This window comes from Panthera tigris, chromosome D3, assembly GCF_018350195.1.
Source record: "Panthera tigris isolate Pti1 chromosome D3, P.tigris_Pti1_mat1.1, whole genome shotgun sequence".
Classification (NCBI taxonomy): Eukaryota; Metazoa; Chordata; class Mammalia; order Carnivora; family Felidae; genus Panthera; species Panthera tigris.
Genome location: NC_056671.1, coordinates 9,090,671 through 10,085,266, shown reverse-complemented (window position 1 = coordinate 10,085,266; position 994,596 = coordinate 9,090,671). Strand labels below are relative to the sequence as shown.

The 994,596-nt window shown below is 43.1% G+C and overlaps 14 protein-coding genes, 2 long non-coding RNA genes and 3 other non-coding genes across 48 annotated transcripts; 8 read left to right on the top strand and 11 right to left on the bottom strand.

The window, feature by feature from the left end:
* Positions 1-35,036: 35,036 nt before the first annotated feature.
* On the bottom strand, positions 35,037-114,970 carry PTPN11 (protein tyrosine phosphatase non-receptor type 11). 2 transcript variants are annotated; one of them, XM_042961470.1, is made up of 16 exons: positions 114,761-114,970; positions 93,883-94,005; positions 89,163-89,357; positions 86,934-87,126; positions 83,023-83,139; positions 82,284-82,397; positions 66,036-66,132; positions 62,674-62,753; positions 62,392-62,550; positions 57,784-57,915; positions 53,610-53,776; positions 52,077-52,144; positions 51,432-51,583; positions 41,880-41,992; positions 39,953-40,054; positions 35,037-39,053 (listed from the first exon to the last, which is right to left on the bottom strand). In XM_042961470.1, exons 1-15 carry the CDS (start codon positions 114,772-114,774, stop codon positions 39,985-39,987), a joined length of 1,794 nt encoding a protein of 597 aa, XP_042817404.1. In that variant the 5' UTR covers positions 114,775-114,970; the 3' UTR covers positions 35,037-39,053; positions 39,953-39,984. The 2 variants fall into 2 exon arrangements, with proteins under 2 accessions (XP_042817404.1, XP_042817405.1); XM_042961471.1 differs by having other exon boundaries at positions 53,610-53,764.
* Positions 114,971-125,482: 10,512 nt separating this feature from the next.
* On the top strand, positions 125,483-130,434 carry RPL6 (ribosomal protein L6). Its single transcript, XM_007079614.3, has 7 exons — positions 125,483-125,501; positions 126,374-126,610; positions 126,706-126,804; positions 128,236-128,379; positions 128,908-128,956; positions 129,583-129,767; positions 130,242-130,434. The coding sequence occupies exons 2-7, from the start codon at positions 126,374-126,376 to the stop codon at positions 130,392-130,394; spliced, it is 867 nt and encodes a 288-aa protein (XP_007079676.2). The 5' UTR covers positions 125,483-125,501; the 3' UTR covers positions 130,395-130,434.
* Positions 130,435-144,690: 14,256 nt separating this feature from the next.
* On the top strand, positions 144,691-334,668 carry HECTD4 (HECT domain E3 ubiquitin protein ligase 4). 6 transcript variants are annotated; one of them, XM_042962746.1, is made up of 76 exons: positions 144,691-144,958; positions 201,625-202,142; positions 206,300-206,389; positions 207,415-207,545; positions 210,024-210,132; positions 211,049-211,187; positions 214,338-214,508; positions 228,320-228,512; positions 232,470-232,628; positions 236,981-237,094; positions 237,809-237,949; positions 243,167-243,399; positions 243,786-243,931; positions 245,472-245,542; positions 246,631-246,736; positions 247,315-247,435; positions 248,117-248,239; positions 250,161-250,285; positions 251,767-251,920; positions 252,433-252,533; positions 254,184-254,382; positions 256,490-256,609; positions 257,732-257,836; positions 258,938-259,101; positions 259,670-259,903; positions 260,895-261,087; positions 261,621-261,725; positions 262,226-262,314; positions 262,694-262,869; positions 264,984-265,119; positions 265,231-265,372; positions 265,473-265,639; positions 268,627-268,773; positions 269,388-269,572; positions 271,854-272,007; positions 272,930-273,210; positions 273,430-273,619; positions 274,649-274,730; positions 276,408-276,610; positions 277,499-277,634; positions 278,441-278,623; positions 279,109-279,273; positions 279,668-279,837; positions 280,754-280,869; positions 288,365-288,468; positions 290,284-290,445; positions 290,559-290,707; positions 290,984-291,063; positions 292,879-293,042; positions 293,670-293,907; positions 294,860-294,996; positions 295,424-295,550; positions 298,901-299,038; positions 300,503-300,639; positions 303,093-303,253; positions 306,367-306,548; positions 307,695-307,900; positions 308,202-308,332; positions 308,869-309,074; positions 310,902-311,081; positions 313,735-315,041; positions 316,033-316,240; positions 318,268-318,491; positions 318,579-318,730; positions 320,107-320,213; positions 320,687-320,810; positions 323,085-323,275; positions 324,328-324,474; positions 325,042-325,161; positions 325,871-326,026; positions 327,410-327,513; positions 327,622-327,843; positions 330,373-330,536; positions 330,679-330,874; positions 331,456-331,678; positions 332,452-334,668. In XM_042962746.1, the coding sequence occupies exons 1-76, from the start codon at positions 144,782-144,784 to the stop codon at positions 332,586-332,588; spliced, it is 13,248 nt and encodes a 4,415-aa protein (XP_042818680.1). In that variant the 5' UTR covers positions 144,691-144,781; the 3' UTR covers positions 332,589-334,668. The 6 variants fall into 6 exon arrangements, with proteins under 6 accessions (XP_042818680.1, XP_042818678.1, XP_042818679.1 ...); XM_042962744.1 differs by having other exon boundaries at positions 256,463-256,609; XM_042962745.1 differs by having other exon boundaries at positions 248,117-248,245.
* Positions 334,669-346,574: 11,906 nt separating this feature from the next.
* TRAFD1 (TRAF-type zinc finger domain containing 1) lies at positions 346,575-371,323 on the bottom strand. 2 transcript variants are annotated; one of them, XM_007079613.3, is made up of 12 exons: positions 370,912-371,031; positions 368,468-368,533; positions 361,849-361,984; positions 361,686-361,739; positions 360,643-361,048; positions 359,485-359,691; positions 352,375-352,451; positions 350,716-350,946; positions 349,277-349,397; positions 348,051-348,390; positions 347,724-347,796; positions 346,575-347,500 (listed from the first exon to the last, which is right to left on the bottom strand). In XM_007079613.3, exons 2-12 carry the CDS (start codon positions 368,512-368,514, stop codon positions 347,441-347,443), a joined length of 1,752 nt encoding a protein of 583 aa, XP_007079675.2. In that variant the 5' UTR covers positions 368,515-368,533; positions 370,912-371,031; the 3' UTR covers positions 346,575-347,440. The 2 variants fall into 2 exon arrangements, with proteins under 2 accessions (XP_007079675.2, XP_042818010.1); XM_042962076.1 differs by lacking the exons at positions 346,575-347,500; positions 347,724-347,796 and having other exon boundaries at positions 348,323-348,390; positions 349,247-349,397; positions 370,912-371,323.
* A 10,175-nt stretch (positions 371,324-381,498) lies between these two features.
* Positions 381,499-394,760, bottom strand: LOC122232533. Its single transcript, XR_006209873.1, has 3 exons — positions 394,492-394,760; positions 382,781-383,015; positions 381,499-381,588 (listed from the first exon to the last, which is right to left on the bottom strand). It is a non-coding gene; the product is annotated as an uncharacterized LOC122232533 (long non-coding RNA).
* Positions 394,761-394,907: 147 nt separating this feature from the next.
* NAA25 (N-alpha-acetyltransferase 25, NatB auxiliary subunit) lies at positions 394,908-475,831 on the top strand. 5 transcript variants are annotated; one of them, XR_006209904.1, is made up of 25 exons: positions 394,908-394,980; positions 407,445-407,530; positions 408,712-408,850; positions 412,154-412,272; positions 416,908-416,982; positions 418,223-418,330; positions 418,623-418,701; positions 422,271-422,382; positions 422,965-423,054; positions 424,274-424,443; positions 427,732-427,844; positions 435,125-435,332; positions 436,126-436,215; positions 441,561-441,741; positions 443,098-443,197; positions 448,402-448,553; positions 449,114-449,239; positions 452,536-452,779; positions 453,167-453,290; positions 454,243-454,308; positions 462,150-462,247; positions 463,323-463,433; positions 468,344-468,490; positions 471,658-471,928; positions 475,741-475,831. XR_006209904.1 is itself a non-coding variant. In XM_042962177.1 (24 exons), the coding sequence occupies exons 1-24, from the start codon at positions 394,923-394,925 to the stop codon at positions 471,778-471,780; spliced, it is 2,919 nt and encodes a 972-aa protein (XP_042818111.1). In that variant the 5' UTR covers positions 394,908-394,922; the 3' UTR covers positions 471,781-472,707. The 5 variants fall into 5 exon arrangements, 4 of the variants coding, with proteins under 4 accessions (XP_042818111.1, XP_042818112.1, XP_042818114.1 ...); XM_042962177.1 differs by lacking the exon at positions 475,741-475,831 and having other exon boundaries at positions 471,658-472,707; XM_042962180.1 differs by lacking the exons at positions 394,908-394,980; positions 475,741-475,831 and adding an exon at positions 397,971-398,178 and having other exon boundaries at positions 471,658-472,707.
* On the bottom strand, positions 450,077-450,183 carry LOC122232886. The gene has a single exon (XR_006210281.1). It is a non-coding gene; the product is annotated as a U6 spliceosomal RNA (small nuclear RNA).
* Positions 475,832-478,891: 3,060 nt separating the features above from the next.
* ERP29 (endoplasmic reticulum protein 29) lies at positions 478,892-486,674 on the bottom strand. Its single transcript, XM_015536394.2, has 3 exons — positions 486,397-486,674; positions 481,781-481,919; positions 478,892-479,716 (listed from the first exon to the last, which is right to left on the bottom strand). Exons 1-3 carry the CDS (start codon positions 486,538-486,540, stop codon positions 479,214-479,216), a joined length of 786 nt encoding a protein of 261 aa, XP_015391880.2. The 5' UTR covers positions 486,541-486,674; the 3' UTR covers positions 478,892-479,213.
* A 251-nt stretch (positions 486,675-486,925) lies between these two features.
* TMEM116 (transmembrane protein 116) lies at positions 486,926-649,325 on the top strand. 4 transcript variants are annotated; one of them, XM_042961695.1, is made up of 12 exons: positions 503,932-504,006; positions 504,553-504,599; positions 505,288-505,351; positions 512,868-512,999; positions 556,367-556,471; positions 561,172-561,221; positions 562,368-562,451; positions 562,808-562,943; positions 564,669-564,813; positions 565,407-565,480; positions 615,801-615,888; positions 649,210-649,325. In XM_042961695.1, exons 1-12 carry the CDS (start codon positions 503,959-503,961, stop codon positions 649,263-649,265), a joined length of 1,029 nt encoding a protein of 342 aa, XP_042817629.1. In that variant the 5' UTR covers positions 503,932-503,958; the 3' UTR covers positions 649,266-649,325. The 4 variants fall into 4 exon arrangements, with proteins under 4 accessions (XP_042817628.1, XP_042817629.1, XP_007079673.2 ...); XM_042961694.1 differs by lacking the exons at positions 503,932-504,006; positions 615,801-615,888; positions 649,210-649,325 and adding exons at positions 486,926-487,038; positions 566,243-570,644; XM_007079611.3 differs by lacking the exons at positions 615,801-615,888; positions 649,210-649,325 and adding an exon at positions 566,243-570,644.
* On the top strand, positions 505,064-505,171 carry LOC122232891. Its single transcript, XR_006210286.1, has one exon. It is a non-coding gene; the product is annotated as a U6 spliceosomal RNA (small nuclear RNA).
* MAPKAPK5 (MAPK activated protein kinase 5) lies at positions 614,971-657,425 on the bottom strand. Of its 7 annotated transcripts, none has more exons than XM_042961687.1 (14): positions 657,224-657,421; positions 644,786-644,859; positions 644,005-644,080; positions 643,344-643,441; positions 641,687-641,795; positions 639,954-640,043; positions 639,068-639,163; positions 624,969-625,049; positions 622,187-622,374; positions 619,976-620,096; positions 617,230-617,360; positions 616,847-616,968; positions 615,684-615,788; positions 614,971-615,350 (listed from the first exon to the last, which is right to left on the bottom strand). In XM_042961687.1, the coding sequence occupies exons 1-14, from the start codon at positions 657,398-657,400 to the stop codon at positions 615,256-615,258; spliced, it is 1,563 nt and encodes a 520-aa protein (XP_042817621.1). In that variant the 5' UTR covers positions 657,401-657,421; the 3' UTR covers positions 614,971-615,255. The 7 variants fall into 7 exon arrangements, with proteins under 7 accessions (XP_042817621.1, XP_042817622.1, XP_007079671.1 ...); XM_042961688.1 differs by having other exon boundaries at positions 616,853-616,968; positions 657,224-657,415; XM_007079609.2 differs by lacking the exon at positions 657,224-657,421 and adding an exon at positions 656,587-657,077.
* Positions 640,836-640,989, top strand: LOC122232842. The gene has a single exon (XR_006210253.1). It is a non-coding gene; the product is annotated as a small nucleolar RNA SNORA62/SNORA6 family (small nucleolar RNA).
* A 25,437-nt stretch (positions 657,426-682,862) lies between the features above and the next one.
* ALDH2 (aldehyde dehydrogenase 2 family member) lies at positions 682,863-710,416 on the bottom strand. The gene is made up of 13 exons (XM_042961693.1): positions 710,195-710,416; positions 699,320-699,424; positions 698,172-698,312; positions 697,013-697,092; positions 694,778-694,889; positions 694,183-694,311; positions 693,633-693,746; positions 691,846-691,948; positions 691,091-691,275; positions 688,646-688,810; positions 686,812-686,969; positions 685,362-685,476; positions 682,863-683,300 (listed from the first exon to the last, which is right to left on the bottom strand). Exons 1-13 carry the CDS (start codon positions 710,306-710,308, stop codon positions 683,268-683,270), a joined length of 1,554 nt encoding a protein of 517 aa, XP_042817627.1. The 5' UTR covers positions 710,309-710,416; the 3' UTR covers positions 682,863-683,267.
* LOC102949574 (BRCA1 associated protein) lies at positions 699,417-805,358 on the top strand. Of its 3 annotated transcripts, XM_042961685.1 has the most exons (14): positions 699,417-699,610; positions 709,726-709,829; positions 712,556-712,624; positions 778,258-778,419; positions 779,114-779,312; positions 780,594-780,783; positions 786,065-786,178; positions 787,898-788,046; positions 793,696-793,771; positions 794,225-794,363; positions 794,741-794,850; positions 797,275-797,364; positions 800,661-800,764; positions 802,962-805,358. In XM_042961685.1, exons 3-14 carry the CDS (start codon positions 712,582-712,584, stop codon positions 803,323-803,325), a joined length of 1,740 nt encoding a protein of 579 aa, XP_042817619.1. In that variant the 5' UTR covers positions 699,417-699,610; positions 709,726-709,829; positions 712,556-712,581; the 3' UTR covers positions 803,326-805,358. The 3 variants fall into 3 exon arrangements, with proteins under 3 accessions (XP_042817619.1, XP_042817620.1, XP_007079723.3); XM_042961686.1 differs by lacking the exon at positions 709,726-709,829; XM_007079661.3 differs by lacking the exons at positions 699,417-699,610; positions 709,726-709,829; positions 712,556-712,624 and adding an exon at positions 776,266-776,495.
* Positions 733,832-776,120, bottom strand: ACAD10 (acyl-CoA dehydrogenase family member 10). Its single transcript, XM_042961684.1, has 13 exons — positions 776,043-776,120; positions 771,088-771,287; positions 766,353-766,501; positions 764,084-764,278; positions 760,052-760,210; positions 759,172-759,331; positions 757,830-757,971; positions 752,357-752,425; positions 750,645-750,826; positions 744,115-744,265; positions 742,891-743,042; positions 740,899-741,072; positions 733,832-734,583 (listed from the first exon to the last, which is right to left on the bottom strand). Exons 2-13 carry the CDS (start codon positions 771,272-771,274, stop codon positions 734,399-734,401), a joined length of 1,905 nt encoding a protein of 634 aa, XP_042817618.1. The 5' UTR covers positions 771,275-771,287; positions 776,043-776,120; the 3' UTR covers positions 733,832-734,398.
* Positions 805,359-828,703: 23,345 nt separating the features above from the next.
* On the bottom strand, positions 828,704-838,068 carry LOC122232497. Its single transcript, XR_006209820.1, has 3 exons — positions 837,787-838,068; positions 831,704-831,921; positions 828,704-829,266 (listed from the first exon to the last, which is right to left on the bottom strand). It is a non-coding gene; the product is annotated as an uncharacterized LOC122232497 (long non-coding RNA).
* A 561-nt stretch (positions 838,069-838,629) lies between these two features.
* Positions 838,630-964,635, top strand: ATXN2 (ataxin 2). 7 transcript variants are annotated; one of them, XM_042961874.1, is made up of 27 exons: positions 838,630-838,909; positions 872,969-873,002; positions 874,434-874,493; positions 874,989-875,060; positions 875,614-875,764; positions 904,554-904,678; positions 906,909-907,000; positions 907,491-907,688; positions 909,151-909,329; positions 911,198-911,407; positions 914,029-914,211; positions 916,696-916,893; positions 917,275-917,382; positions 917,642-917,712; positions 925,538-925,842; positions 927,014-927,077; positions 928,193-928,345; positions 928,726-928,792; positions 941,078-941,262; positions 941,573-941,705; positions 945,324-945,377; positions 950,565-950,710; positions 951,414-951,641; positions 954,002-954,170; positions 955,018-955,930; positions 956,692-956,760; positions 964,487-964,635. In XM_042961874.1, exons 1-25 carry the CDS (start codon positions 838,698-838,700, stop codon positions 955,044-955,046), a joined length of 3,426 nt encoding a protein of 1,141 aa, XP_042817808.1. In that variant the 5' UTR covers positions 838,630-838,697; the 3' UTR covers positions 955,047-955,930; positions 956,692-956,760; positions 964,487-964,635. The 7 variants fall into 7 exon arrangements, with proteins under 7 accessions (XP_042817808.1, XP_042817809.1, XP_042817807.1 ...); XM_042961875.1 differs by lacking the exon at positions 964,487-964,635 and having other exon boundaries at positions 928,726-928,786; positions 956,692-957,343; XM_042961873.1 differs by lacking the exon at positions 964,487-964,635 and having other exon boundaries at positions 956,692-957,343.
* Positions 863,103-864,018, bottom strand: LOC102956265 (60S ribosomal protein L6). Its single transcript, XM_015536448.2, has one exon. The coding sequence runs from the start codon at positions 864,012-864,014 to the stop codon at positions 863,118-863,120; it is 897 nt and encodes a 298-aa protein (XP_015391934.2). The 5' UTR covers positions 864,015-864,018; the 3' UTR covers positions 863,103-863,117.
* Positions 959,198-994,389, bottom strand: SH2B3 (SH2B adaptor protein 3). Of its 2 annotated transcripts, none has more exons than XM_042961881.1 (8): positions 994,314-994,389; positions 983,793-984,584; positions 960,794-960,895; positions 960,615-960,706; positions 960,430-960,527; positions 960,112-960,326; positions 959,847-960,018; positions 959,198-959,692 (listed from the first exon to the last, which is right to left on the bottom strand). In XM_042961881.1, the coding sequence occupies exons 2-8, from the start codon at positions 984,555-984,557 to the stop codon at positions 959,397-959,399; spliced, it is 1,740 nt and encodes a 579-aa protein (XP_042817815.1). In that variant the 5' UTR covers positions 984,558-984,584; positions 994,314-994,389; the 3' UTR covers positions 959,198-959,396. The 2 variants fall into 2 exon arrangements, with proteins under 2 accessions (XP_042817815.1, XP_042817816.1); XM_042961882.1 differs by having other exon boundaries at positions 960,430-960,524.
* Between the last annotated feature and the right edge of the window lie 207 nt (positions 994,390-994,596).

Genomic DNA, 994,596 nt, shown 5'->3' with positions numbered 1-994,596 from the left:
TTTTTTTCATCAGGAGCCCCACGATCTGAAGCACTTACGTATTTCCCCGCCCCGAGGCTGGGGGTCAGATCACTCTGGGAATTTATAAGTGTCATGTGAGTTAATCAGGAATGGTACCTGAGCAGACTCATGAGGTCTGAACTCAAAACATTCTGTTCGGATAATAACACACATGCCTCTTTGCAAGGCAGAGCCTGTTTCGGGACAGCCTTTTCTTTTTTTCTTTTTTAAGTTTATTTATTTATTTTGAGAGCAAGACAGAGAGCGAGCACGGGGGAGGGGCAGAGAGAGAGGGAGAGAGAGAATCCCAAGCAGGCTCCACAGTGTCAGCTCAGAGCCCGATGCGGGCTCGAACTCACAAACCTTGAGATCATGACTTGAGCTGAAATCAAGAGTCCGATGCTTAACCAACTGAGCCACCCAGGTGCCTTTTTTTTTTTTTTTTTAAGATTGTTTGTAAGTTATCTCTATACCCAACATGGGGCTTGAACTTATAACCCTGAGATCAATTGTTGCATGCTCTATCCAAGCCAGCTGGGTGCCCCAAGACAGCTTTTCTCATTAGAGGCATTTTGGCATTCAGGGGGACAGGCTTTGTAGGCTGTGATTTAAGTCTCGTAGGGTGATCTTAGGAACGATGTCCTCCAGGCCAATGGAAGGAACAAAGATAGGCTCAGTCACACAGTGTCCAGACGATCTCAACACCACCTCGCTGTCTCAGGGCTGCGTCCATGAAAATGGATCCCACTGTGATAACAGCAGAAGGCACATTCCAAGGACGGGGGAGGTTGGGAGAAGCCTCCAGTTGCCCAGGTCCAGCTGGAGGGTCAGCCAGCAGTCACGTCTTGATGACCTCCTCCAGCAGGGGACCCCGGGACAGAGATGTGAGTGCAAATAATGCACTTGGGGGAACTGGCCTCAGGAAACACTGATAGAGGAGAGGGCAAGGCAGAGGAAGGAGGCAAATACAGAGCAGAACACTAAGCAGATTACCCCTGGGGCAACAGGGCCCAAATCCCCACTCAACGTAATCCCCAGCCGCGGGGTAAAGGGTCTGCAATATTTATCCACCGGCTATCACCTGTCATCATTGAGGCAGGTGGAGGAGGAGGGAGAGGTGCTCACTCCTGGCACCTGTAGCCTGCCCCATAAACAGGTGCTACTGTTGGAGGCCATCCGTTCTGCAGGCCCAAAATGGGGTTTGCCAGGGGGCTGTAAGCAGGGTGCTCACAACATCTGCTACAGGGGGTCAGAGAAAGATTTGAAGCCGAGAGATTTTCAAACTCACTCTGGTCTTTGGGTGGAGAATAGGCCGTAGGCAACGGGAGTGGTAGCCCCACGTCCGACTCGGAGCCTGCTGGCAGGGGTTCAGGAGGGGACAGTCATAGTTTGGACCAGGATGGTGGCAGTGGGGGCGGACAGAAGTGGGAAGGTTTGAGATAGGTCTGGAAGTAGGAACTGCAGGGCTTGGCCGTGGAGCGGACATGGGATGGGGGCAAGAGGGCCGGCAAGGGTAGCCGCTGGCTCTGTGAGTGAAGTTGCTGTTGCCTGAGAAGGGGCGTCTGGAGAGGAGGGTGCTGGTAGTATTGAGGAATTCAAGGGAATTAAATGAGTTCTTGTAGGCAACTACCCGAATCCAGGCACGCCGTGTAGTTCTGTTTTTCCTTCCACCCCCATGGTTCTGGAAGACAAGATTAAAGCCTCTGACGAAGCACCTGGGTGGCTCAGTCAGTTAAGCATCTGACTTTGGCTCAGGTCATGATCTCACACTTTGTGAGTTTGGGCCCCTCATTGGGGTCCGTGCTGACAGCTCAGAGCCTGGAGTCTGTTCAGATTCTGTGTTTCCCTCTCTCTCTGCCTCTCCAACCGCCCCCCCCCCAACCCCCACCTCACTCATGGGCTCTCTGTCTCGAAAATAAACATTAAAAAGAATTTTTTTTAAGCCTCTAGGGCACATGATAAATGAGTTTGCAACATTTAATCTCTGGGAAATAACACACAGTAGTAGAAACAAGCCTTGCCTACCCACCCTGACGGGTTACTGCAACTCGGTGTGGCATCCGAACCCAATGCTGGAGGCAAATCCAGAAATTACCTTTGGTCCTGCTACACCAGGGGCAAAATCTTTTCCTGGCTGGTGGCGACTGTGGCATAAACTGAGCATTAGAGTAGTCCTTTTCAGCTGGTGACATGCTTTTAATTCAGGAAGTTTCAATGGCTCCGTTCGTGAAAGTGGGGGAGGGGCAGGGAGAGGGAGAATCCCAAGCAGGCCCCCACTGTCAGCGCTGAGCTGGGTGTGGGGCCCCTGTGGGGCTCGAACCCACAAACTGCGAAATCGTGACCTGAGCCGAAGTCAGTCACGTAACCGAATGAGACACCCAGGCTCCCTAGAAAGGGAACTTTCTTAAGGAGGTAAATCGCACAGGCAGAGGTGAACGGTTCACTAAGAAAGAAACTGCAGTGAGGTATGAGAATGGGATGATTATGTCCACAAGTGGCTTTAACAGAGAATACAGGGCCTGGAACGACATTGTAGGTTGGAAGACAGAGATGTGCAAACTCACCTGAACAGCAGTACAAATGGATACTACCGCCTTAGAAAACTGTCTCGCAATGTCTTCTAGAACTAATCATGCATAGACACTGTAATCTGGCAATTCCGGACATATCCCAGAGAGAAATGCATTCATCTGTTCACTAAAAGACATGCGCTAGAAGGTTCCAGGTGGTCTTATTCATAAGAGCCAAAACGTCAAAACAAAACAAAGAACCCGAAAATAACCCAAATGCCTACCAACAGTAGAATGGATGGATACATTGTGGTATATTCACATGAGATATATATACAGTGTGGTAGAGTCCTGTACCGCAAGGTGAATAAATGGTTTATAACATGGATGATTTCCTGCACAAAATTGCAAGTCTAATAATCATACTTTGCCTTTGGACATGCTGTTAACTAATTCTTTCAGGAAATAACTGAGCGGTTACCACTAGAACAGACACTGTTCTAGATACCGGAGATACAGACAGTAAGCAAGACCATTAAAACTCCTTGCCCTGGGGTACCTGGGTGGCTCAGTCGGTTAAGTGTCTGCCTTCGGCTCAGGTCACGATCTCATGGTTCGTGAGTTTAAGCCCCGCATCAGTCTCTAAGCTGACAGCTCAGAGCCTGGAGCCTGCTTCGGATTCTGTGTCTCCATTTCTTTCTGCCCCTCCCTCGCTCGTGTGTGTGTGTGTGTGTGTGTGTGTGCACGCTCTCTCGCTCTCTGTCAAAAATAAATAAACATTAAAAAAAATTTTTTTAAGCCCCTGTCCTCACAGAGCTCACATTCTAGTAGGGGAAAAAAAAAAAAAAACAGCAAACAAATAGTACATCCAAAATCCCTGAACATGTTTTAGTTTGGGTTTGCCTTTTTTGAATGGAAGTAGACAACTTAATGAGGAAGATTGAAGTAAATGCCTTAAACCCGGAGTCCGTGGGCCCTTGTGGGGGGCCTCGTCCTTGAATGGACATCGAGGGACCAACGAATCTTCCAGAATTACGTGAAAAAGCGTGTATGTCTGGGGATTTTTCTGGGGAGATGGTCCAAGGCACTCTTGGATTCTTAAAAACGTCATTGACCAAAAAAGAGTTCACAGTCTCCCGATTCCCTCTAGTCTCGCTTAAGTTACGTGCAAACATTTCCAGAGCACATACCTATAAGCACTGGGATCAACTGTATTTTGCTTGAGTTGCTTCACATTATTTCTCCGAAGTAGCAAATGCACAGCCATGTCCTCCTTGTCGTTTGTCAATGCTACAGAAGACTGCACCGTGTCAAATTCTGTTCACTTCACCCAACCACTGTCTTCACGTCAGCCACACCGTAGTTTCTCGTGCCTCGCCATTCCATAAAGGTTGCTGTGAAGACCTTTGCACAGATTTGTTCGTTGCTTCTAAAGGGTTTTCCCGGAGTGTGTTTGAAAACTGCAAGAAGTGGGCGTTTTAATACTCTGTGATCGGTGCTCACCACGTTTTGAATGCAGCAAGAACAGCTATTAAAAATCACCTACAGGATGTGACAAAAGGGATCGTTTTTGCTCTAATTTGTCATTGATCTTCCTCTCTCTCCCCTGTAATAATAGTCATCTATCCTTGATACAAGAGGAGAGTGAAACATAGTACTTATTACAATAATGGAAAAATACCTATTTTCTGGCAAGACATTTCATGCTTCTATGCCCCTGGAAGTTCCACTCAAATCTTTTCCCATCATTCACCATAACCAATGTGTCAGTTTCAGGGTAAACAGGCAAGATGGGGGCCGGGGAGTGGGGGGTGCTGAGGTGGGGGGGTGGTGAAGGGTAGAATGTTGCCATGGGAACAAAGGATTTCAGTGATGAGTATCCATGGTGATTGTTGCTAAATTTTGAGAGGTTTTAAACGCTTTATTTAAAATACATAACAACTGTGCAGCTGCTGAAGATGTTCTGAGGGGAAGAGAGGAATGAGTTGTTTGCACTTTTATGGATACGCTTGGCGTGGTTTGGCAGGAAGGAGATAAGGCAGCTTAAGGACAGACATGGTCTACGTGTGATACTATTTAGCAGTTATCAAGGACCGCTACCCCTCTCATACTGAACCCTTTCACACCTCCGGGTCCCATTTGTACCTGGATTGCCTACTCAACAGGGTAATACCTGGGATACACTCAGGCAGAAACCAGCCCCCACCCTGCTCCCTCCCTGGGCACCCTGCTCCCACCACTGCCTGGGAATAGAAACACGCAGAGCTCTGAGCAGAACTGAGAGTTCCCAAGGGGCGAACCTCACTGCAAGCTTAAAATAGGTGCTGGGGAGTGCCAAGCAAGGACTATTTCTTTCTTCACCCTCAGACTCACATGGATGTGAGTGTGAATTGGAGACATGGGACTAGAACTCGGATCTTCTAATTCCTAATCCAGAGTTCGCTTATTCTCCTTTTGTATTAGAACAAAATTTGACTGTGAACAGCAGAGACCCAATGTAATAGAAACTGTAATGAGATGAAGTTTATTTCTCTTTCACAAAAAAAAAAAAAAAAAAAAAAAAATCCAGAGGCTCAGGGAACCAGGCTTCTTCTATCTTGTTGCTCCACTGTATGCAGACCCCATTCTTATGGTCACCTCATTATCCAGCATGGCTGCCTGATTCCAGCCATCGCATCCAAATTCCAATCAACAGGAAAAAGGAAAAGATGAAGAAATAAAAGCAAAGGGCCCAAACAGCTGCCTTTTAAAGAATATTTCTGAAAGCTACCATTTGGCACCCCCCCCCTTATATATTATCTAGTATAAGGCTTCCCTTGGCTGCAAAGGAAGGAGGGGAAAAAAAGAAAGAGAGAAGTTCTCACTGTCCACATTCATCTAAAGTGAGGACCTGAAGTCGTTCTTGAGAAATAATTTTAGATCATGCATAATCGTCTTGGGAGAAAATGATCCCCTTTCCATTCCCTTCCAATCCTGAAAACGACAAGCACAAAGTCTCAGGTCGGTCCTACAGGTACTGAACACCTGCTATTGTCTCCCTTTAATAAAAGGAGAGCGAGTCTCAGCCCTAAGCTCTAAGTCGTCCTAAATCCCTCTCAATATTAAACCCGGTGTGCAAAGCAGACGCTAAATTTTGTTTTACATGAGTTGCTGTCTTCACCGATCACTTTGTTTTAGAGGCCTTGCTAGAACCTACTATCATTGTTCTGTTTGCCTTGTATTAATGTTCATTTACTTTCTATTTTGGTGAGTCATAGGATTTTCCATTTATATCTGTGATTTTTTTTTCCTCTTAAATAAACATCTTCACGCTTTTTAAGTGAATTGATTTCGAGGAGGAAACCTTTAAGTAAAGAAAAGTACGGGTGGACCCGGATATGTTAAAAGCGTGACTGAAATCAGGGACACACAGTTTTGGTGGCAAATACAATGGCTGAGTCTGGAGCAGGCTTATGTTCTAATCCCGGTCCTGCCGCTGACTTGCTGTGTGACCTTAGACAAGTCCTTCACCTCTCTGGGCCTCTGTTTTCAGACCTGTAAAATGAAGAAAACTAGACTCAATAGCGGCCAAGATCTCTGCTCCGAAGGAATGCTGGGGTCCGCAAACGTCTCCAAATAGAACTCCCAAGAGCCCCAGACATCGCTTCTCCAGAGGCACCAGCTTTGCGTCGGTGACCGTTTGAGTATTCGGAAACCACAAACACTTGGCTTAGCAATGGAGATTAATCTGTATTCAGAGCATTGAAAATAAATAAAGGTTTTTTAAGCCAGCGGAGAGCCGTCTCCCAAACATGCAAAATTAGACTTAATTATTTTTAAAACAATACGTCTCTTAATTTGCAAATGAGCAGAACAGAATGCTAAGCAGGGTCTTATTTTGGATGCTAACTACTGTTGCTGTTTCAATTGAAGATTTTCATACTCTCTCTTCACACTTCCCCTTAACTGCTTATTAATAACTCTGCCTTTTCCTTGGCTTTGAATTATCCCTAAATATGAAACCCGGTGTGCACAGCAGATGCTAACTTTGTTTTACATGACTTGCTCGTCTTATTATAACCCGAAACAAAAGACCCATTTCCCATTTTCTCAAGCAATGCCAGGGGATGGTCTTCTCGGGAGCTCTGGAGAGGGAGACCACCGTTCTTCAGACGTGACAACACCTGGGTGCCCATGCATATCAAGACACACTTGAAAATCACCATGAGGCACTCTCTTCTACCCGCATATTGGAGAAACGGAAATTTCTAACTTTAGCAAGTGTTGGCAAGGGTGTGGACTTCTTATAGGCAAGAAGCCAATCCAGCAAGATCGTATCTGTGGTGGACAGAACAATAGCTTTGAAGTCATCCACTCAGCAAATATTTATCGAGCACATACTACGTGTCAGGTACTGTTCTTGATGCTCAAGCCATAGAGCATGGCGGACAAAACAGCCTGCTTTCGCGGAGCCGACGTTCTAGTGGAGAAGGGTGGCAAACAAACAAAGGAAGGAAGTAATACGGGATGTTATATAATGAGAAGCACTCGGGAGAAAATTCTCAAAAAGAGGAGGCGATTAGAGGTAGCAGGAAAGAATTGCAATTAAAAAAAAAAACTGTCAGAGATGGATCAATGAGGGGACATCTGAGCAAAGACTTGAAACAGGTCTATGTGGATATTGAGGAAGAGTACCCCAGGCAGAGGGAAAGCCAGCGCAAAGGCCCTGAGGTTGAAGCATTCCTGGTACGATTAAGGAGTAGCAAGGAGGCCCGTGTGACTGAAGTGAAGAGGGCAAAGGGACAATGACAGGAGATGAGGGCACATAAGGGGCTTGTATGCCAGGCTGAGGATTTGGGCTTTTACAGTGGGTATGATGGGAGCCGCAGAAGAGCTTTGAGCAGAGGAAGCACTTAGCATCCCTGGGACTGCTGGGCTGAGAACAGACCGTAGGGTGGAGGGTGGTGGCAAGGACATAATCAGGGAGGCCAGGGAAGAGGCTACTGCAATGGTCCAGGTGAGATGTAACAGTGGCTGGACACAGTGACAGCAGTGGGAGTGGGGGAAAAGCGCGAAGGTTGAAATGTATTTTGAAAGCAGAAACTCGTTAGATTAAATCCGGGTGGGGCTGAGTTCAATCCCAGCTCATCCACTCTCTTAAGCATATCACTTACCCTCTCTGAGCCTCGGATTCCTCATCTGTAAAATGGGGATAATCATTCTACTTAGGGCTGTGCACAGCAAATCAAGGCTATTATTATCATCATCTGCACCAGCCAGTGTCCCTCTTCTTGCGGCTCTGCTGACCACCCGGAGAGCCTCACGGGAGCTCCTGGGGTCACAGAGCCATGTCTCCGATATGGAAAAAGGAAATGGGTCTGACCAGAGTGGAGCCTAGATGCTGAGGTCACCAGCAGCACAGAAGCATGATGGGTCACAGGCACAAGAGGGGACTGACCGGCACACGACCTGTCCTCAGCCAGAGGCCAGAAGAACTCTCTTCTTCCCTCTCTGTCTGCCTCTGCCCATCCCCTCTCCTCCCTCCATTAACTGCAGCCTCTTGTTCTCGACGGAGAAGGTTCGGGCTGCCTCTGATGGCCTTTCTGCACACAGAAGATGTGGGAAAAACAAAATAATTACGCCCTGCCTTTCCTGGTATCTTTCAGCTGGGGACCCAAAGTGCTTTTCCAACATTAATGAGACCGCTGAGGCTTCCAGCAGCTGAACATTGCAGGAGGTCACAGACAGAGTGGGGGACAGGACTGGCAGGGTCTCTGTTCCTGCACCCTCGGAGCCCCCAGGAGGAATATGAGCTAATTCAGAAGAATGTCCATCCTGTTCTGAAAGGATGGATGAATCTGCCTGTAGGGTCACTTCTTTTAAAAATGGTAAAATTCAACGCAAAGGAAGTCAGAAAACCTTCAAATGTTTGTGGATGAAATCTTATGTAATTCATACTGATTACCGACAATCAGCTTATCCATGCCTGCCATAATCAAGCTGGAAATCAGGGTAACATCATTAAGTCAATCAACAAACATTCCCTGTCATTTCACATGTCACTCAGACCTGCTTTTCCTGACCTCTCTATCCTAGAATAGCATCCCACTAACCCGCTACCCTCCGCCTCCATCACCGTTTGGTCCTTTGTCTATTGCTGTATAAAATTATGATTATTAATCTATTTTCATATTTACTATTTCCTCTCCAACCTGGAAAGAAACCTCATGTCTTCCCTATTTGTTGTTTTGTCCCAGCGCCTAGTTCAGTGTCTGGCACACAGTAGGCCCTGAATAAATATTGAATGAGTGAATGAATGGATGGATGAATGAGGGAACAGCCCTTTGAGGTAGGCAGCACTGGTGTATCTTTGCCATTTGACAGATGAATAAACTGAGGCTCGCCCACAGCGAAGCAAATAACTCAAAGAAGGGAAAGAAAGGGACTCATAGGGGTGCCTACGGCATGCCACGAACTGGGCCAGATGTATTGCATGCTAAGCTCTCACCTGAACCCTTTAGCAACCGTGAAGAAGGCACAATTATCCCCATTTTACAGATGGACAGCAAAGTTCAGAAACCGCATCAAGGCAGGCAGAAAAATGCCACCACCACCCTCCCCCCTCCCCATACAATGTCCTCGTCCTAATCCCTGGCACCTGTGAATAAACTAGCTTACATGACAGGAGGGTTTTTTTTTGTTTTTTTGTTTTTAAAAAAAATTTTTTTTTAACGTTTATTTACTTTTGAAATAGAGAGAGACAGAGGATGAACAGGGGAGGGTCAGAGAGAGAGAGGGAGACCCAGAATCTGAAACAGGCTCCAGGCTCTGAGCTGTCAGCACAGAGCCCGACGCGGGGCTTGAACTCACGAGCCGTGAGATCGTGACCTGAGCCGAAGTCGGACGCTTAACCGACTGAGCCACCCAGGCGCCCCGACAGGAGGTTTTTAAAGTGGCAGGTGGAATTGAGAGGGCTAAGCAGCCGACCTTAAAATGAAGAGATTATCCTGGGTCATCGGGGTGGGCCCGGTGTAATCACAGGCCCCTTTACACGTGGAAGAAGAAGGCAGGCCAGTGTCACAGATGCAACACGAGGAAGGGCCCAGCCGGTCGTTGCTGGTTTGCAAAACGGAGGAAGGACCCAAGAGCCGAGGAGTGCGGTTGTCCTCCAGGAAGCTGGAAAACGCAAGGAAACGGATTCTCCCCCCCGAGAGCTCCAGAAAGGAATGCGTCCCTACTGGAAACTTCGTTTGGGTCCATTTTGGACTGCGGACCCCCAGCACCGTGAGATAATGAATTTGTGTTTTAAGCCACTAAGTATGTGGTCGTTTGTTACAGCCGCGGTGGGAAACTAAGAGGTGCCTCACGACCAGCCCCCAGGAAGTGCTTGCGATAGGGTCACTGCTGCCCCCCAAGGAGACGAGCACAGCTCGCAGACAGGCCATCCTGTCCCTAGCTCAGTGGACAGCAGGGGCGTGGCCTCAGTCCCAGCCTGACCGATTGGACCAGGGAGGGACAACCGAACCCAAATAGGTCAAACAGGGGCTCCCCGCCTGGAGTGTGGAGTGGACACAAAAGCCTCAAACTGGTTTCTTGGTTTTTGTTTTTAATGAATTTTTTTAATGTTTATTTCTGAGAGAGAGAGAGAGAGAACGCGGGGGACGGGCAGAGAGAGGGTGACAGAGGATGGGAAGCAGGCTCTGTGGTGACGGCACAGAGCCTGATGGGGGGAGCTTGATCTCAGGTCATGAGATCATGACCTGAGCCGGAGTCAGACGCTTAGCCAACTGAGCCACCCAGGCGCCCCTAGTTTAAGAGCAGCCTCAGCACCAAATCTACTTTGTGAATGGGGCTTATTAGACCTGCATTGTGCTCAAGAATCATTTTGTTTTTTTAATTAGCTGCCCATGTGTTTAAATCTTGAAATTTCGTATTTGCAAAATCTGGGTGACCCAGTGCCCTTCAAAACCCAGAGCACTTGGCAACAGCAGCCTGCACCCCTGCACAGCAGGAACTGGCCAGAGCAAGGTTCAGCTTCCGTCTTTAGAAGGAATCTCATGCCCCTCTTTGTCCTACGTTATACTTCTCTCCATTCGCTTCCCAACACTACAAACAGGCACCCATCAGCATCTCCCGTCGTGCCTGGGTTGTCGTTTGCCTCACAAGTAGGGAGATGTTTCCCCAGACCCCATGAGTCTGTTTGTCCCTATTCCCCATCCGGGCCAAACCAGAATGACCCTGTGGACAGCACCAACGGGTTCCAAGGCCCTCTGGATCTCAGTTGGGTTAGGCCACTGGGAGCTGCCCGTGGGAGATCAGAGGGAAGAGTGTGCTGTTGGATTATTTACGTCACTGGCTCCCTCCCTAGGAGGTCACTAAGAGCTGACCGCAGCCCTCCACTAAACGCCACAACTCCTGCCTGTAACTCTGAGGCACCCGAGATTCTAAACTCCAACCTGGGTTTCCCGGTCCTTCTTCAGGTATTTGTGCCAAAGTAGGAGGGCAGATCATGTTTGATTGAAGTTTATTTGCATGACTCATAATTTTCAAATATATAAACAAATGGTATATGGGCCTCCCTTTGCAGTCTTGCCTTGGGGGCCGCAAATGTTAGGAGTGGGTCTGCAAGGTAGCCCCACTCCCCCCGCAAGCTAAAAAGTAGGCATGACCCAAGCTGGGCTGGTTGGATGCCCCTTCCCCGCAGGCTGAGACTTCTGGGGATGCCTTTGACTTCACGGAGCCTGAGCTGGTTTCTGTTGCTTACAACCAAAGAATCCTGACAGATACACAGGTCTGCTCAGCCCCAAGTCCATTGTTTCTCCCATTAGACAAGGAGGAAAATACACACCAGGCCTGCAACCACAAAAGAGAGAGGACTTGGAGAGGGAGGAAGGGGAGGGCAGGAGGGCCTCCTCAGGTACATCTCACAGGAGGAATCCAGACTGAGTTGGACCCACTGCTTCTTGATGTCCTCCTTTGTCCCTCCCCTTCGACCTCACTCTTAGCCCCCATCCCCCATCCCCCATCCCCTCTTCCTCCCACCCCAACTCACTCAGGGAAATTGTGCATTAAAATCCACCGAGTTGCATAAAAAGGTTGTGCCTTCAGCTCCAGCCTCTACCCTCAAATGTATCAAACGAAACCACAACAAAAAAATTTTGTTTTATTTTCACTAGAAAACCTTCAAAGCCTCCGCACTCGATTCTCCATCCTTTGTAAATATTTCTATCTCATCCCCTAAAAGTGATCTCGCTGAATGGATGAATACTAATCTGGAGAGAGGACGGAGGAAATTTACATCATTTAAATGAGAGCCTCTATTATGCAAAATTATTATTCAAATTATGCAAACTTCCTCCTCTCAACTGGCTGAACTTGCTCCAGGCTCCAGCTTGGGGCAGAGCACTCTTTGTGGGAGGGCAGGAGGTGGCCAGAGAGAGAAGCTGGACGCTAAGCTGAGCGGCCAGAGGCCACTCGCACCTGGGGACGGTCCACTGTGGGAAGGGTCCTCAGACACTGCTCGTCTGTGCATCCCTCTCTCACTTAGGGTGTGCAAATGTCTGCGTCATGCCCCTTGAAAATCACAGGAAATGAAGCCCCCGGATGTTGTGGCTGTATATGAAGATGACTTGAACGGCAGCTGCAAATATTCCCAAAGCCTGGGAAGGCTGGAATCCCTCTCCCAGCAGGGTGTCACGTAAAGATGAGACAACCTGAAAAACAAGTTAGCTTTCAAGGGAAACAGAGAAAGAATAGAACGTTCGTTCGCTACAACAGAGACCAACATCCATTATTATTACTGTGGATGCTGATACCACTAAGAACTCCAGTCCTTTGCCAGTTTTGTTTTTGTTTTTGTTTTTGTTTTTTAAGAAAGTCGGATCGCAATGTTTACCTGCTTAAAGACTTTGAGTGGCTTTCGCACACACATCATTCTGAGGCCTATATCCCAGTCATGACTGAACTCCTTTCTCTCCCCCAGGGTCTTCCTAGGCTCCTGGTCTCCCTCCCCTCCTGCAGCCACACTTTTAACTCCTCCAATACACACAACCCCTTCCTACCCCAGGACCTTTGTCTGTGCTGCTTCCTCTGCCAGCGATGCTCTTCACCCGGCTCTCTGACTGGCTGCTTCTTTCTCTTGCTCCAGGCTTTGTCCTAAAAGTACCCCCTTAGAGAGGCCCCCTTCCTGACCTCCACCCAAGGCCCCTTAAATATTCTCTAAACATTCACTGGTGGACACACCCACCTCCTCTTCCCAGCCTCCACCATTTTTTCTTTCACAAAATACACTTTTATACTTATTTGTTTTTGCTTGTTTTTTTGTCTGCCCTACCACCAAGTTAAAAACTCCTACAAGGCAGGGACAGGGGCTTTCTTGCTCACAGCCAAATTTCCAGCACTTTGCACAATACCTGGTGCACAGTAAACAGGTAATAAACAATGCGTTAACTTGTTTATTAATAATCAGTTCGTTGGTAGGGTTTTCTGTGGTTTCCAAATAATTTTTGCCGTTCTCCTGACCCCTGAAACAAAGCTATGGGACCAGCCAGGCAGATATTAATTCTTCCCATTTTGCAGATAGACATCTGAGGCCCAGACTCGCCCACAGGAACATGAGCAGAGGGGAAAACACAGGTCTTCTGATCGATTCAGAAGCCAGGGTCCCTTCTGCAGGCCACACGCCCGGGTCCCTGACTCCCTCTTCATCAGTTCAAGTTCCACTGAGAAAGGTAAACCTTTTCTTCAGCCAGAAGGCAGATTCATATTCGTAAATAAGATTGGAAATGTTTTAGAGAATGAAGTTTTCAAAGGCCCTCAGTACTTAAGAAGCATTCATTCATTCGTGCATTCTTTAGTCAAGATCTGATAGATTCTCTGTTCTGTGCTGGCATTGTTCCCTAGGTGGTCCTGAAGTGTAACCAACTGTGGGAACCACTGATCCAATCCCACCCCTTCGTTTGACAGATTGGGAAACTGAGGCCCAAATAGTTCCAAATAGGAACAGTCACTCGCCCAAGGAGGAGAAGGAGGTTCTGTGTCCCAGGCCCTTCACACACATGATCGCCCGTGACCCTCATAGCCACGGTGAGAAGTAGGCATTATTGTCCCCAGTTCACACACAGGACAAAGAGAAGAGGCCAAGGTCCCAGGGCCAGTTAGGTGGGAGGAGGTGTGACGACCATGCCCCGTCCTAAGTTGGAATCCCCGGAAAACCTACTCGGAGACAGAGTTTAGCACGCCGGCTACTTATTAAAGAGAACCCTCGGGATCAAGCCCTGTGGAAGATCGGGGAGAGAAGCAGGAGTGGGCAGAGGGGAAGCTGAGTATGAGACAGCCCCGGCCACACCCTCAAACCTACCCCACAGGGAGTCGTGATACTAATTCGGTGATGTTCCTGGTGGGTCCAGATGGCCGGGCCTTCGTGCTCCTCCTTGAGGAGTCTTGAGCGGCGGGCTGGCCCGGAAGGGGAAAAGAGCCAAGTGACTCTGCGGCTGAGGGATCACTGAAGGGGTGAACAGTGAGCCTGTCACACCCCCAGCAGCTGGGGCGCCCTCTGTTGAAGGGAGATCAGGCTGACACACGGACCTGAGGCTTGAGGCTAGGAAGCTTGTCCCAGGTCTCATAGATGGAAAGGAGCAGAGTCCGGATCTGAACCCAGGTCTGTCTGGTGCCAACATACCCCACCCCCTACACTTTTGCTTTTAAGCACTAGTCTACCCTGCTTGGTAAAAAGCCAAAAGCAAGGGAGTCCATAACTACTGGACAGAGGGCATAAAAGAGAGGAGGTTCAGAGACGCATCAACCCAAGGTTTGACAGCCTGGGAGCCTGAATATGTGACGTCATCCCTGACAAATGAGAAAGTTGGAGCCACAGGAGGGAGGAGGGATGACAGGTTCAGATCTGACCAAGCTGCCTGTGACAGGGGTTGCTGGAAAGAAAATTTGCATGCAGGGGAAGATGACGAAGCCATCATGTTGTGAATTCTCTGAGATGGCAGAGGGCCAGGAAGATAACCCAGCATTTGTTTGGAGCATTGCATGACGGGAAGTGCCATTAACACTTGGAAAAGATGAAATGCAGCCGGGGAGATTAAAGAACAACACTGCACTTTCTTCCAGGGACTGTGAGGACTCGGCTTGTCCCCAGAGAGAGGCAGCAATTGAAGACAGTTTCACAGATGATGACAAAATGGAACAAGTGCACACAGTGAGGAAGCAGGAGGCCTGGGTTCCAGCCCCAGCTCTGCATTGACAAACGTGCTGTGTGTCCTTGAGCAAACCAGCTGCCCTCTCTGGGCCTCGATGAGAGTAAGGAGAGTTACAGTAAGTACAGTGAGTTCTGCCTTACTGAAGCCAAACCTAATATACAGCGAAGTCAGTTTGCTGATTTACAGGAAAATGGGTTTGCGTCCTAACGATGTGTTAGATCGTATTCTTTTGTCCCAGCCACACTAAACCTCTAGAAAGACCATTATTTCCACAAAGAAAAATGTTTATTCTTCATCTGCTTCGGAGACAAAGCCCTCTCGGGTTTTGTTCTTCCTCTTCTGAAGGGGCATTAGGGAAAATACATATTTCAGTTTCCTCTTTGCTGTGACGGCAGGTACATGCTGATGCAGGGCAGCTGGGGCCATTTGATCCCCATGCTTCAGAGGCAATAAGGAGCCATCTAGGAAGAGCCGGGAAGGCAGGAGAGGAAGAGGCCCCTCCCTGCTCTGACAACCACCGCATACCTCCTGACCTTATCAGGAGCTCCCAACGGTGGCCCCTCTGCCCCAGGGCCACCCCCCTCCGCCACTCCCCACCTCCATTAGCCCCCGTGGTCCAAACTGGTCCCAGTGGTCCCCAACTCCCCTCCCTCCCTTCACCCCAGTGGTGGGAACGACTCCTTGCCTTGCTACCCCCTCCCTGCCTCGACATACCCCTCAGGTCTCTTCACTGCACCCACATCATTAAAAACAGCCTTCGTGCTAAACTCTCCCAACTGCCCAGTTAAAGTGTGCCTTCTCTTTCCTCCTGGAACCCTCGCTGACATAATAGATGCTCAATAAATACAGGTGAAAACAGGTAATGAATGAGTGGATGGAAAGGGTAACGTGAGGTGACAGGTGTGTTAATCACAGGCTGTGGCCCTCATTTCACAGGATGTACATATGTCGAAGGACCACAATGCACACCTTCAATAGGGGCAATTTTTATTTGTCAGGTGTGTGTCAATAAAGCGGAGGAGGGGGGATGAGCGGATGGGCGGGGGGATTGAGGGGAGAAATAGGGGACTCGGCTGAGGATGAGCGTCAGCGTTAGGTTAGGAGTTGCGGGTAAGGTGAGCTTGGGGCGGGGGGGTCAGGGTTAAGGTAGGAGTCCGGGGACGGACGGATCCCAGGCAGGGTTCGTTTGCCAAGCAGAGGGAGGTGGGATGACGTGGGAGGGGAGGGGAGCTGCCCACAGCTGTCTCCGCTGCCGCGTGAAGACTCCCCCGTGTCATCTGCGCCGCCCAAGGGGACGGGAGGTGACCGTACTGTGCAAAAGGCCCATTAATTACTTTGGCCGAAGGTCGGCCGCCCGCCCCACGCTCCCTCCACAGACGGGGGGTCAGAACCACCTTCAAGATGCAGCCGGCACCCGGACGAGAGGACAGCCGACCTCAGCCTCGATCAAGGTCGGATCGAAGGAGTCCGGCGTGCCAGGCAGCCTGAAGGGGAGTCACCGGCTCCGTGGCCGTGAGAGGAAGACGTTTCTCGTCACACACAAGCAGCTCTGTAAGCCACCAGCGCTGCCGCTCAGAATATACTCAGGAGCTCCCATCTGGCTTCCTCCTGTGCCTAAGGCAGGCATGTCCCTCACTACAGAATTCCAGATTTCTTTAATTAATTTTTTTTAACGTTATTTATTTTTGAGACAGAGAGACACAGAGCATGAACAGGGGAGGAGCAGAGAGAGAGGGAGACACAGAATCTGAAACAGGCTCCAGGCTCCGAGCCATCAGCCCAGAGCCTGACGCGGGGCTCGAACTCACGGACCGCGAGATCGTGACCTGGCTGAAGTTGGACGCTTAACCGACTGCGCCACCCAGGCGCCCCCAGAATTCCAGATTTCTACAGAGTCAGTGTTTCCCATGGGGCGGTTGCTCAAAACCATGGTCACGATTTCGCCATATCCCCGTCATGCGTGCTTTATTGTTTAATGTTTTCCTTCAAATTGCCGCTCACCCAGCACCCCCCCTTTTTCTTGAATCCTTTTTTTTTAAGTTTATTTTTGAGAGAGAGGGAGGGCAAGTGGGGGAGGGGCGCAGAGAGAGAGAATCCCAAGCAGGCTCTGCGCTGTCCGCACAAAGCTGGACGCAGGGCTAGAACCCACGAACCTTGAGATCATGACCTGAGCCAAAATCAAGAGTCAAATGTTTAACCCACTGAGCCACCCGGGAGTGTCTTGAATACGTTTTAATTTTTTTTAATGTTTATTTTTGAGAGAGATAGAGAGACAGAGCACGAGTGGGGGAGGGGCAGAGAGAGAGAGACACAGAATCTGAAGCAGGTTCCCGGCTCTGAGCTGTCAGCACAGAGCCTGACGTGGGGCTCGAACCCATGAACGATGAGATCGTGACCTGAGCCGAAGTCGGATGCTTAACCAACTGAGACACCCAGGTGCCCCTAAAAACTGTTTTTGAAGAATAATTAATATATATATAAATATAATAAGTCGAAAAGCAGGATATAAAGCCATGTTAATATGGTTCTAAATTAAAAACTATGTACAGAAAAACAGGAAGAACATACATTAAGATACTAATAATTATTTCTGATGTGATTATGGAAAATATTCCTGGTGTTATTATTATTTTTAAAATAATAATTATTATTACTATTTTTAATGTTTATTTTTGAGAGAGAGAGAGAGAGAGACAGAGTGTGAGCAGGAGAGGGTCAGAGAGAGAGGGAGACACAGAATCTGAAGCAGGTTCCAGGCTCTGAGCTGTCAGCACAGAGTCTCACACGGGGCTCGAACCCATGAACGATGAGATCATGACCTGAGCCGAAGTCGGCTGCTCAACCAACTGAGCCCCCCAGGCGCCCCCGAATACATTTTAAAAGGAAACATTATTTCATGCCTCAGTAAAGTAGAATGGTTAAGCCACAGACTCTGGAAGCAGACTTTCTGGGTTCAAATCCTGCCTCTGGTGCTCGGTAGCTGTGTGACCTTGGGCACGTGCTTTTGCCTCTCCATGATTTGGGGTTTTTTTTTTTCGTCTAAAAAGTGGAAATAATCTCTTAAGACATTGATGCAGGGGCACCTGGGTGCCTCCAGTCGATTGAACATCCGACTTGATTTCGGCTCAGGGCATGATCCCAGTGTTGTGGGATCAAGCAGCCTGCTTGGGATTCTCTCTCTCCCTCTGCCCTCTCCCCTGCTCTCTCTCTTTCTCTCTCTAAAAAAAAAAAAAAAAAAAAAAAAAATTATGCATAATCTCTTAAGAGATTTATGGATATAAAACCTTTCGAAAAGTGCCCAGAACTAATAAACACTATTTAAGTGGTGGTGGTTCCTCTTGCTGGTAACGGAAAACTAATTCTCACCGGCTGCCCCTAGACAAGGGGAAGGGAAAACGTAAACTGAAAATAAAAAACAATCATATGCCATGGTCCTTGTTACAAGAGAAATTAGCAAATGCCAGGCGTTGGAGCCTCGTTGGCACAAAGCTGAATTTCTCTTCACAGGCTAATCAGATGCGAACAAGGAAGAACACGCTGACCAAGTGATCTCAAGCTCTGTCCTTGCATCAGCTACGATCATCCGGACTCTACACGGCGCTCCTCTCTGGTGTCTCCCTCCGGTCACAGGGGCGAACAGGTCCAGGAGATGGAAGCGGCCAAGGGCACGGGCAAATTAATACTGGAGTGGAAGCCCCGACAGCCGGCTCTTCTTTGTGTGATGCAAACGTCTGTCTTCGGCTTCCATTGCAGATGTCCACTTCCGGGGGCACCCATTTCAGAGAAGCACCCGGAATTATCTCCGATAAACACGTTGCCAGCCACCTCGACCAAATAGCCAGGCCCGCCTTCGCCTACTGAGGTGCCTCCGTTTTAGAGATTTGGGCTGATTTCCATAATTGCCCGGATTTTTTTTTTCCTCTTCCCGCACTTCAAATTCCCGTTCTCATATTTAAAAAAAAAAAATTTTTTTTTAAATGTTGAGAGAGAGAGAGAGCAGGAGAGGAGCAGAGAGAGGGAGACACAGAATCGGAAGCAGGCTCCAGGTTCTGAACTGTTAGCACAGAGCCCGACATGGGGCTGGAACCCATGAACCATGAGATCATGGCCTGAGCCAAACTCGGACGCTTAACCAACTGAGCCATCCAGGCGCCCCCCCCTTCTCATTTTTTAAATTCACCGATAAAGAGAGAGCCCAAGAAATTCTAGGACCCATTCTCAACCCCAATAAAAGCAGAACCCCAAGGCATTCTCGCTTGCTCGCTCTCTCTCTCTCTGGTTCTCCAAACCTCTCCTCCCTTTGCCCATCCCCTCACCTCACTTTGTGGCCCCTGGCATGCCTTGTGTGCTCAGGGCTTGTAAGCAATAAACTCTTTTTTCCTTTAAAGTTTCCTAACGCTTACTGCTGAAGGGCATCTTACAATCGTAGTAAGACTCATCAGGGTGGGTCCAGTCACAACCTTGGTTTGGAAAGGGGAAACGTCTGTGGGAAGCTCCCCGGGGCGCAGATGAGTGCCCCCCCCCCACGTTCTTAGCAATGACACCTCTGTGGATAGGCTGAGACCAGCCCAAAACAAATCCAGATGTCATTCTCAGCACCGCTGGAGATGCTAGGACGAGGGTTTCCTGGAATCTTATCTTCAGCGTGAATCACCCTGAACCTCAGTCCAGCTCTGTTAAATGGGTTCCTATGTTTAGGCGGCTGTCATAAAAAGCCCTGCCGTGTAAAGGAAGGCTTACATAAAAATTCCATGAAAACTTGAGAAGCAGTCAGTGGCCATTACACAAAATTATCTGCAGAAGCCTCGAATATTTTCATCTTCCCCAAACTGCCTTTTTGAAAAAGAGCCATTAAGGGGAAGACGTCAGCAACGTCCCAGGGGCCACGAACACTGGTCCATCGCAATCGGTGTCGCTCTTAGCTTCAGGAAACTCGATTCTCTTTGCCTCTAAAAATGCCCGCGATATTCTCCTTTGGTTTTCCAAATTAATTCAAATGCGCCTTCCTCCAGACAAAGAAAAAGTAACAAATAACGTAAAATAAATTGAAACGCCAGGCTGGGGCCCGTGAAGCCAGGAGATAGGGGTTGTCACTGCGAGAGGGTGAGCGGATTACTCTCCCTCTTTCAGGGTCCGGGTTCCTCACGTGAAACAACGGGGACCCGGAGCTGATGGTCTCAGCGCACCTGCCACCTGCATCTCCTACACACACGTGCGCACACGTGCACACACACACACATACATGCATTCACGTGTGTGCAAGCACATACAGGCACTCACACACGTGTGTGCGCACGCGCGCACACGCACAGTGCATTTACACACGTGTGCACGCGCACGCACATTCACACACGTGTGCGCGCGCACACGCACACACGAGGTCTAGCGAGACAAACCACCTGCTCCTCCCTCCCACTCGGCCCTCCGCCGCCTAATCGTAGCTCAGGGTAGGCCATCCCCGCCACCCAGACTCCAGACTTGAGACCCCCAGGCTTCTCATCTCCTTCGTCACAGGCATCCGACTATCACGCCAAATGTTGCTGACTCGCATTCTGTTATTTCCTCTTGCTTTTATTTATACAACGTTTATTATTGTCCAGGGGGGGAAATGGGTTAAGAGTCCTGCAAGCATTATCTCCGTCAATCCTTACAACCTCAGTAATTGGATTTTTTTTTTCTTTTTTTGCTGCCCAGCACCCACTCCTTTTCTTCTGATAACAGCACCCTGTTTCCTTTTGCGAACCACCCCCCACAACCCTCAGTCTCCGAGACTTGGGAAAAGCCAAGGCACACCCCCTCCCAAGGAGCAGTCACATGACCCAGGCCTGCCCAATGAGCCTATTCCAGTCTCCTGGCCAATGAGGATGGGGTCGGCAACGGGCCTGTGACCGAGGGTGATCTAATGAAAGCCAATCCCATAATTTTTATAAGTACTCTCTTTTCATGGAAGTTGCTGGGGGCGGGTAGGAGTTCGGCCTGGAGATACTGGCAGCCATCTTGCTACCGTGAATAAAGAAACAGCCTAAATAAAGACCCCACTGACTCCAGAGAAAAATCCCTTTTTTTGGAGCTTCTGGATGTAGCCGTACCTGAAATTAGAACCGTCTTTAGTGAGCATATTACACAAGTAGTTACCTTAGTAGGAGAATGAAGGAAGAATGTTTCAGGTACAAAAAGAGTGGAGCGGCACCTGGGTGGCTCTGTCGCTCCCACGTCCAGCTTCAACTCAGATCATGATCTCACGGTTAGTGAGTTCAAGCCCCACACCGGGCTCTCTGTTGTCAGCACAGAGCCTGCTTTGGATCCTCTGTCCCCCCTCTCTCTGCCCCTACCCCCGCCTTGTGCTCTCTCTCAAAAATAAACATTAAAAATAAAAGCAGGTGGAGTATATGCAAAGGCCCTAAGGCAGAAGCATTTTTGTCAAACAAAAAGAGCGCCATTGTGGCTGGGATTCAGAGACTTGTGACCGACAAGAGTGGAAGAAAATGAGGTCTAAGAGAAGGACAAGGGCCAGACCATCCGGGGTACATATTATTCTAAAGATTTTTTATCCTAAAAACAATAGGTAAAATTTCAAAAAAGAGAGGGTTAGTAATCTGATTTGAATTTCTAAAGTGCACTGGGGCTGCTTGAAGGAGAATGGACTGGGGTAAGAAAGCGAGCAGGACAGATGTTGGAGGGACCATTAAGGGACTATTGTAATCGTCCGGTGACAGAAATGGTGTCCGCATTGCTGCCCTTTGAAAGACCGTGTGGAGGAGGGGAGGCTGGCCACATCCTGCCTTTGTAGCTACACGATTTGAAAACTAATGCAACCCCCAAGGAAGCTTTGCCGCACCCAGCCGCCCGCCTGAACCACCGAATCGTGGAGAGGTAACACAATCAATAAATCTACAGTTGCTGAGTGAGAGCACTGCTCTGCATACATATTGCCACAAAGCAAGGAGCCATGAGCTATTTCACCGCTTGAATTCAGTCACTCTGAAGCTCGTAAGAACCTGGAAGCAGGCAAACTGCATCTGTCAGACAGGCCCCGGGTACCTGTTCATCTTTTCCTGCTTACACCCTCCGATGGTTTCTTCTCCTGGATGGCATTTCCTCTGAGTTAAAAAATGGCAGATGTTAATGGTGAAGGGAAAAGATTCCTTTACAGGGGAGAAATCAGATATAGTACCTTAACCACATGAACCAGGTCAACATCATCACTAATGCGACAGATGAGGGGCGCCTGGGTGGCTCAGTCAGTTAAGCATCCAACTCTTGATCTCAGCTCAGGTCACGATCTCACGATTCGTGAGATCGAGCCCCATGTTGGGGCTCCTGCTCACAGTGCAGAGCCCTCTTGGGATTCTCTCCCTCCCTCTCTCTGCCCCTCCCCTGCCCTCTCTCTCACTCTCTCTCTCTCAAAAAAAGTAATTAAAAAAAAATGGGACAAATGGCACATTGCACTGCCTGTCGGGACCCACAGGGGACACAGCATCACCCACATGGCATTTTTGCCAAAAATGTTTAACCTGAAACTAATCATAAGAAGCAATCAAACAAATCTGAATTGACGGACTTTGTGCAAATCAAATGGCCTGTGGTTTTCAAATACCAACGCCATGAAAGACAAAAAGAGGCAAAGGAAATGTTCTGAATTCCACGAGATTGAATAAAAAGGACGACTAAATACCAAGCATGATCTTTGATTGGATCCTGGTTCAAAAAAACACTGTAAATTGGGGACAATTGGGGAAATTAAAATATTGACTGTTTGTTAAACAGTAGTGCCGCATCGATGTTCTATTTCCTGAACGTGAACATTGTATTGTGGACGTGAAAAGGGAACGCTCATGCCCTTAGGATTTGCGCACGGCAGTATCGAAAGTAAAGTGTCGTGCTGTCTGCTCCTGGTTCTTAGAAAAACAACGATAGGTGATGGGTAGATGATGATGATGATTGATAGATAATAGATAAGAAGAGAGATACACAGTATAATCCTGGCTCCTTCAGGGTGAGAAATATATGGTTACTGTACTAATCTATTATTCTTGCAAGGCTTTTGCAGGTTTCGAATTATTTCAAATTCAAAATCGTGGGGCGGGGCGCCTGGGTGGCTCAGTCAGTTAGGCGTCCGACTCTTGATTTCAGCTCAGGTCGTGATCTCGTGGTTCATGAGTTTGAGCCCCACATCGGGCTCCGTGCTGACAGTGCAGAGCCTGCTTGGGATTCTCTCTCCCCCTCTCTCTCTCTGCCCCTCCCAACTCACACACGCACGCTCTCTCTCTCCTCAAAATAAGTAAATAAACTTTAAAAAAACTTGTAGGGAAAAGTCAGTAACTGTTTAATATCCACGCACGCATGTGTGCAAGTACAGACAGAGGCCAATAATCTGCTGTCACCGTGAAGAAGATTCGTGTCTCCAGTGGGGAACGTTGGGATAGCCAAGCATCCTGGGCTGCCTGGACAGACATTGTTAATAGTGTCCCCGAAAAAAGTGCTCACCCGACTCCTGTCAAGGGCGGTTGCCAAAGGTGGAGAGAGAAACGTCATCATCCTCTGACTTCTGCTGTTATCGGCTACTCTCCGTTCATTCATCGGACATGCACTGAGTCGCTAATGGTGTGCCAGCAGCTGAGTGTACAAGGCTGAGTTAAGTCAAGAAGGTTCCTGCCCTCGTGGAACTGACCACCTAAAGTCATGCTTTGCCAACTATAATCCACAGGCCAGATCCAGCCTGTTTTTTCATAACCTGTGAACTAAAAATATATATATATATATTGTTATCATTATTATTATATTTTTAAATGGTTGGGAACAATCAAAAGGAAAATGTAGTCTTGTGACATGGGAAAAGTAAATGAAATTCAAGCCTCGGTGTCCACCAATAAAGTTTTATTGGTACACCGTGCTATTCGTTCACACCTCATCTCTGGCTGCTGTCTGGTTCCAACAGCACAATTGAACGGTTATAAGAGACGTCACATGGTCCACAAAGCACAAGATATTTACTCTCGGGCCCTCTCCAGAAAAAGTGTGCCAACCCTTGGTGGAAAGCTGTGTTTTTGGTGTAGCGCCCGGGGTTGCCGGAGGGTGAAGTAAGATAACGCAAGTGTGGGGCCCGGCACTTGGCGAGTGCTCGGTTGATGTGTGTTGGCCGTCCGCCTCAATTCACTCTTCTGCAAAATGAAGATAATAACGGCACCCCCCTGGTATGGTGGTTGTGTGGGTGTAACCAGAAGACGCGTGTCGGGGCGCCTGGGTGGGTCAGTCGGTTGAGCGTCCAACTCTTGATTTCGGCTCAGGTCGTGATCCCGGGGTCATGGGATCGAGCCCCGTGTCGGGCTCCACGCTGAACATGGAGGTTGCTTAAGGCTCGTTTGCCCCTCTCCCCTGCTCACGCGCTCACTCTCTCTCTAAAATAAAATTTAGGCGCACCCGGGTGGCTCAGTTAGTTAAGAGTCCAACTTCGGCTCAGGTCACGCTCTCACGGCTCGTGGGTCCGAGCCCCACGTCGGGCTCTGGGCTGACGGCTCGGAGCCTGGAGCCTGCTTCGGATTCTGTGTCTCCCGCTCTCTCTGCCCCTCTCCCGCTCATGCTCTGTCTCGCTCTCAAAAATAAAAACATAAAAAATTTACACATTAAAATGAAATTTAAAAAATTAAAAAAAAAAAAGAAAATGTATGTTGAGCACTTAGCACAGTACCTTGCATATAGTAATCACTCAATAAATGGTAAGGACTGGCTATTATGCAGCTGACTTCAACAGCTCGCTTTCTGTGGGCAGGGTGATTGTCACGTTTATGGTCTCAGTTAATCTGCTTAATGTTTCATATTGACGTATTTCAAACATTCAACAGAATACATGGAACATAGAATCTTGTAAACGTGTTATCTTCTGTGATAAGTTATAAAAGTTAATAGCACAGAAACATTTAGCTGAAATGGGCATTCCTGATGCCACTGGCACCCCACTTGGCCCCTCTCTGATCCCATCATCTTCCTCCCTTGCTCGGGCCAAAGCAACAACTACCCAGAAAATGGGGCTGTCATTCCCACACTTCCTTTACAGTTTTACTACGAATGATTTTTTCCCTCCACACCTTGCATTACTGCTTTGCATGTCGCTGAATATGCAAAATAAATGGTCTCATTCTGTTCATTTTCTTCCAGGATGTGCTTGCTTCTTGCTTCGTATGGCTCACCCACCCCGAACGCATTCGTCCTCAGAGGGGGGATTTGGGGCATCTTTCACGGCCTTACTCCGACAAACAAATGGCTGCTCGCTCACTGATTCCGCACAGTTGCACAGGCAGTACACTGTGACGGTCCGCCCCTTTCTCAGTGAGGCTCTGAAAACTGAAGTCACTTGGCCGAAGTCGCACAGGCAAGACTCATGACTGGGTCTGTAATCTCAGCCTTCCCCCGATCTCTCTTCTTTCAAGTCACCCCCTTCTCAGACTGAAGCAATTTCCCACTTTTCCAAAGCAGAGGAAATGGTCAAGCCGTTTCTGTTCCCAAGAGTAGAAGCCATTAGGAAAAAACAAGAGGATGTTGGCACCTCCAAGGTGTGTCTGAATCAAGTTTTGCATTCCATGCCAGGGAAGAAGGCTCGTTGAGGATTCGCAAAACTAACTGACTGTAACAACAGTTCAAGATTTTTGCTTGGCAATTACCTCTTCGATGGGCTGTGGAAACCCTAATGCAAAGCGTGAATTTTGTTCACATCTTCCCTGCTATGTGCCACCAACTGGTAAATTTGTATAACACAGGAACAGGTTATGTCGAGGGCCTGCCCTACGGGAAGAACATATAGATGCTTACTGGGCACGCGCTACGCCCTGGAGCGTTTACCCTCGTTAAACTTCTCAATAGTCTACAAAAGGTACCATTATCTCTATTTTCCTAAAGAGGAATCAAGATCAAAGCCTCAACTGACTTGTCCAACATTTACGGCTAGTAAATGGCAAAACCAGGAGACAAACTCAAGCCTGTGGGGTCCCAAAGCCCTGTTTTCCAAGGAGAACAACACACCTAGGACAGAATGTTCCATCTCTGCCTGGACCCTAAAATTCAAATGTATTTAATATCTTAAACCGAAACATTCGTTCTGACTTCCCCTGAGGGTTTATCCTAAAAAATAAAGATAAGAATTATATGGTCCCTGGCAAAGATTCTTGTCTATTTTCAAAGGCGGAGAAGCTATTAAACACGACAAATCAATTCACAATAGGGCACAGTTAGAGGATCATTTGTGTGGCTGAAGTTCAGGGGTTGCTTCTGTGTCCATAACCCAAACCTTTGTTAGACATTTTCTAAAGACTTCATACAAAGTGACATTTGGGGGAAGCAACCCTTTAGAAAGAAGGAAATTGATTTTAAAGTGAGGGGGGAAAATGGTAATATGAAAAGCAACAAACATGTATGAATGAAGACGGGGGAAAACATTGCTTTTACAAGTCTAGAAATCTATCAGGACCCAGACATCTGTCACCTCCTGAACAGACTTTAATTTTAGAGTTCGCTTCCTTTAAAATGTTTTCCCCTTCTCTCCCCATAGCTAGATGGGTTTCACATATGCTTGGGATTTCACAAACTCGGTCCTGGTAGGTGTGATGTCTAAGAATATCTGAAGCCGTTTCCAAGTCACTGCGGGATGACGCTTGTCTTGTTCTTTGAAATCCAGTCTTTGGATTTTTCTTAGTCTTCGTGGCTACTCTTGTGACGTCAGGGGATTCTCAGAACCATGTCTGTGGATGCGAACTGACCCACGCCGGGGTATCATTTCCGGCGTGGGCTTTATCTCCTTATAGAAATCTTACAGTTCATCACGTTTCAAATTACACATGTGCCTCGACACGCCCTGGTGATCTTGTAAAAAATGCGGATTCTGACTCAGTAGGGCTGAAGTGGGGCCTGAGGGTCTCCATTTGCCAGCCCCCCGTGATGCTGATGGTTGGTGCTGCCGGCAGACTGCACCTTGGGTGGCAAAGCTCCAGGGGGCTTGTTATTCTCCACTTACCCCCTAACCGCACCCTAGATCCATCCCCTGCCCCGTGGACGACACCCAGACACCTTGGCCCTCCGGCTTGCAGATCGGGGTTGGGCCAATGGGAGGCTGGGTCCACGGTTGGGCCAATGGGGAGCAACAGCCGGAGATCAGAGTGCAGGAGGAGAGAATGGTCAGGGGATTTCTTCCTCCCCGGCCGAGCCCTTCTTTGCCTGCAGCAACCTGCCGGGGACTTCTCCACGGCTCCGGTCCCCACCAGCGCCCAGGAACACTGTCCTGCCTCCCTGTGTCCTTGAGACCTAAGGGTGTGATGAACGGCAGAATAAGGGGCCCCCCAAAATGTCTCCCTCCTAATCCCTGCAACCTGTGAATATAGTCCCTCACATGGCAAAGAGGACTTTGTGGGCATGATTAAATCAAGGATCCTGAGATGGGGAGATTATCCTGGATTATCTTGGTGGGCCTGATATAATCAGGGTCCTTATAAGTGAAATTAGAATGCTGTCAGAGGAATGTCACGTCAGACATGACCAGCCGTTCCTGGCTTTGAAGATAGAGGAAGGGGCCAGGAGGCAAGCAAAGGGGGAAGCCTCTAGAAGGTGAAAAGGCAAGGGACTGAATTCTCCCCTAAGGTCTCCAGAAGGAATGCATTCCGTCTAACACCTCGACTATAGTCCAGTGAAATCCATTTCGGATTTCTGACCTCCAGAACCATAAGATGTGGGGTTTTTTTAAAGATTTTTTTTAATTTTTATTTTTTAATGTTTATTTATTTTTGACAGAGACAGAGCATGAGCGGGGGAGGGGCAGAGAGAGAGGGAGACACAGAATCTGAAGCAGGCTCCAGGCTCTGAGCTGTCAGCACAGAGCCCGACGCAGGGCTCGAACTCACAGACCATAAGATCCTGACCTGAGCTGAAGTCAGACGCCACCCAGGCACCCCTAAGATTTTATTTTTAAATAATCTCTACACCCAACATGGGGCTTGAACTCACAACCCCAAGATCAAGAGTTGCACACTCTACTGACTGAGCCAGCCAGACCCTCCCCCCAAGTTTGTGTCGTTTTAAGCCACTATGTTTGTATTAACTTGTAAACGCAACAAAAGGGGATTCAGTGAATAACATGACAAAGTCCCTGTTCCCTCGGAGAGGAAAATTCCAGTGGAGAAGACAATCAACCAACAAACAGAGCAGGTATTTTGAAGTATGGCATGTGCTGTGACGAACACAGGATAGGGTGACATAATAGAGAGTGCCTTGGGAGGTCTCCACTTTGCTTAGGGTGGTTCAGAAGGGTATCTTTGGGAAGATGACACTTGAAATATAAATGACAAGAAGAAGTCAGCCATGTAAGGATCTGGAGGGAGAGCATTTCAGCAAAGAAGATCAGCATGTGCAAATGTCCTGTTGCTGAATCCACTTGGCATATTTGAGGACTAGAAAGGGGTGGGGGAAGGGTGGTGAGGGAGGAAAGCAGTGCCTGGGAAAACGTTTGGCATATGTTGTGAATGAATGACTTAGGGGAGGTCCCGGCATGGACAGAGGCCAGAGAATCATGCAGAGCTTCTCAGCCAGGGGAGGTACTAACCCCTTCTAGGGGAATTTGGTAAGGAGTGGGGTGCTTGTGGTTGTCATAGTGACTATGGGCACCATTGACATTTACCAGGTAGGGATCAGAGACGTAAAGTACTCTAAAACATGGAGGAGAGGGGCAGCCAGGAGCATCCGACTCTCGATTTCAGCTCAGGTCACGATCTCACGGTTAGTGAGATCGAGCCTGGCATCGGGCTCTGTGCTGACAACACAGAGCCTGCTTGAGATTCTCTCTCTCTCTCTCTCTCTCTCAAAATAAATAAGCATTAAAAAAAAATACATTTAAAAAAATAAAATGAGGAGAGTCCCACGCGGCGAGGTTCTGTCCACTCCAGGAGCCCAGTAAGGAATATGGGCTTGACCTTCACAAATAACTGTGGCCAGACTAGGGCGGCGGTAGGAGTGACAGGGAGGAGCGACGGGATATTGTATCTTGGAAGGACAGAACTGGCCGACGGGTGGGACAGGCCGAGGGTGGGAGAGAGGCACGGAGAGGAGTGGAGAACGAGCCCCATGTTCCCGGCCTCAGCAGCAGCTGGGTGGGGGTGGTGCCGTTTCCTGCTACGGTGAGTGGGGGGCCGGGTGCCCGCCCGATGTTGAGGACCCCCGGCACTGGGAGGGACGGCTCACGGCTCACAGCCGCCCCAGGGGGTCAGGTTGAAGCTGCCTCCGTCCGAGACCATGACCGTCCATCTGTCTGTCTGTCCCACGGCACTTAGCTTTCTCCCTGCCCCTTCCTGCTTCTTCCGAGGCCCTTCCTTCTGCGAATCGCTTGCACGGGGGTCCCCATCGCAGGCTCCACTTTCAGAGAACCTGTCCGCCCTGTCGTCTTCTGGGCAAAGTCTCTTTATAATCGCAGTATTTAATGAAGCATTTTTACCTACAAGAATTACAGGTATGTCTATATATATATGTGGTTTCTTTGGGGGCCGATGAGAATGTTCTAAAGTTGACAGTCGAGGGTAGTTGTGTATGTCTGGGAATATACTGAAAACCACCGCACAATAAACTGGTGAATTGTATGGAACATGAATTACATCTCAATAAAGTTGTTTTGTTAAAAAAAGAGTCGTCCAGCTTCCGTCCCAAACGGAAAACGAAAAAGGCCATCCTCCTTGGTCATGGCCCCGCCTCGCTTTTCCAGCCCCGTTTCCTTCCTGCCTTCTGGTTCCCTTTGCACCGGGCACAGCGAACAACCCCCAGCCCGATCCCCCCAAACCATCCGCCTTTGTGCCCTCCGGGGACACTCTCCTGGGTCTCCCGCTGGTCCTCACACCCCTGTCCCCAGCCCAGTGTGACGTCCGCACCGGGGGCTCCTGTCTCTCTCCCAGGGTTCTGCAGGGTTCGGTGCGGTGGAGAGAGGGATGCGGCCCTTGGAGGGAGAGCCACCTGCGCTCACGTCCCAGCTCCTCCATCTGGCAGGTGAGTGGGACCTTCGATAAGTCACTTAGTGTCCCTGAACCTCAGTGTAGTCACCTGTCACATGGAGATCGGCCGCTCATCCTACAAGCCCCGAACATCAGCCGCGCAGGCAACGTGCACTGGACGCACGGCGGTGAGCGAAAGGCACGGGGGGGGGGGGGGGGGGTACCTTCCTTACAGGTAAAAGTCTGCACAAACCTTCCAGGGGGGTCTGATCTGACACATCACCGTCACTTGGTGCATGAGGGGTATTGCCGACATTCCCTTCTACCCCAAGACTTAGTCTTCCTCCAGGCCTCACCCCCAGAAGTTTCATTCCCCATCTTTTAAAAAATTTTTTTTAATTTATTTTTGAGACAGAGACAGACAGAGCATGAACGGGGGAGGGGCAGAGAGAGAGGGAGACACAGAATCGGAAGCAGGCTCCAGGCTCCGAGCCATCAGCCCAGAGCCTGACGCGGGGCTCGAACTCACGGACCGCGAGATCATGACCGGAGTTGAAGTCAGACGCTCAACCGACCGAGCCACCCAGGCGCCCCTCATTTCCCATCTTTTTATTCAGCCTGTGTGTCCCCTTTCCCTGCACGGGCCATAGAGTCCTTTAAGGCATGGATGAAGACAGACACCTGTCTTGTGTTCCCCACAGCGCGTAGCCCGACGCCTGACTCAGCGTATTCATTAATAAGCGACTGGATGGCACTTTTGAAGCCGAAGGAAAATCTGAGGTCGTTGTCAACCCAGTTGCTGGGAGAACGAAGACCGGTCTCGCGTGGCGGCTGGTGTGGAGCTGCTGTGGCCTCGAGAACGCCTTTCCCAGGCTTGTCTTGCTCCCGCCGAGAACTGTCATCACATCAAGGCCAGAACCACAACACGGCCCCTCATAGTTGCCCATCTTCCATCCCAACCCTACAGGCACCCACAGACGAATACTTCACAGACACCGATCCTGGGGACTGCGTCATTCCAGTCCCATCAGCCAGTCGCAGGGGATCACATATCTTTACTCCTAAACTCAAGACAAGACAGATCCAGAGCTCGGTAGAGAAAACAAAACGCGAAACAGCCACGCGACTTGACGCGTTCACAGAAAGGCATACAAAAGCACTTAAAAACGGCCCAGCCTCACGTTTTAGAGAAAGGCAAACTTAGTCACATCGCATTATCATTTTTCACCTCACGACGGACAAGGGGGCAGGTTTGACTACATGCTGATGTGACGAAAGTGCGGGGAGACAGGCTGCTGGGGACACCGCGGGGTCAGCGGGGTCAGCCTCACCGGGGGACAGGTCAGCACGACTCATCCTAGGAAGAACTGGAAAACCCTCGGAGCCGGCCCTTGTGTGGCGTGACACATGTTCAACGTTGCTCGTGGTCCTCAGGGTATGATGGGAAACTGTCCGTGGGAGGAAGGGCGTGGACAGAGTTTTCCCTGGGTGCTCTTCTGAACCTTTTGCATTTTGTTCTGAGTATTTGCAGAAAAAGACACAAAATTCCAAAATTCAGAGGAACTTTAAGCCTAAGCGGGGAGAAGCCTTTCAAAGCAAAGCCACGTTGCTGAATGGGCACCAAGTGTCGGCGGTGATGAAGACGTGGTTCTGGAGATGAACGGTGGTGACGGTCACACAACAATGTCAATGCACTCGATGCTGCTGCGCCGTCTGCTGGGGGGCTCAGTCGGCGAAGCGTCGACTTCGGCTCAGGTCATGATGTCGCGGCTTGTGAGTTCAAGCCCTGCGTCGGGCTCTGGGCTGACAGCTGGGAGCCTGGAGCCCGCTTCGGATTCTGCGTCTCCCTCTCCCTCTGCCCCTCCCCTGCTCATGCTCTGTCTCTCTCTGTCTCGAAAATAAGTGAAAATTAAAAAATAAAAAATAAATAAAAATAAAATAAAATGTGTGGGGCACCTGGGTGGCTCAGTAGGTTGAGCATCCAACTTCAGCTCAGGTCACGATCTCGCGGTTCATGAGTTCGAGCCCCGCGTCAGGCTCTGGGCTGACAGCTCAGAGCCTGGAGCCTGCTTCGGATTCTGTGTCTCCCTCTCTCTCTGCCCCTCCCCTGCGCGTGCTGTCTCTCTCAAAAATAAATAAACATTAAAATAAATTTTTTAAAGTGGTAACAATGGTCGATGCTATGTTTTGTGTGTTTAACTACAATAGAAATAGTTTGAAAATGAAACAAGCACACGAGACTGAATCGCGAGGCCACATTCAAACGCCGTCGTTCAGAAGACTGCCACACTGCGCAAACTCAAGGGCTGAGACTACCTGAATTCTCTCTGGATAGTCCTGATTGTGTATAATGTTATCGTTCTTAATAAATGAACTTTATTCATTGTAAAAGTAAATTGCAATTTATGTTGTGAATTTCTATGAAAACACAATGCAGGGAAAAAAAATCCTTTGCCCTGCTACGTGAAATTGATTTTTGCCTTAAAAAAAAAAAAAATGTGATCTTGCCGGGGTGCCTCCGTGGCTCAGACCGTAAAGTGTCCAACTCGATTTCGGCTCAGGTCATAAAATCACAGTTTGCAGGACGGAGCCCCGTGTCAGGCTCTGTGCTAACAGCACGGAGCCTGCTTGGGATCCTCTGTCTCCCTCCCTCTCTGTCCCTCCCCTACTCTCTCTCTCTCTCTCTCAATCTCTCTCAAAAACCAACGAACCAACCAACAAACAAACATTTTTAAAAATGTGATCTTGGGGCACCTGGGTGGCTCCGTTGGTTAAGCGTCTGACACTTGGTTTCAGTTCAGGTCCTGATCTTGCGGCTCAGGAGTTCGAGCCCCACACTGGACTCTGTGCTGACAGTTCAAAGCCTGCTTGGGATTCTCTCTCCCTTTCTCCGCCCCTCCCCCACTCGCTCTGTCTCTCTCAAAATAAATAAACTTTAACGAATGAAATTAAACACGTGACCTTGGTGAAGATTGCATTCAGAATGAAATGGCTCATCCCAAGGCATAATGTACTCTCTAAATTATACTAGGAAGTCCTAAGAAAACTGGCCTAGATTACCCAAAACAGTGAATTTAGTCAATATATTTCAGCAAGAACTCAACAGTCAAAAATGCAATAGATGAATACGCAAAGTGGAAATACTAAAATACACATTCTATTTTGTTGCAAAATGCATCCAAAAAGCGCTATTAAGGCCATCCAGTATAGATCATGATAAAGAGAATTATTCTCCTATGTTCAGTGATGGAGATGAATTAGTTGAACAAAGAAACAGGTATTTGCCTTACACGTTCATTTTTAGAAACAGATCCAGACACACACACACACACACACACACACACACACACACACACACGTTCCCAACCGGTCAGGAAATAATGAGCTCAAGCGACCCCCACCGCTGAATTCTAACTCCCCTCTGTGTCACTATCACTTTAAATTAGCACCCTGAAGACTGTCTACTCCACTCAGATTGTAACTATCTGCCTCCACGACTACACCACGCTCCTCAAAAGCAAGAACAGACTTTTGGTTCACCCATTCCTCAGTGCCTAGCCCCTGCAGAAGGATTTCATCTTTGCTGAATGGAAGTGAATTTGAACCCCAAATTCTTTCCAGTCCAGTATAACTACGGTCCCATCAGCTACCTCACTTCAAATCCGAGTAGAACGCGCAAGCCCCCTGTCCCTGAGCGGCCAACAGGTTCTACAGGGCAGTGTCACTTTGTTGTAACCCTTATTTTAGTAGCAATATGTTACATCATGACGTCACTCTGGGATTTAGATCGTCTGACCTCACATGACATGAATATCAGCTCGTTGGTAACGGCTGCTATTGATAAAACGGCGAATCTCCACTTCTGGCTCATTATCATTTGGCCAATTCAGTATTTGGAAGCCTAACTAGTTCCTAAGGGGGAAAAACAACACCTGCCATACACCCATTCCCTTGAGCTCACGACCATCCCTTTTGACTGCTTCTCGGGGAGCTAAAGCAAGTGGCTGGATGCAAAGCATACGTGTAATGTGATCCAATAAGTAGGTACTTTCCTCAGAAGCTTTCCACTGACAAGACGACAGAGTCAAATAAACCCTTAGTTCTCGGTCCACAACTGATTTGTTATGGGAACACCTGCTTCATGTTCAATCCACACATTCTCTTGGGGATTTTTCTTGTGAGTACGAACTGTAGAACTAGAAGGTTCTTTCATGACATGTGAAAGACAAGATCCTGCCACCGCCTCCAATTAAGGTACAAACCAGGATCTCGGGAAGGATGATGGGGCATTAATGAGGCGTCTGCAGGCCGAAAGAGCACTCGGCACCCCCTCCGAGACCCCAGAGGGTAAACACCACCGTAGCACGGAGGTCCTCGGTCCGTGGAAAGCTACCTTCCCGAGGGACAGACACCGGAGCCGCTCTTCAAAATCCTCATCACCTGGAACCGGCTGTCCGGCCTACTCGGGCTTTCCTGCCTCGCCTCGGCAGCCTGCTCGCACCCCAGGTAGAATCACTGCCTCCGGCCCCCTGCAAGGCCCGGTTCCCATGAGAACGTCACCACCGGGAGGGTGGCTTCTATGTCGTCGTCTGGCACTGCAGAGGGGCTCCCTATGTTTTGAATGGCTGGCGGACTGGTCTCACTGAGGAAACCGGCTGAACGTGACCGCTATGCGTTAAGTAACTTGGTTGAGACCCGAGAGGGCAATAGTATTTGACGGTGTAAATGGGTAACGCGGATCTCTCCTTAGATTTACATAGACAACCGAGAACTGCCTGTTCTGTTCTTTATAATATGATTTCCTTCTGCCAATGTGAGTGCGGTGCTTGCTGTCAGAAGCAGCAACTGGCCTTGTTCGTATGTGGCCTAACTCTAAAGGGACGAGCTAGGGGCGCCCGGTTGGCTCAGTCGGACGAGTGTGCGACTCCTGATCTCCGGGTCGTGAGTTCGAGCCCCGTGTTGGGTGTAGAGATAAATAAATACACTTAATTTAAAAAAAATAAAAAATAAGTCAAGGGAAGAGCTGGTGTCCTGTGGCACATAATTTACTCCCATGAGCCTCCTTTGCCACCTGTACTCCGTATGTCCACCCAGTATCATTTACGTTCAGTTTGTACGTTTCCTAACCATTACCCGTGTATTTTACAGACATACTTTCTATTTGTTACTTGGAAGTTCTTGCAAACAGAATTCCCTGTCTCCCAAAGCCATTCAGAGTGGGCACTCGATAAATGCTTGAGGAACAGAATCATGCATTCTGTTTCCCAAGTTACCCTCTAGGTAAGAGCTGGTAAATGTCGGCATATAGCCAGTGTAAGAGATTGGCCTATAATCTCAGTTTTTCCTGGACATTTCTGATGCAGTAAATGACAAATATACCATAATATAAGAAAATGGTTTTATTCCTAATTTTTAGTTCCCATACAGTTTACAAATACACGTTTACTCTGATAATACAGCTTCGTAACTAGCAACGCAGTTGAACTAACACCCATAAATACAGGTGGGGAGACCATTAACATCCACTAATGTTTCTCTACATAAACTATTCTTTTCATGTCATTTTTTTTTTAAACAATTGCAAATAGACTACATAATACGTGGGCAAAAAGGCAATTAAGTGAATCTCTTGAAACACTAAATGTATAATAAACAGTGCATATTATCAACATTTACATGATTCACATCAAAATGATGACATCCTAAAACGTATTCCTTTTAAAGGATAGATTTATCAATAAAATATTACATATCTTTTAATACTCTGGTACAATACTTCATATACTGCAGGAAAATTAAATGTAGGTCTAGTCATCAGCTTAAAAAAGGATCCTTTTCTATTAGCTTTTATTAATAAAAGAATCACAATTATGTCATAAATAAACAGGCAAATTATTAATTACATGATTTGAGGTTTAGGATGAAAACTTGTAGAAATTAGTTTGATATACAGTAAAGTTATACAACACACTAAAACCAACTGTTTAATATTTCTGCCTTGTGTGAACTGCCCATAGTGAAAAAAGAACAAACTTTCTAATGATGGAAGATAGAATAAACTAGGTTTTGGAACTTATTTTTCAAGAGCAGGAGGGAGAAAGATTTCAACAAAATTACGGGCTAATACAGATCCTGATAAAGGCATCTTGAAATCAGGGAGGCCATGTGCTTGCTATATAAACCGTGAATCCCCCAACGACATACAGAAAACAGAAACTGTACCGGGAGTGCACTTAACGTCTACAGTCTAAGTTTCCCTTATGGATTAATAAGCTACAACAAAACACAATTGCATACCTTTCCACCTTCCCCTGAACTAGAAATAACCCAGGATGTTATATCAGTTCTTCAGATCCCCAGTAAAATAACCCCTAAAAAATAATCTTGATATAATCTTCTTGGCTGTTGCAAAGCCACTAGGCTCCACGAAGAACCTACAAACACCAAGAAAGTCATACATTTCTTTTCTCATCCTCATTTAGCCGCATCTGAAGAGGGTAAGAGGGAGAGGATCATAATTTTCAGGAGGGCCACACACTGGATATGAGGTGTCTTTTTATTTGCTTAAAAAAAAGCTATTAAGACTCTGAAATTTGGCTTTTTAAAAAAAACCCTAATGCCAAGTGTCAGATAATTTCTTCACCCCAAATATAAAACCCTATCCTATGCCGATAATTTTAAAATCCTCAACCAGCTATGGGATACTGTGCAAATTTAACGTCTACCGGCCACCCAGAAGCAGGCACACATGTATCGACCACACCTACTTTCCGGGTAACCCGATTCAGCCAAGCATGGACTGCTCTGGCCCCGGGCCCTTCAACTTCCTCACACGCCACCTCTTTGGAACTTTCACGTCCACTCCTTTTTAACAGCTGTACCTCAAGCGCCCCCCGTCTTCACCGCTCTCTCTTCCCGATTCCATCTCGTGGAGAGTGACCTCATCTGAGCACCTACCATCACCTCTCACCAAACACGTAACAGACCTCAGCAACCTAGGGACTATCGCAATCTTGTCTTGGCCTAAGTTTACATAACATGATGGTTTGCGGACTTCGTGGAGGGAAATCTAAGTGAAGTCAATGTCCTGTAACAAACAAAGCCAGCCGAGACCAAGTGTTTCTGTTTCACGTACAACACAACTTAATCTTAAGCTACAGGCAGAGACGTTAATGCAGCAGGTACATGTGTACAATCGAACCCTTGTATGCTGGTGACAGACTTTGCCCCCAAAGTCCAGAGTCTAAGCTACACCACAAAATCAAGGCCAAGGAGGACAACTCAATGTGGCGGTGCAATGGAAAGAACAGGATTCAAGATCCTTGTTGCAAATACTGAACTGGAATCTCTTTCTTTACAGGCTTGACAGGAAGACAGTCGTCACTGACATTCCTCTGATGAGGTAATGACCTCTGAGCCACACCTGTGTTCTAAAGCAATGCTAGGTTCGAGGGACAGGGGACCCGAGGGGGGTGGGGTCAACGCGCATTCTGTCTGTGAAAGTGGCAGCGGAGGCTCTTCCCAAACTTCCTCAGGGTTTCACGGGAGGTAAAGACCTCAGGAAGGAAGTACTACTGGGGCCGGACCTAGTCCTTCCTTTCGGGAGCCAGAGCAAGAAGAATCTGAGTGAAGGAGACGGTCACCTAATGGCAAAGCTGCCGTGTCACTTCATCATCTTTACGAAGCCAACCAATGATACTTTAATTGAAATACACTCACTGGATGATGATTCAACACGAGGCAAAGAGGACGTCTTTGGAGAAGGCACTTCAGGTAGAACGGGAGCAAATCTCACTGCTTGGTTAAAACAAAAATGAGCGACTGCCGATGCGATCTGATTGGCGGCCTCGTTAGGAGGCCCCCGCTTTGCCGCAGCCCGGCCGAAACCACCGGCGTGGAGAGGGCACCACAGTCGCCTCCCTCTGTGGGCGCCACGGTGACAGGGTGGCTCTGCCCCCTAAACACACCCATCCTTACGAGACCGGTCTCCCCAAGTGATGGTTCAGAAAATATGCTCAGAGCCAGCAGAAATGGTTCAGGAAGCTTCTAGAAGGCCCTCTGTCCTTCTCTTTGACTTCCAGCTTACACGGGCTATTATACGCCGCTTCGATTTCCCAACGTCACCAGCAGCTTCTACTTTCGCTAACTGCTGCCGTCTTCCCGTGGCACTGACTCTGACATCCGGTTACTCTGGGGCCCCCCCGTGAATCACACCTCAGCTTCATGCTCTCGTGCCATCCCCTCTTCCTGACTCTGGGCTGGGCCCGTGACTTGCTCTAATCAACAGGGGGCAGTAGAAGTTCTGGGTTGAAGTCTTAAGAAGGTCTGGCAACTACTGCCTTATAGCCTGGGAGCTCTGAGCTGCCACGTAAGCGGTCCAGCTACCCTGCTGGCCAGGCCACTTGGGGCGGCCACATGGAGGAGAGGCCAGAGGACCTGCAGAGAGAGGCCAGCCACCCCAATGTCTCGGCCAACCGGCTGACCGCACGGGCGACACCAGCGAGAGCACAGGAACAGCTCGACTGAGCCCGGCCCAGGCTAAAGAACAATGAGGAAGGGGAAAAAAAAAGAGAATTGTTTCAAGCCATTTCGTTTTGGGAGGGTTTGTCACCGACAATCCATAAGCACAACACTGCTTGGTTGTCCACAGATGCGGTTTTTTTTTTTTCCTGAACACAAGACAATCACTCAAATGAAAAGAAAACATGACAAACATTTCCCACCACATCCTTCTCAGTCAACAGGCTGAATGGTAATTGGTCATCTGCTACGAAGAAAACACACCTTCTATCCTAAATCTCCATGATTCTTTTTTCCCATGATTTTTTTAATGGCAATGCAAAAGTAGACAGATTGTCGACTTCCGACAGTCTGGGGGCACTGGCTTTAATTATCATTTAGCCAAAAAAGAGGCCATCAAATGAATTACCCACTGCTGGATAAGCAATGATACCTGAACCTGTTCTCACTCCCACGGGATGCTGTTACCTTTCCCAAAACGTTTTTCCTCTTACAAGCGCTCTGTCATCCCCCACAAAGAAAAAAATGATTGAATTTTTAAGATTATAAAAAGGGGAAAAAAATGCCGAGAAGTAGAATTTGAATCACCATCATCTGCCAAATACAGAGCACAATTTAACTGCTTCCTCAATTTAAAATAAAATTCTCTAAAACAGAACAGTGTCTACATTGTAGAGATGATTTCTTCGGATGTGAGGAAATGGGTAACTGGTAATCAGGTATTGTTGAGTTAGAATACAGTGGTCTTTAAATGGTTTTGAATTTTGCCTGTCCAAAGGTAGTCGGCCACGACACAAGCCTTCCAAGTTCAAATTCATTCTTTGCAGAAACTTTCTTGCATCTGTTCTTGATGTTTTTAGGGAGAGGGTGAAAGTCCACATCTGGGGAAGAAATAAGTGAGAATTTTTAAGGAGCATGCATCTAAAAGTCTCTCGAGGCATTAAACCATTTTAAAGTAGATTTAAAGCTTTTAAGTGTACTACCCATTAAAATGGAAATTTCAACACGCAATATGGAAACTGAGCCGCCAACACACATCACACACCTGGGTCGCCGTCTACAAAGGTGACCGACAGGGAAGAGAGAGACAAGGGAGAGCAGTTCCCAGTGGCAGAGCTGGACGGGATGTGGAGGTGAGCGGGGCGGGGGCCCGGGGAGCCCAGTGCCCTGTGTCGCACAGCCAATCGGGGGCCAAGGGGGGGATGAGAACCCGGGCGTCCTGACTCCAACCATCCGGAGCTGTGTCCCCCCCACTTCCCGGGCCCCCACAGATCATCTCCGGGCACAGCTCGGGTAAACCAACTCTAATACAAGTGCAAACAATGGGACACCTGATCACCAACAGCAACCATCCCTGAGTACTGAGTGCCAGCTCTGCTCCCCACAGAATTAACTCTGCATTTGGCTTCAATCCTTAATGAACTCTAAAGTAAATCCAGCTGAGAGAAAAGAAGTTTAGGAAGAGAAAAAAGAGGCTGGTTTGTAAAACTCAACGATAGTACATTTTGTTAGAACACTCACAAATTAGCCGCCTGCTTAAAAATGCCACAAGTGATAGAAACAACTGGGGAGCACTTCCATTTAAATACCTCTTTCTGGGGTGCCTGGGTGGCTCAGTCAGTTAGGTATCCGACTTCAGGTTAGGTCATGATCTTGCAGTTGGTGGGTTCGAGCCCCGCGTCGGATTCTGTGTCTCCCTCTCCCTCTGCCCCTCCCCCACTCATGTCTGTCTCTCTCTCCCTCTCTCAAAAATAAATAAACATTAAAAAAATTTAAATACCGATTTCTGTACTGAAGTCTTGGTGGGTCTTCTCATCTGAAACTTTTCTGCTGCTGCATCAGACCTACGTTTTCATAGACTCTGGCATTATCTTCTCTCATTCTGTAAAGAAAAACAAAAAAAGCATCAATAAAAACGCAGACCATGCTCTCCAAGCTTACGTGGCATTTACAAAGCACATACCACATTCTTTGGGGACCAGATATGGTGCAGACACAGCCCCCAGGAGCTAACATTCTAAGACGGGCTGTAAGACATAAACATACAGCAACATCAAGCTAGAAGTGAAATAAGAGCCTTGAGTCCCTGTGCTCTCTGGGGCTGGAGGAAAACAAGCCGTCTTCCTTGAGGGCAGAGCAAAGGAGGCTTGTATGATGATGAGGCCTTTAAGTAAGACCTTGAAGCACGGAGACATGTGCACATAGAAAGGACAGATATTACATTCAAGCAGAGGGATCTCTTGGGCAAGAGACCCAAGAAAGGCAGGAGCAGTGTGGTAGGGACTATCCTTCCATTCAGCCCGGATCCAGCTATGAGAAGGGGAACAGTAAGGGTGAGGCTCATTGGTGGTTTAGGGCCCTGGGATGAAGGGCCAGCACATCAGAGGCCAGACTCCATTCTGCTGAGCAGGGAATGGAAATCAGAGCAGTCCAAGGGGATGGGGGACCCAGTCGCTGGGGGTGCCAGCCTGGGCAGGACAAGACGAAATGAGCAGAAGAGGCCCAGGGCCCGGGGTATCCTGGGTCTGCGCCCTACAAGGAATACGATGGGAACAGAGAGGCAGAGGACCTGTTGCACAGGAAGGCCAGTGGTAAAGGGATCGTCAGAGTTAACGTGTTCTGCCGTTACTCAGGGAAAGCTTTCGGGCAAGGACTCAGAGCCCTGACGTGCCAGTGCTGCTGCAAATGACTGCAGGTAGCAATTTAAAATATCAGCCTTCCCCATCAGTCCACTGGGGAAGGAAAAAGGAGGCAGAAGGAAGGGGCGACTTGGTGGAGAGAATGCTTTCGCTGTATAATTTCATTTCGATGTTAACTACAAGCCAAATGTAAATACAAGCCTCATATTTGCTATCTAAAACGTTTATACAGAGTATTAAAGTCAGCAGGGGTTTAAAAATCCACATCAGAAGCAAACAGAGAGAAGACTCTTGGGGGAAAATAAAAAGTAAATGTTATACCAGAGACCGATTTCAGAATATACAGAAGAACAATAACTTACAACTGCCGTTCACATAATCGATTTAACAAACGTTTTCCTAACACGTTTTTAGCTTAAACAAGGGGTGGGCACAGTTTTTCTGTAAAGGATCTGAGGGTAAACAATTTCATTTCTGCAGGCCATACTCAGTCTTGGGCATATGATAGTCTTTGCAATGCCTTTTTGTTGTTGTTTTTTAATATAACCTTTTAAAAACCATTCATGAGCTGTGCAAACACAGGCCATGGGCAGAATTTGGCCTGGGGGTTGTAGTTTGCAGACTCCTGGTTTAAAAGCCCAAAGTAGATTTCTGTTGCCTGCTGACTGTGGAAAATTAGCAGAACATGGCAGCACTGAAACATTAATAGTCAGTTTATTCACTTTTACTTAGCAAAGAGTCTCAACGCATCAAAAGGGGCAAGTTACTTACCTTTGCTGTCAATCGTTAACAACAGGTGTTATCTCCACCCCGTCAAAAGGAAAATTCAATGTTCTTAGAGAACACCACCTGCTACACTTACAGCTTCAAAGAGTCATAGGCGGTGTACCAATCAGCTTGCAGTTTAGATAAATTAAAATTTTGTTTAGAAAGCTGATACACTCGTGCATCGGTTGGGCAACAACAATGTGCACCCATGACAAGTGTGTGCTGCAAAGACCTGTTGTTTTGTAAGCTTTTCTGCAGGACTGTATTCAGGCAGAAAGGATTTCCTTCACTCCTACTTACTCTGCGCAGGATGGTGTTGGAGTACAAGGCGGGAGGGGACTCTGATCTCCACTTGTCTGGTCCGTGAGAGAATACTTAATATTTGTATATTCGTGCCCTTTCCTCTTGCTTTTCTGAAAGGTGAAGATTGCATAAATGAGGAACTGGAATGTTTTAAAGGAATAAAGAAGCAAAGGTGGCATTTCAGCAGACAGATGGGCAGACAGGCTGAACCCTGCATACTGGTAGGCTGACCAAATGTTAGGGAATTCACCTCCCCGGTGTAAGTGCACCATACAAGTGAAAAATACTTTTGAACCTTACAATTCAAAAGCACAGAGTCATGCATTAACAGCTCACACTATCAAAACCAACTGTATCTATTTCTGAGTTAAGACAGAATTCACACTTTCTTTGCCACATTAACATCTAATCATTTCATAGTTCGCTTGCAACATTTTTAATGATTCTCAGATAAACAGTCGGGAAAAGAGCTCTAGAAATCAATTCACTACAAGTAAAAATGGCACACAGGTACAAAAGATAGTAGCACTCTTGACAGAAACCGTCACATGCCTTATCGTACCCTTCCTGCCTCCCACCCCCACCCAAGGAAAGACCCTGGCACTTCAAGACTTTATTTTGGGTTCCAATGATACTCTTGGGAAAAAAAAAAAATTGGCAAAGAAAACCAGTAAAATATAATCTCATCTCAGATGCAGAGTGAACTATATTTGGTAGGAGTCCCAGTTAGATGATTTATCACTCTTCGTTCCTAAATTCACCTAGAAACAACCGATTCTGAAAATCTAACTCACCAAGTTGTCATCATTATATAATGTTGCCTTCATTCGAGGATTATTCAAGAAAAACAGCAAATATCAGAAAGGGTACCCACATCAAATACTGACGTACAGCAGTGACTTTCATTTGCCACCAGTGAGAGGGTAAACTGGGGCACAATTAGTCAGAACTGGAAGCACTAATCAGTATCTGGTAATAATAAGAATACATCCCTACAGGGCCGCCTGCGTGGCTCAGTCAGTTAAGCGTCCAACTCTTGATTTCAGGCCAAGTCATGATCTCACAGTTTCGTGAGTTCGAGCCCCACGTCAGGCTCTGCGCACTCACAGAGCCTGCTTGGGATTCTCCATCTCCCCCTCTCTCTCTCTGCCCCTCCCCTGCTCACACTCTCTCTGTCAATAAACAAACAAACAAACAAACAAACTATATCCTACAATCTTGAACATCTGCTTCTTGGGAAACCCATACACATAAGCCTAAAAGAGCTATACAAGGATGTCCAGTGACATATTATTCTTAATAATGTCTACAACAAGAGAACGAATCAACGTGATATACTCATACCATGAAATAATATGCAACAGTGAAGAGGCACAACAGAAAGAAAGACTGTGTGTGTGTGTGTGTGTGTGTGTGTGTGTGTGTGTATGTGTGTGTGTGTGTGTGTGTGTGTGTGTGTGTGTATCAAAACAGGCTTCATAATCAATGGTAAGTGGAAAAACACAAATTATAGAACAATCAAACAGTACGATCCTATGTGATTAAACATTCTAAATATATAAAACAGTGTTATCTATTGTGTATAGACTATTGGTATTTGTATCGTAAAATATAAAAAAAGACTACAAGCCCAGCAACTGCCCTGGGGTTCCGAGGCGTGCACTTGGGGCTGACAGCTGTACCTGCCACATTTGATTGCTGTTATAAAAGAAAAAAACAAAACAAAACTTGGAAGAAATAGGATAAAGCAAAACGGATGATTATAGATATACTACTGTTATTTAAATGTTTTGAATAAAACATAAAACAAGTTTAAATCCACTGGTGAAGTGTCTTCTTGCTCTCCTGACTCAGAACTTACCCCCAAACAACAGCTAATCAAAAGTAGAAAATCTTATTTGACATACAAGAATTGTTACAACTCCAACCTATGGAGTATAAAGCATCTCATCCCGTGTGAACTTGGGACCAACGTACAAAGGAAGCTGGACAGCCTGAAAGATTCAATGACTCTTCACAGAAAAGGCTTGACGTTGGCAGGAAGCTGGCTGCTTGTTGGCCACCACTTCCTCGTGCTGTCTGCAACCGTGTGCAAAAGGAAACGTCCTAAAGGGCAATAGGGTGACAGGATGCAAAGTGCCTGGGCCCTCGGATGACCTCGGATGACCTTGGACGAGCAGAGTTGCCCACTTCCTCCCCAGCTGCCTGCCAACTCGGATTTTTACGTTAGAAGAGAAATAAGCTTCTATCTTATTTAAGCCACTATTACTCAGCCTGTTGAAGCAGCCCAACCAATTTATTAACTGATCAAGCAGCCATTACACATCTTAGAATCTAGGGAAGAAGTTGCAAAAAAGATATCCAAACAGAAAATTTCTCTACGTAGTATTTTAATGCTTTGAACAAATGTTTTTAAAAATCTAAAGGCTGGGGTGCCTGGGTGCCTCAGCCGGTTGAGAGTCCGACTTTGGCTCAGGTCATGATCTCATGGCTGGTGAGTTCAAGTCCCACATCGGGCTCGCAGAGGTCAGCACAGAGCCCTGCATCAGCTCCTCTGTCCTCCTCTCTCTCTGCCCCTCCCCACCTAGCACTCTCTCTCTCTCAAAAATAAACCTTTAAAAAAAAATCTAAAGGCCTTGAAAAGCAGTCACAGATTTTTAGCACTGCAATAATGACTTACACAATAAACAATCTTTTAAAAGATATAATTTAAAATAAAATATTAAGTGGAAGACTTGACAGAGAACGGCTCTTATTTTAAAACTTATTCTGGGGGCACCTGGGTGGCTCAGTCGGTTGAGTGTCTGACTCCTGGTTTCGGTTTAGGTCATGACCTCATTCGGCTCAGGTCATGAGTTCAAGTCCCACATTGGGCTCCACACTGACAGTGAGGGGCTTGCTTGGGATTCTCTCTCTCCCTCTCTCTCTGCTCCTCCCTGACTTGTGCTCTGTCTTTCAAAATAAACAAATAAAAAATTTAAATATGCAATCAATAACCTGAAGCATAAGCTTGCTTTCTACTCAACACATTTTTTTTTAATTGTGGTAAACGAAAAACAACATATGATAAGATACATGCTCTTGGGCAAAATTTTGAGTGTACACAGCACTGTCCAGTATATGTTCTTTTTTTTTTTTTAATGTTTTTATTTATCTTTTTGAGACAGAGTCAGAGCATGAGCGAGGGAGGGGCAGAGAGCGAGGGAGACACAGAATCGGAAGCAGGCTCCAGGCTCTGAGCTGTCAGCACAGAGCCCAACACCGGGCTTGAACTCATGAACCAATAAGATCATGACCTGAGCCGAAGTTGGGCACTCAACTGACTGAGCCCCCCAGGCACCCTGAGTATACGCTCTTGATGTACAGCAGGTCTCTAGAACTTTTTCATCTTATATGACTGAAACTATCTACCCACTGAACAGCAACCCCCATTTCTGCCTCCCTTCTACTATCTTTTTTTCATGTTTTATTTATTTATTTTGAGAGAGAGAGAATGAGAATAAGAATAAGAATGAGAATGAGAATGAGAATGAGAATGAGAATGAGAATGAGAATCCCAAACAGGCTCTGTGCTGTTAGTGCAGAGCCCGACTCAGGGCTCAATCTCATGAACCATGGGATCATGACCTGAACTGAAATCAAGAGTAGGGCGCTTAACCAACTGAGCCACCCAGGCGCCCCTCCCTACTACTTTCTTGGGAGGAAAAAAAAAAAAAAAAATCAGTATTTCTACATAAAGTGATTACAAAAGAATTTTCTAACAGGGAATAATTAATAGAAATGGGACAGGAATTATTTCAATGAATTAAGTGGCTCAAGGAAAAGCATAAAAATGTTGGAGCTTCTCAGGCTTATTTAGAAAGAACAAGAAATAAAACTGATCCATAAATCAGTTGAGTTTATTTCTTAGGACTGTGACGGCCCAGGCTATCCTTATAGAACAAGAAAAATTCTCAAGGGATTGGGGTAGTTTTGGTTTTGGGGGGTTGGAGAGAGACTTGTTTCAGAGCCTTAAAAGGCGATCTGAAATTGATCTATCTTTCACCTAAATTCAATGACACAGCATAGTTATACCAAACCTTCTGTAATATTTATAATAAATCTTATAGCCTTGCCAGCTGACACACAGTCAAGGTTGAGAGGAGGGTTCAACCACAAGTCTCTAAAATCATCTGGCATTAAATATCTTGCCATATGAAGTAAATCCAGTGAATTCTTTAAGTTACAAAAAAGCCCCGGGCTCCTGGCTAGCTCTTGGTATCAGGGTCGTGAGTTTGAGCCCCACAGTGGGCATAAAAAAAAAAAAAAAACAAAGAAAAGAAAATTAAAGGGGCACCTGGGTGGCTCAGTCGGTTAAGCATCTGACGTCAGCTCAGGTCATAATCTCACGGTTAGTGAGTTTGGGCCCCCACATCAGGCTCTCTGCTATCAGCTCGGAGCCCACTTTGGATCCTCCGTCTCCCTCTCTCTCTCTGCCCCTCCCCCACTTGCTCTCTCTCAAAAATAAACATTAAAAAATATTTTTTTAATTAAGAAAAAAAATTAAGACTATGAAATAAAGCATATATCAATTTACCCAAAAAAAGCCCAAAAGCCAGGAGTAGAAAGAAAGGGTCAAATGAAAATGCTCTTGTCTAAGTTACAGAGCAACAAGATACTTGTGCAGAATGTTCTGAGCTCAAATGTCAGGATTACAAACACCTTGACTCCTGCCCACATCTCATCACAAAATCTTACCGGTTCTGCTTCTCTTTGTGCTGACCATTAGCCCCCACTGTCCTCAGCTCTCATCAGCTCTCACCTACATTGGTCCCCCTGCAACTGCTTGAGCCCAGAGCCCACAGCCCACACCCACTCCTCACTCTCAAGCCAGGGCCCTATTTTCAAAACGAGGATCTTTTTATGTCACTCCCCTGCTTCAAAATCCTCGGCGACGTCCCATTCTCCTCGGGATAAAGTCTAAAATCATTAATATGCCCTGCAAGCCCCAAGCTCTCAAGATCAGATCTCTGCTTACATTTCCAATCCCACCCATGACACCCCCCAGCCCCCATCCAACTCCCTCTACTCCAACCACACAGCTTTCTTTCCATTTCAGGAACATGACCACTCATAGCCCCAGTGTCCAGCACAGAGCGTGGCACACAGCACAGCCTATTTTAATGGATGCAGGAATGAATGAACAAAGGTGAGAAGGCCTCTTGATTGCACCAAGGAGCTTGAGGAAGATGTGTGAAAAGCACAAGTCCAGGGAAATGAATAAAAAAGACAGGACAAATGTAGACAAGGGCCTCACGGTAACTCAAACTTTCCATCTGGTGAAACAGGAGTTTTATTGAGGCAACAGCCACGTCTATCTTGTTCTGTTATATCCTCAGCATCTAATCAGTGTCTGGAACACAAAAGGCACCCAAATATTTCTTAAAGGAGTAATACCCAACGAAACATTTAATGAAAGAGAAGGAGCCGGATGCTAACTGCCAGCACAGGCCAGCTTCAGTTTTGCTGGCGACAACCGAAATCTAGCACAGCTGCATTTCTATCCTGGCCCGTTGGTGATGGCAGAATTCTTTTTTTTTTAATGCTTATTTATTTATTTTTTGAGAGAGAGAGAGCGCATGACCAGGTGAGGGACAGAGACAGAGAGAGAGAGACAGGGAGAGAGAGTCCCAAGCAGGATCCACACTCCGCGCAGAGCCAGATGTGGGGCTCAATCTCACAACCGTGAGCTGAAATCAAGAGTCGGACCCTTAACCGACTAAACCGCCCAGGCACCCCTGATTACAGAACTCTTAAAGGTATCTTCTGTCCTGCAGTATGATGCACTCAGAGAACGCCACCCAGAGTCTCTACGCTGCAGTTAAAGGATGCTCGATGTGGGATGTGGAATTCTTTCCTTCAAACAAGAGTTGCCCACATGGTAAATTTGATTCTCATGGGGGTACAGGCAAGCAGCTCTGAAACTATTTCGCATGTATACTAGGGGTGAGCAAATGAGCAAATAAATTGTAGATCATGGGAACCAGGTTTCCCCCAGTTAGAGAAGTTACAAATTAGCAAGGGGAAGGCTAGTCTGAGCCTTGGGGTACTGAATGACAGCCGGAGACATCAACATGCACTGAGGTTTAGCTTATACACACACAGATACAGCGACAATTATTGATATTTATGCATATGTGCATTAGTATACAGGCATTATTTCCTAGCACTGTCTACTGAGAGGGCCCAGAAGCAGTAATACCCAGTAGCAATAAGCATACCCAACAGCCAAAACTTCATTTTATTTTTGTTTTTATTAAAAATTTTATTTTTAAATAAATTCTCTTTTTTTTTAACGTTTATTCATTTTTGAAAGACAGAGTGTGAGCAGGGGAGGGGCAGAGAGAGAGGGAGACACAGAATCCGAAGCAGGCTCCAGGCTCTGAGCTGTCAGCACAGAGCCCGATGTGGGGCTCAAACCCACGAACTGTGAGATCATGACCTGGGCTGAAGTCAGACGCCCAACCGACTGAGCCCAACTGACTGAGCCAAAATTTTATTTTCAAATAAGCTCTAACTCACAACCCTTGAGATCGAGAGTCGCATGCTCTACCGACTGAGCCAGCCAGGTGCCCCCCCAAACCTTCAATTTTAAATACCTGTCTTTAATAAACAGAACTGGGGCTCCACAGAAAAATGGCCAATTCAAAGGCCAGGAGAGGGGAAACAGAAGATGAGCCCGGAGCATCTCGCATGCCAGAAAGTGAGCAAGTACTCGAACATAAAAGGATAGGGACACGTGAAAGGGACACAGGAGCCAATCTGAAAACGTGCCTCACTCGCACCTTCCCCTGGACGACCACCTGTTTTTTGCTTCTCCTCCTCCTAATGCTGTCGCTACTTCCTGCTTCCTTCCCCAGCCCGCCGGTCCCTGACCTACTGTCTTTCTTCACTTACCCTTGTCAGCAAATTCCTTCATTCCCAAAGGTCCTTAACTCTTCAGAATTTTGAAAATGATGGCATTTAAAAGAATAATCAATGATCCCGAATGAGTTTCATCCTTCTGCTCAATTTAAAACTCAGATGGCTTTACTGTTTAAGTCTACCACTTAAGCTTTCTACTAGACGAAGGTACTTCTTACTTTACCACGAAATCAGGTAGTAAGTTCGAGCACAGAATCAAACAGTACAATGCAGAAAACCACATGTTATAGGATCTTATTTTTAGGGGCGCCTAGGTGGCTCAGTCGGTTAGGTGGCCGACTTCAGCTCGGGTCGAGATCTTGCAGTTCATGAGTTTGAACCTGCTTAGGATTCTGTGTCTCCTCACTTTCTGCCCCTTCCCTGCTCATGCTCTGTATCTGTCTCAAAAATGACCATAAAAAAATTTTTTTTTAATGAATCATCTGGGGGCACCCACGTGGCTCAGTTGGTTAAGAGTTCAACTTTGGCTCAGGTCACGATCTCACAGTTCGTGAGTTCAAGCCCCATATCAAGCTCACTGCTCTCAGCGCAGAGCCTTCTTTGGATCCTCTGGCCCCCTCTCTATCTGTCCCTCCCCCACTCTCACTCTCTAAAAAATAAATTAAAAAAAATTTATCAGCCTGACAGCTCGGAGCCTGGAACCTGCTTAGAGTCTGTCTCCCTCTTTCTCTGCCCCTCCCCACCTTGCGTTCTCTCTCTCTCTCTCTCTCTCTCTCTCTCTCTCTCTGTCTCTCTCTCCCTCAAAAAACAATAAATATTTTTTAAAAATTTTTTAAAAAGTATCTAAAAATGAATACTCTAAGACACCTAAGTGGCTCAGTCAGTTAAGCGGCCGACTCTTGATTTCGACTCAGGTCATGATCTCATTCGTGAGACTGAGCCCAGAGGCAGGCTCTGTGCTGACAGTGCGGAGCCTGGAGGCTGCTTAGGATTCTCTCTCTCCACTCTCCCTGCCCCTCCCCCACTTGCATGTGCACTGTCTCTCAAAATAAATACACATAAAAAAATTAAAAGTAAAAAAAATAAGTAATAATGAATAATCTAAGTCAACACATTTTTTAGACTCTGAAGCCTCTTAGACCAAATAGCAGTTAACGTGCTGAGGACAGTGCTGGCACCTGTCAGTCCCAAAAAATACAGGCTGAATGAATGCATGCATGCAAGCACTCTTGGGGTGGGATCATCAGGGACATTTGGTTTCTAGATTCTATAATATTTCAATTATTACGGAACATTTTTGTCTACTGCCTCCTGACCCCCCAAAAAAGGGCAGCAATAAAAGTATTTTTAAAGAGGCTCCTAAATCCAAATTGCAACTCGAGATTCAGGGTCAGAGAGACTGGATGTGGTAAGGAGAAGATCTGAAGTGCTATAGAGGCTGGGAGAGGAAGTCCCAGAAGTCTCCAGAACAAGGATAAATACCAAACCTTCTGAATGAAATGAAGAGAGCTCCTTCCCCAGCTTTTCCACACAAGATTACATTATGTGCTTCAAGACATTCCTGACTATTCTCCAATTTGTACCAACTGTGCTACATTCTCTTTGTATTTAGTACGAGATTCTTCTCTGTGAGCAACTTTATGCTTTAACTATTCCTGGCCCAGATTAAGGATAACTGGAAGACAAAGAGGAAATAGCCTATAGTAACCATCTAAATATTTCATAACACCAAGTCAGATTTAACACACTAAAGGTCGAAACCAGATACCTGTTGACTATTTGACCTTGCGTTTCATACCTACGCTGTTTCTGAAGATGTTTTTTGTACAATGAAACAATCTAGTGTCTTCACGTGAACTGAGAACGTCCTAGGCTAACTAAGAGGTATCTTACTTGGCTAACCAGGCTCTGATAACGCGGCTACCAGTCTTTCGACTCGCCGGCAGGTGCCATTTTGCGAAGCCGAGTTCTCTGGAAGGCAATGAACAGGGTAAAGCAGGCCTGTCTGCAGCGGAGCAGCGGGGCTGGTGAGGGGAGGGGAGAAGCACAGATCCCCAAAAGAGCAGTCTCATTTCCCTCCTCTCAGCGGATTTCTAATTAACTCAGCTTTGTGTCTGTTATGAATAGCTTCACATGGAAAGGCTCCAGTTCCACATTCTTCTTCATTATGCATGGCTTATTAAAATTGAAATCTCACTGTTTCCAACTCAACCAAATTGATGGTTCAAACTGCTGTGTGCAATGAAGAGTGAAGCATTTCGTTTAAAAGATGGGATCAGGGTAAAGACGGCCCGGATCAAAACTGGAACAGGCTGGAGACTTCGAGGCCTTCGGTTCCAAACCCGCCATGTGAAAATCCCGGGATTTGCCTGGGAAAGTCCTAACCTTTCCACGTGGCCGCTGCCCAGTCAGCCAGGCCAGGATGATGGCAGGGCGTCCATCCCCACGGTACCCTGTCCTGAGAAGTCAGAGTTGTGAAGTAGGGAATGGTTTGAGAGAGGCCCTTCCTGGCTGGGAACAAGGTTCCCATTCCCAAACAGTGACAGTTGGCTCTCAGGGGCCCATCCCGCTCAAAAGGAGAGCGTAGGAGAGCTGCCCAGAGGAAGAAGACGGAAATCTGCCCGCCAGGCCCTCTGGGTCGCATACCTGCTCTTCTTCAATCCTGCGCTGTAGTGTTTCAATGTAATGCTGAACGGCCATATAGATGAAGCGGTACTGAGCTTCCGTCTGGACCATCCCTGACCTCTGAGACCGCACCATCTGAATGGTCTTGGGAACATCGATGTCGCAGTCGACACCTGCAAAGCAAACACCATGAAGCACCGGGACAAACTGCAGGGCCCGGATGAAGACGCACAACTTCTGGCAGACGCAGAGATAAAGCAAATGTTCCAACTGGACGTGTTCCGAGGGCTACACTGGCCTTCCGGGCGATACAAATGATCCCAGAAGATTAGCTGAGAAGGTGTTGGAGGTCAGGAACCCCCCCACTTTCCAAACGGCACCACCCCACAACATCCGCCAGGACGAGGGGCGTGGGCAAAGACCACCGCTGCATATTCAGCAAAAGACCACAGCACTGGGACCCACAGCTCCAAGGCTCCGTTTTATGTCGAGAATCAAACAGAATCACTTTTGTTCCCTCGCAAACACACTGGAAGTCAAAGTCCTCAGCCTAGATTTTGTGAAAATGTTTTAACATTCGGATTCCCCCCAGGCTATTTTCACCAGCATTTTCCTTCCATAAACTAAAAACAGGAACTATAGCTTCTTGCCCTCCAGATGACCTACCTTTCTCTCTGATGATGTCAATAAGGATATCAATCACAATGAACGTCCCTGTCCGGCCAATTCCAGCACTGTGGGTAGAAGGACAAAGCAATGACAATGGAGTCATTCACGGGGGTTTCAGACTCAAAACCAAGCTAGTAATATTAACAGAAACGATGTCTGCTCTTGGGAGTATTTATAAGATTGTCTATTTGTATTTGAGAATTGATTAGCTAAGAGGGCTTGGGAATTAGTCCAACCTATACTTGGAGCCCGGCTTCTCCTGTACAACGTGCCGAGGCAAGTCCCATACACTCTGGACCCTCAGTTTCCTCATCTGTGAAATGGGGATGATAGTATATGCCTTACAGGCTTGTTATATGCATCAAACATTAGTAATGTATGGAAAACACAAAGCACAGAGGCCGGCACACAGCAAGTGCTCAATAAACAGTAGCTTTTTGTGTTTTAATTTTTTACTGTTTCTTTGTTTTTGAGAGAGAGAGAGACAGACAGAGCGTGAGCAGGGAAAGGGGCAAAAAGAGACACAGAGACACAGAATCTGAAGCAGGCTCCAGGCTCTGAGCTGTCAACAGACAGCCCGACGCTTGGCTCGAACTCACAAACCATGAGATCATGACCTGAGCCGAAGTTGGACGCTTAACCGACTGAGCCGCCCAGGCGCCCCAACAGCTTTTTAAAAAGGGAATTAAGTTTCACATGCAGCTACTTGTCCAACACATGGATGAGATCTGGGAAACTAAACTTGCCCCAGCAAAACCATGAAGCCCAGATGTGGGCACTAGAGGCTGTAAACTGTGGCGAGAGGCCATGGGCGTGGCCTTCGGAGGCCTGTGTGGGGAGTGGTCCAAAACCTTGAAAGTAAACAAGTATATTATCGGGAAAACATGCACCTTATTTCTGTGGCAGGAGAGAATACAGCCGTAATTAAAGTGATGAATCCTAAGTCACTATATTAAAAAAGGAAACTGGGGGCACCTGGCTGGCTCAGTCGGTTGGGCATCCGAGTCTTGATTTCGGCTCAGGTCATGATCTCATGGTTTGTGGGTTCGAGCCCCATGCCATGGCTGTCAGCACAGAGCCTGCTTGGGATTCTCTCTCTCTCTCTCTCTCTCTCTCTCTCTCTCTCTCTCTTTCTCTCTCTCTCTCTCTGTCTCTCCCTCTCCCCTGTGCATACTCTCTCTCTCTCTCTCTCTCTCTCTCTCAAAATAAACATTAAAAAATATTTTTAATAAATAGAAATAAATAAAATGGAAAAACAAGCAAACATTACGAGACTACATAAGGGCTGTCTGAGCATAAGGATGATGCTCCCCCCTCTGCCCTGCTACCACCAATACCTGGCAGTCCCACAGGACCTAGGAGAAATACACTCTCGGGGCAAAGTGTCCCTCAGTGCAGTTTATGCATGCCTCGAACAGAGATTAAATTTTTCTCACAGGTAAAGAGCTGGGGGTGGGTAGGTAAAAACAAGCCCTGGGCATTAAGAGACAGGCCAGGCTGCAGCCTGGAGAGGTGGCAGGGGCCAGTCACCTGCAGTGAACTACCACAGGCCCTGCGTCCATAATGCTCTCTTGCTTATGGTGGACCTCCTCCAGGAAGTCCAGCACGCCCCCGGGGTCACTGGGCACTCCGTGGTCCGGCCAGGTCCGAAAGTGGTATTGCCACACGGTTCTCTCTGTATTCCCCTGGAGTAGAGCCAAGAAAAACCAGAAAAGAATTAAATAAATCAAGGGGTTGAGGAATCGCCCCGTTCTGATCTTTCCCAGAGCCGATGTGAGCCAACTGCTCCATTTAAAGGTCATCTTTGCAAGTTTCCCAGATCATTCCTCCTTTTGGATCTGGCTGAGCAACCCTGGAGGCAAGTCTCTGCTTCTGACATAAACCAAAATGTCCAGTATAGCAACGCGTTCCTCAGGAAGCTACAACCTGCATCACCTCTCTGAATCCTCAGCGGCAGGCAATGCCTCCTTCCCTCCTCATCCACGCGTAGCTCAACTCCAGAGGCAACTGAGGCCCCTGGGTCCTGGGGCTCTCTTCCCAGCAGATGAGAAAACAGCTATCCCCTCAAGACACATTTGCCTCTTTCTCTTTTTATACCCAGCCCTCCTTCCCTCCCCCAAAACATCCACTTTTATTACAGTATCACGGTATTTTAAGATTCTGTGTAGTGCAAAGTAGGTAAAAAGACAGGCTTTGCAATCAGAAGGCTGGGTTTTAGGCCCAAATCCCAGCATTCATTATCACTGTGGTCTCCAGACATCTCTAAGCGTCAATTTCTTCACTTGCAAACGGGAATAATAAGCCCTCTCACAATAACTACCGTGAGGATTAAACAAGACCGATAAACACACAGCCACTACTTGGCAGCAGCAAAAGACTCAGCCACTGATGCTCGTCTAAGGAGAGGGGCCGTTAATAAAGGTCAAGACTACAGACGACCGGCTGCCTGGGTGGCTCAGTTGGTTAAGCGTCCGACTCTTGATTTCAGCTCAGGTCATGATCTTACGATGCGGGAGCCCAAGCCCCGCATCGGGCTCTGCACCAGAGCCTGCTTGAGGTTCTCGCTCTTCCTCTCCCCCTCTCTCAAAACAAATAAACATTAAAAAAAAAAAAGAGTACAGAAGACCAAAAGTACCGCGTTCCGGATCTACCCGGATGAGGCCACTGTAGCAGCTCTGTTCACTGCTACGTGCTCACTGCTACATGTTCGCGCTACGGATCTGAGGGCAACCCAAGCTACTGACATTTTAAAGGAGATTTTAAAGGAGAGAGTAACTAAGCCCGGGTCCACCACCAGTGACTTTCAAGACATCCAAGGAATAGGAACCAGAACTGAGAGCTTTTCTTGAAGTACGTGCATTTAATTTACCGATGCCACGATAAAAATTTTTCTCAATGTTACCAGTCGGCTAAGGCTCAGGGGCCACATGGGTCACAGAACAATCAGGGAATGAGACCCAGCTGCCCTGCACATCCATGCTCCTCCTCCTGGGTAAACCTCTGTCCCAAGAGATCTCCGCCAGGCAGTTAGGAGTTGAAATGAGATCGTGTCATAGCACTTTAAAGAAAAAATGTAATGTGTTATATAAAAAGCAGGTAACACGTGACCAGCAATTCTGGAGAAATAGTCTGTCCCGTGTCAGCACCTGAATCCACGGGTATAAAACACAAACCCAAATGCCAAACTTTCCTGTACCTGTTGTTCAAAAATCTCTGTTAACAAGAATACGGATGGTTTATTACTAAAACTGAAGAAAAATCCACCTGCTACTCAGAAACGCCTGATAACAGAAAGATGGGCGGTTAGCTCTAAAACTGAACACACCTACGTGGAATCTCTGGCTAGCGTCCCCTACATCTCTTCCATTTCTGTTGCTTCTGCTGTGCTTTTCCAGCTTCTCTCTCCATCTCTGCAGCAGAGTAAACCTCCCCCCACCCCACCGTCAGCAGAACCACACCCCCACTGACATCAGAAGTTCTAGCAACTGGCCGGGCTTCCAGTTCGCTTTGGTCCCCTGACCACCTCATGGAACTCAGCAGACTGCCGGGCCCTCGTCTACTCTCCACCCGCCTCCCCCTGCCCCCTTGTTGGGCTTGGGCGCCACATACTATGCTGACAAGCCCCTCCGCTGCATCCCTCCCCTCCCTCCACCCTCACTCCATCCACTCCATCCCCGGGAAAAGCCCCAAGCCTGGGCAAAACCAACCACCCACCTTCTCCGTTTTGTACCTAAGGAACAGGGATTGGTGTCACCAAGTGTTCACGTTCGCCACCTCAACAGGGCGCTCAGCACTGCCCGAAATCGTGCTGGATTCCCCTCTTCTCTGCTATTACTACATTACCACTCAATACTTTTTCCACCTTCCCACATAGTTCGTCTCTGATTCCCAGTTGATGGCCTGGCCTCATAGAGAACAGAGAGAAAATCCGTTTCAGCTCCTTTACCTGCATCTGTGGCCACCTTCTCCTCTTCCCGTTCTGCTGTCACGGAAGGACGAACCCTCCATCCACCACGATGCTCTGGGTCCCACCTCTCTCCTCGCCCAACCTCCGTTCCTGCCTCCCTGCCGTCTTCGCTTTGACGTCTCAAAGGCATCTCACAATCTGTGTGTCCAGAAGGCTGCTGACCCTCCCTCCCCCCTCAAATCCACTGCCACCAACCCCACGCTCTCGCTAGAAAACCGGCGGTCATCCTTAGCGCCGGCCTCGACCCTTGTCCACACTGTCGCCAAACCCCTTCTACTCAATTACCTCCAGGAGGTCCCCTTCTGTCCACCGTGCCACCTTTCACCTGGACGATTCAAGCCCTGCCATCCTGCACACCTTCTGCCAGCGTTTCTGGCCTCGTCACAGCACCACCGCCCGCCGCGATTGGTTCCTCCTCCTCCTCCTCCTCCTCCAACTGCCCAACTGTGCCCCACGTCCCGCAGGCGCCACCTCAAGGCATCCGTCATGCCTCTTCCACGTTTGTCCTGGCATATTACATGCCATTCATTTCCAAAGGCGGGAATAAGAGGCAAAACAAGAAAGACCAACTGCCAGAGTCCCTGGGATCTGACCTACAGGGGAGGCCGTCAGACCCGGACCACCGCAGCGGCCTCCTAACAGGCGTGCTGGCCACTCGGGCCACCCGGCCTGGCCTAACCCCACCCGAGGCTGTCAGACACCTTCCTGGCACGCGGCTCTGTGTGTGCGTTCGCTTGGCGCGATCACCGTCATGGGCTCCGGGCTAACCACCGCATGGAGTTCGCATTTCTTAACATGAGGGTTAAGACTTCCCAACTTGGTCCCAGCCTCTCTCCAGTCTATCCCCTCCATCCCTCACTTGCCTTCCATCTGCACTGCAGTGCCAGGGCTCACGGGGACACCTCCCTCTGGGAGCCCTCTCTCCATCGTCTTCTCCGGTGGGAACCTCACTCAGAAAAGCCCCGCCTCTTCTGAGACAGTCTCCCTGACGCCCCGGCTGGAAGGACGCTCAGCCCCTGCAATTCCATGCACTTCGGATTTGTTACAGCCCGCGTCCGCTCTGCAGCGCGGCTATCTGTTTCTGTGGCTTCTCACGGCTACGCGATTTTAATTCCTTGAGGACAAAGGCTTCGTTCGCCTCTGTGTCCCCAAAAGGCCTTGAGAAACTAAGTCCCCTCTCATCATGAAATTAAAATGAATCCAAATCCAACACCGTTTTGTAAAGTTAGTCACTTCAGCAACAGACTTAAAGTACGTGCGGTTAAGATCTGATGCCATGGAATCTGATCACTAAACAGGCCTCGGGGGCTTTACACTTGCTGCTCCCACGCCTGGAACACTCCTCTCCAGACGCTCTAGGTGCCTGGCTCCCCCACCTTCGGCTCAAGTGACACAGCCTCAGAGAGGTTACTCTGATACAGCAAAATCTCCCCGATTACTCCATCTCTGGTACCCAGTCGCTTCTACCGAAACGTCCTGGAGCCCTTGTAGACTGAGCACAATCGGAAAGCTTAGTCGGTTGTTTATTTTTTAACCTTCCGTCTCCTTAGGCTCTGAGGGCAGGAACTGCACCTGTCTTGTTGCCACTGTACCAGTATGCATCTGGTACACAGAAAGCACCCGACCCGTGAGCGAACCAGAGCATGGATACATGCAAACGTGGGTAACCCCAGGACCCTGGATTGGTGCACACCATGACCAGCTACCAAAGTCTCTAAAATACGACAATATACTTACTTGTCCAACCTTCGAAAGTTTAAGTTCTCTTAACGTATAGTCATGAGCGGCACTTTCTTTGACGTTCCTAACACGCATGACCCCATATTCTTTTAGAGCACACTCGTCAGGCCAGTATTTGACACATTTACTCTGGAAGGGATCAGAAAAAAGAGTTAATCTCTGTGAACTCTAAAATGAAAAGCCCAAACCAGCAAAAAATCAATGTGCGAGTCCTGCTTAATAACCAAGCTAAAGAAAATGCCCTGTCTGGCATCTGTTAGAGTTTCAAAGAAAGGGAAAAACAAGTTCGAATAAGAAAAAGCAGGCGCTTGGAAAGCCGGGGAGAAAAGGGGAAGAGAAGTCAGCCTTTGCAGAGTCGTCTGATCTAAGATGCATGTGAAAAGAGGGTCAAGGATTGTTTATTTATCTCTAAGGAACCAAAGACGCAGAGTGAGGGCCTAGCCAGTTTGAGGGTTCTGCCCAGCCACCGCTAAATTCTGGATTCTAGGGATCTGCCTGTCACTCCGCAGGGGAGCCAAGCAATCACTCTAGAAATGGATGGGCTGCCCAAAGAGCCACCCTGTCTGATTCGCTTCCGTACCCGCGTAGGAGGACTCCGTGCCTTATCTAACCCAAGTGTGAACAGCTCCAGCACCGAAAGGCAGCGATGCGGTTTTGAACCAGCTGCTTTTTCTATATCCAGATCCATCTGATACCTACTACACACGTCACCTTCGCTTAACTGGGTGCCTGGGAACGCCAAGCCCGTAATAGCTGCTGGCTTCAGAGCAGACAAACCGAAAAATATGGCACCAAGTAAATCATTCTTGTTGCCAAAGAGGAAGATATGTAGCTCAATGAGAGAGGAGTCTGTATGTATTTGGTGATGTGTCCTGGGCAGAGGATGTTTTTGCGTTTTGGTCTTTTCTGGGAGTGGACTTTCCACAACCACCAAGATACCGACTGAAAAACCAAGAGACATCAGCCAGAGAAATTTAGCTTTCATGCTAGGAAGACAAAGAAATTCAGTTATAAAACTGTGGATAAGAAAGCAGCTGCAGGCATCCCCAAAGTCAATGATTAACTGAAAGTGGGCGGGGGGGGGGGGGGGGCGGACATGGCAGAAGGAAGTTGACCAGAAGTATTAACAGACGGTGCAACTTTTTTTGCCTGGCAATGGCTTACATGGTCTTTTATTATTATTCCGAATTCAGCTTTCTCTTCAGTATTCTGTAGATCCAAATACCTCTTTGACAGACTGGATACAATTTTTATTATCCCCAAATAAGCACTTTTAATATTAATGGTACTCAGTGCTGTTGCTGGCCAATCAATTCTGTGACTGTTGGCTGCTCAAGAGACTCAACAGGAACAAAAAATTAAATCATAACTCTGAAAACATTTCAGCTGACTTTGAATTATCAGCAGACTACTGCGGCCCTCCTCCTAGTTTTCCAAACTCTGACACAGACTTTGGCAGACAAATCCTACAATGTGAGAGCTAATGCTTCAGTTTTTAAACTAAAGCCCAGGAATCAAAAGGAATTCAGAGTCTGGGTTTTCTCCTGTGCAATGGTGGGAGGGTGGGAGGGACCTGAGAGAGCAGGTTGTCAGAACCACCTGTGGAGAGAATATGGCCATTATCCTCTCCATCTGGGACTAAAAAGCATATTCGGGAAGCAGGTGCAGACGTGGGGGCGGGGTGAGGAGAGGGGCAGAGTGATTTAGCCCAGTGTCTGTCTATTCTAGGAGTTTCCGGCAGCTCTTCTTGAAAGGGACGAAAACTAATTCCTCTGAAGTGACACAAGAACCCTTTCTTCATGCCCCCTGGTCCCCTGAGAAGAGGTAGCCTCCTATGAAGCGGACTAAAGGCAGGACAGAGGGCTCAATTTTCCATTCTATACGTAGGGCAGGTAACAGTCACCTGAAGCAGAAACTAGGAAGACGTTTTACCCTGTCCATTAATTCAAGAACATCTCATGTTACTGCACATAGCTGCTGGAGGAAGCCTCTGTTTCACAGTGACCAGATCTAGCCTCAAAGGTTTTCAGAAGTGCTGAAACTACTTAGCACAATGATGAAAACCTTACAAAATCACACTGCCCTTCAAAACTGATAGGAAAATTACATTAGAGCACTAAGATCCAAATCACCCATCTGTCTTAGGTTTAACTTGCAGATGACTGCTATATTCCATGAAAATTTTATGCAAACCATTTAAAGTGTAACTACAAAAGAACTTTGACTAGAACACAAAAACACAGAACTTTTCCAACTTAAAAACCCACATGGATGGGCTCACTTCGGGATAACGCACAGAGCTGTTACTCAGTGAGATCTGTCTGCCTCTCTGTAGGTGTGGGATGTTATAATTTTTAAAAACCGGAAAGGTCACAAAAAGTGTAGGGAGAGGACTACTTGGCATAGACAGCTGGGGAGGGGGGTGTACACGGGGACAACCACTCTGGGGGCAGTTTGGCAGAAGTTATTAGAATTTACAAATGCATACCCTATGACCTAACATTTCTTTTTCTTGACATCTACCCTAGAGAAACATCTGCCACACACACACATACACAAGCAAGAATAAGATTATTCACTTCAGCACTGCTTGTTAAGAGCAAAAACTGAAACACTTAAATGCTCAACACATAATGGTGAAATAAATTATGGTATATCCTTACCATGGAAAATCATGCAATTACTAAAAAGAAAGAGGCCAATATGTACTAACAGTAGATATTCAACCATCCACTTCGGTGGGGCCCAAAATGCACCACAAAATTCATGTATGAAAATACTTTTACATACGGTATTTTTCAGAAATTAGTACTATAGACTTCATTAGGCACCTACAGTACATAAATACACGCATATACGTAAATGTTGGTATGTTGTGTCTATACTAATGCCTCCCATACACGTATGTATGTAAATGCCAAGAAGACAGCATGGAAGAATACACATTGCACTGGTCACAGGGATTTCAAATGGGTGGCCAAGGGATGGTGACAAAGACAACTTTAACCATCACGATAATACGTTTGGATATTTATATAAATATATGCTTGAATAATTCAAAATAATTTACAAAATTTTTTAACGTTTATTTAGTTTGAGAGAGAGACAGACAGACAGACAGACAGAGTGCGAGTGGAGGAGGGACAGAGAGAGGAAGACACAGAATCCGAAGCAGGCTCTAGGCTCTGAGCTGTCAGCACAGAGACCAACGCAGGGCTCGAACTCACAAACCATGAGACCATGACCTGAGCTACAAAGTTGGACACTTAACCAAATGAGTCACCCCGGCACCCCTTCAAATAATTTTTAGATGTCTACAAGTCATGATAAGTATGATTTACATGACCAGTGAAATCACTACTTGTTAGTACTCCAATCCTTTGAAGGTACTAGATGGGGCTTTTCACATTCCCTTCTGGACTTCTGCTCCTGGATACAATAAAGTAACAGGGATTGGATTTACCCTTCCACCTCAGACAACTAAAAAACAGGAAAAATGAAAAGACATATATAATAGAATTAGTAACAAGGACATTAAAACAGTTATTACAAATATACTCCATATGTCCAAAAGGTGTAAGTTAAAAAGAGAGACAGAGACGGCATTAAACACGAAAACAGGGGCACCTAGGTGGCTCAGTCAGTTAAGCGTCCGACTTTGGCTTAGGTCATGATCTCACAGCTCATCAGTTCAAGCCCCACGTCGGGCTCCGTGCTGACAACTCAGAGCCTGAACCTGCTTCAGATCCTGTGTCTCCCTCTCTCTCTCTGCCCCTTCCTTGCTCGCACTGTCTCTCTCTCTTTCTCAAAATAAATAAACATTAAATCAAAAACAATCTTTAAACGAAAACAAAAACAAACGGGTGGTGGGCACTAAGGAGAGTACTTGTTAGGACGAGAGCACTGGGTGTTATACGTAAGTGATGAATCACTAAATCCTACTCCTGAAATCATTATTAAACTATATGTTAACTAACTTGGATTCAAATGAAATTTAAAAATTAAAGTAATAATGATAATAAGAGATTTTTTACATATAAAAAAACCCAAAACGATAAAACTTACAGAGATGAAAAAGATAATACCTGCTGTAGAGAACACAGCGAATAGTCCTAACAGCAGATGATACACCACAGAAGGAAAAAAATCAACCTGAGGACATACAGCAAAACAAACCGTCCAAAATGAAACCGGTGGGGGGGGGGGGGGGGAGGGGGCAGGTTTCTTGAAACACCATCTGCCAGAAGTCATTCACTGTGTTTTGCAGGGGGTAGACAGCCGCGCAAAATGAGCAAAGTCTCCATGGGCCGCAGGATAACGTCAAGCAACCTAATAATATACGTGTAACTGGTGTCCCATGTTTGAAGAAATAATAAACATTTCCAATTTGAAGAAAACTATAAAGCCCATAGATCCAAGAAGCTCCATGAACCCCAAGCAGAAGGAACATCAAGAAAACTACACCAAAGCCTGCTGTAATCACATTTCTTCTACTCTCTTTCCTCCAGAGGGTCAGAGTAAGCCTAATTCGTTTATTCAATTGTTAACATGGTCAACCTGACACGTCTGATACTTCACAGTTCATCAGAAGAGCGTGGAGTGTACCTTTCCTCTCTCCACTTCTTTCGTCGTCATGACAATCACTCGCGAGTTTTCTTGAAACACCATCCGCCAGAAGTCATTCACCGTGTTTTGCAGGCAGCCTTGTGTGGCAATGTAACTCTTTTTGGGCTTTGAATTGTTGCATTTGGTTTCAAACTCGGGCTAGAAATTTAGGAAGAAATTCCTTTAATCACTGGAAAGTTGCTTTCAGGTCACAAGAAATACAAAACACAAAAGATGGCTAGCAATGCCTGGTCAGAAAACATGGCAGAAAGCAAAGATTACCATGATAATATTTGCATTGATGTAATCTGAAACAGGCTCATTGGGATCACCATCATGGAGGACAACTCTGGTATGATCGACTGGAAGAAAAAGAGACCACAGTCAAAAAGTACTCATTCCTCTTCAGGACATGTCATTTCAAAATATTTAATCCTCAACCTCGTCCAAGTTTTATTCACTTAGTGATAAAACCACATAAAAAAATTAAATCCTAAATGAGCACAACAATGATCCAAACACCACATGATGCCTCATAATGCGGTCTTTAAGAAGAACAAAGTAGCAACAGCCAACTCCTTGGTCTTGATTATGTGCTGTGGATATACAGGATATTACCACTGGGAGAAGCTAAAGGGTACGTGGGAGCCCTCTGTATATTTTTATAACTTCTTGTGTCTAAAAATATTTCAAAACAAAAAGTTTTTTTTAAAACCAAAGGAAGAGTAAGTATAGATAAATGACATGATGTCTGAGATTTGCTTAACATAATATGGGGGGAGAGGAGGAGCGGAGCAGAGTATAAATAAAACAGGACTAGGCATGAGTTGACAACGCTGGGAGCTGGGCAGCGGGTATGTGTGGTTCTTTATACTGTTCTGTCTACTTCTGAATATGTTTGAAACTTTCCATAATAAAATTGGTGGCTTTTTTTTTTTTTTAATGAAGCACATTGAACTACAACATCTAGCAGATAAGATTTTGATAGTGTCAGCTGACCAAATTCTGTACAAAAGTACATTACTGCAGGGCACCTGCGGGCTCGGTCGGTTAATCATCTGACTTCGGCTCAGGTCATGATCTCACGGTTCGTGGGTTCGAGCCCCGCTTCGGGCTCTGTGCTGACAGCTCAGAGCCCGGAGCCTGCTTCGGATTCTGTGTCTCCCTCTCTCTCTGCCCCTCCCCTGCTTGCACTCTGTCTCTCTCTCAAAAATAAAATAAAGGGGCGCCTGGGTGGCTCGGTCAGTTAAGCATCCAACTTCGGCTCAGGTCATGATCTCACGGTCAGTGAGTTCGAGCCCCGCGTCAGGCTCTGTGCTGACGGCTTAGAGCCTGGAGCCCGTTTCAGATTCTGTGTCTCCCTCTCTCTCTGCCCCTCCCCTGTTCATGCTGTGTCTCTCTCTGTCTCAAAAATAAATAAACGTTAAAAAAAATTTTTTTTAAAAATAAAATTAAAAAAAATAAAAATAAAAAAGTACCTTAGTGGTATAGAAATCTGAGCACTCTACCTAAGCAACTTATCTTATAATGGGAATTAGTGATATAGTTATATGTCTTGCACTGCCCATCTCTAAAGAAACAAGACGTTAATCAAGAGGAAGCATCTGACTGGGACCTTTAAGAGGAAAAGGCAACGACACTCTCTTCACATAACTGCAGATGATTGTTCCTGTTGCCTTTTCCTACATCCCTGCATCTTACTAATGAGTTCCATTAGGCCTCCTGAGCAGAAAGGAAAACTTAGACATAAACAGGATGAGGCTGCCCCAAGGTCATCAGGACCATGCTGTGGCTCAGACTGATTCTCTGCAAATTCCTATTGCCTTTTCTCACTATTATGAATGGCTGCATTTTCTCCCATCCTCATCTACACACATTTCAAATAACCGTTTGGATGTGATGGACATATGTACCATGTATGTATCCATATGTACGCAGAGAGAGCAAGACTGTCTCTCCCTGTCTCTCTCTCTCTCTCTCTCTCACACACACACACACACACACACACACACACACACACACGACAGATTTACGATACCTGACATAATGGCTTGGACCCAATGAGACATGAGAGCAATGCTCACCAAATTGGCTCATGCATCCCAATAAACTTTGTGCAGTTTCTGAACACCGAAATATATACACATGGATATACAAACATGCCCTATTTTTAAGTTTGGTAAATACATTATGCATGCACTGCCATCAATCTGTATGTCAGATTTAAATTTTTCTTTCTTTCTTTTTTTAGACACAGGATATAAATCAAGAGAAGTTCTAAATGTTCCTTCCCTTCACCCCAGCGGGCCGCCTTGCACAGCCCGCTCTGGCGATCCCTCCAAGAGCGTGGCGCCCAGAGCAGAGACTGTGAGGGCTCCTGTGCCAGTTCTCCCGTTGGGATCTTGCTAAAATGGTCGAGAAAACCGGGAGAATAAGAACACCCGCTTTGTGCACATGTGGTGTAATTAAGTGACACAGGTGCAGAGTCCGGTACAGAGCAGCCCTCAGGACACGCGCGCTACAACAGCTGTTTACTGCCATCTCTAGGGTCCTCGCCACAGGCCTCCATCCTTCCTCTCGTTCCCTGTGGCTCAACTTTGGCTCTACCAGGCAGTATCTGGGTAATTAAGTGCTTTACGAATCCCTTAGGGTCCTCTTCGGAGCAAAGTAGAATGTACCTGTATCTCCTGTAACTCGAGCTCAGAGGATCAGGGAGCAGAGCAGTTCGGGTCCTTGGGCGGAGGCTGCCTGTTCCCCAGAAGAGGGAACGGAGGCCCAGACAGAGGCGTGTCTTCCCAAGACGCACGGGCCGAGCAGCGCAGTGCAAGGACACAAGTCTGGGACCTCTGAGGGTCATGGTGTGGCCTGCCCCTGGGAGATGGCAAGCCCTGAGATACTCACTTTTATTTTTTTAATTAAAAATTAAAAAAAATTTTTTTTTAACGTTTATTCATTTTTGAGAGATGGAGACAGACCGTGAGTGGTGGAGGGGCAGAGAGGGAGGGAGACACAGGATCCGAAGCAGGCTCCAGGCCCTGAGCTGTCAGCACAGAGCCCGACGTGGGGCTCGAACCCATGAACCCTGAGATCATGACCTGAACTGAAGTCGGATGCTTAACTAACTGAGCCACCCAAGCGCTCCAATTTAATTTTTTTTTAATGTTTATTTATTTTTGAGAGAGAGACAGACCACAAGCGGCAGAGGGGCAGAGAGAGAGAGGGAGACACAGAATCCCAAGCAGGCTCCGGGGTCTGAATTGTCAGCACCGAGCCCAATGCGGGGCTTAAACTCACAATCCATGAGATCATGACCTGAGCCGAAGTCGGACAACTTAACCGACTGAGCCACCCAGGCTCCCCTGAGATTCTCATTCTGAGGCAGACAAAATTAATTAACAAAAGGAAATGACACATTCAAGACCGCCTGGTGGCCATTTTACCCAGCACGAGCATCACAGGAACTCAGTGAATGACATCATCCTTTCCCACCGCATTTGATGATTTTGGAAACTGCTCACAATCGAAAAAGCCTAAGGCCTCGGCTCTGCTAAGAAGACACGGAGCCCCTGGGAAAAGTTACAGGGACGCCGAGGAATCAAACTCTCCAAGAGTGACTATTACTGGACAGAATATTAAATACTTACAGGGTAGGATGTTTTTATATCTATTTTTGTTCTTATTTTCTTGTCTCTGACCCTCTTTTCTGCTGTAGAGAAGTTTGCACTCCTGTTGCTGTAGTGTCTGGAGAGGAAAAAAAGTAAATATTATTGCGTGTCGAAAGCTTTAAAAAAAAAAAAAAATCCTGGCTCAGCATTTCTGCTTTAGGAACGTTATCCTTGGAAATGTTCAGAGTTGAATACAACAGCTACAGAAATGCTCATCTTAACGCCGTGTCAACAATGTCAAGAACAATTTCCAAGAAGAAAGGATGGCCTGGACAGCACTACCATTAATTCACACAAACGGGTGTTCTGCGACCATTAAAAAAAAACGTTCTTGGGGCGCCTGGGTGGCTCAGTCGGTTAAGAGTCCGACTTCAGCTCAGGTCATGATCTCACGGTTCATGGGTTGGAGCCCCATGTCGGCCTCTGTGGTTCGAGCCCCGTGTTGGCCTCTGTGCTGACAGCTCAGAGCCTGGAGCCTGCTTCAGATTCTGTGTCTCCCTCTCTCTCTGCCCCTCCCCTGCTCGTGCTCGGTCTCTTCCAGTCTCTCAAAAATAAATAAATGTTAAAAAATAATTTTTTTAAATGTTCTTGGAGAATTTTTAATGCCTTGAAAAGATGATCAGAGTAAACATTAAGTGAAAAGAAGGTCAAACTTCCAAAACAGTGTATTACATAAGCCATATGTCTGCATTAGCCTATGTATATGAGAAATGGCAAAAGAATATATACCAAAAAAGTAATGGGAGTGTTTTTTTTTCAGGGTACTAGAATTATGAAGCCTTTTCTTCATTTTTTTAAACTTTTTTTTTTTTTTGCCTAAAGTTTTTAGTGGATGAATATTTATTAGGACAGAAACCTTTTAAATGTTTAACTTTTTAAAAAATGTTTATTTATTTTTGAGAGAGAGAGACTGAGCACGAGTGGTGGAGGAGCAGAGCGAGAGGGAGACACAGAATCCAAAGCAAGCTCTAGGCTCTGAGCTGTTAGCATAGAGCCCAATGCGGGGTTCGAACTCACAAGCTGTGAGATCATAACTTAAGCCAAAGTCAGATGCTCAACCGACTGAGCCACTCAGGCATGCCAGGAAAGAAACCTTTTATTATTTTTTTTTTAATTTTTTTTTTTTTAACGTTTTATTTATTTTTGAGACAGAGAGAGACAGAGCATGAACGGGGGAGGGGCAGAGAGAGAGGGAGACACAGAATCGGAAGCAGGCTCCAGGCTCCGAGCCATCAGCCCAGAGCCCGACGCGGGGCTCGAACTCACGGACCGTGAGATCGTGACCTGAGCTGAAGTCGGACGCTTAACCGACTGAGCCACCCAGGCGCCCCATTATTTTTTTAATGTTTATTTATTTTTGAGAGACAGAGAGAGAGGACATGAGTCGGGGAGAGGCAGAGAGAGGGGGAGACAATATGTGAAGCAGGCTCCAGGCTCTGAGCTGTCAGTACAGAGCCTGACACAGGGCTTGAACTCATGAGCTGTGAGATCATGACCCAAGCCTAGGTCAGACACTTAACCGACTGAGTCACCCGGCCACCCCTAAGAAACCTTTTAAAATAACAATTATCAGGAACGAAAGTTGGGGCGCCTGGCTGGCTCAATCACAAGAACGTGTGACTCTTGATCTTGGGTTGTGGGTTCGAGCTTCACACTGGATGTAGAGATTACTAAAAAACATAAATAAACTTAAACAAAAAAGACTGAGAGCCAATGAGCATTGGTGTAGAGCATATAAATAATGGCTGTGATCATGCTCTTGACTTCATGATCTGCTGCCTACTTTTACCATCGTTTAATTCAGAGCAAGCCACATACTACCTCTCAAATTTGGATACAGTAGAAGCGGTACTGGGTACCACTGGATCATGGGCACGCAAGCTTTGCTCCTCCTATCCCACAAACCCTATGCCCTAGGCAGGCAGCGTGAGTCTGCTTGCGTCTACACAAACACCCACTCCCTATGTTTTCCCCAGCCAGGGAGTAAGGAAGGGAATGTCAGGCTCTTAGAGCAAGTGGTCAGGAGGGACTCCCCTTCAGGGAAAGGAGGTGGGGAATGCGATCTGAGAGAGCCACAGAGGGGCTAGCCCCAGCAGAAGAGCGGTTGTGGGGAAGCGAGAAGGACCAGCTGCAGAAACAGACATGAAGGTGCAGAAGCATGTTCAAGGGGTTAAGGTTTTAGTTTCAAAATTACAAAAAGTACCTCTTTGACGGACCATTAGTTTCTAAAAAGTCTAATTTGTAAGCGGAATTCACAAATGGGCAAATCAAGGGGCACCTGGTGGGCTGAGCATCTGACTTCGGCTCAGGTCACGATCTCACAGTTCGTGAGTTCGAGCCCCACGTTGGGCTCTGTGCTGACAGCTCAGAGCCTGGAGCCTGCTTCGGATTCCGTGTCTCCCTCTGTCTCTTTGCCCCTCTCCCCCTCGTGCCCTCTCTCTCTCTCTCTCTCTCTCTCTCTCTCAAAAATAAACATTTAAAAAAATGGCAAATCAAGAAAGTGGAAGGGACACTGAATAAAGAGAAGAAACTACATGTGTGCTATACATGTATATATAAATTCCAAAATGGTTGGCCCATCAAGGTTTCTATAAGGAGCAACAGTCAATATTGCATAGCAGTGGCCCGCTAGATTTCCATTTCATTTATCTGAATTTCACAGACAGGTATGAAAGTCGAGATTTTAAATTGCTATTTGGCTCTCAGTTTGAAAATGCAGTAATTGGCCTTGACACACAGCTCATAACTAAAGTCGGTACCCAGCTGAAACCCAGGCAGGACTAAACTACAATGTACACAGACCTCGGATGATGAGACAGTCATTCCAATTCTTAAAAGGAGCTCGGATTAAGTAATTAAGGCCATTTGCCTTCTGCGAGCCGGCATTTCCTCTGAACTGTGAGCCAGTCTTACTGAGCAACACTGCTGTGTTAGGAGAAGAAGGTTCAATCTTGATTTTCAGACATTAAGGTGAGGTTCAAAAAGAAGCCCAAACTCTACAAGCTGACTCAAGCACTTAAAAGCCAAACAAGTGGAGAGAAACAACATCAACAAAAGCTACAAGGTGGGGGTGGCTAGGAAATAATAAGCTGCTTGATTCAAAACAAACCCGACAGTGACGTGTTCAAGTGCTCACTTACGAAACATACCTCGCGTGATGCTGCTTTGCTGGCAGAGGCACAGGCCTGAGCTGTCTCTATAAAAGGCAAATTTCACCCAGCCCCTCCCTTGCTCAGGCTCCAGTGTCTACCCCGGGCTGCAACTAAGTTCCAGCTTTTCAGAACTCAGGCTCCTCCTCTTCTCTGCCTCTAACCTCAGCCAGTCTGTCTATGCCTCAGCTTCCTCGAGTGTAAGGTGGGGAAAATCCTAACTACCTACCCCACAGGGTCAGTGTAAGAGTTAAGGGAGATTACTACAAAAGGTGCAAAAACACGGCACATTGGTTGGACCATCTATTCAAGTCAGCCAGGGGCTCCCCCAACCCTGTATCAAGTTACCCATCGCCTCTTTCATGCGGATTTGGGGTCTGAACAGCATGCAGGCTGAGACAGGTCTCTGGGCCCCAGGGTCTTCCAGAACGGACAAGCCCCAGAGCGCCTGCGTCCCAGGCACAGTCAGTGCTAACTGGCAGCGGCTGGCAGTTGTCACAAATTAGTAATGACCAACTGTGTGTCTCTCCCCCCAGCTCCTTCCTTAGTGCCCATTAGCCCATTCTCATCTGCGCCTGGGGCCCAAGTTGTCTGAACACATTTCGTTTTCCACAGTGGAAGGCTGCCCTCCATCCAGAGTGAGGCTGAAAATAAAAAGAAGGGCGACTTTACCTGCTCTGCCTGCAGAGGCTCCCCAACTGCACCCGAGACAATCAGCTGCCACCTGCTGTGGGGTGCTTCCTCCCCAGCGCCAGGCTGATGGCCGGAAGAAGCAGAAGACTATCCAGCGAGTCGGCCCCTGCACGTCACAACCCTTCCATGGTTTATCTTCCACAACCTCCTCCCCAGCAGTCCCGGTGGCACACCAAAAAAGCTGCAAACGACCTGTCAGGCTAAATGTCACAGTGTCTCCAGCCCCATTCTCCACTGGGCAGTGGCAGGGATGCTAACGATAATGACAGGCAGAAGAAGGGACAATGTAAAGCAGGGATGCAGGCTGCAAGATCCCGTTTTCCCAAGTAACACCACAAAGAATTTGGATCAAATGCCGAACCCTCAAAATGTGCCAGAGGTTAGTTACCATCGCCTGATTGCATGAGTCAAAACAGATCTAGAGCCAAAGGGATTGTGTCAGATTTTAAGTCTTAAAAAGCATCAAGAGAAGCCAATTCTCTGATCCACACTACATATTTACAAGTGTCCAGGGCTGGTGCACCTGGCTGGCTCAGAGAGTGGAACATGCAACTCTTGATCTCAGGGTTGTGAGTTCGAGCTCCACATGGAGTGTAGAGAGGACTTAAAAATAAAATCTTAAAAAAAAAAAAACAAAAACGAAGAAGAAGTGCCCAGGAGCATGACCAACTGTGGATGGGACAAGTGCTCACGTGCAGAACCATCCCCTGACGTTTATGACCAGGGAACACTCCTGCTTCCCACCCCCGGGGCCCCTCCCAGCCTAAATGCCAGGGGCAGCGTCCCCAGTCACTATAATGACCGAATGGGACCCCCACAAGGCTTCAAAAGCCCTGATTGAAAGCCACTGGACCTGGCTCTTGACCAGAATGTCAGGAATCCAAACAGAGGAGCAGGTTCAAGGAGAGACAGACAGGCAGGAAACACACTGGCAGAACCATGCATCCCCAGGTACCACGACAATGACAAGGGCCCAGTGACCATTCTGCCTGCACTGTTCCGGGCAACGGGGACAAATCACAAAAGTAACACCAGCAACCATCAAGGCCAGACCAAACCACAATTACCTTGCCTTTAAACACAGAACTACAAGGGCGTATATGCTGCGTGGGGTAAGGGAGGGGTGGGGCTGGAGAAACGAGACTGCCAAAACGTTTGCGAGTGTCAAGGGTGCGGGTAGGGGAAGAGAAGGTCCATCGTTCCATCTTCTCTACTCTGGGGTATTCAAAAGCTTCGATAACAGAAGAAGGTTTCTCATGAACAAAATCAAAGCTAGAAGTGTAGAAGCTCCTACTGGCTCTGCCCCCACCCCACTCTTGGCTGCAGCCTCCCGAAGGACAGACAGGGAGCGGAGCAAGACTGCCAGGCAGGTGGGCTCCTGGCCCTGACGCCGTGAATGATTATTAGGACAGCGGTAACCACCCGGGCAGGATCCGAAACCAGGCCCGCTACCCGGTCTGAATGACGCTCTGTGTTCCTCTGGCATCCGTCCTGTGTGCAGAGGACGCTGCAATTTCTCATCCCGTCCCCCCCGCTGCAAGCTCTGCAGGGTCGCCAGGCGCCACGGGCGGGTGAAAGCCCCCCGCATCCTGATACCACGCCGCACAGCCTGTCGCCGTTTCTCTGCTGTGGGATTTGGGCAGCCTGTCCTGAACGAGTCCTCAGCACCACCCAGGCACGAAGGGGCAGCTGCAGACTCTCGGCGCCAGAGAAGGTCCCAAGTGATGGATAAGCACTTACGAAGGTGACGGACAAAATCGACCCGAGACCTGCTTCCCCTCCCGGTGCCTGATGTAAGCCCAGACGCCCCCGTCCTCCCAGACGGTGGAGGGTAAGGAGGAAAATGAATTAAAAGGCATGGTGCCTCGGGGGAGAACAGGTTCTGACACACGAAACTGCAGCAGCAGTACAAGACAAATCTATAATTAAGTGTGGAATGAATTATGTGGTGTGCCGTCTAGGGAGTGAGGTCCATGAAAACTAACCGAAGCAGGTTTCTGGGAGGAGCCAAGGCCTGAAGCAGGTGAAGGATTCAGACAGGTCCAAGGAGGAAAGGAAGCCATCCCAGCAAGTTCGGGAAGGCAAGCAATGTGGCCAAGAGGCGAGAGTTCTTCAGGGGGAAGGAGACTGGTCGACGAGTCTGGAAGCTGTGTGCCAAGAAGTGGAGGCGAATGGGGTTAGATGCGGAGAGTCGGAAAAATGACGCCGGGCCTTGAAGACCAGGCAGAAGAATCTTCAACAGCTGAGTGACAAGGTTCTGACACCCGAAGTTCACACCACAGCCAACCATCTGCCCCCTGGGGACAAGTTTCTCACTTCTTTTTGGGCTTTAGTTCCTTGGTCAAAATGAAAATGCTGTGTCTCACATAGGAAACAGGGAGCCACTGATGGTTTCTGAGCAGAAGAGAGAGAGGAGAAATGCTGAGTGCAGGTTCACCTGAAGGGTAAACGGAGGGTGAGAGGCAGAGGGAAAAAGAACAGTTCGTGTCTCTTGGGGCGACGAGAGCCTGTACCTCTGCTGTCAGACGAAACTCCTGTGTCCACGAATGCCTCTCTGGGCGGCCCTGAGCAGGTGCCCCGACTTCTCAGCATGCCCACGGGCTGCTCCACCTACCCCACAGGCCTGGGGATGCAATGAGATGACTTCCCTAGCCCCAAATGCGGCGCCAAGTAGACAACAGATGCGTTTCCCTCCGCCCTCTAAGCAGAAAGACATTAGGAAAGAAGAAACAACAGCACTTGGTGAACGGCAGGGTATGGCAGAAACGGGACAAAGAGGAATTGAGAGAGGCCCTGAGGATTCCAGCCCACGGCGCCCAAGGATAAAGAGCATGAGTGCCAGACACGGGGCAGTAAAGGGGGCGGGAGGGGGTATTTGGTTTAAAGGGGAAAATAATAGGCTCCTGTCTTGAATGCTCAAATTTGAAGAGACAGAACTGTGAAGAAATACGGAAGGCATCATTGAAAAGGCAAAACCAGAGCTCAGAAGCAAGATAAACTTAGGGGGGAACCTGGATAAGATAAGAATGGACGTGCTCCCCAACGAAGAGCGAACCTCAAGCAAGACGAGTGGAGGGCCCCGACCACGCTGTGGGGAACCGCCGGAGTCAGCCAGTCAGAAGAGGAAAAGGCAGCGGCCAGCAAGAGGCACAGGAAGAGGAAGAAGGAATAAACCAGGCGTGTGCTGCTGCAGGTCAGAGAAACCAAGGAAAGAACACTGTGGGAATGAGGAGCTGGACGGTGGTCTCAAAAGCAGCACACGGAAGAAAGAGGCTAGAGCAAAGACTACTCGTGGCACAGTAAGAAAGCCACTGGGGCCTTCCGCCTGTTGGCTCAGTGATGGTGGAAGCAGTCACGGTCGGAGGTTAAAGCAGGCAGGAGCTCAGAAGAAATGGCCACAGCACAGGCCCGCCTGGTGAAGAAGACAGGAGACGACGGCAGACGCAGGGAGAAGCAAGGGCGGTTGAGGGCCAGAGGGAAAGGTGACACAGAGACGCGAAAGTGCCCGAGAGCACCTTCGGCTCTTACTCTCTGTAAAGACGTCAAGCGGCTCTGGCAAACTGAAACGACTCTCAAAAGGAAAACCTGACACTGGAGGGGCAGAGAACAGAACAGAGAGAGACGCTGGAAGAGAAGCAGTCCAAAGGAAACAAAGGAACTTCTCCAGGACGGAACGTTTCGCTTGCCGAATGAAACCTCCAACCGCTGCAAAGCTCTGCCCACGGGAAGGCAGCAGCTCTTCTATTCAAGCAACTGGGAGCTTTGGGACCTACGTGGAAAATCCCGGCTGCGGCGCGGGCCTGCGGCCTGGAGCACTTGCAGCCCAAGGCTGGAGCCCTACTCGGGGGCTGTGGTGAAGCGTGGTGGGGCTTGGCCACCAAGGGGAAGAGTTCTGCTAGAGATCGCCAGCAAGAATTCTTATTCTAGACACAGCTTTGGGGTGCAGTTAAAGTCTTGTCTCCATAAAACCTAACCGTCTCGAAGCAGAATTTACAGCTCCCCTGAGCAGGATGTAATCACTTGAAAGAAATCGAACCGGCCTGTGGGTTTGAAGGCAGGCATTAGCTCCTCCTGGAGACACGTCAGATGGCACAGTGGCCGAGGGTCCAGGACATCTGTGTAGCTGTCAAGGAAGTGACTGCACTGCCCGTGCGAATGGAAAACAGCTTCAGACCACGACAGAGAGAGGCTTGCGTAATAGGAGGAGGATGGGCTTTAAAAACAAAAATCAAATTGCTAAGGCAAACAGGCTTTAAAGTGCTGGGAAAAAATAACCCCAGTGAATATGATGTTGCGTGGGGTTTGTATGGGTATGTGTTGTGGGGTGTGTGTGTGTAAGTCAGAAACAGGAGATTCAAAGCTAAAATTTTTCTGAAATTCATCACTGCCACCCTGAATTAGACCCTATTGCGCAAGTGTGTATAGATGGGTCTCGAAGACCGAAATGTGCATTCACAACCCTCAAGCAGGGCCTCCACCTGAAAACTGCAGGGTAGTAAAGAGGAACATCTCCAAGCAAAGCCAGGAACATTCCTCCATACTTTTTAAGCATCAGAAAGCCATTCCCTATTGAATATATGCAAAGCATCTAAACCTAATACCACTTTCTCTCCCTCTCCTTCTCCCCCTCTTTCTCACTCTTCCCCCTCCCGCCCTCATCTCTCTCCCTTTCTCCCTCGCTCCCTCCCCCCTTCCCTCTCTCTGTCTCCCTCTCTCCCTCTCTCTCCTGAAAACAACTTGTATTCAACACTCAGCCCAAATACATCCTTTCTGTCTATGGTGTGCCAGGCTCCCCTGGAGTCTCTACCAGGACTACAGGAAACCAGGCAGGACTACCTGTCTTTGTGGGGCCCACGGACTGCTTTGGGTTCTTCTCTTAGATAATATGCACACAGCACACCTCAAATAGCAGGATCAAAGTGTATCTCTTTATTTGATCACCTTTAGTTGCATCTGAGCAAAACCTCTCTTTATTCTGACAGACCTAGTAACGCCATCTGCTTCTGCGAATTCACGGAGCAAGAGACAAACGTGAAAACAACGGCCACACGGAGTGCCCATGAACTCCAAGGAGAGCAGGAAGTATGAAGGAAAGGGCTGCTGCTAGTGCACCTGTAACAAGAACCCATCCAGGCACGGGCACGGGGATCCAGGAAGGTTTCCTTGAGAAAATGATCCTGAGGCTGGGAACTGAGGAGTGTTAGTAACGTGAGACGAAAAAGGAACGTTCTAGTACAATCCCACCCATAACACCATACGAATAATCGCACCGCCATCAGACGTCCACCAGTTCAAGTTTTAACAAGTCCACAATGAAAGTTGATCACCTGCCCTCAAACCCATTCCTCCCAGCCTCCCCGTCTAGGTAAACCACGACTCGATCCTGCCAACTGCTCGAGCCAAAAACCTTCACCACATCCTTGCCTCAGCTCTGCCTCAACCACACGATGCGCTGACTCTACTTTCAAAATATCTCGAGAACCCAACCACCTCCACGGCTGCTACCCTGAACCAAGCCGCTGCCATTTACCTGCTCTGGCTCCTGTGATGTGCCTCTCTGCGGGTCTCCCTGCCTCTATGTCCCCCTTGCAGAAAGCCTCCCATGCGGCAGCCGGCAAGATCACATCCCTCCTGTGCTCAGAACCCTCCTCAGACTCTGTCACCAAGTAAAAGCCAATGCTGCTACACGGACCCGTGGGCCCACGGACCCCGTGTCATCTCGCTCCTCTGTGTCACTCCACCCACACTCCCCTTCTGCCTGCTCCTCTCCGACAGTACTGTTTGCTGATGGTGCAACATGCACGCACACTCCGCGTTCCCGCTTCAGGGCCTCTGCGCCGTTGTCCTCTCTGCCTGGAATGCTCTTCCTGAGGTTATCTGTATGGCCCGCTCCCTTATGTCCTTCAACTCTCTGCTCGAGTACCGCTGCATCAGAGAGACCTGAGTAAAATGGTAACGACCCCATCAGCACGCCCTTCCTTTCTGGCCCTACTTTATTTTCTCTATAGCACGTATCACCCTCTCCCGCAACAAACATTCACTCGTTTCTTTGTTTTACTGTGTCTCCCCGTTGGCCATAAAGCTCCATAAGGATAATGACTTTTATGTGTTTCCTGCTGCATCCCCAGACCCTAGAACAGAACCCGGCCTGGAGTCTGTGCTTAATAACTACTTGGCGAATGAAGAAAATGAATACATCATGCCACCACCAGCGTCTCCTGTTTGGGGGAAATATTCTCAGGACGTCTGCCCGACTCCCGACAACACTCATCTCTAACAACTGCTTTCCCCTCCAGACACAGTTGTTCCAAGTGATCGTGTCCTCGGTACTCTCCTCAGACCAAGATGGATGGCATCTGAGCCCATGAGAATCCTAGACTTTGTACGAAGTTGCTGGTTTCAGTGTCTGCAAGGGGCCAGGAGGAAGGTTTGTGAGTCAGGAAGCAGAGGAATCTGCTCAAGGAAAAGAAGGACGAAGCAGGTGTGTGGAGAGCAGGCAGACTGGACACAGAGCGGCAGCAAGACGGAGGAGGGAGAAAGGAGAGAGCGGAGGCCAAAGGACTGCCAACAGCAAGATTGCCATCCACCACTTGGGTCCCGCAGTCAGATGCAGCGTCGAGGTGCAGCCCAGTGTCCCCTGGGCAGCCCGGGCCTAGAGGACTCCAAAGAGAAGAACAGGCTGAGAGAGCGTGCAAATACTCTATCAATGCGGCCGTGCGATACGTACCTCGCCGAGATGTTCAGGGCTGAGCTCAGGTTTCGGGTAACGCACGGCGCAGGCACAAAATCATAAGATCATAACCTGCCTTTTCATTTACGTAGCGAGTGTCTCACTTCAGAACCTTACTTCATCCCAGCAAAGCTAGAACCATCCTCCTCCTCACATTCAAAAGCAGAGACACGCAAGAGACGTAAGATGTTTACACAGATCAAGAATGGGAAGCCTCTAGGAAAAAGTCAGACTTGGGGGTCACAGTGTCTTCATCCTACAACACATCCTAGAAGAAGACCAACAACCCGAATTCATTTCAGAGGCCAAGGAGAGAAGAATCGAGCAGCTTCCCAAGAGACTTTGTATTTAAGACGCGTCAAATGCAGAAGTAACTCGTAAGTGTCTTCTGGGGGAACGTACCCGAAAGGACACACGGAACTTTACGGGCCACAACAAGACACAGCTGTCATTCAGAGCTCTGGTTCACCGTAGAGACCATCAGAGTCCTTGGTAAGAAGGAACCGATCCCAAATTATCACCTCCCGGGAAACAACTGAAGTACAAGTGCGAAGAGAATAATGCCTTGCTGTCGGGATCCAACTTCAGTTTCAGAGGGTTTAGATTGTAATGAGTCTCTGCTTCCACATATCTGGTTGGTTTCTATAATGGTTTGGTTCTGTTCTGAGCTGTGTTCCCCAGGCCCCAACCTTAAAGGGCAATTGGGGGGGGGGGGGCGGTGGCCCTGGGTAGCTCAGTTGGTTAAACATCTGACTCTTGGTTGCGGTGCAGGTCACGATCTCACGGGTGGTGAGATCAAGCCCTGTGTCGGGCTCTGTGCTGAGAGTTCAAAGCCTGCTTGGGACTCTCTCGCTCCCTCTCTCTGCTTCTCCCCTGCTCATGCTCTCTCTCAAAATAAATGAACTTAAAAAACAACAAAGGGTGTTTTTTAAAATTAACTGGATTTGAGAAGCAGATACCTAAGAGACCCAGAAAGCAGGTCACCAGCTGTTTAGGTCTGGTTTCAGCTGTCATCAGATGAAACGTTAGTCCTGTGCTCTGATTTAGCGAATGACAATTTATGCGATCAGCCTGACCTCTATGGAGAACAGACACGATATTGTTTTTTTTCCATTTTTCCCAAAAGCCGGTTCACTGGCTTTGTTGTTAATAATGTATAAAAGATTGCCTGAATCTGAGATGTCACAGCGAAACTATCAGGTCAGCATTTAGAAGCAACCTTCTTTTTCCAAGGCCAGGAAAGTCACGCTAGGAGCTATTCTAAGGTCACATCTTGACCCCACCGACAGGATCATGAGCAACACCCCTGATGCCACAAGCTTCCCAGGAAGGTCTGACTTTGTTTCCCTAAGCACTGCCTAAGTGACATTAGTGTTCAAGAACCCACCGGGCAACAGACACCCACCTCACTGCTGTCACTTTTTTTAAAGTTCATAGCCACTGTGAAGGAAAAGTGGTGTGGACGAACGATCGCCTCAGCTACCATTTAAAAATTTTTTTTTCAACGTTTTTTATTTATTTTTGGGACAGAGAGAGACAAAGCATGAACGGGGGAGGGGCAGAGAGAGAGGGAGACACAGAATCGGAAACAGACTCCAGGCTCCGAGCCATCAGCCCAGAGCCTGACGCGGGGCTCGAACTCACGGACCGCGAGATCGTGACCTGGCTGAAGTCGGACGCTTAACCGACTGCGCCACCCAGGCGCCCCTCTACCATTTTAAGAGAATGTGTAACGGGGTGCCTGGGTGGCTCAGTCGGTTGAACGTCTGACTCTTGATTTTGGCTCAGGTCATGATCCCAGGGTCGCGAGACGAGCCCCATGTCGGGCTCTGCGCTGAGTGTGGAGCCTGCATGAGATTCTCTCTCTCCCCCTTTACCCCTCTCCCCAGCTTGCTCTCTGAATGAATGAATGAATGAATAAATAAAATGTAAAATGAACAAGGATATAGATTAAAAAAACAGCTCACTACCCGGGGTGCCTGGTGGCTCAGTCAGTTAAGCGTCCGACTTTTGGTTTCAGCTCAAGTCATGAGCTCATGGTTTGTGGGTTAGAGCCCCACACTGGCCTTGGTGCTGAGCATAGAGCCTGCTTAAGATTCTCTTTCTCTCTCTCTCTCTCTCTCTCTCTCTCTCCCTCCCTCCCTCTGCTCCCTCCTCTGCTTGCACACGCGCTCATTCTCTTTCAAATTAAAAAATTAAAAAAGAAACAAAACCTTAAACCCTTCTTAAAGGATCTAAGAGTTAAAAAAAAAAAAAAAGAATTCCATAGAACTACTCTACAATCCAGCAATTGCACCATGAGGTATTTACCCAAAGGACACAAAAATACAGATTCAAAGGGGTACATGCACCCTAATGTTTATAGCAGCATTATCAACAATAGCTAAACTATGGAGACAGCCCCAAATGTCCATCGACTGATGAATGGATAAAGAAGATGTGGGGTGTGTGTGTGTGTGTGTGTAGATATATGTGTACACACACACACACACACACACACACACACTGGAATATTACTCAGCCATCGAAAAGAAAGAAATCTTGCCATCTGCAACAACGTGGATGGAACTAGAGTGTATTATGCTAAGTGAAATAAGTCAGTCAGAGAAAGATAGATATCATATGGTTTCACTCATATGCGGAATTTAGGAAACAAAACAGATGAACGTATGGGGGAGGGGAGAGGGAAAAAAACCACAAGAGGCTTAACGATAGAGAACAAACAGGGTTGATGGAAGGAGGTGGGCAGGAGATGGGCTAGATGGGTGATGGGTACCAAGGAGGGCACTTGTGATGAGTAGTGGGTGTGTTGTATTTAAGTGAAGGATCGCTGAATTCTACTGCTGAAACCAATATTGCGCTGTATATTAACTAAAATATAAATTTTTAAAAATTCCATAGATACCAAAGTATTTACAAATAAAATAACACGGTATCAGGGATAACTGGCAACGTTGATAATGATGCACGGGGGTTCTTTATACACATCTATTTTATATAGTACATTCAAAAAAATATTTTTAAGTTTTATTTATTTAAGTAATCTCTACACCCAATGTGGGTTTCGAACTCACAACCCCGAGATGAAGCGTCACATGCTCTTCGGACTGAGCCAGCCGAGTGCCCCTCAACATTTTTTCTTAATCAAGTAGGAAAAAACACTTCTCAGCTCAAACAAACTGCATGTGTGTGCACATGTGCACGCATGATGATCAGGAAAACGTGAGCAGTGACTGATATCCACAATATTAAGGCATTACTGTTAATAATTTTAAGTGTGAGAATGGTACTCTAGTTACGATCTTTTGAAATGAAATAGTTACAGATGAAAAAACACCTGGGATTTGCTTCTAGATAAGCCAAGGCAGGGGGAGGCAGTGGGGAGGAGTTAAAAAAAAGACTGGCCACAGGGCACCCAGGCAGCTCAGTTGGTTAAGTGTCTGACTCCTGATCTCAGCTCAGGTCTTGGTCTCGGGGTCGTGAATTCAAGCCCCATTGTTGGGCTCCACACCGGGCATGGAGTCTACTTTAAAAAAAAAAAAAAAGACTGGCCACATATCAACAACTGTCAATGCTGGGTGACAGACATATTGCTGTGATTATACTCTGCCCTCTGCTCTTGGATAGATCTGAAATTTTGCATAATAAAAACTTTGGAAAAATAGGTTTGCCATTCCAATTTCTGAACCCATCCCGCCTATCTCATGAGGCTTTATAAAGACTACATGAAATGAATGAAAACAAGTGAATGTAATTAAATGACCAGAAATGCTGCTCTTTATTTTCGCCGCTGGTGGGACACAGGGAAGAAAGCAGTGGGCTTGAGATTTAAAAATTCTGACTGATTGGGGCACCTGGGTGGCTCAGTCAGTTAAGTGTCCGACTTGAGCTCAAGTCACGATCTCACAGTTCGTGAGTTCAAGCCCCGTGTCGGGCTCTGTGCCGATACCTTGGAGCATGAAGCCTGCTTCTGATTCTCTGTCTCCCCCTCTCTCTCTCTCTGCCCCGTCCACACTTGTGCTCCCTCTCTCAAAAATAAATAATGAACATTAAAAAAAAATTCTGGGGGCATCTGGGTGGCTGAGTCGGTTAAGCGTCTGACTTTGTCTCAGATCATGACCTCATAGTTCATGATTACAAGCCAAGCGTCAGGCTCTAAGCTGACAGCCCAGAGCCTGGAGCCTGTTTCAAATTCTGTGTCTCCCTCGCTCTCTTCCCCTCTCCTGCTCGCTCTCTTTCTCTCAAAAATAAACAAATATTAAAAAACACTGTTTTTTAATCTGACTCATTATGCTGATCATCAGTTTCTCAGTGATGCCCTTCATCACTGTCTTCCCTCTCTCAACTAGAAGCTCCCTTTTTCTTTTTTAACGTTTTTATGTATCTCGGAGAGAACGCTAGTGGGGGAGGGGCAGAGAGAGAGGGAGACAGAGGATCTGAAGCAGGCTCTGTGCCAAGAGCAGCCAGCCCGAGGTGGGGCTCGAACTCACGAACCACGAGATCATGACCTGAGCCGAAGTCGGATGCTCAACTGACTGAGCCATCCGGGTGCCCCTCAACTAGAAGCTCCTTAAAGACAGAAACCCTGTCCATCTTGTTCGCCATAGTGTCCTGGGCAATAAGTCCAATGCCTGGTATGAAAAAATAAAGCTGAGTTCAAGTTCCTGTTCAGCAATGTGGAGCGGGGACTGTGACTGTTCTGCACCCACCCTCAGCGTTGCGGTGCAATCGGTATTTGTGGTACAGTGCTGGATGGTTTACTTAACCTCCCCAAGCCTCAGGCTCCTCCTCTGTAAAATGGAAATAAAGTCTATCTCAATAAGCTGATCTGACCTGTAGCCACCTCATGCGGCCATTCATTTGTTCCACATTTATTAATTCTAAAAGTCCTACAGGAAGTAAGTAATAGTCCATCATTCCCATAAACAGAATAGTAATAATAAAGTGACATAAACATTCGATAAATGTAAATACCCATTCAACAATTATTTACGGAGTTTCTACTGTGTTCTAGGCGCTGTGCCACATGCTAGGGGTAACTATGAAAGTAAGTATGGTATGATCCTTGTTTTTGAGGAAGTTTTCAATCAACTGGGTGAGAGGAGAGAGAACACGATCACAATGTGAATTGGTAAGTGACATACCAGAGTAAAACAGGAACATAGCACATTCCCTCTGGGGACAGTCTCCTACCCAAGTTGGTTTCAGGAGAGAAATCAGTTCACTTCCCAAAGTTATAAATGTCAACTCCCAAATTAAAACCACCACGAGGTATTTCACTTTCACTTATTCACTGCAATAAGGCTATAGATTCTCTCTAAAGAAGCCAGCCAATGCTGGAAATCTTCCAAAGGAATTAGATCCTTTTGTTTTTCTGGGTTTTTGCCAGCAGTCCAAACCAAAAGAGCCAAATGGAGCTATTGGCTCATCCATTTAATATTAACTGCCAACTCCCTTCTCCCAGAACACAATGCCCTTCTATTTCAGAGAAGCCCCCTCAGCAACTTGTTCCATGTCAATCAATGGCTGAATTAAGAAAGAGCACAGATTCAATCCTTTCAGATCCAATTCCAAATACAGGGCCAACTTCTCTCTCATTAAAAATAGGATTTAATAACTCATGCAAAAAAAAAATTTTTTTTTTTAATAACTTACCTCAAATTCTTCCCAAAAGCCTTGTTTGACTTTATCTGTGGTCTCAGCTAATTTGCTTAGTTCTCGAACCCGGCTTTCTATTTCAGCAGCATTGATGCGTGTTGTGTTGAGGGGCTAATCAAATTCAGCAGTTGGTGTGAAATGAATAAAGTATTATTAAAAAAAAAAAAAAAGAGTTCCATCTTGATATTTGTAAGGCAAGGACAGGAAATTCAAAGGATACAGTAATTCACAACAAAAGTTTTCAAATACAGTTTCACTTTTCTGTTTTGTCAGAAAATGTATCTTTCTTCAATCCCCACACACACTTTACTCTGCTGATATACATTCAAACCTATTTTTCTTCATAAATCGATCCCAACATTATTTGGGGGAAGTCTGAAGTAGCAGTAAGTCCAAAGGGAGTAAGTGTAATCACCCAAAGTAAACCAAAGGGAGGCCTACTATGAACACTTGGCAAAAGCTTGCCTTAGAAACTCCATAAAGCCTTTTAGAGATACAAATGGAGATATCACGGAAAGGACATAATACCTGGAATTCGTTTCCAAATACCCCAGGGGAAGAGCAGTGGAGTGCGGTAACAATGAAACAAGATTTTTAAATTGATCACAATTGAAGCTGGGTGATGGGTGTATGGAGGTCCATGATGCTATTCTACTTCTGTATATTTAGAATAGTCTGTACCAGGATTTTCTAAACTCCGTAAGGAGATGAAGCTTTAGCTTTCTAATATTCTCACCTGCTTGAGTTGTAGCACTGTGCCCAATGTTTCCACCATGGGGTTCTTCTTGTAATGCTCCACGAGATCTGTCAAAGAGTCAAACCGTTCTCCTCCACCAACATCATATTTCAGTTCCTTTCAAGACCAAAAAAAAGAAAAAAGTCCTATTACCTTTATGTTAAATTATTATTTTTCCCAGCTGAAGTACAGAGACTGACTCTCCCCCAAAGAAAAAATGGCTGTCGTAGTACAAAGAAGAGAAAGCAAGGATGATGGAACAGGAAAGGCCGACCCAATGGGAAAGAGCTCACCGTGGGGTGTGAGATCTAAGTAAGTATCCCTCGGCACCAGCACAAAAGTCTCCCCTTCATACGTTAACTAAGTAGGTTAAAGAAAAGCAGCATTATTTACTATTTACTTACACTCTAGGCCAAGCAACCATACGGCAGGCTGCTGAAGAGAAGGTAAATAACAATTTCTCTCTGAAATGCAACAAACTCCAAGGCTGGCTAGGCAGCACTGAAGCCCCAACACCCATGTCTCTATTTTCCTCTTCTAATGAAACTTTAAAAGGGAAATTATAAACAGAGACCAGGAAATTTTCTCTGACAAAAAGATCAGAATAGGCGACTTCAGGGAAACAACAGGAAAACAGTTAAACTCAGAAAATGCAAAACCCTAAAAATTAAATATGAAGATGTTTGGGTATGATCTTTTATTTAAAAATAAAACTGCGGTGGGGAGGGGGGAAGCACTTTCAGAATGACAAAGGACAGACCTCTGAAAATCCATTCTTCCATAAAAGCAACCAAAATACTGGTAAAAACTGTCACCGACTTCTTCAGAACTCTGAAAATTAACCAAGGACTTGCACCAGCCCAAGGAACATTTATTTGAGAAAAATGATTGAATCTTGGTAAGGAGCAAACCCTGGCATTCTAACTTGCCCTCTCTTCCCATGCACCTCTCTCTTTCAGTAGCCTTGAAAACCAACAGCCTCATAACCACAGTAGCTGCGAGAGCCAGCATAGCCAGAGGGGACAGAATGGATTTGGAACCCTCTCAAGGGACCTATCCCCAGAGAATGCTCCCTACAGGCAAACCTTGCTTTATTGCACTTCACTTCATTGTGCTTTGCAGATACGTTATTTTTTACAAATTAAAGGTCTGTGGCAACCCTGCCTCCAGAAAGTCTATTGGCACCATTTTTCCAACAGTATTTGCTCACTTTGTGTCTCTGTGTCGCGTTTTGATAATTCTTCCGATGTTTCCACTTTTTCATTATTACTGTATGTGTCACGGAGATCTGTGATCGGTGATTATGACTTCCTGAAAGCTCAGATGATCCTTAGTGTTTTTAGCAACAAAGCATTTTTTAATTAAGGTTTGCTGTCCGTTGTTTTCTAGACATATTGCAACTGTACACTTAATAAGATACAGTATAGAATAAACAGAACTTTTATGTGCACTGGGAAACCCAAAAAATTCATTTGACTTGCTTTGTTGCAATATTCACTTTACTGCAGTGGTCTGGAACTGAGCCCACAATATCTCTGAGATATACCTGTATTGGGCCTGCTTAGCAGCTCCCTGGAAAAGCCCTGTTTTCAGAGCCTATGTTTATTTGACCTGACTTAGAGTTCACTCAGCCCTGTCTTCAGGGGATCTGCCAAAAACAATCAGCAGCAACTGTTTAATATCAGAGCAGCCTGAGGCAGCAATACCAACCAGTTAAAGCAAATAAGAGACTGACCAAAACGGAAAAAGGAAAACCTAGGTGATGTCCACGTAGGGCTTGGAAAACCTCTAACATAGAGAGGCAAACCAAGAAACAAACGCTTAACTGTAGAGAACAAACTGATGGTTACCCGAAGGGAGGTGGGTGGGGAGAAAGGTTAAACAGGTGATGGGGATCAAGGAGTGCACTTGTTGTGATGAGCAGCAGGTGTTACACGCAGGTGTCGAATCACTATATTGTACACCTGAAACTAATTATTACGCTGTACGTTAATTCACTTGAATTTAAATCAAAAGTTAAAAAAACAACAACAACAACACCTCTAACATATTCTTGAGAATCCAGAGGGCTATGTGACTGTGCAGGGCTGTGTGAAGTGTAGGGAAGATCCAAGAAATCCCTTATCTTTACCTCTAGTTGACCTTGAGGTTATGCACAAACAGAAGGTGAAGGCTAAGGCAGAGTTGTAATCGGCCAGAGCGCTGAAAGTATGCCCCAACACACACCCACACACACAGAGCCCTCCCCGCTCTCCCCTCTGCCCCCAGTAAAGGCTAGGAGACTAACCACGCAAAGACTTCAGTGGCTACACATAGCGAAGAATACAGGAAAATCATGGAACACAGAAAGAGTAACAACTACAGCAACAATAAAAAAATAGCGACAGCAAACCCTGGAAAAGCCGGCGTCTGATTTCCAGAGTCCTCACACTGTATCACTTAAAATGTCTAGCTGCAAACAAAAAAAAAAAATATGAAACAGGCAAAGAAACAGGAAAGTATGGACCAAACATGGGGGAGGGGAGAACACTTAATAAGAGAAACTGACCTTGAAAAAGCCCACATAAAGACTTGAAATCAGTGAGCATAAATATGTCCAAAGAACTAAAGGAAGCTTACTTTATAAATTAAAAGAAAATAGGAGGATGTTGTCTCATCAAATAGAGAATATCACAAAAACCTGTACACAAATGTTTACAGCAGCATTATTCATAATAGCTAAAATGCCCATCCATTTTTAACGGATAAACAAAATCTACTCTAGCCACACAATGGAATATTTGACAATAGAGTTTAATGACACACACTACAATATGGATAAACCTTGAAGACATTATGCAAAGTATAAGAAGCCAGACACAAAAGCCATGTTATATAATTCCACCTATATGAAACATCTAAAATAGGCAAATCCATGAAAATGAAAAGTAGATTAGGGGTTGCCAAGAGCTGGAGACAGGGGAAATGATGGGGAGTGACTGGGAATGGACACAAGGTTTCTTTTCGGGGTGATGAAAATGTTCTGGAATTAGTGTCGGTGATTGCATCATATGTGAACATACCAAAAGCCACTAACTGCTTTAAAAGGGCGAAATTACATGGTATGTGAGTTGTACCTCAATAAAGCTGTTTTTTAAAATATTTATGTAATTAAAAAATTTTTTTTGAATGTTTATTTTTTGAGACAGAGAGAAACCGAGTATGAGCGGGGTAGGGGCAGATAGAGAGGGAGGCACAGAATCCGAATCAGGCTCCGGGCTCTGAGCTGTCAGCACAGAGCCCGACATGGGGCTCGAACCCACGAACTGTGAGATCACAACCCGAGCTGAAGTTGGATGCTCAACCAAATGAGCCACCCAGGCGCTCCTGTATTTATGTAATTTTAAAACTGAAGCAGTAAGTGAACAGTTTCTATTTAAGAAACTATGTCAAAACGAAGTTTGACATAGTTGACCAAGAATCAACCTCCTTAGTCCCATCACCACATTAAAAACAAGAAACAGTGAGTTCAATTCTCCGAGCCCGAATGCAGGAACTCTGTAACATGAAGGCAAATGCAGTCACAGGCCAGCCTGTGATAGTCCTAAGGAGGAACCGAGGTCACCACTTTAGAAACATGGAAGAGTGAGGCTGACCGACTCCAGCCACGACCGAGCAGAAACAAATTCGATAGTACAGGGCAGAGGCGATTCACTGAGGCAGGATTTGATCTGCCAGAGATAGACTGGAAGTAAATAACAAAGTCCTGAAATGATGAAACAATTATAATAAATAATGTACTAAAAGCATATCAGCCTGTAACTAAACGAGCAAAGAAAATCTGACGTCGGAAGTGATGTCTGTCTTCTTCTGGCAGAAAAATCACCCAAAGACGACATTTTGCCAGACCCGTAGCTCAAGTGCGGCTTTACCTGACAGCGGATCATAACGTGGGTCACTTTAGACTTGCCATCGTTGCTCTCCCCTTTGTCATCACCAGTTCGGACAGAGAGAACAAAATCTCCAGGATGGCTCTGGCTCTCTCGCACCAGAAAGCTGCCGTGTTTTCCTTTCTCCGTTAATAATTTCTCTGCTTCTTTCCCAGACAGGTGTCCGTGAAACCACCTAAATTGTTTTAAATGAAAATCGGTTGAGTTCTGCCATGAGGTCACAGCATTCTTTCACAAAACTGCCATACACAGCGAGCTCCTAAGCAATTAAAAAACAGACACAGTCCTCTAAGAGGTTGGTCAATCCCGCACAAAGCAGAATTTGCAGCCCAAGCAGGAAGGACAAATGGCAAAGATGTTAAGAATAACCATTCAACTTTTTAAATGGGCCCACAGTCCTTGGGAAACAAATGTCCTCAATCTTTCCTATTTTCGTTTCCATCTCCAGCTTTTAAAAATGCATTTTGTCATTTCTCCATGCCCTACCCTAAAAGGATCAACTATGTAAACACAACCATTTAAAGAAATTAAAAGAGAAAATCATGGTAGAAACAGAAAATCATTTGAATGTTTGCCCTTGCTTTGGTATGTGCAAATTACATAAGAAAGGATTTTCATTATAAATGAAGCATCCCAAATGTTTTAATACATCCAACCAATACTTTCAACAGCCTCCAAGTTTTCTGTCAATACCTTTGGAGCATACACTGGGCTATCATTTCAAACCCTAATGCGCATAACTTCTAGAGCGGGGGTGAGGGATTTTGTTAAAAATGTGAATTCCCATGCCTCACAACCAGAGGTAGTGACACATGAAGCCCGAAGGTGGCCCAGCAACCTGCATTTTTACCCAGCACTCCAGAGTCCTGATGTAGGCCATCAGAGGACACACTCTGAGACAATAGTACTCTCAGATACTATAAAAAACATCTTGGGGCACCTGGGTGGCTCAGTCGGCTGAGCATCCAATTTCAGCTCAGGTCATGATGGTTTCTGAGTTTAAGCCCCGCATCGGGCTCTGTGCTGACAGCTCAGAGCCTGAAGCTTGCTTCCGATTCTGTGTCTCCCTCCCTCTCTCTCTCTGCCCCTCCTCCACTTGAGTTCTCTCTCAAAAATAAACAAACATTAAAAAAAAAAAAAATTTTTTTTAAACATCTTAATGGGGTGCCTGGATGGCTCAGTTAGAAGAGCATGTGACTCTCGATCTCAGGGTTGTGAGTTCAAGCCCCATGTTAGGGGTAGAAATTACTCAAATAAAAAAACAAACTTTTAAAAAATCTGAACCTAGTCACATTAATCATGTGGCTTTTTCCCTCAGAATCTTGGTAAGAAAGCAAGCACTATCATGGCAGAGAGTACTAATGGCTCATCACTAGGGGAATATACTTTGAGTTGTTTTTCATCCACCCTCAACTGAACAGAGTAAAATTCAGAGATAAACTGAGGTGGCTGACAGCCTTTTGCTTGAAGCTACAGTGGTGGCTGGAGAAACAAACTGTCGGCATACAAAGAGGTGCAAACTGAAGAAACCTACCTGAAGATACAAAATATACAACCTACTTAAGAGACCCTGAATTTGTACTGAGTCAGAGAGGAGACTGGGGCTGTAGAAAACCAATAAAAGCAATAAAAATAGGTCAAGCCCTGGCTTTCATCAGCTTAGTTCCAACACAAGGTAGCAGGGGTGGGGGAAGATCTCTGAAATAACGGAATTTCCTCTAAGCAAGGTCATTCTCCACATTTGTGGATACTACATAAAAGGACTGATGAAAAATCTGACCCTCTGAGCTCTCTGCTTTTCGGCTTCTGAGCTTAAACTGACATCTGTTGGCGGCATTGCTGAATAGCTGGTCAGGAGCTACCACTGAGAACTGTTGCTATTTTGGCATCTCCATTATCATTTGTTTTTCTCTCCTAACTCTCAAAGATTATCAGCTCAAGTCCAATAATCCTAAAATTACCACAAGTACCAAGAACATACAGGAATAATCTGAGATCCCTGCAGAGTAAGTGTAAGGAATACTGATGGCCACTTTTACAAGAAAAGGGGGATCTGAAACTAATCTGAGCCCATTTCTTCCTTCAGTAAAACTTTACTTGAAAAGGTTACAGCTTGAGCAACAGATCAAGCCAAACCCCCACGATGCATTCAGAGAACACCTACAGCATGGGAGAGACGCACAGACTCTGGAGTCGCTAAAAGTCACTGACCTTTCAGAGGTAGGGTCTGCACAGTTCAAAGGATATTTGAGCTCAATAACATCTCCATTCTTCTCTTTTAATTGCCCATGGTGTTCCATGTAATACTGGACCAGCTCAGCCAAAGTGGCAAACTTCTCCCCTCCGTACAGGTCATAGTAATCACCGGTGTTCTGAATCTTGATGTGGGTGACAGCTCCATTTCTTCTAAAATAGTCCATTAGGGGAGAAACGAAAACTAATAAAGAGCCATGCTAGTAAAAATGGATCTCATAATTCAATAGCAGATTTCACCTCAACGTGGAAACACACCCAAGAAACCGGTTTACATCTCTCCTGTAACAAACGCCGTGAGTCAAATGACCACGTGGTCAACCATTTCAACACAAAGGGCTCTGTTTATTGGTTTCTTTCCCTTGTACAACTTCTATGTTCAAAGTCTGACCTATCGGGGGCACCTGGCTGGCTCGGTCAGTCAGTGGAGTGTGCGGTTCTTGATCTCTCAGGGTTGGGAGTTCGGGCCCCCCATAGGATGTAGAGATTACTTAAAAATAAAATCTTTGAAAGTCTGGCCTGTCAAACTGCATATATTAAATGACAATAATTTTCCTCATCATTAATTAATCGAGACACATACGTTAAAGTTAAACATCCATCTATCTTGTAATCTACTAAATCTACTCATTAAGTATTTTGCTCCCCACAAAATGAAACTGTATGGCTATCAAAGACTTGTATAAGAATATTCATTGTAGCCTTATTTGGAATACAAAAATATTGGAAACTCAAATATTTAGCATCAAAATGGATAGTTATATACTCATACAATAGAACACAACACAGCAATTAAAAACAAAACAAAACAAAACAACACTGATACATACGACATGAACAAATCTCAAAAACATTACATTAAGAGAAAGAAGCCAGGGGATACCTGGCTGGCTCAGCTGGGAGAGCATACACTTGGTCTCAGGGTTGTGAGTTCGAGTTCCATGCTGGGTGTAGAGATTACTTAAAATCTTTGGGGCACCTGGCTGGCTCAGTCAGTTAAGCGTCCGACTCTTGGTATAGGCTCAAGTCACGATCTCACAGTTCATGGGTTCATGGATTTGAGCCCCATTGTCAGTTCGGAGTCTGCCTGGGACTCTCTCTCTCTCTCTCTCCTCTGCCCCCTCCCCTGCTTGCACTCTCTTCTTCTCCCTCTCAAGATAAACATTTTTTAAAAAATCTTTAAAGAAAGAAAGACAGAAAAAAAGACGAAAAGAAAGACAGAAAGACAGAAAGAAAGAAACTACTATCTCACAGACCACCTATTAATCACAAAAAGAAAGGGGCGCCTGGGTGGCTCAGTCAGTTGAGCATCCAACTTCAGCTCAGGTCAGGATCTCACAGGTCCTGAGTTCGAGCCCCACATCGGGCTCTGTGCTGACAGCTCGGAGCCTGGAGCCTGCTTCGGATTCTGTGTCTCCCTGTCTCTCTGCCCCTAACCCACTCACATTCTGTCTCTGTCTCTCTCAAAAAAAATAAACAAACATTAAAAAAAAAATGTACTCATAATCACAAAAAGAAAAAGGTGCCTTTACAATGGGAAAATCTGGCAAACACCTCAATCAAGTGATTAAATTGAACACCCCCAAGGGGCTCCTGAGCAGCTCAGTTAGTGACACATCGTACTCTTGATTTCAGCGCTGGTCACGATATCTCATGGTTCGTGAGTTCAAGCCCTACATCTTGCTTGGGATTCTCTCTCTCTCCCTCTCTCTGCTCCTCCCCTGCTCTCTCGTACGTGCTCTCTCTCTCTCTCTCTCTTTCTCTCTCAAAAATAAATACAATACAATACAATACAATACAATACAACAACACAACACAACACTGAACAGCCTTGAAAAATGGGACAAGCAGGCCCCATGTGCTTCCCACTGTGAGATAATGGGGCGGGCCGAACACTGCCCCTGTCGTGCACTTGCCAAAGATGTGTCATCTGAATTTAAAAATGAGGAAACGATCAGCAAATTGGATTGAAGGACAACCTACGAAATGACTGGCCTGACTGGCCAAAAAGCCAGAAGAGAGAGAAAAAAAAGAAAAGGTCAGGAGAGACTAGAAACATAAAAATTGAATGCAATGAATGATCCTTGACTAGATCCTCCTGAATCTAGTGTGGGGTGGCGGGTGGGGCACAACATGGGACACGGGGTGGGACTCAGACACTTGCAATCACTTCAAAAGCCATTACTGAAATAACAAGGGAAATCTGAATATGAATATTAGATGGTATTATAGAAGCAAGGTTAAAATGTATTACCTATAATAATGATTTTTTTCAAGATATGGAGTTTCTTTCCTTAATGTTTATTTTTGAGAGCAAGAGAGAGAGAGAGAGAGAGAGAGAGAGAGAGAGCAGGTGAGCAGAGGAGCAGCAGAGAGAGAGGAGGGCAGAGGATCTGAAGGGCTGAGAGCAAGCACAGAGCCCGATGTGCTACTCCAACTCACGAACCGTGAGATCATGATGTGAGCCAAAGTCAGACACTTAACTGAGCCACCCACACGCCCCTCATAACTGAGTCTGTAGTTACACAGGAGAATGTTCTTGTTTATCAGACATAGACACTGAAGTTTTTTTGTTTTGTTTTTCCCAAGGAGGACTCTTGCCCAGCGTGGAGCCCAAGACGGGGCTCGGACCCATGACCCTGAGATCAAGACCTGAGGATCCGACTCTTGATTTTGGCTCAGATCGTGATCTCATGATTCATGCGTTCAAGACCTACATGAGGCTCTGCACTAACAGTGCAGTAATAGTGCAGAGCCTGCTGGGATTCTCTCGCTCTCTCTCTCTCTCTCTCTCTCTCTCTGCCCCTCCCCCGATTACACCAACTCAAAATAAGTAAATTTAAAATAATAATAAAATAAAATAACATAAAGGTAAAAATAGGGGCACCTGGCTGGCTCAATCAGTGGAGCGAGCAACTCTTGATCTCAAGGTTGTGAGTTCAAGCCCCATGTTGGGTATAGAGATTATTTAACATCACAATCTTTTTAAAAGTTTTAAAACAAAGTAAAAAATATATTGATTATCTGCACTTTGCTTTCAAAAGGTTCAGGGGGAAAAAAGTAGACACACAAACACACACTCAGAAGGGACAAACATAACAACATGCTGGCAGGTGAAGAGAAGGTGGGTGGTCACATATTCATCTTTCAACGTTTCTATAAGCCAGAAATTTTTCAAAATAAAAAGTTGAGGGGCAAGGAAAAAAAAAATCCCACCAATTCTCTAGTCCCGGTCCTGCCGCTGAGTAGCTGCGAGACTAGGTTACTAACTTAACCTCTGGGCCTCAGCTTAGTCACCTGTAAAATGAAGATAATTGTGGTACTTATTCATAGGTTGCTGGGAAAATTAAATAGAATGGTATGTGTAGAGTGCTTGGCACAAGGGCCTGGTGCATATGTCAAGTCCTCAATCATGCCTGCTGTCACCATCATGATCATCATATACTCTCCAAACAAACTCTTACAGCTCAAATATCACACAACTTTTAAGTTAGAGGTCCGTGCTGATTCAAGCCCTGAGGACTCACGAAGACCCATTCCTTGTATTAAAACACAAGAAAAAGTTAACGACGGGGGCTCCTCAAAAACTAGTCCAAGCCAAAAAGAGGTTTCCCAAGTCCCAAAGGGATCCTAAATAAACCCACCACAGTTTATCCAACCCTCTATTGTGGGAGTGTTTTCAGTTTGTTTTACATTTTTTGAACAGTATGGCCAACATCCTGTTACAGGTCTCTTTGAGCAGGTGGGACGGTTTTCTAGAAACTGACCTTCTCTTACATACTTATTTCCCTTACTCTAGATTATTCCAGGAGCTGTAACGCTACTGCCTTATGATTTTGCTGTTATTATTACTATTTTCAAATAAGGAAGTAAGTAAGATGTGTTGGCCATACTGTTCAAAACATTTGAAACATAAAAACAACTCAGTGTCCCACAACAGAGGACTGGATAAACTGTGGTAGGTTCACAACATTTGAGTATAGCCATCAACATTAAAATTAATAATTAGATCTCTATGTACCAGCACAGACCTCAAAAAGTTTAAACAGGAAGTTGCAGAATAATAGATACATTCTAAGGCCTGTGTATGTGAATTCTAAAAACACACAAACCAATTTTATATTGTTCACAATAGCAGCAAGACAGTGCAAGTATAAAAACACATTCAGGAAGGATACATGCCAACCTCTCGATGGCGGTTTCCTCTGGGGAAAGAGGGAGGGGATGGGACTGGGCAGGGGAACAAACGGGACCACAACTTCCTCAGTGATGTTTTATTTCTTGAAAAAGAAAAGTGATCTGAAGAACCTCTTCAAAAGCATTTTTCCCATTAAGAAATCAACAGAAGGAAAAGGGAAAACGCACGCAACCAGGTTCAGGATGTGTGGAACCCGGATCAAGTGTTGGTGACGACGGTCTGTTCACCTCACCCACGGGGGTCTCTCAGGGGAGAAGAAGTGCCCATCATGACGCCCCTTCTGCTGTATTCCCACGCGCCCACTCTCGGGAGGCCTCGCCTGAGGCCCGTGAGCAGGCTCGAGTCGCATCTGACACGTGGGCCAGGCCTCGCCATGGGCCAGCAGGCAGGCCTTCGGACTCTCAGGGAGAGTAGCAAGCGGTCCTGGTGTGGTCTTAACGTTTCTCACCCCTTCGGGGTTCTCTTTTTCTTCCAACTTACCTGACAGAAAGGGTGAAGTCTCCAGGGTTGCTTTTACTGGGCCTCGCCAAAAAACTGCCATCAACTCCTCTTGTCAACAGCAGGTTTTCTGCCTCCACGCCAGTGATGTTTGGGTGAAACCATCTTGAGCAAGAGAAAAATGGAGAGAGCCATGAAAACCAAGGGACTCTGTCACTTCCCACACCATCACACCGAAAATGCCTAGGGGCAGAGCAGCTAATAGAAATAAAAAACAAGGGGAGCCTGGGTGGCTCAGTCAGTTGAGCGTCCGACTCTTGATTTCAGCTCAGGTCATGATCTCATAGTTTGTGAGACTGAGCCCCACACTGGGCTCTGCGCAGACAGGGAGAGCCTGCTTGGGATTCTCCCCTCCCTCTTTCTCTGCCCTTCCCCACCCCCAAATAAATAAACTTAAAAAAAAATCTTTACAAAAATACAAAACAAGACCTTCCCTTCCTCTTCCCCCTCTTCTCCTTGGTCACTCCCACCCCCCCTTGACTTCCTCTTGGTAGGAGCCTAGCTAGCATCCTGCCAGCACAATGGGTGGGGCTGGGGCATGGTCAGTGGGACCGGGGCTGGGGGTTTGGATACTAAGCCAAGCCCAAAGCCCAAAAAGACAGTCCAGGAGATTGAACACATGGAGTGGAATTACACAAGTAAATAAACAAAGAAACTAATGAATAAACATACTGAGGATAATGAGAGCCAGATTTCTCACTGTTGGAGAGGCAATATACATATAGACAGGGAGAACGCCCAAATAAACTCTGGTGTTAGATTAGAATCGGAGGTAATGTAAACTCTAGCTTTTAACATACATATAGAGATAACTATAGAGATACAGATGTAGGTTTCCATGTAGGTATGTGCATATGTATGATGCACACAGATTTTCCTAGCTCTTTCTTCTAAAAGGGCCTGGAAGCAATGACACCCCAGCAGCCATCAGCATAACCAGCCCCCTTATCATGGTTTCTAAATACTTTTCTCCAACAAAAGGAACCGGGTTTCTTGGAGAAAAAGCTGATTCCAGTTCTGGGCACTAAAAGTAAGATGAATTTGGAACACCTTCCTGTATCCAGCTCCAATGAGGACATGTCAAAAGAATACAAGAGCCAGCTTAAAGGGACTCATACCTGCCAAATTAGACAATTTGTACCTCAAAATTAAAAAACGATATTGGGGCATCTGGGTGGCTCAGTTAGTTAAGCATCCAACTTCAGCTCAGGTCACAATCTCACAGTTCGTGAGTTCGAGGGCTACGTCGGGCTCTGTGCTGACGGCTCGGAGCCTGGAGCCTATTTCAGATTCTGTGTCTCCCTCTCTCTCTGCCCCTCCCCTGCTCATGCTCTGTCTCTCTCTGTCTCAAAAATAAACATTAACCATTTTTTTTTTGAAATAAAAAATGATATTAATAGAAAGCAGACCATTGAATAAAATAAGAAACCTAACAGTCCATATGGATCTCAATTTTTTTTTAACTAATTACGGTTCTTCCAAAAATTAAGTATGGACTAACCACGTATACCGAAATTCCACTTCTGGGTATATACCCAAAAGAACTAAAAGCAGGAACTCAGATATTTGTATACACATGTTCATAGCAGCACTACTCATAACAGCCAAATGGTGGATGCAACCCAAGTGCCTACCAACGAACGAATGGATCAACAAAATGTGATTATGTACATCAACGGAATATAATTCAGCCTTGATAAGTTAGAAATTCTGCCACATGCTACAACACGGATGAACCTCGAAGACATTGTGTTGAGTGAAACACACCAGTCACAGAAGGGCGTATACTGTAAGACCCTACCTCTCCATGATGCACCTAAGGTAGTCAAACCCAAAGAGACAGAGAATAGGATGGTGGTTGTCAGGAACCGGAGGAGGACATGGGGGTGTTAGTGCTTAACAAGCACAGAGTTTCAGTTGAGAAGATGAAAACGTTCTGGAGATGGATGGTGCGGGTGGCTGTCCACCAACGTCAATGTGCTTAATGCCACTTAAAAATCATTAAAATGATGCGGCGTCTGGGTAGTTCAGTCGGTTAAGCGTCTGACTCTTGATTCAGTCCAGGTCATGATCCCACAGTTCATGAGATCGAACCCCGTGTTGTGCTCTGCACTGACAGTGCAAAGCCTGCTCAGGATTCTCTGTCTCCCTCTCTCTGTCCCTCTCCCACTAGCACACACACACACACACTCTCTCTCTCAATCAATCAATCAGTCAATCAATCTTTCTGAAAGTTTTAGGGGCACCTGGATGGCTCAGTTGGTTGAGTATCTGACTTCGGCTCAGGTCATGATCTCATAGTCCATGGGTTTGAGCCCCGCGTCGGGCTCTGTGCAGACAGCTCAGAGCCTGGAGCCTGCTTCGGATTCTGAGTCTCCCTCTCTCTCTGCCCCTCCCCTTCTCACGCTCTGTCTCTCTGTCTCTCTGTCTCTCTGTCTCTCTCTCAAAAATAAACATTAAAAAAAGTTAAAATAAGTTTTAAAAAATGGTTAAAATGACAAATTTTCTGTTATGTATATTTAACTGCAATCAAATACAGGGGGACAAAGGGAAAGCTCTTTGCAGTAGAAGCACAAAGAATGATATATAATAAATACAGGAGTGACAGAATTAGGAAATCACCTTTTGGTAACTATCACATTAATAGGTCAGGCAAGAACTGTCACAAGGCACTAAAACTAGTGGGTGAACATTTCAGGAAGTATAGGGTGTTTATAGCAACTCAAAGTACCTCCCCATGAAATGTTTATTAATTACTTATTAATTAACAAATAAAAAATACTCAGGGGCACCTGAATGGCTCAGTTAGTTAAGTGTCCAACTTCGGCTCAGGTCATGATTTCACGGGTTCTTGAGTTCGAGCCCCACATCAAGCTCTGCAGAGAGCTCAGAACCTGGAGCCTGCTTCAGATTCTGTGTCTCCCTCTCTCTCTGCCCTTCCCCCACTGACACTCTGTGTCAGTGTGTGTGTGTGTGTGTGTGTGTGTGTGTGTGTGTGTATGTGTCTGTCTGTCCATCTCTCTAAAAAATAAACATTAAAAAAATTTTATAGGGGCGCCTGGGTGGCTCAGTCGGTTAAGCGGCCGACTTCGGTTCAGGCCATGATCTCACGGTCCGTGAGTTCGAGCCCCGCGTCGGGCTCTGTGCTGACAGCTCAGAGCCTGGAGCCTGCTTCAGATTCTGTGTCTCCCTCTCTCTGACCCTCCCCTGTTCATGCTCTGTCTCTCCCTGTCTCAAAAATAAACTTTAAAAAAAAATTAAAAAAAATTTTATAAATAAACATTAAAAAAAAAATTTTTAGATACAAACTTCACAGTGGAGAATTTGACAGATAACTATCTTAACCAACAGATAAAAGTTAACATCACCAGTTATGGATTAAACTGGCATCTCGTGCCTCCTGACATCATGCATGGAGAAGAGCAAGTGTCATTTCTGTGATATTCCCATCAAAAATGCATTATCTAACCTAATTATGAGGAACGTCAGACAAACCCCAAATGAGTGACATTCTACAAGGTCAGATGGAGGTAGAAATTCAAGGGTATCATTATAATATAAATTTCCTGATTTTGACAAGTGTACTGTATGTATGTCTATGTTTTTAGGAAATGCACACTGAAGTATTTTATTTTATTTTATTTTATTTTAATGTTTATTTATTTCGAGAGAGAGAAGGAGAGAGAGACAGAGCACGCATGAGTGGGATAGGGGCCGAGAAGGAGACAGAATCGGAAGCAGGCTCCTGTGCTGTCAGCGCCCTACGCAGGCGGGGCTCAAACTCACAAACCTCGAGATCATGAGCTGAGCCAAAGTTGGACACTTAACCAAGTGAGCCACCCAGGCGCCCCAACACACTGACGTATCTTAGAGTAACAAGACAACATGTTTGTAATTTACTCTCCAATGGTTCAGAATGAAATTAGACATACAGTGTGTATATACATGGGGGGGAGGCAAATGTGATACGATGCTAGCTGGCAAATCTGGGTAAAAACTAAACAGAAGTTGTATCATTTTCAAGAGTTGTATAAATTTGAAGTTATTTCAAAATAAAAAGTTTTTAAAGACACACAAATAACGAAGTCCACCACGAATGCCGTCCACTTCAGAGGATTCCTCTTTGAGTTTCCAGTAAGATTTCCTTCGTGGATTCTAAAAGTCACCAACATTTGTGGTAAAAAGAGTAATTTCGGAAGTCAAATCACCCAGGACCTTCACAGACTAATCCAATAATACTCCCAGGAATATAAGTCAATTATTAAATGTAGAGTCCCGGTACTGATACGCAAACGAACTTTGAAGAGACTTCTCGACAAATACTGGCCCAATGTGAGTTGTTTTACAACAGTGAAAGAGAGAAAGCAAGGGTGAAAAGCTGTCATAAATCGTGCACTAAGGACATGGTCACTTCTGCAGCATCATGGTGAGGGCTCTGATCACACAGACCTAGGTGCACAACTGAGCCCTCCCACTGACTAGCTCAGTGACCTGGGCAAGTTCTTTCTACTTCTGATTTATCATCCACAATATAGCAATAATAATTCTTAGGTTTGTTTTAAGAACAAACTGAGGGGGCGCCTGAGTGGCTTAGTCAGTTAAGCGTCCAACTTCGGCTCAGATCATGATCTCATGGTTCGGGAGTTCGAGCCCCGTGTCGGGCTCTGTGCTGACAGCTCGGAGCCTGGAGCCTGCTTCGGAGTCTGTGTCTCCCTCTGTCTGCCCCCTCTGCTGCTTGCGCTCTATCTCTTGCTCTGTCTCAAAAATAAATAAACATTAAAAAAAAAAAAAAAAAGAACTGAGAATCCATACAACGTAATATCATTCGGTCATTTAAAAGAAATGAAGCACTGATAAATGCTACAATTTGAATGAACCTTGAAAATATTCTGCTAAATGAAAGAAACCAGACACAAGAGGCCACATGTTGTATGATTCCATTGATGTGAAATGTCCAGAATAAGCAAATTCACAGAGACAGAAAGTAGATTTAGTGCTTGCTTTAAGAAGGGGGAGAGCTAGGGGCACCTGGGTGGCTCAGGCGGTTAAGTGTCCAAATCTTAGTTTCAGCTCAGGTCATGATTTCACAATTTATGGGTTCAAGCTCCACACTGGGCTCTGAGCTGACAGTGCAGAGCCTGCCTGGGATTCTCTCTCTCTCTCTCTCTCTCTCAAAATAAATAAACAAACTTTTAAAAAGCAGGGGGGGGAGGGAGGCGGGGGGGACACCTGGGTGGCCCAGTCACATAAGCGTCTGTCTCTTGATTTTGGCTCAGGTCATCATGATCTCAGTTCGTGAGTTTGAGCCCCACATGGAGCTCTGCGCTGACAGCATGGAGCCTGCTTGTGATTCTGTCTCTCCTTCTCTCCCTGCCCCTCCCTGTCTTGTTCTCGTTCTCTCTCTAAATAAATAAATAAATAAACATTAAAAAAAAAAAAAAAGAAGGGGGACAGGTAATAGGTACAGGGTTTCTTTTTGAGTAATGAAAATGTCCTAAAATTGTAATGCAGCATGTGAATGCACTAAAAACCAGTGAACTGTATACTTTAAATAGGTGAACTGTTGTGGTACGTGAATTATCTCTTTAAAGTTGTTGAAAGAAAGAAAGAAAGAAAGAAAGAAAGAAAGAAAGAAAGAAAGAAAGAAAAGAAAGAAACCGGGATAATAAAAGAGAGGGCTTTAAATTCACTCATTCCACAAACACCGAATACACGGGCACTGAGGACACACCGGTTAACAGAGTAACATCCCTCTCCTCAACAGGGTTTCTTTATAACGGAGGAGGTAAAAACCAAAAGCTAAAAAAATAAAAGTAAATACATAAGATGTCAGACGGTAAAACTGCTACAAGAGGCAGCGAGAGGGGAATAGAGGATGAGGGAGACACTACTTTTTTTAATGTTTATTTTTGAGAGGGAGAGAGAGAGAGAGAGAGAGAGAGCACGCATGCGCCCAACGCAGGCCTCAAACCCATGAACCGCAAGACCATGATCTGGCTTAAAATCGAGAGTCAGATACCCAACCAACTGAGCCACCCAGGTGCCCCAAGGGGGATGCTACTTATACAGGATACATGGGGAGCCTCAGCGACAAGGTAACATTTAACAAGACCTAGAAGGAGCAAGGCAGCACATGCCCATATGTGGGAGAGGAGCATGCCAGGCAAGGGGAGAAGCAAGATCAAGGACACAGGGGAGGACCGTATTTGACACGTGTGCAAGAGGCCAGTGTGGCTGCAGCAGAACAGGCAAGGGACAGACAAGTACATGAGGCCAGTGAGGTCACGAAAAGCCAGAAGATGCAGGGACTCGGAGACCCTGTAAAAACATCAGCCTTTATTTTCTGGAAGATGGGAAAGGACTGGAGGGTTTTAGGCAGAGGAGCAACATGATGTGACTTATATTTCTAAATCGCCTTTCAAACTACTGTGCAGGGATAGCACCCAAGTCAGTTAAGAAAGCTACGGTGATAAATAATCCGGACAAGAAATGATAGGACCAAGGACCAAGGTGGCAGCACTGGGAGGAGTGATAAACAGTCCAACTAGGAATATCTTAAGGGTAGCCAACAGGATTCCCTCAGGGATTACACACGGGACGGGAAAGAAAGAAGGAAAGAAAGAAAGAAAGAAAGAAAGAAAGAAAGAAAGAAAGAAAGAAAGAAAGAAAGAAAGAAGATAGGTAGGCAGGAAGAAGAATGACTCCTAGGTTTGGAGTCTAGTCAACTCGAGGGTTGGAGATACGGAAAGGGTGGGGAAAGGAAATTAAGTGTTAGAAATGGTACATGTGGAATATAAGATGCTTAGTTACCTGAGTGAGGGGCACACTAAGTACATAATGTTAGATATTACTGACAATCATAATAATAAATATAAGATTGTTCTGACAAGAAATAATCAGAAGAGGCAAGAACGCACACATAGTCCATCAACATTCCTGCTGTTTACATTAACGGAAATTTGTTTTATTTTTAATTTTTCCTGTACCATCTCACTAGTGTTTTAGGGGAATCGAAACATCATTCTCATTGGCCTAGGAAAAAAAATCACAGGGCTCAGAACAAAAGGAAAAAATATTAGTTTGCTTTTCACTCTCTCTGAGAGCCTGTCAGAAGATCAAGACAGAATTTCACCCAGGAAGAACTCAACCTTAATTTGTATACCTATCAGCTGGCATCCCATATTTTGCATTCAGTATGATTACCTAAACTACCCAATTTTTTAAATTTTTTTTAATGTTTATTTATCTTTGAGAGACAGAGAGAGACGGAGCATGAGTGGGAGAGGAGCAGAGAGAGAGGGAGACACAGAATCCAAAGCAGGCTCCAGGCTCTGAGATAGCAGCACAGAGCCTAATGCGGGGCCTGAACCCACGAACCGTGAGATCCTGACCTGAGCCGAAGCTGGACACCTAACCGCCCCGAGTTTTTTTTTTTAATCTTGCCCAGCTTCTTTGATCCTTGGTTCCCACCTGAGTCCCCACAGTCCTATCAAAAAGTACTATCTATCAGAGGGCTTCCAGATATTTGTAATTTTTCAAAACATATAATGGAAATCTTACATCACCCTCAATTTGTCTACCTACATAAAGTAATTAAAATGTCAAATGCCTTTTGTTTGTGGCTGCAAAACAATTATGGTACTTGGTGTGGTAGTCTGACGCAGAGTGGCATAATGCTGCCTTCTACCAGAAAGAAAGAAAGAAAAGAAAAGAAAAGAAAAGAAAAGAGAAAAGAAAGGGAAAGAAAGAAAGAAAGAAAGAAAGAAAGAAAGAAAGAAAGAATTACTATATAATAAATACAGATTTGGAAACAATTTTTTTCAGAAGGCATAATGCTGCCTTCTTAAAAAAAAGGAAGAAAAAAGGGAAAACCAATTATTATACAATAAATGCAGGTTTGAAAACAATTTTTTTCAGAATATTAGGTTTATGCTTAAAAAAAAAAAAAAAAAAAGAGGAACCCCCCTGGGTTGAAAAGGCTGGGAATCACTGGCATCGGGTGGCCAAGCCTTATAGGTAGGAACACGGGCTGCAGCTAGATTGCCCTGGTTCACATCCCAGCTGCATGTGGTCGCGGGCTAGTTATTTCACCTCACCGTTAACTCATCTATAAAATGGGCATAGTAACACACGCATGTGTGCAAACACATACACGCACGGCATCCTCCTGACCTATACCCCAATTTTTTTCACCTACTACACCTTGAAGATCCTTCTATAGCAGTGCGTTCTTTTTAACAGCTACATGATATTCCATCGTGTGAATATACCGCCCAGAATTTAATTGCCAGTATAGGATATTTACATCATGCCTAGGTTTCGTTATTACAAATAACGCAGCAGAACATATCCGTTACAATCACCATTATACACTTTTTCAAGTACATCTCCAAATCACATTTTTAGAAAACTGCTTTGGCAAGAGTTTGCCTTTCACTTTGACAAATCTCCCCAACTGCACTCAAAAGAAGGTACCAGTTTCGACTCCCATAAACTGAGTGTGAAAGGCCCTGTTTTCTCTCACTTTTGCCAATACTGCATATGTTACCAGATTTTTTCATCTTTGTTGCTCTGATTCATGGGGAAAAAATACCATTCTAGTTTGCATTTCTGGGTGAGACTAAGCACTTTTTCGTATTTTCAAAGTCTCTTTTTCTTCCTTTTGTATGAATTGTCAGTTGGTCACAGCTCGTTTTTCTCTCGCATTTTTTTCCTCCGTTATAGGAAGGAGCTCGTGACACAACCAGAAAATGATCCTTTATTATATGTGTGGCAAATATTCATCTTAGCTTTTGCACTTTTCACCCTGTGGTATTCTTTTTCCACAGAAATTCATCATGGCATGGTGAAATGTATCAGATTTTTCCTTTATGATTTCTGGGTTGCTCACTATACTTAGAACAACTTAATTCACAGCACTGTTGTGAGATAAAAATAAGACATAAAATGCTTAGCACAGAAGCAGCCCTTAGAGTTTCACCTTTGGAACTAGGAATTTACTTTTTAGTCAGAATAAAATTCTCACCATAAAGGAACGGAATTTCACAGGACCCTGCAAGGTGTGGCCCCAACCTCTCTTGCTCTGGTGACTTCTCCGTTTTCCCCATGTGGTCAAGCCTGCTTTTCTCCACGGTCAGATGCTCCCATCCTACCTCCTCACAGCACCTAAGTGATATCGACTTGAAATCTATGCACGCGTTCCTCCAACCACCAGGTTAAAGGCTGGACTGGCAGCTCACAAGGGGGAGAGAGCCTGTCTGTTTCAGCACCAATGTGTAATGTGTACCTCTGGCTCCAAGCAAAGGGGCTCACACATGATTCCTCAAATATCTGTGGCTAGAAGGGAAGGATGAGAGCAGCCATGCGATGGGGGGAGACTGTCACTGCTCTCCCACATCCACAGTTCCCCCACAGACACAGGTCATAGGTGGTGTCACAAGAGGTTGTCAGAAGAGACGCAAATGTCAGATGGCAAAGGCTCTTCTTCTCAGACCTGCCCCACCAACTCTTTTATTTGAAGAAAAAGATGATTATTTCTAGCAATCAATTCTTAGCCAATTTGTAGCGCTAAGGAGTTTATCTTCCCCAATCTGTACGCTATGGCAATTTTAATAAGAATTTCCAAAGCAAATGTCCACAGCCCCAGCGCATAAGACAAAAACTTATTAAAACCCCCTCATGCACTTGAAAACACTACGTTTTGATATTTTAACTACGTTAACATCAGTGGGGAAAGAACACTCAGTCTACTTCTCTTCGTCTCTGTTACCACTCTGGCACCTATACAGCCCTTCACCCAGCTTTGTTCTCTGGGCCCCTCACCTGTAAACGTGCAGGTGTTCATAACCATGGTAATAGATACACATTAAAAAAAAAAAAAACACAGCTGCTCAGGGTTCTTTCTACGGGACTACAAGCTAAAGCAGACCACATTGGGTAGCCCTATAAACAGATCCCATTTAAAGCAATGAAATTTTACATTTAACCGGGACATTAGAGGGAAAGAACCAAAGTCATAAACATCTCTACAAAGTTTGGCAACCATTCTACCAAGGCTGTGGTGGATAGAATATCAACTGTTTAGTTTTAAGCGTTGTTTAATTTAGTAGGAGTCAAAAGAAAATATAATTTTGTTCTATTAAATGTATTTTTTTTTAAATCACACCTATGTTCTGGATTTGTTTTTCCCTTCAATAAATCCACAAAAAATAAATAAAGAAATACCAAAAAAAAAAAAAACCCTTGAAAGAAATGTATTTTTACTCACTAATATGAGTTGCATTTTTCTTTCCTTCCCCCCCCCCCTTTCGGAGAGAGAGACAGAGACAGAATACAAGCAGGGGAGGGGCAGACAAAGGGAGACACAGAATCCGAAGCAGGCTCCAGGCTCTGAGCTGTCAGCACAGAGCCAGATGCAGGGCTCAAACTCAAGAGCCACAAGATCATGACCAGAGTCGAAGTTGGACGTTTAATCGACTGGGCCACCTAGGCGCCCATGAGTTGCATTTTTCTAAACATGAAATAAGCCCAGCCATCATAGCATGAAAAAAATGTAAAATACTAAATTTTCTTTCCCTTCCTAATTATTTGGATTGAAAAAGGTCAGGATAAGGCACAAGTTTGTTTCCCCATCTTGCACTTTAATTTGGAAAGAAATATTTCAAAATGTGTAAAAAAACATTTGTTTTTAAAAAGCTACTGCTTGTAAAAAGTTAAAGCATAACTTTAAATGTTTCTGGTATGCAATTAGCAAGCATCACAGTAAAGACTGTATATGCAAACTATCATCAATGGATGCTAAATATAGGGGGAAACCCAAGGGGAGCAGGATACAGGCAGGCATGGTTTCACACTGTCTCCTCATCAATTGCTAATTAGTTACAAGAGAGAAAATATTTTATACAAGGAGAAAATGCACAAACTCTTAACCAGGTGATCACTGATGATGACCAACGTCATCAATGGACATTGTGTACTTCCAGATATGATATCCCAAGAAGGACACAGTTATCACCTACATAGTACTCAGGCTAATATCTAATAATGATGATATATCAGACAAATCCAAAATGAGAAATCTTCTATTTTAAAAGGGGAAGGGAGAGATGTATTTTTCCCAAAAATCACTAGCATAAAGGACAAAGGCTGTATGGGGCACCCAGGTGGCTCAGTTAGTTAAGCATCAATCAGACTCTTGATTTCGGGTCAGGTCATGATCTCACAGGTTGTGAGTTCAAGCCCTGAATCAGGCTCTGTGCTGGCAGTGCAGAACTTGCATGGGGTTCTCTCTCTCTCTCTCCCCCTCCCTCCCTCATCCCCTCTGTCTCTCTCTCTTAAAAATTAACAAATCAACTTAAAAAAAAAAAGACAAAAGGCTATAGAAGTATTCCAGATTTAAGAGATCTAACAGCTAAATACAACTGGATCCTATACTAGAAGAGGAAAAAAAATCTATAAAGGACATTATTGGGTCAACTGGCACAGCTACAATATAACAGGTTAGACAAAAGGATTATTATCAATGGTAAAATTACTACAGTTAAAAATTAAAAAGGGGTGCCTGGATGGCTCAGTTGGGTAAGTGTGTAATTCTTGATTTTGGCTCAGGTCATGATCTCACCATTCACAATGGAGCTTCATGTCGGGCTGTGCACTGACAGTGTGGAGCCTGCTTGGGATTCTCTCTCTCCCTCTCTCTCTCTGCCCCTCCCCTGCACATGTGTGCTCACGCTCTCTCTTTCTCTCTCTCAAAATAAATAAATACACTTAAAAATTTTTTAAATGATAACTTTATTCTTAATGTTTATTTTGAGGGAGAGAGAGAGTATGAACAGGGGAGGGGGGGAGAGAGAGAGGGAGACCCAGAATCCGAAGCAGGCTCCAGGCTCTGAGCTGTCGGCACAAGAGCCCAACACTGGGCTCAAACTCACAAACCTGAGTTTCGTGACCTGAGCCGATGTCAGACACTTAACCGACTGAATCACCAAGGCGCCCCAAGGATAACTTTATTCTTAGAAAATATGCACTGAAGGGGCGCCTGGGTGGCTCAGTCAGTTAAACATCCCACTTCGCCTCAGGTCATGATCTCACAGTTGGTGGGTTCGAGCCCTGCGTCAGGCTCTGTGCCAGAGCTTGCTTCAGATTCTGTCTCCTCCTCTCTCTATCCCTCCCCTGCTCATGCTCTGTCTCTGTCTCTCAATAATATATAAACGTGAAAAAAATTTTTTTAATTTTTTTTTTTAACGTTTACTTATTTTTGAGACAGAGAGAGACAGAGCATGAACGGGGGAGGGTCAGAGAGAGGGAGACACAGAATCTGAAACAGGTTCCAGGCTCTGAGCTGTCAGCACAGAGCCCGATGCGGGGCTCGAACTCACGGACCGCGAGATCATGACCTGAGCCGAAGTCGGCCGCTTAACCGACTGAGCCACCCAGGCGCCCCCAAAAAAAAAAAAAAATTTTTTTTTAAAGAAAATATGCACTGAAGTATTTAAGGGTAAAGGACTATGATATATGTAATTTACCCTCAAATGTTTGGGGCAAGATTATAAAATATTATATACGTGTATTTACAGACACAGAACATAAAGCAAATGGGATGAAAAGTTAACAGTACTGAGTCTGGGTAAATGGTACGCCATCTATATGTGTATTCTTTGTACTATTTTTATTCTTGTAACTTTTCTCTAAGTTTGAAATGAATCCCAAGTAAGTAAAAATTCTTTAAAATTTTTCTGAAATATCCATTTGCTACAGTTACCAGCATGACTTACATCATCAGTAAGTTCTCCATCCCTACACCCCCGAAGCTGGCTGTGCTAGGTACCAAAACAGGGATGACAGAGAGAAGAAAATAAGCAAGACAGAGAGGAGAATTCACATGGAGATAGAGTATGGGGACAGAAAGAAGACAGATTTATCGTTTTACTACCAAAAATATTATATATTTAAATAAGAACTTACAAATTGTAAAATAAAGATCTCTCCACGTTTATTACACATACCTTTCTTCAGCAGTTGTGAACTAGCCCTGATAGCAAGGACAAAGCAACACAGTATTTGCTTTCATCCGTCATGGCTGATTAAAATTACTGCTACACTTACTGAATGCCATGTGCCAATTCTGAAACTCCAGAAATCAAACTTTTAACCATTACCTTCGGCTACTTATTTCTAAAAATTTCTAACAGCAGGATCTAAACCCACACATTGTCCTATTGTAACCGCATGCTCTCACCTTTGCATATTTTACAGGAATAATGCTTACAGAGTACCTGCTGATGCTGAGGACGCAAAAGACATTACAAAAGTGACTTCTGCTGCTGAAGGTGAAGCCTGGTAAACACCACCCGACCCATCAGGTAGACTGGCAACAGGAGATGTGGCCGTTGGATGGTGGTCTCTTTACCCCTTTATTAAATAAACTATTATTTCATTTACAACTTACAAGTATGCCTATCATGTTATTAAGAGTCAACAGAGGAGGGTGATGTTTACAGAGGAAACTCGGTAACCAGCACTTAGCACAAAGGCTGGACACAGCAAGAGTTTAATACACATTGGCTATCACCTTTGTTATCATTATTATTACTGGTGGAACATAGCAGGAAAGATTCATCTCATGCATAATTATGTCAGTATCACAACAGGCCCTGTTGACGTATATATCATTTATGTTGCACTGCCTTTTAATAAACTTAACTTCAAGGTTCAAGGGCTGTCCCTACATTATTTCAAATAGCATATAATTAGAAATTAAAAGTGCTAGTCCATACCCTATCTACTTAAGCTTTGATATATTTTAAACTCTTTTTCCTGAGCTGTTTTTTCCGAAAAGCACTGGTAATCACTGAAAACTTTTTCCCACTTATAGTTAATATTTGTGTCCAACCACTGACAATTCTGGGATGTGCAGCATGCTTATCACAAATAAGGAGAAGTTAGAGTTCACTCAATCCCTTAGTTCTTAATGAGGGTAAAGACAAACAGTAGAATTAATAAAATTAGTATTACAGGGCTGTCCTCAAGGATTATAAACACTTGAACTATTAGGTACTAAGGCCACACATCTCTATGCCTGGCCCCATCTTCCACCTGATGTGGATGTAAATGGCAGAGTTTAGTCTACCAAAAAAAAAAAAAAAAAAAAGGTAATGCAAATGCATCTGTACTACAGGAGACAAATTACTATAACTCCATTTGAGTTAATCAACAAGGTGATTAATATCGTGGGTCCAGACAAGATGAGATGAAACAGATAAATTTCCAGTCCTCCCTTGTATATATATAGTAGGCATTTGATGAATGGCTGTTGACAGAATTTGGGGGGGAGGATAAAATACATGGGGAAAAGGGGGATAGAGAAAAAGTCACATGGGAAGGAGAGAGGGAAGGAAGAGTGTCCCCCTTTTGCTCATTCTAACACCTGCACACCTGTCAGCCCCTGATGATCCCTTCTAACTGGCCATCTTCTGGCGTTATTATTTACTAAGGATCTCAGGTCATACGTGTTCTAGACAGGGACCACCCATCCCTTAGAAAGAGCTGAGAGCGTGTATGTGTGTGCACATACACACACACCACCACCACCACTTGTGAAAAAAGAGCCACAAACCGGTGTCTAAAAACAAAATGCCTAAAACACATGAGACTGAGTGAGCCTCAAGAAACAAAAGACAGAATCCCTGCCTGCAGGAGAGTTTACAAACCCACACGATTTTCTGGGAAATCACACCAGAAATCTAACCCCCCCACCCCCTGTTAGTGAACACATATTCTACAAAGCCTTCGCTCTCTGAGGCTAGGAACTTATTTATGTCAAGTGAGTTTAAAAAAAAAAAAAAAAGAAAAAAGAAATGCTGACGAACCAAAAAGAAAATACAATGATGCTGAATTTTTTGTTTTATCTATGCACCCTCTTCCCCCAGGGGTGTGGGGCAACAGTCAAGCAGGCCAATAATTTCAGGAACTTATTCTCAAGACTGTCATGCTAAGAAGAGTAAACTAGGGATCCAAAGTCTAATTTCAGTTTCTTGACTAAATATAAAGTGACACTGGGTATATCTTTTGTACCAGCTGCTCCAAAAAAAAAAAAAAAAAAAAAAATCATTATCTTTGTCCTTGGGGAGAAAGTTTATAGTTTGGTACTTCCTGCAGATTACAAGAATATTCCTCTTTTCTAATTAAATTTTAATATCCTGTAGGAAAAGGATAAGTCATGAAGAAAGGGCAGTCAATAGGGACCAGCATTCTAAGTAACAGAAGCTAGAAAAAAAGTTGTTAAGGCAGCTTTTTAATGGTAGTGGATCGTGGATAGCTCTGTCTTTATAATATCTTCTCATGGAATTTCACTGGTCAGCATCATGGCTCTGATGACAAGGCAATAAAAGCAAACTGCCTCCAAGTCTTTCTACAAATGGTTGCTACCCTAGTTCAAAGCCTCTCTCTCACTCGTCTGCTCTCCCTGAGTCCACTCGTGTCTCCTACAACCCTTCCTTCACGCTAGCCAGAAGGATATTTTTAAACTGACCAGCTCATGCCACTCCCCTGATCACATCCTTCTATGGCTTTACACTGCTCTTAAAATACAATCCAAACTCCTCTCCATGGTCCACATGACATTTGAAGACTTTACAAGTTCCTATGTGGTCCAGTCCCCACCTACCTCCCCAGGCTCCCTTTTGCTCTTAAAGTGCTCCAAGAACTTCCCCACCTCAACACTTGCATACTTGCTGTTTCCCAATGCCCAAACACCCACCCAGGGCCTAGCACAGCGCCTGGCGAATAGTAATCTCACAATAGTTCTTGAGTGAGTGGATCAACATTTCAATAGAATGGCTCGATGAGATGATAAAGACTGGAATCTAGAATGCATTATCTTTACAATAAACATATTATATGTGTGTGTGTGTGTGTGTGTATTTGTACATATATATGTATGTATTCAGTATAGGCAGACCTACAGCATGTATATATGTATATATCAGCATACGAGAACGTATGTATCCTAAACAGAATATTCTATACGAATAAATTTCTATTTCAGTTTAATACTAGCTTTATCAAACCCATTTGACATCGGCACACAAGTCTGTCTACCTCTCTGAATTCAATGCTCCTTGCAAACATGAATAGTACCATCCATGTTTCAGCGTTGTCAAGGACCGCAGCACACGCAAGTTTACGAAACACACACAACGCTCCAAAACTCAGTCGTGAACCGAGCTGCAGTTTAGGCCGTTTGAATCCAGTTCGGGGTCTTAAAGCCTTGGCTGCAGTACACAACTCCTACAGAGCATCAGTATTTGCCTTGCCTTAAAGGTAAGGCAGTATCTGCCTTGCCTCAGAAACGTCCACACTGGATGGCAAGTGCTGTCTGAGTCCCAAAGGGAAAGAGGAATAAGCACAGCGTCCTATTGTTCGGTGGCTGCCTAACAAAGTCCACTAAGGCCCGCTAGTAACAATCACAAGCACGAGCTGGCTCTGCTTTTTCAGGATCTTGTGCGACTCTCCAACAGGCTCCACACTGACCATGTACAAGAAGGGTAAGTAATCTTAGCGGTGGCCCCTGCATTTGAGCAGCTCTGGTCAAAACCCTGAGCTTACACAGGGACACAACACTAATAAAGACATCCCGGTCGCAATTGGAAAGGCACAGAACTGTCATTTTTCAGCAAGGCAAGTTTATTTACTCCCACGGGAGATAAACAAACATGGCCACCAGGGAGAGCCTGGGACAAAATGTACTTGACCTGCAACAGATAAACCAAAAGCCTGGAGTGTGAGAAGGAGCTACATTTTCTGCTCCTATGTAGCTCCTCTCGGCTCAAGTCACTGTACACTATCTTTCAGAAAAACAAAAAAGCAAATGTAAAGGATGTGCCATATGCTGAAAGAGGGCTTGGAGAATACAGACGGTTTTGTCAGCTGAACAAGGCAGAAATCAGGCACACAAGCAACCTCAAAAGCTAAATTCGGTACTACGACCACTAAATTATGGGGGGAGGAGGGAGTCATTTCATTATTCACTGCCTTCATTTCCCTACCTGTGATGTTGAGAAATATCAGTATACTGAATATACTTACATTTTAATTACTGAATGTATACAAAATCTAAATCCTAAACACACCGCAAAGAATTATTTTGATTTAAATTAAGCAAGCAAAACAAAATTGAGAATAGTATTGGTCGTTCAGAAATCAACTCATATGATCATCGCCTCAGAAAGATCATTCCTAAACTCATCAAACGAACTACATTATCCCCCTTTGTTGTTTTTTATTCCTCCCGGCAGTTTTTACTACCCGAAATTGTGACATTCATTCATGTTTCTTTTCTCTCTCTCGACCAAAAGAATAGCATCGTTGCCAGTCTTCCGGCTTTATCTGGCCTGGTTCAATAACTATTTGTTGACTAAATTAATACTGAGGTTATTAAAAATAATTTGAAAAAGAACAACAAAGCTGGAAGACTAACGCTGATTTCAAACCTTATAATAAAACCACGATAATCAAGACTATGTGGTATTGGCATAAGGACAGACGACGAGATCAATAACATAGAATGGAGTCCAGAAACAGATCCACACATAAATGGACAACAGATTTTCAACAAAGGTGTGAATTCGAGAAAGACAGTCTTTTGAACAAATAGCACTAGAACCACTGGACATCCATACGCAAAATGTATACAAACACACACACACACACACACACACACACACACACACACGTCTCCACACCTCACAATATACAAAAATTAACTCAAAGTGGATCATAAACCTAAAGCCTTTTAAAAAACATTTGAGGCCTTGGGTTAAGCAAAGCTTCCTCAGCATGATCCATTAAAAAAAATTGATAAACTGGACTTCATCAAAATTAAAAACCTCTGCTCTTCAAAAGAGACTGGTAAAAAATGAAAAGACAAGCCACAAACTAAAAGAAAATATTTGCAATTCTGATAAAGAACTTGTATCCAGAATAAAGAATTTTTTTTATTTTTTTAATGTTTATTTATTTTTGAGAGAGAGAAAGAGAGAGAGACAGTGAGCAGGGGAGGGGCAGAGAGAGAGAGAGACACAGAATCTGAAACAGGCTCCAGGCTCTGAGCTGTCAGCACAGAGCCCGACGCGGGGCTCGAACTCATGGACTGTGAGATCATGACCTGAGCTGAAGTTGGACGCTCAACCGACTGAGCCACTCAGACACCCCAGAATAAAGAATTCTTGAATCTCAATTCAAAAAAACAACTAAATAAATATGGAGGAAAATAGTTGGGCCGATTAGACACGTCACCAAGGAAGATATACAGATGGCAAAAACAGCACATGAAAAGATGATCAACATTATTAGTCACCAAGAAAAATACTAATTAGAACTACAATGAGATACCAGGATACACCCACTAAAATGGTTAACATTTAAAAACTGACCATACCAAGTGTTGACAGAGATGTGGGGTAACTGTAACTCTCATATGCTACTGGTGGGAATGTAAACAGTTTAGCAATTTCTGAAAAAAGTGAATTATACATCTACTGTATGATCCAGCCATTCCCCCCACCCCAACAGGTATTTTGTTAAATACCTCTTGTACATTCACAGCAGCTTTGTTTGTGAGAGCCAAACTCCAGAACAACCCAAATGGTCCATCAACAGGTGGATGGATAAGCAAACAGTAAGACACCCACACAATGGAGTGTTACCAAGCAATAAAGAGAAATGAACTTTTGATGCATGCTACAACATGAATCTCCACATAATTATGCTGAGCATAAGAAACCAGACATAAAGTTCCATTTATATAAAATTCTAGGAAGTACAAACTAATGTGTCCTGACAGAAAGAAGAACAGCGGTCACTTGACAAGGAAGGGATTAAAAAGGACACAAGGAAACATCACAAGGGACGATGGATACGTTCATTACCTTCACTGTGGTGATGGTTTCAGGAGCGTATGCACACGTCAAAACATCAAATTGAACACTTAAAAGTACGCAACTTATTGCGTGTCACTTATACCTTAATAAAGCTGGTTAAAAATAATAAAAGAGACCTACAGCCTGAAGAAATAATAAATAATTCCCAATCTGACTTTTTAGGTGGCACACGTTTCTTCTCGATAATAGATGGGGGCCAGAGAAAAGGAATGATCTCTCCACTTGCTGCTTTGGCTACAGCACTTCCCTGCTTCTACGCTAACAAGCTGGACAATGTAGGGTCTATTACCACCCGGCCCCTTCCCCACTCCCAACCCCCAGTCTTTTTGTCTCCTAAAGAAGCAGATCCTTACTTGTCTGGAAGAGCAGACACAAGGAACAAAAGGTTCAATGGCTATTTGACAGATTAAAGAATAGACAACTGTTTTATTTAAAAGCTCCCTAAAGAATTAGAACATTTGAGGCTATCCACTGTTCTGTTGAAACGCAGTTACATATTACCCAGATCTGTAAGCACTTGCCAAGAGACCTGTCCAAGTCACTCACTTCCTAAGAGTTTATGGTTTTCTTTTCTCTCCCTCTTTTCCTTCCACGAATGAAAAATGTGCAGGTGTATTTCGAGAAGACATTCCTAATATTTTGAAAGTTCTCTCATTCAAATAGCCCCAACAGCTTGAGACAGTTTTGAAATGTCTAAGACAGTGATCATTACAAGACAATAAAGGAAAAGACCAAACAATGGGTCTTATGTGTGAATCGTAATAAAGAGTGGCAATACAAAATAAAAGGACCATTATCTGAAAACAGTAAGTCACGCTACAGTTTACCAACAAAATAAGGCTCACAAATGATTAACAATAGTTATAAAATAATAATAGCAACATGGTGATTAATAGCAGAGATTCTGGCTCCACCACTTATTGGTCGAGTGAGCTCAGGCAAGTTGCCTAACTTCTGAAAATCAGTTTACTCATCTTTAGAACCAGGATAATAGTAATGATAATAATAAGAGAAATAATTCCTCTTCTCATAGGGTTATAGTGAGGATTAAATGTATTTGGTTTACAGTAACAACTAAATAAATGTTAGCTATTAGTCGTATTATTACTCTGAACTTTCAAAGGATCTCATTAATTCACTAATCCTCCTGACTCTTAGGTGCAAATCCTGTCATTTACTAGCATGTAACTTCTAAGCCTCAGTTTCCACACCCGTAAAACGGGAGGGATTAACGTTACCTGACTTGTAAGGTTGTGGTTAAGGATTAACTACAGATACAGCTCCCTTCCCTCCCATCTCCCAAAGCGAAGACCGCGGAGGAAGGAAATACTTCTAATAGCAGCAGATACAGTCAGTTTTTCCACTTCTGGCACGTGAGGCGTGGGGGAGAAAGGAGGTGCAAAGAGCCACAAAGAGGGGTCAAGTTCCTGAGTGAAGCCCCCAAACGCGCGCGAGAGGCCGTGACCCAGAGCGGCTCGACAGTCGGGGGCCTGGCCCCGCGCAACTCCCTCCTCTCCCCTCCCGCGTCCCGGGCCGAGGAGCCTCCCCAAGTGAGCGGGGTTATTTCGGAATCACCATGAGGCAATTCTCATGAGGCAATGGGTCAGGAATGCGGCGCTGAGCCGGGCCGCTGGCGTCCGCGGTTCCCCGGGCGGCTCTACCTGCCCCCGTCCTGACGGGCATCCCCAGGGCTGAGGGAGCCGGAACTCGGGGAGGCAGGAAATGAATGGGGACCCGAGAGGTGGGGGCACGGTGGCGCCGGGCCCCCCGGCCCAGGGAGGACTAGAAGTTGGGAGAGAGCCTGCCCCCACGACCCCCGGCGGGAGTCCGAACCCCGGCCGGGGCGCCCCCTCCCGGGCGGGGCTGATCGAAAGCGGCGGGGGCCGGGCCGAGGCCCGGGCCGGGCCCTCGGGGCTCCTCACCTCCGCGATGTCATGTTCCTCCCGCCCTCCGGCTCCGCGACGGACCCGCTCCTTACTCAGGTTCCGCTGGGCCCGGTCACATCGGGCTGGCCCGAGGGAGGCCCGCTCGGGACCGGACGGGGGGCAGAGCCAGCCGGCCGCGCGCAGACCCCCCTCCAGGCCTGGGGATCCCGGAGACTGTGCAGCCGCCCCCCAAACCCGGTTCGCTCCTCCTCCTCCTCCCCCGCCTATCGCCGCCGGCGCCGCCGTGACGTCACCCCGCGCGACGCCCGCCGCCACTTCCTGCTCCCAGGGCGCCCGGGACTGAGCAGCGGCTGGTAATAGCGGTTCGTAGGCTCGATGGAGCCGCCGCGACTCATTTCCCGAAGCCCCTTCACCCTCCTTTGGACCTGGGCTGCAAGGTGCGCGTGGCGTCCTCACTGCGGGGCTCACTCCCACGAACCGGTTGCATCCGCTCCCACCGTGTCACTTCCCTGCACTGACTGCCAAACCGAGTTTCATTCATTTCGTTCCACAAATCGCCGCTCCACTTTTTAGCTGTGTAACCTTAGGAAAGTTGCTGAGCCTCAGTTGTTGAGTCTCTGAGCTTCACTTTTCTCCATTTCTTCATTTCTGTAAAATGAAGGTAGTACTATAATTGTATTCTCTTCGTAGGATTATCGTGAAGATTAAATACACAAAATGCTTAGGACTAACCCTGGCCTATTTAATAAGTGCTTTGTAATTGTTAGCTGGATTATCATTATAGTTAAACATTTGTTGAATATTTTCTGTCTGGGTGTCCATAGTTTTAAACTATGGGGATACAGTGGTGAACTGGAAAGACAATCTCTGCTAAAATACTCAAGACAATACTGTACTTCCATCTTCCTTTCCTGTCTTTTCTCCATACCCCTTTATATTATCATTTTAAATAGGATAGTTAGGTAAGTCTTCACTGAGGATGACAACTTGAGCAAAGATCTGATCCTGGAGCAGTCAGCGGGAATAATTCAGGCGAATAGCATTTCAAGCACAGGGAGAGGCAAGTGCAAAATCCCTGAGGCAACAGGCTGCCTCCTATATTCCAAAAACTATGAAGAGGTCTCTGGCTGGGGCACAGAAGGAGGTGCGAGGGGTGAAGAGGGAGCAGTAGGAGATAAGGTGAGAACAAGATAGAAATGATCTCGGGTCCTACAGGCTATTAAATGAACAGTAAAATGGAGAGTCGTTGAAAGATTTTTCAATAGAGAAGGACTATAATCCCTGTTTTAAAAATGAAAGTAATAGGGGTGCCTGGGTGGCTCAGCTGGTTAAGCGTCTGACTTTGGCTCAGGTCATGATCTCGTGGTTTGTGGGTTTAAGCCCCATGGCGGGCTCTGTGCTGACAGCTCCGAGCCTGGAGCCTGCTTCAGATTCTGTGTCTCCCTCTCTCTTTGCCGCTCCCCCATTCATGCTCTGTCTCTATCTGTCTCTCAAAAATGAATAAACTTAAAAAAAAAAAAAGTAAAAGTAATAAAGTAAGGGTACTCTATTAGAATCAGATCAAGAGGGCAAGTCTGGAAGCAGACTAGTTCAGAATACTAACATACTGTAATATTCCAGGCTAGAGATGATGGTGGCTCAGACCAGAATGAGAGGGTAGAGCTTTTCCCTGATGATGGCCCTTCTGACTCATAAAAGGTCACAGATGTAGTAAGTGGCAGAGTCAGAATTCAAACCCACATCTACGTAGCTTCAAAATCTTCTTATTTCCTCCCAATGTTCCCCTCCCCATTTCTATACAGAGAACTCTTTTATAGTGTTCTGTTTCAGCCTTGGTGATATGGAAAAAAAAATCCTTATAAAATTTGTCTTTAATATACGTCAGTTTAATTTAGGTCATAGGCCTTCAACAAGCAGTTGTCCAACCTGTTTCTTTCCAGACCCCCTAAGTCCTGGCCTCCTAGATGACTCAAACAACACTCTAGCTGATCTTAGGCCTGCAGATTTGCTCTTTCCAGCCCATCCTTTGGATAATAGCCAGAGTAATCTAAAATGCAAAACTAGTCACTCCCTACATTGAGTACCTCAATGGCTATTCACTGTTTCTAGGATGAAGTCACAAAAATTTTTAACCTACCTAGTCTGGTCCCTGCTTTTTTTACCAACCCTTCTTCCCACCCCTCTATGACCCAGGCTTGCTGAGTGACTTTTGGCTCTCCTCAATATACCATGTTCTTTCCCAGCTCACGGGGCCTTTAAACAATCTGCTCTCTCTTCCTAGAGGGTTCTTTCTGGCCTCATTCCTCATTAACTCTAGTCTACTCCTCAGATCTCAGACTAGAAGTCATCTCCTCTGGGTTGGGAAGACTTACCTGATTCTCCCAGTCCAGGTCAGATGGTCCCCAAGACACCTATCCTAGCTTAGAACTGAACACAGTCCACTATAAAGCTAAGATACAGTGTCATATGGGGGTTAAATTCTTGATTCCAAAGCTCAACCTTCCTGCCTGGGTGTCCATAAGTAAGTCATTTGACTTCTCCGTATCTCCGTTTCCTTCTCTTGTAAAATGGAGGGAACAACATAGGTAGGTGGTGAAGCATTAAAGATTTGTTTTTTATAAAGTGCTTAGTGCCAGTCACATAAGTACTTGACAAATGCTGGTTATCATTTGTCTCTTTTCCAAAGTAAACTGTAAGCTCTTGGAATGCAGAAACCATTGCTTCCCCAGTCTTCCCTATATTCTGGACACTCTGCAGCTGGAATGATCTTTCAGGAATACAAACCTAATCATGTCATTCTGTGCTATGAGGGAGTTCGAAGACTTTAGCACTAGGAATGAAAACCTTCCATTAGCACATCAGGCCCTTCTAAATATGAACCATGCCCACCTGTTCAGCTCCATTTACTCCCACTCCCTCACATAATCTGGCAGTTTCCAAAGGCCTCTTGCTGTTTCTTGCATCCTGTCTTCCTAAATTTAGTTCCTTCTGTCTGGAACACCCTTTAAACCCATCTCCATCCGGAAAACTAAGCATCAGACAAAATTCAACTCTCATTCAATCAGCTTCTCCAAGAAACATTCTTTGCACACCCCCCAAAACCACTTCCTGAGTATAAAATAGAGACCCCCCCCCTCCCCTATGGGGGCTGCCTATTCATCCCTCTATAGGCCCTTAACACAGTTTAACATCATTGTTGGTTGATTCTTCTGTCTCTTCCCCTGGACTATGAGTTCCTTTTAGAACAAAGTCTTTGTCTTCTTCATCTTTATTTTATTTTATTTTTTTAAGTAGGCTCCATGCCCAATACGGGGCTTGAACTCCTAACCCTGAGATCAAGAGTTGCATGTTTCACAAAAACTGAGTGAGCCAGGAGTCCCCTTCTTCCTTTTGATATGCCCAGAGCCTATTACAGTGCCTGGCTTAGAACAGGCTTAAGAAATGTTCATTTAGGGGTGCCTGGGTGGCTCGGTCAGTTGAGCATCCGACTCTTGGTTTCGGCTCAGGTAATGATCTCATGGTTTCCCGGGTTCGGGCCCGCTTTGGGATTCTCTCTCTCCCTCCCTCTGCCCCTCCCCTACTTGTGCTCTGTCTCTCTCAAAATAAAAAAATAAATTTTAAACTAAAAATTTAAATAGAAAAGAAATATTCACTTAGGAAAAATTAAAAAGAAATATCTGGGGCACCTGGCTGGTTCAGTCGGTTAAGTGTCTGACTTTTGCTCATGGTTTGTGAGTTTGAGCCCCGGGTCAACCCTGACAGTGTGGAGCCTGCTTGGTATACTCTCTCTCTCCATCTCTCCCTCTCTTTCTGCCCCTCACCCCCTCGTGCTTTAACTCTCAAAAACAAATAAATAAACTTTAAAAAAAGAAAAGTACTCATTTAGAGATACTTTATTTTTATTTCTTTCTCTTTTTGTAAAAAAAAATATATTTTTTAATGTTTTTATTTATTTTTGAGACAGAGAGAGACCGAGCATGAGCAGGGGAGGGGCAGAGCGAGAGGGAGACACAGAATCCGAAGCAGGCTCCAGGCTCCGAGCTGTCAGCACAGAGCCCAACGCAGGGCTCAAACTCACAGACTGCAAGATCATGACCTGAGCCGAAGTCGGACGACCAACCGACTGAGCCACCCAGGCGCCCCTATTTCTTTCTCAACTACAAAAGCAATACAAATTCCTTACAACAAGCCAAATAAAAATAGTTTTCCCTGCTCCTCAATGTATATATATTCCCTACTCCACCCCCACCAGTGTTAATAATTTGGTATTACACTTCCACTTTTCTCTATCCCTATACAAACACACACACATACATCCCACACCTACACTCACATACATAACATATAGGGATTTTTTTCTATTTTATTTATTTTTTTTTAAGTTTTACTCATTTTGAGAGAGAGAGCATGAAAGCAGGGGAGGGGCAGAGAGAGAGAGAGAGGGAGAGAGAATTCCAAGCAGGCTCTGTACCGTCAGCTTGGAAACTGGTGCAGGGCTTGAACTCACGAGCCTCGAGCTCATGAACTGAGCCAAAGTCAGATGCTTAACTGACTGAGTCACCCAGGTGCCCCTATTTTTTAAAAATGTCTTTTAATGTTTATTTTTGAGAGATAGAAAGACAGACAGAGTGAGAGCAGAGAAGGAGCAGAGAGAGAGGGAGACACAGAATCTGAAGCAGGCTCCAGGCTTTGAGCTGTCAGCACAGAGCCCGACACGGGACTCGAACTCACAAACCATGAGATCATGATATGAGCATGAGATCATGATATGAGCCAAAGTCGGATGCTTAACCAACTGAGCCACCAATTTTTTAAATGAGTTCATAATATGTGTCTGTGTTCATGGATTCATAATATGTATATCGTATTAAGTATGTGAATATATATGCATATATAATCACAAAGACATATCATAACTTTTTCTCTTAATATATCATGAATATCCCTAGACCAGCATAGTATTCAATACAATATAATCTGAGCCATATATGTAATATTAAAGACTATAGTATTCACATTTAAAAAAGGAAAAGGAGGGGTGCCTGACTGGCTCAGTTGGTAGAGCATGTGATTCTTGATCGCAGGGTCATGAGTTCAGGCACCACCTTGGGTGTTGAGCCTACCTAAAAATATATAAGTAAATAAATAAAAAATTTTTAAAAAGTAAAAACAGGGGCGCCTGGGTGGCTCAGTCGGTTAAGCGTCCGACTTCAGCTCAGGTCACGATCTCGCGGTCCGTGAGTTCCAGCCCCGCGTCGGGCTCTGGGCTGATGGCTCAGAGCCTGGAGCCTGCTTCCGATTCTGTGTCTCGCTCTCTCTCTGCCTCTCCCCCGTTCATGCTGTCTCTCTCTGTCTCAAAAATAAATAAAAAAAGTTAAAAAAAAAAAGTAAAAACAGATGAAATCCATGCAAATGTTTAACTCAATGTCTCACGATATTATCATTCAACATATAATCAATAAATAGAAAACATTAATGAGTTAGCTTACATTCTTTTTTTCTTGTTAAGCCTTCAAAGTCCAGTATTTTACCCTTATAGCACATCTCAATCTGAACTGGCTACATCTCCAATGCTCCATAACCACATTTGGCTAATGGTACTATATTGGACAGCACATTTAGATGTAAGTCATGCTTTCTCATAGCTGCATAATATTCTGTGGAATGGATATACATTTACAGTCAATTTCTGTGTTAATGGGCATGCAAATTATTTCTAAGGTTTCAGGGGTGGGGAGTCGCACTGAAAGTAGTGTTCCATGAACTTGCTTATTTTTTTAAGTTTATTTATTCATTTTGATTTAAAAATTTTTAACTTAAAAAAAAATAATAAAAATGCTTTTAAAAAGAGGGGCACCTGGGTGGCTCAGTCAGTTGAGCATCAGACTTTGGCTCTGGTCATGATCTTGTGGTCCGTGGGTTCAAGCCCCACATCGGGCTGTGAGCTGACAGCTCAGAGCTTGGAGCCTGCTTTGGATTCTGCGTCTCCCTCTCTCTCTGCCCCTCCCCCACTCGCGCTCTGTCTCTCTCTCTCTCACAAAAATAAATAAACATGAAAAAAAATTTAGGGGCACTTGGGTGGCTCTGTCGGTTAAGCGTCCAACTCTTGGTTTCAGCTTAGATCATGATCTCACAGTCTGTGGGTTCGAGCCCCACATTGGGCTCTGCGCTGATAGTGTGGAACCTGCTTGGGATTCTCTGTCTCCTTCACTCCCTTTGCCCCTCCCCCACTCGCTCTCTGTCTCTCTCAAAAAACTAAACTTAAAAAAAAATTAAAGCTTATTTATTTATTTTGAGAGAGAGGGAGGGGGTGGGGCAGAGAGAGAGAATCCCTGTCCGCAGTGCAGAGCCCCACCTGAACTCACGAACCACAAGACGAACTGAGCTGAAACCAAGAGTCAGGGGGTTAACCGACTGAGCTACCCAGGTGCCCCGTGTGTTTTGTTTTGTTTTGTTTTGTTTTTTAATTTTTTAATGTTTGTTTTTGAAGCAGGCTCCAGGCTCTGAGCTGTCAGCACAGAACCCCACGCGGGGCTCAAATCCCCAAACTGAGAGATCATGACCTGAGCTGAAGTTGGACGCTCAACCGACTGAGCCACCCAGGCTCCCATTCCCATCTTTTTTTTTTTTTTTAAAGGTTTTATTTTTAAGTAATTTCTACACCCTGTGTGGGGCTCAAACTTACAACCCTGAGATCAAGGGTGGCATGGTCCGCTGACTGAGCCAGCCGGGGGCCCCTCCGTGAACTTTCTTATGAGAAAACTATTGAGTGAATGAGTGAATCACTATGTTGACCTCAACATTAACACTTACTAGGGAGGTATTATCAATGTTGTCAATATCATTTCCATTTTATAAATAAGAAAACTCATGCGAGGAAGCCTATCATAAGATCACATAGCAAGTGAGCTCCAGGTTTCAAGGTCAGCACCTTCTCCGCAGCATAACTGCCTGCTGCTTTTTTGTCTTTCCGTGACACAAAGAAGTAGGGTTCAATGTCAGGGCGTGACGTTGGATAAATCATTTATTTTATTTATTTGTTTCAAGTTTATTTATTTTGAGAGGGAGAGCAAGCACATGTGTGCAGGAGGGGCGGACAGAGGAGGAGGGGCAGGGAGAGAGGAAGGGAAAGACAGAGATTGGGAATCCCAAGCAGGTTCTGCACTGTCAGCCCGAAGGAGCTACTCAAGGCTTGGACTCCCCAACCGTGAGTTCATGACCTGAGCTGAAGTCAGAAGCTTAACCGACTGAGCCACCCAGGCGCCCCCGATAAATCATTTATTGTAAATGAGCTTCAGTTCTTTTATCTTTTTTTTTTTTTTTTTAAGATTTTCTTTTTTAAATAATCTCTACACCCAACGTGGGACTGGAACTGAGGATCCTGAGATCGAGAGTCACAAGCTCCACCGAATGAGCCAGCCAGGCGCCCCTGTTTCATCTTAAATTCCTACTTCCCAGGGAGGTTGCCCTGAGGCTTAAAATGGTTTAGTGTCTGCAAAAATGTCTCCTTTGATAAAAATTTTGCCCAAGTAATGAACAATAGATTTTGCAGTACCATAATGAAACACAAGAGGGGGTTCGTTTATGTTTTTATTTCAACGGCAGGCAACTTAACAAATACTTTGGTACATTTACTAGGTAAAAGTTTCTGAGATGGTCAATTAAACAAACGTTTTTTTAACGTTTATTTTTTGAGAGAGAGTACAAGCCGGGGAGGGGCAGAGAGAGAGAGAGACACACACAGAATCCGAAGCAGGCTCCAAGCTGTCAGCACAGAGCCCAATGCAGGGCTTGAACTCACAAACACAAAATCACAGCCTGAGCTGAAGTCAGACACTTAACCGCCTGAGCCACCCAGGCGCCCCGGAGATTGCCAATTTCCAAGGAACTCCGGTGAGCACCTCTGCACTCATTCATTCTGATACATTTTCTGAAGTAGGTGTTTCTGGGAGGTGTTTTGCTCAGGAAACTAAACAAATAGAACTGCTGACGTTTCCATTTCAAAAAAAGAGCAGTGCCCAAGATTTCCTTGAGAATATTACAGGCCTGGACAGTGAATAATCCTAAACTGGCATAAAACACAGCCTATTAGGATCACACTAATCCTTAATTTGTGCAGAAGGCAGACACGTTTAGAATCACATGTTTCAGCAAGCATAGCCAACCTGCATTCACTGTAGTCTGAAAGTTTCCACTGAAATCTCTGAGGCCTTCAGAGACATGTGATTACCATACTTGTATCTTCAGTCAATCAGAATGAGAAAAAACTACATGATTCCCAAGGACACAGCCACAAAGCAGGTGATTTGGATCTGAAGAAAACCAAAGTGACAGGGGGCCTGGGTGGTTCAGCGTCGGACTTCAGCTCAGGTCACGGTCTCGCGGTTTGTGAGTTTGAGCCCTGCGTCCAGCTCTGGGCTGACAGCTCAGGGCCTGGAGCTTGCTTCAAGTTTTGTGTCTCCCTCTCTCTCTCTCTCTGTTGTTCTCATGCTCTCTCGGTCAAAAATAAAGAAACGTTAAAAGAATTTTTTTTTTTAATTCAAAGAAAATCAGGGTGAAAAGCTCTAGCCACCAGTAACAAACAAATGAAAGAGAACTGGAAAAATTCAAGCCAAAAGGTGTCACGAAAATGTACATGTTGCCTTAAGGGCTTTGATACAGTAAAAAATTATAAGATACAATATTTTATTTTGCCAATGTACTGAGTATTCTTATCCTTAATTCTAATATGAGCAAAGAACTCTCTTATTCACCTTCATTAGTTATCTCTTTAATCTTTACAGAGGATGGTTAAAAGCGCAATTTCTGAAATCAGATCCATGTTATGAACAACTTACTTAACCTCTTTGAGCCCCAGATGCCTCATAAGAGTATCCTTCGTAAGTTGTTGAGAGGATTACATGAAATAAAGCAAGGCACATAACGCAGCTCTAACCATGTAGTACAAAATATTGTATTGTTCTTTTTTTTTTTAAGGGGGAGTGGGGAACTGAACCCACCTTAGGGGATGAGTCATGTCCAGTTTTGTTTTGTTTTTTTAATGTTTATTTGAGAAAGAGAGACAGACGGACAGAATACGAGCAGGAGAGGGGAGAGAGAGAGGGAGACATAGAATCTGAAGCTGGCTCCAAGCTCTGAGCTGTCAGCACAGAGTGTGACTTGGGGCTTGAACTCACGAGCCATGAGATCGTGACCTGAGCTGAAATCAGTCGTTTAACCGACTGAGCCACCCAGGTACCCCCACAATATTGCTTTTATTATCCCTGGTGCATAATCTTTAGCAGAATACTTGGCACATAGTAGGATCTCATTAACAACTATGTTGATGATGATGATAATGACAGTGGTGCGTACAGTGGAGGTGATGGGGGGTGATGGCAACAAGAACTAACATTTATCTAGCACTTATCATGCATCAAATACTGTTCTTAGTGATTTTGTGTATAGAAATTTATTTAATCTTCCCAACACCCCTGTGAGGCTGGTAATATTGTTACCCTCATTTTAGAAATGAAGAAACCTGAAACTAATGTAACATTATGTGTCAACTACACTTTAATAAATGAAATAAAGTAAAATAAAACTTCAAAAAGAAAAGAAATGAAGTGCAAAGTAGCCAGAAATTTTTGTGGAAGGGATGAACAACTATGTTCTTATATGCCTCTGTACCTCTTGCATTTATTCTTCCAATTACCACTTTGATCTGCTAAATTTGTATTTATTCTGCCAAATCCAACACAAGACCCAACTTTTTGCAGAACCTTCTTAAACCTCCAGGAAGAAATAGCTTATAATTATTTATTTTTTCTACTTGTTATTCCTTTGAATGAGCGTTCTTTGAGAGCAGGAATATATTTTATTCATCTTATTTTTTAAGTTTTTTTTAGGGGTTTTATTACCATTTTTAAATGTTTATTTATATTTGAGAGAGAGACCGCGCAAGCAGGGGAGGAGTACGGAGAGGGGGACCAAGGATCTGAAGCGGGCTCTGTGGTGACAGCAGAGAGCCAGATGTGGGGCAAACCGCGAGAGATCGAGCCTGCAAACCGCGAGATCATGACCTGAGCCGTCCTGGGAGGCTTAACTGACTGAGCCACCGAGGCGCCCCTTTTAAGATTTTATTTTTAAGTAATCTCTATATTCAGGGTGGGACTGGTACTCACCACCCCGAGATCAAGAGTCACAAGCTCCATCGACTAGTCAGCCAGGCACTGCTATTTTATTCATTTTGAATTCTGGCTTCCCTGACTCTCACCATTGAGCATAGTCTATAGTCTAATTAGGGGATATGGACTTTAAGTCAACTTCGGAGAAAATGTCTGTGTAAGGTTTCCAGTTAGCTTTTCATGGGAAAGATTTCACTTTACTTGGAGATTTGGTCTTTCGTCTCTCTCTCTCTCTTATATTGAAAATGGAAGTCTTTTCTAATGTCCTTAGTAAGCAAAATAAAACGTTGTAACGTCGGCTTCCAGAAGTATTTTGAGAATTTTGTTGGTCTATAAAATGAAACATTTTCAAAACGTTCCTTGCTTTTTGCCTGTTATAAGGACACCTAGCTCTCCACAGTAGCACTGTCAAAGGAGGGGAAACTACACTTCCCATAATGCCCCAGCTCCGGAAGGAAGTGAGGCTCAACAACTCCCGTGATTCCTTATAGACCGGAAGCCGGGATCTTAGTTCTCTTTCCCATCTTGCAAGGTAAGTATGGCGGGCCTTCTCTGCGAGACTAGATTCCAGGATCCCTAATCCTTCACCATCCGAACCGAGAAGGAATCAAGTAGGCACCTGCAGGGGTCGAACATGCTCGGGGCCAACTGAGAGGCCTCCCAGACGCTTCATTTTTCTCGCCTGGGTTTGCATAGGGGCACGAAGAGGTTGAGGTGGGATGCCGTAGAGGCTCCGGAACTCCGGCTGCTCGCCACCCTCCTGGGCTGGGGATACTGGACCCCTCTGGGGATCCGTAGCGGAATAGTGGGGCCTCGGGGAGCATGGGGACAGCGCGCGCTCTGGAATCCCGGGTTCGGGTTCGAAAAGACGCCGCTGAGTTTGTCTGAGCCACGTTGGGATTTGGAGCCGAGGCCAAATGCTGCTTTTCCTTCTTCCCACGTCCGCGCCCGGAAGTCGCCTGTTTGCTTTGCGCTTCTTTTCAGCCTGGCCTGAGTGTGCGCTGAATGTGTCTGTGTCCTCATCTCCTAAGCCGAATTTCTCGAATGAGACAGTAGTCTGAAAAGAGCAAAAGCTCTGGACGCGAACGGTTTCAGGGTCCAGCGTCGCTGCTTCATAGCTGTGGGGATTTATTTGTCAGATTTCTAGTTCCCAGAACAGTAATGGTGAAATAATGGAATGGGGACTTTTGACCACTAAATATTTAGCAAACAGATGTAAGATTTCTTCAAATTAAAAAAAAAAAAAAAGGTTGTAGCGTATTCGGGAGACAACCCAAAAATTAACCATTATGACGGTTGTTGCAGATGTGTGGTTTTGGAGGAAGCCCTATCTTATAGGGGAGGCATGAAAGAACGTTAGAGGTACTTGGACAGAGAAAGTGAGGGTTCCTCCCCTCGGAAGCCTATCAGTGTCCAGTTTAGATACTGTTCTGTTATAAGGTAGTTGGTGAAATGCCTTTCTTTTTAATCTGTGTATTGCTAGATGGCGGGCGAAAAAGCTGAGAAGCCGGATGCTAAGGAGAAGAAACCTGAAGCCAAGAAGGCTGATGCTGGTGGCAAGGTTAAGAAGGGTAACCACAAGGCTAAAACGCCAAAGAAGGGGAAGCCCCACTGCAGCCGAAACCCTGTCCTAGTCAGAGGAATTGGCAGGTATTCCCGATCGGCTATGTATTCGAGAAAGGCCATGTACAAGAGGAAGTATTCAGCAGCTAAATCCAGGGTAAGGGATGAGGGGAGTCACTGAGCATCACTTCCCATTCTTAACCTGAGGAATGTTGGTCTGCCTCTGACTTTGACGCATTTGTGTCCTGATAGATTGAAAAGAAAAAGAAGGAGAAGGTTCTTGCTACTGTCACAAAACCAGTTGGTGGTGACAAGAATGGTGGTACCCGAGTGGTTAAACTTCGCAAAATGGTAAGATTTGGAAGATTTGAATGGTGGGAGGGGTTTTTGTGTGTGTGTGTGTGTGTGTTTACCTACCGGAGAATTACTAATGGAGGATTCTGGCCTTACAAACATTTGTAAACTTTTGGACCTTAAACATTGGTTGTTTGATATCAATTAAGTAGATATTAATTAGATATTAATAACTGATATTACTTAAGCAGATATTGATTAATTAATTGACTCTTGTGTGCTTCGGTTTCTTCGCCTGCAAAATGGGCATGAAGGTTTGCCTCGCGGGGTTGTTGTGAGAATTGAGGCCCGAAGCCTAGGATGCTGCTAGGCCTAGAGAGCATTTGCGGATCAGAGCACGGTTTCTTGGCTCCTCTTTAACCACCCACAAGACCCGACTCTTTCTCAGTGTTTGCTCTGCAGTTTTCATTGTGGAAACATGCCCAGATGTATTACAGTCATCACAGTTGGAAATTACTGCCCCAGAGAGAGAGTGGCGCTTTGATTCCTGGTCACAGTTTTTTTGTGAGCTGGTTTTTCTGTTAGGTACTAATGTTTGAAGTAAAAGCAGGAGGTTAGGGGCGCCTGGGTGGCTCAGTCGGTTGGGCGGCCGACTTCGGCTCAGGTCAGGATCTCGCGGTCCGTGAGTTCGAGCCCCGCGTCGGGCTCTGTGCTGACAGCTCAGAGCCTGGAGCCTGTTTCAGATTCTGTGTCTCCCTCTTCCTATGACCCTCCCCTGTTCATGCTCGCTCTCTCTCTCTCTGTCTGTCTCAAAAATAAATTTTAAAAAAAGTTAAAAAAAAAATTAAAAAAAAAAAAGCAAGAGGTTATTGTGAGTTACTTGTCACACCCTTAGTAGCAGTCTTTGTGTGGGGTCTTGTTTTCACAGTAAGTGAACTGGTGCTCTTGATGTAAACTGTGGTTGTTTTTTTTTTTTTCCTTTATGGGTAAAATGGGAGTAACGCATGTTGATGGGGAGGATGTGAACACAATTGGAATCGAGAAACAAGCCATGCCTCCTTCGTAACCTCCAAAATGTGCATCAGATGTGTTGTTTCTGGAGAAGGACGGTTTAGGTTAAGGTCAGGGACCCCAGAAAAGCTTGAGAATCACTGCCACAGGACAGTGTGTAATGCTAGGACCGTGTATGATAGCTTGCCATGGAAGTCTCAGGTTTGGTTTAATCCCAGATTGATGGTTTTCATCTTTGCCTGAACACACAGCTCTGTTAAATGGATTCCACCCTATGTTTTACACCCTATGGAAAGAGCAAGCAGCATTGATCTTTGCCAAATTTAGTATCTACGGACAAGTGAAAACGAACTGTAATAGTGTAAATAAAGCATTTGTAGTAGGTGAAAAGGGTGTAGCAAGTGTTTCACTGAGACCACCAGCTCTACTAATCTGATGAGCTTGTTTAAATAAGATGAACCTGTGGATTCTCTACAGCCTAGGTATTATCCTACTGAAGATGTGCCTCGGAAGCTGTTGAGCCACGGCAAAAAACCTTTTAGTCAGCATGTGAGGAAACTGCGAGCTAGCATCACTCCTGGGACCATTTTGATCATCCTCACTGGGCGCCACAGAGGCAAGGTGAGCAGAACACCTCGGCTCGTGGAGCTTCAGCTCAGGTGTCTGAGCCGCAGGTGCTCGATTATAATGGGTCACACTCCAGGTGGGATTCTTCATTTGCCTACAGTAACTAGTTCGCGGCGGGTGGGTAGCCCATAACAAGACCAGCAGCCCAGTCACTAGCATGACATATTTAGTCCGTAATGTATGATAAATTATTACCATTTCCTGCTGTTGGGCTTATTATAGATGATTCCCGTGTCCCTGTATCTGAAAGTACTTGTATAGATTTCTAGGGATGGAACTCGTGAGTTAAAGGATATTAAGTAAGCGTTAGAAGTAATGGCTGTTCATTAAAAAGAAGCACCCAAAAGTATTGCTCATGTCCAAGGGTCATCCCTGTTGGTAGTTTGGTGTAGTTGCTTCCAAGATTGCTGAGCAGATACGTATTGAGAAATTTCCTTTACCAAATTTATAAGCCTATGATTTGATTAATTCAGAAGTGCATTTGTAATTGCAGAAATCCTGAGATTTCTGTTTAATTTACAGAGAGTGGTTTTCCTGAAGCAACTGAGCAGTGGCTTGCTACTTGTGACTGGTAAGAAAATCCTTGAGTTTTATACTCTCTGAAACTTGGTATTTTTTTTTTTAACATTTATTTATTTATCTATTTTGAGGGGGGGGGCACAGGGAGAGACCCCCCAAGCAGGCTCCACACTGTGAGTGCAGAGCCTGACCCAGAGTTCGGTCTCAGGAACCATGAGGTCATGACCTGAACTGAAATCCAAGAGTTGGACACTTAACTGAGCCATCCAGGTGCCCTGAAGCTTGGCATTTTTAAGTGTACTTTTGTGCCCACCTAAATGGAATTCTCAGTGCTATGTGGTTCCGTGTCTTATTTCATTGTCCTATGTATACCTGAGTTCTGAGGAAGCAAGTGTTTACGTTCTGTGTGGCAACATATCACCAAGTATCTGCCACCTAAAGTGCAGAATGGTTGGCTGTTAACCACAAGGAATGATCTCACAGACTTGTAATTGGTCTTCCACTTGGAACCAAAGGGAATTGCTAAACAGGTAAAAAGTGAACTGTTCACTCTGGAAAGCAGCACTCAGTTTAAATTTGTCAGGAACCTGTGGTTTTGACCAGTGTGTTTGAGTGACTGCTGTCTCCTAAGTCTTTGCTTTTTCTTTGCCTCAGCGTGTTGCTTTTTTCCCCCCTCAGGACCTCTGTCCCTTAATCGAGTTCCTCTGCGTAGAACACACCAGAAATTTGTCATTGCCACCTCCACCAAAATTGATATCAGCAATGTGAAAATCCCCAAACACCTCACTGATGCTTACTTCAAGAAGAAGAAGCTGCGTAAGCCCAGACACCAGGAAGGTGAGATCTTCGACACGGAGAAAGAGGTAAGCTGCTTTTTCTGTCTTCGTTTTTGATAGCTCCGGCTCCTCTGGGTGGGAGTGAAAATATAGTTACGAATCGATGAAGAAAAGTCGTAAATCATGAGAAATATCTGGGGAATGATAGTGTTCCAGATGCTGCTGCATTCAGTAATTTTTAATGGCAGTTGAGAGCTCATCTCAGAATCTTTTTGAGAGTTTTCGTGGAGCTCTGAATTCACTGCTACTGTTCTAATGGGAGTTCAGCCTCGTTTATCCTTGATGTCTTAAAAAAGACAAAAGGAAAAGAGCTACTATTTCTGTTATACTCGAAACAGGTTGTATTTCACAGCCCTCCAAGGAAAGGATTATTAAAATTCCATTCTAAATATCCCTGGGATTGGGTATTTGTGAGATAGGATTCCTGAGAGGACTGGAGTGTGGTACTTGTGCCCTGCTTCTAAATGATTTTCTTCTTTTTTTTCCCTCCCTTCCCCCTAGAAATATGAGATTACAGAGCAGCGCAAGGTTGATCAGAAAGCTGTGGACTCGCAAATTCTGCCAAAAATCAAAGCCGTTCCTCAGCTTCAGGGCTACCTCCGCTCTGTGTTTGCTCTCACAAATGGAGTTTACCCTCACAAATTGGTGTTCTAAATTTCTTACAAAGAACCTAATTAAATAACAGATCCATCTCTCTTGTGCCTTTTTTTTCTTTTTTGTTTTTAATCTTTCTCTGCCCAGAGGTGTGGTTTGACTCTGCGTGCTTGTGGCATCTTGGCCTCTGCTAAGAGCAGTCGGGGTCGGGAGGCTGGCACCAGCTGCAGTGGAAGCTCCACTGTGTCATCGGTTTGGATCAGCGTTCTTGCCTTCTTCACCGTCTGGCTTGCCACCCAGCACCCACCAGTAGAGAATAGCGACATTTCCCCAATCATTACCGAGCAGGTCAGTACTGGGCTATGTGGACAAAAAATAGCTCTTCAGGCCACAAACTTTCCTTCCTTTGAATGGGTAATACCCATTTCTCCCCCATAATCATTGCAATCTTGTATATCTGGTTTTTTAAAAGCATACATAGCAACGTAGCAAATGAGTATAATTATTTACCATCTTTTTTTTTTTTTTTTTTTTTTTTTAACCAAAAATCCCTTATGCTGTACCTACTATTACACAGATGACAAACCGTGTGTTTTGGTCATCACCTGGGTGGGTCAGTCGGTTGGGTGACCGACTTCGACTCAGGTCATGATCTCGCAGTTTGTGGGTTCGAGCTCCGCATCGGGCTCTGTGCTGAATGCTTGCTCGGAGCCTAGAGCCTGCTTTGGATTCTGTGTCTCCTCTCTCTACCCCTCCCCCACTTGTGCTCTGTCTCAAAAATAAATTAAAAAAAAAATTTTTTTTTTTAAATGTCCCATCTTTACTGATACAGGCTATAGTATTCCCTTATATGGATATTTGGGTTTACATCTTTTGTAAATATATACACAGTAGTAGATGAGTTCTCAAGTGTGCACACAGGTGAGTGAGTATCTGGTAAGAATTATTTTTGGCTGAGTAAGGATTTATGCATTTTGATTTTAATAGATTGCGCCAAACTGCCCTCTGTGGGGTTTGAACCAGTTTAGCGTCTGTATAAAAGTGTCCAGGGGTGCCTGGGTGCTCAGTCAGTTGAGCATCTGACTCTTGATTTTGGCTCAGGTCGTGAGATTGAGCCCTGCCTCAGGTTCCACACTGGACATGGAAACTGCTTGGGATTCTCTACCTCTGTCTCTAAAAAAGGGTTCATTTCTCCACAGGCTCCCTAAACAGGGGGTCATCAGATTAGAGGTTTTGGCAGTAGATAAGGGAAGGATGGCCCTGGTGGGGTGTTTTTTAAAGTTGATCTACTTGGCAATTAACATTTGGTGAAATTCGCGATCCAGTGACGTCTATGTATGTAGTTCAGTAAATATCACCACCACCAAAGTTCCTTCATGCTTCTAAAGTCAGCTCCCGCTGCAGGCAGGCATCCAATTTCTGTAAGGTGTAGTTTTGCCTTTTGCAGAAGGTCTCATGCCACTTAGCATAACGTTTTTGCGGTTTGTTCATATTCATGGTTCGGTGGTTTTTCACAGTCATTTGTTGCTCCATTATATCATTGTATTAACTTCCCTAAAATTCACCCACCAAACAACTTTGGGTTGTTCACAGTTCCTGGAGATGGTGAATAAAGCCACCATCAGCATTCACATACAGGTTTTTGTGTGGATGTGTTTTCATTTCTGTTGGATGAAAATGCGGGATTGCTGGGTTGTATGGTAAAGAACACGTTTACCTTTGTGAGAAACTGCTAGGACTTCCATTTTGTATCCCACCAACAATGTGTATTACTCCATTCCCTTGCCAGCGCTTGGTATTTTCAGTTTTGTTAATGGAGAGAATTGACAGATTCGGGTGTACAATATAATGATCAGTACTGTAAGTCTGGTTACCATCCATCACCGTATGTAGTTAGGAAATTTTTTGTGAGAATTTACACAATCTAGCAACTTTCAAATATATGGTAGTGTTAACTATAGTCACCATGCTGTAGGTCACATCCCCATGATGGTCTTTTTTTTTTTTTTTCACTAGAGATCGCAAGTTGGGGAGGGGCAGAGAGAGGGAGACCAAGGATCCGAAGTCCATACTGTGCAGAGCCTGATGCAGGGCTTGAACCCGCAAACTCAGATCATGAGCTGAGCCAGCCCTATCTTTTTAATTCTAGCCTCTTGAGTAGATACATAGCTATGTGCTTGGATACATTTTTGAAACAAATCTAAACATGTCAGTTCTGGCTACGGCCTTTTAGTGGCTGTTTATCACTCAGGTTCAGTTCCAAAATCATCTTGGCCACAACACAAGACCCTCTGATTGGCCCGTTTCTTCAGCCTACTCTTCTCTCTGGCCCATCAGATACCAATTACAAGCAGGAGACCCCTCCCACCCCCCAGGTCATCCCTCTTTGATGTGGCTACTTGACAACCCTCCTCAGATTCAATAATTTGCTATCATGACTCCGAACTTGGAAGCGCCTTACTTGAATTTATTGTAAAGGATACAACTCAGCCAAATGGAGGAAGTCTATAGCACAAGGTAAGGGTGGGGAGTAGCATGGAGTTTGCATGTCCTCTCCAACACTGACGTGTTCACCGACCCAGAAGTTCATCAAACCTTATAATCCCCAGCTTCGAACCCCAGGCCCGGGCCCGCTACTCCCATTCCCTCCCTGCCTTAAGTCTGGGTAGGGCTGAAAGTTCCCACCTTATAATCAGTTGGGCTTTCTGGTGATTGGTCCCTCCTTGAGGCTGGGGTCTCATCCTGTAAGTCACCTCATCAGTGTAAACTCAGGTATGATCTAAAGGAGCTTCTTAGCAATAAAAAAAGATACCCCTACCACTTGGGGAAAATCAGTGGGCTTTAAGAGCTCTGTGTTAGGAATCGGGGGCAAAGACCAGATCTACCTATGTGCTCTACCACATTCCCCATGTCAAAATGTGCAGCTTAGTCACACCTGCCAAATCCCTTTTGCCAAATGAAGTAACCTACAAGGGGGGCAGGCATTAGGCCATAGACACACTGGGGCCATTATTCAGCCTACATCGCCTCCCAAGCTGTAGTGACCAAGGTCTAGGGCCTGATTCCCAGTGTTGGCGGCTCTAGTAAGTGTTGTGCTGAGTTCGGTGCTGCTTTTCCATGTATAATTCAAAAAAAATAGTGTCAAGGTACAAATGACATGTAAGGACAGACAGTAATGCTCTGGCTTTCCCCATTGTACAAGTGTACATTATACAAGTATAAAATGGGAATTTCTGGGGCGCCTAGGTGGCAAAGTGTCTGACCATGTGGTTCCTGAGCCCACGTCGGGCTCTGTGCTGACAGCTCAGAGCCTGGGACCTGCTTTGGATTCTGTGTCTCTCTCTCTCTCTCTGCCCCTACCCCACTTGTGTGTTCTCTCTCTTTCTCTCTTTCTCAACAATAACACGTTTAAATAAAATGGGAATTTCTTTGGGAAAAAGGTGTGGAATAATACATTAAAAAAATAACCATTGAGTGCAGGTCAATTGGAAACTAGAGGTTAAAGTCAGAGCTTTGGGGATCAAAGGACTTCGTTTTGAATCCTTGTTTTGCTGCTTATTCACTTACCTTTCAGATGATCACAATAGCAAATACTGTGGTCCTGAGTATGTGCCAAGCGGTTAAAGTATGTACTTCTGTAGAATTACTTTATTGTGGTAAAATATATGTAACAACATGTACTATCTTAAACTTTTCTAAATGTACAGTTCGTATTGCGCAACCATTACCAGCATCCATCTCCAGACGTTTTTGTCATTCTAAACTGAAGTCCTGTGCGACTCCCCTTTCCCTCTCCCCCAGCCTCGGTAACCTCTATTCTACCTGTTCTCTCTATATTAGACGGAGATACAGATATAGATTGTGTATAGAATACTATGAATATCATGAATACAGAGGATACTATGTAGCTCATATAAGTGGAATCACACAGTATTTGTGTCTGGATTATCTCACTTTGCATAATTTCTTCAAGGTTCATCCATGTTCTAGCCGGTGTCAGAACTTCATCCCTTTTTATGGCTGAATCGTATTTCTTTGTGTGGGTATATTGCCTTTTGTTGACTCATTCACCTATGGATGCACATTTGGGTTGTTTCTCCCTTTTGGCAACTGTGAATAAAGCTATTGTGGCCATTGACATACAGATACTACTCAAGTGCCTGCTTTCAATCATGTTTGAAATTGCTTGGGGGCCCCTGGCTGACTCAGTAAAGCATGCAACTTTTGATCTCAGGGTCATGAGTTTGAGTCCCACATTGGGTGTCAAGGTTATAAAAATTCTGAAGATTATGGGCTGCTTGGGTGGCTCAGCCGTTTAAGTGTCCAACTTTGGCTCAGGTCATGATCTCACGGTTCATGGGTTTAAGCCCCGCATCGGTCTCTGGGCTGACAGCTCAGAGCCAGGAGCCTGCTTCAGATTCTGTCTCCCTCTCTCTTTGCCCCTCCCTGACTTGTGCTCTGTCTTTCAAAACTAAACATTTAAAAAAATTTTTTTTAAGTTTATTTATTTTGAGAGAGAGAGAGCACATAGGCTGGGGAGGGGCAGAGAGGAGAGACAGAATTCCAAGCAGGCTCCACGCCATCAGTGCAGAGCCCGACGTGGGGCTCCAACCCACACACTGAGATCATGGCCTGAGCCGAGATCAAGAGTCGGACGCTTAACTGACTGCGCTACCCTGGTGCCGCCCCCCAAAAAGTTATTTTAAACAGTACCTTTAAAAAAGCGTGGGCACTTGGCTGTTTCGGTCCGTGGAGCATGTTACTCTTGATCTCTGGGTTATGAGTTTAAGCCCTATGTTGGGTGTAGAGATTAGTTAAAATCTTAAGTGGGGGCCTGGGTGGCTTAGTCCATTAAGCATCCAACTCTTGGTTTTAGTTCATATCATGATCTCATGGTTTGTGAGATCGAGCCCCATGTTGGGCTTTGCGTTGACAATCTTAAGAAAAAGTGGAATTGCTTGATTGTATGGTAATGATGTTTAATTTTTTGAGGGACCACCATACTGCTTTCCACATTAAGAGCTATACTTTTACATCCTGGGCACCTGGGTGGCTGACTTCGGCTTGGGTCATGAACTCATGGTTCCTGACTTTAAGCCCTGCATTGGGCTCAGTGCTGTCAGCACAGAGCCTTCTTTGTTTCCTCTGTCTCCCTCTCTCTGTGCCCCCTCACCCCCTCTCTCTCAAAAAAATAAACATTAAAAATACCATTTAAAATTTTTCTTAAAGGGGCGCCTGGGTGGCTCAGTCGGTTAAGCGGCCAACTTCGGCTCAGGTCATGATCTCGCGGTCTGTGAGTTCGAGCCCCGCGTCGGGCTCTGTGCTGACAGCTCAGAGCCTGGAGCCTGTTTCAGATTCTGGGTCTCCCTCTCTCTGACCCTCCCCCGTTCATGCTCTGTCTCTTTCTGTCTTAAAAATAAATAAACGTTTAAAAAAAATTAAAAAGATAAAATTTTTCTTAAAAAGATACATTTAAAAAAAATTTTTTTAACATTTATTTATTTTTGAGACAGAGAGAGAGTATGAACAGAGGAGGGTCCAAGAGAGAGGGAGACACAATCTGAAACAGGCTCCAGGCTCTGAGCTGTCAGCACAGAGCCCGACGCGGGGCTCAAACTCACGGACAGCAAGATCATGACCTGAGCCAAAGTCGGATGCTTAACCGACTGAGCCACCCAGGCGCCCCAAAGATACATACTTTTAACTCCCTTACTACCACTATAGGAAGCAGGTTCTTGTATTTTTCACTATCACTCTTATTTTACAGATGAGAAGACTAAGGTGCAAAGAGGTTAAGTAACTCCTCCAAATGGGATTTGAACCTGGAATGTCTGGCCCTTGGACCCATGCTCTTAACCATGTCCTCTGCTGCCCCTCAGATGATTAAAGCAGAACCTCGTTTCAATTAATTTCCCTACATGTGGACTTCCCTACAAAAAGATGACTCGGAATTAATTCATTTAGTGATTTTTTTTTTTTTACTTTGATTTTCCTTAATTTTTTAATGCTTATTCATTTTTGAGAGAGAGAGAGAGAAAGTGGGCCTGACGTGGGGCTGGAACTCAACAAAGCGTGAGATCGTGACCTGAGCCGAAGCCCGATGCCTGATTGACTAAGCCACCCAGGTGCCTCTAGTGATTCTTAGTGTATTAAGCCCGGACTATGTGCCAAGCACTGTGGTAGACATGATGTATCTTACAGTCTAGCAAGGGAGACCAGCATCTACGTTTGCATTGGTCATTATTTAATTGCAGTTAACTAGTCCTAAGAGGTATAGCGTGGAAAGACGTTGAGAAAGAGGTGGACTTGTGATGTTTGGGGAGGCCAGGGGAGTTCTCTGTGAGGTCGTGAGACCTGAAGGATGAGGAGTTTGACAAGCTTCCCAGGTGAGGAAGTGCATCTAGGCTAGGGGACAGCAAGTGCCAAGGCCAAGCAGTAGGAACAACGACACAATTGGTAAAGAAATTGAAAGAAGCCAGGGTGACCTTCTTAGATCACAATGGACACTGAGAAGAGGTGAAGAAGCAGCCGAGAGGCGGGGGCATAGGGAGCGGGTAGCGCATGCAAGCCGTAAAACCACCTTACAAATGAATGTGTGAAGTCTTTTGCACAGCATCTTCAGATTCAGCACTAAGAACCTTTATGGAGCAACTACTTTATTCTAAGCACCACGCCAGGCACTCAGGATTTAGGGATTAACCAAAAAACAAATGTCCGTATTGTTAGTGGTTGACAATAAAAAGCATGTGTTTCACCCCTCCAGGGTCCGTGGGTAGGCTGTGGGGGCTGGGATCTGGAGGGCTCAGCTCCAGGCTAGGGGCTGGTGGCTCAGTTCTGCCACATGTCTCATTTGGGGACCAGCGACTCCCAAAGCGGGTGCCAATGGACACAAAGACATTTTAACCTCTGCTCATCTGCTAAAACTCCATTGGCTGAAGCATGTCACATGGCCAAGACCTCAGTGGGGAGGGGAGATCTATTTGACCTGCTCTGATGGGAAGTTTGGGGAAATTGCCCTATTAGTCTCCTGGGGCGGCGGTGACAAAGCAGCACAGACTGGGCGGTTTAAAACAACAGAAATCCAGACCCACGGTTCAGGAGGCTGGCAGTGCAAATTTAGAGTGTCAGCAGGGTTATTTCCTTCTGGTGATCCTTGGCGTTCCTTGGCTCCTAGATGCATCACTCCGATCTCTGTCTCTGTGTCTCCGTCCAAATTTCCCTCTTCTTATGAGGACACCAGTCTTTGGATTGGTGTCGAAATCTAGCATAACATCATTCTGACTTGATTATATCTGTAATGTAACCTATTTTCAGAGAAGGAAACATTCACAAATTCTGGATGGACATGAATTTGGAGGGAACACTCTTCCAACTAGTACAGTCTCATAACAAAGGGCATGGCTGTATAATTTTAATAAAGGGAGAAAGTGAAGAATTGAGAAGACACTTTCCAATCCACCACGGGACTACAGCAAAAGCCCAGAGAAGGGAATGAGGATGATATCTAGTCTGTGAACTATGAGTATTTTAGTTCAGTGGGTAGAGAGGGGGTGAGGACCATGAGAAGTGATGCTGTAGCCCAACAAGAGCTTGATCCTGAGGATTTTGTGGGGCAACAGGGGAAGTCAAGAGAGATCAGGATTTTAGAGCCAGAGGATAATGATATTTGCATTTTCAAAAGCTTCTGTATGGACATGGGTCTAGAGGACACGAGGGAAAACTAAAATAGGTTAGTAAATGGACAGTTGCAGGAATCTGACCAACTAAGTGATTTTTAATTTTTTTGATGTTTATTATTTGAGAAAGAGACAGAGAGCAAGCAGGGGAGGGGCAGAGAGAGAGGGAGACACAGAATCGGAAGCAGGCTCCAGGCTCAGAGCTGCCAGCACAGAACCCGTTGCGGGACTCCAACCCACAGACCGTGAGATCATGACCTGAGCAGAAGTCAGCCGCCTAACCAACTGAGCCCCCCAGGAGCCCCCCAACGTAGTGATTTTTAACTCATTAGAACCTCCGATGTGAATTTTTACGCGAAAGAAACTTGCTGACACAAAAATAAGTAACTTCCAGGGCACAAGCTTGAATTACACTAAAATTGTGGGGAATAAAAACCCCCACCGGTGTGACTCTGGAATCCTAATGCTGCTTCAGAGCGAATTCCTTCGTAACAAGGATATTGAAGAGAAAATACCCTTATGCTCATCAGACACAACCGTTTTCAAGTTACTAGGTGCATATCTAGTTCCTATGGATGTATGTAAGTTTCTACATACATCTGATTTTCTTCATAGAATACTATTTCATGAATATTTTATATTGCTGTCAAAACTTCAAATTTATTCTTTTCAATGGCTGCATACTATTTTATTTTAAATGTACATTATTATCTCACTTCTTAGATTTTACACATGCTATTCTGAAGGCTTGGAAAACTCTACTGCTACCCTTCCCCTGACTACAGTCCTCACTTTTGGTCAGTTTTTGAGCCTCCACATTAATGACATTTGGGGGTTGCATGCAAATGTCAACATGAAGGGGGGAACTGTTCTGTGCATTCTAGAATGTTTAGCCGCATCTCTGGCCTCTATTCACTAGATGTCAGTAGCATTCAACCCCTTCATGATGAAAAAACTCATCCAGGCATTGCCAAATGTCCCCCGGTAGGCAAAAGTCACATAGGTTCTCCACCGTTGAGAACCACTGCTTTAGATCTGCTGGCCCCCAAGTCTCACCCCAAATATGAATCAGGTGTCTCTGCTCAATGTGCTCCACTCCCCCCTCACAGATAGGACTTCTTGCACTCAGGGAATACTGAATTAATGAAAACATAGAGTGCTTGCTTTTCCTTTTGTGAAAACTCTACGATTATGTCTTCTGCTCACTTTTCCTTTGTGTGTGTGTGGGGGGGGGGTACCATTTCTTCCTCTAAGTTTTTGCAGCAGGGGAGATTTTTGCAAATTGGCGAGTCAGATTTTTTTTTTTTTTAATGTTTATTTCTGAGACAGACGGAGCATGAGTGGGGGAGGGGCAGAGAGAGAGGGAGACACAGAATCCCAAGCAGGCTCCAGGCCCTGTGTCAGCACAGAGCCTGATGCGGGGCTGGAACTCCGAAACCGTGAGATCATGACCTGAGCCAAAATTGGACGCTCAGCCGACTGAGCCACCCAGGCGCCCCGGCAAGTCAGATTTTTAAATTCCGGCGCAGCAAGGCCTCTGGTGCCCACAGGGGGGCGCGAGAGGACACAGCAACTTTCAGAGCTCCAAGGTGCTTGATTTTACCAATGAGAGCTGCACCCAAAGCTGCCTCATCTTTGGGCTTTTCATCAACGTGGAGGCTGGTCCCTTAGCGATGGTAATTCAAAGGAGCGCCAAGGAGAATTTCTCCCTCTCCGTTTTCAAATACATCTTTCATCCGATTTCCTTTCCCTGCCGCTTCATAGACCCACCCCTGATCCGAAATAATCTTCCTTGAGTTAAAAAAAAAAAAAAAAAAAAAGGAAAAAGGAAAAAAAAAAAAGAACAAGATCTACCAGATCATTTGGAAAAAAAAAAAAAAGATTTTAAGTAGGTGTATGTTTCCTCTTTGAGACTGTGATTAGTGAGATGGAAATAATCAATCTCCCCCACAGTTTCTGTCAGTGTGTGTGTCTATTTAGCAGATGTGTGCATGTGTTTTTTCCCTTGGTGCTTTGAAAAACCTTAAAAATTTACATGGATGCTTTGTTTAAAGCTATTTCAAGCTTTATTAAGGCTTTTCAAGGACCACTTATCTTCACTCCACACTCGCATTTTGTGAGCCCAGTAAGGATTACAGGCTCATTTTAGACAGTCAGCTGGTACAGAAAAGCCAGCAGAAGGGAGAGATACGGCAAAATCCCAGAGGGGCCCCAGCTTGAGCTCAGGCCAGTGAACATCACGTCAGCAGCTGGGGCAGCAGGGAGATGGTCTTCATCAACAAGCTTGCTCTCTCTTGGGGAGATGCTTCCCAAGAGAAACTGAGGTCCAACCTACCAACACTATTTTTCCTGCTTTCTCATGCTGCTTGTTTGCTTCCAACTTAGGGTTGCCCAGTCAACACCTTCTCTTTTCTTCCCATCTCGATACCTCAACCTCATTTTTGAATGGAAGAGTGGAAAGGACAATTCCAAAGAAAAGAAATCATAAACCATAAGCCTTTTTTTCTATGAACCTATGAATGGATGTTTCCTGTGTGCATAGGTGTGTGTGTGTGTGTGTGTGTGTGTGTGTGTGTGGTCTTGACTAAATTTGGATTCTCTGCACCCGGGCTTCCAGCATAGAGTTCTTTTGACCGGGGACTTTCTTTGTCTTTCTGACCATTCTAGAAATTCCCAGTAAATGGTCTTTTTCCAGAGGGGGTTCTATAAATATTAATTCATCAGCTGCCTCATCATGGTACGGTGGCAGGCATGCGGTCCTATGACTAATTAATTACTGTTGCTAAAATATTAAATAACTATTCATTATGCAGTCTAAAGACTTTCAGCCCTGGGTATGTGCTGTTTTCATTAATTAGGGTGAAGGACAATAGTTTCTGGGCATCTTGACTCCTGATCTTGAAATATAAAAATAAGAGCAGGAGAATGTTTCTCTGAGCTACACCGATGGTTATTTAGATTCTAAAACCCGAGCATTTAAAAAATGGTGATGGTTGGCATTAGGTTGGGAAGTTGTAAGCAAAGGAAAAGAAGTGCTTTCTTTACAGCCAAAATAAGGAAGCTGGGATCGTAGAATGAGACAGACCTGGGTTCACATCTGAGCTTTGATAGTCATTGGTTGTCAGACATTGAGCAAAGTACCCAGTGGAGCTTTGGTGTCCCAACTGGAAGAGAGGACAATAATACTCCCTCTCTCCTCGGGTTGTTGTGAAATGTCATTTTATTCCATTGGCCTGTGTCATTGTTTTCATGGCACTGATCTGCTCTGAACTGCTGGACTTAGTATTTCTTTGCTCCTTGTCTGTCTCCCTCACTGGATCGTCGTCTTCCTTGAGAGAAGACTTTTCCGCCTTAGCACAATGTCTGTTATACAGCAGGAATCAAGAAATATTTGTTGAAAGAATAAGAGAAGCATAGCCATCTTTCTGTGGAATATCTTTGACATACGTTATTAGAACTGTCCAGCTCCCTGAGAGCAGGGAGTCCATTTTTCCTGTATTATTTCAGGGAATCAGATATAGCTCCATTCTATATGCTTCCCAGGATTTGACATCTACTAGAGGCTCAACAAATGCTTGTGGAATAAGTATCATAAAATTGAAATTTAACATTAGAAGAGGCGTGAGATTGTTGTTAACAGTGCCATGAATAAGAATTATTTGTTTAGGAGGGAGGCAGTGCAGGATGGAGCCTGCTGTAGGTTCAAATCTTGATTCTGCCAATTCCTAGGCAGGTGCAAGTCACTTAATTCTGAGCTTCAGTTCTTGTACAATGGGCTGTTCATGAATCATCTGAAGGGTGTTATGGTGGATAAATGAATAGAAGTATTCTGATTCCTAGGTGTTCAATAGCTTAAAAAAAAATTTTTTTTTTTTTTGCTTTTCTCAAATGTAATACACGCTCTAGGAAGAAAACTGGGAAAACATTCCAAAGCACAAACCATAGGTCCCCCAGTCAGTGCATTGCTGAAATTTACCCATATGTTATCAGGCATGATATCCCCAGTCTTTTATTCTGTATCTACATGCTGTGTCATTTTTAAAATGCAATTGTAGGGGCACCTAGGTGGCTCAGTTAAGTGGCCGACTTTGGCTCAGGTCATGATCTCCTGGTTCATGAGTTTGAGCCCTGCATCAAGCTCTGTGCTGACAGCTCAGAGCCTGGAGCCTGCCTTAGATTCTGTCTCCCTTTTTCTCTGCCCCTCCCCCACTGGCACTCTGTCCCTCTCTCTCAAAAGTAAATTAAAAAAAAATTTTTTTTAAATGCAATGGTACATAGACATGGTTAAATTCCAAATTTTCCTTACTATTTTAGCCTGATTTTTTCCATTTAGCAATACATTGTAAACATTCACTTGCATTAATATTTTTCACAAACATTATTCTGAATGGCTTCATAATATTTCATCTTACGGATATACCATTATTATGGTTAACCATTTCCATATTGTTGGATGTTTAGACTGGTTATAATTTTTTCTCTCATAAACAATACGGACCTGTCCATCCCTGTGTGTGCATCCTTGACAATGGGTCTGATTATTTCCTCGGAACAACTTCCTCATAGCTGAGTTGCTGGATCAAAGGGAATGCACCTTAATGTCCTTGTGACTCATTTGCTTATTTATTCTTTATGAAAACTACTTTTCAGAGCAGTTTTAGGTTCACAGCAAAATTGAGAGGAAGGGACAGAGATTTCCCACATACTCCCTGCCTCCACACATGCATAGCTTCCTTTATCTTCAATAGCCCCCACCAGATGGTACATTTGTTGCAGGTGAGGAACCCACACTGACACATTATCATTCCCAAAGTCCATAGTTTCCATTATGGCTTGCTCTTGGTGGTGTACATTCTATGCATTTGGACAAATGAATAATGACATGTATCCATCATTTCGGTATCAAAGTATTTTCACTGCCTTAAAAATCCTCCACACTCTGCCTATTCATCCACACCCCAAAACCTCGGCAACCACTGGTCTTTTTACTGTCTCCACAGTTCTGCCTTTTCCAGAATGTCCTATGGTTGGAATCACATACTATGTCACCTTTTCGGATTGGCTTCTTTCACTTAGTAATATGCCTTGAAGTCTCCTCCATGTCTTTTCGCGGCTTGATGGTCATTTCTTTTTAGCTCTGAATGATATCCCATTGCCTGGATGCTACTGAAGAGCATCCTGGTTACTTCCAAGTTTGGGAAATTATGAATAAAGCTGCTAGAAACATCCGTGTGCATGGTTTTGTTTTTTTTTTTTTTGTGGACATACACTTTCAAGTTCTGTGATACCAATGAGTGCTTTTTTTTTTAATTATAAAAAAATACAAAGATGATATTCACCTCAACCATTACTCTCTGCATGGCAACTCATGTTAACAATTTGGTATGTGTTCTTCCATACATTTTTCTCTACACACATAGTTCTTTCCTAAAACGGGCCTGCGTGCTTATTTTTAAGGTGCATGTCAATCAGTGTTAAATACTGATGGAATATAACAATAGTTTCAACTCCCACTAGGGAACACTTATGCAGTGCCAGACTTGGGGCACCAAGCATTGTGACCAGTGCTTTATTTACGTTAGTTTTTTTTTTAATGTTTATTTATTTTGAGAGAGAGAAAGAGAGGGGGAGAGAGAGAGCGCAGGCCGGGGAGGGGCAGAGAGATAGAAGGAGACACAGAATCTGAAACAGGCTCCAAGCAGTCAGCACAGAGTTCGAGGCTGGGATCGAACCCGCCAACCGGGAGATCATGATCAGAGCCAAAGTTGGCGGCTTAACCGACTGAGCCACTTAGGCATCTCTATTTTCATCAGGTTTTGAGTGCTTATTGTTTCCTAGACATTTTAGTAACTATGAAGTACCTACTGTGAGGCTCTCCCAAGTGCTTGTGAACCAGCGTGCACCGTGCCGGATTTGTGCACGTATCTCATTTAAATGTGAAAGCAGGGGCGCCTGGGTGGCTCAGTCGGGTTGGGTCCGACTTCAGCTCAGGTCACGATCTCGCGGTCCCGTGAGTTCGAGCCCCGCATCGGGCTCTGGGCTGATGGCTCAGAGCCTGGAGCCTGCTTCTGATTCTGTGTCTCCCTCTCTCTCTGCCCCTCCCCCGTTCATGCTCTGTCTCTCTCTGTCCCAAAAATAAATAAACGTTAAAAAAAAATTAAAAAAAAAAAAAATAAATGTGAAAGCAGCAGGGAGTGAACCGCTATGTTCTGCCCAGGCTGGGGGCTCTGGCCACTGCAAGGGGTGCACACCTGAGTAGGGAGAGGAGGGGAGGTGGCGGTTTCTCCCGGCGGACAGCAGACCCAGGGCGCCCCCAAACGGCTAGGGGTAGAGGAGGCGGGGAAGGTCAGTCGGAGGGCAGGACCGAGCCAGAGGCGAAGCACCGGTCCTGCAGACCTGAGAGCCCCCGGCGGCCCGGAGTGGGCGGGGCCAGGCGGGTGGGCGGAGCCTGTATTGTCCGCTCCGCAGGGCATGCCGGGAGCCCCGCCCCCAACATGGCGTCTCACTGACAGTTGGCTGCCGAGCGGCAGAGGCGGGTCCTGCTCCTCAGGGCGGCGGCGGTGGCGGCGGGGCTGGGGTCTCCGGGGCCGGGGGTGGGGGGGGATGGCGGATCGGACCGCCTAGGGCGGAGCTGCACAGGCGAGGCGGCGAGCGGGGCGCTGCAGGCGGGCGCGGCGGCTGCTGCTATGGACTGGTGATCTCGGCGGCTCCTGCTCGCATCTCTCCCGGGCCGGGCGGCTGCTCCTCACCGCCAAGCCCTCACCCGGGGCCATGGGCTCATCGGCGGCCGCGGCGGCTGCGGCGGCGGCGGCCGCGGACTCGGCGCAGTGGCTCTCGGTGAAGGAGGAGACCATCTTCCTGCACGACGGGCTGATCCGGGTCACCGACCTGGCCGAGCTGCCCAGCGAGATCCTCGGGGCCCCGGAGGCCGCCGACACCGACCTGGAGGTGAGCGAGGCTGCTCCCCGGCCTCGGCCAGCAGATTAGCCCACCCGCCCCGCGTCCCCGCGATCGGGGCCGTCGTCACACCTCTGCCTCACCCCGACCCCGAGGTCCCCCGAAGGCTGCCCCCGGCAGGTGTGTGGGCGCGGGGCGGACAGGTGGGGGGGCCGCGGCCGCAGGTCCGCAGCCCGCCCGCCTCGCTGCAGCCTCGGGGCCTCAAGCCCGCCGGGGACTGCGTTTGTGGCTTCATTCGGAACGTTCCGACACCCGGCATTTTATTAGACTGTCACCCGGCACGGCCTTCACGCTCTGGAGGAGCCACCGGCGCCTCCCCGGCTCGCTCTGTCCCCTCCCCCACGGACCCCCCGGACTCACACCCAGGGCACACCCAGGTTGCTTAGCTCTGGGGACATTTTAATTTTAACGCTGTACACCTCGCCCTTTTTCATTCCCAGTTCTGTGTGGATTTTTTTTTTCTCCCGGGGGAGGTTGGTGGCAGCTGTCGGTCCGTGATGGGCAATCCAGCAACTTGTCTGTGCCGTGCCTCGGATTGACACGGGGCCTTTGTCAGGGAAGCGGGCGGTGTGGACAGCGAGGGTGATGCTTCAGGGGCCCGACGGTGCGCTCTCCGCAAAGGGTCACGGGCGCTTTAGGCCTCAAGGCCTTTTTTTTTTTTTTTTTGTGAGCTCGAGGGTCGCCGAGAAGCCGAGGCTTACGGGCCGTGGCAGGTGCAAAAGCAAATCTCCGCAATTGTGATGTCGGGTTTGGGGGCAGAAGGAAACCAAATATGCTCGGTTGATGAGAACTTTCCACCGACTTCACTTGGTTTCGTGTTCGCCCAGAGGTGAGAATACCGGCTGTATCGTTTCATCGAGGCCAGCCGATGCTGACGCTGCACCCCCTCCACGTTGCGGGATGATATTTTGATGTGTAGGTAGCACCGGGGGGTTCATGAAATTCTTAGTGTCGCAAGGAGGACTTTCTGGGGTAGGGCGCGTAGGGCGCGGGGAGGATGGCCTTGTCTTCTGGCTAAAAACGGAATGTGAGGAATCTTTTGTGTTTTGCGGTTTTGCATGCACTTTGGCTTGCAGCACAAGGAACGTTTATAGAAATGGATTAAAACCCATTACTGTGTGTTTCTGGAAACGGGTAGCGATCGGATCGCGTTGGCCAAGACGCTTGGGCGTGCTTGAGATGCGAGTGCGTTCCCCTGTGTTTTGTGTCTGGATTTGAGCTGGAGCCTGCAGCATTCCCATTGTGAACTCTTAATTGACTTCCTGGCCACCGAAAAGGGAAGATAACAAGTTGGTAGGGAATTCCTAACATGGAATCGTAGTTTTATTATGTCTCATTTGGGCCTATTCTAGAAAAAGGAAGCGTCTGAGTGTCTTATGGGCTTGAAAACTCAAAGGGCATTATGCTATGATGGTGGAATCTTTTTATTTAATTGACTTTGTTGTATCTGAAATGTGGGAAGTGGATGCTCTTTGTTCCTTAGAGACTAAGTTCACAGATCCCACAATTTTATACGTAATGTAATTTATTTATTTTCAGTATTAAGAAGGTAGGAGTAGTTAAAAATACCTGAGCTATTAAGTTGGCTTTCCTAAGATGTTTACTGCATAAATGTATTGAGTATTTGTCAGCTGTTTCCACAGAATGATCTTCAAGAAAGAACCTCTCTGGCTTGGTGAATTTTAAAACACTCTTAAAGAAAATGTAGGTTCTGACCTCTCAGAAACCAGTATGTGTATGGGTGATAAATATTTATGACTGTCAGTGGTGAAGAACTTTTTTCATTTCTTTCCACGTTATACGGGCTATATAGTATCAGTAGAAATGGATAGCTAAGAATGTTTTTGTGGCTATTAGATTTGTGTTTGTGTGGGCGTATTCACGTTTAGTTATTTAATGACAATCCTAAGCATATCCTGTGTGTCAAACATCATCTTATTAAGTTCCCCAAAGGATCCTGGTAGTTAAATACTGTTACCCGTTGTAACAACTATAAATGTTACACCCACCGTACAGATGAGGCAAGTAAACGCAGAGTGTGTATGTGACTTGCTCAACATCCCCCACGCAGAGCCAGGACATTAACCCAGGTCTGTTGGTCTCCAACACATCTGCTTCTTATTGTAATGTTCTGCTGTTTATCCATGCAGTAGGATACTCATATTTGTAATTATTTAAAATTTTGTAACTGGCTAAAGATAGAGTAGTAAACAGGCATCTTTATTCCCTTTCTAGTAATGTGTTCTTTTTCATATTTGAGGAAGCTTAGAAGTTCATCACCTTTTTAAAAACTGACTTTTGAAATGCTGCCACCCCTGCGAAGTCTTCCAAGCCTCTCCTTCCAGTGGACACCTGGCTAACCAGTGGCCATATTTCCACAGGGTTTTCTAGTGACATAGAGTCCTTCAGGTGACAGTTTCGGATCATGACAAATTTGGATTAAGCTGACAAATTTATGGGGAGCCCGGGTGGCTCAGTCAGCTGAGCATCTGACTTTGGATTTTGGTGCAGGTCGTGATCTCACAGTTTGTGAGATCAAGCCCCTTGTTGGGCTCTGTGTGGACATCACTGAGCCTGCTTGGGATTCTCTGGTTCCCCCCACGCCCCACCACCTTTCTTTTCAGAAATAATTAAAAAAACAAACATTTAAGCCAACAAATTTATGATTGGCAAACTTAATGCATACGTGTGTAGTAACTACAGTAGAGTCTCAGAACCTTGCAACAAGAAGGGACCTTGGAGATAAGTGCTTCCCTCATTTTAGAGAGAAGTTATCTGAGATCAAGAGAGGCTATGACTTGGTAGTGAAGCTAGTTATGGCAGGGCAGACGTGTAGATCTTGGCTTTCCTGCCTTTGAATTCCACTGTTCTTTTCACTGTGTAAGTGCTGCTCAAAGTTAAATGTCAATTTCAAAAAAGAACCCATGCTACGAAGTAGATCAACATTGACTTAGCATTTTAATTTAAGCAAGAGCACAACATTTGAATTAAAATTTCTTCCTAGTTAATTCTAAACAGAAGTTTAGAATTTTTTTTTTTAAGTTTATTATTTTTTTTTTTGGTAATCTCTACACCCAAGGGCAGGTTTGAACTCATGACCCTGAGATCAATGCTCTTCCAACTGAGCCAGCCAGGCCCCCCAGCATTTATTTTTGAAATCAATACATAGGGTGTAATCAACAAATTTCTTCTTCAAGTATTTGTAGACTTCAGCAGTGGGTGGGGCCCACTGTCCTGGGTGTTGAGGACACAGCAGAGGATAAAATAAAATCTTTGTCTTTAAAAAACTTTTATTTTAGTGGGAGGATATAGACAATAACCAGTAATCAAACACATATTATGTATATGTAATATGTCAAATGATAAGTGCCGTGGAGACAAGTATAGGTGGGTAGGAGGAATGGGGAGGAATAGGGAAGAATGGGGGGAAGGGCTCTGTTTCATGTAGGATGGGCAGGACAGGAAAGCACAAGATGGCATTTGAGCAGCGACCTGGAGGAGGAGAGAGTGTACCATATGGCTCCTGGGGAAAGTACATCCTAGACAGAGGACAGCAGGAGCCAAGTCCCTCAGAGGGAAGCATCCTCAGCATCCTTAGTTTGGTGCTCTGAGCCCAGGAAGCCAAGGGGAAGAGGAGAGTGATAGGAGACGGAGAGCTTGGGATGCAGATCGAGTAGGGCTCGTAGATGAGGACTTTGAATCCACTGCCGTGTATCAGAAATGCAGAGTGAGGTTTCTTCGGGGTGTTTAAAATAGCTACCTGTGTTTATTTTAATTTTATGTTGTTGGCAGAAAGTGAAAGCATGTAGGAAATAATGTTTTTAAGTGTGAAATAAACATAAATTGAAGAAATTCTTAAGAACTTAAAAATGACAACTTGAATATTGCATTTTGCATTACGTTTCATAGAACGTTAGTCTTTTTGTTTTTTTAAGGGCATTTACAAGAAAAAAAGCAATAGCTTATTTGTGGAAGTTCCAAAAGATTTCCGCTTCCTATCTCATTTTCCTTATAAACTCCAGTGGGGGCAGGCATCGCATATATGGATGTTGACAGGGAAGCTAATTGACTTTCCCAAATTGGCCAAGATATTTTATACTCTACAGTTGAGATTAATTTTGAACTCAGGCATTTTGGTTAGTGTTATGGATTTTTCACTCTGTTTATAAGGACCCACCCCATACGTGCATGCTCACACCAATTCAGAAGACTTGAACATGAATGTTCATGGCAACTTTATTTGTGCTTGCCCAAAACTGGAAAAAACAATCTAAACATCCACCAAAAGGTGAATGGATAAACAAATGCGATTTATACTGAGTGGAAGAAACTAGACGAACAGGAATTCATATTGTAAGATTCCACTTATATGAAATTCTAGAAAATGCAGACTCATTTATCGTGACAGGAAGCAGGTCAGTGGCTGCCTGGGGATGAAGGTGGGTTGGAAGGGATGGGAAAAGGGGTTATAAAAGAGCACGAGGAAACTTTTGGGTGATGGATATGCTCCCTGTTTTGATTATGGTGATGGATTTATGGTTGTATATATACATATGTCAAAACTCATCAAAGTGTACATTTTAATTGTATGCAGTTTACTGTATGCCTGTTTGATCTCACTAAAACAAACAAACAAACAAACAAACAAACTCCACACAAGCCCAGTATGCTTTACTGATACTATCTAGGAAATGAACCAAGGCTCAGGAGGATTTTTTGTTTGTTGTTTTACTAAGTAAGGGAGGAGTTGATCATCTGGAATAAGTTAAGGCTTTTTTTTTTTTTTTTTAATGTTTGTTTATTTTTGAGAGAGAGAGAGAGTGAGCAGGGGAGGAGCAGAGAGAGAGGGAGACACAGAATCAGAAGCAGGTTCTAGTCTCAGCTGTCAGTACAGATCCTGACATGGGGCTCGAACCCACAAACCATGAGATCATGACCTGAGCCAAAGTCAAGACACTCAACTGACTGAGCCACCCAGATGCCCTGGAATAAGTTAAGGCTCTGAATACTTAGGATACACTCACATGAAACCTTTGAGATGATAATTTAGATTTATAAACGTTGATGTCTTCTCCTAGGAAGATACCACCACCCTTTTTATCTTTTGGTCAGAATCCTTTGGAAGGGGCTTTTGTACTTTTATAGAATTCCAAATTCTCAATTGGGAAGAGTTAATGAATAAGTGAATAAAACTACCTTTGCTCACCAGTAGAATTAATTACTATGTAATTAATGAGCACTGAAAGAAGAGGGGCACCCCGTTGGTTAAGTGTCCGACTTCAGCTCAGGTCATGATCTCACGGCTTGTGAGTTGAAGCCCTGCACAGAGCCTGCTTCGGATCCTCTGTCTGCTTCTCTCTATGCCCCTCCCTGCCCCCAAATAAATAAGCTTTAAAAAAAAAAAAAAAAAAAGAAAGAAAGAAAGAAAGAGAAAGAAAGAAAGAAAGAAAAAAGAAAGGAAGGAGCGTTGGAAGAAGAGCTGGTGAGCTTGGCCAAATGGCTCAAGCAGCTCTCGGTTTGGCTGGCTGGCTATAAAGTTAGAATGAGGTACCTGAGGACTGTGGGAGGCAGAATTACCTAGAGGTCAAAGTCAGGTTTGAAGAGTCAGACTGGGACTGAAGTTCCAGCTCTGCCCCTTACCGGCTGTGTGACTTTGGGCAAATGCCACGCCTTTAGTAATCCCTGGTTTCTTCTTCCACTGCAACTTCTCTGTCATCATTGTCCCCACCTCTGCTTACCACCCTGACCACAGCATCAGCCTGTTGTGTGCCAGGCTCTGTGCCAAGCACTTGACACCCATGATCTCATTCAGCACTCACAAAAACCTTACAAGGTTGTTACTATTGTTACCCTTACTTTACAAATGAGGAGACAGGGGCACAGAAATGAAGTAGCTTGACAAAGGTCATACAGTGAGTAGCAAAGCTGGTCTGACTCTAGCCCAGGGTCCAGGCTTTAGAATCATGTTTAACTGTCTCATCATCTGTAAGAGGAGAGCAATAACAGGGCTAACGTAAGGACCAGATAAGGAGGGATGTGCTTATTTATATACTTACAGTGTATGAACTGCCTTTATAAGGTGCTACATTGTTGGAAAGTTATTGCATATTCAGTCAGCTGAGCATTGTATGTGAAAGCAAAACTGTGCCTTCAACAGGATTTTATTTTCTTGTAGTGGATTGTGGAGATGGTGGGGTTTTTGTGTGTGTATGATCCCTCTGGAATTTTCTTCCTTCCCAATTGTTTGCAGTATGGCTAGGCAGATGAGATAACATTTCAGTTTTCCTCTAATTGTATGTCTAAGCTCTTGCTAAATAAATCAGTTTTGATTATTATCTGTCTTCTTGGCCTCCGTATTGACTGTCACAAAATGCCACCTGTTGGCCAGGGCTACTGGGTGGATTGTCATGCACCTGTTCTTTCCCAAGTAATAAGTTACCTGTGGTGATAATTATGAAAGGCATGTCAAGTCCTGAAAGGGCCCCATGCTTTCTCCTCCCTCCCCTTTTTCCATCTTGTTTTACAACGGTACTTGTGGGATGAACACAAGGAGTGAGGTCTGCTTCCTAAGATGTTTAGTCAATAGTTCTAGACAAATGTAAATAACAGCAGGTGATCAACTATGGGACAAATGCATAGTTACTTCAAAAGGAGAGAAGGCTGCGGATATTATATAACTACTACTTTGATCTTGAATTTTTTAACACAATTTATGTATCCATCAAACAATCTTTTTAATTTAAATTTAAATTAAGAATTTTTTTCAGTTAAAAAAATTTAAAACGGAGGTGCCTGGGTGGCTCAGTCAGTTAAGCTTCTGACTCTTTTTTTGTTTTTTTTTTTTTTTAATTTTTTTCTCAGAAAGTGGTAGTTTCTTTTTTTTTTTTTTTTTAATGTTTATTTATTTTTGGGACAGAGAGAGACAGAGTGCAAGTGTGGGAGGGGCAGAGAGAGAGGGAGACACAGAATCTGAAACAGGCTCCAGGCTCTGAGCTGTCAGCACAGAGCCCGACGCAGGGCTCGAACCCACGAACTGTGAGATCATGACCTGAGCGGAAGTCGGACGCTTAACCGACTGAGCCACCCAGGCGCACCCCCCTCCAAAATTTTTTTTTTTTACATTTAATTTATTTTGGAGAAAGAGAGAGAGAGAGACAGAGCACAAGTGGGGGAGGGGCAGAGAGAGTGAGAGGGAGACACAGAGTCTGAAGCAGGCTCCAGGCTCCAAGTTGTCAGCCCAGAGCCCCACCCGGGGCTCGAACTCACAAACCATGAGATCATGACCTTAGCCGAAGTCAGATGCTTAATGGACTGAGGCGCCCAGGTGCCCTATCTTTTTTTTTTTTTTTAATGTTTATTTATTTTTTGAGAGAGGGAGACAGAGCATCAGTGGGGGAGGGGGAGAGAGAGAGGGAGACACAGAATCTGAAGCAGGCTCCAGGCTCTGAGCTGTCAGCACAGAACCCGGCACGGGGCTCAAACCCATGAACTGCAAGATCATGACCTGAGCTGAAGTCAGAAGCTTAACCGACTGAACCACCCAGGCACTCCAAGCATCTGACTCTTGATTTCAGCTCAGGTCATGATCTCATGGTCGTGAGATTGAGCCCTGAGTTGGGCTCTGCACTGAGTGTGGACCCTGCTTGGGATTCTCTCTCTCCTCTCTCTCTCTGCCCTCTCTCAAAATAAATAAACATTAAAAATTTATTATTATTATTTGTTTATTAAAAAAAAATTAATGTTTGTTTATTTTGAGAGACAGAGACAGAGCATGAGCAGGGGAGGAGCAGAGAAGAGAGGGAGACACAGAATCTGAAGCAGGCTCCAGGCTCCAGGCTCCGAGCTGTCAGCACAGAGCCCGATGTGAGGCTCGAACTCACAAACTGTGAGATCATGACCTGAGCTGAAGTCGGACCCTTAACCGACTGAGCCACTCAGACGCCCCCTCCCCAAAATTTTTTAAATGAATACATGAATACATCCTCATAAAAAGTAGAAAAACAGGGGTGCCTGGTGGCTCAGTCAGTTAAGCATTCAACTTTTTAAAAAATTTTTGTAACATTTATTTATTATTACCATTTTTTAAATGTTTATTTATAATTAAGAGACAGAGAGAGACAGAGCATGGGAGGGGCAGAGAGAGGGGAAGACGCAGAATCCAAAGCAGGCCCCAGGCTCTGAGCTGTCAGCACAGAGCCTCACGTGGGGATCGAACCCACGAACCGTGAGATCGTGACCTGAGGTGAAGTCAGTCACTTACCTGACTAAGCCACCCATGTGCCCCTCGTTTTGTAACTTTTTAAACTAAATGGTATGTTTTAACCTTGCTATATCTCTCTTTATAGATCTACCACATTTTTTTTTTTTTTAACCGCGTTTTTCTTTTTTTTAAGTGCTGCTTGGGACTCCCTAAATACTGGTTTATTTAGCCATTCCCCGATTGATGGGTGTATTTGCTTCCTGTTGCTATACTAACAAATCATCGCAAACTTAGTGGCTTAAAACAACACAAATTTATTCTTACATTTACTCTTACGTTTCTGGAAACTGAAGTCCAGAATGAGTCGCACCGGGTTCAAGTCTGCTGCTGGTACGTCTGGTTCCTTCTGCGGGTTCTAGGGGAGAATCTGTTCCCTGGCCTCGGCCACAACTTCCAGTGGCTCCTTCCTCCGTCTTCAGAGTGCGTCAGTCTGGTCTCTGGCCTGTCATCACAGGTCTTGTTTGATGGGCTCCTTCAGCATCCCTTTTGTAAGGACCTTTGGAGTCCCCTTCCCCCCCAGATAATCCAGGGTAATCTCTGCATCTCAAGATCCTTAATTTAATCACATTTGCAGAATCCCTTTTGCCGTCCAACATCACGTTTACGGGTTCTGGGGATTAGGACTTAAATATCTCGGTAGGGAGCATTATTCAGGTTACCACAATGGGTATTTTGGTCGTTGTCAGTTTTTCACTATGAAAATTGGTCCTTCGGTACCTATCTTGCGTGTCTGTTGTGCACATGTTGGAATATTTCTCTCGAGTGGCTCCTGAGAACTAGAATTGCTGGGTCATGGGTGACCATTTTAAGTTTTATTTATTTATCTTTTAAAAATTTTTTTTTAAGTTTATTTATTTTTGAGACAGGGAGAGACAGAGCATGAACGGGGGAGGGTCAGAGAGAGAGGGAGACACAGAATCCGAAACAGGCTCCAGGCTCTGAGCGGTCAGCACAGAGCCCGACGCGGGGCTCGAACTCACGGACGGCGAGATGGTGACCTGAGCCGAAGTCGGATGCTTAACCGACTGAGCCACCCAGGCGCCCCTTTTTTAAGTTTTAATAGATATTGCCAAATTGCTTTCCAAAGTGACTGTTTTGGTTTATACTCCTGAGTGACAGTGTTTGTTAGGACCCCTTTTCCTTACACCCTCATAGAGATTATTTTAGAACTCATGGATTTGCTTGATTTTATTATTTGCTTAAGCCAATGGCTTTTGCTCTGTAAGAGGAAGCCAGTAGATGTAATTGGGTACCTGGGAATGCATGCTGAACCATGGTCAGCTGAAAGAAGCCAGAGTATTCTGTTAGTGCTGCCTCGCTGTTATCCCTTCGCTTCAGAGGACCTCTCTTGTGGCTTGATCTTCCTTGTCTTCTGACATCCACTCATTTTGGTCAGTAATCCAGTTAATCAGACCATGTCCATATTTAGGCAGGGCAGAGCAACTTCTTATTTTGATGATCTGGGGATGCTGCCAGCATTGCCAGGGAGCTGCCCGCTCTGGGAAGAGACACCCTGGCCCCTGAAGTGTGTTCTTAGTGCATGGTAGTTGTTAGGTAGACTGTTTCGACTCAGATTGTCTTAAAATTTTCTTTTATGTGCAGATACTTCTCTCTCCTTTTCTTTTTTTTAAACTGTATGAAAAGGGGCTCCTGGGTGGCTCAGTCGGTTGTGTCTGACTTCGGCTCAGGTCATGATCTCATGGCTCATGGGTTTGAGCCCCATATTGGGCTCTGTGCTGACAGCTCAGAGCCTGGAGCCTGCTTCGGATTCTGTGTCTCCCTCTGTCTGCCCCTCCGCTGCTTGGATTGTCTCTCTCTCTCTCTTTCTCAAAAATAAATAAACGTTAAAAATTTTAAAAATAAATAAACTATGAAAAATACTTGATATTAACTTTTAATTTAATTTCATTAATTGATTGTATTTTTATGTTATGCAAAACTTTTTTGCTTGTAAAGAAGTAAAAAATGAGTGTTGTAAACAGAGAAACACCCATATGTGTAAAAGAGAAAAGAAGTATCCTTTGATTGTACCATCCAAAAATAGTCATATTAATTAATTTTTTACTATTTCCTTCAGTTCACATTTTTATATAAAAACAAAAGTGAGATTATATACTATACACAGTTTTGTATCCTTTAATCACTTATTGGGAGCAATTTTGTCAAATTAGACTTAAAAACATACATTTTTTCTGTGTATTTACTTTTTACTGAATTTGTTAATGTTACAGAGTTCTTGCACTCCCAAACTGTGGCTGAGAATTTAGAGAAAGAAATGATACATGGACAGCCTCACCCACCCATCATATAGTATATTAAAACTTGATTCATGTACATTTTTATAATTTCAAAATAAAAACATAATTTTTGGGGGGTGCTTGGGTGGCTCAGTTGGTTGAGCCTCCCACTTTGGCTCAGGTCATGATCTCACGGTTCATGGGTTCGAGCCCTGCGTCGGGCTCTGTGCTGACAGCTCAGAGCCTGGAGCCTGCTTTGGATTCTGTGTCTCCCTCTCTCTGTGCACCGTCCCTGCTCATGCTCTGTCTCTCTCTCCCTCAAGAATAAATAAAACATTAAAAAAAATTTTTTTTTAAACATAATTTTTTTTAGGGGCACCTGGGTGGCTCAGTTGGTTAAGTGTCCAACTTCAGCTCAGGTCATGGTCTCATGGTTTATGAGTTCAAGCCTTGCATCGCGGAACCTGACTGGGATTCTCATTCTCTCCCTCTCTCTCTCAAAATAAATAAATAAACTTAAAAATAAAAACTTTATTTATTTATTTATTGATTATTGTTATTTTTTAAAGTAATCTTTACACCCAACGTGGGGCTTGAACACATGATCCTGAGATCAAGAGTTGGATGTTTTACCAACTGAGCTAGCCAGGTGCTGCCTAAAGACATAATTTTTAATGGCTACATAGTAATTTATAAACATAATTTTTAGTGGCTACATAGTAATTTATTGATATACTATAGTTGTCTTGTACCTTACTGCTTTCTCCTTACATCTGCTATTTTTTTTTTAAGTTTATTTATTTATTTATTTAATCTCTACACCTATTGTGGGGCTTGAACTCACGACCCTGATCAAGAGTGATCAAGAGTCACATGTTCTTCCAGCTGAGCCAGCCAGGCTCCCCACATCTGTTATTAAAAAAAATTTTTTTTAATGTTTATTTTTATTTTATTTATTTATTTTTAAATTTTAAAAATGTTTTATTTATTTCTGAGAGACAGAGAGAGAGAGAGAGAGAGAGAGACAGAATATGAGCGGGGGAGAGGCAGAGAGAAAGGGAGACATCCCATGAAGCAGGCTCCAGGTTCTGAACTGTTACCACAGAGCCCAACGTGGGGCTTGAACCTGTGAACCACGAGATCATGACCTGAGCCAAAGTCGGACGCTTGACCGACTGAGCCACCCAGTTGCCCCTAATGTTTATTTATTTTTGAGAGAGAGAGACAGACAGACAGAGCACGAGTGGGGAAGGGACAGAGAGAGGGAGACACAGAGTTGGAAGTAGGCCCTAGTCTCGAAGCTGTCAGCACAGAGCCCATTGCGGGACTTGCACCCACGAACTGCGAGATCCTGACCAGAGCCGAAGTCGGAGGCTTAATCAACTGAGCCACCCAGGAGCCCCAGCCACATCTGTTATTTTAAAGATAATTCCAGGGGCACTAGACTGGCTCAGTTGGCTAAGTGTCTGACTCTTCATTTCAGCTCAGTTCATGGTTTCATGTTTTGTGAGATGGAGCCGCACCTTGGATAATTCCAGCTTATAGGAGGCCAAAATTTTTTTAGTGTTTATTGTTATTTGTTTGGTAAAGTTTGGTAAATGATACATTTGTAGTAATTATTAGTGTGTTTCTGCGATCCATTACTACAGACAGTTTATAATTTAAGGGGATTTTTATAGTGCTGTATGATTCCTCTCCCGATAATGTTGAATGTTTCTGTGGAGCTTTGAGTTTATAAAGTGCTATTAAGAATAATTGTAGACTAATTAATGTTCCATGATGGGACACTTGGGGTGGACACGCTTGAATCCCTCGTGTTTCTACTGAAACCTGCGGTTGGCTGAATTACTAGGTCATAGCACAGTTTGTAGCAATTTTAGATTAACAACAAGGAGATGCGTAATTTGCAAACCATTTTATGCAAATTGTAGGTTTAGTAATGCTGATAACTACAGATGCATCGTTCAAGTAGTGGTTTTACACCAACAAAATATTAACGTTTAGCGTGTATTTGTAATGGATCTTTCCTGTGTTTAGTATATTGGCTTTGTGCTTTGTAGTTTGCATTACTGATTTCAAAAGAGCACTAATATAATAGATGTAACCATTTACAAGACAGGATAGAAAATCTGGACCTCCTATCTCTGTTCACATGGTTGCTTTTCTTACTGTTGAAATGAAATAATTAAGAATGTTAAAGGAAAAGCTGTGTCAACATATTTTCATCGGAACAGTGGTAGATAATAGAAGAAATGAAGTATTCTTGATTCTGATTCCTTTGTGATTATCTAGTTGCGGTGTAGCTCAACAATAACCACTGGTTTATTTCATGGAGAAAGGAGCAAATGATGAAAAGTAAAAATACATATGGGGGACTTTGGAGGAAGCATTTTTGGATGAGCTTATAATAAAAAAAAAAGTTTTCCTTTCCCTCAGGGGTTCTGAACCTGAAAATAGAATCCGGGCACCATCTATAAGAGTGCAGGGGTCTGTTAAGTAGGGTGGGGAAAACTGTATCTTTATTTACTCATACCTAAGGTGAAATTCAGCATTCTCTTCAAATATGAATGTAGTCAACGAACCCCAGTGGTACTGATAGAACCTGTAACTTTGTACAACTAACACAAATCATAGCTATTTTCATATCATATTATAGATGTTGAACATATCTTGAAATATTGTTTATGCTCACCATCACTTAGAAATTATGGTAAATTGGGGCGCCTGGGTGGCTCATTCAGTTAAACATCGGACTGTTGATTTCAGCTCAGGTTAGGATCTCACTGTTCGTGAGTTTGAGCCCCACGTTGGGCTCTCCGCTGGGCCTGGAGTCTGCTTAAAATTCTCTCTCTCTCTTTAGTATTTTTTTGGTAGAAAATGTTATCCTACAAAATTTTCTATTACTTACTGTCTGCAAGCTATTAACTAGTAGTAGTTCTCTTGGATAATCTGATTTTTGTCCATTTGCCCAACACGTGTCATTAAGGAAGCTGTTTTTAAAGAAAATAACATATCTGCTAAAAAAATGACAAGACATTCTTTTGAAATAGAACAGGTTTTTTTTCCCCACCATATTTTGGGTTTCCCCCCTTGTCTGGGGAGAACGTTTGTTGGCTGAAGTTATGTGAATAAAAATTCATTAAATAAAACTCATTAATATGCTTTATATCAGGATCTTACACTGCTACTAAAGAACTATTTTTTGAAAAGTATTTATCTATTTGGGGTGCGGAGGGGTAGGGAGAGGGAGGGGGCAGAGAGAGAGAGAGAGAGAGAGAGAGAGAGAGAGAGAATCCCAAGCAGGCTCTGCGCTCCCACTCACAAATCGGATCCTGAGATCGTGACCTGAGCTGAGATCAAGAGTTGGATGCTTAACCGACTGAGCCACCCAGGTGCCCCTCTTTTTATGTTTTTAAATATAACTACTGGAAAATATTAAATTCCGCTTATGTCTAACCTATTTCTATCGGACAGTACTTCTTTATACAGAGGTCAGCAAACTATGACCATACCTTAGGGTCACATCCAGCGGTCTCTTTTTTTGTTTCATTTTTAAAAAATATTTATTTATTTTGAGAGAGAGCGTGATCAGGGGAGGGGCAGAGAGAGAAGGAGAGAGAGAATTCTAAGCAGGCTCTTCACTGTCAGTGCAGAGCCCAATGCAGGGCTCAGTCCTACCAATCGTGAGATGGTGACCTGAGCCAAAATCAAGAGTCAGACACTCAACTGACGGAACCACCCAGGTACTCCAGTAGTCTGTTTTTATAAATAAAGTTTTATTGAGACAAAACCAGTTCATTAGTTTACATATGGTCTGTCTTCATGCCACCGTGCAGAGTTGAATGGTTGTGACAGAGACCTTATGACCAGCAAGCCTTCTGGGGATTTTCAATTATACACTTTTCATTTCATCCTTTCAGTGGTTCTGTGAAGCAGTAGAGGAGATATTATTTTAGGAAAAAAAGGCTTTGAGAAGCCCAGTCATTTGTCCAAGGTCATGCAATTAGGTAGTGCTAGGGTTAGGAATCTAGTTCTGAGTGATTTTCTACTCTACCTCTGCTATTTAGGTAGCACTTGAGTTTGATAACGTGTTATCTCTGAGACGGTAGTTAATGGCTATTATTTTAAATAAGAGCTACACAGCCAGGTCTACAGGCTGCCAGAGTAATCTTCCTAAAGCACAGTTACATTGACTTTTTGCCCAGACCGTCTATGGCTTCCAATTTCCTGCAACTAAAGTAATAATTCAAGGTAGCTATGATTTGGTTCCATTCTACCTTTCCAACCTTTTATCTCATTACTCTCTGTCTCCCCAGGAACCATATATTTCACAAGCTCACTTTCTATATTCTCCCCTACACAGTCTTGGCTTATGAGGTCCCGTCGCTCTGGGAAACCCCAACTCCAACTTTTAGAACCCTACTCTATTCTTCAAGATGCAGATCAAATGCCACTCCTCCACGAAACTTTCATGGTGCCTACAGTTAGAAGCTGTCACCCTCTCTCTGTATTTCTGTAGCACTGCCTTATAAAGTCATGTATTTGTTTGCCTGATCTCCCTTACTACATTATAATCTCTTGGAGGGCAGCTACGTCATAGTATACATCATGGTGTACCTACTAATATAGTTCGAACATTAGATGTGGATTGAACTGAATGCTAGAAAGGGTATTTAGAACAAATTTGAAAGGGTGAGATTTAATAATACCATGTGTTGAGGATACAGGTTAATGGAGAATAAGAATAGGTAATTGTTTTTGATGAACTAAAATAGTGTAGGTAAGACTTTAGGAATTTTAATTGCAGTTATGCTTCGCAATTTATTTTTTGTTCATTTGTTTTTTATGCTTTGCACTTGAGATACGAAGAATGTTGTTAATGCTGGAATAGGGATAAGCAACATGGAGTTAAAACCTTTGAATTTGTATACAGCCTAACAAATTTTGCATACAGAATAATGAATTCCTGAGGGATTTTTGAAAACAGCTACAATAGATAGAGTTAATTGCAAATACCTTGTTTTGATCATCATTCTAAAAATCTTATGAATTTGGATGAATATTTGTTTAACTTAGTTGTTTTATGGTTAGGTAGTGAACTTGAGCACTATTTGTTTTTAAGATCTTATTTTTAAGTAACCTCTGCAACCCAACATGGGGCTTGAACTCACAACCCCGAGTTCAAGAGTTGCATACTCTACCCACCAAGCCAGCCGGGTGCCCTGAACTTGAGCATTATTATATTTATTTTGAACATTTCCATGTAGAGATTTTTTTCTCCAGGGATTCCAGTGAACTCTGTCCATTTACCAGCTTTTATTGAATGACAGTGCTTGAAGACTGGAACTGTTACAAAGTTATTTTATGTAATTTAGTAAAATCTAGTTACTGATTAGCATAATAAGGCTGTTAGGCATAATTTATTTAAAACATTATAAAGCAATCTATAGGGGTGCCTGGATGGTCAGTCGGTTGAGCGTTGACTTTGACACAGGTCATGATCTCACAGTTCTTGAGTTTGAGCCCTGCATCAGGCTCTACCCTAGCAGCACAGAGACCATTCAGATCCTCTGTCCCCCTTTCTCTCTGCCCCTTCCCTGCTGGTTCTCTCTCTCTTTCTCTCAAAATAAATAAATCAACTTTAAAAAAATTATAAAGTACTTTAAAAATTTTTAATTAAAATGTTGGAATTTTAGAAAACTTCAGGACATCTGCCTGACTCATTTGGTAGAGCATGCCACTTGATCTCAGGGTTGTGAGTTCGAGCCCCACATTGGATGTAGAGATTACTTAAAAATGAAATCTTTTAACAAAGAATTTTAGAAAATTTGCGAGACATAAGAACACGAAGAAGAAAATAAAATCACTTGTATTACTACCACCTACAGATAAGTATAGTTCATATTTTCCTCCAGACATTACAGACATCTTCTAGGCATTTAGGTTCATTGTGTATACATTTCGTGCCTTGTCCTTTTTACTTAACCTTGATGTTATTTGGGGGACATTTCTCCATTCTCAATATGGTTGAGAATATAGTTTTTTATACCTGCATAGAATTAAAGTCTGCATGGCATTTCATTATATGAATGTGCCACGATTTATTTGTCCAATCCTCTCTTTGGGTAGTTAGTCAATTCTGTTGAAAAGTTTTAAAAGTTAGAGAAATAGCCTTTATAAATAGTGAGACTCTTCTCTTTCAAGTAGGCCACACATATATAACCATCTAGGGTTATTTGCCATAAGTCAGAATGTGAGCCTTCAGAACTGTGGTCTAACTGTATACAATGATAGCAGTGTTTGTTCATTTTTATATGCATAAAGTTCATATTTCCTGTCATGTAATAGAATGCATAAATTATATGTGTGGTCTGTGGTTTCAAGGGGTGCTTTATTTAATTAAAACTTTTAGGAGAGCAACACATGGTTCAAGATTTCAAAGGTTGAAAAGGAGATTCAGGGAGTGCCTGGGTGGCTCAGTCAGCTAAGTGCTGGGTAAGGGACCAACTCTTGATTTTGGCTCAGGTCATGATCTCATGGTTTATGGGATTAAGCCCTGTGTCAGGTGTGCTGAGCACAGAGCCTACTTAGCATGTGTGTTCTCTCTCTCTCTCTCTCTCTCTCTCTCTCTGTCTCTCTCTCTCTCACATACACACACACTTAAATTTTTAAAAATTAAGAAAAAAAAAAGAAAGAAAATAAATTCAGGGAAAGGTCTTCCTAGCTTTGTCTCCTCAGCAGCAGCCAGGGTAGTGAGCTGGTCTGTGTCCCTCAGAGGTGTCCAAGCAGATGCCCAGCAGATCCGCCTCTGACCTCGACTTCTGCTGTGTCCCCTTCTTCCCTTCATTCCGCTGCAGCCACCTTGGCCTTCTGGTGTTTGTCATGAATCAGGCTGGCAGGGCCCAAAGGTTCCCTGCCTCAGGGCCTTTGTTTGTCTCCCTGGACAGAATAAGCCTCCATAAGGCAATAGTCCACACAGGGGATGGTATTTTTGAAACTTTTAAAGTATGAAATAATCGGAAACTTGACGTATTAGAAAACAAAAACAGCCATATTGCCAATGGCAGCTTTAGTTCTCTTAGCAGACCAGTGGGACAGCTTTGAAATGACTCAAATAATGAATCCTTTTAGATGCATAGTTATATGCTTAGCACAGTTCTACAGAGTACAAATCGATACTTCGAGTACCATGTTTAAGGAAACAGAGGACTTTTAGTCCAAAGGTTCTCTGGTTGCAAGACTGTGTGGTAATTCTACATAATTGGGTGGGTGGAGGCATCCAGTGATAACTAGAACAGTTCTCCCAAATTCTGATCCTACAGATTTAGCTTTCTCTAAGTAGTTCCATTTGGTGCTGAAATGTCACCCTTCCTGCTTCTGGAGTTAAACAGATACTTACACAATAAACAAATACATGTTTTGCACAGGACTGGTTTTTATTATTATTTTTTTAGGTTTATTTATTTTGAGAGAGAGAGAGTGAGCACGCGCACACACACACACACACACACACACACACACACACACACAGCAGAGCAGGGGAGGGGCAGAGAGAGGGAGAGAGAGAATCCCAAGCACTGTCACCTGGGAGACTGGTGCAGGGCTTGATCCTTGAACGGTGAGTTCATGACCTGAGCTGAAACCAAGAGTTGGATGCTTAACCAACTGGGCCACCCAGGTGCCTGGGACAGGACTTTTTTTGTTTTGTTTTGTTTTGTTTTTGAATGTTTATTTATCTTGAGAGAGAGAGAGAGGTCAGAAGCAGGGGAAGGTCAGAGAGAGAGGAGCAAGAGAATCCCAAGCAAGCTTTGTGCTGTTAGCACGGAGCCCGATGTGGAGCTCCATCTCCTGAACCATGAGATTGTGACCTGAGCCGAAACCGAGTAGGATGCTTAACCGACTGAACCACCCAGGTGCCCCAGGACTGGTTTTTAAAAGCGTATAAAATGCTATAATTATATGGCACTTTCTTTGCCTGTTGTTTTTAGAATATCTGCATGTTAACCTGTGGGGCCATACAGAATATGGTGCCCTTTGGGATTTAAAGAAGGAAAGTATACTGAGCGCGGTGTTAGATAAATAAACTGGAACCTCAAAATGCAGGAGCCTTCAGAGGATGTGTGGACACAGAGCGAGCCGTGTGGTGAATCTTTTTGGCTTTGGCATTGACACATCGAGCCAACTTTTAGCCCAGCTCTGCCGCCTGTCAGAACTTCCACTTCTTGGTTATAAGATATTTTAAGCTCTTTTTCCTGACTTAGACTTAATTATCACTATGTGTGATTTTCAGAAACTGATTGGTAAGACAACTGCACCTCCACCCTGAATGCTCCCGAGTGAATGTTCTTGCAGTTGGCATTTTCTCCCTCCTGCCCGCCCACAACTCCTCACCCTTGGGGTCCGCCTCCCGGTTAAATTCTCATTCCTTTCCTCTGAGCTTACTCTCCTGTCTTTTTCATCGCCTTTCGTCTTTCAGTCACTCCATGGGTGTGACAAAAGTGGCTGTCCTTAGGCAACCAGTCACGTCACATCTTCAGCATTCAGAATCTTACAGTTTGTGGGGCTGAAAGGATCTTAGTATCATTTAATCCAGCTTTTTTTCAGAGGTCCTTTAACCTATTGTGGTCAGTACTAAACGATGGAGGCTTTAAAAGTACTTTGGAAAATAAATAGGTTGCATATAGAGCAGTGCTACTCACAGTTTGGTCTGCATACCATGAGCCCATAATGACAAGAGAAGTACAGAAATTGAGAGTGAAGCATTTAGAAACATAACAGTTTGGCGGGCTGATTTTGCATCTGTTGAACACAGTAAACTTGGGACTTGTAGTTTGTGTCTTTTTTTTTTTCTCACATTATTTTTGTAGTAACTTTTTAATTGTATTTTACAAAAGATTTGTTCTGCAGTGGATTAGAAAACAACAACAACAGCAACCTGGTTCTTCACCTCAGACAGTTTGAGAAGCACTGATATAGGATATTTAACACAGTGTTTGGCACATAGTAGGCCCTCAAAAACCAACAGCTTGTTCATGTCTTCAGAGTGTGCATTTACTTTGGGTAAGGATGCGAGAAATCTGAGTAGCAGGTAAAGGAAATATTATTTTATAGAAATGAGGTGATTAAAATTGGTCGTGCTGTTTTGCAAATATAAGTAATGCAGTTTTTTCCTTTTTAAACGTAGCCTGTACATGGAAGAGAGATTTATACATAGTAGAAAGCTAATTTATATTTGCACTGATTCTTGGAGACACTTTATAACATTTAACGTGCTACCCATACCCTCAGCTCTGCAAAGTTGGGGGAACTTAAACTCTGGTAGCTAGCCATATCCATAAATATTTGACTATATTATAGCAGTGCTTATATATTATCTTCTTGGATAAGAAGAGGGAAAGATCTGTTGAAAAGCACTCAGGTTTTGTCAGCTTCCTCATGTCACTCAGCATCTGGAAGGTACATGCTTGTATTATTACTTGGCATTCCCATTTTAACGCAGTTTAAAACGTGCCACATGCAGCGGCCCTTCATTTTCAGGAATCCGTGGCTATTCTTTGCAACTAGATTAGCGTGTCCTGTTTTTTTAACTGAATCCAATGTAGTTGAGCTTATATATGACACAATAAATACAGACTGTCAGAAGCAGTTAGCTTACCGTGGTGTTTACAGGTTTAAGGGACATGTTTTTCATACTACTCAAGATCATGAAATTGCCACTCCTTGTTTAAGGATAAAGGTCATTGCCTGGGGTGCCTGGGTGGCTGAGTTCATTAAGTGTCCGAGTCTTGGTTTTGGCTCAGGTTGTGATCTTCAGGTTCATGAGATTGAGCCCCATGTCCTGCTCTGCACTGACAGTGTGGAACCTTCTTGGGATTCTCTATCTCTCTCTGCTTCTTCCCCACTAGTGAGCACGCTTTCTCTCTCTCTTAAAAGAAATAAATGAACATTAAAAAAAAAAAAAGGTAATTGAGCCAGGTGACTTTCCTGAAATGCCACCCCTTTGAAAATTCTGTCTATAAAGTTTACTTATTTATTTATTTTGAGAATCAGTGCAGAGCCCAACTCAGGGCTTGATCCCATGAACTGTGAGATCATGACCTGAGCCAAAATCGAGTCGGGTGCTTAACCGATCGAACCACCCAGGTGTCCCTAAAACTTCTGTTTATCATCAAAGAATCCTTAGAAACAAGGTCCTTTTGAGTTGGTGGATTTCATTTTGGCAGGTTTAAAACATTATTTGAGTGTTAAGGAACCTGAATGAATTGCTTTTTGCTTGGGGATATCGTCTACCTTTTTGTGATACCGTTACACATAATGTAATGGGATAAATCTTTGTCCTTATAATTAAAAGAAACGACACATTTTATTTTTTAAAAATCCACATGGAATATCCCTAATCTGCTTATTTAGATATAGGATAAATATTTTCTCTGTAGGGCAGGATTCCTTTGTTTTGAGCTTCATTTTTATTTGTACAGGGCTCAAATTCTTTATAATTTTTTTTCTTTAATTTTTTTTAACGTTTATTTATTTTTGAGACAGAGAGAGAGCATGAATGGGGGAGGGTCAGAGAGAGAGGGAGACACAGAATCTGAAACAGGCCCCAGGCTCTGAGCTGTCAGCACAGAGACCGACGCGGGGCTCGAACCCACAGACTTGTGAGATCATGACCCGAGCTGAAGTCGGACGCTCAACCGACTGAGCCACCCAGGCGCCCCTCTTTATAATTTTTTAAAGTAAGCTCTGTGCTCATCATGGGGCTGGAGCTCACGACCTGGGTCGCATGCTCTAGCAACTGAGTCAGCCAGGCGCCCCAAGGCTTAAATTCTTAACATCTGAGAAGTTTGAAACTGAACCAAGATTTGACATAACCAGCATATATCATGGTTGAAGAGTAAGGAGCTTTGCAGTGATGACTGAGAATAATAAGCTATTCAAAGTGTTGCTCCTTGGTTTTAATAGGACCACTTAATTTATACAGTCAGGTTTCCCCCTCTTTCTGTCTCCTTTAGGAGCCAGGCTGAAGAACTTCAGAAAAAAGAACCGCTATTATTAATCCTTTCGAGTGCATATTACATTTTGGCAAATGCTGGCTGATGAGATTAAAATTACCCTTCTGCACTTTAAAAGTTACATTTCTGTAATCATGTTAGCAAGCAGGTGGGTCCTAGGGGGACAGGAAATGAAGATTCTTTTAGCCAACTTTTCAAAGTTTAGAATTTATTTCAGGATTTTGCTTTGACGCATGAAAGGATCTAGTCGTAGTTTCTTAAAATAACTTAGTTTATCTATGTTCGGCAGTCACTGTTGAAACCCAAGGAAGAGCCACATTTTGGAAAATAAGGAAGACAAGTAAAGAAACTGGCACTCTTTTGATGTTTTTTTTTTTTTTTTTCTGAGAGAGATGATAAAAACTAAGTAGTATGTAGGTGGGTTAATAATCTCAGAGCTTCTTCTCTCAGGTAGCATGTTTAGAATTTGGGGAAACAGTACAGGTTTGATGAAATATCCATGAACTTAGGTACCCAGTAAGAATCCCTCACTTGTTCTTAAGTTGCCCCTTGACTGTAAGGAAGCCATGTGTGCCTCCTTGGAACTGTAGAACCGTCAAGATAGCATTCCTAGAGAGGTCAGCAGAGTTTTAACCTGATAATGGTGGCTGCTGGTCAGGGAGCTCTCCAGTTGGGTTCTTAGTTCTTAGGAAATCCTTCTGCTTATTTCCATAGGGTTGTCCTTCTGGGCTAAGGACAGACTTAGTCTGGTCTGGGTTAAGGCAAGGACTTTGTCCTTGTTCTGGATGTTTGTTAAGATGAAAAACAGTGATGCTTCCAGCCTTTGGGCGACTTGAGTTCCGGTAGGATTTCTGAAGTTTTCTTCCTTGCACATAAGGTCTTAATCATGACCCTTGCATGTTTCTGCTGTTGAGTTTTTGAGGATCAATTAGAATTATGCTCTGTGTGTTTAAAACTCAGATTGAGAGTTGAAACAGAAAGGTTCTCCTCTGCTTCCTGTATTTTCAAGTGCCTGAATAGAGCAGAGAAAATTTTTGTTACATGGCTGTGTTATGGCCAAATCCCTGGGGGGCTCTGTGTATTTTAGTAGAGATGACCTGTATGAAGTTCAGCTCTGTACTGGGTTGGGTCATACCCGCCCCCACTGCCTGTTTTCCCTCTGCATCCCTACTTGTTTCTTTATAGCTTAGAAATGTGTTTCTTTTTTTGTTTGTTTGTTTGTTTTGTTTAATTACAAATTTTTTTTATTTTGTTTTATTTTATATTTGAGAGAGAGAGACAGAGTGTAAGAGGGGGAGGGGCAGAGAGAGAGGGAGACACAGAATCCGAAGCAGGCTCCAGGCTCCGAGCTGTCAGCACAGAGCCCGACGCGGGGCTCGAACTCACAAACCACGAGATCATGACCTGAGCCGAAGTCGACTGCTTAACCGACTGAGCCACCCAGGCGCCCCACCTTAGAAATGTTTTTAATAGCCATGAGGGAGGCTAGGTGATGCTAACGTTTTAGTGACTTTTAAAGCCAGCTTGTCCAACTTGCCTTTGTATCTGAGTGATTATAGCTAGTTTTTTTGCCTGTCTAGGATTTGAAATGTTAGTAAAATAGACATGAAACCTTTTCTGAGAAATCTCTAGCTTCCCGGTCCTTATAGGATTATAATGATAGTCACTTCCTTCTTAGTTTCTAAAATAAATTCACACACAATCCAGTTTATCTAAAAATATACCTTCAAACTAACATTAATATTAGATGTGTTTTTAGATGTATAAAAGATGTGGTTCTAGCCAGAAAATGTTTCATGTGCTTTTTCATAGTAGAGCCCAGTTTCTTTACTCTGAAAGGGAAATGAAGTTTCAGTCTTCTGAGAAGGTGAAGAAAAATCCAGTTTTATGGTAGAAGCAATTTGGTGTTGTAAACTAGACAAATAGAGCTTTCTTCCTTCAAAAACCCTCTGCTTATAAAGGGTTTGCTATAAAAATTGAGCAAAGCTTTTGGGGTGCCTGGCTGGTTCAGTTGGTAGAACCTGTGACTCTTGATCTTCGGGTTGTGAGTTCAACCCCATGTTAGACATAGAATTTACTTAAAAAAATAAATTGAGCAAAGCTTTTATTTTTTTAAATTTTTTATTTATTTTTTAAATTTATTTTTTAAATTTTTGAGCAAGAGAGAGAAAGCACGTGTGCACGTGTGCAGGAGGGGAGGGGCAGAGAGAGAGAGAGAGAGAGAGGGGGACAGAGGATCCAAAGCAGGCTCTGTACTGACAGCACAGAGCCCGATGTAGGGCTCAAACTCATCAACTGTGAGATCATGACCTGAAGTAGGACGCTAACCGACTGAGCCACCCAGGCACTCTGAGCAAAGCTTTTAGACCACAGTAAGGAAAAGCAGAGCTCTTATGTAAAGATGCCTCATTTCATGAAGAAAAAAAAGCATAGAAAAAGACTGTCTAGATTAAAGAAAAGACAGGAGGCCTCAAAGCATGGTGGAAGGGACATCACAGCTACCTAGCTTCTCATACTATTGATTGGATTCTTATTTATCAAATTGTGTTCTTGGATATTTATGAGAGACTTTTGCAGGTAGGTTAAGTTTCTGCAGCAAGGAACCATCAAAGATTTTTGGTTCTTAGTATTTGATTACAAAATGTTAAATGTTCCCAAAGTGTGTGTTTTTCTCCCTTTCTTTTTTTTTTTTAAATGTTTGTTTATTTTTGAGAGACAGATAGAGAGAGTTGAGCAGGGGAGGGGCAGAGAGGGAAACACAGAATCTGAAGCAGGCTCCAGGCTCTGAGGCGTCAGCACAGAGCCTGATGTGGGGTCTGAACCCATGAACCATGAGCTCATGCATGACCTTAGCCCAAGTTGGACACTTATCTGACTGAGCCACCCAGGTGCCCCATTTTCTACCCTTTCTTTGCTCATTACCCATCCTATTTGAATCTCACAACATAGTCCAAAAAGTGGAACTTTGAATATATTTTTATGTTTTCATTTTTTTCAAGATTTTGTTTTAAGTGATCTCTACACCCAACTTGGGGCTCAAACTTGCAACCCCGAGGCCAAGAGTCCTACACTCCACTGACTGAGACAGCCAGGTGCCCCTGAATGTATTTTTTATAATTAAAGTGCATCTAAACGAATTTTGTTTTGGTGAATTTTATAAAACCTACCTCAAAGTAATGGGGAAGAGATAGGTATTCTTGCCCTGAATCGTAGCTGGGCAGCTCAGAGATTTCTGATGGCTGTTTACTCTCGTCCTTTCCTCAGAGTCTCTTGCTCTGTCTTACACATTTGCATGGATGCAGAAAGAAATGGAGAAAAGAGCAGCTTTGAATATAGCCTTACCATAAGATGTACTTTCTGTGCAGACAGAAACTGTATCTCTATATCTCTATATCATGTACAAACAAAAATAACATCGCCAGCAGCTTCACAATAAAGTCTACCCAAAAAGCACATTTTTGTGTGTCATCTAATATTTAGTAATTCACTTGTCGGACATATTTTTTTTTTCTTTGATGTTTCTGTTCCGAGCCTCCTGTTCTCAGCTTTTCCATTACTTAGGAGGGCTATGAAGAAGAATATGTTTAAATGGTTGATTTCAACTCCTAGGTTAGCAAGGGGTGTACATACCTAGTGATCTTATTTTGCATTATTCTTTTTACTTTTTTCCGTGTTTTTACTTTCAAGGGACGTAATGGTACACAAACTAAACCGATGTCTTATGTTTACTGATGTTATGTCTTATGTTATTTCCCGTCTCCAAGTCATATTGAAACTATGACATAGACCCCGACATATTTTAAGTGAGGCATTCTGTAAAATCAAAACCAAAAAGCTTCTTAATGGGGAAAGTTCTCAATTTCTTCATAATTGCATGCGCATTTGTGAATGAGGGCTCCTTGGTCTTCTTACTACCTGCAGTGTGGTACGTGTGCTGAATATTTGTCAAGTCGAACTAAAGCAATAATGTATGAGAGAATGGGCATGCGGGGCATGTACCTTATTCGTTCACATTTCTGCGAGGTAACTAGGTATGGGTCATTCTGTGTTTTTAAGACTAGGAAAAGTGAGGAACAGAAAGATTAGTGGCTGACATGCCTTGGATTAGAATTTCTGCCTCTTAAACACACTGAACGGTATTTTATCTGCTAAGCTACATTACTAAGTAGGTGCATATGTCCCTGGTAATGGTATCTTTCTCGCCCATTGGCACAATTTAAGCCAGGCAGGGTAGTATAAAAGCTATGTACAAATACTGTTACGAGCTTTCATGATTTATCTGTAGCTTTAACAGGGAAAAAACCCCCAACTAAATACACTACATTAAACCTTTTACTTTTACCCCCTTGCCTAGAAGTGTCTGTTTATTAAAGAACGAGATTCATTTGTATCTATCCAGCCACTACAGATAGTTTATAGACAGATCTGGAAATCTCCATAGTTGTCTTCGTTGGGGTATTTGTCTAAATGCTTCTCTTTCCCAAAGGACTCACCTGGGTTTTCACTATTAAAAGATTATTTAAATTGGTTACCTAGGGAAGATCTCCATGGTGTTGTGAGCAATATTCCGAGAGAGCAGAAGGAGGGCCAGCTGTGTGCCCTTATCTGTGTCTCGGCAGACACTAAACAAACTCCACCCTGGCGTGTTTGGGGCGAGCGATAGCGTCAGAGCTGATGCTGAGGCCTGTCCTTCGTGGACGGAGGACCTCCCTTCAGTAAACTTGGATTACTTTGGATGCAGGAGATTTGAATTCTTCGGAAACACTAATAAAGGAGGCAGGAGGGGCGTGCACAGCGGGCTCCTTGATGCATCTGCACAGAGAGCTAGGTACAGATCTCTCAGGTCTGCAGGGTAGAGAATACAAACCCTTACCCACGCTGAGTGGTGGCTGGAATAGGAAATGAGGTGGCCGATGAATGAAGGTGACGATTTATGTTGCCGCTCACACCCAGTTGGATTTCCGACACAGAATCGAGCTCCTGCTTAGGGAGACTAGCAGGCCCTTAATGTAGATAAGCCACAACTTAGCGTTTGGTTCTAATCGACTGAGCTAGCCATGGGAGCCAAAAGAACTGACCCAGCCCTCTCACTGAAAGGTCTCATAACCCGGAGAACAAAGGGTGGTGTAATGTGTGGCCAAAAGGACTGGCATCGGAGAGTGTGTGTTGCTGGCAGCTTGAAGCTTTTAAAATTGAATTATTAAAAAAGAAATTGCAGGGGCGCCTGGGTGGCCCAGTCGGTTGAGCGTCCGACTTCGGCTCAGGTCGTGATCTCGCGGTTCGTGAGTTCGAGCCCCGCGTCGGGCTCTGTGCTGCTGACAGCTCGGAGCCCGGAGCCTGCTTCGGATTCTGTGTCTCCCTCTCCCTCTGCCCCTCCCCTGATCATGCTCTGTCTCCCTCTGTCTCAAAAATAAATAAAAAAAAAATAAAACATTAAAAAAAATTCTTTTTTTAAATTGAATTATTTTTGATTATGATGAAAATAAAGCCTTAGTCACTTGAGGGACACTATAAAGAAGTTTGATTCCTTTGAAACCTAGAAAAAGGAATTCATCCAAGAACACTAAAGCATAAAGTTTATTAGGTAAAAATATACCGAGAGATTGGGGAGACTTCTTTTACCTCACTGGCTTCATATCCTTAATAGAGAAAAACAAAATAGGTACTTTAACCGTCCAAGAAGCAAATTCTGGAATTTGGAGGCTTATGGGAATATGACAGTACTGCTCCCCAAATCAGCAAAACCAAAAAAAGGAAAGTGACACAAAAGGGCATTTCTTCTAATAACATATGTTGTTTCCTCAGAAATGATTATGACCTTCCTCCTTTTAATAGTGAGAACGATGTGTTTATCTTGGGTTTTGAGTCTAATAAGACATCTGATACTGAAAGAAAAAGTGCCGTATTTTTGTTTCCAATGGTCTTTCCAAAGAAATATAAATATTTTCAGAAATAGGAAATTATTTGAGGTATTCCCATCATTCTATTGCATTCTAGAAGTAGGTAGGCCCCTTTAATCAAGTTTGTTCTTTCTCTTTTGCTCTCAGCCCAAATATAAAATCCTCCTACACCTTGCTCGCCCATTTTTTACTCCGTAACACTCCAGGCGCTGTTTCCAGGAAAAGGTTAAAATTAAGAGTAATGTATTTCCTGCTGACCACCATGTTTGTACTGCCACAGCTGAATTCTGGGCCAATTTCTTTTGCCATCTGTTCCCAGCGTGGAGAAGTTGAGATTCATATAACAACGAGAGAGAAGCGAAGCTAGATGTTTCATCTGACTTCTACGCCCAGAAGCATGGCTTACCTTTGCCAATTAGACTCTTCGCTGGTGAATAACTTGACATGGAAATATCACGTGGCAAATCTTTAAAATGTTGATCTTACAGTTTCCTGCTAGGCCTCTCTATGTGTAATTTTTTAAAAAGTACTGAAAATATTTTATTTTGTTTTGTAGCCTCCTTTATTTACCTGTTATATTTTAAATATTTTTCCCCATGATATTCTATACCCCCATCCCATTCAAAGGCAATTTGTGTTTAGTTGACCCTACCTGGAAAAAAAAAAAAAAAAAGTTAAAAATCAACCATAACCCTCCACTGTTAAGATTTTGGAACGTGTTCCACTCTTCTCCCCCTTCTATAAATACACAGTATATATACACACATGTATTTATATGTAAAACATACATGTGCACACTTAAAAACCAGGATTATGCTCTTCCTAACATTTTAATACATACAAGTTTTAAGTTTTTGATCCATAGTTCTGTTTGATACAGCGTTCAAGGAGCATCACAAAACCTATTTCAGCGGTGCCTGGGTGGCTCAGTCAGTTAGGCGTCTGACTTCAGCTCAGGTCATGATCTGCGTGAGTTGGAGCTCCGCGTCTGTGCTGACAGGTCAGAGCCTGGAGCCTGATTCGGATTCTGTGTCTCATTCTCTCTCTGCCCCTCCCCCACTTGTGCTCTGTCTCTCAAAAATAAATGAACGTTAAAAAAAAAAATTACCTATTTCAAGGACATAGAGAATCTGGTTGGAAGCTTATTTTTCTCAATCATAAATTTGATCAGTTCCTTAACTGTTGCTTTAGAGATTGCTTACAAAAGCAGGTAACAGGACCACTGAGATAAAATGTATGGTCCTCCTAATGCATCTCCTTGTAGAACATTGTGTTAATCTAGTTTATTTTATTTTTTTAATTTTTAATTTTATTTACTTAAGTAATCTCTACATCCAGTGTGGGGCTTGAACTCACAACCCTGAGATCAAGAGATGTGTGCTTCTCCATCTGAGCCAGCCAGGCACCCCAATCTGGTTTATGTCTTAATGTCAAAGCAATCAACTTTTCTCTGGGCAACAGTGCTTTGAATAAATTAAAAAAAAAAAAAAAAGCTTTTCCATCTGCAGTTAGAATGCTCGGTGTTTAAAACTTTCGACCTTTATGTTCACTGTGCTCCAACATTTTATCTCTGTCCAAACTAAGAAGGAACTGTTTCTGCTCAAGCCCGGGCAAGGACTTGGCAGAGCCAATAAGGTGATAGCCTGTAACAGCTCCAGCAGGGAATTCTGTGTATTGCCCTGTTGTACGTCATCCATATAAACGGAATATGTTCATAGTTCGTATGGCAAGCAGTTGGCATGCAAGCTCGTAAGTCTCGGGCCAGCACACGGTCCATATGTTCGAAATCAGCGACTCTTAACACCTGCCGTGGGGCCCCCCCTCCTTCTGCCCTGAGCATCGTTGCCTCAGGAAACCACTGTGACTGGGGAGAGTGTGATTTATCTCTCAGCTATGTTGGAATCGAAGGAAACTCGGGGATCGTAGCCCGAGTCCTATCCACTAGGAGTCCGATAGTATTCCTAATATCAGTATGCATATTGATGGCTGGTGGTAGGTGACTGAAGTGTAAGTAAATTCCTCAAATTTACCTGGCTTTGTACTTCAGTCACTGGGGCGTTCCCAGTCCCAGAGTTTCCGTTTTCAGGGCACCTTGGCAGATGCCAGCTCATTTATCTTCAGAGATTCTTTGCAGCTTTATTGAAGTACAACTGACAAACAAGAGATTTTAAAATTTAACGTCTGTCCCCCCGCCGTGAGAAAAGAAATACATATTTTATCTAATAAATGTATATATTTATGGAAAAAGAAACTGAGGTATGAGGAATTTGGAATATAAACTGTAATGCAAGGATTATAAACTATAGTCAGGAGGCCAAGTTCAATCCACAGATAGTTTTTGTTTGGCACGTAGAGTTTTCAGAAATACTTTAATTTGAATGTCTTTAGGAGGGATCTGCACTGTCCAGTTTGCCGTGGACCTTACCATTCGTTGTGTGTGAAATACTAATCTGAATAACTGATGACCTCTTTCTACTAGGAAAGTACTTATTTAGGAATATGAATCCCTTGTCTCCTTTTCTCCTGTTTTCAAAAGAGAATGACCAAGTGGGGCTGTTACTGGCTACCCACACCCCCTGGGCCATCGAGTTTGTGATGGCAAATAAGCCACCAGTGACTCTCAGAGCCATTGTGGGGGCTCTAGAAATTCAGAACTCTGGCAGCCTCAGCACAAAAGCTTTATCTCCTGTTTCATGTTATAAACTGGTCATTTTTCTCTCTTGGAAACCCAAGAATACCTTCAACCATTTTCTTTCTTTCTTTTTTTTTTTTTTTTTTTTTGGAGAGTACAGTATCTGGCATTTCATCCTAGTAATTTTATGCAAATTTTAGGCTTCATCCTAAACAAAAAGTTTGGGTGGCAGTAGAGGGTGGACAGGGTTTTTCAAGTCATACTTGATAAAAATTAACTGGGATGCCTATTACATATACAGATTCTCAGGACCTCTGATGGAAGGTGTAGGGGCAGTATGTGTTTCTAACTGGCGCTCAGGGTGACTCAGCATGTCTGGGAAACACGGTGGTGTGGTTCAGAAAGTGGGCTCTGAGCTTAGAGACTACCTTTTAATGCCAGTTCACCATTTTCTGATGACAAGACCTTGGCCGCTGGCTTAATCTGCTACACCAGCAATTTCCTCATCTGTAAAATGGGGACAGTATTACTATTTACCTATCGAATGCTATGATTAGGGACTGTATAGTAAATGGGAGCTTTTTAGCCCAGTTTCTAGCACATAAACCTTTGGTAAATGTAGTTGCCTCACCACCAGACTTCCTGTGAGCTCTTGACCTACAGCTTTCTAGAGCCTTCAGGAAAGACTATGTGCTTTCTGTTTGTTCTAAAATAACTTCTTACAAAATAATATACGTTCTACGGAGAAGATTTGAAAAAGCAAAAGGAAGAAAAATACAAATTACTTGTACTCCATTATTTTATGAATTTACTTCTAGTCTCCGTAGACAGGTGTTAGAATGTGATTAATATATAGTTAGTAATTTTCTTTTGTGAAATAATTGTACTTGAATTGCTTATTTTGCTATTTACATTTGTGTCTCTTATATTAAGGTATTTTTTTTTTTGACTTGGTTAGTTTTTGTCCGTTTTTATAGATGTGGTTTAGAGTCTTTTTTAAAAGATTTTATTTATTTATTTTAAGTTTATTTATTTTGAGAGAGCGAGGGAGCAGGGGAGGGGCAGAGAGAGAGGCCGAGAGAGAGAATCCCAAGCAGGCTCCGCATCGTCAGTGCAGAGCCTGGTGTGGGGCTCACACTCATGAACCATGAGATCATGACCTGAGCTGAAATCGAGAGTCAGATGCTTACCTGACTGAGCCACGCAGGCGCCCCCTTTTAAGGTTTTATTTTTAAGTAATCTCTACACCTAAGATGAGGCTCAAACTTACAGTCCTGAGATTGTCATTTTTGTTTGCAGTCTCTTTTCCATTAGTACCTATGGGCCTCTGCTGTGTTGAGCTGTTTATGAACTAGTTAAGTTGGTTTTAGAATTTATGTCTGAACCACAGATACTGCTGGCTTGTTTAGTTTCTTACGGTGTGGCTGTTTACTTGGCTGAATTTTGTGCTTAACATGGTCCAAGCTGTTTCAGAAATCCCAGGACCAGTTATAATATAGCCTGGCAGTTTTTGGCCTACAGCTTCAGACGACATTGTAGGATATTTCCACGGTGGTTGTTGATTTTCCTCCTTAAATCCATTGAAAGTTGGGAATGCTTTAGAGTTAAAAAATTTATGTTTTCCCAAGAGTGACAATTTTAAGTAAATGGGAGTCAGAATTTATTACAAACATTGGTTAAGTCATTCTACAGACTTGCCTCAGAAGTCCTTGTGAAGAGAGATCTAGAATTCACATTCAGGCCTGTTCAAATCCGGTCCCGCTGCCTTCCTGCCACAGTTGGCCCCCTGCAGGCATGTTCTGAATCCTTTAGTAACAAAGCCTGAAGATGCCACTACAGAATATATGTAGTAATCATCTTTCAACATCAATGCTGTATGCATGTTTCCGCAACTTGTTTTTTCCTACTCGTATCTTAGAGCTTGATTCATGTGTGTGTATACATGAATTGTATGTATATAAGTATGAATTATACGTACCTATATTATATCTATATGAATTGCTTAGTCTCATTCTTGTATTTAGCCCTTCTATTGATAGACATTTTAGGTTGATTTCAATTTTTCTTTAATAAAACAATATTCGGTATCTTTGTACACCAAACGTTTCTAAATCTTCACAAGCACTTATCAACACTTCATACATCAGAAACCACATCATAAATGAAGCTTGTTGAACTGAATTTGGAGAATACTGTTTTATTTTATTTATTTGTAAATAGAATTCAGTAGTACTTGTCAAGTTTTAGTGTTGTCAAAAATTTTGAGAGAATGTCAGTATGACTAGCTACCTATGTGGTGGTCTGGGACATCAAAAATACGAGTTGAACCCTTTTAAAACAAATCCATATAACAAAAATGTTTTTAAGTTTTAGTTGGTGGGTGGGTGCCTGGGTGGCTCGGTCAGACACTCTTGATTTTGGTTCAGGTTATGATCTTACGGTTCGTGAGATTGAGCCCCGTATCAGGCTCTGCACTGACAGCGTGGAGCCTGTTTGGGATTCTCTCTCTGTCTCTGTCTCTCTGCTCCTCTCCCGCTCACGTGTGCATGCTCTCTCTCTCTCAAATAAGCTTAAAGTCTTAGTTGGTGGAATTTATTTTGTTTTATATACAAATACAGCACATTTCCAGTGCAATTAAAAAATTGATACATTTTTGGAGGTTATTTTGGAGGGTATATTTTGGAGGATATATTTTGGAGGTAGTTTTAAGAGTTTTAATGAAATTATAAAATTACAGTTATAGATTTTGGAAAAAAAGAAGGAATCTCATCTTTCCTTTTAGCAATGACCGCTGGGCAATATACAGTGTTGTAAGTTAAATGTGCATCAGTGTGGTGAATTACAGTGGTTTTGAAATAACTTTCTAAGATGTAAAGTGTTTTGATTGTGCTTCATGCTTCATTTTGTTTGTTGTCTGTTACATGGCTTACTAAAGAATGAATTCCTTGGGTAAAAAAATCATATTGGAAAGAGAAATTGAACTTTAGATATCTTGTGACATTTCAGAACATAGGTATAACATGGTATAATTTAGTATATATGGCTTTGGCAGCAAAAATAGTAAAAAAAATCTCACAAGTAACTTCAGACTGTTGAAATCCATAGTGTGCTATGTCTTTTTCATTGTTGTAGAATGTTTTCATGGGTTCATCCTGTATCATTTCTAGGCAGGGACTTTATGACTCAGAAGTGAAAGTAAAATCAGCACAAAGAGGGGGAATTGTATGTATTTTGCTTTAGTAATTGATAAAACTCTTAGAAATTTATTAAAAATTTTTTAAGTTTATTTTTGAGAGAGAGACAGAGACAGAGCATGAGAGAGAGAGGGGCAGAGGGAGAGAGGGAGACACAGAATCTGAAGCAGGCTTCAGGCTCTGAGCGGTCAGCGCACAGCTAGATGTGGGGCTTGAACTCGTGAACCGCGAGATCATGACCTGAGCCAAAGTCAGACGCTTAACCAACTGAGCCACCCAGGCTCCCCAAAACTCTTAGAAATTTAAAATCATGGTTCCAGATCAAGGCCATAACAAGTAGATGTTTTTTTTCCTTGTTTTTCTGATCATGGGACAGGACGAGTAGCTTTCCCATGAATCTTGTGTATTTCAGATATCAAAAAGTAAAACCATAGGTTAAATATCCATTCAGGCTTTCTAAAGTCCAAATGAGAGGAAAATGTATGAACAAACCTTTGGGATTGATAGTCATAGGTCATTATTTTGGATGAGCGATGTGTTGATATGTGTTAATTTCGTCAGAAAGTTTTGTTTTTAGATGTAAATACATTTTAACCAGGAGTTTCTGGATTTACCCCTGATTTGCTAAGATAGGAGATGAATATCTAAGTATTTGTATGGTTAAGCTCTGTGTTACCTTCTTTCTAATGGTTTATCCATATATTCCTTGAAGTTCCCTGCCCCCAACAACATATTAAGTCTTAGCTAGAAAAGGTGCACTTAATTTTAGCTATTTGGTTAGTTTTTCTGAACATTTGTTCTTTGCAGACTGAGAGAGACAGATGGATTTGAATCCTAAAGCGGAGTCTTTTGATTTAGTACAAGAAATAACCAGTAAAGTGATAGACAAGGTTTCCAGGCAGTTTTAATTAGTCAGGCACAGCTGTGAGCAGGAATTGACGAGAAGGGCAAGACGCGGTGGCACAAAAGACACAGCCTTTCTCGCGTTTCTTAGACGTACACTTAGTGGTCAGCCATGGTCATTGGTAATTTTTATTGAGTAGTCACTTGGTGCATATTCACATTTTAGCCCAACATAGCGGACAATTACAGGCCATGGTTTAGAATTAATCTCTGATCTTATCATCAGAGTTTGAATAACACTGATTCCAGCTTTCTTGTTGATGTTGACCACAGGAAGATGAGGTCAGGAGTCTCAGATAGCAGTGCTGACCTGGCAGTGTGTTTGGAAGTGGTGCCTCATTGTATCTGCTGCTTTTGGTTGTTTTGTTTGTTGGAGGGTGGGGGGAGATGTAGGTGTACTATTAGGTAGCATTGTTGGTCATTTGCTCATTCAATAAATATTTATTGAGCACTTATTATGTGCCAGAATATGTGCATGGGATACACATTAGGGGAACAGAATAGACAAAGTTGTATGGATGAAATTTGAATAAATTTGAAAAAGTTCTTTTTTTTTTTTTAAATTTCAGATAACACTAACTAATGCTATTGAGTGCTTACTGCATGCCAGGTGCTGTACTCTGTGCCTGATTTCTGGAGAAACAATTAAAAATGTACTGAGATTCTAGGGTAGAAGATATGAATGAATCTAAGTGTACAATCTATCAGAATTCTTCTGGTACATATAATCATCTGTAAAACTGGTATTTTAAGTGAGCATATGATTAGAATCCCTTCTGTGCACAGTTCTGAGGATCAGCAGATTTTGCCAACTGGGACTTTCTGTATCCCTTATGGGAGAGTTCATCGTCACACTTAATGTCAGGTGGCAGTAGTTAGCTTATTGCAGGCGCTCAAATCAAGTGCTTGCTGTAGAACAGGGTTTCTCCATCGAGGTCAGGTGATTCTCGGGTGTGGGGCCTTCCCTATGTATTGTAGGCTATTCAGCAGCCCCCACCGGATACCAGTAGTGCCTCTATACTTAGAACAGCCAAAAATGTGTGTAGGCATTGCCAGATGTCCCCTGGGAGGCGGTCTCTACCCAGCTCCCTCCTCTCCCCTCCCTTAAGTCTCTGCATTAGGAGCTAGTTTCCCTAAACAATCAGCAGCTCCTTCCAGAGGCAGAGAGAACTCCAGCATCACCCAAAGCTTAGTTTGTGTATCAGCTCACACTGTTCCTAAAAATGTGAAGCACTTGGGCCCCTCACACCTTATACTGCGGTACTCTCGTTATGCAATGATGCCATCTCTGGGGAAACCGATAAGTGTTTATCAGCAGTGGGGGTAATGATCTTGGTCTGCTTTTCAGGGCTGCAATAATAAGGAAGTACAACATTTTTTATTAAATATATATTAAAATATATTCATTTGGGGTAGAGCTTTTGAATATATAAATAAAAAATTTTTAATGTATGTTATTCTGTAATCTTACCACTCAAGAAATGGGTCCATACTGGTATCTTTAAAGCCCCCTGCATGCACTACAATTCAGCCCTTCCTCTCTCCTACATAGGAGGCTACTATCCTGAATTCTGTGTTTCTTTTTCTTCCTTCCTTCCTTTCTTTCTCTCTTTCTTTTTCCTTTCCTTTCCTTTCCTTTCCTTTCCTTTCCTTTCCTTTCCTTTCCTTTCCTTTCGTCAGGGTAACCTCCGGATTTTATTGTCTTCATAATATAACAAAATAGGAAGCTTAGACCTGGATGAGTCAGCCCTTCATCTTATCTCCTCCCAGTTCAGACGGCTTGCCTCCCTTAACAGCCATCATTCTCTTAGACCTGCGGGTGGACTCAGCACATCCAAGTCTCAGACAGGCTTCTTTGCCAGTTTAGCCTTTTTCTGGAAAATCGGCTTACCGTGCCCACCACAGCCACTCTGCTCCCTGTTGTAATGCTGCTTTCCCTGGGCGCGAAGAGAACCTTTGCCTTTCTTGTACTCTGTCACTTTGTGGGGCTGGTGCCTACCACACTCTTACAGAAAGTCCAGTGGGTTTTAGGAACCATTCACCACGTTTCTGAGAGTGCTAGAGCATCGTCTTTTGCTTTTCTTTCTTTCTTTTTTTTTAAATTTTTAACGTTATTTATTTTTTGAGAGAGAGACAGAACATGAGTGGGGGAGGGGGGGGAGAGAGAGAGAGAGAGAGAGAGAGAGAGAGAGAGAGAGAGAGACAGAATCCAAAGCAGGATCCAGGCTCCAAGCTGTCAGCACAGAGCCTGATGCGGGGTTTGAACTCACGAACTGCGAGATCATGACGAGCTGAAGTTGGACACTCAGCCAACTGAGCCCCCCCAGGTACCCCTGTCTTTTGCTTTTCTTTATTGTTTTATCATACGTACGCAACCCTAAACATGATAGAGCTTAGTTATCTTGTGTTTTAAGACCTTATAAATGCAGTTGCCGTATGTATTTTTTTGGTGGCTTTTTTCTTGGCTCCACATGTATGATGATTCTTCTGTGTTGATGTGTGTAGCTGTACTGCTTTTAATTTTCACTGCTGCCTAATTAAATGACATTTAACTCTCTTGTTGATGGATATTTGAGTTTTTTCCAGTTTTGTTGTTACGTTGCTGTGAATATTCTCATTCTTGTCACCTGGTATTCATGTGTAAGAATTTCGGAGGTAGATTGCTGGATTGTGGGCTATATGCATATAGTAGGCTGGATGATAGGTAGCCTCTAAAGGAGGCTAATCTCTGGCACCTGTAAATGTTACTTCTTACGGGGAGAGGTGCTCTGCGATGTCATTATGTTAAGGGGTTTGAGCTGGGTAGATTTTCCTAGCTTTTCAGGTGGGCTCTAAGTGCAGTCACAAGCCTCCTCGTGAGAGGAGAGGCCAAGGGAGATTGCCCAGGGAGTAAAAGGAGACCATGTGCGTGTAGAGGGAGCGATGCGGCCACAGCCGAGGAGCGCCGGCAGCCGTCCGAGGGTGGAAGGGCCAAGAAACGGATGCCCTGCTAGAGCCTCTCGCGGGAGTGTGGCCCTGCCAGCACCTTGAATTTGGCCTCGTGGTAGTGAGCGTGGGCCTCTGGCCTTCAGAACTGTGAGCCGATAAATATCTGTTGTTTTAGGCCCCTGGTTTGCAGTGATTTGTTAGCACCGCCTTGGGAAACGAAGACGATGCGTTTTCAGTTTAACTGGATGATGCCAGTTTTTCTCGAAGGTGTTTGTGCTAATGTATATTCCCACTGGAAGCGTCTAAGAATTCCTGTTTCACATTCTGGTCAGCATTCGGTACTATTGCACTGTACCGGTGGGAGGTTTCACTGAGCAATTCTGTAAAACCTGGGACAATTTCCCCCTCCCGCCGCTCCCCCAAACCTAGTAAGAATCTTGAAACCTTTAGTTCAGTAGTTAAAAACACTGAGTGCATTAATAAGGGGGAAAATGTTGATGTTAAATGATAATGAAGTTGAGGGGTTTGGTTAAATTTCTAAATCTGCTGCAGACAATGTGGTCGCCTGTTCTTTCCCTTGTCTCCTCTCCTAACCAGTAAGGATCTTCTGTCCACACTTTTCCTTCTCTAGAAAAGAATCCAGTGATTCTTTGGCACTCCTTGCGTGAACTGGCATACTCTTGAGTTTCTGTTTGGTTTATTTCTATTTTTACTCTGTTTCATTTTACAGAATCCTTTTGGCTAAACATAGATTGGTGAAATAGTATTTTGGGGGACAGGCAGTAACCATAACCTACCTACTCGATAAGCAGTATATTTGTGCATATGTTTTGTTTAAAACACTTTTTAAAAAAAATGTTTATTTTTGAGAGAAAGAGCACGAGCAGGGGAGGGGCAGAGACAGGCGGACACAAAATATGGACGAGGCTCCAGGCTCTGAGGGACTCGAACTCACAAATGCAAGATCATGCCTTGAGCCGAAGTTGGACCCTGAGCCGACTGAGCCCTCCCAGGTGCCCCGGTGCATGTATTTTGAAAGAACAGATGTTAGTCATCAATTCCAGAATACATATTACAACTTTGTTTTGTGAAGTGTATTATTTGGTGATAAACCTATTGCTCGTAGAAACAATAATTGTACCTTAGAGGTGAATTGCATTTGGCACTGTAAATAGAATTTAAAAATGTATTTTCTGGGACCCCTGGGTGGCTCAGTCAGTTAAGCACCTGACTTCGGCTCAGGTCATGATCTCATGGTCCGTGAGTTCGAGCCCTGCGTCAGGCTCTGTGCTGACAGCTCAGAGCCTGGAGCCTGCTTCAGATTCTGTGTCTCCCTCTCTCTCTCTCTGCTCCTCCCCTGTTCATGCTCTGTCTCTCTCTGTCTCAAAAATAAAACATTTAAAAAAAATGTATTTTCTCATTTGATTAATTTGTTTTCTGTTTTTCTTAAGGGTAAGTATATAAGCTGATGTGTTAGGAAAGTGAATTAATAGCTGTTTGTAAACAGTTTTGAGGGTCTGAAGAAAAACTTTCTACTAGCAAAATTAAGTGGTGAATTGAGGTGATTTAGCTAGATCTGTTTTAAAAGACTGCTTGTTTGAATAGAGTCCTAGCGTTGGAAGAAGAAATCTTTGTCATTTACAAGGACTATAACAAAGGGCCTTCCGGTTTCTTCCTGATTATGGCTAACGATGGGCTTCTTACAACCTCTGTAAGAGGTTTTAGTTTTGACAGCCTTTATTATTATTTTTTGGTTTCATTTATTTCAGTAATCTCTATGCCCCACATGGGGCTCAAACTCATGACCCCGAGATCAAGAGTCCCATTCTCTTCTGACTGAGCCAGCCAGGCACATCTTGATAGCTTTAAAAAACACACAAAAAAACAACAGAGGCATCTGGGTGGCTCATTTGGTTAAGGGTCCCACTCCTGATTTCCAATCAGGTCATGATCTAACGATGGCGGGATTGAGTCCTGCATCAGGCTCTGCACTGACATTGCAGAGTTCGGTCTCTACCTCCCCGTTCCCCGCCCCCCCCCCCCGTCAAAATAAGTAAACATTAAAAAACCTTATAAAACATTTGGAAAATGGCAAAAAAAAAAACAAAAAAAAACAATAGAATTGCATCATGGATCCCTGTATATCCATCACCAACTTGAACGATTTTCAACTCCTGGCCAATCTTGTTTCAGCTATAACTGCTACCTGCTTATCTCTTTCCCGTATTATTTTGAAATCCATGACCTATCACTTTTTAACATCGTGTTTTATTAGTTTCATGTGTACAATATAGTGATTCAACCATTCCATACATTACCTGGTGTTCCTCACAAGTGCAATCTCTAATCCCCATCACCTAGTTCAGCCATTCCCCCACCCACCTCCCCTCTGGTAACCATCAGTTCTCTAGTTTCTTGATTTCCCTTTACTCATTTTCTCTTTCCTTTTTTTAAAATTTTTTTTCTTTAATTTTAATGTTTTTAAAAATTTACATCCAAATTAGTTAGCCTATAGTGCAACAATGATTTCAGGAGTAGATTCCTTAGTGCCCCTTACCCATTTAGCCCATCCCCCCCCCCCACCCCCGTTACCCTCTATCTGCTCTCCATATTTGAGTCTTGTCTGTTTTGTCCCCCTCCCTGTTTTTATATTATTGTTTCCCTTCCCTTATGTTCATCTGTTTTGTCTCTTAAAACGTCCTCATTTGGGTGAAGTCCTATGACTTTGGTCTTTCTCTGGCTAATTTCACTTAGCATGATACCCTCCAGTTCCATCCACATTATTGCAAACGGCAGGATTTCATTCTTCTCGATTGCGGAGTAATACTCCATTGTGTGTATGTATATGTGTGTATACACACACCACATCTTCTTTATCCATTCATCCAACGATGATCATTTGGGCTCTTTCCATACTTTGACTATTGTGGATAGTGCTGCTACAAACATTGGGGTGCACGCGTGCCTTCGAAACAGCACACCTGTAGCCCTTGGATAAATACCTAGTAGTGCAATTGCTGGGTCATAGGGTAGTTCCAGTTTTATTTTTTTGAGGAACCTCCATACCGTTTTCCAGAGTGGCCGCACCAGCTTGCATTGCCACCAACAATGCAAAAGAGATCCTCTTTCTCCACATCCTTGCCAACATCTGTTGTTGCCTGAGTCGTTAATGTTAGCCATTCTGACAGGTGTGAGGTGGTATCTCATTGTGGTTTTGATTTGTATTTCCCTGATGATGAGTGATGTGGAGCATTTTTTCATGTGTCCGTTGGCCATCTGGATGTCTTCTTGGGAAAAGTGTCTATTCATATCTTTTTGCCTGTTTCTTCACTGGATTATTTGTTTTTCGGGTGTGGAGTTTGATAAGTTCTTTATAGATTTTTGGATACTAACCCTTTATCTGATATGTCATTTGCAAATCTCTTCTCCCATTCTGTCGGTTACCTTTCAGTTTTGTCCTTTTTTTTTTTTTTTTAAACGTTCATTTTTTTAAAAAAAATTTTAACATTTGTTATTGAGAGACAGAGTGTGAGCAGGGGAGGGGCAGAGAGAGAGGGAGGCACAGAATCGGAAGCAAGCTCCGGGCTCCGAGCTGTCAGCACAGAGCCCGATGCGGGGCTGGAACCCACAGACCGCGAGATCATGACCTGAGCCGAAGTCAGCCACTCAACCGACTGAGCCACCCAGGTGCCTGCCCTCGTTTGCTTTGTTTCTTAAATTCCACAGGAGTGAAATCATATGGTATTTGTCTTTCTCTGACTTGTTTGACTTAGTATTCTACTCTCTGGCTCCATTCATGTCCTTCCAAATGGCAGGATTTGATTCTTTTTTTATGGCTGAGTAATAGTCCATTGTGGGTGTGTGTGTGTGTGTGTGTGTGTGTGTGTGTGTGTGTGTGTGTGTACACACACACCATATCTTCTTTTCTCGTTAATCAGTTAGTGGACCCTTCAGCTGCTTCCATAATTTGGCTCTTGCTAAATAATGCTGCTATAAACATAGGGGTATCCTTTTCAATTATTGTTTTTGTATTCTTTGGATAAATACCCTGTACTGTGGTTGCTAGCTCATAGGGTAGTTCTATTTTTAACTTTTTGAGGGACCTCCATACTGTCTTCCACGGTGGCTGTACCAGTTTGAATTCCTACTAGCAGTGCACAAGGGTTCCTTTTTCTCCACATCTTTGCTGATACCTGTTGTTTCTTGTGTTGATTTTTGGGCATTCTGACAGGTGTAAGGTGATGTCTCATTGTAGTTCTGTTTTGCATTTCCCTGATGGTTAAGTGATAAGTATCTTTTCATGTGTGTGTTGGCCATCTGTGTTGGCCATTTGTTTGGAGAAATGTCTGTTCATGTCTACTGTCTGCTTTTGATTTTTTTAAAATTTTTAAGTTTTTAAATTTTTTAAATGTTTATTTTGGGGGGGGTAGAGGCAGAGAGAAAGAGAGGGAGACAGAATCTTGAGCAGGCTCTGCACTTTCAGTGCAAAGCCTGACGTGGGGCTCGAACCCGCAAACCGTGAGATTGTGACCTGAGCCAAAACTGAACCAGCTAAGACACCCAGGTGCCCCTCTACTGTCCGTTTTTTGTTTTTGGGGGGGGGGTGTTTCATAAGCTCTTTGTATATATTTGTATATTTGAGGTACTAATCCTTTATTGGATGTCATTTGCAAAAATCTTATTCCGTAGGTTGCCTTTTAGTTCTGTTGATTGTTTCCTTCATTGTGCAGAGAAGCTTTATTTTGATGTAGTCCCAATAGTTTGTAATTGCTATAGAGAAGTTGCTACTGTCAGTGACAAAGAAGTTACTGCCTGTGTTAGCTTCTAGGGTTTTATGGTATCAGGTCTCCCATCACATTTAGGTCTTTCATCCGTTCTGAATTTATTTTTGTGTATGACGTAAAGTGTCCAGTTTCTTTCTTTTGAATGTTGCCGTCTAGTTTTCCCGACATCATTTGTTGAAGAGACTGTCTTTTTCCTTTGTATATTTCCTGCTTTGTCAAGGTGAATTGACCATATAGTTATGTGTTTATTTGGGCTTTTTCTATTCAGTTTCATTGACATGTATGTCTGTTTTTGTGCCAGCACCATACCATTTTGAATCCTACAGTTTTGTAATATAACTTAAAGTCAGGAATTGTGATGCCTCCAGCTTTTCTTTTTCAAGATTGCTTTGGATATTTGGGGTCTTTTGTCATTCCATACAAATCTTAGAATTGTTTGTTCTAGTTCTGTGAAAAATGATGTTGCTATTTTGATAGGAATTGAATTAAATGTATAGATTGCTTTGCATTGTAGAGGCCTTTCAACAATATTTGCTCTTCAAATCCATGAGCATGGAATGTCTTTCTGTGACCTATCATTTTATTCATAAATACTTCAATATATATCTAAAAGATCAAGACTCCTTTAAAAAATCCTAACATAATAGTATCTTTAAAAATTAACCATTCCTGGGGTGCCTGGGTGGCTCAGTTGGTTAAGCAACCGACTTCAGATCAGGTCATGATCTCACAGTTTGTGAGTTCGAGCCCTGCGTCGGGCTCTGTACTGACAGCTCGGAGTCTGGAGCCTGCTTCGGATTCCGTGTCTCCCTCTCTCTCTGCCCCTCCCCTGCTCATGCTCTGTTTCTCTGTCTCAAAAATTTAAAAAAAAAATGAAAAAAAAAATTAACCATTCCTTAAAATTACATAGGCAGTGTTCAAATTTCCATTTTCTTTTTTTTTTTTTTTTTTTTTTTTTTTTTTTAATGAGAGGGAGAGAGGGGGACAGAGAGGGACGGGATCCAAGCAGGCTGTGCTGTGTGAGCACGGAGCCTGATGTGGGGCTCAAACTCCTGAACTGTAAGATCATGATCTCCGCTGAAGTCGGACCCTTAACCAACTGAGCCACCCAGGCACCCCTCCAATTGTCTTAGAATTGTTAATATTTTTTTAAAGGTTGTTTGAGGATCTAAATAAGACACACCGAGATTGATTGATACCTTTTAAACTGTTTCCTTTCTCCCCACCTCTGGCCTTCTGGTTTGTTGACAAAATTTTGTTCTTCTGGAGCATGGTTTGATCAGATTCAAGTCTGATTGTTGTCTTTGTTTTTTTGTCTTTTTTTTTTTTTTTTTTTTTTTTTTTGCAAGACTGCTTCTCAGGTGGTGATGTATGTTTTTATCAGTAGGCCTATGATGTCTGCTGCTTTTTTGTGATGTTTGCAGCTACTAAAGCCCTGTGCCTAGATCTTTTAAATCGAGATTGCAAAATGGTGCCGGTCTGTCATACCTGCATACTTTGATTAGTCATAACACTTATGTAAAGGGAAGTTTTCTTTCCTCAACGGTTTGCTCATCTAGGTGTACGGTTCATATGAGAAAGGCAGGACACCTGTTTGAATCTTTCCCTGTATTAACCACTTTTCAAAATGAGTTGGCTTACCAACATCCTCCAATGGTGATTTCTTTTTCATAATATAAGCTTGTGGGTTTAAATGTATTTTGATGTGTTTGTCCGTTGGAGTTACTATTTTTGACATGGCAAAATCGCTGTTTCACAAAACGTACTGTTTTTCCAAAGACAGGCGAATGATCAGTAAGCCCATGAGATGTTCAACATCATTAACCGTCAGGGAGGGCAAATCAAAAGCACGTGAGTTACCGTTTCACACCCACTTGGATGGCTCTAATCAAAAGACAGCTAATAACAAGTGTTAGCAATGATGTGGAGAGACTGAAATCTTCATACATTGCTGCTGGAAATTTAAAAGGTGCAGCCACTTTGGAGAACAGCTGAGCGGTTCCCCCATAGGGTAAAAACAGAGTTACCATAGGACTCAGTGGTTTTTCTGTTGGGTAAATAACCCCAAGGGATGAAAACCTACGTCCGCACAAAAACTTGAATGTTCATAGCAGCGTTATTCATAACCTCCCAAAAGTAGAACTCCAATGTCCGATCAATGAATGGATAAATATGTGATCTATGCATAGAATGGAATATTCAGTAAACCAGAACGAAGTGCTCATGTATGCTACAACATAGACCAATCTCAAAAACATGATGCTAAGTGACTTATGCAAAATACCACGCGTAGTAGCATTCCACTTACATTTAATGTGAAGAATATGTAAATCTAGACAGTAGGTTAGTGATGGCCGAGGCCTAAGTAAGATTTGGGGAAAGAGGAGAGATTGCTACCGGGTACAGAGTTTCTTTTGGAGGTGTTGGAAGGGTTCTAAAATTGTGCTAATGACTGTAGGACTCTGAATATACTAAAAGCCATTGACTTTTGCACCTTAAGTGTATGACTTTTATGATGTGAATTATAAACCTATAAAAATTTTTTAAAAACTACCCAGAATTACAGATGTAGGTTCAGCCTGCTACAGCCTGCTTCAGATGTAGGTTCCAGGGCACATCCTAGACTTCTTGAAATGGTCTTTGTAGGTGGATCCCAAGAATCTTTAAGATACATTTTTTTTTTTTTTTTTTAACGTTTTGAGAGCGAGAGACTGAGTGCAAGTGGGGAAGGGGTGGAGAGCAAGAGGGAGACACAGACTCTGAAACAGGCTCTAGGCTCTGAGCTGTCAGCGCAGAGCCCGAGGTGGGTCACAAACTCACGGACCGTGAGATCGTGACCTGAGCTGAAGTTGAACGCTTCACCGAGTCACCCAAGTGCCACCACCCATCCCCCAACCCCCAAGAATCTTTGTTTTAAGTATATCCAGGAATTGTGATCCATGCTCTTCAAATTATCATCCAAGTTCTTTGTTATGCTGTGCATCCCAGTAACTTCCTTTCTCTGCTGCCTCTGGAGCAGTAAAGTCTTCCTCTTCCACCTGACAGCCCTTCAGTTTTATGAACGCTGCTCCCCATTCCAACTCCTCCCTTGTAGGCCACACACCCCTGCTTCCTTAACCATTTCTCATGACATGATTGCCAGAGTAGTCCAATCACCCTCTTCTGGACCCCTACTAGTCTGTTAATGACCTCTTAAAATGAGGTGCCCTGAACTGAACGGGATATTCCAGTTAAAGTTTGACCATTGCAGAATATAAATGAGGTTATTACCTCCCTTGCCTCCTGACCCTGGAATTCTAATGCATTTTAAGATTGCATTAGCATTTTAAAACGGTGTTGGCTCAAATGAAGCACGTGTTTCATTCCATGCCTCCCTTACCCCACCGCCAACACTCCCAGCTTTCATCTGGTCCGGTTTTTTCTTTCAGGGTAATCTGGAAAAATTCCCTTTCTTGGTGGTGATGTGGTCTAAAATAAGGACATCCTAACAATTGTTCAGTAGTTGCAACCTTTCAGAGTGCTCCCTGAACATTTGTTTCCATCTTAACTGTGTAAATGGAGGCAGGCGTTGCCCTCATTTTTAGAGATGCAGAAATACAGACTGAGTGAGTTAAAGTAAAATCCCTAAGGGGAAATTGTCATTTGTGGAGTCTGGGCTGGAACCTGGATTCCCTAACAGTAGGAGATCTTGGCTGCCCATTGCTTTCACTGGTGGAGTTTTATACACACACACACACACACACACACACACACACACACACACACACACACCACACACACACACCCATGGGTTCCATCCCCAGGTATTCTGAATTAATCTGACTGGATTGGGGCCCACTCATTAGTATTGTTTTGAAAGCTCTCATGGGGAGGGTTGATGGGGTGGCTCAGTTGAGCGGCCAACTTTGGCCCAGGTCGTGATCTCCTGCATGACTCGTGAGTTCAAGCCCTGTGTCGGGCTCTATACTGACAGCTCAGAGCCTGGAGCCTGCTTCAGATTCATTCATTCATTCATTCATTCTCTCTCTCTCTCTCTCTCTCTCTCTCTCTCTCAAAAAAAATTTTTTTTCTCAAAGCAATTTTAATGTGCGGCCAGGGTTGAGGACAACGACCCTAACTCGTATTCTGGTGTCCCCTCTTCTCATCACACGTATTTTCTTCATCTGATGAAAAAGCTCTTATGTGGAAGAGGAAGAATTCTTTTCCATTTCTCCAGAAGGCAGACTTATAATCAGTCCAACCGAGCAAGGGTTACTCAGATGTACAGTGGGAATCAGATGTACCTCCTAGAAGAATTATTCTTGGAATTCATGTATCTTCTCATTAATTTGGCAAATGTTTACGTGCCACTGTGCTAAGCTCTGGTGGTACAAACGTGAATAAGATCTGGTTTCCCCCTGGTGCACCAGGTCGGCTCAGTAGGTTAAGCGGCCAACTCTAGGTTTCAGCTCAAGTCCTTCTCTCCTAGTTTGTGAGTTCGAGCCCTGAATTGGGCTTCGTGCTGAGGGCATGTCTCTCTTCCTCTCTCTGCTCCTTTCCCTCCCTCGCGTGTGTGTATGTGCATGTACACACTCTGTCAAAATAATAAAAACTTAAAAAAAAAAATTTTCCCCTTTAGTACTCAGCTCGTTGAAAGAGACTGTAAATAACCCACATTATAATCCCGTGGTGTTACACATATTGGAGTTACATAATTTCCTTTAACTTGATACATTTTTTATATTTAAGAACAGTGATTTTTTTTTTTTTCTCTTTCTAAAATATATGCTGAGTGTTTGACTAGATCACGGTATGGTAGTCTTTAAGTATGTGATGCAATCAGTTAACAAAGATCATCTCTTCAGAGATCTTTTTCTTTAGTCCTAACAAATGAATCATTGATCCATTCCTATTGAAACGGCAGATGCATTTTTCCTTCTAGCTTATAGCTGATCCTCTGATACAGGTATGTACCAGACCTGGTGGACACACATGGAAGCTCATTCTGGAAAGGGGGGGGGGGGGGAAGAGTAAGGAAATCAGATTTTTTTCAAAAGCAGGTGACCGAGCTGAATTTTGAAAGGTAGGACCTAGCCCGATGGGGTGAATATTCAGGCAACAAAAGCAGGCAGATGAAAAAAAAAATAGGACCCTGGTCATGGGGAAATGACAAAAGATGAGGAGAAAATCAGGCAGGGCCAGGTCGAGAGAGAACTTTCATGCAAGAATTGGAACCATGATTCCTTAGATCCTGCGTCCTCCCCGTTGTTTGTTGTTGTTGTTTGTTTATTTAAGTTCTCTCTATCCCCAACATGGGGCTCAAACTCATGACCCTGTGATCAAGAGTCGCGTGCTCTTCTGACTGAGCCAGGCAGGCTCCCTGAATCTTCACAGTTCTGATAATCGCGACGTCCACAGCAGGAGTGTGAAGATGTGGGGGGAAATCACTGGAGCAGGTTCTACAGGGCTGATCCAAAGCCGAACAACCTGGAAACCAGGCAGGGCCCATTCCGGTTTTGTCACCAAGCTAGGGGCTAAAACTTCTAAATTAAAGCATGCAACTTAATCACGTTATCCGTTAAAGACCCTTTTTACAAATAGATGTTGAAAGAATTTGAACATGTGTATTTCTAGGACTGGAAGGGGATGTGCAGATTTGGGGTCTAATGTAATCGATAAGTGATCCACTTTTGATTTAGGCTTTTGTATTAGAGCTAGAATTCCATCCGTCCATCCACAATTCATTTACTTGGTTCACTTGAGATCTTCTATTCTGTGAATTGCCGTATGCAATTATGCAATTCAGTTTGGCCATGATTGCCATCTTCATAATGTGAAAAACGGGAAAACTTACAGAAGGACTTAAAAATTCACCCTAACATTGGAGAGGGTTTCCGTATTCTATTGCCTTTCCTGAAAAGTTCTGTGTTGAGTTTGCAAGACCAGCCAGTTGATCCGCTTTGAAATAACAACCCAGGTATAAAGTCCTTTTTATGCTGACAGGTACATCTAATGAATTGGTTAATGTAGCCGATCAGGGAGTATAGTAATTCATCTGTTTGGAGCTTGAGTGATCCTGAGTTTCAGTGTAGGTGCTGCCAAGGCAGGCACAGTCCTGAGTTTTAAGTATCCTTTCTTTTCGGAGAGTGAAAGGTTTTATTGTTTATTCATAGCTCCCAGTATCTGCAGTGTCTTCCCTGTCCCACTACTCAGTCTTCCCTCCTAACCAGGAATCTAACCAGCCCCTACATTATTTGCTGCCAAAGTGCAACAGATGGAACTAGTCAGCTGATGTAAGGACTACGTAGCCTGTGGTTCTCATGATTTTTTTTTTGTCAGATGTCCCCCAAATTTTAAATATATCAGTTGTCACCATTTGTTTGACTACCAGTTATTTAAAAATAGCATTTGCTTTAGAAAAATCACCCCTGTAGTTATGATTGCTTAAATATGAACTCTTGAACTTATCACTGTTTTGTTTTGTTTTGTTTTGTTTTTTTTAATGTTTATTTTTGAGAGAAAGAGAGACACAGAGATGGAGAGTGAGTGGGGGGAGGTGCAGAGAGGAGGACACAGAATCTGAAGCAGGCTCCAGGCTCTGAGCTGTCGGTACAGAGCCCGGTGTGCAGCTCAAACTCAAGGACTGCGAGATCGTGACCTGAGCTGAAGTTGGATACTTAACTGAGCCACCCAGGCACCCCGGTTTCTTTTTCTTTCTCTTTTTCCCCCCACTATTTTTTTTTTTTAACAGAAAACCCATGTTTATTACCACAAATACTAGTGACATTTTAAATTGAACAAGCGTGTTTTACATAGTCCTAATTATAGGGTATATATAATTAGTTTTTTTTTAATGTTTATTTTTGAGACAGATTGTGAGTGGGGGAGAGGCAGAGAGAAAGAGGGAGACAGACTCCGAAGTAGGCTCCAGGCTCCGAGCTGTCGGCACAGAGCCCAATGTGGGGTTCGAACTCCCGAACTGTAAGATCATGACCCGAGCCGAAGTCAGATGTTTAACCGACTGAGCCACCCAGGCGCCCCAGGGCATATATAATTCTTATACTGCTTTTTGTTTGGTTTCAACTTTTTTTAGTTACTGCATAATATTCCATTGTCATATGTTATCTTTTTTAAGTTTACTTACTTTGAGAGCAAGAGCGAAAGAGAGCAAGAGCATAGGCAGAGAATCCCAAGCAGGCTCCTCACCATCCACGCAGAGCCTAACATGGGGCTCAAGACCACAAACTAGGAGATCATAACTTGAGCAGAAATCAAGAGTTGGATGCTCAACCAACTGAGCCACCCAGGTGCCCCTAATATCATGTTTTAATTGAACACTTTTAAAAATTTTTATTTTTATTTTATTTTTATCTTATTTTTATTTTTTAATTTTTAGTTAAGGTTTATTTTTGAGAGAGACAGAGAGCATGAGAGGCAGAGAGGCAGAGAGAGAAGGAGACACAGAGTCCGAAGCAGGCTCCAGGCTCTGAGCTATCAGCACAGAGCCCAATGCAGGGCTCAAACTCACGGACTGTGAGATCATGATCTGAGCTGAACTCGGACGCTTAACTGACTGAGCCCCCCGGGCGCCCCGTTAAATTTTTATTTTTCGAGTTTGATTTATTTTTAAGTAATTGCACTCAATGTGGGGCTTCAACTCACAACCCTGAGATTAAGAGTTGCATGCTCCACCAACTGAGCAAGCCAGGTGTCCCCAATTTATTTTACTATGCTGGTTTACCAAAGATTAATTCCTATTTTCTTTCTTTTTGATTTTATTCTTAATCTGTACATCCAATGTGGGACTCGAACTCACAACACTGAAATCGAGTTGCATGCTGTACCGACTAAGCTAGCCAGCCAGCCAGCCAGCCACCCCTGAACACTGCCCTTTAGATGTTGAGATTGCTTCTATTCTTTCCACTCTAATAAAACTGTAGTGAACATTTCTGTATATTTTATTTCTGGAATTTTTTTTTTTTTAGGGTAAATTCTTAGAAAGGAGATTACTTTATTTCTTTCAGAGGTAGGCTCTAATAGATCTTTTAATTTCTTGACCCTTTTAGAGCCTTCCATCCCTATTCCAAACAGTGAAGTAGATGGATATTGATATTTACGTTCAGGGGAATACAGTAGTTCATGCCCTAATCTTTTCTGTTAATTATTGGTTTAGTTAATTTCTTTATATATAACATGCTCTACTACTTTAACAGCCTCTCTGTGCTTTTTCTTACTACCACAGTTACTTGAAATGCATGTTGGCATTTCATATTTTACATCATGGCTGGCAGGTGTATGTTCGTGTATTTTTTCATGTGGAAAACGGAAAGAAATTGGCTGAAGTGAGCAGATCCTCTATAACTGCTCTTAGGTCAAATACTGGAATTTTGTTCAAAGCTAGATTTGGCTGGCAAATTCTACCCTGTTGGGCTTTCTAGAATGATTGTTGTTTTAGCTTAAACTTGTGTGTGTCACCTATGATTTTTAAAAAGTACTTTAAGGCTACAAGTCGCTTTGAAAGTCCTTCCTTTCGTTGGGTGACTTCATTATCACCAAAGTACAGTTAGTGACCCTTCCTTCTGATTAAGGATGACGGGGATCTTCCCTGTGTCTTAAATAGCTTTCCCCCTTCTTAAAGAAAAAAGTATTCCTTTTCTAAGGACATTCTGGTCTTCTGTCTACTTCGAGCAGTTACTGAGAGCAGTGGTTTTATAGCAGGATCTGAGACCAATCAGTTAATATTCATAAGTACCAGAATAGATCCTTCATAGTGGACTTACTAAAACTCTGAGGTATGAGGTCTTTGAGCTGATGTTTGGCCATGACCTTCAAACTTAGAATTCTGAAAAACAGCCATGTAGCGCACAGTTCTTAGTTTTTCTAAGGGGCCATTGGAATGGACAATGCTGAGTAGTCTAATGGATTTCTGAAAGCATAGTGTGCTTTAGATACTGCTAAATCAATAAACACAAGTCACTTAAGTGTGTATATTATACAATATTTGGTTAATTATAACTCAGATCCTTTCAGAATATTTGTCTTTCAAGTGGAATGCCAAAATATAACCGAAGTACTTATAAAAATAGAATCACAAGAAAAGTGCAGAAGTATTAGTTTTTTTTCCAGCTAGTCTTAATATTTGGAGTTAGGTATAGATTCTGTCATATTTTATGAACCATGAAATATCACATTTTAGAACCTCTTATGTTTAAGATTGATAATAAAAAGAAATAGCTGAATTTAATGTTACTAAGCTCTTTGACTCTTGAGTAATAAAAGCCTGTATTGAATCTTTAACAGTTACTTCATATAACTTAAGGAGATGATCAGTGTACCATAAGTAAAAACGTATGTAGAAGACATGTATTGTATATCAAAGAGTTGTATTCAGCGGAAATTACAAAACAATATTGGAAAGGCTTGTAAAAACGCAACAAAACTTGTTTTAGATGTTCATAGCTGGAAAGACAAATTTAAAGTTTTGTGATTTTCTTTTCTTTCTTTCTTTTTTTTTTTTTTTTTAACAACATTGAAAAATACCTTGGTCTTTGGTGGTTGATTTTATTTTATTCTTTTTACATTTATTTCTTTTGTGAGAGCACGTGTGTGCGCAAGGCAGGGAGGGGCAGAGAGAGAATCCTCAGCAGGCTCCACACTGTTGGCACAGATCCCCACTTGTGTGTGGCTCAGTCTCACACACAATGAGATCATGACTTGAGCAGAAATCAAGAGTAGGGCGCTTAATCAACTGAGCCACCTAAGTGCCCCTCATTGTTGATTTTAATATTGGAGGTTGGTTACTGACTTTTGAGTTGATATCCTTAAAGGAAAAAAAAACAAAAGGGCAGTCTACCTTCCTTGGATATGGTTACAGCTTCAAGGTAGATGGTTGCCCTTGAAATAACAAGCACCTTTAAAAAAAAAAAAAAATGATGTCTTTCTGCTGTGTGAAAAATAAAAGGATGATTTATGTTTGAATCCAGACAAAAGGTAGAAAAACAGTTTGTGACTTGATGGTAAGACCTTTAATCATTATTTGTTTGATCCTGTTGTATTAAAAACTAAGGGGGCTCCTGGGTGGCTCAGCATCCGATTTCGGCTCAGGTCATGATCTCAAGGCTCGTGGGTTTGAGCCCTGCATCAGGCTCTGTGCTGACCGCTTGCTCAGAGTCTGGAAGCTGCTTCAGATTCTGTGTTTCCTTCTCTCTCTGCTCTTCCCCCGCTCGTGCTCTGTCTCACTGTCTCAAAAATAAATGTAAAAAAATTTTTTTAAACTAAAAACTAACTAAAAATGGCCCTCGTTCTTAATTTTAACGTGACCTGCAATATAGCTTTACCCAGTAAAACCTAGTTAAATACAGATCTAACCTGGTTGGAATTTTTTTCCTTTTGTTTAAAAATTATCGTACAGTGAAATTGACCTTTTCAGAAGGTATACTGTTGTATGAATTTTAACACATGTATAGATTCACATCACAACCACCACCAGGATACAGAACCCTTTGTTCATTCCAAAAAACTTCTTCATACCATTCCTATATAATCATAATCTGACTGTTCCCCCTAACCTCTGGCAATCCCTGATCTCTTCTCCATCATGATAGTTCTATTTTTTTTCCCAGAAAGTCATGTAAATGGAATCAAACCAATGCGACCTTTTGAAATTGGCTGCTTGTACTCAACAAAATGCCATCGAGATTCATTGAAGTTGTGTGTATCCGTTTTTATTGCTAAGTCATTGGTTGAAATTTTATTGTTTACTTATTTAACTTTTTAAATTTATATCCAAGTTTAGTTAGCATACAGTGCAACAGTGATTTCAGGAGTAGTTTCCTATATGCCCCTTACCCATTTAGCCCATTCCCCCCTCCCATAATCCCTCCAGTAACCCTCTGTTTGTTCTCCCTATAGGAGTCTCTTCTGTTTTGTCCCCCTCCCTGTTTTTGTTATTTTTGTTCCCCTTCCCTTATGTTCATCTGCTTTGTCTCTTAAAGTCCTCCTATGAGTGAAGTCATATGATACTTGTTTTTCTCTAATTTCGCTTAGCATAATACCCTCTAGTTCCATCCATGTAGTTGCAAATGGCAAGATTTCATTCTTTTTGATTACCTAGTAATACTACACACACACACACACACACACACACACACACACACACACACACACACACACACACCACATCTTCTTTATCCGATCATCCATCAATGGACATTTGGGCTCTTTCCATACTTTGACTATTGTCGATAGTGCTGCTATAATATAAACATTGGGATGCACGTGTCCCTTCAAAACAGCACAACTGTATCCCTTGGATAAATACCTAGTAGTGCAATTGCTGGGTCATAGGGTAGTTCTATTTTTAATTTTTTTTGAGGACCTCCATACTGTTTTCCAGAGTGGCTGCACCAGTTTGCATTCCCACCAGCAGTGCAAAAGAGATCCTTTTTCTCTGCATTCTCACCAACATCTGTCGTTGCCTGAGTTGTTAATGTTAGCCATTCTGACAGGTGTGAGGTGGTATCTCATTGTGGTTTTGATTTGTATTTCCCGGATGATGGGTGATGTGGAACATTTTTTCACGTGTCAGTTGGCCATCTGGATGTCCTCTGTGGAGAAGTGTCTATTCATGTTTTTTGCCCATTTCTTCACTGGATTGATTATTTGTTTTTTGGGTGTTGAGTTTGGTAAGTTCTTCATAGGTTTTGGATACTAAACCTGTATCTGACCTGTTGTTTGCAAATATGTTCTCCCATTCCATGGGTTGCTGATTGTTTCCTTTGCTGTGCAGAAGCTTTTTATTTTGATGAGCTTCCAGTAGTTCATTTTTGCTTTTGTTTCCCTTGCTTCCAGACACATACTGAGTAAGAAGTTGCTGCGGCCGAGGTCAAAGAGGTTTTTGCCTGCTTTCTCCTCGAGGATTTTGATGGCTTTCTGTTTTACATTGAGGTCTTTCATCCATTTTCAGTTTATTTTTGTGTATGGTGTAAGAAAGTGGTCCAGGTTCATTTTTCTGCATGTTCCTCTCCAGCTTTCCCAGATCCATTTGCTGAAGAGACGGTCTTTATTCCTTTGGATATTCTTTCCCGTTTTGTCAAAGATGGGTTGGCCATATGTTTGTGGGTCCATTTCTGGGTTCTCTATGCTGTTCCGTTGATCTGAGTGTCTGCTTTTGTGCCATGAAACTTTATTTTTTTTAATTTTTTTTTTTTTTTAAGTTTGAGAGTGTGAGCAAGCGAGCAAAGCAGGGCGGGGGTGGGGGGCAGGGAGAGAGACAGACTCCCAAGCAGGCTCTGTACTGTCAGCACAGAGCCCAGTGTGGGGTTAGAACTCCCACATTGTGAAATCATGACCTGAGCCAAAACCAAGAGTGGGATGCTTTGCCAACTGAGCTACCCAGGTGCTCCTGTTGGTTGAAATTGGCTGGCACTGAAGTTCAAGTTGCTTACTTTTTTTTTTTTTTAAACTATGAACTGTTTTCAGATACACGAAATACGTTTTTTGAATTGGAATTTGGTTTTTATTTATAAGTAGGCTGCACACCCAACGTGGGGCTTGAACCCACAACCCTGAGATCAAATCACATGCTCTATTGACTGAGCCAGCCAGGCGCCCTGGAATGTGTCTTTTTAAACTGAACATTTTTTCACTTCAGTGACTTGCATGTATGGCTAAGCAAGGCAGATACAGGGTTTACATTGTTCTGGAAGTTCTTGTTATTTTATTGGGTTATTTTGAAGGGAAAAATTTGAGGTAGTAAAATTAATTTTCAGGTTTCTGAGAGAAATAAAGTGAACTATATAACCTTTTAAAATGTCAGTGCCAATGACAAATTTTTTTTTTTTTTTTTTTTTTTTTTTTTTTTTGCTTTTATTTCAAACCTCTTCCCACCCTTTTTTGGTCTACTGAGAAACCGATTCCTCTGGCACCTGATATTGTTTTAATGTGTTTGCTCCTAGAGTGTCCTCCTTTGTTGCTTACAGTAGTTTGTTCATTTTTTAGTTTTTGTCTTTTCAAAACTTGTTTAAATTGTATTTTTTAATTTACATCCAAATTATTATATAGTGCAACAATGATTTCAGGAGTAGGTTCCTTAATGCCCCTTGCCCATTTCTTACCCTTAGCCCATCCCCCCTCTCACAACCCCTCCAGTAACCCTCAGTTTGTTCTCCATATTTGAGTCTCTTCTGTTTTGTCCCCCTTCCTGTTTTTATATGATTTTTGTTTCCCTTCCCTTATGTTCATCTGTTTTGTCTCTTAAAGTCCTCATTTGAGTGAAGTCATCTGACTTTTGTCTTTCTCTAATTTCACTTAGCATAATACCCTCCAGTTCCATCCACATAGTTGCAAATGGCAAGATTTCATTCTTTTTGATTGCCGAGTAATATTCCGTGTGTGTGTGTGTGTGTGTGTGTGTGTGTGTGTGTGTATATAATATACTACATCTTCTTGATCCACTCATCCATCGATGGACATTTGGGCTCTTTCCATCCTTTGGCTATTGTCGATAGTGCTGCTATAAACATGGGGGTGCATGTGTCCCTTTGAAACAGCACACCTGTATCCCGTGGATAAATGCCTAGTAGTGCAATTGCTGTGTCATAGGGTAGTTCTACTTTTATTTTTTCGAGGAACCTCCATACTGTTTTCCAGAGTGGCTGCACCAGCTTGCATTCCCACAGTAGTTTGTTCATTTTAACCTAGTTGAATTTATATGCGCAAACTTTTGGCGTCACAAAGTTTAACTGATTTTCAAAGTTTATTTGAAAGTGAGCACATGGGTGCATGCAAGCCTGAGAGGGGCAAGGGTGGGGGAGAAAGCGAGAGTGAGAATCCCAAGCAGTCTCAGCACCATCAGTGCTCGGATATCATAAGATCTTGACCTGAGCCGAAATGGAGTTGGTTGCTCAACCAAATGAGCCACCCAGCAGGCCCTAATTCTATTCTTTTAAAAAAAAATTTTAATGTGTATTTACTTTCGAGAGAGAGAGAGAGAGAGAGAGAGAGAAAGAGAGCAAGGGGAGGGGCAGATGGAGGGAGACACAATCCGAAGCAGGCTCCAGGCTCTGAGCTGTCAGCACAGAGCCTGACGCGGGGCTCTAACTCACAAACTGAGATCATGACCTGAGCCTAAGTCCGACGCTTAACTGACTGAGCCCCCCCCCCCCCCCCCCATAATTCTCTATCTTGATAGCTGGTTCCTTCCTTGATTGAGGATTTAGTGGTTTTATTTCCCTAGTTGCTGAAGATCTAGAGAAGCTCTCCTGGTAATTGTAGGTTTTGGCAAGAAGCTAGTAGTGATTCCTCTGTCCGTATAAATCTGAATAAATCTATACCATGTCACCGATTGAAATAATGGATTAACAGTAGTAAAAATGGAGTGTTCTTCAAAATCAAAGAACCATAAACTATCAATTATTGACTAGGTATATTCGATTTTGAAGATAAAACTTTGTTCTTTTCACGTATAATGCACCTGGTAAGCGGAGTCAGACTTCCATGATAACTGGAGCATTTAATTAAGACTTGTACCTCCATTTTCTAGAGCAAAGTAATTTCTGAATTCCACACTTCACTATTTTTATGATTTGGGCTCTTTGAGTTACATCTGATATTACTTTTAATTGGAGCACTAGCAGAAACGCCACAAGGAGAAAAATCTCCATCAGCAACTACCTGGCATTATGGCACGTATTTTCACATTTGGCCGCAGTTACAATGATTTACGTGGACTGTTTTTAGACACCATTGGCTAGACTTGCTTCCGCAGGTGAAAGCGGTGGTGAAAACTGTGCACACGAACTTCTTTGTTTGTTTGTTTCCTCCCTTAGATTTTAACATTTGAGACCAAGAACCCGACGGAATTAGCCGAACGTTTGCGCTCTGTGTGTGGCAATCAGAGCAACGCCTATGCCCGCCTGCTGGAATACCGCCTGAACGCCTTGCGAGGACTGTGGAATGCCCAGCGCCAGCTGGCCTTGGAGGAACAGCACGAGAGAGAGAGTTCGGGTGACGAAGAGACCCTGGCCCTGCTCAAACGCCAGGGCTTGCTGCAGCAACCCGAGCAGGCGCCCTTCACGTCTCGGATGGGGCTCCTGCTGGTCTTCCCCCTCATTCAGTCCCAGAGCAGGACGGACCCCTCCCTCTGTAACATAACTGCCGAGGTGCTATTGAACTGCCTTCGCGACTGCCAGCCTTTGAGCCTGACCAAGGAGCCCGCCGACTGTCTCAACGGCATCGAAACTCTGCTGTGCTCCTGGCTGGAGGACGCTCCCGACACGGGCCGACACGTCCCACATAAGCAAAAGGAAAATGCTGCTGCCGCTCTGGTGGCTTTAGCATGTGCCAGGTAAGGGCAGTCAGACGTACCGCCTGCTGACGTGCTGCCGGGGGTGGGGCAGAGTAAGAGGGCAGGCCCGTGTGATGAAGTCGTCCCGTCCAGGAGGCCTTCTTGGTTGGCAGCATTGGATTCCCCAGCCTTGACCGCGCAGAAGATGCCTTCACCGAAACTTGGCACCAGGAACCCCCAGCTGGAGGCTAAAGCTCCAGTTTTTGCCGTCTGCTCTCCCGTGATAAAGCTGAAACAGCTTAAAATGGAGAGCCAACCCTTGCGGTTATCTACTCGCCCCTTGGATGATTAGCGTTTTCGGAGCAGTAGTTAGTGGGGGTGGCATATCTGTATCTCTCCTGGGAGGACGGTCAGAAAACTTGTAGTGCTTGTAATTTTTTTTTTCTCTGGGTGTCTCCAAGGAGCGTGTCGGCAAGTGAGTGGGTTATTATCTGGACTCAGTCCCACAGATTTGGTCACAAGTTCTGTTTCTGGACCCTGATGCTTCCGTTAATTTAATGGAAAGCTCTCTGTATATGTCCAGATTTAATAACGTGCCATCCTTTGTGTGTAAGCTGATGTTACTGATTTCGTATCAATAGGAAAGGTGCTCGGAGTGACTTTTCCAGGAGAGGATTTCCACGTTGTCCTGCCCGATAACTGTATGTTCATTGGCACATATTTGTGAGAAAAAGGTCCACTGCCCTTACTTCTAAGCTAGTTGTCTAGAGACCTGTTAGGGACCATGGTCTGACAGATTAGTGTCCCTAATTAATGTCACACTAATCTGTCCCTCTTCAGAATTTTCTTTGAGTTCTTTTTTCTTTTTATCTTCTTTTTTTCTAATGTCTATTTTTGAGAGCGAGCACAAGCAGGAGAGGGGCAGAGAGGGAGACACAAAATCTGAAGCAGGCTGCAGGCTCTGAGCTGTCAGCATGGAGCCCGATGTGGGATTCGAATTCACAAGCTGTAAGATCATGACCTGAGCTTCATGAAGTCAAACACTTAAGTGAGTCACCCAGGAACACCCCCCTCCCCTTTCTCTTTTCTTTTCTTTTCTTTTCTTTTCTTTTCTTTTCTTTTCTTTTAAGCAAAGTGTATGTGGGAAAATTCTTCTTGGAGGATTGTGAAGTTCTTAGCTATAAGACTTCTTTCCCTGTTTTTATGGCTTCAGAGTTGACCTTCAGACGGTTGACTATCAAGCTATTTTTTAAGGCAAGATGGCACCAGTATTTGTCAGTTTCCTTGCCCTGAGCAAACTGTCTTAGCCTAGTTTCAGATCCCTGAAGCCTGTAGATTGTGGAAATCCTGACATGAGCTTAATTCTGGAGACATTACTGGGTGGTACTGAAATAAGTTCCCCTGGAAAGGCTTTATATTGGATTGATCTGTATTTTACAAGCCCTAAATAGATTTATTATTAATACAAAAATCTCATTTAGAGAAAATATGCTTTTAGGTAGAACTGTCTTAAGGCAGATTTAGAATGTTAGGAATAATCATCAGCTCTTGAATTTTAAACATTTTTTTGTAGTTATTGAACATAGGATCATAAACTTTACTTTTTGTGCCCACATTCAATCTGCTAGTTATTGGAATTGCTTCATGTGCTTGAGATTCCAAATTCCACTCAGAAATGTTGAAATGAGTGTTTTTAGTTTCCTCTTGGTGTGGTTTTTTTTTTTGTTGTTGTTGTTGTTTTTTTTTTTTTTTTTTTTTTTTTTTTTTTTTTTTGAGAGAGAGGGCACAAGTGAGTGAGGGGCAGAGAGAATCCCATAAGAGACAGAAGTGGGGCTCACTGGGGGGTTCGTGTTTTACCCAAAGCGGGGTTCAAACTCACAAACTGTGTGATCATGACCTGAGCCGAAGTCAGATGCTTAATGACCAAGGCACCTAGGCACCCTTGTGTTGTTTTTAAAGATTGTTCCTACATTGTCTTGCCAATATTGCCCTCCGTCCTGGACTGTATTTACCTCAGAAGTCCTAAGCTTTTCAGTTGGGTTATCTACTTTAATGAAGTTATTAGGGACCTAACTGAACTTCTGAGATTGATGCTTTCAAAGACCAAACATTTTCAAAACAATATTTTGAAGATGTTTGTTCGTTCAGCCAACTAACATTTATTGAACACCTTTGCCAGGAACCTTGCTAGGTTTTAGGAACATAGTGACTCATGGTTTCATACCTTGCAGTTGAATGGACTCCGGGCTATTCACCTTGTAAATAATTATTGCTCACTTTCCGTGTGCAAGGTGCCCTTCTAGGCAGTGGGGATCCAGCAGCGAGCAAGATCATTGGTGCCTAAAATTGCAAAGTTGCCATGCAGAAGATCACTTCAGAGAGGGCTGCTCATTTGTAGGAAGACCTAACAGGATATTTTGCTACAGAATGACTAAGTGGAGGTGGGACAGCATTCGTTAGAGCCCAGGGAAGGCCTTACTGAAGTGGAGCAGAGGCCGGGAAGATGACAAAGAGCCAGCCAGTGACCGAGTGTCGTGGTCAAGAAAAGCAACAAGTGGCACAACTCGGGTGCTCTTTCTGTGCTTGGTGTAGTCGAGGGGACAGCAAGGTAACCAGCTGGAAGGCAGTGGGAGAGAAAAGGGACAGGAGAGGAGCTTGGCAGGGCTCAGATCCTGGAGGGGCTTAGGAACCAGGGAACCAGTGACTGTGTGGCAGGTAACTATACCTTACAGTTTGGTTTCATGGCCTTAAATGTTCCAGTGTGCTTTTGCCCCTTTATTTCAACCTTGTTGCACCCCAGGGACGTCTCCCTGTTGGAGAAATGAAGAAGCAAAAGTCCATAGGAATTAAGTGACGGGTTTGAGACGGGGCAGCTGGTGAGTGGCCGGACTCCCAGCTTGAGCATTTAGACCCTGTCTGCTGCCTTCCCTCTTTATATTGTACTGCTCTTTGGTTTTGATTCTTTGAACACCAGAAGTAGTGAAAGGGATGCTTAAGAGGAGGACTTTAAGCCTACTCGGTCCAGTGTCCGGTATTCTGTTTCTTTTAGGGTTGAGGTATAGGCTACCCAGCAATTAAAGCCTTGGCTAGGAGAATAAGGCAGCGATCCGAAGTCAGCCTATCTGATACAGGTGATCATTTCGTTCAGGAAATGTTCTGTGGTGATTTATACTTAGGATCTGGCCAGGTAAGTCCCATGCATCTTAAAAGCACCTTCTTTTAGATCCTGCTGACCATATTCTAGATTTCCCAGAGTCTTGAGTCTTGGGAACCAAAAGGAAATTGGGTAGTGGTGAGCTCTGTGAGTATTACAATCACATACTTCACAGCAAGGGAAGCAGAAGGAACACCTCTGAGCACAAAATCTTAATTGTTTGAGGCCTGGCTGGCTCAGTTGGTAGAGCTTGTGACTCTTGATGTCCGGGTCATGAGTTTGAGCCCCATGTTGGAGCCAGAGTTTACTTAATAAAAAAATTAAAAATTATTGGAATGTATTCCTCTTCAGTCATATTTAATGTGATGGGGTTTGGGGAGAGTTATGTAAAATGGATAAACTTAAAGATATTTAAAAATTAAGCTTGGAGGTGCCTGGGTGGCTCGGTTGGTTAACCGTTTGACTCTCGATTTCTGCTCCAGTCGTGGTCTCCTGGCTCATGAGATTGAACCCTGCTTTGGGCTAATAGTGTGGAGCCTGCTTGGGGTCCTCTATCTCTCCCTCTCTCTGCCTCTCCCTAGCTCCTGTTTCTTTCTCTTTCTCTCTCTCTCTCTCTCTCTCTCTCTCTCTCTCAAAATAAATGAATGAACTTAAAAAATAAAAATAAAACAAAAACTAAGCTTGGAAATACTGTTAGATTATTTATTAAATGTAACTGCCTTCTGTAAAATCTCTCTCCTAGGCTAAAGAAGGACTTGATGAAATGGTGTCCAAGCATAATAGCCACATGTTCTTTGTGTTTGAGCCTTCTGTTTTGAACTTTTGTGTTGGGGGGAACTCGTTTACAGATGCAAGGAGAACATCCTAATTGGCATAATTGGTGCCGCTCATAAAACTTTTTGTATGAGTCAGTGGTAATCTGTACGAATCAATTATATTTTGTACAATATGTCTTCTGATTGGTGGAAACAGACCTCTTCTGGAACCTTCTCACCTGGCTAATAAAATCAACCTTCTTATTTGACTTAGCAGTTGTGACGATTTTCCTTCCTTTTATTTTTAGGGGATCATTGAAGACTTTTGTTCATACGGTCCATCTGTTACAGAAACAGACTGATCTGGGGTCCCTGCCTGTAGCCGATGTACTGTATAGGTAAGTTGTCACTTTGGATCCTTATCTTCTTCCTCCATGAGGGAGATTTGTACATAGTCTCTTTTAACAGGTAGAGCGCTAAACTGCTTAGTGATTCATATTTTAAAATAAGAATATTATCCTATTCATCTTAAGAATTCTGTCTCCTCTTTCCTTTTTTTGAAAGTGTTCCTAGAGCGTGTTGTTTTTCAGTTTCTATTTTTTTTTTTTTAATGTAATCGCTTATAGTGAATTTTTATTATAGATTTTAAGATCGGTGAAAGTGTAAAGAAGAAACTGAAAATCATTTATAAGCTCATTACCCAAAGATAACCATTCCTAATGTTTTGGTGTATGTGCCTCCCAATCCTTACCCTAACTTACCCCCCTACATATATATAAAACCTATACATTTTATACACAACTGTACTTAAAAAAAATTTTTTTTAAATAAACATTTACTGCTTATTTTTGAGAGAGTGAGAGAGAGATAGTGGGAGTGGAGAAGGGGGAGGGAGAGAGGGAGACACAGAATCCGAAGCAGGCTCCAGGCTCCGAGCTGTCAGCACAGAGCCCAACGCGGGGCTCAAACCCACGAGTCGCGAGATCATAACCTGAGCTGCAGTTGGACGCTTAACCAACTGAGCCACCCAGGTGCCCCAGTGTTTGTTTATTTTTGATAGAACACAAGGTGGGAAGGAGAAGAAAGAGAGGGAGACCCAGAATCTGAAGCAGGCTCTAGGCTCTGAGCTGTCCGCACAGTGCCCGACGCGCGGCTTGAACCCACAGACCATGATGAGATCATGATCTGAGCTGAAGTCGGTTGCCCAACTGACTCAATCACCCAGGCACCCCTATACACAGCTGCACTTTCCTTATGTTTCTGTAAGCATGGATTTGTAATTTTTAAATTTAAAAACACGACTGTTTTTTCCAGATACGTATTTGTTCAAAACTAGTTATCTGCTCTTTGAGATGACTTTCATTTTCTTGCTGAAATGGATCGTTTCCTTGTCGTCATGATTCTCCCATCTCCCCGTTTTTAGGCTGTTGCTTTTGGAAGGGGGGCCTGGTTCCCCCTCCTGTTTGCTCGGTGGCAAACACATAGTATCGTGGGGGTATGAAGACATGTTGCCTGCACCAGATAGTAGCACCGGCTCCAGTTCTGAAAATAAAGGTAACGTAGGGGTTTTGCTCCTGTGACTGAAATGAAGATGTAAAAAGAATGGCCTTGGATCATTGTGGCAAACGATTTGGGTAGAACTCTGTTCTCTCAACTAAAAGCGCTAGGATCCTAGACAGTGAGTTCATTGTCTGCTTTATCAGTAAAGGTGTAAAAGCTGATGCTCAGGGAGGTAAGAAAATGGATAGGTTTGACTATCGCAAGGGAAAGGGATCATCCGTACGCTTTAGCCAAGGGGCCATGAATTACTGCAGTGGACTCCTGGGTATTTGAGTTTGAGCCTGGGAGCCTTAAGTTAAATTTTTATGTCCATGAACAGAAGGTCAGATCTTGCTGCCTAAGCCTGGTGCTGTTTCTTTTAGTAACTTATTATGTGTGTGTTGTTGAACCCTCTGCCCTAAAAGGGGCGGGATTGGGGGGGAGACAGATTGTTCAAAGGAGCGTGGATTAAGTATCTCCTTTAACAAAATGGGCTGGATTAAAATGTTTTTACACTTTCAGAAGTTTTCCATATCAGTTTATTGTGATCTCCGTGAAAATGGCAGAACTTCTCTTAATTGACCTTCACTTACCTGACTTGTTGGATGAAGGTGGCCTCTCCGTTTGTGTGGTAGAAGTACTGAGCGGTGCCCTGGCCCCCCAGGCAGGCTGCTTCTAGCTTCCTCCTGTGGAGGTGCAGGCTCACCGAGAGTCTGCCTTGCTCCCAAACCTGTTAGTTGTTGTAGCTGGTATTCTGTCATTAAACAACATTATGTAACTGATGAAATAGGAATTTAAGACGCCCCAGGAAATTTTCTAAGACCTTCAGTTTTCTTCTGGAAAGACTCAAAATGAATCTCTAAGAAATTTGAGATTACTTGCATTTCTCACCCTTGATGGGGAAACTTCCTGGACAGCTTTAAGGGCATGCGATGCAGTCTGAGAGGCAGGCCACCCCTGCACCTCTCATCCTGGGGCCCCGTGTCTTTTCGTGTCCACTGTTGCTTCCAAATAGTCATGCGAGCTGGTAAAAGGAACCAATGGTAAAATGGATCTGATGCAGCTAGAGTCAACAGGAGAAGCAAGAAGCCTGTAATACCCAAGAAGTTCTTAAACATTACAGGCTGAAATTTACATCTTCAAATGAAACCCAAACCCCTTTATTTTCTCCCTTTACTTCTTTTAGTATCTGCCTTGGGGTAGTTTCTTCCGGAGGATGATGGTGTTAAACTGGTCTGCTTGGTTCTCACTCCCTTGTACTTTGAGTTTTGCTTCCACCTAGAGAATATTTTTCTTAGAATTTAAAAAGTAACCTTATTTTTAATATGGAAACCTCTAACAGATATAGAAGTTGAGAGAATGCTTTAGTCAACCCCTTGCACTCCTCACTTGGCTTCAACAAGTATCAACTCGGGGCCCATCTTCTCTGTCACTTTCACTCCCACCCCTTGTCAGACTCCTCAGAAGGCCCTAGGCCTCTAAAGAGGAATGAATAAATGGATCTTTATAGGTTCCAAGTTAAAATACTTAAGGAAAGAAAATCTTTTAAAAACGATTACTCACTTTAACGGTCTTTTGAAGAACCTAATAGTTACAAATGGTAGTTGTCTGGGATTGGTAGACTGAATTCTTAAGATAACAGCATATTCATTACTAAATATGAGGGCTGTGGTGTGGGATTTCCTTTAATAGGACAGGTAGTAGACAAACTTAACCATAGTGAAATGGTGAGGAAAATACTGAAAGTTTTACAAGCTGTCTCTTTAGGACAAATTCTTGAGGGTAAATTAATAAACTGTTTACTATTCTATGGAGTAATACGGTTTTTAGCTGACAGTGGATACAGCTGAGGGGGAACAGAGTCACTGGATGGGAAATCCACAGAAGCAGATTTTTAGTCCACGAGTTTCATTGGTATGCCAGCATAATAGCATTTGCCATTTATGGAACACTGGTGTTGAACCAGGGGCCTGTGGGTGTTCCCCTGTGCTATCTCCTTTTAACCAGCACAGTGACTCTTGAGGTACAGAGCAGTCTCATTTTTCTGGATGAAGAAACTGAGGTTCAGAAAGGCCTAAGGTCAACTAATAAGTGCCCAGAGCTCTTAAAAGCTCATGGCTTTTTAACCACCGGATCATTTACTGAAAGTCCTCGAGTCTTAGTCCTCTCAGATTAGAATTAGGAGTGCATAACTTTGACTCTATTTTTGCTATTCAAAAAGACAAGAAGAAAACTTCTGGCAGGTAGAACCAGATTCCCCTGCTATTCTCTATCTGACCTCTTTCCCTGATGTTGGTTCCTGATCCCACATACATTCTAGAGGCTTGATTTGGGGGTTTGAGCCATCTTTCCTGGAAGTCACACTGAAGCATTTATTTTAGAAGTGGGAGATTATCTTTCACTGAACCTCCTAAGGCTTTTTCACTAGAAGCATGTTTGTAATTTCATTAGAAAAATCATGTATATAATTTACCTGTGAAAAAATGATTTCAGATGCTGACTTAGGGCGCTGTCTCACGGCGGATGGTCTCTACCTGTATACTACTAACTCAGTTGGAAGAGGAGTAAGCAAATTGGGGTCTGGATTACATGGTACTCTCAGGTCAGTTGCATGGAACTTGCCGAATGATTTGGCTGGAACATTTCCCTTCTTCCATAAATCTCTGTGAGGAAGATACGTGGGGATGCGGGTCTTCCCCTTCTGTTTCCCCACCCCCCCCACCCCCAACCCACCCAAACAAAGACTGACTGGTAACTAAATAAGTCTGGATAATTTCATGTAATTTGATTTTTCTTGGATTAGTAGACTCTTGTTCTGGTAATGCATTTCAGCTTTGTTTTGACTCTAAACAGCTTGGTAGCCCTCAGGTCATGGTTTCTAGCCAGAAATTCCTCTATGATCCAAACTGTTAACAATATTCGTGCCTTCTCCATGTTGATGAATGGTCATTTTTCTAGTTCAGTCTTTTTTTAAATTTTTTTTATTAACACTTATTCATTTTTGAGAGAGACAGGCAGAGAGAGAGGGAGACACAGAATCTGAAGCAGGCTCCAGGCTCTGAGCTATCAGCACAGAGCCCGATATGGGGCTTGAGCCCACAAACCGTGAGATTGTGACCTGAGCCGAAGTCAGACCCTTAACTGACTTAGCCACCCAGGTGCCCCTAGTTCAGTGTTTGTGTGCTTGGGTTTGACCATGGATTGGCCCTACTTTTCAGTGGGGATATCAGATCCGTGAATTGCTGCCAGAAGAAACCACAGTTTGAGAGGCTTCTATACATTTAATTAGATCTTTTCCCCAACTTTTTTTCTGCTGTAATTTGTTGTGGAAAATGAATATTTGCTGTAGTGTCAGTCGCAAAGTTAACGTAATACACGTCCTCTCCTTTAGGTGTTTTGCGTACTTAGTCATTTTTTAAAAATCGGGTGGAAGATATTTGCCGTAGCTCATTGTGTGGTTCCCAACAACCGCCTGGCTACTCAGCCTGTGTGCTTTCTCCCCCCCCCCCCTCCCGCAGAGGTTTTGTGTACTGCCGGAACGAGGAGCTGGAACCAGGATGGGTCGCTTTCGGCAGCGGCGGTCTTCTCCACCGGCCTGTATCTTTTGATAACAAACCTCACTCCCTTTTCCAAGTCATTGACCAGAATACCCTTCAGGTAAAAAGAAAACCAAGACCTTGTCTGTTATGTTTTGGAGACCGTAAGGGAAGTTCCTGACCTCATCAGAGGGAAGAAGCATACAGTCGAGGTAGTTTCCTGCCACAGCGGCATCCTTCTAATTGTCACCATTGGGGCGTTCTGGTTTTTTCTCTGGTGTCTTGGATTGTCCCACATGATCTACGTGAATGTGCTCTAGTTTCTAAGGCCATCGCCAAGCTTTTAGGATTAAAAAAAAATTCTAGAGAGTCAAAGATGTTACACGTACGAGCTATCTTGTTCTTTTGCCAGGTCTATTTTGGGGAGGGTATCATTTCCTTATTTGATTTGTTCTAAACAGCCTTTCTGAAAGGAGTTTGGATAAAATCATCATGTGATTAGGGATTCAGAGCTCCTCTTGACTGCTTCCAAACATAGCACCCTGTCACCATACCTGCTGGATTATGCTGAAATCACCTGCTTTTGTGTTTCTTCCCCACTCCCATGCATCCCTTTAGATCTGGACCCTATCTTCCCTATCTCTGTGTGCTTACAATGGAGCACAGTGCCTAGCATTTGATTAATGATGATAATAGTAACTGTCATTTATCCGTGTCTGTCTCTGTGCCGAGCCCTGGTCTAGGCAATTTGCATACACTTCTTCTCCTACCTATGAGGTAAAACTGTGGCGGTTTCACTTTATGGACAAGGCAGCTGAGTCTAGGCATTTTGTAAGTGCTCGGCAAGTGGGGTTTTTTTTCTTCTTTTTAAAATTTATTTCGAGAGACTGTGCATATGCACAAGTGGGGGAGGGGCAGAGAGAGAGAGAGAGAGAATGAGAATGACATGAATCCCCAGCAGGCTCCACACTGTCCTCGCAGAGCCTGACGGGGGCTCAACCTCATGAACTGTGAGATCATGACCTGAGCCAAAATCAAGAGTTGGATGTTCAACCCACTGAGCCACCCAGGCGCCCCTTGGCAAGTGTTTATTGTTGGAGGAAGGAATGTAGCTCAGAGGTCAAGGGGCTTGTCCAGGGTCACACAGTAATTAATGGTGGCATAAGAACGTGAACCCATGGTTCTTAGCACTAGACTGAGCTTTTTATATTAAAACTTCCTGCCTTTCAATGGAAGTTGAAGAGAATAGTTACAGTTGCCATCTGTGGAGTGAATTCCCTGGGAGAAGTCCCCTCCCGGAGTTAAGTGGAATGTTACTTCTGCTTTTGTCTGTCCCTCAACTGTGCCTTTCCTGGTAAACAGGGACTGTGTCTTCTTCACCATTGCATCTCCAAAGCACACAGTAGCTTCTTGATAATTGTTGGATGAATAAAACGAGCACATTGACAAATAGATGCCCAATTGACTTCATTTTTTTTTTTTTTAAGTTTATTTTGAGGGAGACGAGCGCTCAAGTGGGACAGGAGCAGGGAGAGGGAGACGGAGAGGGAGACGGAGAGGGAGACGGAGAGGGAGACGGAGAGGGAGACGGAGAGGGAGACGGAGAGGGAGACGGAGAGGGAGACGGAGAGGGAGACGGAGAGGGAGACGGAGAGGGAGACGGAGACGGAGAATCTGAAGCAGGCTCTGCACTGATGGCAGAGAGCCCAATGCGGCTCGAACTCATGAACCGTGAGATCATGACCTGAGCCGAAGTCAGACGCTTAACTGACTGAGCCAGGCAGCTGTCTCCAATTGACTTCATATTTTATCGTTAATGCAGACAGATGAGAATATGTTCTGTATTTATTTGAAATAGAATTATAAGCCTGGGAATTAAACAGATGTTCAATTCTAGAACATGGTTTTTATTTCAAGCAACGTCCATTTCGTCTGTGTTCTTGCGAAAACTCTGATTCTTATCCAAGAAGATCCTGTTGTCACTAACGAGGTTACATGCACTGGAGCAGTTTGGGGGTAACAGAGGCCAATCAGTAGCTGTCAACTTTGTAGATTGCCTGGCACTACAAGTTCAACGTGTGGTCATAGCAACTACATTACTTCTTAACTTCTGAAATAGACAAAACAAGTCTGGAAAAAAAGTTCATATGAAATGAGTTCAAGGGTCGGAAGTAACCTTAGGGAAACTAGTGACTCACCCCGAGGGACAGAATAACAGAAAGTCGCTCTTAGGGCTCCCAGAGGCATCTGACCATCTCTGATTATTTTTATTTTTGGATTTTGACTTCTCCTGCTCTTGGCATTTTTGAAAAACCTAGCCGGCAGGTTTTTTTTGGTTTTTTTTGTTTTTTTTGGGGGGGGTTCTCCGTTTCTCTCATTTTAAGGGCTTTTCTCTGGCAGTAAAAATTAGTATGTAACTACACATTTAGTGTGAAATGATGCAAATCTCATTCATTATTCTGAAACTGAAGGATGATCAGTATTAGAAACACATGCCTTCGTGTCTAATACAGAGAATTGGAGTTTCTCTTTCCTGATGATGGACTCGATGCATTTCACTAAAGCCTCATGTGCTGGGCTAGGGTCTGCCTTCATTTGTTTTACTTTCTCCTTTCTCTTCTCTGCCTCCCTTCTTCCTTCTGCCCTCTTTTTTTTACCTCCATATTGAGTAACTTCTGAGTTAGACTCTGAATTAGCTGCTGGGATATAAAAGTAAGATACAGTCCCTGTACTTTTAATATAATTTTTAGTCTGAAATTCACTTACTAAGGAAATCTCAGTACGGTTTCTCTAAAGCTTTGTTTTTGGTAATTGTTAGATAAAACACACGTGCTTAGCAGATTCAAAGCGTTTAGTAAATATCTTTGGCCTATGTTATCTGTCCCATGGGCCGTTGTATGAATTTTATATTTTTGTCATGTAATTTTCATATGTTAGAGGTATCAGTTTAATTTCTTTTTAATGTTTATTTTTGAAAAAGAGAGCAAGTGTGAGTGGGGGAGGGGTAGAGAGAGACGGAGGGTCCGAAGCAGGCTCTGAGCACACACAGCCCAGTGTGGAGCTCAGAGTCGGGACCGCGAGACCGTGACCTGAGCCGAAACCAAGAGTCGGCCGCTTAACCGACCGAACCACCCAGGTGCCCCGCTGTCAGTTTAATTTGGACCGAGAAGCCCGAGTTCTGATTCTGGACATAACGGCGTTAGTGATGGACTGACGGAATTAACAGGAAGTTCTGTGTCCCGTTAATGAAGTTTTCCTTTTCCATGTCCAGGTGTGCCAGGTGGTGCCAATGCCAGCCAATCATCTCCCGGTTGGCAGCACCATGAGCACTGTGCACCTTTCTTCGGATGGTACTTACTTCTACTGGATCTGGTCTCCTGCCAGTCTGAATGAGAAAACACCCAAGGGGCATTCTGTCTTCATGGACATTTTTGAACTCGGGGTAAGGTTCCCTTTCTGTCTCATTGTGTCTTTGCAGAGAAATTTCGATTTGGTTTCTTTTTGTATTGGTTTAAAAAGGACCCGAGAAAGGTGGAGTAGGCAATGTGTTCACTCTTAGCTCAAATTTCGGGGTTTTTCTTGGATTTCTTTGAAGGTTTCTTTGTTTAGAATTGTAGGACACGGATAAAGTCAAGCTTTCTGAAGGTTAATCTGGCAACAAAGTGGAAATAGTAATAATGTGTAGACAGTGGGGTTTTTTTTTGTTTTTTGTTTTAATGTTTATTTGCTTTGGGGAGGGGGGGGCACCAGCAGGGGAGGGGCAGAAAGAGAGGGAGGCACAGAATGTGAAGCAGGCTCCAGGCTCAGAGCTGTCAGCACAGAGCCCGATGTGGGGCTCAAACTCCCGAACCGTGAGATCCTGACCTGAGCCAAAGTCGGACGCTCAACCGACTGAGCCACCCAGGCACTAGACAGTGGGGTTTTTAGGCCAAAATGCCCATGGGGCTTGTTGGAAACCTGGAAGTAAATTGCAGTGGCAAGATTGGGACTATAGTACATCTTGGGAGTCTCTGAGAGTGATGATAGTTAAAATTGTGAGAAGGCATTCATTCGTTCGATGGTAGCTGAATGCTTACTGTGAGTCAGGCAGCATTGTGTTTAGGTGGTGGGAATACAGTGATGGGCAGGGTGAGCAGGCTCCATGCTCTAATGGAGCTTGGATTCTGCCTGGTGGGTGGCTTGGGGTGGTAGTGGTGGAGTGACCAAAAATTAACCATAATCAAGTGAGCAAATCAGTGGACAATATAATTTTAGGTCTTTGAAGGAAAAGTAGTAGTTACCCCTATTCTCCAACTTCTTCCTGGGATTGAATAGAACATTCTAGGAAGAAGAGACCACAGGTGCAAAGGCTTTGGCAGGAGCAAGCATGTGTTTCAGGAAATGACAGCAGGCTACTGTGGCTGGAATGCAGAGAGAAGGAAGGAGAGCTTGGTGTAGGAGTAGGACCCATGGTAGTCTAGAACTGCACCTGTCCAGTGCAGGAACCCTTAGCCACATGTGGCTATTAGAAAATTTTTTTTTTTTTTTTTTTTTTTTTTTTTTAATCTTAAAGCACAAGCAGGAGAGGAGCAGAGAGAGAGGGAGAAATCCAAGCAGGCTCCTCACAGTCAGTACACAGAGTCTGACGTGGGGCTCAAGCCCACGAAACCGTGAGATCATGACCTGAGCCAAAATCAAGAGACTGAGCCACCAAGGTGCCTCACATGTGGCTACTTAAAATAGAATTAAATAAAATGTTAAAAAAAATTAAAAAAAAAAAAAAAAAAAGTGGGGCGCCTGGGTGGCTCAGTCGGTTAAGCGGCCTGCTTCGGCTCAGGTCACGATCTTGCGGTCCGTGAGTTCGAGCCCCGCATCGGGCTCTGTGCTGACAGCTCAGAGCCTGGAGTCTGTTTTGGATTCTGTGTCTCCCTCTCTCTGACCCTCCCCTGTTCATGCTCTGTCTCTCCCTGTCTCAAAAATAAATAAATGTTAAATAAAAAATAAATAAATGTTAAATAAAAAATAAATAAATGTTAAATAAATAAAAATAAAAGAATTAAAACTAAGGCTTCAATTGTTTGCTCACGTTAGCCACATTTCAAGTGCTCAGTAGCCACATGTGACTGGCTTCTGTATTGAACATCCAAGATCTAGAACTTGTCATCATTGAACATTCTGCTGGACAGTGCTGGTCTCAATAATATTTGTAGAGACTTGTAAAAGAAAAATTGCCCCAAGTCAATCTGTGACAAAACCTGTTTTAATGATGTAATTTGCAGCCCCCTTCTGCAAGAAATTAGCATTCCTGGGGGGAAAAAAAAAACCACCGAAGTAATTTTCGAATGAATTTTAATAGGCTTTAAACTTGTTCTGGGAAACCAATCAGCCATCCCGCCAGCTGACTGTCAGTCAGGAGTCTGGTGTCCTTAAACGTACATCCTCTTGTTTTTCTCTCTAGTTTCTCAGCTTCATCATCATCTTTTTTAAATGTTCCAGCTGCAGTGTCTTTGAATTGGTCTGCTAGAGATTGTACTCCTTGAACACGTGTTCAGAGTTGTCAGAAAAGTTATAGTACTTGCTGCTTGGAACAGACCTGCCAGCTGGCCAAAGGATGATTTAGGTCTTTATTGTAAGTAGAGTGGGAAAACATTGAAGACCTTCCCCTTTCTCTGATAGTTTTTTCTTTAACAGAAGCCTATCAGAAATACATGCACGTGGACCAGAACTTGAGGTAGCACAGGAGATAAGGGTTTGGTCTACTTCCTCCTCTTTCCTGCTTCCTCATAATGTGTTTTACTTATTTGCATTCCTCTTGTGGTTATCTCGGTAACGGACAGTGAAGCCTGTATTTCTTGTTCCTCAGCTGATGGAGGTGGTAGTGGCCCTTCCTGTCTTTCAGTGTGGGGCAAGCTGCGGCTAGAAATGCATGTTTGCTCAGGGGAAGAGAGGAGACTCCCCTGCCCGCTTCAGAGAGTCTTGGGAGCGGGAGGCATGAGGTGTGGTGCAAAGCTATGGTGAGAGGGTGTAGGCCGAACGTTAATAAAAGGAACTGTCCATCCCTTTCCTGGTGTACTCCCTTGTGCTTAGAGACTGGCTGCCCAGGCAGAAGCTGCACTTTATTTTCTGAATAAGCTGGGTGACTCTGGAAAAAAGACCTCAGTGTACGGACATTAGGGTTCATTTAAGGAAAGGACTTGCTGCCCTAGTGAATCACCCACGAGTGATGTCTTCCAGTAAGCAAGCCTCAACCACGTGCACAGCATTCCTGATCAGTGCTAAACTGTTAAAAAGCAGATGCATACAGAACAACAACAAAACAAAAAAACAAAACAACAAACAAAACCCAACCTCACAAAACCCCAAACTTTGGAGAGGTGTGTGGGGAGGGGAAGAGGAATAGATTATCTGTATTTTTGCCAATTTTTTTTTATATTTATTTTTGAAGGAGAGAGTGACGGAGCATGAGTGGGGGAGGGGCAGAGAGAGAGAGAGAGAGAGAGAGAGAGAGAGAGAGAGAGATGCAGAATCTGAAAAAGGCTCCAAGCTGTCAGCACAGAGCCCAGTGCAGGGTTCGAACTCACAAACTGTGGTGAGATCATGACCTGAGCCAAAGTCAGAAGCTTAACTGGCTGAGCCACCTAGGCACCAATCCCTCCCCCTTTTTTTTTTTTTTTTTTTTTTAAATTATTGAAGCCAAGTGCTGGGTATGTGGGGCAGGGCGGTGGGGAGAGCTCTTGTGTACATTTAAAAAAGCACCCTATTGGGGCGCCTGGGTGGCTCAGTAGGTTGAGCGTCCGACTTCGGCTCAGGTCATGATCTCACGGTCCGTGAGTTCGAGCCCCGCGTCGGGCTCTGTGCTGACTGAAAGCTTGGAGCCTGGAGCCTGCTTTGGATTCTGTGTCTCCCTCTTTCTCTGCCCCTCCCCCACTCATGCTCTGTCTCAGAAATAAACATTAAAAAAAATTAAAAAATTAAAGCAGATAGCCAAGGATCTCTAGACCAATGAGGAAAGTCTCCAGTATGAAAATAGGAAATCAGAAGAACAGCCACTAGGGTTTACAATATTTTATTCTACTCCTAGCTGTAGGAGATACGAGAACATCTTGCATTCATACAATATAGCACAGGGGCTCCTAAAAAAAAAAAAATAAATAAAAATAAATAAATAAATAAAGCTCCTGGGAATTAAAACTATGATTGTCGGGGTGCCTGGGAGGCTCAATCAGTTAAATGTCCGACTTCGGCTCCGGTCATGATCTCACGGTCCGTGAGTTCAAGCCCCGCATCGGGCCGTGTGCTGACAGCTCAGAGCCTGGAGCCTGCTTGGGATTCTGTGTCTTGCTCTTCCCTACCCTTTCCCCACTCATACTGTTTCTCTCTCTCAAAAATGAATAAACGTTAAAAAAAAAAAAAACTGTCAACATTTAAAAACAAAATGTAAGAAATCTCTCAAAGGGCAAAAATAAAAACAAATATGAGAGAAGAGTTGATAAATGTGGAGGAACAATCCCTCTAAAGTCCTAGTTGATAGGAGTTCCAAAAAAGAACAGAAAACCAAGAGGGCGGCATGATCAAAGAATATGGAAAAAATGTCAAACTAGAGGGCACAGGTGTCTAGATGAACAGCTATCTGACATGGTGAATGAAAAATGCCCACCATGTGGCATATCATCCTGAAATTTCAGATTATCGTGGTGTAAAGAGAGGGTTGTGAAGCTTCCAGAGAAAATCATGTACAAATGATAAAATCATGTATAAATGATGTGGAATAAGGAAAGCACTACGCTATTTAGTAGCATTATTGGATACACAAATGGAGTAGCACTCTCAAAATTCTGAGGGAAAGTGATTTCCAGCCCAGAAGTTAGCAGTCCTCCAAAGTGTCCATCAAGTGTAGAGACAACAGAGATTTCTAGACCTCGCAGTTATACAATCAAAAGCCCATACCTGCTCTGGAGGAAATAGAACTAAAATAGCCCCTGTCAGTGGCATAAAATAGAAAGTTGGGGCTGAAGGAACTTGATCTAGGTTAAAAGAACAACCTTTGAATCTTTTTTGGAGTCTGAATCAAACCATTAAGGAACATTTTGGAGACAGTTTGGAATTTGAATATAAAATGAGTATTAGATAAAACCAAGGCATTATTCTTAATTTGTTTTTAAAGTATGCAAATGGTATTGTGGTTCTATGCGAATGTCCACATTTTTTAGAGATGTGTAGTGAAGTATTTGGACGTGGAATTAGAGTGTTGACTTTGGCTCAGGTCATGATCTCGAGGTTGGTGAGTTCAGGCCCTTGTCAGACTCCACGCTGACAGCGTAGAGCCCGGAGCCTGCTTCAGATTCTATGTCTCCCTCTCTCTCTGCCCCCACCCCGCTTATGCTTGGTTTCTCTCCCTCTCTCCCAAAAATGAATAACATTAAAACAAATTTTTAAAAAATAAAACGCTTGAGCCAAAAAAGCGATAGGTCAAGCCTGTGTGGCAATATCTGGATAAGAGTTGAATCTGGAGGAAGGTTCATTGGTCTATTCTCTATTTTTACATGCTTGAAATTTTTCATCAAAAAATTAAGCATCACCAGCCTCTAGTTTAGCAGTTTCTAAAATGCTGATTTGGGAAGCTAAACACAGATATCTGTGCCTATGGTACTTTCACGGAATGGAACACCGTACAGCCATTAAAAAGGACGAGGCTGATCTGCATAGACCAAGCAGGTCAATTTCCAAGTTCTGTCGTTTAGCACAATAAAGCTAGGTTCAGAACAGTGTATTCCGTACCTGCTATAAAAAGGTGGAGTTGGGGGTGCAGGTTCCTTCTGCAAGTGTCCTCCTACATTAACAGCTTTCCTCTAGACGGATCGTTCAGCACAGCATACGGATACATCAGAGGATATCCTGTCGGGGGGGGGGGGGAAGAAAACCCAAAAAACTGCCTTGACCCGTGCCCGCCTCCAGTCCCCTGTTTTTGGCTTCCCTTTATAGCACTACTCTTGAAAGAGTTTATTCTTCCTGTTTTTATGTTCTTTCCTTCCATTCTGTCTTGAGCCTGCTCTAGTCGGTCGCGTATCTTCACCACATGCCACCAGAGCAGTTCTTCCACGTTTGCCTGGGACTTGCACCTTACGGAGTTCGAGGTCTACTTTGTGTCTTTTTCCTTGACCTTTTAGCAGTATTTAATTCTTGAAACGGCTTTCTCTTGGCTTGTGGGACCTCCCATAGGACTTCTCCTGCCAGTGGTTACTCCTGCCCTGCCCCACCTTCCCTACTTCTCAACGATTACGTGCTTCCGGACCTATTTCCGGATGCCTTCTGTCGCTGCCTGCTCTTACTCACTGGCTGGTCTCCTGTCGTGTAGCTGTAAACACCTCTATCTACTGCTGGTGCTCAAATCTGCTGCTCAGCCAGAACCTGTCCCCAGAGCGCTGGCTGCATATCGATGTGGGTGTTTGTTTGTACGTGCGCAGGATATGAGACTCTTCCAGTCTGATCATCACCGCAAGCTAAATGTGCCCCCAGCCACACTTCTGGTTTTACCCCAGAGCTGCTCTTCCCGCAGGCTTTCCCTTTTCAATTGATGGCATCGGTGTCCTTCCAGTGCTGGCAAGAGACCTTTACTGTTCCTCTTTAGACGTTTGTTTATTCTGAGAGAGCACACACAGGGAAGGGGCAGAGAGGGGGAGAGAGGATCCCGACCGAGCAGGCTCCGCGCTGTCAGCACAGAGCCCCACAAGGGGCTCAGACTCACAAACCGTGAGATCATGACCTGAGCTGAGCTCAAGAGTCGGGTGCTTAATTGACTGAGCCACCCAGGTGCCCCCAAATAAGTAAACTTTTATAAAAGGAGAACTTGGCTAATAGCATTGAATTCTGCTGGGAAAGTCAAGATTGAGGCTGAAAGGGGTCTTTGGGTGGAGAATATGGAAGTTCTTGGTGGTAGCCTTAACAGGAGCAGCTGTGGGGGTTAGGAGGGGTGAAGCCAGGTGCAGTTGGTCAAGTATGGTGAAGAGGGTAAGACGACAAGAATAAATCTCTCCAGAGGTTTGTTATGAAAAAAAGGCGAGAAATGAGAGGGAGGTAGTGGAGTGGACCGTGGGGACGTTGAAGTATTTTTAACTTTGTTTTTAAAATTTTAAATGAACAGATAGTAAACTCATCTCCTTCAAGACAGATTATAGGGCTTAACCTTAGACCTCTGATAAATGGCCTTGGCCAAACCAGACAAAAACTCATAAAATGAGGGCTTTCAACTAGACGATTTGAACTTTTAGCCCTGATATTCTCCCCCACCCCCTCCAGCTTTATTGGGGTATTACTAACAAAATGGTATACTTTCAAGGTAAAGATTTGACGTATGTATATTGTGAAATGGTTACCACCGAGTTAACACCTCCGTCGCCTCATGTGTTCACCACGTTTGTGTGTCTGCGTGTATGGTAGCGTTAAGATGTAACTCTTCGCAACTTCTAAGTTTATGATTACCTATAGTTACCATGCTGTACGTTAGATCCCCAGGACGTATTCATTTTCTAACTGAAAGTTTGTACCCTTTGACCCACATCTCCCATTTCTCCCACCCTGCAGCCCCTGGCAACCATCATTCTTTCTGTGAGTTTGACTTTTTATCTTCTGGCGTGAGATCATAAAATGTTTGTCTTTCTCAGGCTGACTTATTCGCTTAGTATGATAGTCTCAAGGCCCATCCGTGTTGTCACAAATGGCGGGATTTCCTTTTTTAAAAGGCTGAATGCTGAACTTCATTTTCTGATTCACAAAAGCTTTTGGTTTCTAAATAGTATAAATATTTGCTACTTAGATGTGGCTGATGATAATCATTAGAAAGGATTAGGTTTGCTGTGAATTATGATTTCACCCAGATACTTGGAAGTACTGGTAAATTTCTCTCCAAATTTAGTGATAGTTATATTGTTTTGAATACATTGTTTTTAAAAATAATCTATTTATGGGGCACCTGGGGGGCTCAGTCGATTAAACATTTCTTGATTTTAGCTCAGGTCATGATTTCATAGTCATGAGATCCAGCCCCAAGCGCTGTCCACGCAGAGCCTGCTTGGGGTTCTCTCTCTTTCCCTCTTTTTGTCTGTCTCCTGCTTGCACGCGCACGTTCCCTCCCTCCCTCCCTCCCTCCCTCTCTCTCTCTCTCTCTCTCTCTCTCTCTCTCTGTCTCTCTGTCTCTCTGTCTCTCTGTCTCTCTCTCAAATGTTAAAAATTTCTAGGGGCGCCTGGGTGGCTCAGTGGGTTGAGCGTCCGACTTCGGCTCAGGACACGATCTCACAGTTTGTGGGTTTGAGCCCCTTGTCAGAGCCTGGAGCCTGCTTCGGATTCTGTGTCTCCCTCTCTCTCTGCCCCTCCGCAGCTCATGCTCTGTCTCTGTCTAAAAAATAAAAACAGTAAAAAAAAAAAATTAAAAAATTTTTAAATCTATTTACATAGTTACAAAATTCAAATGGTACAAAAGTCTCTCCTTCACCTTGTCTCCTGATTCAGTTTCCCTTGCTGCAGGCAAGTAACGTTAACACTTTCTTCTGTATTCTTCCTGAGATAATATGAACGTGTACAACTACGCATGTATAATTTTTTCCTTTTCTGTTTTTACACAAATAGTAATTTGTTATACTTTTTTTTTTTTAAGCTCTGTGATCAACGTGGGGCTTGAACTCATGATGCTGAAATCAAAAGTTGCATGCTCTACCAGCTGAGCCAGCCAGGCACCCACACTCCCAATTTTTTTTTTTTAAGTTTTTTTTATTTTGAGAGAGCGAGCACACATGGGAGGAGCAGAGAGAGAGAGGGAAAGAAGAATTTCAAGCAGGATCCACTGCAACATAAGCTTGAGGTGCAATATGGGGTTCAGTCAAACTCACGAACCGTGAGATTGTGACCTGAGCCCAAATCAAGTGTTGGATGCTCAACTGAGCCACCCAGGTGTCCCGGTATTTGGATTTTTAAAAAAAATTTTTTTAATGTTTATTTTTGAGAGAGAGAGAGAGAGAGCATGTGCGTGAGCGAGTCGGGGAGGGCCAGAGAAAGAGGGAGGCAGGATCTGAAGTAGGACCCCAGCTCTGAGCTGTTAGCACAGAGCCTGATGTAGGACTCGAACTCAGGAACTGTGAGATCGTGACCTGAGCCGAAGTCAGACACTTAACCAACTGAGCCACTCAGGCGCCCCACTGGTATTTGGATTTTATTCCAGGGGACAATGGAGAGCTCAGAGTTCTGAGCAGGATCTGGTTTTAAAAGTTCATGGTAGCTTTTGGGTCAAGAATAAAGCAAGATTTAAAGATTTGGGGCGCCTGGGTGGCTTAGTTGAGCGTCCAACTTCGGCTCAGGTCATGATCTCGCGGTCTGTGAGTTGCAGTCTGGCGTCGGGCTCTGTGCTGACAGCTCGGTGTCTGGAGTCTCCTTCGGATTCTGTGTCTCCCTCTCTCTGCCCCTTCCCTGCTCATGATATGTGTGTGTGTGTGTGTGTCTCTTTCTCTCTGCCAAAATAAATAAACATTAATTTTTTTAAAGATCCTTTAAGAGATTAACCAGCTATGGAAGAGACTACATATTAGTTTTATAATCAGGAAAGAAATACTAAAAACCTATTTTTGGAACCTCGACTACCACCAGTGTTCTTCCTTGTCAATTTTTACGAAAAATCAGTGGAGTTTGATCTGCAAAATAGGCGTGTTGATACTTAAGATTGAGGGAAAGCTAAAGGATTGAAGCCTGGCTAAGGTAAATAGGTAATCCTAGCAGGACTAACTAACTGGCTGTGCTTGTCTCAAAATGATTTCTTACAAACTCCGAGTGGAATAGGTAAGTAACCATTACATAAGGTAGACTATAGAGATATTGGAGTATGATGGAAAGAAATGGAATGGAGTAGATACCCTGCCTAACTGAAGCTATTAATATGAACAAATCTCTGACTTTGGGGGTATTTGAGTTATCTTCTGCTCAACAAGCGACCTCAAAACTAAGTGACTCTCAGCAGTAACAACTTACAGGTTGATGGGGCTCAGTAGGGTGGTGGTTCTTCGTGGCACGGAGGAAGCTGAGGTCATACTTGCAGGCTCGTTCAGCTTGGAGCTTGACTGGGGCTGTCATGTTCACGTCGGCCTCTCATTCTCCATCTTTTCAAGAGCACAAGTGCTCCTCTAGCCTGTGCTAGTGTCTTGCTTCAGAGGGCCAAGCCCGGAGTCTGCGTGGGAGGCAACTAGGCGAGGGCATGACTCCAGGTTGCAGCTTTCCCCTGGGGCCACCAACGTGATAGCCTAGCGCTTGGGGTCACGGGCTTTTGACATTCTCCGACACTTAGATTCTGGCCTTTAAAACTACAGAGTAACTAAATCTCCTTTTTTTTTTTTTCTTTTTTTTTTTTTTTTTTACCTTTTCAGAACATATTTTTTACATCTTTTGTTCTGAGTTCTTCCTGCTCCCATATATACGTGCTCTCTATAAAAGGCTGTTCTTTAGATAGACTCAGTGACCATTTTACTGCTATTTTGTCCTCTTTATGTCCCTTCTGAAAGATATGGTCAGCATAGTAATGGACATGCTAGGTCCCTTCTCTTTTCCCCTGGGTTTATTATTTCCTTTAAATTGTGATCTGGATGACTGAGATACCCTTCATTCATCCGTATTAATTCTGCACCCGCTCTGTTGCTTTGTCTGGGTAGCGGGGTAACAGGCCTTTGTTTTCAAGGGGCTCACATTAGTGTGGGGAGTTCGACAATAGGAAAGTAAATTAAGTAAATAAGAACAAAACCATCTCAGCTAGTGAAAAGTAAAGGAGGCGAGAAAATAAGATGATATGACAGTGAATGGGGTGGAGGTGGGGAGCCACTTTGGTTTACCTGGCAGATCCGGCCTTTCTAAGGAAGGACATTGGAGCTGAGACCTGAATGATAAGCCACCATCCATCCTGACGGGTAGGGTGACCAACCATCCCAGTTTGCCTGGGACTGAGATTTCTCCGGTCATGGGACTGTCAGTGCTGAAACTAGGACATTCCCAGGCAAACTGAACAGTTGCTCAATCCAGGAAGAGGGAACAGCAAGTCCCAAGGCCTAGAGTTAGGAGGAAGTTTGGCATTTTAGAGGCAGGACAGAAGGCCAGTGCAGTTGAGGGTGTGGTGAGAAAGGGTGAGCAGAGGCAGGCGAGGCTGGGAGGTCTGTGAGTGACAGGCTATGTGGGCCTTGATGGTAGTTTGGGTTTAATAAGCCACTGTGGGGTTCTGAGACTGTTTACATTGGTGAATGATCATTGGCTGGGTGTAGAGAGGAGAGCATAGGGTGCCGAGGTAGAAACGGGAGGCCAGTTGAGAGGCTGGTTCAGCCCTCAGGCTTGAGATGATGGTGGCCTGTGCCTGGGAGGCAGCCAGGAGGGAAGCTTCTTGGCACCACTAACTCTCGCTCTGCTTACTCCTCTCAGCCTCTTCCCCTCCTTTCTAGGTCAGTAGCTTTTCAATCCTGAAGAGCTTCTTTGCCAAGCAGAGGTTCCCAGATTTACCATTCGTACGCCAAACCGCTCTCCTTTTTGCTTCCCCGGGTGCTTTATCAGTTTCTCCGTGTTTTCAGACAGTGACCCGACTAAGCCACCCAGGCGCCCCGCTTCTCGGTATTTTCAAAGTACTTGAACACAACGGTATAGTTTTTTTTTAAGGTCTCCATTGATTTTCTCATGGGGCCAGATTGGGTAATGCTTTTGAATGCCAAGCTTAGAGTGACTGATTTTTATCTTGGATGCCTTTGAAGGGTTCTTTCCAGAGTTGTGTGACATAAATAGAGCTATGCTTGGTAAAAGTTGCTCTAGCATGGCGGGGGGGAGGGACGACATGGATGTGTTAAATTTTCAGCGACAGCAGGCTATTTGAGAGGAAATGCCTGGGAGCGGGAGGCAGTCGGAGATGGTGGGACTGAATCTCAGTAGCAGGGACGGGTCTGTTTATAGGAACGTGGGAGTCATACCACGAAGAGGTGAGATCGGATTCAAGCGAGGACGCTGGTTTGTTTATTCAGCAAGGCATTGAGTACGTCTGAGTGCTGAGGAGGTTATGGTGAACAAGCCAGGCCGAGATCCCTGTTCTCGGGGACCTGGCATTCGGTCGGGGTGGGAGGTAAAAGAGTGAATTAATGAGTAAGATAGCTTTAGAGAGCGGTAAGTGCCATGTGGATAGCAAAACAGGGTGACGTGCTCTGGCCTGGGGAGGGGGGAAGGAGATTATTTTTAGATCAGTAGTCAGGGAAGGGGTCTTTGCGGAGGTGGCATTCTACCTGAGACCTGAGTGATTGGAAAGAGCCAGCCACGAGAAGATGTAGGGACAGAGTGTTCGAGGCAGAGGTCTTAGACACCAAAGGTTGGGTCTAATCCTAGGCAAGCTTCTGTTTGAGTAAGTGGAGATGGGGAACCAAAAAATAAGAGAGTAAGGAGGGTGGGGACCGTGTTGGTTCTGCCCACCAGCAGAGTACCTTCCACACAAGTAAGGATTCATATTAAAAAGACACAAAACAGGATCGTGTTCTGGAAAAAGAAATGGCAACAGCACAGCCCACATGGAAGACAAGGAAGAGGTCCATGGTTTTGGTTTTAGGTTACGCACGGACCGTTCAGCACATCCACTTGTTAGAGGGGGCCAAGTTAAGTCGCTATAAAGGGGGAGGAAGTAGGGGCGAGGAAATAGAAATAGCATTTTTTGGACTCTCCAAGAACTCCTCTCTCCTATCACTTGTGACTGTATCCTAAGAGTCTCCCCCACTGTGTGCAGCCTTCCCTGGGAATCTTTCCTGGCTGTGCTTCTGAACTTGCTTTCTCTTCTCTGTTGCCAGCCTTTTACATTGGACTCCTTTGCCTTTTGTTTGCTTCTGTGAGCCTTGCCTCTCTGCACTCCTATTCCCTCTGGTCTCTGTACCTCACAGCTGCAGGCCAGTCCCACCCAGCTTTGCTGGTGGCATCAGTGTCTGAGGCTCCAGCCAGATCCAGGAGCCTGGGTCTGGAAGGGGGCAGAGAGATGCCGAAACTGGAGGCGATGTAATTTGAGGCATTTGCCGGTGAATGGAAGTGGAGAAAAGGCATGGTGCTTCAGTGGGCCACCCAAGTCTTGTGTAAGGTCTGTGTGTGCTTGAAACCACGGAGAAGGAAGACCATAGGGAGACTGACAGCCAGATAACAGCGCAGAAGGGCCTTAATTAAGGGAGCAGTTAGGGGACAGAAGAGGAAGAATTAACCTTAAACTGCATGAGGTGAGTGCACTTCTTCCTCTGAATTAAGAGGAAAGGAAGGATAAGTGAAGCTGGATACAAAGATACTGGAGTTGGAAGAGAGATGAGTGGGAGAAACTTCTAGTAAGTGGTCTGGATCTTTTTAGCAAGAAAGACAGGTAGGTGCTCTGCTTGAAGTCAAGCTCGAGATCGGTGCAGGAATTTTGGAATCCTCACTGCAGAGGTTCTGCTGGGCAATCAAGTGTTGAAGGAAGGACTGGCGGGCACCAGCAAGGATCCAGCTGATGTTGGCACGTATTTTTTAGCAGACAAAGTCTGCCTTCCTCCAGGATTGCTGTGCAGTGCCCAAGCAGCTGGGGCTAATGTTAACTGCTGCTCATACAGAATTTGGATTTTAGCCACTAATTATATTTCAAGAAGACATTATCTTCCTGGTTATACTTAATAGCGAATCAAAAACTGATTGATTTGTTTTCCTCTCCTCTTACTTGTACCTGTCAGAAGCTTGTAATTAGCGAGAGCTGCCTGTGGAATTCAATATAAGGAATTTTAATCAACCTTTTGCAGATCCTATTAAACTTGGCTCCCTGCTTTTAGAATCTGTGCTGTTATGAAAAAGGAAAGCTCTTGAACTTAGCACAGCCTTTCTTTTGTTCTCAGTAGTTTCCATAGAACTTAAGTTTTGAGGCGTACATCTACTCAGGTGCAGGCTTTGGAAATACGTGTTTTTTTCTTTTTTTTACGTTTATTTGGAGAGACAGAGTGCGGGGGTGGGGTGGGAGGGGCGGGCACAGAGAGGGAGAGAGAGAATCCCAAGCAGACGTGGCACTGTCGGTGCAGAGCCAGGTGTGGGGCTTGAACTCATGAACCTCGAGAATCATGACCTGAGCTGAAATCCAGAATCGGACGCATAACCACTTGAGCCACCCTGGCGCCCCTTTGGAAATGTTTTCGAGCCAACGGATCGCGGTGATAATTCTCAAGTAGAAATCTGCCGACTTGGGGGAAACCACTATCTCTTAAGGGCCTCTTTTTCTTTAACTACTAGGTTGAAAATGGTGTGTATGTAGCCAATCCGCTTCAGGAACGTACAATTCTAATGAGAAAAGAGGGCGAATCTGCAAAAAGCATTAACGAGATGCTTCTGAGCAGACTTTCACGCTACAGAGCTTCTCCATCCGCAACGCTGGCTGCCCTCACAGGCTCCACCATCTCCAACACTCTGAAAGAGGACCAAGCAGGTATGCTGCCCCTCACTTACACTGCTTGCCTTGTGTACCTCCATTCAGCTGTTGACATATATTTTAAGACTTAATTAATTTAAAAAAAAAATTTTTTTTAACGTTTATTTATTTTTGAGACAGAGAGAGACAGAGCATGAACGGGGGAGGGGCAGAGAGAGAGGGAGACGCAGAATCGGAAGCAGGCTCCAGGCTCCGAGCCATCAGCCCAGAGCCCGACGCGGGGCTCGAACTCACGGACTGCGAGATCGTGACCCGAGTTGAAGTCGGACGCTTAACCGACTGAGCCACCCAGGCGCCCCTAAGACTTAATTTTTAAAATTTTTATTTTTATTTGTTTTTAATGTTTTTTATTTTTGAGAGAGAATGTGTGTGAATGGGGGAAAAGCAGAGAGAGAGGGAAATGCCAAATCCAAAGCAGGCTCCCGGCTCTGAGCTGTCAGCACAGAGTCTGACGCGGGGCTCGAACTCACGGACCACGAGATCATGACCTGAGTCGAAGTCGGATGCTTAACCGACTGAGCCAATCAGGCGCCCAAGACTTAATTTTTTTAGAGCAGTTTTACGTTCACAGCGAAATTGAAAGGAAGGTAGAGAAATATCCCATAAACCTCCCGCCCCCACACACGCACAGCCTTCCTCATTATCCGGAGGTGGTACCTTTGTTACAGTTGGTGAACCTACATCGAAACAACATTATCACCCAAAGTCCATAGTGTATTCTTGTTCACTCTTGGTGGTTTGGACAAGTACATAATGACATGTCTTCATCATTACAGGGTTATACACCGTAGTTTCACTGCCCTAGAAGTTCTTTGTGCTCTAGCTATTTATCCGTCCTCCCCCCAGTCCCTGGCCACCACTCCTTGTAGTCCTTGTAGTGTTGCCCTTGCCAGAACGTCCTATAGTTGGAGTCACACAGTATGTAGCCTTTTCAGATTGGCTTCTTTCGTTAGTAATATGTGTTTAAGTTTCCTTTATGTCTTTCCATGGCTTAATATATTCAGCTTGTGATTAGTGAGAGGCTGCCTCTTGAATTTGGGTAGTACTTAAAAAAAAGTGTTTTTTTTTTTTAATGTTTTATTTTTTATTTTTAAGAGACAGAGACATAGTGTGAGTGGGAGAGGGGCAGAGAGAGAGGGAGACATAGAATCCGAAGCAGGCTCCAGGCTCTTGGCTGTCAGCACAGAGCCCGACGCGGGGCTTGAACCCATGAACCGCGAGATCATGACCAGAGCTGAAGTCGGATGCTTAACTGACCGAGCCACCCAGGCTCCCCTTGGGTAGTACTTTTTCTTGAATGCTTCCAGTGTGCCGTACAAAGCGCTTTGCTTCACATAGTTCACCCTTTTATCTCCTTCCAGTCATCCATTTTCTTATTCCAAAGCAATACATGTTGTTGGTGTGGATGTAAATTAACGTGAATCTGTAATAATTCAAAACTCCGTCTTTATAGATACCTCACTACTGTTAATGTAAATTGACTTCATGTTTAGCATATGATTCATAAACATAAAAAGCTCATGTTTAGCAACGTCCTCACTAAATACAATCGTGGTCAAGCAAGGAAGAGGCAAACCTTCCACAAGATTACTTTTTCTAGAATTTATCATTTAATGTTTGTACTTTAATATTTTCAAATAGATAATGCCTTTATAGAGTTTGAAAGTAAAAACAATATAAAAAGGCACGTGCAGAGAAATCTTACTGTATCATCTTGGCATATTATACATCTTGCTCCCACACTGCCTCCTGTAGCTAACTATATTTATTAGTTTTGACTTACAAAATTTCTTTTTTTTTTTTTATTTAATTTTTTTTTTTCAACGTTTTTTATTTATTTTTTTTTGGGACAGAGAGAGACAGAGCATGAACGGGGGAGGGGCAGAGAGAGAGGGAGACACAGAATCGGAAACAGGCTCCAGGCTCAGAGCCATCAGCCCAGAGCCCGACGCGGGGCTCGAACTCACGGACCGCGAGATCGTGACCTGGCGGAAGTCGGACGCTTAACCGACTGTGCCACCCAGGCGCCCCGACTTACAAAATTTCTTTATGCAAATACAATTAAAGACAAATTTATGTGTCCTTATTTTCCTCCTTTTCTTCATCAAAGGTAGCCTACTAAGCACACTGCTGTGTACTTTTAAGAAGAGTTCTTAACTGAACTAAGCCTTTGAGAGATTCACGAACGTACACGAACCTCTTCTATAACCTCTTAAGTGTATCCATCTCGATTTTTACCAGATTTTCAAGGTCATCTGTGACCAAAAAAGTTAAGAACCATTATTCTTGACGAGTTCACAGATTAAATATCAACCATGTGACTCCATAACAAATCCTAAACTGGAGTAAAAGATGAGGCTAGAAAATACGCCACATGTAGAAAAATACATCTAAATTAATAGGTTTAATGAATTTAATGCAATTTTATGCTTTAATCCTTTTATATATTGAAATGTTAAGAAGAAGGAATCTTTGTGATTATAAAGCTATCTGATTACTTGTTAGTGTTAGAATTTAAGGCTAGAATTTTATTTTCACAGGTCTCTATTATATCAAATATAAGTAGGGAAGTTATTAATAGTTGTTATAACTTAGGTATGCAGATAATTTGAATGGTAGAAGTACTTTGTAGAGGACAGTCCTTTTTCTAAAATAAACAGCTTCCTGACCAGCTGAAGGCTTGATCTGGGTTTATCCCTTGGGAGAAAATTGAATCCTACCCTGTGAACAGTAGAAGTGCTAAAGCAATCTTTGTTGGAGGAGAAAATATGGGAGAAATCAAAAAGAAAACTCAGAAGGCAAGGTTATATTTAGAATTCTGTGAAAACTGTTACTTGTATTTAGAACCTGTGAGTTCCTATGTTTATGTACAGTCTCTGCATATTCATTAACGTGATGTTGCTGCATAAAAATTCACCAGTTATTAAGCTAAGTGACTTCTGACAAGCCAGCATTCATAGGGTCTAGAATGTTTTATTCTGGGATAAACTGATACCTATTACCATGTTGATAAGATGTCTATTAAAATATCTTGGTGAAAATGCTCTGCTCACAGAGTTGCTTATTTTCCAATCATTGCCCCTTTTAGGTTTCTTGTGGAAATTCATGCCCCTGAATTTATTTCCTGAGTGAAGAATATACTTGTTGAGGATTTGGAGTTTTAAAAAACGGAGCTGTTTAGAAACAAGCATTCAAAACAAATATCAGACACATTAGGTTTGCTTTTCTCATGTAAACCATCTAAAGACAATTTGACATCTGCCTAGGCAGTTCTATTTTGTGCCCTGACGGCTCCCTAGGTAAAGCATTCTGACTGACTTAGGAAATCCTTAAATTTGCATTTTCCAATCGGCCAGTGAGGAAGAGAGATTAGCGTGCATTTTATACCTCTTGATTAGAAACAATAATTATTTGTTGAATGACAGTTTATGTCACCGACCCTAAAAAATAGAAAATACGTAATGGGTTATCCTAAATCATGCAGGTGTAAAATTTGATATTGTGAAAGCATTTGTTAACTAGATATAGGTCGAAATTTCTGGCTGGCCTCATGTTCAGAGCGGTTTGTAACCCAAACCCGTGAAGAATTTGTTCTGTATAAAATGGAAAGAGGTCTATTGGAGTGCAGTTTCCCAGAGGAAACACAAACAGAAGGATTCTTCTTTCATTTTGAGATTTAGTCCATGTGAGGATTCATTCTTTTGAAAGAAGTTTTGAGACATAAAGGCGTATTGAATATTGGGAACACCTTTGAAAATGTTCGGCTCATGCGGGGGGGGGGGGGGGGGGGGTCTGGGGCCAGGCTATGGAGCCAGAAGATTATTTCTCCTTAGCTTACCACTTCTTGCTGTGTTTGCTGAATCCGGATATAGCCTTGTTTGAATTTGGGGCCCCCTCGTTATGCTCTAATCAAATCTGTGTGTTAAACACCACTATTTTCATCCCTTTCACCAGCAAATACTAGCTGTGGGCTGCCTCTGAAAATGCTGCGGAAGACCCCCATCTATACGTGCGGCACGTACTTGGTGATGCTGGTCCCACCGCCAGGGGGCGCCGGCAGCTCTGCCACCCGTTCTCTTTTTGGTGGGACAAGTGGTTTGTCGTCTTTAAAAAGTAAGTGTCTTTGATCTGTGGCACTTTGCCCAATTTGTCTCTAACTTCGAAATTTAAGGCTTTTCTGGGTGCCTGGGTGGCTCAGTCGGCTAAGAGTCCCACTTTGGCCAAGGTCATGATCTGACGGTTCGTGAGTTGGAGCCCGCATCAGCTCTCTGCTGTCAGTGCAGAGCTCACTTCAGATCCTCTGTCCCGCTGTCTCTCTCTGCCCCTCTGCTCGTTCGTGTTCTCGTTCTCTCTCTCTCTCTCTCTCTCTCTCTCTCTCTCTCTCTCTCTCTCTCTCTCTCTCTCTCTCAAATAAATAAATAAATAAATAAATAAATGAAATTTAAGGCTTTTCTATTAATGATGTTAAACTTTGTTAAAGTTGTTTGCAGAAGCTATTTGATACCAACACAAAAACTTAATACAGTCATAGGATAGGGGGAATTAAAAATACAATTTTTGTAGACGATATAATAATATACTTTGCAAAACAATCCTGTAAAATTGCTAGAAATAATGAGTTCAGGACAATTTTAGAAAACACTCTGTTGCCACAGTATTTACTGATGACCCAGCAAGAGCTCTACCCAGTATGAATAGAGTTCCAAAGCTCTTAAAGAAGTGTGTGAAGTGCCTCCATTTTAGGGCACGTAAACAAAAGGCTAAGCAAAAAATTTGGAACTTAATTTGGAAATTAATGTTGTCAATTAAGTGTATGTGTATTTTTTATAAAAGAGGGAGGCATACTCTATAAAGTGTTGTGATTTTGGCTTCAGAGTAGACAAATAGTTAAATGGAATAAGACGTAGAATCAAAATCAAGAATCAAAAAATATTTCAGGGCGCCTGGCTGGTTCAGTTGGTAGAACATGCCAACTCGATGTTGGGGTCGTGAGTTCAAGCTCCAGGTTGGGTGTAGAGATTACTTAAAAATATTTTAAAAGAATCTTTCTTTTACATGGCCATTTTCTAACTTTCTAAGGGACATCATTTGACCCATCTGAGCCTCAGGTTTCCCACCTACAAAGAATAAAAGGATAGTATCTCACACTGTTGTTTGATGATCATATGCAAGAAAGTTATGTTAGAGTTTTTATAAAAAAACAAAAACCCGAATGTTTCTTTTATATACGGTAACAGTTTTTCTTTGAAATTTGTTTAGAAAAATAAAACGTTTTAAAATATGTTTGTTTTCATTTCCCAATATTTTCATATTCTGTGCTCTTAAAAATGATTTGCTTACAGCTATCCCAGTAAAGGATTATATTTCACATGTAGACTTTCATTTTTTTTTAATTTTTTTTATTTTTTATTTTTTTATTTATTTTTGGGACAGAGAGAGACAGAGCATGAACGGGGGAGGGGCAGAGAGAGAGGGAGACACAGAATCGGAAACAGGCTCCAGGCTCCGAGCCATCAGCCCAGAGCCTGACGCGGGGCTCGAACTCACGGACCGCGAGATCGTGACCTGGCTGAAGTCGGACGCTTAACCGACTGCGCCACCCAGGCGCCCCTCACATGTAGACTTTTAAAAAGGCATTTTGTACTCTAAGGCTGAAGATGTAAATTGGACCTCAGCAGTTGATACAAAATCATTTTTCTAATATCAACCTTTGGGCCATTTCAAGTAGTTGCATGTGTTTGGGATTTAGATATTCATAATAGCTCAAAACTCTTTCGCCTGTAGAATCCAATTGGTTGGACTTTTTCTCAACAGCTTGTTATCTCTGGCAGTTCATGTGACCACAATGTCCCCTTTAGCTCTTGAATAAATGATGTAAATTTACTGTTAGTCTTTTTTTTTTTTTTTAATACTAGCTTTATTGAGATCTAACTTACATACCATAAAATCCATACCTTTTAGGTATACTGTTCACTGGTTTTTAGTATATTCAGAGTTGTGTAACCATTACCACTATCTAATTCTAGAACATTTTTATCACTCCATACCCATTAGCAGTCACACTCTTTTCTCTCCTCACCCCAGCCCCTGGCATCCATCAGTCTTTCTGTCTATATGAGTTTATCCCTGGCCTTTTCATATTTATGGAATTATATATATGTTTTTGTGACTGGCTTTTTGTTTTTAAGGTTCATCCATTTGGTAGCACAAAATGATTACTTCATTCCTTTTTATGGCTAAATTATATTCCCTTGTATGGATAGACCCCATTTTGTTGAAATTTGGATTGTTTCTCCTTTCTTGCTATTTTGCATAATGTTGCTATGAACATTCTAGTACAAGTTTTTGTGTGGGCATGTCTTCATTTCTCTTGTGTGTATACATAGGAGTAGAATGTTCGTCATATGGTAGCTATATGTTTAGCCTTTGGAGGGACTGCCCAACTGTTTTCCAAATGCATCATTTTACATTCTCATCAGTAACGTAAAATGGTTCCAATTTCTCCACATCCTCACTGACATTTATTTTCTGTTTTTTTAAAAATCTAGCCATCCTAATGGGTATGAAGTGGTATTTCATTGTGGTTTTGATTTGCACTTCCCTAATGACTAATGATGTTGAACAGCTTTTCTTGTGCTTATTGGCCATTTGTACGTCCCCCTTGGAGAAATATCTATTCAGATCCCTTGTCCATTTTTAAATTGGGTTATTTATTTACCATTAGTCTTATTAAAGTCTTTTTTTAGTCTCTGGCATGGCTTTTTCACTCACTTAAAATTGGCCCCATTTGATTAAAGTAGGACTTCACAGCACCATTTTTTTCATGAGGCTATAGCTTACATAGTGATTCTATTCTAGTCCCAACAAATCCGTAAATACGTAAATTTCTTCTGTTTCCTGTCACTGTGGAGGCTACACCATAAGTGGAAGAACTGGTGCTTGCTTTGAGGAGCTCCTTGTCTGGTCGGGAGAAGTGTTGTACGTGTGTGGAACAAGGGGAGAATGGTACACAAGGCCGTATCACTGCCTGAGCGGTGGGGAGACGAAGTGCTGTAGGATGTGAGAGAGAGGGTCATTGTGGAGTGAACTAGAAAGGAGATCCGTCCTGAGGTCTTGGGTTTAAGTTGTGCAAAATAGGTATTATTCACGTAAGTGGCCAATGTGGGGAAACCCAATGAAAAAGAGATCTGGGGCAGATGATTTGTTACGGTGCAGGTTGGAACAGCAGCATGTAGAAAATACGGTACAGTTTAGGGTATAGCTTGAGTCTGGCGTAGTGAGGACCTGGTTTACAAGGGGGATGGGAACAAGAAAGAGGAGCTTAAGAGATAGGGCTAGAATTTTACGTTTGAAAACGGAAAAGAAATGGTCATAGCGAGTACAGCTGTGCTGGTGTAGAGCCTGTGGAAAGGTTTTAACTCATTTAATTTTCACGATAACTACGTGAGGTGGGTGCTTCTCTAATCTCTACTTTGTACGTGAGGAAACGGAGAGGTTTGGTAAATTTCCCGGGGTCTCGCAGAACTGGTACAACTGGAATTCAAACCCAGAAAACCCAGAGCCGTGCCTGTCATCACCATGCTATCCTATGTTAAGAGAAAAGGCCAAAGTGTCTCCAAGTTCTAGAGCCAGTGTTTGGAGGGACAGCATCCCAGCTCTGAGTGTCTGCTAACCTTTGTTGAGTAGCAACTGTATATAAGATATTTCTCGTTAGTGGTATTTCCTGGTGATGTTAGTGAGCGTAACTCCTCTTGGAATTACCCTTTTGATAATCTGTATTGAAAAATATATGCAAAAGTTGCCATTTGAAAAACACTTTGAGAAATATGGCTATTTTTTAAAGTTTATTAAAAAATTTTTTAGACGTTTATTTAATATTGAGAGACAGAGCATGAGCAGGGGAGGGGCTGAGAGATGGGGAGACACAGAATGTGAAGCAGGCTCCATCCAGGCTCTGAGCTGTCAGCACAGAGCCTGACGTGGGGCTCGAACTCACAGACTGTGAGATCATGACCTGAGCCGAAGTTGGACACTCAACTGACTGAGCCACCCAGGTTCCCCAGAGTTTATTTATTTATTTAGAGACAGCGTGTGCATGAGTGGGGTGGGACAGAAGGAGAGGGAGGGGGAGAGAGAGAGAATCCCAGGCAGGCTCTGTGCTCTCAGCTTGGGTCCAGTGCAGGGCGTGAACCCACGAACCGTGAGATCGTGATCTGAGCCGAAACCAAGAGTCGGCTACTTAACTAACTGAGGAAAAGTATGGCTCACTATTTAAGAAGATGTGACTGTTTTCTTTTTTGTGGTCTTACGTGTGTATTCTGTCTCCTCATTGTTCCCACCAATAGGCAACAACAACAAAAGGTGTGAGTTTTGTGAAAGTCTTGTTAAGAGCCTAAAGTTTAAACTTTGAAAAGTAGGCCATCACCGTAAGGCTTATTAAACAAGCTTAATGTTTGTTTCCAAAGTCCTTGCCTCTAGCTTGGTGTATAACATTTCGGATGGTCAGTTCACAAGTCGCGCCGATCTCATAGATGCTGCTGGAAGCTCGCTTGGGCGTGGTGCTCTTGTACCAGGATTGGGTAAGACGTGTCTGTATTTCCCTGGAAAATTCAAAATTTTAGCAGTTTCTCGCAGAAAAATCTTGTCATTTCCCTGTGGTTTCTATTTTCCTTGCAAGAAAGAATTTTTTGATACTGTTTAATTTTGAGGATCAATGTAAGAAACTGCCACAGGTGAAATTCTTCCACATAAATTGCTATTGAAGATACTGTCCATTAGGTTGTATGATGGTGCCCTTAACAAATTCCCCTCAAATTCATGCTGTAAAAAAGTTTATTTTCCATGAGGAATCAGTATGCTCCTTATTGTTAGGAAATGAACGTTATGTAATATATTGGATTTTCTCTTTGCTTTGGCTCCTAGGAAGCTCATACCTAAGTTTGGGCTTGGTTACTAAGGCTCTTATTGGGTGTTAATGTTCATAAGTCCTGGTTTTGATTTAAGCCACTCAAATCCTTTTTGGAATTAAAAGGGTCACATATAAGTCCGTTACCAAGAACTGTCTGTTTCACAAGACTTACTCCATTCTCACGTAGGAGTTAAGCAAAGTAGAAATGGAGTCCTGCCTTCATGCTGATTCCTTCTAATGCTTTGCCAAACAAAGATATGGGAATTAGGGGTATGGATTGTCAGCGGTGGGGAGAATCGCCTTTGCATTCTGTAGCGGTGCTTTTGGGAAGTCTGTATACAGGCCGATGGTGACTTGACCGGTGAATACAATGTGCTCTTTGCAGGTGCCTGTTACGATACAGTGAACAACATGCTGTGGACGTGCTCAAACGATTATATCGATCAGTGGTGTAATCCTGGGAACCAGGCCTTCCATTATGTCTGCCAGAGACTTGGAGTCAGCCACATCATCACAGAGCCCAAAGGTGAAGTGCACTCATGGTCTTCTAGGAAAAGACTTTTCCTTCACGAAATAAATTAGGAGAGAGCACAGCAGTACTAGTAAGTGGGAACATAGGCCAAGCGACAAAATGTGTCAACAGCCTTCCCACTTTGAACTTAGAAACCTGACATCCTTGCTGCCTGGTTGGTTTGTGATTAAATAAACCTGTAAATAGAGGATTTGAGGTAGTCCCATAGACTTTAAATTTTTTTTTTAGTGTTTGTTTATTTTTGAGAGAGAGAGAGACCGAGCATGAGTGGGGTGGGGCAGAAAGAGAGGGAGACACAGAATCTGAAGTGGGCTTCAGGCTCTGAGCTGTCAGCACAAAGCCCAGTATGGGGCTCGAACCCACAAACCGCGAGATCAATGACCTGAGCCAAAAGATGGATGCTTAACCGATTGAACCACCCGGGCGCCCCAATCCATAGAGTTCTTTAGAGCAAACTGTTACATCACTCTGAAATTGTCAGAACCGTGGTGCAAAAAATGATGATTTGTAGTTGCCATGGGTTATTTGGTGTTTTAATGTTTTACACTGATAACTTATTTATAAACAAACTTATAATTAGATAGAATTAAGTATGTATTAATAACTTAAAAGCAAGTGGCTTCAAGGTCAGGTACAGTGGTATAGAAGAGCACATCCTCCCCCCTTACAGTAATGGTGACAGGGACATAATTACCAAGAGCAACTATTTCTAGGCTCTGGAAACTGACCAAAGGCATACACCAAATTGAGAAGCGAATCCTCATAAAACCACTGAACTTTGGGTAAGAGAAGCGGAAGTCTGTGGTATTCTCAGCTGGGATGGAAGCTCCCGTCCTCCACTGTAATTTCGGTCAGTGCAGTGACCCCCCCCCCCAGGGTGTGGCGGGTCATGTCAGTGACCCCACCGGCATGGGGCAGATCATGTCAGCCGGCAGCTTTGCTGCCGGAGGAGGCTGACTCGATTTGGAGCAGAGCGTGGAAAAGACTCCTGCCCAACCCCGGTGCCAGTAACAACACTCGTTTGCGTGGCACGCCAGCTGAGAAGACCAGTGGCTTAGCTGGCCTGAGGTTGTGGTTTTGATGAGGGCGAGCAGAGAGCCAGCGGACTAGCCAGAGATGAGCTCCTGAGATCCGGGTCGGGAGAAAGCTGCACGGGGCCTTGGTAAGCTACCTGCACATCTGCAGGTAGAAGAAGTTGGAGAGGACCCAGCGTGTTCACACAGGCCTGGCCGAGCACGAGCCTGTATATACCTGTGACGATGTGAGAGGGCCCGACAGAAATCCAGGGCAGAACTGAAAGCTGTATGAGCCTTGACGTGCTCTCCCCAAAAGAGAGACCCAGCCAGGGTGGCTGACTTACCGGCTCAAGGTGTTTGAGCACAACCTTTGACTCAGACTAGGTGACCCCTAGGAAAGCAGGCTTAAAAATAAAAACAATAATGAGAGTAAACAAGTGAAAGAAGGTAAAAACGTAGAAACAAGAATTAAAAAAAACCCAAACCAAACAAATTAGTAGCTACACACTGCAGACAAAACTCAGAAGTGGGACTTAGCAGATAAAGACTAAAGTAGCCTTTCATACATATACTGAAAGATCTAAAGGAAACCCTGTTGAAAAAGATGACTTAAGAATAGAGAATGTCAACAAATAATTTTTGAAAAAAGAACCAGTTGGAAATTCTGGATTTGAAAAGTTCAGTGACTGAAGAGAAAAAAAATCATTAAGAGGGCTCAGCATCAGGCTTGAGATGGTGGGAAAAATAAATCTGCAACTTGGACCTAGCTGGATAGAGTCTTCCTATTTGAAGAACGGAAAAGGACACTTCTGGGGACTACTGGTCAGGTATTTTATAGAATGTCCTTCGGTTTGGGTTCATCTGATGTTTTCTCACTTTTTTTTTTAAGTTTACTTTGAGAGCACGTGCATGTGAGCAGGGAAGGGGCGGGTGGGGGGGAGGGAGGGAGAGAGAGAATCCCAAGCAGGCTCCATGCTGTCCGTACAGAGCCCCAGGTGGGGCTTGATCAGCGAACCTCGAGATCATGAACTGAGCAGAAACCCGAGTCAAAGGCTGAATGGACTGAGCCACCCAGGTGCCCTGACGTTTTCTCATTGGAACTGAGGTTTTAGAGAGGAATTCCACAGAGGTGAAGTGCTTTTCTTATTACATCCTATCACAGGGTTCATAATGTCAACAGGATTTATTATTATTAACCATGTTAAAATTGATCAGTTGGTTTAAATGCCAGCTTTCTTCACTGCAAAGTTTCTGTTTTTCCCTTTCCAGTTAGAAGCCAGTCATTAAGCCCCCACTTATGGGAAGAGGAATTAGGCTCCACTTCCTGGAAGGAAAAGCATCAAAGATGGGCACCTGCGTGGCTCAGTTGGTTGGTTGTCTGACTCTTGGTTTCAGCTCAGGTCATGATCTCACAGTTGATGAGTTCAAGCCCCAAGTGGGGCTCTGCAAGGAGCCTGCTTGGGATTCTGTCTCTGCACCTCTGCCTGCCCCTCCCCGACTTGGGCTCGCTTTCTCCCCAAATAAATAAACATTAAAACAAAATCAGAATTTGTGGACATATGTTAATTATGTTAATTACCACAGTAATTAATACTTTAAGGAAGGTGATACTTTGAGGCTCTGCAGTTATCTAATCAGATTTTTTATTCTTGAGATTTGGTAATTTGTGTCTTTCTAGAATTTGTGCATTTCATCTAGGTTTAATTTTTTTTTTTAATGTTTATTTTTGAGAGAGAGAGAGAGAGAGAGAGAGAGAGAGACAGATTGTGAGTGGGGGATGGTCAAAGAGAGAGGGAGACACAGAATCTGAGGCGGGCTCCAGGCTTGAGTTGTCAGCACAGAACCCGATGCGGGGCTTGAACTCAGAAACAGTGAGATCAGACAGACCTGAGCCGAAGTCGGATGCTCAACCAACTGAGCCACCCAGGTGCCCCTAGGTTTGATTTTTTTTTAATGTTTTTATTTTTGAGAGACAGAGCATGAGTGGTGGAGGGGCATAGAGAGAGGGAGAGAGACAGAATCTGAAGCAGGCTCCAGGTTCCGAGCTGGCAGCATAGAGCCCGATGCGGAGCTCGAACCCACAAACTGTGAGATCATGACCTGAGCCAAAGATGCTTAACTGACTGAGCCCCCCAGGTGCCCCTAAGTTTTCTTATTGTTGGCATAAAGTTGATCATGCTATTTCCTTAGAATTAATTTTCATAGTCAGTGGTAATGTTTCTACTTATGTTCCTGCTTCCGGTATGTGTGTAAATTTACTAAAAACCATTGAATTGTGCACTTAAAATGGGAGAATTTTATGGTATGTAAATTGTATCTGGATAAAGCTATTGGGGGATAAAGAAACAGCAAAAAGAAGAAAAAAGTCAACTGTATATCAGTGCCTCCCTAATGATTCTCTCCAAGCCTCTTGCTTGGAGACTTTCTCTCTAGACTATATATTCACCTCCACTTGTATATCTGATCGATATCTCCAGCTTGTCAAAAACAGACTTCCTGGCTTTCCCCTTCTCCAAATCTATACCTGCTGAATCCCCTGTGTGCTAGTAGAGGGATCACTGTGCCTTCATACGCAGAGCCCGCAAATTTAGGGTCATCTAAGACTTTTTTTTGACACCTCATATCCAAATGGACACCAGCAAATCCTGTCCGGTCCTACCCTCAAGAGGTATCCCAAATCCAACCATTTTGCACCACCCGGGCTGCACTACCTCTTGCCTAGGCATTGGTTTTACTTTGCCATATTCTCATAGTGGCCCGCTCACTGGTCTTCCTGCTTCCTCCACGGTTGCCCTCCGCCCCTGTAGGCTCGTTTCTGCCCGGCAACCAGTCTCAGTGTCAGGAGTCAGGTCTGTCCCTCCTCTGCTCAGACTCATCCACCGGCTTCCCATCTAACTCAGCATAAAAATCAAAGACCTTATTTATTTGGGTAGGTCCCAGAGGCTAGCTTTCTGAAAGTCTTTGGTGAGGACGAGTAGTATTAACCCGAATTCTATTGTCCTAAAAGCAAGGGACTCAAAGACATAAAAGAGAACTGGCCCTCCAGTTAATATACAATTGAAAAGTTTAGTTTTGGCCAAGTTTACCTTCTCTTTGGTTTTCCTTGAGTCCTTCCTCATAGTCCCCAGTGCCCACCAGCCTTTAGCAACTCCAAGGTCCCCCTACCCAGGCCTGCCTCTCCCAGATTGCTGCTTTCCTGTTCCTGGTAGGCAATTAATTTCAGCTGCTTTAAGGGGGAAAAGCAGGGTTGGGTTTTTTTGTTTTGTTCTGTTTTTCACTCTGCCTGTTTAGATTACTTTCACATCCATTTCCTGAATGGCTGTGACCGTCCATGGGCTGTTTATTATTATGTAAGAGGATGCTTGTGAATGCTCACAGTTGAACTGATGGCTCTCTAGGTTGTGGGGACTGAGATAAAAATGTTGAGGTACCGTGGGAGGAGATATTTGTGGACCTGGGAGTGGGGATGCGGTGGGGGTGGTGTTCCATCACAGAGAAGTCATAGAAGGTAGATTTTACTAGATTGGTTGCAGCATGGCCTCTGAGCGGAAATGACCTGAATGCAAATCCCAGCTCTATACTTAGTATCTGTGTGACCCAGGGCGAGTTACTTAACCTCTCTGACCTTGATTGACTCCTCTACAAAACAGGGCTAAAATAGTCTAAGGTTATAACGGTATTGTAAGGTAACGCATGTAAAACATTTAGCCTGTTGTCCGGCATATAGAAAGGGCTCTCTAAGTGGTTAGTCACTTCTGCCCTTTAAAAATGGGGATTTCCTAGGGGCGCCTGGGTGGCTCAGTTAAGCGTCTGACCACCTCAGACCCTAATCAGGCCATGATCTCGCAGTTTGTGAGCTCGAGTCCCGCGTCGGGCTCTGTGCTGACCGCTCGGAGCCTGGAGCCTGCTTCAGATTCTGTGTCTACCCCTCTCTCTGCCCTTCCCGTGCTCTGTCTCTGTCTTTTAATAATAAATAAACGTTAATTTTTTTTTAAAAAATGGGGATTTCCTAGCGTTTGCATTTTCGCCCCAGCACTCTGTGGCAGGGAAAAGGATTCTCCAGAGGTAGTAGAAGAGACGGGAGCCAAGATCCTCTGTCCTAGTATGTGTGTTCCTTTCGTAAGTCAGAGTTCTGCTCCTTGGAGGCCGCCCACGGAGATGCCTTTCCTCACTGAGTTTCTTTTTCATTTTCTAGAAGAGGCTATAACCACGAATGAGGTTATAAACCAGTTACTGCACCATGTGGGTGCGATGTGCATACACCAACTCAATCTTCTTGCCACCAACCCCAATCTTCCAATCACAAGTGTCTTGGGCAAGCAGCATCCAATCGAAGCCCACCATCTTAGCAGTATTTGTGACATTATGGAGAAGGCCATGGTTAACGGAGATACTTGTATTATACGCTGTATTCTCGTTGTCTTTCAGGTAAATGCACCGTTTCGACGTAAGATAATAGAGAAAAAGAAACACAAAACTTGGTTTCAGCCAGCTAATTGCCACCAAAAGAGAAATTTAATAACATTCCCGTCTTGCATCATAACCACACTCTAATCCTGTAATTAGAATGATAATCATATTCGTTGCACTGCAGTTAATGGAGTACTGCTACATACAGTGAGCTATAGCTCACTGCAATTAATAGATGTAAAATATTTACTATAATTACACTATTACACAATAGAAGAGAGTGTGGTGAAAAATCCACCTGGATGTCTGTTCATAAGAGTATCTACTCTGTGCTTTTTTCCATAGGGATAATTTTATCCCTAGTAGAATAAGCATTTTTAGATCTACCCCTTATGTTTCCGTAGGTGGTATTTAAATTTTTCTTCAGCCCACAAACCGAAAGAAACCGAGACATCATTCGACGGTCTGGATTGCTGCTTTGGCAGTTGTTGATGGCACCAAAGGATCAAATTTGCCCTGAAATTCAGAAGGAAGTCTGTCTTGCCATCAGGTAATCATGATTTTCTTCATGCTTTCTGCAAAATGCGTCTCCTGTGCCACCCTCTACCCTCTGTACTCTACTGGCTGGTAGCCTGGAAGTCTCTGACCTCATCCCATAGTCAGGGCCTCGTGCACAGGGGATAATTTGGCCAGAGAGGGCTTGTGGCCCCACTCCCAGAGGCCCCAAGCCACATAACTATGTGTCCTCATCTTACCTTTTGGATTTTAAAAGAAAGAAACCATTTTTTTTTAACTCTTTAATTGGATATTTTGATGGTTTGCAAGTGAAGGTTCCTGTCATTTGTGGAGAGAGTGTCCCAAAGCGACTAAGAAGCCAGTCTTTTGGCAGCCGGCAGACCTGGGTTCTAGTCCTTGCTCTGCCACTTACTAGCTCGGTTTCAGGTTTCCTTTTCCTTAGCTATAAAATGGGCATAAAAATAACACCTACTATGAGAGTTTGTGAGAGCTTCATAAAATGCAAAGTACCTTTTAAATTCTGCTTAAAACCTAAAACCTTGTTAGAGAAGAGGGCAGAATATATGGGCCATTTTCTGTTTGTTATTATTTAATATTGCTTAATATTTAATATTGTTTTCCGAGTGCAATGAACTGTTATCCAGGAATATAGTTTTAATGTGACCAAGTATAATTTAGTGACCAAGGGACAACTGAATGCTTGGTCTGCAAGAACTGTGTGATAGGGGTGAACAGAGAGGGAGGGGATTTTTTTCCTTCCATAGTTGATTATGCTTTGGGTATCTTTTGTAAGTTATTTAAGTTTTTTTTTTTTTTAAACGTATGTTTATTTTTGAGAGAGAGCGTACGCGCGCGTGCTTGAGAGGGGAAGAGGCAGAGAGAGAGAGGGAGACACAGAATCCAAAGTGGGCTCCAGGCTCTGAGCTGTCAGCACAGAGCCTGACGCGGGGCCTGAACTCACAAACCACGAGATCATGACCTGAGCTGAAGTCAGACGCCCCTGTTTTCTTATTTAAATCTAGTGTCATGAGGAAACTTCTGGAGGTGATGGCTGTGTTCTGACTATGGTGATGGCTTCATGGGTATACCCATATGTCAAAACTTGTCATATTGTACACTTGAAAAGTGTTCACTTTATTGTGTGGAAACCTCACAGAAAAAAATAAGATTCTGGCACCACTTGTGATGCCCCTCTTGCCCTTTTGGAAAAGCTGAGATTTAGAAATCCCACTTCCCAAATGCGCTTTTGGGCACAGTCTGCTAATATCTACCTGGCCCGGCTACACTGACTTTTTTACAGCTCCGTTCTCTCTTACCAGTTCCATATCCAGCCTCAGACAAATTCTCATTCTGGAAACTCGCAGGAGAGGGAGCCTGTTGGTTGCTGATCAGGGAGGTGAATGGACTGTATCATGACGCTGAATTTAGGTTCAGCCACTTTGTTAGTCATGAAACTTCCCTCAGAGTTTCATGTAATCACTGGCATCTTTAACATAAGTGCAAATTAAAATATTTAGAGTTTGGATTTTCTAGAATATTTGTTGAAAAGCTTTTTGACTTTTCTGTCATTTCAGCTCTGGCTTAAATATCTTGTACCCAGGTGAAACCGAAATCAATAACTTACTTAAGCTGGTCTTAACGGAAGGTGAGAATTATCCCTGACTTCTTGAACAGCCATCCCTTTTTTTGTCCTCGAGGAACCAACTGGATTATTATGATAATAGACCTTTCTTGTTTGTTAGTATTTGTTAGTATTTTTTTTTTTCAAAGTTCACTTTTGAAAGAGAGACAGAATGCGAACGGGGGCGGGGGGCAGAGGGAGGGAGACCTAGAATCTGAAGCAGGCTCCAGGCTCTGAGCTGTCAGCACAGAGCCTGATGCGGGACTCGAACCCACAGATTGTGAGATCATGACCTGAGCCAAAGTTGGATGCTTCATCGACTGAGCCACCCAGGCGCCCCTTGTTAATTTTTTTTTTTTTTTAATGTATCTGCACGTACACCAGTGCTTCAACTAGATTGAGAGGAGAAACCCTGTTCTGTGTATCTTCAAGCCTTTATCAACCTTTTTCTTTTTAAATTTTTTTTTTTTAACGTTTATTTATTTTTGAGACAGAGAGAGAGCATGAACGGGGGAGGGTCAGAGAGAGAGGGAGACACAGAATCCGAAACAGGCTCCAGGCTCTGAGCTGTCAGCACAGAGCCCGACGCGGGGCTCGAACCCACGAACCGTGAGATCGTGACCTGAGCTGAAGTCGGACGCTTAGCCGACTGAGCCACCCAGGCGCCCCAACCTTTTTCTATCCATGCCGCTTAGCAGAAGGTGCCTGATAGTAGAGGTTTAACGTGCATTACAGATAATGACTTCTTAGGGGTTGCCAAGTCCGTTTGTTTCCTCCATACATTAAAACCCAACTTTTAAAGTTAGATCAAACAACTACAGCAAAGCTCACCCTGTCAGAGACACTCTGTGTTTATAAGCAGCATGAGTTTAAGGAATTAGAAATCCCGCTGTGTGACATATGAAGAGGCAAACTACAGCTAGATCAGGATGTGCTGGTTGAAAGAAGTCTGCTTGGTTGTGAGGTTGTTTTTGCTGCTGCTCTTTGTGAGAGTACGTGTGCCCGGCGCCCCTACCTCGTCGACAGTGTGCTCATTTGAAAACCTGTTTTAATAGCCTCAGTTTCCTAAGTGTAATCACCAGGGTCGTTCACGGAGCTCTGTTCTGTGTCAGGAGAGAGAAACAGCGGCCTCTCCCAGCTGCGGGATGTGATCTTAACCAATTTAGCTGAACAGCTTCAAAACAACCGATTTGGCAGCGAGGAGGATGAGCATTACAGGTGACCCCAGTCACGCTGTTGACTGATAGCCTTCTCTTTGTGTTTTTCTCAGTAACTAATTTACATTAAATGCGTTTGAGCAACTTAAGTCTCCTATAATATCTAATATGATAATTAGCATGTTAAGTTGAAATCACGGATCCATCAAAAGATCATATATCCCACGCTTGCCCTAAAAGGCGATGATAGCATTTTTCAGTTTTCTCGGCAAAGTACTCAGTGGAAAGAATGGATGGAACTTATTTAAACATCTTGGTGAAGGGTGCCACCCAACTCAGTGGGCTACGGGAGAGGGCCAGGGTGAGGGTGTGGGTGAGCTGGGAAGGGGAGGAAGGTGTTGGTTTTCTTTGCCGTTTATAAAAGTAGTCAGACTATGTCCTTGGTTACCGTTTTGTTTCTTAAGTTGGATTTAGATAGTACACCTAGTTGTTAGCATTGTTGCTGAGGAAGATGATATACTTACAGAGCCAGTGAATTTTGTATCTCCTGTTTGTCATCTCATTCCAATTGTGTAAAATTTATCCTTTTATTATTAAACCATACGTATCTTATTGTGACATTTTTCCTGCATTTTAAAGACTAAATGATGAACTTTTACACTACATTCTGAAGATTGTTGTACGGGAATCCTGTATCTTAATCACCAAGTGCCAAACTGTCTCTAAAGAGGATTTTCAAAAACTCCTTTCGACTGTGCCTGTAAGTAAAAATGTGTTTAATGAAGCCAAATGGTATCAAGTGTCCCTGTTTTCATGTTACTGTATCGAGGTGTGTGTGTGTGTGTGTGTGTGTGTGTACACGCTGACGTAACGCACTCTCCAAGGCAGTCTTAATTGACGGAGTCAGTGGGTGACTGTGTTTGTCCTGGAAATACAGAACCAAACAAACCCACTTGGATCGCTTTCTCTAAGATTTTATTCCCCCTGCTTTTAAATGTCTTGATGCAGTGAATCGTTTGACTGAATTTGGATGTTTTCGTTTTGTTTACATAGTGAGGATTGTCCTCCCTGTTAACTGTTAATGTAGTATCGTTTTCTAAAACGTCACGGTTCCCCAGAGACTAGAAAGAACCTAGAGATTCTTTCAAGGTTCTGGTGGACTCTTTTCTAGTGGAAATTCATGAGAGGGGGAGAGGGTGGGAGAAATTCAAGTAAGTATCTGAGTGACTAGTGCGAATTAGGCAGCAGAAGGCAGAAAGGTGAATGTGTCAAATGACATATCAAAAGTCATGTGGAAATAAGTCACCTGAGAAACTAACCTGGTCTGTTTTCTGTACTTTCTCTTCTGCTTCCCTTGTCCAACCCTTATAAACATGAGGATGACATGAACCCTTTTTGCTGTAAGGTGTAGATCATTTAAATGCCCTTATTTGTATTAAAGGCTGCATCCTCCTGCCTGCGCTATCTGATGGCAGTTCAGAACCACCTTCTCAGTAACACTATTTTGATTAAACCCGATGAGAACGAGGACAGTGACAGCTCCTTGCAGGGAGAGACATTGAAGGTACAGGTAAACACCAAGCTTTCTTCTAACGATGCTTTCTACCCAGTGTGTAAAGGGCAGCTCGACTGGCTAACTCTGTGTATTACGATGTCACATTTCACCCTGTGGCTCTATTGTTGTGAGAGGTAATATTAGGTCACTCATCTCATAGGTTTTTATGTCCTTGCACAGTGGTTACCATATTTGTGACACTCTCATAACGTGTCTCCATGTGCTCGTGTCACTCTTCTTGTGCCTTGGTTATTTCATCCTTTTTTAAAGGACTATAAAGTATTGCGCTTACAAGTGATCTCGTACACATCTGAAATCTATGCATATAGAGATAAAATAATCCAACATTTGAAATAATTTTGACTTTGCGGCTGGTTTATTACATTCTCTCCATTCAAATAACTTAAAAAGGTGGTAATTTTCTCACAACCTTTATATTGAATAATTTCTAAACCTACGGTTCATTTCATTCTCTGTAATTATTTTTAAGTTAGCTTCTATGTAAACTCAATAATTTGTTCCCACATGGCAATTTATAGCAATCCAAAGATTTTTTTTTATAGCAGTGGTGGTTATAATTTTGACAGATGCTGGAGGCTGTTGCTTGCATTGTTGTGTAGAATTTCTTCTCTGTGAGAGAATCAGAGAAATCGATAAGAACTTGGTTCTTCTCTAACGTGTTGACTGAAACACAGTGAGAAATTTACCGAGGAAGCGATAGAGATAAAAGCCATTATGCTTCGCCCTTTTCTTACTGCTTTATGCGCTCATACTCTACAACCCATACACTTGTGAATTCTTGAGTTGATCTCACTGTATAATCAGTTTTTAAATAGGCAAAAATGCAGGAATTAATCATTTAAATTGCTGATACTGTTGATTAACTTTTCTTGCCTTAGTTTCTCAGTGAAAAAGGACACTAAGTCTCCCTTGCGAGGTTCTGTGAGGCTCAGAGGAGGAGGCATGCTAACCGCACGCACTGTGCGGCCACAGGGGGCGCCGTCAGCACATGGCAGCTGATGGGATCCGTGTGACTTAAACCCTGGTTTAGCCTGTCAGTTCAGAATTCCTTTTCTCTTCATGATAAAAACATCTTAATAATTGCAAAGAAGGCCCCAGAAAAGTCCCAACAATGGAAGCAAGTGTTTTCTATTTGAAAGGCTAAATTCTGTAAATTCTTTAATTAATCCACGGAGAGAAATACTCTTGGTAAAGGCAGAAGAGGCAGAGTTATCCAGTATCTCTGGGAAAAATGAAAAACCCAGATTTCACCTAGAAGGTTAGGTTGGTTGTATTTTTTCTTAACAGAAAATAATTGTAAGCTAAACACTTGTGTGATTTTAACGAGTGCTTTTTAACACACGATTTAGTATTTGTATGCCCACGAACTCTCTAATAGTTAATTTTAATGTTCGATAGCTTGTAACTGCCTGCTACTTCAATTGAATTTTTAACTTGCCTGTTTTCAAGTGTGATGGTTTACAACATTAAGTAAAAAGGTCACTTGTACTGTTTCAGAATGTTGTGTTTTTGTCTCATTTTATTCACCGCCTCTACACGCGCCTTTTACTGTTCTGTTTTTCTCTTTAGCTACCCTCATACCACCCAAGGCAATCTTCCACCTGGACAGTTTCTGGGCTGGCCACCGGGAGCTCTCTTGTGCTGGAGGGGATGGGAGAAATGCCTTTTCTCCCAGGGACTCGGTGTGCTCCCCGTGAAATACTGCGTATTTCTGTCAGCACTCCAGACCTTAGCCTCCCAAATCAAATTGCTACTTGCCATCCTAGCGGAACTTCCTGCTTTGGGCTGATTCTGGCCACCTCATTATTTCGTTTGGAAATGCATCATTAAATACATCATTTCGTGTTGTCGTTGTGAGTGTATGTTCGTCCCAAAGCCTAAAAATAATATTGTGATATTTTCTACCTAGGAGCTAAAGGTCAGTATTTTGGCTCTTGCCACCCAAATCCTGACTGGATGTGATGAAGTGTTGGAAATGCTACAGCAGGTCACAACTGCCCTCATAAATAGTGACCTAGCTGACCGTGAGCAGAGGTGAGGAAATGGGTCGTGAGCTGTGGCCTGCTGCCCTTCAGGAAGCAGAATTGCTTATGAAAGCAAGATCTCTTAGAACAGAACATCAAATGTTCATTTAATATAGAGGGATTTTTGTGAGACTAGGTTGAAATGGCAACTGTGTTCAATGCCAAGTGCAATCGAACTCTTTAATGGTGCTTTTAGGTGAGACTGGGCTGCCAGCCAGAGTCTGAGGGGGCGGCGAGGCTCTGGTGCACAGCCTCCCCGCCGACATTCGGGTCTGCCACCATCATCGCCCCCAAACTGGCCTTTCCTTCCATCATCTAGCTCAGCGGCACATGCACTTGGTGTCCTCGTGATAAGTACTTTAGACAGCCAGGTGACTTAGTGACACAGAAGATTAACTGCCATGCGAAAGATGACGCTGACATAATGTCTTAAAATTTTACTGTGATTTTACTTCTTCAAGTATAGGAGTGACCTCTGTAGAGGGTAATCTTCTCTCTCCCAGTAATAAAGCTCTTTCTTAGCCCTCCCCATGAAAATTTCTGCTAATGGTTTGCCGTTACATCTGTGTGTGATAATGATTTTAATGTTAGAGATGCTGATCCAAAACAACCCCTCAGTGTAATTTTTCCTCTGGTAACCCTGTCTGTCCCCATGTCCCTTGTTTCCTGCCCATTCCCAGAGAGTTGGTGGCCACATTGGAACTGGGGGCAGTATAACCCAGATAGGCATTGCACGAGGGCTTGTTAAGTCGTATGGGGCCCCTTGCTGGGGCTTGTGGTACAGATTTGGCCTCCTCACCCCCCACCTGCCCCCCGCCTGCCAGGGAGGAGAGAGAGTCTGAGAGCCTGGGAGATGGGAGGTCTGTTTCTTGTTCCAACCCCAGTACCCCAAGTAGCCTCAGAGAATTTCTATAACCCACGTCTTTCTTTGGGTGAGTCAAATACCTTAATTCTTCTGGCAGAGGATTGGGATATTAAGAATGTGATTTTAGGTAATCATTTTACAATATATACATCTATCAAATAATTGTTATACACCTTAAATTTATACACTGTTCTGTCTCAATAAAATGGGGGGATGTGATTTTAAAGACAAAAGAAAAATCTGTGTTGTAGCTAGTTACTTTCTCTCTGTCGGAGACTGCATACAGCACAGCGATCTAAAGTTCCAGTGCCAAGGCAACTCTGCCTGTGGTAACTACCTAGAGTAGCCGTCTGCATGTTAGAACCCACTGATAAAGTGCTTCCGAGGTGCTGTGATACGCACCGTGTCAACTCAGGTTGACAGTGAAATCTCTTACTTGGTTTCTGTTCTCTCCCTCTCCCTCAGTGGTAGAAGGTGGGAGATTTGTGGACCAAACTGCCGTAGCTAGAAGTGCTTAAGCAGTTCAAGGAAATGCAGTTTAAGAGAATTTGCCAGATAAAGAGGACGGTTGCTTCTTCACGTGATTAGGAATTGCTTAAGCCATTGTTTTCTTGAACTTTTTGTAGGTTAAAAGGCTTGGAACAAGTTACTAAGGCTACTATGCTTGGTCACCTTCTTCCAGTGTTACTGACTTCCCTGATGCATCCAAATTTACAGACTCTGACCATGGCCGATGCCCTGATGCCTCAGCTGGTCCAGTTGGTACTCTATACCAGTCAGGTACGGTCCCTGGTGTGCCAAAGTGAGCTGCTCTTCGGCCCGCCCACCTCTCGCGTTGCGGCTGTATTTATTGAAGGCAGAGTAAACATGGCCATGTCTTTCAGAAGCCAAGGGAAATAATAGTGGAATGAAGGAAAACATAATAAAAAAGAAACCGAAATATTAAGGAGAAACGTTTTGTTTGACTAAATTACTTACTGCGATCTTCTAGCAAGTGTTGATCACTGGTCAGCTGTGAAAATGCTAATCTGCAATGCTATGGAGATCCTACCATTGTATTCAGCCTCCTGAGGCCTTGCGGGCTATCGGTGACTGATAGAAAGGATATGTGCCATGACAGCATTAAATAAAATGATATTGAGTGGTCTAAGTCGCAAAGCATTTCTTCGTGAAGGAGGACAGACTAGGATTGTAAAAAGATGACTTAAGTGAGAATTCTAAATTTGGCTGTAGTACCATCCAGATAACTGACAGTAAGCACTTTAAGACATGATGATGGTTTTGTGTTTCAGACGGCTTTGCTGCTTAAAACCCAGTGTCCGGTTTTTGCCGAGGTGGGCTGTTCCCCATGTGGTGCATCAGACCAGAAGGGCAGGCTGTTCCCCGATCAGAGGTGAAAGATGCTGCTTCCTTGCTGGAACCCCTGCCTTGTTTTCTTCTGGTGAAAGCCTCGTTCTCCTTTTACGACACTGAATTCTAGCAAGGATTTTGTAACTGGGAAAAGAGACTTTAGGGTCACGTTTTCCAGATAATTCTAGAATTGCTTTATAGATTTATAGGATCAGGTGAGAATAAATTCCCCACAGATCAAGAGATTAAAGATTGACAGGCTCTCCTATACCAACGATGGCAATGTAAAATACTATGACTTTGGCAAATAGGTTGACAGTTTCTTAAAAAGTTAAGTGTACACCTGCCACATGACCTAGCTATTCCACTTCTAGGTATTTACACAAGAAAAAGGAAAGCATAGCTTCTTACAAAGACTTGTATATGAAGGTTCATAACAGCCTTACTTGGAGGAGCCCAACACGAGAAACAGCCCTAATGTCTATCAACGGGGGAAGGGATAAATGAGTTGCAGAGTATTAGAATATTCCTACGACGGAATCCTACCCAGCAATAAAAGTGAATGAATGGTTGATACATGCGACAATAGGAACGATTTCAGAATCCTTATGCTGCGCAAAAGAAGCCAGATCCCCTCAAAAAGAACATGCCATATGATTCCCTAGATAGGAAACTATAGACGATGTAAACTCATTTCTAGTGATAGAAAGCAAAAAATGATTGCCTGGATTACCAAGCGAAGGAAGGAAACTTCACTAGTATATACCTATGTCCAAACTTACCAAGTTGTACACTTTAAATATGGGCAGTTGATTACGTGTCAGTTACACCTATCAGAGCAGTCTTCAACAATGCCAATCAGAAAAGGGCGACTTTGCAGGTTTCTCTAGAAGAGCGTGGTATCCAGTGCAGCTTTGCGTAGTGACGCAACTTTGCCCCCGTGCTGTCCGGGATCATCAGCCATAGCCACACGCTGTTCATGATGGACTTGTGGTGTCGCTCATGTGATCAAGAAGCTGAATCTTAAATTGTTTTCAGTTCAGATTCTGTCTACCTGGCCACACTTGACTCCGTGGCCACCACATTGCTAGTGCAGAGCTGAAAGAAGAGTGTTAATTTCACAAGAGCCAAGTATAGGTCTTAGGAGTTTGTAGACCACAGCCTTGGGCTGCAAAGTCCTCGAGGGTTTAATTACAGTAGACAAGAGGACTTTGAAGGCATTCTTCTTTAGCAAAAATTAAAGTAAAAAGTCAGGTAGACTCATGGAGTTTTCAACAATTGACATTTAGATATCAACAAAAGGAACCTTGATAGGATACTAATCCTGTGGGATTTGGAAAGTGACCAATCTTAAGGGTCCTTTATAGCATTTTTTTTTTTTTTTTTTTTTTTTTTTTTTAAAGTAACTTGAGAGTTGGTGAGGTCCTCTCCTGGGCTCTCCTCCTTGAAAAGAGAGGGGGAAATGCAAGTATCTTCTCTAGCGACAACAACAAAAGAGCCTTAAACATAGGAGCTTTTACAGTGCTTCTGATCGCCACTGATACCTAGCATTGAAAAGCTATGAGGTTGTCAGACTGCATGATGTGGAAAAGGAAAGCGACATTCCTTAACCTTTTGTATTTTACCATGTGTACCTCTTCTTTTTCCTCTCCCCGCTGCTAAGCTAAATCCCTTTGTCTGTGTCTGGTTTTAGGATGCTGGAAGAGAAGGAAGAGCCAGGCTTTCTCACTGGTTTAAAGATTCCTGCTCCATGGGCTGCTGGAAAGACCGTGGAAACCGTCCACCCTGTCAGAGACAACTATAAATTTAAAGAAACTGTCCACATCCCAGGAGCTCGCTGCTTGTACCTTAGATTTGATAGTAGATGTTCTTCACAGTATGACTATGACAAAGTAAGCAAGACTGGCTTAGTATTGGTTCCACCGCCAATAGGCTGGTTTCTTAGATGCTTCTTATTTTTCTTTGCTCCTGGTCACCATTCCCGACTTATTTCTGTCTGCAGATGTCTCTTTGGAAAACTTTAAGATACGCCTTGAAGGGTAGTGGTTGGGGAAATAACCAGCATGTCTGTGTTCGAAGAACAGTGTGTTCACAACATGTTGAAAGTGCACTTTCGTAAGCTTTTCAGAGTTTAGATCTGAGAGTCAAAGGAAGTTTTCTTTTGCCTATTGCTTACCTACTGCCTTCCTCCGGTGCTCGGAATTCCTGTGGACAGGTGATTTGCATTCGTCTAGAAAGATCGTACTGCCCGATTCTGGGGCTTCTCACGTATTCTTTGGGAGAAGATGGCCTTTTAGAAGAGTTTCAGATGTGCTAGGATCTGTTTTCTTTTTATTATTTGTTCTTTGTTGTCAGTACCTCAGGGCCCACATAGATTTTGAGGAAGAGTAGTTTCTGACGTGTAGTGGCTTGATAATTTTAAGTGGAAGGAAACATTTGAGGGGTTTGAAGTGTTTTCTTCTGTTTATGTGGTTGTGTTGCAAACCATCATGTTGAACTTCTGAGGAAAGAGGAATGTGACTGTGACGTGTAACCTCATAAAAGAACAACCGAATGGTTATCTACTAGCTTTGTACGTACGCAGGACTATTTTTATGTAGTTGTATGTAGATTGTTAGCTCCTCTGTAGAGTGTTAGGGTGAAAGGTCTTAAATCCTTCCAGGGGAGATTTTTAGGTTAAATAATAAAGGACTTCTTAACTGTATGTACTCTGAGGTGGTGAAACCCATCACTGAGCAAATGATAGGGGCCCCTTCCCCCTTATCTTTTAGGATAGTGAAAACTGTCAGGTGTCGGGAGGGGCTTAAGATACGTCTCCAAAACTCAGGTTAGCTGGAAGCAGAAGAATTTAGAAAATGGTCTTTCATGGGCCTTTCAAAAAAGAAACGTCTTGCCATCAGCCTGCCCCACTTCGTGGCTCCTGACATCAGCTACCCCCATTTCCTAGATTCAGGTGATAGGACTGTTGAAAATAGAAATGGAGAGGTTGCCATATCAGTCGGTGTCATTTTGTTTCTCCTTTAAAACCAGTGATTCGCATCCTCTGACCTACGCTAACCAACACCTGCGGTAGACGTTTAGCGTTAAATGTGGAGGCACAGGGAGGCTTCCTACACAGATAAAAGGAACATTTACTTTTCCAGTGGTCCCTGGTTGGTATCAGCAAAAGGTCCAAAAGGGTAAGAAAGCACAACATGATAAGTGTCAGGGGCTAAAAATGTAGCCTCTAGATCCAAACTGAGCTCTCCTGTGCAGTCAGAGGTGGTCAGAGTGCACATGAGAAGACAGGAGTTGGAGTTTACGGAAACCAGAGCTTCATTCTTCCCAGGGAAGTATTTGAATGCCAAGGGACCTCTAAATATCTCTCCTGCATATTAGAAAGTTGGTTAATTGCACATAAATGAATAACCTTTATTGCGGAAAAGTACTGATCCATGAAAACTGACCCAAGAAGCAGCAGCGCCTTTTCTGGCCTAAATTTATGTCATTTTCTTTTTACCCCATTAAGCAACATTCAAAGGATGTATGGCTTATTTTCAATTTGTTGCGTTTTTAAAAATCCTCATGCATTGAGTTTTTGGGTTTTGTGTTGTTTTTTTGTTTTTTGCCTTTATTTCGTTGTGTTAGATATAACCGTCTTTCCATCTGTATTTGCTCACTTTATTAATTTGGGGGAGGACTTCAGGGGGCAAACCATACCAGTTATTAATGAGTTATACGTCATTACTTAGCATTAAAATAACTACTTAAAAATATGTGTAATAGCTGAGTAGACCTATGTTAATGTGAGGTCCCCAGGCAGTTAAATTGTGGCAATACCTGTTGCATCCAAACTAGTATCAGTTATACCTTAAAAAATCAGGGAATATTCTACTGTAATGACATCAGTGCCTGGTTATGAATGTATTTTTAAACAAACACTTTTTTGCAGCCTTTTTATTTGTAGATGTTGTTTTTGTTTTTCTTTTACAGTCTAACAGTATATTTTCTGTTTTGAAGTTGGTGATATATGCGGGGCCTAACACAAACAGTAGGAAGGTTGCTGAGTATGGAGGCAACACACTGGGATATGGCAGCCGTAGTGTCTTAGGAACTGGCTGGCCCAAAGACTTGGTGAAGGTATGGTATCCAGTCAGATTCACTTCCTCGAAAAGAAAACTGAACTCCCGTTCCTTCCAGGCCCGAGTATTAACTCTAATTCCAGAAAAAGAAAAAAAAAAAAAAAAAAGGTCTGTGGGTGCTTTTGTTGAGCTGGAGCCATCTTGCCGGGTCTGTAAACTCACTGCCTCATTCAGAATGACCATCCTTGTAGGGCATTGTCAGACCCCTGTTGGCTCCAGAACTGGCATCTGTTCCCCAGGTTACTCCAGGGACTGAGGTGCCCACGGCATTTCCTTCCCTGTCCATTAGATGAAGGCCTGCTAGTTCTCTCAGCTTGCTTGTCTGCACTCTCCCGTGATGGGCACCCTAGGTTAAAAATGTGGAATCCGTGTTTTCGAATGAATTTGGGCCTTTGGAGCAACAGTAATGATCCTTCTCAGATGGATGAGATTCCAGTCATGCTTTGTAATTTGGGCCCTGGAACTACAACAGATCTACGTAGGCTATGAATATGAGCTGAAATGCCCACTAAAACCTGAAAACCTCTCCAAAGTCTGTTCTGGAAGCTTGTGTCTCGTGTGCGTTACCTACCCTCTTTAATTCAGCGGTAGATAGCAAGTTATGTCCAGGGGTGTAGTTTGGATGCATCCAAATCTGCATCGGCACGACACTTTTAATCGTTCTCTCATTTCCTATGTTTTGTTCATTACTCGTGGTGTTGGTTCCGCAATACAGAGCAAGGTCTCGCAGCACTCTGTTCTTCAAGATCCAGGCCGTTTGCCTGCCTTCCCGGCACAAGTGAGGTGGTGGGGAGGGGGGAGGGCAGAAAGAATAGAAGTCTTGAGGAATCGATTGAAATTATGGTCAAGATTTAATCTATACTCCGATCCTGCTATTGGGTGATCGTGGCCCGTTTCCCAGATGCCTCGTCCCCAGACTACCTGGTCAGGAGAGACCCCCGGAAGGCTGGTGTCCAGAGGAGAGAGGGGATGGAGTTTGAGTCAAACGTGCGATTGAGAAAAGGAGTGAATTATTGCTGTGGCCCTTTTGAAAGTAAATCTCTGAAATTCATTGCTCTCTTGAAAATCATGTGTCTTTTTTTTTTTTTTAAAGTGTATTTTCCCCCCCTTAAATTTTAAGGTGGAAGGAGATACAGTCACCTTCTCCTTTGAAATGAGAAGTGGCCGTGAACACAACACTCCCGATAAAGCTATGTGGGGCTTTGCTTGCACAGTTCGCGCTCAGGTACTGGAACCTAACCACCGCTGTGGGCGTAATGTACTTTCTCCTGTGTGCCTTGCTTACAGACGTCATATTTGCCCCGGAGACCGGGCAAAATATGAGCTGTTTCATCCATCTCTTCCATTGGGCAGTAGTAGACTACTTTCATAAGTAGTAGTCTTGTGGACTAAAACTAGCTGTGACCTAAAATCCGTTTAGCGGCACAGAAAGAACCCACTGCTAGGGGCTCCATCTTCAAAGCCTGGAGGGGTAATCTGCCTCTAGCATCTTTCCATGGGGTGAAGGAGACTCGAACACCTAATAGAAGTAAGCATTGGGATTCCGGGTTTTTAGAGTGGTAGGATCAGATTTTCATTCTATTCTCAAAGGCTCCGTCTCTGCTTAATTGGGTCTGTTATACTCTGTATACGGTCCATTGAAACCCTGTATGCGGGTTCGGTCTACTTTTAGTGCCAAATAGTTACTTCCCTGCCCGTGAATCTATGTGAATTCTTTTCCCAGCCGGAAAAAAATGAGAGAGTGGTAGGAGTTCTACTAGCCCCTTGAGTTGCTTGATTTGTAAAACCTATTTTAGACTTGGAGATGGCTTAAGTTTCACCAAGCTGACACACTCTAGAGCGGAAGTACCTGCTAGAATGGAAGCTCCGTGAGGGCAGGAATCTTTGTTCTCTGCTGTATTGCAAGGGCCTAGAACAATGACTGGTCCACAGTAGGTACTCAAATATTTGTTGAACGAACTCAGTATGAGAATTGACAACGTCTTGGTTCGAGCACAGGATGGAGGTGACCCAACGAAGTAGTGATTTATACCTGGATAGGCACAGCAGAGAGGAATCGACCCAAAGAATCTTGCACGTGATTTGTGCTCTCTCTAATATGGAGTCTTATCAGCTCTTCTCTCTCCAGAATTGTGTTCAGCCTTCACTCTGTGCCACCATCTTTCTGCTCATGGTGTTGGGTGCTGTGCCTGTGTCCCATAGCGATAGTACTCGACGCTGCTCTGTGAGCCCCTGTGGTTGGGGACCCGTGCAGCGCGGTGCACACGGGTCGAAGCGCCCCGCCGTGCACGCTGACCAGTGTGGTGTGCCCCTGTCTGCGTTGCAGGAGTCGTCGGAGGATGTGTCCGGAGGCCTGCCCTTTCTGGTAGACCTGGCTCTAGGTCTGTCCGTGTTAGCTTGCTCCATGTTGAGAATCCTGTACAATGGACCAGAAATCACCAAAGAAGAAGAAGCCTGTCAGGAACTGTTGCGGTCCAAACTTTTACAAAGGTAAAAGGCTCAGATAGGGCTAGTTTTGCTCACAAAGGCGAAAGAACTTCATGTGGCAAACTACTTTGAGTCCGTTTCGCAGCTCATTGTGCATATTGCCTGACAATCCCGAGGGTGTCATTGTCGTTAAGAAAGAAGATGAAAAGTGCCTTTTGGCCCTTACTTTACTAAATTGGAAATTACAGCCTTGAACTGCAGAAGCTTTTCTCCAACCCAAATAGTGCATAATTAAATTCAAGGATCCCCTAAAGGATGAGTAGATGAGTGATAAAGCAAACATATCAAAATGTTTTTTCTAGAATCTAGGCGGCGGGTATATGGGTGTTAACCTTGGAATGCTTTCAGCTTTGCTACATATACTTAAAAGTTTTCATAATAAAATGTTGGGGAGAAGGTAAATTCCCAAAGATGCGATTTCATAGAATGCTCATTTTCCTTAGCTTCTGGGGAAGGCTTGATGAATACCTAACATATAATGTGATCCTTCAGATGTTTGGTGTATCTGCAAACTTTAAGTAGCTCTTTTCAGATGGAAGAAGAGTGAAGATCCTCTTTTCTGTCTGTTCAGGTGCCAGTGGCAGGTGGAGGCCAATGGCGTGATCTCGCCTGCCCTTACTCCAAGCCCATCTCCACTGCCACTGACCATCGAAGAAGACAGAGAATTCACCTACCCCTCTGACGTCCTCGTGCCTCCTGTTGGAAACTACTTTGACCTGCCCCGGATCAGGCTGCCTCCAGGAATCATGATAAAGCTCAGGGAAATTTCTGGGCGTGCTAGACCTCAATTCAGACCAAGTATAAAGTATGTTGCTAAATGGTGCTCTGCTTTTCCCATTGGAAAAAAAAAAAAAACAAAAAACTGTTTAGACAATGGAAGATGGGGGGGAGGGTGGTAAATTTTTTACAGTCTAGCAAGTGAGCCTTTAATTGTGCATTTACTTATGAATGCTAACCAGATACTCTGGGAAGTACCCCCAGGTGGTATTCCAGGTCCTCAGGTCTCAAGGTGTGGGCCTCCAGCTAACACTGTCTGAGCGCTTGTTAGTTCTGGAGCCCCATCTCCTACCTAGTGGATCAGAACCTCTGAGGATGGGGCCCAGTAATCGATGTTTTGACCAGTTTTCCATAAGATTCTGAGGCATGAGAAGGTTTGACAAGTTATAGGTTTTTCCATGGTGGTTTGACCGTCTACTCCTAGTCCTCAACTTGGGTTTCCTTAGTCCAGAGAGATGGTGAGGGGTGTTTGATGTAGAACATGAAGTTGTGCAGTTGCAAACGTCTTTGTAGAATTCTTGCTTCAAGTCTGGTGGCCTCTGCCCTGTCTTCTGAGACACGATTGCCCATTTCAGGGAGAAAAATTTTAAGAATAGTTGAAATTTAAAAAGAAAGAGACAGAAGTACCATTCATTTTCAGCCCAGCATCCAAATATCACAAGCTGTAATGGTGCATAAATGGTGCTAAAGATCTTTTTTTTTTTTTTTTTTAATCCTTAGACCTATTCCAGCTTTAATACAATTCCGACACAAAATATACAAATTATAGAAAATGAAGTCTCTTTAATTTTGATTTTCATTTTATCAGCTTAAGTCAGTTTTGTCAGTTAAACAGTAAATTACTGCCAACTTGATATGAAAGCCATCATAATGTCGTGCCTCTTTATTGTAATAAAGAAGGTGTGGTTTAATGTATTTAATATATTTAAATCAAAGCCTACACCCTTCAACTGATTGAATATGGGATTGGTAATTTGAGAGCATGGCATATACTTGACTCATTTCCTTCGTAATCACAGAGAAGTAATTCAGCCCGATGTGATGGAGGAAATGGTGGTCTCCTGTGTTATTAAGCACTTGAATTTGGTCGATGCACTGCAGTCCCTAATAAATTTCCAGTATCAAGAAGAACATGCTGAGGAATATGACTTACTGTGTAAAATTATGGGAGAGACCTTCAAGAAACTCAATGCCATGGAGAGACAGCTGCAGGTCAGTGAAGGCGAAAGCACTTAGATTTCTCCTACAACTGTTGGAAATAATGTCTTTCCTGGAAATGTAATGAAGTTTTTTAAAAAAATTGTTCTTAATGTTTGTTTATTTTTGAGAGAGAGAGAGAGAGAATCCAAAGCAGGCTTGGAGCTGTCAACACGGAACCTGACACAGAGCTTGAGCTCAGGAGCCATGAGATTGTGACCGGAGCCAAAGTCAGACGCTTAAGTGACTGAGCCACCCAGGTGCCCCTGTAATGAAGTTCTAAAAGGGACCTGAGGGGCATGTGGGTGGCTCAGTTGGTTAAGCACCTGATTCTTATTCTCCCTCTCAGGTCTTGATCTCAGGGCTGTGAGTTGAGGCCCCACATTGGGCTCCATGCTGGGCATAAAGCCTACTTTAAAAAAAAAAAAAAAAAAAAAGTGACCTGAAGTTTTGAAACATTAGGACTAAGATTTCCAAATTTGCAGATAGCACTTGTTTTAGTTTTGTCCCTATTCTCGCATTGTTTTATTTTTTAATGTACCTATTAGAGTGTTGCAGAATTGGAACAGAAATGGCAAAGTGAGGTTGATGACGCCATGCAGGGGAAGCTGGAGAACAACATGCCCTTCTTCTATGATTACCATTTTAATGAGGTGAGCAAGTTGTAGGCTCGATCACTGGGGCTTTGGTATTTACAGTGCAAAGGTATATATCATGTATGTGTAGAGACCAAATAATGATTCTTGTTGAGATGTCGCACACACCAAAATGTATCCATTCTTGACAGAGATTAAATAAGATTGATTAGATCAACGTATCAATGATACAAATAATAAATTATTCATTAGGCTGTTCTTAACTGATTAATAGTTTTATCAGGAAGCTACCAGCAATGTCAAATTTTGCTTCCAAGCCTTCAAAAACAAAAGGCAGTTATAGGTACTGGAGAAGTCCCCAGAAAGTAGTCAGTGCCATCTGTAATCATTAAAATATCAAATAATTACTTACAAATGTGCTCTGGCGTACAAATAGGGACCAGAGGTGGTGGGTTTTCTCCCCACCCCTGAAATTCTCTGTTCCTTTTAACATGAACGGTAAAACTCAGTTTTTGCAGATCCTGCCTACCATCTTTTCTTGATTTTTCCTTCTTTAGAACAAAATGAAAGAACTAGAACTTCTGTGTTCAATGAAGGAAGTCTCCTTTGATGGAAATGATCTTGAAAACATGGTCCTGTCACTGAGGTTAGTGATGTTAATAACTACACAAAGCTAATTTACTACTGTGATGCTTACACTGTGATGACGTATACTCTTAGGAGATACTTCTTAAAAATCTGATGCGTTCACTGAATATTTGAGTTGGAACTCAGTTTGTAAACATGGAAATTTTTAGCTTAGCCTTCAAAAGTCCGCATAGGTGCATCTGAAACTGGGCAAAGGGAGCTGACACTGGTCCGTTGACAAGCCTGCTCCTCTCTGATAGGGAAGGGGGGAAGGGGAGCGATATTTCTCAGCTTTCTTTGGCTTGGGCTCCCCCTATCTTCTCGTATCCTTATAATTACGAAACTTGGGTTTCGGTGAAGCTGAGAACGACTAAATGCACATTAGCCTTTCCTTCCAGGGAGAAGTTCCTACAAGAAGTGAATTCTCTTACTCAGAAACCGTCGCACCCACTGGCTAAAACGAAGACGTTAGTCAAGAGTTTGATGAACCGAGCCGAGCTGCTGTTACATGTCACCATTGCGGCCCAGTCTGGCCTCACAAGAAGCATCTCGGGGACCCCTGCAGAAACTCCGGGTACAAAGCCAGCCCTGCACGGGCTCTCTGCACTAGCCCGTTTGTAGAAAATACACACCAGCTCCTTAAAGAGAAATCACTCTTGTGTTCTCATAGGAAGGAGAAAAAGAAATTTCAGCATTTTTTTATTCTACCTTTTACTTTCTCATCGAATTCATGTGGTGGCTTGTGAGTCCGTCTGAGCGTCAGGTGTGCCTCCTCACCTGCCTTACTCGGTGTTTCTTGGGAGCATCTTGGGAGCCCAGTAACGTGGATTTTTAGTTTTGGGCTTGTTGCTTTCATAGTAATGTGCATAATTAGTCAACATTATGAATCTTGTAATGCATCACATTTTCCTCTTAAAGCCGAGTTTATATTGCACATATAGTCATTATGTGGAACCTTCTAACATCAGTTTCACTGTTTTTTTTCCTGGTCACATTTTAATTGTTAGCCTGAAAGGACATTCCTCAGGAAAATCAATGAATCTTCTTTCTTAAGCCTGATCCCCAACACTGGGCATAGCCTGTAATGACCAGTGTTACTACTTTTTTTTTTTTTTTAATTTTTTTTTTTTTTTTAATGTTTCTTTATTTTTGAGAGAGACAGAGACAGAATGTGAGTGGGTTAGGGACAGAGAGAGAGGGAGGCACAGAATCCGAAGCAGGCACCAGGCTCCGAGCTGTCAGCACAGAGCCCGATGTGGGGCCCGAACCCATGAGCTGTGAGATCATGACCTGAGCCACAGTCGGACGCTCAACCGACTGAGCCACCCGGGCACCCCAACAAGTGTTATTTCTTACCTTGAGAGAGAGGACGAATAAACAGGAGACTCTGTGTTGTCTAACCCGATGGACCCTGCCAAGCAAGCAAACTGTTTTCATCCCAGCTGATGGGCCCAGGGCTCCCCTCGCATGGGAGAGAAGTCCAGGGGGACTCAGGTTTCTGACCCCCTAGTGAAAGGATACTGTTGGCTGAGAACATCCAGGGATGTGTACCAGGGTGTGTAGTGTGATCACATACTGAGACGGTGTGCTGACCACGTCCTTAGTCACACTGAGCTTTGGTTAATTCAAGGTCCTATAGAAAGACTTAACCACCCAGTAAGGCTGATGATGCTTTCCAAGAGGTTCTTTCCATCAGAGATCATGAACCAATAGTTTGCTGAGCAATAACATCTTCAAAAACTATTTTTTAAGACTGAAGCTGTCTAACCATTCTTTTTTAAATAATTTTTTAATGTTTTATTTATTGGGGGGGGGGTGGAGAGGGAGAGAGAATGAGTGGGGGAAGGGCAGAGAGAGAGGGAGACAGAATCTGCATCAGGCTCCAGGCTCTGGACTGTCAGCACAGAGCCTGAGATGGGGCTCGAACTCATGAACCATGAGATCATGACCTGAGCCGAAGTCAGACACTTACCCGACTGAGCCATCCAGGTGCCCCTAACCATTCGTAAGACCAATTCAAAATAACCTTGACTTTTTTTTTTTTCTTAGATGGTCTTAATATGTAGTTTTGTCATCTTCCATTAAATATTCTTCTATAATACAACTAGTTTCCTGGATAGCGTTAAGGAGTATATTTTAGAGGAAGGGCCAGTCGGATTCTAGCTCAAGTGTGATATTTACTCGCACCAACTATGATCAAAGCCAAGGTACTAGCAAATGTCAGTAAATCAGCTGAATAAATCTGGGATTAAAGGGGGAACAAAGGCTGTCTCTGAAAAAAAAACAAAACAAACAAAAAACCAGTATTTGGATTTATTTCAGTTAAGAAATTTTTTATTCTAGAAATTACTGTCTCTGTCCTCTCTGGCTTTTTAGAACGCTTATATGAAGGTGAACATTGAGAGTTTATGAAATTAAATCTTTCAGCCTTTTTTTGAAACCCAATTTAATAAGAAAGATTCTAGTTTTTCACACTAAAATGCTTTTCTAACCCTAATATCTTGATTTTAAAGAATGGGCCTAAAAGTCACCAGTGTGCAATGCTGGCTGGATTAGAACCTCCTAGAGAATCCTGAAGTCTCCTAGAAAGCAAAGAGTATCTTTCTTAGACTGATAGCGTAGCTGTTGTTGCTGTCCTTACAAATCAGATAGCAGATACGTCAACCTTTTTATTGCTTTCTGTTTCAGCTTGTAAATCAGCTTCAGAAACAAAGGTGATATCTCATGCTGTGCGGCAGCCTGTTTTTCTTCGCAGCATGTCGGCTCCTTCTGACCTGGAAATGATTGGTAATGAAGATTTGGAATTTACTCGAGCAAATCAGAGGTAAATGACTAATGGCCAAGGTTGGATTCCCACGTGAGCTGAAGACAGTCATCAAAACACACTCCCTGAATTTCTGGTTTTGTGATCTAGCGCTGTTTTGCTTTCCCATAGGCGGCGCCACGTGACCAGCCACCGCAGCAGCTCCTTCACACTCCTGCAGTCACTGGCCATCGAGGACAGCAGGGACAAGCCCACCTACAGCGTCCTGCTGGGGCAGCTGTTTGCTTTCATCGGCACCAACCCTGACCAAGCTGTATGTCCATTTTGCTGAATACAGAGGAATACCACCTAATGGCATGGGGGCCTGTGGCAGTCAGCAAGAGTCAGGTGGACTTCCTTCTCATGCATTTCAGGTGTCCAGCAGCAGCTTTCTTTTGGCTGCACAGACGAGGTGGCGGAGGGGAAATACTCGCAAGCAGGCCCTAGTGCACATGCGGGAATTGCTGACGGCTGCTGTGCGCGTTGGGGGTGTGACGCACCTCGTGGGTCCAGTGACGATGGTCCTTCAGGGAGGACCCAGGTTAGTTGTTTCTATTAGTTCATACCATCCTGTCTGGAGTGTGCAAGAGGCATTCCAAAGATTATTCATGAGGCCGTATTTTAGACAGGGGTATTTGCTAACGTTTTCCCCTAAAACAATATCTTTATTTTTATTTTTGTAAAAGTATTCCACAATTGTTTTTAACAATTGCAGCATGTGTAACAAAGTCCCTTTATTCCTCCTCTTCTGAATTCCACCCTGTTAACTAAGAGCTTGTTGTATCAACTACACACACATAAATGGCTGTTTCTCCTTGTACACAGAAGTATGTATGTGTGTGATTTTTTCCCCCTTAATTCAGATTATATTACACTACAATAGAACACTGCTATGAGAATTGTTTTGCTCATATATGTTGGATATATCTCTTTTCATGTCATTACTTCAAGATCTGCTTTATAGTTAAAATTTTTTTTAATGTTTATTTTTTAAGGAGAGAGAGAGAGAGAGAGAGAGACCGAGACTGTGACCGTGAGTGGGGGAGGGGCAGAGAATGGGAGGCACAGAATCGGAAGCAGGCTTCAGGCTCCGAGCCGTCAGCACAGAGCCTGACACGGGGCTTGAGCTCACGAACTGTGAGATCATGACCTGAGACAAAGTCAGATGCTTAACCAACTGAGCCACCCAGGTGCCCAACTTTATAGTTTCTTTTTAAAGTTTGTTTTGAGAGAGAGAAAGCACCTGCATGAGTGGGGAGGGGCAGAAAGAGAGAGAGAATCCCAAGAAGACTGCACTGTCAGCGCAGAGCCCAACATGGGGCTCGATCCCATGAACCGTGAGATGCATGACCTGAGCCAAAATCCAGAGTCAGATGCTTAACTGGCTGAGCCACCCAGGCACCCCTGCTTTATCATTTTTAAGAACTTCATGGACCTCTGTTATATGGATGGCTACGTCTTATTTAACTCATCCCCTTCTGGTGGACACATGGTTCATTTTCTCTTACCCTCCTTCATTTTTTCTGTTTTGCTTTATTTTTGCATTAATAGCAGTGATGTAGTAACATTCTTACACCTATATTTTTGTGTACTTTTGTGCTTATTTTACTGGATCAATGTCTTTTAAAATTTGTTTTTTAATGTTTATTTTTGAGAGAGCGCGTGCCAATGGAGGAAGGGTAGACAGAGGGAGACACAGTATCCGAAGCAGGCTCCAGGCTCTGAGTTGTCAGCACAGAGCCCGATGCAGGGCTCGATGTCACAAACCTCGAGATCGTGACCTGAGCCACCCAGGCGCCCCTTGGCGAAATTAATTTCTAAAAACCTAGTCGTAGATAAGAACTTTGAAGAACGTTTTGGATTTGTGAGGAGTTTTTCTATACTGCTCCCTACTGGGCTTCAAAGATCTTCAGATAGAAACAGAAAAGGCATTTGTCTGCAGGTCCTAGAGTAGATGCTTGGGGCTGCTTGTGTCTCCTGACAGCTCTTTGAGGAGTTCTGGCCAATAAGCAGGGGTCAGTGGCTGGAGCAAAATGTGTTAACTAGCAAGAGCTCGCATGAATATCTTGAGAAGTTTCTGTGTCCATCAGGAGAGGCCAAGTTATTCTTTGGAAGCAAAACCCTCCCAGATCTCCGTGTTTACAAAACAAAACTTCAGTGCTTGCTCATGTCCAGCGCAGGTGCGCCCCAGCCCATGACACTCCCAGGAGCCCAGTAGAGGAGGCGGCCGCTGTCTCAAAAGCTGTCCATCCCCTTGTCAGAGCTCTGGCTTATTGGCCAGGCTGGTCACATGCTCATCCAACCAAAGGGAAGCCACAAGGCACAGTGAGTAGCACTGGCTACCACAGCTTACTTCCAGAATAATTTTTCTTATCCATTTTTTTTTTTTAACGTTTATTTATTTTTGAGACCGAGACAGAACATGAATGGGGGAGGGTCAGAGAAAGAGGGAGACACAGAATCCGAAACAGGCTCCAGGCTCTGAGCCGTCAGCACAGAGCCCGACACGGGGCTCGGACCCACGGACCACGAGATCATGACCTGAGCCGAAGTCAGCCGCTTAACCGACTGAGCCACCCTGGCGCCCCATCCAGAATAATTTCTCCACAACCCTGGCAGCATTATTCCTTTTTCCGTCAATCGTTAATGTCATAGGTCAAACATTTGAAAAAATGCAGAAAATCCCAAAGTGTAAAGTAGAAAATCACCTGTAAATCCAGCATCTCAAGATAAAACCTGTTAACACTCTAGTGTATTTGTTCTGTCTTTATTCTAACCATAGATCCCTCCTGTAATGTCTCTAGTGGCTGTGTAGCCACTGCATCGTATTCCCGAACCTTTATTTATGGCTCAATCCCTACTTTTCATCCTTAGGTTTTATTTATTTTTGTTATTATAAACAGTATTCTATGGCCTATCTTTGTAGATGACTCCGGATAGTTCCAGTTTTCAACTAATATTAATTGCTGTAGAATCGCCCCCAGGTTGTGTTTTTACACTGGGAAAGTCTTAGTTCATATCAATTGGATTCTCATACTCTGCTAATAATCACAGTGTGAACTTGACAAGGACACTTAGCTAATCTATTTGGGCCTTGATTTTCTCATGAGTACAATTACATTTACAGAATTCAGTGCTGCATAGGATATTGCAGGCCTGTTTCAAATGGTTTCATTGTTAAATACGTTTGGGAAATGTTGGGTACCATTCTCTTGCTCTTAGAGTTATTGTGGACCTTAACCTTGTAAGGCTCCGAGTAGTCCTATGGTAGAGAACCCTGCTTGACTTGACTTAGCCTAGGATTCCCCACACTTCTCTAGAGCATGGGCATTGTGTTTGAGGCAACTTAAGAAATGCTGCCTAACAGTCTTCTGTGGTCCTGCAGTCTGGGAAACACTGGTGATCTCTAACATCCCTTCAGTTCGGGATTCATCTAGACACTCTTGGATTTCTCAGAACGTGCCTGCTCTTATGTTCACGGTCACTTGCCATGGCTCAGGAAGCCTGCACTTTGGTTCTGTTTCATAGAATTGAAGAATTAACCTGTGGTGGGATGGTCGAGCAGGTCCAGGAAGCCTTTGGCGAGACCATGACCTCTGTGGTTTCTCTGTGTGCTCGTTACCCTATCGCATGTGCAAATAGCATCGGACTCTTGTGTACCATACCTTATACCAGGTAAGCAAGGCTTTTTACTGTGGGTGAATTGCATTGCAGTGTAGTTGCTTAAATAAAAATACTTCTAAATTAAAAAATTCCCTGGGGTTTTTTTGCTTTGATTATTCGGTGACACTATCACTGTGATTAAATGAGTTTACCTCCTGACAGACACCTAGCGTTTCTATGTAAATTCCATATTATTGAATTCCTACATGATCAAAAGCGGCCAATAGGGATTATATCACATGGTCAAAAAGTAGAGGTTTGAAGGAAAGAAAAAGGCCTCTAGGAAATTATTTAATATGTTCAGCAAAAATTTTTTTGCAAATGCACATTTATTTTCTCAGTACCCTTATGAATCCCCTCGTGATGAAATATACAACTTTTTTTCTGTTATAGCAACCTTCTGTTTTTACTTGGCTATTCTATATGAACAAGCCAGAACTTGAAGTTTCTTATTTATGAAGGAAATCCTCACCGTAAAGAAGTATTTTTGTGTTTGGTTATATATGTGGCGGTAAAGAAGGATACTGGCATGTTTTCTGCCCCTTTGATAACCTGGATCTTAAGTGAGAGTTTCCTGAGGGTTGGTCAGTTATGTTTATTTCATGTACCCTTCCTGCCTGGCCCAGGAGTGAAGAGAAGTGCCTGGTTCGCAGTGGCCTTGTGCAGCTCATGGACCGACTGTGTAGCTTGAGCAGTCAGACGGAGTCCGGCTCCAGTGAGAAACAAACCAAGAAACAGAAGGTAGCCACGATGGCCTGGGCAGCGTTCCAGGTGCTTGCCAACCGCTGCGTTGAGTGGGAAAAAGAAGAAGGTAAGAAGCAGGATCCTGTTTCAGAATTCATTGATTTCTTCTGTTGATGTGTTTATTTAATTATGGGTTTAATCAATTAATGATTTCAGGAGAGCCTCTTCGTCAGCATGGTTCTCTGGAAATTTATGGCTACACTGACGTTAAATAATATCCTAGCCTAGAGGGCATTGTGCTAAATGAAATAAGCCAGACACAGAAAGACAAGTACTGAATGATCTTGCTTATATGTGAAATCTAAAAAAGCCAAACTCCTGTGGGGCGCCTGGGTGGCTCAGTCGGTTGAGCATCTGACTTCAGCTCAGGTCATGATCTCACATTCTGTGAGTTCGAGCCCCATGTCGGGCTCTGTGCTGACAGCTCAGAGCCTGGAGACTGCTTCAGATTGTGTGTCTCCCTCTCTCTACACCTCCCTGACTTGCACTCTGTCTCTCTCTCTCTCTCTCTCTCTCTCTCAAAAATAATAAACATTAAAAAAAATTTTTTAAGTACAAAGAAAAAAGCCAACTCCTAGAAACCAGGAGTAGAATGGTGGCTGCTAAGAATGTTAGGAGGAGCGGGAAATGGGAAGATGTAGGTCAGAGGGTCAAACTTCCAGTTACAAAGTGAATAAGTTCTCCACACAACACACACACACACACACACACACACACACACACAAACACACAGGTAATTAGTGAGGTGGTGGATATTAACTAGATCGCCGTAATCCTTTCAGAGTATATATACATATCTATAATCATGTAGACCTTTTAAAAAATGCACATTGAACCACCTAAATTGTATGCGACTTGTATTTGTCAGTCATACCTCAGTAAAGCTGTGGCTGGGGAGGTGGGGGGATGGGGAATGATAATCACCTGAAAGAGTACAGTAAGCCAGCAAATTGAAAAGATACCTCATTTCCTTTTTGTCAATTCTGCTAACAGTCTCCAAATAAATACTCTTATGAAATGGTTTAGTTGCATTTTCAAGTGCCATTTCCAAATTCTGTTTTTACCAATCCAGTTGAAAAAGTGAAGTTGAATATCCCATAATATCCCAGGCCTGCGTATGCAGCTTGTTGACTTCTCTATTTATTCATTCACTGTGCACTTTATTGTCGAGAGCCAGGCGTAAGATGAACAAGACTTTGCTCTTACTCTTAAGAAATAGGGTGCAGTGGGGGAAATAGACCAATGAACAAATGATTACAGTGTGATCAGTGCCATATTTTAGGTGCACGTGAAGTGCGGAGGGAGCACAGAGGTTCCTACAGACCAGCTATGCTAGAGATTGGGCAAAGCTTCCCCAAGAAGGTGACATGTGAGTTATTCTTACAGGATAAAGAACGTTTTCATGTAGAAATAAACAGTGTGTGTAGGCACAGGGATCCAAGACAGCATAGAAAGTTGAGGAAATGACAGCTAATTTGTGTGGCTTTTTACAAGAGCTGCTTGGTGCGGGGAGGGACCTCTGGATCTACAGTGAAAATGGAAAGATCCCAAAAGGTCTTTAATTGTGTTTGAGGAGAGGTAGGGTGGGGGTTTTAAAAATCAACAGGTTTTCGGGGCCCCTGGGTGGTTCAGTCAGTTAAGTGTCTGACTCTTGATCTCAGCTCAGGTCTTGATCTCAGGGTCGGGAGTTCAAGCCCCATGGTGGGCTCCATGCTGGGTGTGGAGCCTACTTAAAAAAAAAAAAAATTAGGGGCACCTGGGTGGCTCAGGCAGTTAAGCGTCCAACTTCGGCTCAGGTCATGATCTCAAGGTTTGTGAGTTCAAGTCCCCCATCGGGTTCTGTGCTGGCAGCTCAGAGCCTGGAGCCTGCTTCCGATTCTGTGTCTCCCTCTCTCTGTGTCCCTCCTCTGCTCACACTCTGTCTCTCAAAAATGAATGTTAAAAATTTTTTTTCAAAACAAAATAAAAATCAACAGGTTTTCATCACAGGAAGAAAATGGTGATTCTCCCCTATTAATCAAAATATGTTCCTTAGATTTGTGTGAATTCTATTCGGTTTTCATTAAAAATAATGTCTTGTCCCAACATTAAATCATTATTTTTTACGTGCAGATGTTATCTAATGAGGAGACACTATTTTGGTAGCTAATGGAATACTGAGTAGGTTAGAGAAAAGATTGGGCAAGAGGAGGGCTTTAATGCAGGGAGGCTGAGAGGGAGGATTCACCATGCCTGCAGGCTCGCCATGGCTTCCTCGGGTTCTCACCTTGCTTTTTCTTTTTTCTTTTTTTTTTTTTTTCCTTTTTCTTTTCTTTCTTTCTTTTTTTTTTTTTTTTTTAACTCTGTAGGTGGCTCCACAGAGGCCGTGCACTCAGGGCTGGCCCGTCAGGTGTCCAGCCTTCTCACCAACCATCTTGCCCGAGCAACTGAGTGCTGTGGCAACCAGGCTGCCGGGAACGATGCCCTCCAGGATGTCCTTAGTCTTCTCAATGATCTCTCAAGGTATGGGAGGCCCAGCCGGAGCTGTGGCAGAAAGCGGCTTTCCTCTTGAATGATTGGGGTTCCTTTGGGTGGTGATTGTCTTTGAAACATCTAAATGATGAGGCCATCCTGACCTGCTCCTGCTTCAAGAACAATAGAGAAGAAAAGCATTGGAAAAATAGTAGTTCCAAAGTGTGAGGATTATTTAGGTGAATATCTACATTATAAGATGATATCATTTGCTTTAATGTTTTGCTGCCAACAGCTGCTAGCCTTTCAAGTAGGTACAGTTGCATTAAGTAACCCCAAGTCCTTACCCTCATCATAGAGCAAGGTAAAGAATAATCAGTCAGGACCTGTAACTGACTCATGTTCTCATACTGTGTCTTCAGAAAGAAGATAATCTGGGGGGCGGGGGGGCGGTTGGTTGATAACATCCTGGGTGAGTGGTGAGGTCCACAGCGGCTTGTCTACATAAGGCTGCTGTTCTTTGGTTTCTGCTCGACTTGGTTTTCTTCTCATTGAGATGTCACAGGTTCAGCTGGGACAGATTGCAGACTGTTGAGGCTTATGCAATACTGTGTGGTATCTTTGGTCTTGAAGCACCCCTTAAAAAGGAATAAAAGGTTAAACGGAAAGTCTCCTAGTTTGGATTTCAGAGTCGTAGTGCCCTGTGAATCATGCTGAACTGTAGCATCGCAATTAAGTAAACATTGGGCATCAGCAGCTGCTCAGAAATGTTTCGTTTTGAGTGGTCGCTTGTGAGCCTTCATTAGATATTTACAGAAAAGCTCAGATTCAGATCTCCTTTATAAAAACACAATGCCGAATGTGTGTCTTCCTCGTGAATCCGTTTGTTCGTCCTCATTTAGGGAACTCTCACGTCTGAGCTTCTGCAGACCAACATGCCCAGTGTCGTGTGCCTTTTCTTCCCTCTTTCCAGGAGTCACATAGGTAAAGCCATCCTGAGCCAGCCAGCTTGTGTGTCCAAACTCCTCTCCCTGCTGCTTGACCAGCGCCCATCTCCAAAGCTCGTCCTTATCATCCTTCAGCTGTGCCGGGCGGCGCTCCCGCTGATGAGCGTGGAAGACTGTGGCAACGTGGAGCTCCCACCGTGGAGCTACTCCGTTCCCTCCCTAAACAGTGAGCAGGAGGATCCCAGCGACCCAGCGTCCAAGATAGCCTCCTTGCTCTTAGCAAAGCTGGCAGATTACGTGGTCCCAGGTGAGCAGCTCCCGGTCCCAGCAGGGCGCTGTGGCACCCACTTCCCGGGGCAGGCCAGACTGAGCTTCCCACGGTCTATCACCTGTAGCTGCCGCTGCGCCTCCTATGATGAGAGAGGAGGAGAAGGGACGGGGAGGAAGAGAGACTCCAAAATCTGAGCTTGCCCTGTGCCGGGGAGCTGCACAAATAACGTTGTGATTTTTCTGTTTGCTTTTAAAGGATGTCAGACGGTTCTCTCTCCAACTGCTTCTGAACCTGACACTACGTTGACGAAAACCAGTCCCAAGAGTTCCTTAAAAGGAGATAAAGATCCTGGAGAAGAGAGTGAAGCAGTGGATGGCAAGCTGTCTATCTTTATCCACAAGCGGGAAGACCAGTCGTCCCATGAGGTCCTCCAGCCGTTACTGAGGTAACTGATGATTGTAATAGCTCTGTGTCCTCAGACCCTGTAAGCCCCTTATGTACATCAACTATCTCCACCCTCTTGACAACCCTAAGAAGCAACCGCTATTCCTGTCATCCCTGTTGTTACAGTGGAGAAACTGAGGCAGAGCTGAATCACAGACGCAGGCCTCTGACCACAGAGTGCAAGCTGTTATCCGTGACTCGGTACTGTTTCTTCAGACCCAACAGAGAGCAAACGCCCTGTTGAGAATGTATTGTTTGTGCTCAGTGGAGAGTCTGCAGTGTGATTTGGGCTTCGAGAAGGAATGACGCAGGCTGGTTTTAGTTATTGGCATCTTTCAGCCATTGGTCAGTTTAAGGATACCATTGACTGTGAGGTGGAGAAATAAGAGAAACTTTTTAAAACTTTAATTCACTGAAGGTGAATGGTATGATTGCTCGACGGGAAAGTACAAATATACTTACTGTCCAAAGATTACAGACCCACGGGGCCCTGTTAGTGGGAGCCCGGGCGATGGGAAGGCCTACCACAGCACACGAGGGAGTTGAGGACGCCTGTGTATGTCTCAGGCGGAAGACTTTTTTCTCCAGATAAATGATTGGATGATGGTGTCCTCCTCATAATTGGTCCCTTGTCTGCCATCATGGCAGCTGGAAGCACTCCTGGGCTACTGTATGAACCAATAAGGCCGGGCAGGTCCTGCTAGATGCGGAAATCACCAAGAAGCATTCTTGGGCGTTGCAGGATTTTAGAGTGCAAATTTGGTGAAGGAGTGTTCGGAGAGGCAGAGGAAGCTGAGTTGTCAGAAACATCCAGTCATTCACACCAAGGCATCCATTTCATGCTGCAGTTAAAGTCCCCTCACTTTGGGATTTAGATCACTTCCCGAGTGCCTCCCAGGCCTTCTTGGGATCATAGGTTCGGAGTCTCGATTTTGTTCAGCTCCGACCAGCACTAGGTTGCCCCACGGGCATGCAGTGCCACCTTGACCTTGCCCGTAAGATGGCCCCCTCTCTCTGCCTTCCCTTCTAGTAGCTCCGAAGGACGGCCCTTCCGACTTGGCACTGGCGCCAACATGGAGAAAGTTGTGAAAATGGATCGAGACATGACGAAGGTAAACCCGATACGGAAATATTTGCCCTGACAAGACCCACGATTGAAGGGCACTTACCATGCTTTGGGTTTTCAAGAGACACTTAAAAAAAACAAAAAAAAAAACAAATTCAAGTTACCACAAGGAGGCAGGGTGAGAAATCGAAGTTACTGGCTTAACTGAAGCTGTTTTCAAGAGAACTAGTTAGAATCAATTTGTCATTAATGTTAAAATATAAAAGAGACCTCTTGGTTTTGACCTAGAAGTTTTTTCTTAGTTCTGTTAAGAAAGTCGTGCAGCCTATGGGCACCTGGGTGGCTCAGTTGCCTAAGTGTCCGACTTCAGCTCAGGTCATGATCTCACAGTCTGTGGGTTCGAGCCCCGCGTTAGACTCTGTGCTGACAGTTCAGAGCCTAGAGCCTGCTTTGGGTTCTGTGTCTCCCTGTCTCTACACCTCCCCCACTTGCCCTCTGTCTCTGTCAAAAATAAACAAACATTAAAAAAACAGTTTTGCAGCCTAAAACTGCAGGACACCTGGGTGGCTTAGTCAGTTGACCGTCCAACTCTTGATTTTGGCTCTTGATTTTGGCTTGGGTCATGATACCACAATCATGGGATCGAGCCCCGCATCGGGCTCCATGCTGAGTGTGGAGCCTGCTTACAATTCTGTCTCTCCCTCTGCCCCTCTCACCCGTTGCACACATGCTCTCTCTCGCTCTAAGAGTAAAAAATAAAAAATGAAGTTTTGTAGCCTAATAATACTTTAAAAGGATCACATGTGAAAGGTTAAAAGAGTAATAGATAAGAAATAAAGACACATAGCTCATAAAAAATAGAAAAATATGCCCACATTTACAAATTACACAACAAAGGATTAAAAATAGTAATATATCCTTTTTCATCTGTCACACGAAGTTAAGATTGAGAATACCCGTTGCGGTCAAGATGAGAGTAAATAGTCCTTCTCAAGTATCTAGATACAACCATGCTTTTCATGTTCTGTTGATAAGAAAACAAAGTAGAATCTGTATACCCCTAAATACGGGATTGATTAAACAAATTGTTATGTGTCAATTATACCTCAGGTTTTTTTTTTTAATTTAAAAATTTAAATTATATGCATACAATGAAATACCATACAACTATATAAAGAGCTGGGTAGATCTGTATATACTGATATCAAAACACATGATATTTTTGTTAACTGATAAAAATAAATAGAAAAACTGTGTGAAGTGAGATCCATGATTACGTATGCCAAAATTTGCATGGAAATAGGGGCGCCTGGCTGGCTCAGTTGGTTAAGTGTCCGACTTCAGCTCAGGTCATGATCTTATGGTTCATGGGTTCAAGTCCCGCGTTGGACTCCGTGCTGACCGCTCAGGGCCTGGAGCCTGCTTCGGATTCTGTGTCTCCCTCTCTCTCTGCCCCTCATCACCACTCATGCTCTGTCTCTCCTCTCTCAAAAATGGATAAACATTAAAAAAAAAAAAAAAAACTGCATGGAAACAAATCTAGAGGACTAACAATTGTGTGACTGGGTGAGGACATGGGATGTTTATGGGAAATTAACTTTCTACACATAGTATTTTGACATGTGAATTTTTAGAAATGAGCCCGGATTGCCTTGGTAACCGGGAAGCAGGCTTTAACAGGTAAGGAAGCTGAGTGTGGTGACTGTCTCAAACCTCCCTCCAGGGCGGCTGCTGTGAAGTGATTACAGAAGAGGCCGCAGCCGCTCTTCGGAAGGCAACCAAGTGGGCACAGTCTGGCCTCATCGTCAGCGTTGGGCCACCTGTAGAGTCCATCAACCCAGAGACCGTGAGCGGACTGTCCACAGGCGACAAGAAGAAAACCGCCCAGACCTCCATTTGCCGAGAGAGGAACTCGGAGCTCGCAAGGTAGTCTTTCCCTGTCCACGTTTTTTTCAGAGCTACTTTGTAATGGACTTGTGGTTTGGGTTTTTATCGTCTGTCATCCCCTCGACCTGCCAGAAAACGAGGACTGAGGGCTTAAAATACCCAGCCGAGGTTGTGGCAGGTAAATAGGGTGGCACTGCTGGCCAAGTGGGCAGCTATAGCCAGAGGGTTGTATTTCTGAGAAAGGCCACCACCAGGAACACCAGCTACGGCTTTTCTGAGCATTAGTAAACTCAGGTCTTACTGCCTCTGTTTCTTCCAAACGATACTTCCCACCAGCCCAACTGTATACAATAACCTCTAAGGAGTAGAGAGGAGTGAGTGTTGCCTCCAACAAGTCTGCAAGGTGTTCTATTCTTTCAAGCCAGGAATTAGGCGTCTTCCCTCAGTCCTGACGGTTTACGTGGTTCAAGGTTGAGGTGTGTTGTTTCAGAGGATTCTTCAGCTACCGGAAGGAATATGAATGAAGTGATTTTTCTTTTCCCGATGATAATTTAGCATCTCTTTTTCTCAATGAATCCACTTTTTCCTGTATGATTAGAAAAATTTTCCATCTGGGGCGCCTGGGTGGTGCAGTCGGTTAAGCGTCCGACTTCAGCCAGGTCACGATCTCGCGGTCCGTGAGTTCGAGCCCCGCGTCGGGCTCTGGGCTGATGGCTGGAGCCTGGAGCCTGTTTCCGATTCTGTGTCTCCCTCTCTCTCTGCCCCTCCCCTGTTCATGCTCTGTCTCTCTCTGTCCCAAAAATAAATTAAAAAAAAAAAAAAAAAAAAACGTTGAAAAATTTTCCATTTGATGATAACCCTAAAAGCCCCCCATCTGCATTCTTAACCATCCCTGGGCATTGACCCTTTCCCTCCTGACGCTTGCAGGACTGACCCCGTCCGACCCTTCATCAGCGGGCACGTGGCAAACAGCATGGCCGCAGAGGTGATTGCCTTGCTTCATAGCTTGCTGATGGCACCCGAGTCAAATGCTGCTCAGATATGGACCACGACAGCAGAAAAGGTTAGCACGGTGTCACTGCCTAATCGAGGAAGCGAGGAGGAAGTTTGTGTTCTGTTTCAGCATTTGAATCCTTCCTAGCAAGGGTCCTATTCTAGTAAAGAGAGATTTCCCAAATTGTCCAGACAGACTGGTTAGCTGTTCTCCCACCCCCACCAACACCACATATTTGCTTTGGTTTAGTGGTTTCACCTCTGTTAATCTATGTCCCCTGTCGCTGCCAGTTCTAATTTTGCAGAAGACCGGACTGTATTCTCAGGGAAAGAATGGAACTCCTTGTTTCTCTTTGCTTGTGTTTGATTGGTACTGACACTAGGAAATCACACAGCCTTGGTTTATTGGATTTGTTACGTGTATTTACTGAGTCCTGAGGAGGTCCCTGTGATTTATACCCCCAGATGGCTCTATCAGTAATTCATCACTACAAACAGAAGTCTAGTTTCCTAAAATCTGGGGATCTGTAATCAATTCCCATTTTCCCACTGTCATTTTTCAAGTGAGTGCCTTATAGCACGTCCTCAAAGAAAGTGGGTATTGAGATGTAGGCAGTATGCTGTGATGGTTTTCCATCAGGTTAAGACTTCACAGTGTTTGTCCCATATGCTGAGGTTGTGTGTGTGCAAGTCCTAATTCTATAAGGCAGATACGGCATCAGTCAATGGTCATACCTCGTAGTTACTTCATCCCTCCCATAACCGAAGTTCCTTCGGGACACGGGAGCCAGGCACTATTACAGACACTTCATCACTCTTAGTATCAAAAATGACTAAAGCTTTAACTCCTACTACATGGCTGCTTTTTCAATGTAGGTTCTGTCTCGTGCACTGATGTACATTCCGCAGTTGGGGAAATACGCAGAGAGCATTCTGGAAAACGGCAGCAGCAGTGGCAGGAAACTCGCCAAACTTCAGAGAATCGCCCGCCAGGCTGTCGCGGCACTGTGTGCTCTCGGAGGATTCAAAGAGACCATCAAGATAGGGTCTGAGGTTCAGGTAACCAGCCAGCGTTTCCCAAGTCACTGCTCTCCCCAAGTCACTGCATCCATTGATTAATTGATCATCTGTTAGATGGCATCATCCACCCGAATGGACAAAGATCCTTGTTCTTTTGAGCTAAACAAGGAATCTGAGAAACTCACGAATTCTAATCCACACTGTGCTACAGATCACTTAAATATTAGTACAGTGTTATATAATGTTAACTGTAATACTTGTGTCCTATGGTGTCACTACTATTTTAGAGTTGGGAGTTTGAGAGTCTGTCATCTTGTGATGACCTTGACATAGATTTTAGGGCCTATTATTTTAACTCCCATTCAGTGCATGGTACCTGCATTGTAATAAGCATGCAGTAATTCCTGCATTCTTGTAATGCCAACTGACAACAGCTGTGAATTTGCTCCTCCCCGCCTGTCGCATGAGAGCGTTACGAACACCATCGCTGCTGGTCGGTAGTTCTAATCCATCGTTGTCTCTAGGTTTTAGGTAGAGGAATATCAGGAAGCATCGGAGTAGTGGCTTCTATCAACGAACAGGAAGGTATAGCTACAGTCAGATTCCCACCCATAGACTGTAGAAAGACTTCGCAAGCGTCAGACACATTGACTATTCCATTGTCTAGACTTTGTGTTCCAAGATCAGAGGTAAGGTGATTTTTAAATGCATTATCACATGTCACTGCAAATGGTAACCATACTGTAATGAGCAATATGCACATTCATAGTGCAGAGGCACAAATACCTGGTGATCTTAAATGCTACTTGGGATGTATATTTATGTATCGGGCATGATTATTTAATAGTAACATTTATGTGAAAATTTCACCTAGGTGACGAGATTCATTTCTTTGGTTAGGAATATTCCACAGTGTGTCATATTTTTAATTGTTTTGGTCTAGTTTGCTATTTTCTGTATGGTGATTTTATTTTTTTAACTGAAATTGGGAGAATTAACTCCAGATAATAATGCCCTCATTTCTTATAAACTAACTACTTGAATTTAACTTTCTGCCATGCCCCCCCCCCCCACCACCATCAGGCACTGCCTCTTCATAAACTGTCCATTACTGAGAAGGTAGTACAGGCAGTCCAGTCCATGTTGCTTCCTCAGGAGGGAAGTCTCTCTATTCATACCTCACTTCCTGCAACAGGAGATGGGTCAGCTCCTGTGATGGCAGTCGTTCGGCTCCTGGCTGAAATAAGAACAAGGTGAGCACCCAGGCCACAGAGGCGGGGCGGGGGGACTCCACTCCCGGCTTAGTGGGTCCACAGGTGAAGTTCATGCCAACGTGAGAACGGAGACCATTGTCTTGAGCTTTGTTGACTACCTTTTTTGTCGCATTCCCCAATTTCTGCAAGTTCTGTTGCATTGTGTAATTTCTACACTTTGAAACACTTTAGCTGTTCCCCTAAGAAAATAAGTAAGCAATCAAGATGTGGTCTATGGAAAGTGTGCCTAAGGCTCCACCGCTTTGCTTTGGTAAAAGTACTTTGTTCTGTCCCGGGAATCCTTCTGCCACTCTACCTTGTGTAAATGGATTGGGCTACATTAGCATACATCTGGTCTGTCGCTTTCCAAACCGATGACGAGAAAACCAGGGAACGCCCTCAACTGTTGGTGTAGAAGGAAGAGTAGCATTTTCTTGCGAATGCATTTATTTGGCACAAAACAACGGTAACAAGGTTCTCTTTTGGCGATGGGACTTCTTAGAAGGTTCTAAGATGCATTTTGAAGTAGGTGACCGATCAGCATACAGATTTTCCAAGCGTTTGGGTCCCTCTCGTTCCCAGAACACTAATACTGCCCGAGGAGCACAGATGAGGAAGCATTGTTAAGAGATGATGCTGATTTCTCGCGTGGCACTCTGTGTCTGCATTTAGGAGAGACGGCAACCGCTTTCCCCCTCTCTGCTTGTCGGCAGTGTCAGCGGTTACTGTGGGGCACAAGGAAAGTTAGACCCACTCCAGCTCGGGGGAGCGTGGAAAAAAAAAAAGCAAGAGGGATGGGGAGTGTGAATCTTTTTGTAAATTGCGGGACAGAATTGATTGAAATGCTTTTCACGGTTAACTTGTTAGAGAATGAACATTGATGACCTTGAAATATTGTAAATCTTTTAACATTAAGAGCATGCCTGGTCATGGCCCAGCTTTTAGAAGACAGCTTGTTTTGTGAAGAATTCATACAACAGTGTCCCGCAGCTGTTGAAGTGCTCAACCTAGTAGCCCAGGAGTGCAGTGCGGGTAAGTACCTGTGGCTTTCCTTTCCACCCGACTTTATTGAGTTTGTCAGTATGTTTCCAATTTGATGATGGAATGCTAACATTTGTGTATACGTGCATGAACTTACACGCACACACACACACACACACACACACATCAAACTGCTGAGCTCTGCAGACAGCACTTATCACAACTTTTATCTCAGATCTAGAAATGTAAACAGCTTTTACTACATGCAAAGTAGGAAATCAGCATTTAAAAAAAAAAATTTTTTTTTTTTATGTTTTTATTTTCTTTTTGAGAGCCAGAGAGTGCTAGCAGGGAAGGGGCAGAGAGAGAGGGAGACACAGAATCCAAAGCAGGCTCCAGGCTCTGAGCTGTCGGCACAGAACCTGACACAGGGCTCAAACTCCCGGATGGTGAGATCATGACCTGAGCCCAAGTCAGACGCTTAACCGACTGAGCCACCCAGGTACCCTGGAAACCAGCATTTTTAAATTTAACTTGAGGACCATGTCAGTGTCCTCCATTAATTTCATTGCATTTGTTTCCTTGCTAGAACTATCTATGAACCCATAAGGCTGCAGATACTTTCTGACCATTGTCACTGGCTACATTTGAATTCAGTCAGGAGTTTGCACTAACATCCATCTGTGTGTGTGTGTGTGTGTGTGTGTGTGTGTGGAAAAGTTTAAACAAACACAAAAATAGGTACACTAGTATAATGAACCCTCAAGTTCAACAGTTACAACTCATAGTCTTGTTTCATATATGCTATACCCTCCTGGATTATATTTTTAGATATCCTTTTACTCTTAAATATTTTAGTATGTGTCTCTAAAAAAGACCAACTTTTTTTTTTTTTTAATGTTTATTTATTTTTGAGAGAGAGAGAGCAAGGATGAGTTGGGGATGGGCAGAGAGAGAGAGGGAGACACAGAATCGGAAGCAGGCTCCAGGCTCTGAGGTGTCAGCACAGAGCCTGACCTGGGGCTCGAACCCACGAACCTCTTTTTTTTTTTTTTTTTTTTTTTTTTTTTAAAGTTTATTTATTTTGAGAGAGCAAGCAAGCGCCAGTGGGGGAGAGTCAGAGAGCGAGCGAGAGAGAATCCCAAGCGGGCTTCACACTGTCATCATGCTAGCATGGAGCCTGATGCGGGGCTCAGTCTCATGAACCTTGAGATCATCACCTGAGCCGAAACCAAGGTTCAGACGCTTAACCGACTGAGCCACCCAGGCACCCCTAAAAAATGACCCTTAAAAAAATAACCACAATACCATTATCACATCTGAAAAATTAACAGTAGTTATTTAATATTATTATCTGGTCAGCACTCAAGTGTCTAATTTTCTCATAAAGTCATACTTGTTTCTGTGTTTGTTTGCATCAGGATCCACATAAAATTCTTACATTGTAACTTCATTGCTATGTCTTTGAATTTCCTTTCAAAATCTAGATTCCCCTCATCATGTTCTTTTTTGCCTTGCAGTTTATTTTTTTGAAGGGTTTCCCACGGTCTGGGTTCTGTGGATTGTATCTGTGTGGTGTCATTTAATGTGTCCTCTTGTCTTCACCGGTCTTGTAAATGGGTAGTTGGCCTGGTTGTTTTTAAGGGAAAACGTGTGGTTTGTCCCCAAGGATATAATTGGACTCCACATGAAATTGTTCCCAGTTAGATTAGCGTCCTCCAGTGCTCTAGAGCTGGCCTTTTCATGAACTGTAACTAATAAATGAGCACCTTTAACTTCCATAATGGTTTTGGTTTTATCCTTCATGTGTGTGAGTCATTTTTATTATCCGTATTATTTACTATTTCTCATTTCTCTGTTGCTTTTTCAGACACTCCCTAATCTCTTTACTGTCCTTACATTTTTGGTTTTTTTCACGTGGCACCAATTTCTGTGGGTTGGTCTCTGCTCTCTTTATTCTGTATGTGTTTTACTCTTCAAATTTTCCTCCTTTTTTAAGGATAGTGCTGTGGAGCCAGTTAATAAACCTCAGAGAGACCCCGAGCATAAGAATAAGGACAGAAGGAAAGGAATTTGCTAGGCTTCTCAGGGGAAATTGCTTGTGACCAAATGTTTGCCGGTAACTTGGCTTTGTACTTGTGGTTGGGCCTTAGTTCCCTGCCTCTGCTTTTTAATGTTCTTAGCCTAGGTTGCATCGTAAGACATACATTAGTGATTTTTTAGCAAGCATATACTTGCTCAATAAATCAGTCGCTTTTCTGTAGGACTCTCTGAGTATCCTTTTATACATTTTATAGAATAAGGGAGTTTTGATCTGTGAGATTAACTTCGGTACTTAATGTATAAGCTAAGAGTTGTCGTAATTTGGAGCAGTGGTCTCAAATGGTTTTAACAATAACCCACCTAGCCCATTTTCCCTAATGGAAAAGACCTCTGTTGCCACAAAGAGTTGGATAGAAATAGGTAGGAAGTACTTATTGCCACAAAAGAGACGACTGTGAGCTTATACACGTCAATTTACATCCGAAAATGGTGTCTTATGTCAAATATAATTGTACTTAATAATTCATTTATTAGGTTACCAGAAAGAGCTCTGAGGTTTAAAGTGCATATGAAAGTTTGCTGGCTTCTCAGTCCTTTAACCTTGAATAGTCAACAAACCTACCCTGGACCTGGGTTACTTTGGATTGTAGTTTAGATTACATCTGGGTTACAGTGGATTCTTCTAGCCCACAAGAGAGTCTTAGACTGTCCTTACAACAAATGCTGTTTAATAAATGATTCAAGACGGTGGGTAGAAGGGAAAGAATTCTTCAATTTTTATTTTTTAACGTATCAAGATTTTTTATTTTGTGTATGAAAACGTCATGTGAAATTTATACACACTATCTGAATCTTTCAAATGAAAAAAATTTTTTTCAATGAATTTCTTCCAGTATTTTACTTCATCTGGAATGAAGCAGAAGATTTGGCCATTGTCATGTTGACTTACCCCATCTCAATTTTATAGCTTCTCTAATCCAAGGAAAAGAATACCTAATTCCATTTGGTCTCAGATAGCACTATGCTACAGAGCTTTTTCCCATGAAGAAATATTTCTGTGAAGTTAACTGGATCCCTTGGTTGAAATAGCATAGGAAACATATTGATACTGAAGAAAAAGCATATAGAAAGCCCTAAATTCCCACCTTTTATTCTTGCAGAAGCCAGAACTTCTCAGGTTCAGGTGTGTTTCCTTCTCCCTACCTTGTTAAATCTACACATTCCCTGAGCCAGAGGTTCCCCTCAGACTCTGAAACCTCATACGAATCCCTGGGAAGCAGGTTTAAAATGCTTTCCAAGCTCCACCCAAAAGTCAGAATCATCAGTTGAAGGTGAGCCTGGGCAGTCGTGATGGGAGGGGCCCCCGACCTGCTCTAAGCTTTGCCTGACCCACCTTCAATTTTGTGGCTTCTGCTTGTGGGCATTCCCTCCCTTGCTATCCAGGCCTCTCAGCTCTTTCTCTTAGAGGGACCCCCAGCCTCATGAATACCCCACATTTAAAACCAGTCATTATTTCCTCTAGAGTCAGCTCTCCTTTCTGACTTCCCAGTTTTAGGTCATACTCAGACTATTTTTGAGGCTCAGATATGGAGTCAAATGTGACAGAGCCCTCCTTCCTATCCTTCCATATCCAATCAGTTGCCATGTTCTATTCTTCCTTTGAAATGCTCCTGAGATTTAGCCCTTTCCTCCCCATTTCCATTACCAGCTTCATAAGCCAGGTGCTTTTTCTCTTGTGTTTAGACATGTGTGTTATTCTCCCAACTTTTACTGCTTGCATCTTGCCTTTCCACGTCACAGTTAGCTTCCTGAAGGCCTGCTTTGAGTGGCCCTCAAGAGCATGGAGCTGTCACCGAGAGGCTGGCTTTCCTGAGCATAGTTACCACTGTGAAGTTGTCATTTACAGATTGGAATGAGTTCACAGCCAGTTCTGGCTGTTACTTGTTACTCTGGCTGTAGTACAGTCAGTCTTGCCTTTCCTGAATATGAAGTGTAGAAACTTTTTATTCTCACAGTAGATAGCGTAAAAACTCCTCTTCTGTTAAGCCTATCTCATAGTAGATGTGCCTCACCCCCGCCAGGTAGTTGCCATTCTTCCCCCTAAGAATTGCTTTTCCCTTACCTGATAGGATTCTAGCCATCATCCTTGAAATATCTGCCCGACACTGGTTATTGCTTTATTGTAAGGACATTGTTGCCCACGTCACTCCCTGGATCATCTGGTATTTTGTATATAAATTTTCTTGGAATAAATTTTTTTTTTAATTTTTTTTTAATGTTTATTTATTTTTGAGACAGAGAGAGACAGAGCATGAATGGGGGAGGGGCAGAGAGAGAGAGGGAGACACAGAATGGGAAGCAGGCTCCAGGCTCCGAGCCATCAGCCCAGAGCCCGACACGGGGCTCGAACTCACGGACCGCGAGATCATGACCTGAGCCGAAGTCGGACGCTTAACTGACTGAGCCACCCAGGCGCCCCTTGGAATAAATTTTTAATTTGAACAATAATAATCAGAAAGTGTTTATCAAAGTTAGCTGGGCTCTTTATGACTAGTATACATATGTAACGGACTTCATGAATCTTGTAACTGAATGGTTTCCTCTTTGATTTGTCCCCTGGGAAGCATACCTGAACATGTGTCCCACTCCAGGTGTAAAGAAAGGACAGGGGCCACACACCCCATGGCCTGGCCTCGCTTCTTCCTCCACTTTAAATCTGTTTGGTCTTTGTCTCCTCTTTCCTGTTGCCTTCTAATCCGTATCATTGGGTCGCATTAGGTGCCAAGTGTCTGTTTGTGAGATATAAGTCAATAAATTTCTCACCAATATCCTAAACAACCTCTGTGCTTTACTTCCATTGGACTACTTTTTTTAAGGGGGGAAGAGCGCAAGGGGGTGAGCGGCAGAAAGGGGGGGGGGGTACGGGGACAGAGGATGGGAACCGGGCTCTGTGCTCACATGCTGACAGCAGTGAGCCTGATGTGGGACTCAAACTCACGAACAGTGAGATCATGACCTGAGCTAAAGGTGGACGCTTGACTGACTGAGCCACTCAGGTGCCCTGGACTACTTTTTATTTCTCCTAGGACCTTTTTTTTTTTTTTTTTTTTTTTTTTAATGAGGTATAAGTCACATACCATACCATTTACCATTTTGAAGTGTTAGTGTATTCACAGAGCTGTGTCTTCATCACTATCTATTTCCAGAACTTTTTCATCCTCCCACATACAAACTCTTTGCCAATGAAACAGTAACTCCCCTTTTTCCCTCCCCCAGCTCCTGATAATCTCTAATCTACCTTCTGTCTCTATGGATTTACATCTTCTGGGTATTTCACATCAGTGGAATTGTACAATATTTGTCCTTTTTTGGTCCAGTTTCCTTCACTTAGCATAATGTTTTCAGGGTTCATCCATGTTGTAGCAGATCTCAGAGGTTCATTACTTTTTATGGCTGAATCCCATTCCATTATGCATAGACCTCATTGATGAATTTACGAATACTTGTGTTTGTACTTTTTGGCTATTATGAATAATGCTGCTGTAAATACGTATATACGAGAATTTATGTGGATGTATGTTTTTAGTTCCCTTGGGCCTATATAGGGGTGGAATTGCTGGGTGATATAGTAATCCTGCATTTAACTTTGGAGGAACTGCTTTCTATTTTGAGGAATTGTTTTCCACAGTGGCTGTGCCATTTTCCATTGCCACCAGCATCGTATGGGGGTCCTAATTACTCCACACCCTCACCAACTTTGGTGTTACCTGTCTTTTTGATTAGAGTTTGCCTAGTGGGTGTGAAGTGATATCTCACTGGGGTTTTGATTTGCGTTTTCCTAATGACTGATGATGTTGAACATCTTTTTGTGTACTTTTGGCCATTTTTCTTCTTTGGAGAAATGTCTGTTTGAATCCTTTGCCCATTTTAATTGGGTTGTCATTTTGTTAAGTTGTAAGAGTTCTTTACAATTTTAGCTCTGTTAGTTCCTGATCAGATATAATAACATAATTCTTTTCTCCCATTCTGTGGGTTGTCTTTTCACTTCATCGGTAGTGTCTTTTGAAACACACAAGTTTTTCATTTCAGTGAAGTCCACTTTATCTCATTTTTCTTTTGTTGCTTGTGCTTTTGGTGTCCTATCTCAGAAGCCGTGGCCTAATCCAAAGTTGAAGATTTACACCAATATTTTCTTCTAAGAGTTTTACAGTTTTAGCTGTAAGGTTTTTTCAGGTCTTTGATCCATTTTCGCGTTAATTTTTGTGTGTCGAACGAGGTACTCCTAAGACCTCTGACTCCTGACTCTCCAAGACCATTTCCCATATTGCCAGACCACCTGGAATTTCCTTCCTTCTCTGCTTATTGAAACCCTGTCTTTTCTAAGACCGAACTTAATGCTGTCTTTATGAAGCCATCTTGGGTCCTGGAATGAAGTGATCACCCCCTCCTCCCTGCCTGTGTTTGTGCTTAGATCATATCACATACTGCGGCCTTGGACCATGTTCGTTCTTGTATGTGTAAATGCATGCACACATCTCCTCTGTCCTCCCAGAATGGGAGCTTTGGTTCATGTATCTTCGTATTTTCCAGCATCAGCACTGTGCCTTGCCCATAGATGTTAAATAGATATTAGGTTTGTATTTTTTTTTTTTAAGTTTATTGATTTTGAGAGACAGTGCTAGTGGGGGAGGGAGAGCGAGGGAATCCCAAGCAGCCTCTGCACCATCAGTGCAGAGCCGGATGCAGGGCTTGAACTTGTGAACCGTGAGCTCGTGACCTGAGCTGACATTGGATGCTTAACCACCTGAGCCACCCGGGTGCCTCAGATACTAGATTTTTTATTATTATTATTTTTTTTTTTTTTTTACATTTTTATTTATTTTTGATAGGCAGAGGGAGAGAGAGCACAAGTGGGGGAGGGGCAGAGAGAGAGGGAGACACAGAATCGGACGCAGGCTCCAGGCTCTGAGCTGTCAGCACCGAGCCCGACGCGGGCCTCGAACCCACAAACCGTGAGATCATGACCTGAGCTGAAGTCGGACGCTTAACCGACTGAGCCACCCAGGTGCCCCGATACTAGATTTTTTTAAAAAAATAATTTCAATAATGGGAATAGAACTTCCATTTATTGCGTGTTCGCCCTGTGCCGGGGACTTGGCTAAAGGCTCCACTTGTGTCACTTCATTTCATCTTCGTGACGACCTTGTGAGGCACAGGTGCCATTGTTAACCCCCATTATCAGAAGTGAGATGGTACATATCTGAGTGATGAAGCCAGATTCTGGATCCAGGCAGCTCAACCTCAGAGCACGTGCACTTTGGCCACCTTGCTGTGCTGCTGAGCTGTGTGTCGTAGACAAAGCTGTCTCAGGATATTTGCTCTTCTGTAAGAATTTTGAGTGATCTCGGAAGCCGCGTATCACCTTAGCCCTGCTCCAGAAGGGTTGGCACTGTCTCGGGGGCTGTGGGACTTATTTTCACGTATGCGGTGGATTCCCCTCCAGGAGAGCGACTGGCAGTTGTGGAGGTACAGTGTGAACGGCTGCGGATGCTCTACCGGGACTGCGCTCGGCCCCCACCGCCTCCACTGCAGGCCGACCGGAGACAGGTGAGCCCCGTGCCGTGCACGGCCACAGCGCACCGCGTTAAAGGATGCCGATCGGCACGTTAGTAACCTTTAGAACGAGCGTTCACAAAGCCCTTTGGAGGGACGCACTCCGTGATGACGTGCTGTCCATCTTTGAATGTCCGAGCACATTGATTTGACATCCTGAGTCTTGAAAGATCGTGGCAAAGGAGCAGAACTCCATTTGTAAATAACTTCTTAAGGTATCAATAACAGAAGAAAAGCTTTTTTCAAAACTTTAGTTATATAGTCTGTCTTACAGAGGAATAAGCATATGTATGTAGAGAGAGGCTGAGAGGTGATTAAAAAGCAAAAGTGGTGAAGTGTTGAGAGTTGATACCTCTGTGAATGTTCTTAGCTTATTCGTAATAGCCCCAAAGTGGAAACAACCCAAACGTTTATCACCTGATGAACCAAGATGCCTTCATCGTGTATGCATATCGGGTATATGCGATGGAATGTTATTCAGCCTCGAAACGTAATGAAGTAGTAACACATGCCACAATGGGAAGAAACCTGAAATCATGCCAAGCCAAAGAAGCCAGCCACAAAAGACCACGTGCTACGGGATGTCCTGTGTATGAAGTGTCCAGAACAGGCAGATCTAGAGACAGCAGATGGGCGATGCCAGGGGCTGTGGGGGAAGGGGTACGAGGAGGGACTGCCAGTGGCTAGGGGCTTTAGGGGGACAAAAACACTAAAAAGTTGATGGCGGTGACAGTTGCTCAACTCCAGTAGACTAGAAACTACTGAATCGTATGTACACTTTAAGCAGGTGAATTGTATGTTACGTGATTTATATCTCGAAAAATCGGTGCATCTAGGTAAGAGTGTACAAAAATTGCTGTTGTGATTTTTCTGTAGATTTGAAATTATTTCAAAATAAAAAATTAGAAACATACAGAAGACGAAGCGTCCCCTGAAATCTCAACATCTGGTTAACATTGTCACGATAGCCACGTGATGTGTCACCTGTACTTTTTCGTGACCACGGGGCTGTGCTGCGCATACCGTCTTACCATCTAACTTTTCTCCCTCAGTAACTCCATAGTCCAGCATACACTTGTGCCTCAGTTTCCCCACGCAGGCTTTTCTTGTTGCCCTGCATTGTCTCTAGTTTCCACCACAGTGATTTGATGAACGACACTGGAGCTAATCACTGTATGCATCTTTCAGCCCTTTCCTTAGGATAAAAACAAAACTCACAGGTTAAAAAAATGTGCTTTTGTCAACAGAGTAGCATGAAGTTTAGGACTAGATTTATTAAAAGTTATGAAAGAAAAAGACAATTTTTTCAAAAAAAGCAAATGTAATATTACTTCTTGGCTTTGAGCTGAATAGTAAATCACAGGGATAAAAATTGTGACCACTGATGGGTCTGCAGCTTGGTGTGTAATCGCACAAGCAGGAAGACAGGGCAGGGGTGAGGGCCTGCACGCGTCTGTGGAAGGAGAAGGAGAGATGTAGGAATGAAAACCTCATTTTTCATCACAGAAGCGATATCCTGAAGGGAATTAAAAATGGCATTCTAAGGATAGAAGGAGAAGAGAGGTAAGTTTCAGAGTGAACCGTTAAAGAGCTGCAAGAGTGATGGTTTCTAGAGAACAGCGCCGGGCATAGCAATGGAGACTGCCTTTCTTCTTAAATAAAGAGAAGTTTTCCTTTGGAAAAACAAGCTACGTTCTTAAAAGATGTACCTATATTATAATGCCACTAAGTAAAAACTTTTCTTCGTTGAGGGGGTACAAAGATTTGTGTTTGCAGTTGTATTGAATGAGACGCTTTCCCCCGTCACAGCCCAAAGAGATCACTTGGAGCCCCTCGAGAGTGTTCCCGCCTGTCCGAGCCTGCATGTTCTCGTCACGCCTGACTTCTGTCACCTTCCTGGCTGATCCCAGCGCTGGGGGCGGTCTGCCCCGGGGCACATTTATCTATGCCACCTCACCACTGCCAGTGCAGGTGAGAAGTCACACGGTCTCTCGCCTCTTCCCTTCATATTTGAAAGAAAAAGCAAGTTCCAGGAACGCAAGTTGAGCCCTCTGATTGCCTGCCCGCTTCTGGTGTTTCCTCAGGCCCCATCTTTTTACTGGGAAATTGAAATTGTTTCCTATGGAGATACTGATGACGACACGGGACCAATAGTTTCCTTTGGCTTTGCCACAGAAGCAGAGAAACGAGATGGGGCTTGGACCAATCCAGTGGGGACTTGTCTTTTCCATAAGTAAGTGGCTACTATTGCTGTTATTTAAAAAAAAAAAAAAAAAAGTAGCGGGTGTGAGTGTTTAATACTGAAACGATATCCTTGTAATCTCAATCTCCAAAAGCGTATAAAATACCAGTTGGAAGTATATTCAAATTGAGGGAAAGAGAACAGCTCTTAGGAGTTCTCTTCGAATTACTCTGATGCCGCCGAAGCCCCTGGGCGCGTTCGTGACTCAGCCGCCTCTGTGTGGGCCGGGGAGCCTTGTCTTTGACTTTCCTTCGCTGTCTTTCATAGCAACGGCCGAGCGGTGCACTACAATGGCTCCAGTTTATTGCAGTGGAAGAGCGTGCGCTTGGATGTGACTCTCTCTCCTGGTGAGTGAAGCAGGAGCCTTTTGTTTTTGTTTTTTTTACACTGCGTATTTCTGCTATTCCCTGGTTTTGTCTAAATTAATGTAGCAACTGGAAGTGGGCAGTTGGTTAGTGAAAGCCAAGTACTTGTCATTGCTGTCTGCTAGCGTGTGCCCAACCGCTCATTTCGTGAGGCCGTTTTCACTGAGGAGCCTCCACCTGCTGAGGCAGGAGTCACATCCACTTTTCATTCGTGTCCATCTGTCCATCGTTGGCACAACCTGAGGTTTTGCTTCCGTTTGAAGTTTGGTCTCTTGGCAGCTTTTCACTGATGTGCAGATAAATAGGCTAAAAAAATAAAAAAGGAGGGAGCTCTACCACTAGCCCCGAGGCACTTGGAAAAGGCACTATCGGTAGATAACGTGCCGTAGACTTTGTTCTCGGGAGCCTAACGTCAGGTCCCGCTTCGGCAAACCTGCCCGGATGTTTCGGTTACGTAGTCGATTCAATTAAAAAAAAAAAAAAGATTTTCCTCTTCTTTTTAGCCACCATAAAAGTCACTTGCTCTGTGTGGATGAATTGGGATCAATCCTGCCTGATCCAGCAGAGGAACAAAATGTAGGCACTGTCCTCTTGCCGTTAGGAGCCCCCCAAACAGGGGCATCAAGGTGGCCCAGTCAGTTAAGCGTCTGACTCTGGCTCAAGTCATGATCCCGAGGTTCATGGGTTGGAGCCTGCTTCAGATTCTGTGTCTCCATCTCTCTCTGCCCTTCCCCTGCTTGTGCGCTCGCGCTCTCTCTCTCTCTCTCTCTCTCACTCACTCACTCACTCACTCACTCACTCAAAATAAACAAACACTTGGAAAAAAGAAGCCCCAGATGTGTTGGCTACATGGTTTTGGACAGTGCATCTTAGTATCAATGAAGCCAAAATCACTGTACGTGGTCGATGGTCTGGGCTGCTCAGATGGGGAAGAGTAAGTCACTCCATCCACCAGATAACCTCATATAGCTGACTGGGGGTAATTTTGCCATCACTTAACTTGGGGAGCTGGTTGTTAAGTTGCACCTTCCAGGGGGCGTAGCATTTTCGGGTATGGTCAAGTTACAACTTGGAGATAACTTCCGGGCAGTTACTTGTCTCTTTCTGGAGCAGACCTCTGACATTTCAACTGAGTATTTAAGTGTTTTAAGCACAAAGGAGGGTTTGGGGAGAACGTGGGAGCCATAGATAGTCAGGATTTTTATTTGTCACTTTCGTTTGTTTTGTTGGGTCCCATTTTAGTTGTTGAGAACTTTTGGACTTGGACCTCATGTAAACATGCTACCTTCTCAGAGAAATATGTCTGGGTAGGAATCGAGAATTCACTTTTTTACAACAGAATCTCAACTGGGTGCCTGGGTGGCTCACTAGGTTAAGCGTCTGTTTATATTTTTAAGACCATATCTAAATCTTTCACAAATTCACTTTATGCCATAAGTAATTCTCTATGTGTCAGTAGAAGAAAACTTACATTCCTCTGTTAAAAAAAAAAAAAAAATCGTACCAAATGCTTTCCCTTTTTGTCTTGGCTACCAGGAAAATAAAGGCTAAATTTAATATGTAATTGTGGGAATTGATGTAGACACTAGTTATTTTCTTCTGATAGTTTTGATTTTTCCTTTTAAAATTATTTCTGTTGTGTTACTTTATAGTAAGTACAATGTGTAACTCCGTGCCTTTTTCAGTTGTAACTAATGGCATAAACAAAGCTAGTCCGAGATAATGTGGCCTGATCACCCTTTATTTATAATCAGTAAAAGGGAAAACAAGATGTTTCCTTCCTGTTCTCTGCCATAGGTGATGTGGCAGGAATTGGCTGGGAGAGAACCGAGGGGACGCCACCTCCTCCAGGGCAGCCAGCCAAGGGCCGGGTGTACTTCACATACTGCGGGCAGCGCCTGTCCCCATATCTCGAAGACGTCTCTGGTGGGATGTGGCCTGTGGTTCACATTCAGAAGAAGGCAGGTTATCTTACTGGGAAGGAAAACAAGTTCTCCTTAGTAATTTGGGCCGTGCTCCATCACGCCGGGGAGGGCAATCTCCTTGACGGAATCCACCATTCAGTTGCTGATCTCATCCAGAGGCACCCTCCCAGACACCCCCCATAATAATGTTGAGTCTGGCACCCCGTGGCCAGTCAAGCTGACGATTCAATTAACCATCACAGTACGACTGCAGATCGTAGACTTAGGGAGCAAATGTGACCCTGAAGAAGCAATGCCTGAGCCAGGTGTAGGCTATTAACTGGTCTTAACTTGGCAAAGTTGGAGGGAAACAATGTCCCCAGTGAAGGGAGCAGCTTGTGCGGTGGCATCAGACGGAAGGGAACAGTGCTGGGAACAGGAAAGGTCGCTGTCTGAGTAGCAACGAGCGGGAGAGTGAGGTGTGGGAGGGCGGGCACACCGGCCTGGGCAGAGCTTGGTCTCCGCTCCAGTGCATGTGGTCACGCCGGCCCCTCTGCCTCGCCCCACATGCTCTCCCAGAGCCGGGGCCATTCTTCTGATGACCTTCACCTTGGAGTGTTAAATACATAAAATAAATCAACAACCCTAGCTCCTTTCAAATCCTTTATTTGACCTCCTTCCCAGAACACCAAGACTCGCGCTAACTTTGGCTCCCGCCCATTTGCCTACGCGGAAGGGCAGGCCCACCGCAACGCCGCAGACCTGTGCACCGATCTGGCAGAAGAGATCAGCGCGAACTTTGAGGCCCTGCCCTTTGCCATGGCATCTGACAGTGACAACGACGCTGGCACCAGTATTGCGTCAGACCCCGGCACTCACGGGCCGCCGTGCCGCATTGCTGCTGTGGCCACTGCTCAGCAACGTAAGCCGTCTCCTCCCAGGGCCCCACTGCTTCCTGGGAGTACAGATGCTGCTAATTCATAAATTCTCACTTGGGCAAGCTCTGGTGCCCGTCGGATATGGGGCGATGGGCCCAGTGATATAAAATGGGGAGCAGGAGCAGCATGGGAGACTAGAAAGCACATTCCCACATACGGGAAGCCTGCCATGACTCAGTGCTGGCAGAATATTGCCACCTGGAAACGCAAGCCTGAAAGATTGTCCACTTTTTGTAAGACAGCTAAAAACCCTAGAATTTTAGGGGTGCCTGGGTGGCTCGGTTAGTTGTCTGACTTTGACTCAGGTCATGATCTCACAGTTTGAGTTCGATCCCCGCATCTGGCTCTCTGCTGTCGGTACAAGCCCACTTTCGATCCTTTGTCCCCCCCCTCTCTGCCCCTCCTCCTCTCTTTCCTCTTTCTCTCTCTCAAAAATAAACATTAAAAAACCTCAGAATTTTATTTGAAATCTTTTATCTTTTGTTTTAAAACTGAGGCCATCAAAGACTAATAAAACACTAATTGTGGAATCTATGTGGTGGGTATTAGATGTACACTAAAAAACTTTCCTGATTATTTGAAAAACTTCATAATCAAATAAAACTGAGCTTCCTGAACTAACGGTATCTACAGACTGTATCTGGCCCTTGGGATACGGGTTTGCAAACTGCTTTAAGACTGTTTACTTCTTTCTCATGATGAAGAACTTCCAAATTCTTCTCTGAATTGAATGAATTATACCCATAAAAACGATCTTAGGATTCAGGATAACGGTACATGATTTGTTATTCCTTGGCTTTGTGTTTCGAAATCCCTCCCCAGTGCTGCGAGTCCTTCATGCAAATGAAGATACTGTGGTTTGTCTGAGGGGCAGAAGTTCGTGATTTTTCCAGCCTGCTCTTCCTCAGAATTCACTGTCACTGTGCTCTGTTACAGAATACGATAGTGACACTTCCTGTCATTATAAAGTAGAACTCAGCTATGAGAATTTCATCACCTCTGGCCCAGACCCCCACCCGCCTCCCATTGCGGATGACGAAAGTGATGATGAGGACGATGACGACGTCCCACAGGTGCGAGGCCCGTGGCCCTTGACCAGGACAGGCCCGCCGGGAACGATTTTGATGTGAGGGTACAAGGCCAGAGCGGTTACACTTCCCGCTGCGTCCCTGTGTTTGAGCAATGGCTCTGGAGCATTCACCTTGCAAACCATGTATCGGTAGCGAAGCCTTTTGGGCTCGTTTGCCCAGTACTCCTCTGGGTGTGGGAGAAATGAGGTACCTTGATGCCACAGTGAGGTCGGGGATCGCGTGGTGCTCATTAGGCTTTAGAGGGAAGGGAAGGGCTTGCCGCATGCAGTCCGGCTGTTTTCTCCCCTGGCATCTGAGGGGGTGTTTCTGCGACTGGCCTCAGAGGGGGTGAGAGCTGTGCATCTGGGAGGGGGCTGGCGCCCACCCGAGCTACTCCTCTTCTGTTGATGCGTTTGCCTTCTCCTTCCAGGAGGACCACTACGCCCTGCTGGTGAAAGCCTGGGAGACCAAGGTGTTTCCTACTATCCGAAGACGCTTCCGCAATGAGGCGGAGCGGAAGTCGGGCCTGGACCAGATAAAGGGTGCCTTGCAACTAGGTCTGGTGCTTTACGCTTTCCTCGGGAGCCACTTCGTGACTTGAAGAGACGTGCTTAGATGAAACTAGATGTAAATCAGGAAAGGGGGGCTCGCCTGAAGTCAGGCCAGACCTAACCGGGTCCTCTACCCGTGCCTTTACTGAACTCTGCGGTCGCCGGCTTTCCTTGCCAGGCTTTTCTTTGCTTGTCCATGTAACTCTGTACGTGGGGGTGTCGATAGGCCGCTGAAATGGAAGTGAAATGGTCATACCGGGAAGTTGATGGCCAAGTGATGTGGGCTCTCCAGGCGCAGCCATGCCATTTACTGTCCCTATGACCTTAGGAAACCTACTTCACCTTTCTGGGCTTTCTTCACCTTTGAAAGGGAACCAGTGATGGTAACCACCTCATCTGTGTATGAGACTTAACTGCCTTATACAGATAAAGCTCCTCCAAAAGCCGCGTCCAGAACATAGGAAGCATTCGGTTCATATGGTTCCAGATGCCACCGTGATGGTGGCAATGGGCATTTTTCTCCCGCTGGCACAGTTCATCCAGCAAAGAATAATGCAGAGCTTGACCCCAGACAGTGAGTCTTGAGTACAGGTAGCTAATTTCTCTTCAGTTTTCCTCGTCTTGTGAAATACCTGCTTTTTTCCCCAACATGGAGGCCCTGGGGCGGGGGGGGGGGGGGGGAATGTAAGAAGTTTCATTTTTGTCCTATGTGAGCAGCTTTGCTCCTTTTTCAACTTGTTCTGAGACTAGGACCCAATAAGGATACCCACCCCCCCCCACCCCAACCAAGACCTTTATTTTTTGGCCAGTTTATATGCTGAGTCCCAGATTTCCAGTGATTTCTTTTTTCCCATATTGGCACCAGGACTAATCAGTTATGTGTACAGCTGTGGCTTTGTTTTTATTTACTTATTTCCTTAATGCTTTCTATCCCCAAAGCTAAGATCTTGTTTAAACATAACCTTAGCCATACCTCCTGTGACCTGGTGGGATTGCTGCCGACCCAATTCCAGGGCAGATAGTATTCTCCTCTTCTGTCAAGAGTTTCAGGCAGAGGGAGCAACATTAGGAAAGATGCTCAGTGGGGGTGAGCTTGGGTGATTGGGGGACCAGCAAAAAGGCCAGGCAGCAGGTGTGGCCGAAGAGGAGAGCACAAGGGAGGGGCAGGGACAAGCGTTGGGTGCATGAGGACTGTGGATTTTATTCTGTGTGAGACAGAAGCTATTGGGAGGTGGTAAGCAAAGGAGCCACGTAATGCGATGTAGTAGATCCCCGAGATAAGAAGAGAGTTTTTCTTCCCCATTCATTCTCAACATCTGAGCGAAATGCCCTTTTGTGTTCTGCCAGAGTGCAGAACAGATCTTCTGCTCAGACAGCTCGATGCCAGATTTCGTCGCTGCCCACCTTGAAGCACGTGTGCAGCCATTCAGAGGTGGGAGGGCTCTATTCTAGTGGCTTTTATTCGGCCATTAATTCATCACTTACCCATCCCAACATTCAGCAAGCGACTCCCAGGCATCGGGCCCCTGGCTTGGGGAATCAAGAGAGCCTCTGGGAACAAGACGGAGAGGGTCCCCTCTCTCACCGCGTATATCCCAGGGGGCAGCAGCAGACGACATGCGGTCAGGGCTGGGCGGTAGATCAGGAGGCCCCAGCATGTGTAGGTAGGGCAGCCCAATGCAGCGTGGCTTCTCTACCTGGTGTTTAAGCGGAGATCTGGAGCTAACTCGCCACCAGCAGGCTTACCGTGAAAGACGTGAAGCGCCGTTTGGCGGGGGTGGGGGGCTGGTACTTCCTGCTGTTGGGAGAGTAAGAAAGGGGGAAAGAATTCACAGTATGCAAATGGGAAGCTCTTATGTATGATCATTGGTTGCTGTGCCTTTATTTTGACGAGGTTCTGCTTCAACTTGGGTACCTTTTCTTTCGCCCTTTGGTGCTGGAGTCATCCTTGGTGTCTGTGGCCGAGTGTGCCTCCTCCTCCTCCGCTCCCAGTTCGGTTAGGGGGAAGTATAGACAGCACAGCAGAAAATGTGATCATCCAAAGGCGGCCTCTGGACCAGAGGCAGACTGATGGCTCCCCCAGAAGTACCTCTGGCTCCTGAGCCAAGGTGTTCTCTCGGGTTCCATCCGTGTGGCCATGACTAGTCGTATGAACTATATTAATCCAAACATAAAAGATTTACCTTTTGAACATACCCTCCTTCAATGTAGCAGTGGCAGAAGTGAAAAGGAGGGGTGCGGGTGGCTCGTGGTCCCCGAAGGACCACCTCTGTGCGGTGCATCAGCCTCCTGTTGTCAGGTCCCCAAGGAAGGTTAGTGAAACGACCCCCGCACCGAGCGTGATTGAGCTCGGCATTCTCCCCGTGTTCCTGGACTCCTGCTTAGTAGATAGCAGAGGATTTCTTTTCTTCTCTCCCCCTTCCCTTTGGAAAATGTTGCCAAGATTATTTTTCCGCAGTCTTCCAGTATCAGGCCACATTTCTGGCTTCTTCTGACAATTCTTTCTCTCAGCATCCTTCTCTAATTGCAGCCTCCTCAACTGTGCTCAGAAAATTGCTGTGCCTTTTCCCTACATCAAGGCTGGCAAATAAAGGAGTAGGAGGCGAGTGTGATGGAAATAAGCCTTGTGCGAAGGCAGATGTGTCCACACCCGTGTCTGTACCCACACTTCCTGAGTCGCGTACGAGCTACGGCGGCAACAGCAGACGGAGACACTGTACCCGCCTCTCTGTGCTCCCCGCGGTGCCATCTCACCAGGGCTTTGGAGACTTGTGGGCTGGGTGTATTAATTAATAGTGGCTGTTTGTGCTGAACATAATGATGTGTTCTCCCTCTGGGAAGGAAGAGCAGGGCGACCTCCGGTATTGAGTAGAAGCTGATGTAACTCTTTCGTAAGCAACACGTGTTTGCTGTAGTAAAAATCACACACAGTACAAAAATGAATAAAGTAAGAAAGAAACCTTTTCCTCACTTCCTTCTTACTGTCCGTTTGTCCTGTACTTAGTTCTTAGGTCATCGTGCAGCCATGCCCTTTGTGTCCGATCACTTTTAACCGCTCTGTATTGATAAATGATCTTGTTATTCCTACTTTGGGATTTCCCAGCAGTGCAGCAGGAGGTGTTCTTGTATCTTTACACACTCGTGCTTGTGTTTCTGTGGGAGAGATTTGAGAGGTTCCTACAGGCAGGGCAGTGAGTGTTTTAAACTTGCTAGACCCTGCACAGTCACCTTCCTCAAAAGGCTGTGTACCCCCACAGACGGCGTTGGGGAGATTCTCTCGGTATCAGTCAGTGTCATGGTTGATCTGAAGACCGGGTCCTCTTTGGAGAGTTTCCAGTGTGGTTAATATTTTTTAGGCATGGTGGACATTGCCCGGCAGACGGTCGAATTCCTGTACGAGGAGAATGGTGGCATCCCAAGAGACCTGTATCTTCCCACCATCGAAGACATTAAAGACGAAGCAAACAAGTTCACGATTGATAAAGTTCGAAAAGGTTTTGCTTTCCCTCTTACTTCATCTATGAAACTGTGTGTGGAATGAGAAGTTGGGTTTTCACTCGGCCTCAGCTGGCCTCCTGTACATGTCCCAAACTCACCGGCATGTGCAGTCAGATGGCACACTTATGCAGAGGGGGATATGGGGCGTGGGTGGAGGGTTCCAGGTAGGCCTGGTTAGATCACGGCTGCTGAGCTAATTAACCAGGAATGTGTGGTTGCCCCTGTGCTTTTTAGAATTTTAACAGAATGTGTTTGTTCCTTTGATTAAACATCTGTTGCAGATTTTGAGGAAATGAAAATCCAGAAAAGCACAGACAAAAATTGAAACCACTCATTATTAGCCCTTCATAAAAATATCAGAGTATCAGGGACAGGGGCAGAAGTGTATATTTGCTTTTCTTTCTTTCTCTTTTTTAGGTACAATTCACATACCATAAAGCTCACCCTTCTACAGTACTCAGTTTTTAATATACTCACAAAGTTGTAAAACCACCAAACCATTACCTCTAATCCCACAACATTTTCATCCTCCAGAAAGAAGTCCTGTCCTCCACCATTTCCCACGTCTCCTTCCCCTGAGCCCCATTAATTTACTTTCTGTCTCTCTAGATTTACCTCTTCTGGACATTTCCTATAAATGGAGTCCTACAGCATGTGGTCTTTTGTATCTGGCCTCTTTCATATAGCACAGTTGTTCAAGATTCATCCATGTTGTAGCATGTGTTAGTACTTTATTCCTTTTTATGGCAAAATGATACTCCATTGTATGGATAATACCCCATTTTTTAAAATCGTTCATCAAATGTTGGACACCTGGGTTGTTTCTAACTTTTGGCTTTTATGAGTAATGAATGCTACTGTGAACCTTGGTGTTCAGGTTTTTTGTTTTTTTGGTTTTTGGTTTTTTTTTCCAGACCTGTGTTTTCATTTTCCTTGGGTACATATGTGGGAGTGGGATTGCTGGGTCATAGAATAAGTTGAACTTTTTGAGGACCTTCTGGATGGTTTTCCAAAGTGATTGCAGCATTTTACATTCCCACCAGAAATGTATAAGGGTTCCGATCTCTTCACATCTTGCCAACACTTACTATTGTCAATTTTTTTTTTTTTTTAATTACAGCCATCCTAGTGGATGTGGAGTGGTACCTCATTGTGGCTCTGACTTCTGTTTCCCTAATTCTAATGGAAAATCTTTCCATGCGTATCTTTCACTTTTCCTTAGAGGAAGGTTTATTCAAATCCTTTGCCGATTTTTTGGTCGGCTTCTTTGCTTTTTATTATGAGAGCTCTTACAGCATTTAGTTGTGTAATTTTTCAGACCGAGCTTTGTACCTTTCTTAGTTGCGACTAAACCGAGGTATTGTTGGATGCTGTAGCGCTGTCTTAGGCCCTAAAATACAGGATCCCAAGATGACGATGTTATTTGCTCGTGAAGAAACTTCTTCCTCTGCCTTCCTCAGGTCTCACGGTGGTGACCCGCTCTCCAGACAGCAACAACGTAGCCAGCAGTACTGTGGGAACCGCTCTGCCCAAGTTCGCCATCCGAGGGATGCTGAAAACCTTTGGGCTTCATGGAGTCGTGTTAGATGTTGATTCAGTGAGTAAAACAGCCTTTCGAATACACGGAGACTTTCGTGTCCAGACTCCAGGTGCCTGAAAAAGCGGTCACGTAGATGGATTACTCCCCAGCTAGGGATGAAGAAAGCAGGCCGAGTGCTCACACCGGCAGTTTGCCCGAGGTTTTCTCGAGGGCCCGGATCCGGGGATCAGAGCTGATAGGTGATAAGCTCTTAACACTCAGCACTGTCAGCACCTTCAGACCACACTGCCTCCGCCATTATTTTCCGTCAGCCGTGTTCAGACCGTCCCTACATCGTACCTGCCCAAGTTCCAAGGGAAAACTCTCCCGTTGTCCTTGATGAGTGGGTGATCTGTCATTGTCGTGACTGTTACAGACACAAGTCAAAGAAATAGTTTTATGATTCTGATCACGTCATCTCACGGGTCCTCTCAGCCTCAGCTTCCCGATATGTAACATGGATCTATTAAATCCACGGGGCGGGGGTGGGGGGACGCGGGTGGGGAAGAAGGAACAGAAGATGCATGAGGGCAAAGCCAAAGCTTTCTTTGGAAAACGAGGTCCTGTGTGAAAGCGATGACCCTGTTTCTGAGGTTGCATGCACGTGCTGACACTGGAGAAGTTTCCCATGCAAGAAAACTGATGAATGCCGGTAGTTTAAGCCTAAGAGGCTGTGATGAAGAGAAAAAAAAAAAAAAAAAAAAAAAGGATCTGTCTTTATGAACATAAACTAGAATCTATCTAGATAGAGATACACATACAGACACTGGTAATGTTAGGTACCACTAATGCTTTGAAATGGAAAATTTTACATCTTTTACTGACTCCATTGTACTTCAACTTAATTTTGGATCATTAAATTTTTAAGAGAGGCTATCTGACTGGTGGTTTACTAGGGTGGACTTTGGCTCAGGTCATGATTTCATGGCTCAGGAGTTGGAGCCCCGCATCAGACTCTGTGCTGACAGCTCAGAGCCTGGAGCCTGCTTTGGATTCTGTGTCTCCCTTTCTCTCTGCCCCTTCCCTGCTCACACTGGCTCTCTCCCTCTCTGCCCCTCTCCTGCCTGTGCTCGCTCTCTCTCTCTCTCTCTCTCTCTCTCTCTCTCTCTCTCTCTCTCTCAAAGATAAACGTTTAAAAAAGGTAGGAAATTCCACTGGTGATACTGTTAATGTCCCACTGCCTTCTGATACACATTTCTGATCCTAGTTATCAGAAGGTACATAACTGACACTGGCTTTTAGCAACTGGAAATGTGTACAAGTAAAAATTTAGAAAAATAGAAATTTCCTTAAAATAATAATTGTTATGGGGGCGCCTGGGTGGCTCAGTCGGTTGAGCGTCTGACTTCGGCTCAGGTCATGATCTCACAGTGCGTGAGTTCAAGCCCCATGTCCGGCTCTGTGCTGACAGCTCAGAGCCTGGAGCCTGCTTCGGATTCTGGGTCTCCCTCTCTCTCTGCCCCTCCCCTGCTCACACTCTGTCTCTCTCTGTCTCTCAATAATAAATAAGCATTAAAAATTTTTTTTAAATAAAAAAAATAATTATTATTTCTCCAGTAGTTTCTTTTTGTTTCAGTAATCCTAAATAAAAATGTTTGTATTTGAATCCAAAATGTATATGCGTGAGTTAGCTCTTTTATTGCAGGAAAATAAAAAGTAATCAGATTCCCTGCTTTTGCAAAATCACTAACCTAAGAACAATGAACGTAAAATAATATGTACTGAATTATTACTGAACTGTAGCACTGTTGTGTTTGAATCTCTATCTCATGGGGCGCCTGGCTGCCTCAGTTGGTGGAGCTGCAGCTCTTCATCTTGGGGTTATAAGTTCGAGCCCCACATTGGGTATAGAGATTACTTAAAAAGTAAAAGCTAAAGGGGTGCTGGGGCGGCTCAGTCAGTTAAGGGTCCGAGTCCTGATTTCGGTTTAGGTCATGATCTCACGGTTTGTGGGTTCGAGTCCCACATTGGGCTCTGCACTGATAATGTGAAGCCTTCTTGGAATTCTCTTTCAAAATAAATAAACTAAAAAAAAAAAAAAAATGATCTAAATTCATTTCTAACTCATGAATACATGCCAGTTAAAATTTTAAAACTGGTATGAAAAACCTAAACACACTATCAGTCAGTACTAACCATATATCTTTGAACTTCTAGACTCAATTTTTTTTCAATGTTTATTTTATTGAGAGAGACAGAGTGCAAGCAGGAGAGGGGCAGAGAGAGAGGGAGACACAAAATCCCAAGCAGGCTCCAGGCTCTGAGCTGTCAGCACAGAGCCCGACGCAGGGCTCGAACTCACAAACCGCAAGATCATGACCTGAGCCGAAGTTGGACGCTTAACCGGCCAAGCCACCCAGGCACCCCCAAACTTTGGTTTTATATATAATACACGTACGTGTATTTTAAAACTTGGAGGGGAAAGGTCAGTGTCCAAAGAGTCCAATAGACATTTCCTTTAACTATTGTAGGTAAACGAATTGGTGCAGGTAGAAACTTACCTCCGAAGTGAAGGTGTGCTGGTCCGGTACTGGTATCCCATTGACATGCTGGAAAGGCCCCCGGCGGGCTACCGAAGGACCGCCACCAACGGGCTGGTCACGCTGGACAATACCAACCTTCAAATTCACAGGTAAAACTGAGCCCTTCTTTCCAGGGGATCACAGAAATTCGCTTACTGTGTTTTACCACACGTACCATTCATTCATTGTTGACAAGGTTTCCTTCAAAGCTGAGAGAGGGAAGCTATAAAATAACGGCAAAAGTGCAGGAGTTGGGAAGAAACGTGGGATCCCGTGTCACCCAGCCTGTGCCACGGGCACTTGAGGGGCGGGCGGAGATGGCGAGCGTGTGGGAAAGCTGTAAAGAGTAAGGCCAGTCCAGACACCGTGCGAACCGCCAGCTTATTTCTCGGTGTTCGTTCCTGAGCACCTGCTTTGTGCCTCACACCGGGCAGAGATCTCCAAGGAAACGTGTGCCCGCGCTGTGTGGGTTAAAACCCAAAGACCATTCGTCTCTCTCCTCTAGTTCAGACCTTCCGTGCCTGTCCACCTCCCTTGGAGGAGAATTCGCCACTAACCTGCCTCACGAACCCCTCCGGGGCCTCAGAGCCTCCGCTCTCCGCGTACTTTGCGTCAGCGCTGCTGGCCTTCCCGTGCCTCCTACACACCCGCTTGCGTCCTCGGCAGCGCCTCGTGTCTGCTTTTCACTTGGCCTGGGGTGCTTTGCGCAGAACTTCGCACGGCTGTCTCATTCTTGTCATTCAGATCTCAGTACGTCCCCCTTGCCGAGAGAGTTCGCTTTACCATCTAAAGCAAGCGCGGAGCCACGTGTCGTCATAGCACCGCCTTTCACTTCTCTTCCAGGACCTGAGGTTTTTGCTTGTTTTTAAAATTCATTTCTTGGGTTGTCTCCTCCTCCTAGAACGTGGGGTTCTTAACAGCAGAGACTGATTCTTTGCTAGAGCCCCCGGTGCCGAATGTGGGCCCTGGCTCACGTTGTAAACTCAAAATATCTATTGAAAAGGAGCCCAAAACATATGCTTGAGTATCAGTATGATGCTATTAAAAGCTTTTAAAGCTTTATTTAATCAGTTGTATTTTTAGCAAATGTCTCTGATAGATGTAATTAAGATGTAAGTTAATGACCTTTGACTAGCAGCTGAGTGAAAAGGCACAGTGCTTTGTAGAGTTGCAAGCAGGCTACAGATGTAGGATGTTTATTCTCAGTATTATGGCTGTGATCTTGGTATTGGGGGAAATAAGAACCATGCTGTATGGGTTCGTTCGATCAGTAAAGTGACTGAAGGGGGCGCCTGAGTGGCTCAGTGGGTTAAGCTTCCGACTTTGGCTCAGGTCACGATCTCACAGTTCATGGGTTCGAGCTCCACATCAGGCCCTGTGCTGACAGCTCCAAGCCTGGAGCCCGCTTCGGGTTCTGTGTCTCCCTCTCTCACTCTGCCCCCCTTCCCCCGCTCATGCTCTGTCTCTGTCTCTCTCTCTCAGAAATAAATAAATGTTAAAAAATAAATAAATAAAGTGACTGGCTTTCTGGTCCCAGCATGGATTGTCATCACAGGTATGCTGTGTGAAGTACTCGCGTGGGTTTGAGGGAGAGAACTTAGAAAACCAGCGGTAGAGGACTCAGCGGTGGCTTCAGAGACGTTAACCGTCTGCAGGGTCAAAGCAGGGGCCGCCGGGCCGACCCAGAAAAATCTCATTCCGACTGCAGCCTCTGAAATCTGAGGAGAAAGCTGTTGGGGAGTCAGTAAGGACTTGGAGCTTGCTTGCTCAGACCGCCTCTGTTTTGCTGCCCTGACCCTTCTGAGGGGTGCGAGTACATACCCTCCTTGCAAGGAGGGTGGAAACGGGCGGAAGTGGTCGGTGGCAAACTCTGGCACGAATTGATTCCAGACTGGTGGGGATGAGAAAGAAACCACCCAGATGCCACATCTTGGCTGCTTCTTGTTTATCTTCGTAGCCGTGCAAACTCATCAGGTATTACGTGGCTTCATTAATTGCCGTTGTGCCCAAATCTGAGTTAGGACAGGCCAGTGTTAAATTTAGTTCAGCTCAGCAGGCGACACAGAATGAGCCCTGATGCCTCCAAGTGGGTTTTAAACCGACACTTCCTAGAAACAGTAGGGCTGCTTCTAACTTGCTTTTTTAGCTTAGTGCTTAATACCAGGAGACTTTTTAATAATGGCGACTAGCTAAAGAAACACAGGGAGGCTCCCCTACGCTTAGTATTAGATTATTTGCCAAGAGATGGAATTCTAAATGAGACCTGCTTAGTCACTAATCAGCTGCTATTCAAGCTGAATGGCAATCACTTCATAAACTGATGACACAAAAAACGTTCGCAGTGGATATTTTTGAACCGCTTTAGTGCAGCTCACATTCCAGATAACTCACCTGTTTAAAGTATACGAGGCAGGGGCGCCTGCGTGGCGCAGTCGGTTAAGCGTCCGACTTCAGCCAGGTCACGATCTCGCGGTCCGTGAGTTCGAGCCCCGCGTCGGGCTCTGGGCTGATGGCTCGGAGCCTGGAGCCTGTTTCCGATTCTGTGTCTCCCTCTCTCTCTGCCCCTCCCCCGTTCATGCTCTGTCTCTCTCTGTCCCAAAAATAAATTAAAAACGTTGAAAAAAAAAATTTTAAAGTATACGAGGCAGTGGTATTTAGTATAGAGACAGAGGTGTGCGGCCACCGCTGCCATCGATCTTAGAACCTTCTCATAACCCTAGGAAGGAGGCCTGTACCCATGCTTTCCTCTAGCTCAGCTCTGTTCCATTTCAGTGGATTTGCTTGATTCTGGACAATCTGTAGAAACGGAATCACATAATATGCAGCCGTTTGTGTCTGCCCTTTTTTCTTCTTGGCAGAACGTCTTCAAGGTTCATCCACGTCGAAGCACGGAGTAGTGCATCCCACTTACTGCTGAGCAGTATTCCACTGTGTGGACTTACCATCCCTCACCTGATGGACAGTGGGGTTGTTTCCACGTTTTGGCTGCTAAGAATAATGCTGATGTGGACATAAGTTTCTGTGGGGACCTATATCTTCATTGCTTTTTCCGCGGTGATTTCTGAGTAGAGAAAATCCAAACGTACTTTAACGTGGCTTTTTATTTAAGACCCCAGGGACTGACCTGGCCTACAGAACACAGGGCCAGAGGAGAGGCCTGTGGCCCAGCGTGTGCAGGGGCCGGGGCACCGGCACTCAGCGCCTCTCCCTGCTTCCCCCACAGAGAGCTGCTCCGGTGCGAGGCCGCGCTGGCCAGGCTGTACTGCCGCATGGCCCTGCTCAACATCTTCGCCCCCAAGCTGCCACACTTGTTCACCCGCCTCTTCCACATCCCTGCCATCCGGGACATCACGCTGGAGCATCTGCAGCTGCTGTCCAATCAGCTCCTGGCCCCTCCCCTCCCAGGTGAGCCTCGGCTTTGCGGCCGCCACTGGCGCAGTCAGCCCAGGGGGGGAAATAGCCCCGAGGGTGAGCCCGGCCCCAGGCAGGAGCCGTGGTGGTGAGGTACTCGCCCGCCGCGTGGCACGGTGCCTTTGGACTCGTGGAGGTAAGCGGCCCTGAAGAGTCCCGGTGACCTTGGCAGTGTTTTCTCACTCTGAAAAGTGCAAGTGTGCTACATGACGTATTGAGTCCTTGCTATATTAAGCATTCATAGAGCTTCCCAAACAAACTGTGGATCAAGGAAAATTTAGCATTATTTAGGAAATCCCGTCACTGCACCATTGCCGCAGACGTTCTCTCTGGCATTATTCAAAAAGGAAAATGCTCCTGTTACCGAGCTCCTGCACGGCACACCCGAGTGGTTTGTTGGGACTTCGGGTGGAGCCATTTTGACGGGCCAGGTTGTGTGTATCTGCTGGCCTTAGGGCCCTTGGCCAGTCCCGATGCTGTGTGTTGGTTCCCCCGGTGAACGCTAAGCGATGGATCCGCTTAGCCCAGTCCAAGACCGAGGAGCCCCTGCGTCTGTCCCGGCACCTCAGCCTCCACCTGCTCCCCTCGACCTCCCGGCATCTGAGATAGGAGCAAGGCGTGAGAGGGCGGATGGCACCCGAGGCCTGATGGCACCTCCCAGCTGTGGGGTCCCCTGGCCTACCCCAAGAATTCAGAGGCTCCGAAACATACCCAGAAAGCTTTAAAATGTACGCGGAAGAAGCTCTGCCCTAATGGCCTAATGCGCACCTTACAGACTCCCTTAGCGGCTCCTCAGGGCCTCCAGGACGGGCCAAGGCACGCCAGTAGGTCAGGCTGTGGGAACCCCTGCATCGAAGCTGCTCTACTTGTGTTTAATAGACTTGGGTCTCCACTTAAGATTTTATTTTAGGAATCGGTTTTGTTGCTTAAAAGAAAGCAAAAACACAGACCACTGACGTGAAATCCCCCGCCAGCCCGCCGGCCTGCGGGATCTGATCGGCAACATCTTAGCCGAGGTGCCGGGTCCGAGCCGTCCCGGCCTGGCTATCTGGACCGGTTGCTGGTCGGTTCCCAGGCTCTCCCGGGGAGCCATGGGCCGCTGCGGTTCTGGTGCACTTAGGTCTTCTTTCCTGGCCCCAGATGGCACCATCAGCTCCAGCTCCATCCTCCTGGCACAGTCCCTGCAGCACTGCGTGCGCTCCCAGAACTGCTCGGCCACAGACCTCTTCTACCAGGGCAGCTCCCACATAGTGAGAGAGTGGCTCAGCGTGGCCATCACCCGGACCCTGCACCAGGGCGAGGAGAGCCTGTTGGAGCTGACGAAACAGCTCTGCTCTTTCCTGCAGGTACCGGTCTGACACTCAACTCTCCCTGAACCGGGGTTGTCACCTTTCATTGGAAGGCTTATGGGTTTGCTGAGAATGACCCTCTCGCTTCCCCAACCGCCCCCGCCTTCCGAACCAGTCTCCTTTTCCTCAAGGCTTTCCCGCCTGGTCCCATCTGCATTGGCCTTTGCCCCAGGTGGCTTTCTGGTCCTCCTGAGCCTGTGACCACGCATGCGTTGGTCCCGCCCCTTGCCTGGGAGTTGGGAGGTGAAATGTTCCCCTGTGGGTACCCTGTGCCTTTCCTGATTAAATGTCTCTGCAGACAGCCCCGGAGCAGTTCCCCTCCGAAGAGTTCCCCATCTCAGAGTCCAAAGTCAACATGGACGTTAACTTCCCCGGGGCGGCTTTCGTCGTGGTGTCGTGCAAAGAAAGTCAGTCTGGATTCCGCAAAGAGTAAGTTGCCCCTTCTCCGCGAGAGGTGACGGGAGAGAAGAGAAAAATGGATTCTGGTGAAATGGACAGAAGAAAAACTCAGATTGTTTTTATTGTTTAATGCATACTATATTTGAAAATAATCTATAGTTCTTTCCATATTTCTGTGTTTTGGAAATTAGTCTTTATAAAGAACGACTTTCTAAAATATGGTGGGAATGGGGGCTCCCGGGTGGCTCAGTCGGTTAAGCATCCGACTTTGGCTCAGGTCATGACCTCACGGTTTGTGGGTTTGAGCCCCACGTCGGGCCCTGTGCTGACAGCTCGGAGCCCGGAGCCTTCTTCGGATTGTGTCTCCCTCTCTCTGCCCCTCCCCCACTCACACCTCTGTCTCTCTTTCTCTCAAAAATAAACATTAAAAAAAAAATTTTAATGGTGGGAATGACTCACAAATGCCCGATCCCGACCCTCCTTCTGGGGCCGAGTCCGCTCCCCATCCCTGGCGCGTACGCCCGAACCCCGCTGACTCTCCTCCCTTCCTCTCCTCCACTCCTCAGCTCCTCCCTGTACAAGGCGCCATGGGCACGGGTGCTCGTCTACGGGCTTGGCCACAAAGTCAAGCGGAACGGCCAGCTAAACCTGATCGAGGCCGTGTGTTATCCGAGGGATGCATCTCCGGCCAACACCGGCCTCACGCCGCCGCCTACCGCCAACCAGTACCCCTCTGTGATCCTGTCCACGGACAAGGTCCACATCAAACTGGGTAGGTCTCTGAATTAGCTCTTGGTGATCAGAACAGCTTGAGGTTACTCTCTGCTGTCTTTCTCTTTGAAGATAGAAAGGATTTTGTACCTTGCTGTGTTCCAGTGCCCAGTCCGTAAAGAGCAGAAGTGCTTGGGATAGTGTATTTTAGGGACAGGAGGTGAAGGGAGCGCCCTTCCTGCCCAAGGAGGACCTGCACCTGCTGCCTGGACTTCAGTGGACAGTTCCTTTCTTATCGCCAGTGGGTGCTCTTTAGAGTGACGGGAACAGAGCAGCCTTGTGATTTAGCTACAATACTCCCAGCTGCCTTTCTCAAGTTCTCCGTGAAACCAGATTCTCTCCGGTGCGAGTGGCTCCCCTGGGGTTCAGGCCTCAGTGAGCGTCTGCTCCCCGCCCCCCAGTCTAAGCGGTGAACCGCCTGGTGGGAGGCCTAGTTGGTGTTGTCCCCCCAGCATTCTTTGCTAAGCCTGCATGGTTTTAGGTTGAGGTGAGGCTAAACCTGTGCCCTGGGGCCAGCTGACTGTCCGGAGCAGACACACGGAGGAAAGGACAACCTGGTCACAGACTTCCACCTCACTTCCTCATCACTTCCTCATCACGTTTGATAAGAAGAGACGGACGTGTGTGTGTTAGACACGATGAAATGTATTAGAGGGGTGCCCAGCTGGCTCAGTTGATTGAGCATCCAACTGTTGATTTTGGCTCAGGTTATGATACCAGGGTCGTGGGATCGGGCCTCACATCAGGCTCTGTGCTGAGAGTGGAGTCTGCTGAAGATTCTTTCTCTCTCTCTCTCTCTCTCTCTCTCTCTCTCTCTGCTCCCTCCCCTGCTCACACTCTCTCTCTCTCTCTCAAAAAAAAAAAAAAAAAAAAAAAAAAAAGGCAGGGGGTTGGGGCGGGGCCTTCGGCTTTTCCACAGCCCCTGTCCTTGTGTCGCTATGGAACGAAACAAAAGGAGACTACTTAAGTGATTTGGTTATTGCTAAACAACTTTATGATCTCATTTTATTAGAACCGATTTTTTCATAGTGTTTTGCCTATACTAGCTGTTTTTTAAACTTTATAATTACAAAACAGAAGTTCTCTGTCTTCTCATTCCCCAGTGATCACTATATAAACATTCACCGCTAAGTGCAGGCCAGTCACTGTGGTTCCTTCTGAACTTGTCCAGAGATCTCCAGGCCCCTGGCGCCCTGACTTCTGTCTGGTCAGGACTTGTAGCGGGCCTTGGGGTACGGTGCAGGATACAAGGGGGGATCAGACCTCAGGGCCTTTTTCCTCTCACTGTTGCGTCTCGGGCCAGATTCAGGCCACGGCAGTGACCTAGGGTAATAAGAGAATATCAAAGCCCAAGGCCCTGGTAGTGCTAGTCTGGGGCACCCCTAGCTGGTCCGCTCTGTAACTTAATTAGAAGCTTAATGGTCTCACAGGATTGCAGCCACACCAAACGGCTGATTATTTCTTTACCAAGATGGGAATGTTCCAATGAAGCACCTTTGGAGTCTGACTTAGTATTTCCATGCTGGGTCGTTCGGCTGGTGGGTATCTAACCAGCTGGGGAGTGTCTCCTTCCCTGTTCTCGTTGCTGCCCTTTGTCCCGTTGTTGTACCAACAGATGGACTCCTCGGAGGGATGGCCTCCGGCTCCTCCTGCAGCTGACGGTCTGGAATGGGGGGGGGGGGGGTTACGTTTCTTTTCCCCTCCAACAGATGAGCAGGTGGGCTTTCCGGCCCTGTTCTTCCACGCACACCTGGTGGGTCCTTTTCTTAGGCTTATTTTGGCTTCAGTGCTGCCAGTTATGAGCCTTTCTCCTTGGCCCCTCTTCCAGGGGTGTCTCCACCGCCCGGAGCCGTGCTGGTATTGCACTCTTTGCCTCTGGAGTTCCCTCTGGCCATGGCCTTCGCGGAGCAGCTGCTGTCCTGGAGATTAGAGGATAGCGAAGGGAGATCCGAAGATGAGCCCGACACCATCCCAACATCTGTCCTCCTACAAGTGGTGGAGCTGCTGGGTAAGGCCTCCCTCCCCCCCCCCCCCCCCCCCCCCCAGGATCGGGCCTGGGCGAGCTGGCTCAGTGCCAAAGGGAGGGGCTTGCACGCTGGTGGCCTCTTGTCAGGTTGCAGTCATTGGAAGAGGGCTTGCAGAGTGGACAGTAGGGTATAGCCTAGTCTTCTAAACACGTGACGTGCGGGGTGTTTTCATTATTTTGAGGGGCAGCAACTAACCATGAAAATAAGATTAATTTTACCATACTTCACTGTAAAACCCAAATATGGGCCATTTTTGTAACTTTGGAGGTAAAAGGTGGTATGGAAGTGAATGACATTGCAAAATCAAACATCATGACTTCCTAGTTGCAGAAAGGTTGAAAAGGGGTTGCATTTTGGGGCGCCTGGGTGGCTCAGTTAAGCATTCGACTTCGGCTCAGGTCATGATCTCACGGTCCATGAGTTTGAGCCCCGCATCAGGGGCTCTGTGCTAATAGCTCGGAGCCTGGAGTCTGCTTCGGATTCTGTGTGTGTGTCTCTCTCTGCCTCTCCCCTGCCTGTGCTCTGTGTGTGTCTGTCTCTCTCAAAAATAAATAAACATGAAAAAACGTTTTTTTAAAGGGGGGGTTGCATTTTGGCAAAACTCATAGAATGGTAAATTTTAGAGTTTTACATTTTACCATGTGTAAATTTACCTCAAATTCTAAATAAATATTGAACTTCATTCATGATATGGCTGCTTAAGTGTTCAGGGATAAAACAGACTGATGTTTGCAACTTAATTTGAAATAATCAAATCCTAAGATAAGTTTCTGGATGAATAGATAGGTAGAAACGTACATAAGAGCAAATTTAGCAAAATGGTAATGGGAGAACCCAGGTGGTGGGCGTACGGGCATTCACTGTGTAAGTAGTTCAGCCGCCCATGTATTTGAAATTTTTTTATCATAAAATGTTGGACGGGAAATGATACTGCAGACTTAAATGCTCTCAGGGGTCAGACAGATGACGTAAATGGGGGAAATAGAAGGAAAGTGGGCCCGGGCACCTCATGTTGCATCAGACAATCACTGACCCTGCCACTCATTGCTGCATTATTTCAAAAACCGGTAATGCAGACATTGATGTGAATTTTCCCGTTTTTTATATGTTGGCAATGAAATCAAATTCTTTAAAATACACTGGGTGAGGGATCAGGGAAGGTGAGTGGGGAACCACTGTAGGAAGGAAATGTCTGTGACCAGCCTCCACTCACCGGCCATTTGCAGTCTTGGCGGAGAAGAATTCTCTCCAACACTGTCCTCTTATATAAATGGCAAACAAGCAGAGGAAGGACAACGGAAGGACGTCACATGAGCATCTGAGGGTGACCTTTGTTCTCTTGAATGGCTTCATGAGTGCCCACATGGCATGACAACCCTGAGTTCATTTCCAATTAAAGTTACGAAATGGATGCCTGGGTGGCTCAGTCGGTTAAGGGTCCAACTCCTGATTTTGGCTCAGGTCATAATCTCACAGTTCATGAGTTCAAGCCCCGCGTTGGGCTCTGCGCTCACGGCGCAGAGCCTGCTTGGGATTCTTTTCTCTCCCTCTCTCTCTGCCTGTCCCCAGCTTGTGCCCTCCCTCTCAAAAATATATAAACAAACTTAAAATAGTTGCAAAACAGCATCTCCCCTAAGAGATCAGTCAGCTTAATCCCCTCCCCTTATAGGTGCTGAGCCTGATTGGAGAGACTCTTGATAAGTCAGCTGACCTGGCCCTTGGGGCTCAGTGCCCACAGCATGAGTGTGTGAATTTAAGATACACATCTGGCACAAAGGGAACTTGATAGAAACTTGTGACCCATCTTGTCCCAGACAAATTTCCTGAACTTCAGTCCTTGTCATGCCTTCTTTATGTGATTTCCACCATGTCTGTGAATCATGCTTGTCAGCGTTTATTGATTTTCTGGCAATCAGCTCTTTTCTCTTTTTTTTTTTAAACTTTAAGGGGAGTTTTATGTTGCTCCCTTAAGTGGAAAATTAGTATCTCTTGCTATAACCAGAAGGTTAAAAATAAAAAATGGTTACTGTTAGGAAATTCTGACTGTTGCTGCCTGTCAGAGGCTCTGGGTCTGTGGCCCACTGTCAAGGATATATATATGTATATATATATATATATATACATATATACATATATATATTATAATATGTGTATAATATATACACCAGCTCACAGTAAGGCTTTCTTGTTGAAAAAACTAGGGCTGGAAGAGGAGTTAGGATACGTTGTCAGTGTGGATTTCTGTGCTAGCTGATAAGATTGGATTGTGTGCCCCCCAGAGTAAGCGTCTCATGGTTTGGGAAGTCCTGTTCTCGTGACTTGTCACTAACTCGCTTGATAACCTTATGAGAAAGAAAATGACTTTTTTTTTGGTGTGAGCCATAGAAGCCGGCTCTGCACGACCGTGTGGCACAGGGGTTAAGGCCGCAGGCTCTGGGGCCAGCCGGCCAGGCTTCAGCTCTTGGAGCCTCTGCTTCTGCTTCATGTGTGAGATGGGGGTGAGTAGCGTAGGTCCTGCCTCTCTCTCGAGGTTGCCGGGAGGGCTGAGTGCGTCACGTGGCCGGGAACAGTCCCTAGCACGGAATCAGGGCCGTGCGAGTGACCGCTGCTGTTACTGTTTTCTGTTCGCCTCAGGAAACTTCCTGTGGACCACGGACATGGCGGCCTGTGTGAAGGAGCTTGTTTTCCATCTCCTGGCGGAGCTGCTGCGCACGGTGCACGCCCTGGAGCAGAGGAAGCACCCTGCTGGCCTGTCCTCGTCCATCGCCCTCCAGCTGAACCCCTGTCTGGCCATGCTGATGGCCCTGCAGTCGGAGCTCCATAAGCTGTATGACGAGGAGACCCAGAGCTGGGTCTCGGGCGGCACCTGCGGAGGCTCCGGGGCGGTGGCGGCCGCGGACCACGGCAGGTTCTCCACCTACTTTCACGCGCTCATGGAAGGCTGCCTGGCGGTGGCTGAAGTGACCCTGCCCACGCACATGAGCGTCACGGCCAGTGGGGTGCCCTCGACGACCGCCCCCAACCTCAGCGACTCCTCGTCCTCCTCGTCCTCCTCCCCGGGACAGACGCCACAGAGCCCCAGCCTCCTGTCTAAGAGGAAAAAAGTCAAGATGAAGCGGGAAAAGGCCTCCTCCTCTGGGAAGCGCCAGTCCTCGCGCTCAGTGGAGTCCGACTCCGCCATGCTCAGCATCGGGGGCAGCAAGCCCGAGGACATGCTGTGGTTTCATCGAGCCCTCACCCTGCTCATCATTCTCCGGCACCTCACCAGGAAGGACCCGCAGGGCCTGGGCGTGACGAGCGACGCCATCGCCGACGCCTGCCAGGCGCTGGTAGGCCCCACCGCCCACAGCCGCCTGCTGGTCATCTCTGGGATCCCCACCCACCTGGACGAGGGCATCGTCAGAGGTGCTATCCGCAAGGCCTGCAATGCCCACGGCGGGGTCTTCAAAGACGAGATCTACATCCCCCTGCAGGACGAAGACCCCAGGAAGCCGAAGGACAAGGCCGAGGGCGGCGACGGAAAAGCCGAGGCGGAGAAGACCCTCGGCTTCCCCAGCACAGACAGCCTGGAGGTCAGCACGTCCAGCAGCCTGACCCCTGCCATGAGCGTGAGCGCGTCCGCTTCCACCAGCCAGGCCTCCACCTGCAGCTCCCAGGGCATCTCGCAGACAGTCAGTGACCTCTCCGTGGATCCGCTGCCCTCAGGCCCTGAGCCGCCCATCCCTCCTGGCGTATTGGAGCCCCACGTGGTGTCCAGCCAGGAGAGTCTAGACATTTCCCTGTGCAGCACTGGCAGTCTGGGCAGCCTGGGCAGCCTGGCGGAGCCACTGGACAACGCAGAGACGGCCTCTGTGTCGGACATGGGCTCCGCGTACACGGTCACGTCCCTGGACAACCAGCCTCTCGCAGCACGCCCCATCAAAGGCTTCGCGGTCGTGGAGGTAACGGTTGCTCACGCAACCACTGAAATCATGAGCGGCTTGAACCCCCACAAGCCTCTTTAAACCCTCCAATGTCCTTTCCGAGGGATTAACTGCTAGGTGACCCGGGGGCACTTAGGGAGCTCCCTGAAGCGGCTCTTGGAAACCGCAGTGACTTACTATGTTGATTATCCGTGTTTGAGGTCACATCTCTGCGAGCGATGTCAAGTCTGATCTCATGAGGTCCTGCAGTTCTTGCTGAGTGTGGGAGGGAGGCGGAGGGGTCTGAGGGGCCTGCCTTTCCTGACGGATGGGCTTCATCAAGCGCGATCCAGCTCAGGCCTGCCGGTATAGCGTTGAGTGGCCTTGGGTCGTTGTAAATGTTGCCATTGGCGGGAGGGATCTTCACTGATGAGCGTGAGAACAGACTGGCCGTTCTGCTGGAGAGATTCTGAGTTTCCGGGTCCCATTTACACGTCAAGATCCCATCTGCTTCTTGGGCCTCCTTGTCTAGAAATCCCACCTCCTGTGTCTTCCTGCACCCTTGTGTACGGGGACTCAGGCTCAGAGTAAAACTGTCCTCGCCTCACTGGACACGGAGAGGAAGGCCCTCAGAAGGAAACGTGCCTCACCTTCCTCTTCCAGGGAGCTCTGACAGGAAAGCTCAAGAACCTGGTGGTTGGCTTCTTCCCTGGAATCGCTTCTCTTAATCTATGCACCCTCTGCCTGGGGGCTTTTTCCGAGCCGAGCATGGACTTTAGCTCCCTGGGCATCAGAGTAAAGCCACAGACCTGGCCAGGGAGTAGCGACAGAGATTTCCACTTGAGATGTTCCCTTCCAAGTTAGTGCTACTGGCATGTGGCGGAGACTTTACCAGGAGGAGGCCAGCTAGCGGGGTCAGACCGCACTCACGGCACTGAAGACGAGGACAGGGTTTCAGGGAAAGGCGGGAAGGAAAACAGGGCCATTCATTCCTCTCCTCCGATGCTGACCCTTTCCTTTGTTCGCACAGATAAGATCCCGAGCCAAGATTGAGAAAATTCGAGCAAGTTTATTTAACAACAATGACTTGATCGGTTTGTCAAGTTTGGACGGTGAAGATGAATTGATGGAGATGTCAACGGAGGAGATTCTCACTGTATCTGTAGTAAATCAGAGTCTGTTTGATACTCAGGGGAGCCCAGGGCTAGAAGATTATTTCAATGATAAATCAATTAAAGGTGGGTTATGGATTTTTTTCTTAATGAATAGACTGTTTTTTGAGCAGCTTTAAATTTACAGGAAAAAATGAGCAAAAGTCCTCTCCTCCCTTCTTTGTACCCAATATCCCCTGTTTTTTTCCTAATATCCCCAATTTTTTTTGATGTTGGTTTATTTTTTAAATTTTTTTTGTTTGTTTATTTCTGAAAGACAGAGACAGAGTACAAGCAGGGGTGGGGCGGAGAGAGAAGGGGACACAGAATCTGAAGCAGGCTCTGGGCTCTGAGCTCTCAGCACAGAGCCCGACATGGGGCTTGAACTCACGAACCACGAGATCGTGACCTGAGCCGAAGTCGGACGCTCAACTGACTGAGCCACCCAGGTGCCCCTCAATATCCCCTATTTTTAACCTCTTACCTGAGAAAGGAACTTTGGGGGGCACCTCTAGGGGTTGGTGATTTGAGAAATGATGTGGAGGGTGTCGTGGATTTGGGACAAGAGGTTCTTTGCCCGGCTCGCGGCAGTTGTCAGGGTTCTGAGGGCCATCGGGGCACCGCTGCGTTCCAGCCAGGAGACCGCCGGGAGCGGCTGTGCCACGACTCTCTTCGGGCTCGAGAGTGGACTTGCATTCAAGTCCCATTTTGCTTTTTATCTAGCCAGGCTTCCCTCTGTTCAAGTTCAGATGTATTCATTGTGTTCCGTCCTGTGGAGCTGGAACATACCAAGCACGTCGCTGGTGATCGTTTGGTCATTTGCTTGAGGACAGTAAATGTCTCCACCTCTGCTCTAATTCTTGGGGAAGAAACAGTTCTAGCTCTTTATTCACCAAGTCCCACTTTGTCATTCTGACGACTCTTCGGGGTGGACCCTCTGTGGCTTCCCCACTTCTTTTGTGTGATACGGTGTGTTCATCCAGGACGTGGGCCCCGAGGCCCCGCTGAGCAGAATCTCGCAGCAGACTCCCGTCTGAGGCCGACGGCTCGCCTCACTTAGAAACAGTGGTTATTTTCTTGTTAGGATTACAGTCTTTTGTGTGGTCTTTTTTTTTTTTTTTTCTAGCTCAACATTTTTCATCCGTGTCCTTTTTTTCTAAATCTTGAATATTTGAAATTTCATAGTAGTATTATAGAATTTGTTTCATGTTCCACAAGTACAAAAATATGATACCAAATATGGGCTTTGTTGTTGCCCCAATCATAAAATTTTGAAATATTCCCTCAGGGCTGGGACCAGGGTGAGGGAAGTGAGGTCTTGGGCACAAAATTTAATGGGCTCCAAAAATCTCTGTAATCTAGTTAAATAATATTTTGGTTCTATATTTATAGAAGTCAAAGTTAATGCAAAAAATCCACAACGAACAAACTGGTAAAGTTTAAAATTTTTTTTTTAAGTTTGTTTATTTTAGGGGCGCCTGGGTGACTCAGTCGGTTAAGCATCCAACTTTTTTTTCTTGTGCTCATGGACAATCTTCTTATATCTAAGGGAACTTTCTTTTCCCACTTGCTCAAGTCTTGAAGCACACTAATAATGCGAGATGTGCTCGACAGCTCGCGCTTTGCACTAAAAGCACTTGCAGACTCGGTGCTCTCTTGTTCCTTCGGGACTGCCCGTCACAAACGTGTGGTTGAAGTTAAGGTAGATTAGACTGCTGCGCTAAGTAGCCCTAAGAGGACAGTGGCTCAGACCCAGTGGAAGTGTGTTTCTTGCACATGGAAGAATCCAGGGTGAGTGCCGAGGTCCGAGTCCCAGGGGGTTGTCGTGTCCGTGCAGCCGGTGGAGGGGATGAGCGCAGAGGAGGGCAGACTGGCCCAGGATTGCTCCCGTCTCCTGTCCCAGGACCACACCCAGCAGCAGGGCGGGCCGCGAGTGCGGCTGGGGTGTGTGCCCACGAAGGGGAAACCAGGTTTTGGTGGCCTGCTCCTCACTGCCACTAAACGTCTATTACCCACGTTCCAAGATGAGCTGTTTCTGAGCAAATGCTGCGAGGCTCCTCCTGACGTAGCACGTTCACGGCAGCATTGTTTCGTCCTGCCCCGTTTTGTAACAGGTGAGAAGCTGGTGCCCGGTGCCAGGGAGGTGCTGACGGAGATATTTAAGAGCTGTGCCCATTCGGAACAGATGCTGAGCCTGACACCGGCAAAGCCCATCAAAGTGTCGGACATTTATCTTAGCAAGGAGCAGATCAACTCCCAGACCCCAGGCAACCTCCTCCACCTCTTCTTCACCAACGTCCGGCCTCCGAAAAAGGTGCTGGAAGACCAGCTCACGCAGGTAGATGCCCCGCCCCGCCCCGCGTGCCGGGCCTCAGGTGCGCCCTGGGCTGAGCCCGAGGACCCTCCCTCCCTCTGGTGCCCACAGATCCTGAGGAAATACGGCGTGCCGAAGCCCAAGTTCGACAAGAGCAAGTACAGCAAGGGCGGGAAGGAGCAGCACCCCGTGAAGGTGGTGAGCACCAAGCGGCCCATCACCAAGCCGCCTGCCAAGGACAAGGCTGTGCTCAACAGTGTCAGGTGCGCGTCCGAGGGGCCCGGCGTGTGCGTCCGCCAGGGGACACGGGGCCGCCGCCTTGACCGTTTTCCCGCAAGGCTGTCCTTGCTCCCCAGAGGTGCAGACACCCTGGCTCTTCTTTGCTGCTGCACTGTCTTGGTCCCCGGCTTTGTCGACTCAGAGACACAGTGTTCCATTTTACCCATAAGTGTAGTAAAATCTGGACCATGCAGGCTGCAAAGCAGGCCAGTCTGAAGTAATACGACATTCAAAATGTACAGAATTGTTTAAAAAGAAAAAAAAAAAACAAACCTGACTTCTTTTAACCACACAAAGAATGCATAGGTAATACAGAAAAACTGTAAAATGCATATTAAAAACATATCGTTACTTCATATATAGCAACCCGCTTGTAACAGTTAAGTGTATAACCTTTTATTGGTGCATGTGTATTTCTTAAATTTTAAAATAGTACAATATTCAACAGTATATGCAGTCAAAAGCAACACCTCTTCTCCATCTAAGCCTTCCTGCCGCCCTCCGTGAGATTGCCAGTGTTACTTCCATAGCCTTCCAGAACTCTCCTGTGTACACACAAGTACATGAGCATTCTCCCAGCTGTCTCCATACTGTATACAGGGCCTACCCCTTGCTGTTTCCATTTACTACTAATCTTGGGGATGACCCCGTATCAACACAAAAATAACTTCGTGCCCTTTTTTTTTTTTTTATAGCGCCATAGTATCTCGTGTGTGGGTGTGCACACATAATTAACAGAATTTTCTGCAGACATAGGCAGATGACTCTCAGGAACTCAAAACTGAATCTTCGATAGCAAAGTGTGACCTGGCAGGAGTCTCTAGAGGAATTGTTTAAAGGATCGGAAAAATCAACTGTCCTTTCGTTAATTAATTATATATAAGTGGTGCTTACAAACCAGAACCGTACAATAGACTTTTCTGTGATGGAAATCTGTGCTGTTTCCCTGTCTGTGCTGTTGAATGCAGTAGCCACTAGCCACAGGTGGCCACTGGGCACTTGAAATGTGGCCAGTATGATCAAGGAATTGAGTTTGTTATTTTATTTTAATTTAAACTTTGGCTACATCTGACTAGTGACTGCTTCTTTGTGCAGCTCAAAAGTATGTAGAAGGAACATTCAAAAAGCATCTCCTTCAGATTTTTCATAGTTAAGGCATCATTTTGTCCTAATTTGCTCAGTAAACCCCTTGGTGAGAACAGAGCTGGTCTTGAGCCCAGCCCTGTGGGAACTGCAGGCCGTGGGGGGTGCCGGCGGGGTGGGGGGGGGTCTGAACTAATGCGCGTGTGAGGCTCTGCATGTCCTCTGTCAGGACAAGGTGTAGGCACAGGAATTCTGATTGCAGTGCTTTGGTCTATAGCAGGACTGCCTTAAGTGAGAAGAAGCCAACTGTGAAGCCAAAGTCCCCAGAAAAGAGCAAGCCAGATGAGAAGGACCCAGAGAAGTCACCCACCAAAAAACAAGAAGGTGAATGAGTAACTTGGGCCTGGAGACTGGGAGGCCCCCGGACCCAGCATTTGTCTGACTGGCCGGGCTCCCTTGGGGTTTAGGTGAGGCAGGGCCTCAACACCATCTTTGTGAGTTTATGGAGGTCAGCACAGCAGCTCCCAAAATACCATGTATCCAAGGTGAAAAGTAGATGATGGTGATTGAAAGTAAAGATCTGGAGATCTGCTTAGAAATTCGCTTCCAGAAGGCACTTACTGGGCATTAGAACTTGAGCTTCATAAAGGCCCAAGCAGAGCTGGAGAAGAGTCAGGCTGTGGCTCGCTGACCTCATGAGGTCGCAGGTTGTGCCAGGTCAGTGACGGACCCTGGAGGGGTGGGAGGTGGGCGCTACGTGGATCGGGCCCTGCCAGGGACGTCTGAGGGCACGTAGTGAGGCCCCTGCAGTGGGAGGTTCTACCAAACTCCTAACAGTCTGCGTGCTTCTCCATCAGTCCCTGAGGAGAAGTATCTGACCTTGGAAGGATTTCACAAGTTTGTCATTGACCGGGCCAAGCAAGACATCCGTAGCGTCTGGAGGGCGATTTTATCCTGTGGTTATGACCTTCACTTTGAGAGGTAAGAAGTTATGTCTCTCAACCCAGTTGATGCCTTGTATAAAAATTGTTTTTAGGAGCACCTGGATGGCTCTGTCAGTTCAGCGTCTAACTCCTGATTTTGGCCCAGGTCATGATCCTAGGGATATGGGTTCGAGCCCCCACGCTCAGTGTGAAGCCTGCTTGGGATTCTCGCTCTTCTCTCTCCCTCCCTCCCTCCCTCCCTCTCTCTCCCCCACCCTGCTCTTGTGCTATCTCTCTCTTAAAAAAAAAAAAAATCGTTTTCAGCCACCAGATGTATTCCCAAGAAAATCCTTCCAGGGAACCATTCTGTCTGCCTTTCTTAATGCCTACTGAGTTATTTTCAAATTTTTCATAATTATTAAAGTGGGTGTTAGAACCTGTTTGGAAACAGACTCTGTTCTAAACAATAAATTCATTTTCTCACAGTTCTGGAGGTCAGGGGCTCAACAGGGTTGGTTTTTCCTGAGTTCTGTCCTTGCCTTATGGACAGAAGGTCACCTTCTCACTGCGCACACACGGGCCGCTGCCTGCCCGATTCTGATGAGGACACCAGTCTGCTGGTCTGGGCCCCGCCCTTATGACCTCCTTTAACTTCATTAGGAAAGGGGTGGGGGGGGAGATACGCTTCAGCCCCTAACAGGAATGATTTCTCTTTCCAAAGACCCTTTGTTCCTCAGAGTCCTGCGTTGTCTCCGAGTCTCCGTTGCCCACTCTCTCTCCCTCCCAGGCAGGAGGAGCGCAGCGAGGTCACTGCCCGCCAGGTCCCCAGGGCCAGACAAGGATGGTTTCCCCTTTCTAGCCGCAAGGGAGTCCTAGGCAGGCGTGACGTCTGCAAACTGGAAGACACCTGCCTACCCTACTCCGGCGCTCACCCCTGGCGCTCAAAGCAAGGTGTGCCCGGCGTCAGGGAAAGAATGGCTGCCTCGAGCATGCCTCTTAAAAAAAAGCCACTTTCAGGATTCAGAAGCCGTTTGCTGCTTGGTTCCGCCATTTTGTTCCTTCACGGAAGGCTCCGGGTCCATCCCTGGATGGGCCTGCATCATGGTGGCAGGAACGAGTTTCTTACTAAGCCAGTAGGAGAGAGAACTCTGGGGCTTTTGAAAAGTAGAATCACCTGTTTTGGACTAGAAAGTGCATTTGAAGCGGGAAGGGTGCAAATTGGACTACAAATGGATTTCCAAGTGACGTGTTTGTTGCAGCTAAAGGGCTCGTTCCGGCGTGTCACGGGGCCACCCTGTGCCCTGAGCCCCTTCCGACACCGGGCCGAAGGGCGGCCAGTGTGGGGGGTTGTGAGGGGATCCCCACAGAGGAAGCTCGCTCTCTAAGCGCTGCTTGGGTAGGACGGAGGCGGCCTGTCCGGAGAGGTTCTGCCGTGGCCCCGAGGAAGGCCCTCCTGGCAGGATGCACCCTGTGCGGCACGTGGCCCAGTTGAGGTGCTGCGAGCTCCGGAGCTAAGGCACCCACCCACCCGCCAGCCTGCCTGCCTCTCTCGGGTGAGCAGCTGAGTTTGTAGGTTAAGGACGCACGCACGTAATAAAAAGCCCAGGCAGTATAGGCAGGCACAGGGGAGAGGGCCTGTGATTCGGTGCCCAGGGGGCTTCCGTAAACGTGTCTCCCAACATTTTCTGGGGGTAGAGTTTTTCAGTGCTACGGAAGTGGGATCAGACCAGACGTCTGCCTTTTTCGTTCTTCCTCGTCATTCAGTGTCACCGCAGCAGAGGGCTCCGCGGTCCCGTAGCCGTGGGCACTTGCGTCGCGTGTGATGTGGCTGCAGTTAAAGCGCTGCCCTCACAAACGCACCTTTGCCTGTTGGCGTAGCTCCCGGCGCCAACCCTGGGACGGGGCCGCTGGCCGAGGGTAACGGCTTCAGTGAGGCCGGCGGCCGGTGGCTTCTCGGGCCCTGGCCGTGCGCGCCCTCGGCGAGCTCTCGAGGCCAGCGCCGCCGCTATGGCTCCATCGTATAGGTGAGGAAGCCGAGGCTCGGAAAGCAGGCTTCTTTGTGGCCCGGGTCGCCAGGTGGCCGAGATTTGAGCCCAAGGGCTCCCGAGCCCCAGCCCGAGCCAGGCGCCCTCGCCCCCCGCCGCAGGAGGGAGCACCTGGGGGCGCGCGTCGCCAAACCCCAGGAGGGATGTGCCCTTCCGGCCCCTCCGGCCTGCTCTGCTCCCTCCTCTCTGCTCCCTCCTCCCGCTGGGTCGCGACCGGCACCCCGAGGAGGAGTCCCGCGGTGTCCCCGGCGGCCCCGCCCCACCTCGCCCTTCTCCCCCGGCCCCAGGTGTGCCTGCATCGATGTCCGACACGCGCACAAGGCCTCAAGGAAGTGGACGCTGGAGATGGACGTGGCGCTCGTGCAGTACATCAACCGGCTGTGCCGCCATCTCGCCATCACGCCCGCGAGGCTCCACCCCCACGAGGTGTATCTGGACCCCGCAGACGCCGCCGACCCCAGAGTGGCCTGTCTCCTGAGTATGTGGGTCCCCGGGGGTCTGGCTTTGGGGGACCGTCCCCTGCGCCGCCGCCGCCGCCGCCGGGGTAGGCGCACCTGCCGTGAACCCCGTGGGCAAAGAAGAGGGAGAGAAAGGCACGAAGCTGGGACTGTGGCCGAGCTAAAAGTTTACAAGGCCTCACTGTGCTCGTGGCAAGGAAGCCGCGGGTGCTGCTGGGTGACCACGCCCCATCACCACACCCAGCCTCCGCCCAGAGGTCACGGTGGATGCCCTGCTGGAGTCGGTGGCGAGGGGGCGCGGCTCAGAGTTGGCCGTGCGCGTTAGAGGCATTATCCGTTAGGAGAGCGCGCGGCGTGTCTTTACTAAAAGCTAGGAGTGCGTGTGCACGCACAAATGCACCCACAGACGTTCTCCGTAAATCCCTCCGTGGAAGGTGACCGCTGGGCTTGTTTCTGTGCCTGTGCGCGTGTGTGCCACAGGCGGTTTTGAGTCTGCCCACTCTTGCTCAGCCGCACGGCCTGGGCCTTTGCTCTCTTCCTGATAACTTCCAAGGTAAACGTGGGCCAGACGTGGTCCCGATGTCCATCTCTCCCAGCTGGAGAGGAGACGGACGTGAGCGTGAACAAGTAAGACAGGGTGCCAGTATCTCCGTGTCCTGGTCTTGACATGTGTCGCTTTTGGGGGAAAGCAGATGAAAGGTACCCGGGACTCTGTACTATTTTTGCGGCTTCCTAGAAGTCTCATTATTTTGAAGTTGAAAATTAAAAATAGCAGCTCTGCAGGGCCCTAAAGATAGGCCAAGGTGGGAGGGGGCGCCCTCGGATTCCCTGAGCGCCCGAGCCTCCCTTCTGGCCAGGCAGGGCCTCCCGCCTTTGCTTCTGCTCGGCACAGGCCCGGGCAGATTGAGGGCCACGCTTGCTGGCGTCTCTGGGTGTCGGGGATGAGATGCCCTGCGGGAGCCTCCCGGTCCCCCCTAAGTGCCCACTCCTGATGGCCGCTTCGAGTGATGGGGGCCACTTGAGTCCGTTTGTGACCGAGAGTCTCGGCCTGACCGCCCCCTGTGCCCTGCAGACGTGCCCGTCGAGAGCCTGCGCCTGCGGTTCGCCTTGCTCCAGTCCCTGAACACCACGCTGGAGACCTTCTTCCTGCCTCTGGTGGAGCTGCGCCAGACCCCCATGTTTGCCCACAGCATCGCCGCCCTGCTGAAGGAAGCCAAAGGTCAGTGCCTGCGCCCGCCGCCGCGGCCAGACCCAGCAACTGCCCGGGATGACCCTTCTCCTTTACATGTGACCTACGTGTGTCCCCAGGAACGGCGCTCCCAGCCAAGAGCGGTTACTTCAGCTATGCTCTGAAAAATTAAATTCTCTAAAGTTTTCAAGGGTTCCTGACTGGCTCAGTTTGAAGACCTCACGGCTCCTGATCTCAGAGTCGTGAGTTCAAGCCCTATGCTGAAGGTAGAGGTTACTTAAGTGAATAAAGCTTAAAAACAAGAAGTTTTCAGGTTATTTAGAAATATATAAGGCTCTGATTCGCTATCTGCCAACTAGGTGTTCCTGGACACAACAGAGTCAAGGTTCGTGCGTTACCATTTGAGCAGATACTATGAACTTGCCTCCCGGAAGGTCAGGACCATGACACCTGAGTGCCTCAGGGGCCTGAAGGGCATCCCAGGAGAGACTAGACAGACCCAAAGGGGACAGCATGTCCTCCGCCGGGCCTCAGAGGCCACAGGGAAGGAAGGCGAGCAGCCCCATCCCAGCCTCTCTCCCACATTCCTCCCCGCAGGGCTCATCTTTTACGACACGAAGGTGACGGTCATGAATCGGGTGCTGAACGCCACCGCACAGAGGACAGCTGACCATGCAGCTCCAGAGATCACGTTGGACCCCCTGGAAATCGTGGGAGGTAAAGTTAGCTGTACAGGCCAGAAAATACAACATGGCTGTGATCGAACAAAGGATTTAGTTGATTTGCACAGAAAAGAAACCTCTAGAAGAAGGGAGTCCAGATATCCATCTGGCTGCTTCGTCTTTCTCCTCCAGTGTCCCAGTGTGTGACTCCCACCTTCAGGGTCCCCTAGTGAGCCTGCCTTCCTGGCAGCAAGAGCGAGGGGAGGAGCTCTCCACTTCCTGGAGGCTCGCCTTGGCTTCCCATCTCCCGGGAGGCCTGCCACGTGGCCACACCTAACTGCAGGGGAGGCTGGGATGTGTACACTTAACTCTGGTTGGCCGTGGGCTTGCCGGAGTCAGGGTTCTGGCATCGGAGAAATTGGGGCGAGTGGCTACTGGGGAGGCAGCCAGGAGTCTGCCACGACACGTGAACCCACACGTGCCACACATGACACGAACTGGAGGGGAGAGGATCACAGATGGGGAGGACACCCCCCCCCCTTCCCCGGGGACAGAGGGAAGGCTGGGAGCCACACGGCCAAGGCACGAAGATGTTCCAAAAGCGGAGAGAAGGCAAGGCGGCGGACCAGGGGCAGGGAGAGGGCCAGGAGGCAGCCGAAGGCCCGGCCAGGTGTCTCTCCTGGGCCGGAAGAGCAGAGGAAGGAGAGGAAGGTGCTTCGGGGCGGGGGTTGGGGGGGGTGTTACTGGTTCCTCTCTCTTCCCAGGGGAGATCAGAGCTTCTGAAAACTCCTACTTCTGCCAGGCTGCCAGGCAGCTGGCCTCGGTGCCCTCATCCCAGCTTTGTGTCAAGCTGGCCAGTGGCGGTGACCCCACCTACGCCTTCAACATCCGCTTCACCGGGGAGGAGGTCCACGGCACCAGTAAGTGGCGGCCCCCGCCGGGCTCTGCAGCCAGTTCGGGCGGAGGCTGTGTTGAAAATGAGAACATTTTTGGAGTTATTTTTAGTCTAAACTGCCCACAGTCCCCCCCACTGGCGAGACTAAGGAAGCTGTGTCCTTGTTAGCCTGCTCTGCAGAAGCCAGGACGACCGAAGGGCTCCCCAGTGCCCCCGTCTCCCGTGGGACACATCCGAACTCTGAGCCCAGCGGCCCTTCCCGGGGGAGAGGGCCGACCCAAAGCGAGGGTGTCTCTGTTGTGTCCGTTCGGCACGAAGGGCACCCCCCTAGTGCTCACCAGAGGTGGGGTCCCCAAGCTGGGACGGCACTGGGCGGAGGTCCCTGGCAAGCGCCGGTTCCCCCACCCCGGGCCCGGGGGCCGGTTTCGGGGGCCTGGCCAGAGCCACCAACCGGCACCGTAGCGTGCTCCGGGCACAGCCGGCTCTCAGGACCGCGTGCTCAGCACCTTCCACTCCTCACAGCACCAACACTGCCCAAGAGACCGGCCTCGTCCCACTGGACCGGTGGGGAAACTGGGACGCTGCCAGCCCAAGTAGTGTCCCCAAGGTCGGGCAGCCAGCTGGGGTTCAAAGCCAGGTCTGTCCGATTCCCAAGCCCAGCCCTTGGCGGCTTCAGCAGGCCGGGGTCTCCTGCTTCTCCGCGGAAGCTGAGTGAGGACATCTGTCCCCAGGCGCGTCCCGTGCGTGGCTCCGACCAAGCAGTGGGCACGCACAGCTGTCCTCTGAGCTTCCTGACCTTAGGACATTGACAGGGGGTGCACAGGGGAGAGGAGACCCAGCCACAGAGAGGAGTTGGCAAGAAAGCCGCAGGCACGTTTGGAATGACGGCAGCAGAGATGCTGATGATCGCCGGTTGCCCTTGGCGGGCGTTCGTGCGTCAGGCTGTTCAGCCGGACGCTGCTCACTGAACAGATAGACACTGGGCACCTGGGCCTGGGGGGAGGGAGGGGAGCGCGGAGTGGCACGGGCGGCCCCACTCCTGGTACCACCCGGAGCGACGGAGGTGGATTAAACGAGCCCGCGGATCCGTGTAAGCTCACGGCGGTGCCAGATACGCAGGGCTCTGCATCCGGTCTCTCTGACTCCTTGAAACTAGCCTGCGACGTAGGTACGGTGACTGTCCCCCTTTGACGTATCGGGTCCCTGAGAAGTGATGACCTGGGGGTCACCCAGCCAGTAAGTGGCCCGGCGGGACTTGACCCCAGGTCTCCCCGCCCTCAGGCGAGCGCTCTCTCCGCCGCAGCCGAGTTCAGGCCGGCAAAGGAGCTGCCGTTCCGGGCGGGCGGGCAGGGCGGGCCGGCGGGGACCCGATGCCCCCGATGCCCATCAGCCTCCATGTGTCCCGCAGGCGGCTCTTTCCGGCACTTCCTGTGGCAGGTGTGTAAAGAGCTGCAGAGCTCCTCACTGTCCCTCCTGCTCTTGTGCCCCAGCTCAGCCGTCAACAAAAACAAGGTAAGACGGCCGAGGCGCGGGCCATGGCGGGGCAGTGGAGTGGAACCTGTGTTCCCGGGGAGGAGGAGAGGCGCCCGGCAGTCGCTGCATCTCTGCCTCTGTGTCCAGGGCAAGTATATCCTGACCCCCAGCCCCATCACCTACGGGGAAGAGCAGCTCCTGCACTTCCTGGGCCAGCTGCTGGGGATTGCGATTCGAGCAGACGTCCCTCTTCCCCTGGACCTCCTGCCTTCCTTCTGGAAGACTCTGGTGGGTGAGCCTCTGGACCCTGACCAAGACCTGCAGGAAGCAGACATACTCACCTACAATTACGTCAAGAAATTTGAGAGCGTAAGTGAGTGAGGCATTTATTCCGGGGACAGCAGAACTCCAGAGCAGTGTCCCCGGGGCTCGTGGCTGCCTCTGTGATCTGCCATTTGCTGGGCCTCCAAACCCCGGGAGCCCAGGCTTCCACCCGAGGACCGACCGGGGTCTCCCAGAGAACGTTAGGGAACGTCCGCTGTCTCTGCCGGGCTTGCTTTGTGGGGACAGAAGCCTCGCTGGCTTCTCTTCCTGCTTGATGGGGCACGTCGGTCACTGCCCATCTGCTGCTGTTGGGCCTCCCAAGGACACAGGGGTGAAGGGTTCCCGGCAGCTGACTGAGCAGGCAGGGATGTCGGGGTGGGGACTCCTACAAGTGGACCCACTTTCACTTTTAAGAGCTTGGTTTTGGGCGCCTGGGTGGCCCAGGTGGTTTAAGTGTCCGACTCCGGCTCAAGTCACGATCTCCTGGTTTGTGAGTTCAAGGCCCGCATCAGGGCTCAGAGCCGGAGCTGCTTCGGATTCTGCGTCTCCCTCTCTCTCTGGCCCTCCTCCGCTCACACTCTCTCTCAAAAATAAACAAAAGAGAGTTTGGCTTCAGGGCCTCAGAGCACAGGAGACCGGCTCTTGGGGGTCACCTGGGATTGGCCAGGGACAGAGTTGGGAACGTAGCTGTCCTCTTCGTGCCCGGGGACACAAAGAGGTAGTGAGAGCTCGCCATGTCTGACCGGCCCCCTGGCGGGGGTGCGGTCGGCGCTCAGGCTGCCAGCTGGGCCCGTGGGAGCCCTTCAGGTCTGTCCACCGGTTAGCGGTCGCGGTGGCCTGCCGTGGGCCGGGCTCTGGGCTCTCGCCCCAGCCGTAGGAAGCTTCCAGGTTGTTCTCCCGATACGCGAGGCCCTGTTCCGAAGGGCTGTGTGCACAAGTCCTCGTGACAAGGCCGGGAGGAAGGGAGGCTCAGAGAGGAGGGTGGGCTGGGAACAGAGCCACCGGGGGAACCTAGGCCCGTCTGGCTGAAAAGCCTCCTCAAGCTAGAGACGGAGTGTGGTGGTGCCCCTGCCCCGGCCCTCCCCCTCGGCTCCCCCGCTGCCTGTGTTCACAGGGGAGCAGACTGAGGCCGGGCCGAGGCGGCTCTCGACGGGAACCCCAGCCGAAGGAGGCACAAAACTTGGGCCCTCTGCGGGGCCTCGTGGCCAGGCTGTCTGTTGTCCTCCCCTGAGCCGCCACTTGAGGGCAGCCGGCATGAGGGCGCACCAAAGCCAGGATCTCGGATTAGTGGCAGAAATGGGGCTGACAGGGAATTATCTAAAAGGTCAACGCAGGACGGCCGCTCTGGGCGAGGGGTTTAGGAGTCCCTGCCCGGCACTGCTTCAAGAAGTCCTCCTGGGGCTGTGGGTAGCAGCAAGGGCCTGGGGTGCGCGGGGGGGATATGACAGTGTCCAGGAAGACCGTCCAGCCGAGACTTCTTTCTGAAGGCTCTGGGCAGAGCCACAGAGCGTGTTGGGACACCAGGCTACAGCAGGGTTGGGGCACACAGACCAGGCGGAGAGATTCTGAACTTCTGGTACTCGTTCCAGTCACCTTCAACATGCCAGAAGGGCAAGTTTGTTCTTCTCTGGGCCAGATCCCAGCATCTCCTCGGTAGCCCAGCAGGCACCTCAGTGTCTTTTGGACCCTAATTTTGGTGTTTTTAAATGATTTGCTTTTAAAACTAAATATGGATCGGGGCGCCTGGATGGTACAGTCGGTTAAACTTCTGACTTGTGCTCAGGTCACGATCTCGCATTTTGTGAGTTCGAGCCCCGCGTCGGGCTCTGTGGTGACGGCTCAGAGCCTGGAGCTTGCTTCTGATTCTGTGTCTCCCTCTCGGCCCCTCCCCTGCTCACACTCGGTGTCTGTCTCTCTGTCAAAAATGAACACGTAGGGGCGCCTGGGTGGCTCAGTCGGTTGGGCGTCCGACTTCAGCTCAGGTCACGATCTCGCGGTCCGTGAGTTCGAGCCCCGCGTCGGGCTCTGTGGTGACGGCTCAGAGCCTGGAGCCTGCTTCTGATTCTGTGTCTCCCTCTCTCTCTGCCCCTCCCCCGTTCATGCTCTGTCTCTCTCTGTCTCAAAAATAAATAAATGTTAAAAAGAAAAAATGAACACGTAAAAAATAAATAAAACTAAGCATGGATGTAGGTTTGGCTTCAGGCAAGGCTGAATCCTGGTGCTCAAACAATGTCCTCAGTAATTGGTTTCAAGATGGCCCCTAGTAGTACAAGATGTACATCTTAGAGTCGTGTCCACACCAGTGAAAGTGCGTTGCTGCTTCCAAATGGTAACAGGAAAAGCCCTCCAATTTGGGTTTCGTTAGGTCTCAGGTGGCCTGGGCCACATACCTAACCCTGAACTCCCGGCAAACCGATTGGCCAGGCCCGTGCCACGTGCACGTTCATAATGGCCAAGGGTGGTCCCCGTGCAGACAGTGCCTGGTGTCTGCCCGACTAGAGATCGGGGTTCCGTCTTCCCGGGGACCCTGGGAGCAGGACAGGCAATTAGCCTCCGTCTGCCTCCGCCCTCCAGATCAACGACGAGACGGAGTTAGAGGCCCTGTGTGCCGAGATCGCCTCCCAGCACCTGGCCACCGAGAGCCCCGAGGGTCCCAAGCCCTGCTGCAGGTTCACCTACCTGACCATGACGGGCGAGGAAGTGGAGCTGTGCAGCCGCGGCCGGCACATCCCCGTGGCGTGAGTGTGTGCGCGAGGGGAGGCTGTGGGGCAGGACGCGGGGTGCCAGGAAGGGTGGCGTGCGTTCAGCAGCAGGACTTTATTCAGAAGGCCCCAGCCGTGAGGCGGGTGACGGACGCCCGGTAACCGTTTCCCCTCGCAGGTGGGAGAACAAGGACATCTACGCGGCGGCCATCCGGAGCCTGCGGCTGCGGGAGCTCCAGAACGCCGAGTGCGTGACGGCCGTGAGGGCGGGCCTGGGCGCCGTCATCCCCCTGCAGCTGCTCACCACGCTCAGCCCGCTGGAGATGGAGCTGCGCACCTGCGGCCTGCCGTACATCAACCTCGAGTTCCTCAAGGTCGGTGGGCGGGGGCCTGTCCTGGGCCCCCCCCCGTGTCCCAGTGCCCTGTTCTCATGTGCGCCCCCCCCCCCCCCCCCCCCCCCCCCACGTCACAGCTGGGGAAGCCGGAGCTTGAGTCACTTGCCCGGACGCGGTGGGGTCGGTCTCACCCCCAGACGGCTGGCCTCCGGGGCCCGGGTCTTGAGCCTCATCCCGAGGTGAAGACCGTTCTTGCCAAGCCCCGTCCATTCCTCAGGCCGCACCCCGGCCTCCCAGGCTGGCTTCTTGCTGGCGGTGAGACCTTGAACAGTGACTTCACATCTGGTGGGGACGGTGACAGGACCTGCCCGGTGTGTTCACGGGGGGCGGGGGGGGGGGGGGGGGGGCGGTAACGCTCGTGGAGCCTCTGCTCTGGGCGCGGTCTCCGGGCCGCAGCCACGCGACGGGCGCGGGCACGACTACCTCCGTGGCCTTGGTCGTTGTCATGGTCTCATAACCTATGTCCCGCGGCCGTTTCCCCGCCGCAGCCACCCGGCCCGGGGCGGTGCGGGGTGAGCAGAGGCCGGGACTGCTCACATCCGGGGGCCTTTCTTCCCCAGGCCCACACCATGTACCAGGTGGGGCTGATGGAGACAGACCAGCACATCGAGTTCTTCTGGGGGGCGCTGGAGGTGTTCACGCAGGAGGAGCTGTGCAAGTTCATCAAATTTGCCTGCAACCAGGAACGCATCCCCTTCACCTGCCCCTGCAAAGACGGGGGCCCTGACACAGCCCACGTGCCCCCCTACCCCATGAAGATTGCTCCCCCAGATGGCACAGCAGGTACCGCCTTCCCCTTGTCGTGTTCCGAGTGGGACGCACAGGCCCTTCTCTCAGTGGGAGCTGGGGCTGCTGGGCCCCGCAGGAGGGAGGGACATCAGTGGCCAGCTGAGCCCAAATGGAAATCGGGGGACGGGCCTGCGCGGGGGAAGGGGTTGTCCTGTGCCTCCCAAACCTGACTTTGGCCAAGAGTCCGTACAGGCCCCAGGTTGGCCTATGTTCTGGGTTTTTTTTTTTTTTTTAAAGGATTCACCATTCTTTTTTTCAAGTTTTATTTCTTTTTGAGTGAGAGTGCAAGCGGGGGAGGGAGTGGGGGCGACATTGTACTGACTGCAATGAGCCCGATGTGGGGCTTGAACTCATGAACTGTGAGATCATGACCTGAGCCGAAGTCGGACAGTCAACCAACTGAGCCACCCAAGTGCCCCTACATTCTGATAACTCTAAAAAGCTAACGGGGCTTTTTAGAAATGTTTTAATTTTCCAACTTCTAAACGTAGAAAAATAAGAAAACGACCCTTTGCTGACTGAACAAACCTGTCTACCACCAGATTCCCTCACAGGTCAGCCATCTGCTCCCTGTGCCGGACAACTTCCTGTGCCATTTTCTCCTCCAGAATCTTCTCTTGCCCTGCCCCCGCCCCCCCTCCTGCTTGGGCCTTGGTTAGCTTCGAGCTACCCGAAGAAGCAAACCTGAAAGCAGGGCGGCCAGTAGGTCTCCCTGGGATCAGAGCCCAGCCTCTGACACTGGCCTGGTGGGGGTTTTATTTTTGCAGGTTCCCCAGACTCTCGCTACATCCGAGTGGAGACCTGCATGTTCATGATCAAACTTCCCCAGTACTCCTCTCTGGAAATCATGCTGGAGAAACTTCGTTGTGCCATTCACTACCGTGAAGACCCCCTAAGTGGCTGAGGGGAGGGAGCCCCGGAGTCAGTCCGTCACCGAGGCACCGCTCCGCCGGCTTGGGAAGCCTGCCACTGAGGGCACATTCCCTCCAGGCCCTGCGTGAGGAGTTGGCGACGTTTTGCTTTTCCGAACTTTTGTCCACATTCCAGGGCTTCCTGGAAGACTTAACCTTTTGTATTTGTATGTTTTGTGATGGGTTGGTTCTTTTACACCTGTTTGTGGTATGTTTGTAGGATAGTTTAATTCCCAGGCAGCCTGTGTCTCATTTGATCTTCCCGGACATTGTCTCTCATGGCCACCGGATTCTGATGCCGTAAGGCCCCAGTTAGTTCCACATCATGGAACCACCCGGCAGGAAGGTGGTGGTGAGATACCTGCGGCCGGCCACACGGAGCATCCCGTTGTCTCTTCACAGCGTCTTCACAGACAGGTGTGTGGCCCTGCCCCTCCTGCCTTGAGCTGGACTTGATCCTGGACGCAGCTCCCCCCGGCCTCCTTCCATCTTGAAAGGGTTGGGCCCCAACATGGGAGACACACGGGGAGCTTTCTGTGTTAATCTTCCGGCTTTCGAACCTTGTTTATGGTCTGGGTTTTTCAGAGGAAGAGCACCTCGGTGGCTGCCCGTCCCTTCCCCCCTCAGCCCTCTGCTCTCCGTCTCTCCTGGGCCCCTGACCTGACAGTTTCCTGCTGAATGTTCCTCAGGAGACCAAAGGGTTCGTTCTGACCTTAGTTCACAGCCAGGCGTGTCCCAGCTCCAGGAGTTCAGGACGCCTAGAGGAGGAGGGACGGACAGTGCTCGGGGGAGGGGGGGCTTTTTCTGAGACTGATTGAACAGGAAAGCACATGATTCAAGCCTACCCCCCCCCCCCCCGTACTCAGAAACGGCCCTTCCTCACCACAGTGTTGGTGACAGGAGGAACGGAAGGGCCACAGGCCCATTTTAAAAAGAGCGGCTGACTGAGGTGCTCTGCTCAATTCAGGGTCTACTTCGGTGACCGAGACCTTCCAAGGACCACTGTGCGGTCCTTCTGCCCCTCTGGCCAGGCCCGCCCCTTGTCCCCTCGCCGCCCCACGTGAGCGTGTGTGCCAGGGTGGAGCTGCTCCAGGCCCCCCCGCCGCCCCAGTGCATTTGTGCCCCAAACAGGTCTTTGTCCAATGGTACTTTGTTCAAGAGCAGCATATGCCAGCTTGTTGGACACTGTCATTTTGGGCCTTGCCAGTTCTCCTGGAATTGCATCACTGTATTTATTGTATAATATTGTGAATACTGAAGGTTCTGAGTGAGTGCTGACTAGAAGGTTCTGGAGTGTGCATGCTGGGGAGAGAAAGCTGTGCTTTTCCTTTCTCTGCTGTGGCCCCGGCCTGTTGGGAAGATGTATGGATTTTAGAGTTAGAGCCATTAGCAGCCATCTCTTCCCTCTTATTCTAAGGAAATGCGTTAAGGACCATTACTGAAGTGATTCCCCAACCTAAGGAAAAGCCAAAACTGGCTGCATCAGTTATGTTTGATGCAGGAGCAGTCCTGTCTGGAGAGGAGGGCCTGCACGCAGGCTCCCTGCTTGGAAGGAAGATGGTTGGCTGCTGCCTCCTGGGGGCCGGAGCCCCATTGCCTGGGGGTCAGACCAGGACGTAGTCCTGACAAGGATCCTCCTATTTCATTTCTGCATAACGAGAGCCTTTGGATTATTAGAAGTGGTTCTTCTTCTCTGTATTTTTAAATTCTTGGTCCCCTCCAATCCTTCCCATCCCTTAAATGGACTCAGAATTGTTAGCTACCTCCCCAAGGGGGGTTTTGGGAAGCTGCTTTTGGCCCATCACTTGATTTGATGACAGCTGTGAGTAAGATGTCTGCTGCTAACACGCTTCTCCCAGAGAGCACATTGAGAGGTCCAGACTGATCCAAACCTTGGCCCTAAAAAAACGTGTGCTGTAAAGTTACTTGATGTATATTTATTATAATTATTTATGGTTGCATTTAACAAAGTTTTCATTCAGTTTGAGGCTATTTACACCATTGCTGTGTAAAGGAAGCTCACTACAGGAAAAAAAAAAAAAAAAGTCACACCAATAAATAACCTTCATCTAATTTTGACTTACCGTAAGAGTTGTGTGGTCATCTACTCACTGAAAAGATACAATGACGGACCTGCTTGGACTGGGCGGCTCTGATCCTTAAGTGCGGTCCGAAGGTTAGGAATTTGTTTCTAATTATTGTCTCTACACTTGATGTGATTCTTACTCCATCATGCTTACCAACTAATCCTCCCCCCCTCCCCCATTCAGCCCCTCGCACCTGGTTGTCCTACAGAAAGGATGACTGAAGGGATGGAAATCCAAGGTCAAAGCTAAACCTCACCCTGCATCTTCTGCCCCCCTGCTCACACTGGAGCTGGTCTGAACTCTTAGGCCAGTGGGAGGGTTTTCCTCAAGCGGATAATTGCAGTGGAAGGGGGTGGGAGCCAGCAGTGGATTTAGAACTGTACAAAAGGGAAATGCAGAGAAGATAAAGACTTAGGGCTGCTTTCCTAAGGTTGATGTTCAGCTCTCTTGCACAGCCGTCCTTTGCCACCCCCACAGGGAGCTCTGTGGTCTGCATGCAGGAGAATCCAGTCTCCCAGACATGGTCCTGCTCCGTGGGAGGGGGAGGTCCTCACACAGACCCATTTAGTTCTTCTCTTGACCCTACCTTTCTTACACTTAATAAATGCCAACTTTTAGCGAAAGTGTCCCACTTATGTCTTTATTATAGGAAGACCAAGGGTCCTCTTGGGTGAGGAACAACTCCCCTCAGGGTGCTGGAAACAGCAAAAGCCACCACTCACAGCTAAGAGAAGCTGGGGTGGATGGGGATGCCTTGTGTGGAGAGTCCCAGCTGAGCACAGCAAGAATGTGCTCTCCAGGATGGCTGAGGCCATCTCCTTTAAGAGTTGCTTCTTTAAAAAACTATGTTCAAGATTAGGCTATCCAATAATAGAAGACACTCATCCTCATTAGTCATCAGGGGAAAGCAAATTAAAATCACAAAATCTATACAACCACCCCCAAAAAGGAAAGACCGTACCAGGACTGGGGGAAGACATGGAACCAACAGAACTCTCCTCTGGATGTGGGGAATGTAACCTACAACTACTCTGGAAACCTGGGTGCCCTCCACTACGCACCCCCTTAGACCAACAATCCCACCTCTAGGTGTACGTCCACCAGAACACCCACCCATGGTCACCAAAAGACGTGTAAAAACACTCACAGCAGCAATAATAGTAGTAGCCAAAACTAGAAACAAGTTGAAGGTCTGAAGTAGAAAAAGTTACGGCACACAATGGAATAGCATACAGGAAGGAAAGCAGACTGCTACCTGCAACCTATAGGTGAGTCAGAAACACACAGTGTTCAGCAAGAGGAGTCAAGCATGAAAAAATACTTCATGGTATGAGTACTTTTAAATAATGAGTTCATTTAAATGTTGAAAATCGAAAAAAAATAACATCTTAAAATGTCAAGATTGTGGTTATTCTGGGTCCCAGAAAGGAGGATAGAGAGTATGAGGGGTGTTCTGGTGTCCTGGTAACGTTTTTGATATGGGTGGTGGTGACAGGTGTTGAGTGAACCCTATGCTACCATGCACTTTTCTGTAGGGATGTTCTACCGTATGACTAGTTTCTTAAAAATACAAGTGCACCGGGGCGCCTGGGTGGCTCAGTCGGTTGGGCGGCCGACTTTGGCTCAGGTCATGATCTTGCGGTCTGTGAGTTCTAGCCCCGCGTCGGGCTCTGTGCTGACAGCTCAGAGCCTGGAGCCTGCTTCATACTCTGTGTCTCCCTCTCTCTGACCCTCCCCTGTTCATGCTCTGTCTCTCCCTGTCTCAAAAATAAATAAACGTTAAAAAAAAAAAAAAATACAAGTGCACCAGCGTGTCTGGCTGGCTCAGTTGGTAGAGTATGTGACTCTTGATCTCTGTTTAAGCCCCATGTTGGGTGGTGGTACCTACTTAAAAAAAAAAAAAAAATCCCAATGCCTCCGTGCCAAAAAAACCCACAAAATGAAATCAGGAAATAAAAGCACACATTCCATGCTCATGAAACCAAAAGAAATCATTTCAGTCCACAATTTCTCAAAGGACAGCTACTGAAAGAATAAATGACTTAAGAGGACATCATGGGCAGCAAGCTTCTTGTAGGTCCCTTGGAAAACAAAACGTTGCAAAGAAGGAATTAGAGGCTCCACTGCCAAGAGAAAAACAAGGATTGGAAATTCATGTAGGAAGCAGTTGTTCAAGCCCACCACTCTGCAGAAAGTCAAAAGCCCTATTTGGGAGAATCAAACCCAGCAGCTAAGACCCCAGCCCCACCCTGAGTTTACACAGCAGACTGGAAGACCCCTTTCAGGAGGAAACCAGAAATAAGACCTATAGATTCTCACAGCAGGGGGTTCTTCAGTGAAAACACCAGCTTGTTACCCTACAGTGAACGTGAACAGTTAAAGAAGCTTCTTGTCTTTAGTGCCCCAGTCTTAAATCTAGACAGGCAAGAAACAGATGAGGAAGAGTCTATAACATGAAATACCAAAGAAAAATAGATAACACAGACTAGAACAAGAAACAACTATGGCACAAAGTATGCGAACGGACTGCACTGGGGCACCTGGCTGGCTCAGTTGGTAGATCAAGAGTCACTCTGGGTTTCAGGGTTGTAAGTTTTAGCCCCATGTTAGGTGTAAAATCTTACAAAAAAGTTACTTCAGGGACACCTGGCTGGCTCGGTAGAGTGTGTGACTCTTGATCTCGGGGTTGTGAATTCAATTCCCACATTGGCTGCAGAGATTACTTAAAATCTTGGTGTGCCTGGATGACTCAGACATCTGACTGTTGATTTTCAGCTCCGGTCATGATCTCCTGTTTCATGAGATCGAGTCCTGCATCAGGGTCCATGCTAGCAGTGCACAGCCTCCTTGGGATTCTCTCTCTTACTTGCTCTTGTAAATAATAAACTTAAAAAAAAATCACTGCATCCCTTTAGGAGAGAAAAGGCTGTGGGAAAGAATAAAAGGTTTGGGAAATATCAGAAATCCATTTAATATAAAGATGAAAGGATAAAGTTGAAGAAATCTCCCATAGAGCAAAAAATATGAAAAGAAAAAGGAGCACCTGGGTGGCTCAGTCGGTTGAGCATAGGACTTCAGCTCAGGTAATGATCTCACAGCGTGTGATTTGGAGCCCCGCTTCGGGTTCTGTGCTGACAGCTCAGAGCCTGGAGCCTGCTTCAGATTGTGTCTGCCTCTCTCTCTCCCTGCCCCTCCCCATCTTGCACTCTCTTTCTCAAAAATAAACATTACAAAAGATTTTTAAAGGAAAAAGGGATCAGTCTAAGACGGTCTATCCTATCACTGGAGTTCTGCGAAAAGAAAACAGGAGACATAACCAAAATATAAGAAAATTCTGAAAAACAGAAGGTCACAAGTTCCAGACAAAATGATAAGTATCCAGCTCTTTGAATAGAAAAAGAATCCACACCACTTTACAACATGGGGAAATTTAAAAATACCAGGGACAGACATCCTAAAAAGCTTCAAGGGGAAAAATTACATGTAAATCAGAATGGCATCAGGCTTTATAACAAACTAGAAAGATAACACCTTCAAGACACTTCTAATCACAATAAATGAACAGAAGCCAGATTTCCCTATCACAACAACTAAAATAAAAAACCTAACATATGTATGGTTCTCAAAACAAGCAATAAAAAAACTGAGAAGAGAAAATAAATACGGTGGGCCCTACCATTGCCTCAGCTTATGGTCTGGATAGTTTTCAGAGAGCAGCAAGAGGAGGGGAAACCCAAAGTCGAACTCAACAGTCTCCTAGAGTTCAGAAAACAAAGCATGAAAGGAAACAAAGGCAGCTAGTTTGCAAGACAGAGTACTAAAGAGGAAGAGACTTACAGAGAACTCTGTAGATCTCTTGAGAGTCCTCAAGTATTCAACTGAGTACTGGTAAGCTCAAGCATATAAGGAAACTGCCAGAGGCTTGGAAAAGAACCAGCCAAAAGGATTAGAGCTGGCAAAGAACAGGAAATAGTTCCTATTCCCACTAGCCAATGTAGAAAACTTTGTAATTTGTGGGACTTTGGTTTTGCCTTAGTAGTGAAGTAAAATTAGCCCTAATTCCTGTTCAGATCCCACCTAATAAAGCTTAAAAGTTTGACCCAGAAGGATCAAGCTGTCTCCAAGTGACCACATATAAAAACAAAGCTCAAAAATACAGGAAATACATGGGACACCTGGGTGGCTCAGTTTGTTGTTGGGCGTCCAATTCTTGATCTCAGGGTTGTGAGTTCAAGCTCCATGCCTAGCATGGAGCCTACTTTAGAAACAAACAAGTAATACAAAAATACCCAGCATGTAAGTAGGTAAAATTCAGAATGTCTGGCATCCAATAAAAAAACCACCAGACATGCAAAGAAACAACAAAATAGCACCCAGAAAAATCAACTGCAACTGACCCAGGAATTATACAAATGATAGAATTCGCAGGCAAGAGCATTAAAACAGTTATTACTGTATACAAAAGGTTTACGAAGCTAGGGGAAAAAAAACAATGAACATGTTAGGTAGAACCATGGAAAATATAAACAACACAAACTGAATGTCTAGAGATAGAAACTTCAATGTCTGAGATGAAAACTGGATAGATTAGCGACAGATTAGACTGCAGAAGGTTTCAGTGACTTTGGAAGCACACAAATGACCCATCTGAAAACAAAAGAATCCAAAAAAGTGAGGAGTGTCAGTAAGATATGGCACTTCATTTGGCCTATAATATAGGAGAATAATCCCCCAAAGAGAAGAAAAATGGGGGAAAAATCTTGAGATAACAGCTGGAACTTTTTCCAAATTTACTTAAAAACTACAAAGATGTAAGAAGCTTAATGAACCTAAAGCACAAGAAACAGAGCGGTGGTGATGGTTGTAGAACAATGAATGTACTTGATGTCACACAACCATACAAAGGTGCATCACAATCTAATTGTATAAAATCAGTGATAAAGAAATCTTAAAAACAACCCCCACAAAGACACATTCTGTACAGAAGAACAAAGATAAGGATGGTAGATGTCTCAGTAGAACCAATGCAAGGAGACGGCAGAGTAACATATCCAAAGTATTAGGAGGGGAAAAGCTATCAACCTAGAATTCTATACCTTTCAAATAGTGAAGGAGAAAATAGGCAAGTACCTAGAGACAAATCAGGTTACTGCTTAGGGAGTGAGTGCTTAATGGGTATGGGATTGCCTTTAAAGATTAAAATTCCTGAACAAGTAGTGGTGATGATTGCACAACACTGTGAATGGATTTAAGGACACCTAATTGTATACTTTAAAATAATTAAAATGTTAAGTTTTGGGGCACCTATGTAGCTTAGTCGGTGAAACATCCGACTTCGGCTGGGGTCATGATCTCACAGTTCATAAATTCAAGCCCAACATCTATGCTGTTGGCGCAGAGCCTGCTTCAGATAATCTGTCCTCTCTCTGCCCCTCCCTGCACCCCCCTTCAAAAATAAACATTTTTTTTAATGTTGAATTTCATTAGATGTATTTTACCACAATTTTTTAAAAGTGAAGAAGAAATAAAGACCTTTTCAGACATAGAAAAGCTGCAAGAACACAGGCTAACCTGCACAACAAAGTCCTTCACACAAAAGGAAAATGATACCATGTGGGAATCTGGGTCTGCACAAAGAAAAAAAATACAAAAATATTAACTACATGGGTAAATACAAAAGACATGTTTAAGTCTTTAAAAGATAATTGACTTAAAAAAATTTTTTAATGTTTATTTTTGAGAGAGAACGAGTGAGCACACACGAGCATGAGTCGAGGAGGGGCAGGGAGAGAGGGAGACACAGAATCCAAAGCAGGCTCCAAGCTGTCAGCATGGAGCCCGATGCGGGGCTTGAACTCACGCACCAGGAGATCATGACATGAACCAAAGTTGGACGCTCAATCGACTGAGCCACCCAGGTGCCCCTAATAGATAATTGAGTACTTAAAACAACAAGGTATTGGGGATTTATGATGAATAAAGAAATGGAGGGGAGGAGCACCTAGGTGGCTCAGTCGGTTAAGGATCTGACTCTTGATTTCGCCTCAGGTCATGATCTCCCAGTTTGAACCCTACATTGGTCTCCTCACTGACACTGTAGAGCCTGCTTGGGATTCTCTCTCTCTCACTCTCTGCCCCTCCCCCCCACCAAAATAAATAAATTAAAAAATAAATATATGACAATGGCACAAAGGCTAGGAGGAAATAAACTAAATATGTTATTGTAATACCAATCATGAAGTAGCACAATATTACTTAAAGGTAAACTGTGATTCTGTGATAAATCAGAGGTGTATGTACTATAAACCCTAAAACAACTACTTAAATAATACAATAAAGTTAAAACTAATAGGCCAACAAAAGAGATAAATGGAATCATAAGAAGTATTAAAAGAAAGCAAAAAAAAGAGAAAAAAGGCACATAGAACACAAAAGATAAATAGCAAAAAGATTTATTTAAACTCAACTATCAGGGCATCCGGCTAGCTCAGTCGGTAGCATGTGACTCTTAATCTCAGGGTCTTGAGTTCAAGCCACATTGGGTGTGGAGACTAGTTAAAAGAAAAAAAAAAAAAGTATTCTAAACCCAACCATATCAATAATTACATTAAATGTAAATGGTTGACACACCCAAATTAAAAGACAAACTCCTCAGACTGGCTCAAAAACAAAAACCCCAACTATATGCTGCCTCTGAGAAACCCACTTTAAATATGTAAACAAAAATAGGATAAAAGTAAAAGGATGGAAAAAGATATACTATGCCAACACAAATCAGCAGAAAGCTGAAGAATGTTAATATTGCTATCTTAATATCAAAGTGTATCTCAGAGCAAATATTACAAAGAAGGTCATTTCATAATAATAAAAAAGCCAAACAAGAACATAACTATCTTAGGCATTTATACATCTAATAACAAGGCTTCAAAAGAATGAAGCAATTACAGAATCATAAGGAAAAATAATCTTCAATTACAATACAGATTTCAAAAAGAACTATCCCCCATCCCCCAATAATTAAGAGAACAAGTAAACAGAACATCGGTAATATAAAAGCCTGAACAACACTACCAACCAATTTGACCTACCTGTCATTTATATAATATTCCATCTAACCAAAATACAATGCACATTCTTTTCAAGTACATACAGGACATTTATGGCCTGGAGAATATTCTAAGGATAAAACAAACCTCAATAAATTTGAAGAGATTCAGTTCACACAAATTATGTTCTCTGACCACTAGAAAATTAGTAATCAATAACAAATCTGGGGGCAGCTGGCTGGCTCAGTCATAAGAGCATGTGATTCTTGATCCCAGGGTTGTGAGTTCAAGCCCCACATTGGATGTAAAGATTAAACTTAAAAAAAACAAAAACAAGGGTGGGAGGGAGGGGTAGGTGGGTGACGGGTATTGAGGAGGGCACCTTTTGGGATGAGCATTGGGTGTTGTATGGAAACCAATTTGACAATAAATTTAACATTAAAAAATAATAAGGTAAACATAATTACCACTATGAATTAAAACACTCAATTTTGACATCTTGAAAAAAAAAAATCTAGAGTGCCTGGGTGGCTCAGTCAGTTAAGTGTCCAACTTTTTTTTTAATTTTTAAATTTACAAACAAGTTAGTTAGCATATAGCGCAATAATGATTTCAAGAGTAAAATCCAATGATTCATCCCCTACATATAATACCCAGTGCTTATCCCGAGTCTCCTCCTTAATGCCCCTTGCCCACTTAGCCCATCCCCCCACCCATAACCCCTCCAGCAACCCTCAGTTTGTTCTCTATATTTAAGAGTCTCTTGTGTTTTGTTCCCCTCCCTGTTTTTTATTATTTTTGCTTCTCTTATGTTCATCTGTTTTGAACCTTTAAAAAAAAAATTATTTAATGTTTATTTTTGAGAGAAAGAGAGTGTGTAAGTGAGGGAGCGGCAGAGAGAGAGGGAGACACAGAATCCAAAGCAGGCTGCAGGCTCCAAGCTAGCAGCAAAGAGCCTGACAAACTCAAACTCACAAACCAGTGAGATCATGACCTGAGCCGAAGTTGGCCACTGAACCAACTGAGCCACCCAGGCACCCCATGTTTTGAATCTGAAATTCCACATATGAGTGAAATCATATATTGTCTTTCTCTAATTTCACTTAGCATAATACACTCTAGTTCCATCTATGTTGTTGCAGATAGCAAGATTTCACTCTTTTTGATTGCCAAGTAATACTCATGTGTGTGCGTGTGTGTGCATGCGCGTGTACCACATCTTCTTTATCCATTCATCTGTCGATGGACATTTGGACTCTTTCCATACTTTGGCTATTGTCGACAGCACTGCTATAAACATTAGGGAGCACGTGCCCTTTTGAAACAGCACACCTGTATGGATAAGTACCTAGTAGTGCAATTGCTGGGTTGTAGGCTAGATCAATATTTAATTTTTTGAGAAAACTCCATTCTGTTTTCCAGAGTGGCTGCACCACTTCGCATTCCCACCAGCAGTGCAAAAGAGATCCTCTTTCTCTGCATTCTCACCAACATCTGTCATTGCCTATGTTGTTCATTTTAGCCATTCTGACAGGTAAAGTGGTATCTCATTGTGGTTTTGATTTGTATTTCCCTGATGATGAATGATGTTGAGCTTTTCATGTGTCTGTTAGCCATCTGGATGTCTTCTTTGGAGAATTGTCTATTCATGTCTTTTTTCCATTTCTTCACTGGATTATTTGTTTTTTGGGTGTTGAGTTTGGTAAGTTCTTTACAGATTTTGGATACTAACCCTTTACCTGATATGTCGTTTGCAAATATCTTCTCTCATTCTGTTGGTTGCCTTTTTGTTTTGCTGATTGTTTCCTTCACTGTGCAGAAGCTTTTTATGTTGATGAGGTCCCAGCAGTTCATTTTTGCTTTTGTTTCCCTTGCCTCTGGAGACGTGTTGAGTAAGAAGTTGCTGTGGCTGAGGTCAAAGAGGTTTTTGCCTGCCTTCTCCTCTAGGATTTTGATGGCTTCCTGTCTTACATTTAGGTCTTTCATCCATTTTGAGTTTATTTTTGTGTATGGTGTAAGACAGTGGTCCAGGTTCATTTTTCTGCATGTCACTGTCCAGTTTTCCAACACCATTTGCTGAAGAGACTGTCTTTATTCCATTGGATATTCTTTCCTGCTTTGTCAAAGTTTAGTTGGCCATAAGTGTCTAACTCTTGATTTCAGCTCATGATATCAGGGTTTGTGAGTTTGAGCCCCAAGCCCCACATCAGGCTCCATGCTCACAGTGCAGAGCCTACTTCGGATTCTCTCTCTGCCCCTCACCCAATCGTGTGTGTTTACACTCTCTCTCTCTCAAAATAAATAAAATTTTAAAAAATCTGGAAAATATCCAAATAGTATAAACTAATAGCCCAGAGTATAAAGAAATCAATGTATTCTGAACTGGATGAAAACAAAAAGACACCAAAGCATATGAAACACAGGTAAAGCAGTTCTTAGGGAAATTTATAGCACCAAACACTTATATTACAAAAAAAGAAAGGTCTCAAATGAATGATCTCAGCTTTGACCTTAAACTAAACAAGAAAGAAGCTCAAAGTAAGCAGAAGAAAGCAAATAAAGATCAGAATCGAAGAAAAAACAAAAGATCAGAATAGAAAATAATGAAATGGAAACAGAAAACCAGTAAAGGGAATCAACGGAACCCAAGTTGATTTTTTGAGATCAATAGAACTGATAAATCTCTAACCCAGGGTTGCCATGCTATGGCTCATAATCCAGCTGCTTGTTTTTGTAAATAAAGTCTCACTGGAAGCCTCACCCATAGAGCTGTGTTTACTCTCTAACAGCATTGCCGAGTAATTGCAATTCGGACTATATGGCCTAAATATTGACTATTTGGCCTTTTAAGAAAGAAAAAGTTTGAGGATCTCTGCTCTAGCCAAACAGATTGGGAAAAGAGAAAACAAATGATCAACATCAAAAAATGAGAGAAGTGACATCACTACAGATTTTACAGATATTTTCAAATAAGGTTATATTATGAACACCTTTATGCCAATAAATTAACTTACTGAAATGGACAAATTCTTTGAAAGACAATACCAAAGTTCACTCAAGAAGAAACAGAAAACCTGAATAGCTATATCTGTTAAAACTGATAAACTGTATCATACTTATTTACGGTTTTTAAGAAATTGGTCTATTTCTCACAGTCCTTTTTTAAGGGCTCATCTGATTAGGTCAGGCCCACTCAAAATGATCCTTTATTCATTCAGAGCCAACTGATTTGAGGCTTTATTTACACATTCATGGTTTTGTCATACTATATCAATCATAGTCACAGTCCTGCCAACACCCAAGGGAAAGGAATTACATGTACACCATGTAAATGAACATTACATATATACCATGTACACCAGGAATCCGGAATCTTCAGGGCCAACTTAAAATTCTGCTTATCACAAATAAGGAAACAAATGTATTCACTGAAACATTATTTTTAATAAGATTTTGAAAACAACCTAAGCAACATACATAGGAGAATAAAACACAGTACATCCACACAATGAAGCGATTTTTTAAATTGAGCCATAACTGACATATATACAAAGAGGTAATCTTGAGAAAATGTTATTAAGTGAAAAAATCAAAGTTCAAGAGTATAATATGCTACCTCTGGTGTAAGAGAAAAAAAATAAGAACATACACATGTGTTTGGTTATTTTGGCAAAAAGAAACAAGAAGACAGTTTAGGGGGAGAAAGGTGAATAAAACAGAAACTAGTAAGATTGGTTGCCCACAGACAGTGAGTGAGTAGAAACAAGGTGAAAGCCTGGAGATGTTGAATGGGAGTAGAAGGTATGAGTGTTAGTGACTTTTTTTTTTTTTTTTTTTTTGAGAGAGAAAGAGAGAACAGGAGAAGGAGATGGGCAGCGGGGGGGGGGGGGGGGGGGGGGGGGGAAGAGAATTTTTTTCTATTTTTTTTAATGTTTATTTTTTTAGAAAGGGAGAGAGTACACGTGCAAGCACTTACAAGCCAGGGAGGGACAGAGAGAGAGAGAGAGGGAGACACAGAATCCGAAGGAGGCTCCAGGCTCTGAGATGTCAGCACAGAGCCTGATGCGGGACTCAAATTCACAAACCATGAGATCGTGACCTGAGCCAAAGTTGGACACTTAACCGACGACGGAGTTACTCAGGTACCACCCACCCCCTCCAGGGGGATTTTCAATCATGCCAGAAATGGTACAAGTCTCTCAGTCTTTCCAGCTTCTTTCACCTGACACAAGAAGGTCTCTGAGCTAATGGACTGATTTTAACTGACATATAATATACAAAAAAATCCCTATAGTTATAGATTCTTTTTTCTAATCTAGCTTGTTTCTCTCAGAATAGCTCAGACCTGGATTTGAGTCCTAGCACTGCTGTGAATTATCTGCATAGCCTTATGCAGGTCACTCCTTTTTACCTATGAAAAGGGACAATTATTCCCTCTTTCCCCACCCCCACTAGGTTGTGAGGGGAAAAACAAAGGAGCTCAAAATGACCTGAGGTCCTATGCAAACTGTGAGGTGCTGAAGGGTAAAGAATAATTCTACTAAGACTCAACCGCTATGAGAAAAGAGGCTTTTAAGGAATCTGCCTTTCTCGATTCAGTTGGAGGCAACTCCACCCCCATGCCAAATCACAACCAGAGCTGCAGAAACTGCCAGTTTCTTTGAAATCCAATAGAAAACTATATAATGAATGTCTGGCACTGAGAAGCAGCTTATGCTAGAACTGCTAAGGCTCCAGGAAGCACAGAGAAAGCCTAGTCCTGCTCACCTTTCCCCATAGTCAGGGCCGACTCTCGCCTACTCTGTCTTCCCTCAGGGCAAAGGAGAAGGAACCACAAAGACTCCACTGAACTCCAAGTACAAACTTTATTTCTATTACAAGGATGTTAATAATAGTAGTAGTAGTGGTAGTAGTAAAATAAAAAGAGGTGAAGGGGCTCTGATACTTGGTTTTCAGAGCAAGCCACGGAGCTTAGGCCTCAGGCCTGATCCCAGCAGAGCCCAGCATGGCCCTGGTGGCAACAGGGAGCCCCCAGCCTTCTCCAGCCGAAGGCAGTAAAGAAAAAGGAGCCGTGCTCCCCACCAGAAACAGAAGGCAGTTGTGCCAAATGCCGAAGAAGCAGATTAAAACAAAGCCTCTAGTGCGCTCACCTCTAGCTCAACTCATCTCCAAAAGCCTTGTTCCTAACATATATTGCAACTGGCCTGAACACTCTACCAGGTGCCTCCATACATACCAGAGGCCCAAATTCTAGAGTGCGGAGGGCCAGTACACAGGAGAGGTTACCTAAAAGTTCCCAGATCGAGGCCCCAGCAGGGAAGAGAATCACTCCACTGGTGAGTACCAGGTTTCCAGAACCTTTTCTCTCCTCTTTCCACCAGGACCATACAGCACCAAGAAGCAGTGGTAATAGTATGTCAAAAGATGGAGCCCTGGTGGGCTGAGAGGCCATACACTGTATTTCTGTGAGGCCAAAAGGCAGGCAGCAGCTAAAGCTGAAACATTTCTCAACAGCCTCCCTGCTAACCCTCCCCCAAACCTTCAAACTCCCACAGCACAATCTCAAAAGACACAAAATGGCCATAACCTAGAAAAAGTTAAAATCTGTAAAATCTCCCCTGCCCATAGAGCCCAAGAGGTGGGGCCTGAACTGCGGCAAGTGCTGCTGTGCAGAGAAGATGGAACCAACGTGCAGGTTCTTTGCCGACGCCATTACTCCTCCTCTTCTTCCTCCTCTGCATCCCCAGCTCCCTGCTGCTTGGGGGTTTTTGCCTGAACGACAGAACACAAAGTAGAAAGCAGGAAGTGAAAAAGCAGTCCTCCTCCTTTAGAGCCCTGGAGATGTCAAACTTCTATGGAAACCTCATCATCCAAAGCCAAAAGAACAGCCCTTTGGCCACGAATGCCTGACCGCTCACCTCTGACTTCAAGAACCACACCAGTTCCACCCATTTCTGAGTCCTAGCTGAGCATCATGGGCTGGATCCCCAATTACCTTTGCAGTTCTGTTGCGGTAGTTGGCGGCTGTGGAGGTGACCCGCGAGTTCCTGCCACCCTCACTCCTACCACTGAAAGAGAAGGATTGGAAACTAGTACCTGAGAGGTTGCTGAATAAGTCAGAAAACTCGGGAGAGAACAAAAACAGCTGGAACCAGACAAAAGCAGCTTTCTGCCAGCAGACCAAACAAATGAGCAACGGAAAACCCACCAATAGCAAAAGAACATGTTGGAATCAGGTCACAATACACACAAAAGTCCACACACTCCCACTATGTTCTCCCGAGCTATTCCCAAGCTCCACTCCTGGGCTACTGATTCTTACCTTGCTCCGTATCTCCCGGAAGGCCCACGGGGGAAGGAGGGTACGAGGTTTTCTGGGTAGAGATTTCGCACCGGGTGAATCACTGGAGCATGTCCAGTGGCCATGGCCGAGTTATGGCTGTTTCGATTCCGCCCCCGGCTGTCTTGGCTGTCTAAGTTGTTGAGCTTCAGTATGCGAGGAGGACTGGGCTGGCACCCAGGTCTGGGGCTTGATGTGGATGTTGACAGTCGGTTACAGGTAGCTGTCATATTGTTAATGGGTCTGCTGGGGGGAAGAGGGTAGGTGGGCCCTTTAGCCATTTCCTGCTTGATATCATCCATGTAACCAGAAGACAGATCTCCTGAGAAGAGAAAAAAGCACCAGTTTTAGGGAAAAGCCTACTCTTGCTATTAGTGCTGGATTTGGGGCAGGAGTAATAGAATTCTGGGTAGAAGAGAACTGCCTTAGCCCTAAAGACTGCTGAAACCCACATCTTCAGGACAGGTTTGGGCCCTGACTTATTTTGTCCACACTTGTTACCTGGGTCCTCAAACACAGTCTTCCTGAGTATTCAACAATGGTGTGCCAGCAAACCTCGAAAAATAATTTGTAATTGGCTTTGTAATGGTTAGGTTTAAAAAACAGCTTACTTGCCTAGTCATGCGGGTTTTTTGGGGTTTTTTTTAATGTCTATTTTTGAGAGTGTGCATGTGCTCTAATGGGGAAGGGGTAGAGAAAGACAGAGACAGAGGATCAGAAGCAGGTTCTGCGCTGACAGTAGAGCCTGAAGCAGGGCTTGAACTCACAAGCCATGAGATCATGACCTGAGCCAAAGTTGGACACTTAACCGACAGCCATCCAAGGACCCCCAGACATGCGGTTCTTAAATAATATTATTACTAATGAACTTGAGTACCCTAAACTAGAAACAGGGACCCAGTGCAGACACAGTAAGATCTGAAAATTATTTCCAAATTATCAACTGCACAGATAGAAGACCTACAGCTGAATAAGCACTGATGAGCCTTTCTCATGGCTGTCCCCAAAGCCATTACCCTATAATACACTTGAGACAGCTCAGTCTAACATGGGACCAAAACTAGCCTCAAGAGAGACCCCAGTGAGATCCTACTGTGCTTGGGAATTCAGAATTCAGGTAACCCCCATGTTAGAGTAGCAGATGACAAGTGGTAAGCAGGCCTGAGCCAGCAGCAGACCTGTGGCCTTGGCTCAGCCCTGGCTAATACCCTGGTGTCTGACACGCCTCTTGGGCAGCTCTGGTGAAGTCTCTGGATGCTGGAAATCCTGTCTAGGAATCCCCTCCGTCACATGGTTGTTTGCTGTGGCTGGACGTTGGTCACACTGGTCCTGACAAGAAAAAACAGAATTTGTACTTCAGAATTGAGTTAACCCTAAGAGAGGGAACAACAGGAGGAAAGGAAGGAATGGCAGGTTGGGCAAACACACCTTATGGGGGGAGGGAGGAGACAGATACAACTTCGACAACCACCGTGAAAAAGGGCCCAGGACTAAGAGGAAACACATCTGGAATGGCTCAATCATTCCCATTAGCACCTAAGGCACTAAGAGAAGCACTCTGATTTCTACTAGGATAAGGGAAGGGTTGATCTCAGGAACCCAGAAAAGCACATCAATACTTTGATCAAAGAGGATCTACACGGTTACTTCTTTCATAGTATCTCCTTGGAGACAACAAGTAGTTACTTATGTACTGCTTGATCCAAAAGCAGATGCTTTCTTATAGAAACGTGTCATGTTCTAGCAACAGCTATATCAGACCAACTACATAAATGACGCTGAACACAGCTCCAGGAGTAGCTTCTCATAACAAACAAGACTAGACAGAGAATATATTTTTTACTAACAGGTTGGAATCCTAGACTGCAAAGCTGAAAAAGCACTTTATTTATTTTCAAATGTTTATTTATTTTTGAGAGAGAGAGAGAGAAGAGAAGAGATGAGACGAGACGAGACGAGACGAGACGAGACGAGACGAGACGAGACAGAGCACAAGTGGGGAAGGGGCAGAGAGAGAGGGAGACACAGAATCTGAAACAGGTTCCAGGCTCTGAACTGTCAGCACAGAGCCCGTCGCGGGGCTCGAACTCACAAACCGAAAGATCATGACCTGAGCCGATATGGAACGCTTAACCAACTAAGCCACGTAGGAGCTCCTGAAAAATAACTTTAGACTGTCTAGTCTAATTCCCTCATTTACAGACATCCCCAGTGAAGGGACAAAACCTATCCAAGGTCAAACATAAAGGTAAAGCCAGAACCAGACCTTCAGGTCTCCTGGAATTAGAGACTCAAATGCCACCAAAAGGAAGAAACTGCCTTGTCAAAAATAAAATGTTGGTCAGTGATCTCAGGGAACCTCGCATCCAAATCTTTTTGGCAGGTCCAGGATGCTTGCTTAAATGGAGTCCTGGCTCCTAGGTCCTCAGCTAATGACATTATGGTTTTAGTTGACAGAGGTAGAGAATGTCTGAAAGCCTGAGGTAGTAGACCCCTTTGACAGCTCACAGAACAGGGCATGGCCAATAGCCAGGTCAGGTTTACATGCAACTTAAAAGCTAAAGAAGCATTCTCAGTTCTAAAAGTCTCAGGTTTACTCAGAGGATCTGCATGGAATGAAGTGGACAGGTCCTCTAGAGACTCTTACCTGGTGATGGAACAGCACCTCCTCCTCCAGCTGTACCCCACAGAATTCACACGGGATGATGACGCTATCCTCTACAGGGGGTGAATTGCTCAGGCCCATCAAAGAGTCTAACTGGTTACTTGCAGCCTGCTGCAAAAACTTTTGGAAGATGACATCAGGGTCCTCCACCTCTTTGGGGGGAGTGCTGCCCATACTGAGTGAAGGTAAGGCACAGGAAGGGTTACAGCTTGTCTGTCTCAAAAAACATAGATTAAAAAAAAAAAGCAGAAGTTAAGGAAAACACTACATTCCTAAATCATTATCTAAAAGTCACAAAATGTTAATAATGCTTAATACTGGGGAGAGAGACTAAAAAGGGTGAGTTAGGGCAAACGCAGATGAAACACTCTACTTTTATTTTTAATATTTCTGTTTTGTATTTTTTTTACTGTGTTCATGTTATTTTTTCTTTAGATATTTCATTTTTGGGGTTCCTGGCTGGCTCAGTCAGAATATCTGACTCTTGATCTTGGGTTCAAGCCCTATGTTGGGTATAGAGATTAAATACATTTCAAAAAAAAAAAAAAAAAGACTTTATTTTTAAGTAATCTCTACACCCAACATGGGGCTTGAACTTATAAACCTGAGATCAACAGTCACCTCTCTACCAACTGAGCCAGCCAAGCACCCCAGTGATTATTCTTTTTATTTGGGGAGGGGGGGGGCGGGTTGTTTTTGATTATTCTTTTTAAGTTGAAAAGATTGAAGATTCTCCCCACAACCACAGAATAAGAGAGGCTGTTATCCCTATTAACGGGTTTTCTTATGCTGCTCCCAAGACAAAAACTGGATGTATTCAAATACTGTTACTATTCCACTTATGGAGGGGGCACATATGTTCCACCTAGAGCACAGGGATTACTTAATAGTTATGGAATGGTTCCCTCCACCAGGTAATCCTCAAACACAAAGGCTATTCTCTAACCATTCCTAAATGGCTCAAGAACTTTCAACCATTCAAAAAGAATATGACACCTTTCATATACCAGGTATTGAGAGATTCAGTAGCTAGGAAAACACAGAACCTCCTCAAAAAACTCAGCCTAGTGGTGCAGACCAACAGGGCATCAGGAGCCCATACCACAGGGTGACAGGCTAAAAGAGAAGCAGGCACAGCACTTTCAAAGAGTGGGACTTCTGACCTAGCCTTCAGAACTTAGGATAGTTTCCTGAAAGTCATGCGAGAACTAAGTCCATGAGCAAGGAGTCTGCACTGTTGAGTGTGTTGAGGAGACAGGATGGATGGCCACACACCTTGCAGGCAGAAAAAGTCAAGTGCAAAAAAAAACCCTTAACCCTTCCAGGGAACTGCAAGGACTTCAGTATGCCTCCAATACATCAAAATGTGGCATGAGATGAGACCAGCTTATAAGATGGTCAGTAGAGATGTACACTAGTGACCACAGAATGGGAGGAGCAAGCGGGCCTGCCGGAATGAACATTACTTTTTCCAAGAGGGAACAAGGCAGAGTTTTCAAATCTGTAGGTCAGTCATGCCATGTTAAGAAATACAGTTGCCACTTCTGCCACAGGTGCATTAAAATAGTTTGCTCAAGATCTCATGTGGTCTCCAACACCAACGATGACCTGCACATATTCCTCAAGTAATTCACAACACACCTGATGGTCAATCAGCAGTTCCTCTGGGTAGAGCTCCTCACAGAATTCACAAGGCAACATGGTCCGGTCAGCCGTACCTAGGTATCAGGCCATACAGTCAGACTCAATGAACAAAAACAAACTCAATTCAACCTTTTATCTTCCTTGTGAAGTTTTGTATAAAAGTCCAACTTCCTTTGACATTTCTTATATATAGCAATTTGTGGGGCTATAAATCCTCAAAGGGAAACCATCTAAGAAACAGGCGCTAGGCAAAAAAAACTTCCACTATGAAAAAAGAGATTGCTTTGTCACCATTTCCTGAGTAGGAATAAAGTGATTACTTACCCACTACTCTAATTAAGGAAGAATTCAAATGTGTACTAACTCTAGGCACTAATCTAAAGGCTTCTGTGCAGTATTTCTGTCCCCCAAGAAAACTAATGGAGATCCTACATTACTCTCATTTTACAGATCAGTAAGTTGAGGCCTGCTTATGACTGAAAGACAAATATCCTGAAAAACTCTCCCAGGGGCACCTGGGTGGCTCAGTCAGTTAACCATCGGACTTCGGCTCAGGTCATGATCTCACCATTCATGAGTTTGAGTCCCAACTTGGGCTCTGTGCTGACAGACAGCTCAAAGTCTGGAACCTACTTCACTTCAGATTCTGTGTCTCCCTCTCTCTCTGCCCCTCCCCCACTCTCATGCATTCAAGCGCACACGCTCTCTTTCTCTCTCTCAAGAATAAAATGAAAACAAACAAGCAAAACTCTCCCAGTACAAAATACCAAAAAAAAAAAAAAAAAAAAGATGCTCAATAAAATAACTTAAGAGGGCAAATAAATAAGAGGTTTAAGCCCAGGATTCCCCAAACACAACAGCTTCGGCAAAACTGCTGAACTGGAGGGTGAACAATGAGAGGATGACCTAGGTCTTCACTCTGGGTAGGAGAAAGAAGTCTCCACCAAGAAACAGTAACTAAGTTTGGCCTTTACATGGGTTTGAGTCTAGAATCTACACTTCTGGTTGTATATAAATTCATGTTTATAATTCTTAAAAACCCAAGCCAACCTAAAATTCAATTTAAAATGATCTCAGTCAGTAGTATCGCTAGGCACCTGCCAGAAGCACATATAAATACTCTTAGGAGAACACGGCAGAAAAACTGTTAAAACACATGGGCACACATGCAGGAGGCAGCAAGCCACCATGACAGCAGAAACAACAAATAGCAAAAAAAAAAAAAAAAAAAAAAAAAAAGTCTTCAGATATATTTTCAGACACTATAGAAAAATAAGTATATTTAAAAATGTTTAAAGCTATGTTTAAAATGGAATTAGGACTATCCCAGATATAAGAGATTATTTAAAATACGAGAAGACACAGTGAAGAAAAAAGAACCAAATGGAACTCAAATAGAATAAATGAAAACTATATAATCACTGAAGTGAAAACCTCAATGGACATATTGAACAACAGATTAGAAAGCAGACAGTTAAGAAGTTGCCCAGAATGCCCCACAGAGGACAAAGAAACAGAAAATGTAAGAAACAGGGAGGACAGAGCAAAAACTAACACATCTAAACAGAATTCAAGAGAAGACTACAAACAGGGTGCCTGGCTGGCTCAGTTGGTAGAGCATGCAACTCTTGATTTTGGGGTCATGAGTACAAGCCCCACACTGGGTATAAAGCTTACTTTAAAAAAGAAAGAAAAAAAGAAAATGAAGAGACTACAAAGAATGGACGACAAGCAATAATCAACAAAGTAACAGATAACAATTTTCCATATAGATGAAAAATACAAATCAGGAAAGCTAGCAAAACCCTAGAGATGTAAAGCCAGAGAAACTGCATAACCTAAAAGCCAAAAAGATCTTAAAATCAGCCAGACAGAAAAGAAAGTTACAGAAATTTTAAAAAAGTTATTGAAATTAAAAAAAAGGAAAGCTTATAGAAATAACACTAATAGATGACTTCTCTATAGGCAACAACAGAAGCCAAGAAATAGAATATCTTCCAAGAATGAAGACAAAATAATTGGCAAGCTAGAATTGTTATTACCAGAGAAACTATCACATAAAAAAAATAAAGATATTTTCAGACAAACAGAAATACAGAATTTACAATCAACAGACACTTCCAATAGAATTTCCAAAGAATATACCTTAGGAAGAAATTTATCCTAGAAGGAAGTTCTGAGAAACATGCAAGAATGGGTGAGCAAAAAAAAAAAAAAAAAAAAAAGTAAACATGTAATAAGTACAAATAAATATAATGAGTATATAAAACAAGAAATGCCTACATCATGGTGTCAAAAAGAAAATAAGAGAGAACACTAACACATGGGTTTTTGGGGTTTTTTTAATGTTTATTGGGGGAGGGGCATACAGAATCTGAAGCAGGCTCCAGGCTGAGCTGTCTACACAGAGCCCAACATGGGGCTCGAACACACACTGCAAGCTCATTACCTGAGCAAAAGTCAGACGCTTAACTGATGGAGCCACCCAGGTGCCCCCACATCAGTAATTAAAAAAAAAAAAAAAAAAATTTAACATTTATTTATTTTTGAGAGAGAGAGAGAGAGAGAGAGAGAGACAGAGACAGAGACAGAGTGCAAGCGGGGGAAGGACAGACAGAGAGGCAGATACAGAATCGGAAGCAGGCTCCAGGCTCTGAGCTGTCAGCACAGAGCCTGACACGGGGCTCAAACACATGCACTGTAAGATCATGACCTGAGCCGAAGTCAGACGCCTAACCTAAGCCACCCAGGCACCCAGTAATTTTTAAGTCATAAATGGATAATCCTAATTCTGAGGGCACTGTATTAATTGGGAGAACTTTATCACTAAGATTCAGTCTTTGTTAAAATAAACATGTTGAAATTTCCAGGGCAACCATGACAAGAACAGTGACAGAGAACATAAATTCCATACGAGAGGAAAAATGGAATGAAACAAGCAAACAAAAGTCAATAAAACAATCTAATAAATAACCAAGAAAGGAGAAAATAAAGGAAACTACACTGAACCCAGTCTTCACTTGTGACTACTATGCTACTGCCTCTTACTTTCTTCCATACCATGAAAGTCAAGTCTGAACAGTTGACAAGGAGACTCACATTAAAAGACGCTGCTTAGGTGTGCCTGGGTGGCTTAGGTGGTTAAGCGTCCAGGTAAGTGTGCGACTCTTGGTTTTGGCTCAGGTCATGATCTCACAGTTCATGAGATGGAGCCCCAAGTCAGGCTCCACACTGATAGCACAGACCCTGCTTGGGATTCTCTGTCTGCCCCTACCATGCTCACGTGTGCATACGTGCACGCTCTTTCTCTCTCTCAAGATAAATAAAGTTTAAAAAAAAGATACTGCTCAGAGTTTGGAAAAGGCTTTCTTTGGGGCTAGGGCATTTTCCTAAGGGAAGAAACAGCAACTATTAGGTAAAAAACAAATCAAACGTGGGGCCCTGGGTGGCTCAGTCAGTTAAGCATCCAACTTAGGCTCAGCTCATGGTTTCTGAGTTTGAGCCCTGCGTCAGGCTCTGTGCTGACAGCTCAGAGCCTGGAGCCTGCTTTGGATTCTGTGTCTCCCTCTCTCTCTGCCTCTCCCCCACTTGTGCTCTCTCTCTCTCTCTCTTGAAAATGAATAAAATGTAAAAAAAAAAAAAAAAAAAAAAAAAAAAAAAAAAAAAAGAAATCAAAGGTATCAGCATACCATAAAAGGTTGTTGAAATGAAAAGAATTCAAAGCTAAACATTACAATGGGAAGCCTTGTACTGCTCCCCAAAATGCAGGATGCCTCTCTAATGAAACCAGCTTTTAAACAATCTCATTATATTACACATTCACATCCTTTTATACACAAGGACTATAAGGTCACCTAATTACCTGCTGAAAGTGGTAACCTCGGGGGAGAACCAGGAGACTGTTTGCAGTGGGTAAAGACAAAACTTAAACTCCCTCTTACACTCTTTTACAACGTTCATTTTTTTTAATTATTTTTACCTTTCTTCTTTAACAGATTGGGATATAATTTACATATAATGCAATTCACCTATTTGATTTATACACAATCATTTTTATTACATATGCAAATTGTTTTAAAATATTTTCTACTCACGGGGATGGAAAGTATAACATAGGGAATATAGTTAATAACTTGTAATACACTTACTGTAGTAAACATTTCATAATGTATATAATTGTTGCATCACTAGGTTGTACACCTGAAACTAACTTAATGTCAACTATACTTCAATTGAAAAAACCTTCTATAATACAAAGAACATTTTCTTAAGGAAGAAAATACAGCCAAAAATAGTGTTTTTCCAATCTGTGGGGACATCACCCTCTAAGGAGCCAGACTCATCCCTTTATTCAATCTTTGAATTTACATGAATTTACATGTTAACCAGTCACTATCTAGAGTAGATCATAAAAACAAAATATTTTACATATATTTACTATTAAAAAGAATTTTTTTAATGCTTACTTATTTTTGAGAGAGAAAAAGTGTGAGCAGGGGAGGGTAGGCAGAGAGAGAGAGAGAGAGAGAGAGAGAGAGAGAGAGAGAGAAAGGGAAGGAGAGGGAGGGAGGGAGAGAGGGAAACACAGAATCCAAAGCAGGCTCCAAGCTCTGAGCTGTCCGCACAGAGCCCAACGTGGGGCTCGAACTCACGAACCATGATATCATGGCCCCAGCCGAAGTCAGAGGCTCAACCGACTGAGCCACCCAGGCACCCCTATTTTTTAAATTAACTTATTAGAAACTACAAAAATTTTTTAAAAGGAAAAATACATCAACACCTATCCAAGTTTCTATTAACACTACCATTTACTTCCTTTAAGCAAGGCATACGACACTCTACCATTTACCCCTTTTAACCAGGACCAATTCCTATTTTATCCAAATCAACAAAATGTTAAGAATTATCCTACTATTCTTGGAATCACTATTCATACAGTGGTATGAAGAAAACTCATAGCTGACAGCTGTGTAATTTTAGGTCCCCAAAATCTCTTACAACTCAAGCGTTTTAAATATGTAGGACATGCATCCCTCAAACATACTGTTCTCCAAACTAGAGACCCAAAGTGATGGTTTACTGAACACAATCCAACTTTTATTTTTATTTAAAAAATTGGGGGTGGGGGAGTGGGCGCCTGGGTGGCTCGGACTTCAGCTCAGGTCATGATCTTGCAGTTTGTGAGTTCGAGCCCCGTATCGGGCTCTGTGCTGACAGCTCAGAGCCTGAAGCCTGCTTTGCATTCTGTGTCTCCCCCTCTCTCTGCCCCTTCCTTGCCCATGCTCAGTGTCTCTCTCTCAATAAATAAATGTTAAAAAAAATTCTAAAAAAATAAATAAATAAAAGATCTGGGGGGTATAAAAAATGTTTAAATAAATAATGTTTATTTTCTTGAGAGAGAGAGAGAGAGAGAGAGAGAGAGAGAGAGAGAGATAGATACAGAATACAAGCAGGGGAGGGGCAGAGACAGAGGGAGACAAAGAATCCGAAGCAGGCTCCAGGCTGTGAGCTGTCAGCACAGAGCCCAACGTGGGGCTTGAACTCAAGGACTGTGAGATCATGACCTGAGCTGGTCAGATGCTTAACCAACTAAGCCACCCAGCTGCCCCTATTTTTATTTAAATGTTTATTTATTTTTTATTTTTGAGAGAGAGTGCAAGAGGGGGTGGGGCAGAGAGAAAGGGTGAGAGGGGATCGGAAGCCAGCTACATGCTGACAGCAGAGAACCTGATGTGGGGCTCAAACTAACGAAATGTGAGATCGTGACCTGAGCCAAAGTCAGATGCTCAACGGACTGAGCCACCCAGGTGCCCCCCAACTTTTGTTTTTAAAAGTTTAGTTTTATTTTTTTTAGGAACCTCTACATCCAACATGGGGCTTGAACTCACAACCCAGAGATCAAGAATCGTAGGCTCTACCGACTGAACCAGCCAGGTGTCCCAGAATTTTTATTTTTATTTTAAAAGTTGTTTGTTTGTGTGTTTTGAGAGTGAGCAAGCATATGCGAGCAAGTAGGGGAGAGGGAGAGGGTGAAAGAGAATCTTAAGCAGGCTCTGTGCCCAGTGTGGAGCCCATCATGGGCTTGATCTCCACGAACTGTGAGATCATGACCTGATTCAAAATCAAGAGTCAGGCACTTAACCAACTGAGACACCCAGGTGCCCCCAGAATTGTTTTTAAATGCAGGCAGGGAGGGGAGCAAAGTTCTTTATAGAATCATAACTATTTAGAACAAAGGATAAAAACAAAATCACTATTGCACAATTGTCAGTTATACCTGATTCAAGCAAGAAACCTTAGTGAATACAAAAAACTACTAAATAAAAGATGGTGTAAATATCTCATTCCCCCACAATCTCAAAATAACAACCTGCATGTAGCTATTATAAAGATAAAAGCTATCCATATAATGAAGGTACCTGACAGACTTCATTTTAATGAATAATAGGATAAACTGACATCTTGAGAAGGACAGCATCACCAACATAGCAATTCTGCCAAAACTGTGTAACCTGAATCTAAACATGGGAAAACAATCAGACAAATCTAAATTAGGAAAGAAATATTCTGCAAAACAACTGCCCTGGACTCTTCAAAAGTACCAATGCACTGAAAGAAAGAAAGAAAGAAAAAAAAGACAGGTGGAGGGGGCTAAACTAAACCTAAAAAGAACACAACGTATAATCCTAGATTTTGAAAACAAAAAAGCTCCAAAGAACATTATGTATAAGTCGGGAACCTCTGTTAAATTTCCTGAGAGTGGTATTTGTATTGTGTTTACATAGAATACCCTTGTTTTTAAGATACATGCTGAAGTATTTAGGGATAAAATGTTATGTCTGCAACTTATTCTCAAATGATTCAGGGGTAGAAATAAAAATATATAAAATAAATGGAAAACACTAAAACTGGCAAATATAAACAAGGGGTATATAGATAGGAACTGTACTATTCTGACAACTTCTACGAATAAAAAGTCGGGGAAAGCAAAACAAAAAAGGCAAATCTTATCTGATGGAAAACTTACAATTGTATATAAATTATATGGTGTTAGACAAAAAAAAACCTGTAGAGACAGAGACTAGTGCAGAAAAATAACAAACCTACCCTTTATGTCATTCAGAGCATTGGGACCTTCAAGGGACTGGTCTGCACCACATACAGCCCTCCAGAAGTCCTGCTCAGCCATGCTGTGGGCCTGCCCTTCATTTTGCAGACTCAGGGCCAACATGAAGTCCAGGTTTGCACTATCTTCACCACCCTCTTTTGGGGGCTGCCGGGTTCTATTCCTTTCCTGCCTTTCTTGTTCTTCCACTGGATGGGAGAAAAAAAATAAAACAGTACTCAAAATACATTAGAGATGTTGCTACCCCTCAGCTCAAGTCCATGCCGAGCAACTATTCAAGGTTTACAGGCATCTATGCAGGAACAAAAGAGGCCTAGCCTTCCTGTTCTCATAGGACTCCAAATATTAAGTCTGCTGTGATAAAAGTCTCCACTATTATTTTGTTTTATTAATACCCAATACAATGGGTGTCCAGCTAGCTCAGTTGGTAGAGCATGAAACTCTTATTAATACCCAATATTATTGAACTATAATTATGAAACAAGCACCATGCTTAACATTTTATATATTCTCGCACTATAGCAGAATGGTTTGAAGCATGGCGTCAGATTGCTTGAATTCAGGTCCCAGCTCTGCCACTTACCTACCCTCAAAAGACTGCTTATGACAACTAAATCAGTTAATACATATAAAGCACTTTACAAATGCCTGAAGCACATCAGGTATACTCAGTAAATATTAGCTATTAACAGCACTGTCACTGTCATTGTTATCATTATCATCAACCCTAGCTGTAATCCAACAGTAATCCAACAGCAAAGAGTTTCTACTGTTTCCCATCTATAGGAAAGTTATTCTTCTTAATGTTACCTAAATAAATAGAAACCTGATTGCAGTTTAATGTTTATTTTGAAGGAGAAAGAGCATGCATGCACGCAAGCAGGGGCAAACAGAGAGGGAGAGAAAGAGCATCCCAAGCAGGCTCCACACTGCCAGCGCAAAGCTCAACATGGGGCCCAATCCCACGAACTGTGAGATCACCATGAGGCAAAATCAAGAGTTGGATGCCCAACTGACTAAGCGATTCAGGTGACCCAATCAGGTTTCTATAATTAAGATCTATTTGCCCCCAAAGCACTCTTCCCATTTGCCCTGAGATTCTGACACCATTCCAGTTTTCTAAGCCAAACACAACTCACACAGATTATTCTGAATTGGAAAATGGGCTGTCATGTTCCTTTGGTTGGTAGTCCTACTATGGAAAAGGTCCAAGTCAAAGGCTCTCAGCGGTCTTCGGGGTAGCCTCATAGGTGGGTCCAGAGCCTCAATTTGTCTGAGGAGCTGGGATGCAATCCAGATTCCATCTTGACCCCAAGACTCATCATATGCATTAGGAGGCATGGCAACCTCATCTCTTTTTTCCTCTCCGTCTCTCCCACAAACTTCAGGATGAGTCTTCAGATCTTTCACCAGGACATTGCGCCCACAATTGCCACATAACTCCGTCCGGGCACCACAGTAATCTTCATGGTCCTTCAGTTTGAGAACAGAAAGTTCCAAATCACAGTGCTGGCAAAGGGCAAGCCGTAAAGGACACTCAGTTTCCTGCAACACAGGGTAATGAGGCAGTTAATATGCAGATCTAAGAGAGCCTATGTTTTAATCAGGGCAAGGAAAGCCAAAAATATATATTTACTTCAATATTCTCTTCCAGCCCTAGCTTTGCCTGCCATGCTTTTCTATGCATTTAAGAGTCACAGCTTCCCTCTTGGTCCCTGTCACCAGGTTCTACAGAGGGAAAGAAATTCTTAAAAGGAATCTACTCAGCCACCCTATCATCATTTTGTGCACACATTACAAAGTAACCTAAAATCAGAGGCGCCCAGGAGCAAATAGCAAAAGCATAGCAATTCAGATATGTTTGTCAAAGTTACACCAGCCTAATTTCCCTTTACCATTTCAATCTCTTAAATACCTGGTAATGAGGAAAACAGGCTGTTCTTTAGAAAGACACTGATTTCTCTAATCTGCACATTTGTATATAGCACTGGCTTTAAATTGATTGAATAAACCAGGAATTAATTACCAATGAAGATGACCCCAAGAGTATACAGACTCAGCAGATGAAGGACAAAACTTTTATACTTATTTTGAAATTGTAAATAAAACGCTTTTAGGTCAGTAATCTCAGTAATGTTGGCCCTATGATAACGCACTCTCTTCATGGTGCAGGAAAACTAACCTCATGCTTCTTTAATTGCCTCTTCTCCAACTTCTTATTACATTTGCAGGTCACCTATGATAAGAAGTGACAATAAATTGGCTTTGTGACAACATAATCACTTGCTACTGCAAAACAGCAAGTATAATACATTTATGAACATTTGAGTGCTTGGGTGGTTCACCTGACAATGTTCTGTATCCATGTGACTCTCCATGTCAGATTTGGGAAACGGTTCCTTGCAGATAGGACACATACCAATGTTCCTTTGACAGTGGATCTCATGGATGGTAAAATTAAACACAGGAATTTCTTTCTTGCTACAGAAACAGATCAAAGTGAAAGACAAGCATTACTGACCTCTGCACAGTGGTATCCCATGGAAATCTGGCTTGTCTGATCTTTAGTCTCCATTACTTCTCTTTAGTCTCCATTACTTCTCTTTAGTAAATCTAGTCTATTATAAGCTCTTAAGATTGTTACTACCCCTGCTTTTCAAGAAGTCCTGAAAGTTTTGAGTCTTCTGCACAACAATGAGCTATCAGTACTATGTACTACCTTTACAAGCTCAGCCTCACTTTCTACATGCCAGAGCTAATCAAAGCCAGCAACATGAAGTCAGACACCAAGAAATGAGCTGCGCTTCTCTATTGTTTTTTAAATGTTTATTTTTGAGAGCACAAGCAGGGGAGAAGCAGAGAGAGGGAGACAGAAGATCTGGGGCGGACTGCGCTGACAGCAGCGAGTCCAATGTGGGGCTCAAACTCACGAACCATGAGATCATGACCTGAGTCAAAGTCGGACACTCAACTGACTGCCACCGAGGTGCCCCAAGCTAGGCTTTTCTAAAACCATCCATGATCCCAAGCACAATGATACACTCCAGGACTGTTTAAAAAAAAAAAACAAAAACAAAAACAAAAACAAAAAAAACAGAACAAAACAGCCTATCATTTATTTTCACTCTCAGTCTGAGGTAGGTTTAATCTCATTAGACTTTATTCCACTAAAAGTCAAACCAAAAAGAGCAGATGCCAGCATTGGGATAGCCAGTGGGGAACAGAAAACTGCCTCCCTGGGGCACCTGTGTGGCTCAGTTGGTTGGGCAGCTGAGTTCAGCTTAGGTCGTGATCTCACAGTTCAGAAACCGGAACCCCTCATCAGGCTCTATGCTGGCAGTGCAGAGCCTGCTTGAGATTCTCTTTCACTCTCTCTCTTCTCTGCCCCTACCCCTACTTGCACTCTCTCTCTCAAAATAAATAAGCAGAAAGAAAGAAAGAAAGAAAGAAAGAAAGAAAGAAAGAAAGAAAGAAAGAAAGAAAGAAAGAAAGAAAGAAAAAAAAAAAAAAAACTGCCTCCCTTATATCCCAGATGCCTTTCAAAGTGGGCTAGATACTAGTCAGGAACATGTTCTCTGTCCTTGTTGATATAAAGTTCACTGCAGAACTGTACAAAAATGAAGTCCTGAATCCCTTCCCCCAATCTTGTCTCCTCACTCACTTTTTGCCATTCTCTTTTAGTTTAAGGAATCCAATTAAATATCCTATCTAGGGGTGCCTGGGTGGCTCAGTCAGTTGAGCGTCTGACTCTTGATTTTGGCTTAGGTTATGATCTCATGGTTCATGAGTTTGAGCCTGCGTTGGGCTCTGTACTGACAGTGCAGGGCCTGCTTGAGATTCCCTCTCTCTCCCTCCCTCTCTGCCCCTCCCTAACTCGTGCCCATGCCTCTCTCTCAAAAGAAATAAATTTTTAAAAAGTCTTGGGGTGCCCAGGTGGCTCAAGCAATTAAGTGTCCAACTTCAGCTCAGGTCATGATCTCATGGTTTGTGAGTTAGAGCCCCTCATCAGGCTCTGCACTAACAGTGTAGAGCCTGCTTGGGATTCTCTCTCTCCCCCTCTCTCCCAACTTGTGCTTTCTCTCTCAAAATAAATAAACTTCAAAATTTTTTTCCTTAAAAAAATATTAAAAAACAAAGTCTTTACTTTGTCATTTGGATGTGACCATCAGAAAACTCCCAATTTTAGTCTAGCTAAAAATTGTATTTAGAAAATGTGTCTATGGGGGTGCCTGGGTGGCTCAGTCAGTTAAAAGTCTGAATCTTGATTTCGGCTGAGGTCATAACCTGACAGTTAGTGGGACTGAGCCCCGAGTGGGGCTCCGAGGGGCACTGACAGCAGGGAGTCTGCCCTTCTGTGAGCATGTGCTTGTGAGCATTCTCTCTCTCAAACTTTAAAAGAAAAAAAAATGTCTGTCACCTAGATTAAAATTTCAGAAAAATTCTGAACACAATAAATAATGACAATTATACAAGAAATCTTTTTTAGTTTTTTTTTTTAGTGTTTATTTATTTTTGAGAGAGACAGAGACAGAGTGTGAGCAGGGGAGGGGCAGAGAGAAAGGAGACAGAATCTGAAGCAGGCTCCAGCTGTCAGCACAGAACCCGATGCGGGGCTTGAACTCACAAACTGCGAAATCATGACCTGAGCCAAAGTTGGACGCTTAACCAACTGAGCCACCCAGGCGTCCCTATACAAGAAATCTTTAATATCCTATTTCACCTCCAAAGCTAAGTACTACAGGAATTCTCTTCCACACTGAAATATAGACCGCTTAATTCTCTTTTACATAGTTTTAATCTCCAACCATAGTGTAAAAAACATTTTAAAGTAGGATGACTGATGTGTCTCCAGCGACAGTCATACTCCTAGTCTGAAAGACCAAGACACCAAATAAATGCAAATTCATTTTTACCAAACGGTGGAATTATTAAGGCAGCTCTTATAGAGAAACTGGAAGGTAATCAACTGTGAGATGGGAAGAAAACTCAAATGGATAAAGAAACTACCAATGTCTTGAAAGATTTAATTTCCCCTATTTCTCTAAAATTCCTAGCTTTCTAAGGAAACCAGTAGTTTTAATTAATTCAGTTTTATTTTTTTCAACTAGAGAATATTAAAATATATAGAAGGAGCTATAAATCAAAGTTATCATCTAAACCTATTAAATTAACAAAAGTTAAAAATTAGTAAATTCCACCATTAAATATGTTGTGAAACTAATATTCTAATACATTACCAGTGATACTGTAAACTGCTTAAAAATAGCCCGAAAATGTGTTTCTAGGACCATAATACAGTCTTTAACGACGCAATCTCACTCTTGGGATTATGAAGATTTCATTAGTGTGATAAAATGATTTAAAAAAAACACTAAAAACGTCTAAATAAGTTAATGGCTATGTTAAATATGTACAACAAAATGAAAGTAGAGCTCTATCATGATTGCAAATCATACATGTACAAATGCCACAAAAAATTAAGCTAATAATTACTGCTGAAATTCATAATTTTTAAAATAATTTTCTTTTTGGGGCACCTGGGTGGCTCAGTCAGTTAAGCCTCCAACTTCAGCTCAGGTCATAATCTCATGGCTGGAGTTTGAGACCCCATGTCAGGCTCACTGCTATCGGCAGAGAGCCCACCTCAGATACTCTGTCCCCTTCTCTCTCTGCCTCTCTCCCACTCATGCTCTTTCTCTCTCTCAAAAATAAACATTTTTGGGGGTGCCTGGGTGGCTCAGTCAGTTAAGTGTCCCACTTCAGCTCAGGTCATGATCTTGTGGTTTGTGAGTTCAAGCCCCACGTCGGGCTCTGTGCTGATAGCTCGGAGCCTGCAGCCTGCTTCGAATTCTGTGTTTCCTTCTCTCTTTGCCCCTCCCCTGCTCATACTCTGTCTCTCTCGGTCTCTCAAAAATAAATACATGTTAAAAAAAAATAATAAAAAAAAACATTTTAAAAAAATAAAATAAAAAATTAATTTAACTGCCAAGATAGTCACACCAAACATTCCAACCAGACAAAATACCAATATAGTTGCTTCCTACCTACAGATAAAAAACAAGATGTTTTAAGTAAGAAAATGAGAACACAATTCCATATCTAAATAAAACTGCTAAAAAGCCTTAAGGATGGAGGGACTAGCAAGTTAAAGATGAAATTTCATTTTATTTGATTTTTTAAAGTTTATTTATTTTGAGAGAGAGAACAATCGAGGGAGAGATGGAGACAAAGGGAGAGAGAGAATCCCAAGGTTCCTCGTGGTCAGCGCAGAGCCCAACATGGGGCTCAATCTCACAAATTGAGATCATGATCTGAGCTGAAATTAAGAGTCAGACGCTTAACTGACTGAGCCACCCAGGTGCCCCTCATTTTATTTTAAATGTTTGTTTATTTTTGAGAGAGCGTTCAAATGGGGGAGGGGTAGAGAGAGGGGTCAGAGGATCCGAAGCTGACTCTGCACTGACACCAGCAAGCCCAACATGGTGGCTTAAACTCATGAACCGCAAGATCATGACCTGAGCCGAGGTCGGATATTCAACCAACTGAGCTACCCAGGCACCCCTAAAATTTTATTTTAGATAGAAGTGACTGAAAGGCAAGCCAAGGCTTCCAGAAAAATTCCCATCAGCCTTCTAAATGCTAAACACAAGCTAGAAATCAATTCTTTAATACATACAAAAACAAAAGTCTAAGCCTTTTTGTTTGCTTTTAGAGAGAGAGAGAGAGAGAGAGAGAGAGAGAGAGAGAGAGAGAAAAGCAGGCCTCACCCGAAGTGGGGTTCAAGCTCACCTGATGAGGGGCTAGAACTCACGAACTGAGATCATGACCTGAGCCAAGGTCAGATGCTTAACCGACTGAGTCACCCAGGCGCCTCCCTCCCTTTTTTTTTTCATTGGTTTTAGTAATCTCTACACTCAATGTGAGGCTTGAAGTCATGATCCTGAGATCAAGAGTCGCATGTTCTTCCAACTGAGCCAGCCAGGTGCCCCTAAAAGTCAAAGCCTCCTAACACTGAAGTTCCTGTTCCCTAGAACTACTCCCCACAATCAGAGAAGGGAGGTAACATGCAAAAACATCTTCAATAACAAACTACTCTTTTTACTGGTCTAGTGGATCTAAGGGCAGCTCACATTTTTAACTTTTTAAATTTTTTATTATTTTTAGTATATTCTATGTCCAATGTGGGGCTCAAACTCAGGGCCCCAAGATCAAGAGTTGCATATGCTCTACCAACTGAGCCAGTCAGGCAAGGCACTCCAGCAGCTCACACGTTAAAGATTATCTTAACTTTTCTTACGGAACTATAGAAATATGGCTCTAAAAACAAAAATTTTAAACCTGGAATTCAAATAAGGTTACTTAGATGAGAGGCCTGTGCTGGTTTAGTCACCCTTCCATGCTAATCTTTTTTCTTTAAATAAATTGCTTTGGCTTTGAATAACCCTCTTTTCATTAGCTTTCCATTAACTTACCCTTTTTTTTTTAAACTCCCTTAGCATAGTTATTTATATATTGTCCTGGCCTTGAGATTCCTTCAAATTGAAGTGGACTCATAAAGAGTATCGTAACTGATGACACCGCCAGTATGTTTTCTTACATAATCACAATATTTTCTGGTGATTATTTGCATAACTGATTATTTCATTAACAGTAATGGCATACGTGAAACACAAAGCTCAAGTAGTTTTTAAATTGGCAGAAAGTGATAATGGCATAGTAGAAAAAAAAATACCCCATAAAGCAAGCGCCCTCTTAGAAATGAATCTTAATTCTGTTCAGGGAAGGAATACTGCAATCAGCAGTTGCTCTGACTATATCCTAATTTTGCTGAAAGCCCTGAGCAAAAATTGAAAGAGGCAATAAAAAAATAAAATTGTTGTTAGGTGGCTCGAACCTTCTATCAATCTGAGTCAAACTATTTTCCTTATTCAACATCTCTCCCCTTCTACACTTCCCTTAATTTCGTTAAGTTAAACACAGCTTTTTTTTTCTTTAGCATTCCATAAGAGCACTTATATGTCACTAAAATACCAAATTCTCAAGAAATTATTAGCTACACTTCTAAGTTTCATTTCAGGAAGAAAAAGCTGCTCTTTCATGTCACTCACGTGGGTTACACACGCCAAAACAGAAAGTTTAATATTCAAGACTACACCCAGTCTTCACAAACAGTTCTGGAATCACGAAGTGATAATGATTAAGCTGGACTGCCGAAGACTTTACCCAGACTTTTTTTTTTTTTTTTTTTTTTTTTTTAAGTGGGGGAACATTCCTTCGGCAAAATCCTTTCTAAAAAGTTGAGTGGCTCTGGTTGAACTGCTCTCACTGTGAGATGTAGAGCCAAGCTCACTAAACCTCTTCCCAATCATCCCCAAGACAGCCACTGTAGCCACACAGGGAAATCTTTGCAACGCATTTGAAAAACACTCATCTACTCCAGACATTGCATTATATTTTTAGTATCTTTTTAAAAATGTATGAGGGGCGCCTGGCTGGCTTAGTCGGTAGAGCATGGGACTCTCGATCTCAGGTCTAAAGGTTGTGAGTTAAGTAGGGCAGTGCCTACCTAAAAAAATAAAAATAAATTAAAAAAAATAAAAATTTAAAAGTCTGATGTTTTTCAGAAAGACAAAAAATAAATTTGCTGATTTGTACATCAGAAAAGCGAAGCTCCAAAAACAGTGCGGTCATTTGCCAAGTCATTAACTAAAGGTAGGCACCAGAGCTGCAGACTCCCAGCTGCATCACATCACTCTATAGTCATTTCTCTACACTATCTGAACCCACCACCTTCTCAAATTAATAAAACAATGTTATATAAAATTGTTAAAAAGGCTTTAGTCCCATATATTTCCACAACATATGTGGTCTCAATTTTAACCTGCCAATAAATAAATAAACCAACCCTTTACAGAAGCAAGTTTGTTCTCATTCCAATAACATTTCCTAGATTTAATCTCTTACCAGTTGTCACACAGTTGAGTGTCCTGGTCATCTAGAAATTCAGCCATCTTTAGCTCTTCCTGAAAACTATAAAGGAAGAAGTGTAAACTTTCAATTTCGTTTCTGCTTTTAGGATGACATGCAAAACACAAAAGCAAAACACAAGTACCCAGAAAAATGTTACCAAAACCAGTACATTAAAGCATTTTATTTAATAGCTCATACCCTTGGATTTTACCTTTTTATTTTTTAATTTTCATTGTAAAATAATTTGACTTGCAAAAACAGCACCAAAAAAAACTCCTGTATACCCTTCACCCAATACGTTTTAAACAACCACAGTAAAATGATCAAGTGCAGGAAACTAACACAATATTAATAAACCTATAGATCATATTCATGAATCATCCCACTAATTCCCTTTTTCTTGTTCCAGATCCAATCCAGGGTCACACAGGGCATACAGTTATTTCTCCTTAATCTCCTTTGATCTACGATATTTAGTTTTTCATCTTTCAGAACTTTGTAAAGTGTCCTGGCTAGGTATTTTGTAGAATTCCCTTCAGTTTGTTTGACGTTTTCTCATGGCTAACACATCTTTAGCAAGAATACCACAGAACTGATGTCGCGCTCATTGTCAGTGCATTATATCAGAAGGCCCATGACGTCAACAATCTTATTATTATAGATGATGTTAACTTCGATCCTTAGCTGAGAATGCCTGCTGGGTTTGTGCACTGTAAAGTTTTTCCTTCTTTTTAAACAAGATGTCAGCACAGAGAGCAAAGTGCTGGCAATTTTTTTTTTTTTATCACTATTTACTTCAGATTTACAGTGACACAAAAATGGTCTTAAACACTGCCCCGAAAGGGCTCTTTCTTTGATGGATCTGACGGTTCTAAAAGAACTCACTTTTCAAAGCACATACTCATTCGACACACTGAGACGCCGTGTGCCACGCATTGGGCCCAGGCACTAAGAACACTTTACAAATTCAAGAAATATACTGTCTGATCTAACAGATCGACTTAGTAATGGAGAAAAAGTAAAGAAACGGATAGACATCGAGCATTTCTATGGAAAAGCAGGTAGCAGACAAATGGAGATGAAGGGAGTCTACTTTGGATAAGGGTGATGAGAGAACTTTCTGAGAAGATGGCATTTAAACCAAGACCGGAAGTGTGAAAAGGAAGTAAGAGGATGGGCGTGGGGGAAAAACCCAATGGGGCAGAGGGCCTAAAAGGCAATGAAAGAGAAAGTAAAGGGAGATCTGGAAGAGCATAATGAAAAAGGGGACTGGTTCAAGGCCTTATCAGACAGAGCAGAAGGGGTACTGGATTATATTCCAAGCCCAAAGGTAAACCACGGATGGGTTTTAAATTAGGGAGTCACATGAGTCAAGCTAACCGCTCTGATAGGAAATGTAAAGGAGGGATGGGAAGCACCTATCTGTGACAATAAATCACGGTCCCAAAGCGTAAAGACAGATACTTCTCTAAGGGCGGTCTGACTGTCCTCTAGAAACTAAACCAAGACCAGAGCCTCGGATGCGGAAAGTGCCCTCTGTCGGCCAGGAGAATGGGGGTGGCGTGCAGGGCTCAGAGCGGGGCCCCCCTGAGGGTCGAGCTCCGGTCCTGACCTTCAGGAGACACGGGACTTAACCTTCCGGGGCCTCAAATTCCTCAGGCAGACAACTGACAATACTTCAAAGGGTCGTTGCACGGAGTAGATGAGCGAATGCACGGAAGTGCTCTGCTACGGCAAGTCCTCGACCTTACAAGGAGCCCCCTTCTTAGGCATTGGGGCGGGGGGAAGGGGGGGCAGCTGCCCCCTCGGAGTCCAGACCCAGGAGGCGGTTTCCAACCGCCCCTTCACCCGGGGAGGCCCGGGAGTTCGGGGATGGGGCATGGAGAGGGCATCAGCTTCGCAAATAACAGCGGTTAACATTTACTGTGCCTCTGATGATCCTAAACGCTCTGCACGTTATCTTCTCCTTCAGACCACAGCCCCAGGAGGTGAAAGTCATTATCCCATTTCGGAGCCCGCGAAAGCAGAAGTGAGGGGAGACAGCCGCCGCACGGTTGGTCGGAGGGGGGACTGGAGCCGGCAACTAGGCTAACGCGACCCCCCGCCCCCCCCGCCCCCCCCCGCCCTGCACACACACTCGCGGCTCCGCCCGGGGCGCGGTGCCCACAGTGGCGCTCCGGACGACGCCCACTTCCCAGACGCCCGGGCCCAGGCCTCCGAGGGGCGGCGCCGCCGGGGGCTGTCTAGGCTCCGGTTCCCTGAGGACAGCGCGCGGCCTCCCCCACTGGCCTGAGGAGACACGGCGGCATGGCCGTCTTTCTCCTAACGGCCGCGACCCCCGGTCCCCTCGCCCACACACCCCGCCGTCAGGATGCCGGCCTCCTCCCTAACCGGAGGCCACAGGGGGCTCCCAAGGCGCGGGCCCCCGCTACACTCACCCGAGACGAGAGCAAGGACTTGCAGCGGACCCGCTAGTCACGGACGCACAGAGCCGCCTCTCTCGGCCCCCGCACTGAACAACGGCCCCCGGAGCTGCCTCACCACTTCCGACCTCGCGGAGGAGCGCGCCCATTGGCCACAGACGGCCCCAGCTGTCGGCCCATTGGGTGGCACCGCTGTCGCTCCCAGGGCTCCGCCTCCTACGCGCCCATTGGCGCCTCAGAGCTCCACCGGGGTGAATCCCTGCAAGTCCCAGCCCCTGCACATCTGGGATGAGCAGCTGAGCTCTGAGCTGTGACCCTGGTTCTGCGGGCCCAAAGACTGCCCCTGACACAGGCTAATAATATTTGCATGAATAATACTGCACAAACATTACCAATACGCCTAAAATATTAGGATAATTAATAGCATTTGTTCTCTTGTCATGAGCCATTAATACTTATTAGTCATTCTTGTTGCTATTATAATGCCCTGTGCAAGACCTCTGCAAGGCTCTATACGTATTTGAACACTTAGCATTTTGCAGTGGAAGAGGGAGCATCTGAGTCGCAGGTTTGACTCCCTAGTTTCTCACCTGCTGCCTGTATGGATACTCTGAAGTCCTCTTCCCTCATGAATAAAAAAAAAAAAAAAGAAAAGAAAAGAAAAGAAAAAGGATAAATATTTAAATATAACCAAGAATATACTATCCACAATGCAATTTAAAACCATGATTTTTACTGCAGATTTTTTAAATGGTTTAAATTTTTATTTATTTTTGAGAGAGAGAGAGAGAGAGAGAGAGAGAGTCAGAGACAGCAGGGGAGGAACAGAAAGGAAGAAGGGGACACAGAATCCAAAGCAGGCTCCAGGCTCTGAGTTGTCAGCACAGAGCCCGATGCAGGGCTGGAACCCACCAAACCGCGAGTTCATGACCTGAGCTGAAGTCAGATGCTTAACCAACTGACCCACCCAGGCGGCCCTTTATTGCAAATTTTAATTGCAAAATGTTCGTGATATCATGCTATGTAGGAAAAGCAAGTTACAAAGCATTATTTATTTGTAACAGGATAGAATATTTAGTTTAAATAGGCAGTATGTTATGTGTGATTCCAAAGATATCAAGTTCAAAAACAGGCAAAATTAATCTAAAGTGAGAGAAGTCAGAATAATGGTTCCATCTGAAGGGTATGGACTGCAGGGGAATCTGAGAAAGATTTCCAAGTCCTGGAAATGTTCTAGATCTCAATCTTCAAAGTGGTAAATACAGATGTATTGGAAAATAGCCACTAAGCTGAATGCTTAAGACTTAAACACTTTGTAGTATATGTTAAAGAGAACATACCACTCAATATTGTTCTGCACCTTAAGTTTTGTTTGTAATACTACATAATATGTCTTAGAGATCTATCCATTATTAGCACATCTACCTAGAGCAGCTTCAATCTTTTTTGATGGTAACTCCATTGTATGAACAAACCCTGATATATTCAACTACTTCTCTACTGATAGACATTTTGGCTGTGAAATGTCATTTTTTAATACAGCATAAGCAATATCTGAAGTCTAAAACTACCTCAGTGCCAGCCTCATTGATTTGCTCAGCAAATGTATAGAGTGTACCCTATGTGACAGGCCCCAAATAAGATTCTAGAGCTTCAGTGGCAAACAACAGGATGAGCTTCTGCCTTCCCAGAGCTTATCCTGGAGACAGGCCCAGTGGCAATGACAAAGAGTATGATACACACTGCGGCACCTGAAAGAATGTATCTGCCAACAACAAATTGTATATATTTGTAAATCAATATATATGTGTGTACAAATAATTCGAATAAATAATTAATTTTTTTAATATTTGTTTATTTTTGAGGGAGAGAGAGCACAAGTGGGGAGGGGCAGAGAGAGAGGGAGACACAGAATCCAAAGCAGGCTCTAGGCTCTGAGCTGTCAGCACAGAGCCCCCATGTGGGGCTTGAACTCATGGACCACGAGATCATGACCTGAGCCGAAGTCAGATGCTTAACTGACTGAGCCACCCAGATGTCCCTAAGTTTTAAAAAGGATGGATGTAGTTTTTGTCACTGGCTCCTGGCCCAGAGCTTCAAAAGAATGGGATTTCCTGAGTGACAAGAGTGTCTTTGTTTTGGTAGTCATGACTCAAGGTGTGCCCCTATGTAGCTTCAGAATGGTGGGCTGGTCACCAGAAAGACCCAGGCACTTGATCAGAAGATCGGACCTTTACACTTCTGAGGAGGGGAGGGCTCTGGATATTGAGTTTAATTAATCACCTGACCAATGATTTAATCAATCCTGCCTATGGTAATAAAACCCCAACAAAAGCTCTGGACACCTAGGCTCGAGGGAGCTTCCTGGTTGGTGAACATAGTAATGTACCAGGAGATACATCCTTACTCCACGGGAAGAAGGCACAGAAGCTTTGCATTGTTCCCCTAGAATGAACCTGATGTGTCTCTTCATTTGGCTGTTTCTGATCTGTATCCTGGCCCAAGAGCTTCTAAAACTTTGAAATTCCATGAGAAAATTGTCTTTTGTTGTTCAGTATAAGCTCCTTTCAACCATAGGAGAGTTTATGCTCATGAGGTGACTCTTGGTGAGCCCCTAGGTGACTTCAGGATGGGAGCTAGTTGCCAGGACAACTAACATTGTGAATAGAGAGTTGGAAAAATTTCAGCCCCACACCACTCCTCCACTCTTGCCTCTGGGGAAAGGAAAAGGGCTGGAGGTTGAGTTAATCACCAATGGCCAATGGTTTTCTGAGTTCTGTGGGTCATTCTAGTGAATTGTCGAATCTAAGGGAGTCATGAAAAACCCCGAATTTACAGCCAGTTAGTCAGAACTTCAGTTGGCCTGGGGACCCCTAAAGTGTGGCTGGCGATTGCAATGAGGGCAGTCTTGTTGGGACCACTAAGATCTGTTTTTCACTCACAGCAATTAAGTTCTGGCAACAAATGTGTAGATTTTTTTCTCACATCAACAACCAATCCTTCAACCCTCCAGACTTCAGCTGGGTATCCTACAGTTTAATTCAATTCTGACCCTAAATACCTGGAGTTCGCATCAGATCTTACAAGTTAAGGGCTCAGACCCACAAGATCCCCCGCCACACACACACACACACACACACACACACACACACACACACACACACACACTTCAGATGCCAGTCCCAAGTTCATGTTGTTACCTGTGCTTCTGACCAACTTGTTATAAATCAGAGGTTCCCACAACCCTCTCCTCAGGTTCTATAATGGCCCACAGAACTCAGGGAAACACTGTACTTACATTTAGTAGTTAGTTGTAAAGGATATTATAAAAGGTATAGATAATAGCAGGGCAAGGTCTGGATGGGTCCTGACCATAGGAGCTTCTGTGTTAGTAGAGTTAAGGTGTGCCACCCTCCTGGCAGATGGATGCATTTACCAAACCAGAGGCTCTCCAAACTCCATAGTTTAGCGTTTTTATGAAGGTTCCATTACATAGGCATGATGGATTAAACCATTGGCCATTGGTGATTAACTCAACCTCCGGCCCTTTTCCTTTCCCCAGAGGCAAGAGTGGAGGAGTGGTGTGGGGCTGAAATTTCCAACTCTCTATTCACAATGTTAGTTGTCCTGGCAACTAGCTCCCATCCTGAAGTCACCTAGGAGCTCACCAAGAGTCACCTCAGGAGCATAAACTCTCCTATGGTTGAAAGGAGCTTACTTATACTGAACAACAAAAGACAAATTTCTCAGGGAATTTCAAAGTTTTAGAAGCTCTTGGGCCAGGAACTAGGGCAAAGACCAAACACTTATTTCTTATTATATCACCATATCACAGGAACGGAGCCCTTAAACCTGTGTAGCCGGGTCCTAACTCCAGAAGGTTAGCATCAGAATTGAATAAGTACACCCAGCTGAGACTGACAACAGAACACATGCTTTAGGAGAGAAGCCCGGTTAGGTATAAGACCACCCAACCTACAGTGGGTGTTCAGAGAGTCTTTGAGTCACAGCAACTAATTAGGTGCAGTCTCTGCCTGCAGTGAACTTAGGTTATTTGTAAATAGGTTTCTTCTGAACTTTGAAACAGATTTTTCCATAGAAAGAATGTTATAGTAGTGATTCCTATCTCAAACTGCCCCACAAAATGTTATTCAATTTATAACAACACTCTCCAGGGGCACCTGGGTGGCTCAGTTGATTAAGCATCTGACTTCAGCGCCGGTCATGATCTCACAGTTCGTGAGTTCCAGCCCCAAATGAGTTCAAGCCCTATGTCAGGCTCTGTGCTGACAGCTCAGAGCCAGGAGCCTCCTTCAGGTTCTGTGTCTCCCTCTCTCTCTGCCCCCGCCCTCAAAAATAAATGTTAGAAAAAATTTATAACAACACTTTCCAGCAATCCTGTAAACGAAATAGGATTTAACATTTTCAATAAATCACAGAGTTTTGTGTCTTGTAATTGATAATCTTGTCTAAAAAAAAAGCATTATAAAAACCTGAATCTCTGCGAATATATTTCCTTCTCCCATCCACAGATCCTGTGGCCACAGCAAAAGAAGGGGAGTAATTTTTCCCCTCCTTAGAAGTATTAGGCCTTTTCTCAAGGTTCATGAGTTCCAACCCCACATCAAGCTCTGCACTGGTGGGACAGACCCTGCTTGGGATTCTCTCTCTCCCTCTCTCCCTCTCTCTCTCTGCCCCTTCCCCACTTGTGTGTGTTCTCTCTCTCTCTCAAAATAAATAAATAAATAAACTTAAAAAAAAACAACACTATTATCCTTTTGACCAAGCAACTTAACCAAGAAACTTATAGGAAGCCAACTTATATGTAGAAATACTCATGCTATGTAATTACAGGGATGCCTATTAATGTTTTCAGGAATGAAAAATAGTGACAAATGGTCCCTCAAAAGGAGACCAATTAAATAAATTATACTTCAATGGAACCATCCATACAAAAAGTAAAAAGAATCAAGTATGGAAAGATAATGCAAAATATTTTCTTCTATGAAAAGAAAGTTGAAAACCAAATTAGTAGGATTCTATACTTGTAAATACAATATTAACAATATTAGTAAATTAAACTATCTAGTACTATGTTAGAATAGGCTTAGAAATAAATTGGAGGAATAATCCATTCCCAGTGATGGACTCTAAAAGGTTGGGCTTACAAGGACTTTGACCTCTTTCCATTAAATAATTTTGCAAGTGGTTTATTTTTGAAAGCAGGGGGAAAAAAATGAATCCATATCTCTTTCTGTGCTCCTGGCTTGCATACAATGTATTGATGGGAGAGACATAAGCCAGATTTTCAGACTTGATGACTGCTTTGTATGCCTTATTGAATGATCTATGGCATGTTTTTCTTTTTTAATGTTTATTTATTTTTGAGAGAGAAAGAGAGACAGAGTGTAAGCAGGGGAGGGGCAGAGAGAGAAGGAGACACAGAATCTGAAGCAGGCTTCAGGCTCCAAGTTGTCAGCACAGAGGCTGACACCAGGCTTGAACTCATGAACTGTGAGATCATGACCTGAGCCGAAGTTGGACGCTTAACCGACTGAGCCACCCAAGTGCCCCTTTCTTTTTTTTTTTTTTTAAGTTTATTTATTTTGAGAGAGAGAGAGAGAGCATGCACAAGGAAGGGAGGGGCAGAAAGAGAAGGAAAGAGGGAGAGAATTCCAACAGACCCCAGGCCGTCAGCACGGGGCCCTATACGGGGCTCAATCTCACAAACTGTGAGATCACGTCCTGAGCAGAAATCAACAAAAGGCAGATGCCTAACCAACTAAGCCACCCAGGTGCCCCTAGGTTTCTTTCACTCAGCATGTTTTTGAGGTTCATCCACACTGTTGATCACATCAGTAACTCATTTCCTTTTATTGCCTAGAAGCATTCTATCACATGGATATACCATAGTTTGTGTTGATGGACAGTAGAGTTGATTCCAGCTTTTGGCTAATATGGATAAGCTGCTATGAACATTCTGTACAAGTCTGTTGGCAGGGCATGTTTTTATTTCTTTTGGATAAATACTTAGGAGTGGAACTGCTGGATCACATGGTAAGTCTATGTTTCAATCTTACAAGAAACTGCCCAACTGTTTTCCAAAGTGATTATACCATTTAACATTCCCACCAGCAGTGTATGAGCACTGTAGTCGTCCCACATACTTGCCAACTTGGTATAAATACGTTTTCAATAAATAAACAGAAGAATAGTGGTCCTGTCTCCTGGGAAAAACTTCCTTCCCTTGCTTAGGAAATCCAGACATTCTTCTGAATTCAGGCTCTACAGTGGGAGACAACATCACCCAGGGCAGGATAAAGTAAGAATGACAAGCTGAAACTTGCCTTAACTCCCTGGGGGTGTCTTATTTTTTCTTGCCTATATCCAGCAGGGAAAAACAAAACAAAACAAAACAGTTTACCAACATTTTATTTCTGACCCAAAGAGGCAGGCAGGATTGTGGTGATTACAGCGGCAGTAGAAAGGATTTAGATGAGATCTGAGGAAGACCTGGCTCCTGTTTTACTAGGAGACTATTGGGAAAAGAGGATTAGATGCAGCTCCCCTTCAGTGCTGTTTCTCCAGCGGTAGCGGAATTTTAATAGAGCCCTGGGGATAGGTGTTGCCTTATCCTTCCCAGCTCGGCCAAACTCAGGTCCCAGCCAGGATGGGGGCAGGGAATCCCTCTCTTCTGGCCAAAGCTGTCACCTACCTAGTCGGAGAAGCCTGAAGGGACCCTATCCCCAACATTTCCCCACAGCCCCTGTCCTGGGCCCCCTTAATTCCCCACAGTCCTCTGCTCCCTCAGCCACAACCCCTGCCCCGTCTAGGGATTTTCCCCAACCGAATGCAGCTTTTCCTTGTGTCTCCAGTAGCCAACCTCTTTCCTTCCTCCCATGTTTGCTTCTCAGCAGTGCCTGGAGTCACATATTCCTGGCCTGGTGCCCAGCACAGTCTCTGACACATAGAAGGCAATTAATTCATACTTGTGGAATTACATCAAGGTGTTTCTGATGGTTATCTCTAGTTTGGAGTCCTGATGGTTTTCTTTGTGGGCCGCTTCATGATAAACATTAAAAGTTAGTTTGGGCCAAAACAAAACATGTTTTCGTTTAATTGAATTCCATTTCTCTCTTTTGGAGCATCCCAGCCTTCTTTGCACCTTGCTCAGCTGTCCTCCAGCTCCATCTGTCTTTTAGGTCACTGGCCAACCCCCCCCTCCTTGCTGGATCTTCCTGTCACTGTTATGGATGCAGCAAGGGGCAACTTGGCAGGGAGTGAGTCCCTGGCTCCCTGGCATCTCAGCAAACACCATCCCCAACACCTGCACCCTCTCCACTCATCTTCTCAAATACCTCTGGAGGAAGGGACTACTATTGTCTTGTTCTACTGTGTATTAGGCTATCATCAAACACAATAAAGTGCATAAATCTTACGTGTACCATGAAATGTATGATTTATAACAGCTTTATTGAGATATAGTTCATGTATCATACAATTCACCCATTTAAAGTGTTTTGTGGTTTTTAGCATATTCACGAAGTTGTACAATCATGACCAAAATCTAATTCTAGAATACGTTTTTTTTTCAAAAATGTTTATTTATTTTTGAGGGGGAGGGGCAGAGAAAGAGAGAATCTCAAGCAGTCTCTGCACTGTCAGCACAGGCTCAAACTCACGAATCAGGAGATCATGATTTGAGCTCAAATCAAGAGTTGGACAATCAAATGACAGCCACCCAGGCGCACCAGAATTTTTTTTTTAAAGATTTTATTTTAAAGTAGGCTCCATGCCCAACACGGAGCTTAAACTCACAACCCTGAGATCAAGAATCACATACTCTACCAATTGAGCCAGGCAGGTACTCTCATAAGATTTTATTTTATTTTACTTTTATTTTTATTTAAAAAAAAATTTTTTTTTAACATTTATTTATTTTTGAGACAGAGAGAGACAGAGCATGAACGGAGGAGGGGCAGAGAGAGAGGGAGACACAGAATCTGAAGCAGGCTCCAGGCTCTGAGCCGTCAGCCCAGAGCCCGACGTGGGGCTCGAACTCACAGACCATGAGATCGTGACCTGAGCTGAAGTCGGACGCTCAACCGACTGAGCCACCCAGGCGCCCCAGATTTTATTTTTAAGTAATCTCCTCACCCACTGTGAGGCTCAAATTTACAACCCTGACATCAAGAATCTCATGCTCTACTGACTGAGCCAGCCAGGTGCCCATTAATTCTAGAATATTTTTGCCATCCCCAAACAACCTTTGGGGATTGTGAATAGTCACCCCCTATTTTTCCCTTATCTTGGCTCCTGACCCGGTGACCACTAATCTCCTTTGTGTCTTCCCAGATTTGCCTATCCCGGACATTTCACATGAATGGAATTATATAATATGTACACTTTTGTGTCTGGCTTCTTTCACTTAGCATGATACGTTTTCAAGGTTCACCCATGTTGTAGCATGGATCAGTCCTTCATTTCTTTTTACAGCTGAATGATACTCCATTGTAGTGGATATGACCAGATTTTATTTATCTGTTCATCAGTGTGTCCTTCAAAAGTTCCTATGTTTAAGTCCTAATCCCCTAGTACCTCAGAATGTGATTGTATTTGAAGATAGCATCTCCAAGGAGGTAATTGAGTAAAATGATGACAGTAGGGTCATCCAATGTGACTGCTGTCAACGTGTCTTCAGAACAAGAGGAAATTAGGACACAGACACACTGAAAGAAGACCATGTCAAGATACAGGGAGAAGACAGCCATCTACAAGCCAATGAGATAGGCCTCAGAGGATACCAATTCGGCTGAGACCTTGATCTCAGACTTTCCTCTCCAGAACTGTGAGAACATCAGTTTCTGTTGTTTAGGCTGACTGGTCTGTAGTACTTTGTTATGGTAGCTCTAGCAAACTAATTAAGGGTTGTTTCTACTTTTTGTCTTTTATTCATAATGCTGCTGTGAATATTTGCATACAAATTTTTGTGTGGACAAATATTTTCATTTTCCTAGGAGAAATTCCACCTGGGAGTGGTGTTTGCACAGTGAATTTTTACATATGTGTATGCCCATGCTACTACCACCCAGATCAAGAAATAGAAGATTTCTAGCACCAGAAAGTTCCTTTACACTGCATCCCTATCTGTTCACATCCACTGGGTAACCAGTCTTCTGACTTCTACTATTTATGAATAGTTTTTGCCTGTTCCTGAACATCATGTAAATAGAATGACCACTATCCACTCTTTTCTGCCTGACTTCTTTCATGCAATATTTTGATTGTTGTATTCACCCATGTTCTTACATGTAGCCTTAGAGTGTTCATTTTCATTGCTGTATAGCATTCCACAATTTATTAATTATAGTATATGACAGTATATAGTATATTATTTATAGTATATATTACAATCTATTAACTCATTCTACTCTTTTTTATTTTTTCACTTTTTAATTTTTTTTAAATGTTTATTTACTTTTGAAAGAGAAACAGCGTGAGCAGGGGAGGGGCAGAGAGAGGGAGACACAATCTGAAGCGGGCTCCAGGCTCCGAGCTGTCAGCACAGAGCCCAACACCGGGCTCGAAGTCACAAACTGCGAAATCATGAGCTGAGCTGAAGTCAGACGCTTAACCAACTGGGCCACCCAGGCACCCCTACTCTTTTTTTAGATGTTTTTTATTTATTTATTTTTAACATTTATTTATTTTTGAGAGACAGAGAGACAGAGCACAAGTGGGGGAGGGGCAGAGAGAGAAGGAGACACAGAATCTGAAGCAGGTTCCAGGCTCCGAGCTGACAGCACAGAGCCCGACGCGGGGCTCGAACTCACAAACCGTGAGATCATGACCTGAGCTGAAGTTGGACGCTCAACCAACTGAACCACCCAGGTGCCCCTAAATGTTTATTTTTGAGAGAGAGAGAGAGAGAGAGAGAGACAGAGCATGAGCAGGGGAGGGACAGAAAGAGAGGGATACAGAGAAATCAAAGCAGGCTCCAGGCTTTTTGCTGTCAGAACAGAGCCTGCTTGGGATCCTCTGTCCCCCTCTCTGTCTGCCCCTCTCCTTCAGGCTCTCTCTCTCTCTCTCAAAAATAAATAAACATTACAAAAAATATACGACATTCATTTCTTTTTTCAATTTTAACTAGGCTCCATGCCTGATGTGGGGCTTGAACTCACGACTCTGAGATTAAGAGTTGCATGCTCTACCGACTGAGCCAGCCAGGTGCTTCACCACTTATTTCCATTAGGTGTACAGCCAAGAATGGAATTACTAGGCTGAGTTGTGTAATATGCATTTATTTAGCTTTTTCTCATGAAATATTTTATTTATTTATTTTAGTTTTTTTTTTTATGTTTATTTATTTTGAGAGAGAGCAAGGGAAGGGCAGAGAGTAAGGGAGAAAGGAAATCCCAAGCAGGCTCTGCAGAAGCAGCACAGAGCCTAATGTGGGGCTCAGACTAATGAACTGTGAGATCATGACCCAAGGCAAAACCAAGAATCAGACACTCAACTGACTGAGCCACCCGGGTGCCCCAAGATTTTATTTTATTTTTATTTTTAAAGTTTATTTTGAGAGAGAGGGGGGAGGGGCAGAGAGAGAGGGAGATAGAGAATCTCAAGTAGGCTCTGTGTTATCAGTGCAGAGCTGGACAAAGGGCTTGAATCCAAGAAGAGTGAGATCAAGACCTGAGCAGAAATCAAGAGTCAGACATACAACCAATTGAGCCACCCAGGCACCCCTTATTTTTAAGTAATCTCTATACCCAACATGGAGCTCGAACTCACAACCCCAAGATCGAGAGTCACATGCTCTACTGACTGAGCCAGCCAGGCACCCCTAGCTTTTGCTTATTAAAAGTTCCAGCCAGGGGCGCCTGGGTGGCTCAGTCAGTTAAGTGTCCGACTTTGGCTCAGATCATGATCTTTCGGCTCATGAGTTCGAGCCCTGCACCTGGCTCTGTGCTGACAGCTCAGAGCCTGGAGTCTGCTTCAGATCCTGTCTCCCTCTCTCTCTCTCTTCCCCTCCCCTGCTCATGCTCTGTCTCTGCCTTTCTCTCTCTCTCTCTCAAAAGTAAACAAACATTAAAAAAAAAAAGTTCCAGTCACTGGGGGCACCTGGGTGGTTAAGCATCCAACTCTTGATTTTGCCTCAGGTCGTGATCTCACACATTGAGCTCTGCGCCTGGGCTGACAGCCTGGGGGCTTCTTGGGTTTCTCTCTGCTCCTCCCCTGCTTCAGCACACTTTCTCGCATGGTCTCTCTCTCTCTCTCTCTCAAAATAAATAAACATTAAAAAAAAGTTCCAGCCACGTATGTGCCTATAAATATTTCCAGTTCTTGAGAGTTGATTTTCAAGTATTTACACTTTGTTTCATTTTTTTTTCCACCTGCAAGTCTTGGGATTCTATCTTCTTATATTTCTTAGTGACCCCAGGAGATGTCATTAGCCTGTCATTTGATGGTTACCAAGAGGGGCTTAGACAATTGATAAGCTGGAAAGAGGAAATAGGGCCTCTACTTGTGGGTAAGGGGGTGGAACGTAGCTATTAGGGAGGCAACCCACAGTATCTGCCCCAGGAAGGGCACTCATCACACATATTTACCCTGTTGATGGAGGTAGGACTTTCAGGGAGGGCTTTAAACATCCACTTTGTTTGCTACTTTGCACATGGTCACAAGTATATTCATCTACTGCTAGAGGAATACTTGTGAAATCACTGCTAAAAACCAATTTCCTCATCAAGGTGCCAGGCCCCAGAATGTTTACATTATTTTGTCAATTCTGAAGTAGGTGTGGGGTGGGGGGAAGGGCGTGGCTAGGAAACTCAGCTGACAACTGGGTACTCATACATATTCATAACAAGAATGGAGATTGTACCTGAGTTCTCAGAGCATGCTGGGAAATTTTCGAGTGCCTGGTTTAGTAGGCAGAATTCCCAGAAGCTGCTGCTCCCTTTGCCTGATGCCTTCCTCATCCCTTAGATGCTTGCACAGTGCCCTTCTAGTGTTGAGAGGAGGAGACATCTTAGGATCATTTGCGTTGTGGTCTGCTTTTCCAGAAAACCTCTCAGTTCTCTCACCCTGATGCTGCCTAGGAAAGTACTTCTCATTTCCTAGAGGGAAAAACATTAATGTTTAAATTGTATTTTTCAGAGGGTTGTTTGAGGGCTGGCAGGATTAGCATCCTTTGGGGCAGGGAAAATGCTTGTAAAAATGCAGGTGCCCAGGCCCACTCCCCACCTATTAGATACAAATTTCTGTGGTGGGGTCCCCGAATATTCATTTTAGAAGTTTGTGGGTGATTCTTATGCTCAATGAAGTTAGAGAACCCTCTGGCTTAAGCGATCAATTAAAGGAAAATCAATAACACAGACATATTCTTGAAACTATATCCAGTCCCATCCACCTGCTCCCACCAAACTGAGTATCTTGACTTTTACCTACCCACCCTTGCCCCACTAGGACTTCTCAAATACTGTTTCTTTCTGCTACAACCCATCTGATTTCCCTCATCCTTCAAGGCTTAGTTTTAACGTCACATATTCCTAGAAATCTTTCCAGAACTCTGTGTAAGGTGCCTCTCCTCTGGTTCCTATTGCTTCCTGTGATTATCCCAGAACCCCTGGAAAGCTGCAATATTGTTGTCCAAGCAGACACCTGTCTGTCCCATTGTACTGTTGGAGAAATGAATAAAGTACCGCACCAAAGATGGCTGATGGGACTAAAACAAGCTCTGGTCTCTAGCTTAGAGACCCCTTTTCCGGGTTCTTCCTGCCCTGTTTGCCATGTGCGCGAAAACCCACCATGGATGTGGAAGCTGACAACTATAAATTACCCTTCCCACTTGCATTCGGGGCTCAGATCTTTGGAGAAACAGTCTCCTCTGAGCCCACCGGTGTTAAATAAATCTCCAATCCACCAAGATCTCTGAGTGTCATTCGTTTTTTCTGCCAGTGTTCCAGCCTGGTTCCGTAACAGTATTGAACCAGTTCCTGGAAGACTGGGCAGACTTTTTTTTTTTTTCTTAAAAAAAAAATTTTTTTTTTAACGTTTATTTATTTTTGAGACAGAGAGAGACACAGCGTGAATGGGGGAGGGTCAGAGAGAGGGAGACACAGAATCTGAAACAGGCTCCAGGCTCTGAGCTGTCAGCACAGAGCCCGACGCGGGGCTTGAACTCATGGACCTCGAGATCATGACCTGATCCGAAGTCGGCCGCTTAACCGACTGAGCCACCCAGGCGCCCCAGACGTTTTTTTTTTTCATGGGCATAGCTGGCACCTAGCATAGGGTGGGGCACACAGTAGGCACTCAGTAAATGTTGAATAAAGGCAAGAATTACCTATTATGACTAATGCTTTTTATGCCAATTTAAGAAATCCTTGCCTCCCTCACCACAAAGATATTTTCCTGTTTTCTTCTAGAAGCCCTGTTGTTTTACCTTTTACATTTAGGTCTACGACCCATCTTGAATTAATATTTGTGAACGGCATGAGGTAGGGGTAAAGAGTTTTTTTGTTTGTTTTGAGGTGAAGATTTTTTTTCTATTAAATTTTACTTGGGCCTTTGTCATAAATCCAGTGACCATCCATGTAGGAATCTATTTCTGGACTCTTTGTTCTACTAATCTGTTTGTCTATCTTAAGCCAATATCACACTACCTTAATGATTATAGCTTTAACATAAGTCCTGAAATCTGGTAATATAAAATCCTCCTCCTGGGGCGCCTGGGTGGCTCAGTTGGTCAAGCATCCAACTTCAGCTCAGGTCATGATCTCACGGTTCATGAGTTCGAGTCCTGTGTCGGGCTCTGTGCTGACAGCTCAGAGCCTACAGCCTGCTTCAAAGTCTGTGTGTCCCTCCGTCTCTCTCTGCCCTTCCTCTGCTCCTGCTCTGTCTCTGTCTCTCTCTCAAAAATAAACATTAAAAAAATTTTTTTAAATCCTCCTCCTGTGTTCCTCTTTTTCAAGATTATCTTGGCTATTTTAGGTCATTTGCATCTGCATACAAATTTTAGAATTAGGGGTGCCTGGGTGGCTCATTGGGTTAAGTGCCCGACTTCAGCTCGGGTCATGATCTCATGGTTTGTGAGTTTGAGCCCCACATCGGGGTCTGTGCTGACAGCTCAGAGCCTGGAGCCTGCTTTGGATTGTGTGTCTCCCTCTCTCTCTGCCCCTCCCCCGCTTGCGCTGTCTCTCTCTTTCTCTCTCAAAAATAAATAAACGTTAAAAAAATTTTAGAATCAGTCAGTGAATTTCCTGACTGGTTTTACTCTGTTATCTCTTATGCTTTATCTTACCAGAAAATTGACCACACAGCAGGAAATTGCATTATTTCCTAGAGGCTCTTAATTTTTTTTTTTTTCCAGAGGCTCCTTCATTTTAAATCAAGGGCCAACTCTTTGGCATCCAAGCAGCCAAATGCAGCTAACAAGGCTCTCCCCAGAGTTCAGCAACTCAGAGGCTGAATAGAGCAAGTCCAGATTTAGAACACAGAATCCAGCGTGCTTGGCAAATTCCTTCTTTGTGGCCCCCAGCTTTGACCTGCCCTTGAAGGGAGCCTATAAACTGTTCCATGACTAGACAGAAGTGCATATGGAAATTTAATACATGATAAAGATGGCATTGTGTGCTTTGGGAAAAAGATGGATTATTCAACAAATGAGGTTTGGAGCAACTGGAAAAGATAAAACAAGACTGGAACCCTGTGTCATTATTCATACTGAAATAAAGTTCAAATTGACCAAGGACTTAAATTTTAAAAACAAAACCATAAAAATACCAGGAGAACTAACAAAGGAATTTTAAAATAATAGTGGAGTGGGGAAATGCTACAAAAAATAAAACATTTCTTCACTATAAAACAACCCATGTCCCCCAAATGAAAAAGCAAACAATACACTGGAAAAAATATGTGAAACACCTGTTTATGGCATAAGGCTAATTTCCTTAATATATAAAGGGTGACTATAAATTAATAACAAAAGACTAACACTCTGAAAAAAATGGAAACAGGACATGACCAGGTTGATAAAAGAAAATGCATTACCAATCGGTCTCAAACAGATGAAAATATGCTAAATATCATTCATAACCTGAGAAACATGAGTTAGAATTACACTGAGATATCATTTTTCACTGTGAGATTGTCAAAGATACAAAAGTTTGAGAGCACACTGTGGCAAGGGAAATTGGCATTTCTACATACTGGTTGTGGGAATATAAACTGGTACAACCTTTGCGAGGTGCTATTAGGGAATACTGATTCCAATGTTAGGTGAAAAGAACAACTTACAGAAGCAGATGAATAGTATGATAACATGGAATTTTTAAAGAAAGCAAAACTATCATATATTGTTCATGCATATATACATATGCAATAAAAATATTAAAACATGGAAGGAAAAATGCCTGCCAATAGCATAATAGTGGTTATCTCTGGAGAAGTAGGGAGGGGGAGAGGTAAAGAATTGTATGTACAATATCAAATCTCTATGCTTGCAAAATGTTAATGTTTGTTAGAACTGTGTAATATGTATACATGGGTACTCTCACAGATCTTGAAACATTTGAACATTTTTTTAAATTAAAAAATATAGTTTATAGAAGGATATTATTAGGGTGATGGAAATGTTCTAAAATCTGATTATTGGAATGGTTCCACAACTCTGTAAATGTACTAAAAATCATTGAATTGTGCACTTAAAACGGGTGAATTTTATGGTATGTAAGTCATATTTCAATAAAATTGGTATAAAAATGATAGAGATAGCTCACAAAAAGTTCACATTCATATATTCATATTTGCTTTGTTTTATTAAAAAAGTAATTAAAATGAGCACCTGGCTGGCTCAGTTGGGAGAGCATATGACTCTTGATCTCAGAGTTGTGAATTCATGCCTCAAATTGGTTATAGAGCTTACCTGAAAAAAAATTAAAATGAAATCCATCTTAAAAATATATAAATGTAAAAAAACAAAATGAGATCCATTCTTTCCGAATTTGGAAACTGGGCTGGGCAATTTGGCATTCGTGTGCCCCCTGGTGGACAGAATTGGAAGTGCTGGGATGGATTAAAGAGCTAGGAGGCCTCGGACCTATCCTTTCTTTTCCTGATGAGGAAAATGAGTGAGGCCCAGGGTTATACTGCGAATTACTGGCCTAACCAAGACCATGACCCTGGTTCTCCCAACTCTTATCTCCAGGTTCTGTGTTTGTCTTGAACTCTACCTTTAATTCTGTGCCTGCTTTGTACTTTTGGTTTTTTTATGCTAAGTAAGTGTTTGGACCCAAGCCTGTTTGATTTCAGAGCCAGAATTTTACTCTACTGTCAAAGTGCAGGGAATCAACTGTGAAAACTGAAATATATCACTTTTATTCCATGAAGGATTAGGATTAGGTATTGAAACATATCCATCAAGGGGCACCTGGCTGGCTTAGTCGGAACAGCATGTGACTCTTAATTTCTGGGTTGTGAGTTCAAGCCCCACGGTGGGTGCAGAGATTACTAAAAAAATAAATAAATAAACCTAAAAAAGGAAAGTAACATATCCATCCAGATGGGAAAATAAAAACAAAGAAAAATTAGAAAAGTCATTGGGTGGAGACACCCATAACCAGTCCAACCAGTCCCCCATGCCGTGTCACCCAGCTTTCAGGCACAACGCACTTATGTGTCTCATGCCCTTAAACAAGAGTTTCTCACCAGAGCAAATCTGCCACCAAATATGACAAGAATGAAGGGCGTACCCCCTTTTTCTAAGTCAAGAAAATGGAAACTACCTTTGAATGAGCACCTGCTGTATGCCAAGCATTTCCTCATAATGTAACGTTGGCTCTAAAAATTTTGAGTTCCAACTTGTACAGCACAAAAGATGGGCTTTTGGCTCCCGTGGGGGTCATCTCCTTTGTTACCTGAAATGATTTAGGTCTGTCAAAGGGTGTGGAGGCTGCCTCTCAGGCAGGAGCAGGTAAGGACAAGCCCAGAGCCAGGTCACTGCTTCAGCCTTAGGTGTTGAGGACATGGGGTAGGAATGGGAAATAAGAAAGGCCAATTCATCCTACTTGGATGCCAAAGAGGCTTTTGGGGTGGAGGGAAACACATTCCACCCAGAACAGTGACTCAAGGATCTAGAGGCCTCGGTCTGAGAGGTCCATAACGCCCTGGCTTTGCCAAGTGCAGGGAACAGGGTACTGAGCCTGACAGTGTTCTTCTGGGGCAAGGCCAACAAAGGTAATCTGAGAATGTATCTGAGTAACCACAGTCCTGGCCAGAAGCCTCATATGTGCCCCTACTTGAAGGTGCTGTATTTTTCCATTCTGGGAAATTCTTAAAACGCAGGTGACTCACCAGCTCTTTCATTTACACCAAAGATGAGCCCCAGTCCTCCTCCCTCCTCTCTCCTTTCCAAGCCCAACCTCAGCCTGGTCCTACCTGGCCAAATCATCTCAGAATAATCCTGCAGTCAGTTTACCTAGGCTCTCACCCTCCACTCTTGCTGGTTAGCATGATTTGGGGAGCATGGATTCCTCCTTGGGATAGGGTTGCCAGATTTAGCAAATAAAAATATAGGATATCTGGTTAAACATAAATTTCAGACAAACAATGAATATAATTTTAGTATTAAAACTCCCAAATACTGCATTTTATTTTACCTGACATTCTATCCTGGGAGTATTTAAATTTCTTTCATTACTCTAGATCAGGGTTCAACAAACTTATTCTGTAAAGGACCAGATAGAAAATGTTTTAGCCTTGTTGGGTCACTGTTGCAACTACTCAACTCTGCTTTTGTAGCACCAAAGCAGCTATAGACAATACATAAATAAATAGATGTGTCTGTGTTCTACAGAATTTTCTTTATGGACATTGACCTTTGGATTTTATACAATTTTCACGTTATGAAGTATTATTCTTCTGTTGATATTATTCCCAGCCATTAAGAAATGTAAAAACCAACGCACCTGGGTGGGCCAGTCGGTTGAGTGTCTGACTCGATGTCGGCTTAGGTCATGATCCCAGAGTCATGGGATCGAGCCCAGTGTCAGGCTCCACGCAGAGCATGGAACATGCTTGAGACTTTCTCTCTCTCTCTCTCTCTCTCTCTCTCTCTCTCTCCTCCTCTCCCCCTTGCTCATGCTCTCTCTCAAATTAAAAAAAAATAATAAATAGTTAAAACCATTCTTAGCTTACAGGTTGTACAAAAACTGGTAGAAAGCTAGATTTGGCCTATTGGTCATAGTCTGCCTACCTCTGATCTAAAGCCAAAGAATTCAACTTTTGTCTGGATCCGAATCACTAGAGGATTTATAACAACACAGATGGCTGGGCCCCACTCATAGAGTTTCTGATTCAGTAGGTCCGGGGCAGTGCCTAAGAATTTATATTTCTTTCTCTTTTTTTAAAATGTTTATTTATTTTTTTGAGAGAGAGAGACAAGGTGAGTAAGGGAGGGCAGAGAAAGAGGGAGACACAGATCTGAAGCAGGCTCCAGGCTCCAAGCTGTCAGCACAGAGCCCGATGCGGGGCTTGAACTCACAAACCATGAGATCGTGACCTGAGCCGAAGTCAGATGCTCAACTGACTGAGCCACCCAGGTGCCCCTCTTTTTTTTTTTTTTTTAATGTTTATTTATTTATTTTTTTAGAGAGACAGAAACAGAGCGTGCGCAGGGGAGGGGCAGACAGAGAGGGAGACGCAGAATCTGAAGCAGGCTCCAGGCTCTGAACTGTGATGACAGCTCAGAGCCTGACACGGGGCTCGAATTCATAGACCACAAGATCATGACCTGAGCTGAAGTCGGACGCTCAACAGACTGAGCCACCCAGATGCCCCAGAATTTGCATTTCTAACAAGTTCCCAGGTGCTGCTGATACTGCTAATGGGGGACCACACTGACCTAGGAAAAAACCACATACCCATAATGCCAACCTATCTGCAGTCTTTTATTTATTTATTTCTTTAAAAGATTTTTATTTTGGGGGCACCTGAGTGGCTCAGTTGGTTAAGCGTTGAACTCTCAATTCAGCTCAGGTCATGATCTGGCAGTTTGTGAGTTTGAGCTGCTTGGGATTCTCTCTCCCTCTTTCTGCCCCTCCCTTGGTCTCTCTCTCTCTCTCAAAAACAAATAAACATTAAAAAAAGATTTAAAAAAAAATTTTTTTTTTAACGTTTATTTATTTTTGGGACAGAGAGAGACAGAGCATGAACGGGGGAGGGGCAGAGAGAGAGGGAGACACAGAATCGGAAGCAGGCTCCAGGCTCTGAGCCGTCAGCCCAGAGCCCGACGCGGGGCTCGAACTCACGGACCGCGAGATCGTGACCTGAGCTGAAGTCGGATGCTTAACCGACTGAGCCACCCAGGCGCCCCTGAAAAAAGATTTTTATTTTTAAATAATCTCTACACCCAACATGGGGTTCAAACTTACAACCCAGAGATCAAGACTCACACACTCTACTGACTGAGCCGGCCAGGCACCCCTACCTGGAGTATTTTAAAGCCTCCTCAGCATTAGGAATGATTTTCCACACAGATCACAGACTTTATCTTTGTTTGAGAGCCTCCCATTCTCAGTAAGAATTTCTCTATGCACTTGCTACTGGAATTTTCTCTTTCAGCTAGCCTTGGGATACAGTTAGGCCGAGAGTTTCTCATACATTTGGTTTTGAATAAATAGCTCTCCTCAATTATTAAAGATGATGCATTTACGGGGCACCTGGGTGGTTCAGTTGGTTGAGCGATCGACTTTGGCTCAAGTCATAATCTCACGGTTAATGAGTTCGAGCCCCGCATCAGGCTCACTGCTGTCAGCACAGAGCCTGCTTTGGATCCTCTGTCCCCCTTGCTCTCTGTCCCTTCCCTGCTTGCTCTCTCTCTCTCTCTTACACACACACAAATAAATAAAACATTAAAAAATGGTGCATTTAAAATATTTTGTGGGGTGCCTGACTGGCTCAGTCAGTAGAGCATGTGACACTTGATCTCAGGGTTGTGAGTGCAAGCCTCACATTGGGCATAGAGATTGCTTTAAAAAACATCTTTTATTTTGTAGTAATTTTAGATTTACAGAAAAGTTGAAAAGATGGTAAAGTTTATATACTCCTTGCTCAGTTTTTTTTTCAGTGTTCATTAATGTTAACATCTTACATTACCAGTGTACAAGAGGCCGACATTAGCACAAACTGTTAACTCTAGACTTTATTTGAATTTCAACTGTTTTTCCACTAATGCCCTTTTTCTGTCCCAGGATCTCACATTACTTTAGTTGGCATGTCTCCTTAGGTTCCTCTGACCTGTGAGTTTTTCTGTTTCCTTAGTTTTCATGACCTTGACAGTTTTGAAGAGTACTGGTCAGATATCTTGTAGAATGTCACTCAAATTAGATTTGTTAAATGTTTTCCTCATGATTACTCTGAGGTTATGGGTTTCCTGCAAAAATTCTACAGAAGTGAAGTTCCTTTCTCATCATCTCATATTGAAGGTATATGATATGAACATGAATTATTACTGGTAATGTTAACTTTGATCACTTAGTTAAGGTAGTTTTTACCAGGTTTCTTAACTGTGAAGTTATTATTTTTCCTTTTCTATACTTAACTCTTTGGAGATTAGTAATTCCAGAGTGTGGATTTCACCAGACTTACTGTGTGACCTTGGGCAAACTATCTAATATCTCTATGTTCCAAATTTTTCATTTCTTCCTCCCCAATTCTCATTTTATTATTATTAAAAAAAATTTTTTTTTACATTTGTTTATTTTTGAGAGACAGAGTGAGACAAAGTGACAATGTGGGAGAGGCAGAGAGAGAGGGAGACACAGGATCAGAAGCAGGCTCCAGGCTCTGAGCTGTCAGCACAGAGCCTGACGCGGGGCTTGAACCCACAGACCGTGAGATCATGACCTGAGTTGAAGTTGGACGCTCAACCGACTGAGCCACCCAGGCGCCCCTATTATTTTTTTTAAATTAAAAAAAAAAAAATTAGCACCTTTTTTAATGTTTATTTTTATTTTGAGAAAGAGAGAGAGCAGGGGAGAGGTAGAGAGAGAGAATCCCAAGCAGGCTCCACACTGTCAGCATGAACCCAACTCGGGGCTTGATCTCACAAACCATGAGCTCAGGATCTGAGCTGAAACCAAGAGTCAGACACTCAACCGACTGAACCACCCAGGTGCCCACCAAATTCTCATTTTAAAATGAAGATCAAAATGATACCTATTCCACCAGTTTGTAAGAGTGAAATGAGAAGATACATGTGAAAGAGCTTAGCACAGTCTCTGGCACATAAGTGCTCAATAAATTCACACTATTATTATTGTTACTATTATCATTAGGTTTTTTTTCTAGGCATGTATATTTAAATTTTAATAGCAATCGTCGTGGGGTGCCTGGGTGGTTTATTCGGTTCAGCATCCAACTTCGGCTCAGTCATGACTCGAGGTTCAGGAGTTCAAGCCCCACAAGGTGCTTGTCGCTGTCAGTGCAGAGCTCACTTCAGATCCTCTGTTAACCACCCCCTCCCCCCGCCCCAGCTTACACTCTCTCAAAAAGAAATAAACATTAAAAAAAATAAATAAATTTAATAGCAATTGTTAACTTGCTGTTATGGTGGATTCTAGAGACTTTTGAAGGGCATCTGTGGGTTGTCAGTAAAGTGTGTGGCTATTGATCTTAGGGCTTTTTTTAATTGAATTTTATTTTATTTTATTTTTAAAAAATTTTTAATGTTTATTTATTTTTGAGAGAGAGAGAGAGAGACAGAGTGAGCCAAGAAGGGGCAAAGAGAGAGAGGGAGACAAAGAATCCAAATTAGGCTCCAGGCTCTGAGCTGTCAGCCCAGAGCCCGACACGGGGCTCGAATCCACGAACCATGAGATCATGACCGGAGCCAAAGTCTGGTGCTTAACCGACTGAGCCACCCAGGCATCCCTGGATCTCAGGGTTTTAAGTTCGAGCCCCACACTGGGTGTACAGTTTACTTAAAAATAAAATCTTTCAAAAAAAAAAAAGTAAATAATGACTTTTGATCTATATCCTTTAATTGGTATTTTTCAAAGAGTGGTCCTCAGATTGAATTAGAACCTCTGGGAGTAGAATCCAGGAAATGTTTATCAAGTTCCCCAAGGGATTCTGATATGCACTGAAGTTGAAGGATCATTTCCTTGGACACTAAAAAGCCCAGAAAGGGAGAGGGAAGGAACACCAGTAGAAGGGGTCAACCCCAGCTGTAGTGCAGGGGTTGACTCTACTCAGAAAGACCTGAGTTTGAATCATAGTGACTAGTGTGGCATTAAGTTATGACCCTAATGAGCTTGGCACACCTAAGTGGTTCCCTCCCTCTCCCACTCCAAGTCTTTAAAAAAAAATTTTTTTTTTAACGTTTATTCATTTTTGAGAGAGAGAGAGAGAGAGAGCGCACAAGTGGGGGTAGGGCAGAGAGAGAGAGAGAGAGACAGAATCCGAAGCAGGCTCCAGGCTCTGAACTGTCAGCACAGAGCCCAACGCGGGGCTGGAACTCTTGACGGTGAGATCATGACCTGAGCTGAAGTTGGACACTTAACAGACTGAGCCACCCAGGTGCCCCCCACTCCAAGGCTTTTAAATATTTATTTATTTTTGAAAGAGAGAGAGAGAGAGAGAGAGAGAATGGGGAAGGGCCAGAACGAAAGGGAGAAACTCCCAAGCAGGCTCTGCTCTGTCAATGCAGAGTTGGATGTGGGGCTCGAACCCATGAACCATGGGATCATGACCCCAGCTGAAATCAAGAGTTGGTTGCTCAAGGGGTGCCTGGGTCACTCAGTCAGTTAAGTGTCTGACTCTTGATTTCAGCTGGGGTCATGATCTCACCGACTGTGGGTTCCAGGCAGCATCGGGTTCTGTGCTGACAGTGTGGAACCTGCTTGAGTCTCTATGTCTCTCTGCCCCTCTCCTATCTCAAAATAAATAAATAAACTTAAAAAAAAAAATTGGTCGCTCAACCAACTGAGCCACCGAGGAGCCCCTCCCGCTCCCAGTCTTTGACAATTGTCACTTTTTCAGCTAGGCTTTCCCTGACCACATTATACACATTAAAAAAATGTCTCCCACTTCCACTCCCCAGTCCCTGTTTTTTCTCAGACTCATTCATCACCACCTAATATACTATTTTATTTGTGTCTCTTCCACTACAAGTAAAGCTCCATGAAATCTTTGTCTATTTACTGATGTAGCTTCCGTGCCTAAAACAGAAGGTGGCACATGATAGGCAGTCAGTAACTATGTATTGTATGATTTGAATTACTGTTTCCCTCCAGTTTTATTAAGGTGCAATTGACAAACCGATTGGTTTACTATTAATCTAGGACGCTTCTTAGCTGGCTGAGCCCCATGCGAGGGATGAAAGGATCTTGAACTTCTCAGGCAGATTTTTACTGTTGATAAGCCCCCTCCCTTTTTTTTTTTTTTTTTTTAAGTCAGCTCGGTGCCCAACGTGGGTCTTGAACTCCCAATCCCACCCCCTCGCCCCAGATCAAGAGTCGCATGCTCTACCGGACTGAGCCAGCCAGGCGCCCCTGATCACCCCCTTCCCCTACTGTCCCCTGGGTCACTCACCCAGAGGAGTTCCCGGTTCCCCAACAATTACTCAGACGAGTCTAACTGTTCCTCCTTCGGGTACAGAGGATAAATACGACAAGCAGGAGCAGCCGAGCCCCAACTCTGATCAAGAGTTTTCCTATCCTTTCCTCACTACTCAGTACTTGACTCGGAAGGGATTTCAACACGAATAGCTGCTTCTTCCAGCCAGGTTGATTCCATCAGCACAATGGAGAAAAGTTTCCTACAGAAGACAGCACTGCGGTACCCACAGGGATCCGCGGGTGGGGGATAGGGGGTGGGGGTGGGGCTTCCCTTTCCGCGCAGGCGCCTTTTGTCGCAGCTCCGCGACTATCGCGATAGAAGAGCGAGATCGGCGCTGGCCCTTTAACAGCCCCTTCCCGGGGGCCTGCCCCACGCGTGCGCACTGCGGTTCTGCGCTTGTCATCATGGCGACGCGGGGCCATGTGCAGGACCCTAACGACAGGCGCCTCCGGCCCATTTACGGTGAGTGCCTGGGGCCAGCCCGGTAGTTGGCCGGACGTATCGAGGGCTGTTGAGGCCGGGGCAAAGGTCCAGGAGGGGCGCGGAGGGGGCGGGCGCGGAGCTGTAGGGCGCTGGGGACGGACCGCGCGGGCCTCTAGGCCGCAGCCACGGGCCTCGCGTAGGCGCCGGCCGGGCCTTCCTAAGCCGTACGGTGGCAGCGGCGTGGTCCAGACGGCGGCAGGTCAGCGGAGATGGCCCGGCATGCAGGCTCTGTGAGGGACTTACTCCCACAGAGACCTGCGCTGCCCGTAGGCTGCGTTGTGCCAAGGAAGACCCAAGATCTCAGGTGGATCCCGAGCCAGGTGGAAGCTGGCTCCGGCGTGAGGGTGCGACGTTCTGCTTGAGGGAAAATTCCTCACTAAAGACTTTTTACTTACGGGAAGCGGGCTTAGGGGGTTGTGACTAGCGGTGCTCGATGCACACGGAGAAACAGGTCCAACGAGGGGAAGGGGCTGACGCAAGGTCACCCCGATCGAGTCTGGAGCAGGCCCGGCTTCGAGGCTCCCTATCCAGGGCTCTTTGGTGGAGAAACAGCTGCTCTGGGCGCACGTGGGAGGCAGCGGCGGGGCTTAGGGAGGGGTCTTGGGCCCAAAATAACGGTGAGAAGACTGTGATAACTCGTGTCAGAGGGGCATGCAGGGCTGCTGCAGGGCTTTTCCTTTCTGCAGCTTCTCTGGTTTTCTCTGCAGCTTGCCTTCTGCTTGCTAAGTGGATCCCCCTCCGTAACGCTTACTACCTCAGCCCCGCAGGCTTGCAGACCTTGAAGTCATTCTGATACCCCGGTTGGGAAAAATCGACAGGTTTGAGTCAGGGGAAATGCCTTTTCAATAACCGAGTTCTGTAATTGGGCAGGGGCCCTTTTTGCAGCTCTTCTCATAGATGGCTGGTCTCAGTTAATGGTGAGGAAGGCTTCAAGGTCAGTGGTATTGCCAAACTAGACCTCGCGTCTATAGTGTAGGTGTTAACTGAATGGAGGTTTCTCCCCATGGCTGAGATCATTCAAGGTTTCTCGGGGAGGGGGGCAGCTTTATTTCTGGCACAGTTGGTCCTGCTTTTATAATTTGTATGCTGCTTTACTGTCACATCTGATCTGATTCTAGCAGCAATCCTGTGAGATGGGAAATAATAGCTGATGTGTATAGACGGGTAATTATGTCATTCTCTGTCATCGGCCCTTCATATGGGTTATCTCGTTTAATTTGTACGCATTCTTATGAGGTGGGTAGTTTTTTCCAGTCCCACAATGCCCCTCCCCCCTTCTCCCCACAGATGAGGAAGATGGGGCATTGTTGTTGTGTCATTATTTGCCTAAGGTTATTCAGGTCACATTTGATGGAGCTAGGATCTGAACTGCTGTGGGCTGTCCTAGGCTCACTCTCTTAACCACTGCTAGAAGGTACTTCACTTTGAGCTGAAGACACTGACCTGCCAAAAGTCACACAGGTGGCGAGTGGCAGAGGTAGGACTCTGTTTGCAACAGTTTCCCGTTGGTGCATGTTATCATACCCTCCTGTATATGTATATTCATTCAGAGGGCAGGGTTGAAATGAGGTGATTGAAGATAGGAACTGAGTCCAGGCAGGGCTCACAATTTCTGGCTTATTAAAAGTCTATGCAGCAGCAGCTGCCTGTGGACTTTTTTTTTTTTTTTTTTAAGTTTATTTATTTATTTTTGAGAGAGGAGAGGGAGAATCCCAAGCAGGCTCTGGACCGTTAGCACAGAGCCCGAAACGTAGGGCTCAGACTCAAATCATGAGATCATGACCTGAGCCGAAGTCAAGAGTTGGATGCTCAACCTGACTGAGCCACCCGGGCGCCCCAGACTTTTTTTTTTTTTTTTTAAGTTTTATTTATTTATTTAAGTAATCTCTACACCCATCATGGGGCTCAAACTCACAACCCCAAGATCAAGAATCACATGCTCTTCCTACTTAACAGTCAGCACCCTCCCCCACCCCCCCCCCACCTTTAAACTAAAAAAGATTCAGTACTTTTAAAAATAATTGGATTTCAAAAATTGTTGTTGAGGCCCAAAGAAAATGCTTTTGGTGTCCCATAAGTTATTTAGAAATAACAGTGTTTTGAACTACCCAGTAAGATACACCATGTCCATTTTGCGTTGCTAACCATTAGGATATGTTAACCAGAAGTGACAGGTCATATTTTCCAAACTGAAGCTGGAATTATGTAGCTTTTGTTATAGTTACATGGGAGAGGATTAGAAGAAGCTTTCTTTAAGAATTCCAGAGCAATTGGGGCGCCTGCGTGGCTCAATCGGTTGAGCGTCTGACTTCGGCTCAGGTCATGATCTCACTGTTTGTGAGTTCGAGCCCTGCCATCGGGCTCTTTGCTGACAGCTCAGCCTGGAACCTGATTCTGTGTCTTCCCCTTCCTCTGCCCTTCCCCTGCTCGCATGCTCTCTCTCTCTCAAAAATAAACATTAAAAAAAATTAAAAAAAAAAAAAAGAATTCCAAAGCAATTAATATAAACTGGCAGGAGTAGGAAAAGAGAGGTTACCAACTGTCCCTTGTCTTCAGCACTTTTGACTTTTGACTTCCAGACTTTGGACAGCCCCTGCTTTTGTGTTTAAATATATTAGCCCCTAACCACTCTTGTTCCTTGAATTCAGAGGTTTATTAGCTGGTAAATGAAAAGCTTATGCTTGATACGTAGTGCTTGTCCATCAGTCAGAAGTTCAACAACTGTCAGGATTAATTGAGTGCTTATTTGTATGCTAACTGTCCTATTAGGTAGTAAGATTATTGTAATTATAGTGGTAAACTAAAGGTCAGAGATTAACTTGCTCAGAGTCGCAGTTATTAAGTTGCAGATCTGGGATTTGAACATAGGCATTGTCACTGAGAGCCCAGTTCTTCACTGAGTTCAGAATTAGCAGCATCACTATCTTTGTATAGCACTATTTATACTGCCAACGTTTTAGCATTTTACAACTGTTGGAAACTTGCCTGTGACCTCAGCTCTTGCTGAATACTGTTTAGGGTAAAAGTGGACAGGGCTGTATGGGTGATTAACTGTGAAATTGTGGTCAGTTGAGATGTGGGTTAAAATTATATTTTCAGTGTCTAGGTTTGGAATAAGTTTTCAGAAATTTCATTAGTTGAAACATCTTCAGAGTGCATCTCATTACTCATAAATTGGTAAGTTTAGGTATTGTATTTTTGGTGTTTGAAAACCACCCCTGACCTTACTAGAGCACCTATTTTATTCGTTTTTCTTTTGCTAAAATTACTCTCCTGTGCTGTGTGGTTTTTCACAGATTTTGTATTCTCATGTGACTTGGTGAGCCCCAGTGCTTTCTTGTACCATTATTATTAATTTTAAACTGTTTTTAGTGGTTAGGGGAACAAGTGGGGTGGAAGTGATGGTCATGTATGGCACGTCATAAATTTGTGTAGAAATCAGGAATTACTAGGTCAGCAATTGCAAAATAGGGAAGTTTCAAAGAAAAAAAATTTCCCATATCCTTTGAATGCACATACACATTTATATTTACTTTCTGGGTGCAATATCTTTTGTTCTAATCTGTCCTACTGGCTTCCAGTCTTGCTGTAGTCTGGATCAGGTATAATATACTTCCTAGCTGTGTTTTCTGAATGATAATCACTTCTTTGGTGAGTTACCACGTTTCCCTTTGGTGCCTGGCCAACTCCAGGTAATTATTCTGCTGTAGTTCATTAGTAAATGCTCCTGAGTCCTCAGTCGAATGTGGTATTTATTCTGAATCTTCTGTTGGGCATTGTTAGCTCACGAGTTGTGTCCTGTTTTCCCCCAGGAATGGCAGGGCATCTTGGGGACTGAAGACCATCTTGCCTTTTTGTGGAAGAGTCACTTGGCACAACCTCTTTTCTTCTGTTTGGAAATTATTATGACCATTTAAAAAGCTCTGACTTAGATCTCTACATTCTAAAAGGATTTAATTTCATTTAATTTAATTAATTCATGGGGCGCTTGGGTGGCTCAGTCGGTTGAGCGTCAGGTTTCGGCTCAGGTCATGATCTTGCGGTGTGTGAGTTCAAGCCCTGCGTAGGGCTCTGTGCTGACAGGTCACAGCCTGGAGCCTGCTTCGGATTCTGTCTCTCCCATTCTCTCTGCCCCTCCCCCACTCATGCTCTCTCTCTCAAAAATGAATAAATGTTTAAAAAATTAAATATTAAAAAAATTTTAATTAATTCATTTTCTTAAATATTTATTTTTGAGAGAGAAAGAGAGAGAGAGTGAGAGTATGCGTGCAGGCAAGTGGGGGAGGGGCAGAGAGAGGGGGGAACAGAGGATCTGAAGTGGGCTCTGTGCTGACACGGGGCTCCAACTTGGGAATCTCGAGATTATGACCTGAGCTGAAGTCAGATGCTCAACTGACTGAGCCAGCCAGATGGCCCTCTAAAAGCATTTTAGACTTAAAGATTTTAATGCACAGGGGCTCTCAGGTGGCTCAGTTGGTTAAACAACTGACTCTTGATTTCAGCTATCAGCACAGAGCCCACTTGGGATTCTCTCTGCACCCCTCTCCTTTTCATGTGCTCTCTCTCAAAATAAACAAACAAACATGAAAAAATTTTAATGCACAGAAAATTCTTTTTTTTTTTTTAACATTTATGTATTTTTGAGAAGAGGTGGGAGAGGGGCAGAGAGAGAGACAGAGAGACACAGAATTGGAAGCAGGCTTCAGGCTCTGAGCTGTCAGCACAGAGCCTGACATGGGGGCTCGAACCTGCGAACCATGAGATCATGACCTGAGCTGAAGTCAGACACTTAACTGATGAGCCACCCAGGCTCCCCTGCACAGAAAATTCTTAAAAGAATACATAGAATAGAACATAAAGCATAGGGCAAGATTTATAGACTAATGCTTTTCATGTTATGCTCTTATGAACTATTTGGATTTTTTTTTTTTTTTTACCATCACTTGCACAATTTTTGTTATTTAAAAAATTAGTTGAGGGGTGCCTGGGTGACTCAGTCGGTTAAGCATCTGACTGGATTTTGGTTCAGGTCTCATGGTTCATAGGTTTGAGCGCCACATCAGGCTCCATGCTAGTGGTGTGCAGCAAGATTTTGCAAAAACTTTTAATAGAATGAAGCCATCGCTAATACTTGGTTCTTTGAACTTCCTGTTGTGGTCACTTTGCATGCATATATCTCTCCTTTCCCTGATACATTACCTCAATTTCTAGAAGATTGTCTTTTTCTCCGCCCCCCGCCGCCCCCCCCATGCAGTTTGTTAATTTATGTATTCCTTTCTTCATTCAGCTTATTTATTGAGAGCCCAATATGTGCTAGGCACAATGTAGATTCGGGGAGTGAGTGAGTACCGAATAGCACAGCATAGACATGGTTTCAGCTTTCAAGAAGCTTGTGGTTTCAACAGTTTTGTTTTTTTCAATAGAGTTTTAAAAGATAATGTTACACATAATCAATACATTTGTGTTAAGGGCTTTGAAGGAACAATATAGGTTCCCATGAGTGCATACAAATGTGCATCTCAGCCATTGGGGACAAGACAAGAACAGGTTCTCTGTGGAAGTGACATTTTAAGAAGAGTAGAGGTTAGTCAGGCAGTGAGTGTAGCAGTGTAGAGATTGGTGAGATGAGGCTACATGGGTAGACAAACTCAGCATTGTAAGCTATTTTAAGAATTTTGAAGTTTGTGGTTCTCCTGGGTGGCTCAGTTGGTTAAGCATCCGACTTCAGTTCAGGTCGTGATCTTGCGGTTTGGGAGTTTGAGCCCTGTGTTGGGCTCTGTGCTGACAGCTCGGAGCCTGAAGTCTGCTTCGGAATCTATGACTGCCCCTCTCTCTGCCCCTCTCCTGCTCATGCTCTGTCTCTCTGTCTCTCAAAAAATAAATGTTAAAAAATTAAAAAAAAGAATTTTGAAATTTGTTTTAAAGACAGTGAGAAACACCAAAGAGATTAACCAGGAGAGTGGGGTGATCAGGCTTGCATTTTAAAAGGATAGTCCTCCCACCTTTTTTTAATTAGGTAGGGTCCACACCCAGCATGAGACTTGAACTCATGACCCTCGGATCAAGAATCACATGCTCTACCAACTGAGCCAGGCAGATGCCCCTAAAAAGATTGGGAGAAATAGGCTAAAAGGAGGGGGGGGGGGCAAATGTAGACGGTGAGGTAATCAGGAGCTATTATTCATTTTTATTTATTTTTTAAAATTTAAGTTTATTTTGAGAGAGAAAGCATGAGTCAGGGAGGGGCAGAGAGAGAGGGAGAGAGAATCCCAAGCAGGCCCCATGTTGTTAGTGCAGAGCCCGATGTGGGGCTCTAACTTCTGAACTGTGAGATCATGACCTGAGCTGAAGTCAGACGCTTAACTGACTGAGCCACCCAGGCACCCGCATCGTTCATTTTTAAATTTAACCTTTCCTGCAGTCTTGCACTTAGTACATATTTAACAAAAGTTTGTTGACTGAAAGAATGTTTCACCTACAATTTGTACTCTTGGTAAAAGCAAGTCTTCTATCCTAAAACATTCAGGATTTTAAGCAAAGGACATTGTAATTAATTAATTATTTTATTAATGTTTATTTCTGAGAGAGAGAGAGAGAGAGAGAGAGAGAGAGAGAGACAGAGCATGAGTGGGGGAGGGGCAGAGAGAGAGGGAGAGAATCTGAAGCAGGCTCCAGGCTCTGAGCCGTCAGCACAGAGCCCGATGCGGGGCTCAGACCCATGGACTGCGAGATCATGATCTGAGCTGAAGTTAGGCGCTTAACCAACTGAGCCACCCAGGTGCCCCCAAGGACATTGTAATTTAAAGGTGGGGCTATGTTTAGGTGCCTTGAGTGACTCAGTTGGTTATCTGACTCTTGGTTCTGGTTCAGGTCATGATCTCCTGGTTCATGGGATCGAGGCCCACATTGGGCTCATGCTGACGGTGCGGAGCTTACTTGGGATTCTGTCTTACCTCTCTTACCTCTCCCCACTCGTGCTTGCACTTTCTCTCTCGAAATAAATAAACTGAAGAAAAAACGATGGAGTTATGTTGTATTCAGTCTTTTTTTCTAAATTGGAGCAATATCTTTGATCGTGTTTTTGATAGTCTCTTGCCAATGATTTGACTCCTTGTTTCCCAAATTTGTTTCATTTTTCTACCCCATTTGATGATTCCAGCTCTATTATAGTATTATCTATACTATTACGTATTTAATAGTTTTTTCTAAGTTGATTTTTAACTTAAAGTTATTAAAATTTTTTTAACATTTATTTATTTTTGAGAGACAGAGCAAGACAGAGCACAAGCAGGAGAAGGACAGAGAGAGAGGGAGACAGAATGTGAAGCAGGCTCCAGGCTCTGAGCTGTCAGCACAGAGCCCGAGGCGGAGCTCAAACGCACAGACCTCTATCTAGATCATGACCTGAGCTGAAGTCAGAGGCTTAACTGACTGAGCCACCCAGGCGCCCCTAACTTAAAGTTATTTAAAAATAATGTATATCATTATCCTTAGTGGAGGACCTGTCGCTTGTGCTGAGAAAAAAAAGCCACAAAATAAGTAAGATGAAAACAATACAATGGTGTTGGAGTCTTTACTAGATTCTGATACTTTTGTGAAACTCTGAGTTTGAGGTCTTTCCTTCGTCATTAAAAAACATTAGAAAGTATTAAAGAAGTGGGGTTCTTGGCGGCCTCAGTTGGTGGAGACGTGACTCTTGATCTTAGGGTTGTGAGTTCAAGCCCCATATTAGGTGTAGAGATTACTTGAAAATCTTAAAAAAAAAAAAATACTAAAGAAGTGATGGGCTAACACTGAACTGAGACGGTCTCCTTAATATAAGGGAAACATTGGAACAGGTCTGGTTTCTCACTGCATCATCTAGTGCTGACTGCAAGGGCAGCTTAAAAAACGTGTCACTGAGGATGGCACCCATTCTTTGAAAACTTTGCTTTCACTTATGCATCATTATCTTATTGTTTCCTAGGCCTGATTTGTAAATGGCTGATTTTGGCTTCACTCTTATTTTATTATTTTTTAAAATTTTTATTATTTTTTAATGCTTATTTACTTTTGAGAGAGACAAAGACAGAGAATGCGAGTGAGTTAGGGGCAGAGAGAGAGGGAGATACAGATCTGAAGCAGGATCCAGGCTCCGAGCTGTCAGCACAGAGCCCGATGTGGGGCTCAAACTCATGAAATGTGAGATAACCTGAGCTGAAGTCGGCTGCTCAACCAACTGAGCCGCCCAGGCGCCCCGGCTTAACTCCTATTATTATGGGAACAACACCAGTCCTCAGGGTCAAAAACCACAGTTACCCTTGAGTAAATTTTAAAACAACTTACTAAAAAGACAGACTTAGGATATCATATTTATTGGCCTGTTAGCTCCAAGGGCTAAATAATTTATATTCCAGAGTTAGTAATGTAGAATGAAAGTAGACTTTTCCCACCTCACCATCCAGGAAGGGGGAGTCTGACAGCAGACTGGCTGAATGTAGAGGAGTGTCTTAGTTAAAACTGTTTTGGGTGCAAGGAGCAGAAGAAACTCATTGACACAAGCTCAAGGAAGAGGTTGCTATAAGTCCCGGTGGGATCTTAGTGTAGGAATGTAGTGTTCAGGGGCTGATGGAAACTGGAGAGCTGTCAGGATCTAAGGCTTTTTTTCCAGATTTTCATCTTTGTTTTTATCTGTGTGTGTTTATTTTCAGCTTGGTTCTTCAGACTAGTTTTTTCCTCCTTACTCATCAGTTTACCCAGGGCCCAACATGTTGGCTTGGCCCACACCAAGATGTGACCTCTCCCCGCAAGCTTAAGTTAATCAGCACTGCCCTGCTCCCAATCTTTTGATAAAGTGACATTTTAAATTCTTTTATAAAAGTTATGTAAATGAAGAGGCAAGAGATAACTCCTTTTCTTCACTCTCCATCAACCACTTTGCATCCCCTAAGGCTCCTTCAAAATGGAAATTGTGACTGGTAATGTCAGAATATTTATTGCCTTCCAAATGAGGTTTCTCTATAGCTTTCTGACTCTGGCTTTGTGACTCAGTGGTGTGGTTATAGATTACCAGGGAGAAACCTGATTTACCCTTTGGTTAAATATCCACCTCATTTGGTGTAGTTATGAGCTCTAGATATGGTCATCTAATCATCCCCCTGCAGCAGAGGTAGTGGAAATCATTTCCAGAGAAGCGGGCATGGGCAGGTAGGGACTGAGGGAAAAGTTGAATACCCTTCTAGTCCCGACTTCTGGTCTCATCCATTTATGGGCCGATCCTCAGACCTGGGGTCTCATCAAGGATTTTTTATTTTTTAATATTTATTTATTTTTTGGAGAGTGCAAGCAGGGGAGGGGCAGAGAGAGGGGGACAGAAGATCCGAAGTGGGCTCTGCCCTGACAGGCTGACAGCAGCGAGCCTGATACGGGGCTCGAAAACCTCTAGATCCTGACCTGAGCTGAAGTTGGATGCTCAACCTACTGAGCACCCAGGTGCCCCTCATCAAGGGCATTTAATTACTGTTGGAGAAGGCTTCAGGGTATGCCCTATGAACCTAGAGTCTTGCAGGAATGAGTCAGAAGTGATTTGGAACTGACTCAGAAAGAGATCAGCATCAAGTTTTTAGGAAGAGAAAGTGTCCTTTATTGAGCTGAAATGTCTCGTCAGGTATTCTGTGAGGACAAATGGTGGCATATTGGCTGAGCTATTTAAGAAAACTGGTGTTAGATATTTGGGTATTCAGGCCAAGATTGTATGCATTTATTTAGTTAGTCAGTTAGTTCTTTAGTCTGTCCACCTGAGTGTTTGATCAGAGGCCTGAAAGTTTTTGATCTTCCTTTCTAGCTTCCCTGCAGAGTAAAGCTGCTTCTTCTTTTTTTAAGTGTATTTATTTATTTTGAAAGGGAGAGAGCACACGATCAGGGGAGGGGCAGAGAGGAGGAGAGAGAGAATCCCAAGCAGCTATCAGCGTGGAGCCCATTGTGGGGTTCGAACTCACGAACTGTGAGATCATGACCTGAGCCGAAACCAAGAGTTGGACGCCCAACCAACTGAGCCACCCATGTGCTCCCAGAGTATAAAGCTTCTTAATTTTTTCACCTAAGCATTCTTGGTGCTCATCAGTGTTACATGGATGGAAGAAGGTCTGAAGAGAGGAAACTCGTGTTCATGTGATTGTTTTCAGTTTTAGTAAAGTATTCATTGGAGAAAAATTGAATTTATTAGGTAAAATGATAGTCTATTTCTGTTATTTGGGAAACTCTGGGCCACCAGGGCCATAGATTATTTTGAGTTGTTTATGCTTTCTTTGTCCCTATGCTGATTTGGGACCTTGATGGACAGAGAGGTACTATTAGAGGTAGTAGATTGCGAACTGGCCTGTGTTCAGTCATCTTTCTATATTTAGAATTGACAGCTACCACCCTGTTTCCCACTTGTAACACTTCTCACTTTCCTTTTATATACATATACACACACACACACGCACACATTTTATCAATATGCTATATTTGTTAGAGCAGTTTTAGGGTTATAGAAAAATGAGTGAAAAAGTATAGTGCCTGTATATTCCTACACTCCCACCTCTACCCCCAGTTTCCCCTGTTGTTAATATCTTGATTCAGTGTGGTACTTTGTTTCAGTTGCTGAGCCAATATGATAGTTTATTATTCTTTTTTAAAGTTTATTTATTCTGAGAGAGAAACAGTGCAAGCAGGGAGGAGCAGAGAGACAGAGAGACAGAATTGCAAGCAGGCTCTGCCCTGTCAGTGCAGAGCCCAATGCAGGGCTCAAACTTAGGAACTGTGAGATCATGACCTGAGCTGAGATGAAGTGTCAGACGCTTAACTGACTGAACTATCCAGGTGCCCCAATATATTGGATAGTTTATTTTTAACTAATGTTTATGGTTTTCTAATTTACATTAGGGTTCATTCTTTGTGTCATACCTTCTGTGGGTTTTGACAAAAGTATGTTGACCTATATCCATCGTTACGGTATCATATAGAATGGTTTCCCTGCCTTAAAAATCCCCTGTGCTCCACCCATTCATCTCTCCCCCAGCCTCTGGCAACCATTGATTGTTTCACTGTCTCTATAATTTTTGCCTTCTTTAGAATGCCTTATAGTTGGAATCATATAGTATGTAGCCTTGTCAGATTGGCTTTTTTTTTTTTTTTCAAGTTTTATTTATTTTTGAGAGAGAGAGGGAGACACAGAATCTGAAGCAGGCTCCAGGCTGTGAGCTGTCAGCACAGAGCCCGATGCGGGGCTCGAACTCACAGACTGTGAGACCATGACCTGAGCTGAAGTCAGACGCTTAACTGACGAAGCCACCCAGGCGCCCCTCAGATTGGCTTCTTTCACTTAGCAATATGCATTTTGAAGATCCTTCTTGTTTTTTTGTGCCTTGATAGCTCATTTCTTTGTATTGCTGGATAATATTCCATTGTATGGATGTACCACATTTTGATTATCCATTGGCCCATTGAAGGACATCTTGGCTGCTTCCGAGGCTTGGTAGTTATGAATAAAGCTGCCATAAACATTTGTGGGCAGGCTTTTGTGTGGAGGTAAGTTTTCAGCTTACTTGGGTAGAGACCAAGGAGCACGATTGCTGGATCTCAAGGCAGAGTAGTGTGTTTAGTGTGTGAAGAACCTGGCAAACTGTTTTCAAGGTGTGTGTACCATTTACATTCCCAGTAGTACTGGGTGAGAGGCACTGATGCTGCATGTACTCACCAGCATTTGATCCATAACTTATTTTGAGTTATCTGTGTCTCATCTGCTCCTACCCTGATTTGGGACCTTGATGAGCAAAGAGGGACTTGGTGTAGTAGTAGTAGTAGTAGTAGGTTGTGAACTGGCTTGTGTTTAAGTCATCTTTCTGTATTTAGAATTGACAGCTACCTCCATTTCCCATTTATGACACTTCTTTTCTTTTCATTTTGTTTTATTTTTTATATGTTTTTAAGTGTTTATTTATTTTTGAGAGAGAGACAGACGGACAGACACACACACACACACACACACACACACACACACACACAGATCTGAAGCAGGCTCCAGGCTCTGAGCTGTCAGCACAGAGCCAGACATGGGGCTTGAACTCCTGAGACGTGAGATAATGACCTGAGCCGAAGTCACATGCTAAACCAATTGAGCCACTCAGGCACCTCTCATTTTCTTTTAGATCTTAATCTTGAAATTAATCTTTGCTTTTGTTAGACTTTTGGATAATAATTGATTCCTATTTTTACTTAACTCAATTTTTATAACAGGTCTGAGAGATGACTATAGGAATATAAGATTGTATTCTGGATCATCGTAACCATTTAGAGTTAAAATTAACACCATGATGTTTTTGATACTGAATTAAGATACTTTATGAAACATCTGATGACAGCCTATGCATTTTTCCTATCTTTTGAAGGAATATAATAACTATCGTAATTTGTTTTCGTAGATTATCTTGATAATGGTAATAATAAAATGGCAATTCAGCAAGCAGATAAATTGTTGAAGAAACATAAGGATCTTCATTGTGCTAAGGTAAATTCATTTGCCCTTGACTTACATATTTGGTGGATTATATATTGTAACCTTAAAAAGAAAAAGATGTTTAATCCCTTTAGTGACTCTGTTCAGGGTTTGTCCCCACCCCCCAGGGTATTTTTTTTTTTTTTTAAAGATTTTATTTTATTATTATTTTTTGTTTGTTTTTGAGAGGCCGTGAGCAGGGGAGGGGCAGAGAGAGAGGGAGACAGAATCTAAAGCAGGCTCTGTGCTGTCAGTGTGAAGCCCGATGTGGGGCTTGACCCCATGAATGGTGAGATCGTGACCTGAGCTGATGTTAATTAATTAATTTTTTAAAAAATGTTTCCTCAGTTTTGAGGGAGACAGAGGGAGGGAGGGAGGATGAATGGGGGAAGGGCAGAGAGAAAGGGGGACAGAGGATCAGAAGCAAGCCAGCAAGTAGGCTCTGAGCTGACAGCAGTGAACCTGACGTGGGACTTGAACTCATGAACTGTGAAATCATGACCTGAGTGGAAGTTGGATGCTCAGCCGACTGAGCCACCCGCCGCCCCTAAAGATTTAATTTTTTTTTTTAATTTTTTTTTTTAACATTTTTATTTATTTTTGAGACAGAGCATGAATGGGGGAGGGGCAGAGAGAGAGGGAGACACAGAATCAGAAGCAGGCTCCAGGCTCTGAGCCGTCAGCACAGAGCCCAACGCGGGGCTCGAACTCACAGACTGTGAGATCGTGACCTGAGCCGAAGTCGGACGCTTAACCGACTGAGCCACCCAGGCGCCCCGAGATTTAATTTTTAAGTAATGTCTATACCTAACATGGGGCTTGAACTCACAGCCCTGAGGTCAAGAGTCATATGCTCTACTGACTAAGCCAGCTGGGCTCCCCTTGAAGACATTTGTTTTTCTGATTACTTAAATGCCATAAATAGTATTTAATTATAAGCTAGCTGTTTATTTCTTTGGATATAGCTAACTTAATTATATTATTTTGACAGACTTTTTTTTAAACAGTGTCGTTACATCTTAATATGAAACTAGGAAAGAATCTTGATTTGTTGATATTTTTGGTAAAATATGGTTTACTTGATTAGACCTAGGCATGCCTTACAACTTATGTTGTGTTTTTGAATTCACCTTGTTTTGTTCATATTTTCTTTTCCGTCCTTTTAAAATGAATTTGTCTTTCTTTTGTATCAGGTTTTAAAGGCAATTGGTTTACAGAGAACTGGAAAGCAAGAGGAAGCCTTCACCTTGGCACAGGAGGTGGCGGCCCTTGAACCCACAGATGACAACTCGCTGCAGGCACTGACTATTCTCTACCGGGAGATGCATCGACGTATGTTTCTCGTTTTCATTGTTTTATTACTTTCGTTATTTTTTTAATGTCTTATTTATTTTGAGAGAGAGAGCAAGCTGGGGAGGGGCAGAGAAAGAAGGGGACAGAGGACCCAAAGTAGGCTCTGTGTTGACAGCAGCGAGCCCAATGTGGGGCTTAAACTCACGAACTGTGAGATCACAACCTGAGCCGAAGTTGGATGCTCAGCTGACTGAGCCACCCGAGTGCCCCTTCTTTTTCATTGTTTTTAAACCTGAGCTTAAGGTTTTGGTTACTTCTTAAATTTTTTTTAATGTTTATTTATTTTTGAGACCGAGAGAGAGAGAGAGAGAGAGAGAGAGAGAGAGAGAGAGAGAGAAAATGCACATGCGAGAGCTGGGGAGAGGCAGAGGGAGGGAGACACAGAATCTAAAGCAGTCTGTAGGCTCTGAGCTGTCAGCATAGATCCTGACTCGGGGTTCAAATCCAAGAGCTGTGAGATCATGACTTGAGCTGAAGTTAGATGGTTAACCGACTGAGCCATGAGGCACCCTGAGTTTTTGGTTATTTCTGATTGAGTTCTTTATTTTTCTGTTTTACTGATCACTCATGAGTTGAGTGGATGGCAATAGGTAAAATAATGCATTAACCATGATTTACAAAGACTGTAGGCAAAAAGGATATTTAATTTTATTTTTTTAAACATTTATTTATTTTTGAGAGAGAGCAAGGGGGGAGTGGGGCAGAGGATCCAAAGTGGGCTCCAAGCTGACAGCAGCAAGCCTGATGTGGGCTTGAACTCCTGAACCGTGAGATCATGACCTGAGCTGAAGTCTGATGCTCAACCAACTGGCCCACCCAGATGCCCTGGCAGAAAGGATATTTTGCATGTATTAGGATCCTTGAATTGGAATGAGGACTTGAGGTCAGTTTGTGGCATTTTGACTTATTAAATGGAAGAGTTACCCTTTTTTACTATTTGATATGGAAAATTTCAAACATAAATAAAACCAGAATAGCATAATAAGTCCCATTGTACTCCTTACCCACATTTAGCAGTCATTGTCATATGGCCAATTTTATCTATATCCCATCCCCCTCCCAGATTATTTGTAAGCCTATTGTAGATAGTCCACCATTTCACCTGTAAAGTTTCTCATTGTTGATTTCTCAAATCTTTTACTATGTAATAATACATATCTTCCATAATACATATTATAGAAGTACGTATTTTTGATGTGGAATAATGAACATTCATGGACCTACCAACCAACTTAATACTAAGATGCTTCCTGTGTGTTCTTCATCAGTCTTACTTCTTTTTTACCTTCCAAGATGTATTGGCTTTCCTGAATATATTTTATTGTCTTGCTTTTAAAAACATCTTTATCACATTTGTCTAAGTAATACTTTGTCAATTTCTTACGTTATTATTATTTATTATTATAACTTAGTTAATAAGTTATTTATTAATAGAAGTTATTATATTGATATAATTGTTAATGTAGTAATACCATATTAATTAGAACTTAATATAAATGTATTCATACTGTATATGTTCCGTGAGTTGCATGTTTCATCTAATATATACATACTTTTAGTTCATTCATTTTTACTATCACAAAACATTTTTCTCGGGGACTGCAGTCTAGAAGTAGAGATACTAAGTCCTAGGGTGTGTGTATGTTCAGTTTAAAGGTGAAGAAAAATAACGTCACCTTGTTTTCCAAATTTACTCTCCTAATACCGGTGTATAAGAGTTCCAAGTTGTTTCACATCCTTGTTAACACTTGCTATTCTTAGACTTTAAAAGTTTTGCCATGAGGGGCACCTGGGCGGCTCAGTTGGTTGACCGTCCGACTTTGGCTCAGATCATGATCTCAAAGTTCACGAATTCAAGCCCCGCATCTCACTGCGTGCTGACAGCTTAGAGCCTGGAGTCTGCTTTGGATTCTGTGTCTGCTTTCTCCCTCTCTGCCCCCATTGCCTTGTTAATGCTGTCTCTGTCTCTCTCTCTCTCTCTCTCAAAAGTAAACGTTAAAAAAAAAATTAAAAGTTTTGCCATCAAATCATCATGTTGTAGACCTTAAAATATAGTTTTTATTCATCAGTTATTCCTCAGTAAAGCTGGAAAAAATAAAATTTTTGCCAACCTAGTGGGCAGGAAATGTTACGTTTTAGTTTTGTTTTTCATTTTTATAAAAGATAAAACTTAAGAGTTGAGGTATTGTATTTGATTATAGGGATTATGTTGATTTAGAGATATGGATTCTCTCCCAGTGTTTTTTAAAAAATCATTTATCTCACAAATATGGTTGAATTTTTTTTAATGTTTATTTGAGAGAGAGAGAGAGAGAGAGAGAGAGAGCATGAGCGGGGGAGGGGCAGAGAGAGAGGGAGACACAAAATCTGAAGTAGGCTCCAGGCTCTGAGCTGTTAGCACAGAGCCTGACGCAGGGCTTGAACTCACAGACTGCGAGATCATGACCTGAGCCAAAGTCGGACGCTCAACCGACTGAGCCACCCAGGCGTCCCTGGTTGAATGTTTTTCTATGAGAAGTATTATATCAGAAGCAAAGATTAAAGATGCTCTCTCTGCCCTTGTGTTACTCACAGTCTATAAGGGGAAATTCATGGGTGCCTGGCTGGCTCAGTTGGTACAGCATATGGCTCTTGATCTCAGGGTCATGAGTTCAAGCCCCATGTTGGGCATAGAGCTCAGTTAAAGGGAAATTGGTCAATAGACTGTATACTACATTATATGTTAATAAATGTTATAAGAGACTTACTACAAAGATTTAAAGATGGCAGAGGGGAGCAGTAATCAAACTGAGTAGAGGAGCACAGATGGTGCTCAGGGAAGGATTACATTTGAACTTGCACAATTCCTTGTAGAGAGGATTACATTTGAGTTGGGTTTTGGATGATGTTCATTGAGTAGAAAAGAAAGGAAAGGTGAATCCAGGCACAGGGAGCAGAGTAAAGGCATGGAGGTATGATATAGCACAGGGAGTCTAGTGGAACTACAAATAGTTTGGTGTGGCTAGAACATAAAGTGCTGGGGGAAAGAATTAGGAAGGAGAGAGAGGCGAGATTGTGGAGGGTCTTGTATATTGTAAGTGTGTTAGGGGAGGCCTGAGCTATTCCGTGCTTCATTGAATAATGCCTAACCAAGAGTAATGATCGGATGAGGCAAAACAAGTACTTTCTTCTTCCTTAATGGTAGGAGACATCGTATCCTCCAAAGGGGGGAGAAATTAAATGCTGTTAAGATTTAAGATATACTTCAATAATTAAAGACTATCTTATTTCTCTTTATTCTAGCGGAGTTAGTTACAAAACTTTATGAGGCAGCTGTGAAGAAAGTTCCCAATAGTGAGGAGTATCACTCTCACCTCTTCATGGCTTATGCCAGAGTGGGCGAATACAAGAAAATGCAACAGGTAACTTTATCCTGGGTTGTGGGATTTGCTATTAGAGACTAAAATTTCTTTAAATGTGATTTAGTTGTAGGAGTGTGTGGTTGCATGTGTGTGTTTGCATATGTGTGTAATACTGAATCTATGTATTTGTGTGTGGAGATCAGGCATGTGTTTCCTTTGTATGTTTTAAGGATGAACTGTTATTCAAGTTCTTTAAGCATTTTCTTAGGGGAAATCTGATTGTTCTTTTGTGGCCTGATAGCATTTTTTATTCTGGTACGTTGGCTTCACATTGTCCCACTGCATGAAATTGCTGTTATATTTTTAGAAAATGGGCAGAAATCCCGGAATAAAAAATGAACAGACTATAGAAAGGCAAACTTTAAAGTTTACATTTAGGGGCATCTGGCTGGCTCAGTCGGTAGATCTTTGGGTTGTGATCTTTGGGTTGTGATTTTGAGCCCCATGTTCCTTATAGAGATTACTTAAAAATAAAATCTTAAAGAAAAAGAAAGTTTACATCTAATTTATAAATTTAATTTTCTTTGTAGCCTGCTGAAATTTTTTAAATTCACCTGGGAAAAATCCCCACTGTTTGGAATACTTGTCTTTTTTGCAAAAGGCAGCTTATTTGCCACTTGGTACATTTTAAATGTTCCTTGTAGACATATGAAGAAGCCTCATGTGGACACATTTGGACTAGTGGGGGGGGAAAGTCAGCATCCCAGAGGAATGAAACTGTTAAGCCCATAGACAGTTACGATGTCAAGCTAGTATTTTAGAAATGTTTTGTTTGTGGGTACAATTTCTTCTGAAAACAAAGCTTTCTTACCTGGGTCTTTGTCTTACTCTTTACTTGAAGTATCAGACTATAACAGTGGATGAGTTAGGGAGGGTGGAAGATCCTATATTAAAATAAATCCTTTCTCCATAAAATTAATCTTCGTATTTGCTTATATGCAAGTTTTTAAATTGGAAAAATTTTATTCCCCAGATACAATTCTTTGAAGAAGTTTTATTTACTGATGGAGTTTATTCTCAGGAAAAATATTCAGAGATTGTAATTTTTCTTTTAATGTAAAGTGGGCATATATTTTAAAATTGGCAACTGACATACATATATATATACACACATGTACACATATGTATATATATACACATATATGTGTATATATGTGTGTGTACATAATATATATGTCTTTAATATTTTTATTTCTAGGATTATGTTTAAAGTATATTAAATATTAATGGTAAAATGCAACATCCCACTCCTCTCAAATAGTACTGTATGTCTTTATTTGTTGACATAGAAAGATGTTCCTAATATATGTTAATGGGTAAAAAGTTGTAAAATGGCCTTCCCCTCTACTCCCTTCACATTTATGGTTCCTTAAAGGATATATCTGTAAGGTTATGTAACCAAAATGTTACCAGGCAGGATACAGGCCTATGGATACTTTTCTTTCTGTTAATTTCTTTCTTTTTCTTTTTTTTTTTAAGTATTTATTCTGAGAGAGAGTGTGAGCAGGGGAGGGGCAGAGAGAGGGAGAGAGGGACTCCCAAGCAGGCTCTGCACCATCCACACAGAGCCTGATGTGGGGCTCGAACTCAAGAACCGTGGGATCATGGCTTGAGCTGAAACCAAGAGCCAGACTCTCAACTGACTGAGCCACTCAGGCGCACCGCCCCCCCCCCCCCCTTTTAAAGTACATGTTAATTTTATGATACCACAATATGTTTTTGAAATACATATACACATACAAAAAAATAACAAAATGATAAGTTCATGCAACAACAATATTAAGGTAAATAATCTGCCACTTGAATGGATTTTGTTTTTTATAGTTTGACTTTACATGTGGCCAAAGATAGACATACTTCTGCATCTTGCTCTTTGGAGCCACTGCTTTGATGTGGCTTAACAGTTTTGGATCTTTAATATATTGTAGCTATAGCTTGTTTTTACATTATTCTAATATATTGGAAGAATGGAGAATTCTAGTGTTAAATGTTTTAGAATGAAATGTCTAATTTTACCTTTTTTGCTGCTTAAGGTAGTTATAATTTCTTAGTATACATGTAGGATTATATTGAAAATGGTATGTCAGTCTGGGATAATAAGTAGTTTACAAATTAAATGTCAAGTTTCATGAGGGTGAGAGTTTTTATTTTGTTCACTGCTGAATCCTCAGTGCCTAGAATAGCATCTGCACAATAAATTTTTGTTAAAAAAACCAAATGATTAACCTGGTGGAGGTAGAAGGGAGGGAAGGTAAGGAATCAGAAAACTTAAGGACTTTTACTGACCCAAATGACATCCCTGGCAAGCAATATTTAAAATCATCTTGGGGGAGCCTGGGTGGTTCAGTTGATTAAGCATCTGACTCTGGATTTCAGCTCAGGTCACAATCTCTTGGTTCGTGAGTTCGAGCCCCATATCGGGCTCTGTGCTGGCAGTATGGAGCCTTCTTGGGATTCTCTCTGCCCTTCTCTTGCTCACTCTCTCAAAATAAATAAACTTAAAAAAAAAAATCATCTTGAATGAAGAGTTGATAGATGTTCATATGGTGATTGGACTTTCTTTTTCTGTAAATGACATTCCTATTCTTTTGTCTTTACTCTTTTTTCTCTTTTCTTTCACATTTCCATATTCTGAGTCACCAATTCATAGCCATGTTTTTTAAACTTGTCTATCGTCAAAAGTTTCCTGTATCAGCAGAATATAAGTGTTGGCAAGATAGTAGGTTATGGGCATGAAATTTTTTTCTTATGTTTTGTGTTAAAAATTCATATTTTATATTCTACTTTTTATTTCTGCATGTCATTATAAAAATGTTTTCCTTCCCCAAATGATCAGGTAAAATAGATTTTCTAGCACTTTTCATTCAATTCCTCCAGAGTTTGGTGTTAGAAGCTGAAACCTTAAGCTATCTTAGATTCTTCTAAACCTGCATGTCATATTGTTTCTACATCATCTTGACTCTTCCTCCACAGTGTCTTCGAGGTCTCTTTTCTATTTGATGTACCTCATCCTGGTGTAGTTCCTCGTTACCTCATCTCTTTCTATTTTCTTTCTTCATGGTCCAGTTAAGTGTAGATGTGGGGCGCCTGGGTGGCGCAGTCGGTTAAGCGTCTGACTTCAGCCAGGTCACGATCTCGCGGTCCGTGAGTTCGAGCCCCGCGTCGGTCTCTGGGCTGATGGCTCGGAGCCTGGAGCCTGTTTCCGATTCTGTGTCTCCCTCTCTCTCTGCCCCTCCCCCGTTCATGCTCTGTCTCTCTCTGTCCCAAAAATAAATTAAAAAAAAAAAAAAAAAAAAGAGTGTAGATGTGTACCTATTACTCTTTTACTCTGTAACAGCCTGATTTTTGAGTGCTTCACAATAAGGGTATCTCAGTTACTTTTCAGCCCCATTTCCCTACTAGTCCTCTTAATCCTTATTTTTAGCCAAATGTCCTATTTCTTCTTGTCAATATGTCTTTTTTTTCTTTAATATTTTTGTTCAGATTCATTTTACTCCTACTTAGAATTGATTCACTTACTTACCCACTCACCCTAAATGTTTGTATTTGTATATTTGTATCCTTACCTCCATCTTTGCCTGTAGACATACTGTTTGTCCTTCAAGGTTCATTTGGAAGACTGCTACTTTGAAGAAGGCTTTATCGATAAAGTTCCCTTCCCTACTTTCCCTTAAAGAAAGGAATAAACAACTTGCCTTTTTTTTTTTTTGGAAATAAAAGATATGATGTTTTTGTTGTATAGGACATTTTTTTTTGCCAAGTGTATATTTTAGTCATTTAAATATTTGTCTTATCTCTGTCTCTAGCTTCTAAATGGATTTGGGACCAAGTCTCAATCTTTCTATCATTGGCAGGAATAGACATTTCCTTCCACTTAATAGAGGCTCAGTGTACTTTTTCAAGTGGGTTGAAGATAGGCAAAACATTAAAAAAACATAAAATAGTAACTGTAATAACTAGCTGACTGATTTCTTGGCATTGATTACTAATTGGCTAATTATGGGAGGATTCTCAGTTATGCATGAGTAGATCTATTTTATTCCTTCTTGCCATGTCCCTGCTTTAAGTATTTCATATTATACATTTCACAATGAAAGAGTTCAGTTCTAGTTAATGGTATCTTGGGTAAGAGTTCTAGTTAATGGTATCTTGGGAGAACCTGATTATTTTCCTAACCTAAGAATTACTGTTTTTTGAATAATGTCAGAGAAAACTTTTCTAATTTTAAAATTGAAATATACTGTCTGGATTTTTAAATTTGTTTTACTATAACTGGTTAGTGCAGTGCCTTTAGTAAAGTTTATTGGTGTACATTCATAAGCCAAATTTTGTGTTTGTCAGTAGTCTACCGGAACCATATTGGATTGCCAATATTTTCCAAAAATACTGGGCTTTAATTTGAAGAAATCTGGTTCAAAAGGTGAAATATTTCTGATGTTGGAAAATTTCACCTTTGTGATTACTTACATTGCTATCTACTAGAGAATATTCATCAAGTCACTAGGCATTTATAGTAACTGGGATATGTAGATGTGTTGCTATTCTCCTAGGAACTTCTTGCCACATATCTAGATCATTAATTGCCCTCTGTGTGACGTTTTCTAAATTAAGTATTTATGGCTCTCTGTCTTTCAGGCTGGCATGGCTCTATATAAGATTGTCCCCAAAAACCCTTACTACTTTTGGTCTGTGATGAGCTTAATTATGCAAGTGAGTATGGTATTCAGAATGGAATTGAGATTTGTTTTTATTTTTGTATATAGTTGTCCTAATTTGTCTTCTGAACATCTTGGGTAATGTGTTATAGCATGTGTCAAATAGGGACTTTCCATATTGTCAGTTGACTTTTTGAGTTGGGGAGTTTTGGCATTTATTCCTTATGAGTTGGTATATTGGTTTATTTGTGTGGAGCACAGACTGTATTTCCCCTGAATCTTAGATCTATTACTGAGTTATTTGATCAAATATGAGACTCGAAATGTTTGATATTTTGACTTGAGGTTTGTCTTTAAAACAGTATTGTTTGTTAGTGTACAAGTTATTGAACTGGATGGCCTCGTTCTATCAATTCTGGTTTTTGAGCCTCAGTTTCCTCTTTTGCAGAAGGGAGATGCTCATCTCCCAGAGCTACTGTAAGGACTAAAAGGAGATAGGGTATAAGAGAAGATGGGGAGGAAGGAGTTAAAATGTAGCAGTTCAGAACAGAAAGGCTCTGGGTTCAGACAGGTCTGCATTCATATACTGGCTTCAGCATATGTCTTAGAGAGCTGTTGGGGAATCTCTTAGTTTATCTGTGAGATAAGCATAATAGTTACTTTGAGTACTGAGGTTTGAGCAGAATCTCAGGCAATGTTAAAATTGTTAATATGTATTGATTTTAATTGTCAATCTAAGATCATCTTAATTATCCAAGCTACTAAGCTGTGTAAAATAGAAGGAATTGGAGTTTTCCCTTTAACATGTATGGAACATTTCAAAAAGACATCTGATGGGGCACCTGGCCGGCTCAGTTGGTAGAGCATGCAATTCTTGTTGGGTGTAGAGATTACATAAATAAAATCTTAAAAAAAAAAAAAAGACACTTGAAAGGCTTTTCTCTTCAAACAACTGATGATACCCCTTACATGTAATAAACAGTGTAGGCATACCTACTGCTTCTTAATATAGTTCTAGAAAAATGTATGAATAACCTATTTAAAAGTTAGGCCATATTGTGGAAACTCGGTATGTCAAAAATATATAGGATAATAAATCTTTATTAAAAGAAATCTCTTCTAAGGCAAACCACTCTGTAATGTATCTTCGTGGCAAGTTCAAATTAGGTCTGATATTGGACATGGTGGAGTGATAAATACGTGCTGGGGTCCCAGTAATGGTCTGCCTGGTAATAATATAAATAGTGCAAGCAGGGGAGAAATTAGAATAGAACATTTATTTTTCTCTCCTACAGTCTATATCGGCACAGGATGAAAACCTCTCAAAAACGATGTTTCTGCCCCTCGCTGAGAGAATGGTAGAAAAAATGGTGAAAGAGGACAAGATAGAAGCTGAAGCTGAAGTGAGTAGTGGAAGCCCTCCTTTTGTATTCCCATGATTTGATATTGCTACCATGTGATGCTACAGTATTGTAAACTGCTGTCTTATTCCAGTTAGAGAGCTGGGCCTCACTCTTGCCTCTTGTGTAAAAGGAAGCTTTGGAAGCACCTAGCTTAGGTATCCGAACATTGTTACTGCTAATGTCATCTCATTTGAAGATAGTGTTCTTTTCTGTTAGGTAACTTTTGAAAGCATGCAAATGATTATATTGAGAAGTTTCAATGGCTGCATTTCTTGTTTGTTTTTTCTGTAAGGTTGAACTTTATTATATGATCCTGGAACGTTTGGGAAAGTACCAGGAAGCCTTAGATGTTATCAGAGGAAAATTAGGAGGTAATTTTTAAAGTTTTCTTTTTTTTCTTATTTAAACATGCAAAATACTTAATTGTGGAAAAATTTCTCCTTATACAGAAAAGTAAAGATATCAAGACATTAAAAAAAAAATCACGTGTGCTCATTTTATGTTCATATAGATTTTTCTGTATGTTGTACATTTACTTTTTAAAAATATTTTTGAATTGGAAATAATTTAGGAATTAAGAAAATTGAAGATGTCAGAAAGAGTATGACCTCTAACCCTTTGCCCTCAAAGTTCTTTGCCAGTCATTTGTTATGTATGTCCTTCTTTTTTTTTTTAATTAAAAAAATTTTTTAGACTTTTTTTTAATGTTTGGGGTGCCTGGGTGGCTCAGTCACTTAAGCCTCCGACTTTGGCTCAGGTCATGACCTCACAGTTCGTGGGTTCGAGCCCCGCGTCGGGCTCTGTGCTGACAGCTCGGAGCCTGGAGCCTGCTTCGGATTCTGTGTCTCCCTCTCTCTCTCTGCCCCTCCCCCACTCATGCTCATTCACTCTCTCTCTCTCTGTCTCAAAAATAAATAAAAACATTAAAAATTTTAATTAAATTTTAAATTTTAATTAAAATTTTAAATTTTAAGTTTTTTAAATGTTTTTATTTATTTTTGAGACAGAGACAGAGCATGAGTGGGGGAGGGGCAGAGAGAGAGAGGGAGACACAGAATCCTAAGCAGGCTCCAGGCTCCGAGCTGTCAGCACAGAGCCCGACGCGGGGCTCGAACCCACGAACTGTGAGGTCATGACCTGAGCCAAAGTCGGAGGCTTAAGTGACTGAGCCACCCAGGTGCCCCCTGTATATCTTTCTAAAGATGTACTTTCCCCTCCCCCCGACTCGCCCCAGTTTGTTCAAGTCACAAACCAGAACATACTGTACCTAAGCTAATAGAGCACTCTTACTCAGCTGGCACAATGTTTTTATTCAAAAACTATTTTCTTTTCTTTTTTTTTTTTTTTTAATATTTATTTATTTTGGGAGTGAGAGCATGAGTGGGGAAGGGGCAGAGAGAGAGGGAGAGAGAGAATCCCAAGCAGGCTGCACACTGTCAGCACAGAGCCCAGAGTCCAGAGTCTGACGTAGGACTCAATTTCATGAACTGCGCCGAAATTGAGAGTCAGATGCTTAACTAACCAGGCCACCGAGGCGCCCCTCTTTAATATTTTTAAATGTTAATACCTGTAGTCAGGATTTGTACCCCGGGTACAAATTTTTTTTCTTTGTTTACCTGCCTGTCCTATCAAGGATTTGATTTTGTGACTTCTGCTCTGTGTACTGTTATACCTATTTAAAAAAAAACTTTTTTTAAATGTTTATTTATTTTCAAGAGAGAGAGGGAAAGAGAGAGAGAGATAGAGACAGAGTGTGAGCAGGGGTGGCGCAGAGAGAGAGGGAGACACAGAATCCGAAGCAGGCTCCAGGCTCTGAGATGTCAGCACAGAGACCAGTGCAGGGCTCGAACTCACTAATGGTGAGATCATGACCTGAGCCGAAGTCGGAGGCTTAAGGAACTGAGCCACCCAATGCCCCACTGTACCTTTTTTTTTTTTTTTTAACTTAAGTGTGTCTTAGAGCTATACCTCGCTACCTCACTCCCTTTAGTGACTGTCCAGTGTTCCATACTATAAATGTAGACAATTTACATAACCAGCCTTTGATGACTATTTGCAAAGAACACCTTGTTAACAAACCAGATTACCCTACAAGAGGCTATGGTGTGCATTCCCACCTGCTGTATTTACTTTCATCATGTGAGAGGGTATGTTTCTTTGTATACTTAATAACCTGTATTTTTAAGCTGTTACTTCAAACTTTTTTTTTTTTAAAGAAAGCTTTACGCCCAACATGCGGCTTGAATTCACGACCCTGATATCAAGAGTTGCATGCTCTACAGACTGAGCCAGCCATGCGCCCCTATTTCAGACTTGTTAATAATGTTTTTCATTGTGATAGATAAAACATATCTTACAATTTTTATTTAATTCTGAGGAAGGATAATTACTTTTTAATTTGTTTAAAAGCCATTGATATTTTCTTTGAACTGCTTTTCCTTATCGTTTTCCTATTTCTAAAAATGTGGTTAATCTTAATGATTTGCAAGAGCCCTTTGTGCGTTAAAGAAGTTAACTTTCTTCCATTATTGTGAAAATACTTCCCTTTTTGTTGGAAAACTGATTTGTATGAACCCCATAGATTGATCTAACCATTCCTCTTTTTGGGATGTTTGTGAAAGAGATTTAGGTTCCCAAACATTTAAATTCCTGGAAGTGCAGTGTTTTGACAAACCTGGTTTTTAGTTGTGCCTTTACAGTGATTGGGAGAAGCTAATTGTAGATGAGTAGTCTCAGATCTCTTATTAGGAATAGTTATTAAAAAACCTTATTTTATACAAGTGTGTATATCCTTTACTAGCCTGTGTGGCCATAAAACTGTAACACTAACTGATAGTTAACTACCTGAATTATATAAAATGGAAGTTTTGTTGGTTTAAAAATTTTTTAATTTTTTCTTTTAATTTTTTTTAATGTGTATTTTTGAGAGAGAGAGAGAGAATGGGGGAGAGGCAGTGAGAGAGGGAGACACAGAATCCGAAGCAGGCTCAAGGCTCTGAGTTGTCAGCACAGAGCCCAACACGGGGCTCGAACTTACGAACTGTGAGATCACATGACCTGAGCCAAAGTTGGACGCTTAACCAACTGAACCACCCAGATGCCCTACCAAAAAAATTTTTTTTCAATGAGAGAGTGGGAGAGGGGCAGAGAGAGAGAGGGTGGGGGGGGAGGGACAAAGCATCTGAAGTGGGGTCTGTGCTGTCAGCAGGGCTCGAACTCACGAACCATGAGATAATGACCTAAGCTGAAGTTGGATGCTTATAACCGACTGAGCCATTCAGGTGCCCCTGTTGTTGTCTTAATGTTACTTATTCTCTAACTTCAGCCTCCTTGCAGATGGGTGTAAGTCAGCCTTTCTGGTTTTACCCAGCTGGATTATAATCGTATGGTTGTTAAAATGAAGATTCCCTGTAGGAAACTCATAATGTAATTATTGGTATATGTAATCTGCTGAGCTGTTCTAAAAGGTCAAGGCAAATTTAATTTGGTCAGAAATAATAGTTGTAGTTTTTCTGTTCCTGGCTCTATTTATTTTTGTATTTCTAGTATCTTACCTTGCACATTCAATTCCAGTTCAAGCTCATTCGATGTTTGGGAACTATATGTATAGATGGGAAGCCTGTCTGTGGATCAGATATACTAGTCCCTAGATGTTTTTTCTGTTTTACAAGTTTATCCCATATACGAGATCCTCACTTCAATACATTCGTGATCCTTGTATTTTATAGAAAAAGTGATTATAAAATGTTTAGTATCAGAAATGTACTTTTTTTCAGCAAAATAATCTTTAATAAGGTAATAGTTTATATCTAACAGTGGTCCCATTTTCTCATAGAATGAATAAGAAAATGCAACATTTTTCTTCTTGTGTTTGGACTTTATTCTGATTTCTGAGCAGAAATGAACCCAGCTTACCAATTTTTATAACTTTTAATTGTAGAGAAGTTGACAAGTGAGATTCAGAGTCGGGAAAATAAATGCATGGCTATGTACAAGAAGCTGAGCAGGTGGCCAGAGTGTAATGCCCTTTCCAGGCGCCTCTTGCTGAAAAAGTGAGTAGAGGCTTCTCTTTGCACTATGAGACTGTAGCAGGGCTCTCAGTTTGCACTACTCTTTCTTTTTTTTTTTTTTTTTTTGGTCGTCTTTTATGTTGTCCGGGCATAAAGTGAAATCTTTTAGTAGTGTGTTCTAGGTATTTTTAAAAGTTTTTGATGAGCCTTCATCTTTCAGTAAAGAGGTATAATCGTACTTCTACCACCAGGGTGCTGAGTATTAGGTCTTGAGAATGAATGCTGAAAATCATTAAGTTGTTAAATTCAGTATTGGTCTAAAAGACACACCTTCCCCTCCCCACCACCCCATCCCACAGCCCTGTTTTGGGGAAGTGCTAATATGGGTGTTTTAGGAGCATTTGTTTTCTGGATCTGGTCATTTCATTGAAGGAAATAACAGTTCCTTAAAAGTTTTTTACTTGGAAAAATGCCTCTGGAGTTGCCCTTTTAGAGAAACTTGGAAGGTTGGGCTTCTCCTTGTAAGGACTAAAATATAGAAAGTAAGTTGAGTATTACGGTTCTTAGAGCAGACTTGTCACAACTTTGGTTTAATCCTGTGTGCACCATTCGATCTGATTTTAGCTCGGATGACTGGCAGTTCTATCTGACTTATTTCGATTCTGTGTTTCGACTGATTGAAGAGGCCTGGACTCCTCCTGCTGAAGGTGAACAGTAAGTTGATTCCTGAATTCCAGTGGCACTTTTTAGCACATTGTAGCAAAAGGATTTCATTGGAAGCCTAATCGAATTCTCTTTTTCACTCTCAATAGTGTATCCCTTTCAAAATAAGATTTTTCATTTTTTTTATTGTAAAATAAATATGTTCATTGTAAAAATGTTAAACTAGTGCAGAAATATATGGTGTAGAAAGTATTAGTTCCTGATTATCCTACCGTCCCAGAAATAACATTTTTTTTTTACCTTTTTCCACTTTTATTGAGTTATAATTGATCCAGAGAGCGATCTCTCTCTCTTTCTTTATCTCTCTCTCTCTCTCTCTCTCTCTTCCTTTTTTTTTTTTTAAAGTGAGCTCTCTGTTCAGTGTGGGGCTTGAACTCATGACCCCGACCCCAAGATCAAGAGTCGCATGCTCTGCCAATTGAGCCAGCCAGGTGCCCCCAGAGATAACTCTTGATGGCAGTTTAGAGTTTTTTCTTCTAGATTTATTTCTGTCCATATACTAACATAATTATTCCCATTATTTAACATAAAAATGCAATCATATTAGTGGTTTGCAACTTGTATTTTCTCCCTTAAAATATATCTTGGGCATTTTTCCATTTTTGGTACATAGAGATCTGTTTCATTCTTTTTTAGTGACTTAAGAGAACTCCCATTTTAGAGATGTACTGTAATTCATTTAACGTGTCTCCTGTGGATGGACTGATGGACACTTGGATTGTTGCTGATTTCCTTTTTTTTTTTTTTTTTTTTTGCTATTACCGATAATACCATAATAAACATGAATGGAATCTTTTTGAAAAGTGAATACGTAAGCAGGATTTAAGATGCTGATGAGCTTGTGCTTACTTTGTAATATTAACTAAATCATCTAAATTTTCTTAGCCTTCATTCAAGCAGTAAAGTAAAATTTACTTAGACTTTTTATTAGGTGATATTTGATATATATAAAGTGATCCCTTCTCTTTTTAAGAAAGAGGTATAGGTAGTTAGTCACTGTGTAGTAATCAGATGCCAAAATTGGGAGTAATCATATCCTATGTTACCTGTCAGAATGTGCGCCTAGTTCTCTTTTGCCCCCATGTTATTTTATAATTATCAGAATGCTTTTTATTTTTTAATTTGTTTTTTGAAATCAATTTGGCTTCACTTTAAGTTTTGGGACAGACAGTAGAGGCACAAAATACCTTTTTCATGTGTTTATACCTAGCTCTTTAGAAGGAGAAGTCCATTATTCTGCAGAAGAAGCTGTGAAGTTTATAGAAGATCGGATAACAGAAGAATCTAAAAGTTCCCGCCATCTCCGAGGACCACATCTTGCTAAACTGGAACTGATTAGACGTTTAAGACGTCAAGGTTTTGATGATGAGTACAAACTAGGTAAGAAACCCTAGTATTATTTGGGAACCCTGGAGAAGATGCAGGGATGCCTTCCATACCCAAGTGCAGTATTCATTATGTGAGGTCTGCGATGATGCTGTCATGTTTGGGAAGCAGACATCTTCATAACATGAAAATATTTACTAACAAATGGATTACTGATAAAATTAGCCCTCGATCACATCTTCAACTTGACTTAACATTAGCATCTCTCCCTATTCGACCAGAGTCTTTTTCAGGCATTCTTTTTGACCTGACATTAATGTCAAAATCAGTTTCAAAGTAAAATAACCAGTTTTGTAAAAGTTTCAAGATTTCATGAAGAGGATGGAAAGTTTCTTGAAAATCTGCTCCAAGCGCTCAGAAAACCATTGACAAAACAACATCTGGTGGAGTTAGAGCAATTAACAGTTAAAGAGAAAATTTACAAGGACAATGACAAGATAGGAGAAAAAACATGATTTGGATAGTAAAGCATGAAGAAATGCCTTCAGGAAATTTGATGAAGTGCTTAGATGTTTATTTGAAAATGCCTTTTTTTAAAATGATTATTTATTTATTTTGAGAGAGAGCGCATTTGTGTGAGCATGAGGAGGGCCAAAGAGAGACAGGGAGCGAGAATCCCAAGCAGGCTCCGTGCTGTCACCGCAGAGCACATTGTGGGGCTCCATCTCATGAAACGTGAGATTGTGACCCAAGCCGAACCTGAGTTAGACACTTAACCAACTGAGTCACCTAGGCACCTAAAAATGTTTTTTTGTTTTTTTTTTAGTTGAGAGAATGCACAGGTGGGGAAGGGACAGAGAGAGGGGGACAGAGGATCTGAAGCTGACAGCAGAGAGCTTGATGCAGGGCTCCAACTGATAAACTGTGAGGTCATGACCTGCGCCGAAGTCGGATGCTTAACCAACTGAGCCACCCAGGCACCCTGAAAATGGTTCTTTTTTTTAAATGCTTATTTATTTTTGAGGGAGAGAGAGAGGGAACGCGCGTGCACATGAGAGGGGGTGGGGCAGAGAGAGGGGGACACAGAATCCAAAGAAGGCTCCAGACTCTTAGCTGTCAGCACAGAACCCGTTGTGGGGCTTGAACCCACGAACTGCGAGATCATGACCTGAACCAAAGTTGGACGCTTAACTGACTGAGCCACCCAGGCTCCCCGAGAAAGAGAATCTTAAGCAGGCTCCACACTCAGAGTGGAGCCTGACATAGGGCTTGATTCTATGACCTTGGGATCACGACCTGAGCTGCAGTCTAGAATCGGACGCTCAACCGACTGAGCTATGCAGGTGCACCTCTCACAACCAGTTTTGAATTCCATGTTGACTTCTTTAGGTCTGCTTAAGGAACCTTAGTCTCTGTTATTTCCAGAAATGCAAACGAAAATTTTCATGTGACCCTCTGCAAAATGTTGAGATAGATTCCAAAGAATTGCTTTTTTTCCAAAGCTGGATAGAAAAGTTTGGATCTGCATTGACACTTGCTGTATCCATCTCTTGTCTTTCTCTTCCGTCTCACCAGCCTTCATGTTAGAAATTTGTGACTTTTTAAATTTTATTTATTTATTTTTTGTGACAGAGAGTGAGAGTGAGAGTATGCACGTGCATGCGAGCCAGGGAGGAGCAGAGAGAGAGGGAGAGAGAATCCCAAGCAGGCTCCGTGTTGTCATTACAGAGTCTAATGTGGGGCTTGATTCCACAAACCGTGAAATCATCATGACCTGAGCTGAAATCAGTTGGACACTCAACCAACAGCCACCCAGGTGCCCCAGAAATTTGTGACTTTGTCTAGTCTACCCAAAATTCTTTTTGAAGTAAACTCTACCTGCAACAGGGGGCTTGAACTCATGACCCTGAGATCAGGAGTTGCATGCTGTACCAACTGAGCCAGCCAGGGGCTTCGGCACAAAATGTTTTTTACCCAGACGAGTGAGTGATTCTTAGTGACTTGGATTATAGTCCTATGAGAATCTGATGATAGCCATGGACTTCTGTTCCCAGAATTGTGAATAGGAGCCAAGACCTAAAATCTTACCGAAATTCCAGGTTAAAATTTTATGAAAAAATGTTTATTTTGAGAGCGAGAATGCTAGCAGGGAAGGGGTAGAGAAGGGGAGAGAGAGAATCCCAAGCAGGCTCTGCACTGTCAGCTCAGAGCCTGAATTGGGGCTTGATCTTACAACCCTGGGATCATGACCTGAACTGAATTCAAGAGTCTGAAATCAAGAGTCAGATGGTTGGGGCACCTTGGTGGCTCAGTCCATTGAGTGACTTCGGCTCAGGTCATGATCTTGCAGTTTGTGAGTTCAAGCCCCACATCAGGCTTGCTGCTGTCAGCCTGTCAGCACAGAGCCTGCTTTGGATCCTCTGTCACCCTCTCTCTGCCCCTCCCCTGCTGGTGCTGTCCCCAAAATAAGTAAATATTAAAAAAAGAAAAAAAGTTGGATGCTGACTTAACCAACAGAGCCACCCAGGTGCCCCCAAAATCTCTGCTTCTTAAATCTAGTTCAGTTTGAGAGTATCTTATTATTATTATTATTATTATTATTATTATTATTTTAATGTTTATGTAGTTTTGAAACAGAGTGCCAGCAGGTAGGGAAAGAGAGAGGGGGGAAGGAGGATCTGAAGCGGGCTCTGTACTGGCAGCAGTGAGCCTGATGTGGGGCTTGAACTCAGAAACTGTGAGATCGTGACTTGAGCTGAAGTCGGATGCTCAACTGACAGAGCTACCCAGGTGCCCCTATTATTTTGTTTTTAATGTGAGGAAAAATAAAAGGAACTGGTAGCTTTCTGCAGATCCAGGTTTAAATTTTCCATGGTGAATGATCTTGTTGGAGTTACTGGCTTGTGACTCTCCCCATTTATTTTCTCTCCGTTGGTGTGCCTGTTAAACATTCCCTTCCAGTTAGTTAGCATTTATTTAATACTTGGTAAGTATTTCAGGAACTGTGGAAAGAAACGTGCTTGTTTAATGTTTGTTTATAAACTTAAGTCTTTAAACTTTAATGAAAACTTTTTAGCTATTTAAACTTTAATTCAATGGAAAGCGTCATGTTTCCTACATGTAATAACATGTAAGCTGAGTTTGTAAGATTCAACTTCTTTTTAAAGTGTTCGTTGAGTTTTAAATGGGCAAACCATCCTCCAGCCCTCACTGCCATTCTCATTGAAGCACTCAAGCAGAATTTTTATTTAATTGAAATAAATATTTTTCAAATCATACCTCTTAATATAAAAATTATTTCAGTCCTTGAGTTAATTTATTGACTTTTGTTTTCTCTCTTAGGTGATCCAGAAGAGTTAATGTTCCAGTATTTTAAAAAGTTTGGGGATAAGCCTTGCTGTTTTACAGACCTCAAGGTGTTTGTTGACCTCTTGCCTGCTACACAGTGTACAAAAGTAAGTATACTTCAGAATCCTGTTGGGTGCTTGTATTGAGGGTAACAAGGGTAACTGTATGTAAGTTGGTGGATGCTAGGTATCAAGATAACTGCTCTAGCAAGCAGGGACTCTAGGTGCTATCAGATGAAGACATGATTTCTTGTTAAGCCACAAGGAGAATAAACCTCTGGAAGATAATTGGATTGTCTTTTTTGTTTTGTAGTGTGTGTGTGTGTGTGTGTGTGTGTGTGTGTGTGTGTGTGTGTTTTGAGATAATTGTAGATTTATACGTAGTTGTAAGAAATAATACAGAGATCTCTTTATACTCCTTCCCATTTTGCCCCAGTGGTAACATCTTGCATAACTATAGTATAATAACTTAATTAGGAAATTGACATCGATACAATCCACTGACCTTTTTCAGATTTCACTGTTTGACATTTGTGTGTGTACGTGCGGTACCTTACATGTGTGTTTAGTGTGATATGTAGTGCAGTGGATTCGGTGACCTCCACTAGAGTCGGGATACAGAACAGCTTCTCCACCAGATTCCGTGGCTGCCTTTTTTACCTGCAAACTTTTTCCTGCAGCTCTCTCTCCTGCTTTCACCCCCTCCCCTGGCAACCACAATAATGTTTTCTATTTCTGTAATTTTGTTATTTTGAGAATGTTATATAGCTGAATCTGAATCATATTATGTGTAACATTTTCAGATTGGCCCTTTTTCCTCTCAGCATAATTCTCTGGAGATTCATCCATGTTACATGTCTTACTAGTTCAGTCTTTTGTATTGCTGAATAGTGTTCTGTGTTATGGATGTGCCACCATTTCTTTAACCTGTTGAAGGACATACAGTTTCCTGTTTTTGGCTGTTACAAATAGAGCTTCTGTGAACATTTGTGTGCAGGTTTTTTTTGTGTGAACTTAAGTCTTCATTTTTCTGAGGAAAATGACCAGTAGAGCAAGATGGCTGCATGTTTAGTCTTTTTTTTTTTTTTTTTTTTTTAAGATATGACCAAACTTTTTCATGGTGACTGTACCGTTTTAAATTCCTGTTAGCAGTGTATGAGTGATTCAGTTTCTCTGCGTCCTCATCAGCACTTAGTGTTGTCACTATTTTTTTATTTTAGCCATTCTCATAGGTGTGTAGTGATATTTTATAATGGTTTTAATGTGTATTTTCCTAATGGTTAGTGATGTTTAACATCTTTTCATGTGCTTATTTGCCATCTTTATATTCTCATTGAGATGTGTTTTTCTATCTTTTGCTTGTTTTCTAGTTGGTTTTTGTGTTTTTACTGTTGAGTTTTGAGAGTTTAGCTATTCTAGATACAAGTCCTTTGTCAGATATGTGGTTTCACGTTTTCTCCCAGTCTGTGGCTTGTCTTTTCGTCCTTTAACAGGATCCTTTGAAGAGCAAAATTTTACATTTCGATGAATTTATTTTGGGATACTTTTCGATTTACAGAAAACTCATTTGGATAGTGCAGAAAATTACACTACACCCTTCACCTACCTTGTTAACATCTTAAATTACCATGGTACACTTGTCAACAACTAAGAAACTGACATTGGTACATTACTATAACCTCTAGATTTTATCTAGATTTCTGCAGTTTTCCCATTAATATCCTTTTTCTGTTCTGCAATCTAATCTAGATTACCACACTGTGGTTAGTTGTCATATATTGGGAGTTTTTGATGTGAATGAACCAATGTAAGATTGTTACATAATGAGATGGAGAACCTTATCTTTAGACTCCTCATCCATGGCAACATTTATCCAGCGTATCCCTGGTAATGGGCAGCTGGAGCATTCTATCAATTGGAAGAACAGTGTATGTAGAGTAGGAGAGAGCACCACGTAAAGAAATACTGGCATGTATAAAGAAAGTCTGTGACTTTGGTCAGCTTTACTCATTAGTGCCTCTGTAATTAGTGAAGGTTGGAAGCCTTCCTATTGCAGGGGTGCCACCACCTGTTCTCTCAGAAAGCCTTCTGTCACCTCCCATAGTGGAGGTGACTAGACTAGGTTTGGTGAGCCATGTCTTCAGTCCATCAGGTTTGATACTTGGCAGTCTTGAGGTGGCACATCTAAGGCAGATGGAGCAGTGTTTTCCCAAACTGATAAGCAGCCAGTGGTCTGTATTTAGTTATGAAATGAGGCTCACCATTCTCTTTGATTTAGTCAAGCTATTCTTGGAGCACCATGTTACAGGGCTCAGGCCAAGCTTTAGAAGTTTCTGGATTAATTACAATTAATTACATTTACAATTGTGATTAATGCAGAAACTGGATCCTGGGTTGTAGGAGGACGTGAAAACGTATGAGAGAGAAATAGTTGAGTGGAAGAGAGAGGTTTGGTCTGATGACGACAGAGTCCTTTTCTCACATTTGAAAAGCTCCCTTATAAAAAGCAGATGAGAATTGGGACCAGCAGGAAATTGTTACAGGGAACTTGGAATTTGGCCAGTGAAAAATAGATTTTTTTTTTAATAGAATTCTCTAAAAATGTAGTGTGTGAGTTTCATGGTACTGGTGGGATTTAAGCAGAATCTAGAACCACATGGGAGAACCACATGGGACAGGCCTTCAGTTAATGTTTGTTGCATGTATTATGTATAAGTGCTAAGATTTGGAACAATTGATCTTACTGTCCTTCCCATCTTATCTTGTAAGTTGAAGCACCAAATGATGGGACTGCATTAGAGGAAACCTTAAATGGCTTTCAGCTGAGATTCATAAAGTTTTGCTAACGTAAATCTAGTACAAGGAGATCTACTCTGTTGGTTATGTTTGAAAATCTTAGGTCACCTCATGTGACCTCATATATTAATAATCTGTGGAGAGGAACCCTCTAGAAATGCTGGGATACTGTCAGTGATAGGTAGTCTTTGTTCTGTGAGACAAAGGATGTAAAGCTGTTGCAATGAATTTGTAATTCCACTTAAATTTTTCATTGAGGGGTAATTTTGCTGCCAAAACTTTTTAAATGTAGGATGACTTCAATAGCTAAAAATCCTGCTACTCAGCAGTGTATTTGTCAGAGGATTAAGCCGTTTGAGTAAAGTTCAGGCTGAGAACTGTAGTCCCAATTAATTAGGAGCCAAATGCTTTTAAAGTAGGCCATTGAATCCAGTTATCTTGAAGTGGCTCAACCAGGGTGATGTTTTTATCTTTTGTTTTCTTTGCCCTGGAATTTTAAGCTAAACATATGATTCCAGTTTTTAAAGAAGCTTTTTGTACAGTAGTAAAACCAGACTGAAATAAAGAATGAATGTATTCTTTTATGACAAAACCTATTTGGAAGATTCTTTAAGCATTCCCTAAAGAAGTCATTAATAGTAAACAGCACTAATATATAAAATGGTTTACAACAGTGGAACAGCTGGCAGTAGAAGCTATACAGGCATTTAATCAAAAGCATGGAGACCAGTGCTTTAGTTTCTTTGTTGCAAATGATTACCTGATCATAATAATTGAATTTCATACAATTGGAGATAAATTGAAGCAAAATTGTTACAGATGTGAAACTGCACAGCGTGGGGAGGGGGGTGGTTTAATTTACTTTAATTTTGATTTGTGTAAAAAATATTACATGTATAAAGTTAAAAAGCCAGGTAGTCCTAGAAGGCTTTTGTTGAAAAACAGCAGCAGCTCTTTGCCACCTTCACCCTGGTTCTGGCGCTCTACAGGCAAATCACTCAACTCCTGTTTCTTCTGTTATTTACCTCCGTATTTCTAAGTTACAGACTTGTCCAGGTATTCGTTTATTTTTATAGTTATAGTCTTCATCTGTTGGAGCCCCACCACTGAAGATGATCATCTCATTTACAACATCTCCCTTCTCTTCTTACATACTTTCTCCCCAGTTTAGTTCAGTCATTATTCAGAATTTATATTTTTATGACCGAAGGCTGAGCCACTTTGTATATGGAGATTACCTTTCTCAAACAACTTTCTTTCTCGGAGTTAAGATTGTTTTGTTTGATTCACCCCAATCAATTGGACAGAACCATACAAGTATAAAACTCTGTTAGTTTAATACATGAGGTGGTAATATGTTCTGTTCTCCCCCAAACCTCCTCCATCCCCTGCCCCTCACCCCTCACCTCAGAAATACTTTATTTTTTTATTTTACTATTTTTTTTAACATTTATTTATTTTTGAGAGACAGAGAGAGATGGCGTATGAGCAAGGGAGGGGCATAAAAAGGAGACACAGAATCCGAAGCAGGCTCCAGGCTCTGAGCAAGCTGTCAGCACAGAGCCCGACACGGGGCTCAAACCCATGAACCATGAGATCATGACCTGAGCCAAAGTCAGACGCTTAATTGACTAAGCCACCCAGGCGCCCCTTGAAATTCTTAAAAAAATTTTTTTTCATGTTTATTTATCTTTGTTTATTTTTTCATGTTTGTTTATTTTGAGAGAGAGAGAGAGAGAGAGAGAGAGAGAGAGACAGACAGACAGAGCACCAGCAGGGAAGGGACAGAGAGGGAGGGAGGGAGAGAATCCTAGGCATATTCCATGCTGTCAGTGCAGAGCCTGACTCAGAGCTCGATCTCATGAACCATGAGATTGTGACCTGAGCTGAAATCAGTCAGATGCTTAGCCAACTGAGACATCCAGGTGCCCCTAGAAAAACTTTTCACGGAGCCTGTTTGCCATCGTCTGTGTTTGGTGTCTCAAACATTTGGCAGGTGGCATTCTGGGATCTGGTTGGGAGTTGGGGGGTGGGGGCCGGGGTGTGCATCACCGAGTAATGGAGTTTCACTTTGTCCTTGTTTCGTTTTTTTTCTTTTCCCTTTCCTTTCCTAATATAGAGATTTTATCTTTTTATTTATTTAATTTTAATAACAGTATAGTTTATATACAGTGTTAAATTAGTTTCAGGTGTACAATATAATGATTCATCAATTCTTCACATTAATCAGTGTTCATCATAAGTGTACTTGTTATCCCCTTCACCTGTTTCACCCATTCCCCCTACCCGCCTTCCCTCTGGGAACCATCAGTTCTCTATAGTTAAGACGGTTTTTTGGTTTGTCTCTTTTTTCTTCCCCTTTGTTCGTTTGTTTTGTTTCTTAAATTCCACATGAGTGAAATCAGGCAGTATTAGTCTTTCTCTGACTGACTTATTTCTCTTAGCATTGTCCTCTCTGGCTGTATCCATGTAGTTGGAAATGGCAAGATTTCATTCTTTTTTGTGGCTCAGTAATCCATTGTGTGTCAATGGACACTTGGGGTGCTTCCATAATTTAGCTATTGTAAGTAATGCTGTAATAAACATAGTAGTGCATATATCCTTTTGAATTGGTGATTTTGTTTTTGGGTAGATACCCAGTAGTGCGATTCCTGGATCACATGATAGGTGAGGAGGTGGAGAATAAAGAACCCTTGTGCACTGTTGGTGGGAATGCAAGCTGGCGTAGCCACTGTGGAAAACTGTGTGGAGTTTCCTCAGACAATTAAAAATAGCACTTTATCCCCATTTCTAGCTATACCTGTTGTCTGTGAATCTATAGTGCCTCTGATTCAGCTTCTCCTTGGGAGTATACCTACAGGCATCTGCTGGGTTTAGGAAGTCAGTCTGTGAGCTAGGGAGCAGTCAGACTTCTTAGATGGAGTTTAATTGTTCTTCCCATTTCAGTCCCACCAACACTTGGGCTTTCTGGGGCCCTGAATTTCTGCCTTCTAAGGTTCTGTGTCAGGAATAGACTTGCTGCCCCTTGTGTGTGTCAGATTTCTGCCCTGTCCGTCGGTTAGCACTTGACACCTGCCCTTCTGCTGCTTTTTATCTTTGAAATCCTGTTAGTGTTTGTTTGCTGTCTGCTTTTCACATGTTCGTGATCCTTGTGGTTTGATTCTTTGCTGTCACCTTAATAGGATTTTGGCAGTGAGTAGTAAGCCCATGTTTAATAACATGTAATGGGAATGATATATGTTTTTTTAATTCCAAATTTAAAGATTCAAAAACATCAAAATTTTTTTTTAACGTTTATTTTTTGAGAGGCAGAGAGACAGAGTGTGAGCAGGGGAGAGGCAGAGAGAGAGGGAGTCACAGAATGTGAAGCAGGCTCCAGGCTCTGAACTGGTAGCACAGAGTCCAACATGGGGCTCGAACTCACGAACCATGAGATCATGACTTGAGCTGAAGTCCGATGCTTAACCAACTGAGCCACCCAGGTGTCCCTAGAATTAAAGACATTTTAATACAAGGTGTTACCATTGGGAGAAACTGGATGAGAAAGGTACATGGGATCTCTCTGTATTATTTCTTACAACTGCGTGCGAATCCATAATTATGTCAAAATACAACAATTAAAAAGCAATTTAAGGCCACTGATATGACATAACTATTCCTCTCAGTGTGTAACGTTTTAAGAATTTACTCGTATATCAGTTTTGTTTTTGGTACTGTGCTCTTTGCAGTTTCCTAATTAAACTTTTCATTGCCACATTATATAGTATGTTGATATGCTGTAATTTATGAAACCTTTTCGAAATTCTTTTTTTAATGTTTATTTTTTATTTTTGAGAGAGCAAGAGAGAGTGTGAGCAGGGGAGGGGCAGAGAGAGAGGGGGACAGAGGATCTGAAGTGGACTCTGTGCTGACAACAGAGAGCCCGACGTGGGACTCGAACTGATGAACCATGAGATCACGACCTGAGCTGAGGTTGGACGCTCAACCGACTGAGCCAGCTGGGTGCCTCATTTTCACAATTCTTTTAATCTTTTAGTTAGTATAGTACCTGGTATTGACCAATATTTGTGGCCAGCAGTGAATGAGTGTGCCATTTTTATTGGCATTTTACCAGCATTATGTGCTGTTAGAAATTTTTTTTTGTTTTAGGGGCACCTGGGTGGCTCAGTTGGTTAAGTGTCCGACTTCGGCTCGGGTCATGATCTCATGGTTCGTGGGTTTAAGCCCCGCATTGGGCTCTGTGCTGATAGCTTGGAGCCTGGAGCCTGCTTCAGATTCTGTGTCTCCTCTCTCTCTCACTCTCTCTCTCTCTCTCTCTCCCTCTCTATCTCTCTCTCTCTGCCCCTCCCCACTAGAACTCTGTCTCTCTCTCTCTCTCTCTCTCAAAAATAAATAAACATTAAAAGAAAAAAAGAAATTTTTTTTGTTTAATTTTGGTAGATAGAAAATGATCTACTAAAGGGGTTTTAATTTGTACTTTTTCCTTGATGTCTTTTTCTAGACCATTTCAACATTTGTTAATGTTTAATTTGTTAATGCCTACCAGACTAGTTCTGTTTTGAGATCTGTGCTCCTTTTTTTCTACTTTGCAGTTTATTAATCAATTACTTGGAGTTGTTCCTTTGTCGACACCAACAGAGGATAAGTTGGCACTGCCTGCCGACATCAGAGCTCTGCAGCAACATTTATGTGTGGTGCAGCTGACGAGGTTACTTGGCTTGTACCACACTCTGGATAAAAATCAGAAACAGAGTGTGGTCAGAGAATTGATGTTAAGGTACCAGCATGGACTGGAATTTGGTGAGCAGCCTTTCAAAGTGTGCAGTTGTTCCCTGATTTGCTAAGTTTTAGAAGACCTTTTTTTTAATCACCTGGAGCACCTTGTTGTAATGAGTTTGGCAAGGAGGATATTTTGTCAGGTGGGAAGACTGTCCTAATGTAAAGCCTTTCTTAAGTTTGGAGTTCTAAGTGATTATAGTCGTCCATATTCTTCCTGATTGAGCTATCACATTGGGGCTCCTATGAATTACATGGAGTTTATGATAATTGTCACTTTTTCTGCTTTTATAGGCCTTAGTATTTTTAATACATAGACTGAAATTGCACTAAAGGAATGTTGTTAATTGTGAAGTAAAAATGTAGTTTAGAAATAGATGATCTTTAGATTGCTAGATACATGTGATAAAATATAAGTTATCTGACCAGATGACATCAGTATTTCTCTAACTGCATTCTAAATCATTAAGTGAAGTAATGAGCATACTATTACTTTAGTTTTACTGGCCCCTGGCTTCTGGTCTTTTCTTAACCTGAACCCTCCTTCCAAATCTTGCTTCTCTCCCTTTGGGGTCATTTCAGATACCACCTTTGTTCTGGAACGCTTTCTTCTGGTCCAGCTGAGTGTGGCCTTACCTTATTTTGAATCTTTTGATTCATGGCTTATATTTTCTTCTGGTATTTATGCTAATCTTATTACTTTCATTTCCTCTCTTTATCTTACCTCTCCTGTCACTTTCCTGCTTTAAAAAACTCCTTTGGGGCAGTGATAGTTGCACAAATGTTAAAATACAAATATGGGATTTTTTCCCTACAGGGAAATCCTGTTTGAAAACCGAATTGCAGTTTTCAGACTATTACTGTCTCCTTGCTGTCCATGTGCTTATTGATATATGGAGAGAAACAGGTAAGGAACAGTGATTTCAATTTAACTTTATGCTTTGTTTTTATTGATTATAAATCCTGAGACTAATTATGTAATCCAAGAATTTGATTTATGCTTTTAGGTTTTTCTTCCTTGACGTTGTCCAGGGTGCTTCTAAAAGAACCCATCCCCAGATATACCTCTCTCTCTAATCAGGATAATCTTTTAAATCAATGCATATATGTTCTTATTTTTATTATTTTATTTATTAAAATGTTTATTTTGAGAGAGACACAGCACGAGTGGGGGAGGGGCAGAGAGAGGGAAACCAGCAGAGAATCCCAAGCAGGCTCCATGCTGGTCCAGGCCGGCTCCTGATGTGGGGCTCGAACTTAGGAAACAGTGAGATCATGTCCTGAGTCAAAATCAAGAGTCAGATGCTTAACCGACTGAAACACCCAGTTGCCCGTTTTTATTTTAAAAATTTTTTTTAAATTGAAATATAATTGACACATTAATTTCAAGTGTACAACATAGTGATTCAATAATTTTGTATATCATGCTATAAATGTAGCTACTGTGTGTCCCCATACAGCATTATTACAGTACCATTGCTTGTGTTTTCTATGCTGTGCCTTTCACCCCTGTCCCTATTCATTCCAGGACAGGAAGCCTGTACCTCCCACTCCCTCTTTTTGCCATCCCCCCTGACAACCACCAGTTCTGTGTATTTATGGGTCTGTTTCTGCGTGGTTTGTTTTATGTTTTAGATTCCTCATATAAGTGAAATCATATGGGATTTGTCTTCTCTGACTTATTTAGCATGATACACTCTAGGTCCATCCATGTTGTTGTGAAATGGCAAGATCTCATTCCTTTCTATGGCTGAATAATATTCGTGTGTGTGTGTGTGTGTGTGTGTGTGTGTGTGTGTGTGTGTACACCACATCTTCTTTATCCATTCATCTATTGACGGACACTTGGTTTGCTTCCATACCTTGGCTGTTGTAAATAATGCTGCAGTAAACATGGGGGTGCATATATCCTTTTGAATTGGTGTTTTCATTTTCTTTTGGTAATACCCAGTAGTGGAATTACTGAATTGTGTTATATTTCTGATTATTTAAGGAACCTCCACACTGCTCTCCACAGTGGCTGCACCAACTTATATTCCCACCAACAGGGCACGAGGGGTCCTTTTTCTCCACATCCTTGCCAACACTTGTTATTTCTTGTCTGTCTTTTCTGTTTTTAAACATTTCTAAATATAGTGAATAATGACTGAAGTGCGTATTACAAAGTTACAGTAATTAAAATACAGAGAAATTGTTTCAGAGATAGATGTAGCGGCCCATGGAATGGAATAGCCCTTTTTATTCACTTAAAAAATATATATGTAGGAGAATGCACTTTTTTGGGAATAGTTCTAATTAGCCTATTTAAGACAAAAATACAATCCATGTTGAAGGAGGCGTCATGTATCATTGAGCATGAAAAAGATGATTCATTTTTTTAGGGCTCACTCCTGACATTTTCTTTTATGAGCAGTTTTTTTGGGGAAAAACTTAGGTACTTGTTGCATATTCACGAGAATAAACTGCACAAGAAACAAAAGGCCCAGGAGACAGGACTGTGCAATATAGATAAAACCTCTGCCCTCGGGGGTCGTTTCGTGGAGCACTTGACTTTGATTTCATCATCCTCCTGCTTAAAATCCTTCAGAGGTACCTGTTTTCCTGGGGATAAAGATCAACCTTTTTAGGGTAGTTTACAGTGCTCTTTATGATCTGGCCTCTGCCTATATCTCCAAATTCTTAGGTTACTTACAGCCTGTATCTACTGTGTTTTGTTTGTTTGTTTGTTGGTTTGTTTGCTACTATTCGTGAACACTGTGGTGCCTCTCTTTGAAATAACTTTCTTACTCTCTTCATCTAACTTTTACTCAAACAGTGCCTCTGACAAGCCTGTCTTGATTTTACCCCCATACCCATTGCGGATTTTATGCCCCTTCTGAACTTTTGCAGGACGTTGTGTGTGCCTCTGTGCTAGCACTTCTTGCACTGTATTGCAGCAGAGATGGGGGTGAATCCTTTTTATCAGACTTGTCATCCGAGGCTCAGAATTGTGAGCGTGCATAGGGATGTAATAAAACATCATTAATGAACTGACCACTCAGTAATTTGGTCCCTACTCAGATAAGATACCTTTCCCCACTTACCCCTAGCATCCATTCTTGCTCGTAAGAGACTGTGGCTTTGCTAATCTCTTGTTTCTTTGAGCAGCACGTCTGCCCATATAATAATAGCTAACGTTTGTTGATCATCAGGTACTCGAAAGTGTCGTATATGAATCAGCTCATTTAAACCTCATAATAATACTGTTAAGATTCTTGCAGTTTTATAGATGAGGGAAAGACAGGGCAGAGAGAAAGAAGTTAGGCAAATTTTCCATAATCATACAGTGTAAATACATTGGAAAATTGCCAATATAATAAAGATGCAAGGATTGTTGAAGGTGAAAATGATACTGAAGTGTTCCAATCAGAGGCATAGTCATTGTCTAACGTGGATCTGGCAGAGATTAGAAATCTATGGAAATTTGGTGAGGATGTTGAAAGAGACTGATTTGAATGTGAAAGATTAAGAAGAACACTTGAATACATTGACGCTGTCAAATATTTTGCAGAAAAGCATTTCTTTATGATTCCGCAAAAGTAAAATGTGGAGTTAAGCATGTCATTTTTTCCCCTCCAGTTTTATTGATATGTGATTGGCATACTACTTTGTACTAGCTTAAGATATGTAATGTAATGATTTGATATGTCTACCATGAAATGATTATCACCGTAAATTTAGTGAACGTGGATCACCTCACAGTCACAGATTGTTTTTCTTTGGAATGAGAACTAGTATCTTCTCGCTTAGCAGCTTTCGAGTATACAGTACGGAATTGTTAATTATAGTCACCATGCTGTACATTATCATATCCCAGAACGTAATATCATTTTGTTATGTTACAACATTTAGTTAGAAAAATTTTGTCCTGGAGCACCTGGCTGGCTCAGTCGGAAGAGCATGCGACTCTTGATCTCGGGGTCATGAGTTCAAGCCCCACGATGGGTGAAAAGATTACTTTAAAAAAAAAAAAAGAAGGAAAAATTTTGCCTTAAAACTCATCAATCCTTGATGCTCTTTTGATTTGGTGAAGAATTTGTATAAAGCTATAATTACAGCCTAAATTTTGCAAAATAAGATAAAAAACGTCTTTATGACATTTGATTTAATAGATGAGAATTAAGCCTTTTTCCCCCTATTTAAAATTTTGTTTCCATCTTAAGGAGATCTTTTTTTAAATGTTTTGGTTTTGGTTTTGGTTTTTGAGAGAGTGCAAGTGGGGAAGGGGTAGCAAGAGAGGGGGACAGAGGATCCGAAGCGGGCTCCACATTGACCGGCTGACAGCAGTGAGCCTGAACATAGGAACGGCAAGATCATGACCTGGGTGGCTCAGTAGGTTAACCATCTGGCTTCGGCTCCGGTCATGATCTTGCAGTTCTTGAGTTCCAGCCCTGCATCGGGCTCTGTGATGACAGCTCAGAACCGGGAGCCTACTTAAGATGCTGTGTCTCCCTCACTCTCTGCCCCTTCTCTACTTGCACTCTCTCTCTCTCTCTCAAAAATAAATATTTAAAAATTTTTGAAAAAAAAAATGATCATGACCTGAGCCTAAGTTGGATGCTCAACCTACTGAGCTACCCAGGTGCCCCAAGGAGATCTTTTTTTAATACTAGTTATCTTTGAATAACTGGAACTTCTTAAAATTATTTATTCCATTATAATTGTCCAGCCGTCTCTTCTACTCACTTCTGAGCTTCTTGAGGGCAGGAACTATCTGTGACCCTTAAATTTAGTGTTGCTCCAGAGTTTAGGTCAGTGAGTGTTAAATTCAATAAAATTATGATTGTGAAGATCATGTAGGAACATCAGAAAACACTTTAAAAGCAAAGCACAGAACAGAAAATTGGGTGCAGGTTGTGATTACTACCATGTGAAGTAATTCCAGCTCAGTGGCAGTACACTAAGATCATAATGGTAGTTTGCACAGATTATAGGTGTGTATAGTTTGGTTAGGATTATGCATGATATTTATCTAAAGCTCCAATTGTCGATTATATCTTGTTTCTTCTCTCTTAAAAAAAAGGCCTATAGGATATAATTTTAAAAGCTCAATTCATGGAGCTTTTACTTTAAATTTTTTTTAAGTTTTATTTTTTTATTTTTATTTTAGAAAGAGCACGAGTGGGAGAGAGGGGTGACGGGGGGAGAGAGAGAGAGAGAGAGAGAAAGAAAGAGAACAAAAATCTTAAGCAGGCTTCATGCTCAGCGTAGAGCTGGATGCAGGGCTCGATCCCACAATGGAGCGTCAAGAGTCTGACGCTCAACCGACTGAGCCACCCAGGCACCCCAAGTTTTAGTTTCAGTTTAGGTTTTTGCTGACTATAAAAATAGCTTATACAAATTTTGGAGAACAGTTTATTTTAATCTTCCATTTCCAGCTTCCAAAAGACACTCTGATATTTTGGCATATTTCCTTCTCTCTCTTTCTGTGCATGTTTTACAGACTGAAGATCATTTCTTCACACTAATTTTAACTGTGTGTGTTTTACTGAACGTTAATAAGTATTTATCCTTAATACTAAAAACTCTTCATTAATGTCACATGGCTGCATGATGTTTTCCATGTGTGGGTTTTACTATAACTTATTTCCTCGTTCCCCCATTATTAGTACAGTGAATATTTTTGTATATAAATCTTTATTTCATATTTTCTTTGGTACACAAAACAGAAGTTACTTGGTCTTTAAGACTCTTGATGCATGGAGCCTTTTGAAGGCCAAACAAAAAAAAAATGTGTCATATTAGTCTGATTATTAGTGAACAGTTTTATTCAAGTATCACTTGACATTCAAATAGTAGAGTTACATATGGAAGAAAAATGATGTGTAGTGAGAGCATCTGTCTGGAATCTTACAGAGGAAATCTTGTACCGAGAAGGTTGGTGGACTCTAGTTCTCCTTCAGAGTCTATCTCTTCTCAGCATCTAGGATTCTCGGAGATTCCATAACTTTCTTCATAAGACCTTGCAGCTTAATGTTGGCATCACTTTTGTAGATGCATGATTAAGAACTGTGAGGTAACTGTTGAGAGACTCTATTCAGGGAAATTCCTGATTTTGCTTATAGGTATGTATCTAAAATTTGTTCTCAGACACCTAAACTCATTCTTTAAATAGCTAGGGGAGGTGATACGGCAGTGTTTTGTCTTTTGTTTGTGAGAAACCTCCCTTTGTTGTCAAGCACTGTGGATAATGCTGTTACATTTTGATTCTAGGTGATGAGACTGCTGTGTGGCAGGCCCTGACTTTGCTGGAAGAGGGATTAATCCACAGCCCTTCCAACGCTCAATTCAAATTGCTGCTTGTTCGAATCTACTGTGTACTGGGTGCATTTGAACCAGTGGTGGATCTGTACTCCAGCCTTGATGCTAAGCATATCCAGCATGACACCATTGGGTTGGTAGTATATACTCTGAATACCGAGCAGCCAGCTACACTACGGTGGGGTCCTTCTACATGGAACTTGGACTTTTAGAGTTTAGCAGCAGAGTTGTTTCTGTTATTAAGCTTTTTAGATTAAGTAATCCCCCATTATATGGCCTGTTGCAAAGCAGAAAGATTTTTATATCTTCCAGCATTTTGTGGCAATTTTAAAATTTGCACAATTTAGAGAAGGCAAGAAAGTTTTCCCCAGAGATAGCAAACAACTATATACTTTGAACACTTTTTCTTAGCACACGTTGTCTTGAAGTCTTGACTTCTGCTTTGCATTTGAGATTTACACATGTACTTCATTTGTTGACCTCAGAGATTCTTTTTCTTTAATGAAGGGGTTTTTTTGTAAAAAAAAAATTTTTTTTACATTTATTCATTTTTGAGAGACAGGCAGAGTGCAAGTGAGGGTGGGGCAGAGAAAGAGAGACACAGAATCTGAAGCAGGCTCCAGGCTCTGAGCTGTCAGTATGGAGCCTGACGCAGGGCCTGAACTCACAAACCGTGAGAGCACAACCTGAGCCGAAGTCGGACGCCCAACCTACTGAGCCACCCAGGCGCCCGGTTTTTTTGTTTGTTTTAATGTTTGTTTATTTTTGAGAGAAAGGGTAGACAGAGTGTAAATGGGGGAGAGGCAGAGAGGGAGGGAAACACGGAATCCAAAGCAGGCTCCAGGCTCTGAGCTGTCAGCACAGAGCCTGATGCGGGGCTCGAACCCATGAACCATGAGATCATGACCTGAGCCGTAGTCGGACCCTTAACCGACCGAGCCACCCAGGTGTCCCTCGGTATTTTTTTTTTTAATGTTTATTTTTGAGAGACAGAAACAGAGCATGAGTTGGGGAGCGGCAGAGAGCAAGGGAGACCCAGAATCCAAAGCAGTCTCTAGGCTCAGAGCTGTCTGCATAGAACACAACATGGGGCTCAAACTCATGGACTGTGAGATGTGACCTGAGCCGAAGTCAGACACTTAACCAATAGAGCCACCCAGGTGCCCCTACCTTAGAGCTTCTTTGAATGTGTATTTTGATTATTCTTTGTGATGAACCAAGGGTATATTTTCTTTATCCCTTGTGTCCCATTAATCATCTGAGTATAAGAAAGCATGGCACAGAACTTTAGGTCTCCCACAAAACTGAATTCACTTTGCTCTTTAAAAAAAATTTTTTGATTCCATGAATTAGATAATTTATATGGCAGGATGTTTTAACTTTTCTGTGTGCCTAGCTATGTCTCTGCTATAGTAATTTGAAATACGGTGTTTGATACTAGAAGTGGGTAAGTATAACATGGTTTTTTTTTTCTTTCCTTTTGACCTAGCTATCTTTTGACCCGATATGCCGAGTCCCTAGGTCAGTATGCTGCTGCATCCCAATCCTGTAACTTCGCGCTCAGGTTTTTCCACTCCAACCAGAAAGATGTAAGTGAAAAATACTTTTTAAAAATATGACCTTGCCCGCTGAATGCACACAATTCAGAGAACATCTTTCCTCGTGTGGTGGGTACACATGTTGAAGTGTGCCATGCATACTTGCCAGTGCCCTTAGGCCATAGCATACTCGCCATGGCTGTTAGGTAGAGGTAGAGAGTTCTTTGTGGTTGCTAGAATGGGTGTGTTTAATAGAATCCATGCAAAGGTGCAGTTAAAACTAGGTGTTAACAGACTACAAAGTGGTATTCTTCCTAGATTTGTCTTTTAATTTCTCTTTTTTTAACATTTATTTATTTTGAGAGGGAGAGAGAGAGAGAATCCCAAGCAGACTCCGTGCTATCAGTGCAGCGCCCAACGTGGGGCCCGAACCCACGGACCTGTGAGATCGTGACCTGAGCTGAAATCAAGAGTCAGACACTCAGCCGACTGCACCACCCAGGGCGCCTGTCTTTTAATTCCTTTAAAAAAAAAAAAAAAATTATTTCATGTATTTATTTTATTTTACTTTTTATTTTTTTAAAAGACTGCATCCTTTTTTTAATAAAGATTTTTAAAAATATTTACTTGAGAGAGAAAGAAAAAGAGAGCACAAGTCGGGGAGGGGCAGAGAGAGAGGGGGACAGAGGATCTGAAGCAGACTCTGTGCTGACAGCAGAGAGCCTGATGCAGGGCTCTAACTCGTGAACCATGAGATCATGACCTGAGCCAATGTTGGATGCTTAACCTACTGAGCCACCCAGACGCCCCTTATTATTTTATTTTTTGAAGTTTATTTATTTATTTTGAGAGAGCGAGCAGGGGAGGGACCGAGAGAGAATATCCCAAGCAGGCTCTATGCTCAGCGTGGAGCCTGATGTGGGGCTTGATCTTTCAACCGGGAGATCATGACTTGAACTGAAATCAAGAGTTGTATGCTTAACTGACTGAGTCACCCAAGCACCCTGTCTGTGAAATTTTTTCTAAGGGTGTAAGACCTAGCCCATAAAGAGTTCATAGCCTGGGATGCCATAGAAGATTCTGCAGTAGCAGCTGCTCTCTGTTACTTTTATTTGTTTCTAAAGTTTATAACCACTGTGCCCTTTGCCAGTAGCCAGTGCACTTGTATTTTCTTAGAATTATGAAATTGACCAATTGAAGGACATTTCAAGAAACTTTTGTCAATAGTATGTTTTTAAAAGTAGCAATAAATAAGGTAGAGCTATGTGCCATAATGAAAGGATGGGATTTGCGCCATATTTTTCACTGCAAGCAGACTTGATCTCCACTTGTCAGTTAAGCAGAAGTTTTATATGGTTTCTAGTCAGTCAACCAGCTGCACAAAACCACCCAGAACATAGGAGAAAGAAGGCACGTCTTGAGGATGGTCATTGCCTGCTTTGTTCTCATGTGCTTCTAAGGCTCATCATCTGGAATTTGGCCATGCCAGATATCTACCCATAGCTTTCTGTGTTCACGGTCTAAGAGCAACTAAGGAACTTGACCAGGAAGCTGTTTTTGGGGGTGGTTCTTGGCAAACAGTCATGAGGATTTTTTTTAAATAAAAAACCCTTTCATAACTGTAACAGCTTTGGCTAATCTATCTTCCATTGAATTCTTTAGCTTTGTATTAAATAGAAGGCAGGGCAGAAACATTTCTGAACAATGGAATATAGGTTTATTGTTGTCAGCTTGCAATAATTATGTCCTGACAAGCCTCAGGGCAAGGCCTAGAAGGCTGGTGTAGCAAGGGATGGTGAGCTGTGCATCATTTGGCTTTTAAGCTCTATTCCTCTCCCCCAAATGGCATTTTTCCACCACAGTGATTGGTGGTATCTTTGTTCAGACTTCATTTTGTGTCATAGCTCCTAATCAGGAAGAGAGGGAAGTGTAGGCATCAGCATCGGAACATGCTGCTTAGAAGGTGCTGGCCTGGCTTAGAGATCCGAGGGCATCTCTAGGACCTTGGGTTTCTAAAGTATCCTGGCACAGGTAGGCAGTTGAGTTATAAATCTCTGTTTGCACTGTGTATTGAAGTATCTGTGATTGCCCTTTCCCAGTTTTTAAGAAGTTGCATTAACTCAAAAAAAAAAAAAAATCAAAAGGGTTTCTTAAATCTCATTAATCTGGCTGTCATTGCTTATTTCTAAGGAAGATTGACTGATGATGCCTTTTCAAAGTTTCGTTCTCAAATAGCTCTGAGGTGGCAATTGGGGGTGAATAAGGGATTATTCCAAGCCTGGAGGCTGGTTTTACTCCAGTTTAATCATCCAGCATTCAAGAAGCACTATATGATTCATGATTTGGTCAATAATGTACGTTATTTTATACTAATGAAAATTAAGCTTTAGTTTCCCCCCCACAAATACTGTATCTAAAGAGTTGTTTTGAAAAGAAAACACCCACTCCAAAACAACAACTCCAAGTTATTGTTATAGGAAGGGAGATATCCTTAGGAGTGATTTGAGAAGGGTATGTTGTTCTTAGTGACTTTTTTTATCTTTGATGTTTTGCTGATGGTTGTGTGTGGCAGGAGTGACTAATTCATCTGAATAAATGTGATGCTGAACCTGATCATTTTATTGATCTGGGACTAAGACTCTCTACTTGGAATTTATTTTTATTACTACTAAGAAGAAAGAACTTACTTAATCATACTAAAGTAGATAATCTTTGGGGGGTCCTAGAGGCAAAAGCAAAAACCAATACAGCAAGTAAAATGCACCCTCAACCTTAATGCCTAGCCTGAGTCCCAAAATAGGGAAATGGAGACTGTGGTGTGGACTGTTTCCTATAGGACTTGGAGGGTAAGAAAGAGCATGATTGTAGTGTTGTGTTAAACCTAATAGTATTAGAAATATCTCTGGAAAGCTAAAGCTCTGTGTTCTGATTTTTATTCTTGGGAGTTTTTGAGATCCCCAGATGGTTTTTTCTTGGGTGACTGATGTGTTTCAATTCCCAGCTTGCTCTTGAAAGAACACATTTAATCCTTCAATGGAAAATCCAGCGTTCTGCTTTGTAAGGCTTTGTGCTATGAGGTTGAAAGTTAAATTGGGAAAGTCTACACAGGGATTTTCTTTCTGGAAAGGTCATCATTGTTGCTGTCATCTTACTTTGGAGTAGATTTTTACAATATGAGAATTAGAGTCAGATTTTCTTATCTCCAAAAGTTACTTACTTGTTTGTATTTAAAAATAATTTCCCTTGAAAAGTCTAACATAAGTATTCAAGAAGATGATTATTTAGGGTTTGATGTCCATCTATTTTGCTAATTTTTACAGTGACCAGGGTTCATTTCAGGAATCCATATGGGATATAACTAGCCTCATTCGTGCATAAATGAGTAGAAATAGGTACGGACAACATTCTCTGATAGTCAGAAGTTTTTCAAGTGCCTGTGGCTTCCAGTTTTGCCTGCAGTTCCAGTAGGGGTTGTTTTTTCCAATCATAGAACTTCCCCAGGCTCGGTCTTATTGGAAGATGCCCAGGTCCTTTGCTAGCTCTGCAGCGATAACTTTGCTGCAGCATTAAAGGAGGACTGTCTTAAAAACAAGCCAGAGAACTACAGTTACTTTCTCAGTTTGTTAAAAGGACTACGTTTCCTTTTTGTTGCCCCTTATTTTTCTTTTTTAAAAGCTATTATCTTTCTTTCAGTAGTGGTAGTCCATGGACCACTCAAATTAAAACACCTCTGTACTTCGTAAACTTGGGTTCTTTTCTTTAATCAGCATATTTTGGAAGTGTAATTGATAAATTTGATTGGAGTCCCCAGAGTCATATTTTTATCCCCATTAACTGCTGGATCATATGTTCCCAAGCAGCTGGTTTTTTCAAGCTGTAAATTCCTATTGCAAGGGCTTCTGGTAAACCTTGCTTTCTCCTAGCCATGAGGCCTTTGGATAGGCATTTGTGTTTAGAGCATCCTGGCCTCTTCTTGATGGGGCATATCACTGTCCTTTAATCAAGCTAGAAGGTACACTTGAGCTTTTTTGGATAGTCCTTCTTTAAACCTGCAGGATCACAAGTAATCTTTTTAATTTTCTTGTGTCCGTCCGTCTTTAATTTCTCCAGATACTGCAGGCAAACAGCTCGCCGAGGTGTCCCATGGGGTTTAAAAGCCGCATCGAATGCAGTTGAATTAGCGCCCGTGGCGCAATCCCGCGGCCTGAAATGAACCCTGCGAGGCTGTGTATCAGAGGGTATGTTGTTGAACTATTGGCCTATTTTCCTACTGGGCAAATTATTCAGTCATAATGGAGATGGGGGCAGAGCTGACTGAGGCTGTGTTTAAAAAGACTGGCTTTTCTAGAAAGGATCTTTGGGGCAGATATCTGCTTTGAGCGTAACATTTTCCGTGGCCCAAAAGGGTGCCCTCCTGACTTGCGATCCTGATGGCATAGGCCCACACCCATGAAATGTTCTTTCCTGAGATTTTCTTCTGTTGTGCCAGAATTTCTGTTGAGAGTTCTTTTTCTTGCCTCTGTTCACAACATTTCATCTGTACATATGTATTAATTGAAAATTAAAGTGCACGTGGTGAGTGTTCCCTTCACTTACTTGTTCATGGAATTTTTCAGCATTGGTCTTACGTAGTTTGGATGGATAAGAAACCTGGTTCTTGCAGTCTTTCTGTCCTCATAATGGATTCTGATGAATTTTTATGGGTCCTTTTTTTGTTGTCTTCTATCCTGTTGTAATGCATATATGCCCTATGTTTGTGACATATAGTATTTAGAAATAAACAAAACCAGGGAGTAGCCTGTCTTTTCTGAAGGAGGGTGATTTTTATTTAGGTTGATTGTGGGTGGTTATATTATTCCCGGTGTTTTTGGAACTTTTGTATAAAACACAGTTTATCTTAGATGCAGAAAAACATGGAGTAATATCCCTTCCACAATGGCACTAACCAAATTTTTGACTGACGTGGCAACCTCCAGTCCTATTGAATTGAAAGACATAACTGCTAAGAGAAAGTCTCTGGTGGTAGCAGCAGCTGGGTATTATTACAAGTAGTAGTAGTAAAGAACACATATGATTCTGGTATAGGAAAGAAGAAAAATAATGTTTTTAATAGCTGATATTCTACTTGGTGACCTTTAGAGATTAGATTTCATATCTTAATTTTAGTGTGAGTGTTTTGTTTTGCATGACAAGGTTTGCCTTCCTTTGCCTGATATGTGAGATATTTATACCGAGGTGGTATCTTTCCTTCCCAGACCTCAGAATATATTATTCAAGCTTACAAATATGGTGCATTTGAGAAGATCCCAGAATTTATCGCTTTTAGGAACAGGCTGAATAATTCTCTTCATTTTGCACAAGTCCGTACTGAACGGATGTTGTTAGACCTTCTACTTGAAGCAAATATGTAAGTATTGAATAAGAGCTAAAAAGGAACTAAGGGATTAGATCAGATCCTAAGAACCATTGGCTAATGGGTGATATTGGTAGACTTAAGATAAGGAAAAATGGAAAGAAAAAAGAGAGAGTGAGAGAGAAATTTGGTAGGGACAGAGAAGAAAGGGGAAATAACTCACTGCGTGGCATGGGTAATGATCGGGTGCTGCCGGCACCATTTCATGTTCCGTACAGAAGCCAGCCAGGTGGTGGTCCTCACCCTAGTCCATATAATTTTTAAAAAGTTCCCCTTCCCCTGTGAACATGAGATTTCAGGAATTAATTCTGATCCACTTTATTTTATTTGAGCTTCCAGACCCTTTCTCTTGCTGTGTAGCAGGCCAACATGATATAGGTGGGCTTGGTTCTATGTCACCTTCTGTGAGCTTTTACCTCTTAATAGTAAATCCTTCTACCTCCCTTCCTTCCTGTTTCTTTTCCTTTCTTTCTAGTAAAACAAAGTTGTGGCTAATCTGTTTTCATGGCTGGTTTACTATTGAAATAATACATAAATAAATTTCTATATCACAGATCAACCAGTTTAGCAGAAAGTATAAAATCAATGAATCTTCGGCCAGAAGAAGATGACATTCCATGGGAAGCCTTGCGAGACAACAGAGACTTAAATGTTTTCTTCAGCTGGGATCCAAAAGATAGGTAACTGGAATTTAACCCCAAGCATTTATTTTTGCAGAATTAGGATGAATCTAACAGTTAAAAATATATATATATATCTTTTTTACACAAATATAATAACATGGTTATTATGTGGATACGAAGATATAAGTAAGCCAAAGGAGGAAAATGAATCTCATTCCTATGTTGGATTATTGACTAATATAAAAATTAGATTTTCCTTCATAGCATACATAAAAACAGATTCCAGGTGGATCAAAGGTCATGTGCTAAAACGCCTTAGAGAATCTATAAGAAAATATAAAAATATTTTTAAGTGGTTAGGGAAAGCCTTTCTTAGCATTACATCAAACCTGGAAACATAAAGGATCTGATCTCTAAATGTTAGCCTTCTATATAGAAATAAATTTGTTAACAAGTTCTAAAGGTATGTGGTAAATTGGTAAATTTCTTCATATATATTAATATCTTTCACATACAAGGAGAAATCTTTTTAAAGTTTTTTTTTTTTTTTAATTTTTTTTGAGAGAGAGTGCAAGCCAGGGAGAGGGAGAGAGGGAGTGAATCTTAAGCAGGCTCCGTATTGAGTGTGGAGCCTGACCTGGGGCTTGACCCCATGACTCTGGGATCATGACCTGAGCTGAAATCAAGAGTCAGGTGCTCAGGTACCCCTGTCCAATAGTTTAAAAAAAAAAAAAAAAATCTTTATCACTGTACAGTGCATTTCATTGAACTTGTTAAGTCCAATTTGGGTTTTTTTAAAAATTAAATTTAATTTTATTATTTTTTTAAATTTACATCCAGATTAGTTAGCATGTAGTGTAACAGTGATTTCAGGAGTAGATTCCTTAGTGCTCCTAAAGATACTGAAGCTTCATGAATTTGCGTGGCATCCTTGTGTAGGGGCCGTGCTAATCTTCTCTGCATCGTACCAATTTCAGTGTATGTGCTGCCGAAGCGAGCACAAGTCCAATTTGTTTTTTAGTTATCTTCTTATTGATTTATTAAGAGTTCTCCTGGGGCACCTGGGTGACTCCGTCAGTTGAGGGTCCTACTCTTGATTTTGGCTCAGGTCATGATCCCTGGGTCATGGGGTTGAGCCCCATGTTGGGCTCCACACTGAATATGGAGCCTGCTTGGGATTCTCTCTCCTCTCCCCTTGCACGCTCTCTCTTTCTAAAATTAAAATTAAAAAAAAAAACAAAAACTATTGGACAAAGATAAAAAAGATTAATACTTGTGGTCAGCAAGGTTGTAGGGAAAATGGTTGTTGTACATTGTCGTGATGGTAAAACTTTATATATAATCTTTCTATAGGGAATTTTAGTGATCTGTATTAAGATTGAAAATTCCAAATGTTCTGCAGGCTGCACAGATCCTGGGCTGAGCCTTTATTAAGCAGATCTAATATTTTTTGATGCCCATGGGCCAGTGGCCCTGGGCTGATCTGTAGCTCCCAGCAGTCCTCAGCCTTCTCCTCTGGCTCTGATGCATCTAGGGACTCCGGCTGTGAGCTAGGGGAAAGATATGGGTCTTAGCATTGGGGGATGCTGCCTGCTCCTGTGCTGAAGGCAAGAATTGTGAACCAGAATCCTGGCAGGAACTATTTTTCACCCTCCCTGGTGGCCACTTTGTTCTCCCATTTCTGATTCCCTGGCTCCACTCTACCCCAAATTAACCTTTTCTTTTGTTGTTTCCATATGACCTTTTTTATACTTGTTCAGGAAAAAAAAAAAGATTGAAAATTCCATATCCCATTTAATTCAGCAGATCCACTTCTAGATAAGTACAACCTAAAACAGTAAGTGCAAAAGCATGCAGAGTTATGTATATGAGGTAGTTCTCTATACATTTGACCCTTTAACAGTGCAGGGTTGGGGCACTGACCCCTTACACAGTCAAAAATCCATGTGTTAATTTTAACTCCCCAGAAACTTAACTACTAATAGTCTACTATTGACCGAAAGCCTTACCAATAACACAAACAATTGAGCAACACGTATTTTGTATGTCATGTGTATCATATACTATGTTTTTATAATAAAGTAAGCTAGAGAAAGAAAATATAAAGAAAATCATAAGGAGGAGAAAATATATTTACAGTAAATGTATTTTTGCTAGGATTCATAAGATTCCACTTTTGGTTGTCATCACAGCTAAGGTTTATTATAACAGAAGGATACATGACAGGATTAGCAAGGGAAAAAGACACAGAATCTGGAAAACTCCATGCACAGACTTCCAATGCTGTCTCTCTCCTGTGAGGAGACATATCAAGTGTGCTCCTTTCTTTAGCAGTGAAAAATACAATGATGCATGTGCAGTGTTTCTGCTCAGAGAAGCCCATTTGAGATTTGGTGCCCAAGATTTTTACTAGCTGGTTATGTAGGCACCCTCTTTGTAGTACGTGCCAATATTCCAGACTCCCAGAAGGAAAGTAGGTGTTCACCATAGACCATATGGTTTGTACAAACAGTTTAGGCACAGTGAGCCGCTCTTACCATTTAGGGAATGGTTGGCGTGCCAAGTTCCTAGATACCAGCTACAGGTCAGCCTTGTAAGTTGGCCCTTCTAAAGACAATAACCTCAGGCTTGCTGTGTTAATTCTTTTCTGCAGAAAAGAAAGAAAAAGATACAGTTTGCAAAATAGTATAAATATTGTGAACCCACTTATTTAAAATGTGTTAAATTATATAAATATTTTTAGTTGCAGTTGTATACATAACATCTGTGTTGTAAGAGTCTGAAAGGATGCATACCAAGCTTTTTTTTTTTTTTTTAAATATTTTTATTTATTTTTGAGGGAGTGCAAGCAGGGAGGGGCAGAGAGAGGGGAGGGTGGAAAGGGGGGTGAACAGAGGATCTGAAGCCTGTTCTGTGCTGACAGCACAGAGCCTGATGCAGGGCTGGAACTCACAAACCATGAGATCATGACCTGAACCAAAGTCAGATGCTTAACTGACTGAGCCACCCAGGTGCCCCATACCAAGTTTGTTAATATTGCAGGTGTTTGGTTATCAGGGCACATTTCCCTTTTATTTTTCAGTTTTCTGTCATTTGAATTTCAAATATGTGATACATATTTTGTTGTTATTAGAAGTCTCCCTTAAGGGGAAAAAATGACCTGTTAGGTAGGTTACCGCTCCCATTTTATCGATGCTGAAATGGACACTTGGGTGATTTGGGTTTGTCTGAGATCATTCAGTTAGTAGACAAATGCTGGTAGCGTTCAAAGGCATTGTGATTGATGAATGTGAACTTTGAAAGATGGCAACACATTAACTAAAATGGATGGGTTGGGGATATTTCTTTTTAAGGGATGTTTCTGAAGAACATAAGAAACTTTCCTTGGAGGAGGAGACCATGTGGTTAAGAATCCGTTCCTTAACATTGAGGCTGATCAGTGGACTTCCAAGTCTTAATCATCCTGTGGAGCCAAGGAACTCAGAAAAGACCACTGAAAATGGCGTGTCCTCCCGGATTGATATTTTTCGTTTACTCCTTCAACAGCTGGAGGTGGCTATGGAGACAGGAAAGCGATTTATTGGGAAAGAAATTCAGGTATCAACAGTATTTACCATCAAATCTACAATAATCTATGACTGTCTTTTTAATAAATAGGAATTTGGGTTGGGGGGATAGTAGAGAACAGTACTTTGTTCCAGTATTTATGACACTTGAATTGCAGAGGCTTCCTCACTGTCCAAACTGGATAATGAGGAAAAACAAAATAGCTTCATTTGTGATGGTAAATTTGTAATAGCTATCAACAAATTAATGCAGAGCTTCTGTTTTCACTGTAATGACTTAGTGATTAGTTTGATGATAAGTGGTTTGCAACTTAATCACTGAGATAGACTTTATCTAGTAGTTGTAGTCCCCTGTTTTCTTGTTTTATATAAATTTAGGTGGATTTAATGGACATTACTTTCCCTCCCTTTTTTCCAGTATCCTTTCCTTGGTCCTGTACCCACCAGAATGGGTGGATTCTTCAGTTCTGGCTGTTCTCAGTGTCAGACCAGTTCTTTTTATCTTGTTAGTGATATTTATGAGCTGGACACCAGTGGTTTAGGTAAGTATACATTTTTGCGAGTATTTACTAGGTCTTTGTCATTGAAAACCTAGTAAATGTAACAAAATATTTATAACCTCACATATTTAGACAGATTGGGAGGAGGTGGAATCTATTCTGGAAATATCTGGTTTAATATCCAACAAGGTACATTCATAGGTACAGAGTAATGTTTTAGAAATTTAAGTCTTTTTCCTCTTTCAGATCACTTGTTAGGTCCAAAAGTTGAAGAAATCCTTAGTTTGTTGAAATATTGTTGGATTTCAGATTGAATTCTTTACTAAGCTTTGTGGAGAAAAGTTTTTTCCTTAACCCAGTGAGAATCACACATATTCCATAGATTCCCCCCTCCCCACCCCCACCCCCCTGGCCAATTATAAATTTTGTAGATTCTGTCTACAAGTATTTGAGAGTATTTGAAGCACATAGATTTTAATTCTTCCTAGACAATTTGAGGTATTGCTCTTGATAGAAAGATAATTAATGCCTTTATTCTATTTTTCCTTTTCTTCATCTTTTTCTTTGTCTCTCAGTAATAGAATTTGAGGCCTATGAGTCTTTTTTTTTTTTATTTTTTATTTATTTTTTTTTATTAAAAAAAAATTTTTTTTTTTAACGTTTATTTATTTTTGGGACAGAGAGAGAGCATGAACTGGGGAGGGGTAGAGAGAAGGAGACACAGAATCGGAAGCAGGCTCCACGCTCTGAGCCATCAGCCCAGAGCCTGACGCGGGGCTCAAACTCATGGACCGTGAGATCGTGACCTGAGCTGAAGTCGGACGCTTAACCGACTGAGCCACGCAGGCGCCCCAGAGGCCTATGAGTCTTAAGAGAAAAGAAAATGTCCTTGCCCATGAGTTGCTTATAGGTGTTGATCTTGCTTTTTTCTTCCTAGCAAAATGAATTGAAAGTTTTTCTTTTTCTTTTTCTTTTTTTTTTCTTTTCTGTTTAGAGGATACAGTGGAGATCCAGGAGCGAGTAGAGAATAGTCTTAAGTCTTTACTAGAACAGTTAAAAGGTAAGCATTCTGATTGTGGATTTCCATGTTTTATCATGTTGCCTGACACTCATTTTTTAGTAGAAACTTGAAAGAGTTGCAAATAATAACTTGAAAATAATGCGTACTTACGGTATTTTGAAAGACTTGTTTTTAATTTTAAAAAGTTTCGACTATAAAAGTAATAGATAACCTATTATGAAACAGTACACAAGTAGTCTTTCTCCCTTTCCCAGCCTCATTTCCCCAGAGAAGTAAGTACTGTTACTTACAAGGTAAGTAACACTTTGGAGTTGATACTCCTAGCTAGATGCCCCCCTAAACAGTCATCCATGTGTATGTGGAAATACATACTAGTGATTTTTATTTAACATATGAAAAGGTATAATACATGCTTTTCTGATTTTAATTTTCTGTTGTCTTGGACACTTAACCATGTCAGTTGCATATAATATTCCACAGTATTATATCAGTGTACTAAGTTTGAGTTATTTATAACTATTTTTTTAATGTTTATTTATTTTGAGAGAGAGAGCATGACCCAGGGAGGGGCAGGAAGAGAGGGAAAGAATCCCAAGCAGGCTCCACACTCAGTGTGGAGCCCGATGCGGGGCTTGATCTCACAACCATGAGATCATGACCTGAGTCCAAATCGAGTTGGACGCTTAACTGACGGAGCCACCCAGGTGCCCCATATAACTGTATTTATAACAGTGCTGAAATGAACATCTTGGGACATAAATGTTTGGGTACTTATTTGAGTATTTCTTTGGGATTAAATTCCTAGAAATGGAATTGTTGGTGAAAAGGAGATATTTATGCATTTAAAAAAATTATTTTTTATTTTTTATTTTTTCAATATATGAAATTTATTGTCAAAATGGTTTCCATACAACACTGAGCGCTCATCCCAAAAGGTGCCCTCCTCAATACCCATCACCCACCCTCTATCAACCCTCAGTTTGTTCTCAGTTTTTAAGAGTCTCTTATGCTTTGGCTCTCTCCCACTCTAACCTCTTTTTTTTTTTTTTCCTTCCCCTCCCCCATGGGTTTCTGTTAAGTTTCTCAGGATCCACATAAGAGTGAAAACATATGGTATCTGTCTTTCTCTCTATGGCTTATTTCACTTAGCATCACACTCTCCAGTTCCATCCAGGTTGCTACAAAAGGCCATATTTCATTCTTTCTCATTGCCACATAGTACTCCATTGTGCATTTAAACCACAATTTCTTTATCCACTCATCAGTTGATGGACATTTAGGCTCTTTCCATAATTTGGCTATTGTTGAGAGTGCTGCTATAAACATTGGGGTACAAGTGCCCCTGTGCATCAGTACTCCTGTATCCCTTGGGTAAATTCCTAGCAGTGCTACTGCTGGGTTCATAGGGTAGGTCTATTTTGAATTTTCTGAGGAACCTCCACACTGTTTTCCAGAGCAGCTGCACCAATTTGCATTCCCACCAACAGTGCAAGAGGGTTTCCGTTTCTCCACATCCTCTCCAGCATCTATAGTCTCCTGATTTGTTCATTTCGGCCACTCTGACTGGCGTGAGGTGATATCTGAGTGTGGTTTTGATTTGTATTTCCCTGGTGAGGAGCGATGTTGAGCATCTTTTCATGTGCCTGTTGGCCATCCGGATGTCTTCTTTAGAGAAGTGTCTATTCATGTTTTCTGCCCATTTCTTCACTGGGTTATTTGTTTTTCGGGTGTGGAGTTTGGTGAGCTCTTTATACATTTTTGGATACTAGCCCTTTGTCCGATATGTCATTTGCAAATAATTTTTCCCATTCTGTTGGTTGCCTTTTAGTTTTGTTGATTGTTTCCTTTGCTGTGCAGAAGCTTTTTATCTTCATGAGGTCCCAGTAGTTCATTTTTGCTTTTAATTCCCTTGCCTTTGGGGATGTGTCAAGTGAGAAATGGCTACGGCTGAGGTCAGAGAGGTCTTTTCCTGCTTTCTCCTCTAGGGTTTTGATGGTTTCCTGTCTCACGTTCAGGTCCTTTATCCATTTTGAGTTTATTTTTGTGAATAGTGTGAGAAAGTGGTCTAGTTTCAGCCTTCTGCATGTTGCTGTCCAGTTCTCCCAGCACCATTTGTTAAAGAGACTGTCTTTTTAGCATTGGATATTCTTTCCGGCTTTGTCAAAGATTAGTTAGCCATACGTTTGTGGGTCTAGTTCTGCGGTTTCTATTCTATTCCATTGGTCTATGTGTCTGTTTTTGTGCCAATACCATACTGTCTTGATGATTACAGTTTTGTAGTAGAGGCTAAAGTCTGGGATTGTGATTCCTCCTGCTTTGGTCTTTTTCAAAATTACTTTGGCTATTCGGGGCCTTTTGTGGTTCCATATGAATTTTAGGATTGCTTGTTCTAGCTTCGAGAAGAATGCTGGTGCAGTTTTGATTGGGATTGCATTGAATGTGTAGATAGCTTTGGGTAGTATTGACATTTTAACAATATTTATTCTTCCAATCCATGAGCACGGAATGTTTTTCCATTTCTTTATGTCTTCCTCAATTTCCTTCATAAACTTTCTATAGTTTTCGGCATACAGATCTTTTACATCTTTGGTTAGATTTATCCCTAGGTATTTTATGCTTCTTGGTGCAATTGTGAATGGGATCAGTTTCTTTATTTGTCTTTCTGTTGCTTCATTATTAGTGTATAAGAATGCAGCTGATTTCTGTACATTAATTTTGTATCCTGCAACTTTGCTAAATTCACGTATCAGTTCTAGCAGACTTTTGGTGGAGTCTATCTGATTTTCCATGTATGATACCATGTCATCTGCAAAAAGTGAAAGCTTAACTTCATCTTTGCCAATTTTGATGCCTTTGATTTTCTTTTGTTGTCTGATTGCTGATGCTAGCACTTCCAACACTATGTTAAACAACAGCGGTAAGAGTGGACATCCCTGTCGTGTTCCTGGTCTCAGGGAAAAAGCTTTCAGTTTTTCCCCATTGAGGATGATGTTAGCTGTGGGCTTTTCATAAATGGCTTTTATGATGTTTAAGTATGTTCCTTCTATCCTGACTTTCTCGAGGGTTTTTATTAAGAAAGGATGCTGAATTTTGTCAAATGCTTTTTCTGCATCGATTGACAGGATCATACGGTTCTTATCTTTTCTTTTATTAATGTGATGTATCACATTGATTGATTGCGAATGTTGAACCAGCCCTGCAGCCCAGGAATGAATCCCACTTGATCATGGTGAATAATTCTTTTTATATGCTGTTGAATTCAATTTGCTAGTATCTTATTGAGAATTTTTGCATCCATATTCATCAGGGATATTGGCCTGTAGTTCTCTTTTTTACTGGGTCTCTGTCTGGTTTAGGAATCAAAGTAATACTGGCTTCATAGAATGAGTCTGGAAGTTTTCCTTCCCTTTCTATTTTTTTGGAATAGCTTGAGAAGGATACGTATTATCTCTGTTTTAAACGTCTGGTAGAACTCCCCTGGGAAGCCATCTGGTCCTGGACTCTTATTTGTTGGGAGATTTTTGATAACCGATTCAATTTCCTTGCTTGTTATGGGTCTGTTCAAGCTTTCTATTTCCTCCTGATTGAGTTTTGGAAGTGTGTGGGTGTTGAGGAATTTGTCCATTTCTTCCAGGTTGTCCAGTTTGTTGGCATATAATTTTTCATAGTATTCCCTGATAATTGCTTGTATTTCTGAGGGATTGGTTGTAATAATTCCATTTTCATTTATGATTTTATCTATTTGGGTCATCTCCCTTTTCTTTTTGGGAAGCCTGGCTAGAGGTTTATCAATTTTGTTTATTTTTTCAAAAAACCAACTCTTGGTTTCATTGATCTGCTCTACAGTTTTTTTAGATTCTATATTGTTTATTTCTGCTCTGATCTTTATTATTTCTCTTCTTCTGCTGGGTTTAGGCTGTCTTTACTGTTCTGGTTCTATTTCCTTTAGGTGTGCTGTTAGATTTTGTATTTGGGATTTTTCTTGTTTCTTGAGATAGGCCTGGATTGCAATGTATTTCCCTCTCAGGACTGCCTTTGCTGCATCCCAGAGCATTTGGATTGTTGTATTTTCATTTTCGTTTATTTCCATATATTTTTAAATTTCTTCTCTAAGTACCTGCTTGACCCATTCATTCTTTAGTAGGGTGTTTTTTAACCTCCATGCTTTTGGAGGTTTTCCAGACTTTTTCCTGTGGTTGATTTCAAGCTTCATAGCATTGTGGTCTGAAAGTATGCATGGTATGATCTCAATTCTTGTATACTTATGAAGGGCTGTTTTGTGACCCTGTATGTAATCTATCTTGGAGAATGTTCCATGTGCACTCGAGAAGAAAGTATATTCTGTTGCTTTGGGATGCAGAGTTCTAAATATATCTGTCAAGTCCATCGGATCCAATGTATCATTCAGGGCCCTTGTTTTTTTATTGACCATGTGTCTAGATGGTCTATCCATTTCTGTAAATAGAGTGTTAAAGTCCCCTGCAATTACCACATTCTTATCAATAAGGTTGCTTATGTTTGTGAGCAATTGTTTTATATATTTGGGGGCTCCTGTATTCAGCGCATAGACATTTATAATTGTTAGCTCTTCCTGATGGATAGACCCTGTAATTATTATATAATGCCCTTCTTCATCTCTTATTACAGCCTTTAATTTAAAGTCTAGTTTGTCTGATATAAGTATGGCTACTCCAGCTTTCTTTTGACTTCCAGTAGCATGATAAATAGTTCTCCATCCCCTCACTTTCATCTGAAGGTGTCCTCAGGTCTAAAATGAGTCTCTTGTAGACAGCAAATAGATGGGTCTTGTTTTTTTATCCATTCTGATACCCTATGTCTTTTGGTTGGCACATTTAGTCCATTTACGTTCAGTGTTATTATAGAAAAATAGGGGTTTAGAGCCATTGTGATGTCTGTAGGTTTCATGCTTATAGCAATGTCTCTGGTACTTTGTCTCACAGGATCCCCCTTAGGATCTCTTGTAGGGCTGGTTTAGTGGTGACGAATTCCTTCAGTTTTTGTTTGTTTGGGAACACCTTTATCTCTCCTTCTATTCTAAATTACAGACTTGCTGGCTAAAGGATTCTCAGCTGCATATTTTTTCTGTTCAACACATTGAAGATCTCCTGCCATTCCTTTCTGGCCTGCCAAGTTTCAGTAGAGAGATCCGTCATGAGTCTTATAGGTCTCCCTTTATATGTTAGAGCACGTTTATCCCTTTCAGATAGCTGCTTTCAGAATTTTCTCTTTATCCTTGTATTTTGCCAGTTTCACGGATATGTCGTGCAGAAGATCGATTCAAGTTACCTCTGAAGGGAGTTCTCTCTGCCTCTTGGATTTCAAAGCCTTTTTCCTTCCCCAGATCAGGGAAGTTGTCAGCTATTATTTCTTCAAGTACACCTTCAGCACCTTTCCCTCTCTCTTCTTCCTCTGGAATACCAATTATGCATAGATTATTTTTCTTTTTTTTAAAAAAAAATTTTTTTTAAACGTTTATTTATTTTTGAGACAGAGAGAGAGTATGAACAGGGGAGGGGCAGAGAGAGAGGGAGACACAGAATCTGAAATGGGCTCCAGGCTCTGAGCTGTCAGCACAGAGCCCGACGTGGGGCTCGAACTCACGGACCGTGAGATCATGACCTGAGCCAAAGTCGGACGCTTAACCGACTGAGCCACCCAGGCGCCCGATTATTTTTCTTTAGTGCATCTCTAATTTTCCCCTCATACTTCTGGATTTTTTTATGTCTCTTTTTCTCAGCTTCCTCTTTTTCCAGAATTTTATCTTCTAGTTTTCCTGTTCTCTCCTCTGCCTCTTCAATCCGAGCCGTGGTTGTCTCCATTTTATTTTGCAACCCATTTATAGCATGTTTTAGCTCCTCCTGGCTGTTCCTTAGTCCCTTGTTCTCTGTAGCAATAGATTCTCTGCTGTCCTCTATACTGTTTTCAAGCCCAGCGATTAATCTTATGACTACTATTCTAAATTCACTTTCTGTTACATTGTTTAAATCCATTTTGATCGGTTCGTTAGCTGTTGTTATTTCCTGGAGATTCTTTTGAGGGGAATTCTTCCGTTTTGTCATTTTGGATAGTCCCTGGAGTGGTGCGGGACTGCAGGGCACTTCCCCTGTGCTGTCTTGAATAACTTGGGTTGGTGGGCGGGGCCACAGTCAGACCTGATGTCTGCTCCCAGCCCACCGCTGGGGCCACAGTCAGACTAGTGTGTGCCTTCTCTTCCCCTCTCCTAGGGGCGGGATTCACTGTGGGGTAGTGTGGCCCGTCTGGGCTACTTGCACACTGCCAGGCTTGTGGTGCTGGGGATCTGGCGTATTAGCTGGGGTGGATCGGTAAGGTGCATGGGGGCGGGAGGGGCAGGCTCAGCTTGCTTATCCTTGGGTGATCCGCTTCGGGAGGGACCCTGCGGCACCCGGAGGGAGTCAGACCCGCTGCCGCTGGAGGGGTGGATCCACAGGAGCACAGCGTTGGGTGTTTGCGGGGTGCAAGCAAGTTCCCTGACAGGAACCGGTTCCCTTTGGGATTTTGGCTGGGGGATGGGCGAGGGAGATGGCGCTGGCGAGCACCTTCCCCGCCAAGCTGAGCTCTGTCGTCCGGGGCTCAACAACTCTCCCTCCCGTTGTCCTCCAGCCCTCCAGCTCTCCGAGCAGAGCTGTTAACTTATAACCTCCCAGATGTTAAGTCCCGCTCGCTGTGAGAACACACTCTGTCCGGCCCCTCCGCTTTTGCCAGCCAGACTCGGGGCCTCTGCTTGGTTGGCGGGCTGCCCCTCCGCCCCGGCTCCCTCCTGGCAGTCCATGTAGCACGCACCGCCTCGCCGCCCTTCCTACCCTCTTCTGTGGTCCTTTCATCTGCGCTTGGCTCCAGAGAATCCGTTCTGCTAGTCTTCTGGCGGTTTTCTGGGTTATTTAGGCAGGTGTGGGTGGAATCTAAGTGATCCACAGGATGCGGTGAGCCCAGCGTCCTCCTACGCCACCATCTTCTCCCCCTTTACTTTTTTTTAAAAACAAAAAGAGGAATCTCTTTTTGTTGTTAGTTTATTTTGAGAGAGAGGAGTGCATGTGCACAAGCGAGGGGAGGGGCAGAGAGAGAGGGAGAAAGAATCCCAAGCAGGTTCCCGTGCTGTGAGTATGAAGCCCGCCATGGGGCTGGAACCCATGAACTGTGAGATGATGACCTGAGCCAAAACCAGAAGTTGGAAGCTCAATGGGACTGAGCCAGCAAGGAGCCCCATGCATATATATGCATTTTAAATCTGAGGGTCTTTCTTTTCAAGAACCTAAGTGGTCTTTTATTTTATTGCCCAAATGCAGAATGATAATTAAAAGATCAAGATCCTGAGAATAAAATGTGGTATTTATTATGAAGGTGAATTTCTACTATGCACTTTGGTCCTTTGGTCCATAATGGCACACATTCTTCTATATCATTCACTTGGAGTCTTAATTTTATTGTGACAACGGTCTGTTTGTGGAAAGGCTAGCTGGTGTTTAGACTCTAGAATATATAGTTTATAAGGCCGCTTTTTATATTTTGAAGACAACAGAGCAGTAGTTACATGGCTTTTTAAAAAGCTTAAAATAGGGGCGCTTTGCTGGCTCAGTTGGTAGAACATGCAACTCTTGATCTTGCGGTTGTGAGTTTGAGCCCCGCCTCGGATATAGAGATTACTTAAAAATAAAATCATAAAAAAAAAGGCTTAAAATAGATATTCTTTGTTGTTTGGTTTACGTGGGGGAGAAAAGCTTCTGGATTAAGCTTTTATATTTACTATATTTGCTTATTCTTTCTTAGAGTGTATATTGTGTTTCTAAAAAATAGCATTGAAACAAAAGCTATATAAAACAATAAAATATTTTTGTTTTCAGATGTCTTCAGTAAATGTAAAGGTGACCTCTTAGAAGTTAAAGATGGTAACTTGAAAACGCATCCTGCTCTTTTAGAGAATCTAGTCTTCTTTGTTGAGGTATGTTTTGTTCCCTTCCAGAAAAACTTGATTTTCCTTAGAGTGAAGGATTAATTTTTTAAAAATGAACAGGTAAATAGGCACCTTATACCTGTAATTTAATCCCCCGCCCCCACCTTTTGTTAACTGAAAAGCAGTTTAAATCATTTTTTTGAATGCGCTCCTTCCAAGCATACCAGGAAGGTTTTGTTGATAATGAATAAAACTTGCAATTTGCTTTACCAATGTTTAAAAATTCCTCAGATTCACTCCAAATCTGTCTGTTCTCTGTTCGTTTTCTTTTTTGACTTAACTATTATGTACTTTAAGTTAATTCCACTAGCTTTTTAAATTTGTTGCTATTACCAATTATTAAGATTCTGCACTGTGAAGGAGAATCTGGGCGCTGATTTAGCAAAACTCTCGCCTCTTTTTTAACCAGAGAGAAGAGAAGGATTACAAACACATATAATTCATTATCTTATTTTTGTCACGTTTATTTTCCTTCTCCTAGTCTGTTCTGGTAACTGGCACAGTGTAAGCGTATAAGCCTATGAACAAATCAGTAATAACTACATGTATATGTACATGCACACTCTGTAGCAGAGCAGAAGCATAGGTGTAAACACCTAAGTTATGACAAAGAAGAAATGTACTGACCAACTAGGGAGATTTCTGTTTATGTTTAAGTTTAAGATTTGCAGGTGAGGTAATATCTTAATCGGGGAAGTGGGTGAGGAGAGGCATATTGTAAAGAACCTTTGGATTCCATGCCTAGGAATTTGGACCTTTCACTTGAGTGAAAAAGATGTTAATAAATTGCTACAAATTTAAAAGGAAGCTGGATAGAGTAGAGGATGGGTTTAGAGCTGGGAGAGCTAGAAGGAAGGCTAAAGATTGAAGCATAGTATTCTGAGCAGTATTCAGATGAAGGTCTTCTGGGTCTGTGTGGTGATTGTAGAAATGAATCTGATCACTCTAATCTGTAATGAGCTAGAGGAGACCTTGAAGGGATTTGCACAGCACCGTTGGCAAGGATTATTTAATCCATAACTTTGAACTGTTATTGATGAATTTGCGGTTTTTCCTCTTTCAGACTATTTCTATCATCCTTTGGGTGTCCAGTTACTGTGAGAGTGTCTTGCGACCATATAAATTAAATCTACAGAAAAAGAAAAAGAAGAAAAAAGAAACCAGCATCATCATGGTAATAACAGAAAACACAACAACTTGGCTGCGTGCAGCTTTTAATTTTCACTGTTTTCCTGCATATTGTAGGAGACCTTAGGATCCTGTGTACATTCATTTTCTCTGTCAAGCTTTTTTTTCTTTTTTTAAATTACACACCTACAGAAAAGCTTAAAGACCAGCATGATAACACTCAGATATCCTTACTTGACACTTGTTAACACCACGCCCAAGATATTTTCTCATTTTCATTATGATTTCTTTCTTGGCTTATTTATAACTTAGAAATGTCTTAATTTCCACATTTGCCACATCTCCTTTATCTTTCTCTCATTCTATCATCTGTCCCAACCTCTTGTTTGTTGAACCGTTTAAAAGAAAAGTACAGACTGTGATGCAGTCTCCTACAGAATCACAGTACTGAAGAAATTTTCATACCTAAGACATTTAATACTGATGCAGTCCTGTTATAATGTCTGTATTCAGATTTCCCCACTTACCCAATTGTGTTCTTTATTATAATCCTTTTCAAAATACTGGGATCCTATTAAGTATCTGACATGGCTTTTATTTATTTTTATTTATTTATTTATTTATTTTTTTAATTTTTTTTTTTAACGTTTATTTATTTTTGAGACAGAGAGAGACAGAGCATGAACAGGGGAGGGGCAGAGAGAGAGGGAGACACAGAATCTGAAACAGGCTCCAGGCTCCGAGCTGTCAGCACAGAGCCCGACGCGGTGCTCGAACTCACGGACCGTGAGATCATGACCTGAGCCGAAGTCGGACGCTTAACCGACCGAGCCACCCAGGCGCCCCCTGACATGGCTTTTAGTTACCATGTCTTTTTACCCTCCTTTCAACTTCCTTAGTCTTTTGTTTATCTTTATTGTTCAACAGTCTAGCTCAGTTTTTGGTAGAATGTCTTACAATCTGAATTTGGCTTGGGTTTAGGTTAAATATAGATGCTGTTTCCTTCTTAGCAAATTAAGTCAGGGGGCACTCATGTTGTTAAGTCCCATTATTGGTGATCTCAAATGAAATTATTTGATAAGGGAAGTGTCTATGGATTTCTTCATTGTAAAGGTGCCTTTCCCACCCTGTGATTAATAAGTCATCCGTGGGACAATACTTTGAGATTGTGAATATCCTATTACCTGCCAGCCTTTCATCTGCTGGTTTTAACATCTGTTAAGTCTAACTTGCATAATCATTTATTAAAGTTATGGTTCCACACTGGTGATTTTTAAAAATTCTGTCAACCCTTTTATCATGTATTGGTTGGCATTTTTGGTAGAGCTGTCCCACACCCATTCATATATATATTTGTATGTATATTTTTAAGTGTCACCATCTATTTGAATATCATTCTTTTTTGTTTGCTTTTTAAATATTTATTTTGAGGGAGAGAGGGGGAGAGAGAGAAAGAGTGAGAGAGCGTGAGCATGCGTGGGAGCACACAGAAGCGGGGGAGGGGGGGAGAGAATCCTAGTCCAATGATGGGCTTGATCCTTTGAATCATGAGATTATGACCTGAGCTGAAGTCAAGAGTCAGATGTTCAATGGACTGAGCCACCCAGGCGCCCCTTGAGTATCATCCTTTAAAAAAAATTTTTTTTAATGTTTTTATTTGAGAGAGAGAGAGAGACAGAGAATGAGAATGAGAATGAGTGGGGGAGGGTCAGAGAGAAAGGGGGACACAAAATCAGAAGCAGGCTCCAGGCTCTGAGCTGTCAGCACAGAGCCTGGGACTTGAACACACAGACCACGAGATCATGACCTGAGCCAAAGTCGAACACTCCACCGACTGAGCCACCCAGGTACCTATAAATAAATATTTTTTAAAAAAGAATATGTTCCAGTTAATATAGACAGTTGCAGTACTCTGCAGAAACACTGGAATTAAAAACTGAGATTATTAGTGTGATATAAATAAAGTTCATTTATTTCTCTTTCTATTCAGTTTTGTAGTGTCTTCCCATCTTGATTGATTTAGTTTTTGAATGTGTAAAACATTAATATAAATTGTATCCTTTTCATAAGGAAAATTATTTAGGATTCATTCTGTGCAGGATATGCTATTTTATTAATGTTTGCATTTATCCTAGGTGGGAGATTTTTGCTCACTGTAGCAACATAGCAACCGTTGTCATTTGAAAATGTTGATTTTTTTTTTTTTTTTGATTATTCTAATTTTTTTTTTTTTTTAACGTTTTATTTTATTTTTGAGACAGGGAGAGACAGAGCATGAACAGGGGAGGGTCAGAGAGAGGGAGACACAGAATCGGAAGCAGGCTCCAGGCTCTGAGCGGTCAGCACAGAGCCCGACGCCGGGCTCGAACTCACGGACCGTGAGATCGTGACCTGAGCCGAAGTCGGACGCTTAACCGACTGAGCCACCCAGGCGCCCCTGTTGATTTTTTTTTTTAATGTTGATGGTTTTAGTAGTAATTTTGACTTCCTGCATAATTCAGTAACAATTCGGGAATTCTTTAGATTTGACACTGCTTTGCTGGATGTTTCTATTCATTCAGAAACAAAGGGTAGTTCTATTTGGAGCAGGATGTAATGAAGAAACCTGTCCTTTTTTTTTCCAATGTAATTTAACATATCATGAGTGTTAAGTTTGATGGTATAGAACAGAGTTGCTATGTTACTTTCTCTTCTGATGAAAGCCTGTGCTCTTCAACTGTGTCAAATAGCTTTTTCGTATTTGGATTGGGATGGAGGGTGGGTTATAGTTATTGCTTTTCTAGTTTCTAAAAATGAGAATAGCTTTCGTATATTTCTGATCATCAAAGTAACCTAAAGGTGTGAATAAAATGAAGGCCACCCATATTCCCACCAACCAGTAATTGCCACTGCAAACAAACCAGAATTATGCTCTATGGGAGGTTCTGCAACTTGTCTGTTTGTGTTTGTTTTCATTTAACAGGTTATCTGGGCATCTCTTCAGGAGATACGTAGATGTATCTCATTACTTTAAATGGTTATATGATGAAACATTGGTATTCCCTGTTTTCTCATTTGCATTTAAAAAAATTGAGTGTAGGGTTGGGGGGGTGGGGCAGTGCCTGACTGGCTCAGTTGGAGGAATGCATGACTCTTGATCTCAGGATTGTGAGTTCAAGCCCCACATTGGGTGTAGAGTTTACTTTAGAAAAATGTTGAACCTGCAAGGAAAACTTCTTGAGTCAAAAGCTAGCCTTACTAATTGATTGGCCAGGTTTCTTGTGTTTGTCTGATTTTTGAATTTTGTCATATGTTTCTGGGATTTCTTTGATGTCTTTTCTGTTCATCTTTTTGCCCAGATTTCCTGTTGTGGTAGTAATATTTTTTCTCTTGATGTGTTTTGAGCTATTCAGGTCTTAATAATGTTACTCTGTATCCTATATGATGCAAATTTTTCTTTTCATTTGTCTTTTGAGTAGTTTTTTGGTCAACATAGTAATTTTATATATATATATATATATATATATATATATATATATATATATATTTTAATGTTTATATTTGAGAGAGAGAGAGAAGGAGAGAGAGAGACAGTGTGTGAGCAGGGGAGGGGCACAGAGAGAGACAGAGACAGGATCTGAAGTAGGCTCCAGGCTCTGAGGTGTTAGCACAAAGCTCCACACAGGCTGGAACTTCCAAGCTGTGAGATCATAACCTGAGCCAAAGTCAGATACTTAACCCACTGAGCCACTCAGCACCCCTAAAAATATTTTTTTTAATAGTTCTTAGCTTGGTGTAATGTTTAGAAAGGCCTTTTCAGTTTATGATTACACGAACCATTACCTAAATTTTCTTCTGGTACTTTGGTGGATTTTTTAAAGTTAAGTTTAAATCTACCTGGAATTTATTTTGGTACTTAACTATTTATTTAATTCACTTAATTTATTTTTTAAAAGATGTTATTTTTAAGTAATCTTTATACCCAGTGTGGAGCTCAAACTTACAACCCTGAGATCAAGAGTCACATGCTCTACTAACTGAGCCAGCCAGGTACCCCTGTTTTGTTTTATTATTGATTTATTTTTACTTATTATTTATTATTATTTTATGTGGTTTTTTTGTTGTTGTTTTGTTTTGAGAGTGAGAGCTCACGTGTGTGTGCAAGTAGGGAAGTGGCAGAGAGAGAGAGAGAGAGAGAGAGAGAGAGAGAGAGAGAGAGAGAGAGAGAGATTGAGAATCCCAAGCAGGCTCCATTCTCAGCTTGGAGCCCTCATGTGGTGCTCAAACCCATGACTCTGGGATAATGACCTGGGCCAAAACCAAGAGCTGGCTGCTTAACTGACTGAACCACCCAGGCATCCCTTAAATTCATTTAAATTCCCTTACATTCTTAAGTTTTATCTTAGGACCTGTTTCTTTTCACTTTTTTATCACCTTACTTATATATCCATACTATCTGGATTTCATGTAACTTTATGATCTACTCTAATATATATGAGGGCAAATTCTACATAACCATTCTTTTTCAGGATTTTCTTGGCTGTTGTCTCCCATTATGTTTTCTATTAGAACTTAGAAAACTCTTATTTCTGTTATATTTCTGTTGTTAACATTAGAGGAAATCTCAGTGACATATAGAGAAATGAAGTTTTGGTTTCTTTCATCTTCTTTAGTGTTCCAGAAGAGTACCAGCCTGAAGTTGAGTAATAACCAACTAAGATATTTTCTGTTGGTTTTTCCATCTCTAGTTCCCCATTTAAAAAAATGCTTGTCATTGTTTCTGAATTAGCATTATTTGGTGCCAATTAAATTTACCTTGCTTTAGAGAGACTGTCTTAATATCCAAAACTGTATCCATCCCTGTTACTATTTATAGCATTAAGTAAAACTATAGCATGAAGTTAATATAGCTTATGTGATATGAGTGAAGGAAATATGTTTGATAATCTTTCATCTTTTAAAAAATATTTTTTCCAGCCACCAATCTTTACCAGTTTCCAAGACTACGTTACTGGGCTTCAGACTTTAATTTCCAATGTTGTGGATCACATTAAAGGGCTTGAAACACATCTAATTGCACTTAAACTTGAAGAACTTATATTAGAAGATACTTCTCTCTCGCTGGTAAGAGACTGTAGGCCATCAGCAATAATAATCTTAAAGGTCACAAACTTGAAAGAATGTCACATTGCTTCATGTGGTTGGGCTTTGCTGGGTATCTTTGAGAATGTTAATAAGTAGATAAATACAGTTTTATTGAGCTCGCTGTTGTTGGGTAAATGCTCGTAGAAATACAGTGATCGAAAAACCTGGCTTTAGAGAGATATATACAAAAACTGCTTTAAATTGGAGATATGATATACACACAGAAATGGAACGAGCCAGAAAGAGTCTCACTGGAGGGGGGACATTTAAGGATTAGTAAGTTTTCAGTAGGCAGACTGGAATGGATGAAAGGAATCTGAAACAGAAGGCACAGAGCAGAGGCAGAAAGGTAAATTGTGTGGGGCACCATGAGTCCGTTGGCAGAGCTAGAGCACATGGTATGTGGGAAGGACTGTCCACTACAAAGATGACAGGCACAGTAGGCCACTGTCAATCGTTGTGTGGTTGTTGTTAAAGCATCTGTCTGCCCTCTGACATGAGGAATAAGATTGCTCATTTTGAGTATTCTTTTTTTTTTTTTTTTTTACTGTTTGTTTATTTTTGAGACAGAAAAAGACAGAGCATGAATGGGGGATGGTCAGAGATAGAGGGAGACACAGAATCTGAAACAGGCTCTGGACTCTGAGCTGTCAGCACAGAGCCCGACGTGGGGCTCAAACTCACGGACCGCGAGATCATGACCTGAGCTGAAGTTGGACACTTAACCAACTGAGCCACCCAGGCGCCCCTCATTTTGAGTATTCTAAAGGTTATCTTTAACTTTGGGCTACTTTAGATTTTTCGAGCCTTGACTCTGTCCTCATCTTTTGACCTTGGGAAAGTCACTTACCCTCTCTAGGCCTCAGTTTCTTTATCTGTATAATGAAAATCATAATACCCATTTTATAGGATTATAGTGAGCATTAACCAAAATAATAATGGCCTTATATTGCCTATTTTTGTTGAAGTCATGATACATGTACTGAGCAGCATCAGCCACCAAATATAGGATCCATATAGTGCTATTTATCTTTTGGGTAAAAACAAATTTTTTTTTAATTCAGTTTCCACTAGGTTTACTTCTTTATTCTTTCTTTATTTTTTAATGTATTTATTTTTGAGAGAGAGAGAGAGAGAGAGAGAGACATAGAGTGTGATAAGGGGAGAGCTAGAGAGAGGGAGACACAGAATCCGAAGCAGGCTCTGAGCTGTCAACACAGAGCCCACGTGGGGCTCGAACTCATGAACCGCCAAGATCATGACCCGAGTCAAAGTTGGCCACTTAACAGACTGAGCCATCCAGGCCTCCCTCTTTCCTTCTTTTCTTTCTAAATTTGAAACAACTATCCATAAGGCCTCTGGACTAGCATCTCCAGTCCTGGTTCTTTTCCTCTTCCGTAGGGGTATCCACTGAAACTGGTCTGTGCCTAGACCTTTTAATGTAACCTTAAAATATACGCTAATAGCTGTTAGGTTTTTGAAAGTAAATGATACATTGTTTTATTCTGAAACTTGGCTTTTTTTTCACTTAACCTTATATTCGAGAGATTTGTTAAGACTAATGCATATACATCAATTTTGTTTTTTTAAACAACTGTATGACATTCAAATATGAGTGCATCATAGCCATTGGATATTTTAGTTTTTTTGTTTTTTTGAGAGAGAGAGGGAGCACATGAGAGCAAGTAGGGGAGGGGCAGAGGAAGAGGGAGAATCTCAAGCAGTCTCCACACCCAGCATGGGTCTTGATCTCACAACTGTGAGATCATGACCTGAACCCAAATCAAGAGGTAGACACTTAACTGACTAAACCACCCAGGTGCCCCTTTGGTTGTTTATATATATTTACTTTTACTACAGTACTGAATGAAATGTATTTTATATACCTTTTCTTATGCACATGTGTACTTCCAAGATAGATTAGGTCTCGAGTAGTAGTATTATTTGGCTATAAGGTATGCTTACCTGATTTCTTCAGGGTTTTGCAATACTGCCAATTTCATGTAAGCCTGATTAGTTCTTAGCCAGCCTCCTTTTTTTCTCTGTTTGAACATTCCATCCCTTTATTTTTTGTAAAATGTGCAGCAAGTATTTAACTCACATATTTGAGTAGGTCTCAGAAAGCTTTGTTCTTTTTTTTTTTTTTTTTAAGCTGTTTGGTCTGTGGAACCAATGGACTTTGTCAATATAGAGGGAGACCTATCAATATTATCACTAGAAAAGGTGGCAGAGGTAAATTTGATGCTTTTAAGAAGTGGGTATGATAATGTCCAAATTAATAATAAATTTCCATTTTTGTTTTCTGATGAAATAATCAGAAATATTAATTTTTCCATTTTGTATAGCCCATAACAAAATATTAGTGATTTTATGTTCAAACTACTTAGTAATAAATTTTCTACCTTTTTTCTATATGAAAGATAATAATCAGAAATCTCAGTTTTTTCACTTTGTATAATTAAAACAGAGAATACTGATGGAAGAATTAAAAGAATAATAATGCTAGAGGCTCCTGGGTGGCTCAGTCAATTAAGCATCTGACTTTGGCTTAGGTCATGATCTCACAGTTCATGAGTTGGAGCCCTATGTCAGGCTCTGTGCTGACACCTCAGATTCTAGATCCTGCTTCGGATTCTGCGTCTCCCTCTCTTTCTGCTCCTCACTCACACTCTGTTTCTCTCCCTCAAAAATAAATAAACATTAAAAATTTTTAAAAAAAGTAAAGCTAAAGTAATAGCGTTAGTGAAAAATCACATGGAAAAATGTACATCTCTGATGAGCTTTAGCCTTCTTTGCATTTTTTGAAACTGAAAATGACCCACTGTATTCTGATGAAGCTTGCCATGAGACCAAAGGTAAAGGTAATTTTTTTTTTAATGTTTGTTTATTTTTGAGAGAGAGTGCATAAGTGGCGGAGAGGCAGAGAGAGGGGGCAGAGGATCCGAAGTAGGCTCTGTGCTGATAGCAGTGAGCCCGATGCAGGGCTCAGACTCACAAACCACAAGACCATGACCTGAGCAGAAGTCTGATGCTCTACCAACAGAGCCATCCAGGAGCGCCATTGGTAGTTTTAACATCTGTGAGAGGAACTGTAATCTGGGAGAATGCTTTCAGAGCAAGACCACTAATTCTTGTCTCGTTTGTAGGAAGAGAGAAAATTTTCAAAGACTGTGCAAGGGAAGGTGCAGAGCAGTTATCTACACTCACTTCTGGAAATTGGTGAGCTGCTGAAGAAAAGACTGGAGACCACAAAGAAACTAAAAATTTAAGCGAGTGTGAACCACAGGCATCAATGACTCTGCAGCAGAAAATGACATCATCTTCCCAGGCAAAAGCGACATCTGGTTGACCATCATTTTAATCCAGAACTTCCTCATAAAATGCATGAAGGACTTTGATTGTGAATTAATTTTTTAGGTATTAAATGTATACAACTGATTAAATTATTGTATATAAACCGGAAGCAGGACCCTCATCTGGGTTTGACCACTTTTTATACATGTTCATATGCATATGGCAGCCACAAGAGAACCCCACTTTTCTTCTTTCCTTCCATCGCCAGAAACATCTGGTGGGGGGGGGGGGGTTGTCCTATAAAAGCAGCAATAGAAATTAAGCATAAAGCATTGACCTCAGAGCAGCTGAATGGCCCTACCATTATAGCAGTGGGTGTTTGATCTGGTTCTTGAGCCTTAGGAAGCAGAAAGCAGTGGAGGGGGACCATGGCTGGGAGCAGGCCCTCTTTCCTTTCCACATTAGTTTAGTTTCGAGGTTTCCTCAGCTGCTTGGCTCCCACAGAATCCAAAGCAGGTACCCGAAGGGCCTCAGATGAAATTTGGCATAGGCACCTGTCAGTGAAGGGTGCCCCTCAGAAGACCACAGGCACTCAAGTGTTTGGCTTAATAGTCTAATAGCCAAGACATCCCCATCCTAGCTCCTGTGAGAGTTAAATCACAAATAGGCTTGTGTTAACTTACGGCTGTATGGAGGGGAAAGCAGTGCAGGCCACTTACAGGCCTGCTGAGTACTAGCTTGCGGTCTTTCATCCATCTTTGGGAAAGATGGGAATCACTGTTTTAAAGAAGAGAGGTGTACATAATTTATGCAGGCGAGTCTAATACCAGTGTCATTGGTTTTGTGAGATATATATATATGTATATGCTTTTACATATATATTTTCAAGCATATATATATATATATATATATGCTTGAAAATAAAGATTTAATACTTTAGTGTTTTTTAAGTGGGGAGTTTGGGGAGGAAGGAAGGAAGGAATGTATATTATGGACTTAATCTAGGTTTTAAGTTTTAGGCTGGCAAAAGAAATGTTATCCATTGGGTTTGACTTTCAGTCTGCTTTCTTCAAACTTGAGAATTGCACCAGGGTGGTGTTTACATTGTACACCTGGAGCTCCCCAAGACTGTAGCTTCAGAGGTCGGTCTGACAGAAAAGATAAACATTGCTCTTGAAAATGTTATACAGTTTATACAATTACTTTGATAAGTTTTTGTGTTTGAATCTGTGCTTCTGTTTTTGGTCTTTGTTACTCAAATACCATTAAGTTAATAATTCTGTAAGAGGAAAGACATGAGTTTGATGAGGAAATTCAAGCATCTGATGGAGGACTGATTGGTCTTGACGACCTTACAGGTCATTTCCAATGCTTCTCCAGTGAAACGTGATACTTTTTTTCTTTTAAAAGCAACAAAAGAGAGCTCGGAAAATGTCTGTATGCAAAACAATTGTATTTTGTCCCCTCATCTTGACTTTCTTAGATTCACAATTTGATAGGGTGATAAATAACTGTTTAAACTTCCAAGGAAATTTTTTAGAAAATTACAAAATTATCTGTTCAAAATAAGACTTGCTGGAAATCCTAGTCCATCAAGTAGTTTCAAGAAGTTATTTTTTGATCTAAGTTGGTATCCACAGCCGTCATACCCCATCCCAAAAGGAAGAACTGCCTTGAACAAGATGAACTGAAAGTTCTAATTGATTCCAAATCTAATTTAAGGACAACATATCATAATTTTGTAAAACTATTGCCTATTTAGATGGAACTTGGTGTGTGTATGGGGGTGGGGGATGTGTGTATGACATGTGTTCTTGAAATGATGCTTCTTTGAATATCCAAAAATACTGTACATAGAAATAGAAATGCTCTATGAAACAAGTCTATTAACTGACCATGGTCAATCTAGCATATGTGTGCTCAGTGAGCTGGCTTTGGTCCTCAGGGACAGTGCTTGACTCCAGTGGTCTACCTAACTAGTCTTTTGCCTAGGGGCACCTGGGACCTCTACTGGTTTTAGTGACAAATAATGTTACGTCGAGGTTATGCTTCTTTTGTTACTTGCTGATTTTCCTACTAAATGTAGCATTTCAATTAGATCCAACCTCTTACATTTTGAGATAATTGTAAAAAGAATGAAATTATGCAGAAATGGCCAATATCTTTTATTGATCTGTTCTTTTGGAAACTGTTATGCACTATAAATTGTGTACAGTTAAAAAAAAAAATATATATATATATATATATTCTTACATGAGTAAAAAGCACCCTCTCCAGCAATTGTATGTCATTGGTATTTGAAGAGAATTCCCAAATAACCCATTGCTGCTGCTGCTGTTTTTGGTTTGTGTGGGTTTTTTTTTTGTTGTTGTTGTTGTGTTTGTTTTTGTGTGGTAAATTGATATTTAAAAAAAAGAAAAAACACGACTACTGTTTACAGACTGAAAAATTACTGCTTTTTATACTACTGAGATCCTAAGTTAAGACTCTCCAAAGCAAACATTTGGTTTAAATCATTTATCTGATGTGGATAAAACATAGAGAAATTTTTAGTGTCCTCCACATAATGGAAAATGTACAAATGCCTAGCTGTGTTGCCCATCAATTTTGTATATTTTCATAATTTTAATTGTTCAAAATTGCATTATATTTTGCAATCACTATGTTCAACCTGGATTTGTCTTTCATTTAAACTTTTAATATAAAAAGGGGTTTCAATGTATCTATGGCCTTGTTATTGAAACTCTTCCTACTTATTTGATGTCATTTATTAATATGGGAAGTATATATTCTTCCTTCTTCAGTACTACGTGAAGCATACATAGCAAATTAAACTAGATGGGTTAATTTATATAAACACTTCCATCTTAAGTTGCCTATCTGCCTGGGTCATTTCTGTTCAGATTCCTAGAAGCCACTTTTTTTTTTTTTTTTTTTTTTTAAAGATTTTAAGTAATCTCTATACCCAATGTGGGGCTTGAACTCACAACCCTGAAGTCAAGAGTCACATGTTCCACTGACTTACAGGTGCCCTGAAGCCACAACCTTTTAAATGGTGTAATTCATCTCAGTTTTGTACTGAGAGTTACATTCCTTGGCAAAATTGTAATATTTGTGAATTTAAAATTTTTATTTCAAGGCTACTAGTCTTTTTGTTTAAAAATAGTACCTCATGCTAGCATTCATGAATTCAGCATATATGAATTGAATGCTTCTTTACAATGTGCCAGATTCCACTTTAGGCTGTGTTGATAGAATGGTAAATGATAGCATATGTCCCAGTTCGTGGCCAAGGTGGGGGAGAAGATAAGAAATACAAACCTTAGTTTGTAAGTCCTGTTTTAAGTAAGTCAGGATATGTGATAACCTGAATCATGAGTAGTGCCCTCTGACCCGACTGATGAAGAGTCAGCCACCAAAAAGGGAACCCAAGTGGAGAGGCCCCATGGCAGGAACTACTGAGCATGTTTCAATGACTGGGGGGAAAAAATGGGCTCAAGTGTTGGGTTTAAAGGAGTGGAAAGGGGGAAGGAACTGAGGTAGAAAATACAGTTGGGGGCAGGGGGGTCCAGAGCAATCAGAACTTTTTAGTCAGGGGAAGGAATGAGATTTCTAAAGTTAGCAGGAAGTTACGAGAAGATTTCAGGCAAACTGATGACATGATTTATCCAAGTACTTGGGCCCACAGGCTGGGATCCAAAGTTGACACACACTGACAATACAGTGGAAAGAGGAGCTCCTAGTTTCCTTTGTGTCCAGTAATATTAAATGCCCTTGTCTGGGCCCTGAGAAAAACGTTTTCGCCTGCTACTCCATCCCGATGCTGTTTCCCTTTTAACAAAAGGTGTGTAATTGGATATACCTCACTGCCACTTTCAACCTTACCTAAAAGGTGGGCTCAGGTTTATACTTTTTTCTTGTTCTTTTTTTTTTAGATGCTGTCACTGACTCGATGCAGAGATGTATTTCATAGTAATAACTGGAAGGTAAGCAACCATGAGCCAAATACTTATAAAAATTATTCGTGGTGGGAATGTAAGCTGGTGCAGCCACTCTGGAAACAGTATGGAGGTTCCTCAAAAAACTAAAAATAGAACTACCCTACCAGCCAGCAACTGCACTACTAGGTATTTACCCAAGGGATACAGGTATGCTGTTTCAGAGGGACATATGCACCCCCATGTTTATAGCAGCACTACCAACAATAGCCAAAGTATGGAAAGAGCCCAAATGTCCATCAATGGATGAATGGATAAAGAAGATGTGGTATATATATGTACAATGGAGTATTACTCGCCAATCAAAAAGAATGGAATCTTGCCATTTGCAACTACGGGGATGGAACTAGAGGGTGTTATGCTAAGTGAAATTAGTCAGAGAAAGACAAATATCATATGACTTCATTCATATGAGGACTTTAAGAGACAAAACGTGAACATTAGGGAAGGGAAACAAAAATGTAAAAACAGGGAGGGGGACAAAACAGAAGAGACTCAAATACGGAGAACAAACAGGGTTACTGGAGTGGTTGTGGGAGGGGGATGGACTAAATGGGTAAGGGGCACTAAGGAATCTACTGAAATAATTGTACTCTATGCTAACTGACTTGGATGTAAATTAAAAAATAAATTGAAAAAAATTATTTGTGGGATACTTCTAGCAGTTTATGCTGTTGGAGCACAGAGCTTTCCTGCAACTTCCAGCTTCCATACATCCCAGTAAAAGTGGATTTCTCCACAATGTACTATTTCACATATGAGAAAAAAAGTTACCACAGAGAAGGCTACTACCTAAGACTACCTAGCAGGTTAGGGGGTGGGTAAAATTCAAACCCTTTCGTATATGTGCTGAAGTGAGCACAAGATTCAAATTCTTAAGCATTGATGAAATGAGGTGAAATCTAGACCACCCCCATCCCCAAGTCTTCTCTTCTTAGTCTTGATGGCTAGGTTCAAATTCTCAGATTCTATCTTGGAACAATCAATCTTTCCAGATGCAAGTCTGATGCCAACTTTTTTGGTGGCACAAATTACCAAGGACTGTTTGAGATAACTTACAAGTTCCTCGGAACCAGGTTCTTATGTTGGATTCAAGGTCTCATTTGCTTAACCAACTTACCTGCAAATTCCCTTGACATTGTTATTTGCTTGATTCTGGGAGGCCAGTCCATAGCCTCCATTACAACCTGATTAGCAGCATTTGAGCCACAATATTATTTAATTAGAGGAAGAAGAGAGAAGGAATCCATTTGACCCAAGTGTCAGGGAAAATTTAACTTATGTGGCATATGCAAATCACTTCAGACTCAAAACTAGAAAAGGGCCCATCTTTATGTTTTAAAGTTTATTTTGAGAGAGAGCGCAAAAGAGGGAGGGTCAGAGAGAATCCCAAGCAGCTGACAGCATGGAGCCCGATATGGGGCATGAACCCAGATAACGACCCAAGCCAAAATCAAGAGTTGGACACTCAACCCGAGCCACCCATCTTTAATGAAAAATGTTCGATACAGGCACCTGGGTGGTTCATTCAGTTGAGTATCTGACTCTTGATTTCGGCTCAGGTCATGATCTCAGGGTTTGTGGGATTGAGCCCTGCATCGGGCTCTGTGCTGACAGTGTGGAGTCTGCTTGGGATTCTTTCTCCCTCTCTCTCAAATAAAAAACATTAAAAAAAATATTTGATACATAAAACCTCTGATAGGATTATCTAGCCCTGCCCAATAGCTCATGTTTCTTCAACTCGAGACCCTAAGCTTTTAATACTCAGTCTGGACCCATCCAATGAAGTACCCATTGATGTGCTGCCACCTTTCCTTTCACAACTGACAAGATGAGATCATATTCAGGGACTGTGGATGCATTTAGTTTTAGAGTTCTCTCTCTACCTGCCATTTGTTTTACTGTATTTCCCATAAGACCGTGAATACTTAGTTCTTTGGAAGTGAACCTGTTTTAGATGAGAAACAACTATAACAGCTAAAGCAAGTTTATCAGTGAGAAGCATCCAAAAAGATCTTCCGAAATTTTCAAGTAGAATGAAATAATAAGCAGGAGAAATATTGAAATTGTTGGGCCAAATATATACAGTTACATTCTTTTGTTGAATGTTGAGAGCACCTGTGCTATAGGCAGGAGTTTAGGTCTGAACATCTTTTCCTTAGTTGGTTTTAGTTGTGAGCATAAGCTACCACAATTGTTTTTGTTAATCTGATTCAACACATGGATTTTCCTGTATTCTTTGTTTCTGGTGACTTTCAATACCAACCTGGCTAAAAGGGAAGAACACAAGTTAAGGTTTTATTTGCTAACTCTGTTCAACTTAAATTTCTTTGTGTGGCTTCAATAATATTTCAGGGGGTGCACTTTGTAACATTTACAAATAGTTAAATATGAAAGTGGGGATGTTATCATGAAGCTTACCATTGCAGATAATTGCTTATCACTCCTGAGAACAGATCTGAGTCAGTTCCATGTGCTCCCACTCTGCTTTTTTATTTTTATTTATTTATTTATTTTTAAAAAATTTTTTTTCAACGTTTTTTATTTATTTTTGGGACAGAGAGAGACAGAGCATGAACGGGGGAGGGGCAGAGAGAGAGGGAGACAGAGAATCGGAAACAGGCTCCAGGCTCCGAGCCATCAGCCCAGAGCCTGACGCGGGGCTCGAACTCCCGGACCGCGAGATCGTGACCTGGCTGAAGTCGGACGCTTAACCGACGGCGCCACCCAGGCGCCCCAACAACATCCAATTATATCAGTAAACCTAAGAATTTACTCTATGTTTTTCATGGAGTATAGAAAATTACTACACTGAACTTCATTAATGTTGCTATTTCCACTTTAAGGACCAGAAAAAGGACAACGCATTTTTTGCCACCCACAATTGGTGCACCTGAGTTTGAACGCCAGTGGAAAGTAATAAAGGTAGGCCTTGAGCCGGTTTCCACCAGTTTCCAGTGTTACTAGGATAGTCTGTTATCCTGGTAGAGTGGAGTCCATACCAGCTTAGATTAAAAAATAAATTGAAAGGAGAAAGCAGGTCACGGGCCAAAGTATAATTTGTGAAAGAAAACTGAATGGCTTTAGGTCCACTTAACCAAAACACAGAAGCTTTAATTGGGTCAGAATTACACCTGTCAAGGACCTGGACCGTACACTCTTCTTTACAGCACCCATTCCTTCTGAGGGGTAATTTAATAAGCCTATCTGGTAAGTGTTCCAGGTGTACACAGACTGGCTGTAGGGATATCCCAAGCATGGTCACATCAGCATCAATGTCCGAGTATGCTCAGATTTCTGGCTTGGTGCCACTTTCCCCACCACTCTCTTATATCCCAGGACAGTCTCATGGCCAGCAAATAACTCCCCTCCCCACCCCCACCAAACCCTGGAAAACCTGGAGTGCCTTTTTACAGCTCCTCCTTTTCGGCCCCCTTCTTCTGGAAAGCAGTCAAGATGTTTAAGCTCTTCTGGAGCTCTTCCTTCTTCCCATCACTCATCTTGTTCTTCTCAATCAGCTTGGTGATCCGGCTCATTTCTGACACTGGAAAGTCCTCACCTTGGTCTAAGACTTTCCCCATGATCTTCAGATACTGCTCGGCCCACTTCTTCTCAGTCTCTTTCACATTTGCGAGATTGTCCTGTCCCTGCTTCAAGAGGGCCTGGCGGGCCTCCACACCTGAGGCCCTGATGAACTCCCCGGCAAGGGCATCATATACAGGCAGGCAACCAGGCATACCTAGGTAGACTCCTTGACCCTTCAGCCAGCGCTGGATAGCTCCAACCTTAACCGCCCCACTATACAGGACTGGGTTCTCAAAGTCCCCATCACGGAAGAGGTAGAAGACTGGGTAGTTCTCTTTGTCCAGCTTGTATTTCTCACTCAGCTCCATATTCAGCTTATCACCATAATCTGTGAACAGAAACCAGATATGAGGAGCAAGACCATGAGGAATACAGGGCAGGAAACTGCTATGAGGCCCATCTGAGTTGACAGCAAGAAGGATCCTGGTTGTGTTTAAATTCCTCCTTGGCTACTTCTAGCCATATGGCATTAATCAAGTCATTTAGCCTCTCTGAATTTCACTTTCCTCACCTGAAATATGGGAATCCTTCTGAATACTTATTCTATGCCCACTACGTGCCATGTCCTGTTCTAAGTGCTACAGATCTGGTTGTGGCTAAGAGTAACAAGCTCTGTGATCACAAAGAGCTTATGTTCTCTTAAGAGAGATGATAAACGTGATCAGGGCCATGATAAAATGGGATGATGTGAAAGTAGGTAAGAAGACCTACTTTGGGTGGTCTTGGAAGGCCTTTCTGTGGACACGATATGAGCTGAAGGACCAAAGTTTCAAGGAGGCAGACACATGATGATCCAGGAAAAACGTCTCGGGTAGGAAGTGCTGCAGCTGCAAAGCTCTGAGGCAGGAATGAGCTGGGTATACTGAAGGATTGCAAAGGCCATTCTGGCTGGAGCTTAGTCCAAAAGGGGAACGTGTAGTAGATAACAGAGTCCCCAACACATGAGAGGTTCTGGGAAGACCCAACGAAGGGAAAGGTGCACTTAACCTGACAGAGTGTGCAATACGTGGTAGCTGTTAGTATTTGCTATGTCCTTCCTAACAGGCAGTGGCAGTCCCAAAGGCTGATGCCAAAAAGAAATGGTCAAGGCTGCTTATTACTGGGCAGTAGTATAGGAAGTGTAGGGTTCCAGTCCTTGTTCTATCACTTCAAACTCTACAGTCTTGAGCAAGGTACTCAAAGCATGAAGAATAGGAGTCACGGTACTTTTGTCATAGAGTTGTCACAAGGATAAGATACACATAAAACACTTAGTGGCCTGGCACACAGTAAATGTTTGATAAATGTCAGCTGCTATTCTTCTCTTGGTAAAAGCCCCAAAGGAGTGGAATTGCAGCTGAGTCAGAATTGACACTTGTTGGGATGAGCACTGGGTGTTGTATGGAAACCAATCTGACAGAAAAAAAAAGAAAAAAAAAGAATTGACTGACTGCCCTGGAAAAGTGTGCTAACAATCTCTACCTAGGACCAGACTCTCAAGCTTACTAGGGAACAGAGGCATCCCACCTGGAAGGAAGTGGAGAGAGGGAAGAACCCTCCATACTTGGGAATAGATACTTAGGTGGAGTTCCTTGAGCTTCAGTTTTCCTCAAGTATAAAAACAGGAAATGTGTCTCATTTTTTAGGCAGGGTTCAAGTGAAGATTAAAAATGCACTGTCTGGGGGCACTTGGGTGGCTTAGTCAGTTGGGCATCCGACTTCAGCTCAGGTCATGATCTCAAGGTTTGTGGGTTCAAGCCCCGTGTCAGCCTCTGTGCTGACAGCTTAGAGCCTGGAGCCCGCTTCGGATTCTGTGTCTCCTTCTCTTTCTGCCCCTACCCCACTTGCACGCGCTCACTCTCTCAAAAATAAACATTAAAAAAATATATTTTTTAATGCATTGTCTGTGCACACCTTTACAAGCTGTAAACCACTACATGCTGGCAACTATTAGAGTAGTCACTGTGGTTGGGAGCTGTCCTTGATTTAGCGGTAGCTCTGATGGATTTCAGCTAAGGCCAAAACTCAATAGTTCCGGTAAAAAAAGAACTGAAAAGAAGATGGAAGAAGTTACTATGCAGACCCTAGGAAGACTGGTACCCCCCTGACCACAGTCCCCTGCCAGGAGAACTCCAAGTTCTCAGATGCAATTTAATGTCAGTGTGGGGTGGAGGGTGAAGGATGAGGGATTCTCTAACCTTGGGCACCTGCAAGGATGAACTGAGGTTCTGTGGTATCAGAATCTGTTCAAGCTAAGCCTGCCATGGGCACCAGATTCTTGAGGGCCATGACCCCACTTACACTCATGTGTGGCTCAGACAGAAAAGTGTTAGATATTCCACCTACGTGGAGGGAAGTAATTCCCAGCTTCCTCCCCTTCTGCCCTCCACAGTCATGCTGAACTTGTCCATACCTGAGATCCCCACTTCCGCCACCAAGAGATCATCGCTGGAGGCCGAGTTTTCAGCCAGACGCTTGAACTCATCCTGCTTCTCACCATAGGGGTACTGGGTGTCGAACTTCACCAAGACGAACTTGCTTTTGGGAATGACCTGAGGGCATAGAGAGCTGAGCAAGTTCGGGATTCCAGGGACCTTTGGGGCTAATACCCTTTCTCAAGGCACCTCTGTTTAAGAAACAAAGTGGAAACCAAGCCTGCAAGGGAGACCAGGACTTGCACACTTATATTCATTCATTCATTCATTCACCCACCCAATTGATTGATTGATTCACCCACCCATTGATTCATTTAACAATTTACTGGTTTTGGGTACCCTACTAGGTACTGGTTCACAGTAATCAAAGACATATACAACCCAGCTTAGAATAAACAAAGCTGTACAGGTGCCTGGGTGGCTCAGTCGGTTAAGCGTCTGACTCTTGATTTCCGTTCAGGTCATGATCTCAGTCTGTGAGACTGAGCCCCACTTTGGGCTCTGCACTGTGGACTCTCTCCCTTCCACTCTCTCTGCCCCTCCCCCCTCAAAATAAATAAACATTAAAAAAAAGGAATAAACAAATCTGTAGATGTATTAAGGCCTTCTCTTCCAGTGGCCTTTTTGGTAAGGTTAAGGAAACCCTTAGAAAATACTATGTGGTTCCCTGTCGTGCCCATCATCCCAAACAGCCTTTTTCAGTAAACAATGAACCAGAAATCTGATAAAAACCAACAACCATCTGTAAAGGGCTTGGCACCACAGAGGTGCTTCAGCTAGGGAGCTCTGAGTCTGAACTCTGCAATGTCAGGGCTCACAGGAAGTTGCTGAGAGGCCAGGCTTAGGACAATGTCCCCTCCCTAGATCACAGTTCCCTTTGGCTAGATCACCAGGTCCTAAACTGTCAGGGTCAAGATCTTTAATTGTGGTAAAATTCCCATCACACAAAACTCATCATTTTAAAGTGTACAATTTAGTGGGATTCAGTCCACTAACAACGTGCTAGTATCTATTCCAGAACATTTTCATCACCTGAAAAGAATCACATACCCACACATTTGAAGCAGTCATTTCCCATCCCTCCTTCCCTCTAAGACACAGCAACCACTTATCTGCCTTTTTTCCTCTATGATGTCCGCTCTGATGGAATCATACAACATGTAGCCTTGTGTGCCTGGCTTCTTTCACTCAGCATAATGTTTTCAAGGTTCATCCATGTTGTAGCATCGATTGGTATTTCATTCCTTTTTGTGGGCAAATAATATTCCATTGTATGGATGTGCCACATTTTATTTATTCATCAGGTGATGGACATTGGGTTGTTTCCACCTTTTGGCTATTTGTGAATAGTGGTGTTATAAACATTCATGTACAAATGTGTATTGAATGCCTGTTTTCATTTCTTTTGGGTATATACCTAGGGGTGGAAATGATGGTCATATATAGTAATTCTACGTTTAAGTTTTAGAGGACTCCTCAAAATCTTTCTTTTGATGGTCTCTCCCAATGCACAGATTTTATCTAACAAACTGCCTTCTCCAACTTTTTTCCAATCAAAGTGATCACTTCAGGTCTTTTTCATCACAGGCTATTGCTGTCATAATTAAGTCAAGCTGGCATCATTCCAAATTTTATTAGTCCTTATTCCTCTTTGTGTGTTGATATCCATTTGGTTGTAGCTTTTAAAAAATATTTAACACTGCCCAGGGACCCAAGGAAAGGAGGGAGAAGCTATTAGAACAGCTCATCTTTTAAGTGGTCACTGACCCCCAAAATGTGAGCTCTGAGGGCCTAAAAGCAGCGAAGCCTTAAAATATAAATCAGATCACATCCCTCTGGCCCAACTGGCCTTATTTCAGTTCAACACAACAAACTAATTCCCACTTAGGGCCTTTTTAGGTGCTGTCTCCGCTAGCTGGAATACCCTTTCCCCAATTCCTTCCAGGATGTCTATCATTCAAAGCTCAGTTCAGACGTCCCCCTAATGGAGAGCCCTCCTCTGCTCATACCATCTAGCACTGCTTCATTTTCCCCATGCTACCATGTTACCCTGCTCTTTCTTCACTGCATTAATCACCCTCTAAAATTCTTACCTGCATGTTTGTTGTCTGTTCTCTCCACTAGAATGCACATTTATGAGAATAAGGACCTTATCTGACTTGTTCTCTGTTATATCCCTAGTGCCCAAGAGTGCCTGGAATGTGGCAGATGCTCTGAAAATATCTGATAAATGGACACAACTAGAGAAGGCTACGGTAGCAGATGCTACATATGTCCGGGGGAAAAATATTTAAAAAGCATGGCACAGGATCCCTACCTTCAAGGGGCCTTTATGGAATAATATTAATAAGTGTACAGTGGTCTAACACTGAAACATAATTGAAAGGTCTCCATCTTTTACCATTTTTAGCCATAGGGACAATGGTTTTGAATGGCATACATTTGCACAGTGTATTTTTTTTCCTTTTCATTAGTCATGCTGTATCTCTTAATTGCTTTAGAAATCTGTGTCCTTTCTTCATCCTTGAAGAACTGACTCCACCATACCCTATATTTAGGCAACTTGGTTCTTTAAGGTACAGAAGAATTCATCATTCATTCATTCATTGAATAAAAAGGTACCAAGGGCCTATCATGTGATAGTGAACACAGCAGTAAAAAAAGCATGGTTTCTTATCTCTAATGATGGTGAAGGGCAAGGAACAAAAAAAGACACTGGAAACTGCTGAAAGACAAAGCACAGAACAAGGCCCTTGGATGTATTAGCAGGAAGCGCCTCTTCTGTTCAGTGATGGAAGAGAGATCTAGAAAGGGACTGGAGAACACATTTGTTCATTCATTCAACAATTATCTTCCATGTGACAAGTAACCTGCTAGGTTGTACAGATGATCCGTGAAAAACCAGACAACGCAGTTCTTCATAAACATATAACATTCTGGTGCAGGAGATGACAAAATAGCCAAGGGGGGGGGGCGGGAAATCAATGATGAGAGCTCTACAGAGAAATCAAACTAACGTGACTGGCACTTTGGATGGGGGGAGGGGAACTCAAGGCAGGACTCTGAGAAGGTAATATTTAACCTAAGCCTGAATGATGAGAAGCAACCAACCTTTCAAAGATTGGGCAAAGACTGTTCTAGTCAGAAGAAACTGCCAGGGCAAAGGGCCTACATCAGTAATGGGCTAGGAATATTCAAAGGACAGAAGGCATGTATGGCTGGAAGCAGAGGGGACAAAAAGGAGAATGGTTAGGAGATGAGAGTAGAGGCTAAAGACGGAGACCAGCCAGAAGACTTCTGTAATGACAGCTGAGACCAGGGTGGTAGCAATAAAGACAGAGAGGCACCGACTGATTAGGAAATACTGTTAACTTCACAACGCAAAATTTCCCTCTGAGTCACACTTGGTCTGTGATATTATCCCATTCCCACATTTGGGGAGTGGGGTATAACTGCCAATAAAGAACCCCAAAAGCTTGAGGTGCTGTGGGGTATGCCTTACAATCAACCAGCCATACCTACACTTTTAAGTTCTTGAATAAGCCACAGGTGCCAAATCCAGGACAAGGAACTCTTTTGAGAATAGAAAGAGTTCAACCACTTGCGACACATTTAGAACTCTACAAAAGTAGAAACCAAAAATGGTTTCCCTTCCCAGCAACGGGTACAAATTAAGAAAATAAAATGAATGGCTTCTCTCTCAATGCTTAGTATGCCCGTCTCGTAGGTGAAGTTGAAAGGTGCTAGTGTGTGAAGATGGGTGCAAGAGGGAGTTGGGAATACATTCAGCCTCCAACATCCATTTACCCAGGCTAATCCTTCCACATCTTGACCCTATTTTACTATGTCCCCAGGCCCAAGATATTCCCTAGAGTTCCCTTATTCTTCTTTTTTCTTTAATTTTTAAAAATGTTTTATCTTTGAGAGAGAGAGTACGGGTGGGGAGAGGGAGACACAGACCCTGAGGCAGGCTCCAGGCTCTGAGCTGGAAGCACGAGTGGGGCTGGAACTGGTGAACCACGGGATCATGACCTGAGCTTAACTGACTGAGCCACCCAGGCGGCCCCAGAGTTCCCTTATTCTTAACGCTTGCGCTCTTCAAGACACAGGACATCCGGACACTGTTTGCATACTGCAAAACAGGCTGCACGCCACACTAAGAGAGGAGGGCACAGAAATGCCAGGTAACACGCGGAGTTTTCAACCACCGCCCCCCCCCCCCCCCCGACAGCCCAGAGACGGGTGGCGTCCGCCTCGCACCGCCCTCCCGGCCTCCCACTTGGGTCTCGAGGATTGGATCTCGCCCGGCACCGCCCTCTCCCCTAGGTGAGGGGAAGGGGCAGAATGTTCCCGTGACTGCATCTCCTTAGCTCTTTTGCAAAAGAGGAAGTACCAACACTGCAAAGGCAAGGGTGTGCGGGGACCCTGGACCCCATGGTCGTGATACGGCCCCGGCCCAGAGTCCACCATCCCATTACGTTGGTGGATCGTCGCTACAGACCACCCTCCGCCAGTCCTGTCTCCTTCCCCACGGAGGTGCGCTCCATTACTAGCTGAGGCTGCACCTGCGCGCGATTCCTACGCCCCCCGTTACCTTGTAGAAAGTGATTGTATCCAGGGGGAGGGCGCCCTTGGTGTGCAGGCCGCTACCGCCATGCGGGGCGGAGAGGAGCAGGAGGAACAGGAGAAGAGGAAACAGTGGGGAGAGAGAAGCGGCGCGGGGCAGGCCTGCAGCCATAACGCCGAATTCTGGCAGTAGGAGCTGGGAAGGCTGTAGTGGAGAAAACGCGGAGTCGGGAGTCACGTGACTTGCAGGGCTGGCTCGGAAGCGCCCACGTGGACAGCCCGAGAGGCTCCAGCCGGCCTAGGGTGAGAGGGAGGGGCCACGTGAGGGGCGGGGAGATGGGGCTGCCGCGCGCGCGCGCACTCGGCGAAGCTCCAGCAGGCCGAGGGCGAGGGGGCGGGGCCGCGTGTGACGGGCCGAGGGGACCGTGGAGAGCGTGGGTGGTGGAAAAAGAGGCTGCCGCGCACGCGTACTCGGCGAGGCTCGCAGCCAGCCAGCCAGCCTTTTTCCCGTCGTCCTTGGCGTGAGGGGAGGCACGAAGCGCGTGCCTAGTGTCTTGCTGCAGCTCGTAGTTCTCTCTCTTTATTCTTCTTCGAAGATGAGGAGGCCGGCCATCGTTTCTTCCTGATTGTGGCGCGTTGGGCAGTCAGTTGGGACCCGCCAGTACTGTAGGTCGGTATGTCAGTTTGTGCTACCACCCTCAGGCGGTTGGTCATGCTCTGCCACCTCCCTCAACCAGGACCCGAGTAGGCCAAGCAGACGTGGCTGTGCGTCAGCATGGCCGTCGGAGCCACTCCTGAGCCCTGCCCAGGTGCCTACTCTGGTGGCCGCCTGCCTCAGCGGCGAGGCCCAGGCTCCTATGAAAATAGGCTTTACTGAAAGTTGAGTACTGCCCAGCTATGCATATCCCAGCCTCCTGAGAATTAAAAAACAAAAACAAGTCCTAATGATCCTATTCAATAGATACTTGTTCAGGGCATGGTTTACACCAGCTTCTGGTTTGGGTTGTGGGAATACAAAATAGAGATGAACGAGACAGCTCTGGTCTGAAGGAATTCACAGTGTTGGGGAGGAGGAGACCGAGCAATAGTTACATAACCGTTACCTTGTTCACTTAGCCCTGCGCAGGAATGTCGGGGTAAGTTGCAGACAGGAAATGACCTTTGAACTGGATCGTGAAAGAAGAGTAGGCCTTTACAAGGCAGACACCAAAGGATATTTCTAGAAAGAGGAAAAACATGAATCTGTAAAGGTAAACTGGCCAATGTTGCAAAGGGCCTCATCAAACTAAAGGGTTTGGTGCCACGGCAGGTGTTAACCAGGAGAGTGAAGTCAGATTTGCTGTCATTTAGGAGTGAAGGAAGTGGGTGGGAAGGGAGGAGGTTGAAGGCAGAGAGACGAGTAAGGGTCATTTGCAGTAGTGGAGGTGGGATAGGTTAAGGTTCAGAAATAGGACAAAATTAGAAGAAAGGTTGGAATTCACAAGACTTGGTGAACAAATGGATGTGAAATGAGAATAAATTACATAATGCGTTGTGAGGGACAGCACCATGTTAACCATTGTATGTGTTCAATAAATGTATATGTATAAAATGGTCATCAAAAATCATAGGATCCAATCATGGGCAACCAGTTTGCATAGAAATTTTGAAAGAAAGTCGAATGTGTGTGTGGGGTGTTTGGGGGAGGTTTGGAAAAATTTATTTTGAATTTGCCCTAGTAAGTTAAAGTGAGCTACATAGGGGCACCTGGTGTCTCAGCTGGTTAAACGTTCGACTTTTTTTTCTTTTAAGTTTATATTGAGGGAGGGAGAAAGTGCGAGTGGGGGAGGGGCAGAGAAAATCCCAAGCAGGCTCCATGCCATCAGGACAGAGCCCACTGTGGGGCTAGAACTCAGGAACCATGATATTAACACCTAAGCCTAAAATGAGAGTCCATGCTCAACCGACTGAGCCATCCAGGCACCCCAAGTATCTGACTCTTGATTTTGGCTCAGGTCATGGTTTTATTTATGGTGGTGAGATAGACCCCCATGGAACCTGCTTAGGATTCTCTCTCTCCTTCTAACCTCAGTCCCCACCCCCTGTTGCACAAGGACATGTGTGCTTGCTCTCTTTCAAAAAAAAAAAATGAGCTACATAGACAAATGATTGAAGAGGAGGGGAAAATTATGAGCTGATTAAAGAAGGCTTCATGTAGGAAGTGGAAACAGTTAAGCCGTGGAAGAAAGAACACTTTTTTTTAGAGTTTATTAATTTTGAGAGAAAGAACAAGTGGGGGAGGGGCAGAGAGAGGGAGAGAGAATCCCAGGCAGGCTCCATGCTGAGCATGGAGCTTGATTCTGGGCTCAGTCTCAAAATTGTGAGATCATGACCTGAGCTGAAATCAAGAGTTGGATGCTTAAACTGACTGAGCCACCCAGATACCCTGGGAGAAAGAACATTTTAGGTGGAGAACAAATGAAACAGAAGTGGGAACAATTCATGACAGTTTGGGGAGACTGAAAACCATCTTGGTTGGAGGGAGTTCTCAAAACACTACTTAGTAAGACAGTTTTAAGCCCAGGTAGGGGAGAGTCTTGCAAATCAAACTTAAGAATTTTCTGTTTTGGGACGCCTGGGTGGCTCGGTCGGTTAAGCATCCGACTTCGGCTCAGGTCACGATCTCACGGTCTGTGGGTTCGAGCCCCGCATCGGGCTCTGTGCTGACAGCTCAGAACCTGGAGCCTGTTTCAGATTCTGTGTCTCCTCCTCTCTGTGACCCTCCCCCGTTCATGCTCTGTCTCTCTCTGTCTCAAAAATAAATAAACGTTAAAAAAAAATAAAAAAAAAAAAAAAGAATTTTCTGTTTTGTCCTGTACTCAATAAGGAGCCGTTAAGAGTTTTTTATAACCCTTTATAAGACATTTAGACTTTTTAAATTATTCACTTCTGAATATGTAAAAGCTTTGGGTACACCTAGTTAGTATGATTAATCAGGAATGACTTTATAGTCATAGTTTTGAAGTAGGTTTTGGGAAAAGTGACGGAAGAGGATTGGTTGGAGAGGGAAGTATCAGTCCTTTGCTATGAATTGTAATAATTCCATGCAATGTAATAATTGTCTCAATGCTTCCTTTTAGTAGTGCCCTGGTCCCAATTATTTTAAAATTTGATTATATTCTTAGCTTCAGGACCCTGACAACAAACTACACAAATAAGCCAGGTATAATTGTCCATATTTGGGAAGTTATAAAATCCCACAGTTGAAACTGATGTGGAAAATCAAGAGGCTCACCCTGGGTATTGTATAGAGGTAGGGAGGAAGAGACAAGTCATGTTAAATGAGTGTGCCCTCATTAACTCATGTTAAATGAGTGTCATGTGACTCAGTGTAGCACCTGGAGTAAGGAAAAAAGTACCATCTGCTAAAGGCAACTAATAAATATCAATCTTTTTTCTACATCATCAAGCCAGAGTCCTCAGTCTCATCGATTTCTTTGCTATTCCTTATATACACAAGGCATATTCCTGCCTCAGGGCCTTTGTACCAGCTTTCTCCCTCTAAAACACTTTTCTTTAAGATATTCATATGGCTGAGTCCTTAACTTCCCTAAGTCTTGGCTCAAACTTCCTAAGATCTACCCTGACCATCCTTTAAGAAATTGCTCCTTCCTCCTTTCTTTGCTCCTTTCCTCCTTGCTCCATGCTCCTCCTTGCTTTCTATCTCCCTTCTGTCTTTTTTCTCCATAGCACTTTTTAGCTTACTAATATACAATATAATTTGCTTATTTTTCTTATCTGCTTCCCATGAGGGCTGGATTTGTCTTTATGTTTTTGACTGTTTAGGTTAGCTACTACAGCCCCCTGTCTGGCATAGGTGGGCGCTCAGTAAATAATTGTTCAGTGAATAAATCAATCAATGAGAGAGAAACTATTCCATGGTTATCTCTCAAAATTCCATTGGCCTTTACTACATTCTTTCCTTAGACCTCATACTGTTCTTCAGAGATATGCCATTCCTTAGAGCTAATTGTTCTGCTCTTGTGAATTTTTGTTGGTGTTAACACTAGTTCCTTTGACATAGATGAACACTATAATTGTCTAGTGAACACAAAGCAGATTTCATCTGTTAAAAATTGTTATTGAAGGAATGATTTTCTTCAAGCCCTGTCCTCCTTTAAGAATTCTTTCAATATTGGGGCACCTGGATGGCTCAGTTGGTTAAGCATCCATCTTCAGCTCAGGTCATGATCTCGTGGTCCATGAGTTCGAGCCCTGCATCAGGCTCTATGTGGACAGCTCAGAGCCTGGAGCCTGTTTCAGATTCTGTGTCTCTCTCTCTGCCCCTCTCCTGCTCATGCCCTGTCTCCCTGTCTCTGAGAAATGAATAAACCTTAAAAAATATTTTTTTTGATAGGAATGATGGAAGACTTCTTAAGAATGATCAGAAAAATTATGTATTCTGTCCTAGATTTTATCCAAGGTATAGAGAAGGGATAATCCACAAACCAGGTTTGCAGGGGCAATATTAATAATTTTAAAAGTTGGTTCATTAGCATGGATAAGTCCCCCACTTTTTACCTAACAGTTACACGTATAAAACCCATTTACAGCTAAAGTCTGTAATAGTCTGTTTTTTCAGGTTGCAAAGAGGAGGTGTGCTGAGATCTCCTTAGCCATTATGGACTTACTCTAACAATACACATGGAATTCAGGAAGATAGTTCATGGAACTCTCTGAACAGGCATACAGTCCTTTAGATCACCAACATTAGAATGTAGAACAGCCTCAATGAACTGAAACCTGGACACTTCCAATTGCTTGAGACACAATGGTAACTCCTGTTGTCCCAGGCATCTTGTATTACTCTAGAATGGACCATCTTGCTACTCCTCTCTTCTCTGTGGGCATCTTACATTTGATAGGCTCAGCTTGTCACCATTCAATATGGAGCACCCCATTGGGCAATTTCACACCACACCATTTCCTAGGCATCTGACTGGACTTCCCCTTGCTCAAGGACTAATCATTTGGGGCTAGAGTAGGGAATTCTGTGGCTCAGACATGGGAGATATATGAAGACAGAACTGCTTGTACTCACATCATGAGATGAGGTCTGTGGGTATAGCAGGTATCAAGGTCTGATGGAGTTTTCCACCAAACACCATCTCTCCTTCACCACATTTCCATAAACAATCGTTGGGTGGCAAATCAGTTATTCTTTTCGGTACATTGCTTCTTGTGGGTTTTTTTTTTATTGTTTTTATTTTTTATTTCTTTTATTTTCCATTTTTTTTAAATATGAAATTTGTTGTCAGATTGGTTTCCATACAACACCCAGTGCTCATCCCAACAGATGCCCTCCTCAATACCCATCACCCCCCCCTACCCTCCCTCCCACCCCCCATCAACCCTCAATTTGTTCTCAGTTTTTAAGAGTCTCTTATGTTTTGGCTCCCTCCCTCTCTAACCTCTTTTTTTTTTCTTCCCCTCCCCCATGGTCTTCTGTTAAGTTTCTCAGGATCCACATAAGATGCAAACATATGGTATCTGTCCTTCTCTGTATGACATATTTCACTTAACATAACACTTTCCAGTTCCATCCACGTTGCTACAAAAGGCCATATTTCATTCTTTCTCATTGCCACGTAGTATTCCATTGTGTATATAAACCACAATTTCTTTATCCATTCATCAGTAAAAAAAAATTTTTTTAAGAAGAATTCTTTCAATATTTAGAAGCATCCAACTTTGGCTCAGGTCATGATCTCGTGGTTCAGGAGTTTGAGCCCCGTGTTGGGCTCTGCGCTGGCAGTCGGAGCCTGCTTGGGATTCACTCTGTCCCTCCCTCTCTGTACTTCCCCCTACTTGCACTGTCTCTCTCAAAATAATACATTTTTTAAAAATATGTTAAAAAATATTTTTAAAAAGAATTATTTAAATATTAAAAAAAAGAATTCTTTCAGTATTAAACAACTGTTTACAGCTTTCATGTGCCATACACTCTCTTGAGGATCAGGGTTATACTGGTGAACAAGATAGATGTGCTCCCTACAGACCTAGTTGGGGAGACCAACATTAAATAATCACACAAATAAATATATAATTACAAATTGTGATAACTCTAGAAAGAAAAGTTGAGGGCCTAAGAGAAAATATGATGGGGGATCAATTGGGATTGGAGTTCGTGGAAAACCTCTACAATCAAGTACATATGAGCTAAGACCTAAAGGATGGAAAAAAAAAAAAAAAAGACCTAAAGGATGGATAGGATTCAGCTGTCAAGGAACTTGTGTGATAAGAAAGACCGTAAATAATTATGAATAAATATGAAACTGCAGATTGTGTGTTAGGAAACATTTTAGGAAAAGAAAACAGCATGTGCAAAGGTTCTAGGGTGAGAAAGAACTTAAAATATTTGAGAACTAAAAGAATTCTACTCTGGAACCTATCCCATAGTAACAAAATCAGCAGAGAAGGAGGTGATACATACAGAGGTTAGGAATGTTTATTGCAGCATTGTTTGCAGAAGCAAAGAAGAAGATGAAGAAGGAGGAGGAGGAGAGGGAGAGGGAGGGGGAGGAGGAGGAAGAAGAAGAAAACAACTTGCATGTCTATGACAGGAAGTGTTGAATAAATGATCTTTTATAAGTAGGCTCCATGCCCAACGTGGGGCCTGAACCCAGACCCCAAGATCCAGAGTCGCATGCTCTACTGACTGAGTCAGCTAGGAGCCCCTGGGTAAATGATCTTATGTAGAATATTACACAGCTATCAGAATGAGTTAGAACTATTTCTTTGAGATACTAGATGAGAAAAGAAATGTATACAGAAATATATCATCCCATTTTTAAAACCCTACAACCATAACAACAGCCCCTATACATATACACACACACACACACACACACACACACACACACGTATGTATGTATTTGGGTATGGTTTTGTTTCTTTTGTTTTTGCACAAAGTAATCTTATTTGCAGCAAATAAGGAGATCATGGAAATAGCTTTCAAAGCTGTGACTTCCTAAGACAGGGTAAATGGGTACCTTTTTTTTTTTCTTTTCCTGATTTAGAAAGTATTTGCAATTTATTTATTTTAATTTTATTTTTTATTTTTTAAAATTTACATCCAAATTAGCATATAGTGAAACAGTCATTTCAGGAGTAGATTCTTTAATGCCCCTTACCCATTTAGCCCATCCCCCCTCCCACAACCCCTCCAATAACCCTCAGTTTGTTCTCCATATTTGAGTCTCTTCTGTTTTGTCCCCCTCCCTGTTTTTATATGATTTTTGTTTCCCTTCCCTCATGTTCATCTGTTTTGTCTCTTAAAGTCCTCCTATGAATGAAGTCATATGATTTTTGTCTTTCTCTGACTAATTTCACTTAGCATAATACCCTCCAGTTCCATTTACAGAGTTGCAAATGGCAAGATTTCATTCTTTTTGAGAGACGAGTAACACTCCATTTTGTGTGTGTGTGTGTGTGTGTGTCTGTCTGTCTGTCCCATCTTTATCCATTCATCCATCGATGGACATTTGGGCTCTTTCCATACTTTGGCTATTGTTTGATAGTGTTGCTGTAAACATGGGGGTGCATGCACACCTGTATCTCATGGATAAATGCCTAGTAGTGCAATTGCTGGGTGGTAGGGTAGTTCTAGTTTTAGTTTTTTGAGGAACCTCCATACTGTTTTCCAGAGTGGCTGCACCAGTTTGCATTCCCATAAATGGGTACCTTTTGTTTAGGGTTAGGATGTATGTATGTATATTTTGTTTGTTTGTTTTTTTTGTTTATTATTTATTTATTTGGTTTTTATTTTTTTTAGTAATCTACACTCAACACGGGGCTTGAACTCATGAACCCAAGATCAAGAGTCACATACTCTTCCAACTGAGCCAGCCAGGCACCCCAGGATGAATAAATAGGGAAACCTTATCATAATTTGTAGAGGTGGGCATAAAATGGTGCATACACCTTAATGAAAAATGCCTGTACATATATTGTATGTTATGTAAATAAGGCTGAGGCACCTTTTTGGGCAGAGATTTTAGTACTATAATGAGGTAAAGGCAAATGTGGGTCACTCCATAGTCCATCGGGTTTAGCTCAAATGATGTGGGTGTTTTGGACTGGTGAGACGTCTTATCAGGGCAGTTGCTGTCACCTGAGGGGTGGTTTTGGATTTCATTTGCTTTTCCTTGGTGCATGCTTCCAGTGACCCAAAGAGCTGCTGCCTCCCTTTTCCCTGTTTGGATATATTTTAACAAGTATAGAGAAAAATGTAGAGAAATATTTTAGGCTTTTAGCATTTGTTATAGTCCCAATGGAATGGAAAGAAAATAAGACAAAAGGAAAAAAATTACTATGGAATAATGTTCAGAAAAACGTAGAATATAAAATACTAGCTGTAGAATTACTACTAATATGTAGAAATTGAATATAGGGACAAGGACTTAAAGTAACATGAATAAATAAAACATTGTTATGAGTATATGATGAGATTGTAGGAAACTTTATTTTGGATTTCTATTATTTTAATACTGTTTTTTCAATGAAGTAACATTAAAAAAATCATAGAGATTTTAACATCCATGGATCACATCATTTCAAAAAAGATGTTCTTTTGTCCCACTTTGAATTCATGTTATTTTGTTTTATGTACTCCTGTAAGCCACCTGAAATGTTCTCTGTGTCAAAGTGGGATATAAATAAGTAAATAAAGGTATCCTAGCTCTTGCCAGTTTCTTCCCCTTTTTAATCTTTCCTGCACACTGCCAACGTGTTATTACTTAATAATATTAGCGTGTAAAATAAGAATGATAATAATACTTCATAGGATTAGGAGTGGATAAAATTAGTTAGTACATGTAAAGCATTTACAATGGTACCTGCTATAAGGTATATATTTACTTAAAGAGTAGCTATTAATAGTTATTATATCATATTTTTTTTCTTGGAAACTTGCTTGATCATGGAAGTTTATAGTGGCATTTCTGTAGGATAAAATCCAAATCCAAGAGCCTGCAAAATCTAGTTCTAAATCAAAGAGTCTAAATAAAAATGCCATTTATAATATCACATGTAGCTACTAAGCTCTTGAAATATGGCTACTCTGAATTGAGATGTTGTTTTGAGAGTAAAATACACACTGAATTTCAAAGTACAAAGTTATGAATGTAAACCATCTCAGTGATTTTTTTTATATGGATTGCATGTCGAAATGATGAAATTTGGATATTTAAGTTAAGTAAAATTTATTAAAATTAATTTCATCTCCTTTTGTTTTTTTAATGTGGTCTCTAGAAACTTTTAAATCACATATATGACTTATATTTTTACTAGATAGAACCACTCAAGATTTTTAAAGCAAAATGCTTTGCTACCTTTTCATCCTGATCTTTGTCCAGTTGGTGTTTTAGATGCAAGGACAGTATACTTAAATTTATTTCTATTAACTTTTATTAAATAAAACTCATTATTTTAAAGTATTCAGATCTTATTAGATCTTAAATCTGTCATCTATCTCTCACAACTTGAGTACATTCATTTAATAAATACTGAGTGCCTTTTGTAGGCACTCTTTTAGGTATGTGAGATATTGGGGTGAATGAGACAACATCAGTTGCCTGTGCCCAAAGACATAGTCTGCTAGGGTGAAACAGCACAAGTAAACAAGATATTGTGGAATTTGATAAATATTACATCTCTGAGGTAATGACATTTAAGCCGATGCTTGAAGGATGAGAAGGAGCCAGTCATGTGATTATCTAGGGGAAGAACATTTCAGACAGGGGGAATAGCTATTACAAATGATCTGAATTGGAAAAGTACTAGACATATTGGATGGATACATGTGGCAAACCCTAAGATAGACTCCAATAGTCCCTGCCTTTTGGTATTCAGACTCTCATCTAATCCTTTCTCTTGACTGTTGGCAAGATCTGTGGTCAGTAGACTATAGGAAAGGTGATGGAATGTCACTTCAGTGACTTCATTACAGAAAGTTCTGACTTCCATCTTGCTGGGAGGGCATCTTGCAGAAATCCACATGGCAAAGAACTGAGTGAAGCATTTAGCCAACAACAATTAGTTTGGAATTTAGACCCTTAGACCAACAACCCTCAAGAAACTGAATTAGACCAACTTTGTAAACTTGAAAACAGATCCTTCCCCATTTGAGCCTTCAGATGAGACCCAGCCCTGGTTGATATCTTGATTACAGCCTTGTGACAGATACTGAAACAGAGGACCCAACTAAGCTATACTTGGACTCCTAACCTACAGAAGCTATGAGATGATAAATGTGTGCTTTAAGCCACTAATTTTGTGGAAATTTGTTATGCAACAGTGAATAACACACCCACACAACTTGATAAATATGCCCGCTATATTTCCTTTGAAGTTATTGATGAAAGTGTTTTACAGAACTGTGCCAAGTCAGAATGCTGATTCACTCCACTAGAAGTCTTTTTTTTTTTTTTTTTTTTTAGAGAGCATGAATGGGGAAGGAGCAGAGAGGGGGAGGGGAGAGAGAGAATCCCAAGCAGATTCCGTGCTGTCAGCACACAGCCTGATGCAGGGCTCAATCTCCGGAACCTGAGCCAAAATCAAGAGTTGGACACTTAAACCAATTGACCACCCAAGAGCCCCTGAAGTCATTTCTAAGTTGATATTGATCAATTAGTTAACACTCCCTGAGGCTTATTTGTGCAACAAATGCCATTAATTATGCTTCCATTTTATCTATATTTCCTTATTTTTGTATCATGAAATTTTTTCATCAAAAGCTTTGTCAAAATCCCATATATACTATGGTAATTGTATCCAAAGGGGATAGGGTGAGTCTGGCATGATTTTTTTTATAAATTCATTCTGTTTTAGTGGTTACTTTTAAAAAAATTGTTTAAAAAGCACACCTTTTGAATAGTTCATTCTAGAATCTTACTTGGGTTCAGTACTGATATCTTTTTTTTTTTTTTTTTAAGTTTATTTATTTTGAGAGAGAGAGCAAGCAAGCAGGGGAGGGGCAGAGACAGGGGGAGAGAGAGAATCCCAAACAGGCTCTGTGCTGTTAGAGCCTGATGTGGGGCTCGAGCTCATGAACTGTGAGATCATGACCTGAGCTGAAACCAAGAGTCAGACACTTAACTAACGGAGTCACTCAGGCGCCGCAATGCTGAGATCTTTGACTTAGGGTTTGCAGATTCCACCATCCTTTCTCCTTGTAAAAATTAAAAATTGAGTTATCACCAGTTTTCTACAATTCCTAGCAATTTCCCCATTTTTATGCAAACTCAGATTTCATTCAGTGGTTTATTGGGTTAACCTGAAAGTTTCTTTATTCAAGGTTTATTTATTTTTGAGAGAGAGGGAGCACAAGTGGGGAAGGCGCAGAGGTGGGGGGGATAGAGGATCCAAAATAGGCTCTGCATTGACAGCAGCAAGCCTGATGTGGGGCTGGAACTCACAGACTGAAAGATTATGACCTGAGCCGAAGTTGGATGCTCAACCGACTGAGCCACCCAGGCACCCCAGGGTTTTTGTTGTTGTTGTTAATTTAAATTCAAGTTAGCTGGCATATAGTGTAGTATTGGTTTCAAGGGTAGAATTTAGTGATTCATCTTTTACGTATAATACCCAGTGCTCATCCCAACAAGTGCCCTCCTTAATGTCCAACACCCATTTAGCCCATCCCCCCCCACCTCATCTCCAGCAATCCTGTTTGTTCTCTGTATTTAAGAATCTCTTATGGCTTGCCTCTGTCTCTGTTTTTTTATCGTACTTTATTTTTCTTTTCCTTTCTGTATGTGCATCTGTTTTGTTTCTTAAATTCCACATATGAGTGAAATCATATGATGCTTGTGTTTCTCTGACTTACCTCATTTAGCATAATACACTCTAGTTCCCATCCATGTTGTTGCAAATGGCAAGATTTCATTCTTTTTGATTGCTGAATAATATTCCTTTGTGTTTATATAGCACATCTTCTTTATCCATTGATCAGTGGATGTTTGGGCTCTTTTCCATAATTTGGCTATTGTTGATTGTGCTGCTGTAAACATTAGGATGCATGTACCCCTTCGAATCAGCATTTTTGTATCCTTTGGGTAAATACTTAGTAGTGCAATTGCTGAGTTGTGGGATAGTTCTATTTTTATTTATTTTTTTGAGGAATCTTCATACTGTTTTCCAGAGTGGCTGCACCAGTTTGCATTCCCACCAACAGTGCAAAAGGGCTCCCCTTTCTCCACATCCTCACCAATATCTGTTGTTGCATGAGTTGTTAATTTTAGCTATTCTGACGGGTGTGAGGTGGTATCTCATTGTAGTTTTGATTTGTATTTCCCTGAAGATGAGTGATGTTGAGCATCTTTTCATGTGTGTGTTAGCCATCTGGATGTCTTCTTTGGAAACATGTCTATTCATGTCTTCTGCTCATTTCTTCACAGGATTATTTGTTTTTTGGGTGTTGAGTTTGACAAATTCTTTATAAATTTTGGATACTAACACTTTATCCAATATGTCATTTGCAAATATCTTCTTTCATTCCATCTGTTGCCTTTTAGTTTTGTTGATTGTTTCCTTCATTGGGCAGAAGCTTTTTATCTTGATGAGGTCCCAGTAGTTCATTTTTGCTTTTGTTTCCCTTGTCTCAAGAGACACATCTAGTAAGAAGTTTCTGTGGCCAGTTCAAAGCGGTTGCTGCCTGTTTTCTCCTCCAGGATTTTGATGGTTTCCTGTCTTATGTTTAGGTCTTTCATCCATTTTGAATTTATTTTTGTGTATGGTGTAAGAAAGTGGTCCAGTTCCATTCTTCTGCATGTCATTGGCCAGTTTTCCCAGCACCATTTGCTGAAGAGACTGCTTTTTTTTTTCCATTTAACCAGCAAGTTTTATCAGAGTCCTGGAGTATAATTTGTTCAAACCAGGAGTGGTGGATTAATTTAGAGTAGTCAGGTGCTCTCTTATAATCTTTATCGTCAGTTCCCTCTTACAATGTTTGTTTTACACTTTTTGTTCTAAATATTTTTCTTTTCAGTAAGAAAGACAGAAACATGTTATCCGTTAATCATTACACAATGAATTTCAGCAATGGGATATTTACTGTGTCCCTCTAAAATTCGCCTATTTACAATTCATCCTTTTAAAGTATACAATTCAGGGGTGTCTGGGTGGCTCAGTCAGTTGAGTGTCCAACTCTTGATTTTGACTCAGGTCTTGATCTCACGGTTTGTGGGTTTGAACCCCATGTCAGGCTCTGCACTGTCAGTGCAGAGCCTGCTTGGGATTCTCTCTCTTCCTCTCTCTTTCTCTGCCCCACCCCCACTCATGTGCGCTCTCTCTCTCTCTCTCTCTCTCTCAAAATAAACTTTAAAGTGTACAATTCACTGGGTTTTAGTATATTCATAAAGTGTGCAGCCATCACCACTATCTTAATTTTAGAATATTTTTGTCACCCTAAAAAGTCTCGTGCCCATCAGCAGTTGCTTCCCATTTTCTCTCAAATTACCTTCTTAGCCCTAGGCAACTACTAATGTACTTTGTGTCTGTAAATTTGCTTATTTTGGACATTTCATATGAATGGAATCATATAATTTGTGGTCTTTTGTGATTGGCTTCTTTCATTTAGCATAATGTTTTCAAGGTTCATCATGTTGTAGAATGCATCAGTACTTCTTTTAATTGCTGACTAACATTTCATTATATGGATATACTATATTTTATCCATTTACCAGTTGATGGAACATTTGTGTTGTTTCTACCTTTTGTCTTTTATGAATAATACCATTATGAATATTTGTGTCCAAGTTTTTGTGTGGACATATGTTTAATTTCTCTTGGGTGTATACCTAGATGTAGAACTGAGTTTATACCTAGGAGCTGAGTAATATAGTATATGTTTAACCTTTTGAGGAACAGCCAAAGTGGCTGCAGTACTTTACATTCTCTCCAGCAGTGTATAAGGGTTTCTCTTCCTCCACATTTTCATCAACATTTGCTATTCTCTATCTTTTTTATTATAGCTATCCTGGTAGGTGTGAAATAGCATCTCATTGTGATTTTTTTTTTTCAAGTAGGCTTCACTCCCTGCGTGGAGCCCAACAAGACTTGAACTCATGACCCTGAGATCAAGACCTGAGCTGAGATCAGGAGTCAGACGTTTAACCAGCTGAGCCACCCAGGCACCCCAGCATCTCATTGTGATTTTAATTTTTACTTCTTTTTTTTTTTTTAAAGTTCTTTTTAATGTTTATTTATTTTTGAGAGAGAGAGAGACACAATCTGAAGCAGGTTCCAGGCTCTGAGCTGTCAGCACAGAGTCTGATGTGGGGCTCAAACCCACGAACCATGAGATTGTGACCTGAGTCGAAGTCAGATGCTTACCGACTGAGCCACCCAGGTGCCTCTTAATTTGTATTTCCCTGATGGTTTATGGTGTTAATCATCTTTTCATGTGATTTTAGTCATTTTTTTATTTTGGGGGAGAAATGTCTATTTAAAACCTTTGCCCTTTTTTAAATTGGGTTGTATTTTTATTATTGAATTGTAGGAGTTGTTTTTTATATTCTCAGTGTAAGTCCCTTATCAGATACGTGCTTTATAAATATTTTTTTTCCCTGTGGATTGTCTTTTCCCTTTCTTGATGGTATCCTTTGAAGCACAAACATTTTAAAACAATTTTAATAAAGACCAAAAGACCAATTTATTATTTCTTTTGTTGCTTATGCATTTGTAGTCATATCTAAGAAGCAATTGCCTAATAAAAGAGCTTCCTCAATGTCACAATAATTTTTTGAAATTATCTTTTCCTGCCTTCTTATTAACCAGGTCTCCGTTAGAATATTGTATGGGTTATGTGAGAACTATGAAGTCAGAATAACTGAATTTGAATATTGGTATTACCACATGATAACTTTGTAACCATTGGGAAGTGACTTCTTTTTTTTTTTTTTTTAGGAGATAAAAGTTCATTGAATACACTGCAAGGAAGTGGCAGGCAGGATAGCAAAGCATAGACTATTGTCAACCTTTTTTTTTTTAAGTTTATTTTGTTGGGAGGAGGGGTATAGAAAGAAGGAGAGACTGAATCACAAGCAGGGTCTGCACTGTCAGGGCAAAGCCGAATGTGGGGCTTGATCCCATGAAACTTGAGATGATGACCTAAGCCAAAATCAAGAGTCAGACACACAACTGACTGAGCCACCCAGGCACCCCCAAAGGGAAGTGACTTCTTTAAGCCTCAGTTTCTTCATCTGAAAAATAGGAATATTACTCGGGTGCCTGGCTAGCTCATTTGGTAGAGCTTGTGAGTCTTGATCTTGCTGTTGTAAGTTCAAGCCCCACATTGGAAGTAGAGCTTACTAAAAAATTTTTTTTTCATGGGACTATTACTTACCTCAAAGGTTGTGTTGAGGATTAAAATGCTTAGCATAGAGGGGCGCCTGGGTGGCTCAGTTGGTTGAATGTTCAATTTCGGCTCAAGTCATGATCTTACAGTTCGTGGGTTCAAGGCCCGCATCAGGCTCTCTGCTCTCAGTGCAAAGCCCGCTTTGAATCATCTGTCCTCCTCTCTTTCTGCCCCTCCCTCTCTCTCTCTAAAAAAGAAACATTTGGAAAAAAAAATAAAATGCTTAGCATAGAGCCTTACCCATAGAAATTACTTGATAATTGGTAGCTATTAATACTAGAAATCTTTAAATACAGTTTTTTAAACTATATTTAAAATAAAAATATTTTACTAGGTAAGTGTTTTTCTTGACTTTGTATCCACAGTAATAACTTGCTCATGGTAGAGGTTTAATGAATATCTGTTAATTTGATTTATAAAATGTAGCAGCCCATTACATTAAGTGAGCTGTGATGTATTTTTTTTTTAAATGCTTATTTATTTTGAGAGAGAGTGCATGAAGGTGTGCACACATGCAATCAAGGTAGGGGTAGAGAGAGAATCCGAAGCAGGCTCCGACACTGGGCTCAGTCCCATGAACTGTGAGATCATGACCTGAGCCAAAATCAAGAGTTGGAAGCTTAACTGACTGAGCCACCCAAGGCTCCCTGAGCTGTGATATATTTGAACTTACTAAGAAACTAAGTAAAAAGAGAAAACTAAAAATAAGTACCACCCACTTCATTTGTGCTTGGATTAGCCCTTGCAGAAAAGGAGGATGGGAAGATTCTATTTCCAAAGACATTTCAAGGGGGAACACTGCTTAATATACAAAAAGCAGGGGGCTAATTTAGAGAGAAAAATGGAAAAGTAAATCCCTGAATGGGAATTTGGTCAGTGGCATAAGACATTTTAGAAGAAATGCCAAAAGAGAAAAATTGTTATGTCAAGAGCAGCAGACTGATTTGGCATGGCTGTTTCCCAAACAATTTGAGATTTGTTCTTGATTGAGACAAGAGTCCTTTGTCTAAAAGCATTCCCTTATCACTTGGTGAGACTGTCATTAGTTCCCTCACCCTTATTAGATAGATGTATGATTAGAGGCCTCAGAACACTCTCTGAGACCTTATGGTAGGGATTTTTGATCCAGAAATTTACTTGTATTTTTTTTTATTTGTTTATCTAATAATTTAAGCAAAGTGGTTAGAGCGTACCTCCACTTAACAGTTTCCCATCAGAACCTATTTAATGATATCCCTTCTTCTACTCCACACGAGATTCTTAACGTCACTTGAATAAAAGAATCACGTTTAAACTACTGAACCCATGCAAATGACCCAATTTATGTTATCAGTTAATATTTGTAGAATGTATGAAAGTATGGTTAGATGAAACGTAAATGGCTACATAAATGAAATGGTCTTCCTTCTCTGCTTTCTCCGTACTCTAGTCTTTGTCCAAATTTCACCAGTTCTTCCAAATTGGTTCAAACGACAGTGTATTTTTTTATCAGATAATTTGAGATTTTGGTATAAAGGCCATTTTTCCTACTGTATTATAAGCTCCTGGAAGTCTTGGTCTGTCTCTTGTCTTTATAGCTTCTGTAGCATAATGTTTTGCACAGAGTTGATATGTAAATATAAGTATATTAAATGAACCGTGTAATTTAATGTATTTCTGGTGGGAATTTTTGGTATAGAATATTTAAGATGTTACTATTAACTATGAGATATTAACAACAACTTCTCTTCACAGCTTTTCTTGGTATTACTAAAAATTTATTGGTCGCTTCAATATACAGTCTCCCTTTTCTGCCACAGGCTTTTGTCCCTAAACATGGCAAGCTTTAAGCAGATCTCTCTTCTTCCTTATTTTTCTGTCTCTGTTCTGTTCCATTTCTCTCTTGCAGCTCTATTTATCTTTTCATTATGACTCATTCTATTTTTTATCATTCCTGCCTCTTGCCCCTTCTTATAATTCCTAATGCTTTTTAGAACTTTGTTTCCTTGTCACCTGCTCTTTCTATTTTTGTTCTTTCTGCTTGGCTTTCTCCTCCACTTGTCGCCACCTTCTCTCCTTGTCCTCAAGATACAGGGCTGGATTGGGTAGGGAGGAGCCCAGCTGGGCTAGGGGTGGAGCCACCAGTTCAGTGTTTAGGGACTCAGAACCTGAGAAGGATCACGCTCGTTAAACATAGCTGGGGCTGAAGTCCCTATGGCCTTCCGGCTGGAGGCTAGCATTCTGGAGGACAGTTGGGACTTGGTAAGCCTAGAAGTTGTCCCTTTCCTTTTTTTGCTTCCCGTTTCTTCCTCCTTGTTTTGTATTTCTCACTCACAGTATCTCTTGACTATTAACTTTTTTCTTCCCATTTTTTATTGCTTACTTTTCTATTTTCTCTCTGTGTAGCTGTCCATCAACTCTATTTAGTATTTGTTTGCTTTTCCTATAACCCATTCTTTTCGCACATCTATCTCTTCTCTCTCAAAATTTAACCTTATCTACCTCTTCTCCATTTTGTTCTTTCCTTTGTAGATTTTCTCATCCAGTTCTCTTTACATTTAGTCATTTTGTATCCACTTCTCTATTCTTTTTATTTTACTGGTTCCCAGAGATGGAGCAATAAGAGAGTAAATAAGGAGCCACCCTGCCTTTCCAGGGGCCTTTCTACTCATTCTCAGACCCGTAGGGTATTTTGATAGGCACTGAAGAGTTTGCTCTGCACAGATATTTAATAAACAGTGAAAATGGAGTGAGGTTGAATCTTAAATGTAAAAGACTTAATTTTATTCTCATTTTGTTTTTATTTAGGTTTTCTCTGCAATACAGTGGATACAATTTGTTATGGCTACTCTGAGGTAGGTTTATTTAATCTCATGTACTATAACTTTATTGTAAGCAAAACTGTACAATTCTGAAGTTTTCTACTTTTTTCCCCTAGGTATTTGTTTATACTCTTAAGAGAGAAATGCTGTTCTTTACCATGTTGACATTTTCTTAATGTTTTATGTATTTACTTTTTATGAGAGAGAGCGTGCATATGTGTGCATGCAGGGGAGGGGCAGAGAGAGAGTGGGACAGAGGATCCAAAGTGGGCCTACGCTGACAGCAGAGAGACTGACACTGGGCTTGAACTCACGAACTGTGAGATCACAATCTGAGCCAAGGTTGGATGCTCAACCAACTGAGCCCCACAGGTGGCCACCATGTTGACATTTTCTGATTCATAAGATGTAGCATCAACAACAACAAAAAAAGCAGATTGAGAGAGAACATCTGAAAGTCAAAGGACTTAGGATTGATTTGCAAAGTCAGTAGCAAAGTGCTTGCTTTGGCAGCACATATACTAAGAACTGGAATGAAACAGAAGAGAGTAGCATGGCCCCTACACAAGGATGACACACAAATTCATGAAGCGTTTCATATTTTAGAAAAATGTGCAGCTTATTTTGCACCTATTATATATCAATAAAGCTGTAAAAAATTATTAGCAAAAATGAAGGTGCCCCAGTAGTCCTGTTTTAATGATCACCTTCTATCTGTCAGTGTTATAGGTTCAAGTTCACTTATTGCCTCTGCTGTATTCCAGAATATACAGAAATCTCCTGAGGTGAGCAGTCTCTTTTTGTGGTGGATTTGAACTTTTAGTGACTTAGCCTTTGATGTTCGTTTGTTTTTTTGAGAGAGAAAGAGAGACAGAGCGTGAGTTGGGGAGGGGCAGAGAAAGAGGGAGACACAGAACCTGAGGCAGGCTCCAGGCTCTGAGCTGTCAGCACAGAGCCTGATGTGGAGCTGGAACTCACAGACCACAAGATCATGACCTGAGCTGAAGTCTGACGCTTAACCGACTGAGCCATCAAGGCACTCCGGAAGTTAAGACTTTGAAATAAATAAGAGAAATGTCATCTGTAAATAATGGAATAATTCTATGAATTACTTGTAAATTTGTCATTATGATACATTGAGATATTTTACTTTTTTAAAAAGTTTTATTTATTTATTTTGAGAGAGAGAGAGCCCCCTGCATGTGCAAGTTGGGGAAGGGCAGAGAAAGAGGGAGAGAAAGAGAGAATTCCAAGCAGGTTCTGCACTGTCAGCATGAACACAGCCCCCAAATTCACAAACTGTGAGATCATGACCTGAGCCAAAATCAGGAGTTAGACGCTCAACCGCCTGAGCCACCCATTGATATTTTAGGCACAGTCAATAGTTTTCCCTTTTCTTCTAAGTAATTGTTTTTAACTGTAACTGACTGTGGAGAGATTGCCTACTAAATGTGCATTTTTTTCTTTGCTATGCATTGATTATTAAAGTTAAGGAAACAGAGTGCTGTTTGAAGCCTATATTAACTCTAAGCACAGTAGGGTCCTGCCAAGAGGTGAGTTTTCTGATATTGATATCTTGGTAAAATTGTTAATGGAGCTAGGAAATAGTTCAGAGACTTTGTTGTACAAAAGATACTAGTTTTGCTGTTCAGGCCTTCTAGGAAATTACGATACATCTTATGTAAAATTATTTATACCAAAAAGATCAAGTAAAAAATCTTCCTGTTATTGAGGTACAACTGACAAACAAAAAACCTTCCTGATTGAGAGAGGACTAGGAAGAGTGATGTATTTCCTAGCTACAAAAAGATTTTAAGAGGGGCGCCTGGGTGGCTCAGTCGGTTGAGCGTCCGACTTCAGCTCAGGTCATGATCTCACGGTTCGTGAGTTCGAGCCCCGTGTCGGACTCTGTGCTGACAGCTCAGAGCCTGGAGCCTATTTCAGATTCTGTCTCCCTCTCTCTCTGACCCTCCCCCATTCATGCTCTGTCTTTCTCTGTCTCAAAAATGAAAATAAACATTAAAAAAAAAAGATTTTAAGAGAAATGTGAATACTGTTTCTCTACCTAGGCCAAATGGCAGAAAATTAGACAAAATGTAGTTCAGGACGTATATGGGAGAGCTTTTGTATGTGGAAAATGTCAGGTTTTATTGGTCCACTTTAATAATCAAAATAGCTTTGTATGTTGAACACTTTCTGAGTTCTAAGCTGGGTGCTTCACAAACTTTATCTTATTGGCCCTTACCACTCTCCCATGAGTATAATGGTAATAGCTCCATTTTACCGATGAAGGAATTGAGGCTCAAAGTTATGAAATAATTTGTTCATGTTTCACAGTAAGTAGCAGAACAGAGATTTTCAAAAGTCCCAACTTTTTTTTTAAATGTTTGTTTATTTTTGAGAGAGCATGAGTGGGGGAGGGGCACAGAGAGAGGGGGACAGAGAATCCAAAGCGGACTGCAAGCCCAATGCAGGGTTTGAACTCGTGAACCATGATATCATGACCTGAGCCAAAGTTGGATGCTTAACCAACTGAGCCACCCAGGTGCCCCTCAGAAGCCCAACTCTTAACTACAGTCCCCCTTCAAAGTAAACATTATGTTTATTATTTATTATATTCTAGACAGATATGCAATTTTAAATACATTTTCCATTCAATCCTTAAAACAACTTTGTGAGGTACATATTATTAATCTGATTTTATAGTGAGGAAATGGAATCCTAGTAAGGTTGAGGGACTTTCCTAAGGTCTTATAGCCAGGAAGTTGTTAAAGCCAGAATTTGAGTACAGGATTGCCTTCTTCCAAAGCCTTTCCCCATATATACTTTTTAAACCACTGAAGTATGATACCTAATGAAGATAGAGTTTTAAATTTAAGATGTAGAATGTGACTCTGTAAGTAAAACTAGAAAATGGAAGTCCTGATACTATATTGTCATTGCCTGCCAAAGTAATTTTAGGCCACACATCTTCCCATGATTCAGATTTCCCTAATGTTTGTCTCCTTTGCTGAAATTTGAATTGATATGTGTTTAAATCAATAACGTATTAGTTACATAGTAGAGAGAGCTAAACAGATTCTCAGTCTCTGCATTATTGATCTGTTTGGCTGGATGAATATTTTTTATGGGAGGTTGTTCTGCAAATTAGGATGTTTACCAAACTTTACCCACTAGCTAGAAGCTAATCTCCTCCCCCCACCCCTGGGATTGTAAAAACCAAAATATCTTCAAATATTGCCAGATGTCTCCTGGAGGAGGCACAATAGCTCCTGGCTGAGAACCACTGCTCTAAAGGTGACCTCTCACATGATAGTGGGTTGGAGCTTTATAAAGATATGACCTGTAGTTTGGCCTAGGATGTGACCTTTAGTTTCTCTGGCTTTAGTTCTTATACCTTTCACACAACCTGAGCCTAAAGGACTTTAGCAATCACTAGTTCACTGGTTCCCACACATTCTGTTTTCTTGGTGTAGGAAACATTCCAATTTTTCCAGGTTAAGAATGTTAGTCATCTTCCACTGTATTCCTTTATTCTTCACCAAAGAACATTTTTAACAGCATAAAATGAAAGACTAATATGAAAAAGACAAAAATAGTCTATTAAGTTAAAAACAAATATAGTAAACTGGAAAAATCCATGGGGAATCTTTGAGGGAACTAGCTGATAAAACAGTGACTCAGAGAGGCAACCTGAAGAGAGAAGAAAGTGGCCCAGGCCAGCCAATGTTAAAAAACACTCAAGGGCCTCCAGGGTGGCTCAGTTGGTTAGGCGTCCACACAGGCCCAGTGAGGAGCCCAATGCAGGCCTCGAATTCGCTAACCATGAGATCATGACCCAAGCCAAAATCTAGAGTCAGACGCTTAACTGACTGAGCCACCCAGGCACCCAGGCACCCCTAAGGAATATTTTGATATTCTGTTGATTTCACTTGAATAGAAATATTGGGAAGCAGTTTTAGAAGAGCGTTAATAAGAACTGTTTTAAGTCTTTGATCTCACCAGGGAAAGCCTTTCATACAGAGCATTTCCTCCCCTCTTCACCTCTTATCCTGCTCTTGATTTAATTAGGTTCAAATTAGGCATGTTTTCTTAAAAGAGTTTTTGCTTTCATATTTAGGACTATGTCTTATGCTTTTTTGTGTCTTCTGTATTACCACACATTGTGCTGATTGTACTTTTCCTTAAACCATGGGTTACACCGTACTTTTCTTTGTATTTCCTTTGACATGAAACACAGGCAGGGTGAAATTTTTCTTGATTTCAACAATGGGTACTCAGTTAATTTTTGTTGTTTGTGACTGATTTTATCTCCTATTACTAGAACTCATGGTTTTGTAATCATGAGTGAAAATATATAAACCTCTTTTTATCCATTTCCCTGCCAAAGACTTGAGGTATGCTTTAATGGCAAACAGTTCTCTCTATATAAGGCTATTTATTGCATCAATAACCATAAATAAAATTACATTCTTGCTCACAAAAGCCTGTTGGCTGCTTTTCTCTTCCAGAGTTTATTTTGTGTTCAGTTTTAATTTTTTACCCATTAACAGTTATAAACTTGTGGGAGGTCATGGGCCAGTGGAATCTATGAATGTGCCATCTGGATACAATTTTAGCAGGCTTACCCAGAGCAAAGGCTATATATGGTTAAAATAATAATCACATCTGATATTTATTAAATATAATTTAAAATGTTATTTCACTTGTTTTTGTTTCTGTTTGCCAAAGCAACTTGACCATTTACCTCTCTTTCCAGTGTATTAGTATCATAGCTTTCCTCTCGTTTGGAAGAGGGTTATGAGAAAAATTCCCTTTTGTACAGCTGAGATTGGTTTTTATATTGCGTAGTATATGATGATAACTTAAAAAAATTTTTAATTTACTTTTTACTTTGATATATATCAGATGTAAATTAGAATGCATAAAACATGTATGTATTGTTTAAAGAATGATTATAACCACTAAGGAGAAGAAATAGAAATTGCCTATACCCCAAAACAAACCTGTGCACCTTACTGGTTATAATTTTCTTCCTCACCTCTGGAGGTAACCACTATCCAGACTTTTGGGATCTTAATTTCTTTGTTTTTACTTACAGTTTTGTCAGTAATGTATGTATTTCTAAACAATTTAGTTCAGCTTGTTTTTGAACTTCTTATAAATGGATTAATACTGTATATGTTTTTTAATATATATATTGTTTTGTGATTTGCTGTTTTTTGTCAGTATTATTTGTGAGATTTACCCATGTTATGTATAGTTCTGGTTCATTTCATTTTCATTGGTGTTTAGCGTTTTGTATTATGAATTTACCACAATTAATGTATCTAGGTTGCTATAAACAATCTTGTATGTCTTCTGGTGCATACATGCACACATTTCTCTAGTGTATTTACCTAATAATGGAATTGTTATAGGAGATGCATGTCTCCTAGGTAAACCAAACTTTTTCCAAATGGTTCTGCTAGAAGGGTCTTTACCCGGTTGCTTCATGTTTCCATTAATACTTAATATTGTCAGACCTAAAAGATTTTTGCCATGAATATATAATTTTTTTCTTACCGTGAATTTAATTTTCATTTCCTTGATTACTAATGAGGTTAGGCATATTTTCATATATTTATGGCCATTCGGACTTCCTGTTAAGCACCTGTCCAAATCTTTTGCCCATTTTTTTCTATGTATATATTTTTTATTGCTTTCTAAGAGGTTTTGTTTTGTTTTGTTTTTGTTTTTCATATTGTTTTGATACTGGTCCTTTGTCAGTTTTATGTGTTGCAAATATTTTCTCCCATTTTGTGTCATGTCTTTTCACTTTCTTTTTCTTAAGTAGGCTCCACACTAGGCGCCCCTCTTTTTGCTTTCTTTATAGTGTCCTTTGATACATTTTTCTTTTTTTTTAATTTTTTTATAATTTTTTTTAACATTTATTTATTTTTGAGACAGAGAGAGAGCATGAACAGGGGAGGGTCAGAGAAAGAGGGAGACACAGAATCTGAAACAGGCTCCAGGCTCTGAGCTGTCAGCACAGAGCCCGACGCGGGGCTCAAACCCACGGACCGTGAGATCATGACCTGAGCCGAAGTTGGACACTCAACCAACTGAGGCACCCAGGCGCCCCAATACATTTTTCTTTTTAGCCGGTTGGATTTTTATCCTTTAGAGCCTTTTTGTTTTGTGTAGGAAAACTTTCTGGCCAGAAATTAAAGACATTCTCCTCTATTATCTAAAAAAAATTTTTTTATGGTTTTTGCCTTTCGTATTTAGGTGTTTAATCCAGTTGGAACTTACTTTTTGAGTATGTGAGATAGAAAGTGGGGGTTTGGGGCACCTGGGTGGCTCAGTCAGTTAAGTGTCCAACTCTTGATTTCAGCTTAGGTCGTGATCTCATGGTTCATGAGTTCAAGCCCTATGTCGGGCTCTATGCTGTCAATGTGGAGCCTGCTTGGGATTCTCTCTTTCCTTTTCTCTCTCTGCCCCTCCCCTGCTCACGTGCTCACTCTTTCTCTTTCTCAAGAATAAATACATTAAAAAAAAAAAGAAAGTAGGGGTCCAGTTTTATTTTTATCTATATAGATTCCCAGTTGTTCCAACATCATATTTTGAAAACACTATCCTTTCTCCATTGATCCAAAAACCATCTCATGGGGTGTATGGCTGGCTCAGTTGGTAGACTTTGTGACTCTTGATCTCAGGGTTACGAGTTCAAGTCTCTACACCATTGGGTGTAGAGATTACTAAAATAATAATAATAATAATGATATAAAAGTGTTTTAAAAAAGCTATCTCCATCATGTGTCAAAAATCTGCATATATGCTTAGATTTGTTTGAGCTCTGTATTCTGTTCCATTTGTCTATTTGTCTATCCTTGGGCTAGTGCCACAGTATCTGCACTCTAGATTTATATTAAATTTTGACGTGTAGGACAAGTTGTCTTTCTCCTTTTTCGTCAAGAATGTCATAGTTATCTTGATAGTTTGTATTTCTGTATCAGATGTAGAGCCAACTTGTCAAGTTCCATGAGAAGATATGTTGAGGTACAACTGAGATTGCATTTAATCTGTATATCAATTTAGGGAGAACCAACATTTTTGTAATTTTCCATCTTAAAATCCATGAGCATGGTATATTTCTTCACTGTTGTAGATCTTCTTTGGTGTCTCTCAATGAACATTTTACAATTTTATCTGTAGGAGAACCAAATGTTTTTTTAGAAAAGTGGGAGTAGGGAGGCGAAAAGGGAAAGGATACTAGAAAGTGACAAAGAGGGGCACCTGGGTGGCTTTGTTGGTTAAGCATCCGACTTCTGCTAAGGTCATGATCTCTGGTTTGTGGGTTTGAGCCCCACATCAGGCTCTGCACTGACAGCTCAGAGCCTGTAGCCTGCTTCAGATTCTGTGTCTTCCTCTTTCTCTCTGCCCCTCTCCATGTATGTTCTCTCTCTCTTTCTCAAAAATAAATAGATAAAACATTAAAAAAAAAAGTGACAAAGACAGACTTCACTGAGGGGGACAGAAATTGAGAGACAGCATACATAATTCATACTGGTATTTTTTTCCACTCTGAGTTTTCATTGATGAAATAAGGTATGAATAAGGCCTGAGGATCTAATGTGTAGTGTGGTGACTATCGTTGTTATATAATTGAAATTTGCTAAGAGAATAGAACTTAAATGTTCTCACCAAAAAAAAAAAAAAAAGGAAATATGTGTGGTGATGGAGATGTTAACTTGGGGAAATGCTTTCACAATGTACACATATATGAACAAAAATCACACTGCATGCTTTAAATATCTTATAATTTTTCAGTAAAGAATAAGACAAATGTAAATTAAACAAGATTTAAAAAACCCTGTTTTTATTTTCTTTAATTCCTCAACAATATCCCTAAACACTCAGCTGATGATCTCATTTCCTATTGTTAGAAGATGTTGGCTATGCAGTTAGAGCACTTTTAATTCTCTATTTGTGGTGTGTCTCCACTGCAAAATTTTTCATCTGTCCGTTCTTTCCTTTGACCCTAAATCTGAGGAAGGAATATGTATTCCTTGTGAGGAAGAAGTTCCCATGCTAATCTATCCATGAGTACTCTGATTCCAGGGCATTTGGGATAGTTGCAATTACAGATTCCCTCCTACCTGGAGTATTCCTTTACACTCTCCACAGTCAGCCAGTGGGCAGAGGCCCCAGATAAATGATGCCCACGTTTCTACTAGAAAGGTGTAACACAAAAATAATTGATTGTTACATGCTCTTGGCTACATCATTTATGAAATGAAGCTCTTGTTGCTTTGACAGATAAGGCCACTCTTTTATATGAGCTTTTCTGACCTCCTCCTGGGGATATGCCGGCTCATTGAGGCACTTCTCTATGGAACTTCAGCAGCCAGTAAGGACATTGTTTGCTATAACTTGCAAGCAGTTGGACAGGTGAGTGGTACTACACTGTGACTGTATCTTGTAAGACAAGAATACTCATACCTAAATAAAAAGCAAAGATAGTCCATCTTGGAAAGTAGGACCCCTCTGTTAGACTTTGAAACAATAGCTCTTATTGTTTTCCGTATTAAAAAAAAAAAAAAACACTACTTATAGAAAATGTGGAAAATTCAGAGAAGCAAAAAGATAATTAAAATCACCCAGACATAATCACTCTTTAATATTTTAGTATATATCTTTCCAATCTTTTTCTCTGTAGGTATATGCATTTTAAAACAAAAGAAGACATTAATACTTTCTGTAATTTGCTTTTGTTATCCAACATATCCAACATATTGTAAATGTATTTCCATGTAATGAAACATTCTTTAACAGCATCTTTTGAGATTAATGCATGTTTTTTTTATTAAAGGAATAGAGTAAACATTGGCTTTGGGGAATATTACAGATCATGATGTTTGGGTTATAGATCTTTCACAGATTTTATCAGTGGATTAACCCACGCAGTACCATCTGTATATATAATGTTTCTTCTGTATTTCTCAGACTTGCTATATGAAAAAGTAGAGGTTAAAAAGTCTGTACTCATTGCTAGGTATTCCCTTTAGGATTTGTAACTAGAGGGAAAATTTCTTTCAATTTAGTAGGAAATAACATGTAATTGGTAGTATGAAATCCAGGTACTAATATATGTTAACTATCTCATATGAATTTCAGTGTCATAGAAACATACTTTATTCAATCCTCCTAATACATCATAAATAGAGTAACATTGTATTGTTTCCTCAGATAAGGAAATGATATAGTTTTTGAAGTAAAAAAAATCTGCATAGAATTCATGACCTGAGCCGAAATCAGGAGTCAGCCACTCAACCAACTGAGCCACCCAGCTGCTTCTGAACAACATATATTTAAAGTGTACAATTTGATCTTTTTTATGTATACCCCTGTCAATTCATTACCATAATCAAGATAACAAACATTTCTATTTCCATCATCCCCCAAAATCATTTCAAGTGTATTTTCCTTTACCTCATGGAGCATACGAATAATAATAATAGTTGCTTTTTAAAATACTTGCTGGGTATTTCCAGTATCTGGCTCATTTCTGAGTTGGTGTTTATTGATTGTCTTCTCCCATGATAATGGGTGACAAATTTCTCGTATGTCAAGTAATTTAGGATTTCATCTTGGACATTGTGAATGCTATTTAGCATAGGCTCTTGTGGTTCAAATCTTAGTCTAGTTCTGTAAACTTTATGCTGGTTTTGGGCTGTCATGTGCATGCACACTGTAGGGGTTAGGTTGAGACTTATATGGCATCATACACAGAGTTAGGACATCTGCTTTTCTGGCTCTGTCACTTTTGGGATTCCCCCCACACTTTCCTGCCTGAAGGGGGACCTTCGCTGGTGGCCTAAAAGATAGGTTTCTATTAGAGTTTTAGGTTTCTTCATTGAGAAGCATCATGATTGGGGTGCACACTTGAGGAAAAGCTATAAGAAAGCGAGAGAAAAAAAATTTGGAAAGCTCACTTTTGTGAAGTTTACTTCTCCATGTATGACTCCCATGTTTGATTTTGTTTACTTTTCACAGTCTTCCAGAAGTTGATTTTTATAATTTTCCCAGAGTTTTTGTTTGTAATCAATGGGAGGGATGGGCTGTAGAGGGCTAAAACACACTAGCTATTGTGATAAAATATGCATAACATAAAACTTACCATTTTGATCATTAATTTTTTAAAAAATTGTGGTAAAAAACACAGCATAAAATTTACCATCCTGAACATTTAAAAATGTACATTTCAGTGGTACATTCACATTGTTGTGTAATATCACCTCCATCCATCTCCTGAAATTTTCATCATTCCAAACTGAAACTCTCTATCTAGTGATTCCACTTCTCTCACCAAGCCCCAACCATTTTACTTTCTCTAGTAATTCGACCATTCTAGTTACTTCATATCAGTGAAATCATACAATATTTGTCCTTTTGTGTCTAGCTTATGTCACTTAGCCTAATGTCTTCAGTGTTCATCCATGTTGTAGCATGTGTCAGAATTCCATTACTTTGTAAGGCTGAATAATATGCTGTTGCATGAATGTACCACATTTTTTTTATTTATTCATCCATCAGTGGAACCTTGAGTTGCTTCCATCTTTTGGCTATTCTACGTAATGTTCCTGTGAACATGGGTATACAAATACATGTTTCAGTCTTTGCTCTTAGTTCTTTTGAGTATGTGAAGTAGAATTGCTGGATCAAATGATAATTCTGTGTTTAATTTTTTGAAGAACCACTGTATTATGGTGTCATCATTTTATAGTTCCACTGCATAACTGTCCTAATTTCTCCACATCCACATTAACACTGGTTTTCTGGTCTTTCTTTCTTTCTTTAATAGCCATCCTAATGAGAGTAAAGTGGCATATCATTTTGGTTTTGGTGTGTATTTAAAGATTAGTGACATTAATGATGTTAAATATCTTGTCATGTGCTTATTGGCCATTTATATATCTTCTTTGGAGAAATGTCTGTTTAAGTTCTGTGTCCATTTTTAAAATGGGGTTTTTTTTTGTTGAATTATAGGAGTTCTTTATATATAATGAGTATTAACTCTTTATCAAATGTATGATTTGCAAATATTTTCTCCCATTCTCTCATAGGTTGCCTTTTCACTCTGTAGATTGTATCTTTTCATGTGCAGAAAAGTTTAATTTTGATGTAATCCAATTTATTATTTCTTTGGTTCCTGTGCTTTTGATGTTTTATTCAAGAAATCATTACCAAGTCCAGCGTCAGGAAGCTTTTGCCCTATGTCTTCTTCTGGGAGTTTTATAGTTTTACCTCTTAGGTTTAGGTCTTTGATCTATTTTGAATACATCTTCGTATATGGTAAGATGAGGGTACGTCTTCATTTGTGTGCATGTGGAAATGACTGTCCTTTCCACATTAAATCATCTTGCCACTCTGCTTTAAAATCTTTTGACTTACACGTGACAGTTTATTCCAGGCTCTCTATTCAGATTCATTAATTCTGTATGTCTTTTTTTTTTTTTTTAAGTTTATTTATTTTGAGAGAGACAGAGCATGAGTTGGGGAGGGATAGAGAGAGGGAGAGAAAGAATCCCAAGCAGGATTCAGTGCTGACACTGTTGGCACAGAGCCCAGTGTGGGGCTTGAACTCACAAAGCCATGAGATCATGAGCTGAGCCAAAACCAAGAGTTGGATGCTTAACTGACTGAGCCACCCAGGCACCCCTATATGTTTGTCTTTAAGCCAGTACCACATTGTTCTGATTACTGTCACTTTATACTAAGTTTTGAAATTAGGAAGTGTCAGTCTACCAACTTTGTTCTTGGGGTTCTTGGGTGACTTAGTTAAGTGTCCGATTCTTTATTTCAGCTCAGGTCATGATCTCATAGTCATGAGGCTGGTCATGGAGGCTGCTCAAAATTCTCTCTCTCCTTCTTCCTCTCCCCCACTCACACGCACACATACTCTCTCTCTCTCTCAAAGAAAAAAAAGGGACGCCTGGGTGGCTCAGTCAGTTGAGCGTCTGACTTCGGCTCAGGTCATGATCTCATGGTCCATGAGTTCGAGCCCCGTGTCGGGCTCTGTGCTGACAGCTCAGAGCCTGGAGTCTGCTTCAGATTCTGTGTCTCCCTCTCTCTCTCTCACCCTCCCCCAATCATGCTCTCTCTCTGTCTCAAAAATAAATAAACATTAAAAAAATTTTTTTTCAAAGAAAGAAAATGTTAACGATTATTTTAGCTAAAACAATCCCAGGGCCCCTGGAGTTTACATACGGATTTTAAGATGTATTCTACTGTTCAGTGCAATGTTCTATACATGTTGATTATGTCAGGTTGGTTGATAATGTTGTTGAGTCCACTAAATTCTTAGTGATTTTCTTTCTACTTATTGTATTCATTACTGAGTGATAGTGATATTTCTGATAATAATTGTGGGTTTGTCTGTTTCTCATTCCAGTTCTGTTAGTTTTTGCTTCATGTATTTTGAAGTTCTCTTATAGAGGCATAAAAATTTAAGATTTTTATGCTCTCTTAATTAAATGAACCAGATGTCATGATGAAATGACCTTTATCCTTGGTAATATTCTTTGCTATGAAATCTACTTTTTTTCTGATATGTATGTAGTCATTTCACTTTTCTTTTCAATTATCATTAGTATGGTGTATCTTCTTCCTTGTAAATTATAATTATTTATGTATTTTTATTTAACAAGTTTTATTTAACTTTTTATAGACAGCATATATTTAGTTCTTACTATTTTATCCAGTTCAATAGTGTCTGCCTTTTATTTGTGTTTTTTAGGCCACTTACATTTAATTTGATTTATATTGTTGTGTTTGAATCTATCATTTTGCTGTTTGTTTTCTGTTCTTTGTTCCCTTTTCTTTCTTTTTCTGCCTTTTTTGGATTAATATACTATATTTTATTATTACCTTTTATCTCCTTTATTGGCCTATTAGCTAAAACTTTTTGTTGTGTTACTTTAGTGGTTATGTTACAGGGTTCATAGTACACATTTTAACTTACCATAGTTTAACTTCAAGTGCTATATCTTCTCCCATATTGGGTGAGAATCTTATACTAGAATACTTTCATTTCTCCTCTCCTGGCCTTTATGCTATTGTCTCGTATTTTTTATATGTATATTATAAAGCCCACAATTATAATTATAATATAAATTATTATATTTGCTCAGTTAATTATCATTAGAGATTTAAGTAGTAAGAAAAAAATCTTTTCTGCTTTTTATTTCCAGTATTCTTCATTCTTTTGTCTAGATTCAGATTTTTGTGTGATACCATTTTTCTTCTGCCTGAAGCAAACTCTTTAACATTTCTTGTGTTATGAGTCTGCTTTTGTATGTTTGAATGTGTCTGTTTTGCCTTTGTTTCCTTTAAGAAATATGATACTATTATTATCTTTGTTTCTCTGTGCATCTTTTTTTTCCTCTGGTTGCTTTTAAGATTTTCTATTAATATCACTTCTCGGCCTTTTGGCTAAGATCAAGTGAAGATTTTCTATTAAAAATGAACAATTTGATCATCACGGGTCTTGGCATCATTTTCCTCATATTTCTTTTTCCTGGGATTAATTAAGTTTTGAATCTATGAGTTTATGGTCTTTGTCAAATTTGGAAAGCTTTTGTCCATTACCTTCAAGTATGTTTTCTGTTTCCCTTTTGCCCACCACTTCCATTACTTTTCAGGCATCCTATTACCTATGTATTAAGCTGCTTAAAGCTTTCCCACAGTTCATTGATGCTTTTTTTAATTTTTGGATTCTTTTTTTGCTTTTTTTTCATTTTGGGTATTTTCTACTGTTACGCCTTAAAATTCATTAGTCATTTCTTCTGCAGTGTTTAATCTGTATATTTTTAAGTTTCATCCATTATAGTTTTTATCTTTGGCATCTCAAGTTAGGTCTTTTAAAAAATATCTTTCATGTTTCTACTTATTAAAAATATGGAATACAGGCACCTGGGTGGCTCAGTTGGTTAAGCGTCTGACTCTTGATTTTGGTTCAGGTCATGATCTCACAGTCATGAGATCGAACCCCGTGTGGGGCTCTGCATTGGCGGTGTGAAGCCGGCTTGGGATTCTCTCTCCTGTTCCTCTCTCTGTGTCCCTCCGCCATGCGCGCGCATGTGTGCGCTCTCTCTTTCTCTCTCTCTCAAAATAAAAAAAAGACTCTAATAAAAGGGGGAGGCACCTGGGTGGCTCAGTCAGTTGTTAGATGACTCTTTTTTTGTTGTTGTTTTAATGTTTATTTTTGAGAGAGAGGAGAGAAGAGAGCACGAGCAGGGGTAGGACAGAGAGAGAGGGAGACACAGAATCTGAAGCAGACTCCAGGCTCTAAGCTGTCAGCACATCATCATGACCTGAACCAAAGTCAAAGGCTCAACTGACTGAGCCAGCCAGGCACCCCATGAATCAGATGATTCTTAATTTTGGCTTGGGTCATGACCTCACAGTTCATGAGTTCAAGCCCCATGTTTATTTTATTTTGAGAGAGAGAGAGAGAGAGAAGGGGAAGGGCAGAGAGAGAGGGAGAGAGAAAATCCAAAATCTCTGCACTGTCAGTCAGTGTGGAGTCCAAGGTGGGGGTGGAATTCATGAACCATGAGATTATGACCTGAGCTGAAATCAAGAGTTGGACACTTAACTCACTGAGCCACTCAGGTGCCCCTAACTGGGGTCTTTTCTTTAAATTGAGGGCCACAATTCAGATGAAATATTTCAATTGGTCCTTTTATTCAGCTTTAGGAGAGAATGAAATACAAGTATCCCCCACTTTTCAAAAATTTGTGTTAAACCATTTTGCTTTTACGAAAGATCTACATGAATACCTGTTTTTGATAACTAAAAGAAAATAAAGGAAATCCAAAGGAGGAATTTTGCTTTTGTGAAAAAAGGCAAAAAATGAAAATAGCATTCAGTGTTGTTTTGCAGCAAGCCATTATAGAGGCTGTGTGTACTCCAACCAGAGAGAGTGACACCACCAAGCTCTTTCCCTGGGAATGCATTCAGCAGGTCAGCATCAAGCTGCCCTAACTTTGAACTGTGTATGTGAGCATTTGTGCTTTAATCTCAGTTTATTTTGTACATCCATTAGCAAGATATGTTCATTAGCAAGGGTATCGGAAGATCTTAAGTGTGCCTGGGAACACTAAAAATTTTTTCCATATAAATTAATGGTAATTATTTCTTCACTTTACACAATTTCAGCTTACAAAAGTTTTCATAGGAACACTGTACTTTGGGTACCAGGTTAAACCAGTAGACCCAAAGTTAGGAGACCTGATTCTTCATTTTGCTGTTGAGAATCCATACGACTTTGAGGAAGTCCTTTGGTTAGTATCCTTTGTTTTGTTTTGTTTCTGTAAAATGGCCATCATTTTTGCTAATTGAATCTATTTCATAGAAGTTTTTGAAGTATTAAATAAGGTGTACCTATTTAAGTAAAATTAAAAGTTCTGTATGAATGTATGCTGGTTTTATGAATTTTTCTGTTTGAGCAAGGGAATTAAGATCATTAAACTAAGTACTTATCAAGAGTGGTTGCTTCTTCCCAGTCCTGAAAGTAGATTCAATTTATTACTCAGTTTGGAAAGGTTTCAAAAATCTTGTTTTTGGATAGTTTCTTAGGGAGAGAAATTTTTGAAACTTCTGTCTGACAAGATTGGTTGACTGTGCTGATCTGTTAATACATTAGAGCCTCCTTCTCCCAAAATTGGTTTGGAAATAGCCAAGATACTCTAGATGTTTTGGCTAGATACAGGATACTCAGAGCTGGTTAGGAAGGAGAATTGGCTCAATACAGCTGCAGCACCTTTATGTCATTTCACTGAACTGGAACAGAAGGAATCAGTCATTTATTAAAAGCTCATAGGCCCTGGGGCTCCTGGGTGGCGCAGTCAATTAAACCTCTGACTGTTGATCTCAGCTCATGTCAAGATCTTACAGTTTGTGAGTTTGAGCCCCACACTGGTCTCCGCGCTGATGGTGCTTGGGATTCTGTCTTTCCTTTTCTGCCCCTTCCCTGCTTGTGCTTGTTCCCTCTCTCTCTCTCTCAAAATAAATAAATAAACTTAAAAAAAAAATCTCATAGGCCCAAGATAGGTTATGAGAAGAGAAAATATGCTTTAACTGTAGAAGCAGTCAAAATAAAGAAAAGAACCAGGTTAAGGGCACCTAGGTGGCTCAGTCAGTTAAGTGTCCAGTTTTTCATTTCAGCTCAGGTCATAATCTCATGGTTTGTGAGTTTGAGCCCCACATCTGGCTCCATGCTGACAGCATGAAGCCTGCTTAGGATTCATTCATATTCTCTCTCTCTCTCTCTCTCTCTCTCTCTCTTTCTCTTCCTTCCCCTCCCTGGCTCATTGTCTGTCTGTCTGTCTGTCTGTCTCTCTCTCTCTCTTTCCCTCTCAAAATAAACAAACTTTAAAAATAAAAATAAAAATTGTAGAAATTACCCTGAACTAGAGATTAGGTGATCTTAGCCAATGCCAAACTAGAACTGCATTTTATGTAGTTCAACACCTCTTCTAAGAGTTAAGGTGCTAAGCATACAGCAAGACTCTTGTCTCTGAATTCTCCGTTTTAAAACTAATACCAAAGCCTGAAACTTTTTAAGTCTTGCTTAAATATAGTTTTTCACTAGCCCTAGATAAATATGCAGAGCCATTTTAAAATATAGCCTGTATTGATCTTCTGATAATCCATTTCAGTTGATCTCTTTAACTTGACAGCACATCCAGGCATCAGTTTTATAGAATCAAAGGTTCCTAGAGTTAGTTTCTAAGTCCCTGAAGAGATCACTTTCAGTCTGGTACCATAAGCTAAATTTCTTTTTAGACAAATTAAGATGAGAACATTTTCAAATAGATCTTCAGGGCCGACCTTTACCTTTTCCCTTATTGAGTTAGTAGGAATTATTTTCTATTTTCTCTTGCTTTAGAGCTGGGAATGAGATGTCATAATTGATTATTCTATTATTTTACCGAAAAGATTAAGAAAAATTGTTTCTTTACTCATCATACTCTGACACCAAATGTATTGTTCTGACACCAGCAAATTCCCCAACTTCCTAGACACCAACTAGGTGTCCTATGATTTAATTCTGACACCACCTGAAGTTAGCACAGATCCCATAGGTTAAGTGCTCAGTTCCACAAGACTACCCACCACTTCAGAAACAAACTGTAAGTATTGGGTCCCCACATTACCCACACTTCTGTTTGACTTGGCCATCAGTGGGAGTTCCCATGACCTCCTCCTCAGCGTTTTTTATTTATTTTTGGGACAGAGAGAGACAGAGCATGAACGGGGGAGGGGCAGAGAGAGAGGGAGACACAGAATCGGAAACAGGCTCCAGGCTCCGAGCCATCAGCCCAGAGCCTGACGCGGGGCTCGAACTCACGGACCGCGAGATCGTGACCTGGCTGAAGTCGGACGCTTAACCGACTGCGCCACCCAGGCGCCCCATGACCTCCTCCTCAGGTTTGATAATTTGCTATAACAGCTCAGAACTCAGTGAAATGCTTACATTTACCAGTTTATTATAAAGGATATAATTAAGGATACAGATGAATAGCCAGATCAGCCAGATAAAGAAATACTAAGTCCAAAAGGGTCCTGAGTGCAAGAGCTTCAGTCCCCGTGGAGTTGGGGTGTGCCACCATCCTAGTACATGAATATATTCATCAACCCAGAAGCTGAGTCCTGTAGTTTTTATGGAGGCTTCATCATGTAGGCATGACCATTTTTTTTAATGTTTGTTTATTTATTTATTTATTTTTGAGAGAGAGAGAGAGAGAGCATAAGTGGGGGAGGGACAGAGAGAGAGGGAGACACAGAATTTGAAGTAGGCTCCAGGCTCTGAGCTGTCAGCGCAGAGCCTTATGCAGGGTTCGATCCTACCAACTCAATCCTACCATGAGATCATGACCTGACCTGAAGTTGGATGCTTAACCAACTGAACCACCCAGGCAACCCTCGCATGATCAATTATTAATTGGACCTTTAGCCCCTCTCCTCACCCTAGGGGATGGAGGTGGGTAGGGCTAAAACTTGTAAGCCTCAAGTCATGGTTTGATCTCCCTGGCAACCAGTCTCTATCCTAAAGCTATCCAGGAGGTCACTAAGAATCACCTTATTAGAACAAAAGATGCTCCTATGACCCAGGAAATTTCAAGGGATTTAGGAGCTCTGTTTAAGATGCTTCTTCTATCACTGCCATCACTCAGGAAATTCCAAGGGTTTTGGGAGCTCTGTGTCAGGAACTGGGGGGCAGATACCAAACATGTGTTTATTTTGTCACAAGAACAAACCCAAACCTGACTCTTTTTTTTCTTTCTCTCTCCATGTTACTAGCGCATCTTGGTACCTAGTTTAATACTTTTTAGGGACCTGGAGACTAAGACAGAAATACATACTTTCCTTAAAAATGGAACATTTTCATTTTTTAGTTTTTCTACATTAAAATTTTTTATAATTTATAAGATGAATACATGTCCTTAATAAAAATTAAAATACATGTTTTTTGTATACATAGGGTACACAAGTGAAAAGTAAAAGTTTACCTCTCTTTTCTACCCCTGATTTTCACAGTTCTTCCACTTCAGGTTAAATATCTCTACTTTTCAAAATTCTCCTCTAGCTGGTTCTTGAGAAAAAAAATTGGGAGTGGGAGAAGGTGGGGCACTCCTTATTTGTACGAACAGATGAAGAGGTCCTAGATTTTCCAAGAGTCATAGTAAGGAAAGGATTAGTCACCTGATCTAAATAAATAAGATATACAACTTCCTGAATCTAGATTTCCAGTTTCATTCTTTGAGCAGGCAGATGCTTTTAGAAAAAATCCTTATGAAAACTGATGCCAAGATTTTTAGAACATAGTAGTTATTTCCACGGAAGCAGAATGAAAGAAAATGGACTTGGGCAGTAGTAGGAAAAAAATTTAGTTTGGGTAGAAACCTTAAGGATAATTATGCAGGAATAAATCATTAGGATCAGTTTGGTGTTTCCCCGTCAAATGTGGTAAAATTTTCATCTGTGTGAAAAGGATTTGCTACTTTTTACGAAGGTCAGGTGATAGACGAGATAAGTGGTTCAGTGGCTTTAGACTTAAGGATTTTACAGATGAGTAAAACTAAAGAGAGATGTGTGAGTTGTCATACTGTTGCTAACCTTCTATTTTTGCTAAATTAAGAATACTTTAAAACAACTACTAGTACTTAATTTTATAAAAGAAATAACAATTCATACTAAAAAAACTAGGCAAAATATTATCTCCAACTAGAGGACGGACTCTTTAAATTAGTAGATTTAGCCATATGAAAAGATCATATCACCTATGTTTTTCTCAATATTTCTTAGGCCAATGACTATTTTGTCACGGATCAGCATTAATTTCTAAACTAGCATTTGGAAATTATTGTACTATATAGGATTTCAAAGTCCTTTCCAGGTTTAGGATGTTAAAGCTTTAAGGACACGAGGATTTTTTGTTTTGTTTTAAGCTTTTCCTTCTCTACTGGGGTGGGTGTGGAATGCATGCTAGAGTCAATATTCATCTCTTATAATATTACTTGATTATGTTCCTGCAGTTACTGAGTTCCTGCCTGATTTAGATAATGAAAAGAGTAGGAGACCCAGAGCTGGTCAGGGGTGAGAACTGGCTCAGTAAAGCTCTGGCACATTTATGTGTCTTCAGTGAACTGGAACAGAAGAAATCAATCATTTACCAAGAGCTAGTCATTTGTTTTGGAACTTACCTGAGAAGCAAAGTGAGTTTGAGAATTAGGCCATCAGAAATGTATTTCATTCTTTGATTAATAAATTGAGATATGGGACTTTCCAAGTGCTGTGTGTGTGTGTGTGTGTGTGTGTGTGAGTGTGAACTCTGCCAGCCAATAGATAGATATCAGAGTGCCAGAACAACACTGGAATCAGAAGGCTTTGTCTAGCCTACAGCATCTGGCTCTTAAAGATGGAATCTGATCTGTAGCCCAAGATGCTGAGAATTTTTAATTCTGTTAGATGATTAGATATTTACCAAAAGGATTAATTTGGTTGTATATGATTGTCCTCCAGATCAATCCTGGGATCAGGAACAAATTCCATGCTTTTTCCAGAAGGGTCTAGGAGTATTGCTGTACAGAGTATCTCTGTACAGTTTATCAGAGATAACTGCTTTGGAGAAATAAGGGAAAAATGACAATGCCAGACACTGCCTCAGTCTGCTTCCCTATTTACTCTTGGCTATCCTAGTGTTTATTTTGACACAGGTTGATGGGTCAGCAGTCATCATTTCTCAGTGAATGAACCAAGTTTCATTTCCTAGAAGAATATGCTAGTCAGGGACTTTATACCAGTTTGGATTGCAAATGACATGAAGTTTGTGGCTTGGAGTTAAAACATAGAGCTTGGAGTCAAAAATATCTGGGTTTAAATCCCAGCTCTGGTACCTGTTAACTGTGTGATTTTTAAGCAAGTTAACTTTTCTTTTCTTTTTAAAAATTTTTTTAATGTTTGTTTATTTTTGAGAGAGAGAGAGAGAGACAGAGCACGAGCAGGGGAGGGGCAGAGAGAGAGGGAGACACAGAATGCAAAACAGGCTCCAGGCTCTGAGCTGTCAGCACAAAGCCCGATATGGGGCTTGAACTCACAAATCTCAAGATCATGACCTGAGCTTAACCGACAGAGCCACCCAGGCACCCCAGCAAGTTACCTTTTCTAAGTCTTAGTTTTCCCATGCAAGATAGGAATAAGGATAGGATTATCAGGGTTGTCATGAAGATTAAATTAAGTAACAAATGCAAAGTTCTTGCCCATAGAATATTACTGTTCTTATTGTCATTATCTTTGGAGGTAAAACAGGATATCTCCTTATCTCCTTAAGAACAGAATTTACCTGCAGTCCTTGTGTTTCCACCCCATACTTACTGATCTATTACTTTCTGAATTTGTCTGGTAGGAAGCAGTCTATGAAACAAATTCTTTTATCTAAGATTAGACTTCATGGCATTTGCTTGTTAATATATTCTCACTGCTTTTCTGACCTTTTGGACTTAGCTTGCCTAACTCCAAGACCTAAATTGTACAGTGGTTGGGCTTTTATATAACATTATTATTGTGATTTTTAGGGTCTTTTATTGGTTTAAATATAAAAGGAGCTCAAATAAACTTTTGCTAATTGATAGCTGACCTCCCTGGATTCAATCCATGCTTAGAGGCACTAAGGCCTTCTCCATGGATAGATTTCTGATGCTAGCCCACTTTGGCTAGCATTTACCTCTTTTAGCCGTGGTGTACTAACCAACATCTGATTGATGCCATGGCACCACGTCTGATCTGTGACAGGGCAGATTTGTGTCATGACACATCCCCTTTGTTAGGGGTAAGTATTCTTTTTTTTTTTAAATTTTTTAAATGTTTATTTATATTAGAGAGAGAGTGACACAGCCTGAGCAGGGGGAAGGGTAGAGAGAGCCGGAGACAGAATCTGAAGCAGGCTGCAGGCTCTGAGCTGTAAGCACAGAGCCCGACACAGGGCTTGAATTCACGAGCTGTGAGATCATGACCTGAGCCAAAGTCAGACAGATGGTTACCTGACTGAGCTACCCAGGCACCCCAAGGTAAGTATTCGTAACAGCAATAGCACAAATCCCTTGTACCCCAGCTGCATGGAATAGAAGTAGCTTTATCAGTCGTTTTAAGTGTTTTAGGACATCTTGACTCTACTTTAGAGTGGAGTTCTCTCATCTTATTTTCTGCTGCTCAGAAAATGGATTCTGTCTACATAGAGGCAAGAATGAGTTTGTTCAAAAAATGTCATCTGAGAGTATTAAAAAAATTTGTTTAATGTATATTTATTTTTGAGAGGGAGAGGCAGAGTGCAAGCAGGGGAGGGACCAAGAGAGAGGGATACCCAGAATCCAAAGCAGGCTCCAGGCTCTGAGCTGTCAGCACAGAGCCTGACATGGGACTCGAACTCACGAACCACGAGATCATGACCTGAGCCGAAGTTAGATGCTCAACCAACTGAGCCACCCATGTGCCCCATCTGAGAGTATTTTTATACTAGATTGTACTCTGTTTCTGTTTCTGTGGTAAGCTTGAGCTGCCATATTTTCAAGACAATTTTACAAAGAAGTAGAAAACCACATTTGAGATTTAGGCATCCTCATTTTGTACAAGAGTGAACTAATAAGTTATTGAGATCATGTAGTCTCAGGATTCAACAAAAATAAATAAGGGCCGCCTGGGTATCTCAGTCAGTTGAGTGTCCGATTTCAGCTCAGGTCATTATCTTGCAGTTTGTGAGTTTGAGCCCCATGTTGGTCTCTGTGCTGACAGCTCAGAGCCTGGAGCCTGCTTCAGATTCTATGTGTGTGTCTCTCTCTCTGCCCCTCCTCCGCTCATGCTCTGTCTCTCTCTCCTTCGGAAATAAATAAAACTTTAATAAAGAAATAAAGGAAGGAAAGAAGGAAAGAAGGAAGGAAGGAAGGAAGTCGGTCTGGTTGAAAACCAAGACTTTGGAGTTACCTTTTGGATCTGTTTCGGCTGGTGTACAGGATTTTTCAGGCAAATAATTTCTTACGTTAATTTTTTACTAATTTAATAATAGAAGCAAATTGTTTCTGACACTTAACAGACTATAAATAAGTCATGTTAAAATACTAGTTTTGGGGACGCCTGGGTGGCTCAGTCGGTTAAGCATCTGACTTTGGTTCAGGTCATGATCTTGTGGTTCAGAGGTTCGAGCCCCGTGTCAAGCTCTGTGCTGACAGCTCAGGGCTTGGCCCCTGTTTCAGATTCTGTGTCTCCCTCTCTCTCTTTGCTCCTCCCCTGCTCGCACTCTGTCTCTCTCTGTTTCAAAAATAAATAAGCATTAAAAGAAATTAAAATACTAGTTTTGGTTTTCTCATCACAAATATCGGATGAAATGTCAGTATACATGTAAAAGTTCTTTTAGTTATAAAGTATTCTACAAATATAAGATTGAGTAGAAGGTTATTAGTCGTCTTTCCTGTTACAGATATGGTAACATGGTACCATGGTAGTCATTCAATAACTGTTTGCCTCACTGAGATTTTAGGAGAATCAAGATGATGGATTTGATGAGTTGCAAGTTTCTCAAAAGAATACAAAGTAGTTAAAATGATAAATTTATAGTCACCTCTGTTTGATATTGAATAATGTTAACATTAGTCATAATTGTCAAGGTTATTAACAGCAATACTCTCAGGCTTTAGCAAATTTTTAAATCTGAAAGCTCCAAGAAAGGTCTGATTTAGAATGTTTACATATCTAGTGTGAGGGTGGTGGAGTCTGTCAGATATAACGACATCCTGGTTCCCCCTACTGGGCTTAAATGAAATTACCTGTTCCTTCTTTTTTTGTTTTTGAGTTTTTATTTTAAGTTAGTTAACATACAGTGTTATATTAGTTTCAGGTATACAATGTAGTGATTCAACGCTTCTATACATCACTCTGTGCTCATCCATCACAAGTGCACTCCTTAATCCTCATCACTTACTTCATCCCTCCCTTTACCCCCTCCCCTCTGGTAACCAACCATCAGTTTATTCTCTATAGTTTAAAGAGTCTATTTCTGGCCAACTAATCTTTGACAAAGCAGGAAAGAACATCCAATGGAAAAAAGACAGTCTCTTTAACAAATGGTGCTGGGAGAACTGGACAGCAACATGCAGAAGGTTGAAACTAGACCACTTTCTCATACCATTCACAAAAATAAACTCAAAATGGATAAAGGACCTGAATGTGAGACAGGAAACCATCAAAACCCTAGAGGAGAAAGCAGGAAAAGACCTCTCTGACCTCAGCCGTAGCAATCTCTTACGTGACACATCCCTAAAGGCAAGGGAATTAAAACCAAAAATGAATTACTGGGACCTTATGATGATAAAAAGCTTCTGCACAGCAAAGGAAACAACCAACAAAACTAAAAGGCAACCAACGGAATGGGAAAAGATATTTGCAAATGACATATCGGACAAAGGGCTGGTATCCAAAATCTATAAAGAGCTCACCAAACTCCACACCCGAAAAACAAATAACCCAGTGAAGAAATGGGCAGAAAACATGAATAGACACTTCTCTAAAGAAGACATCTGGATGGCCAACAGGCACATGAAAAGATGCTCAACGTCGCTCCTCATCAGGGAAATACAAATCAAAACCACACTCAGATATCACCTCACGCCGGTCAGAGTGGCCGAAATGAACAAATCAGGAGACTATAGATGCTGGAGAGGATGTGGAGAAACAGGAACCCTCTTGCACTGTTGGTGGGAATGCAAATTGGTGCAGCCCCTCTGGAAAACAGTGTGGAGGTTCCTCAGAAAATTCAAAATAGACCTACCCTATGACCCCGCAATAGCACTGCTAGGAATTTACCCAAGGGATACAGGAGTACTGATGCATAGGGGCACTTGTACCCCAATGTTTATAGCAGCACTCTCAACAATAGCCAAATTATGGAAAGAGCCTAAATGTCCATCAACTGATGAATGGATAAAGAAATTGTGGTTTAAATGCACAATGGAGTACTATGTGGCAATGAGAAAGAATGAAATATGGCCCTTTGTAGCAACCTGGATGGAACTGGAGAGTGTGATGCTAAGTGAAATAAGCCATAGAGAGAAAGACAGATACCATATGTTTTCACTCTTATGTGGATCCTGAGAAACTTAACAGAAACCCATGGGGGAGGGGAAGGAAAAAAAAAAAGAGGTTAGAGTAGGAGAGAGCCAAAGCATAAGAGACTCTTAAAAACTGAGAACAAACTGAGGGTTGAGCGGGGGAGGGTGGGTGATGGGTATTGAGGAGGGCACCTTTTGGGATGAGCACTGGGTGTTGTATGGAAACCATTTTGACAATAAATTTCATATATTGAAAAAAAATAGTCTATTTCTTAGTTTCTCTCTCTCTCTCTCTCTCTCTCCCTCTCCCTCCTTCCCCCCCCTCCCTTTCTCTTTCTTTTTCCTTTCCCTTTCCCTCTCCCCCTCTTTGCCTTTTTGTTTTGATCTCATATGGTATTTGTCTGTCTCTGACTGACTTATTTCACTTAGCATAGTAGTCTCTAGATCCATCCATGTCATTACAAATGACAAGATTTCGGTTTTTTTTTATGGTTCCATTGTATATAATGGATACCTATTGCTTCTTAAAACTTGTTTCCTTGACATGGAATTGTCAGTCTCTTTAAGTGGCAACAAGAGGAGAGAGAAGACAAGGGAATCAGATCGCATTTCAAACTTTACTGCCAATGTTGGAGAGCCATGTAATTAGAGGATACTGCTCCCTACTATAGACCACCACTTCTCTCACATGTTCACCTTAGTAATGGTGGGAAAGTTCTGGGGATTTTTCTCTACAGATTTAAAAAAAATTTTTTTTTACTGTTTATTTATTTTTGAGAGAGAGAGAGAGAGAGAGCAAGCAGGGGAGGGGCAGAGAGAGAGAGAGAGAGACACAGAATCCGAAGCACACCCCAGGCTCTGAGCCTGTCAGACAGAGCCTGATGTGGGGGCTCGAACTCCTGAACCACGAGATCATGACCTGAGGAGCCAAAGTTGGACGTTTAGCTGCCTGAGCCATACAGGTGCCCCTCTACAGATTTTTTCTAAAAGATAAACTTGCATGTATCTATGGCCTTGGAAGGAACTCAGTTATTAGATGAAAATTTTTTGAGTGTTTATGATGTGCCAGTCATTATACCATAATCTGGAGCACACATCCTTTAAAGTTTGATCATGAGAATCCAGAAATTCCGTCACATCTTCAGGCTCCGCTTCTAGTTCTTTTGCAGTACACATCTGCAGTACTTCCTCCACTGCAGTCTTAAACACCTCAAAGCTGTACATGAGGGTTGGAATCAGCTTCTTCCAAACTCCTGTTAACTTGATATTTTGACCTCTTCCCATGCATCACAGATGTTTTTAATGTTATCTAGAATGGTGGATCCTTTCCAAAGGGTTTCATTGTACTTTGCCCAGATCTGACAGAGAAGTCACCAACTGTGGCAGCTATAACTTTATGAAATATATTTCTTAAATAATAAAACTTAAAAGTCTAAGTTACTCCTTGATTCACAGGCTGCAGAATGGATATTGTGTTACGAGGCATGAAAACAGTGTTAGTTTCATCGTACATTCCTATCAGAACTCTTGAGTGACCCAGTACGTTGTCAATGAGCAGTAATATTTTGAAAGGAGTCTTATTTTTCTGAGCAGCAGGTCTCAGCCTCAGCAGTGGGCCCAAAATATGCAGTAAACCATGTTGTAAACAGATGTGCTGTCATCCAGGCTCTGTTTTTCCATTTCTAGAGCACAAGAGAGCAGATTTAGCATGATTCTTCAGGGTCGTAGGATTTTTTCTGAATGATAAATAAGCGTTGGCTTCAACTTAAAGTCACCAGCTGCTTTAGCCCTTAGCAAGAAAGTTAACCTGTCCTTCAAAGCTTTAAAGCCAGGGATTGACTTCTTCTCTCTATGAAAGTCCTAGATGGCATCTTCTTCCAATATAAGGCTATTTCATCTATATTGAAAATTTGTAATTTAGTATAGCCACCTTTATTAATTATCCTAGCTGGATCTTATGGATAACATGCTACAGCTTATAATCAGCACTTACTGTTTCACCTTGCACTTTTATGTTCTGGAGGTGGCTTCTTTTGCTGGCTTTAAAGTTTTCTGCTATAGCTTCTTCACCTCTCTCAGCCTTCATAGAATTGAAGAGAGTTAGGGCCTTGCTGCAGATGAGGTTTTATCATACGGCATTGTTGTGGTTGGTTTAATCTTCTGTCTAGATCACTGAAACTCTTTCTGTATTAGCAATAAGATTGTTTCACTTTCTTATCATTTGTGTGTTCACTGGTATAGCACTTCTAATTTCCTTCAAGATTTTTTCCTTTTCATTCACAACTTGGCTAATTGGTATGAGAGGCTAACTTTTGGCCTGTCTTGGCTTTCGCCATGCCTTCCTCACTAAGCTTAATCATTTCTAGCTTTTGGTTTAAAGTAAGAGACGTACTACTCTTTCTTTCAGTTGAACACTTAGAGGCCATTGTAGGGTTATTGATAGGCCTAATTTCAAAATTGTTGTGTCTCAGAGAATAGGGAAGACTAAGGAAAGGGAGAGAGACCAGGGAATTGCCAGTTGCTACAGCAGTCAGCATACAGAGTTTATCAATTAAGTTCACTATCTTATATGGGTATGTTTTTTGGGGCCCCAAAACAATTGCAGTAGTAACATCAAAAATCATAGATCACCATAACAAATATGGTAATAATGAACAAGTTTGAAATCGTGAGAGAATTACCAGAATAAAATGGAGACACATGAAGTACACAAATGATATTGGAAAAATGGTGTCAATAGACTTGCTTGACACAGGGTTTCCACAAACCTTCAATTTTTAAAAGATGCAATATTTGTAAAGAGCTGTAAACTAAAGCACAATAAAATGAGGTATACCTATATTTTTAATTATATTTAATATTTATTACTTTATATCTAAATAGCCACATGCATACAGTAACTCTTCTGTTGGACAGTGCAAATCTAGATAATGATTTTATGGTTAGCCATAAAGATGGAGACCTGGCATTTTACTGTGATCCTGTGCAGGCTGTTTTTATGTGAACTCTTACATCAGTCACCCAAATTCTTGCCACTGATCTGTTTTGTAACACTGAGACTGCATCCCAAATTTTTGTGACTCACTGATGTCTGTTGCCTTCTGTTATTTTTAAAAATAGCTTCTCTGTTAGTATTATTTAAATGTTACTGTAGGGCTTTGCAAACTCCTGTAAATGACTATTTTTTGAATGCTTAAACTATGTGCTGTGGACTACAAAAAGTACTTTATATGTATTATTTAATGTAATTTTTATAGTAATTCTGTAAAGGTAGAAATTTTCATTTTTGTTTTATATATGAGGAAACTGAGGCTTAGAGAGGCGTGGGTAAAGTGTTAAGAAAAATTCCTTTCTCTGTCTCTGGGGTCAAATTTGACTTTGGATTAACTTTCTACTCTATTCTTATGGAACATCAGTTGTGTTACCAGGCAACACTGCTTATAGTAAAAAATGACCTTTGATAGATGAAATATACCTAAACTAGGAAGAGTGTAAATAAAGTGTAAATACTTGTTTGGAAGTTGTACTTCTATGCTTCTCTGGATATGGTGAATCTTGGAATTAGGCATGTTCCTAATAGAGATAATGGAAGCTAAATTAATGGACTGTATTTGTTCCTGCTTGGGACATAAGCCAAGGTGGCTGTCACATTTTGATAATGACAATGTAATCATGTCCCCGCATACTTAAGCTGTTACTTTTGAGAAGTCTGTGACTAGTTCTTGAAGTGCAGGGAACTTTTAATGGAGAGAAATGCCTGATGCTGCCCTGTTGGTACACTGTCTCCTGGTCTGTACCCTTTCAGTGCAAAACATGGCTTAGAGTAATCATGTGAGTTTGATTGGTTGAGCTTGGTGGGCTTTGCAAGAGATCAAGTAATTTGATCCACAAAATAAGTAAATGGGAAATTTCCAGAAGAAATACAAAGGCCAATAAATGAACATGTGCTCAATAATTAAAGTCTAAATTAAAATAATAAGAAGGCAAAAATTTAAAAGATAATACGAGTTGTTGACAATGTGAAAAAAAACAGGCATAGTTGCTGGTAATATCAACTGGCAAAAAATTTTGGTAGGCAATTTGGCAGTATCTCTCAAAATGATAAATTTTTGGAGCACCTGGCTGGCTCAGTCAGTTGAGCATCCGACTTTGGCTCAGGTCATGATCTTGAAGTTCATGAGTTCAAACCCCACCTCCTGCTCACTGCTATCAGCAAAGAGCCAACTTCGAATCCTCTGTCTCCCTGTCTCTGCCCCTCCTATACTTGCACACTCTCAAAAATAAATAAGCATTTTTTAAAAAAATAATAAGTTTTCATATCTTGTAGCGGTTTTACTTCCAGGAATCTGTTCTACAGAAATATGTGCACATCTGGGCAAAGAATTGCAAGGATGTTCATATATCATTTTTTTTAATAGCAGAAAGTTGGAACTCAAATATCTGCCAGTTAAGGAATAATTAAATAAATAATGGTGCATGCAAATAGTGGGAAAGTATCCATTCTTTCAAAGTAATGATCCCCAAGGGTATAAGTATTGAACATTGAGAGCTGTTTATATTATATGCAGGAAAGCTATTTGATACTATGTGTTCCTTGAAGGAAGAAGAGACCAAAAACTATGAAGTATTACTGGCCAGAACAAAACAAAAAAGACAAAACCTGAGTTTGATCTAATGAGGTGGTGATATATATCTAACCATCAATATACAGGAAATACAGAGACAGAAAAATATGATAAACTGTACGATACAGATGGAATCAGAAAAATCCATAATGTGGAAGATTATGGGATTAAAAAAATATGACTTCCGTAAATAAATAATTAAAAAAATCCAAAAAGATGGAAGGGGAAACTGACAGTTAAAAGAGATTTAAGGGGCTCCTGGATGGCTCAGTTGTTTAAGTGTCCAGCTCTTGATTTTGGTTCAGATCACGATCTCCCGGTTCGTGAGTTTGAGTCTTGCATCCGGCTCTGTGCTGACAGGGCAGAGCCTGCTTGGGATTCTCTCCCTCTCTCTCTGACCCTCCCCTGCTTGTGCTCTGCTCTGTCTCTCTCTCAAAATAAATAAATGAATTTTAAAAAGAGAGAGATTTAAAAATACGTATATTGCAAAGGCAGGACTTCTGGAAAGGTGAAGTTGAAACACCCTCTGCCCAGTGAAACAGCTATTTAAGTCTGAAAATTGTTAAAAAACAACCATGTAAAGTCCCTGGAAATTGTCCTATGGACATATAACAAATAGACAAATATTCAAGAAAATTTACTAAGTCTTAATAAGAACAGTGAGTCATTGGCATTTGACACATGACTTGTTTCCATCCTCCTCTCAGATTTGTGTGATGAAAGCTCTACTCTAGGTGTTTTATTGTGAGTGGGTGTGGCCAAGAAGGTGGAAGCTCGCTTCCCACCCAGCTCCTGGTGTGGGGCTACAGTTTCTTTCCAGGAGGGGCATGGGAAGACTGCCAACATCTTTCATCCTTTCCAGCCCAGTGCTCTGTTTCAGACAAGTGCAGCTAAGAGAACAGAGGCTTCTTTTTCCTACTCAGCCACTAATAATAGAGCAAAGGTTCTGCCTCAGATGCAACATTTATACTAACTTAATTCCAGTGAGATTAGTCCTATATAGTTCCACCCACTCTCCTTTTCCTTTTTGTGCTATTTTTTACACATACTACATCTCTATATATTAGAACCTAACAATGCATTGTTACAATTAATGTTTCTGTAATGTCTTAATGAAAGCTAAGAGAAGAAACGGGGAAACAAACATTTCTAGAGTTATATTAACCTTCTACCATTTCGGTTCCGTTTATTAACCTTCTTACCATTTGCGGTTCTGTTTATTCATATGATTTAAGTTACCACCTATTAAAATTTTCTTACTGCAGTATAGCCTTATTCCCACCCTATCCTTTGTACTATTGCCAAGTATAATAAAGTAAAAAAATCGTAAAAAAAAAAAAAAAAGATTCTCTCTCCCTTGCCCCTTTACCCCACTCGCACACACACTCTAAAATTAAAATAATTATTTAAAAAAACTAGTTTCTCTTGCCTGTGTTGGGCTCTGTGCTGACAGCATGGGGCGTGCTTGGGATTCTCTCTCTCCCTTGCTCTATTCCTCTCTCTCTCTCAAAAATAAATAAACATTAAAAAAACTACAAAGTTTTATTAAGACAGTGTAGTACTGGTATAAAGATTGACATATATGTCAGTGGAATAGAGCTGAGAGTCCAGAAATAAACCTTAACACTTTGGAACAATTGATTTTTGACAAAGTGGCTAAAACAATTCAATGGGGAACCATAGCCCTTTTATTAAATTGTGTTTAGTCAACTGGATATCTACATGCAAAAGATTGAATTTACCTTAGAGTATACAGAAGAATTAACTCCAAGTGGATTACAGGCCTAAAATGTAGGAGCTAAAACAATAAAACTCTTAGAGAAAACATAGAAGTAAATTTTTGTGGTCTTGGATTAGGCCATGATTTCTTAGATATTATACTAAAAACACAATAAAAGAAGGCTGATAAGTTGGACTTTATAAAAAGCAAAACCTTTGTGCTTCAAATAACATGATTAAGAAATGAATGAAAAGTCAGCTCACAAACCAAGAGAAGATATTTGCAAATTGTATGTGTGATAAGGGACTTGTATATACAATATATAAAGAATTCTTGTAATTCAATAAAAAAAAACCTAATTTTTTTTTAAATTTTTTTAACGTTTATTTATTTTTGAGACAGAGAGAGACAGAGCATGAACGGGGGAGGGTCAGAGAGAGGGAGACACAGAATCCAAAACAGGCTCCAGGCTCTGAGCTGTCAGCACAGAGCCCGACGCGGGGCTCGAACTCACGGACTGCGAGATCATGACCTGAGCCGAAGTCGGCCGCTTAACCGACTGAGCCACCCAGGCGCCCCAAACATAATTTTTAAAATGGGCAAATGATTTGATAGAGACATTTCTCTGAAGAAGATAAGATGGCTGATAAGCACATAAAAAGATGTTCAATGTGATACAACAGAGAAGATGTAACAGTTTTACAGTAATTAACTTCAAATATTTGAAGGCTCATCTTACATTCATGCATATAATTAAGTCCAGTGGTTAGAAATTACTTGTGTCTTAGTTCAATGAAAGGAGGATATTCTGACAGTTATTTTTCCTTTTGAGGAAATAGGAAACTATTTGTCCAAAGGGTTTTAGGACCAATTCCCTCTCGGTTGGAAGCATAGGATTATGTATTAGGGTTACTCGTTGTAACAAAGAGAAAGAGACTCTGGCTATCTTAAAGAGAGAATTTACTGGAAAGATGCAAATTGGAATACAGAATCTAAGGAACACTATAGAACCTGGCACAGGAGGGGCAGAAACAGGATAGTTTCAGGGATGTAGGTAGCCTAAATTAATTCACAGTTTCTTCAGGTTACCCTAGCTGAAATAAATGGGCGTTGCCTGTGCCCATGCTCCTCAAGATTGAGAAGTCCTAGGAGAAAGATTCCAGTTTGTTTGGTTGTTTATTTAAATGTTTATTTATTTTTGAGAGAGAGACAGAGTGTGAGCGAGGGAGGGGCAGAGAGAGAGGGAGACACAGAATCTGAAGCAGGCTCCAGGCTCCGAGCTGTCAGCACAGAGCCCAATGCAGGGCTCGGACTCACGAACCATAAGACCATGACCTGAGCCCAAGTCAGATGCTTAACCAACTGAGCCACCCAGGTGCCCCTCTAATTGGTCTGTTTAGGTTTTGAGTCCATCCTTGACTTAGGGAACTAAGCGATAGGCTTGGTGACAGGCTCACCAAGACTACACATAATCTAGGTGACATAATTCCACATAATGAAATTGACATGCTGTTATTGCAAGAAAGGGGAAATGGTATTTGGCAGACAAAAAACCCACACAAAAAACCCAAAGTCCATTTTAGAATGGATAACTTCCTATTTTTTAAATATTAGATATGAAAAAGGAGACTATTAACTGTCATATGCAGTGTGATGGCATTTCCCCCCATATTTTTTATTGTAGAAAACTATGTAAAATTTACCACCACAACCATTTTTAAGTGTACAGCTCAGTGGTGTCAAATACATTAATAATGTTGTACAACCACCATCACCACCCATCTCCATAACTCTTTTCATCTTTTTTCATCTTGTAAAACTGAAACTGTGTACCCATTAAGCATTAACTCTGCATTTTCCTTTCTTCAGCCTCTGGCAGCCACTACTATTCTACTTTCTGTCTCTGTGATTGTGAATACTCTGCATACCTCATATAAGTGGAATCATGTAGTATTTGTCTTTTTGTGACTGGCTTATTTCACTTAGTCTAATGTCTCCAAGGCTCATCCATGATGTAGCATATTGCAGAATTTCCTTCCTTTTTAAGGCCGAAAAATATTCCAGTGTGTGTGTGTGTGTGTGTGTGTGTGTGTGTGTGTGTACCACATTTTGCTTATCTACTCATCCATTGATGGACACTTGGGTTGCTTCCATGTTTTAGTTCTTGTGAATAATGCTGCTCTGAATGTGACTGTACAGGTACCTCTTTGAGTCACTGCTTTCAATACTTTTCTGTATATATCCAGAAATGGAATTGTGTATGTATCCAGGAACACTTTCACACCTGCCTGCCCACAGGGCTGAGGTTTGTGGATGGATTGCTGTTATTGTGGTAGGAGCTGAAAATGATGGAAACAAACCACAATTTGCCATCCATGCCTTCCCTGGAAAGCGGCAAGCCTTCAGTAGGTTCCAGTGTTTCAAAGTAGTTGTATCGGACAGATTCTGCCAGTGCAATTATTGTTTAGGTGGGATGACAGATTCCTGGTGCTTCCTATTCCACCATCTTCTCTGAATCCTCCCTAGGATGGCAATTATTTTAAAATGTGTATGCATGTGAGCACTCGCTTCAGTAGCACATACACTAAAAATGTGTATGCATGTGGACAAGGATTGGAAAATAAGATGAAAAAGAACATAGTTTACTTAGGAGTTTAAGATTTGGATACAGGGAGTTGTGCAGGGGGAAGCTTTATTTAATAATGTTTCTTTGCCTTACAGCTTTGAAACTTTGAAATATACATAAGAAAGTGCATAACAGAGTACAAGTTAACTGATAATTGTGAAATAGTATTTATGTAGCTGCCATACAGGTCAAGAAATATAACATTGACTACACCTCGAAAGCTTTCTTTGTGCTCCTTTGCACAAAGGAGCCAAGTAACAAACCAGGGACAGATGGTTCCCTCTTTCCAGAAGTAACCCAAACCCACTACCCTGATGTGATGATATCCTTACTTTCTTTGTGGTTTTACCTTCTGTGTTTGCATCTCTAAAATATATAGTTTAATTTTGTCTATTTTTAAGCTTAATATAAATGGAATTATACTATTTATATTCTTTTGTCTTGATTCTGTTATATGCAGCATCATATTTGTGTAATTCATGTTGTATGTAGCTCTAGTTTTATTACTAATTTCCATTGTTATATTCCTTAGTCTGACTCTATCATAAGTTATTTGTGCATTCTACTTAGGATGGACATTTGTGTTGTTGTTTTTTTAATTAGTTTTTCTTTTTCACTTCGTTAATATGGTTAATTAGACTGATTGATTTTCAAATGTTAAAGCAACCTTGTATTCCTGGGATAAACCCTACTTGATCTTGACGTTTTGTTCTTTTTTTATGTTGTTGGATGTGAGTTGTTAAAATTTTATAAAGAATTTTTTTACATCAGTATTCATGATAAATATTAGTCTAGTTTTCCTTGTTTGACAAGTCTTTGGTTTTCTTATCAGTGTATTTGTGGCCTTTTAGAATGAGTTTGGAAGCATTTCTTTCTCTTCAATTTTCTGGAAGTGTTTGAATAGGATTGTTATTATTTCTTTCTTCCTTAAATATTTGGTAGAATTCACTAGTGAAGCCATCTGGAACTTGAGTTTATTTTGTGGGAATTTTATACCAAGAATTTAATTTCTATATTAAATATAGAGCTATTCTTGGTTATCTATTTCTTCTTGATTAAAATTTAGTAGTTTGCATCTTTCAAGGAATTGCAAGTTCTTTCAATGAACTTCTGTTTCATCTGAGTTGTAGAATTTATTAGCATAAAGTTGTTAATTACATTCCCGTATCATTTTTAAAAAATTTATTTCTTTATTCTGAGATAGAGAGGGAGAGAGAAGGGCAGAAAGAGAGAATCCCAAGCAGGCTCTGCGCTGTCAGGACAGAGTCCAGTGTGGGGCTGGATCTCACGAACTGTGAGATCATGACCTGAGCCACAATCAAGAGTTGGTTGATTAACTGACTGAGCCCCCAGTTGATTAACTGACTGAGATATGTAACTTACACATTTAACGTGTGCAGTTCAGTGGCTTTTAGTATATTCACAGAGTTGTGAAACTATCATCACAATTAATTTTTGTATATTTTTATTACCTCAAAACCCCACACTTCTTATTCATCACCATTCAGTCCCCTTGTTCTTCCAGCAGTAGTTAACCACTACTATACTTCCTGTCTTTAAAATTTTGCCTATCCTGGACATTTCATGTAAATGGAATCATACATTTCATATAAATGAAGTCCTATAATATGTGGTCCTTTGTGACTGACTTCTTTCACTGAGAATAATGTCCTCAAGGTTCATAATATTTCAATATTCAAAGTTCGTAATGTGTGTTGCGGCACGTATTAATACTTAATTCCTTTTTATTGCTGGATAATCCCTTGAATGGTGATGGACTTTTGAGTTGTTTGCACTTTTTGGCTGTTATAAACAGTGCTGCTCTGAATGTTTGTGTATAAGTTTTTGTGTGGACATGTTTTCATTTCTCTTGGATATATACCTAAGAGTGCATTTGCAAGGTCATATGGTAACTCTGTGTTGAACCTTTTGAGGAACTGCCAATTTTCCAAAGTGACCAATTGTCTTATATCCTGATCAGTAGTGTATGAGAGTTCCAATGACTCCATCCTTGCCAACTCTTGTTATTACATCTGTCTTTCTGATTATACCCATTCTAGTAGGTGTGAAGTAGTAACTTACTGTTATTTCATTGATTGACTTTGAATTTCAATTTATCCTTCATTACTCAGACTAACTAACTTGTTCCTTATGTATTCCTTTTTATTTATTGATGTGTTCAGTTGGTAGTGCTTTGTATCTATGTTCATACTGCTCTGTAGTTTTCTTTCTTTGTCTTTGATACTATCTCTGTTAGGTTTTCTAATCAGGATAATTCTCTGTTCATGAAGATAAGCTGTGTAGTGTTGCCTCCTCTTTTTCTCTTCTGAAAGCATTTATGCAATACTTTGTAATTTCTTCCTTAAATGTTTGCTATAGTTTACCAGTGAAGCTATCTGCACCTGGGCCTTTCTTTGTGGAAAGATGTTTACTTATGAAAAGTGTATTATTTCCTCTTGTGTAATTTTTTGTAATTTGTTTTATTTAAGATATTTTCCAGTTTCATTTACAATGTAGAATTTACTGGCATAAACTTATTAATAACATTACAAAAATTTTAATGTCTTTAGGATCTGTGGTGGTAGCTTCTTTATCATTCTTAATATTGGTAATCCAATTCTACTGTATTTCTTTCTTGATCTTAGTTTAAATGATTACCAGTTTTACTGATATTTCTAAAGAACCATGTTTTGATTTCACCGATTATTGCAGTTGTTTATTTTCTATTTTATTGATTCCCACTCTGTTATTTTCTTTCTACTTAATTTGGGTTCTTTTATTTTAGCTTCTTAAGGTGGAAACTTAGAATATTGATTTTAAACCCTTTAAAATTTTTTATGTAAACATTTAAAGTTACAATTTTCCCTGTAAACATTATGATAGCTGCATCTCACAAATTTTGGTGTCTAGTACTTTCATTTTTATTCAACTCAAAATATTTTCTGATTTATCTTATAATTTCCTCTTTGATCCATGGGTTATTTAGAAGAGTGTTTGTAGCCTCCAAATATTTGTTGATTTTCCAGATTTATTTTTGTTACTAATTTGTAATATAATTTTATTCTCAGAGAACATAAATTATAAAATTTTAATCCTAAATTCATTGAGAATTGTTTTGTGGCCTGATATGTGATCCATCTTGTAAAGTGTTCCATGTATACTTGAAAAGAATGGGTAATCTGATTATGTAATGTTATTTAACCTACAGATTTTATTCATTGCCTCCTGATTACCGCCCCCCCCCCATTAATGTCTTTTTTGGTCCAGGATCCCATCCAGAACCTCACATTACGTTTAGTTTTCATATTTCCTTAATCTCATTTAATCTGGGACAGTTCCTCAGTTTTTCTTCTTAACATTGATGTTTTTTAAAAAAATATTTTTGATGTTTATTTTTGAGAGAGAGACACACAGAGTGTGAGTGGGGTAGGGGCAGAGAATGAGCGTGACACAGAATCTGAGGCAGGCTCCAGACTCTGAGCTGTCATCACAGAACCCAACGTGGGGCTTGAACTCATGAACCATGAGATCATGACCTGAGCTGAAGTCAGATGCTTAGCTGACTGAACCACCCAGAGCCCCTAATATTGATGTTTTTTGAAGAGTACTAGCAGGTTACTCTATAGTGTCATTCAATTTGGTTTGTCTAACTTGCTCATGTTTAAATTCAGTTTATACATTTTAGCAAGAATATCATAGAATATCACAGAAGTAGCATCACATGCTTCTCAGGACATCATCTCAGGAGGCATGTTTTATGAATACATCTCATTGCTGGTATTGTTAATTTTGATCACTTGGTTCAGTTGATTTCTGTCAGGTCTCTATTTTTCTCTCTCTTTTTTTGTCACCTTTAATCAAAAGTCATGTGTGTGTAATCACATTTTCTTTTTTTATCCAATGACACATATTTAAGTTGTTTCCATATCTTGGCTATTGGGAATAGTGCTACAGTGCCAGTATCTCTTTGGGATCGTTGTTTTCTTTCCTTTGCATATATTCCCAGAAGTGAGATTGCTGATCATATGGTAACTCTCCATGTCGTTATTCATAGTGGCTGTACGTTTCCTCCAATAGTATATATAAGGATTCCCTTTTCTCCACATCCTTGCCAATACTTGTTATCTTTGACTTTTTTTTTTTTTTTTTTTTTTTTTTTTTTTTTTAAGGAGAGAGAGAGAGACAGAGCATGAGCGGGGGAGGAGCAGAGAGAGAGGGAGACACAGAATCCGAAGCAGGCTCCAGGCTCTGAGCTGTCAGCACAGAGCCCAATGTGGGGCTCGAACTCACGAACCGTGAGATCATGACCTGAGCCAAAGTCGGACGCTTAACCGACGGAGCCACCCAGGCGCCCCTCTTTGACTTTTTTATAGTAGCCATTCTAACAGGTATGAGGTGATGTCTGTGGTTTTATTTGCATTTCCATGATGATTAGTGAGGTTGAGTACTTTTTCATACACCTGGTAGCTATTTGTATGCCTGCTTTGGAAAAATGTCTGTTTAGGTCCTTTGCCCATTTTTAAATCAGGTTATGTTATGTTATGTTGTTATGTTATTTTATGTTGTTATGTTATTTTATGTTGTTATGTTATTGCTGTTGTGTTGTATGAGTTCTTACATATTTTGGATGTTAACCCCTTATTAGATACAGGTTTTGCAAATATTTAATTCCATTATTTAGGTTGCTTTTTTATTTTGTTGGTTTCCTTTGTTGTGCAGAAGCTTTTTAGTTTGATGTAGTCTCACTTGTTTATCTTTGTTTTATTGCCTGTGCTTCCAGTGTCATATGCAAAATTCATTGCCAAAACTAATCTCAAACATTTTCCCTTGTGTTTTCTTCTGGGAGCTTAGAGTTTTAGGTCATACATTTAAGTCTTTAATCCATTTTGAGTTGACTTTTGTGTATAGTATAAGGATCCAATTTCTTTTTTTTTTTTTTTAATGTGGATATCTCGTTTTGCCATCACCCTATATTGAAGAGATTATCTTTTCTCCACTGTTTCCTTTGTCAAAGATTAGTTGACTATGTATGGTTAAGTTTATTTCTGGATTCTCAATTCTGGTTTTTTTTTCTATATGTCTTTTTTTTTTTTTAACGTTTATTTATTATTGAGAGACAGAGACACACAGAGCGTGAGCAGGGGAGGGGCAGAGAGAGGGGGAGACATAGAATCTGAAGTAGGCTCCAGGCTCTGAGCTGTCAGCACAGAGCTCGATGCGGGGCTCGAACTCACAAACTGCGAGATCATGACCTGAGCTGAAGTCGGTTGCTTAACCAGCTGAGCCACTCAGGCCCCCCTTATATGTCTGTTTTTATTCCATATTATTTTGCTTACTATACCATACTATAGCAATTGCAATAAGCGTTATTTTGCTTACCATACCATATTATTTTGCCTACTATAGCTTTGTGACATAATATGAAATCAAGAAATGTGATGCATCCATTTTTGTTCTTGCTTGAGATTGCTGTTGCTGTTGAAGGACTTTTGTGTTTCCATTTTTCTCAAAAAAAAAAAAATGCCATTGGAAGGGCGCCTGGGTGGCTTAGTCGGTTTAGTATCCAAAACTCTGGATTTTGACTCAGGTCATGATCCCAAGGTCATGGGATCGAGCTCTGCATTAGGCTCTGCACTGAGCACAGAGTCTGCTTAAGATTCTCTCTCTCTCTCTCTCTCTCTCTCTCTCTCTCCTTCTGCCCCTCTTCCCAGCTTGTGCTCTCTCTCTAAAAAAAAAAAAAAAAAAAAAAATGCCATTGGAATTTTGATAGGGATTGGACCTGTAGTTTGTTTTGGGTAGTATGGACATTTGAACAACCTTAATTCTTCCAATCCATGAACACAGGATATCTTTCCATTTATGTGTGTCTTCAGTTTATTTAATCAATGTTTTGAAGTTTTTGGTGCACAGATCTTTCATCTCCTTGGGTAAATTTATTCCTTTATTATTATTATTATTTTAATAGCAATTTCTTTTTTTAATATTTCTTTTAATTTTGAGAGAGAGATTGGGAGACAAAGGATCTGAAGCAGGCTTTAGGCTGATAGCAGAGTCCAGCATGGGGCTCGAACTCACAAATAGATCATGACTTGAACCAAAGTCAGATGCTTAACCAAATGAGCCACCCAGGTGCCCCTAACTATTTTATTATTTTTGATGCTATTGTCAATTAGGTTGTTTTTTAAACTTCTTTTCATATAGTTTGTTGTTTGTATTTAGAAACACAGCTGATTTTTTGTAGGTTGGTTTTGTATCCTGTAGCTTTACTGAATTTGTTTATTCTAAAAGTTTTTTATGGAGTTCTTGACATTTTGTATGTAAGAGATCATGTCATCTGCAAACAGAGACAATTTTACTTCTTCCTTTCCAATTTGGATGTCTTTTATTTCTTTTTCTTGCCTAACTGCTCTGGCTAGGACTTCCAGTGCAGTGTTGAATAGGAGTGGCAAGAGGCAACATCCTTGTCTTATTCCAATTTTAGAAGAAAAGCTTTCAGATTTTCACTGCTAAGTAATGATGTTAGCTGTGGGCTTGTCATATATGGTTTTTATTGTTTTGAAGTACATTTCTTTTATATCTAATTTGTTGAGAGTTTTTATTATGAAAGGATGCTGAATTCTGTTAAATGTTTTTAATGTAGTTGTTGAGGCGATCATGTGATTACTTTGTTCTGTTTATGTACTTGTTATAACTTTGTTAAATTTGTTAAGTGGAGCACAGTCAAGTGTACATCCCTCTTTAAGGGGCCACATGGCAAGGTCAAGGACAGACTGTAGACAGAGAGGCAGGATCTGGGTCTGTAGGTGGAATGCTTTGGGGTGCCTAGGCTAGGGCCAGATCAACCAATTCAAACCAAAGGAGCAGAATTTTCATAAGCCCATGGAGGTATTATCCAAGGAGCACATAAAGCACACTGGTGCTGGGAGGCAGGGGATACTGTTGGTCACAAGGGCTACTGGGGAGATCATATCAGGAACTTACATTTACTGTTACTCTGTGCACTACTGTCAAGGACATGCACTCACCTGAGGGGGCTAGTGTCAGTTTAAGGATATTGCAGATGCATTGGTTCAACAAAATGGAGGCCAAGGCAGCAGTGCCATGGAGTAGCTTAGGTAAGCTCTCAGCAGTGGTGTATCACATTTATTGATTTGCATATGTTGAAACATCCTTGCATTCCAGGAATAAATCCCACATGGTAATGGCATATGATCCTTTTAATGTTCTGTTGAATTTTGTTTGCTGGTATTTTGTTGAAGATTTTTGCATCTCTGTTCATCAGGGATATTGGCCTGGGATTTTCTTCTCTAGTAGTGTTTTTGTCTGGCTTTCAACAGGATAATATTGGCCTCCTAAAAGTATTCCATCCTCTTGAAATTTTTTGGAAGAGTTTGAGAAGATTTCACATTATTTTCTTTTCAAATGTTTGGTAGAATTCAACAGTGAAACTGAATGGTCTTGAACTTTTCTTTGTTGGGAGGTTGATAGTTACGGATTCTGTGTCTTACTCATTATTGTTCTGTTCAGGTTCAGTCATGATAATTTGTATATTTCTAGGAATTTATCCATTTCTTCTATGCTATTCAATTTGTAGGTGTATAATTGTTTATAATAGCCTTTTAGGATCTTTTGTATTTCTGTGGTATTGGTTGTAATGTCTTTCCTTTCTTTTTCTTTTTTTGACAGTAAAAAAATGGTAATTAAATGTTATTGGATCAATGATCCTTTTGTCCTATTACCCAGTTCATTATCTGTTAGTAACATTAAAAAATTGAAAGAAAATTTTTTTAATGTTTATTTTTGAGAGAGAGAAAGAGACAGAATCTGAAACAGGCTCCAGGCTCTGAGCTGTCAGCACAGAGCACATGTGGGGCTTGAACTCACGAACTGTGATATCATGACCTGAACCAAAGGTGGATGCTTAACCAACTGAGCCATCCAGGCACCCCTAATTTTTTTTTTTAATTTTAAAGAGAGAGGGCGAGAAAGCTAGCATGAGTTGGGGAGAGGGGCAGAGGCAGGGAGAAAGAGAGAATCTCAAGCAGTCTCCACACTCAGTGCAGAGCCTGATATGGGGCTTGATCCCACGACCTTAGGACCCTAGCTGAAGTCAAGAGTTGGGCACCCAACCAACTGAGCCACCGAGGCACTCCATGTTAATAATATTTTTATCAAATAATATACAGTTGCCAAAACTTCCATAATATTTTCCAATAAAGCTGATCAAAATCACTGAAGAAAATGTTTTTGACTGTAGTTGACACACAGTGTTACATTGGATTCAGGTATACATCATAGTGACTCAACATCTCTATACATTATGCTGTGCTTACTGTAAGTGTAGCTACTATCTGTCACCATACAATGCTGTTACAATATCATTGACTGTATTTCTTGTACCATGCCTTTTATTCTTGTGTAATGTCTCCTCTTAAGTTTCAGATTTTATTTACTTGAATCTTTTCTCCTTTTGTCTTAGTCAGTCTAGGTAAAAGTTTGTCCATTTTGTTTAGATTCGTAAAAAGCTCAGTTTTGTTGATATTTTTATTGTTTTTCATCCTCTATTTAATTTATTTCTGCTCAAATCTTGTTATTTCCTTCCTTCTACTATTGGGCTTGGTTTGTTCTTTTTCTAGTTTCTTGAGGTGTAAACTTAGGTTGAGATATTCATTTTTCTTTATGTAGGCATTTATTGCTCTAAACTTCTTAGAACTGTTTTTACAGTATCCCATAAGTTTTGATATGTTGTGTTTCTTTTTGCATTGGTCTCAAGATATTTTTAAAGTTTTCTTTTGACATTTTCTTTGCTGCATTGGTTGTTCAGTAGTGTGTTGTTTAGTTTCCACATATTTGGGAATTTTACGGTTTCCCTCTTGTTACTGATTTCTAGTTTCATATCATTGTGATTGGAAAAGATACTTGATATGATTTCAGTCTTCTTAAATTTGTTAAGACTTGTTTTGTGACCTAATATTTGATCCATTCTGGAGAATATTCCAAGTGCACTTGAAAAGGATGTATATTCTGCTACTGTTGGATGGAATGTTCTGTGTATGTCTGTTAGGTCCATTTGGACTAAAGTGTAATTCAAGTCCAGTGTTTCCTCATTGATCCTCTGTTTGTATTATCTCTCCATTGTTGAAAGTGGGGTATTGGAGTCCCCTTTATTATTGTATTGGTCCTTATTTCTCCTTTAAGATCTTTTAATAATTGCTTTATATATTTAGGCATTCCTCAATATATTTTGGTAGTTCTTCATTCCTTTCTTCATCTCTTGCTTTCTTCCTTTGTGATTTGATGTTTTTCTTTAGTGTTAGGTTTGGATTCCTTTCTCTATATTTTCTGTGTCTATTCTAGGGTTTGGTTTGTGGTTACCTTAAGATTCATATATAATATCCTATGTATATAGCAGTTTATTTTAAGTTAATAATCACTTAAGTTCAAACACATTCTAAAAGCACTACGTTTTTACTTGCCTCCCTGTTTTATGTATTTGATGTCACATTTTATATCTTTTTATTTTGTGTATCCCTTAACTATTTTAGATATAGTTGATTTTACTGCTTTAGTGTTTTAACCTTCATATTAGGTTTATAAGTGATTGATCCACTACCTTTACTATGTTTGCTTTTAGCAATAAGATTTTTTTCTTTCATAATTTCCTTCCAGTTATGGCCTTTTCTTTTCCCCTTAAAGAAGGTCCTATAACATTTCTTTGAAAGGTTGGTTTAATGGTGATGAACTACTTTTTTTGTGAAATTCTTTATTTTTCAATTCTGAATGATAATCTTGCTAGATGGAGTATTCTTGGTTGTAGTTTTTTTTCCTTTTAGCACTTTGAATATCCATATCATGTCACTCTCTTCTGGCCTACCAAGTTATTGCTTGAAAAGTCAGCTAATAGTCTTATGAGTGGTCCCTTTTATGTAACTAACTAGTTGGTTTTTTCTTACTGCTTTTAAGATTCTGCTTAATTCTCTGTTTAAATTATTATGTGTCTTGATGTGGACTTCTTTGGATTCATTTTGCTTGGGGTGCTCTTTGCTTCCTGGACTTGGATGTTTGTTTCCTTCCTCAGGTGAGGGAAGTCTTTAAGTTTTCTGCTTCTTTCTCTATTTTTCTGAGACCACTATAATGTGAATGTTAGTATACTCAATGTTACCCAGAGGTTCCTTAAACTATCCTCATTTTTCTTTTTCTTTGTAATGTTTTTTAAAACTATCCTCATTTTTCTTTTTTCTTTTTGTTCAGCTAGGATGATTTCTGCTACCCTCTATCAGATTGTTGATACATTCTGCATGTTCTTATCTGCTGTTGATTCCCTCTAGTTTTCATTTCAGTTATTGTATTCTTCATCTTTGATTGTTTTTTTAATATTTTCTATAAATTATCACTGTGTTTATTCTCCCAAGTTCAGTGAGCATCTTAATGACCATTACTTTGAACTTTTTATCATGTGGAGTGCTTATTTCCATTTCATTTAGTTGTTTTGCTGAGGTTTTGTCTTGTTCTTTCATTTAGAACATATTCTTCTGTCTCCTCGTTTTACCTGGTTCTCCGTGTTTGTTTCTCTGTATTGTGTAGACCTGCTGTGCCTCCTGGTCTTGATGCAGTGGCCTTATGTAGAGGGCATCCTTTGGGGCCCAGAAACACATTCCTCTCTGGTCACCGGAACCAGGTGCTCCAGGGATGTCTTTTGTATAGGCTGTATGTGCCCTTCTGTTGTAGCTGGCCCATTACTGCTATGGGTGCATGGTATGCAGGACTGGTGCCTGGCACAACTGGCTTAAAGGCCTGGCTGTGGCCGCTGTGGGTATGCTGGTGGTTGAGGCTAGCCCCAGGTGTAGCTGCATGCAGGGCCCAGCCACAACTGTTGTGAGTAATTGGTAGGTGGAGCCAGTCCCATCCCTGGCAGGAGCTGCTTTGGAGGGGGCACCTGCTATGGCAGGTGGGTTGGGTGGGGCATGTCCACAGGGGAATGTTGAGGTTGGTTGAACGTGCTTGCAAGGTAGGTGGAGAGTGTCAGAACAGGTGCCCACCGGAGTTGGGCTAGCTAGATTGAAGGAGGGCAAGAATAATGACATTTACCAGCATTTCCGTTCCTAGAGAAAGTTCCTATAGATTCCATCCTTCCATCACCTGCCCTAAAATTAGCCAATAAATCTTCATATATGGCCCAGGTTTTTTTTAAACTGCAGCCCTGGGGTGCTTGGGTGGCTCAGTCAGTTAAGTGTCTGACTCTCTCTCTCTCTTTATTTGAGAGAGCATGAGTGCAAGGTTGGGGGCAGGAGCAGAGAGAGGGAATCCTAAGCAGACTCCTTGCTCAAAACAGAGCCTGACACAGGGCTCCATCCCACAATACTGGGATCATGACCTAAGCCAAAATCAAGAGTCAGATGCTCAACTGACTGAGCCACCCAGGTGCTCCTAAGCATCTGATTCTTGATCTCAGCTCAGGTCTTGATCTCAGGGCCGTTGAGTTCATGCCTAGCTTTGGGCTCTGCACTGGGGGCTTGTCTTCCTGGTGCTGGTCCCCAGGGCAGGCAGCGCCCAATGTGGTGTTTAAACCCCTTGCTCCTCAGGGAGGACCTCCATGCCTGTGACATCCTCCCTACTGTGGGTCACTATGCTGAGGGTGTGAGTCCTGACCAGTCTGTGTCTCTTCCCCTCCAACTTTCATTGATGTGGCTTTTTCTTTATATCTCCAGGTATGGAAGAACTGTTCTACTAATCTTCAGATTGTTCTCAGACAGTTGCTTTGTATGTAGAGTAGCTTTGGTGTGTCAGTGAGAGGGGAGCTCAGGATCCTCCTATTCTACCATCTCCATCAGGATCCTCTCATGCCCCAAAAAAATTTTAAGCAGTTTATTGAGATGCAGTTCACGTAAGATAAAATTGACCATTTTTTAAAATTAATTAATTAATTTATTTATTTTAATGTCTATTTTTGAGAGGGAGGCAGAGCATCAGTGGGGGAGAGACAGAGAGAGAGAGAGGGAGACACAGATTCCAAAGCAGGCTCCAGATTCTGAGCTGTCAGCACAGAGCCCAATGCAGGGCTTGAACCCATGGAGGTAAAAGATCATGACCTGAGCCGAAGTCGAATGCTTAACCGACCGAGCCACCCAGGTGCCCCTGAAATTGACCATTTTAAAGTGAACAGTTCAGTGGTAATAGTACATTCAACAATGTGGTGAAACCCCCATCTTTATATAGTTCCAAAACATCTCTGTCATTCCAGTGTAAAACCCCTTTCTCGTTAAGCAGTTCTCCCCATTTTGCCTATCTGGAAACCACCAATCTGAGTTGAGTCTCTATGGGTATATCTATTCTGGATGCTTTGTATTAATAGAATCATTCAAAATGTGACCTTTTGGGGCACCTGGGTGGCTCAGTCAGTTAAGCGGCCGACTTCGGCTCAGGTCACGATCTCGCGGTCCGTGAGTTCGAGCCCCGCATCGGGCTCTGGGCTGACGGCTCAGAGCCTGGAGCCTGTTTCAGATTCTGTGTCTCCCTCTCTCTGACCCTCCCCCGTTCATGCTCTGTCTCTCTCTGTCTCAAAAATAAATAAACGTTAACAAATAAAAAAATAAAAAAAAAAACAAACAAAATGTGACCTTTTGTCTGGTTTTATTCACTTAGCATAATGTTTTGAAGGGTCATCCATGCAGCATGTATCAGTCTTTCACTCCTTTTTATGGCTGAATAGTATTTCATTGTATGGATATATCACAGTTTATTTATCCATTCATATGTTTATGGACATTTGGGCTATTTCCACTTTTTGGCTATTCTCAGTGCTTTTATGGTCACAGGTATACAGGTAGTTGTTTATTTGTTTTCAGTTCTTTGAGTTGTGTACCTACGAATGAAATTGCTGAATTGTATGGTAATTCTATGTTTAATTATTTAAGGAAGCACCAAACTATTCCCATTTTTGGTACTCTTAATTTCTTTGTATAGATTCAAATTTCTGTTATCACGTTTTTTCCGGAATGACTTCCTTTAACACTTCTTATAGTAATGGTCTGCTTCAGTGTATTCTCTCAGCTTTTGTCTGTCTGCAGAAGCCCTTAACTTTTGTCTGTGTTTTTTTTTTTTTAATTTATTTAAATTTATTTTTTATTTTTTTATTGTTTTAAATTTACATCCAAATTAGTTAGCATATAGTGCAACAATGATTTCAGGAGTAGATTCCTTAGTGCCTCTTACCCATTTAGCCCATCCCCCCTCCCACAACTACTCCAGTAACCCTCCATTTGTTCTCCGTATTCATGAGTCTCTTCTGTTTTGTCCCCCTCCCTGTTTTTATATGATTTTTGTTTCCCCTCCCTTATGTTCATCTGTTTTGTCTCTTAAAGCCCTCATATGAGTGAAGTCATATGATTTTTGTCTTTCTCCGACTAATTTCACTTAGCATAATACCCTCCAGTTCCATCCACGTAATTGCAAATGGCAGGATTTCATTCTTTTTGATTGGTAATACTCCACTGTGTATGTATGTATATATATATATATATATATGTATATATATATATATATATACACACCACATTTTCTTTATCCACTCATCCATCGATGGACATTTGGGCTCTTTCCATACGTTGGCTATTATTGATAGTGCTGCTATAAACATGGGGGTGCATGTGTCCCTTCGAAACAGCACACCTGTATCCTGTGGATAAATGCCTAGTGGTGCAATTGCTGGGTGGTAGGGTAGTTCTATTTTTAGTTTTTTCAGGAACCTCCATGCTGTTTTCCAGAGTGGCTGCACCAGCTTGCATTCCCATGTCCTTGGTTTTTGAAGGTGTTTTTGACATGTATAGAATTCGAGGTTGACATTTTTTTCTTATTAAAGTTACCTTAAAGATATGCCTGTGTTTTCTGGATTGGATTATTTCTTATAAGAAGTGTGATGTCATTATTATCTTTGGTCCTGTGTACATAATATGGCTTTTTACCCTGAATGCTTTTGTTGTTTTCTGTTTATCACGGATTTTCGTTAATTTGATGATAATGTATCTTGGTATGTTTTTTTCCATGTTTCTTATGCTTTATATTTTCATTAAATTTGAAAAAAAAATGGTTATTTATTCAAACATATTTTGTTTCTCCTTGCCTCTCTACTCCTGGAATTCCAGTTCTATGTGTATTAATTAGCCTTCTTGATATTGTCTCACAGCAAACTGAGGGTTTGTTCATTTTTTTAAGTGTGTTTTTCTCTCAGTGTTTCATTTTAGATATTTTCTATTTCTGTATCTTTAAGTTTGCTAATCTTTTCTTTTGCAGTTTCTACTTTGTCATAATTAAACTTCATATATTTTTCATCTCTGGAATTTCAAATTGGGTCTTTTTTATCTCTTCTATTTCTCTACTTGTCATGCTCACACTTTCTTCTTGGACATATAAAGTATATCATTAACGTTTTTTATCTATTTATTTTCATAATCTGTCATTTCTGTGTCCGTTTCCATTGATTAATTTTTCTCTTGGTTGTGGGCCATATTTTCCTGCTTCATTGCATCATTTATAATATTTTTTTTAAGAAGGCAAGGTAAACAAATAGCTTAAGTATTTTATTTGTTTGAAAGTAAGCTTATTAACATTATATAATGAAAATGTACAAAGAATAATGGTGCAGTTTTTGGTTAGATTTAAGTTAGACATTCATTAATAAGGAATCTTAGAATATGAATAGTCCAGAAATTTCTCTAAACCATATGGTCAGAACAGCTGTCTCTGAGTATTACCTTACTTTGAATGGTACTGGCATACATCTGAATTGAACTCAGAATTTTTCAAAATAAGCCCTAATTAATAAAACTTTCTATATTCAGACAAACAATTTTAATAAAACTTATTTTCCAGAAACAATAATAAAGGACAAAGCGACCACATTTTACAAAATGTGGTCCTGAACAAATAAAAAATGTATACTTCCACCTCCTCAAAACAGAGACTGCTTTCTTTTCCTCAACCTTGGAAACAAGGTGAAGAATAGTCTGCAAGCAAGTTTGGGCAGGGGTTTGCTAAAACAAAGCTCAAGCAGTTGAACATGGCACCTCTTAAAAAGAATTTGGGGAAACTTGACCAGAAAATCCAAATTCTGTTTTTAATGACAGATACAGAGGTGAACTGGCTTCTCCCAAGCAGCAGTGCAGGACGAGGGGAGGGTGGTGGGTGGGAGTGGTTGGCCCAGACCTAAGGGAGACTGTTTCTTCCTTTTTTTTATTTTGAAAAATTTTTAATGTTTATTATTTGTTTTTGAGACGGAAAGAGAGAGAGTGCAAGCAAGGGATGGGCAGAGAGAGGGGAGGACACGGAATCTGAAACAGGCTCCAGGCTCTGAGCTGTCAGCACACATGGGTCTCGAACTCACCATGAGCCATGAGATCATGACCTGAGCCGAAGTCAGATGCTTAACCGACTGAGCCACCCAAGTGCCCTGAGACCTTTTGTTTTTAGAGGTTCAGTGTTCAGGGAGCTCTTTGTGTGAATGAGAGGAGCACAGATTCCACATGGGTATTTTAAGGCATGGAGGCAAAGTATTTTTCAATACAACTAGGCAGAGTCCATGTGTTAAATGGTCCATCTCCAGTTTGTCCTAATTTCCTGACCATGCATTTGTAGAATTAGGACCACAGACCTTTGCTATGTGATTATAATCGTATCTAATATCCATCCTAACTTATGATTCATATTCTGTGCCTGGAAACAGTCCCTCTATTTAACAATAATACCTACACATAGAACAACCCACCGTTACAACTTATATGGTCACAAAACATTAGTGATTTTCTGTAGACCAGCAAATATTTTTGACCACAATTATTGTGCATCAAGTTCACAGCCAGAATCCCTGATATCAAAAATTTTTTCACAATATTAAATAATAATTTAAAATACACACTTGCACAAACACACACCTACTTCTTACAGGATTGTGCTCGGGGAAACTCCTTTTGTTGAGTGCCACGGAGGGCCTACTTTGCTAAACTGCTAAACTTTTTGTTTGGAAAATCTATCACAGTAGGTCACAGATGTTTACTGATGAGTAGAAAAGAAAGATACACTTATGGCAACCAGAAAGTTTTAAGGTCTTTCAAGTTCTATAAAATAGACCTGCAGAAATGTTTAAGTGTTCTTAGGATGCAAAGTTGGAGCTGAAATGTGATATCAAACCAGCTGCAAAATATACAGCAGCCATCTCTTCAGGTCAAACCTGGTACCTAGATATGCAAGAAAGCTTCATGACACCTAGCTTGTTGGCTTTGTCCCATATTCTTGCAATAATCTGATCTTATGTGGAGCCAGGCAGAGGGCCAGGCATGCTGCCACCTCAGGGAACCAGGGCTCAGCAGTGCCGGTGCGATCTCCATGGGCCGACTAAACGTTGCCCACCACTGAGGAGCCAGGACCAGGAACTGACGGCAGGCAGCAGTGGCCCAACCTCAGGCTCTTCAGTGGAGCTCACAAGCCAACCATGATTTATAATATTTTATTAGATGTTAGACATTACAGATTTTACATTGTTGATTTTATATATATATATATATATATATATATATAGTGTATGTATATATATATATATATATATATATATATATTCCTTTAAATTTGGTTTTGTTCTTGGATGTAGCTAACTGAATCTGTGGGATCCTTTCAAGGATTATTTTTGTAAGGCTTCCTTTAAACTTTCATTAGAGCAGTCTCTCATGTACAACTAATTTGGTACCATTAGTGAGGCAATACTCTTCTTTTTCTTCTTCTTCTTCTTCTTCTTCTTCTTCTTCTTCTTCTTCTTCTTCTTCTTCTGAAGTTTATTTATTCAGAGAGAAAGAGCAGGGGAAGGTCAGAGAAAAAGGGAGAGAGACAGTCCCAAACAGGCTCTCCACAGCCCAGTGCAGGGCTTGAACTCACGAATCGTGAGATCATGACTTGAGCCAAAATCAAGAGTCAGACACTTACTGACTGAGCCACTCAAGTGCCCCAGGAAGTACTCATCTTATGATTCTACCTTATTCTACAGTACTTTCATTTTCTGCTTATGTCTGAGGAAGTCTTTCTACTCTGGCTGATAAAAACACAAACTTATTCCTTTGAAGACTGTTCCACCTATTTCTCTATGGTGGGTTTTTTGTTTTTGTTTTTAGTAGGCTCCACACCCAGCGCACAGCCCAACGCAGGGCTTAAACTTACAACCCTGAGATCATGGCCTGAGCTGAGATCAAAAGTCAGATACCTAACAGGCTGAGCCACCCAGGCATCCTGCTCTTTGGTGGTTTTGTTCCTGATCTTCATGGTTTTCGATCTCACATGTGTATATAAATACTTAATCAAGGACTTGAGGGTACCTCTGCAAATTTCCAGAGCACTGTATCTCTGTGTGCGTACCTCTTCTCTGATAATCTGCTTCATGTACTGTAGCTGCCTAGGCCTGTCCAACTCTGAACTGTCTCTTCACTCACCAAGACAGCCCATCCATTTGGATTCTCCCTCATTGCACGTGTTCCCCTCACCACCACCCCCTACCTTGCCAGTGAGCTGGGGCACTTGTTTATTTTTCTTCTTTCAGGGATTACACTTCTATACTGATTATTATCTAATGTTTGAAAACCAAGTGTTTCATATATTTTTCCCAACTTTTAGTTTTTAGGATGCAAGGAAAATTCTGTTACTTCATCAGAGATGGGAGCAGAAATTTTTACTCTTGGATTTTGTCCTGTTGATTCCTTGCTATATCTTCCCAGTTCTTTGATGCTTTTAAGGATTTAAAAACTCTTTTATCCAGCATGTTTAAAGTTTTTAATGGGAAATTTGGGTCAAATAGCCTAGGCTATCATTATTAGAAATGGAAATCAGTATGGTCTTTCCAATTAAAGAATAAAATAGAAAAAGTATTCTAAGATACCTTCATAAAAGTGGAACAGTTGGGTGAGAGGGTGTGGATAATGCTGTGGTTCCTCTAAACAGTCAAAAGGATAAAATAAGGAATCTGGGACATATATTAGGCAGGCCTGGGTAGAATTCCCAGACATGAACCAGTTTTGCATGTAATGGATATTAGATGGTAAGTTACTAATAGACCATTAGGGTAGGATTTTTATAGTAGAAAATAATGTAATAAACTGAACGAAATCAGAGTGGGACAGTTACGATGAGTTGTTTTGATTTCCACCTAGATATTCTACATTTCCTCATCTCTTTACACCGTCAATTACATCTGGTATCTGTACAAAGAGCTGAGGATGAGACACAACCAGAATGGACAGAACACATTTGCACTGGTGAGTTTTATTCAGAGCTAACAGCTAAGAACAATATGCTAAAATAAACCTATATATCCTTGATAAACAGTGTAAGCAATCTGCACTGGCTAGGTGAATTCATGGAGGTTAATAAAAGAAAAATCATGTTCTCACAGAGTTTCCATTCTGTTGACAAGATTTTTTCTTCTCTCTTGCTACCAAAAAAAATAAAAAGGTTTTGATTATAGGAAACATTATTTACAGTACTGTCATTATTGCCTGGTTCCATCAAGTAAGGGAAATCCTTATTGGCTCTATGCTAATTCATCATTGTTGTTAGAGTAGAGAATAAGATCTTAGGCAGAGTCAGGGAAAGTGCTTAGTTTGCTAATGTGGGATTTGGGCTACAGGTACTGGAAAGGGAGAGTGTTCTGCTTGGCTGTATTGCTTCAGTATGTGTGGATAACAGATACAGTTTGCAGAAGGGCAGAGGAGTTAATGTGTGGCCATCAGAAAACAAGGTAGATCCAGGGAATAGTTTTCCTCCTTTGGTTCAGAGAGAGTTTGGGGCATTGTCTAGTATTACACTTACAAAAGAGAGGAGAACTCTAAGTCAGTGCATCTGGATTTTGTGTGTGTGTGTGCGTGTATGCATGCATATTTTTACCTATCAGATAATTTATTATTTCGAGTGTACAATCCAATGACTTTTAAAGCAGACTTACCAGCTTGTCTAATAGTGATCATAAATAAGTTCTAGAATATTTTCTTCACCCCAAATTCTTCATGACCATTTATTGTTAATTTCGTGCCCGCCCCCTGCACTAGACAACAGTTAATGTACTTTCTGACTCTATGGACATTTCATATAGGTAGAATCATCCAATATGTAGCCTGTTGTATCTGGTTTATTTCACTTAGCATACTTTTGAAGTTTACCCATCATAGCATACATAAGTAATTCATTCTTTTTTTAGTGTTGAATAGTATTCCATTGTATAGTACACTCAGTTTCTTATTTCTGGTTCTATCAGTATATCACTAAGTGATCTTAGAAGACATTTTTATGATGTTAGCCATTTTCATTTCATTTTTTTTCTTTTGAGAAAGAGCAGGGGAAGGGCAGAGGGAGAGGGAGAGAGAGAATCTTAAGCAGGCTCCACGCTCAGCATGGAGTCCATCACAAGACTCAATGTCACAACTGTGAGATGATAACTTGAGCCAAAATCAAGAGTTGGACCCTTAACTGACTGAACCACCCAGGCGCCCTAGCCATTTTCATTTCTTTGACTGTCATTATACATTTTAATCTTCCTATACAAATCTTACTAAGTATTCCAGTTTTCTTATTTCTTACAGTATCCATTATGCTGTGTGTTTTTTTTAAGATTTTATTTTTTGGTAATCTCTACACCCAGCATGGGGCTTGAACCTACAACCCCAAGGTTAAGAGTCTCACACTCCACCAATGAGCCAGATGAGTGCCCCTGTTGTGGTTTTTTTTTGTTTTTTTTTTGAAGAGGAATTTTTGTTTAAGAGCATCATGGAGTAATTGAATCTGGAAAACCTCCCTACATACCTTTCTCTGGCTCCTACAGATCAGTTGTAGACTAAATGAAAGTTGGTATACTGTCATGCACATGATGAAACTCAATACAAATTTGTTGAATGAGTAAATGGTACTATTCCATTGTCAAAAGAGATTTGAGGGTGAATCAGGAAATCTGTCTTCTAGATGCAGTTCTATCATTTATCTCCTTTCTGATCTTGAGCACATCATCTCCTTTTCTTGGGTCTCAGTTTTCCATAAAATGAAGCGTTGGTCTCTGTGATCTTTAATGTCACTTATAGCTCCAAAATGCTGTGATACTCTAAATCCTCATCTGACTGGTTTCTAAAGAAGATATGCTTCTTGCATTTTTCTAGCCTTGTCCTAGATATATGTTGTTGGAGAAGATTGAGAGCATAGAATGCTTTGAAAACTTTTCTCTTTTTTCTTTTTTTGCTGGAAGGAGAATGGGCAGTGAGGAAATCATTGAAAGCTTAATGTGAAGAGACCTCCTTAGTTAGCATCCTGAACAAGATATTATAGTCTATCCAAGCCCTGTTCAATAGAACTTTCTGCAGTGATCAAAATATTTCATGCACTGTCCAGTTCAGTAGCCATTAACCAGTGGCTGTTGAGCACTTGAAATGTGGCTGGTGTGATTGAGAAACTGAATTATTTAATTTAATTTTAATTTTAACCACATGTGGTTAGTGTTTACCATATTGTGTAACACAGTACTCTGTTCTGGTGTTTTTTTCTCTTGTTTACATCTGGTAAGTCAATGCTTATAATTGATCTTCTGTATTTTAAACTTGTATAGTTTCTCAGCTCCCTACAATTTAGTAATGGCTATGGATATATGTCCTTTTACGTGTTTGTCTACATAATCCTAGAATCCTAGAGCTGGAAGATACTGCAAAAAAATAATTCATTTCTCTCCCTCAAGCACATGAATGTCTAAAAAGTTCTACAGCCTTATATGGGTAGTATTTCAAGTTTGGTATGTGAGGTTCATTCACTCACAAGCTAAGAGACTGCAATTTGGGAAAAGTTATTTGGCTAAAGAGGAATTCTCTAAAAAAGTTACCATAATGAGACCAGAAGCCGAGAATGGGAACAAGGAGAGATATTTTTCTGAGGCTTGGCTTCCTGTCAGGAGAACAAATTAATCTTTGAAAGAAAGGGAGGGAGAGACATAAAATTAGCTCTTATATATATATATAGCATTCTGCCGTTTTTTGTCCATGGAAATGCACATACTGTACTTTATAACTCATGCCATGGCATGAGAAGACAAACCCTAGCCCCAAATTTTAACCCCATTGCCTTTTATTCTGTCATAGCTTTATATCAGGAGCCTTGAAAATGTTTTTTCATTTTGAATTCTCTTTTAAATATCCTAGCAAGACTTGTGCCCTAAACTGTTATCAGTAAGGTTTTTTTTTTAACGTATATTTATTTTGAGTGAGAGAGAGAGAGAGAGAGAGAGAGAGAGAGTGTGTGTGTGTGTGTGTGTGTGTGTTTGTGTGCACACATGAGCAGGGGAGGGGCAGAGAGGAAGGGAGAGAATCCAAAGCAAGTTCAGCGCTGTCAGCACAGAGCCCTGCGGGGTTTGATCTTACACACCGTGAGATTATGACCTGAGCCAGAATCAAGAATCAGATACTTAACCTTCATGAGATGGAGCCCCAAGCTGAGATCAAGAGTTGGATACTCTACTGACTGAGCCACCCACGTACCCCATATCAGTAAGTTTTTTATCAGAGCTTCATTGACAGAAATATAAGAACAAGAATTAAACACAGATTAGTCTGATTGATAGAGGATAGAATAAAAAGAGAAGGGACATGGGTGGGAAAGGTCACCAAAGATTAATTTTACTTATTTCTCCTTTTACTTAAAGTCAGCATTGGCTGTCTTACTTGAAATCATTTGCTGTTCCTGATCTATAGTTTTTAGGGCACATCAATTACCCATCTCTGATTACTGATTAATTGCTCACTTCATGTTTATTGATCCCTAACAATGCCATTCTAGAAGATAATATGATCTCTTACCTCAGAACAGAAAAAAGCTTGTTTTCTATTCTGGTCTCACTTTAAGGTGATCTGTTCAAAGTCTTTTACCATAAACTTCTAGTGGGTAGATACCATTCTTCTGTTAAGTTATTTTTCAGTGTCTAACACAACTGGGGGGTTTTGAAATGCACTTTCTTTTAGAGTGTGACAGGTGTTATATCTGAAGGGCTTATTTGACCCCCCTCTATTATGCTAATCATGGCTTATTAAGTTTTCTGCTGGTGATCTTATACACAGATTTCTGCTCCACCCATAAGGTCTGAAAAGGCCACACCTCCCTGGATCTAAAGAGAAGAGGATTGAACTATTATTAGAAGATGGAGGAGTAGGGGCACCTGGGTGGCTCAGTCGGTTAAGCGTCCGACTTTGGCTCAGGTCATGATCTCACAGTCCGTGAGTTCAAGCCCCGTGTCAGGCTCCGTGCTGACAGCTCAGAGCCTGGATCCTGCTTCAGATTCTGTGTCTCCCTCTCTCTTTGACCCTCCCCCGTTCATGCTCTGTCTCTCTCTGTCTCAAAAATAAATAAACATTTAAAAAAAAAAAAAAGAAGATGGAGGAGTACTGTGTGATTTCTTATTTACCTTTCTTCTTAAGAGAATTTGTTGTATCCAAGTCATACATCAAGCTACTTCCCTCAGGCTCTCTTTGTGGCTATTGTTGTTATACTTTTTAGAATATAGTAATACTAACACAATTCTCTTATTGCCAATGCTAAGGAATTATCTATTTAATTGAATTTTGTAGCAAATATTGCTTGACACAACCAAGGTAGCTCTTGGGAATTTTTGCTCTATCAAGTGGTAAGTGATGACCTGATATTTAGTATATTATGATCAACAATATTCTTTTTTTTAATGTTTATTTATTTTTGAGAGAGACAGAGACAGAATGCAAGTGGGTTAGGGGCAGAGAGAGAGAGAGAGAGAGAGAGACAGAAGCAGAAGCAGGCTCCAGGCTCTGAGCTGTCAGCACAGAGCCCGATGCGGGGCTCGAACTCATGAGCTATGAGATCATGACCTGAGCTGAAGTCAGACGCTCAACCGAGTGAGCCACCCAGGCACCCCATGATTGGCAATATTCTAAGACTTTACTCACATTTATTCTTTTCACAGGTTGTAGATTATACTTGTCATGTTGGTCAAATAGCCATCATTTTGTCAAGGTAAGGTTTTTGCTTTACTTTCTGGCTAAGCATAGACTCTCATTATTCTGTGGTCCAGGTTGGAGCAAATAGGAGGACAGTGCCCTTTATTTCCATTGACTCTATAACTCCTAGGTCCTCATAGAACTTTACTGACTTGGAAGCAACAAATATATTATCATTGGTACCATATTCCCAGATAGAATAGGCAAGCAGTTTGAAGTTACAGTTTTGAATTTTAGCTTCAGTTTTGCCATCAACTCTATGTGACTGTCAACAAATATTTGCCTTTAAGTCTTTAGACTTTTAATTCCTTTTTATGTCATAAAGAGTTGTAATAGAAGGCTGTCAAAATCTTACCCACCTTTATAACATTGGGTGAGAGTCTTAACAACTATTAACCCCAGGAAAGGTCTGGATTTTACCTAAAACAGTGGTCATATCAGAGTTGATGTTAGAATTTTTAACTTTTATTTTTGGGTCTTTTCCTCTTACAGAGAGCTGGCTATAATTAGCTGGATAGGTAATTGGTTATTTAAATGTATGCTTTCAAAAAGCTCCCAGGAAGAGGCTGATGAGATTGAAGTTATTCCTCGTTGTCATAGAAAGTGAGCACAGAACTCCTTGTTAGATTTTTCCTTTCACTTTGACCCATTCCCAGAGACTCTCTGACAATGTTAGATTTCATTAATTTAGGTATGAAATGCATTCTTCACTCCACTTAGCAATTGGTTAAGGAGTATTTGTAAGGCTTTTGAGGTATTTTTCTTGAAGAATTTATATATATATATATTATATATATATATATAAATAGAAGAATTTATATATATATAATATATATAACATAATATAATATAATATATATAAATATATATATAAATAGAAGAATTTATATATATATAAAATATATATATAAATTATATATATACATATATACATGTATATATATGTATCTATATATACATATATAAATATATATGTATATATATACACACATATATATACATATATATATGCATATATATATATATGTATATATATACACACACACATATTTGTGGAGAGTGGTGGAGTGATAGAGTTAGGAGAAGAACAGAGTATTTTGCAAAGGGGAAGGGAATAAAAATGTCTGAATATTAGGGTGATAAGTTTTTTTTTTCCTCCCAGCCTGATACCTCTGCTGTTGATGATACCTGTATTCTGTCTGGGCAATGTCAGTGAATGTTTCCGCAACTTCAGTCAGAGCCACAGGTAAGCAAGGACCAGATCTATCATTTTCATGGTAGACTACACCTTTTCTTTTCCATATATAGAGATGGAAAAGACTTTCTACATATACTCTGGCCAAGTTGTTTGTATTTGGAACAAGGTTCTATGGTACCTTGGTGTAGTCTATAGAGCAAGGTGTAGTCAAGGCCAAAAATACATAAGTAGAAATATAACACAAAGATACTAGAAGATAATGTGTCTATGAGAAAGAATAAGGGGTTATGGGAAAGGGTTAGCAAAATGGTAAGTAAAATTGCATACTTAGTAAATTTTGTTGCACCAAATGGGTATCTCTCTGTATCTTTAGCAGTGTTCCTGTCCATTGATTCTCTTCCTAGGTGTATTCTGATGTATTCACCACCGTCAGCCATGGCTGAACTGCCTTCTGTCAACACATCAGTCTGTACCACACTTTATTTTTATGGGATCACCATTTTCCTGACCAGCTTTCTCCTCAGCCTCCTTGCTATTGTGGTACGGTGCTACCTGCCTTTATGGACAGAAAGGGAAGATTGGGAGGGATGCAGCAGTATTCCTAGGGACTGGGAAAAATGGGATGGAGAGGCATTTCCTAAAGTTCTAGATCTAAGAAAGTAGCTAAGAGATATTGATACTTTAATTACTACCTCAGTGTTTGGATTTCTCAAGATTAAATGATTAATGGGGAAAGAGCCTGTATTAATTATGTGATAATTATGCTCACCCTAGAACTAATATATGTTCCTGTGGATCCTCATGGAAAACCAAACCAGAAGATTAGTATGTGCCAAGTATATCCTTTATACAGGATAACACTCCAGAAATAGGAAATATGCTTTGATTTAATTTGATAATTTTCCAAATAACAAAGGAGTTTTCTTTTCTCAATTATTTATTGGGTGTAAATGCATATATGCTGTGTCTGACTGGGGTTAAAGTGCTAAGTGGCTTAAGCAGTTACTAAATACTCATTTGACATCACCAGAATGATGTACAGTTAAAATAATTAGCTATGGGACAATATGTTATTTACACGTAACTGCCTAGTATAAAATCAGTACACAAGTGAATATGCCTTTTTATTTGCCATATCTACTTTTCAGTATCATTTTTTCCTTTCTTCATATGCTAATTCAAGGATTACAAACTATCTGCCTGCAGACCAAATTTATCCTACAGAGATGTTTTATTTTGCTAGCACAGCTGGAACATGTGAACCAAGTATAACTGCAGAGAATTTCCTTTGACAATTTAAAAATAAGTTAGGGGGATAGCTTAGTTCAAATCAGCAACTATGTAAAGAGGGCGAAATGGTTACTTTATATTAAGATGGTTTTGATAATCTACGTTTAGAACTAATTGACAAGAGAGTCAGGTATCCCAGAGCCTGGCATCCTGGAGAATCTTGCTTCTTTAGAATAGCCTATGCTTCAGTGGGCATTCAGAATCAGAACTGATTCTAGTAGATGAAAATATTCCCAAATAAATAAAAGCCGCCTTTTGATTCCAGTGTCTGTGGGGAAAGGAAACTACATGGCTAAACTTAATTAAATAATTGACTTGTTCACTTAGAGAGTGGGTCTGGATTATTTGGGAAAATTTTAGATTTGGTCAGATTTGTTACCAAGATTATTACTTAATTTACTCCCCACAAAAAGCACTTTGGAAATCTAAACTGATTTGTATTCCATGAGCTTAACCTTATTCAGACAACCCCCAAAAAGAAGGGGAAAATGGTATTTTCCATCTAAGGACAATAAGACTTCCTAAATTTTTTTTTTTCTTAGAGTTGAGAATTTAAGCCCAGCCACAGTGCTCAAATATTTATTTTAAGGGTATTAAGTACAGAATGCTTTCTAACACAATCTCTAGTAAAGTGTTTTAAGAGGGTCTGGGTAGATCTTAACTTTAACTTCCCATGCATATATGGTGATTAGCCTCAGTCAGGAAAAAAAAAAAAGCCTGAGTGTTGATGTAATGTTTATATATGGAATGTGATAAACACAGGTTTATTTGTCCATTTCCCGGCCAAGCAGAAGTTCACTCTGAAGATAATTTTCTCTCAGAAGAAGCCTGGTCTTAGATGGTAAAGACAGGAGAATGAGTTTTCTTGCTGTCAGATCCCAAGAGAAGTGATCCCTCTACAATGATAGGAGGCCACACCTGGGAAGTTTTACCAAGCCTTAGGCAAAGCTACTCAACTGCTGTACCCATGTTTAGGTCTTACTCATCCAAACCCAGACCCTATATAAGAAGTTTGTGAAATCGATTGGCTTTCTGGGGACCGAACAGTGGGCAGTGATTCACATCGTGGAACAGCGAGTGCGCTTCTATCCAGTGGCCTTCTTTTGCTGCTGGGGCCCAGGTGGGTATCTTAATGGAAAAAGCTGGGTAATGATGAGGGCAGCTATTGGGTTCTGATCAAGCAAAGTGGTCTTACCAGTAAGGGTGACTGCAACTTGTTAAATTCCTGTCCAACTGTAGAACTTGTGTTTGTCCCACTCATATTTCAAGTTTCCCCAACTTTCTTGTTTTTCTTCTTATGTTTTAGAAATTATGGTAATTAGACATGAGATGCAATCCAGTAAGAGAGGAAATGTCCTGACAGAGCTCAGAGATATTAACACCTGCCCTTCCTACTACACAAAGTGTAGTGAGGATCAGATTGGATAATGTTTATAAAAAAGCTTGGTAAATTCTGAAATGCTAACAAGTGTAACTTATCTTCCTGTAGTGTGCCTTACCATCATTGCTACACTAATAACCTGCAAAGTTTAGTCAATGAGGAATAGAAGTTGGAGACCTGAGGCCCAGTGGTTTATGGAACTGGTTAATCTCAGTCCTAGTCTTCATTATGCCTATGGCTTTATTTCTCACAGTGCTTAGGCATGTATACTGGACAATTTTATGCTTAGAGGGCAGGGTTGTCAACAAGATTCATACTTTGTGTTTTCACAGCCGTCATTCTGATAATCATGAAGTTGACTAAGCCACAGAACATGAAGCTTCACATGGCCCTCTGTGTTCTCCAGGTAACATCTTCCACATCTGTTTTTATACCCTCTTACTCTGTTCTCTTACACTGCCATTACTCAGTAAGCACAATTTTTTTTTTGCCTTAGCATATTTATTTCAACATTGCAAAAGAGAAAATGTATTCTTTATATTTATGAAGAATGTGAAATTTTCCTCACAGCTGAGGTAGATACTTTGGTGAAAGTGCTGCCATGCATTTCAGAGCATATGTATCTCTGGTCAGCTTCATTTTATTGATAGTTTTTAAGGGATAGGTAACAAAACAACAAGATCTACTAGATAATGTTTTTGTGAAACACTGATAGTACATGATTCTGTCCCATCCAGAGTGAACTGAATGGGGTAAATTAGCTATTCAAGGTAAATGGGGAAAGAGGAATGCAGAAATAGAATGATTCTCTCTTTTCCTCTTTTATCAGATTTAAGAAGGCTTTTTGGGCTATCTGACTATACTGATAGGGCAGTTTTCTCAAGCCTAACCTGGAAAATGGAAGTAACAAGGGAGGGCATTGAAACCAGTTCATTTTCCTTATGTTTATGCCAAGAAATCTGACCAACTCTGTCATCCATGACGAGATACAGTGTGAAGAGTGAGTTTATTAGGAAGAGCTAGAAAAATATAAAAAAACTGACATCAGATCTTGATGTTTGAGATAGAGGAAATGTAACAATGCTTTATAAATAAGGGGAATGGGGACTACTCCCTGGATCTCTGAAAACCTGAAGGATGGGCTCCATCACCCCTTCATCTCCTCCAGGCTCTAACAGCATCATCCCAGGGTCTGCTCAACTGTGGAGTATATGGCTGGACACAGTACAAGTTCTACCAACTAAAGCAAGAGGCTCGGCGTGATGCAGACACCCAAACACCATTATTATGCTCACAGAAGAGATTCTATAGCAGGGGCCTAGATACAGTGGAGTCTACCCTTGCTTTTGCTACCAGCCCTCCACCATTCTTTGAAACTGTAATACTGGAACATCCAGGAACCGGAGTTATTCCACACTAATGGATTGGGAAGAGTGTTGGGGAACATCTCCAGTCTTTTCCAACCATGCCTTGAACTATGGAAGGGAAAGAGGATGTAGTGCGTGCTTAGTGGCTTTTCTCATTGAATTGGGCAGGATCTCTCTAGTATTCTCAGATTCACTTGTGATTCTTAAAGTCTTATTCAGAGAGGTGAAGCCACTGTCCTATGAAATAGACTCCTATTACCTCAGTGAATATTAGATTTGTTTAAATCTCTTATAGATAAATTCTAGGTTATTATTTATATGTGTCCTTTCCAGGCTCTCTACTCTGTGATTGTAGGGGAAGTAGGGTGACATACAACAACTTGCTCAGATTTTGCCAGTATTGTTACTCTAAGACCAGACAAAGAAAATCCTGGGTTTCTGTTCTTTGAAGGTTTCTGAGACTCAGAAGAAACAAAGACAGTAACTACCAAAAAAGTGACCGTGGGATCCTCAGGCATATCCTACTCTGTTATTTGCTCAGTGCTGTTTCAAGTCTCAACAGTAGGGACCATCTGCTCTAGAAAATTAAGGCCAATCTTATGAAGTTACAGAGGATAAGAAGATTTAAGAGAAATCAGGATTAAAAGAAACTTTAGATATCAAAAACTCTCAACTCCATTTACAAGCAGAAGTCCAAAGGTAGGTTTCATAGTGCCTGAACATAGAATTAGGTTGAACCATGTGAACTTGCCATTTTTATAGGTGAAGAAGGCCTAATTTCAATTTTACATGGTTCGACCTACTGCTAAGTGCTAAATGTATGTTTATAGAAAAAAAAAATGAATGAACAAGTGAATGAATGGCTAGTAAGGAGAATTTGAACCTTTTGGGAAAGAAAAGATTTCCAGCCTGCAGAGTCACATTCATAGTAGGAATGTCTAATCCATTTCTTTAACTATACAACAAGTGATGTTTGGTCTCTCCAGTTAAGTCATGAACAAGTCTGAGGCCAGGGCATCATATACTATGATGCCCAAAGAAAGAGGAAAGCCAAGTGGACAAAGTGGCTGGAATGAGAATCAACTACAACACCTAGAGTTAATAATCAGATGCTTCTCACCTGATATACTCCTTTGGTTTGTCCAAGGAAAAATCCTTAAGATTAGAGAAAATTTACAAAGTAGATTACAGTAGGGGATTAGACAGGATGCTCTGAAACGTAAGTTCCAGAGATTGTTCCAAGGAACTCTCTACAGAAATGTTAGGGAGCTCACAGTAACAGCTTAAACATTAAAAAAAAAAAAAATCACATCTTGAGGCCTCTCATTGCCCCAGAGCTCTGGAGACCTGATTTCTGGATAGCACAGAACAGGAAAGATTGCTTCACCAAGGGAGCTGCTTTAACCTCTTTTAATTTAAAAATGAATAAGTATTTGACATTTGAAGAGACAGATGGAAAAAAGAAAAATTCCTATTTCCATAGACCTTGAAGGACACCAGAACTACAGAGTCCAATTGTTAAAAAGTCCTTTTAGTGTCACTTCATATTTGGCTTTATTACCAGAAAGAGGGTAATTATCAAATGTTTGTCAAGTTTGTTCATCTTGCTTCTCTGATGAATTTTTAAATTGACACTGGTCTTACATCTTCTATACATGTAAGCAAATAAATAGATAGTAGGAATGAGGAATTGTAAAAGGCTAGGCAAGATCCAGATCAGTATTGTCAGCTTTTTATCATACTGAGAAACAGAGGGGACACGTAGAACTGGGCCACTATTCAAACTGTCCCCATAACCTTTAGATTCACATATAGGGAAGGGTATAGACAGATATAGTGGCAGTTCTTAAAATTGTTGCAAATACCCCTCCATGACACTTGTCCAGGCTGTAGTCATAATGGAGTATAGTGGTTTTATCTAAGCAGGTTTGATTAATATAGATTTTCTGTGGACCACTTTGGGTACCATCCTTCATCTCCCTGTCATCAATTCTGTCTGTGGCTTCAAAAAACTGTGCATTCCAATACCACATGTCCCACACGGGGAACTGGGTGCTTGATGTTTTTCAGTTCAGTCAACAGCTTTTCACATTTTGCATCTTTGGCCTTGCAGTTAATGAAGATCTTAACCATCCCTTTAGATTCACTGCCACAGTTTCTAAACCTGTCACTCTTGGTATTCAGGTAATGATAACTTTCTAGGCAACCTTCGTGCCCTTTCCAAAGATTTTAACACACTGATTCTCTGTGCTTTAACACCAGTCCTGCTAACAGTAACCTTGTTCTTTTTAAGGTGTGCTGTCTTGCTGGTAGATATCTGTCTGGCACCACCTTGAGGTGCCATTACTGTGTTCTGGGAGGTCACACTCATCTACACTGAGGCAGCACTTTCTACCTTTAGAAATATGCAGGTTTTGGAGAAGGATCCAAGTGTGCAGTCTGAAACTTTCTTCAGCTGGCATGAGGGCAGACAACAATGATCCTTTTAACAATCACTGCCATAATCACATTCTTTTCCTTTATTTATTGTCTTTTTTTTTTTTTTTTTTACAATATGGCTTCCCAAAGGAGCTTTGGAGCTCAGGTTTATTAAACAGACAGTTCCCTCAGTGCTTGTACAACAGCTGGTGGAAGTTGTCAAAGCTGCAGTTGCTGAAGCCCATATCTACAGTAAGAAATTCATGCATAGGGCAGAGGTTCTGGTTATGACACTTGCAGGCCACATGGTCATGCTTCATTCCCAAGTTCAAGCTCATGAGCCATAAAAGCTGTGAAATGTGGTATATTTTCATGAGATAAGGATTCAGTACTGGTTGCATTCTCAGCACTGCAGATAACATTAAGAAATGCATGGTCCTCGTAGTTCCCAAGACTTTGGCTTAATGATCATATGAGTAACATTATGCTTCACCCTTCTCAAAAGATGCCAGTCTGTCTAGCAGTTAAAAATTTGAAGTGTTTCTTACAAATTCAGGGAGATTTTCTGGTTTCTCTGTGTCCATATCTTTAACCCAGTAAGTAATACTGTCACGTTTACTTCCTTCATGTACCAGTTAACCATAGCATGAACATCCATTACCATCTGTGTTGTCTTGGTAACATTATTCCACATTTGGAACTGCTTGTTGTCAACCACAGTAAACATTTCTGCATACTTGGGAAGTGACTACATTTAGGACATTGGAAACGAGGAGGGTTCTATTTTGCTGTGAAATTGTGAAGTGGTTAAGAGCTCCTCCTGTTCATCTCCACTGACTACATAAGACTAACCTGATTTTAAAGATATGCTGAAAACCATATGCTCAAAATTCTTTGAAGTGTATATAGGTTTGATGCCAAAGACAATGTCATGTAAGGTCAGGATTCCCTTTATAGCCCAGCAAGTGCTGATAATAACAAGAGAATGCAGGCTACCCTCTGAATACCCAGTCGTCCTGAATAAAAGCCATGATCCAAGCTTAGTTTTTCATTTTGATGTTTATAAACAGAGAAGTTCTTGACAAATATCCCTAAACCTTATCAATGACCATTTGATTTCATAGAGGAAAGGGCAGAAGGGAGGCAAAATAACTAGGGTTGTCATTGTCATGGCCCAGTTGAAGCAACTAATGATCCTGCACTTCTGTCTCAGTTGCGTTCCCCAAGATCCAGATCTTTGTCCACGACACAGTTGTTTGGCCAAAGCTCAAAGCTTTGCTGCCTGTCAGAAGGATAGCTGCCCCAAGCCTGAACATTACATGATGACATCTGCTATTTGATTGTGCCTCCTCCTACTCTTGTTTTGCTCTGTCTTCTCAGTAGTGTCCTTACTTTGTAACCCTCATCAAAGCACAACAATTGTGCTGCTTAGCTGAACTCCTGCTGTCTTTATAGAGGAGTATACCAAGGAGAGGAAACTTTCAGAGGTCCTGCCAATACTGTTACTCAGCATCAAGCCCCAAGGAAAGAAAAAGATACAACCTTCTTCTTTAGTCCTAGTCGTAGTCCTCATGGGACAGTCTTCCCCTCCTGTCATTCATTGTTCTTTTGAGTCATTGAAACCAAAGGTTTCAGGAACAGGGGTTTGTGGATCTCTGGGTAGGTCACAGGCCTCTGCTGTTGAATGCATTTTGCATCATTCCCTACTCTGTACTCTACAGCCCTTTTCAAACCCTCAGTCCTTTTCTTTCTTTCTTTCTTTCTTTCTTTCTTTCTTTCTTTCTTTCTTTCTCTCTCTCTCTCTCTCTCTCTCTCTTTCTTTCTGTCTTTCTGTCTTTCTTTCTCATGATATGTTTATTGGTTTATTCCTAGAAAACATGAAAAGTGGTTTTAGAATAACTAATTCATGCCTCTCTGAAAAGCAGGTATATGGGGGTGCCTGGGTGGCTCAGTCAGTTGAGCGTCCAACTTCAACTCAGGTCATGATCTCACGGTTTGTGGGTTCAAGCCCCATGCCGGGTTCTGTGCTGACAGCTCAGAGCCTGGAGCCTGCTTTGTATTCTGTGTCTCCTCTTCCCCTCCCATGTTCATGCTCTGTCTCTCTCTCTCTCTCTCTCAAAAATAAATAAATGTTAAAAAAAATTTTTTTAAAAGAAAAGAAAAACAGATATATGAACTGGAGAATGGTATGAGGTCAAAATAATGTTTTCCAAAATTATTTCAGTTAGTACTTCTCTATCTAGATCTATCCACTCTGATGATATTATTCCTTTTGGATACAGTTAAGTTCATATGTTACTATTTGTATCTAATTTTGGGTTTTCCCTCACATTTTGGATGATGATGAATATTTGGGGGACATGTGAAATATTACCATGATTCTAAAACTCAGTACTATCCCAAAAATGTACCCAAAAGTACACCTCCTTGAGCCTTTAATCTGTTCCTGTGTCCTACTTCTTTCCATCCAGTTACCAACCACCAATCTTAATAGTACTCAAGTTTATTTTTCCTGTATTTCTTCCTACACAAATTAACAGATACATGTATATTTTCTTATAGCCTCTTCTTTATTATGTAAAGGTAGCATAACATTTTCCACTTTCCTTTTTAAAGTTACATCCTATAAATTATTTCCATAGCAGGTCAATGAAATCTTCCTCATTCTCTCTCTCTCTTTTACTGGTGCATAGTATCCATATTGTGGATGTAATTTATTTAATCACTCTCCTATGTGTGGGCTTTTCAGTTGTTTACATTATTTTGAAATTACACCCATACATCAACAAATAATCTTACACATATGTATTTTTGTGGAGGCAAGTTCCTCCAAAATGGGAAGGCAGTGCCCAAAGCTAACTGCATATGTAGCTTTGTTTGATATTGCCAAAGTCCCCTTCAGAAGGGTTTTGCCAGTTGCATTCCCACTAGCAATGTATTAGAGTGCCTATTTTCCCACACTGTAAGTAACAGAGTTATGTTACCATTTCATAAATTTTAATTTTCACCAAATAGGTAAGAAGTGGCATCTTACTTTTGTTTAAGTTGTATTTTTCTAATTTTGAATGAATTTGAACATGTTTGAATATGTTTAAGGCCGTTTTTATATCTTTTAATAGTTATCTCTTCATGTCCTTTCCCCTTTTTCTATCAAGCTTTTGGTCTTTTTTCTCCCTAACCTTTTTCCCCAGCTTTATTAAGGTATAATTCATGAATAAAATCACATATATATTAAACTGTACAACATGCTGACTTATGTATATACGTATAAAATATATATTAAATATATTTATGTAAATATAAATTTTCTAAAAGGCAAAGGAGCTAGAAGAGTTAAAATAATTTCCAAGAAGTGGCGCCTGGGTGGTTCATTCGGTTAAGCATTCAACTCTTGATTTCAGCTTAGGTCATGATCTCATGGTTCGTGAGTTTGAGCCCCTCATCAGGCTCTGAGTTGATGGCACAGAGCCTGCTTGGGATTTTCTGTCCCTTCTCTCTGCCCCTCTCCCACTCATGCTCTCTATCTAAAAATAAATAAATTTAAAAAAAATTAAAAAATATAATTTTGGAGAATAACATGAAAGGAACCAGTATATTCAATTTGAAGACTGTGTGGTATTGGTGATGAGACAGATACACAGATCAATCAAACAGAAAAGAGAACTCACACATGTATGGCCAACTAATTTTTGACAGAGAGGCAAAAGCAATTGCATAGATGAAAGACAGTCTTTTCAACATATGATGCTGGAAAATTAGACATACATAGACAAAAAAATGACCTCAAGCTAAACCTCACATTTTATACAAAAATCACTCCTAAATGGGTCGTAGACTTAAATATAAAATATAAAACTATGAAACTTTTTAGGAGAAAATATAGAACATCTTTAGGACTTGGGGAGGAATTCTTAAACGTGATACCAAAAATGTGATCCATAAAAGAAATCCATAAATTGGACCTCATCAAAGCTAAAAAAAAAAAAAAAAAAATCTTAATTTAGAAAAGATCCTGTTAAGAGTATGAAAAGACATGCTATAAACTGGGAGAAAATATTTATAGACCATATATCTGATAAGAGACTCATCTAGAATATATAAAGAACTCTAATTACTCAACAATCCAGTTAGAGAATGGGCAAAAGATGAAGAGACATTTCACTGAACAGGATATATGAATAGCAGATAAGCCCATGAAAAGATGTTTAACATTAGTAGGCATTAGAGGAATGCAAATTAAGACCCCCAAGAGATCATTACAGACCTATCAGAACAGCTAAAATTTGAAAAATAGGGACCATGCCAAATGTTAATGAGGACGCAGAGAAACTAGATCTTTCATACATTTCTGATAGGAGTGTAAAATTGTACAGCAAGTCTGGAAAACAAGTAGTTTCTTTAAAAAACTAAGCAAATGGTATGACTTAGCAATTAGGGTTCTGGATATTTATCCCAGAGAAATGAAAATGTATGTCTGCATAAAAATCTGTACATAAATAATTACAGAAGCTTTATTTCTAATAGCTAAAAACTGGAAGCAACCAAAGTGTTCCTCAATAGGTGAAAGGTTAAACTGTGTTAAGTCCATATTATGTATTAGCATCAAAAAGGGACGAAACATCGAGCCACAAAACAACTTAGCAGGATCTCAAGGACATTAAGGTGAGTGAAAAAAGCAATATCAAAAGGTTAGAGACCATATGATTCTGTTTGTGTAACATTTTTGAAATGACAGTATTAGAGATGGAAAAGATATTAGTGGTTGCCAGGGGTTAGGAATGGTGGAGTGACTATATAGAGGGGTGGTATGAATGAGATCTTTGTGGTGATAGCATAGTCCTCTATCTTGATTGTGGTGGTGGTTACAGAAATCTACACATGATAAAATGGCATAGAACTCTTCACATTGTTTCAGTGTCGATGTCCTGGTTGTGACACTCTTCTGTATCAAAGGGGAGAAACTCAGTGAAAAGTATATATGACCTTTTTATGTTATATTTGCAATTTCCTATGAATTATTTCAGTACTTTTTTTTAATACCAACATGACTGCCAAACACATTTAAACTATTAGAAATATAAGGAGGGACGCCTGAGTGGCTCAGTAGGTTAAGCGTCTGACTCTTGATTTTGGTTCAGGTCATGATCTGAGGGTTGTGGAATTGAGTCCCACAACAAGCTCCATGCTGAGTGAGGAGTCTGCTTGGGATTCTCTCTCTTCTTCTTCCTCTCTCTCTCATTCCCTTTCTCTCCCTCTCCCCACCCCCCTGTCTTCCCCACCCCTGCTCATGTGCACACTCTGTGTCTCTAAAATAAAAACAAAAATTAAAAAAGAACTGTAACAAACAGCTGATAAAAACATAATTTAAGAGGAAGTTTTATTTACTAAAACAATTTTTTTTAGAAAGAGGGCTCAAGTGAGCAACAGAGAGAGAGAGAGAAAGAGGAGGTGGGGCTCACCCGGGGCTTGTGTCTTACCTTAAGTGGGGCTTGTGCTCACCCGAAGTGAGGTTCGTGGGGTTCGTGCTCACCAGAAGCGGGGCTTGTGCTCACCCAAAGCAGGACACAAGCTCACCTGAAGTGGGGCTTGAGCTCACCTGATGTGCGACTCAAACTCATGAACTGTGAGATCATGACCTGAGATCAAGCAGACAAGTGAACTCAAAAAGAAATCATTGGAAATAATTCAGTCAGAGGAGCAAAAAGAAAAAAAGAAAAGAAAATGAAAGTTCAGGGATTTAAAGGATATCATAAAGCAGAGCAATATACACATTATAGGAGTCCCAGAAGGACAGAAAAAAAAAAAGTAAATAAAAGGACTAGAAAGCTTACTCAAAGAAATAGAGGCTGGAAAATTCACAGATCTGGGGAAGGAAATGGATGTGTACAGATCCGTGAAGACTCTAGAGAACACCAAACAGGAGGACTCCAAAAACAGCCACACTGAGACATGTTATAATCAAATTGTCAAAAGCCAAAGACAGAAAATTTTGAAATCAGAGAAAAGCAACTTGTCATATAAGAGGGAACATTTATGACTCTCATTGGCTTTTTTCAGCAGAAAGTCTGTAGGCTAGAACAGAATTGCATGATATATTCAAACTGAAAGAAAAAAACCCCTGCCAACCAAGGCTACTTTACCTGGCAAAATTATCCCCCCAAAATGAAGAGAGAAAGAATTTTCTAAACAAAGGTTGAAGGAGTTAATCACTACTATAACTGCCTTGAAAGAAATGATAAAGGAAGTTCTTCAAGTTGAAATGATGATAAAAATCAACACGATGGCTTAAGAAAATATGAAACTCATTGGTAAAGGAAAATATATAGACAAATACAGAATACTGTATTACTTTAATGGTGGTAAATAAATTGCTTTTAATTCTAGCATAAAAATTGAAAGACAAAAGTATTGAAAGTAACAAAATATATTACAAAATACACAATATGAATAGATGCTAATTATGACAATAATAACAAAGTAGCAAGTGGGGTAGAAGTTAAAATGTTGATTTTTTTAATGTGATTAAGCTTAAGTTGTTATCAGCTTAAAATAGACCCTTATAGGGGGCGCCTGGGTGGCTCAGTCGGTTGAGCGCCGACTTCGGCTCAGGTCACGATCTTGCGGTCCGTGAGTTCGAGCCCCACATCGGGCCCCTGTGCTGACAGCTCAGAGCCCGGAGCCTGTTTCAGATTCTGTGTCTCCCTCTCTCTGACCCTCCCCCATTCATGCTCTGTCTCTCTCTGTCTCAAAAATAAATAAACGTTAAAAAAAAATAAAATAAAATAGACCCTTATAACTATATTTTGTGTGAGCCCCAAGGTAACCACAAAAATTACCAATAGAAGTTACAAAAGAAAAAAGAAAGTAGTTAAAGCATATCAATACCAAAAAAGTCAATAAAATGGAAAGGAAGACAAGAAAGGAAAAAGGCAGACGAAGTAACCATAAAACTACCAGAAAACAGCAAAATGGCAATACTAAATCCTTCCCTATCAATAATTACTTTAAATGTAAATAGATTAAATTTCCCAACCAGAAGATGTAAAGTGGCTGGATGGATTAAAAAAACAAGACTCTGTAAGAAACTCACTTCAGATTTATGGACACACATAGGCTGAAAGTGAAGGGATGGGAAAAGATTCTATGCAAATGATAATTCAAAGAGAACAAAGGTGACTATACTTAGGTCAGACAAAATAGACTTTAAGTCAGGATAGCCACAAGAGACAAGGACATTATATAATGATAAAAGGAGTAATCCACCAGGAAGAGAGAACAATTATATATGCACCTGACATTTCATGGGAATACAAAGATACTACAAAAACATAGTAAAGACTGTTTACCAAAATCTAATAGCCCCTAAATATATAAAGCAAATATGGGCAGAACTGAATGGAGCAGATAACAATATACAGTAAAACCTTGGATTGCAATTAACTTGTTCAGTGAGTGTCCCACAAGATGAGCAAACATTTCTAATAAATTTTAACTTGATAACCGAGTGATGTCTTGCAATACAAGTAGTACATAACGCCACATGTGACATGCTCACCACTGAGCCAAAGGTTGTTCTCTCTGTCTCTCTGTCTCTCTCATTTGCTGAGGGATTGTAGGAGATTGTCTCCCATGCTCAGATGCTTGGTCTCAAGCCATGGTGTTTGGCAGAAATCAATGATTTTTCAGAACATTGGAAGGTGCCCACAACCAGCATTAGTGTATTTTTTTTTTTTTTTGGTCACTTCAAAGCACCTATAGACATTCCTTTGCTTTTCCATACAAGAGTAAGCTTAGGAATGCTTGGCTTCATTGTAGGTCAGGCTGCCTGCAGTTATTGACCCTTTCCTATGCTGCCTTATTGCCACTTACATTAAATACAGTATATGACAAGTTTATTAATACTGTACTGTAGTCAATATCCATTAGTGGTAGTGAAAGTCATACTACACAATAACCCTACTCTCTCTTGTCTCCCTCACACCAGCCAAGAAGGTTTTCAAAGATAAGTGCAGGTTAATCTGTTTATTTTTCCTTACATTTTATATTTTCTTTATCATTTTGTATTATATTACAGAATTGTAATCATTTTTATATGAATATTTTGGGGGTGTGGAATTAATCATCTCAGTTTCCATTATTTCTTATGGGGAAATTTGCTTTGATATACAAGTGCTTTGGATTACAAGCATGCTTCCAGAATGAATTTTGCTTGCAAACCAAGGTTTTACTGTACTAATAATAGGGGACTTCAATATCTCACTTTCTTTTTTTTTTTTAATGTTTATTTTTGAGAGAGACCGAGAGAGAGAGAGAGAGAGAGAGAGTGTGTGTGTGTGTGTGTGTGAGAGAACAAGGGAGGGCCAGGGAGAGAGGGAGACACAGAATCTGAAGCAGGCTCCAGGCTCTGAGCTGTCAGCACAGAGCCCAGTGTGAGGCTCGAACTCACGAATTGTGAGGTCACGACCTGAGCCCAAGTCGGACGTTTAACCAACTGAGCCACCCAGGCGCCCCATTATATTCCACTTTCAATAATGGGTAGGACATCCAGGTAGAGTATCAATAAAGAAACAGAGGACTTAATATAGACCAAATGGACCTAATAGACATATCAGAGCATTGAACCTAACGGGGGGCAGAATATACATTCTTCTTAAGTGCACCATACACAAAAATCAACTCAAAATGAATTAAAGACTTAAATCTAATACCTGAAACTGTACACCTCCTAGAAAAAGCTTCATGACATTGAAATGATTTCATGGATATGCTATCAAAAGCACAAACAACAAAAATAAAAAGTAGTGGGACTACATCAAGCTAAAAAGCTTCTGTACAGCAAACAATCAACAGAATGAAAAGTCAGGTTGCAGAGTGGGAGAGATTATTTGCAAACCTGATACCTGTTAAGGAGTTCATCTCCAAAATATATAAGGAACTCCTACAACTCAGTAGCAAAGTTAATGTCCCAATTATAAAATGGGCTAAGGACTTGGATAGACATACTTCAAAGAAGACATACAGATGGCCAACAAATGTATGAAAAAATGTTCAACATTATCAGGGAAACGTAAATCAGAACTACAGTGAGATATCCCCTCATAGCTGTTGGGATGGCTATTATCAAAAAAACAGTGTTAGGATTTGTCGAAATTAGCCGCCTTGCACACTGTTGGTGGGAATGCAAAACAGTGTGACCGCTATAAAAAACAATATCGAGATTCCTCAAAACAACTAAAAAGGAACTATCCTACAATCCAGCAATCCCATTTATAGCACTTATTTAAACAATTGAAATAAGGATCACAAAGAGACACTAGCATTCCCATGTTCATTGTAGCCAAGTTTACCATAGCCAAGATGTAGAAACAATGTTGAACAGGTAAAATCTGCATGTATGTACCACAGAATACTATTCAATCTTAAAAAATAAGGAAGTCCTGCAATATGTGAAAACATAGATGAACCTTGAGGACATTATGCTAAATAAAATAGGGAAATCACAGAAAGATACTGCATAATTCCACTTATATGAGGTATCTAAGCCAAATGCATAGAATCAAAAAAGTAGAATGGTGATTGTCACAGGCTGGAGAATGGGGATTTATTAATAAAGTTTCAGTTAAGCAGGGTGAATAAGTTCTGGAAATCTGTACAACATTATATCTATAGTCAACAATAATGTAAAGTACTTAAAATTTTATTAAAAAGGTAGATTTCATGTGTTGTTACCACAATAAAAAAATGAAAAATTTAGGAATATATGATATGAGTACAGAAGAGATTTGAAACTACAAATATATTTGTGCAAATTTGTTTTCACTAAATTTGAAAATCTAAAGGAAAATATGGAAGGTTCTGTATGGAATTAATGTAATCATAATACCCCAACTTGATAAAGATGGCATTTTTTAAAGGCAGAGATAATCTCACTTATTCTGAATGTAGACACAACCAAAAAGGTATATCAAAAATAGAATCTTGTATATTGGAGGAAAATATCATGCTCAAAAAGAATTTATGCCATGAAAACAGACACATAGATCAATGGAACAGAATAGAAAATACAGAAGTAGACCCACAAATGTCTGGCCAACTAATCTTTGACAAAACAGGAAGGAATATCCAATGGAAAAAAGACCGTCTCTACAGCAAATGGTGTGGGAAAACTGGCCAGTGACATGCAGAAGAATGAACCTGGACAGCACTTCCTTAACACCATACACAAAAATAAATTCAAAATAGATGAAAGACCTAAATGTAAAACAGGAAACCATCAAAGTCTTAGAGGAGAAAATAGGCAGCAACCTCTTTGACCTTGGCCACAGCAACTTCTTACTCAACACATCTGGAGGCAAGGGAAACAAAAGCAAAAATGCACTATTGGGACCTCATCAAGATAAAAAGCTTCTGCACAGTGAAGCAAACAGTCATCAAAATAAAAAGGCAACCAACGGAGTGGGAGAAGACATTTGCAAATGACATATCAGATAAAGGGTTAGTATCTAAAATCTATAAAGAACTTACCAAACTCAACACCCAAAAAACAAATAATCCAGTGAAGAAATGGACAGAAGACATGAATAGACACTTTTCCAAAGAAGACATCCAGATGGCTAACAGACACATGAAAAGATGCTCAACATCATTCATCATCAGGGAAATACAAATCAAAACTACAATGAGATACCACCTCACAGCTGTCAGAATGGCTAAAATTAACAGCTCAGGAAACAACAGACATTGGCAAGGATGCAGAGAAAGGGGAACCCTTTTTCATACTTGCTGGGAATGCAAACTGGTGCAGCCACTCCAGAAAATAGTATAGAGGTTTCTCAAAAAGTTAAAAATAGAACTACCCTGCGACCCAGCAGTTACACTACTAGGAAGTTATAGAAAGGATACAAAAATGCTGAGGGGCACATGTGCTGCCGTGCCTATAGCAGTGCTATCAACTAGCCAAATTATGGAAAGAGCCCAAATGTGCATTGACTGATGAATGGATAAAGAAGATGTGGGGTGTGTGTGTGTGTGTGTGTGTGTGTGTGTGTGTGTGTGTGTATGTATAATGGAATATTATATATTATTATATAATTTGATCAAAAAACATGAAATCTTGCCATTTACAACAATGTGGATGGAGCTAGAATGTATTATGCTAGGCAAAATAAGTAAGAGAAGCTCAAATATGATTTCATTCATATGTGGAATTCAAGAAACAAAACATGAGTATAGGGAAAGGGAAGGAAAAATAAGATAAAAACAGAAAAGGGGACAAACCATAAAAGACTCTTAAATACAGAGAACTCAGGGTGGCTGGAGGGGATGAGGGGAGGGATGGGCTAAATGGGTGATGGGCATTAAGGGAGGTCACTTGTTGGGATGAGCACTCGGTATTATACGTAAGTGATGAATCACTGAATTCTGCTCTTGAAACAAATACTGCACTATATGTTAACTGACTTGAATTTAAATTTAAAAAGAATTTATGCTAGAAACATAAGCATGAGTTTCACTTTTTAATAAATGCATCATCATAATCCATGACACAAAAGCTTAAAGGAGAAAAAAATGAACCTAAGAGTACCTACCAAAAATTTTATTAAAATTCACCAACTATTCCTATTTTTTAAATTTTCATGGGAGGGGTGCCTGGGTGGCTCAATCAGTTGGGTGTCTGGCTCTTGATCTCGGTTCAGGTCATGATCTCACAGACCGTGAGCTCCGCATTGGGCTCCAGCACTAAGCTTGGAGCCTGCTTAGGATTCTCTCTATGCTCCTCCCTCTCTGCCTTTCACTCTCTCTCTTTCTCTCTCTCTCCAAATAAATAAAATTAGTTTAAAAAAACTTCATGGAATACAAAGATATTACATAAACATAGTAAAGACTGTTTACCAAAATCTAATAGCAAATAGCTTTTTTTTAATATCAAATTTATTGTCAAATTGGTTTCCATAAAACACCCAGTGCTTATCCCAAAAGGTGCCCTCCTTAATACCCATCACCCACCTTCCCCTCCCTCCCACCCCCCATCTACCCTCAGTTTGTTCTCAGTTTTTAAGAGTCTCTTATGCTTTGGCTCTCTCCCTCTCTAACCTCTTTTTTTTTTTTTTTTTTCCCTCCGCTCCCCCATGGTCTTCTGTTAAGTTTCTCAGGATCCACAAAGGAGTGAAAACATATGGTATCTGTCGTTCTCTGTATGACTTATTTCACTTAGCGTAACACTCTCCAGTTCCATCCACATTGCTACAAAAGGCCGTATTTCATTCTTTCTCATTGCCACGTAGTATTCCATTGTGTATATAAACCACAATTTCTTTATCCATTCGTCAGTTGATGGACATTTAGGCTCTTTCCATAATCTGGCTACTGTTGAAAGTGCTGCTATAAACATTGGGGTACAAGTGCCCCTATGCATCAGCACTCCTGTATCCCTTGGGTAAATTCCTAGCAGTGCTATTGCTGGGTCATAGGGTAGGTCTATTTTTAATTGCAAATAGCATTTTAATCATTGAAATAGGGAAGGTATTTCCACTTAAAATCTATTTTCTTTGCCTTTTTGTCCTAGTCCGTTTGAATTACTTCCAGTAGATTCTCCCCAGTGTGAGACTTTGTCCTGGAAGTTTAATTTTAAAAACTCGTAGTCCTTAGACTTCTCTGGTATGTCCCCACCTTACAGTTGACCTCTTGCATTCTCCCCAAAATGGAGGTGTCAGAAACCCTTTCCAGTTTCAGGTGCTTTTTCTGCAAATTGGCTCACTCTGCTTCCCAGAATATCTGTTTGGTAGTTAGGGTATTTCCTTTTGTGGGGCCCAGTAGACATCTCATTACTCTTCTCTGCTTTCTCTCTGACAGATACTAATACCACTTGGGTCTTAACAGCTGTCAATAGTTTGTCCTCATCTACCCATACTTGGGGGTTTGTCGATGCCTTACCACCTTTTGTTGCTGTTGTTTGTAGGTTTTGATTTTACCATCCTAGTGCTTTGGCATTTTTTATGATTTGAGGAGACTGTGAAAAACTGAAGTGCTGCTGCCACTTTGTGCAAATCTCCCTTCTTTTGTCATATGTAAATTTGTTTCCTAATCATTAAAAAATAAAATGCTACATCCTATGGTAAATAATTTTTTCCATGGACTGTGATATGGAGCCTTGCTCAAAAAGTTGTCTTTTTTTTTAAACCTAGAAAACTTGAATTCAAGTCCCGGTTTGGTTATTTGCAAATTGTTGTTTTTGTCATTTAATCTGAGCATCAGCTTCTTTTTTGTAGTGTGGAAATAACAGTATCTGAGTTTTGTTGATTATTCAACAGCATTTCTAGAAATGCTTTGCAAAGTAAAAAGTGCAATCAATGCAAATACAAAATATCATTACTTCTTCAGTTTGCCTTAACTGAGAACTTTCCTAGGGTTTGCCCTTTCCCATGCATGTTTTTTTCCAAAAAGTTTTTTTTTTTAAATTACAGGAGAGTATAGCAAAATTCTTACTGTGTAATCAAGAATATTTGACCCATCACAGAGGCCCAGTGAATTAGCCAGGCGTGAAATCCTTTGCAGAAATGATAGTGTCTTTCTTCAAATACTTTGATGCTGCTTTATTTGAATCACATCAAATATAGTAAGCATTAAAATGCCCAAGATCCCACCAAAGCATTTCCTTTGAAGAGCTCGTGGACTCCTCTCCAAAACAAAACGAGTTATTTGTTTGTTTGTTTGTTTGTTTGTTTGTTTCTTATAGAGCGCAAGCAGGGAAGAGGACGGAGGGAGGGAGGGAGAGAGAGAGACAGAGAGAGAGAGAACCTCGAGCAGGCTGCACGCTCAGTGGAGAGCCCAATGAGAGGCTCGATCCCACAACCCTGGGATCAAGACCAAAGCCGAAATCAAGAGTCAGACACTCAACTGACTGAGCTACCCAGGCACCCCCAAAATGAATTTTTAAAGCATAATACTATTACACATACATTTATGTACATAAAACCTTATGTTTTCTACCTAAAAATAGACCATACTGATAATAATTGTTCCCAATAGGGAGGACTGGGAATATCAGAAGTAGTGATGAACAGGGATTTAGCCCTATATTTAATGTTTTAAACTTTAAAAAATAGCTTTAGGGGCACGTGGGTGGCTCAGTCATTTAAGCGTCCAACTTCGGCTCAGGTCATGATCTCATGGTTCATGGGTTCGAGCTCCGCTTCGGGCTCTGTGCTGACAGCTCAGAGCTTGGAGCTTGCTTGCTTCAGATTGTCTCCCTCTCTCTCTGCCCCTCCCCTTCTCATGCTCTGTCTGTCTCTCTTGCTCTCAAATAAACATTTAAAAAAATTTTTAAATAGCTTTACTGATGTATAATTAATATACTATAAAATTCACCCATTTAAAGCTTATTTACAGATTGTGCAGCCATCATCATAATCTCATTTTAGAACATTTTTATCACTCTGGGGCGCCTGGGTGGCTCAGTCGGTTAAGCGGCTGACTTCGGCTCAGGTCATGATCTTGCGGTCCGTGAGTTCGGGCCCCGCGTCAGGCTCTGTGCTGACAGCTCAGAGCCTGGAGCCTGTTTTGGATTCTGTGTCTCCCTCTCTCTCTGACCCTCTCCCGTTCATGCTCTGTCTCTCTCTGTCTCCAAAATAAATAAACGTTAAAAAAAAAAAATAGAACATTTTTATCACTCTAGAAAGAAACCTGTGCTCAGTAGCAATCACTCCTCATTCTCTTCCATCAGCTTCTTCCTTTCTTTATGGATTTGCCTATTCTAGATGTAAATATAGATGAAATCATGTAATATGTGACCTTCTGTGACTGGCTTTTTTCATTTAGCACAATGTTTTTCAAGGTTCTCCTGTACTATATAGTATGTATCACTATTACTTTCCTTTTTATTACTAAGTAATGGTCCATTGTATGGTGATAGCACATTTTATTTACCACCAAGCTCTGGGCAGAACCACATTGCCTGATGCTAACACAGTTCCTCACTTTCCTCTTTGAAGATTCTTATCCTGCCCACTCTACCAGTTCCCTCTTCTTCCTGACAAGTTTTTTTTTCATGAAATATTTATTTAAGAAAATAAGTATTACACAGAAGAAGACACTTTAAACTAGTTAAATTTAGGTGAATCTTTGTAAAGCATAAGCTGGGCCCTCATTTCAGAGGTATATCCTGAATAGGAATTTCTGGGGTTTATAACTTATAGACATTGAGGGGATGTGGGATGAGAAGGATTTACCCTACAATGGCCTAATTTGCTAATATGAGATGTAACAAAGGAAAACAATGGTAACCTGAACAAATATTTATTGCATATTTTGTTCTGAACAGTAGTCTAAAAGTTTTACATACTAGCAATCCTCATGGTAACCCTGCAAGGTATGTATGATGTATTCAATTTATGGTTGAAAAAAACCTGACGTTCATAGGGTAAAAATGTTATCCAAACTCAAAGCTAAGAAAGATGAATAGAGATTCAAACCCACATTTCTGTGACTTCAAAGTCCCAAGTGCTTTGGCCAACCTCTCTAATTAGACCTAGAGTTGGACAGTGGTATGGGAAGTGCTATCTCTGTATATGAAGTTTAGATTCATTTTAGTGAATTCAAGGGGCAGTAGGCTTGGGGCAGAAGATCCAAAGCCCCAACAGACTATTCCTAAACCTGTAATGTCATATCTGGGAAAAAACATTGATTTTTTTTTTCATTGAGAGATGTCTTCTGAGGCTACCTCTGCAAGGCCATATAGGAGAGGGGCAGGTTCCCATAAATCTCCTCTGCCTCATCCACTGCTAACAATGAATTCTAGCTGTGGAGTTACTGTTTCTCTGAACCAAGTGGGATCCAAGCAGCCAAAGTTTGAATTAACTCAAGCAAGCAACAGGCTTGCCTGAAGCAGGATACTGGGAGGTGCTTCTCACTTGGTCTAAGTTTCCAGAACTAGCCTGTCAGTTGTTACTGAGAGAAGAATTCTGCCAATAAGAGTGGTGGAAAAGAGAAAGGAATAATGGGAAGACAGCACAGGTAAAGAATAGGACCCAGAAGAAAATCCTGGATGGATTTTGTTGGCAGTATTACTTATAGTGGCTAAAAACAACAGCCCTGGGTACAAAATTCATGTCTGTCTATTAAAAATGGTTGAGGGGTACCTGGGTGGCTCAGTCAGTTAAGTGTCCAACTTTGGCTCAGGTCATGATTTCACAGTTCGTGGGCTCGAGCCCCGTGTTGGGCTCTGTACTGACAGTTTGGAGCCTGGAGCCTGCTTATGATTCTATGTCTCCCTCTCTCTCTGCCCCTCCCCTGCTCACGCTGTCTCTCTCTGTCTCAAAAATAAATAAATGTAAAAAAATTTTTTTAAACGATTGTGTTAACTATAGAATATCGTTAGCAATATACCATGGAATACTGTGCAGTCATGACAAAGAGTGGTTTAGAAATGCACAGAATGACTTGGTGAGCCTGCCACTATGCAGATAAAAGCAAGATTCAAAGGAATGTAGATAACATGAGGTCATTTTAAAAAGATTACCCCTAAAACATTTATATCTAATTATATGACTATGGAAAAGAATGTGGAAAGTTGTACACCAGGTTAGCAGTGATTTCTAAGAATAAAGTGAGGAGAACTGCAGTCAGTCAAGGGGGTGAAAAGAGAATATGGTAAGTGAAATAAATTAAGAGAGCATCTTATTAAAGGGAGGGAGTCCAAAATAAAAGGAGCATGTAGGATATGGTTTCATTTTGTAAAAGTATTTGGTCTAAGCTTTCTGAAAATAGCAGGGATTATAGTTCAGAAATCAGGGGATAATGGATGCTTGACATCAATGCTTCAAGACTTCACAGAGGCTACCCCTCCGGGGTGGGGGTTGGGGGTACCTTCAGACATTCTCATGCCTCAGTCTTTTACCTGCACCCTTTTATACAAAGCCCAAGTCCCCAACTTCCAACTTTTCTCTCACAAGATCCTTCCTTCTCAATGATCAACATTACAATGAATTCTATAAGAATGTAACTTTGCCTGCATTGAAGACCACTCATTTATAAGTTTAGTCAAGCTGTATAATCAGTCTTGTCTCAACCACTCTAATGAAGAACAGGCCTTGAGTTTGACCTTTAAAATAAAACCTCACTAAAAGGTTCTCCTACAAAGGCAAATTTTGCATCCCCCTCTGATTAAACAAAAACTGATAATTTGAAATGTCTATAATTACAGTTATGTCATAGGTTTCAAAGATACAGGATCTATTTCAGAGGTAAGGTCAAGGTCAAACTGTTTAGCTTCTTCTCTCCCCGGCAGTCTCTCTGGAATAGAATGATTTTTTCATAACAGGACCATAAGGTGGTGGATTGTGCATATTTATGGGGAAAGGTAATGGAAGATTCATTTTCCCATTACAAAGTAATCACCTAGAGCCATAAGACATATATAATGAAGGGATTGATAAAGAAGCTCAGGGGTGCCTGGATGGCTCAGTCGGTTAAGCATCCAACTTTGGCCTAGGTCATGATCTTGCCGTTCCTGAGTTCGAGCCCCGTGTCAGGCTCTGTGCGGGCAGCTCAGAGCCTGGAGCCAGTTTCAGATTCTGTGCCTCCCTCTCTCTCTCTTCCCCTCCCCCACTCACACTCTGTCTCTCTCTCAAAAATAAGTAAACATTAAAAATTTTTTTTAAGTTTAAAAATTTTGATAGCTGTATGTCTAGAAGCAGGGTGAAAACTTATTTTAAAGTTGTTAAGCATTTTCATTGGTGGAGGAAGATTGCTTTTTTTAAATTTCACTTTATGAAAACATTTTAGTGAGACTTTTGATCAATACCCCACCCTAAATGACAAAATTCTACTCAGGAATGTAGTTTCAGCCCACAGCTAATAACATCATACACAGTGATAAAAGTCTGAACGCTTTTCCTCTAAGATCAGGAACAAGACAAGGATACCGACTCTAACCACTTTTATTCAACATAGTATTGGAAATCCTAGCCAGAGAAATTGGGCAAGAAAAGTAAAAGGCATCCAGAGAGGAAGAAGTAAAGCCTCACTACTTGCAGATGACATATAAACACTCCACTAGGGTGCCTGGCTCAGTCAGTAGAGCATGAGACTCTTGATCTCAGAGTTGTGAGTTCAAGCCCCATGTTGGCTGTAAAGTTTAAACATTATTAATAATAAGTAATAAAGACTCCCAACAGAAAATTTAGAACTAGTAAGTGAATTCAGTCAAGTTGCAGGATGCAAAATCAATATACAAAATCACTTGTGTTTCTATACACTAATAATGAACTATCAGAAAAATTAAGAGCCCCATTTACAATTGCCTCAAAAAGAATAAAATACCTAGGAATAAATTTAACCAAGGAGGTGAAAGACCTGTAGTTGAAAACTGTAAGACGCTGATGGAAGACATTGAGGAAGACACAAAGAAGTGGAAAGATACTTCATGCTTATGGGTTGGAAGAATTCATATTGTTTATTTTTTTAATGTTTATTTTTGAGAGAAGCAGAACAGGCAGAGAGAGAGGGAGACACAGAATCTGAAGCAGGCTCCAGGCTCCGAGCTGTCAGCACAGAGCCTGACGCAGGGCTCAAACCCATGAGCCACGAGATCATGACCTGAGCAGAAGTTGGACGCTTAACTGACTGAGCCACCCAGGCGCCCCAAGAATTAATATTGTTAAAATGCCCATACTATCCAAAGAAATCTACAGATTCAGTTCAGTTCCTACAAAAATTTCACAGTATTTTTATGTAGAAATAGAATAAATACCCTAAAATTTGTGTGGAACCACAAAAGTAATCAAAACAATCTTAAGAAAGAAGAACAAAGTTGGAAGCATCACACTTTCTGATTTCAAACTATATTACCAAAGCTTAGTAATCAAAACAGTATGGCATTGGCATAAAAACAGACACATAGGTCAATGGAACAGAATAGAAAGCCCAGAAATAAACTCACACATATAGTCAATTAATTTAGGACGGTAAAGCCACAAATAGGCAATGGGGAAAGGACAGTCTCTTAAATGATGTTGGGACAACTGTATAGCCACATGCAAAAGAATGAAGCTGGACCACTATCATACCCATACACAAAAATTAACTTAAAATTGATTAAATATTTGAACATAAGACCTGAAACCATACAACTCCTAGAAGAAAACATAGGCAATAAGCTTCTTGACATTGGTCTTGGTAGTGCTTTTTTGGATCTGACACCAAAAGTAAAGGCAACAAAAGCAAAAATAAACAACTGAAACTACATCAAACTAAAAGTTTCCATAGCAAAGGAAATCATCAACAGAATGAAATCATCAACTACTGAATGGGAGAAAATACTTGCAAATCATGTATTTAATAAGGAGTTCATATCCAAAACATGTAAAGAACTCATACGACTAAAAAGCAGTAAAACAACCCAATCAAAAAATGGGAAGAGGATCTGAATAGACATTTTTCCAAAGAAGACCTACCAGGGGACATCTGTGACTTAGTTGGTTAAGCGTCTGACTCTTGATTTTGCTCAGGTCATGATCTCCATGTTTGTGGAATTGGGGCTCTGTGCTGACTGTGTGGTGCCTGCTTTGAATTCTCTCTCCCATTCTCTCTGCCCCTCCCCTGCTCGTGTGCATGCAGGTGCACGTGCACACATGCTCTCTATATATATGTATGTATATTTGTATATGTATTTATATATATGTTTATATATATATATATATATATATATATATGTTTATATATATATATAAACATAGGAGCACCTGGGTGGGTCAGTCGGTTAAGCGTCCGGCTTTAGCTCAGGTCATGGTCTCCTGGCTCTTGATTTAGAGCCCTGCTTCCAGCTCTGTGCTGACAGCTTGGAGCCTGGGGCCTGCTTTGGATTCTGTGTCTGTCTCCTTTTCTCTGCCACTCTCCTGCTCATGTTCTGTCTTTCTCCCTCTTTCAAAAATGAATAAACGTTAAAATTTTTTTAAAGGCCATACAGATGGCCAACAGGTTCATGAAAAGGAGCTCAGTATCACTCATCATCAGGGAAATGCAAATCAAAGCTACACTGAGATATCACCCTACACCTGTTAGAATGGTTATTATCAAAAATACATGAACTAACAAGTGTTGGTGAGGATGTGGACAAAAGGGACCCCTTGTGTGCTATTGGTGGGAATGTAAATTGGTGCATCCACTATGGAAAACACTATGGCGTTTCCTCAAAAAAGTTAAAAATAGAACTACTATATGATTTAGTAATTCCACTATTGGCTATCCAAAGGAAACAAAACACTAACTTGAAAAGATACCTGTACCTTCATGTTCACTGCAGCATTATTGACAATAGCCAAGACATGGAAGCTACCTAAGTGTTATCAATGGATGAATGGATAAAGAAAATGTGAAAATATATATGTATGTTTACTATATATAAAGGAGTATTTTATATATAGGTATATATATATGTGTGTGTATATATATATATATATATATATATATATATATTCATTCAACAAGAAAAAAAGGAAATTTGCCATGTGTAACAACATGGATGGACCTTGACAGAATTTGAAATAAGTCCATAGAGAAAGACCAATATCATATATTCTCAAATACATGTGGAATCTAAAAACAAACAAAAACCAGAAATACCTCATAGATACAAAGAACAAATGAAAAGTTTCCAGAGGCAGGGGATGAAGGGATTGGTGAAATGGGTGAAGGCAGTCAAGAGATACAGACTTTTCAATCATAGAATAAATAAGTCCTGGGGATATAATATACAGTATGATGACTAATTAATACTGTGTTATATATTTGAAAGTTGCTAAGAAAGTAGAACTTACAGGTTCTCATAAGAAAAAAAAATTATGTGTGGTGATGTATGTTAGCTTATTGTGATAATCATTTCGAAATATATCCAAATACAAATTACTGTGTTGTACACCTGAAACTAATGTTATGTCAATTATATATCAATAAAAATAAAAAATAAGCTTAAGAAATGAAGTTTGAACATATAAAAAAGCTAAATTTTTGTCAAACTAATTTCATGCTTTGTCTCTCTGTTGTGTGTTCATGTGAGGTTATGATGACGTGATCTAGGTTTTCAGTTGTCATTAAAAAAAAATTTTTTCCCCTTCTCACTGGGCCCCAGAGAATGTGGTGGAATCTGATTCCAAGTAATGAGGATATTATCACAAGCACTCCTACAGGAACCATAAAGGATGTTAGGTCAGGTCAAAAAAGGAGAGAGATGGCCTATCCAGGTCACCAGTTGGGCATGACCCCTGGACTCTTAGAAACATTAATACATATCTGCAGCATCCAAATGTTTTTCTTTTCCATATTATAATTTCTCTTTGTTCCCCTCAACCACAAATGTAGATAAAAATGTAGAGCCTGGGTGGGGCTGTGCTTTGAGGAACTAAGGGAAGGGCCTGGGTCTCCACTCGCCTAAGGCAGCACAGAAAGGACAATAGTTGCCCAGGAAAGATGGGCAAAATATAGAAGCAGGTCACCATCAGAAGTTTTAGGAAAGCAGCTGTCTGTTGACTACTGACACAGATTATTGGATAGTGCTACAAGTATTCGTCAGAATCCCTCAGATGGGGAGGGGAGTCAGGTGAAAAGGTGTGCTTTCTAGAGTACACACAATGCGGAATTGTTGTCACCTGAGCTTTACAAGTAACTCGGACCCTTGGAACACGGAGATTTCATAGCCCAAGTTACATCTGCTTTCTCCTGCCCACATTAAAACTGGCCACCTGCCCTACCATAGACTATCATAATCTGGTTCAAACTTCATTTGCTGGAATTTGAGATTTTATAAACTTTTGATTATTTGACAATTTATAAATGTTTAGCAATCGATATTGTGTCTAGATTTCACTTGTGTTAAGGAGTAGCAAGAGACATTCTGCCCAGGGAATGAATCTGGCCCTATATTTTATGGTTAGCACCATTTAATTATTCGCTGGATAAACATTTATTAAGCATCTACAATCAACACTAAATAAGATGACCATTCCATGATGTCAGGATGTAATAGGAGAAAAGGCATTTTCATCAATAATGATTACACAATTTTGGAATTCATAATAGAGGTCAGTTAGAGGCATATACCTATTGAGTGTCTTCCCCATCACTTTTTACCACAGGAAAAAGCTCATGGAGAAATGGAAAATGGAGACTGAGTCATACCTGAGGAAAGATACAGGTTCTACTACTTAACCAGATCTAGAGCAAATTTTCTTTGCTTCCTCATGAACAAGATGGAGGTTTCATAGGGAAGTTGGGAGGATTAAGTTGAGACAATGAATGCAAAGTATTTAATACAGTTCCTAGCACAGAATGAATAACATTAATATTACACTTGCTTTGTGCTGTCTTCACCAAGAAATATCTACCACCTCTAAGTTCCATTACCTGTAATTGGAGAGATTGCTTCAGATGTCAGTCAACAAGTTATTAGTTTCAATAAGTTTTAAAAATAGACAAAATTTTAGTTTTGTACATATACTTAGCACTGTGGTAGGGGCCTCTATGCTATTATAAAATTAGTATAAATAGAGTTTGCTAAGTCTACATGATGTTCATCAGACATGAGATATTTGGAGATCTGAAATTCATCCCATGAAGATTAGTACAGAGGAAATGCTATGAAAGCTTCTCTAAAAGAAAAAGAAATGAAACCTTTTGGATAAAGAGTGAGGATGGCTATAGGAAGGTCTTGGAAATACCAGGAAGTAATAAATTGTATATACATATGTCATATTAAACATCTGCCAGATTTGATAAGGTTCATGACTTCAACACTTGCCCCTTGACAATCAGGGTCTTCTGGTTTACCAGGTATAGTACATCCCACAGAGTCCCAGAACAAAGTAGACTCAATAACTATGCCAAGTGGAATCTGAAGAGATGTATAATCTGAATAAAGTTTTATTTATTTTTGGATTTAAACACTCCTCGTTTTCTGAATGCACATTTATAGGGCAAATTGCTCACATTAAAAACTGTCCTCATAATATGTAGTGGTATTGCAATGAAAAAACAAGTGAAAATAATAAATGCAGGTACATGTGGTAATGTATGTCAAACAGCTTACATGAAAGATGACGTGTCCTAAAAAAGTTCCTGGTGAATGGAAAAAAATGGCCCAAGGCAGACAACGATGTCTATAGATGCATATGAAGAGTTCAAATGAAACGTGGAAAAGTAAGTAGTAATAAAACATTTACTATATTAAATAAATAAAACCTCAGTTACTAAAATGAATAATAAAAGCAGATGAATCCCTGCTCCTACATTAGTATATTTTTATGGACTGAATAATTCTAGAGCCACTGGAGCTATCAATTCCCACTTCACCTATACATCCCTGAGCCTTTCATTCCCACTCAGTGCTTGAGATGCTTGATATATTTGACTTCTTCCTCCCTCTTATGGCTCTGATTCCTCCTCTTCCTCCTCTTCCTCTTCCTCCTCTTCCTCTTCCTCTTCCTCTTCCTCTTTCTCTTTCTCTTTCTCTTTCTCTTTCTCTTTCTCTTCTGATGGAGGCTCTTCAGCTGCCTCTTCTGCAGCAGGTATTTCAGGCTCTGGGGGCTTTACCACAGCCTTTTCTGGACCCTTTTCTGTGGGTTCTGGATGAGCTTCTTTTGTACATTTACAAAGGATGATGACACAAACAATTATCAATACTGTGCCCAAAAGTATCAGGAGTAATATGAGCAAACAGTCTGAGAAATTTTCTTTATCTTTGTGAACAGTGGTAGTGTTTTGAGTTTCACCTGGGTGTGGTGCACTAGGAGAGCCACTGTCCACACTACCCCCATTTCCTGCAGTTTTGCAGTTGGGGGGTGCATAGCCAGCCTCACAATGGCAGTGCTTTAAATTGTTGCAAACTCCTCTCCCATTACACATTTCTTTCGGTTCACAGTCGTAGTTGAGCACAGCATGATCAGTGCAGGAGCGATTCATACAGATTTTCTCTGGGGCGCAAAGAGTGCCAATGTGCACATATCCATTATCAGGGATATCAGTAATGTCATAGACATCCATGCTCCAGCAGAAATCATCTTTATGAGGGACCTGAATCATTGTTTGATTAGGTTTAATTTCTGGTACATGTTTGATATTTGTACATATGATTTTCCCACAATATATGTTTTCATCCTCACATTTAACGTATTCTGACCTAGGTGATGTGGGAAAGCCACAGTTTCCAAATCGGTCTCCTTTGGTGTTCATGGAAATGTAACAGTCTTCTGGGGCAGACCTTGCAGGGTACCCAAAAACATGTAGACATTGAATATCCGGGGTCCTGCACACACCCTGAACACAATAGTGAACTCTCTCACAAGTTGTACCATCTTGCTTGTATGTGTCGTGGGGGCATATTGCAGTCGTACCATCACAATATTCAGGAAGGTCACACTCTCCAAGAGCAGGACGACACATGAATCCCTTTTCTGCAAATCCACATGTTTCATTACAGCAGGGTCCAGGACTACACTTTGCATTTTCCTTCAGCCTACATGTTTGGTCACAGCACCGGTGATCACCACAGTCAGGTCCGCAGTCACACTCCTCATTGTCCTCCAACACACCATTTCCACACTCTGCATTCCTACGCAGGCGATGTTGGGGCCGAGGCTTGTTAAATAGGCAGTCCCCTTTGTGTTCCCGGAGGAACTGGTAGAAGTAATCAGAGCTGCAGTTGCTGAAGCCACCTTCTTTGGTGATATTTTCACGCATGAGGCACAAGCGTTTATCTCTACAAGCGCAGGCCGAGTGGTCGTGCCGAATACCCAAGTTGTGCCCAAGCTCATGGGCCATGAGCGCTGCAAACAGGAGGACGTCTTCATGATGGAAGGACTCAACGGCTGCCGCAAAGCCACTTGAACAGGCACCACTGAGAAATGCCTGTCCCACGTCTCCTTCAGGGTGATGTCCAACGATCATGTGGGCAACATCGTGCTTCACGCGACGGGAGAGCTTCTCCTGTCTCCAGCCGTTGAAATTCCCGAGTGTAACTTGCAGGTCCGCCGGGACTTCTATGAGGTCCCCCTCGGTCCAAATCTCCATTCCAGCCAGCACCACCTCTGTGTTTATCCCCCTGGTGAAGCTGTTGGCCAGAGCGGTGATGTCCATGACCCTCTGGACCGTCTCACTGACGTCACTGCCCCACATTTGGAACCGCTGGTTGTTGACCACGACGAACATCTCCACGTACTTGGTGTGTGACCAAAAGGAGGACGGTGCCTGTGGACTGTGAGGCTTCCTGCTCCCCTGCTGCCGGCTGGCAGGCGCCACTTGGCTGCCTTTGGAAGTGACCCCACAGGAGACTCGAGCTTGGTGTGCCATCGTGTACAACACATGTTCAGAGCGTTTCGAAGCGTCCTTGGGCTTAAGGCCATAGGGTTTCCCCTCCTTAATCAGGATGCCCCTGAGGCCTGAACAGGTGTTGAGAGAAACAAAAGAACCCGGGACTCCTTCTATGTAGCCTTCATAGTGACAGTCATGTGAGATGAAAGGCGTTTCTTGCCCCAGGACGCCACTGTGGTAGCTGAAGACTGGAAAGTTCTTCACAAAAAAGTCTCTCTTCGCCTTCAGGTGAATCATCCATTTCTGGCCCTGCATTAAGAGCATATAGGATGCCTTTTCCACTGGGTCTTCCCTTCCCTTGACTGTCAGGCTCTTGGGGATGACTGTTTCATAAGAGTAATATACAGATCCCAGGTCACAGTACAAGGTTGGCAGGAAAATCAGCGCCAACACTAGCATGATCCCCAACCTGACACACGGAGGTCCCGGCACCACTAGTGCCCACCTCGAGCCCTTCATTTGGGGAGCCCGAGTTGGAAGCGCTCTGCCAGCCTCATGTGTAACCACTTGGTATTTCTGTAGAGAAGACAAGGAGGAGGCAGAGTGTCTCACAGAGGCTGCCACTGGCATGGCCATTGTGAATCGGTTGATGGTGTGCGGACTGTATCCATTAGCAGCAGCTCTCCCTGACACGCCGACCCTCATATGGGAGTCTGGCATTATGGAGTCAAGGCATTAGCTCCAGATCTATGCTGGCTGTAGGAAAGGTGGCTGGCTGCTGCCTACTTCTGAGACGCACAGCCTCTGGCTGTGTCCTTTCCAGTCTCTCTGATCTCTCTGTAATCCTTCAGATAGTGTCCTTTCTCTGTGACTTCCTTCCACAGCATCAGCTTCGGTGCTCCGTGGCTACGGTCCTTTTGACACCGTGGAGTGATGTAATCACGAAGGGCTGTGAACCCTAAAACGCAAGACCATCCCTTGAGAGTGGAAACAAAACCTGCATGCCTCCTTCAACTGTGCCACACGGAACGCCCCGCCCCCACCCCTCCTGTTGTCCGTTGCTTGACTTAACTCCAAATGTTCCAGACCAGGGGGCTTAGACATCTTTGGTGGGCACCCTCTGTTGCTCACTTCCCCTCTTCTAAACCTCTTGCTCTGTAACACATGGACATCATAACTCAGAGTGTCCTTTATCCCTCAGTGAGGCATTATAGTGACGTGCACATCTCCCAGGCCAGTCTGTTCGCTAAGGCAAATGGGGTGGTGGGCCTGTGCCGCAGGATAGACCCAAGTGGGCTGGGACCCATGGGGCACGGTCAATACGCCTATGTTTTAACATCTTCAAAGCTCGGTTCCTCAAGTTCTGTTTATGACACTGTCCAAAAGTGTGTATGGGAGAGGCCAACAGAGCAGCCTCCTCTTATGTGCGAGTGTATCATGGGCATGTCAGTGGGTGAGTCCAGGCCCACACCCTTCTCAGGATGGCCCTGACATATGGCATGCTAAGGTTATGCCCGTTGTAAACTAGGTATCCTAAAAGTCTCCCCTGTGTTAGAATGTGGCCTCTACATGTCCAGTGACCACTTCTGTTTGTTCACCTTTATACCCTCAGGTCTAGAAGAGTGCTTGTCCAAGAGTAGATGAACAAGAATTATTTACTGAGTGAATAAATGACTCCCAGGTATGGGTGCTGTGATTGATGTCTCATCTGTTGCATGTTATTCGTTTGTACTTGCTGAACAGGTACCTGCCCTGAATGGCTGAAAGTGTCTTCAGGAAAACTCACAACCATGCTGACTAATGGCACATTTGTGATCTCAATGTGTACCTCTTTCTACATTTCACCGGTCAGGTCACCCTAATTTCTTCTTGCCTCACATTTCACTGAGAAAATGGAAGCAATCGAAAGGGAACTTCCACATGTAGAAGCCAGGCGAGCCCACCTGTACCTAGATTTTCCTCCTACTGTAGTGGATAAATTGTCCATGCTCCACTCTGAGGCCTATCCCTCTGTTTGTATCTAGAGTCACCTCGCATTCTGTTTCTCATGGGCTTCACTTTTCCAGTGGTCCCTTCTCTCTTTTACACCTTAAACATCTGTTTGTCCATTGTATCCTATCTCATTATGTGCTGTAATATCTCACTTTTATGAAACCATCCTTCTCAGCATATCACTGCCTAGTCACATCCAGGTTCTCTTCTCTGTTTCACAAGGAAACTTTTTTGAAAGGGTGTGTAAACATTCTGTTCCAACTTGCATCACTAGTTTTCTTTTCCGAAATGTTTTCCTTTGAATTACAGCACAAACACTACACATGCATGAAACATGAATGTAGTTTACTGGGAGTTACTAAAAAGAGAACAGCTGAGCCAGATACAAAAGGACAACTATGTTATGATTACATTTATATGAGGTTCCTCAAAGAGTCAAGTTCAAGAGACAGAAAGTAGAATAGAGGTGACCGGGAGCTGGGGAAAGAGTACTGGGGGAGTTCTTGTTTAATGGGTGCAGAGCTGCAGCTTGGGATGATGAAAAGTTCTGTAAATGGGTGGTGGGGACAGTTGTCCAACAGTGTGAATGTATTTAATGCCATGAAACTGTACACTGAAAAACAGTTAAGATGGTTGATGTTACATATATTTCACTCAGGGAGAGAAATAGCTGTGTGTGTACAACTCCACTGAAGTAATCAACAGTTTTAGCTCCACAGAAGTCGCCCATTTACCATTCATTGCCAATCACAAACCCTCCTGCTCCAGAGAGAACCATGATCCTCTCTCTTTTGGTAACTCCTTTCTCACTTCTTAAAAAATTGATTTGCTTCCTAAATAGGCATCCCAGAATTGTGTGATTTTAGTTTACTTGTCTTCTAGTGACACCTTTATTGAGCTACAACTCACATAGTTTAAAGAGTACAATTCAGTGGTTTGTAGTATGTTCAGAAAATTATGCAGGCATCACCACAGTCGAGTTTGGAACATTTTCCTCACCCTCCAAAGAAAGCTCTCGTATTCATTATCAGTCCCTCCCCACTCTCCCCTCCCCTGAGCCCCTGGCCACCACTAGTGTACTTTCCAGCTCTATGACTGTCTGTTCCGGGCATTTCATAGCAATGGACTTTCTACCCGTGTGGTTTTCTGTGACTCCCTTGTTTCACCTCGCATCTTGTCAAGGATGAGCCATGTTGTAATATGTGTCCGTACCTCATTGCGTTTTGGCCAAATAACGCATGCTTTTTGAATAAGTGAGTATACCGCATTTTATTTTTTGACCCATCAGTCGATGACCATTTTGATTGTGTCCACTTTTTGGCCATTGTGAATAATCCTGCTGCTATGGTTATTTGAGTACAAGTTTTTGCATGGACAAATGTTTTCATTTGCCTTGGGTAGGTTCTTGGGAGTGGAAGTGCTCGGTCCTATGTTAAGTCTGTGTTTAGCCTTTTGAGGAATGGCCCAACTGTTTTCTAAAGCAGCTACACGATTTTACATTCCTGGCAGCAGTAAGTGAGGATTCCAGTTTCTCCACATCCTCTGACATTCATTCCTGCCTGTCCTTTTGATTTTAGCCATCCTAGTGGATGTAAACTGGTATCTCGTTGTAGTTTTGATTTGCACTTTTCTGATAATTAGTAATATTGCACAGCCTCCTTCGTATTCTTATTGGTCATTTATTTCTTCTTTGGAGAAATGTCTCTTCACATCCCATGCCCTTTTAAAATTGGGTGTCTTTCTCCTTGACTTGTGAGAGTTCTTAATATTGTCTGGGCATTACTCCCTATCACGTAGATGATCTGCAAGTATTCTCTCCCATCCCGTGGGCTGTCTTTTCACTTCCTCAGTGCTGTGTTTCTCTCCGAGCGGACGGCTATTTCATTTTTCTTCTTCTTTTTTTCCTAATGCGTTAAAACACACAGAACATGAATTTTACCGGATTTAAGGACACACTTCACTGGTTTTAAATGCATCCATAATGTTGTGCTGCCGCCACCACTATCGATCTCCGGGACTCTTTTCGTGTTTTGACTGAAACTCCATAGTCAATAAACTATACATCCCCAGGGTCTCCTTGCCTCCATCCCCTCGCAACCACCATTCTACTTTCTGTGTCTGTGATTGTGACTACTCTGAGTAATTCCTATGAGTGGAATCATAACAGTATTTGTCTTTGGGGGACTGGCTTATTTCACTTAGCGTAATGTCCCCAAGGTCCATCTGTGTTGTAGCATGCGTCAGAATATTTTTTCTTTCTAATGGTGAGTAGAAATATTTTTTTCTTTCTAAGGGTGTTACATTGTATATGTGTATACCACATTTTGCTTACCCGTTCGTCGCTCGTCGCCCATCGGTGGACACTTAAGTTGCTTCCGTGTTTTAGCCACTGTGAATAGTGCTGCTAAGCACATGACGTACAAATATCTCTTCCAGACCCTGCTTTCAGCTCTTTTGGGTATATGCCCAGAAGTGGAATTGCCGGATCGTACAGCAGTTCTATTTCCGATCTTTTGAGGAACCGCGACACTGTGTTCCGCAGTGGCTGTATCATTTTATGTTGTCACCAATAGCACACGTGGGTTCCAATTTGCTCCACATCCTCTCCAGCACTTGCTCTTTTCTGGGTTTTTTGACAGTAGCCATCCTCATGGGTATGAGGTGGTACCTCAGTGGACTTTTGATTTGCATTTCCCTAATGATTGGCGATGTAGGCCATTGGTGTATCTTCTTTGCAGACATGTCTTTTCGAGTCCTTGGCCCATTCTTGGAATCAGGTTGTTGATTTTATAGTTGTTGAGTTTTAGGAGCTTCTCTGTATATTCTGGATGTTAATCCCTTCTCAGATACTTGACTTGCAAATATTTCCTTCCATTCTGTGAGTAGCCTTTTTACTGTGTTAATAGTGTTTTTTGATGCACAAGATCTAAAAATTTTCTTGAAGTCCATTTTGTCTTTTGTTGTTGTTGTTTTCTGTGCCTTTGGTGTCATTAGTTGGAGAAATCTTTGCCAAATCCAGTGCCATGAAACTTTTGCCTTCTGTTTTCTTCTAAGAGTTGATAGCAAGACAGGTCCTGTGAATGGGGATTTTCTGGGGAAGTGCCAGATGTGTAAGTTAGTAACAGTTCTATGGCCACGGGGCCTTTGAAGAAGTTCCAAACTGTTCTGCCCCTTACATTGGGTGCTAGGCCGCCTGTTTTCACAGCTACTGCTGTTGATAGGATGTGGTTTTTCAAGGCTAGTGGGGACCTGAGGGAGAAGGGGGATATGGGACTAGGGCAATTAAAACTTCACAGAGTTCACTGCTCTAACCAAGATTCGGCTGCTTTACTGTTTCTGTTTTTGAACAAACCGGCTTCACATGGTTCTGTCTTGGATTAATTTTCATACTGACGAAAAATTGATTTTGACTGGTTTTGCCTGTGTTGTGACTACCTTTATGGGGGAGGGGATTTGGGGGGGACCCTGCTTTAACCTTTTGGAAGTCTTCCCGTTTTACCTCTTAACTTCCTGTGAATTCATAGGAATGCAGTGTGGCCGGCCTCTTTTGCTCCACATGGTATTTGAGTTTACACTTACTCTTTTTGGGTGCCGCCATAGCTCATTCCTTTCCACGTTGTTCTACACTTGCATTTCTCTGTGTGGATCAGTCACAGCATTCACTGTATTATCTTTGAACACAGGGTTCTTTTCTCTGGGAATACTATGAAGAGTGCTTCTATGACCATTTTTGTCCAGTAACATGATGCAAATAAGCAGCAAGTTCTAGGGTATTTGCCTAGGAGTAAAATAGCCAAGTCACAGGGCACTTGAGACAATGAATGTAACTAGACAATAAAAAGTGCTATTTAAAAGCGGCACGGCTGTGTACACTTCTGAAGCAGTTTATGAGCGTTTCCACTGTTCCGCGGCAATACTTGGAGTTTTCAGTTTTATATAGTCAATCTTGGGTGTGTGGTGATATCTCTTTGTGGCTATCTAATCTGTATTTCTCTGAATACTGATGACATTGAGCACTTCCACTGATGTTTGTTTGACTCATCCTTTACATCTTGACTCCAGTAGAATGAGCTTTCATTCCCACCCATCCATCCAAACTGCTCTGCTCCCGGATACCAATGGGTAACTCTCCGTTGTCAGATCAAACGATCACCACTCCGTCCTCACCTTACGGGCCTATTGACAGCATTTAAAAGATGATGGGTATGTTCTGCCTTGCCTTTTAAAACAATCACCCTGCCTGCTGGGTGGAAAGTAGGCTATTGAGGGGAACCAGGGTGGAAGCAGAGAGACCAGCTAGAGACTCTACAGTTGGCCAAGAGGGAGTAGATGATGGCTCGCAGTGCACTGGAGAGTGGGGTGGGGGCGGTGGTGATAAGAGGTCACATTCTGGATATATGTTGATGATAGAGCCAAGAGAATTTGCGGGTGGACTGGGTTTGAAGTGTAAAACTCTCCCAGAAACACGTTCTTGCTTGGTTTTCAGGACAGTGCTCTCTCCCGGTGGTAGCCCTACCATACCAGCCACTTCTCCCACTTCTTTCCTGAATCCTCATCTTATCAACACCTACACATGGAATGTCCTGGAGCTAAGTCCTCACCCAGTCCTCAGATCTGTTCCTTTCTCTAGCTGCTGTCTCCCTAGAGCACTCCCAGGACAGTGTCAGCCTGTCCCTAGCTTGGATATCATCTCCATACTGACAACTCTCAAATATACATCTGTAGCTGACTTCTCTCCTGACTTCTAGACTCAGTCCTCTCGCTGCCTGCCTGGCATGCCCGCTTGGGTGTGTAATAGGCATCTCAAACTAAACATGTGCAACGGCTGCTCTTTCTACACTCCTCTGCCCCTCAGTAAATGGCAACTCTGTTCTTGCAGTTCCTCAGGGCGGAGCCACTGGGGTTGTCCTTCCCGCCTTTGTCTCACACTCTACATCTGCTCCCACAGCAAATCCTTTGAGCTCTACCTCATAATCCTCCCAGACTCTAGCCTCTTCTCACCACTGACACTTCAACCACCATCCTCAAAGCCTCTGATACCTCCCACTTGGCAAATCCCAAGGTCTGTAAGGATTCTCTGCTCACGCAGTGGCTCATCGCCCTACCCCTGCCTGTTCCTTGATCATGTAGCGTATGGAGTGATCCTTCAGTACTTCTCCGCTCTGGTCACTCCTTTGCTGAAGCCCCTCCATGCTTCCCATCTCCACTGAATAGAAAACATAACTCCTTACCAATGCTTACCGAGTCTTCATGTGATCTGTCTCCACCCACAGCCCTCGACTGCTACTCTCCACCATGCTCATTGTGTCCAGATAATGCTGACCTCCCTGCTGTTCTTCAAACATGCCAAGCATGCTGCCATCTCAGGACCTTTCCACCTAGACTTCCCTCTGCCAGGTTTGTTCTTCCCCTGATACCTGCTGAGCTTCTGCTGTTACCTTCTTTTTTGAAAAAGTTGTGTTCATTTTTGAGAGAGAGAGAGACTGAGAGCGAGCAGGGGAGGGGCAGAGACACGGAGACACAGAATCCGAAGCAGGCTCCAGGCTCCGAGCTGTCAGCACAGAGCCCGGCAGGAGGCTTGAACGCACAGACTATAAGATGATGACTTGAGCTGAAGTCGGATGCTTAACCGACTGAGCCACCCAGGCGCCCTTGCCCTTACTTTCTACCTGTCTCTCCTCAAATGTCACCTTCTCACACAGGTCTTCTCTGACCACTGCCTTCATATAACAGTCCACCCTGACATCACTCTGCTTCCCCTTGCACTGCTTCATTTTGTTCCATCACACAGATTATAACCTGGCACATCGTGTCGTTATCCTTTTGTTTGTGCTGGGTTCACAATTTTTTAAAATTTCCATGGGATCTGGGGCTTTGTCTTATTTACTACCATGTCTATTGTACTGGTAGTACAGTTCATAGGTAAAGACTCACTAGTGGTGGAACGAATGAACGAGTGAGACAATGAATGAATGGATGAATGAATGGATGGATGGGGAGAAGTGACACGTGTCAGTTTAATAGTAAAATTAGAGTTCTATAAAAAGCCTTGGGCTTGGACAGCAAGGCTCAAATGTGCCAATTGGGTCCATCCCAAGCCATTTGCACTTTAAGGATTGAGGATACAGTCAGAAGAAGGAGAAGGCTAGAATCCGTGACTTAGGATCCAAGAAGCAAGACTGTTTTAATGCCACTATGGTCTTGAGAGGGGTCTAAGGAAAAGAATAAAGTCCTTACCAGTCTTATGTGGGTAAGGACTGGGCCCAAGGCAGTGATTGCCACATTAGCCAAATCTTATTCCTCCTCATCCCCAGAGATTTTCAGTTTAGTAGAGGAAGTAGAATATGTTTGCAAATGACCATATGTAGGATAGGTCAGAATGCCATAGGTATAAAGGAAATTCAGTATTATGACTCAGGAGTGGACAGACCTTACCGTTGTGGAACAACGTACAATTAATAGAGTCTTACAGCCATTGTCACAGTTGATGTTAGATCTTCTCGGTGTTTATTCGAGCACCCACTGTATGCCAGGCACTGCACTGGATACCAGCACACACACACATTACCGAACTTAATCTCTCAACCGTTCTGTGAGAGGTAGCCTTTGTGGGTCATCATACTGAGGCAGAAACCCAGGCCCAAGGAAGTGAGGTTTCCTGTTCAAGACCAGTGAGCTAGAATGTAACGCTTAGGATTTAGGGACACGGAATGTGAAAGCCCCCTCAATAAGAACAAAGGTGACTTTCTTCTTTTATTTATTTATTTAAAAAAATTTTAATGTTTATTTATTTTTGAGAGAGACAGAGACAGAGAGTAAGCGGGGAAGGGGCAGAGAGAGACAGAGATGCGGAAACTGAAGCATGCTCCAGACCCTGAGCGGTCAGCACAGAGCCCAACAAGGGGCTCAAACTCATGGACCGTGAGATCATGACCTGAGCCAAAGTCAGATGCCTAGTTAAGCCACTGAGCCAACCAGGTGCCCCGACTTTCTTCTTTTTAAAAAAAAGTTACTGTTTACCCTCAGAAAGTTCTTCCTGGTTGGATTTGTTAGGCTAGGAGAACACAGGACTCAATGCTTACACGGCACTCATGCTCTTAGCGTCCAAGGAGAAGAGAACTCTCACAGTGCTTAGGAAAGGTAGCCTATTGTTTTCTCTTATGCTTGAATTGTTTTGTAAAACACTACTAGACGTTTACATTGGTCATCAAAACAGCGAACATGACAAGAAAGATGATTAAAAATTGTATCTGTTTTGGGGGCGCCCGAGTGGCTCATTCGGTTAAGTGTCCGACGTTGGCTCAGGTCACAACCTCACAGTTTGTGAGATGGAGCCCCACATCAGGCTCTGTGCTGACAGCGTGGAGCCTGGAGCCCGCTTCGGATTCTGTGTCTCCCTCTCTCTGTGCCCCTCCCCTGCTCTCACTCTGTCTCTTTCTCTCTCTCAAAAATAAACAAACATTTTTAAAAAATTGTATCTGTTTTGGAAGAAATCATAAATAAAACTAATGGTTTCTTCTTCTAGGTTCATATTGTGATAGAAAATGTAAATACTTCAGGAGAGACTCTGAATAGTTGGGGGATCTGATGTACTGGTATCATTTGTTGCAAAAGTTTTATAGATTCCTGTCTGTGGGCTTTTCTTAAATCCTAACACATCAGTTACCTCCAAGTTGGGGTCTATTCTTATTTTTACAAAGCACTGAATCGGTAGCCTTTGCTTTATTTCACATACTTAATTGCATAGCTGTATTTTTCTACTGGCCTAGCTTACCTATGGACCATAAAGGAAGGCTTTGGGTGGAAAAGAGGTCAGTGGATGGCATGAGGGAGGGCCTTCTCTCCTGCACCTTTTTCATGGGAAATTGTCTGCACTGACACCCTGCTTGTGATTATTCGGCCACTGGAAACGCGTTACTAGAAGAAATGTCGCGGCTTCGAAGCTCACTCCTTTTGTGTCTCACTCGGCTTTTTTTCCGTTTCTCTACTAGTGCATGAATACCTCCAGAATTTGAGATTCTGAGAACATGTCACCTGAGTAAACACATTTCTTGTGCTCAAAGTACTAATCGGAGATTTCACTCAAGGAAGGACAAGGATGGGTACTGCTGTTCTGTAGAAAACCATCACTTGATGGTCTGTTTCATACCGACTCCCCTCTTAGTTCTTTCCATGAGTATCCTCAAAGAGAACCCACGTTTTCTTCAGAAAAGTAGAGAAAGGTTTGCTGGAGCAGTTTCAAGAGCCTGTCCGGAGCTGTGATGGTTGAACCAAGCAGGGGTGGGGAAGAGTAAGGTCATTTGGTGGAATCAAAAGCCCAGAGTGGGAAGTGGCCATGGCATGTAGTGAGGACACGGGTCCTTCCTGTCAGACATACTGAGGTGAGGAAGGAGGGCATGCATGTTTTCAAAAGTCATAGGAGACAGAGGACAGGAGGACCCAATTGTCACGGCCCTTTAATGCCACACCAGGTTTACATCTTCTGCTCTAGAAAACAAGAGAGCAGTGGAAGTCCCTGAACTCCAGACTGTGGTGAAAAGATCAGTGTCTGTAGAAGCTTAGGAAAGCCTTAAGAAGCCTGGTTAGGTAGTTTACAGCAGTAAAATGGGCAGGTGCTTGTAAACACTTGGTCAGCCATGATTCCATCTCTGCTGTTTCTTTTGTAGATACGTTAAATATAGTTTTCTAACTGTGAGAAGAGTCCCCATGGCTTTGTCATTCACATACTAACCCAACACCTTGCTTACCCTCATGCATTTCCTTGCAGCATAACCTCCTCATGTAAAACTTGCATAATTTTATTAAATAGCAGAAGTGGTATGGGCCTTTTTTCCTTTTCTTTCCTAGTCCAAAACTTTTTAAAGACAAATGCCCAGAAGCAGGGGGAGTATTAATTTTAAAAAGTCAGCATTTTGCAAACATTCTTGGAAGAAGTCTACCTTGGTTTCGAGAAAACATTTCAATGAGCATATTTGCCCAAAGGAAACAGCAACATTCTGTTCTGAAATTAAGTTTGTAAACACTGGAAGTTTTTATTTCAATTTTTAATACGGTGTCAAGAAACATTGCAAACCAGGGCAAAACGTTACTTAGTGCAGAACTGCATCCCTGTGAGGTTGACAGTGTCACCTGTGTTGAAGGTTAAATCTTTTATTTTTCCTTCAGCTGAGCCCCAGAGGAGAGGTTGGTGTTTGAGTCCAAGTTATGAGGATATTCCCCAGAGTACTCCTGCATGGACAAAGAAAGATGTCAGGTTGGGGGCATCCAAAGAAAGAGAGCACCTATCCAAGTCACCCAGGGAGGAAGAGACATGACCTCTGGACTCCACGAACATTAATGCCACATCCGAGTGCGTTCTTTTCCATATTAAGTTTCATTTTGCTCCCTCTAAGTCTGGATAAAAATCTAGAGCCTGGACTTAGCTGTGCTTTGGGAAACTAAGGGAAGGGTCTTGGTCTCCACCAGTCTTAGGGAGCACAGAGAGGACAATAGCCACCCAGGGAAGGCAGGTGAAGGACGGCAAGGAGTCACTGTCAGAATCTCTTGGGGCTGCAGCTGGCTGGGTCATGAGTGACTACCAACAGAGATCACTGGAACACGTAATCAAGCCTTCCTCAGAATCCCCCAAACATGCTGGGGGAGGGAATCCGGTGAAAGAGTGGGCTTTGTAGAAACAATCACACAAAATGCAGAACGCTGAACCTCAAACCCGAGTGCCCCTACCTCCTCTCTTAAAATTGGTCACCTCCCTTCTACAGCAGATCCTAAAGAACCCCAACCTTTAATCCCTGGAATTTGGGGGTTCCACACTTCTTAAGATCTACCTGGCAGTTAGAAACATGTCCCATTTTCTATCAGTTTTTCAGAGGAAGTTCATTCGAATAGCCTGTCCTAACCTTTGTTCCCTGCCTTCAACCTCGTCTTGCAATCATGAGGACAGCAACTAAAAATAGCCTATTCTACCTGCCACTTCCGTACTGCTAATTTTTTGTACATTTTGTTGTCAAACATTGTGAAGTTTTAAATAGGTTTTATTGATTGATTCTCGATTTTCCATCTGACTTTTGGTCTTTTAAGAACACCATTTAATTAGCTAAGCGTAATCACCCCATACGTAAATCATGATTCCCTTATACCTGAGAAGCTAGCAAAAATATGTGATGCTTTTTAGCTTTTCAAGTAGTCCCCATCACATGTGCAGTTAGGAATGTCATCCCTCCTGTTCTCCACTGAAGTGCTTTTCAGCAGAAATCCTCCACATCTTTTTCAAAAGTCTCTAACCACAAGTTTACATGTGGGGGCCTTCATTTACCCAGTCTGCCCTTGTTCCCAAAGCTCTCAGCTCACTATTAATTAATGGTATGTTTTCACCACAAATCCTGATCTGTCATAAAACACTCTGAGATTCGGTTACCAGCAAATCTCATGACCTGGAATCTTACATACCTGAAGTCGTGATTTTGAATTTTCCCCTGACGTTTAGTTTTGTTCCACCAAAAGTAATTAATGTAAGCTTCTAAAAAGCAGAAATCAGGTCTTATCCTTCCTTTGTCTGCTCTTTCCTGCTCACGTAGGTCAAGCAGTTAGAAGAGGGACTCAGCAAAAGTGTCGGCAGGGACTGATGCTCAGGAACTTCCCTGAGGCTCAGAACACTAGACCTGTAGCGGCAACACTGCACCTGAGCAAGGTTTTGGCCAGTGCCATCCATAGAAGTTACCCTCCTATTTTAAGGTTGGTTCTGGCTAAGTCCTTCACTTTGTCAACATTTACTGAGCACCTACAATGAGCTGAGACCTCACAGCTGAGTAGGATATGAACCTGCCACTCCAGGAGGTCAGGATGTAATGGGGTAAAGGCACTTTTCATCAGTAATGACTACACAACATGGTAGGTTTGTGACAGCAATCAGCATCCATCCCGTAAAGGTTTTGTTTCGTTAAAGTCACTGAGGAAGAAACCATGTTCTGGGCAATTGAGGACATACCAATCGTTGTTCTGGTCACTTTTTTTACTGAAGGACAGGCTCATGAAGCAGGGGGGAATGTAGATTCCGTCATACCTGAGGCAGGACACAGGTTCCACCCGAACTCTGTGATGTCTGTTTCCTCATGTAGCAGATGGAGGTCTCAGAGTGTAGATGGGAAGATGAAATTAAGGCAACGAATGTTAAGTGTTTCACATGGTGTCTCGCACAGTAGTATTATTGTTATGTGCTTTGTGCTCTCTCTACAAATATCTACCAAATTAATGTGTTGTTACAGGTATTTTGAAGATTCCCATGAATTTCCAGTAGATAAAATATCAGCCTTAATTATAGAAATTAATAAATCCAGAATATTAACAAATATTCAAATGTGAATTCCACACCACTGTGCACATGTCCCCTGGCCTCAGTTGCCCATTCCTGCCCCATTCACCCAGACCCTTGAATCGGATGCAGCCCCTCCAGAGAGCCTTAATATAAAAAAGCCCATTACTAGGGTGCATGGAGTCTGAAGCGATGCTTCATCCAAAAATTGCCATTTATTTATTTTAAATTACCTCTACTTCATGAATAGAAACTTCATGGCAATAAGAGTGCTCAATAGATAATGTTCCTAAATAATGCATTGATGTGACTTGGGTGAATAATCCAGGGACAGTCATGACATAGGTACTGATAATACACTGTGTCAAACAATGTAGATGGAAGATGGTATTGCCCTGAAAAATAACTTGAGTTCAGATATTGACCCAAACACAATACATGACGTTGATAGCAATGATCCATGAGAAGAGCTTAAGTAAAATTGCTTCGTGAAATGAGAAAAAGCAAAACTGCAGGATATTTTGTATATGAGTTCTTATATCAACGTGTAACCAAAGTACTACAAGCAGTATTGAAATCTGGGTTCCCTCCTCCCAGGTTACTGTTTCTCTAGACCCTGTAGTCCAGTTAGAGCCACTGGAGCTCTCAATTCTCACTTCATCTTTGTCTCTATGAGCCTCTCATTCCCACTCGGTGCTTGAGGTATTTGATGTATTTGACTTCTTCCTCCACTATTCTGTCTTTGGTTATTCCTGTCCTTCACCTGCTACCTCTTATGGTGCAGGCTCTCCTGGGGCCTCCGGCGGTGGGACTTCCTGTGGTTGGGGGGCCTCCTCCGGTGGGGAAGGCTTCTCTAGTGGGGGGTCTTCCCGTGGAGCCTCCTCTGGACCCTTCTCTTCAGTATTTGTGGGTTGCTTTTGTAAGGGCTGTGTTATCTCTTTGTCCACAGTAGTCTCTGTGATCTCTGAGATCTCCTCTGAGGAGCCTCCTGTCGTCTCTAGTGACTCAGTTCTAGCCCTAAGGGTAATGGAAAGTATTAAAATGAACAGTAATACTAGAAGAAATCCAGGGAGTATGAAAATTATGCTGCCAAGAGCCCTCATTTGAGTCTTACGTTTAGTAGGACTGCCACTTCCTCCTGCACTTAGATTTTCATCAGTGGATTGTCCGGGGGGACCACTGTCCACACTACCCCCATTTCCTGCAGCTTTGCAGTCAGGGGGTGCATAGCCAGCCTCACAATGACAGTGCCTCAAATTGTTGCAGACTCCTCTCCCGTTACACATTTCATTAGGTTCACAGTCGTAATGGAGCACGGCATGATCAATGCAGGAGTAATTCATGCAGACTTTGTGTGGGGCACAAAGAGTGCCGTTATGCACCTCTCCATCATCGGGGATGTCAGTCGTGTTATAGGCATCCATGCTCCAGCACCAGTCATCTTTGTGGGGTACCTGGATCAGAGTATGGTGGGGTTTGATTGCTGGTATCCGTCTAATATTTGTACATATAAGTTTCCCACAAAATATATGATCATCAGAGCAATTAACATACTTTGTCCTAGACGAGGCCCACAAGCCACAGTTCCCGAACCGGTCTCCTTTGGTGTTCATGGAAATATAACAGTGTTCTGGGGCAGACCTTGCAGGAGACCCATATATATCCACACATTGATTATCAGGGTTCTTACACCGGCCGCCAAAACAATAGTGAATTCTGTCACACAATGTGCCATCTTGCTTATAGCGATCTATGGGGCATTCTCCGGAGGTACCATCACAATATTCAGGGAGGTCACACTCTCCAAGAGCAGGACGACACATGAATCCCTTATGTCTCAACTGGCAATCAGAACAGCATAGTCCATCACTACACTGTGCATGCTCCTTCAGCCTACATGTTTGGTCACAGCACCGGTGATCACCACAGTCAGGTCCGCAGTCACACTCCTCATTGTCCTCCAACACACCATTTCCACACTCTGCATTCCTACGCAGGCGATGTTGGGGCCGAGGCTTGTTAAATAGGCAGTCCCCTTTGTGTTCCCGGAGGAACTGGTAGAAGTAATCAGAGCTGCAGTTGCTGAAGCCACCTTCTTTGGTGATATTTTCACGCATGAGGCACAAGCGTTTATCTCTACAAGCGCAGGCCGAGTGGTCGTGCCGAATACCCAAGTTGTGCCCAAGCTCATGGGCCATGAGCGCTGCAAACAGGAGGACGTCTTCATGATGGAAGGACTCAACGGCTGCCGCAAAGCCACTTGAACAGGCACCACTGAGAAATGCCTGTCCCACGTCTCCTTCAGGGTGATGTCCAACGATCATGTGGGCAACATCGTGCTTCACGCGACGGGAGAGCTTCTCCTGTCTCCAGCTGTTGAAATTCCCGAGTGTAACTTGCAGGTCCGCCGGGACTTCTATGAGGTCCCCCTCGGTCCAAATCTCCATTCCAGCCAGCACCACCTCTGTGTTTATCCCCCTGGTGAAGCTGTTGGCCAGAGCGGTGATGTCCATGACCCTCTGGACCGTCTCACTGACGTCACTGCCCCACATTTGGAACCGCTGGTTGTTGACCACGACGAACATCTCCACGTACTTGGTGTGTGACCAAAAGGAGGGCGGTGCCTGTGGACTGTGAGGCTTCCTGCTCCCCTGCTGCCGGCTGGCAGGCGCCACTTGGCTGCCTTTGGAAGTGACCCCACAGGAGACTCGAGCTTGGTGTGCCATCGTGTACAACACATGTTCAGAGCGTTTCGAAGCGTCCTTGGGCTTAAGGCCATAGGGCTTCCCCTCCTTAATCAGGATGCCCCTGAGGCCTGAACAGGTGTTGAGAGAAACAAAAGAACCCGGGACTCCTTCTATGTAGCCTTCACAGTGACAGTCATGTGAGATGAAAGGCATTTCTTGCCCCAGGACGCCACTGTGGTAGCTGAAGACTGGAAAGTTCTTCACAAAAAAGTCTCTCTTCGCCTTCAGGTGAATCATCCATTTCTGGCCCTGCATTAAGAGCATATAGGATGCCTTTTCCACTGGGTCTTCCCTTCCCTTGACTGTCAGGCTCTTGGGGATGACCGTTTCATAAGAAGAGTAATATACAGATCCCAGGTCACAGTACATGCTTGGCAGGAAAATCACCAACAGCAGCACAATCCCCAATCTGACACACGAGGGTTCTGGCACTTGCCCCAGCCTCAAGTTCCTCTTCTGCTGAGCCCAAATCTGAAACTTTACCTTACCCTCTTTCGAGGCCCCTTGGTTTTTCCATGATGACAGTATAGAGGCAGGGTGTCTCAAAGAGGCTGCCACTGAAACAGCCATTGTGAATCAGTTGGCACTGCAGGGCTTCCGTCCTACAGCAGCAGCTCTGCCTAGCATGTTGAGCCTCAGAGACTCAAGTATCAGCCCCAGATCTGGGCTGGCTCCCTTAGGGATGGCTGCTGTCCAGCTCTTGGGTTACAGACTTAGGGACTGTATTTCTACTTGCTCTTGGCCTTTTCTGGTTCCCTTACCATATGACTTCCTTCCAACAGCAGTAGCTTTAACGTTCCTTGGGTAAGTTCCCTTTGTCCTCACAGAGAGATGCCATGTGGGCAGACTGTAATGATCCAGCCAGTACTATAACTCAGGCAAATTATCCTTATTCTCAACCCAGGCCACACTACTCCTGATATCCGTTAATCTGTTCATTCTTTGAAATCCAACATTCTGGCAGGAGGTTGGGGGGAGGGGACAGGGATCCTTTGGGGATCTCTGAACAGGACAAAGTTCTCTGTTGCCCATGCCTCCCGTCCCCATTTCTGTAGCGTTCAGGATACTGTTTCGCAGCCCAAGCCTCCTTTGTCAGCCTTTGTTCATTACACATTCAGTTTAGACATTTTATATCTTCATATAAACATATTTTTTTCTGCTATGAAGTTTTCCTAATGCACATATTAAGTGACAAATGAAATGAGCTCAGTTTTACCATGGAAATATGTGAGGAGGATCAACATTCAGTTCCTCCCAACAGACCCAACACAAGAAGAAACTAAGTAGGTATCTAGTTACCATTCCACCAAGAAAATAAAAACTGGAGTCTGTAAGAATTTTTTTGAAGATTTCTTCACTCTTTTCACTAAAATTGAACTGTACTGTCTGTGTAAGTCTTTGGATTTGGTTTTGTGTCAATTTCCTGGGGTATTTTGCAGTACAAAATCGAAAGGGAGAAAAAGCACTATCTATCCACATTCTGTGCATAGTTATTCTCCTGTGCATTCTAAGATGAACTAAAATAAGACCGTACTTTTTTTATCTTGTATAGAAATAATTTTATATCAAGTCAAACGTTTACAATATAAAACCTTTGAAGTAAGGGTTATGACTACAACTAACACTCAACAATGGAGATATGCCCTATCTAGTTCAAAAAGGAATGGTTCGGTACCACAAGATCTCAGATGTGAGCAGGAGAGCAGGTCACCTCAATTATATTTAATTCCTAATACAGATGATAAAATTTATCATTAGCATCTGGCATCATTAGCATCTAGCAAATATTAAGAAATTTATAGCAAATAAGGTAAGATGATTTCTAGCTAGATTTCTTCTTTTATATGAGAAAGCCTCTTCCAATTATATAATTTGGAAATTAATACAAACTTAAGGTATTTCCCTGTATTTTAACCAAACATGTAGGACAAATTGAGTCATTTTGTGAGATAAAAGAACCAAATCAATAATAAAAGAACACTACTACTTTTTAAATAAATAGAAATATAATTAAAGCTAAGTGTATCCAAGTTTTCAGTTTTTAAATTGAAACACATTTTCTTTAATACATACACATATACGTGTTCACAGACAAGGTCTGATTTAGATCATTTGAGTTCTTTAACCAATAATCCCTTCAATTTGTTCTTTCTCACATGAATACAACAAACTCTTCTTAAAAACTTATCTATTTAGAGAAAAAATTTTTTTCACTTCTTAAGTAGGCTCTATGCCCAATGTGGGGCTTGAACTCATCACACAAGATCAAGAGTGGCACACTCCACTGATGAGCCAGCCAGGTGCCCCTAAAAAGCGTACCTATTTCTAGCTTTAAAAAGCTATCCTCCTATGTTTCAGACAGGTATCTGACAGGTATTTTCCTATGCTTATACACTTAACCGGAAAGATACACAAATTGTTTTACATCAAGCAGATTTATAACTATGTTAAAGTCTATAGGCATTTGAGTGGTAAGTAATGATTTTAGTTAAACAGAGGGTTAGCAAGTCACGTGGGAAAACTGGAGACTCTAACCTCCTGCCTACAAGAACTGTTCTTACAATGTGAACTGCCTGCAGGTAGAGGCATTTAGAGGTAGGAAGAGACGAAGCTGATTTTGTTTCACATCCAGTTACATGTGAAATTTGCTTTATTAGGAAACCTGACTGGCATACCAAAACAGAATTTGCTACTGGCCTACAAACCCCACAAACGAAATTCCACTTTGAAATCCACAAACAGTGCTGCGTCCTTTGGGAACTAGTGTTCTGTCAGGGGTCCAAAGTAAGACCCACTTTTGCATTACAACAGCTAGACTGTCCTCCAGGGTATTCACCAGCTTCCAGCATGGAGCTCTGTCATGTGGGCATATGTGGACGCAGCGCTTCTTTTGGGGGCCAGACTAATTCGGCCCGGTGTGACTAAAATGTGGGCAACTGTTGCTTAGAGTAAAAGGAAGCACTATTGTGGATGTCCTTTTAGATCATGCCTAAAATTCACCACATGCTAAAGGAAAAAAAAAAAATCATCCAGAGCCTTTGGAAGGTACCCTAATAACAAATCGAGAAGTTAATGGTAGACTGGGCATACCAGTATTTACTCTGAAAAAAAAGAGTAACAAAGTTAACTATGGCCTTCCTTCCTCCAGCCAATACCTCTGCCCTGAGAAAAACAACAGGTGAACATTCATTCTGTTCTTCTAGAAATAAGTGCAGCATTTTTCCTGATTGCAGTAAGCGATTTGTAAGACTGCATTTCACTAAAAAAACAATAACTTAATTCAACCCTTAATTCACCTCTCAGCTAAGTCTTCTGGTCAATAAATAAGAAAACATTTTGTTTTTCTCTGCTGCCTAACTCTTCGATTTTGCCGTATTTAAAAGCACTGAATTCTCCTTACAGGGTATCCATTTATAACAGTTATTAGTCACCTAACATTAGGGAGCCTTACCGTAAAAAGTATCTATTACCCAATATGACAAGGTAATCCTTATAAGATGCTTTGTGTTTTTATCACGTATTTCCAGTCAGTCACATACATGTGATGCATACTAACCAAATGTCATCCTGAGGACATGCTCAGCAAAGTGGACAAATCATAAGAAAAGAAGTGAGCTCTGTGAGGTCAATTTTGATCGAAGAGAATGTGACAGGACAAAAGTGAAGAACTGCACCTGCGACCATCTTCCTCTGCTCTGTGAATTGGGAGTTTGCCTGTTAGCCCTTCTATTTACCAACACAGACACCCGCCAAAAACTGCCAAACACACAAAGAAATAACGGTTTGTTATGGAAGCTCGTGTCCACAACAGAAAACTAAAAAAGCATCCAGCCTTGTTTTCCATTCAAACGGTTGATCTCTGGCCGAAAACCACCCTTCCTGAAAATGAAGGGCACTGAACGAAATAGACGTAGCCTGGGGATGCCAACAGGAAGCGCAGGCTGAAATATCAGAGAGTAAAAGGGCAGCTTTAGAAGAAAAAACTGGACCATTTTAGATGCTAATCCAGTAGTCTAGTTTACATGATATGTAACTTTCTCAGAAAAATTATCTGATAAAAAGGGCCAGGAGAACAGAAAAACGGAAGCAGCAGCAACAGAGCTTGGTGAGGCCTGTGGGGAAGGGAAGAGGACTGAGCAGGACCTCAGAGGAGCAGAATGAAGCTCTGGTTCTACATGAAAAGAATAAACTCGAAATCTTGTTAGATGTAAGAAACCCCCCATACCTTTGAAAAGATCTGACCCAAAAAAAAGAGAAATGTTACCACTTTTCTCTAAGGAATTAGGGACAAGAGGGGCGCCTGGGTGGCTCAGTCGGTTAAGCGGCCGACTTCGGCTCAGGTCATGATCTCGCGGTCCGTGAGTTCAAGCCCCACGTCAGGCTCTGTGCGGACAGCTCAGAGCCTGAAGCCTGTTTCAGATTCTGTGTCTCCCTCTCTCTGACCCTCCCCCGTTCATGCTCTGTCTCTGTCTCAAAAATAAATAAACGTGAAAAAAAATTAAAAAAAAAAAAAAAAAAGGAATTAGGGACAAGAGAAATGACGCCTCAGCTCCTTGCCTCTTCTATCATGGGAGTTGGCATCCTGTGGGTTCCAGCAGGCAGTCTGCAATATGGATCCACAAAAATCTGTTTGGCACCAGAGCTAACCTACCGATGGTGCAGAAAGCAAATACACAGGGTGAGTGAGACCAGATTCCACAGTACTTGATTCAAATGTTTACTGAACAGACAGGTCAGTATCGTCGGCCCTTTGTCTATCACTGACAAATGGTTTTTGTATACTTTATTACAAATAAAACAATCTTGTTGACAATACCATCTATCATCTTACAAACATATGAGAAAACAGTCCTAGAGTAATAGTATATCTCTAGGAACTGAGCTTTTCTTACAAACAAATGAACTATACTATGAGTAAGTTCTGTATTTAAATCTATACAGCGTCTTTAAGTAATGTGGAAATGAAATTATGATTTATTAATTTACATAAAAATTACTTTATACATTAAAGAATAATTTTTCAAATTGTTAAAAAAAAAGTCTGAAGCCGTCATTATTGGGATTCATGGGACATGGTTTGTTCTTCTATCACTTGCTTCACAATTTCTGCCAGTTTTAGTCGATCCACTTTATCTGTGAATCCACGACCTGAAATGCACAAAAAAAAAAGGTCAGTCTCCAAATGTTTGGAGTGAGATTGTTAACAGGGATCCAGTAAGGTACCCAAGGGGTGTGAGACTGGGGCTCTGCAGTGTGGAATCTGCAGCACAAAGTTCATCTGAACTCTGGAAAGCAAGTGAGAGGGCTGGACGTCCATGCCTGTGCAGTTAAGCAGGACTAACCCCATCCCAGAGTACTCCACTCACTTTCTAGCCTCACTTCCCCTCAAAACCGCCCCAGCTCAGCCCCCAGACATCCTCCAGGTTCCACATGTAATGACTTCTCCGCGTTCATGGAGAAAGGGAGAAGTAAGTTTCCTACCATTCCAACTGAAGCTTTGCAGAGTATCTCTTAGGAGTTTGCATTCCCGGTTATACTTCCAAGCCTCCTGCATTACTTCATTCAGCTTTTCATCTTCATTCTCTCCTATTAATAAAGATGAAGAAGAAGTTGCGTTTTCCTGTGGCATCATGGGATGTGAAGTGTCAGAGACGGAAGGACATGATGTCCAGCTTGTTGAGAAGTGGTGAGTTAAGGGGCAAACTTTCACAAGACGCTGTTGTTACTACTAGTCCCTACCTTATATGGAGGCCACTTCTGGGCTCTGAACTCTTATTCTGACAGCCTCACACAACTCCTCTCGTGGCCCCAGGGTCTTAGCACTGGGGTATGGGAAACAGGCAGAGTCAGACTCTGCTGCTGAGCAAGAATACCTGGTTAACCTAAGAGACCAAACGACGAAGGGAGAGCAAGGCTGAGGGGACCACCTCTTTGTCCTAGGCTCATTTCTTACTTTGGAAGCCGCGGTACACCCTGGGAGTTCTCTTAAAACCCAAGAAATCTAGATGGTTTTCTGGTCTACTACTTGAAGCCTCTCATTCATCTGCTGAGGAGAGTCCATGACACCCCAGTGAGTGTATTAAAAGAAAGCTGTCACTCAAAAGGAGACATGCACAAGTCACACTCTGCCCATGATACAAGTAGCAGCAGGGGTCACTTCTGAACTTGGGAGGTATTCTCTTTATATCCACAAGTTAATGACGGCCTTGTACTCTAAAGGCTCCGGAAACGTTCCTGACCTTCACAAGCTGATCCTGACCCTGTCCCCATTTTCCGTTCTCCATCTTCTATCCTGTGCCCTCGTTAACAAACTAAGAAAACACAAAACTGCATGCTGCACCAGACGCGGGCAATTATACGCCAACTAGCAGTTTCACAGAAAACCAAAAGGGGGACGAAACTTACCACCTTTCTGAGTTCCCACTGCCTTCTCTTTTTAGTGGGCACAGATTTATACATATATAAAATTACATAATAACTTATATAAATTTATAATTTAAATAATTTATATAATTATTTTCTTACAACACAAAGATGAAACAGACAGCCTCAAATTAAACCACTCCTTCTGCCATGTGCATGTGAGCACGTGCACACACACACACTCACACTCACACACACGGAACATTGGTAAATGGCGTGACCTTTACCAGCCTGGGGGAGAATACACTGAGCAATCACATCTCGGAGCTTTTCCAAGGCAACATTTGAATCCTCGGCTCCATTTTCACGGTCGTGGATATAAACACCGTCCTTTGGCTTGGTGCTTTAAAAGTTTGGGAGAGAGGTAATAACAAGGTGAAACCTCAAAAACCAACTCTCCACAGCTGTTTACTCTAAAGATAAGGCAGCACATTTTTCAGATAAATGATTAACTATAGAGTGTCTCCACCTCCTCATGCTATTTAACAAGCCATCCTTTCCACCCTCTTAAGAGGTAGAAAAAGGGCAGACCCCTGGCTGACCTCTCCCAATCCTGCACTCAGGCACACCAACCATGGAGAATCCACAAAATAAGCTTAGTTACCCGAGTAATTTCCTTTTTCTCAGAATGGGGTTGTTCACAGAGTGCAGGGGTTTGAGGCTGACTTTCAGATCCTGGATTCTCATGTTGGCCAACTGTTCTGCATGAGCCTGCTGGATTCCTGCAACCACCGCCTGAATGTAAACACGGTCATCAGTTTTCACACTCACTTCAGGGCACCTAAAGAGCCAATCTAAGAGAGTAGGAAGGAGAAGCTCAAAGAACTAAGAAGGTAGTTTCACTGTTATGCTGGCAGTATACAAATTTTGATAAGCCAGAGCATTCTTCCCCACGGATTGGCAAGCCCAGGGAATACCAGGCAAACCAAGGGCCGTACAACAGCTAGCTCTTCTTCCCTGCGTGTGGACAGAAATGCAAGTAAGAAGTGCTAACAAGACTTATGTTCACAGTCACTGGCAAGAGCAAGTGTAAAGAGAGGCATTCGTGGCCATCAGGGGAAAGGCTGGTAAGCTGCTGCCTGAGAAGTCTCCTGTAGTGGCATTTATTCACTGCCCCCACAGTGTAGACAATCATTTCAGCCCTGATGGCTCAGAACCCCAACTACTTCGTACGATAAGCATGGTAGATCATCAGAAACTGATCTATAAGCCAGTCGATTAATTTACAATGAGAAATAACTGTCAATGGAGTCTAGAACTTTTGAAGTCTGTGTCTTTGTGACCAGTGCCGGCTCCTACTATGGGCAGACCAATTAAGGAAGATAAATAATCAGCAGAAAGCTTTCTAAGAACAAGATGATCCCATGTTTATATTTTTAAACAGGACAAACTGTGAGTGTGTGTGTGTCTCCACAAAATAAGATCAGTAAGGATACATTAAGCCATAGATTACCTCATCTCTGAAGGGTGAGACTGAGGCCAGGGGCATGAAAAGGAGTTTATGCTTTTTATTTTATATACCTCTGTACTATTTGAATTTCAACAATAAAATTTGATAGTTTTAAAAAGTAGTTCCCTGTTAAGCATGCAATTATATCAGGTAGAGTTTGAACTCATTTAAGGGAACTATAATAGCTGGCCTTGGCTAAACTCCACTGGATCCTCACATCACCCTTATCAGTGATGGCCCAATCAAAAAGATGAGAACAGCTCAAGGTTGTCAGCTCAGACTCCATCTCCTAGGCAGGGCTTAGATGGACACCATCCAACATCCATATATGTGGCCATTTTTCTGCGCTTCAGAGTTAGCCAACCTACATCATGACCCCATTATTTCTTCAGAAATGGGAATATATGGTCTGTCACCTTGCAGCTCCATCTTAGAGGCCTAGGGGCCACTCTTTCTCATTAAGAAGATTCTGCATATCCATATTTGGCTTCATTATACACTAAGTCTAAAGTAACTCCAGAAAGCAATCTTATTTCTTCAATCCCAAGATCTTGAGGAAAGCCACACTATAACCCCCAGTGCCGATTTAAATTATCTCAGGATTTTGGACTGATCAAACCAATTCTGGACTACTGGGCATATTTAAACCAGGAGGACAACGACACAGAATCAGATATGGCCAAGAACTCTGTTCTTTCCAGCTCTTTCTTTCCCATACTCCACCAAAACTAAGGGAAGACTGAAAATTTTTTTCCTATTATTCCCTTACCCTTTCTCACACTTCAACCCCGTGCCTTCTAAGTGGGTAAAACTCACGTCTGCATCACTGCCTTTACCTCTCAACTACACTATAGTCCCACACAACACATTCATTTACATGTCCATCTAAACAGTATCTAAAACCTAAGAGACTTGCCTTGACCTAAACCAGCTTTGTTCCTGATTTCCCTCTATTTGTCAATGGTATCGCTAGATATGACCCCCCATTGTCCCCTTAATATCTACTAAGTCCTCAAAAACTGTAGAAATTTGTCTTAGAAAATATTGAGTCTATTCATATGTCTCCACTTCTCTGCTCCTAGAGTTGCCCCTCAGCTTGCAGATGACTGCAGAAGTCTTAGGTTGGCAAGTCTGCAAGTCTGGCTGACCATCCCTAAATACCTTCCCTGTGGCAAATATCTTCCCCCAAATTTACAAAGGCCCCTCAGTTATGCGCTACTAAGACTTAAGCTCCTCTGTGTACTTTCAAAGCCTGGCCCTGCCACAGATGTCTCCCGGACTTCCCATTAATAAGCTAGGTGATTTTTCCCACTCAGGCACTTCGGTCTGTAATTGTTCGCTCCTGGCGTTCCCCACACTTGGGCACTTATGCTGTCTGCTCATATTCTTTGAGGCAGCTCATGGCTAAACCCATGAACCGGTTAAAAACTGCCATGCAGTAATTAAAATATGGGAGGGTTGCCTTCTCTTTGGGAACTCTTCCCTAGTTACACCCCTTCAAAGATGTTCTCTTTTTCTGAATTCCCACAGCATTCATAGAAAATGTAGCATGCAAAGCTCTGATGTCTGAAATGTTCCCTCCCTGTTTCAGGTAAACTGATCTTTCCAACCAGTCTTGTTTAAACCCCTCAGGGGAAGGGAGGGTGTCTCACAGTACTATGTGCCCCTCAACCCCACAGCACAAATATGAAGGATTCAGTGTGTATTCACTGGGCCCTGATCTGGTCTTTTATGCAAAGAAGCTTTTATTTCAGACCCTGACTTTCAGGAAAGCAGGGACACCTCTCTGGTAAAGACTGAGTTCTCTGTATTGCTCCGCTTTGAGCCCTCGCTGAACTTTGTCCCAGCATTCCTTCTCGACAAAGCCTTTTTGGTGAACAAAGCAAGCATCATTCAAAACCTTATCCATCATCAGTTGAGCAGAGGGTAGCACATTATCCAAGGCCTCTGTCGAGTTGAGCCATGGGTGGTCCAACACGCCCTCGATGGTGAGTCTTTCCTCTGGTTTGACCTTTAAGAGCCTGTGGAGAAAAGGCCAACAGGGTGCTGTGCATAGTTGCTTCCAGAAGGCCAGGAAGTTCCTGGGTCTGGTTCTTACCAGCTCCAGCTTCTGACTTTCTACAAACTCCTACAAGCTTAGGCTTTCCATCTGCAGGAAGGGGTGGGGTTCTAGTCCCTAGCCACTAGTTGTGAGGGCACTGTTATCCTTTGCTAGTCCTTTCTATACTAGACAGAGTGAGATAAAAAAGACAGGAAAAGGCTTAATCCAGTGATACTTCAGACTGAGTTCTAGGTTCAGTAAGCCCACATACAGCTTATAGTTCCTGAGACTTGAATCTCCACATTCATGTTTTTTAGGACAGCAGGCTCCAATTTCCAAATGGGACTCAAAGTGCTCTTTTGGCTGACAGTGGCTACAAAGAGGGTCATTTAGTAATGAAAATCCAGGTTGCTATTTGTGATAAAACTGACAGATGTAACCATATGAACCCTTTATTCCAAAAACATTCAAAAGCTAAAAATTTAGAGTTTCTGAGAGGGGAAGGCATTTCCTTCTAAGCTGAATGTATTGCTATGTACCATCTGCATTTTGATCGTACTTCTTTACATCTTGTCTGTTCACGCTGATGCAATTCTTAGCTCACTTCAGCATGTTTCCTAGGCTTTTTACAGCCCCTCCTTCCAACTACATATCCTCCCGCTATAAATGTCAGAGTCAGGACAACACGTGCACTTGCTCTTTCAGGTTCTCTGCAACCTCTGGGTCATTCTGAACAAACAGCTTCAGATTCTAAAGAAAGGATTATTTAGAAAAGAATCCAAGGGGCGCCTGGGTGGCTCAGTCAGTTAAGCATCCGACTCTTGATTTCAGCTCAGGTCATGTATGATCTCACGGTTTGTGGGTGTGAGCCCTGCATCGGGCTCTGCATTGACAGTGCGGAGCCTGCTAGGGAATTTTTTCTCTCCCCCTCACTCTGCCCCTTCCCCCGCCTCAAAAAAAAACAAACAAACAAACATAGGGAAAAGAAAGAAAAGAAAAGAAAAGAAAAGAAAAGAGAAAAGAAAAAAGAAAAAGGAAGATAAAAATCCCGAAGCTGAAAGAAGATAATCAATGTCACTCTAGGGACAGGAAATATATTCTACAGAACTGACAAAGAACCACTTAGAGGATACTGATGTTTTGGTTAAGTAGCTGAGAATACAGTGTGGAAACAGCATGGGAAGACAAATGATGCTGTAAACATTGCCTCTGCCCTCCGCCCTCCTAAGAAGTTTTACTTACAGATTTTAGAAACTAGTCCCTCTTTATATACATAGAGCCTTAACCAGTGGGATAAGCTCACTTTTGAAAGGGAGTAATCTCCACAGAGAAATGGCTGTGGTGTCAGGAGACAGCTCCGGGCACTGCCCCGTTAATGCCTATCTTCATCGCATTACAGATGAAGAAACTGAAACCAAAAGAGGGAAAATTGCTCAGTGAACACAAAGCAGTAGGAATGCTGGAAGAGTGCCCAAATCCCAGGCAACTGGGCCTCCCACACAGGCGGGCAGGAAAGGCAAATACACCTCAAATTTAGGTCTGACTTCTTACCTAGTCCTTCAGCTACCAAAGGACTCTGTCAACTCTCCCTCACCCACTCACTAGGACTAAATCTTCTAAATCTGTCTCAGCAGTGGGGAGTCTAGAGGCCTACACAATCAGCCGCATACCCCCAGCAGCCAAAGAATGAAAAGCCAAAGTGTCATTGTCATCTTAGCCCCTGAGTTCAGTTCCCGATGCCACGTCTTTTCCACATGACTGGCTAACATGCGGGAAGGGCACACCACAGGGCTTACCACTTAAGGTCCTAAATTAATGTTCACAGAGACAGTAGCTACCGAGGGACCTGGGTTCGCATCCCTGAGGACAAATTCTAAGAATGCAGCAGGTGGGAGCAAAGCTCCATTTTCATCAAGGTGGAAATGCAGAGCTCTCATCTCAGACCGCAGGGATGAGAATTCTATGATGTGCAAACAGGAAGGAACATGCCTGGGAAAGCAATGACTTTTCCCTTGTGCTCCACCACCTTAGGCCTCCTTGGCCTCCCCACCCTGCAGCATGGGGACTCACTTCCTCACAACATCTTTGGCCATCTCCGAGATCTGGCTCCACTCTTCTTCTGGGAACTCAAAACTGCCCGTCATGATCTTTCTCCGCATATCCTTTGGGATAGTCCGGCTGTGGTGTTTGGAGTAAAAAGGAGGGTATCCACATAACATCACGTAGATAATCACCCCTAGGGACCACAGGTCACAGCTCTGAAAGGAAAAAGAAAAGAGTCACTTATGAGCAGAGGTACAGCCCCAAAATAAAGCCCCCAGGACCAGCCCAGAGACAGCCCCTAAAATACACAGGCTGGTATCTCCAAAAATCACTTAACAGAGACTGGAAAAGTTTCAGGAAGTCTTAAGGGAACTAACCTTTCTCTCCATATGTTTTATATGCCACCACTGCTACATATATACACACCAGCACGCAAGGCCAGTCTAGGGTGAAATAAACAGTCAGTTTTATTCTCATTGCTCAGGCCCAAGCTACTAGCTGAGCCTTGGGTACAGGCGTACGACACTTCATCTCCAGCTACAGACGTAACAGATATAAACCAGCTGGTTGGGAAACATGTGCTAGGTCAACCTGGGCAAGGTTGAGGGTACAGGAACCAAGTAGCTAGGACACAGGCAGGTTGACCCTATAATACAGCACAAGTCATTTCATCAAAACCCAAAGCAGTTTGACACAGATCAGAAAGAGCCAGTAGAGGAAGAACAGGAGGTCTAAAAGCATTCCTTTGATGACTCATTGCACCCATGTGCCAGACCATACACCATTCTTGGGGAAGATCTTCGGAAAGAAAGAAAATTGCCACCAACTACTTTGTCTGTAGGTGTTAAGGTGCCTTCATGGGCAATAGTCACAACATGATCATTAATAAAACACTCCTAATTTAGTTAAATGCAGCTCTACCTGCCTCAGAACCTGGGTCCTCAGAGGCTCCAATTCAAGCCTGTCTTGAATTGCAGGACAAAAGCAGTGTCTGCCTGACAGAGGCAGCCCAGGGAGCCTGCCACTGAGGCCACATGCTCTCGCCATACCACAGCTGCGTCCTGCTGAGAAAAGCTTAGAAAATGGGGTGTCTCAGGTACTCCCACCCATGTTTTGGCATCATACTAATGGGTATTCGTAGATGGCATGACCCATGCTATAGAACATAATTAAAAAATTATAGAAGTGAAAGGAATCTTAAAAATAATTCAAATCCCTCCCTTTCCACATGACGAAACTGATACTACTTTTTAAAATTGAGGTTGATAGGGGCGCCTGGGTGGCTCAGTCGGTTAAGTGTCCGACTTCAGCTCAGGTCACGATCTCGCAGTCCGTGAGTTCGAGCCCCGCGTCGGGCTCTGGGCTGATGGCTCAGAGCCTGGAGCCTGCTTCCCATTCTGTGTCTCCTTCTCTCTCTGCCCCACCCCCGTTCATGCTCTGTCTCTCTCTGTCTCAAAAATAAACGTTAAAAAAAAATAAATAAAATAAAATAAAATTGAGGTTGATATGTTTAACTTCTAAAAATTTAATTGTATCTTATATTTTTGTGAAAATATTATTTGCAAATGTAGCATTCAGTGTTCATTTAGTTGCCAATATAAAGATTATCTCTAGACGAACTTATATACACGTTCAAAAGTAATGTTTATTATTCAAAAGCTGTTTATTATTTCAATATGCTACTCATGTACAGTGCATCATTTTTATGAATCCCATGCTAATTCATGAACACCACAGGGTTTACAAAATGGAACAGGAAAAGAAGAAAAAAATAGCACCAGAAAATAATATATCACACAAGAATTCACTGCATTCATGCTGAGATTTTAGCAAGTGGATCAATGTCATCTGAGTGCTTCTACCCCTCACTTCCTGCCTGCATCAAGAAGCAGGAAGCAGTTTCTGAGTCTGATGCCATAATCAGCACAGCCCTCAAACCGTCACCCCATAAGAGCAGAGCTGCCTGTGGTTTTGAGTCTGTAAGACCAAGATGTGGAGCAGTAATTACTTGGGGACTGACGAGTGTTAATCATGAAAGTAGATGTTCAAGATTCTGGTTACACTGTGCCAGTGACAGTGCGAAGCACAGGGTCATGAGTGGCAGAGGTCCCTGTGTGTTCTTTCATACGTATGTCTGTGTGTACATGTGTGCAGACACTATAGGAATACGTGGCACCCTCTAAGGTGTGGGACCCAAGAAGAGCTGGCCTACTGCCTTTTTACCACACCCAAGTCCTTCTCTGTCATCTACATTCAGCCATGAGTCCCCAAGCAGCATCATTTTTTTTTCTGATCTACTCAGTGACTCCAGGACCTGTTTTAAAAGGCCCTAATATTCTTGTGCTTTAGAGCAGAGATCCTGATGCCTAGACTACAGACTGAGAACTGTGATAGTACCAGGAACACATGCTGTGTGTCACAGACACTGTTCTAAGTTCACTATTTTTGGGTAAGAAAGAATGGCCATGGAACATTCTCAGAAACGGCCTCCACCTCAAAAAAGCAAGACAACCATGTCTTTTAAATGTGGTCAGTGGACTATACAGTTACCCGAATAAATAACCTACAGGCAACCACCGCCCTTGGTTCCTGCTGCAAAACCTCAATTGCTAAGAACCTTATTTCATATTTCATCAGACAAAAACTTGAATTCCAAGTACTCTTCTGCATGTGTGGCTGCTGCCAGCTTTTTGGGCAGGAATATTATTAAGGGATAAGAATGGAATTGGCCACATTCCCAAAGAGCCACAAACACCTCACAGAAGAGGGGCTACACCTGAGGGGTGAAGGCAAGTATCTCTTCCCCTACCTTGTTGTAAGTGTAGGGTGTTGGTGAGGTAGGTATGATGCCAGATTTCTCCTTCTGATGCCTTCTCTGCGCCTCCAGTACCTGTCAGAGTCAGACCAAAGGGCACAATTTATTGAAAACCACAGCAACGACCTACAACTTGAGAAAGAATGCTGGAAGGCTGAAGAGGGTAGACACTGGCGGTCAATAATTAAAAACAACAACAACAACAACTTCTGTAAAACACAAATTGTCAAAAACCTTTTACCCCTCTTACAACCGACAATTTATCAGTATTTGTCCAGGTCAAGGACATGAAGATCAAGTCCTTAAAAGAGACTGAACTCTTCTTCCTGCCCATCAAGGTATCTGAGATCATGTATTTTTCCTGGAGACACGGACATTCCCTTATGCCTATATAAAAGCAGACCAGCGCTGGCCAGTGGATCAGGTTTGAGGTACTTGTTGCCATCAAGGACTATAGCAGTCATGTAGGTCTGGGTGTTAAGTGTTCCAAAGAGGTAACCAGGGGGACATCATCCTGGCCAAGCTCTCCATTGTCCTGGGCAGGGAGACCCCTGGGGGAACAATACTGGCACACCCCACAGATTACTTGAAAGTGACAGGATGATGCAACTCTGTGCTGGTCTGCTTCCCTTGCACACCCAGACCCCCATGCCCATGAAGCTGCTGATGGCAGGTGTTGATGACAGCTGCCACACCTCGGCCAGGGGCTGCAATGTCACCTGGGGCAACTTGGCCAAAGCAATCTTCGATGTCATCTCCAAGATCTATAGCTGCCTTCCCCCTGACACTCTGGAAAGAGACTGTGTTCACCAAGGCTCCCTGTCAGGAATTCACTGACCAGCTTGACCACATCAGAGAGTCTCCATGCAGAGAACTCAGGCTCCAGCTATGGTCACCACACAGTGTTCTTACACAAGAGAAATAAAGCGAATTAATTAAACCTGAAAAAGAAAATACTGTTTATAATAGCACAAAAAACAGTAAGGATAAATCTAACAAAGATGGGAAAGACCTATACACTGAAAACTACACAAATGTTGCTAAGAAAAACTAAAGGCAAAAATAAATGGAGCAATACAGCCTGCTTCTGGGTCGGAAGGCTCGGTATTGTTTGGGTGTCAGGGCCCCTACATTGAACCATACTTCTAAAAGAACCCTAGTCAAAATTCCAACACGCTTTTTTGTAGAATTTAACAGCTGACTCTAAGTTCATATGGAAATGTAAAGAAATTAAAATAGCTAAAACAACTATGAAAAGAACAAAGTTGGCTAACACTACCTTATTTTATATTATTATAAAATAATTATTATATTATATAACTATTATAAAGTCACAGTAATCAAGACAGTACAGTACTTGTTAAAGACAAGCAGATCACTGGAACAGAACAGATAATCCAAAATTAAACCCACACATGTACATTCAACTGATCATTGACAAAGGCTCAAAAGCAATGCAACGAAGAAAAGATAGCCTTTTCAACAAATGGCACCAGAACTGGATACACAAATGCTAAAAAATTAGTGTGGATCCATACTCATGCATTACACAAAAATTATATCAAAATGGATCACACACCTAAATGTAAAGCCTGAAACTATAAAACTTGTATGAGGAGATCTTGGGTGATCTTGGGTTAGACAAAGATTTCTTACATAGGAGACCAAAAGCTGAGTCCATGAAACATTTTTAAAAATTGATAAATTGGCTTTCACCAAAATTAAAATATTTTGCTCTTCAAAAGACACTGTTAAGAGAATGAAAAGATAAGCCACAGGCTGGAAGAAAATCTTTCCAGAGCATATATCTGATAAAGGACTTACATCCAGAATACATAAAGAATTCTCAAATTCGGCAATAAGAAAACAACACAATTTTAAAAATGGGGTGGGGCACCTGGGTGGCTCAGTTAGTTGAGCGACCAACTCTTGATTTCAGTTTAGGTCATAATCTCATGGTCTGTGGGTTTGAGCCCCACCATGTTGGGTTCTGTGCTGACAGCGTGGAGCCTGTTTGGGATTCTCACTCTTCCCCCTCTCTCTGCCCCTCCCCACTCACTCTCTCTCTCTCTCTCTCTCTCTCTCTCAAAATTAAATAAATAAAAATAATTAAATTAAATTAAAATTAAAATGGGAAAAAGATTTGAACAGATGCTTCACCAAAGAAAATATACAAAAGGCAAAGAAGCACCATGAAAAGATGCTCAACATCATTTAGTCATTAGGCATATGCAAATTAAAAGCACAATGAAATACCACTGCATGCCCACTAAAAAAGACTGCCCAGGGTGCCTGATTGGCTCAGTTGATTAAGCATCTGACTCTTGATTTGGGCTCAGATCACAATTTCACAGGTTAATGGGTTCGAGGGTGGAGCCTGCTTGGGATCCTCTCTCTCCCTCTCTCGTTGCCCTCTCCCCCACCTCCCTCAATAAATAAGTTAACTTAAAAATAATAATAAAAGACTGCCCATACCAAATGCTGGTAAGAGTGTGGACACCTTACACTCTCAGACACTGCTGATGTGGATGTAAAATCGTACAACCACTCTGGAACACAGTCACGTTGTAAATAATGATCTAGCTATTCCACTTCTAGGTATTTATCCAAGAGAAAAGGAAATAATTTTGTACAAAAACTTGTACACAAATGTTTATAAGAGCTTTATTTGTAATAGCCCAAAACTGAAACAACCACATATCCACCAATAGATGAATGGACAAACAAATCAAGATACACCAACATAATGGAATACTTATTAGCAGTAAAAACAACTAAACTATTTACTGATACATGTAACAACATGTAATTACACTGAGTGAAAGAAAACACCCAAAACTGAAAATACTGGATGATGTGCTACTTTACACATAAATCTGCAGAAAATGCAAATAATCTATAATGACAGAAAGCAGATCACTGGTTACCTGGGAATGAGAGGACAAGAAGAGAGGCAGGGAAAGATTACCAAGGAGTACGCTAAAACTTTTCAGGGTGACGGATATGTTCACAACCTTGATTGTGGTGATGGTTTAATGAGATTATATAAATATATATATTAAAACTTACAAATTATGTAATTTAAATATGTATAGTTTATCATGTATCAATTATATTTCAATAATTTTTTTTCCCTTAAAGAGGGCTTCTTTGGTAAAACAAACCTTGAAAAGAAGAAGTATCAGCTATGTAAAAAAAATACAACACTCTGGCCATAATGGATTAACCAGTACAACTTTCTTTCCCACCACACACAACTTGAACATTGGACAAGATATAAGAGAAAGTGGGGCATCTGGGTGGTTCAGTCAGCTAAGCATCCAACTGTAGATTTTGGCTCAGCTCATGATCCCTGGGTCATAGGATGGAGCCCTGTGTCAAGGCATGAAGCCTGCTTGAGATTTTCTCTCTCCCTTTGCCCCTCTCCCCACTGCTCATGCTCTCTCTCTCTAAGAAAAGATAAAAAAATAAAAAGATTCCTTCTTATCTTAAAACAAAAAAGATATGAGAGAAAACTGTTTTCTGACACTGAATAATATACAACACAGGTCAGCAAACCCTGAGAGATAGCAAGCAAATGTGGTAATCCATATGATCTGTCAAGAAGCATTTTCTGGAATGCAGTGCAGGGAGAGATTCTAAGCAGGGTACAGGGGGCTCACAGGAGTTCAGTAGTGTGGCCAAAATTTGTGGAGCAGACTACCAACTGTGGGGAAGGTACGCAAGAACCTGCCTAAGGATCCCTTTGATCTTTGGGTACATACAGTAAGCTGCACATGGTACAGCAAGACTCTGTGAGACCAGAGGAGCAACCGGCTACTAGAACAACTACTCGGGATCTATAAGCTGAATAATTCCCAGATGCTGCAGAAGTCTAGGAGATACCTGAGGTCCGACTAGCCAAGGTAAAGAGACTTATTGATCATCTGGGGCATCAATAGAGGACCACAAGTTTTCCTCTAGGTAGCAGGGCTGAGGTAACCCGAGAATAAGGCCTCATCTAGACTCACCCTGGAAGAATTGCAAAGCAAGTTTCAAGACAACCAAGTGGACCTGCATGTAACTCACCACTCACCAAAACAATCTTTTTATATACTTTTCTTTTAAAAAAATTTTTTTTAACGTTTATTTTTGAAAGAGGCACAGAATGCGAGTGGGAGAGGAGTAGAGGGAGAGGGAGACACAGAATCTGAAGCAGCCCCAGGCTCTGAGCTGTCAGCACAGAGCCTGACACAGGGCTCAAACTCATGAACCGTGTGAGATCATGACCTGAGCCGAAGTCAGACGCTTAACTATCTAAGCCATCCAGGCGTCCCTGTTTGTAAATATTTTTAAATGACAACAAAACCCAGACATTCATCAACATAATATTATAACATCCAGCACCCAATAAAAATTTCTTCAACATGCAAAGAAGCAGGAAAATGTAATCCATAACCAGGAAATGTGATCTGTAACCAAGGAAAAAAGTCAGTCATAAAAGCAGACTCAGAAATGACAAGGGTGGTGCAATCAGCAAAGATTTTATTACATATGTTGAGGTACTTAAAGGTAAACATAAACATGAAATAAGAAAAGAAACAGGGACGCCTGGGTGGCTCAGTCAGTTAAGCGTCCGACTTCGGCTCAGGTCACGATCTCACAGTCTGTGAGTTCAAGCCCCGCGTCGGGCTCTGGGCTGATGGCTCAGAGCCTGGAGCCTGCTTCCGATTCTGTGTCTCCCTCTCTCTCTGCCCCTCCCCCATTCATGCTCTGTCTCTCTGTCTCAAAAATAAATAAAAACGTTAAAAAAAATTAAAAAAAAAAAAAAAGAAAAGAAACAGATGATATAAGTCAGAAATGTGGGGCACCTGGGTGGCTCAGTTGGTCGTACATCCAACTTTTGGTTTCGGCTCAGCTCATGATCTCGCCATTCGTGGGTTTGAGCCCTGCATTGAGCTCTGCACTGGCAGTGTAGAGCCTGCTTGAGATTCTCTCGCTCTTGCTCTCTCTCTCTGCCCCTTCCCTGCTCACTCACTCTCTCTCAAAATAAATAAATAAACATTAAGTAAATCAGAAATGAAGAAATTCACAGATTAGACAATCCAGAAGAAAAGAGTAGTGAAATTCAAATCATAGTAACAGAATTTGGCCAAAGTGAAAGAGAGAGAAAAAAAAGATGAAAAAAAAAAAAAAAAAAAGATCACGGAGTGTCTGGCTGGCTCAGTCGATGGATGGACCATGAAACTCTTGATCTCGGGGTTGGGAATTCAAGCCCTACCTTGGGTGTAGAGATTACTTAAAAATAAAATCTTAAAAAAACAAAACAAAACAGAACATTAGTGCTCTGTGTGTGATCTAACCTACATGTAACTGGAGTCTTTGGAAAAAGGCAGAGAGGACAAGCAGAAAAATATTTGAAGAAATGTCTGAAAATTGTCCTAAACTGATAAACACCATAAACTGACGGATCCAAGGAACTCAATAAACCCCTAGTAGGAAACAAACAAACAAACACCTACACCACAGTCAAATTTCTGAGACCTGATTAGGATCTAGGATGTAGAAAGCTGGAGTGTTACTCCCATCCTAACAGCAAGGAAAAGCTAAACTACAAAATCATCACTTTTCTTGAACCGATTAGAGATCAGAGGTCTCAAGACAATGAAATATTGTGCAGTCTAAAGAAAGGCCCTTCCAGTAAGAAGCAAGATGTGAAAACTGGCTCACCTATGACAAGCCAGGAGGGAGCATTATAGCATGCCATATGAGTAAAAAGAATTCAGCTAAATTTTTAGCAAATTGCTAAAGGCAAAGTGTGGGCTAGCATGAGGGCTAGAAGACCCTGTAGGAACCATAGAAACAAGGGGAGTTTGCACCACTCACAGACGCTTCTGCACAGACTTCCACCAGATACTCAACAGGACCTGCACAAGACTGAGGCTGGTTCAGAAAAAGATACCTGTTGCTGCCAACACCCTCCACCAGGCTGGCAAGCACAATCTAGTGCTAGAGGAGAAGACTAGCACTAGTCTGAATTGAGAGCCCCTCTGAGGCACACAGTGCATAGGCAAGGCCAAAGCTAATGGTGGAGAAGTAACATTAAAAATAAATAAACATGAGGCGCCTGGGTGGCGGTGGTTAAGTGTTTGACTTTGGCTCAGGTTCATGGGTTCAAGCCCCACATCAGGCTTTGTGCTGACAGCTTGAAGCCTGGAGCCTGCTTCAGATTCTGTGTCTCCCTTACTCTCTGCCCCTCCCTGCTCGCATTCTGTCTCTCTCTCAAAAGTAAATAAACATTTTAAAAGATTAAAAAATATATACAAAACTTCAATAAATAGATCTGTATTTTTAAACTGACTGAATCATTAAACATTTTCTACAATGAAAACTCTAAAATACGTATCTATCTACCTATCTATTTATTTTTTAATTTACATCCAAGTTAGTTAGCATATTTAGTTGCATTGTTAGTGCAACAATGATTTCAGGAGTAGATTCCTTAATGCCCTTACCCATTTAGCCCATCCCCCCTCCCATAACCCCTCAGCAACCCTGTTTTTTTCTCTATATTTAAGAGTCTCTTACGTTTTGTCCCCCTCCCTGTTTTTATATTATTTTTGCTTCCCTTCCCCTATGTTCATCTGTTTGATGATACTTGAAGTCATATGATACTTGTCTTCCTCTGACTGACCAATTTCGCTTAGCATAATACCCTCTAGCTCCATTCACATAGCTGCAAATGGCAAGATTTCATTCTTTTTGATTGCCTAGTAATACTCCATTATATATATGTATGTGTTGTGTATATATCTTTATCCATTCATCCATCAATGGGCATTTGGGCTCTTTCCACACTTTGGCTATTGTCAATATAAACATTGGGGTGCATGTGCCCCTTCAAAACAGCATACCTGCATCCCTTGGATAAATACCTAGTAGTGCAATTGCTGGGTCGTAGGGTAGTTCTGTTTTTAATTTTTTGAGGAACCTCCATACTGTTTTCCAGAGTGGCTGCACCAGCTTGCATTGCCACCAACGATGCAGAAGAGATCCTCTTTCTCTGCATCCTCGCCAACATGTTGTTGCCTGAATTGTTAATGTTAGCCATTCTGACAGGTGTGAGGTGGTATCTCATTGTGGTTTTGACTTGTACTTCCCTGATGATGACAGATGTTGAGCATTTTTTCACGTGTTGGTTGGCCATCTGGATGTCTTCTTTGAAGAAATGTCTATTCATGTCTTTTGCCCATTTCTTCACTGGATTATTTATTTTTTTGGGTGTTGAGTTTGATAAGTTCTTTATATGTTTGGGATATTAATCCTTTATCTGATATGTCATTTGCAAATATCTTCTCCCATTCCGTTGGTTGTCTTTTAGTTTTACTGATTGTTTCCTTCGCTGTGCAGAAGCTTTTTATCTTGATGAGGTCCCAATAGTTCATTTTTGCTTTTGTTTCCCTTGCCTCTGGAGATGTGTTGAGTAAGAAGTTGCTGCGGCCGAGGTCAAAGAGCTTTTTGCCTGCTTTCTCTTCTAGGATCTTGATGGCTTCCTGTCTTACATTTAGGTCTTTCATCCATTTTAGGTTTATTTTTGTGTATGGTGTAAGAAAGTGGTCCAGGTTCGTTCTTCTGCATGTCGCTGTCCAGTTTTCCCAAAACCATTTGCCAAAGAGACTGTCTTTTTTTCCATTGGATATTCTTTCTTGCTTTGTCAAAGATTAGTTGGCCATATGTTTGTGGGTCTATTTCTGGGTTCTCTATTCTGTTCCATTGATCTGGGTGTTTTGGGGCCAGTACCATACTGTCCTGATGATTACAGCTTTGTAATACAACTTGACGTCCGGAATTGTGAGGCCTCCAGCTTTGGTTTTCTTTCTCAGGATTGCTTTGGCTATTCAGGGTCTTTTCTGTTCCATACAAATTTTAGGATTGTTTGTTCTAGCTCTGTGAAGAATGCTGGTGTTATTTTGATAGAGATTGCATTGAATATGTAGATTGCTTTCATAGTATCGACATTTTAACAGTATTTGTTCTTCCGATTCATTGAGCATGGAATATTTTTCCATTTTCTTGTGTGTCGTCTTCAATTTCTTTCATAAGCTTTCTATAGTTTTCAGTGTATAGATTTTTCACCTCTTTGGTTAGGTTTATTCCAAGGTATTTTATGGTTTTTGGTACAACTGTGAATAGGATCAATTCCTTGATTTCTCCTTCTGCTACTTCATTATTGGTGTATAGAAATGCAACCAACCTGTACATTGATTTTATATCCTGCGAATTTGATGAACTCATGAATCAGTTCTAGCAGTTTTTTTTGGTGGAGTCCTTTGGGTTTTCTACTTAGAGTATCGTGTTGTCTGCAAAGAGTGAAAGTCTGACTTCCTCTTTGCCGATTTATGCCTTTTATTTCTTTCTGTTGTCTGATTGCTGAGGCTAGGACTTCCAACACTATGTTGATTTACAGTGGTGAGAGTGGACATCCCTGTCGTGCTCCTGTCCTTAGAGGAACGCTCTCAGTTTTATCCCATTGAGGATGATATTAGCAGTGGGTCTTTCGTATGTGGCCTTTATGACCTTGAGGTATGATCTGTCTATCCCTACTTTTTTGAGGGTTTTTATCAAGAAACAGTGCTGTATTTTGTCAAATGCTTTTCAGCATCTATGGAGAGGATCATGTGGTTCTTGTCCTTTCTTTTATTAATATGATGTATCACATTGATTGATATGTGGATATTGCACAAATTTATTCCTGCATCCCAGGAATAAATCCCACTTGATCATGGTGAGTATAATTCTTTTAATGTATTGTTGGATCCAGTTGGCTAGTATCTTGTTGAGAATTTTTACATCCATGTTCATCAGGGAAATTGGTCTATAGTTCTCCTTTAATTGGCGTCTTTGTCTGGTTTTGGAATCAAGGTAATGCTGGCTTCACAGAAGGAGTTTGGAAGTTTTCCTTCCATTTCTATTTTTTGGAACAGCTTCAAAAGAATAGGTGTTAACTCTGCTTTAAATGTTTGGTAGAATTCCCCTGGAAAGCCATCTGGCCCTGGACTCTTGTTTGTTGAGAGATTTTTGATTACTGATTCCATTTCTTTACTGGTTATGGGTCTGTTCAAATTTTCTATTTCTTCCTATTTCAGTTTTGGCATTTATATGTTTCTAGAAATTTGTCCATTTCTTTCAAATTGCCCAATTTGTTGGCATATGATTGCTCATAATATTCTTATTATCATTTGTATTTCTGCAGTGTTGGTTGTGATCTCTCCTCTTCCATTCATGATTTTGTTTATTTGGGTCCTTTCCTTTTTCTTTTTGATCAGTCTGTCTAGGGGATTATCAATTTTGTTAATTGTTTAAAACAGCTCCTGGTTTCATCGATCTGTTCTACCATTTTTCTGATTTTGATATAATTTATTTCTACCCTAATTTTTATTATTTCCCTTCTTCTGCTGGTTTTGGGCTTTATTTGCTGTTCTTTTTCCAGCTCTTTTAGGTGTAAGGTTAGGTTGTATAATTGAGACCTTTCTTCCTCCTTTAGGAAGGCCTGGATTCCTATATACCTCCCTCTTATGACTGCCTTTGCTACATCCCAGAGGTTGTGGGTTGTCATGTTTTCATTTTCATTGGCTTCTATGTATTTTTAATTTCTTGGTTAACGCATTCATTATTGAGTAGGACGTTCTTTAATCTCTAAGTATTCGTGTTCTTTCCAAATTTTTTCTTGTGGTTGATTTCGAGTTTCATAGCGCTGTGATCTGAAAATATGCAAGGTATGATCTCTATCTTTTTGTACTTATTGAGGGCTGGTTTGTGACCCAGTGTGTGATCTATTTGGAGAATGTTCCATGTGCACTCAAGAAGAATGCCTGTATTCTGCTGCTTTAGGATGAAATGTTCTGAATATATCTGTTAAGTCCATCTGGTCCAGTGTGTCATTCAGTGCCATTGTTTCCTTGTTGATTTTCTGCTTAGATGATCTGCCCATTGCTGTAAGTGGAGTGTTGAAGTCTCCTACTCTTACGGTATTATTATCAATGAGTTTATGTTTGTGATTAATTGATTTATATATTTGGGTGCTTCCATATTGGGGGTATAAGTATTTACCATTGTTAGATCTTCTTGGTGGATGTCTATCTCTTAATTATGATATAATGCCCTTCTTCATCTCTTGCTACAGTCTTTATTTTAAAATCTAGTTTGTCTGATATAAGTATGGCTACACCAGCTTTCTTTTGAGGACCATTAGCATGACAGATCATTCTCCATCCCCTTACTTTCAATCTACAGGTGTCTTTAGGTCCAAAATGAGTCTCTTATAAGCAGCATACAGATGGGTCTTGTTTTCTTATCCATTCTGATACCCTATATCTTTTGATTGGAGCATTTAGTGTACTGAAAGATATGAATTTAGCACCGTTCAGTTGCCTATTGAGTTGGTATTTCTGATGATGCTCTCTAGTCCTTTCTAGTCTTTGTTGCTTTTGGTCTTTTCTGTTTTGTCTTTTCTCCACACAAAAGTCCCCCTTACAATTTCTTGCAGGGCTGGTTTAGTGGTCACAAACTCCTTTAGTTTTTGTCTGGGAAACACTTTATCTCTCCTTCTATTCTAAATGACAGCTTTGCTGGATAAAGAATTCTTGGCTACATATTTTTCCAAATCAGCATATTGAACATACCTGCCACTCTTTTCTGGCCTGCCAAGTTTCTGTGGATAGGTCTGCTGTGAACGTGATTTGTCTTCGCTTATAGTTAAGGACTTTTTTTTTCTTTGCTGCTTTCATAATTCTTTCTTGTCTGTGTATTTTGTGAATTTGATTATTATACGCCTTGGTGATGGTCGGGTTTTGTTGAATCTAATGGGAGTTCCTGTGCTTCTTGGATTTTGATGTCTGTGTCCTTCCCAGATTAGGAAAGTCTTCCACCATAATTTGCTCACATAAAACTCCTGCCCCTTTTTCTCTCTTCATCTTCTGGGACTCCTATGATTCAGATGTTATTCCTTTTTAATAAGTCACTGAGTTCTCTAAGCCTTGTATCATGCTCCTTTGCCTTTGTTTCCCTCTTTTTTTCTGCTTCATTAGTCTATAATCTGGTCATCTAAATCGCTGATTCATTGCTCTACTTCATCCATCCTTGCCATTGTGGCATCCATTAAAGATTGCGTCTCAGTTATCACATTTTAATTTCTTCCGGACTAGATTTTTTTTTTTTTTTATATCCACAGAAAAGGATTCTATGATGTTTTCAACCCCAGTTGGTATTCTTATTATCGTGGTTCTAAATTCTAGTTCAGACATCTTGCTTATATCTGTGTTGATTAAGCCCCTGGCTGTCATTTCTTCCTCTTCTTTCTTTTGGGGTGAATTCCTTCGTTTTGTCATTTTGGAGGAAGAAAAAAATTAATAAAGTAAAAAATGAAAAGTAAAAATTTAAAAACAAAACATAAATCAAATAAAGGAAGCTAGATCCTAAGTGTGTTTTGGTCTGCTTGTTGACAGAAGCTTGATAGAACAGAGAAAAAAATGGAAAGGATAAAAGAAAAAAAAGATAAGAAAAAATTTTTAAATTAAAAAAACTTAATGTAATAAAATAGAATAAAATGAAATAAAATGAAAGAGAAATAAAAAAAAAACTTTTTAAATAAAAAATAAAGGAATAAAAATAAAAAATTTTCTTTCTGTATTCAAGAATGAGGAAGAAAAGGAAAAAGAAAAAAGGAAACATTTAAGCAAAAACAGAAGCAAATAAAACGAACAAATAAATGAACCAGCGAACAGAATGAAACCCGAATGAAGTTACATCCAGTTTACCCCAGAACTGAAACTATGAAGCCTTCCATAGTCCATACACTAAGCAGGTGGAATGCCTTATGCTGTTTTTCTAGGGGATATGCTTGGAGGGCGCACTTAGGCAGGACTTAGTGTAATGGCTCCATTCTCCACTAGGTGGCTGCTTAGCTTACTGGGGTGGAACAGTGTGGTGCGCATGTGTGCATATGCACGCATGCATGTGGGAGAGGTGGAAATGGTTTCACCCAACAAATTTAAAAACATTTTTTAAATAAGAACAAAAAACTGCTGCTCTTCAAAAGACCATTAAGAAAACTGAAATGCAAGCCACAGTCTGACAGAGATATTCATAATATATACGTGGTAGGCAGAATAATAGCTCCCCAAAGATTTCCATGTCCTAATCCCTGAAGCCTGTGAATATGTTACCCTACAGAGCAAAGGGACTTTGCAGATTTTATTAAATGAAGGATGTTGTGGGGCGCCTGGGAGGCTCAGTCAGTTAAGCATCTGACTTCAGCTCTGGTCATGATCTCATGGTCTGTGAGTTTGAGCCCCGCGTCGGCCTCTGTGCGGACAGCTCAGAGCCTGGAGCCTGCTTCAGATTCTGTGTCTCCCTCTCTCTGACCCTCCCCCGTTCATGCTCTGTCTTTCTCTGTCTCAAAAATAAATAAACGTTAAAAAATATATATATTTAAATGAAGGATGTTGAGATGGGAGACTATCCTGGATTATCTGGGTGTGTCTAATGTAATCACAATTATAAATGGGAAGCAAGAGTGTCAGAATCAGAGAAACTGGAAGACGCCATACTACTGGCTTTGAAAACGGACGAAGAGGCTACCAGCCAAAGAATGCAAGGCACCTCACAAAGCTGGAAAAGGCAAGGGAATGAATTCTCCCCTAGAGATTCCAGAAGGAACACAGTCCTGCCAACACCATGAACCATTTCAGACTTCTAACCTCCAAAACTTTGAGATAATAAATGTGTTATTTCAAGCCACTAAGTTTGTGGCAATTTGTCATGGTAGCAATAAAAAGTAATATACATATACAACAAAGAACTTGTATCCAGAAAATAGTAAGAACTTTTTATACCTAAATTATAAAACCAACAACCAAAAAAGGGCAAGAGATTTGTACACATACTTTACAAGAGAATGGTGTACACATATTTCACAATAGAATGTCCAACAAACACATGAAAAAGCACTCAACAGTAGCCATTAAGAAAATGCTATAATCAAATCCATAATGAAATAATACTGTGGACCTACCAGAAAGACTGAGATTATAAAGTGTAACTAAGTTGGTAAGAACATGAAGCAACCGAAACTCTTTAACTGGTGAATATGTAAAATGGTACAACCATTTTGGAAAAGATGTCCCCCCAAATTTGTAAATGAATGTTCCCAGCAGCTTTATTCTTTATAGTCCAAAAAGGAAACAATCCAAAATAGCCATCAGTCAGTGAATGGATAAACAAAACATGGCTTAGTCCTATTATAGAATACTGCTTAACAAGAAAAAGGAACTGATGCTACGTGCAGCAACATGGATGAATTTCAAACACACGCTAAGCAAAAGAAGTGAAATACAACAGGTACACGAGTTCCATTCATATGAATTTCTATAACCGGCAAAACTAACCCATGATGACAGAAAGCAGATCAGTGCTTTCCTGGAGCCAGGGGTTAAGCTGGGAGCAGACTGACTACAAAGGTTCACAAGAGCTTCTGAAGTGATGGAAATATTTTATATCTTGATTGTGGTAGTAATTATGCAGGAGTATCTGTGTCAAAGCTCATCAAACTACACTTAAAGTAGGAGTTTTTTTAATTGTACATCAAACCATGATTTTAAAAGAAGTTGAATTTATTTTTTAATTTAAAATTTTATTGATTTTATTTCTTAATTTAAAAAATTTTTAAATTGTTTTTAATGTTTATTTATTTTTGAGAGAGAGACAGAGCACGAGTTGGGGAAGGGCAGAGAGAGAGGGAGACACAGAATCCAAAGCAGGCTCCAGGCTCCGAGCTGTCAGCACAGAGCCCAATGTGGGGTTTGAACTCACAAACCATGAGATCATGACCTGAGCCAAAGTCAGACACTTAGCCAACTGAGCCACCCAGGCGCCCCAAGGAGTTGATTTTAAGAGAATAAAATGCCTGCACCTAATTAAGCATACTGTAGGTTTCTGAAGCTGAGCTCTCCCTTTCCCATTTGTAATACACACCTACTTGTGCTGCAGAAGAGAAGAAATGTGAGTCTATAGACAGCATGGTGATACATCCTGTGGCAGAAACAGCAAACACTTACCTGAGGTGCTACATAATAAGGGGTGAATTGGGGTGTCATCAAGTCACCTTGGTCAATTTTGGCAAACCCAAAGTCACACAACTTCACTGGGGCATCCTAAAATAAAGCAAATGGAAGTCATTGCTCCAGAGTTCTCAGTAAACACTAAAGGAAAATCCAAGTGGAAGACATATTACCTTGAGCTCTCACTCATGGGTTTCTGACTAACACCTGAGCCTATGAATAGCATGTCCTCACATCTGAAGACAATGATTCATACTGAAGAATCTTTCTTAGTAATACAGAGGTAAAGAATTTCTGCCCACTCACAGTTGGCCTTGTTTCATGATTGGTAATTTGCAGTACTAAAATCAAGATTTTAGCCAAAAGAAAAAAAAAAATCTTAGCCAAGTGCCCCCTGACTCTATCTACTGGCCCATCATCTCTTTCCGATCCAGGGTGCAATTTCACTTTTACCATCAGCTTCAAGATAGCCAGAGCAACTTATTTGGTGGGACATGGTACATAGGGCAAGGAGTGAGACAGGAGAGGAAAAAACACCTGATCAAAATTAACAGCAAATATAACCATTACGCCTGAAGGTAATTTTTAACAGCATATAGATTACTGCCCCTTCCCAAAGTACCTCCAAATAATATCCAAAATCTTAAGTCTTACAAATGCATTATCAGTACCATCCAAAATTATCAATGCCAGGGGTACAGTAGAATTTCTCTGAGCCTCTAGCAAGGAAACAAGTGGGGAAAGTAGGCTGCTTGAAGCACTTTGGCTTAAAGCCTCCTCACCATGGATTCAGAGCACTCCAAACACATACACACCTACACACCCATTCCTGAACTATGCTGAGCGTGGCAGCACTAAAATGCAGCAAAACAAGTCATCTCACCAAAGAGTTATCCTTGAAGAGCAGATTTTCAGGCTTGAGGTCTCTGTGAGCAATGTTTAACAGGTGACAGTGCTGTAGAGCCAAAGCTATCTGGAAAAGGACAGTGGAGCAACCACATCTTAGAAAAGACAGCTCTTTAATGCTCCTGGTTTAGAGAACTCAGGATGTTAAAAAAAAAAAAAAAAAAAAAAAAAAAAAAAAAAAAAGATCCTTAATTAAGTCAATTACAACTGCGGTCAGTTTTCAGTTTTAAAGCAGAAATTAAGTAAGACTTTGGGTACCAAGGAATAGAAATGAATTAAACTTAGTTTAAGTGCAACCTGTATTTTATTAAACAAAGAGGAAAATACAACAGTAACACACTTCTTTTGTCAAAGTAAACTGATGGTTAAATCCTGTATGAAATGGGAAGAATGAAATGCTTCCAATTCCACTCATCTGAGATGCAACGGGGCTGCAGAGTAAGCGCTGTGCCAGGCAGCCTTCGTAGGGTTGGGTGTTGCCCAGCAGGGCAGTGGCCACTAACACCTGGCTCAGAAGGGAACTGCACTCTCCAGGGGGCTCAACTCCAAGCTCTGCCTTCGAGAAAAATAGAAAGCAGCTAACTGGATTTTTCCACCAGATGTTCCAATTTGCTCATCCCATTTGTTGAAATGAAATGTCACCTGTTTAAGTGGGTTTGAAGGGTTTTTGTTCTACAGAAGATTATCAGAGCACATCCTAAGATTTAAAATATTTGAAGAATACGAGGTGTATTTTTTAAAATTAAATAGAGAGAACAAATTCTACCTGTTTTTTAGTTCTCAGTATGGAATTGTCCTTGGCATTCCAAATATCAGTTCCTCCCTACCAGAAAGGAGGCTTCTAATAATGCGTGAGGCTCCTTCACATTGGTAGAGCTTGGATTTGAGGCTGCTGGCTGTGGTTTGCACTCACAAGCATAGGTAGTGTGCTATAAGAGGGTCAAGTCTTCCGCTAACACCGCAAGGGTCTCTGGCCCAGTAAGTAGAGTTTGATAGTAATTCTTGCTACAAGTGAAAAAAAAAATGCTTGAGGCTCATGGAAAATTTGGAATAATTTTTTTATTAAGAACCAATTAGGCTGTGCTTCCTGCTTTTTGCCTTGCTTGCTTGGCCTGAAGATAAGCCTTGAGAGTCTAGCTTTTCACCTCTTCAAGAGGTAATTTCAGTTAGATTCCTAGTATTGTTTGTGACATAAATCATTTCTGTAGCAATAAAACATGATGTCAAAATAGACTATAATCAGGAATGACCCAGAATTAGAAAGACCTTAGAATTCTATGAAAATCTGATAAGGTGACTCAAAAGCAAAGTGTCTTGTATACAATCATCTTAGAACATATTTTTATACCCTACAATCTTTCAGGTGTTATCAGTAGCAATTTATCTCCAAGTCCAACAATAGTGCTTAGACACTACATGTTTAATAGCTACAGTCTAAAAAGGAATTAAAAATTTACCTTCCTTCCAGAGTGTATTTAAATCTTATAATAGACAAGCAATTGACAACCACTTAAAAATACAGTGCTCCCCACCAAAGCATAAAAGGGGTCACATTTCTCCTGTCAAAGCATCTTTTCTGATTACATAACAAAGCAGGCAATGAGAGATCAAATAGAGCTTTTCTTCAAGCTTTCTTTTATTCCCCCCAATGAAATTGTGCTTGTTAACCAACATTGTTGGCAGTTTGATTGGTACCCGGGGTTAACTTGCCTGCTTTGTTACTTGGCTGGCTTGCTTCTCTGTAAAGTGCCGGTGCTGGCTGATTCTGTGAAATAGCTCTCCCCCTTCCATCATCTCCATTACAATTAAGAGTCGAGCCCTGTTTGAAAGCATTTGATTTTGTTAAGTTAAAAAAAAAAAACCCTGAAACATCAAGTAGCTAACCTAAAGATGCCTCATGTACCAAATGTGTAATAACTGCTTCCTAAGTCTGACCCGCCCACACCCCTCTAAGTGGACCCTTATCACTACCAACTAGACACTATGAATAAGAAATAGCCCACACCTAAAATTTTCTAAGAAGCTAAAATGGGAGTAAAATAATTAAGTTTTGAAGACAATGATCCTTTTGAAGATACTGTACTTGTTATTACTAGATGTTAAAGGGGGGGTGATATATTAAATGACATGTTTTGTATCATATTTAGGGCAGCTAGATGGAAAATGTATCGAAAACAGAGCATGACTTTGTGTAGAACATGAATTTCAAGTCACTTGGCTGCTATTGGGCCACCCTGGTAATTCACTCTCATTCTGTGTCTGTCTGTGTCTGTATCTATATCCGTGTCTCTCTCTCTCCACACTAGTTTTCCATGTGACCCACAGCATACCCAGCAGGACAGCTGGACAAGGCTACACAGCTACTAAAAAAAAAAAAGCAAAAATTCTTATGGTGTCAAAAAGAAAAAAAATCGGAATTCTGGTTACCATTCTTTGATATACATGCTTCCAGTTTCCATCCAAATGCTTTCACCAACAGAGCACAGTTGTAAGAAACAATCATTTGATTTCCCATTTGTTTTTACAAATCCATCTTCTTTGTCCACCCAGAAGACTCCTACCCATCCTCTTCAAGTCCTAGGCCTGACATAACCACTGTGTGAGACACCTTGTCTCCCTAGCCTACAGTTAGCAGCTCTCCTCTCCTTTATAAGCTCAAAGTATTTTATGGATGCCTCTCCTTGGTGCCTATCACATTGCTATGATGACAGGTTTACATCTGAGTACCCCCAGTACAAACCATACCTTATTTAACTTTGAATTCCCTGGAAGACACCTGGAATGCCACTCAATGGGTTTGCCAAATATTTGGCAGCTAAAAGAATAATGTTGATTTCTTCCTTTAAAAGTAATGTCAGACTAAGCAATAAGGGCTTTTTGCCATATCAACTTCAAAGACAGTGCCTAGTAATATTTGGTCCTCTTTCACTAATTTGAAATAGAATGTTTTAATTCCACATTACATACTTTTTTTTTTTTTTAAAGAGAAAGTATCACAATAATCAGGGGGCCCCAGAGAGTAGGTGGGGCATAGATAAAACAAGACTGGCAGTGAGTTGGTAACTGTTGAGTTTGCATGATGGGTACCTGGGGATTCACTGAATAATTCTGTCTGCTTTTACAAATGTTTGAAATTTTCCAAACTAAAAGGAGGAAAGAGGGAGGGAAGCAGGGAGGGAGGGAGGGAGGGAGGGAAGGAAGGAAAGAAGGAAGGAAGGAAGGAAGGAAGGAAGGAAGGAAGGAAGGAAGGAGGGATAGAGAGAAAGGGGGAGGGGGAGAGAGAGCACAAAAGAGAGGAAAACCCCACTACACCTTGGCCTACATGTGGAGAGGTGGATATGAGGTGATGACCCCTATGTAGTCTTACCTGGGGCTGGACTCATGAGGAAACTGTACACTGTTAGCAAACACTTCAATAATTTGAACTATATTTGGGTGTGTGGCACACATCATGTGCAGACGTACCTTAAAGAGAACAGAGATTCACCTCACCAACAAATTTACTTTCTGCTGCCCCATCTATTAGCAAATGAAAAATCTGGCAAATAACTCATTTGGTTTCAGAAATTATTCATACATCTCTAAGCAAAAGAGTATGTCCTCCATTGTACATATTCCTAACATGTCATCACAACATCTGGGTGATTTAAAACAAAGGTGTTTTTTTTTAAAGTAGAAACACACCGTCACAGCCCTCCTACGGCACTTACAAGACACTATTCACCATTCTCCACTCTTCAGGGACCTTGTCCAATAAGTATAAGCTGAGGTAAACCTGAACAGTTCAGGGCACAAGAACTACATTAACTGAAAAAGAACAAGAGGGAGTTGAAAGGAAATAAGACTCTATCAGCCTTTGGCACTGATAGATATGGGACCACTTTAACATGATAACATGAATAGGGAAAAGGGGTAAATATGGATATAAAATTCTTTGTGCATCTCTGTATTCTCTGCCTTACTTGTAAAAAGAATAATTCTTAGGCACTTCCAATACTTAGGCAAATCAAGGCAACAAAGGGCCATACCTCATTTCTAGCTTTTGGACGATCAAAAAGAATTTTCAGTGCAAACCGTTCTTGAGTAGATTTCTTCACACAGACTCTAGATTTGGAGGAAAAAAATTCAATCAGAAATCATCTATTAACAGTGAAAACTAATTTAACAAGTTCTTTTAGAACTGTACTTTTTTTTAATGTTTACTTATTTATTTTGAGAGAAAGAGAGCACGAGCAGGGGACAGGCAGAGAGAGAGGGAGAAAGAGAATCCCAAGCAGGTTCCATGCTGCCAGCACAGAGCCCAACACAGGGCTCAATCTCACAAAACATAAGATCATGACCTGAGCCGAAATCAAGAGTCAGACACCTCACTGACTGAGCCACTTGGGTGCCCCCTTAGAATTGTACTTCTAATCAAGAATATATCCAGATGCATCCAAATAAACTTGCCCCTAGGGCTAGCAGGTGGAGAGGCAGAAAAGCCATCTCACCCACCCTGCACAAGCCTCAGCTCCCGCGCCATGTGAAAGCAACCTGAGGATGGCCAAGGAAGGAATAATGGCCTCTGCTGGCTATAGGCGACTCTCAAGAGTAGCTCCGCAACCTCAGTATCTTAAATGATTCTACATTACAGACCATGTGGCTCAATTAAATAGATTTCTAAATGGATGAGAAAAAGCCTAACATAAATACCTCCACTTATTAAAGTTATTTCACAAGTGTGGCACACTTGCTGTTTCTAATGGCCAATGTAGGTCAAATGGCCTTCTTCAGAGCAACTTTGCCATACTTTGCATGTGGGTCTCTTACCTAACTGGACCACTAATTCCAGCTCCCAGCTTCTGAGTCCAATTGATATTGTATTCCTCTAAAATGGAGGTTTCCTATTAAAATAGAAAAGGGTGGGGGCAGAAAATGATTCTCCAATTAAAAAGCTGAAAATTAAGCAGGGTGGACAACAGAAAACCTTATCACTCAACACCTCATCTTCTAAGAGAAACCGATAAGCAGAGCTTTGCATTCTTTTGGTTTTATAATTAGGTATTTTGTCTAAATGACTAAGTTAGGCACTGTTTTCCAGCAAAAGAGAAAGCAAACACATTAGGAGGAGAAGAAATTCTTCAGCTCATCTACAAGGTCCATTTGAGTAGATATTCAATGTTTTTTGGGGGGAGTGTGAAAGGAAGACATTCTTTCAAAATACTTCACATTAAATATTCACTTGCTAAAATGGTCAGGTACCTTTTCTGAGGTTCCAGAAAGACTGGTCTGATATATGCTTCCATGACCAGTGGCCTATACTCTTGAACAAGTTGGTCAAATTGTTGGAATAACAGTAAATTGTTATCTATTGAATAAATTGAGACTTAAAAGTTCAAATAAGGTAGTAGTGAGTAGTAAATTGATCTAATTTTCAATGGCATCATTTTGAATATAAAGATATTGTCATATTCATTGGGTAACTATATTTTTTTATAGTTTTCACTTGTTTTATTATACTTTTAATAGTTTTCAGTGGTTCCAGACATAGCCTCTATAGTTTTTATGGAATTCCTGTCTAATCACTATATGTTAAGCTTCTATTGCCATATGCTCAGGCAAGAAAGCCACATATTAAAGTTGTGGTAGGCTAAAATTCATTTTTCAGGGTTCCAAAGGAAGAAAAGGAAACCAAATTCAGACCTTGAGAAATTGGGCTAAAACTCATGAGACATTCAAATTGTTTTGTTGCAATGAAAATCTAACAGAATCCCAATTCCCAGCATATGGGAACAGAATATCTGTCCATGTAACACACATTCACTGAGCAGTTGCTACGTGCCAGACATTAGGCTAAGTTCAGAGATGAAAATAGAGCTTCTGCCCAATTAATATGCAAGCATATAAAATAAGATTAGAATAGCCATCACCTCCACACGTCTTTGCAGCCCAGTTTTTTTTTTTCTGCTCAGACTTTTTTTTTTTTTTGATTACTAGTGAAGTAACACTTTTACTTTTTTTAATTTTTTATAATATAATTTATTGTCAAACTGGTTTCCATACAACACCCAGTACTCATCCCAACAAATGCCCTCCTCAATGCCCATCACCCACTTTCCCTTCTCCCCACAGCCCCCATCAACCCTCTGTTCTCAGTATCCAAGAGTCTCTTATGGTTTGCCTCCCTCCCTCTCTGTAACTTTTTTCCCTCTTCCCTTCCCTCATGGTCTTCTGTTAAGTTTCTGAAGATCTATATATGAGTGAAAATATATGGTATCTATCTTTCTCTGACTGACTTATTTACTTAGCCTAATACCCTCCAGTTCCATTCACGTTGCTGCAAATGGCCAGATTTCATTCTTTCTCATTGCCAAGTAGTATTCCATTGTGTATATAAACCACGTCTTCTTTATCCATTCGTCAGTTGATGGGACATTTAGGCTCTTCAACAAATTGTACTGGGAAAACTGGGTATCCACATGCAAAAGAACAAAGTTGGACCCTTAACCCCATATACCAAAAACTCAAAATAGATCAAAGAGCTTAATGTAAGACCTAAGACAATAAAACTCTTAGGACACGAGTTTCATAAACTGTCTTTGGCAATGATTCCTTGGATAGGACATCAAAGGAACAGGCAACAAAAGAAAAACTAGACAAGATGACTATGAAAATTGAAAAATTTTGTGTATCAAAAAACACTATTAATAGAGTAAAAAGGCAACCCACATAATAGGAGAAAATATTTGCAGATCAAGTGTGTAATAAGGGATTACTATCCAGAATATAGAGAACACCTAAAACTCAACAAAAAAACCCAAACAACCTGATTCAAAAAATGGGCAAAGAATTTGAATAGACATTTTCCCAAAGATATAAAAGCAGCCAATAAACACATGAAAAGATGCTCAGCATCACTAATCATGAAGAAAATGCAAATCAAAATTCAATCAGATACAACCTCACACCCATTAGGATAGCTACTATCAAAAAGAAAAAAAAAGGCAAAAAACAAAACAAAACACAAAAACAGAAAATAACAAGTATTGGCAAAGATATGGAGAAACTGGAACCCTTATGCACTACTGATGGGAGTGTACAATGGTACAACTACTGTGGAAAACAGTATGGTAGCTCCTCAAAAAAATTAAAACTAGAATTCCCATATGATCCAGCAAGTCAACTTCTGGGTATATACTCAAAAGAAATGAAAACAAGATCTTCAAGAGGTATTTGTACATCTATGTTTATAACAGTACTATTCACAATAGCTAAAACATGGAAGGGACCTAAATGTCCATATACATACAATGGAATATCATTCAGCCTTAAAAAGTAAAAGAAAAGAAAGTCAGTAATATGCTACAATATGATAAACCTTGAAAATATTATGCTAAGAGAAATAAGTCAGTCACAAAAAGACAAATACTTTATGATTCCATTTTTCTGAGGTGCTCAGAGTAGTCAATATTATAGACAGAAAGTAGATGGGTAGTTGGTAGAGTCTGGGGGGGAAGGAGACAATGGCAGGGTTACTGTTTAATGAGTACAGAGTTTCAGTTTTACAAGAGCAAAAGAATTATGGGGATGGATGGTGGTGATAGCTGCACATTAGAACTGTATTTAATGCCAGTGAAGTGCATCTTAAAAATGGTTAAGATGGTAAATTTTATGTTTAATTTTATCACAATTTTTTAAATGGGGAAAAAAGTAAAAGGATGGAAAAAGATATACCATGAGTAACTACAAGAGAGCTGAAGCAGCTATACAGACAATAGACAAAATAGACTTTAAAACAAAAGATGTTGTGACAGTATGGTTGGAACTAGAATACATTTGCTAAGTGAAATAAGTTGGGCAGAGAGAGACAAAATCTCATGATTTCACTCATATGTGGAATTTAAGAAACACAACAGATAAAACACAGGGGAAGGGAAGGAAAAATAAGATAAAAACAGAGAAGGAGGCAAACCATAAGACACTCTTAAGTACAGGGGCGCCTGGGTGGTGCAGTCGGTTAAGCGTCCGACTTCAGCCAGGTCACGATCTCGCGGTCTGTGAGTTCGAGCCCCGCGTCAGGCTCTGGGCTGATGGCTCGGAGCCTGGAGCCTGTTTCCGATTCTGTGTCTCCCTCTCTCTCTGCCCCTCCCCTGTTCATGCTCTGTCTCTCTCTGTCCCAAAAATAAATAAAAAACGTTGAAAAAAAAAAAATTAAAAAAAAAAAAAAGACACTCTTAAGTACAGAGATCAAACTGAGGGTTGTTAGAGGGATGGTGGGTGGGGGATGAGATAAATGGGTAATGGGCATTAAGGAGGGCACTTGTTGGGTGTTATATGTAAGTGATGAATCACTGGGTTCTACTCCTAAAACCAATACTACTCTGTATGTTAACCAACTTTAATTTAAATAGATAGATAGATAGATCAAAAGATGTTAATAAAGAAAGAGAAGCACTTTTTATAATGATGAAAAGGTCAATTCAGATAGGATGATTATAAACATATATGCAGGCACCTAACAGTAGAATCCAAAAATACATGAAGCACAATTTGACAGAATATAAGAGGAAAATAGACAATTCAAAATAGTAGTTGGAGATTCTAATACTGCCACTCTCAATAACAGAAAAGCTAGACAGAAAATCAGCAAGAAAAACTTGTAGTAGAAGATGACACTGTCAACCAATTTGACCTGACATCTACAGAACACAGCATCCTATTCTTCAGGATAAACCATATGCTAGATCATAAGTCTCCATAAATTTTTTTAAACTGAATATATAAAGTTCTTCAACCACAATGGAATTAAGCTATAAATCAACAAGGAAATTCGGGAAATTTCAAAAATTCAAAAAAAAATTCAAAATTCAAAGAAGTTCAAAATTTACATAACACTTCTAAATAATCAATGGGTCAAAGAGGAAACAAGAAAAATTAGAAAAATTTTTAAAAAAATATTTTGATCTGAATGAAAATAAAAACAATACAGTAGTCTTCCCTTGTCTGTGGAGGATACATTCCAAGACTCCCAGGGGATACCTGAAACCACAGGACAGTACCAAATCCTAATGTTTTTCCTCTACATACCTATGATAAAATTTAATAATTTAGTTATAATGTATATAGCTTAACATTATACATTATAATTTATAAATTAGGCACAGTAAGAGACTAACAATAATTAATAATCAAATAAAACAATTATAACAATATACTGTAATAAAAGTCATGTTAACATGCTCTCTCTCTTTCAGAAAACATCGTATTCTACCATACTCACCCTTCCTCTTGTTGTGATGATGTGAGGTGATAAAGTGCCTGTATGATGAGATGAAGTGAGATGAATGACGGGAAGCATTGTGACAAAGCATTAGGCTACTACTGACCTTCTGATGATTCAAAAGGACTGTCTGCTTCCCGACCATGGTTGGCCACAGATAACTGAAACCATGGAAAGCAAAACCGTGGCTGTGAGGGGGCTGTATGTATGCTAAAATTTATTATGTGCAGCTAAAGTGGTGTTTAGATGGAAATTTATAGCTATAAATCTCTACATAAGAAAGATCACAAATCAATAACCTAAGCTTCTATTTTGAAAAACTAGCAGGAAAAAAATATATACTTGGGGCACCTGGATGGCTCAGTCTGTTGAACATCTGACTCGATATAGGCTCAGGTTGTGATCTCACAGTCATGGAATCAAGCCCCGTTGGGCTCTGCACTGAGTGGAGCCTGCTTGGGATTCTATTTCTTCCTTTCTCTCTCTGCCCCTCCCCCCACACACACTTTTTCACCCTCTCTCAAAATAAATAAATAAACTTATATATATAGTCAAAGCAAGCAGATAGAAATAATAAAAATTAGAGCAGAAATCAATAAAACAGAAGACAGAAAATAGAGAAAAATCAATGAAAACCAATAGTTAATTCCTCAAGATATCAAAATTAACAAAACTTTAGTTAGACTGAGAAGAAAAAAAACCCCCACAAATGATTAATATTAGAAATGAAAGAGGAGGGGGTGCCTGGGTGGCTCAGTTGGTTGAACGTTCGGTCCCCACGTCAGGCTCTGTGCTGACAGCTCAGAGCCTGCTTCGGATTCTGTTTCTCCCTCTCTCTCTGCCCCTCCCCTGCTCATGCTCTGTATCTCTCTCAAAAATAAACATTAAAAAAATAATAATAAAAATTAAAAAAAAAAGAAATAGGAGACATCACAATCAACCTTACAGGAATCAAAGCATTATAAAGGATCACCATAAACAACTTTATGCCAGCAAATCAGACCACTAGATGAAATGGCCAAATTCCTAGAAAGACATAAATTGCCAAAACTCACTCAAGAGGAGATAGAAAATCTGAATAAAACTATAACAAGAAACTGAATTAATAACAAAACAAAACAAAACAAAACAAAACAAAAAAGTCTTCCCAGAAAGTAAAGGCTAGGCCCACATAGCTTCAGTGGTAAATTCTACCAAATCATTTAAAGCATGGTTTCTCAACCTCAGCATCACTGACATTATGAACCAATAGTTCTTTGTTGTGAGGTTGTCCTGTGCATTGCTAAGATGTTCAGGAGCATTCCTGGCCTCTACCTGCTAGATACTACAAGCATCCCCTACCCACACTGAACAACTGTAATGTCTCCAGACACTGCCAAATGCCTCACAAGAGGCAAAAACTGCCCCCTACTTAATGAAATGATATCAAGCCTCTGCACAAACTCTTCCAGAAAACAGAGGAGGATATAACTTCCCAAACTCATTCGGAAGCAAGTATTTCCCTCATACCAAAGCTAGACAAAGGCATCACAAGAAAACTATAGGCCTTCATCTCTCATGAATAAAAATGCAAAAATCCTCAGCAAAATTAGCAAAGTGAATACAGAAACATGTAAGAATAACTTTACATCAGACTAGGTGAGGTTTATACCAAGAATGCAAAATTGGTTTAATATCTGAAACTCAATTAATGTTACTCAATTAATACACCATAGTAAGAATAAAGAACAAAAACTATATAATCAACTCAATAGGTGAAGAAAAAGAACTTAACAAAAATTCAACACCTAATCCAGATAAAAATTCTCGGCAAACAAGGAATAGAAGAAAACTCAATTGGACAAAGGATGTCTACAAAACCACTTACTTAGCAATAAGTCTTTAATGCTTTTCCCCTGAGATCAGGAACAAGGCAAGATGTCCACTTTTGCCACTTTCATTCAACACTGTACCTGAGGTTCTACCCACAGAATAAGGCAAGAAAACAAAATTAAGAGCACGCGTCCTGTAAAGGAAGAAGTAAAACGGTATTTATTTGCTGAAGACATGATTTTTATATGTGGAAAATCCTAAAGAACCTACACACACAAAAAAAATCTAGAACTTAGCAAATGTGGTAAAGATGCAAAACACAATATCAAAATACAGAAATAAACTGCCTTTCTCTACACTAATGACAAACAATCCAAAAAATAAAATTTAACAATTCTTAACAGCATCATAAAGAATAAAATATTTAGGAATAAATTTGTTAAAAAGTGCAAGATTTATACACTGAAAACTACAAATACATCACCAAGAAAAATGGGAGAAGCCCTAATGAAATGGAGAGCTATACCATGTTCATGGATTAGAAGACAATATTGTTAAGATAGCAACTGTCCCCAAATTGACCTATAGATTCAGTGGAAGCTCTATCAAAATCCCAGCACACGTTTTTGTAGAAATAAACAAGCTGATTCTAAAATTCATTTGGAAATACAAAGAACTTGAATAGCCAACTTAATTTTGAAAAAGAAAAATCAAATTGGCTCTCACACTACCCAGTTTTGGAAATTTACTATAAAGCTTCAGTAATAAAGATGATACTGGTATGAGGACAGTCATATTGATCAATAGAACAAAACAGAGAATCCAGAAAAAAACTCACACACTATGATCAACTGATTCTCAAAAAAAGTACCAAAGTAATTCAATAGGCAAAAGACAGTGTTTTGAACAAACTGTCCTGGAACAACTGGATATCCATGTTAAAGACAAACAAAACCTTAGACCCTTATGTAACACCAAAGACAAAAGTTAACTCCTAGTGGATATCAGATCTAAATAAAGAACTAAAAACTATAAAACTTCTAGAAGGAAATATAGTTGAAAAAATCTTATAACCTGAGACTAGGCAAAGATTTCTTAGCTATGACACCATAAGCACAATCCATCAAAGAAAAGAAAAAGAAAAACAAAAAAGATACACTGGACTTCATCAAAGTTAAAACCATTAAAAAGTGAAAAGCCAAGACATATACTGGGAAAAAATATTTGCAGATCTATGTCTGATAAATCACTTTTATTCAGAGTTTATAAAGAACTCTTACAACTCAGTAATAAGACAAACAATTTAAAAATGGGCAAGGGGCTCTTGGGTGGTTCAGTCAGTTAAGCATCTGAATTCATCTCAGGTCATGATCTCACAGCCCATGAGTTCAAGCCCCACATCAGGCTCTCTGCTGTCAGCACAGAGCCCACTTCAGATCCTCTGTCTCCCTCCCTCTACTCCTCCCCTGCTTGTGTGCTCTCACTCTCTCTCTCCCTCAAAAATAAACATTTTAAAAAATTAAAAATAAAATAAAAATGGGCAAAAGATTTTAATAGTTAAATAGGAAAAAAAAATACACGAATGGCAAACACGTGAAAAGATACTCAACAGCATTAGAATTAGGTTTTATTCAGAGTATATGAAGAACCCTTGCAACTCAATAAGACAAATAACCCAATTTAAAAATGGGTAAATGATTTGAATAGACATTTCACCAGAAAAGATACACAAATGGCAAATAAACACATGAAAAGTTGTTCAACAATATGAGTCATTAGGGAAATGCACATTAAAACCACAATCAGATACTACTACACAACCATTAGAATAGCTAAAATAGAAAGACTGACAATACCAAATATTTGTGAGGAGGGTGAAAACAAACAAACAAAAATGGCCCAAACCACTCAAATACTACCGGTGGGAATGAATATTGGTAAAGCTACTTTGGAAAAGTTTTGCAATTTCTTAAAAAGTTAAACATAAACTTACCATACGTAAAATTACCTAGTAATTCCATACCAAGGTATTTACCCAGAAGGAATTAAAACAAATGTTTACACAAAAACTTGCATGGGCAAGTTGTATTTATCATTTTGTTCATAATAGCTAAAATTCAAAAACAACCTAAATGCCCATCAACTGGGGATGAATAAACAATAAAGATTACTCAACAAGTAAAAAGAAATAAACTCAATGCATGCACTAACATGGATGAATCTTATAAGTATTTTAAGAAGCCAAACACATAACACTACATATTATATACAATTTCATTAATTTGGAATTTCTCAAGACAAAACAAGTGACAGAAAACAGATCAATGATCATCTGGAGTGGCAAGTGGGAGTAGAGTATGACTACAGAGAGGCAAAAAGAACTTTCTAGGGGGGGATAGAAATACTCTAAAACTGGATTGTGATGACAGTTGTACAACTCTGTAAGTTTATTAACAATTCTTCAAGTATACACTTACACGGAGTTAATTTTATGGTATGTAAATTATACTGAAATTTAAAAAAAAATTTTTAAACTAAGGAAATGAATTTTCACTAGTTCATCAAATATTAAGAACTCTTCCATATACAATAAAAGACATATATGCAAGACAATATCTAACCCCCAAATGCTCATTCTCCAGGTTTAGTTAAGTGCCTTAGGAATAGTGAAGCCATAGGGCTATGGGAGAAGAGACAGAAATGAGAAGACAGAGGCTATGGTTGTTGCCTTGGCCGTATCCTAATTATTCTGAAGAGTAATAAGATGAGATGTTAAAGTCTAATTGGACCGCTCTTAGGTAGTCAGGCAGAAGTTTAAGAGTCCAGGACAACAGCTTTTCCAGCTGAACTCTAGAGGTCTCAGTCCTCACCAATGAGGGACATCCTCAAGAAAGCAAAATAATGAATACAGCACAAGGTAACAGACCAGAAGTTTTATTTATTGTGATGCTGGCTTGCTTCCAAGGGAGTATATCCTAGTCAGTACTGGAAGTCAGATCAGATATTTTCAACTCCACTTATTTGTACTGGTTGGACACAAATTAGTAGGAAGACTCATCAATGACCTATCAAGTACATGAAGAAAAGCTAAAATATTTTAAGAAAATTAACTTGGGCAATAGTGACCAAGAAATTGTAACTTTCTAAAACGACTGTTTAGTTGCTATGAGCCAACATTCATCAAGTTCTTACTAAATGTTAGTTATTATTTTAAGCACATTTAGAAATATTTGCTCATCAAATCCTCACAAACCCTATGGAGTGTTTTTATCTCATTTCTAGGAATGAGCAAACTCAGGGACAGAGAAGTAAAAGGATTTACTCAAGGACAGAGCTAATGAATGGCAAGGCTGGGGTTTTATGAGACTGACGTGCTACCTACTGCGCTAAGGAGGCACCTAAGGCTGATGTTTTAATCCGTTAGTCTACATAAACTATTGTAACCACTATGTAACGTTGCCTCCCATTTATATATTTAGCCACTAGAAGTCCCTCTTCTGTTAGAAACTCCACAGAGGTCCTCTTCTATTCAAGGTCAAAGCCAAAGTGCTTACAATGGTCTACAAGTCCCTCTGAGCTCTAGCTTCCCATCACCTCTCTAAAACGTAATCTATGCTGGGGTGCCTGGGTGGCTCAGTCGGTTCAGCGTTCAACTTCGCCTCAGGTCATGATCTCACGGGTGGGTTCGTAGGTTCAAGCCCTGCATCTGGCTCTGCGCTGACAGCTCAGAGCCTGGAGCCTGTTTCAGATTCTGTGTCTCCCTCTCTTTCTGCCCCTCCCCTCTGTCTCCGTCTCAAAAATAGGTAAACATTTAAAAAAATAATAAATAAAACATAATGTATGTTGACCCAACGCATTCACCTTGCTTTTGCTGGATCACACAAGACTTGAACGTACCTCAGAGCCTTTTTCTCTGCTGTTCCCACTGCCTGGAATATTCTTCCCCAAGACAGTGGAGGTTTGCTCCCTCGTTGCCTTCAGAGCTCCACACAAATGTCACTTCCTCAGAGAGGCCTCTCCTGACTACTTTTCCTAATATAGTACTCCCCACCCTTTTTCTACTTAATTGTAACCACCTGCAGTGTGTTGTGTTTTTGTTTTTGTTTTTTTTACCTAACTCCACCATCTAGACTATAAACTGCATGAGAGGCAGGGACATTTAGAAGTTTGGCTTTGTACCACTAGTGCCTAAGACAGCGCCTGGCACAAAACAGACAAGACTTGAATTTAAAAATCTGCCACATGTGCTCTGATTCACAACCCAGTCATAAAACTTGAGGCAACCATTCCTGACCCTGTACTAATAAAATCCAACCCCCTCCCACAAAAATGCAGTGTTTTAGAACATTTTTTGTGGTAAAATTTGATCTTCCTTAATGTGTATATTTTCATGCCTCCTTTAAAAGGTTAAGTTTCTTTGGAATGACTGATTTCTATAAACTTTACTACACCAAACAAAACAAAACAAAAACTGTTAGAGGTGTAACTTTGTAAGTGTGTTCTGAAGGGGAAAATAACTCCAAGTTGCCAATGGATGCCTGTCCTTCAAGGGAAAATGAAATTCTTTTTTTTTTTTTTTTAAGGTTTATTTTTTAGTAATCTCTACACCCAAGGTGGGGCGTGAACTCACAACCCCAAGATCAAGAGCTGCACGCTCTTCCAACTGAGCCAGCCAGGCACCACAGAAAATGAAAATTCGCAGATGCTCTGACTTAATACTGCAATATAAGTAAATAATGCATATCAAACTTTAAGCTTCAGTGTTCAACTTACACAAGACTAATTTCCAAGCTACGGCTAGATAATAACTTTCTAACTATTAGCACCTCAAAGTTTGCCTGTTTGTTTTGTGGCTTTTACAAAAACAAAGAGTAAAAAACAGATTTTTAAAAAACTTTTCATTTTATTTGGGTCATTTTAGAACACACATATTTGTTTTGTTGTTGTTGTTAACAGAGCAGTAAGTCACGGGACACCATTAGCTCTTCTTCAATAAATTAAGTGCTGCCTAGGAGGAGAGGGAAGAGGCAAAAGAGAGGCAACAAACGCAAAAGAACAAGTATTTGCCAAAAGACGGATTTTGTAAAGAAGGCGGACCACCTCCTTCTGAACCTGCAGGTTTCCAGGAGGCTGGTTTCAAACAATTCGAGAGCGATGGGTAAAGTCCAACTCTCCAAGTACTGTAGCAGATCATCCGGAAACAAACACTGGCGGCACTTGGGGGGTGATCGAAAGTGTAGAAGGGCCCCCTCCGTCCCACTCATATCAAGTATCTCCACGCCACTCACCTTCCGTTTTAGCTGAGCACAAATCACATCCCTGCTTTAACCAGAAAAGTCACAGGGAGTCGGACATCCCTCCCTATACATACACAAACCATTCGCCCCAGGGCCGTAAAACGCAGTCCACGGAATCCGGGAAAATCGAAACCCGACAGTCGCTGGAATCTCTCGCTTCAAGTTCTCTCCGCTTTCTGAGGCTGAGCCCAGATGAATGCCACAGGGACAGAGCGGGGAGGAAGGGGGCATCTCCCCCTTACCTTGATGGCTTTCTCCATGTCGTTCTCCTCGGACATGCTCCGTGGGGTCTCTACGGCCGGGAGCGGCGGAGGCTGCGCAGGTGCCGGGTCCCACCGCAGCCGAGGGTGCGAGGAGCTCGGCGCTAGGGCCCCTGGGCCTCGGGGAGACCGGCAGCCGCCGCCCCCAGGGACCGGAGGGGACGAGGGCCCTGGCGCCGGCTCGGCTTCGGCGGGCGGCTCTAGGCTGGCGGCGGCGGCCCCCGGGGACAAGCCTTTGTGCTGGGCCCCGCGCGGACGCCTCCCGGCTTCATCCCCAGCCGGGGAGGCAGGCTCCCGGGGCAGGGCGAGGCGGGGAGGGTCCCCGTCCGGGGCGCCGTGCAGAGGCCTCGCGGGGCCGCCGATTAGGCCCGGGCTCGCCAGGTCCTAATGAGGAACCTGCGCCTCCGTCTCCGCCGCCGGCACCTCCGCGAAGCCAAGGCCGAGCCCGCCGCCGCCGCCGCTGCCGCTCCCGCTGCCGCTGCCGCTTCAGCGCCACACATCGCCGGGACACCCGCGCCGGGCAGCCCCGCCGGCCGCCCGCCCGCCGGCGCCGTGCCCCGCCTGAGCTCCGGGCCGCCCCTCCGGCCGCCCGACTCCGTGCCCCCACGGCTCCACGCACCCCTCGCCGACGTCCGCTGGGGTTTCCGAGCGCCCCCAAACCACGCAGCTGATTCGCAGGCGGCCGCCAGGGCCTCCCCAAGCAGCGCCACACTCGGGACAGGCCCCCGGGCCCTCCGCAACGCTGGCGCCGTGCTGATGACGTAATGGGTCGGGGGCCCCGACGGGGCGGGGCCATTGGTGTGCACCACCTGATTCGAGCGGCGTTCGGGTTCTCCCTCTCCGCTCCCGGCGCCGGCCAGAAGGTTCATCCCGCCGGTAACGGCCCGCGCGAAGGAGCCGGGAGTTGGGGCTCGTGATGAGCAAGAGGAAACAGAGGTCCCCGGCAGGTCCAGAGGTAAGAGAACAGAGTTGTGTGTGATAACAGCAATAGTAGTTGTATATTCGGAGGGTTAACTTTACGTAAAGCTCTTTTTCTCCATCAGTTTCTTTCTTCTTTACGAAGTAAGCGTTTGACGCTGCGAGGTAAGTATGTTCTTATCCCCCGTTTGCAGATCAGGTAACTAAGTCTCAGAGAACCGAACTCACTGGCCATAGCTGAGACGTGGTCAGGTCAGAATTGGACGCCAAGTTTGTGCTCCTTCCGCTACACCAGCAACCTACCGGAGGACCTTGTAGGAGCTTTTGGCTGATCACCGCTTGGTGGTTCTTCATTCGTTCACTTAGATACTGAGCGGCATCTGTACCAGGCCTACTCAACACTTGGGAAGCAATAGGATCAAGAGCCCGGCCTTGCTCAGTGGATCTCACTTTCAGGAGAGCTAAGCGGCAAATGAACAGGGGACGGCACTGAGTTTGTAGATGCTAAGAAGAAAGTGAACAGGATGCTGAGGTAAGAGAATAACTGGTTGTGGGGACTTTTCCTAGTAGATGATCAGGGAAGGTCTCCCAGGAGGTAACATTGAAGCTGAGACCTCTGAGGAATGAGAAGGAGCTGTCTGTTGGAAATCTGAGGAGGAGATTTCTGGGCATATGGAACAGCAAGTGCAAAAATCTTAAGGCGGAAATAAGCTAAATAATGTTCGAGGAGCAGCAAAAAGTTCGTTGTAGCTGGAGCAGAGGGAGTAAAAGGACAGAACGATAAAGGATGAGACTGGAGAGGTGGACAGGGCTGTATCATACACCTTGAGTTCATAGTAATGACTTTGAATTTTATTCTATGTCACTGGAAGATTTTAAACTGAAGAGTGCTGTGATCAAAGTTATGTTTTGAAAGATCACTCTGCTAGATAGAGAACTATGGGCAAGCAAGAGTGGAGACATGGAGAGCTATTAAGAGGTGATTGGAACGATCCAGATGAGAGATTGTTTGATGCTCGAACTAAGGAGGTAGCAGCAAAGATCAGGTAGGTGGATTTACGGTATGTTTTGGGAGTACAGTTGCCGGTATTTCCTGAAGGATTCAACGTAGAAAGTAAGAATAAGAAATGAATCAAGAATAACTTCCAGGAGTCTGTCTTCAGCAACCGGGTGGATGATGGTGCCATTCAGTGAATGAAAGGTTTGATGAGGCTGAGGGTGGGGAATCCACAGGTTTTGTTTCTGTCGAGGTTAATTTGAGGGTTTTGTGCGCTATCCCAGAGGATAAGTCAAGTTGTGGTGCAGACCTGGTTGTCATCTTTATTGGCCATATGCCTACAGTGCATTCCTCAGCCCCCTAAAGTAGGTGTGGCCACGTGCCTGTGCTCTCCCCAACGGAAAGTGTACAGAAGAGATGTACCCAGTTTCCAGGCTTGGCCCAGAAAATTCGTCAACAGGTGCTCCTACTTACCCTGCCAGCTGGACGATTCTGGTTCTGGACAAGGCACAGCCTCAAGATGGAAGATTCCTAAGTGGAGAACATTTGCCCCCATTGACCTATATGTCCACCCAGGACTGTTCTATGAGAAACAGAAATAAACCTTTATTGTTTTGAGCTTTCATGTATTCGAGTCTTTTTGTAATAGCAGCTTTGCCTGTGCTACCTGTAATCCAATTAAGAACAGTGATCCATCAGTGAACATTGGGAGGAAATTTCTAAATGAATTGATATTATCCATAACAGGAAATCAAAGATGCCTTGGTTTTATTCATTCATTGATTGAGTAGTAATTTATCGGGTGCCTCTCTGTGCCAGGCACTGTGCTACATAATAAAGATGCAGAGATGAAGAAGAGAGGTCCGTAGCCTCAAACACTGAGTCTGGCAGCTTAACTTCTTGACCATTACCTACATGTGCTTTCCCTCTCCCCTCCCAACACACACACACACACACACACACACGGCCTAATTTGTACAAGTTCTTTTTTTTCTTACATATTCTTCAACCACATTCTTCTTTTTTTTTTTAATGTTTATTTATTTTAGAGAGACAGAGAGAGAGAGACACAGGATCTGAAACAAACTAGGCTCTGAGCTGTCAGCACAAAGCCCAACATGTGGCTCAAACTCACGAACCATGAGATCATGACCTGCGCCAAAGTCAGCTGCTTTAACCGACTGACCCACCCAGGTGCCCCTCTTCAACCACATTCTAAATACCACTTTATCAGGAAGACAGAATTAAGTCTTGTCCCCAGTCTAAATCAGATATTCCTATTGTCTCGTAACTTACTTCCTTATACTTATCTCGTAGTTTTTATTTATATATTTATTGTTTCTTATTCTTTAGTGGTCTCTCTCCAACTAGACTGTAAATAATCTCAAGGGACAGAATCTTATTTGTATTATTGACCACATCCTCAATACTCAGCCCACTGCAGATATTTAATAAATATTTGCTGCAGGAATCAATGAATGGAGAAGGCAGAGCCCAAAGGAGAGGTTTCCTCCATTTTTTTGCTGGGGAAATGGCTGTGGTAGTAAGCCTCTAAGGTAGTCATCAGTGATGCCTACCCCTTGGTATTCATGGTCTTGTGTAATCCCCTCACCCTGCTTGAAGGATCTAATGGCTTGCTTCTAATAATGGGATGTCATGTCCGAGATTACGTTACAGAAAGACTTTGGCTTCTCTCTTGGGCACTCTCTTACTCTCTTCTTCATTTGCTCTGAAGGATGCCAGCTCAAATGTGAGTTACTTTATTCGTTTCCTGGGGCTTTCATAATAAGTTACCACAAACTGGGTGGCTTAAAACAAACAAATTTATTTTCTCACAATTCTAGATGCCAAATGTCTGAAATCCATATGTTGGGAGGACCATGCCCCCTCTAAAGGCTCTAAGGTTGAATTCTTTACCTCTTCTACCTTCTGGTAGCTCCCGGCAGCCCTTGACATTCCTTGGCCAATAGGGAATGTATTACTCCAGTATCTGCCTCTGTCTTCACATATTCTTCTCTGTGTCCTCTCCTCTTAGGAGGACACTAGTCATTGGATTTAGGGCCCACCTTAATCCAGTATAGTTTTTATCTTAATGACATCTACAAAGAGGTCAAGATTCTGAGGTTCCACGTAAACATGAATTTGGAGGGGAGGATACTAATCAGCCCATGATAGTTGCCCAGTATAGGGGTCTACATATCAAGGAACTAATGTCTTTCGCCAACTGCCAGTGAGAACGCAAGGCCTGCCAAAGACCACATAAATGACCTTAGAATGGATCCTTCCTCATTTGAGCCTTGAGATGATTGCAGGCTTCTGTGCCAGGAAGAGGCACCCAGCTAAGCTGTGTCCAAATTCCTGACCCATAGAAACTAAGATAAAAAAGGTTTTTAGGGCACTAAGTCTGGGGGTGACTTGTCACGCAGCATAGATAACTAATACGGATTTTGGTGCCTGGAAGTGGGAGGCTGCCATGACAACCACCTATAATGTGGGAGTCGCTGAGAACCAGACAGCGCACAGAGGCTGGAAAGATTTTGAGGAGCGAGTTAGAGAAAGCTTAAACTATCTTGAACAAACTGAACTTTGAGATGAACTATCTGACATCTGAACTTTGAAGATGCTATGCATGAGGGCCGAAAAGGAAGTAAGGAACGTTTTCGGAAACTGGAGGAAAGAGGATCCTGGTTTTGAAGTAGCACAAGGTTTGGCAACACTGCCATCGGCAATTATGTGGAAAGAACTAATGTTCCCAATGAAGTTGGTGATCTCGTAAGGCAGTTTCCAAGCAGGAGATGCTGCCTGGTTTCTTCTTGCTCCTTGTAGTAAAACATGAGAAGAGAAGCAGATTATTAAACAGGAAGGAGCCAGGACTTGCTTGTTTTGAAATTTTTAGTCTCTCTAGATGGCAGCCAGTGCTAAAATTTAGCAGTGGCTGTGAAGCAAGGATCAAATCCAGAGCACTGTAAGGAAAATGTGGTCTGTCTTAGTTCAGGTTGCTGTAACAAAATACCTGCCCCCACCAAATTCAATTCCTTGCAGGCAAAATACATTCATTCCATTTCAACAGCCTCCTACATCAGCTCCAATGTCCAAAGGATGTAAATATCTAAATCAGATGTGGATGAGACTATAGGTGTGATGCATCTTGAAACAAAATTCCTCTTTAGCTGTGGACCTGTGAAATCAAATAAGTTAGTTACGTGCTTCCAAAATACAGTGGTAGCACATGTGTAGGATAGCCATTCCCATTCCAAAAGGGAGAAATCAGAAGGAGGAAAGGGGTGCTGGGTCGCAAGCAGGTCCAAAACCTAATAATGCAAATACCAGTAGATTTTAAGGCTGGAAAATAATCTTCTTTGGTTCGATACACTCTCCTCTGGACCCACTGGGGTTGTAGCCCTGCCACCAAACCCCAGATGAAGCCTCTCTAGCCTGTTGGAACCAAGCCATCGGCCCTGATGATTTCTGAATTACCTCTGGAATCATCCTCTCGAAGAATAGTGCACATTCACAGCAAGTTAGCTCTTTTGCCCTCTTTGGTAGAATCTAAGAAGTCCAGAAGCCTTCCTTCGTTTCTTCCTGTCTCGGTTCCCTTCAGTTCAAGCAGGCAGTGTTTCTGCTCCCATAATCCAATAATGTCTGTCACGTGATAGTCCAACCACATCCTTCAGTGTTCTCTTCCAAACACACTTTCTAAATTTTTGCAATATGGACAGGCTGAGAATTTTCCAAATTTTTAAAAAGTTCTGGTCCGTTTTGGTTTAACAGTTCCTTCTTAGATTCATCTTTTTCCTCTCACATTTTATCATATGCAGTCAGAAGGAACCAAGCTGCTCTTCAAATGCTGCTTAGAAATTTCTGCTAAATATCCAGTTTCATTGCTCACAAGTTCTGTCTTCCAAAAGCACTAGGACATAGTTTGGCCACGTTCTTTGCCACTTTGCAACAAGGACCACCTTTTTCTTTCTCCATTGTCCAACAACATGTTCCCCATTTCCTTTAATGCCCCACCAAAATGGACCTTTCCACCCACATCTCCAGCATGTACCCCCAAACTCTTCTGGCTTCTACCCATTACCCACCCACCCAGTTTCAAAGCCACTTCCATGTTTTTAGGTATTTGTTACAGCAGCAGCCTTACTTCTCAGTACCAAAATCTGCTATAACAAAATACCGTAGACTGGGCATCTTAAAAACAGACATTTATTCCTCACAGTTCTGGAGGCTAGGAAGTCCAAGATCAAGGTGCTGGCAGATTTGGTTCCTGGTGAGGCCCTCTTCCTGGCTTGCAGGTGACCACCCTCTTGATGTCTGGTAGAGAGAGAGGAACCTCTAGTCTCTTCCTTTTCTTATAAGGATACTAATCCCATCATGGCACCCCCTTTTCATGACCTTATCTAATTTTTAAAAAATTTTTAAATGTTTATTTTTAAGAGAGAGAGAGAGCGAGTGGGTGAGGGGCAGAGAGAGAGGGAGACACAGAATCCAAAGCAGGCACCAGGCTCTGAGCTGTCAGCACAGAGCCGGATGTGGGGCTTGAACTCATGAACGGTGAAATCATGACCTGAGCCAAAGTCAGACACTTAACCAACTGAGCCACCCAGGTGCCCCCTCTTGACCTCATCTAAACCTAATTACTACCCAAAGGCCCCACCTCCAAATATCGCAGTGGGAGTTGGAGCTTCAACAAATAAATTTGGTAGGGACCATAACATGGCCTAAAGGTAAAGTAGGAGATGTGACTATATAATTGTTAAGACCTCAGACCGTTAAAGATGGTATCTCAGAAGCCTATTCAATCTTCTGGAAAAGATCCTTTATAGATATTCAGGATGCATCTCTCAGATCCTCTCAGTCAAACCTAAGGCCTCTAGGAAGCTTAAGGTCATTGTTCCGCAGCACTCACAGCAGGAGTTGAAGGTAGAGGACTTTTTTCAGGGAGATTTGCAGGTGTGGCTGTGGTCTGATGGTGTGAACTACCTATAAGGTTCCCAGGAATCCCACAAAGTTCTTGAATGAGTTGTATTTGGACCCTTGGACTGAAGGAGAAACAGTACAGGATGAAAAGAGACCTTCAGACCTCCAGGATTCTGGCAGGAAGCAGACTGAGAGAGCTGCTCAGCTACACATATGTGCTACTTCTTATGAAATAGGATGACTCAGAGTGGAGCCAAGAGCCATGGATAATTATTCTCAGGCTCTGAGAACTCATCAGGGAGTTTCCAACATTTGCCCAGCTAGATTCAGGCGTACTATGTACCAGTGACTCCTTTGTGCCTCTCACTTCCCCACCCTTGAACAAGAATGTCGCTGTCGTCCTAGCCTGGTCCCACCATAGTATGTTGAGTGTTGGGGGGGCGGGGGAGGCAAATAATCTGTCTCCTTAATTTTCATAAGTCGACAGATCGAAAGGATCTGTGCTTGAAGAAATGTACTTCAGAAACTATACTTAGGGGATTTCACCTAGACTTGATTTAGTTTTGAGATTGTGGACTTCCTGCTGATGCTGTAGTGGGATGAGGGTTTTGAAACCCTTCAAAGGGAGAGAGTACATTTTGCATGTGGGAAGGACATGAATCACTGGCTTCCAGATGACAGCTTGTAGTGGGTAGCCTCTGACATGGCGCCTCGTGATACCTTTGTGCAATAGCCCCCGCCTCTTAAAGGTGGCCTAGAACCAGTGATTTGCTTTTCATTAACAGAATATAGCAAAGTGATGCAATATCCCTTCTAGGATTCGGTTACAAAGACACTGTGCCTTCTGTCTGGGACTCCCTCTCACTCTTTTGCTCATTTGCTCTGAAGGAAGTCAGCTGCCATGTTGTGTGCTACCTTACAGAGTAGTCCACACAGCAAAGAACCATGTTGGCTGATGTCTCTGGCCAACAGCCCACAGGCCCTGAGCCCTGCCAAGAGCCATGTGAATAAGCAACTGGGAAGTGGATCCTCCCCCAGTTGAGCCATGAGATAACTACAACCCCAGCCGACACCTTGATTGTTGTGAGGTTGAGTCTGAGTTCCCCATTAAGGTGTAAAGATTACTTTAAAAAAGTGTGGGTTGTTTTAAGCTTCTACATTTGTAGTAATCTGTTATGTAGCAATAAGTAACTAATAACAGGTGGTTAAAAAGAAGAGACATGCAGGTCAGAGGTCATGGTAGCCTGGACTGGGATGATGACAGCAGACAGCAGGGAGAAGTGAACAGATCTGAGATGTATTTTCCATGTGGAATCAGCAGGAGTCAGTGATGGATTGGATGTGGGGGATGCAGGGGCAGGCAGTGGAAAGGGTAATACCCAGGTGATCCAAGGGCACAAGCAACCCAGGGGGCAGGGGCGATTTACTAGGACTGAGCACACTGGGAGGAAAGGGGTTAAAGGGTACTTACTGGTAGGGGCTCAATGACTGAAATGTAGGGGTGGATGGATGAGAACCTGCAGTCACCCTGTCACCACATGTCATTTTCTCTGATGCACAAGTGCCCTTAATCAGCAGTTTCAGAAGAGTAACCCTGCTTGGCAAGGGTTGGTGGGGATGTGGCAAAACTGGAACCCTTGTACGTTCTCAAACATTTTATACTGGCAAGAGCGTAAGATGATTTACAGCTACTGTGGAGAACAGTTCGGCGGCTCCTCCGAAAGCTAAATGTAGAATTACCATCTGGTCCGGCAATTCTTTCCTAGATGTATACCCCGAAGAATCAAAAAGAGGTATGCAAACAAATCTTTGTAAACGAATGTTCATAGCAACGTTATTCACAGTGGCCAAAGATGGAAACATCCGGGTGTCCATTAACAGATGAGTGGATGAACGAAATGTGATATGTATCTATATAATGAATATTATTCAGTCAGAAAAAGGAATGAAGCGCTGATTCATGCTACAGTGTGGGTAAACCTCGAAGACATGATGCCGAATGAAAGAAGCCAGAACAAAAAGTCACATTCTGTGTGATTTCATTCATATGAAATTTCCAGAATAGGCAAATCCATAGAGACAAAAAGTGGACAGTGGTTGCCAGGGGCCGGGTGGAGAAGGGAATTGAGAGTTAACTGCTTCCTTGATACAGAATTCCCTTTTGGGGTAGTGAAAATGTTTTAAAATTAGATAGAGGTGGTGGTTGCACAGCATTGAGAATGTGCTAAATGCCACCAAATTGCAGTTTAAAATGATCAGTGGTCAATTTTATGTTATACAAATTTGACCCTATTAAAAAAAAAAAATACAATCACCCCATTGCTCTCAAAAGGATCTTTCCTTTTTAAACTGAATTATTTCTTTTTTTAATTTATTTTTTAATTTTTTTAATGTTTATTTTTGAGACAGAGAGAGACAGAGCATGAATAGGGGAGGGTCAGAGGGAGAGGGAGACACAGAATCCAAAGCAGGCTCCAGGCTCTTGAGCTGTCAGCACAGAGCCCGACGCGGGGCTTGAACTCACAGACTGTGAGATCAGGACCTGAGCCGAAGTCGGAAGCTCAACCGACTGAGCCACCCAGGCGCCCCTAAACTGAATTATTTCTTAACACACTTAGAAGTCCACTTAAAGGGGCGCCTAGCTGGCTCAGTCAGAAGAGCATGCAACTCTTGATCTCAGAGTCATGAGTTCAAGCCCCACATCGGGTATAGAGATCACTTAAATTTTAAAAACTTTTTTTTTAAAGGTCCTCTTATGGGGCACCTGGGTGGCTCAGTCAGCTAAGTGTCCATCTTCGGCTCAGGTCATGCTCTCGTGGTCTGTGAGTTTGAGCCCTGTATCAGGTTCTGAGCTGACACCTCAGAGCTCAGATTCTCTCTTTCTCTCTCTCTCTCTCTCTCTCTTTCTTTCTCTCTCTCTCTCTCTGTGCCCCTCCCCCACTCATGCTCTGTCTCTATCTCAAAAATAAACATTAAAAATTTTTTTTAGTCCACTTAAAGTATTAACAGACCCAGGCCACTACATGAATTTCCTAACTGCTTAGAACAAGGGTGGTGGACTTCTGAGTCTGAAAGGTTTATAGTCATCTGACTTACTGGATAGTCTGCTTGAGCAATTGCCAGGGAAGTGTGTTTGCTTTCTTTTCCCCGGGTGGCTTGGTATAGCTCTCATTCCAAGTGGAGCCTGTGAAGATTTGAGACCAAAAAGTAGTTGGAAACCATACAGCCTTTCTCCCTCTCCCCTATCTTTTCCCTCTAGTGGAGTTTATTTTCCCACTTCAGAAGCACTGTGTATGTCATTAGTTTTTAAGAGTTGAACAGTTCGGGGGTTAATGCAGAAAGTGGAAATCCCCTACGAACTCACTAACAGAGGAAGCCTTTGTTAATTCTTTCCTGCTGCCCTTCTCTGAAACCAAGTTTGCATTTACCTGCCCCCAGCATGGCGCCTGTAATGGCACCTGGCATTGGGTGAAACACAGCTTACCTCCTTTCCAAACTCTTCAGATACCCACACTTTATTCTGTGATAGGAACTAACACCTCTATGGTAACCTTCACCTACCTTATCTCATTTAACCTCCTAACAGCCCTTAGAGGTGGGCATGGTGATTATTATCGTTCCCATTTTACTGATGAGGAAACAGACTAAGAGAGGTTAACTGGGCTTAATCAATCTTCAGTAATTCATACATAAAATATTTCTTGAGGACCTACTGTGTGCCCAGCAGTGGGCTGGATCATCCATCCGGTGAAGTGGCAGCTCATCCTGGAACTGAGGACCAACCCGATTCTGGCCACAGCCCCACTTCCCGCCCAAGCTCCTATTGACATGGCTGAGGCAAGGGTTGCTACAGTGTGCTGCTTACTGTGCCTTCCTCAAGAGCCTCGTCACCTACTCAGGACGAGAATAAGTCAGTTGGTCTGAAGGCCTGGCAGCACCTCTTCTGTTTCCGTACTTCTAAAACCTTAAGGTGCAGACAAATCCCCTGGGGATCTTATTCAAATGCACATTCGAGTTCACTCTGGCTGAGCTGGGGCTTGAGATTCTGTATTTCTAACAAGTACCCGAGTGAGGTCGATGCTGCTGGTTTAAGACCCAACCGTTGACTAGCAGGGTTCGAATGTCCCTCTTCAACCTTGAGAGGCCATTTTCCATGTCTCCGTGTCCCAGGCCCGTGTTCCTGACTTTAGAATAATGCAGCCCTTCAGTGGCACCCCCGTACAATGTCTTATATGTCACTTCAGGCCATGTAACACACATTCATTGAGCACCTATTCGCACTGTGATCAAGCTCTGCTCTAGTTTGGACAAGTCATGAAATCCCTCTGGGCGGTTAGAGACTGGTGGACGACTCATCATCAGAACACAAATGCTTTGCTCCCTTTTATGGAAATGACTAATGCCCAGAGGCCTACTGATCCTCGCACTCCAGGGGGGCTCTTCCTCCAGGTTACATGAAAGTTGTAGTAAACTGATGATGGGCAGGAGAAACCCACGGGACACTGGTTTTCTGTTGTGGTGTCTTTTACATGTATAATTTTATATATATATATATATAATTATATATATGTGTATAATTGTATAATTTTTTAATGTTTATTTTTGAGAGAGAGAGAGCGCACGCGCACACATGGAAGGTGCAGAGAGCCTGACATGGGGCTCGAGCCCACAAACCGTGAGATCACGACCTAAGCTGACGCCTAACTCACTGAGCCACCCAGGATCCCTGGTGTCTTCTTTTTTTAACTATGATTCTCAAAATTAAATTCTCCCTATTTTGTTTACTGGTTATAAAAGCAATATTACCTGAATATCCATTAATAGAGGCTTATTCAATTGCATATATATATATAAATATATATCTATATATCTTAAGTAATAGTGTAGCTGTTGAAAAGAACAAAACGCCTGTTATATGCACTGAAATGAAAGATGCTTGTAGTAGAACAAGTAAAAAATAGTAAGATACCACACATTCCGGATAAAGGAAATTCTTCTCTTAATTAATAATTAATGAAGGATTGCATAACAGAAAGTAAAGGTTTATCATTGACACACAATTTTGTGTTCTTCACATATTTTTATATGCACTTGTAAATGTGTGTTTGTTATGAGATGATCAGGCACGTGCAGACCAGCAGGAGCTACAATTTTTTGGCAGGAAGATGACTTATCATTTACAACCACCGCTGCTCTCCAAGGAAGGTCCTTGATTTGCTGACCAAGGTGGAGGGGGGGTGAGAGGGTGCAGATTGTACCCAGATGCTTTGCTGTGTGTTAGAAAAGGATGAGGCAGCGGAGTGCAGGGAGGGAGGGAGAGAGGGGCCATGGAGGGTTAAGAACAAGAGAAAAAAAGGAAAGTCCTGGGCTAGGGAAAGGGGATGATCTCCAGGAGAGGATGCATGTTGAGGGTGGGAAAGGACTGGACTGATAGTTCGAACCCTGTGTGATGTGTCACTCCCCCTTGTGCCTCCAAAAAGCTTGAGTAAAGTTTGCTTGCAGGCATGTATTTGCTTTGGAGAAGATCTACGCAATTCTGAGTCCTGTTTCAAGACTAGCGCTGGGCAATATCAGAAGTTGCCCCGCATGGCCCAGCCACATCTGAGTTTGTTATGCAATTTTTTTTTCTACAAAAATGGAAATCTAACCCAAGAGAATGAAAACACGTCCACTCAAAAGCTTGTGCATGAATGTTCTTAGCAGCATGATTTATAATAGCCAAAAAGTAGACACAGCAGGTTAATGGATAAACAAAATGTGATCTGTCCCTATGCTGGAATAGTATTCAGCAATACAAAGGCCTGAGGTACTGACACATGCTACACTGTGCATAAATCTTGAAAACATTACACTAAAGTGAAAGAAGTCAGACAGAAGAGGCCCCATACCATATGACTCCATTTATATGAAATGCCCAGAACAGGCAAATCTCTAGAGACAAAGTAGATTAGCGATTGCTGGGGAGGAAGAGGGTGGTGGGAAGGGATTGGGAGATGAAAGCCAAGGGGTATGGGTTTCTTTTTAGGACAATGAAAATGTCCTACAATCAGCTGTGGTGATAGATGCACAATTCTCTGAACATACTAACAAATGTGAGGTATGCACTTTAAATAGGTGAATTGTATGGCATGTGTGATATACAGTGATAAAACTGTTTCAATAAGGAAGGGAGGAAAGGTGGGAGGGAGGGAAGGAAGGAAGGAAGGAAGGAAGGAAGGAAGGAAGGAAGGAAGGGAGGAAGGAAGGAAGGAAGGAAGGGAGGAAGGAAGGAAGGAAAGAAGGAAGGAAATGGGAGCCAACCTTCCTTTCTTGTGATAAACCAGTGTCTGTCAAATTGAATGGACATACTGACCACTGAGGACCTTGTTAAAATACAGATTCTGATTTATTAGGTGTGGGGTGGAGCCTGGGATTCTGCATTGCTTAGAAGCTGCCTGGTGATGCAGTTGCTTCCAGCCGGTTGTAGATCTCACTGATGAGTGGGTATAGACACCTCCAGGGCACCCATCACTCAACAGCCCCTGCCTAAGTGATGGACCTAACTACAAGTGAGTGCCATGTGACCCCATCCCCCGGCCACAGCCAGCTGGCTCAGGAATGGACATCTGACCCAAATTGGGCCCAGCGGAGGCTCCTGGGAATTGAGACTGGAACATTAAGCCAGTCATGAGTTATGTTGTCCAGTCTGAGACAGTCATTGTCTGTCTCAGACATTGTCTGTCTGAATATTAAAGTGGGGAAAGCCAGCCTGCAGAGAGAGGAGACGACTGTGGAGAGAAGCAGGAAGGAGCAGTATTCCTGTCTCACTACACTTCCTGTACCATATCCTTCCCCAAACATCTCCCTTTTGCTTAGAGTGGTATCTCAGAATGCCACCAAGTGGTCACTGGTGTTTTTGTTTTTGTTTGTTTGTTTTTTAGAGAGAGCATGAGTGGGGGAGAAGGGCAAAGGAGGAGAGAGAGAGAGAGAGAGAGACTGACTGACTTGTAAGCAGGCTCCACGCTCAGGAGGAAGCCCAAATGCGGGCTCAATCCCACGATCCAGGGATCATGACTTGAGCCGAAATCAAGAGTTGGAGATTCAACTGACTGAGCCACCCAGGCTCAGTCACTGTTTTGTTTTGTTTATTAATTTTTTTTTATTTACATCCAAGTTAGTTAGCATATACTGCAATAATGATTTCAGGAGTAGATTCCAGTGATTCATCCCCTGGGTATAACACCCAGTGCTTGTCCCAGCAAGTGTCTTCCTTAGTGCCCCTTAGCAACCCATTCCCCAACCCACAACCCCTCCAGCAACGCTCAGTTGTTTTTTTATATTTAAGAGTCTCTTATGTTTTGTCCCCCTCCCTGATTTTATATTATTTTTGCTTCCCTTCCCTTATGTTCATCTGTTTTGTATCTTAAATTCCACATGTGAGTGAAGTCATATATTTGTCTCTCTCTGACCAATTTCGCTTAGCATAATACCATCTAGTTCTATCCATGTTGTTGCAAATGGCAAGATTTCATTCCTTTTGATTGCCGAGTAATATTCCAGTGTGTGTGTGTGTGTGTGTGTGTGTGTGTGTGTGTGTGTGTGGTGTATGCCACATCTTCTTTATCCATCCATCCATCAATGGACATTGGGGCTCTTTGCACACTTTGGCTCTTGTCGATAGTGGTGCTATAAACATTGGGGAGCATGTGTGTCTTCAAAACAATACACCTGTAGCCCTTGGATAAATACCTAGTAGTGCAATTGCTGGGTCATAGGGTAGTTCTATTTTTAACTTTTTGAGGAAACTCCATATTGTTTTCCAGAGTGGCTGCACCAGTTTGCATTCCCACCAGCAATGCAAAAGAGATTCTCTTTCTCCACATCCTCACCGACATCTGTTGTTGCATGGGTTGTTCATTTTAGCCATTCTGACAGGTGTGGGGTGGTATCTCATTGTGGTTTTGATTTGTATTTCCCTGATGATGAGTGATGTTGAACATTTTTTCATGTGTCTCTTAGCCAGCTGGATGTCTTCTTTGGAAAAGTTCTATTCATGTCTTCTGTCCATTTCTTCACTGGACTATTTGTTTTTTCGGTGTTGAGTTTGATAAGTTATTTATAGATTTTGGATGCTAACCCTTTATCTGATATGTCGTTTGCAAATATCTTCTCCCATTCCCTCGGTTGCCTTTTAGTTTTGCTCTTTGTTTCCTTTGCTGTGCAGAAGCATTTTATCTTGATGAGGTCCCAATCATTCATTTTTGCTTTTGTTTCCCTTGCCTCTGGAGATGTGTTGAATAAGAAGTTGCTGCGGCTGAGGTCAAAGAGCTTTTTGCCTGCTTTCTCTTCTAGGATTTTGATGGCTCCCTGTCTTACATTAAGGTCTTTCATCCATTTTGAGTTTATTTTTGTGTATGGTGTAAGAAAGTGGTCCAGGTTCGTTCTTCTGCATGTCGCTGTCCAGTTTTCCCAGCACCATTTGCTGAAGAGACTGTCTTTATTCCATTGGATATTCTTTCTTGCTTTGTCAAAGATTAGCTGGCCATACGTTTATGGGTCCATTTCTGGGTTCTCTATTCTGTTCCATTGATCTATATGTCTGTTTTTGTGCCAGTACCATACTGTCTTGATGATTTTAGCTTTGTAATACATCTTAAAGTCCGGGATTGTGATGCCTCCAGCTTTGGTCTTCTTTTCCAGGATTGTTTTAGCTATTCGGTTCTTTTCTGGTTCCATACAAATTTTAGGATTGTTTGTTATAGCTCTGTGAAGAATGCTGGTATTATTTTGATAGGGATTGCATTGAATATGTAGATTGCTTTGGGCAGTATTGACATTTTAACAATATTTGTTCTTCCTATCCAGGAGCATGGAATATTTTTCCTTTTTGTGGTGTCTTCTTCAATTTCTTTCATAAGCTTTGTATAGTTTTCAATGTATAAAATTTTCAGCTCTTTAGTTAGATTTATTCCTAGGTATTTTATGGGTTTTGGTGCAATTATGAATGGGATCGATTCCTTAATTTCTCTTTCTGTTGCTTCATTATTGGTGTATAGAGATGCAACCGACTTCTGTACGTTGATTTTATATCCCACGACTTTGCTGAATTCATGGACCAGTTCTAGCAGTTTTTTGGTGGACTCTTTTGGGTTTTCCATATAGAGTATTTCCATATAGAGTCACCTGAGAAGAGTGTAAGTTTGACTTCCTCCTGGCAGATTTGGGTGCCTTTTATTCCTTTTTGTGTCTGATTGCTGAGGCTAGGACTTCCAATACTGTGTTGAATAACAGTGGTGAGAGTGGAAATCCCTGTCATGTTCCTGTCCTTAGGGGGAAAGCTCTGTTTTTCCCCATTGAGGATGATATTAGCGGTGGGTCTTTCATATATGGCTTTTATGGTCTTATGATATATCTTTCTATCCCTAATTTCTTGAGGGTTTTTATCAAGAAAGGATGCTGTATTTTGTCAAATGCTTTCTCTGCATCTATTGAGAGGATCATGTGGCCCTTGTCCTTTCTTTTATTGATGTGATGAATCACATTGTTTTGCAGATATTGAACCAGCTCTGCATCCCAGGTATAAATCCCATTTGGTCATGGTGAATAATTCTTTTAATTCTTTTGCTGGATCTGGTTGGCTATTATCTTGTTGAGGATTTTTGCATCCATGTTCATCAGGGAAATTGGTCTGTAGTTTAGTGGGGTGTTTGCCTGGTTTTGGAATCATTTTTTTTAAATGTTTACTTATTTTTGAGAGAGAGAGAGAGAGAGAACACAAGCTAGGGAGGGGCAGAGAGAGATGGAGACACAGAATCCGAAGGAGGCTCTAGGATCTGAGCTGTCAGCGCAGAGCTGGATGCAGGGCTCAGACTGGGCAGCGAGATCATGACCTGTGCCAAAGTTGGAGACTTAACCGACTAAGCCACCCAGGTGCCCCCAAGACACTATTTTTTTTAATGGACATTTAAGTTTGATGTTTTCTGCTGTTACAAATAGTAATAGCATGCTTTTCACTCTTGTCCAGTTATATTCTTGATACATTTTAGCAGTGGATTTCTATCAACAAGGTCGTACCAAGTTATATTCTCCTACAAGTGTGAAAGCACACACTGGTTTGTGTGTGTGTGTGTGTGTGTGTGTGTGTGTGTGTGTGTTTACCTAAACTTCAAATACATCATAATAAAATTTTACAGTCTGTGAATGGAAAATTCTAGCATTTGCTGAACTTGACTCAGCTGAAATCCTTCAGCCTCTCAGAGTTGGAAGGGACCCTAGCAATCAAGGCCAACCCTGTGCCCGCAGTCCTGCCCTGCATTTTCACAGCATCCCTGCTGGGGCTCCTCAGGCCTTGCTGGGACACTTCCCCTGACCCAGCCTGAACTGTCCCTCGTGCAGCCCTTCCTGCCCATTGTGAGAGGACTCCCACTGGCCTCCTTCTCTGTTTGCTGATGGCATCGTGCTCTCCTTTGGGAGCCACAGAAACATCATCTCTCTCCTAGGACAGCTTTTCAGATGTCTCACTTGGTGGCCTTTTTAAAAAACTATTTTCTGGGGTGCCTGGGTGGCTCAGCCGGTTGAGCGTCTGACCTCAGCTCAGGTCATGATCTCACGGTTTGTGGGTTTGAGCCCCGCATCGGGCTCAGTGCTGACAGCTCAGAGCCCGGAGCCTGCTTCGGATTCTGTGCCTCCCTCTCTCTCTGTCCCTCCCCCACCTCGAGCTCTGTCTCTCTCTCAAGAATAAATAAACATTAAAAAAATTTTTAAAAAGACGTTTTCTTACTGTGGTAAAAAAACGTCTAACATAAAACTTACCATCTTAACCATTTCTAAGTGTGTAGCTTAGTACGTTCAAGTATATTTGCATTGCCGTAGAGTCCATCTCCACAACTTTTTCATCTTGCAAAACGGAAACTACACTCATTAAACAGCAACTTCAGTTGGTATGAAGCCCAAATGGAATTCTGAATGGGATTCCGATAAGGCACACTTCCTAAAGAATTGTAGCATCTCCCTCGACAGCTGTGATTCCCACTTTCCAGCTGAGAAATGAGACAGGGATTGCCTCAAATGTAGAGGTATATGACCCTTATAGGTATATGAACTGTTAAGCTTTCTGTTTTTGTCATCATCATCATCATCATCATCGTCATCACTAGGTAATAAACAGAACTGCTATGCTTACCCCCACCCCTAGCAATGGCACTGAAGAGAGGAGTCAGTAGGAGTCAGAAATGAGTAAAGGTCTGGTCCTGTCTTGGTCTGTTCTGGCTGCTGTAATAAAATAATAAAATGCCACAGACGAAGTGGCTTACAAACAGTGGAAATTTATTTCTCTCAGTTCTGGAGACTGGAAGTCTGAGATCAGGGGGCCATCATGGTTGGGTGAGGGCCCTCTTGTTCCATAGCTAGTGTGTGAGAGTCTCCAATTAGGCAGAGTAGGTCCAGGAAATGTCACCCGCCTCCCCCAGGATAATCCTGTCCCTCAGATGTTGCCAGTGTTGTCAAAAGCTCCCACGAGCATTGTATCAATGTGTATCCAATTAAATTTCCCAAATAGTACATAACTGAACCGTGGTTATGGAAGACCATATGCAAGGTAAAAATTCAAATGCAATAAAGTAGTAAGAGACAAATGGGCATGCTGCCTGCAACCTACTCATAGAAGGTCCAGTCACAAAGGAAATCTATATAGGAGGTGAGAAGCGGGGGGAGGAGTGACAGCCAAATGGGGAAAATGCTAAATGTGGTTGAATCTGGGTAAAAAGTATATGGGAGCTGGGGCGCATGCCTGGCTGGCTCAGTCAGTTAAATGTCTGCTTTGGCTGAGGTCATGAACTCGTGGTTTTTGAGTTTGAGCCCCACATCACGCTCTTTGCTGACAGCTCAGGGCCTGGAACCTACTTTGGATCCTGTGTCTCCCTCTCACTCTGCCCTTCCCTGCTCACACTCTGTCTCTCTCTCAAAAATAAGTAAACATTAAAAAAAATGTTTTTTAAGTATATGAGAGCTTGTACTATTTTTTAAATTTTTTATTAAAACAATTTTTTTTACATTTATTATTTTTTACATTTGTTTTTGAGAGACAGAGTGAGACAGTGCGTGAGTTGGGGAGGGGCAGAGAGAGAAGGAGACACAGAAACCGAAGCAGGCTCCAGGCTCTGAGCTGTCAGCACAGAGCCCGATGCAGGGCTTGAACCCACGAACCGTGAGATCATGACCTGAGCTGAAGTCGGACGCTCAACTTACTAAGCCACCCAGGCGCCCCTTGTACTATTCCTAAAGCTTCTGTAAATTTGAAACAACTTCAAAATAAAAAGCAAACAAACACAAATCTTTCTGAAGGAAGTTCTGGTCCCTCTCTTATTAAGTGTGACCCCCAGACCAACAGCATCAGCATCACCTGGCACTTAAATATTTCTTCTTGGGACCACAATATTGGGAGCCAGATTTATATTTCACTGATTGATTGATTGATTGATTGGTTTTTTAAGTAGGTGCCACACCCAGCATGGAGCCAACAAGGGGCTTGAACTCACAACCCTGAGATCAAGACCTGAGCTGAAATCAAGGGTCAGACGCTTAATTGACTGAGCCATCCAGGAGCTCCTCACTGTTTTTTTTTACCATGTGTATTTCCTTTTCAAAAAAGGATAATAAAATCAATGTGAATAAGTAAATATCAGTTCCCTTTTACCCCTCACAGAATTGCTGCCCGAGGGCTGGAAGGAACCACCAGGGTTATGAGAAGTAGAGGCCCAGAGGGTATGTGGCTTGCCTGAGTTACCCCAAACAGCTCTGACACTCTGGCTGCTTTATGTATTTGTTTATTTAGGCTGCTTTATTTTCTTAATTGAAGTGAAAGTCACGTAGCATAAAGCGGGCCATTTTAAAGTAAACAATCCTGTGGCGTTTCTTACGTTCACAGTGATGTGCAGCTATCAATCATCACTGTCCCGTTCCCATCTTTATCACCCCAAAAGGAAGCCCCATACCCATTAAGTAGTCACTCCCCAATTCCCAGCCCTTGGCATCCACTAGTCTACTTTCTTTCTCTATGGACTTGCCCATTCTGGGCATGTCATGTATATGGAATCTTACACTATGTGGCCTTCAGTGTCTGGCTTCTTTCTGTCAGCATCATGTTTTTGAGGTTCATCCGCATTGCAGCATGTGTCGGTGCTTTGTTTATTTTCATGATTGAATATATTCCATTACGTGTATAGACCACATTTTGTTTATCCTTTTATCTGTTAATGGACATTTACATCATTGCCACCTTTTGGCTGCTATGAATAGTACCTTTGTCAACATTAATGTATAAGTTTTTGCTGGAGTCCGTGTTTTCAATTATTTGGAGCATGTGACCCTGGCCTCTTGATTCCCTCATTGCATTGCCTGCCAGATGTAGGCCGTGTACAGTTGTAACACCTTCTTTGAAGGACCTCGGCAGGTAGGTCCGTCAGCTCTTGGAGAGGATGGCAGTGTAGTTGTACTTATTACCCACCAGGTGGCGCCTGTACTTAAAAAACGAAAACAAAAAACCCACCTCATCAGCCCAGTTCTCCAGGCTGTGGGAAAAGTTCAAGTTTCTGTACTTTATTCACCCAGAGGTGGAGCATTTCCTCTTGGGCACTTGGCAAGACTAAAGGCGGGAGCAGCAGCTTTATACCCAATACTCCTGTGACTGATCCATATCCAAATACCCAAAGAGATCAGGTTGTTTCTAACCTGAGAACTTTGTTTTTTGTTCAGACATCTACTTATGGTTCTAATTGGTTCCTGTCAGTAAAAACACACGGAGATAATTAAGTGTCTAGGATGTCAGCATCAACATTATAGACATGTCTTCATAGCTAGCATTTCCTTGTTTTTCATTGGTTTAAAGAGAGGATTCTCTTAAAATTGCAGTGAGTTTGATTCACAGGACTCCAGGGGCAAGAAACTTTGTATTTCTCTCTCTTTTTTTCAATTCATTCTTCAAACCGTTCTTGGCAACATTGTTTGAAGTACTAAAAGACTGATGATAACTCCAAGAGAACTTTCCAGTCTCTGGAAGAGACTTCCCCAGTTTTCTCTTGGGGATCTACTCCTCTCTCATTCTTAGCCCAGGTGGACTAGATAGGTTCCACTCCTGGCTACAAGGGTGGACCATTATGACTCAGGTCTAAGTGAATCACCACGTTTCACCCCTTTGGCCACTGTGATTGGTCAGGGGAGGTGTGGGGTGTCACATCAATGGAACCGATCAGCATGAACCTCAGGGTCCTTGCAGGAGGCCTTCAAAAGGGGGCTTTCTCCTAGCCAGTGGGTTTGAGCCTGGCTAGAGTTCTTGAGGGCACTTGGCTCTTCTAAGGATCCAGACTCACCAGAACTAAAACAGGAATGGCCTGAAAATAAAGCCCATGTGGCAGAGGTAGAGCCAAGAGATGGAAACTTTTCAAACTTTTGTATCAAGCCATGGCAAAACCATGATCCCGGCATTTTGGAATATGGGAGCCATCTTTTTCCACACTGGTTGGAATTTGGTTTCCTGACACTTGTAACTAAAATATTGTTAACTGGTACATTGTATAGAAAACCTTCCCAGAAGTAATCTCACGCTACATCATGAGATTTGGAGTAGGCTGGTCCAAGGTTAGGCACAGGAAAGGCATCACTCTAAATCTTGATTTACGTAAAGAGGAATTTCCTTTAGCTTAGAGAATATTGAAAAGAAGGCATTGTCTTGGTGACTGTCAAATCACAGGGTCGTGTTTCACATCATGGTAGGGATTGCTATTTGCCCCAAATCCATTTTCCTTTTCTTCTTTAGAATTAAAAACTTCAGTTTTAGCTAGGCACACCAATACCCAGTTAAAAGACAATGTGCCTCATCCTTCTTTGCTGCTAGATGTGGCCATGTGTCTAAATTTTGTCCAAAGAGATATACATGGAAGTATTGTGTGCAACCCCTGGGATGTCTCCTTATAGGGAGTAGGGTACCACCTTTCTTTATCCTTTTAACCATCCTGCTACCTGGAATGTTGATGTGATGGCTGGAATGTAAGCAGCCACATCCTCATCCTTGAGGATGAGGGCCATACCATACCATACCATACCATAGGGATGATGGAACATTACAATAGTAAGAGCCCAGGTCCCTTAAAGACTTTGTGGGTTCATTTTACCAGCCCTTCACTGCCTACCTCTGGACTTTTTCTTACCCGAGGGAAAAATTAACTTTTATCCTTGTTTTAACTATTTTTGCCTAACCCACATGTGGACTAGGAACAAATCAAGGAGTTTCGGAAGAGTCAGAACCTTGTAACTCAGTGAAAGAGACACCAAAGTAGCTAAATAAACCTTAGCTTTGCTTCCACAGTTCCTAATCATTGTTCCTTCTAACCTGTAAAAACGAACATTCAAAGTGTGTTTAGTCTGTGGAGAGCGATGCAAGCCCCCAACAGTATAATCCCATGATCTGGGGATGTCTGTCATCCTATTGTGACACTTCACTTTATTGTACTCACTTATTTCATTATCACTGGACTGGAAGCACTGGGGGCCGGTAACGTGCCCAGCTTGCTCACTGCAGAAGCAGTTGCCTCGCACACTACCTGGCCTAGGAAATGTGCTCCTAATGACTTACTAAAACAAGGAAGGGATGAATGGAAAAAAGTAAACTTTAAAAGATTTTAACAAATGGCCAGTGATGACATTTTAGGATGATGGGGGGTTCGTGGGGTCCGGAGCCGATAGCCAAGAAAGAATTCTTGAGACATCTTTGGTGCGAAAAGGTGATTTTATTAAAGCACGGGAACAGGACCCGTGGGCAGGAAGAGCTGCCCCAGGACCGTGAGGAGAGACTGGTTATATACTATGGAGTTGGGGGAGGTAAAGTCCAGGGGAAGTTTCCAATGAGATTTTCATATGCTAAGTTAGACTCAGGATCCTGGAGGCCTAGCTGTTGTCAAGCTAAGGCTGTTTTTCCCTCTAGCAAAGCATTAGCAGTAAGACAGTAGGGAGTTCCTGGAGAAACCTTTTGCTCTGCCTGCCTTAAGTATCTGTCAATGGGCCGCAGGTTATAATGAAATTTAATTTTAAACCTGCCATTTCCTTCTGCTTTGTTTCCCACACCAGCCAGCATACTTTGTGAAAGTGTTGCTGTTAGGCGGATGGCAATCTCAAGGCTCCTCATGCACCAGCCCGGCTTGGCTTAGGCAGTTCTCAAACCTTATTTCAGTTATACCTAAGAAGCAGTGAACCAAAGGTTAGGAATTTGTTCAATCTGAATTTCTGGAGGGACAGCCTTGGAGCTGGTGGGAGCAGTAATCCTGTTTCCCAAAACGAGCTTTGCCCAGCAGTGGTGTTACGGGGATGATTTCAGTTGGTACACGGGCAAGCTTTGTTTTAATGATTACACGTTTGTAAGTTATCCAAAACTCGAAAATTTGGCAGGAAGATCAATATAGCCTTTCAACATCCTGCCAAAACCAAGTTTAACAGCCCCACCCGATGATCTTCTGTTCTCTGGACAAAGGTCAGCAAACTATGGCCAGGGGCCAAATCCAGACCTTATGGCCCCCTGCCCTCAAGGTAACAATGGTTTTTTTTTTCCATTTTTAAAGGCTTGTGAAGGGGGCGCCTGGGTGGCTCAGTCGGTTAAGCCTCCGACTTCAGCTCAGGTCACGATCTCACGGGTCCGTGAGTTCGAGCCCCGCGTCGGGCTCTGGGCTGATGGCTCAGAGCCTGGAGCCTGCTTCCGATTCTGTGTCTCCCTCTCTCTCAACGGTTTTTTTTTTTGTTTTTTTTTTTTTTTATTTTTGGGACAGAGAGAGACAGAGCATGAACGGGGGAGGGGCAGAGAGAGAGGGAGACACAGAATCGGAAACAGGCTCCAGGCTCCGAGCCATCAGCCCAGAGCCTGACGCGGGGCTCGAACTCACGGACCGCGAGATCGTGACCTGGCTGAAGTCGGACGCTTAACCGACTGCGCCACCCAGGTGCCCCCCTCTCTCTCTGACCCTCCCCCGTTCATGCTCTGTCTCTCTCTGTCTCAAAAATAAATAAACGTTAAAAAAAAATTTTTTTTTAAATAAAGGCTTGTGAAGAACAGAAATACACCACCAGCAACAAAAGAATATGTGACAGAGATAGGTCTCCTAGCCTTCAAGGTCTAGCATATGTTTATCTGGTCCTCTTACAGAAAAAAGCTTGCTACCTCTGCCCTAGGAGATTATAGCACTTTTTGAACTTGCTCTTTAATAATTGAGAACTCACACTCTATGAAGTGGCCTGTAGATTTATGCAGACGATTTCTAGCTGGTCAAAACAAACCGCTCATGTTTACTTCTTTCTTGCTCTGGAAAACATGACCCAGTTTTGTATCTAACCCAGCAACCTTGCTCTCATATCCCTTTACTAAAAGGCCCACCAACAGCCAGTTCAATGTGAGTTTTGAACCTCCTTCATCTTACTGGTTCCCTCGCTAATTAATGAGTAAAGTTCTGACCTATGTTCGTTTTATATTTGTTCAGGAGTCATGTTTTCACCTTTGAAAATCAGACTTTGACATGCCTTTATTATAGCTTAGGGTAAATATTGATCAGAAGGGAGTGGTACTCCCACTTCAAGAAGGCACGTAAATGACAGGGAAATAACCCAGGCTCAACCCTTCAGGAACTGGATCTCTGGCAAGAAGCCTGGAAACCACATAAACTACAGTGTGAGCAGCCTCTAGGCAGCTTTCTCCTTTGCCTGCAGTCAGCAGGGGCCCTTCCTGTCCTTCCTCGAGTCATTACCTTATCACGGTCGTTGCACCGACCGGTACCTGTACTGTATTCTCATCATCTCTTCAGAGTCTTTCATCACCAGATCCCGCGGAAGTAGAAGTGTGTCTCACACACCGTGCTGTTTGCGTCGCCAGCCGTTAGCACTCCGTGATAAATGCTTATAACGGACAAACGTGTAGTGTGAAGGGGCTGGGCCTTTTCCTCCACCAGGCCCAGCGTAGGCCAACCATCCCCCTGTTCACACTCTGAGAACACCCTCTTCCTGCCATGTCCCTATGTTTAATGCCACCGTCCCGGGGTAGATGGAGCACACGTGCCGTGAGGGCAGGGGCAGATGCTTCCGCTGACCAGCCCATCCCAACGCACCGCATGCAGTCCTCAGCCTGGGAGACCGAAGAGCAGGATGGGAGAACGGAGAGGGGTCCGAGCTTCGCCCTTCACCTCCAGGTTCCTGTGTCATGACACCGTTGTTGGTTAGCATCAAAGCTAAAATGCAGAATCATTTTATTGACAGTGAACCCCACGTCATCTCGAAGCAACAAGAAGTGGAGTGTTACTGCTGACGGTCATAAAATCTTAAGTCTTCTCCTCATGGCACACTTATTTCAGGTATGGACACTTGTGGAATTAGATGTGTGTGTGTGTGTGTGTGTGTGTGTGTGTGTGTGTGTGTGTGTAAGTTTACTTGTATTTTCTTATTTTCAATTTAGGGACGTTGTTTTGCTTTCATCTTTTTTTATAATGCCTTTGAATCACAGCAGTTAAAAGCAGGGTTTTTTTTATGTATAGAAATAAGGTGTTTTGGGGTTTTTTTTTGGAAATAAGGTGTTTAAATGTTTTTATCTAAATAAAAGTCAGCTTAAAGAAAAACATACATGATACAGGTATATGCATATATGATAAAAATTATGAAGCACTCTTCAAATAAGTCAACTTAGTCTTCAGTGAATAGGGATCGTTTCCTAAGATGTGGCTTAGCCTGAGTGAGATAAGAGAGGGGTCAGTCATTGTGCTCCACCATTCCTGACGCGGTCTGCAAAAATTATATAGAAGGTGTCTTTTCCTTAGGAGATCATCAGATTTTCCTCAAATTGTTAATCTGTGACGCCAAACATGATCACAAACTTCACAAATTACTACAACTTATTCAGCTTTTTGCTCCCACTCCATTGTTCATCAGGAAATATTTGAATATTAAAATATTCAAATTAATTACTAATTTGCCAGATCCCGTGAATAAAGCAAGGCAGTGTTCTGGACAGGAGATCCACGGGGTCTGGTTACCAGAAATACAGACTTCGCCTAAGATGAATAAATAGACATCTCATTTCCAAATTAATCTCATGAAATTTGTCAGCATGAATCTGTCTCATTTAATGTGACCAAGTTTTTTAACTTAAAATACAGAGAACTAATCCTGGATGTCAAGTGTCTCTTTCCTGGTTTACTGTCCCCTGGCTGAGGGCAGGGGCCGGGAGTCCTGTTTAGGTGACTTCCCTGGTGCCTAGCACAGGGCCTGCCACAGGCTGACAGGATGGAAACAAAAGCTATTTACCCACAGTCAGGGAAGGGCGGTAGTCATATACGGTGTGACATACACAAGGAGGGGACAACATCCCTATGTGGTAGTATTTCCTTGGGTTACTGAGATGGACACAGAACTAACCGAAAAGTGAACAGCAGCATTGTTTTTAATGAATTTGAGGCCAGAATACAAAGCAAGATGCTAGCTGTTGCTCTGACTTGTTAGTACAAGTGTCAACAATGGCTTTTTGTGCCCCCGTTGAAGGCGAGTTACAGAAGTGTATCAGATGGACAGGATGAGACACTCGAATCTAGTTTGGAAAAATCAGCCTGAAAGCTAGCAGTATTGTTGCAGTTTAAAGGGCTTCGCACATACTCTTTGCCTCACACCCACCCCATTTATCAATTCAAATTCTGGGACTTTCTTGGTCAAGAGATTTTGTGGGAGAATTTCTTTTTTGAGACTTTTAGCGTGCAAGGTCATTTTCCTGGTTTTGCTGCCGATGTCCCTGATCTCTCCACTGCTGGATGAGTGGGGAAGTTGGCACAGTTCTTCAGGAGTTCTTCTGAGGCACTTTGATCGTGACCTGTAAGAGGGGTGCAGAGCAGCTGTTAAATCTTCATGCTTCCCTCTGATGTATAGGCGCTCTCAGCAGGGTGTGGCCAAGGATGAGCACAAGGGCTTTCTTCACTCTGACATCTTGATGGCCACTGGCCAGTCCCAGGAACACAGCCGGGGCTATGTTCTGTGGGACATCACTCCCTGCCTCCCCTTCACCCACTCATTTTTGATTGTCGTGGGGCAGAAGAGGGGGGAGCTGCTGTGGTATCTAGTAGGTGGAAGTCAGGAATGCTCAGTGAACATCCTACCCTGCACAGGATGCCCCACAACAAACAATGACCCGACCCCAAATGTCCGTAGTGCTGGGGTTGAGAGACCTTGATCTAGATCCATGTTTTCCTCAAAAAGAATCAAAGTAAGGAAAAATATAACGTGCTGAAGCTCGCAGGTGCCTCAATGTGTCAAGTGGAAAGATTCCAGATTCAGATGGACTTGGGGTCAAATCCCAGCTTTATCCCCTCCTGGGCAAGTACTTCACCTCTGTGTGCCCCGCTTCCTAATCTGTAAGATGGGATAACGGTTCTCTTTCATGGGGTTGTTGTGAGCACCGAATGAGATAATGTGCATAAGGAAGTCTAGCAGATTCTGGCACCAAGTAATCACTCAGTAAATACGAGTTCAAAAGAAGACATTTTCTTGGCAGTGCCCAGGCCACCTCAGACTTCTGAAACGTTTTTGAGCCTAATCTTGTTAGGAGCATCACTTGAGTTCCCAAAGCTCAGAGCACAGGGATCTTTATCACGAGCACAAAGCCTAGGGCCCGGCACGGGCTGAACCAGCTTTGCCGCCTTCACCTGCAGCCGCTGACCCTCCAGCCATCAAGTCCTGCTACTTGCCATTCTCTCCAACACCCCAGCGCCCTAGGCCTCCTGTGTCAGCGGCTCACACTTGGATTCCAGCATGAACCACCTCAACTCAAGCCTCTTCTTGGGCTCTCCCCCCAGCCTCCAGTCAGTCCGTAGATACTGCAGCTCCCGGGTCTCAGTCCTAGCACCCCCTACACCACACCTAAATCATCCCATCATCATTTTGAGGAACAGTTACAGACCAACGTCTGTAGGTTCAAACCTGGGTCTCACCTCTTGTGTATATGGGACAATTTTAAATAAACAAGGAAACGTGTTGATTTTATTCCAGTGAGCTTTGAGAACACAAGTTGTGGCTTACTAAACTGAGTACTGAGACCGCTGTCTGCCCTTCTCACTCTGCTCCCCCTGGCTGGTTTGCTTGCCCTGAACCTTCTCTTTCCCAATCCTGGGAAGGCCCTACTCAGCCCATTTCTCTTTTCTTTAAATACTACTTGTGAGTTTGTTTTCTGGTTAAACTGTAATTAATGTCCACTGTAGAGAAAATTATTTTCACTTTGGTGCCTTTTTTTCGAGTCTTTTCCATAGTAAATAAAGGTACGCGAGTACCTTTAAATTATATATAGCCTTTAAACTGGGCTTATATTGCATGTATTACTTTGTATCCTGCCTTTTCATTTTAAAGGATGATGATTTTCCATGTCTGATATCCTACAAAAATATTTTTACTGGCTACTTAGTACACCATGATTTGGGTGTTCCATAATTTATTGGGCATTTAGTCACATCTGACTTTTTCATCTTTGAGAGCTAATGTGGTGATGAATATTTAAGGATTAATACTTTCCTTGTACTTCCGATTAGCTCTTCCGGCTCTATTCCTATCATTGACATTATGAAATCAAAGGATATGGGTAATATTTATGGCCCTTGGTGTCTAATGCCTCATAGCCTGATTCTCATTAGAAGACTTTCCCCACTGCTTTGGACCACAGGATCTTTCCTTCCTTTCAAGTCTTGCAGAACTTGACGTATAACAAAGCCTAGCAAAGGACTATGTAGGCGTAGTGGTGGCCGAGTCCCAAGTTATTTCTCACAAGACACAGCAAACACTGGGTGTTCACCCTCTTCTGTGGCTTCCGTGGCTTAAAACAAGAAACTAGTAACAAGTAGTGATGGAGTCTAGCGTGAGGGAGAGCTGAGAGGGCAGCCATACTCACCGTTTTCACTTCAGTGTATGCCTGCAGCCCATACTCTCCTAGCTCCCGGCCATTCCCGGACATCTTGTAGCCTCCGAACGGTGACTGGGCCCCAAACACATCATAGCAGTTGACCCTGTAATTTGAAACAGAATTTCAGAAGTAACTGTTGGGATATATGTGTCATACCCCTCAGACCTGAATTTCCCTAAAATGTTATTGAGGGAAAATGGATGGGTAGAACCATAGTAATAACCAGCCGTGTAGGAGCCAACAGCAAACCACATGAAATAAAGCCATAAGTCGTCATCCTTTGTGATGTGGTCACAGATGAATGTCAGGAACAGGGAGCACCACATGATAGCTTCCCATTTTAATGAGTAATTTTTGCTAATTAGATGCTAAGCTCTTTTTGCAGTTCTTAAAAATTAAATTTTAATTGAATTTAAAGTCACCACTTTACACAATTCAGTGGATTATAGCAGATTCAGTGTTGTGTAACCATCACCTCTGTCTAATTCCAGAACACTTCTATCACCCCAGAAAGAACCCTTTACCCAATAAGCAGTTATTCCCCATTCCCCTGCTCTCCAGCCCCTGGAAGTCCTAATCTACTTTCTGTCTCTATGGATGTGTCTGTTCTGGACATTTCATATAAATGGATTCACACAACATGTGGCCTTTTGTGTCTGGCTTCTTTCACTTAGTATCACATTTTCAAGGTTCCTCTATGTTTATAGAATAGATGAACCACTTCATCAGTGGTGGTAGTATCAGCACTTTATTCCTTTTTATGACTCAATGATACTTCATTGTGTGGCTAGACATTTTATATATCCATTCATCAGCCGATGGACATCTAGGTTGTTTCCACCTTTTGGATATTGTCAGTAATCTAGTATGAACATTCGGATACACTTTCTTGTGTGGATGTATGCTTTTCTTTCTCTTGGGTATATGCCTAGGAGTAGAATTGCTGGGTCCTATGGTAATTCTACATCTAACTCACTGAGGAGCTGCCAGACTGTCTTCCGTAATGGTGGCAACATTTTACATTCCCACCAGCAATATGCAAAGGTTCAAATTTCTCTACATCCTCATTTACACTGTTTTGTTTTTTTTAAAATAACAGCCATCCTAGTGGGTGTGAAGTAGGTGCTTAGCTTTTAAGACCACTATTACATAGGTGTAGACACTCAGCTCTGATCTCCTACTCTTGTTCAGCTTAGTAAGGAGCCCCCAGTCATCCATCTGCTTGCCCAAGAACAAAGCTGCATGGGCCTATGTACTGGAGGGAAGTTTAATCTCCTAGAGGAGAGGGAATGGGAAATCTCTGTCTGCTATACCACACCCTGACCCAGGAGGAACTGAGCCCAGCATCCCAAATTCTGGGATGTGAGCACTAAATTCCAAAAAACCCTGGCTTGGGGATCCCTGCCTGGGCTGTAAGGGGCTGCTAGGAGGCTCTTACCACACAGTGCCAGCCTGGAGGGCTTGGGACAGATAATTGGCCTTGTCCAAGTCCTTGGTGAAGACAGCTGCAGCCAGCCCATACTTGGAATTGTTGGCTCTCCCAATGACTTCCTCTATGGTCTTGAACTTCAGGATCTGCATCACTGGCCCAAAGATCTGTAGTACAAGAGTGGACAGTGGAAGGGTGGGGCAGACATGGAAACCAGCTATGCAGCTTTCCAGTGCTGAGCAGATGATTGCTCAAGCCCCCAGAGATACCCCAACAGTTCCACAGGGAGACAACAGTTCCCAAGCTCAGTGAAACACAAAGGTAAGAAAGCTAATGGGGATTGGTTACCTTCTATACACCACGTGCTTAACATAGCCTATCTTATTTCTAAACAATCCTGCAAGGCAGGGGTTCCTGGCATGTTATATGTAGATTTAGTTTCAAAGAATTTGTATCAGTTGTTCAGCAAGGCACATGCCAGAAGCTGAAGAAGTAACTGTGAACAGAACAGTGTCTGTGCTCTTAAGACATCCAGGTTCATCTTGTACTTTCCCTGACCTGTTCCTGGCATAAACCATTTCTTCAAGGAATCCCGGTTCTCTTTAGTGGAGAATGAGATTCAAAAACCAAGACATGGGGGCCAGGTGCGCTTGCTGCTGTCCAGGTGTGGCCACTGTCAGCCCTATCAGGGCAGGGCACGGAAGGAGGGGACTAGAAGCGATCCTGATGTAATCGATGGTTTGAAGGCAACCATTAGCCGGCAGTGTGATGGGAGCCCACAGGAGCTCCCAGCCTGACTGAGTGCAGAGGAGGGGTATCAGGGGAGGCTTCCCAGAAGTGACAGCCAAGCTGTGATACAACAGGAACAGAAACTGGCCAAACCAGCGTGCAGGTGGGGAGCAGGGAGGAGGGAAATGGAGTTCCAGGCATAAGCACACCCAGCGCCCATCCTCGTGAAATCCCACTTTCCATTAATAGGAAGCAGGACTTCTTGAAGAAATGGCTGATTCCAGGACTGCCTGGTGAGTGTAAAGACGGGTGGGAGAAGAGTGCCAGGAGCTCATCATGGTTGGAGCAGGGCTGTGAGATGGGGCATCACGGAACTGGCAAAGGAGAGGCACCCCCCAACCCTTCTGGAAAATTGATATTTGAGATTTCAGAAAAGGCATCAAAGTAGTCATGATGGAAAAAGAGGCAGAACTCTGTTGGACTTTCTTACCCTGATTTTGCATTTTAATATTATTTTATTTTGAATTATATATGAAAGGGGAAATACTTTCCCTGCATAAAGCTGCTAAGAGGCTTAATCCGAGGGAAGCGGAGCACGTGTGAACCCCATGAGGGCAGGGAACACGTCTTGGAATACCTCTGAATCTCCAGGGTCTATAAAGAGCCTGGCACATAGTAGGCATTCAATAAATACTTGTGAAGCGAATGAATGAATGAGACAGAGCTGCTGCCCTGTGCTCAGAATGAGTGCCGAGGGGGAGATCATCGGGAATCTTGCCGTGTGGGGAAGTCACAGCCCTTTGGTCTAGTCCACTGTCCTGCTTATGTGAAGATCATAAAAGGGCTGAGCAAAATCATTCCTTGACTCCTGGCTCACAGGGAGCAGAACACAAAGGGCCTGGAGGCCATGCAAGGAAATTTGGAAGTTCTCCCCAACAGTGGGTGGAGGTGGAAGAGGAGAGTGACCAGATCAGATGGAGTTGTAAATAATGTGTCTTAGGCACAGAGCCAGGATTTGGCCCAAAGCCAGCGGAAGGATCATGGTACGAAGATGCCAGACTTAAATGTCTATTTCTCCTAAAAACATTCCCCAGAGTGCTGGCCCCATGCTAACCTCCTCCTTGGCGATGGTCATGCCGTCTTGCACATCTCCGAACACAGTGGGCTGGATGAAGTAGCCACGGTCAGCAGCCGCCCCTCCACCACACAGCAGCTTCGCCCCCTCCTCCTTCCCAGATTTGATATAACCGAGGACCTTCTGAAACTGAGTTTTGTCCACCTGCAGGGGCGGGAGGCAGGAAGAAGACCCAAATTTCAGAGACGCTAGGGCCAGACCTCTCCTACTTCAGGCTTCTAAGTGCACAGGCAGTGGGACAATGGGCCAAGCTTAGGAATAAGCAAGGCACAGGGAGGAACTACAAAGGGCCAAAAAACATAAGAAAAGGTTCAACCAGCCTCATTAAGCCCTCAAAGAAATGCATATCAAACCAACCCATCGTTTATTTTCCAACTCTGAGGTTACTAAGAATTTAAAATAGTAAGAAAAATACACGTGCTTGCTTTGGCAGCACGTAGACTAAAACTGGAACAATAAATACATCAACAATAAATACAATCCTATTTTTGTTAAACATACAAAAATGTAACAGGGGGCTTATCTATGGGGAAAGGACATGGAAGGGGGCCACGGGGGTCTTATTTTTTCCTTTAAACACTTTTTATTAAAATTTCTATACAAGTTTGTATTACCCTACTAATTAGATAGCCACAAACGACAAAGAAAAATGAGACAGAAAAAGAGATGTTGGGATTCATAGCAGCACTAGTCACAATAGCTGAAAAGTAGAAACAACCCAAGTACCCATCAGCAGATGACTAGATAAAGAAAATGCGATATGTCTATACAATGGTATATTATTCAGCCATAAAAGGGAATAAGCTGTCAAGTCACAAAAAGACACGGAGGAAAGCTAAATGCACATTGTTAAGTAATAGAAGCCAATCTGTAAAGGTTATATACTGTATGATTCCAGCTGTAGAACATTCTGGAAAAGGCAAAACAGAGACAGTAAAAAGATCGGTGGTTGCCTAGGGTTGCGGGTACAGAAGGCATGAATAGGTGGAGCACAGGGGAATTTTAGGGCATTGGAACTATTCTGTATGATACTGGGCCGGTGGATACAGTCTTTATACCTTTGTCCACACCCACAGAATGCAACACCAAGAGTGAACCCAAAGGTAAACTACGTTCTTTAGTTAACAATAATATATCACATTGGCTCGTCAGCTACAACAGATGTACCACATGAGTGCAAGAGGTCAAGGTCAAGAATCAGGGAAACCAGGGGCGTGGGCTGGGGGAGTGAAGAGGTATATGAGAATGCCGTACTTTCTGTTCATGTTTCTATAAACCTAAATGGCTCTAAAAAATTGTTAATTAAAGGAGGAAAAAAAGGCTGCCTTGGCCAGCCCTGGAGCCTGGGGAGTGGACACCAGCAGCACACACCTTCAGGGGGATGGGGCCTGCAGAAAGGCACACGTGGACCCCAGAAGTGGGTGCAGGGACCTGTGGGAGCCAGGAGCACCCCTGACCCTGTGGACTCCTCCCTTCTGGGGGAGGCCAGTGCATGACCCTGTGGAGACAGAGCCCGAGACAGGCTGGGTCTAAGGATAATGCTGGAAAAAGGCCCAGGACATGAGAGGAAATGGTGGGCAGAGGCACTATAATTTTTTTGTTGTAATTATTATTGACTATAGTTTTATTGGTTAAAATGAATACATGTTCCTGGTTAAAAAAAAAAAAAAAATATATATATATATATATAAAATATATATACATATAAATATATATATTATTTCACTTTATACTCTTCTGAGCTATTTGGTTTAAACAAACGTACATATATATATATATGTACGTTTGTTTAAACCAAATAGCTCAGAAGAGTATAAAGTGAAATAAAGTCCCTCTGCTACCCATGCCATGACCCTCTGTCCCACTCCCCAAAGATAACCACGGTTAACAGATACCTGTGTGTCCTTTTAGTAGATGCATTTTTATGGATGGCCAAGGTCTTTTTTTGAGAGAGAGAAAATGAGAGCAGGGGAGGGACAGAGACACAGGAAGACTAAGAATCCCAAACAGGCTCCATGCTGTCAGCACTGAGCCCGATGCGGGGCTCGATCTAATGAACCCGTGAGATCATGACCTGAGCCGAAATCAACAGTAAGATGCCTAATCAACTGAGCCACCCAGGCACCCCAACACGCATTCCTTTTTACATAGACATTTCTAGTACTTATTATGTGTAAGAAATTTACATATTGCTTTCCATTACTGATTTCCACTTCAAAGCCAGCCTGTGAGGCAGGAAAGGTGGTCGTTATGGATGAGCAAACAGTGGCTCAGAGAGGGTATGTGGCTTCCCAGGGACACACAGCTGGTACCTGGCAGAACTGAGACTTGAAGCCAAGGCTGCCTGCCCCTGCGTTTGAGACCTTTGCTGCTTCTCCATGCTAACTCTGGACACCCTGACCCACCTGTAGCAGCTGGGCTCACCTGTGGCCCCTGCTCCGTCTGGCTGTCAAAGGGGTTCCCAACTACACGAGACTTGGCCCGGGCGACACTCCGCTCCACAAACTCAGCATAAACATCTTCTTGCACAAAGGTCCGGGAGCCCGCACAGCAGCACTGGCCCTGGTTGAAGAACAGGGCAAAGTGGGCCTGCTCCACGGCCCAGTTCACTGGGGGGGGGCAGAAAGGCAACCATGAGAAGAGACAGAGGACAAACGTTGCCCCAGGGGCTGCCTACCCCCTTAACCCGTTCACGCCACCAATAGGACCCTGGGCCCACAAGACAGACCTGATCTCTCCCTTCTTGGGGTGTGGACACCCAGCACACAGTCACAGAAAGAGTGGCAGTCACAGCCCTCCGTGGTTAACAGACGAGGGCGGTGGGAGGACTGACCCAGCCAGCCTACAGCACTCGGGGAAGGCAAATCGGGGCGCCAGGCAGGACCAGGAAAAGGGAGGAAATGGAGGAGGGGCAGTCTGGCCCAAGAGAAAGTGTGCAGTAGGGTTGGAAACGGAGCAGCCCAGCTCGGCTGGGTGACGGAGCAAAGAGGGGAGAAGCCAGGGAGAAACCGGGTCATGCGGGGTGGAGGGCCACACTGTAGACTCTGACTTTCATCCTGAGGCCCGGGGGCCAGAAACCGAGTCCAGTGGGTGCTGACGCTCATAGAAGTGACTGGAACCACAGTATGGACAGCCAGCGGCTGCCTTCACCCCACACCTGCTCCCCCCAGAAGACTTACTGTCTGCATCCGACATAATGATATTGGGGCTCTTTCCCCCCAGCTCCAGGGTCACTCTCTTGAGGTTACTGCTCCCTGCAGCAATCTGGATCAGGTGGCCAACCTGTGCGGAAGCAGAGACCCAGACAAGCTCTCGACAGCAGGAAAAAAAGAACCACATACTCTCCTGGACACAGGCCGAAGGATCCCACAACTTGAGGGAGCAGCTGGATTACAAGAGACCAGGAGAATTTCACCAAATCTATTCACTTACCGCTGCTGCCCCATGCCTCTGAGCTCCTAAGATGACAGTGACTGTGACCGCATGAGCAGAGTCACTACTGTGTGGCTTCCACATGCTGAGCACGGCCTACAAACCAGACACTGTGCCGAGTGCTTTGTGTTTGTAAGTTCAATCCTTGCAGTGAACTCAAAGATAGACAGGACTCTTTTCCTTGATTTAGAAATGTGGGCGCTACGGCTCAGAGTGGTCAAGTCACTTGCCCTAAGTGGTAATGTGGCATTAGAACTCACACTCGGGCAGCGTGAATCCATCACCGGTTCGAACCATTATCCTGTCTCCTTCCCACAGTGTTGTGAGGGTGGTCCCCCAGCCCATGGCACACTCTGTGAGGGCAAGGGTGGGATACTTCTCACCTCCTTATTCCCAGAGCCTGGCACAAAGCCGCCCTGAACCTATTTGAATGAACACATGCATCTCTGTCAGGAAACCATCCCCTCTGCAAGATTCTCAAGATTGAGGCATAAATGTAGGTAGGCACTAACAAAGCAAACAAAGAACCGGGACCGTATTACCTCGGCATCATTTCTGCCCTCCTGGCATTGCCATCACTGCGTACAGACTGAATATTTGAAGGTGCCTTTTTCTCAGGGGGAACTGCCTGAAGAGCATGTTCATTACATTATTCAGTGTGCCTTCTCTGAAGTCATGCACTGAACCCTCCCAAGAATTCAAGGAGAGGAAAAAGCTCCAAGTTCCTCTTTAGAAGGAATTCTGTCCCTGCTTCGAAGGAGATGATGTGTAGGGAATCCCCAGACACCCTGCTTCTCCAGGGCCTGGCACAGAGCAGCATAATCCCCTTGCTCATTCATTCATTCATTCATTCATTCATTCACTTATTGAGCACTTGCTCTGAGCCAGACCTTTGCCCAGCACTTGATAAACTTCATCTTACTGGTTCCCATCCTAGGAGATGGGTGCCATTCTCCTCCCCATTTTACAGATGAGACGGAGGCCGTGGGAGACTAAGTGACTTGCCCATGATCACACAGCTGGCAAGTGCTACTGGAACAGTAAGACTCCGAAGCACATTATCGTCCCCACTACACCATACAAACCGCCTCTACCACCTACATATTGCCGTCCTCATTTTAAAGACAACAAATGGAGCCCCAAAGACATTCAGTGAATCGCCCCATGTCACAATGGTGAGGCTGGGATTGGAACTCCTGTCTTTCTGAAGCCCATGCTCTGTAACTGTCAGGGCAGTGCCGGTCAAGGAGCCTGACACAGCTGAGGGGCTGGGCGGGCAGTCACGAAGTCTAGACGGTCTCGGCGTCTTTATTCCACGCATGATGCTGGCCCTGAAACAGCATCCAGAGCGTCAACCAACCCACGAAGGGCTCCACTCTGACAGTCACTGCCCTCGCTCAAGCTACTCAGGGGCAGTCTTGGGGGACCCCCCACCATGCATCACCCAGAGGCTAATCTTCAATGCTGCATCCTTGAGGACAGTGGGAACTTGGGCCAAATGTACCACACGCTTGAGATCCTGGTGGTGTCTTACCTCAGTGGAGCCCGTGAAGGCTACTTTGTCCACATCCTGATGGGAGGCGATGGCAGCCCCAGCTGTGGGGCCAAATCCAGGGATAATATTGACCACACCAGGGGGAAAGCCAGCCTGTATGCAAACAGCCAGGGACACTTGGAATCATTCTCCTGCTCCAAAGGATTTGGACAGAAGGACAAACACCCCTCCCAGAGAGACTAAAGCAGCCTGCCTGGTACCCGAGTAAGCAGATGCCAGTCTTGTGGGGTACTGCTCAGGAATTCCAAATGGCACGGCAGAGAACCTGCTATTGGGGGTTCCCTGTGGCTGTTGCCTCTTCTCAGTGGCATTCACTTAGAAAAATTTTCATTCTTCAAAGGGGTCTGGCAGTGAAACTGTACCGTAGATATAAGGTGAGAGGGGCCATTTTGGCTGATCTGTGATGAGGTGTGGGGGTTGGGGAGGGCTTGGTCCCTGCTCTACAAATACCCGCCCTCCTAAGAACCCCCCCAGGAGCAAGTCTGTACAAGGGCATTCAGAGGTCAAGACAGACACAAACCACACACACCTCCTTAATGAGGTTGGCCACGTAGAGGGCGGTGAGTGGAGTCTGCTCAGCCACCTTCATCACAACCACGTTTCCGGTCGCCAGGGCTGGGCCCAGTTTCCAGGCTTGCATCAGGAGCGGGAAGTTCCACTGCAAGAAAAAACAGCCGCTCCTGGAACCTCAGCTGAGGGCTGCAGCGGCCCGTGAAAGCGGCAGCCCAGGTCATGGAAGCAGCACTGGCATCTCTGAGCCCCTGGAGCTACCCCCACGACTCAACTGTGAGTTTCAGACGGATGGACACAGCAGGTGGACCAGAACACAGTGACTCATGCTCGTTAGAGCTTTCTCCATACTAGGCTCTGTGCTGAGTTGGTGTATCATGTCCCCAGTGTCCCTTCCGCTTTTCAGGTAAGGAAACCGAGTCTTGGGATAAAGGATTTGCCACGGATGGCAGTGCTGGTTGGCTTTTTAAAGCCTGTGTTCTTAGCCACCACCCAGGCCACCCTCTGACATCACCCCGCAGACACCCCGCCTTTGTAATTAGCCTGTTGGGATCGCTGCATCTCAAGGCATTCCTGACAAACCTTCATTTGTTTATTATGAAGCTGGCACTCACCGGAATGATCTGCCCGCACACCCCGACGGGTTCATGGCGGGTATAACTGAAGAAGTCCCCATCGATGGGAATGGTTTTCCCATGGTACTTATCAGCCCAGCCAGCATAATAACTTAAAAAAAAAGAAAAATCCAAGCTTAATCAATGACAGTCAGGGACCCCTGTGAACCCTGGCAGAAAGAGAAGATTCAGACCCAATTAAGTCTTTCTGGTAATTGCTCTTACTCTTGGCTTATCTCCAGAAACACTTAAATAGCTTCAAGGGGCACAGTAATCCACTCTGGGTAACTAACCTCTAAACCTCAGAATCACCTAGGTTGCTTGTAAAAAACACCACGTTCCCGGCACCCACTTCCAACCTACTCAATCTGGAGCGCTGGGGAGTCCCAGGAGTCTGTGTTTGTAAGAAATAAACCAGCCCAGCACCACAGATCAGCATGAGAGCCATGGACTGAATCTGGTAGAGAAGTGCAAACCTATCCAACAGCTGGTACTTCCTGTGTGCAGAGCCCCGAACTAAGGCTGGGGGAACAGCCACCAGAAACAAATCCTCAACTGGCCCAACCCCTTGGAAAGTTTACCACCTAGATGCACGGGGACACAGGGGACAGAAAAGCCCAGCAGATTAGAGCGGGGGAGAAAGGAGCAGTGTGTTTCCAGTACATAATGATTAAGTTTTCAGGGCAGTAGGAAAAACGAGAGAAGGGGAAAGATGGAACGTGCGGTAACAGGAAGAGTTTTGAAATAAATGTGACTGCCAGGGAGAATCTGAGCCCCAGGCTGACCTGGCTTTGAACACAGGTCTGTGAACCTGGGGAGAAACGCAGCCAGGGAGTTACCAATCTACACAAGGGAAGGCACGGCCGCTCCCTTCCCACTAGCCTGTATTACATGGGTTTTCAGGCCTCAGAACGGTTACTTAATCAGCACAAAGGCATATTCCTAAAATCAGGAAGGCATGGGACTCTGCCCAAGCTTCAGCAGGCTGCTCTCTCTGGGACACCCTTGCAGAGTGTTCTAATCTTGCCACTCCTATCATTTGGGACTGGAAAATTCTTTGATGTGCAGGCTGTGCGGCGCACTGTAGGATTTTTAGCAGCATCCCTGGCCGCTACGCGCTAGATGCCAGTAGCACCCTTCCCCCCATGCTGGGACAAGCAAAAATGTCTCCAGACATTGCCAGCTATCACCTGGGAGATGTGACTACCCTGGTTGAGAACCCATCGTGTTGTACAACCCCCACTTTTCTGGCACTGCTTCTTCCCCTCTTTGTCCCCAGCGTCACAGGGGGAGCAGTCCCCCCCGTGCACAATGATCTGTCCACCCGGACCACAACTGATCAGATTCAAGGCCAGCCAATCAGGGTGGCATCTGGCCCCTGAGTCTGGCATTAGACTTTGGCACTTGGCAGGAATTCGGCATTTGGACTAAGGGATTGCGGTGTAGTCTGGTAGGATCACGCATACGGAAGCAAGCCCAGGTGCGGGAAGCCGGCCTCCAGCACACAGACTGGCCCTGAAGGAGGCGAGAGGTAATCGAGAGAAGGATGAAGCAAGAGGGCCAAGATGCGCCATGGTGATGCTCAGCGACCTTCTGGATTCAAGACCCCCAACTCTCCACAGTGCCCAAGGTAGGCTGAGTCTACTTGTTAAGCTACAACCCAAAGGACCCTCACAAAGCTCTTATTCCTCAGCCTGCACTTCTTGGTCATAAGGATGTTTGATTAAACTAAACTCAAAGCCAGCGAGAAGGAAATAATAAAGACTAGAACAGAGACAGATGAAATCGAGAACAGGAAAACAACAGAGGAAATCAACAAAACCAAAAGTGGGTTCTTTCCAAAAGTCACCAAACTGACAAAGCATTTGCTAGACTAAGAAAAAAAGGTAGAAGACACAAACAACTGAAATCACAAATGAAAGCAGGGACATCGCCAGATAAGAGAATGTGTAAGAGAATGTGAACAATTGCAGCCAACAGACGAGATAACCTACATAAAATGGGCAAATTCCAACTAACGTACAAATTACCAAAACTGCCTCAAGAAGGAAGAGAAAATGCTTATGAGTAAATTACAGTTTTGAAATCGAGGGATTTTCTCATAAGACAGTCTCATAGAACATGTTTCTCCAACTCCTGTGATCCTTTTACACATTATTATTCTATTTCTCCCCCCGCAACACTTGCTCCCCTGTGGCACAGCCAGAGCAAAGAACAGGAAGCCCGAGCCCATACCGGAGGCATTTAAGGACCATGTCCAAATCCACCAGGTAGGAGATGACGTAGGGCTTGCCGTTATCCAGCGTCTCCAAGGCCTGAGAAGAGAGAACGATGAGCACAGAACTGCAGGCACAGGACTGCCTTAGAGCACTCGCAGTAGGGGACGACCAGCACTGAAGCTCAGCACGGATCAGGGCTGACGGCCACTTTGTGCCATGGAATGCCGTGGCATTTCTGGCCCATCGCCTCTCCCTCTCCAAAGACAGGAAAGTGAGGGGTGGGGAGGGAATGGTGCACGAACAAGCACACGTTTCCAGGTTCTGCTGTAAGCCACATCTGAGCCCTTGCTGGGAATAAGAGACCCACATGGGAGCTGAGAGAGCAAAGTGCCAGTGGGTAATGGTGCGAATCATCAATCATGAGCTAGAAAGGGGAAACCAGGCTGCCCAGCCCAGTCTGAGAAGCACCCTTTAGGGTGAAACTGGAAGGACATGTAGGAGGTAACTAGGCAAAGGGAAAGGTACAACTGATGACAAAGGGAAGAGCACCCCAAGCAGAAGGAACAGCATGTGCAAAGGCCCTGATGCCTCAAAGAAGCCTAGCAGTCGGGAAGTTGAGGGAAGGCTGGTGAGCTGAGCTGTAGGGGGGGGGGGGGTGGTGCCCATAGTCCGGCATGAGTTGGGAGACAGAGTCAGACCCGGCAGGGCCTTGTAGACCACGTTGAGAGAACAGGAGTTTATCCTAAGGATATAGAGGATGCCATGGAAGGCTTGAGACCATGGTATAATTTACTTTCTAGAAGGTTCACTTTGGCTGCTCTTTGCAGATTGGATTGGGGAGAGGCAAGGATGTTGCCTCCTGGTTTCTTCTGCTTCTGGCAGCCAGAAAGAAGGCCTGCCATATGGAGGGGCTGTGAGAACAGTGTCCATCCCTGGGGGTCTCTGGGAAGGCTCCCCTGTGGCTCCCCTCTCCCTCTCCCAGTCTCCTCCTTTCTTAGCCATCATAGGAGACACTGAGAGGCTGGTTGGTACAGGGGTGGTACAGGGTGTATCCCAAAGGTGTCCAGCCTATGCCTTCTGACCAGTTACATGTCAGCAATGCAACCCCCTTCCCAGCTGTCCGTGAGAAGCCCGTTCACCATGTGGGATGAGAGAGGAGGGGGCTGAGAACTCACTGCCAGGTAGGTCCGGTCCCGCTCAATCAGATCAGCCAGGCGGTTCAGCAGGCGGCCCCTATCGGATGCGTCCATGCGGCGCCAGGGTGAGCCCCACTGGAAGGCGTCCCGGGCAGCCTTTACTGCCTTGTCCACATCTTCCTGGAAAACACCCACCAGGGCAGCTCAGGCCTTCTCGGTGAAAACTGCCTCCAATTACCACGCGCCCTGCTGCCAAGCAACACCCAGGGGGCTTCAGTCAACGCCTGTGTGGAAACCTGCCCCAAACAGTCCCTCCCCACCACGGAGGGCTCTCTGCCTGACAAGCTTCAGACTCTCCCTTCCAGAAGTCATGGAGGAAATGAGGACCCTGATAGTTTCCGTTTCTGTATTTTCTTTTTTTATTTTTTTAAGAGAGTATATGAATATTTTAGATCTGCATCTTCATTTTTTTTAATGTTTTTTACCTTGAGAGTGGGAGAGAGGCAGAGAGAGAGGGAGAGAGAGCATCCCAAGCAGGCTCTGTGCTATCAGCACAGAGCCCGATGTGGGACTCAAACTCCTAAACCGTGAGATCATGACTTGAGCCAAAACCAAGAGTCAGATGCTTAACTGACTGAGCCACCCAGGCACCCCGACCGTTTCTGTATTTTCATTTCAGAGTCCCCAAAAGTGTTCTGGAGAGAGTCATTCAGGGGCCAGTGCTTAGAATTTGATCATTTCCCCCCTCCTGCTAAGAAAGCAAGCCCAGCCAATAACCATCCCTTCTGAGATGACTGGCAGTGTCCCCCAAGTGAAGGTTTAACCAGCTTCCCCCTTCTTGGGGAAGCTGTAAAATCAACACAGCTAGCATTTTTCATATAGGGAAATGTATATCAGGAGGCTGGGAGCATGGTTTTCATTAATATTAAACATACTTAGGGATGCCTGGGTGGCTCAGTTGGTTGAGCGTCCAGCTCTTGGTTTTGGCTCGGGTAATGATCCCAGGGTTATGGGATTGAGCCCTGCGTTGAGCTCCGCGCTGAGTGTGGAGCCTGCTTGAGACTCTCTCTCCCTCTCTCTCTCTCTCTCTGCCTCTGCTCCTTGACCCTGTTTGCTTGCTGTCTAACTTAAAAATAATAAGCCATCCTTGCCCACCCATGCCCTGAGGGTAAGTCACCAATTCTCACCTTGTCTCCTTCAGCTACCTGACAGATGATTTCTCCAGTGGATGGATTGACGGTGGGGAATGTTTTCCTGCTGACAGCATCGTGCCACTCATTGTTTATGAAGATCTACAGAGAGAAGGAAGAAAGTTCTCAGGACCAGCTCTCAACCCAGTGCTGAGAACCACCAATTTTAAAAAAACAAAAACATCAGAACAAACCTGAATTAGCCTCTCAGAGTGATGTGGCGTGAGGTTTAAAGGCCAGCCTTGGGGACCACCAAGTTGTAATGCCCACTCTGCCAAGGGACTTGGGGTGAGTTCTTGGCCTTGGTTTCCCTGATCTGGGAAATGAAGGGAATGCACTCCTACCTTATCAGTTATCTGTCTCCATTGTTGGGTCACATCTCACAACTCAAGTGGCTCACACGACTTGTTATTTCCTTACAGTCATGCCCACTGACTGTGCTCAGCTGCACAGGGCTCAGCTGGGCTCACGTAGGGGCTTGCAGGGCAAAGGTACCCGGGACTGGGTGTGCAGGAGGGCTCTGCACTCGCAAGGCCTCGTTTCTGCCACCAAACTCCACTGGGCAGTGTGAGTCACAGGCCCAGTCCGGACCATGGGGAGGGGAGGGAGCCTTCACCTTGAGAGGAGCAGCAAAGAATTTGCAACCTTCTTTCCTCTACCACACTACGGCACAGGGCTGTTATTCAGTAAATATTTAGTGAACACCAACAACGGGCCCTGCTCTAAGGCTGAGGACACAGTGGAAACCCAACCCAATAAGGACCTCTCTCTCACGGGAGCTGGTGTTCTGGTGGGCACAGACAGTAGAGAAGCAATCAGATACACAAGGCAACCTCAGATTGCAGTGGTAGGTGCACAGGAGAAAATGAGGATACAGAGAGGGTCCTGAAGTGGGGGAAGATAGGGAACTTTGGCTGGGATGGTCGGGTGGGTCTGAGGAGCAGATATTTCACTGGAGCCCTGACTGATGAAAAGGAGCCAGCCACGGGAAGAATGGGAGGATAGGCAGTCCAGGCAGTAGGAACTGCAAGTGCAAAGGCCCTGGGGTAGGAATTGGTCTGGTGCATTTGAGAAAAAACAAAAGTGGCCAGAGTTACTGGTGAACCAAGAAGAAGTGCTAGGAGATGGGGTCAGAGAAGGAGTGTGGGTCCTGCGAAGCCCTCAGTTCAGCGCCTGGCAGCAGCCTGGCAGCAACCGCTGTTTTCTGTTTTCGCTGTTGGGAGGTCTAACAGCAACCAAGTGGAGAAAGACCACATGGTTTTATGAAGTCAATGGCAGGGAGATGGAAGCCTCTCCATTCACTCAGAGAAAGGACCCTTGCCCAAAGCTGCTTAATTAAGTGCCAGAATTTTCTCTCTGTTTCTAACAGCCAGCTGATGGCTTCAGGGGATAACAGGGAAGAAATCTCCCAGCAAGCTGTTGTTCTCCTGCAGGCTGGGGAAACTGGTCTGGTGAGGGGAGGGGGTATTTTGTCACTTTCCCAGGACTGCGTGAATGTCACAGTCAGGGTGACCGTCAGTCCAAGGCCACTGTGCCTTCCTTCCTCAAGGGCTCTCCTTGGCCCCAGCATCCCAAAATGGCCTGGCTTAGGACCCTGGGGAGTCATCTCCAAGTTACTCTGGGCCACAGTCCAGGACCACAAACGAGACCAGGCCACCAAGCAAAACGTGGAGTCTGGTTCGTGCCAGGGCCAGAGATTTCAGGACCAGCAGGCTCCGGGGAGGTCTGGCCCAACCTTGTGGTCAAGAGCAGGGTCAGGACGAGCACCGGATGAATCTGGGCTCTTTTTTTTTTTTTTTTTTAACTTTTTTTTTAATGTTTATTTCTTTTTTGAGGAAGAGAGACAGAGCATGAGTCGGGGAAGGGCACAGACGGAGAGGAAGACATAGAATCTGAAACAGGTTCCAGGCTCTGAGCTGTCAGCACAGAGCCTGGTGCCGGGCTCAAACTCAGGAACGGCGAGATCATGACCTGAACCGAAGTCGGGCACTCAACCGACTGAGCCACCCAGGCGCCCTAAATCCGGGCTCTTTTGATCCTTGTTGTGTCGCACGGGGCAAGGCATTGCTTTTGCTTCCTCGTCTGCAGAGTGGGAATCATTGCAGTGGCCCTCATCACGAGGCACGTGAGGGCTTCAAGCATATGCACCGAGCTTCGCATGGAGTTAAGTGTGCAACGCTGGTGCCGGTGGGAGTGGGCGCAGGAAGGAGCCGGTTAGGAAAGGTCCACCAGGGGTCACATTCCCAGGCTCAAATTCGGTCTTTTGGTGGAATCTGCAGCTGTGCACCTAAGTAAGAGGCTCTTGGCATCTGGCAGGAGCACACAGGTAAACATCAGCTGGAGTCTCTGGAAGTATGTTCGTGTGGTTGGTTTTGCATTAGTTGGTTGATCGTTAATCTGGAGGGAATTGAGACCTTTATTGCCGAGAAGCAGGCAACGGGTAGTTTCCAGTGGAGGGAAGGGATGTGGCAAAAAGAATTCTGGGTGACTGTGAGTTCAAGTTGGACACGGCCACGGCTGGCCACGCCCTGCATAAGTGCTTCCCTGAGAACCGGCTTCCTCCAGTCAGAGCCCGGTCTGCCTTCAAGGAGGCCAGAACTCTTGTTTCTTAATCTCCAGCTTCACGGTTTACATACTGGCCAACAGCGGGTTTGATTTTGAGGTTTTATTCTGGGTGGCGTAAAATGCACCAACCTCTAAGCCACACAGAATCTGGAATCTCGGCTCTGCCCCTCATCTGCTGTGACCTTGAGCTTCCAGATTGTTTCATGGGTCCCTGGGGAGAAGGTGTGTGGGGGCGGATGTGAGGATTCAATGCATCAAGGGGTGTAAAGCCCCTAAGCCAGGAGCCCGCCCGCACACAGTGGATCTTACCACAGCAGCCACTGCAACATTACTCTAGATCCTGTGGTGCTCTCAAAGATTTTTGGGATTTGTATTATTTCCTGTACCATGGCATACTAAATTAGTTTGTCCTGAAAAAATTTTAATTGTCATTTTGCAAAGATCAGGAAGTAGAAAGCAGAGACTGGGCCAGTCAGCTGCTCTCCTAGTCCTCACCCCCTCCTCCCTGTCCCCCGAATCTTAGACTAGGACCCTGGGAAGACCACTCCCTGGCACCTGTTTGCCTTTCAAAGCCCTGAATTGCTGGGTCACTTTCCGCTGTTGAATTTTCAACAATCCATCCTGCCTTCTAACTGATCAAATAAGCCGGAATCTGCCTAGCAGGAACCTAGAATCTTCCTTCTGTTTAGAATTCCCATTTCCCTCCTCCTAGAGCCAGACTTCAGTGGCCTCCCTGACCTGCCCTCCAATGGGGACGGATGGGCCTCTGCCATAGTTTTGCTTCAAGTGAGGAGAGCCTCACAGCAATTTCATTTATGTAAGCATGAGGGCGGACATCAGGGCAAATGTTTCATAACCTCCTGGCCCAAAACCCAAAGCTTCACTTCTTAAGCCTGGGGGGTGGGGATGGGGGATGGGGCTCTCCCAGCTCACACTTCCTTATGCGAGCTTCTAGAAGCAGAGCAATATGCAGAGTGATATCCCAGTGACATTAGGAGCTGACACTTTGAATCTGGACTGCTGGCAAAACTCATAGAGCTTTTCCATCAACATGCTTTATTTTCTACACATTTTAACAGACACATCTCCCTTCGTTTTGTGTAAGTTGGGATTCATCATCCACGCAGTCGAAAGTTTTAACAGAGTGCCATCACCATGCTGAGCACTGAGTGAAAAAGCATCCTGGCTCCTTGAGCTAAAAAGTCCTGGGGAGGAGAGACACCATCTACAAGCCCACAGACAAAGCGAGAAGCAGAAACAAACAGGCGACAGTGAGGAACAGACCAGGAAGTCAGATGGCACCTGAGGGGGGCGCCTGAAGGCAGAGCTTGGGGATAGGAGGAACCAAAAGGGCCCCCTGGCTGCAGAGTGAGGGGGCAGGACAGCAGAGGGGGCTCTGGATCCCACCCACCGTGTGCAGGCGGCTGTGCTGGTGTTAGGGGTGCAGAGAGTACAGGACACACGTGCGAGCCTCCATGCCGTGTGGAGATCATCGGCTCTCCATTTCTTAACTTGCTTTTCTCACATTACTCCACAACCAGATGGCTCCATTATTTTAAGCAACACAGCATTCCTCCACAGTTTACATAACCATTTCCTACGCGTGCACTTTCAGGACAGATTCCACTATTCCCAACGATGCTGCTGCAGCAAACATCCTTGGACATGTACCTTTGTGAACTTGGGACAGATTACTGTACAGACGCCAAAACTGCTGAGTTAGAGGATTACACCATCCTTGGCCGCATCCAGAAACTTGGGTGGTGTGGTGAGTGCCCAGAAGTTGGGGCAGGGACAGCAGAGGTGGGACCCCAGGGAAGAGGCTTAACCAAGGTGAAGACAGAGCACTATTTCAAAGCCACCTCCACCCCATGGCAGTGGACAGTCATAATCTGCCCAAAGTCTCCAGTAAGAGGTTAAATGGTGTTCAGTAGCTCCAGTTTAAGGAGGCAGGATGCTTTGATGATCAAAGAACTGGGGATCTGTTACCTGGGAAATCTGCATCCCTGGAATATGTTACTTTCCCCAAGGGTGAGGGAGCAGATGGGGTGGTTCTCTGCCTTGGGGAGACTCGTGCTGGCATTTGCTTTTCAGTGGCAGTTAGGTAACTCATGTCCGATAGAAAGCAGATGCTATCTTTTCTATTACAAGATCCTGAGAAAATAAGTTCAAGACAAACACTGAATGCCACACACATTCACGTTTCTCCACATAATCCTCTAGAAACCTCAGGGTCAATTTAGAATTAAGGTCAAGGGCAGCGACCTCCCTTAGACTTGCTGGAGACATTCTGGCTCCTGACCCCAGCCCTCTCCTCCCCTCCTCAGCTCCCAGGGTCTTTCTTTTTTTTTTTTTTCTTTTTTTAATTTTTTTTTTAAATGTTTATTTATTTTTGAGAGAGACAGAGAGAGAGCGAGGAAGGGAGAGAGAAAGAGGGAGACACAGAATCTGAATCAGGCTCCAGGCTCTGAGCTGTCAACACAGAGCCTGATGTGGGGCTCAAACTCACAAATCGTGAGATCATGACCTGAACCGAAGTCAGATGCTTAACCGACTGAGCCACCCAGGCACCCCTCCCAGGGTCTTTCCTTATGCGTTCCTGGATTTTTTTTCACCACTTCCACGATGGGAGGCTTGGTTCTACTATGGACTGTCTGCCATGCAGGCATGGTTTCAACTTGTTGATATTCTTTGGGCTTATGATTTGGCAAACCCCTATCTTGCTGCAATCACTTCCCTTGTTGGGACAATTTTAGCACTCCCTGCATGTCTCCACATTCTTATTCACATTAACTCCCAAATGCTCTGAAAATACCCCTCCTAAGTGGAAATACTGCGTTTCCATTCCTTGCTCCTGGAACACGAAATTACAAACACAGTTTCATAAATGGCAACCATTCATGCCTCCAATAAATATTTACTGAGCAGCAATTATATTCTGATCTCGGTGCTAGGTGCTGGGTATACACATGTGAACACAAACACGGCACCTGCCTCCTAATTTCAAATATTCCAAGCCAAGATATTACAAAGATGTGAATATCTACATCCTTGTTTGACCACAGGGCCTGGTCACGAGGCAGCACAGCATGTGGCTAAGGGCATGCATGTCAGAGTTGGACCTTGGTTTCATACTTACTACTTAATGTGAACATGACCTCCCTGAGTCTCAGTTTCCTCATCTGCAAGATGAGGTACTACGACACCTGGTTCGTACAGTTGCCGGAGGGATGAAAGGTGAAAACGTAGTTACGTGTCCTCAGCACAGGGCCCGAAAGATCCTAAGTGATCAGTAACCATGATTATTCAATCAGGGGAAACATACACATGTCCACAACACACACACCTGTCCTTCCAACTTGACCTCAATACCATAAACTTTCTTGGAGTCCAGTCACCTGTAACTCAGTGTGTTCCCACAGATTCTGGGGAGGCAGGAGGTAATGGGAAGCATTTGTATTCACTCATAACAGAACTGTTGTTAAAAGCAGAAGAATCTAGGTAGGTCTGGTAAAATCCTCTAATTCTCTGGGTTGCCTGAACCTATTATTGCTACAAAAGATCGTAAAACTCCTACACAAGCAATAAAACCAGTATGATCACTGTGGAGATATTTCACTTGATTCATTCAGCATAAAAGCCACCTCAAACCACTGCCTAGCCCAACACAGGTTTTAGCTCATTATGTAAGAATCTCCCAAGGAAAATCAAATTCCTATTCTGTATATATTCTACCTGTTAGCAGTGATTATCTGCAGGTATGAGATAATCAGAGGCCTGTCACTTTCTTTTTTCTTTTTATGTTTGCTTACGGGTTACTTACTTTTAAAGAAACAAAATATTTAAAGAAAGCCAAAGTTCCCTACGGTCACTGCCTGCCAGCAAATTCCCTATGCAGCACCCCTCCCCCCCCCCCACCGCCCTCACCCCTGGCACTCACCCCTGGCACTCACCGCCCTCACACCAATGAGCTTTTTCCTTCCTGTACATTTTTATACATTTTATATGGAGATAGGTCTATTCACATTCAATGTAAAGTTTGGGGTAGTTTTAATTAGTTTCATTCCCCCCCCCCCTTGAAACATTCATTGTTTTTCAGGCCCATTATTCATACAGCTCTAGCTAATTCCTGTAACTAGCACATGCATTGAATTATTCCTCCCTGTAACTGTAACATATGTTGTTCATCTGCCTCCCTATGGATGGCAAGCTGGCTTCCTGAGTTTTTTGCCCATATAAACTATGTGACAATGAACATCTGTGCATGTCTATATATATTTCCAGTGAGTTTCTACCTCACAGACCTCTGTAATGTTTGACTTTTTGTACTGAGGATGTATTAATATTGTAATCAGAAAATTCTATATAATAGGGAGATCCTTTCTTAATTTCCTTGTCAGTTCTCCCTTTAGTTCCTGAGTGTTGTGGTCAAGAAGCTAAGAATAGAAGACACAAACTTAATTCACCCCAAGCCCCCATTTCAGCTTTCCCACAACCTAACTCAACCCTTCAGAAAACAAGTTACAGCACCCACATAATGGAGTTATATCGCATTATCTTGTAAGCTCAACAGCATCACTGTTCTCACAGCTTTTACTTATGGCTAAATAGATATGGAGGCACAGGGAGCCATGAGCCGGGCATTTGCTAAGGGCTGTATCAGGATGACCCCACTTCATCCTCACAGCAACCCTATCTATGATGTAGATGGGATTTTTACCCCATTGTACAGGTGTGGTAGCTGAGGTACAGAGCTCAGCTCTGTACCACCCTCCATATCGCCCTGTTCCCTGCCGTATTTTTCTCCACAGCACTGATTGCCTTGGCCACATTATGCATTTCCCTTGTCTGTCTCCACCATCCAGGCCACAAACTTCCCACAGGCAGGGATTCCTGTCTGTTTTGTTTATTGGAACTGGGAGTACTCACAAAATGTCTGTTGAATGAATGAACCTGCCCAAGTCAGCACTAACGGGTGGCAGGCAGTCTGAGTCCAGAGCATAACATGGTATCTAACAATATTCTCTTCTTCATTATTATTATGAACGTGGGGAGTCAGGAAGACGGCGGAGTAGGAGGATCCTGAGCTCACCCTATCCCACAGACATACCAAGAGAACAGCTACATCTATTCAACTAACTCTGAAAATGACCTGAAGACTGGTAGAACAGACCTTCCACAGTTTGTCATAAAGAGGAGGCCATACTGAAAAGGGCAGGAAGGGCAGAGACACGGGCACCATACCCCTGGCGAGACTCCCACAAACAGAGAGACACCACAAGCACGGAGAAGCAAAAACGAGAGATCAGATCCTACACCAGGCACGCCCGGCACCGGGGTCTAACATTGGGAAGACAAGTCCCCATAGTATCTGGCTATGAAAATCAGTGCGGCTTGACTTCAGGAGCTTTTAAAATCCACAGAGCTTAACTCGGCATTTTATTATCAACCAACACGAATTGGTGATGTTGAAGATAGAAGTATTAGTCACACTCCATCCAGAGAAGTAACTTTGCTGAAGCCACAGTCCCTTGGGTTTTCCTTTAAGTTGTCTTCCGAGATCTTAATTACTCTCCAAGTCAGGAAAGAAAAGAAGAATGAAAAATGAAAATCAGTTTATTGACAGAGATGTGTCCCCAAAACTGCCAAGGATAAGAAATGTTGGTCTTCAAGAAACCTGGCCATCAATCAGTTTCCCCTACAGGTCCCTGCTTGTGAGTTGGGGAAGGAGAATGTGTCCTGAAATCGTCCTAACCCAACCAGTAAATCTACCCCACCCTGCAATCTCACCCAAGACAAGTAGAGGCAAGAGGACCCCAGGAAGGTGGACCAAACCACCCCCCTCAACTTCTTTCAGATTGAGAAAAAGAGGTGACAAGGAGAAGACCTGTTGCCTGACCCCTCTTACCCATCCAGATGAGACCCAACAAGCCTGAAATACGACATTTCCCCCAAAAGCCCAAACACCTCCCCTCCCTGCAGATGCCCTTGGCAAGAAAACCGCCTGTTGGAAGAACTCCTTTTTGGGAAACTCAACTCCAGAATAGTTGAATGAACTTAAAGGATCCAGCAACACCTCGGAGAAATGTCCAGGAATATGATCTACTTTGTACTTAGAGCCCCTGGCTCCTAGAGACAGATTTTTCAGATAAGGCTTTGGCATGCTTGCCAGCAGGTTGGCAACAACTTAACACTGAAAACAGCCCAAGGAACTTTAAGAATAGCCAGTTCCAGCATGGTGGGATGCTTTGCAACCTTTGGGAAGAATAAACAAGATATAAATGTACTAATTGAGAAAGACAAGTCAGGTACACTGTTCAATGAGACAGTGCTTCAGTACAGTAAGTGCTAGCATCTCATTTATGTAAAAAAAAATCTGGTGCATGCTGGCTCATGTGCGTGCGTGCGCGTGCATGCACGCACGCGCGCGCGCGCACACACACACACACACACACACACACACACACACACACACAGAAAATACAAGATCACAGACCTAGGTGTTAACAGTGCTCTTGGAGAGAGTGGAATGGGGTCTGGGAGAAGTTTTACGGTACTCAGCATTTTTGCAGTGAGCAAATGTTACTTTTATGATCTCAAAAAATGTGATAAAGAAAAGCAGCTGTGGGGAGATTTCACTCTTCTCCCCCCAACTTACATCCCCAGACTGAATCTGGAGAGCAGGAATCGTGCTATCTACCAGTCCCACATGCATGTACATTTGAAGGCCATTCCCTCACCTCCACGTGACCACGGAGGAGGAAGATCTTAATTAGATCTCCTGCCCACAAAGGCTTGGGAGGCTGACAATTTTCCCTGAAGGATATTTCTGCATGATCTTTTTGATGTTCAAGTCTTCCAAGCATTAGCTCCTCATTAGGCAGCGTACCGAGAAAGAACAAGCACTGCTGCATTTGGGGCCTGTGTGATGCAAAAGGAGTTTTATCTCTTGTTTCTATTGCCTCGCCAAAGTGACCATTTGTAACACTCCTTCCAACATACAGCTGAGCCTTTAGCCACCACCTGTGCACAGATCTGCAGCCCCGCTCGGGGCCAGACAAGCAGGTCCGCAGCTGAAAGTGAGTTGGCCAGGGACTGGCTCTACAGCACCCTACATCAGCAGTGACCCCTGAGTTCCAACCCTGAGTTGCATTCTGTAGTAGCACAGAATGTTCTGGGTAGAGGCTTTCTCTTGGGATTCTAGATGTGAACCCCAACTTTGACACTGGACAGCCCATGAAACCTCTCTGCAACTCAACCTTGTTTGTTCACCTGTAAAACGTCTGCGATCACGGTACCCACCTAACTCGGCTGTTGTAACGCTTGAGCGGTATAACGAAACGGCGGCAGGTGCAAAAGCTGTGCACAGAGCACGGGAGCTGTTAACTGCTGTTAAGTGCTTACCAAGCGCATGAGGCGCCGGGGTTGCCCTCTGACCCACTTCCTACTTTTCGGAAGAAACTCAGGTTCACAGAAGGGCAGTTTGCTGCACCTACAACACAAACTCTTTTCATAATCATTTCCTTCTCTGTGAATTCCAGCACTTTACCCAAACTCAAACATCAAAAGAGAAAATATTCCAGAGTCCTGCTCGAGCAAGGAATTGGCCTCTGGGAATCAGTGTTACCCAGGAAAGCCTCTCCTTGGTTTGCTGGAAGAAAGCCAGCTCCTTGGAAGGTGCGGACACCCTTTGGGGACTGCACCCCGGAGGCGCGAGTCCCGCACTCTTTCCCAGTTCCCAGCAGTGGACAGGGGCTCTCCCCGCCCTGCGGCCTTGCCTTTTCCCTAGCGAATGGGTGAACTTTGGCTGAAAAGGGCCTTTTCCTTTTGTTTTTCAGTTCGGACTTCCTTGGACGCGGGCAAGAATTAAGGATTCAGAAATAACCACGGAAAAGACAGAAAAGCTCCTGCTAAGAGGGACTTTGGTGGACACGTCTTCCGGGTGGGTGGCGAAGGCCCTGTGCAGACACCGCGGCGACTAAGAGGCCGGGAGGGATGGGGGGGGGGGCTGGGGGGGGGGGCGAGAAAATGGAACCAAGGGAACGCGCAGGAAAGCGGCCGGCGGCCGGACGAAAACAAGTTAAGGGGCCGAAGTCACATCTGGATAATGAAACGGGGGGCGGGGGCTGCCAGAGGCGGTGAAGGGGCCAAAACGCTAGCGGGGAGGGAAGGTGTGCGTAAAGATCAAGCGCAGCAAACCCCTCGAGCCCCAGCTGGGTAAACGGGAGCCCGAAGAGGCCCAGAGCCTTCCCAGCCGGCGAGCGCCGTCTCCGCGAGAGAACAAAGCCCCGGGGCCAACGGCCTCACCTGGTTGTAGAGGACTTCAGGCTGCTGGTTGGGGGCCGGTACCGCCTGGGTGGCGGCGGCCGACAGGAGGCGGCGGCCCAGGCGGGGCCCGAGACTGGCAGCGGCGCGGAACATGCTGCGGCGGGAGCGGGCGCGCGAGACGTTGCGCGGGCAACTTGGACGAGGCTGCCGGCTGGGGCGGTGGGGGGAAAAGGGGGTCGCGGCGACCGCGACCTCTCCCCGCCCCCGGCGCGGCCGCCAATGGGCAGGCGCGAGGAGGGGCCGAGGGGGGGCGTGTCTGCCACCGCCCCCGGGTTCCTGGCGGAGCTGCCCCGCGGCCCACCCCCTCCCCCTCCCACCCTAGGCCCTGGGCTGATCCCCGCTCCGCACCCCTTGGCGCACCGCTACTGGCCCCCGCGTGCGCGCCGGATGTGTGGACTCACCCGACCTTGCGAATTCAGCGCGCATGGACCCCCTAATGTGTGCCCTAACCCTGACGTGGACGGGCCTGATCCGGAGCGACCCTGGCCCTGACTTCTGGGGGCTACTCTAAAGGGGAGAGACACCGACCTTAAACCAAACACGAAGTAATTTCAGAAAGGGGTGAGGAATGTGAAGGAAACAGGGTGAATACAGGGTTGGAGCAGAGAGCACGGCTTTTAAGTGACCCGTGAGACCCGAATTGTTTTCAGAAGGTCTTACAGGCAGTGGTGAGGAGTTCACAGAAGGATGACTTCTGTAAACTCGTTTCTCATTCTGTGGAGAGTGGACAAGAGACCGGGGGGGGGGGGGGGGGGGAGGGGGGGGGAGGCAAGGGTTTTGCAAACTGTTTCATTCTGGGGACATTCTGGAGCAGGACAGTGGGGAGAACAGGGAGGAATCAGAGGAGGTTTGCTAGGAAGGGGGATGGACGCAGGGTCAGATGTGTGCATTTCAACCAGATAATACCAACAAAAGCAGGAGGAGGAGGTGAAGAAACCTGCAGGTGTCTGCCTTGCTGTTGAGGCTCTTGCCCCTGGAGCGGAAGCTGGAGAGGTTGACCAATGCCCAGGGATTAAATACCAGGCAAAGTTGTTGATCTAAGGTCTGAAGGAGACTCACAGTGTGTGCGTGCGTGCGTGTGTGTGTGTGTGTGTGTTTTGCTTTGCTTTGCTTTGAAGAGCTAACATGATATCAAAAGGATAAATAATTAACAGAGCTACTATAACAGATATGCCACGGAGTTCCAGTAACCAAACACAATACAGTCCCAATTCACTTCGAGTCTCACACAGATGTTCCCCTCCAGACAGAAGCCCAGGGACCCAGGCTCTTTTCTTTGTATGACTCTGATGTTCAGACGTGATTCCCAAAGTCACCGGGGAGCTCAACGTCATTTTAGACACCCAGAGGAGAAAAATGCGTTAAAGATGGCACATGGGGAGTTTTTATGGCTGAGCCTGTTTACTGGCTAGAATTTAGTCGCTTGGCCCTTCCTCCAGATAAAGGAGTCTGGAAAATGAGCTGTGTGCCCAGGAAGAGGGGGCAATAGGTTTGGAGATCAGCTGCAGAGATAAACTGAAAAGTGAACCGCACTCTTTTCTGAAAGCAGCCCTCAGGCCGCCACCTTCCTTTCTTCAAGACATCCTGTTTTTTTCACCTAATAATACGTGTGGGAGATGGTTCTTCACCCTCACACAAGGAAGGTGTCTCCATTCTCTTTAACAGTTACACAGAATTCCACTGGATTCATGTACCATTTTTATTTAATGAATTCCCCAAGGATGGATTTTTAGGTTGTTTCCAATCTTGGGCCATTATAAACAATGCCAAAATGTGTATCTTTGACTTACTTGGGAAATTCGTAGAAATGGAGCTGATAAAGGATATTTACAATTTAAATCTACACATCGGCTCTTGAACAACATGGGTTTGAACCGTGCAAGTCCACTTAGATGCAGATTTTTTACAGTAGTGTAAATATATTTTCTTTTCCTTATGATTTTCTTAACATTTTCTGTATCCTACTTTATTGTATGCATGCAGTAGGTAATACATGTAACATACAAAATATGTGTCAATTGACTATGTCATCAGTAAGTCTTCTGGTCAACAGTGGGCTATTAATAGTTAAGTGCTGGGGGAGTCAAAAGTTACATGTGGATTTTTGACTGTGTAGGGGGATCTGCGCTCCTAACTCCTGTGTTGTTCCAGGGTTTACTTTAGATATTGCTGTATTACCCTCTGTAGAGGCTTGATTAACTTACAACTGCCCCACGCCGTCACATATGAGTTTCCTCACACCCTCAGCAATACAATTTATCAGACTTTTTAAAGCTTTATTAATCATATAGGTGAAAAGTAGCAATTCACTCTCGCATTAATTTGCATTTCCCTTCCTAGGAGTGAGCTTGAACATCTTTGCCTGTATGAAGTCCTGCATTCTTCCTCTGCTACAAATGAACCATTCAGGTACCTTGCTCAGTTTTTTATTGGATTGTTGTTGGTTTCTTTAAAACTGATTTCTAGCTGCTTTCTATATATCAATGCAATGAACATTTGCTCATTTCATATATGGTCCAAATATTTTCTGCCATCATCATTGATCTTTTTACTTAGCTTATGCCTTCTTTGGTTTTGTTTTTGTCTTAAAGGTTTTGTTGTTGTTGTTGTAGGAGGGGCTGTCCACTGTTTTGGTTTTGTTTTTTTTTTTTAAGTTTATTTACTTATTTAAGTAATCTCCACACCCAACGTGGGGCTCCAACCCACAACTCCGAGATCAAGAGTTGCACGTTCTTCTGACTGAGCCAGCCAGGTGCCCCTCTCCAGTGTTTTCTTTTATGTCTCTGGCTTTTATGTCATGCCTAGAAAGCCTCTTCCACTCAGATTATCTTTTGTTTTATTATTTTTTTATTTTTTTAATGTTTATTTATTTGGAGACAGAGAGAGAGCAAGTAGGGGAGGGGCAGAGTGGGAGAGAGAGAGAATGTCAAGCAGGCTTCTCACTGTCAGCGCAGAGTCCAACACGGGGTACTCGATCCCAAGGATTAGGAGACCATGACCTGTTGCTCAACCCACTGAGCCACCCACACGCCCCTCAGATTATTTTTTATTTTTTATTTTTTTTAACGTTTATTTATTTTTGAGACAGAGAGAGACAGAGCATGAACGGGGGAGGGTCAGAGAGAGGGAGACACAGAATCCGAAGCAGGCTCCAGGCTCTGAGCTGTCAGCACAGAGCCCGACGCGGGGCTCGAACTCACGGACGGCGAGATCATGACCTGAGCCGAAGTCTGCTGCTTAACCGACTGAGCCACCCAGGCGCCCCTTTTTTTTTTTCGGATTATTTTTTAAATGTCTCCTATATTTTTTTCTGTTATTTATTTTTCAGCTTTATGGGCATATAACTGAGATATAACATTGTGTAAATCAGATACAATCCTGTATTGCAAAATGATTGCCACAATAGCATTAGCTAATACCTCTATCATGTTATATGATTACCATTTCTTTTTTTCTGTGGTAAGAACATTTGAGGTATACTCTCCGAGCAACTTTCAAGAAAATAAGTATATAATACGATATTGGTAATTGTAATCCCCATGCTGTACCAGATCGCCAGAATTTATTGATCTTATAACTAAAGTTTGTACCCTTTCACCAACATTTCCCCACTTCCTTCAGCATCTAGCAGCAGGTAACCACCATTCGACTTTCTTTCTGTGAGTTCAGCTCTTTTAGATTCCAAATATAATACAAATCATACAGTATTTTTTAAGAGATTTTATCTTTTTTCAAGCGATCTCTACACCCAACATGGGGCTCGAACCTACAACCCCAAGATCAAGAGTCGCACGCTCTACCAACTGAGCCAACCAGGTGTCCCAACTATATTTATGTTTCTGTCTGACTTACTTCACTTAGCGTAATGCCCTCAAGGTTCATCCATAATGTTGCAAATGGCAGGGTTTCTTTCTCATGCCTGAATTATATTCCACTGTACTTACGTACCGCATTTTCTTTATCCCAACTGGACGCTTAGGTTGTTTCTGTATCTTGGCTGTTGTGAATGATGCTGCAGTGAATATGAAAGTGCAGATATCTCTTCAAAATCCTGTTTTCATTTCCTCTGGAGATATACTCAGAAGTGGGATTGCTGGGCCATATGGCGGTTCTATTTTTAATTTTTTTTATGTCTATTTATTTGGGGGGGGGGTGAAAGCACACAAGCAGGGGAGGGGCAGAGAGACAGAGAGACAGAGAGACAAAGAGACAGAGGATCCAAAGTGGGCTCTGAGCTGACAGCAGCGAACCCGATGAGGGGCCCGAAATTGCAAACCGTGGCATCATGCCCTGAGCCGAACGAAGTCAGGCACTTAACCAACTGAGCCACCCAGGTGCCCCTCTATTTTTATTTTTTGAGGAAATTTAATACTGTTTTCCATAGCGACTGCATCAATTTACCTTCCCACCAACAGTGCACAAGGATTCCCTTTTCTCCACAGGCTCACCAACAATTTATCTCCCGTGTGTTTGATGAATAGCCATTCTAACAGGTGTGAGATGATATCTCATTGTGGTTTCGAATACTATGTCCCTGATGATGAATGATGTTGAACATCTTTCCATGTGCCTGTTGGCCATTTGTGTGTCTTCTTTGGAAAAATGTTTACTCAGTTCCTCTTTTTTTTTTTTTTTTTTTTTGAGAGAGAGAGAGAGAGCAGGGGAGGGGCAGAGAGAGAGAGGGAGAGAAAGAGTCCCAAGTAGGTTCTGCACTGTCAGCACTGTGAGATCACAACCTGAGCCAAAATCAAGAGTTGAACACTTAACTGACTGAACCATCCAGGCACCCCCCAGTGCCCATTTTTTTAATCAGACAGGTTTTGTTTGGGTTTTTGGGTTTTGTTTGGTTGGACATTAACCCCTTATCAGATGTATAATTTGCAAATGTTTTCTCTCCTTCCATAGGCTGCTTTTTCTTTTTTTTTCCTCTTTTTTTCTTTTTGAGAGAGAGAGAGAGCACGAGTGAGCGAGGGGCAGAGGGAGAGAGAGAAAGAGAGAGAGTGTGTGTGGAGTGTGGAACCCAGAGTGGGGCTCAAGCTCACTCAGAGTGGGACTTGAGCTCACGCACTGTGGGGCTTGAACTCACAAACCGTGAGATCACGACCTGAACCAAAGTTGGACGCTTAACCGACTGAGCCTCCCAGGCACCCCATAGGCTGCTTTTTCATTTTGTTGATTCTTCCACAGTACAGAAGCTTTTCAGTTTGATGTAGTCCCATTCACTAATTTTTGCTTTTGATGCTTGTGCTTTTGGAGTTATAGGCAAAAAAAAAAAAAAAAAAAGTTGCCAAGATCAATGTCAGATAGCTTTTTCCCTCTATTTTTTTCTAGGAGTTTTATGGCTTCAGGTCTTATGTTCAACTCTTTATTCCATTTCAAGTTAATTTTTATCAGTGACTTAAGATAGGGGTCCACCTTCATTCTTCTGCCTCTGGTTATCCAGTTTTCCCAACACAGTTTATTGAATGTTTACTTATTTGTTTTCAAGTACTTTTACTGCTTGTATTTTACACTCTCAAATGGGATTCTTTTATTAATTTTGGTAGAAGGAAAGATTTAGGGATCCAATTCTTTTTTCTTTTTTTAGATGTTTCTTAGGGTTCCTAACATCACTTATTCAATACTTCATCTTCCCCACCCCCCATCATTATGAAAAGCTATCTTTTTGTATCCTAAGTGCCCTTAAGCAGTTGTGTATTTCTGAACTATCTTCTGTTGCCTGAATCTGTCTCTTTGTATTCCAGTATGATGCTGTTTTGGTCACTGTATCTTTCTTGTAGTTCTTGCATTATCATTTGTAGTATCATTTTTTTTTTTTTTCATTTCTCTCAACCAGGATATTTAAGCTTGGAAGTGATGAGTTTGCCTATGTGCTTTGAGGGAACCTCCGGAGATGACAAAGAAAACTGGTTGTAGACAGGAGACAGGCCGGTGGCGAGAGCTGACACGAGAGGTGATGAGGGCCTCGTTAGAAGCAGTGGGGATGGCTGGGAGGGAGCACCTAGAGACAGAATTGATGAGAGTGAAGGAGGAGTGGAAAATGGTGCTGACATTTGTCCCCCGTGCTGGCCACGAAGAAGGGGAAGCCGTAAAGTTGGTTGCGGGGTGGGGAAGGAGAAATGCGTTAGCTTACAGACATTCACATACGTTGAGAGAGTGGGCAACGACATGCTTGGGTCCTGCCAGTGTGCATGGGCGTGTGTCTCAGTACAGCGCACACGTTGGGTCACAGATTTATTTTGTTTAGTTTGTTCATCTGTGGTGCTGACCATCTCCCGCCACAGCTTTCCCACCCCTGGTCTCTTAGTTGGGGGAGTGGGGGGCATCTTCCCCGTGCCCATCCTACCCCCTCTGCTTACGGAAATCTTATCACAATTCAGGCCAAATCCCATCCTCTGGGCAAGTCTTCCATCACCACATTAGCCTTCGTCAGTGGCTTTCACACGGTCTTCAATTCAAAGTCATCCAAACACTGCAGACCAAAATCAACCGGATGAGCTGAAATCCCGATATACTTGTGGCTCCGTGTGGCTCAGTCTGTCCAAAGCATTAACTCAAATTTAACTCTCCCTGACAGTGTGTGTTGCTCTTTTCTATCTTTCTTTCAATTTCTTTTCTTGCTCTTAAGGAAGTCTTTGTTCTGATTTTAAAAAGGGGTAAGGGGGGGTGGTGCTTGGGGTTGAGCATCTGACTCTCGGTCTCAGTTTAGGTCTTGATATCAGGGTCATGAGTTCAAGACCGACATTGGACTCCCGCGCTGGGCATGAAGCCTACTTAAAAAAAAAAACAAAACTCTTTTTCTCTAGTTCCAGCTTTCTCTCTTGTTCTCCATTGCCCTTTGTCCATGGACTCATTGCCAGGAACTGAGCTGACCAAAGCAAAGAATACTTAAAAAAGTAAAGAGTTGCCTGACTTGCTCAGCCAGTGGAGTGTGCGACTCTTGATCTCGGGATTGTAAATTTAATCCCCACAGTGGTTGTAGAGATTACTTAAAAATAAAAGCTTGGGACACATGGGTGGCTTAGTCAGTTAAGCATCCTTTGCACTTTGGCTCAGGCCATGATCTCGCGGTTCATGAGTTCAAGCCCTGTGTCGGGCTCTGTGCTGACAGCTCGGAGCCTGGAATCTGCTTCGGATTCTGTGTCTCCCTCTCTCTCTGCTCCTCCCCTGCTCATGCTCTGTCTCTCTCTCTTTTTATATATATTTAATATATATATAAAATATATATTAAAAAAATAAAATCTTTAGGGGAGCCTGGGTGGCTCAGTCACTTGAGCAGCCCACTCTTGATTCTGGCTCAGGTATGATCCCAGGGTCGTGGGATCCAGCCCCACATTGGACTGCATGCTCAGTGTGGAACCTACTTAAGATTCTCTCTCTCTTTTCCTCTCTCTCTCCCTCTGCCCCTCTTCCCTGCTCACTCTCTTCTCTCTCAAATAAAAACTAACAAACTAATTAATAAATAATAAAATCTTTAAAAAGAAAGGGCAGAAGATGAAGCAGGGGGAGGAAGTAAGCAAGCGAAATGAAATTTCTTTCTAGCGTGATGTAGCAGGGAGAGATGTGAACGGTCTGACGTGAATCAGCGCCGTCCTTCACTGTGTCCCTGGGAGAAGCCCCAAGTTGAGTAAGAGTCGTTTCACTTGTTGGGAGCACGTATACAAACTCTTAGCTTTGCAAGCAACTAAAACATCTCATGGTTAGGGCCCATGTTATTTTCATGTTGAAAATAATCCAGTTCCATCTACTGTCTAAAACAGGAGGTAACAAAGGTGTCCTTTGGAGTCACTGAGTGGTGAGATTTGATTAATTAGCATCTATCCTGGGACACTGACTCTATCTAATGGAAGTTGTTTGTTTGTTTGTTTGTTTGTTTTCCTTTCCAAACAATGGATATGAGGTGGGCAATTCAAAGCAACACTTAAGCAGGGAGAGATATTCTGCCTCAGAAGCAGGAGAAAAATGTGGTGAGGCCCTCCTTATTTGCATATACACAGACACTCGTGACTCCACACTCATTCGCCACACTGCACATGCAGCCAGGCCCACCGGTATACCGTTCCAGTCCGTGAAGGCAGCAAGGAGGTATTCCCTAGATTACCCAGCTTTTTTTTTTTTAAGTTGATTTATTTATTTTGAGAGAGAGAGCACAAGCAGGGGAGGAATAGAGAGAGAAGGAGAGAAAGAGAATCCCAAGCAAGCTGTGCACTGTCGTCCCAGAGCCTGATGTGGGGCCTGAACTTTGGAACCATGAGGTCATTGTTCCAGGAGGGTGGGAGAGACACTGGCCGTTATCTCACGGAGTAGAAGAATGAATCTCGAGCACAACAGAGAGTGAGCACAGCGATGGAGTTTGAGCGAAAGTATGAAGCTCTCAAGAGTGCAGAAGGTCCTGATTGGGTAGCCACTGAGGATTTCTGTCCCTGACTTTTTACTGGGACCTTATCAGAAAGTCTGTGAGACTCCACTCATGGCATCTAGCCCAGGCGGGTCTGGAATACATTTATCCTCCCTCCCCCGCCAACTTTGCAGCTGCAGCCTGCCTCCCAGGCAGTCCCTTATCTTCCCCAGCCTAATGTTAACCCTTTCCCTACTCAACAGGACCTGAGCCAAAATCAAGAGTCTTTATCTTTATCTTTTTTTAAAATGTTTATTTTTGAGAGAGCACAAGCAGGGGAGGGACAGAGAGATGGGGGAGGTGGGGGGGAGATACAGAATCCAAAGCAGGCTCCAGGCTCTGAGCTGTCAGCACAGAGCCCAGCCAGTTGTGGGGCTCAAACCCACGAACTGTGAGATCATGACCTGAGTCGAAGTCAGACACTCAACTGACAGAGCCACCCAGGTGACCCTGGGTGGCCAGGTGATCTTTGACAGCTCTTTATGCTGTGTTATCTATATAGTGCTGCTACGATACAGAATTCCCAGAAGCCATTTCTCTACTCAGCCATCTTGGTCAAAAGAAACTCTGCTTCCAGAGTACTTGTCCAACAGATCACAGGTTTGGCCCCCAGGTTGCTGGAGTCTGGGACTCCTCCATCTGTGTGCTCTGATACTCCTACCATAGCGAGACTGACAGAGGATACAAGTCTGTAGCCATGTGGCAGCACAGAGGGCGGTGTAAAGACCAACTAAGATGTCTCAGAGGTGTTCAACCATTGCTTCAGCCCTGGGCTTCCACAGGGTTTCACTGTGGCTGCAGAGGGGCAAGTGGCAACATGGCCCTGGCATGCCCAGTCATCCCTGGGGAGCTCCGGAGCCCCGGGTGCTGACGGACATGGGCCATCTCTGAGCCACCGGTGGGGACTCTCAGATGGGGTATGTGATGGAGATCACAGAGCCTGTTCTTTGAGATCATTTCCAGCTGCTGTCTTGAGCGGGGGGCCCAGCCAGGCCAGTTGCCTGGGACTCAGTCTTTCAGCTTCTCTGTGATTATTCTGGAATGATCTGACAGTATCCAAAATCAGGGCTCGGGAGAGCACAGGCAGCCTGTGGGTGCCAAGCCCACGAGTTGCTGCAGGGAGAATGAGGAGGAGGCAGAACAGGGAGGCCTCAAAGCCCCTGCCTCGGTTGTCAGTCCTGGTGGAACCGTGTGGACATCTGACTGCCACTGGATCGCTGGGGAGGGTCCTGCCCTACAGAAATCCAGCCCCCAGTGCTTGTCAAGAGAGGAACAGAGGAGTACGTGTTCAGTTGCCCTGGATAGAATATTGCTGTGAGAAGGAAAAATCGTCGGCTATTATGATCATGTGTTTCTCCCTTTCCCACAGCTAAGAAGACAGGTCCAGCCACGTAGGGATGATGGCAAGGTGTTTAGTATGCCACAAGTAAAACTGGTCAAGTACTATCATTACCATGCCAAGCTTGTTCATGCCCAAACACACACCCACAACCACACATTGACTCCCACTCCTGAGAAGCACAGTGCTGAGAGCATCATGCCATTAGTTAGCACATTTGGCCTAGTAGAAATGTCAATTGTTTGTTGAAGGTGGAAAAAACATCAGATTAGCACCAGATTAGATTTCCTATATTCTTTGGATCCTTTGCTCTCTCTTCTTAAGGCCCTGCCCCCACTTCCTCTTTTTTTTTTTTTTTTTTTTTTATTTTCACAGGTGGTTCTTTTAGAACTGTGTGCAATGTTAGGGAACTTTAAGCCAGCTATAATTTTCCTTTATTCTTTCTTCATCCTGGGGAACTTTGGAGAACAGAAGGATCTCTTTAAAACTCAAATCAAGCCATATCACACCACTTTCTGAACTCACCACTTTGTCACATTTAGAATCATTGCCAAACTCCTGACCAAGGCCTTGAGGCCCCGTGTAATATGACATCTCCGTTGGCTCTGCTCCTTACCCCAGACATGCTGGGCTGCTCACCAGGGCCTCTGCATTTGCCCCTCCTTCTTCTGGAGTACCCTTGCCTGCCTGTTCTTGTCATGCAGCAGTGGCTCAAATGCATCTTCTGGAACGAGCTCCCAAGAGCCCCAACCGTCCAACTGCCCAACCGTGCCTACCACATCACCCACCACGGTCTTGGGATACTCACTGGCATCCTCCAGTGAGACGTGAACTCCTGTTGTGTTTACCTGAACATGCCCCAAGGCCTAGGCCATGCCAGGCCCAGAGTCAGGATGCAGTTGACGTTGGTGAGTGGGATTCGTAACAGCACTGGAGCCTCCGAGTGAGGGGCTGCTGGAGGTTCCATCTCAGAGACTTCCATGACTTGTCATTCTTTGGGCTGCATTTAGGGTCCTGCCTGAGTGCCTCCAGCCTTTGCAGCAGAGTATCTGAGGGAGACGTGAGGCCATCCCATAGCACGGCTTCTATTTTCATCCCTTAACAAGCAAGGTTAGCCTCGGAGACCATGAGAGAAATTCTGAGGGCCATGTGATAGGCCAAGCCACTAGCCAAGGCACTTCCTTTTTTTTTTTTTTTTTTTTTTTTTTTTGGCACTTCCTTTTTTAAAACGACCTCCTCCCTCCTGTGGCTGGAGGCAAGGATTCGGGCTATGCTAGAACCCTGCCAGCGTCTACAAAAGATTGTTTGCCAGGGTGGCTAGTGTTGTAATGGTAGTTGGTTTGGGGGTCTGAATTGGACTTGACTTTTCATGAGAAGCAAGCAGTGTGGTTGAGAAGGGCTTGCCTCCCCAGACTGCTGGGGCAAGAATGTCTGGGGAGCCCTTTCACAAGCCACCCAAGACTCTCCAGTAGACTGATGGCACAGCCCGGGCTCTAGCTGGCGGGCACTCTCTTGGGTAAAGTACTGCCCTACTGGAGGTCAAGTCTGCAATGCAGCTGATCAGGCAGGCAGTCCCTACCCATCTGGACCAACCTGAAAAGGGGAAGGTAGCTGTTGGTCACATCATCACAAATTATGATTAGCAGACTGGGTCCGAATAGCCAGTGGCTTATCTCTGCATGCCAGCTGGGCTCACGACTCACCTATGTCTCAAAGAACTCAGACCTCAAGCAGGTGAGCATTTCTACCTTCCCCCAAGAGGAGGATGTTGCTCTCTTAATTGTGATGTCATGTCACCTGCCATCTCCCCTCCCCCCAAATACCATGTGACTATGAAGCAGATGGAAATGTGTGGAAGTTGCAGGGGTCCTCACACACAGAAAGCTTATTCCTTCGGTGACATTTACATGAGTGTCAGTGAGGTGGCTGATCCAGGATCTACCAGGGGTCACAACATCTGCACGCCCCATGTGTAGAGGCCAATGCACTCGGTAGGATCCTACATAAATACAAGTGTCAGGACGGGACTGATGCACAGAGACAGAGGGACTGGGCATGAACCTTTATTCTCAATTCCTTTTGAGAACGAACATTCACAAAGTCTCTCTGATGTACTTTTTTCCTCTTTTGTGTCCCTTTCCAAAATATTGTCTTAATTAGTGTTCTGGGCCATGGACATTCAAACGAAGAAAATCAGATGCCAGTGGCTTCATGATTTTGGTTCATTTCATTTTCCCAGGAGTGCTGTAGCCCTGGGTCCTTAGGCTGTGGCCAGTGATGGCTGCCCCATGCTTGCTGGGGAGGACCCTAAGGGGCAGGAAGCCCACAGTCACACTGCCCCAGCCGGGCTCCTAATATTTGTCCAGATTCCCACAGCCTTTACACCCTACTGCCAGACAGAAAGGAGGCATCGACTTCCCAGTCTGGCACGCGGTCTGGTACCCAGCTTTCCAGGCTCTGTATGAAACCCATTCAGCTCACAGCGAATCCCCTTCCTCCGTGCCTGAAACAGCAAAGTCACAGAAATGTCTTCTGTGGGGCCCCAAAAAGGTTGAGTTCCCCGTGACTGTCCCAGGATGGAGCTGCCGGGCAGGGTGCAAGAATCACACATACCACACCTTTCAGGGCACGTCACCTAAAGTTGTGGGCACTGCAGGCACAACAACACAGGTCCCGCTGCTACAGTCCTGCTGACGTGAAGGCGGCACTTAGACTCCACCTTGGCCACCGCTGCCCGCTGCACCTCATCAAGGCTGTCGGCAAAGGGCAGCACAGGGGCCCCGGCGAAGAACTGAGCCGAGAGGTAGTTAGTGCTCGGCCCTGCTCCTCCGAAGGCCTGGAAGACCCAAGGCGGGAAGGAGGAACCCTGGGTGAGCCCCTATCCCTAAGGGCCCCAGGAACAAGGGCCTGCTCGTAATGGCTCAGAGCCGCTCATAACAGCTATTTTCCTAGGGATGTCTGACACCTGCATGACACCTGCATGTTCTGGAAAACTTCAGGTGGGGCCACACCTGCCATCCCCATGGACACCAGACTCCCCAAATCCACTCCACTAGGTGACTTCTGATGCCAGGAAATCTCCAGGTTAAGATTTGGGAAGGAGGCATCACTGAATGATTAGGAGGCCGAGCTTTGTTGTAATGAGGACCTAGGTTCCCCAAAATCTGAGATCAGATACTTGCAGGCTGAGTGACCTAGACAAGTCATTTCATTTTTCTGTGCCTCTGTTTCCTCACATTAAATGGGGTAGGAGTGGGTCCCCCTTTTAGGGTTGGCTCCAGGGGGAAACAGAAATCACCTGCATAGTGATCGTGTCACAATAAGCAGCGGACCGAGTTGACATGTTGGGCAGCTGAAGACAAGAGTTCAAACGAGCCAGCAGTCCACAGTCTGTGCTCACCGGAACAGTGCCATCAGTCACCTGGTAGGCCTAGGACAAGACTACCATCTTCATCGTGGCAATATCTAAAGCTGCAGCCTCCTGGGGTGCCTGGGTGGCTCGGTTGGTTAAGCATCTGACTTTGGCTCAGGTCATGATCTCGCGGTCCGTGAGTTCGAGCCCCGTGTCAGGCTCTGTGCTGACAGCTCAGAGCCTGGAGCCTGCTTCGGAGTCTGTGTCTCCCTCTTTCTCTGCCCCTCCCCGACTTGCGCGCACGCCCGTGCTCTCTCTCTCTCTCCCTCTCAAAAATAAATAAACATTAAAAAAAATTAAAAAGAAAAGCTGCAGCCTGCAAGGACGAGGAGATGTGGTTAGAAGGGCACAACCTGAGGGCAGACCGCTTGGAAGAAAAATCAGCTTTACAAGGAGTAGAAACAACAGCTCAGAGCAGAGACCTGAGGTCCCGCTGGACCACAAGCTCTGTAAGGCAGCCCCCGCCTGGTGCGTGGAGTATGCCCAGCATCTAGTGAGATGGGGTGGAGGCCTCGGTGGTGGTGACTGCGAGGGTGACTCAGGATGTTGTGTGAGCAAGTGCTCAGCCAAGGACAGGCTCGGAAACATGGGAATGTGGATGTTTTCCCAGATGACAGGGAGCACCACCAGCACACACAGAAGGCAGCACGTGGAGGGGCACATGCTTCCCTCAGGGTCACAGCCAGCTCGGTCTCCAACCTGACAATGGCCGACTGCCAGCCAGGACTCTGAGGAACTGAGCCACAAGGATCTGCCCTGGGTCAGGCGTTCGAGGGAGGCCCCTGAGAGCCTCCTCCGTATCTGGCACTAGAGTGCCGGGGAACCAGGAACTCGAGCCTGGGCTGCCCTCCCCAACCACTGAGGCCTCTCAGCTAAGGGGCAGAGGCTGCCCCGTGAAGAGCTGGAGGAGGAAGGGTCAATGTGGGCATCGTGCCTGCCCATGAGAAGTACTCGGAAAGATCTGCTTAAGGAATCATGTCATGCTTGAAAATAAATCTTCTCTTTTGGTTAGTTCCTTTGCTGGTGCGGTTTGCCTGACACTGCACCAACGAGGCCTGGAAGTCCAGGCTGGACACAGCTAAAGCGGGCATAAGGGGGCGGGGAGGCGGGGGGGCACATGGACGCATTGGCCCATTGTCTTGGACAGAAGTTCACCAGGCCAGTAAACAGAAAGTTCAGAACTCTTTGTCTCTTTCCCAGTTTTGAAAAGCTGCCTAAATACTTCCAAGCAGAATTAAAGCAAAGTTATTAATGTCAAGGAGCCAAGCTTTTTCTCCATGATTTCCTGAACGGGGAAAGAAGAGTCAATGTCTAAGATTCCCAGGATGGATTCCCTCACCCCAGCCTAAGCCCTTATTTTCCGTGGGGCCCCTCAGCCTCCCGTCTTATCCCCTGCCACATCCATGAGGTGGGCGGCTTTCTGCCCCAGCAGCCGGGCAGGCTGCATCTCCACGAGCCACCGGGCGATGGATGTCTGCCAGGGGCTTCCGAAGGCCTTGCGGACTTCACCCTTGGACACAGGAGAGGCAGCCCGTGGGCGTGGCACCGGTGCCCTGCAGAGGAGATAGTGGAGGCACACACAGGCAGTTTTCAGGGAGAAGATCCAGACACAGACAATATTCACGTGCACTGTGGAGCCAGTCACCATGGTAGCTGCACAAATTACTTCCAGGAATCCCTTTCCTCCAGTGGTTCAGCCCCCTCTGGGCAGGCCTGGCTGCCAGGCCTAACAGTGTTTAAAAAAAAAATGTTTTAATGTTTATTTTTAAGAGAGAGAGAGAGAGAGACAGAGTGTGAGTAGGGGAGGGTCAGAGAGAGCGAGAGGGAGACACAGAATCTGAAGCGGGCCCCAGGTTCCTAGCTGTCAGCAGCACAGAGCTTGACGCGGGCTCAACCCTGAGATCATGACCTGAGCCGAAGTCGGACGCTTAACCGACTGAGCCACCCAGGCACCCCTGGAACAGTGTTTTTAGATCTGAACTGGCATCTGGCCCAGACCTTCTGGAAATGAGGTAGTGACTGTGGGCTCCTCACAGGCTGGGGAGTATGCCCACTCTCACTGTGGCCCAGCTTCACCTCCACAGGGCGCTTGGGAGCAAGGTTGGGGTGCCAGAGCCCCCTGGTGGTCGGTTATTGCAGTGGGGATTCTAGAGCCTGAAACTCACAAGCAAGTAGAAAAGGTTGTAAGGGATTCTTTTTTTTTTTTTTTTAATTTTTTCTCTTTTTCAAAACTAAAAACAATTACACAAATAATGTATCTCATGGTAGAAAAAGTATACTTTTCAAATAAAAAAAGAGAAAGGGGTGCCCAGATGGCTCAGTTGGAAGAGCCTATGACTCTTGATCTCAGGGTTGTGAGTTCAAGACCCATGTTGGGTATAGAGATTACTTAAGCAAATAAATAAATAAATTAAACCTTTTTTTTTTTAAGGGAGAAAATAAGAATATACTAATCATCTAGTCCCTTCTAGTTACATGGTGGATGTCCTTCTAGACTTTTTGTATGCATACACATATAAATATATATATATATTTTTTTTTTTACAAAAATGGGGTCATACTCTATATATTGCTTTGTAGCCTGCTTTTTTTTTTTTTCCATTTAAGAGCATATAGTGAACATCTTTGTTAAGAAATAGGTTCCTCCAGCATCATTTTGGAATTTCACTGCAGCTCGTACCTGGATTTACCTGACCAGCCTCCAGTTGATCTCCTTATAGGTTGTTCCCAACATTTTGCTTTTACAATCGGTGTTGAAGTGAACCCTCTATGGTCACATCTTTTGTTGACTCCTGTTTATTCCCTGATGCCCAAGTCCTACGAGTGGAACTGCCACGTTGGTGCTGTGCCCCTTCTGAAGACTTCTGACATGTGTGATCAAACAGCTCTGTGGGAAGGCTGGTCTGAGTTTCAGCACAGGATGGGGCTGAAGTACCATACCCGAGCCCTTAGAGAGGAGCACTTTCTTTTCTTTATTTTTTTGTTTGTGTTTTTTTCTCGTTTTAATTCCAGGATATTCTCATACAGTGTTACGTTAATTTCAGGTGCACAATATAGTGATTCAGCAATTCCATATATTACACAGTGCTCATCATGATGTGAACTCTTTTCTTTTTTAATTAGGCTCCATGCCTAACATGGGGCTTAAACTCATGACCTCAAGATGGAGAGTCACGTGCTCTGCCAACTGAGCCAACCAGATGCCCCTTGATAAGTGTACTCTTTAATCCCCATCACCTATTACACTCATCCCCCCCCCCCCTCCTCTCTGGTAACCATCAGTTTGTTCTCTATAGTTAAGAGTCTGTTTCTTGGTTTGTCTCTCTGTCTTTTTCCTTTGTTTTGTTTCTTAAATTCCACATATGAGTGAACCACATATTTGTCTTTCTCTGGCTGATTTCTCTTAGCATTATACTCTCTAGCTCTGTCCATTGCAAATGGCAAGATTTCATTCTTTTTATGGCTGAATAATATCCCGTTGTATATATACACCACATCTTCTATATCCATTCATCAGTCGATGGACACTTGGGCTGCTTCCATAGTTTGGCTATTGTAAATACTGCTGCTATAAAACATAGGGGGGCATGTATCCCTTTGAATTAGTGTTTCTGTATTCTTTGGGTAAATACCCAGTTGTGTGATTACTGGATCATAGGGTAGGTCTATTTTTAACTTTTTGAGGAACCTCCATACTGTTTTCCACAGCGACTGCACCAGTGTGCATTCCCACCAACAGTGCAAGAGGATTCCCCTTTCTCCGCATCCTTGCCAACACCTGTTGTTTCTTGTGTTGTTGATTTTAGCCATTCTGAGAGGTGCGAGGTGGTATCACATTGTGATTTGGATTTGCATTTCCCGTGGTGTTGAGCATCTTTTAATGTGTCTCTTGGCCACCTGGATGTCTTCTTGGGAAAGATATCCGTTCATGTCTTCTGTCCATTTTTAATTGGATTATTTGTGGGTTTTTGGTGTTGAGTTGTGAGGAGCACTTTCTTTTGAAAGAAAAAAGAACTAGTCAGCTTCAACTCAAACAGGTGTGAATCATAGAAGGTTTGCTCAGTAGTCCAAACACATTGGACGGCCTTTTTTTCTTGGTACAGAGATTCCTGTGAGACGTCTGTTCGGTCTCAAGGGTTTGCTTCATTTTTGTGAAATCGCTGCCTCTGATTTGAATTACCATTCCCGGCAACAGCTCTCTCTTGTGTGGGCTTCCAACCTTGGAGGGGATCAAAGAATAAAGTTTTCTGTGGACACGCTGGGCAAGAAGGGTGATTTAGGGCTAGACACTAGAACCCCAGGGACAAAAACCACCAATATGGGTTCTCTCTGGTGTCTGAATTTTGAAGATAAGCTAGGAGCAGAAGTGGTCCTCACCAGCCCATGACCCTTTGGACCTTGGAACCTGCCCTCCGCTGCCATAGAGGCTGGCCTTTTCCTTCTGATCACCTCGACAGAGTGAGACCCATTCTGCTCTGAATTTCCAACTTCAAAAGTAACAGACGCAAAGCAAAGACAGGGTCGCAGCTTCTTGGCAAGAACATCATCTTGTTTCACCTGCTAAGTGCTCTCAGAAAACAGTGAGGATTTGAGGTCCAATGGCAAAACAGACAGGTAGCTCTGGGTCAGAGCGGGCACACACGAAAGCACTCAGTGTGGGCTTTCCTGAGCGCCAGGACCCTCCCTGAGTACCCAGTTAGCCGCATGCATCAGTGGATGCTGCTGGGATTCAGTCCTCTCTGGGTAATCTCGAAGCCCAGCCTGCCCAGTATTCTCCTCAGGCATGTCCCCTCTGCTCAAACAGGACTTCACCCGCCGTGGCCACTGAAACCCCCAGGCGATTCCCACGGAGCAGTCTGTCTACCTGTTTCCCTTGGGTGTGTTTATCCCTTGCCTCAGTTCAGGTCACCTGCTGGCAACATTCCTGTCCTTTACTCAGCCTTCTAACTGGGACATGGTTGAAGGGGAAGGGAGGGTAGGAAGGAGCCTATTAAAGAGGGACAATAAATCACAGATTTATAATGTTACATGCATATTTTGCCATTCCTTCTCTAAAACGTTATCACTCTACCTTGAACTGAAATCCTTGGTGGGGTGTGACTACCACTGTAGTGATCCTCTGGAAACACTGAAAATAAAAATGTGAATACTGTTAGTGGAGAGAAAGAGGCTCTGTGGGAGGCGCTCCAGGCCCGGAGGTCAGCTGTCCGCTGGGATCTAGAAGACAAGCTTTGCAGTGCACTTCTCCATCCTGTGTGGCCTCCTCACCTCAGATTCTTGCTTATCTTCTAAGTTCAGAAAAGGGAAAAAAGAGTATGAATACCAGTCTGAAATTTGCCTGGCAGTTGATATTCACGTATGGAAATCACATGCAGGAGCGTGTGACCCTCCCAATGTCGTCATACCCTTGGAGGTTTTGCATCCTGAGCTAGAGCGCGGGCTGCCCAAAGCCGCTTCCCCAGGCCAGACCCACACACAGAGGCGAGCTGCTCCCGGGTGCTAACCTGGAGCGTCCTCTAGCCCAGACCGTGTCAGAGACGGGATGATTTTTGTCCCCGGGGTATCGTGGGAACCAAGAGCATGAAGCCAGTGGCTTGGGGCACGCGGGTCTTTTTTTCCCATAAACACACCGAGTTGGCAGCGGGGATCCAGGGAAAGGAGAGAGGCAGACCCTCTCATCTGGCACCCGGGGCCCTCGGCTCTCTTTGCAGACGCAGTCCTGGCCCAGGAGAGCCAATGCCAGCAAGCAGATAGAGCTCATTAAGACTTCACATAATCAGATGAGTACGTGCAGGCTCCTGACCAGAAGTGAGAGCTACTGGTTTTTGTCCCAGTGAGGAAGGAATCCAACATCATAAGAGCAATTAAAAAAAAATTTTTTTTTAAACCATGTACAGTTCAAAATATAATTTAGACACAAGAGGCTGAAAGCTGCTACTTTATCATGTCCTGCTGTCCCCACGGGCTCCATCCCATCAACATAATGGGCACAGGGTTCTGAATCAGGCCAACCCTTCACTCTGGGTTTACATGCGAGCAGGGGGCTAGTACCTTAGGCAAGTGACTCAAGTCACTTCCTGGTCTTAGTTTTCCCCTCTGTAAGACAGGGATGGCAATTTGTACCTCCTGGGAGGTGAGGTGCATACAGCATTTAAAGAGGGCCCTGCAAAGTTCCTGCATGATGAAGGGCTGGATTATCACTAGCTGCTGTGATGTAGCACCTGATCTCACAGCAGGCGGGGGGGGGGGGGGGGGGGGGGGGCGGGGGGGGCACTGAGGAAGGGTTTGCTGCCTCTGCTGGGAGCGAAGAGACAGAATCTCCTTTGCATCCTGTTTCCCAGGCAACAGCAGGGCAGAGATGCACTTATCAATACAGACCCATGGAAGTGTCACTGAAAAATGAATTTCAGGCCAAATGCCCGAGATCCATCCCTTGTGACCATCTGTGACATGGAAACCCCCCTCCTCTAGGTTGGAAGAGAACTAATGAGGCACCCCGAGAGCACGCCGGCCTAGAGCTGGCAGGGCCCCCTCCCTATCCCCCTTCTCAACCTCCCACCCAGCCCCACCCCAGCTCCCTGCACCCAGAGGGGCCCCACAGGGATCTGGTCTGATGAGGAAGAGCTCCAGGGGGCGGTGCCCCAAGCAGGTGCCAGGGGCTGGGTCATAGCAAAATAGGAGCCAGCCTTCCCTTCTGGTGACAGTATCGGTCAGTGGGTTTGCTCCTGGGGCCATATTGACCAGAAGCTCCGTGTATGTGGAGCAGAACAATTAAGTATCTGACAAGAAGAGAAGGCGTAATGGTGACTCCCATGTCCATATTCAAGACTTCAAATACCCTGGAAGTGTGAGCAAGGGCTCCCTCCGAGTCAAGTCGCCCTCTGACACCCTCATGGAAGTTCTTCCACAAGCCCCGCCATGGACCTCCTTTGTTGAAAGACGACAGAGAAGGAACTGTGGGGGCCGAAGACACACAGAAGCCCAGTACCTGTGGCTGCTGTGATGTGGTGCGTGGGGACAGCCCCTGAACCAGCTTCCTTTGAGGGGCAGTTTTGTTCCCTGGACAAGTAACCCCAGAATTTTCAACATAGCTCCCGGGCAAGTAACTAGGAAGTCTAGCCTGGGGTTCAGGAACTCTGGCCTTCAGTCAGACTACCTGGTTCAGAGTCAGCCCTGCCACACCTGGCTGGGCAAGCCACGGGATCAGTTTCTCCATCTGTGAAATGGGACATGACTACCCACCTATCAGTCAGGACTATTGAGTTGTAGCAATAGAAACTGACTGTGGCTAACTCAGGGGGGAGAAAAGAACCGAGTGTAAAGGTTACCAGGAGCTCAGGTTAGAGAATGAAGCTCAGAAATAAACAGGGATCCAGGTACCCTAGAGGGTCACACAGGACAGGATACTCAGCAGTCCTGCCGGGGCCCCACTGCTATGGAATGAGTGAGTGCCAAGTTTTTTTCTTGAAAATACTGTTCATTCTCCCAATTCCAGAGAGCCTGGCTGGCCTAGCTTGGCTCATGTGCCCACTTCTTGCCCAAGGAGGGCTGGGCTGGCACCCGACTGACAGTTCTGCCACTGTATCCAAAGGAGGGGAAGGAATGCCCCCAAATGAAACTGGGGTGCTGTACCGAGAAAGAAGAATGAACACTAGGCTGCCCAAACCCAATCAGTGTCCACAACGCCCACTCATCTGGGTTGCTGTAAAGATGAAATGAGATGAGGGGCACCTGGGTGGCTCAGTTAAGCATCTGACTCTCGATTTTGGCTCAGGTCACGATCTCATGGTTCGTGGGTTCGAGCCCTGCATCGAGCTCTGCGCGGACAGTGATTCCCTCTCTCCCTTCTGTCTGCCCCTGCTCTAAATAAATAAATAAACTTGAAAAAAAAAAAAGATTATCTGAGATGACCTGTAGAATACAAAGTGTCTGACACAGAAGCAGACAGGCTGCACTAAATGTTAGCGATTGTGAATATAATCAGCATCACTTCTTCTCACTGGGAGGACACCAGCTGGCCTGACTTTTGCATTTATACTGAGCCTGGTCTAATGACGTACTTCCAGGATCCGTACCTGCACTTGTCTCATTGTTTGTATTAAGCTGATTAGCTCAATTACCAAGGAGAAAAAGGGCAGATTTATTGAACAAATAAAGCAGGAGAGGGCAGGAGAAGAAACACAGGAGTTCTGAAGAGGCAGAATAAGGAAATGGATCTAATCATCTCCCTGTGTTTGTGTGTGGGGGACCCACAGAATTTGAGCCCAGCAGATCTGGACATGAATCCAGGCGCTGTTATTCCTAGCTGTGTTCCTGGACACATCCATTTCCTTACTTGTAAATCGAGGTTAACAATGCTTATTACCTCACAGGATTTGTGAAATACACCGTAAGTGGCTACGTATGTCTTCCCATTTACGGGAGTAACCACACTTGGGATAAAAGCCTTGAGCTACAGTTTCACTGCTTTGCCCACAAATCTCCATGATGTTCCCATTCAGGTATAACTGGAAGTAAAATGATCCCTAATCTCGGTTTTTCCTCAGCATTCCTTTTAGAGTCTGGAGGTGTTTGCTGTGTGCGCATTTCCTTTTCCAATGCTTCCATGCCCTTGATGGGCTTACATCACATGTGAGAGCCTGAAATGTTCTGGCCAGCCATGGAGGGGAGAGGCAATTCACACGTTAATGACGGGAGCCTAGAGCAGTAAGCACCTTCGTGATCAAAAGTTGGCAATATTTGGGGCGCCTGGAGAGCTGAGTCGGTGGAGCGTGGGACTCTTGATCTCGGGGTTGTGAGTTTGAGCCCCATGTTGGATGTAGAGATTACTTAAAAATTTTTAAATCTGCAAAAAAACCCTTGGCAATGTTTATTAAAACACTAAATAGTCTCATTCTTGGACAGTGTTTTTACTTCAAAGAATTTATCCTGTTGTAGAAACAATAAATGTACACAGAAGTATGTGAGAGCATTCAATGCACCTTGCTTGCAAAGGATCCAAACCCGCTTCTTATTCTGGAGGACTCTTTCATTACATAAATTTTAGTGGGATCAAGGTATAGTCTCCTACTGCAGAAAGTGAAGGGGGCCAGACATGCCCTCCTTCTCCCTGCTTCCAGGCAATAAAGGCGAGGCCATGAGACCTACTCCCCTGCTCCCCGGCCAGCTGAAAATTCCCATCTCAAAGTTTTGAGTCGGAGTCCTGAGGAAGCTTCCTGAGATCTCCCAGCCAGCTGGCTGCTTTTATGACAGCCTTGGCTACACCCCTGCAGCCTGCCTTCCCTTGGCTTCTAAAGCTGGGTCTTCAGCCTCCTTATCCATGTCAGCAGCTAGCTAATGTCCTTCCCTGCTTAAGTGATCCAGTGACCTAGCCTACTGAGACACCAATGGGATCCCTCAGCCAGGGGGAGGGTAGACAAATTACGTACACCCACACTGCAGAAACCCTAGAAGGTCCATCTCCAGGCACTGACATGTCATTAAATTAAATAAGCAAGTGGGAGATTGAAATGTATACAACAATCCCATTACAACATAGGAATGATATGTTAGTATGTAATAGAGAAAAGCAGCTGGGAGCCTAATACGCCGAGCTGTTGACAGCGATGATCTCAGAGGGCAGGGGATTTTAGAGAGCTCTTTCTATGTTATGAACTCTTCTTACTCTCATCATGTTTGAGCTGTGGTGGTTTTGCAATAGGTTTGTAACCAGAAAAAAAGTGATAATGCCATTTTCTTAAAAAGTAGATGATGGTTGGGGTGCCTGGCTGGCTCAGTCGGTTAATTGTCCGACTTCGGCTCAGGTCATGATCTCATGGTTGAGCCCCTTTTTGGGCTCTGTGCTGACATCTCAGAGCCTGGAACCTACTTCGGACTCTGTGTCTCCCTCTCTCTGTCCCTACCCGGCTCATGCTCTGTCTCTGTCTCTCTCTCTCCGTCTCTCTCTCTCCATCAAGGGCACGGAAGTATTGGAAAAGGAAATGTACTCTGTCTCTGTCTCTCTCTCCAAAAATAAACGTTAAAAACAAATTAAAAGAAAAAAAGATGATGGCTGCAAAATGTGTGCTCCTGAAGATCTCAAATAACTTAAAAACTAACACAAGCCAAGACTCACCCTGACAAAGAACAAGCAGGTATTTCCATTATCAGCTAAAGTAGTGTCACTCTGTTCAATGGCTGAAACACAGTTTACAGTTGACTTTAGCCCTTTACTTTTGACATTATGGGTTCTTTAAAGAGACTTTATTGGGGCACCTGGGTGACTCAGGCAGTTGAGCATCTGACTCTTGGTTTCAGCTCAGGTCATGATCTCACAATTCATGGGATTGAGCCCCACGTCAGGCTCTGCACTGAGAGCGTGGAGACTCTTGGGATTCTCTCTCCCTCTCTTTGCCCTCCCCTGTATGTGCAAGGTTTCTCTCTCTCTCTCTCTCTCTCTCTCTCTCTCTGAAAATAAGTAATTAAACCTTTTAAAAATAAGAGGCTTTATTAACTGATGTATTTTATATCACCGTGTTTCAAATTTACATAATTCACATATGCACAAAATAAGCCCGCCTGTCTTGGGGGCATGAACCACACACAGACCTGGTGTTCCTGTGCCTGGGCTGAGGTATCTGGCCATGACACGGTCACACAGAGAAAGCAATGAAGTGGAAACCGAGTAATCTAGAGCTAGCTTTTCCTGATGATGATGAAAAACAAAGATAATTCATTACAGCCCTCTTGTCTCTTCACTGCTTAGGAGGGGAACAGACGTGTCTGGTCAATGAGCTGGGGTTCCACCATGTTAATGACATCTTACCAACTCTCAATACGCTGCTTTCCATTGAGATATTCAATCAGCAGGGAAGCGGTCCATCCCTCTGCTGAGGCTTGGTGACTCCATAAGCTCTGACTCAGCGGGGTACACATGTCATGGCTTTAGTCACTGATACAGCTCCCTGACTGGTGGGGAAAGGCCCTCTGGAGAGAGAACCAGAGTTCCCTTTGAGGCATGAGCCGGGGAAGATTCTGTAAAGGGGATATAACTGCTCACGCCTGAGGTGCTCGGCAGGGACTGTGACCAGCCTGAGTGTGATAGGACCTCGTTGATGGTTTCGTGGCTGGCATCTCTTTGAAAACCCGGAACCCTTCTTTGATGGCAAAATCCCATGCCAGGTTAGACATAAATTCAGGCAGTTTTCCACTTTGTTCGGTGTCCACAAAGCTTGCTTGCCCTAAGCAGAAGCAAAGAAAAACAGTGATTACTCCCAAGCAACCCTTAATAAGAATGCTGTCAGCAGCCACTACCATTTGCTGAGCACTTGGCCATATACCAAACACAGTGCTAAGCGCTCTGCATGGATTATTATAGCTCATCGAATTCCCGAAGCATTATGATGCTTTTAATCCCCACTTTACAGAAAGAATCTGGGTCTTAGGGAGCGTAGACAAGCTGACAGCAGTGGGCTTGGAGCCAGGAGTCAGGCTCATCTGGACTGCTCCCTGCTCTTTACCTCTTCTTTCCGTCAAGGCACTAAATGAAGCCAGGGACACCCCCAGTCACTTGTGCTGTCGCCACGGGGCTATCGAAAGCCCTGCATTATCTTAGACTGACTGCTCTTGCTGCAAAACCAGTAACAACCGTCCCCAGGGACCAAGTTAACGACAGATCTCTGGACACCACTCTGTGCAGATGAATGCCGGTGTCAGCCCTGTAGAACTCACTCCACTTATGCTCTCACTGCTTTTTTTTTTTTTTTAATACATGCATCAAGACTTTTAAAAAGTAAAAATTTTTTTTAATTGAAGTATGGTGTATATACGCCCTCTTTATAAAAGTGTATAGTTCTGTGAGTTTAGTCAGGTAACCAGCACTGCCATCAAGATACAAAATATGTCCATCATCCCCAAATTTCCATGGTGTCCCTTTGTACACAACCCTTTGCCCCAGCCCCCGGCAACAGTGATCTCTGTTTCTTTTAGAGAGAGAGAGAGAGAGAGAGAGAGAGAGAGAGAGGCAGAGAAAGGAGAGAGAATCTTAAGTAGGCTCCACGTGCAGTGCAGAGCCTGACAAGGGGCTCGATCTCATGACCCTGGGATCATGACCTGAGCCAAAATCAAGAGACAGACGCTTAACCGACTGAGCCACCCAGGCGCCCCACCCCCTTTTAAATCTGTTTCCCTAGTTGGTTTTTTCCGGAATGTCACGTAAATATACACATCATAGGGTTTGCAGTCTTTTCACTGTGGCTTCTTGCATTCAGTGAACTGCATCCGAGATCCTGCATGAAGCGTTCATATTGTCTCCTTATAGTGAGCTTCTTCACAGCCAACCCTCCTAGATTATTTTTAGCATTTCCGTATTCTAAAAAGACTGTGTTTTCCTCATTCTCTTTGTATCGATAAATGGATCTTTGCAGAGGCCTATTTTTCTTCTGGTCCCTGCCACAGCCAATTTCCCCAAGGAGCCATTTTCACAAAGCTTTGGTGTTAAAGATATTATGCTGTTCTTACAGATCAGGAGCCAAATCCATGTGCTACATAGCAGAGAAGGCAGGCCGCCAGACAAGTCTTTACTCAGCACCTTCCGGGGGTGGTCATGGACCCAGGCCCTGGGGGGGGCGGGGAGGGGGGGCAGTCGGGAACCAGACAGCCCCCTTCCCTGAGTCACTGTGAGGGCAGTGAGGGCAGATGCGTACTCTCTCATGAGGGGCTGCATCTCCCCAGCCCGTTGTTACTGACTGCACATGCCACGTGCAAGCAAGACCCCCCCCTTGAACTCACTGCCCTTCATAATGACCTCCTTTTCCTAGCAGAGAATATGAAGCGCTCTCTTCATTTTCCTCTCCTTAAGTCGATCTCCCTCTCAGAGTGCTGCTCTGTCTCTTGGAAAGTCGCCGATAAGAGCCCGGGCTGACTTAAAGCTATCATTACTTCTGTGTAGTTTCCCACATGTCATCTCAGCAGAGGAGACTGCAGCCTCCTAAGCTGTGGTCACAAGCACTTCTTCCGTTCTAGAATTTCAGCAGCCGTCTACCGGAAACCTAAATGTCAGCACCCACATGCCGACTATAAATCAGTGGCCCCTGCCCCCGGCTCTGGGCATGGTTCTCCCCTTCCCCACCCAGTGATGAGCTAACACCACCAAGAATGCCTTTGAAACAAATGCTCCTTCTCCAAACCCCACCTTCCAGGGCAATACCAAGTTCCTCCCTTCTTCAAACAGGAAAATGCTTTTAGACAGAAATAATATTTGCATTCGTAGAGCCGGGTTTCTTCTTCCCCTCGTGTAACATTATTACACTATTCTTCAAAAAACGGATTCCCGGTTTTATGTGAGAAAATTACGTCACTTCCTCTGTGTGTCTGGCTGGCTTCCCGGGTGGGAGGGGAAGGAGCGCCAACAGGATCGGAGGAACGCAGTCGTGTAAGGACAGCACATGTGTATTCCTGTGTGCTGGAGCGTTTTACCTCCGAGCCGAGGGAAGCGTGAAGCCAAGCCAGTGGCACACAGGACCTTGGAAACTGTCAAATGGCTTCCTGTTAGGCCCATTGGCGGCAATACCAATGGGGTTTACAGGTGTCGAGACTCCAGAAGAGATCATTTAGAGTCCACTCAGCTTATCCCCAGGCACTGGAACAGGATCCAGTGAGAACACAGTCGTCATCTAGAAAATGTCTACAGGCAGTCAGGCCTGTTCGTCACCTGATGGACCCAACAGCCCTTCTGCTTGATTAAATATTTCTGGTTAGCTTTCATTGCGAAGCCCTAACAAAAACTGGGAAATGGTTGGTTAGAACTAATGCCCTCTGGAGGAAGCAAAAATACGGTTTTCGAGAATTCCTGCTTATTGAGACCTCTATCGTCAGATCAGGGCGGGTGAAACTAGAAGTCATCTGGGTGCCGACTTTTCTCTGAACATTGTTTCGCTCACGACTTTGTACTGCTAGTTCCTAGTACCTGGCTTGGCAGAGGTTCGGATCCTTGTGAATGAACGATCAATTCCCCTACTCCAACTGCCTTTCTCATTAGAATACGGGAACCTGGCTGAGGACGACAGGTGGCCGCCAAGCTTAGGATGTCGATGACCTGGAAGCTAAGATGTTCCCGTTGTACTAGCAAACCCACTGCTGGGTTTCTCTCTACTTGACTTTTGTCTTAATTTTGGAAACTTTCAAAGATATATAAAAATAGAGTGAAGGGTTTAAGGAATCTGGAAGTGTCTACCACTCAGCTTAAACAATCATCAAAGTATGGCCAATCTTGTTTCATTCTCTGTCGTCCCCATCCTCACTGCCTTAGATTTTTCTGAAGTAAATCCCAAGCATTAGATCATGCCATCTGTAAATATTTCATTTATGTCTAATAGCACTTAAAAGCACACAGTAGCATCATCACTCTTAAAAAACAGTTAACTGGGACGCTCAGCCGGTCTTGATTTGAGCTCAGGTCATGATCCCAGGGTCATGGGATCGAGCCCTGTATCAAGCTCTTGCTGAGTGTGGAGTCTGCTTGGGATTGTCTCTCTCTCTCTCTCTCTCTCTCTCTCCCTCACTCCTCCCCCACACGCATGTGCACACGTGTACACTCTCTCTCAAAAATAAACACACTTGGGGCGCCTGGGTGTGGTTAGGCAAAGTGGTTAGGCAACCGACTTTGGCTCGGGTCATGATCTCACAGTTTGTGAGTTAGAGCCCCGTGTTGGGCTCTGTGCTGACAGCTCAGAGCCTGGACCCTGCTTCGGATTCTGTGTCTCCCCCTCTCTCTGCCCCTCCCCTGCTCATGCTCTGTCTCTCTGTCTCTTAATAATAAATAAACGTGAAAAAAAAAAAACACACTTAAAAAAAAGATTCTCTCTCCACCTCTGCTCCTCTCCCCCCACTCATGTGTGTTCTCTTCTCTCAAATAAAAAAATAAAAATAAAAATAAAGTAAGTTAACTATGACTCCAATATCACTAACTATCCAGTCAGAATTCAAATTTCACTGACTATCGCGTAAATTTTTTTTATAATTTGTTTTTTCAAATAGGGATCTAAATAAGATCCAAACACTGTAACTGGCTGATGTGTCTTTTAAGTCCCTTTCAATCTATAGGTTCCCTTTGCATCTTTTCTTTTCCCCCCTGACATTCATTTGTTGAAGAAACTGAAGTGTCCCCAAATCTGGATGTTGTGAGTGGCTGTGCCTCAGTGCTGATGTTGAATGTGCTCCTCTGACCCTCTGCTTCCTGTAAGCTGGGAGTTAGCACTACGGCTCGGTCAGATCCAGGTCTGACTTTTGGGGAAGCATCAAGAGGTATGTAATGTCTGGCTGTTTCTCTCTTGCTGACATTAGCACCATGGATACTTATTTTCTGGACCCATTAATGTAGAGGGGTGGAAAACTGGTGATACGCTAATTCTGTCATTCTGTCTGAGATACTTCCCTAGAGAGAAACTTTCCCTCAGTTATTTTGTTAGCCTGACACATAATTTGTGAGTGAGACTTTGACTCTGGTTTAGTGTCACTCTTTACTCATGGATTTAAACATACTTGATGTGTTCCCCATCCATTTCAGTTCATCCTTACTGGTGCTCAAAGTGTCCTGTCATTAGCAACTAGGAGCCCATGAGAGCTGGTTCCTGAGTCCTTTAGATATGACCCGAGTAGTCTTCAACAGCCTACTATATGACAAGGTGTTCCAGGTTCATCTGTAGATTGCCTGCCCTAGACCTGAACACGGTCCTGGCTCCTTCCGGTGGGAATGGAATTTAGAGATGATGAAATGGCGAAAACTGGGAGTACAGAATGCTACTGGGTTAGTCACTATTTCTAGGACTTTTTGGCGGGTTCTGTCTGCTTTCTGCTGTTCCTTTCTACATAGGAAACAAACTATAACCTGCTTTTCCATCAACTTAAATAATTTAGGATATAGATGATTTCATTTACTATCCCGCAAGATCTAAAATTAATACTAGAGTGTTTACATAGATAGATAGATAGATAGATAGATAGATAGATGGTACATTTATATACACATTCAATTCAACCGTCAGTTCTGAGTAGCAACAATGAACTTTTCTTCCCAGAAGCTCAGACACACAAGATATAATCTAGAACTCCAAGCTAGTTCAGTAAAGCATTTTCCCATGTATGTAAAAGCACCATCAAAGAAGACACATAATCTTTTTTCTTCCTTCAGCAATCCTCTTACTGGGATTTGGCAACATGTACAAAAAATTAAAATGCACATACTTTAACTTAGCAATTCTAATTCTGGGAATTTATCCTTTGGGTTTATTCACGCATGTGCAGAAGAGGGTGTTCACCAACCACTATCTGTGTTTGCTAAAATGTGCAAATAATCCAAAGATATATTGATGAGAGAATGGGTTAAATAAATTACACTACATCCATACAATGGGACATACTATAGAAATCAAAAACAATGATGTATATCTGTACATATTCATATGGGAAGGTCTCTATGAAATATTGTGAAAATTAAAATAAGTGAAAATAAAAGCAAGGAATGTACTTTATGTTGTTGTAAAGTATATATCTATAATAATTATATGTATGTATATATTCTATATATACACACATATCCTACATATACACACATATAAATATTTCATAGGAATTCTTAAGCATAAAAAATTAAAAATGAAGGTACTAAAAATACATGTAGGATGATCACATTTTTATGAAACTTGGAGAAAGAGAGAAGATAGATACACAGAACAAATTGGGGGACCCATGAAACTTTTAAGGGTGGCGTTTATGTTTAAGAAATGGTACTGAGAAAAAAGGAAAATAATTTTGTATTCTTTACGACTGCATTCTTATCATGTAAGTTTTTACTTAAAAAATTGTATGTTATGTTAATAATTTTTTAAAGTTTGGGGCGCCTGGGTGTGGCTCAGTTGGTTAAACGTCCGATTCTTGATTTTGGCTCAGGTCATGGCCTCACGGTTCGTGAGTCGGAGCCCCACATTGGGCTGTGTGCTGGCAGTGTGGAGCCTGCTTGGGATTTTCTGTCTCTGTCTCTCTGTCTCTCTTTCTCTCTCTCCCCCTCTGCCCCTCGCGCCTGCACATGTGCACACTCTCTCTCTCAAAATAAACATTAAAAAATTTTTTTTAAGTTTAAATATTTTAAAGAATACATATAGGGGCGCCTGGGTGGCTCGGTCGGTTAAGCATTCAACTTCAGCTCTGGTCATGATATTGTGGTCCGTGAGCTCGAGTGCCGTGTCCAGCTCTGTGCTGACAGCTCAGAGCCTGCAGCCTGCTTCGGATTCTGTCTCCCTCTCTCTCTCTCTGCCCCTCCCCTGCTTGCACTCGGTCTCTCTCTCTCAAAAATAAATAAACGTTAAAAAAAATTTAAGAATACATATATATATATATATATATATATATATATATATATATGCTATTAATGACAGATGGTTGAGTTAACTGAATATTGTAGAATTCTGGCCAAATTGGTCACAGGAGGGTTTCTAGGGGGAGAAGCTGAGTGGTTGGGGCTCAGACCCTCAGGCAGGCTGTCCTGAGCCACCCGTTACCTGTGAGCGAGCGCTTGTACACTCCCTGCAGGATCGCGGCCATGCGGAAAAAGGAGAAGGCCATGTAGAAGTTCCAGTTCTCAGTAGGAGGGATCCCCGAGTGAAGACAGTACATCCTGAAATACTCCTCTGCAGTAGGGATTCCCAGCTGAGTGAAGTCACAGTCACTGAAACCTGAGGCGACAGACAGAGCCATGTCTGGGCAGTGACCACACACTCCCTTGTGGCCACAGGTATCTGAATTATGAAAATCACTTCCCGCCTTGGAAATGAGTGTTACAACGAATTCACAGGGTCAGCTCCTTATTTCAACAGTTCTTCCGCCCCCACATGGCTGGGATCCTGGCACGAAGCTATTCACAAATTGGCCCTTAAAAGTTTCAGACTAAATTGGCAGTGGTGGAGGGAATGAGGGGCCTCCACTCCCACCTGGGCCACAGTTCAGGATGGATGCGTAGGATTTTCCATCTGCCATTTGACAAAAAATGGTATTGAAAGAAAGATCCTGCCAAAGTTTGAAAAAAATAATTACAACAAATCAGAAATGTGTACTGATTTCCTTCATTGGTAACATTTTCATGGCTTAGAAGCAGGTAATATATTTTGTTCCTGGGACTTTGTTCGGAGTATACCTTATAATATAGGCAAAGAGACTCCTACAAAGATGTTCACTGCCTTTTTTTGTGAGGGTTGGGGGGAGGTAGTATAAAAGAAGAATTGAAAACAAAATTAAATATCCAAATGAGATACTGAGATATTTGTCTTAAGACATTTGTCAAATGTCTTGATTAAATTAATTCTATTCAAAAATATCCTATTTCATCATTAAAAATGATGCTGTAGAAGAAATACTTAATGGCATTAAAACATGTAATTAAGTGAAAAAAAAAAAACAGGCCATAAAATCATATAATCACATTTTCATTTAAACAAATGTATGTACACACACCAAAAGATGAAAATGTTGGCCCTCTCTGGGACTATTCATGATTTTAACTTTTCCTTTTGTTATTTGTTGGCTCTAACATTTTATTTTAATTTTTTATTTTTTTAAATTGACATCCCAATTAGTTAGTATATAGTGCAACAATGATTTCAGGAGTAGATTCCTTAGTGCCCCTTCCCCATTTAGCCCATCCCCCCTCCCACAGCCCCTCCAGTAACCCTCAGTTTGTTCTCTATATTTAAGAGTCTCTTCTGTTTTGTCCCCCTCCCTGTTTTTATATGATTTTTGTTTCCCTTCCCTTATGTGCATCTGTTTTGTCTCTTAAAGTCCTCATATGAGTGAAGTCATAGGATTTTTGTCTTTCTCTGACTAATTTCACTTAGCATCATAGCCTCCAGTTCTATCCACATAGTTGCAAATGCAAGATTTCATTCTTTTTGATTGCCGAGTAATACTCCATTGTATATACCACATCTTCTTTATCCATTCCTCCATCGATGGACATTTGGGCTCTTTCCATACTTTGGCTATTGTGTTGGCTCTAACATTTTAAAATAAGTTTGTATTTTTTATTTAGAAAATTAGATAGAAATTAGTTGAGTAAAAACATAGGAGGGGCCTATGCACACATCCTTCTCACTTAAAATACACCTACACTGGGGCGCCTGGGTGGCTCAGTCGGTTAAGCGTCCGACTTCAGCTCAGGTCACGATCTCACCGTCCGTGAGTTCGAGCCCCGCGTCGGGCTCTGGGCTGATGGCCCAGAGCCTGGAGCCTGCTTCCGGTTCTGTGTCTCTCTCTCTCTCTGCCCCTCCCCCGTTCATGCTCTGTCTCTCTCTGTCTCAAAAATAAATAAACGTTAAAAAAAAAAATTAAAAAAAAAAAAATACACCTACACATATTTCCCTCCACTGGCAGGAATGCATTTTCCAGCCAAACCACGAGGACCTCAATTTCATGCACCAACCGATCACGGTTACTTCTGTGCCTCAGGTGCTTTGAGAATGGAGCTGCCCTGTTCCCTCTTCTCCCTCAGCTGTTCCTACCTCGCAGCAGGGACCCGGGAAAACTGGATGGCAAGTAGTGAGCCAGGCAGCTGGAGGCTACGTCCACAAGGGGGTCGCCTAAGGTAGAGAGTTCCCAGTCAAGGACGGCAAGCACCTCGGCCTTTTCTGGATGGAACAGCAGGTTGTCCAGCCTGAATAAGCCACAAAAGGAACGGAAAGACAGCTCTAAGGAAACTGAGTGCTAGGGGTGTGTCCTGTGCTGGGTGTCTTCCATTTGCCCCTGCAAATGCACTCCCCACCCTATGAGCCCCTCAGTGCCCACGTCCACTGGCTCCCTTGCCCTATGGCTCAGGTGGGCTCAGCCAATGAAGACATCAGCAGGAGACGAGAAGGAGGCAGATAGGTGAGGGACGCTATATTCCTCTCCCAAGGGCCATAAGAGCTGTGGTCCAGGAGCCCTCTCCACAGAGTGACCTCTCTGGGTTCTCGTCCTTCCTCCTTCCCTCTGATGGATTTAAAACTGGTCTGTACATTCTTTGACACTTCTTACACAAAAGGAAGAGTCTAATTCTTTGCTGCTTGAGGCAACTGGCTTCTGACAAATATAATGCAGGTGGAAGTGATGCTAAGAGACTCTAGAGACCAGCTCAGAAAAGGTGACCAGCTCCCAGTCAGCCCTCTCTCTTGGAACACACACGTTTGCAGCCCTGAGCCACTTAGGTAAGGAGTCCAGCTGCCCAGAAGCTGCTATGCTGGAGGGACCACGTGGGAGACCAAAGAGAGGCCCAGGGAGCCCAGCTCAGTCTTCTCTGCCCCAGTGCCAGGCATGTGGGTGAGCCTTCAGGAGAGTCCAGCCCCCAGCCTGACAGCCTCCCCAGTTGAAACCAGCTATCCTGTCCCCAGACAGCAGATTTCGTGAGCAAAATAACTGCCATCACTGTTTACAGCCATGCGGTTTTGGAGGAGTCTTTTATGCAGTCGTAATAACTGGAGCACACACTTGCACTTTCAAACCTAGGGCTGTAATAACTCCCACTGTTGCACAGGACAGCCCCCCATCATAACGAATTTTCTGGCCCCAAATGTCAAGAGGCCAAGGTGGAGAAACCATGCCTTAAAAGGGCACGCACAAGGAGATCCTCTGTGAAGAAGTAATTCTCAACTATAAATTGGGTTCAGACTAGCTGTTTGATTTCCGCTTCAAGGGCCCTGCCCATCATTTTCCACGTCTAGGTAGTCACTCCTCCTCACAGCCATGCCTACCTGAAGTCCCCATGCACCAGTGTGGTCTTCTGTTGCCTGGGAAGATGGTGCGGCAGCCATTGGATGAGCCTCTCCATCGCCGGGATGGTGCTGGTTTCTGAGGCTCGATAGTGCTTAATCCAGGTTTGCACCTGATGTGGAATATAGTCCCCTGAGGGAAAGAGAATGAGAACATGGCATGCCACTCTAACATCCTCCAAAAGTTCCAGAAGGTAACCAAAACAGTGAAAGTCTTGTTAATGCTCTGTGGTATCATCTTCTTTTTTTTAATTTTATTTTCTTTTATTATTTTATCTTTACTTTTTTTTTTTTTTTTAATAATTTACATCCAAGTTAGTGAGCATATGGTGCAACAATGATTTCAGGAGTAGATCCCTTAAGCCCCTTACCCAGTTAGCCCATCCCCCCTCTCACAACCCCTCCAGCAACCCCTCCTCCCCCTCTGTTCTCTATGTTTAAGAGTCTCTTATGTTTTGTCTCCTTCCCTGTTTTTATATTATGTTTGCTTCCCTTCCCTTGTGTTCGTCTGTTTTGTCTCTTAAAGTCCTCCAATGAGTGAAGTCATATGATATTTGTCTTTCTCTGACTGGCTAATTTCACTTAGCATAATACCGTCCAGTTCCATCCACACAGTTGCAAATGGCAAGATTTCATTCTTTTTGATTGCCGAGTAATACTGCATCAAATATATATATATATATATATATATATATATACACACACACAGCACATCTTCTTTATCCATTTGTCTATCAATGGACATTTGGGCTCTTTCCATACTTTGGCTATTGTCAATAGAACTGCTATAAACATTGGGGTGCATGTGTCCCTTCGAAACAGCCCACCTGTATTCCTTGGATAAATACCTAGTAGTGCAATTGCTGGGTCATAGGGTAGTTCTATTTTTAACTTTTTGAGGAACCTGCATATTATTTTCTGGAGTGGCTGCACCAGTTTGTATTCCCACCAGCAGTGCAAAAGAGAACCTTTTTCTCCACATCCTTGCCAACATCTGTCATTGCCTGAGTTGTTAATGTCAGCCATTCTGACAGGTGTGAGGTGGTATCTCAGTGTGGTTTTGATGTGTATTTCCCTGATGATGAGTGATGTTGAGCATTTTTTCATGTGTCGGTTGGTCATCTGGATGTCTTCTTTGGAGAAGTGTCCATTCATGTCTTTTGCCCATTTCTTCACTGGTTTACTTGTTTTTTCGGTGTTGAGTTTGATAAGTTCTCTATAGATTTTAGATCCTAACCCCTTATCTGATATATCTCCTCCCATTCCATTAGTTGCCTTTTAGTTTTGCTGATTGTTTCCTTCGCTGTGCAGAAGCTTTTTATTTTGATGAAGTCCCAATAGTTCATTTTTGTTTTTGTTTCCGTTGCCTCTGGAGACGTGTTGAGTAAGAAGTTGCTGCAGCTGAGGTTAAAGAGATTTTTGCCTGCTTTCTCCTCGAGGATTTTGATGGCTTCCTGTCTTACATTGAAGTCTTTCATCCATTGTGAGTTTGTTTTTGTGTATGGTGTAAGAAAGTGGTCCAGGTTCATTCTTCTGCTGTCCAGTTTTCCCAGCACCACTTGCTGAAGAGACTGTCTTTTTTCCATTGGATATTCTTTCCTGCCTTGTCAGAGATTAGTTGGCCATACGTTTGTGGGTCCATTTCTGGGTTCTCTATTCTGTTCCATTGATCTGAGTGTCTGTTTTTGTGCCATGTGGTACACCTTCTGATGACCTAGGAGTTTCTCATGTGATGCTCCTGCCATCGTGGCTGGATTTCAGTGTGATCTGGGTACTGTTTCCAGCCACATGGCCTGCAAGCCTGATCCCTGGCCCTCTCAGACATCCAACAAGCTTCCTAACAGCCTTTAAAAAATCCCTTGTTGGCTAAACAACAGTGGTTGGCTAAGAGCATGGAGTCTGGGGCTGGGCTGCCTCGGTATGTTTCCCAGCTCTGCCATTCTCTATCTTTCTGATCTCAGACAGGTGACTTAACCTCTCTGTGCCTCAGTTTTCCCTCCTCAGTGAGATGTTCCTCAGAGAGTTGTTGGGAGGATAAAATGTGTAAAGGCCCCTGGAAATGTTCCTGGCATGTAATACTACTACATGACTATTTGCTATCATTATTCAGTTGTTTGCTAAGAAACCCAAGAGATACCAAAGTTGAGGAACTTGCAAGTTATATCTGGGACCAGGACACTGGAAGGAGTTCTGGAGTCAACTCAGCTCACAGTCAAGGTCTTCAATTGATTTAACTTCTCTGAGCCTCACTTGCTTCTTCTATAGGAGTATATTGACACCTAAATTCCACAAGACTGTTGTGAAGGCTAACAGAAATCCATACAGAACATGCCAGATACTTAGCTGCACAGAAGGCTGCTCCATGAATGGTGGCATTATTGTCCCGGTTATTGTCAATTGATCATTATTAATTGTCACTATTAATATAACTAAAAATTAATAAATGTGTCAGGTCCCTGGATCTAAGCCAAGCCCTCATCCTTCATCTGAAAGAGCAATGGTCCCCAGAGGCTGAAGGGTTTGAAGATAAGGATAGAGACGTCAAGCTCCTTCTGTGCAGTCCACTCACAGTTGGGGCATCCAGACATGAGCCCTTTGGAAAATCTAGTTGGGTCATGAGAGGTGGAGATCAAAATCCACAGGAATTTAATCCAAAACAAATCAAGCCTTTAGAACTAACTTCTAGTTTTCAGAATTATAGGAAATAGAGTAAAGTAAACCATAAGGAAACAATCAAGACAAATATATAAGACAACTGACTTGGTCTTTTTTTTTTTTTTTTCCTTGAGAGACAGAGAGAGAGAGAGAGAGAGAGAGAGAGAGAGAGAGAATATCTTAAGCAAGCTCCAGGCTTGATCTCACAACTATGGGATCGTGACCTGAGCCAAAATTAAGAGTTGGATGCTTAACCAACTGAGCCACCCAAGCGCTCCCTGACTTGGTGTCAAAAAATTCATTAAAAAAAACAGGTGGGGGGTGGGGGGACTGTTCTAGATTCCTTGATCAGATCCTGATATGGGGGAGGGGGACTCATTTATAAAAGATATAAGGGGATAACTGATGAAGTCTATCTGAATATGGATTGGGTTTTAGATATTCTGGGGAAATTTTTAATTTTCTTGGATGTGATAATGGTATCGGAGAATGCCCTTATTTTTAAGGAAATGCATAAAGTATTTAGGAGTTAAGTGTTAGGGTCTCTACAACTTTGTTAAATATATAGGGAGAGAGACAAACAGAAGAAGAGGGAGAAGGAAAGAGAAAAGTGAATATGGCAAAAGTTCAGCATTGTTAAAATTAGTAGCGGGCATGTGTAGTTATTCATTGTACTATTTCACGTTTCTGTAAGCTTGAAAATTATCAGGCTAAGAAGTCAAATACAAAACTCACAGGAGCTGAGCCTTTGTGAAAGGAGCCCTTCAGGAAAACCTCCGATGTGGATTTGGAACCTCCCGCCCCTCACACACACCAGCCCAGGGCTGCACACGTTCCATTTTCACAAGAAGCAGACGCAGCTGCCCCTGTGTCTCTGGCTCTGCTGGCCGCTGGTCTCTCTCAGGCCTGCCAAAGCGCTGAAACATCCTTCCTGAAGCAGACTGCCCCCCTGGGATAAGGAAGGAGGATTATGTGCTCCCTGCAGGTCCTGGGTGGTGAAAAGGTTCTTTGTGGTAATTGGACTGCACCTGAAGGATCTTTGTCAAAAGTCCCTCTCGATTAGAAATCCTGTTTGTGTGCTCTCTCAGTCTTTCTTTTGTGTTTTTACAAATTTAAATGTGTTCTTTTGAATAGATAACACATTCACATTGCTTGGACAAAAGGGCAAACAGTAATCTTTTTCCCACCCCTCCGCCCAGCCATTCAGCTCTTTTCCTCCCCCAAGGCAACCCACGTGACCAGCTTCTTAGGTATTCTTTTGGAGATATTCACTTGTGCCAGCAAATATTTAAATGTATTTGAATATGTAAATTAATTCAAATAGACCGCTCTTTACACAAATGGTACTATCTATTTATAGCCAATGCCCTGCCAAGCAGCTGGATTCCTGACATAACCAGAGAAATTGCAGGGTTTTTTTGAAAAGAAAAATCTAGTGCGCCTGTAGCTGGATCAGTGAACCTGAAGCATGACGAAAGTGCTTTATGCTTTCAGACTCAAAACATAGCCAGTGGCCTGGGATGCTGGCCCTTAGATCACATGAAATCACATCAGATTTCTGCTTTGTCTCTTGATGCTAAGAAGTCAGTGGAAAAAATGTCAAAATAGTCTTTTTTTTTTAACGTTTATTTTTGAGACAGAGAGAGACAGAGCATGAACGGGGGAGGGTCAGAAAGAGAGGGAGACAAAGAATCTGAAACAGGCTCCAGGCTCTGAGCTGTCAGCACAGGGCCCGACGCGGGGCTTGAACTCACGGACCGTGAGATCATGACCTGAGCCGAAGTCGGACGCTTAACCGACCAAGCCACCCAGGCGCCCCAAAATAGTCTACTTTAAAGGCACAGGGGGCACCTGGGTGGCTCAGTTGGTTGAGCGGATGGATCCTCTGTCCCCCTCTCTCTGCCCCTCCCCTGCCTGCACTCTCTCAAAAACATTTAAAAATAAAATAAAATAAAAGGCACAGGATCCATTCAGACAGCACATGGGAGAGGCTTCCATAAGCTGTTGTCGCTCTAGGACTGGATGTTACACTGCCCACTACTTCATTTGCCTAAGGCTTTATCTTCATTCAAAGCACTGACAGCTGCCACCTCATTTGCTTTTCAGATCAGCCCTGTGAGGGAGGCAGCACAGGCCTTTTTTTTTTTTTTCACACCAAACCTTTACTATTGAGAAAACTATGAGGAGGTAATGTGACTTGCTCAAGGTCGCTGGTAAATTAGCATCCAACTTCTCCTCCAATGCTCCTTCCATCTTGAAACAATCTTGATCAATATGGGCAACATGGGTTGTCTTTGCCCACTTGCCCTTTTACTGGCGAGTAGGGCTGCCAGATAAAATACAGGATACCCAGGGTGCCTGGGTGGCTCAGTTGGTTAAGCGGCCAACTCTTGATTTCAGCTCAGGTCATGATCTCATGGCTCTCATGGGATTGAGCCCACTTTCAGGGACTCTGCACCGACAGCATGGAGCCTGCTTGAGATTCTCAATCTCTCTCTCTCTCACTCCCTCTGCCGCTCCCCCACTCATGCAGGCGTGTGCTCTCTCAAAATAAATAAATAAGCGTTAAAACAAAATACCCACTTAAATTTGAATTTCAGATAAACAACACATTTTTATTTCCAAATGAGACTACCAAGGTGGAGGGGAACCCACAGGGGATGATACGGAGCCCGCTGTACTTGGAAGGGATGGAGGACTCCCTCAGTATGGGCTAGGAGGTCAGCAGGCCTGCTCTGTTGTAGCTAAGTGTCTCAGAGTGATCTGAGTAGGGACTCAGATCAGGTGCCCGTGGAGAGGTGGAACTTTAGGTACTTCGGCAGAAACGGTAGGAAGTTGATATACACTGGACACATACTATAGCCTTGGATGTGGTCCTATAGAAAAGAGGCACATTTAGGCTAAAAGCAGAGAAAGAAGAAAATACAGCTTCGCTGAGAGATTCTTTTTGACTACAGCCAAGAATACATGCTGGTCAAGAGTCAAATGATACTCTTGTACTTTCCAGGTCAGAAAGAGTGAAATTCTTTGGCTTGTGCTGAAGTTTGTGCATGCAAAAGCATGAAGACATTTGTGACAGTGGTTTTAAAATTGTGTGTGCCTGTCAAATTCATAAAATGCTACACTTCAATACACCTGACTTCAAAAACAAAAACAAAAAAAAAAAAAAAGGGAAAGCAAAGCAAAAACAGACAATAACAATGAGGATGAGGAGCAACTGGTACGCTCAGACATTAAAAAACAAGCAGAGGGCACTTCGGTGGCTCAGTGGGTTAAGCGTCAGACCTCAGCTCAGGTCATGATCTCACAGTTCTTGAGTTCAAGCCCCACTCTCTGCTGTCAGTGGGGAACCCGCTCCGGATCCTCTGTCTCCCTCTCTCTCTGACCCTCCCTCGTGCTTGCTCTCTTTCTCTCTCTCAAAAATAAACATTAAAAAAAAAAAAACAAAAAACAAGCAGAAACAAACTCTGCAAACAAAATACCTTGGCATAATGGCATTTTAAAAGTCTATCCTTGTTGAAAAGAATATTTAGGGGAAAGAGTAAAAAACAGAAAAAAGTATCTTAAATACTCCTGGCTGGTATCAGAAAAAAGATTAAAATGGTCTAGCAAGATAAAATTGCAGAGAAGAGAGATTCTGTAGTCCATGAAGGGATGTACCCAAGGATAGGATGTCGTATTCTAGGTAAGTGACACCTCCATTAAAATGTAACTGGATTTCCCAGCAGGAGGCTATGAAGCCCACATCACACTTAGCAAACACTAGGTGCGTGAACAACCTGACATCACGCAAATCCTAAAACCAGGGGCACCATGAGGAAACTATCAGCATGAAAGACAAATGGCCTTGTGCTCACCGTGTTTCGTGTAGTCTTCTAGGCCCGTAGCCTTGAGGTCCACGCTGTGAATTTTGCACAAGACTCTGTTCATGGCAGTGTAAATGGCCCGCCTCTGGGTGGGCTCCAAGCCTGGCAGAGAGGGGTCTCTGTAGATGAGGCCTGGGCAGTACTCCATCAGATAGAAAGGAGTACCGATGACCCTGGGAGGGACACAGACAGGATGTTTCAGTGGCCCAGCTCATAACATGGCAGGCTGTTAGTCATGGTATTGCTCTAACTGTCCTGTGTGTTCATTCCAAGAACTGAGGAAGGAGTTCAGGCCCAGGGTACTGGATGTTTCCTTTCACCTTTGTACACGAGCACAGGTTAGAAGCACCCCATCCCCAAACCAGTCCACACACACAGCCCTGTCTATACTTCCTTGCCCGCATACCTCTCTTCCATTAGGTCCACTTGGGGAAGCTATGGAATGGAGTTTAAGAGTGATAATGTAGAAAAGCATATTGAGAGGAGGCTAGACATTACTAGAAATCAGTTGACTGTTCTAAAAACTTGTTTTGAAAATTCTACCATTAAAACTGTTTATCCTGATTTGACCATGGGCTAGAACTTAAATTTATTATTAAATTATTAATTATCTTAAGTGTAATAATGCTGCTTTGATTATGAAAGAAAATGTCTTTATTTTTAGGAGGGGTATGCAACTTACTTCAAAAGATTCAGCTAAAAATATATATAGAAAAAGAAAATATATTTATAAAATGTATAAAATTATAAAATTATTAGAGTGTGTAATTATTATTATATAAAATTATTTATATCATACACCTATACACGTATGTAAACATACATATATTCACACAGAAGGCAAATATGGCAAAATGTTAGCAACATTTTAATCTAGATGAGAACTCTTTATGCTACTTTTTCTTTCAACTTTTCTATGTTTCAAAATGTTCATAATTAAATAGGTGGGACAAAAAAAAATTCAAAAAGGTTATTGCAAAGCAGTTTAAAAACAACTTAGAAGGACCACAATAAAAGATTAACAAAAACAAACATGAAGCTAGGTGGATCCAATTCTCACAAAAGCAAGTATTTCTTCATCTTTCAGGATAACTTACAGATTTGTGAGCTCTCGGGGTTGGGGGCGGGGAGGGAATGCTCTAAAGTCTTTCTTCTCTCCCATCCACATTTTGTCTTCATTCTAACAAACTGGGATTTGAGCGACTAGATGGGCTTTTCTCTTCTGTAGTTTGAATATGTAATAAAAAATAAATCCAGTGGCGTCTGCGTGGCTCAGTTGGTTAAGCGTCTGACTTCAGTTCAGATCATGATCTCACAGTTTGTGAGTTCGAGCCCCGCATCGGGCTCTATGCTCACAGCCCAGAGCCTGGACCCTGCTTCAGATTCTTTGTCTCCCTCTCTCTCTCTCTCTCTCTCTGCCTCTGCCCCACTTGCTCTCTCTCCCTCTCTCTCTCAAAAATAAATAAACATTAAAACAAATTAGTCAATCAATCAATCAATCAATCTGGAAGCACCTGGATGGCTCAGTGGGTTAAAGCATCTGGCTCTTGATCTTGGCTTAGGTCATGATCTCACGGTTTGTGAGATTGAGCCCCGGTGAGTGCAGAGCCTGCTTGGAATTCTCTCTCTCCCTCACTCTCTGCCCCTCCCCCCCAGATAAATAAATAAACATTTAAAAATAAATAAATAAGTCTCATCATTACCCTGAGTCTTCACAGAGGTCAAGAACTCTGGGGACAGGCACCCCAGCATTTGCAAGGGCTTTCATTATCCTGCCAGAATAAAGAGAAATGAATGAAAATGCTGGCTGAATTGATGAGATTTTCTTGAAATTATTTTTCTGAATTAAAATTAGTGTACACAGGAATTAAAACAGAATTCTAAAAAATATCCAATTGACCCCGAAGTATGCAAGAAGAACAAACAGATGGAACAAACAAAAACCAAATAGCAAAATTATAGACTTAAGTCAAATATATCATTAGTTACATTACATTGATTAGACTAAACATTTCAGTTGAGACAGAGATTATTGTATTGCACAGAAAAGCAAGACCTAGCTACACACTGTCTACAGGAGACATTCTTTATATATAAAAACATAGGGAAAGGAACACCTGGGTAGCCCAGTCGGTTAGGCGGCCAACTTGAGCTCAGGTCATGATTTAATGGTCTGTGAGTTTGAGCCCTGCGTCGGGCTCTGTGCTAACAGGTCACAGCCTGGAGCCTACTTCTGATTCTGTGTCTCTCTGACCCTCCTCCACTCACATTCTCTCTCTCTCTGTCTCTCAAAAACGAATAAATGTTAAAAAAAATTTTTTTTAAAGAAATAGCCACATTAATATCAGAGAAAGGACACTTTAAGACAAAGAGTACTACCAGAAGCAGAGGGACATTTCCAGATGATACAAGAATTAATCCATCAGGAAGATATTGCCATCATAAATGTGTACATGCCTCATAACAGGACTTCAAAATGAAAGAAAAACGATGAGAATTACAGAGAGAAACGGACAAATCCACATAGTTGAGACTATAATACCCCTTTATCAGTAACTGATGGAACGAGAACAAAAAGCAGTAAGACAAAGATCCAAGTGATACTACCAACGACTTGACCTGATGGCCATTCCCCCAATACTCAACAAGGGCAGGATACACATTCTTTTGAAGTACACACAGTACGTTCACCAAGATAAATCATATGCTGGTTCATACGATTAAGTAACGGAAATCTTAAACAGTATTTCTAAGATCTCAATGGTATTAAACTAAAAATCATTAATTTATGACATGTAGAAAAAGCTCAAATATTTGAGGGGTGCCTGGCCGGCTTGGTCAGAAGAGCATGCAGCTCTTGATCTCAGGGTTGTGAGTTTGAGCCCCACGTGAGGTGTAGATTACTTAAATAAATAAAACATTTTTTTAAAAAGCTCCAATACTTGCAAATTAAAGAACACACTTTCATATAAGCCATGGGTCAAACAAGATATTACGAGGGAAATTAGAAAATATTTTAAACTGTAATAACAATAAAAAATACAACATGTCAAAATTTGTGAGATACAGAAGTACTTAGAAAGTAATGTATAACTTTAAATACTTGTAAAAAGACTTTAAGTCAGTTACACTATGAAGGAAAAAATAAGCCCAGAGTAAGTAGATGGAAAGGAATAAAGATAGAACAGAAATAAATGAGACAGGGGCGCCTGGGTGGCTCAGTCGGTTAAGCGTCCGACTTTGGCTCAGGTCACGATCTCGCGGTCCGTGAGTTCAAGCCCCGCGTCGGGCTCTGTGCTGACTGCTCAGAGCCTGGAGCCTGTTTCAGATTCTGTGTCTCCCTCTCTCTCTGACCCTCCCCCGTTCATGCTCTGTCTCTCTCTGTCTCAAAAATAAATAAACGTTAAAAAAAATTAAAAAAAAAAAAGAAAGAAACGAGACAGAAAACAGAAAGATTTAATAAAGTGAAACACTCTTCTTTGAAAACAGTTGATAAATCCCTAAATAGACTAATGAAAGAAAGAACAAATTATCACTCAATATCATGAAAAAGAGGGAAAATCACTACAGATCCTATATACATTAAAAGGATAATAAAAGAATATCATGAACAATAAATTTGATAGATTAGACAAATGGACAAATTCCTTGCAAATTATGACTTACCAAAACTAAAACAGGATGAAAGAAAATATCTGAATAACCCAATATTTATAAATTGAATCCATAATCAAAAAACCTTTTCCTAAAAACTCCAGTCCCTGATGGGTTTACTGGTAAATTCTATGAATCACTTAAGGAAGAAATTTTTTCATGTTTTAAATAGAAAAATACTCAGTCTTTTTTTTTTATTAAAAAAATTTTGTTTAACGTTTATTTATTATTGAGAGACAGAGAGACACAGAGCGTGAGCAGGGGAGGGGTAGAGAGAGGGGGAGACATAGAATCTGAAGTAGGCTCCAAGCTCTGAGCTGTCAGCACAGAGCCTGATATGGGGCTCGAACTCACAAACTGCGAGATCATGACCTGAGCCGAAGTCGGTCGCTCAACCAACTGAGCCACCCAGGCGCCCCAATAATTACTCAGTCTTATCACCAGTAACTGGCTCCTGCTTTTTGCCTGCCTGGTGTCCTTTCCTTGCTTCAAGTTCTGATAACATACCTGGACTTTCCTTTAGGAAACAGCTCTCCCCCACCGTCAGTCCACATGGTCTGGGTGGGACTGATGCAAACCCTGGTTCCAAGGATGGGCACAAGACCCAGATTTGGCCAATCTGAATACTGCATCCTCCTGACCCCAGACAACACATTGGGCCAATGAGTCAAATCTCAGGAGGTACGCTGGAACATTCACTGAGGTTACGGAGGAAAGAAGAGTGGAGAGATGAAGAGAGAGAAAATGAGTGAGTCCCAGTGCCGTTATATGGGCCCTTGGATCTGGTTATGCCTGAAAGATTTAAATTGTGACGTCAATAAATTTTACTCCTCTTCCTTTTTTAAAAAAGAAGACTTAAGTCAGTCTAGGTGGGTTTCTGTTGCTTACAGTTGAGGAACAGAAACATGCTAGTCCAACATGACCATGGTAAATAATGTTGTGTTTTTTTCTAATATTTTTGTTTCAGTGCACAAGTCTTTAAAAAAAAAAAAAAAATAGGAGGTGCCTGGCTGGCTCAGCTGGTACAGTGTGTGACTCTTGATCTTGGGGTTGTGGGTTTGAGCCCCAGGTTGGGTGCAAAGATTACTTAAAAATAAAATCTTTAAAAAACAAAACAAGAAAACAGGATAGAACTATAGGTGGCTTCTATCTGTTTTATCACGTTAAAATTTTATCATGGCATTTTTGTGTCAGGCATATTATTGGCTACACTAATAGCACAATCATTAAAGCTGGGCTGTGAAATCCTACTGCCTCCCAGGTATGATGCCCACCTCCGTCACTCACAGCTAGTTGTGTGTCCCTGGAAACACCGCTTAACCTCTTTAATCCTCGCTTCTCTCACCTATAAAATGGGGATCATAATAGTAACATATCATGAGTTGTTGTGAGAATGCTTTGGGTTAACAATACATCCAAAACATTTATTGCAGTGCCTGGCACATACTAAACGCTCAGTAAATGTCAGCTATTACTATTATTGTTGTTATGGCAACAAGTAGATAGACCAAGGTTTAATCATCTCCTGATTATTGTACCTTTTGGGTGTTTGCAATTTTTTATTAAAACAACATTGTGGTGACCATATTACTGCATAAAGCTGTTTTCCCTATTTAGAATTATTTTTTAAAGAGACATTCCTCTAACTGGAATTGTTAGATCTCAAAGTGTGACTACAATGAGGTTTTTAATAAATTGTATCATGCTGTTTTCCAAAATTCCCAAAGTTGTTCAGATTTACCTTTGGCATTTTAATGTTTTTTTGAGAGAAAGAGTGTGAGCAGGGGAGGGGCAGAGAGGGAAAGAGAGAGACACACACACACACACACACAGAATCTGAAGCAGGCTCCAGGCCCTGAGCTGTCAGCACAGAGCCCAACACAGGGTTAGAACTCACAAACTATGAGAGCATGACCTGAGCCAAAGTCAGATGCTTAACTGACTAAGTCACCCAGGTGCCCCTACATTTAGCATTTTTTTTTAACATTTATTTTTGAGACAGAGAGAGAGCATGAACGGGGGGAGGGTCAGAAAGAGAGGGAGACACAGAATCTGAAACAGGCTCCACGCTCTGACCTGTCAGCACAGAGCCTGACGCGGGGCTCGAACTCGTGAACCACGAGATCATGACCTGAGCCGAAGTCGGCCACTTAACCAACTGAGCCACCCAGGCGCCCCCCCCCCCCCACATTTAGCATTTTATAAGCAGATACTATATTACATTTCATCTTCAAATGCCCATTTTATTCCTTTACTAAAATGGAAATTCTCTGCATTCCTGGATTTTTGGAATGTCACCACAGCCCTCCAGAATTCCTCAGTACCCCTGGGAATGGTCAGAGTTCACAAGCAGGATGCATGAGAATAGAGTGGGGGTTTCACACGTTTAGGGTTTCTTTCCTCTAAATACAAACCTGCTACTATGTGGGTACATATATAAATGTTCAGAAATAGCTACAGGTTTTCTCCTCTGATGACCCCCTAAAGCTTCGTCATTCTCAGTCACCATTGCCTGCAATACTTGGAGAAGTCAGATTCTAGGAACTAAAAAGTCCAAAGAAGAAAGAGTAAATAGTGAGAACAAGAAGGGACCAAGAGCCAAAGTCACATTTTCCTTACTACTCTGCAACATTCCTTCTACAGAACATAATGGGCTGGAAGGAAGAAGGAAGCAGAGGAAGAGAAAGGCTTCCAGGAAAGTAAGCCCCGCTCTGGAGACCATCCAGAATTTTCATCTCAGTTTCAAAGAATTTGGAGCTAGGTTTTTTTTCAACCTGCTATGTTTAAATTTTCCTATTTTCAAAAGAAACTATTTTATTTGGGATGGGCTGTAATGCAACCCATTATTATTTTACAGATTTTATTATGGAAAATTTCAGACATCTATGAGTAGAGATTCATGAAACAAACCCCCATGTAGCCAATTTCAACAACTACCAACTCAATGCCATGCTTGTTTTGGCCTCAGCCCCACTGATACACTGTTTATAAGACTAAAGGTCTTGGGGCGCCTGGGTGGCTCAGTCGGTTAAGCGTCCGACTTCAGCTCAGGTCACGATCTCACGGTCCGTGAGTTCGAGCCCCGCGTCGGGCTCTGGGCTGATGGCTCAGAGCCTGGAGCCTGCTTCTGATTCTGTGTCTCCCTCTCTCTCTGCCCCTCCCCTGTTCATGCTCTGTCTCTCTCTGTCTCAAAAATAAATAAACGTTAAAAAAAATTAAAAAAAAAAAAAAAGACTAAAGGTCTTAGTCTTTAAGACTAAAAGGTGAGACTAATGAGTATTCCAATAATGCTTTTTCCACCAGAGGTTCCAAAAAGGTCTAGTTTCCTACAGGTTTAGGTACAGAAAAGAGAAGACAAACTTCTGAATAAAATTAGGTTACATGTTCTTATTTGAGATAATTTTGGAAATTCATACTTGCGGTTTTAAATGTCTCAAGGCAGTCTGATGGAGAGCTGACTTGTCAGCTCAGGGCTGAGCTGCGGAGGATGGAGGGGAGCACACCCCAGCTCTGAGAAGTTACCTGAACTCCCTCTCCACTGCATGGGAGGATGGAAGGAGTGTCCCCGGGGGCTTCTTCCGCAGAACCAGCTGGTGGTTAGCTAGCCTGATGTAGTAGGTTGGATTTGACTGCCCATGATCAAACTGAAGGAGTTCCACTGGGCCTGCAAGTTTGAAAACAAAGATAACGACAGTGGTTCAGAAGGATAGAGCTGGGCATTCCTGCTCTCTAACAAGTACCGCATTTGGGATGCAGGACATTCTGATTAGGGATGCACCTCCGACTTGGGCACCAGAAGTGATGGAGGCCCAGGCCTACTGTGCCAGCCCAGGTCCACTACAGTGTGGCAAAGGCCACTCCATTTACACCACAATCATCTTCACTTTGTGCAGGTGTCCAGTTTTGTCCTTCTTGCCAACTCCCGCTCCACGAAGAAAAGCTTTTCAGTTCTGTTTATCAACCACAAGCACGGTCATGGCAACCCACCATGCTGAAATGGAATGCTTTAAGCCTGAGGATGAAAAGCGCCCTTGTGCATCCCTCAGTCCACACTCGGCCAAACCACGCCTGAGACTGGCGTGACGGCCGGGAGGAGCTTCCGCGGAGGCCTGTAGCTTGAGCTGAAGTGCTTCCCTGAGACGCTCTCTCCCACCCCAAGGGGCTCAAATCCGTGGCTCCCGCTCAGGAACATCCTAATTAACCTTCAGCTTCATAACGAGACTGAACTCTGGACACAGATTCGTTTCACATGGTCAGAAGAGCAAGAAACTGGCATTTGCCTGAGTTAGCTGGAGCTGGCCGGCTCAGAAGGGGCCCCTCAGCTTTGCAGAGGCCCTGAGAACAATCCAATCTCTGGAAAACATAAGTGGAGCTCCACGCAAAAAGTCTTCAAGGATTAAATGGGTCAGGCAAAACTTTATCACCAGGTGGAAATGTCTTCCAAGGCCCCCGAGGCACGTATTTTTCTGAGAGAGGAATATGAAGAATCAAAGAGGGGCCTTTGAAGGGATGGAGGCAACTTGTCACACTGTAAATTTATGCAGCTTCTTAAGTCACCTCCACAAAACAGGCTGTCATCTCAAAACATTTAGACTCAAACACCCCTGGGCACGTACACAGTCTCCAGATCCCAGGCGATCCCTGCCACACCACCGTCTCGGGTGGAAGAGAGGGTGAGTGTACTTTTGGGGTTCATGCTTTTCCCCAAGCAAAACTGAAAGCTGCACTCAGATCCACTGAGCTCCATGGCTGTTTTCCTCACCACACAGCCTCTGTCTCCAGCATATTCCACTAGGGTTTGAAAGTGAGAACCAGACTGAAGCCTAGCCTTGAAAGAGTTGGCAAAAAACAGAACTTTAAATACCTGTGCTTTGGGTCCCCAGTAAGTCTTTGAGGTACTTCTCCAAGGAACCTCGTGGAATGTCCATTGTCTTTCTCATGGGGCAAGTGTTTGGAACAATCATTCTCAACGTAAAACCCAAACAGGTTTCTAATTCCTTTACCGCAGTTTCTGGGTCATCAACCTGGTTTCAAAGAGAAGACTGAACATGTACCACCAGTCAACCCTGACCTGGCCTCCTGTCTGTTCTCTAAAAGGGCAGTTTTTTAGAGGAAAATATCGAAGAAGTCACGTTTCTGAGCAAGGACTTTGGAGGCCAAGATATTCAGCTAATGAGGAAGCTGTATAAAGACTTTGCTCTTGCCATTTAATTCTTAACCACACTAAACTTTCTTATTGGCTGGGAAGAGTGCCAGTTAAGAGTCCACGATGCTCCTTCGTGCCAGGAGGGCATGATACTGTGCTGCAGCATCAACCCTGTCCCTATGGCCCATCAGCTTCATAATGGAAACGCAAACACAGGAAGCTGGACAGAGACGTCCTCTCAGGTGGCTTCTTGTGCTTCACAGCCATGACCCGGGTGGTCCGTGTGGCTGGTAGCTGCCGGCTCCCTACCCAGAACAGTGTCACAGGGACAGCCTAGCTGCCATCCCAAATGTCTTAAGCCTGCCATTCACCTCCTTGCATAATTCTTTTCTCAAACTGCCTTCTTAGTGTCTGTCTTACTTCCTTTCAAAAATAGAGTGGCTTGTCATGTAAATATCCTAAAATTAATAAAAAAGAAGACCACAGCAACATGGGGGAAAACCACTAAACACAACTATGATTGTTAACAGGACAAGCTTAGAAATGCTGATGCTAGTGCCTAGAGCACAGCAGGGGTTCAAAAAATAGTGATCATTACCTGTATGGTGTGAATGCCAAGGCTGGCAGCCGCTTTTAGATTCGGTCCAAGATCATCAAGAAAGATGGACTCAGAAGGCGGCAGGCCAAGCCGCTCCAAGCACAGCTTGTATATCCTGGGGTCTGGCTTACAGACACCTTCTAGGCAGGACTCCACGACCTGAGCGAGGGACGGGGATGAGAGATGAGTGTCCCTAAAAGGTGGTGCTCCCACATGCATACTGGCATATTTTTTAAAAGAATAATAGGAAGACCGTTGAGATTTGTTATAATAAGTAACTTCAGAGTGTTACGATATAAAATGATGTTGCTTTTTAAAGTTGGAGATATGGTAATACCGGGTTACTAGCTGGGGGCAAGCTCAGAAAACCAAAGTTCTGGTTCAGAAACAGCGACCTTGCGCACACAGCGAAGCCACAATGGGCCTCAGTGTCATCGTCGGCAAAGTGGGGATGCTAATAGCTATCTTACCTATCTTAGCGGTTGCTGAGAAAATTAAATGAAATTGAGTGGTTCCAAAATGATGTTAGCATTTTGCTAATGTTAAATATTGTGGCTACACAGAAGAGCTGTAGATTTCTACTTCACCATTTTTTCAGAAAGAAGGGAGGGGCACCTGGGTGGCTCAGTCAGTTGAGTGCCCGACTTCGGCTCAAGTCATGATCTCATGGTTGGTTCGTGGGTTTGAGCCCCACATCGGGCTCTCTGCTGTCGGTGCAGATCCTACTTTGGATCCTCTGTCTCCCTCTCTGCCCATCCCCAGCTCGTGCTCTCTCTCTCCCTCTCTCAAAAATAAACATTAAAAAAATTTTTTTTAAAAAAAAGAAGGCGGCACTGTTTACTAACTACAAAAGGCACATGACCTTAATGTCTGTATTTCAGAAATTAAAAAGCAGAACAGCCATCCTCAACTTATAAAAATCCCATGGGAGAACAGACCCCAAAGAGACTGTTCATGGCAAAGTACTATTCCTTTCACGCAAAGAGCTTCCTGTGTCCTGACAACTTCACTTCCACTGTGTATCTGGTCTGGAAATGCAGTGGGGGGTGGAGAGTGGGGGGTGGGTATGCTTCAGAGGGTCCAGATGAAACCCTGCAAAACCAGACCCAGTGCCAGGCAACCTCTGATCCATCAACCTGCAGGTCCTCTTACACTGTCCCCAGGGCTTAATCTCCTATAAAGTGGGCCTAAAACAGCCACAGAAGCTTATAACTGACACCCTCTGGTCTGCCCTGAGAATAGAACTCAATCCACGCTCACTCCAGGAAGGACTCAGGCTCTCCAAAACCAAGGACAAACCCTTCCCTCTAGTCTACATTTGCATTATTCAGGGTTGGGTGAGAACTGCCCTTTCAGGAAAATAAATATCCTAAATAAATTGGACCACTCTATTTAATCTTCCTTGTCTCTAAAGGAGCCGAATGAACTAAAAAAGACAAGCTCCGTGTAAAGAAAACATCAGTAGTGGGTACCAGAGAAGCTGGGTGTTTCAGACACAGACCAGTGTCCACACTGCGGGAGAACAACACAGCTGTGCTGGCTGAGACAGACAGAGGGGGTGGTGAGCCCAGTGAGCCAAGTTCTCACAAGCAGGCATCTCTCCTGAGGGACTATGTTGAGGGTCACTGTATTGGGGAAGTGAAAAAATTCTCCAGATTTAAGTTTGATAAGATCCCCGGCCTTCTCTTTCTGTTCTATTTTGCAAGTTGAAAAAGTCCTGGAGATGTAGTTCTTAACAATGTGAATATACTTAACGCTACTGAACTGAACACTTAAACATGGTTATGATGGTAAATTTTATGTTATGTGGGTTTTTACAATAAAAAAATGTAAAAATATTTTTAATTGAAAAAAATTAGATGGAAAAACATTTTGAAGCCGAGACAGATTCCTATAATACTGGTTTAAGAGTTCAGCCTCTAATGTTGACAGAGAAAACATCTATGTATGTGTGTGTGCGTGTGCTTTAGAGAACAAAAATCTAAACCCTTGCCCTTGATGAAATGTTTTTAAAACTCCAGGTCTTCTGCAGACCTAAGATACGAAAACCCATCAGAAAACTCTTGGAAAGCACATGCCAAAGTGCCTGTGAAGTCTGAATAAACAAGTCCATTTTTTTTTTTTTAAAGAAACTCATAGGTCTTTTAAATTGTAGCTTCATTTGAAGGGCTGAACGTGAGCCTGGACAATTTAATTTGTCTAGATGAAGATATCATTCCTATAGCTGCATTGCACTCTGAAAATAACCAAAACGTACTGAATACTAACCATGTGCCAGGACCATGCAGAGAGCTTTGCATGCATAATTCTGTGGGATGCACGCTGCGACCCTACAACAAAGAAATTGCTATTCCCGAATTACAGAGGAAGAAACTGAGGTTCAAGGAAGCAAAGCCACCGCCCGTGATCACCTGGCTAGCAAGCTGCATAGACAGGATTGAATCTGGCTGAAGTCCCGGAGCACTCGGAGGGGAGGGGGCTTGGAAGAGCGCTGTTTGTGTCCCACGGGGAAAACAACAATCAAAGCAGGTGGGGAGCTAGACAAGGTGTACAGAGGGGACAGGACTCTATCTCTGACAGGCTTTCTATAAGAAGGAAGGAGGACGTGGGAGGTGAAAACAGCACTAGGCTGAGAGGTTCATTTCCAACATTTGCCCTCTGAATTTCCACCTGTCAATTTTACTAGCTTTTATGTTCTAAAATAGCACTATCCAACAGAACTTTTCAGAATGATGGAAACGCTGTATATGCTGTCCGGTATAGTAGCCACTAGCCGCACGTGGTGAGTGAGCACCTGAAATGTAGCAGGTGCGTACTCTGCGGGGCAAGGATCGTGTCTGTCACATTTGCCACAGTATCCCTTCACGTGTAGTCAGTGGCCAGCGCGCAGTAACTGCTCAGTAAGAATCTACTTTCTAACTGAAGTTTAAGCAAGTCAGCTACGAATAATTCATATCTGTCCCAGGATGATAATCTATTTCTCTCTTGGGGAAATGGGGAATCGTTTATAGGAGTAACCTCCTGGCACAGAAGACCATCTTTCACTCAGTATGTTCTCAGGGCAGTTTGATGGTCTAGCACTGGGCTATCCAATATAGTAACCACCAGCCATATGTGATTATTTACATTTAAACTAATAAAAATGAAATAAAATTCAGTTGTTAGTGACACCAGCCACATTTCAAGGGCTTAATGGCCATATGTGACTAGAAACAACCATATTGGGGGCACCTGGGTGGCTTGGTCGGTTAAGCGTCCGACTTCGGCTCAGGTCACGATCTCGCGGTCGGTGGGTTCGAGCCCCGCGTCGGGCTCTGTGCTGACAGCTCAGAGCCTGGAGCCTGTTTCAGATTCTGTGTCTCCCTCTCTCTCTGACCCTCCCCCGTTCATGCTCTGTCTCTCTCTGTCTCAAAAATAAATAAACGTTAAAAAAAATTAAAAAAAAAAAAAAAAGGAAAGAAACAACCATATTGGACATTTCCATTACTGCAGTAAGTTTTATTGGATAGCACTGGTCTCAGGATTAATGCCACAGAAATAAAGGGCAACATCACTGGTCTTTTTTTTTTTCTTTTTAAAAAATATTTACTTAAGTTATCTCTACACCCAATCTGGGACTCAAACTCACGATCCTGGGATCAAGAGTTGTACACTCTGCTGACTGAGCCACCTAGACACCCCAACATGGTTGGTCTTTGAAGAGATAAGGTCAAAGGTCCCTTTAGATGTGAGGGCTGACGGAAGTTTGTGAGTTATGTGACGAATAAGGTTCAAACCCAGAACATGAAAGAGTCTCTAAAGCTGAGGTTTCAACCAGTTATCAAAGACCATAAATGCTGGACCTTGCTGAGAGCTCAGAGATGTTTTAGAAGTCCTCTTTTCATCCTGTTAGGTCTAAATCTAATTTAGTCAAGTTAGACTGACTAAAGAAACCCATTCACTCAAGACCTGCTACGAGGCAGTGTTTAATGATGCATCCTAAAGCAAGGACAGAGACTCTGTTTCGATAGTTTTGGATTACTTCAAGCTTACCACATCAAACTGTTTCCGGTCCAGGGGCAAAAAGCTTTTCCCGTTGGGAAGATAAAAATTATTGCTCAAGACTGCAGTCCGAAGGCCTTTTGCCCGAATTTGAGTTATGGCCTCAGTCATCACTGGGAACTGCTTTGCCACTTGCTCACTGGTCAGCAGGGAGAAAAAGGAGCCCACAGGTACGGAGGTCTTTGACTAAAAATGGGGGAGGGGAAAGGAGAGGCAGCAATAATTAAGAGTAGGAGGAACAGCCTATGACCAACAGAGAAAAACACGGCTTCCTGTCTTCCTACTGCTACCTTGTTTGATTTGCTACCTAAAGGAATTGTCCCTCAGCCCCGGTGCAGAACTTCACATACAAGGTTGTAAAAAGTAACTTCAGGTGACAGTGGTGAGGGAATGGAGCTATTTATATCAATAGTCCAGTTAAATTAATTCTTTATTTCAGTCATGGATTGGCGATTTTACTTATTTATTTTTAAATGTTTACGTATTTGTTTTTGAGAGAGAGAGAGAGAGAGAGGGCGCGTGCACAAGTGGGGTGGGGGTGGGGGGCAGAGAGAGACACACACACAGAATTTGAAGTAGGCTCCCAGGCTCTGAACTGTCAGCACAGAGCCCAGTGTGGGGCTCAAACCCACAAACTGTGAGATCATAACCTGAGCTGAGATCCAGAGTTAGATGTTTGACTGAGCCACCCAGGCACCCCATGGATTGGCAATTTTAAAGAATATCAGAATATCCAAGGACAACTCAAGCTAAAAGTATATTAAGCAGGTATCCTTTCATTCTTTTTAAAAAATTTATTTATTTTGAGACAGAGAGAGCACACACACGCAGAGGGAGAATCCCAAGTAAGCTCTGCACTGTCAGCACAGAGCTCAATGCAGGGCTCGAACTCATGAACTGTGAGATCATGACCTGAGCTGAAATAGAGTGAAACACTTAACCGACTGAGCCACCCAGACGCCCCTATAATTTAATTCTTAATGATCCAGAAGACATGTAATGATTTCGTATTGTGAACTTCAGCTTCTGACCCATTTGTCATTTTTAAATTCAATCTACGTGGGTTTTGGAAACTGTTACCATATTTCAAACATTTGCAAAGGCAGGTCTGCTCTTTTATACAAACACACACATACACACTATGGAACAGCTTTCTTGAGATACAATTCACATACCACACAATTCACCCATAAACTGTACAATTCAAAATTTTTAATATATTCACAGTTGTGTAACCATCACCACAATCAATTTTAGAACATTTTCATCACCTTGAAAAGAAACTCCATATATATTGGCAGTCATGTTCCATTCTACCCCCCATTCCCAATACTCTCAGTCCTAGAAAATCACTAATCTAAGTTTCTATTTCTATTGATTTCCCTGTCCTAGACATTTCATATCAATGGAATCATACATTATGTGGTCTTCTTGACTGACTTCTTTCTTTCACTTAGCACAAAGTTTTATATACCTATTTGAAATTGTGGTAAAATATATGTAACATAGGGGCAGTTGGGTGACTCAGTCAATTAAGCATCCAACATTGGCTTAGGTCATAATCTCGGGGTGCAGTTCAAACCCTGTGTCAGGCTGTGTACTGACAGCTCAGAGCCTGGAGCCTGCTTCGGATTCTGTATCTCCCTCTCTCTCTGCCCCTCCCCTGCTCATGCTCTGTCTCTGTCTCTCTCTCTCAAACACAAAAAAATAATAAAATCTTTAAAAAAAAAACATACATCACATACAATGTACTATTTCGACCACTTTAAGTGTGCAGTTGAGCGGCATTATGTACATTCATTTAAAGATTTTTTTTAATGTTTATTTTTGAAAAAGAGACACAGAGCATGAGTGGGGGAGGCACATACTTTTAGATATATGTAGTTAAAGTTCAGTACCTGGGGATGGAAGAAATGCATTAAAAACTTAAAAATGGCGGGGCACCTGGGTGGCTCAGTCGGTTAAGCGTCCCGACTTTGGCTCAGGTCATCATCTCATGGCTTGTAAGTTCAAGCTCCACATCGAGCTCTCTGCTGTCAGCACACAGCCTGCTTTGGATCCTCAGGCCCCCTCCTTTTGTGCCCCTGCCTTGCTTGTTCTCTTTCTCTCTCTCCCAAATGAATGAATTTAAAAAGTTTTTTTAATTCAAATGGATTATTAGGTTTTCACTTATTTGCAGTTTAACCAACTTAATAGCTGAGTATTGCACCCAAACTCTAGGCAGAAAGAATATGTAAATTCAAGTATGTTTATCACTCACGATTTCAGAGCAAAGTCTCCCAAATTGCTGTAAGAAATCCTCTGTTGTTATCTCTCCCCTCATAAATTTCATCCAGGGCCCCTTTTCACCACCTGAGATAAAGGCCTGCAGTATAGTTCCAGGAGGGATATCATTTTGTAGCTCCCATTCTATAGGAATTAAAATTTGCAATGAGTGAAATACATTCAGAGATGGCTGGGGTTTGGAAAGCTCAGGGGAATTACCACCAGTCCCTGTGACGCTGCTGTGGTGCCAGGGGGGGATTCTCACGGGAATTAGGAGAAACTGAGGAAACGCAAAATCTCAGCCTTAGACCCCAAGGCAACAGTGATATGGAGGGGACACTGCTGTTAAGCATCAGGTCCTTACCCTCTACTTGACATGACTCTGGACGCTGCATTATGCATTTTCTTCCCTGCTCTCATCAGCTGCCTCATGTACCTCAGGTCGCTCATACACTCCTGGCACGTGGTAAGAAAACACAAGCGTAATAAGCCACGTTCGGACAGCACACCAAAACAGGCCCTTCATTTTGTAAACTGGAGTCATCCTCTGTGGCACCAGAACTGCTACGCTGAAACGTTCACTTGGGGGATGCGGTCTTTGCGGAATAAAGAAGAAATTTTCCTTTTTTTTTTTTAATGTTTATTTTTATTCTTGAGGGGTGGAAGGAGAGTGCGAGCAAGGGGCAGAGACAGAGAGAGAATCCCAGGCAGGCTCCACACTGTCAGCACAGAGCCCGACACAGGGCTCGAACTCATGAACAGTAAGATCATGACCTGAGCCAAAATCAAGAGTTGGATGCTCAACCAACTGAGCCACCCAAGCGCCCCTCTTTTTTTTTTTTAAGCTTATTTATTTTGAGAGACAGAGAGAGTGTAAGAGGGGGAGGGGCAGAGAGAGAGAGAGAGAGAGACAGAGAGAGAGAGAGAGAGAGAGAGAGAGAGAGAGAGAGAATCTTAACCAGGCTCCACACTGTAAGCATAGAGCCCAACGTAGGGCTGGAACTCATGAACCCGTAAGATCATGACCTGAGCCAAAATCAAGAGTTGGATGCTCAACCAACTGAGCCACCCAGGCGCCCCTAAAGACGATTTCTATCCATAAGAAGTTCAGGCAGTGAATGGATCAGCATTTGTGTGTACGGGGAGTCTTTGGACAGAGGCTGCTTTTTCTTGTACCAGGTTGTGTGTTTTCTTTCTAAAATATAGCTGCTATGGGGCAAATATATATGTAGCAATCATAAGTATTTCTACGACATAATATACTTTACACATTTATTTTGTTTTGATAAAGTAGGGCCTGTGCATTGAAAATATTTGACAATATATAAAGTATAAAAAAGAAAGTTAAATGACAAGCAATCTCCCTTAGAAATAATCAATGTTACTAATTTGATACATGTTCTTTGAGAATAGCAAGACTTAAAGCTCAATCCAAATAATCCTACTTATTTGAGAACTAAAATGTGTAACATTTTTTATGGTCTCAGAATTGGCAAGCATGTAAGGAAACTGGCACTCTTGTAGACTGTTGATGGGAGTGGAAAGAAGAACCACCTCTATGGAGAGCAAAATTTTAAATATACGTTTGATGTAGTAATTCCACTTCTAGGAATTTCTCCCACATATATATTTATAAAAGTCAGCAAAGATTATGAACAAGGCTGTTTGTGCAGAATTGCTCATGATAAAAAGAACGAGGAATTTAAACACATGTCAGTAAATCGCTTGTTACATCAACTTTGATACATCCATAGAATGGAATACCACACAGGTGTATAAACTAGACCAAGGATATGCAAAATACGGCCTGGGAACCAAATCTGTCTCCTATCTGCTTTTGTATTCATGTACTACTGTCTATCACTGTTTTCTTGCTCCAACAGGAGAATTAAGCAATTGTGACAGATTGTGTGGCTTGCAGAGCCTACTTAGCCCTTTATAGAAAAAGCTTGCTACCTGAAACACACCTTGATAAAGGATGAACTGACCTGGGAACATGCTAGACAGGGACACTCTACCCAGGGAGGAGGTCAGAGAGGCTTTCACAGAAAAGAAGTCGTTTTTTTTGTAGTTGTTTGTTTGTTTTTTAAGTTTATTTATTTTTAAGAGAGGGGGAGAGAGAGAGCGCGCACATGAGCATGCACAGGGTACGGGCAGAGAGAGGGAGACAGAGAAAATCCCAAGCAGGCTCTGCACTGTTAGTGCAGAGCCCAATGCAGGGCTTGAACCCACAAACTATGAGATCATGACCCAAACCAAAGTTGGACACTTAACCAACTGAGTCACCCAGGTGCCCCAAGAAGTCTTAAAGTCAATATTAATAACCACCACAAGATTTATTGAGTGTGCAAAATACTCCAGGCACTGTGGCAAGTAATATACTGTTTAGGTCACCATCAAAAGTACAAGCAGGATTTGAACAGGCAGAGGAGGCAGGGAAGGGTGGCTGCCAGCAGAGGGGAGAGAACTTGCAAAGACACAGGAGTGTAAAGGTGTTCGGCAAATTTAAAGAACATCAAGCAGTCCACAGAGGCTGAAATGTGGGAAATGCTATGGTACGTGGACACGAGGGCTAATTTGCAAGAGGCCTTGGATACCAAGCGAAAGCTTCTGGGCTTAATCTAAGGGACAAAGCACAGGCACTCGAGGATTTGAAGCAAGGGAGGGAAGGGATGGGATCTGCATCTCAGAAATGTAACTCTGGGGGCTGCATGGAAGGTGGTACAAAACCCAGAGCGCCAGAGGCAGAGAGAAGAGCTAGGAGGCTCATGTGATGGTGCAGGTAGGAGACGGTAGGGTCCTGAACCTGGGCCGAAGCAGAGGGAGTGAAGCGAATAGGTTCTCAAGATATTCTGGAGAAAGCTGAGAAGACTCCTGTCCAGTGATCTTTGTTTTCTGTAAAAGAAGAGATTCGGCTGTCTTCCAAGTATGAAGGCTTGGTGGGGGGAGTAGGAGACTGCTGGGAGGTCGGAACAGCCCTGTGGCAAATGCCAGAGGAATATGAGCAGAGGAATAGGGAGGCTGAGGGACCAGCTGCAGCAGAAGCTAAAAAATTGCTCACCAAGTCAGTTTGCTTAGCTGGGTAACGTGAAAAGGAAAACCTCACTAAAATGAAGTCAGGACGCCAGAAGGGGGAGCTCGCACGCCCTTCCAACTCCATCAATGACAGACACCAACAGAAGAATCTCCAACAGGAAAGGATGGTGAATTACTGGCCCCAACAGGAAAAAAGATGTATGCTGAACTGACTACCCCACCAGCTCGGCTAATGAGAAACCATCATCACCATGAACTCCTGCCTTTCTCCAATGGACTTTTGTTCAAAACAAGCCCTCCCAACTTCCTCCTCCTTCTCCATAAAATGTTCCTCTCTTTTGTTTGTTGGACTAGCCTATGGTTTTGACCAAAGCTAGCTTGTCCCAAATTGCAATTCTCCGCTATTCCCAAACTCATTTTTGCTGGTTAAATAACTGTTTCATGTTTAACGTCAATAGTAATTTTTTTTACCCAGGGACATATAAAACCTGTACTTGGGTTGGTTTAGCATGGAGAATCGCCCAACCAGCTACCATAGAGGTCAGCTCTTTGGCCCTCTTTTATTCCTGCTGGCTGGAATGAGAATGTGATGGCAGGAGGTAATGCAGCCAAGATAGATCAGGAGGTGAAACTGAAAATGAAGAGTATTTGCAGCAAAGCGATACAATAGACACAACCTGAGTGCCTGATATCACCGAGCAACATACTAGCCCCCTACCACACACCTGAGCTTTCATGTGCCAAAGAAAGAAACTTTGATCTTGTTTCGGTCACTGTTCTGTTAGGTTTCCTAACACTTGAGGCCAAAATTAATCCAATGCGGGGCGCCTGGGTGGCTCAGTCGGTTAAGCGTCCGACTTCGGCTTAGGTCATGATCTCACGGTTCATGGGTTCCAGCCCCATGTCGGGCTCTGTGCTGCTGACAGCTCGGAGCCTAAAGCCTGCTTCTGATTCTGTGTCTCCTTCTCTCTCTCTGCCCCTCCCCAGCTTGCGCTCTGTCTCTCTGTCTCTCAAAAATAAATAAGTGTAAAAAAAAAAAAAAATTAATCCAATGCAAGTCAGTTGAACTGAGTAAGGAAAACAGTAAACCAGGAGGGGCTGATAAAGGATCAGAGACTAGAGGTTTGATCTTGAAGGACATAAAGCAGGTTTCTCAGGCAAGCAGCACGGTTCTCAGAGAAAGGTAGTTAAATTCTACCAATACCAATAACAACAATAACAATGGCAGCTCATCATGAATTGGGAATTTAAGTTGAGATAAGCACTCACTGTGCTACGCAAGTGTCTTCTGTAATCATGTCATTCAACTCTCCCCAAATCCCAAAGAGGTAAGTACCATAATTAGCCTTAATTTAAATTTTATTTATTTATTTTGAGAGACAGAGCCCAATGCCAGGCTCAATGTCACGAACCATGAGATCATGACCTGACCCGAGACCAAGAGTCAGACACTCAATCTACTGAACCACCCAGGCACCCCTATTAGCCTTAATTTGATAACAAAATGAAAATAAAGACTCAGAGAAGTTGAATAATTTACTCAAGATACTCAGCCACAAAGTGGTGCTTGGAATTTGATTTAAGAGCCAGAGTATCTCCCCCTGCCCAAATCTTCCTCTGTCTCCCCTTACCTCACTTCATTCCCCTCCACCCCCAGCCTAGTCTCCAGAAGTAAAACAGAATAAAGAGCTCACCTGCAGCCACTCTCCCTGGAGAAGGAATGAGAACTCCACCCATATCAAAAATCACCGCTCTGTAGGGGCCGCCTCCAGAATGTGTCCAGTGCCTGGCTCCCTGGTGCTTGCACTGGATGTGCTTCAGGAAGGCTGCCCTCCGAGGCTGCTGGAGTTGTGACAACTGGAAGAGCCATCTTATGTACATGTCGAGGCCAAGACTGCAGGAGAAGACACAGGGCACAGCTCGCCTTCGTTGCCCCCAGTCCAGTCCACCATCTTAGAGCTCAGGTGTGCCAACTTGGCATCTCCACTGATCTCCAGCCAACGCTTCAAACCACAACCAGAACTGAACCCTCCCTGACTCCTCCTTTTTCTCAGTTCCTTAGCTCAGTAAAGGGCTCCACCATTCAGCTACCTGCTCAAGCTAGAAAACTGGGATTCACCCCTGACTTCTCCCAGTCCCCACCTGGGGCGAAACTAGATGCTCTGTGCTGTCAAGTCTTCCTCCTGAAAGCCGCTGTCTACCTGTCTCCACTTACTACCCACCGATGAACTTGCCCACAGATCATTGCAACAGCTTAACCGGTTCCCCTGCCTCTTCTCAAACCCCCTCTTCATTCTTCACTCTTCAAACAGAGTAAGAGTGCTCTTTCAAAACTGTAAATGCGGCCACCTCCTAATGCCACTTAAAATTTTCAGTGGTAGTGGAGCACCTGGGTGGCTCAGTCAGTTGCGCATCTGACTTTGGCTCGGGTCACGATCTCGCACTCTGTGAGTCCAAGCCCCACATGGGGCTCTGTGCTGACAGCTCAGAGCCTGGAGCCTGCTTTGAATTCTGTGTCTCCCTCTCTCTTCCTCCCCGCTCACACTCTGTCTCTCTCTCAAAAATAAAGATTAAAAAAATTTTTTTAATAAAATAAAAATTTCAATGGCAGGATGCCTGGGTGGCTCAGTCGATTAAGCGTCCAACTCTTGATTTCAGCTCAGGTCATGATCTCACAACCGTGAGATCGAGCCCTGCATTGGGCTCTGCACTGATCGTGGAGCCTGCTTGGGATTTTCTCTCCTCTCTCTCTCTCTCTCTCTCAAAATAAATAAACATTAAAAAAAATAAATACATAAAATAACATTTTCAGTGGCTCCCCCACCGCCCTCAAGACAAACTCTTTAACGTTCCTCAAGAGGCCCTCTAGATCTGCCCCCGACTTGGGGTAGCAACTCTCTTTTAACCTTAATCCAGATGATGTGGACATGCAAAGCTACACGCCGCTTCCTCAGACCCATGATGTTCTCCTCCAGCTACCACACCTTGGCCTATGCTGTTTCCTTGCCCTGGACTGCTCCTTTCCACCTGTCACCTGGCTAATTCCAAATTGTCCTTTAGGCTCTAGTTTACCTATCACTTCCTTCACGAAACCTCTTCTGGCTACCAGAAAAGACAGGTGAGAAGTCAGTAAAAGGATACCCAGTACTGACCTCCTCCTAGCACTTACCCTCCTACACTTCGCTGCAACAGGCTCCTAACTGTTCTCCATTTGCCTCTTTTTTTAATGTTTTATTTATTTTTGAGAGTGTGCAAGCGGGGGAGAAGCAGAGAGAGAGAGAGGGACAGAGGACTTGAAGCAGGCTCTGTGCTGACAGCAGCAAGCCCAATGTGGGGCTTGAACTCACGAACCACAAGATAATGACGTGAGGTTAAGTCAGATGCTCAACGGACTGAACCACCCAGGAGCCCCCATTTGCTTCTTTTCTAAACGTACTGTCAAAAAGTTCGGGGGGGGGGGATCATATACATATAACACATACATATGTATATAGACTTACACATATATAGGTATAGAGATAATCCAAATATGGCAAAATGTTATTAGTCTATTTAGGTGAAAGGCAGATGATGAAAAGCATATGAGAGGTCACTCATATAGCATCTAGACACAGTGTAATATTCTTTCAACTTTTCTGTATGTCTGAAATAAAAAGCTGGGGTAAAAAAATAATTAAAGCAGGGGCGCCTGGGTGGCTCAGTTGGTTAAGCGTCCAACTTCGGCTCAGGTCGTGATCTCATGGTTCGTGGGTTCGAGCCCCGCATCGGGCTCTGTGCTGACAGCTCAGAGCTTGGAGCCTGTTTTGGATTCTGTGTCTCCCTCTCTCTCTGCCCCTCCCCCACTTGCACTCTGTCTCTCTCTGTCTCAAAAATAAATAAACATTAAAAAAATTTTTTTTAAATAATTAAAGCAAATTCTATTTGCTGTCAGTTTCTCATGAAAATCTTTACACTTTTTGTGTGTATGCTTTTTCTATAGTTTAAAAGCTTATTAAAAATCAGGTTTGAACAAAACGTTGGTAAGACAGTCTGTAAATTTACAGGAGCCACTTCAATGCCTCCATAAGGATTCCACAAGCTATGTAAGACTCTAAAGAGAGGATTCTTAAGCAGTAAATCTTCAAGATGATACAATGTGTTTTTCCTGTAACTGGAAATTTGCTGAACTGGGGGTGGGGGGTGGAATTTTGAAATGAAAAACTTAAAGATTGATTTGCATTTTCAGTTTTACTTATGTTCCTATGCCAAGGCCAAGGTTTATGATGGAAGGAGTTTATTTATAGGCTACTAAAAGCGTCAAAACGTTTTGTGTCAGGGCTTAACAGAGATGAAAAGTGTCTCTGGGGCCTGAAGGGCTGACTTTCATCTTAACTGAGGATACTAATGGATGAATGGGCAATGCTCCCATGACCAGCTTGCTTATTCCTTCCAACTAGAGATGATGGTTCTGTTCTAGCCACTTCCCAACACTCTCTTCAGAGCAGCAAAACACTGATTTCTGATCCCTCCAGGCTGGGGTACCTATCCACTGACTGTAACATCTCTCCCTGCTTCATCTGCCGGTAAACTTCCACTTATTTTTACCTCACAGCCTCAGTTTTACCTTTACCTCCTCTGCAGAGGCTTTTCTTTTCTTTTAAAAATTTTTCTTTTTTTAAGTAGGCTCCACACTCAACGTGGAGCTTGAACTCAAGAATCTCACGTTCTACCGGCTGAGCCAGGCAGGCACCCCGGGGTTTTTTTTCTTTTCCCAGGCACTCTCTGGCACTACTTTTTTTTTTTTTTTTTTAACTCCTATTGCTTCTTCTCCATACCTTCACCAGAGCATTTACCCCATTACACAGCCAACTGTTTGCACACCTATCTGCTCCTGTAGTTGTAAGTTTCTTACAGAAAGGCGTATCTTGCCGTTTCATCTTTGTACATATTTCATCCTTGTGTATATCCATCCCCTGGGGCTTAGCACAGCATCTAGACACATAGCAGGTGCTCAGCATAAATGAGCTGGAAGAATGAATAAACTGGATGAATCAGAGAATTGGGGAAGGCAGGGGACAGGTTCTTTGTGATAGCCACAAAGAACTGTTACAAGCCCAACTTGCCCATTGCTAACTAACGATTCTAGTTCTCTGGGACTGGCATCTTTTTTCTGTAACACGGAGAGTATTTGTCTTCTCCATGACTTTCAGAACAATGAGATTAGTATGATAATGTAGATTTGCTACTTAATTTATGCTTTTATAAACATGCACACACAGTATGTGTTGTCACATGCTAAGATGGTTTAGTAAAGAGGCTTGAGTGTTGGCTTTAGAATCAGATTGCCTGGGTATGAATTCTAGCTCAGCCACTTACTAAGTGTAAGAGCCTGAGCCAATTTCTCTCGCTGGGATTCAGGTTCCTCCTCTGTAAATGGGAATAATTATACAACGGTTTCATACAGTTGTTGTTACTACTGCATTAAATAAAGTATGTAAAGCACTCAAGTTAATACCTGACACACTATTACCTACTACTGTAATAATTATAAAAAGTCCACAGATCTTGCATGTTATATGCATATACTATGTGAATACATATATGCATTTTCACAGCAATTCTTAACAGGGGGTGATTTTGGTCCTAAGGGAACATTTGGCAATGTACCCAGACATTGTGGGTTGTCACCACTTGTGGGGGGGGGGGGGGGAGTGCTAGTGGGTCAAGACAAGGATGCCAGCAAACATCCTATAAAGTATAGGACACACACACACACACCAAAAAATGATCAGGACTCAAAATGTTAATAGTGCAAAGATTGAGAAACCCTGACATAGAGAGTATATTGAAAGGTGACAGCGTGCAGTCACAAGCTAATAGACTTATGTCATGTGGTCATGTTATATGCATATATCGTTCACGTCCCTACACGTGTCCAGGACATGCTGTGACACATCTTAGATGTCTTTATAGCATACGCTTGGAATAGCATTCTGTCATGTATGTGCTATGTAGGTCTGTGTGTCTTAATGTCTATATGCTAAAGGCAGTCTGACGTACTGGAAAACAAAGATGAATCTAAGAAAAGTGATAAAGAGCCACAGGCTCTATTCATTTAATACTCACGGCTGTGTAATATCCTAGTTTTACGCAACACCTAGCTCAAGGTCACACAACTCACTGATCAAGGTCGACTCCATAACAGGAACTATGCGTGTTTATCTTACTCACGAAAATATCCCATTACCCCACCAGCGCTTAGGCTCTCAGTAAACTTCGTGAAGTGATGCGGCGGAGAGCAGGGCCCAGATCTAGCTGCAGCACCGCGCACGTAACCAGGCCACCGCCCTAGACAGAGTCAGAAACACTGCAATCGAGTCCCTATTCCTCAAGCGCCTTCAGAGAAACGGATTCACCTCTGAGCTTTAGCATACCTATCTGTAACGTGTGGCTAACACAAAACAACTCCACTAGCGCTAGAGCGAGTGGTGAAACATAACAAAGGCAAGAGCGAGTGGCGAAACATAACACAGGCAAGAGCTCGCCATACGGCTAACAGTTCCTCGGACAATTCGGAGCTCGCGGAGCCGAGGACCCCTCGCCGTCGGCTGAAGTAGGCTGGGGGCAATGCCTCTCGCGTAGGTAAACTCGGGCCTGGGCGCAAACCCACCGATCGGCCTAACGCGGCAGCCACTGCCCTCAGTCTTCGGAACGTTCCTCCTTCCCAACCTCTTCGAGATCTCCCCGGGAGCGCAGACTCACCTCCGCGCCGTCACGCCAGTCACGTGCCCGCTTCCCCATCCAATCGGAGCGCGCGCTGATCCGCGCATGCGTAACCCCGCGCGTCGACGACGGCAGCCGGGAGGCGGAAGTGAAGGTTGTTGTGGCTCGGCTGGTTGCGCGCGGAGCTGCTGCTACCGAGGCAGCGGCGCCGGCGCTGAGGCGGTGGCTGCGCTGCCGACTCTGGACCTCTTGGCCTCTCGGCTCGCCTCCTAGCCTCGCCTGAGCCCGCCGGGGCCCGCGCCGGCCAGCGCTTGCCCTATGAGTGTGTCACTGGTTGTCATCCGACTGGAGCTTGCGGAACACTCGCCCGTCCCCGCCGGCTTCGGCTTCAGCGCCGCGGGTGAGTCCCGCGGCCTCGCAGCCTTCCGTCTAGCCCCGTGCCTGGGCCCGGGGAAAGGCGGTGGCGAGGGTCTTTGTCTCAGGAAGAAGCTGAGAGGTGGTTGAGATTCCTCTTACTCCACCCATGCTAAATAGGCCGGATGTCATCTCTGGGAAGCCCTTCCCGGCCCATCCCTCCTGGTGCCTTCCCACGGGCACCCTTTATACCTGGCACGTCGCCCTCTCCACCCGGGGTTAGAGTCAAGTTTTGTAAGTTACTTTCCTCTAGGCTTTGTGAAGGCAGCGACTGCATCCCAGAGATGCTGACGGTTTGTGGTTTAATTAAATCGTTCCTCTTTGGAAGAATATCTATTTAGGCGCCCTGCAGCCATAGTAATAACTAAAATGAGTACACTTCCTATGTCCCAGCACTGTACTAAGCACCTTGTATGTGTTATCTTTAATTATCTTTACAACAGTCCTGTTACGTAGATGGGTGGTATGCCCCTTTTACAGATTGGGAAACTGAAGCCCAGTGGTTGAATGACTTGCCCACAATTATCTGTAGGTGGTAAAACTGGGATTCTAACTTAGAGCTGGACTTGAGAGTCTGAGCTGTTCGTTACCAGCCACACAGTCTGCTTCGTGGCGAATGCAACTATGACTGCGTTTCTTGAACCTTAAGCAATTACCTAACAGTAACAGTTATTCAAGAAGAAATCACTGAATGCTCACCATCTGCTGGAACTTCAGTTGTTTGCAGAATCAGACATGGTCTCTGCTGTAATGGCTCCAGCAGCTCAATGGGGAGAGATGAATTAAATAATTGCAGAATTATAGTACTGCAGAATTATTATTAAGTAATTGTAGAATTACAAGTGGGAAAACAGCTGTGGAGGAAAGGAAGAGTTTGGAAAGGTATTACACGAGGATCTCTTTGGTTTGAGGAGGGGACATAGGGCAGGTAGATATGGTGTCCTTGGAAACTAACTTGAGTGTGTGAATTTTGGAGCTTCAATTTAAAAATTGAATAGGATTTAATGGGTTACAAGCACCTTTCAAAGACTACAAGTGATCTCTCTGAGTTCTGAAAGTCAGCTTAATTGATATTAGGCACATATACATCTCTAAATGGGTTATTCATTGATTCAACAAAACTTTAAAGAGCTTGCACTGTGTGCTAGGCACTGTCGTGTAAGTGCTGGGGATACGGCGGTGGGCTAAACAGGCCTGGCTCCTGCTCTGATAGAACTTGTATTAAGGATATTTCAATCGAGTCTCCCAAGCTCCTTTCCCATTTTTGTGTGTTTCATTGATTTAAGACTGTGATCACAGATTTTCATGGTATGATGCATGGCATGAGGCTAACCTAGGGTGTTTAAGAAGACTGCTAAAGGTTTTTGAAATTTTTGTTTATTAATGGACTTGATACCTTCATTTGGAGCTCAACACAGTTTCACTTTACCGGAGATTACTAAAAGTGTTGGTTTGTCTTGGCATAATCACTCTTGAACTCTCTAAAGCTCCTATTCTCCTTGATATGCTTTAAAGTGCATGATTTCACTATGACAACCCTGCATTTCTCGATTTATTGCACTGGGAGTTTATTGACTGTCTGCTGGGCACTAAGGAGCCCCAGAGGTGAGTGGGATGGACACCACAAAGGCATCTGAATATCTTGGGGGAGGGCAGCAGAGAGGAAAAGGAAGGTTTTTGATGGATACATTGAAAGTGGAGAAGAGCTTGTTTTATTATCAGATATTAATCATTCATGTGTTCTTTAGCCGGGGAAATGTCTGATGAGGAGATCAAAAAGAAGACACTAGCTTCAGCTGTAGCCTCTTTAGAAGGGAAGTCACCAGGGGAAAAAGCAGCAATCATACATCAGCATCTTGGTCGTCGAGAAATGACAGATATGATCATTGAGACCATGAAGTCCAACCCAGGTATGCTTTCTAAAACCCTAAACTCGTGTAACATAAGCTCATGGTTGCCTGTTTTATACATGTCATTCAATGAGCCCATGATTTTGACCTCTAGCATACTTTTATCTTTCACTACCTGTGTGCCTTACTTGAGGTTGTCAAGCCAGATTTTAGCCTCTCCAAATATTTCTCCTAAATTAATACTAACAACATGGGTTGACAGCTTTATTCGGTGAGGAGAGCTACTTGCCATCTAGGTTAGTGGCAGATCATGAACGAATCTAGATAAGCATGTTGTGTCTCCCACCCCCTGCACACGCCCTTTCAGCTCCCTCCAACCCAGAGCCTGGATGTATGCTACGTCTCCAGTATGAAGATGGTCAGAACTGGTAGGTTTGGCTTTCAAAATTAATAGCCCTGAATGTCCCACTTAGGAGCACATGATGGAAGACGCCTGCTTTTATTATGGTGCTGCCAAATGTAAGAGCCGTCCTTAAGTTTCTGTGGGTGTTAATGACATTTTTATGGGATAAAGAGTGCTTTTAAGTTTAGGCGATCCCCCAAACTTGACTGTGGTGTAAATACATTTCTTACCGCAATTCATTACAGTTTCTCTGTCCAAGTTTATTTTTCTGACTCAAAATTTTAACCTAATTAGAATCCTTCCACCTATTTCCTATCAGTTTATAATCTGCTAATTTTTGATTTGTGAAAGATGAGCTGAAAGCCACAATGGAAGAAAGGAAGTCTTCAGAAGCATCTCTCACTGCACAGAGAAGTAAAGATCAAAGTATAGAATGCATAAACGCTGCTCCCGATTCTCCATCCAAACAGCTTCCAGACCAGATTTCGTTCTTTAGTGGAAACCCATCAGTTGAAATAGTTCATGGTATTATGCATCTATACAAGACAAAGTAAGAAAAAACCTTTTCCTTTTGAGTTGGTCTGTTTTTTGTCTTAGGGCAGTGAAAAATGTCTTGCCCTGAAGGGAAGAGGATATTTTAAGGTTCAAAAGCATAGTACTTTCATATATTGTGTATTGGAGAATTCTTAGATGTTTTATATTTGGTTAATCTTATAGATTGGGTCATAGTTTCTTCTCATAGAAGAAATACGTAGATACGCTTGAGAAAATACTTAAGAAAATATTCCCTGAGAAGGTAGGCATGCAAGAGGATTGGAAAATTGAAAGAAAGAAAGATAAAAAGAGGAAGAAAAATTATAAATGATTCATAACATCATTGTGCCCTCCTATCCCCACCAAATCTTTACTAAAGAAGTTGATAAGTCAGTTAATGGATTACAGTGTTGTCATCTCTTTTTACCCTTTTTTTGTGGTCCAAACAAAACTTATAACAAGCCAAAGGAAAGGAAGCATTTGGCTAGATAATCAATAATCTGGGTTATCAGCCCCTTGGATAATTGGTAGCTGATCTCTTTAAAGCCTGTCCTTGTCCTAACATGTTTGCTAGGTCCCCACTGGGAGACAGTGGACACTCGGGTCACCATTTTGGAGCACAGCTGTTGAAGTGAATTTGCAGCATTTCAGAAGCAAATTGCATTGCAGGAGGTTTTTTTCTTTTCCTCTCTTCCAGCTATTCCTACCCAACAACACTTTCTGTAATCTTCAGAGTCCTGTCTTCCTAGTTCTGAATTCTTTCTTATATTTAGAACTCTCTTCTAAACCCCTTGAGAGAAGTCCATAGTTGGAGTTGCCCATTAGCTTGTAGATTGAAAGTTACTCTGGCCACCTCTCTTCCTTCGTGGGGGCAGTTCTCTTTAACTTCCAGAATAGTGATTTTAAAATTTAAAAATGAAGAAGAAAAGAAAAACAGAGTTGTGCTTCTAAGTTACCTAATGAGACATTATTGTTGAAAAGCTAATGAGAATAAAACACAAACTGCAGATTTATAAGCGTAACAAGCTTTTAACTGAAGACTAAAAATGTCAGTGGTGGATGTAATATAGGCCATTTCAAAGCTTACCATAAGCTCTATTGCAGGTATGTTGAAGGGATTCTGCTTTTACCCAGGTAGTGTGTTTTCAGGTATTATAACACTCTGTTTAAATTGATCTGTGAACTAATACAAGGTTTATTTTTTTCTATTTTCTTGGACATAAAAGTTGTCTAATTAGTGTTGTCTGAACTAACCATACCTCATCTATTCAAGACAGTCTAATTATTGTCTTATTAGTAAGATGACCTCCTTAAAAGAAGATGTGAGGCGCAGTGCCATGCTGTGTATTCTCACAGTCCCTGCTACAATGACCAGTCATGACCTTATGAAGTTTGTCGCCCCATTTAATGAAGTAATTGAACAAATGAAAATCATCAGAGACTCTACTCCAAATCAATATATGGTGCTGATAAAGTTTAGTGCACAGGTAAAAGTTAAGATATTAAAAATCTCTTTGCCACAGAAACTGTGTTTTTGAAACTGTGTGATACTAGCCGTGTGTGATTTACAGCATTTTGCACTTAAGACTCTTGATATATACCTATCTTTGAGGGTATTGTTGTCATTCTAGAAATCCTTCTAAATTCACTAGCAGACACACCATGCTAATTCATACCCATAATTTTTTATAGAGCGGATTGGGTATGAAATCTAGGGTTGTATTTTATTTATCCAGTAGTAACTATTCCAGTAGAGCAGTAGATCCCAAACTTTTTGAAACTGATACCATATTCTTATTTGCCACTATGACACTGTGCCCCTGCTTTTCTCATTCCCCTTTTAAAAATTATTATTTGGCACATTTTAGAAAATAAAATCCATTTTATATTTATGTTGGTGACAGATTGGGGATGTTCCTTGAAGTATCAAAGATGCTTTAGAGTTCTGCTTGAAAATCCCTGCCACAGAGAGAAGCAGTGAAAGGATGGTGATATTTTCTATTTTGAAAAGTACTTGCACATTATTACAGATACTTTTTGATATAAGAAGGTTTTGCCATTCACTTCATTTCATTTGTTGCATTCAGCAACATTTTCCGGGGGCCTCAGTTATAAAGGTGTTGGGAAAATATTCTCTTGGTTTTATATGTTCATTGTGAAGCGTATGCATTCATATTTGTATGAATATGAAAATAAGATAAGCCTGAGGTATTATCCAAGTTATTTAAGTGCCATTCTATCCACAGGTTTTAATTTGTTGTTGTTGTTTTTAATGGCTGTTACATTTGTCCATTCATTAGGTTTAGAAATGCAGCTCTGTCAAAAGTGACTTCTTTCTCACCTCATTAGGAAACAGCCTTCTTGAATTTGCCCCAGATCAACAGTTCTGGCTTACAGATTGACAAAGAGTGGGTGTGCCTTTTGATCATTTGCCATTGCCTCTGACCAGTTACCAAGATCTGTGGGTGAAAGGGAGCCGTGACACGAGGCCCACTTGTCCTCTCCTTCCTCATTGCAGAAATCCAGAGTTGACGGCAGTAGCAGTCATTCGTTGGCCATGGGGAGGAAATTAAGAGAAGTGAGGGCTGGATTATGTTTGGGCCTGTTCTGTGGGCTACAGAAAGAGAACCCTTAGTGTAGCACTCTGTGTACAAGAGGGTACGTGATTGTTACCTTTAACCTTTACAGAATACCCCACCATTGGAGTGAGACATTTAAAATAATGAACCTTCCTGCATGCAGACTTAGACTTCACAAGGTGACAGTGAAAATGGAAAAGCACTTAAACAGCTGTGTTCACTGACTGTCGGGAGACCTTCCATGGTCACTGAGGAGCTTTGCAAACAGTGGGCAAGTGGTACCTTTTAAATCTGGTAGCACATGTAATACGAAGGATAATGATGATAATGTGCAGTCTTACTGACTGCTTAATTCTACACCACTCGTTGCACCAAGTGCTTAACGTGTATTATCTCCTGTAGTCCTCACTACAGCCCTGTGAAGTAGATAAGTACTGTTATTATCCTTGTTTGACAAACGAAACTGACTGCAGAGAGAAGTTAGTAGATTGCCCCCAGTGACTGAACTGAGATTTGAGGCCTCACTTTAATCCTAGGGCATATGCTTCTTCCAGTAGGACTGGATGAAAGTGTGCGGAAAGGGAGACAGTCACTGTCGGTAAGAAATTGTAATGGCAATATTTTAGTCATAGCTCCTACTTAACAATTGAGGGAGATCGGCAAGTAACACAAGAAAAGTCACCGATTGGGGAAGAACGTTTAAGAGCTTTATTAGACCTTTTAAATAGTCTGAAGTCTGATAAACCCACAAACTATAGCAAGGGCCACCCCTTTGTGGTGTGCATGTAATGCTGTGGAAAGTTTCTACTACTGTTCATGGATTTTCTTTGTACTTCTGCAATCTCTCCACCTGTCTTTTAACCAGATGTTGGTGGCCCAAGTCATGGTTATTAGTTCTGAGACAAATGAAACAGTGTGCTGGCCCTTCCCCATGGAGATAGTACCCTTGATCTGAGAATCACGAGTTGTACTATTTATTGCTGATGTTGGATCTTAGGGTCTGAGGCTCATCCTATCAGGGATTTTCTGAGTTCTAAAAACACTTTCCTGGTATAAGACTTGAAGTTGTTAAATTAATACTGGGCCCTAGTGAAAAAACAGTCAAAAGGTAAAAACTATTAAGCACTTACTAGATGCCAGGCCACATAAGTGGTTTTCACATATTAGCTCCTTGTCCTCTCAACAATGCTATGAGCTAGGTGCTGTTAGTTTCATCTTTTATAATTGAGGAAACACACATGGATAAGTCACTTGCCCGAAGCCAATTAAGTGTAGGAGTTAGATTTCAAACACAGACAGCCAGACTCTGTAGCCTGGGAAGCTAACTGTATTTATTCCTTTCTTTTTCTCACCAGAGAAGTTTTTGGGTTTTTTTCACCAGAAAATTTTTAAAAAGAGTAATCCTCTGTATCTCCTATAAGCTCTTGAACTTCTTTTGGCCTCAGCTTTATGCTGTAGTTCTAGAGTGATAACGCTTACGTGGTTGTACCGTGACCGTCAGAAAACTTAGTGTTCGGGTAAGGAATTTGTAATTCATCAGAACACAGGAAGGCTGGAGGGGGTCAAGTTTTGTAGTGCTTGAGGACCGAAAAGGAGAGAGAAGCTCTCTGTAGAGTGTGTTGGCTCACTTTCATTTGCATGCTTGGGACAGCCTAGGAGACCCATCTTTTGAGAAGCAAAAATATATTTTCCACACTATAGTTTTGATCACTGTGACAGTAAAGGAACCTTGATCATAATGGGTTTTCCTTTTTCAAAGTTTATCCTGGGAAGAGAACAATTAGAACAAAAGACTCAAAAAAAAAAAAAAAAAAAACAACCCAAACTGGGCTTCTTAAAAATGTTGGGCTCTATACAATGCAAGCATTTTAAATAAAAGAGCTGTTTCTTCTGTGTTTTTTGCAGTTAGTTTCAGGCTTTTGTTTTTGTGCATTTCAGCAGTGGGCTGAAGTAGGAACCATGTGTATTTTGTTCTTTACTCTGGTCCTAGCACATAGCACCGTGCCTGGCACATGCTGGGTGCTTAGTGAATATTCAAACGAGCGAAGCTACATTTCCAATACCGAGATTGTAAAGAAAGAGATCTATGTGTTCAAAACATATATTTCCTTGTCATGGATACACAACTCCCTCAAGAAAAGAATCGCTTGTCTGGTGTTAAGTAGATTTTGTCACATGCTCACAAACTGACCCTTCCTCTGAGAAAGCTTGGTCACGTAGCAAGCATTCACAGAGCTGGAGGTCTGAGGAGGAGTCTGCCTTTCCTCAGCTGGCACACGTGTAGCCAGCTCCTGGTGGTGCTTGAGGCCCTGGAAAGCTGACCTGTGGCCCTCACTTTCAGTGGTCACTTCCCTCACTGTGCTGCTTACTCATCCAAAGCATTTGAAGAAAAAGACGTTGCTCTTGAAGAATGGGGGAAGCCATTTTAGGTTGCCTCTTAGTAGTTAAGAGATTTATTGTCCAAGAACCGGCTCTTAACATTTTGAAGTTAGGGGCACCCGGTGGCTCAGTCGGTTAAGCATCTAACTTGGACTCAGGTCATGATCTCACAGGTCATGAGTTCAGGCCCCACATTTGGCTCTGTGCTGACAGCTCAGAGCCTTTTAAAAAAAAATTTTTTTTTTTTTTTGAAGTTAAAATGCACTGTACCCAATACAGTTGTTTCCTGAAAAGGAAGCTCCCACTCCCGCCCTCCAAAAAAAAAAAAAAAAAAAAAAAAAAAAAATCAAAATCTGTGTTCAGAATTGATTATCCTTCCTCAGCTGCTTAGTTCATTTGGTCATATTAAGAAAACATAAATAATCAAAAATCCACACTTGAGTTACATCATTGGAGTGAAATTAAAAGGTGCCAAGAAGCTTGCAATCTTTTGCTATAAGGTTCAGAATCCTATGAAGGTAGACAGGCAAGACTCTTGCCTGGTACAGACTTGAATCTCATCCTAGAGGCTGACAAAGTGGCATTTCCTTTTGTAGGACAACTCCCCCGCCCTGCGCACTTGTCTACATTGGTAGGGCCAAAGCACACAACTTCCTGTGTTTGGGTTAATGCCTGTGTGGGAGTAAGATCTAGACAGACCTCGGCCTTTCAGATGCCTCTAAAAATTGCTGAGTTTAAAAAACTGAAATTATGTCTTTGTTATTTTCTGTGAAGGCTACACTAGAAGGTTTGGTTTACTTGTGTTCATATTCACAAATGCACAGGTGCCTTTGCAGCCTTACCTACAGGGGACTGTTTCCCCTGAGTCTATCTTCCGCCTCAAGGAATAAGACCATTTGTATTTTATGTTTTTTTATTTTTATTTTTATTTAAAAAAAAATTTTTTTTTAAACGTTTATTTATTTTTGAGACAGAGAGAGACAGAGCATGAACGGGGGAGGGTCAGAGACAGGGAGACACAGAATCTGAAACAGGCTCCAGGCTCTGAGCTGTCAGCACAGAGCCCGATGCGGGGCTTGAACTCAAGGACTGCGAGATCATGACCTGAGCCGAAGTCGGCCGCTTTTACCGACTGAGCCACCCAGGCGCCCCAAGACCATTTGTATTTTAAAGACTGGTTCATCTTAAACCTCTTGATCTTGGTCAAAGGTTTTGCTTTCAATATTATACACTAAGTTGTTTAAAACCTCCCAATGGGATCCTTATCTATGATGTATTATTGGCTTATTGAAGAGAAGGAGTTGGCTTTTTCCTCCATACCGGTACCTGTGGTCCTTTACTCTCCCTAACATAGATGCTGACGTTTTTTAAAAAGAACTCTTTGCTAACAATCATCAGTTATGATTGAGTTCTAAGTTTTGCAAAAATAAGTGTTTACTTTTAGCTGCTGAGAAAGTCCTGACTTGAGGAAAAAAATACTGATATCAAGGGAAATGATGACTGTTGTTGGTTGAATATTAAAGTCATACTGGCTGTCAGCTTTTGCACTTCAGCAGCTTCTCCTGGTTTAAGTGAGATTGTGATGTATCAGGAAACATTGTAGAGACGCGGGGTATTGACCTACAGAGTTTGACTCACCTATGAACCTGCTTCCTGCTTCCGTAGATGGTACTTTTGACAGTTGCTTTCTCTCCTAAGTATAAATTTTAAACGCTGATGAAGAGAATAATTGAAGCTATGCATCTTGAATAAAAGCATGTTTTCAGGATATCTCTCTTAATTTTTTCCTTTTCTCCATTGGTATACCTAGGCCGACGCAGATAGTTTTTATATGGCGTGCAACGGCCGCCAGTTCAATTCGATAGAAGATGATGTTTGCCAGTTGGTGTATGTGGAAAGGGCTGAAGTACTAAAATCTGAAGATGTAAGTGTGCATCATTCTTATATTTTACGTATATGTTGTATACAAGAATATATATATATAAGAATGTATATAACATATATATATGTATACCTATATAGATATGGATATAGGTATAGATATATATGGGGAAAGAGAGGAATGAAGAGTGATTGCAATGAGTACAAGGTTTCTTTTTAGGGTGATAGGAATGTTCTAAAGTGTTTTTCTTCAAATATCAACCCTTAATCCCTGTCCTGATCCTTAACTCTGTTTAGGTAACAATTTATAATTGCTCTGGTTTGCCATCGTCTGTGGGACCTCTTCCTACAAAATGTGCTCAGCTCACTTAAATCATCTTCTAAAGAAAGTAGTAGATTCAACTCTGTTATATTTTTAAGATTTCCTTTCTTCTAAAGGAGACCTAAAGGTCTTTTTACCTTGAAATCAGCTTGATAGAAAGAAATTCAGGTTTGATTGTTCTATCATTAGGTTAGGTAAAATAAAAATTGACAGAGGGGCGCCTGGGTGACTCAGTCGGTTGAGCGGCCGACTTCGGCTCAGGTCATGATCTTGCGGTCCGTGAGTTCTAGCCCCGCGTCGGGCTCTGTGCTGACAGCTCAGAGCCTGGAGCCTGCTTCAGATTCTGTGTCACCCTCTGTCTGACCCTCCCCTGTTCATGCTCTGTCTCTCCCTGTCTCAAAAATAAATAAACGTTAAAAAAAAAATTTTTTTTTTTTTTTTTAAATTGACAGATGATAAAGTCAGGCTTCCTTTGTGCCAGGTGCTATGTAAGGCTTCAGTGTAGGAGATTGTTTTCTCTAAATGAATACGGCTTCTTGAGAGACTTCCTATAGAAAGCTACTCTTCAGGGACCATAGATTAATGTGATTTTTCTCAGCATGTCCTTACATGTATGTCTCATCTTTGCTTCAAGAATTCCTGCTCACTTTACAGCTGGCAGGGCTCAAGGGAGACGTCGCGGTGGCGGGGGTGGGGGTGGGGTGCCTTTCTTGACCACAGACCGTTATGCCCCGATTTCACACCCTATTGTAGATTCCTGTACTTTTCTTACATAGCAGTTATGACCACTGGTAATTATACTTTTTCATAAATTTGACTTTTGCCTCTCTCTACCAGATTTTAAGCTCTATGAGGACAAGGCCTGACCTTGTGCTTGGGGATCTGGCGAATCTGCTTTGCTCACCATTGTTCCAAACCTAGAACAGTGTCTGGCCTACATAGCAAGGGCTCAATAAGTGTGTGTCAAATGAGTAAATAAACCAGTGTTGTTGATGCTATTATCACGTAGTAGGAAGTGCTACGTTTTCATTTACTCTGTGGAAAAATCAGTCAGTCCCATTTCTACTTGGCTGCTTTTATTCACTTACGTTGTTAGAGTTCCATACCCTTAGAAGTAGAGCTTGGAGTCTGGTAACATTTGAGATTCTCTGTTAAGCTTTTGGCAGCTAGTCTCTCTTTCCAGAGTATCAGCTCCATGAGGGCAGGGGTCTTTGTGTGCTTGTTCTCCACCATGTCCACAGTGCTATGAGTATAAAGGGTGCTCAGTCAATATTTGTTGTATGAATGAAAATCTTACCGATTTAAACTACTTGCACAGAGAAGAAATGCTGAAAACATCCTACCAGGAGTCAGAAAGCAACAGGTAAACTAGTTAGTTAAAAACAGATCTCTTAGAACCGTGGAAGAAGAGTCAGGCTTACGTGAGGTATTTCCCTGTAGGGTGCCAGCCTCCCCGTGATGGACCTGACGGAGCTCCCCAAGTGCACGGTGTGTCTGGAGCGCATGGACGAGTCTGTGAATGGCATCCTCACCACGTTATGTAACCACAGCTTCCACAGCCAGTGCCTGCAGCGTTGGGACGACACCACGTGAGTGCAGAGCTAATTTCTCACCCTGCCAAAGCCTGTTATCACCCTTTCCCAGAATGAAAAACAGCCACCACCAAAAATGAGCCATTCTAAGCGCTTGACTTTATACACCTGGGCGCTACAAAGGTGAAGGGGTCACACGGAAGGGCCTTCCATTTTTCTTCACTTTCCTCTGTTCACATGGGAATCCGCATCCTTAGACCGCGTCCTTCTTAGTATGCTGATTCAAAATCCTTGTGGAGTTTCCAAAAGCAGCATGAATTGTTTGCTTCCAAAAGCCAGAGAATGGGGGGGGGGGGGTAGGAAAGCTTAGCTTTGAGGCTCTTATACACAAATGAAATCTAAGTCTGAAGTCTCATTTATCACCTGCACTTGATGTTTACCATTTCCTCTGGCTTTCTTACCAATTGGGCTATGGTAGTAGTCTCACATTTTCAATTTAGCGTGTTGTTGAGGGCTCAGTGGCCAGTGGTAATAGCAGTCACTAAGTATGAAGTACACACATGCCTACACCTTCCTGTTTCCCAGTGCAATAGAGGCCTTGTTTGTAGGGTGGCATAGCACAGGCAAAGAACTGAGGGGTAAGTTGTACCACGTTTTTTTGTTGCTTTGTTTTGTTCTGTTTCATTTTATTATAAATCAAGGGTTGTTCCTCCCTTTGTAAACTGTGCTATGGGACTTAGCTAGACGAGTAAATCAGACAGTGGCCTGGGTTTCCCAGTAGAGAGAGGAAGGAAGGCACAGAATCAAATAATTGTACAAATGAATGTGCAGTCACAGCTGTAACAGGTGTTACAAAGGAGCAGTGTGCAGCGTTGTGACTAGGGAAGTAGAGGCCTGATAACAGCCAGGGCTGCCTGAGAAGTGCAGTCTCCAGGAGGATGAGGAGGCGTTGACCAAGGAAAGAGGGGGACCTGAGAGAAGGCATTGTGAGGGCGGAGATGCGCATGGGAAGGGCAAGATCACATGGCAAAGCCCAGAAGTTAGGAAGGTGGACATGTAGAGGAATCTGTTCTCCACCCCCAAGTGACCAGAAGAATTCCAGCTTTCACAGAGCAGGGACCTTGTCTGGCTTGTTCACTGCTATGCCCTTACCTAGCAGGAGACCTGGTGCATTGTAAGGAGCTCAGAAAATACCCTTGAGCAAATAAACCCTAGGTTTTCCCTCAAAAAAAGCCCCACTGAGATGGACGCACTCCATAAAGTATCTGTATCTTGTGTCCTTGTGTCTGTCTGCTACACCGTTTAAGTTCTGGACGCTTCTTTGTTCCCTACCACTACAGTTCAACTCTCAGTGCAGGTTAACTGCCCCAGGAGCGTAGCATTTTAAAGTTAGAAGTTGGCTCAGGGACCATATTGTCCAGCCTCCTCGTTTTACAGAGGAGGTAACTGAGACCCAGACATGAAACATAGCATGTTGAAAGCATCCTGCAGAGAAGGCCAGAACTGGGACTGGAATTCAACCATCTGTATAGACAAGCCTCACGGCTATCCTCAAAAACACACAGTTCTTTCAGCAAGTGAGTTTCCGCCCTCAGTATAATATGCACCGAATAGTGCTAGGGGTGGATGGGAGAGAATCAAACGTAGATCCTCCGCAGGGAGTTTCAGCCAGCTAAGGGAGTTTACACCTGTACATAAGTGCAATCCAATTCAAGGTAGAAACTGGAGAGAGTAGAGTTGGTTTCCCCACTGAGGGTGGCCAAGAAGGGCTGCGTGGAGAAGGCAGCACTGGTACCAAGTCTTGGAGGGTAGTTTTTTGACACATGCAGATGTCAGAGAAGGATATTCTGGGAAGGTTTCCCCAAATATCTCCTCAGGAAGATAAGATGACAACTCAAAAGTTATTTTTGAAGGGGAAGGAAGGGTTTAATAAACTGTTAATCATCTTTTAATCAATGAGATGGTATGTCATAGAATACTACATATATAATACCAGTAAGGTGATTTTTGTAATTTTTTCCCTTTTCTCTTTTTAATTCTCAGGGATCATCCTTAACATTCCAGAAAGCTCATTCTGGCATAATGTAGGAAATAAGATTGCAGAATTAATTTATTGTTTAATTAAAAAAATTTTATTTGAGAGAGAGAGAATGGGAATGAGCGGGGGTGGGGGGCGGGCAGAGAGAGAGAGGGAGACTGAGAATCCCAAACAGGCTCTGCACTGCCAGCACAGAACCCAATGCTTGACCTCAACAAACTGCGAGATCATGCCCTGAGTCAAAACCAAGAGTCAGACGCTTAACCGACTGAGCCACCCAGGCGCCCCTGTTTGTTTGTTTTAAGGACTCTTTTTCTCAGTAAATACGCTATGCTTTTTTCTTTTTTCTTTTTTTTTTTTAAGAGAGAGCATAAGCAAGGAGAGAAGGAGAGGGAAGGAGAGAAAGAGAGAGAGAATCCTAAGCAGGCTCCACATTCAACACAGCCCGACACGGGGCTCAATCCCATGACCCTGGGATCATGATCTGGGCCAAGATCAAGAGTCAAATGCTTAACTGACTGAGCCATCCAAGCACCGTATTGTTTTTTAATCCAACCACTACCACAGCTGCCACACAGATCGAAGGAGTGACAGAGCTAGTTTGTACCTTTGACAAAACTGCTTGCTGCTTGGGGCGCCTGTGTGGCTCAGTTGGTTAAGCATCTGTCTTCGGCTCAGGTTATGATCTCACGGTTTGTGAGTTCAAGCACTGCTTCAAGTGAGCCCCGCTTCTCTCTCTGCCTCTCACTCACTTGTGTCTTCACTGTCTCTCTCTCAAAATAATAATAATAATAAATAATAAAATGATCAGTGTCGTGATTTTTTTAAAAAAATGGCTGTGTGCTGCTCACTACAGCTGTCATTCTTGTTTCTGCAAATTTGTCTTCCAGCTTCTTTTAAAAGTTTTTATTTAAATTCCAGTGAGTTCTAGTCCCTGGGCACCTGGGTGGCTCAGTCGGTTGAGCATCTGACTCTAGGGTTTTGGCTCAGGGTATGATCTCGCTGATCCTGAGTTCAGGCCCCCTGACAGGCTCTGTGCTGACAGCTCAGCCTGGAACCTGTTTCGGATTCTGTGTCTCCTTCACTCTCTCTGCCCCTCCCCGCACTGTGTGCATGCTCTCTCTCATAAATAACATTAAAAAAAAATTTAAATTCCAGTGATTTCTCTCTCTCTCTGTCTTTCTCTCAAAAATAAATAAACATTAAAATTTTTTAAAGAAAAAAGGGTGCCTGGGTGGCTCAGTTGGTTAAGTGTCCAACTTCAGCTCAGGTCATGATCTCACAGTTCATGAATTTGAGCCCTGCGTTATTAGGCTCTTTGCTGTCGGCACAGAGCCCACTTTGGATCCTCTGTCTCCCTCTCTCTCTGCCTCTCTATGTCTCTTGAAAATAAATAAACATTAAAAAACAATTTTAATTCCAGAGAGTTAACATACAGTGTAATGTTGGTTTCAAGTGTGCAATATGATTCAGCATTCCCATGCAACACCTGATGCTCATCACACATGTACTCCTTAACCACCATCACCCCCATCCCGTCCCCTCTGTTAACCATCAGGTTGTTCTCTGTAGTTAGGTGTCTGTTTCTTGGTTTGTCTCTCTCTCTCTCTTCTCTTTTCCCCTTTGCTCATTTGTTTTGTTTCTTAAATTCCGCATGAGTGAAATCATATGGTATTTATCTTTTCTGACTGACTTCACTTAGCATAATACTCTCTAGCTCCATCCAGGTCATTGCAAATGACAAGGTTTCATTCTCTTTTATGGCCGAGTTGTATTCCATTGTATATATATACTACATCTTCTTTCTCCATTCATCTATTGGTGGACACTTGGGCTGCTTCCATAATGTGGCCAGTATTGATAATACTGCTCTAAACGTCAGGGTGGGTGTCTGGCTTCTCTTTTGATACTAAACAGAGATAGACTAGATCATTTAGCTTTCTCTTGGGAAATGCAGATAGAAACTCCTCATTTGTGATAGGAACTTCATGTTCTTCCTGCTTATTTCCTTTTCTTGGTTTCATTTACTCAGTTGGGTAACAAATTGGATGTGAGGTGTATCTTAAGCATTCTTTCTTCTTGGTGCCGATTCACGGTTAGCTTCAACTATAACCCACTTTCTATCATTTTTGCCTGCCTGATGAAAATATTCATGACTGGTACTTAGTGTTACTTTCTCTTGAGAATAAGAGAAAAGCATTAATGGATTTTTAAATGCCTTTTCCCCCCAGCTTTATCAAACTATAACTGATCACCAAAAATTGTATGTATTTAGGGGCACCTGGCTGGCTCAGTCACTAGAGCATGCGACTGTTGATCTCAGGGTCTTGAGTTCAAGCCCCACATTGGGGGTAGAGATTACTTAAAAAATAATAAATAACATCTTTTTAAAAAGTAACCTCTGTCCCCAATGTGGAGCTCGAACTCATGACCTTGATATGAAGAGACACATGCTCCACTGATTAAGCAGCCAGGTACCCCAAGTTTACTTAAAAAAAAAATTGTATATATTTAAAATGTACATGGGGCACCTGGGCTGCTCAGTCAGTTGAGCATCCAACTTCAGCTCAGGTCATGATCTCACAGTCTGTGGGTTCAAGCCCCGTGTTGGGCTCTGTGCTGACAGCTCAGAGCCTGGAGCCTGCTTGGATTCTGTGTCTCCCTCTCTCTGCCCCTCCCTTGCTTACACTCTGTCTCTCTCTCTCTCAAAAATAAATAAACATTTAAAAAAATGTTTAATGTACAACCTGATGACTCAACATACATATACATTATGAAATATTCACAAACAAGCCAATCAGCATGTATCTATCAACCTCTTTACCAGTTTCCTTTTTTCCTTTGTGTGTGTTGTGAGAACACCCAAAGTCTGTCTTCTTAGAAAATTTCAAAAACAATACAATATTGTCAACTATACTCACATTGATGCAAACCGGTTTCCCAGAATTGATTCATCTTGTATAATTGGATCCCGTACGCTTTGACCAACATCTCCCTACTGTGCCCTCCCTGCAGCCCATGGTGTCCATCTACCTTTCTCCTCTCTGTTTCTGTGGGTTTAGCTTCAGTGCCATTTTTATTGGCTTTTTGTAAATTGAAACTTGAGTACTTAGCACTGGTATCCTCTTCCACATGTTCATTGTATGGTAAAATATCATGTGCATTTCAGGAAATATATCAACTTTTTTGATGGGGTGAAATTTATTACAGATTTTAGTTCTCTTAGGAGCAATCTAGAGAGGACAGGGTACATTTTGAGTGATTTAGATCTTTGGGAAATGGAGGTAAGGTAGATGGTTTGCAGTAAAAAAATACTTTATGGATAACCAGACATAAAATTCATAGCTTATCTTACATCCCTAATTCTAACCTGCACATATTTAGTTCTTTGGTTAAGCTTTAGACAGAAGAGTGAAAAAAGGTATGAAGCAGATCAAGATTCCTCCCTTTTTTTCTCCTTTATCAAGATTTTGGGAGTTTTGTTTTGTTTTTTGTTTATTTTTTTCATTTTGTTTGCAAATATTTTTGAGTGATATCCTTAGTTATGATGAATTGTAACAGACAGTACGTGAGAGACAGAAGATTTAAAATATGGTTTTTGACTTTTGGTTCTGTAACAACTCTCTTTTGTATTTGATCTGTGCTGTTACTTTCGGTGTCCTGCACAGGTGTCCTGTGTGCCGATACTGCCAGACTCCAGAGCCAGTAGAAGAGAATAAGTGTTTTGAGTGTGGCGTTCAGGAAGTAAGTGATGGCTGGTGGGAAAGAATAATGAACACAGCTTTAATGCTCTGGGGATTTCTTTTGCCCTGTGTGCCTTAAATTCTTTTAAATTCTTTTTCAGACTGATGCTTTTGTTTTCTTTTGTCTAAGGTCATGCAAGATATATGAATACGTTATTTTACACTCTGAAGCAAAAATCTCTGTGCTTTTATTTTTTGTTTGTTGAAAAAGACTAGACTTTTACTGATAAATTATGAATATTTGTCTTGCCATTTCCCTAGAGTTCCTTAAAAAACGAGAGGGAGAAAATGACCCATAAAAGCACCCTTGCTTTTTGCATTTCAAACACATATTTATTCAAAACTCCTGTAGAAACAATTCACCTTCATTCTGTGTCAGGGCCTTTCCCACTCTGAGTGAGCCAGGTCATGTGTTTTTGTACAACTAATTAAGATGTCGTCTTCTCCTTGGCAGAACCTTTGGATTTGTTTAATATGTGGCCACATAGGATGTGGACGATATGTAAGTCGACATGCTTATAAGCACTTTGAGGAAACCCAGCACACGTATGCCATGCAGCTTACCAACCATCGAGTCTGGGACTATGCTGGAGGTGAAGGCCATTCTTGTTTTCTAATTTGGATTCATTCTGCATGAACGTGTCTCCCTTAGAACCTCTCCTCTTCTTCTTCTCTCACAGCTTGAAATCTTCCTGACTGCTGTGGCAAACTTGAATTCTCAGGGTGCCCCATAGCACACTATTTCCTGCAAATGGCCTGAATTACACATTATAAAGAGAGTTAATACTTCTATACTTGCCCTCTGACTCTTTCTTAAATTCAAGTGAGTTAGCCCACTTGTACAGAAATATTGCAAGGCATTTAATTTAGACCTGTAAAAACAAAAATTCTGGCCAAGTTGAAAGTATATGCAGATCCTTTTCATTCTAAAGAAACAAGCCTTGATTGACTGATTCATTCTTTTCTTTAGATAATTATGTCCATCGATTGGTTGCAAGTAAAACAGATGGAAAAATAGTACAATATGAGTGTGAGGGTGATACTTGCCAGGAAGAGAAGATAGATGCCTTACAGTTAGAGGTAAGATACTTTGTTAGTAATTACTAAGTACCTTTTTGTACTGCTTTTTACTATCCTACCTTAAAAAGTGGCTTGGGCTTTTACTCTTGCCATTTATTTCTGTATGTCAACTTTTTTTTAAAGTTCTATCATTGCTGTGGAGGATTATTAAAATACTTTTATTCTATCTAATTTTCTTCTTTGGAAGTCTACGCTTCACTGTGTCTTACTATTTTGAATGGGATGTTTCTCATTGTCTCAAGTTCAATGTTAAGGTGGTTCTCTAGCTGCAATAAAACTGAAAGTTAAGAATCTTCCTGTTGGCATCACAGTAGCAGTTGGAAACTGAGCAGGTCAGAATGAGGAAACCCCAGTAGCACCCTTCCATGCCCAGGAAGCTTTTTTACATATCTTGGACATTTTATGAAGTAGACGCTTACATACTCAAAGTATGTATTTTATGAATTTGATGTTTACATATGTATGTCTAAAGCCATTTGGGAGTATTCATATATAGTTGAAGAAACAACAAAATTAGCACAGTCTGATTTTTCACTGTAGTAGTAAATCCCACCTACTATAAAATTAGTATATTGTAAACGTTACGATAATGAAGGAAAAGTTTAAAATGAGTCTTGTTTTGTATTAATTTCAATCTGATTGCTTTAAAAACAAATAGCTTATGGGTGCCTGGGTGGTTCAGTTGGTTAAGAGTCTCACGGTCTGTGAGTTCAAGCCCCGCGTCGGGCTCTGTGCTGACAGCCTGGAGCCTGCTTCAGATTCTGTGTCTCCCCCTTTCTCTGCTACTCCCTTGCTTGCGCTGTGTCTCTCCCTCTCTCTCAAAAATAAATAAACGTTAAAATAAAATTTAAAAACAAATAGCTTAGCCTTGGGAGGAAATGGATATTTGAAAGCTTGGTCATCTCCGGACTTTTATGGTCTAATAGATTGAGTAGAATGGCTTAAGATAAGGCTGATGTTTTTACCATTACTTGTATTGATATGAAAAAGTTTAAACCTTTTACATTAAGTTTTTAGAAGTAACCCTTCCACCTTAACTCTAGGTATATTCATTCAACAAATGTTTATTGAGGGCTGCTGTCTGTTGGCCATTCTTCTTGGTGCTGGGAATGCAGCATTGAACAGACTCCCTGCCCTCGTGGAGTGTACGTTCTAGGGGCACACACACATTCTCCCATCTGTCCTTTCTCCCTCTTGTACCTTCCTTCTCTTCTCTAGCTTACAAGCACATTCAGATCTCCTTTTAGTCTTTTAGAATGGTTTTTCTGAAATGCAGATGTCATGTTGCTACTCCACAGCCCACATTTCTCAATATGATGCCCCCGGGCCTTCTATAGGCCCCATCTGCCCATACCTTGCGCCCTAGCCTCATTGGTGTTACTCCTTCATCTTGAAGAGATCCTAAATGTCCACAGCTCACATCTGGGTCCAGTAGTTCTCTGGAATCAGATCTCTGTCTTTACCTGTCTCCTCCACCTCTCTGTTGAGAGCCCTCCCATATCTCTCCTTCTCTCAGACGTCCTCCCAGACCCTACTGTCATAAGCCATCTATCCTTTCTCAATAGTTACACATTCATTCACGTTGTTCATTCATTCATGCAGTCAGGTAGCAAACATTTCCTGACATCCAGCATGTGCCAGGCACTGAGGCTACAGGAATAAAGTTAGAACCCTCACTTTCGAAGAGTTCATATTCTAGTCAGGGAGATCTGGTGATTAAGTGCTAGCATCCTAAGTGCTGTTAATGACAGGCACTATACCAAGGGAGCTGAGAGGGGTGCTTAACCCCAGGCTGGGCGGGACAGGGACAGCTTCCTAGAGGGTGGTGAGCTGATTTAATACTTTGGTTTAAAAACCTTGGGGTTCTTCTTAAAATTAGCTTGATGGGACACCTGGGTGGCTCAGTCGGTAGGGTGTGTGACTTTGGCTTAGGTCATTATCTCACAGTCTACGGGTTCAGGCCCCTTGTGGGGCTCTGTGCTGACAGCTCAGAGCCGGGAGCCTGCTTTGGATTCTGTCTCGCTCTCTCTCTGCCTCTCCCCAGCTTGTTCTCTCTCTCTCTCTCTCTCTCTCTCTCTCTCTCTCTCTCTCTCTCTCAATAATAAATAAATAAACTTAAAAAATTATTTTAAAAAATTAGCTTGAACAGAAACTTATTTGCTAATGTACATTTCTCTGCTTTCTTGTCCAGACTAGATTGTAAGCCCCAGGTCAGGAGTGTAATTGACATCTCTGTATTCCCATGGTTTGTTGAGCAGAGAATAACCAAGATGTAATACGTGTTCTGATGATTGTATTTACTCTTCTGTAGGGCATTAAAAGTCAGGTTTTGGTTTTTTTAATAAAAATAAATAAAAGTCGGGTTTTAACTGAAATTCAGAAACTACAGTGATTTATGTGTTGGTGTCTGTTCTCTGTTTTTAGTATTCGTATTTACTAACAAGCCAGTTGGAATCTCAACGAATCTACTGGGAAAACAAGATAGTTCGGATAGAGAAGGACACAGCAGAGGAAGTAAGTTTCTGTCTGGACTGCTGCTGACGTGCCACACGGCAGGGCTATCTGATGTTGGGATGGGAGAAGGCAGAATACAAGAAAAAAGGAATGCTGGAATCATTCTTAGGCTGATACGGAGATAGAGAATTGTCTTGCCTCTAAAAAGAAACCTTTGTCATATGTCAGTTATATCTCAATAAAGCCTGGGTGGGGGGGCAGCGGCGGAGAGAAGAAAGAAAACAAGAATTTGGGATCAGTCGGCTCACCCCGGTAATCTAACTTTAGATCAGGATTCCAGAGACAAGTGGTTAAAAACATGAATCATCATCATTATATTACAGACATAGCCCCTGAAGGCAGTGTCAGGCAACAAGAAATTCTAGACCACAAAGAGAATGAAATTAGTCAAAATGAGGAAAAGGAAGAGGCAAAAATATGCTGTTGCAAATGCTGTCAGCTGAGCATTATTTAAGAAAGGGAGGGAAGCCAACATACACTCTCACCTAGGGTTACCAAATCGAAAAGAATGTATTAAAACTGTATGCCGAGCTCTGTATTATACTAAATATAAGGAAGAAACAAAATACCTGCTACGTACCCTGAAAAAAGAAAACTTGGATTTAAAGACTTGAGTATTTTGGTATTTTTGATTGGGAAGAGATTTGTTTGTTAAATCAATCAGGTTTTCTACGCCTTGTGCAATTCCATTAAAAAAATAGAAGTATGTACATGAGGACTTGTAATTTGAGTCAGCCAGTTGGTTTGTCAGCTTGGGAACAGCTGCTTTGAGGAGCTGCGTGTGGGCTTCTGTGGCACCAAGATGGTGCTGAGCCCTTCAAGATTGAAGAGAAGAAAATCAGGCTGAGGTGTTAGAGCTTCGGTGGTTCCCGTGATGCCTTGTTTGTCTAGGACACAGGTTTTCAAATTTAGCGAAATCCTTGAAAGAAGATGCCACTCACTCCTCCACCAGGTAGAAGAGGAAAGTGGTGTGTTTTTGGTGGAAACCCAGATGGAGGGCCCAGAACTTCACCTGCTTGGTTTTCCCATCGTCTCCGGCAGGTACAAGGGACCCTGACGGTTCCAAAGAAAGCATTTTGAAAACCAGTGAGCTCCTGAGGGTTCACATAGAATGGGAGTTCCAAGAACCTTTCTCAGGTTCTAGGGACAGTGTTCATAATTCACTGATCCTCTTAGTAGTAATACAGGCTTTTCAATTTTTTTTAATAATTGGGGTGCCCGGGTGGCTCAGTCAGCTGAGCGTCCGACTCTTAATTTCAGCTCAGGTCACGATCCCAGGGTCGTGGGATCGACCTCAGTATGTTGGGCTCTGCGCTGAGCGCGGAACCTCCTTAAGAGTCTCTCCCCCTCTGCCTCCTTCCCCCACGTAGGCGCATGTGCTTGTGCATGCGTACTTTCTCTCTCTGAAATAAGATAACAACAATGAAACAAATAAATCCTTAAATGATTATTTTAGTAATTTTGTGAGTCCCTGGCATAACTAGATCTTCAGAAAGGGACTGCAGAGCCAGGCTCAGGTCTCATCTGTGTGGTAGCTAGGGTTATCCTGGAATTAAGCAGGCAGGGCCAGGCTCACCCATATGTCAGGCCCGTTGGCCCCAGTTTCCGTGTATGCCTACAAATGAGGAGAAATCAAGGTTCTCAAATTAAGGCTTAACACCAGCTTTAAAATCTTTAGTTCAGGGGCGCCTGGGTGGCTCAGTCAGTTGAACGTCCGACTTCGGCTCAGGTCACGATCTCGCGGTTGGTGGGTTCAAGCCCCACGTCGGGCTCTGTGCTGACAGCTTGGAGCCTGGAGCCTGCCTCGGATTGTGTGTCTCCCTCCCTCTCTGCCCCTCCTCCACTCGTACTCTGTCTCTCAAAAATTAATAAAAACGTCAAAAAACAAAAAAGATCTTCAGTTCAAAGTTGTTGATGTAGTTTTTATCAGAACCTTCCAAGTGGTGGAGGTGCCTTTCCAGAGGCACTCAGGGTCACTTGCTGACCGGTTCTGAATGGGGCTTAGAGCACACATGGGAAGGACATGCCTCCGACAGCACTCAGGAGGCCGAGCTCTGGTTACTGCCACTTGGTGTCAAGTCCTGAGTCCCTAGGAGGAACACTCAAAACACAGCCTCAGTACTAGGCGTTTCCACAGGGGGGTACCTAAAGTGCTTCGTGCAGACCCTTGAGAGCTAAGCTTAGGGTTCTCTCTGCCCTTTAAGACCCTTTAGGATTAACTGCATTCCCTAACGAATGCCTAAAGCTCATTTTTCCTTTGCCGTACAGCTATGGCCTGCAATGTAGTGCAGAGAGGTTTAGAACTTGGGTCCAGTCCCAGACCCACCACGCTCTAGCTGGGTAACTTTGGGCATATTGCCTCACCTTTCCGTAAGCCTGTTGATAAAGTTGACACACTGAAGTCTCTGGCTTCTTATCAGATATAAAGGAGATACTGCTTACAAAACATCTGGCTGGTGCTTGGGCCATAGGATTTAAATTCTCAGTCCCTTTCACCTCCTGCCCTTTCAGCTATTACTGCCTCACGATCCACCCAGCCTCACTACTTCCCATCCAGTCTTCTCCCTGTGTCCTCGGACTGGTAGAGGTGAGGCATTTCTCAGTTGGGTAGATCGTCACACCTGACTGAATCTAATGTCTGCTTAGCTAGACTTCAACAGACTCTTGGTTTCTGACACGTAATACGCCAGAATTTTAAAATTCTCTTCAGTTTATAAGACAATGTAACATGAATTCGTTCTCCCTATATTGCATTTATAAATTAACTCAAAACAAGAACTGCTTATGTTCCATGTGGCTTCATGGTACATGAGAAAATTTAATAATGAGGTTTTTTTTGGGGGGGGGGGTAGGGACCCAAACAGTTAGAACCCATTATTACAATTTTCTTGGATTAGATTAGTTTGTTAGATTATTTGGTTAGTAATTTTTGGAATGTGATCTCAGGAGGAAAAAGACGTGGTGAGTTAAGGAGAGGCTCTGGTCTGGCCTCTGACAGACCGTCTCCTGTCTTACTGCCTGAAGCTCACTCTTTACTTCTGAGCAGTTTCGCTTGCCGTTTAGCTGTGATCCGTCGTTCATCCTTGTATAGGGAAACAGTAAGGGGTAAAAAAAGGATTTCTCCAAATGTTTATTTCTGTTACAGAAGTTCTTTCAAATGATTGTCTCACCTTTTCTTAGTTTGGTTTATCAAAGTTACGGACAGGTCATTGCAAAAACGCTTGTGAAGTTAGCCCCAGAGACCCCACAAAACTATGCCTCTTTGAAGTGAAACTGATCTCCGTTTGCTCTTCCAGATTAACAACATGAAGGCCAAATTTAAAGAAACAATTGAGAAATGTGACAATCTGGAGCACAGACTAAATGATCTCCTAAAAGAAAAGCAGTCCGTGGAAAGAAAGTAGGTGTAATTGGTCTCTTCTTTAACTTAGCTATTTCATTTTTACAGGTAATCTCCTCCATTCCTATGAACACGCTTTCCTTTTCGAGGGTGCCTATCACTAGGTTTTCGGGGGTCTCCCTATTTATGGAGCAAACTTGTTGTGACTTCCTGTTGATTAAAAACGACAGCATTTCATGCCAGATGGGTGCTGTGTGGAATGCAGAGCTCTCTGCTGATGTCTGTGCTCGCTGTATGTGCAGATATCTTCCGCTGTTGCCTGTAGAGGGCAATTCCCTTGTGCTCAGAGCTGCAGCTTCTCGGAGCCATGGTGGCTGAGAACTGGCAGGAGAGAGAATATGTCTGAGCCGGACACGGTGTATATTCTGGCCTTAGGCAGGAATTAAAGGCCAGAGTTGTTGAATATGGAGGAAAAAATTCAAGAACGGCATGGCAAGAACATACTCTACTACTGTGATATGGGGAGATAGTTGCTGCTCATGGAAATTACCTTTCTAGTTTAAGTATATTCACAAAAATAATTGGCTTTTTACTTCCAGACAGTGGATGAAAAATAAGGAGGAGAATTTTTAAGAGCTTTTTTTTTTTTTTTTAAGAAACCTTCATTCTGGAATAAATTCAGGTTTACAGAGGTTGCTAAGATAGTGCAAAGAGTTTCCATGTACCCTTCACCTGTTTTCCCCACTGTCAAAAGTTATTTTAATAGTTTTTCTTTGTATTGTGGTAAAATCTATATAACAAAATTTGTCCTATTCACTCTAAGTGTATAATTCAGTGGCACTAAGTGGCATTCACAGCATCCTGCTACTGTCACCATCATCTGTTTCAAAATTTTCTCGTCACCCACAAGACTCTCCACCAAAGGTTTTTTTTTTCTTTTAAATATTTTCTTGTTTTTATTTCTTTCCCCACACTCTTAAATATTTTATTTTTTAAGGAATCTCTACACCCAACGTGGGGCTTGAACTCACAGCCCTGAGATTAAGAGTCTCATGCTCTACTGACAACCAGCCAGGTGCCCCAAAGGTTTTTTTCTTTTTTTAAACTGTTCTAAAAGCAACACTACAGGATTAATAGAAATTAAAATATTCTATAGTTTCAGCTCCCTAACAAATTCAACTGTATTGAAGAATTAAAATTGGAAGTTTTCTTCCAGGCTGTAGATTTTGCTATCTAAAGATTACCACTATTCATTGATGGTACCAGTGAATATTTACTCTTCCAGATCTTTTGTTGTACCCATATGAATGTCTCACATACCTTTTTTTCTAGAAAAATAGAATAATATTAGGTATTCTGTTTGGTAAAATATTCCGTTTCTGAGATTTTTTTTTTTTTTTTTCATACTGACACTTGTAACGGCTGCATGGTATTGCATTGTATGGAGGTTCCCTGATAATTTTAACCGGTCCCCTATTGATAGACATTTAAAGTTGTCTCAAGTCTTAGACTAATATAAACTATGGTGCAATGAGCATTTTTCTCCATGTTTCTTTTAGTGCAGTCTTGAATATATTTTATTGGATGAGTTCCTAGAATAGGTATGTCAGAGGGCATGTGAAATTGTGGTTTTTGGAGTTACTGCCACGCTGACTTCCGAAGAGTTTGTACCAGTTCGCACTCCAGTGCCCACGCGGGGAAGTTCCTCTTTTCCCACGGTTGAGCTCTTTGGCATTCCGATACATAAAAATGGTATATCCAGTGATGCTTTAATTTGTAATTCTTGCCTTGTGAGTAAGATTGAGCGTCAAGAATAAGGCACTCCCTATTCTTGAAAACTCTTCTCCAGTAAATGCAGTGAGGTCAGAGCACTTGACTCTCCAAGAATGTCACTTTTCCTCATAACTTCTTTATCGTAGCTGTTATCTGTAAGCCATCTATTTAACCACAGACTGCAAAACAAAGGAGCAGTAGAAGTTTTACCATGAATCATAGAATCATTTACACTATTGAAAAATTTCTGAGACTTAGAAAAACTGTTACGCCGCCGACTAGAGCGGAATCCTTGCTTCGTACAGCAGTCGCGGTGGCGGCACAGTGGAGACTGTGGTGGCAGTCTCCCTCCGCCACAGGAGGGAGGAGTCCAGTCCCTAAATGGATTCTGAGATCACAGCGCCTCTGTTCAATCCCAGAGCAGAAAGCGGACTGTGTCGGCAAATGAAAAAACATGCTTTTGTCTTCCTTTGTTTTGCAAAAGGTGCACTCAGCTAAACACAAAAGTGGCCAAACTCACCACAGAGCTCAGAGAGGAGCAGGAAATGAACAAGTGTTTGCGTGCCAACCAAGTCCTCCTGCAGAACAAACTGAAGGAGGAGGAGAGGGTGTTGAAGGAAACCTGCGACCAGAAGGATCTGCAGATCACCGAGATCCAGGAGCAGTTGCGTGACGTCATGTTCTACCTGGAGACACAGCAGAAGATCAACCACCTGCCTGCTGAGACCCGGCAGGAAATCCAGGAGGGACAGATCAACATCGCCATGGCCTCAGCCTCCAGCGCCCCCTCTTCGGGGGGCAGCGGGAAGCTGCCCTCCAGGAAAGGCCGCAGCAAGAGGGGCAAGTGACCTTCTGAGAAACAGACGTCCCTGAGACTGGTTTCCCTGGCGCAGTGAGGGTGTGCTGGGGCTTCAGCTAAATGTGAGGGCGGACCTTAAATAAGTACAAGTGAGGACCGAGCCGCAGTTGTTTGGATCTTTCATTTGCTGGCGTGTGGTGCGATGAACGTAGGGGGTTGCTGACTAGGAGCGCCGATGGAGATGGGCCGTGTTTTAGAAGGTGGCTGCTGTTTCCAACCGTAGTAGTTCACTAACCTCAGACATTCTAATGACCATTTTGCCTTCCTACTTGATAGAAGCCCCAGCTCTGCTGTGCATTTTTCCGTTGTATTTATTGAGTCCGTGTATTTGACGTTCAGGTCTGGGGTCGGTTTAAGATGTCGAATTTTTTTTTGTAACCTCAAAGGTAACGTTACCTGAGGTCTAGCAGCTGCTTTAAAGAGAGGTTTGCACTGGCCACTGAGGATTTATGAAAACTCCCCGGTGTTAGTCTGACGTCCTTGTCATCCCCTCCCTGCGTCTGGGAAGAAGAATTGGTTGAATGTCATATGAAAAGAGGCTGGGCCTGTAAACCTTTAGTCACTAGCCTGTCACAGCAGCCGTCTTTTGCTCTAGGACTAGCCAGGAAAAACAAACAACCCTGGGGCAGGCTGAGCAGACTCAGTGTAGGGAAAATGGTGGTGCTTCCACTTTGTTTATTTTCGATGACTCCAGGCCACATTATGAACCTCAAGTAAAGAGGAGGCTGAATGGTTGCTCTAAGACTCCGATCTCAGAGTGGATTTCCTAGCATCTAGCAAGAATCAGCAAGCGGATTTATCATCCATGTGAAAATGGGCAGCGAGGCCTCTGACTAGCTGATTGTGTATTTTGCTAGGATCAGTGTTTTCTGAATGTTTACAAAAGATTGGGCTGCATGCTCAGGTTGCGGCTAGAGGGAGCTTGGGCAGATTTTCAGTTATGCTTTCAAGATACAACCAAAGGCTGTTTCTAGATCCGAAAATTAGAATTTTAACAGGGCCCCTTTAAAACAGTCGTGCAGTGCTCGTTGTGAGCCAACAGAGGGGCTGTGTACTTTCTCTAGAAACCTTAACGTCAAGTAATTCATAATACGCAGTAATTAAGCCAAGTTAAAGGAAGACCCGTGTTGGAATTCAGCTTCCAGAAGGGGTAGCTGGACGCTGAAATGATGGGTTTTGTTTTCTGCTTTAGAATTAGCCAGAGTTTTCCAATGGTCACATTTTAGAATTGTTTTTAGCCTATGGTTAGGCCTCATCCCCTTTGGCGTAAATGTCCTTCGTGTTCCTTGTTAGCACACAAACTGTATTGCTAATCACCATCTATTTTTGTGGGATGCGCTGGAGCATTTCCCAGAAACCCTCACCTGTAACTTTGCGAAATGAATGTACTCAGACATTCTCAAATTCTACTTAGGGCAGACCAACTCTGGAAGTGCCCCTTGGACTTACATATACAGACACCTTAAAGCAAGAGTGGGAATGTAAAGCGTAACCTAATTCTCTTTCCTATAGAGATTCTATTTTATTTAAAATCTATTTTTACACTAGTTAGAATCCTGCTTTTTTGGCCAAGTACTTGTCTTGCATGTCTGACCTTGCAGAAGCTGGGGTGGATCGTAGCATACTAATTACGAGAATTAGAAGTAGTTTACAAAGCTTGCTCGTTCCTCATTTTCCCATGATCACCTCCACCAAGCAGCCCCACCACCAGCTGGGGGAACAGAGGTTTTCAGTACAGGTGGGATAAGTGCCCGGAAAGGCTGTGCCCAGAGGAATGAGCAAATAGGCAAATGTTTCCAAACTACTTGAAGGTTTAAAAATGTTTTCCAGGAAAAAAAGCATCTTATCAAGATACATAAAGAAAGTGTTTTTGAAAAAGGTCAAAGAGTCACGTTTGATTTTGACAAAATTACATAAGATAGAAACTGTTAGTATTTTCTTCACGATGGAAATGAACCACTTAATATATCCGTACTACCTTGAACAATGAAATTGCATTAAAATAACCGAACTTTGAAATGATTCTGCCCCGTGTGAAATTTGTGTCTCACTGGTTGACATTTGCTTGGGAGCTTGTATCTAAATAACCTAAGAAGGTGTCAATGACCTGAATCTTAAAACAGCACGAAAACCATCCCCTCAACAATATAGTGAGCAGCTAGATTATTCATCTTCCTACCCCCCTTTGCTCCAGCTTCCCAAACTAATAAAAAGTAGCTGAACCAAATATAGAATAAGGAAAATTATCTGAATTTAAAGGGTTTAAATTTAAAGGGTTTGAATTTATAGGATGAGACCCGGCACACAACTCTTACAAATGCAAAGCAATCAACGTGTAGGTAGGCCTGAGACTTTTTACCAGGCCTTCTAGCAAGCCGAGGTGGTTTCATTTTTTGAAACTGTCCCAGATGTGACTTGTTAGGATATGCTGGGCAAGACAAGGCCCTGAAGCAACTACCCACTCCACGCTTGCACGGGGAGGTAGGTTGTCCTAAGCAAAAGGGCTGAGAAATGAATTGAAACAGCCAGCCAGTTGAATGTAGAGGACTTGGCAAATCACGAATGAACAACCTTCTGTCATCACTTGGAAACCCCTCTCCTGGTACAGTCGGGATACACAAGTTACAAACGTCATCCTTGATTTGGCTGCTGTGCGTTCTGCCACGTAGCTTGGGCTGGTGGCAAGCTTGGGCTCCCGCAATGAAGTCAATGGGCTTATCTAAAAAAGGAAAGCCACTCTCCCATTTGAGGAAAGCGATTTCATTTTCTCCAGGATAAAGCTGAATTAACTGCCGCGGTGAATTCTGCTGCGTTAATTTCTTTCTTGGCAGCAGAAGGGAAATTTTTCAGGAGTCTCTCAAGACCCGGCTCCTGCTCCTTAATGGTGCTGGGGGACACCTAAACTACTCAGAGACCTGGCCATCACCTTAAGCGAGTTTAGGAAGCCACCAAGTGTTCTCCGACAGGCCTCTGCTTCTGGCCAGTCCTTTTCACTTGTGCCCGTGAAGGTTCTGGAAGTGGGAGTTCCAGGATATCTGTATAGTGTCCACACCAACAGATGTAGCTTTTAAAGTTAAAAATTTTAGGGGCGTCTGGGTGGCTCAGTTGAGCATCGGACTCAATTTCGGCTCAGGTCATGATCCCAGGGTCGTGGTGTGGGATCGAGCCCGCATCGGGCTTCGTTGTGTGCGTGGAGCCTGCTTGGGATTCTCTCTCTCCCTCTCTTTCTCTCAAATTAAAAAATAAAAAAACCAAAAAAAAAAAACCCCATATATATACATGTATATATACGTGTATATGAAGTGAAGTGAAAAGGAAAAGTGAAGTAGTAATAGGAAGAAAAGCCTTTCCTTTCAGGAACCCTCCCCCCCACCCCCCACCATTTTGTCCTGGAGCCAAAGCCAAGTGCCTCATCCTGTGTAACATGAAGTTCATTTTCACCCCCAAGCACTTCGCTTTAGTCACCCTGGAGCAAAGAAAAAATATTGTTGCATTGGTGCATCAGGAGACCTCAGGGAAGTTACATAAAGCTTCTTTTATTTTTTACCTTTTCTTTTTGGGGAGGGGTTGTGGCCTCTTTATCCCGATTAATGTTATAATCAACCCTTTCATGCCTTGTTTTCATCACTTAAAGGTAATAGTAACCATTTACCACTTACTGGTAACCCTTTTTACCCGGCCTCCCCGGGACTCGCGCCCTCCCCGGAATGCTCAGGCACTTAACAATATCAGGTTCTGTTAGACATTCATTTTGAAAGCTGTACTCCCAGAAGCCAAAACTACCTCAGCAGCGTTTTAGCTCGTATGCTTTTCACCAACGTTGAGCAGTCTCTTATTATAATTCTGGAAGATTAGGTGAGCACGAAACGGGCGCCACAGTTGGTTCTTAATCTGGATTTTGCATTCTCAGTGCATTAAAGAAGGCCAGGGAGAGATGAACAATCTGCTGTTTTGTACAAGATGATTGTGGTCTTTGGGGCCTAATGTTGAATTGCTTCGGGTCAGAAACTTCTCGTTGGAATCATCTGGAAAATGTGGTTTTGGTACTTGGCACGGAGCTGCGCTGGTGCAGATAACATTTGTTACTCCAAGGCTAATTACCACGCGCACTAAGTGAACTAAAGCAGCTTTGCTTCTTTTCAGACCGTGTTCTAAATCCCCTGGCCCCAAACTCCTTTCAGATCCAGCCTCAAAATAAATGCAGAGATGTTTGACCTGGCCTCTGTGAAGATGTCTCTTGCCATCTTTGGTCTGGAAGGAGCAGTAGATCCCAGACCAAATCTCCCTGTACGTCTGTTTCCTCATTTAAAAAGGAATGGTGTTGGGGGGGGGGGGCCTGGGTGGCTCAGTTGGTTGAGCGTCTGACTCTTGATCTCAGCTCAGGTCTTGCTCTCTCAGGGTGGTAAGTTCAAGCCCCACGTGCGTTGGGCATGAAACCTATTTAAAAAAAAAAAAAAGTGCACTGAGACTTCCTTCAGCCATCTCAATTCCTGATTGTAAATTCTCAATCCCTTGGCTATGGCCCAATGGGCCAAGAGTCCAGACCTTCCCTAGAGGCCTGGGGGCAGTTGAGCGCCATTAAGACAATGTCTCCCTCCACCACTTGAGAAACTTGCCTGTATCACTTTACATCATTAATATAATGGTTAGCATCAAAAGACTTTGGTGCTAACTGGAAAGAAGGAACTCGAACTAATTTCTGGGGCAAAAGAACAAGATCACAGATCTAGAAGTGAAGAAGAGTCCATGGAAAATTTTAGGAGGAAGAGGAGAACTGCTCTCCTGGAAACACTCCAGCGGGAGAGCAAACAAATTGTGACTTATCACACACAGCCAGAGGGTCCTCCGGCAGCATCTTCCAGGAATTATCTTTCGTGAAAGACTGAGCCTTAGCCGTGGCCATGCCCACTCACACATTCTAACTGATTAGTTTGTGCTCACACGGAAACTATGAGCCCAAAACCGTCTGCAGAAGAGACAGCAATAGAAGAGCCACGTCACACAACTTTCCCACCTCCTGGCCCCACCTGTCCTCCGGGGGGGGGGAAAAAAAACAACCTCAAATCCTCTTTGCAAAATGCATGCCTCAGGAAAACAGCTTCGTTGCATTTGTTTCCATGCTGCAGAAAATCAACACTAACTGGCTTTGATCCCAAACAGGGCCAACTGCAGAACACAGAGATTGTGCAGCCAGGAACTCAGAGGCCTCCTCCATCTACCCTCCCCCGCCCAGCACATTCGACTTCAATTATGTGGGAACATGCCTGGGCGGGGGGGTGCTGCTGCCAGAACTCTCCTGGCCCCGACGGAGGAGGCCCTGTGCTGTGGCCCAGAATCTTTCCTAAAAGTCCATACAGGATCTCTCGGTTGCTGCCAATCGCACACTCTCCCTTTGGCGAGATTCCTAGCTCTGTTTGGCCAGAGCAACACTAAAGCTCTCTTCCCTTACTTTCTTCCTATACGCTGGGTTCTCCGCTCCCTGCGGCCCCCGTTCCCCTCACGCTTATAAATAAGAATGTTCCACTGCTTTTCAGAACCAGAATAATCCCGAGAAAGATAACTTACACCGAGCCCTGCCTCTCTTCTCTTGGAGCCTTCAGGAGACGGCTTTTTGGTGAACTCTTAAAAACAGTTTTCTTTTCACCTGCTGAGATAACATTCTTGTGAGAAGGGAGGTAATTGACGCTAAGAACCCTGATTGTGTTACTGTTGGCTTGTGTGAACCCAAGGGGACTTGGAAAAACCTAGAAGAACATCCCCAGGAGAGACCTCTTTTCCAGCACCAAAGAGGCAATCCAGAGGGGCAGACCCAGAATCCCTGTTTTCTTTGGTAGGACCCAAAGCTGATAGAGAATTAGAAGTGCAGAATTAGAGAATTCTCCTGCACTTGCTGAGCATTAGAGGCGGAAGCAAGCTCTGCCCTGTTTTGGCGTGTCTGATTCCAAGGGCTAGTTCAATTCCTGCTGACCAAACCACAGTTGCTGTGCTGAGTACTTTGCACGTACTATTCCATTCAGTCCTCAAGGCCAGCCTGGTGAGGTAGGTGCAGTTACCCCACTGTACAAATCAAGAAACCGAGGCCCAGTAGGAGACAGTTCAGGACCGGCCAGCGTTGGCTGAGGTTGTGTAGCTGACCCCTGAAGAGGGCAGTGCTCAATCCCAGCATCGCCTGAGTCCAAAATCTGGGCTCCTCACCCACTCTGCTCTACTGCCCCCCTCTAACTCTGGAACTTGGGGACAGAAAGGAAACAGCTCCCAAGACCTGTGTTGTGGTTGCTTTGGGAAAGGAGCCGAGTACCGAGTGGAGACCATGTTGGTGTGAGTGAAACAGTCCAGTACGCCCACCCTCTGCAAGCCTCCCCCTCTCCTCCTGGAACTTTCTAACTTCTCCCTGTCTCCTCTCCCACTTCAGCGGGGCCTGAGCCAGAGCTGATAAAGAAGGAGGAAGAAAACCACGCCAGTGGTTTTCCCCCTCCACCCAAGGGCTGGCTTTGGGAAATCACTTCATTCCGATTGCCTGTTGTGGCCCCTTCACTCCGGGGAGGCTTGGGGCCCAGTCCACACAAACCATTTACGCTGACATCTCGGTTCTTTTATATGGAGCTTCATGGAAACCAGGGTGCTTCCCCAGCTGGAAAAGTTGCTTCTGGAACAAAACTATCTAGACTCTAAGGAGTCCTTTCTTTGAGAATGTAGACTCAGTTACTGCCTCCAGAGGCACAGTCAAACAGGAATAAACAGGCTAACCGGAAACTTTAGATTCTGCAGGGATCAGCTTAACTTGTGGCTTCAGTTTGTTACAGAATAAACAGAGGAGAGAGAAAGCCTAGAACAAAATTTTTATACGCTACAGGGGTATGTTACAAAGCGGTGTTAATTTCGCAGGTATAGACTGGTCTGTATGTGTCCACGTGTAGAGGTCTTCCCAGAACTTTTTCTGTCTTCTTCTTTTTTATTAATGTTACAGCAAGTCAGGGGCACCTGCGTGGCTCAGCCGATTAAGCATCGTGATCTCATGGTTCGTGAGTTCGAGCTCCGTGTCAGGCTCTCTGCTTGTCAGCGTGGAGCCTGCTTTGGATCCTCTGTCCCCTTCTCTCTCTTGCCCCCTCCCCCCCTAAAAAAATATTAAAAATTTAAAAAAAAATAACCAAATATAATTTAGAATCTAGATTCAATACCTATTATCCTATTTACAATTATATATTTTAAATTCTATAAGACAATTGCAAGAGCATTATATTTTAAGATAGACACATGTATTATTTATATGGTTTTTATTTTTGAGGTGTAATTAGCATATAATAGAATGCAGCTCTCAAGCGTTCAGTTGGATGAGTTTTGACAGTTGTCCACATCCGTGTAATCACCACTCAAACCAAGATGTAGAGCATTTCTATCTCCCCCCCAAAATAGGATGTTTTATTTATTTTTTATTTTTTAAGTTTATTTATTTATTTTGAGAGAGAGAGAGAGAGAGAGAGAGAGCGCGCGCACAAGTGGGGGAGGGGCAGAGAAATGAGAGAGAGAGAGAATCCCAAGCAGGCTCCATACTGACAGCACGGAGCTAGACATGGGGCTCAAATTCACTAACTGTGAGATCATGACCTGAGCCAAAATCAAGAGTCAAATGCTTAGCCAACTGAGCCACCCAGGTGCCCCAGGATGTTTTATTTTTATTTTTATTATTTTTTTAATGTTTATTTATTTTTGAGAGAGAGAGAGAGAGAGACAGAGCATGAGCATGAGCATGAGCATGGGAAGGGCAGAGAGAGGGGTAGACACAGAATCTGAAGCAGGCTCCAGGCTCTGAGCTGTCAGCACACAGCCCGACGCGGGGCTTGAACCCACAAACTGCGAGATCATGACCTGAGCTGAAGTCAGATGCTCAACTGACTGAGCCACCTAGGTGCCCCAGATGTTTTATTTTTAAAGCAGAAAAATATAGAGAGGAAAATTAAAAGTATTCTTATCAACAGAGGAAACCATGAACACTGAACACTTTGAGTTGTTTCTTCTGGTGTTTCCCATGCGTATTGTTTCTCTAGGTTTATTTGTTCTCTCGGTAATTACGTGAGGGCCTACTAAGTGCCAGACACAATCAGGATTCGAGGCATATAGCAGCAAATACAACAGTCCCCGTCATTGCTGCCCTAAAAACAAATGAAACTGTATGGGATTTCAGATAACCGTAAGTGCTAGGAAGAAATAGTGTAAGGGGATGGGAGGGAAGGGCTACTGTAGGTAGGGATAGTCACAGAGGCTTCATGGTCGATGCTGTACAAAAAAAATGCTTGATTCGGACTTGCCTCCAGAACTATGAGGGAATCGACTTCTATTGTCCTAAGCCCCCCAGTTTGTGGCTCTTTGTTACCCTAGGAAACTGACACACGGGTCTGACAGCTGCTCTCTCCTCCCTGGCCATTTCCCATTCCTGCAGTCCACCTGACTACTTACCACGTCCTCGAGAAGGCTCTTCTCGTCCCCAGGAGTAGCCTGGCTCCCCCAGGCCATGGGTTCTCTACACATCAGTAATCATGAGTCATCCCTGGTCATCTCCCCCAGCCCTCAGGAGAGGGATTCTCAGGGCTGGGTCCCGGCCTTTCTCTTCCTTCTCCGCTCTCTAGGTGACCTCACCAATTCCTGTGGCTTGAAAGACCATCTTGATGCAGTGAGATCCCCAGATTTCCATCTCTGGCATAGATCCTGCTCTGAGCTCCAGACTCACAGCTCCATCTGCTTGCTCAATGTTTCTGTTGGGATGTTGCATACACACATACCTTCTTGCGTTTGGAAGGAATGCTTCCATTCTCCCCCACGAATCTAGCTCTACCCCCAGCTCCCGTCTTTTGTCTTGGAGTAAGAACCATCCTCAGCGATCCAGTAACTCGAGCCGGAAATCGCCCTCGATTCCTCCCTCTCTCCCCTCCCCAGCCATCCACAGGTCCCCCAGATGTCTGCAGAACAGACTCTGTCCAAGCCACCATCTTCCCTCACCTGGACAATGCAGTGGCTTCCTTGCTGGTCTTTCCACTGTTACTCCTGCCCCCTTCCAAAGCATCTGTGACACAGCATTGCCTCCCCGCCCCCACTTAGGACGTTTATAAAACCCACGCGTGGTTTTCCTGGATCTTAGAATAAGATCTTGCGTGGTCTGGCCCTGACCTGCCTTTCTAGTGTCATCTCACAGTACTCTCCCTCCCCGTCACTACTTCCCAGCTCCATTGAGACCTACACAGGGTATATATTCATAAGCTATCACAGCCGTAACAAAGGGCCACAAACTCAAAGGCTCAGACAACAGAAATGTATTGTCCTGCGGTCTGGAGGCTAAAAGTCCAAGATCGAGGTGACTACAGGGGTAGTTCCTTCTGAGACCCTGCAGGAAGGATGTGCTCAAGGCCTCTCACTGCAAGCAGAGATCTGGCAAGTATTTTCCCCTGCCCCCTGCCACCTGGACAGGTAGTGCAGTGCAGAAATTTGTGCCCGGGCCTGGGTTCAAATCCCAGCTCTGCCACTGCCTGGCTGTGTGATCCAGGGAAAGTTATGTGACATCTCTGAGCAGTGACTTCATCTCCAAAATGGAGACAGTAGTGGCATGTGCCCCTCAGAAGATTTGTGGGAGGATTAAAGGACCTGGTGCTTAGTTCGGCTCAATGCGCACAAGTAGTGGTCTCTGTGTTAGCGTTTTCCTTGCTCTCGCTCTCCCCCAGCCTGTGTTAGTGGTCCCTGTCCTGCTTCCTGGTGGCCCCTGTGCTTATCTCTGTCACTGTCCCCTGGCTAGACGATATGCATTTTGAAGGTGGGGGCCATTTTCCTTAATCCGCACAAGGCCTAGCCCAGAGGAGCCCCTCAACACTGGACTGTTGGAATGAATGAATGAATGCACAAAGGTCAGGCAGAGTAAAACCAAGCACGCTTTGCATGATCGAAGGCAGGCAAGGGGCAACTTCACCTGTAAAATGCCAGCACCTAGCACCTAGCACTTCCCCTAGAACGTACAGGGCTTTAATAAACACCTGCTGAGTGAATTGGGAAGGGTGCACAAAATGTCCGAGGGGTTTGGGAGAGGGCAGGGTGATTGTGACTGCGCACGTCAGCGATGGCTTTAGGGACAAGATGGCAATTGAGATGGACCTTGGAAGGACAGAGTGGACTGGCCTCTCCTGTGGCCTATATCTTTGGAGCGCTAAAGCAAGTCTGGAGAAAACTGCCTTGAGCACATTCCGCCAGAGTTAGAGGAATGTATCTGTGAGATGCCTTCAGCTACAAGTTACAGAATCCCAACTGAACGTGGCTCACACAATGAGGGCTGCATCTCCCGCAGTGAGAATGGAGGTAGGCCAAGTCCTGGATTGGCTAAACGAGTGGCTTAACAACCTCACCAAAGACCTGATCCAGAAGCCCTCTGAGAGACTTGCTCTCACGTTCCACAAGGCCAACCACGGTTCAGTTCCCAAGACCAGGGGTGGGCCTCACCACCCTGGAAGCTCAAAGAGGGTGAACGTGCGCACAACTGCGCTGCTCTCTTAGCAGATGGAAGAATCATAACTGGCTGTAGCCAATCATGGGAATCTTATTCTGCTATGCGAGAGCTCAGGGTCAGGGATGGTGACTAGATTATGACTAGATTATGGTCAATGAGATGGAGAGGGACGTGGGCTGGGGATTTCTGGAAAAGATGTTACCCCCTGAAATAAAAAAAGGTGAAAATGAGAAAGTTCCTTTTCTCCTGCCTCCTTCCTTTCTTCTTTTCTTGCTTCTCAGAAGGCCACTGTGCGAGGCTGTCACAGCAGCCATTCTCTGATCCAGAGGAACGATGTGATAGACAGGCTGAGGACGGCAGAGCAGAAAGAGAGAAAGAACCTGGTTCTTGATGACATGGTCGAATCACCAAGCCAACACTGGAGTTGCTTACCTCCAGACGCCTAATTCTTGCAACAAACAAACCTTTATCACTTAAGTCCCGTTAGTAGGGACTTAAAGCATTCCTGATTGATAGTCTCTAACTCTGTCTAACCTTACTTCCCTCTATACACTTCACATTCCTTCTTTGCTGGTAACAAGTGAATTTGGGGCTGCTGGTGGCCATCTCTTTTGCGGTGTGGAAGGAGACCACTTGAAAATAAAATCAATACGGCACAAAGAACGGGGGAGAAATGGAGAGGGACCAATCCCTGACGTCTCTGTCTGAGGGCCCCTGGATCCAGCTGTGCCAGAAATGAGCCCTAGTCTTAGACCTTGCAGCTACATAAGGCGGTAAATTCCATCCTCCCTGCCCTGCACCTTTGTCTTTCTTAATCCCGTTCTCCTGATTTTCTGCCATTGAAAGAGGCCAGTGTTATCCCTTCAGTGTCTTCCCTCACATCGCGTATCATCCCAAAGTATTTGTCAAGGAGATGAATTCACTACTTTACCTTCTGTTTCCTGCACCCCGGACTTGGAAGCTACCCACCCACACTACAGTCATATAGCTAGGTCTCTACACAGTGCAAAGAATTAGACCATGAAGCCTTACAAGTTACAGCCTGTATTTGTCGGGATTCATTCAGGCACAAGTCAGATATCCAACCCCAACTGACAGAAGCAAAAAAAAGGGGGGGGGGGGCATTGCTTAGCTCTTGTCAAGGGAAGTCCAAGGGTGGGGCTGGCCTTGGGGACTGGGGTCACACATCGGCCCAGCTCACTAACCACCCAGAGCTCAGTTTTCCTCCAAGTTGACCTCGCCCTCCTGTCTGTACGCAGGCTTCCCCAAGGTGGAGGCTGATGAGGAGGGCGGGACCTCCCCCTGGCTCACCAGCACCTTCTCTCTCCAGCCTCCATGTAGAATCCCATGGCTTCATTTTCTTTAGCCCAGTCTGGGCAACATGCCCCCGTCTGGGACAACCACTCTGACTCTGACCGGATATACCTATGCCATGGGCCCCAGCTCTGTGGGCTTTAGGGCAATGTGACCGTGACCACCTTGTGTGGGAAGATAAAACTCCCCAAAGGAAGGAAGGGAGCTGTTATGCACACGAGGGGGGGGGGGGTCAGGAATGCAGGGCCTGGTGGATGGAACAACTGACATCTATCATAAAGCCTTCCCACTACAAACCGGGACTTCAAGAATCTTAATGAATTTCACTAACTGCTTTTGGACTCACGAAATGCCTTTTTGCACCTGTTAAGTGCCATGAGCTATGCGTTAGGAGCTGGGGCGATAAAGACAATCAAGCAGAAGTCCCTACTCCTACAGACTTCACTGTTGAGTAAGTGATCAGATGTGTAAACCAGATATTGTTTGTATGTCATAAGTTGCTATGCTCTGGGAACATGAGAAAGAGTGCACTTCATTCTTCCGGTAGTGGGGATTAAGGAAAGCTACAGAAGAGAAGTGCCATTTGAGCTAAGCCTAGAAATTAAAGTATGGAGATGGGCAGGTGGAAAGGGGTGGGCCAGTCATTCAGCACAGGAAAGAGAAAGAGCAAAGGAGCAGAGGGGAGGAAGTGGCTGGTGGGTCCTGAGAGCGTCAGGGGAGTCCCAGCTGGCTAAAGTGGGGGTGTCACATGTTTGGGTACAGTGGTGGGCCCTCAAAGATACCCACATCCTGATCCCCTGAACTTGTGTGCATTACTTTATATGGCAGAAGGGACACTGCAGATGATCTTAAGATGGGGAGGTTATCCTGAATTACCCAGCTGAGGCCTAAATGCAACCCCAAAGATCCTTATCAGTGGGCGGCAGAGACCAGAGTGGGTAGGAGGTGGTGTGGCAATAAAAACAGAGGGAGAAAAGGCAATGCGGGGCCACAAGCGAAGGAATGTGAACAGCGTACAGAAGAAACGACGAGGAACGGAGTCTCCCCGAGAGCCTCCAGAAGAAACCAGGCAGGCTAACACCTTGAAGTTAGTTAGCCCCATAAGACTCATTGTGGACTTCTGGCCTCTGTAACTGTAAGATGATAAATGTGTGTGGTTTCGATCTGCTAAATTTGCGGCAATTTGTTAAAGAAGCAATGCAGTAGGAAACGGATACAGGTAGGGTGGTTGATGGAAAGAGAACAGGTTATGAGGGCCTTGTCTATCACTCTAAGAAATTTGGATGTCATCGCCTACAGGACCGGGAAACGAGAGACTCATAAGGGCAGCAGGATTAGGTGGGTGTCTTAGAAAACTCCGCTGTGGTCATAGGAAGGACAGGTGGGGTGGGGCAGGTGGGGAGCAGAGACTGGAGGCCAGTGAGGCTTTTTAGAAGCTCAGGTGAGAGACGACGGCTCTGTGTTAGGCCAGTGGGGACGGAGAGGTGGAAAGAGATAAGGACGTTGTTTCCAGGTCCCAAAGGCCGGATGAGTGAGCATGAGGTGGGGAGGGAGACAGCATGGTGGTGCGTGTACCCACGTGGTGGTGCACAGCTACGTGCACGATGCTCCTAAGAGCTGAGGAACAGCATCGCAGAGGGAGAGGAAAGAGTTCCATTTAACTGTAATCAATAGAACGTTCATGCCCATCACCGTGCCCAGGGCAGGGCCTTCTTTCCCATTTCGGTTCTGCTTCACCTCTCTGCCTGATACCAAACCACTAACCACATGCCAAGCCGTGTGCCAAGCACTTGACAAGTATTACCAAAAAACATCCTCGGCCAACCCTACAACGTAGGTACTGTTACCATTTCCATTTCATAGATGAGGAAACCGGGACACAGAAAAGTGAAAGAACTTGCCCGTGGCTACCTGGCTAGCAAAGAGTAGAACTGGCTTTCAACCCCAGACAGTCGGAAGTTGGGAGGGAACTTAGGCTGGCCAGGAAGGGGAGGGGTAATGAATGTGATTTGGGACACACATGAGTCTAAAGATTCTTTCTGCAGGATGTTGAGGTGGAAATGGACAGTAGGCAGCTGGCAAGACGGGTCCGGAGCTGACAACAGGACAGCTCTGGGGATTCATTGTCATATGGGCATGGCCAAGACTCTGGATATAGCAAAGAATGTCTAAGACAGTATAGATGTAAGACGACACGAAGGCTTAAGACATAGCTTGGAGGACAGTGACAAATGGGGCAGGAGTGAAAGAGACCGAGAAAGAGCTGCCTAAAAGGTCAGGGGAGGGGCCCGTTGGTAGGATGTCCGGAAACCTGTCTTATTGTGGGAGTGGGGAACCGCGGTCAGCGGTTTAGCATGGGGCCAAGAGGCCAAGCAGGGCAGCTTGGAAGAAAGGCCATCGCACTGGGCATTGGACCATCGGTGACCACTGCCAGAGCACTCTGGGTGGACTGGTGGGGCTGGAAGCCTTGTTATCCAGGACTGAGGAGGGCACAAAAAGTCAGGAGGTGGAGTGGCCATTGCGGACTAGAAGTTTGGTGGCAAAAGGAAGGGGAGTAATCGGCAAAAAGCTTGAGGGAGACGCAAGATGTCGTGTTTCATTTCCAGGTTGGGGGACACTTGGACATGTTGACAGGAGGCAGTAAAAGACATTGACAGTTAGGTGGAGGTCTGTTGCTTTCACTGTCTGCTCCCAAGTGCAAGTTTTCCCTTGGGGAACTGTCTCCCGCTTCTTGGGCCGTCGCCTGTCCCTACTCCGGAAGTAGTCATGTGACTCAGGCCTGGTCAACCAGCATGTTCTTAGCCCCTGGCCACAGTGATAGGTTAATAAAAGAACACGTGACACAGTTTCCTGCCCAATGAGCATTGGCCATGGGAATTTTGCCGTAATCCTGTCTTCGGGGACTGCCAAGCTGCAGAATGAAAGCATTTTTACTACCACGTAAGGAGGACCTGCCTGGGAATATAGTCAACACGGATGATAACAGAGCTGAGAGATGGTGAGGGACCGGGTCCCCAAGCCTAATACATTCTTCAGCCAGTTTGTACAAGGCTGTTGTGCCACTTGAAATGGAGACTCGTGGGGCGTCTGGGTGGCTCAGTCGGTTGAGCGCCGACTTCGGCTCAGGTCACGATCTCGCGGTCCGTGAGTTCGAGCCCCGCATCGGGCCCCTGTGCTGACAGCTCAGAGCCCGGAGCCTGTTTCGGATTCTGTGTCTCCCTCTCTCTGACCCTCCCCCGTTCATGCTCTGTCTCTCTCTATCTCAAAAATAAATAAAAGTTAAAAAAAAAATTTTAAAAGAAATGGAGACTCATGGGGAGGGGTGGGTATGATTTTTATTGGACAAGGATGACATCTGTTCTTCTCAGGCTCACTCACAAGCTCACTTGGCTGGCCTCAGTTCCTCCCTGGCTGTTATAGGAGACTTTGGTTCTTGCTACACGGGGGTCTCCATAAACTGCCCGAGTGTCCTCATGACATGGTAGCTGGCTTCTGCCTGAGCCAGTTGTCTGAGGAAGAGAAAGCAAAAGCGCCAGCCCAAGATGAAAGCCGAAAGCTTTTCAGTAACCTAATTCTGGAAGTGACATACCATTGCTTCCACCATATTGTGTGTTTGAAGCTAGTCACTAAGTCCATCGCAGTCACAAGGGGACTAGAGTTAAGCTTCATTTCTTCTTCTTCTCTTTCTCCTCCTCCTCCTCCTTCTTCTTTTTCAATTTTAAGTAAACTCTGTGCCACACATGGGGCTTGAACTCATGACCTTGAGATCAAGGGTGGCATGCTCTCCCTACTGAGCCAGCCAGGCACCCCGGGCTTCACTTCTCAAAGGGAGGCCTATCAGAGGATTTGGGGGGCATAGTTTTTAAACTACCATCCCACCAAACGTCCCCCTAATATCTCATTCATGAGATTGGGGTCACATGGTGATACCTGAACCAGTCACTGGCAACGGGAGTGGATTATTTTAAGGTTAGTCACTTCTGGGGCCGGGCTCAGCTTCCTCGAGGCTCAGGGCTGCTTGGGGGAAGGGAGATGCCTCGACAGAATCGGTATTCCGGGAGAAAGGGAAGAACGGGCGCCCGTGTGGCACCAGCAGTCGGGGGTTACTCAGGGGTGGGTAACTGGGAAGGCAGGGAAGAGGTTTCAAAGGGAGAGGAGCTAAGTTTAAAAATTAAGTCCCAGATCCTTTGGCGGTATATATTTACCAGAAGAGAAAGAATAAGATGAATGGAGTTTCCTTTCTGACTTGGAACCCTGTTTTGTCCCCTCTGCCCTAGAAATGTTGTGATTTGTGTTCTCTGCAGAGACACGATAATCCTTTTTCTCACTGAGTCTTCGCAAAAATGCTAACTATTTCATAATGAAAGTCAAGGTTGCGCTAATTAAAGGATCTAACATGAAGCCTAAACAGTTTTATTTTTAATTGAAGTGAAATTCACATACAATTCAAATTAACCGTTTTAAAGTGAGCCATTCAGTGGCATTTAGTACATTTACGATGCTGTGCAACTATCACCTCTGTCTAGGCCCAACATGTTTACATACTCCCCGCCCCCCCCAAAAGCAACACTGGACCCATTAGGAGTCACTCTCCATCCCCCCGTCCCCCCAGTCCCTGGCAACCACCAATCTACTTTCTGTCTCTATGGATTTACCTACTCTGGACATTTTATATAAATGGAATCATACAATATGTGACCTTTTGTGTCTGGCTTCTTTCACTTAGCATCATGGTTTTGAAGTTCATTCATGATGGTGTATATCAGAACGTCATTCCTTTTTTTTTTTTTTTTTTAATAATTTTTTAATGTTTATTTATTTTTGAGACAGAGCAAGGCGGTGGTGGGGGTGGCGGAGAGAGAGGGAGACACAGAATCCGAAGCAGGCTCCAGGCTCTGAGCTGCCAGCACAGAGCCGGATGTGGGGCTTAAACTCACAGACTGTGAGATCATGACCTGAGCCAAAGTCAGACGCTCAACCGACTGAGCCACCCAGGTGTCCTCCCCCCAACCTTTTTTTTTTTTTGAGAGAGGGAGAGAGCAGGCAGAGAGGAGAGAGGAAGAGAGAGAATCCCAAGCAGGCTCCACACTGTCAGGACAGTGCCCAATGCAGGGCTCAAACTCGTGAACTGTGAGATCATGACCTGAGCCAAAACCAAGAGTCAGACACTTAGCTGACTGAGCCACCCAGGCACCCCAGAACCTCATTCTTTTTTACGACTGAATATTCCATTGTACGGTTATATATATATATATATATATTTTTTTTTCCTGTTTGTTTGTTTGTTTATCCATTCACCCAGTTATAGACATATGGGATGCTCCCACTTTTTGGCTACCACAGATAGTGCTGTTAAGAACATGCATGTACACATACTATTTTGAGTGTCTGTTTTCAATCTTGGAGGGGTATACACCTAGGAATGAAATTGCTGAGTCATGTGGTGCTTCCATGTTTAACTCCTGATGAGTGACAAACTGTTTTCTAAAACAGCTATATCATTTTACATTCTCACCAGCAATGTGTGAGGGTTTCAATTTCTTCACATCCTTGTCAACACTTGTTATTTTCCATTGTTTTCAGTGTGACCACCCTAGTGGGTTTGAAATGGCAAAGGAGATTTTAGAGGTGCCCATTAATTACCTAATTATTTCAGATCAACAGGGTGAAAATCTTACATTTGATTTTTCTTAAACAAAGAAAGAGGGGTGCCTGGGTGGCTCAGCTGGTTGAGTGTCCGACTTCGGCTTAGGTCATGATCTCATGGTTCGTGGGTTCGAGCCCCGCATCAGGATCTGTGCTGACAGCTCAGAGCCTGGAACCTGCTTTGGATTTTGTGTCTCCCTCTCTCTCTCTCTCTCTCTGCTCCCTCCACCCCCCACTCACACTCTCTCTCTCTCTCAAAAATAAATAAACATTAAAAAAAATTTTAAAAAAAGAAAGAAAGAAAGAAAGAAATGGGGGTGACTGGGTGGCTCAATCAGTTAAGCATCTGACTCTTGATCTCCGTTCAGGTCTTGATCTCAGGGTTGTCAGTTCAAGCCCTGCGTTGGACTATATACTAGCTGTGAAGCCTACTTAAAAAAAGTAAATAAAATAAAATCAGTTAAAAAAAATGTAAAAGCAAACTAAGCTTCTACTAGCCTTCATCTATTCTAATTAAGAATTGGCTTTTGAACAATTTGAGGGTGGAACTACCCTTGTAAATACTCTTAGGAGATTAAATTCACTAAAATGTGCTTCAAAACCAGCCAAAGAAGAACAGTGGAAACTCACATTGACAACGTTGAGCCAGGCTCCTAAATAACTACCAGAAAAGTGGAAAGCATTGTGGTCTCCTTGTCACAACTGAGCAAAGCAGAAAAAAAGAAAACAGCCAGAAGCCAGTCTATGATATGTATTTGTATCCATTTAACCATGATCAGAAGAGTTTAATGGAAATGAGCCATAAGAAATCAGATAGATCCAATATGTGTATTTATCTGCCTATCTATAAAATGTGGATACCTTTTTTAAATTTATTTTTTTTAATTTACATCCAAGTTGGTTAGCATATGGTGCAACAATGATTTCTGGAGTAGATTCCTTAATGCCCCTTACCCATTTAGCCCATCCCCCCACCCACAGTCCTTCCAGCAACCCTCAGTTTGTTCTCTGTATTTAAGAGTCTCTTATGTTTTGTCCCTCTCCCTGTTTTTATGTTATTTTTGCTTCCCTTACCTTATGTTCATCTGTTTTATATCTTAAAGTCCTCATATGAGTGAAGTCATATGATGGATATCTTTTTTTTTAATGTTTATTTATTTTTGAGAGAGAGAGACAGACAGAGCACGAGCGGGGAAGGGACAAAGAGAGGGAGATACAGAATCCGAGCAGGCTCCAGGCTCTGAGCTGTCAGCACAGAACCTGACACAGGACTCGAACTCACGAACCATGAGATCATGACCTGAGCGGAAGTCAGATGCTTAACCGATGGAGCCACCCAGGTGCCCCCAAAATATGGATACCTTTGATATCTATCTACAGATATATCTGGATTCATTTATGTTGAATTTGCTGTGTTGTCTGTGTTTATATAGGCAAATAGATATAGATGATATAGATATAGATATAGATATAGATATAGATATAGATATAGATGTAGATATAGATAGATGTACAAATACAATTGACCTTTGAACAACATGGGTTTGAACTAAGTGGGTCCACTTATATGTGGATTTTTTTTCCAATAAATATAGCATAGTCAATGTATTTTCTCTTCCTTATAATAACACTTTTCTCTAGCTTAATTTATTGTAAGAATACAGGACATAATACATATCGCCTACAAAATATGTGTTAACTAACTCTTTATGTTACTGTTAAGGCTTCCAGTGAACAGTAGGCTATCAATAAAGTTTTTGGGGAGTCAAAAGTCATATGTGGATTTTCAGCTGGGGTTGGCACCCCAACCGCTGCATTGTTCAAGGGCCAACTGTATATCTCTTTTATCTTGTTATCCATTTCCGTGGTTGTCCAGGAGTGCATTTATTTAATTTATTTTTTATTTTTTAAATTTTTTAACATTTATTCATTTTTGAAAGGCAGAGACAGAGCGTGGACGGGGGAGGGGCAGAGAGAGAGGGAGACACAGAATCCGAAGCAGGCTCCAGGCTCTGAGCTGTCAGCACAGAGCCCGACACGGAGCTCGAACTCATGGACCGCGAGATCACGACCTGAGCCGAAGTCAGATGCTTAACCGACTGAGCCACCCAGGGGCCCCTAATTTATTTTTTTTAAGTAATCTCTATGCCCAGCATCTATTACCTCTCTATGGTGCTCAGTCTCATGACCCCAAGATCAAGAGTCACATGCCCTACTGACTGATCCGGACAGGTGCCCCCCAGGAATGCATTTATAAAACACAACACATATAGGACACCTGGGTGGTTCAGTTAAGCATCTTGATTTCAGCTCAGGTCATGATCCCAGGGTTGTGGAATCAAGCCTTGCATCGGGCTGAGTGTGGAGCCTGCTTAAAATTCTCTCTCTTTCTGGGGCACCTGGGTGGCTCAGTCGGTTAAGCGTCCGACTTCAACTCAGGTCATGATCTCGCGGTCCGTGAGTTCGAGCCCCGCATCGGGCTCTGGGCTGATGGCTCAGAGCCTGGAGCCTGCTTTGGATTCTGTGTCTCTCTGTCTCTCCCCCGTTCATGCTCTGTCTCTCTCTGTCTCAAAAATAAATAAACGTTAAAAAAAAAAAAAAAAAGATTCTCTCTTTCTTCCTCTGCCCCTCTCCCTTGCTACCTCTTTCTAAAATAAAATAAATAAATAAAAAACAAAACACATATGGGGCACCTGTTTGGCTCATTCGGAAGAGCATGTGACTCCCGATCTTAGGGTACTGTGAGTTCAAGCCTTGTGTTGGGTATGGAGATTAAATGAATAAATAAAAACTTAAAAAAAAAAGTCACCAAATATATATCTAGTGGTGATAAGTGGTAGGAAGAAAAATAAAGCGGATTATGGGGGTACAGAGATGAGGTAAGGTGCTGTTGTACACAACAGGGTGCTCAGGGAAGCCTTCTCTACTAAGAAGGATCCAAAATGAGCCCAGAGATCCAAATAAGGTGAAGGACTGAGCCATGTGTACACCTGTGGAAAGGGCATTCCAGGAAGAGGGAACAGCAAGTGCAAAGGCCCTGAGGTGAAGGTGGGGCTGTACTCGGCATGCTGGAAGCCTATCAAGGAGGCAGAGTGTGTGGCCTGGGATGAGCAAGCAGAAGAGCGGAAGGAGTGGAAGACTGAAGAGGTAGTGAAGGGCCAGATGCTTCGGACCTAGTAAGTCAAGGTAAGTGTGTAAGCGTTTATTCTGACGGGAAAGCCACACGAGTGTTTTTAGTAGGGGAGCTGCATGTTGTGACTTGTGCTTTTAAAGGATGACTCTGGACGTCGTTTGGAAAAGAGACTCAGTGGGGTAAGAGTGGAAGCAAGGAGACACGTGGGGCCTGAGCAAGCACGAGAGGGAATGCAGCTGGGAGGAGGGTGTGAGTCCCCAGGTGGGAGAAAGGGGCACACCTGAGCGCGGAGTATTAGAGGCGGGCAGGGAGGAAAAGCCGGCGGAGGACGAGGACGCCTCTGCCCTGGTTGCTGTTGCTGCCTTACCTGAGCACGGGAAGGCTGGGGGTAGACATTTCTGAGGTGCAGGCACCGGGGAGAGGGGGCCGAGCTAGCCCGAGAAGTCCTGGGGCCCGCGGCGGGAGAGGTCGGGACGGCAGCCTGCAGGTCACCAGGGCCCGGGCTGGGGGAGGGGGTGTCTGCCCAGAATTGGGGTGCGCTGGGCTGGATGAGCCCGTGTGGCAGCTTAGAGGGCTGAAAGAAGGCACGTGGCCGTGCCGAGGAGGTTAGGAAGGTGACAGGGTGCCAGTGGGGGCAGGGGAGCAGGAGAGCGTCCAGGGCAGGGAGCCAGGTGGCAGGAGTGTCTCCAGAAGGAGGCAGTGGCCACCCAGGATGAAGTCTGCTGATAAAGCCAGAAAGCAGACGGAGGACAACTGGCTGTGGGATTCTGCAGTGGGGCAGCCATGGCAGACATTGAGGAAAGTGTTTCTTTGAAGAGGCGGGGCCCAGGAGGGAAGGGGAGTGGAGGAAGGGGAGATGGGGGCAGCGCGGGAAGAAGGAGGCAGCCCCAAGCAGGTGAGCATCAAGAGAGGATTACTTTTGGGGCGCCTGTGCAGCTCGGTCGGTTAAGCATCCGACTCTTGATTTCGGCTCCGGTCATGGCCTCGCGGTTTGTGAGTTCGAGCCCCGTGTCAGGTTCTGCACTGACAATGTGGAACCTGCTTGGGATTCTTTCTGCCCCTCCCCTGCTCATGCTCTCTCTCTCTCTCAAATAAATAAAACTTTAGAAAAAAAATTTTTTTAAAAGAGAGGATTACTTTTGCAAAGATGACAGGTAATAGTTTACTTAGAAAAATAAATACATAAATTTTAAACATTAAAAATTAAATTAAAAAAAGAAAGATATATTTAGGGGCCCTTGGCTGACTCAGTCGGTAGATCACGCAACTCTTGATATCTGGGTCATGAGTTCAAGTCCCATGTTGGGTGTAGAGTTTACTTAACAAAATAACAATAAATAAAAATAAATTTAAAATTAAAAAAAGGATGAGAGGTATCACAGCATGTTGGTTTGCTGAAGAGAATGAGCCAGAAGAGAGCAGAGCACTGGGGATGTTCCTCAGGAGGAAAGAGACTATAAGATCTACATAGAATATGGACCATCTATTAGAACAGTGATATTTTCTGGATGCCTAAGTGGCATCAGTGGCTCAGTGGGTTGAGCATCTGACTCTTGATTTCGGCTTGGGTCATGATCTCACAGTTTGTGAGTTCGAGCCCCATGTCAGATTCCCTGCTGACAGCGCTGAGCCTGCCTGGGATTTTCCGTCTCCCTCTCTCTCTGTCCCTCCCCTGCTCACTCTCTCTCTCCGTCTCTCAAAATAAATAAACACTAAAAAAATAAAAAAAATTAAAAAAGAACAGTGGACATTTCTACAAGCGCAAATAATGTTTCTGTGGATGTGTCCGCTGCTCCTGAACTTTGAATTGAACCCCTTAGGGTTTATCAAATAATCTAAGAATATCTCTCATGTTCTCTTAGCTTCAAAGCCATCTGCTGGTAGTTTATTATTTATTGCTACTTTTTTTTATTACGGTAAAATATACATAAAATGTACCATTTAACCATAAAATTTTTTTTTAATGTTTATTTTTGAGAGACAGAGCACTAGTTGGCGGGGGGGTGTTGCAGAAAGAGGGAGACACAGAATCTGAAGCAGGCTCCAGGCTCTGAGCTGTCAGCACAGCTCATGAACCTCAAGATCATGACCTGAGCTGAAGTTGGACACCCAACTGACCGAGCCACCCAGGAGTCCCCCCATTTTAACTTAAACGTACAGTTCATTGGCATTAATTGCATGCACCGTGTTCTGCAACCATCACAACTATCTATTTCTAACACTTTTTCATCACCCCCCATAAATATCAACTCTTGTCCTTTGTTGTGTGAATTCCTAGCACAGGATGGTTTGGTTCGTTGGTGCTCCCTTATCATCCGCAATGGAAAAGGCGGGTTATGGTTACTGTATGTTTCCGCTCCAATATTAGCACAAAGTAGATAAAGGGGGTAGAGGAGGGGGGAACGCCCCGTGGAAGTGCCCTAGGATGTCGGTGTTCCAAAGAATAAGTGACAATATGTGAACGTGCTTGTGCAAACTCAGGTCAGCCTGTCTACACACGCTGCACAGAGGCTATTCCCTGAGCTGCAGCAGGGAACACTGGGCTTCGGTGAGGCTTTGAGAAGTTGCGGACCTACTGCCTCAGTTCCTGGCTACCTAGGGCTTTCCCACAGTCCAAGTTGGCACCAGCCCAGCCTGGTGGTTGTCATTCTAGGCGAGCGTCTTACCTTCTGTCTGTCCGCAGAAGGTGGCACAAAACACTCGCTCAGGACTCCACACAGCCTCTTTAGGCCTGAGGTGAAAAAGGTCAGAAGGGCAGGGCCCTCGAGGAGACACATAGGCACAGGCCCCGGACGTACCTGTCGCCACTCCCTTTCCCACAGCCTCTTGCCTTTCTTTCCCTCTGGGCCAATACGGAGGGATAAGCTCAACAGACTCTTATTTTTCATTTGGAAGGGGGTGGAGAGGAATGAGAATGGGCCCATTACTTCCCTACTAGAGGCCAGGCTACAAAAAAACGACTTCCAAAGCTTGGCATGAAATAGCCCACGTTTAAATGTAGTCCGTCCATTCACTGGAAAATTATTCAGCCTTAAAAAGGAAGGGAATTCTGCAGTAGGCTACAACCGGGACGAACCTTGAAGACATTATGGTAAATGAAAGAAGCCAGACACAAAAAGACAAATGTGTGATTCCGCTTATATGAGGTACTTAAAGTCGTCAAATTCATAGAGACGGAAAGTACGAGGGTGGTTACTAGGGGCTGTGGGGAGGGAGGAAATGGGGAATTAGTGCTGTTGTTGTTATTGTTTTTTTTTTTGTTTATTTATGTTTGAGACAGAGAGAGACAGAGTATGAACGGGGGAGGGGCAGAGAGAGAGGGAGACACAGAATCCGAAACAGGCTCCAGGCTCTGAGCTGTCAGCACAGAGCCTGACACGGGGCTCGAACTCACGGACCGTGAGATCATGACCTGAGCCGAAGTCGGACGTTTAACCGACTGAGCCACCCAGGTGCCCCTGTTGTTGTTGTTTTAATGTTTATTTTTGAGACCGAGCGAGAGAGAGGGAGACACAGAATTTGAAGGAGGCTCCAGGCTCTGAGCTGTCAGCACAGAGCCCGACACGGGGCTCCAACTCACGAACCGTGAGATCATGACCTGAGCCGAAGTCGGATGCTTAACAGACTGAGCCACCCAGGCACCCTGGGAATTAGTGTTTCATGAGGACAGAGTTTCAGTTTGGAAGATGAAAACGTTCTGGAGATGGATGATGATGGTTGCATAACAATGTGAATGCACTTGATGCCAAAAACTGCATACTCAAAAATCGTTATGATGGTAAATTTTAGGTTATGTATATTTTGTCACAAGAAAAAGAAATAGCCCAAGTGGCAGAAAGATTAGTGGTTGCCAGGGGCTGGGGAAGGGGGAATGGGGAGTGATTGCTAATGGTTATGGGATTTCCTTTTGGGATGATGAAATGTTCTAAAATTATACTGTGGTGATGGTTGACAGCTCTGTAAATATATTAAAAACCACTGAATTGTACACATTTGAAATGAGTGAATTACAGAGAATGTGAATTATATCTCAACAAAGCTGTTAAAAGAAAAGTCCAAGTTGGCCATCTTAGGAAAAGTGCTAAATTAACAGATTCTTTTCATTCATTTGCCTTCATTCTCTCTCCTTCTTTTCCCGGCCTTCATTTATTTGGACATTTTCAAGAACTTACTATATGCCTTCCCCCTTTTCACATCTAACATGTTGAGTATTCTGCTCTAATGCCCTTTAAGGCCTGGGGGGAAAGGAAAGGCTATTAAGGTCAGGCCGGAATAAATGGTGTGTTTGTAAAATGGTACAATAATATTGCCCAATAAAAATGAGATCAAAGGGTTTCACCAGGCCTATGAAGAGGAAAAGTTGAAAACCATCATCTCACAGACCATATCAAAAATCCGGATGAAAGCAGAAAGCTTCAGGCCCATGCCTAGCCATCTTATCTCTACGCGCAGGGGTTGGGCCATTCAGCATGTGGCCTATTCTCCTTTCTGGCAACATAACCTCTGAAAGTTCCCTTGCAGGTGTCTGACTGGCTAAGTCGCTGGAGTATGTGACTCTGGATCTCAGGGTCGTGGGTCCGAGCCCCACGCTGGGTATAGAGATTACTTAAAAATCATTAAAAAAAAAAATGTTCCCTTGCAACTTGAGAACATCTAGTGCAGCCTTCATTGTCAATGAAGGATAATGAGGATGACCTTCCTAAGGTCATGTGATTGCATTTCTGGAGAACCAGTCAGTGTGTTAGCTAGGGTCCAGAGAAACAGAACCAACAAGAGATACGTCTATCCGTATGTAGAGACATTTATTATAAGGAATTGGCTTATGTAATTATAAAGGCTAAAAAGTCCCACAATCTGCCATCTGCAAGTTGGAGACCCAGGAAAGCTGGTGGTGTAATTCAATTTCAAGTCTGAATGCCTGAGAACAAGGAGCACTGATGATGTTAAGTGCCAGTCTGAGGGCAGAAGACCAAGGACCCAGCTCAACTGGTCAACCAGAGGATTCTCCCTTCTTCTGCATGTTTGTTCTCACTCCTCAGTGAACTGGATGATGCCCACACACAATGGAGAGGACAATCTGCTTTACTCAATCTACCAACTCAAGTGGTAATCTTTTCTGGAAACCCCCTCCCAGACACACCCCAGAAATAATGTTTAACCAGATATATCTGGGCATCCCATTGCCCAGTCAAGCTGACACATAAGATTAATCATCAAAACCAGCTTTGCAGAAAATACACATGGTGCTGTTTTCTTCAGGATGCTTCTAGCAGTCTTGAGTGAGATGACCAAGAATCTGGAGGTTTGGAAGTCATCAGATTGTTAAGGTAGGTTTCTCAGCTTTCTTCTGAATACTGGAAGTCATCGTATTAAAAGAAAAAATAATAATGAGGTTTAAATAGATTTTTCAAATTATCCCATCCCTGATTGTGATAGATTACAAAAAAGGGCCACAAAAAATCTTTCCTTCCCTCCCTTTGGCCTGTCCTTTGCAAAATAATTTTGCAGCTTGCTATTTCACCAGCCCTCAAATCTGGACTTGGGTTTGACTAATGTGACATTAGAAAATGTGACACAGGGGCACCTGGGTGACTCAGTTGGTTAAGCGACTGACTCTTGATTTTGGCTCAGGCCATGATCTCACAGTTCATGAGAGTGAGCCCTACATCGGGCTCTACATTGACAGAGTGGAGCCTGCTTGTGATTCTCTCTCCCTCCCTCTCTCTCTGCCCCTCCCCCACTCACACTTGTGCTCATGTATGCATGCTCTCTCTCTTGAAATAAATAAACTTTTTAAAAAATGTGACACAACAAGAGATATGAAGAGTGCCTGTGCATTAGGGCTTGCCTTTCCTTGCTGCTCTTGGGACCTGTGTGACCACCACCATGTGAATGAGTCTAGGCCAGTCTATGGGATGATTAGAGATACTGGCCAAGTTGTCTTGATCCACTCCAGCTGACCTAGAGCCAACTGCCAGCAATGTCAGTGAGGCCATCCTAGACCATCCAAGTCCAATTGAGTCAGCCCAGAAAAGAAGAATTGTTCAGCCAACCCACAGAACTTTAAGGGAAAAAAAAGTTTGTTGTTTTAAGCCACTATGGTGGAGGTAGTTTGTTACACAGCAAATGCTAACCGATACACAAACATTTAGTATGTTCTTAAAAAGGCTTATAACAATAACAACAACAACAAGAAAATAATGTGTTAAGATTATCAGAAATTGCAGTAACAGGATTCCTGAGTCATTTTCAGGATATCAGAAGCCTATCCACTGCTTATTTGCTACCTGAACGCTTGTTCTGTATTGACACACTGAGGACAGAAATGAGCCACATGTGCAGTGGAAGAGAACGGGAGTCCTGATCATAGGAGAGTGAATCCAGCTCTCATAGGGCCTCAGCAATAACTTCCTCCAGGCTGCTGGAGTCTGGTGACTAAGAGTAGTTCCCCAGGAGGCCCCTTGTGGTTTCCTGGCTTCAGCGTCTCGGATGAACTAGACTGACACTTTCCCGAATGCCTATAAGGTCGCATCACAAGCTATTAACTGGAAGAGAAGTAAGCTTTATCCAGTGAGTGAATGAAAACTCTGCCCAAACCACGTGTGATGGAAACACATGGGTAAAGCAGCCTAATTGTCTGACTGCCCCTCTCACTGCCTGGAAATGCTTGGGTCATTAGGGGGTGGCCTTGGATGTTGGCCCCACCATTCTGGCCCATGGCTGGTAGTCATTAGCAGGTCTAAATAAGAAGCATATGCCATTGTAGGTCCAAAAAAGCAAACATGTATAAACTGGGAACTATTCTCTACCAAATCAAGTGAGCTCAGGTTTATTAAGTGCCTATTACAGACTGACTCTGTAGGTGCTGGAGGTGAACGGGTCTACCTGATCCCTAGTTCATCTATTTAGTTGAGCTAGCATTTCAGCAGAAAACAATATAAATGTGGCAGAAAGGGATGGGGGTGGGGGTGAAAAGCTCCTGAAACTAGTCTTTTTTTTTCTCTTTCTATGGGAACCAGAATTTACTGCCTAGAGTTTGAGAAGGACAGTTTGTGGTTGAATAAAACAAAATTGAAGTGGTAGGGACAGTAATTGATCTTACTTTGGGAAGTGGGAAAGAGAAGGATGTGAAGGAGTCAGCAGTAAGTGACCTGAGGTGGCTCAGGCCACTTCTCTGCCCTGGTGTCACCATCTCTGTAATGGTGGGGGCACCAAAGGAAATCCTACAGATAAAAGTTCTTTGTAAACTATGAAGTGTTATGGAAACAGTAGTTACTCTTACCGATGCCCTAATATTCTATTGTTATTTTTTTAATAAAAGGTAATATGTGCACATGATAAGACAAATTTTCAAAAATGAAATTTCCAACAGTGCAAAAGATATAAAGTATATTTTCCTTCTCCCTAGTCTTCCAGTATCAGTTTTTTTCCTGCCCCATCTAATTTAGATGTATGCATATAAACACAGGTAAAAAAATATATAATATAATATAATATAATATAATATAATATAATATAATAATATATAATATATACTTGTTTAACACAAGTAAGTGTATACCATACAAGACCATCTACACATTTTTTTATGAATTTTTTTTTTTGTTTTGTTTTACAATTTTCTGCTTTTGGCTTAACAAGTTCCCTCCACCCCCCGGCTTTACTGAAGAATAATTGGCAAATAAAAAGCAATATATTTAAAGTAGACAAGGTGATGGTTTGATCTATGTAGACGCTGTGAAATGGTTCCCATAATCCAGTGAATTAGTATCTGTCGCCTCCCATGGTTACCTGTTTTGTTTTTTTCTTTTTTTAAACAACAGGTTTTAAAGATCCTTTTGGATCAGTGTGAAGCTCTGCCTCTTTCTCACTGCACAGCTGAGAATATCGCATCTTCCGCTGCATTTAGGATACTCTATGAGGCATCTGACTGCTCCCTGCTGATGGGGCTTCTGTTCTCTGTTCCAAACAGCACTGCGGGGGTCATCCTCGCGCGTTCATCTCTCCACCTTTGTTGGGCCAGAGGAAAGGGGCAGTTTCAGTGTTAATGGGCTCTGCCAGCTGTAGATGGGGACGCTTAACATTCGTCCCTTCTCTCTCTAATCCAGCGACAGGCAGTCGGTAGTGCTGCCAGGTCACCAGAACCTTGCCTTTGATGAAACCAAGAAGAAAAGTTTGTTTTTCTCAGAGAGCCCTCTTAGGCTTTCACTATTTGATATAGGAGAACGGTTTAGAGACCAGATGTTGCAGGCAGACTGCCACTGCCTGGGTTCCGATCCTAGCTCTAACATTTAATGAATGTGGCCATAGGCAAAACGACTTAAACTTTTTGTGCCTCAGTCTCCCCATCTGTCACATGGCAATAATAATCCTATCTACTTCGCAGGGCTATGCAGGGTTTCTCTACCAACCTTGGCCCTACTGACATTTGGAGGGGGATAATTCTTTGTGGGGGAGGGGAGTTGTCCTATGCACTGTAGTGTGTTTAGCAGCATCCTGGCCTCACTCACAGCACGCCAGTAACATCTACTCTTCAAAAGTTTTTTTTAAATTTGATTTATGGGAGAGAGAGAGAGAGAGACGGAGCACGAGTGAAGGAAGGGCAGAGAGAAGGAGACCCAGAATCTGAAGCAGGCTCCAGGCTCTGAGCTGTCAGCACAGAGCCCGACACGGGACTCGAACTCACAAACCATGAGATCATGACCTGAGCTGAAGTCAGACACTTAACCGACTGAGCCACCAGGCACCCCGCATTTACTCTTCAATTGTGACGACCAAGGATATCTCTAGACATTTCCAAATGTCCCCCGGGGCGGGGAGGAGGCAGTGCAAAATTCTCCCTTTCCATTAAGAATCAGTGGGTATTGTGAGGATTACATGAGTTCTTATGTAGAAAGCACTTAGGGGGCACCAGGATGGCTCAGTCGGTTAAGCTTTCAACTTTGGCTCAGGTCATGATCTCTTGGTTCATGAGTTCGAGCCCCGCATCGGGCTCTGTGCTAACAGCTCAGACCTTGGAGCCTTCTTCAGATTCTGTGTCTCCCTCTCTCTCTGCCTCTTCCCCGCTCACACTCTCTCTCTCTCAAAAATAAGTAAACATTAAAAAAATATTAAAAAAAAAAAAAAGCACTTAGAACAGAGCTGGCCCATAGTGGACGCTATATAAGGACCTGCAATTATTATCATCCTCATTCTCTAGTCCAGGCCTACCTTATGGAAAATAAGTCGTTTTGGTAATATGGGGGCTTAGGCAAGACAGGGAGTATTGTTAAGCTGGTATCTGATTCCACTCTGGAATAAGAATCCAAGTCTTCATTCTGAGATGATAGGTCAGCAGTGCTAGCTAGTATTAATTATAGTCTGATCCCTCTGGGGGCTCTATTGTAGGGTTCCTAGTATCTTGTAGCAAACTTAACAAGCTCCCGTGCTAATGCCCTCTTCAGCTGTCAGTGTTGCTGCACACATCAATTTTAAATCCCCTCCTGCAATTCTCCAAATGGTGCATGCTTCAAATCTCTGGTTTCCATAAATCTGGCCGCTGGAACAACAGGCGGCCCACAAAATTCACCCCAAAAAGGGGGGGAATGAAAACAAAAAGAGAGAAATGAGGAAAAACAAAAGGCTGAGTTTCTTTAAATTTCTGGCTCTGCGCAGTGCAAGCAATTCCAAAGAAGAGTAAAGAATTCTTTCTTCTGTGTCTATTTCAGCTGGCATCCAGCTTTTGCTTCGTGAATAATGTCACCGCATCATTATTCTGTCCCACAAGGTAAAACAAAATGAGCAACTTAACAACCAGAAGTGTGCTTGTGTGAAGGAAAGACTCATTTAAAAGCTTTTCAGATAATGTTGCTGTGTTCCCTACTATTTCGGCACCCCCACCTCTGTTTTTTCAAATCTATGGGAAAGTTGTTACTTTGCACACAAGGTGTTTAAATAATGCCCTTCTGGAAGCACTCCACACCATACACTTTTTCTTTTTCTTTCTTTCTTTCTTTCTTTCTTTCTTTCTTTCTTTCTTTTTTTTTTTTTTTTATTGCTTTTAGTCTTTTGGGATTCCTGGAGTGTCTACAAATAGATTAGCCTCTAAGAATTCTGAGTAACCATGGTTAGAAAAAAACACTGGTTTAATTAGCCATGGTCCTATTTTTGAAATTACATCTGCTCTCTCTCTTTTTTTAAAATGAGGATTGGTCTATGCAAAAACTTGAAGAGGATGGATTTTTGGGGGGTGCATGTTAGTTTTGATTTGAATTAATTTTCATGCTTTTGAAAGTGAAATCAAGAGTATTGAGTGAATAATGTATCATCATACATTAAACATGATCCAATGAAGAGAGCTGAAAAGAAATGATTGCAGAAAAATGAATTACTGGAAATACTGGATCATCTGATGTGTGCTGCTGTTCTGAGAGATAGCAAATCACTCTTTGCATTTCTGCTTTGCGTGGTTACATCAGTTTTTCATCCCCAAATCCTCAGACTTGATTAATCAGTGAAGTGATGAAAATTAAAGGGCCCTGTGGCTCACTGAAGGGTCATTGAAAATCAAAAAGCAAGTATAGAATTCACAGGACTAGATTCCCAAGTTTGAAAGGCTCTCCCTATATGCCTCCTCACTTGATACTCTTTTCATTTCTGAAATAGTGGTTGGAATGGTAACAATTATTTTTGAAGTTTAAATTTTAGCAATATTTCTCAATCTCAGAACTCCTTTGGGACAATGTTCTTCATTGTCTTTGATGACAACTCTCCAGTGACACTTGTTGGTTTGGTTTAAATGGCTGCCTGAAAGTCATTTGGGAAGCATTAAAAAATTTACATTCTATTGGATATAATATATCTGATTTCAGCATTTGTTTTTAAAGAATTATTTTTAATTTTAAAGATTTTATTTTTAAGTAATCTCTACACCCAACATGGGGCTCAAACTCACAACCCTGAGATCAAGAGTCGTATGCTCCACTAACTCAGCCAGCCAGGCACCCCTTTAAAGAATTCTGAACGCACATGGAAATCATAGGAAATGCACTTTTTTGGTCATCTGTATTGGCTGTCTTTTGCTGCATGACAAATTAGGCCGGGACTTATTGACTGAAACAACAAAAGGGTTGGGAATCTAGTGTGGCTAAACTGAGCACCTCTAGCTCAGGGTCTCTAACAAAGCCTATTAAGATGCTTTGATCAGGGCTGTAGCCACATCAAGTCTGGATTGGGGGATGATCCACTTCCAAGCTCCCCACATGGCTGTTGGCAGCCCTCAGGTCCTCACTGCTGTGCTCATACACAACAATTCCTTGCCATGTAGGCCTCTTCGTAGGGTAGTTCACAACATGGCAGCTAGCTTCCTTCAAACACATGAGTGAGACAAGACCATCCCAAACAAAAGCCACAGTCTTTTTATAACCTAATCTCGGAATTGGAAGCCCATACTTTTTTCAAACTTTTTGTTTGAAGGAAGCCAGTAGGTCCGGTGGAAATTCAAGTGGTAGAGCTTTCATGGGGTCTGAACCCCAGGAGAACAGGATTGCGTGGGGTCATCTTACAGGTTGCCTACCACACCATTTGTCTTCAGGTGCATTATCCTGATATTTACATTTGTTTAAAAAAAAAACTTTTTTTTTGTTTGTTTGTTTTTGAGAGAAAGAGAGGGGAAAGAGAGAGAGAGGGAGAGAGGGGAAGCAGAGGCAAAGGGGGGGGGGGGGAGGAGAGAGAATCTTAAGAGGACTCCACACTGACCATGAGATCATGACCTGAACCGAAATCGAGTCAGACGCTTTACCAACTGAGCCACCCAGTGGCCCCCTGACATTTACATTGAAAGCTTAAGCCCCCTGAAGTGATGTCACAGTTGCTGTTAAATAGCCACATCTTTAGATGTCCAGAATTTAGGTGAAAGCTTTGCAATAAAACACATCCTTGGTTTTGGGTGGTGATCTTCCTTCGGCAAATAAAAAAGGGGTGTGTGTACAAAACAGACTCGATGGTAAAGGTTCTCTTGGTTTCCATTTTAGTATAAAAGCAGAAGTGGCATTTTAATGATAAACCCTCAAACATTCCAGGTGTGGATGTAAAATGGCAGAGTCACTTTGGAAAAGAGTTTGATAGTATCTTTAAAAAGTTAAATATAGGGGTGCCTGACTGGCTCAGTTGGTAGAGCATGCAACTCTTGATCTCAGGATTGTGAGTTCGAGCCCCATGTTGAGTGTAGAGATTACTTAAAAAACAAAATCTTAAAAAAGACAAGAGTTAAATATAAATTTGCAATACCACCCAACGTTCCATTTTTAGGCATCTGTTCAAGAGAGATGAAAACATGTATCCACACGAAGACATACTTTGCAAATGTTCATAGTGGTAGTATTCATAATAGCCCCCAACTTGAAACAACTAAAAGTCCACCAACTGGTGAGGAGATAGGGGAAATGTGATACATCCATACAATGGGATACTACTCAGTGATAATAAGTAATTACACATTGATACATGCTATGACATAGATAAACCTCCAAAACATTATGCTAAGTGAAAGACCACCTATTGTTATATTCCATTTATATGGATATGTCTAGAATAGATAAATCTGATGAAAGTAGATTAGTGGTTGCTGGTGCTGAGAATGGGAACCAGGAGTGAGTGCAAATGGGTGTAAGCATCCTTTTGGGGTGATGGAAATGTTCTGAAATTAATGGTGATGGTTGCATAACTCTGTGGATTTACTGAGGATCATTGGTTTGTAAACAAAACGGGTAAATTTTATAATATGAAAATTATACCTCAATAAGTTGTTGAACATATTTTCAACGATAGTGGGTGAAAACTTGGAGCTTTCTTAAGCCTAAACCAAATCAAGTTCAGCTGTCAGCTTCAGGTTTTCTTATTCCACTCCCTTCAGTCTCCCACCTGTCTGCAGTTTGGCCCTAAGACTTAATTCTGGGATCTTGGTCCCAGACATGGTTAACTATCAAATCATTAAACCAGAGAAAGTTGATTGTATTTCTATTATGGTCCTTCTATTCCCCCCCCCCGTTTTTTTTTTTTTTTCATCTCAATTTCCTTTGGGTTAAATTTTAAAGGATTTTGCAACTGTTGGCTTAAAAGAATAGTTTTCTTTTTCTTGTCAACCTTCTTTTTACTTCAGATGGGAGATAAAGCTGATTTCCTACATTTCACATACTTGTAGAATATAATAATTTTTGCCTGGACTATCTAGGAGATTAATTTCCATTTGGTTACTGGAGACTTGTGGCTTAATCATTCTCCCAAGTTGTTCTATGTCTTTACCTTTATCTGACAATTCTGGTAAGTTGAGGGGGAATTTTGGTGTTTTCCCCCCTATCATTTCCTTAAGTAATTTTACTTAAAAGCCTAGATTCTTCACTCAAAAAAATTATCTGTTTGCTTCCAGTTTAATTGCAACACTTAAAAAATAGACTACTGTGCTGGCTAGCAATCTAAGTTAAAGTAAAACTTCTAAAGGGGTCAAGGTCTAAAGTTCGCACATTCTTGTGAGGTCTGCTCTGTTTCCACCACGGGAGACCCCATTATCCATAGCTCTACCAATCACGTACATTTCCTTTTGAGTCTCATGAATAAGGAAAAAAAGAAGTTCAAGTGAGGGAAAATGGGTTCAAACGAAGGTCAGATACCCAAAAGAGCTTTCTGGCTACTATGTTGCTGGGGTGGAAAAAGTAGGGTAAAGGTAACCAGATGTGGGTGGCCCGGGGAGGTTGCTCGACTCCAAACTTGCTAGTCTTGGCAGGGGAAAAAAAAGGACTGCCTTTAGACATCCAGTAACGCGGTGAGAACCCACTGTGTGCCAGGTGCTGGGGATACAAAGACAACTATGGGATGCTTGTGTTCTAGATGCTTCTTACGTAGCAAGACAGTCTCCGCCCTGAAGGGACTCGCAGTCCATGCAGGAGGTTGCATCAGGTGGGGGTAAACACGGACTCTCCCAGCAGTCTGAAAACACTGAAAGATTACTGGGGGGGCGGGGAAGAAACACTTCCCTCCCGTCCTCTAGACTAGGCCGGCCCCGAGGGCGAAGACAGACACGCCCTCCCGAAGGGCAGACCCGCCTCGAGGAGGGCGGATCTGGGCCGGGCCGGCCGCCGGGCCCTCACCCGACCCCCGCGAATGCGGCCCAGCGCGGCGCCCGCTCCTCACGTGTCCCTCCCGGCCCCGGGGTCGTCTCACGTTCTGCTTCCGTCCGACCCTTCCGACTTCCGGTAAAGAGTCCCCTTCCCGCACCACCGCGCCCACCCGGCGTCGCCACGCGGCGTCTCTGTGTGCCCGACCCCCGATGCGCTCGGCGGCCGCAGCTCCTCGGGGCCCCGCAGCGGCCATCGAGCCACGCCGCTTCGCCGCGGCCAGGTGGCCCGGGCGGCGCTCGCTCCCGCGGCCCGCGCGGCGGGGCGGGCGGGGCGGCGGCGGCGGCGCGGCTCCGGGCCCGTATCCCTCCGCCGCCCCTCCCCCGCCCGGCCCCGGCCCCCCTCCCTCCGGGCAGCGCTCGCCTCCCTCCGCCTCAGACTGTTTTGGTAGCAACGGCAACGGCGGCGGCGCGTCCCTGCCCGGCTCCCGGCGGCTCCTCGGTTTCAGCGGGCCTCCCCGCCCCTTCGTCGTTCTCCTTCTCCCTCTCGCCGGCCCGGGCGCCCCCCCGGCCGCGCCATCCCGCGCCTCCCCGCTCGGCGCCCGCGCGTCCCCGCCGCGCTCCGGCGTCTCTTCGGCGCGCCCGGCTCCCGGCTGTCCCCGCCCGGCGTGCGGGCCGGTGTATGGGCCTCTCACCATGTCGCTGAAGCCCCAGCAGCAGCAGCAGCAGCAGCAGCAGCCGCAGCCGCCCGCGGCTGCCAATGCCCGTAAGCCCGGCGGCAGCGGCGGCCTTCTCACGTCGCCCGCCACCGCGCCGTCGCCGTCCTCAATCTCGTCGTCTTCGGCAGTGGCTTCCTCCTCCTCGGCGGCGGCGGCGAGCGCAGGCGGCGGGCGGCCCGGCCTGGGCAGGTGGGTGTCGCGCCCCAGCCCCCTCCGCTCCGGGCCTGGACGAGCCTGGGCCTCGCGTCCCCTCCCCCGCGGCCCACACCGTCGTCCCCGCCCCGTGACCGGCCTGGCTTGGTGGGGTGGGCTGGGGGCCCGCAGTGGGGGTGGGGCTCCCACTCCCCCTCTGGAGCCCGGGGGTTCGGGTGGGGGCCGCTGCGGGATCCCTCCGGGAATGTCAGGTCGTGTCCAGTCTCCAGCAACATCCCCATCCCCTCCCCCAAACGGTCAAGATGGAAGGACTGGGCAGCCTCCCCCTCTCCATTTAAGTGTTGGGGAGGGATTCACAGGTCTCAGCATTTGTCAGTCTCTGTTCCTCCTTTAACCCCAACATGGAGGGGATGCTTGGGCAGCGCCCCCACCCCGCAGTTTAAATATTAACGTGGAATGGTCTTTAGGTTTTGGTTCAGTCTCTCGAAACTTGCCAACTCCCCCATTGGGGAATAACGAGGGAGGGGGGAAAGTTAGGGCAGCGTCCCCCCTGTCCGTTAAAGGGGCTCATCTGGAATCAGTAGGGTCTGTGAAGCGCCCCTCAGCACCCCCACTCTCTGTCCTGGGAAAGGTCGAAGAACCGGATTGAGGCGGGTAGTGGCCCCCCGCACCCCTCCGCGTTTAAATCTAACACGGCGGCGGGGGCTCCCGGACGCCTCTGGAATCGTCGGGCTCCGTGCAGTCTCCCGCAGCGTTCCGCCCTCCCCCACCTGAGGAAGGGGTGGGGGAGTGCCCGGCCCCCTCCCGGCCTCCCTCCTTCCCCCGCAAGGCCTCTCCGCCGCGGGTGGTGGCCGATCCGCATTGCTGTTTCGAGGCCGCCGAGGAGAAGGCGCCTTTGAATAGTGGTGGGCGAGGGCCGGACCCAGGCGTGCGTCAGAAGTCCAGGCCAGATTGGGGACATAAGGGGATGGTGGTGGGTGGCAGGGAGCGGGCACGGTGCATTTTCCCCAACCCTCACCCCAATTTTTGAAATTTCGAGCGGAGAGGGATTGCAGCTGGGGACGTGGTGGGGTTCCTAAAGGCAGAAATGCAGGTGTTTACTTGCGTCGTCTCCCCCTTTCCCCCACCATGCACCTAGGTTTGTGGTAGGGACTAGGATCTCTGTGTTGTCTCAGTTAACCGGGTCTGACTCCGGAGGGTGTGTTTGTGCGGGAAGGCCTGTTGGGGGTGTGTGTGTGGGGGGGGGGGGGTGGTTGTCAGTTCGTGTTTCACGAACTAAGAAAAAATGCTTAGTGTTCAAACGGGGCAGCAAATGTCAATAGACTCCATTCCATTGTGGCCAGTGTCCTTAACTTGGGGAGTGCCGCCAGGGCTCACCAAGGGCACGCAAGACCATTTCCCTTGTGCCCCGAGCCCATCCGTGTTGCCGGCACTACCGTGCCTTCGCTAGGCCTAGGCGGGGTTGGCAGATTCGACGACGAGGGTCCTCCCTAGACAGACATCCTGGGCTTTAGAAGGTGGGGTAAGGGGATTTTTTTTTTTTTTTTTTTTTAATTTCATGCACTGGGTTTTCTTTTTGAAAACAGGTTTTCAGCAATCTATTTCCAAAGAATTCTCATTTATGACAGGAGAAGTTATCCGTCAAGATGAATCAGAGCTGATTTTTAAGGAATTGTGCTTCCTTCTAGGGAGGGGGAAGGGCCAACATTGGTTTTCTTACTTCTACCCTACCCACACCCCCAGAGTTGCCCCTTCTCTGAACCACCCACAAACGTTAACCTAGTCCAACTAGTTCAGATGAAGTGCTTATTTTCCCAGCTCTTTCGCTTAGGATTCTGTAATTCCGTTTCCCTTTTTCACTGGCATCCATAGTGAAAAATGGAAAAAATTTTGTACATAATTTTTATTGAAAAGGATATCTTTTTTTTCTTCTTAGGTCTCAGAAATTTAGCAGATATATTCAGCTTGTTCAAATAATTGAAAAATAATACTTATGCTTTTAAGTTGCATCAGCTCTCCTTAGGCTTAAAAATTTAATAATAAAGAATTTGTTCCGGAGTGGCTTAAGTGATCAAAAAAATATGGAATGTTTTAGTACCAAAGATCTTTTTCTGTTTCTTGAGGCTTCACGAACATCCAAGTTTAATTTAAATTCTTCCTTGCTTTAAGTTCTTTTATTTGAGACATAGATTCTGGCCCTTAACTCATTTTGATAGGTAAGAGATGTTTTTATTCTTATACAGGATTTTAAAGGTACTTGTAGAATTCCTTTTGATTTTGAACTATTGTTCCTGGGTTCTTTGTAAATTGATTACAATTTCTAGAGTCTCCTCACATTACGTTTGTGTGTATCAGCAGTTAAAATACGTTTCTGGGGCCAAAGGTGAGGAGAGAGAATGCAGCTTTGGGTTTGACATGTTGAAAAGTAGTAAAATATTCTTGAATGTCTAGAAATTCACATGTCGTCTTTAAATGACATTTCATCATATTTGACTTTTTTTTTTTTTAACTTGAATAGTGGATTTTCATGGCTTTCAAAAACTTATTCTGTCTTAAATTGTCATGTATGTTTTAGAAGGTGGTTTTATATTAGAACAACATACCCATAATGTTAAAGTCTGCATTAATCTAATTCTTATTTTTGCCTTTTACATTTTCATGTTTATGTGGCTTTAGCGATTATGTATGTTATTTGTGTTGTTTTTTTCTCCTTAGCATTGTGTTACAAACTTTTTTTTAGGTTTTTGGTTAACCATTCTCCTATTGTTGGAATTTGGGTTTCCACCTTTACTATGCTAGATAGTGGTGCAGTAAACATCTTTATACTAATAGCTTTTGGCTTCAGTCTAATTATTGCCTTAGAGAAAGTTCCCAGGAGTGGTTTTTACTAGGTCAAAGGGCTTCAAGATTTTTATGGCTCTTGCTAGCTGTGCCATATTACTCTTCAGAAGACTTGTATTAGTTTCCATTGCCAAGAAGGTGGCTCTTCTATAGAATGGTTTCTTTGTCAAACACTGTGGGGGATTTTCAAGGGAAAAGTTGCACTTACTGTCAAGTGAATACGTTATTAAGTGCTTTTGTTAGCTACCTGATTATTTATACTTGAGTTTGAATTTGGTTTCTCTGAGGACTTAATGAAATAATATATGGGAAGATGCTTTGAAAACAGTAACTGTTAACACTAATGAGGATACATGGTTTATCTATTGTGCTCATACTTCCAAAGACTCAGTTACTTAGTAGAGGAATGAAAGTTCTGAGAAACTTGTTCTGAAGCTTTTGTTGTTGTTAATCTCCCTTATTCATCTAAAAGTATTTTTTATTAGTTGTTAGCCAGTGACCAAGCTATCTTTGTTAACTTTTATATAATTTCATGGCACTATTGGGAATTATCACTGGCTAACCCATATCTCTTCTACTCCCACATTTTCTTCCCTATTTAAAAAAATAATGGGTTTACAATTCTGTTACCCCATTCCCAGTCCTAAATAATATAACATTACAGTTTCTTTGGATACAGGATTAAATGTGAATAAAAACTTATTTTAGTAATTTTCAGCTTAGTACTTTCGTTGCTGCTTTCTCTGAAGGCATTGCAACGTGGAAATTACGCTGCAATGTAGTGTAACTTTTCATCATGCTTCCACTTAAATATTTGCAAGATACTCATCTTTTAAAATATTTCTTAGAAGAGCCTAAAAACTTTGACATCATTGAACACATAAAATGATTGAAAATCTATGTACAGGCAGTTATAAGTGCTTGGGATATGCCAGTGAATAAAACAAAGATAGCTGCTTTTCTGGTGTTTACAATTTAACGTAATGAACCAGACAATAAACAAGAGACATTAAATTAGCACACTAGATCTGATATTAGGTAGGAGCTATGGGGGATTAGAGGAGAGCAGATTAAGGGTATAATATGGGAATGTGGGGAAAGGCAGTGGGATGCAGTTTTAAATGGGTTGGCAAGGCTTCTTTGAGCAGGTAACATTTGAACAAAGTTTTGAAGGTGAAGTAGTTAGCCATTTGCTTTTGATCTAGATTAATTAGTCGTATGGCCCCATTTGTAATTTATAAGGTTTAAACTGCATCATCCTTTATTAATTCATTCTTTTACGTGTGTATTGATAATAACGTAATTTGTAGTTGGACCAAAAAAAATTAATTGGCATTTTTAGGTCATCAGAGGTGAGCTATAGAAGGCTATTTATTGAAAGGTGTACATTTTTGGTTTTCTACCGGGCTTATTTATTTTAACCTAATTGGCTTAATTTTCATTCTCAGTACCTAGAGAAAAAATACACTTTTTAAGTTGGGCAAACACCTACATCAAATTGTCTATCTTTGTCAAAAAAGTAAGCCTGTAGTTGCTTAAAGATACTGCATTTGAAAAGTCAAAACCTTCATGGTGTATTTTCCATGTCTAATTAGACCGTTATAATTTTACACAGGGGATGTTAACTCATATCATAACTATTCAATAGCCATATGTTTTGACTTAAAGGAGGAACTGATTTTTAAAAAAAAAATTGTTTTTGGTCCTATAGCTGTGTTAGAATTTACTTTTACCATGGCAAAGTGTGTTTTTATTTTGTAATTGTTATTTTTTCCTGGTTATTTCTTATCTCATTGAACTGTTTCACCGTTCAGAGATGTAAGGCTAATAGGGTGCTGCAGTGCCTGGGTGGCTTAGTCGGTTAAGCATGTGAACTCTTGGTTTCAGCTCAGGTCATGATCCTCTGCATTGGGCTGAGGTGGGCTGAGCTGCCAGAGCAGAGCCTGCTTGGGATTCTCTGCCCCTTCCCCTGCTCCTTCTCAAAAGAATACTTAACTAGGACTTAAGAATGTAGAATAAAGGAGGTTAAGGCATTCATAGATGTCAGAGAGAAAACCGGTCCTTGGTTCTTACTACAAACGTTTCCAATTGACTAAAGGCTGTACAACACTCCATTAGAACAGAGAAATGGCTGTGGGGGAAGCCAAGTCTACAGGAGAGGGATAGCCGGGCTGGAGGCCACAGCTCAGGTCCAGGACGGCAGGTTAGTGCATTCACCAGAAAGCACTTGCTTTCCAGTCTCTGGGATGCTGAGGATTTCCTTAGACAAGAGCAAAGTGTTTTTGTTTTTGTTTTTTTAATTAAAAAAATTTTTTTAGGGGCGCCTGGGTGGCTCAGTCGGCTAAGCGTCCGACTTCAGCTCAGGTCACGATCTCACAGTTTGTGGGTTCGAGCCCCGCGTCGGGCTCTGTGCTGACAGCTCAGAGCCTGGAGCCTGTTTCAGATTCTGTGTCTCCCTCTCTCTCTGACCCTCCCCCGTTCATGCTCTATCTCTCTCTGTCTCAAAAATAAATAAACCGTTAAAAAAAAAAAATTAAAAAAAAAAATTTTTTTTAAATGTTTATTTATTTTTGAGAGAGACAGAGGGTGAGCAGGGGAGGGGCAGACAGAGGAAGACACAGAATCAGAAGCAAGTTTCAGGCTCCAAGCTGTCAGCTCAAGAGCCTGATGCGGGGCTTGAACTCACAAACGGTGAGATCATGCCTGAGCCAAAGTCCGATGCTTTAACTGACTGAGCCACCCAGGTGCCCCGAGCAAAGTGTGTTTTTATACCTTGAAAAAGGTGTTAAGTTTTTAGAAGATTTTTTTCCCTGGAATTAAAATTTTCTATTTTGGGTAGTGATAGTATTTTGGTATCCTATAAAGAGTTGAGCCTGAACAAAACCCTGATTTTGTAGCTATTTCAAATGAATGTGACAACTTTGGTGGACATGTAAATAGAGTTTATTAACAGGCCTGTCTGCTACTGTATCATTTTAAGTGAAAGTACTTGTTTCTGTTTGTTTGGTTTTTGGTTTGTTGTGAAGCATATCTGGGTCATCTATGACTGTTACCCTACCAATATTTTAGGTCAATACAGTGGTCTTTTTTAGCAAGAGTGTTACTAAAATAAAAAAAGTAGAAAGCTCTTTCCTCTTGAGGTCTTTTTGCTTCCTTAGATGTTAGTCTTAAAAAATAGGGATGTTTTTGTCAGAAAATTTACTCATCAGTGAATGTGAAGCTGGTATCAAGCCTTTGAAAGGTTGTAGTATCTTAATCTAGAATTGTAACGTTCAGAATTTTAATTTTGAACTCCTAACGTTTCCTTGCATTACTTATGCTTGGGAGAAGTTCGGGCTGTATCTTAATGTGTTTTCTGATATCCTTAAAGTGTATTTTTCTACTCAAAAAGAACGTCTTACGCTTTTGAATCTTCTTCGTACAATAGTAGTATTTTCCATTGAGGTGCTTGCCAAACAAAGCAGATTTGCAGTTTTGTAGGCAGTGGTGTCATGAACCACTTCCCTGTTATTTAAAACGCCAATTAATTCAAGAGATTTTTATATCTCTTATATATATTTAATATATGTATAAAATTTCATACTTTGTGATAGGAAGATTTGTAGAGAATGTGGTCGCTGATCTGCAGGGGATCTTAAGCTCCCTGAGTATAACGGAGATAAGAGATGTATTTGAACCAGTGTCCAGAACAGGTTTCTTCTTCTTTTTCTTTTTTTTACCTTTTTAAAAAAATTGGAGCATAGTTGACACATAATGTCACATTAGTTTGAGGTGTACAACTTAGCGATTTGATATGTTTATGCATTATGCTATGTTCACCACAAGTATAGCTGCCATCTGTCCCATTGCATCACTATTAAAATATCATCGACTGTTTTCCTTATGCTCTTTTTATTCCTGTGACTGACTTCATTTCCCCCTCTTCCCCCCAGAGCTGTCAGTTTATTCTCTATATTTATAGTTCTGATTCTGCTTTTTGTTTATTCATTTTTTTCAAGATTCCATTTAAGAGTGGGATCATATGGTATTTGTCTTTCTCTCTCTGACTTATTTCACTTAGCATAATACCCTGTAGATCCATCCATGTTGACTCAACAGAATAGATTTAGTCTTTTTGTTTGTTTGTTTGTTTAATTTTGTGTGTGTGAGAGAGAGAGAGAAGGGAAGGAGAATCCCAAGCAGGCTCTGTGCTGTTAGTACAGAGCCTGATGCAGGGCTCAGTCCTGCGAACCATGAGATCATGACCTGAGCTGAAGTCAAGACTTGGACACTTAACTGTTCCACCTAGGCACCCCAGAACAGATTTATTCTTGAAATTAGTAGAGAAACAATCTTGTTACAGGTACTGCCTCATTTATATCTGAAAGTTCTGCCTCTTATAATTTGAAAAATAGTAAGTTGTAAATACTCATTGTAGAAAAGATTGCCGAGAATCAAAAAACCCAAACTTCTTTAAAATCATCCACAATCTTTCTTTGAGTAGCTACTGTTGGAAGTTTGGAGTTCATCTTTTCAGACTTTTTATAAACATATATATGATAAACAAGAGGGAATCAAATGGTACATACTGTTTTGGATTCAACAGTATATATTGTCTTTTAAAATATTTCCCTCACGCCTGGGTGGCTCAGTTGGTTAAGTATCTGACTCTTGATTTGGCTCAGGTCATGACCTAAAGGTTTCCAGCCCCAAGGCAGGGCTCCCTGCAGAGCCTGCTTGGGATTCTCTCTGCCCCTCCCCTGCTCACACTCTCTCTGTATCTCAAAATAAATAAATAAATAAGCTTAAAAGAATGTTTCTCTCCTAAAACTCTAGAATTTTAGAGGAGGATGAAGAAATAACAGAAAATCTTATTTTAAAGTAGAAGGGAAAAAAACCCTAAGCTTCGAAAAGTTAGGGGACTTGCCCAAACAACTTATTTGTAGAATTTTATTATATCCCTCTCTTTAAATAAACACAGACCTAGACGTAAACAAGATCATGCTGTGCATTTTACAGAATGCGACAACCACAGGCAGTCCTTGACCTTCAAGATATCTTTTTGTAACCTTGAGGTTTGGCTCGGTAAAATAGAAGGTCTGGTTCTTTATCTTTTTAAAAAATACGTGTAATTTTGTGCATATGTGGTATGAAATCGACTTAAACGTTAAGTCCTTGGTTGTATTATTTTTAATGGCTTGGTATTATGAGTCGGGGGTTGCTTATGAAAATTTGTCAAAACTATTAACCTCAGGTTTTATTTGCTGAAAATTATTTTCAGTTGTGGTCATGTGAAAATCTGAAATTCCTTAAAAAAATTTTGTTTTTATTTAATGTTTATTCATTTTTGAGAGAAAGAGCATGAGTGGGGTAGGGGCAGAGAAAGAGGGAGACACAGAACTCAAGGCAGGCTCCACGCTATCAGCACAGAGCCTGACGTGGGGCTTGCATGAACTCTCGGGCTTGAACTCATGAACCGTGAGAACTGTAAGAACCTGAACTGAAGTTGGACGCTGGACCAGCTGAGCCACCCAGGCACCCCTGAGATTGCTTTTAATTTATTTTTACGTTTTTAGACTTTTTTTAAATATTTATTTATTTTTGAGAGAGAGAGAACGCTGATCAGGAAGAGAGAGAGGGAGACAGAATCTGAAGCAGGCTCCAGGCTTCCGAGCTGTCAGCACAGCCTGACTTGTGGTTCAAACTCACAAACCCTGAGATCATGACCTGAGCCGAAGTCAGACACTTAACTGACTGAGCCACTCAGGTGCCCCTTATTTATTTTTATATTTTTAAGGTTTTGTTTTTAAGTAATCTCTACAACCGTCTTGCGGCTCAAACCCACAGCCCTGAGATTAAAGAGTCGCATGTTCCACGGACTGAGCTGGCCAGGCGCCCCTGGTATCCCTTTTAGTTTAAAAATATTCTAATGTGAATTGCTTATAGTATTAGCCTTGAAGTGGCTGTAAAATAACAATTTCATACCATGTTTAATAGCTAACTGCATTTTGGGAACTGGATAAAATGTAATTCTATGATGGTGTCTTTGTAAATCCCATCAGTTTGTGGTATGAAACTTGCCGGTGATGTAATAATGAATGTGACTTACTTTTATTAAGTATATAGAAACTTCAGAATGTTGTATTCTTTTAAGAATATTACCATGAGATGCTTTACCTAACAGTTTTGTCAGTGGTCAAATACTTTTGATTGCCTCTATGTTCTTAATGCGTTTTATGAATCAAACAATATTTTTAGCAGTAATCTTTGTAAATAGTCCAAATTAATCTTGATTATAGTTTTAGTTAAAGAAAAAGCTAGTTTTGTACTAAATTGTGCATTTTTCTTTTGGGTCTCAAAAACTTTTTTTGTGGAGATTGTGTAGTTATTTTCATTACTGAAATACACTTGATAATTAAGTAAAGACGACCTACAGTTTTTACATTGAAGCTTGTGGAGATTATAGAAAGGATGAGTTCTTCATGACCTCTTTCAGAGTTTATTTGCTTTTACTTTACATGATTTACACATTGCCAGCAATAGAAAGGCAAAACTTTTAGAGGCGAACACAATGACAGCAGTGAGAAATAAAAATAGCATGACAGAAATTTAAGAGATGAGAGAATTACAGAAAACAGACATGAGAACTAAAGAATATTTCATTTGGCTCTTAGTTACAATTCTATGCCTTAGTAGACCGAATCATTACTATTTCATAGCACAGTGTTGTTAGTTGATGTGCTCATAATAGTGACCTAAGACAAAGTTAAATTGTTTTTTATATTTTTCGAACTGTAGGTCATGACCCCTTAATAAATTGTAAAATCACTCTAGTGGGTCATGACAAGCATTTTTAGAAAAATGAAAAAGAGTAGAAGATACTAGAATGCATTGCATCGTTAACTTCTGTTTGAGTTAACGTGTATATACTGTATTACCATGTACAGTGTAATACTTTGTTGATGTCACTGATTAGAGACATTGAGATACAGTAAAAGGATTGAGGAAGGGTTTTGTAGTTATATCTAAGCTGGGGTTGCCAGAATTAGCAAATAAAAATATAGGATGCTCAGCTGAACTTGTATCAACAGTGACTAATACTAAAGTGTAGTGTGTCCCACATTGCATGGGACAAAATTATTCATTTATCTCAAATTCAGATTTAATGGGGCATCCTTTATTTAATCTGGTAACTTCAGTCTAGGGTAGAATCAGGGTTTACCCCTTGGTAACTAAAATCTAAGCTCTGTGAGGGCAGAAACTTGATTTTGTTCGCTACTGTGTACCAATCTTCTGGAGCAGTGCTTGGCTGTAGGTGAGGTGTTTGAATGATTGGGGCAAGTCACTCACTCTTGTGCTCTGTTTCTTCATTAAAAGGGGAAAAGAGTACCTTAAAAAGTGAGATTACTAAATTTCTGTTACATTCCATTCTTGGTACATAGTAAACTCTTAGTATGTTTGTTTGTTTGTTTTGAGAGAGGTGGGGGGGGGACGGGCAGAGAGGGAGAGAGAATCCCAAGCAGGCTCTGCACTGAATGCAAAGCCTGATTCAGGGCTTGAACTCAAGAACCGTGAGATCATGACCTGAACCAGAGTTGGATGCTCAACCAGCTGAGCCTCCCAGACACCACCCCCCACCCCGCCTTTTTTTTTTAGAAAGATTGTAGGGGAAGGGAAGGACAGAGGGCACAGGGAGAGAGAATCTTAAGCAGGCTCCTTGCCCAGTGCAGAGCCCCACATGGGGCTTGATCTTACAACCCTGGAATAATCATGACCTGAGCAGAAATCAAGAGTCAAACACTCAACTGACTGAGCCACCCAGGTGCTCAGGTCTCAGCTGTTTAGAATCATACAGATTTGGAGTTGGGAGTGGCCCTGGTGGATTTTTAGTTCTCATTCTTCTTTACACGTGAGGAAACTAAGGCCACAGAGCTTATTTGCTAGAGTTCTCCCATCATTGGCTGTATAGCTGGCTTTAGAATCTTATTCCCTTTTCTTTCTAATATAATCTATTTCTTTTTTCTTTAGTTTCTTTTTAAGTTTTGATTTAAATTGCAGTTAGTTAACATGCAGTGTTCGTTTCAGGTGTACAAATAGTGGTACTAATAAGATTTCTTAAGACTTGTTTTCAAAATTTGGTATTTATTCAGTAATGTAAGAAAAGATCCATCTATCCAGAAAAAAATCATTGTCTAAGTTTTTCAGTTAGCAAAGCTTTTACTCTACTTTTGCTCTTTTTTGTTTTGTTTCATATGTTTCAAGTGAAAGTGTCTCTTCAGTCCTTTTATTATTTTTTTCTTCAGTCCTTTTTTTTTAGTTTATTTATTTTGAGAAAGAGTCTCAGAGAGAATGAGTGAGGGAGGGGCAGAGAGAGGGAGAGACAGAATTGCAGGCTGGCTCTACATCACCAGTGCATAGCCATGTGGGGCTCAAACCCACAAACCATGAGTTCGTGACCTGAGCTGAGATCAAGAGTCAGACTTTTAACCACTGAGCCACCCAGGTGCCCCTCTTCAGTCCTTTTATTCATTTATTTATTTACTTATTTTATTATTTTAAAGAAAAAAATTTTAATGTTTATTTTTGAGAGAGAGAGAGAGACAGACAGAGTGCAAGCAGGGGAGGGCAGAGAGAGAAGGAGACACAGAATCTGAAGCAGGCTCCAGGCTCTGAGCTGTCAGCACAGCTCAGAGCCCGATGCGGGGCTCGAACTCACAAACTGTGAGATTATGACTTGAGCCGAAGTCAGGTGCTTAAGCGACTGAACCACCCAGGCACCCCTCTTCAGTCCTTTTTTTTTTTTTTTTTTTTTAATAATTTAACTTTATTTTTTATTTTTTAAAATTTACATCCATGTTAGTATATAGTGAAGCAATGATTTCAGGAGTAGATTCCTTAAGGCTCCTTACCCATTTAGGCCATCACCCCTCCCACAACCCTTCCAGCAACCCTCAGTTTGTTCTCCATATTTATGAATCTCTTTTGTCCCCCTCCCTGTTTTTGTATTATTTCTGTTTCCCTCTTCAGTCCTTTCAAATGAAGTTCCTCTGTAGTGTTTCTACCGGTCATTCTTTTCCTTTCTTCTGTGACTGTCCTGTTCCGATCCTTATCCTACATGGCAAGTAGGTTTCACTTTGTATGCCAATTCTGATTGATTAGAATGTTATGTAGAGCATTCTGAGATTTCATTTAGTCTTGGGGAAGAAATGTGGATAGAGAAGGAGGTGAGGTGAGTCTTTATATCATGGGCGCCAGAGGGTATGTACTCACTGTAGCTTAGCAAGCATCCCAATTGGTCTCTCCATGTCCAGACACTTCATCCATACTCCACGGCCCTAAGACTCTTCCCCAAACATTTTCATTATGTTCCATTTCTGAGAAACTTTTAGCGGCTCTCATTATTAGCTGAATCAAATCCAGACTATTTGGCCTGATAGCCAGGTCCCTTTACAGATTGTGTACACTGTATTTATTCTCCAGGTAAAGCAGATTATGCCAGTGTAGTCCTCTTCATCCTCTTAAACATAGTCTTTAATGGCTCAGCCCAGATCTTCTCTTGTAGTGTCTCACTGTATGTACCTTGGGAAAATGTGGTTCCTCCTGTGCTGAGGTAGCTTTTTTGGCAGGTGTCATTCCTGTGGTTTTGAACACACAGGGCCTTGTATTTAAGTGTGGCAACTCCTCCCGTCACAAACTTTCTCCTTAGAATGGACTCAGATAGGAGCAAAGCTACTTCCTAGAACAAAAGTGAGGTGTTTTGGGTTTTTTTTCCTGGTTTATGTTCATTTCATAGTCCACCATCCCTGTTATTTGTCAATTTTCTGTGTTTACTGTGTTTAAACTTAGTTTATTATTCCTAAAGCTGTCATTTTCATTCAACAAGTGCAGCAGCAGTGAGTATTGACAGTGCCGGTCGGAAGAACACATTTAACTATGGTAGAAATGAGAGATTGGGGCACTGGCTGCCCTAGTCAGAAGAGCATGTGACTCTTGACTTCAGGGCGGTGAGTTCAAGCCCCACAATTGGGTGAGAGATTTCTTAAAATTGAAAAAGATGAGAGATGAAAAAAAAGAGTATTAGGAAAATGATGGGTTGGGACAGGATGGGTTATTCTGAAGGAGAGAGAACAAAAAGTACCACGTCTAGTCAGTAATAATCCACCAAAGATAAAGAGAATTAATAGATGAAATGGAAAAACCTGGAAGTTCGCAGCTAATGGTGCTAATTTGGGAGAAGGCTAACATAGTGACGGTGCTACTGCTGGAACCCCAGTCAAGACTTGCAAATAGTGCCCCCGACACACAGTCCTTGCATGTAGGGTCTGGGCTGCCTCCCATGGTATCGGAGAAGTCTCTTCAGAGAAAGTTATCTTTTGGGAAATGATGCCTAGTGGAATGTTCATATGTGGTCCTCCTATCCAGACACATGGATGATACACAAGAAACTTAAAAAAAATCTGTTGTTCAGTGCACTGTGATTTAGTTCAGATTGCTAGACAGGATTTAGTTAATCCTTATTGTGGTAGATTTAGTTAATCCTTGTTGTGGTAGATTATATTTTTAATTAGATATATTAAAATATGATTTACATAAAGTTCCCCCTTTTTAGTGTATAGCTCTTGAGTTTTGACAAACTTAAAGTCTTGGAGCCACCACCATAATTATACTATCACTCCATAAAGTTTCCTTGTGCCTTTTATCAGTCGTTCCCCTTCCTCTAACCCTGGCAATTACTGATCTTTTTCCTGTCATCATAGTTTTATCTTTTCTAGAATGTCATACAGATGGATCCATACAGAATACAAGCGTTTTGTGATTGGCTTCTCTCACATACCATAATGCTTTGAGATTCTTTTGTGTTACTGCGTGTAATAGTACTTTCCCCATAGTGTGTGTGTGTGTGTGTGTGTGTGTGTGTGTGTGTGTGTGTTTTGTTTTATATTTGAGAGAGACAGAGCATGAGCAGGGGAGGGGCAGAGAGGGAGATACAGAATCCTAAGCAGGCTCCAGACTTGGAGTGGTCAGCACAGAGCCCGACGCAGGTCTCCAACTCTCAAACTGCGAGATCATGACCTGAGCAGAAGTCAGATGCTCAACCCACTGAGCCACCCAGGCGCTCCTCTTTCCCAGAGTTTTGTTCATCAGGTGTTGGACAAGTTGCAGTTTTTGGCTATTATGAATAAAGCTGCTATGAATATTTGTGTACAGATTTTGTGTGGTCATAGTGATTTCATTTTTTGTGGTTAAATACATAGAAATGGGATTGCTGAGTTGTAGGACAATTTAGTTTTAAAAGTAATTGGCAAACTGTTTGTTAAAATGCCTGTCCTATTTTTCCCCTCAGCCGTGTATGGGATTTTTATTAATTGCTCTAATTCTTGGCAATACTTGGTATGTTAATCTTTAATTTTAGCCATTCTGGTGGCTGTGTATTGGTATTTCATTGTGGTTTGAACTTACATTTCCTTGATACCTAATGATATTGAACTTCTTTTCCTGTGCTTGTTCGCCATTTATATATCCTCTTGGGTGAAAAGGAACTATTTGTGATCGATCTCACTTGTTTGGAAGTAAAAATTTCTGTATTTGCATTGCCTTCTAGGTTTATTTTAGAGCATCTTGAGGACAGAGACAAGTCCCTAGTATAACTTAACAAGCATAGTAAGTGATAAATTGTGTATTGACTGTATGAGCCTTGGTTTCATTGTTAAGCAGATGAGTTTGCTGTCAAGGAAACGTCACTTTATAAAGGAACATGACATTTGTTTTATAGGCATACCAAAGTTAAACTGTTCTTTTGAGTATTTCCTGTTTGTCAGGTTCTGGGGATGCAGTAGAGAACAAGCCAGATGAAGTCTCTTCCTTCCTGGAGTAGGGGAGACAAGGCAGAAAGTTCAAACTGCTCCCTCATAATATGTTTGAGTTGCTGATGCTTGCTTCTATCTTATAAAATATTGGAAAGCAGTCTTTTAGATAAGGAGAAGAAAACATACTGGTTTCATCAGAAGATAGGCCCTCTTTGGGTGCCTGGGCGCTTAAGCGTCTGACTTAGACTCAGGTCATGATCTTGCAGTTCGGGAGTTCAAGCCCCGAATCAGCCTCTGTGCTGACAGCTTGGATCCTGGAACCTGGTTAGGATTCCTGTGTCTCCCTCTCTCTCCGCCCTTCCCTGATTCTTGCTCTCTCTTTCTCTCTCTCTCAAAAAATAAACATTAAAAAAAATTGAAAGAAGATAGGCCCTCTTATGAGTGTGTAGTTGTTTTTTTAGTAATCTAGTTTGTTTATTTTATTTTGGAGAGAGTGTGAACTGGGGAGAGGGGCAGAGGGAGAGAGAGCATCTTATGCAGGCTCCACACTCAGTGCAGAGCCCAACGTGGGGCTCCATTCCACAGTCCTGGGATCATGACCTGAGTGGAAATCGGGTTGGATGCTCAACCCACTGAGCCACCCAGGTTCCCCAGTATTTTTTTTTTTTTTTAATTAAGTAAGCTCTACACCCAACGTAGGGCTTGAACTCAAAACCCTGAGATCAAGAGTTGCAGGCTTAACCAACTGAGCCAGCTAGGTGCCCTGAGTAGTCTAGTATGTTGCTGTTTACTCCTTGTAATGCTTTAGGGGTAGCCACTGGCTAGCCACAGAAATCAGTAGGTTTGAGAATCCTTGTTGTCTAAGCTTGTGAAAGCTGATTAGGGTCATAAAGGAAAGAGGGGGAAAAGTTACTAGTGGAACTCACCTTGAGCTTCCTTTTCTGCTAGGGCATATTCATTTAGTATAAGTATAAATAAGTAAAGTATATGTATTTTTTTCTTATTTGATTATCACTCAGTCCTGTTAGGTAATCTGTTGCCCTGTCACATTTTACCTGTGTGGAAACTGAGGCCCAGAGAAGCTAAGTAAGTCCGTGTTTAAATTTACTCAGCTAAAAGGGAACAGCGATGGAATGACTTAATATTGTTGTAATTAGGATCTCTGAAAAGGTATGCAAGTGAGAACAGAAGAAAACTGGTAATGGATTTAAGGAATGTTAAAATTAGTTTCTTACTTTGATTTACCAGGAATTTGAGTCATTAGCTTGCAGTTCAGAGGCTCCTTAGGATGAACAATGGGGAAGAAAATGAGAATTTGCATTTGTGACAGAATTTAGTTATTCAGTCTGTAAATGTTATAGGAAGTCTGCATATTTTTAACCCAGTCTAAAAGGTCAGAGAATAAATAAGAGCTTCTGTTTATAAAATCTTTTTTCCTATATAAAATACATTAAGAGAAAACTAGCATTTCTGAGCCAAGTGGTGAGTAGTAGCCATTTTTCTGAAAAAAGTTTAGGTATCTGTGATGTGGAAACAGTTTATGGCGAACTTTCTATTTATAAGATGATAGTTCCCATTTATTCTGTACCTATTAGATTTCAGACACTGTGCCTAATGCATTATGTGTGTGTATATATATATATATATATCCTTTATTTGTTTTCTACTTTTTTTTTTTTTTTTTTTTTTTTTTTTGCTTTAGAGAGAGTGCGAGAGAACGCGTGAGTGGGGGGAGGGGGCAAAAGGAGACAGTGAGAGAATCCTAAGCAGGCTCCACTCTCAGTCAGTGCAGAGCCCATCATGGGGCTCGATCCCACGACCTTGGGATCATGACCTGAGCTGAAATCAAGAGTCAGATGCTTAACCGACTGAGCCACCCAGCCGCCCCAAAGCTTTAACTTTTAGTAACTGTGCTCCCCTGCTTCTAGTATAGCTCTATGACAACTGATAAAAATCAATGAAAACCATTTGGTTATAATTGTTAGCCATAAAATGGCTTCAGTTATCCAGACTTAGCCCTGGCAGTTCTCTTTATTTATAAATGAGTCTGGATCCAAAATCTGTGATTTTTTTTTTTTTCTTCAAAGTTTGGAAATAATGTTATAAATGGTGGTTAGTATTCTGCACCTGCCTATTTTATCAGATTGTCGATTGTAACCCATAATTAATTTGAACTAAGTAGTATTGTACTATATCATGGGTTGAGAAGGTGTTTGTGGCTTGATCTAAGAACCCAAACACCACTTAACGTTTCTATATGAAAATAAGAGTGTAGAACCCAGTTCTCCACTCTCTCTTGGTCTTGTTAGAGGCTGCATAGCCCTGGGGCTATAGGACATACTGAATAAGACTTCAGCACACATTAATCTTTCAGAAAGGACTAATAGTTGAGGAAATGGTTGCTGTCCTCTTTGACTTTAGGGAAATTGAAATTCTTGGTTCAGTTATTTGCATGGGCCAGTCATGTTAGACGATCATAACATTTTATTTTTAATTACTGCAACACATTACTTTTTGCCCACCAGTTTAATCTAGCCTACCTTTTGCTGTTAGACTTAAACTCTTCTTTGGTTGTTCAAAAATCACCCTGCTCCCAAGCCCAAGGTCCTCTTCACCTTCAAGGCTTTCCATGATCTATCCTAGGGGTTAGCAAACTTTTTCTTTAAAGAGCCAGATAATCAAAGCTTTGCATGCCATATACAGCCTTTTTGGCATATACATGCACACACACACACATACACACACACACACACATACACACACACATACACAGGTCCTTTAAAAATGTAAAAATCATTCTTAGCTCCGGGCCATTTAAAAACAGGACATTTGCCGGGCAGCTTATAAAGCCTCATTTTATCTTTTTGATCCTGTTTTCCATAAGCTCTTCAAAGCATGGTCCATTTAAATCAGTATGGCCTCCTCATCACCTCTGCAGGTACCAAGCTCAGCCTTCATTTCCTGCCTGCTCTTCCATCATTTTTCTGCTTTTCCACACCCTCATACTTCTCTTTGTCATCCTTACTTAGATCCTCTAAGATCTAGCCCAGGTCTTCCATTGAAACATATTCTCACTTATTTTTCTTTTTATTAATTCCTGTAGAACTTAGTTTGTCCCATATGTTAGTTTTCTTGAGAACTTATTCCATGTTTTTCTGTAGTTAACTGCAAGAATAAAGATTGACATTTTCCCTCAAACTATTTTATGGAGAATGCCTGAAATTACTATTTTCTTTACACAAACCAGTATTCCTTCTGTTTGGCATCCTATTCCCTTCCCACAAATTTGAATTTTAGAATTGGAAGCTTGTGTTTCAGATCATCATGACTCATCCTCTTTGTTTCACACAAGAGCAGAAACTTTAAATGACATGTCCAAAGTCATACAACAATTTGTTTAGCACACCGCCTCCTTACTTTGTGACATAAGGCAGGGTATTTTATTTGTGGTTGAGTTTCTTCCTCTGTGAAATGGGGATGATGGGAATTAAATGAATTATGTATGTAAAATGCTTAAATCAATGCCTGGCATATAGTAAGTGTTTGTAACTTTTAACTGTTATAGCATGTTTGGAAATCCGTAGAAACTGCATGAGCAAGGTAAGGTTGCAGAGTGCTTGTTGGTAGGTTTGGGGTAGTGCTGGATGAGTGGATGCTCTTCAGCATTTTGTTGAGCTTGTGTATGTATACTGTTCATTAATTCAGTGTAAGTTTGAAGCTGTGAGACTAGAACAGTTAAAAGATGAACAAGGAGCACCTGCGTGGCTCAGAATGTTAAGTGTCCAACCCTTGGTTTCTGCTCAGGTCATGATCTCGTGGTTCGTTGGATCAAGCCCTGCTTCAGGCTCTGTGTTGACAATGCGGAACCTGCTTGGGATTCTCTCTGTTCCTCCCTCCTGTGTTCGTGTGTGTGTGTGTGTGTGTGTGTGTGTGTGTGTGTCTCTCAAAATAAACATTAAAAAAATTAAAAAGATAAACAATTGTTGAATCAGTGTTACGTTTCTGAAACTAACACTGTTAACTAGCTGGAATTAAAATAAAAAACTTAAGATGAATGAAACCTCTCTGCTTCCAGGTTATTCGGTAGAGTAGGAAAGGCAGGCATGCAGAGTGTAAACTGGTAGCACTGAGAAGGGAGGGAATGACTGCCTCGGGTGGGTGGTGAAGAAAAAAACCTTGAAAAAGACCCAGGGTGTTGAGATGGATCTTGAGGAATGGCGAGTAGTTTTCAGTGAGGCCATGGAAGAGAAGAGGAAGTTCTAGGATAGGAAGTTTGTGCTAAAGCAGAAGATGCTATAAACATGGTGTGTGTAGAAAGATATGATTTACAGTGTGGTGGAAGAAATGGAGGGGTGGTACTTGCTGAAAGCAGAGAGACAGATTTGGAAGCCCTTGTAGTTAGAGAAGAAGTGAAGTGAGTTTGAAATAAATACAAATGAGGGGCGCCTGGGTGGCTCAGTCGGTTAAGTGTCCAACTCCAGCTCAGGTCATGGTCTCGCGGTTCATGGGTTCAAGCCCCGTGTCGGACTCTGTGCTGACGGCTCAGAACCTGGAGTCTGCTTCGGATTCTGTATCTCCCTCTCTCACTGTCCCCCGCCCCCCCCCCCCCCCGCTCACCCTGTTTCTCTCTGTCTCTGAAATGCGAATAAATGTTAAAAAATTTTTTTTAAATACAAATGAGAAATTTTTTAATAGAGAGTTTTAACATATATAAAAATAGAACATAGCTGTCCTACATAGCTGTCACTTAGCTTTAGCGGTTATCAGTAAATGGCTTACCTTTTTTCACCTGTAGTTCCCTTTTCCTCATTATCACTTGTTGTCTTGGAAAGGGGATTAAAGTTGTTTTGAGGCCCTGGGAAAGATTAATGACCAATGGCTAAAACATTGGGACAGAGACTTCATTGAGTTCACTACATGGAAACACTTCTGGTGCAATGGAGGGGATGAATGCTTTGGAAGGTTCATAGGACCAGTGTCTGAAGAAGCTCAAGAAGAGGATTGCAACTGGTGGCTACTCTCCACATGGCTATTTAAATTTATTTATTTATTTATTTATTTAAAATTAGAATTAAAAAGAAATGTTTTTTTTTAATGTTTGTATTTATTTTTGAGACAGAGAGAGACAGAGTGTGAGCAGGGGACGGGCAGGGATAGAGGGAGACACAGAATCTGAAGCTGGCTCCTGGCCCTGAGCTGTCAGCACAGAGCCCGATGCGGGGCTCGAACTCACAGACCGGGAGATCATGACCTGAGCTGAAGTCGGACACTTAACTGACTGAGCCGCCCAGGCTATTTAAATTTAAATTTAAGTTAATTAAAATAAAAATTCAGTCCTCCGTCACACTAGCCATATTTCACGTGCGCAGCTGTCACGTGTACTTAATGGCTACCATATTAGGCAGCACAGATATAGAATTTTTTTTTTTTTATCATTATAGAAAGTTTTGTTGAACAGCACTGGACTTGAGTCCTAAAATTCCTTTTTATCTGAGTCTCTTGGTGGGTGTAGCTCGTATCTCAATGTGCCTGGCTTTATGTTATGGCCATGTCCCTTATCCCTTCCTCTTAAGTAAAACTTTATATGAAGAGGATTTTTTTTACAAGTTTAATTTGTGTTGTAATATAAGAAAAATAATTGTGTTAGCTAACAGTGATCAAGCATTTATTTAATATGCCAGGCATTGTTCTTAAGCCAGGCTGTCCTTATGAATATCACTGAATTTTTTATAGCCTTATGTGAAGATGCTGTTTTTTTTTTCTTTTCTTGTTTTTAAAGGTACTGACTTTAGGGGCGCCTGGGTGGCTCAGTTGGTTAACGTCCGACCTCAGGTCATGATCTCAAGGTCTGTGAGATCTAGCCCCGCGTCGGGCTCTGTGCTGTCAGTTCAGAGCCTGGAGCCTGCTTCAGATTGTGTGTCTCCCTCTCTCTCTGCCCCTCCCCTGCTCATGCTCTGTCTCTGTCAAAAAATGAATAAACGTTAAAAAAAAAAAAATGTTTAAAGGTACTAACTTTATCACCATTTTATAATGTTGAAATTGAGACACAATGAGCTGAAGTTACGAGGTTAAGGTCACAGAGCTAGGAAGTGATAGGGTCAGAGTAGGGTCTTGGGTTATTTATTTGTATATATTTTGACCAGCAGGTTGTAGAGAAATTAAATTAGTTCTTATAGGGATGGTAGTTGTTTTGAAACAGTGGTTCTAGATGATTATATGACTGGATTAATCTGGCAGTTGTGTGAATTTAGAGTTGCTGGTCCACCTTAGTTTGCTAAAAAGAAAAAAAACCCTAGCTTTAGTGTTTGGGTTTGTCGTGGCCTACCCCCTACTGCCGCCTTGACTCATTTTTTCAGTGTGGATATCATTATTCAGTAAGTATTAGTTAATAGAGTTTCCCTTTCTAGTAAAAAAAAACTGAAATGGTTAGAAGAAAATGACTCACCTAAGTGAGTTAACTGTAAGAGCTGGAATTACATTTCTAGTTTTTAGTTGTCCTTTCTCCTGACAACTGTAGTTTTTTTGTACTATATAAACAAATCGAATTAGTTGGTATTTGTCACAATTCGCATAAATTGTACTGTATACTTAATATACTTAATTTATTCAACAATTTATAATATTTACTGTATGCCAGCCTCTGTTAAGCCCTGGGCACACAGTGGTGAAGGAGACAGAAGTGTTTGCCCCCATGGAGTTTATATTCTGGGAGTGGGAAGTGGACAGAAACAGAAAGTAAGTTGGTTGAACACATAATAGAATTTCAGATATTAAGTGCTATCATTCATTAAATATTAACTAAAGTATGAAAACGGTGATATAATAATGGTTGGGGAGCGACTTTTGATAATATGGTCAGGACAGGCTTTTCTGAGGATGGAACATTTAAATCGAAATCTAAATAATAAGCAGTTGGCTGTGTCAGTATCTGAGAAGAGTATTATTACACCTTTACTGGAAAGGGGTTAGCAGGTATGTCTTTCTTACTGTGCCAAAGAATATTAGTTACATCCAAACAACTAGTCAGGTTCTAGAAATCTGTATCAATGAAATACTTGGATTGTATAAGTTATCCAGGCCTGTTGAAAGTTATAGAAACTAGTAAATGACATCTATAGATACAGTGTTGAAGAATAGTAATGAAAGCAAGAATGATGAAAAATGAAGAAATAAAAAGTTGTATAATTACGTTGTGGAGGGCACTACCAATAGAAATTGCATATTCCTCCCCCACCCTCAGGATTTTGAAACAATAAGGGAAGAAATTTTATTCTAGCTAGATTATTTAATGTGTTTCAATTATCAGGAGTGTTCTTGGGTTGTTTGTATATATATTTTGCTTATTCAAGTGGTGAATGAGACAGATAAAATATACATATGAAAATAGCACATTTTAAACTTTGTCCTAGATATAACCTCTAATGTGTAAGTTGCCTGAAGGCAAGGCTCTGTTCATCTGGCTCATTCAACAGATATTTGTTAAATATAAAGTTAAAAAAACTACAATTTTTGAGTGCTTCCTCTGTGCTAGGTGTTTATTTTACACCTTTAATGAAGTTTAATTGACATAAAATGAGTCCCACATTGTAAAATGTACAATGTAATAAGTTTTGACCAAATGAGAGTGTGTCTGTGTGTGTGTACATTTTTCATATTCTCTTACTTGATCCTCCACAACCCTGTGACTTGACTTATTTCCGTTTTACAGATAAGAAAACTGGGGACCAAAGTGATTAAGTAACCTTCCTGGGGTCACTGTAAGTGGCTGTCCTGGGATTTGAAACCGAGTTGTCTGAAAAGTAGAGTAGACCTTTGGGTTTTGGTATGCCCTCTGTTTTTAAGCACTGCACTCTGAAGTCCTAGTGCTTTTGGTTTCCTGGGTTGGGAATATCTGTGATCTCCTCTCTAATTTATCCATAGTTTCTTCATATTTGTGTGTGTGTGTGTGTGTGTGTGTGTGTGTGTGTGTGTGTGTGTGTGTTTTGCTATTGGTGATGTCCTTTTGCAACAAAAATTTTTTTGATCCCTCCCCCCCGCCTTAAATAAGCTCTAGGCCCAATGTGGGGCTTGAAAACAAAACCCTCAGATCGAGTCACCTGCCCTACTGACTAGTCAGGCACCCCAAATTTCTGATTTTGATCAAGTCCCATTTATTTTTTCGTCTGTTGATTGTGCCTTTAGTGTCATATCTAAGAATCCATTGCCAAATCCAAGGTCTTGAAGATTTACCCCAATTTTTTTTCTTGCAAGAGTTTTAGAGTTTTAGCCTTTACATTTAGGTATTTGATCCATTTTGAATTCTTATATATGTTGTAAGGTAGGAGTTCAGCCGCATTCTTTTACATGTGGATATCCATTTGTCTCAGCTCTATTTATTGAAAAGACTATTCTTTTCTCAGTAAGTTGTCTTGGTTCTCTTTTCAAAAATCATTTGACTATAAATGTAAGAGTGTATTTTTGGACTGTTGCTATTTCATTGTTCTTTTATCCTTATGTTAGGAGCATACTATCTTGATTACTATAGGTTCTCATTTTGAATTCCTGATATATCATTTCTTCTGTAAATATTTCAATGTATATATTTCTCTAAGAGAATGAAAGTTTTAAAAACATCACACTTGGGGGCAAGGCACCTGGCTGGCTCAGTCAGTAGAGCTTGTGACTTTTTTTAAAAATTTTTTTCGATGTTACTTTTTTGAGAGAGAGAGAAGGGGAGGGGCAGAGAGAGAGGGAGACACACAATCTGAAGCAGGCTCCAGGCTTCCAGCTGTCAGCACAGAGCCCATTGTGGGGCTTGAACTCAAGAGCCGCGATCATGACCTGAGCTGAAGTCGGACACTTAACCGCGACTGAGCCACGCAGGCACCCCTTAATTCTTTAGTATTAGGTAATGTCTAGTCATTTAAAATTTTCCCAATTGTGTGTCTCTTAAAAAATAATCTGCTTTACTGAAGTATAGTGTACATACAGTAAAATTCACCAATTTTATGTGCAATGTAATGAATTTTTAGCCTCAGATTAATTTTGTTACAATTTACATATAGTAAAATTTAACCTTTTTTAGGTATGTTTTAGGAGTTTCTTTTTGGCTCTGCCTTTAGTTTGGGGAGTGGCAAGTTTAAGGTATAGTTTACATGCAGTAAACTCATCCTATTCAGTGTAAAGTTCTTTGAGTTTTGGCAAATGTATAGTCACATAATCACTACGACAATTCAGATACCACCCTATAAAGTTCCCTCTGTACTTTTATAATAAACATCCTTTCTTCTCCCTTAGCCCCTGGCAGTCACTGATTTGATTTCTGTATAGATTTGCCTTTCCAGAATGTCATATAAATGGGATTATGGATTATTTTTGTGTCTAGCTTCTTTAATTTATCACAGTGCTTTTGAAATTCATCCATGCTGTGTGTAGCATGTATCAGTAATTTGTAATTTTATTACTGAGTAGTATTCCACTATTCAGGATGTACTACTGCGGTTTATTCATTTATCAGGTAATAGACATTTGGGCTGTTTTCACTTTTTGGCTATTTTGAAGAAACCAGCTCTGAACATTCACATTCATTACTTTTTTTTTTTTTTTTTTGTTATTTAATTAGGTTCTTTGTAAGAAATTTAGAACACCAATTTGTGAGGGTAAACTCCATTCGTGAGAGCAAACACAGAGCGGAGGTAGCCCTGAAGCTGAGGAACGGCTTTGATTTTTGGCAGAATTTGCGAGTCCACAGCTTTCTGATCAACCTTGCGCTGCTCTGTAATCTCATATTTCTCTTTCTCCGTGTCGAAGATCTCACCTTCCTGGTGTCTGGGCTTACGCAGCTTCTTCTTCTTGAAGTAAGCATCAGTGAGGTGTTTGGGGATTTTCACATTGCTGATATCAATTTTGGTGGAGGTGGCAATGACAAATTTCTGGTGTGTTCTACGCAGAGGAACTCGATTAAGGGACAGAGGTCCAGTCACAAGTAGCAAGCCACTGCTCAGTTGCTTCAGGAAAACCACTCTCTTGCCTCTGTGGTGCCCAGTGAGGATGATCAAAATGGTCCCAGGAGTGATGCTAGCTCGCAGTTTCCTCACATGCTGACTAAAAGGTTTTTTGCCGTGGCTCAACAGCTTCCGAGGCACATCTTCAGTAGGATAATACCTAGGCATTTTGCGAAGTTTAACCACTCGGGTACCACCATTCTTGTCACCACCAACTGGTTTTGTGACAGTAGCAAGAACCTTCTCCTTCTTTTTCTTTTCAATCCTGGATTTAGCTGCTGAATACTTCCTCTTGTACATGGCCTTTCTCGAATACATAGCCGATCGGGAATACCTGCCAATTCCTCTGACTAGGACAGGGTTTCGGCTGCAGTGGGGCTTCCCCTTCTTTGGCGTTTTAGCCTTGAGGTTACCCTTCTTAACCTTGCCACCAGCATCAGCCTTCTTGGCTTCAGGTTTCTTCTCCTTAGCATCCGGCTTCTCAGCTTTTTCGCCCGCCATCTTGCAAGATGGGAAAGAGCTCACATTCATTACTTTTGAATACGTACCTGGGAGTGGGGTTGTATAAGTCTGTTTGACTTTATAAGAAAATGCCAAACTGTTTTCCAAAATGGCTGTGCCATTTTCCATTCCCACCAGTGGTGTGTGAGAGTTTCAGCTGCTTGGCATCCTTGCTAGTGGTTGGTATTATCAGTCTTTAATTTTATTAGCTAAGTCTACTTGCTTAAATGACTGTGTAAGTCTTTTGCCTGCTTATTGAGCTATTTATCTTCTTATTAATAAGTTCTTTGAGTTCTTTGTAATTCTGGGTATAAGGTTATTATCAGACATAACATTTTGCAAATGTTACCTTGTCTGTGGGTTGACTTAATTTTCTTCTTCTTTTCTTTTTTTTTTTTTTTTTTTAATTTTTAATGTTTGTTTATCTTTGAGAGAGACAGAGTACAAGTGGAGGAGAGGTAGAGAGAGAGAGAGGGACACAAAATCCGAAGCAGGCTCCAGGCTCTGAGCTGTCAGCACAGAGCCCGATGTGGGGCTTGAACTCACAAACTGTGAGATCATGACCTGAGCTGAAGTCTGACGCTTAACCAACTGAGCCACCCAGGCGCCCCGACTTAATTTTCTTAACAGTCTTTCAAAGGACAGAATACTTGAAAATTGGATGAAATCTAATTTGTCAATTTTTTGCTTTTATGGTTTGCATTTTTTCTGTTCGAAAATTTTTGTCTAACCAAAGGTCATAGAGATTTTCTCCCATATTTTCTGTTAAAAGTTATACTTAACTCTTTTGTGATTAGGTCATTGATACATTTTGAGTTAGCCTTGACAAGCTTTTGTTTCTAGTAGCTTTTTGGTAGATTCTCTTAGGATTTTCTGCCTAAATGATCATACTATCTTTATTATTAAAGACAGTTTTCCTTTTTTCTGTCTAGTCTTGCCTTGATATTGCCTAAGCTAGAACTTCCAGTTCTAGTGTCTCTTCATTTTATTTATTTATTATTTTTTGTGATGTTTATTTATTTTTGAGAGAGAGAGAGCTTTTGAGCAAGTGAGCGCTAGTGGGGGAGGGGCAGAGAGGGAGAGAGACTGAGGATCCAGAGCAGGCTCTGCGCTGACAGCAGAGAGCCCAGTGCAGAACTTGAACTCATGACCCATGAGATCATGACCTGAGCCAAAGTCGGACACTTAACTGACGGAATCACGCAGGCGCCCCCATTTTATTTTTTTATAATTCTAATCAAGATTCTCGTGAGATTCACAAGTTGATATGTCATCCATTTTAATCTACCTTCTACCTCTTATTTTATGCTAGGTGCTTTTGATTCAGTGATCAGTACAAAGTCCCTAACTTTGTGGAACTTGCTCATTGTCATCATAGGCACATTAGTAAAATACCTTGATTTTTCAAAAGGTGGATCAACATCAATTCCATTGTAAAGCTTAAAGATAATTAAATGAGAATAAGAACACTTTGACATTTCTCGGTTATGTGTACATTAAACTTCCATGAAGAAAGTATTTAATAAACTGTGAAGAAATTTGTTTTAAATATTTATTTATTTTGAGAGAGCACGAGGGAGAGAGAGCTCTGCACCACCATGGAGCCCAACTTGGGGGCTGGATCCCATGAACCATGAGGTCAGGACCTGAACCGAAATCAAGAGTTGGATGCTCAACCGACTGAACCATCTAGATGCTCCAAGAAATTTGTTTTAGAAATAATGGCTCATGTAAAACAGCAGTAGACTTTATGTTTAAAATTGTAGTTGTTGACATTGCAGCCACATTTTTTTTTCAGCGCAGAGGTTGGCAAATCTTTCTTGAAATGACTCGGATAGTACGTGTTTTAGACATTATGGGCCATATAACTTCTCTGTTGCATATTCTTGGCTTTTCTTCTTCCTTCCCCCCTCCCTCCCTCCCTCCCTCCCTCTCTCCCTCTCTCCCTCTCTCCCTCTCTCCCTCTCTCCTTAAAAACCATACTTAACTCAGAATCTCAACAAAAACAGGTTGTGGGCTGTAGTTTGCTGACCATTGATTTACGTAATGATTACTTTGAAATCTTTCTCCATCTTTTTCTTTCTACTTTGGGCGCATTTATTCATTAGATATTTATTAAGTGTATATCATATGTGAGCTATGGTTCCTTTTTGCTGATTTTGGTAAGCGGTACAAAGACGTGTAAGATACTATGTGCCAATCTTTGTTGTTTAGGTTTTATTTCATCCAGGAGCTTTTGGCCAAGGGCATGAATGAATGGGCGTTGAAACCCAGGAGTTTCAGTCTAGAGAGTACTGTGTGTATTTGATTGGGATGTCATATTCCAAGGAAGGTTTCTTGAAAGATGACATTTGAGTTTCAAGGCTGTGTAGGATTGAATTTTTCTATTACAAGACATTAAAGACATTTTGGACGGTAAAGTAGAAGTTAATAAATCATGTAGAGTTCCTAATTTAAAAAAGTGTATAATTTTAGATATATAGAAAAGCTGCAATGATATTACAAATAATTCTATACCCTTCACCTTCATTCTTTATGTAATATTTACTTTTTAATTTTTTCTCTGTTAAATTAAGATACACATATATAACTTGTTATAAAATTAAAATTATTTTATTAAACGTATGGGAGACATGGTGCTCCTTAGCCCTAAATAATTCAGAGTACATTTCCTAATAACAAGGACATTCTCTTTCAAAACCACAGTACATTTGTCAAAATGAGAAAATTAATGTTGTGTCAGACTGTTATCTATAGACCTTATTCAGATTTCACTCGTTGTTCTGATGTTCTCTACAGCAAAACAGAATACTCTTTTGATGGCCCAGGAACCAATCTGGGATTATATGTTACATTCAGTTGTCATGTCTTTTTGGTTTCCTTTAATCTAAACTAGTTCCTTAATCTTTGTCTTTTATGACTTGATGCTTTTGAAGAATTCAGGTTATTTTGTAGAATGTCCCTTAACTGGGGTTCCTCTCTTTCCTCATGATTTAGATTCTGATTGTGCCTTCTTAGCAAGAATACCACAGATTTGCCATGTTCTTATTGCATGATTTGGGGCAGGTACATGATGTGCATATTTGTCCCATTGCTGGTACACTGTTAACTTGGATGACTTGGCAAGGAACGGATAGGTTTTTCTTTTTTCTGATTTCTTTAATTTTTTAAGTAACCTCTACCCCCATTGTGGGGCTTAAACTCAACGACTAAGAGTTGTGATCAAGAGTCGCATGCTCTACTGACTAAGCCAGCCTCGCGCTCTAGATCTGCTAGACTTCTTTCCTAGAAAATTATTTTTCACTTTGTCATTAATCAGTATCTTGTGGGGAGTTGCTTTATAACTATATAAATATCCTGTTTCTGTTTTACTAGATTTAGCATCCATTGGTGATTTTTGTGTGAAACAGTTTATTAAATGGCTACCAAATTGTAACCTTTTAATAACGTCATTCCTTCTACCTTTATTAGTTGGAATTCACTTGTCGGGTTGACAGGATGACAAGGAGATGGGGCTTGAGGTGAAGGAGCAGAGAGCTCAGTATTAGGATGGCACAGATAATTTCTGTGAGGACTTCATCTTCATAACCTAGGAGTTATGTGAAAGGGCACAGAGTCCAGATGAATGTCTCTTTCTTCTTCATGATGGACTGACCCTTTTATCATAAAATGTCCCTCTTGGGCACCTGGGTGGCTCAGTCGGTTAAGCGGCCAACTTTGGCTCAAGTCACGACCCCGTGGCTTGTGGGTTTGGGCCCCGCTTCTGGCTCTGTGCTGACAGCTCAGAACATGAAGCCGGCTTCGGATTTTGTGTGTGTGTGTCTCTCTCTGCCCCTTCCACACTCCCACTCTGTCTCTCTCAAAAATAAACACTAAAAAATTTTTTTAAATGTCCCTCTTTCTAGTAACACTTCTGTTTCGTTAGATAATTGTACAGCCACTGCAGCTTTCTTGTATGTGCTGTTCTTACAATATTTCCTTTTCCATCCTTTTCCTTTCAGTCTCTTTGTATCTTTAAATCTAAAATTCCTCTCTTACAGACTGTGTATGGTTGGATCTTGTTTTTTTATTCACTTAAGCCTGTGTCTGCAGTGCAGTGATTCTGTCAGTCTCCTATGGTAGCCTCTGACTACAAACTCCACTGTTTTTGAGGGCACCCTTTGGCATGAACTTCTCTACATGCTGTTGCAAATGAATTTCCGCTGGGAAGAGAATCTGAGCTTATCTCTCTTTTTTTTTTAAATGTTTGTTTATTTTTGAGAGAAGGAGAGAGAGAGAGAGAGAGAGAGAGAGAGAGAGAGAGAGAATGAATGGGGGAGGGGCAGAGGGAGAGGGAGACACAGAATCAGAAGCAGGCTCCAGGTTCTTAGCTGTCAGCACAGAGCCCCACGTGGGGCTCCAACTCATGAACCATGAGATCATGACCTGAGCAGAAGTCAGATGCTTAACCCAGTGGGGTGTGGCCCTCCCCCCTTTTTAATTGTGGTAAAATGTACATCGCATAAAAGTTAACCTTTGTAACCATTTTTAAATGTGTAGTTCAGGGGACCGAAGTACCTTCACTTTGTTGTGCTCCCGCCTCCTCTATTAAGTTCCAAAATAATATCCCAGAAGGAATCCCTTTACCCACTAAGCATTTGCTCCCTATCCCAGCCATCCTTAGCTCCTGGTATTCACCAGTCTACTTTTTGTGTCTATGAATTTGACTACACTATATATCTCCTATAAGTAGAGTCATACAATAGTTGTCCTTTTGTGTATGTGGCTTCTTTTCACTTAGCATGTGTTCATCCTTGTTGTATGTGTCAGAACTTCATTTGTTTTTAAGGCTGAAAAATATTCTATTGTATGGATATACCACCTTGTGTTTATCATTTGTCAGTGGACATTTGGGTTTTTCCACCTTTTGGCTATTGTAAATAATGCTACTCTGAACATTGATGTACAAATATCTGTTCGGATCCATGCTTTCAGTTATTTTGGGTATGGATTCAGGAGTGGTATTGCTGGATCATAGGATAATTCTGTTTAATATTTTTAAAATTTTTAATGTTTATTTTTGAGAGAGCATGAGCAGGGAAGGTGCAGAGAGAGAGAGAGAGAGAGAGAGAGAGAGGGAGAGATTTTTTGAAGCAGGCTCCAGGCTCTGAGCTATCAGCATAGAGCCTGATGTGGGGCTTGAACTCATGAGTGGTGAGATCATGACCTGAGCTGAAGTCGGACGCTTAACTGACTGAGCCACCCAGGCGCCCCAATTCTGTTTAAATTTTGGGGGACTGCCATACTATCTTCCACAGCAGCTATAACATTTTACATTCCCACAGGTAGTACACATGGGTTCCAGTTTCTCCACATTTTTCCAACACTTGTGATTTTCTGTCTTTTTTATAATAGCTTTCATAGTGGGGGTGAAGTGGTAGCTCATTGGGATTTTGATTTGCACCTTTCCTGATGACTAGTGATGTTGAACATCTTTTCATGTGCTTATTGGCTAACTGTATAGCTTCTTTGGAGGAATGTCTATTCAAGTCTTTTGTCCATTTTTGAATTGGGTTGTATGTTTTTTTGTTGTTGTTTAATGAATTGTAGTTGTTTATGTATTCTGGAATTATCAGATACATGAAATGTACATATCTTACTCTGAAAAGTGGTGTCTTTACTCTGATAACTGATAATCCTTTGCATAAGAGCTTTTAATTTTGATGAAATCATTTTTGGTATTTTTTTTAATGTTTATGCATTTTGGTGTCACAGTTAAATCATTGCCAAGTTTAAAGTCATGAAGACTTTTCTCCTGTGTTTTCTCCTAAGAATTTCATAGTGGTAGCTCTTAAATTTACATCTTTGACCCATTTTGGGTTAATTTTTGTGTATGATTTAAGTTGTAAAGTTTCACCATATATGTGAGGGTTTATTTCTGGGCTCTCTATTCTATTTCATTGGATTTTATGTTTGTCCTTATGCCAGCACCACACTATTCTGATTACTGTAGCTTTATAGTAAGTGTTGAAATTGAGAAGCTACACTTTGCTTTTGATTTATGTGTCTTTAAATTTATAATCATTTTCCCTCCCTCTACACTGTTTTTTTTCTTCTCATGCCATTTATTTGTTGCATAACCCATCTTTTGTTAGGTCAAATTTACCACATTCTGGGGCGCTTGGGTAGCTCAGTGGGTTAAGCACCTGACTCTTGATTTTGGCTCAGGTCATGATCTCAAGGTTGGTGAGTTCGAGCCCCAGGTGCAGAGCCTGCTTGGGATTCTTTCTCTCCCTCTCTCTCTGCCCCTCCCCTGCTTGCACTCGCAGGCTCTCTCTGTTTCTCTCTCAAATAAATAAACCTAAAAAAAAAATGCCACATTCTGGGTTTAACGGATTTGTAACCTCATGGTATCAGTTAATATATTCTTCTACACCCTGTTTCCCGTAAACTAGTAGGTCTTGATTAAATCCAGGCTCCAATTGCATCATATCAGAAGGTACTTTTTTTTTTTAACCTAAAGAGATTGTGAAAAACATGCAGAATGATAAAAATGAAGCCCTGCACACCTGTCACCTCGTCTCAACAGTTATTAACTCAAGCCAGTCTTACTTACAACCCCAGCTATTTCCTCCTTCCTGTATTAGTTTGAAGCAATATAAACTACTGTTACTCTTTAAAATTTCTTTATATTAACTTGGCATTTTGAATCACATATTAACTTGATATTCAATAACTATTGAAAGCATATAATCCTGGATATGATTGTTTTGTGAAATATTCATCTAGTCATAGGTATGTTTAGGACTAGAATATGATCTTGGCTTTTTTGAAATTTAGTTTCTGTAACTATATGAAACATTAACTTGCTTTGTTCCAAAATACTAAAGAAAAAATTAAAAGTAAAGCATCTCTAAATGGATCCCAAAAGAAAAAACAAGAATGAATTTAAACTTTTAGCATAAGTTTCAGAGAATGCTCCTATGGTATGCTAACATTTCCCTTGGTTATTCCACCACTGGAAACCATTCCATAAATGGTTTCTATACTCCGTACCTCTTGGTATTGCTCTCAGCCCAAGCCCAAGCATGATTTGTTCTAAGTAAACCAGGTTGTCAAACAATTGCTCTTTATTAGTCAAAGATGTAATTGTATAATCAATAAAAATATAGAAGTCCCACCTCACAGAAGTCTTTAAATTCTTTTAAATCGCTTTATGGGGATGCAGGTGAATTTATGGGTACTGAATTGGTGGCATTTAAATCTTAACTGTGGTATCTCAGCAACCACTAAGATAAGGTAACCCTAAGCAAGATTTTTAGCCATTTTATGTAGCCTTTAAGTACAGGCTACAAATAAATAGAAAACCCCAATAAATTCAAATGAAATGAATTTATTTGAAAAAATTTAGAAATTTGATTAGGTTTAATTGTGAAGGTAGTTTATTCCTTGTGACGCAGTTTTAGAGAGGCAGTATAACCTAGAAATGAAAAGCCTGGACTTCGGGTCACCTGGTTACAATACCAGCTCTCCTGCTCATGAACTAGAGGATTTTAGTCAAGATAATTAACTAAGGTTTGGTTTCCTCACCTGTAAAGTGAAGGGTAAGAGATTGGACATAGTGCTTATCATAGGGTCTGGTTTTTGCAGTATTAGTTACTTACTATTATTATTCTCTTCCTTAGACTTTAGTAATTTCTCTCTCTGTGCTATGTGTGAAGCAAAGAGTTACGGAATCAGAATGTTAGAAATGGAAAGAATTTCAGAGGTGTTGTGGTCGGATGTTAATTTCTAGATGAGAAAGAGTGATTGGGTTGGAGAGCAAACCAATCCTGTCCTTGGAGTTCTAAGATCAGTGCTATTTTACTGGGAATTGGCACCATACATACTGGTAGACTCTTTAGACCTGAATTGTACTTCTCTTTGAATGTTTTAAATTTGTGGCTTGAGTATCATGGTTATTTTATTAAAATGAGATTCCAGGGGCGCCTGGGTGGCTCAATCGGTTAAGCGTCCGACTTCGGCTCAGGTCACGATCTCGCGGTCCGTGAGTTCGAGCCCCGCGTCGGGCTCTGGGCTGATGGCTCAGAGCCTGGAGCCTGCTTCCAATTCTGTGTCTCCCTCTCTCTCTGCCCCTCCCCCGTTCATGCTCTGTCTGTCTCTGTCTCAAAAATAAATAAACGTTAAAAAAAAAAATTAATAAAAAAATGAGATTCCAGTCCTATAATTCCAGAGTAACTAATATTTCTGAGGAGTATAGAATTTCACTCTATTAATGTTTGTATCATTTCATAAAGGGCCTAATCTTTTCCATTGGAACAAGCCTTACGTTGTGTTATGCTCTATAACTAAACTCACTTGACAATATTGTCTACCTTACTAGAAATTACTTGACAGCTGACTTTGGTGTACGGCATTGTTTCAGGGGTAGGGGGTTGGCAAGGAAAGACACTTGTTATATAGATTCTGACAGAGGTACTTATTATTTAGAAATGAAAGTGCTCTGAATTATTTAACTTATTTTCAAGTGTTTTTCTGCACTTATAAACATAGTGCCTGTATTTAGAGACCAGGGGGAAAAGATGGGAGGTGACTTTGATGTCAGTCAATATGTCAGTTAAATCAGGAACAGAATTTATATTTTATTCCCAAGTAGTTTTCTCCAACAGAGTGAGAGGTTACTTTTGGAGTAAAGATTATTTAGTATTGGTTATTTTTTCCAGTAGGCTATTTTTATTTGTACTTTGTTTTATTTTGATCATGTTCACATTATTTCTTCCTTCCTCCCTGCCATGACCCATATCTTTTCTGGGCCTCTGAGCCAGCAAACACAGAGAGAACCATACTTAGGTAGCCTTTATAGTTAATATTAGATGAGCCTTACCCATGGATTGCCTATGCTTTATTTGAATGGAATTATGCTTTGAAGGAAATTTAAATTTGAAAAATTTTTTTAGTATGTTTAGCCTGTTGAATTTAATAAACATAGTATTTAATTTTTTCAGAGGTCGAAACAGCAAAGGACTGCCTCAATCTACGGTGAGTAACTTTAATGTTAGTTGGTTGGAAAAATTGGTAATGAAAATGTGATTTCTGAACCGGTGGACCAAAGCCAAGGTAAAAAAAAAAAAAATCCTTTTTCTTGAATTTTATATCTTACAACGTTAAATTTTTTTTTTTTTTATTTTTGAGAGAGAAAGTGAGACAGACTGTGAGTGAGGGAGGGGTAGAGAGAGAGAGGGAGACACAGAATCCGAAGCAGGCTCCAGGCTCCGTGCTGTCAACACAGAGCCTGACACGGGGCTCGAGCTCATGAACTGTGAGATCATGTCCTGAGCTGAAGTCAGATGTTTAACTGACTGAACCACCCAGGTGCCCAAAGAAAATTTTTTTTAATGTTTATTTTTGAGTGAGTGAGTGAGTGAGCGAGAGAGGAGAGAGGAGAGAGAGAGAGAGAGAGAGAGAAAACGAGCAGTGTAGGGGGCCAGAGAGTGAGGGGACAGAGGATCTGAAGCAGGCTCTGTGCTGACAGCAGAGAGGCTGACGGGGGGACTCAAACTCACAGACTGTGAGATCATGACCTGAGCTGAAGTTGGACGGTTAACTGACTGAGCCACGTAGGCACCCCTCATAACTTTTATACTTCAGTACTGTTTGGTATAAAATTATTAGCTATGTATGTTGTTTTTTGAGATGATTTTATATGCAAAATATAAAATTTTCTGTTAATAGTATTTTTCTTGCCTAATAAGAAGTTATTTGTTGTTTTATAAATGGCTAAAGGCAAATCTAAATGCGAAATGCCTAAAAAAGATCAATGGAACACCAGGACTGGAGTTGCAGAGTTCTTTGGGTGTTTGGTTTTGAATTAATGTGCTATCTTTTAGTTCCTTCCATTTTTCTCCCTTGGAAAGAGCCTTCTGGTTTTAAAATTTAGAACTTTTATCAATGAAAAAATCCATGATTGATGGATACGTGCTGAGGGAACATAGTGAAGTGTCTTCTGCAAAAGACCCCTCCACCCCATTTATTTATTTACATATACTTAAACCTATTTGGTGTACAGGTCTGTGAGTTTTGATGCATACGATTGTGTAACCACCACCACAGTCAAGATAATGGGACATTTCTCTCACTTTGAAAAATCACTCCTGCCACTTTGTAGTGAACCCTCCTCCCTTTACTCCCCAATATTTGTGGTTTTGTCTTTTCTCATATATGGAAGTTCACTTTTGCTTTTTTGTGTCATGTATAGTCAAAACATTGTTAGATGGTATGACTGATTTCACTTTTGAAAACTTAAGCCTCTTCTCTAAGGAAACAAAAGATTGTAGTAAAGTAAATCTTTCTTTAATGCACATAAGGTATTATAAAGCTAACTAAACATTTTGTAACAAATTAAATGTTAACTCTAATATGTATACACAAGGATAAATACTGATTGCTAATATTTTTTTCTTAAAATTCCAGATTTCTTTTGATGGAATCTATGCAAATATGAGGATGGTTCATATACTTACATCAGTTGTTGTAAGTTACCAGATTATTGGGGAGAGACTGCCTGGCGCGTAGTGCAATAAAGTAATTTCATGGTGTTGAAATGTAGATGAATGATTCTCGCAGTATCATTTCTTAGGTCACAATCAGGATTATTTAGAAAAAACAGAACTCCATCCAAGCTATCGTGACTCACTATAAAAGCATTCTTGTTAACCCTACTATGTACAAAATAATAGTAGTAGATGATTGTCTTTAGTGCATTGTTTTGTCACTTAATAGAACCAGAGTCAGAAATACTTAACTTCAGTATTTAAATTCATACTGCAAACTCTGAGCAGGGCCTCCTGAGGAATTTTGAGAATTCAGTGTATTGTTAATGTTTTAAAATTTTTTATTGTTCTATCAGTAAATACCTAATATGTTGAATGAAGCCTGATGAGCTATATAAAAAATAAAATGAAAGCAACTGTCCCTCAAGACTGGGTAGCACACTGTTTCTTTGATAAATTAATTGTATGTTTTTAGGGATCCAAATGTGAAGTACAAGTGAAAAACGGAGGTATATATGAAGGAGTTTTTAAAACCTACAGTCCTAAGGTAATTTTTACTCTTTTCTCTTTTTGTTGAATGTAAAACCCCGTGAATCATCAACTGCTGTATGTTTGTATGGCTTCCTGACAGTGTCTGTTAGTTTCTGATTTAATAATTTAATAGTTATGATGTGGACATGTTTGTCACATTTTCACGTTTAGTTACTTTACCACTTAGATTTTGCTCTTCAGTTTCAAATACTGATTATTTTATAAACTATTTTGTATAATCAAACTTGCTTTTGTGGGCTTATTACAGTATCTTGACCTTTTCAAGCATTGTGGACCCGAAGAGGGATTGAGTGGTTCATTATTCTATTCTTTATCACCATTAGTTTACTTAAGACAGACTATGGTAGCAGGACCAACTTGTAGGTGAGAAGTATTTTGAATGATGGAATAGATAATAGGTCATATTTCTGAGAAAAAGGTTTGATTATAAGATTCTCTTGAGATAGATTATTTTTGTCAAGGGCATTTAAGAAATAGTACCTTGATATGCTGAAGAATTCTTATATTTTATAAGTGTTTTGAATATTTACTCATGCTTCTCATTTTAGTGTGATTTGGTACTTGATGCTGCACATGAGAAAAGTATGGAATCCAGTTCGGGGCCAAAACGTGAAGAAATAATGGAGAGTATTTTGTTCAAGTGTTCAGACTTTGTTGTGGTACAGTTTAAAGACATGGACTCCAGTTATGCAAGAAGAGGTGAATTTTGATTTCCTAAATATGTGTCATGGTTTATAAGATTTATTCAAACAAAGACTTTATGCATTGATTATACAGACTTTTTTTTTTTTTTTTTTTTTTTTTTTTTAGAGTAACCTGATTAGGACAAATGGGAATTTTAATGCATTTTTGTTGGAAAATATTTAAAACTTCAGAGGAAGATTCCTTGATACTTTAGGATAAATAATGACAGTTTGTGTTCTGTTAAAGTTTGTAAGGGATTTTCAGTCTATAGTTTCATGGTCAAGAATGCTACTGATTATACTCAACTGAAATTTCTTGTCCCATTTGGCCTTCAGTTCATAAACTTTTCATTTTAAGATGTTTATAAATAATGCATATGTAGTTTTATCATGCTTATAGTTCCATAAATGTTATAGTTTTATGACCTGGAAATAACATATGAGTAAGAGAGAATGGGCAGAGAGCTATGGATAGAAAAACAGTGGCTTAATGAAGATGAAAAAGATAAGTAGAACATGTGTATTTAAGAAAACATTCAGGAGGGGTGGAGGAGAGGAGAAAATGGGTGATGGGCATTGAGGAGGGCACTTGTTGGGATGAGCACTGGGTGTTATATGTAAGCGATGAACCACAGGAATCTACCTCCAAAACCAAGAGTACATCTTACACACTGTATGTTAGCCAATTTGCTAACAAATTATATTAAAAAAATAATAAAACATTCAGAGTATGGGACTGTTTTGAAAAACTAAAAGGGATGACATAGTTATATTAAAATTTAGTCCATTTCAAATGTCCATTGAGGAGGAAAATATGGGAATTACTGTTACTCATTTGGAGAGTATATGCGGTGCTGAGTGTTTAGTATCACATTGAAAGGCTCTGGGCAATTTTGAACTTGGCTCTAACCTTTTTTTTTAATGTTTATTTTTGAGAGAGAGAGTGAGACAGCGAGAGCGTATGTACACAAATGGGGGAGGGGTAGAGAGAGAGAGGGAGACACAGAATCTGTAGCACGCTCTGAGCTGACAGCCGAAGTGGGGCTCGAACTCATGAACTGTGAGATCATGACCTGAGCTGAAGTAGGACGCTTAATCGACTGAGCCACCCAGGGGTCCCTTGGCTGAAAAATTCTTAAATTGATTTTTTCTGGTCAGATTCTATAGTCAATTCCATTGTGAGTTGTAACTCCCCACAGTTTTTGATTTTCATCATTCAGCTGTTTTTGTTGCGCTCATTTTTCTGCATTGTTTTTTAGAAATTACAAGCCACCAGAAAGTTAAAGCCTTTCCTTTGGACCTCTTAAGGTTCTCACCTATAGTTAGCTTGTTTTTTCAGAAGCTAGCAGTGCTAGGTACCTGTAACTGGTTTGCAGTGCTGGAGAAAGCACTGTGTTCTGTTTTTGTACCTTCTCAAATGTCTGTGTCTCTGATTTACAACTCTTTGTCTAAGAGTCCTTCAATGGCCCATACAAGGAAACAAGTCTTTTTTTCGTTGCTGCCTTTGGAGTTGATCTTATTTATGCCTAGGACCACAAAATTATATTTATGCTTACACTGTTGAAGTATTTCACTGTTTTAAATTTAAAAATTGACTTTGGATAATAAGCTGAAAGGGAAAATACAGTTTTAGTTGAATCTAGTAGTACATGGCACTCTGGAAAAAGTAGTGGTCACAACAACAACAAAATGTTCCTTACTCTGTTGGGTACCAGGCCATTTAGCTAATAGCCATTTACAATACGCTTTGTCTTTTGTTCTTAAAGTGAATTAGCATTTCCTAAATTTGGAAAGATAAATGTTACTTGGAAATATCTGTGGCATCCCATTCTTTGATCCTCTTCAAAATTAATGTCTTAAATTTTTTATTTTATTTTATTATTTTATTATGTCTTTATTTCTTAGGTAATTTGTGTTCATTGTAGAAAGCCAAGAAAAAAGATCAGAGCGACAACTTTGACACTATTCAGTACACTCATAACGGGATGGATGTATTTTGCTATATACATAAAAATATAGTTTTCTTGATGAGGACATCCCATAGTGGAGTAATTTCAGGTATTTTATTTAAAGACTGTAGTGGTTTAGTGAATTATACAATTGTGTCCAGTGCATGGTATCCTGAAAATAGTATTAAGTCATGTGTTGAGGATTTCAGGTCCCTCTCTCTCTCTCTCTCTTTTTTTTTTAAACATTCATTTTTTTGAGAGAGAAAGACAGTGTGAGTGGGGGAGGGGCAGAGAGAGGGAGACATAGAATCTGAAGCAGGCTCCAGGCTCTGAGCTTGTTAGCACAGAGCCCAGCGTGGGGCTTGAACTCATGAGCTGTGGGATCATGACGTGAGCTGAAGTTGGACGCTTAACCCACTGAACCACCCAGGTGCCCGAAGGATTTCAGGTCTCTTAAGCCAGATTCTTCATACTGTCCTGGCAGATAGTATTAATACTATCCTTGCCCTCTATAAATATTATTTTGGAGATGCTATTAGTATAGAAAAAACTTTTTAGGGTAATTAATTGGCATGGTTCATTAATTACAAAAAATTAAGACATGATTAAGTAACTTGGTAAAGTGAAGACACAAACCTAGCAGCTTCTAACCCCCCAACTCATGTTCTTGAACACTGTACTATTGTGACATAAATTATGTGGTCTCATTTGTTGTTTAGCTTAGTCAGAATAAGCCTGCATTTACCTTAAGGGATTTCCCCACAAAGCCAAAAGTAAACAAAATTCCTGTATAGTATAAATATGCAGATTATTCAAGATTCTTTTCTTTTTAAAATCTTTGGCTTTATTTTGGGGAAACTTTTAAAAGTTAAGTTAGTATGGCTTTTAACTTCTTAATTCTGACTACTGATTTTAGTAAGTTTTTTTGTTTTACTAGGTTTTTAAAGTTGTCACATTTGTACACATATGCAAGTGAATAAAAGGCCTAGAAATAATTGATCTGTTTTTTATGATATGATGGGTAAGTTTAATGTGATCTCTTGAACGCTATACATGTTACCAGTTTGAGTTGTGGGCAAAATGAAGAGTAACTCTGCATTTTGTAAGCTGTGGATTCCTTTTGCACACCCACAATTAGACCGTCAGGTTATCACTGGAAAATTTGTGTGTGTTTTATCCGTTATCTGAATTCCATTGCAGGCAGATATGGGATGCTCTTATTTTCCCCTCTTCATTTTGCTATTTTGTAGGGCATTCAGCTGCTTTTTGTCTCTGCATCTTTCTACTTTGGAATTGGCGTATGATCTCTACTCATTTTTTACTTTCCTGTTTCCAGTTTTCCTTTCTCACTTGATTTTCTCCTTCATTCTCTTTCTGCTTTTTCTTTTGCTGCTTTTCTTATATTTTGCTCTTTAATATCTCAGCTACATTTTAGTTCTGGCTGCTCGTCTTTCTTCATTCTCCTAACTTACGCTTCTTTCTACTGCTTCATTTCCTTAAAAGTGTTCTCAGTCTAGGGGTGCCTGGGTGGCTCAGTCGGTTAAGCGTCCGACTTTAGCTCAGGTCATGATCTCGCGGTCCGTGGGTTCAGGCCCCGCGTCAGGCTCTGTGCTGACAGCTCAGAGCCTGGAGCCTGTTTCAGATTCTGTGTCTCCCTCTCTCTCTGACCCTCCCCCGTTCATGCTCTGTCTCTCCCTATCTCAAAAATAAATAAACGCTAAAAATAAAAAAATAAGAAAAAGTGTTCTCAGTCTAGAGAACAGGGGCCAGCAAACTTCAGGCCTGTGGGCCAGATTCACTCATTGGTAAATAAAGTTTTATTGTAACACAATATACCTGCTTATTTTTGTGCTGTGTGTGGCTGCTTTCATGACACAGGGATAGAGTTGAGTGGTTGGAATAGAGACTATATGGCTTGCAAAGCCAAACAATATTTATTACCTGGTCCTTTACAAAAAAATCTTGCCAATTCTTGTCCTAGATCTTTTTTCCTGCTGCGTTTGGTCTGTTAGGGCTGATCAGAAATACGTACTGTATTGTCTTTGGTGAAATAACATAGAATATACTTTGTCTCTAAACTCATGCTTTGACTCTAATCTAGTATTGTGTAATTTCATTAAGTCCTTGTTTGTGACCGTTCGAATTGGATTTAGTTTGAAGAATCACTTTCTTTCCAGCTCTTTTGTCACAATAAGTGAAAAATCACATATGAGAAAATTAAGTTACTGGGAATGATCTCCATCCTCAACTATTTGCCCCCTCCCTTACCTACAACTTTATCTTCCCCTTGCTATCATTACTCTCTTTCCTTTGGTTTTAGTAGGTGGGATATTTCACTTCCTGTTCAATCTCAACTTCTCCAGTCATGCTTTTGACTGTGTTCCACCATTCCTGGGTTCTTGCTCTTTTCTGTCACCTCTGTTTCCAGACTCTTCAACCTCTTCCTCTCTAGTTGCTCCTTCGCTTTAACCCAAAAACCTATTCAAGCCCCTCTATTCCTGAAAAGAATTCCTTTTTGTCCTGGACTCTTCTTACTTACTATCCTGTCTTCCTTTCTTACTCAAACTTCTTGACTCTTAGTTTCTACGGACTCATCGCATGGTAACCTGCCTTTTATATTCACAACTTACAAGCTTCTGGGGCTACCAGTAACGCCTCATTCGTAGGTCCTCTGTACTCTTTTTCAGACTTAATATTGATTTTGGCACTGTTGATTTCGTCCTTCAGAAAGCTGCTCTTCTGTTTCTCATGTGTTTTATTCATCACTCCTTCTGTGCTCATTCTTGGGCTTTATATCTGTTAAAGTGCTCTTAAATGTGTTTGTGTTCCCAGTGTTTGTTTCTTTGCCCACTGCTCTTACCGTGTATCAGTTGTTTTATACTCTGCTAATTTCAGTTACCATATATAAGCCTATTGCCAACATCTTTGTATTTTGCCTTTACACCACGTTGTATTATAATTATGTTTCTCCCCTATTATACTTTGAGCTTTGTAGAATTTTTTTTAATCCTTGGAGCCTAGTATAGTATTTCTGTGCATAGGACAGGCACAATTGTAAATGTCTGTTTTGAGTGAATGAAATTAGGACTTACACATACTTTAAAAAAAACAAACAACTATTTTATGTAAAGAGTGAGAAAACTAGAAGCAGTCTTACGTATACAGCCTGCCAGCAAATACTTATTGAGCTCTGGATTGTGTTCGTTGCCGTGCTTGTTGCTATAGACAGTACAGAGAAATTCAAGACTTAATCTATTTTGGGTCCCTTTTGAGAACTTAGTGAAACTGTATACCCTCACCCTAGAAAAAACTGTGCACATGGACTTTTACACTTAATTCTGTAGTGTTCACAGTTCCCTAGGGAGTTCATGTACTCCGTATTAAGAAGCTCCGCTCCAGGCATTTTCGCAGTTGGAGATACCAAGGCATGTGAAGGAATTCAAGAAAAGTGGAATGTTACAATTAGTGGCATTGAATTCCAAACAGAGTTCAGAGACATGAAGAATTGTATTGGTTGTAGTAGTTGGAAGAAGTTGGACTGTGAATGTGTGATAAGAGGGTAGTGAGAAAGTCATACAGATTATTTTATTCTGGTGTGGCACTATTGTGTTCTCATGTGGTTGTCCTGTAGCTCTATAGGGCAAGGTCCTACGAGTAACAGAGAATTATCTCTTCTGAAGGGCATGATATTAGGAATGCCATGTCAGTTATATCTAAGAAGAGACAAATCTCAGCTGGCTATGACCTGGGAAGACTTAAATTCTGAGGATCAATTTAAATGTGCTCTAAATTCATTCATGGGTGGTGTTCTAGTAGGGCAGTAGGCTCTGTAGATGGGCAGGAGGTGCTAATGTTGGACAGGCAAGCAGCTGTAAAGTTGAACAAGTGCTCAAGATCAATAGCCTGCCCTGTGGCAGGAGGGAGGGTAGGCCCTGTGGTGGGTAGGCAGATGGGGTGATGGATAAGCAGGTGGTCTTGGCCGGGGGCTATCCAAGGAACTGTGCAGGAAAGCGCTGTAAAGAAGTTGGTGTGGGCCTGTGGGCTTTGGACTAGTTTTTTAGTGAGCCTGCTGAGTAACTGTTTTAATATTCTTCTGTTAAAACTGGACCATTAGAGAGTTTACTGTTTCAGCTTTGCTGTGGGCTAGTGAGAGAAGGATGTGTGTCCATACTGGGGCCAAGTAGTTAAGTGGAAACTCGCATTTACTGAGGCCAGTATGGAGATTTATACAGAGATTATTCAGTTAAAAAAAAAAAAATATATATATATATATAGTGGAACAGGTGATAAAAACAAACAAACATATACAGTAGAACAGGTGATAAAATAAACAGATATAGTAGAACGGGTGATGAAACACCAAATGGAGTAGTTTGAAGTACAATAGGGAAATATTGCATGTTTATTAAAATACCTGATTTATTAAAATTTCATTTCTTTATGTGTTTTTAGAGCATATGGAAACTCTGCTGTATTCTTCCATGTGTATGCCAAGGTCAAAACAATAATTCTTCATTTATTAAAAACAAAATAGGGGCACCTGGGTGGGCTCAGTTGGTTAAGTGTTTGACTCTTGGTTTCAGCTCAGGTCATGATCTCACAGTTTGAGTTCAGGCCCCACATAGGGCTCTGTGCTGACAGTGCAGAGCTTGCTTGGGATTCTGTTTCTCTCCCCCTCTTTGTCTGCCCCTCTTGTGCTCACACGCGCTCTTTCTCTCTCTCTCTCACAATAAATAAACACACTAAAATAAATAAGTAAAAATAAAAAGCAAACAAAACCACTAGAATAAAATAGGATTTTATTTAGATAAACAAAATAAAAATATTGTTTAGTACTAATAAGAGGAAGGTCTGACTTAAGATACATATGGACATTACTGGTCACTGTTCAGCGTCATTAATCAGCTACTGATATAAAAGGAAAACATTCTCAATAGGAACAGAACTTAGAAGAATGTGGAGACAAACATAGTACATGTGAATAGGCTGAAGATTTTTTATGAAAACACTGCTGAAGGACATAAAAGATTTTACTAAATGGAGAAAACGTGCCGTACGTTGAATGGAAATATGTAACACTTGAAAGTTGTCTTTTTTCCTCAACGTAATCGCTAAAGATAACATCTCTATCTTTATAGAAAGTGAGAAAATGATTCCTACATTTATAAGGTAACATTTATTAACAGAAGAATTTGGGAAAATTTTTTCTACAAGACTCATGAAGGGAGGACTTGCCCTACCAAACATTAAAATGTATTAGCATTAAAACATAGTTGTCAAAGTGGCAAAAAATAGAGAATCTAAAACAGAGGAAATTCATATGGGTGTTTTGTTAATATATGATAAAGATAACACTTTAGATCTATGGTAAAGGTGGATTATTTAGGAAATGGTGTTGGTACAACATTTGGGGGGAATTAGATGCCTATTTCATACCCATCATCAAAATAAACCCTAAATGGTTAAAAAGAAGTAATTAAAAAAAACCCAGTCATGTAGAAATACGAGAGCAGATTTGTGAATTTATATCATTTTGAGATGGGGAAGGACGTTATAAGCATGACCACCAAAGCAAAAATTTTTGCAAGACTTAGATGTGTCTAAAAGTATCATAAATTTTAGAAGACATGAGGGGTGCCTGGGTGGCTCAGTCGGTTAAGCATCCGACTCTTAATCTCAGCTCAGGTCTTGATCTTGGGGCCATGAGTTTAAGTCCCGCGTCGGATTCTGGGCTGACAGCTCAGAGCCTGGATCCTGCTTCGGATTCTGTGTCTCCCTCTCTCTGCCCCTTCCTCTCTCACACTGTCTCTCTCTTAAAAATAAATAAACATTAAAAAAAAAAAAAATTAAAAAAAAATTTTAGAAGACATGCTGCAAACTGGGGGAAATCGAATAAAAGAAGTTTTACAGATGGCCAGTAAACGTATGGAAAGGTAGTCCACCTCACTGGTAATCAAAGAAGTGCAGTTTCAAAGTAATAATGACTTTTAATCTGTCAGCTTGCTAAATGGGAAAAGTGAGCAAGATTAATTACCGGCACATGATAGACAGTCAGAAAACAACTTACACTCTGTTAGTGGGGACCGTTTAAGTCAAAACAAGTAGCATTTTTGAGCTGTCTAGTAGGTAATTCAGATGAGTCCAGGAAGACAGTTTACTTGGTAGTATTATGTAATGCTGGTATACCCAGTTAGTTACTGTCTGCTTTTAGTTTTATTTTTTCTCTTGCTCTGTACGGTCTCCATTAAGTCTCAGGAATAGCACATATGTAAAAAGTAGTAATAAAGCGGGACAGTGAGGGAATGTGGATAAATGATCTGCATTTTAATTTCTATTACATTTGACTGTAAATAGAAATTGCTTTTTTACCCAGATCAAGAGAGTTTTAAGAGCATGTGCACTTGAACAGTTGTTCTTCTAATTTACATAAGGACAGTTTATATGTTTGCCAACGAAACAGAAAGGTGTTTGTACAGCTGTAAGAATTGGAATTAGTTTTATTTACCAACTTTTTCTTTATTTCTCAACACTTCGCTGTAAAATTAAGTTGTCAAAAGAATATTGAATAGTAATGGCAGTTCAGTTCCCAAATTCTGTTTTTTTGCTTCCTGAACATTTCTGAATTTACTTCCCCCACCCACCCACCCCCAGGTTTTCGACAAAATCTTTCTTTCCATTTTCCTTTCTCTCTCTTTAACTTTTGAGATTAAAACAGTACCTTTTATAAAAAAAAATTGGTCTAACAATGATTAGACCCATTTCATTCTTTCTGATGGCAGAGATTAAAGACTCCTCCTCCCCTGTCAAAATGGAGCTCTGAACCAGGAGCCTAATGAAGAAGCTGAAAACTGTGTCACCATCCTGATACCCCACTCCACAAAGTATCTTTCTATTGGCATCTTGTTAGAGTTTCTTTTGATCTCTTTTGGAGATAATATGAGAAATAGAAATGTTACATTCTGTGGAATCTAAGCGAAACAAGCCTTACGTAGTGGGTTTCCATTTTATCTAGTTCTGTGTTCTATTTATCGCGCTTTGCTGTAGAATTTGGTGTGCATTTGATTGTGTGGAGTCTTGACTATTGATATTCATTTAGATCTTTTCAAAATTTATTTATTTTATAAGAGAAAGAACACAAGCACGAAACAGCAGGGGAGGGGCAGAGAGAAAGGGAGAGAGAGAATCCCAAGTAGGTTCCACGCTGTCAGCACAGCCCAACTCAGGCTTGTGAACCCACAAACCATGAGATCTGACCTGAGCCAAAACCAAGAGTTGGATGCTTAACTGACTGAGCCACTCAGGTGCTCCTTCATTTATTTAAAAAAAAAAAAAAAAAAAAAAAATTTTTTTTTTTTTAATGTTTATTTATTTCTGAGACAGGGAGAGACAGAGCATGAGCGAGGGAGGGCAGAGAGAGAGAGAGACACAGAATCCGAAGCAGACTCCGGGCTCTGAGCTGTCAGCACAGAGCCCGACGCAGGGCCTGAACTCACGAACCGCGAGATCATGACCTGAGCCGAAGTCGGATGCTCAACCGACTGAGCCACCCAGGCGCCCCAGGCGCTCCTTCATTTAGATCTTTCAAAGAAATACGGTTTCTGGGTTTAAATTTTTATTGCTGATGCTTGGTTGATTTTTAAGTCTTCTACAGTAGTGTTTTAAATGGTAAAATTTCTGAATATTTCAGTCCCATTTTTAATTCTCCGTATTTAGATTTTTAAGAAAATTGCTTCTCAAATGTTATGTTACCAGTTGCAGTGTTTTTGTGTTATGTAGTGGGTTAGTAAAAATAAGATGAAATATTTTATCTTAAAAATATTTTGCCTGAAGTTTAGAGAATCCAATATATACATTTTATAGAGTTTATTAATCAAGAAAGTAAGAACTGCCTTTTTTTTTTTGAAAGATTTTTAATGTTTATTATTGAGAGAGAGAGAGCGCGCGCATGAGTGGGGGAGGGGCAGAGAGAGGGAGACACAGAATCCCAAGCAGGCTCCAGGCTCCAAGCTGTCAGCACAGAGCCTGACACGGGGCTCGAACCCACAGGCTGTGAGATCATGACCTGAGCCGAAGTCAGACGCTTAACTGAGCCACCCAGGTGCCCCAAGAACTGCTTTTTAATATTTAAGTTGTATATATTTTTCTCTCAGGGATTTAAAAAATATCATAGTACTATGAAATATAATCATTTTATGTAAGAAGAATGTGAGGTTTCTTCATCATTAATGTATTTTGGCATAAATTAGTGTTACAAAGAGCTACTGACTCTAAGCACTTTAAACTTTTGTTCAAATACTGTAGCATCAGAAGCATTTTTAGGGCCATTTATTGTGGAAGCCCTATACCCTGTGCACTTTCTAAATGTTGCATTGATTGAGATTGTCCTGTTTCCTACTTACATTCTAGGCTTATCTATTGGGCTCCATATGTGGGACAGAGACAAATTAAATTGCAAGCTGTGTTTAACAAGAATGGTATTTAGGGTGTGCTGCTGCTTCTTCTTCTTCTCCTAATTTTTAATGTTTATTTTTGAGAGAGAGCAAGCATGAGCAGGGGAGGGGCAGAAAAAGAGGGGGGGGGGGGGACAGAGGATCTATACTGGGCTCTGTGCTGACAGCAGAGGGCCCAATGCAGGGCTCAAACTCACGAACTGTGAGATACAACCTGAACGGAAGTCGGACGCTTAACTGACTCAGCCACCCAGGCACCCCAGGGTTTGCTTTTTCATATCAGTTAATTCTTTCCAGACTTTGGTCAAAAGGGAACTTGGACCAGATCTCAGAAAAGAACAAAAGAAAACGATTTGGGTGGTTTGTTTTCTTTTTTCTTTCTCTCTCTCTCTCAAAAAAAGAAAAAGAAAGAGAGAGAGAGCGCGCGCGCACACAAGCTGGGGAAAGGGGGCAAGGGGGAGAGAGAGACAGAGAGAATCTTAAGCAGGCTCTGTGCTCAGTGAGGACCCCAATGCAGGGCTCAATCCCATGATCCTGGGATCATGACCTGAGCTGAAATCAAGAGTTGGACAGTCAACCACCTGAGTCACCCAGAGACCCCAGGCTTGGTTTGGTTCTAACTAGAAAACCATAGAGTCTGTTATTTTAATATTTATTAATTTAGTTTTAACACAGTAGGTGATGTTTGGACTGAAACTAAAGACTCCCAACATGATATACTATCCTTTTCCTTGGAGCTGCTTTTTGCTCAGGAAAGAATTTTTTTTAGGTGGCTTACTGTGTTTCAGAAAGCGTGTTATCGCTGCTTTCTTTCCACTGTATTTGCACTTTTGAAGTTGATATCCTTTAGATTTTACCTGCTACAGCTGTTCTGATAGTCTCCATCTCCATTTTCTTGCTAAGGTTCTGTCATTTTTTCCTTGAGTGGTAAATTTACTTTGAGTTCTGGGACTCAGAAATTTTTATGGAAATCACAGTTAGAAAGTAAGTACTACTCTATGCCATGTAATTTTGTTGTCAGAGAGCAGAGAATAATGACTTTTTTTTTCATAGTTGCATATAGTGATCAGTAAGAAGAGACCTCCCCCTGTCTTTTTTTTTTTTTTAAGGCTGCATTTTGAAGTTGTGTAGTCTTTATAAAAAGTGTGTTGCTATGCTTTTAAGTGGATGACATTCGTTTTCAGTCTTTCCAAGGTAGCTTTTACAGCGATGCAGTCTTTATTTCCATATGAGTAAATGCTATCAGATGCTAAAAGTGAATTATGTCCACAATAAAATCTGATTTATGTAATTTTTCTTTTAAAGGAATTTGAGGCTTTGTAGCCTTGAAGTTTTTCTGATTTTACCATTTGGTTGTCATTTCAAAAGAGAAGAAATGACTACAGCCTTAAGTCACCAGTTATGATTCAGTTTCTGAGATCAATAAGCACTGTCTGTAAGAAAGTCTGTATTTTACTACTAGCTTTAAACAAGATAATGTGCAAAGACATTATTTAGGTACTTTATTTCAGGTTAACATAAAACAGATGATAATATGATCACTGGTTTGATACATTATTACCAGTCAAATGTGCATTCATAGATTTGGATGCAGAGCAATAGGCCTGACAGAATAAGCAGTTGCCTGTTTTGTGACCAGTGTTACTTGAAAGTTGTCAAAATGAATGCCTGTTCAACTAAAGTTAGACAAAAATGAATGTGTTTCTCGCTTGAAACTTTGTTCCTGTTGGTAGCTGTATTATTTTGAACCATCAGTACAGTAGGCATCAAGCCCCAAATCCTGAACACCAGGAAGCTCCTGCTTCTGTGTCATCTCTTGAACTGCGTGCCTCGGTTAAGGTCAGGACATGGCAGTGCAGGGTCCTGACTATCCTGAAGTTTCTCAGAAAGTGTATCTTCTGTCCCCTTTGGGCACATAGTTTTGCCAAGAAGTAAAGATTTGTCTATTTAAATACTGGCATTTTCCCTCATTGCTGAGTCACAAGACAGCATTGTGGAAATAAAAGATTTCAAGCCCTGAAATATCTCCAGATTTTGAGTTGCCTTTTGGTAAGGTAATTTTGGGGAGGGGACCAAGGTGACCTAGTCCTCATTTTTTGGACTGTTGAGAGCAATATTGGATTTTTTTTTTTAATTTTTTTTTTTTTAAGTTTATTTATTTTTGAGACAGAGAGAGACAGAGCATGAATGGGGGAGGGTCAGAGAGAGAGAGAGGGAGACACAGAATCTGAAACAGGCTCCAGGCTCTGAGCTGTCAGCACAGAGCCCAACGCGGGTCTCGAACTCTCGGACCGTGAGATCATGACCTGAGCCGAAGTCGGACGCTTAACCGACTGAGCCACCCAGGCACCCCTTGGATTTTTCTTAATAACAGTTTTATTGATACATAATTCACATACATTATAGTTCGTTTAAATTGCACAATTCAGTTTTTTTTAGTATATTCATAGAATCTGTCACTACAGTTAATTTTAGAATATCTTCACTCTAAAAAGCCCCACACCCTTTAGCAGTCAGTCCCTACTTGGTTCCAACCTCCCCAGCCCTGGACGACTACTAATCTTTCTGTCTTTGTGGGTTTGCCCATTGTGGATATTGCATAGTAATAGAATCAGAGAAAGGGGCACCTGGGTGGCTCAGTCTGTTAAGCCTCCGTCTCTTGGTTTCAGCTCCGTTCATGATCTCATGGTTCGTGAGTTCAAGCCCAACACTGGGCTCTGTGCTGACCGTGCAGAACCTGCTTGAGATTCTCTTTCTCCTCTCTCTGCCCCTCCCCTGCTTGTGCTCTCTCGCTCGCTCTCAAAATAAATAAATAAACATAAAAATTTTTAAAAAGATAGAGTCATACAATATGTGGCCTTTTGTGACAGGCTTGTTTCACTTAGTATATGTGTTTAAGGTTCATCCATCCACGTATCAGTGAATCTTTTCATTGCCAAATAATAATCCATTGTATGGGTATACTACATTTTTATTGGCATATAAATAACATACGATGTTATATCAATTTCAAGTACCTCACATTGATTTCAACACTTGTGTACATTACCCAGTGCTTGCCATGACAGGTATCGTGTAGTCACCATCTGTCCTCATACATTGTTACAATATTATTGACTGTATTCCCTATGCTGTACTTCTCATCTCTGTGACTTCTTTTATAACTTGAAGTTTGAGACTCTTAATCCCCTTTATCTATTGTGTGCTTTCCTTACCTCCCCACTGGCAACCACCAGTTTGTTCTCTGTGTTTAGCTTTCTGTTTTTTGTTAAAAAAAAAAAAAAAACAACAAAAAACCAACAACCCTTTTTTTAATGTTTACTTATTTTTGGGAGAGAGAGAGAGAGGGAGGGAGGGGCAGAAGGAGAGGGAGACACAGAATCCAAAGCAGGCTCCAGGCTCTGAGCTGTCAGCTGTCAGCGCGGAGCCTGACGCAGGGCTCGAACCCATGAACTGTACAGTCATGACCTGAGCTGAAGTTGGATGCTCAACTGACTGAGCCACCCAGGTGCCCGTTTTTTGGGGTTTTTTTTTGAAAAAAAAAATTTAAAGTTTATTTTTTGAGAGAGAGAGAGAGAGAGAGAGCACAAGTGGAGGAGGGTCAGAGAGAAGTAGAGGCAGAATCCCAAGCAGGCTCTGCAATACCAGTGCAGAGCCCGATGTGGGGCTTGAACTCAAGAACTGTGAGACCATGACCTGAGCCGAGATCAAGAGTTCGACGCTTAACCGACTACGCCACCCAGGCCCCCCCGCCCCGCCCCGTTTTTATTTTGTTTGTGTTTGTTCATTTGTTTTGTCTTTTATACTCCACATGGAAGTGAAATCATATGGTACTTGTTTTTCTCTGATTTATTTTACTTAGTGTAATGCTTTTTAGGTCCATTCTGGGTATACTACATTTTAGTTACGCATTTATCAGTTGATGGACATTTCATTTATTTCTACTTTTTGATTGTCATGAATAATTCTGCTGGGATCATTGATGTTCTGATTTTTGTGTGGATATTTTGTTTTCATTTCTTTTGAGCATATACTTAGGGGTGGAATTGCTCGGACATATGTGAGAACTCAAAGTTTAACCTTTTAAGGGAACTGCTGGGATGGTTTTTGAGAGTGGCTGTGTCATTTTACCATCCCATCAGCAGTATGAGGGCTCCAGTTTTTCTATCCCTTCATCAGCAGTTGTCTGTCTTTTTTATTATAGCTATCCTGGTGGGTGGTTGTGAAGTACTATCTCACGTGGTTTTGTTTTGCGTTTCTGTAGTGATTAATGATGTGAATCTTTTCATGTGCTTATCGAAAGTGTATAATCTCCTTTGGAAGAAGGTCTATACAGATCTTTGCCCACACTTTAAATTAGATTATCTTTTATTACTAAGTTGTAAGAATTCCTTAAATATTCTGGATACCATTCATCCCCTTATCAGACATGATATGTTTTCCCCATTATGCGGGTTGTCTTTTCATTTTTTTGCTGGTGTCCTTTAAAGCACAGAAGGTTTCGGTTTGGATGAAGTCCAGTTTATCTTTGTTTTCTTTGTTGTTGTTTGTGCTTTTTGTGTCCTATCTAAGCAAGTTGCTTACTCCGAGATTATGAAGATTTGTTCCTCTGCTTTCCTGTAAGATTTTTATAGTTTTAGCTCTCATATTTAGGTGTCTGATCCATTTTGAGTTAATTTTTACATGAAGTCTGAGGTAGGGCTCCAGCTTCATGGTTTTTTACATGTGCATATCCAAGTACAGTATTTTGAAAAGACTGTTCTTTTTCCCATTGAACTGTCTTGGCACCTTTGTTGTTGAAGTTACATTGATTATAAATGTAAAGATTTACTTCTGGACTCTCAGTGATATCCCATAGATTTGTATTATCTGTCCTTATGCCAGTATTATACTGTTTTGATTACTGTACCTTTGAGTAAGTTTTGAATTCAAGTGTCAATCTTCCAAGTATGTTTTTTTTCAAGATTGGCTGTTCTGAGTCCCTTGCATTTCCATGTGATTTTAGGATCATCTTGTCAATTTCTGCAAAATGACAGCCGGGATTTTTAATAGGGATTGCATTGAATCTAGAGATAATTTTGGGATATGTTACCATAAATCTTCTAGTCGAAGCACATAATACATCTTTCCATTTACTTAGGTCATCTTTAATTTTCTTCAGAAATGTTTTGTAGTTACCAGTGTACAAGGTTCACACTTCTCTTGATAGCTTTATTGCTAAGTATTCTATTTTTTTGGATAAAAAATACCCGAAATGGGGGCGGCTGGGTGGCTCAGTCAGTGAGGCCTTCAACTTCAGCTCAGGTCATGATCTCACAGTTTGTGGGTTCGAGTTCTGTGCTGGCAGCTCAGAACCTGGAGCTTGCTTCAAATTCTGTGTCCCCCTCTTTCTCTGCCCCTCCCCTGCTCATACTCTGTATCTGTCTCTCAAATATAAACATTAAAAAAAATCCAAAATGGAATTTGTTATTGTAAATGAAATTTAAAAATTGTTTCTCGTTTTCAGATTAGAGCAGTATTGTTTTACAGTCTTTATACCTAATGTAAATCTTTCTTTTGACTCTTAGTAGGATAGACACTAAATTTTGAGCTTTAAGTGAGAACATACTTTGAGCTTGTCTGTTCTGCTTCTGTATTGCTTATTTATTAATTTTCCACTGATTATGCCATTTATGCACGTCTGCTTTGTAAAATTCCTTGTCTGCAATAACCAAAACAACTTTGTAGTTAATATTTTAGAGGGTCAGATATTTGTTGTGTTTCAAAGTAACAGTATTTTATAAAACAACTTTTGGAGATAAAAGCCAAAACTTTCTTTCCTTTGAAGCAAATGATAAGTAAGAGTGGACAACCTAAAATATCTAGTCTAGATTGAGTCTTAGAGACTATGTAAGCTGAACTGGATTTACCCTTTTAGCTCATAGTACACTTCCAAAGTAGTCCCATCTTTTTCATCCATCCTTTTTCTTGAACTGCTTGTAGTGAAATAACAGACACAAGGACTATTTTGGCTTATGTTTGGGAAGAAAGTTACTGTTTTCTTCCTTTTACCTTGCTTTGTAAACTTTTCCTTGATAATGTCACATCCTCATTCTTTTCTTCCTCTCTGTTTCCCTGGATAGTTTGTATCCAAACATTACTGTAATTTCCTAGTTAACTTCCTTCCAGATCCTGTCACTTCCAGTCAGTCTTGGACATTAGCACAAAGAAATTCTTAAGCATTGCTTTTATTTTCATTTCTTAAAAATCTACAGTATCCCCTGTTGCTTACAAAATAAAGTTGAGATGCTGTACCTTAACATTCAGGGCCCTTCCCAGGGGAACTTCTCTTTTTTCTTTTTCTTTTTTTATTAAAAAAATTTTTAAAAATATTTATTTATTTTTGAGACCGTGCAAGAGACAGCGTGCAAGCAATGGAGGGGCAGACAGAGGGAGACACAGAATCTGAAGCAGGCTCCAGGCTCTGAACTGTCAGCGCAGAACCTAATGCGGGGCTCGAACTCACGAACTGTGAGATCATGACCTGAGCCGAAGTTGGACGTTTAACCGACTGAGCCGCTCAAGCGCCCCTTCTTTTTTTATCTTAGTGTAAGAGAGAGAGAGAGCGGGTGGAAAGGGACAGAGGGGAGCGGGGAGAGAGAGAGAGAGAGAGAGATAATCCTAAGCAGCCTCCATACTCAATGCGGAGCCTGTCGCCTGGCTCAGCCCCACAACCTTGGATTCACAACCTGAGGGGAAACTGAGAGTCAGATGCTAAACCAACTGAGCCACCCAGGTGCCCCTGACTACTAAAATTTACTGTTTTATTTATAGCACAGTAGTTTGTTTTCCCCTGCCTCCAATGAAATGTCACGTTGAACATGTTTACAACAAAGTAGTGGTGAGAGGAAAGTTGGGAAGGGAGTGGTGTCCTAGAACCTTGACTTATCCAGCTTTCCTTTTGTCTGTTGAGGTACCCGTAAGAAATCATAAGGTTCATGGAACAAAGTTGGAGAGCCAGTTGTTTACCTCATGTACCGAATACTCAGCATTCCTATACTCTGTGTGTGACATCTTTTTTCTCCTAATGCATTACAATTTTCTGCAGTTTAGAAACATAGTTTATAGAACTAGGGATGTGTACTCCCCATGGTGGCTAGCATTATGTTGTACAGATAGAAGGTGGTACCCAACATATATTTATTTCCCAATTGATATTTAAAAAATTTTATACTTACTACATTCAAATCAGAGGAAAGCTAGTTTTGTTTTTTCCTTACTTAGACATATTGCCATAAGACTATTAGAAACTGGAATTACCACTGATTTTCAGGAAACTCAAGAAAGCAGTTGTTTCTAGCCATTCTAAAAATGGCTTTCCTACAACATGACATATCCAGATTATATTTTTCTTATAGAAGATTGCTTCTAGGCAATCTTAATATCCTTCTAGGCATTTTAATTTTCTTTTAAAATATAAAAAACAAAATCCTAAGTGTTAACTTTAACATAAGGCCCAAATGATTCTTACACAAGTGAGAAAAGACAGAAACACAGGTAAGGGAGTTAAGTATTAAAACATACATACATACAGTCTATTTGAAGTTACTTTAAAATAATTAATTTGCTTTTCGTATTGTGTGTGTTAGAAATGCATATGTATTTGGATTTATATCAATGTGTACAATGTATTCATTTGTGAAGAGTAGTATCAAATCAACTTGTTTGAAACCGTAAGATTAAAAGATACCATACCTTAGAGAATCATTTATTTTTATTTTTGTGCTAACCAGGGTAAAAACACCCCCCTTTCTGCTTGTGGGTCACAAAACTCATTTTCCTTGCTCAGTGCCCTAGAGGCAAAGATAGGATTAATTGGTTCTTCTCTGTTTGAAAAAATGACATCCTTTTCTATTATAGTAGGAAATTATTTTAAATGACTTAAAATTTTGTATAAGATTTAGGGATACAAGTGGCCTTCTGTTAATTTTGTTGTGTTGGTGTGTCCTATCCTGTAACAATGTTGTTGGGTGTCACGTGACTGTGGACCAGTGTGTTCTTCCTTATGTTAGCCTCTCCCATCTACTGGAAAGTCACAGTTTTGCCACTTTTGTATTTTATTTTATTAAACAAGACTTTTTTTAAATTAAGATTTTATTTTTAAGTAATCTCTATACCCAACATGGTGCATAAACTCAGAACCCCAAGATTGAGAAGTCATATGCTCCACTTACTGAGCCAGCTAGACATCCATACAGAAAACACTTTTTTTTTTTTTTAACCTCTTAAAATTTTTTTTTTAAAGATGTTTTATTTATTTTTGAGACAGAGAGAAAGCATGAGCTGGGAAGGGGCAGAGAGAGGGAGACAGGAAACCGAAGCGGGTTCCATGCTGACAGCAGAGAGCCTGATGTGGGGCTCGAACTCATGAGTGATGATCTGACCTGAAGTCAGACGCTCAGCTGATGGAGCCACCCAGACACCCCTAAAAATTTTTTTTTGTATTTATTCATTTTTGAGAGCGACAGAGACCGAGCACGAGTGGGGGAAGAGCAGAGAGAGAGAAGGAGACACGGAATCCAAAGCAGGCTTTTGGCTCCCAGCTGTCAGCATAGAGCCCAACGCAGGGCTTGAACCCTCAAACCTTGAGATTATGACCTGAGCCAAAGTTGGATGCTTAACTGACTTGAGCCACTCGGGCATCTCTCCACAAAAGACTTTGAAAGACAGGTGTTTGGTTGAGAATTTCACCTGCTGGCACAAGAAGATACAAGTAGAGATGGCTTTGTTGCTTCTTTCGGGGCGGGGGGTGGGGGGTGGTATGTGCATTGCAGAGAGAGATCCTTGTTTCTTGTCCTGACCCTGCCATGTCTGAAGTCAGGATGAGGTATATTTTATTTTTAATAATTTGTATTAGCTCTTCCCAGTTGGTTGTCTCTCCCAAATTTTCCAGGTAAAGAAAAAACTTTGGGGCTGACTTTCTATGGATCTATCTAACCTCAAAGACTTGAATTTTGTGGTAATACAATGTCATCTCCGTGGTATATCAGATAAACTACTTATAGCATGTAAAAAACATAATTACTTATTTTGAAAGAGAGCAGGGAAAGGGCAGAGAGAGAGGTGGGGTGAGAGAATCCCAAGTAGAGTCCATCTACACTGTCAGTGCAGAGCCTGATGCTGGGCTCGAACTCAAGAACCGTGAGGTCATGACCTGAGCTGAAACCAAGAGTTGGACTCTAAACTGACTCATGCATCCGTTAGCATTTTAAATATTAAATAGTTCTGTTTGATATGCCCAGAATTAAAATTAGGAAATAGTTGTGGTCATTCATAATGGAACGTATCTGGTGCTGCATTTTTTAGTGGGCAAGTGCTGTTGTCTGGTGTATTTTATAACTGTAGCCGATTGGTGTTTAGAACAGAAGAGTATAAACCTTTGAAATGCATTCAAGTTTCCCATGGTTTTGTGGCTGGGACCCTGATACCTTCAGATGTTTTTGCAATGGTAGATGTTGTAAGAATTAATTCTCAGGTTGGTCATTTGGAACAGAACACTATTCCTGTGTAAACTTACGTCTTCTAAGCTATGTTATTCAGTACCTTTCATTTCTATCTTATTTTAGCCGTCTGCTTTCATGACTTTGTCATCATCTGTAACTGCTTTTCTTTCATAGTGCCCTCCCCCCCCCCCCCCCCGCCCAGGGTCTGCTCTGATCATGGTCAGCTTAATCTTTACTCTTCTACTCCCTTTTTTCCTGTCCCTTTTAGGACTCTGACCTTTCCATGGCCATCTTTTTTTTTTTCTTTTTTTTTTTTTTTTTTTTAAACCTGTTTCTGCCACCTTTATCACCCCCTTTTTTAAAAAAAAATTTTTTCACGTTTATTTATTTATTTTTTTGAGAGACATAGAATACAAGTTGGGGAGGGGCAGAGAGAGAAGGAGACACAGAATCCGAAGTAGGCTCCAGGCTCCGAGCTGTCAGCACAGAGCCCGATGCGGGGCTCAAACTCACAAACCGTGAGATCGTGACTTGAACCGAAGTTGGATGCTTAACTGACTGAGCCACCCAGGCACCCCTGTGATCACCCTTTTTGATTCCTTACTCTCACCTCATTTCCTTTATCTATCACAGAATGTTCTTTCTTCTTGCTTTTCAGAACATATAGGCAGAGTCCTTAACCTGGATCCATGGATTCCCAAATGGTTCATGGAGAGGATTCAGGGCATTGATAAACTTGGATGGGAAAAAATATTACATCTTTGTTTTCACTAGTTTCTGATTGAAATTTAGCATTTCTGGGTGCCTGGCTGGCTCAGTCAGTGGAACATGTGACTCTTGATCTCGGGGTCATGAGTTCGAGCCCCACCTGGGGTGTAGAGATTACTTACAATCAAGCAAAAAAGAAATTTAGCATTTCTTTTCCATTAACAAATCGTTAGTATTAGCAGTATCTGTGACTTTAGCACTTATAGAACTCAGTTAATTTCATATCACTTGTATAGATGTAGATATCTTGACATGTTATGCTCCTCACCTTTTGAAAATTATAGTATTAAATTTGCTGTTAGATCTTATAGATTAATGCATTAATAAAGAAGCATGTGTATTACTGTTGCACTGATTTGGATTTTCAGATTTTGATGCCTACATTTCATTATATTTGATCTCTTTTGATTTCCGATTTATTTTATGCGTTTAAATCCATAGGCTCCCCCCAAATGCTAAGGGGGATCCATGGATAAAAGAAAGGTTAAGAATCCCTAATCTAGATAAAGGTTCCCTGTGCCCCATCTCCTTGCATTTCTCTCATTATTATTTTATTATTTTTTAAGTAAGCTGTGTGCCCAACGTGGGGCTTGAACTCAGGACCCCAAGATGAAGAATCACATGCTCTAATGACTGAGCCAGCTAGGCCCTCCCCACCCCCCTTTGAATTTCTCTCTTACTCCTTTTTCTCCCTCTTGCCTGAGAGCGCCTCCATTTGTCTCCTTATTTTGTTGTGCCTGTGCACACATCTTGGCCCCTTACTGTGTTCATTATCCCCATCTCGTTTCTGGTTTTGTTTTTTTTTTCTTTTCTAACATGTATCTTGTTTTAATACTTTGCAGAAATATATGTAGATAAAAACCTCAGTATTTTATAAAATATAACTAATGCTTTAACCTCTAGTATGTGTAGTCTTTGTGTAATCATTTTTGTTACTTGAAGATTTGGGATAATCAGGGAACACTACTATTGATTGATTGTTGTTTTGTGTGTGTGTGTGTGTGTGTGTGTGTCTGTGTGTCTGTGTGTCTGTGTGTCTGTGTTTTAAACTTTAATTCCAATATGGTTAACATACAGTGTTATATTCGATATACATGTACAATATAGTGATTCAGCACTTCTATACATTACTCATTGCTCATCATGGTAAATGTTCTCTTAATCCCCATCACCGTTTCACCCATTCACCCTCCCCGACCCACCTCCTTTGTAGTAACCATCAGTTGTCTGTAGTTAAGAGTCTTTTCTTGGTTTGTGTCTTTCTCTCTCTCTTTTTTTTTTTTCTTTGTTCATTTGTTTCTTAAATTCCATGTATGGGTGAAATCATATGATATTTATCTTTCTCTGACTTTTTTCACTCAGCATTATACTCTTTAGATCCATCCATGTTGTTGCAAATGGCAATTCGTTCTTTTTATGGCTAAATAATATTCCATTGTATATACCACCTCTTTATCCATTCATGTATCAGTAGACACTGGGCTGTTTCCATAATTTGGTTATTGTAAATAATGCTGCAATAAACAGGCACATGTATCTTTTTGATTTAGTGTTTTCATATTCTTTTGAGTAAATTACCCAGTAGCGGAATTACTGTATTGTATGGTAATTTTATTTTAAAGTTTTGGGGGAAGCTCCACACTGGTTTTCACAGTGGCTGCACCAGTTTGCATTCCCAGCAGTACACAAGGATTTTAAATAAGAAATTTATTTATTTATCTATTTGTTTATTTTTTTATTTAAAGAAAGGGACGGTGCCTGGCTGGCTCAGTTGGTGGAGCATGTGACTTTTGATCTTGGGGTCTGGAGTTTGAGCCCCACTTTGCACGTAGGGATTACTAAAAAAACAAAAAGTGCTCAAGGATTCTTCACATCCTTGCCATCACTTGTTGTTTCTTGTGGTGTTAATTTTAGCCATTCTGAAGGTATGAGGTGATATCTCATTGTGGTTTTTGATTTGCATTTCCCTGATAATGCGTGATGTTGAGCATCTTTTCATGTGTCTGGCTATCTCTATGTCGTCTTTGGAGAAATGTCCATGTTTTCTGCCCTTTTTTAAAAATTTTGTTTTTTTATTTTAGAGAGGATGAGTAGGGGAGGGGCAGAGAGAGGGGGAGAGAGAATCTGTAGAGCTCAATCCCACGACCCTGGGATCGTGACCTGAGCTGAGGTGAAGATTTGGATGCTCAACTGACTAAGCCACCCAGGTGCCCCTCTGCCCATTGTTTAATTGTGTTTTTGTTTTGTTTTGTTTTGTTTTTTGGTGTTGAGTTGTAGAAGTTCTTTATTATTTTGGATACTTAAAAAAATTTTTTTTTAAATGTTTATTAAAAAAAATTTTTTTTTAACGTTTATTTATTTTTGAGACAGAGAGACAGAGCATGAACGGGGGAGGGGCAGAGAGAGAGGGAGACACAGAATCCGAAGCAGGCTCCAGGCTCTGAGCTGTCAGCACACAGCCCAACGCGGGGCTCGAACTCACGGACCGTGAGATCATGACCTGAGTTGAAGTCGGATGCTTAACCGACTGAGCCACCCAGGCGCCCCTTTAATGTTTATTTTTAAGAGAGACAGTGTGTGAGCAGGGGGAGGGGCAGAGAGAGAGGGAGACACAGAATCTGAAGCAGCCTCCAGGCTCTGAGCTGTCAGCACAGAGCCCGACGCAGGGCTCAAACCCACAAACTGGGGGCGCCTGGGTGGCTCAGTCAGTTAAGCGTCCGACTTCGGCTCAGGTCATGATCTCGCGGTCCGTGAGTTCAAGCCCCGCGTCAGGCTCTGTGCTGACTGCTCAGAGCCTGGAGCCTGTTTTGGATTCTGTGTCTCCCTCTCTCTGACCCTTCCCCGTTCATGCTCTGTCTCTGTCTCAAAAATAAATAAACGTTAAAAAAAAAAAAAAAACAAAAACCACAAACTGCAAGATCATGACTTGAGCCGAAGTCGCACCCTTAACCAACTGAGCCACCCAGGCCCCCCTATTTTGGATACTTTTTACTGGATAGGGCTTTTGCAAATACCTTCTACTCAGTAGGTTCTGTTTTAGTTTTGTTGATTGTTTCCTTTGATTCTGTTTCTGCTATTTTGATGTGGTCCCAATAGTTTATTTTGCTTTTGTCATTGTCAGAGAAATTATTGCCTGTGCCCTCTTCTAGGATTTTTAGGGTTTCGGATCCCACATTTAGATCCCTAATCCATTTTGAGTTATTTTTGTTTAGGGTCCAGTTTCATTCCCCATCTTGTTTCTTTGTACTGTTCTTTAATATTATTTATGTATTATGTGGTTTAGTATATGCTTATAGTATAAAAAGTCATACAGAACAGAGGAATGTAAAAAAAGGGTAATATGCCTCTGGCTTCCAATTCCACTACCCTGGGGAGGTCTGTGGACTAGTGTACAATTTGGAAAATTTTTATCTTAGTGATATTCAAGTCTATTTTAGACCTAACCCTCTACTTCCCCCTACTTAATTCCTGCTTTGTGTTTTTGAAGGCATAGATCAGCTGTCACTTGTAAAGCCTCAGCCTTTTATTCCTCAGAACTTAAATTTTAATACTTTTTACATTAGATTCTAAAAGATTTGCTTCATGTCTGTAACTACTCTCCTACATGTGGGAGCTCCTTCAGGAAAAGGCAGGGATTGTGTCTTAGGCCCTAGCCTCTCCAAAGTCAGTGACTAAGACACTGTAGGTACTCAGTAAATGTTAAGAATGAATAAATGGCCTCTCAGTTTCCAGGATGGCATCCACTGTAACTGATACACTGCGTAAAATGGTCCACAAATAACAGATGGTATATGGTGAGAATACTTTTTTCAAAGTTCTCGAAAAAAAATCACAGTATTCTTAGTTGATCAAAACAGAACAATAGCATTGGAATAAATTTTAAAAAATTGATCTAGAACTTCAGTGAGAAAAAGCAGATTTAGTTGAGAGATGAAATGGGCAGCCTAGGGGTTTGGCAAAGACTTCTGGAAGCACATTTGACTATTACTGATGTTAAGTCTGGTAATGATTTTTAAATTTAATCTAGTTTTATGTCATCATGTGGTTTTAATAAATTTATATTTATTCGTAATGTGTCACTAGCATTTCACTTATTTCGCTATTATTCTGATCCTTTAAAAAGGCCTCAGACAACTTGGAGTGATTTTTCAGAATCATAATTGGGAGGTAAAAGAGGAAGAACTGAGGAGCAGAGCTCATATCGTATTTCCTGGGTGTGGGACTGAGGGATACTCAGGAGAGAGGTGGTGCTTTGGTTGAAACACTTCTTTCTTTTTTTTTTTTTTAATTTATTTTTTAAAGTTTATTTTTATTTTTGAGAGAGACAAAAACAGCATGAGTAGGGGAGGGACAGAGAGAGAAGGAGAGAGAGAATCCCAAGCAGGCTCTGTGCCATCAGCACAGAGATGTGGGACTTGAACTCAGGAAACCTCAGGAAACCGTGAGATCATCACCTGATCCGAAACCAGGAGTCAGAGGCTTAACTGACTGAGCCACCCAGGCGTCCCAAAACACTTCTTTATTATTACCACCAGGTGGCACCACTGGCCCAGGGTGACTAGGTTTCTGCCCAGAATGAGAAGGGAAGGTTTTGAGAGCCCATCGCTGTGGGGGTAACATAGAGGGGTTTGCGGGTGTGTGTGTGTGTGTCAGAGGGAGGTACATGTATACCCTTTTCCCCTCTAGTCTAGAGCTTTTGGTAAACTGAATGTGTATAAGGCAGGGAATGAAGTACATGAAGAATTTAAACCTTTATTATCTTATCTGATAATTTTTATTGTTTTTCTTTTTTTCTTTCTATGCCTGTAGTTCCTTCAGAAACAGGTAACATTTTTCTGACAGCCTCTTTGTATTCTTGCATCTTGCTTTTATAATGCTTATGTTTCTTACCATAGAGGGTAATGGAAAATTAACATACTCTCACATGACATTGGAAAAATCTGCATGCAAATTGCCACAGTTGCGATTAGATTATAGACAATTAATTTTCCAAACTTTGCAGAAATCCTGGCTACAACATTTTACTATTTAAGACCAACATTGTTTTTTCAAAAATCCAAACATGGGCGCCTGAGTGGCTCACAGTCAGGTGTCTGACTCTTGATTTTGGGTCAGGTTATGATCTCACAGTCGTGAGATTGAGCCCCGCCATCAAGCTCTGCTCTGTGTGTGAAGCCTGCTTGAGATTCTGTCTCTCCCTTTCCCTCTGCCCCTTTCCTGCTTGCAGCTGTGCACGCATGCACGCACTGTCTCAAACAATCCAAACATTGAATTTTCAGAATTTACAGTATTAGATATTGTTCACAGTGTAGAATGAAATATCCAGGTCTTGCCTCCTTGTAGCTGATAATTATAGAGTGTTGGCCTGAAATATGGTGTTTATGACCAGGGTTTTCCCCAGTATCCTAACACTATAGCTTCATTTTTGTGCTCTCTACTTCTGTTCATCTTTTTTACATCTTTCTCTAAACTCTTTACTCGTCTTTAAAAAGGGACTTTCTGTGGTGCCTGGGTGGGTTTTTTTTTTTTAATGTTTATTTTTGAGGGGGAGAGAAAGAGAGAGAGACCGAGTGTGAGCAGGGAAGGGGCAGAAGGAGAGGGAGACACAGGATCTGAAGTAGGCTCTAGGCTTTGAGCTGTCTGCACAGAGCCTGACACAGGGCTCGAACCCATGAACTATGAGATCTTGACTTGAGCCGAAGTTGGATGCTTTACCGACTCTTGAGTTTGGCTCATGTCATGGTCTCCTGATTCATGAGTTGGAGCCCATGTTGGGATCTGCCCTGACTGTGGGGAGCCTGCTTGGGATTCTCCCTCCCTCTCCCTCTCTCTAGATCTCCCCTGCCCCTGCCCTGCTCACAGGTTCACTCTGTCTCAGATAAACAAACCTTAAATAAAAAAGGACTTTCTTTTGAGGAGGATTTAAAAGCAAGAAATATCAGTATTAAGAGAAACACAACTTTTGTGTTTTCTTTTCCCCCTTTCTGCCTTGAAAGAAAACTGTCATGCTAAGTAACAACATGTGAGTAGTTTACTCCTTTTACAAGATCGGTATTATAAACAGAAGATTTAAGATAACAATACAGTATTGAAAAAAATCGGTTACTTATTAATGGACTCTTAATACAGCCTAAAATTGTGATCAGCAGATTAAAACTTGGTTCAGTGAAGTGTTAGATGCTTGCTTTTCCACATTGGGTCCCTTTTGGTTTTGTGTAGGATAATACTGATAAGAACACATTTATCAATTTGAGGACAGCTTGACTCAGTCCTTGTCTTTCCTGAACACTTTGACAGACACACACGCGCACTTCCGTGAGAATAAGTCCATTTATGTGGTTCTGTAAAAATATCTCTTGCTGCTTTGAGCTTTAATTTCTTGAATAAAAAGAGTATCCTCTTCAATTCTGGGTTGCCACGTAAGTAAATGCTTTATGCACTGAAGCAGATGCCTTTCAAAAAACTAGTGTAATTAAAACATGAATAGGATCAGCAGTATAAGTTAATAATCGTAATAATCGTATTGCTTACTGCAAAACAGGACATGACTGGCTTGAATTTTCCTGTATTATAGTTTTCTGTTCTGTTTTTGCGAGAAAGTAGGGAATTTCAGTAAGTTCAGGAAGTTATGACGTTCTCTTGAAGTTTTACTGGCAAAATTAATTTTTACCAAGAATTCGTGCAACCATAAGGTGATATAGAATATGGCTTGTATCAGGTGAATGTCACGTAAGGCCAAGTTTTTGGGACCATTAGTGTCTTCCATCTGAAGGTGTCATTATGAGGACAGCAGCATTCTGTTAGACCCTCTTAGAGAGCTTTTCCAAGGTGCGCTCATCTTCCGGTGGATGCTCTGTCCCACTCCTCGCTAAGGCGTGCTGTTGTTGGGATCCCCCCTGTTATGCTCTTAGCTCTTGTAATTGCTAGTAATAGGAGCTACGCTGCTGGAAGAGCTGGCAGCTAAGCCCACAGGTGCAGTTATGCTTTTATTTCCTGGTGTGCACGCACACACACCCATCCATCCCTAGTTTGGGATGAGAGGAGGTAAGAGCTAGTAGTGACACTGGGCTTGTAGTGCCATGCCTAAATTGGCTGGCTCGAATTTCTTTGGAATCACCTTGCCCACTGGGGAGCCAATGACCGTTATAGAAATCGTACCAAATAAAAAAAAAATCCCTCTGGAATTTTCTCTTTTAAGAGACACCGCTGTTGATACTTCCTTTTCCCACTCCTTGGTGGCAGCTTATAGTAAGGGTGAAGGCATAGTGACTGGGAGCTAGTATCTTCTAGCAGAAAAGTGTGATTCCCTAGCCCTGTGCTAGGTGGTAACCCTGTGGGCCCAGCCATTTAAGCGCAAGCCTGTATCTTCAAAGCATTTGCCCATACTATTGTTGCCCAAGTAGACTTACTTACCTGGTCCTAACACCTATCTAGAGAAAAATTTTCTTCACTGGACAGCAGCTACTAGATATTTCCTGTCAGCTGAGCATAGTAATGCTCTCACAAGCTAGTGCTCCTCGTTAACATTAGTCAGAGGAGGAGAGAGCACAAAGAGTGAGAAAGTGTTGGTGGGAAGTCCAGGTACATAGGCCTGCCACCTGAACCTTCTGGGGATAGGTGACACTGTGGGGCCTGAATTTTGTAACAGAGTTACAGGGAAAAATGGATTCTATGAAGGGTTTGGTCACTTAGACTGGCTTCAGTTACTGATGGCGAGAGTATGTTAGGATATTGCCCTCTGCATGTAGACTTGGATTCAGAAGTTAAAATATCTCCATATGTTTGGCTGCAGCTCTGAGATTGTATCTAATTAATGCATCCATTAAACAAAAACCCTACTTCAGGTTGGATTGATAGAGATCTTCTGGATCACTTCTGAAACACAAAGTACAGTAATTATTTTTAATATAATGACTTGTGTGAATACCTTAAAACATACTTCATATGGCTTAAAATTATTTGGGAACATACCTTCACTGAAAGTTTTTTGAAGATGATGGTATTAGAAGCATGACATCTCTGAAAGCATACCATTAATTCTATTCTTTCTATTTCATAATTACTTTTCACATACCTCTTTGTTGATAATTTATGTATGTATTAGCGTAGCCTGTTGTCTGGCTGTATGATCTTTCAACTAAGTCCATCTTTTGCAGACGCTTTTACTGACTCTGCTATCAGTGCTAAAGTGAATGGTGAACACAAAGAGAAGGACCTGGAGCCCTGGGATGCAGGTGAACTCACTACCAGTGAGGAACTGGAGGCTTTGGAAAACGACGTAGTAAGTAAAATCTTTTTGCTTAGTATCAGACTGTGGTCATGTCATGTGATATGGTGTGACCTCCTATCATTTAGTTTTAATTGAAGTATATTGTCATCATTGTAGCGAAGGTATTTAAAGCAGCAGTTTTTTTGTCTAAACAGAGACTTCTCCCCACACTTAGGAATTATTCCTATGTTTTTAAAGTAAATCATAACAAGCAACTTACAAATTTAAATTGGAAAGCATGGGAAACTGGAAATACTGGCATGTTTTGCTTTGAAAGCTTTACAGAAGAAGGCAGCCTAAGAAAGGGGTGTCTTAATTGTTGACTTTACCTAGAGGTGAGGTCAAAGTATGACTCTTAGGCTTCTTGTCTGAGGAAGAGGTACTCACTATTGAGATACGTAGTGAGTTTACGTAGTTACCTATAGACATTGGGATTAGAAGACTTTAACTTTTTTTTTGAGAGTTTAAGTTTGTTGTTGTTTTTTTTTTAATTTTTTTTTTTTTTTTTAACGTTTATTTATTTTTGAGACAGAGAGAGAGCATGAACGGGAGAGGGGCAGAGAGAGGGAGACACAGAATCTGAAACAGGCTCCAGGCTCTGAGCTGTCAGCACAGAGCCCGATGCGGGGCTCGAACTCACGGACCGCGAGATCATGACCTGAGCCGAAGTCGGCCGCTTAACTGACTGAGCCACCCAGGCGCCCCAATTTTTTTTTTTTTATTTTAAGTTTATTCATTTTTGAGAGAGAGAGAGAGAGAGAGAGAGAGAGAGAGAGAGAGAGAGAGAGACAGAGCATGAGCAGGGGAGGGGTAGAGAGAGAGGGAGACACAGAATCCGAAGTAGGCTCCAGGCTCCAGGCTGTCAGCACAGAGCCTGACGCGGGGCTCGAACTCAAAAACCATGAAATCATGACCTGAGCTGAAGTCGGACGCTCAACCGACTGCGCCACCCAGGTGCCCCATAGTTGTTTTTTTTTAAGTTTTAAGCGCAGAGCCTGACACAGGGCTCAAGCTCATGAACCATGGGATCATGATCTGAGCTGAAATCAAGAGTTGGACACTCAACCACCTGAGCCACCTAGGCACCCCAGAAGACTTTTACTATTTACTGGATATCCTCCTGCACAGTTTAGATTTTTTATATGGAACATATACTACTTACGCAGTTTTAAAGCCTCTATATGTAACTGATCTCCAGCCCACATGTTAGCCTCAAGCAGTTGCTTGATTGGTGGTATTACAGAATAGTCATGCCTGGAGTAGCACAGAAGGACCCAAGATTGATGGGTGCCTTCAAAGGCAAGCTTTAGTATTAAAGTTACCATCAGAAATACTGGGATAATGCTGTGTCCTCTTTCTGAGATGGATAAGGATTATGCACTCTATTTTGTCCCTTTACACCATTCAGACTTTAAACGTTGAAGGGGTTGCAACATTAGTGAAATGACTATCTAGGCATTAATATTCACTAGTGAAGATTCTTGCAGCCTCTGCCCCCAGTTGGTTGATTCTTACGGATTAAAGAATGCAGGCTAGCTTTTGACAGTGGTAGTTTCCTCATAGAAGTGTAGAGTTATCTACACTGAGGTTACAGGTTAGCATACTGAGCCCTTTGCTCAGGGCCCATAGAAGCTGTTAATGTTGAGACCAGTTCTAAAACCCAGCTCTTGTGACTTTGCACAGTGATTGTGTGTTTACTCTCTCATGCTGCTGTCTCTTCGAGCATACCCAGGGGAAAGGGGGGGATGGCCAGGATCTGGTACCATGCTCACACCTTGAAATACGGATGCAGCAGTGAAAGCTTTGGCTTATTCCCTTCTTCCCCCGAAACTCTGGAAGTATTTTTGGCTGTCAGAAAGCATCCTTTATCCCTCGTAGATCTCATGATCAGTCAACTCAAGAAGGTCTCAGGTATTTGCCCTATAGAAAGATGGCTGTTAAGGAGTAGGGAAAGAATTCTGACCTGAATGCTTACGTTTTATGAAGTAACTTGAAATGTTCTAAACTTTTACATATATTGTCTGAAATAATTGTTTTATATAGTCATTTGCCACTTTGTAAGGGGTGATATATAGAAGAAAAATTTTTTCTTAAAACGTTTTTAAAGGAAGTTTTTGCCTGTTTTTTAATTAGCTAGATTTTGCTGTTATATATGATAGATAGTGTTAATGCAGGATATTAATTGTACTTAAAGAAGAGAAATACTTTGTCATTTTGAAAAATGAACTTTATTTTCTTCTAGTCTAATGGATGGGATCCCAATGATATGTTTCGATATAATGAAGAAAATTATGGTGTAGTGTCTACATATGATAGCAGTTTATCTTCATATACGTAAGTTTAGAAAATTGACTTTTTTAAGCGAATTTGTCTTTGATTTTCATCAGCTTACGTTAGGATGTTGAATAAATAAATATTTCTGTTGGATTTTAGTTTAAATAATTATGTGAAAGAATTAATCCTGTCACTACCTAGGCTGATAAATTCTCATTAAAACGGAATACATTTAGTTTACATATAACCTAATTTTATGCTCTAGATAATTTTTTTTTTTTTTTTAAGCTGTAAAAACTCTGAATTTGCACGTATAGATGTTATGGGGCAGTAGTCAATTTAACCAGTTTTGGAAATGTTACATTCCTCTAGGGAAAAGTGAAACCGAAAAAAAAGCTAATTTTGACTTATACATAAGTAGATCAGTGTAATTCTTCTATAGTTCTACCCGTATTTCAAACTCTCAACTTTCTTAATAGTGTTTTGGGACAGTTCTATAAACTGTGACTTTAAAATACTCACTTTGCTTTTTCTTTTCCTCACGTTTCAGGGTACCCTTAGAAAGGGATAACTCAGAAGAATTTTTAAAACGAGAAGCAAGGGCAAACCAGTTAGCAGAAGAAATTGAATCAAGTGCCCAGTACAAAGCCCGAGTGGCCCTGGAAAATGATGATAGGAGTGAAGAAGAAAAATACACAGCAGTTCAGAGAAATTCGAGTGAACGTGAGGGCCACGGCATAAACACTAGGTATTTAAAGGAAATCATGATGCAGTATTTTGGATACACAACTCAAGGTCTGTGTGAGAAGGTGTATTATTATTATTATATTTCATCTGCCTTTAATATAGCTTAGGTAGAGAATGCAAGTGGAATTGGTTTAAGATTCTGTTAGAGAAAAGATTATAGTAATTTTGGAAAATATTTTTTGAGCATCAAGCTTTACGAAGCCAAGTGTTGGAAATACAGTGATGAGCAAACCAAGGTTTGGAAGAGCTGCTTAAAACACAGTGATCAGATAGGGGTGGGGGTGCACAGAGCATAGTAACAGATCGCTAGGATTTGCTAGATTAGAGGTGTGTTCAAAGTATTAAGAATATCCAGAGTGAGGATGGCCTACCATGTAACTGTGGAGTCCGAGAACGCGTCACAGAGGAGGTGATGTTTTGTGATAAGATAGTACATGTGTCTACTGCCCAGAGAGAAGTATGAGAGGGGCATTCCTTGCATGGTGAAAAGACACGTGAAAGAACCTAGCCAGCTGAGGACGAGGCTGGTTATTTTGTACGTCTGGAATACAGGGTGCTGTTGGGGGTGCAGTGTTGGCATCTGGTGATAGGAACTGAGGTAGTGAAGGACTTTGTGTCATGTTAAAGAGCACGCTGTAGGCAGGGGATGGTGTGAATGAACTCTGGGACATTGACAGTTGGTTGAAACAGGGAGACAAGTTAGTGTATTGAAATTGTTCAAGTGTGAGAACTTGGTAACCACCTAAGCCAGGGCTGGTGATAGAAAGGTTAGAAAAACCAGTTGACCCTAAGGTTTCTTTGATAACTAAGTTGATTGATGTTTGTACTGGTAAAACATAGAGCAAGTGTGAGGGGAGATAGAGTGAGCTTATTTGTTCAATTTATCGCAGTTGAGGGGCTCGCAAGCCTTAGATAGATTTAATTCGTAAACACGTGTTGAGAACCATCTGCTACATACCTGATAGAATAAGATATAAATTCTTGAAGACACAACTTAGAGTCTGAAGATTGGAATTAAAGTGTTGTTCAGTGGGAGATTTTGAGACTGTGGGACTGGCAGTGTGGATTTTAGGATTCGTCAGTATTGCTGGTATTGAATGAAAATCCAATGACTAGCCACAGACCAAGAGGAAACAAAATAGAGAAAGCAAGGACAAAGAAAGTTTCAAGAAGACAGACCACATTTGATATTAGAATCAGCCGTCTAGAGGCCAAGTAGGATAAGAATGAATACACTTGTTAAACTTTTTTGCTTAGGAGGAGAATCTGAGAAAAAAGGAAAGGCTAGAGGCTAGACCTGAGGGTAACATGGAACAATAGGGGTGTTTGGGAGTGAGACAGTTTGGTTTAGTGTTTAACCTTTTTATAACAAGCATTCACTTCTGCCTAAATTACTTTTCAATTTGTTTCATTGGCCTGATATCTATTAGGATAAAATGATTTAGAGGATCTCTCATTTTCAGGGAAAATAAATATATTCCTCCTGGACAAAGAAACAGAGAAGTCATATCCTGGGGAAGTGGGAGACAGAATTCACCGCGTATGGGCCAGCCTGGATCGGGCTCCATGCCGTCAAGATCCACCTCTCACACTTCAGATTTCAACCCGAATTCTGGTTCAGACCAAAGAGTAGTTAATGGAGGCAAGTATTTTGACCAAATTTGTCAACGTCAGTGATCAGATACATAGTTTTCTAAGTATTTAAGTTTAGCATAATTGGTAAGAGCATGCACACCTTCAGTGATTTCTGTGGAGTAGTTTTTACTTCAAAACTATTTAAAATTTGCTTTTGTGGATATCAAATGAGTAAAATTTGTATAAGTCTTTGGCATATATCGTATTTAGTATGATGAGATTCTCACATGGTATGATAAAGTGCTAAATTTAGCCAAAGATACTCACTTGGCCAAAAAACACTCCACGTATAAAGAAATTGGAAACTTTGGGTAGGCTCTCAATTTTTTAAAACCCTGGATGATAAAATGATTTAGACACGGTTTATATGGAAAATCCTAGTCTGTGTGAAACGCTCAGTGGTTAATACAGGTTCATTTTCGTAAACTGTTTATACATTTATATTCTGCTTACTTCAAGAAAGGATTTGAGGTAACTTGCTGTACAAGACATGACCAAGAGTCATGTGAAGAAGGTGAAGAAAGAAATGTGCTTAAATAAACGATAAAAACAACTCTTAGTTTAAGGATGGATATTATAGTTTAGCAGAAGTAAAGTGAAGGAGACTTGCATCTTTAGAGCAAGAAGATATTTTTCCGCTCTACCTCTAAATCCTAGGGTGTGGATCTTCCGTGTGAGTCTGGGATACTGGACAGCAGTGTTTTAGGCCACAGGGAAATACAATAGCAATACTACTTTACTCACCCGGGGAACAAAGTAGACGTTCAGTTTAAGGTATTCACGTTTGGAAAGCTAAAACGGAAAGGAGAGAACACTGAGTTTCCAATTTCAGTTGTTTCTGTTGAGTCTCTCTCCAGAATTCCTCTCCAAATAAACACTCTTGAGTATTTTCTGTACTTAGCGTTGGGGGTGAAATTTCTTTGCTCACTGAGTAAAGAATTTTAGTTGTTTATGAACAGAATTTCCAAGTAAAAAACCTGAAGGGGGCTAGGAAATGTATGATACTCAAGTGTGTGGAACCCTATGGAGAGGAGACCTGGACTGTTTCCTAAGATTAAGGTAAGTGCTGTGTGCTGTGTAATGTTACACATTAGCTGTATCTTTACCTGTGCCTGTCCCTCAGTGTCACTTTATTTGGTGATGACTGCTCTGTAGTTGCATTCTTTATTAAGCAGTCTCTTAAATAAGTGTTTATAAGTTATTTAGCAGGTCCCCCTTCTTTTTTCTAATTTGTTAAGATTGGAATGTTTTCTTGAAAAGGCAATGAATATTAACCTTTGTCACTCCTGTGACTCAAAAAATAGTGGTAATGGTTTATTTCTACTTAAAATGGACTTGCTTGATGAGATTTCAAACTGAGTCTTCAAGTATAAACTAGATGAAAATCACAGATGGTTATAAAAAAACCCAGCATTTTTAATGGGATATAATAGCTGCTGCTTATTTTCATGTTTCAAAAGCTAAAACTAATATAGTAAATAATCTTATTTTCCTGAGTTTTGTGATTTATTGTGTGAAATTATCTAGTTTATGTTATATTCCTTTTAATGATTGATTACTGAGAAACAGTTATAGAACCAGGATTAATAGGCAGAAAGTCTTAACTGTCTTCTTCAATAGTATGTGTAGATCCTAATTAACCCTTTGGGAACGTGTGTTCATTTAAAGAGACTTAATTTTAAGGAGGTTAAAGTAAAATGTGAATTTATGTCAGTTAAGTTATGCTAAAACTTATCACAAATCAAATGACTGTCCTCAAAGGGTTAAAATGTACAAGAAATCATTTTTGTCATTTTACTTTTTTTTCTGTTTACTTTTTTCCCTCATTTTTTTCTTTAGTTTTTATACTTTCCTTCATATCATTTGTTCTGTCAGGTGTTCCCTGGCCATCGCCTTGCCCATCTCCTTCCTCTCGCCCACCTTCTCGCTACCAGTCAGGTCCCAACTCTCTTCCACCTCGGGCAGCCACCCCTACACGGCCGCCCTCCAGGCCCCCCTCGCGGCCATCCAGACCCCCGTCTCACCCCTCTGCTCATGGTTCTCCAGCTCCTGTCTCTACTATGCCTAAACGCATGTCTTCAGAAGGTACAATACCACAATTTGTTCATGTTTTTGTTTGTCTTTGTTTAACTCCTATGTGAGTTTATAATTACAAAATAGTTTCCTCTTCATTATTTAATAACCTATAATTTCCGTGTTTTAACTTTAGTTTATTAAAACTATTTCTATTAACCTTTTGTTCATGAGAAATGTGGTAAATACTGTGTGAAGCAATGAACTGTCCTGGATTGTAAGAATGAGGGTTTAATCTCTGCCTGGTAATGATGCTCTTTTACAGCCCCAGAAGGTCTACTCCAGGTTTCTGTCCCTCTCAATATGCAATGTAAACAGTGGCTAATGATGAACAGTGAACTTTCTTTACCCAGTCTTGGCCTTACTGTAGAAGCTATCATAAAAAATAAAATAATGATAAAAAAGAACCTATTATTTTACAGTTACTTGGCCAAGGTACTAGCGAACCTACCTGTTGGCCATAGGCAGGAATGGTGGTTTAGAGGTCCTTTTTGAGAGGGACAGTCCATGTAGTTGCCTTCCTGTGTTTACTCTTAGATTATGATATGGAGATTGGTCTTATGTTTGGGGGATTTAAGAAAATTAGCGTCATAATATTTTCTAGTGAAAGTCTAATCTGGAAGAAGTCCTTGGTCTAAGATAAAGTTGTTACTAAAAACCGTGTGCCCTTGTCAAAAACAAAACAAAACAAACCTGTAGTTTTCATGCAATATTTGATGCTATACCCTCTGTTGCTATGTAGCAAATACATGGAGGTATTGTAGGAAGGTCACGTTTTAATATAAGTGCAGTGCATATGTTAAAGACCTGTTTTCTGAATAACTCCTTTTGATGTTTATTTCAGAGTATTTGTGTTAGAATTTTGATCTGCTTTGTTCATTAAAATCGCAGTTGATACAGTTACTGTTGAGACTAATACAGTTTTCTGGCAGTGCTTCCCTGGAGAAAACTATGTTGGCTGCTTTTTAATAAACTGTTGCCATCTAGGCAAGACGGAGGTCATGGGATCTTCACTAAAGTAGCTAACCTTGAACAGCATGTTGCACTGATTTTCAAGGTGACTTCCTTGCACAAAAGTGCCTGTAATGGTGGCCACTAAACAAGAAGTTAAATTCTATTGAAGTATTTGTTGGGATGCATTGTTTGAGTAAAAACAGGACTCACTAGTGAGTACGTACATCTTCACCACAGTAAATTGTCAGGACTGCTTATGGACTGACTATTCGGGCAGAAGTACACCCTCTGCATATTGAGAGGCTGCTACATTATCCAATTTTTCTTTTTAACTAGTTTCAATTAAACTGTTTTCCAGTCATGTAGTTAGATGACACTGAAGCATGTTTAAAGTGTGAACTTCACAAGTAAAACCACTAAATATTAAATACAATGGTTTTATGTATTTAGTATAGGTGGGTACATTTTGTTTCTGTATTTTATGTATTATCAAAAAGAATGAATTTTTTTCCAAGTTAAGAGTTTGATTTCATTGTGCTATACCAATTAGCCTTCTTGTTCTTTTTCTCTAAATGGGTGTAAAAAAAATATATATAGATACACAGTTACCCAATTCGTAATTCAGTTTTTTTAATGTAAATCCCTTCTCCAGTTGAAAATTATGATATATAACATTAACATTTCTTTTTAACATTGTGTCCGTGGGTAAATTCCTACTGAGAACACAAATTTGTTTGACATTCTAAAGAGTTCAACAGCAAGGTGAGGGTGAAGATTGGCTTTGACATTAACAGTGAGTTTTACTGAGTGTTAGCACTGTCTGGCTTCTCTACTGAGAGCAAGTCTGTCTACTGTTTTCACCTGATTGTTTTGTTCGACTGCAGAGTAGACTTTTTAGAAATAGAAATCACAAATGGGTTGACAGAATTAATGACCGAGAATTTTGACAATTTATATAGTGCAAATTTCTTCTCCAAATGTCAATTATTCTAGTGTTTCAGGTCTTTTCAGTAGAATTTTCAGCTCATAGCCTGGTTAAGTATGAGAAACTGCTTACAGGTGAAGACTGCTTTAAGGCATGGGTTGTAAAATTTATTACCATGGCAGAAGAGGTAGACAAACTAAGATTTTATAGAAATTTAAGAAAGGTGTGTAGATATGTTTCCATAGTATAAAAGCATATAGGGATCAATAGTCTTTTATTTAAAATTTTTTTTCCTAATTTTAGAAGTAATACAGAAAATTTGAGGGGAAAAGCTAAAAGTGTGTGGTAAAATAAAACTTAGGTAACCGTAACTTCTGTTAACATTTTATTGTTTTTATTTTTATATGCCTACAAGTAATGGATATAGATTAAACAAATTGCCAAAAGTCTTTGAAAAGTTATGACATCTCTTTGATTTCTTATGTCAGCTTCATCCCTCCCTCCCTTTAAAAATAAAGGGAAATAATCTAAAATTTATTTATAAAACCTTATGGCATTCCACAAAAGAATTCTGAAAGAATATGGCCAAAAATACGTTGTTTTGTTTTTGTTTTTGTTCATTCTTTTATAACCAAGGAGAAAGTAGAGAGAGAGGTGTGTGTGTGTATGTGTGAATGGGGTATATGTGTTTAGCAGAAAAGTTGTACTGATGGACGTTGTATCATTTATGTGATGTTCACTATTCCTTTCTTAGGGCCTCCGAGGATGTCCCCAAAGGCCCAGCGACACCCTCGAAATCACAGAGTTTCTGCTGGGAGGGGTTCCATTTCCAGTGGCCTAGAATTTGTATCCCATACTCCACCAAGTGAAGCAGCTGCTCCTCCAGCAGCAAGGACCAGTCCTGCGGGGGGCACGTGGTCATCAGTGGTCAGCGGGGGTAGGTAACACTTGGCTTGGAACATAATGACAGCGTTCATTTTGTAATCCTGCATGTACAAAGGGCTCCACCACTCACTATATGTTAGAGCAAACCATGTGATCATTCTGAGTTTCAGTTTTGTCAATGGGTTAATTTCTGCCTGTTCTACTTTATGGACTTGTGATAAGATTCATATGAGATTTGTAAGTATGAACATAAGTCGTAGCTTTATAAAGTACCACTCAAATATAAAGCAAATACAGTATGAGGGACCATACTTCCTATCTTCTTAGCAGTGTTGTCCACAGATTCATTCCACAAACATCTGGGCTCACAGTGCTATGTGTTTCTAAAATTAAAAAAATTTTTTTTTCTAACGTTTACTTATTTTTGAGAGAGAGAGAGAGACAGAGAGTATGCGAGCCGAAGAGGGGCAGAGAGAGAGAGAGGGAGACACAGAATCCAAAGCAGGCTCCAGGCTCCACGCTGTCAGCACAGAGTCCGATGCAGGGCATGAACTCACAAACTGCGAGATCATGACCTTCCCCGAAGTTGGCACTTAACTGACTGAGCCCCGCAGGCGCCTGCTTTGTGTTTTAATAGCATGTGTATATGGCGCTAATTTCTGATTGTATTTCCCTTATGAAGAATATCAAACATAACTCGAGGGGCCCAAGTTTTATCTGTGATTAGCCTGAGGAATGTGCTGACAGCAGTTATAAAATTATAAAAAATACACTTTGATAAGAACTTACAGTTAATTTAATGTTTTGCTTCCATAACTGTGGAGAGTTAGAGCACGCAGTGATAGAGGTTTTTTGTTTTGTTTTTGTTTTTGTTTTTGTTTTTTTTATCATCTATCTTAATCAGCACATAGAATCTTTAAAAGAAAAAAGATCTTGGGGCACCTGGGTGGCTCAGTTGGTTGAGCCCCTGACTTCGGCTCAGGTCATGATCTCGCAGTCCGTGAGTTTGGGCCCCTCGTTGGGCTCTGTGCTGACAACTCTTGAGCCTGGAGCCTGCTTGAGATTCTGTGTCTCCCTCTCTCTCTGCCCCTCCCCCACTCATGCTCTGTCTGTCTCTCTCTCTCTCTCTCTTTCTCTGTCAAAAATAAACATTTAAAAATTTTTAAAAAGAAAAAAAGATCTTTATTTTAAAAAAATGTTTTAAGTTTATTTATTTTGAGAGAGACAGCACAAGTGGGGGAGGGGCAAGGGGGTGGGGAGAGAATCCCAAGCAGGTTTCGTGCCAACAGCACAGAGTCCAACGTGGGGCTTGAACTCACAAAACCGTAAGATCGTGACCTGAGCTGAAACCCAAGAGTCAGATGCTTAACTGAATGAGCCACCCAAGTGCCCCCAAGAAAAAAGATGTTTAAACTTAACCAGAAATATCTCCAAACTCTGCTGAATGCTTTAGTTGATATATATTGCTCAGAATCATGTATGTATAATTTTATTGTAAATTCCCTTGTACTTCTGTTTTCTTCCTTGATCTTTAAAGAAAACCAAAAGAAATTAGATTTTAGATATTAGAAATTAGGTATTAATTAGGATAATCTAGTTAGAAATTAGATAGTAGTTATTAGAAGGAAATGATTCATTTAACAAGAGAATGGAAGGTCTAGAAACCTATTTCTTCTGTTGTACCATTAATTATTTGACATTACTTAGAATCTGGAGATGAATTTGAGAGTAACAACATGATTATAGAAGTGAGACAATAGAAACTGTTGTTATATTTATACGCAGAATAGTGTTACAGGTTTGTTTTTTTATACTTATTAGAAAATTGACAGTCGTTGAAGTTTCCTTTCCATGATCCTATGACTTCAAAATGTAAAGAACAACTAGAGTGAAGCGAATTGAACCATTTTCTCTAAATCTTTGAATCTGAGTTCTACAAATAAGTTTATAATGGAACAGGAAACCTATTAGATGCTTACTTGAGCTCAAGTGGAGTATGAATCCCAGCATCAATTACCTTCCTCTTTTAGCTAAATCGGTTCCCCAATTTTCTTAGTTATTGCAAAGTGGCTCTTGAAGAGGCAAAAAAAGAACATACAGGATTGGCTGCAAGCTGCCAAAAGGTGTTTGAGTTTATTATTTGAAGGAGGAACAAATAAGCCCATTTCTTTGGGACCTTCTACCCCATTATTAAAGAGACCTCTCACTTCATCTTAAAAAGTAGTGTTTATCCTGTCTTAGAATTCCAGGATCTAACGTGATTTAAAGTACTTCCTTTTAGAATTAATACATTTACTTACAAGGAAAAACTACATTTGTACTTAGGTATTAATAATTGTTGTCATTCTTCAGATACTTGTGTTCTCAGTCACCACCACGATTCCTTAAGACTTCTGAAAAAACAGAGTGATGGGATAAAGAGTAATCGGGATGGTGGTCAAATTAGGACTATTTTACCTGTATTTTCAAAGAAGCCTCTTTGAGGAAGTGACATTTGAGCTGAGAATTTAACGTATAACTTTTCTCTTTCTTCTAGTTCCAAGATTATCCCCTAAAACTCACAGACCCAGGTCTCCCAGACAGAACAGTATTGGAAATACTCCTCCTGGGCCAGTTCTTGGTTCTCCCCAAGCTGGTATTATTCCAGCTGAAGCTGTTGCTATGCCTGTTCCAGCTGCATCTCCCACGCCTGCCAGTCCTGCATCCAATAGAGCTGTTACCCCATCTATTGAGGGTATGTAAGAAAGGGCTTCCAGCTCCAAAATGTCATTTGTGAAGTTCATTGTTAGAGTTTAATGTTAATTGTATGAAAAATGCAATGTCCATTCATAGGTATATATTTGAGCATACATTTAAAATTTTACATAAATGGAGTTGTTTAAGTAATACTACTAATTTCATAAATGTTATTCTTGAATGTCTGTTAAACAGGGCTGACATTCTTGGGTAGTAGCTATTAATATAAATAAACTTACTGGTGTTTGATAGGTCTGCAAAGGAGAAAAGCTTCTGGTTAAATGGAAATGTTTTTTCCCAAAAACTATAGTAAATAAAAATTGTTGAATATTTTCCCATTTTACTTTTTTTTTTTTTTTTTAATGTATTTTTTTTTTAGCTAAGGATTCCAGGCTTCAAGATCAGAGGCAGAATTCTCCTGCAGGGAATAAAGAAAATATGAAGCCCAGTGAAACATCACCTAGCTTCTCAAAGACTGAAAATAAAGGTTAGAGCTTTAAAAAGTCTTCTTGTATAACTTGGAAATAGGAAGGATATGTCTGATCTCATGCCAAATACAGATTGTTTTTGGTCAACACTTTTTCTTAGGATTGTGTGTATTTAAATGCATAAATTGACCAATGTCAAAATCTGTGATTAATATATTGAATAAAAGAACTTATTTTCATTTCTAGTATCTCCTCCTAAAAGGATTTTAAGTTAAAGATTTGCAGTAAATCTGTATTTAACTGTTCCACATTTCACAGGTATATCCCCAATTGTTTCTGAACATAGAAAACAGATTGATGACTTAAAGAAGTTTAAGAATGATTTTAGGGTAAGTGTTACTATTGATTAATGAGTTAGGATTTTAATGTCCTAAGAATTTTCATATCCTTCATTTACAAAATATATGCACACCCAGAAACCTCGAATGATGTGTGTAGAAAGCTAAGCATTCTTCAAGTTGTCTTTGCCTGTACTTTTAAGTAGGTAACTAAAATCATGTACTATGATAAGAACTAAACAGGTATCAAATGAAAGAGAATATAATTGTGACATTTGAAGCCATCATAACATAAGTTATTATTTGGTGTTCATTTGATTACATTATTCAACGAAGAGTAGAGCAAAGCTGAGGCATTAATTACCTGATGTGGCGAGTGGATGATGGACTGGACCTCAGTGTTCTTAGGTAGTTGCAGATTTATACTTTGTGCACAAATGTATTGATAGAAATCTTTCTCTAAAACCATTTCTCTGTCTTAAGTCTTGTTAACATACTCTAATCTCTCCTGGATGACCATTGCATTCTTTTCTACAGCCTTTACCATAGTAATACACTTTGCATTTCAAGTCATATTTTGAGACCAACTCAGGAGGTCATCTTGAAACTTAGCTTCTTAGAGGGAAAAGATCTGATGATTAGCCTTAGAAAAAAATGGCTGTCTTAAGAGATGAATCAATCAGGGGCGCCCGGGTGGGTCAGTCAGTTAAGCGTCCGACTTTGGCTCAGGTCACGATCTCACAGTTCATGGGTTTGAGCCCCACATCCGGCTCTGTGCTGACAGCTCAGAGCCTGGAACCTGTCTCACATTCTGTGTCTCCCTTTGTCTCTGCCTCTCCCCCACTAGTGCTCTGTCCCTCTCTCTCAAAAATAAAAATAATAAAAACATTTTTAAAAAATTACAAAGAGATGAGTCAAATCAAAAGGCAGCCTTTTCCTAGCTTGCGTTGGCTTCCTAAAAATTAATAAATTTTTGCTGATAGCTTAATTTTTATTGTCACCATTCAAAATATTACATATCATATTTTATCACAATTTATTCAGCTTTAGTGCTGTTAATAGGTGTGAATTTTAATTTTTTAAGCTATAGTTAATGCATGGATGGGACACCAAGAATTATGACTGAATGCCCAGACGTCTGGTTTAGTATGTCATGCCCTCCAACACAATTAAAGCCCTCCTGTGTACTTGGCTGCCTCAGCTGCATCCTCCTGCCAGAGGGAAGGGTTTCTTTCCAGTGCAGTTCTTGATGCTGTGTCATTGAGTAGATTCCTGAAGAAGAGATGATACTATTTTGCATGATCTTCCGTTTGTTATAAATTGAGCTCATGCTATAGGAATTGCCCATTTCCTTAGCATTTTTTACAGTCAGACATTCAGGTCCCTTCTTACTTGAATTTAATTTATTATGTTTTGAAGGAAAAAACATTTTTACTTTGGAGCATATGAGTTAGTACATTTCTTGTAGCAGTTATATTGAGATATAATTTACATGTTATACAATTTAGCCATACAAAGTGTACAATTCAGTGGGTTTTAGCATATTCACAGAGTTGTACAACCATCACCACACTTAATTTTAGAACATTTTTCTTCGCCCCAAAAAGAAACACCATAGCTCTTAGCAGTCACTCTTTTGCTTTAAACCCCCACCCCAACCCCCCACCTTTCCCTAGGTCCTGAACAGTTTACTTTCTGTCTCTATACGGTTGCCAGTTGTAGACATTTCATATGAATGGAATCATGTAATATGTGGCCTTTTGTGTCTGGCTTCTTTCACTTAGCGTAATGTTTTCAAAGTTCATCCATGTTGCACCATTTAGAAGTACTTCACTGGTTTTATGGATAAATACTATTCCATTGTATGGATATACCACATTTCATTTATCCATCATTTGATGTCTCTTTCAGTTATTCCCACGTTTTGACTATTATAAATAATGCTGCTATGAACGTAGTGTAGTTATATTTTCATTTCTCTTGGCTATAGATATCTAAGACTGGAATTCCTGGGTCCTGTGGTAACTCTGTCTTTAGCCTGTGGAGGAAAACGTCCAGACTGTTTGCCAAAGCAACTGCACTGTTTTGCATTTCCACCAGCAGTATATGATGTTTTCTGATTGTCTACATCCTTACCAACACTTGTTATTGTCTTTGTTATTAGAGCCATCCTTGTGGTATCTCATCGTGGTTTTGATTTGCATTTCTCTGATGGCTGATGATGTTGAGCATCTTTTTATGTGTTCGTTGGCCATTTGTATATCTTTTTTTAGAGAAATGTCTATTCATTTTAAAAACTGAGTTGTCTTATTATCAAGTTGTGAGTGAGAACTTATTATCAAGTTTATGTGTTCTGTGTACAGGTCTCACATCAGATACACGGTTTCTAAATTTCTTCTACCATTCTGTAGATGGTCTTTTCACTTTCTTGATGTTGACCCTTGAAACTTGAAAACTTTTGATTTTGTTGAAGTCTACTTTATCTTCCTTTTCTTTTATTGCGTGTGCTTTTGGTGTCATATCTTAGAAACTTTTGCTTAATCCATAGTCATAAAGATTTATTCTTATTTTCTTGTAAGAGTTTCATTTGAGGCTGTGATCTTTTTTGAATAATTTTTTAATATTGTGTGAGGTAGGCTTCCAGATTTATTTTGCATGTTGCTCTCGCTTGTCTCAGCACCTTCTCTTAAAAGGGTACTGAATTGAATAATCTTTGTCCCCTTGTGGAAGCTCTGTTACTGGAGTCTGAACTCTCCTCCGTGACATCTATATGTCTCTCTTTTTGTCAGTACCACAGTGTCTCTAGAGTTAGTATGTTTTTAAATAGCCTACACCTTCATTTAGTAGAAAACATTACGTAATGTTCTTGTACTATTAGATCACAACTTCCTGCAATCTTTAACACTTGACTCTTAAATTCCAGGTAGTTGTAGGATTAGCATTCTACGTCTTTAGGACTTCTAATCTTACTTCTGTTGGGGGCCTGAATAAGTGTGAATGTATTATTAAGTCTCTTACAAGTAACTTTCCGGTCCATAAGTGAATACTGGAAAGCAAGGAAATAGTATTAAGAATGTTTGAGAGTAAGCTTATAATTTCCTAAAGGTAAAATAGCATTATTAGTTTACATTTATTATTTCCTATGTGTCCTACACTGTCCTAAGTGCTTGTGTGATAAATCCCTTAGTGTCCTAACATCCCTTTGAAGTAGGTTCTATTCTTTGAGGCAAAGACAAGTTAACTAACTTGCCCAGAGTCACATGGCTAGTTAAAAGAAAGGCCTGGCCATCTGTGTGTTCAAGTTTCTAGTAGTGCATTGGACAGTATCTAATGCATAGCGTGTCCTACATAGTGCATAGTGTCCTGCATACCTGCATGTCCTGCATAGTGTTCTGTGAATGAATCATCAGAGCCATCCTCATGACATGCACTTGGCCTTGAACTGGGGTGGTTCACAAACATCTGTAGTCTTTCATTGAGACAGAATTAGGAGTACCCTGTGGTTTTGTCTTTTCCGTTCATTTTCCTTGACACCCATCTGCAGGATCTAATGTAGCTGTGTGCAGGTTGCTTATAGCTTTATGTGTGTAAGAATTGCTAGTAATTTGATCTGTTACAGATTAATGGTACGAGGTTTGGAGGTAAGTAGACTATCTGGTTTGAATCTTGCCTTTACAAAACCATGAGTATGACGTTGAAACATGTTATCTGCTTCTCTGAAGCTGAAATGGAATTACTGTAGAACCGATTTCATAGTGTTCTTATGAGAATTAAATGAGATGCTACCTGTAGTGTTTAACATAGTACATGACCCACAGTGTCTATTCAGTAAATACTAATTCCTATTAGCAAAGTAAAGATGATCGAGAATTTTACTGTCAATCAGTATTTTCTTGTTCTCTAAGTCACAGAAGAATTTCAGTTTTCCCATTAAAAGTTTATACTGCCCAAAGCAACCTATAGATTCAGTGTAGTCCCTATCAAAGTACCAGTGGCATTTTTCACAGAAACAGAATAAACAATCCTAAAAATTGCATGTTACTACAATAGATTTCAAATGGCCAAAGCAATCTTGAGAAAGAAGAAGAAAGCTGGAGGCATTCCTGATTTCAAACTATGTATAAAGCTGCAGTAATAAAGAATGTTACTGATGTAAAAACAGCCATATGGGTCAGTTATAGAAATAGAGAGCCCAGAAGTAAACCCATGCATATATGGTGAACTAATTTATGACAGGAGCCAAGAATATAGAATGGGGAAGGGACAGTCTCATCCATAAATGGTGTTGGGAAGACTGGACTGTCTAACACTATACCCAAAAATTAATTCAAAATAGATTAAAGACTTGAACGTAAAACTCCTGGAAGAGGGGCGCCTGGGTGACTCAGTCGGTTAAGCATCTGACTTCAGCTCAGGTCATGATCTCTCGGTTTCGTGGGTTTGAGCCCCGTGTCGGGCTCTGTGCTGACAGCTGGGAGCCTGGAGCCTGCTTCAGATTCTGTGTTTCCCTGTCTCTCAGTCCCTCCCTGACTCATGCTCTCTCTCTGTCTCTCAAAAATAAGTGAAAACAAACAAACCAGAAAACCTCCTAGAAGACTTCGGCATAAGCTCCTTTACATTGGCAGTGGTGGGCAGCAATATTTTTTGGTTTGACATCAAAAGCAAAAGTAACAAGAGCAAAAATAACACACAGCAAAGGAAACCAACAAAATGAAAAGGAAACCTACTGCATGTAGAAAATATTTGCAAATCACATAACTGATACGGAATTAATATCCAGCATGCATAAAGAATTCCTACAACTCAGTAGCAAAAGAACAAGGAAACTGATTTTAAAATGGCAGAGGGTCTAAATAAACACTTTTCCAAAGAAGACACAGATAGCCAACAGGTCCATGAACAGGTGCTCACCACCAGTCACCAGGGAAGTGCGAATCAAAACCACAATGAAGTATCCCCTCACTCTTTTAGGATGGCTATTACCAAGAAGATAAGAAGATAAGAAGATAACAAATGCTGACCAAGACGTGCACCTTTTGTGGAAACATAAGTTGGTTCAGCCACTAAGGAAAACAGTTTAGAAGTTCTTCAAAAATAAAAATTAAAAATAGAACTACCATATGATCTAGCAATTTCACTTCTGGGTAATTATACAAGGAAATGAAAATACTAGCTGAAAAAGATAGCTGCACCCCATGTTCATTGCAGCATTATTTACCATAGTCAAGACATGGAAGCAACCTAGGTGTCCATCGATGGATGCACGGATAAAGAAAATTGTGTGTGTATATATGTAAGCACACACAGATACACATGTATTTTTATATAACATATACGCAAATGTGCACATGCATACACGTTATGTAACAGAGTATTCAGCCATATAAAGGAAAGAGATCCTGTCATCTGCCATGACCATGGGTGGACCTTGAGGGCATTATGCTAAGTGAAATGTCAGACAAAGACAGATAATTGCATAATCTCACTTGTGTGTAAAATCATATAGAAAGAAAAGAAAAAAAACTCATACAGGTTGATGGTTGCCATAGGCCAGGGGGCAGTGAAATGGGGAATGGGGTCAAAAGGTACAAACGTCCAGTTATAAAATAACAGTTACATCAGGAGATGTAATGTTCAGTATGGTGACTACAGTCAGTAATACTGTATTGTATTTGAAAGTTGCTAAAAGGCTGATCTTGTTTTTAAAAAATATTTATTTATTTTGAGAGAGACAGTGTGAGTGGGGGAGGGGCAGACACACACACACACACACACACACACACACACACACACAGAATCCAAAGCAGGCTCTAAGCTCTGAGCTGTCAGCACAGAGCCTGATGTGGGGCTCGAACTCGTGAACTGCAAGATCATGACCTGAGCTGAAGTCGGACGCTTAATTGACTGAGTCACCCAGGTGTCCCTAAAAGAGTTAATCTTGAAAGTTCTTGTCATAAGAGAAAAAAAATTGTAACTGCACTTCACGGCTGTTAACTAGACATACTGAATTTGCAGTATATACATCTATTGAAGGAATATGGTGTATGTCTGAAACTAATACAACGTTATACATTAATTATAGTTCAATAAAAGATAAAGTTCAATTTTGGGGAAAAAGTCTTCAGTTTTCACTTAGGTTTACTTACTATACTGCAGGTAGGAAATACAGCAGAATGCTCAAAAGTATGAATTGTGCCTTAGTTTGCCCATTTGTAAGGTAGTGATAATAGTGTCTATATCACATAGGTCTGTTGTAACAGCTAAATGAATGAGTTTGTAAATCATTTAGAACAGTGTCCAACCACAGTATTATCGATAGATTTTCCTTTATACGAATACGACAACAGAAGTCTTATTTTTGCCTCAGAGACTCTTATAAATACTCAGAGAATCTTATGCAGTATACAGGTGGTCTGTTAGGTTGGTAGCCTCTACTAAAGACTTATGTGAACAAATGGCGGCTTAAACATTAAGTGCCTATATTGTGGCTTAAATTGCCACCGGGTGCAAATAATGTTCCTATCACCTTTTGCCCTGAGCTGCTTGTGGACTTTCTAACTCTATTGGTGATGCAGTGAGGCTTGAGATGCATAATGCTGTGTGCCAAGCCTCAGGAGTGAGACTTTGACATTTGTTTGCCCGTCTCGAGGCTTGAGACATAGTTTGTGTCTGTTCAGCCTTGCAGTCCCTTCTTGGTGCTTGGAGCGGCTGCTTATATTCTCATTGCCTCTTCAGCTTTTTAGGTGGTGCCTTTTTCCTTCTTTTTTTCTTGTTATTTCCTTCATCTATTTCTCTCTCTTTTCTTTGGAGTATGGCATCTTAAATCATCTTGGGACGGTGGTAGCATTGTTTTCTTCTGGCCGGCAAACTTAAAAACCTCAGCAACTATTTCATTGACATCTTTTGTCTCCTGCTTTTCTTCATGGTACTTGTATTTTGCAGTTTCTTTCTTTACAAGTTAGAAGGTCTAACTGACCAACATGTCTAGTCCAGTGTCCCTTTGAATCCACCTACTTGTGGCTTCCCAGCCCACTACTTCTTGAGTCCAGGCCCAGGACTTAGTCCAGCCTCCATAATGGTCACTGTATATGCTCACTTGGCTCCCTCCATTTCATTTTCCGCAAGACTACTGTGTTCATCTTTGTGAACTACCAATCTGCTCAGTACTAAACCTCTTTAAAATTCTTCAGTGACTGCTCGTTTTCCTGAGAATTAAAAGCTAGAGTCCTTAACGTAGCTTTCAAGTTCGTTTATCATCTTGTCCCTCTTCGGTGAATTTGCCATTTCTTTACCCACGCATTTGTGCTTCAGCCAGTAGTGCTTTTCTGTTTCACAGTGTGGAGCCGTCTTCTTCTCTTCCCTTGGGTTTTTAAGCATGTTGTTTCTTTAGCTTAGACAATTCCATTTTCCAAACTACTACTCCCCCCCCCCCCGCCCCCACCAAATCTTTTCTACCTTAGACTCGATGACTTTCACTGAAGAACCTTTTTCTATAAGTTGCTTTTCCTGTAGGATCCCATAGCATTTACCACATTTTGTTAAGTATCTGGTCTCACCCAGGTGATGGGCTGTTCGAGGATAGGAGCTCTTCCATGTTTTCCATACCGAGCAGGCACAATTTCTGACCCAGGGAAGGCAGGAAGTAAGTATTTAACTTTTGAGTTTAGGACGTTGGAGTGCTTAGATGACTGTGGTTGTGTTGCATATACATTGTGTTCTGCTATTATTGCTTTATAATAAAAACATTCTTAAAGTAATGAAAAAAGCCTTATTCGGTATATCTCAAGCTTACAAATATTAGTTTGCTTATACTCGTGGAGAAAATTCATTATAAAGTTATTTAAAATATTTAAGCATAATTATTTCCTTTATTTAGTTACAGCCAAGTTCTACTTCTGAATCTATGGATCAACTGCTAAACAAAAATAGAGAGGGAGAAAAATCAAGAGATTTGGTCAAAGACAAAATTGAACCAAATGCTAAGGATTCTTTCGTTGAAAATAGCAGCAGCAATTGCACCAGTGGCAGCAGCAAACCGAGCAGTCCCAGCATTTCCCCTTCAGTCCTCAGTAATGCGGAGCACAAGAGGGGACCTGAGGTCACATCCCAAGGGGTTCAGACTTCCAGTCCGGGATGCAAACAAGATAAAGATGATAAAGAGGAGAAGAAAGATGCAGCTGAGTGAGTAGACCTCGAATTGAGCACATCCTGTTATTTGCTTAGATGTTTCTTAAAGGGTACAGGGCCCTTCAGCTCAAGAATCTGTCTGGACATTTGGACCTGTTTTGTAGGTGGACCTCAAGTTACAAACAGCTGGGCTAAACCAGTGATGTCTTAAGTACATCAGGTCTTTGCACTCTGCACTTCTCTTTTCCTTCCCCATTTTTGTTTCCCATGGTCAAAAACTAGACTAAATTAAGAAAGTTTTTTTTTTCTGTAAATGTACAAGGAGTTGAAAAATTACTGGCTTTTGGGAATTCTGTCCCCTGGCCGCTAGTCAGTACCCACTTCCTGGCTCTGCTGCTGAGACCGGAAACTGTCACTGCCGAGAAGAGGAAGAAGTATCTGGTGCCCCTACTTGGAATTCAGCATGTTTTCTATCATAAACAGTGTTTTACTTAATGGTTAGATTTGTTAAGATAAACTTAATTCTGCACATTCAGGGTATTATCAATTGAATGGATCTTTGTGGGCTAGCCTCAGAACCTAATCCAAGCTAACCACTGTTAATTCATTTGTTCTGGTCTCCATACAGTCCAGTTATGGCTGAACTTTTGGAGTGCGGCTTGTTGATCAAAAAGAGTGCTGCTGCTTAATTTGAAGCAAAAGTTTTTATTTCTTAGAGTCATGATTTTTCCCAAGGCATGTCACGGAGGAAACGCTTTGTCACATTAGAAAATACTGCGTGCTAGGGGGCACCTGGCTGGCTCAGTCAGCAGAGGGTGTGACTCTTGATCTTGGGATTGTGAGTTTGAGCCCCATGTTGGGTGCAGAGGTTACTTAAAAATAAAATCTTAAAAAACAAACAAACAAACCCACATGCTAGAGAATTGATATATTAGGGATTGCTTTTAGGAATATTTTGTCTTACCAGTTTAAATATTTGTTGATTGCCTCTGAGAGAAGAACTATATATTAACTTTTTTTTTTTTTAGTTGCCCCTTTTTGGCCGATCCTTATCAGATTAAAGAGTGGGAAATTCATGCATATGTTTTAATGAAGAGGATTAGTGATTCAGTAAGAATTGTTTAATGTATGTTCAGCAGTTTAACAAAACAGGTATGGAAGACTTGAGAGAAACATAAGTTCCATGCAGATTTTACTGGCCCTTTTTAATTTTCCCCTGGTTTAGGCAAGTGAGAAAATCAACACTGAATCCTAATGCAAAGGAGTTTAACCCTCGTTCCTTTTCTCAGGTAAGTTTGTTTCTTTCTTTGAAGTAATCTAGTCTCGAAAATGATAAATGTAGTAGTAGTAGGATTTCCCCCATACCTGCCATCTACAGTCAGTTATAGGATGCTGAAAAACCTGTAGTTTCTGTTCCTTTTTCTGTGGTCATTTATGAATACTTCTGAGCCATGGAAAAGATTCATGTTTTGAGCCATGGAAAAGATTCATGTTTTGTTTTGTCATCAGTTAGATGTGATCTGGGGCAAATCTTTGAATCTTCCTCACTGGCTGGCTAGCGATGAACTATTATTCTATTAAATTTGTAAGAAGATATTTCTTTACTTTTAGAAACACTTTCCAGGGGGCACCTGGGTGGCTCGGTTGGTTAAGCATCTGACTCTTGATTGGGTCATGGTCTCACAGTTTGTGAGTTTGGGCCCAACATCGGGATCTGCGCTGACATCGCAGAGCCTGCTTGGGATTCTCTCTCCTTCTCTCTCTGCCCCACCCCTGATGGCTCTCTTGTTCTTTCTTCTTTCTTTTCTCTCTCTCTCTCTCTCTCTCTCTCTCTCTCTCTCTCTCTCTCTCTCTCTCTCTCAAAAATTAAGTAAACTCTAGGGGTGCCTGGGTGGCTTTGTCAGTTAAGCGTCCAACTTTGGTTCAGGTTGTGATCTTGCGGCTCATGGGTTCGAGCCCCATGTCAGGCTCTGTGCTGACAGCTCAGAGCCTGGAGCCTGCTTCGTATTCTGTGTCTCCCTTTCTCTCCACCCCTCTCCCACTCACGCTCTGTCTCTCAAAAATAAGTAAACAATTAAAAATAATTTTTTTTAATTAATTTTAAAAAGACGTTAAAAACTTTCTCCAGTTCCTTAAGGATCACTTATTTTTAGGTGCTTAAAAAGCTGTCATTTTTAGTAGTATTATTGATGTTGGCAAATTATTGTAATAAATGAGTTGGCAAATTTAATTTCCTACATAACTTTTTCCTTTTATTTTAAACATATGGAAGTTTATTTTCTAAAGTTTTTTTCATTAAAAGGGACTAATTTAAAGTGAGTAGATCTTAGAAAGATGAGAAGATCAGTTTTCAGATTGCAATAATAGCTTTTCATCTGAAGATAGTTGATTTTTATTTTTGTAGCCAAAGCCTTCTACCACCCCAACTTCACCTCGTCCTCAAGCACAACCTAGCCCATCTATGGTGGGTCATCAGCAGCCAGCTCCAGTTTATACTCAGCCTGTCTGTTTTGCACCAAATATGATGTATCCAGTCCCAGTGAGCCCAGGCGTGCAAGTAAGTCCTAGAATTTAACGTGCACTTCCCCTCCCTAGTTATTTTTATTTGACCCCAAGCACTCTCTAGGTATGGGGTGACTTGAGGTAGTGATGGTGAAACAAAAATACTTGAAAAGAGGAGGCATGTGATGGCATGGTATGTTTTTAGTATAAAATGTGAGAATGTTTTCTGGTGAGAAAGAAAGATGGTTTAGATTTACTGGTTTGGGGTTTGTCCTTTTAGGTGTGAGTGTGATTTTATTTTTTAATGACTCCTGGCAAACCAGGAGACCTCAGAACTAGCTCTCTAACAATATACCAGTAAGAGAAAATAGTAAAATATATTCTTACTATCATAAGAGCCTAATTTTCATTTTTTTTTTTTTTAATTCTCTCAAGCCTTTATACCCTATACCTATGACGCCCATGCCAGTGAATCAAGCCAAGACATATAGAGCAGGTAAAGGTGAGAATAATCCTGCCTGTGTTTGCTTGTAAGTGTGCATGCTGCATGAATTAAGTAATATTTGTGGTTCAGCTTTGACTTTTGATGAGCCTGTATGCTGACTTGTGGTACCCAACACTGCCTAAGGTGTTCAGATGTATTTTTTTTTTAATGTGTATTTATTTTGGAGAGAGAGAGTGTGCATGCAGCAGAGGGGCAGAAGATCCAAAGCAGGCTCTTTGCTGACAGCAGAGAGCCCAGTGCGGGGCTTGAACTCATGTACCATGAGATCATAATCTGAGCTGAAGTCAGATGCTTAATGTACTAAGCCACCCAAGCACCCTAAGATGCATTTTTATGAACAAAACTAGGAGAGGAGAAATGCTCATCAGTTATGATTGTTCAAAAGAATTCTTTGAAAAGAATAATTGAATTCTGAAGTTTTCAATGTTAAATTTTGAGGAGTGTTTGTTAAATTATTTTACCAAGTTGCTGACCTTTGAATTTTTTTTTTTAATTTTTTTTTCAGTATATGAAATTTATTGTCAAAATGGTTTCCATACAACACCCAGTGCTCATCCCAAAAGGTGCCCTCCTCAATACCCATCACCCACCCTCCCCTCCCTTCCACCCCCCATCAACCCTCAGTTTGTTCTCAGTTTTTAAGAGTCCTTATGCTTTGGCTCTCTCCCACTCTAACCTCTTTTTTTTTCCCTTCCCCTCCCCCATGGGTTTCTGTTAAGTTTCTCGGGATCCACATAAGAGCGAAAACATATGGTATCTGGCTGACCTTTGAATTTTATACTAACCTGCAGTTCCCCACCCCCACCCCTACTCCCCATCCAGAATTTCTTTTTGAGCGGAGGCCAGCTCACTTCAGAAACCATCAGAATCTTCATAGTAGAGGGATGTTTCCTCTTCTTAAGATGGCATTATAGTATAGTATGGCTCTTGGTGTGAGAGAGGCACTTTATCTTCAGGAGGCAGGGTCATTTCTAGTAAGGGAGAACAGGCACATGTCAAGAACAGCACCTATAAACATATGCTATGCTCAGAAGATGGGAAGTGACTGGATAATTGGTTTGTCCATAATTCACATTTGGCAATTATCAAGATTTTGCCATATTTACCTGAGGGTGCTTTGTTTTGTTGCTGAAGTATTAAAAGTAAATCGCAGACATCATGCCATTTTATTCCTATGTACTTAGTGTATATCTTTCTGAATTATGGACTTTTTTTTCTTAGATGGCCAGAGTGGTGTTATCACACTTTATAAAATAAACAGTAATTCCCTTTCATCTAATAAATTTATCTAATCGATTATCCTGATTGGATCAAAAATCACATTTTTAGGGGCGCTGGGTTGGTTAAGTGTCCAACTTCAGCTTAGGTCATGATCTCCTGGTTTGTAAGTCGAGCCCCAAATCGGGCTCTCTGCCTCTACCCCCACCCCTACCCCCAAACAAATAGACATTTTTAAAAAAATATTTTTTATAATTGATCTGTTTTGAATATGGATCAAAATATGATCTACATTTTATTTAAAAAAAGTTTTTTTAATGTTTATTTTTGAGAGAAACAGAGTATGATTGGGGGAGGGGCGCGGAGAGAGAGAGACAGACAGACAGACAGACACAGAAACTGAAGTAGGCTCCAGGCTCTGAGCTGTCAGCACAGAGCCCGACACGGGGCTTGAACCCACGAACAGTGAGATCGTGACCTGAGCCAAAGTCGGACGCTTAACCGACTGAGCCACCCAGATGCCCCTGATCTATAAATTATTACATTTATTACATGTCTTTGTAGTTCCTTTTCTCTTTGTTCTCCTGTTACTGCTTTGTGGCAGGAACCAGTTGTTATGTAGGAATGTCCCGTATTCTAGATTTGTGTCTCTACTCCTTGTGTTTGTGTCTCTACTCCTTGTGATGGCATTGAGTACTTCAGTTCAGGTTTAACTTTTTTGTAGGAGAGAGGTAAGAATATTTAAGATGATTATCAGTGCTTTATATTAGATCATTCAGGAGGTCCACAATATTGGTCTTATTCTGAGTATTGGTAAAATTAAGGGCTCAGGTGGCGATAGCCCAATTCTATCTTTTTATCTATCTTTTAACAAATTATCATAGGGCTTAGCTGCCTAAAACAATAAACGTAAATTATCTCAGGAGGGTCAGAAATTCAGGAGTGGTTTAACTGGGTGGTTCTGCGTCAGAGTCTCTTAAGAAATTGCAGCCAAGCTGTTGGTTAGAACTGTAGTATATGAAGGGTTAAATGAGGCTGGACAATCTACTTCCAGATTCAGAGTTGTTGACAGGATAGTGCTGGTCATAACGTGGCAGCTGGCTTCTCCCAAAATGAGTATTCAGAGAGAAATTGATCTAAGTGGAAGCTGCAGTGTGTTTTACAACCTGATCTTGGAAGTGACATAACTTCTGCAGTATGCTGTAGATTACACAAAGCCAACCTGGAACAGTAGAAGGGGACTACACAGGGGTGTGAATACCAGGAGGCAGGATCACAGGGGCCCATCTTGGTGAGCCTGTTTCATTTTACTATAATGTGTATAAAATAGTCTTTAAATATTTGTTGTCTAACTTCTCCTTACTATCTGTTTCATTAAGAATTGTGTAAGTGCCAGTTTTCTGAGTGAGAAACTGTTGGTGTCTTTGCTACTTCCAAAATACTGTCTTCCAGAGTTACTGAGTCATGTCAGTGGTTTGATACATCGATAGGCCAATCTGATTGGACTTGTTTTCATTTGTCAGGGATAGCTTTTTGGTTATTTTAATTTTATGCATATGCAAAATATTTGTAAGATTGCAAAGTGGAATGACATAAAGAGATCATTCGGAGAAGTCTTGCTTCCATTCCAGCCCAGTCTCTTCCACTTGTACTTTTTCTAATCACTTCTGTTCTAGTAGGTGCATCATTTTTTTTTTTTATCATCAGCAGATGATCGTTTAAAATTATTTTGTTTGTCCTCACAGTGTTTATTTTGTGAATATTCATTTTCTATAAATACATATTTTTAAAATCGTTTTATTGAAATATAATTCACATGCCATAAAATCCATCCCATTGAAGTATACAGTTTAGTGGTTTTCAGCATATCAGAGTTGTCCAGTCATTGCTACAGCACATTTTAGAACATTTTTGGGGTACCTGGCTGGCTCGCTTGGTGGAGCATGGACTCTTGATCTTGGAGTTGGGAGTTTGAGCCTTACTTACATTGGTTGTAGAGATTACTTTTAAAAAGAAAAAAAAAGACCATTTTTATCACTCCAGTAAGAAATCCTGTACCTTTTAGCAGTTACGCCCCCCCCTCCCCATGCATATACACTCTCATACTCTAGGCATAATATGCTTGCTTTCTCTATAGATTTGCCTATTCTGGATATTTTGTATGAGGGAAAACATGTTGTATGTAGGCTTTTCTGCCTTGTTTCTTTTACTTAGTGAAATGTTTTCAAAATTCATCCATGTTGGAGCATTTATCAGGACTCCATTCCTTTTTATGGATAAATACTATTCCATTGTGTGGATATACCACATCTTACTTACCCGTTCATCAGTTGATTCCTCTTTGGGTTGCTGCCACTTTTGAGTCTTCTGAGTAATGCTGCCACGACTATTTGTATGCAAGTTTTTGTGTAGACTTATGTTTTTATTTCTCCTGGAGTGAAATTACTGTGTTGGAGTGTATGCATCATTTTATATTTCTATCGTTAGTGTACAAGGATCCCAGTTTCTCCACATTCTTGCCAATACTTGCTGTTGTCTTTTTGGTTATATCTATCGCAGTGGTTATAAAGTATCTCATCGTGGTTTTAATTTGCATTTCCCTAATGACTGATGGTATTGAGCATCTTTCTGTGTGCCTATCAGCTATTTGCATATCGCTGTAGCAAAATGTCTATTCAGATTCCTGACCTAATTTTTAACTCGGTTATTTGTCTTTTAATTACTGAATTGTAGATGTTCTTTATACTCTCTGTATACAAACCCTTTATCAGATAAAGTATTTACAAATACTTCCATTTGATGAGAGTTTTAAAAATTGCTTCATGGTGTCCTTTGTAGCACAAAAGTTTCGTTTTATTTTTTACTTTTTTTTTTTTAATTTTTTTTATTTTTAAAAAAAATTTTTTTTTTCAACGTTTTTTATTTATTTTTGGGACAGAGAGAAACAGAGCATGAACGGGGGAGGGGCAGAGAGAGAGGGAGACACAGAATCGGAAACAGGCTCCAGGCTCCGAGCCGTCAGCCCAGAGCCCGACGCGGGGCTCGAACTCACGGACCGCGAGATCGTGACCTGGCTGAAGTCGGACGCTTAACCGACTGCGCCACCCAGGCGCCCCTATTTTTTACTTTTTAAATGTGTATTTATTGTTTAGAGAGAGAGAGAGAGAGAGAGAGATATTGAATGAGCGGGGGAGAGGCAGAAAGAGGTGGGGACAGAGGATCCGAAGCTGGCTCTGTGCTGACAGCAGTGAACCGATGCGGGGCTCAAACTCACCAAATGTGAGATCATGACCTGAATTGAAGTCGGACTCTCAGCCAACTGAGACAGAGCCACCTGGGCACCCCTGGTATTTTTTTTAAGTTTATTTTATTTTGAGAGAGACACACAGAGAGAGCATACATGTGTGAGCATGTGAGCGGGAAAGGGCAGAGAAAGGAAAAAGAGAATCCCGAGCACCAGAAGCACCCTGTAAGCACAGAAGTTTTTAATTTTGATGCAGATTCATTTGTGTTTTTATTGTTGTGGCTTATGCTTTTGGTGTTATATCTAAGGAAAAACCATTGTCTGAACCAAAGTCACAAAGATTTACTGTGACTTATAAAGAGTTTTATAGTTTGGCTGCAACATTTATTAGATTGATAATCCATTCTGAGTTAATTTTTTTTAAAGTTTTATTCGTTTAAGTGATCTCTAACTCCAACATGGGGCTCAAACTCCTGACCCCGAGATCAAGAGTCACTTGCTCTTCCTACCGAGCCAACCGAGTGCCCCATTCTGAGTTAATTTTTGTGCATGGTATGAGGATAGGGATCCAAATTCATTCTTTTGCATGTGGTTTTCCACATACCCCAGCACCATTTGTTGAAAAGACTATGTCCTCATTAAATTGTCATGACGGGGCACCTGGGTGGCTCAGTTGGTTAAGTGTCCAACTCTTGATTTTGGCTCAGGTCATGATCTCACGGTTCGTGAGTTTGAGTGCCACGTTGGGCTCCGTGCTGACAGCACAGAGCCTGCTTGGGTTTCTCTCTGCCCCTCTCATTGTGGTGTCTCATTGTGGTTGTAGAGTGTGTTTCCTTAATGATTACTGATCATGGGCAATTTTTTCATGCATTAATTGACTGTCAGTTTTTGCAAAAGTGTCCGTTCAAATTTTTTCCCTTTGTTCACATTGGGTTTCTTTTCCTACTAATAATTGTCTTTTATCAGAAATGGGTGTTACAAATATTTTCTCCCAGTCTGTGGCTTGCTTTTAGCCAGATTTTCATTTGAAGAGCTGGTGTTAAATTTGATGAAGTCCCATTTATCAAGTTCTTCTCTTATCACTCATACTTTTTTGTGTCATTACTGAGAACTCTTTGCCTGCCCTAGATTGTGAATATTTTTATGTTTTCTTCTAGAAGTTTAATATGTTTTATCTTTTCCAAAATTAGGTATATGATCAATCTGAAATTAATTTTTGTGTAGGGCTTGAGGTTATGTTGAAGTTCATTTTTTCCCCATATGTGTATATGCATATATTCAGTTTTCTCAGCACTAGCCTCTGTCTTACTTATTATCTCTGCATTTTCACAGAATTCAGTTGACCATATATATGTGGTCTGTTGCTGAACTAATTTTTATTGTATTGATCCGTGTGTCTATCCTCATGCTAGTATTCACTTTCTTGATTACTGTTACTTTATGATAAATTTTAAAATCAATTCATGTAGGTGCTCCGGTTTTATTTGTTAAACTTGTTTTAGGTACCCTAGGTTCTTTGTATTATCAAATAAATTTTAGAACCAGTTTGGAATTATGCATTGTATCTGAAGATCAGTTTGTAGGGGAATTGTGTCCCCCTTTAACAATATTGAATTTTCCTGTTCAGAAACATGGTATATCTCTCCATTTATTTTTAGATCTTCAGTTTCACCGGTGTTTTGTAGTCTTTTTCATTGTATAAGTTTTGCATATATTTTCTTAAATTTATCACTTAGTATTTCATATTTTTATGCTATTGTTTCAGTGTTTTAAAATTTTTTAACACTGTTTACCAAGTATATAGAGATACACTTGATTTTTTAATATTGAGCTTGTGTCTTGTCTTACCACTTCGCTAAACACATTTATTGTTTCAATAGCTTTTTAAAAATGTTTGTCGGTTTATTTATTTTGAGACCGAGATGGAGTGCACGAGTGGGGGAAGGGCAGAGAGAGGGAGACACAGAATCTGAAGCAGGAAGCAGGCTTCAGGTTCTGAGCTGTCAGCACAGAGCCCAGTGCGGGGCTCAAACCCATGAACCATGAGATCATGACCTGAGCCAAAGTTGGGCACTTAGCTGACTGAGCCACCCAGGCACCCCTCTAGTAGCTTTTTTTAGACTTAGAATTTTCTGTGTACACCATCATAATCTAATCACTGTATCTTTTTCTTGCTTTGTTGTACTAGCTAAGTCTTCTAATACATTACTGACTAGAAGTGACGTGATCCTTACCATGTTCCTGTTCTTAGGATAAAGAACTCATCCTAAGTTCTTACTTACACTGTTATTATTATCTTACACTGTTAGGTACAGGCATACTCCCTTTTATTACATTCCACAGATACTGCCTTTTATTTATTTTTTTAAATAAAGTGAAGTTTTGTGGCAACTCTTTGTGAGGCAAGTCTAAGTCTGTTGACTTCATTTTTCCCACAGCGTTTGCTCAGCATTTGTCTCTGTGTCATATTTTGGTAATTCTCATTATTTTAAATGTTTACATTATTTGTTTTATATACATATATATACACACACACATATATATATTTACACATACACATATATATATGATCTGTGATTAGTGGTTACAAACTCACTGAAAGCTGAGATGATGGTTGGCATTTTTTAGGAATCAAGTATTTTTTAATGTATGCATGTTGTGTTTTGTAGACAATGCTGTTATGCACTTACAGGCTATAGTATGGTGTAAACATAACTTGTAGAACGATGGGAAATGAGAAAACACACTTGACTCACTTTGTTGTGATACTCACTTTATTGAAGTGGTCTGGAACCAAACCTAGATATCTCTGAGGAATGCCTGCATACAGTTAGGTGTGGTTTCGATTCCTAAGTTGCTGAGGTTTTTTTTTTTTTTTTTTATCATGAATGGTTGGTTATTGACTTCTGTTAAATACTTTGTTATGATGATCGATGATCATATAGTTTTTCTGATTTGCTGTTATTTTGAAGAATTACATTTATTTGTGAATTGAACCAGCTTTGCGTTCCTGGCATCCCACTTACATTAGTCATAGTGTATCATCCTTTTTACACATTCCTGGATTTGACTTGATAGTGTTTTGTTTAGGAGGTTTTTCACCTATGCTCTTAGGGGATATTGATCTGTAGTTTGCATTACTTTGTAATGTCTTTGTACCGTTTTGTTATCCAGTTAATTGTGGCCGTTTGTCTAACTTACCAATGTAGTAGCCTAAAGTTGTCATAATTTTTATTTCATTTTATTATTTTTTTAATGTTTATGTATTTTTGAGAGAGAGAGAGAGACAGAATGTGAGTGGGGGTGGGGCGCAGATAGAGAGGGAGACACAGAATCCGAAGCAGGCTATTAGCACACAGTCTGACATGGGGCTTGAACTCACGGACCGCGAGATCATGACCTGAGCTGAAGTTGGACGCTTAACTGACTGAGCCACCCCGGCGCCCCTTCTTTATTTTTTTAATGCCTGTAGTCTCTGTAATGATGCTCTGTATTTCATTTCTGGTGCTAATAATTTGTTTCTCTCCCTTTTTTTCTTGATCAGTCTCGCTAGAGACTCATTGATTTTTTCCGAGAACCACTTCTAGTTTCATTGCTTTTTCTATATTTTCTATTTTGTTTATTTTTGCTTTTTATCACTTAATTTCTTTTGCTTTCTTTGGATTTAATTTGCAGTTTTTCTAGTTTCTTAGGGTGGTCGCTTCAGTTGGTGATTTTCAAACTTTCTTTTCTAATAGAAGTATTTAAAGCCACAGATTTCTAACCATTGTCTTAGCTGCATCCCCAAAACTTACTATGTTGTATTTTCATTTTTACTCAATTCAGAATATTTTTTGTCTTATAATTTCTTTTTTGACCAGTGGGTTATTTGGCATTGTGTTGAAATTTCCAAATATTTGAATATTTCCAGATGTATTTCTGTTTTTGAATTTTAAATTCCATTATGGCCAGAGATCAAATTGATATGAAATGCTATTTTTTATCATATATTAAGGGCCCATGTGCAGTTGAATCTATTTCTGGGGTTTTTTGTTCTGTTCTATTAGAGTGCTTATCTCCGATAGGACTACTTTTTCATCCAGCCACTCCCAGGTTTTCTTCTTTATTTTTGAGCTTCATACATATCTTGACTACTAAAAAAAAATAAAATAAAATAAATAAGTTTTTTAAAAACCTATTTATTGAAAATTAAAAAAAATATATATAGCAGTTAGAATAGTACAGTAGTATACAAGTACTTTTGAAAATCATACACTCAAGGACAATTTTGTTTCACCTGTAACATCCCTTCCCTTTTAGATTATTTTGAAGCATGTCTCAGATATATCATTTTATCTGTAAATAATTCATTTTTCTGGAAATATTAGGGCTCTTAAAACAATAAAACACCTGTAAGTACCATTATCACCCCTAAATAGAATGAACAGTTCTTCCCTGATATCCTCAAATTTCTCTAGGTATCTTTAAAATATATGTATATTTTTACAATTAATTTGTTCCAGTTAAGATCCAAATGAGGTTTACAAGTTGCATTTGTTTATCATCTTTTAGTCATTTTTAAAAAATTATTTCATGTTGGGCTAACTGTCTATTACAAACATTTTTGAAAGGCTTTATCAGCTCACAACCAGTGATGGTCATTCATATCCTCACTTACACCCTGCCTTCACCGGATTATTTTGAAGCAATCCTAGACATCATATAATTTCACCTATCAATATTTCAGTGTGTATATTTAAGAGTTACAGACTCTTTGTTTTAAAAATCATAGTTAATAGTGCCATTATTTGCTCCTTTAAAAATTAGCAATTATTTTTTGCTATCCAGAGTATGAATTTCCATTACTATCTTTTTTAGAGAGAGCGAGAGCAAGTGGGAGAGGGGCAGAGAGAGAGAGAGGGAGACAGGATCCCAAGCAGATTCTGTGCTATGAGTGCAGAGCCCATTGGGGGGCTTGAACTCACGAACTGTGAGATCATGACCTGAGCCGAACTCAAGAGTTGGACACTTAACTGACTAAGCCACCCAGGTATCATTTAATATTAAGGTAGATTAAATTTAAGGAAAATATATACACTGTAGACCCAGGTATATGTCTGTATAAATACATACGCGTATGTGCAAATGAGTGGGATAGTGGTTGCTATTAGCGAAGAAAATGGTATGCAGACGGTGGAAGGGAGGATTTAGTTTTGTATAATTGAATTTTTTATGTTTAAAGATTGTAGGGGTGGCTAGGTGGCTCAGTTGGGTAAGTGTCTGACTTTGGCTCAGGTCATGATCTCACGGCTCATGAGGTTGGAGCCCTGCATCAGCCTCTGTGCTGGCAGCTCAGAGCCTGGAGCCTGCTTCAGATTGTGTCTCCTTCTCTTTGCACCTCCTCCACTGCCCTGCTACCATGGTTGGTCTCTCTCTCTCTCTCTCTCTGTCTCTCATAATAAACATAAAAAATAAAAAAAGATTGTATTCAGACATTTTCTGTATGTGTAACTAGAATTTTAAATCTTAAGACTGTACACTGGCCTGGCTTTCTAATTTTAATATGAGAGTCATAATCAAATATCAAAAAATAGTGAAAAGGTTCAGTTCAGTTAGTGAATTTAATTAGATAACCTTTCATTTGATAAAAATGTTATAGGAATTTGGGGTGGCTTTTCTTTACTAAAAGGAACTGGCTTTTTCTTCTTAATGTTTTACTTAGTTTTGAGAGGGAGAGCATGAGCAGGGGAGGGGCACAGAGGGGGAGACAGAGCATCAGAGGATCTGTAGTGGGCTCTGTGCCGACAGCATCAAACCCATGTGAGACTCGAACTCCTGAAACCCTGAGGTTATGACCTGAGCCAAAGTTGGACATTCAACTGACAGCCACCCAGACACCCCAGGTATTCTCAGGGCACCTCGGTGGCTCAGTTGGTTAAGTGTCTGACTCTTGATTTGGGCTCAGGTCATGATCTCACAGTTGGTGAGATGGATCCCTGCATCAGGCTGTGCACTGTCAGTGGGGAGCCTGCTTGGGATTCTCTCTCCCTCTCTCTCTCCTTCTCCACTCACTTGCGAGTGTGTGCTCTCTCTCTCTCTCTCTCCCAAAATAAATAAACTTAAAAAAAAATTATGTGGAGGGGCGCCTAAGTGGCTCAGTCAGTTGAGCGTCCGACTTTGGCTCACTCAGGACATGATCTTGTGGTTCATGAATTTGAGCCCTGCATTAGGCTTGAGGCTGACAGCGTGGAACCCACTTTGGATTCTCTGTCCCTGTGCCCCCCCCACCCCCCCGTCCCTCCCTAGTCCCACCCACCCCGCTCCTTTCCCGTTTATGCTCTCTCTCTCTCAAAAATAAATAAAACATTTTTTGGGGCGCCTGGGTGGCTTGGTCGGTTAAGCGTCCGACTTCGGCTCAGGTCATGATCTCACGGTCCGTGAGTTCAAGCCCCGCGTCGGGCTCTGTGCTGACAGCTCAGAGCCTGGAGCCTGTTTCAGATTCTGTGTCTCCCTCTCTCTCTCTCTGCCCCTCCCTTGTTCATGCTCTGTCTCTCTGTCTCAAAAATAAAAAAAAATTTAAAAAAAAGTTTAAAAAAATTAAAAAATAAATAAATAAATAAATAAAACATTTTAAAATAAAGTAAAATTTATAAAAAGAAATATGTGGACTCTGAAGATCAAATTCAGAAAGATATTACCATCTTCATTTTTCCCATTTTCATACTGGCTTTTCTGAATAGATAAAACAGTATATAGCTCCCCTAAATGTATACTAAGAAAATTCACATATTTAAGATAAAAAGCAAGTTTTGTCACTAAACTAGTAGTTACTTGTATAATTCTGGTGATTTTATGAAGATGCCAAGTTATACCTTCTTTGTGCCTCATACCTTGTTGTGGGCAGTGGTTCGTGATTCTTCCCTCAAGTGGCTTTGTTAACATCACTCCATAAACCCATCACAGACAGCAATCAGTGTTACAATAGACATGCAAGGGAAAGATACACAAAACATGCAGCCAGCTCTTTTGGGCAAACTGGGAAAGATGCTACAAAGGAGACGACAGTTGAGCTGAATTGTTCTTCTTTTTTTTTTAGTAATTTCTGCACCCAGTGTGGGATCCAAATTCACACCCTAAGAATCGCATTCGCTACTGACTGAACCACCCAGGCACCCCATGAGTTGAATTCTTAACTAGAATTTTAACAGGAGGAGGACCATAGGCAGAAATCTGGGTGGAATAATAAAAGACGAAAAACATTTTTTAAAAAAGAGCTATTTAGAAATCTGCTACGTGATAGCATGTGATGCTGTGTTTTGAGAAAGCAAGAAATTGTGTAAGAATTCAGTGGTAGGAAGTTAAGATGGAGTTAAGATTAGTATTGGCTCTATGCTGGCTTTCGTGAACTATTGTTCTTCTTTGTATACGTCTAATGCCCTTCTGTAGCAAGCGGCATAATCTGGCATATCAGACGGGGGTTATCTGAGTAGTAGTATGAAAGAAACATTTTATCGTGCTCTAAGAGTCTGATGCAGGGGTTTGATCAAATCTGGGGGTCATTATAGAGGGTCTCTCTGAGGAAGTTGCTTTCAGGCTGACACCTGAAGGATGAGTCAGAGTTGTCCAAGCTGAGCTTCGAGAATCAGTGTTTGTGACTGAGGCCTAATAGCACGTGTGGCAGGAAAATAGCCCAGAGTGGCTGCAGCAGCGGAGGGAATGGTATATAACATGGCATTGGAAAGGCAGGCAGGAGGGTCCAATCATGCCCAGGCTCGTGGACCGTGTTCATGTGTTTGATTCTGGAGATGCTCTTTTCTAATACTAAGTCATCTTTTGTGCAGTACCAAATATGCCCCAACAGCGGCAAGACCAGCATCATCAGAGCACCATGATGCACCCAGCCTCAGCAGCAGGCCCACCGATTGTGGCCACCCCACCAGCTTATTCCACACAATATGTTGCCTATAGTCCTCAGCAGTTTCCAAATCAGCCTCTTGTTCAGCATGTGCCACATTATCAGTCTCAGGTAAGGCCGATACGACCGAACTCTTCATTTTTGTTCCGTTTAAATAACTTCTAACTTTTAATATGGTAAAGGGGTTTTCCTTTATAGTTGTGCTGTGTGTTATGGTGAAGTAGATAGCTAAGGATTTGGGGGGTCTTTTTCATAGAAGATTGCTGGTCAGTGTTAACGTATTTCAAAGGAAATCGCCAAAAACAGTTTTAGGGTTCTCAGACTTGTTTCTGGAAACCATGGAGTTAAGACATCTAACTAAAATTTGCTTGACTGTATTGGATAGTTTAATGTTTTCTCTTTATTTTTTGTTTGAACACAGCATCCTCATGTCTATAGTCCTGTAATACAGGGTAATGCTAGAATGATGGCACCACCAGCACATGCCCAGCCTGGTTTAGTGTCTTCTTCAGCAACTCAGTACGGGGCTCATGAGCAGACGCATGCGATGTATGGTAGGAAGACTTTTGTTTGTCTCTTTCAGTGTGTGTGACTATTCTTAATTTGTTTTAAACCTCTGAAAAGATACTTTAAGAGTAACTTGTGCCATTGAGGGTCAGGAATCTAAAGAAAAGATGAACCCATTTCTATAAGTTTTGGCAAATCTGTTTCTAAAACTCCTCTGTCTTCAGATGTTTCTCCTTAGTTTAACTGAAACGTAATGATGTGTGTAACAGAAAGCATCTTTTGTGGAGAAAGCCATCTTCTTCCTCTTCCTCTTCCTCTTCCTCTTCCTCATCAGTATTACCACCACTTGGCATGGCCTGCCTAAGGCACAAAAGAAAGTTTTACCATAATGAAAGCACTCTCCAGCAAGAAAACATTCTGCTTCTCTTCTTCCCCTGGAAGTTACTGGCATTACATATTTTTATTGCTCTTTGTTAACATTTTAACAAATGTTAACAAATGTTAAAATGTTAAAAAGTATGTTTTTGCCTCATGCTGTATTTTAAGTGGTCAGAATAGTCTAACATTAGATATGCCTTAGACATTAGTCACATTTTAAATACAGTCATCATAAGCAATGGTAAAATGAAGAAAAGTATCCTATATAAAATAATTAAATGGTATATATAAGAATAATAAGCAGAAATCTCCATCTGAGTTTTATGGCTGGAGAACTTTGTGCAGGTCAACTTAGGTGTCTGAGGTACTAAAATAATATGGTTTTCACGGTTGAGAATTTAAGATTTCCACTTACATCTTGTCATATAGAATCAGTGAGTTGACCCATATTATAGTTTTCAAAATCACGTTAAATTAGTGCCGATTTCATTAAGATGTAAATTTTGTTGTGAACTTTCCTGAGCGCTCCTGTGCGGTCAGTTAGGTTTTCCCATTGGCGTTTCAATTTTTAGAGTGTGAGGAGAGAAATTCAAGTTCATTCATACAGATAAAAAGTGTGCCACTCTTAGAATGAAATCATAGTTACATGTGATTACATGGCCATTTCAGTTCTTAACCCTTTTAAAACTTTTTTAATGACTAAGAATAAAGATTTTCTCCTTTTTAACTTCAGGTGACACTTGATTTTAGAGGTTCATAAGACTAGGTGGGACTCAGGCAGCAGGAATCATCCTTCTTGTCACCTATAACCTGCTCGTGCTTACTTCCTGGAGACATGCTTCTGTTGCATATGTTCACAGTGGTAGGAAATCTACATGATCATAGCCATGGTTTTTATAAAATAACTTAAATCTGATCTTAATTTTCCACATTATCACTTAAAACTTCCTAGTGTGGATTATTCTCTTTGAATTAAGATGAGGTAATTGCTACATTTTGGGAAACTTTCTTACAAGAAACCCATTCACAATTTAATTGAAAAGTATATCAACACACTGATTTTGGTTATGATTGCTCGTCATTGGCTTGTCTTAACCAGGACTAAATATGTATAAAAAGACACCATTGACTCATCATGTACGCTTTTATGCAATTTGTATATATTTCAACAATTTTCTGGTTTGCTAAAGGCTTAGGTGAAAAGTTCATTATGATTTTTTTATATATTTCTGATAAATACATCATGATTTAACAAGTGGAGAAAACATTTCTCTCCTCCCATTTTCTGGCATATTCCCCTTTGAATAAGATCTAAAACTTTTGAACTAAAATTTCCATTGCTTTTAGAGAACAACTGTCTGTGTACCCATGCTTTTGAGACATTGTAGTAATATTGTGATGTTGAGAAGAATCTTTCTCCTCAATGTGTTCACTCACTGCCAGCATCTGGTTTTTCCTTTTGGATGAATGTTCGTTGGTTTGAAATCGCTTGTACAGTAAACACTGTATTTGAGACACTAATGGTTTTATAACTACCTTCCCAAAACTTTTCTATTTGAAAAGCAGTTGGCCTTGGACCCTGAAGTCAATTGAAATATGGGTAAATCAGAAATACTGCAAACAAAACATTAGACCTAATGTCCAGTGAAATCTGGAGTGAACTAGTCATTAAGACCAGTTTTTTTAATGCCAGGAGAAAGTTGCTCAGCCAGATCTGAACTGCTCTCCTGCAATTTCCATGGCTTGTATTTAATTGATGTCTGTTGATGAGGGGACAGGTTGGGGTGAAGCTCTGGATTTCATACGATTGTTGCTGGTTACTCAGGGTTCTCATTTGGGTACTCCATACTCTGAAAAGAACAGTAGGAAATGAAGTATAAGCCATAATTTAATCTACTAAAGCAAATCCATTAATTCTTCAATAATTATTTCAGTTATTTTAGATCTTCCAAATCTTAATTATGCCAGATAAAGACACATAGATATGTTTTCAGAGTACATTATTTTAAACTTAAGATGTATCTGTTGCTTAGAAATGCTAATTTTACTCTCATACCCCTCGAGCAGTTTATATTTCATATTCCCAAAGGAACCAAATGTTTTTAGTATGAATTATGTTTATTGTTAAGATCTGTTCTATCTAAACATTTTCAAATTTTTATGCAAACAAAAGAATATGCACCGAGATGTTGGCAACAGTTCTGTGTCACCTTTTTGTCACTTACCAATTGGATGGCCATAGCAAAAGGCTTTGAGAATAGAAAGGACAGTAATGACTAAAGACTGATTGTTATCTTCAGATGGTTGGTATGCCGACAGATTACTGAACAGTTACATTGTTAGGAGTTATCATACATTCTAAGTAGTTGTTGACCTTGTTCTCTTTCTAGCTATCTTAGAAAGGATTTTGATCGCAAAAACTTCATCTCTTTGACCTTAATCTAACTTTCATCATTGCCCCATCCCTCCTAAGAAGTTTTTCTTAGGAGTAACGAAAGAAGTTCCTTTTTGTTTCTTTAACATCTTGTCTTGTAATTCACCTAATTTTCTTTTAGGGCAGTGGCATTTTCCCTTTCAGAAATAGTAGTAATGAAACTTTCTCTACCAACTAGAGCCATCAAGAAGAGTTAGATCCAGAATCCTTTTTGAGTTTGTTTTTGGTAGTTTAATGCAGATAAATTAGAAAATACAGGAGGCAAAAAGATTGAGAATGCACCTGTTATCCCTCCACCTGATAATTACCTGTTAACATTCTGGTGCATATCCTTCCAAGTGTACCTACACCCCATTTATGTAAACATTTTAATAAGGAATGATATCACACCCATGTTTAATAATAACTATTTTTTCTTAAGTTTTGGGATTCACTTCCAGATGCCTGATAAATATCTTACAGAATAATGATGTTTTTATTAATAATGATTTACAAATCTGTTTGAGTCTTTTGAATTAAACTTGGTAAATACTCTCTTATTTTGGTACATTATTTATATTAAGGTTATTCAGTGGAATGCCATGTTGGTCTTTCGATTAGATGATTTTATTCATTTAAACAAGTCAGCATGTGGAACTCAGCATATCAATGTAGAAGAAAAATGTTTCTTGGTTCAGCCCTATCTTGTTTAATTTTGTAGCAATGTTTAAAGTACTTGTCATCTCTTGTAAAATAAGAAAAATGATTTATGCATGAATACAAAAAGAAATTTATAAATATGTCAACCTTTCCAGAAAATTAGGAAAATGCACACCTCAAAAGGCTAATTTACCTTTCTATTTCCCAAATTCAGCATGCCCCAAATTACCATACAACAAGGAGACAAGCCCTTCTTTCTACTTTGCCAGTGAGTTGGGTTTTTTATACTAATTTTTATTGAACAGTAAAACACTTTTTAAAGAATACATGTTAAGGGAGTAGACTTGTTGAGCAGTATTTTCCTTGTGCCAGACAAAATCATTGAAAATAATGTATATTTGTAAATAATTCAGAGTTTTAAAAAAAAGGAAATATAACCCAGCTTAAGAAAGCTGGAGTTAATTAAAAAATTGAGTTGCTTCAGAAATTAATTTTTGCATACCAAGCAAACATGTGACTGTTTTGGAAATGCCTAATATTTTCCTTGTTCAGAGAAACTTCTCCAGAAATGCATTTTTTTTCCCTTTTTTTTCAACCAAGCCACAAACTTAGTATAAAAAGCTTAAAATATTAGGCTTTTTCAGTATCCTGGCTAGAAGAAATTTATCCTTATAAGGATTTTTAATTGAATAGGTTTGAAAATTTAGGGAAGAAACATTTCTGTCTTTTCAGTCTTTGCATGACTGAAGGTTTAAAATACTCAAGTGGTAGACTCCCAGGATGTTTTGAGCTTCACCAGGAAAGCATGACCTAGCTGCTTGATTCTGTTTGGCAGCACTGGCCCCTCTCACTACCAGTGAAAAGGTAAATAAACGATGGCTCCTAAATGGAGAAAGTCTGGGCAGGGCTCTCTTTTGGAAATGAACGTGTAGGGTACATCCTAATTTATTTTGTAGGGCAGTTTTTAAGTAAGGCTAGTCGTGGACTTTTGGTATTTGGATAGGAAAGGTACTAATTTGCAGAAGTCCTTCAGAAGTGTATGCCAGTAATGAGTAACTTTATGTGCAATATTATATTCTAAGGGATATTAAATATTAAAATTTTAGATACTAAATTTTGGGTTACTTTAGAAAGACTTAATGCCTGAATTTACTAAATGCCAGATTTTAAAAAGTGTTGAGAAAACATTTTGACTTAAGCTTTCATTAACTATGCCATGACTTGGTATCCAAAAATAAGTGTGTACTTGTTATTTATTTGGTGCTAGGAATTGTTAACAAATTTAATCCTTTAATAGATGCTCTTTAAAAAGGAGTCTTGCTGTATATCTGTACCATTAAAGGGAAATTTTGTATGTGATATAGTATGTAAAAAACAGTTTCAGTAATTAATTTTATTATGTACTCAATTTGAGGTCTCAAATGTAGTTATCCTCACCATCTTACTGTCTCTGTTTAATAATTTTGGAGTCAGTTTCCTGGTAAGTAGCTAAAAGTTTCTTAATCATCACACCTAAGTATTAACTGCCTTAGTATAACTTCCCTTAAGAGGAATTATTAGTTCTTAAAAGAAGCTAACAGTGGGGCTGCTATTTATAATTTAAGTTGCTGCTTGTACCACCCCCTCCCCACAAGCCATTTTGCCATGGTTTGGTCTAGTTGCATTTTACCCCTTTTTAAGAGTTTTGTTTTCATTTTTAGTGTTGCAGTGCTGGTGATCTCTCATGACTTGTGCATCCAAGGTCAAAATGACAAAACCTAGTTACAAATTAAAGGCACAACATTATTGACTGAACTGGCTTCAGTAAGATCATGGCTTAGGAAACAACTTTTAGAATGTGGTTAATGTTATGAGGATTTGACAAGTCACGTATTTAGAGTTGTAAACATTTGTATCAAGGAACACAATGAGTGAGGAACTTTTGGACCAGGTCTGACCCAAAAAAAGCAATACTTCTTTGATTAGCCTGCATTAATCCAGATTTCATGAAGGCAACTCAATTTTTATAAATAGAAGTTTGATGAATAGGTAAATCAGAGTTTTGAAGAACATTTATTTTTACCTTTTGGACTCCTCAGCTAAATTAGCAAGCATGGATAATAAAAGCAGTTAAATGCTTGACTTAGCTCTGTAAAGCCCAGCATTTACTGTTCTTCACTCTCCACTTCTCCCTTCTCTGATTCCAGTAGATTTCTTCTACAGTTTTATTCTATCTTGATTCCTTTCTCTTGGCTCTCTCTTCCCTTCCACCTTTTCCCCCGTCAGCCTTTTAATGTCCCTCCTATCCCGTCTTTCTTTGTCTCCTTCATAACTGGCCTTTTGAGGAACCAGACCATATTTTTGTTGTCATAAAGATTGAATTAAAGTATCGATTTCACATTTTTCCCAGTCACCTACCCAGTTTTCCTATGTAATATGGGAAAAGAGTTCCTGGATGAGGTACTGGTTAGCAGATATCTTTTAAGCAAGGAGATAAACAGAGGAAAATATTTCTAATTAAACTTTTAAAAGTTTTATTTGCAGCTAATGAAGCATATTTACATGTCCTTGATTTTTCTTATGATGCATTCTAGTTTGCTGGTGCTTAGGTAGGGAAAGGTTGGGTGTTTTAAACAAAACCTGTATAGATGCACGCAGTTTGGGTTACTTGAAGTATTTGTGCTGTCGGTGCAAAGGAGCTATAAATTATAATACTCTAAAGCCTTTCACTGTTGGTAAAGTACTCTCGCAGAGATTCCTTTTAAAAATGCACAATAAGACATATTTCATCTTTAATTTTTTCCAAATAATTTCAAGATTTTAACCCTTTTAAATTGATGAATTACTGCATTACGAGACGTAAAGACATAATTATTCTCTTAATGAGGTCCTGTTTCTATGTGGGAAAATTAGTAAGACAGCACGCAGCTAGAATTTATTTATTGTTTTTAGTTCCTTAAAATTTTGCTTAGAAAGTCATTAAGACTACAAACATTTCTTGAATAAATAAAGCTTAAAAAATAGAAACCCTGAGATTCTGTACTCTCTCTCTTTATGAAACCTCATAAATAGAATATGGGATTCAGGAATTGCTTCCCCCGGATAGATTTAGTATTGTTACAAATGAAACATTTCAGAAGCTTGGGGTGTGTGGAGGATTTTAATGCTAGTAGTTTGAAAATAAGGAACACGAGGGGTGCCTGGCTGGCTCAGGCTATGGAGCATGCTACTCTTGATCTCTGGGTCATAAGTTGGAGCCCCATGTTGGGGGTGGAGATTACTTTAAAAAAAAAAAAAAAGGAAAAGAAACGAAGAAAGAAAAGAGGGAGGAAGGATGGAAGAAAAGGAATGTGAATGATTTTAGACGTCACTATCCAGTAGAACTTTCTATGATGAAAGTATGCTATAAATTGTGCTGTCTAATCAGCAGCCACTAGCTACATGTGGCTATTTTAGTTATTTAAAAATACATTTGAAAAATGAGTGTAAGATTTTTGCAGGAGTAGAGTCCGGTTCAAAATTTATGTCAAGTCTTTTAGACCAAGTCAATGTCTAGACACTTTGAGGGGTTCTGAAAGTTAACCTAGTGAATGTGATAGTGGAAAATGGCCTTCTAATAAGCAAATGATTTAGAAGAAAGACACTAACTGACTTTTATTGACTTGTGGGACCGTGGAGTTAAGGAAATCAGCACATCATTCTTCCCAACTCCCAGAAGACAGGCACTGACTTCCTAGAAACACCCAGAGAGTATCTTGCCACAATTTTCCTTATTAATATATTCCAGTGTGTATTAACTCTCATAATTAGGGAAATGTTTTCAGTGTGTAAACCAAAGTGTTTCGTTTAATCTGGGCATTCATGAATATTCATTAATGCCCACTCTGGTGTTGGCAGTGGATGCACAGGTGATCCTAGCACTGGCTGTTTGCCTCGCCCTTCCCTCTTTTAAAAGGTGCATATATATAGGGCACCTGGCTGGTTCAGTAGGTAGAGCATGCAACTCTTGATCTTGGGATTGTGATTTCAGACCCCATGTTGGGTGTAGAGCCTACTTTTAAAATACACACACACACACACACACACACACACACACACACACACACACACACACACACAGTTGGGGAGATAACCAGTTAGGCCAGCATGTTGGTGGCCTTTGGCCCTACAGTGTCAAGCACTGCAGAATTGCTTCATGTGCCTAAACCTAGCATAACGTTTCCATGGGACATGCCCGGTGCCACCTATGCTAGTGACTCTTGGCCGTCATGCCTCTTAGACTGCCAGAGTTAGGGTGCTTGATCTCAAATCAGTGCTTGTTTGTCCCTGTCAGTCCCCTGTATGTCTGTGTGTATGAGGTACATGAGGGAGCTATTTGGGAATTGTTTCTGTGAATGGGCTTAGCTTCTCAGGGATTTTAGGATGACTTTGAGAAGAAGTCTGGAAGTCCCCTGTTGCTGGGGATGTATCTTGAGAACACTTAGCAGCTCACCGCCATTCATGGTTAGATTTATATCAGTGTGTTGTCAGTAGTCACTGGAAGCAGTGAATTAGTCTTACTGTGATTTTGGTTCTCACATTGGTGTTTTAGGAATACGTGCACAAATGAATTTATGCCTAATCTCCCTGTTTTGTATCAAGGTATGGTCCTTGCTGAGATTCATAAAGGATTGGCTTTGGGTTATCTTTAATGAACACATTTTTACTTAAAGTGGCCTGCCATATTTTCTTTGAAGTTACTCTAACTAGTAAGAATCTTTCTAAAGACTGGGATGCTTTGAAGGGAGTTCATTTTTCCACATAGTTTAGGTAATTCCATTTACTAGATTTTTTAAAGCAAAGGTGAGAGATTCTTGAGCAAGGAGGGCCCAGGGAATAAACTGAGTGACTTCTGTGATCAGCTGGGAGAGACTGTGGTCATTTGGCCCTGAAAATAGAGCCCTGACCTTGCCGCATACCTTATCCAGCCCTTTCTCCCAGCCCCAATACAGTCAGTGCCTAGGGACACTGTGCCCACTCCAGGGCAGTAGCATGGTGAGGTTAGCCAGATGATGGCCTTGAGCTAAAGAGAGAGAGAGAGAGAGAGAGAGAGAGAGAGAGAGAGAGAGTGAGTGTGTGTGTGTGTGTGTGTGTGTGTGTGTGTGTGTGTGTAAAAGAGAGAGAGAGAATGATTTCTGCCTATGCTTTTAAGTTGCTTTTTCAGGAGAACCTAGTGACTGTTTTAAGAGTAAATTTACACTAATTAGATTTTCATAAAATGTATACAGCTGGGTTATATAAATGCTAGTCTGATTGTTAAGAAATAACTTCACACTTATTTTTTCAAGAAAATGGATGATTTAAATGGAGTAAAATAGTTTGGTAAAGAGCATAAGTTAGACCCTGAGTATCATGAAAGCTCAACTGATGAGGCTTAGGGGAGCAGTGGAGACTGTCCTAGATGTCGACCGTACACACCCTTTTTCTTCCACTTCAGTTTCCACTGGCTCCCTTGCTCAGCAGTATGCGCACCCTAATGCTACCCTGCACCCACATACTCCACATCCTCAGCCTTCAGCTACCCCCACCGGACAGCAGCAAAGCCAACATGGTGGAAGTCATCCTGCACCCAGTCCGGTTCAGGTAAGGAGAGACTCCGAGGTCTTGTAGAATTGTGTCCTCGTTTTGTTTACTGAGCGTTCTGTGCAGTGCGGGGCAGAATGCTCGGTACCACGTGATCAAAACACCCCGCAGCTCTGCCTCCTGGAGCCAGCCTACAGCTCTGCAGGCTGTGCTCCTGGGATTTGCTTTTTGTTGTTGTTACTGTTAAGTCCTGTTAAGATACATACTGAGAATAAGGTGATTGGGTAAGTTCTGGAAATATTGATTGAAAAATCTAATTTAACATCACATAAGGAATATGCTTGGGGCTTTTTTTTTTTTTTTTTTTAACTTCATTACTGATGATTATACAATGAGTTTTTTTCCTGTTAGCTTCTGCAGTGGTGTTTGTTAAGGGAGCAGTTAAGGATCTCTTTGATATCTTTCAGTTCCCTGGGGCAGTGGTATTGTTTTACCTCTGCTTGGCTGAGGGCTATAAGGGCTTGCGCCCAGAAAGCCCAGAAAGGAGTGTCTCTGAACCAGAGGTGCCCCCCCCCCCCCCCCCCCCGCCCCGCCCCAGCCATGCTCCTACTACCCTGCACATTCTCTGGTCCTTTCCACTGCCCCTCATCTTGGATGGACCCAGTGGAGCCTGCTTTCATATGCAGAGTTCAGCTTTGTGTGTGACCTTAACTGCTTTTCATTCAAGAAGTGGTTTTCTCAGTTCTTTCTTGTGGCTTTGCAGCACCATCAGCACCAGGCCGCCCAGGCGCTCCATCTGGCCAGTCCACAGCAGCAGTCAGCCATTTACCACGCGGGGCTCGCACCAACCCCACCTTCCATGACCCCTGCCTCCAATACGCAGTCGCCACAGAATAGTTTCCCAACAGCACAACAGACCGTCTTTACGATTCATCCTTCTCATGTTCAGCCGGCATACACCAATCCTCCCCACATGGCCCATGTACCTCAGGTAAACCAGCTTTAGCCAACTTTCTCTGAAGACCAAGTAGAATATGAAGGTTATCAGATAAGCAGCAAGGAGCCAGATGCTCTGCAAGCTAGGAAACCCTGTGTGTGATGCCATTTGCCTGTCTCCCTTTTCCTGCTCAAATACATGTGATCTGGCCCTAAATGAATGTTCGTGTGGTTTTGTAATGGGATCAGTGAAGTTGCTGATCGGTCAGTCCTTTAATGTTTCCCATCTGAGACCTTAAAAATATCTCTGACTTTGGAATGCAACCCAGTCCTTCTTGTGTCTGCTTTGCTATGTTTATATAGCTTCACTGCTATGTATGTACACATTATGTATATGATATATATATTATATATATATTTGATATATATATATATATATTCTTCCTCTTCTTTTCTCCTTCCCTCCCTCTCTCTCCCTGTCTCTCTCTCTCTCTCTCTCTTTTTTACACACACACACACACACACACACACACACACACACACGAGAAGTCTGGCAGGGAGGGTGGGCCTTCACAAATTCTCAGCTCTCCAAGGTGACAACCCTGGGCCTGTCAGCTTGAATGTTAGTCACACGAGTTTCGGAGAAATCTCTCCATTTGTTTTCCTTGCCTGTCGGTACACCCACTTTGACCATATGTTGTACTTCTTGAAAAGGCTTGGCCTTGTTACATTGGTGCAGTGTAACTAGAAGTCGGAAGCACTCAGGTGTCCCACTTTTCTTAAAGAGCAGCCTGGGAGCCACTTTGGAGCTCACCTCCAGTGTAAGCCTCTAATGGTTGAAGGGTATGGTTTGCCATCTCAATGGTTGCTGGCTGTATCAGCTGCTGAGAAAAGTCCAGTGCAATCAAGGGCCAAGTTGGATTATCTTAATAAGGAGCTTCACTGAAGTTGGGCTCTAATGCTGTCCTTGAGGCCCTCCCTGGAGCTGTTCAGAGTGAATTGGCTGTATTTGATGTCTTTTTTTGCCGCTTTCATAACAGAACTCTCTTGGGGAGGTCTAAGCTAGACTGCCTCACTGAACTCCATTTCATGTTGGATAGTGCACCACTGAGGCTCTGGTGTGCTGGGGGCTGAAGATGTGACTCAGTTGGAGCTCAATCTCAGAATGCGACCTTGTAACTAGAGTTCGACAGCTCTGGGAAGTTTGGGCGTCCTCTGCACAAGTGAGGGTTCTGTAGTATGGCGCACTGCAGTGGATGATTTGCTTTTGATAGTGGGGAGGGGAGCCAGTTTGGTCAGATGTGGGCCAGCATGGTTTGGCTGAATTAGGAGCTTCATGAGAGCTGGGGTCCTGTAGATGGCTAGCAGAGGCTGGTGGCTAAGTAGGTATGTGAATTTACATGTAAGTTGGGGTTCCTAAAACCTCACTTTTGTGTTTTTTGTGCTGAAAGAGAAAAAGGTTAACCCCTTTGGGGAAGTTCAGATCTGCCATGGGCCCATTTGAATATGTAAGAGTAAAAAGAGCATTTCATTCAAGGCTTATTGTGGTCTAGAACAGTGCACAGTATGGGAGGCAGGAAAGGAGGGCTCTTCCTGGCCCTGCCAAGTTCCCCCCCCCCCCCCCCAGCACTCCCACTCCCCCCGCCCCGAGCTGGGATCCAGTGATTTGGGCTGGCTGAAACCTTTCCAACTTGACAGTGAAACCAGGTTGCACTCGTTATCATATAACTTAGTTTCGGGACACAGGTCTGGCCCAGATAATTTCACTTTACTCCTCCCCGTTTCACTGGCGCCATTTACTGCAGCCTCCTCCTCCTGCTCGGTCAGCACGTCCCTTATAGTAAGGGGCCTGAGCATCTCGTCTTTCGCTGCCCTGACTCACTCTTCACGGAGATGTACTGGTGTGCCGGCAGGAAGCAGAGGGGAGGGACAGACAAGGAGAGGGCTAAGTAATCCATGGATTACTCTTATTATCTGCTTTCCTATTTAAAAGGGAGGTTGTCTTTAAACTACTTCAGGTCCCACTTGGAAGCCAGATTCTGAAGCATCATTGCATCTCACCTCCTATTAAGTTGAGAAAGCTGCCCTTGGATCAGATGTCTGAGCTTTGTGATGACCTTGCCCCACATACATAGAATCCAGCAATCAGAAATGTTGCAGGCCAGGATGTTGCAGCCCTTATTTTTACTCAGGCTCACTAGGCGCCTGCTCCCTCAGCCTCCCTGGACCCGCTGAAGGGTGAAGCATGTCAGTAGGTCACTTGATGAGCCACTAGGGCATGTCCTCAGAGAAAAGGGCCCTGAGGGCCCCCCTGTCGGCCTTTCCTGCCCCACCAGCCCAATGAAAGGAACACAGTTGACATGTTGTTTAAGCTGGAGATGTTGCCTGTATGCGTAAAAGAGCTCTCTGTTTCAGGCTCATGTACAGTCAGGAATGGTTCCTTCTCATCCAACTGCCCATGCGCCAATGATGCTAATGACGACACAGCCACCCGGCGGTCCCCAGGCCGCCCTCGCTCAAAGTGCACTACAGCCCATTCCAGTCTCGACAACAGCGCATTTCCCCTATATGACGCACCCTTCAGGTGAGGCGTGTGTGTGCAGGGGCCGCCGGGCACCCCAAAGCATTCTGCTCGCACAGGTCGAATGGCAGGCAGGGCCAGCGCTTCAAGCCCCGCATTTGAGAACTAGCAAGACCCGCCAGAGCGTGCACAGGAGGGACTGTGACGATCAGTTCAGTGTCAGGGCCCGAGGCTTCCAGGAGCTGAGTCTGTGTGTGTTCTGATGGTATACAGGATTTGGCTTGATGAGAAGCAGCAGCAGCATTCTGTGTGGCTGACGCATGCTTAGGACTCAGTTGGCCTTCCTTGTTAAAGAGGCTGGACAGGGCAGCGTTTTCCTTCCTTAGTCTCCCCCTCCCCAGTCTGACGGGGGTGGTTACCACCATGGCAGAGTTTGATTGTAGCTCTGGAGAATACTACTGATGAGAAAGTGTGCTGTGTGTGGATCGGTTTTGAGTGTAGCATTAGCTCCAGCCTATGCCCTGACAGGGAGAGAATGCCCCGTGATTGTGCTCTAATACTTGATGGCTGCCATGGCAATATTTCACAGTCTAACCTGTTACTTTGAAAGCAATACTGGTGCTTGGCTGGTATTTGGGGAGGGGGTATGTTAAGGCCTTTTTTTCCTACCCCGTGAGCAACAAGTCTTCTGGGAGTTTTATCTGAAGTGGTTTCCATCTGACTGGTTTGTTTCTACCCACCCACCTGCCCCTTCCCCTTTTGGTGCAGATGGGAGGGGGAAGAGTGGATTAAATTTTGAGTCCTGTTCAGGTAGCACGAGGATAGTTTACAGTCGTGTGCTGCAGAGACACTAGGCTAATGTGTGGTGTTGCCAGTTTCCTGTTTAAATATTCACTTTTCTTTTTTACAGTACAAGCCCACCACCAACAGCAGTTGTAAGGCTGCCCTGGAGGAACCGAAAGGCCAAATTCCCTCCTCCCTTCTACTGCTTCTACCAACTGGAAGCACAGAAAACTAGAATTTCATTTATTTTGTTTTTAAAAAATATATGTTGATTTCTTGTAACATCCAATAGGAATGCTAACAGTTCACTTGCAGTGGAAGATATTTGGACCGAGTAGAGGCATTTAGGAACTTGTGGGCTGTTCCATAATTCCATATGCTGTTTCAGAGTCCCGCGAGTACCCCAGCTCTGCTTGCTGAAACTGGAAGTTATTTATTTTTTAATGACCCTCGAAAGTCATGAACACATCAGCTAGCAAAAGAAGTAACAAGAGTTGATTCTTGCTGCTATTACTGCTAAAAAAAAAAAAAAAAAAAAAAAAAAAAAAATCAAGACTTGGAACGCCCTTTTACTAAACTTGACAAAGGTTCAGTAAATTCTTACCGTCAAAATGACGGGTTATTATTTATAAATCAAGTTTGATGAAGTGATCACTGTCTACAGTGGTTCAACTTTTAAGTTAAGGGAAAAAACTTTTACTTTGTAGATAATATAAAATAAAAACTTAAAAAAAATTAAAAAATAAAAAAAGTTTTAAAAACTGATACCAAGTTAGTGTGTGTTTGTACAAGCTTAAGATGTTTCTGTTATAGGATACTTCATATCAAGGCAGGAGGGCTGAGTGTACTTTCTTAAATCCTGGAAGGTTAGTTGTCAAATGACTTTTCTTCTTCACCTTTAGTTCTGGTTCAAGGTATCTCTAGAAAAAGACAAGACTGAGACATTCTCTTTGGTGGATAAAGGTCCGCTCCAGAAGGAGGAAGGCTGGCCAGAGCTGGGCAGCACTGAGATCCCACATCCTCAGCCTGACGCTGGTTCTGTAAGCTTCCTTTTTAATATCTCCTGAACCCAAATGAGTGTTGTTAGTCACAAGTCTTCCTGATTCACCCATCTTTTACCAGTAGAGGGCAGGAGACACTGCTTAAAAAGAAACTGATAAATCCCGAGAGCTGAAAAGCAGTGATGCACAAAGTACCTTATCGCTGTAGATTCACAAGCATTTGCTAATGTTCCAAATTTGTGGGAGGAGGACAAAGGGAAAAGCAAGTAGTTGAGCAGAGCAAGGATCTTGCAGAGACCACAGTCCTGTTATAATAGAGCTTTAAATATTGTGGCAACAAATCAAGATTCTGAAAACTTTTTTTAATTCCTGTGTAGCAGTTTGTACATTATAGCAAAATCTGCATTATTCAAGAATAAGTTACTTGTACAGTACATAAACAATACATAAAAATTTGCCAAATACTTTCTGCCTATGATGATACAGAATGGATCCATTTACTCTGTTGTCATTACAATGTGCTGCTTATTCCAAGCAAACGCTGGATGTCAGATGTGTCCTTGTTAAGAGGCAGTGGATACTATACTATCAAGTTCCTCTAGCCTGTGGGAGATGTTGGAGCTCACATGACATGTGCGATAAGAGACGTAGCCCTGAATTAAAAGCATGAAGGAATCCCAGGCAACACTTAGGGAAGAGTTCAAGGCCTTGATTTTAGGTTAAAGAAACTGTTATGTAAAAATAGTGTTCTCTGGCCTAAGATTTTAATGATTGCTATTCCTTTTTCCTACACGGTCCAGAAATGATCAAAGGCAGAAGATTTATACCAGATAAAGCCATATGGATTGCTGGTCTAAAATTCAAGGCAGGTTAGTTGACTTAATTCTTTGGTGCTGGTGACTATTAGTTTGTAAAAGTTGATTCAAGACGGAAGAATGAAGTGATGGTGCTGGGAGCAGTCAGGCTATCCTTGTTGTTTGTAATTGGAGATAACTGGAGGGTCATGATGCTTACCGTCCTTTTGGCACTCAGAGCCTGGGCTCCCGGTAGGGGCTGTTGGTTCCTTGCTGCCAGCAGCGGTCACACTGGGGCCAGGAGGAGGAGGGTGGTGGGATATGCTGTGACCACGATGGGCTGGCGGGGACATTGCCTCATTGGCTGTGAAGGCATCAAGCCCAGGGAGCCTTTCCCTCGAGCTGAACCTGCTCTAGCAGAAAGTAAAGGCATTGGCTCAGTGTCACTTCTTCCCAGGCCATGAGGGGGCTTTTTTTTCAGGAGGTATTTGAGCTGTCCTGGCAACTCAGACATGTTTAAAAAGGAAACGTTTTCCTTGAACACTTTACACCGAATCTGGAGGTGGGTGACTCCCAATTATCTGTCACGGAGTCTGATCTTGTCCTTTGTAGCCAGTGGCTCAGAGCTGCTGGTTGGCTGTGCCTGGCTTGCCTCCTGGCATTAACCTGAGAATTGTATGGTGAGAAGCTAAGGAGTGAGTGCCCCTGCCTTAAAGAGGTCACATCCCAGATGTTTACACTTCTGGCTACAGGGAGGGGAAAAACTTGGGTTGTTGGCTACTTGGCCCCTTTCCTGTGCAGACAAGGGGAAAATCTGTACCAGTGACTTGTCAGCATTGACTTTCTAGAATGAGCTTTCTCTTTTAAAAGAGAAATAGGAACAGTGCTTACTTTTCTGGATCACACCTCACTTAGCATTCATTACTTAGAGAAACCTGCCTTGTGTAGAAAAGGAAAGAAAAGTGTCCTTAGAAAAAGACCACCGATTTGGATCAGGAATGGATCTGCTTTGCAATCTGTGAAAACACTCTGGAGCATTGGTTTTTAAAGTGGTGAAGAGGGGACTGCTTCCTCCCCCCCCCCCCCCCCGTCATTTTTTTTTTTTAATAGAAGTCTGACCTCTGGGAGAACAGAGAATGGCTGGAGGGAGCAAACCAAACCCTCACCCCAGATAAGGCAGGCAGTAGTTAGTCGTAGGCCAGGGTTTAAATTTAGTTTCTGAGTGATGTGTCTATAAATGTTAAGTTGTGCTAAACTCTCAGTTTCCTAGAAGCCAGCCTGGTGACTGTGTCAAATGGCTCTGCTGGCACCCAGAGCAGCTGGCTCCACTCTGTCACTGCCCCCTTGTTTCTGAGCCTCCGCCTGAAAGTTCTGGGAGGAGCCAGCCCCCCTGTGAATTCTATCCCTGGTGAAAAGCAAGTATAGATGGAGATTTAACTGCAGGACCCCACCCCCCAGCTGTTGGAGATGTGCGCCCGAGTGTGTACGCACACACATTCCTCCTCAAATGAAGAGCGAGCAGCTGGAACGGAACACTGAGTGTGGGCTGTTAAAGGAATTTCTCACTAGTTGTGGCACCAGATTTCCTAGTTCCCATTTTGACTCAAGAACAAGCCTAAAACCTTTCAGGATAGTTTATGAGCCAGCCATTAGATGCTTGGGGGGGGGGGGCGCGGGGGGTCCGAGCCAGCCCTGGTGGTGAAGGATTTTTTAGAAGAAAGGGGCCAGGAGCCCTTCCTCCCTTTTTGCTTGCTCCTCCCTCGCCCCTTATCACCCCTTGGGTAAACTGGTTTAACCATAAAGCTACTGTAAACCAGAATCCAGTTTTTTTGTTCGTTAAGGCACCAGGGTAGAATTCCTCCTTGCCACCCTGTTTCAGTAGTTGCCTGAATTTCCCTGAAAGGGTGACGTACTTCACTTCTCCACGTTTAGGAAGGACAGTGGCTACTCAGCAGCAGGTGACTGTCCTGAGGATGCAAAAGACACAGAAGCCAGGCATGCTGGCTCAGACCGGGAACAAGTCAAGTAGGGTTTGCATAGCTGTCTCAGACTTGCAAAATCGCATGAGTATTAAAGAGTGCAACAAAATAAGCAATGGTTTAGTTTTGAAACCTGAATCCTTTGAAAAGTTAATCTGAGGTAAAGTGTTTAAAATCATTTTAACCTTGAGCTTTGTCCCGAAGCTGAGTCGGAGCAGGATTGATGTGTTCACCTACGGCACAGGGAGTGGCAGGCCTCCACGTGGACCGAGGCCACAATGGGTAAACCGTAGGTGAATCCAGGGCTTGTTAGTGTTTTGGGCTTCCTGACGACCCTCCCACCCCCCCGAAAGTCTGTCATCAGCTGTGACAGTGTCAGTGAAAAAGAGAACCAAGGTTCAGCCTGCCAGATCTGGCCCTCACCCCACCACCTCCTATAAGAGGGATGGGGACTGGTCCTAGGGACCCAGGGTGGGAGCTCGCGGCCTCTGCGAACAAGAACTACATCTGTAAACAATAAGGAGAAAGCCAGGTGATGGATGGATAAAACTTATAGGAGGCCCTTCAACAGGCCTAATAGAAGGGTCACATCCAAACTGGAATGAGCAGTTAACAGTGTCCCTTAAATCTCTCTCTGGAAGGAAGGAAAGAAGGTTACATTCACAAGTTCACATCTCCGCTTGCTTGTGCTCCTCGGGGGCACGTGTGAGGCCTAGGGTTCCTCGCCGCCCGTCAGAGAGGCGTGTACTGATTGTCTATGGCCCGTAGATGGCTCCGGGAGGAGGAGTCCATTTCGTAGTCTGAGTCCCGGGCTCGACTGGTGGCTTCAGGCTCCAGGTGCCGCAGGCTGTTGGCCAGTTCCTCGGGTGAAGGCACCAGGTGGAATATCTGCTCTGGGGGAGAGGATCGGCCTGGGAGACCCTCCGGGCCCAGCCCCCGTGGACAGCCAGAAGAACTGAGATGGGGAAGGCCCAGCTCCGAATCCCAGTGAGCGAGGGAGAAAGGGAACAGGACAGTGCTGGAGGAACCTGGGGGACAAGTGACCAAGAGAGAGACCGGCGCTGTCAGTCTTAATGTGACAGAGGGGCTAAATGTTGAAAGAACACAAAACCATCGCTGTGGCTCTGGGTTCGCAGCGAGCGTTTACCCTCTGCCGCCCACCCCCTTTATCAAGGGTCACACCTGGTGGCTGGGAGACGACTACCACGTAGCTGGACAGGCGGACGTCACAGGCAGCACCGCACTCAAGCGGGATGGGCGAGCGCTGGAAGTGGTGGAGCATGTCCACGACAGAGGGGAAGTGGAGGTGCTGCACTCGGCACTGGCCCCGCTCGGTCAGCGACAGGCGCAGGTGCTACAGGGGGCGAGTACAGTAGGCTCAGGCACTGGCCGCTGCAGGCCTTCAACCTGGGGGCAGGGGGACCAGCCCGCCTGCCGTGCCCCATACCTTGGCTATGCCTTGGAAGTTGAACGTGAGCACGTACTCTCCGCGCCGGGTCTCACTCTGCCGCACCAGGAACACTCCATGAGCATCTGGACCCTGCAGCTGAACCAGCTGAGCTGCCTTCACTCGGGAGATGGGGCCATGGAACCAGGGGTAGCAGGACAGGAAGTGATCTGTTTTCTGACAGGTTGGGTCCAGCAACCCCCCAGGAGAAGCACCTGGTAGACAAGATGGGGGATGATGGCCCCCTGTGGGTGCCTGAGGTCCTGGGCTAAAGCTGGTTCTGACTTAGATGGAGGACAGAGGCCTAGACCCACTCACCTTGGTTCAGGGAATCTGTGCTCCCCCCCGGAGAGTTGGACGTGCCAGGCTCTAGGGCTGAGGGAATATGCGTCTCTGGGTCTGTGCTCTCCAGCCTGCTGAAGAGGCTGAGGTTAGGATCTGGGTAGATCGGGGGAGCAGGAAAGGCTGTGCCAGGAGTAGGGCCCTATGTTCTGGGGCCTCACCCTTGGCCTGTGCACTCCCGGAGCTCAGCCATCCAGGAATTCAGCTGCTGCTCGTCCTCCACCTCGAAGATGATGTCGGTCCGGTCCTTCACCTGGTAGGGAGGAAAGCAGCGAGCGTGTGGGTGCCTCAGGTGTGTGTATGTATGACCCCCCACTGGGTGTGGAAAGCTGTCACTCACCTTCAGGACAAAGGTGTAGAGGTTGTCCGGCATCTCGAGGCGTGTGCATCGCCGGACCTCCTGGATATTGGAGCAGGTTGCCTGTAGCTTGGGCTTTGAACTCTAGGTAGGAGACCAAGGCGGACACTTGAGGTTTGTCCCTCACGGCCCTTCACCCACCCAGGCCTCTGTGTGTTCCTGCGGTCTTCCCGGGGGATTAGCTTGCCAAGTGAGCACTCATGATGCCAGGCCTGGGGAAAGGCCTAGCATCCTGGTTTGCAGAAGCCTGCCGAGGGCCCTTCTCCCATAGCTTCTTAAACACTGACTTCACCCCCTAAACACTGCGACCTACAGAAACCAAAGTGCGATGAGGGCCAACGCCCTCGTGACTTGAACCTGTGGACACTCCAGCTGTGACGTGTGTTTGCCTGCTGACATCTGTCTCCCCTTCCACTGGTGGAACAAAGAGCCCCGAGCCCAGCCAGGTCACGTCAAAACAGACCTGGAGAGTGGACACGAGGACATCCGATCCAAGTCACATTTCCCTGTGTGGTGCTGACTGCCAGGGGCTTGGGTGATCATCCTGCCTTTAGCTTCTCCCCTCTGCCCCGCGTCAATTCCCCATTAGTGCAGGCTTCTGACCAAACATCAGCCATAGGAAACCCATGATGTCACCACATCTTAAAGACAAGAAACACAATTTCTTGGAGGTGAAGTCATTTGGCTGAAAGAGGGTAGATCGGTTTTAACCTCTGTCCACAGCATACAGCCTAGAACCTCAAACTCCCACAACTGCCTGCCTTCAAATCTGAGGATAAGGAAGGGTGGGTTTGGCTACAGGGTGTGGGGGCCAGGGGAGGGGTGGCAGAGTAGCTTAGCCACAGGCTCTTGGGGCCTCTGCCAACATGCCTAAAGAGGCAAAGCCTAATCTGGCCCCAGTTACAACCAGCTGGAAACTGACCCAAAACCTTGGGCCCAGGAGGCTCCCATGACCTCCAGCATACACAGGGATTCAGAGTGCGTGGGAGGTGGTCCCCTACTGCTTTGCCACCAAGAGCACCTTTTCTGACTCAACCTGGCAGGAGCTGACCTTGGCAGATGCCTGTTTCCAGGGAGCCAGCATCTCCTCCTCTTCCCTTTGTGATCAGACTGATGAGATTGTTTTTCCAGGGTCACGAGATGATCAATGGCTGCTCCCAGCACAGCCCAAAAGCAGATGAGAACGAAGGAAGAAGGCAGAGATGATGGGGGAATTGATGGGAAAACCCAACTGGGGCCCTGCCTCCAGTACTACTTCTCTTCCCCCGGGGCCAGGAGACATCCAGGTGACCAGGCTGAGCAAGCCAGCATGGGGCAGAGGCAGAGAGACGGAAACGAGGCAGGCCCAAAGGCTAGTTTTTGGTGCTGTGGCTTTGAGGGGAATCCGACCTCCGCATCTCAGGCAGAAGTTACCTTTTCAAAAAGCAGGGCAAGAGCCCATACCCACAGCCGTGCGTGTGGCTGCTTCAGACACGCAGGCACCAGGAGTCTCCGATGGAAGGATGGTATCCTTAGGGCCAGGCCACCTGCCTTCAGCCTTTGCCCACCCACTGGAGCGCTGGTGAACAAGGAGGCAAGGAGCAGCCCGGCAGGAGAGGATTGGCCAGACTGGGGCTCTTTCCCAATGCAGGCCCACCGCCAGCAGTCTGGGGGGAGTGACAGCGCTAGGAGCCGAGCCCCTGACGCTTACCCGCAGTGGACTGCATCGTCAGACTGATGTTACGGAGGAGGGAGCAAGCTCAGTCGATCCCAGCCCTAAGCGACCAGTGCCAGCCAGGGTGTTTTTATCTTTCAAGTTTTCCCCCACACCCCAATTCCTCAGCCTGGGATGGGAGCCCATGACATGTGGGGAACACAGGAGTCTTGTGCAGTACCTAAATGGTCCCTGGGCGTGCCAGAGTGTGCAGGACTGGCAGCTTTCACAGCCAGCCTCTTACAGCCTCTATTTCCCTTCTGTAAAATGGGTAAGGTACAAGGCTATTTCCTTCCTTCTCCTTTTGCAGTTGGCTCTGCTTGGCCCCCAAGCCTCCCCACTGGCTCTGGGCCCTCAGGATCACTGGGAGGAAGTAGGCCAGGCCAAGAGGGGAACAGGCCTAGTCTCCCTTTCGGTTCTGCTCTGGGCCTTGGCCCCAGGGTGAATGCTGAGATTAACCAGCAAAGCCACTGGTTTCACTCTGAATGTGGGGCCTTCATGCCAGCACTCTCCCCAGCAGCTGAGGAACTGCTGACCTGGCAGGCAGTGGTAAAGAGAGGATTCCCCCTCCTCACCCACAGCCAGCCCTGGCTGCACAGATGCTGGCTCCCATCTGCCCACTGGCTATGATGACATGGGTTCTTCCTGACTCTTCTCAGGCAGCCCGTGGGAGAGCTGCCTCAGCCAGCCCAGTTGTCGTGCTTGGAGCCACAGAGCTAGGGGCAGAGCCAGGATCTGAACCCCAGCGCTGATGTATCAAATTGTGCTGTCTGGAGGTGGGGAGAGGCCAGAGGCTCTGCCCAGGCTGGAGGCGAGTGAGAGAGCATGGGGCAGAATAAACCCGGCCTGTGGCCACAGCCCTAGCTGGATGGCCCCAGAGCAGGACTTGGGAGCACTAGTCCTATGCAGAAGGACCAGTGGCTGCCTTTCTGGTTGAGTAGTGTGATGAGACAGAACCGGGATGGAGCGCTGAGCCCAAACCCTGGGGCTGTGTTAGCAGCTACCCAAGCGTTAGTTTGATTGAAATGGCTGCACCGCTCCAGCTACTGTGGTACAAGCAGTCGCATGTCAACACAACATAGCCCCACCCCCACCACTGGGGAGTAAGTTCCAGCTCCCAGTATTCACAAAGCTGGCAGCTTTCCAATGGCCACTGTGACTCCAGGGGAATAACCTATTTCTTTCTGTGCCTTGGCCGCTAGGAAGCTCAAAGGCAAAGCTACAGATCAGCTCTGACACTGTCCCCACCATAAGGCTGGCATTTCTACAGCTGATTGTATCTAGGCTTTATACTTGCCTTATCCTTCTAGGTGTTACTGTTCAGTCCTGTCCTTGCCTCCTCTTGTATAACCCTGGACAGGCAGCTGTTGTTTGGTGTTTATTTTTGAGAGAGCACGAGCCAGGGAGGGGCAGAGAGTGAGGGAGACACTGAGCTGTCAGCACCGAGCCTGACGTGGGGCTCAAACTCACGAACTGTGAGATCGTGACCTGGGCTGCAGCTGGACACTTAACCGACTGAGCCACCCAGGCGCCCCAGTTTTGTCATCTGTAAAGCAGAGATACTTAGACTTAAGTTTTTATTTTGAGGCATGCAAGTGGGGGAGGCGGAGAGAGAATCTCAAGCAGGCTCCATGCTGTCAAGAGCAGAGCCTGACACGGAGCTCAGTCTCATGAACCGTGAGATCATGAAGAGCCAAAATCAAGAGTAGGACGCTTCACAGACTGAGCCACTCAGGCACCCCCGTAAAGCAGAGATACTTAATAGTAGCTCTCTTCTCGCACAGTTGGTAGGTGTGGCGACTGGGGGAGCTATTGGAAGCGAAAAAAATGGCCTGATAAAGAGCTGTTAGATTTCTAGACTGGGGTCTGAGGTCGCCCAAGGTGGATAAAGCCTGTAGTGTTATAGTGTTACAGGACTACACCTTCCCCTCCAAGGGGCCCAGGACCTGGAGATAACACCTGGCATTCTTTCAACCTTACAGAACCTCTTTGTAACCTGCTCCTTACCATCCTGCAATGAAATTGATATGTAACCTGACCTACCTATGTAAGTGCCCTGATGAAGATAAAGGAAAAAGAGGATGTAATTTGTATTAAAATAAAATGTATTTCAGTGTGATTATGCAGATAATACAGTGAGCTGCTCCAGTACCTCTGAGTTTGTTTTAAAAGATGAAGAACATAAATGAGCCAGAGGGCAGGTAAGCCCTCAGAGGACAATTGGTCTGTTCAGTGGACACTAAAACAAGGCAGAAAGTTCCAAGTGCTTCTATGAGGCTGCACCATTCTGGCTCTAGGTTTGTCATCTCCTGGACTTTTAGAGGGTACGATGGACGTTTTTGCCTCAACCAGTATGGGTTTACCTGTCCTCCCCGACTCCCACTGACCCAGGAGCTTCCTTGCCCGCACTGGTGGGACTTTTGGGCTCAAATCTGCCTAGACAGATTGGGAGTGACAATTGGAACCACACCTTTCCTATCTCCCTAGGCCTTGTTTTCCCTCACACTGTCACTGGAAACTGTCCCATGACCTGCCGTGCTAAGGGGCAGGGGATACCAGCACTGCTGGGCCCTTCTAGAGTCTTCCAAGGTAACAGGCTGTACCCCACTCTGCCGTGTTCCCACAACTGCCCTGAATGAGGCCTGTCACCATTCATTCGTTCAAGACCCCAGCAGAGGGTCTGGCCCAAGCCCCCTCTGAACTGCAGGTGCCAGTACCCCCATTCTCAGCAGGAATGAACTACACAGTCCCTGACTCACACAGAATTTCTACTATAGTAGAGGAGACAGGTACCAACATGAAGGAGAGGGTAAGGACCCAGACAGACAGGCGGGGGAAGCAGTGAAGGGCCACAGAAACAACATGGCCTCCCCTCAGCTACAAAGAGCGCATAGCTGAGCTCCCAGGCACCAGGAGGCCTCATCACAAAGGCCCCGGGGGGGGGGGGGGCACCTACGGAGGCTGATGGAACTTGTGTCACACATTGAGGTAGTTACAGCAGTGCCCCAGAAGTCTCCATGCACTCTTGAGGCCTTGGGGGTCAGTTTGGGCTTGTTCTAAGGCAGAGATGTGCAAATGGCAAGATCAGAAGTTCCAGGGAGTTCACGCTGAATACCTTGACAGAAACATACCTGCCAGCTGGGCCAGCACAGCGCTTAAACTCCCCCTCCACGGGAAGGTGCAAGGGGAGACAGCACCTAACTCACAGCCAAGTAGCAAAGAGTCTGGCATGGAGGGCCCAGTGGTGTGGGCAGTACAAGCCCTCACAATGGCCTCATCCCATCTACTGCATCCTACCTGGCCACTGGAGAAGCTTCCATCCAGTGCAAGCCTTGAGGAGAGGCATCCCACCATCTGGAATCCATCAGACGACACCAGTCCCCTGGCAGGCTCCTCTCGCTCTCCCAGTACTGAGGGCCCTCACCCCTCTCCTACAGAGGACAGCAACGGGACAGGAAGATCTAGGTCCAAGCCTTGTACTTGTGCCACAGCACTGGTGCCCTCTAGGCAGCATCTCAGTGGCCTGGAGCTCAGCTCGAGGTGGCTAGACAAGTCCTGGCTCCACTTAGTCCCTCTGGAATCTTGGGCATGGCACTAACCACAGCTCAGCTTCCTCCTTAGTAACGTGGGGACATTTACCTCCCAGGAAGAGGGAGGATGGGAGGTGGTCTTGGATAAGGGCTTGAAAACTTAAAAGACTCAGAGCAAATTCCAGATCCTGGTCAGAGATGGCTGGGCCGCCCCCCACCCACTTCCTGCCCAGAGCCTGAGTGGGTGTTGCCTAGATGAACAAAGGATGAGACATCACTGTGGAAAAATGTTCATTTGAGTCTTATTGATAGGTATCAAAACACCAGTCTAAATACCAAAAAAAGAAAAGGCCCAGTTTTATTCCTCCCCACCCCCCCCCCCCACCCAATTTTAAGTCTGGTTACAGGGGTCTCAACTGGGAAGGAGACAACTGCTAGAACACACAGTTCCACTTTTTACAGATCTCTGAGCTACCTGGCAGCCAATGCAAAGAGGGATCTCCAAGAGAGGGCAGCCTCTTGTGCATGGAGAATCCCATGCACAGTCCACTTAAGGCTCTGAGCGGTGCCAGCACCGAGAAATCTGTTGAACCCAAGTGTTCCCCTGACTTCAGCCACCCAGTGTCCTGCTCAGAAGCTAGCAACCTTCTCATCCTAGGGCTTGGGAATTAGTCTTGGCCCTGAATCTCAACTCTGCCTTGTTCTCTGTGGACAGATGGTACCTGTCCAGCCTGTCCTCACACTTGTAAGACCTAACAATGCCACTAATCTCCCATGAGAATCTGGTGATAGAATGTGTGCAGAGATGCTCCCACTGGGTAGGGAAGGGTCCTGAGGGATGCGCACAGGCCTTAGAAAGATTCAATCTGCTCAGAAGCAAAAAGGCCCCTCCCTGAGGAAGCTTTCCTCCTGGTTACTCCCCGTGTCTGCCTGCATTTGGCTCACACAGCTGTCTCCCCACTTACACACTGTGAGCTCAGGAGGGTCTCTCTCCTTTTCCATCTTTGTCTTCAGCAGGGCACAGAATGGGTGGCTGTAGATGTTTGCTGAACACCACAGAGTGGGGAAGGTGGAAGGAAAGGCATCGGAGGCTAAGAGAATAGCAAGAGCCAACACTCTGAGGCCAGAAGGTACAGCCAAATCCGTAAGATGGCAGGGGAGTTGGCTGTGGCTAGAAATGATGCTGGCAGCCTCCCCCCCCCCCCAGCCTTTAGTGAGCACGTATTATGTGCCAGGCCTTAGGGCCCAGGCTGTCCACCAGTGGCCTCTGGACTAATTAATAAGCCACCGCCATTGAAATTTTTTTCCCAGTTTCACAGAAAAGAGCATCATACTGAAGAACGGCAGTAGGAAGGTCATTGTAAAGGATAATCCTTAACATTAGGTATGGTGATACTCTCATGAGAAGACCCTTGCCACCCAGCTCTGGGCCATCAGTCTGCATGAGGAACAGTGATGCGGGCCTTCTGTGCTCCTCTGGCCACCCGTGAGGCTGGTGTCCCGTCCGCCACTTCACAAAGGCAGTGCCAAGGCTAAGAAAACCTCCCAGGGCTACTGGTCATGACGCAAAGGGTGCATTACAGCCAGCTGGCCTGTGACCTCTGGAAAGAAACCTGAGGTCTGCATTTTAACAGGAGCCTGAGGTGGATCTGAAACCCGCTGGCGCCTGAGAGGAGTGCTGGGTGGGAAGGCCACGCCCGCCTCCCCTCTCCGTCCCTCCTTCCCAGGCACTGGGCTCTGTCCATCCCATAGAGACAGAATGGCCAATGCTGGGGGCAGAGGAGGTGCACACGGGGCGCCCTGCTAGAGGATGAGGGGCCCAAGTCCTCACCATTGCCTACAAGGCCCTGCACCACCTAGTCCTTGTGACTTTCCCAACCTTATGTATTGTCCTGTCCTAGTGCCGCCCTGGCTGTGACCGTTCTTACGTGTACCTTACGTGTACCAAGCACACTGCACCTGCTGCTTCCTCTGAGAGACAGTCCCCCATGGGCCCACAAACCTTACTGCCACCTCAGGAAGCCCCTTCCTGACCACGGTGTTTAAATACACGGTCACAACCACACAGCCCCCTTTCCTTCCTTCCCTGCATTTGTCAACCTGTGAAACAGGCTCCGTGGGGACTTGGTTTTGTTCACGCAGCATCCCCAGCACCGAGCACAGTGAGGCAGAATGTAGGTGCTCAGTTTCTTTCCCACAAGTACTCCTCACTGGCCTTTTATTTGCCAGGGATCGCTGAGTGCTGGGAACCGGGGGGCTGTGCAGGAGTGACGGGTACTTCAAGGCAGTGAGGTTGGAGGACACGCAGACAGTTGGGGACAGGAGCCGGGCCTCCCAGGGCTGCAGCTGGCAGGGGCAGAGGACTGGCCGAAAGGAAGACGCGACACCCCACCTCAGCACTGTAACCCCCCAGTTACAGATGGAGAAGTGGAGGGCCTGAGGGGCAAGATGAACTTGACCCTGACCTCAGGAGGAGCTGTGTAGAGCTGGGGCTCAGACCCTTGTCTGTCTAGCCCCAGAGCCCACCTCCATCCAGACGGTTCTTCCCAGCCCCTGTGTTCTCCCTCTGCATGTGCAACACGATGCCTGATCCAAACTGTGGCCTCGGCAGAGAAAGCCTCCCCTCCTCCAAGGAACTTTCTCTGGTCACTAAGTCGTGGTTAGTGCGATTCCTGTGCCTCTCCCTCAGCACGGGTCTTATCAGGCCTGGCCATGACTTCCTGATGAGGCAGCTGCCCCCACCATCTGACTGGGAGTTCCTCTGGGGGTGGGGACAGGGCACCAAACCTTGTTCTGAGCTGGGGCCCAGCACCGGGTCTGACCCAGAGGAGGGGCTTGGAGTGGGTTTGTCAGATGAGGGACTTGAGTAGCTGGGTGGGCACCTGGGGCCCCAGCCCTCAGATGCGGGGGCGCGGAGGCACATGTGGGGTGTGGTGAGTTATCTCACACCCCTTGTTCCCTGGCTCCTTTGGGGGCAAACTGAAGGCAATGAGCCAGTTCCAGGGGCTGAACAAATGTTGGAAGGTCACTTCCTTCCTTGGGCCCCAACCCCCCCCACCCCCCCACACACAGGCATTCCCATGCCTGCTTCAGCCACTTCTCTGGCGAACCAGGATAAATCACTTTCCTGTGTTTTTGCTTCCTCATCTGTAAAATGGGGGTGAAAATGGAACCCACCCACCGGGGCTTCTGTAAGTGGCCCTGCTTGTGGCCTGAGTACACAGGAGTCCCCCAGACTCACCCAGTTCACTGAGCCAGATTGCCCGACTTGGTCTGCCCCCTGTGCCTTATGCCCTCTCTCAGGAGAAACAGGAAAGGGATGGGAGAAGCTTCTGGAAAGCCACATGGATCAAGTCAGCGTCCCCCCTTACCTGGCAAGCAGGATCCCTGCCCCAGTGCCAGAAACAGAGACACCAACCCCCCCCCCCCGAGCCCCAGAAAGGCTCTGGTGACACAAGACTCTCAAATGTAAGAACCCTGTTTATAAGAACAGAGTCCCCATCACCTGCCCTCCCCTTCCCCCACTCCGAGACCCTCACAGGCCCTAAGGAGCCCCTATAGTGTGGATAATTGGCCAACGATGCTGAGATAGGAGCTGGGGGCCTGTCTAAAGCCCCACCTGGAATGAGTTCCCCTTCAACCCCATAAGGGTCCCCCCCACATGCCAGATTCACAGTGACAAGTCACAGAGCCCCCTCTGAGAGAGATGGAGACAACCCCTTACACAGAATCACAATGACAGGGACACAAAGCTCCTCTCAGATGCTAGAGCAACCTCCCGTGACAGAGACAAACACCCAGACATGGAGATCCCATACAGAGGGAGGCAGCACCCCCGACGCACAGAACCGGTCTGGGATCCCCCTGACACTCACTGGATCCCCTCCAGTGAGACGTGGGCGCCCTGGTTCCCGAAGAGTGGCCAAGCACGGATGAACTTCGACTGCGAGGTCGGCCCATGGGGGGCCACACCCAAGCTTAGGGGGGGCATGGCTTAAGAGGAACCACCCTTGGAAGTTCCGCGTGCCCTGCACCGGCTCGTGGGTGTAAGTGAACAAGTGAAACCGTCGGCACCTTGATCAGCTGATCTTGCCCCGCCCCCCTGCCCCCCCCCCCCCCCCCCCGTTAAGGTCAACAAAAGTCACCACACCCGACACCACCTGGGACAGGGCCTTGCAGGGATGGGAATGGAGGGAGCCAGGGCCCCCCACCCTTAGTAGCTGGGCTACATGCTGACACCTCCGGGCTTTCTCCCTTCCACACCTGTACTCAAGTTGTGCCCTCCACATAGGGCACCATCCTAGCCAAAACCCTTGGCTCTCAGGGTGGCAGATTAGGATAAACAACTGTCCATACCCTGGAGCTGAGCCACTGTGAAGAGTCGGTGGACGTCACAGGCTGCTTGGCAACCAGCTTCAATCAATTCAACTTATGTCCCGGGTGGCCTGGAACATTCTTGCAGACGGAAGTGGCATCTCAGTCTGGGAGCACTCAGCAGGCCCAGAGACCGGTCCTGAGCGGGGTCATTGGGGACCAGCCAGACCCCTTCCCATCCCCCCCCCTCCCCCCCCCCCCCCCCCCACCGCTGCAGACCAGCTGCCATGAGCCCACACCTTGAGCAACCACATCCTGCTCCCAGAGTCCTCGCCAGGAATCCTCCCTGCCCCCATATGGGCTCAGAGCCCCAAGGCCCATGCACTCGGTCCCCATCCAAACCTTGCCCCGGGCCGCGCCCTGCCCTCACAGTGCTGCTTGCTCCACCTCGGTCCCCAGGGACACCCCAAGCCTTGAGTGCCGGGCTGTGGTCAAGACGGAAGGGGAAGCCATAGCTTCAAGAGGTCACATCACGTGTCCAGGTGTGCCATCAAAGTAGACACTGACCAGCTGGGCCTTCCTGCTGCCCCGGAGGGCGTGCTCTGCAGACTGTGGGGACGAGCCCCCGAAGAAAGCTGATGGGCCCACTGGAGGCTGCAGGTGATCACTGCAGGTGTCATGGGGCCAGGGGTCCTGGAGCTGGCCGGCCCCCTCCCCGGGGCTTAGATGAGGTGGCCGCAGCCGCCTGCCCTGCTGTGACGTCAGAGCAGTCGGGCGAAGCCCCTCATCCCGGTGACACGGGCTTCAGCCGCAGCCAGAGCCCCGTGTCCGCCATGCCGGCTGGGGGGGGAAAGCCGTGGTTAAGAGGCAGCCTCTGCCGTGGGCCCGGGGGGAGGAGCACACCGGAGGAGAGGGGCGCTCGACACCGGTCACCCAGCGAGACCCACCGCCCGCCTTCTAAGAATGATGATTCAGGAGAGGTGAAAGCGAGGGCCTCTGGGGCGCCAGGAGGGCTCCGAGCCCAGGAGCTGCCGGAAACAAGGGCGGGAGCCAGAAGCCGGCCGGGTCACAGCTGCAGCCGCCACCACGCTGGGAGCTCCCCCCACCCCACCCCCACCCTTGTGAGCGTGGCGGGACAGGGCCTGGTGGCATTACCCCTAGCCAGCGTTCAGTGAGTGCTTTCTATGTGATACGCCTTCACACGCAGCATCTCCCAGACACCGAAAAACAACAGGAAATCACACCAGCCACAAAGAATAAAAACCAGATGGATTAAATAATTAAAAGTGAAAAAGAAAACCAAGACAAAACTGGAAGAGAACCCAAGTATTTATCTGATTCAGGGTGGGAAGCCCCTTAAGCAGAAAAGACAAAGAACAAGGCTGTAAGGGAAAAGATCCCTGTAGACTTAAAAACCTCCAGAGATGAAGAACCTGAGGATTGAAATTCAAAAGTCAAATGGCAAACCAGGGAAATATTTGCAACATGAGACAGCTAATATCCACGTAAAAAGTTCTTGCAAATCAATAAGAAAAAGGCAGACATTGCTGTAAATGGCTTGTAAGCCACAGAAAAATGTATATGACCAAGAAATGTAAGAGAAACAGCTCAAAATCCATAGGACACAAAGGAGACTAGTGGTTGCCAGGGGCTAGGGAGGGTGAGGACAGGAACTGAGACTGACTGCTAAATAGGTACAGTTTCTTTCTAGGATGATGGAGACGTTCTGATATTAGTGGTGATGGTGTGTGCAAACCAATGGACTGCACTTTAACATAGATGTCATGTGACTTATAGCTCAATGGTTTTTAGAAAGAGGAGTGGTCAGGGGCGCCTGGGTGGCTCAGTCGGTTAAGCATCTGACTTCGACTCAGGTCATGATCTCGTGGCTTGTGAGTTCGAGCCCCCCCGTTGGGCTCTGTGCTGACAGCTCAGAGCCTGGAGCCTGCTTTCGATTCTGTGTCTCCCTCTCTTCTCTGCCCCTCCCATGCTCCTGCTCTGTCTCTCTGTGTCTCTCAATAATAAATAAATGTTAAAAAAAAAAAATTTAAACTAAAAACAAAATAAAACCAAACAAACAAAGAAATGGTCAGTTCCACGGTAATCAGAAAGGACAAGATAACAACTTCCCCTCTAGAAGTTGGCAAAGGTTTTAAAAATAATAACCAGTGTTGGCACCTCTGGCAATGAGAAGATAAATGGGTATAACCTTTCTGGAAGGCTGTTTGAAAAGGATCAGTCAGAAGCATTAGAAATGGCTAGTAAGCACATGAAGAAAATGCTCAGCATCATTGGCCAACAGGGAAATGCAAATCAAAACCATATGAGATACTTCTTCCCACTAGGATGGTTACAAGCAAAAAGACAGACAAGAGCTGGTGAGCAGGTGGAGAAGTGGGAGCCCTTGCCGGTGGGAACATGAAATGGTGCAGCCGCCATGGAAAGCAGTCTGGCAATAAAACGTTAAGCACAGAATTATCATGTAACCCAGAAATTCCACTCCTAGATAGATACCCAAGAGAAATGAAAACATTACGTCCACATAAAAACATGCGTGATTGTTCACGACGGCCAAAAAGTGGAAGCACCTTAACATCCATTCACTGATAGATGGATAAATGAAGTATCATCTACCCACGTAATAGAATATTACTTTGCCATAGAAAGGAATGGAGTCCTAACACCTGCTAGGACGTGGATCAACCTTGAAAACACGACGCTAAGTGAAATTATGCCAAGCAGCTTCTTTCAGGCTGGTCACAGAAGACAGCATATTCTCTGATTCCATTTATTTGAAAAGCACTGAACAGGCAAATCCATAGAGACAGAAAGCAAATCTGTGGTTGCCCAGGGCTGAGGGCGGGGAGGATGGAAGGGGGGGACTGGTAATGGGTACAAGGTCTCCTTCTGAGATGATGAAAATGTTCTAAAAGCAAATCAAAAGCCACTGTACTCTTTAAATAGTTCATTTCACATACTTGTAAGTTGTATCTCAGTAAAACTCAGAGAGAGAGAGAGAGAGAGAGACAGCGAGCCTGTAGAGGCACTCTTAAAGCCTTCGACTCAGCACTTCCCTTTCTAGGAATTGAGCCTGAGGAAACAATCAGAGATGGGTACCAAGATTTACGTACAAGATGTCCGACAGTTGTGCCTTCGAGCGGGGAAGTTAGAAATGACTGAATTAGGAGTCTCAATAAATACATCACAGCCTCTCTGTATAAATGAAATACTGCACAGCCAGTATGAAAAAGACATTCTTGAAAAATATTTCAGAAAAATATTAAGCAGAAGAAAAGCAGGTAACAAAGCAGAATGAAGAGTGTCAGCCTCACAAGGGCTGGGCTTTTGTCCGAAGGTTTCTGTCTATATTTCTCACATGCCTGGCACCCGGAAGGGGCTCCAGAGGTAAGCGTTGAATGCAGAATGGCTGAATGCTGAAGGAATTGCAATTTGGGGGAGAAGTCAGAAAAGCAACGCAAGAACAAAGGTCACAGAGACTTCTACCAAAATGGAAATGCTGGTTGTCTCAGAGCAGGATGGGGAGTGGTTTTCAGTTACCATTCTATGGTTTCCACCATGAGCTTTATTATTAGAAAACAACACCAGAAATTAGGAGCTCAAATGTGGAGGCCCTCGGCACATTAGTTTCCTAGATGACGTGAAGATTTCAGATGAAACAGAGCAGGGCCCCTCAGTTCCACACCGTTCCCTGGAGTGAGGTTTCTCTCTCTGTTGCTGTTGTGGACCTCAGACCCCGCCCCCCCCCCCCCCCCAGTCAGAATTCAAGCCAGGCAGGTAATGGGAGGATCCGGGCATGGGCCACAAGCGAGGGAGGATCCAGAGGCCAGGTGGCGGGTGCCGCTTCAATCGTCCCCCACTGGTTCCGGAGCCTGAGATGTCAGGGGAGTCCGTGGCCTGAGCAAAACAGTGGCCTCTTCTGTTAGGGAGGGGAGATAGGAAAAAGGGGTGTGGGGCCCCAAAAAGGAAGCTGAGGCGGCCCCTCCTGCCTTCGGGGAGGAAGCTACCCCCCACCCCACCATCACCACTGACGGCCAGCCGCTCAGAATGCAGAGATCTCTTTTTGTGCATTTTGGTTTCCTTTTCCATTCACAAAGAAGCGGGTGGGGGATTTCCAGCAGCGGCCTGACTAGCTTGCTGAGGCTGTCAGCTGCTGCCCAGTACAGGCTGCTGCCCATCCTCAGGAGGGCACCTGGGGACCCACCTCTGGGACGTGACAACTTCCTACCCAGGAAGCCGCTTCTTCCACCTCTTGGATGAAAACCTATCATGCCTTTGCCGAGCCTGCTTTTGACTCAGTCACCCAGCAATGCCAAGTACTGACATTCCATTTCCCAGAATGGAAAACTGAGGCTCAGAAAGGCCAAGCTCCCAACCCACAGTCGCGTATCAAGGACACGAGAGCCAAGATCTGAACCTAAACCTGTCTACCTGCCCTTCTGCCTGGCTACCAAGCTCACAGCCCAGACTACGATGACAGTCTTGTCCCAACACCCTATCCCTCAAACGAAAACAGAAGGCCCACTTTCAAGAAGCTGGAGAAAGCAAACAGGCCCTGGGGAGCAGGAAGGGCAGTGGAAGCACCCCCAAAAGTGCTGGGAGTAAGGGGTGAGAATAAGTGAACGTCAGTCCCCCCCCCCCCCCACACACACACCGCTGGATTCGGGGGCACTTTCTAGTGTGTGGATTCCTAGAATTTGAGCTGAAAAGAAGCATGCCGATATCCTCTGCCCACAGTTTCAATAAGGCCAGGGATTTCTTCTGAGTGGCAGACTACTTTTCAAAAGTGATCTTACACAGAACCCCAGTAAGGGGCAGATAGGGGGCATCGGCGTGTGCATTTGGGGCCCCCACGGGAACCCTGCTCACCACCACCCCTTCCTTCCCTCCCCCACCAGTCCCAGATCAAGCCCCTTTGCTGCCCATTTCACAGCTCAAGAGAGGGGTGGGGACCAGCCCAGGTTCGCAAAGCAGCTCAAGGCAGAACAGGACAGGAACCCCATTCTCACCGTGGGAGCCTTCTGCCTCTGGTCGTCCTGGGAAGGGGGAGGACTGGGGCGCCACCGGCCTCTAAAGCTCCCAGCTGTCTCCCCATAGGGACACGGGGGCTCTGCCTGGCCCAAGAAGATCTTTTGGGCTGTCAGTGGAGGGTGGGTGGTTTCTCCACCTGTCTGGGGGCCGAGGGCAGGCCCACAACAGGTGCTGTTCCTGGCTCTTCCTCTTCCCAGCTGTGTGGCTTTAGGAAAGCCTTTCTTCCTCTCTGTGCCTCAGTTTCCTCTATGAGATGGCTTCATCATTGTGCCCCTCACAGCATTTGTGGTGATTCCACGGGGTGTGTCAGATGCGGTGCCTGTTGTGTTGCAAACAACTAATAAAAATAATGACAACAGGGGCGCCTGGGTGGCCCCGTCAATTCAGCATCCAACCCTTGATTTCAGCTCAGGTCACGATCTCACGGAGCCTCAGATTGAGCCCCACGTCAGGCTCTGCACTGACATCGTGGAACCTGCTTGGGATACTCTCTCTCCCTCTCTCTGCCCCTCTCCCACTCATGCTCTCTCAAAACAAACAAAATCATAAGAATAGTAGTAATGGCAATAACCACAGCAGCTAAGCTTTGATGAACAATGACGGTGTGCTGGGCGCACTTGAGTGCCGCACAGGCGGAAGCTCAGTTAACCCCTCTGAACCCCCACAGGTGGGGGCCAGCCCTCAGCTAGTTTTAGGAAGTATCTGAGGAAACTGAGGCACGGAGGGGGGGGCACAGGGCCCTTCCCAAGGCCACACAGCTCAGAGGGGGCAGGGGCAGGACTCAAACCCAGGTCTGTCCGGGCCAAAAGGAGGCTGCCCCCTCCCGCCTGGCCGCTTCCTGCCCGGCCCTCCTCCTCTTCCTCCTCTTCCTCCTGCCTCGGAGAGGAAACCACCAGGCCTCCGGCGGACATCCCTTTCTCTCTGCTTCCTCTTTCCCACACTCCGGGGGCCCGGGCTCCGGGTTCAGGCCCCTGGGGTCCACGCTGTAGCTCCTTCTGCCTCTTCCAGCCCCGGCGTCCTCAACTGTAAAGTGGGCGCGGTGCCAACCCCACCCCCACCCTGAAGAACCACAGCGAGCGGTCAATAGGCTGATAGGGATGCGCCCGGGAGAAGGGGCCTGGCCGTCACTCAGGCTCGCACGAGCACCTACTGCTGCACAGGCTCTGAGAACTGCCCGACCCGCAGTTCTGCCTCCCGGACAGACCCCGGGCCCAGGTGGGGAGCTGGGGGCGCCCGAGGCCTGGTTGCCTCTTTCCACAAACTGGGCCCCCAGACTGTCCCCGCTGGACTGTGTGCTGTGTGGGGCCAGATGGCTTCCAAGAACCCCAGGAGTGGCTGCTGCCTGGAGACACGTGCCTGAGGCTGCCCCTCAGCCACCCAGTCGGCACATGCCATATCCACGGCTTCTCCCACACCATCAACCCTGGGGGCAGGTGCCGTGGCCATCCCGTCTTATAGATAAGGAAACTGAGGCCCAGCAAGGCTGAGTGACTTGCCCAAGGCCATCCAGCTCAGAAGGAACAGAGCGGGAATGGCCCTGAACCACAATGTCCAACTGCCCCGCCTCCCAGCGGCCCCCCTAAGTCTAGCGGCCCAGCCCCTCCCAACCAGACCACTTCCTCCTGGGGGTGCTCGTGGCCTGTGGTGCATGTGGGGGGCTCAGAGCTACGGGCTGAGTCCCCGAGGTGTCCCCCCATCTCCTTCCTCTACCTCTTCTCCAGGCCAGGGAGCAGAGACCAAGGGCAGAGTGTGCTGGGTGAAGGGGACACTGGCCAGCCCCCTCTGGGCCTCAGTGTCCCCGTCTGTATAAAGGGCGCCAGACAAGATGGTCACAGGGAGCCTTTCCTGGTCTGAGAACTCCAAACAGATGCCCGCCACCCACACGAGGCCACTGGTTAAACACACAGCCCCCAGGAATCATAAGTCCTTCTGAAGGAAGGACCACCACACGCACCTTGGGTTGCACGTCCACACCACATGCAGCTTGGGTTCTGATCCCACCCCAGCCACTCCAGATCTGTGTGACCTCAGGCACGTCACCTACCCCTTCTTCACCTATATTGCCCCATCTATGAAATGGAGGTAATCCCAGTAGTTCTCTCATAGGGCTGCTGTCAGGAAAGCCAGGTCGGTAAGGTCCCTGGTAGAGAACAAGTGCCAAATAAATGTTGGCTAAAAGGTGAGTAGCTAGAACGCCATCACCCCGCTGTACAGATGAGAGAAACTGAGGCTCGGCCCCCAGACCTGGCGGGGCTTTGAGACCATTTCTGCCAACCCAAGCCTGGATATATGGGGAAACTGAGGCCCAAAAGAGCAAAGGGTCGGCCCACATGCCATAGCCAACCTAGCCATGCTTCACCCCTGGCCCGGTGGCTGCTTCTGTACTCTCTTCCCTCCCCTGGGGCCTCCACACCTCCCGCCAGGCTCTCCCTCTGCAGAGCACAGGCTGGGTCACTCTTTCGATGCTGGCCTTGCTCTGCCAGATCCACGGACTTCATAAGAGAAACCAGAAATCTGGATTCTTCTGTGAAATCTTTACATTTTGTTTTTAAATATTTTTCCTTTTAACTGCTGAGTAGATGGCACATCTCGGGCCTGACCTGCCCGAGAGCTGACACTCTACCCACTGTGGCTCGAGGAGCCAGCTGAAGAGCGTGGCTGGGGCTTTGAGGTGGGAACCCCTTGGGATCGGGGTTCCACCCTCCTCAGCTGCATGACCCTGAGCCAGTCCCTTTGCCCCTCCCAGCTTCAGTTTCTTCCCTGTCAGATGGGCCAGTGTCCTCAACCTCACGGGAAGGACTTGAGATCAAGTGTTTAGGGCAATGCCTGGCACACAGTAGGTGCCCATTCGAGGTAGTACTATGCTGCCCCCCATCCTAGCCCAACCCTGGGCACGCCCAAGGGGGGGTGGTTGCCACAGATGAGTTGCCACGAAGACTAGAGGGTCCTGAAGGAGAAGAATCATGCCACAGCCCCCCAAGGGCAGCCCTAAAGAGCACAGGGAGCCCCAAGGGGGTTCCTCCAGCCCACCGCCACTGCTGGGTAGTCCCAGCAGGGGTCTCAGCCCACGGGGCCCAAGTCCTCCAAGGGCTCCCACTGCTCACAGACTGAAACTCCCAAGTCCTCACTGTGGCCACAAGGCCCCCACCTAACCCAGCCCCAGCACCTTTCCAACCTTCTCTCCTCTTGTTCACTCCACTCCAGCCCCTGGCATTTGGTTGTTCTTTAAAGTCTCCTGGTTTGCGGCCACCCAGGGCCTTTGCCCTTGCCATTTCATTGACCTGGGACTCCTGCACCCAGATCTTCCGGGACTGGCACCTCTTCCCACTCATGTGTCACGTCCCGCCAAAGGCCCTTCGGTGACCACCCCCCACGTGGCAGCAATCCCCAGTCTCTTCCTGAAGGCCAGAGCACAGAAGGGAGGCCCATCTCCTGCCCACCTGCAGGGATGCCACTGAAACTAGAGAAAGCTGTGACTTCTCTATCCATCTTTAGACACTGGAAAAAGCCGGTGTCTCCTCCAACCACCCTCCAACCCTCCCTCCCCCCACCGCAGCCTGACTGTGGCCTCCACTTACACCCCCATTAGCAAGGAGCTCCCTCCGCCTGCAGCCCTCACGATGCCCCTTGAGGCGACTGCTATCACCCCTGCTCACAGATGAACAGACCGAAGCTGAGTGGGGAAGAAGCCGACCAGGGTCGCACAGCTGGTCAGAGGCAGAGGTGAAGCTGACCCGTGAGCCCCTGAACACCTGGCCTCAGACTCGGGAGGACATTTGCTTGGCTGAGGCCCGAATTCCGTGTCCCCGGGCGGCTGCGCTGTCTCAGTTCTGGTCCTCCAAGCCTCTTCCTGCTCTGGGCAGCAGGGCCTTCTCCAGGCCGGCACTGGCACCCTCTTAGTGACAGAGCTTGGGTATGAATCCAGAGCTCAAGCCCTTAACCACCACCCACCGGTTGCCAAACCTTCAACCTTCCTTTTCCTTCTGTCTAAAGCTGTTCCTATAAACAACTCCAGGGTCAGAGATCGAGGCTACCCACCTGGCAGGCATACTCAGTCAAGACTTAGAGTCTAAGTATCCTCAGCCCAGAGACTAAATGCCCCAAGTCATTCAGGGAACATTCGGGAACAGCCCCCAGACTGTTCCAAACACAATGGGAAGCTGTCGGAAGGGAAGCGGCGGGAGCTGGGCTGCTCCATCGAGACAGATACTTTGGGGAGGGGCCGGAAGGGGCCCCGCCAGGGCCGTTTGCTTTGTGGGAGACCCTCCAGATCTCAGAGCGACCACCGAGCCTAGGACAGAGTCCCAAGGCCCAGCTCGTGCTCCCTCTCAAAATAAATAAACATTTTTAAAAAGTTTAAAATGTAAAGATTTTTACATTTTTAGTAAGTGTAATCTCTACCCCCGACATAGGGCTTGAACTCACAACCTCACTGACTGAACCCCAAGGCTCGACTTCACCAGGGCCCGAACACCACCTCTGGCCCCTAAGGCCTCTGAATGGGGCCCCACCATCAGGGCTCCTGAAGAACAGCAGCCTCGACAGGGCGTGCCAGTTGGACACTGAGAACCCAGACCAGCACTGGAAATAAATGTGCGTTCTCAGCCCCAAAGTCCTTACCGGTGTCACCCATCAGTGACACTGAGTGCTCTGCGTGCCAGGGACTCTCCGTTGACACAACAGTGCCACAAGGCGGGAACTATGAGCAGTGCCATTGTAAACAGGAGGAAACTGAGGCTCAGAGAGGTGATGTCACTTGCCTAAGGCCCCAGAGCTGGCTTTCCAAGATGGTTATTTTAAGCAGAAGTTGTTTCTTAGGGGCGCCTGGGTGGCTCAGTAAGTTGAGCATCTGACTCTCGATTTCTGCTCAGGTCATGATCTCACGGTTTGCGAGTTCAAGCCCCATGCTAAACTCTGCACTGACAGCATGAAGCCTCCTTGGGATTCTTTCTTTCCCTCTCTCTCTGCCCCTCTCCTACTCGTGCTCCCTCTCTCAAAATAAATAAACAAAAAACAAAGTTTTTATTTATTTTTATTGTTTAAAGATTTTTAATTTTTTGTAATGTAATCTCTACCCCCAACGTAGGGCTTGAACTCACAGCCCCAAGATCAAGTGTCACACGCCCCACTGACTAAGCCAGCCAAGCGCCCCAGAAATTGTTTTTAAAAATGAAGTTTTATAGGGAACCCCATGCTGTCACACAGATAAGACCATGTGTTTGGGCCGCTATTTGCCTTTCATGGTGCCATAACCTCAAGACTTTAAAAACAATGAGAAGAGTTTTTATCTGCACTTGCGTTTTTCTGACAGCTTCCCATTGTGTTTGGCATAAAACACTAACTCTTCACGTGCCCCTCTGACCACACATACCCCCCCCCATACCCCACCTTCCCTCCCTGTGCTCCCAGCACATTCTTCAAAGCACACAGAATGCTTACCCATCTCAAGGCCTTTGTCCATGCTGTTCCCTCTGCCTGAAACACTGACAGTCTTTTTTATTATTATTATTTTTCTAAGATTTAGTTTTTAATCTCTACACCCAACTCGAACTCACGACCCTGAGATTAAGAGTCACATGCTCTACTGACTGAGCCAGCCGGGTGCCCCAACACTGAGAGATTCTTAACTCAGGATTAAGACTGTGGTTCGGAGCACCTGGTGGCTCAGTCAGTTGAGCATCTGACTTTGGCTCAGGTCATGACCTCGTGGTTGGTGGGTTTGAGACTTGAGTCGGGCTCTGTGCCGACAGCTCAGAGCCTGGAGCCTGCTACAGATTCTGTATTTCCCTCTCCCTGCTCATGCTCTGTCTCTCTCTCTCAAAAATAAATAAACATTAAAAAAATTTTTTTTAATTTAAATAAAGACTGTGGTCCAAAAGTCACTAGCTCAAGACTCACTAGGAAACTTTGGCAATTAGGACAGTGTGGTGTCAGCCTAAGGAGAGACACATGAGCCAATGGAACATAAGGGAGAGTCTTCCAGAAGCACACAGGTTATCCTTTATTTAGTATAAAAGCAGCGTTGCAATCCAACAGAGAAAAGATGGTCACATCAGCAAGTAGTGTTGGAACACCTGGAAGAATCATGACCCCTGCCTCACACTGTACATAAAAACTAATTAGACATCGATCTTGGTCCAAAATGTGAAGGCTCCCCAAAATAAAGTTTCCAGAAGAAAAGACTTTTTAAAAAGATTTCCATGACCCTGAGTAGGCAAAGATTTCTTAAATAGGACACAAAAAGCACGAACCATAAAGGAAAGCAATCGATAAACTGGACTTCATGAAAAGTGAGAATTTCTGTTCATGGGGGTGCCTGGGTGGCCCAGTGGGTTAAGCGTTCAGACTCTTGATTTCAGCTCAGGTGCTGATCTCACTTGGGACTCTCTCTCTCTCCTTCTCAGTTTGCCCCTCCCTGGCTCACGCTCTCTCAAAATAAGTATTAAAAAAAAAATCTGTTCATGAAAAGATTCCATGAAAGAAGAAAAAGGCAACCCACTGAGTGGGAGATGATATTTGCAATAAAAGGAAATATATCCCAGATATATAAAAACTCTTATAAAGCAATAAGAAAAGGAGAGACAACTCAATAAAAATAACACACACATCATAACAGGTTAATTCCAGTGGCCAATAAACTTATGAAAAGGTGTTTAACCTCATGAGTCATCAGGGAAATGCAAATTAAAGCCGCAATGAGAAATTAGTACACATCCACTAGAAATGGAAAAAAAAAAAAAAAAACAACTTTCATACACTGCTGGTGGGGACATAAGATCATGCAACCACTTTGGAAAAAGTATATGAATTTCTCATAAACACGCACTTACCATATGACCTAGCAAGGCCACTTTGAGGAATGAGAAATGGAGAGAAAGGGAGCACGTGTGCACACAAAGAACTACATGCAGATTTCATAACAGCATGAAAGTCCCAAAGTAGAAACAAGCCAAATATCCATCAACAGGTGAATGGATAAGCTAACTGTGGTACATCCCTACAAATGAGCTACTGATGCACACAGACAAGTCTCTCTACAACATCACGCGGAGCAAAAGGAGCCAGACGTAAAAGGCAACATGCTGCGCGATTCCATTTGTGTGCAGTTCCAGAACAGAGAACTGGAATCCCCAGAGTAGGAATCAGGGGAAGGAGGGGGTGGCCGAGGGATTACAGACATGGAGGAGGTGGGAGGGAGCCCCCCTGGGTGCTAGGTCACTTGGGTGTGCACAACCATGGCCACATGGGTGGGGCTTCAGATGCACTCCACCCACCTCAGTGTATGCATGGGACGCTGCCCTGAAGTTTAAAGAGAAAGGTACCTTACGTGAGACGGTTCCTTGCCAACACTCCATCCCAACCACTGAATTAGGGCCCCTCAGTTATACTCCCAGAGGCCCCACTGCTTTGCCTTTAGAACACAATATATGATTTATAATTCCATGTTCTTTTGTAGGTTTATTCAACGGCTCCCACTAAGATGCCAGTTCCCCAGCACCAGCATCTGTCTGGTACACAGTAGGTACTCAATAAATATCTATTAAAGAATAACTAAGTCTTCTCCATTCAGACCTTGACCCCCAAGGGCTAAGGTTACATCGGCTTTGCGCCATCTCTGGAAGCATAATAGAACCACAAAGAGAAAGGAATGAGGTGAAAGCCACGTGGTCCCATCAACTTGATACATCTGAGTCAAAGATGGAACTTGTCAGGTGTGTGGAACACCTTGACCCTTCAGCCTCAACTGCACAGCTGAACAAAGTTGTCAAAAAGGAAAAAAAACACACACAAAAATGTTTAAAACTTGAAATAAGACATCAACAAATCATGGGACTTGCAAAGGAATCCAAGTGACGGTTTTGAACCCCCTAAAAAAAAACAACCCTCCTATTTGTCATGGTCAGTCTGGGCCAGGGTTTTCAAGGACGTGGACCAACCTGTCACAGCCCACATGACACCCACATACGGTGTCTCTGGACGTTGTACAAAACCCCTGCCCGGTACGCCTCAAACCTGCCATCAGAAACAAGGAAAGCCTGTAGAACCTGTCAAAGCCATTAGGCACATGAAAAGGGACGCGACAGCTGAATCGAATACGGTGTGCTGGAACCAACAAGGCGACATTAGGGGAAACGCAAAATGCAAAGAACTGCGCAGTTCACAGTAGGGAGCAACGCTGGGGCCTCAGTTGTGCAAACACACAGTAACGTACGACGTTAACAGGCAAAACTGCACGTGGGGTATAGCTGAAGGATCTTTGCAACCTCTGTGCAAATTCGAAATGGTCTAAAAGAAACACTTCATTTTTCAAAAGGCCTGCTTTCCTCTGGGGGCTCTGCGGCCGCCCGCCGGGACCGTCGCGCGCCCCTCTGAGCGCCCTGCGCGGGGAGCTTACCTTGGGCGGGTCGAAGAGCTCCAGCACGCGGTCCGCTCCGCCGTCGGGGCCCCGGGTGCGCCGCAGCGCCAGCCGCCCCCGCTGCCAGCGCGCCCCGCTGTCCATGGACGCTTCGTCCGCCAGGCTGTAGCGCAGCGCTGCCTCCTTGAGGGCCTCGGGCGGCGGCTCGCGGGCCAGGCTCCAGGGCAGGAGCTTCCTGGCCAGGCCGGGCCGCGCCGGGCCTTCGCCCGCCTCCCCCGCGGCCCCGGTGGCGGACAGCTCCCCGGCCGAGCCGCGGCGCAAGATGTGGCGGAGGCTGTGGCGCAGGTGCTGGAAGGTGCAGGCGGCGGACGGTCGCGGCGGGGCCAGCTCCTCGGAGCTGCGGGCCTTGGGCAGCGCGGGGGCGGCGGGACCGGGGCCCGACTCGGCCGGGGACGCCTCGGCCTTGGCCGGGGGCCCGCGGCCCGTGTCTCGGTAGTCGCGCGCAGGCGGCGCGGCCCGGGACCCCGGCGGCCCGGGCGCCCAGCCGTCGCGCACCTCGCGGCAGAAGTAGCGCTGGAAGAGGTCGGTGAACTGCAGCGACACGAGCTCGGCGCGCAGCGGCGCGTGATGCGGGTGCTCGCGGGCGAAGAGCCAGTACTGCCGGGCCAGCTCCCGGGCCGTGGCCACCGCGTGCAGCTCGCAGAACTCGCTCCAGCCCCGCGGGGACGGCGACGCTGCCGCGGCCGACGAGGGGGGGGCGGACGCAGAAGAGGCCGAGGAGGGCTGCAGGGTGGGCCCGTTCATGGCGGAGACCGAAGTGGGGCGGCCGGGCTGAAAGACACGGTGGGGAGGGCAACAAAGAAGTGAGCAGGCACACGACTACTTGAACCCGTCACCGGGAGACACGTTATTCACCAGGCACGACATCAAAAATTGAAAACGACCATTAATACCCGGTGCTGGTGAAGATGCGTCGAAATGTGCACTCCCCCACAACGTTGCCGGTATCCTTAACAGATACAGCCTTTTTTGGAAGGCTGCTTGGCAGGCTCGGTTTCAGACCCAGGAATTCCACTTTCAAGTATTCAAGAGAATGCTTGCTCAACACGTGCAGAGAGGCACTTACAGGACAATCCCCTACTAGAGGTTTTCTGCCCCCATGTATATAATAGGGAAAAAGTAGATACAACTTAAATGCCCATCAGTCAGAGACTGGTAAAGCTCACTGTGATACATCTCAGCTGGAATATTCTGCAGTAGTGGAAAAGGTAGAGGGAGGTCTATGCTACCACCCGAAGGAACAACGCAGACTCTGTGATCCAATTTACATGAACACACACGATACCAAACTGCCAACTTTTTATGTGTACATAAATGTGTTTAAGTGGTGGGCAAGAAAGGTGTGGCTGGAGGAAACCCACCAGAAACAGTGTTTCCCACAGAAACCTGTAGGAAAGAACTAGAATTGGAGTTTCAGGGGGAAAAGTAACCAAGGAATATTGCTGCTACTTGTCTTTAGAAAATATGGTTAAGAACACGGAGCCTGTGTCAGATGCCAGCACCACCACTTACTAGTTACGTGACTTTGGATGAGTTATTGATTTTTCTCTGCCTTAGAACATGATTGCACCTGCCTCATAGGACTGTCATGAGGATTGAGTTAATAAATGTAAAGACCCTCAGGACTTAGGAAAAGCCTACTAAGGGCCGGCTGTTATTATTATTTAAATATTACAATGAGAGTGTATCATTGGCGTCAAGAAAAACATAAAACAATGAATGCAAAGGAATCAATTAACAAGACTCACAGAGGGGTGCAAAGGTGTTTCCTGCTCTGATGGGGGTATGTCAGGACAGGCAGATCCTTGCCCACCCATCCCAGCTGGGGCTCCGTTCTCCTCCCACCTCCATGGCTCCTTCTTCGGCGGCACACAGTCAAAATGGCAGAAGCCCCCCACCCTCTGCTGTCCGAGGTGCTGAACCCCGGACCTCTCTAATTACCATCAGTACCGTCTTTTCTTCCAACTGGGCCTGGGCCCCTGCTGGGGACCACATAACCATGGCTGCTTATCCTCCCCACACAAAAACCTATTACTAAGGGCCTACTCTCACATGACTGGACCTCTCTGAACCCCAGATTCCTCGTTTGTCAAGTGAGGAGCGCCATGGTACCCACCTCATGAAATGGTTATAAGGAGTCCTTGAGAGGCTCTCCAGGTAGAGACCTGCACCTGGAAACTGAGGATCTTTCTGCCACACACCAGTGCACAGGCACCTTCTGTTTGTGACTCTGTGCATGGTCAGGGTGGGACAGACCTGCTGGGCAGCTGCAAAAACAATGAGGGCTGCCCCTGCCATCTCTAGGCCATCGTGGTGACCCTGCAGCTAAATGCAGCAGGACGCCCCAGACGGTGTCGGTGGGGAGGGCGCTCTGCACAGAGTCAACATTTTTGCACATCACAAGGTCCTCGAAACCTACATTCAGTGAGCACTTTGCACACAGTAGTTAGTAACAGCTGCCAGGCAGGAGGGAGAGGAGCCATATAGGCCCTTGATCGCCACACTCTACCAAACCACCCCCCCCCCCGCAGCTGAAGTGGGGCAGCGAGGGGCAGGGGGGTTACCTGCATGTGTGTGTGTGATTTGTTCTCAGTTAACCCATGCCTCCACACAGGTGAGGCAAGCACTGTCCTCCCAGGTTAGGGGGCCCAGAGAGGGCTCGGATTCCAGACTCAAGCTCCTGCCCGCCTGCAAGACCCTGTATGATCTGCCCCCGTTCATGCCTGCTGCCTCTGGGCGATTGCCCGCTCTCAGCTGCACACAAAAGGCAGCTTCCCAGAGCCCACCAATGGAGTCAAGTCCCGAACTTGTCCTTCAGCACACTGGCACACGCTATCACTTTACAGCTATGATCACTTAATTAGTGGCTGTCTCCCCACCAGACTGTGAGCCTCACGATCTGCTCCCTGCTCTGGTCCCAGTTCCTAGCATGTGGCAGGAGCTCAACAAATGCCCGCTGAATGAACGAATGTATGAATACAAGAGGTCACAGCTGAATTTGCAACCTCTGGCTCCTCTGGCAGATGCCCAGTGGCCAGAGCCCATCAACGACCCCCCTCACTGGGCCACTCCCCACTCCCACCCCCACCCGTGCAGCCTGGAATCCCTGTGCCAACTGCAGGGCCGAACTCTGACAGGAGTTTTCTGGGAACAGTGTGCCTGATCCACGGTCCCTCACTGCCCGGGCGATGGCCGGCAGCCCTCCTCCCCACACTTCCCACTACAGCTCTCCCACCAGAAATGCAATGTATTCCAAGCACCTGCTGGACATCAGGCATTTTCCTAAAGCATTAACTCTCCCGAACTTCATGACAGCCCTAGGAGGCAGGGCCCATAATTACTCCCACTTTATAGTTAGAGAAACTGGAGCACAGAGAGGTCCCACAGCTGGCAATTAGAAACTCCCACAGAAGTCACCCCCAAAACGCCTGATCCGGGCCTGAATGCGCACCATGAGGAAGACTCATTTCCCAGTGGATGGTTATTGAATGAACGAGATCCAGGGGTGCCTGGGTGGCTCAGGTCATGATCTCATGGTTCATGGGTTTGAGCCCCATGTCAGGCTTTGTGTTGAAAGCGTGGAGCCTGCTTCGGATTCTCCGTCTCCCTCTCTCTTTGCCCTTCCCGCACACGTGCTCTCTCTCAAAAATAAACATTAAAAAAAAAAAAAAAAAGAATGAGTGAGTGAGATCCAGAGGAAGGGATATAAAGTTCTCATTCAGCTCCTGCTGGAGTCAGGAGGCCTTAGCTTCTCCGTCCAGGTTCCAAACCTGCCAGGTGGTCAGGAAAATAGCCACAGGGTAGAAGCTTAAAACCAACGATTCAATATTTTTGTACGTTGTGACATGATCACAGTAAGTCTAGTTATTATGCTGTATACCTGAAACTAATGTATGTCAATCAGATCTCAATTTTAGAAATAACAATTTAAAAATAAAAATGATGATAAATGACACTATGGCTGGCTTTCCACGTGCCCTGCTCTGTGCTAAACACTTTGCAAATACATTCACTAATCCCCCCTGAAGGGGGGGGGCAGGGGGGTCCTACAAATATGTCCATTTTATAGATAAAAAACCAAGGCAAGGGAAGAATAGCTTGCCCAGAGTCACACAGCCTGTGAGGCACAGAGCTGGGATCAGAACCTGGCTGGCTGTGCTAGCGAGCGATGCTGCTTGATACATGAGTGACACTGCTCACTGTCCCCTGCACCCTCAACCTGGGCTGGTTGCCCCTGGAGGGTCGAGAGGCCACCTCATTCCTGCTCACCCTGCCAGGGCCTGGTCACAGAAATATTACTTGTATGAATGAACTCCCGGGATTGAGGGGGGCTTCTGTTTGACGGTCACGCTCTCGGAGCTATGCTCCTGACCCACATGGACAAACAGAAAGGGCTGTGGGGCTCTGAGAAACTCACCAAGATGCACCCCCCACTATCCAGGGGACCTCTCGTGGTGGAGCTAGCAACCAAACCCTGGTTCTCATCCTGCCTCTACCACTTCTTTGCTGTGTGATGTGGAAAGGGGGCTTGCCTCTCTGAGCCCATGTCCCCATCTGTAAAATGGGTCAGGGTTCAGCTCTTGGCATTTACTAGGAGCATTCGGAGAACTGATGTCTGTGGGGTGCTGGGACTCAGTAAACAAGTGGCTGCTGCTGTGGTTGTTGTCAGCAGAGAGGAGCAGCAGCATCAGAGAATATCAGGCCTGCAGCCATGGAAGCCACAGGGGGAGCCTGGCCTTGAGGGCTGGGCCAGCAGGGAGCGTCATGGGAGCCTGAACAAAAGGCCTTCTCAGGGGAGAGGAGGCTCCAGGCAGGAGCTCTGGGCAGGAAATCACCAGTCAGAGCACTGAGCACTCAGCTGTGGCCCATGTCTGGGAAGGGGGCACGCCTGGGAGGTTTCCTGGCTGGGCGGGCAGCCAGGCCCAGGAAGGTGGTCCCCTCCTCGGGCCTCAGCCCAGGTGGTAGCCGTTTATTGAACATTTACTATGTGCTAAGCAATTGATCAGATCACACCAACTGTGGGATCAGGGCCTGAAAAGCTCTTAGCAGAAAGCATTTATTAATCATCTGAATGTTCCTAGGAACCCCAGGCTTCGGCTGGAGGATGGGAACAGGGGTCTCTGGGGCATTTCTACGCCCCCTCCCCCACTAGAGCATCTGGAAGCCTGGGTGGCCAGAGGAATGAACAGATTCCACACAGAGGGGCCTGCAAATCCACAGAGTCCCTCCCACCTGCTCAGCCTGGGCTTCTGGGGCAAGGAGTTCCCAGCTATGTGTGTGGAGGTGGGGCTCCAGGATTTCCCAAATCCCACAGTGGGGTGAGGGACGAGGATGATGTTACGTGGGAGCAGGAAGGTCGAATCCTGGCGCCCCCTTCCCCCCAAGTCCCCAAAGCAAACACATAGAGATGGCTGTCTCCACACCCATCCTAGGGTGCCAGAGTAGTGTGCGGGCATGAGGGGGGGGGGCGCTTCTCAGGACCCCCAGTTCAGGAAAACTGTCCACCAGACTGCCTGCTAAGGGCAACCTGGTGAGGGCCTTAAAGCCTCAGCCGAAGCTTGGTGTCCCCTGTTCAAACACCTATCCATCCTAAGGGACCCTCGAGCCTCTACCAAGTCAGTGAGAAATGAGGCGCTGAACAGCTGGGAATCCCGGCTCTAAGCAGGGAATCTGAGCTGTGGGGCCCACGCTAACCCGTGACCCCAGAGACTGAGGCTCATTAGCCTCTACTCTAGCCAATCACCCTGGGTAAAAACGTAACCTGGGGAAGCTAACATTTTCTGTGTAATTAGCAGGCTCAGGTGCGGAGAAGGCCTGCCTCCACCTGTGGGGACTTCACCTGCCAAGGCAGGGGGAGGATGGTTTAAATTGTGGTAAACGAAGTTAAAATGAGCCAGTCCAGAGCTTCCGCCCTCCCCCAGCTCACAGATGTTTGGGCAGGAAGTCTCACACCTTCATAGGGGACACCTCCTCCAGGGAGGACTCCAGGTTGACTACAGGCCACAGGGAGCATTTGTCCTTCCCACCTACAGCACCAACTTCTCCAACAGGCCAGACCCCCCGCCCAAGGAAGCCCAGAGAGGTGGGGGGGATTCCAACACACCCAGCCTGGCAGTCAGCCCGCTGCCCTTTCACACCATTCAGGCTGTCTAGACTGTGGAGAAGCTCCTGGGAAGTAGGGAGTGCAGGTTCGGAGGCCCTGGGGAGGCTGAGAGGTGGGTTCTGTCCTAAATCATCAGGCAGTCAGTGGAGGCCTGATGCACCCTCTCTGGGGTCACCTAGTGCCCGGGGACATTTATCAGGCTGGCACAGTCTGCCAGAACAGGAAATGTCCTCTGTCCCCATGCCAGGCCTGACACCCTGGCCACACCCCCCTCCCCCACACCCCACCCGGGCTTCAGGAGAAAACCAGGGACTATCCCCCCAAGAAGGGGCAGTACTCTCCAGCCCCATCCCCTCTCATCTAGCACGTGACTTCCTTTAACTGCCCCTGAGTTGAGGAGAGAAGGGTGAGAATCTGACGTGGGGAAAGCCTCTCAGGGAGCCCCATACCCTACAATGGTGCTGCTTTGCAGTATCAGGAGAGGCGAACCCCTCCCTTCGCTCCTCACCTTCTCTGGACCCGTCCTCCTGTGAGAGGACACCAGAGTGCCAGCTCTCAAGGGCAGACTCATGCCAGAGGCCCTCTTTTGTGACCACCTCCCCCCAGTCGTGTTTCCAGTCCCCCAGCCCCCCAAGGTTAGCACCTCATCAGGCACCCTGTGAGTCAGCTCCCGGTGAGCAGGGCATAGACTTCCTCCCTCCCAGGCCTCCCTGGAGACACACGGGGCAGTGGCAGCCTCCCCCCTACCCAACCGGGGTGGGGGCCCACATCCGGACAGGCCCCCAGGGGCTCCAGGCCTGGCTCCCGAGGAAGCCTGCAGCCCGGCCCCCCTTGCCGACCCCTGACAGGGTGGCGTGGGAGGAAAAATCTTCCAGCCATCTGCTCAGCTGCTGGGTTTCCGGTCGGGGCGGGGCTGGGGGGACACCAGGAGGACTTGCCCTCCTGGGGAAGTGTCCCTTGCCCCTGCCGAGGGGGAAGAATACCAGGTCGAGAAGCCCAGTGACGGTCAGTGGGACCCCGGAGCCCTGACTGAGGAATGCTGGTTGCCCAGGGGTCAGGGCCCAAGTAAGTGGGTGTCCAGCTGTAGCCTTTGGACCTGCCCAGTTTCCAAGGGACTGCAGGCCCCCGGAAGTCAGGGAGCTGGGGCGCAGGGCTCCTGGGTCCAATTAGGCCTGACTCAGCGAGTGACCCCAGCTGAGTCACTTCCCCTGGGCAGCCTGCCCGCCTCAGTTTCCTCAGGGAGGGCGGGTAGCTGGGAACAGGGTCTGGCTGGGAACAAGAAACATGTATTACACCTCTGGACTCCACGGCGGGCTTCTCGCATCTGCCAGATGGAAGCTACTTCCTGCCCTGCCCAGCCTAAGATGCTGAACACCCGGGGAGCCCCTTGAGACCATTTTCCCGGGAAACCTGGCAATTAAGTGCCAGCCCCCTCTGGGGCACTAACAGCAGTGGCTCACACTTATTGAGCACCTACTGCATGCCAGGCATTATGCGTACCACTTCTCAACACAATTCTCTTGTGCAGTCATTAGTACTCCCATGTCATAGAGAAGGATATTGGAGCTCAGAGAGGTTAAGGGACAAGCCCAAGGGCACACAGCCATAGGCAGTTATAGCCAACACAGTTCAAGCCCCTACACTATGCCAGGCTCATACACTCCAGGCTTACCCTGGAGAGGCTGGCACTCTTGGTCCCCATTGGGCAGATCAGGCCCAGAGAGGTCAGGGAACTTGCCCTAGGCCTCACAGCTGGAAGCTGGCAGATCCCAGATTTGGCTCCAAAGGCCATGCTGCTACCAGGGAGAGGTGGGAATCTAACAGGAGAGGCCTCTCAGTTAATAATATTAATACCATCTACGATTATCAGGTGAGGCCCAGCACTGAGTGCCTTATGTGCCTCTCGCCCCACCCCCCACCGCCAAAGTGGGCTGCCCTGGGACTGGGAGGTCCCTCCAAGTACCTCCATCCCTGCCCTTGGGGAGGCTCCATCCAGGAGGTGGAGGGTGTCCTGGGGTGGCACTGCTGGGCCCAGATATCCAAGGGCAACCAAAGGTTGACCCGCTGTAGGGCTACCACTGTATCTGGAGAGGTTCTACAGAATCTGATTTGCATTAGAAACTCCTATCTATCCGAGAAAGATCAAGTCTAGTCTTCACAAGAACGGGGGTCAGGAGGATCAGGAAGGAAAACAATCAGAGCTGACACCCACAACAAACAACAGTCTCATTCTTACTACTACTACGCCTGATCAAAGTGTTCTAAACACTTGGTGAATTCACTCATATAGGGTTCCAAAGACCCTAAGTATGAGGTACGATTATCACACCCACTTGACAGATGAGGAAACTGAGGCTGGGACGGGGAAGCAAGACCTCATAGCCAAGAAGCCCCATCACCTCATCCTCGCCTGTGTCTTCAGATTCTTCCCCCAAAGACTCAGGAAACCCCAGAGCTGCACATGCCGGAGGTATTCAAGGCATGCTGATGAACAAGCATTTCCCAGCCAGTAACAATAACGCTAATGATGATAGTGATGAAAAATCACCACCACCACCACCTGTAATTGAACCCTTTCCCTGCCAGGTAGCAGATGCTTTGCACACACTGGCTCATTCAATCCCTACCACAAACCTGTTGTTATCCCATTTCACACAGTGGGGGGACTGAGGCTCACAGGTGTCACTTGCCCATGCCTTCAGCTGGATAGAAGCAGCGGGAGAATGGAACCTAAGCCTCCAGGACCTTTCTCTTCCACTGCTGAGTCCCTGAAGGTCCTCGGACCCTAGCAGCTGGTACTTCAGTCCAGCCCCTTCCCAGCTGGCTGCCTCTGTGGCCCACAGGGACCACAGAAGTTCTAGGAATGTTCACCCTTTGGCTCAGAAGGATTTTCCCTCCCAGAGGAGGGTTGTGGGAAAAGGCTCAGAAAAAGTGAGCCTGTTAAAAACCCTTCCAACTTCCCAAGCGGGCCCTGGCCTCTCATCTGCTGACCCCAGCCTGCCCAGGCGGCCTCTGCCTGCTCTCCCCCCACTTGGGCTGGCTCTCCAGCCCCCGCAGGTCCCAGAGAGCCTCCGGAGCTGTTTCCGCTCTGGCAGCCAGGTCAGTGATGGGAAATCCAGACAGGACTTGCGCCCACAGCCCTGGAGACCCATGTGCCCATCGCCTGGCAGGGGCCCTACAGCTGGACCGTTAAATAGGGAGGCAAGATGGGCTGGTTGCCCTAGCTGAGCCTGGCAGCTGGTGGGTGTCAGGGGATGCTCATCTCCCAGGCGAGGGGGGTGTGGGTCAAGTCTCAGCCCCTCCTGCTCCCAAAGCTGGACCTTGGCCCTACAGACATCATCTTGCCAGGCCCTCTGCTCCGAAGCCCCCACCCGCAGCCCAATTTCACTTCCTCCCACTCAATCAGGCCTGGCCATGCCCCTCCCTGGAGGCCTCCAGCTGCAGGCAGTGACCTCCTCACCTACATCATCGTGGCAGGGAATGGGGAAGAGAAACAGGAGAATGAGGAAATTAAAGAAGGAAAAAAAAAAAAAAAGAAGCAGGACAGGCAGGCAAACCCCCCTCCCCAGTTCCTCAAATGCAGTCCCCATCATCCCAAAAGCCCCCATGGTCAGAGAGAGGGAAGGGAGGGGATTTCTGCACCAGGCATTAAAGGCCTCTGAAATTACCCTCCCAGGCACGCTGACCTATAAGACAAGGCCTCCTCTGCATCCTTTTTTTTTTTTTTTTTTTTTTGATGGGAGGATTCACCTGAGCTCCAGGTCTGGGGTGTGAGGGCACCAGCTGAAAGAGACCTGAGCTGTGGGGCTCCCAACCCTGTGAAACTCCGGACTCAGTGGCTTGGGGGCACCTGGCCTGGGCCACCTCTGAGATGTGGGGACTGTGAAGGCGGGCTTCTAGCATCCAGAGATACCCTCTTAGCCACATGGCCCTGGGCTGGGAGAGTGGGGAGGGGCAGGGGCAGGTGGCCCCACTCCCAGAGGGCTCTTCCATCCTCATAGCCTTAGTTGACCACTTTCACTTTCAAGGTCCAAGCACTTGACCCTAGACCTCTCCTCCCCGGGCACATGTTGAGGGGGGACTGTTGCTCGCAACTGACCGGGCTACTTTAAGAGAAGGTAGACTGGGGGTATTAACCATACCCTCTCAGCGCCTTCCCACTGTCTCCCCTATTACATCCCCAACACGTGTGTGGGTGGGGGTGTCGGCGGGGAGAGTGTCGCAGGAGCTGGGGAAGGGTCACCCCTGAACACCCCATCCGGGCTAGAGGCAGGGCAGTATTTCAGGCTGTTGTGGGAGTGCGCAGACACCGGGCAGAACCGGACAGGGGGCCTCCTCTTCCCCCATTAAAGCCCTCCCAGCCCCAGAGGAAGGAGCGCTGGGAAAGGCGGGCTTACCTGAGACAGAGGGGGTCCGGGCCCGGCCGGCCCATGGCGTCGCGCGCCCCCGGCCCCCCGAAATCCCGAGGGGGCGGGCGGGCCCCCGCCCCGGGCGCGTTCTCTCCCGCGCGCCGGCTCCTGGCTCGCGACTCGCTTGAGCGGGGCTCAGGCAGGAAACCCGGGCTCGGAAAATGGCCAGCGCCTCATCATTTCCGCCGCCAGCGCTTGACAGTTGCGGGAGGATGCGCCCCCGGGCCGCCACCGGAGAAACTTTGCCGTTGCTGCCGCCGCCGTCGCCACC

Excerpts from the sequence above, each read along its gene's own strand:
- PTPN11 (XM_042961470.1), bottom strand. Across the intron at positions 89,358-93,882 it reads GACTTCACCCTTTCTGTCAG|AAGAAATGGAGCTGTCACCC; the intron begins GTAAGTTGGAAG and ends GGACTATTTTAG. Across the intron at positions 52,145-53,609 it reads CCTGTGGTAGTTCACTGCAG|TGCTGGAATTGGCCGGACAG; the intron begins GTGACTGGCCCC and ends TTCTACCCACAG.
- RPL6 (XM_007079614.3), top strand. The coding sequence starts at position 126,374 with ATGGCGGGCGAAAAAGCTGAGAAGCCGGATGCTAAGGAGAAGAAACCT. Across the intron at positions 126,611-126,705 it reads ATTCAGCAGCTAAATCCAGG|ATTGAAAAGAAAAAGAAGGA; the intron begins GTAAGGGATGAG and ends GTGTCCTGATAG. Across the intron at positions 128,957-129,582 it reads TGGCTTGCTACTTGTGACTG|GACCTCTGTCCCTTAATCGA; the intron begins GTAAGAAAATCC and ends TTCCCCCCTCAG.
- HECTD4 (XM_042962742.1), top strand. The coding sequence starts at position 144,782 with ATGGGCTCATCGGCGGCCGCGGCGGCTGCGGCGGCGGCGGCCGCGGAC. Across the intron at positions 211,188-214,337 it reads TTGACCAGAATACCCTTCAG|GTGTGCCAGGTGGTGCCAAT; the intron begins GTAAAAAGAAAA and ends TTCCATGTCCAG. Across the intron at positions 291,064-292,878 it reads GGATGTGACTCTCTCTCCTG|GTGATGTGGCAGGAATTGGC; the intron begins GTGAGTGAAGCA and ends TCTCTGCCATAG.
- TRAFD1 (XM_007079613.3), bottom strand. The coding sequence starts at position 368,514 with ATGGCTGAATTTCTAGATGACCAGGACACTCAACTGTGTGACAACTG. Across the intron at positions 361,985-368,467 it reads ACTCAACTGTGTGACAACTG|CAAGAAAGAAATTCCTGTGT; the intron begins GTAAGAGATTAA and ends CTGTTTCTGTAG. Across the intron at positions 350,947-352,374 it reads AACTGCTGATTGACCATCAG|ACAAGCTGTAACCCTTCCTG; the intron begins GTGTGTTGTGAA and ends TTTTTGAGACAG.
- NAA25 (XM_042962177.1), top strand. The coding sequence starts at position 394,923 with ATGGCGACGCGGGGCCATGTGCAGGACCCTAACGACAGGCGCCTCCGG. Across the intron at positions 407,531-408,711 it reads AGGATCTTCATTGTGCTAAG|GTTTTAAAGGCAATTGGTTT; the intron begins GTAAATTCATTT and ends CTTTTGTATCAG. Across the intron at positions 408,851-412,153 it reads CTACCGGGAGATGCATCGAC|CGGAGTTAGTTACAAAACTT; the intron begins GTATGTTTCTCG and ends TCTTTATTCTAG.
- ERP29 (XM_015536394.2), bottom strand. The coding sequence starts at position 486,540 with ATGGCTGCAGGCCTGCCCCGCGCCGCTTCTCTCTCCCCACTGTTTCCT. Across the intron at positions 481,920-486,396 it reads ATACAATCACTTTCTACAAG|GTCATTCCCAAAAGCAAGTT; the intron begins GTAACGGGGGGC and ends CTATGCCCTCAG. Across the intron at positions 479,717-481,780 it reads GGCGGAAGTGGGGATCTCAG|ATTATGGTGATAAGCTGAAT; the intron begins GTATGGACAAGT and ends TTCTGTTCACAG.
- TMEM116 (XM_007079611.3), top strand. The coding sequence starts at position 503,959 with ATGGCCTTCCGGCTGGAGGCTAGCATTCTGGAGGACAGTTGGGACTTG. Across the intron at positions 504,007-504,552 it reads TGGAGGACAGTTGGGACTTG|GTTTTCTCTGCAATACAGTG; the intron begins GTAAGCCTAGAA and ends GTTTTTATTTAG. Across the intron at positions 562,944-564,668 it reads TCAGCCTCCTTGCTATTGTG|GTCTTACTCATCCAAACCCA; the intron begins GTACGGTGCTAC and ends ACCCATGTTTAG.
- MAPKAPK5 (XM_042961687.1), bottom strand. The coding sequence starts at position 657,400 with ATGGCCCCGCCCCGTCGGGGCCCCCGACCCATTACGTCATCAGCACGG. Across the intron at positions 644,860-657,223 it reads CCAGCGGACGTCGGCGAGGG|GAAACCTCCATTTTAGAGGA; the intron begins GTGCGTGGAGCC and ends CTATTTTAATAG. Across the intron at positions 622,375-624,968 it reads CACCCTACACTTACAACAAG|AGCTGTGACCTGTGGTCCCT; the intron begins GTAGGGGAAGAG and ends TTTTCCTTTCAG.
- ALDH2 (XM_042961693.1), bottom strand. The coding sequence starts at position 710,308 with ATGTTCCGCGCCGCTGCCAGTCTCGGGCCCCGCCTGGGCCGCCGCCTC. Across the intron at positions 685,477-686,811 it reads CTCCAGGCTGGCACTGTGTG|GGTCAACTGCTATGATGTGT; the intron begins GTAAGAGCCTCC and ends TTCAAATTACAG. Across the intron at positions 683,301-685,361 it reads CATACACTGAAGTGAAAACG|GTCACGATCAAAGTGCCTCA; the intron begins GTGAGTATGGCT and ends CCCCTCTTACAG.
- ACAD10 (XM_042961684.1), bottom strand. The coding sequence starts at position 771,274 with ATGTACATAAGATGGCTCTTCCAGTTGTCACAACTCCAGCAGCCTCGG. Across the intron at positions 766,502-771,087 it reads TCCAGGGAGAGTGGCTGCAG|AATGGGAGCTACAAAATGAT; the intron begins GTGAGCTCTTTA and ends TAATTCCTATAG. Across the intron at positions 750,827-752,356 it reads GACCTCTGTGAAGACTCAGG|GGTCATCGGTACTCCTTTCT; the intron begins GTAATGATGAGA and ends TGTCCCTCCCAG.
- LOC102949574 (XM_007079661.3), top strand. The coding sequence starts at position 776,414 with ATGAGTGTGTCACTGGTTGTCATCCGACTGGAGCTTGCGGAACACTCG. Across the intron at positions 776,496-778,257 it reads CTTCGGCTTCAGCGCCGCGG|CCGGGGAAATGTCTGATGAG; the intron begins GTGAGTCCCGCG and ends TGTGTTCTTTAG. Across the intron at positions 779,313-780,593 it reads ATGCATCTATACAAGACAAA|TAAGATGACCTCCTTAAAAG; the intron begins GTAAGAAAAAAC and ends TTGTCTTATTAG.
- ATXN2 (XM_042961874.1), top strand. The coding sequence starts at position 838,698 with ATGTCGCTGAAGCCCCAGCAGCAGCAGCAGCAGCAGCAGCAGCCGCAG. Across the intron at positions 907,689-909,150 it reads GGCCACGGCATAAACACTAG|GGAAAATAAATATATTCCTC; the intron begins GTATTTAAAGGA and ends TCTCATTTTCAG. Across the intron at positions 941,263-941,572 it reads TGCCACATTATCAGTCTCAG|CATCCTCATGTCTATAGTCC; the intron begins GTAAGGCCGATA and ends GTTTGAACACAG.
- LOC102956265 (XM_015536448.2), bottom strand. The coding sequence starts at position 864,014 with ATGAATGTGAGCTCTTTCCCATCTTGCAAGATGGCGGGCGAAAAAGCT.
- SH2B3 (XM_042961881.1), bottom strand. The coding sequence starts at position 984,557 with ATGAACGGGCCCACCCTGCAGCCCTCCTCGGCCTCTTCTGCGTCCGCC. Across the intron at positions 960,896-983,792 it reads AGCTCTTCGACCCGCCCAAG|AGTTCAAAGCCCAAGCTACA; the intron begins GTAAGCTCCCCG and ends TCTCCTACCTAG. Across the intron at positions 959,693-959,846 it reads AGTCGTCTCCCAGCCACCAG|GTTCCTCCAGCACTGTCCTG; the intron begins GTGTGACCCTTG and ends CTTGTCCCCCAG.